Below are 1,148,522 nucleotides of genomic sequence, written 5' to 3'. Positions count from 1 at the left end.
AATGATTGATTGCGTTTTGAAGTAGGAAACAGTCCAGAGCGAAACTTCGTTTTTTTGAGTTTTTTGCGTGGGAATGTTAGTCCGTAATATAAAGTGATGGGTTATATGTAGAAAAATTAAGACTGTAAAAGATATACTTTTGAACGTGGATTTTAGAGATTTATCTACATTTGAAAAAGTTATCCGGGATGTCAGATACTTGTGGCGCGTTGTTTCATCCGCTACTATTGATGTTGACTGTACCTATTATAGCAAATTGCATGCGATTATCGTTTGGGAAGGCCATTAAAATTGATGGCACTAAAAATCTAAATTACACCTCCAGATATCATTTTGGGTTTTGTTTCTTAAGAAACAAAATAAAGTAGAAGTAGAAGTTAGAAATTTGAGCAAGGTGGTATTATCATGGTCTCATTGTGAAGTGATAGTTACACCATAGTCCATACATATATTTTGTATACACATTTTTTCCTATACTTAACTTAAAATATCTGCTCAAATAATTCAAACCTTAAGCTAGGTAGGTTCGTTAGTTACTTTGAACATAAGCTATGTGACCGGTTGCTATGTTCTCCCATTCACTCTCTTAAGCCACTTTGATTGAACAAAAATGAATCTGCAGAAATTTATAGCTGCCCTTTAATTATTCGTTTCATTTACATTTTATACATTTTACGAGCTAAAACAGGGAACTTGAAGGAGTGATAGGTTACCTATGTAAATATTGCTGATATTAACGTCATGAATAAGCTGTAATATCTCAAGTCAGGGTTAAATAACTTACTCCGATCTTTCTCAAGCACTAAGCTATTGATCTACACTAAAAAGACATATTAATAAATAAATAAATAAATAAATAAATAAATATTATAGGACATTATTACACAAATTGACTAAGTCCCACAGTAAGCTCAATAAGGCTTGTGTTGAGGGTACTTAGACAACGATATATATAATATATAAATACTTAAATACATATTGAAAGTATTTTCCAAGCAAACATACGCCTTTTGAGAATAAAACGGCACCCATAAACAGCTCGCTACTTGATACTGTACTTATAACTTAAGATAAATAAGCTGCGAGCTTTTAGTTTTTAAGTTATTTATTTACTTAGCGCAAACTTCGGCTGCAGAGTGGAAATTAGTTTCAAAGCATTGCTCATTATCGTCTTCACCACACTGTGCAGCAACGGTATGTGAACTAAGTACGAGAATTTATAAAAATATATTGTGTTTGGTTTAAAGAAAAACTTCGTTTTTAATTACGCTCTGGACTAAGATAGGAGACTTATTGTAGATTGTGAACCAAGGGATGAAATGGTGCCTTTCACCCGACTTAAACACTCTACTTTTCATTTAGAATATAAAGAAAGTAAAATATAGGTACGTGCATTTAAAAAAAACACAGCAAAGTATAAACTTCAGTAGTATTTCTTTAAGGTACTTTCTATAAACAAATTAGGAAAAAATATCGTCATTTAAGGAATTTGAAGGTAATATGAAAATGGAAATCCATTTAAAACCAACATTTTAATTGCTTATAGTGAGAAAATAAAGAAAAAAACGTACTTAGGAGGTACAGTGCTCTAAAGCAGAAACGTATCATTTTCTGCACACTTTTTAGAACAACAACGACCCACTTTCAGAGCATGAGAAATGAAATATACATTTTCAGCACACTACCTCGGAAAGGCTCAATTTATTCTTCATGTAATGTATTTAAAAGCGTTCATTTGTTAAAGATGAAAATTAAAATAAAACGAACTCATTATTGCCCGAAAGTTGGATACATCTTTATTAAAGAAAAAATCGTTTACCGAAATGAAAGCCAGTTCAAGGTGTTATAAAATAGGTAACGTATATTTACAATAAATAAAATCCTTTCTATTTCAGCTGAGACACTAAGCGTAATATATGTTTTAATATTATATCAGGTGTTCTCAGGGAGGAGTATATGGCCGAGTGGCATGGTTATATATAAATACTATATGTTGGCTGGGATATGTATGGGTGGTCACTTAAGCGCTGGCGGCTTGGACGAGGGCGGACTTGGCGATGGCAGCGGCTTGAGCTGGGTTTGCTCCTGAAGCGACAGCGCGTAGGAACTGAAATAAAAAAGTTTATCATTAGCTTGGGGGTCTCCATAATTTTTTACCCCAGGGCCATGGCCAGCCCTTTTTCGGGCAGGATTGTATGTAATTCAGCAATTTTCCCGGGTCGGATCTAGCCCGCAAGCCGTTGTTAGAAACCTACGCAGTAGTTCATCTCACGTGGGATTTGTGTTGTGAATTTTCTTTCCTGGAGTGGAGGGGATGTCATAAATTATAGTAATCTATATGTTCCTTTTATCATGAAATGATAACATACAAATGAGAGAATCAAGTTGTTTCTCGGCTTGAAAAAAAATATTCGTAGGGTTGGGGCATGTATTTGTGCATAGCTTTGTTTAATAAGAAGTTCGTGTATGTTCATCACTATCACGCGATTATTGTAGACACTGAAGAACAATTATGAAGAACGGACTTTGTGGTTAAATAAGAGTAGCCTAAAGAAAATAAAAGCGGCACTCTATAGTTCCCTCCGAGTCCTAGAAGTACAGAAATCAGAGAAGTGCTGTAGTTTGTTTACCACTACCACTATGACCACTTTATCAAGAGCTATATAGGAAGAACTTTAAAAGTATTCACGTTGGCAACTGGGGTCAGAGCGCGTTGGACGACGGCCACGACTTGTGGCACGGACGCGGCGGTGACGGCGGCTCCGACGTTGTTGCTGCGGCTGTTGAAGGCGCTGTACAGACGCTTAGCGGCGCAGTACTCCTCGTTCACGAGTCTGGAGGGGACATAACAGGTGTTAGGTTACAGAAAAATAAGCTGAGTAGGTAAAAAAGGTGAGAAAGGTCAGTTCGGCAAATTGAACTCGCATAATAGGTTTAGAGATGAAGTCCGATCATCAGAAAAGGATTTGTTATTTTTTTTAAACAAATGGCGGTTTCTACTACAGGATGTTTGTGAAAGCGCTGCACTGAAGCTTGGCAATACAGCTAGGGATTGCAATCCGGTCCGGCGGATCCGGTAATCCGGCCGGATCCGGCACTTTTCAGGAGCTACCGGATCCGGTAAAAATCACCGGATCCGGACCGGATCCGGTCAAATAAAAAAAAAAACGCCTAAATACAGCACGCACTGTGCGGTTTAGATGAGGAAAAGGCGACGGATGGGAGGTATGAACTTGAACAGAGCATAAAACGAAGGAAAAAGTTTAAATTTAGTTAAATAAAAATATATTTATTATGACGATGACTGGGAACAGAAGTTGCCTTTCATGTTGGTGGCACGATACGACGATTACATAAATACTGTAATAGAAGGAAAAATTAAACGATGGTGATGCCATGGAAGGCATTTGTAATTTAAGCTAAAGAGAAGAAAAGAGTGTCATAATGTTGTGATAGGAGATTACAAGTAAACAAATGAGCAGGATTAAGTCGGCGGTACTCAACCGACAAGAGCTGGGCTAATCAATATGTGTTACATGTGTGAATGAATATAAGATTATAAGTTTGTATTGAAAATGAATGTATGAAATGAAATGATAACATTGATAATCTTTAGTTTACTTCGATTTTATATATATATGATAAAATATTGTTTATTTTCTATTCAAATTTGAGAGAGAATCTTTTGTATTTACAATTTCATCCAATCTTATGCAATTTCCTTAATGGTACATGCTACTCTACGTCTAGCCAATTCTTTATTGGATCCATGTAAATTTTCTTAAGGAGTCCCTTTCCGCGATGGATTTCAATCTTACACTATTATTTTTCGCATGAGATCGTCGTGTCGTGTTCCATTCCCTATAATTTGACCAATATACTTTTCTGTAAATAAAAAAAAGGTAATTTTTTTAAGTCATACTGACTACTACTTTCTTGGGCAAAATTTAATATCATTTTGGTTAATAGTAAAATATCTTATTTTCTTACTAGAATGGATGTCAACGTTACAAAGAATTCAATCAAGGAACAGTTACGAAAACTTGTCATTTCAAGGAGTTCCAATTTCCACCCCACACCCCATTACCGGGCTTTGGAAACTAATCAAATTTATAATTGTAAACGAAAATTTGAGCACTTGTGAATGGTTATATATAATAAATGACCGATTTCATATTTGGGTTTTTAAGTGATATTGACAAGGTCACAGTTTTTACTACTAAGGGTTATTTTATTATTAAGAAGTTATTTATTAACTTCAAATTATAGATTTAGGAATACGTATTACGCAAAAAAACTAGAAAAATAAGTCATTTAATTAATTTTGATATCCTACCAAACCGGATACGGTCCGGCCGGATCCGGCCGGGTTATGGCCAAAATTCGGCCGGATCCGGCCGGATTGAAAATCAATCCGGTTTGCAATCCCTAAGTACAGCACATGGTAGGATAGTAAATAAGCGGAACGGATGAAGAGATAGTACAGAAAATTCAGTTCGCCAAAAAGTTCTCGCATGGCTGAGTTTTAGAGATGAAGCTCGATAATCAGAAAAAGAGGAGTAAGAAAAATTTTGAAATAAAAAAATGGCTTTTACTGAAGATGCATGTGAAAGTGCATTCACGAGTCTGAGGATGATGACGTGATAGTTGACAGGTTACAGGTAAAAAAAAGGATGGAAAAGTCAGTTCGGCAAATTGGTCAGTTTTAGAGATCAAGTCCAGTCAGAAAACAATGGGTTCAAATTATTTCTATGAGAGTATTATTTCAACGAGTCGATGATTCTAAGGCTACGTACGCACTAAGCGGCTAGCCGCGTGCGGACAGCCGCATGACGGTTAAGAATGTATGAAACCGCAACCATAAATACTGAACGCACTAAGCGGTCCGCCGCAACCGCACGCGGCTGGCCGCATAGTGCGTATGGAACCTAACAGAAGAAATACTGTATTTTAAGATGGCATACATAAAATAAAGGTTACAAGGTGTTTACCGAAACAATTGATTAGACTGATTAGGGTGTTGATGGAGTGTGACACAAAAATTGAATATACCATATTCTATGAACTGAATTGATGAATTCGGAATTATGATCTCAAGTTACTTACGGGAGAGTGTATGGGCTAGCAGCGTTAAGGATAGCATCCCAAGCTGCCTCGAATTGGTAGGCTCTGCCGCCTCCAACGCAGTTGGAGCGTGGTCCAGTCTGGAATTATATATACTTACTACAAATATATACATAAAAAAGTCTATTTGCAGCTTTTTGAAAATTGAAATTTACCAAATCAGCATTAGCGGCATTTCGAAAATCATAAATTTTAAAAGGGTTGTTTTTTTTTATTTTTTTTTCCTTTTAATGTATATATTAGTTTTAAGATGAAAAATATAACTCTTCAAGTGGCATAAATCATTTTTGAGTCGTTGGAATATTGGTTTTATTTCAATTGAGCAAATTTCAAATTTAAATGACGTAATCGGCCGGGAGCCGACGGCCTACTCCAAGGGATAAGTAGGACCCCAGTGTTTTTACATATTGGAGTCCTCCGTGTGTTGGTACAAACTGCATGCAGTCACATTGTGATGTGATGTGACCTGTGTCATATGATGTGACGACCGTCGATGAGATTGAGTATATAAGTTACATGATACATAAAAAAATACAACTATTCAATTATTCATGTAGTCTTCAACAGAACTTACAGCGTAACGGACAGAGTTAGGGTTGTTGGCGAGTTGCACAATCAGGTCGATGCTGGATTGCAGACGGCCGACGAAGTTGGCGACGGCTTGTCTGATGGCGCCGGCGTTGCCGGAGGCGACAGCGTTGGCGACCTGGACAGTCATTTATAAACTGAAATTGATGCCAGTATTAATAAAAAAGCGACCGAGCCCTCTACAATAGTGCCGGATTCGAACCAGCGTCTTCAGCTTTCATGGCTAATTCAGGTAAAAAAGTGCAGTTAACAACTGCTGGCCTTCATGAAAAAAAATCAGAGAAACGCCCTTCGTGGCTATCAGGCTCTCATTTATTATTATGCTGAACGTAGATTTTGGTATTACATATATTTCTATAAATGTTCATTTCCCTGTATTAGGTACATGAAAAGAAAAAAAAAAAACAGAATAATACGTAGACACAGTTAAGTAAAATTACGGGTCACTGTTATACCTAATGAAATAAATATTACATCATTATACCAAATTTCTAGGACAGAGGAATTCAATTATATATTTAAAGAAAAGTGTCGAAATATCATGCGGGATCTGTGCACTTATGTCTGATTGGCGCAACCTTTCATCCATGCGAATCAAGAATTGCTATCGCGCCGATTTTTTACTGCCACAGTAAAATGGTCAAAGTTGGACTTGACTTACGGCAGCAGCCTCGCAAGAGTCACCAGGGATGCCAGTGGCGAGCTCTCCGAGAGCGGCGAGGGTTTGAGACACGGCCAGGGCTTGGCTGGCGGCGTCGTTTTTGGTTGGCGAGGTCGTTCAGGATTTGTTGCACAGTCAGGATGTAGATGTTGGTGTCACCACCGTCGACGATCTCGAAGGAACGGTCGGTCACGTAGCTAAGAAAACAATTGCTAGTTAGGATAGTGCAGAAATGAAAGGGATAGAGGTAACGAGAAAGCCGTCCAGAAAAGTATAGGATACGTGACGCTATTTTTTAACACTTCTGATAAGGCTAAGAAGTGGATATTTGGTATGATAATGTGTGATAACTTATTTATAAATTCAACGGTATGTCATACAGATTTCTGAAGGTTCTTAAGATAGATGCCATTCGCGTCAGGTCCCCGACAAAGAGTTCCTCTTTATTTTATTATACCCAGGGAGTTTTTAAAATGTCCTGAGAACAATAAACACGGTTCATCTGGACGCTGAACTATGGAGGCATGTGTCAATTACAATTTAGCGTCGTTGGAATCTGACCATCGCAAAAATGACCCTGGACAGCAAGTGTGACGCTTAGGATTGTTAGTTTATAATTTATAATATACCTCTCATAATAAATTCTCCTCTCTGTTATATAATAAGAGTACCATAACAGAGAGGAGTCTTAAATTTGAAAACCCAGTCATTCACACAAATAAGCACAATGATCAATGGATGCCGACTTGCAGAAATTACCCTGAAAAATAACTACCGTTACAATATTCCTTTTATAGCTATAAAATGATTTAATTTAAAAATTTACAGCATGAACGAGATAACCACTACTCGCGCCCTCAATCGCCTAATTTTCTGAGCAGACGCGGAAATTACTGTAAGCCATTCATTAATTTTCCTTGAAATGTCGAAGATCGTTTGACTGCATAGGTCATAAGATTAAAAACCCACAGATTATCAATTATTTTGTTATGTCAGAAACCTAAAAAAAGTCTGTGGTTTATGTTTCTTTGGATTTGGCATAGGTAAATGATATGTTTTTTTTTAACAATTATACTGACATCTGCGTCAAGCTTTGCGCGTTTATTTTCATTGTACACCTACAGAGATATCTGACCACCCTGCATAGGAACTTTCATGAAGAGACACGTTACGTACGTGAAAAACAATAGTAGATTGGTAAGCAAGGGATGAAAGGGTTCTGAAAGGGGACTGATTAGAACAACAATAACCTACTTTTTTTAATGTTGCTTAGTTACCTGGAGACGAGTCTGCCGTTGTCACGGACTGGAGCGATCTCGTTGATTCCATATTGGGATACAGAGACTGATGGCGCGGCGAACGCGCTCTGAAATAAATACAATTTCGTTTCAAGAATGATTGCGTTTTTATTCAAAAGAGGGCCTTTCATTGAATTTCCCGTATTTCGTTATAGCCGACTTGTATTGAACATGTATAAGTTGGTGTGAAATTTAGCATACCCTTAGCTATCATAAATAAAGGATCCTTTTTTAATCTGACTCATCCCCCAATACGCATGAAATGGGGGCCAAACCATACAAGCACACTTAAAAGACATCTGTACACTATAACAATTTATAAAAAGTAAAAAAAAAACACAATTTGGACATAATGGGCTCATTATGGCCAAATTCAGCAGTATTCTGTAATCCGATTCTTAATTTTGAAGTCCTGCCACGAACATTAAAGATTAAATTCACTTCGTTATCGCTTTTGTATAGGTGGGTATTTGAATGAAAGTTAGTCTTTAATTTAGACTTTTTCCAAAGCATTTATTAATGTCAAAAACTACCACCAGTTCTAACCCTAGTACCATGCTTAGAAAAAAAAAAATCAAATCTTATAAACTCGTGGTTAGTTTAGGTACGTTGATTTTAGTTTTCACGTTAGACTCTTTGTTGTCTATTGACAACAGAATAGTTTGTTTTCAATAAAATAAATCATCAACTACACCAACAAAGCTTTTTACTAACAATCATCGGGAAATATCGGATACCGGCTTTGCCTGTCAGGCGGGCAACAGTTTTCATAACTCACGGGGGATCTGCATCTGCATGATGCCAATTACGTGTGTGGTTGTCGATCCGAATTGCAGTTGAATTGGGGGTATTTGCTGCAGTAATTCCCGCATATTGGCTCTAAGTGAATAAAGTTTTCAGTATGCCAAAACTTATCAAGTAGGTTTATTTAATTTTGTTAGTTTTGGTCTTTTTCTGCTTTTGTTATTAACTTTATATTAATAAAAATATTATTTATCTTTAACGAATCACGCAAACGTTCTAAACTTCAGGAGAAACAAATATTTTTTTTTGTAAATAACGCAAAATAAATTTGTTAAGTGCAACCTATGTCCTCTTTGGTTAAGTGTTTCATTTCAACCCTATTCACCGTAACGCTTTCTAATATAAATAAAATGTTAAAATTGGAACTACGAATATTGTTATGTTCTACAAAAACTGGCAAATTATAGTTTCTAAGATATAAAAAATAATAATGAATAGGTTTGCGACAAGAATATCTTCATTCGTATTGTCATAGATCCATAATAAACTAACAATTATTGCATACTATTACTTTTACGTTTATATCGTAGGTATACATACATCATACATTATGTAAAAGGTAAAATGTTTCAGTTTCCTTCAGCCTTTCTTTACAATGATGCAGTTACATAAAAAATGCCGACAAAATTGCGCAACGTTGTCACTCTAGAGCTGTAACCGAGACGTCAGCAGCAGGACACTATTTCACACGCGTTCGGGGAAATCCAAAAATAGTCCTGACATTTCCAAGCCGCTGTCGATATTTGGCGAGCATTTTAATAGTGCGAGGTTTAAAATTTTTAGCATAATAATGGCGCACTTTGGCACACACAGAACCTATAGGTTATAGGAACCTAGTATATCTGGTATAATTTAAATAAGGTATATGCGAAAGCGGCGGTAAATTTGCAAATCGCTTATTCTACTAAACCGAAGCAACTTCATAATTTGTCAGCACTTACGCTACTACAGCGCTTGCCAGGTATCTTTAGGTTTGTGCAATGTATGTTTCTTTCATTTTGTCTGTTATCTTCCGTGATTATTTCTCACTTGATGGTCTCATCGGTAGATCAGCGCTGGAAGTCGCCAGCAACATGCTCAGATGAGGCTATTTCGTGACACTTTATTCTCTTTTATGTATGTATGTCTATTGACTGTTTGTGTGTTTACGAATAAAATTGTATTCATTGAGACCAGTACGAGTATTATTACATCTGAAGGCGTACCTGAGTCGTTTATCGAAACTTGAATAATGTATGAAAATGACTTTACTTTTCGTTCGCATCTGACATCCCAATACGTTTTTTACTTTTCGGTTGACGTTTGTCGATAAGCTATTGTCATCTTGGCTACACCCCCTGTTTGTCAGTAAGCTGTCAAACCAGTCGGGTCGTTTTTATATATTTCTCAGATTTGTATGCTTAGATAGATAGTTCCCTATCGTTGGGGATAGTGCAAATCCGAATAACTAGCACTGGTAAATACTGCACAAAGGCAAACTTAAAACCTTGTAATTTGATTATTGTGAAGGTTACTTTTCTCTTTTTTACACAGAAAGTATTGGATCGTGTTTTCTAAAGGTGATTATCAGGTAAAAAAGGAACAAATAGATTTCATAATAATAAACTTACTACCTAATATCATGGGAGAAAGTAAAGCCCACAGACTCCGTTGGTTGGGCCACCTTGAGAGAATGGACGACGATCGGAACGTAAAAAGAGCGTACCTGGGTGGCCTAGCAGGAGGACGTCCTATCGGACGCCCATGGTATCGCTGGAGCGACATGGTAGAGGCGGATATGCGCGAGCTTCGAGTCGACAATTGGCGAGAGGTCGCACAGGACCGAGAAAAGTGGCGCTGTCTTGTGTCGGAGGCCAAGTCTCATTTTGGGTCGCTGAGCCAACAGAGTAAGTAAGTAAGTAAATAAACTTACTACGTTTTAAGCTTTTCCTGTAAAGTTTGCCGTTGTCTGGATACGCAGTATTTACCTACCAGTGCTAGTTACGCGGATTTGCACTATCCCATACGCGAAATTTAACCGTATGGAATGTTTATGTATATTTTTTGTCCTAAACTTGTATTTCGTCTTTATTCCAACCAAACTAAAGTGCTCTTCAAACTTATACATTTTTTATCCAAATCTCACAACAAATTAAATCGACAAAAATACGCTAGCTAATTTGGAATATGAAGAAAAAAGTAAAATAGAAAAAGACTTACCGAAGCGACGAGTAATACCAAAGCGAAAGACAGCATTTTGCTGGTCTTTTATTGACCAAACGGTATATACTATACACATCCCTTCTCACCGCCACTACTATTTATATATGCGTTGAACAAACAGAGGTCCCGTTGCATCTGTGTTAACAGAAGTAAGTTTGCGAACTGCTGGCAAACATCTTTACAATTGGTTGAATCTGGATTGTTCCTTATTCTTTTCATAATACGACATAATGTATTTTGTTTTTTGACGAATGAACTGAAGATGTAAGTTTGTTGATTGAACTGCTGGCAAAGATATATTTACAAACGTATGATTCTGAGTGACATTTAAAATCTTATAATTAAGGTTGATTTTCTCTTGTTTTTTGAATATGTAACTGGATGTGTAAGCTTGCTGACTGAACAGATGGAACAATCGTTTTAATTGGGACGTGTTTGTCATTAACGCAAATTGTTTTTATTGAAGACAATGCAAAATTAAGATGTTATTTTTTGTTTAACGTCATACGTTGTGTATGAACACGTTCAAGGGTGCTTCAGGGTTATTCAAACTTGATATGTATTTTTTTCTGTACAGGGTGTTTTTCTAAATACTTGCAATAATTTACGATGTGAATATATATATATATATATATATATATATATATATATATATATATATTCATCATACTGAGCAATTTTTACTACGGGTTCAACCACGAAATCGGAAAAAATTGACTTTCCCATACAAATTATCAACCCGGACCCGGACCCTGGACCCGGACCCGGGACCCGGACCCGGGATCCGGACCCGGGACCGTCCTTAAACTACGTCCACAAGAGAGGTATGGGCATTGTGAATGTCATCTCGCTTTGTGTGGTAGGGGCACAGCATAGCGGATGTCATTCCAGATCTAGAGCAGAGCCCAACTGGGGAAGTACCTCTACCTTACAGAAAATCGCAGCCAAATAACACTAGACCCTACTCATAGTGTTGTGTTCCTGCCGGTGAGTAAGGTTGCCAGAGCTCAAGGAGGGGCGGGAGGGGGTTAGGGTCGGCAACGCGCATGTAACTCCTCTGAAGTAGCAGGCGTACATAGGCTACGGATACTGCTTACCATCAGGCGTCAGTATGCTTGTTTGCCACCGACGTAGTATAAAAAAAAATTAAAAAATCAATATCAGACCAGCTAAAATGTATGAACCAGTCATTTTTTTTTTTCGTGATTTCGGGGTTGACCCCATAGTAAAAGTCGCTCAGTATGATCTATATGATCACATCGTAAATTCTTGCAGGTTATCAAAAACACCGCCTGTATATTTGTAGGTTTAAGAGCCACCTCACACTAGCGTCTCCCGAGCGTCGGCGTATAGTCAACGCCATGGTTGCTGGTGCTGCTCGACGCAACGTTGGCGCAACTGCGCTGCGACGCCATTTTCCATAGCGCTGACTTGTACTATACTAGACGCCGACGCTTAAAAGGCGCTAGTGTGGGGTGGCCCTTAGGTCATAATAGGTTGTTAGCAAAACAAAACCTCCCATGACATGCAGTCACGGAAAATGGAGCCTTGTCCTTGGTTTTAAAATGATTCACACGTTTTGTTAGAAAATAAAGGTGATAAACCTTAATTTTTTAAAAAGACAAGGAGGAGGGGTGATAAAGGACCTACCTACCTTTCTACCTACTTACTACCCTACTTAGTCTGGCAAACCAATTTTTTTAATAACAGATTATTAAGGAAACTATATTCATCCTCATTTTGTTTAGCTTAATTCTAGTATAAGATAAAGATAATATAATTCTCTCCAGTGACAAGTGACTTCTTGGCAAACTATTTTACGCATTTTAACACTTTATTATGCAATGTATTAGGAACAACATAACTTCTTTCCTCTTTTAGATTTTTCCTGACCAGAATTATTAGGACTATTGACTGTCATGGAGGCTTGAACTCACTAAGTACTTAGGCTATTTAGTGCGCGTTATATAATTTGATATGAAACTCGCGTAAAAGTTAAACATATTAAAATATTTATAAAGTTACCACTCACGTAATTTTTTTCAGTATGTTCCAAACAGTCATCGACACTTTCTGGATCAGGGGCCCTAGCCAGGATCACAAACATACACAAACGGCATATGAGAAGAAAAAATATATCAGGATGACAGATGCTACGAAAAGTTCTAGACAATTATGAGGCAGCGGGCTGATTGCCTTAGGAAACAAATATTTGAAAAAAATGCGTCACAAAACTGACATTTACTTGCGACAGTTTTTTTTTTCTTTTTTTATTGGTAGTCTTCGTACTGACCAAAAATAACACAACATTGGCTAGTTTTTAGGAAAAAATGAAATGGTACATTTTTAATTGATAATGCCCATATAAGGTATACCCGGATAAGATCGGATGGAGGTGCCATAAAAAAATGTAATTCAACTCTGAGTGTAGATTACTCCTAAACTATTTTATTAAGAAGCATTAAGTAAAAGAATAATAAAAGCTGGTAACAATGAAATCCTTTCGGCCGTAGGTTGTCAGCAGGGAGACCCTCTCGGACCAGCAGTATTTAGTTTGGCTATAAATTCGATAATACACAATCTAAATTCAAAATTAAATGTCCCTCGATGATGGGACAATAGGTGGAGATTCGCAAACCGTCTTAGCAGATCTAGTCAATATTAAAAATCAGTTCCGGGATATTGGCCTTGAATTAAATTTTAATAAATGTGAACTATACATGTCAGAGAAGATGGACCCGCTCACCGTGTCGCAAACCATCCAAAACTTCAATAACGTCGCCCCGAATATCAAAATTACCCCCAAAGACAGTCTGCATCTGCTGGGATCGCCTATCTTTGACGAAGCCATCCCACCTCTAATCAATAAGTCAATTACAAAATTCAAAAATAATTCGGACCGCCTATCAAAAATTAATAGTCACTGTGCTTTATTTATTTTGAAATTTTGTTTGGTTCTTCCAAAATTTACCTATCTGCTGCGATGTTGTCCCATTTGGAAATTCCCCTATATAATGAACTCTACAGACTCCATTATAAAATGCCAAATTGAGACCGTTCTTAACGTTCATTTTAGCGACCAGGCTTGGACCCAGGCCTGTTTACCGGTAAGGTTTGGCGGCTTGGGAACTCGAAATATTTCAGGTGTCGCTTTGCCGGCATTCCTCTCCTCTATCCATAGCACGTCCGATCTCGCAGGTAAAATCCTGAAAGCCCCTACGGCTACAAACTGCGAGATCGCGTGTTTGGATGGGGCCATGAATGCTTGGCTGGCTGGACCGAGCCCAAGCTTGCCATCCAGACCCAAACAACAGAGGGCATGGGACACAATAGCCTCCGTTGCCACCCTGAACTCTCTCGTGGCCACATCGTCAGGCAAAGACCTCGCGAGGCTCCTAGCCGTGTCCAAACCGGAATCAGGTCACTGGCTTCACGCCTATCCCTCGCCCAACACGGGTACTTTAATTGACCCAGTTACCCTACGTATAGCCGTCGGTCTCCGCCTTGGAATCGAGGTATGCACAGACCACGCCTGTGCTTCTTGTGGGGCCCATGTGGACCGGCTTGGCCACCACGGCCTTTCCTGCTTCTCGGGCGCCGGCCGCCTGTCTCGCCACGCCTCCCTCAACGACATCCTTAGAAGGGCTCTCGTCAGTGCCAACGTCCCCGCAGCTCTGGAGCCCCAGATCGTGCGGGACGATGGCAAGCGCCCGGACGGGATGTCGTTGATCCCCTGGAGAATGGGCCGCGCGCTGGTGTGGGATGATACCTGCGCCGATACGTTGGCAGCATCCTACATTCAAGCGACCAGCAGAAATGCCGGGGCAGCGGCTGACGCCCGAGAGCGGTTTAAGGCCTACAAATACAGCTGTCTCGGCGCCAACTACGAGTTCGTAGCATTTGGCGTCGAGACACTCGGGCCGTGGGGTAGGGGAGCGCGTGGGCTCCTTAAGGAGCTTGGGAAGCGGTTGAGGGAGGCAACAGGGGAATCTCGCGCCGGCAGCTTTCTCGCGCAGAGGATTGCTATCGCAATACAGCGCGGGAACGCTGCCTGCGTGATGGGCACCTTGCCGAGGGGCCTAGGTTTAGAAGGTAGTTTTTAGGGTTTTTTTTTTAGTTAGGTTTAGTTTTAGTTGTGTTATCATAATTTTATATATAATATATTGTTTATAAAAGCTGGTTATCTTTTATCAGTTGCATTAAACATTTGCATGTAAACAAAATTGTGAGAATTGCGTAATAATTTGTTTTGTGACGTCCTTTCAACTTGCCAAAAAATAGTCCGGTCTTACCCGGGTATCCCTTACGTAGTACGGACCATGGGATGACAACAGTAGTAACATGTTCTAAGTTTAACTTAGGTTAGGTCAACGAAGGTGAGGAGTGTTAGGGTCGGCAACGCGCATGTAACTCCTCTGGAGTTGCTGGCGTGCGACGGAGACTGCTTACCGTCAGGCGAACTGTATGCTTATTTGTCACCGACGTACATAGTATAAAAAAACATTCATCATTCATTCATTCTCATTTTGGAATTCCAATAAAAGAGTTGAGAATTTCCCCATTTTCAGAGCCGAGTAGGTATTTAAGCGAATTTATCCAACTGTAATTAAACCGTTTACAAACCTACGTCCAATAATAGTTTCGCCATTAATTCCACATGCTGCAACATAGTTACCATGCAGTTACGACTCACCTAACGTTTTGGTCGCTCGCATTTCCACTGTTCTCCTTCCCAACCGCATAAACCATTCAAACGTATCATTACAAAATCAACTTTGATCTCTTATTAATAGAGTTCAAATTTAAAAAAAGATATTAAAACAGATAAGAGGTTGATAAGGTAAGCGTTCGATTTGCAGTTAAACCATAACTATGGAAATAAAATGGGGACTAACAGACATTTGACACTTTGTATGATGCCATTACGACAAGTGTTTAGAGTGCACGGGTCTCAGGCGAATGCAATAAATGGTCTTAGAGCGTTTAACTTTGTACTTAACGTAAAACGTGTGAATCCTTTTGCAAAACCCGACTGAGTGCTAATAACATATGAAAGTCTAGAGAGAAAGATAAAAGCTTGTCTTAAAGAATTTAGGTATCTCTCGCGTCAAATGATGGTTCATATGACTGTTCATTTTTATACATATATACGATCGCGTCCTTTTTATATGTATGGAGTTAGCTGTTACGTAAAATATTCGTAGACATTTTTTGGAAGTTTAGCACATTCATTATTTTAACCTCCAGTCGCCCACGTCACTTATCCCGGTATTTGTACGTAACGTACAAATAGCCTTGTCAGATAAACGTCAGTCCATACAATAAGTTCATACTTATAGGCCATCCATTGGGCGAAATTTTCGACAGAGGGGTAAGCTCTTACAGGCGACTCCCGTTGTTTAATGCTAAAGTTGGAGTCCATAAGATGCATTGGGTTAAGTTCAAAGGCGGGGTATTTTTTTTTAATACCATACCGGGTGTTTCCTGTAACACGAGCAAATAATTAAACCATAGATTGTACTCCTAAAATGATATAACTTATGATTAACAACTTTTAAAAATTATGAAGTGTTTAGATTTTATCTTTTTCATACAAATTTAATATTATTTTCAATGTACGCTGACATCAGTGTGTTTGACGTTGCTTGTCACGCTTTAAACGTAACCAAATTCGCAATACATTGCGTCTTAGAATTAACTTCAATGTGTAATAAAAATTAAAATATAAGTTATTTTGGAATAAAAGTAACCTAAAATTAAAACTACCTACAAAACTAAAATTAAAACCTAAAAATAAAACCATAACATGAGTGACCTAGCCCAATATGTTTATATTAAGCTAGATCACCCAGGTCAGAGCCCTGTGGAAGGGTTCCCATAAGGCTGGCTGCATTCCCCCTTTGGATCGCTATGCTGATTTTTATTTTTAGGTTTTAATTTTAGTTTTGTAGGTAGTTTTAATTTTAGGTTACTTTTTATTCTAAGTTTGTTTTTATTTAAATGTATAGTTGATAATTAATTAAAAAGTTATTTTTAAAAGTCGCTGAACAAATGTTGATCAGTTTGAGGAGTACAGTCTACAGTTTAATTTATTGCTCCTGTTACAGGAAAGACCCGGTATATCTATAAACGCAGAAGCACTTCATACATTATACAACTCTTATGCTACCGCCATGCTTACTAATGAATCTTGCTTACTGTTACCACAGTACAAAGTGCTTCTAGATTAGTAGATTAGATAGAGATATTTGCCATTTTCAAAACTACCCCGCTTTCGAAGTTAACCCAATGCCTAACCTAAATCATTGACATTGTATCTGCTCTATTCGGCATAAATCCGTGCATTATGTAACTTCAAATATCTTGGTTGAAATGTCTCTGTCACAAAGTTGTCCATTTCCAACTGTCTCCAGCTGCCGATTACTTATGTATAATTGAAGAGACTACACGTTCGCTCGTTTGCCACTGTCATATTTTTTTTACATGTTTTATGTATGTATGTATAAACTCTTTATTGTACAAAACACAAAACATAAATATGGCACAGGATAAGCAGTACAAAGGCGAAATTATCCCTTTAAGGGATTTCTTCTAGTTAACCTTTGAGTAGATGAGAGTTGATGAAGAACGGTAGACAAATATGGCACTGAGGGAAGCCACCGCGCTGCCATTGTGAGCGGTCGTGTTTGCGTTGCATCTCAATCGCTTATCAGTTACAATTATATTGTACCTATTTTCCTGTTACCGGGTGTCGTCTCGGCCACTTGTTTACATAACAAGTGATTGTTCGAGATGGTTCTTGTGTGATCTGATTATTCGTTACGAATAAATAACCCATAGACATTTCAATATGTCGAATTATAAAAGTGACGTGTTAGTAAACTATCCGTACGACACAAATACAAATAGTGACATAGTGAAGTGCTACCACTGTGACACAGATAACAAAATAAAAAACTTCTACGATTGGTTGGACAATCAAACAAAAATTAAAGTACTTTCCTGCGAAAAATGCGACAAAAAGTCATGCGTCAAGTTATTTGCGCATACAACAGTTTCCAGAAATAAAGATACGAACCAAATGGTACCAACGACAAAATACTACACCTTTTGCGTTGCAGAGAATAAGACAAGACAGGGCCGTGGCCCAGAATGCACGGGCAAGGACTGTAAGCAGCCTACTTACACCAGAGTAATAGATCAAGATAGATTTGTTAATAAGGAAATTATATCATGCAAGTTCTGCGGTACAGTAAATGAAATTACTGCTACGAGCCCTTCACTGAGAGACTCGCCCAAGATACGTCGCGTTGGTGAATGGATCACTATGAATCATCATCAACAGATGCGGCGCGATAAAGAAAAACTGAATATAGAAAAGTTCAATAATACCCACAACCCAAAATATAAAAATATTCAGGTGCCCACTCAAAACAGATTTGACGCGCTCAGAAATCTTGAAGATAACATGGTAGTTGACGAGGAAATCGCGTCACTACACTCTATCGACCAAAATAGTGTAGCAAGCATGAGCGGATCACGAAAACGTGCAACATCGCCTGTTAGCGACACAGTCCCCAAAAGAGGTAAAGCTAACAAACCGGGTGCATCGTTTCAACAGGATCGACGACCACAAGACAAAATTAATGCAAAATTAAATAAACCTTCTCCGGAATTAAAAAGTGATCAGACAACAAAGAAAGCCTCACAGCAGTCACCGCAGAAAACGACTTCACATAAAAAACTACCGGCGGTTGTGTGTACACACGAAGGATGGGTAGAGTCAACATATATGTTTAAAAACATTACAGAAATCGCACGTCTACACAATTCTGACCTAAAAACAGATAAACGTTCCGGTAAACTATTTTTCACACCAAGACAATTAGAGAACAGAAAAACACTAATAGAAGATTTAAAAAAAACGATCGGGTTTCGAATTCCATACATATGGGACCAAACTCGAAAGGAAACCGTCAAAAAAAGTAGTAGCCAAAGGAGTCATAACCAGTGGCTATAATGAAGATGAAATAAAACAAGACATTAAAGAAAGATACGGTATGACACCAGAACGGACAGTACCACTACGAAACTCGGCACTCGTGTTAATATTTAGTGGTGAAACGGATATGAAAGACATTAAAAACATTACAACTATCTTATACCAAAAGGTAAAAATAGAAAAATACAGGGTAAAACCGACAGCTGTTACTCAATGTAAAAACTGCCTTGACTTTGGTCATGTTCAAGCACACTGTGGACGTAAACATGTATCCGAAATCGAGACTGAACAGAACGATGACAGTAAACTCATAGAAATATGCTCAAAATGTCGTCAACCGGGGCACACAGCTAGGCAGGCAAAATGCCCTTTGTTTCAGGAAGAAATTAAGAAGCAACGAGAAAGAAGACTTCGTTTCCAACAAGCTAATAAAGAAAAATCAACATCTAATACTAAACCTGGAAAACAACAAAAACATATTTCATCTGCTATTGCGAAACCGGAAACTTCATACGCTCAGGTAATTACTAAGGAGGAAGAAACCTTGTTAGGTAAAGAAGACATAATAAACAGGATGTTTACATTGTTCCAAACAATGCAACAACAATTTATGAATCAGATGCAACAACAAATGCAGCAACTCATTCAACTTATCAGAAATGGATAATAAAGGCAAGAGGATTACAACTAAGAACCTCAGAATCTTTCATTGTAACGTTCAGGGACTTAAAAACAAATTTACCGAGATTAAAAACCTAATAACAAAAACAAATCCACACATAATAGTGCTAAACGAATGTAAGGTTGACTTCGAAAAACAGAAATATAACATAAACGGCTATGACAAACTATATGATATGAGAAAAGTTCATCTTGGAACAGCTGTATATTTAAAAAAAGGACTGCGATGGAGTCAAGTTGAGGTAATACCGGGGCATAGCAACAACGATAGAAAAATCGAAGGGGTGGCTGTTAAACTGACGACAAACTTTGAGACGGGAGAATCTATCATAGTAAGAGGCATATATATACCCATAACAGGATATAGAAATATTCGAGAAGAGGTAGAAGATCTTCTCGAAAGCAGCGATGCAGTTAACATCGGAGACTTAAATCTCCGAATGATACAGTTGAATCACACTAGAACTGTCGGTGCTGGACTCGAAGTGCAAAAACGTATCGATGATGGCCTATGTAAATTAAGACATACAGGTTTACCTTCAAGACCATGCCATGCAGGAAACGGTATACTGGACGTAGCTCTAATTACTGGCGAAGCAAGACATTCAACGTACATTGTAAACATCTCGAATCAGTATCTTCAGATCATCTGCCCTGGCTTTTCTGTATGGATATTGACATGGAGGAAGAACAAAATGAAACTAGAAACATGCGACTCCTATATGAAGATGAAGGTCTAGCCAAACAATACATTGAGCTAATTGAAAATAACATCGATCCAAGTGTGCAGCTACAGACTGACGAACAATGCGAATTGTATATAGAAAATCTTGAAAAAACAATCAACATGGCTCTGGATATTGTCGTACCAAAAAAGATTCAGGATAAAAAAGAATTACTGCCATTGGAAATACAAGACATGATCAAGGAACGCAACGCTGCTAAACGAAATGTAAAGAGGACTGGTGGGCATTTGCAAGCTAGAATCAACTACAATAACGCTAAAAAACAACTTCAAAAAGCATTACAAGACTATAGAGAAACTACGTGGACAAAAATAATAGAAAACACTAAAGACAACAGAACAAAAATGTGGAGAATTCAAAAATCTTTGAAAAAACCCACCACAAAAACTCCCCAACTTGAAAGCTGTAACACTGAAAAAGACACGATATATAAACTTGTCGATGCAGCATTAGTAAAGGAATCCCCCATACAAGAAATAGACGAAGGTAATGAGCAATACACACCGTATCAACCACTTGAAGAATGTAATGTTTTAGAAGTAAAAAAAGCTATTTACTGTTTTAAAAACAAAAAAGCGCCTGGGCCAGACCACATCAAAGTAGATGCATTAAAGTTAGCGGGTCCTGCATTTTATTGGGCTTTGACTAAAGTTATAAACTACGTCCTAATAACCGGTTCCTATCCAAGGAGGTGGAAATTGGGCGAATGTATTTTTCTACATAAAGCTGGGAAAAATTACAAGGATGCTAAATCTTATAGACCCATTACTTTACTAAATGTCATGGGTAAGGTTTGCGAAAAAATATTATATAGCCGCATTCTGAAGGCATGTCAACATTTAGTTCCGGATTACCAACATGGTTTCATGCATAAACGAGGCACGGGAACACAGACGCACATCTAAATATATTTCAGATGCTTTAGAAGAAGGGCATAGCGTTGCTATGATATCGACAGACTTGAGTAAGGCTTTTGACTCAATAAACCACAAAGGCCTTACATTCAAACTAATAGAAAAGGATATCAGCAATAATATCATCAAAATGATTGAAAACTATCTGTTGAATCGAAAGGTGCGTGGAAAGTTTCGAACAACAATTGGAGATGAAGTAGAAGTCCCTCACGGAGTACCTCAAGGGTCCATCCTGGGGCCTCTAATATTTAATCTGTATGTGCATGATATACCGAAGTCAAATATAGCCGGGCAGATGCTTTCACAGTATGCCGACGATTTGTGTATTTTAAATTCAGCACTTCGACCGGATCAAGCTACACGACGTGCTACATGGGCTGCCAATCAAATAGTCGATTATTACGAACGTTGGGGACTACGTTGCAACGTTGATAAAACAGAGTGCATAATGTTCACTAATAAAAGAGTACGTAGTGTACGAAACCCAAACGGTTATAAACCGACAGTCAAATTAAAAGGAGTCCATCTTGAATACAAAAACTGTGTTCGATACCTTGGTGTCCAACTAGATAAACGACTAAGCATGAACGAACATGTCAAAAGCGTCGTAAGAAAAGCTAGAAGTGTCAGAGGAATGTTAGCACCTATAATCGGCTACTACTCGAAAGTAAACATAGAAACCAAACTAAAGGTAGTACAGGCATGCCTCTTGCCTATATTAGACTATGGAATAGTACAACTACTCCTCGAGTAAGCAAGACGAACCTTTTAACTCTTGAAAGGCAATACCGCATGGCTCTTAAGTCTGCGGGAGGTTTTTCCTCGTTCAATACCAACAGAAATGTTATGGGACTTACTGGATGAAGATCCATGGCATCTAAGACTTCATGACTTACACCGAGACATGCTAGACAAACTTAATAACTTGTGCATTCCAGGACTAGAGAACCCTGGTCCACAATATGTTAAGTACGGTCAATACAACCCGATGATGTACAGCAACAGAATCGGCGAAATAGATTATGTCAGCAAAAAAGACAGAAATAAATACGTGAGTAAAAGGAGTCTACCCTCAAGGGAACATGTTTTAAAATAAAAATTCGATTAACAAATAATGAAACAGTGTAATAACATTACTAACGTAGGTTATAACACTTGCTTGTGAGCCATAAATTGGCTACACGACATAAACTAAATGTATAGATCTTAAAAGACATATTACATTAAGGACACACCGCCTTTTTGCGGACATATTTATATGTAACAAAAATGATAAATAATAAAGAACTTTCTATTCTATTCTATGGCACTGAGTATTGTATTGTATTGTATACGGACGATTTTCAGCAACTCGACGACTTGCGCCTATTTTGCGTGATATGTTGGGGGTGGGCTAGTCCTGCCAGCCCAGCTCCTCGAGGAATCCTATCAAACCTTTAATGTTGAGTAGGACCTCGGGGAGGTCTCTCGGAGATCCGAGATGTTTAGCCCTGTATGGAGTCACTCCGCTGCATTCAAGCACCACCTGAGAGGCTGTTTCTTCTGTCTCCATGCATCCTCGGCACAGGGGACTGTCTGTGACACCTGTTGTGAAAAGATGTTTGTTAATAGTCCATGACCTGTTATGACACTGGTTACCATACTCAGTCGGACCTTCCCTAGTTGCAGGAGCGCCCTTGTGAGCTTTCCGTTGATGCCAGGCATGGCTTCTTTTGCCTGTCTGCATCCAGTCTGGTTCAGCCAGTGTTCTGTGTGTAGTTTCCCTGTACGTGCCAGCAGCTGGCATGGCACTGAGTACAATAGACTAGAGGAAAGTCAATAAAATTATAAAAGAGGGCGAAATAAAAAAAATCAAGGACAGGGAACCTAACAATAATATTAAAGTTGGTTCGATAGAAAAAACACGAAAACATGTCTAATTTTCATTTATTTACAGTTATATATCGTTCGTCGTTGCCCTGCATACCACAGTGCAGTATAATTGAATGCTGGTGATACTCGTATTTCTGAGGGATCTGACTAGCAAAATTTTAAACAGAAGTATATTTTCGGAGTAATTGAGTTAATTTTAACTCGAAATTTGCCATCTTTCGGAAACAAGTTATGGAAGTTCCTTGCCATCAATCACCAACACGTTAGGTTTGTATTAATCTTACATGTGTGTTTTGTTATTTGCTTTATTTTCTTTATGCGAATTGTTTTGTGTCTAACAATTGTTTTATTGTGTAATTAAGTATAGTTAGTATAGTTATAGTTTTCGCTCTTTAATGTGTATTACATGCTGCGCATACATGCTTTGGATGGCATTCCCAACCAAAACCTCAACTTAAAATAATTATTTCATGTAATAAATGTTATCTGTTTTGTGTGCCTAATGAATAAATAAAAATAACAATAATAACCCCCAGGGCAGCTTGTGGCGAGCTGAATGGGAAGTGGCGTCCCCTTGGGTCGCATACCCCCGAGAGTCGGTCAGGCCCCTCTCTCCGGCTTGCCTTGATTGGCCGGCTGGAGTGAACGCTGAGCAGGGGCCGCAGGACTCTCTACTCTGGCTTGCCTTTACCGGCTGTCCAGAGTGGAGTGTCAGAGCTATATGCTCGCAGGGTGGAAGTGAAATATGCATAAGACGCGAGTTGGCACCGTGGCTGTAAACAGCCACTGGGTAGAAAGCGATGCACACCTCTCTACACCCTGAGCCGCTCACGCAATGTTGTCCCCTTGTCGCTACGTGCGAGCAGCCGTTTTCGGGGACCCATATTGTGAGTTGGCGGGTCACCACCTGCCCACTTTTTTCATGTTTTTTAACATATGATTAGGGCAGGTGCCATAGTATTCTCCATAGTCCCCGGTTACCAGTCCACTAGTATTGCAACCCAATAGTCATTTTTTTACAATAGCCCTACACTAACTGGGGCTTATCCTTGGGTGCATTGCTATAGTGCATACAGAGATAATCGTCGGTTGGTGTCACATCACATTTAGTAAATAGTCTATTAAAAGGGGCCTCTACGTGTTGGCTTCAGCCCCAAGCACGCCTTCCAATGTCCGGGACCCATGGTCTCGAGATAAAGTAAGGACAGACAATAATAATAAATAATAAAAATTGCCATTTCTTCCCTCTCAAGTTTCGCGCACGCACCTTATTTTTTGTCCCCTAATTTCCAGGCTTTACACTTTCTCTTAAGGTGTTTACGCAAATCGTTACGCTTTGCGTTGGTACTTACTTAAAGTTATGCCGTTCTCGAGAATGTTCTCCGTTTTCTATGGGAAATGCTCTCGCAAGAGAATGTTCCTTATACAAAACGGAGAAAGTTTACGAGAACGGCACAACTATATACCTGCCTACATAATAAACATCTGCTTTATTTAGCATAGAGGTCTATGCATAGTTTACAAAGTAATCTCAAACGGTTACTTATGTCTTATATCTCAAACAGTTTAAATGCGCGTCTCAGTCACAACGTAATCCATTTCCAACTGTCAGCCATCGATTACCTATAATTGAAGTGACCGCACGTCGGGCATGTTCGTGAGGCGCACAATGCATTCTAAGTGCAAACTTACTTCATCCATCATTCTTGGGGCGATTTCTCGAAATCTTATAATACTAGTCTAATATTACTAGTGTGTTGCCATGGCAACCCATACGAGTTGAAAGTTCGTGGACTAATAATATTAGTCTAATACCGTTTGAGAAATGTGCCCCTGGTCGTTGGACTGGAAAGATTGTGCAGTGTGGATTTTTAGAAAGAGAAAGATGCTTGAAATACTCTTTATTTGTATACTGAAATAGATGCTACTCGTATACTAAAGAATGAAAACCGGACAAGTGCGAGCCGGATCGCGCCCACCGATGGTTTCGTACGTTTTTTTACAAATTTATAGTTTTCTGATTTGGCCCTGTACTTTTACTCGTAGTATAATACGATATTAATTGCCGAATTTCATTGTTCTAGGTCAACGGTAATTTTTTTGTTTTCCTTGGGAATGTTGAAATATACGTTTATTGCGGCATAAACGGCCGTATTTTTTTACGTTATCTTATAAGTTTGATTTTTTACAGCTCCAAAGGACTGTGGATCTGAGTTATAGTATTGATTTCAACTCTATACCCCTTTTGAGTCCCGAGATAAAGGGTCTTGATAGACAGACGGATGGACGGACGGAAAACAAAGTGTGTATAACGGTTTTGTTTTTTTCCTTTTGAGGTACGGAAGCCTAAAAACACGTATTACTATCATTTATTCTGTTCCCAGGCGTCCAGTGGCTGGGAGGCCTAGAAGTCACTTTTTATTTATTATATGACATCTTAAATACAAACTTAAGCGCTTGAAATACAAATCAAAATAATTCATAAAAATAATTTCATTGTACTCTTTATTTGTTGTGGGCTATTCTTCCCACGTTAGCACAATATGGGGCGGGGACATTACACACATCGTTAAATTTCTTCATATATAATGCAGGTATGCTCAAGAATGTATTTTGTATGAGTATTAGGGATTATGAGAAGGTAAATCTTCTCCTCCAACAGAGTTGTGGGCTTTGTTGTCCCCGAGCTAGTTAAAGGCAGGGCGTGGACATTATATACATCTTTAAATTTTTTCATACATACAATAGTGAGCAAAATATATATCTTTTGTACATATAAAGAAAGAGTCTCGTATAAAATCTTACCTTACGTTTTATAACAACCCATGTATAAGGTGTCGGCTTACGTGACCGAATAACTCGCGGACGCGAAGCGAAGCGGCGAAAAATGAGTTCCAATTTCATTCGAATTCATTTTTTTTATTTTACCAGTTCATGTTAAAATATTTAGTTATTTGTAAATTTGTTTATGTTGGTTTATAAATTGAATATATACCTATTTATTTACATGTGCTTGTGTATAGTAATTAACAAACTTAAAAACTAAATCTAAAAATTAACAATACTATTTATATACTAGTAACGACAGGTACCCGGGTAAATGTGCCTAGCACGCTGCTGGCGCTTCCTCGTCGTCACTGCAAACACAAAATCTTTCTCCAGCGAATCGTTCTGCCAATTGGAAACAAAGAGCATTGAAGATGCAAAATCATCTCGGAAATGTAGTATGCTGAGAAAATATAAAATATTCCATCGAGATATCAAACTTGCTGGAGATTTGTGTAATAAGGTACTCCTGAAGATATTTCTATAGTCTTACAAAGTCAAATCCTGCTGGATAAAGGTAGGGAGCGTTTTACAGCGGGTAAATCACGACGGAAACTAATCCATAAAATTTATGGTTTATATCGTGATAGGTGTGATGTTGGGGCTGTTAAGGTAGATAATTATATTATATTGTTTGACGACCGGTCTCACCTAGTGCGGGTAGTGTCCCTGCCTACGAAGCTGATGGTCCCGGGTTCAAATCCTGGTAAGGGCATGTATTCGTGTGATGAGCATGGATATTTGTTCCTGAGTCATGGGTGTTTTCTATGTATTTAAGTATTTATAAATATTTATATATTATATATATCGTTGTCTAAGTACCCTCAACACAAGCCTTATTGAGCTTACTGTGGGACTTAGTCAATTTGTGTAATAAAGTCCTATAATATTTATTTATATTCAAATGTCTAACCCTCAACCTCTCCTAGTTTCTATCCGGTTTAGGGATTGCAAACCGGATTGATTTTCAATCCGGCCGGATCCGGCCGGATTTTGGCCATGATCCGGCCGGATCCGGCCGGACCGGATCCGGATTGGTATAGGGATATTAAGGTTAATTAAGTGACATATTTTTCTAGTTTTTTGCGTAATACGTATTCCTAAATCTATAATTTGAAGTTAATAAATAACTTCTTAAAAATAAAATAGAACTTAGTAGTAAAAAGTGTTACAATGTCAATATCACTTTAAAAACAAAATATGAAATCGGTTTTATTATATTTAACCATTCACAAGTACTCAAATTTTCGATTATATTTATGAATTTGAGTAGTTTACAAAGCCTGATGATGGGATTTGGGGTGGGAAATGGAAGTCCTTGAAAGGACAAGTTTTCGTAACTGTTCTTTGATTGAATTCTTTGTAACGTTGACATCCATTCTAGTAACAAAAGAAGATATATATTTTGCTCTCATTTTTATGTGCGTGAAAGTAGTAGAATGTATGATTTAAAAAAATGTTGTTTAGGGATATAAGGGCAAATTATAGGGAACGAAATTCGACACAGCGATCTCGTGCAAAAATAATAGAGTGTAGGATTAAAACCATCGCGGAAAGAGACTCCCTAAGAAAAGTTACATGGATCAAGTAAAGGATTGGCTAGACGTAGAGTAGCACGTACGTACGAAGATGTAGGAAATTGCATAAAATTGGATGAAATTGTGAAGACAAAAGATTCCTTCTTAAATTTGAATAGAAAAGAACCTAGATCTACTAAAGATTATCGATATATGTACATATATATGATGAGCTCAACTCAAGTCGGTTGAGTACCGGCGACTTAATCCTGTTCATTTGTTTAGTTTTAATCTTCTATCACAACATTATGACATAACATTAACCTTCTCTCTAGCATAAATTACAAATGCCTTCCATGGCATCTCCATCCTTTAATTATTCCTTCCATTACAGTATTTATGTAATCGTCATATCATGCCACCAAAATGAAAGAAGAAGAAATTCTCTCCTGTTCCCAGTTATCGTCATAATAAATATATTTTTATCTCACTATATTTAAACTTCTTCACTAGTTTTTTGTTCTATCCAACTTTATCTCTCATCCGTCGCTTTTTCCTCACCTAAAACGCACAGCGCGTGCTGTATTTAGGCGTCTTTTTTATTTTACCGGATCCGGTCCGGATCCGGTGATTTTTACCGGATCCGGTAGCTCCTGAAAAGTGCCGGATCCGGCCGGATTACCGGATCCGCCGGACCGGATTGCAATCCCTAATCCGGTTGCACACCAAAATTGCACTAACGGGAATTTAAAAATGGTAAAATTGGCAAACTTTTGTATGTCTGCTCGCTTAAAAACGGTTTTCCGGATACTCCCGAGGGACCCACCAACATTAACGTTGCTGTCTAAAGACATCGCAAAGGAATCAACAGATATGAATATAATCGGATTCATTAGATTCATATTTGTTGATTCCTATTAGACTGATTGTATTGTATGTGTTGCTTTTAAATGTAAGTTTCACTCAAAGTAACTGCATTTTAGACAGCAAGATAATCTTCACGTACCGGTGTCACACAAATAAATACGATTATTGTAACTATATTTTATGAATGATTGTAAATAAAGCCTATTATTATAACTACATTTTAGATTTTAACTTCATATTAAGCATTTGTTTTTCATATTAAGTAATTTCCTCAAAAGTTTAACTCGAAGAGAACCCTTTAAGGGATAAGTTAGCCGTTGTTGTAATTAAAACTTTCTCTAACTACGATTCAGTGTTTTTATAATTACTTACAATAACGCTCAAACAGTCACGTGTAGAAATATGGGTGCATACAACTTACTCAAAAATAGTTCTTAATTAGCCGACATAAGATAGCTATGGGACATATTTTTAAGTAAAGACTGTCACGTTTATTATAAATACAACTTCACTTAGCCGTTTTTTTTGGTATTACATTTTTATTTAAAAATTACATATGTGTTTAATTAGTGCTTTTTCCTACTCCTCTACTGTTATCTGTCATTTATGCATTCATTAACACGAATATAAGAACATACATAAAAGATTTCAAGAAAAGTCTATATTGTCTATTCCTCATAAAAGCTCTTGTGCTTTTATAAGCTATAACGTTACTGCGATTAATGGCTACCAACCTAACAAAACCAAAACGAATACAGTTTTAAACTAAGTGCATTGCTGCCAACTTACAAAATATTCATTTGGTTGTATAGTAAAAATAATTACTTCATAAGTCAGAAACACGCATGTGACACCCGTAATATAGCAACACTCATAGACTACGAAGACCGCTTAGCGTTGCTTGTTAGTCTCCGTAGGCTACGGTGGCCAAAATTGAGAAAAAACTGTCCAAAAAATTTATTTAGCAAGTAGCAAGTACCAGGGCCTCATGAGTTACGAGGAAGTGTCGCCGACCGGCCGGCCGCGGCCCGGGGCGGGCCGGGCGCGTAACAAGGTATGCTCGCGCGTCTTGGCTATATACTTTTGCTGTAATTTGTTTACCTAAATTAAGATTTATTTTTGTTGACTCGTAGGAAAAATATTGTATGCAACGTTGTATAAGTAGGTCAAAAAATTCTCGTGGCGTATTCCTTTACAATGTTCGCCTACGCCTTCGGCTCCGGCTCACATTGTAACTCACGCCACTCGCCTTTTTTGACCCTTCTTATACAACTGTTGCATAAAATACTATAATAAGGTACACATTTCTCTCTGGGAGCTCGACGTAAAGCATATGGTTTAAACAAAATTTATCCAATCCGCCCGAGTACAATAACGATTTCGGACAAATACTACAAAAAAAAATTACGGATTGCGAACAAGACACCATTACACAAAAAAACGTACTATGCGAACCGCAATTACACATGATTCGTAAAGCGAAACATCTGGGCATAGTCTAATCATACGTATTAGTTTAAAAAAAGTTTAGGATCTGTGCAATGTGGCCTTTTAGATAAAATGGCATGTTACTTCCGACAACTCCGACTTTGACATCCAATATAGCTATAATGGAGTGTTTCTATCGACCCTCTCTAGCGATGGTTCAACGCCATGAATGTCCGATAGGCTTTGGTTTTTAGCTGATTCTTTTAGCTGTCTCCCTCATTTCAGTTGCATCAGAAATTGTCGGGAATCCAAAATGTTGCGTGAAAAATTGTTTTTATGTAAAAATAAAAATTCACCACATTTATTCTGCAGATGCTCAATTGAGCAATAATGCAGAGGACACTTGATAACATGTTTTGGCAGCATATTAACCTTTTGTTTCTTTAAATCGTACCAAGGAGTCGGTAAATAGTCTCAAATTAAGCTCGATACTGGCTTGTCCGAAATATTTTTGCTAGACGATTTTGAAAGCATCATAAAGTCCCTAAAATAACAAAATATAAAACCTGCTTATACCAGATATGGCGTAAAAATACCCTCAGATCATACCCTTATAACATAGTAATACAAAATAATAAACAAGTCAACAGTTAGACCAGGTTTATCCTATATTTATAATAAACGATACAGTCTTTAACATGTGTGCCCATATTTTACACTTGACTGTATACAAATAACGTTCTTTAAACTCTACCCACAATATTTCGATTGCATTCTGAGCAAAAGATCGATTGACTTGTTTAACCTAGACTTCTTATTTATACAAGTGTATTCTATTGTTGCATCATCAGCGCGTATTATGCGACAAAAACACTATAAATAACAACTGATGGTAGTCATCATGTCTATTTATTAATGGTATGTTTTGAAAACCACGCCACAAGAACGTTTTGATTTCATGGCACCTAACTTTTATAACAAATTAAGGGCCTTTAGACGTCGACGTCCCCGCCGCCACTGCGGCCAACACCCCAACAAAGACGGATAATCCCGTCTTTCCGGTGGATCTTCTTTGTGATTGCAAACTGGGACTTTACTTCGCAAATAAAGAAACTAAAGGTAAAGTCGGGATTACTTTGATGCCAAATATTGTTCACTTTGTTCGGTTAAGCCAATGTCTCCTTTGTGCGACTTAGTTTCCATGGCAAATCGTGCCGTCGGTAACTAAAAGTTGATATTGAACATTACTTAAGTAGGCCACGTGGATTTGTATTCTTCTCTCACTCTCACTGAGTGTAAGCGTGAGTGTGAGAGAAGACATGGATGTGCGTGCTCGGGACCACGTATATAATGTTTTAAAAAACCGCACAAGTGCGAGTCGGATTCGCCCAACGAGGGTTACATACTTTTTAGTATTTGTTGTTATAGCGGCAACAGAAATACATCATCTGTGAAAATTTCAACTGGCTAACTATCACGGTTCATGAGATACAGCCTGGTTACAGACGGACGGACGGACGGACAGCGGAGTCTTAGTAATAGGGTCCCGTTTTACCCTCTGGGTACGGAACCCTAGAGTTCCCTAAGAAATAAAATCGGGCAATTTTAGAAGCATAGTTTTAAAGCATACATTTAGTTACAAATTAAAGTGCCTTTTAGACCTATGTTTATGATTTTTTTTTATCGAGGGAAAGTCAAAAAAATCAGGATTTGAATTGCTGAATGATTTGCATTTTAACTGGAAATTTTTATTTGTATTTGTATCCTTTTTTATAATTTAATGTAGATTGACTATAAAACTATTGTTAATTGTATATTTGTAAATAGTATAGGTAGTAAATAGTATAGCTTAGTATTAGTTTTCAATAATCACGGAAGAGCGGTGCCTCCCAACACAGGCAAATATATTGCTTACCGGGGCACACCATCCCTTAAATTATTTTTTTATGAAATACAGAATTTTGTATTTTTATTTTGTGATTGGATGGGACATACCTAAAAACGATATATTCGGCCAATGAGGTGCAGCAATTTGTTATACAGAATTATGCCATTGATGAGACAAAGGAGTCATGTGTTTTTTTGTGATTAGTTTCTTTTAAGATCCATAAGAAAAATATTATTCGCGGAAAAATAAGCATCGTGAGTTTTTAGTACCTACTGTATCAATCAAACCGAAATAAGTTTCTGGCAAAAAAATAATTTTTGGTTCAAAGTTTTATCGCTGAGTATTTTTTTTTTTCACATGCAACAATTTCACTCATCGACACAATTCTTAGGCCGCGGACTGAACGCAAGCGGCGAGTGGCAAATCAAGGCCATTCATTGTGCTCGGCCAAATGTGGGAGAGACCCTGATTTCAATTCGATTTGCCGCTCGTCGCGCCGCTGGCCGCTTGCGTCCAGTCCGTTGCCTAACAACTCCAAACAATTAATTTGCGTTGTTTTATCACAGAGTTCCCATGGTCACCTCCAGTCTCCATCATCGGATCAGCACCATGTCTTCATAATATTGGATTTACTTTTTTATGCAAAATTGTAGCTCAATCGGAAATCGGAAAGTGGGTTAAATTTAGTTTCTCAGATTTGACACACACTAACTAACATACATATGTACTAACAGGGCTAGTTAAATGAAAGCTTGTAAAAAGCGCCTACAATTCTTATACCTACGAGAAATTCCAATATTTGCAGTATCAATTCTTACAGGTATGTGATGCGAGTAGTTTTTGCTTGTCTGTTAGACAAAAATGTAAAAAAAAACACAGTTTAATACAACACGTCAAAATTCCGACTTTCTATTTATTAGCCAATACCATTAAGACCATTATTCGAGGAGTCATACCAGCCAATCCATTTTCTCCAGGCTACCCGTTTCTTATGATTGGCCTTCATTGAGAACAACTTCATTAAGGGACTGTACTGGTGCAGCAGAGTAATGATGGTGTGTAATTTTGCTGTAAATAAAAACAACATATTAGCACAGAATAATCAAAAAGTAGTACAGTAGAATCTCAAGGGGAACGCCAATAACTTTCCTTTTAAGGAGATTCCGTCTTATAGAGTTCAATCACCTTGGGGAGGTTCTAATAAGGTTTTGTTCGTCTTAAAAATGATTCGAGTTTGAGAGAAAAGTAATTATACAAATGCGTAAAGTACAATTTTATTGTTTTTCGAGCTGCAGAGGTCAAATTTCCTTTTTCGAGTTATAGATCTGAAAATTCTACTTAATAGCCGTGAAGGTATTTATTGGTTACATCTTTTAATGACATTAAATATTTTGAGCTATTGAAGTTTCCGATTTAGACAGGCTTTTATTTCGTGCTAATGAGGATTTCGCCTTATCGAGGTTCGAGTTATCGAAGTTTCACTGTATTATCATACAGGATTTCGCCTTGACGAGGTTCCAATGTATTAAAATCCCTCCCCAAATAGAATGACCTCACCTGCGACACTAGACTGATAGTCTATTGACAGAATCTCAGTTCGGTTAGCAACTCGATGACAGAATTTTCGAAATGCCGGTGTGTTGTGCCAATTATGGGTGGTGTCAATTTCACGTAAATAATTTTTTTTTCATGTACCTCTTTGCCATGGATACACCATGAAACGATTTTGAGAATTAAGAGTTTTTGTCCAATGGCGTATTTTTAGTAATGTCGAGTAATTCCTAAAGTAATTCGAAAGCAAGTATTTAGAATTTTCAGAATACACCCTTTAGTGCTATTATTCCATCCACGTCTTCGATCTCACCTCTTTGCAATCGGTCAACATGTTATATAGATTTTTTCTTAATAAGAGTTTTAAAGACCGAACAAAATTACCTTTATCAATTGTGCCTGGAGTGCCACGACCTCGACTACGGTACATATTGTAAACGCCAACATCGCTATTGCTAATGCCATTTTTGTCTTCAAAGTCAACATCGCTACTGTAAAGTTTATTGCCATCGTCATATTTGTCGATGAAAATACCGTAATCGCCTATATCGTCATTTTGGCCTTCATAAATGTTGCCATCACCATCGTAACTGTAATCTCTGGCTCTGAAAGTACCATAGTTGTCACTGTCAATATCATCATTGTTTCTGTAATATTTGCCTTCATGAATAGCGTCAAGGATGTCATCGTAATTGTTAATGTCCTCATCGACAATGGTTCTATCATGATCGTCAAGACCAGCGTTCGAACTGGTAATCATCTGAAAATAATGTATTTAAAAATATTTATGGGTTATACCTAGGTACCAAAAAAACCCTGAAAAGGACGGCATTGGCGTCTATTTTTGTAGAAAGTATCACAGCAGGCTTAAAATGTAACAGGTTAAGGCTTCACCAACATAAGTGGGGTGGAGACAACTGGATAGTTACCCAACGTAGATAGGTTTAATTTAGGAATGTTTGCCTATAGTATGATAACCTAAGAATTTACTTATTACGTTAACTAGTTTTTTTATTAGTTCCTACTTAAGTACTTAATACATTAGATTTGAGTCCAAAGTAATAATTGAAATAATATATTCGGTACCAAATACCAAACCGTCTCATCTGGTAGATATAAGAACACAAAATTATCTAGCATGAAACGTAAAATCAAACTCTTACTGAAGTGATTTTATTTAATGTTTTTAGAGTCATAATAGAAATTAAATCATAAGTCGATATTGCCAATTCCATACAATATGTAAATTACAAAATATAAAAGAAAAATACTTACCATAAGAGCAAATATGCCGCAAAAGCAGCGAAAGATAGCCATGGTTTCAATCAAAACTTACATTTCTGACTGAATGAACGGAAAGCGTACGTAATTTTAAAAGGCGAGCCAGCGCCGTAACGAATTAAAACATAAATACCAAATTAATTCTATTCAATCATTAAGTATGTATAAAAATGAAAGTGTGATTTAACCGTGTGTACAATAAAACAATTAGTACGTTCACGAACAAGTATTTGTGTAAAAACGGTTTATTCCAAAAACATGAGTGATCTCGGATAAATCTCTATTTGGTTAAGATGTTTTTTTGGAAAACAAATATTTCTTATTAATAATTTTGCTAACAGATTGTTCATTCAAGTAGAAAACATTTCTCGCCGTGGTTTGTTACTTGTGTAATTTGTAGTCAAAGTTAATAGTAAGTGCACATAGTTAAAATATAAGCCGACGTCACTAAGAAAAAAATATTTAAAAAAAGTCTACTTCTTCGTGTTTACACTACGATACACGTACACATTTGCAACTCAAAGATTGAGCGGTGAATGACTCAAACGTTATACCTAATTGAGTAGGTATGGTATAACTATGTGCGTGAAAAATCAGTTTGTCATGGAATCATAGGGTCTACCGCGAACATTCAGATAAACTGTGGAATGAATTATCGCCCGCGATATTTGCGGACCGATACGACCTTCAAGAAAAGAGCTTATGTATATTAAAGGCCGGCAATCCACTTGCGACCCCTTTGGTGTTGCAGGCGTCCATGGGCGACGGTAATTAGTCAAACAGGTTGGTGACCAGGAGGATTGTGTAAAGTTGCAAGAAGACATTGACAGCGTCTGTGCTTGGAGTGTCGAAAACAAATTGTCTCTAAACGTAAAAAAATGTTCGGTTATGTCATACACCCGTGCTCGCCATCCTCATCAATTTAATTACGTAATTGAAAATAATAATCTGCAGCAAGTTACATCTGTTCGTGATCTTGGCACAATATTCGATCAACAGCTCACATTCAATGACCACATTGTCAGCGCATGTAAGGCTGCAAGAAAATGCTTAGGGTTTGTAATCCGCCAGTCAAAATCTTTCAATGCTCAGAGTCAGAGTGCACTCAGAATGCTGTACAACGCGTATGTACGAAGCCGACTTGAGACGAATGCGATAATTTGGAGTCCCCATGAACAACAGTACACACTTATGTTGGAGAGGGTCCAAAAATCATTCATCCGTCATCTATATAATAAACTTTATGGTTACTATCCTCACATGTACCCTAGTCTGTATATTCTCGGAATGGTTAACTACACCACTCTTGAGACCAGAAGAAATGTGGCACTAGTAAAATATTTTTATCTCCTGATTCGTGGCCAAATACATAACCCTCAGTTGCTAGCATTGGTTCCGCTTCGAGTACCTGTCCACAGCAGTATTCAACTGCGCCCTCGTCGCCGCGCACTGTTCGCAGTCCCGGCGGCGCGGACCCGGGCATTATCTCACTCACCGCTGCGCGGGCATTGTCTCTCTTGAATGATATATTGGACAGCGACAGCAAACTAGATATATTCCAATGCACTGAAGCTAGTTTTTTGGCAGTTAGTAGCCGATATCTAGAGTCAATAACGACGACCAGCTCAATCAATGTATAGTTAGCAGTAAGTAAATTGTTAGTATCAATGCGTATATAATGTCACTCCTTTTAACATGTGTAGCTTGACTGTAAGTGTTAATTTAAGGAATAAATATAAATAAAATATAAATATAAATAAAATAGAATACCATCAGGCGATTCGTCTACTCGTTTTCCTCGTATATCATAAAATAACATATCTGCCTCTACTTTCTATCACTCAATATGAATTGTATGAAATTATACTTACAAATAACTTTACAAACGAAGTCATCGGAAAAGGCCAAGTTGTCATGTCATAACCAATTTATTTTATATCGACACTGAGTGTTATACAATTGAAGTATTGTATAATGTATATTTATGAATTACTTATTAAGATGTGTGTTAAGCAGGATGGGGTTCCGTAGAAATTTCTGTATAATTTAAAATACTAGGCATTACTTTTATTTTGGAACGGAGTGGTTGCGGATTTAATTAGAAAATTTAAGCCAGGGACATTTAAAAATTAGATTTTCTTATTTTATGATTAAAAAAAATACCAATATTTGCATCAATATCAGCATAATACGCTTTTCTTCTCATAATGATCGTTCAATGATCGTCCAAATATGACGAATATACTTATAATCCTTCTGTGGCGCGGCATTCATGTTTTGAAAATTTGGCAGCTTTTACTCGGACCAGTATATATTTTTAAATATTACATTTAGGATAATTAGTGAACATTAAATACAAATTAAACCAACACTATATTTTAATAACAAGCTTAATGGTGGCTCAGATATTTTTAAGCGTATGAAAACAAAAGTAGAAACAAGTCGTCAATCCACAGTTCGTGATCAGCAACGCAGGCTTCGTCAAGTGCACACAAAAACAAATCAGCTACAGGTTTCGTTTGGCCTACTAACAAATTAATGATGTAATTCGCAACACGCTTTGTTAATCTTAAAGCCCCGTAACTTCGTGTCCTTTTCTCACTCTCACTGAGCATAAGAGTGAGGGAGATGAAAGTGCGTGATACGGGAGCGCGATTATCATGTTTTTTAATATATATTTTTTTGTACGTTTAAATAAAATAAAAAGTAATCGATACGTTCAAACATTGCTAATTTTTAGAAGATTTTCATATTTTTAGGTTTTGTGCATAATTTGTTATAATTTTTTAAACTTATTAAATTTATGGCAGCCGTATTGCGATCCAAAAAAGCGCTTACAAACTCCGTTTTCTGACACATAACACGACCTTGACACGACTTGCAGTAAATCTTACAAGTATTACGAGTATCATGTTAGTTTTTAAAATTTTAATACCGCTTACTGACTCCAGAAAATTTGCTGTATGTTGCAATAAACATTAGCAAATAATAATTTATTAGGTACATATTGCTAATTTCAATTTCATGGCATAAATTGTAAAAGGACTAAACATAAATTGTAAGGCCGTAGACGGCACCAGCTGGTAGCGGGGCCGACGCCCGCTCGTCGTTTCGCTGCGCTGCGCGCTGCGTCCTTACCACGGCCTTGGTTATGACACTTAGAGCCACCCCACACTAGCGTCTCCCGAGCGTCTGGCTTCGGCTCGACGCAACGTTGGCGCAACTGAGCAGCGACGTTAATTTCCATAGCGCCGACTAAACCTCGACGCTCAAAAGACGCTATTGTGGGGTGGCCTTTAAGACTCATTTATAATTAACACACAGCCAAATACGAGCTGGTGGCCTAGCGGTAAGAGCGTGCGACTTGCAATCCCGAGGTCGTGGTTTCAAACCCCGGCTCGTACCAATGAGTTTTTCGGAACTTATCTACGAAATATCATTTGATATTTATACCAGTCGCTTTTCCGTGAAGGAAAACATCGTGAGGAAACCGGACTAAAACCAATAAGGCCTAGTTTACCTTTTGTGTTGGAAGGTCAGATGGGAGTCGTTTTCGTAAAAATTTGTGCCTTCGCCATTTCTTGTGATTAGTTGCCAAGCGGACCCCGGACTTTCATGAGCCGTAGCAAAATGCCGGGACAACGCGAGGAAGATGATGCCACAGCCACCCACAGCTAAATGTGTCAAAGTCTAGTCAAAGGTCCCACTTTGTCGCTTACCATAATTACGAGTAACTTGTCTAGGAATCCTTATAACAAGCGACAAAGTGGGCCGTTTTTGCCGGCCGCGGACACAAATAGTGTTGGTAAGAACTAGAGTAATTTGAGTCTAAAATTAAGCAACCTCGACTCGTTTCAATGAGAATTCAGAATCTTTTAACTACAAAAATATATAACTCAACACGTGTTTCGCCTCTCTAGTATTAAATAAAGTAATTTTGCTTACCTTATTAAGTACCTAGCTGAGCTGTACCGTCCAGTTCACAAACATCTTCATAAGTGAACGTTCCAAAAATATATCCACACGCCTTTAGTCACTGACAATAAGGTCGTGTAAATATATTTTTGGAGAATTCGCGTGTAAAGATATACACCGTCATCCGTAATGTTAACTGATAATAGGCCTTTATTATAACGCTATAAGATCCATCAAAAGTCAGTTAAGAGGCCTGTTAGTGTGTAGGCTGCATCTAGGCTGGGTGACTCTGACACCGGAAGCTTTTAGTTAGATGAGATATCCGGAGGAAGATTACGGCGGCCATCTTGCTTCCGGTAAAAATATAATATTTAATACTCTGAGATTAAGTACGAAAAACATCTTTCTCTTGAAATCTTAATGAATCTTACTTTGAAAGTTCTCGAGATGTAAGGCCTATGCTGTGCAATGGTTACAAAACTTGGATCTTGCATCATGAAAATATTGTTTTATATTAAGCCTACTTGATTGTATCGCCATACGATTACATAAATAAAAAGCGGCCAAGTGCGAGTCGGACTCGCCCATGAAGGGTTCCGTACCATTTATGACGTATTAAAAAAAACTACTTACTAGATGTCGTTCAAACCAATTTTCGGTGGAAATTTGCATGGTAATGTATATCATATATTTTTTTTAGATTTTTCATTCTGTTATTTTAGAAGTTACAGAGGGGGGGGGGGGACACATTTTTTCACTTTGGAAGTGTCTCTCGCGCAAACTATTCAGTTTAGAAAAAAATGATATTAAGACCCTAAATATCATTTTTAAAGACCTATCCATAGATACCCCACACGTATGGGTTTGATGAAAAAAGATTTTTTGAGTTTCAGTTCTAAGTATGGGGAACCCCCAAAATTTATTGTTTTTTTTTCTATTTTTGTGTAAAAATCTTAATGCGGTTCATAGAATACATCTACTTACCAAGTTTGAACAGTATAGCTCTTATAGTTTCGGAAAAAAGTGGCTGTGACATAATCGGACAGACAGACGGACATGACGAATCTATAAGGGTTCCATTTTTTGCCATTTGGCTACGGAACCCTAATAAAAACGTCAGGTCTGTGATTTATTGAAACTTATAGAATAGGTACTATTTTATTTGTCGATGTTAGAAACCTCGCCGGTACCCAAAGCACGTTTTGACTGTTAGTTACAATAGATATCTCTCTGTACCGATACCGTACGTATAAATGAAAATTTATTTGAATGTCTGATTAGGTCCTTAGTACAGCAAGGACAGAAATGTATATTTCTTATAATAAATTCATGTTAAATAATTGTACATTGATTTGTAGACAGATTAAGGTTAAAAAATTAAAACTACAGTCTGGTAAACGAATTTTGGCAGTAGAAAATAGCGGCAAATAAAAAAAATGTAGGCGCAAAGACTCGATTTCCAATAGGATTTTGGATTTCGCCTTTAAAAAAAAAATTGTTTATTTCAGACTATCCGATCCGTATTTTGTTAGTTAATCAGAAAAACTTACATCCTATATTAGTACTTACATAAAAACACTTATAACTATCAACTACATAAACATCTCTGCGTGTAGAGAAGATCACGGAAGATGGCTTATTTAGCCCTGCCCATCACAACCTCAACCCAGTACTTTGTACTATTTCTACTGACAAATTGATCTGCCAAACTATACCCATTTTCATTGTTAACTGGCGATCACTGCGGCTGGTTATTAGGCCATACCCATTTTATAGAAAACTAGTTCGCGTTTTTCCTATAGACATCGCAAATTTAAGGGAATCTAAAGCTAATGTTTTTCCGCGGTAGCTTCACAGGCGGGATTTTTTTTTCAGTACTAGACTCCAATAAGAGAAACGTGATATCTATGTACCAGAGTCAACAACTTTTATTGTATTATCCACAGAAGTGGCCTTTTTCTAAAATGAGTTTGACCCATTAGGTAAGTCTCATGTCAGTCAGCCGCCAGCGTTCTTGCGACCATGCTGGAAGGAAGTGATTTCGGGGAGATCTTTTATATTTAGTTTTTAGTTGTTTTGTGTTAGTATTAGTTCAATTTACTTGCTTTTTATTTCTTATTTGACTGTACATGATTAATAAATAAGTCTCACGTTCTAGCAACAAAACAAAAGTACACTTTAGAAGTCCTTGGAACGTTTTTCGGGCTTGCTCTTAAGGAAGTAAACCGCCGGTATAAATTATTTATAAATAGTTCTCCAGGCACGTGTAAGAAGGCCTTTGTTCGAGCTTCTATTCGGACACCCGACATTCACCCGGTTTCTTTAAGAGCACGATTTACCTAGGGATCGGCACTCCGCCATCGCTTCATGGTAGCTAATCCACAAATACGCACGAAGCGTTTTGCTTCAACATTCCTTATGCGAACTGCCAAGGAGTGGAATGCCTTGCCCGAGTCTGTGTTTCCGCATGAGTACAATCTGAATCTCTTCAAGGCAAGAGTAAATAGGTATCTTGTAGGTAAGCGTGCTTCACCGTAGACCGCATTATCACTTACCATCAGGTGAGATCGTAGTCAAACGTCTGCCTATCCTCCATAAAAAAAACAATAGGTTTCGGCCAAATAATTTTTAAAACCACACTTACTTTGTACTAAATTATTGTATTGTCGTCTGTATTACATATACTTGTGTAGGACTACTCGTTCGTTACAAGTTGGCCGATGCCTCCCGGCCCGCATCTCCGCATCATAGATACTCGTAAATCAGTCCCAGCTGGCGTAGAGACTATTGTAAATACAGTGGAGAAGAGTGTTGGGTATGGTGTTGAAGTTTGGTAGGTCAAAAGAATAGGCTATTGCTGAGAGATCTGGACACCTGCCATAACAAGGTTTGCATACGTTATCGAGGCAGACGGTGACTTGCTGCTAGCTAGATGGGCCCTTGAAACTTCCGTCGTAAAGACGATCAGGAGCAACACCGGTGTGAGTGGCTCAGGGTGTAGAAAAGTGTGCGCCGCTTTCTACCCAGTGACTGTTAACAGCCACTGCCAACTAGTGTTTTATGCATCTTTCACTTCCACCCCTGGAGCATATATCTCTAACGACTCCTCTCTGGATATCCAATGAAGGCAAGCCAGAGCTGAGAATCCTGCGGGTTCACTTGGGGTCCACTCCGACCGACGAAGACACGCCGGAGACGGAGACCCTGATTGACTCTCGAGAGTACTGAGGGTCCGTGGGATCGTTACTCCTCAACAGCTCGCCACAAGCTGCCCTATGGGCTTATTATTATAACAATTATACATACCAGGGTGCGTAGCTAACGTGCCAATAGTTAACACTCCGTAGCGAATGAAACGCAACTGTCACTGTCGCACTAATATGGAAGAGCGTTAACGATGGCTAAGTTTAGTTTTGGATAGGTTTAAATACTTAGGGCATATTGTTACCGTTTCCGAAGGCTCGAACCGACGGCTTCGAAGCAATTATACGCTAGAAAGCGGCCTAATTAATGCGTAGAACCAGGAATAGCACAAACATCATTCTGAAGATGATTGCTGATCAGGTTTGTTGTCCCATAACGATACGTTTAAGTATTAACATAGTTTTTAAGTCTTATAATACTTACAAAAATTGAAATTTATGTACCCAGTAAAATTACAAGTTTAAAGTAACAGCTATTTTTAATACATATTTATTATACTACAGAGAAAATAGAGATGACGGGAAATAAAACACTGATTATAACAAAGGAATACCTAATAGTAGGTTTTATCGCTTAAAACGATTTGTCCCAGATAACCTTCGGCGTATATAAATCATCTGTATATATCCATTATGTATATTGTTATTGTCAATAAATAGAGCAAGGTTATAAAAAAAAAAAAAAACTCTAAAAATATATTGTCACTATAAATGTATATACATAAAGTAAGATAGGTAGCGAAAGGTAATATGCAGGGCCCGTACATTTCATGCCGTTGAAATGACATACTCGTAGAGTGTGATTCCAATCAGAATTTTCGTAATAATTAATCATTTGTCAACTACTTTAGTTAATTGATATAGATACTTGTCAATCAGTACGGAAAATTCTAACTGACTTTCATCTTATTGTCACTCAACTAAATAATACATCATTAATTAATTAAATAATACATCTTTTTGCATAACAAGTATTTATGTTTCTACGCGTCAATAAGTAAGTTATCTAAACTTCTAGTATTGTAAAAAGGCGGGCCTGTATGTTAAATTACGCCATTTTTGCGTCAACGGCATGAAATGTACGGTCCCTGATAATATGATTTTAATTTCTAAAGGTAGGAAGTCATTTAATACATCTTAGGTAGTAACATTATGTTTCAGGCGTCAATTCTAGTTGCATAGAGCTACAGGAAAAATTGCATTCGTCACTATAGATATATGTTTTGAAAGAAATATTTCCGTAGAAAAAACTTCCACCGAAATAGTTAGTTACTAATTGTCCAATATTAAGTTCATTCACATACTGCCCCTGAAAAAAAAACGGTCCTTCATAAAAAGTACAGGAGCCTTGTTAGGACTGGAGAGCTAAGTATCCATTTAAAACCAAATTTTAACTAAATATTGTAAAAATAAAATTAAAAAAACGTACTTGGAATTGAAAATGCTCTAGTGCAGAGACATATCACTTTCTGCACACTTCATAAAACAACAATGACCCACGTCCAGAGCAAGAGAAATAAAAAACTACAGTTTTGGGTTAGCCCTGCGCTCGTAATATTTGTATGGAATGTGTTGAAAACAAGATTGCGAATAATGAATATTAGTAAAATAGTTGCTAAATAGTCTGTACTCCTAGTGTAATTTTAATCGATAGTGTGACCTGACCGGATTTTGAGTTTCCAAACATCACGCTTGGCCCGCTGTTTCTAAATCCCGTGCAAAATGAGACTTAACGCAAACGTGTACGTCATGTCACGCTATCGAATAAATTTACACTAGGGGTTCAGATTACTATAAAAAGGACAGGAACATACCTTCAAAACCTCACACTTTTTGTTGATATTGTACAATGAATCAAACACACTCCTGATAAATACATGGTCGCACGGTTTAGGCACCTGCATTCTAGTTACCTCGTTTCCATTTGCCGACAGTACTAGCTTACCCTGAAAATCAATAGGGGGTGTCCGTTAATCACGTGAGGGGCTAATGAGGATTTTTTGACCCCGGCCACTTGTGAGGTTTCGTGAGATTGTTGAGTATAAATGTTTATTAAGCAAAACACAATTTGCTGTATTATTTTTATTAAGAGTAGTGAAGATTGGTATTTAAGAAAAATAATGAAATATAATATATATATATATATATATTATAAATCATTCGATTTGGAATCGTTTAAATATGAAATAAACGTATTTGTATTTGTAAATTTTTAAGTCTAAAAACATGTTTACTTTAAATTAATCAGATTCTATCAAATTTTTACACTACTTTTTGCCCAATAAAATTACGTAGTATTACTGGTATTTTCCAATACCCCTCTTAGTCTACTCGACAAGTTCAAAGTTCAGCGTTGAATGAAAAGTATAAATAATGGAAATACAGTTCTGCAAGTGAATACTTTTTGATTTAAAGTTTCCTCCTCTTTAATAATATTCTATTCCATTTTTTATTAAATTTCAATATTTTTTGAGATACTTATTGGCATATAAGGAAAAGTCCTCTTTATTCCGCCTTTTTTGTCTACAAAAAAAGAAAGTGTATACGCTTCTAATACATTTTGCTATACAACATTCGTATTTTTAGAAGTAAGTATCTCTATTTTTCACCATTTTCAGCTTTTCGAGTAGACTATCTCTCCCCACGTGGGATTTTGTGAGATTCGGTTTAACCCCCGCCCTGAAGCCCTCACACCTCAAAATGGATTTTCTCATTAGTACTTACAAAGTACTTATGTCATAAACTTTTTACAAACACTTAAAACGTAAGCATAATAATATTAAAAGTGTCCTTTTCTAATAAAATAAGAATAGTTGATATTAAAAAGTACTTAAGTATTAACTGTTTCACAACGTCCAAGTAAAGTTCTGAATAAGCTACTTGCCACTTATCTGACGAATAAAGTCATCGTTGGCGTGTCACAATCTTATAATTATGTAGAATTGTAAGCTTAACTGGTGGATAAAGTGCTAAGTTTTGTAGGAAATTTTATCTGGCGGTTTATTTATTTGTCAATTAGCTATCCAATACTTTACTTGGACATTGTGAAACAGGACCTAAAAGCAATAAATATCTTACCTTTCTGAAAAAAATTTTTCACCTTTCGTATAGTATGTGTCATCCACGATTACGCGCAGATTTGTCAAATCTAACCTTTATTAACATGTCATTACGAGTCAAGTTAGGCGTCGTCGTGCATGACACGATCTACTCGTATATGTGTGGTGGGATAAAATTGAGGGATCACACCTCGGTCGTATCGTATAAAGCAAAAAAAGATGTTAAAAATAAAAAATGCAAAAAGTTGACTAATAATTTGGTCTGGATCCATAGACGATAGGTTACCCGTAATTACCTTAGCCGGAGAGCAGGTTTTCAGAACAGTAGTATTTACAGCAATGGTGCCAGGCCCTGATATACGAACATTGATAGCGGTGCAGTCCGTAGGTTTTGGTGAATGGCATACCGTGAACGAAGTAATCCGTAACGCAAAAGGACCCTTAAAATATGATAAATAACATAATTCCAGTACTTATTGGCAACATAATACACATGTCCCCCATACCAGTATGCAATTGGAGAAGTCATTCAACACAAAGAAAATCATCATCTTCCTTGCGTTGTCCCGGTTTTTTGCCACGGCTCATGGGAGCCTGAGGTTCGCTGGACAATTGAAGTTAGCACTAGTTTTTACGAAAGCGACTGCCATCTGACCTTCCAACCCAGAAGGAAAATTGGGCCTTATCAGGAATAGTCCAGTTTCCTCACGATGTTTTCCTTCACCGAAAAGCGACTGGAACTGGGTGCTGGTATTGGTACGAGCCAGGGTTTGAACCCATAACCTTCGGATTTTTTTATGATACAGGAGGCAAACAAGCAGACGGATCACCTAATGGTAAGCGATTACCGCCGCCCATGGACACCTTCAACACCAGAGGGGTTGTAAGTGCGTTGCCGGCCTTTAAGATGGGAGTACGCTCTTACCGCCAGGCCAACAGCTCATCAGCGCAAAGAAAATGATTTAGAAAAATGCAACTATGTGTGATTTGCTTGAAGCATTGGAGTGGAAATACAGCAACTGAAGCTCGAAGTCAAAAAGGAAGGCTGAATGGACTTTACATATGTTTAATTTAAGTAAAGACATAATAAAAAAATAGATAAAACTTACATAGGCTTTGTTTGTCACACATAGTATAGTTGGTGCGGAAATAATCATATAAAATATATTTATTCTTAGCATATTAAGTGTGCTTCAAGAACAACTACTGAATTCAAACAGGCTCACATTTTTTTTTCCAATAGGGTATACAATTTAAAAGTAAACGTTTACCTTATCTGATGGCTACAAGCTTGGCTGAGCGCTATTTACAAAATAGTAATTGGGACGATGGCACGTGTAGAATTGTATGACAAATTGTAGTTAAATAGATAGAAAATGAGCAATTTTACATAATAAATTGGATAGGTACTTAAAAATATGTAAAATTTAAGTATTATTTTTCGTTGTCGAGACCCTCGGTCCGTGGGGCCTGGGAGCTCAGAGCTTCTTTATTGACAAAAAAGCTGGCAGCTTCCTGGCTCAAAAACAAACTTTACGGGCAATAATGTAATTACTAAACATTATTCCGTCGAAAAGTACCAAAATTCGATTAAAATAGAAAGACGAGAAAAAGTTTATTTTTTAGGGTTCCGTACCCAAAGGGTTAAACGGGACCCTATTACTGATGCTTCGCTGTCCGTCCGCCCGTCCGTCTGTCACCAAGCTGTATCTCATGAACCGTGATAGCTACACTGAAAGAAATGTTTGCATAACTGTAACAAAATTTTGGTTACTGTTTACACAAAAATTGGGACTTGCGAACTATGTGTTATATGTTACAAAACCGTGTTTGGCTATCAGTGTTCAGGTACTGGGTATACACTACAAAATAAGTTTGTAAATTTATGCAAAGTTTATTTTCTTATAACCGTAGTTTAGTTATTTAGTAAAGTTACAAAACCAGTTCGGCTATCTATTTTTTTCAGTGTAGACAGTTGAAATTTTCACAGATGATGTATTTCTGATGCCGCTATAACAAAAAATACTAAAAACAGAATAAAATAAATATTTAAGGGGGTTCCCATACAACAAACTTAATTTTTTTGCCGTTTTTATAAATAATGGTATGGAACCCCTCGTGCGCGAGTCCGACTCGCACTTGCCCGGTTTTTGTTGACTTGTGTTATCTCTTAATATTTCAAGTTTTGACTTCGAAAATAGGTATAGTAAAATATGTAAAAATGTCTTTATTTTAATGCATTGATACGTTAAATATATCGATGACGGTGCTCTTATCCAAATTTTCAAAACACAAAAAATTTACTTAATAAATACGTAGAATCTTGTTTACAGCAAAATATAGGTAACTTTCTTTGTCCAAAAATGTCCAAATGATATTAGCGAAAAAGCTAAAGATCTTTAAAAGTTTTAAAATAAATTTATTTTCTAAATATAATTTTTTTAAGATTTTTAAATTATTTCACCTTTGTGCTTATGTTGTTTCAATGATCATTATCAATTAACAAATAGTAGTCCGTGTCGATGTCCATTCTTGAAGTGGATCTTCTATCTCTCTCTATGTTACGTGGAGCTGTAATATGTTAAATACCTGCATTACATTTCGATACCAAACAAAATGACTTAATTTGCTGTTGTATCATTTGCCTATGTGTCTCCCTCGCACACAATAGTTATAGTTATTTCATACCGTATAGTGACAGCAAGATTTGTATGGCAACTTGCAAAATCGTTCACACGGCTAGACGGCTTTCTCGCATAGACGGCGACAGATTAACGCCGTATGAACCTAGCTTTAGAATGTAAAAATCGTTTTTAGGGTTCCCTACGAAAAAGGTACAAAAGGAACCCTTATGGTGAGGTACTCTGTCCGTCCGTCCGTCCGTCTGTCACAACGCTAAATATCTCGAGAACCACTTAAGCTATCGATTTGAAATAGTTATGAACAACGCTAACCTTGACACATTAAAAGTATTTTTAATTTTAATTTTTAATAACAATGGAAAATGCCCAATATGAAGAGGGGGCAAATTTCAAAGTCTAGTGACTAGGTCAAGTGGGGTATCATTTAAAAGAGCTTAAATTGTACATTCCAAAAGTTTTTTTTTGTAGTGAAAAAAAAAAGATTTATGGAGGAAAATGTCAAAAAAAATACCGGTGAATGATATTTTTTTTACCGAAGAAAAATTATAAATTTTTAACACAATATTAACATTACTATAAATTTTACGAGGAAAAATATAATCAGACTTCTATCTTGGTTACTTATTTTTAATTAACAAAAAACATTTCCGATGTAGGTAAGTTTTCAATTTAACGAGATAATTCAGTGTATTAATTTTTAAATATTGTTTACCTTGAAGAGCTTCTCTAATAAGTCGTTCTATATAGTTGTCCGGTTCTTCTGACACTTTCGGTTCATAGTATTCACTCCTCGGCACATAATTGTACTTGAAATGTGAACTAGGCTTTCCGAAATATTTTCTCCAAGAGACTGGTATGGCGAGTACAACTGTAAATAAGTTTTTGGCTAAAAAAATATTTTTAGTACAAGCTTTTCTAGCTGACTGTACTTTTCTTTCCACAGGCAACTTAACCTTAGTTTTCACTGTTTTATCATAGTTCCTATGGCCACCTCCTAGGACAACCGTCTTCATCGTCAGATCAGCTCCATGTCATCATAATATTGCATTGTCATCCGATTTATTTTTATATGTATATTATATTACCCACACTAATACAATAACTAAGAGTGCCCAGGGCAAGTTAAATAAAAGCTTATAATTAAGTATATCAGTCTATAAATCGTGGAATCATAAGATCATAACAATGTTTGAATATTTAAGACACGCACTTTATAAAAACCAATCAAGTAATTAATATTAACAATCATGTCAATCCAGAAAGGATTTTTTAACTTTTTACATACAAAAAATACACAATATTATTGCATTTCCATTTTTTTATATCTTGCTTAGAGCAATTGACAATATTAAAAATTGTTGAATGTTGTTATTGTGTGTGAAGTATATTCAGTCACAATAGAACATAATACTAGTCAACGTTGATATATTTATATATTTTTTTTTATTGAAAGAAAATGTTCGATACTAATTAGTTTATTCCTTTTGTATTTTTATTTCACAATATTTTTTTTTTCAATTATGAAATAAAAAGTAAATTGAAAATAAAAATGAATATCGTGGAGCCCCTGGCCCTGTCATGGCATGAAAAACTGGCATATGATATCGGAATATGTAATATCATACGGTTGTTTCATTTCATGTTATATTACACAATAACCGGACATCATGCTAACATGATATCCGGTTGTATACCTAGCAGCGTCCTATATGTCTAGACATATAGTACACTGCTAGGTATATAGGAGCAGTTACGGTAAATTTAGGTAACACTCGTCCATACATTGAATGTCTGAGTAAATAGGATTTTCAGGATTTGATATTAATAAAAATCGACATTTTGGGTCAAATGACCACTCTGTCACGCTTGTATTTTTGTCTTTAATCAAATAAATAAAAAGAGTCGACCGGTATTGCATGTTTCTCTAGCTGTAGATTATGATTAACATGAAATAAAAATTATATTTCACCCCCTACAAAAGGCTCCACTCCGTCACATTTTTTGGCAAAAAAAAAACAACGACATCGAAAAGAATTTTGACCCTTTTGCTTTCATTTCTTAATAATGATTCTTACCGTTATTTTGCGAGATACGCGAAGCTTCCAAGGGTAGTGAAATCTGAAATTTCAAGCGTTAATAAAATAGAGACAGATCAAAGTAACTCTTTTGCTATGACAAAGTGTCACATTCTTATAATTGATGACAAATTCGAGGTCATCCATTAATTACGTCGCACGAATTTCTAGGTTTTTTACCCCTCCCCCTCCTTGTTACGCTTGGACACAGTTTGCAAATCTCTCCCCCCTTGAAGTGCCGTAGTTTGTTTTCAACAAAATCGGCAATAATAATGAGGTAAGTATTATGATTTTAATAAAAAAATAATAATACTTAATTAGTATTGCCGAATATTAGAAATAACACAAAACCAAGTCAGAAAGAAAATGACACGAATAAAAAGGATTTTCGTTCCGAAAACTCAGTTACATGAAGTTAAAGTGACTCCTCCCTCCCGTGTGATGTAATTAATGGATGACCCGTTATATGTAAATATGATCCTTAATAAATTAAATTAAATATACGTTTATTGCAGTCCTGGGTCCATAAAAAATTGTTGCTTACAAAGTCTTTATAATGACACTACCACATTTTGTTCAAATCGGTGCAATATCAGCTTACATGGACTATAATATGCTAGATTATAATAATTCCATGTACATATATAACATTATTTGAGAATCATTACGGGATACTTGTACTTAAGTACTAGTATAAGGTCAGGTAGGGTAAGGGAAACATATTTTATTTTTCTCAGGGTAAAAGAAACAGCATGAGGAAAGTTATTCTTCATAAGGATTTTTAAGTTTTTTTTTTTTATGAATTAGCTTTATTTTATTTTGCCTTATTAACTGTTTATTTTACCTACAAGGGTCCATCTTTCCCCATAGTTCCTTTTAATCCACCTGACCTTACCATCCTTGACATTAGTAGCCATATCATTGTTTTCATATTTCTACTATTTGAAATTGTTGTTCGATATTTGAAGATGAATTTTTATAATGTATATTGCTTGATATTTGCATTAATAATAAAGAGTTATTTATAATATTTGACGATCATAGTATAAAAATTAGTATGTGGGTTCGTTGAAAATAATTTAATTGATAATTACTATTATGAAATAAATGAATCTATACTGTATTCTTGTAATACATTTTTATTCCTGGGTCATTCTACTTATTACTGCAGGTTTTTACGATATCAATCAATCTTGAAATTGAATAGGTATTCGTAATGCGTTAGTACACTAGCAACTAAAACATTATATGCACAGAATAGGCCTCAATATTTGACACTTGATTTTTTTATTTTTAGAATTTCTAGCCTGGAATATGAAAATATATAACTATGTTACCATCCCAGGTCTTTTACTCATAATGACAACTTTGTTACTTATAAAAGAATATAAAATATGTTTTACTTTGGTTGCAAGGTATCGTTAGTGCGGCATTGAAATGTGCTTTATATTGATATACATTTAATAAAATTACATAATTTACAAATATAAAAACCAAATAATTTCTTCAGGGGACACAAAAACTTGCAGTAAAAAGTAGAATGACCCTTCTTAATTTTAAGTTAACTTAAAATAATTTAACCTTTATATCTTTTCAAGAACAAATTTCGTTCACTTGCTCTCTTAGAGATTGTGCCAGGCGTCATTCATGCGATACATATAATATATATATATATAATTTAAGATAACATACTATATCATCTTACACGTGGTATATCGCATATATTATTTATCAAGTATTTACTATCTATGCAATTAACTTGTATTGGCATTGCTGTATATAATTTCACATGCGTATGTGCACGTGTGTGTGTTTTGAAATATATGGACTATAAGTATTTAAAACTTACCACGAATGCTATGACACCAATAGTTAATAGTCCCATATTTCTATAAACTAAACTACCGACCTTCACTAATTCACTACCTTTGGTTTTCACATGAATTTAGTCTTAAATACATTTGAGAAAATGAGTCAATGGCAATTATAAAAGACATGTAAGTAATTTCCTTGGCGTGTATTGTATAATTACCTCATTAAGTTAAGTAGTAACATTTGTATATTTTATACCTTGACTTACTCGAGTATTAAAAAGGTGTGATGTATAAATAAGTTTTTGGCAAAAATTTCATTTTTGGTACAAGCTTTTATCGCTGACTGTACTTTACTTTCCACAGGCAACTAATACTCATCGAGCCAATTCTAAAAACCCCAAACACAATTAGGTTGCGTTGTTTTATCACAGAGTTCCTATGTCCACCTCTTGTCTCCAACATCAGATCAGCTCGATGGTACCATAATATTGCATTGTCACCCGACTTACATATGTATGCAAATTTTCAGCTCAATCGGAAACCGGGAAGTGGATCTAATTTAACTTGCAAGATTTGATTACAAACAGACAACGGTCAGGTGAAAGTAAATAAAAGCTTGTAAAAAGGTGTGTTGATAAATAATTTCTGGGAATATTTTTTTACTTACACGTCTCTTACAGAATGTAGGTAATTAAAAATTATAGTAGGATATATACGTTATAAGGAATATCTACCCTCATCTGTAATTTATTTGTGACAAGAAATAAATGAGATATAATATTTATATTAACACGTTGCAAATCGGTTGCCTAGTAAAATTGCGTTCGGACAGTTTCTTTTTTTTGTTATTTAATCGTATGTTATATCAAATGAAAGCTTATTTTATAACTGTGATAGGTTGACTTATGGTAAACTTAAAAAGTTGGTCAAGTCTATGGTTGTCTATATTAACCGATTTTTATCTAACATTCCTTAAAACGTACTTTAGACCATTAAGACATACAATTATTTAACTGAAACGGAACGTTATTATATTCTGAATATTCGCCTTTAGTTTTGATACACAGACGTTTGTTAAAATTATCAATATTAGTACTTACTACTACCCCTACTACTAGTAAAAAAATGCTATATATTTTAATATTTAATATATTCAAAAATAATATTTTCAAATAGAATATTTTCAAAAATATCTGGTACAGTCGAGTTCATGAATATGTGTATATTTCTTCACCTTAATCCATTGCAATAAGGCGAAAAAAATGTTAACATATTTATTATGCTCTTGGCCGATTTATTTAAATCAATAGTCCACTTGATTCTGAATTTAAAATAAACGAAATTTTGGTAGTATTAAAAACCGGAAACCCACAGGATTATATTGCGGTATTCCTGATTCCAGTTACTTTCGATCAAACTTTTTGTAACTCCTTGCAATATTCATGTACTAACTTAGTTAAGCAACATTACATTTAGTTAGACAGTAAAATATTATTTATGCTAAAGATTGAATATATTAAATCCTTTAAAGGATCAGATTTAAAATACGGAATACAAAAAGATGTCGTTATACGTTAGTAATTTTCTTATAATATCTTATTGTGCATTATAAGAGGTTAAATTTAAATTCATTTTAAAATGCACGGGCACATGCCCATACATGTGAAATGTATATACACTTCACCACACAAAACCGTTGACACGAACTCCGAGTACACTGCATTACTTATTTTTACACGAAAATTCCGCCAGCCGGTACACTCGGCCGCAGCCATCCGTCACGCCACCTGCTCTTTTATTAAACGTACAGTCGGCTACAATTTGCTCAGTTGTAATAGAATCGTGAACGCTTGCGGAGTGTAATTTTGAAATGCCGGGTTTCTCGTAGGAGGAAGAAAATACTATTTTATTAAGGAAATGTGAACTAGCTTTCCAACTATTTCGATTCTGAGGTACAGTACCCCTAGTGTAACTTTGATCGACATCATAACGTGACGAACGCGTTTGCGTTAAATGTCATTTTGTATGAGATTTTTGACTTTCCAAAACGTCCCGCTTGGCGCGCTGTTCAAAAACCCATACAAAATGAGACTAAACGCAAACGCGTACGTCACATTTCAAAATCGAATTTAGTTACACTAGGGGTACTGTTCTCGATTGTTTCTGACTCTACAAAATTAAATATTGCTTTAAATTGTTTCGTATAAAATATAGAGAGATCTTGGCGACGTAGTGTTATCAAAAGGTCATTCTCAGTTATCAAAATCGTATCCATAAACCTTGGCCTTTGTCACGTTTTCTTTCGTATATTATGTCATCTATTTCAGATTATAATTCTCATCCAAAAAGTTGGCATGGCTTACTGTTTCGATGAATTTCACCAGGAGGCCATTTCGAACGTATATTTTATCAAAATTACTCATGATTTAGATATCATTTTGATATCCAGGTCGGCTGAAGTGGAGGCATACAGTGAGGACTAAAGTCTTGGAAGTGCAGAAGAGGCGAGTGGAACTCGATGCGAAACGTGACGAGTTAAAGGCCCGACCACCTGCGGTCATCAATAACAATTTTGACGGAGGGGTGCTGACCTGCAGTAAATGTGGCGTAGGTACATTTGCTGCTAAAATCGGTTATGTCATTCGCCTGAGAGCTCATGAACGTCGCTCTCATTAACCAGTACTACAACAGCCGCCGTGGTCGAAACCGACCAGGACAGTATGATGATGATGATATACAGGTTATCATCGTAGGCTTATTCGACTTTTTTTTAATGACAGACAGGGAATATATTGTTTTCTAAACTCTTTTTTTTTAAATATACACACCCCACTCTACTGACTTAGTCAAATCAAATAGCCCTAAATAGGTATTTTTGAATCGCTCAAGTTCCCTATTTATCTCCCTACTCGTTCCAAAAATTCACTAGTGCCAAATACTTCGGCCTAGTTTTTTCATCTGAAAGCATGCAGCATTCCACGGAGACCGGAGGTTTATCACCGGAGCGTGTTTGGTGGTACACCGTTAGGATGTTAGTGCATTGCGGTATTGCGGACGTGCACCCTATGTGCAGTAGCCTGTGAAAATACTAGCACATGTGTATCGGCTCGGCGTTGATGAGCCAGTCAGTCAGTACAGTCATGTCTGAAAATATCGGTACGAAAAATGTGCCAAAAATATGTATACACTACCTTAATATATGGGCAATAAAGTCGTGTATATATATTTTTGGCACTTTTTTCGTATCGATATTTTCAGACGTGACCGTACATAAGCACTTACACATACAAGGTACTTACACATGCTCGCAAGGAAACGGAAAAAAATAACCATTTATTATTCCTAAAAATTCTTATAAAAGTCAATTCCGCCAACAAAAAAAAAATATTTTTTTTTGTCTACTCTTTGTATGTTTTTATACATAATAAGTACATGTTCTTGAAAAATGTATGGATTAATATGAATTGGTAATTTTTTTCGTAAAAACTAGTCTATTCAGTGTTCCATGTCACTATGATATCTGACAATAAGGATGTCTAGACTAGGTCCCATAGTGGCGACAGCACTGAAACACAATAATAGTACATTACGATACAAGTGCGAAAAATAGGAAATTCGAAACGAGTGGCGATAAATTAAAACACGACCGAAGGGAGTGTTTTAAATCGACACGAGTTGCGAATTACCTATTCGCACATGTATCGTACAACGTTTTACAGTACATATGGCCCTTTAAATGTTCGACACAGTAACGTAATATGCTACTTCTCGCACTAGTGCTATAAAGTAGCCCCATATGTACTGTAAAAAATGTTTTATTATTTTATTATTGGTATTACCACTGAAACTAGACGAATTATAAAAAACGTTTATACTTATGACATTTTCGTCTCTAAATACGATCCGGAATACACTGTTAAAATCTTTCCGTTTCGTCGCGGGCACCGTGTATATGGCTTTTCATTACAGAAGGATCCTTATGCTTCATCCTTTCTATTAGAATTTCTGTTGGAATTTCTAATAAAAATTACCTTTTTGCACTTGAAGCTTAAGGACCCTTTTTGTAATGGAATGCCACATATAATATATAAACAACAGGTCGAGATCAGTGTGACATAATATATCTTGATGTTTCTTTTTAATAATACATATATTTTTAAAACGGAATACGCTTGCTATTTTTCATATTTTATTTAATCGTATAGCATTAAGTATTTAATTTTGACGACCGGTCTGGCCTAGTGGGTAGTGAGTAGTGACCCTGCCTATGAAGCCGATGGTCCCGGGCTCAAATCCTGGTAAGGGCATTTATTCGTGTGATGAGCATGGATATTTGTTCCTGAGTCATGGGTGTTTTCTATGTATTTACGTATTCATAAATATTTATATATTATATATATCGTTGTCTAAGTACCCTCAACACAAGCCTTATTGAGCTTACTGTGGGACTTAGTCAATTTGTGTAATAATGTCCTATAATATTTATATTTATTTATTTATTTTATAGGTACAGTAGTGATTAGATACACAGAAATCATATATCTAACTGTTCATGTTATGTAGTGCGTACTGATGTGCCGAAAAAAGTTTCCAAAATTGCTAGTTTTCCACATGAAAAAAAAAACGGATATTTCCATTCCCAAAATGAAAGTTTCCTTTGTTTCTTATGATATTTTTCTGATTTATCCAAGAAGTTTTCCAACTTTTTGGAAAAAACTCCACAACTTGCGCATTTATAAGTGTCGGTTACTTAGAAGAAATACATCTACACAAAAATTAATAGCAATAATTTCTGAGCACGTTAAAATTGCCTCCATTGTAGGACTATCTGTTTATTTCTAGGAGCCAATGAATCAACAGCATTTTCGCTATGCGGTAACCAATTATATATCTCGCTGCCCGTTAACACGCGATACAGGGTGCCCCGGAAAAATACGGCCCACGCGGGCAGTTAATTCCCAAGCTTCATCACCCTGTAGATTTATAGCAGTCAACCGCTGAAAGATTGTTTGTGTACAGGATGCTTTAGTTTTTATTTCTATGCCGAACAAAAATTTATGGGCGAATAAATAGGATATACGATCGGGAAAGCTAAAATGTAAACCCATTTTTTAATAATACATAATATAAAATGTGAAAGGTAATTTGAGGTGTCAGTATTTCGATACGTATGCTAGCTTTGCTGCACATGCCAAATGAAAAGTTAAAACTTCAATTTGAAAAGACTTGTCCAAATACTTTGCATCTATTAGGCTAATGAATGTTAAATGGAAGGCTAGTATTCTTATTTGACTTCCTTAATTAATGAATAAATTTTAGCCTAACGTATTAGAATGGGGTATAGTTATTATATAAATAATATTTATTTCAATGTTTATAGTGATACCTACCTAATTTTAATTTTATATACTCCTGACATACCTATTGTATATAATAATGTAAATAACGCATCTTTGACAAAGAATGGTCATTACAAATAAAGAATATGAATATTGTCGCCTGTTGTTTACCTCTGCTCGTGTTTCTGTTTTCTTTTTTATTGTTATCTTTTATTAAGGTGTGCAATAAAGAGTATTTGTATTGTATTCTATTGTTTTGTATGGTATTGTATTGTATTGTATTCATATAATTGTCATTGCTTTTGTGGAAACAAAAGGTAGTCACTAACTGCTGTTTTTTAAAGTATCTACCGGTAAACGGGCGTTATTTAAAAAAAAAATATTTTCTACTCGTCGACTATAATGATTGAATTAAGATTTCGTATACCAAACTATAATTTCGTACTTTTCATGTAAGGGCGCTCAGCTCAACTGAAATAAAAGTTTCGATATGCTGTAGTCAATTATTTAAAAAATGACCAATCACGTGCCGCGGCGCTCCCATAGAACGGGGGACTGGCGGGCGGGGGCTCGCGCGTTTGTCTTTGTACTACATTTTTGTCTACTGAGATACTTACCAATTTTCATTACTTATTTAGGTTTTATAGTAAAACAAGTATTATTTTTGATGACTCGTAGAAAAATTATTTTATATAGTGATATAATCAAGTTCTTCAATCTCGTACCTTACTTAGGCAACTCAGCACGCTTCGTTGCCTAAATACGGTACACAACTGAATAGCTCTGTATTATCACGATTGTATAAAATACTATTAAACTATAAGGAATTGGTTTCTGAATGCTTTATTTCTGTTAAAATTGCCAACCACATCATAAAATTCTTATGCTTGCTTTCAAAAATCGGTTCCCTCTTTCTCAAAAGTAAATGATAATCAATGTTTCTCCACGATTCAAATTGAAAAAGATATGTCAAAATTAACGCATAAACCAAAATAATTTCTGCACTAGAAAAAAAAACAAATATTTGTAACTAAATGAACATTGAAAGGTAGTACTTATTTTGTGCATTTAGTGGCATTTTATATGAACGAGTATTTACCGTGTTCGCCTCCAGAAAAACTTGTGGGTCTCAGTGACCGTAACAGTGTGAGCGGGAAATAAATCTTCCCACCCTGTATATCCTTGACTCCTGGCCTGTGTACGATGTGTCTTATGGGCCTTTATTTGTCTTTTTGTAATACCGCGTTATTTGTTGTTTCGAATGAGTATTTATACATTTTACATGTAATGCTTTTATGGGAAAAATAAAATGAACAGGTCTTTTGTAGAGAAGTTTACTGGAAAAGTGATCCGTTTTGGGAAAGTATATAGTCTATGTATGCATGTACATCTATCTATGTTTATGTAAAAAAATAAACGATATCGTTTACTTTTTTAAATGTGGCCATACTTTGCTTTGACTTGTCAATCTCATATCATACGTCAAAATTGGGAAGCGAGGTTATGTAGATTGCAATGCCGCTTTGAATAATCGCCGTTATAGTTTTTATTGATAAAAGAGTGACTGAAGCTAAGAATAAATTTTAAATGTCGTTTCTTTGTTTACAGGTCGGTATTGTCAATAATAATTGCATACGAGTACAATGTAAGTTCAAATAAAACCTTGTGGTATTAAAAATAAATCTTTGTTTACAGAGCAACACATGAAGTTATTCTTTGTTCCAATTCATACCAACAAAAGTGGAATCATCTTATATACTTAGGTATATATGGTTTGACGGCCTTTGCTACGATGCAAGAGTCCCGGGATCGAATCCTGGTAAGGGCTTTATTTGTGTTTCTCACAGATATTTATTTGTTCCTGAGTAAGTATTTTTTTCTATGTATTTCATAAATGGAAAGTTGTATAAGGAGGTCTTTATATATAATAATTATAATAATACAGCCTATATACGTTCCACTGCTGGGCACAGGCCTCCTCTCATGCGCGAGACAGTTTACGCGCATGTAACACCTCTGGAGTTGCAGGCGTCCATAGGCTGCGGTGACTGCTTACCATCAGGGGGGCCGTATGCTTGTTTGCCACCGTAGTGGTATAAAAAAATAAATAATGATAGTTATTTAAATGAAATCACTGCAGTATTGTGACGTTACTGCGACAAAGCACTAAAACCAGCAGCATGGTTCCAAGCCGTAAATCTCCACTAGGGCAAATTAAAATCCCGAAAATGCAAGCCGCATTGCGTTATTGCGCCAGGAATAAAATTCATTAGGAACATCTGTTAGTTGGGCCAATGGAACTTGCTTGTACATGTACAATCAGTAGGTAATAGGATTAGAAAAACGGGCCAGGTGTTCAAAATGACCTTGTTATCCCTACTAATATTATAAATGTAACTTTCTATCTGTTACCGCTTCACTCTTAAACCGTTGAACAGATTTAGATTAAATTTATGGAACGTATGGAGATAGTTTTAAGGCCGGGGAAGGACAGTGTTATCAAATGTGGGCAAAAGCTAGTCTAAATATACGAGTAAATAAAACAGTTCTGTCGGCCCTACGTGGAGCTCGGCCTTCGCAATAAAGATAAGTAAGTTGCTGGAAGTGCGCACCTGTCTTACCCTCCGCGGGCCTTCGGCCCTACGTGGAACTCGGCCTACGGCCTTCGCAATTAAGATACTTGGTTAAATAAGCTTTGGGCCGTCGGCTCTACGCGGAGCTTAGCTTTCGGCCTTCACAATTAAGATACTTGGGGAATTAGCAGGATGCGCACTTCTGTCTTACGCTCCAAACTTTCGGGCCTACTTGGAGCTCGGCCTTCGGCCTTCGAAATTAAGATACTGGATGGGGGCAGATTAGGGAAGTTGCAGGAACTGCACGCCTGTCTTACGCAACTAGCCTTCGGCCCTATACGGAGCTCGGCCTTCGGCCTTCGCAATTAGGATTCTTGGGGAAGTTGCAGGAGGCGCGCATCTGCGGTTTACGCTCAGAACCCCTAACGTAATTTTTTTCGATAGCGATTATCCCATGCAAAATGAGACTTAACGCAAACGGATACGTCACGTCTCGCTATCAAATAAATTTACACTAGGGGTACCGATCTTTTAGCCGTACGCGAAGCTCGGCCTTCAGTTTTCACAATTAAGATACATAGGGAAGTTTCAGGAAGCGCGCATCTGCTTTAAGGTCAGAGCCTTCCGCCCTACGCGGAACTCGGCCTTCAGAATTAAGATGCTTGGGGAAGTTGCAGGAAGCGCAAGAGTCGAGGGCCATTCTTTGAGAATATGTCTGCGGTTGCGTCCAATTGCCACGTCTCTATTCATACTAAACTCACATACATACAAACATGAACACTGAAAACAATATACTCATTTTTTTGGCAGTCGTGTAAAAAGGAAACGCACGGATCCTGAGCCACGACTGACATACATTTTTTAGTGGAACTTTAGAATTCAATTAGCGAACTACTTAAGCCCAACAATAACGCACATGCTTAACCGTTCAGGGTAGGATTTTGAATTTAAAAATATAATCTATTTGTTCAGATATTGCAGGGCTCAGTCAAGAGGGTATAGCCAGGAGATTAGAAGGAAACAAAAGATATGGCGACTACATGAAACTTGAGACGGCAGACATGGCCGTCCCGCCGGTTTTTACCTATTAACCCGACAATATATGTATCATAGTTTTCATATTTTCATAGAGTTGGAACACAATTACCCAGTGGGGAGCAAAGTAATCACATTATAAGGAACTTTGGTTTCATATAAAATAGAAATTTGTTTCAGTTAATTCTATTTGTTAAAAATAATTGGAATTATTCGTCTTCGGCTATCCATCCATTCCATTTTGCTCCAGTTGGTTGAATGGAAATCAACTTTTTTACGTTTCCCCTTGAGAAATAATACTTTTAATACGGGTTTTCTTCCCCTGCCGGATCTCAAGCTCTTCATTACACCCACGAGATAGTTATCTGTAAAAAAGTATGATTTTGTAGGTCTACCGTTTAACTCAGATGGTCGGTAAGGAGTTATAGTACAATCTCATTAATCTGGCACTAATTTTTTTATTTGTAACAAACTCTAACGGGCTTACAGTTGACCCCAAAACGCTCACAAGATAGTACCCATACAATGTTAACTTAATAAATAAATGAATTATAAATTATACAAATAAGTTAATATTAGATTACAATTAAGTTAAAATAGATGTAACTCTGTAATTATTTATGTGTAATGTTGACACAAGGGTTCCGGATCACTGGAAAATTAGGATTACTGAAACTTAGAGTTAATCTGCTTATTATATTGATGTGTTTGTTAGTATGTCGAAGCCATATACTATATTCAACAAAATACACTATAATACAAAGATAATCGTACTGTTATCTGGATTTTAGGCATTTATAAAGATATTCAAGAGTGATAATGATAATGTAAGCGCACATAGTAAATTTGGACATACAATGGTCGGATTACTGGGTGTACCGGACCAACAAAGTGCCGGATTATCGAGATTTCACTGTATTATGATCAGCCATGGGCTGGTTGAAAGGCTTGGAGGCATAAAACTGATTTGTATTATATTTAGTAAGTACAGTCTGGGGTTCCAGGCGTCCATAGGTTACGGTGACTGCTTACCCTCAGACGAGCCCTATGCTTGTTTGCCACCGACGTGCTGTTAAAAAAAAGTAGTAACACTTAAAAGGAAAGGGCACCGTTTTTGCTCTTCTCCTTACAAACGTTGTCCCCTTTTTCCTTTCTAGATATTGACATTATGGAAAATATTTATACATAATTTGATATACATTAACGATATACGTTTGCCTTTTTTTTCGATTTTTTTTTATCAGGATTTAAATAAGTATTACTAGTTTTAGAAACGAAAATCAAATTTCATAAAAAATTGAGACGCACCTATTATAATAATTAAAAATTCGAAAAAAAAAACATATAAAGGGGCATAGCGATGGTTAATACACAAAAAATTGTGTGAAAATATTTCCATAAAGTCATTATCCAGGGAGGTAAATGGGAACTACATTTGTATGGAGAAGCGGTCTTCCTCTTTCGTTTTAAATGTATTAATATCCGCTACCTAACCGTTGTCTGGCAGAGATCGCTTTTTAGCGATAAGACCTCATGTTGTCTAGCTCTACTTGAGTTGCTGTATTCATTGTATTATTTTCTGTATTGCAGTGCAATAATATATTGTGTTGTAAACATGTAATATGTGCCCGAACTCAGTAACCTTCTACCAGACAATTAATTACCGTGCAACTTGTTTACAAATCTGTTGCAGATTGGTAAACAATATATATATAATAGAATAGGTCTGAGATAAGTGAGATAAGACCTATAATTAACCCGTTACATCCGGGCCAAGAGGATTTCGAAAGATTGTTCTGACTTTAATTTTTATTTTAACAGGTGTTAATAAATTAAATTATGAGTTATTAAGAGAAGTCATATATAGGAGAGAAGTTCCCAAAGTTAAAAACCATCAGGATTTCTCTTTTATAATAACCACAAAATATAAAAGACGAGACATTTTTGACCAAGTGATCGATGCAAACATAATTCAGTAACTCTGAAGATTTTTATAAGATGGTAGAGTAATATCTTACGCCTCTTCATGTGTCTTTATGTACTCTACAATCAATCTCGGTCCGATGTTAGACTATTTCTCGTATTTTAATATTTTGGAAGAAATTTATTCTGAGACCATATATGTATATAAAACAAGATTGGAGGAAAAACTGGTCAGAAATAATAATAAAGATATGCTTAAACTTCTTTTTTATTTAGCATTAGAAAGAACTTCCCAGAAGTAAGCTTGACGCTCCAAATCGGGCACTTTTTGCGGTAAAATGTTTTAGTTAATTATGTATAAGTATTGACTAAGCAACGTTAGATAATTCCATTATTATTATCAATTAAAGAGCCTGATAAACAGTGCACGCTGACTTCTGTGGAGTTTTTTATAATGCAAAAAAACGACGTATAAAAACCTATATAAGTCTTACATTATTTACTTACCTGAATAACTCCTCTTGTCAGAAAAGCCTAAGTTTGATATCGCCTGGAAATGGTAGAATTAACATAATAACTAAAAATATGTGATTGGGACAATATTAACAACAAAAATAAAAAATAAAATACTATTTCGTATTCGCCATACCAGCTCCTAGAGGCTCTCTTGATTGTTCAAAAACTGATGTCAAAATAGAATTTTATCCACAAGAGTGGCAAAGTAATTTAATGCAAATTTGAGTCGTTCTTTATTTTGGCTGATAGAATTGACTTTTAAATGATGGTTCCGAATGATAAATATTTAATAAATAACATATATTATAAATAAAATATTGAACAAAACCAAATCAAATCCAATTCAAATTAACGTTATTATATATTTATCATTCAAATTCATAATTTAAACCTCAATTCTACCAATCAACAAAAGAAAACAACTCCAAATTTGCATTCGATTACTTTGCCTTACATGCGGAATAAACGCAAATTTCTCATTAGTTTTTGAACAATCAAGTGAGTTTTTACCAGCTCGTGTGGTGAAAATAACTATTCCCTCGTATGTAGAAATTTATCGAACCGTGTAGCCTTGTAGGTTGTGGTGTGTGGATATTTGAGTGTAGTCGCAGTATTAACCTAAACTAATCCACTTTTCTGCAGCTTTTATTTCTATCGAGGCCTAGAAATCATTGTAATCTCACTAGTTAGAACCAATATGTAATAATAATGGCAGTTTATATTAGACGTAGTGTAAATATACTGGGTATATTAACCAGTAACCATTAGTAACAATACGTAACATTATATTATAAAATAAGAATATTAAAAAAACCCTCCTATGAAAAGTCCCCGAGGTCCTCCCCTGCGGAAGGGTGCCCATAAGGCTGGCTACGTTCCCTCGTTGAATGGCGATGCCTAATCTTTGGCCAGTGGCTTAGGAATGAGCCAGCCCTGGGGTCACCCGTAGTCTCAAACAGTTTTTTAATTCTTGAAAAGGATATGGGCGTCGTTGCTCTACACCCAAGGATATATCTAGCTATAATATATGAAAATTGATTTTAAAAATGTAGTGCACCCGTATGCCCGCGCCATACTTCTCGGAGCACTCGGCGAGTGAACTTTAGTATCGTAGACAGACTATCTAGCGTGTTTTACCTCTTATGTAGTCCATACATTTTACCTTTCCATCCATTATTCATCTTTTACTTTTATGTCATATTTATGTATTTATTTTTATGATTACACCAATTTAGTATCTAATATAAAAAAAATACCAATACTCACCAATATTATGAAATTTATGAATACAAAAATCACTGCAATCTTCATTGCGGTTCAAGATAAGACTGAGTGACGCAGCATTGTGATGAACAACATCGATAACTAATAAACATAACTACATCCGTGTAACGCTCGAAATTCATTCTTCACTGGTTATATTAAGATATATATTTGAATAGAGATTAATTAGGAGTTGTAACTTTTAAACTAAGCAACGTAGTTTTTGTACTCGCATGACAAATCTAACGTCGCGTTCACTTGATAATTTCTTAATGCCATTTTAATAAGGTTTAATTATGCTTGGCTTACTCTAAAAGCATTATTTACATGCGTATGTCAAAGCGATAGGGTATAATTATAGGATTTATAAGGTAGAGAGCTATTTCTCTTGATGTTCTTACTACTTTTTCTCTCTTGTTTGATTTAATTAGTATTTGTACGTGCAACCGTTGAGAAAGAACTAATTAGGTACTTGTACAATCGGGGACATTCGCGGTGAACTAGTTCAGAATTTTTGCCTCGATCCTTACGAGCAAGCTAAACTCCGACTGCCGTAGAGTTTTGTCTTAATAATGAAGGGGTAAAAGCAGATAATGAGACAAACAATAGGTAGTAAGGATAGTTTATTAGTTGCTGTTGTTTGGGCTAAACTTCGCCTCTCTATAAAGATAACCAGGATGCACTTAGGATTACTTATCTTAGTTTGCAAATGCCGGCCGTCACACAGACAATAGATGGCAATAAACTTTACCTGAGCTAGCCTTTTCTTCTCGACACCCACTTTTTTTAGTGCCATACTATTGGTCATCACTTTTTGTGTTATCGCCTCACGGCTTGTGCAAGACGTTTAAAAGATTTTCGTCCTTAAGGTGGTTCACCGCGAAGGTCTCTGATAGTAGGTACATATATTGTATACTTACTAGTCCACAGCGAAAGATAAGCGAATCCTACTTATTACTAAGTTACTGACCTACATGATACATGATTAAATAGAAATAGTGGCAATAAGTTTTTTGTAAACAAATGTATGAATGATATACGGATTTAACGAAGACTGTACTTTCATTTTGAAATAATAATCTATTACTTATGGAAATAGTTCTAAAACTAAAACCTATATATCTTGATTTTCGTTGTTGTGCTCGGGTATCAATATTAGCATGGGTGGTTAAACAACAACTTTGCCCCTTTGTAAAAAAATAACTTACAATTAGCTAATTCAGGCCCGTAAAGTTTTATGAGTAAGGGGGTAAATCAGAACTATCAGAAGCACTATACTTTGGAACCACTTACGCTACAGCAACGTTTACCAAGGCACCTTGCTTACCGTAGCTACAGTAGAAACTGTAGAAACTTCAGGTTTTGTACACTCAGTTGCAGAGATAGTTGACCCCTGCAAACATATTTCTATACAGTGCGGGGGCCAGTTATCTCTGCAGCTTACATATTTCCATTATTTGAAATTACCCCACTTTCGAAGTTGTGTCGGAAGCGCTGGTGGCCTAGCGGTAAGAGCGTGCGACTTGCAATCCGGAGGTCGCGGGTTCAAACCCCGGCTCGTACCAATGAGTTTTTCGGAATTCATGTACGAAATATCATTTGATATTTGCCAGTCACTTTTCGGTGAAGGAAAACATCGTGAGGAAATCGGAATAATCCCAACAAGGCCTAGTTTTACCCTCTGGGTTGGAAGGTCAGATGGCAGTCGCTTTCGTAAAAACTAGTGCCTACGGGATTAGTTGTGAAGCGGACCCCAGGCTTCCATGAGCCGTAGCAATATGGCGGGACAACGCTAGGAAGAAGAAGTTGGAAGTTGTGTCAATGTATCCTTTATTACGATAACATGTTATTTAATTCACTAAATTAGTGTGTCAACGCAGGTCTCCCAGCACTTAATAATGCCGGGGGTATAGGGCGTTATAGTATAAGATTTTGTAGTTGTACGTTTACTTTTCTTCCAGTTTCTTCGCCTCAGTTGAAGCCTTCGGGAGACCTGGGTACAGATAACATTATATTATTATTGTTATTTTAAAAGAATCAAGTAATAAGGCACATGTACAGTAAAAATAAATGGCTTATACACTAACATATAGGTATATAAATTTCATTAACTTTTCAATTTGACGACAGAACGGTGTATTTTCGTACCGTGCCCAACTTCGCCCGAGTAAAATATTAAAATAAGTAAGAAATAAGTAAGAATAAGTTATAAGTAGTAGTTTTTAACAATTTGTATATTAGACTTCACGTTTAATTTTTTCCTTATTATTTGTTATTATTTTTTCCTGCACCAACATACACAAATGTCTCTGTTTGACCCAATGGTTTGACGACCGGTCTGGCCTCGTGGGTAGTGACCCTGCCTATGAAGCCGATGGTCCCGGGTCCAAATCCTGGTAAGGGCATTTATTCGTGTGATGAGCATGGATATTTGTTCCTGAGTCATGGGTGTTTTCTATGTATTTAAGTATTTATAAATATTTATATATTATATATATCGTTGTCTAAGTACCTTCAACACAAGCCTTATTGAGCTTACTGTGGGACTTAGTCAATTTGTGTAATAATTTCCTATAATATAAATAAATAATAAAATATGTATGTTCTAGTTTTACCAATAAATAGATGCCATTGATAAGATACACTAACTTCTTCAATCCCAACTGCGCCGAATATTTTATTTTAATATGAAAATTATGCTAAATATGCTGTGTTGTCGATATATGGTACCTAAACAGTATTGTTATTTTAGGTTGATTGGAGCGCATCGCCAACAAACTGTTTTACAGTTTGGAGAAACTTTAATTATAGGTACGTTGTATATTGTGATTTGTGCAATAAAAAAATAGTTATTTGTTTGATAAGGGGGCAAAATTGTTGTTTAACCTCTCGTGCTAATATTGATACCCAAGCAAGCGAATGATTTCAAAAAATGGAATCTTGAGCGTTGTGATGGTTTCAAGGCACGAAGGCTAAATAAAATTTGCCACCGAGTGAAGCACAAAAATTTCCACAATACCAACACAAGGAAAAGATTAACTGTAAAATATCAAACAAAAGCAAAGTAAATCAATTCAAAATCATCATTTAAAAGTCAATTTTACCAGTCAATATAAGGAAACAACTAAAAATTTGCATTTGATTACTTTCCCCCACATGTGGATAAAATGTAACCAGTGCCGGATTAAGACATTTTGATGCCCTAAGCATTTCTAGACCATGGTGCCCCCTCATCAAGATTACATTGAATTTTATTGGTAAATTGAGTGACGTTTATTGCCGCATTACTGCTGAGAATAGAATTTTCAATCCAACACATCATTTTATCACGGAAATTGACAGTACTGCAGCAGTAATGTTCCAACAGTATGTAAGGTCAAGTGTTAGCAAATTGAAGATCGTGCTTCGCATAAGGCCGGAGGCGAGCCAACCAATGTCCAAGTGTGAGAAGACATAAAAGGCATAGGCCGTTCTCCACACAGGGTTTTGCAACCTCTAGAGCTTTCCTGCGAAGCTCATTCATGTGAGAGCAAAGGCAGAGCTTCAGTAGGAGCTTAGCCATTAGGGGACTTAATAGGGTAAGTTTTAAAATTACCACTGACCCGATGTTTCAAAAACGGCGTGGTCCCCATGGTCTCGGAGAAGACTGGGTAAAGTCGACATCAGACGGAGGTAATTTTAGAACTTAATCAAACGCGATTAAGTCCCGTTTTCTTAAATAATAATGTGTCACAATTAGGCCAATAAAATTAGATTTTTTCGAATTTGGTCCTAAAATGCGTGTAATCCGAGTTTGCTCCATTCCAGGAGGTGTGCATAATTGTTTCCTCTTTTTCAGTTTTTTTGCTTGAAAATCGAAAACGGTACGTCCGGCGTAAAATTTGTTCTAATTATGATTAAAACTGATATCTGAGGATCCGAAATGTAATTTAATTATGTTCTTGCAATAAAACATATTGATATATTGAAGGTACCCTAATATGTATTCCTAGTCTAAATTGTATAAAAAGGTCGACATTTTTTATTTTTGGTAAAATCATGTTAAAAATCCAAAACGCCTTCTTACCAGTGTCTAATCCACGAACTGTCCTATGTCCTTCAAAATCAAGTGGTTTCGAAAGGAAAAAAATATCTCCTAAGGATCCCAAAATGTATGCCCCCTGGGATGGAGCAAACTTGGATTACACGCATTTAGAATGAAATGAAAGTATTAAAACATTTTCCAGCTTGCTGGGAATTAATTCCTCAAAACGCTATTTTTGGATTTAATTTGATTGGCCTAAATCGTGAAAGTTTAAATCAGTGTTTTTAAAGGCAAAGTCTAAGGCTGAGCTTTTCATAAGGCTGAACGCGCGGAGCGTTCGATCAGCGCTTACGGATGAGGCATGGATGAGGCCAAAGGTCGAGCTGGAAGAAAGCATTTGAATTTGACCATTGGCGAGGTATGAATGGCTGAACTTCCGGAGCGTCCGATCGCGGTGGGTTATCATACAATACAACTGATGGCGAGGTGTGAGCAAGGCAGAAGGCCCAGCTTCGAGAGAGGACAGCTTAGATTCGGATCCATGTTAAGGGAAAGTAAGGCAGTTTGCACAAAGTAGAAGGCCTAGCGTCGCATAAGACCTAACGCCGAACTGCAAAAGAGTGGCTTGAAATCGAACCTATGTAATCACGGTTCTCCTACTGCTCGGCCTTTGGCTTAAGTGGAAACCGAAGCTTAATAAGTTGCTTTTGGTTTTGTGCCTTCGCGGGGCCCTTTATAACAGTTTGACAATTAGGTCGCAGGATCGTGGTTCTGCAGCAACTCGGCCAGGCCGACACATCTGGCGTGCAAGAGAGCAAAATTCGCTACAAAATCGGTAATCTACGTCGAGAAAATCGGTTGGCCACAAGCCCGACGACGGTAAGATATTTTGGCTATGAGCTTTGAGGGCCTCCGCGCAGGGTTGGTGATGTGCTTACGTGTCCTCACTCTATTACGACCCTTCGTTATTAGATGGGTACTTGCACACGTCAAAGTCGACAAAAAGTTTCGTGTACATAAGTACTACGACTGCAATGCAGCCTGCGCGTTTTTTTCCTACGATTTTGGTGCCCCCCTAGACGTGGTGCCCTAAGCAAGTGCTTATTTTGCTTAATGGTTAATCCGGCACTGAATGTAACTTTCTCATCAGTTTTTGAACAATCAAGAGGGCCTTTACCAGCTGGTGTGGTGAAAAACATAGTACAAATCCTCCACATGTTGAATTACTGAACGTTCATGAAGGCGAACTTACATACTAATTTAACAACCGGTCTGGCCTAGGGGGTAGTGACTCTGCCTATGAAGCCGACGGTCCTGGGTTCGAATCCCGGTAAGGCCATGTATTTGTGTGATGAGCATAAGTATTTGTTCCTGAGTCATGGACGATTTCTATGTATTTAAGTGTTTGTATATTTTATATTGATATATCAACGAAAGGGACGGAAATTGAGGGGGGCTAGCAGTGGGACACCGTATAGGCTTATAATAATAAAATATTTTATATTATGTACAGACCCACAACACAAAACTTCTCGATTTAATTTGTGTAAGGATGTCCCTATAATATTTATTTATTATACTAAAAGGGAATTAAGATACTTAATTTATCCAACATTGAAAACGGGGTAGTTGATAATCCCTTATTCATAAAACTTTACAAGCCTGATTTGGTTAAATACTTTTTCATCCCTGTCTTACAAATATATAAGTCAAAATGACAGATGAAACGAGTCATAGCTAATAAGGCCAGTAACGCGTCGGGGGGCGCTATGGTGGGCTGTACTCGATCCCATGGCGCTCTCGCAAACGGCAAAGAACGAAACACCGGAGTGGATTTAGTCGGTAGGGCCAAGTTCTCCCCCCCCCCCCCCCGCCCTCTCACCAGGAGAGAGGGGACAGGAGCGGCGAGTGCCACACACCCCCCCATCATGGCCTTCTCGCGACTGGGGGGACGGTGCGTTTACGCATTCGTCCACTCCGTGAAAAAAAAAAACAGGCCAGTAACGCGTTTATGAATAACGCCATAAGGTTTATAATAGGGGTAACCTCCAACTGTAACTCTGGCGATGAGCGAAGGGCAGAAGTGACTTCGGAACACTGGCATGTGCAAAAGTCTAGTTCTATCGGCGCATTCGGGAGGCAGTTGTTGGAGTGTACTGTAACAGAGTGGTTAACTGAATTTTGCCATATCTTTTTATTCAGTTTAAGAGGGGGCGTAAAACCAACCCCTCAGATCTGCTAGCATGAGTTGCGTTCTCGCGCTCGACTCCATACATCTAGCGGGACTTCAAGTATGGACTTGCGCGCGACAACGCAACTCATGCTAGCCGGTCTGGTGTTGCGGGCGATAATCGCTTATCACGTGATCCGTCCGTTCGTTTGCCTCCTATATCATTGAAAAAAACGCGAAATTAGAGGTTTGTTAAGGTTGCCAATCACATCATTACAATCATACATTCGTGTGCAAAACTTACTTCTTAGAGTTTTGACATCATCGTTAAATGTTACCCCATGAATCCAACAAGTTTACAACTGGTATCAATTGTCATTAACCCTACCGTGGTGAAAAACTCAGTTTTAATGTAGCAAAAGGTAAGGGAGTTTGGACAGCGAGAAGCATGTACCGTATAGAGCGTAATTGCATAGATCGACTGACCGCTTAGAGCCAATGACAAATCTCGGATTGTCCCCCTCCCCTGCCGCTCCCCTCGGTCCCCCTGAACCGGCAAATTCCAGTCAGACTTCCGGGTAGTGACCCTGCCTATGAAGCCGATGGTCCTGGGTTTCAATCCCGGTGAGGGATTATATTTGTAGCACATATATTTGTTCCTGAGTCATAGATGTTTTCTATGTATTCAAGTATTTGTATTTTATATATATCGTTGTCTAAGTACCTACAACACAAGCCTTCTTGGCTTACCGTGGGACTTAGTCAATTTGTGTAAGAATGTCCCCGTAATATTTATTATTATTATTATTCTCTTTATTTCTCTTTCTTCTTAGGTTATGTTTTTTACAATATGGATATAAAAGTAAAATATAAAAATACATCAAAAAATACTATACAAAAACACATATAAACACATTGTAAAAAACTTAACCTAGTGTGCCGCAGCAGCGGGGCAGGGCCCAAGCTGCCGGTGGTCAGGGCTGCAGAGAGAGGAACCGCCGCACTATCCGCGCCGTGTCCAAGATCACCGCCTTCTGCATCTGACCCTTGATCCAACCACCTAGCGAGAGTCTCTCAAGGTGTTGGTCGAGACTCTTCGCTATGAGACCGTTCGCTGAAACGACTATTGGGACAATGATCGTCGAATCAACATCCCACATGGCGGTTATCTCATGAGCCAAGTCTAGGTACTTGCTGGACTTGTCCTTCTCGGCTTTCACGAGATTCTCATCATGGGGGATGGTGATATCGACGAGCACGGCCCGGCGTTGCGATCGATCTATTATCACGATGTCTGGCTTATTGGCTACAATAGTCCTGTCAGTGATAATAGATCGATCCCAATAGAGCGTGGCACGACCATTTTCGAGAACTGGCGCAGGTGAGTACTTGTAGTACGGTACTTCGCGGTCCACAAGGCGGTATAGAAGAGCAAGTTGCTGGTGAATAATTCTGGCTACGAGATTATGTCTGTGTAAGTACTCGCCGTTAGCAAGATGAGAACAACCGGAAATGATATGCCTGAGTGACTCTCCGGGACGGCGGCATGCCCGACAAATGTCGACCGTACCGTCCTTCAGGATATATTTCCGATAGTTGTTCGTCATCATAACTTCGTCCGCAATTGCACAGGCAAAACCCTCGGTTTCTCCGAAGAGGTCCCCGAATCGTAACCAGTTCACCGACGCGAGCAGGTCCACGTCAGGTCCCGTGAGGGCCTTGTAGAACCGCCCGTGTAGCACCTTACTCTCCCATGCCGCCCTGCGATCCGCAGTACTTAGTACCACAGGTTTGCGCCAGTTCTCGTTTGCCAAGGAGAGCGGCGTGAGGTTCCTGTCTACTGCCACCAAGTCACGATGCACTCGTTGTTAAGGAAATAATTCCTGAGATTGCACACCTCGCGGTTGTGGAGATCTTTGGCGTTTAGGAAGCCTCGACCTCCACACTTCCGTGGGATGTACAATCTCATAACAGACGAGCGTGGGTGTAGCATACGGTATGTGGTGAGCTGTAGTCGGACCCTCCGATCCAGGGCGTCCAGCACGGTCTGAGTCCACCTTAGTATGCCAAAGGAGTATGTGAGCAGGGGCATTACCCAGGCGTTGAAGGCGCGCACTTTGTTGCCTCCTGACAAAAGACTGTTAAGGACTTTTGTGAGCCGACTGAAAAAGCGCTCTTTCACCGACTGTCTAATACCCTCGTCCTCAATACCCAACGACTGTGACATACCAAGGTATTTGTAGGTTTCTGATTCAGAGATAGATCTGAAAGACATTGTCTCAGAAAGTTGTAAATTTGTTGAATTTACAACCTTCCCCCGCTGTACATGCATAACCGCACATTTATCGACACCAAACTCCATGTTGATGGCACTACTGAAGACTTATTATTATTATTTTTATATGACGCAGATGAAGTTCCGAGCAGAAGCTATTATCTCCTTATATATAATAGTATAAATACATACTCCAGTCATTTAGTTTATCCTCCTGACATATGCAGTACAGCAAGTTTACTAGAAAAGTAAACAGCTGAAAAGGAAACATTTTTTTATGAAATAATACCCTTTCATTATTAATATTATTTTATAACAGACTAACTTTTTTGAAATCTACAAGTATTAACTGAGGGTCAAAATTTTATCGCTTTTTTTCGGTTTCCCTTCCCTTTATTTTCGTTATATGTAATCATCATATATGCAATTTATTTCATTCGTCGAATATAAGACCTAACGAAATCAATCCCCGAACCCAACCCAAACCCAAAAGCCTAACCCAAACCAAAGGCTCTCTGGAAGAGATCGCTCTTTAGCGATAAGACGAAGGTGAGACGAAGCGCATGTTCTCTGCCTCTATTTATCATTAATCAATTGTATTTCTTTAAGCTGTATCTTTTACTGAGGTGTGCCAATAAAGAGTATTCTATCTATTAAATCATGGTACCGGAACATAAATAAGACAGCGAATTTGACCCGGGACGTTTTTATGACCCCAAACTCTATGTTTTAATTTTTTTTTGTACCTCCGTAGTATTCTATATATACATCATTAGATCGGCCCTATGTTTGCATATCATTATTTCAATTACTTATTGCCTTAAGTACATACATATATGGGGTTAATCCGAAACAGTCATTTGGGCCTGTTTCACAATGTCCAAGTAAAGTCCTGAATAAGCTACTTATCTGACGAATAAAGTCATCGTTGGCGTTTCACAATATTCAAATAAGCTTAACTGGTACATAAAGTGCTAAGTTTTGCAGGAAGTTTTATTTGGGAATTAATTAATTAATTAGCTATTCAATACTTTACTGAGACTTCGTAAATCAGGCTTTTGGTGTAACATTTTTTATATCACTCCTTACGAGATACTTAAGGGTCCCACCCATCACCATTTCGCCTGCAGTCTGGTCCTATCGGCCGGCCTGACGTCCCAGGCCAATAACGTCTACACACAGCGATTATTGCCTGCCGGCAATGGCCTTCTGATACATCTGCAACCTAGCAGTTGAGAGTCGTCAGTTTTCGTCCATCGACCGCGGGCTGTCCGGCCGATATCTGTCGACGCTGACCGGAATCGTCAACCGGCCACACACTCTCGGTTCGTATTAGTCTTCAGGCTGAAACCTGAAATGGAACTGTTAGTGTGTGACTTTTTGCGATTAACTGTCAGACTAATATCATCAGGCGAACTGGTAATCTTGGGGCCCTTTAGTTAGTTAAAAAAGCTAATTTAAAGTCCCTATCGCTAAGATAACATCAAAATCTTACCAAAGTATAAAAGTGCAGAAATTGCATTTTTAAAGCAGTGTTAGCAATTTCTTAGAAATTTAACAAATACTTAAGTCAAATAATTAAAAAAGTGTGTTTTTCACTGACTGACGCAGAGTTAATCGATTTATCACAGATTATTGACTAATTAATATGAGTAATTAGACATTTGGTTAGATTGATTGATTTTGAACCTTTAAATTCTTAGGACTTGGTTGTTTTTTTTTCTTTTGGAAAAGGATATTAATGGTACATATAATCCTTAGTAATCTTTCGTAAGGCCGCATACGCGAAAATTTCCAAGATAAGATTTGTAGTTGAGAAATTACATATTAAACCTAATTAACATGTTCACTGTCCGTGCCCCGTATATGGTTCACGGCGAGCCTCTTTCACAAAGTCGTAAGGTTAATAATTCATATTGGGACAGTGAACGTGGTAAGTATTACTTACCTACTGTCGTATTTGTAACAATTATAACTACAGGTTTTATTTGTGCCACGTATATATATACACACAATTTAAGTAGGTAATCAAATTATAATACCGACGTCAGTCCGTCAGTCAGTCAGTCAGTCACATATCCAGAAATAGAATTCGTGTGACCTAAAAATACAATTTCGATGTCGTCTTTTTCATGTAAAAAAGCTGAGCTGGATTTTTCTGTATGATTTTCGCTTTGACGATGGCGGGGCGAAGGAAAATTGAGTAGTGGCTCAATTACCGCTAACTGTATACGCGCTGTGCAAGTGTGCACGGTGTGCACAGTCCAGTGCCAAAGGTGTTGTAGGGTTGCCATTATCTGGTTTTAGTATTTATGATATATGGAAAGTCAACGTCAACTTTTCGTATGTGTTGGTGGTCAAAATCACGAGTACCAATATCGGCCACGCCGAGTAAAGCATAAACAATTGTTCCCGGCAAAAATATAACTAAAAATTCGGTCAGGACAGGTTAATGTAACAATTAGTAGTAGTTTACGGACCATTTAAAAAACATGTAAAAGTTAATTTTTAAAATTTAATCTTGCAATCGATATAACCGTTGATGAATGTACTCTGGCAAACCATCTTTATCAGCAGAGAAGCAAAATTATTATTATGGGAGATCGATTCTTTGTGCCTATATTTTTCTGATTAATTGCATTTTGGTACTGACAATATTTGTGTGCCATTATTACAATATTTAATAAATATATCCCGTTTGTCGACGTAATGTCCAAATTATTTACTGTAGCAACCCTACTCGTACCAAACGGAATTCCTAAAAAAAATATTCGATACCGAATATTCTGCGTTCATAAAACTTCATCCAGAATGATATTATGGCACGAATTCGCGGCGGTAGGTAGGCTTTTACGAACTAACAGAATTCCGATACCGAAGGATATATGAGTGGAAGTTATTTAGTACATTACATGTATTATCTAGAATTAGTGTTTAGTTAATGACCGAGGAACCACCGGGAAATGATGAGGATCGGCGCAGAAATATTTTTTCCGTAGATATGTTAGTCAACGAGCATTTTGCCCTATGTAGGTAATTGAATTCTACGTAAGTAATCAAGGCTAATAATAATAATATAATTCGTTTTTAAGAAGTTTGGTACAAGACGGAATTTATTTTAAAGAAGGTGTGAAAAGAGATTGATTATGTAATAAAAAAGTAAAGTAAAGGGATAAGTTCGCCTTTGTAATTAGCTTTTCCTAATTGTACGTTACTTTTATTATGTGTTTTTGTACAATAAAGAGTTTACTACTACCACTACTATATTATGTATACTATATACATATACGTAAATGAATGAGAGAGAAAACTCTTTTGGTAGTAAGTGGGTCATACACCTTTTATTGTATGCTTAACTCGCGTCTTCTCTAAAGTAATGCTAATTTACTACACAGTATTTATAGTATACGAGTACCATATACGCTGCAGCCTTACAGGTAGGATACATTTTTTCAATATTTGAGCATTGAGACTCAAATAAAAAGACCGTGATATACACCGTGTTTTTATATTTTCGTTAATTTCAATGATGCATTCCTGAGCTTAAATTAAGCAACTTTCACAAAGACACCGGTATTCTAATTAACTCCATTTCGGAGATAATCAATATTTTTTTTTATCTTATAAGGCCCTTACGAGCGTATACACTTGCCTTAGGGCCTGTTTACATATTGATTAGTTTTTAGTACGAGTGTATACATTTGCTACTAAACGTAAGAACTATCTCGGACGATTGATGTTCGAAATGACATTGTTATGTCTCAGGTTTCAATTGTTTGGTTGAATTAAATGTAATGCCTGTGTTACAACAACGCTAAATGCAACATTTAATTTCCTTTTATTAAAAAAAAACTTAAAAAATATTTGAATAACACTTTTTTATTTTATTTTAAAATTAAACGTAATTATCCATACCCCGGAGTTAACGAAATTAAATAAGAAAACGGTGTATATTATGTACACGGGTCGCGTTAACTTTTATTGTTTTCTCCATAAAAGTGACTTTTTCTGTAATGTGTTTGACCCAAATATTTACATTTTTTCCTAAAAACAGATGAGAATTCATTAGAATGTTTATTATTTTGACAAATTATGTTAGACAATAGTTAGATTGTTGACCAAGGGATAAAAGACACTCATTTCTGTCGAGGTAGTTTGGCGCTCGAACGCTGTGAGATGAATGGTCCGAGACCACTTTACTTTTCATTTAGTTAATGAGGAAAGTAAAAAACATGTGTATTAAAAAAACATGGCTAAGTACAAATTTACATAGTACTTCTTAAGGGTACTTTCAATTAACAATTTAGGTAAAAGTATCGTTATTTTTTGGAATGGGGAATTAAACATTTAAACCCAAATTTTAATTGCTTAAATTAAACTTGAATGTAAACTGCTGTAGTGCAGAATCGTATCTTTCTGCACACCTTGTAAGACAACAATTACCCACTTTCAGAGCCTGAGAAAGAAAATAATATTATTAACTCATAGAAACTGGACTTGATCGCATATTAAGTTTTAAGGTAAAGAATTTATCGTGGCTGAGCATTTACTGCAGTCAGGACCAAACCACTGGATCGAGTTAAATAACCCTAAAATCCTTTCCACGGATCGCCATGTTTACAGCAGAAAAATGCGGGAAGCCATTTAAATCAATAAACATTCCAATTTCAATCGGGACGAGGGTTTGGGGATCTCATCCACATGGAATCCAGTCATTAGTAATGTAAGCGAAAACTAATATCCACAGTCGAAAAATCGAATATCGTTAGTGTTGTGTGTCGGCAGAGTAACATCCCCAGTGCGCAAAATGTTCAAGTTAACAAACAAGACCAAGTGCGGGTACTTCAAAAACTCGCGGGGCTAGAAGATGTTGATATCGACTGTAGCCAGTTTTCTCCGAGACCACGGGGACAATGCCGTCCTCGAAACGTCGGAGGTGAATTTTAAAATTTAATACGCGATTGAGACCCGTTTCTATGAAAAATCGTAAAAAAAAATGTAAAAATCGTGAATGTTTAAATTTGTGAAAATTATCAATACGGAAGCAAAAACAAGCATTAATTAAAACGAACGTACGCTTTAATTACACAATCCAGCGCTAAACACTGTTTTTGCTTTATCGAATTACATGGCCCGAAATGAAGATACAATTTCATTTCCATCTTTGTTTTTTAGAAACAATGAGAGGGAAAGTCAAATTTTCCCATGGCTTCGAATCGTAAAAAAAATGTAAAAATCGTGAATGTTTAAATTTGTGAAAATTATCAATACGGAAGCAAAAACAAGCATTAATTAAAACGAACGTACGCTTTAATTACACAATCCAGCGCTAAACACTGTTTTTGCTTTATCGAATTACATGGCCCGAAATGAAGATACAATTTCATTTCCATCTTTGTTTTTTAGAAACAATGAGAGGGAAAGTCAAATTTTCCCATGGCTTTATTAAAAGTTTTAAGTATCGAAGCTTGCTTTACAATGAGTTATATGATTGTGAATGTTTTTATTGTCGTTGGGTTTTCGTCGTAACGCGTTCTTTGAGAACGTATTGTGAAGGTTGAGCACCTTTTCGACTTCAACAGGCACATCATTCATTGAATATAGGGGATATTATAGGGTACATTCATACATAAATTGACTAAGTCCCACGGTAAGTCAAGAAGGCTCAGGCTTGTGTTGTGGGTACTCAGACAACGATATATATAATATAATACATCCATGACTCAGGAACAAATATCTGGTGCTCATCACACAAATAAATGCCCTTACCGGGATTCGAACCGACTTATGGGTGCTTTCTATTATGTACCTGACGCATTTATTATAAACTGGTGGCACAGTCCTTAAAGCATAACAAAATAAATTCGTAACAAAACATTTAGCTTGAGTATGTAATGTAAGCTAAAAGTTCAATGAATAGGGCGCCATTGAACAAAATTAGACTCTTCTTCTTCCTCGCGTTGTCCCGGCATTTTGCCACGGCTCAGGGGAGCCTGGGGTCCGCTTGACAACTAATCCCAAGATTTGGCGTAGGCACTAGTTTTTACGAAAGCGACTGCCATCTGACCTTCCAACCCAGAGGGTAAACTAGGCCTTGTTGGGATTAGTCCGGTTTCCTCACGATGTTTTCCTTCACCGAAAAGCGACTGGTAAATATCGAATGATATTTCGTACATAAGTTCCGAAAAACTCATTGGTACGAGCCGGGGTTTGAACCCGCGACCTCCGGATTGCAAGTCGCACGCTCTTACCGCTAGGCCACCAGCGCTATATTGAACAAAATTAGACTAACTTAAGATTATATAGTAACGAATTTCTTTTTGTGTCATGTAGTTGGCTCAATTCCTACTTCAGATACTATTCGTACAGTTGACTAGTAGTACGGTCACGTCTGAAAATATCGAGCCGAGAAAGTGCCAAAAATATGTAAACACTAATATATGGGCCATAAAGCCGTGTATACATATTTTTGGCACTTCGATCGTGTCGATGTTTTCAGACGTGACTGTACGAGGGCTTCCGGTTCGAGCGCCATATTGATAGTCACGTCTCGTGATTAATTGCTTTGTTTTTTGCTCATTAATACTGTTTAAAGTATAATATCGATAGCTTATTTATTATACAGTAAACTATAACTTGGACCTTTTTAAATCGAGAGTGAATAGACATCTTTTAGGTAAGCATGTTCCATCCTAGACTACATCGGCACTTTCCATCAGGTGAGATTGTGGTCAAATGCTTACCTTTTCGGAATAAAAAAAAAAAAAAAAAAACTAATGGTAGTGTGCAGTGAATGGGGAATTAATTTAGAAACGCGTTTAACCACCATTTTGTAGTCAACGGCCGGTAATAGTCCACATGCGCCTTGTAAAGTCCAGCTATCGCTTTACAAGAGCTGATAAAATCACCGTACACTGTCTTGTACTAACCGTAAAATTTCAGTCGTATTTAACTGGCTACTGGCGAAATACCCACTGGACTGAAGCCATAATTAAAAAAAAGAAGACTAGTAGCAGTTACAGTATCTAGACTTTCCATTTTTTTGGACTATAAAACGTGCGAAAAAAAAGAAAGAAAATAACCTACATAGTTGTCGTTTTGCTTCTACGGAGCTTTTCCGCTACATACCGGGAAATCCATGTCATCGGCTACGACGTAACGTTACGATCGTGACTCAGCGGTGAATGTGTTACTGAGCGGATGACAAAAAATAGTTTGCCTTATATTTTCGTGCCCCGTTGTGTAAAATATTAGGTAGATACTGCAGAGGATTGTGCAAAGCAGCTTCCGTGCAGAAGTTATTTTATCCACAGAGGACTTTATCTGCCGGTGCCGTTGCACGTCCCGACCGTTTGGCAGTGCCGAAGGATATCCTGACCTCGTTGGAGCGTCACGTTCTCGGTGAATATGTATTCTCGTCCCAGCAAAACAAGGTCTTTCATATTTCATTTTCTGTTATGTAATGTATGAGGGTAGACTCATGTTTCTGCAATAGAGTGTAGATTTCATATGTTATCGATCGATTAAATGCAATACCGAACGGACGTGGTTTAGTGCTCTCCTCCTCTCGGCAGATATTTCTCATTTTCAGTCATTAGAGAGTAAACTATAGCGAAAATAAGGCTTGGCAAAAATACCTACCCTAAAGCGCGCGGTTGTGTTATGCGATGAGTGCTATAGACGAAGCGTTGAACGCACGCGATCACGGAATGTATGAAAAATGGCAATGCGCTTACGGCTGCGTTCATTAGATTATCCGATTTAAAATGTAATATTTCTTACATTCCGTTGATGGCATGCGTTCAACGTTGCGTTGGTCGCATAAAACAACCGCGTGCTTAAATTCACAATTAGTATAACTAGCATTCACTTCGTTTTAACTAGCATTAAATCACAATAAAAAAATCAAAATAATTACTGACCTCGTAAATTAACAAGTACTTTGTGTTAGTACCTACAAAGATTAATATTTTGTGTTAAGTAAATTCTGTTCTCTCAACTGTATGCATTTGTAGCTATGTGGGTAACAAAATTAATTACGTTTCTTCAGATCCTCTAGAACCTCAATAATATAGATAATACTTTTACTTAAGGCTCGCCATCTTAAAGTATCGAGTTGTGCAATTATTATGTTAAGCGATTATGCTTTTGTTTTTATTGGTCTAAATCCACATGAGACACCGTCGACACCATTTCACCTAGATAAAAGCATAATTTATTTATTTATTTCAAATAGTTGTACAGTCTATGTCACGGCAAAAAAACAAACAAATTAAGACCAAAAATCGGTGAACTAATATTATTATGTACAATTAGGCATCGACTCTTTCTAGGCAGCTTGCCATACTAAGATATAAAAAGCGCATTCAAACTGTTGAAGGACGTGCATACATTCTCTCACAGAACCTCAACAATTCATCCCGCACTTCGCTCCACCAGCCAGCAAACAGATCACACTCGGGCGCTGATGCCAAGAGCGCATCCAGGAGGGGTAAAGGGCGAACGATAGAAGGGCGAATAATAGGTTCCAAGTGTTCCAACGTGTTTGGTCGCATTATAATTTATAACTAAGTATAATCATTTTTGGTTGCCCCGTTGAGAAAGGCCTCCCATGAGGTTAATGCCCTTAAACAGATCCCCACTATGTTTGTTCCACCTTGGCTGTTCTGGTGGAAATATGTCGCGCTGGGACGCTCCGGGCCCTTGGGTCCAGAGTTTATCAGCAAATGGCAAATTATTAACTACGCCCCAGGCCAAAAGTATGGAAACAACGTTATTTTTTTTAATGTCTCATGTTTCCACTATTATTATTGGTAATCAAAACATACATTAGGCAACATCAAAAGATATAAAGTACACCCTAAGTATTAACATCCTTATATGGCGTGAAAAAGATTTAAAATTGAAATGTGGATAAGTTAAGTACAGTGGAGTTATGAGCAAATCCAAGCCTTCAAAAATAAATGAGCATAGAAAAGTACATATGCATCTGAACAGATTAACCAAAACCAGTGGAACAAACATAGTTGCTTACACATTATTGTGATACTTGCTCAGTTTAATATGACAGGTGATATGTGTATATATTTTTGATTGATTAATCTGTTCAGATGCATAGGTACCTTTCTATGCTCATTTATTTTTGAAGCCTTGGATTTGCTCATATATTTATGAACTCGACTGTACATACTCGTATCGCCCTTTTTAATTGCCTTACAAAATGTTGAATTGGCAATTATCGTCGGTAACCATAATTTGTTATTTACTTTCAAACTTATTGTTTAGTACACTTATCATTGTTATTATTTTGTTTTGTAATTGTCTATGACACGTAGTATAAAAGTCCATTGCATGAAAAATCAAAGTTTTTTATATAAGCTTGTAAACCCTCGACGCAAAAACTGGGGTGTTATAAATTTGACCGCTATGTGTTTGCATCTATCTGTGATTCTGTCTGTGACACCGTAGCTCGTAAACTGGTATTTGGAAGCTTTTCTTAAATTTGAAAGCAAGTTTCTAGCTTAGACATGTTTTATCATAATAGGTAAGTACATTAGTTTCGTTAGGGATGTTTTTACGTAATATAACGTTAATATTTCACACTAGACCTGCCCTTAACATGACCGTTTCTCTGTAAGCCGGATCCTAATTAAAAATACCTTATTCAAGGTGCAGTTCCTTTGCTCGAGACTGCATTTAATAAGGATTAGTCGGCATTAATTCTCCGAGAGGAATTACTTATCTTTTTGTCCCGTGTTGCAACTCTGAGGAGATTTTGTAACTACGAGTAGGTATGTAAATATAGTCTGTTATAGAGTAGTATTAGATGAGACCAAGGGATGAGTGGCAGTAGTTGTCTCACTGCGTTCGAGGGCCAATAGTCCGAGACTGAAAAAAAAAACACGGCTGTATATAAACTTTAGTAGTATGTATTGATGGTACTAGATGGTATAGATGGCTGTAGCCGCCGTGCAGGTCAGGATCTCGACGACTTAAATAAAACTTCGATTTATAATGAAGTGAAGTATAATCGTCCCAAAGGTACTGGTTTACAAGGGTTCTTGCCAAAACGGTTCAATGTAGAAAGTAGGTGTTGAAAGTATGGAGGATGATGCAAGAGTGATTTGCAATATTTTACTTGATCAGTACAAAGGTTCAGATTTAAATGCTTCCAATTGGCCGCGAAACAGATTATGTGGAGCGCTCCTATTGGTGCTTTTAAAAAGCCTCCGAATGCTAGCCGAGCCCGACGGCTGCGTTTAGCTACTGCATTGATTTTTATATAATATTAAGTTGCAGTCGCAACAATGGCACAGCTGTCGAACCTATTTCAAGGAGCTAGGCATCTTAACACTAACGTGCTTATATATATTAGAAATATGTAAATTTATAAAAGCCCATAGCCATCTTTTCTTACAAGCCAAAGAACGACACACAAAACCGCTAAACCTCCGAAACAATAACAATCTCGCGTTACCCACATCCAACCTAACATTATATCATTCAGGACCTCACATGATGTGCACTAAAATATATAACAAAATTCCACAAGCAATAAAATCAATAGCAAAACCTAAATCATTTGAAACCGCCTTAAATAATTATTTATTAGATAAAAGTTATTATTCTTTGCAGGAGTTTTTTGAAGATACATTTCCGACAAAATAGAATGCTAGTTTTTTTTTTTTTTAAGTTTTATTTTTACCTACATAGCTGTGCAATGTAATTAATAAGATTAGTTTTAAGTATAAGTACTTATAGTATAAGAATAAATTGTTGTGTCCTTACAGGGTCTGTATTCAATGTAATATATGAGCAATAAAGATGTTATGAGTTATGAGTTACTTTCAATTAATAATTTAGGTAAGATTATCGTTATTTATGGAATGGCGGGTTAATAATCACAATGGAGGATATACAAAAATCCATTTAAAACCAAAATGTTAATTGGATATCGTAAAAAAATAAAACGTAGTTAGAAAGTACAGTGCTCTAGAGCAGAAACGTATCATTTTCTACCCACTTTTTAAAACAACAACGACCAACTTTCAGAGCATGAGAATTGAAAATGTATTTTTAGCTTTGTCTCCCATTCAATCATTCAGGAGGTCAATTCAAACTTACATTTTGACATGAAAATGATATCATAAAGAAGAACTAATGTTGTTCTAGTTCGCTTGTGCCAATAAATTTACCGACAAGCACAGCGAAATGCACGCGCGAATGATAACGAAATGACATCATTTAGATATTATTTTGAGGCCAAGTGTACATTCAAATTGCTCTCCAGGCCAATAACAGCTGTAGCTTATTTTCCGACATTAAGGGCCTGCTTCACAACGTCCAAGTCCTGAATAAGCTACTTGCCACTTATCTGACGAATAAAGTCATCGTTGGCATTTCACAATCTTCAAATAAGCTTAACAGAAAGTTTAATCTGACGGTTAATTTATTTGGTAATTAGCTATCCCATACTTTACTTGGACATTGTGAAATAGGGCCCAAAAGTAAATCTTTTTCCTGATGACCTAGAAATGGCTAGTAGTCAACTGCGAGGCGACCTGACGTGTTGGCAGGTAGGTATATCTATAATGGTAGCGTAGATTTCTCACATGACCCTATCGAAAATCAGCTTATAATAAGTAGGTAAAATTTAGATTCAAACAGTCAACGCCCGAGTGAGATAAAATAAACACAATGTGGTTTTAAGTTCATAGTTACAGTTAGTAATTACTAAGGACGCACGAAGGGTTCCGTACCGTTACGCAAAAAACGGCAAAAAAATCACGTTTGATGTATGGGAGCTTCACTTAAATGTTTATTTTATTCTGTTTTTAGTATTTGTTGTTATAGCGGCAACAGAAGAAATAGGTACATCATCTGTGAAAATTTCAACTGTTAACTAACTAGCTATCACGCTTCATGAGATACAGCCTGGTGACAGACAGACAGACGGACAGTGGAGTCTTAGTAACAGGGTCCCGTTTTTACCCTTTAGGTACGGAACCCTAAAAAGAGATGACGTAAGCTAGTGAAATAACAAGCAACAGTCTCATCGCCATTCGACATTACAATAAAACGAAGAGTAAAGAGAAATAGTTCGTCTTTTTTATTCAAATGTCCTCCTTTCCTCTAAATTTGCAACTTGGAATGCTGCGGACGTTTTTTGGCACGGTCCCTAGAAGTTTTTGCATGGTGAATTAAATAGACAGACAGATTAATGGAAGTCGATTCTAATTTAACAATTTGGTATGGTTTTCTGGATTTGATACGACCTTGACGCTTGACTTGATGATTGACGCTCATATTCTCACGCACGACTTCGCTCTCGTCTTTTACAAACGTATGCATTAACGACATTGGGGTGGCCTTTTTAGACTGTCGTCTATTAGTATTAGGCTGCGTCAGGTCGTGATCCCATAGTCATGAGCCGGGCTGTTTGTAATCAGTTTGGGGACTTGAGGTATCTACAAGTACTTTAGTGAAACAACCGGATCTGATAGATGCTCGTTTATTACTGGTTTTTGTACATTACAAGTAGCCGCGCCTGTGTGCGCGCGGACGCACACATGCAAATACACCACATTTCTCCACCGTTAATTGTAAGACCTGCCAATAGAATAAACAATACATGAGTACTTAACACTACATAAGGTGTATAATAACTAACACACACATAACTAAACCACATAATAACATTAACATTTGTAACTAATATTTTTATCTCTAGGCCTTAAATTCGGTCTAGTAATTGTCGGAAGCGGCGGCGGCAACCGTGCGTCGGCGGGCGCGGGCGCCACCTCCGCGGCAGGTGCGACCGCGGCCTCCGCGGCCTCCGGAACCACCGCGGCCGGCGCGCGCGACCCCTCACGCTCCTCTACTTCCTCCTCCTCCCCGGAAAGCCCGGTATCGTACTCATCGCTCACTACGTCACGCGGCTGAACATCCGCCTGTAGGGGACTGTCAGCCCGGAGGGAGGATGGCGGAGGGTTCACGCACGCCGCCGGGGGCGCGGAACCAGCCGGAGCTGGCGGCGGCTCGAGCGGTGGCGACCACGAGTCCTCGTCAGCCCCGGCATCCTCGGTTTCATTAATAACGTCAAATTCACCACCTGTATACATAAGCATTTGATCTACGTGGCGTCTACATACAGTATTTTTAGTATGCACATAAATCAAAAACATTCGGTTACCAATTTTATTTTGAATAGTGCCTAAAACCCAGATCTCTTTTTTTTCAGTAAACCATTTAACCCATACTTGATCCCCGATATTGAATTTTCTACAATTGTCTATAACACATTTGTCAATATTGTCTTTAGTTTTATTAACATCTGGTATCACAAGATCTAGCCGTGATCTTAAATTACGGCCCATCATCAAACTCGCTGGAGTTTGGCCCGTAGAACAATGGGGAGTATTACGGTACTCGAATAATAAGCCCATTAGTTTATCCTCAACTTTTGACTTATCTGTTTTATCTATACATTTAATCATCTTTTTACATGTTTTCACAGAATTTTCGGCCTGACCATTGCTGGCCGCGTGATAAACTGGAGAAGTGACGTAACGAATGCCATTCATTGCACAAAAAGAATTAAATTCGGCCGAATTAATTTTAATATCATTGTCGGATACAATGACATTCGGTACGCCAAATCTGGAAAATATTTCCTTAAGTTTACATATCAGCGCTCGAGTAGTAGTACCTTTGTCCATCAAAAGACACTCTAACCATTTGCTATATGCGTCAATGACAATTAGGTACACTTTCTGATGAATAGACATGTAATCGATATGTACCCGGTACCAGGCAGACGGAGGACGCGGCCAAGGCGCGGGAGCGGCGCGGGGAGGGGCGGCGCGCACGGCCACGCAGGCGGCGCATGAGCCGATCCAGCGCTCGATATCGCCATCAATGTTAGGCCACCACATCTTACCGCGCGCGATGCTTTTCGTCTTGACAATACCTAAATGTCCGGTGTGTAATTCACGTAACAGCTGATCTCGAAATATTGTCGGAATAACCACCCTGTGACCACGGAAAAGAATACCATGATCTATTTGTAAGTCGGCTTTGCATCTAAAATAAGGTACAATAGATGCACAGCTTATCTTTCGCGGCCAACCGAGACTCATATACCTAAAAACTTTTTTTAGTGTAGGGTCATTTCCGGTAGCTTGTCTTATTTTATCAGCTGTCACGGGAGTCACACTGTCGTCTAAAAAGTTTAAATAAGACACGTCATCGTAATCTTCGTTATGCTCATCATTGTTCATGTTAGGCAACGGCGCACGAGAAAAATAATCAGCTACGAGATTATTCGCACTGCTTATATACTGAACCTTATAATTATACGCTGATAAAATAATTGCATATCGCTGTAGCCGGGAAGCGGTCATGACAGGAATGCCGCTATTTTTGCCGAAAATGGACAACAAAGGCCTATGGTCGGTTTTTAAAATGAACGGATCTTGCCTGCCATATAGATACTGGTGGAACTTTTTAACACCAAAAATGATGGCCGCGGCTTCTTTCTGAAGTTGACTGTAGTTCCTCTCGCTAGCATTGAGCGAGCGCGAGGCGAACGCGAGTGGGAGCTCGGCACCGGTTGCCGGGTCGCGTTGTGCCAGAAGGGCACCTAACCCCCCAGGTCCTGCATCCACACTGAGCACTGGCTGAGCCTCCGGGTCAAAATGAGCCAACACGCGCTCAGAGCCTAACTCCCTTTTGACTGCCTGAAACGCCTCCTCCTGTGAACGTCCCCACTCCCATTTTGCCTCCGCGCGCAGTAGTTCGTGTAACGGACTTAACATGTTCGATGCGTTCGGAATGAAACTACGGTAATAATTTACGAGTCCTAAAAAACTCTTTACCTCCGTTACATTAGTCGGCCTTGGTGCCTTATGAATAGCTTCCACCTTTTTTTGAGACGTTCGTAAGCCGTTTTTATTAATAACGTAGCCTAAATAAGTTACACTACTACCTAAGAAAACACATTTCTCTTTCTGTAACTTTAAACCTGCATCACTAAACCTAGTCAAAACCTCTCGCAATCGCGCCAAATGAATCTCGTTCGTCGGTCCCGTCACACACACGTCGTCCAACCAACAGCTGACTCCGTCAATACCTACCAACAGTGACTCCATAGCGCGTTGAAAAATAGCCGGGCCGTTGGCGAGACCATAAACTAGCCTAGTATATTTGTAAAGACCTTTTGTAGTGCTAATGGTCGTAAGCGCCTGAGAGCTATCAGACAAAACGAACTGATTGTACGCGTTGCTAAGGTCTAGTTTCGTGTAACTTTCACCACCGCCTAGTTTAGCAAACACCTCCTCTATACGCGGCATCGGATACTTATCGATAACCATGTCTTTATTTAACGTGACAGAGAAATCGCCTGCAATTTTGACCTTGCCATTTTCCTTCAAAACAGGCACAATAGGCGTTGCGTATTCAGAAAAATTAACCGGTACGAGTATACCTAAATCTACCAGCCGGTCGATTTCTTCCTCTACCCGTTTTTTTAGAGCAAACGGAACTGACCGCGGTTTGAAAAACTTAGGTTTAACGTTCTCTTTCAATTGCAAGTGTACTTTGAACTTATTAAATTTGCCCAACCCTTCTTCGAATAAACTCCTAAACTGTTCTAATAACCTTGTTACCTCACTCGAGCTCTGATTAATTTTTACATCTGTAACAAATTTGTTATCTACAGTGAATGACAAATTAAACTTCGCCATAAAATCACGGCCCAATAATGGCGGGCCGCCGTTTTCTATAACATAAATTTTCAAAAATCGGTCTTTTAACATAAACTTTACTTTCGCAACGAAAAAACCTATTGGCGTTATTTTATGATAATTGTATAGACACATTTTTAAATCACTTTTATATAATGATACATTAGGGAATATTTTCCTGTATAATTTATCGTTAATAATGGTAGCACCGGAGCCCGAGTCCAGTTCCATGTTCAATTCAAGGTTATTAATAGATACATTAAGTAATATTGGTTTATAATTAACGTACCTTAAACTTAGAAGTTTACACTCCTTGCAATTATCGCAGTCCCCACCTTCTACCGAGAACTCTGTCGCTTCAACATTGTTCACACGACTCTTGGACTGCTTCTTGGAAGTACACACTTTCTTGAGGTGTCCCTTTTCACCACACAGCTGGCACCGGTAGGACTTATATCGGCACCTACTCTCGTCGTGGCTCCTCATACCGCACACCGAGCAGGTCCTCGCCTCGGGGTCCCGGCGGCCGGCGGACGGCTGCGCGCCCGCCCGGTACACCGGCTCCTGCTTCACGGCCACGGCCACTGCATTGGCGCGTGCCTTCTGCGCGCACTCCGTCTGCTGTGCCAGCTCCATCGCCTTCGCCAGCGTGAGCGTGGTGGCGTCCTGCTCGAAGAGTCGCTCGCGCTCCTTGCCGGCGCGTAGCCCCAGCACGAACTTGTCCCGCAGCAGCATGTCCAGCGAGTTTCCAAACTCGCAGTGTACGGCGAGTCCTCTGATTCTAGCCGCCCACTTCTCGACACTCTCCCCCACGTCACGCATAGCCTCGTAGAATTTGGTCTTATCAGCGAAGGTACACCTCTTCGGAGTAAAATGACCGTCGAGCACCCTTAACAACTCGTCGTACCCGACCTCTTCTACCTTACTCGGGTACACAAGGTTCTTCAACAGCCGGTATGTATCGTCATGCAGATGTGTCAGTAGCACTGCCTGTCTCATATCATCTTTAATTTGGTTTAAAACAATGAACTGCTTCAAACGACTACTGAAAATTTCCCATTCTTGGGTGTTATGGTCAAAATGACTTAAATTTCCGATAAAAGTAGTAGCCATTATAAATAACAATTATTTTAAATACACACGCGGGTAAGTCACGGATCGTCGCCAGTGAGGTATCTACAAGTACTTTAGTGAAACAACCGGATCTGATAGATGCTCGTTTATTACTGGTTTTTGTACATTACAAGTAGCCGCGCCTGTGTGCGCGCGGACGCACACATGCAAATACACCACAGGACTACTTGGCTTCGATTTGGGGGTGAAGTGTGTGTGTGTGTGTGCTTATGATGCTGGATGGCCACGTGGCTGGTGCTGATTTCTACGGCGAAGGGGCATGTAGTTGTAACAGCTCTCTGGGCAGAGCCCAACCGAATGTTTAAGGAGGCCTATGCCTTGCAGGTGCGGATGAGTGGAGTTGTCCGAGCAGTCATACATGACACGCGCGCACCAACAGATGAATTTCTCCATGGTGACGCACGAATTTCATCGGTTTCGATCTCCCGTAGCCCTCACCGCTTGATAAAGTTTGCCTCACTTTTACTTTAGTTTGGTCAGATCATCTGGCTAGTGGGGGGTCTGCGGTCTTTCGCCTTCCACTTTTCCGAGCACGACCTTTTTTTCTAAACTTTCGTCACCTCTACGCATAACAAGGCCAGAGTAAAATAGTAATGTAATATTGTTATTGAATAAAAATGATGATGATGATGATGATGATGATGAGTAACCGATGTTAGCATAAGCGGAACGACGTGCTTTAGTTTGAATTGATATTTTCAGTTAATTGTATTTTATATGTAGTGTGTTGATGTGTTTTTTGCTTGTATGTAAATTCCCACCCTTGTAGTCTATTTTTTGAACAAATGTTAAGATTGAACTTTGAAGCTGTGAGAGATTTGACGCATTTATGCGTCGGGCTGTACAGGGTATCCTAAGCATTCTCCTCCAGCACCACATTCCGAATGCGTCTATCCTCTGTCACTCTCTGGCGTGTACTGTCCACGTTTCTGCTCCGAACATGAAAAGTGGGAAGACCAAGGCTCTTACTAATAAGGAAGGACGTAGCAATACTATCAGACAGTATAATGAATACGGACGTACAGTTGAAATGGTTGAAGTGAATAGTAATCTATTCTTTGATCTGAATAGTAATCTATTTCCATTAAATTTTTTAAATGTATCGATTTAAGTATTTGCGTACCGTAAATATAAATAATAAAATATAACCTATAGGCTCCCAACTATGGTCCCCATATAAACTTGAATGGTTTCGTTCAGGTGTGTCTTTTACTATATTTTTGTAGTTCTAAGGAAATATATTTTTATAAATGGAAGAAAAAACTCAATCAAACCAAAAGGAACATTTGTATTGATACTCAAATTCTTTTTGAACGTGTGGACCAGAGTTGCAGTATAATTGGACTATAGTTAGGTGGTTTTACGGTATCACATTTATAATCGATGTAGAATGTGAATCCAGATTATAAACTCTTATCTCTATAGGTTATAATATTAATTCCTTAAAACGTTCTTCATCATAATATATATACGAACACACATCTATCAACATATTTAAAATCTTCCTGGCTTTGCGTACTAGTGATTGCTAGTTCTGATTGTAGTAGTGCTTAATGTTATATAGGTAAGAAACATTTTTAGAGTCAGTATAGGTACAATATTTTGGATCTTACCATTTATTTAGATAATTAAATTATAATCAAGCTCCCTCATTAACTGAAATCTTAAACCTAATTAAAAACATTCCTCGAGACGTCAGTTAAAAGTACGCTCGTAGTAAACTTCGGGAAGTATAAAGTGCCATCAAAAATAAACCGACCAGTAACTTTGACTGCGAAGTATCCGGCCATAATTCGGGGGCTTAATAACCGGTTATAACTGGCTACAACTAGACTAGTGATGTGCCGTGGTAATTCAGTAAATGGTCGGTAATCCGAAATCTGAAAAATTCCCTTTATACCGGATTGTTGTAACTGCTGTTATGTGAATTAAAAGTTTGGTAAAAAAAAATATCAAATGCAACCGCTTTATAATACGGCGTCCGAGAGTGTAAACTCCCGGATTATAGAGCGGGTCACCCGAGTGACCTGAGTCGCTATTTCTCGTCAGATCGGATTGGCGAACGTCGGAACACCGAGCGCCTGCTGTACCCGTTCCCGAGTTTTTCTTAGTCTACTCGTGTCCGCTGAGCAAAAGCTTCTCCTCTTGATCTCTCCCGTTTTAGTCCGCCTTATTTTTTTTTACTCCCGGGGATATTAATAGTGGGCTTAGACAGCGACGGACCCTTCGCAAATCCTCGAAAAGCCCTTGATTGGTTTTAGGTACTGATGTGCCGGAGGAGTTTTCAAATTTGCGAAATCCCGCCTGCATACCTCTAAGCATTTACGAGCTGAAAGCGGGAATGTAACGTACAATGAGTGCAGGATGGGGGCAAGCGGTACTCCTCTACCATCCTCGGAGCTTGGTCAGCTACGAAGCTGTGGGTCCTGGGTTCGAATCATGGGATAAGGGCATTTAGTATTAGTATTGAGCATGAATATACAGTTGGACAAAGCTGTTTCTGCATGCATGTTTTATTAACAACGGGCAATGTCATCATTTATGTCACATTTCTATGAAAATATGACGTTTACAATGACACATCGATGAAAAGTTAGCTTAAACTAGTAGTTGTGTTGTGATTTTTTTTTAATTTGTGTACCTATAAATACACAGAAAAAATCCTCAATTGTAGAACGTAGAGTCAAAAAGGTACTTATACTAGGTGCGACCTTTGTTTTGTATAAGGTTGGCTAGCTCGACCTCTGTAAAATTGTCCCCAAATTATTTATTTCTCGAAGTGGCACATCACTAATCTGGACGCAGCCGATTCTAACCGGTATGGAATGATTCAGTACTGGAGATCGGCTGCCTTTGCCAAATCCACTTAGCGTAAGTGCACTTGTTGTTTTTTTTTCTGTGGCAAAAGAATAATCGAGCGGCTTAAGCCAGAATACAGATTAATGTCTTAGGGTAATTTTCATTTTATTTAAATCTGAAAATCTAGAGTACGTTTTTTGGATAGGGACGTTGTAATGGGGACGGATTAGCAGAACTTTGTTTGAAGTTTTTTATGGATTCAGGAGTTTTTTTTTATGATAGAGGAGGCAAACGAGCAGACGGATCACCTGATGGTAAGCGATTACCGCCGCCCATAGACACCCATTAAGTTAGTGGAAAACGTTTTCTCCCGAAATGGAATTTCATAGAAAAACTACCGTTATTTCGCTAGGATCGCTAAGCTTCCCTTTCAAGAAATAAAATTACTGAAACGATATTACGTAATTTTAATTTAACCAGAATGTATATATAAGTAATTCCCTAAATATTCTACTCTGATCATCAAAACGCCTCAATAATAAAGGCAAACTAAAAAAAGCGGCCAAGTGCGAGTCGGACTCGCCCATGAAGGGTTCTGTACCATTTATGACGTAATAAAAATCAACTATACTTACTAGATCTCGTTCAAACCAATTTTCGGTGGAAGTTTGCATGGTAATGTATATCATATATTTTTTTAGTTTTATCATTCTGTTATTTTAGAAGTTACAGGGGGGGCTGTACATTTTACCACTTTGGAAGTGACTCTCGCGCAAACTATTCAGTTTAGAAAAAAATGATATTAGAAACCTATAATCTATAATAAGTGTTCCGTTTTTTGCCATTTGGCTACGGACCCCAAAAATGGGACGATTTCAACCTTTTATATAAGTGCAATATTAATCCAGTAACATTGTCGCCTTTTGTAATGGGGTTCGTTTGCGTCAAAATCGGTAGTTTTGATTTTTTGCTCAATGAATAATCCAAATTTGTGACCTCGGGCGCAGAACGCGACTTTGTCAAAAAACTAAAAGGCCGCGAAAAACGATTTCTTTTAAATTTGGGCGATTATAACCCTAAAGGACTAGTTTTTGATGTTACCTTCTCGTGGACAAAATTTGCTACAATACGAGACTAGAATTGAGTCTGTTCTGTGTCTAAATTCACGACGCCATTATCGTATATTGACGACTACTAACGAGAAGTTTTTATTGAGATGGCATGGATGCAGATGTGGAAGGATTCAGCTGTAGATATTTTATGTTACCGCGCTTTTTCAAATGAAAGCAATGACCGGTCCGATTATAAAGTGGAATGACTAAACGCAACACGAATCTAATCTAATATTTGCTTGTATATCTAATAATCTAATTCAAAATATTAGACGTTTTCAAGCATCCTTCACCACATCGTCGATTGTCGATAATGGCAATTTGATATATTAACTATTCTCATGTTAGTTTTACCATAAATGTGACCGTGGCCGGCAAAATGCCCCACTTTGTCGCTTGTCATAAGGACGATTTGCTTGTATCTTTATACGGATAACCTGACAAGACAACTCGTCTTTACGGGAAGTAACAAAGTGGGACGTTTTGCCGCCCGCGGTCACAAATCACAACACACAACAAGTTACCTTTTGTTCGATATACTCCACAGAAATAAATTACATACCTTTTTTCGGGACAAGCTGTGATTTCGTATTTATCTCGCCCAGAATGACGAGCTTTTCAAACTAGCAAAATATTATCGAAATCTAATGGAAAAAAAAAACAAAAATCTGCTCGAAAATGTTATATTTTCCCACCTTATCGCGTGACAGCAATGGCCGGCTGACTATAAGTGGAGTGACAAAACGCAACACGATTAATCGAACGGACCCGCCGGTCGCACCGCAATGGATTGCGATTGCAATTGATTGCTATTAATTTAAACTGTGAACTAGACCGGCATTCACACAGAACTCTAGCGTCGCACGGTCCTAAGTATAAGGCCTGAGTGGACGCTCGAAGCGGAGCGTTCGGCGGGGCGTGCAGCGTGGCGTCGGGCTCATAAGTGATTTGTGCAGCGTGCACTAAGCCCGCTCCTATACGTTTGCATTTGTTGCACGCCGCACACTCCGCCCCGCTACACTCCCAACTCGAGCGTCCACTCAGGCTAGGAAAAATTACTTAGCAAAGTTGCTTTTGTTTTGTTTCGTTAGATTTTGAAACAAAATAAACTTAATTGTTTTTCTAAGGGTGCGGCCACACGGCGAATATTTGCGATGGTTTCTCTCGCTACCCAAGGAAAATTAAAGAGAAGCCATCACGAATATTCGCCGAATCCCTGCATATCTGGTCGCACCATAATACCATTGATTCAGAGTTCGCTTGGTCCGTTATCATTATCCTTCTAGCTTTGTACCGGCATTTTTGCCACGGCTCACTTAGGGTGCCTGAGGTCCGCTCAGTAATCTAATCCGAAGAATTGACATAGGCACTAGTTTTTAAGAAAGCGACTGCATCTAGCCCTTCGATTCAGAGGGGATACTAGGTTTTGGGATTAGTCCGGTTTTCTTGTGATGTTTTCCTACACCAAAAAGCGATTGGCAAATATCAAAAATAATATTAAGTACATAAGTTTAATTAAAGTCATGGGTGCAAGCTACGGGATCCAAAACAATGACGTCGAGTTTGAAAGTTGTAACCCCCAAAAGCGGCCCCTATCTTTAAAATTCATTTATTTTCGTTACATGTCCTACATCTTTGGGTCATAGACCTACATATGTGTATCAAATTTAACTTAATTGGTTCTGTAGTTTCGGAGCAAACAGGCTGTGACTGACAGACAGATGCACGAGTGATTATATATGATGTCTTTAACCATAAGATTATTTTTAACAGTCGATAAGGTTGATTTTAAATTGAAGCTATATAGAAATAGAGCCTTATTAACGACCGACAATGGTACTTATTTATTTCCCTTTTCTCTTTTTCCCTTTTATTTATTAATTTGTTTATTTATTGCGCAAAATATTAATGCCTTACTGACTTAATGCCAAATGGCATTCTCTACCAGTCAACCATAGGGCCAAAAAGAGACGCTTACAATTGGTACCCTTTTGGTTAATAATGACACATATAAGGCTTTTGTCCTTTCCTTTTGAAGCATGTTACCGGGCATAACCCAAAGATTATGGCGCCATTGCCATTGTTCGTAACATTCTCATTGTTTGTAAGAAAACATTTTGAACTATATACCCCAGTAACAGACATTAGAAGAAATAACAGGAATCTTAATAAACTTAAATTGCCCTTCTCGAGAATGAAAATTGTAACGTCTAGCCCTCACTACATGATGATCAAGATATATAATAAGTTACCTCTCTATAAAAAATCAGGAAAAGACTACTACATTCACTAAATTATTAAAAATATTTCTAATAAATAAATGCTATTATTCCCTAAGTGAATACTTTGAAGAGGATACTAATGATTGATGGTAATACTAATGGTTTATGCTAAAACTCATGTATTTAATTGCAATGTTTAGATTATTGGTTTCTCATTGTTTAAAGTAGATTTAGTCCTCTTAAATTGCTGTGCCCTTGCAGGGCGTCACATGTACTTCTACACTTTCTGTTCCATCTTATGTGATTTGTGATATGCAATAAAGATTTGACTTTGACTAACGATGCCGCCATTACCTTTGGCCTTTGATCTAATAGATGGCGCCACTTTTTGATATTAAAAAAATTTAAGACATAAAAGAAGCGCTGGTGACCTAGCGGTAAGAGCATGCGACTTGCAATCTGAAGGTCGCGGGTTCAAACCCCGGCTCGTACCAATGAGTTTTTCGGAACTTATGTGCGAAGTATCATTTGATATTTACCAGTCGCTTTTCGGTGATGGATTTTAAATTCTCTTTGACTATAGGTACTTTTGACGCATAGTCTGATACGCTAGTTTTGATGTTGACTGTAATACTTTAAATATTTAAAATGGCCCACGTACTTGAAAAATCCTATCGGTGTGAGTGTCGGCCTAAGATATCGACCCCTTTCAACGCCAATTCCATTCTATTCCACTTGGCAACTTTGAGACTAGTGCTAACTTAGTTTTAATAGAGCTATCTATTAACATTTCTATTCGACATTTCCAGGATAAACGGCGTTGAGTGATCAGTCGAACAAATCGTTAACACACAGCAGCGACCCGAAGTGGTTCTAGTGTTCTCTGTCCAAAGCCGTTTCTGTTCAGTCGATGGCGTTGAGTTCGCTAAGGTCTTTTTGCACTTCGTCTCTCCATGGAAATCCAAAGTACGCCCTCCAGACTGCACAATCTGCTCTTTGTGAATCGTTAACATAACATTACCTAATAACTGTAGAGTCTGTTGATAGGTAAATATGTACAGGTCATTTCACGAAAGCTGGCACGAACGGAATGAACGACACTTTTTGACACGTTTAGAATTAATTTATTACTTTAGAATTAAAATTGCTGTGCTCTTACAGGGTCCATGCCACTGTTCTGAAAATTATATTGTAATACCTTTATGTAACAACGTGGAAATGCAATACACAATAAACACTAATTTCAAATCGAGGGAAGACCTTCTAAGACCTTTTTAGCAGCACAGCATCTGGTAGCGGCCCTTACTGACCCAAAAAGAAATACCACTCTGTATATGTACATATATAATATAAACCCAAACTCATTAACCTTTTTAATTATTCCCAACGAACATTAGCTTTAGTGCTCGTAAAAATAAAGCGTAAAAGCCCCGATAAGTTATAAAATGAGATTAAGCTCTAGTGCCGCTAGATGAACCTAGTTATCACTCGGACAAGATAGTGCACTTTGCGGGAGAGTCGAAAATGTTAAATGGATGTCAACGAAACGGAGCTTATTTTAGGTTAAAGCCTGACGCCTGATGGTGTGCAAATCTTGGTGTATTGAGGGCTCGGGCTATAGTCCCCACGCTAGCCCAATGCGGATTGGGGACTTCACATACACCTTTGAATTTCTTCGCAGATGTGTGCAGGTTTCCTCAGGATGTTTTCCTTCACCGAAAAGCTAGTAGTAAATATCAAATGACATTTCGTACATAAGTTCCGAAAAACTCATTGGTACGAGCCAGGATTTGAACCCACGACCTCCGAATTGAAAGTCGGACGTCATATCCACTCGGCTACCACCGCCTAGCATTATAGAAAATGATAAAAAAAAATGCCGCCTAGCATTATAGAAAATGATAAAAAAAATGTCATCAAATCATACAAATACGTAGCTCTTTCAGACAACATATCGAATTCTTACAAAGGGAAAAGAAAAATAAATTTAATAAAGAAATGAGAATATACATTAAATACATCTGGCAGATTACCTGACCTACAAAAAATATTTGATGTGCTTCCTTACCTGAACTGTGTCACCTATACAATGATTTTACATATACACATAATATTATGATTTTAATTGCTACTTGTTTTTACAGTTTCTGGTTTGGACCATGCATGTTTGTCTGTCAAGTAGTCCTCGACTCTGTAATAAGCCTTCAACATTAATGACTTTTTTAAGTAATTCTTAAGAGCTGGCAAGGGTAATCAACTTGTTATAAAAATGAATGCATTGCGCAACGAATGACTTTTGTACTTTACGGACACGAAGCTTTCTGATAGAAAGCTTATTTTTATTTCTAGTGTTATAGTTATGGACATCTGAATTCTTAGTGAAGGAGTCTAGATTCTTAACAACATAAATAATCCTATCATAGATGTATTGGGAAGCTACAGTTAAAATATTAATTACTTTGAAAAATTCTCTTAATGATTCACGTGCTCTTAAGTTATATATAGAGCGAATGACTCTCTTCTCTAAGACAAATATAGTCTGTATGTCTGTATAGCTTTGCCCTAAACCACAATACCATATGACATTACACTATGAAAATAACTATAATAGACAAGGCGAGCTATCTCAACATTGGTCAATTGCCTGATTCTCCTAACAGCGTAAGCGGCCGAACTTAATTTGTTAGCTAGCGTTCTTATATGACGACTCCATTGTAGATTTTTATCGAATGTTAAACCAAGAAACAGTGCTTTATCTACCATCTCTAAGCTTTCATTATTCAAAAGTATCTTAGCCTCGACTGGTTTAACATTCGGCAAGGAAAATCTAATACATTTGGTTTTCTTAGCATTAAGAAGCAAATTGTTAATAGTAAACCAGTTAAGTACATCAACGAGTGTGCTATTAATTACACTGTAATCGGTAGATTTCCGATCAACTTTAAAAAGTAGTGTCGTATCATCAGCAAAAACAACTATTTACTAACAAAATATAACCTTGTGGCAGTCTTAATTGGACTACAGTTCCGCTAGACTGGGTTTTGTTTACAACAACTGTTTGTGTTCTATTGCTAAGATAGGAAGACATAAAGTTTAGGGCATTTTCTGATAGACCATAGTGTTCTAATTTCATAATGAGCGTTCCATGCTCCACGCAATCAAATGTTTTAGAGAAATCACAAAATATGCCAATTGCATTACAAGAATTTTGCCCAAATATTATAAAAATGTTTATAATTATATCTACAGTGTAAATGTAGGAGTAACGACTCAAAACTAGTCAAAAATCGATGAAAACCGCTCAGAAAGACTTATGTATGAAGCTTCCGTTCCGATATAATACATTTTTAAAAAAACCTTATGTATTTTTATATGAAACATTTTTTTGTGGTTGCTGAGACGTTATAATGATCGGCATGATCACCTCACGTAGCATGTAAGGCCTTAGTCGCTCTCACCCGTCGCCCGCGGCGTCTTTATGGTGTGTTCGTGTCCACTGGGTGTGTCACCGTTTGCGGGCGAGAACAGCCGCTCCTGAACATTAAAGAACACACCATACAGATGCCGCGGGCGATAGACCGCTTCTCGTTGCGGGCGGCGGGTGAGAACGACCAAGGCCTAATAGAGGACGAAGTTGAGTAGTGTACCTACTGACTTTTATTTTCAACTGGACTTTCTTCCGTTTTTCTGTGTGCCACTAATCGCCTTACATCAGCTGATCGATGCTTCCGTTCTTACAAGTCGACTCGGAGCCAGGATCGAATTAATCTACGTTCCTCGTTGCATGGCTACTCCACTAAAATAAAGGCCAATTCCTGCTTCCTGTTGTAATGATTGCAATTGAACGACAACTGTCACTTTGCTTGCGTTGCATGCCCGACATGCCTATACCGTTATGCCTAGAAGGAGGAACGCCAAAAAGCCGCTCCCAAACAATCGAAGGTACGCCCTCGTTTTAAAACGGCATGCTTAAATTATAAAAAGTTTTCAATAATTTAAAGCGGCATTAACTTTTACGTCACATATATTCTATGTTTGGTCGTGGTCCTCGCGCCTCCAATGATGATCCCAATGACAGTTCATTTTTATACGGAGCAGTAGGGCTAAGATGGTCGGCTCTTTATCATTTGTCGCCATGCCTGTCACGTTCTAACAAGTATATAAGCGCGAAAGTGACGGGCATAGTGACAAGTGATAAAAATGGAACCATGATGCCACCGCAGTATAAAATGGTCGGCTCTTTATCATTTGTCACTATGCCTGTCACGTTCTAACAAGTATGCAAGCGCGAAAGTGACGGGCATAGTGACAAGTGATAAAAATGGAACCAAGCTGCCACCGCTACTGTTACTTAGAAGTTTTAGACGGCAGCTGCCATCTGCCGAGGCAGTATCAGACAAAGATATACCGGGTGTGGCCTGTAACAGGAGCAAACAATTAAACTGTAGACTGTACCTCAAACTGACCAACATTTGTTCAGTGACTTAAAAAAAACTTATTTGATTTTTAGCACACTTAAGTTTATTCTAACACGCATCGTATTGCGAATTTTGTTATGTTAAGGCGTGACAAGCAACGTCAATTACAATGATGGATCGTGTCATTCACGAAGACGCGTGCCTTGACTTGTAATGTCATGTTATCAAAGATTTGAAATAGAGGTGGATTGTCAAAGAAAACTTTGTAGCCACAGTACATTTACTGCCACAGTTATGGCGGCATCCTTTCGAGCGGTGGTGTCATAACACTCATAACCTTTGGCCTACGCTCTATTAGATGGCGCCATTTTTTGATATCAGTGAAAGAATATGGACAAAGTCAAATGGCGTTCTAAAATGAATTTTTCTTTTATATGGGTCATAAGTCGGAAGGTTGTATGAAGTCTTTATCTACTAAGTTTTATTCAAAGAAGACTCGGGAAAAAATACTTTTAGAATCTTTTTACAAAATTATTGGACCACAAATACACTATCTACCCAATCAAATTTTTTTTGTCAAAACTAATAAGCTTTTGACCTAAATCTAAGAGTAGCCCCCACAGTCTGTTTATGAGATAAGGAGTGAGTCGTTTATCGATAATTTGCCCGAGAATTGTTGCATCATATCACTGCTAGGAAGTGTTTTTACTACTACTATTATGCGGCGATAAGTTAAAATTGCTCATTTTGTAATGTTTCAGTAGGGCTGAGATGGTCGTTTTTTATCACCTGTCATCATGCCTGTCACGTTCTAACAAGTATGTAAGTGCGAAAATGACGCATGACATAACAAGTGACAAAAATACGACCATAATACCACCGCAGGAAAACTAAAAAAGGAATAAAAATCTTCTGCATATTGCACAACTCTCACAAACATTTTAACAAGCCAATGGTTACAAATATGTGTCAAACGTCTCACTTTGTCGATTACGATATACGGACAAGATTTACTTGTATCTTTATACAGTTCATACGAATAACCTGTCGAAGCGTCCTTAAGGTAAGCGACAAAGTGAGACTTTTGCTTGGAAACGACGCTAATATATTTACACGACCTTAATTTGTTGGCTTGCTTGTAAATGTGTTTGTGAATTCGACTGTACTTACATAGGTATATGTTTTAGTAATGGAATTAAAATAACGTTTAGATCATGGGCAAATCATCGCAAAATAAATACAGCGTGCTTTCGAAAGCGCGCTCCTCTAGGGCGCGAGTGTGACGACGCGATGTATGAAAGAGATAAACTAGGTCATGCGTACTAGAGCCCACGCGGATACCGATCCTAACTTTCGACCGAGCTTCCGAGCGGTCCCATGGTGTAATGGTTAGCACTTTGGACTCTGAATCCAACGATCCGAGTTCAAATCTCGGTGGGACCTTTCTTATTACGTCTCTTACTTGGGAGTTTTATGCCGTTTTCGTTTTAATTTTTATTAGTTTATAGTTTTTGTTTCAAAAATTTTAATTGTCGTAAGTCATTCTTTTTAATAACTACAAATATTATAAAGAATATGTGAATTTATTTTTGTTATCTTATTGTGAGCCTTAACTGTTTTGTTTGTTTTAGCCAGGTAATACTTTTGGATTATTATAGGTATTTGTATTATATTTTCTATTATGTTTGGTTTATTACTTATTACATGGTCCACTATATTTTATATGACACCGGCGACCCTTAAGAGGGAAGAATAGCTTTGCGATCCCAAACATCCATTTTTGATCAAATTTCTACTTCGGGTGAAAACGGTTTCCACTAAGTAAATCTTATCAAATCACTTTGCATTTGATGTCGATCGCTTCAGCATAATATATTTTACAGTACACATGGTGCTACTTTGCCGCAATAGTGCGAAATTATCGCCATTTGTTTCGAATTTCCTATTTTTCGCACTTGTATCGTAATGTACTAATAGCTTTCGCTTTAAAAAACATATACATAGTTATAATAAACAAACAAATAAAATGTGATTATAACTTGGTCGAATTAAGCCGTTTGTTTTATAAAAACTAGGTATGTACTTTTCGGATAAGCTTGTTTGTGATGTGACTTTATTTCACTAATTTTTTTTTACTCGCCATTAATTTTCACTAAAAACTGTCCCAAATTGTACAGGTACCTAATATCACTCATGTTCCGAAATGTATTGATCGTTTAAGCTAAATGTGTGAGGTGTAATAAAGAAATAATATATTATTTCTTGGATCGGATTCTTAATCATTTCATCAACATAAATCAGAATCTAATTAAATGAAGAAAGGAATAAAGTGATAGACGATTGATTTAGCGCAATAAGCCCCTATCGACTTATTGGTGAGGCAATTACGGAAGCACTTCAAATCAGGGGGCCTACCGCGAAAACCGAAATTCGCAAATTGCGGAGATCTTTCTCTATTACTCTCATGAAGACGTAATTAGAGTGAAAGAGAAAAATGCCCGCAATTGACGAACTTCGATTTTCGCGGTAGGCCCCCAGGAGTCGGAGAAAAGGGAGTTAAAAATAGTAGTGCGAGCGGGGCGGGGCGACACTGCTGGCGAGTGGCGAGCAAAGACGTCACTCAATTTATTATATATAGAATGCAAGAGTTATACAGGCAACTTTTTACTTACGTGCAATATTTTGTGGTGTGAATATAAAGGTCATACTGAGCAACTTTTACCATGGAACCAATCCCGAAATCGCGAAAAAAATTTTGGCTCTCCCATGGAAAATATCCACCAGCCAAATGTATGACACACACACAACAGTCCATTTTTTTCGTGATTTCGCGGTGGGTCCCATATTAGGAATGGCTCAATATTACCTCTTTTAATTAAAAAAAAACATCCTGTACATTATGTAGTTGAGACCAAATCAGGATTTTTTGCCGAAACGGAAACTGCAATCGAAGGTAACTTGCCGAAACCAAAACTTCGGTCGAACACCACCTAAAATACAGCCTATCTGAAAACCGAAATGAGCCAGAATAACAAAAAATAAGACTAACAACGAAACTTACGAATGAAGAATAGCTGATGAAAGCAGAATAAGTCGAATTTAAGAACTTGACAAAATACGAATAGGACGACCCAGGACGATGTCAAAAAATCGGCCAAGTGCGAGTCGGACTCGCACAGGAAGGGTTCCGTACATACCATTATCTATAAAAACGGTCACCCATCCAAGTAGGTACTGACCCCGCCCGACGTTGCTTAACTTCGGTGATTGGATGAGAATCTCGAGATTCGAAAGAAATATTTATGTTATTCTTTTTTTAGTATTTGTTGTTATAGCGGCAAAAGAAATACATAGGTAATCTGTAGAAATTTCAACTGGCTAACTATCACGGTTCATGACATACAGCCTGGTGATAGATGGACGGACGGACGGACGGGCGGACAGCGGAGTCTCTGTATTAGTCCCGTTTGACCCTTTGGGTACGGAACCCTAAAAATCATCTCAGAAAATTTCAACTATAATAACAGTTAGGTGTGTCACATAAAATCTGTTTATATTGTTTAGATTTGTTTTTTATGTAGTAAGAACAAAGATATGTACTGTGACCCCACCCCTAACACGGCGATTTAGTCACTCCCCAGAAAGAATAGCTGCCATCTTTGCATTTTTATTGGACATTCCCTCGTCTCGCGGATTTGAATAAATACCAGGTAATACTGTTCCCACCCAAACTTAACTGAAGGTACTCCCCCATATTTTCAATTATGGCCATTCATATTATTATCACGATGATGATGATGTGCAGACATCGGATTTTAGGGGGCAAATTTGATGACATGCAGAACTTCAGTTCTTGCAAATATGTATTGGCTCACTGGAAGTTGGTTCCGCAATCGCTGTATATTTAACAGGACCACGTCTGGATAAAAACCGCTTAAATGCTGACATAAAACTTGCTGTACTTATAAGAAATGAATTCCTCGCGTTGTAAGACATGTGAATAAGCACAAATAAACCTTTTGACTCTTCACACCCCTTCGTCGAACAGGTATACAATATAAAGGACCAGCGTTATGGTTGTTTCCCCTAATCCATTTATTGAAGTGATGGGGCTGCTCTGTACAGGAAGACCTAAATTCTTGCAGCACTTCAATGTAACGTAAAGTAATATTTCTGTGATCCTGGATCCAGCAGACATCTCAAGCCCTTGTCCTTGCCGTTACGCCCACTAGCTAGCACCTTAGCATTGGCGAGAATTTTCGTCGAGGGTGATTTAGTCTGTCTCAATGCCGAATGATCACATATGGAGGCACCGTTGTGCCTCACAGATGAACTTGTGCTAGCTTCACTATCATCCTTAGGTGAAGGACGGACTCGTTTCTATTAATTATAGGTTTTGAGTTTTCAATGTGTAACGTTGTATGATGTTTGCCTTGACATTTACCGTTACCATGGTTACCTAGTTGTTACTATGACAGCACGAAAAAATATGAATAAGTGCCTAAAATACACAAACACTTCAATAATTATGTATTGTATTCAACTTGAATACTATCTTAATACAAGTCGAAGGAAAATGAAGTAATTACGAACGTTACGCTTGTATGATACCTTAATACAAGTATAACTTTAGCAATAGGTTAATTATTCCTACAGACGAGCGTATTTTGTAAAATGCTTCCTTTTTCATTCAAGATTACGACGTAACTATTAGTATTTATTCAAAAACTGGTAACGTACTTAAATAATCGTTTCCTAAACTAGCGGCTCCAACAGTTCAAATTTTCATTTTCTCTTTTAAACCTCTTTTTTAATGAGTTTTTTTGGGAGTCTTTTCCAAATTTTGCAGTGAGATGTGGCGTTTCGGTTCTCAATTTTGCTGTAAACAAGAATCATTTGGTACATGAATGACTACAATTTGATTCAACATATCTCGTACGAGGGGCTGGAATGATTAACAATCGAAGATTCATTTGAAAAAACTGATAAAATACCTTCCGAGTTTTCTTCATTTTTTTGGCGAAAACAGTGTTTTATTATATTTTTTTTCCGCAATTTGTACGCATATTTTGCTTTAAAAATAATATTATAGCAAACTGTAACTTTATGTTAACCTATAAAAAAAAAATCATAACTATGGGACCTACATTGCCGTAAATTTATATTTTTTTAAAACACGTATAAATCACGCAGCAGCGACGCCCCGCTCTCAGTCCGCGCGGAGCGCGCTTAGAGGATGGACCTGTGCTCGATTGTCAGGCATTCGTTGCGATCGTAATCAGCTACGGAGTTCCGAGAAGTGCTATATACTGCGATTAGAAAATCTTAATAAAAGTTCATTTTTTACACTATGCTTAACAGACTCTCGCTTATTGATGGATTTTCAGTGGTCCTTTTTTTTATACTACGTCGGTGGCAAACAAGCTTACGGCCCGCCTGATGGTAAGCAGTATCCGTAGCCTATGTACGCCTGCAACTCCAGAGGAGTTACATGCGCGGTGCCGACTCTAACCCCCTCCCGCCCCTCGTTGAGCTCTGGCAACCTTACTCACCGGCAGGAACACAACACTATGAGTAGGGTCTAGTGTTATTTGGCTGCGATTTTCTGAAAAACGCATTTTTACTTGAAATTACGTTAGGGTTTGCATTTGCATTATTATTTTTGACCCGGATGAAGTCCAAGTTCTCATGATGGAGTCAGGAGTTGGTCACCAGAACTCCTAATCTACTCATTATAATCCCATCGTGTTTGGGCTCAAAAGATTTGCCCTGACGAACACCATCGATCTAGATGAGGTCCAGGGTCTCATGATGGAGTCAGGAGTTGGTCACCAGGACTCTTAATCTACTTATCATAACGCCATCGTGTTTGGGCTCAATAGATTTGCCCTGACGAGCACCATCAATCTAGATAAAGTCCAGGGTCTCATGATGGAGTCAGGAGTTGGTCACTAGAACTCCTAATCTACTCATTATAATTCCATCGTGTTTTGGCTCAAAAGATTTGCCCTGACGAGCACCATAGATCTAGATGAGGCCCAGGGTCTCATGATGGAGTCAGGAGTTGGTCACCAGAACTCCTAATCTACTCATCATAACTCCATCGTGTTTGGGCTCAATAGATTTGCCCTGACGAACACCATCGACCTAGATGAGGTCCAGGGTCTCATGATGGAGTCAGGAGTTGGTCACCAGAACTCCTAATCTACTCATCATAACTCCATCGTGTTTGGGCTCAATAGATTTGCCCTGACGAACACCATCGACCTAGATGAGGTCCAGGGTCTCATGATGGAGTCAGGAGTTGGTCACCAGAACTCCTAATCTACTGATCATAACTCCATCGTGTTTGGGCTCAATAGATTTGCCCTGATGAACACCATCGATCTAGATGAGGTCCAGGGTCTCATGATGGAGTCAGGAGTTGGTCACCAGAACTCCTAAACTACTCATCATAACCTCATCGTGTTTGGGCTCAATAGATTTGCCCTGACGAGCATCATCAATCTAGATAAAGTCCAGGGTCTCATGATGGAGTCAGGAGTTGGTCACTAGAACTCCTAATCTACTCATTATAATTCCAACGTGTTTGGGCTCATGAGATTTGCCATGACGAGCACCATCGACCTAGATGAGGTCCAGGGTCTCATGATGGAGTCAGGAGTTGGTCACCAGAACTCCTAATCTACTCATCATAACTCCATCGTGTTTGGGCTCAATAGAGTTGCCCTGACGAGCACCATCAATCTAGATCAGGTCCAGGGTCTCATGATGGACTCAGGAGTTGGTCACCAGAACTCCTAGTCTATTCATCATAACTCCATCGTGTTTGGGCTCAAAAGATTTGCCCTGACGAGTACCATCGATCTAGATTAAGTCGAGGGTCTCATGATGGACTCAGGAGTTGGTCACCAGAACTCCTAATCTATTCATCATAATGGTAATTTGATGGTGCTTGTCGGGGTAAATCTATTGAGCCCAAACACGATGGAGTTATGATAAATAGATTACGAGTTCTGGTGACCAACTCCTGAGTCCATCAGGAGACCCTGGACTTCATCTAGATCGATGGTACTCGTCAGGGCAAATCTTTTGAGCCCAAACACGATGGAATTATAATGAGTAGATTAGGAGTTCTAGTGACCAACTCATGACTCCATCATGAGACCCTGAACATCATCTAGATTGATGGTGCTCGTGAGGGCAAATCTATTGAGCCCAAACACGATGGAGTTATGATGAGTAGATTAGGAATTATGGTGACCAACTCCTGACTCCATCATGAGACCCTGGACTTCATCTAGATCGATGGTACTCGTCAGGGCAAATCTTTTGAGCCCAAACACCATGGAATTATAATGAGTAGATTAGGAGTTCTAGTGACCTACTCCTGACTCCATCATGAGACCCTGGACTTCATCTAGATTGATGGTGCTCATCAGGGTAAATCTATTGAGCCCAAACTCGATAGAGTTATGATGAGTAGATTAGGAGTTCTGGGGAGTTCTGGTGACCAACTCCTGACTCCGTCATGAGACCCTGGACCTCATCTAGATCGATGGTGTTCGTCAGGGCAAATCTTTTGAGCCCAAGCACGATGGAATTATAATGAGTAGATTAGGAGTTCTGGTGACCAACTCCTGACTCCATCATAAGAACCTGGATGGACTTCATTCGGGTCATAAATAATAATACAAACCCTAACGCGATTTCAAATAACACTGAAACTCTATAGCACTAATGTGCGCAAACGATTGGCATCTTGACTAGGCAGCATGGGTGCGTAGCCACCATGCCAATCGATACGACAACGAAACACTATCTGTCTCTCTCTCGTACTAATATGCACAAACGATTGGCATCTTGGCTGGGCAGCATGGGTGCGTAGCCAACATGCCAAACGTTTACGATACGACAAGGAAACACTATCTGTCTCTCTATCGCACTAATATGCGCAATCGATTGGCTTCTTGGCTAGGTATCATGGGTGCGTAGCCAACATGCCAATCGTTTACGATACGACAACGAAACACTACTGTCTCTCTATCGCACTAATATACGCAAACGATTGGTATTTTGGCTAGGCACCAAGCAAGTGTGTGGCCAACATGCCAATCGTTTACGATACGACAACGAAACACTATCTGTCTCTCTATCGCACTAATATACTTTATTTATACCTGCAGTCATTTACTAACTTCTTCATTTTCCATTGGTGTGAAAGAGACAGAATAAAGAGCAAGGGTTATAGTACACTCTGTAGTCTGTACACTTAGTAGTAGTGTACATAAAAAAAACTACTGTGCATATAAAATAAAATAAAGAGTGCCCATATGATATCATATAACACTAAAATTAATGTTGCTTGAAATTATATTGAAAACTATCAAGATTATTCTAGTCTGCATTGAAACGCGCGTCGCGTTGCCGGCGCTCGCGTACCGAGCGCCAACGCCATCTATCGAGCGTTATTTCGTGAAATCGGAGAACGCTCCAAGGATTAAGGGCTCTTATACTTTACCCGTAGTTTTCAGTTTATTTTAATGTATTTTATAACTTAAAATACATAAAAATTATATAACGAACATTGCATGCAAAAATGTCCTGTGAAAATTATGACACAATATGACAGTTACAAATTACAAAATATTATTTGTAACGCATCCATTTATGAATAATGTAGCGCGATGAATAATTCCACACGCTACGCGTAAACAAAATAACAGACAATAACAATAACTTACTATACTGACTGTACCTTTGGATAAATTAATTACCTACGGGAACATTTTGATACAGAATTAAGAAACCGCGATTCAGTGTGCAACAAGGATGAAAAATAGAATTTTAAAGGTAAATTTGGAATCCGGTTCATAGACCAAAAATGTAGATGCGGAATAACTTACCGAAATAATTATACTGGTTCTGATTCTGGTTTACTCCTTGTTAAGCGTCCACAGAGCGGCGGCACCTTGTATATTGATGTGCTTGAATTATATGGATCCCACTTTCTTTTATATATTTATTGTAGTGCATGCAATATCGTAATTTGTGGATTTTTCTCTTCATGCATTGAAATGTGTCATGTAAATATACTTCTTTTTCCACCAAACAATTGAAGACGTGAGTGGATGAACGTGCTTCATACACGTTCAAAATTCTTTAATGAAGTAAATCAATTCAGAGACGGAAACGCACTCACAACCCCTCTGGTGTTGCAGGTGTCCACGGGCGGTCGTAATCGCTTACCATCAGATGATTCGTCTGCTTGTTTCCCTCTTAGCAATGAAGTGAAGCACCGAGCTGCGGTCATTCGTCGTTTGCCCGGCACTACGCGCCCGAATGTCATCAGAGCGTCCACATTCACTGGCTAGATCTTCGCTTTTACCAACTTCAGAATCGTGATCATTGTGCCCTCGGAGCCCCATTGGTCACGAAATAATTATACTGGTTCTGATTCTGGTTTACTCCTTGTTAAGCGTCCACAGAGCGGCGGCACTTTGTATATTGATGTGCTTGAATTATATGGATCCCACTTTCTTTTATATATTTATTGTAGTGCATGCAATATCGTAATTTGTGGATTTTTCTCTTCATGCATTGAAATGTGTCATGGACATATACTTCTTTTTCCGCCTTGCCGTTTATTTGAAAACCCGACAAGGAGGTCGGATATAGATAATAAAAAAGGTTATTTTCCTCGTCTTTCGTCTTGAACATGAATGGGATTTTTGAAACTTCACTTCATCATAATTTTATTTTATTTATATACTTTATCACCAGTCAAAATAATCCTTACGATATATGGTTACAAACGAAGCTGGGCACAAATTTTGAGAAAAAGTATCGATAATTTAATTTATCGATATAGGAACTCCTGTCATTAAACCTCCCTCTATCCGCCTTCTAGAATACGATGTCTGTTGATCTGAATTGCCGCCGACACGTGCATGAAATATCGGGAACTCGCAACAAAAAATCTACATACGAGTATTTACATAGTAAATACCCTGTTTTATGAAGAGCGAGCAGGACACGGCCATATAAGTACACAGCGTTGTCTCACTCAAACACCGGAGCTGACACGTGATAACCGCGTAAGTGCAACCATAATACCGGAAACACAAACTCCCTCAAAATATGCCAAGCTTTTCCATTAAAGCAAGCTACTTGTAAATGGAGTTTGGAGAGGTTCCCAAAAAGCTTTTTTCAATAACGGCCAGAGGGTCCATAAATTAAGGTGATATCGGAGTCAATTCCGGCACTCTCGTCATTAAACTTTTAAATCCAGCGTATTTAAGGTCAAAACAGGCTGACGACGAAGATATTGAGTTTTAGAAGGCGGTAACAGGTCTACCGTCACAGCTCAAGAAAATGAATAAAATCAGGAGAAAAATTTGTGTAGTGTGAAAATGGGTATAGTTTGGTCTCCAGATAAACATACTAAAACTCCTCGAGGGTTGTGCTGAGGGTGTAGGAGGGGGAGGGGGGCGGGTTTGAAGGTACTTTATTCAGATGTTTGCTCATATCTCGAATATCTTTACTAATACCATTATTATAATTACTTCCGACAAAAGTTTTACCATAACATTCTCTACAAATTTATTATTACTCTACGATTTATGTTTATTTTTACTCTACGACCAATACTTTAGGAGCTACAGATAGTTAAAGTTAACAAAGAGAGAAAAATAGACGATTTAAGCATACGTCGGCTTTTCGTAATTGTTCATCATAACTCAAATTTTTGTTTAGAATAAGCAAGCTTCTACAGACTTTTTCTTTCAGAGCGATTATTTCCGAAAATATTAAGTTTTATCAAAAAATGGTTTACGAAAACCATTTTATCTAACGACACCCACAATATAGGGTTGAACCGAAAAAAAAATCATTCCCACTTTTGGTGTAGGGGAGCCACCCTAAAAATATATTTTTCTTCTAGTTTTTATTTTACGACTTTGTTGGGGTAGCTGATTTATATATTCTTGCTAAATTTCATTTTCCCAACATGAAGTGTCGCCTGCGGTAATTCCGAACCAATACCACCTTCAAACCTTCAAGAAAATAGCGTACTTCCATCTTAAAAGCCCGCAACGCACTGTGGTGTTGCAGGTGTCTATGGGCAACGGCAAAGGCTCGGAAACCGGTTAAATTTATAAACCGTTATCATGTACTAGACGAAAAATCTTTTAATTTTGGTTTTCCTCGGAAAACCCTTATTTTTTAAACGGTTTTATGAGACCTGAGGGCCTACCGCGAACCACGTTCGACGTCTTGCCTCTCTGTCGCACTTTTAAATTCATACGTAAGTGTGACAGGGAGGCAACACGTCGAACGTTGTTCGCGGTAGACCCTCAGTTCTTGTCAAATTAACGGGTTTGGAGCAATAAAAACCGGTTTGTTCCTATGTCGGGGTCTATGTTTACGTGGCACACCAACAGGCCGGCCGGCCGTTTCGTCGCTCGTCGATTAAACGGTCTTTTTTAGGTTACAGTAAAGTTCTTAAAACGTTCGCGTTCTTATAAAAGTTCACAGGAAAATCGAAATAAACCGGTATTTTATAAACCGGTTCCGAGCCTTGGCGACCTCAGGCGATCAGTCTGCTCATTTGCCTCTTATATCATAAAAAAAGGAAATTTAAGCCTAGTTATTAGTTATTAGTGATGTACTCGTACATACTTATAATTATATTAAGTATTTAATTTTCAATAAAAATTGTATATATTTTCATGATTTCTCTGAAAATACCCATTTTTCTCTTTTATACCTACCGAATTTAAATCCTGGTATCATTTTCTGACTTTACATTTCACGTAATTAGTTAAGTGTCGGCCCCCAATATCAAATGCGATATTATTAAATTGAATAAAGTAATTGACCCCTCAAAAGGAAATCTCGTCTGCTGGCATGCGATATTAATAAGTTATTTAACAAAACTCTCATCTCTCACAGTGTTCTTGATACAAAATCCACTCAATGGCATAGCTGTTACAGTTCAAATTTGAATGAAAATTGAAGCTCCATTAGATTTAATTGAAGGTGATTCGATTCGTGGAAACGTACCGTATAACGGCGATGTTAAAAATAACTTTTATCGCATACGTAGCTACAGTGCATCCAGTATATTGTGAATTCGTGATTTATATTATACTTAGGTTTACCAATTCATTCCATCCTCGCAATAGTCCAATACATTTAGATACAAGTGTGCTAAGTAGGTCATTACACACGAGGCGATATTGTGCGCGCGAGCTGGAAGTGACCGCGCAATAAGAAAGCCGATGTGCGTAGTGAATGACCAACGCACGCGATGAGTGGAAGTACATTAGAACACAAGTGCGAAAACTAGGAAATTCGCAACTAGTGGCGATAAATTCAAACACCCCCGAAGGGAGTGTTTTAAATCGACACGAGTTGTGAATTATCTAGTAGCACATATATCGTATAATGTTTTACAGTAGATATGTCCCTTTAAATTTTCGACATAGTTACGTAATGTGCTAATTATCGCACTAGTGCAGCGGTAAAGTAGCACCATATGTACTGTAAAATCATTCCCTGCCTGCTGGGCGCTGCATCCCTGGGGCACAGGGTGCTGGCGAGTCCTAACCGCATCCTGCTCATGATTGTAGACAGTGTTGACGGTCTATTTGAACAACTGCTGCATTGCGTCATGTGCTCATGTGCGCAGAAATAAACGATGAAATTGTACATACATAACAAACATAATTATATGCTATATGGCAAGAAGTTACGAATTGGTTGAAGGCTTGGCTGCTTGATGCTCATTTGTATCATGTTCTTAAATTTAAAAATGTAATATACATATATTCATAAGTAAACTAGTTTTAGTCCCCAGTCCCAAGTAATGGTCATGCCTGAGATGAGGGCATTTCAAAGGCAATAATATATATTATATTTATTTTATTTAAAATTGAAATCAGGCAATAATCCCATATTACAAATACCTTATAGACTAACATACATATGCATTTTTAAAACATTAAACTAAACATTAACCCCCTTATTCATAAACGTGTACTAAAGTTACGATCCCGCTAATCATCGTTTGTCCCTTTCCGACGTATTGGTATGATGGAGAGGAACAAACGATGATTAGCGGCATCGTAACTTTAGTACACGTTTATGAATAAGGGCGTTAATATTTAGGCGACAAAACGAAAGGCTCCGTTGAATCGACTGTTCTTGTGTCTGATTCGGCAGTTTGCCCCGGAACCTCCGAAACACGACATCCTTCGGCCAGAAGTTGGCGTACTCCATGGTCCCGAAAGAATTGAAGTGTATGTAGTGGCGCGATCGAAGATGAAACAACTTCCCGGTGTGTAACCGGTAACCGGTCTTCTAGTCTACTTACATACCCCACCAATTCAGCAGTCGTATTTTTAGAAGCTTTTATTTAGCTTCACCTGTCCCGCTGTCTGTCTGTGATCAAATCTTGCAAATTAAATTTGACCCACTTCCCAGTTTCCGATGAAGCTGAAAATGGGCATACTTAATATGTAAGTTGCGTGAAAATGCAATATTATGGTACTATTGAGCTGATCTGATGATGGAAACAGGATATGACCATGGGAACTCTGTGATAAAACAACGCAACCTAATTGTGTTTAGAGTTTTTAGAATTGTCTCGATAAGTATTAGTTGCCTGTGGAAAGAAGGGTAGTACTACAGTCAGCGCTGAAAGCTTTTACCATTTTTTTTTGCCGAAAACTTATTAAAGTTCGCATCCCGCTTCAGGGGTCACAATAATACTGTTTATTGGAGGCAATGGGCTTGGTAAAGGAGAATAATATCAGGCCAGGAATGAGTTCAAAGGCAGGCAATAACAATAACGGACTCGATAAAAGCAAAGAGACCAATTCAATTATACTTGAAAATACGGGCGGCCAGATTCAAAAAGTTTTCGTACCGAGGATTTTAACTAGAGCAGTATTCGACATCTCGGCATACTGATTTTAATAGGGAACTGGACGATCTCTATACATGCGTATGCCCCATTTTCCTCGCTGGGTATTAATGTTATGTAAAATATTTTTATAGAGATTATTGTAGGTATAATAAATACTGCTGTGCTTCTTCGTTTTACTTTTTTTGATTTTTATTATTATAATAAGAGTTAGCTATAAGGAGGGCTAGAGTTTCCATAGACATTTTTAAAAGCTCCTTAACTCTTATGTCAATTTAAAAATTTAAAAATGTAAATGAACTGACATATTAGCTGAAATTAGTACCTGCACATCCCATCACACTGCCTAAAAATATATATAATGTTAGCATCCAGGGAGGAAAATGGGGACACGACTCGAGTTCGTATCAAACTTCGATGGAAACCATATCCAATTGCTAAACCCGGTACGAAGAGGGAATAAAATTGTATGGTTTGCGGAGTACGATATAATACCGGTTACTATCGGGTCGCGGAGACGCTCGGTCTCCGTCTTCATACGTGAAAGTGATAGCATTACTTTCTCGTTCTATCTTACTTCGATATTGTCAATTTAACCGGTTAATTTCGTTCCACAATAACGAAAGACGAATGAATTTGACGTAAACCGGTATCCCAATAGAACAGGTCTTTAACCGGTAACCGCAAACGGAAACGAATTCCTTTTTGTTTCCTCTTCTTCTTCCTCCTGCCCTTATCCCACGTTATGTGGGGTCGGCACAACATGTTCTTCTCTTCCATTCTCCTCTATCTTTCGTCACCTCAGCACTCACTCCTTTCTTTCTCATATCCTCTTTCACACAATCCATCCATCGTTTTTTGGGTCTACCATCCGCTCTCCGTCCATCAACATTCATTCCTAACATTCTTTTTCCTATATGGCATTCATCCCTCCTCATTAAATGCCCATACCACGCTAACCTACCACTCCTTATCTTCTCCGCTACCGGTGCTACTTTCAAACTTCCCCTTATATACTCATTCTTAATCCGATCCTTTCTCGTCACTCCACACATCCATCTCAACATTCTCATTCCGCTGCGTGCACTCTTCTTTCATCCGTCACTTTCGTCGCCCAGCATTCTGATCCATACATTACAACAGGTCTCACGATCGTCCTGTAGATTTTCCCCTTAAGTTTAAGGGGCATTCGTGGATCGCAAGTTGTTCCAGAGACCTGTCGCCATTTCATCCATCCCGCATTTATTCTATATTTCACGTCACGGTCGATGTTGCCGTCACTTTGGATCAATGACCCAAGGTACCGGAAATCGGAGCAGACTGGTAGGGATACACCGTCTAAGGCAATATGGGAAAAACTGGATAAACCACCGAAATCGCAGAACATATGCTCCGTTTTGGTTCTGCTTATTTTCAGTCCCACACTTTCCAGCTTTTCTTGCCATTTTCCCAGTCAATGAACGAAATTGGTTCGAAAAATAAAATAGTCTCCGAGCCCTACTGCATACCCATTTATTAAATGTGATAATATCCCGGCGAACTTAGTCTCTTGAGTTCAGTTAAACTAAGTTAAAGCATTTGGCAATTTTCATGATTCTGGTATGGCGAAGTCACGATTCGGAAGAAACAATATCAAATAGGTCCGCTGTTGTGCTAAATAAATTTCGTTCAATTTTTTGTCGACATTTGAATAAACGGCCTTTTGTCCTAAATCTACAAAAATAAGGAAAATAAATTAGTTATTTTGTCGCTACAATTCAAGCTTAAATAGCACAGAAAATGTTCTCCAACTTAAATCGAAATGGGTCAAACACATTTTAGACAAAGGTCACTTCTGTGTACAACTGTACAATAAGTACATTAAAAGTTAACGCATCTGGTACATAACCTATATTATATCCTGTTTCTTTTATTTGAGACTGAAAAAGTACTGAAAGTACTGAAAAAAATATCTGCCTGTAAAGGTGTAGCGTAAAGTTATATTTTCGGTTTAAAGACATTTTATTCTCATAAGAACAGAACAGTTCGCTTATATGAGATTACAATAAATTAACATTATGTAACATATTCCAACACATCTTAGTAAATATTATTATATATATATTCTTTCAGCTTAGTTTAAACATTGTCTCTGAATGACTTTCTTTAACATCTTTTTAGGTAGGTTGTTATACATTTGTGCACCTTCAAATAAAATGGTTTTTTTTTTCCATAATTAGTTCTATGTCTAAATAATTTTATTTTATTAGTATTTCTTAAATTATGTCTAAATTTTCGTTTTGTTAATAGTAACTGAGAGTGTATATTCTGTGTAAGTAACTTATCGATGAGTATGCAAGTACAGTATGTGTATAGTTGTTTTAGATTAAATAGTTTTGTTTTAGTATAAAGTGACTTTGATTTCGTGAGCTGAGGATATTGAAATAGAGTTCTTACTAGTTTATTTTGTGATCTCTGCAGAAATTGAAGATTTGTCTTAGCTGCGCATTTTTGCTTTAGATTTCATTAAATTTGCTATGTTCACAGGGAAAACGCGAACGAGATAAGCAAAATATGATGTGGTAACCAGAATTTTCCACGTATTTATAATGAATGAAGGTAATGAAGATATCAACTAACACAACCAACACAACGTAGTGAACAAAATATCATATACACTACCTGCGAACAAAACTTAGTATTTTTACACGCTATCACAATTAATGAATAGAATCAGGCGCACTTGTATAATGGCCTCTCTAAACGTCACCGATAATCGAATGCGATTTGCAATACATGCGGAATTTGGTCGATCGAATGTATGTTGTTCCTGCTTAGCCGGCAATTATCTGAAATCGCATGCCATTTGTTGCACCGTTTGCAGAAACCTTAACGTAACGAGAAAATAAGACTTTATAACGAATGTAAGAACGTTTTAATAACTTAGACGTGCTTTAATGCCCATTGCAGTTGAGCTATATTTTCTAATTTAAAACGTCATAAGCGACACTAATGGCACTCCCACATTGGCAGTTATATAAGGTTAGATAACATGGTGTCACAGGAACAACATGATAGTGATATTTTTATATTATGTTGTATTTGTATACCTACGGCAAAATATCTTAAGTTACACAGGTATATTTTCCTTTCTCAGTGCACAAAAGAGCCTATAAAAAAAATAGCATTTTTCATTAGGTACGTCATTACAATAGTATTAACTACCTATAACGTAACGTAACGAGAATTTACATAGTAGAATGCAAAATTACGACTTTATAACGAATGAAAGAACGACTTTTTTATAACTTAAGACTCGCTTTAATGCCCATAGTAGTTGCGCAATATTTTCCAATTTAAAACGTCATAAGCAACACTAACTTTAGTGTAATAAGATTCTTTTTTGCCGTCCGGTATTTTTTATATCTCTGGTAAAACGCCTTAAGCGACCCAGGCGCTTAATGGACATAAGATATTTTGCGCAAAAATATTCTTTAGTATTTTTCCTTCCACAGTGTAATCAGCAAGTTCTAGCAAACAGTGCAGGTTAAATAACTGAAATTAACAATTCAATTTGCACGTGTTTTAATAAACCCCACTTTTAACGGGGTTGAAACAACAGTATTGTGCGTGAACAATGGATTGCGAGGCTTTCTGTGGCTGCGGTTTGCATTGGACTTGATTGTTGCCTGTTTTGTAGTTAAATTAAATGTGGAAACCGTATTTGGTGCGTGTTTTTTGTGAAAATGCTTTTGTAAGTACGCTATTGTAATCATGTAATGTGGCCTTTAATAATTTAAATACGAGTAATTTACGTTAGACTTATATCACCAACACGTCGCGGACACGCCAGAGTCAGACCAAGCTAAGTTGGCAGCGATTTTGGTATGCCATGGTAAGTAAACGTCCAAATTTCATAGAAATTTGACGTATCAAATAACACTTGTATCGTCTGGGCTATCAAAATCGCTGCCAACTTATCCTTGGCCTGACTTTAAATATATTTAAAAAATTTCAACAAAATCAGACAAATTAATTTGAATATACACTTTATTATATAGTCTAAATAACTGTTAGTCACGTTTTTTTTAATGTGCTACTTTTTGGAGTTCCGTACTTCGTGATACCTACTGCTGATTACCAGATTAATAATATAAAAATAAAAACTTATATCGTATTTATTAGCGTCACTAAATAAATCAAATATAAAATCAATTTCTGCAATACTAACCAATGCTAATATTAGTTTGCATAATCACATTTTTTTTTATTTAAAAGACGTGAAAACAATTTCGTTGCTTAGGTTTTTTTTTATATGGTTTTTTTTATTTATTTATATTTTTATTAATTTGCCAGTGTCATGTCAATTTGTGTTAACAATCAACAAAAATTTCGGAACGCGAATTCTTACCAGAGCTACATAACAATTGCTAATCCAAATGAATACTCCGCTACGCCTTACACTTTAAAATGGATTAGAAACTATAATTACTATAATTTAATCTATATTTCTTATGAAATCTCACAAAAAACGAAATTAAAATTTAACAAACGACCGCCCGCTATTGACACTCTACCGCCAACCTAGGGTTTTTTTATTACCCTATCCTGTGTTCATAATCGATTACTTTAATTTTAATAAGTTGCCACAAAAAAATATCGCGAAAATACAACTTTTTTTAAATAAATGTAATATAAACAAACGCGATTCACCACCGAGGTTCAAATGAGTAAAATAACCTGTAACGTCTCAATATATACGCCCGTCCACCCTAGTCAGTTGAGCTGTCACACTCATTCTACCATGACAACACAAATCGAACTTTAAGCGGACCGCACAAGGTTTAATTTGGAAGGGATATGGGGTTTTGGTCATTAAAATATATGTCAGACGCAGGATTTTACGGTTTGTGCCCGTGGGAAAAAATACGTGAGAATTCTGTCGGTGGTAGTTAGCGGTTTTATGTTATTAGGGTGGTGTTTAGACTGTGTAGGTAAATACTAAATATAGTAGTATATAGGTGGGTATTTGACTTTATTTCAAAAAATATATTTCATACCATGCACGTAATAAAGCACCACAACATTCATAGATAAACTTAGACAGCAGTTAATTTTAGACACTATTTCTATTTTATAATTCGTATAGAACTATAAAGAGTAGCTAACTTGACCGTGACGTCATTTGCTAGTGTTTCATATAAATTCCATGATGGCAAATTGTTTTGATAGTTCGAACTGATTTGACAAGTAGTCAAATACCCTATTGGTCAATAATTACCAAATAGAAAAATGTGACTTGCAAAATGCTCTGAATTATAGTATAGTGTCGTTTACATATCATTGTACCGCAATATTAGATAACATAATATTTCACTAGCAATTTGAAAGAAAAAGTTTGTTTAGCAATACTTTTTAGGTTAGAAAAATTCTAATCTTAATAAAACAGGGTATAGTAGGTTAGCAGGCATAAGGTACAGGCACCTAAGTATTAATGTAAATTTTGAAGCACCTAAGGATAAATCTCTTACCGCATATTAAAGTGAAATTTTAACTAATTTGTTAGAAATAATGGCAGCCATTTAATCTTCAGGGTTTTATTTAATCTCGTTTAATTAAAATGTAAATTGCTCTCTACTTACGGCGGCGAAATGGGACCGTGGAAGCAATTACGCTTAGTAAACTAACAATAATAAATTCTATAATATACTGAATCTTGTTACTTAAGTTTTGAATAGGATCAACTAAGTGTTGAACTGCCGACAAAGTTGGCAAGGGTGTTAACGAAACAAAACAAAACATGGCAGGCAATAAAAATAATCTTCATCACACTTGCTCGAAAAAGATTTTATTTCATGCAGGTGTACTAAAGGACAAATGCCTATATTATTCCCGCGGTAGCTATAATTATAGATTGTAAATAAAAGCTATAACTTCCCTATAACTCCCAGGGAGTTAAAGCTATAACTCTCTCGGGAGTTAGGTATAGCTTTTTTTTGGCACTCATTCATACGAAACATGTAGGTTTACTTTTAAAATACTGACGTTTTTAATTTTATATTTTTGTTTATGTTTAAAAAGATTTAATTTGATAAATTGAATAGGCGTTTATAAGTATATTTACACAATTTTCAATCGTAGCTGAATGCCAAATAGGTCTGTGCCTTCAATGCCTAACCTATTAAACAATGACAACATGGCGGACGAATGTTTGAAATATCACCGTATTTAAGAATTATTTAGCTTATAATTTAGTGTTTTTTTGCAAGTGTGATGTAAAAACATTGTGTGTAACTCCGGAGGTAAGAATATTGCAAGCTCGGGTTTTTAATTCCCTCCAGCCTGCGGCTGTCTGGAATTATCACCCTCGTGTCCAATATTTCACTTACCTTTCTCGTTGCACAAGGTATTAATGCCTTACGTAAACCTTTTCTTGACTACTAAAAGAAATTCAAAAAATGAATAAAAATATCTTCATTACAAGATTTTTGCTATATTAATAGCAAAAAATATTATCTTCAAAATCGCATTAAAATGTTTCTATTGTTACGTTCAATAAATATAATGACATGACCATAAAAGCAAAGGGTACATTCCACACAACATACCATAATAATTAAAAGCCAATAAAAATTCCCCCAAATGAAATTCCACTTCAACGCTTAATACGTATTACCATAATGACAGGCGGGCAATTGGAGGACTCGCGCGCACCGCGGCACGCGCCTCGCCACTCAGATATTTGCTATACACACTTTAGTGCCAGTATTTTAACTTACCTGTACAGTATCTCGTTCTTAGTTTTGGGTTATCCAATTAACAGGGTACTTAAGAATACAAAGCATTTCTTAGGTTTACCGCAAAATACTGTAGTAAAAAGTCGTTATCTTGAAGGTCCAATAGTCATCTTGATTGGAATAAATTACAAGTATAATAATGGATAAACCTAACAATTGGCTACATGACAGTTTTTTGTAAATAATGTCAATCGATCTTGATTTTCCTGAGGATCAAATGTCTATATAGGACTCATGGCATTTAAGCAACACAAATATCAGAAATGAGAGTAAAAGTCTGACGCTCGCTGATCGCGATTGAAACGCCTCTAACAAAATGATATTGTAATGCGACGTCACATTACATTAGTGACATTAGTCTGTCATAAATGTATGGGATATCAAGAAAATTGCTATTTTGACCCTGAACTATTGCGTTTATGTAGTTGTCATATAATTTTTTTGTCAATAAAATGTAAGGAATCGTATGGTCAATTTTTTTTCTTTTTGAAAGTAAAAAAAAATTAAATTCCACTTTTTATAAATATAATATTCAACATGTGTCAAGTACCCAATTGGTTGTAGATATTTTTTTAATAGATAAACTGAATTGGATTGGCCGAAAGGAAAAACGAAACATTATATCTTGTCAGTATATATTGGAACCAACACATATTTTAAAGCTTATACGTTCGTCTGTTAAATTATATATTTTAATTATGTTTGGAGGCGGTTTTGGCTATTTAAATTGCAGATGAAGATTGTAATAAACTTTTTTTAAGTAGGTATTCATATAACAACCTATCTGGAAAAAAGTTATATCCGTTATATGGTGTAATATTTTCTAATTTTACTATTTAAAGTACCTAAGTAATACAAAATTGATTGGTACAATCAATTCTGTATTGCTGTTAAAATATTACTAATTAAAAAAAATCTATTTTTTTGTCTAAGAATTATTATATACTTTATAAAGCGCTATTTATCGGACTCAAATAAAGATAAAAAGGATCTAGTGGGAAACTGACAAAACATTTAGGATTTTTTGTAATAAATCGAAACACTGTGGATTTAAAATTAAACACGTTAAATCAAAATACTGTATTCAATACACCGTTCAACTCCCAGTTCCCACACAAAATATCTGTTCCCTCGTAACAGTCGTAACCCTTCGTACTTGGTATCTTGTCGATTGACACGTTGGTTTGAGCTTAAATATTTACGGCGACAAGGTTGCAAGATAATTTTTTTTTAGTTACAAGGACGTGGGAAGTGTTTTATTAGGTATGTTTGTTTTATTAAGGAAGCCATCGGGTTTAGAAGGATTTTTAAAGGTTTATAAATACATATTTGTATTTAATACGTTTATAAAGAAAATATATTTTTATGAAAAGTATGAAACTCGAATTGTTAATTTAAATCAGCACCTACACACAATGAACTCTGGAGTATATTAAGGTATATATAGTTAAGAATTTGAGTTAAAAATAGGTATGTGGAGTTTTATTAGTAGGTACCTAAATGAATTTAAGTAATTTTATTTGTAACAAAAATCACAAACAAAGAATTGATTTTATCATTTATATAACAAGTAAATTAATTAAGTGCTTACAATATTTTTAAATAAATACCTATCCTATAGGTACACTAATTTCTATTTTACAAAACCCTTACTCTCCCCCATCCAGCAGTTGCATAAAAACTGAAGTACGTTAAATTTGCACAAACATCCTAACCGCTTTAAACTAAAAAAAAAAACACTGCATTACTTCCCATCCATGATGCGTGTGAAATTCCGTTACCGGGTGAAGGTTGAACCATTTCAACCATTTTTTCTGACCCCGTCATTAAAAACGATACATGTTCACGCCACAGCGCTATAGAAAAATGAGTCATATTCTAAGAGCAAACAGTTTATTTTCAAATGTTATTGGAAACTTGTTACGGTCTTTTTTGAGTGGGGGGGATTTTTTTGTAGGGGTCAAGTTCTCACTCCCATGGATCGTGGGATGCGCCGCCATGGGAAAATATCGTGTTTGCTTGGGATATCTGCGATTTGAGTTTGGTAAATATGGGTTATTGAATTTAAATATGCATTTGGGTTATCTACATGTACATTAAGTTACGGATTTCAAAATAAGGTTAGGGTCATTCAGTAATCGCTAGGAAATAATATATACCCACTGTGATAAAAGAGCATGTTACCGTGTTACCACCTGTCTTGTTTACTAGGTCAGGCCGTATGAGTTATCCACCAACTTGGATCGAAAATCTATTTGAGATGTTGATAAATTAACTGAATTTGTATTTTAATAAATGGCATTTGGCCTTTTATATAAAGTATGTGTGTGTGTGTATGTCTGGGACTTGGTCAATTTCTAATAATGTCAAAAAAATCCACTTGACTCCAGAATACGATAATCGACAAAAAAATGTCATAGTTGAACCTGCTTACCAAATTTCACGAGAATCGGTTGAAAAATGTGACCTATAGACGAAAAAATCCGGAAATACAAAAGATTTTTTTACCGGTTTCATTACCCAAGCTGTAAAGCAGACCTTCACTTTCGCTCGGTCAAAAAAATGGTCGACATATGCAAAGAAAACTGCTATGATCATGTTCAAATAATTATTTTTTGGCGTATATTCTTAGGCAAGGTCAAGAGCACCCTAAACCGGTAAGCGTGTTTGAGGAATGTTATGAAAGCGAAGGCAGCGAAAGAGGTATGTCAGGATCGTTAGCAAGTGGAAATCCGTGGTCTCTGCCTACCTCTCCGGGAAATAGGCGTGATTATTATGTATGTATGTAATGTATGTTATATTATTATTATTATACTGTTTAATATTCTTAGTTTATATCAATTCTTAGGATCGCAACAATTTAATAAATAATATTTCTTACGATATTACTAAAAAAGATGCCCTGGTACTTGCAAAGGGATTCAAATTCGTTGTGTATTTAACTATTTATAATAGTATAGGTATAATATGAATTGTATAAACGAATTAAGACATCCTTTGTTACAAAGGTACCCTCGGCACGTGCCGTTATAGTCTCTTCCCGTGTGTATTGTACCCGGGAACCGAACCCGCTTCCCACAGGAAACGTAACCGACAATCTAGTTCACACGGACAATTGCGATATGTATACAGCGTGTAAGTAATTGGATACGTAATTCGAAAACATATTTCTGACTCGTGTAATTGATCGTTATAAAATGTATTTATCAATATTAGGTGTGCGAAAACTCTTCAAAGCTTTAAAACCCTACTGAAAAATAATTTCTTGTCTCTTTCTTAATGTGCCGCTGTGTTATATTGTGTATGTATCTATGTATATTTAGATATGTAACTAATATTTATTTATTTTAATAGTATTCTAATATTTATATGTTTATTTAAATTGTAAATGTACTGTATGTACTGTCTGCTTAATGTATATGTAATTTTCCTATTCCTCTAATTAATTCGTGCACTACCTGTTATAAAAACTTACTGTTCTTTATATCCTGCTACCCTAAGGTTGTCTGGAAGAGATCGCTTACAGCGATAAGACCGCCTGTTGCTACCTCTCTTTATATTGTAAATATGTTTTCTTTGTGGTGCAATAAAGAATATTTATTTACTTACTTCCTTATATTATATTAATTAAATCTATTAATGTAAAAAATATATTATGATTCTAAATTAATAAATCATAAAGTCTATATGACTTTTGACTCGTGAGTAGTAATTTGTAAAGATCTTAGTGTGTGTAGTCCGTTGATAAAGTCCCCCTAGGCGTGTGCCGCCACAGCCCCTCCCCTTGTGCGTTCACCCGGGACTCGAACCCGCTTCCCACAGGAAACGTAACCGACAATCTAGTTCACACGGACAAGTGCATAACCTCTGTTTGTACTTATTTTATAAGTGTCGTGTTCGTAAGTCCCAATCTCCGAACGCGTCTATTCGGTATGATGGTGGAATAACGAAGTTTACTCAATGCCGAATAGTAAATAAATAGGTAAACTAAATAAGTTATAAAGTTTATTTCAGAATTACGCCTTCCATAGTTGTTAGTTACAATAAAACTTAAAATCGATGTTGCACAGTTAAAAAAAAACATACCTACTTATGTGAAAAAAAAAATAGCTGGTGAAAATAATGATGTTCGTTTGTGAAGTCGGCCGATAAAGTCGTTAATCCTCGGCGCGTGCCGCCACAGCCCCTGCCCTGTCATTGTATGTTCACCCGGGACTCGAACCCGCTTCCCACAGGAAACGTAACCGACAATCCAGTTCACACGGACAAGTGCAAAACCTTTGTTTGTCCTAATTTTATTAAGTGTCGTGTTCGTAAGTCCCAATCTTCGAACGCGTCTAGTCGGTATAATATGGTGAGGTGTCAAACGACGAATAATTTCTTTATTTAATTAACCTCGGCGTGTGCCGCCACAGTCCCTAAGTAGGTACGTTTACTAGCGGGGTGTCACATAGCGCCATCTAGTGGTGTTAGCGTAATAACTTCGTTGTTTCTTTTTATTTCTCTTAGTGTTATATTTTTTTTTAGAAATATGAAACATGATTTAATTTAATTAGTTTGGTTACAAATATAAATAGTTGTATTTCAGCATTTCTTTATGGATATTGTGTCGTTAGGTAATGAAACCTACATGTTTTAAAAGGTAGCACAATTGGACTGACAACACACAGTTCTGGCTGAAAAGAGCACTAAATTTGAAATGTAGGGAAAAAAAGAAGAAGAAAAGACGGCATTGGTTTGTGTCAGAATACTGATTGTTACAAAAATTAAAATAGATATTTATAAATCTCAGCGTGGAAATTTATTGTCGCCATACGAGTATATAGTTCCGGAGATTCAGATTTTGGTTTCTGGGTAAGCAATTCCCACAAAGTGTTTTCATTGCAAAACAGCTTAATCCAAATTCGGAAGACTAAGTAATTTATTCTTTCCAGATTTTAATAGGTCGAGGCAAATGTTGCTTTCCTTTGCCAAGTTGCTGAGGAAAGAGGAGCGTGCCCTTGAGCGTGGCAGGCTGATGTAAGAGACGAGTCTTCTCTTCATCCGGTTCGGGACGCCTTCACGGCCATTGTTACGAGTTCCAACCCAAATGCTAATTTTGACTGCAGCGGACTTTTTTCTGTCGTCTGTCTTGTTCGTCAGGCGGAATGCAGAGGAGTTAATTCGGAGGAATAAACATCGTCTGTGGCAGCAGGTATGTGTTGGCCCTTTGAAAACCTTAGGAAATCCTTAGGAAATCCTTTGGAAACCCTTAGAAATCCCTTAGGAAGCTCATAGTTTACTTGTAGAACAAGTTTTGTCATTGTCATAGATCGGTAACCTTTTGCTTTTGTCACATTTATAATGAATAATTTTAATATCATAATCAAGGTTTACTGAGGTCTGATGGACAGTGTTGCTTGCCAAATTTAATGCTTAGGTGTAACTTTTCATATAATAATTACCAGAATAAAATTTAATTAAACAACTAGTTTGTTGGTGATTTATCCTATAGTGTAAGAATACAGATATGAATGAACCAACAGCTCTACCGTTAGCAGTCCGAGCTAGAAGTTGAATTTTTTTTAGGGTATGTAGGAGTTTTGAAAGAAGAAATAAAACAACTATCAAGTGAACTCTTGTGTTTTCTTTCCTTTACTACATCCCTAGGTATTATGTAACCAGCCGGGTACATTTCATAGATTTACAGGTTACAGGGGGAACATAACCCGCTTCCCACAGGAAACGTAACCGACAATCCAGTTCACACGGACAAAACCTTTACGTCTGTTCTAATTTTATTCGAGTCGTGTTAAAGACAAATAATTTCTTTACTTAATGCCGAAATCTGTAACTTCCTTAGATAATACTTAGTCCGTTTGATTTTTTGTATACAATACAAATTACACAGTATTTGCCCATTATTTTGCACAATAGTACTCTATTGTGTACATTAGCATAATGTAAAAAATCTGTATCACTGTTGGTTTTCTCAATAAATAAATAAAAAGTAAGTAAATAGGCAAGCTTTAAAAATTAAGTGTATTTGTTTTTTTTAATATTCATAAGAAAAAAATTATGACCTAAGTGAAAGTAGGTTAATATCTTAGTTTGTGAAGTCGTTGGATTAAACTTCGGCAAGTGCCGCCACAGTCCCCTGTATGTTTACCCGGGAACCGAACCCGTTTCCCACTGGAAACGTAACCGACAATCCAGTTCAAACGGAAAAGTGCCAGCCAGGTTTGCTTTGCTTTGCAAACGCTCTCGTTTCAAATATATTTCCTCTTTCCATACGTCGGGCACGTTCGTTTGCAACGTCTCAATAAAGAAATATCATAAATACATTGTACGAGTATAATTCCCTGAATTCATTCCCCTAAATGTCATTTGTAAAGTCAGTTAATAAATATCTTTATCCCTGGCACGTGCCTATCCCATTACTTCCCATGTCTTTTTCTCTCGGGAACCAAACCCGCTTCCCAAGGAATCGTAACTGCTAAATAAGTTCACAAGTGAAAGGGGATGGATGCAAACTGTCTGTATTTATTATCATTTTTTATGAAAAAAGTTGTATAAAAACCGTTTTTGTCGTGTATTAATAGTGAATAATAATTTAAAAGAAGGTACTATACGTTTACACGGTTGGTAAATGTTTCAGTTTCAAGCGCCCATAAACTAAGGTGTCCAACAGGCGGAAACGTTAACTTTGTTTGCCATCATAAAAGTAAGCATTTGACCACAATCTCACCTCATGGTAAAGTGCCGATGCAGTCTAGGATAGAGCCTGCTTACCTAAAAGATGTCTATTCACTCTCGATTTAAAAATATCCATTTTATAATGGATTGGGAATAGATTTGCAGAAAGTGAGTTCCATTCCTTAGCTGTTCGCGTAGCAAAGCTGGAAGCATACCGTTTTTGAGTGCGAATCAGTAGCAGGTGACTAGGAGGGTGGAACGTAAGTCCGCGCCTAGACCCACGGTGGCAGAACATAAATAGCAAATACATTTCACCACTATTTAAATCGACTTTATCATGAATCCCTTACTTCAGTCCCTTAAAATTGCCCTCATCTGCATTGGCACGTGTCATTTCCATTCGTCTGTTTCGCCGGGGAGCCCAACCCGCTTTTCAAAGAAGTAACTGTCAATTTAGTTCACACGGGAAGGATGATGGGTGCGAAACGTCCGTATTTGTTAGGGCGTGGCCACATGTCCACGACGCGGCGCCGTAAACGTAAAACGACGCGGTGTCGCGTCGGAGCGCGGCACGTTATCTACCGTGCGAATATACGTTGCCGCGTCGTGAAAACACACGTTACTGCACCGGGCACCGCAGGTCGCGCCGCGAGCCGGGCAGATATTTCATTGCCAGTGTATTTTAACTTTATGGTGCATAATAAATAATACTTAACTCACTTTACATACCTATAAGAAGAAACAAATTAACCCCTTTTTGGGTCGGCGTAAAAAATCACACAAGTAATAGCGAAATCGGAAAAGTAACTACAAACAATATTAAAAAGCACATACCCCTAATAAAATATGTTTTCCACACCCACTTTATCAGAAGCCCGTGTTAACAACCATACGTTAAGGGCGAGCCCTTAGGGATATCCATACCATTATCATATCGGAACATCCCTCTGCTATAACACAAGCTAAAACCAATCTTAAATACATAAAAATAACGTTTATTTTCCAGTAAACGGGAATTGTAAAAGTGAACTTCTGTATACATCGCTTGGAATTGAGACTTTATATGAAGAGCGTTAGGGTCTGGTTTTGGTTGATATGTTTAATTAATGCAATGAATCGATGTTACAGCAATTATTTTAATGGATTCTCGATGCGGTTTTTCCTCTGGGATGTGGACATGATTAAAGCACGGAATGAAAGGAACAATTGATTATATATGCAGATTAAAAAGAATTAAATATACTCTACTGAAAATCGGTTTTTTTCAGTAGGCATATTTAAATATTCGATTTATGAAATTAATGATTAATGGTAATATCCAAAATTGTAATATTATTCCATTAAACGTACAGTCAAGTTATTCAATATCGATACGGACACAGTGCCAAAAATATGTACACATTACCTTAATATATGGGCAATAGTTATTTGTTTTACAAGGGGACAAAATTGTTGTTTAACCGCTCGTGCTTAAGTATATTCCAAGGCACGAGGGTTAAACAAACTTCGCCTCCGAGTAAAACACAAAAATTTTCACCACACTAACGCGGGGAAACTACTAATTAAGAAATACCAAAAAAATCAAATTAAGTCAAATCCAAATAAACGTAATAAAAAAGTATCATTCAAAATCATCATTTAAAAGTCAGTTCTACAAGCTAACATAAGGTAGCAACTCAACATTTGCATCGATTACTTCGCCCCACATGTGGATAAAATGCAACTTTTTCATTAGTTTTTGAACAAACAAACAAACAGGGCTTTACCAGTTGGTGTGGTGAAAAATTAAATTCACCGTTAAAATGATTGTACTCGTATCAAAGGTATTCTTTTTACCATATCACCTGATATGGTAAATAGATACCCAAGGGTTGTGACGTAACAATCAGCCACAACCCTCCATACAGATATTATTTTTCAAGTTTAAATTCAAATTAGCACTTAAGCCGTTAACCACCGTTAAAATTACAAACATGGGGTCTCTCCCCTTATTCAAAATGTGTATAATAACCAACTATTTACCACTTAACAAGGCACGCGCCGATGCATTAACAACGAAAGAGCTTAAGTACCTGCAAAGTTATATAATTTTAAGACCTTTTCGATCGTTCGGGCAAATGTCTCACAGGTCCTAAGTCCTGGGAACGGGAATGTTTTGACAAATTCACACGCACAGCGGTGAGAAAATTCTGGGACCGTGGGATTTATAGTTTGAAGTAATTGGCCGATTTTTTTTCAATACATTTTTGATCATTCTGGGCGAAATAAACACGAAATCCCAATTTGGGACAATTAAATGTATGTAGTTCTCGTTGACTTACAAAAATTCCATACGTTTTCGTAACTCAGAGGAAGATTTTATAGGACATATGATGAAAATGCACTTATATTGTATAGAATAGAAAAGTTTAGGTATCTATTCACCAAATGTTATAGAAATCTGACGAAAAAAAAACCGGACTACTGCGAGGCGGACTCGGCCACCGACGGTTCCGTCGAAAATTTTCTTTTATGTTACTTAAATTTATAGTTTTTAGATTTTTCCCTGTATTTGTAGTGTAATAAAATATTACTTGAAACATTTCATAGCTGTAGGACAACGGGAAGTACCAACCCTATAAATTTTGATTCCCTTGAGTGTCGAAATATACGTTTTTGCGGGAAAAACTGACGTATCTTTTTTACGTTAGCTTAGAAGGTTGATTTTTTACGGCTGCAAGGGACTATATAAGTAAGTAAGTAAATATTCTTTAATGTGCACCATACAGTTAAAAATAGACAGGAAATGAAAAAAACACGTAAAAGTTAGGTAACAACAGGCGGTGTTATCGCTAAGAAGCGATCTCTTCCAGACAACCTTTGGGTAGCAGGAAACTATGAACTTACAACATTGAACGGGTAGTGCCGATATATGTACATATAATTCAACAAAATGAAGACGCAAACAATATAATACATACCTACATACTAATAAAATAATATATATATATACATGCATTATATAATATATTATACAATTATACTTGAGTATATGGTTTTAATTTCAACTCGATAGCTCTACGCGTTCTAGAGATATTATTAGGTCTTGACAGACGACGCGGACGGACAGACGGACGGCCGGACTACAAAGTGATCCTGTAAGGGTTCTGTTTTTTCCTTTTGAGGTACGGAACCCTAAAAAATGACAACAATTTGTAGGTAGTTGCGTCCTAATTGTAGAACGTTTATGAAGAGAAAATTTCGATGCCCACGTGGTCCCAGCCGTGAGCTCAACTGGTATTTAACTTATATATTATATGCCAATTTAATTATGTTGTAGGTACCTAACACTTAAATGTGATATAGTTTTCGTATTTATAAATAAAAAATGTTGGAGCACATTTAGACATTAGGAAGCAAAGTAGGCACATTTTACGGGATTTCAGAATGTTCTCTATTTAACCGATTAAAAAAAATGTTTACAAAGCTGAAGTTCAAAATTACTATAATAGTAGAAATCCGCAATTTCGGGGAGAATGGAGAAATGTCAGACTGAAATCTACGCAGGCAGAATAGGAGGGACAGCTCGCATTTACACAACATAAATTATTATAAATTAACCGTTAAATGCTGTTAAAGAGTATCCCGAGTCCCAAGTTAAATCTGAATAATAAGCCAATACTAACAACTAGTAGCCGCTTACCAAGGCACGTGTCATAGTGGCAACAACAAAAGAGCTTAAGTGCCTATAATTATGTAGCATCTTTCGGTCTTTTTGACTGTTAGGTTAGGGCAACTGTCTCACGGGTCCTAAGTCCTGGGAATGGGAATGTTTTGACAAATTCACACGAGGCGGTGGGAAAATACCGGGACCGTGGGAGTTTACGGGCGTGGGATATTTGGGGTCAATTGGAATTGGATTTGGGTTAAATTTGGGGATGGGGCAGGTAGGAGTCTGATATATAATATCTATTGCAGAATCTTTCGGTCTTTTTGACTGTTAGGTTAGGGCAACTGTCTCAAGGGTCCTAAGTCTTGGGAATGGGAATGTTTTGACAAATTCACACGACGCGGTGAGAAAATCCCACGGTCCCGTGGGATTTTCCGGGCATGGGATATTTAAAGTTTGGGGTTAGGATTTGATTTTGTATAAATATAAATACGAGGGTTTTCACGCAGTGCTGCGTATGAGGGTGGCGTCCCTGTGGCAACGCGTGCAGAGCAGCACTAACACTCTCCTGAAGGTGATTGCGGAAAGGGTCGATAGCCCTCTTATAGTCCACTGGATCTCAATACATGTTCGATCCAATGAGCATTATATGTTCTACTAACATTAAAGTTTTTAGTTTTATAGTTTTGTTTTTCTTTGTTAGCTAAAGTCTGACCATGAATATATGATAATTGTCAAGAGGGCGCTATTTTTCTCATTTATATGGCAACAGTTCAGTATAGTCTGAACAATGTGGATTGGCAATTCGTTATTTTGACTTACATACTTTTATTCGTCGTGATAAAAATCAGAATCGAAATATTTGGTGTCCACATTTTTTCAGTCCTCGGTACTTGTTTTTTTTCGTATAAAATTCATGTATTTTCTTACGTATCAAACATAGGTCAAAATAGTCTAAGTGTTCTTTTTTATTTTTGGTTTGCTTTTCTTTGGCAGCCTAAAATCTTAGGAGGAACGACCTTCTCTCGTAATCCACGTAATCTATGCCCCGAAGTTATCTAGAAATTTTATTAATGACTAAATATAATTACTGCAGATAGTTACCTATATTTAATTTAGTCGTAACATACCATATGGTGTGGCCACTATTAGCCACACCATCAGCTCAGCGCAGCTCTATAGCTGAAAAATTATTTCGTCTATCATCCAAGATTGGCTCACAAAAAGGCCACGATGATGTTAGTTGCTAAGTATATTCCGTAACCTTTCATAGCTTCTGGTACATAGTCAATAAATAAGATTGATCGTATCCAAAGCCTAGTAAATATTTTTCAAACTCAATCTCATTTTTGTTACTGTAAGTATTTGCTCACTTGTATAACATGTTGTCGTCCTATGGTACCCCATTGGTCCAGAGGGCCTTCGTGAGACGTTGCCATCCGCTCTTGTCCTGTGCCTCGCCCTCCGCGTCCCTCCAACTCAGTCCGGCTGCCCGCAATTGTATAACGCAATACTACAATACCCAAGTCGTAATAACCACAGTATAATGACATTTTGATTTGTTTACCTGTCAGCTCCTATGTTAATTTGGAAATGTTTCGTAGCGAAATAGTATAATTTCCCGAAAGGTTCTTTTCCAGCAGTTTATTATTTACATCATTTACAATGTTTCCATCTTGATTATGTATAGTTTTGTCATTTATTGTTTAATATTCAAGACTTAAGTATTATTCAACTAAACAATGACACTGACAACAACGGTGACAACCTATCATTAAAATTATTGCCAGTGTAAGAAATTAGTTCCAATGAAATTCCACAACATGGCGCATGATCATATATTCCTGGTCAGGCTTTACTAATATAGTCTTATAGACAAAAATATCGATACGTGGTGTCTGTAATAAATATTTTCATTCATTCATTCATTCAAATAGGTACAGTACAGCTATGTACCATTCCTTACCTTATTAAATATTATATGAAATCTCGTTTATTATAGTCACTGTAACATGGTACGAAATGGTAAAACAATAAATCAAATTGCTTGACCAAACTTTAATTGAATCGGATTTGTGGTAAAGTTAAGTTATGCTACATAATTGGAAATGTTTGATTTTATTTCAGTTATACGCACTCGGAAAAAAAACATTGTAGTTATATCATAACATGTATCTACTTTTAGTAACTCGTCAGCTAATGCGCACTTGTGAGATATTTATATTTAGTTTAGTTTAGTTTTAGACATAGTATAATTACTAGCTTACACAATTTTGAGTTAAAATCTTACTAGGTACTGTTTATTTCACCTTTTAGTTCATAATTTAGCGTAGAAATGAAATGTTATCTTCTCTAGCATTATACTTAGGGTTGTCATATGTCCCGTATACACGGGACTGTCACCGTAAAGGATCGCGTCCCGTATTAGTTATTTCACCTTCTAGTTCATAATTTAGCGTAGAAATGAAATGTTATCTTCTCTAGTGTTATACTTAGGGTTGTCATATGTCCCGTATATACGGGACTGTCACCGTAAAGGATCGCGTCCCGTATTAGTTATTTCACCTTCTAGTTCATAATTTAGCGTAGAAATGAAATGTTATCTTCTCTAGCGTTATACTTAGGGTTGTCATATGTCCCGTATATACGGGACCGCCACCGTAAAGGATCGCGTCCCGTATTAGTATTAGTACCTGTCACGTTTTTGTCACTTATATCGATACCGCTGTAGAATGCCTAGAGAAGTGGTTACAATCATCTCTGCGTAACCAGTTTGTTTACTAAGTAACTAAAGAAAGGGACATAACAGAGCTAGGCCGTACTTGTTCCGAATAATAATAGACATATGCGTAGAAACACGCATTAGTTCCCACCCTTATCTTTAGCCTAATCTATCATCAACCTAAACAAACAACTAATAAACAACGCTGAAATGTTAATGGTTACGCCCCTTCCTGGCCCGTAAACAAAGTCTCCATTTCTTGCCAGTCCCGGCCCTGGCCCTAGGGAGAGGTAAACGGATTTCAAAATGGAAGCAGGATGTATTGAATTATTTAGCTGCGCTTTTCATGTAACAGGAACAGTATTGTATTGGTCTTGATGTTTTAATAAATGCTTAAATGGGTGGATCAACTGTTTCGTTGGTATTCTGTTCCGTCACCCCGTCATCGTCGGCCAGGCGACAATAGTTAGTACCATAGTTTGCTAGAAGAAATGTAATTCTACAAAAAGCTACTTGCGTGTCCCAGGGTTAGTCAACTACATAACTCGGAGTTAATCGTTTATACAGTACAGTTTAACCCTGTGTAAACGGTTAACTCTGAGCTAGTTGGCTAACCCTGGAATGTCCAAGTGGCCAAGTGGAAGCATATTAGCTAAGTATATAATCGATTACTTATGGAAAATGCTTCTAACTGCCATAAAAATATGTACGTCTGGTTATTTTAAATATGTACCATAAAACCAGGGATTTAAGAGTTACTCAGGTGGCTGTAACCATGGGAACGAGTGACAACAAAAAGTTGATCCACCCAAATATTTTGGGACACAATAACACAGATCGACCTAGTCCGAAACTAAGCATAGTTTGTACTGGCGGAACTAAGCGACAATGTGTCAACGACTAAGTAGGTCACTGATTTAAACTTTCACGATTTTTACACATGTTAAATTACATAACAGGACTTAATCGTGTACAATTAAACTTTAAATTTACCTACGACGTTTCAAGAACGGCATTGCCCCATAATCTCGGAGAAAGACTGGCTAAAGTCGACATCAAGATCTTCTAGCTGCGTGAGTTTTGCGAAGTACCCATACTTGGCCTTGTTTGTCAACTTAAACGTTTTGCGCACTGGGGATGTTATTCGGTCGACACACAACATTAACGATATTAGAATTTTCAACCGCCGATATTCGTTTCCGCGTACATTTGCTATTGACTTGATTATGTGTGGATGAGATCCTAAAACCCTCGACCCGATTGAAATTTAATTTTTTTTTTTCAATAGATGCTCACAATTTTCTACTGTAGAAACTGCGATGTGTAGAAAGGGTTTTAGGGTTATGCAGCTCAAGTCGTATGATCCTGACTCGAATAACAAATGCTTAGCCGCGGCAGACTTGTTCACCCGACAATTTTCGATAGCTGCGATATGTTCCTTAAATTTTTCTGCTATAGTCAAATTATCTCAATAATTAGCTACTTATACGCGATACGTAATAAATATCTAACTACGCGATTTGTAATAAATATCTAAGTAGGTACGAGTACTTTGTTGTTGACAGTCTCTAAGTGGGTACATGGAAACCAACAATAACCAAAATGCTATTTATTGTAGAAGAGGTGTAAGACCTCTTAGTCTATGCCCATAGGGAGTTTACTCATAAATAGTTACATGCCTTCACTAGCTTCGCAGGTCACAACTGTTATTAGTCATTACCAAATTCTACTAGATTAAAGCAGCCTAAATGTTATCAACGCCAAGTTTCCTTTTATTTATTCAATTAGTGTACATAATTAGTGAAAAATAATTCCGACTACCGAGTCCGATGTTTTTAACCGTACACGCCCATGTTTTCAAGACCTCAATCAATACACAAATACAAACGGCGTGCTATCAATCTATGGGTCAGCGCAAAATGGACGTTATTCCAACCACAGTTCACAAAGGACGTAACCGCCATACATTTCCCATTATCATACAACGTTTTGTAGCTACGGGCATATCAGCACTTGAAAATCAATCGCATACTGCGTGAAACGTAAGAGGATTAAACAAACTCTTTTGAATGGAATTTGTTCGATTGGATTTCTCTGTGGAATCGGAAAACTATTTTTAACAGACTAATGCAGTTTTTAACGTGTATAGAAGCTAAAACCTGAATAGGATTTTCGCATGGATTTTATTGTGAAAGTTATAGTGAGTTTATATTTTGCGTAGTTTTTCTATTACGAGCTAAAGTGAAGTTCAATAGAAAGGAAAATAATGTAAACAAATCAAATAAACCAATTTACTTTAATTTCTTTGTAATCTCGCACTTTTTGTGGACATGATTTTATTAACAGTTTATGTACTTGAATCTTTTATTTATATCAATTACTAGTTAAAATATATGTTACTTACTAATTTGAATGAAAATAACCATCGTAATTTTTTTTTAATATAAAATTTTAGGTTATACGTTAAATACTAGCAAAGTCTGTCATATTTGCTGGCATTATTTGCCATTTCTTTTGAACCCCACTTTATATAGTTTTACTTAAATTTGATTTTAACGAATAGTTTTTGGATTAGGAGGAATTTTCAGTATATGTCCTAAGTACTTATAGGAAAAATCGTTATCATCACTTTGCTACAACAGTTAAAAGTACGGCGGACGAAAAAGTGCACTCGTCCAAAATAGTTAAGTATGTTAATATTATTGATTCAACATTTCCATCTCTTCATTTCCATGATTTGTATTAGCGAAAAAAATTTTAAACTTAAAAGCTAAAACTTAATTTCTTACCTGTTTTGGATAATTTGATTTTTTTAATTTTTTCAGGGAATTAATATTATAAAATTGTTGTATAAAATTCGAACTTAGGTACTTATTAGTAAAATAGTTAAAAGAGATGTTTATGAAATGAGTGTTTTATTCGAAGTGAGGTAACTGAGCAAAAAATATATCAAAAATAGAAAAGAACTAGAAACTAAACATTTGTCAGCACAAAAGAGGTTACAAACTACAACGGAAATATTATGAAAATTCAACTTCATATTCTCATCTGTGCCCGGACGGGACAAATGAGAATACACTGATAGTGTGGTGTGCGCCACTGAAATAGAGAAAAACAACTTAGCATCCTTACGAAAATAAATTGCCAACATCATTCCTCGCCTTATAAGCTACCTTTCGTTACGTTACGAGTATATACATACAATGGCCGACCTTTTTCACCATCTACCAGGGGTGTAATTGTAATTGCTTACAGAGCCTTTACTAAAATAATTATATTTTGTAGTATTCTAAGTATTTTTTATTTATTTAGTAATTTAGTTAGGAAAATGAAGATAAAAAACAACTTTAAACTTGTCCGTGTTAATAGACTTAGCCTAAATGGGCGAATTTAGGGCCAGTCAGATCATCTAGTCCTACCTATGGGTATTATAATAGTATTACCTGAAAGAGTGAAAATTTGATCCTATAAAAAATAACCAACCAAGCCCTGTCATCGCTTATGGATTCGTCACCAAGCAATAGAACAGACATAGCTGTAGAACGGACTGATTACCAGTTCGTTGGACGATATAGGCCTATCAGTTATTCGCAAAATCTGAAACTCTCGAATAACTGTCTGATCTGGTAATCAGTGGGCCCCTTTTTATGATGTAATAATATTATCTAAATGAATGAATGAATGAATAAGAGCGCTCAGGTAAAAACATCTACCTACTCGATAACTTCTGTGACCCATTTTATTTAAAATTGTCCACATCAATTTTATGCAAGTTGTACTCAGAATCACGAGTTCTTTGGATCGTAATAGGAGAATAAAATTGTGCCAAGATTTTTATGTTAAATCCGTTACCATGCATTTTTCATATTCTTTGTCTGACGGCAGGGTGTACAGCGGGGCAGGGCGTGCGTCGTGCATGTTAAACAAATGCAAATGTATAGGAGCGGCCTTAGTACGAGCTCGATGCCACGCTGCACGCCCCGCCGAACGCTCCGCTACGAGCGTCCACTCAGTCCTTGACCTTACACTTAGCCGCACCGTGCGTTCGGCGGGGGCAGCTGATATATATGACAATGCCTATTTGTCCCTCTTGCCGTGGAAACTGCTGGCTGCTGGTGTGCTGAGGCCAAGACGTTTATTGGGGAAGTGGGCAGACGTTGGAGAGACAGTGGTCATGACCCTCGCTCCGGGTCGTTTTTTTATGCAAAGGTTGTCCATTGAGGTTCAATGCGGCAACGCGGTGAGCGTATTGGGCTCCTTTGCATCAGGAGGGACGCGGGGCGAATTTTGTGAATAGTTTATGTTTTTGTTAGTTTTTAATTTATGTTAAGATTTTTGTAAGTAGATTTTAAGATTCAAATTTTAAATTTTTTTGACATGAATAAAAGTTTCCATTACTTGTCTTAAGTGTACAACTTTATATAATATGACCCATGTACGTTTATAAAATAATTACAAACCACTCCAAAGGTTGCTTTAGACTGGGTCTCTTACTAGAACTCAACTCACCTGAATTCGTAAAAGCAATAGGAACAGTCCGGTATTTACAGTACATCGACACTGCGGTCACATTCGGCGAAGTGTGACGTGTGACAAAACTGTCACGCAACGGTCGCACGCGAGCCCTTTGTTACGGCTTTTAAAAATAAGGGCCATGGAACTGGCGGTTTTAGTACGGCGCAAGCGGGGAGTATAGCGGGCAAAAACGGTGTGTAAATGTTAAACCCTGTCTCTAATGTGTATGTGTTATTGATGACCTGTCTGGCCTTGTGGGTAGTGACCCTGCCTATGAAGCCGCTGATCCCGGGTTCAAACCATGGTAAGGGCTTTTATTGATGTGATGAGCATGGATATTTGTTCCTGATTCATGGATGTTTTCTATGTATTTTAAGCATTTATATATATTGTTGCCTCTAACAAGTACCCCAACACAAGCCCCATTGAGCTTACTGTGGGACAGTTAATTTGTGTTATAATGTCCTATAATTGTGAGAGGGCTGGTTTTCGTATTCAACGGTGATGTTAATAAAAATGCAGGTACCAGGACGACGAGGGTATTTATTATTCAAATAAAAAGGCACCTGTAACAATACAGGCACGAGGTTAGCCCTCAGTTACACATGTATAAAAACACTTTCGCAGATTAGATACTAAAACTTTATGAAAACTTACAAAATGTGCCTTTAAGATGTAGGTAGTCTGAAGATGTTCTTGGTAAGTAGGTGATCGTGCATTATTATAAATTGCACTGTACTTTCGATCAAAACACAACAATATCACAATCACGAGGTTCAAATATATAAATTTATAATTTTATTTATTTTTAGTAATTACTAAAGTTTATAAATCGATGCGTTGGAGATGATTATCGATCAAAATTTACGATCTAATTGAAAATTAAAAGTAGTGAAAGGGATTCCAGGAAGGATTTGAATTTGAACAGGGAATTTAGAATTTGTAATGTGCCAGGAATAGAAGTATATAATGTAACGTTCCGTTACAAGCACCGTTACAATAATATTTATTTATTATATATTTATCTTTATTAAACTCTCCGCGGATTGCAAAGTCACGTAAACAATTGTGATTTTAATAGAGCCAAAGTTGTTTAATCAGGTTTCTAATCGTTCTTGACTAGAAAAAGGCCTCATATTGCATTGCTATTCATATTTTTGTAACGTATCTCTAAAAAGCTTTACGATTCGAAAGCTTTGCTGACTGAACCCACTTGACATCGTTATTCAATATGACTAAATTGAAAGTATTAAACATCCGAAAAGATATCTCTTTCTCGTATTTTATGGCCCAACACAACTACCCTCCCAACAATCGGCTCAGCAGCATCCCCGTAATGGGCGGTAGTGGGTTCAAAAAATATTCACACGAATTCTTTACGTTCTTGTGGGAATTCTTTTTTTGGGCCAAATGGGATGCGTTAATAATTTATGTGGCTGGGAATTGATCGTATGAGAAAGTTTTAGTGACAATTTGTGTCTCTTTGTAATTTTGGTTGGTTAGATAAAATTTGTCTATAACCTATTATAGCCTATAACCTATTATTATAACCTATTATTTTAGTTATAGGTACCTATACCTACAATAATAGATTGTTAACAAAGGGATGAAAGGCACCCGTTTCTGGCGGGGTACTTTAGCGCCAATAATCCGAGACTGACATGTGTAAAAAATAACTTTCTAACTTACATTAAAAATAACTTCTGTTACTCAAGGCTCTAGTCGAACAAGTAATTCGATTATTATTTCTTCACCTTTATTTTGTTTTGTTTTACTGTTAAACTGACCGCCGATATACTCTAGTCACGCCTGATGGAAGTGAAAACAGAGCCTAAGTCAAGCTCACCGGTTCAGTAATGGCCTATTCACTCTTGCTTTAAAGATCTCCTTTCTCATTGCTGTGTTCAGTTAATAAAGCCTAAATTCCTTATTATTAGCGTGATTCAATCTAATGTGTGTTGAAAATTTCTTATAGATTGGTCATAAAAAGCTTACCCCATAATTGGGAAAGGGGAATATATTTCCCACCTCACTTTGAACTTTATATCTATTTAATAAGGTTCTAAACCTATTAAAAATCTAACGTCCTCGAGTTAAAATACTAATAATGATAATCTTTGATTTCATTCAGCTGCTAAAGTTTAAAACATATTTCTTTAATTATTAAGAAAAGTAATTTAAAAAAACTTGTCATCTGGGAGCTATACTACAAATTATTATATTAAAGAAAAATCATTCTCATTATTAATTTATTTAAATTTACTTAAGCTAATATGTGTAATATGTACAATATTTTTACACTAAAACCGATAAGTAGATCATCGTAGTCGCCGTTTAGTTTTCCCACGGGTCACTGGTTCGGTTCCCGGGTGAATTCAGCCCGGCGCGTGCACACCGGAACAAATAGAGGGGCAAACCAGTGTGGCAGTACTAACAGGCCAATTCCAACAATATAATGTGATACTGATCTAACATGGATCTGACATCATTCCAATGTGAGATGGTTCCAATCTCCTCTAGAGGACCTGCTGAATTGCGCATTATGTCAACCTTCAACCAAAAACGTAACTTTTGACACTGACAGATCAGTATCAGATCCGTATTATATTGGAATCAGATTTAGTAACTAAAACTCGAATCTAAAATACTTGAATATGGAATGCTCTCGGTACTGAGGTTGGCGAGAACCGGGAATTCCAAAAAAGAAAAAGCGCTGGTGGCCTAGCGGTAAGAGCATGCGACTTTCAATCCGGAGGTCGCGGGTTCAAACCCCGGCTCGTACCAATGATTTTTTAGGAACTTATATACGAAATATTGATATTTACCAGTCGCTTTTCGGTGAAGGAAAACATCGTGAGGAAACCGGACTAACCCCAATAAGGCCTAGTTTACCCATGTGGGTTGGAAGGTCAGATGGCAGTCGCTTTCGTAAAAACTAGTGCCTACGCCAATTCTGAGGATTAGATGTCAAGCGGACCCCAGGCTCCAATGAGCTGTGGCAAAAATGCCGGGACAACGCGAGGAAGAAGAAGATTTGTATACAAAAAAGAAAACGAAATTTGTAGAAAACCCGTACCGGGAGCACTTCCTACTTTTGCTATTGACAGATCAGTATCAGATCAGTATCTTAATGGAATGAGATTTAATAACTAAAACTCGAATTGGCCTGTATTTACTAATTCAGACGGTTGGTTAGATAGTTACGGGGCGGTTTTCCAGTAGATGGAAGTTTAGTATGAAGTTATTTAGTAAGTTATAAGTAATAGTTAAACTGATAATTTTTTAGTTATTTACTCAATGTTATAATAAATAAATTCTCACCTACTGTCTGGGTGATGAGATAAAGCAAATGAATTATGATTCTGTGTCTAATTATCTACGCTAAACCTACTGGTATGTTATCGAATATACTCATATTTATGGTTATATGGTTTCTATTTAGTATACATAAACACAAAACCCCCTAAATCTAATTAAGGATACATAAAAAGGGGTCATTAAAAACAGCTACCTGCTCTCGGACAGATATCGACCCTAATACTCTAAACCAAATTATCCCACGAAACCAGGAATCCCACGGTTATGGTAGATTCCCACCAAACGGGCATGTGAGTTAGTTAAAAAAATCTTTAGTTGTCATGGCAGGCAAGGGGAGGCAATATGTAAATGCAAAATGGAAAGAAGCTCAAGCTATTACAAATACTATATGACGACCGGTCTGGCCTCGTTGGTAGTGACCCTGTCTATGAAGCCGATGGTCCCTGGTTCAAATCCTGGTAAGGGCATTTATTCGTGTGATGAGCATGGATATTTGTTCCTGAGTCATGGGTGTTTTCTATTTATTTAAGTATTTATAATTATTTATATATTATATTTATATATATCGTTATCTAAGTACCCTCAACACAAGCCTTATTGATCTTACTGTGGGACTTAGTCAATTTGTGTAATAATGTTCTATAATATTTATTTATTTATTTATATGCATACCAAAATACGTAAATTAACATATAAACTCTTATATAAATTTCATAATCTTATAGGTTAAAAAACACCATTGAGATTATATGGAACAGGTAAACTTAGGCACGTTTTAGTGATGATAAAGTTACAAGTTAAATGTGCAATTAGGTAAAACTAATATTTTGTTTGTATAATTGCCAGTTCTTATTTCTTATCAACGCATAGGTGCTGTTAGTGCAACTGGAAAAGTACGAGTACCTAATTAAATAAAAAATAATGCATTTTGCGTAACAATTCCAAATTAAAAATGATAATTCAACAGCTGTTACGGTTGTTATCTGGGGCATGATAAAGTTTCTGTATTATCTCCATTGATAACGATAAAATAATTACAGTTCGCGTCATTCACGATGACGCGCAGATTTGTCAAATCTAACCTTTAATAACATGGCATTACGAGTCAAAACCCGCGTCGTCGTGAATGACACGATCTATATCCATGTAGAAATGTTATATACGACAATACCAAAAAATTTGTCGACTGTATAAAAAAATTAACACTGATATTAACTGATGAATAAGATTGTACTGTGCCCCAAAATGTATTGTTATATATGTATATCTAGTTAACACAGTAAAGGGATGTAAAAATTAAATAATTGTCTGTATGAATAACTACCTGCCTCAATCATCCCCGCCTATAACCCAAATCCAATTCCAATTAACTCCAAATATCCCACGCCCGGAAACTCCCATGGTCCCGGTATTTTCCCATCGCATCGTGTGAATTTGTCAAAACATTCCCATTCCCAAGACTTAGGGCCCGCGAGACAGTTGCTCTAACATAACAGTCAAAAGACCAAAAGCGCTATAATATTGTAGGTACTTAAGCTCTTTTGTAGTTGTGACTATGGCGCGTGTCTTGATAACCGGCAAATAGTAAAGTTGTAAGTTGTTATTGGGTTATTATACTGATTTAAATAGAGACTCTTGTCGGTTAATTTATGTTAAATACTACCTTTGTCTGGGATTCTTCCTGCGAACTTGCGAAGATTTCAGTCTGACATTTCTCCATTGCGGATTTCTAAAATTACAAAGTTCTGTAATCAGCTTTTTACCCTCAAATATGTTTAAATATTATAGGGACATTCTTACAAAAATTGGCTGTATTGCGGGTACCTACTCAGACAACGTGCAACAATATATATAATAAAACGCATTTAACCGATTTTCAAGACCGAATTGATTCCATAAATGTTCCGTGAACAAAGTTTTGTACGGAACACTAATACCTAGGTAAAAATACTTAAATACATAGAAAACACCTATGACTCAGAAACAAATATGGTGCTCATCAAAAAATACATGCCCTTACCGGGATTCGAACCCTAGGCCAGACCGATCGTCAATGATGTTTAATCGAATAAATAGAGAATCTTTTGAAATCTTTTATTGTTTCTATGATCGCTTCATCTTCTTAAATTTCATAATCGTTCAATCCTAAAATTCCCACAAACCGAAACTCTCACGGTCCCGGTATTTTCCCACCGCAATGCGTGTGAATTTGTCAAAACCTTCCCGTTCCCAGGACTAAGGGCCCGTGAGACAATTAACCCCAGCATTTCAAAAGGTAACAAGTATCAACGACACTGTACGCACTTTAGCTCTTTCGTTGTTGAGGTACCGGCGCGTGCCAAGGTAAGTGGTAAATAATTGGTTATAATGTTGTGTAAACGCACCCTTTTGAATAATAGGAAATTAATACCATTATCAGCAATATTGGTTTTCTTTTTAGGGAGAATTTGGGTCAAAGCTTTTTCCGTTGTTTTGTTTTTTGGCCACAAAAATGTGACGGAGTAGTGTAGCTAATGTATGAGATCAAATTTAGTTTTGAATTTTTCTAAATATATATTTTTCTAAAAAAGTATCGTCTTAAAACGACGTAATTCCCACGAAGATTGCTTGTATGTCTTTTTGTATCGTATGAAGGTACAATACGGAACCCTAAAAATTACGTTTCTGTATTTGAAAGTTCTTGCTAAGCGGGCGGGATGTTCAAAATGATATGAGCACAGCTTGGTACAGCTTATTAGACATATCAGATCATTTCACAGACTACTATACCCCGGGTAGACGAGGGCAATTTGAGGGTTTGACAAGAGTGCAATAGAAACGAAAATTGGAAATCAAGCAGATATGTCTGCAAATTAAATAAGTAATAATAATTTAAATACGATTCGGGGACCTCTTCGGATATCGGAGAAGTTATGATGACGAACAACTATCGGAAATATATCCTGAAGGACGGTACGGTCGACATTTGTCGGGCATGCCGCCGTCCCGGAGAGTCACTCAGGCATATCATTTCCGGTTGTTCTCATCTTGCTAACGGCGAGTATTTGCACAGACATAATCTCGTAGCCAGGATTATTCACCAGCAACTTTCTCTTCTATACGGCCTTGTGGACCGCGAAGTACCGTACTACAAGTACTCACCTGCGCCAGTTCTCGAAAATGGTCGTGCCACGCTCTATTGGGATCGATCTATTATCACTGACAGGACTATTGTAGCCAATAAGCCTGACATCGTGATAATAGATCGATTGCAACGCCGGGCCGTGCTCGTCGACATCACCATCCCCCATGACGAGAATCTCCTGAAAGCCGAGAAGGACAAATCTAGTAAGTACCTAGACTTGGCTCACGAGATAACCGCCATGTGGGATGTTGATTCGAGGATCATTGTCCCGATAGTTGTTTCAGCGAACGGTCTCATAGCGAAGAGTCTCGAACAACACCTTGAGAGACTCTCGCTAGGTGGTTGGATCAAGGGTCAGATGCAGAAGGCGGTGATCTTGAGCACGGCGCGGATAGTCCGGCGGTTCCTCTCCCTGCGGCCCTGACCACCGGCAGCTTGGGCCTTGCCCCGCTGCTGGCGGCACCCTAGGTTAGGTTTTTTACAATGTGTTTATATGTGTTTTGTATTTTTTTTTAATGTATTTTTATATTTTACTTTTATATCCATATTGTAAAAAACCTCAGTCTAAGAATTAAGAGAAATAAAGGAAATAATAATTTAAATAATAATGCAGGCATATCTGTTTAATTTTCAACTTGCATTTGCCTAAAAGGTATAAATATTTTAAAAAGGTAAATCGCTTATTTTTACATGTTCATGCGACCAGCTGACGTTCTTTCCACCGCGATTCAACCGGCTGACTATTTTTTTAATTCATGATAGCTTTAAACAATTATCTGACAAAGTATCAGCCGGGAGGCGATGAGTGACGATATATACTCCTGGTCGAGTTCCTCGCTCGCTCAAGATTCAATTATAAAATTCTTCGCTTCGGCCACGGTTCAGTATACACCCACGCCGTAAATATATAATTTTTCTCCCTCGTGACACAACTCACTATTATTGTATTAAGTTTTTAACACGATATATTGGTTCTCGTTTCACCCGATGTCCCTGGCATAATTTTCCCTTACTGCAATATTTTTTTTTTTAATACTACGTCGGTGGCAAACAAGCATACGGCCCGCCTGATGGTAAGCAGCCTCCGTAGCCTATGTACGCCTGCAACTCCAGAGGAGTTACATGCGCGTTGCCGACCCTAAACCCGCCCCCCTCATTGAGCTCTGGCAACCTTACTCACCGGCAGGAACACAACACTATGAGTAGGGTGTAGTGTTATTTGGCTGCTGTTTTCTGTAAGGTGGAGGTACTTCTCCAGTTGGGCTCTGATCTAGATCTGGAATGACATCCACTGGCTGTGCCCTACCACACAAAGCGAGATGACATTCACAATGCCCATACCTCTCTTTTGGACGTAGTTTAAGGACGTACCCGGGTCCAAATTTTAAAAGTTATACTTACAAAGCTAACTCCGCTTTGAACTGTAAATTCCATTTCATTTAAAAATGTTTAATGTAAAATGAAATATTTCCTGCTGAAGTAATTTCTTTCTTTTTTGATCCATTTCAAGAGCGCATGTTTTGTGAACTCAAGCTTTCAAGCTAAGTGTAGCCCTTTGAAAGTTTTTCATTTGCATTATTCCTTTTACACTACCCTGAGCTACTTACTGAGAATTTTTAAAATGATCTTAAAAATGATTAAATAAAAATCGTGTATACTCTGACGGTTTCGAGTACTTTAATAAAATTTGGTTGCTTAAATTTATTAGGTTACCTGCTTCATTTTCTTCAAGATGTCCTTAGCCATTGGACAAAGATCCCACAAAGGGTTACTACATATTTAGGAAAGCAATTACGCAAAAAAACAACGGGTTGCACTCCGAGAGTGCCGGCAGAAGTGAAAACTTGAATATTAACGTTGTGCATTTTTGATATTTTGGAATGGTTAGGGAATAATTTTGCACGGATTGCTTTAATTATCAGTATAAAAGTACTATCATTTATGCATACATTTTCGCCGCGCAGTAGAAAGAGAGGGGGATACTTCCTCTCCTACTCCGCGCCGGCGGTCTACTGGCTTCAATGGCATTGTAACAGTTTTTCGATCAGGTCCGTCTTACGAATTTTCAATCATGAATCTATCAGTCACGTGATCTGTCGCGAGCTTAACATTTTTTCCCCATCACAAAAAGTGCACAGCGCCGCTAAAGAAGTTTTCACTTCAAAAAATTTAATTAGACCAAAAGATAAAAAAAAACTGACAAAAGATTTGTCAAATAACCGACAACAGAAAGAAACATATTGAATTAGTAATTGGCAGTGATATCACTGCACCTAGTAAAACAAAGTCCCCCGCCGCGTTTGTCTGTTTGTATTTATGTTCGCGATAAACTCAAAAACTACTGAACGGATTTTCAATATTTTCATGCAGTTTTCAGCTATCAATAGTGGTTCTTGAGGAAGGTTTAGGTGTATAATTTATTAAGGCTTTATGTGACCCGGCCTTAGGACACTACTACTGTATATTTTTACATCTTTAAAGCATTTGCTTTCATTTCTAAAACATTAAGGTTATCTGTTAATAATCGGTACCTGCTACATGATCTCATTTGTATAGACCGCAGTAATTAAGTTTTATTAATAAATAGCTCCTGCCCGTGACTTAGTCTGTGTGGAATGATGATGATGATTAATTAAAACTATCCTGTGTCTTTCCCTGGACTTTAAACTATCTCTATACCAAATTACATCGAAATCGGTTCAGCGGTTTAACACGTTGGCTCCCATGAGCATCACAGGTGGGATCACGAAATCTTCTCTGTATGGCCATGAACATCACCAGTGGGATCACGTAATCGTCTTAGTGTGGCTATGAGCATCACCGGTTGGATTAAAAGCTTACCTCTCTATTAAACCTCAGTGATAGTCAATGTTGTGAGCATCGCCGGTGGGATAACTAAATTTGTATGGGGTGTGGGAACAAGACTTTATGTGAAGTATATGGTGGGCAGTCTACGTATTAAACTTGAAGAGAAAACATGTGTTTTAATCATAGCTATACCCGACCATTTGATATTTTTTCAATTTTTTAATATAATGAAAATAATAACCATTTAAAAATTTGACTTAACTTTTATAAAAATTAAAAAATTAAAATAAAAAACTAACGGTCCCGACCTTAGTACCGACATAAATAAAATACATACATAAAATTCTATGAAATATTTTCCATAATGTCAATATCCGGGGAGGAAAATGAGGACTACGTTTGCATGGAGAATCGATCGTCCTCTTTTCTCTTAAGCATAAATATTACCACACTAAAGCAAGAGCTTCTAGAAATTTACTGGTATCATAACACAGAGCAACTACCACATCCTTTTTGAATCCCAGAGGATATGTTAATTTCACAACTATTACATGTTTCAGCTGTGTCTGACATCGTAAGTACCTTAGAGTGAACGCTGCACATTAGTCACAAAGTAGCCTAAGCGACTAGCATAAGGCGTGTCGCTTACGTCTTTTTGAATAAAGTTATAAATGCGCTTATTAAGAAAAGTGGCCTAAGTTATTGAGAAGAAACATGTCTCTTATGTCTCTTTTGGAACAGGCAAATAAAAGCGTATACACACTAGCATTTCTTGCCTGAGTTGGGGGTGCCATACAAAATCAAGGGATGCATTTTTGCCATGTGATTGCAGTCTTGTCTCTCTCAAGCATCCTCACTTTTAGTTTTGCTGTTTATAATGATTTTATTATAGTTTTGGGCCTAGGACAGAAGTCTGCGAGTTAGAGCCTGACCATGCTAAGTTTTCATGCCTTATGCTACACCAAATAAAACAAAACCGGCCAAGTGCGAGTCGGACTCGCGCACCGAGGGTTCCGTACAAACCTGTAGGTACATATATAAGTAAAAGTTCACCCATCACGACAATCGAGACATATCAATTATTGTAAAAAATATATATTATATGATGTAACAAAAAATTTACGATTTTCGCAATTTTTCCTTTATCTGTGCTATAAGATGTTGCTTCGTACCAAATTTCAAGATTCTGAGTTCACGGGAAGTACCTTGTAGGTTATGATTCCCTTGCGAGTTTCGAAAATTTGCGACAATTTGTAGCATAAACGGCTGTATCTTTTGATTGCGTTGGCTTAGAAGTTTGATTTTTTTACAGCTAGCAGACCTAAGTATTTGATGTCAAAAGCTCGATACCTCCACGCGTTCTTGAGAAAAAGGGTCTTGACAGACAGACAGACGGACGGACGAACAACAAAGTGATCCTATAATGGTTCCGTTTTTTCCTTTCGAGGTACGGAACCCTTAAAACAGAATATTTTTACTTAATACTCAATACTTAATATTTTATTGCAAATTCACAAAGTGGTTGTACAGGTGGTAAAATCATAAGCTAGGTCTTCGTGAACCCTGCTGGGCACTGCAATATTATTATTTACAATTCCAAGGAGAGGAAAATTTGTGATTAAGTATCTTATAAACAGTAATAATTAGCAAATATACCTACGATAAAATGAAAAATTGAAAATTAAATTTATGTCAAAAATACAGAGAAAATTTTAATTTCAATGTCGTTTGTTTTTTTATTCAGAACATGAACTTATTATAATAACAAGGACGAATAATCTATAGGTATTATTGAATTATATGTAATCTGTCATTAAAAAAATCCTTAGAGTATAATATGTCTTATCTAATAATATCGTATTGTTTTTCTATGTATATACGTATGTATTTATCTATTTGCTTAGTTTGTTGCTTTGTGTAAGATTGTCCGCAAATATTTATTATTGATTTATTAATTAAGGATTAAGATACGCGTTACATGAAAGGTGTTATATATTATTATACATCTCATTTCCACCAGTTTCCGTACATAGAAACACCCTCATACCCGGAGCCGCCGGAGGCAACACCATTGTACACACTCCCTTAACTTTAACGGTTATTTCCCGCCCTTTAAGACCGTTAAGTGTTAAGTTGCGAACATAATGTGGTAATAATCCATTAGGATACGTCATCGTTTGTGTTTTAGTTTAGAAGCTATCAGTACGGATTGTGGGTTAGAAATAGATTAACTAGTCCTAAAGGGGTACATGAATCACTTGGATGGAGACATTAAGCATGTGTAAGCATGCATTATTCACATAATTAACTGATTTATAAACCTCCCGGGCTCTGCTCTAGATCTGGAATTACATTCGCTGTGCTGTGCCCTACCACACTAAGCGAGATGACATTCACAGCGCCCAAACCTCTCTTTTGCACCTCCACCTTACAGAAAACCGCAGCCAAATAGCACTAGACCCTACTCATAGTGTTGTGTTCCTGTCGGTGAGTAAGGTTGCCAGAGCTTAACGAGGGTGCGGGGTGTTAGGGTCGGCAACGCGCATGTAACACCTCTGGCGTTGCAGGCGTCCATAGGCTACGGTAACTGCTTACCATTGGGCGGGCCGTATGCTTGTTTGCCACCGACGTACTATAAATAAGAATTTATACTTTGTTATTATATTATAGCTTCAGATAGGTTATAGGCGTTCCAAAATTGAAGTGCTCCAGTGGGAGGTATTACCACGTGGTCGTCCATAAGAAAAGAGATTTTTCACTTCTTAATATTTTCCAAATGATTTTTTAGTCTGTTGTTGCAACAATGAAAATCTACGTTTATAGGTTTTCTTTTGATTTCAAAATTTGCAAAACAAGAAACCTAGATTATATTATGCTGTAGCAATTGACATAAAAATCAGAGTGTTTTGTTAAGATTTAGTTAGTGGAAACCGTTTTCTACCGAAATGGAATTTCATAGAAAATGTACCGTTATTTCGTTAGGATCGCTAAGCTATTCTTCCCTCTTAGGAAACTATTAACCTACCTGGTGTTATTTAGTCATTTCTGACAAAAGTCGGAGGACTAGCTGCCAGTCTTCTGCATTAACGTGCCTGGCCATTAAATGAACTATTGTATATTTTACTGTTCATACTTGCTAAAGCAAAGGCATTTACTTGCCCATAATCCTACATAAGCGAAAGTTTTGAACTAGAAATATAGAAATATATGGATATTTTATTTTCATATTCATTTATTTCGTTTGCACATATCTTACACGTCAAAATATTATAACAAGAATTATTAATACATTTTTAATTCAGAAAGGGATTTTCTCTATCAACGGTTTCGGATCATAGCACATGATATCGTCAGATGACAAGCAAAACTCACTAATTACCACCACAAGTTAATAGCCATAATGAACATGAAAATGATATTTCTACTAAAATTAGGCTGATTTTTGTTTAATTTTTTTTTTGTGATTAGTGAGTTTTGCGGGTCACCTGACGATATTCTGAATTAGGATTAGGAACTAGGAGAGTACGTTGAGGAACGCTTGATTAGTTTTTATTATTCGCCAGATTCACCAGCGATGACTATTTCTTTAGTTTAGATGATTATATGGCTTATATGTTTAAGTAAGCTCCTTTAAATAGAAACTATTTATAGGAGGAGGATTGAACAACTATAATTATATCTGAATATTTGACTCGTACGCTTTAGAGAGTACATTAGACAACCTGTAGTAAATCCCAATTCCGTTAAATTTTCCTCCTCCATCCTCCACTATATTTTGGGTCTCAATTTGCCCTCTCGAATACATTTCACGCGCCAAAGTTTCTTAGAGGCACCTTTGCATATCAATAAAGGCTTTTCAACCCTAATTTAAAAGAGATAAAGTTGTGTTTTCTTTGACAGGGAACTGAAATTTTTCGAGTATGTTATACGCCTCGAAGTGAGAAATTTCATTTGAGACGATTTTGCGATTTCTTTTACAGGTTCCCTTGGGTGTTGGCCGTTGATTTATCTCCAAGAATATTTTCTTTTTTTTGTGTGTAGGTATTCAAAAAATTTGTTTTCTGTTACGCACTTTATGAGATGTTCTTTGAAAGTGTAATGTTTTCTGCGAAGTGTACGATGCGTGTTTTATTATAAGATTTGATGTGCCATTTTGATTCGGGATTTTGATTGACATGCTTGTACGTTCTTAACTCTGACTTTCAAAGGGGATGTCAACTATACTGTATGCTTTTAGGCATTACTTGAGAACTTTGTAATTTCTTTTAGCCATTTAGGTTCTATTTATTCAATAAAAATAACATCCACTGTGCTGTGCCCTACCACACAAAGCGAGATGATATTTACAATGCCCATACCTCTCTTGTGGACGTAGTTTAAGGACGTACCCAGATCCAATGGGTATGGACCCATGTTTATCTCACACGGCTATTTTTATTACTACATTTGACGTAGGTACCCTACCCCCGCAAAAATCGGCAGACTGTTTTGTACGGAAAATTACAGACAAGGCGTCTTCGATTGGTTAAATGCTTTAAGGAATAAAACGTAGAAGAAATAATGAACAGGCCACTAGTAGTAGGCCGGGAGTAAGCCACTACGATCTCATTCCTATAAATCTTGCCCCGAAAATTTTCATACCCCTGTATCTTATCCCACACCCTGATAATCACCCATAAACGTCCCCCAACTTATTAAACTAGCTCTTTAACAGGTCCCTTAACCACCATTATAGCACTAGCCAATAAACCAATAACTTTCTGCGGTCTTACAACGGCTTTATACAACACAACAGCATTATACTTTTATACAAAGTTAAAAAACACCCTATAAAATATAAAAACACTCTTATTTCTAAAGCTGTAGCGATCAGTTTCCAACTATTGGAATATAAACGACAGTTAGAGTTATTTTTGTCGAACAGAGGACGCATTGGCCTCTCGGGGGTAGTATTGCCTCATAGTGAGACCACAGGTTTCATAGTTGTTGTTTTATATTGAAAAATATGATGCATCGAGTGAATTATGTAGTAGTATTTTATGATGTTATTTAATGCATGGGAGATGGCACCAGCGTTGTAGCAAAGCCCATTATACTCGTATGTGACGTAAGCTGACTTCCTTTCAAATTGGTTGCTGAGTTATTTTTTAATGAATATAAACTGGATAATGTATTATAATATGTACTTATTTACAAGCTTTTTATTAACTTGCAATGTAAATATGTATGTTTGTACGGGTCAAATGATGCAAGATAAATTTGACCCGCTACCCTGTTTCCGATGAAGCTGAACATTTCCATACATAAGTAAGTCGGGTGACAATGCAATATTATGGTACCATCGAGCTGATCTGATGATAGAGACCGGGGGGTAGCCATAGGAACTGTGATAAAACAAAGCAACGGTATTAGTTGCCTGTGGAAAGAAAAGTACAAACAGCGATAAAAACTTGTACTAAAAATGCCTTTTTTTCCAAAAGCTTATGTTATTGACATTCTTTAACAATTTATAATGTTATGCTATTATGAAAATTAATCTAATCTAATCTTATCATAACTACTTAGTTGTTTTTTCATACGGTTAGTACCTACAGTTAGTCTCACGTACCCTTCGAAAAAAAAAGGCGCTTCCATCCATACAATCGAAGTTACGTTCACATTTTAAAACTACATGCTGAAATAAAATAAATCGTACCTATATAAGTTAGTAGTAGTTAAACACTGTATTGTACAGAAAGAAACATAAAACAGGACAGAACATACATCATTTGTACAAAGGCGAACTTAGTCCTTTCAGGGATCTCTTTGAGGGATAAGTTTTGTATGTAAAGGTTTTGCTAGCTTTATTTTTTTATTACAATTCCTAGCAACAAAAACTACATACTCGCAGTACCAGACCAGACATAAATAATAATATAAATTTAGGAATACTTTGCAACATTTCTAAATTTTTCTTCATCTTGTAATTTATATTTCAAAAGGGCACCGAAAATAGACCTCTGATTTTCGGTTCATTAGTTCTTTGAAATATTATGCCCGAGAGATTCTTCTTACATTTTGTTTAGTCATTTCTAGATTACTCACTGTTTAGGTACGAAGAAACCAGCGGGTAACAAAACTTTTGAAATTTTGGATATGATTTGCGTTTTCTCTGGGGATGCCCTTGCCTTGGGCGCACAGTGATTCAACGGCTGAGTCAATGTTAAAAAAATGTTAGTAAGTAAGTATACCTACATTTTTGAAATAATGTATAAGTAGTTAAATTGAAATTGAAATCTTTATTGTCATATTGTGAGTTACAATGATCATAAAATTAAAATTATCACAATCAACCGCGATGAGGCGTACAATTTTAATACTAAAACTAATCTTACAGCTAAATAAGTATACAAATATTACATGTTATGCGAATAAAATCATTGGTACTATGTTAATAGGTAAATTAATAAATAATATGTCATACTAGCTGTACCTACTCTGCCTTGGAACCAATATCCGACTTTGTGCCAGTTGCAGTCGAGACTGCTGGGCTGTGGAAGCCAGGGACTTTGTGAGAGATTTGGGTCGGCAGCTGAGAGACAGGGGGTGCGACCTGGTCCGGATCGTACCTGGTCCAACAGATCTCATTGGCTATTCAGCGGGGTAACGCTGCCAGCGTAATAAGGACATTTGAGCCAGGTACGATTCGTGAGGATTCTTTTATTTAATTTCAATAGTTATTTAAACAAACTGACGAAGCCTGCGTTGCGGATTTCTTATATATAAATATAAACTAAATTATTATTGTTATTATGTATAAATATGTCTGCAAATGAAATAAATTTTATTGTATATTACAAACGACGGAAAAATATGAGATCTTGCAGGGATATATCGAATATTTAAATCGGATTTTCGCCACTGTCACATATTGTTAATTATAAACAAGTGATAACAATAACAGTTTCGTAAAAATGTAAATAACTCAAAATAAACAGAAAAAAAATCCGCAGAAACGAAATCAAAACTAATTAATGTATTCATTAAGTAACAAGCAGGACTTGAAGTAGGTAATTTTAAAACATTTTTCGATATAGATGTTTTTGTCCGGTTCCTCCTCTGTAACCCACTGTGTGAGATTTTTCAGGCCTAAGGGACGTACATACTAACACACAGTTTGATTACATCCGGGCAGTCGGGGAATTTCGCGAATTCGCAAACAGAACGGCTGACTTGACAAGATTTATGACGTGATTTAAAAAATCGTGATCAGTTATGAAAAGATTTGTTTTTTATTTCAACGTCATAATATTTTTTTACTGTGTACATTTTACAGTTCAGAACATTTTTGCTCATTTTATAAAATTATGAAAATGTTTATTTGAGAACCACACCCGTTTAGCTGTCGGGACGCTTGGCGGACCCCAAACCAGGCTGAATCTGTATCTTGGGGCCCTGACAATAAGGTTTGTTTTCCTTCTTCTGATTTTCTTTGATAATATACTTAACTGCTAGTAGTGCTAGTATTGTCTATCACAAGGCTTACATAGTTTGCCTAACGAAAAAATCTAGGTCCTTATAGAGTTAGACCAAGATAAGTCTGCAATGATCTTGATAGAACACGCAGTGCTAGTGTTATTTGTACGTCAGAATTTCATTGAAGTTTGACGTTTAAAATAACACTTCACTGCGTGTGCTATCAAAATCGTTGCAGACTTGTCTTGGTCTGAATCTTGTTAAGTTGAAAAATAAAACTAGCCAATCTTCTATGTCTCATTTGTACATACGGTTGCCATACGTCAGGATTTCCCGAGACATGTCAGGATTATTGGTACTTTGTCAGGATTGCCGGGGGACTTGGCATGTGTCAGGGTGTTTGAAAGTTTGGATTTGCCGTAGTTGGGCAAAGAAAGGGAAGGTTATACTGTTGTTACAGCATATGATGGCAAGTTATAGATCGTGTCATTCACAAAGACGCGTGCATTCACATGAACTCGTAATGTTATGTTATTAAAGGTTAGATTTGACAAATTCGCGCGTCATCGTGGATGACACGAACTATAAATAATAGCTCACGAAAGGTATTGGAATAAGGGATTTTTTTATTCTTTATCATGGTAATGGTAACGGCAAATCTGCTAACGGTTATCGATAAAACAATTGTCTGTTAAAATTAAAAAAAATTAAAAACATCGAGGTACGGAGGTCAAATTAAGGAGAAGGAGGAGAGAGAAATGACCGTTGGGATGGGGATTTTTAGGCTTGTCAGGATGTCCGGAGTTTTGTCAGGGTAATCCGTATTTTTATATGACAACCCTGTTTGTATCAGATATAGGTAACTCACAAAATTCTGAGCTGTATCCGGGCACAAAAATGCAAACATTAGTAATAACGACTTCAATATGGTCAGGTAAGTAAAAAAGAACAGATTCGGAACACGTAATAAAATTTTAAGATAACACTATCAGATAAACACCGTTTTACGTGGGTAATGGTTTCAAAGCGGCATTCACGTCGAATGCAAATTAACACGGTGCTCCGGTGTGCGAGCGGGACATAGCTACATACGCGCACAGCGCTGTCACGCTCATACGTTGGAGCGACGTACGAATTCGCATCGGTCTGATAACCGCGTAAATGTGTATGATTATCTTGTCACGAATTTATTATATTTGAGCGAAGGTACTTTGTACCTATATTATTATTGAGGTTAGGTAGGTATATAAACCAGGAACTCATAATACAAGTTATCTTAGGCATCAACAATTAGGTATTAAGTACATATTCGTATTTTATTATGACATTTTTAGTGTGTTGAAGTATAACTCGTGTCATCCACGATGACGCGCAGATTTGTCAAATCTAACCTTTAATAACATGACAGTAAGAGTAAAGGCACGCGTCGTCGTGAATGACACGATCTATATATGCCTGTTAACCTGTAGCTGCCCAGGTACCTATAAAAAGGTTTCCCGTTCCAATCAATTTTGAACCTTTATTTTGACAAATCAGTTACCGCTTCCGGCGAATTCCTTTAATTCATGATGCAAATTTAAGTTTGAATCTATAAAGCATTTATTTTTGTTATTCCTACTGTGTTTGTTTCGTGTAACTCACTAGAACACGAAGCAGAAAACAACCTTAAATATAAAGACAACAATTCCAAAATGTTATATTTTTCAATAATACGGTCGTCTGAAAATATCGATACGAAAAAAGTGGCAAAAATATGTATACACGACTTTGTTGCCTATATATTAAGCGGCCAAGCTAAAATGGGATTGGGCTGGTCACGTCTGCGGAATGCCGAATGAGTTGTGGGCAAAGTCACTACAGAGTGGGAGCCCGAAAACTCGAATCGGGGATCTGGCAGACCTCACCGGCGATGGCGGGATGAACTGGACTCCTTCTTGAAGGAGTGGCCAGACATAGCACTGGACAGAGATCAGTGGAGAGATTGGGAGGAGGCCTTTGCCCAGCAGTGGGACACGACAGACTCCAAATAATAATAATAATAATATTAAGGTAGTGTATACATATTTTGGCACTTTTTTCGTATCGATATTTTCAGACGTGACTGTACGTGCTTAATAAATATCATAAACAATGATGACTCAAAAATATTCTCACGTTATTTTTTTAAGAGAAATAATAATTTTTTTTTTTTCAAAGATAAATAATTAAGTCTTTTTCAAAAACTTAAATAAGTCCAAACTCAAGAGCAGTATCAATAATACCCATGATTCTTTCTCTTATTTTAACAATAGTCGATACATCCAATAATGAGACGTCCATCAGTGCTATTGTATCTTCCACCAGCTTCTCCCTATCGGCAGTCATTTCTTTCATATCTACTACATCTTTAGATTCCCTTACTAACATAGAAGAGAGCATCACGCCTAGAATAACCATACATTTTCCATATCTTCTAAGGTCTGCGTCGAGTTGGTCTTTGGAAAATATGCGGTTGGCTTTAAGACCATGTAGTTTAAGTGAGTAGTCGAGGTTTTCGTGGTAATAGTCGATCCATTCTTGGTAGTGCTTCAGTCTAGTGGCATGGTCTGTGCAGTTGAATATAAGATATAGGAGGTCGGATGCTGGGCTGCTTTCATTAGACAGCTGGTAGTCGATCATCACGTCTTCAACAGGCTTGCCGTCCTAGAATGATAGATTCTTTAAGTTCTATGGCATCAGTTATATGGGTTGAGTAGGGTCAAGTGTTATGGCCAGATAACACTTGACCCTACTCATAGTGTTGTGTTCCTGCCGGTGAGTAAGGTTGCCAGAGCTCAACGAGGGGGGTGGGGTTAGGGTGTTGCAGGTGTACATAGGCTACGGAGACTGCTTACCATCAGGCAGGCCGTATGCTTGTTTGCCACCGACGTAGTATAAAATCATAATCAACTTCTTCAACTACTCTCCTAACTTCTTTAATATGTCTCCTAAATTGTCTCTAACTCTGCGAGAAACTGAGAAAACTGCGAAATATTACAAGGAGAGTTTATATAAAGTAACTGATGTACCTAAAGAATATATATCTATTTTATCACAGATGGAAAAGTAATGTTAGTAGGAACTCGAGTCTTTTGAGTCTAAAATATGAACTCGACTCGTGTTTACGCGACCCAACGCTTAAAAACTTCCGAGTCTTTTAAGTCCCGAGTTAAGTCCTTTATTGAGGTTTTTAAGCGCAACTTACTCAGCCTTCGGATAAAAACTTCGTAAAAAAAAGGTTTTATCTAAATGAACACGAAGGAAATAGGCGTTATTATTGTCAACCATACCCTTAAATTTCATGTGAAGACAATGCCTTTTCACAAATTTTATACATAATAGAGTTAATTATCTCTCAAGTCTTTACAGAAGACTCATGTCTCGATTAGAGCCCAAGTTTCGATTCAATGGCTAGAGTCTGATAAACCAAGTCGCGTCTTAAAATAGATGACTCAAAAGTATGAGTATTGTTGGTTAATACTGCGAAAAAGTGCTTGTATTGAACACATAATATTAAAAAAAAACACGGATAAAAACTAAATTAGCAATAAATAAACCTACCTACTTAAAATTAAATAAATATGAAAATAACGACCCGCCCCGGCTTTGCACGGATTACAGACGCAACACCGTAACAAATTATACATCTAAACCTTTCCCAATAATCACTCTATTCATAGATGAAAACCGGTTCAGTACTTTTTGAGTTTATCGCGAACATACAGACATACAAACAGACAGGCGCGGCGGGGAAATTTTATAATATGTAGTGTTAAACTATATTAAAGCTAGCAGACAAGTAAAAATATAAAAAGAAAATCGATCACAGATTATTCTTGAAGACTCAAGGACTCTAACGCGCTGGCCACGACATTGCGCGACTGGTTACGGCTAAGACCAAAACCATAGGTTGGAGCGAGACACAGCGATCGGACCTTTCATTCCCAACTATAGTTGTTGGCTTAGCCTAAGCCAGTCGCCCAATGTCATGGCCAGGCCGCAATTTTATACTAAAATCGTTCAAGCCACTCTAATCATAGTTCTTCCTATCAATAATGTACACAAGAATAAGTAACTTACCTCAAGCCGGAACAAGATATTGTTATTCCAACAGTCACCTTGCAGGATCACAGAAAATTTTGAACCCTTTTCGTAACTTTGAAGTTTCTTAGCAATTGCAGCAATCTGTGTCAACGACCCTCTTAATACGTTCTTGTACTTGTCACTCACATCATGCATCATTTTGAGAAGATCATTCTCACCCGATTCAAAAAACTGCTGTGATTCAGGTTCAGCAGACATAATGGTCCACATATTTTTTAGTTTATTTGAGTAATTTTCATATATTTCCGGTTCAGAATTTTTGAACGCATAAGAAAGTGAATGGTATTTGGCCAAATCCTTAACAATTAAACGAACACTTTCATTGGTTAAGGGTTTCAGTCTATCCAGCATCTCAAAACCTGCCTCTTTTAAATCTTCAAGCAGAATAAATTCGTACGGTTCTTCAGTCACAACTCCGTAGCAAGTGGGAAATCTTACTTTTTCATCGTCAGTGGCACCGGCTGAGTTTTGAATATCATTCAGCTTAGGCAAAACTAGATTGTACATTACAGTTTCGTTATTGAATAGAACCATTGTATTCATCATTAGTCTTATTTGTTCGGCTACAGGTGCAACTTTTCCGATCATCTTAAATGTTGTTCCATCTTCCGCTTCATATATAAATCTCTTCACGTGTGCAACGTAATTATCACCTTTTTGACCAACTGGTTCTACAATAATTTTTCCATTTGTGAATCCTTGTTTCTGAAGAGCACTTTCAACTAACTTTATTTGAGGGTCAGCAAGGACTTCAAAATCGCCTTCAAATGTGAATTGCGCCATTTTCCTCTACTTTTTAGGCACGTCTAAAATTGAAATTACTTCACAACGCTTTTTATGCTTAATATAATCAACGATAATTTAGTTTTGTAGGTCATTAAGATAAAATAGGTAACGATAATGCTGGGGTTATCTCTTTCACAAATAAGTGTAATTTACCAAGTCTACATAAATATAATTAGGCTTGTCACACTACCTAGTACCAGTAGTACCTAAGTAATAAATTTCATACGTATAATTATCGCTATTAAAACAAAACAACATGCATGTATATGAAATTAGAAAACGTTTGTATCACGGGTTTTTCTGTAACTATGTATAACTAGCGAGAGAAGAGTAAATTGACATAGTTGAACAATTTTTAATATACCTTATGCTATTATACTGTATAAATCTAATGTAATCTACAAACCGAAATAAATGCCATATACGAAGAAGAAACTTGAAAAACACAAATAGAGAGTTCACCGGTGACCGCAGAGCTGGCAGCTTTCTCGCTCAAAGAATTAGTTATGTGATACAGCGAGGAAATGCTGCTAGCATCTACGGCACCATGCCGCAGGGGGATAGTTTTTAGTGTTTTTAGGGTTTATGCTCAACGAGGGGGGGCGGGTTAGGTTAGGGTTAGGGTCGGCAACGCGCATGTAACACCTCTGGAGTTGCAGGCGTACATAGGCTACGGAGACTGCTTACCATCAGGCGGGCCGTATGCTTGTTTGCCACCGACGTAGTATATTAAAAAAAAAAGACTAGTATTATTTATTTTTACGTCTAGGTAAATCGTGTAATAAATTGTTAATATTTTTATACGTAAAAAAACAAATTGAAATGATTTAAAGAGTTTCCTTAATCTGTTTTTAATAGACTAATCTAACCTAATCATAACTACTTAGTCGTTTTGACATACGTACAGTACTTAGAGCCAAGGCTCGGAAACCGGTTAAATTTCTAAACCGTTATCATGTACTTGGCGCAAAACCTTTTAATTTCGGTTTCGCTCGAAAAACCGTTATTTTTAAACCGGTTTTTATGAGAACAGTTATTATCAAATTAACCGGTTTAGAGCAATAAAAACTGGTTTCTTCCAAATCGGTTTCTATGTTAACGTGGCACACCAACAGGCTGGTCAGCCGTTTTGTGTGCCACGTCGCCGTCGCTAGTCCATTAAATTACCGTCTTTTCTAAGGTTACAATAAAGTGCTTAAAACGTTCGCGTTCTTATAAAAGTTCGGAAACCAAAATAAACCAAAATTTTAATACCCTTGGCCCAGAATGAAAGTGGCTGAGAGGCAAAGAAGTTGGCAAGGTAATGTTTTAGGTCGCCAGAATTTTTTTTTGACGAAGATGCTGTTTCAAATCTTGAAAAAGTTAATAGTCGGAAGGTGCTAGATCAGGGCTATAAGGTGGGTGAGGTATTGTTGTCCAACCGAGCTCCTCTAGAAATTTACAGGTTATTTTCGCTGTATGTGGTCGTGCATTATCATGTAGTGATACTTCAAGACGTTTTGGCCTTTTTTATCTAACAGCGTTCGCCAACTTTTGTAGTTGATTCACGTAGGCTTTGGCATTGATAGTCTGATGGTCCTCCAGTACCTCCCACAGCAACATTCCTTGCGAATCCCAGAAAACTGACAGGAGAAGTTTCTGGCCATGCGGACTGCTTTTCGGCTGTGTTGGTGGCCGTTTATCGGAAGGCTTTTGGATGGCTTTTCGTGTAACGTTCTCGTACAAGACCCAGGACTCGTCTCCAGTGATGATTGACTCCAGGAAGCTCTTTTTTTGGGGGCGCAGCAGCAGATTTCACAAATGTTGACACGTAATGCACGTTGAGCATCGGTCAAAGCATGAGGCGTCTATCTTGACAAAACTTTACGGTAACCCATCGACTGCAGATGGCGATCTATGGTACTGTAGTGATAGTTTAGACTTTTTTTCTAAATCCCTGGTGGTGGAATCCAGATGCAACTCAAGCTCGCGCCGCAATGCTTCTTCGTCAAAAGTGACGGGGCGACCAGTATGAGGAATGTCTTTTAGACTTGTGTCTCCTTCATTAAAGCGCTGGAACCAATTTCGTACTGTGTGATCGGTACCTAGTAGTGTTTGGGCCAAAAGCAGTGTTAATCTTATTTGCAGTTTCCCTCGAACTGGTTCCCAATTTGTGTTCATATGAGTAAATCGCTCGAAGATGTTGTTGGTCCATTTTTTCGAATTTAACTAAATCTCTGTAACAAGCCCGCTCTTATATATCCTACGTGAAAGATTCGAGAACATTCTACTACATACTAGATTTATTCTAGAATATTCCCGAAACTACTAAAAATATCAAGAAAATTTAGAAGTAGGGAAAAAATTATGCAACAACCCAATAATATAAAATATGTAACGACAATGTTGGGGTTATCTCTCGGACAAATAAGTGTATGTTACCAAGTCTACATAATTAGACACAGCACACTCCCTAGTACGAGTACCTAAGTATAAACTTAATACTTATAGTTATCGCTAATGCAACAAAATAATACTAAATTAGAAAATCTGTGTACTTATTACGAGTTTTTCTGAAACTAGTGAGAGAATAGTTTATTCTTTCCTATTTATTCGACCGTTAATTATTTCATATTTATTTGACAAGTTGAGTTTATTATTTACCTAATGCCCTGCCTATGAAGTCGATGGTCCTGGGTTCAAATCTCAGTAAGGGTATTTATTTGTGTGATGGGCACGGATATTTGTTCATGGGTGTTGGGTGTTTTCTATGTATTTAGGTATTTTTATATTCTATAATATATTATATCGTTGTCTAAGTACCCACAACACAACACAACACAACACAAGCCTTCTTGAGCTTACTGTGGGGCTTAGTTAGTTTGTGTTATGTCGTATAATATTTATTTATTTATTCGATTGGATATTGTTCAAGAAAAAAAAAACCTACGATTTGCGATATTTTAGGCAAACCAGTGAACAAAGACGAAATTCATTTAATTTTTTTTGTAATGCGTATACAAAGTGAACAAGCAACGCTTGCGGTTTCAATAGATTAGTTCCAAAGATAATCGGATATGATAATCAATAGTGGCACGCGAACATCTGAATAATTTTGATACTATTATTATGATATATATAACCATTATAATTTAAGCATTAATTAAGTAATCAAAAGTAAATAACCAATACCAAATCAGAGGTAAAGAACAATAATAAACATATCAAATAAGCTTTTGTACTCCGAAAAGAAAAAAGATGTCCACTTTCAAAGCTTTTGAGTAGTTGACGGATCTTTGCTTAGGGGGAACGAGGGATGCCTTTTAATTTCTGTCGTTTGCAAATCTCCCGGGATTTTATAAAAAAAAGCGGCCAAGTGCGAGTCGGGTTCCGTACCATTTATGACGTATTAAAAAAAACTACTTACTAGATCTCGTTCAAACCAATTTTCGGTGGAAGTTTGCATGCTAATGTATATCATATATTTTTTTTAGATTTTTTATTCTGTTATTTTAGAAGTTCCGGGGGGGGGGGGGGGGGAGGACGGACATGACGAATCTATAAGGGTTCCGTTTTTTGCCATTTGGCTACGGAACCCTAACTAGTATCATCGTAAAATATTTGAATTTAGAACTCGAAAACAAAAGAATGACTTGAGATCGGCCGAATCGTACAGCGTCGGTTCAAAGTTGACAAGTCAGTTGTGAAAATGGAAATTTCGAAGGAAAATTTACGTGGAATAATTTTTTACCACTTCAAAAGAGGTTTAACGCGTTTTCAGTGCTTTGAAAAGTTGATTACTGTTTTTAATAATGAAGCACCATGCCTCCGCACTGTGGAACGTTGGTATTTAGAACTTCAATGTGGATGCTCTAGTTTTAGTGATAGGCATCGTGAAGGTCGACTAAAAACAGCCGTGACTCAGGAGAACATTGATGCTGTACAGCAACTGATCGTCGAAGATCGCCATGCGACATACCGTGAGATAAAAGCTTCATTGGCCATTTCAGGGACCAGTGTTCAAAATATTTTGCATGACCACTTAGGCGTACAAAAATTTATATCACGCTGGATACCACATTTACTTAGTGACGACCAAATAACGGCTCGCGTTAGATGGTGTCGCAAAACTCGACGAAAATTCAACCGAGGAACTCTAAACACGTTTAGGACATTATCAGTGGTGACGAGTTTTGGATATACACTTAGGAGCAAAACTGTTCCAATAGTAGTATATTAGTAGAATGTGGACAAGTTGATGTCGATCAAGGGGAGGGGAACATGGTTAATACATAACAGCACTCCTTGAAATTTTATACAAATCCGCCTAACATATGATATACTTGGCATTTACGGTTACTTTGTAATTTCGAATCGAAAAGTAGAAAAAAACACATTTTTATGTTTTCCAATATTTTTATTTCCTCCTATGGAAACTCCAAATAGGGAACCATTTATATTAAGAAATTCTGCCACTATAAAATCATCATGAAATTGTTTTAATGGGGCATATTTTTGAAGTTACTTTTAGGTGACTTATAGTTCGGTGCAAAAGTGTACCATTAAAAACAGCCATAGAAAGTGTCTGTTAGTTCAATGTTAAAGACGCCTGTTATTCTGCCATAACTAGAAAACTATGTTCACGATTTAAACAGTTGATACCTCATTTTAGAGAGGATAAATTTCTTAATTATGTATGTTTCCCTATTTGGAGTTTTCATAGGAGGAACTAGAAATATTGGAAAAAATAAAAATGTGTTTTTTTCTACTTTTCGATTCGAAATTACAAAATAACCATAAATGCCAAGTACATCATATGTTAGGCCGATTTTTAGAAAATATCAAGGAGTACTGTTATGTATTAACCATATGCCCTTCCCCTAGATCGACATCAACTTCTCCACATTATACTAATATGCTACTATTGGGACAGTTTTGCTTCCAAGTGTATGCCTACGATCCGGATTCTAAACAGCTTCGACTGTCGACTGTTTGGGTGTTCCAAGATGAGCCAAAACCGACCAAAGTAATACGCTCAATAGAGCACTTTGAAAAAAAATGGTCGCCACGTTTGTAGCGAAAAGTGGCCACGTTGCCACCACCGTACTAGAGAATCGTAAAACAGTCAATGCTGACTGGTATACCAATGTTTGTTTACCAGAAGTTATCAGCGAGTTCCGAAAAAACAACCCCAGACGTCGTATAGTACTGCACCACGATAAAGCGAGCTCGCACACCGCTAGGCAGACAATTGAGTTTTTAAAAGAGCAAAACGGCAAAAATCTGGAACACTCGCCGTACAGACCAGACTTAAGCCCCAATGACTTCTTCACTTTTCCAAAAATCAAGCAACGACTTTGTGGTCAACGGTACCAAACGCCTGAAGAAGCGGTTGAGGCATACAAAACGGCCATTTTGGAGACCCCGACTTCGGACTTTAATAAATGTTTAGAAAACTGGTTCGATCGAATGAAAAAGTATATTACGTATCACGGTGATTTCTTTGAAAAACAATTAACACTTATATTGTCTTTAGTTTTACCAATCGACAGAACTTATAAGGCAGCTTCGTGATTACACAAAAGATCCCTATGGATCGAAGTGTATCCGCAAGGGCCCCCGTAAACCATAAGATAAGATAAAACTGAACATGCCTTGAAAAAGTGAATTTGCAATACAGACTCGTGGTGGTGGACTGAAGGAGATGACAATTTTTAAACGAAAAATATATGTTATCAGGACAATACATTGTTTAATATCGACTTTGTAATCAAAAAGGCAGTTTCTTTATTTGGACTGTACACTGTCATCAGTGTCATCACTTTCATCGATGTAGTATACTGAAACAAACAAAATAAGCATTAACTAAAGATTGTTTTTCTCTTCGTGATATATTATAGTATGTAAGTTTTGTTATTGACACTTATGCCTCATGGGTCATGCCTGAATTAAATGATTATCTAATTTTAATATTTCAAAATGACAAAGCGCACGTAATCATAACCCAAATTCAAAGGGCTGAAAATTTTATACGCACCTACGCTCTTTTGATGCGACTAAAATGATATGTAAGTAAGTCCCGATAATTGACTGTTTGGAAAATATCACAGATATAAAATAGATCAAAGACAATAATTATAACTAGTGTGTATTTTTGATATAACCGCAATAATATAAAGTTTACTAGCCGTAGGTTTTAGTGCTATAAAACGATTCTGAAAGTTTTTTTTAATTAAGTTTGAACTACAGAGCATAATTAATTTTTGAATTTTTTTTCTTGTGGTTTTTTTCGTTCATCACAAGCACATGCGACAGTTGTGACGTCGCGTCATTAAATGCGAGATTTTGAGTCAAAACAAAGTAGTGATATATTGCTTGCTGAATTATTTTATGTAGGTACTTATATGGGAAAATAAAAGTCGTCTGTTTTTTTTAAAACATATAAAAGTGTGTTCATTCTAGCCTAAAGCCTAGGTTATGCGGTAGTATCAAAAATACACGCTGTATTTATTATCTACTTATTCATTTTTTATAAGCAATATGAAGGAAGTTGTTGAACATAGTTAATGTTAATTAATCTCATTTCACCTTCGAATTCCATAATATTGATTATATATCTTATCATTGTGAAAAAAATTGATCGCATTTACATTGGCAATAAAAATGTTGCTATGATTACCTGGTTTTTTCGTTCTCAATTTAGGTTTGCGCTTTGTTTTTAAGTATCTGGAAATATAATCAAATAATTAAATTACATATAGCAATTATGCTTATGCTTCTGTTTGCAGGATATTTTACACTTAGTTTTTTTAGATGGATACCCACTGGCAACTTGAGAGGTATCAAAAATGCATTCGGCAATGCATTTAAACCATCGATTACATCTATCAATTTGACATTTTAAGGACTAAAATCGGTGACGGCCTCTTAACCTTTTGACCGCCAAAGACGTCTATATGACGCGCGCGGCTACAGCCCAATATCAACCTTCATGCGTACCGACAAGGTTCACGATTACGCGCCGCGTACGATACGCGTGGCGTTCAAAAGGTTAAAGAGGTAAAAAGAGGAGTGAACATTCACTATGGAAGTGGGATATGGAAGTAATCGTTTTACGCAGACAAAGTCGCGGGCAGAAGGCAGTTTGTAATAAGTAGGTTTACCACGAGACCTGCAATCCATCCTGGTGCAAGATGTCGTGCCGTCGGCGGCGCACACGCAATGATTACAGTCGACCTTGTACACTGTGAACGGCTTGCATTTCGGCGCGTTTGCTGCAAACATTAAAAAATGGTATCCACGTAAGAGGGTTTCTACTTTCTGCCTTTAGTACCTACCTAGTGTCAAACTGACATATTATTAGGTATATTATCGCTAAAGACTAATATGCGAGTACGAGCGAGATGCATAAAAAGGAAGTTACGCACACGCTAGCGATTATGACAGTGTAAAACTGGTGGTAGAGCTACTAATGTTGAATACGAGTATAAGGACGTGAAATGCGAAAAAGTTGATTTTTCAAAAGTAAACGTTAATGTAATCATCTGTAGCGGATCGATAGTTAACAGTTTAGACCTTCTTCAGACCAATGCAAATATATATATTTTTTTGACGATATTTTTTTAGAAACATTCGACATCAAGTTTTATTTCATACATTAGGATTTTTTTTTTAAATAATATAAGGTCTGAATTGATAAATACTCTTAGTAAGCATCGGGCATATTAATGCATTTTTATACCCAACAGCGGCCGTGTGTAGTATTATTTTTAGAGCGAGTGCCAGCTGTGACAGCTAACAAAACAACTGCATCCCTAGTGTACATTTATTCGATAGCGTTACGTGTAACGTGGCGTACGTGTCTGCGTTAAGTCTCATTTTGTATGGGATTTTGAGTTTCCAAAACGTCCCGCTTGGCGCGCTGTTTCTAAATCCCACACAAAATGAGACTTAACGCAAACGCGTACGTCACGTCACGCGATCGAATAAATTTACACTAGGGGTTCTGAAGTGGGCTACGAACGCTACCGCAACCGAACCGCGCAATCTTATCCGACCCTACCCTAAAAATACCTACAAATTGAACAACCTACAGATTCTCTTCTATAGTTTCTGATTTTCTGAATTTCAATAAAAATTATGTACTAATGTGTAATACCTGACTTTTGAAATTTGTATGTAGGTACTTACATCGTCTCCAGAATAGGAGCATTTCCTCTTCAGCTAAGTCTACCTTAGTCGTTTTTGTGTTAACTTGTTCAAAGTAGAGCTAAAATTAATATTATTAATTAGTTGACATAATTATGGGATAATATAGATCAAGTAAAAGTAGTCTCAGCTCCGCCTACGCATATAAATTGTTAAGAGTCATTCGAGCTAACGCTAAATTCCAAACGCGGTTCTAAATTTCGTTAAATTCTATGTATTTATAAATATGTATACATTACATACATATATTGTTGTCTTACGTACCCACAGCACAAGCCTTATTGAGCTTAGGTACTTAATAGTCAATTTGTGTAATAATGTCCTGTAATGTTTTTATTTATTTCTTTAAATTATAGTTTTTACCCGACTGCCAAAGAGATGAGGTTAATGTGTTTCGAGTGTATATATGTACATATGTATGCATGTATGTATGTTCTTTGTGGCCTCCTGTAGCCTAAACGGCTTAATGGGTTTTGATGTATGAGATATCGTTAGATTCGTCTTGATCACGGGAGTGTCAGTTTTTTTTTTGGGGGTCACTAAAAAGTTATAAAAAAAATTATTATAAAAAAACAAAAAACCCGACTGTACACTAAAAAAAGGGAAACAAGCCCCACAAGAATATTGTTGTTGATGGTAAGTATCGCAGGCGCGGACCAACAGAGGGTTACTTATAGCACAGATCATATAATACTAGCTTATGGTCATTTTAGTGTGCAGTCGGGTTTTTTTTTTTTTATAATAAGTAATTTTTTTATTGTGTTTTTACACGTTTTAATCACAGGAAACAGCTATGAAGAAAATCACGCGGAAACTATTCAACATTTACGAGGGCAGACTTAAGGTAGACGTCCATAGGGCCGGACGCAACGTCCGATGCGTGCGCATCAGTGGACGCAATTGTGTAACTTTCTGTACAAAGAAAACTCTAAGAACCGTTAAAGTAAAACCTAAAAAGGTTAACTTTGGCTAGATAGAAAAAAACACGAAAACATGTATAATTTTCATTTATTTTCAATTGCATATAACCCTGCATACCACAGCTAATAATAAATAGCTACTGATATACCCGAGGGAATTAGAAAAGAGCAAGTTTCTAAGATAAATGGTAAAAACCTGATTTCCTGGCTTTACGCTTCCTCTTGATAACTTTCAGCCCCATTGTTTCAATAATATGCTGTGCAAGTGTGTTGTCTGTCGTAGATATCTAAATAACGAATCTATTTTATTGATATATACGAGTATAACGGTTTATAGTTAAAATAGTAATAAACCATTTGACATAACCTGTCGCGCCTACATTTATTAAATTTGTCGCTGTTTTCTACTGACGGAAATGGCCTGACAGACTTTATGTATGAAATCAGTAAATTAAATGCCATTATCTGTAAATGAAGTCATTGGCTGATTCACACAGAAGGATTAATTGATTATTAATCAATTTAAATTCATATCAACGTGATTTTTAACAGTCATCGTCTATTACTCAGCTTGATATGCTATACCAAGTATTTTAATCTGATTTTAATAGTAAAATTCATGGATTAAGATCAAGAGTCAGATGCAGAAGGCGGTCTTGGACACAGCACGGATAGTCAGTCGGTTTCTCCCTCTGCGGCCCTGACCACCGGCAGTTTCAACTGTTGATGGCAGTACCGTAGGTTAGGATGGTATTCCACCTGTCCAATTTCTTGGTCCAATGTGCACTGCGTCGCACTCTCTAATTAAGCAAAATGTGAGACGCAAATACAAATTGGACCAAGAAATCGGACAGGTGGAATGTCACCCTTAGGTTAGTTTAGTCAGTTTTTTTAATCGAAGAAGCGCTGGTGGTCTAGCGGTAAGAGCGTGCGACTTGCAATCCGGAGGTCGCGGGTTCAAAATTCAAACCCCGGCTCGTACCAATGAGTTTTTCGGAATTTATGTACGTAATATCATTTGATATTTACCAGTCGCTTTCCGGTGAAGGAAAACATCGTGAGGAAACCGGACTAATCCCAACAAGGCCTAGTTTACCTTTGGGTTGGAAACTAGTGCCTACGCCAAATCTTGGGATTAGTTGTCAAGCGGACCCCAGGCTTCCATGAGTCGTGGCAAAATGCCGGGACAATGCGAGGAAGAGCAGAGATAGATTTACAATATTGGTACATTTATTCAATACCGCTATTCATTGCACTTGAAAGGTAAGATGTCAATCAGTACACTACTAATACATCACAACAAAAAGGTGTTATATTGTAACGTCACGAGATAACATTCTGCATAGTTGGCTGAAGTGTCTACTATTATTAAGTACTGGATAAGAAAATAATTTGCGACGTATGTCATACATACGGCAAAGCAGTTGTGCTTCGAATATTCGAAGACACTAATAAAGGAGTGAATCTATTGACATTGACGTGTATCACCGGTAATGGTTTTTAAGGAGGGTAACATGTCAAATACAGGTATTGTCGTCTAATGGAAAAATCGCTAATAGAAGATATGAATACCGTTATAAAAGCCACACGGTTAAGGCCGCGGGTTCAGCGGCAGAAATTGCCGCCAAAAATAAGCGTGCCAAGTACTCTGGGTTACAGGGGGCGTACGATTTTGTGCCCATTGCTGTCGAGACAGCCGGACCCTGGTGCAGCGAGGCGTCCGAATTGTTCAGGGAACTGGGTCGGCGGCTAAGGGAGAGGGGGAACGATCCCCGTTCTGGGTCTTGGCTTGTCCAACAGGTCTCCATCGCCATACAGCGTGGCAACGCTGCGAGTGTGATGGGGACTTTTGGACAAGGCATGTCACAGGACGGGCTTTACGTTAGTTAAATAATTTTAAGTTTGTGTTTATATAGTGGTGCTTGTTTTTTTTTTGTAATAGTAGTGTTTTATTTAAGTTTTTTGTGTAATGATTTCTATTGATTATGTGTGATTTAATTTTAGTTTATTTTTGTATTTATTATTGTAATTAGTGCGAAAACAAAAATCAATAAATTATACCGTTATTGATTATACCGGTAATCAAAGCTTCAGTGATGTAAATAGCGAAATACAATTATAACCGGTTATACCTAATTTAAAACCGGTAGTCAGAATACCGGTAACGGTCCCTGCTAAGGACGCGTCTTACGGGCACTAAGAACGGTGCTAGCTCAGTGGTGTCACTCACGAATTCGAGCCAATCGTGCAGTCCGCGACTAGTTGGGACCAATATCGCGTTGTGGCGTTAGACTGCACGATTGGCTCTAATTCGTTTGCGTGACATCGCAGCACTGGGCTATAACCGCGAAAATCGAAGTTCGTCAATTGCGGGCATTTTTCTCTATCACTCTTATTACGTCTTAGTGAGAATAAAAGAGAAAGATTTGATTTTGATGCAATTTGAGAATTTCGGTTTTTTGCGGTAGGCCACCTGGCTCCATTCTTATTGTCCGTAAGTCCCGTCCTACTTCGTCAATTTCTCTTTAGTGTATGATATCTATTTCATTTTATAATAAGTAATGTGTTAACAAACCTTGAGTGCCCTATCTTAATAATATTATGTTCTAATCTAAAGTAGCTAGTGTATGAGCATCAAGCGCAAAATAAAGTTATCAGTAAGTATCAAAGATAACAGTAATTTGGGTATCCACACGGGGCACACAAAGAATTTTATAGATTTTTACATAAGTTAATACCGATTATGTTCAACTATTGCAGAAGTTATTATAAAAGTATAATTTTACCTACTTTAATTAACGTCACCTACTTAAATAAACAGATTGTTATTATTTATTATTTCGATCTTATGTGAGTATACAATCAATATATACATATATAATAATATTTATTAAATGAAGATAATCAAAGACACAAAATGAAAATCTGAAAATCTACTTACAAATCCTAACCTAAATTAAAAACTAACAAACACAAAAATTATTACCGAAATTCGCCCCGCGTCCCTCCAGATGCAAAGGAGCCCAACACGCTCGCCGCGTTGCCACGTTGAACCGCGATGGACAACCTTTGCATAAAGAACGACCCGGAGCGAGGGGCATGACCACTCTCTCTCAAACGTCTGCCCACTTCCCCAATAAACGTCTTGGCCCCAGAACACCAGCAGCCAGCGGTTTCCACGGCAAGTGGGACAAATAGGTAGTTCGTCAACCCCGCATACTTTTCCCGCTTTCGAGCCGCCGCTTAAGTGAGTAATAGTAATAATCGGTTTCTTAAAACTTTCACAGGTTTTATACGAAAAAAGATCAATGTGGGATACATTTATATTATAAGTAATAATTGAGACAGTGGCTGAAATAAGAATTTGAGCAATAATCATTATAGCAAATATGTAATTTTTTTATGGCGTGCAGTGCATTGAGGTATCTGCAATAATAACCTAACAAGAAGTGAGGGGGAGTCAATAAAGCTATTAATTAATGATTTTGTAATAGTACATTACTATAGAGGACGGGAAACGAAGGGTTGCAGGCCAAGTAGATATAGACGGCCGAGCGTAGCGAGGTCGCATAGGGAGACGCGGCCGGCAACCCCGTTTCCCGCCGAGATTTGTATAGTGCTTTTCTCAAACTTGCAATGAAATAATAATAAAAAAAAGATGATGATGATGATGATGATTGTTTCATGTCTTAATGTGATAGGTTATTCCGTGCGTGGGGTATTGAAGGGGAACAAAAATGTAATTATTTTGGCGCTATCACGCACGCCATTACGCTTTTTTTCTTTTTCTTTCTTTTTTCTTTTTTTTTCTTTTTTGCGTTTTTTGTTGATACCGAAAGGGGAACGAAAATTTGATTATTTTTACGCTACGACGCACGGTTTAGGAGATACAGCCCTATGAAGATTTCTGGATGACTGAAAAAAATAAAACTTTTTAAGGCTGCATCTCCTAAACCGTGCGTCGTAGCGCAAAAATAATGAAATTTTTGTTCCCCTTTGAATCCATGAAATAATATTTAACAAACACAAAAAAGAAAAAAAAAAACACAAAAAAGACAAAAAAATGAAGAAAAAAAAAGCATACTGGCAGAATTTTGCTTATAGGTTTTTTACAGTTCGCACATGTATCCTACAACGTTTTACAGTGCATAATTATGACCCTTTAAATTTTCGACATAGTTACATAATGTGCTAATGTACGCATTAGTGCGGAAAAGTAGCACCATAATATATTATATATAATATATTATATATTACAGTACATATTATGTACTGTAATAGTTCATTACTATAGAGGACGGGAAACAAAGGGTTGCAGGCCAAGTAGATATAGACGGCCGAGCGTAACGAAAAAAAGTAAAAAAAAAGTAACGAAAAGAAAAAAAAAGAAAAGAAGACAATAAAAGAAAGAAAACATAATAGCAGAATTTTTCTTATAGGTTTTTTATGGTTGAATGCCAAGACGTGCCATAATTTGAAGTTTAAAAACAAAAGAACGTTGCCTTACAGGCCTACGTGTGTAAGGCTGTATGAAACCCCTTTACATATCATCTTCACTCATCGCAACTGATATGTGGTATTTCTGGACCTAATTTGAAGTAAGTTATGTCAACATTTCATTACAAGTTTGAGAAAAGAAACATTATATCAAACTGTGCATTTTGCTTGTTTTTAGTTACTTATTCTGTTTTTTTTGTTTAATGCCTACACTGACTGATGGTTGACTGGTAGAGATAGAGAATGCCTTTAGGCATTAAGTTCGCCATTTGTACTTTATTTCTTATATTGTGCAATAAAGTTTAAATAAATAATACGCTTGATTACACGTGTTTCATTTTATCATATTATCTAGTAAAAAAATTGATTACCGATAAGGTGCGAATAAAATATGATAGAATTCAAGCATAACTTAACTAATATAAATATTTTGTCGTTTTTAACATTTTAAGAGCCGAGAACGACTGTCAGACGTTAACTGTCATATAAGTTTTTTTTGCTTTCCAAGATCCTTATTGATCCAAGTTTATAGACATTTGATCCTCACAAAAACAGGAAAACTAAAAAACTGACCAAGTGCGAGTCGGACTTGCGTACGAAGGGTTCCGTACAATTATCTATAAAAACGGTAAAAAAAGCACGTTTGTTGTATGGGAGCCACCTTAAATATTTAATTTATTCTGTTTTTTTAGTATTTGTTGTTATAGGGGCAACAGAATGCATCATCTGTGAAAACTTCAACTGTCTAACTATCACAGTTCATGCGATACAGCCTGGTGACGGACGGACGGACGGACGGACAGCGGAGTCTTAGTAATAGGGTCCCATTTAACACTTTGGGTACGGAACCCTTCACTTATCCTGCTGGTGTAAGATTCTCGGCAGTAGGACCCACTTAATACGATTATATTTAATACGATATATCGTGTAACACGTCATATTACACCGTAGTTGGATAGTGCAACTTGTTTTTCATACATTTAATCACGGATAATACGCTTTCCCGCTGGAGGCCCCGAAAGTTCGGGTTCTTTTGTCACTCTTACTTAGCGAAAGTGTGAGCGAGATGGATGTACGTACCCGGGATCACGGATATCATGTTTTTTTAATTTGTTTTTATAATAAAAAAAGTAATCGCTGAGAAAAAGTAATTCCCTCAGGCATGATATTGCCGATTTTTAGAAGCGATTTTCATATTTTTAGCGTTTGTGCAAAATTTATTATATATTTTTAAAGTGCATTTTAGACCTATGTTATGTTAGTGTTTTTTTTTCTATTGAGCGAAAGTCAATAATTCAGGATGCGAAAAAAGGCCTCAAGATTGCTAATAAAATTTTTGGCCACCGGATTGTAATCCAAAAAAGTCCGACTTTTTAAAAACTTTTTTTCCTACTGCACCTTAAGAAGGGGCGTAAAACTAGGAAAATAGAAGGAAACAAAAGATGATCTTGAATCGTGAATCTTGCGACAGAAGACATTTGCCGTTGCGCGGGATTTTAACTTGTATTCACAATCACTCTGAAAATATACTTGTGATATTTTTTTTCAACTTAATACAGTTTTGCCCCTCAGGTTTCCCCGCTATCACTATCTATTCTAAAATTATCCTGCTATGTATGCAGGTTAATGATATAGAACTTAAAGTAATGGAATTTAGACATATTTTCGTGGTTTTTCTATCAAGTCGTCTTTCTAAGGTTTTGTTTGGAGTCTGCCATGTAAATATAGCCTATTTTTAGTAGTTTCAGTGTGAAATTTTTGATGGCATTGGCCTTAAATAGAAATGTTCAAAAACTCAACGTAAAAATTAAAATTTTGCGTTAGCCCATAACTTAATAGCTTTGCGATCCTAACGAAATAACGCTACTTTTTCTATGACATTTCTATTTCGGAAGAAAACGGTTTCCTCTAACTAAATCTCAACAAATCACTTTGATTTTGATGTCGAGCGCTTCACCATTATATATTCTAGGTTTATAGGTTTCTCTTTAAAGAAAAATTGTATTGCAAATTTTGAAAAAAAAAAAACCTATAAACCTAATTGTTCATTGTGTTAATAACATACTAAAAAATCACCGAGAATGGAAAATGTTTACAAGTGGAAAAACATTTTCTCTTTTTGTATGGAGTAGTATGTGGTATACTACCCTCTTAAGACAAGTTTCTGGTCCCTTCAGAATCTTCTTAAACAGGTATTACTGTATGATGAAAGTGGAATAAAACCTTACCAGTAAAACACACAATACAACGCACTGAAAACGCATGCTGAAACTGAATTTTATTGCCCAGATAAAGCAATTCGTCACCTTGCGAATGGTTAATTGCGTTATGTAAGCTTGAAATACATACCGGGTGCTTCTAATATTGGGGCTATACTCGAACTCAAACTTGTGGTCTAAGCGCAACTTGAAAATAATTGCTCATGATTTTAATTTTCATATAAGCCGAAAAATAACTTGCTCAAAATGGCTTTACGAAGAAAAAATACATAATATGTGCTAAGCCCGACCAGAAATTATGATCATTGTCGCAATGGGCCAAATATTAGAACCTTTAAAAAAATATTTATCCAAATACATAGACGTCTTTGACAGATCAGGAAACATACTCGTACATTAAAAAAACAAGGATCCCGATAAAATGAGTACCACCTGCGAAATCTGGAGGTCTTTTAAGGCCGACTTCACGTTGGATGCGGTTGCACACTGCTCCGGTGTCCGAGCGGGACATCGCTATATATAAGTATAACGTTGCACTATAGTGTATAGTTGGAGGTGAGAATTTCTTGTTTTTGACCATTTTGACAAATAATCTTAAGATTAGGAGAGATAGTCCTAAACAGATTCCCAAGATCCTTACTAAATTCCGTAGATTTTAGTTAAAGAAACAAAAAGTTATCGTCGAAATACAGACAACTCTCATGTGTATCCACAAGTCCATACTTGTGGACGACGCCAACGGAGCGTTGTGTCAACCCGGAACAGTGTAATAACGTAAAGACTAGCCTTCGCAGCGTATAAAAGTAAGCACGGTTTGATACAACACACCACGCAGCAGAAATTGTAGGCTGTAGATATAAAACCTACTTCGCCGTTAACCCTATTTCTATGAGAGCTACATGGAGCTAAAACCCAATTATTACACACAGCAGCCAGCCGAGAACTTCGATAATGGCCCTAACTAATTGGGATCTATCTAGAGATGCTTTTACCAATCGTAAGCTAGTTTAAAGAGAAACGAACGAAGCTGCTCTAGCTCAAGCTACGAGTACATAACTCTTATATTTGACTTACAGGCAATCGAAATAATACCATTCAGATATCGTGCATTTCTATCGTATTTCTATTGAACATGCATGTACATGTATTGGCGCGAACGAGATGGAACATAACTAAATAACATCAATTCAATTAATTCAATTATTTAATCATTCAAATATTATTATTATTATGTCACTGTACGTTCGAATTGGCCAGATCGTCCTCAATTAGCTTAAATGTGGAAATTAACTAGAATCTAATAATTAAGCACATGACATAGGATTTTTTACTTTCGGTAGGCACTTGATATCAATTTCTTTTGACAATCTTTTTAATCATAATATTTGACACGACAACAAAAACGAAACAGGCATAAAGGAGTCTAGTTTCGTCTTTGATTCTATGTATAACATGTGTCTGTGATTCAACGTAATAAGAAGCTAGATTCTGAGCTTTCTATGGTTCCATCCAGCAGAAAATATGAACGTGGCAGGACTGGCGGGATATAAATAAGTCGCTACATGGCTTGGCTTTCTCCTTAGTGTCCGAAAGTGTAGTTTGTCTCTATATTTAAAATCCGTAGTACTACGTAGGTGGTAATATCATCTCTATGTGACATTACAAGCATCTTCAGACCCGAGCGTCAGTATTGGCGCGCTGTAATTTTTCGAGAAATTCTAACTAATTACGCCCGACTACTCGCCCGCTATTATTCTTAGTTTAACTACTGCAACTTCTGAACTTTGTGCGGAATCTTCACTGCATTAGGTGCTGTTCGGGAGTTTTAGTTAGTTTAGCTTCTGCTTTTGAGTTCCTTGTTACGGGAAGAATTAGTTGATAAAATGTTATGACATTTTTCATCGTTACCTCAGTTACTTACTAGAAAATGTACTCTGGTCAAAAAGATGCCATGTATGTGCCTTTGTGGTTTACTTTTTGGTAAGACGATGGCGACAGAAGTAGCTAAATTGATAATTTGGTGCTAGTCGTTTTCAAAAGTTGCTAAATTTAGGACCAAGTTGACAAATTGGTAACAGTTGAGCTATAAAATGTCATAGCGCGATTGCCTTCAAACTAGATCCTAATAAGGGAGTTATATGGGTCTCTATTGTTTCCCATAAACTTTTAAGTCATAATATCGAGGGCTGGGTGGTCAAATCCGATAACTAGCAAAATATGCATTTTGAGATAATCGAATTTGAAAGTTTAAGGTCCTGTAAATTTGGATGCTGAGGGAATTACTTCAAAATTGTGTTTAATATGAAAACTACCATTATTACTTTATGACTTGAAGACTAACGCACATCCTTAAAACCCACCATTTCTCTTTTATTTCAAAATTATTTTCAACAGAGAACAATCTTATCGGGTTTTGATTTCAATAATATTACATCTTGCGGAGTTACAGGGTTTTATTGGAAGTTTCGAATTTGAAAGTTTAAGGACCTGTAAATTTGGATGCTAAAGGAATTACTTTAAAAAACTGCTTAAAATTAAAACTCCTATTATTACTTTATGACTTGAGGACTAACGAACATCTCTAAAATCCACAATTCCTCTTTTATTTCAAAATAACTTTCAACACGGAACTACTTATCGGGTTCTGATTTAAATTAATATTTCATCTTGCGGACTTAGAGGGTTTTATTTAAAGTTTTACTGCCAGTTTTATCACAAATTAGTCTTAAAAATTTAATCGGATTCACAACTATCACAATAAGTTGGTTCTACCTCGTTCACAGATGCTAAACCACGAATCCAGGGGGGAATTCTTCTGGAATAATACCTTTGTTACACATCGTTTCCAAGTCTCTTTTCTTTGCTTTACTTATTGGCAAGTGATTGTCGTACAATGAATCAATATCCATCGGGTACTCATTACTAGCCACAGAAGGTGGATTAGAGCGTGCTCGTTTTCTTGTTTTCGGAGTATTGATTGTATGCCCATAATTAGAAAGTCGTCAGTGAGATCATAGTTGAAAAAAAAATTGTATTTTTCCCCTTTTACATACTTCATCATTGTTGTCGTCTAAATGTAAATTGTCGTCTTTGTATTTAAATTATTTCACTTTATAGTTTTCTATTAGGTATTTTTTCCGTTGCCCATCATCAGTATTAATGTGTTTAATCTGTTTTCTTCTCGCTTGTTTGAATGTATTTTTCTAGTCCGATATGCTGTTAATAGAAACATTTTTAGCTGCATTTTCTATGGCTGCGTGCATCGAGTCAACCTCCATGTAGGTATGTCCATTTTCTAAAAACTTTTGCTCGATGGTATCTAGATGCTCGGGATTTTGAACGGCCCAGAGAAGTAGCGCAGAAATGTTAAATATTTACGTGTTTTGGTATACATTCTGACAGGTAGTAATATAGACATGTGCCTATTTCACAGCTTCCCTTTTTTCCATTAATTTCAGACCAGCACAGACAGTAAGCTACATTTGGCAATCTCGCTTCATAAATAGTAAAGTTATACAATACTAGCTTCCCCATTAATTTAATCAAAACACACCCTCTCTCTCTCTCACACACACACACACACACACACACACGCACACGCACACACACACACACACACACACACACACACACACACACACACACACACACACACACACACACACACACACACACACCCGCGCGCACACGATCTCCCTGTGACTGGCCTGGACGTACGGTCTATTGTGAGTGATCTTTTAAGGTACCTACTTTTGTAGATCAGCATTTCTATAGAAAAATGACTGTGACATAATAGTACAAGTTTTAAGTTAATTGATGTACATTACATTGTACAGTAGCTAGGCGATTTTCGTATTAAAATAAAACTAGATAGGCACTACTTACTCATAGCTATACTTAGTTTGTCAGTACCTACGAAGCGCGCCGCAAGCGAAATATACCTACCGCTGCCGGGAAGCGTGTACCTACGTGTACAAATCTACAGGTGTAGGTATTAGACCAGGGCCATAACTAAACTACCCAGTCGGCCTATGCCACAACGAGTTGTCGACAAAGCGGCAGTCGACCAGGCGTTACCCGGCCCAGACTTCAACGTAAGTAAGTAATTGTAAAATAAACGGGTCAGAAAACTTCCTGATGAAAATAAATCAGCCATATGGACAAACTTTTTCATCTCGTTTGCAATGTCCATTTGATTTTCATCCAAGTCCGCTGATGAGTTTCCATCGCTGTGTTCCCTTATTTGAGGTGAACCTATAAAATGCAATAACAACGAAAACAATAAAACGCTTTACCCCTAGAATAGAATGACAAAGCGTATTTATAGGGTTTTATGCAAAAATATTTTTAATGGCCTGGCTCTAGAGCTAAAACCCTATAAGACGAAATGTTTTTTATATCACAACATACACCTTGTATACGTCACACGTAGTTCTAAATTTTAAAAACGTTTGCTCGAGTTATCGGGTTCGACCGCCTGGGTCTATTATTAGTGAGTAGGTAGGTATGGCACTTACTTGGTTTAAAATCAGGTTTAGACTTTGTGTCCGCTTCCTTAATATTATCAGTAGAAGAAGTACCGGTCGTTATTGTACCTCTAGACATAAAATATTACACAAATAAGAATAATTGACAACAAATAACAATCGTTGTTGGGTTTTACTACGAAGACCTTGAAATTCATCATTACTGTTAAAAAATGTACCTGCTTTCGTGTAGAAATCATTTTCCGATTAAAACAAATAACGATCATGTTAAATAGACACTAAGAGTTAACTGATAAATGCCATTACTTAAAACAAATAACGTATTATGAAAGAATACGTACATATACGTTTGCCATTGACATGAGGTTATAAAAACAAATACAAATATTTACCTGATTTCGTGCCTCCTTGAAGAGCTACATTCACTATCTTTCTTGATCGATAACTCATTTTCACTAATTTAACAACTTTCACTTGAGTATCATCACTTTAAACTGTTTATACGATTTTTATTTTAAATTTTTTCAACGAATACAAAGTGCTGCGCGGGAGTGGTAAACCTAACTGACGAAACAATGACGTTTCGGCTCTGGGCTCGAGTACGATAAGCCCAGTTATGGGTTTTAACCTATAACTTTTGAGAGAGTGTTGCAGTCTTAAAAAAAAATGAAAAGAAGTTAAATTGCTTTAACTATGGCTTTGTATTTGTATTTTAAAGGAGAAATCATATACTTACACTAAAATGGTTTTACTATAAAAAAAGTGCGATACTTTTAAAAACTTTTTGCTATTAATATCTTATAAGTTAATATAACTGTTCTTACCAGAACATAAAATAGTCAATGTGACCATGAAAATTACATGCTTAATTCCTATACATGCAGCTATCCAGTTTTTCCATTGGAAGTCTTACAAAATGTAGCACTTATTGCTACTTACATGATTTTATCTTAAAAAACTATTCAACAAATTCGAGAGTTATTCGATTACTGCATTATTAAAAACGTAGAAGGAGTATTAAATCACGAAATTGGTATTGACCACTAGAAAGAGCTTGAAAAGTACTGTATGAAACTGTATTTAACTCAAATATGTAATTTTTTCGACTTATCGGGTTTGACCACCCAGCCCTCGATATATTGTTTGCCCTCATTTTCGTTAGCCATAATTTGCTTTTTCCCAGTAAAGCGTAACTTTTCAGGATTTCCATAAAACAAACTTTTTTTTTTTTTTTCTAGGAGGAATATGCATTCCGCATACCACCCGGGTGCGGGGGGTGACTCACCGCAATACCGACACTCCTCTTCCTCGACGGTCGACCTCCAACGCGTCACAAGCGGGCTTGCCAAGCCCACTTGGAGCGTCCTCCTCGGGCCAGCCCGCACCTCAAACAGGCCGGCCCTGGTTGCCTCTTTGCTTCACCGTGGGAGACCAAGCCACGGCTACTAAGCCCCTCCACCACGACAAGGTGGGCAACCCTCGGGGGGTCCATAAAACAAACCTAACCTAGCCTAGCCTAACCTATCTATAGGATAACCTAAGGAAATTCCTGAAAAGTTAACCGTTTTTAGAGTTATGACTAATGATAATATGACTATCATTAGATTATGACTTTCGATAATTATGCGAAACATAGGGATCCGAGTTATATACCTACATACTACAAACTTTTGAATCTTACTACCAAAGGCAAATTTTAACTTATATATTGATGTCAAAATGATATCTAAATGTCAGTAATTTTTTCATTACTCGCGCGTGGAAGGTGGCGTGATCGAGACGCACGGGCGAATGTAAACCAAATTATATAATTTTGATATCATTATTTACATTATAATGTAGTTCGAATTGGCCTCACGGTTCCTTACACTTTCCCAATCAAACTGAAAGTTTTTAAAACTCATAACACAAACTCCAGACTTATTTGAAATGTATAGACTTAGAGGTTTTCCCATTCAACTTGAAGCGCAGTGAATGGAAACCGCATGAAACTTTCATGTAGTGTTCCATTCCTTTCATTCGTTCAAACACTCTGCGTTACATTCGGGAACGATTGATTTTCAATGAAGTTTACTAGAAACTATATAATATTCAGAGTACTGAGTATGGATAATGCTTTTGAGCAACAATGTTACTTTCTCTATGTAAAGAAACCGGACTGTTACTTTCTCTATCGCACGCATATCATTACACACAGGACCGCAACGCGTGTGTAACAAAAATATAAACAGGCGGGTCAATGTACGAATTTCTTCGTGCTAAGCGTCCTTTCTTTACAAACACATATTTAAATTTGTGTGTGTCATGTGTTCGCGAGCGTGCGTGCGTGCGTACGTGCGTGCGTGTGTGTGTTGGCACGGTTGTCTATAAGTATATACTTTTTGTTCATCCTACAGAAACTTCCGAAGCTCAACTTTAAAAGAGGCAACCAATAAACAAGTCACGTTTCTCAGGGGCAAAACCGTACCAGTCCTAGTAATTAATTAAATTGCGACTATTTTTGAGTCTAAATACCAAATGTGACTCATCCTTGAAGTAAATATATTGAAGAGATTAGTTCCATTTATAAATGAATTTATATTTTCAAACCACTTTGGATTTTTCTTATTCTGATAATAATTAAAATTGCATCGAATAAAAATTCAATTTATTTTATTGAAAAAATTAATTTAATATTTAACAATTACACAATAATGGTACTGTCTTGCCATTGGCAATACAAAACCTTCCCCGATCCCGAAACCCGATCATAGTGGGTATTTACCAAGGCTCCGCTCTGAGCCCCTTTCTTTTTAGTGTGGTGCTTGTCGCCGTCACGGCAGAGATACAAGACCCACCGCCGTGGTTGCTCATGTGTGCAGACGACATCGCACTGGCCGACGAGGACAAACAAGCATCAGAGCGAAAGGTAGAAGGGCTCGCTAAAAAATGGAGGTCTGAAGCTAAATGTTGCGAAGACCGAATACCTGGCCTGCAGAATATAGGGTAACGAACAATTGTAAGTACCTGATGAGCTCAGAACTGCATGAGTCCGGGACCATTAATTACGACACCCGCGCCCGAATCAGCTCGGCTTAATCTAAATGGCGGGAGGTCACAGGTCATCTGCGATCGCAGAATACCGCTTAGACTCAAAGGGCTAGTGTATAAGTGCATTACCGTCCAGTCCTTCTTATGGCGCCGAGACCGGTTCTGGAAGGCACGTTTAGAAGCTTTGCGTTAGAGATGAAGATGCTACGGTGGATGTGCGGCGTTACACGGGCTGACCGCATCCGCAACTAGTACATCCGTGGCAGCCTCGCAGTCCGTGATACGGAGAAGCTCCAAGAATGTCACCTCCGGTGGTTCAGCCACGTTCGGCCAGCTGACTACGTAGGAAACATATGCCTAAAAAAGCGATGAGTCGATGTCGGGAAAACAGTAATCAGCGTAAATGTACACGAGAGGACGCCCAGGATCACGCAAATTGGAGGAAAGCAAGTAGCAAAGTCGACCCTGGCAAAGACCGGGTTAACACTAGGTAGAAGAAGATTATGGTACTCACTTACGTCATAACTTTATCGATATCACTTAAAGAATGCGTCACTTGTGGATTGCGGTAGGCCCTCTGGTTTCCTAGGATAGTGGTGCCGTCGTATAGCGGCCGTAATATTACGAACGCAAATATAATGTTCCTTCAATCACCACCCTCTAGGAAACCGCGCCATTTCGTTTAAATAGACGTTCTAGTGACTTCATTTAACCTTCATCCATTGTCGTTTAAAGTAGGGAAATCTCTTGTTATCGAGGAACGCTACTGATTAGTGATTAATATACTAGCAGATAGGAGTGATAAAACGATAACGAATAAGAACGGTCTATTAGTCATTTAAATGCTATCTTAGTTCACAACATAGCGATCACAATAGGCCATTACAACGCGCAGGCCTTTAACCTCACAATATGGCGTGAAAACCGAGTTTTACGACGAATATTTTTTATCACCCCGATAATACACTGAATATCAAAGGAGCCTATTGTGGCCGGATTCGAATCTACTGCTCAAAGATTCAGCGATAAAACTTTACTATTGGGTTTTATGATTGAACGAAAGATTACGTCTATGAAAAGATTTACATAAAGTTTGGCGAAAATGACTTTATTTTATCTGCGACTATAAAATTGTAAAAAAAAACATCTATTGTGATGTTGAAAGAGTTAGAGGGCAACACTAGTAAGCATTTCGCCGTAAATTTAAGATTAGATCAAATGTTTTATGTCCATGATGTATTTGCCTACATACGTGCATAAACATCTACTGTAGAAACAGACTTTCATGATATTAAACGACAATGCAACGACTTATGGTATTTCAGAAAATGTTATAATTTAAAAGCAATAACATATTTATCCTCAATTTGTACTTTGGACATGGTGAATTTCAAGTAACATGGATACACGGTCTGGACCCCATTCTATAAAGCTACAAGTTACATGGTGCCCAAGAGTGGATTTTTGTAGTTACTAGAGCGCGTCAGTTTAAGATATGAGTGATATCTTGCTCGTGAAGTCTACCTTAAACCACTTTTAGCCGTCTATGTTGATCCGTTTGTTTTTGGGGAGTTCAACAAATATTTAAGCAGATTGTGAATTCATTTTAGTCCAAATGAATGCTATAATAGTGCTATTACTAGATCTGATAATTATTTGTACGCATTTTCTTAATCTGGTTACAATGTGAAAATCGGGCGACGAACTTGTGATCGTCAGATTAAGGAAATGCGTACAAATAATTGTCCGATTAAGTTATAGAAAAATGATGGCATTAACTTGGACCTTGGAAATGACGAAATGCACAATCAACTTAACGATTATCTTAACCCACTACTAACACCCTGAAATTAAAAAAAATTTTTATAGACGCTTTAATATATAAAGAAAACTTTATATAACCTTGTTTTCTTCCTATCATCTAATCTTTCGATTCCAATAGGTCTCTACGACGCCCGAGTAGCTACACATTTAGCATGGCCGGCTCCCCAGCTAACAGTTTTAAATGATACAGATTACAATTGACTAGTGTAAAACGACATTTTGTCACGCGCTTGACCAACAGTGGTGATTTGGTTTGATGGAGACTTGTAAAATTTTAACTTGATACTTTAGACTGTATCGTTCTGTATCGTTTATTATAAATACAAGTTTACTTTTGTTATTTTTTGCTATTACATTTTTATTTAAAAATTACACATGTGTTTAATTAGTGCTTTAATAAGGTTCACATTTTTCTCTGGGATATCTACGTAAAGCATATGGTTTAGACAAAATTTACCCGATCCTCCCGAGTAACAATATCGATTTCGGACAAGTACTACAAAAAAATTACGGTTTGCGAACAAGACGACATTACATTAAAAAAAATCGTACTATGAGAACCGCAATTACACATGATTCGTAAAGCGAAACATCTGGACATAGTCTAATCATTTGTTTTAGTTAAAAAAAGTTTTGGATCTGTGCAATGTGGCCTTTTAGAGAAAATTGCATGTTACTTACGACAACTCCGACTTTGACATCCAATATAGCTGTAATGGAGTGTTTCTATCGACCCGCTCTAGCGATGGTTCAACGCCATGAATGTCCGATACTTTGGTTTTTAGCTGATTGTTTTAGCTGTCTCGCTCATTTAGCTTGCATCAGAAATTGTCGGGAATCCAAAATGTTGCGTGAAAACTTGTTTTTAAGTAAAAATAAAAATTCACCACATTTATTCTGCAGATGCTCAATTGAGCAATCATGAAGAGGGCACTTGATAACATGTTTTGGCAGCATATTAACCTTCTGATTCTTTAAATCAAACCAAGGAGTCGGTAAATAGTCTCAAATTAAGCTCGATATAGGCTTGTCCGAAATATTTTTGCTAGACGATTTTGAAAGCATCATAAAGTCCCTAAAATAACAAAATATAAAACCTTCTTATATCAGATATGGCGTAAAATTACCCTCAGATCATACCCTAAGAACATAGTAATACAAAATAATAAACAAGTCAACAGTTAGACCAGCTTTTATCTGTATGTATAATAAACGATACAGTCTTTATAAGACCCTGCGAAAAGATTACGGTATATTGAGAGAGGCTTTTTGACACTTGATAGTGTAGATATTTTTGCAACTACACTTGAAATAGTATCTCATTCCGTTATGCACATGCGATTGTAAACTGCGTCCAATCACGATGCAACCGCATTCGTCCGTGTCCGGAAATAGATGGCCGTTCTAGCATTCTGCGTACACTTGCACTAAAATTACTAAGTCGTGCAGCGATGTACATGTTGATGATGATACTTTCGCAAACCCAGTATGTCATTAGAAAAAGGCGCAAAATTTTCTATGGGAGGTCAGCCTTTCGCGCCTACATTTATTATTTACTAAACATGCCTCTTTCTTCTACGCTACGCACAAACTATGTAGGTACGAGTATGGATATTATCTGAAGTGAAATTTCAAACTGGTTTTTTATTTTTACGTGAAATTGATAACTTTTAGGTGAAATACAAGTAAGATCTAGTGGAATTAGGCAGTTGCAAAACTATGTATAATTTACCTACTTAGGCCCTTCGCTCACAACCCCTCGGATAAAAATATTGTAAATAGAATCATATCTGGGATGTGGTATAATGAGAACAGTTATGTCGATATTTTATTTCGGGAATCCCTCTTTCATGCTAGAAAAAGTTCTATGTATAGTATAAAATAACTGGTACCTACAGTTCAGTTAATTTCTACACAACTTCTACGTGGACATCTCAAGCAAAAGTTAGTACCTATACTTACTTGTAGCTAGATTTTTTTAAGATATGTCAATGTTACTTGAGAGCTCTTCTACCATTGCCCATCTAAAAAAAAGTTATAATTATAATAAATAGGTAAACATATTTAGGGTTTATAAGTCGAATTAGTTATACCATTTATACTTCAAGAACAGCTGGACCGATTTTAATGATTTTGGATTTGTTACATTCGTGAAGATACTTTTATGTTCGTGGGGATAAAAAGTATTTCGTAAGTCATCATTAATATCGTTTTCTAAATTGTACAGGGTGCGGATTTCGAGAATTATTAACATTTTAGAATCCAAGATGCTGATATGTACGTTTACGTTAAAGTCGTTATGGCTATGGTTTAGGTTGTAGGGGGTGAGGATTTCGAAAATGATGACATTCATTGACTACGGTACGAAGTTTGTCAGGAGCGCTAATTAAATATATTTCCCTATTGACGCCATGCTAGACATTCCGACGATTAGATATCGACCAGGCGAGTTCTATTACTACCCGGCTGAAAGTCTGAGTTAAATTTAACCACTTTCCCTTTGAAACAGCGGGTTATTTATATCAAACTTTCATTGAGTGGCTATTTTAGAACAAGGTTAGTGTACTAGCCTAGAATAGGCGTGGTTACGATTGACCGATAAGAGGTTGGTTCAAGAATGACTAGGTTGGTTGGATCCAGGGTATAAATGTCGTGATTGAAGAGCAATTTCGAAGGCAAATAATACTTAGTTCTGCAATTGTGAAACAATGTTAGAAATTAAGGAAGAATGGATAGCTGCAGACGGAAACTCTCCGTAAATACCTTTGAGTTTTAGTTGAAATATATACTAGTAAATTAGTGACATATCTAAATTTTGGTGACAGAAAATATAGTTGCCAAATAAATAGGAACTCTAAGTATTTTTATCCACAGACCTCAAAACAGAAAACAGTCAAAACATAAAATCAAAAGCGGCAGCTAGGGGAATATAATACTAATATGTCTCCCTATGAAGAATTCATCACAAGATACATTACGTTCAAAAGCCAAAGAGCTGGCAGATTCCTCGCTAAGCTGAGTGGTGTTATACACCATTTTATACTATACCCAGGTACACTCCGAAAGATTAATTTTTGTAAATCTTTTTAATTTACACGATTACTGTTGGTGCAAATAAAATAAGTGGTCGCGCGATTAGTTGCTCCGTCTAATAGCTGAGTTGGTCTGTGACTCTGTGCTTTAAGTATACAAGCGTTTCAGATAAATCCTTTATAATAAGTACCTTAATAACCCCCTCGACACGAACCCCTTATTTTTTATCTTGGCCGATGTCGGATCTCGACTAAGCCGCGACTCGTGTCGACAAACTGCATTAGCATATTCTTTATTCCGTATAATGTTGGCATATTCGCATTACAGATCATATATGTCAGTGCAGTATGATAGGAACGATTGTAATGAAGTGTTACAGTCAATTTCTTATTTTTTAGGGTTCCGTACTCAAAGGGTTAAACGGGACCCTATTACTAAAACTCCGCTGTCCGTCCGTCTGTCTGTCGGTCCGTCTGTCACCAGACTGTACTTCATAAACCGTGATAGCTAGTTGAAATTTTTATTTTCTACCAGGAAGAACAGGGAGCTGGAGGAGCTGATGGCGGTGCCCAATATAAATGGCGAGATTGAAGCCGAACGACTCTGCTGGCTCGGTCATCTCGGTCACCTGGAGAGGAGGGAGAGGATCGAGCTGTGAGAAGAGCGAAGCCCTAAAAGACCTGTCCGCTCTCGGAGTACGCAGATGGCGCGAAGTTGCGCAGAATAGGGCAGAGTGGCGTTCTCTTGTGTCGGAGGCCAAGATCCTTTTTGTCTTTTCTGATCAATTCAGCTGATTTGATCATCCCGTCTAGAGAAAGTTCCACAACCAACAATGACTATTAGGAACTAATAATATTATTATGTTAAAATCTAAATACGCGATAATTCGGACGTTGTGAATATATGTTGTCGTTGTGTGTTATGTTGTATTGTTGTAATCTTCAATTATGAGGAACTCAAGTGTGCCATACCGAAAGGACTGACATCAAATGTTTGACAGGTACTTGTGTCGGAAGCCAAGATACTTCTTGGGGTCTTTTCTACCTTTGCTGATTTGGCGTTTTGGTAATAAACGTATTTTTTTAGTATTATTTTATGCGCTTCGAGCGTAGCCGATAACACTGGAAAAATTGTATGTAGCAAAAAGCTTCTACGAACAGACAACCCGCCCTAGCGGGCCGCTGTCTGAAAATTGCTTCTAAAAATGCGCAAGTTTATTTTTTAGGGAACTCATCGATATCTTGTTTTTGTTTAAACCTACAACAAATTAAAATTCAAAAACATGATATCCGCGGTCCCGAGCACGCTAATCCATCTCATTCAAGCTTATGCTCAGTGAGAGTGAGAGAATAACAGGAACCTACGGGGTCTTAAGTATAAAATCTGTAACATGAAAGATCTGTACAATCATATGCCATGCATGAAATCCCGGCGGCTCGTATGCCTCAGGCAATACATTGAAACTTGAGCGGATCCCGACATTGAATATTCGAGCGATGTATCAGAAATTAGAAAATAAGACTCTGTAAATGTAGGTAATATTTTTATATGTTGACTATTTTTTTATCAGATTTTAATAAAAATTGGTGAAGCTGAAGAGCTCCCCAGTCTGGGCGGATTAAAAACGAAATTCCAATGTGGGAAAAACATATAGGATATTTCCCGTTAGGTTAGGTTAGGTTAGATTGTTTTCATTTTCTATCGATGATTGACATTTTGGCTACGCCCCCAGAGGTGTCACGCGCACTAGTTTTATTTCGTCTGTTATGTTTCACATTTTTTGCAAATGAATTTCCATTTCCAAAGTAAAATTTTACCTTGGTTACTGTACAAATTTACAAAAAAATCTAGGACTTCTCCAACTTTTTGTAAACTTTCCACAATTTGTACATCTCTATCTATGAGTATTATAGAATCTTTGAAACACCGATAGATGCTATGACCTATAATTTCTCATTTATAATATACTATTAATAGTAAGGCTAGTCTTGTATTATACGGGTCACCGTTGTTGGGACGAAGTTCGACGTCGCTAAAACAATTTCTTGAATAGATTAAAACTTGGGAATGGCTATTTCAAGCACTTTACATAGCAATGAGGAACTATTGTATTAAGTAACGCCGTTTTCATATTTATGAGGAAATAATGGACTCTTGGGGCGTATTGGAAATATAAAGGAAAAAACCATAATGTGGATTCTGCACTGCATAATTCGTGCTCCTTTTTGTACAACAATCATTTCGGTGCAACTACTGGGTCGTTTATCTAGTATGGGTTGCCGGGCATCCGAAATAGATTTCATGCGTGTAATCTTAAGCACATGAATTTTTTGGAAGATATCAATCGATTGCACTTCCCGTGAGATTCAAATGTTTCTAATAAGCCAGCTATCTATCCTCAGGAACTTCCAAATGTCGAAGTTAATGTGGCGCCCGCACCGCAAGTAAAATAAAAACACCAAATTGTATGCAAAAGAATATAAAAATAAGTTTTTCGTTATTTACGCTGTAAACAAAATGTGTTTAAGTAAATAGTTGTCATACATTTTTACCTCATTATAACATAAGGAATCTGTTAAGTGTTTGATATTTTCTATGTATTAGGACAATAAAATATGTTAAAGTTTCCGATCGAATATATATTACTCGTATGTACATCAAATTGCATTTTTCACATTTTCAGATAAATTTAGGTATGTTATTGAACAAACATTATTAAATATTTTTCATGCTATAAGGGTACAATGTAGCTCATTGTACCCTTATACTTACAGTGTGTATAATGCTAGAAACATAATTTTGTCACAATGTAAGTTTTATTTGGCCTCCTGGACGAAAGTGGAGGATCCGCGCCAAATCGCCTTTTCATACAAACGTAGTCCTCATTTTTCTCTTGAATTTAATAAACATTGAAAATATTTTGACACAATTTATTTTATATCAACCACTGCTGCTGAAGTGCTTTTTGCGATAGGCCATAGCCAAGGAATAGTCAACAGTAGGATATAGTTTTTGCCCTCAATCCTGCCCTAACGGTGAAGTTTCACTGTAAACGTTGTACAGTTACCCTTAGTTACGGCACACATGATCGGCTTTACAGTACTGTTCAATAAATCCATACTATTTCAGCCATTCCGTTCTATTTCTGTAAGCGTCTTGGCGATACGCTCTGTTAATTCTGTTAGACTCGCCCAAGTACGTATATTTGAAACCTAACTCAAAACAATGTGCCCTACTTAAAAACAATCAAAATAGACTATACAAATAAAGTACTAGTTTAACACTTGAACCACACAGTGGCTCCGTAGTGAATATGACATTTCTCTGTTGTGGTTAAGAATAATTAATGTAAGCGCCTGCAGGGTAACGTTAGGCAAAGTTCACGCTACATAAAACTGCACTGCTTTTACACCTAGGCATACACCTATTCGCAAAACTCCCTTAGAATTGTTGTTAAAAAGCGTGAATAAAGTCTAATTTCATGCGTAATATGTATTTTATATTCCTTTTAAATGGACGAATTTATTTTATTGGGCAAAAATTACGCAAAAATGGAAGCAAAATTGGGGTGAACTTTAGCCGTTGGAACTGTACCTGCATGTGGCGTGTAACCTGTGTTTAGCCGCGTTTGAATTTTGAACATTCCTTTTGCTTAAATCCGTTGGATTTTTTCCATTTCATTGCATTTCCATTCAATGAACATATGAACAAGCGTTATTCCATTCCTATTTTATTTCACTTTACAGGTAAAGGAAGTCAATTTATTAAAGATACAGAGACAGTTATAAATTAGGTTATACAAAACATACTTCAAATTATCGCTAGATTATGAGTACCATTACAATACAAAAAAGTTATTATTATATCATAATTCAATTATGAAGCAAATAAGAAAAACCATAAATGGATGGTTATTCGGAAACACACACTTGAAGAAAAACGCGATGGTCAGTGATGTTAAAAAATCTTTTTAAAATAAAGGTGAAGAAAATTACAAGCAAAACTTGAAGCGATCACTAGTATCTACAAGGGAAAAGCACCGATAATTGAATTAATATAGATGTAGGGAAAATCAGTATGAATTTAGAATTGTGTCTTTGTGAATAAATGAACTTTTATAAATAACTAGGAATTTATTGCGCGAGAAAACAGTAAACAGTTGAATGCCCTTTGGAATATCTCTTATAGTTTATAAATTGTATACACCGTGTTTTTTTTTTACCGTTCATTTCAATGGTCCCGAACTTAAATTAAGTAACTTTCTCAAAGACACCGGTATTCTAATTAACTCCATTTCTGAGACAATCAATAATTTATTTTTATCTTATACGGCCATTACAAGCGTATACACTTACCTTAGGGCCTGTTTGCATATTGATTCGTGCTTAGTACGAGTGAGTGAGTGAGTGATATGTCACAGTTTTCAATTGTTTGGTTAAATTAAATGTAATGCCCGTGTTACAACAAGGCTATATGCCACATTTAGTTACTTTATATATATTTTTTTTTTGTTTTTGCGAATTAATTAACTATGCCACTTAGTTTCCATAAACATACTTACCTTATATCCCGGAGTTAACGGAATTCAATAGAAACATGGTGTATAATATGAAAAATGTAAGTGCGCAGGATTAATCTTACAAATTTTTAATTTAGCGCCTTTTTCTAAGTTGGCTTGTTGTGACTGATTTAAATCGTTTTATTTAGTTGCACAAAAATAAAATAAAAATGCTTCTTCATTGTGAGCCATAGCATAAATACCGTCATTTATTTTTTCCCCATAAACACCGATAATTTCCTTCTGAGCTGAGAAATTTTTGATCTCGTGATCCCCGTGAATCGTGATCCGCTTGTTATCATCGCTGTTGAATAAATTCGCAGGTTTCCAGCCATACCGTCCCATTTCCGGCGTCGCTGTCAATGCTATTGTACTTAAGTTCAACCTACTTCCTGTTTCCGGAACAATAACTGCCATGTGCAATGTACAGTCACCTGCTTAAATATTTACCTTGTAAATGTTCAAATATTTACCGTGTAAATGTTCAAATATTTACCTTGTAAATGTACTAAATTAAATCAACTTTATCCACCTATTTAGGGTAATTTGTATAGCATTGGATGATTACAGATGTGTACAATTTGAAAATTAAAGTCTGTTAAAAAACCTATAGGTAAACAAAACATTGTCCTGTGGTCTATCACAGGCGCTAAAACAGGTAAAATCAACTTCAATTCAAGGCACCAACAATTTTCACTACACTAACGCGAGGAAAACGAGTAAAATGTCACAAATCAAAATCAAACAAAAGCTTTTAAATATTTATCATTCAAAATTATCATTTAAAAGTCATTTCCACCAGCCAAAATGAGCAAACGACTCAAAATTTACGTCTTAATTACTCTACCACTGTTGTGGATAAAATGCAACTTTCTCATCCGATTTTGAAGAACAAAGAATGCTTTTACGAGCTGTAGTGGTAAAATCTATCTTATTGTTTGTTTAAACTCATAATAAAATAATACAGATAATTTTATTACCTCTATAATTAAAATGAACGACAACGATATTGGATCCACCAGATTACCTTAAAGTTGTGGCGGAACTACTTCATTAAATATGTCAGTCTATTGGCTGATCAAAGGTTGAAGCTCAACTCCAGCTGCATATAATCCGTAGCTAATTTCCTGATTATAAGTTCGTTGTATAATGAGCGTATTATGCAGGTGATTTACGGCGGAGTCTGGAGATTTCCAACAAAAGTGTAGCACATCAGAAGTTTGAGGCATATTTATTATCGACGACGTTAAGCAAGCTAAGAAGTTTCATACTTTATCAGCTCTTTGGTTTACATGCCAAGGATATTACAACACATTTCATCAAATTTGATCATGCTGTTTCTTCTACTTTAATTTCGATTCCCTACAAAAATCTGCCAGAATGTCGGGTCATGCTCAGTGTAGGGTTTCGTAGTTACCATTCTGTCAGAATAGGTCAAACGGGGGCTATTAATTAGTGTGTATCATGTACATTACAGGGATAAGGGAGTACCTGCGCAGCGCCTTGTACGTCTTCTTACTAATAAGACAAGTTTTTTTGCAATAACTTAAAAACGGCTGGACCGATCATGTTAGCTATAGTTTTCCTTGAAAGGATTTACTAATTACTAAACTTTTATTTCACGATTTTTTAATACATTTTTTTCTTTCTGAGCAATGATTTTCGAAAATAATAACTTTATAAAATTAAAAAAATTGTTTTTGCAGGCCCTTATTCATTTTGAAAGACCTATCCAACCATACCCCACACCAATGGGTCAAAGCCAAAAAAATTTCAAAAAATATATATTTTTTATGGGATATACCCAAAAAAATTGTTTTTGGTAGTTTGTATTTTACCGTTCAGTCGCCATGCATGATTTATATATCCATGCCAAATTCCAGCTTTCCAGCACTAACGATCACGGAGCAAAGCCGCGGACGGACGGATAGACGGACATGGCGAAAGTAAAAGGTCGATAAGATAAAATTATGGTAATCCGTTGAATAGAAGCGATGATAGGTCATTCCTACACAGATATCCATTCCATTTACCTGACCAGAATCGTATCCGAACCTCCAACTATTATCCCTTCCATAGGTCACCGACGCTCTATTTAACGACGATTTCACCTTGACCGTACCGCCATAAAAGATTCGCACGAAATGTGAAATTGTTTCCCGAAACCACAAAGGAAATCATATTTTTCTGTCCCAATGTCTGACCAAAAGTTTTGAGATAAAAGTATTATTAATAGCTGCAAAATGGAGGTAAGTTTTCGGTCGTATTAGTTTGGGCTTTTTGTTTAGTTTGTGTGTTATTTTCATAACGACACAATTAATAAAGATGCGTAATCAATTTTCTAGTACAGTCAAGTGCAAAAATATGTATCGAAAGAATCGTCTCATAAATATGGTACTACGCTCTTATTACACTGGAATAAGATGCTATGGGACATATTTTTGAGTAAGATGTGTACACCCATATTTTTACACTTGACTGATTTATAATTGGTACCTATTAAGGACAGGATATCCAGTCCTACAGGACTACCAGGAAAAGTGACGTCACTATTTCGATACATTTTTTAATTCAACACAACTTGATAACGCAGCAAGTATGATGGACACCTTTTGGCCACGGTATGTAAATGTATAGTTTACGAAATATAATTTGCACCGATTTTTCGAACAATTTAGGTAAGTACCTCAAACAAACACTGATAATAGGAAATAACTAGGGGAAAATAAGCCACAATAAACTGCCAATTTCTTGAATAATGTCTTTTTATTTTCAAGCTATTAAGGCCGGATTCCACCTGTGCGGCACAAGCATATTCAGTACAAAAATGCTTATGCCGCACATTACCGCACACTAATGGAATCCCACCTTTAGAGAATCTATATACCTATTTTTGACGCGTAGCCTCATCCTCTACTATTGTTGAAATGCTGACTACCATATACGTAACTGTCGTCGTGTCGTCATGGAACCATTTAATAGTAGTACCTTTCAAACCTAAAACTCGTCATCGCCTTAAAATTTCAGTGAATCGGCCAGAAACATCCGTCCCGAACGCATCAAACATGCAAGTACGTCGCCAACAACGTCCGAGCTACGCATTTGTTACTGTGCTCTGAAAATTTAACATCGACACGCACTGGCTTCGGGTTTCATCGGGTTTTTTCATTGGAAACAAGGTTTGTGGTGTTTTTATTTTCATTTATTTATCTAATAACTCTTGGGTTAATTGTAATTAAAACAATTTAATATTGTATATAACACATCATGTACACGCAAACACCCTTGTTGCAGGTGCCTACGGGCGACGGTAATCGCTTACCATCAGGTGATTTGTCTGTTAGTTTGCCTCCTATATCTAAGATAAGATAAGATAAGAAGAATTTAGTAGCACAAAAAGAACATAAATTATCATACACAAATATAATATACAAACGAACAGAAAATTGTGCTAAAAGGTCTTCACTCAACTTGATGCCACGAAGTGAGTCCTAGCTAGGACACACTCATATCTATATCATAAAAAGATATGGAACATATAAAATTAATTTGATTAAATATTTCGTAAGTATGTATGTATATACTTTATTGAACATAGAAATAGAAAGACGAAAAACACAGTTACAGAATAAATTAAATACAATAATGGCGAACTTCTCCCTGTATGGATTCTCTTCCAGTTCACCTTTGAATAGTGTTTTTATTAAATTGCTCATTAATGTTATTTAAAGTGTAATAATGATATCTAGCTTATTATGCAGTGAACTAACGTGGAAGTGTGGAGTTAATGAAGAATTTGTCTTGAAACGCATTAACTATTCTTTAATCAACTTTAATTTGATGGTAGCCATTTTTGGAAGTAGGTAGAGAAAATGTTACAGTAGAACGACAGACTTAGTACCAGACTTAGTACTACATCAGACGACACTCAGGTACAGCATCACGTATACAGTTTTTTTAGGGTTCCGTACCTCAAAAGGATTAAGTTTTTGTCAAAAAATTATTTTTCTATCTTTTCTTTCCACACGCAACTAATACTCATCGAGACAATTCTAAAAACCCCAAACGCAATTAGGTTGCGTTGTTTTATCACAGAGTTCCAATGGTCACCTCCTGTCTCCATCATCAGATCAGCTCGATGGTACCATAATATTGCATTTTCACCCGACTTACATATGTACCAATGCAAATTTTCAGCTTTATCGGAAACCGGGAAGTGGGTCAAATTTAACTTGCAAGATTTGCTTACAGACCGACAGACAGACAACGGGACAGGTGAAACTAAATAAAAGCTTGTAAAAACGGAACTCTTATAGGATCACCCGTGCGTCTGTCTGTGCGGTCGCATGCCCGTCTGTCACAGTCTATTTGTTCCGAAACTGCCGGATCAATTAAGTTAAAATTTGGTACACATATGTAAGTCTATGACCCAAAGAAGGAAATAGTAATGTCAATAAATGAATTTCAAAAATAGGGATCACTTATGGGGGGTAAATGAGAAACATAAGAAACAAAGCTTTGCAAACTATATCGTGTTATAAATCAAGTGGAAGGGCTCATTGTACGAATCTCAGAGATATATTTTTTTTACAATTTTATTATAAACAGTATAGATCTTTGATAGGTAATGACATCAGTTTTTTGTAAATATCTCCATGGACTGCTGTGATTACTAAGTAAATACTGCGCCAAAAATAACCCTATTTTATCTCTGAATGCGTCGATTCTAGCGCAAAATAAGCGCCATCTGTCAACGTTAAATTCTAAGTAATGCCTTCTTTTCTAAGCATCGATATTATAGTTGCAGCACATAAGTACATAAGTCGACGTACCATAATACTTTCCATTACATCTGGTTCTTGATCGAACCCCCATTAAAACCACATAAAAAAAAACATTGTTAAAAATTCTGTGATGAATGATGTACGGAACCCTTGGAACGTGAGTTCGACTAGCACTTGGCTGGTTTTTTTAGTATGAGACCCTAGTTTCGATGTACATAATTTATTTTTATATAAACTAAACAAACTGCTTGTATAAAATAGAACAACGTGATCCCAATATTGGACTTGAATATTGTATTCAATCTCCAACGCTGCATTGTTTTCATGTCACTTCACACTGTGTGACCTATAAAATATCTGCTTACATCGTAGAAACATTATCTTACTTACGCAAGCACTTCTCACATTTACTTTGCCCTATAAATGTAGACTTTATTAGCTAGTGGTTAAGTTTAGAATGCAGTGGTATAGTGAAATGAAGTAGGAGATTGGGATTGTCAATCGTTGTTGCATAAGAATGTGTTCCAATCTCTGCATGAACAAGCAACAGAGTCACTGGTTTGGTGAAAAATGGGAGCGCTGTACGTTGCGCGATGGATTGATACGTAGGTAGAATTGTTTGTAGAAACAATTTGGTGTGTTCTTGGTAGATGTCGCGTATTTTTGAGGGATGTTGCTGCATGGCGTTGCACATACTTATATTTTTTAAGGTCACTTGCACGTTCCAGGGTTAGCCAACTAGTTAACCTCATATTGCACGTTGCCAACTAACTTTGAGTTAATAGTTTAAGCTCGGAATTAACCATATATTTTAACCCTGTATACGCGGTTCTTCCTCTTCGTACTAGACCTGTTCGTACTTACTTGTTGTCGGCCTTTCTTGTCCTCAATTTTCATCTAGCACGGTCTAGCCTTGACCTTCTTTTAGGTTTTTTTCCACCGTCGTCAACCAGGTGGTAGGTGGTCTGCCCGATGAACTCATCACTATCACTTTGCAACTGCGTTTAGTGGTTGGCAGTTTTAGGTATAAATAGTTAACTCCTTACTTGTTACTTGGAAAACCCTGGATCGTGCAAGTGACCCTTATAGTCATGTCCATCTGTCTGTCCGAGGCTTTGCTCAGTGATTCTTTAGTGCTAGGAACGGACGCGGGACTTTAGTAATTTGGAGCAATAATATTTCACAGTTGTGACTATTAAGAAATTGCCGCAACCCTTTATATTTCTTGATTCTTTTTAAACAATTTTACAAAAAACTAAATTAAGAAAAATAGTTATTTTTGTCAACTTTGTCACTTTGGCATTGTAATTGTAAAAGCGCAAGTCTAGGTTTAAGACTTATATTCTAAAATATAAATACGTGGAATTGTTAAAATGTTCATTAATTTGAATGACGGAATACAACTTTCCCCGGATGTTTTTCCACACATTGCTCTTACGCACCACTTTTGGGCTATAAGTACATTTTCTCTGTCAAAAAATTCAAAAATTTATTCTGCAAGTAGGCCTCAAGGGCTCTTTTACAAGTCAATACAACATTTATAGTAACATCATATAGTGACATGAAAAATACATAACAACATTTATAATTACAACAGCCAATACCTGGGTAAACATTACATTATAATAATCTTAAAATAAATAATTACTACAATACAATAGAGATGTATAGTCTCTATGGTTAAAAACACATTAAATTTGGGGATGTAAAAGGTCCCCAATGTCAGAGTACTAATACTAATAAGATTTGGAAGTGTAAAGTCTCTCCTAGTGTCAAAATAAAATTTATACTGAATAAATAAATCGTCTGGTCTGGACTGTTAAGCAAGCAGTCTCATAATGTCGACTGAGTTACCCCAGAATATGATCCCATATCGGACACTCGAAATTACGAATCCATGGTAGGCCGATAAAACTGTGTCTTGATTTACTATTTTTGATAGTTTAAAAATGTTATGTGTTAAGTGTGTTAAATCATGAAGTAAACAATATTAATTAAGAATGTTACTCGTAGTACCTTTACTATCCATTTCCAAATCTCTTTGATTTATTCTTAAATGTAAATGTAACGTTGTAAATCTTAAAGTGCAGATGTCGCTAGCGTCATTGTCACAGTTGCAATGGTTAAATTCGCGGTGAATGACGGATGGTCAGCTGGCGCAATTGGTAACGCGTTGGACCGGCAATTGAACGATGTGGGTTCGAGTCCCATGTTGACCAGAGTTGATCATCGTTGATTTTTTCATTGTGATTGACATCTGTATTTACAATTTATTGATTTATTCTTATTGCAACTGCAAATATCTGACATCTGACATTAACTTTTAATTCTGTCAATGATTAAAATTACCTTAAATAATAATATTTTACGTAACGGTAACGCCCTGAATTACAATTTTATCGACACAGTGTCACTTGACCTCGCACTTTTTAAACATCAAAACAATTTGCACCCGCCAAACCGAGGTATGGCTGTGTCCGACTATGGGCATTTTCATTTTAGCTTTATCTTTAAAGTGCGGCTTAAGTTGTGTTTAAGTCACGTTAACTGACACTTTCCTGACAAAATGTATGGGGTTTGACATTGAAAGTTAGTTGTGTGACGATTGCCAACCGGCTGTGAGTGGTACACAGTTGAGTTAATAACGCCCTTATAATCAGAAGGTCCTCGAATCAATCCTTTCTTACTATTCTTAACTTAGGGTAAAGGCACCTATTACCGTGGTAGTTAAGGAACTTTTCAAAAGAGATCCTAAAATTAAGGGTATCAATGCTGTCTAACAGCCAGGAATATTTTTTTTTCATCAGAGCATTTAATGAACTTTCCGTTTCACACGTTTTTGGATTCATTTTGGGTTATTATATGTATTAAAATATTTTTTGAAGCCAAAATGACCAAATCTTCTATTACCGTGGCAAGGGACAGGCTGTGATTCTATTATCGCGAATTGAGCTTTCATTACCGAGGGTACAATTGGCATGATTTTTCTGCACTCGTTAATAGAAACCAAACTCAAAATTCGAAACCTAATACCGAGGGTTAAAACAATAATAACGACGTGGGTTCTGTATATTATTTTTGTATCATTAAGTTTAATAATGACACAAAAATAAAAAATAAAACTATAGGAGTATGTTTAAAAATAAGAGATATATTCGAAGAGATTATAATTACACTTTGGTACAATCAAATACTATTAAATAGTTAACTTACCAAGTACCCACGAGTACCTGTATAACAAGTTATAAGTTGAATGTTTTACATGTAAAACAACAAAAATTATTGTTAGTAAAGTTTTACTAAGGACGTATATGACAAATAGGCCTGCCTGTTATTAAATAAAGTAATTTTTAAATGCTATAAAGATTGATAAGAATGTGTCTTACTGACATAATTAGCTGCACAAAAAAAAACAAGTAAGTAACATTTTCTCATAAGGCACAGCGTAAATTATAGTCGAAATTTTATAAGCTAGACGTTTACTACCTGAGTGAAAGTTTACCACAGTGAAATGGTAAACGTCCACCTCATAAAATTTCGACTATATATAAAAACATGAAAAATTTTAATTCTAATATTTTTGATAAGGTAATTAAGTTAAATAAAGCCTCTCACATATTATGTGTTATAATTTACCCGTTTAGAATTAACAAATCACAGTACTTTTCTTATTGCTGATTCTTATAGCTAAAAAAATCATGTCTGAGATTTTGGACTGCTGTATAAATAAAATTATATAAAAAAAAATCTAATCGGAATTGTCCGGCAGTTGGGTATCCTTCCTTGTCAGAGTAATAACTGAATCAGAAAACAGAAGAATTTAAATCTGATAATGATAACTGAAGTCTAAATTTTATCAACGAAATCTGTACTTGCGGTACCCTAAATGCGATATTTCAATACAATACCAAATAGTCAATCGGTAATAGATAACTCTTTAAGAGCCTATTACCGACCCATTCGATATTTCTCTGGGTTGGTAATAGATTTCTATACATTCTATTACCGAGGGTAATCTGATCATACCATCGGTAATAGGCTTAATTTGGAGTTTAATTAAACCTAATTCCGACCCATAAAAAGAATAAACCACAGATGGTTTTTCAAATCAAATCAAACACGTATATTACAAGCTTCTTGTAAAGACAAAATCACATAACTGGCAAGTAAATTTTAGGTTTTAACTCAAAATAAAAAAAAGTTGACAGATTAAGGGTTCCCATAGAAACAAGGAAATCGGTGCTGAAGTTTTTGTCAAAAATTAAGGGTTAGTTGAATACTTTCCATACCACGGAAATAGCTCTTTAATAGCGTGAATAGATCAAGATTGGAATAAATAAAAGAAATTATAAAATTGATAATTTGTACCAAAACTAAAGAGTAAATAACAAAACTACCACTTTTTCTATTACCGTGGCATACCACGGAATTACTTACCACAGAAATAATTGGCGCCTATCACCGCTGTATTTTATTTTCAATTTTAAACGTATTTCCCGGTCAAAAACTAAGTTAAAAGTAATTCAAAATCTTGTAGAAAACAATACACAACCTCTTAAAAGGCATTGCACTAGTTTATTTGCCATAACTATTACGTAAAACACTAAGTAAGATTGGAGTGCACTTACCTGTGGTGTCACGTGTCTGTATGGAACAACCATTTCTTGCGCCACCGTCGCACAAACTGACGAATCGCGAGTTTTTTGTTACACTCACACAAATGCACACTAATGGACACGATAGACCAATGAATGAGCTTGTTTTGTGTATGCTTTATTTCTCAGGGAATAGATCTGTTTGCTTGCAAAATGAGTATTTGTAAACACCGCGGTGTTAGACGTCGATTTTGATACCCGCGTTAATAGCCGCCGTTACCCTAACTTTCTAAAGTCGTCCTTTAAAATTGCCGCGTTTTAGAGCTCAATGCGTGTGCGTATTCCATCAAAATTCACATGAGACCAATGCACGTTTATAATGCATAAAGTTGCATGCGAGTAACTTTGCACATACGGGCTCAACGTAACAAGTAATGTTTGGTTACGATAGGCAATAGTCGTACTGCCGACAAAAAGTGACTTGCGAGTGTTTTTTGCCAGCGGGTGTTTTCTGTTGAAAAAAAAAGGAAGCTGAATCGTCGGCGATTTAAATTCTTTTTACTTTTAATTACCAAAATTACATAACTTGATGCATCTCTTCTGTTCATACGGGATTTACATCGGTTTTTTCTATGTTTGGAAATTATGTTGTTTGGAAAAAAAAAGGTTTTTAGTAGTCGTTTTTTTACCTATATTCGGACAGTTACTCCAGGCATAAATATTAAAAATTACACACAAACAAAAAGCTTTTGGGATAAAATGCAAAGTAAATGTAAATATCTAAAGGGTCTTTGAAAACACTGGTTGCTATAAAAGTCTACGTCTACACCAATATTTGAAGTAACATGTGGACATAGGTAAAGAAAGGACGCTTTGCACAAAGAATTTCGTACATTTACTCGCTTGTTCTTATCTCTGTTACACGCGCGTAATTATATCATTATCCCGCCCATTAGTGTTGGGCCGAAACGTTAATGCCGACCCTTAACCATTACAAATTGAACCGTAAACAGTAACCGCCCGTTACGGTGTACGGTTCCGTTTGTAATGGTTAATTGAATTAACGTTCGGCCAACACTGCCGCCCATGATGACAGCGATACTGAGCGAGCCGTACAGCAATATTATTATGCTCGTGCAATAGACATAAGAACAGACCGCGTAGCCAACGTTACAATCGTTAACGCTCCGTAGCGTAACGTAGTCATCTCTCTCTATCACTCTTCCATATTAGTGCGACTGTAACAGTTGCGTTTCGTTCGCCACGGAGCGTGAACGATATGCACGTTGGCTACGCGGGCAGGCGTGTCAATGTATGAAATTCCTCGTGGTAAGCGTCCTTTCTTTAGTTGGCCACGACACTACTAGTCGAACAGTCTCCGACAGAATTAACTATCTTTAGTTAATTCTTGCCTTACAGCCGAAATCAATTTTGTACGGAGTTAATAAATTAAATATGGAATATGTGCATTTTGGCGGCCAGTAGGTTTAGTAAACTGTGTTAAAAAAAGCGGCCAAGTGCGAGTCGGACTCGCCCATGAAGGGTTCCGTACCATATGACGTATTAAAAAAACTACTTACTAGATCTCGTTCAAACCAATTTTCGGTGGAAGCGTGCATGGTAATGTATATCATAATTTTTTTTTTAGATTTTTCATTCTGTTATTTTAGAAGTTACAGGGGGGGGGGGGGGGGGAGAAAAAGATTTTTTCAGCTCTAAGTACTTACCAAGTTTGAACAGTATAGCTCTTATAGTTTCGAAAAAAAGTGGCTGTGACATAATCGGACAGACAGACGGACATGACGAATCTATAAGGGTTCCGTTTTTTGCCATTTGGCTACGGAACCCTAAAAAGGGAAGAAGAAAATAATTGTGAAGAATATTTTAGTAGTTCATAGTTGGTAGGTCACATTAGGTATTTTTTTATAGACGTTGTATATCTAATCCAGTATTAAGTAATCTGTAGCTGCAGGCTCCTGATACTGAAATCCAAGTTATCTTAGAATTTATCGGAAAGCTCTAAACCCAGTCGCGTGGAAGAAATTTTAAAATGCAGGCACCTGGTAAGCTTGGCTCGAGATATTGTTGAGCAAAATGCACCGACGAAAGTAAATGTTATTTACGTATAAATCTAAACTTAGATAACATACCTACAATCTAACATTTAAGTCTCTCGTTTTATACATATATTTAATGTCATTAGGGCGGCCAACTTTTGCTCTACAAAGATGTGCTTCAGCACCTTCAGCGTCACATGCGGAGATGTATTGTACCGGAGATTAACCATCGCACTGGGAGACCGGCATAAGATCGACCGAACTGGAGGCATACAGTGAGTACAAAAGTGCAAACCTTTGAAGAGCAGAGGCGAGTGGAACTCGACGCGAAGCGTGACGAGTTAAAGGCCCGACCACCGGCGGTCATAAACTACAATTTTGTCGGAGGAGTGCTGACCTTCAGTGAGTGTGGCCGTACATTTACTGCGAAAATAGGCTACGTCAGTTACCTGAGAGTTCACGATCGTCGCTCTCACTAGCCAGTACATACTCAATCGCCAAGGCCGAAACCGGCCAGGACGGGATGAGTGTGATGTCTCACACTCATTAATGGGTCTAACGCGATTAAATTTCATTATTTTACCGTTTATCCGACGTTTCATCCAGGTTGCACTAGCTGTGGTCACAATGGGCCCCATAAGAAGGCTCAAGGTCACTTAAAGACCAATGGAGCGAGCGAAATTAGGAGATCCGCAAGATAATCAAAGTTGTCGATATAACTCAGAAAATTGCCAAAGTGGCAGTGGCGGGCCACATTGCTTGCAGAAACGTTGGCCGATGGGGCAGATAGGTTCTCGACTGGCGAAACAGACTCGGGTCAGTATCAAGTTGAAAGAACTCGAGATTCGACTTCATTATAAGAGTCTCAAAAATCAAATCGTGCATAGGACTCGAGAGTTCTCGAGTCTCTACCCTCAAACCATTTCACATAATTAGGAACCATTTCATATAGAAAGGATTCTATACTTGGTTTTTAAGCATTAGAAAGAACCCCACACAAGTAAGTAATGCAGTTTTTATCAGGCTCTTCAATTATTAATAATATTGGAATGATCTAATGTAGCATGGTCAATACTTATAATTTACTTCAAAATTTTACCGAAAAAAGTGCCCGATTTAGAACCACAAGCTTACTTCTACGAATTTTTTTTGTAATACTAAAAAACGAAGTACAGTCATTCGATTTTGAACCGTAATTCTTATTGAAGAAATGCGTTTTTGTTTTCAGTATGATGGCAAGTGTGTTGCCGCTATGGACTTAAGGTACTTAACCCTTAAGTAGTAGGTTAACACCAACACTACTCTTCATCATCATGCATCATTATGCTTTTTTCTACTCAACTGTAATGGTTGAATTAAGATTTTGTATACCAAACTCAACTATAGGATTCATTTCGATACGCTGTAGTCAACTGTAAAAAAAAATTGACCAATCACGTGCCGCTGCACTCCATAGAAAAGACTAAACGGGCGCGGGGCAGGAGTCGCTCGTCTATGTCTACATTTTTGTCTACTGAGATAAAAATAAAATAAAATAAATAATTCAGCCTATATACGTCCCACTGCTGGGCACAGGCCTCCTCTTATGTGCGAGAGGGCTCGGGCTATAGTCCCCACGCTAGCCCGATGCGGATTGGGGACTTCACATACACCTTTGAATTTCTTCGCAGATGTATTGCAGGTTTCCTCACGATGTTTTCCTTCGCCGAAAAGCTAGTGGTAAATATCAAATGATAGTTCGTACATAAGTTCCGAAAAACTCATTGGTACGAGCCACTTACTACGAGCTACTGAGATAATTAATTAATTATTAATTAATTATTTAGGTTTTCATTTTTTATTAATTATAAGGGAAAAAAAGTATTTAGATCACTCGTAGAAAAAGTATTGTATATAATAGTGATATAATCAAGCTTTTCAATCTCGTACCTTACATAGGCAACTCAGTAAGCTTCGTTGCCTAAACACGGTACTCGACTGAACAGCTCTCTATTATAACACGATTGTATAAAATACTATTAAATGAATCCCGTAGTTAATTCCGCTTTGGCTATCTAATCCCAGGAATTGGCGCATAGCATTGGTATATAGATACTTTGTTTTGAAAATAGCCATCAAACTCGACGCGCAACCATCGGTGAAGAATGAACCAACAAAGCTCGCGCCGGAAGTAGCGGGATCAGCCCCCGGAAGCGGCGGCCATTGCCACGCAGATCCATTTCCGGTTTCGGACTCCCGGCCGAATTTACCACCCCGTTGAATTGTTTGAGGCTCTATTTGATTTAGGGGTAGTTTTAGGATGAATTGATTATTCTGTTTCTTTTTTTAGCTTTAGATAAACCTATTTGGATGTTCCATTGTTTTTGTTGAGGTATTTATTTGTATACCAGTACCTACTCGTAATGTTGCGTAATGCGGTGTAAAGAATATAAAACATATACTAGCCCCGATGCATATGTCTTCGTCTAGTCAGAGCGTTTTCTGTGGTTCTCTCATTGGTACAAAAATAAAGATTTATATAATAAAGAAGACTGATAAAAACTTTTTTCACGACAGCAGCTAGAACAAGGGTAATTTTCTACTTAAAAACAGTGAGCAAAATCGCATTTTGCTCACTGAGTGAGCGTTTTCTGTGGTTCTCTCATTGGTACAAAAATAAAGATTTATATAATAAAGAAGACTGATAAAAACTTTTTTCACGTCAGCAGCTAGAACAAGGGTAATTTTCTACTTAAAAACAGTGAGCAAAATCGCATTTTGCTCACTGAGTGAGACAAAATAACATTCAAGTGACTTTTATATTCGAATGTCATTAAACGTGCGGGGCCTAATACAAGTTAGAAGTATTTGGATTCTATTGTCTTTGTCCCTTTCACGTCATTAGCAAAAAGAAAGAGACAAAAAAGTGCCTACGTAATTCAACGGTATATTGACAGTTTATAATAGACCCCCGAAATAAGTCAGACCGCATCGTTCCAAAACACCCTACGAGTCTTCATTTGTAATAAATAAATTAATTAAATAAAAGTTAAAAATTTAATAAAAACACCATATTTTACGTATTTTTTATCAAACAATCAAAACAATGAATTTAAACAAATTTACGCAAATGTTACGCAGTAAATAATTCTACTGAACTACTTTTAACGATCTCTACTATAGTTGACAAATAGTAGTATCCCCAATTCGGACCGTATCTTACCAAGTTTTTTTTTACAAAAAAAGTTGTCGATTGAACTGTCAATTGATGTTCGTTAATTCATTAATTTCGTATTATTTTATTGAAATTTCTTTGTTTTTGTTTTAGTGCGGTAATTAAAGTTAATTGATAAAATACCTTCAGAAAACATGAGTGAAATAGAAGACGGATAAAAATTTTACAGGTTGTATTTTTTGATGGCTGAATAAAGTGAAAACTTTTATGTCAAAAAAATCTAAAAAATTCAAAATTTAATCTGTTTATTTCAATTTTTTGTTGAGGTACAGTCAGCACTCAGTTATAATCTCTATATTTGGAGATTGTGTTAACTAAGTTTAGCCTTAACTAAGTATATAATTAGTCCTGTTGGCAGTTAGTGTTTACATGTTATTATAATACTATTTGTAAAAAAATTAATTCAATTAATCAGTGCTTTCTTAAGTGTACTCTTTATTTTATCAGGATGTTTTTCTAAAGTTTCTACTACTTGTTTGGGTAAGCTGTTCAGGATATTAGGCAGGTATGTTGGCCAGAGCCTTTTCCCATATTCATTGTTACTTTTAGTTATTTTAAAGTATGGTTCATTGGTTAAGGTCCGGAGGTGGGATGGTCTCCTATACCTGTCCAGCTGCCCCAGCAAGTGTTTATATTCTAATATTACAGCAAGTTTTACTTTGTCATATACACTAGATATTCTACAGTATTTAAACAATTTGTGATAATTATTTTTATATTGAAGTTTTATTTTCAAGGGAACTATAGTTTTTAGTAATCTTATTTGAATATCATATATTTTTTGTAAGTATGTTTTATATGTTCTCCCATAGCGAGAGATACCATAGTTAATTACAGAGTCTGCAAGTGCCATGTACAATAGGCGTAGTACAGAGTATGGCATTTTATGTTTCAATATACTAAGGTTACTTAAAATTGCCCTGAGTTTGTTGCACACATGTGCAACATGTGGACCCCAGTTAAATTTGGTGTCTATTTTAAGGCCTAGGTAGGTATGTTGATCAACTACTTCTAGTTTTTCACAGTTACAATATTTTGGCCCTGTGTGCATACATACATGGTCATGGGCTACAATTCTAGGGGTATATGTGGTTTTGACATAGGGTGAGTGAATATACATTATCTTGGTTTTTTTATATAAAAAAACTGTATTTCATACAATTTTTAAATATGTATTTCATACAATTTTTTATTTTTTTTATTCTTTGACATTTGGAGAACCTTTACTCCTCCAAATCTTATTATTGTGTATTATTATTTTTCTCAGACCGTGGGGACCTTATACATCTCCAAACTTAATGTATTAACCGTGGAGACTATACGTCTCTGTCATATTGTATAATATACTTGACTTGGTACATACTAGTTATGTACAGAATGTAGCATTAGTTTATGAGACTGCTAGTTTAACAGTCCAGACGCGGTTTATTTATTTAGTATAAATTTTATTTTGACACTTGGAGAGACTTTACACCTCCAAATTTTATTAGTATTAGTACTCTGACATTGGGGACCTTTTACATCTCCAGATTTAATGTGTTTTTAACCATAGAGACTATACATCTCTATTGTATTGTATTAATTATTTATTTTAAGATTATTATAATGTAATGTTTACCCAGGTATTGGCTGTTGTATTTATAAATTTTGTTATGTATTTTTCATGTCACTATATGATGTTCCTATAAATGTTGTATTGACTTGTAAAAGAGCCCTTGAGGCCTACTTGCAGAATAAATTTTTGGATTTTGAATTTTTGAATTTTATAGTTTAAGGATAATCCTGCATCGTGTGTACTACACGAGATCAAAGTTATATACAACTCGTGTACTTTTGAGTCCCTTACTACGCTCAAGATTCTAAATTAGATTCTATCTCTCTATTATAGAATCATCTAGTAATAAAAAAAAAGTTTAATATTTGATTGCCTTCTTAATGCCAGTCCGCCATTTTCCGATTTTTTTTTCAAAATTTGCAAAAAAATTTTTTTTAAGAAAGCGAAACCTATAAACCTTGAATATGTTATGCTGAAGAGTTCGACATCAAAATCAAAGTGATTTGTTGAGATTTAGTTAGTGGAAAACGTTGTCTCCCGAAATCGAATTTCATAGAAAAGTACCGTTATTTCGCTAGGATCGCAAAGCTAATCTTCCCTCTTAAGAAGGTTAAATGGTCCAAAATATTATAAGTATTCTTCTTTAGTTGCTGCTGTGTTATTTCTGCAGTATTTTTATTCAATAATCTTGCGCCTAGTATTTTATCCTGAGCAATATTTTTTTGCAACAAATTGTATGACGCACCCTCGTGGACGTCAGCTGCCGCTCAGTTGGTGGGTTGAGAAATGGCAGCCACCGAAACACATATAACAAAATTAAGTCATCGCCTTCCGTTTAATACTTTGTCAGATTAAGTTTAGATGGTATTGTGAATTTAAAAAATCGTCAGCCGGTCGTATCGTATCCCGGTGGAAAGAATGTCAGCTGGTCGCATGAACCCGTATGAACATCAAATAAAGCTACACCGTATTATATATAAATGAACTAACATAGGGACCAATATACGACGCGAGAGATACAGACGACAAGTCGACAACTTATGCCTGGCCCTTTGTAGACCCTCATAACCTTCACGAGGATATTTAACCTTTACACAAACTGTCAACCTTCACACGTTTAACCTTCACAAATTAACGTTTACTCGGCGACACGCCCAATCATAATGTAAATCCTGTAACAGTGTTACTCCATTTATCTCGAGCTCTAATGATGTTTGAATGAGTTTCTTTAACTAGGGATGGGTAATCGGTATCAAATGTAAATGAGTTTCTGATTCACTCAATATGTGCCGGTTGGAAGAATCTCATTTAATCACACATGTACATCTACATTTTTTCTTAACTTGCAAGTAACACGTGTTTGACGTGCAGAATGCGACAGTCTGCGTATCTACGCGCGCGCATACGTCGGATGTAATGTACAAAATTGTATGTGAGTTGGTACAGCGCCTGAGCTACGCGCTCGGAATGCAATACGTAGGCACACGTTACTATGCGTCAAGGTGCAGTTGTGCTCCTGCAGTTGGGCTTGTTTACCATCAAAACCACGTTGAATCCAATACGACTGATGAAAAAACAATCCTCACAACTCTGAGAGAAGTTCCCCAAAAAAAATCACATTCAAATTTCACAGGTGTCGTAGTGGCGCTGGCGTATATTATAAATTACTTAATAAGCTACGAGTATATGATGGACATGGTCATCGTGGGTTTATGTGCGCTCAGCTGCAAAATTGCATGGCCACTTTAAGAACGAATTCCATACATATTACGTTGTGTGTCCATTTGCAGTTTACTATATGTTACACGTAATTACTTTTTAACATCGCTCGGTCGAAAGAGACGGACCTTTTATCCTGTACAGAACAGGAAAAGTTCCAACGTCATCGGCATGTCCCCACACTGACAACCTATTACCTACTTGCTAGTGGCGCCAACTGGTGGTGAGACAAAATAGAAATAATATTATTTTTGGTTTCAATAGATACCGAATTTATACCCAACACTAGACTAGGAGCGTTAAAACTGTTTTCTTGTTCGCAACAATAATTCGTTTTCCCTAATTTAAATTACGCTTTTAATTCGAAAAGTTTCGGTTAAAGAAGCTATTGTTTCGTCCTATGTTTAATTAATATCCAGATCGAGAGCCTACATTTGGCTTATCTTGATTTAATCCATATCTAATTCTGATTCAATATGAATGAGTTTATTTTTTAAATAAACTGGAATTATTTATGCCATCAAAAATATAACTTGAAACAAGTCTCGCAACTCAGTTCTTCTACCGTAACAAGTTGTGAGATCCATGTAATAGCAAGTCGGTTAATTTATTCAGTCCCTACATAAAAGAACTTCTCTCTTAAGTTATTACGTAATCAGCAAATCTAACAACATATTACTTGCACATTTTACGGACTAAAATTAACAGTCTGATACTATTCGCTTAGCACCTTTGCATACAAACTTCTATGCATGGGGGGGGGAGGTCACTTTTCTCTATAGCTGACATACAAAGCTACAAACCTATACAATTTCAATGTAAATCTTACACGTCACATTTTTGTTTGACAATTAACTCAAGGTATTCGGTACTCGAAACGTAATGAACGTCCCAAGTTACTTTCCAAATCTCTTGTCAAATGCCAACATTTACCTGCAATTTGAACTCAGTTTTAAAAGAATTAAGATCTAATTTTCAAAGTTACTGTATGGAATGAAGTTGTGTAAAAGTATTTACATATTCGATTTGATTAGGAGAGACGTGAGATTTAAATATTTATGAGTTTCTTCTAAACGTGACATTCTCTTTATATGCTTCATGATAACGAATATGTGTATGATGTATTTTTTTTAGCAACTGTATATTTATGTTTTTTTTTTACAAGCTTTTATTCAACTTGCCCTATTAGTATGCCCTATAAGTTTTTCAATAGACAAATATGAAACACATACCTTTACATATACTTTTTAAAACTATATTACCATAGATAATGATTGGCCGGAAAAAAAAATATCTTCACTTTGTATGGAATAAAAATGTTGTATAAAATATGCGTAAATCGTCCTTAGCCCACGCCGACTGTTAAATGTAGTATGTTTAGTTTTTATAGTTGCCCAATTTCACAGTAGATGTCGCTGATCTATCGGCTACTTCACGCTATTAAGATTTTTCTACAGCCCCTTATAAGGTAAATTTGGTTTCGGAATAAATGAGTATTAAGTTGTCAAGTGAAGTGTTTCATTACAAAAGGTAGGAAGTGCAGTGCAGTGTAGGGAGTGAACATTGGTCCTTCGGAACCTAGGATAATCGTGAGTACAGTGACAGTGGAAATGTGAAGTGTCAAAGACTTAGTTAATTTTCGCGGTAACACACACTTAGAATATTTCGTGTGAAAAAAGACAGTGCAATTTCGAGTGAATTTAGGACTTAGAAAAAAACCGTTGAAAAAACACTTAGAATAATTTGTTAAAATTTTGGACTTAGTCGATTTTGTGAATTCTTGGACTTAGCGTAATTTCGGTTAAAAAACACTTTGAAAAATTGTGTTCAAAAATAAACTTAGAATCAAATAGACTTTGAAATCTGTCATTCAACTTAGCAAATTTTAAACAATAATGGCTAACATAGCATCACAAGAAGAACTTTTTAGTCAGATTAAAAGACTTCACACTAATCACAAGAAAACTTCGTCAACGCGTTATACAGCAAGTTACTTGAAAATACGGATAGAGTCGCTTGAAGAATACTGGAATCAATTCCTTGCTGAACACCGAGAAATTCTTAAGTCTTCAGTAAGCGTTGAAGAGAAAAAGGAACTGAAAGCACTCTATAATGATGTTGAAGATTTCTATATGGAGTTCAAGACTAGTTTATTGGAACTGACGGAATCTGTCACAATACAAGAAGGTGCCTCACCTCCAGTGCCTCATGCATCTCAACCTCAAGTTGTCACAAAGAGTAAACTCCCACCGATAAACCTCCCTTCATTTTCCGGTGATTACCAAGAATGGATGCACTTCAAGGATTTGTTTATCTCTATGGTACACAATGAGCCAGGTCTGAGTGACATACACAAGCATCATTATTTGAGGTCAAGCTTGAAGGGTGAAGCAGAACAAGTAGTCCGTCATTTCGAACTCACAGCCGCAAATTATGGGAAGGCTTGGAACGCCTTAGTCTGTCGCTACAGCAATGATAGAGTGATAGCTAATACCATACTGAATCGCCTGCTCAATCAGAAGAAACTCACGTACGAATGCTCTAAAGGCCTCAAGGATCTTCTTGATACTACAAACCAGTGTCTCAGTAGTCTAGCAAATTTGAAGATTGACACAACTACTTGGGATTCGATAATCGTGCATATTGTGGTATCCAAGTTAGATAGTGAAACTCACAAAGCTTGGGAGCAATCGCTTGGTTCATCTATAGAGTTACCCACGTATAAGAAGCTCACATCATACTTAGAGGGACGATTCAGAGCGATGGAAATGGTACAAGCGACACAGAAGAAAGATAAGAAAGAGACCACATTTCAACTACCAGCTACTGCACCTAAAATAAAGAATGTGAAATAAAGAATCTTTCACCGCTGAAGTTGATACGGAATGCACATATTGTAAGAAAAGTCACTACATCTGCCACTGCACGGAATTTGCACAACTCGGCATAGATCAACGCAAAGAATTTGTAAGAAACAACAACTTATGCTTCAATTGCCTTGTCAAAGGACATTCCATACGGAATTGTAGACAAGCCACAACATGTAGAACCTGTAATCGCAAACACCATACGCTTTTACACCACCAGAGTATAACTGCGAATACAGTCACTATGGAGAAACCCACAGAACCTGATGACACACAAACCAAGCAACTCACAAGTCTGAAGGTCTCACAAAGAGGAAAACAAGTGATATTAGCCACAGCACAGATATGCTTGAAAGATAGCAGTGGTTCTCTCGTACAACTCAGAGCCCTTATTGACCAAGGCTCACAAGGAACCTTCATTACGGAGTCTGCAGTGCAACTACTGCGACTGAAGAAGACTTTGCAGCCAGCTAATATCACAGGTCTCGAAGATCAAGCGTCATTGCCACGACACGTCGTTAACTTAGATATTTACTCACCGATAGACACTCACTATATAATGCAAGTTAACGCTCACGTACTCTCGAAGATAAATGGTTGGTTACTCTCAAAGGAGTTTGACATCTCACAATGGTCTGCCCTGTCCCAATTGCAACTAGCGGATCCTCACATGCAATCGCCGGGACCTATTGATGTTCTACTGGGCGCCGAGGTCTATGCATTTATTTTGCTAGACGGACTTCACAAATATAATGATGACAAGCTTATAGCACAAAACTCGAAACTCGGATGGTTTGTCTCTGGAGCGTCTAAATCACGAAGTGATCTGCCACCTCACAATATTGTAGCTCACCACGCACTCATCGAGGTAGATCAACTCCTACGCAAATTCTGGGAGACTGAAGAGTACAAGCCACATGAGAAACCGGTAACACATCTTGAAAAACAATGTGAAGAGCACTATAAAGAAACCCACTATAGACAAGATGATGGACGATATGTCGTACGATTACCTTTTAAAGATGATCACGAAAATAACTTAGGCGACTCTCGACAGATCGCATTACAGAGACTAATGCACATGGAGAAAAGATTCGCAAACAAGCCTAAATTTCAGAAGGATTATGCGGACTTCATCGATCAATATCAGAAGCTGAATCATCTAGAAGATGTAGACCCACAACATAAGCCAACTCACAAAGTCTATCATCTCCCCCACCACGCTGTGATAAGAGAATCCAGCAGCACAACAAAGCTTCGCGTGGTCTTTGATGGAACTGCACAGCCGTCAAATGGCTCATCTCTGAACGACGAGTTACTTATTGGACCATCACTATTACAAGACTTGCGAGATCTCATTGTTCGTTGGCGTACTCACAAGATTTGTCTGCTTGCTGACGTAAAGCAAATGTATCGCCAGATACTCGTCGCTAAAGAAGATGTTGACTATCAGCGCATACTGTGGCGCTCATCTCCACAAGATGAAATCGTCGAGAAACGTTTGTTAACTGTGACATATGGTACGTCATGTGCTCCGTTCCTCGCTATTCGCACTTTGAAGCAGCTTGCACAAGACGAAAAAGAGCAATTCCCAGACTTAGTTGAAATTATAAGTAATGACTTTTATATGGATGACTTACTCACTGGTGCGAATGACGTGGAACAAGCAACTAAGTTACAGAGTCGTATCACACAAGCTATGGCAAAAGGAAATTTTGAAATGCACAAATGGGCATCCAACAGTCCTGACGTGTTGAAAAATATTCCTAGTTCGGAAAAAACTAATCAACCAAGTGTCGAGATTAAGCTTGATGATACCATCAAAGCGTTAGGTATCAAATGGAACTCACATCACGATGTCTTCGAACTTAAGGTAGATTTTTCGGAACCCACAGAACGCTTCACCAAAACGTCAGTACTGTCGGACATAGCTAAATCATATGACCCTTTAGGTTTTTTAGGGTCTGTGATTATCACTGCAAAAATGTTTTTGCAAAAACTTTGGTTGAGTGGTATTGGTTGGACAGATGAACTTCCTCTCGAACTTGCTACAGAGTGGTCAAGCTACAGGGACCAGCTCTGTCACATGCCAATCTTGTATTTAGATCGTTGGGTTCACACACAATTTGACGGCAAGGAAAGAGTGGAAATTCACGGGTTCAGTGATGCCTCTTGTTTAGCTTACGCTGCTGTTGTTTACTTACGAGTTATCACGCCCCACGGAATTCACGTGTCACTTGTCATTGCTAAAACAAAAGTGGCACCAGTAAAACAAGTCTCCGTCCCACGATTGGAACTGTGTGGCGCGGTATTGCTCTCGAAGTTACTCAAAGATGTTCAGCACAGTCTTCGTTTGCCCGAAGAATCTGTATTTGCGTGGACTGATTCAATGATTGTCTTAGCGTGGCTTCGAAGAAACCCTAGCACTTGGAAAACGTACGTAGCTAATAGAGTCACTGAGATTGTTAATAATGTAAGTAGTGGCCGGTGGCACCACATAAAATCGGCAGAAAACCCTGCAGACGTTGCGTCGCGTGGCATTCGTCCCGATCTGTTTAAAGACTGCGAGTTGTGGTGGCGCGGACCAACTGTACTTCACCAAAAGAATGATTTTGATAACTGTCGCTCACTTTCTCTCGACATACCAACAACACAACTAGAAGCCAAAGAAAATTCGAAAGGAAATGGTAGTAAGATAGTAGCACTTCAAGCTGGTGTATCGAATGAGAGTGATGATCGACTTACATATTTGGCTAGATACTCTACTCTGACAAAATTGATTCGCGTTACAGCATACTTACTGCGATTTGTAAAGCTGTGTAAAGCACACATTGATGTAAAAATGAATCAGATAGTTCCTGAGACTTTACCTCAGCATCTTACAGTTACCGAATTGAGATATGCCACAAAAGTTTGCATTCGACTCTCTCAGGAGTTTTGGTTTCAGGAAGAGTTACGAATGCTGAGAAAAGGCCAAAGGCTTCCGAAATCTGATGTTTTGACCCCACTTGCCCCGTTTATAGACGAAAATGGCATTATTCGAGTTACTGGTCGTATACGTAATGCAAATGTTAATTTTGATACAAAGTCACCTGTCGTTCTAACCTCGAAATGTCACTTAGCTGTTTTGATTGTGAATGATGCTCATATTCATTGTTTGCACGGAGGTCCTCAACTGACTCTGAATGGAATTCGTTGCAAATACTGGATAATCGGTGCTAAAAATTTAGTTAGGAAAGTTGTTCATAAATGCATCCCTTGTTTCAAACAGTCTGCAACACCGATCAATCAATTGATGGGTCAGTTACCTGCGTGTCGTGTAATGCCAGATAAGCCCTTCCGTAAAAGTGGAGTGGATTTTGCTGGTCCAGTCCAGTTAAAATTGTACCCAGGTAGATGTCAACGTACATGTAAAGCCTACATTGCTTTGTTTGTTTGCACCGTGACCAAGGCCATTCATTTAGAACTTGTGAGTGACTTGTCCACGGCTGCTTTTATTGCCGCCTTTCGTCGTTTCACTTCTAGACGCGGTCATTGTAGTGATCTGTGGAGCGACTGTGGTACCAACTTCATCGGAGCGTCTAAAGAGCTTGACACCATGTTTAGGAATAGGAACTCAGAAGTAGTTGGAGAAATATCTGAGATTTTGGCAAATGACCAAACTACATGGCACTTTATTCCTCCTGGCTCACCACATTTTGGTGGACTCTGGGAAGCCGGCGTGAAGTCGATCAAGTCTCACCTTAAGCGTGTAATCGGACAAACTCTTCTCACGTTCGAAGAGTATTCTACACTGTTGACTCAAGTGGAGTCTTGTGTAAATTCTCGGCCACTAACTCCCATCAGTAATTCTATTGATGATGCTTCTCCAATTACACCGGGACATTTTCTTATAGGCGAAGCTCCTATCACTGTTCCGGAAGAAAGTCTCGCCACTGTGCCAGTATCCCGTTTGGATCGGTGGCAATTGCTCCAAAGGATGTTGCAATCGCTTTGGACTCGTTGGAGTTCTGAGTATTTAACAACACTACAAAACCGGTATAAATGGACCGTTACTAATCCTGATCCTGATATTGGAACAGTAGTTTTGGTCAAGGATGAAAGACTCCCTCCCGGAAAGTGGTTGTTAGGTCGTATAATAGATAAGCATCCTGGTAGAGATGGTTTAACACGAGTGGTTACGTTGAAATTAAAGAATGGTACTTTTCGAAGACCCATTGCTAAAATTTGCCCTCTACCTCTGGATTCTTAACTATCTGTTAAGAAGTTTAATGTGTTTTAGTTTTGAAGAATAGCTCTATTTGAGTTTCACTATGTAATTTAACCTTATTATTATTGATTCATGTTTTCACGTGCTGTTTACTTCACTATTCTTGGTTTGTTTTATTTACATGGATCTTTATGAAGGACAAGTCGTCCTTGGGGGCCGATAATGTTAAATGTAGTATGTTTAGTTTTTATAGTTGCCCAATTTCACAGTAGATGTCGCTGATCTATCGGCTACTTCACGCTATTAAGATTTTTCTACAGCCCCTTATAAGGTAAATTTGGTTTCGGAATAAATGAGTATTAAGTTGTCAAGTGAAGTGTTTCATTACAAAAGGTAGGAAGTGCAGTGCAGTGTAGGGAGTGAACACCGACGTTTTCAAAGTTTTGATCTATTTTTTAATAAGTAAATTTAAAAATAAATAATATTTTCCGGCCAAACATTGTCTCTAGAAATATGTGCGATAGGCCACCTCATTGTTTCATATTTGTCTCTTGCAAAACTTATCTAGTGACCTACGTATGTTGGTTTGTTAGTTAGTGTGGGTCCTTGGAAGCTAAATTTGACCCATTTTCCGATTGAGATCAGTATAGCTCGATGGTACCATTAATATTGTACCATCTCATGTAACCTAATGATGGAGACAGGAGGTGGCTTTAGGTACGCCGCGATGAAACAATGTAACCTAATTGTGTGTTGCCTACCATACAAAATTAAAGCTATGAAGTTTGAATTTACAGTGTGTTTCGGATATAACGACGAAGAAGGGACCCCCGTATATGTCAAAAAATTTACTCCGAAACATACTCACGTTTCGAACGAGTGTTCAAGCTTTATCCCTACCTAGCTAATAACTACCTATAAACAAAAGGTTACCACAGTTGCTAACCATCTGTGGATGTTAGCAAAAGAAAGTAAAGCTCTTTGTCCTTTGACGACTGACTCCGGTCGCAATATCGAATGGGATTTCTAAGAATTTGTTACAAATGGTCCATTAACGCATTTACTGCCAACGTTTTGTAGCGCTATACGCGTAGCCGATTCTAGCGCTTTCCCGCTTTGTAGAGAAAAGCGACTACGAACAAAGCGCCCGCTGAGTGGGTTCCCAGCATTCAGTGTGTAAAAAAACCATCGGCGCGTCGCTACATCCGAAGTCGCTATACTCGCTATATGCTTAAAGTATGCTTTAAATTAACGGGTCTTCGTTTTTACGTCGCTATATCCGATTGGTCGCTATCGCTACAAGTTACAACGAAGGTCGTAATGAATGTAATTCACTGGAGTTGTATTTATTGGGTTGCTACGTTTTAAAACGAAGGTTGACTACGTCGAAACTGAGTGTACATTGTATCAAAATCAAGTTCAATCAAGCTTCTTATCTCCAGAGTAATTTATTCAAGGTACGCTGACTCAGGAGCTATTCCTAAACAAATCAAATGGGGCTTGCTACGCCCGGTTTTTCCGAAGGCCTACAGGGTAATTTTGTTAGTCAGCTCTCGGGGATGATTCTATAGTCGAAATGTGAAAGAAATGGCTGAGTCATAGGCATTGCTGACTCAGTCTTGGGTTTAGAGTATTTTTTGAACAATTTGGGGTTGTTAGTCATGATTTAGAAAGTTAAAGTCTGCCTGTACGGTGTCAAAGATCATGCAAAGAGAAATACAGAGTTATTAATAATATAGAATCCCACCAAAAACATTTTATGCAAAATGTTGCCCAGACGAAACCTTAAGGCTCGTATTGTCAAAAATTGTCAGATCTCATGTAGAGCTAAGCTTTTAACTCTACAAGCCCAAACTTCACAAAATCTACATCGTAGTCAAAATATGTGGCTTGGCCGTTACGACCATCACATGGACGTTTGCACTTCGTTTGGCTAGTCTTGGAAGGGGCACTGCCGTGCCCCCAGATACGCCTCCACGCCACGGATATTGACAGATTTTTATGACAAAGTTCCTTTCAGACGATAAATCGTAAAGTTGTTAAGGGAGATGTTTTATAATGCCGCGTAAACGTCAGCTGTTGCTCCGTTGGTGGATTGAGGACCAGTTGATCCACCAATAGAGCAGAAATACCAGGGAAGCGTTATACCCCTATTCATAATACTGTACAAGCGTCTTTTAGTTAATTTATATTTATTTTTTATACTACGTCAGTGGCAAACAAGCATACGGCCCACCTGATGGTATGCAGTCTCCGTAGCCTATGTACGCCAGCAACTCCAAAGGAGTTACATGCGCGTTGCTGATCCTAACACTCTCTTACTGGCAGGAACACAACACTGAGTATCCCAAATACATGACAGCTATTTTTATCATGCTTACAAAAGTTTTCGTTTTTCCTAGTAAACTAGGATATTTCCTCATTTCCTGCTAACAAGATAGATGTATCTAAAAAAGTGAACGTTTCAGCAACTAATTTTCGCGTCCAATTTAGCCATAGACGCGACAGCCGGTGACTCAGCGGGTTTCCCACGGCTCCCGCGTGCTAACGGAGGGGGTACAGTAGGGGAAAATAATACAGGGTGCTTTCACCTCTTAGTCATACTTTACCAGAAGAATCGACAGCTTTTAGTACAAGCTGGCCCAAAAATATGAAAACAAAACATTTAGGAACATTTTTCTTACACGTACGTTACAAAAGTTATTAAAAATAAATAATGGATAGAATCAGGCGTTACTTTGCGGAAATCCATATTAATTAAAACAAAAAAATAATACTTTGCTTATCCGCGAAAAGATAACGTACTAGTCAATCAGTTTACAGCTTACCCGTTATACTTACTTGCGTATTTTTACATGCAATTAATGTTCCCACCCTCCCACCGCAAAAATAAATACGCAAATAAATATAACAACCCACCAACGAAAATACAAAACTCTTTAAGTTTTTTTGTTTACAGCCTTTTCGTAGTTACATGGAATCCGAAAACTTGATAGTGATAGTTACAGTATTTTAAATCCTTTTTAAGGTTCCGTACTCAACGGGTAAAAACGGGACCCCATTACTAAGACTCCGCTGTCTATCTGTCAGCAGGCTGTATCTCATGATCCGTGATAGCTATATGTAAATATCCAATATGCGAATTGTGGTAGTAATACCTCAATATATAACGCTAATTTAACGATAATTTTGATATCGGAATGCAAGTTAAAATTGGCCCCAGCTTCGTTCATTCTTGTAAATTGGAAGAAGGAAAGAAATTACATTTATTCCATAAAAAACGTACACAGGACAAGAAGATGAAAGAAATAAGATAATGATAAGAACAAAAATACAACAGATAAAATAAATATTATAGCACATTATTACACAAATTGACTAAGTCCCACAGTAAGCTCAATAAGGCTTGTGTTGAGGGTACTTAGACAACGATAATATATATATAATATATAAATGTTTATAAATACTTAAATACATAGAAAACACCCATGACTCCGGAACAAATATCCATGCTCATCACACGAATACATGCCCTTACCAGGATTTGAACCCGGGACCATCAGCTTCGTAGGCAGGGTCACTACCCACTAGGCCAAACCGGTCGTCGAAAATTATGTACACATTTAAAACAAAAAAGTAGACACTTGGGTAATAACGGTAAGGTTCCTTCTTGTAAAGTGTCAAAGAAGGCGTTTTTATTTTTTGTTTTTTATATTCAATATGAATTTGCCATGTTGTCTATGGTTAGTACTATAATTTGAACCCATTCACACGTATAAAAGTGTTAAAGGATTTGAACTGAATTGTATGGAATTATGAAACTAGGCAAGCTTAAGAACCGGGCCTTCTTTGGTGCAGGTACATTAGTCGTAGTGTGTCGCCGCCCTCACCGACACACGCCCTCCTCGCAGGGAATTACGTCACTCATGGCTGACATTATTATACCGGGGCTTCACTCATCAAACATTCAAGCGGCATTTTATTATTAGCCTTCATCATGACAGAGATAAAGGGATAAAAAGAGCGATTTTCATATACCATTATACCTACTTGCACAATAGGTATTTTTAAAGATTTTTCTGATCGTTCTATATCCTATAGGTATGTTCAACCTCAAGACAACAAGACACAAGACAAGTCACACGACCTCTTTGCAAGGAATTACATCACTCATGGCTGATATTATTATACCGGGGCTACTCATCAAACATTCAAGCAGCGTTTTATTAATAGCCTTCATTGTGGCAGAGATAAAGGGATAAAAAAGAGAGATTTTCATATAAATATATATACATATATGTCTACATACAAAATAGGTATTTTTCAATCTTTATTTGGTCGTTACACGTCTAGAGACAGGTCGAGAGGTATGATAAACTTTTTGTAAGTTGGAGGTGTCTCCAACTTCACATTTTGAATATAATTCATTTTTCTCGTTCGCAGACATACGTACAAGAGTTGGAATGGGACGCACTGATATCGGTGGGTACTTATATGAAGATTACTTAATATAAATGTATATGCAAATACAAGTAGACGGTATTAATAATATTTTCATATCTCTCAGTAGGTATTGCACATATCCACAGCTTAAATGAAAGCAGCGAGACTGTAACAGAATAACGCCGTAATTTCCTGACACACGCAAAGCGCGACCGCGTCCGAGGTTTGCGCCTGACAAATTGCAGGGACAGGCGGAACCGCAGGCCTGGCACAGTTACAGCATACATCAGTGAAGGATGTCCACTTTGAAAATTAATCAGTGTATAGCATTCGGTTTTAAAAACTTAGCACTTTCTTTCAGCATCTTACAAAACCTTTTATTTTAAACCCTAAAACTCCCCAAATATGTAAATTCGCTGAAGCAAAAATTTAAATAAAAAGTTATACAAAGAGGACTAACTCCATAAAAGTTGACATAAAACACCTATTATTAAAAAGCGGCCAAGTGCGAGTCGGACTCGCCCATGAAGGGTTCCGTACCATTTATGACGTATTAAAAAAAACTACTTACTAGATCTGGTTCAAACCAATTTTCGGTGGAAGTTTGCATGGTAATGTATACCATATATTTTTTTTAGATTTTTCATTCTGTTATTTTAGAAGTTACAGGGGGGGGGGGGGACACTTTTTACCACTTTGGAAGTGTCTCTCGCGCAAACTATTCAGTTTAGAAAAAAATGATATTAGAAACCTCAATATCATTTTTAAAGACCTATATAGATACCCCACACGTATGGGTTTGATGAAAAAAGATTTTTTGAGTTTCAGTTCTAAGTATGGGGAACCCCCAAAATTTATTGTTTTTTTTCTATTTTTGTGTAAACATCATAATGCGGTTCATAGAATACATCTACTTACCAAGTTTGAACAGTATAGCTTTTATAGTTTCGGAAAAAAGTGGCTGTGACAGAATCGGACAGACAGACGGACATGACGAATCTATAAGGGTTCCGTTTTTTGCCATTTGGCTACGGAACCCTAAAAATGAAATAGCTAAGAAAATACACTTCGAATGAAACAGTGGATGCGGTAATTTTTAAGGAAAATTATGTGGTATTTGATTTAAAGTACTATCAGTTATTAATAAGAGGTTATTTTGATTAAAACCGTCTCATGAATCAAAGTATAAATATACGTTGCTACCAAACGACCAAGTATGTACAATGGACTGATTTTCCTATACGTGATAGATCCTTGGTACATAATTATACATGGTGAGTGGGTGGATTTAATAAAATATTTTCTTCTATAAACATTTCACAGTTCTCTACGAGATGACAGCTGCCGTCTACATATTTATAGTTGATTAGTTTTCTGCTTGCGCGTATCCGTCCTTAGTGTTCTTTCTTCATATTATATGTCTGTAACTGTTTCAACCCGCACGTTTCACTCACACGTCATAGCAAAGCCTTCATTGTTGCACTGTATTTACTCACGGTAGCACTGCCGTGTACAAAATTGAACACTGTTCTGGCCTGCAGGAAATTAAAGGCACGAAGCTTAGAGAGATATTGCACTCGGGGACCAAGATCCAATTAAATAAAACTGTACCTAGAGGCTAATTCCGATTGAATAACTTGTTACGGTGTTGATCTTATTTTTATACGACTTTGAAGATCGCTAACGATGATTGGTCCATGCGAAAAGAAGTGAAAGTCGCGTGAGGCACGTAAACTCGGACGCCACGTCACCGAAATGTCAAAACTGAAATTGAACTTTTTGCATATGCACGTAGATTTATGTAGATCTGTGGTCTGTAACGGATTTCTCCGTCTTCGGAGTTGGAGGTACGGTGCTGATATATTCCTCATTGGAGTCAAAAATGTTAAGCACCAAGATGAATATCAAGGTCGTATCAAACCATTACAAGTTGTTAAATCTGAATCAAGCTCCTTGACAGTGATGTTTTTGTAGAATTTACTTTACAATCTTACACCCATTCAATAAAAAACAACGAAGCTTTTGTGGCGCCCTCTGTCACTGTCGACGTCGTGCCACAATGTTCTAGCAGATGGCGTTAACAACCTAGACCGCAATTTGGTAGTAAACCTACATCACGCTTACGGAGTTCTAAATGTCAGTTGCTATATAGGGACCGTGCGCATTGGAGGGTCTGCCATCTTGTGGCCTGAATCGGAACCATAAACATGTATATTTACACGTCACGTGTTTTCTTGTGCATAGTAGGTTCTGCCATCTTGTGGGCTACATCGGAACAATAAACATCACAATTACGCCTCGCGCCAAAAATCTGACGGTTCCTGTGCTGCCTCCTACAGTTTATTCAATAAATTAAAAAAAAAAAAAAAAACCAACTATATCCCGAAAATCTTTTCTATATAAGCTAATAGACATTATACGATGCCAATTTTCCAGACATTAAGTAATCAGTACCCCTAGTGTAAATATTTTCGACAGCGAAACGTGACGTACGCGTTTGCGTTAAGTGTCATTTTGTATGAGATTTTTGACTTTCCAAAACGTCCCGCTTGGCGCGCTGTTCAAAAACCCATACAAAATGAGACTTAACGCAAACGCGTTCGTCACGTTATGATGTCGATAAAATTTACACTAGGGGTACTGAACCAAAAAACTCATAACTAATATACTTACTTAACTTAGTTTTACGTCATTTTGCTTCTGTCACAAGCATTTACCAAGCCAAAGAAAAATATCGTTTGTTATAAACAAATCTTGTATCTAATCTAATTAGTATTTGTTCACTGACTCGTTTATGGTTCTGTACCCCTAGTGTAAATAAATTCGATTTTGAAACGTGACGTACGCGTTTGCGTTTAGTCTCATTTTGTATTGGATTTAGAAAGAGCGCGCCAAGCGGGACGTTTTGGAAACTCGAAATCCTATACAAAATGAGACTTAACGCAAACACGTTCGTCACGTTATGATGTCGATAAAATTTACACTAGGGGTACTGTTATGTTGCTTTGCCACTGTTTTTAGGTGTCACTAGTCAGGTTGTCGGGGTTTCCGACAAAGGCCTCCTCTAAAGCTTTCCAGTCTTCTCTGTTCCGAGCGGTTCTTATCCACTTTGGTGGGAAATCATCCTCCCATCTCATTTTCGGGTTTCCCTGACCTCTCTTGCTGTATATAGGGAACCAATATAACAATATATTTTGTGACATGTCACCTGCCCGCTTCCATTTTCTTATTTCAACCGACTTTCGGCTTTCACCAAAACTTGTAACTTTAGGTCTTTTAAGTTTTGAAAGATTCACGGTTAGTAACTGCGTCGTAATATCGGGAGCTCACAAACAATATAAAAGGTAATCACCAATAGGTCTTTTGTTTGTCAAGGAATACTTAAATATTTACCATAAAACCATTACAAGTCTTAAAATTCAGAAAATTTTCTATTATATCGGTTTTGGCGCTTTGTGTAATTTGATAGGACTGTAAAATGACGCTTATTGCCATGAAAACAACGCCGGTATTATATTTTTATATTAATAAAGGTGTTCTTGGCAGTGTTCCGGGCAGTCCGAGTGAAAAATGCGATAACTTCGCCACTTATCGCAGTTAGTTGTTTTATTGCCGTGTAAGCGCTTTATTTGGGCATTCGGTATCCCGCAAACTCTAACAGTTAACCGTAATATAATAATCGTTGATAGCGCTTATAGTTTTATGGGTTTTGTTTATTTAAAAGGAGTGTTGCCTGTTGACTATTTCAAGGTTGACCTCACCGAAATCGCCGACTCTACCGACGTCTTATGTATAGGTACTTTTAACTCCGTAAAAAAATGGTTGTCTGTAAAGTCGGTTTACGGAAGATAATTTTGCGTGATAACATCATAAGAAAACATTGATGAAAAAAAGCAATCTTTTATTTTATGAATTGAATTGAATTATTATCACTGAATTATCATTATCTTATACCTTTAAACGAGCAATTCTTGTATATATATAAATATATATATTTCTGTGATCTCGGAAACGGCTCTAACGATTTCGCTGAAATTTGGTATATGGGGGTTTTTGGGGGTATACAATCTATCTAGATTAGTCTTATGTTTGGGAAAACGCGTGTTTTCGAGTTTTCATGCGTTTTTCTTTCGTCGCAGAATATGGTCGCTAATTTCGTATTACCGGCTACTGTCCGTTTGGTCCAGCGGGTTAAGACGCGGACTGCTAAACGAGTGTTACGGGTTCGAATCTCGCCCGGTGACTAACTTTTGTTTTTTTTTTTACATGTTCAAGTTTATATATAAATTTTTAATTTTTATTGTTTTAGACAAGTTTAATTTAGTAAAAAAATTTAGTTAAGATTATCACCTATACACCACCATATTACAATAAATAGTTATAACCGAGCAAAGCTCGGTCGCCCAGGTACTTTTGTATAATACAAAGAAGGAGTTACCATGGAGATCTGTCCACAACGTGGCCGTGACGTTACCATGGAGATCTGTCCACAATGTAACACTTTTTCGTGCATGCTACCGGTGTTCATCAATTTATAAGACGTTATCACGTCAAAAGGAAAATACGAATAGCGACCCGACAATGACCAAGCGGACTGCAAGTAGTGCACGGGGCTTGTTAAAGTGACAACGTTTTTTTTTTAAGTTTAATTTCCGACACAAACTTTTTCGAATATAGTTCGTTGTCTACTACTTATCAAAACATGTCATTTGAATTTGTTATTTTTTATCTTATATATGAGCATGTAGTCTGAAAGAAATAATTTGAATTGAATTGAATTTAAAACATTTGCATTGTTTCATTACAAACTCCCTTTATTTTTAGCGTCTGTCTTATCTAACTCTGCACCGTTTTTGACAAAACAAAAGATGGCAGTATCGTTATGAACGTATGATTTCTTATAAATTTATGTTAACATTTTCACACTCATTACAAATACCATGCAGGGTAGGCTTGGCCCGACTCCACCTATGGTCTCTTTTATCAGATACCCTTTATTTATTTTTTTAGATTACCCTTAACCTTAAGTTAAACTAGCCTTATGAACCGATTTTGTATGTATAACCAGCTATAAAATGTGTAGTTTATTATGGTATGTAGGTAGTTTGCTTTACACATTGTAATTTTCCTGCCACCCGTTGACTACGAACACGGAAAGGGTACGATATGTCGGGATCGATTAATTCATTATACGCGATACAATCCGTTTTGATAGTACCGTAAAACGCTGCAACTTTGCCTGGATTTTGACGTTTTTTTCTTATATCTGTGAACCAATTTTTCATTATGAGTTTCATGAGTACTAGTCGGAAAATATACCCTATGCCTTACCAGATAAGACTCAAATCTCATAACCTAATCATACTGTATTTCCGATTTACAAGCAATCAAAGTAGCAGGCAAAGTTGTAGGCCTAAGACGTAACTTTGCCTAGACGGATATCTCCATAAATAATGTGTTGCTATTTGCAATAATATTTACTCTTGTGCATGAGACATTATGCTTGTCCCTGACAGTCAAATTATTGCCATAAGCTTAATACTTTTTTTTTCACATGCAATAGGTAAAGTTGTAGCAGGTTCCACAAACTTTCTATACAAAAATATCGTTAACTGTAGGGTTGTGCCAAAAAAATATTATTATTAAAAAAATCTATTCATATTGTTAGTTACAAAATAATCAACAAACAAATGTAATATAATGTTGTTTGATTTATTTTCTTTTAGTATTTAATAATTTGAACTTATTTTTTTTTTATTACAAGTACATTGCAGATACACTATTTTGCTAATTTTCAATGCATTATTATACTGTAAAGTTCTATTTCATTGTAAAGTTCTAATCACCCATCACCTTTGAACTCCAATTGTAATCGACCTGACACCTGACAACCCAGATTTCGATAAGAAAGATAACTGCAAGACAAATCAAATGAGCCTAAACACAGTGGGTTTATTATGTGTAGTTTAGAAGTTGCTATTTTCGGTCTCCATCATCAGACCATCTCGATGAACATTGCATTGTCACCCAAGTTACATAAGTATATCAAACACCTCAATTGGTCGCTAATAAGTGGTTGAAAATTAGATTGCAAATTTTGAACAAAAAGACAATTACAAGTAAACATCAGGGACCGGGAAACATACAACATAATTATAATACAATAAATATACAATTGCAAGTAACTACAGTAAAAATATAATAACAGATTGCAATAAGTTTTTATTTATAATTTTCATTTTAATACCCATAAGTTTTTTTGTTAACGTTAGTTTATTATTGCATTGTCAGCAGATCTACATAGGTACCCACACTGAAAGTCGGTGAAAATCGACTTGCAAGATTTGACTTAAACAAACATTGCAAGTTAATAAAAAGCTTGTAATAAATAAACTCATTTAAGCAGTTTAGGCAAGCTTATTTTTACTCTTTTCTGTACATTTATAAAATTCAGCTAGTGACAGCCCTAGACCCAGGCAAAATTGTGTCATTCAAGTTTCCAAAACACTGCCCAATATTGCCTAGTACGTTATTATGCTGAAATCATGTCCTTTTCTTGAAAATATTAAACTTACGGGAAATAGACAGTCTTTACTTACCCTGGGACGTTACCACTTCTCAAAAAACACCTTTTTCGTAGATAAAAATTCAAAAGTTGCGAGACACTAAAAAAATGCTACCTCTCACGCCGACTTATGATACGTAACTGGCGGAGCAACAATGGAGTTACCATTGTAAAAAAATGAAAAATGTGTTGCCAGAATAATGAAAATTACTACCAAATGGTAAAAAACAAGAAAAAACTAAGCAAATTCGAGAGATCGTAATTGAAATGAAATAGGCAAAATTGAGCTTAAATGGCAAAGTTGCAGCATTTTACGTAGTTTTATTTCATAACAAAATGCTGTTACACTTCTACACTAACCACCGCGGTGCATAAAAGAAACAATGCCTTTTGTTTAACAGCTTAGGGTTTAGACCAAAAAAATATTTCAGATAATTCATACTATACAGCCAACCGGTCAGTTTTGCAATGAGCGCGTGATGCTGGTAGCACACCAGCCCACCGACGCACGCGGCGCTGACAACTTTTTTTTACACCACGTCGGTGGCAAACAAGCATACGGCCCGCCTGATAGTAAGCAGTTACCTACCGACTACCTAAAGCAAAACAACAAATTATATAATAATGGCTAAACTTAGGTAAGATAATCTCCAAAATAAATATAAAGATTGTAACTGAGTTCGGACTGTATCTCAACACTGAAATGAAAATAAACAGATTAAAAAAAGAAGAAAAAAATTTAAGCGGCGCGTGGCAGATCTGTCGCGGATGTCAGCGTCACTGTGCGGTGGCTTCAAAGAATATTGTGTTAATTTGTACGCTCACGTGTCAGCGTAGGAGGAAATCAAGCCTTAGATCTACGGGTATAATAGGTAAATTGCGAACAAATAGGCAACCTATAAATAAATATTATTGTTTATATACGAGCGCTATGCTTCTACCTACGAGGCTAAATTAAGTTTCGTATCCTTTAGTTACACATTCATGAACAAAAGTTACGCAGGTTCCCTACATAACCTAAATAAGTTAGGAACTTTATGCCCTAGAGCACTTTTGACGTGTGCAAGATGAATGTTGCCTAACCCTAATTTTCTGTAGATTGAACAATTTTCAGGGCATTCTGGCTCCGAAGATAAAGAAAATAATAAATAGTAGCAAATTATATATTATTATAATAATAGAATATAGGACGGACATTAATTATTACGCCATTTAGGGTTTACTTTACATTGGACATTTCATACCGTTAGTAGAGTTGGTCAAACGATTTCGACTCAGGAACAACATGCTCATCACACAAATACCTATGTGCCCTTACCGGAATTCGAACCCAGGACCGTCGGCTTAATAGGAAGGGTCACTACCCACTAGGCTAGATTGGTTGTCAAAAATGACCTATGTATTTGATATTTCCTGCAGTAATGGAGTCGACTGCAGCACCACAATACTGGCGTCTGTATTACTGCCGCAAATGTCAGCCGGCAGTAACATCGCATTCGACAGCAGTATTGTAGCGCGACATTACTACCTCACTGTTGCAAATGTCAAAAATCATTGTTTTTTTTTTACTATTTATTATTTAGGGACTTAAATCAAACACATGATTATGCCAGCCCCATGCCAGGATTTTTGACATCTGGGCAGCAACATCGATTTTAATTTTGCGGTAGTAATGCAGTCAGTAGTAGGTGCAATACTGCTGCAGTAGAATGCGATATTACTGCAGGAAATTTCAAAATATGTTATACATAACATAATAAATCCAATAAAATAAAATAAAAATAACAGGCGACGGTACTCGCTTCGGACGGTACCCACCATTAGCGACGCCCATATCACGCCTTTTCACGTTCGGTATACCTATAGGTAAGCAGGGGTTTTGTTGGACAGTGAACTTTCTGTACTCAGTACTATTATTTATTCTGTGCCGGGATACAAAAAAATAGACCAATTTATCGTTAATTATCTTTATTTTCCCTCCCAACCAAATTGAAATGACATCTGTCCAGAATTAAACCATTAAAATTCCATAGTCATTATTTTCGAGTGTCAGTGTAAAGATCGCCTTACACCGCAAATTGCGGTCGTCCCGTCGTCGTGTAAGCGCGCTTTACGTGCCAGCGGCACGCCTAGAAATTTATATGTATCCGGCCTTACGGAGGTTTAGATATTGGATGTGTGGTGCTGGCGCTTCCTTCTAGGTATTTTATTAGATTATCTGGATTGTCAATATGGTAAAATAGTATCCATAAGTTATGGATGGACATGTTCTCGATACCTAATAGATCACTGTCATTAATAGGGCATATTCGTAACTGAGTGATGACTATTCTCAAACAAGAAAGGTAGGTATAATTTTCTGAAATCGGTTGTGGCCTACCTTACCACGAGTTTGACACTGATGTATTCGCTAGCATACTGGCATAATAGATGCGAGCGAGATGTACCTATAAAAAGTAAGTCACGCAGACGCTAGCGAATATGTCAGAGTAGATCAAGAAAATGAACCCGAACATGGGCAATCAGGGGGAAATTATTCGTATAGTTTTGTAAATCGGTACAATTATACCTTGTGCTGTTCACATAAACATATTAAAACTCGAGGGTGGCTGAGGGTTTGAAGGTACCTTTTTCAGATTTTTGCTCATATCTTAAATATCTGTACAAATAGCTTTATAATTACTTTGGACAAAAGTTTTGGCATAAAATTTCCTATAAATTTGGTTACATTTGTTTTACTCTACGATCAATAAGTTAACAAATAGACAAAAATAGTAAATTTAAGAAAACCTCGTTTTTTCCTAATTGTTCATCATAACCGAAATAATTATTTAGTTAAGAATAAGCAAGCTTAGTCACCTGCTGACCAAATATAAAATAAAAGACTGGCCAAGAGCATATCGGGCCATGCTCAGTGTAGAGTTCCGTAGTTACCCGTCCGTCAAAATTGACTTTTTGTAAAAAGTCAAAAAGTGCTAGACCGACCAGTTTCGCTATAATAGTTTTTCTTGAAAGTCTTTCCTAAGTTATACTTTCACGATTTTTTCCATAATTTTTGGACCCATGATTCAGAATAAGTTAGAGGAAGTAGAGGGGGTGAACACATTTTTTTCTTTCAGAGCGATTATTTCCAAAAATATTACCGTTATTAAAATATGTTTCTTGAAGACCCTTTTATGTTTGAAAGACCTATCCATTGACACCCTACACTAAAGGGTTGAACCGAAAAAAATTCATCCTCACTTTTGGTGTAGGGGCTAAATAGTTATTTGTACAACGAGAGAGCAAAGTTTGATATTTTTTCGAGTGCTTATTTTGAGTCCCGTGCAAGCGAAAGATTCTATAATAGACTCACGAGCGTAGCGAGTGAATCTAATTTAGAATTTTGAGCGTAGTAAGGGACTCAAAAGCGCACGAGATGTAAATAACTTTGATCTCGTGTAGTACACAAAATTTTTCACGTCGGCAATGGGAACATATTTGGAAGGTAAAAATACAACCTGAAAAAAATTTATCCGTCTTTATCACTATTTCACTCATGTTTTTTGAAGGTATTCTAACAATTAAGTTTAATTACCGCAATAAAACAAAACGAAAGAAATTTAAATAAAATAATACGAATATAATGAAATAACAAACATATATTGACACTTCAATCGATAACTTTTTTTGTAAAAAAAACTTTGTAAGATACGGTCCGAATTGCGGATACTATACTTTTGTCAACTATAGGAGTGATCGTTAAAAGTAAAATTTTTTACTTTGCGTAACAATTGCGTAAATTTTTATAAGTTCATTGTTTTAATTGTATAATAAAATACGTAAAATATGGTGTTTTTATTTAATTTTAAACTTTTATTTCATTAATTAATTATTACGAATGAAGACACGTAGGGTGTTTTGGAACAATGCGGTCTGACTTATTTCGAGGGTCTATTATTAACCGTCAATATAACGTTGAATTACGTGTGAACTTTTTTTGTCTCTTTCTTTTTGCTAATGACGTGAAAGGGGCAAAGACAATAGAATCCAAACATTTCGAACTTTTATTAGGCCCCGCACGTTGAAATGACATTCGATTATAAAGGTCACTTGAATATTATTTTGTCTCACTCAGTGAGCAAAATGCGATTTTGCTCACTGTTTTAAGCAGCAAATTACCCTTGTTCGAGCTGCTGACGTGAAAATAACATTGTATGCTTATCTGGAGACCACAAGGTATAACTATATCAATTTACAAAACTACACGAATTATTTCTCCTGATTTTATTAATTTTCTTGAGCTAGTGTCAAACTTGCGGCTACTGTGATGATTTTGAATTAAATTTACGATATAGAGGCTAACGAAGACTAGATATCTGCAAACCCGTAAAGTTGATTTTATCTGATTGAGAAACAATCATCTAAACATCCAAGGTTCCAATTATCACATATCTTATTACACTTACAAAAGTTATGAATGCATACATTTTGAACAAACAACATCAAAACAATAACAATTTACATCATACAGGCCAATCCGAGCGTACACTGATATCAGAATGACATCACTGATGTCATGCAGTTATCGTGCATTTCGCTCGTACTTGTCGCTTGTACAATTTGTACATATACTGGCGCAGGCGAAACGCAAGATAACAAAGTGATTCAAATATCATTGTAATGTTAGTCTACGTTCGAATTGGCCTGATAGTCGAATAGAAAACCTCGTGCTTTATCTTGCATCAGTAGAAATAGTTGCGAACCGATTACACCACTCAAATCGCAATTAGGATATGATGACCAAACTAACATGCTTGGGTAAAACCCGGATGGATGCCATACTTTCTGAAAAAGCCTCATTACTTTGAAACTTTTATTTTTACGTGATTTATTTAAATTAAATTAGATAGTCTAATCTTTTGTCTTACTCTGAGACTTGTCTCTTCTTATATAATAACTACAGTTTATGCAAAATTTTCGTTTTTCCAGAAGATGATTTTCAGGCTAGGTGCCTCACTTCATGAAATTGGTAAGACAGATGGATGCCCTATGTAATAACATAATTAAAATTATATAAATACATTTAATAAACAGCCCTATTATGCCTATCATAACCGTTAAGAAAAGCTATGAAATCTTTATGTATTTTTTCTCAAAAAATAAATACTAAAATCATAACGTCGCGGCAGTTATTGTTAAAAATATTAAAAATTTATATATGTTTTTGATGTAATTCCCAAAAACTAAGTAAACAATGAATAGAAAATTTAAAAAGAAAGTTTCATAGGTAGGTATATGTGTGACGTAGGAAAGTTCTAAGGGTAACTGTACCCCAAAACATCGCGGCAATTATCGGTTTTTACATGGATAGACGCCTTTTAATTTTTTATCACAACGAAACACAACATAGCGATATTGGCACCTAGACGTGAGCTTTATGCACTAGTGCATTGATATAATTAATATAAAAAAATATTTAATTCCACTTCAAGAGTTATGTCACCGTAAGTACTAGCACCCGAAACTGCGAGTTTTACGCACTCACCGTGGAGATTATTGCAATAATTCAATCCTGGGCAACAGCTTTTGGAAGACTGAGGTAAGTGGGGCTCGTGCTTCCTATTTAAACTATTATTTTTTCATTCCGATATTAATAGGATCCGGAAAGTAGGATTTTTTTAAAGTGGGGCAACTATCCAACTGGGGCATCTATCCGGGATTTACTCTAGGTATCGTTAAAATATCGTTAACTATTTTTACTAGTAGTGTATAGGTAGTATTAAACGCCACGATCAAACATTTTAGGTTCAGTAAAAACGAGTACCTAACGACTCGCTATATCGTTTCATTGCTTCTGTTCTGTACTAATGTTATACTTAGTACATTTGTTTTAAAAATTTGCACTTCTCCAGATATTCGCAATTCGTAATATAGGAAACGACATGACATTGCTTATTTTAATATATACAACAATTTTATTTTGTAACTGTTTGTGTAAACAATACTGGGCTAATATCACGAGTATAGAAAAGTGTAAAGACCCAGTACCACCCTATATCAAGCCTTTTCCTTACGACCTTGATATTGAAATCTACACAGAAAGCAGAGGCTACAATCTCATAAACCTAAACCTAACAGTGCATAATGACATACCAGGATTTGACAAAGAAGTCACCATTCGGATTGGTAAACAGACATCTTATAATATAAAATGGATGATAGTGGTGAATCAGGTTATTTGCTCAGATAAGCAAAATATTATCGCTAAGTTTTTGTTCGATCCTCTACGACCGTTCATCAACACGAAAGGGTGCAAACTCAAGAAAGGAAAGTATATTGTGAAGGATATAGACATTGATGCTATGGACTCTTCTTTTCCTGGACTTGGACGCGTTTATGGTGTGTATGTCGTTAAAATAGCAATATTTTCGAAAACGAATACATTCAATTGTTTGACAAGTTATATAGGGGTCTTTCCTAGCTTTACGGGAAAGCATAAAATATAAATTTGTGTCAAATAATTATGAGATCATTAAATATAGCCTCGTATAAACGGAAGTAGAAATGTGATATCTATAAGGTAATATTGTTATGTATATAAATAATTTTTGCAACAAAACCTGCCCCTTCGTATGTCAGACGCCATTTTGCACATATCTGGATGTATGCCGTTTTCTCGCTACTGCCAGGAAGAAATATTGGCTTGTCTGCCGGTGTCCCGCTGCGGGACAATGTGTAGGTACTCTCTCTTAATGGAAAGTTGAGTGCCAAAAATTAGTTCTATACCGCTCTGACATATAACAATGCTAGATGATTAGACAAGGATAGACCACAGTTGCTCAGTATCGTCAACAAACTTTTAGGCTACGTAGAAACTTTAATATTCCGTGTTTAATTGGGGGATGGTGTGTTGGCCCACCCAACACCCGGCAGGTGTGGCAATTTTTGATTTTTTTCCCCTCCCGCTGCGGGAATTCGGCACATCAAAAGCCTTAAATATGCTTTAAACTTAAACACAACATAAACATGCCTTTTGCCGGCTATGGCAAATGTTAACTGGGTTAAAAAAAAATAGGGACTCTGTAACTACTAAACAGCATCTACATCAAATTCATTAAACTTTCATATGTTAAAGGTACCTATCGTTTAATTTTAATTTGGACTATTATGTCTACTAAACGATAGGCAAATAAGCATTTAATCATCATATCTTTGTAATATTCCATAAACAATTTTCATTATTTTCGTGTTAAATGACCCTTGAAAATGAATAGAATCTCGAAAAACTATTTTGTTAGTTTAATACCGATCGCTTTTTGAAGAGTACTCAGTGAAATGAAATCCTTACATATAATAATATCATTAATTTTGGTTAACTATATCTTTTGCAAACCATATAGAGTAGAAATCATCAGCATAGACGAATGTAAGAATCCTCAGCCACCGTACATTAGACCATTACCTTATAACCTGGAAATCGAAGTCCAAAAAGGAATTAATAACCAATCCCTCATCAGAGGAAATCTGTCAGTGCCCAAAGATATACCAGTATCAGACATAGAAGAATCTATTTTGGTTGGAAAAGGAAATTATGCAGATGCCAAATGGATAATTATGCTTAAGGATCTGAATTGCAGAACTCCAATGGTCAGATCTTTTTTCCGAGTATTTGGTATCCCGATTGAAGGATGTCGTCTGAAGAAAGGGAAGTATCATGTAAAAGATGTAGATATTGATGCAATTGATTCCACATTTCCTGGATCAGGTAGAGATTACGGATTGTATGTATCAAAGTTGGAGATGTATTCCCGTGGAAAAGGTAATACGTTTGGTTGTTGGATATCTCAGTTTAGTATGCTGCCTTTAAAGAAAAATAGATCATAGGTATTATTTCGGTTACAAAATTATTTAACTTTGTTGAAGACATATATATATTGGTGTGAATTTTACATAATTATTTATGACATTTTAATCAATTTCGCTTAATTATTCGAGTTATTTGTCGTACTTGTACATCCATTTTATTCTAGCTTTAAAGGATGACTCACCCTAGATCGGCCCGTGCCCGGGCCGAGGCGTCCGTTACATCATTTTCGGTGATCACGTGGTGCTTTTCATAGAAAACGAAGACCAGTCCCGGCCCGGTCTAACATGACTCATCCTTTATATATTTTAATTTCTTCACTATTATGGTAAGGGCTTGTATACAACGTGAGAGATATAAAATCTTTGAAGCATTATATATTTTAATACTTTAAATCTGTCAATAAAATTGTAATATTCTCAACATAGTTTGTCTTATCACGACTGGTAAAATTAAACATTAATTTAGTTGTTATACCTAATTTGGTCCAAGAACCCTACGTTAAGGCCCTGTAGTTGTGTTCTTCTCTCACTCTTAGTGAGCGAGATGAATGTGCGTGCTCGGGACCGCCTATATCATGTTTTTGAATTTTAACTTTTTGTGTTTTAATATTTAACAAAATATAATGAATGAGTTCCCTCAAGTATAATATTAACGATTTTTAGAAGCAATTTTCATATTTTATTTTTTTATGCAAAATGTATTTTAATTTTTTAAAGTGCATAATAGACCGATGTTTGTGATTTTTTTTACTAGAAAGTCAAAAATTCAGGATTCGAATCGCTGACGTCCTTAGAAAAAGGCCTCAAGATTGCTAATTGTCTGTCCGTTTATGTCACAGTGTTGGGGTCTTTCAGGAGGAGAATGGAAACTAGCGTAATTTAATTTAGGACATGGCTATTTTATGAATTAATCGACATTCATGCCAATATCATTTCTTCCTATTCGCAATTCTACACAGTCTAAATTCCTCACAGTAAGTATTTAACCACATTCGCTATTGTGCACAGTCATTATTTGTGTACAGTAGCGATTCAGCCTTTTCGCAATTCTGCACAATCTGAATTCTACACAACGGCATTTCACCACAGTCGCTACTGTGCACAGTCATTATTTGTGCACATTAGCGATTCAGCCTTTTCGCAATTCTGCACAATCTGAATTCTACACAACGGCATTTCACCAGCGTCGCTACTGTGCACAGTCATTATTTGTGCACATTAGCGATTCTCCCTGTTCGCAATCTCGCACAATCTTAATTCTACGCAATATCATTTTCTCAAGCATGCAATGAAATATTGTCATTCTGTTCGGTATTTTAGGCCTCAAACATTTCGTTTCGGGCGGAGCACATCTAAGAAGCCGGCAATTAAATTAAAGGCCTCGGCCGACTAAGTAATATTTTTTAATTTTCATTTCACAGATATAGGAACACAGCATCATGACATTCAGAATTGAAAAAAATAATTGAAAACAATATTTCTTATTTAATAGTTGTTTTTAATTTCATTGCTAGTTTGAGAGAAGCACTATACATACCTAGGCGTGAAAAAAGGTTGCCTGCCTCATAACTATATGCATTCGGCCGGCAACCCCTTTCATCCCGGCCTCTGTAATAATGTTCTATTAATAGAATTTATAGTATATTTTTTAGCTTTTAGTCGTCTTTTCATTATCCTAACAAATAAATAATGATATTATTATCACATGATATTGCGTAGAATTAAGATTGTGCGAGATTGCGAACAGGGAGAATCGCTAATGTGCACAAATAATGACTGTGCACAGTAGCGACTGTGGTGAAATGCCGTTGTGTAGAATTCAGATTGTGCAGAATTGCGAAAAGGCTGAATCGCTACTGTACACAAATAATGACTGTGCACAATAGCGAATGTGGTTAAATACTTACTGTGAGGAATTTAGACTGTGTAGAATTGCGAATAGGAAGAAATGATATTGGCATGAATGTCGATTAATTCTATTTACCAGTCGGTACAAAAGCTTACGTGTAAGTGCTTAAAACTAAAAAATCCTATTATATTAAGTTGAAGCGCACAGGAGTGCGGGCGGATTTGCAGAGATGTTTTTGTCAGGCGCTATGCTTCTGCATTCTCCAACATGCCCCCGCGCGCTGAAAGCTGGCCTTTTATGTGGGAACATCAGCATTCAGCAATGGACATATCTTGGAGAATGCCCTTCTGACGACTCCATTAGCAGTGCGCACATCGGCGACGCGATTGATTCCATCTCGTCCAGGGAAAACTGCAACGATGCGGCCCAGCCTCCACTTCAAAGGGGGAAGATTATCTTCTTTTAGAAGAACCAGAGTATTCTGGGATAAAGAGTCTCCGGCCGTTTGCCATTTGACCCTTTGCTGCAAATCCGAGATATATTCCTTGCTCCAACGAGTCCAAAAGTGCTGGCGCAGTTGTTCTACCCGTTGGAAGCGCGTTAAATAGTTATAGGAGTGGTTTCGGTAGTCAGGAGCTGGCAGCGCGGTCAGTGGACGGCCGATGAGGAAGTGTCCAGGAGTTAGCGGCATCAGGTCGTCGGGTTCCGTAGACAGAGCGGTGAGTGGCCGAGAATTTAAAATTGCCTCAATCCTAACCAGAGTAGTATTAAGTTGCTCGTATGTAAGATTAGAATTGCCCAGCACTCTGTTTAAGTGATGTTTTGTTGACTTTACACCCGCTTCCCAGAGACCACCAAAGTGTGGCGCGTAAGCTGGCAAAAAATGAAAGTTCGTTTCTACATTGGACGCACTTTCGGCAATAGAATTGCAATTGGATTTGAGGAACCTTGACAATTCGTTGTATGCGCCAACAAACGAGGTCCCATTATCTGAGTAGATATTAGCGGGCTTACCTCTGCGCGACATAAATCTATTCAAAGCCATCAAGTAATTATTGCTTGTTAGGTCACCAACCAACTCTAAATGTATGGCCTTCGTTGTAAAGCATATGAATATGGCGATGTACACCTTTACTATCCTACAACCTCTGCCCTGACGACTAGCCGAGTTGATAGGACCTGCATAGTCTACGCCTACATTGACGAATACGTGGCCTTCGGGGGACAACCGAGTTTTAGGTAAATTACCCATCAAAGGGCTAAGTACGCGTCCCTTCATTCGGATACATAGGACGCACTGTCTGTAACACAACTTAGCCAAATTGCGTCCTCCTATCGGCCAGTATCGCTCTTTAATAGTGGCTAATAAAAGCTGTGGTGGTGCATGTAATAAATGCTTATGCTCGAAATAGAAAAGCAACTTTGTAAATTTGTGAGTGGACTGTAAGATGATGGGATGCTTTTGCTCATATGGAAATTCCGAGTTTGCAAGGCGACCACCAACACGCATGATTGAATTTTCGTCTAAAAAGGGGTTTAACTTTAACAGTGGACTACCCTTAGGTAAAGTTTGAGATTTTAATAGTAGTTTATACTCAGGTAATGATTCGGCTTGTGATATTTTTATCAGGAGGTTTAATGCGTTTTTTAATTCTACATCGTTTAAATATTGAGTAGTTACTGCCATCCCTTTACAAGCCGATATGAAGCGCAAAACGTACGCTACGGCGCGTTTTAACCGTAAGAAGTTTGAAAATCGTTCAAAGTCAATGAAAGTCTCGTCTTGAATGCAAGCAGACAAGGTTATTTCTGTTCGAACCTCAGGTAAATTATAAACTTCTGTACACGGATTCTGTGGCCACGTCGAAGCATCACGCTTTAGGAAGCTAGGACCGGACCACCATAAGTCAAGGGAATTCATTTCCTCGAAGCTAACACCGCGAGATACGTGATCAGCAGGATTCTCGTTAGTCGGAACGTGTCGCCAGGAACTATTGCCTGATATTTCGAGAATCTCGGCTGTACGGTTGCGAACAAATGGCTGCAACTTGCTTGGTAATGTTTTGAGCCACGCGAGAACTATGGTCGAGTCGCTCCAGAACGTTGCGCTGCTAACTTGGGCTCGAAGTGAGTTAATAACCTTTTGATACAACCGAGCACCGACCAGCGCGCCACAAAGTTCAAGTTTCGGAATGGTTAAAGGCTTCAAGGGACAAACTCGACTTTTGGCTATAAGTAATCGCACGAAAACCTCTCCTGCATCGTTAATGCTACGGGCGTAAACACAGGCACCATAGGCTCGCTCTGAGGAGTCTGTGAAAATGTGTAGTTCCAGACTCTCGTAGGAGTCGCACAAAACTCGTCGCGGAATGCGGATAGTATTAAGAAGAGGCAGGCTTGAAACTATATCGGCCCATTGTTTTAAAGTTTCAGGAGGAAGCTCCTGGTTCCAAGAAAGTCTGTGTAACCACAGCCTCTGCATGAGAATTTTCATTGTAATGACACAAGGGCTTAAAAGCCCTAAGGGATCAAAAATCTGAGCAATGGTTGACAATATATCCCTTTTAGTGGTTCCCTTAGGAACTGAAATGCCGATTGGGAAATATAACTGGTCCGCGTCTGGATGCCAACCCAGACCTAATATCTTGCCTGACTCGGACGTTCCCATGTTTAAGTTTTTTGATTCAGGAGAGAACGAGTCAATTAAGCGTGGATCATTAGACTTCCACTTTCTTAAATGCATGCGCGCGGCAGCTAAAGCATCAGTGACTCCTTGCCGCAATCTAATAACCTCGTCAAAATCATCTCCCCCGGTCAATAAATCATCGACATAAAAATCGTGAATTATTATTTCAGATAACGGTTTATCTTGGCAATCTAAACCTATTTGTTTAAGACATCGACATGCTAAAAATGCTGCGCTAGCCGTCCCATAACTTACGGTATTTAGCTGATAAGTCTTTAAGGCGTCAGATTCATTTTCACGCCATAGGATCAGCTGTAGCTTGCGATCATCAGGATGAAGAAATACGGTCCTGTACATTTTTTCAATGTCAGCCGATATTACGTATTTATGCTGCCGAAAACGTATGAGTATTGACAGCAGATCATCTTGGACAGTTGGTCCAATCATTTGCAAATCGTTTAGCGAAACACCGGAAGTAGTGGGACTACTAGCATTAAAGACAGTCCTTAATTTGGTAGTGGTACTGTCCCGTAAAATTCCGTGGTGGGGTATAAAGTAGGTACCTGTACCCGAATCGGTAGGTACGTACTCGGACATGTGACCTAAAGCGTGATACTCCGACATAAACTCGATGTATAGCTTCCTGAATGATGGTCTATTTTTCCACCTACGCTCCAACGATAAGAAGCAATGTTTGGCTCTTTGAAATGATTCGCCTAACAATTTAGGACTCTGCTTTAAAGGCAACCTAACACAAAAACTTCCGTCCTTCAAACGAACAGTGTTAGCTTGAAAATGCTCCTCACATAATTTCTCTTCGTGAGAATATTGAGACGACTGATGGCTAACTTCCTCCAGTTGCCAAAAACGCGCTAATTGGTTTTGAAGGTCGTCATCAACGGTGGAGAGAGCGTTGCCTGAATTAACTGTTACGAAATTACATTTTATGGATGATGATGATGACGGCATTGTCGATTCGTTGCGTCTATAAATAGGACCGGAAACCAACCATCCAAGTTGAGTTTCCCAAAGGATCGGCAAACCGTGACCCAGTTTAATTTTTGACATCCTAACAAATCCCAGAATAGTTCGGCCCCAATTATCATATCTACATCAGACGGCTTGTAAAAATACGGGTCCGCTAGGCATATGTTAGATGGAATATTTAATTTTGACACGTCGATTCGATGAGAGGGAATAACGTCTGTAATTGAAGGCAAAATATAACAGTGCAAATCACTTGCGAACCTCTCATTGAGCGATTTAATTTCGACTCGACACATTTCAGTTATAGGCGACGACTTTTTGTTTACACCTATAAGACTTTTATTTACAAAATCGGTTGCCAGGTTTAGCCTATTATACATTTTTTGAGACATGAGACAAGACATACTGCCATTATCTAAAACACAGCGAGCGATGTGCTCCTGTTTATTCGAATCGTATATTTTTATAAGTGCAGTTGATAACAGTACGTCTTGTGCCCTATGTCAGTATAAAGACGAAGTACTCGGCGAGACATTTGCTGACAATGCAACCTGAGCCGGCTCGGCACTGGCGGGGAGCGGGAGCGCGGGCGCAGTCCTCTGGTCGACACCACTGATAACGCCCGTGCAATTATCACTATTTAATGTCGATCTAGGTATGCTCTCAGATACGTGAATTAACGTATGGTGTTTTCGTTTGCATATCTTGCAACCAGGTTTTTTACAGTGATTGGCATAATGACCACCTCTAAAACAGTTAAAACAAACCTTATAATTAGGTAATAGTTGCAATCGAGCCGTATTACTTAACGCAAGAAATTGTGCACAGTTTGATAAACAATGATCGCCCTTACATCTCGGGCACGGCTTAGTCGCCGGCGGCTGAGTTTTATTGCTATTATTACCTATTTTGTCCTGCACGGCTATCATAGTTTTAATTTTAGTTGCACTTTTAGTGTGTTGAAGTGACTGATTCGATGATAATTCTAGTGTTTCGAGTAAATCAGCACGGCTTTGTAGGAAAGTTAGGAACTCCTCGAAAGTAGCAGTTTTGTTTTTGTCTAAACCACCCTTGAACTCCTCCCATTCACGAAATGATTTTGTGTCTAACTTTTGTGCAATAATGTGAATGAGAAGTGTTGACCATTCTTTAACGGGCTCGCCTAGTGTTTCTAAAGAACGAAGGTTTTTGTTAACCTGATCTATGACCCTTTTAATGTGACTAGAAGATTCTCGTGCAATCGGTTCAATATTGAACAAGGCCGATACATGATTCTGCAGCAATTGGCGCTTGTTATTGAAGCGATCACATAGAAGATTCCATGCCAAGGCATAGTTGTCAGACGAGAATTCTACCGACTGTATGACGACTGCAGCGGATGCCTCCAGGGAAGCCCTAAGGTAATGAAATTTGTTTATGTCGTCTATATCGTCGTTAGAGTGAATGAGGCTAGTAAAGGTGTCGCGAAAGCCTAACCAATTTTCATAGGAACCATTGTATTTTGGCAATTGAATAGTTGGTAACCGAACAAGCTTATTATTTCCTTTATGCGATGATTGGTCGCTTGCGGCCGAGTTGAAAGTCGATTCTTGCTTTTTGGCCAATATATCTTGAGCATTAGAAAGTAATTTAAAATACCTACTTTCAAACTCTGCTCGCTCAGTTAACTGACTGTCAGAGTCACTCGAACTGCACTCAAGTTTTAATTGAACCTCATCATAATAGACATACAACGACTCAATTTTGCCCATACGCAACTGCAATTCATTTACCTCAGCTGATGTCAATGAAGCAACTTTCAAACCCTCCATATATTTTTCAAAAATGGTTAGTCGGCCTTTATAGCTGGCCCGCCTGGCGATTAGCTCTTTTTCTTCAGTCATTTTGGGAAGCGAGTGTAGTCAACCTGGAATATTTAGGTTACAAATTTGTAAAGGAGAAATAACAATCAATTAAAGTGCCCTAGCAATAAGCAAGCAAAATTAAAGTTACAACTATAAGTTTGAGGTTAATTTAACAGTTTCTAATTATATGGGTATATGAATCACGTTAAAGCACTTTTAATAAATTTAAAAACAATGTTGATTGTACATTTGATTTTTAACTAATTATAATTAATGTTGATGGCAAGTGCAATGTAAGCTTTGGGCATTCAAGTGTGAATATTAAGCGTTCTGATTTTGAATATTATTAAATTACTTATATTTTAAACTAGTAATTGATATAAGTATTTTTATTACCTTAATGAGTTGTAATTAAATCAGATCGGTACACTTAAATTAAATCTAAAGTTAAAGAACAAAGCTTAACACGTGGATACTAACCTTGTCACAGAGTTAAATTACACTTGAAATAATACCTGTAGAGTGCTGGATTAAATTTAATATACACAATTAGCACAGGATTACCACTTTTCTTTCCTAAAGTCTTATAATTATTTTAAATCTCGACCACTTTAGACGATCCTTTGTCTCTTCTTTGGTTCGATGATGGTGCCACCCGATGCCAATTGATACGTAACTCTCCAACAATTCCACATTCCTCTTGACCGTATTATTATTTTAGTCGCTGGTGTCTTCTATCCGTGTCGTAAGGACCATGTTGGGGTCTTTCAGGAGGAGAATGGAAACTAGCGTAATTTAATTTAGGACATGGCTATTTTATTACCAGTCGGTACAAAAGCTTACGTGTAAGTGCTTAAAACTAAAAAATCCTATTATATTAAGTTGAAGCGCACAGGAGTGCGGGCGGATTTGCAGAGATGTTTTTGTCAGGCGCTATGCTTCTGCATTCTCCAACACACAGCCACTTTTTTCCGAAACTATAAGAACTATACTGTTCAAACTTGGTAAGTAGATGTATTCTATGAACTGCATTAAATTTTGGGGGTTCCCCATACTTAGAACTGAAACTCAATTTTTTTTTTCATCAAATGCATGTGGGGTATCTATGGGTAGGTCTTAAAAATGATATTGAGGTTTCTTATATATATTTTTTTCTAAACTGAATACTTTGCGCGAGAGACACTTCCAACGTGGTAAAATGTGTGTGTGTGTGTGTGTCCCCTGTAACTTCTAAAATAACAGAATGATAAAACTAAAAAAAATATATGATATACAGTACCATGGAAACTGCCACCGAAAATTGGTTTGAACGAGATTTAGTAAATAGTTTTTTTTAATACGTCATAAATGGTACGGAACCCTTCATGGGTGAGTCCGACTCGCACTTGGCCGCTTTTTCTGAACTTACGCTACCTTAAAACTTTAAAATTGAAGTTTCAAAAGCTAATACACATTAGCATATACGCGAATTTAACAGCAATTTGGGCACAATTATCCAGCTCACCGGAGTTTTCGATCTGGTCTAACAGCTTTCATTAGCTGCTGGATAAGCTTTAGCTTGCGCTACAAGGATTAGCTTCATAGCAATCCTTTCAAATTAGGATTCTCAGCGTGTAAAATTAAATATTTTTGGCAATGATTGCTGTAGATTGATGATTTCGGAATTATTTCTACTTCGGATAGATTTCGGAATTATTTCTACTTAGAATCGAGAGCTCATACCATCCTACGTGTTACGAGAAAAAAAGTGTCCCCAAAATCATTTTTTTTTGTTATGTCCGTATTGTTTCGGTAGTAGAACTTACTTAAATGAACCCTAAAAATTGGGGCCATTTTTTTCTCGTTAATGATGGAAAGAGCTTGTGATTTTGACTCGAAATAACACGCAAATTCCTAATTCATAAACACAAAATGGGGTTACAAGTTTAAATAGAAATGCCCAACAACGCAGCGAACTAACCACTACACATTGGAACACTGCCCACCCACTGATTACCCGATACTGAGCCATCTCGTGAAATCGATAAACAATCAGGTTCTACGCTTGGCTGGCGGCTTTTGGTGGGATAAATCATTGAATAAAACTAAACTGAAATATATATGTGGAGCAACAGCGTTGGTCAAATATTGAAATTTATTGAACTCGATCACGCCTTATCATTTAGGAATTTAGATAACCTTTTACTAGTTATTTTTAGAATGAAATTCTTGATTTACAGTAACAACTACATAATGGATATATACAGAGCATTAATATAACTAGCTTATATCTAAAATAGGCCCTTGAGACATTGTACCAAGGATGCTGGCGGCATTTCCTCGTTGTATCGCAATGCTGATACGTTGTGCGAGGAAGCCGCCAGCTCTTCGGTCACCAGTTACGTCAACCAGACGTTTCGCGATTTCTCCAAACAAACTTGTGACCTAGAGTTTCAACGCCAAATGGTACACAATGGTACTCTCTGCCGAAGCATTTTTTATTTATTACGTGTCATAATTTCGGCGCTTTCCGCCGGCGCCGCTGTGCCCGCTTTTACATTAGTCCGTTGGAGGTGGGACAGTGCCAGTGTGTCTACTCAGGTTGCATCCTACACTAACATCCGTCCCAAGCTCCAAGGAACTAAGGACACCCCATCAAGCATCTTGCCATCATCCCTGATAATGCCAGTCGGCTTAAGAGGACCAGGCATATTGATAGTGGCAAGAGACCGACGGATTATGTCATTAAGTTATTTTTATAATTATTTCACAAGTATGGTTTTATGGACTGAAACTACGTGAAACTTTAAAGGTTTATACTAGAAAAGGGGTTTTCAATAGGTACTTTTGACAAAGGCCGTCTCCTGTCGCTTAGCATTGCACACCTGTTTAAAAAAGATTTGCTATCATATAAACAGCAGGCGCTTTTACTTTCAAACAACTTCTGCGATGTGTCTTCGCGTTATTGTGGCTGCAAGTTCATGGTTTATGGCAGTTATGTAGAATCTTGGTTCCAAAATTTTACGAACTAACACGGCAAGCCAAATCCAGGCTCGCAATAAATACCGGACGCCTCATGTCTTCTAACACAGTTAATATTATAATAATACTGAGACAAACTTCATCAATAGGTACATTATTGGGTGGATTATTTCATAACATAATAAAACTTTCAGAAGTGCCATTATACTCTTCAGTCGACAAGTCATTACTTGTCGAATATTGTAGTTTGTATGTAACATTACATAAGTATTCAGAAAGTTCTTATTCTAGCTTAAGGTTGTCTGGGTCATAGCGGGAGGACGGTCTTTTGTAATTATGTTTCGGAATTTGTTTCTGAGTTTGTACTTATGCCTAACATTGGACACGAAAAGATCGAAAATTGATCTACTTAAGGAGTAATGTATCTTACGAGTGTGTTTGAGAGGATTTTAGTTATTACCAAACCCCGTTATAAATGTTATAGTTAATTGAAAGCAAAGAAGTTATATATAATAGAGAGATAAATTATTCGAAAAAAACGTGCTCCTTATTTTGAGATCCAAAACAGGTGGCGCTGTACGGCCACTTAACTGTCAAACGTCAACTTTTAAAAATCGTCAATTTTGACATGTCGTTTAGTTATCGATCTTTTAAAGATCTATCCAAGATCTTAAACGCGTCTTAATACTCTTAATCATTCTTCGAATCGGGCTGTAAATTCACCTTCCATACATAACTTCGCCTTAACAAGCATTATTATTCCGCTATACATTGTATCATGGGGTTCATGCTTATATAGGATTTGAAATAAATTTTACTTAAGTAGTATAATTTTTTGGAATAGCTAATAAAAAACGTTGGTGGCCAAGATAGGTAAAGTAGTCATAAAACAATTTTGATCAAATCGCGCTTATATCATAATATACTTTTTAAATATAAGAAAAACACAAAAAAATTACGATATGAAGAGTAATATATCATAATTGTGTATATATTATGGAAACAATAAGGTAGGTAATCATAGTACCTACGTGTTACATCTGCGAAATGTAATCTATACGATAAAGAAAATGGCGTAAACACCGCAAGTGTTTAAAGTGAAGTTCCGAAATCTAAATGTTTGCGCAGTGGATTGTTATTATATTGTTTTTATTATGTTTCGCACCAAAGGCGAAGTCAGGGCTCTCTAAGGCAGATACTTTTGCCAGCCCTGATATAAAACCTTGATAACGTGGTATTGTCTATTACCTACCTATCACACAATAAACATAATTATGATCATCCTTATTAACAACATCGGTCATTAATAATTATAGCTAAACAATTAAATCTGCATTATCCCATTCATATTAACAGAAATAGCCAGAAGTGCACATGTATATCACTAGAATAATCTGATTTTAATAATTCAGCGATTCGGCCTGGAGCCCGATTTTGATTTTAATTAATTTCTTCATTAGCTGTGTGCTTTCATAATAATTTCACTTTTAAAATATATATTCTCGAGACGACTTCGTTATTTTGAAGTTCAACCGCAAAACCAGTCATTTCTGATCCAGAAATCTGCCCTTCTAATCGCAGATGCAGTACTTTTATTATTATTATTTTATGGGCCTCCCCTTTCTCCCCTATTTATTTGATGCAGTACTTGCATGAAAAGAACGTTTTTACGACGACTGGTTTGGCCAAATGGGTAGTGACCCTGCCTACGAAGCTGATGGTCCCGGGTTCAAATCCTGGTAAGGGCATTTATTCGTGTGATGAGCATGAATATTTGTTCCTGAGTCATGGTTGTTTTCTATGTAAGTATTAAAGTATTTATAAATATTTATATTATATATATCGTTGTCTAAGTACCCTCAACACAAGCCTTATTGAGCTTACTGTGGGACTTAGTCAATTTGTGTAATAATGTCCTATAATATTTATTTATTTATTTATTTATTTGTTAAAGGAGAACAAGATAAACAATTGCATGAGTTTTCCGATGTGATTATTGCTTTTGCGATAAGCAGGGCAGAAATGTCATTTTTGAGAGCTGACATGTCAGCACATCTATAATCACACAGGTGCAGTTTCAGAACAATAAAATAAAATCACAATCTGACTCTAATGAGGTCGGACAGGACAGTCAAGTTATATATTTTTGAAAATCAAAAGAAAACTGATAACCCCTCAAATTCAAATACAAGAGTGCGAGAATCTTCATTGTTGTAGATGGCACTAAATATCAACGGCATCCAAGCCTAGTCGGTAGGTACTCAGTAGTGAGCCTGCTTACGAAGCCAGAGGTCCCGGGTTCGAATCCTGGTAAGGGCATTTGTTTGTGTGTTCATCACGAATATTTGTTCCAGAGTTATGGAGGTTATTTAGTATCTAATTATGTATTTATCTATAAACACAAGTACCTATGTACTATATCGTCGTCTATACCCATAGTACAAGCTTTGCTTAATTTGGGGCTAGGTGTAAGATTGTCCCCAATTATTTACAATAATTATTTTTTTTACCTTTTAGTTATTTGCGTATAAAAACTATCTTAGGGCCACGTTACACTAACGTCTCCCGAGCCTCGGCGTCCAGTCGACTCTGCTGCTCGACGCAACTGCGCGGCGACGCCATTTTCCATAGCTGACTAGACGCCGACGCTCAAAAGACGCTGGTGTGGGGTGGCTCTTAGAATTTACTTCAATATTCTTGTAATATTACTTTAAGAAGATATTTTAGATTATGTGACTTGAGGATTATTACACAAAGATAATAAAAAAAAACATATAAGTCGGCGTCAACTCTACGGCTGCTGCTCGACACAACATTGGCGCAAGATACGCGGCGACACCATTTTCCATAGCGTTGACTAGACGCCAACGCTCAAAAGACGCTAGTGTGGGGGATATTAAAATACAAACGTCAACTGTGAAGGTTTACGGTGAACGGCACATCAAGGACGGCGCCAATAATTCCTAACTGCAATCACGATAGACTTATTTCGCATTACGAGCTAATGCTAGCTTCGGGTCTTAGGCAATTTAGGTAATTCGTGCTAAGCGTGATTCATACCATCGTTCACGCTTTAATCTCACATTTTGTAAACCTTGTTACGACGACATAAGGTTCGCCGGTGGTCAGCCTTTTTTTATGATATAGGAGGAAAATGTGCAGATGAATCCCATGATGGTAAGTGCTATTATACCATGGACATTTGCAACACCAGAGGGGTCGCAAGTGGTTTGAATGTCGTGTCGGCCCGGAAATACCGCGGCCGACAGTTCTTTCTACAGCTTAGTTGTGCTAAGCAGAAAGTTTCTGGAGAATCGTACAGTTGAGGACTGCCAACCACTAAGGGCTAGTCATCATTTGACGAAGGTTGTCAAGTTCCGGCGGTTCTGCAGCCGCCTCCTTGACACAGCGGGGTTGCGAAATGCATCGCAGGCATCGCACCCATAGTATGTGTTTTTAGTTTTTTATGATATTTATGGTAGTATTAAGGTTTATTTATTGGCCAATAGTTACTATTAGAAGTATTAGAACAAATTAAATTATTTTCAGAAAATACTTTTAATTTGTTTTTATTTCAGTTTAGGGCCAATAGTTGCCTGAAAATATGTATCCCATCAACAACATTTTCATGTAAAATGTGGCCAAGACGAGATCATAAGGCTCGTACTGTCAAAAAGTTATCAGATCTCTTGTAGAGCCAAGCTTCTAACTCTACAAGCCCTAACTTGACAAACTCTAAACCTTAGTCAACGTATATGGCTTGGCCGTTTCGCTACCGTCACATGGGCGTAAGGTGAAAAATGTATTCACTATTCATTATTTTCTATTATACAATTCTTCTTGCAGTACCGAGACGGCCCAGCCACATATTTTGACTAAGGCGTAGAGTTTGTAAACTTACAGCTTGTAGAGATAGAAGCTTGGCTCCACAAGAGATCTGATAACTTTTTGACAGTGCGAGCCTTATGGTCTCGTCTTGGCTACATTTTACATGAAAATGTTATTCATGGGATTTCACTTCTCTTTGTAAGTCGCTTATGACAATCTTCCATCCCCTAATTCAAAGGATAACAGCATTTAAGGACAACGCAAATAACAGTATTTTTATCGTAGCGTATCAACATTACGTAGAGTGAAGGCCTCCTCCATTTTTCTCCCCATAAATCTGACATTCGCTTTATCAGTCAAATTTTTCCTGCTGCTTTTAAAATCTCATCGAGCCATCTCTCCGACGACACATACAAAGCTGTCAAAGGAGTGTGACGTGCGTTTTGCCGAACCTGGATTCTTGTAACTAAAAATTCAGGATTTCAACACGTGATATGGTTGCTTTTAATATCACATGTAACCAATGGCAAAAACTGGCCGAAGACCGACCCGTATGGCGTCGTGCTGTTCACGATGGTCAAGCCAAACACGACGATGCCTGGTTTACCTCTTTAAGAGAGAAACGTATGAGGCGCCACGAGCAGGCCTCCAACCCTCGCCCACCTGGGCAAGCATACACCTGCCGCGTGTGTGGACGTGGGATCCTCTCTCGCATAGGGCTATACAGCCACGAACGCAAGTGTCGTTACCAGGATGCTGCTTAAAACATCTCACGCAGATGAATAGGCCTATTATATATATATATCTCTTTAGGTACAGTTACACTCCAAAGTGTGATTTTTAAACCATATAATATACGAATTGAAAAACGAATAAAGAATGAAATGTAATGAAATTAAACTTTTGAAAGAAAATAGTAAAAATATAAATGACACATTTTAAAAGTAAATTATTTAAATTCTGTCTATGATAATTGACAGTTCAACATTTTGTAAGGCAATTAAAAGGGCTTAATTAAAGTATTTTAATAATTTGATATAAAAACAACAATTTTGTGCTAACTCGTGTAGTAAGTAGTACGTTCGTGTTCTTCTCTCACTCTCACTGAGCCTAAGCGCGAGCGAGATGGCAGTGCATGCCTTCAACACGGTATCATGTTTTTTAATTTTAAATTTTTGTGCGGTCTGAAATAAATAAAAAAATAATCGATACGTTTCCTCCAACATGATATTGCCGATTTAGAAGCAATATGCATACTTAAAGCTTTTGTGCGTAATTTCTTACAATTTTTTAAGTGCATTCTAGACCTTGAGATCGTGATTTTTTTCTATCGAGAGCAAGTCAAAAACTCTTGATTCGAATCCATGCAAGCCCTGGAGAAAGGCCTAAAGATTGCTTTAAATTAAATTTATGGCAGCCGTATTCTGCCCTCGTAATGAAAAATGCAGTACTTGCAAAAGCAAAGTTTCGAGAAAAAGGTGATTGAAGGTTTTTTTAAGAAATTTTATACTAAATGAGATGAAATTATAATATTTATATTTTTATAAAAATTTAAATTAGTACTTTCCATGCGTATTATTGTGATCGAAGAAAGCGCTTCGCCTTTTTTTAAAATCCGTTTTCTGAACCTACTGCACTTTAAGCAAGCGCCTATTTCACCCATTGACACTTGACCCTGTAAATTTTGTGTACATTTCTGGGTCGATAAGTCACGACGGCACATAGCGTTAATTTAATACCTATTTACTTGTTGCGCCAGCAATGTAAATTGGCAATGCTCGACGACAATAGTCAATTACGCAAAACTCTGCGTAGGCCCCCTCTACCACATAACGCGAAAATCGAAATTTCGTTATCTGGCCTCTTTATCGCTCGCATATGCAAGAGTGATAGAGAGGCAGATAACGAAATTTAGGCTTTCGTGTTTGGCGGTAAGCCTCTGTAAACAAACCGCCTTGATGCGTCACTGTCATAGCGAAAACTTTTCAAAAAACTGTTTATGGCATAGTATGTACAAGTTACTCTATGGTTTATGTAATGTAATAATGCTGCTCCCTGGCGGCAGAATATTGCAGTAATACTCCCTATTGTCAGCGTGGTGAAACTGTGGCCAGATCGTCGGTCCAACTTGTTGGAAATCTTCCTTTGCCGTTTTCCGGTACGGTGGCCGCTTAAGAACCATCTCCCCAGCTGTTTGGTACCAATGTTGTTGGTAATATAAATTGATTTATTTACAATACACTCAGTACGGAAACAATAACAACTGCGCAAACAAAGAGAGCGGATAAAATGTGTTCCAAAAATATTCCATTATTGTAGGAAATAGGAAAAATCGTAATTTCCCTTTAGTAACAAGTTTGACGGCATGGAACATTTTCATGAGAAACTCAATTCAGTGTTATTTTCGAGCAATAAAAGTGTGTACAATATTACATTATTAATATATAGTTATAAATATAGTTGCGTCTCTACTTCTTTGGCATTTGGCAACCTCCTTCCCCCAGGTGTAATGTCATCTATCTGGCAATCTTGTTTTCAACGAAATCAGCAATTCAAATAAAATGAATTTTGAATGATAGTAGGTAATATTAGAAATTTTATTTAATTATAATACATAAAATTTGTACTACATAAGACTACCTTAAATTAACTTAATTACTAAACTACATTAACTTAAATTAAACTAAAATAGAATAAACAATAAGTCAATTTTTCAGTGTACAGTGCTAGCAATAAATAATAAAATAATTAAGTATGTACTGTCATGGTATAAAGTATTTATAATATACATTTTACTAATGTAAATTTTATACATTACTATCCGCAATAAATTCATTAATAAAGTAAAACTTTTATGCCAGTAGCCATTTGAAAAGCGCTGTTTTAAATTTAGTACATGGCAGATCTTTTATATACTCTGGTAGCTTATTGTTGTAGGTACCTATTTTATAATCTTCAGTCAGAAAAGGAATTAATAATATGAATAATTTGCTTTAATTTAACTTCTTTCATCCTCATTAATTGGCCAATTAATCCAATTTGATTAAATTGGGTGCATATTCCTGAGCGTTGTATTCGTAAATTACACTTTAATTGCTCCCGAAAAACCAACCTTCAACATTAATTGCCAAGCCGTTTAATTGTATTCCTTTTATATCTGCTTAAATAAGAATACAACTGAAAACAATTGATATTTATGGAAGAAATAACACTCAGCCGAGTATAAATATTTTTTCCTTTTTTTATTGTGGAACGTACCACATTAGAATCTATAAATTGCATATACAGATGTCAATCATAACGACTGGCAATCCAAAGATATGATAAAGATAGTTTATTTTCCATGTAGGCATAGTATAATGCGCTTATAAACGTCAAATAAAGTTACGCCGGCTCTAACCCTACACCTCTGACCCGAGAAGATTTAAATCCCTCCTAAATTGTAGAAGGGTATCCCAATATGGGACCGGCAAGAATCTGGGTCCAAGCCCCACGTTGGCCAGAGTTCTAATCATCGTTGATGTTTTCATTTTAATTGACATCTGTATTTGTGTATTTAGCTTAGTTTTAGTTTTGAGAGAGCAACTGCGTAGTAGTTTTTACCGGTTTTCTATTTTTAAGTGAAAACACTAATTTCTGTCACCTTCAAATATTTGACTCAGACAAATTTTTTTCTGAAACTATCGGTACAATGCATATGACCCTAAAATTTGACTCCTTCTTGCCACTTCAATCCTACTTACAAGGAAAGGTACCCAACTGTCCAGTTTCGATTTGATTTATATTTATATATGTTATAGAGTAGTCTAAAATAACAGACACGTATTTTTTTTAGCTGCCCAAACTTAACCTATTGGGAGGAATTTTCCTCCAAAGTACTAAAAAATTACTAAATCTTCTAACTCCTATAGAAAGTGATGCTCAAGCAACTTGCTAGTTAATGGCTGGTTTGAGTATATGTTTGAAAACAGCAAAAAATAATGAGCACGTGTTTTGTTATATCGGCTAAAACTCATTTTATCCTAAAAAATCGACATTCGAAGTTTTATAATATTTTATCGCTAAAGTTACACATAAAGACGGGTGTTTTTTTTAGGAAAACTTGAGTTTAAGCAGATATAACAAAACAGGTGTACATTATTTTTTCCTGTTCTCAAACATATACTCAAACAAGCCATTAACTAGCAAGTTGCTTGAGCATTACTTTCTATAGGAGTTAGAAGATTTAGTAACTTTTTAGTACTTTGGAGGACAATTTCTCCAAATAGGTTGAGTTTAGGCAGCTAAAAAAAAATACGTGTCCGGTATTTTAGACTACTCTATAACATATATAAATATAAATCAAATCGGAACCGGACAGTTGGGTACCTTTCCTTGTTAGTTAATAATAAAATTAATCCTAACTATGGATCCTATTGAACTATTGATATGAAAATCTCATCTTTTACTCATCTTAAGTAGGACTGTAACCTTAAGAGGTTCAGATAACAATGATAGTTCTAGTTCATATACATAATGGGTTTTAATAAATAAATAAATATTATAGGACATTCTTATTCTTACACAAATTGACTAAGTCCCATGGTAAGCTCAAGAAGGCTTGTGTTGTGGGTACTTAGACAACGTTATATGTAATATACAAATACTTAAATACATAGAAAACACCCATGACTCAGGAACAAATATCTGTACTCATCACACAAATAAACGCCCTTACCAGGATTCGAGCCCAGGACCATCGGCTTCATAGGCAGGGTCATTATCCACTAGGCCAGACCGGTCGTCAGCTATACGAGTATAATATAATTATGTAGGACCGACGTTGTCATTGGTCTTCAACATAATACCCTTCAGTAGCGTAGCGTCTAGCAGTGGGCGATGTCGCATCTGCGAGGCCCTTTTAAATGTGTATTAAAAAGGTAATAAAAAGGTAGGCTTGCGAGGTCCCTCTAAGTGCGAGGCCGTGGGCGAGAGCCCCATTCACCCACGCCTAGCTACGCCACCATTGACATATATAAGGTAAGGCCCGTCCTGAGATATATGTCAATGTACGCCACTAATATCCTCCATTTATTATAATAACACTAGCGACATCGTCTGCGTGAAATGATGATGATTGATAAGGACATAAATAGGGTTACTTATGTCCTTCCCAGTAGGGCTAAGATGGTCGGCTCTTTATCATTTGTCACCATGCCTGTCACGTTCAACAAGTATGTAAGCGCGAAAGTGACGGGCAGAGACAAGTGATAAAAATGGAACCATGCTGCCACCGCTGGACCTCAAACTATCTCCATATCAAATTTCAGCATAGATTCAACGGTTTAAGCGTGAAGAGGTAAAAAAAAGACAGACATAGTTACATCCGCGTTTGTGATATTAGTAGGGATTGGGCTTATAACATAAAAACGATTTATCGTCTAAAATACCACATTTGCTTCAGAATACGAAGTTTAGGAAATCGAATTGACGCTTTACCACGGCGCGTACGTAAGTATAAAGGTAAACAATTATCCAGAACGAATGAGTTTGCTACGTCCAATTTACGTAAACGAACCGAAACAAAAGTAATACAATATTTGCTCAACAACTTAAACAGGCGTTCGGACATGGTGTTTGCTTCCCTTATCACCTAGCTAATATGGTGCCTCGGTGAGTCACTTGATAGCCCACACTCTGCACCATACTGATAAGCTGGAAAAGGAAAAAGGACGCCCAACCCCCAGAAAATACGTAGGAATAAGCGAGAACGCATCAATTTTCCAGTTGCGTTTCCCTTCGCCGAGCCGGCTAACGCTTCCAGCCGGCTTTTGTTTTTTCACTCAGTATTGGTCGCGCCATCGAGGCAGACTGTGTACTCTGCTCAGCGAAAAACGCTAAATACGCTAAAACTGATGCGAAATATGTACATTTAAAGAGTGTTTAACGTCTAAATACGATCTAAGAACGTTCTGAAAGCGTAGTTACTCGAATTTTCCGTTCCGTTTTACGTTTCTTTTCCGTTTTTAGTTTTGTTTTATTTAGCCGCGAAAACGCCGGCTGTCAAATTCTGTGTGTACGCAATAACGTTCAGTGTACGTGTTGTGTGACGATCTGGACCTGCTGGAGGCCAGTTTGTATTAATCTTGTGTGTTTTGGTTTTGTTATTTACCGGGAGGTGTGGTTGAGCACGTGTCTTATCGATCGCCGGCGTCAAAGGTAAGTTTACATATTAAAATTTCGAACGCGATCGCTTTGTATTCAAGCAGACGGCCAATGTTTTCCTAGTTTTTTTTTACCTACACAGTCTTGTTATTTATCCTGCCAATACCGGGAGATAGAACATAAATATGGTAGACTTCCGTAGATCGATAAACAGCTGTGAGGCATGACGTAATGTTTCTCGCAACGAGTGTGGCAGACTCGCTCCGATTACAACACCGCTTTGTCAAAAACGGACTATGTGTATGGTTTTTGAACGCACTTAAGACGGTTTTTGATTCACAATGTAACGTACATGGTTATGTGCGCTTGGTACCTAAAGGTGAATGTTGACGTTTGGTACGGCTTCTTAAGCTAGTATTACAGGGTAATTATTATTAATGCTAGGATTACGTGTGTTATAAACTGTTGCGGGAAGAAATAAGAATTAGTAAACTAGATTTAAAAAGTTGGGATATTACGGTAGAAATATATCGGTCACTAGTTAAGTTAGGTAGCTGGTGTTGACTTGTCTGGAAGAGATCGCTTTTTAGCGATAAGTCCGCCTGTTATTACCTGGTTCTATTTTCTTTTAAAACGTATGTATAGTTTTACATGCATGTAAAACGTATAATTGTTGGTGCAATAAAGAATATTTATTTATTTACTTAAGTCATCGATATTCACGACGACCGGTTTGGCCTAGTCGGTAGTGATAGTGACCCTGCCTACGAAGCTGATGGTCCCGGGTTCAAATCCTGGTAAGGGCATTTATTCGTGTGATGAGCATGTGCATGTGTGTGTGTGTGAGTCATGAGTGTTTTCTATGTAAGTATTTAAGTATTTATAAATATTTATATATTATATATATCGTTGTCTAAGTCCCTTCAACACAAGCCTTATTGAGCTTACTGTGGGACTTGGTCAATTTGTGTAATAATGTCCTATAATAAAAATAAAAATAAATTCTAACTTGCGAAAGTAATATTGGTTATCTTCTGTTACTTTTTTGTGGTATGTAATCTACAGTCTTGGGCGGTCATAGACTACGAGTACAGTGTCCGCTTATCATCATGTGGGCCATACACTTGTTTACTACGAACATATCTTACACATAGTAATAAAACTACACTTGGCAGATTAACATTTTCGACTTTAAGGCTCCCATTTTATGCTTTCACAGTATAATATTCAGCCTTAAACGTTTTACAAGTTCTGTTATATCAATAGACACTTCAATTATTGAAATCTATCAAGTAATTCACATTGAATTTTTAAAAAAACACTGCTTCGGGCAAGATTTGAACTTGTGAGCTGCGGTTGCGGAGTTCCGAAAAGTCGCAAATTCGAGTCTTGCAGTAATTTTAATATAAAAATATGAAAAATATTACATAAATAGATATATGCGCTTAATACAAGTATGCGCAGCTGGAAAACGAAAAAACTTTCTTAAAATCCATTCGGCCGTTTTTAGGTTTTAAATAAAGAAAGAAAATACATTTATTTAACGCCACAACATAGTACATAAAAAAGAACGCATGCAGACATAAAAAACATTTGGACGCTAAAATAGGATCCCCGCTCAAAGAGTTATAAAATGTATGCCGACGCGAAATCGCACTCAAACTACTTAATTGGACCTGAATTACAATTAGTCTGATACATTGGCAATTGCCGGGAATTCGAACCTGTGACCTTCATTCATGTCTTGGTCACGAAAAAAAATGTCTGAGCGAAAATGCGCTGCTCGCGGCTTCCAGTATCATACAATTAGCTACACGCATGATTTTCTTTTAGAATATGTCAATCGATTCTGCTTCCCGTGATATGGTAGGTGGACATCAAATGTTTCCAATAAACCTGCCATGTGTCCCAGTAACTTTCGTATTGCGAAAATAAAAGTGGCGCGTGCACCGCGAGTAAAGATGCCCCATATAAAAAGCGCACCAAAATGTATGGAATGTATCATGAAAAATAAGTTTTTCCTTATTTGCAACGTCAAAACTGCGTTTAAGTATATATTTATATATATAAATACTTTTTTCTTTATAACACAAATAATCTAATATCTAAGTGTTTAAAAATAAAATAAAAATTTGAAATTAGTTACTAATTTACCTTCTTAAAAAATCTATGTTAGTCTCATGAACTATATATCTCACAGGAAACTTAACCAAGTAGGTATTGGGAGTGATATATATATATATAGTCTTACCCTATTTGTCCCTCCCAATAATCACATCAACCCAGTATTTTGTGAGCGGGCAGTCGAAGCGATCGGCCAACGTCCTTAGCATGCTGTTGCTGCTTCCGCGCACTCTCCCAAGCAGTGAAGCAATTATGGCACAATGGGCATGTGGGGATCTTTCTTAGTGACCCCTAAATATTCCTAGGTAATTTATGGGAATCAACGTCGTAATCTAAGGGCGCCCGCTAGCTAGCGCGGTTGCACGGAGCGGGTGAGCGGGTTAGCGAAAAATAATATAAGCAATGCTAAATTATGTACGACGTAGAAACCTGGTGTATCAAAAGCTTGGACAAGAGCAAAATCGATGCTCTCGAGATGTGGTGTTGGAGAAAGATGCTAAGAATCCCATGGACCGCAATGAGAACAAATGAGTCCATTCTGAGAGAACTGAAAATCACCAAACCACTCTCAACAATCTGCCAGGAGAGGGCTCTCAGATTCTTTAGGCACATAATGCGATCGCTACACCACAGCCTCGAACGTGACATCATACTGAGTCAAGCTGAAGGCAAGCGCGCTAGAGGAAGAGCCCCTGCAAGATGGTCGGATTCCATAAGACAAGCATGTGGTTCCATGCAGAGTGCAGCCCACAAAGCCCTTGATCGCGTTAAATGGAGGGACATAGTTGTTGGTCACGATCTTCAGGCATGAGGGAATGATGAAGAAGAAGAAGAAGAACTATCGCGGAAGCGTGTGACGGGTTTTTTTTACCGGGTTGTTTTCGTCTCGTTGCCGTCGCATTTCGTGGTGAAGGGCGGAGCGACAAATTCACTTGCGGCGAAGACGGTACGATGGTGCGGTTTGCTCCGTATCATCGTCCGGAGCTGCGATGCACGACGAATCGCGTTTATGAACAAAAATCCTGGTACTACGAAGCTCAGTGTGGCATAACCTGCGACACGCACCGCATCTCCATCCGAAAGCGCGAACCGTCGTGAAACTCACACTTGCACGGAGAGACGGCGCCAATGTGTTTATACCATGTGGTTTTTGCATACAAATAGATACATATTATCAAGATTCTACAGTACAGTCTAAAAACTGTAGCACCACACGCCGCTCTGAAGTGCACTTGCCATAAATTTGCAACTGTTCTAATCTACTACGCTATTAACGCTATCAATCACATGCCACTAACTCGCAAACAATACAATACAATACAAATACTTTTTATTGCATTCCTCAATACATTATACATACAAGTATTTGTGTTTGTTTTCTGTAGAAAACACTACAATTAATAAAGCCACTCAAGTACAGATAAACAAAGGGTGGTCTTATCGCTAAAAAGCGATCTCTTCCAGACAACCTATAGCTAGCGGAAATTAATAGTTAAAGTGGAACGAACTACAACGAACGTCAGTTTAGTTCTTTTTACAAAGGTAAGGATAGCTAAAGTAATCGAAAATTTTCGTTATTTAATTCTAGGCCAAGTCGAAAATCATACACCATATCATATATTTGACGACCGGTCTGGCCTAGTGGGTAGTGACTTTGCCTTTGAAGCTGATGGTCCCGGATTCAAATCCTGATAAGGGCATTTATTTGTGTGATGAGCATGAATATTTGTTCCTGAGTCATGGGTGTTTTCTATGTATTTAAGTATTAAATTATATATATATATATATATATATCGTTGTCTGAGTACCCTCAACACAAGCCTTATTGAGCTTACTGTGGGACAGTCAATTTGTGTAATATTGTCCTATAATAAAAAAAATGAAAAAATACAATAGGTATCCTTCGTACAAAAATCGCATTTGGTAATTATCGAAGAGTAGAGCAATATCACCAAACGTCCTGGAGTGCCGTTCTCTCAACTATTATTGGGCTCAAATCAAAAGTGTTTTAAAAGAGAAGAATAAAACAGCCAAAAAATATTAACAATTCCAGCAGGTGATGGGCACCAGCAGACAAATAAACTAGGGATAAACTGTGGATAGTTACGTATTTTTACTATGAAGGGGAAACTTTTTGCGATAACTCAAAAACAGCTAAACTGATCATGTCCGCTATAGTTTTCATTTAATGTCTTTCTTAAGCTCTACTTCCACGATTTTTTTTCATATTTTTTTGACCTATGGTTCAAAAGTTAGAGGGGGGGACACATTGTTTTTTCTTTCGGAGTGATTATCTCCGAATATATTCACTTTATCAAAAAATGTTTGTTGAAGACCCCTATTAGTTTTGAAAGACCTTTCAAACGATATCCCACACTGTAGGGGTTGAAGCAAAAAAATAATTCACCCCCACTTAATGTGTAGGGGAGGTACCCTAAAAAAATTTAGATTTTATTCTACGACTTTGTCGGCTTTATTAATTTATATATCCATGCCAAATTTCAGCTTTCTCGCACTAACGACCACGGAGCAAAGCCTCGGACAGACAGACAGACGGACATGGCGAAACTATAAGGGTTCCTAGTTGACTACGGAACCCTAAAAACGGGTCCGTAAAAAGCTGCAACTGAATGTGCTAGGAAAAAGCTGCCTATTACTCTTACAGAAAATTATAAACTGACAATTATCTAAATTAAAAGTCGCTTTTTATTTTAGTTATCCTAAAAACCTTAGTTTGTTTTCAATCGCATAAGTTTTTTCCCCTTAAGTGAAAACGCGGCTCAACAGTGGGATGTACATAGGCTGTGATGATGAGACAATTTTAATGAGCGCAACTTACAACTACCGCCGTGAAAACCACCGGTAATTGATAAAAATCACGTTTAAAATACGTTATAACGTTATCTCTCCATTATCTGAACAAAAGTATATAATTAATTTAATTAGGTAATAAAAAACAAAGCAAATTACGCTCGGCTTCATTCAGAGCGAGGTCGGGGCAGCCGGATATTTATTACAACTTTGCATGGAGTATGTTTGTATGGAGTATTCAGATAACAATTCATTCCATCCAATTCCATTCCATCCATTTTTATTGTTAGACGTGAAAATGTTAACTAACAATATACAAATACGTTTATATTGCTGGTACACAAAAATTCCTTTCTACTAACTTTCACCCTCACATTGTTAAAAAGTATTTGCCTCTCGTTATTTCAGAAACGTGATTATAAAAAGAGTTATGTCTTTAGGTACCTTTATGACAGGGACGTTTAGTAATGACATCGTTAAAAACGCATTTGCAATTTTATTTTTACTTATGCATTTAAGTATTGGGCTGTGTCAAGAAAGAAGTAAAAGAGGCATCATTGTTCATTTTTAGTTGAGGACCTATTTATTCGACTAGTCACATACAAATACCTACTAATATTACCAGTGGCTCTGAACTGTATACCTCGCGATAAGATTGATAAGCTCAGTCAGCGTCATTATGACAGCGTACTCACAATGGTCTTTTTCTTGTGTCGATGGTTTCAGACTTTCAAACTGTGTGGGACCAAAAGGTAGCAACATTTATCGCCTTGTCCGTCGCATCACAGAGGTCCTGCTTAGAGCAGGCAGGCGGGCTCGCTGGGCAGGCTAGCATTGTTTTACATTGTTTGGGGAGTTGTCCCACATGGGCCTTGGATGTCTTAGCCGCCTAGAGCCTGCAGCCGACCTGGGAACGCAATCTGTTTTTGACTTCCCAGATCGGCCACGGCTGTTTATGCCCAGCCGGAAGCGTTTCAGCGGGGCGAACGCAGTCATCAGGAGGGGCAAGTCGACTCAGAGACGGCGGAATCTGGATGGCTGTAGTACACCGCACAATGGTCTTAAGTGCTATAGACGCTAATAGCATTTAAGTCAATTTCTACCATTATGAACGTTTTCCAAAAAACCAAACGACAAAAAAAATGTAGCTACTGAACCTGCTCACAAAATGTCACGAGAATCGGTTGAGGATTGCGGCCTGTAGAGGAGAACATCCGGACATACGGGAGCTAAACGGAGACCTTCGCTAACGCTTCGGTAAATAAATGCAAAAATAACTTTGTCTGTCCGTTACTTCTTCACGCGTAAACCGCTGAACCGATTTAAATTTAAAATTCGGTATGGAAATGGATTGAAACCCGGGAAAGAACAAAGGATAGATTTCATGCAAAAAATCATCTCTCAAAGGGGATAAAAAGTAGGTACTTGGGCTGGTACTACTGATACTTGGGGTGACTCCAGCCAGCAGATCCTGCAGCAGGGACTAGGAAGGGGTGACTACAAGAGGGAGGCGACGTTGATGCGAAACAGCAATGTAAGCTTGCTAGGCTCTGCTGATTCAACCTAAGCGGCAGCGAGTCGGTGATGGAGTGAGGGGATAAAAAAGGGGAGGATTTTACTATGGAAGTTGGATATCAAAGTACTAATTCTAACTTTCTAACGAAACAAAGTCGCGGGCAGAGCTATAGTTTGACTGTACCTATATATACAGGATTAACAATTCCATCGGGTCAATTTGGGATATTTACATAGAATTTTAAAACTACTTTGAAAAAATAATTGTTACTATATTATACTAAACGATATATACTAAGGCTTACCATATTATCCTATGGTAGACAATCTTTAAAAATATTTTTTTGTCATTAATTCATTATGCTTCTAAATCAGTCGTCTAAAACAGCTTAAACCAATTGGATTGAATTCAAAATAAGAAAATGATTGTAGATAGGCAGGTATCATTCTTTGGAATAAAAATATTATCCCTAGTTTACTCGGTCTCTCAGGTATTATTCATTATCTGTTGCTTCACGATAGCTCCATTAAAAAGTCCACAAATAACGGATTAGACATCAAGAGGCATATTCGAGAATTAAACACCTCAACTTGATTGGGTATCAAGTGATATGATTATAACATTCGCTCCTTGACCAGTGTTGGCCGAACGTTAATTAGAATTGACCATTAACCATTACGAATTGAACCTTAAACCGTAACACCTTAAACGGTTACAATTTACGGTTCAATTTGTAGTGAACAATTGTCAATTCTAATTAATGTTCGGCCAACACTGTCCTTGATATAGTGTCACTTTACAAAATCATTTGTGCTTCAAAAAGTGAACAACGTGACTATTCGAACAGTTCTTAATTTTGTAATATGTTCCTCACCGAGCGATCATGTCATGACTTGCAGTACGTTTGTTGATGCACGCGAAACGCATTGCGAATTGTGCCATTGCCGTATCATATCCATGGACGAAGAATACAACTATGGAATGAACTGTCGCCCGATATTTCCAGATCGATATGAATGACCTTCATTAAAAGAGTGCTCTCCCATATTAAAACTTGCCGGGTTGTAATTGTAACCCATCTGCTGTTTCCCATGGGCGACGGGAATTGCTTACCTTCAAGCGATTAGTCTGCTCGTTTGCCTCCTATATAATTTGTCAAAAATTTCATTTTTGGTACAAGCTTTTATCGCTGACTGTTGTAGATATATATTTTTCTTCCACATGGCAACTAATATTCATCAAGACAATTCTTAAAACCCCAAACAAAATTAGGTTGTTTCATCACATAATTCCTAAGGGATCCTGCAATATGTATGCTAATTTCAGCTTAATCGAAAATCGGGAACTAGGACAAATTTTGCTTCAAAGATTTGACTCCAACATACATACATACAAAAAATAACGTGAAATAACGCTCTGCCCTCGAGTTTTGAATGTGTGATGCGCTGATGCGCGTAAATACGAGAAAAATCGGTTTGCTTTTGAGTCACAAGTTTGACACGACGTTTAGTCCGTGGTATTTTAGATCCATGATCATATCAATAAAAAATCAAGTTGAGATTTATAAAGTTCCAATAGGCTTTCAGGTACGAACACCTGGCATTGTACACCTGTGAGATTTAAACTTTCAGCTGATATTTACAGGTTTTTTCACGATAGTATTCATTCTGATTTCGGTAATATGAGTTTATGGCTTCTATTCTGTAAAGTTTTATGAAGACGTCACGTGATGTTTAACGAAAGTAACGTATTACTACTTAGTAAATACGGTAGAATCCGCATATGTATGAGACCCCTGGCCAGGAGCATATTTTTAAATAAATAAAACCGTCAGCCGGTTGTACCGCGGTGGAAAGACCGACAGCTGTAAACTCAACATGTAAAAAATACGCGCCTTACCACTTTATGTCCGCAAAGTATGCGGAATGTGTAAATTGCGAAATCCGTTTATGGCGTTTCAGTCGTTCGTTCACCTGATGAAATGCTACATGCAAAGTTTGACCAGCTGACGTTTTTACCACCGCGATATAACCGGCTGACGATTTTTTAAATTAATAATAGCATCTGACAAAGTATCAAACGGGAGGCAGTGACACGTTCACGTTCGGTTTATCATACCATAGCCTTTAACCACTATACGAGTTTTCGCCCGTCGAGGCGATTGGTCATGGAAATCTGTTCCTGGCTCGCGGTCTATCTCTCATGTTGACTTTTGTCTTTGTTAGAAAGGGACAAAATTTAACAACGGCATGCTAGGTTTTATGAATAAGAGGATATGTATTTATGTATATACAAAACAAGCCTTCTTGAGCTTATTGTGGGGCTTAGTGAATTTGTGAAAATCTAACATATTTATAATTTATTTTTGGCTTTCCATCACAGAAAGGGAAACATGCTTTCAGTACAATAAGAATGTTTCCATCTGAAATTCCACTAGAAATTCTGTTAAAAACATCCTTATTGCAGTAGAGCATAAGGACCCGCACCCTTCTGTGATGGAAAGACACATTTATATGTTTATATAATAAGCTTGTTTACCTAAGGTCGTGTGTTGTCACTACTCCCACAGCTGTTGATCCGATTTCGGTAAATAAGTTGTCAACATATTCGTTGTATTGATGCCTACGACGATTGACTGACTGACGACTGATAGAAGAGTGGGTATTTTACGAAAATATGTAGATGAGTTATTTTCCAAGGTCAAGGTATTTCCAAGGTAGTTCCTATATCTGACCGTTTTTTTTATACTACGTCGGTGGCAAACAAGTATACGGCCCGTCTGATGCCCCTGCAAATGCAGAGGGGTAAAATATCTCTGCAGATTACTCTACATGAATCTGGTCCAACGAAGCTTTATATTATTTTGACTCTTTTTAAAGAGCTCACAAACGATACAATACGAACAAATCACAAACGATAGTAGGTAAATTATAAGAGTTCCTGCCTCGTGTTTTAATACATCTTCCTTTATTTTCCAGGTAAATAAGGCCAACAGTGGAACAAAGGGGTCTAAGAATTAAGTATTATGTACCTAGTGTACCCTGAGGTAATACGCTGTAAATGTATGTAGGTAGCTGTTGCTCAAAGCTTTACGCTAGGGTTGTCGATTTGCTGTTGTTCGTAGAGGTTACAAATTTAAATAAAATAATCTTTATTGACACACCTCAGTAAAAAGATACAACAAAATAAACAATTGATTAAATGTAGAGCCAGACAACAGGCGGTCTTATCGCTAAAGAGCGATCTCTTCCAGACAACTTTTGGGTAGCGGAAATAGAGAAGTTAATCGAAAAAGTAGGTGTTGCTAAAACGCTATGAAGCCTACATTCATACACACAATTACATTGAATAAACATACACATATAAGGAATCCAAATAGATATACATAAACATACATATAAATATTTATAAAATTAACCGAAATATAGCTAAATATGACAGCAGAAAGGCCACCCGGTAAATATCTTAAAGGCCATCCGGTGTTGCAAGTGTTCATGGACAACAGTTATTGCTTACCATAAGGTGATTCGTCTCCTCGTTTGAGCCTCGAGCGTTCTCTTGTAATGAGCATTCTCGCGAACAGAAGAATGTACTGTTACAGACTTTAATTGATGAGCCATTTAAGGTTTACGTTACATTGCACTTTTAATACCGTTAATATTGACAACCAAAAATTAGCTTAAATCTTAGATGGATAATGAAAGTTTGTGTATGGTCACAAACTTTAATTATCCATCCGTAGCGTCCGTCAAACAATTAGAAAATGCGAACGCGATGTCCTGCCGAGTGGATGCTTAAGTCTACCAGTACCTTTCGAAAACAATTAATGTAAAAGCTCTACATACAAAGATACCACCTTCTCCAAACTTTCATCACCTCATCAACATGGCCAAAGTAAGATAGCAACCAATGTTGGCATATGGTGAACAGACGTGCTTTGATGCCAAATTGTGCGAGAATTGACGTATTTGTGTGTGATCTGTAAGAAGGCCACCGCGGGCAAACTCCATCAAGCGGCGAGGGCTACGGGAGATCGAGGCCGATGGAGACAAATCACAGGAGCTGCAAAACAAAGAGATCCTCAGTAATGAGGGACCGACAAAGCAAAAGATACAGAGATACAATCACCGTCACGAGAAAAATCTTTCATTAATAAAATTTAAAATAACGTTTATTATAAAATTAGGTCTAAGTACTTTATAATCTAATGACTTTAGAAATGATTATTTAAATCAGTTTTAACACCTGAGTGCCAACCCTAAACCCTCGCTTCTTACTCCCTCAGGCCAGGGGCAAAAAGTTCCATATAAACAGCCGGCCGGCTTAAGGAGGTGACTTCTGTTACATTGAAATAAATTACAAGCGGTTATATTCTCATCTTTTACGCAAATAAATACAACTTTGGCAAAACCCGTGATTTAAATAGCTACCTTATTAATATATAGTGCAATTAAGGGAAACATGACTGAAATTGTTAACGAGAATCAAACAGAAACCCGTGCTACAGACCTTTGACGGACCGGACGTATGGCAAATTGATAATAATTTATAATGGTTTATGTTTTATAGACTTTATAGTTTAACCCACTAGAATCCGACTAAATCTTTCCGGTACCTATTACAAATGACTTTTCAATAGCATTTTTTGAAAATGTCCAATTATTATTTTACTTATTTACCAACTCCAGTAGGGCTATTGGCCGGTTCCTTATCATTTGTCACCATGCCTGTCACGCTCTAACAAGTATGTAAGTGCGAAAGTGAAGGGCATAGTGACATGTGAAATCTTGCTGCCACTGCAGCGGCTGTAGCACGGTCGCATTTTTATCACTTGTCACTATGCCTGTCACGTTCTAACAAGTATGTAAGTGCGAAAGTGAAGGGCATAGTGACATGTGAAACCTTGCTGCCCCTGCAGCGGCTGTAGCACGGTCGCATTTTTATCACTTGTCACTATGCCTGTCACGTTCTAACAAGTATGTAAATGCGAAAGTGACAGGCATAGTGCCAAGTGATAAAAATGTAATCGTGCTACAGCTGCAGGGTAAAAACGTTTGTAGGATTCCTGCATATCTTATCAGAATGACATTACTTAATAAAAATCGAGCTATAACAACTAAATGTTTGCGCAGCCATATTTTTACTGAGCTACCAAAGTTGATGATGGTTTTTATGGCTTGAGTTTACAATTTTCATATCGCCCGTGTAACGGCTAACAAATTACGGCGATGTTTGTGTGAGTAACCAGCGCTAGCAAGTATTTTAAGTCTCTTTCGCTAAAAATAAGGTCTTAACTATGACTTCTTTGTTCCTGGGTATCAAGTAGGTCCCAGCTAAAGATTATAAGAAAATCCAATGTATTAGATTTGAATATGATTCCATTATTTTTGGGATCAAATACCAGCTTAAGAGCATACAAAAACTACTTATTGCCAATAATGGGATAATTCCACCACTTTCACGGTTTAATAGTGCTTAATTTTAACATTATTCGTAATGGTTAATTTAATTACCCAGAACATGATTATTTTAAGCGAAGTGCTAAATTCAGATTTTACAAAAGAGCTGATCAATGATAACATCGATGTGTTTAATGTTATTAACGGGTCCAATGCGATAATTTTTTTGTTATTTTACCTTTTAAATGTTAAAACCTTTTATTTTTATTTTATCCCACTTAATGTTATTAATTTTGGCCTGTACACTACTAACATAGCTTAAGTGTTATGTAATTATTATTAATACTGAAATATATTTTTTTTTTATTTATCAACGAGTCCAACGCGATAAAATTTTTGTTATTTTACCTTTTATCCGACGTTTCAGCCAGGTTTCACTAGCTGTGGTCACAGAAGATACCGATTACGACACGACGTTAACGACATTAAATGTACGTGTACAAAATGCGAGTGTACGCAAAAAATTTCAAATTATTGCGTTCATTTTATTTAAATAATTTATTGACTATCAATCAGGCGCAATCTTTGCTGAAGTCCATATTAATTGAAACAAAAATATTAGCTACTTAGCTAATCCACGAAACAAAAACGGGCTAGTGCTAACCCGTTACTATTCATCATCATCATTAATTAGTTACCTAGCGCTGACTGACTTTTTTTTTAAATTGTACTTTCATTACATTATGACCAGATTATTTGTGGCATTATCTAGGAAAAGGGACCTTATTGTCGATGGCGCTTACGCCGCACTACGTCGCGCAGCGTTGTATTTCTATCAGAGCATCGTTTATAACGGCAGAAGCGCCATCGACAATAAGGTCCCTTTTCATAGATAACGTCACATTTAAAGACATAAATTACAAAGTACAGTAATACAGGACGTCTAGATGTAGCATATCTAGGCCACCAACAATCGTTGAGCAACAGTAAGAGGTTCCGTGGGGGACGGAAGGCAACAAGGCTGTGTTGCGATACCCGATTGATGGCTTGTGTATGGAAAGGAATAGTATAAAGTAATGGTTGGCACTGGAAAGTATTCAATTTCAATATCAATTCTTTTCTAAAAAGATAATCTGTACAGGATGTTTATTTAGTCACCTGCAATAATTTACGGGGTGAATATATAGGTTATACTGAGAAACTTTTACTTTTACTTAAAAAAAATTGGCACTTTCATTTATTTTGATTACCTGACCTTGACATTTTCTATTGGAGAGTCAATTTTTTTTCGCGATTTCGGGGTTGGTCCCGGAGTAAAAGTTGCTCAGTTTGCCCTATATATTCAGCACGTAAATTATTGCAGGTGACTAAATAAACACCCAGTGTATATATCGTTCGCGTTCAAAAGTATCTAACAGTCTAATTGTATTGTTCTATATAGAGCTGTCTCTTTTTGTAATTTTTTTAGATCGTGTCATTCACGACGACGCGTGCCTTGACTCGTAATGTCATGTTATTAAAGGTTAGGTTTGACAAATCTACGCGTCATCGTGGATGACACGAACTATACACATTTTGGACGCGTACTGTAATCCGCTACTTTTGATGTTGATTATCCCAGTCATCGGCATATTGTTTTATTATTTTAAGTTTTCCATTTTGATTTGGTATCGGGCTAAGGTGGTAGGGCTCGGAACCGGTTTTTTTCAAAAACTTTGAAATAACCATATATTTCGGATTTTATTATACTCCAGCTGTGTTTTTAGATAACGACTTCGTATTATTAGATTTCCCAACTAGAAATAAAGTAATTTATAAAGAACGAAAAAATACCATTTTCGTTCCCATACAAAACATAGCGGTTTCCGATCCCTGCTGTCCCGTGCTCGGGCGCATGAAATGAAATGCGATTCGTATTATAAGGCATCTCGCTCGCACTTATTGGTGCGCGCGAGAGGCACTGCACTGTTAGTGTCAATGAAAATCGTACATCGACAAACTCCAAACGAAAATAAAAATGTATCGGGACTACAGATGCTATCACGTGACTATTTCCATACATTATTCAAGGGTCCCTAGCAAGCTTGGTTCTCCATACAAACGTAGTTACGCTCTCATTTTATAACGACTAGATAGCTCTGAAACTTTGTACCTACAATAGGATAAGGTATATATAGATATAATGGTATCTGAAGCTACATAAACTAATTATAGGCATAGGCCTATAATTAGTTTATGTAGCTTCAGATACCATAGTTAAAAAAATACAGCGAATTTAAGTTTTTCATACAAAACTGCTTTTTACTCTATTTCGTTTATTTTATCAACTGGGGCGATATAAACTAATTACAGGACTAGATATACCTCAAATCATTGTGCAAAGTTTCATTACAATTCAACAAGTAGTTTTAAAATGAGAACGAAACTCCGTTTGCATGGAAATGTGAAATTCGGCCGAGCTTGCCACGGACTCTTGAGTTACGATTGTCGTTTTCTATCAACGATGTCATCTTGGCTAGGCCTCCAAGTCATGACAATATCAAAACTTTACTCAATTCTACTGCTTTAAAATATGGTTTAAGGTCCCAAAGGGTCAACGAGAGTTTACCATTTACGTTTTTGATGAAGTAAAAATGAGATGCAAATCTAGAAACGTATTCAGAAAGAAAAATATGCAAATTTATTTCAACAACAGTGCGACTGGCTCGCTTAGATGTGCCATACAACTTGACTTACTTGGCTTATTGTCCTATGTCCCCTAGATGGGACAGAGCAGTGTTGCCCGAATGTTAATTGCAATTGATCAATAACCATTACAAAATAACGGACGGACGTAAACCGTAACGGACGGACGGTTCAATTTGTAATGGTTAATCGTCAATTGCATTAACGTTTCAGCCAACACTGGGGCAGAGGGCGTTCACAGTGCACTGCCATCTGGATCGGTCTTGAGCTTCGTGCTTGAGTTCGCTCCAAGTCTTCCCAATAGCCTTCGCCTCTGCAATAATAGTCCGGCACTAGGACCGGTCCGGTCTGCTTTGGACGGCAACGTTTACTTCCTTGGGGATTCCAGCCTAGGGCTTGCCTCGGTATGTGGTCAGGATCCCTTCGGATCCTATAACCGGCTCTTGACCATATAAAGCAGCCCAATATAACAATAATAATACCTATATATGTAGGTAAAAGATTGCTCACTAGAATATTTTTATACGTACATGTATTCTTAAAATATCACACAATAATAAATTTTGGAGAATTGCATTACGAGTCTCGCTTGTCGAGATTGGAGATAACACAGAGACATTCAATCTTCGAAGACGAGATTATTATCAGTGTCCCTCGTGCGATATCCCTGCAGATTTCGTTAGAATGTATTTTTTCTAATATGTATTACTTTAACCTTTTCGACGCCAATGACGAATACATCCGCATCGTAGGTCCAACGCCAAAGACAGACTAATCCGTCAAAGATCCCAGAGCAACATAGACCTATGTGCATATGCATAAAATTCAATTTCAGTTTTCAGTGGCGTCCGAGTGACAGCTTCTTGTGTTTGACACGGCGTCGAATAAGTTAATTGTAATAAGGTCGATCAATACGGATAATAAGCGTGGCTGCGGGAGAAGTGTGTGTGGCTGCCCTTCACCTGTTTACGCATTTTTTTTTACAAGTTAATATTTTAATACCTACACAAAAAACACACATTCAAAATAACATACAATTAGGAAAAAATACACACAAAACAATAACTTAAATGTATAAACTACGAGTACAATGCTAAATAGTGTTTATTGCGAGTTCATACATTTGCTACTCGCTACTTGTGTTTAGTATCAAATGTTTGAAATTACAATAAATACTAATCAATGTGTAAACAGCCCCAATGTGTATTCCTCAATGTATGTTTGAAACAAAAAACTTGTTATATTTAGATCACTCGCTTGCGCTTGGTAAGCGATAGGCAGAGCTTAGGTGAATCACCACAATGTACTATGTATCCTACGTCGTAGTATCCTGTCCTGCTCCCTCTCATGCGTTAGGGTTTATCCGGGAGCCTATTTTTGCCTGATCAGGGCGTGACCTTAGTAAAACTTCGAGGTCTGGGATATCGTCAACTGTAAAACGATGCTTATGATTGTTAAAGCTACTGAGTATTCGCAATCGATTTGAAGCCACATTCAATTCGCATCCGGCATATAACATGTTTTTTGGCCCATATGTTGTTATAGTATATAGCCGAATACTTGTAATATATAAAAAATGTCTTTAACGTCGATTTGCTTCAGCTGCCGATCAGCAAGCGAGTTCTTCATCACGCGAAGGTGGAAGTGCTGCTCTTTCGAAGCGCCGGAGGTCGGAGCCACCCAGATCAATGAATGAGAATGTATAGAACTTGTTAGATCAAGTGGCGCCAAAGCCCTCCAGATCAATGTATGAAAATGTATAGATAATGTTAGATCAAGTGGCGCCAGAGCCTCCAAATCAATAAATGAAAATGTATAGAACTTCTTATATCTATCGTAAAATTTGCGTACTTTGCTCCCTACTTTGTTATGGAAAACATCGGTACCTCCAGGATATATTCAACTTCGCTACCTACTTAGTGGATAAATACTTAGTCGTTCTCACGTTTATTGACATAAAACAGCTGTATTCTGTTATATTTCGCATCGCAATTTGATATTTACACAGCTGGCAATTTGTGTATCTCCGCGTCTTATTTACTTATACTTCATACATATGAGTAATAAGTTTGCAAACGTCAAGATTACGTTTGGTGTGTTATGAGTTTTCATAATGGCCATCATAATAAGCTGAAAATGAGTGATACGCATTTTCTCTAAGAGCGTCGTATTTTGGTCATGTAGCAACATCTTCGCGTTACGGTGTTGTGTTTTGGGGAAAATGTCTCTCGCAGCAGATACGGTATAGTTATAAAGTAATCTTAGTCGAGTATTGTTATTTAAGTTAGTAAGCGTTTCTGTACAATACATGTTTCAGTAGACCAAAATTAATGCCTGTTAAAGTGTTTTGAGTCCTAAGATTTACAGAAACATAAGACGTTTAAGCTGTGGTACACCGAAGCCGATAATTTAATTTTTGAATCGTTTTCCTATTGAGCTCTTTTACTTGTACTGACTGACATCGTGCAGGCATATATATATTCAATAAAACTACATGTCTCGAAAAAATTGGTTACCCTCATGCTAAAAAAACGAGGTATATTTCGGAATTGAAATTAGTGCCACTTATGAGCAATTATAACCTCAAAAGTAAACTAACGGTCTATTAAGCGGTGTCTTTGTTACTGATAGAGAATACTTATATTATGTTGACATAAAGATTACTATGTTTACCTTCTTATCATACAAATAATATTACCTACCTCATAATGATCCAATTTACTAACATTACCAGCATAACGTACATTGATATAATCAGTCTAAATTGTTTATAGATAGAGAAATATAATACTTAATTCGATGTATGAGATCTTATCTTAATATGGGTCAAGGGTTGATTGAAGTGTCTAATAAATACGTCGATTACTTTCTGTTATTCTTGTTATTCCTGCGATTATATTAATGTCTTTTTTAAGGTTCTGTGCCTTTGGGTAAAACGGGACGCTATTATTAAGTCTCCACTGTCCGTCCGTCTATCCAGCATCTGTCTGTCTGTCACCGGGCTGTATCTCATAAACCGTGATAGCTAGACAGTTGAAAATTTCAAACTTTTTTTATGATACGACTCCCTTGGCATGACTAATTTCGTGAGACCCCTGCCACACAAATAGCTTATTTTTGTATAGGTACTGTTGGTATAAAAAAAGTTAACAACTCCTGCCTGTGTAGTCGCGATCCGCAGATTGCAAAACGTTGCCATAGATAACCTAAATAACAGCTTTAGGTGAAAATCTGCCCGCTCGGTTGCAATACTTGGAATAAAAAGCTGTGACAATGGGCTTGGCAACTGTTAAAGGATTTTATTTTAAAGATGGCGTAAGCATAAGTTTTACCAGTCTCTTGTTTTTTTCTATGGGATTTGGCTTAAAGGGCGTCCAGGTCATAAAGTTCCAAAGAAAATAAGAAATTGATACCAATCGCAGAATTGACAGGTAAAACCTATGCTGGCGCCATCTGTAAAATACTTCGACCGGCCAACACTACACTGACGCTTTAACATAGTGACCGAAAGATAAGTCAGAGAGAAAGAGAAGATGATTATTTCAGGAAACTTTATTGTTCTGCAACGATTATACTGAATAATTGAAAAGCTGCGCCAAATTCGACGAAGTTTCCATGCATATGAATACATAAATTTTGAAACAAGTTGTTGTTTGTTCAACCAAAACTGGCAAGTTCAGGACCAGTGTTATCCAAGTTGATTTTTGTTTGTAAAGATAGAAACATCAAACGTATTTTACATTGAAATACTTATATTTTACTTTATTTACATACCTATTTATTGACTTATTTTTTTAGGCTAGTTTAGTAGAGGCGTAGTTTTGTTTATTTGTTAACTGTACAATAATATACTTAAAAAAAACTTTGATTAGCCATGACGTTACATATTATCGGATTTATCTTTTCTGATTCCACTTCTGAAGTTCCAAAACTAGAAAAGGTAGCTTTATAGTTTTTCTTTTAAGTTACAGAAGTTCAAATACACAATGAAATTAAATAGATTTTGACGATATTGTCTACGACCAGATACTAAGATTATAACAAAATTATATGTTCTCCGAAAATATTAATAATTTCGGAATCTTTTCTAATTTTTGTATGGCGATCGACATTTTTGGTTTCCAAAACGAAAGTTACCTTAATTTCCTTCGAAAATTTCCGAGAAGTTTTCAAACTTTTTGACCATTCCCAACTTTCACAGATGTAAGATTAACTTACGTTACATGGGCATAGCTAATTTGATCGGAACTAACATCTGCTAGCAAGAATATCGATTTCTCATATTCCTTTCTGTTAATTGGCACACTAATACCTACATGTCCTCATTCCAACATAGTAGGTATTCAAATTGATGTCGTCGTTGATGTTGCTATGGAAGTATTTTTTCTAGTAATTATCTTTTTAATTAAAGTACTACTTACAGATATATTTTTTTAAAGATGGAAAAAATATTGCAACATTTGTATTTTATTTAAGTAAGATATTTACGTAAAATAACTTAAACACTTCATAAAATTAAACAAATCTCTGTTGATTGTAACAAACCAAATTTTGACTCTAACAAACCAAATCTCAAAACACTAGATTTGACAGACGCCGTTAAATATTGGGGCACTAAAGTTTTCATGGAATTTCGAAAGCCAACTCGGATGTACCGAAAATACCGGGAAATCCCGGTTCCATTTTTGTCTGGTACCTAAAATCCCTGTTCTTTAAACAGTCCTGTTTCTGCAACACCTGTTACGAAAGTAGTAGTTTGCGGTTATAGCCCTGTAACATTTAGGGTGAAACCCACACTAGCGTCTTTTGAGCATCGGCGTCTAGTCAGCGCTATGGTAAATGCCGTCGCTGCTCAGTTGCGCCATCGTTGCGTCGAGCAGCAGCAGAGTTGACTAGACGCGGACGCTCGGGCGACTGTATTGTGTCGCCTTTAATTGCTGTGTCTTTCTAATAAATAGGGCAAACAAAGAGGCAAAGGCCTTCATAAAATGCGCCCCAGTACAATAAGCGTATTACAACGATTCTACACCTACAAGTAAGAAAATTCCTAACGAGTCTAGTTATCGCAGTGCGTAACTACCTACCTATAAAACTAAAAAAAAATACCTATACAGCATTCAAGCTAATTAGCTTGAATAAATTAATTATGATATAATTATATCATGTCGTGTTAATTTCACTATCCTGGTTACACAATCTCGGCATGAGTAGGAGTATAATTATGCGCCAACCAACAACAATATTGTAACATTGTTGCGCCTTTGTGCCTTTTAATTGCTATTTCCACCAACATCCATGCAATGCAGTGCAGCTTTTAACAGAGTTACCGTTCAATGTATGGAAAATTAATGTTAATAAGGAGAAAGAAGGAAGTTAGTAAAGAAGGTCAGATAAGATAATAATTTATTTGATAAAACACGAGTTGATAAGCTGTCAATATACAAATTCAGTTCTTTAAATGTCCGGTTGGAATTTCAGCATTCAAATATTTATCACAAAAATAAATTACAAATATATATATATTGCTTTGACCCAATAGTGTGGGTTATCGTTGGATAGGTTTTTCAAAACGAATACGGCTTTCCTAAAACCACTTTTTGATAAAGTTAATATTTTCGGAAATAGGCCCTCCTTAAGAATTTTTTTTTTTTAAATTTACCATTATTTCATAAAATTTGGTGGATGTACTTATAGAGTTCCTTATTCTGTATAGAATTTTCCGTAACTCAATGGGACTTTGTATACATTTTTTTGTCCCAAATTTGGATTTCTTATTTATTCTGACCAAATGAAACACGGACATTTGTGACGTTACGGTTTAGTGCGCACAATTTTTTTGCAGAAAAAGAGTCTGGTTGACGTAGGTAACTGATGACCGAAGAGCTGGCGGCTTCCTCGCACAGCGTATTAGCATTGCGATACAACGAGGAAATGCCGCCAGCATCCTCAATGCCTCAGGGGCCTATTTTATAGTACCTCTGTATCTATATATATATCTTTTATATAAATAAATGGTATTACTTTTAATAGAAAATATCTCAAAACATAACTGCGAGCTATACTTTTTTAATAATTAAGTATATTACTTTGCTAATCCACGAAAAGATAACGCAAAAGATTAGCAAATGAATATTTTTTGTTTTAATTAATGTGAATTTCAGCAAAGTAAAGCCTGATTCTATTCGTTAATAATGTTCTTGTGATTTATTTTCTGTAGGATGTCAATTTATTTATTTTAAATAAAGTCAACATCCCTATTAAAACAGTATATGTTATAACTAAATAGGAAATAGTACCTTTTCATTAATAATAAGAAAATAGACCTGGCTATTTGTTATATTATTGTTATAAAAAGCCGAATTATTAAATCTTATTTGCCTTAAGTTCTGAACAATCTCCCACTCAATTAATTAGTTAATTGCAAATGTAAAAACAAAACACAAGCGTCAAGGGCACCTGGTATTCTACGAAATAATTAATTAAACACTTACGTCTGACGAAGTTGGCAACACTGAAATGTGAAATGAAATGCGTATTCATTAGGGAAGCATTAATCTTCACGTTTAAACAGTAGCCTTTTGGGCTTCATCAACTTTGTTATTCATTGAATCTGTGGATTATCATCGCTGTAGAGATTTTATTACCCCTGTAAAGCGAAACGTAAGTTAAGATTTTTGTTATTTGACAATTTTGGGAGGTAGTCTCGCATACAAATTTTACCAGTAGCAATAGAATAATAAACTTACAGCCATCACTTTTTAGGGTTACGTACCTTAAAAGGAGAAAACGGAACCCTTATATGATTACTTTTTTGGCCGTCCGTCTGTCTGTCAAGACCCTTTACCTCGGGAACGCGTGAAGGTATCGAGTTGAAATTAAAACTATATACTCAGGTCTACAGTTCCTTAAAGCTGTGAAAACCAAAGTCTTAGTTAACGTAAAAAAAAGATACGGCCGTGTTCATCAATCCAAATTTATAGGGCGCTTTCCGTTGACCTAGAAGTATGAAATTTGGCAAATAATATTATCTTACACTACAAGTACAGGGGAAAAAAAAGAATTTTGTAACAAATAAATAAATTAAAGATAAATTAAATTTCTACGGAAGTTCGGTTCTGTGAGGATCATTTTACTTTATTTGGTAGGTAATATTTATACTTACATTTTTGGTAATCATAGTGGTTTATTTAGGTAAAAATATCGCACTAATATGCTCTTCTAGATTTGGCGATCATTCAATATATTAAGTATTTTTTTAATCAATTTGGAGTTCAGTCTTGATTGAAACAACTAGTGTTGCTTAGTATATTTTCTTGGTAAGAGCGTTTTTTTTATTTTATTTTGGGTACCAAAGCATTTCCCTGTAGTATAATTAGTTTTATTTTATGGCTAGTTTAGTTTTAATTTTAGTACCTATATAAATTTGTATTGCGTTGGTGTTATAGGAAATTTACAATAAATGTATTTTCCCTGTATATAGTAATTATTCCGGAAAAATATAATTCCTCTCATTAGTCATTGTTACCTAACCCTATGGACGTCAAGTCCGAAATAAATATTTCAATTCAATTCAATTCAATTAGTACGAGCCGAGGTTTGAACCCATAACATCGCCTAATTGAAAATAATATATTATGAATATTTGTAGAGTAGGTATTCTGAATAAATGAATGTGAACTATAAAGCTTCGAAAAACAACCCCCGCTTTTAACGGATAAAGGAAACATTTCTCAAATTTTAATTGAAATAGAATTGTAATCAAAACGCTGTTAGCGAACTCGTCAACCCGGGTTCGAACCCACTTCCAAGCGTGAATGGCCAATAACAATATCTTAGCGATGATTGATAGACTGCCGGAGGGCCCCATTTGGTAGTTACGTAATACAAAAGGGATGAGAAAACTTGATATCGGTACCTTGGGGTTGATTCACACATTCTTTTCTGGGCTTACTTGGGGAACGTGGGATACCGTCTGCTCAACATCCTAATCCCAACTAGTTTTTACGAAAGCGACTGCCATCTGACATCCCAGTGGGGAAATTGGTCCGGTTTCCTCACGATGTTTTTCTTCACCAAAAATAAAAATACAACGGTTTTGTACAAACAATATTGATATCCCACAGAAAAAAATATCATCACGACCACATGTGGTCTTTGCTTTATGCACAAAGGCCTCCCAATCTACATGATTTTTTGTCTTCCGGATACTCCGGTATAGATCTTTGACAGATATCTTTAACGACATCCAAGTCCAGTTTAACTTCACACCTTCAAGAATGAGCGTACCTACTCCCATCTTAAAAGTCGGCGACGCAGTTGCAACCTCTCTGGTATTACACGTGTCCATGGGCGACGCTTATTGCCTACCATCAGGCTATTTGTCCGCTCGTTCGCCTCCTATATCATAACAGGGATATTTTATCGACATCGATACTTCTTAAAATGTGCAATCCTCAAGATCCACTGGTCTCAAGCCAACTTACAATTCAACGAGTAGGCTTTCATTTATGTAACGCTCTCTTATCTCGGCTCACCTTTTAAGAGCGTTACTGGATGCCGAAATTGGAGGGAGGGTAAATGAAAAGTGGTCTTTATGTAGCTTTCAGATAAAATGAATACAGCTAAGAGGTACTTTTAGCCGTATTTATGGCTATTTACTTCGAGTTACAGATGTTTATTACAGATGTTACAGGTCTGTTAAGGTCATATAGAAAACTGAGGGGTATTTTGCCTTTCTTTTTATGGATGTAAGTTTAAGTAAGATATGCCCTCAATGTCCGAAAGTTAAAAATGTATACTAATCTCATGAGCACAAATAACCAAGAGCAACTGCACTGCTTTTTTCTAGCCTATTCTGGAGTCCCACTGCTGGGAAAAGGTCTCTCCTAGGGGGTGCTCCCGGTACTGGTTTTCTATACAAATACAGTACTCGCCATACAAACTCAGCAGTCCCTAGTCTCTCCCCTTGATTACTCCTGATTTAGTGATTCTTTCGGCCAGTTGTTAAGGAATCGCCGTCTCCGTCTCTTGCTGCGTCCGCGCCCATCTACTGGCATCCACTTGGTAGTATAGCCTATCTGTCTGTTCCTCCCATTAAATTGTCTTAAACTCACGGCCTCAGGATCAATACTCCAGCGCTCTGCCAACTGAGCCACCCAGACGTGATCCATAGCCAGCAAATTTTCTCGACCCTAGCGACATCTACCGTAAGAAAGTGCCACTTCTTAAACGGCTGCCAGAGTTCCAAACTTCCAAATCATGTTGGAAATTCACCAGTTACGATATGCTACCCATACTAAATTAATCTTTGACAAGCAGACGTCTGCGAACGATGCAATTAAATTTTCTACTTTTAAATATATTCTAAGCTTAATACCTTAATAGCATCGTTCGCATGTTAAAAATTAACCAGTGTAATATTCTTCATCTTGTATATGTATGTAGTAGTGTGTATTCATTTATCTTAAGAATATTATATATATTAGAAGCTGCTGTAAGGCGACTTTCCTTTGACCTTAAAGCGAAAACACGTTGACATATGCTTTTAACCTATCCTAATTCATGATGCTCAAAGGTGGTCACTGGTCACTCACTGAGGCGAAAAAGACCAAAATACTGGGAGTAAAACGGGTTCACCGAACTCGTAACTCTACGCTGCGCTTAAAATCGCGGATCACTGAATTTGGAGCTAAGATCGACAAGCTGAAATCAGACTGGACCCGAGAGGTGGTAGCTAGCCACAGAGGTGGGCTAAAATAGCCACGGTAGGCAAAATTTGCTACTGCTCATTCCATATACCTATTCACAGCTAACCATCATAGATCATACTGGTGGCCGTTCCTCTATCCACTTCCTGTGGACCCCAGTAGTAGCCTACACCTCAGCCCTATTTACGAAACCCTCTAAGCCCCTCGAAATCCAAAAGTAGAACTAACCAAACCAAAGAACAACCAGGTAAAATAATAAAACAGCCAATCGTAGTCCACCACACACATACTTACGCAGAGGTAAATTGTCCTTAGTGGCAACTACCCTGGACCCTAATAATATGCCAGCGTAATAAAGACGAATAGGGCCAGATAAACCGGAGAAGTAAATCGGCAAGATTCCCGCGACAAATGCAGCCTAGGCCGGTACTCCAGTCAATGAAGTGCACGAGCCTAAATAATATAACTCCGTAAACACATGACATTTCCGTTCGCCTCTGTACAGTCAAGTGTAAAAATATGGGTGTACACATCTTACTCAAAAATATGTCCCATAGCATCTTATTCCAGTGTAATAAGAGCGTAGGACCATATTTATGAGACGATTCTTTCGATACATATTTTTGCACTCGACTGTACCTATGAATTGTAGCTCTGCGTCAGACTGTACCTTGTCAATGACGGACGAGGCAATCTAAATTCAACCTTCAATGCAAAAAGAGCCTATCAATGTTATTTCATGTTTAGATTACGTACTTAGTCAATTTACTGAAGTGGAAAAGATCTGTAAAGATAAATTAATTAAGATTGCTTAAGAGAAAAGAGGATGTCCGCGTCTCCATGCAAAAGGAGTCCCCATTCTCCTTTCTGGATATTGACATTGTGAAAAATATTTATATATAATTTGATATATATTAACCATAGCTATGCCTCTACGTTTGACTATTTTAGATTTTTTTACTTATGTAAAAATTAGGAGCGAAAAACAGATTTCATACAAATTTTTAATGGCTCTTATATCTTAGAATGATTAAAATCTAACGTAGGGGCATAGCTGTGGTTAATATACAGCAAATTGTATAAAAATATTTTCAATAATATGATTATTCAGATAGGAAAATAAGGACTACGTTTGTATGAAGAGGCGATTTTGCACGGGTCCTTCACTTTCGTCTTAAAAAGGACTAACATAAGTAAGTATCGCTCACCCAATTTGTATTGTACGGATATGACGGTTGTATTTATCTACGTGGCAGCGTGATAATGGCAGTGTCTGTCTCTTTCAATCGCGTGGTATTAAAAAGTGACACTTAACACGTCACGTGCATAAAGCCCTGCTGGGACAGAAAAAATGTTATATAAGCCGAATGGCCTCATTGCCTAGTGTAATCCTAAGAGCGCAAAACATTTATTTTTGGTACACCGTCAAGGCGCACATACATCACCCTTATCGCCGCTGTCAGGTGTGCGGCAAAATGATTTAGACACACAAATGTATCAAATCATTCAAATCACAAGTGGCATTTCCAATGAATAACATTAGGAAAGATGAAATAAATTAAGTGGCAAAATTTACTGTCTTGGGTGGGACTTCAACCCGCGACCACTGGATAGCTCTAGCCCTGGGCTCTTCCATCGGAGTTACCAAGACTGACGTCCCAACATAGCAAATATCTCCAGAGAGGGTCTTTCAGAGAGGTACCCCTAGCGACCTCTACCGTAAGAGTGTTATACTTCTTAACGTCTGAAACAATGATATTAAGCTTCGACATAAATTAAAAGTAGTAAAAATTATTGAACCCATGACGACTGGATCGCTAGCCCAATGCTCTTCATCTGACCGTATAGCATGATTGCGTTCTCGCGCGCGAGTCCATAGCCGGTCAGAGCTACTACTTCCACTTTTAATTTATTTCTAAGCTCAATAGCATGCAGATGTTTCTGCTTGTTAAACTATTGATAGGAAAAATGGTTTGAGGGTAATTTAATTCCTTGGTTATTGATAACGATAGGTTATAAACTTAAATAGATGATATTAAAGAAAAAGAGAGCAAGTCCTCCGGTCCTCAAAGGCGCCTAGCCTTTCAAAGGTAGCATATCGAGAATTGACGAACTGTCTGGCCTAGTAACCCTGCCTATGAAATCGATGGTTCCGGGTTCAAATTCTGGTAAGGGCATTTATTCGTGTGATGGCCATGGATATTTGTTCCTGGGTCATGGGTGTTTTCTATGTCTTTTTATATATTATATATGCATATTGTTGTCTAAGTAATTACAACACAAGCCTTATTGAGCTCATTGTGAGATTTAGTCAATTAGTGTAATAAGTTTTTCAGTGTACCTATACTTCAAATCAGCTCTCAGTAATTAACAAACAAGTGTTGATTAAAACTGGATCCGCAAAACAAAATTTACAATTTTGATACGCTTTCCGGGAAAAGGACCAATTTTCTAATTCCGAGAATTGTAAAAACAAACAGGAAGGCGCACCGGATCACAGGAGTTCTGAAATCAAATTTGATGGCTACGTACCCCAATTGGAAGGGTTGGTTATTGTTTTCGTTAATTAAATATACCCTTTGATCGTAGGCGGGATCGCGTCTCAAAGGATGCCAACGTGCCAGTACCATCAAGTCCGAAAAATATAGAAATTATAATACAAAGGAAATACAGCAAGTAGAATTTACACATAAAAACTAGAGATGCAACGAATATTCGGCCACTATTCGTTATTCGGCCTATTCGGCAATAATTTCACTATTCGGCCGAATACCGAATAGTACGTTAACACGTAGATAACGGTAAACGAGAGGTGAAAAAGTAACAAACTACAAGTAATCAATTATTAAGATCAGTATAATCCTTCAGACTGTCAACATTTCAATACGCACTGCGTGCAGAATAAGCGCAATTTCTATCAAGAAACAAGTTGCAACTTGCACAGCGCACGCGCACGCGCGCGTTCGAATTTACTTCAGTTTAGGTAAAACATCTTTAACCGAATATTCGGCTATTCGGCCTATGGCTCCGCCGGATATTCGGTATTCGGCCAAGCCACTATTCTTTGCATCTCTAATAAAAACTTCTACTCACTATGTTTTCTTTCTATTTATTACATTTTTAATAAGAAAATATAATACGAGAGATAAAATATTACTTTAATGTTCATGCCAAGTTTCATGTAATTTCACGACTTCGTTTTAAAATGACAAAAAATAATGTTACGTATTTTACCCTGAGGCCAACTGGAAATTACATTGTTATCATTCGCCTGTGCGTCCAGTTTGCGCCAATACAAGTACGGGCTACCGTTTTGTGCGCACCAGAGGGCCTACCGCGAACCACGTTCGACGTGTTGCCTCCCTGTCACGCTTGCGTACGAATTTACAAGTGCGACAGAGAGGCAACACGTCGACCGTAGTTCGCGGTAGGCCCTCAGTTGGCGCCACTGTAGTTGGTGGTTCAGAAAAACAGCTCTCGAAACTCTGCTATCATTGTTTAAAAAAATGAATACGATCTAATACACGAAAGTTTAGTATTTTAACGTCTAAATTTACCGTTTTTAAAACCTGTTTAATTTTGCCTACATTTTAGTTGACACTTTTCTAAAACCACTAACATTTATTGAACTATATCTGATATTTACCATGAATAATCAAAAATAGAAAAATAATTTACTACAATTATGAATAAGGAGTGAAAATTCGCCATTAAAAAGCTTGTAACTCCCAAAACTACTACGCATTGGACATTTCGAAAGACCTCCGTCTCCGTCTACACTAGCGCCCCTAGTCGCGAAATTAAACGCCTTAGCCCTTATTGGCCTCCTTCTGTTTAAACCAAACAGCTCTAACCATAATATATCCAACACCTTTTGTCAAAATATCAAACGGATTAAAACAAATTTTCGCTGCAACCATCTCAATTGACTTCCAGTACCCTTTACCCGTTTAAGATTCAAATTTTATTTCATTCCCCCGATCATTTCGTGGAAACAAATGACTCGTGGCGGCTTGAAAAATTGCGTGGCTCGGCTTAGACAGCTTCGTTTGTTCAGACGCAAATTGTATACTTTTGTACGTATCCAGTGGGTAGGGAACCCTCTTAACTTATAACAAATGGTGCTGCATGTCTCTTGTCGTTTTGTTTGTATTGTGGCTACGGGTAGCTACGTTTCTTGGTGTGAAGATTTGTGGATTGGAGTTTAGCCTATGCGAGGGCTGCTACTTATGTATCCGGAAAATGGGTCACTTACTGGAACTTTATTAAAAATATATGTTTACTCAACATATAAAAAGAAACTCTTTGGAAGCAGAATACAGTTTATTTCATATGTCCATCAGTTGGGTTTATCAGTCACCTGGTGGTCCATACAAGAAAAAAAAATTACATTTATTCTTCTGCCTAACCACAGAATGGTTTGTTGGCAGACGTCTCCTGTAAGTAAATAATTGTATTAAGTGTAAGATTTTATTTGTTGTAAAATTTTACGAAATATTACGTCAAAATGACTAAAGGTTAACTAACTACGCTAGTGAAGAATTAATTACAGATATATTTGGTCCTTTAACAAAGTTCTTCGTAGAAAACGTCATTAAATTACTCAAAACTCAAAAGTTTTTTCGATTTTGTGTGTTTCGAAATGTGTATTGGAAATAAAATAAAATCTAGTAGACCTCCCAAAATCAGTTACTACCTGACTCCCCAAGAGAGAATAACGAATAAAAATAAGAAAAGAATTAAATTATACAATTTTGTAGACATTTTAAGAGACTTAAAATTTATCCATGAGACAGCTGAAACGTGAAAGACAGTTGAAAACCCTTTTGATTTTATGAATTTGAAACTCGGAAACAAAAAACAATTTACGTTTAGTAAAACTCGGACCATGAATAATCCGCCAAGGCCCTGATTTGCATGCCAAAGACATTTAGCTTTCGACGAAACTGATCGAGAAAAATATGTCGAGGAAGCTTTCTGTCAATGGGATTATTTTCAATAGTTAAATTTAACATTTAAAACTTACGCGTTTTGGACACAGTCATATTAAACTTTCATGTGTGGGGTGGTCTATGTTTTTGCAGAAATCGCGAAGCGTCTGGTCGACGTAACTGGTGGTGGTGGTGGTGGTTTCCTCGCACTGCGTATCAGCATTGCGATACAGCGAGGAATATCGCTAGCATCCTTGGTACAATGCCTCAAGGGCCTTCAGATGCCCAGTAGTCGATAAACGCATTAGTTTGACGTTTAAAACAACATTCTTTTTTATATTAGCATAACATTTAGCATGTTTAAATAAATACTGTCATCCCTTCGATTTAAGCTAACTAGTTATTCAGTTAGTTTAGTCTTTGTACCGTACCGTTACTGTAATGCCTCTGTATACAGAACCCCTAGTGTAAGTTTATTCGATAGCGAGACGTGACGTACGTGTTTGCGTTAAGTCTCATTTTGTATGGGATTTTGAGTTTCCAAAACGTCCCGCTTGGCGCGCTGTTTCTAAATCCCAAACAAAATGAGACTTAACGCAAACGCGTAAGTCACGTTTCGCTATCGAATAAATTTACACTAAAGGTACAGGGTTCTTTTTGAATTATTTTTGTTTCACTAAGCTTTTTTGGGGACTTTTCGCAACTTATATTACCTTATGGCTAACTGCTCAAAAAGAACACTGTATATCTATTATGTAAATAAATAATATTATGAGTTATGGGTTCAAATCTCTTTTTGTGTGTAGATTCCGTGAGGAAAGAAAATAGTCGTGGAATGTAATTAGCGTTATCCGGGAACTAGACCAGTGTAACCTTCGTCGGAAAGTCGGAAATAAAACTACCAAATAAAAAACATACAAAGGTCATCGTCAAAACACAAATAAAAAGTTTCAATTTTTATTTGCGATCAGTACATATACATACAATAGTACATTACGATACAAGTGCGAAAAATAGGAAATTCGAAACGAGCGGCGATAAATTAAAACACGACCGAAGGGAGTGTTTTAAATCGACACGAGTTGCGAATTACCTATTCGCACATGTATCGTACAACGTTTTACAGTACATATGGCCCTTTAAATGTTCGACACAGTAACGTAATATGCTACTTCTCGCACTAGTGCTATAAAGTAGCCCCATATGTACTGTAAATATAGTTATACGAGTATACATATACAATTAATTACAATATTTATATTGATACTACTCAATCTCGCTAAAAATACAAGGTATAAAATAATATCGCAATATACCGGTTTAAAATTATGATTGTTTTAAAGTTCCTGTCGTTTTAGGATAAAATCATCCCTTGGATTGTTATTTAATCCGACACTGTTTGAAGTATTTAAAGCTATGAAATTAAATTACTGTAAAATCAGCTTTCTATTTTCAAAAGTATTAAAAATCGGTGGGTAGGCATGTAGCACAGTTTAAATTAAATATATTCATTTACTTAAGGCAATTTACTTAAGATTTGATTAATACATAAAATAGAAATGAATTCTAATCAATGTTCATTGACAATAACAATATACATAATGGATATGTACAGATGATTACTATAACTAGCTTATATCTAAAATAGGCCCTTGAGGCATTGTACCAAGGAAAATAAATACAATTCCATTATGCAATAAATGTATTGGTATATCAATGTTCATCACCACTTCAATTTGTTCATCACTACTTCTTCTTCTGCCTCGTTGATAATTTTAAATATATCTCTTTTCACACGTATTTGGACGTCTTTCGGAAAGGTTTTTACTGTCTCTCCTAAATTAGTGAAGAAAGTTACCACTGTGTCAGTTCTAGGGACTGTTTCGTAGTTCTTTTCTAGCACTAGTGGATCTATTGAATTAGGTTCTACAGCATATGTTTCTGTTTTCCTAGAATGCCCGGCACTGTGAGTATCGACTTCTTCATATTCTATTTCTTTCTGGTCATCTATAAACGTCATTATGTGCCCGTGTTTGATGCGTTTAAATTTCTTGATGCCTTTGGCTTTCTGTGTTTGACGTAGTTTAATTGCTTTTCTGTAGTTTTCACGCAGTTTTTTCCACCTTTCTTTGCATTCAAGAGCTGAAAATAAAAAATGTATTTACTGAAAATTCCCCAATTACACTGAATATATGAATATACATAATCTGTAATGAGTTGGAATTTTCTCCCTCTTACGCCCAGACTGTAAAGTTAGTAGTTCAGGTTAGAGCAAATTACCTAACAGTATAGGAGTTTCTAAAAAAAGAAAGGAATACACGCCCGGTATATTTGCAGACGTAGAATATACTAGCGACCCGCCCCGGCTTCGCACGGGTTACCTATAGCCTTAACAAATGTGACCGTCCATAAGAAAAGGGTCCTTATGGCAGTTTCTAGTTACGGAAATATTGACGTTTTTGTAAAATGCTTCAAAATTATCGTTTTTTTTTGTTGTATGCAAAAAAGGAAAATATACAGATAGACGTGTATTTGTAGCTCAGTTTCACTACTGTACGTTGAGTATTTAAGTACGTTAACTCTTTGAACTAACATTTGAAACACCCAATAGTTGGTTAAAAAATGTATTACTCGACCAAATTATGAAGGCTCCGTTTCCATGCATATTATTAGCAATCAGTTACCTTCTTAACTCAGTCGGATAATATAATGAAAAAGCACGAGTGTTATAATATACTGAAAAAGCACGCGTGTTTAATATCTGGGATTATGAGCCAAAAATCGGTGGAATAAAAACGTCGTATTGAGCAAGTGTGTTGAAAATGTGATTACCTGGCATCTTCATCTTGTTAGCGATCTTCTTCCAAGCTTGGTCCCTCCTGTGTTGGTCCTGGTACTGTCTGTGCGCCGGGTCGTATAGCTCCCCGTGTTCCCTTACCAGGTTTATGAGCATTTCTTCGTCCATGTTCTAGAGCAGAAAAATAGTTATTTGTTTTACAAGGGCCAAAGTTATTGTTTAACCGCTCGTGCTAATATTGATACCCGAGCAAGCGAAAGATTACAAAATTGAACCAAGAGCGTAGCGAGTGGTTCGAGAAGTGGAATCTTAAGCGTTGCGAGGGTTTCAAGGCACGAGGGTTAAACAAATTTTGCCTCCGAGTGAAACACAAAATTTTTCATCACACCAACGCGAGGAAAATAGTAACTATGAAATGCCAAAAAAATCAAACCAAATCAAATCCAAAGGAACATACTTAATTAAAAATTTGTCATTTACTTAAATCATCATTTAAAAGTCAATTCTACCAGCTAACATAAAGAAACAACTCAAATTTTGCATCTGATTACTTTGCCCCACATGTGGATAAAATGCAACTTTCTCATTCAGTTTTGAACAATCAAGAGGGCCTTTACCAGTTGGTGTGATGAAAAAATATTTAGGTACCTACTGTAGCGTATGTAGGTAACCCTAACTTCGCCGTTGATGCCCAACTTGACCCAAGGAAAATATTAAAATAATTATTTTGCCAAGAAATAGATATCCATTGAATTCACAATAAAATGAGCTGCTTAAAAATTGAATAAATAAAATAAAAGATCTAAAATAAAAATAAACCTTCACCACCGTCCCCGACTTAGTCATAAAAAAATATTTATTAGGAAAATTATACTAAAATTTATCCCAAATTCTAAATGTTGAATACGCCCATGAATCCTATACTATAATTCACCTTACCTCTCTCTGCATCTGACTGTACTCTACGCCTCGTTTCTTTAACATATTGAATCGCACGGAACGCGCAACATCGGAATAATTCGGTACCATCTAATCCTATGCGAGAATTACAATAATGTCTAACAAAAAACCAGCAACATAACACTAAAAAGCTGTAATTCAAAACCTATCAAGTTTATTTTATAGAAAATGTGTTTTAAACATTAATTCAAGTAATTACCTGCGAAATAATCGTGTTTCCACCGCAGAATTCGAACGAATACTAACGATTCGATGGAAGCGAGACGCGGCGAGTCGGACAAAATACATCGCTCGGTTTTAGTCGGGAATATACGGAAAGCGACCTTAAACCAATGTAATACCGACAATCTCAACTGCAGTAAGATTTATGTTTATGAACCTACTTCAGAGGGCCTACCGCGGATACCGAAGTTCTTAAATTGCAGACATCTTTCTCTGTCACTCTAACTTCGCCTTGATTGGAGTAAAAGAGAAAGATGCCCGCAATTTGCCAACTTCGTTGTTCGCAGTAGGCCCCGTCTCAAGGATTGGGCGTTATTGGAGAATAGACTTTCACTGTAGAGAAATAAAGTGTGTTTTATAGTGTGAGATTCAGTCTGAATTGCTCACGTAAATGGACCGCGGCGCGGCGCTTGGCACACACTGGATGAGATTCGGACGTCACTCCGATGTTCAAGCGGGGTGTCGCTATAATACGCGCATAGCGTTGTCTCGCTTTAACATCGTAGCGACGTGTGCATCGGATCCAGTGAGTGTGATAAGCGCCACAGTGACTAAACATTTTTTTATCTGATTTACAATTAGGAAGGTAGATGCAATTTTAAATGTTAATAATTTATGTATTCATTCATTTGGCAACAGAATACGCGAGTAGACACGATATGGATGTAAAATAAACAAAAAACCGGGCAAGTGCGAGTCGGACTCGCGCACGAAGGGTTCCGTACCATTATTTATAATAACGGCAAAAAAATTATGTTTGTTGTATGGGAGCCCCCTTAAATATTTATTTTATTCTGTTTTTAGTATTTGTTGTTATAGCGGCAATAGAAATACCTTATCTGTGAAAATTTCAACTGTCTAGCTATCACGGTTTATGAGATACCGCCTGGTGACAGACGGACGGACGGACGGACGAACGGACAGCGAAGTCTCAGTAATAGGGTCCCGTTTGACCCTTTAGGTACGGAACCCTAAAAAGGGAAATGGGAGTTTAACCCGATAGCGGGACATCTATTCACTTATTGTCTAGGCAATTATTGATGATTGAACACGAGTTGCGAATTACCTATTCGCACATGTATCGTATAACGTTTTACAGTACATATGGCCCTTTAAATGTTCGACACAGTAACATAATATGCTAATTTTCGCACTAGTGCGGTAAAGTAGCACCCATATGTACTGTAAAAATATTTAATAGTGCATTCGGGTAGCTCCGAATTACTTCCGAACGACGGATGAATCCGAAAGTCACACATAATTCCATCACATCAGACTTCATCCTCAAAATTATCCGACACTCGCAAGAGACTCGAAATCATCCGAATACGCCTAGCCAGACATTGATATTACTTATAGAAAATATTTTACGGAAATAGCCAGGCTAGCAAATGATTGGCGCGACAGTGTCTCTCTAATAAACTACCCGTCCCTCTTTAAATAATACACTTAGAAAAAGACGGGTCTATCTCGCGCGTGAAATACTGTCGCGCCACGATAGTCGCGCCCCTCCTGTGCTAGGCCTACAGGTAAAACTCCTGCCATCATAAGACCTACCGCGAATATCGCAAGTAGCGAACTTCGATGTTCAAGGTAGGCCCTTTGAAGTGCCAGGCGAATATGAACTTAATTTCATTTCATACAAATCTGTAGCATTTAAAAATACACCTAAATTTTAAAGTCTTAACGTTCTTTTTCGGTTAACCCACGGTCACAATAAACTAGCGGCAACGTGGCAGCATGTTGAATGCTGGCAACGCTCGAGCGTTTTACGTACAGCGTGCATTCAGAATTCGACTTTATGTGTTGGTGGGAAAGTCAGATTTACAGTGGGCGTTGAGAGACAGGCGCGTTCCGCTCCGACCCGCCGAGCCCCGCTCCACTTCGATCCGTTAGTGTGCGTCCGGCCGCGGCGACGAACAGTGGGGGTTATCTTGCAGGTAAATATCATGTTTCTGTCAAAAACATGCTTTATTTTAGAAGAAAATATGGTCAGTTGATTTCCTATCGTTTGTTAAAATGATTTTTAATCTGTTTCTGTACGTTGTCAATTTAAAAATCTTGTATTCGACTGTTTTGTTCTTATAAGTTTCAATATTTTACTCGTATCGTAATGCGCGTGGTGATAAATACGTAATGTGTTCCGAGCCCACAACCGCTTGTGCCGGCCCGTGCAAATTTAAACTTTATGGAATGATTAATAACATTCAATTTCCTTGCTTGTAGCTGATTGCATTGTTTTGAATCTACTTTATACCCGGTAACTGTGTCGATTTATTTAACTTAAACAAAACGAGTCCTACCTTAACTGTTTACTTTACCCATGTTTGTTTTAGGCCCAGTTGATTTCAATTTAAAATATTTTTTTTACGATGAACTTAAAATTAATATGTACTTAAGGCAATAATATTGATTCTTATTCACTCATTCGCTTATTATTTTAACACGATCGAGTGGCTGCTTTTCAGTGTACTTATGTAACATTAATACATTTTAAACAAGCAAAATTTGGAGGATTGATCTTTTTTAGTTTAAAGATTGCGGCGTCACACATAGGGCCCAATCGAGAAAAAAGGGACATTAGTGACATTACTTATTTCGCTAAAAAAACTCGCCTTAGGTAAGAGATAAGATTTACTTATCAAAAATTATTACCTACTGGTCCAATTAAAGCGTAATACTGGTATAAAAAAATGTATGAAGAAAAAAAATCTTAACAGGGAAGAATAGCTTTGCGATTCTAGCGAAATAACGATACTTTTTCTATGAAATTCCATTTCAGCAGAAAACGGTTTCCGCTAGCTAAATATTAACAAATCACTTTGGTTTTGATGTCGATCGCTTCGGCATGATATATTCTAGGTTTCACTTTTTTGAAAAAAAACATTTCTTTTTGTTTTGCAAATTTTGAAAATAAGGAAAATCTATAAATATATTTTCATTGTGTCAATAACATACTAAAAATCATGGAGAATGGAAAATATTTAGAAGTGGAAAAACGTTTTCTCTTTTTGTATGGACGGTCGTGCTGTACTACTCTTAAGTTACCGATTTGTTCTCAAAAACGAGGTCGAACAGATTTTTAAATGAAATTCCTTAATTTATATTTTTTTCTATACTTACTCTATGTCCCACTTTTGTCGATTTGAGGCCAGAAGGCCTACCGCGAACCACGTTCGACGTTTTGCCTCTCAACAGGGAGGCAACACGTCGAACGTGGTTCGCGGTAGGCCTTCAGTGTACGCCGTCTGAGTTTAGCCTTGCGCATATGTACCTATATCCTCATTTGTCTTTTTAGACTATGGATGAAGAATTGCTTATAAACCTGGTGAAGGAACACGGCGAGCTGTATGATTCGGAACACAAGCAGTATGAAGACCAGCATAAGAGAGAGGCGGCTTGGCAGGAGATTGCTAAGAAAACAAATCAAACAGGTAAATAAGTACAGTATGGGGTTCTTCAAAAAAGGAGTGTACAAGTTTTTAAAGGGTCGGCAACGCGCAGGTGTAATATCTCTGGTGTTGCAGGCGTCCATAGGCTACGATGACTGCTTACCATCAGGCGGGCCGTATGCTTGTTTGCCACCGACGTGGTATTAAAAAAATGACATTGATACAAGCTTTTATGGCTGACTATACTTTTCTTTCAACAGTCAATTAATACTCATCTAAACAATCCTAACAAACCCACATAACAATTAATTAGGTTGCGTTGTTTTATCACAAAGTCATATGGCCTGTGATCATCATCAGATCAGCTCGATGGTACCATAATAATGCATTTCCACCCAACTTACATGAATGTGAAGTTACAGCTCAATCGAATAATGGTAATATTACTCACCTAAATACTCATTTAGCTTGCAAGATTTGACCCTAACAACATACATGTATAAGTTGCAAGTTAAATACCTAAAAGCTTGTAAAAAGGCTCCTCTCATGCGCGGAAGGACTTGGGCTGTAGTCCCCACGCTGGCACAATGTGGGTTGGGGGCTACACATTCCTTATTTGTTTACACGCTTCAAGGTGACGCGTAAACACGTATACTCGTAGTTCGTGTCATCGACGATGGCGCGCAGATTTGTCAAATCTAACCTTTAATAACATGGCAATAAGAGTCAAGGCACACGTAGTCTTGAATGACACGATCTATAGTAAGAAAACGTCGCCTTCTGAATTACGTAATTTTGTAAGCATGCTAACGAAAGGTTTTTATTAACCCAGATAACCCTAAAACCAAAAAATCCCCTTTTTATGATTTTTTGATTTAGTGTCAAATAGTCACTACAAAAAAACCAAAAAAAATATAGCGGTTATATAGCACCAGCAGTGGCAGCATGGTTCTATTTTTATCGCTTGTCACAATGCCTGTCACTTTCGCACTAACATACTTGTTAGAACGTGACAGGCATGGTGACAAATGATAAACAGCCGACCATCTTAGCCCTACTGGTCTGGTCGGGCTAAATGGGTTAAGGTCAATACGGTTGTGTGGCTGGCCTTCACATTGGGGCCGTTTGCACATTGATCTATTTATTTATTCCCGCAACAGCCGCCGCAGCCATTGTGCGGTAGCGGCCCCTCATACCCCCCTGACGGGGGGTATCGACAGATCACTCTATTTATTGTGCGTTCAGCATACTTACATTTGCTTCTTTCGTGTGTAGCAAATTTATGAACTCGCAATAAACACTAATCAATGTGTAAACAGGCCCCTATGTATGTACCACACTTATCCCGCAGCCACTCTTACTTACCTTTGTACATATTGACATTATTCTCAGCGCATTCGGTCGTCCTAACGCGGTTATTATCATTATCATGCTCATGTCGACTCGCACGCCGCTGCGGCGTATGAGCAAGACAGCGCACGAGTGGCGTGCTACGCTAATATATAAGTACGAGTGAGATGCACTGCGAGCGATGTCGAATTGTACCTAATCAATTTATAAAGTTCAAATGCCGCTCTTGTTCTATTGTTCAATGAACAATTACACAAAATAGTTATAGTTGTTATGTTTTCTGAATTATTTATACTTTTTAATTAATTAAACTGATTATAGTTGTTATGTTTTCTGAATTATTTTTCTCACTGCACCCACATTAGAGAATTTCTGTTTTTTCCTATGGTCGACTGGTAGAGGATGCCATAAGGCATTAAGGCAGCCATTTGTACTTTTTTATTGTGCAATAAACTTAAATAAATAATCAAAAGAAGGTTATGTTATGTTTTGTGTTTTTTCATCGATTCATAATATTGTTGTGTCTCTGTTTGTATTTAATAAATATATGTTATAACATATATTATTATTCTAGCGCATGAATGCAGAGATAGATGGAAACGACTACGAGACAACTACAGAAAAGCACGAAAACTGCGACAAATAAAAAAAACACAAGGTTTCAAAAAAATTAAACCTATAAAGTACGAGAAAATATTGGCATTTATAGACGCTATAATAGATAACAGAGAAAGAACGGAACCCACAGAACTAGGAGATGAAGATTCTGAAAGCGCTTCATCAACCAATGTAGAAAAATCGTTTATTGAAGTCGCAGAGAATGCAATACCAGAGCTAGAGAGAAATAACCAAGAAACTACTGAAAATAACACATTGGTCAATTTTTTTGCAAATTTAGGTGAAACCGTGAACACTTTTCCACCAGAAGTACAGATCAGAGTGAAAAGAGACATTTTTAAAATTATAAACGAGGCTGAAGAAGAAGTGCTTACCAATAGGTTAAATATTAGAGGAGTGAGAAGAGTCTACAGTGAACATGTGGACGTGAAGTTTGAAATGTCAGATTATCATTCAAATTTTTAAAATGAATTTTTTTGTGACCTGAAAAGGTTTAGTTTATATAATAATTTAATAAATATGCATAAAGATCCATCGGTGTCACTTTATTTTAAAATAATAGAAAAATATATAGTATAAATTTTCCATTGTTAAACACGAAAGCTATCGTAAAGGTCGGAAAACAAAAACACAGATGTTATCGGCAATTTATTAAATACGAGGATGGTTTAGATTATTTTAAAATCAATTTTGTTTGAGTATTCTCCAAGCATTAATTAAGAACTATTATATTTTCGGCATGTTTTTTGTCTGGAAGGAGGGTGGATATTGGCTGCGTTTCCGCGTAGCAAGGGATGTGTTTGTTAAAAACCAATCGAATCACTACACGCTGAGCGAGGAAAAGATTCTAATAGTTCTTGACAAACACATTCCTCGCTACGCTGGTAGAAACGCAGCCTAAAGTACAATAGACTATAAAACAAGTAATTTAAATTTTCGTTCCAAAAAATGTTACAAGTAAACCTCATTTTTTCTTTAATGAAGTTGGCTACTTTGTTGACATTTCCAGAAATTAGCTGGAAACAGAATATAGATTTGGCTTTTGTTAAAAGATGTTCTAGAAATAAAAACTTTCGGAGGCTCGTAAAGAAACAGGATTTAAATTTAAATACAGTAGAAATATAAGAGATCTCTGAAAAACAGTATTTAATATCGGAAAAACTAAATGAAAAATTCCTATCGAAGGAATTCTAATTATTCCGATAAAATTGGACGGACGTCTTACAAATCTATTTGTAAGTCGTTTCTTAAGATATAATGATTATCTGAAGAATAATTTTTCGGCCATTAAGAACTCTGTAGTAATGAGAAAGATCTCATTTTGTGTCTGCTCATTATATATTCTTCTTCTTTTTCGTTGTACTCTTTGCAGAGCGTCGTAGTCAACTGCTGACATCAGGCGCAGATGTTGCTTGCCGTACGAATTTTCGCCATTTTTCGCGGTTGGGGTTCTTTCTGGCAAATGTGTTCAGGGGTCCCCAGTAATATCTATTATTATCCGCAAAATATGAGTAAAGTTTGAATTACAGCGACGCATTAAACTAAACATACGTAATAAATAAAATTCATAAACACTGCAGATCTTACATCAGAGCCTGTGCCAAATCCAAAACCGAAATGGCGCGTGCAACAATAGAAACACTTGCCATACAGCCTTTGACCGGAAACAGAGTACAAGGACAATGACAGTAATCTGTCAGCGAACACAAATAGGCTATTTCTCAACAGGTAATAATTTTAACATCTTTACAATCCAACGTTTATCCAAATTATATTTACACGACCTTATTGTCAGTGTCTTAGAGGCGTGTAAATATATTTTTGGTTTGTAAAGATGTTTGTAAACTCAACCGTACTATGAATTTAATATGAGAAACTAAACCGCAAAAAAAAACACCTTCTTTTACAGCATTTCTGGTTCAGTATAAGGTTTGTGATTAAACAATATTAGTACCGTGGACATTGGTTAACATTTTACTAAGGCCTTCATGGTACAGTTGAGAAGAGGTTTTGAACAGGTGAGTTCACAAACATTTGTAAACATGTTTGTAAACTCGACCGTTCAAAACCGTTCCAAAAATATATTTACACGTCCTTGTTGTCAGTGTCTTACTCGTAAAGGTGTACTTTTAAAAGTTATAAATATAAAAATGTAATTTTGGAACGAAGAATTGCAAAAATGAATGTGAACTCGACCGAACATGCCTATATAAACGCAGCGTTGATCGAATGCGTCAACGGAATGTAGGATAATGACAATGTGCTTACCGATTATCTGATGTAAAATGGGTGTGCGGCAAACGCATCGCGTTTAATAATAATAATAATTTACTATAGTGAGAAGGGATACTTTTATCGGCATTCGATAGTTTTTTGCAAGCGCGTATTTAATTTTATTTGAAGATGGATTACTTGTAGGTGTCTATAGTATATATTCTGCCAGAATTGTCCCCTTGGCCTCGGCCCAAGCGATCTGTCACCGGGACAAATTAATAACTCTCCAACGAAATAATGTCAATGAAGCGTTTGGCTGGATGCTCTGAATGGTTAAGTTATTATAATGGCTTGGGATTTATTTGTGTTGTTTTTAAATTTATCTTTCGCTTTGTATTTTTTAGTTTTTCAAAATGTTTGCAATATATTGTGCAAAAATTTTGAGCATACGGAAATTTTCCTTCTGTGTAACGTTATTACATACCTATCAAGAATATTTTGCAACTAAGAAGAATACTTAGTCAGCACAGAAAACATAATAAATGTTTTAGCAGCCTTGCACGTGAATACAAATCAAAGTTTATTAGTAATGGATACCGATTTAACTGGGAGGATGTGGTCAATAGTTAAACATTAATTGCACTTTTCGATATTTTATTATTCTTTACTCAATATATCAGCCAGCAGCGTAGCGTATGTGTTTGCCGCCCGGGGCCAATCAGAAATTTGCCGCCCCAATTTACGACCAACATCACTTGGACAAGTCATAAGTTCAGTCACAAAGATTTTTAGTGATAAAAAAGTCATAGGTACAGTTTCGCATTATTCTATGTAATATTCGAAGGAAATGGTATTAAATTTATTATTTTACTTTATTAGGTACCCTAAACAGATATCGTACAATATCATGAAAAACATACAATTGCATATGATGGCTTAAAAATTAGCACGAGATTCAAAACAAGTGTACACAGCATGCTTTACAAGTAAGCGCAAATGTATAAAAAATCATGAAAAAAATATGCGGCCTCTTTCGCGGGTGATTTTGATCCCTATTTATTTATTTTTCTGTTTTACATGGTTGAATCGTACATAAAAGAAATGTAGGGTCTTTTATCTTTCATTAGATACTTAAATCATGTGTACTGGACTGGCAAAATTGCAACTGTACATGTTTTACCAAACCTACTCGCAATGGCAGTCAAAAATAAGCATGTTACTGAAAAGTACCCTAAGTATGAAGGTATTAGCTGAAGTATAAACTTGTCGAAGAACTAAATGCTGGTGAGAAAATAGCGTTATAATAAAGTAGGTTCATATAAATAAACAATTGTACCTATTTTATTTATGTGACACTGATTTTTACTCCCTTTTGTGAAGTATATTTTTTCACAATCCAGCCGCGTATTCGCGTCTAACGACAATCCCAAAGTAAACAAGTAGTAAATAAAATCGCGATCTAAATTTTAAAACAATTATAATACGTTTTGATCATATAAAACAAGCTTTCAAATCATGGCTAACTTTTCTTAACCTTTGTGACATAATCTTATGACCTGACTAGACAAAGTTGGGTAAATGTGGTAAAATACAAAAATATGTTCAAAAACCAAAACTCGACTACTGAAAATCTGGCTCATAAAAGCATGAAAAAAGAAAAAAATCTCTGAAGTAATCACAGAGAAAATATTTTATATTTACATCTTTTAAATAAAGAAATACAATTTAACATACATAATTTACTAATTTTTGAATATACTGTGGGGACGAGTAACCCGACAGATTTTAACCACGTATTTCTGACGTCATAAAGAGCAAAAAAAATTTGACTTTTGATCAAATTCGACAAAAATGTGGGTGTTTTCTGCACATTTTCACATCTTGGTAAAAAAAAACATTACAGCGAATATGTAATAGTTATTTGTTTTACAAGGGGGCAACGTTGTTGTTTAACCGCTCGTGCTAATATTGATACCCGAGTAAGCGAAAGATTCCAAAATTGAAGTTCGAGCAGTGGAATCGTGACCGTTGCGAGGGTTTCAAGGCACGAGGGTTAAACAGACTTTGCCTCCGAGTAAACACAATATTTTTCACCACACCAATGAGAGGAAAATACTAACTATGAAATTAAATACCAATTAAAAACCAAATCAAATTCAAATGAACGTAATAATACATTTATCATTGGAAATCATAATTTAAAAGTAAATTCGACAAGTTGACACTAGGTAACAACTCACAATTTGCATCTGATTACTTTGCCTCACATGCATGTGGATAAAATGCAACTTTCTCATTCGTTTTTGAACAATCAAGAGAGCCTTTACCCGTTGGTGAAGTAAAAAGTTTTTTTTATTATTTACAGATAATTTTTAAGGTAGGTAAATGATTATTTCAGATGAGAATGTTTTTTTGTTCATACGTTTTAGAGCGCAATTTTCAGTAGTCTGCTTTTATATTTGAAAGTTTTGTATTTAATTAATTTTGGGGCTATAATTTCATAATCAATTATTTAAAATCTTTTACATTATTTTTGTGCCATGGTGCCTTAAGCACAGCAGCGCACGCAAAGCGCCCAATGCTTTTACATGAGAGTGCAAAAGGCGCCCGTTATTCCATCGCCCGCAGCGTGACAACATACGTCAGGCTATGCTCGACTCTTTTAATATGAGGGCACCGGAGCCACCGGCATTTAATGGCCCGTATCGCACCACGTTCATTGGGCTACGCCCGACTATTTTTGCGAATGATGGCGCCGAGGGCGCCCAGATTGCGCGCAGAGGGCACCGTGTTCAATTTGGTGCGATGTCATATAGGGCTATAGGTTATACCTATAACCAGGGGGCCTACCGCAAAAACCGAAATTCGCAAATTGCGGGTATCTTTCTCTTTTACTCTCACTAAGACGTAATTAGAGTGAGAGATAAAAATGCCCGCAATTGACGAACTTCGATTTTCGCGGTTGTAGCCCAGCGAACAATCGTGTATGCTCGGCATCGCTCCCGCGGTGCATTAGTTCGTTTCGTGGCACGATTTGAAAATATTGATTTCTTAATTTTATATTTTTTATATACCGTATTTTGCCGCCCCCTCTCATGTGCCGCCCGGGGCCATGGCCCCCCTAGCCCCCCCCTCGCTACGCCTCTGATATCAGCTACGTTACAAATCGTCTAGTCTTAATGGCTGCGTCTTCTCGAATACCGGCTCGCATACCCGTTCTATCTAACAGCGTGATTTGATTCTAAATTCAAATATGTAACTGTTGCCAGTGTCCATTAAAAGGTTATAAAGATGCAAAGCTTTACAGTACATACAACATACATACCAACAAATCCTACAATTATAAATCGTGTCATTCACCACGATGGTTATATTTGACAAATCAGAGCGTCATCGTGGATGACGTGAACTATAATGTGACTTATTTGAAGTTTATGAATGACGCAGTTATATTAAGCGCCATTACTCATTTCTTATTATTTTTGGAGTTCAAATCATTCATTTATCTTTTAATTTTCAACTGACAACGCTTAGTTTTTTCAAGATAACAAATGTCAATGAGAATTTAATAATATTTCAATTCGTTTTATAAATGGGGGAACTTTTTCATAATCCGGGCGTGAGGCGAGGAAAATACTTCATTTCACGGACAGTGGGTAATCAGGAGTAAATTATTATTGGAGGCGTATTCTGACTTTGAAAATATAATATTGATATCAAATCAATCACATTTTTGTAATTAATCTATATATGAGTTGGTGCGTGATGTAGTGAGATTAAATTTGTATCAATACCTATAATATTTTGTGAAATAAACTCCCTACAGAAGATTTTTATTTAGATTTCAGTGTATGGGCATGTCCCATGTTCATTCTGGGGCCTATCAGAGATGAAGATGGAACTTGGAGAATTCGCTCCTAATTCTTATAATAAAAAAATCGAAAGCAAATCAAACGAATACAGGAAATTGAAAAAAATATTTTCCTCTTAAGACGAAAGGGGACAACCGCTCCTCCATACAAATGTAGTCTCCATTTTCCTTTCTGAAAATTGACATTATGGTAAATATTTATACACTATTTGATGGATATTATCCACAGCTATGCTCCTTTCTTTGGAAGTTCGGACACGACGAAATTATAAGGGTTTTGTTACCCTAAAAAAAGCGGACGCATTTTCCTGTTGATGCAAGGGGTTAAAAAAATTCAATTTCTCACTACAAAAAGCGCTTGAGAAATAATTCGTGAAACAATTTGTTCGTCTGTTATCTGCAGATAACCTGTGTCCCGTTATCTACAATATCCAGAATTTTATATCCAAAGTGTGACCTTTAAGGTAGGTTCATAAAGCGAAGTTTTGGAAAAAAGTAGCTCTTTTTTTAGATCATTATACGGTTGTCAAAATTTAATGGCCATCTCAATCCTTTATATAGTTACTTCATCGATTCGAATCTTGATTTTTAACTTTCGTTCGTAACAAAACTTCCGTGAGACACAGACATATTCAATACATTTAACTTCACTCACTTATTTTAAGTCGAAACACTCTCGACATGATTCATTCCCTACCTACCGAGCAGTATCGTCAGGAGCTTGCATTGAAACATCGGCGCCCACCCACCACCAGCCCAAGACGGAGAGCGTTTTTAGACTTGACTTAAAATACGTGAGTGACCCGTTTTAATATAATTGTATTTATTATTTTTATTTATTAGAATTCTTGCATTCGAACTCGTGCAATCGTTTGATTGCAACGTAAACTGCAGGTATATGATGGGTGGCTTATCCGGATGTAAATGAGCCTTAATTTTAACACCGCGAGATTAAAAGCGACATCGATCACTGTTATAAACACGTTGCCACTGTAGGTACCAGAAAAGATAGCCGAGAGTCGAACTCGATATCTAGCGTTAGCAAAAGGGAGCGAATGCGATCCTTATGAAAGAAATGCGCGACACAATTTATATAGCTATTTAATTTACACTTACAGAAGGAAGTTACAAAAGGCACAGTAAATAAAGAAAGAAAGAACACTAAATTTAGAAGAGAAACAATTAACACTGAATAGGAAATAAGGAAATAACTAAACACAACAAAGTATAACACAAAGCGAAAAAACAAAGTGAATTGCAAAGAGAATTGATTCGATACAAAGCAAGCGCGCGTGTGTGTTTGGCAAAGGCTAGGATCGCATTGAACGGCGATCGACTGAGCGGCGTTAGGTATAGCGGGGCGAGGGCGCGCGGGTGCGCGTGCGCAGACCGGCCGCTCGGACAATAGGTGACGTACGGAGGTGGCGTGATCTGCGGTTGCCCAAGCTCATGAGCGGTAGCGATTTTGCTCGCGTGTCAGTCCGCTACAAGTTCTCCCCCGCTGAGACCGTAACTACGGTCGATAGTAGTCGGGAAATCTGACCACTCGTCCGCTCTTCGTCTTTTTCTCTGGAGCAGGTGGGATGACGGTGTCCTGGATTGGTGCTGGAACTGCTGGAACCTCTTCCCTCATGACGTAGGCTGGCTTCAGTCTGTCGAGTGTCACCGTGACCTCTTTTCCTGACACATCTATGTCGTACGTCTTGTCGCGACGTTTTATGACCCTGTGAGGACCGGTGTAGGCAGGCTGAAGAGGACGACGTGCTGGCCCTTGACGCAAGAACACGTGGCTGCTTGTCTGGAGATCCTTGGGTAGGTAAAACAGACGGTTGGAGTGCCAAGCTGTCGGTTGAGGAGCTAGCTTGCTCATGTAGCTTCGTAATCGACCCGCGAAGTCAGTGACGTCTACCGGCTCCTTGGATGGCGTGAAGAACTGCCCAGGCAAACGGAGTGGTTCACCGTAGACAAGTTCAGCTGCTGATGCCTGTAAGTCCTCCTTCCAGGCGCTGCGGATGCCCAGAAGAACCAAGGGAAGTGCCTCGCTCCAGTGCGTGCTGGTGTGGCATGCTATTGCAGCCTTGAGCTGCCGGTGCAGCCTCTCGACCATTCCGTTCGCCGCAGGATGATAAGCTGTGGTTGTGTGATGATCAGCGCCAGTTAGTTTTGCTATGGCCTTGAAGAGCTGTGACTCAAACTGCCGGCCGCGGTCTGTGGTTATGTGCTCGGGGCAACCAAAGCGGGCTACCCAGCCTGACACGAAGGCGGCAGCGCAGGTGTCAGCGGTGATGTCCGGGAGAGGGTACGCCTCAGGCCAACGGGTGAACCGGTCGATGGCAGTGAGGCAGTACCTGTAATTATGAGACACAGGTAAGGGACCGACGAGATCAAGGTGCACGTGCCTGAATCGTGCTGATGGTAACCTGAACTCCGCCAAAGGTGTGGATGTGTGCCTATGCACCTTGTTACGCTAGCATTGCGGACACGCCTTGGCCCATCGTCGACAGTCACTTCGCACCCCAGGCCACACGAACCTTTGCGTAACCAGACGTATTGTAGGCTTGACACCGGGGTGGCTGAGGTTATGCAGAGCAGTAAAGACGGTATGACGGAAACTGGGAGTGATGAATGGCCTTGGCTCACCAGTAGAGATGTCGCAATAGACGGGAGAGTTGGCATATTGTACCTTCTCGAGCTTCAGTGACGTAGCTGACCCATCTCGTAGCATGTTCTGCAACTCTGTGTCTGTCTCCTGCTCCTGAGCTAAGAGCTGATAGTCAAGAACTGGTGGGCTGTGTACCTCTTCAATGCGGGATAATGCATCAGCGACTGTGTTGTCTTTTCCCGCAATGTACCTGACATCTGTGCTGAACTGGCTGATGTAGTCTAGGTACCTGAACTGACGAGGTGAGCAGTTGTCTCGACGCGTTGTAAAGGCGAAGGTAAGAGGCTTATGGTCCGTATATATAGTGAACGTGCGAGCCTCTACCATGTGCCTGAAATAACGTATTGCCTCATATATCGCCAGAAGCTCGCGGTCGTAGGGGCTATATTTCTTTTGGGAAGGGCTTAGCTTGCGTGAAAAGAAGGCCAAAGGTTCCCACGCGCCTTCCTTCCTTTGTTGCAGCACAGCTCCTATGGCTGCGTCGGAAGCATCTGTTTCGATGGCTAGCTCGGCTTTCACGTCTGGGTGAGCCAAGAGAGTGGCTTGAGCGAGACTGGCCTTACACTTTTCGAAGTACTCCCGAAACTCTGCAGTTGGCTCAATCGGATGTGAAGCTTTTTTTTTCGGGCCGGCGAGGAGTGTGTTGAGTGGTGCTTGTAATGATGCTGCCCCAGGAATGAACCGTCGGTAGAAGTTCATCATTCCCAAGAAGCGTCTCAACTCCTTGATTGTTTTTGGCAGCGGGTACTCGTTGACGGCGGTTACCTTGGAGTCCATCGGTCGAACTCCTGCTGCAGACACTGTGTAGCCCAAAAACGAGACCTCCTGACGCCCAAAAACACACTTAGCTGTGTTGATGAGGACGCCGTACTCCTGGAGGCGTTCGAAGAGTTGCCGTAGATGCTGTTCATGCTGTGCTTCCGACTCCGAATGAACCAGAATGTCGTCGATATACCCATAGCAGAAGTCCAGGTCTCTCAACACTTCGTCGATGAAGCGCTGAAAGGTTTGTGCAGCGTTCCTCAAACCGAAGGTCATGTATGGGAACTCAAAGAGCCCGAAAGGAGTAGTTATGGCAGTCTTCGGTATATCCTCGGGATGCACTGGAATCTGATTGTAGGCCTTCACCAGATCGATCGTACTGAAGACTATCTTACCCGCCAGCTGGTAAGCGAAGTCCTGAATATGCCTGACTGGGTACCTGTCTGGAATGGTCCTAGCATTTAGTGCTCTGTAATCTCCACACGGTCTCCAGCCGTCGTTCTTCTTACGTGCTAGATGTAGGGGAGAAGACCAGGCACTTTCTGACCTGCGTGCCGTACCATTCTGCAACATATCATCGAACTCCTTCCTGGCAATCTGTAATCTTTGCGGATCTAGGCGACGCGGACGGCTGGAAACCGGTGGGCCAGGAGTAGTTCTTATGTGGTGCACTGTCGTATGCTTAGGAGTAGTAGGCTTACCAGCTGGACGAGTTACCTCTGGATACTCTCTGAGCAGTTTGTGATAGACTGTTTCGCCAGTAGTCGTGCGGACTGACGAGATACTTTTAATCCCCTTCTGGTGTGGTACGTAGACCGTGAGTAATGTGACGCCATCAACTAGCCGATGCTCGCGACAATCGACGAGTAAGTGATAGTGACTTAAAAAATCGACGCCGATGATCGGTTTGGAAACGTCAGCTATAGTAAACTGCCATACAAAGTCTCGCCGTAATCCCAAGTCAAGATGTAGATTGAGGTGGCCATACGTGCTGATAGGTGTACCATTTGCAGCGAAGAGGAGGTACTTGGTCCTGCTGTTGGGAGGCACCCGGACGGCTGACCGCGGAAACACACACAAGTCCGAACCTGTGTCTACTAGGTATTGTACCTTTGATTTGCGGTCTGTCACGAACAGGCGGCCTTTTGACACGGGGCAGGCATTTGCGGCCACTAAATGCTGCCGTTTTAGTTTAACGACGAGTTGAAACTGCACGGAGGCTTGCAGTTCTTCGCGTTGCCCCCAAACTGGTAGTGGTACCAACAATGCGCATGTCCGTCTGGCCGTTCACGGGATCTCTGACGTGACCTTGACTTCGATCTGGAACCACGACGATGGAATTGACCTCTGCTGCGGGAACGAGAGCGAGAGTAAGTACCTTGATTTCGGAGTAAGGTTTCTACGTGCCGTGTGAGCTCTTCTACTCTGGCTTCTAAGGTAGAACTTGGCATGGCGTTGACTGCAGGGGCGGGGTTTGCGGTAGCGGCTGCGACTTGGGCGGAAGACTGCGTGACGTCATTGACTCGATCCGCCAATTCTGCAACGTCGCTTAAACTCTGGCTTGGCTGCGAAGCAACAATGGTATGCACATTAGGTGGGAGACGGCTTGCCCAAATGGTACGAATAAATTCATCAGGAATGGTGGGTCCCGCTAAATCACGTAAATGACGCAAGAATTGGGACGGTTTACGGTCGCCTAATTCCTCGTGTTGAATAAGCTGAAGCGTTTTCTTCTCTCGCGTCGCTGATATGCGCTTGATTAGCTCACTTTTAAATTTATCGTTCCTGCCTGTCTTGGGTGGATTGACCAAAATATCCTTCATCGTCCTTGCATACTCCTGGTCCAGCTGAGATGCCACGAAATTAAATTTAGTACCGTCGCTTGTGACGTTCGAAAGTTCAAATTGGAGTTCTACTTGTGCAAACCATACCTCAGGTTCCTCCGGCCAGAATGGTGGAATACGTACACCAACACGAAACAGCTCACTGGATATTCCGCTACCGCTTGAACTTGGACCACCGCCCGACATGTTTACGCCGCCAGCGCCGGTTGACGCGTCAGCAAACGTCGAATTCTCTCCACTGTTGCTGCCTTGTGCTCCCGTTCCCGGCTTTACAGATCCAGCTCCATTACCGCCAGCCATGATGTCCAAAGTCGGGTTGTCACCAGTGTAGGTACCAGAAAAGATAGCCGAGAGTCGAACTCGATATCTAGCGTTAGCAAAAGGGAGCGAATGCGATCCTTATGAAAGAAATGCGCGACACAATTTATATAGCTATTTAATTTACACTTACAGAAGGAAGTTACAAAAGGCACAGTAAATAAAGAAAGAAAGAACACTAAATTTAGAAGAGAAACAATTAACACTGAATAGGAAATAAGGAAATAACTAAACACAACAAAGTATAACACAAAGCGAAAAAACAAAGTGAATTGCAAAGAGAATTGATTCGATACAAAGCAAGCGCGCGTGTGTGTTTGGCAAAGGCTAGGATCGCATTGAACGGCGATCGACTGAGCGGCGTTAGGTATAGCGGGGCGAGGGCGCGCGGGTGCGCGTGCGCAGACCGGCCGCTCGGACAATAGGTGACGTACGGAGGTGGCGTGATCTGCGGTTGCCCAAGCTCATGAGCGGTAGCGATTTTGCTCGCGTGTCAGTCCGCTACACCACCAAAGATTTTAAAAGTAAAGATGGGCCTGTTCATATAATTCCAACCGGACATTTGTGCCTCGGTGGAATGCCACAGCTACAACTACAACGAGATTGGTTGATGGTTCTTGGTGCTCGTCTTTACGAAGTAATATATAAGTCAGAGGTTGCTACGTAGACAAGATCTACCATAATATCCCTAGCTTTGGTTTCATTGCACCTCCATTTAATTTTACCCATTTACCAAAATTCTTAGATCTCAAATCGGAATTGTGTCAAAATATTGTCTGATTTTTTTCTCAAAATGCCTAAACTTCAAATCAACGTGGTGTCATACCCACTTAAATATCAAATTACCTACAATAATGAATACTATTTTATCCAATATTATCGTCTTTAGTTCCAGCAGATTGTTAATATGACAAAGGTTATAAAAATGGACTTTAGACGTAGTTAAAATTACTACAGTAAAACTAAAACCTGGATAAGTGGGACATCAAGGGACGAACAAATTTGTTTCACTCAAAGAGGTATTCGACTTACCCAGTGTCTCTGTTAGCCAGGTATAAATACATAAATATATAACGGATACCTTTTATACCAGTACCCCTAGTGTAAATATTTTCGACAGCGAAAAGTGACGTACGCGTTTGCGTTAAGTGTCATTTTGTATGAGATTTTTGACTTTCCAAAACGTCCCACTTGGCGCGCTGTTCAAAAACCCATACAAAATGAGACTTAACGCAAACGTGTACGTCACGTTTCGCTATCGACTAAATTTACACTAGGGGTACAGGTGTAAAAGCAAGTAAGATGGTTTCGCTTTGCGATTTAAGCTGAATCGTTTGTCATCAAATTTTCAAGTACCCTACTATCGAATTATAAACTGGCAAAATAGCCCGTAACAAAATAAGAATCCTTAATATTATGATATTATTTATTAACGTCATTTCTCATTATTATATATTTCGAAGTCAGTTTTATACTAGTTATACTGAGATACCCTCGCTAGGCAATGACAATGGCAACCCTAGTAACAAGGTACCTGGCTTTGTCAGAAATTATTAAGTGCCTAGCGAAAATCCGTTTATCTACACAAGCTCGTAAGTTATTACACTTTATTCTTTATAATATCAACCTTGGTCCATGAACAATAGCGTTCATTTTCAAATACATTTTTTTAGCTATATACGGTGGGGGAGCTGAGCAGTCGATAAGTCGACCTTCAAATCTGTGGCCCTAGTGAAAAAGGGTACAAGTCTCTGGCAGCGCAGGTGTAAAGGGGTGTAAGTTCCACGTAACACTTATGCCCTTATACACCTAAACTGCCAGAGACTTGTACCCTTTTTCACTAGGGCCACAGAAATATGTCCTGCCCTTGAAAATTGTCTCAACGTCGCTTTAATTTAGATGGACTCTATGCGATGATAATAAGGTCCCAAATCCAGTATCTCTATGGTATACCCTCGTAAGAAGTCTGTACGTGCGACTGAAACGGTTTTATAGTGCCAAAAACAAGTATTCTGCGCTTACTGGTACTTTAGCGTATCATACGAGAGTCAGCAGATCGTCTGAGGAGACTATTTTATATTGTATTCGATATTTTTTATAGTACAATAGACTTGTATGTTTTTTTAGGTTAGGTAGGTCAATAGCTATTTAAAACTATAGTTTTTAGTTGAGTGAGATATAGTAATATTAAGTAGGTATGAACTATTTTACTGGGACACACGACGCACATTGATATTGGTAAGTTACTCGATATTTATAGCTTTTTATTTGGGACTGTCGATGTAACATGAGTCTTTATTTTATTTCCAACTTTTTGCCAGATTCGTAACTGTAATTATATTTCATTTATGAAACGACCTAATTTATTTTAGAAATTAAACCAGCAAACGAAAAATCTAGGTCAAAGCGCCTAAGAAATTTAAAATATTTACCTTTAAGAGTCTTCTTTGAATAACTTGTTTACATTTATGGGACTTCTCAACAAATACAATCCGTGCTTCAAAAGTTGTGAATGAGGGCAATTAAAAGTTCTTTTAAACTGTATCAACATTAATTTGCTACGAATTAAAAATAATGATTAAATGTCATTTAAGAAGGGACTGTTAATACAGCGCCGATTCCTTTTTCGGTTGCGTCGGCGTGAAAACCTCTGTCATTTATATGCTAAAGGGACCTTTATGGAGACGTCGGTAGAAAACGGGCGAAATGTGCGCAGGCCTATTATTATCATCGCTTACTGAGCACATCTCAAGTAAACCAGTATAAGGGTACAATAGGTTCAATCTAAGCCTAAACGTAGCTCGAAACGTAGACGCGTATTCATTTATTTCATAATTTTAAAAATTATAAACACAGTGCACGAAATACTGGGCCCAGTACCCGTACCATGAGTCACTGACAGTGTCAAAACTGACATATACGCTATCGAGGACGTAATTTACATTTCGCTCGCATATATATGCGAGTACGAGCGAGATGCATAGAAAGTAAGTTACGTTCTCGATAGCATTTATGTCAGTGCCGAACTCGTGATAGCCAGAAAGATATTGACTAAGTGATTTTCTAAACGGTAACAGGAGAAGCATTTAAAAAGTAAAAGTAAATAAAAAAATACATGAACCATATTTGACGCTACGTTTTTCGCACAAAACAAAGTGACTTTCGTTCTTTAAGTATTTTAATTAATTTTTGTTCTTCTTTTACCTATTCACTTGTAAATAATATGTTTATAGGGACCACTAAAAACCTCGTAGCAGCTTGTATTCAGTTTTAGCGCTTAGCTGTTAATTTCCTAAATCTTATCAAATATATGCCCTTAGCTAAAACTGATTTCCTTTTCGTGTAACAAACACAAAGTTTAGTGAGTTTTGTGAACGTTTATTTGATAATGGAATTCTATTTATAATTCTAGCGAGGGGCTTTTTACAAGCCGTTGGAGTTTTACACATTTTCAACCTATAGAATGTCAGAATATTAAATTAAGTAAATTGACCCGAGAAATAACTAAACTAATTAATATGGCTTAGTGACCCAAAGAGGGTATTGGCCTCCGAAACGAGAGCACGCCACTTTTCCCGATCCTGCGCCGTTTCCTGCCAATTATCGGGTTGAAGCTGACGCAGACAGCTTTGACACTGTCTCCCTAGCGGTATCTGAGCCGACCTACCAGGCGGCCACCAGTCGGTCTTCCCAAGTACGCCCTCTTAGCCCAGCCTAGCAGCCCGATCCTCTCCCATTCTAAGTAAGTAGGTGAACGAACCAGCAAAGTTTTTGGGATTTCGTTTCGCCGATAATATTAGGTCCGCCCACCAACTCCTAGATTTCGGCTTTCTTCAGTATCCTCACTTACCTTTATCTCTCTTGATAGGTCCCAGGATCTTATAAAAGATTTTTCTTTCCGCTACCAGGAGCTGACTTTCTTCATTCGAGACTTTTTTCTTTTCTCCGAGAAAAGCATTTTTAAAGGGTCGGCAACGCGCATGTAACACATCTGAAGTTGCAGGCGTCCATAGGCTACGGTGACTGCTTACCATCTTGCTTGCCACCGTCGTGGTATTAAAAAAAAGCAGTTTTACAGTTTTTTTTCAATTACAATTAACATCCGCTTAATACAATCGCGTTTAATATGATACGTTTTACCACGTCATACGCCATTTTATGCCGGTTCCTGTCAATTGTCTTCTTTACATACTATTTTTCCACTTAAAACACGTTTTAGCGGTAATATTGTCACATGACATGACACTTAGGGCGGTCATCGCAACAGATCTTTTATTTTGCGACCGTATCGCTACTGAATTTCTGCGAGAAGTCCTCCCTCCCTCCCAAAGAACTTCCTTAAAGTTCTACATAAAGTGTGAACTTTTTTTTCTTAACGGTACCTTATAGCGAACACTCGGTACGCGGTAGGAATAAGCGCGCAGTTCCTATATTTCCGGAGCTTAGGGCTGCCACGGTAATTTGTGTTTCGCAAATGGGCTCCTACGTGACAGATTGGAGGTGAGTAATCTGCAGAAACGATGCGAATAAAGGTACCGTTCAGATCAAGACTTCCATTTCAAAATCGATGTTGCTGCCGGGATTTTTGACATTTGCGATAGCAATGTATTCGTCAGTCATTACACACACACACAGACATTTCGCGCTGCAATACTGAAGCAGTAATGCTGGTATAGTTAAATCCGAACGGTATTTTAAGGCAGTGTCATGTCTCATGGCTTATTGTGAATACTGCTATTTATATCATTAAGTTTTGAATGATGTGAATAAGTTATTTCGTTTTCAAATGTCATTAAGTTAATCCTTTCGGTTCTAATTGCTTATCAGTTAAGAGGTAAAAAAATAAAAAAAATAAGAGAAGCAGAAAAAATATATCCGGGGCGTCATTCTCTTGTACAAAATATCAGTTTAAAATAATTTCATAAAGTCGATTTATTATCGTTATAGATTATAATTTTGCGGACTCCAGGCTGCTTAATCAACATGCCAATCCGCTCACTGGCGTAGCGTAGTCATCTCTTTCTATCACTGTATAAGTATATTAGTGCGACAGTGGCGTTTCGTTCGCTTCTTCTTCTTCTTATGTGTCGATGGTTTCGTGATTCATATTAAGCGGGACCAGAAGGTAGCAACGCTTAACGCCCAGTTTGTCGCATCCCATTCGCTACGATGCGTAAATGATTGGTATGTTGGCTGTACAATTCATTTCCGTAATACAAAGAATTACCAAGAAGAAACATATAAAATTTAAAAATTTGTAAACTACAGGGCCCTTATTCGACATGCTAAAAGTGACGTTTCGTGTTGATTTCCATTTGATGTGAGAAATATTGTGACTTGTCGAATTGCTATTATCACCACCTGTCAATGAACAATATCCACACTAGAGGCGGGGCGTTGTACCGGAATAGTTTTTGGAACAGGTTATTTGTAATAGACTTCTTTTAGCTTATCGAGTATTTAAAAATACGGACTTTGATTTCTGAAATAAAACAAATATGAAACTTTTATCACCTCGTACCTCCATTCTTACCGTTACTTTAGGTAAAATAAAATTTTGTTAACAGATGGTCGTCTGGGTGTCTGTTGTATCTAAAAATAATGTAATAATATATAACAAAAATATGACAATAGATTCATAGCCTTCACTCAAAACGTCACCATATTTCCGACCCTTACCGAAATAATAAGTCGATATTTGTATAAATAATCCTTATTTGTAAGACGCCTAAGCACGGCAAATACGTAAACTGCCTATTGGGGGTCATACTCGTAAAACTGGTATTTTAGACGTACTTTTGGTACGAGTAACAGAGACGTACTTTTGGTACGCAGTCCCAGCTCTAGTCAGGATTCTAGTTGTCAAATATAAGCGTGTCGAATACGTATTAGTTAACTGTCAAATGAAATTAGATCAACGGTAGACTTTTTTGTCGATGGGTATGGCTGCCATGTTTGGATTTATGACATTTAAAAGGGGATCCTAAGGCAGAGAGTAGTTTTACCTGTACGATTTTGATTCTTCTACTGGACGCAAGATGGAGTTAGCTGCCAAATTCCGATCAGGCTGACGCAACTAGGAAGAAAAAAGTTTTGTATGGAATTTGTTTCGCAAATCATTGCCAACGAAGAAAAAGAAAACGTCAGTGCTATTTATTCTGTCAAGTTTACATCAAGTCTACTGTCAGCCTAATTGCTTTGTTTGTTTTGAAGGATTCAATGTTTTGTTCGGGAATTTCGTGTAATTTCTTTAATATTTAGTGCAAAAATCGAAAATAGTCAACCGTGATCAGAGTAAAGAGCGAGTTTGTTACAATGCCAGCGAGAAAACGGTTTACTAAGTGTGAAATATGTGGCAAGCGAGCCACTCGAGAAAATCACGAAAAAAGGGATTTTATGGCGAAATTTCCCTTGGATGAAGACTGGTAAGTATTGCTTTAGATACTTTTGACCTTATTTTGGGTCAGCAGGCTATAAACACATCGAAAATTAGATATTTTACATTATTTTTCGTTGTGAACTAGGGATGTACTATAAGTATCGATAACTGTAGTTTTATTTGTATATCAGTGTAAATAATTAAATTAAATATGTGAAATTTCCTTAGAACTAGCATGCAATATGACCATAATTAATTCGTCGAAGATTAATAATGCATAAATTATCTATTACTTATGCATTAATGGTCATTACTTAACATATTTTTTTTATCTTTATTCTAAAATGTAAGAAAATTAATCTCTGTTTTTATGATAAATAAAGAAATATTATAGGACATTATTACACAAACTGACTTAGTACTAAAGTATGAATGGCATGTGTTGTGGGTACTTAGACAACAATATATATATATATACCCACAACACATGCCATTCATACTTTAGTACTAAGTCAGTTTGTGTAATAATGTATATATATATATATATATATATATATATATGTACATAGTCCTAATTTATAAGTATTTATAAATACATAGGAAATACCCATGTCTCAGGAACAAATATTCATGCTCATCACACTAATAAATGCCCGTTCCAGGATTTGAACCTGGGACCATCGGCTTCATAGGCAGGGTCGCTGCCAACAAGGCCAGACCCGTTCTCATGATTAACAGACATATAAATACATAAAAAGTTAAAGCATTGATAAAGGGTTGTTGATAACTGGATGCCGAAAAACATGATTTATAGATGCATATTAGCGCGAAATAATCAGTTGATCATCTCATTAGCAAACACATGGAATATAAACTGTAGATAAAGTCATGTTTTTCCAAGGCTGTATGTTTTCAGATGCAGGCAGTGGGCCAAATTTGTTGGGAACGAAGACCTGATACATCTTCCCATAGAAAAGTTACATTTATTCAAACATGTATGTGCACATAATTATGAAAATCAAGCATTTAATAAAATAAAAAAACACGACTTAAAAACTGTATTAAAATAATTCGGGTCCACATTAAGCCCGACCAGATAGTAGTCCAATTAAGAACTATCCACTATATAACATACAACTTAAATGTGGACTCGATGCTAACCTGATTTCGAGTACAAAATTTGTAGACAGGAGCCTATGTTTCAACCCTCCCCATTTTATCGATATCGATAAGAATCGTAAGCGTGTAGCGTACTACACTATTTAAATCGCTTATGTTGGTACTATGGTTCTTTGACAGTTCTTTGTCGTACATTTTGGTAATGATTTGCGAAACAAACTGATTCCACTCGCTAGTATGGAAGTCCCGTCTCTTAAAACGTAGTGATTATATGCTCTTTGACAATGACATGCAGTTGCGTCGATGTAGATCTATCATAAAACGTACATGTGACGCATGTGACAATTGTCCAGGATGAAAGAACTATCTTGACAATTAACATAAAGCAATACAATACCACAAAATGTCAACAAGAAAACAGATTTATTATAAAAATACAAATTATATACAAAGCTTCATTTTAAAACCAATGGTCGTGGGTTCTAACCCCGGCTCTTAACAATGTGCATCTTGTAACATGTACCGATTGCTTTTCAGTAAAGTAAAATATATTATCATGAGGAAGATGGAGTAGCCCCAATAAGGTATATTTTACCCTCTGGGTTAGAAGGTCAGATAGTAGTGAGACAGGGAGATATAGTGAAGAATGCGGAAAAACAAGCATTTATTGTGTTGTTAGGCTAGTTCTTTTTTTCAAAATTTGAAAACGAACGCAACAGCATGCTCAAAGCCCCCTGTGAGTCAGAATCTGTTAAATTCAGGCTTAAGACGAAACAGGAGCTGAGCCCGTACACAAATTTGAGATTTTTAGGTAAAAGGTAAAAAATATCGCCGTCGCGCTGACGAGTGTGGCACCCCGTACCTAGCTAGAGACTATCCCTTGTGTGTGTACCAACAAACCAAATTTTAGACAAATATGATACGTCTTCTTCTTCTTTGTCGTTGTACTCTTTGCAGAGCGTCGTGGTCAACTGCTGATATCAGGCGCAGATGTTGCTTGCCGTACGATTTCTCGCCATTTTTCGCGGTTGGGGGCCATTCTGGCAAATGCGTTCAGGGGACCCTTCATGGCAGATTTGATTTGGTCAGTCCATCGCATAGGTGGCCTTTTGCGCGGTCTTTTTCCGTTTGCTCTACCCTGCACCACTGCACGCTCTATGGAGTCGTTGTTCCTCCTCGAGACGTGACCGAAAAAACTGAGTATGCGGGTCTTTACGAGAGTCGAAAGGCGCTGCTTGATACGGAGTTCTTTAAGGATGGAGACATTAGTCCGAAACTCGGTCCAGGATATCCCCAGCATTTTCCTCCAGCACCATATTTCTAGGGCGTCTATCGTCTTCTCCTCTGTCTTTCGGATAGTCCAGGTCTCCGCAGCGTATAAGAATATAGGAAAAACGAGGGCCCGTACAAGCCGAACCTTCGTGGTGTTTGTGACGTTTCGGTGATACGTAGCCTATACGTAAAAACTAGCCAAGACAAATCCTTTATAATTTCAGGATTTTCTACACAGCACAGAACATGGCACCCATATAGATCTCAATTCCGTTGTCGGCGAGTCAACAACGACACATATTCTTAATATTGAACTTAATTGGCTCTCATTTCACATTTATGTTTTAAATTAATTATAGGCATAGACATACCATATCCTATTGTAAGTACAAAGTTTCAGAGCAATCTAGCAAGTCATTTTAAAATGAGAGCGTAACTACATTTGTATGGAGAACCGAATTTGCTGCGGACGCACAATGTAGCATAATCGGATTAGGACCAACCTCGAAATCTCTGTAACAGTCATGAAATTTATTATGTATATAAATTAAAGGCCCCTTTTTCATGCCCAAACCATTTAACATTTGGGGACCTCGAGGAATCCGAGCCATCTTGGAAAATGTGTACCATCAACACATTAAATTCTACACAAAAAAGTCCTCGATATCTTTGCAGAACAATACATCTTGTTATAGAGAATACTTGCTGAGTCTAAGTTTAACGCTTATACACTTCCAGGGGACATTCTCTTAAAAGGAAACTCGGAGGAATATGAATTCTATTTTTAACTATACATTTGTACGTGGTCTACCCCAATATTAACATTTTACTCTACTATGACTAAACCAGAAAAAAGGGTTATGGGTATTGATGATTCAGTACACCCAGTAGCTAGGTATTAGGATACTGGACGGATTTTTTTAAATGACGTATCGTTAGATTCCTCTTGCCATTCACAACTTACTTTTACTTGTTCTATTAAAGAAAAATCAATACAGCCGCCTTGAGAGGACTCCGAATATTAAATCATATTTTTTCTTCTAGCGCCTAAACTATTGAGCGGAGTACAGTAAAACAGACATCAGTAGATCCACAGTTAGTATACAAGTGCTATGCAATACAAAGTTACTAAAATTAACGGAAGAAAAAGGTTTAGGGCTAAATAATACGTTAATTAAAAAATCCGTCCAGTATCCTAAGCTACAGGGTGTCCTGAATCCTCAGTACTTATACCCATAACCCTACTTTCTGGTTAAGTTGCAGTCAAGTAAAATATTGATATTGGGGTAGATTATGTACAAATGTAAAGTTAAAAGTGGAATTTTTATTCTTCCAAGTTTCCTATTAAGAGAATATCCCATGAAAGGGTATAAGGGCTAAATCTGGGTTTAACAAGTATTTTTTAAAGCAAGATCATTTTTTTTCGCAAAGATGTCTAAAACTATTTTATGTAGAATTTTATAAGCTTGAATGTTGCCTTACACGATTATTGAATAAAGAACGTAGATTTAGAGTAAAACGCGAATTTCTCCTGGATGGTCCACATTTTCCAAGATGGCTGCGGTTCCTCGAGTTCCCCAAATGTCAAATGGTGTGGGCATGAAAAAGGGGCCTTTAACGTATATACATACCAAATTTCATGACTGTTCAGACATTTCGAGTTTGGTCCTAATCCGACTGTGCTAATGCCACTATGTACGTAAACTGTAACTGTACTGCGGACTCAACCTTCACGTTATAATTTTTTAAGTATTAACGTTGACATAGTAACGAAAATAATAAACACGTCAATTGAAGTAAACAATATTATTATATGCAAGAAAATTTTGCAAAATAGGTACATTAATGATTAATATGTAAAACACCATTAATTATCGAATTAAAATTATGATTTTGTGTTAAAAAATATGAGACCAATGATACAGCCCAATTACACGGGCTACATATTAAAAATGATTATCATGGAAACAGTAAATATACACAGGTGAACAAAGTTATAGTAAAATAGGTGCATAATTTCAGAGCTTGCCTGGCCCACCTGTACCACCTACCATGACCACGGCCGTGTCCTACTATTATTTATTTCTAATACCTATGGCCTTACTAGCGAACAGTATTCCATGTTCTTGATCCAGAATTTAAACCCTTTACTACATATTTGTGGCACTTGGGGTTGAATTTGAAACTCTAGGGCACTAGTAAGTAAGTAAGTAAGTAAGTAAATATTCTTTATTGCACCCACAAATTATACATTTTACATACATGTAAAACTACAAATGAATTTTAAAGGAAAATAGAACCAGGTAACAACAGGCGGTCTTATCGCTAAAAAGCGATCTCTACCAGACAACCTTTAGGTAGCAGGAAATTTCGAACTCATACAAAAGTCAACAGGTAGTGCAAGGAGCTAAATATGGAGACTATTAAATACAAACACACATACTACTTATATAAGTATTAAAACAATACCTAATATACTAATAAATATACAATATAATATAATACAATATATATATATTTATACTTACACATATAAAATATATAAATGGCAACTTAAGGTAGAGATAGAAAGTATAGTTTCAGCTGATTTTTGAAAATGGGGAGAGATTTAGCTAATCTTAATTCTACTGGCAGAGCATTCCATAACCGAACAGCCCGGAAGGTAAAAGAGCTATTATAAAATTTTGAAGTAGATAAGGGAGGAGCAAGAATATGAGTCTGAGAACATCTGATAGAAGAGAGATACTTGAAACGCTCTTTGAGATAAGGTGGTGTAGCGGGGTTAAAGAGAATGCCATATAGGAGGGCAAGAACATGAGAGTCACGGCGAAGACGAATAGGAAGCCACTTGAGCTGAGAACGAAACTGAGACACATGGTCATATTTGCGCAAGCCAAATATAAACCTTATACAGAGATTCTGGAGGCGCTCAAGCTTATTCAGCTGATCCTGCGTAAGGTCAAGATAGCAAATGTCAGCATAATCTAATATGGGCAGTAAGAGAGATTGAGCTAGCGCAATTTTAGTGGCGTAAGGCAAGAAATTTCGAAGTCTGCGGAGCGATGCAATTGCAGCAAACATCCTCCTACTAACCTCACTCACCTGAGGTGCCCAAGAGAGACTCTGGTCCATCATGACACCCAGATTCCTTACCTGGACAGAGAAGGGAATCTGAATACCGTCAAACACAATGGCAGGTAGAGAGCCAAAATCAATCCGGGCAGTAAGCTTTGAGCTACCTACTACCATAACCTGAGTTTTAGTAGGGTTTACCTTGAGACCGTAACGCTTACTCCAATCTAAGATGCTCTCCAAGTCAGTGTTCATGTGCACTAGTGTGGCTCTATGAGAGCGCCTTATATAGGCTTCTGGTGACCAGAGGATCAGCATTGTTAACCAGCGCGGAAATGCACCCAGCCTTCTGAGCACCCTACCGAGCGACCAGAATATAGGGCAAATATACTATGTATACGTTTTTGACTTAAGTGTTTTTATCATGTTTTATATTTAAACTTACAGATATCGAACTACCAGCAAAGTTTTTGAAGAGGTGTAGTTTTTATATTTCCTGGTACCAAACTGATACAGGAAATTGGAACATCAGTAAATAATCTACACCGAAGACAATGAAATATAGTCACATAATACTTTAATGTTTTATTTTATTAAAGAAATCGGTAAAAAAATGTTTTAACTGAAAAAGATAAATTTTATTTTATTTGTAGTTGAATAACAAAATATGTATTTAATCTCCTTTTAACATAGGAATTCTCTTTGTGTAGGTACATATAAATAATAGGTACGTAGGTCTTGGTAAGTAATATTTCTGATGGCGACTGTACATACAATGGGGTCGCGTATACGAGTACAAAGAGCATTAAAATAGTTGTTGATAGACCAAGTGAGCGAGCTACTATGGTACCTATCTTTATATCAATTTTATTCATTATGTAATAGCGCAATACAGAAAAAAAAATTGACAAATGTAGTATTATTTTTATAGTAGGTAATAAAGGTTATTCATGAACCATCTCGTAATTTAAAAAAAAACGGACTATCTCTAAATCATATGCCTTATATTTACAGATGTGTTAGGTTACAACTTGGTTCGTGAACGTGGTTTAGAAGCAACTTGAGACTGGGTGCGGAGTAAATTGCATCAATTTTTTTTACAATTTTGAGCGTTTATAGGAGAATATGTGGAGCGAGCATTATTCGACGTGTAGGTGTGGGTTCAACAAAAACATCGCATGTCAATAGTTCTTTATTGTCGTTAAAATTCAATTAATAATCGCCTTTATCGACCATCAACTGTGTGGTCACTTTTTAATTGATTGACGTTGTCAGGTACAGTTTCACTACTCGCCGCCGCATTGTTCATAGCGCATTACTTATCCTATCGAATACAAGATGTCGCTGATTCCTGTAAACTTATGTTTAAAAAAAAAAGACGCTTTACTCTATGCCATATATTGTAGGAAAGGAAGGGTATTCCCTGTCGTACGTCAAAAAATCCAAGATGGTGCCCAAGCCCATGGACAATAAAGTCTAGCAATAAAATCAACACTTGTCAAAATTTGACATTAGCAATCCCCAGTCAGGTGACAATCAAATCAAACCGAACCACTTCGAGTTCAGAGCCATTTCAAACTATATAGTAGTAATAAACAAAATTGATTTTTGTTTGATTATTTTTTCTATGAATGAGTTTTGATTGTTCCAAATGATAATATCCACAGTTGATAGAATCAACACTTGATACAATCAACATGCGATAGAATCAAGTGTTGATTTGATGTGGACGCGAAATTTGACAGTTGTGCATCTCGAATAAGGCCCCAGGTTACATTTTCATTTACAACGGTCGACGCAGCCCTATTTACCTTTCCAGCAAGCAACGCTTGCTGTTGCTTCCATGCCCCAGGTGAACGAACCGCAACTGCACTCACAATTAATTAGTTACCCAGTCGACTAATTTGCAAACACGAGACATGAGATTGCTACCATCCGGGAAGTAGGAAGCGCGTTCAGGGTTTGGAAAGGAATGGAAAGATTTGCGAGGTCAGGTAGGCTTCCGTAGCTCAATTGGTTAAGAGCAAACGCATGGATTGCGGAGGTTGCGGGTTCAAGTCCTGCCGGAAGCGTAAATTTTTCCATTTTTTCCTTTAATATAAAATTCGGGTTAACAACTATTTTTAAAGTACTATGAACATTCAGGTAGGTAGGAATGTGAGTGATCAAAGAACGGCCCTGACACTGATAGTTCAATATGAATCTTTTTTTCAGGAAAAACTTGGATCGTAGAGAAATACTTTGAAACTAGTATACATATTAAAAAAGAAATCTTAAAAACTATAAAACGTAGTATGGCTGCTATGTATTACGCAACCTCGCAGTGTCAGGGAGCCGGCGGCGGTACCGCCGGAACCTGATACCATTCGTTCAAACCTCCTTGATGAAGGTCGCTAGACGTTCAGTCGGAACGGTCACCACTAAAAATTACGAAGAGGGAAGGAAGAGGTTGTAAACGATTTAGTAAGCAACACTTTGGGTACCTTCCAGCGAGAGCCCCGGTAAGCTTTAAGTCTAAACTACTTAAGCTTTAAGTTCCCCAGATGACGTACTTTTGTCTCAGCAAGAACTTCTCGCGCAGACAACCAAGCACAAATTATCAAGCAAGAGTTGCGGGCTTCTAGGCTACCTAAGGTACTTTACTACGAGCATTTACAAGTAATTAGTTACCTAATCGACTAATTTGCAAACGTTAACACAACTGACATCGAAGCTGCGATTATCCAGGAATTAAGTAAGAAGCGTTCACAACTGAGACAATTTGGTGAGGTTCAAGGTAAATTGGAGTATGTAGAATTATTTAAGGCAACGTTTTTATTGTTGTAGATAAAATTTCGATTTTGTAGGCTAAGCACAGAATCGCCGCGAAAGTATCTCGCCCGCGAGATGTACTTCCGTCCCTCTCAATTTAGTAAAGAGGCGGGTATTAGAAAGAGACGAGTACATGTAATTTACTCGTATCTCGCGCGTGAGGTACTCGACTCCTGTGCTAAGACCACTGAGATGCGTAGTTGAAGATATAAAGATTATAAACGGTACATTCTTTAAATAGTGTACTAATTCTCTCGTTTAAAGTTACCCCTCAAGTTACGCCCAGTTGACAGTACCTACTCTTGGTTCAAGAATTTCGCGCACTTAGGCAGCCTTGTCTGCTTTCCAAAGCAAAAGTTCCTGGCTTCCAGACAAAGGTAAATGTACTGCAACAGCAGTCTCAATTAATTACTTACCGAACCTACTAATTTGCAAACGCGAGCACTCGAGGACATCTCAGCTCCGACCAGCATGTACGGCTGGGTAATTTAGTTTGCCAAAGGGTGACTTAGGATTTGAGTAGTTCGATAAGCAAATACTTATTATAAACGATACAGATACAATGTTTCCAGCAAAATTATTACTACACTAATTCTCTTGTTCCTAGTTCACGTGATTCTGAAGTTATCCCTATTGACAGTATTTTTTGTCTCAGCATAATTATTTCCTCAAGCACCTAGGCAACCTAGATCAATATTTTAGGAATTTCGATCTTCCAGACAAAAGGTAAACTCACTGCAAGAGCACTTACATACAGTTAATCCGTTACCATGCCGACAAATTTGCAAAGGAGGACAGTCTGAGCTGCGACCAGCTATTAATATGAAGTAGGAAGCACGTTTACAAACTTGGGTAACTTGATGTGCTGGAATGCAGCGGAGTGGCCCCATATAGGGTAAAACATCTCAAATCTCCGTGAGACCTCCCCGAGGTCCTTCTCTTACTCAGCATCAAAGGTTTGATAGGATTCCTCGAAGAGTTGGGCTGGCAGGACTAGGCCACCCGGTGTCACTCAAAATAGGCGCCAGTCGTCGAGTTGCGGAAAACTATACAATACATTTAAAAGTGGAAAAATACTGTCTTGGGTGAGACTTGAACTCACGGCCTCTGGATCGATACTCCAGCGCTCTGCCATCTGAGCCACCAAGACCTCATCCATAGGCAACAAATTGTTCCACCATATGGGTCTAGGGGACCCTAGCGCCATCTACCGTAAGAACGTGACACTTCTTAGACGGCTACCGGAGTTCCAAGTCATATTGGAAATTCACCAGTAACGATGTGCTACCCATACTAAATAAATTTTTAACAAGTGGAAACGTTTACGAACGATGCTATTAAGCTTAAAATAAATTTAAAAGTGGAAAAATACTGTCTTGTGTGAGACTTGAACGGCCTCTGGATCGATACTCCAGCAGCCGCAGCAGCAGCAGCCGCAGCAGCAGCAGCTTAATAGCATCGTTCGCAGACGTTTTTGCTTGAAAAAAAAAATTGCGGAATAGTTCATAGTATCTACTGCCTTTGCGTTAGACTTGAACTCACAGCCTCTGGATCGTTACTCCAGCGCTCTGCCAACTGAGCCACCAAGTCCTCATTCATAGCCAGCAAATTTCCCACCCACGGCAGTACTTTTCCACTTTTAAACTGGTACTCCTGAGACTGGTAGTTCGTAATACAAAGCAATTTAACGACACAGTGCTATCAGCCGCTTTTTTAAATTAGGCTCAATTTTCTAAGTGTAAAGTTACCGGTTAAGTTCCAAGTTTCTCGTGCACTTAGGCCATCTAGTTCAAACGTTCAAGCGCTGTAAGAGCACTTACAATTAATTAGTTACCAAGTCGACTAATTTGCAAACGCGAGCACTCGATGACATCTGAGCTCCGCTGCGCCCAGCGAAGATGACAATCGTTCGTAGAGAAACATAACAAAACGCTAGCTGTCTCTATCGCACTAATATGGAACAGTGATAAAGATCCATTAGCATTTCGTTTTCTGCATATCGTTGATAGAAAACACCAATCGAAACTTATATAATGTATGGTAGTCACGTGACTTTTCGTAGCATCTCTAATCCCCATATTTTTTGCATTTGACGATGTACGATTCTCATCTTGGTTAGGTCCCCCTTGGACTTAGGATACGTTTTTTAACTCGTATGTACCTAATATTTTTTTATTAGATGAAGTCATGAGGTTGGTTGGACTCAGTTGTAATAAAAAAAAAATATATATAGGACAATATTACATAAATTGGCTAAGTCCCACGATAAGCTCAATAAGGATTGTGTTGTGGGTACTTAGACAACGATATATAATAATAGAGAAAGAGTATTAGAGAAAGCGGGTAGCTCGCCGCGCGCGCAAGCGCTGGCTCCGTGTTTAATTTATTTTAATACATTTAAATGCAGAATTAACAATCAAAATTAACGTTAAAGTCAAGTGCTTAACAGTGTTCATTACTATAAGTGTTCGTGAACAAATCGGTTATATAGTTTCCTGGATAATAGCGTGCAAAGTTTTTAAATAGTGCCGTTGTACTCAGCGACCGACTGGACAGTTGACCGCTTCGATCCCCCGTACCACGATATCAGTTTGTATACCTGTGACGGCCAATTGCAGATACAAAATTATCGAACGCTCGCTCGTCAACCGTTATCGTGGTACCGGTCAATCATTTGTTTAACGGGATTGTTTTGTGTTGTTGACAATGAAGACCCAAAGATCTACCAGGGCTGCTAGATCATGCTCAGGGTGCCACAACACCATCTCAAAAGGCTCGGAGAACAGCATTGTGACCTGCAAACTTCCCGCTTGCGGGAAATCATTTTGTAACCTCTGCAGTAGTTCGGCCAACCTTACCCCGGAGCAGCTAACAAATTGGACGTGCCCTGACTGCCGAGCCGCCGCAAAACGAGGTGGCGACAACACCTCAACACCAGTACGAGCTCAAACTCAAACTCCGGCGGACAACCCTCCTGCCCTCAAAAAAGTGATACAGTCCCTACCGGATGATAAGATGGACCAGACAGAAATCGCAGAATTAACTGCCGAAATAAGGAACCTACGAAACGATGTTTGTTCAATGAGATCCCAAATCGCGGAGGTGCTGACTTCACTGCAACAATGCAATCAGCGGTTGGACACTGTTACGAGTCAGATAAGTGACTGTGAACAAAGAATTACATCCTTAGAACAATTTCAAACAGATAATGCAAATTTAAAGGCAAGTGTCACACAGCTGCAGGACCGTTTAACCGCACAGTCGCAGGCGGTTTTGCAGACCGAGGCAACATTTGAACAATTAAGATGCGATTTGAATGACAAGGAGCAAAGTTTGTTAGGAAATGATATCGAGATAATGAATATACCGGAAACAAATAATGAAAATGTCTACCACTTAGTAAGTGTTCTTGCCACAACTTTGGGAACAACTTGCGCAGAGACCGACGTCGTGGAAGCATATCGGGCCGGCCCGCGGCGCCTCGTAGTGAGCAGCGCCGGCGGGCCCCAGGCTCAGCCGCGCCCTCTGGTGGTGCGAGTGACTCGCCGCGCCGTCAAGGATCGCCTGATGCGTGCGGCGCGTGTACGGCGCAACGTAACTACAGCTGATATGTCTCTGCCAGGGAAACCCACTTCGGTGTACGTAAATGAACGATTGACAAAAGAAAATCGTAGGCTTTTCAAAAAGGCCAAAGAAGAAGCGAAACGGTTGAGCTGGCGGTATGTGTGGACAAAATATGGGAAAATATATGCTCGAAAATCCGATGGCTCTCAGCTATACACAGTGCGTTCAAACAAAGATATAGAAGAGATATTTCCACCCGAAATAAATAGCTTTGATTCCTCAATGTACGACAGGCAGAACAATTTTCAGTTATGACTTATTTTTCTCGTGCGTAATCTAAGCATGTTATATTTTAAGTTATTTTTAATAATGATTTTAGTAAATAGTTTATATGAGAGAATACTTTACAAAAACTGCTACCACCTATATAATTATCTATTAGATAGTTTTAGCACAGAACATCGTGATCTGAATATATCTCCAAATGTAGGTCATTTATGTTTTCATAGGCGGCGCGACAAATAAACGGAAATCGTATTTGTTATTGGGACTATTAAACGTGAGGTCGCTCAATACAGGTAAAGATGAGTTTTTATTTGCAATAACCAGTTATAAACCAGATATATTGGCTCTTAATGAGACTTGGTTAAAACAAGGCGAAGAAACGTGTGCACCAGTAGTACCGGGTTACGTGTTCAAGCATAAACCGCGAGCAGGCGCAAGCAGAGGCGGTGGGGTGGGGTTTTATGTGCGGCGCGGGTTGCGGGTGCGCGTGCGCGATCACCCTGTATCGGCGCTCGAGCAAATGTGGCTCGAGGTTGTCTTGCCCGGCGGGTTGCGGCTAGCAGTGGGCACGGCCTATAGGCCAGAGTCGTTGACAGTGGGTACGGCCATGGATGCGCTTAGTGAGTCGGTAAGTGTTTTCGCCTATTGTAATTATGTGTTCGTATTAACTGATTTTAATGTTGATCTCTTACAGCCAAATAGGAACCATGGTCCCGAATTGTTGACTTTCATGACACAACAAAACCTTAAACAACTGGTTCAAGAGCCGACACGTGTAACGGAACACTCTGCTACCCTTTTAGACTTAATTCTGACAGATGCTTCTGAATTATGTAAACAAACAAGTGTGTATCATAATCCGTCCTTAAGCGATCATGCGATGGTGATTTCAGAATTTCTCATCAAGAAACCTAAAGAGGCACCACGATTTACCACCTGTAGATCTTTAAATAGGATAAATGAGACTGAATTTCTAAGTGACCTGCATGCCGTACCTTGGTCACACGTTTTGCTAGCGAGCGATGTTAATGAAATGGTAAAACGTTTTGAAAGTTTATTGACAATATTGTTTGATAAGCATGCACCAGCCAAACGAGTTTGTGTACAAGAGAGACCACATCCTTGGCTGACTGATAATATTAGGCTTATGATAAGTATGCGTAATAAAGCACTTGTAAAAGCTAACTCAACCAAAACCGAATCACATATAAAATACTATAAAGAAATGCGTAACTATGTAAACAGTTCTATTAAACGAGAAAAAAAAGCTTATTTTAAATTTTATATTAACAATAATTTTAAGACGCCTATTAAAATGTGGCAGCACTTAAAACGTTCTTCAGCGTTAGGTACTGAAAATGCTATCCTAATACCTGACCATCTGAATAATCCCGATGCCATTAATGATTACTTTTTAGACGTACCAGGTAATGGTCACCTTGATCTAAACACTTATAGCTATTTCATTAAAAACAGGTTCGGAGACAATACTTTTGATATTTTAAAATGCTCCGAGGATCAAATTTATAAATTAATTACTAGTATTAAAACGAATGCCTGCGGTAGTGATTCAATTACTATACAGATGATTCGTATGACCCTGCCGCTTACGCTACCTATAATTACGGCTATAATAAATATGTCAATTTCTGAAAAGGTCTTTCCGGAGGCATGGAAGCTTGCCAGAGTTAAGTGTCTGCCCAAAAGTACTTCTGTAGAATCCCATAAAGACTTACGACCAATAAGCATCCTGCCGGTTATGTCCAAGGTTCTTGAAAGAGCGGTTTGCACTCAGTTGACTAACTACGTAGAACAAAATAATATGCTACCGAGCGTACAGTCCGGGTTCCGTAGCGGCCACAGTACGGCCACCGCGTTAGCTCAAGTTACAGATAATATAATATCAGCTACTGACGATGGCAAGTGCACTATATTAGTATTACTGGATTTTTCACGAGCTTTTGACTGTATCAGCAAGGAATTGTTAATAGCAAAAATGGCTTACTACGGATTGTCAGTATCAGCACGTAAATGGTTTATGTCGTATTTGACAGATCGTAAGCAGTATGTTCTTACAGAGGATGGTCAGGGACAGGAGATTCGGTCGACAGTAAAACTAGTTAAAAGAGGCACACCACAGGGCTCGATTCTCAGTCCGTTGCTTTTTATTCTGTTTACTGCTGACCTCGGCAAACTACTCAAGCACTGTAGTGTTCATTTATATGCCGACGATACGCAGGTATATTTTTCATTCGACCCAAAAGACACAAAATGTGCTATAGAGCAAATAAATGAGGATCTGGATGCAATATACAAATGGGCGTATAATAATAACCTAGTTATAAACCCCTCAAAAACAAAGTACCTTATATTTGGATCTAAATTACAGCGTAATCGGATAATTAATTCTGATCCTAGATTGGTGATTAATGGTAAAAGGATTGAGAGAGTGGATGCAGCCAAAAATTTGGGATTGATTATAGATAGTGATATTCGCTACATTGATCATATTAATACAAAAATAAGAAACGCATTTTATAGGCTAAAAATTTTGTATGGTATCCGAAATTACCTAACAGAAGAGGTGAGGCTGGTTTTGATTGAGTCGCTAGTGTTATCACAGTTTAATTATTGCGATATCGTATATGGACCACGCCTGCTGGCCAAAACCGCACAGGCAATTCAAAGAGTTCAAAATGCTTGTACTAGGTTTTGTTTCTCGGTGCCAAAGCGAGCCCATATCACACCGTTTCTAAACGAGAGAAAAATTCTGAAGATGGCAGCACGTAGAACCTTGCATATGGCCAGTATGGTTAAAAATATAGTCTCTAGTCATAAACCAGAATATCTTTATAATAAGTTTCGATGGATGAAAGACGTTCACGGTCGGAATACTCGCAGTAAGTTTCTAAATAAAATGAGTGCCCCGAAACATAAAACAGCAGGTTATCGTGGTAGCTTCAAATACTCTGCATCTAAGATCTGGAACGACCTACCACCGCCATTGCGAGCTAAAATGTCCCTTCCAACCTTTAAAGGCAAATTGAGCTTACTTTTATTAAATTACCAAATTTCCTCAGAGGATATAATTATTTAAAATGGTGTTGTGCTATATTTTGGACACTTACTATTCCTGTTGTTTATAAGTTTGTATTTTTATTTTATTTTATTTATAAGTATTCTCTCATACAAAAAGTACTATTACTTATCGCTGTACGTTTCAATGAACGAAACTTATGACTATGGCATTGTTTGTACCTATTCAGTAAAATACTTGAGTTATAAATGTAACCAGTTGTCAATATCAAGTAAATACCAAATTAAAATATTAAATTTTCACTTGTAATAAAAATTTCTTTATTTTTTTCGTACTATAATTGTATACACTAGCTATCTCTGGTAATAAAACAAAAAATCCATTAACCCGCATGTCATATCAATGTGGTTCAGTGAAGGGGACGGACTGAAAATCAGCGCTGCGCAATCAATTTGTAATAAAATGGCTGACGCAGCGTACGCTGAGTCCGTTCCTTTTGCCGCGCATGCCTATTATTATTATTTTTAAGTGAAACATTGTATTTTGTGTGGCAATAAATGGTTTCTTATTCTTATTCTTATTCTTATAATATATAAATATTTAAATGCATAGAAAATACCCATGACTCAGGAACAAATATTCGTGATCATCACACAAATAAATGTCCTTACAAGGATTTGAACCCGGGACCATCGGCTTCATAGGCAGGGTCAGGGTCACTACCCACTAGGCCAGACAGGTCGTCACTTTTAGAATTATGGTCGTGTATACATGTTTTTGGCACTTTGTCCGTGACGATATTTTTTACCTTGACTGTACCAAAGATAATTTGAAATAGAGGTGTATCGTCAAAGGAACTTAGAACGCCATTTGACTTTGATCCTTATTGTTTCAGTGATATGCGTGTTCTATTTGTTAAATATTAAAAAGTGGCGCCATCGCTCGAAACGATGCTACTATACCTTTGGTCTTTAATCTTTTAGATGGCGCCACTTTTGATATTTAACAAATTGAACACATATCAGTGAAAGAATTAGGTTTCGAAAAGTTTTAATTATGTGTTGAAAGATGGCAGTAAATTTACGTCACTACAAAGTTTTCTTTTACAATACACCTCTATTTAAAATTCTCTTTGACTACACGTACATATCTATTTAAGCACTCATTTGAACAGAATAAGAGCCACCCCACACTAACGTCTTTTGAGTGTCGGCGCCTAGTCAGCGCTATGGAAAATGGCGTTACTGTGCAGTTGCGCCAACGTTGCGTCGAGCAGCAGCCACAGACTTGACTAGACGCCGAAGCTCGGGAGACGCTAGTGTGGGGGCGGCCCTAAGTGAGATTGACACGAGAAAAAAACGATGTTCATCAATGCAAAACAAATCGCTCTTGAGTTCTATAAAAAATATATACACGTTCTATGGAAAATGGCGTCGCAGCGCAGTTGCGCCAACGTTGCGTCGAGCAGCAGCCACAGAGTTGACTAGACGACGACGCTAGGGAGACGCTAGTCCTAGGGTTGGCTCTAAGTGAGATTGACACGAGAAAAAAACGATGTTCATCAATGCAAAACAAAATCGCTCTTAAGTTCTTAGAAAAAAAGGTATACACGTCTTCGTCTGAAAACGAATATATTTTTTTACTTAAATGCCTGTAAAAAAAACAATTAACAAAGTTAAAATGTACCGAAACTTCAAATGGAGTTTCCCTACAAGAATCAAGAACATCCTCGAAGTAACTTGTTGTTTCTTTTAATAATCCCCTGGATAACCTTGAGTTTGCCAACAATGGATACTCCAACCACTTAGAAAATCTTTCAAGTGTTTCGCGGTCCTTTTTTCCAGGTTTATCGGGAAATGTAAGAATTATGAATTTGTTTCCAAGGTTACACGCGTAAATTTTACGTTAGAATAAAATGGTAATGAAATTTCTTATTCTACGTATTAATTGAAAATGCAAACATGTATGTAACATAGACTATGGGAGCGACAAAAAAACCTTACTATTTCTATAAAAAAAACTACATATTATGTTATTTATATCAAAGGTGAAACATTTATAACTTATTTGGTATCTACATACTTTATTGTTGCTAATATTAATCTCTATAATTTTTACAATTAGCAATGAAGCTGTCCACAACAGGCTTCCTAATATTTCCTTATGTTGATTTTATTATAATAAAGTCATTTTAAAGGCCAGCCTCAAATCGCATCCGGCCCAAAGGTTCCCACACTAGCAGCGTTTCCACGCTGTATAGCCAACGAAATCCCCAGTACCAGATACGACCCGGAGCGTGGATCGCATGCTCCTATCCCTAAGCCGGCGACCAAGTTCTTTAATAAATGCTTTAGCTTCCGATCCCCAGGCTCCCGCAGTCTCCACAGCAACCGGCACAAACTCGTACATTCGTTCCAGGGCATTGTACCTACTTAGCCTGCTTGAGTTTGGCCGCATATTCGGGACTTATTTAAAATAAGCTCACAAGTTCCAAACAATCCATTTAGACAATATCTTTGTTGTACTTTTTACGTCGCTAAAGCTGCGCCTTCACGGAACAAAGAAGCTAAATTAATACAACTCGCATAAAGAACAATAGTTAGGACCGTCCACTCGACTAAAATGATGAAAACAAAAATTGCCATGAAAAGTTAGACGGTAGGTATCGGAAATTTGATGCGGGATTTTGTCGCAAAATGCTTTGAATTTTCCACGTAAACGGTGTCCGTAGCAAGCCCCAGGTTTTAATTTTTCCTAGTAGGTAGACGCTAAAAGTTCCTACAAAAGTAGCTGTATACAATAGCCTAGCTTGACTTTTTGGTATAGTATCAATCAAACTTTTTTCTTCACTGGATATAAGAACTAAACATGTTAGAAATGAGAGGCAAATTCTAGGTTAAGGTTTTATTTAGAGTGGTAATAAACCAAGAAAAACGTGGTAAATTTATTATAATTACTGAGGTATTCCACTATCATATAATATTTAACAAAGGCTGAATTGTAATTTACGTAATCTGTGCCAAAGGGACCAATACCGCCCAATCACGAGCTTTTCTAAAAGACAGAAAATTAACACTCGTGTACAAAACCGATACTAAATTGACGAGAGCTTGTGCAGAATACAATCCGCTTTCCGCAAATATCGCTAGTGATTTCTTCACTGCGAAATCCTCTCCCGATTCTTCACGGCGTTTTTGTTTTATTTACGTCCATTTCGGCCGTGTAATACGTCCTGAGCTTCAGCGTTTCATTTTTGCAACAGACCCTAACGGGTGCTGCGCTCAGCACTGATATTTAGAAAATTCCGTTGACGCATTCGATCAAATGGTGCGTTTATTTATAGGCATGTTTGACGACCGGTTTGGCCTAGTGGGTAGTGACCCTGCCTACGAAGCTGATGGTCCCGGGTTCAAATCCTGGTAAGGGTAATGTATTTGTGTGATGAGCATGGATATTTGTTCCTGAATCATGGGTGTTTTCTATGTATTTAAGTATTGATAAATATTTATATATTATATATATCGTTGTCTAAGTACCCTCAACACAAGCCTTATTGAGCTTACTGTGGGACTTAGTCAATTTGTGTAATAATGTCCTATAATATTTATTTATTATTATATTTATTTATACAATTAGGAAAAGCGAAGTACGAAGGCGAACTTATCCCTTCGAGGGATGTCTTCCAGTTAACTTCTGAGTAGATGAAAGGTGAAAAGAGGGTGACAAATGCAGCAAAATGTACAAAATGTGCCAGAAAGATATAGTATATAAAATCATCATCATCCTCGCGTTATCCCGGCATTTATGCCACGGCTGATGGGAGCCTGGGGTCCGCTAGGCAACTAATACTAAGAACCCAAAGGGTAAACTAGGTCTTATTGGGATTAGCCCGGTGTCCTCACGATGTTTTCCTTCACCGAAGCGACTGGTAAATATCAATGATATTTCGTACATAAGTTCCGAAAAACTCATTGGTACGAGCCGGGAATCCGCGACCTCTGGATTGCAAGTCGCACGCTCTTACCGCTAGGTCACCAGCGCTTGCAATATTCCCACTAATTTACTATAAAAGACGATTCGAAACTCGTTACAACAGGAGCTTTAATCAAATTAAACAAAAGACAATAGCAGCGCTAGTGTTCAACTCAAATTCTGGGCTGTTATTTACAAAGCTGACTGGGAATTTCGCTTCAGACGGATCACGTATACCGTTTTTCCTTATTTTTGTTCATATATTCTACCGGCTGCGCCAACTTGCTTTCCTTAGACGATTGGCCATCGTCCACACCGTACTGACACATTGTTATCCTTATTGCTAAGACATAAAGTACACCAACGATCAGTATTTTGTTAAATTATTTTATGTTATACCACTTTTTAATTTATGTGGAAATAATAAAAACTTGAACTACAAATAATGATCAGTTAAAAAGTAAGCATTGCTGTTTGAACCTTAGCATTTGTCTTTAAACTGTAAACGGGAATGGACAGAAGTGTACTATTTTCATGGGTTAGAATCTAGTAGGTATTGTATACTTACCTTATAAAATAAAGTTCCCAGCCGCGTATGTATATGTATGTACAGACATGTGGGGAACTCAAAAACCACTGAACGGATTTCCATGCGTTTTTCACCAATCATTATAACCTCATCATCATCATTATAACATTTAACTTAGATTAGACTGACTCTAGCACTAGAACTGTAAGATTTTGCTCATTGCGACAACGACATATTGGAAGTGTTTTTATTCATAAGGTGCTATCTCACTCTTGCATAATTGTTTTTTACATATGTCTATCCTTATTACTCTAGTGGCGGTATTACATATCGACTATGCCCTTACATGCCCTTTGAAATTTAAATTCAGAAGAATATTTATATTAATTTATTTTAAATTTCACATCACCCTTACAGTACAAAACATTTTACGAGCAGCAGCATTTTTCTGCTAACAAAAGATTGTCATTAAACTAAACACTAACAAATGCTGGGGTGTTAAAATTATTCTCATCCTTTTATTGCCTTGGATTGGTTCTGTTCGAGCGTCAGTAACGTACTGGGACTAGGAACAGTGCGAGAACTATTTCCAGGGCATTTACAGGAGTATCCAGTTTGTTACTTTTGTAATTCTTTTTGCTTTTTTCTTCCGGAAAATGGTCAGTACTTAACCTTATATCCTGTTAAGAAAAGACTCGAGAAACTTGAAACTTTCTTTTGTTCTTAGTTGCTTAAACGTTAAGGACGGTTGAAGACAAAAAATCAAGTCTAGTCTCCGTGTCAAGGCTTGTTTACAAAACAATAAACACCGCAGGATTAGCTTACTTCGATTCAAAGATTCAAAAATCATGTTAAATAATTATTTCATCGTACCTATTGGCATAAAAATTCTGGAGAATTAAGAATACGCACTCGGGTAGTTACATGCACTAAATCTGAATTCGTTTATTAGAAAACTAATCTTAAAATATGATAAAATTGATAAAGGATTTACAAATCAGACAAAATCTCAGTTAAAGAGTAAATTTATTCATGTTAAGAAACGCTAATATAAAGCTTATAACGCTTTTAGGATTCTTTAAAAAAAATTGTCCTTGCCTTTACATTCGGCGGTAACTTGTATTATATTGTAGGCTGACTCATGAAATATTTATAAATATAAATATATAATAGTGTTTAGAGATATGGAAAAAATACCTGGCTGCACACGTTTACACATGATATATCACTTTGAACGTTTGAAACGCACCCAACAAATAATAACTAGTTCACAAACACAAACACTTGTTGCTGCAAAAAGTCACAATTCTTTATTATGGCTTCCTTTTAGTATTCTATTCAAGAATACTAGAAATGCTTCTGCTATCTTTGCTCTGTAACATTTCAACGTTTACGTCCGACTGTCCCTACGTACATGCTCGGATGGTCTGGCAAATTGCAGTGTATTGTACCGTGCCGTGTCCGAGACGTGTGCATTCAGCGATAATTCTGTTTCTATTTGATATATGACAAGGATATAACTAGTGGCGCTAGGAGATGTAGACTTCGCAAGGATATCTTAAAATAAAACTGAATAAATGTATGGCTCTGCTATTATGAATAATTTAAAAAACTGAATCGACAATAAAATCTATTCAATCATCGAACCTGATCACTTAATTTTACGAGAATCGGTTGAGAAAAGCTGTAGAGGAGAACATCCAGACATACGAAAACATTTTCGCTCAACCTGAAACAGAAACTTTCACTAACTTGCTTGTCAGCGTTAGCCTAGAGGTATGTTAGAGGCCCAGAGGGTTACCTTTTTTTTGCTGTTAGTCTGTCCCATGAGCCAAGCGTCAATTGTAGCAAAGTTTGTTAGAAGAAATACTATGCTACGTTCTACTAATATGCTATGTATATGACCCATTATGTGAAATTATTTTATTTAAAGCTTCACCGACAATTGTTGACATCGATACAGTAAAAAGGTACAAGCTAATACAGGTCAGGAGTGGTGTCACGATTACTTACAGGTAAACACGGCATGTAAAACAAATATAGGTAACAATTATAAAAATATGTACCCAAATTTAAACTTCATCATCATCACTATCAGCCCTTTATTGCCCACTGCTGAGCATAGGCCTCTCTTCCAGTACGGCACTTGTCCCGGTCCTGAGCTAATCTCATCCAGAAGTGACCCGCAATCTTCCGAATGTCGTCCACCCAACGAGCCAACGGACGCCAGGGGCTTCTTTATTTAAACTTATATTCTAATTACTTATGGCTTAATATAATGGCATATTATACTAGCTTATAACTGCCGTAATTATGTAGTTTTGGTTACTTTAAATACTAAACGAGCATTTTAAAAGTCACCTAGGCGACGGTAACGTCCGTAACCATGGCAACGTGTGAGAAGAAAAAGTTGATTCACCCATTATTAAAATGTGATAAGTGCAGCATCAAGCGTGGAAGAATTTGCAAGCATGTACTCAGTGTTGGCCCAAACGTTAATAATGCAATTGACCACTAACCATTAAAAATTGAATCGTAAACTGTAACCGTCCGTTACGGTTTACGGTTAGTGATCAATTGCAATTAATTAACGTTCGGCCAACTATGTACTGCTCTCCCTTTAGACTTGATCAAAGGCGCTTTGCCTTTCAAGAATGCATATATATATTCGAGAATTTGGGACGGGCCACCGTGGCCGGGTAGTGGTTAGTACAGGGCTATAACCGCAAAAATCGAAGTTCGTCAATTGCGGGCATTTTTCTCTGTCACTCTAATTACGTCTTAGTGAGAGTAAAAGAGAAAGATCCCCGCAATTTGCGAATTTCGGTTTTCACGGTAGGTCCCCTGAGGACGTTAGCCGCGTAAAGCGGCCCACTGATTACGATATCGGCCTGTCACTTATTCGCAAAAGCTGACAATCGCGAATAACTGACAGGCCGATATCATCCGGCGAACTGGTAATCAGTGGGTCCCCTAAGTTGAAGATGCTGGTTCGGTTCCGGCCTCGGCTACCAGAGGTCACTATTTCAGTTTATAAACCTGGAAGAGTAAACATATACAAAGTGGTGATGAAAGTTAGTTTCTACTCGGATAAAATCGTGAGTGGAGACTAGTATACTAAATAAGAAACAAAACAGAGTTCAATTTGTGTTTAATTAGGCGTGTGTTTTAAATGTCATGGATTTCGATTAAAGCTGTATTTTGTCCACATTAGCCTGGTTTGTAAATCCTTCGTAACAATTTGTGCCTGGTAAAATCTGCCAGTAGCAAAACCTCGTTTAAATGGCAACATTTGAATTAAGCTTACAATTCGTGAATAGATTTGAGTGATAACTTTATTCTAATATGTACTGACCTACTGTTTGAATGTTGAAATGTAAGTAATCACGATATTTAACACATTCGGTGCGGCAGCGGCAAACGCAAACTTACTGTCAGTACTATACGAGCCATATAGGGTAACAGCACCAGTGGCCAGCCAGGGACCAGTAGTCAGCCTTTTAAGTCGTTTATTGGTCATAAATATCTGGTATATTCGATTAAACAAATCGCGTGTAGTCAAATAGGAGCTCCGATTCTTTATTCGTTAATACGTAACGCGGCAGGTGCGGTGAGGTATCGGGGAGAGGAAATATACTCGTTCATAAAGGTGATGTTTGTTGACGAGAGCTGGAGTGTCATGTCCGCCATATTTTTTACTGCACGTGGTGTTCTTTTAACGCGTGAAAAAAAATATGTTTTAATATAAAAAGTTACTGTTTTTTGTTAATGATGGGTTTATTGGTTAGTTTATCTATTAAATTGCGTTATATTTAACTTATAAATTGAGGAGGTTGACCACTGGATACCACTTTTTTACAAAAAATCCAGTGCCCAGCCTCCCGCGGCTGACTTTCGGGTTATTAGTTATTTTTTTTAATTTTCGATCCAATGCGACCGTTAGGACCGTTACATTTACATTTTCAAATTTAGTTAGGCATGTCTCAGTCAATTTAAAGTAAAACCCAGTAGTCAGCCGCATTTGAAATAACGTTTTAATGCGGCTGACCACTGGGTTTCACGGATCCAGTACTCAGCCATTATCTTCCTTGGTACGTCGCTGCCAAATATTATGAACTTTAACTCATTTAAATAAGGTTCAAAAGTGTATACATACTTTTGTTGAGAAATATTCCAATATCTAAGGGTTTCACCAGCATTTAAACCGATTTTAAAAATAATGAATTATATTCAATAAACAGATAAATAGAAGATAAATACAGTGTTTATTTGTTTGCAAGAATAATTTTAAGCACCTATGGCCTACAAATTTCGTGGCATAAGAATTGTACTTATAAGAGTATAGGTACCTAGACCTACCTATACTCTAGCTTCCTACCTAGGAATGATAAATATTATAATATCGTTAACTTTAATACATAATATTATAATAGTGTTTATTTATTTCATTGTTATTAATAGTTTATAAAGGCTGAGTACTGGGTACACAAAGGCTGCTTACTGGATTTTAGAGGCTGACTACTGGAGAAAAGTGCCCATTTTTTGTTTAATCTTAATTATAGATAATATAAAGAGGATTGTTATTTTTTGACATACTTTATTTCAAAACTATAATAAACACTTGATCTAACCATGTCATGCGTTTATTTATCCGACTAAACCTGTAGAAACGTCGAGAGTACAAACTTTAAAAATGCGTTATAAGGCTGACTACTGGTGCCTTTTAGTTGCAGTCGTACAATACAAAAAAACGAAGAATACGGCTTTTGCTGAACCAAAGATTTCCTTTGGCAGGATTGATCTTTGGATCACTAAGACGGGTTTACGAAGTGGAGCCACCTGAATTTTTCATGCAGGTGGGGGGAGGGGGGGATTTAGCCTTAACAAAGGCTGAGGTTAATAACTGCGTAGGGTTTAGGTATATAATCGAGTTAGGTATCATTTTTGATTCAATCGAATGTCTTATTGTCAGTTCTGGAATAATATTTACCTCTAGGTCAATATATAGTAAAAATGGATTTCATTAAAAAAATTGTAATATGAATTTCAAATAATACGTAATTCTATTTAGGTATGTAGGTATATACCAAATTGCCTCGCACTCGCACTGATTGGGCTTTGCAGTGCCGCCCGCGCAGCCATCTCTCCCCCCTCACTCGCCTCATACCTCACCCCGCGGCCCGCGTTTCCTCGCTTGCTAGTCGCGCGGAGCGCGGAGCAGGTTGCTGCGTGAGCTCGCGTTCGTTTGCCCTCAATCAGTTGACGCGGGTCGCGACTCTCGCGCGCAACTATTTAACTTGATTTTTTTTCACAATGGCAAAACGAAAAAAATTGCTAGTGGTTGCTGACCCACAGTCCCTAACCGGAGAGTCTAGCAGTATAGATTGATCGAGGTGTTGTATTTGTCAAAGCTATATAGCTGCGCATGATTTGGCACATCATCTGGATGAAGAGAAAGCAGAAGCCACGAGAGGCTATCATGCAATCACAGGTTGTGCCACCGTTTCTGCGTTCTACTCAAAAGGGAAAACACTAACCTGGAACGCATGACAGCAGTGGTACATCAACTTTTAAAAGCTCTTTCTAATCCTTTAAATGAACTGACAGATGACATAGTGATAGCTTGGAAAAGTATGTCATAAAGCTTTACTGTGGTGACAGAGAATTAGTTTCGGTGACTGAAGCTCGCAAGTTTTTGATCACAAAGAATAAGGCTTTACAGAATATCACCCCCCACAAGAGATGCTCTTAAAATGCATACACTTAGGGCAGCCTACCAAGCAGTTTATATATGGGGACAAGCTTTTGACTCCTTACCCGCATTCCCTCCCCATCGAACTGGGGATGGACTGAAAAAAAAGGACAATGGCAGCCAATATAGACAAACCAGCACAGTATCTGGGATGCGGCGCGAGAGCTGGTAAAATGTGGATGTAAGAACAGCTGTAGAGGCCGTTGTTCTTGTGGGCGAGAAGGAATGCCATGCACACTCCTATACAAGACCTGTAATGGCAACTGCGATAATTCCAGGTACATTTATGTTTGAATAACTTTCGGTTTTAGTTTTCTTGCTTGTTTGTTCCGACTTTTTTGGGTAATCATTGTTTTACATTTTGTTACAGTGTAATGGAGCGAAGCACTCATCGAAGATGATATAGAATTGGATCCAGAGGTATTGGAGGACATGGCCTAGGAAGAATCGTGACAACTTTGATTTTTTTGCTATCGATTTTTTAAAAATAAATACTGTAATGTTTACTTATTTTTTATTTATTTTACGTAGTTTAACATCTTTATCGTGCAAATATGAGTCCTAAAATGAATTTGGCATCATTAAGTCATACGAATATGGTACCAAACATGGAATAGTAGCACAATTAATGCCTCTATACAGATTGAGACTCTATTTTCCTCCAGAGCAGTAGATGCCAAAACCTCAAAAAACTAACATCAAAAATCGTGGTGGCTCCACTTCTTAAATCCATCCTTGGACCTTAAGGACCAATCCTACCAAAGGAAATCTTTGGTTCAGCAATAGCCGTATAATTTACCGTACAGATGCAACTATTTACCCTACTTCTCGTATGAAGATAGTCTGATTTGCGGTACGACCTACATTTTCCCGTACCATGTCCTGACTTTGAAGGGCCCTAGAGACCTGGAATATTATCGTATTGAAAAAAATACGTTCTGAACTTCTGACCAATAGCCTACATTCTTATGTATATACAGCTGCCGTCGCCCGCGGATCTGTGCATATATACAAAAGTTATAGATGTTTTTCCAAACCCATAATTTTACGGGAATATACTTCCGTTCCCGCACAGGCCATATATATTACTAGTAATGGGATATTAACGAATCAATAATGACTTTTTTTATCGATGTTTTGTTTTTATGTCGTGTATGTGGATAAAATCATATACAGAGGTCAAACTTTTAGAGTAGGTAATTCTCGGTATAGATGTCGGAAATCGTTTTTTGAGTGCAGGGAACTTACGTTTTGACATAGGGTAATAGGTTGATTATATTTTATTCATTTTTATTTATTACTAATATAACACTTTTTAACACTTGATTTTTTTGACCTTATTTCAATTACCATAGAAGTTGTAATTTAATAACCGGTTAAAGTGACCGGACCCTTTTTATTGCAGGTAGTGGCACGCGCGGTTTTAGTTAACAATAAACAAAAGATTAGCCGCTCCGTGCCAGCTTCAAATCGAACGACTATACTGAAAGTAGAGGTACTAGTCTACAGTTAGTACTAAAAATAGTAAAAAAGGTATTACATTCATTTCGGTAAATCATATGTCGATGTTTTCATGGGAAAGTGCATTAATGGATTTCATTCATAAAGTGCGTATGCACTTTTGCAGCTCGCTGTATGTCACTAAGCAAGGCTAAAGTAGGATAAGTTTGAGGCGATTCGAAAGAAAACTAAAAAAAAGATATTTATACTGTGTTGCATTGCATCAAAGCAAATAAGTACCAAAAGATTTTTGATCTTGATCCGATTCACCCTGTGATCCAATTTACCTTGCTCTACTCTATACAAAACAATTTCAGACTATCATAGTAACCACTATTAGATAGTCATAAAAACCTTATTTTTATCTTATGACATAATTAAAAGTTTTAAAATTCCAAGTTTCTAATTAAACTTCCTTTGTTACAGGTAACTACAATCCCGTTTTCTTCAAGGCTGGTTAAGCAATCACTTAAAAGAGATAATGGGTTAAGTTTTAAGGTAAAATTCTCTCGTATTTCATTTAAGTCTGCGTAATTAATTACTCCGTCTAACTCGGATCGCTTTGAATTCCCTGACAATAATGAGGCTGTGAAACTGGCTTTGTATATTAAACTTGGTACCTAATAGATTAGTTTCATGGTCGGTATCTGTAAAGTTTTCAATAATTACGTACCAATAGTATAATAATTGCCTCCTAGTATAGGTAGTCGGTACTACTCGGTAGTGATAGTGAAGCAAGAGGTCCCGAGTTCAAATCCTGGTAAGAGTATTTTGTGTGTTCATTACAGATATTTGTTCGACTATAAATAAATAATACTATATTATTGCAGAGGCCGGGAAGGGCAATTCGTGGATGAGTTTCGATTCGACAAAGAAGACGAATCCACGAAATGCTGTTCTTGCCGAGGCATATTATATAAGTAGTGCTTTTCTCCAAGCATGCGAGGAAATAAGGTAAATTTTCATAATTTAAGCATCAACTATCACTCAAATCGAACCTTCGCGTCAAAAACAATTTTCCTCTTTAATTATTAAAAAAAAGTTAAAGGCACAACTTATTCTGCCATTCAGTACCATTCAATATTCGTTCATTCAATAGAATTTTGCAATATAAGCTGTATATGCACGCATACGATCCTTAAAAAAATATAAAAGTTTTATATTCTTTGATTTTATTCAGCAGTATTCGCATGATCATACACGACGGTCTTGTAAGACCGAGATATGTAAGGTCGTTTATCTGACTATTTCACTCTATCCTGAAATGATGTTGACCGGGTCGGGTCGTGTAGACGCGGCCGTACGCGGACGCGCGGGTAGATGAATTGGCTGTTTGGGCTTTTCTTAGTGTATACATGTTTTAAAAACTAAAAAATAATACAGTAATAACTTACTGTATGAGGTCCAAAAATAACACACACTGTATAAAACCACCACTTTAATTACTAATTACACTTCTACTTCACACTGTATATAACACTCACTGCTTGATTTTGTTTTGAACTGACGACCTCTTGTTCCTTGGACCTTATATATAAACCCGAAGAAATGTCACCATCGCGTTCTAGGAAACGCGCGTTGGGAACAAAGTGCCATCTTTTGATTAATTTGATAATTAATTTTCTTGAACAACAAATCGCTAAGTTGTGACTTTAAATCCAAAATATATATATATATATATGTTATTCGAAATAATTTTACAAATATTATTGTGTAAATTGCCAACAAAAAACAACCACAATCAATTTCCAAAATCGCTACTACTTATGCCATCTATTGGCGAATTAAGTCAAACTGTTAAGTGCTGAAGAAATTCATAATATTAAAATATACGGTTTCAACACTTACCTTCCGCTAAAACATGACAATAATGGTTTGATTTTTTTTTTATTTGAGTTTGACTAAAATGAAGAACTTCCTATACTATTTTTGCTACAATAAGCATAACATTTCCGAGCATATTGGAGAAAAATATATTTTTTTCCAACACAAAAAAATTAATTTCAGATACAATATAGTCATGATAATCGTAGATCGTTGAACGCCAAACGAAAAGATACAATACCATTTGTTGGGGATAGGGGCTCGCCGTGACGAAATGGTGCACACAAGTAACTTTTAACAGCTTATATTTCGAAAAGCACACAAAACGGACACAAAAATAGAAAATTCTAAATGACAGTTACGCGTACGGGCGCTCGCACGGATAGCATGGACCGACTGACTGTCATACAGCGCACATACAAAACAAAACCAGAATAGCGGCTCGCGGCCACCGTTAAAACTACCCTTAAGTTTAGATTTGTTAATCTACCAAATTATTTAATAACAACATTTAGCAATGCAAAATATATATAACAAAATATGAGCTTCGCCAACACCATTATCGGGATGACAGATGCCACGAAAAGTCACGTGACTATTTCCAAACATTATTTAAGTTTCGACTGGCGTTTTCTATTAAAGTAGATATTAACAGTGGAACCTCGATAATTCTGACCACACAAGAAACGCAATCAAAGCTTGTTTACAAAAATTTTCGCCACAACAAAGTCCGATTTATCAAGGTTGCACTGTATTTTTAAAGGATAAATCCCTACTACCACGGGATTACTAGCTATACGTCTACCGTCTATCCTACAACAACTAGAATAAACAGACTGGATGAAAATAAAAACCCTTTTAGTATCCCATAGCGAGCAAAATCCTTGCGTAATCGTCTAGCAAACTAGTAAAACGGCCCGGCAATATTTTCTCGTGTTTACGGCGTTCCTCGTTTTTCCTTTAGTTCTCCGCTGTCCGCCTATTTGCTCCGAGATTGTCTCATTTCAATACAGGGCACCCCGCATCAGCCGCAAGAGCCATTGAAGAAGTGATTTGAATTTGAAATTTGCTGCGCGATAATGAGGCGCATGCACGAAATAAAGCACTAGAATATTATTACAAAAACATAGGGGCTTTTTTTTACACAATTTTTAATTGAATAAATCAGAAATAACTATAAAGTAAGTAACTTGACCATGACGTCAATTGTTCTGTGTTCGTATATGTTCCATAGTGGCTAATAGTTTTGACAGTTTGAAAAATCTGATTTGACTAGTCAGTTAAATACCCTGTTGAATGAGTTTTTCAATGGGTACTACTACTGTAATGCCTGGGCTGGGGAGAATACATATTATAAGATACCTGCGCAAAAGAAGGCCCATCGTTATATATTTTTTCTTATGTTTAATATGAATCATATGGGCACAAAATTTGAAAGTAGGCAAGCTTAACGAACGGGCTTCTTTGCTGCTGGAACCTTAAGTAGTAGCCGTCTTTTTATTTTACTTCGGCAGTAAAGCTCTAATTATTATTTGTTAGAAATACCTGATACATAAACATATAGATATGAAACCAAACTATCTAAACACTATGTTATTTTTTACCAGAATAACTTTTGGCAGAATTTTATTATGCAGAGTAGTCGTTTTGTCAGAAGGTAGAATAATGATATGCAGATTAATTTTTCGCAGAATGAGCGTTTTCTGACTATCACGATTAGGTACTTGAACCACCAACGATGAAAATACATTACGTAGAGTCATACAAAACAATGAAAAAGCCACCTGCAACATTGATTTTATATCAACCCAAAAAACAGAACTTAAAGGCTTATAGAAATGTAATTCGACCAAACGAAACTCTGCCAAACGAAATTCTTCCAATAACAGCGCGAATCGAATAGTATACGAACCGAGATTCTACCAAACGCTAGTCGTCCGAAAGATACATCTACGGATAAATCATTTTGTTCGGCGAAACATTGTTAGCGAATCAATAATGTGCTAAAATTTTGTCGGAGAATCATTAGGCACCTGTTTTTTTAGGCCGAACTGACAACATTTAAAAAATGATAAACTATAACATTGTGTCGACCTTAACATGCACCCAACACTGTAAAATAAGAGCGTTATCGCATTGTGCAATCAGATATCGGACGTCGGGGAAGTACGTCTAAAAGTAAAAAGTGCCTTTTTATATTATTTACATACATATATGGTACATTTAATTATTGTTTGGTGTTTCAAAAGAAAGTGTTAATGCAAATATAAAAGGACTTGATGCCATCGGCCATTTCTAGCGCCTGTTTTTCTCCAAAGGTCATCCGAAAATATAAAAGCGCATTCAAGTTGTAATGAACTTGTAATGAAACATCAAAACCAAATCTTAATGTTCTTAAAAACGTTGTAGGGTGAGTGCACCCTGTAATTGTCTCAGAATGGCGGGAACAATAATGCTTAGTCCCGTTAAGTGCTGGCCGGGGTTGCTGCACTAATTTATTGGAATATGTGGTCTATGTTATAGGAGATTTACTTCACACTTATTTTTGGTCACCAGTTCGTGTAGAAGCCGTTACCTTTCGAAATTAAAGGCACACCGGCTGTTGGAAATGTTGGAACCGTGCACGCACACGTCATGCAAGCGGGTGTGTCGTCTACTTGTCTCTCATGAGGATCTGGAGATTACAACGCGCAGGTGCACTTGCATCATAGACAGCGCACTTTACTCCGTCAATAACACCTAGGTTCTTAGCTACTCTAGCGCTACTCTGTAGAGATTTGAAACTATTTTTACTGTGCTAGGGCACAGCACAGCGGATGTCGTTCCAGATCTAGAGCAGAGCCCAACTGGGGAAGTACTTCCACTTTAACCGAAAAATAAAACCGCAGCCAAATAACACTAGACCCTACTCATAGTGTTGTGTTCCTGCCGGTGAGTAAGATTGCCAGAGCTCAACGAGGGTGCGGGGTGTTAGGGTCGGCACCGCGCATGTAACACCTCTGGAGTTGCAGGCGTCCATAGGCTACGGTAACTGCTTACCATCAGGCGGGCTGTATGCTTGTTTTCCACCGACGTAGTATATAAAAAAACCGGACAAGTGCGAGTCGGACTCGCCCACCGAAGGTTACGTACTTTTTAATATTTGTTGTTATAGCGGCAACAGAAATACATGATCTGTGAAAATTTCAACTGTCTAGCTATCACGGTTCATGAGATACAGCCTGGTGACAGACGGACGGACGGACGGACGGACGGACAGCAGAGTCTTAGTAATAGGGTCCCGTTTTACCTTTAGGGTACGGAACCCTAAAAAAATAGCATTTTTTTATCGTTTATACAACGTGTCCCAAAACTCAACGATAAGCCGGCACCAGAGGATGGAGCTGCTTATGATTAGTCGAGAAAAAATAAGGAAAAAAATATATCTCAATTATTTTAGAAATTACAGAAAAAAAATGAAATTCATCGAAAATCGACATCCCTAATGGTATTTTTAACGACCATGTCACAAATATTCAAATATTACTGTTTTTTTTTTTGTTTTTGGAAACTTAAGTAGCCCTGCTATCTAACACAGTTCTTAAAAATACCATAATACATGTAGTTTTTACACAAAAAATAATCAAAATTCATTTTGTCCCTACAATTTTGAAAGATTTTTTCTTACAGTCCACTTTCAATCATCATGGTGTAAAAAAATAGTATCGACACCACTATGGCAATTATTTTCAAAAGTTGACGCAACTAACCAAGATTCCAAAATGGTATAATACTTTAGGAAACCTAGTCACAAAAAAAAACAACGAATTTTTAAACAAGAATCGACATTATTTAATGTTGGCGGTAATCACTTTTACTGTACCCAAAAAAGGATTTTTGTTGTTGAAAAATGTTGAATAAATGCAAAGAAATGGTACAATTTTTTTTCCTTTTTTTTAAATTCATTTACTACATTATTAATACTACAGTAAATGTTCAAATTGCCTGCCACCGGCATTAATACAGACATGACATCGCCTTAGAAATGATCGTTTTATCCGTCGTGCATATCTTCTACCATTGATATGATCCGCAGCTTGTGTGATTTTTTGGCGAAGCTCGTCCAATGTTGCTATGGGTTTTGAGTAGATTTTGTCTTTAAGACAGCCCCAGTAGAAGAAGTCCAGGGGGTTCAGGTCGGGCGAACGGGGTGGCCACAAGATAGGACCAAGTCGCCCGATCCAACGCCCTGGATACTCTTGGTTTAAGTATTCTCGCACTGCACGGGCATAGTGAGCTGGGCAACCATCATTTTGAAACCACATGTTTTGTAAATCACGTAAAGGCACGTCTTCTAATAATTCAGGCAAGTCGTTTTGTAAAAAGGTCAAATAGCCATCACCATTAAGGTTTCCTTGTAACTCAAAGGGTCCAATTACATTTCCATTTAAGATGCCCGTCCATAAGTTAACCTTGAATTGATACTGAGATTTGTCTTCTCTCATCAAGTGCGGATTTTCATTGCTCCAACTATGTAAGTTGTGTAGATTTGAATAGCCATCTTTCTTGCAGGTTGATTCATCCGACCATAGAACTTTGTCTAAGAATTGGGGATCTTCCCTGTGCTTTTGCAGCATCGCACGGCAAAATGCGACCCGATGTGGATAGTCCCGCGGTAGTAACGTCTGCACACGCCTGTAGTGATATGGGTGAAGTCTGTGACGTTTTAGAATTCGATGTGCAGAACTTTTTGGTATTCCCGTAGCTAGTTCTATGGCACGTACCGAGGTAGTTGAATCGTTTTCTATTTCATTGAGAACTTCTTCATCGCGTTCCAATCTAGGTCTTCCAGTGTGTCTCCTGTCAAATGGTAAACGACCTTCCGTAAAGGCTTGATGTACATTAATAAACACTCGATAATCCGGATGTCTTTGAACATTTGGGTACCTTTCTCGATACAATCTGCTAGCAGCGTTAGCATTGCATCGGCATTCTCCATAAATGAAATGCATATTAGCGTATTCCAACGGTGTGTACGGTAGCGGCATGATAAACGCTAAACAATCCAGAATACGGAAAAAGTCCAATACACAAAACACAATCACAGTCCAAAATAATGCCAGGTCAGTACAGTTTGCAGATCACCAGTCCAAAAAGCAAAGCCAAGAGTTGTTAGTATGAGAGCCACATCAATTAATACGGAACGGTGCACAGCGAACAAAGGATCAGAGTGTACTGACTTAAAAATTGTATTAACTACCCACATTTTCCATTGAAATTTTAAAACTTGCAACAACAACCCTTTTCAAAAGTGATTAATATCAACATTTAAAAATGTCGGTTCTTGTTTAAAAATTCGTTGTTTTTTGTTGTGACTAGGTTTCCCAAAGTATTATACCATTTTGGAATCTTGGTTAGTTGCGTCAACTTTTGAAAATAATTGCCATAGTGGTGTCGATACTATTTTTTTACACCATGATGATTGAAAGTGGACTGTAAGAAACAATCTTTCAAAATTGTAGGGACAAAATGAATTTTGATTATTTTTTGTGTAAAAACTACATGTATTTTGGTATTTTTAAGAACTGTGTTAGATAGCAGGGCTACTGAAGTTTCCAAAAACAAAATAAAAAACAGTAATATTTGAATATTTGTAGACATGGTCGTTAAAAATACCATTAGGGATGTCGATTTTCAATGAATTTCATTTTTTTTCTGTAATTTCTAAAATAATTGAGATATATTTTTTTCCTTATTTTTTCTCGACTAATCATAAGCAGCTCCATCCTCTGGTGCCGGCTTATCGTTGAGTTTTGAGACACGTTGTATACTACCCGTAAAAAATACCGCCTGAAGTTTGAAACTTGCACCAAGTCCCAGCCTACCTCCATCGCCTTCTGTTCCTTAAGTGGACCTGGGCATTTATTGCCTATAAACCGACCGATGTGGAGGGCAATACATGTACTATTTGGGCTATATAGCTGGGCTATAAATATAACTACAAAGACGAAAGTTATATACAGGAAATAGTACAGTTTTCTTGGAAGTTACTTGATTGTAAACAAAAATAACAGGTGATATTTATCCTTAGCTTTTCTGGGAAGGAAAATACGGTAGTAAAAACGGAAGAATCATAATAAGGTTTGTTTTTTCTTTGGACAGGAAAGTCAGGTTTTATTTACATATAAGCTTGGCTGTTTAGCTGTTTTTTATGTATAATATCACTGATAAGGTCAATGCGGCTAAATCCGTCTGCGGGAAAATCCGTACAAGAGCGCGTTTTTATAAAACAGTGCACTATAAATAAATAAATAAACATAAATATTTAAGTACAATCTTACACAGATCGACCTAGGCCCAAACTAAACAAAAGCTTGTATTGTGTGTACCTACTAGGCGACGATATACATACGTATATAGATAAATACATACTTATATACATAGGAAACATCTATGACTCAGGAACAAATATCTATGTTCATCACACAAATAAATGCCCTTTTCGTTCATCACACAATACCATTCATCACATATACCATTTTCTAGGTACCCACAATACAAGCCTTATTGAGCTTACAATAGGACTTCAATTTATGTATAAAAGTCATATAATAAAAAAGAATAGTAGGTACAACGATTCAAACAGTTGGAGCAAGTGTAAGAAACACTTATGTGTAGGTACGTCCATAGCTTACGGATTCCTCGCTACTGCTAGTTACAGCGAACTAGTTAAACTAACTAGTCCATAAGTCCAGCTACAAACTTTATAATTTACGGCGCCAGACAATGGCCTCTATTGTCCGTTCTGTTACGCCATGCTTGTGAAAAACGGCGTAATGTATACGAAGTTCAATGGCGCTTACGTCTTTTGTATATAAATTAGTCGAGTTATGCTTATGCGCATAGTGTTTTGGTATAAAATGTAATGAGGATAACTATGCAATGATTCAGGCGTTCATGTGTGTTGTATGTTAAAAGCGCGTTCCTTATTTGTAAGACCCTTATTATTTTAAAGCGGCCCGATTCGAAGAATGAAATACGATAACGATAAGTTCTGGTTTAGATACGTTCTCATTTAGATATCGTTTGTACGAGTATGTCGTATAATTGACAGAAGCAGCTCTATATCGGCAACCAATGTCACTTAGACGTTAGAAATATCGTAGATAGATCGTATTGGGATCACAGCGGAATCGAAATAAACGTCAATTTTGACATGTTGTTTGGTTATCGATCTTTTAAAGATCTTTCCAAGATCTTATACGTGTATTATTCATTCTTCGAATCAGGCCGAAGGTCTTATTTCAGCTTATTACTTTTTTTGTCTTTTTATTTTTAGTTGCGCTTTAAAAAAGACTTGACTCGGGAATTAAAAGAATCGGTATTTTTTAAACGCTGAGTTTCGCGTCGAGTTCGAGTTCTTGAAAGAACCGTGTCCCGATTTGGGCCACGGTGCGTCCATTAATGAATCGCATACTAACAGGTAGGGATTTACAAGTGCATTCACGGAAAAATTGTTTCATTGTTATTGGAAGTGGGCGTATGTTTATAGGCAACCAACAATGGTGACTTAATTGACATTTATATCTGTGAAGATTCTTCATCAGTACTGTCAAATCTTATAAATAGGTCTCCCGTGTGTGTTGATGGAGGTTTTATTGGATCTGTTAGATGCCTTGAATACCCTAAATACCAGTTCCTAAAATGAGAACCAGTCAAAGCGTATTTTCTTATAGCTTTCTTGGCATTGCAGAAAAACAATATATGGATGACAGTTGCATCTTCGGATTGATCCCGTACCAAGGGCTGGCATGAACCCCTGGGTACATCCGTCGCTCACATGTCTGCCCCCGCCAAGATGGACTCCAGACTCCAGAGGCATCAGAACGCATTAAATCACTAAATCTCCTTGCCATGTCATATTTCCAGAGACTTCGCGGGTCAAAGTTTAAACTTTGACCGCTACCACTGTCACCACGAGGAGGTGCTCTGGTTGCAAGGAGAACTACAGTGCCCTGTAATAGTTCACAGACAAATAATAGACGGAATTTTTACAAATGAAATGGGTTTCTGCCACCCTAATATAACGCAGATGAATTTTTGCTAACAATGTATGCCCACCAAATACGCTCATAAGGACGATATATTCTATCGATATAGGCTATGCACTATCTAATGATATATAAGTTACTTCGGGACTCGTCATGGCCCAGGACCCATACTATCCGGGACACGGTTCTTTAGACTTAAAAGTCTCCTCTCTTACCATCACTATCCTATTTACAAACAAAAATCAAACTCTAAGTCAGAAATAGTTACGCGAACAAAGCAAAGTGCTAAATACCTAATGCACCGTTCTATTATGAAGAGAATATAGTTGGTGCGAATCATTTGGACATGTTATTTTGCGTATTTATCTCTACTACTGACTGACACACGATTCCGGAACCGAATTTGATCGGAGCCAAATTGACAATCGTTGGTAGAAAACGCCAATTGAATCTTTAATAATGGATGAAATTGTCACGTGACTTTTCGTAGCGTCTTTCACCTCGTTACATTTTGTCTTTCAGTCAGAAATAAGAATTTACGTACAAAATTGAATTGAATTAGCATGAGTTCGTAATTCCTGTACCACTCATACTACACACAACTTTTTTTTTTTTAACTGCCAAATCTATTTATTTATCAACACATTTCAAGTAAACCAAATAACATTTTTCATCACACTTATAAGGAATAAAGGGAAATTAATTTCTGCCTAATTTCGTACGTACATGACAGTACTAGGTCGAAATTTAGGATGTACAAACCGCATCGCCTTCGTGTAATAGCACCTTTTACGAGCTAGTGTGACGATACGATAATTATCTACTGTGTACTTGTGTGCTAATTAATTGGTTAAAGCGATATCGGACCTAGGTACATTATAAAAAGCACGGACACGTAGCTTACGGAAACTCAGTTATTTAAGCGTACTAAGGCCGGAGGTCGTGGGTTTATATACCTTGGCTGGTATGTATCAAAACTCTCTGAGATATTTCTCATGCCTACATCGTAAATAGGTAATCGGTCTAATCCAATAAACCTAGTATTTCCTCTGCGTTGGTCACCTCCTTCTTTTTTGAAGGTTTTATATATTTAGAGGCGAAAAAAAAATGGTTGTTTCACACATTTTGGCTGTCTGACCATGACATTTTCTATGGAAGAATAAAAAACTTTTTCGTGTTTTCGGGGTTGGTGCCATCGTAGAAGTTGCTCAGTACTGCTTATAATCAACCCATAAATTATTGCAGGTGACTAAATGAACATCCTGTATTATGTCGGAAAGTGTAAGAAGACACTACCAATACAAGTCTCTGGAGCCCGAAGGCCCGAGGACTAAAGACCTGTCACTCCAGCTACGAGCAACAAGGGAGCCTTCGGCGGCACATTTGTAGCATTTGTACTTGTCACTTGAAGTGAGGCTGAGGGTTATAATATAATGCTGTTAGATTTGAACAATTTTGAAGTGAAAACTATTTTATATGTTCTTTTCTTAACTTTTCTTCTCTGTTGTATTCCATTGAATACACTTTTGAGCCCTACTGTACAAATGATAAGAAAGTTATTAGAAAATCAGCCAAAATGGCGGCTGAACCCATTCATTTTCGAACACAATTTATAGAAGAAAATAAAAATAATAAAATATTTATTAAGATTTGCACTCATATTATATATGCACTAAGCAAAACAAGCAAGTTTTACAAAACCATTCTTTACTTTAACAAAAAAGAATATAACTAAAGTAAAGAAACATATCTAAATACATATATTTAGAAATAAAAAATGGGGGCTAGCTCGTCGCCCGATGGTAGGGTGCCCAGAAGGCTGGTGGCATTACCGCGCTGTATGGCGATGCCAATTCGCTGGGCAAGGAAAGAACCAGCCCTTTGGTCACCCGTAGCATCAATGAGACGCTTCGCCAGCTCTCTGAATATACAATGGGCTCCGGGTCCCCAGGGTCCGAGGGTCTCCACCCCAAACGGCACAAACATGCAACCGGAATCAATGGATGCATATTTGCGCCGTTTGAGGCGCTCGGCTGCTTCGGCGGCCGTTCCGGCCTTGGTCGAGGTCCCTGGAAGGTGGGACGGCGCAAGGGTATCCACACATGCGTCCCAAAAAAAAGGCCGTCCCAGCTTCCAAGGAACCAGAGCCATGCCGTCCGGCCGCTTGCCATCGTCCCTGTCTAAGCCTGTGGGCTCTAGGACGTCTGGTGCCCCGGCACTGGTAAAGGCCCGGCGCAGAATGTCATTGATACTGGCATGGCGTGGGATGCGGCCTGCGCTCCTGCTGCAGGACAGACCATGAAGGCCCCTACCAGTAACATTGGCACCACAGTGACATTTGTGCGAGGCAACACAGACCGCACCGAGTCGCAGTGCCATCGAGTGTCTAAATGTTTCGTTGCTAAGAAGAGTGCCTAGATTTTTGGAGGGTACATAAAATATTACATAATACATATTACATAATAAATAAATCGTAAGAAACTAAAGAAAGGACGCAGTTAGACATTACAGGTGAGATATAAAAGTATAATTATAACAGTGAATACAGTTCGAAAAAATAAACTTAATATAATAAACAACCATATTTTACAAATTAAATTTATATGAGAAAATTGTCATGACAGGAGCTGACAGCTATCGTGAAATACGCTAAAACTAAGTAGATGAAATAACAACTAAAGTCACATTGTTCCTCCGTACCCAATCTCAATTGAAATACAAAAAAAAACTCTGAAATAAAAAGAGATACTATCCTTTTTAACGCGAGCAGAGAGAGAAATAATGCCTCGCACAATTCGCAATCAATAAAATCGTGCGACGACTAAATTGACGTGATTTTACCTACCGAATTCGCTTACCTATACGTGAAGACTAGCTAAGCACAGGTGACATTCGTTAAGCATTAAAGTCAGTGTGTGTCAGATCAATCACAAATCACGTATTTCCATACAAAATAAAACGTACTTTGGCGCGGGTCATGGTTTTTTTACTATTTTCGGCGATGTTTACCAAGTGAGATGGTCAGTCATCAGCGGATTTCGTAAAAAAACTAGCGCGTACGTACTAGCGACCGTAGAAGAAAACGGCACTAACGCTAGAAAGGTGAAAAACTTACTTATCTTCAAAAAAAATTAAAGTAAAATGTGTCTTATTCGATTTCGCCTTGCTCCGTTGAAACGGTCGATTCTCGTAGGTATACTAGCTAACGCAGCGGCTTACGTGAGCGAATAACTCGCGAACGCGAAGCGGCGCAGCGCGGCGCGGGTGAATTCAATCCTTTGATACCTATGAAAGTGTCCTACGTGGGCGATCTCGTTGTGAACGCGAAAGCCGTTGGGCCGCCGCGCCGCGCCGCGTCACATTCGTGAGTTATTCGCTCACGTAAGCCGCTGCGTAAGCGATTGCGATTGTAACAATAAGGGGTCCGTATATAAACGTAACGTGTCAGTTTGTTATAATTCGCGCGTTTTATCAAACATACATCATTTTGATGTCAAAATGTGATTTCGAATTGGCCTCCCGGTCCAATTCAATATCACACTACACGCGTGTGATATTGAAACAGAATAAGATCGTGCGAAATCGTAACGTTCAGTTAAGGCTTTTTAATTGGGTGCAGAGGGCCTACCGCGAACCACGTTCGGCGTGTTACCTCCCTATTACGCTTACGTACGAATTTACAAGTGCGACAGAGAGGCAACACGTCGAACGTGGTTCGCAGTAGGCCTCCTGAGACCGAAGAATGCAGAGGTGTTGTACTTACTTTTACATATTCTTGCTAAACATGCTTCTAAATATAATATTTCACTTATTGTACGTAAAGTAAGTATTAAAATGCTGTCACCAACTACTGACCGAAATACATATTAGAGTGGTAAGGTCACTAAATCCCCAGGGCCTCGGAAAAGCCGCAATTAATGAAAGCGACATTTATTATCTTGTGTAGGCCTGCAAAAATAGGCACGTGACTATATCCACCTTGCTATTAAAATTAACGAGTAGTAAAAGCCATTTATGAAAAAAAAACACAACGTTCGCACAAAAATATAACACAAACATATTATTAAAGTAGCATTCCTACGATGCTTGAAATATGTACTGGACATATGTATGATGTATAAGGAAAGTCAGCAACATGCAATTGCTTTGGAAAAGCTGTATCTTCTACTGCGTCTACTAATAAAGAGTATTTCATCTATCTATCCACAAGTAAAAAAGTGAATTTTGCTGACTTTGCTTCTATTATTTACCTTAGATACCAAACGCCAACAACGTAAAGAGAGACCGAAGCCCTCTTACACGTATACATACAACGCGTCTGGTCAACTATATTGTAACACCTGCGAAAGAGTCTTTAAGACCAAGTTCGGCCTGGCCAGCCACATTAGGGCCCATAATCGGCGTAATCCGTCATTGCTGAGGTCGCCGTCATCGAAATCGATGAGGAGGACTATATATAATATGGATAATATGGAGAAAATCAAAGGTAAGTATGAAAAACGTGTGTCAAGCTCAGTCAGACTAAGAGTCAGTTGTATTTAAGTACATCAATTGATTGACTGATGAACGTCACACAGCAGTTAAACTATATATAGGATTTAGCGAGCGTTTTAAGAGGGTCCCTAACGCCAATGACCTTCGATCCCATAGTTTTCTAATGTTTTTTGAAGTTAATCATATCAATATAGTATACCATAATTATTTACTTCAAAGTTCACTGTTTTCGAGATATTTGGCATCCAAGTTGAACAATTTTAGGCCAAAAACTGGTCCAAAACACAAGACAAAAGATAATCCCAAATGTGTTGATTTCGTACATGTAAAATCCTTCACGGCAATCTAGTAACGAAAAAATTGTTTTTGTAGACATTGTAAAAAAAAGAGTGTTTATTTCTTTCAAAATCCGGCAGACCAGAATGGAGATAAAAGATTGAAGAACCGATAGCCGTTTGTCTTATAATTCTATCTATAGTGCAAATGTAGGAGTAACGAATCAAAACTAGTCAAAAATCGATGAAAACCGCGGGGAGCCCCTTAACAGTAACAGACGTTTCAAGACAATCCTATAGATCGTGTCATTCACGAAGACGCGTGCCTTAACTCGTAATGTCATGTTATTAAAGGTTAAATTTGACAAATCTGCGCGTCATCGTAGATGACACGAACAATAAAGATAAATTCCGTTGTAGGATATTTTCGTTCCGACTGCCTCACGTACCTTTGATCAAAGATGAATTACTTTACGAATCTATGCGTGCTCATGGTTCCATTTATTTGACAGTTACCTTAACAATTAGGTACTTACCTACATATACGTCATGTCTGGAGGTATTTTTAAACAGCCCTGACCCGCCCGTACATTTAAATATCATTAAGATAACAAAAGACATTACGCATAAGTACAGTCAGGATTAAAAATGTTACGGTGCCTTTTGCATTTCTTTCTAATTTAGCATTTTTGTTAAATATCCGAAAAACGAAAAATTTTTCGTTGGCTATTTCATCTTATTTGACATTATCCGACGGTTTGCGCTCAGATATCTTATCATCATTTTTTATTGTGTGTAAGACTGTCAATAATAGGCCCGGTATTCAAATTATCTGGCCTAGATCAAAACTGACGAAAGACCAATACATTATGAATTTATAATTCACTTGAAACAGAAAGAATTGGTACAGAAATTTTACAGGATACACGTGAGTAGCAAAACTTCATGTGCCCGACGCTGGGTTAAAACAGTCAACGTCAATATTAGCCAATGAAACAATACGCCAAAAGTATAATTTAAAAAGTATTTTTTTTTTTATCTGCCACCATATTTCGCCAGTTCATGTTCAAAAGTATCTGTCTCTGTCTAATTCTGCTGCATAGACATATCTCTCTTCGTTAAGTTATGACACAAACTTTTGACGCCTGGTCAAATGCGTTACTTTTGGCGCCTGACTCAACAAGAGTTTTCAGTATTTACATCAGAATGCTATATTGGTGCGAACGAGCTGCGCTGCGAGTCATAACATAACAATACCACACTTTTAAATAAGTTCAAATGCCTAAATTGTATAAATTTATATAAAAATATCCGATGGGCATTCCTTGTATTTTATTGTTTTTTTTTTTATGGTAGAGGAGGAGAGGAGTTTTTTTATGGTAGTTTTATGGAGAGGAGTTTTATGGTGATGGAGGAGGGTATGAGGATGGAGAAACGCACAGTTGGGGACCGCCAACCATCTAAGTGGTGAGGATGAAAATGTAATATATTTCTTGCATTGTTTTCTGTATTGAGGTGTGCAATATATATTGTATTGTATATTCCAATATCTGATAAGGTTTCAAATTCATAATTTATATTTAGATTAGGAAACCTGACGGAACCAGCTCAGCTATTTCCATAAAATAATCTTACAAAATTATAACTTTTTTCCTTGACTGTACCCGAACATTTGTCATTAGTAGCAAGCGATAACATTTCGTCTTGAAAGCTTTATTGGTTATCTAAGCGTTCACAATTAACACTTTTATTTAGGGATTGGGTTAGGTAAATCCGAATATACAACGTGTAATGTATGGTGTTTGTATTACTAGTGTAACTAAATAATGTTAGAAATTATGGATCATATAAATTTGAACATTAATGTTAGTAACCTATTTACCTAATTACACATTTTCTTTAACTGTGCCCGTAGTACGTACGTAGATTCGTCTTGAAAACTATTTTAAGTTAATGTATTTAAACTCTTAATAACTTAGTTAATATTGTACAGTTTTTGCGTCGCACGGTCGCGGGTCCGCTACGAAACAACTTTACTCCTATTCAAATAAGTAACTATGCGAATTTACTCGTGTTTCCTTAGGATGCAAAAACATACACATAGCATTCAATAATTTTCATTCTAAGTGATATATATTCTTATGAGAATAAAATTCTTCTTTTCCAAATCGTATCATTAAAAATTAAATAACATTTAAACTACAATCTACATAAATTCCACTAAATTATCAATAAATAAAACAGAAACAAAACAAATCAAACCACATACACCAGTCAACATTTTCACACACATACACTTTTTTAGGGATTTTTTAAGTTCATGTCAGTCCAAACACGCGTTTGTACCATTGCAAATGGGTATGGGTAAATTTCGAAAACTTATTATATTCTTTTGTATAGGAATCGAATTTTCCAGTTCCATTTGCTTCCTGTAAAATATTTCTGAAATTTCGGAGAACATTTTGGAAACTTGCCGCAAATCGCATATCTGTAAGTGTTAGTTGGGTCGATCAACTATGTCTTGTGATCTGTCCCGTCAGCCAGGGAACAATATTGGCACAGTTTGTTAAATCAACTGCCTTTCCATTTCCAAGTTCCACTGACGTACTTAGTAGATGGCTCATTATGAAAAGGGTTTAAGTACAATAGGTATAACTGCCATAAAAAAAAAACATGTTATTTTAAATTAAATTACCATAAAACCCGGGTTTTAAGAGTGACCCAGGAGAACGTAATTAGGGCAACGAGATATATAACATCTACATATACAGACTGTACAGACTAGAGGCATGCTAGGTGGTACACTCAGAGGAAGAACTGGCTTGCTGCGGGCAGCATCATCATGATCTTCAAAGTCTTCAGTGCTGTCATATGCTGTCCATTGTCGGAAGTTCACCAATATAGTAAAGTAGAGAGTACTCTCTCTCCAGGCGGGTGTTATGCCTGGGGACCGAAGTCCACTGAGAGTTGGTCGGAAGTTGTATATATATAGGAACATATTTATTAGTAACTGACATTTGGAACTCGGTAAGCGTGATGTAGGTTTCTACCAAATTGCGTTCTAGGTTGTTAACGCCATCTGTTAGAACATTGTGGCACGACGTCGACAGTGACAGAGGAGACGCCACAAATCAAAAATAGGTTATAAAAGTTTAAATGCCACTAAAATATGTAATGATGTACATTTCATTATTCTTATCTCCATTAAGGTAGAAGTACTAGTGGTCGACGTTGCACTAGTACTCGACATGGGCACTTTATCGCCTCTCAAATGCATCGCTTGCGGGGTATCACCAACAGCTTGCTGGTAGATATAGCGGAGAGATGGGACTGTCCATTTTTTTGTCACTGGGCGTCAGCTCATCGTCCAAATCGTTAAGATGTACTAACACTAGTATTGTAAGTCTGTATATAACTAACAATCTATGGGTAAATTGGCCTGAAATAAAGAAATAAATTAAATTAAATTATGTCAAAGTGACAAGGATTAAGTTCGAATACAGAAAAATCTTCGTTGTTCAAATTTAACCTATATTTCTATGACATAAAGTGCCCATGTCGGTGACTAGTGCAGCGTCGAGCACTAGTACTTTTACTTTATGTGCATTTCGCACATGCGTATCGTTATCACCGGAAGGCCTCATCAATTATATCAATCTATTCAGCTTGAGCATATGTTTTGAGTCATAATCACGACGAGGCAGGATATTGGCCACATTGTTGCAAATTGACATTTGACTTTATATGGCGTCATGCGTAGTGTAGTCAGCAGGAGAAGCAAAAGAAGTGGTTCTAGAATTATCTACAGTTAGAAAACAAAGAAACGAAAGAAAACAGGGCATTTGCACATCCCTGTTAATTTCGTTTTAAACTGGTAGCGTGATTTCAAAAAGGAACTTTAGGGGTCCCCATTGCGGTATGTCCAATAAATATATCTTGTAAGTTTCTAAATGTCACAAACATGACGCACCTGATATATTGACACCTTAATATATATTATATATAGGTTTAAACTTAACTTACGTTAAATTTGTACAGTTAACAGAAGAAGTGGCTAAGCGTACCAAGTCTCCAAAATGGAAACAACTTTATTTAAAACAGGGCGTGTTGAATATCAAAGCTGACTATATAAATATTACTGAAGATGCACATTTTGTTTCGTATTAGACTAAAGCGATGGACACGATATCATGTAATTAAATAACACACATATATATCAAATTAATACATAGGCTCCATCACATAGCTTATATTACCAAGGGCGGTTTGATTGTACATAATATTAAGACATGTTCGTAACTGATGACGATACAGCAATGTGATGTGTGTCTGTAGGCCCGCAGGCAACAGATGTACAAAGCTCACACATTGTCCGATGTGTCGTGTATGTTTGCGTTTATAAATGTATATGTTTGCAGCGGCACTTCGGTTTATCGAAATCTTTTTAAGTCTTCGGAGGTTGGATGTACATAATATGTGTGTGAAACCTAAATACCTAAATAATAAAATAAACGAATAAATAAATAAATAAATAAACCTAATAAAATACACCTAAATAAATCTTATACCTTTAAACGAGCAATTCTTGTATATATATATATTTCCGGGATCTCGGAAACGGCTCTAACGATTTTGCTGAAATTTGGTATATGGGGGTTTTTGGGGGTAAACAATCGATCTAGATTAGTCTTATGTTTGGGAAAACGCGTATTTTCGAGTTTTCATGCGTTTTTCTTTCGACGCAGAATATGGTCGCTAATTTCGTGTTGCCGGCCACTGTCCGTCTGGTCCAGCGGGTTAAGACGCGGACTGCTAAACGAGTGTAACGGGTTCGCATCTCGCCCGGTGACTAACTTTTTTTTTATATGTTCAAGTTTATATATAATTTTTTAATTTTTATTGTTTTATACAAGTTTAATATAGTAAAAAAAATTAGTTAAGATTATCACCTATACACCACCATATTACAATAAATAGTTATAACCGAGCTAGCTCGGTCGCCCAGGTACTATTAGTTTAAGCATGTAAAAATTCCTTTATAGTAAAAACGTTTTTCGCTATCATATATCAATGTATCAATATATAGTTTATATTCATATATAGTCTTGGTTACTGTTATATTAAAAGCATAATTAAAAAAATCTAGTTATTTAATCTTGTTGTTTATGAGATGCATTGAAAGATATTCAAATTTTCATTTGACGTTGGCGTATAAAGGTTGTTACATAAAGGTATATGTTACGAAACGTTCAAAATGCACCCATTTTTGATCCTTGTTCGTTGTAACGCAACTAATTACGGAGTGTAATAAAAATCATCTTTGTACATTTTTATACAATACTACAGTTACAAATTCATTTACTTAAAAAGATCTGGTTTAACCCATTGATTCACTGATACAGAATGTCTTAAGGGATTAAGTCCGCCATTTGTACCTTCATGTATTGCGCAATAATGATAAATAAATAAATAATTTAAGATTTTCTATTTAATTAATAAAACCTAGTAAAAGTTAGATTCGCTTCAGGTCGCTGCGGCACACCAGTAAGTAAGTACAAGTTAAAATATGTTTAACGCATTCACTGCCAGGGGGTGTGGCCTAGGAACAAACTTATATGACGATGAACGCATATATACGTCGGTGGCAGTTAATGCGTTAAGAGGAAAGTGGAGGACCCGCGCGAAATCACCTTTTCATACAAACGTAGTCCTCATTTTCCTTTCTGGATAGTAACATTATTGAAAATATTTTGTGTTAATTTATTGGATATCAACCACAGCTATGCCCCTACGTTAGGTTTTTTCGATTTTTTTATTATGATAAAAGTTAGGAGCATTTATTTAAAATGATTTGTTAGCCGTTTGTCCAATACGCAGTTCGTCCAAATCGCATTTTGCCGTTTGCCAACTACGCAGTTCGTCCATAATATGATACGTCCATTTCGCGATTCGTCAATACGCAGGTCGTCCATTTCGCTGATTGACATTCAAGATTTGGTCCATTTCGCGACTCGTCAAGACGCAGTTCGACCATTTCGCTATTTGTCATTTCATATTTCGTCCATTTCGCGATTCGTCCTTACGTATAGTACGCCCTACCCTACCAAGGACCATAGGCCCTACCTACACAGAATTACCTACGCTCGAAATAATGAAATTTTATCGAATAAGCTAGCGAACCGTGAGTATTTTCAAGAGTTTATTGATGATGATTTTATGCAATAAAAACGTTAAAAGTAACGTTAACTAAGTATCGTTACCTTTTGTTATGATATAGGTAACGTTATCACTTTGTACCGGTAGTCAAGTATATCTATGATTTTAACGTTACCTAACGATATTATAACGTTAAATTTAGTAACGTTATCAAGCCCTGCCTAGAATCAGTTCCAAACTTAAGTGAAATTTGCCCTAGATTGACTCCTCTAGCCTCAAAAATGAATAAAAAGCTGAATGAACTCGACAAAATATATTAATAAAACTTCTTTAACTTACAGAACAGCCTAGTCATCAAGATAACAAAAAATATTAAACTTACACAAAACTAAAATAACCTACGTCAAACCCATGGGTCGTAGGAAGTTAAGACAAAACCACTGTACAGGGTTGTTTCCGATAAGCGGTATATTAAAAGTAGTGAAATTTCATTAACAAAAAAATCCTTCCCATGTACAGTTTATCGAAAACCGCCCTGCTTATAGTTTATTTATATTTCTAAGGATAATTTATAGCAGTTTTGCCCTAATAGCTTTTCGCAGAAACTCCATGGCACTTATTTTCAATGTTTTCAGCGATTTTAGCTTTTTATTTAAAAATTCGTTGAACCGAATATCTTTTTGTCGTCGTTTGCGGCTCATAGGTATTGTTCTTTTGATAAAAATATCATAGTGACGACCCTCCTTTTTTAATATTTCAATCAGTCTGAGTAAATTGGGCTTCGGAGGAGTTCTCTTGTTCAGTCGATTGTGCCATCCTTCTAATGCATTTGTCGTGCGGTTATTTTCTTCGGCTACACTTAACATGGCAAAAAGGGGTACCCACTGTTTTTCAAAATAAACGGAAAACTCTTGAAAAGCAACTGAGTCTTGGCACACTTCTCCCATTTTTTTAATCTCTACCCACGCGTCCATTAAAAGATTAGTGGGTAATAATGTCATATATGAGCACAGCTTCGTAATATTTCTTCCAATGAGTGTCTGTTCTAGGTTGAGTTTATCACATATGCTTTTGACTGCTTTGTAATAGTGGAAAAAGCATCCGCTTACGTAGACATCCGGGTAAACACTTTTGACAGCGTTCAACTGTGCAAGTTCGAAATCACCCTTGTAATATTTGATTTCGACATTCAGTTCTTCTTTTATGATTGTAAAGCATCTCTTGTAGGTATTTTCAGTCTTGTTTGGCAACAAGCAGTAAATAACTGGTACAATATTTTGGTATTTGGTGTCTCGGTCCAAATCCAAATGTAGAGTGAATATCTGTTTAAATGGTTTTGCTGCTCTTTTGTAAGTGCCATCGCCATAAAATTTGTGAGATTTGTTTTTTGATTTTTCGAGCAACTTTCGTGTTACTTTTGTGCAAAACACAAGAATTTTGTCGTCGTCACCACATTCCTTAACTAAAAAGTCATCAGCTAAACATTCTGGAATTTGGACGTTTCTTAGGTGACGAATTGATAAACTAGTGATTTCCAAGCTTTTCTTTTTTGTTCTGTACAGCGTGTCTCGTTTTGAATAAAAAGGGGGAATATCATCTGGTTCTACTAGGCCACTGTCCTCTAGTTGCTGGATGGTATCTTCGTATATCTGCTGTACAGAACCGAAATCAGCCGATACTTTTATCTTGCAAGCGTCGAATGCAATGTCGATTGCATTTCTGGAATGATCAGGTTCGCAGGTATGCTGGCTTTCTCGTAGCACTACATCACGGTCTTCATTTAATGTGACAGACGCACTGCACTCATATCTGTTGCTGCACCGCCACAATGAAGTATTACTATTTTCGACATTTACAGGTTTTCGAGCGTTTAAGTGATATCTAAACCCGTTTCTCAACAATAAATCATGTCCTCTTTTACTTTTTATAAAAGTCAGATCGAATTTTTCATCCATTTTTATAATTTCAATCCACCGTTTAGCCAGATCGAATTTAATTTGTTTTACGATGAAATAACGTCACATGCGAAAAGTCAGTTTTAGCAGTAGGCCAGATACATGACATAGTTATGGAAAGAGGATGAATTTATAAGAATAACTGTAGAATTATGGCACCCGCATAGCTTAACATTGTTACATTGTGATTGAAAAAAGTGCGTAACTTGTCAAGGTAGTCAGTTTTTGGAGTAACAGTTATGAAGGGTAGTGAGATATCAGAAATCTTTGCACGATTGTGGAAACTATTGGTAGGACGGACACTATCTGACATATCTACGTAACGAACGAATAGATAAGGACAGTGTAAAGTTTATCAGACATGTACTTTATAACGTGACCGTATTACGTGTTGCACTAACTGCATCTTGGACAAAGCACGTGTTGACGTAATACGTATTAGACTGAACGCCTGTTGGACAAACTATGGGATGGACGAAAGACGTGTTGACACAATACGTCTTGGACGAGCTGCTGTTGAGCGATATGTATGTTGGACCAAATATGTATTGGACGAAATGCGAATTCAAATATCGTTTGGACGAACTGCGTATTGGACGAACGGCTAACAAATCTTTAAAATTTTGTATGAAACCTGTTTTTGGGTCCTAATTTTTACAATAATCAAAAAGTCAAAAAAAGTCAAACGCAGGGGCATAGCTATGATTAATATACATCAAATTATGTAAAAATATTTTCCATAATTTCAATGTCCAGAGAGGAAAATGGGGACTACGTTTGTATGGAGAAACGGTCGTCCCCTTTCCTCTTGATTCTAAACCTTTACAATATTTGGTGGTGACGATCTCACTCGGCTTCATTTTGCAGCGACTTCAAATCGAGAAACTGTGGTAGGTACCACCGCTATCGCTAACGATTCTTCGTCATTGTTATGTTGATAATGACACAGCGATAACTACAGGACATGCAATATTGAATACATGACTATATGCCTTAACTATTTGACTTTGTAACAGCACAATATAAAGATACGGTTTAAAGAACTAGGGAATAAATCAAATTATTATTTATAAATTATAATTTAACTAGCCATCTTATACGTAGAATTCGGTGGCATTCCAAAAAAGCTAGATAATTTTACTAGTATCTAACGCAATATTACCTACACGATCTAAAAATATTTATTTTATATGTACTGTTGGCGATAACTCTTGAAATTGGAGACGAGAAGTTGTACTTAATATACAACGTGACTTCGTATAAATAGACGCGAAAGCATTAGAATTCCTTACTTAATGAAATTTGTGTACATCATTTTATGGTTTGTTTCGCATACTGATTGTAAGTACCTTCGTTTCTGAGCTCTAAATACTAAATCCCTATTAATTCAATTGCCCCAAATTGTAACCCTGTACCTCAAAATGGGTGTCATGTGAGCGAGATATGCGATTAGGGAAGTTGACTGGTTTATAACCTTTCGCAAATGTAAAGCCTATGAAACACACATTATATATATTGTTTAGTTTTTTCATACATTATCTATGTGATTGTAATATCTGGAGTGTTAAGATATCTTTATAAAAACAGAATACTACTGAGTAAATTGTCAATGCAGTATGATAAAGTATTTATAAGGGCAAGTAAGTAGGTAAGTAAATATTATTTATTGCGCCACAAATGAAAACAAATTCGGAAATAGATTTAAGGTGCATTGTGGTAACTTCGAAAGCGGGATAATTTGAAAATGGCAAATAACTATAAACTAGAATGCGATGCTTGCCAAGGCATCTTGCTTAGCTAGCTAGCTAGTAAAAAAAATCAGCCAAGTGCGAGTCGAAGGGTTCCGTAGTTTCCGTACTATTATCTATAAAAATGGTCACCCATTCAAGTACTGACCCCGCCCGACTTTGCTCAACTTCGGTGATTGGATGAGAACCTCGAGATTGGAAAGAAATATTTATTTTATTTTGTTTTTAGTATTTGTTGTTATAGCGGCAACATAAATATATAATCTGTAGAAATTTCAACTGGCTAACTATCACAGTTTATGATATACAGCCTGGTGACGACGGACGGCGGACGGACGGACGGACAGCGGAGTCTCAGTAATAGAGTCCCGTTTGACCCTTTGGGTACGGAACCCTAAAAAAACGACATTTATTTACTAACACAAAAACAATGAATTTCAATTACAATAAAAAAACAAATAGAACTTACAAATATTTGTACAGTAAAATGGATGAGACTCAGCGAGATCGCTGATTTTCAGACCCCAACCGTCTGAAAATCAGAATTAAGTATAGCTATATACTTATCATTTTCAGGTACTAATACAGGATGTTTATTTAGTCACCTGCAATAATTTACGGGGTTAATATATAGGTTATACTGAGCAACTTTTACTATTGGACCAACCCCGAAATCGCAAAAAAAAATTGGATGTTTCATATATTTTGGCTCTCTGACTTGATATTTTCTATGGGAAAGTAATTTTTTTTTTCGATTTCGGGGTTGATCCTATAGTGGAAGTTTCTGAGTTGCTAAATTATTGCAGGTGACTAAATAAACAACCTGTGTTTAAGAATTTTAATAAAATAATAAATATTGTGGAAGTTTCTAATTTGAAGTCAAGACCTCTAGTTTAAAAGTTTAAAGTTATAATTCTGAATCGTTTCACCACCACAGCTTACAAAATGTAAGTGCTCAACTAACCTTAAAAGGTCGTTGAGCAATTAACATTAAAAAGTGACCCGATTTGGTGACATTCACAAAGGGTCAGGGGTCTGTTATCAGTGACCCTTTCTTATCAACGGGGAAGACCTTCGTACATTTGTTACGCATGAAAAATATCTCTACTAATGACTGCGGTTAGTCTAGTGTTGCCAACCTTAGTTCACAGATTTACGGTACATTGGCGATCAGATTGCGGGACTCGGGTATAAAATGGACTAACTGGGTAAGTTATCTTGTACGAACGTATTGAATTGAAAGGCATGAATAATTAAACCAGGTTAACTTGCTATGCAGGAGGCAGGATAGTGCCGAGCGAGCGAGTAAGCACGAGGCGTTATTCGCTTCGCGGTATATTCTAATTAAAATCACGCGTTCTAATGGCTCCTCTACACGATGGACCATCATAGTGGCCCACTAAGCTGGGCCAGCGTGTAGAGAGGGTAGTGGTGTCGGATGGCTTATGGCGCGCGGGATGGCGATGGGATGGCCGCGGTGTCGGTTTTTCGTCCGCACATCAAAGGCAGTGGACCAGCGATGGCTGTCCGCTTCTACACGTGGCCCATCCCTCAGTGCGTGCTCGAACGCGGTCGAGTGAGGACGTTCGTGCTGTGTATTATTTTGATTAAAAATGACGAGTATGTGGCCGCATCACGAAAAAATAAAGTTTTTAGAGTTATATCGGGGAGAAAGAGTAACATGGAACCCCAAACATAAAGACCAAAACTATAGAAATAAGGTAGCAGGATACTAAAAAAACAAGTTTTTATAACAAATTGTGCAAGAATTAATTATAGGATTAGGAAAATTACTTATACATTACGCAGACATCTGTATATACAGTACATTCACAATTTAAATAAATAAAGTACCTGGGCGACCGAGCTTTGCTCGGTTATAACTATTTATTGTAATATGGTGGTGTATAGGTGATAATCTTAACTACATTTTTTTACTAAATTAAACTTGTCAAAAACAATAAAAATTAAAAAATTATATATAAACTTGAACATATAAAAAAAAAAAAAAGTTAGTCACTAGGCGAGATTCGAACCCGTAACACTCGTTTAGCAGTCCGCGTCTTAACCCGCTGGACCAGACGGACAGTGACCGGCTACACGAAATTAGCGACCATATTCTGCGTCGAAAGAAAAACGCATGAAAACTCGAAAACACGCGTTTTCCGAAACATAAGACTAATCTAGATAGATTGTATACACCCAAAAACCCCCATATACCAAATTTCAGCGAAATCGTTAGAGCCGTTTCCGAGATCACAGAAATATATATATATATATATATATATATATATATATATATATATATATATATATATATATACAAGAATTGCTCGTTTAAAGGTATAAGATATACCAATAATAAAAGAAATTAATATTAGATACCTACATATCTAAATATACATACATAAATTATATATATGCACAATATATACCTACACCTGCCTGCCTGTTGTTACCTAACTTTTACGTGTTTTTTCATTTCCTGTCTATTTTTAAATGTATGGTGCACAATAAAGAATATTTACTTACTTACTTACTACACAGCGGCACATTAAGGAAGAGACAAGTAATGATTTTTAGTAGGGTTTCAAAGCTTTGAAGAGTTTATTGCACAAATTTAAATTGACTTAGGTGACAACTTGTGTGGCCTAGTGGGTAGTGACCCTGCCTATGAAGCCGATGGTCTCGGGTTCAAATCCTGGTAAGGACATTTATTCGTGTGATGAGCATGGATATTCGTTCCGGAGTCATGGATGTCTTCTATGTATTTAAGTATTTATACATATGTATATAATATGTATATCGTTGTCTAAGTACCCACAACACAAGCCTTATTGTGCTTTCCGTGGGACTGATTCAATTTGTGTAATACTGTCCCATAATAAGTAGTTTATTTATTTATTTATTTATTGCGATAGATAGATAACATCCATCATAATCTTCTACGTCATTTACAATTACTTTATTATTGTGCAGATTAAGAAAAGGTTGGTACGTGGCGTATAAATAAATTGCTGCAGCGGCTAATGCTCCCACGTCCATCTTGGAAAACGAATAGATCGCAACTGAATGTCGCCATCGTGTAGTGGCGTGTCAGCCATCGCATGGCCATCTCGCTGGGCCAGCGCTGGGCCATCGTGAAGAGGAGCCATCAAATTACTTTAATTTACTACTGAACGTTCATTTCAGTGTTTATAATCTAGTCTAACTGAAAAAGAGACAATCTGCGGACCGCGCGGGCCCTTTGCGGGACGCATACTTTAGGGCTCCAGAAACGGGACGTCTGCATATAGCGGGACGGTTGGCAACCCTAGCGGTTACAAACAGTGGGTCTCGAAATGATACCTACTGTAATACAACTACGAGTAATATTGTCTCCAGTCACCATCCGCTCCGTTAGCTGTCTAGGCTGTCAACTAGCCTGTGTAGGCTGTCAACAAGGGCCCTTTGTGCCTCCAAAGTGCGTACATACCGCTTTTTTTTTCTTTTTTTTTTTCTTTTGACGGAGTGGGAATGCATTTACGCACGGTGTGTGGGACTCGCCACTCCTTTCCCCTCTCCAGGGAAGAGGGGGGGAGAATTTAGCCCTACCCACTAAACCCACTCCGGCGTTTCACCCTCTTTGCCGTTCATGAGGGCGCACTGGGATCGATGATGACATTCACCACGGCGCCCTCCGGGCGTACATACCCCTGCCTCATCCTTTAGAAATTCCGCCTCACAGTTGTCGCAGACCATTTTGGCGACAACAGAGATCTCCTCGCCGAGTTTGTTGTACGGAGTATGGCCCAATGAATTTGGCAGACGTGGGCAGCTTCGTGAATTTGGCGCGTTTTATTTTGGTGCATTAAGAGAAACCTTTCATGTAATTTGGCGCACTCAGGTAAACTCCGTTCAGGTTCCTCACCCCTGCCTTTAGATAGTTGGCTTACTTCTTGCATTGTTCGCACGGTATTCTGTTCGGATTGGCGCAGAGTTTAGCGCACCACTCTAAGTTTGGTGCATAGAATTTGGCGCACGGAATTTGGCTCACCGCAGTAAATTTGGCGCACTGTATCTTGAGCTTCCTCACGTTCTGACCTGCTGATTTCCGTGGTCCCCTTGTACTCTAGCTGGTTCCTGGTTCCAGTGCGGGTTTTGTTGTCCCCTTCTTCTCCGACATTTTTACGCGGCGGAATTTGGTGCACGTAGCCCGACGCGCAGATTAGCACCCTTCCCCCAGTGTTCAGTTCCCGTATCGGCGCTCCAAATTAGCGCACGATAACGTGAGCTCACTAACACTTTATCAGAATAATTCACTTAACTCACTGTCGCACAGAACGGTACACGAATTTGGCTCACTCCAAGTTGTCGCACGTATCGTATTTGGCGCACGGAATTTGGCGCACTCTCTTTCCTGCGCGGTGCTCTACTCCAAATGGGCGCACGGACCGTCTATAGCTCCTTTTCTTCAAGCTGGAGCACGGTCCTGTCAGGGCCAATATGGCGCACATATGGCGCATAATTAGCGCATCTAGTAATAGTTTGCCGTCTAGGTGACCGTTGAGCCGTTGGCTCCTGCTGCCGCTCTCAGCGCTCTCTCTGCGAATGCCATAAAGTATCTGCGAGCTTGATCATCTCCCATAAGGTCTGCGAACTTGGCTTGTGTAATTTTGGTGTCGATTACTGTCTCGCATTGCCACCTTTCATATTAAAATCTGGTACATTCCCCTAGGGTGTGGGAGACGGTCTCCTCCGCGGAGCCAACGCAGGGATAGTAAGGGTCATCGGCCAATTTAAACCTATGTAGATACTGTTTTAAACCTCCGTATCCAGTTAGTATTTGGGAGATTAAACTGCTGTTACCTATCTTCTCCATTACTTTCTTGGCCGTCGTGATGCTGCCGAAAAAGAGTCGCGTCCCCGACCCTTGCTCTGCATTTTCGAATCTCTTCTGCCATTTCTTGATGGTTTGGGCCCTGATTACCTTCTTGGCAAACGTGATAGGGAACTTGTCGTAGACCGGCGCTCTCTTGTCCTTCAGGGCCGCTTGTTACGCCAACTCATCTGCCCTCTCTTTCCCTACCAGTCCAGCATGGGCTTTTATCCAGTGGAGCTTTATGGACCCTCGTTTTATTTCAGCGGCCGCGATCTTCTCCCTGACCTCCACCGCTATCGGGTTTAGCGTGTTAGGATCGCTGACCGCTTGCAGTGACGATCGGGATTTACTTAAGATATTTGCCGTTTTATTGCTTTTCAGGGCCATGCCGGCAGCCCTGTGCAAGGCCATCATCTCCGCCTGGTAAACCGTGCAGTGGTCTCCCAGATGGAAAGTGGTGTACTTCCGTTCTGAGTTTTCTCTCCATCCCGTGCTGGCTTCGTTAATCTTGAATTCAGTTCTGTCTCCGCAAATGCTTGCAGTTGGGTGACTTTGCCCCTGGCCTCCACCAACAGCGGATCCAGCTGGAGATTCCAGAAAATAGGGCCTCCGATCGATGCGAGCGTGTACGATTGACATATTGGCTACGCTTCCAGATGTGCAAGTTAAGGAATCTTACCTAAAAATTGGAAAAGTTCTCAAACATATCAGAAAAAAATCACAGAAAACAAAGCAAACTTTCATTTGAAAGTCCCAACTATTACGATTCACATAAAAGTATGAGAAAATTCCGACATGTTCCCTCCCATGTGGAACATCGCAGTTTTGGTTTTAGACGGAATCTAATTTAAGTAATTCAGTACAATTCGTCAATACCAACTGCGTCATCTGCCAGTGTTACCCAAACATAACGGCATTGCTAACACTTATGCAAAACATTGGTAACATTTATAAGCAAAGCCAGTCATATAGACAATGAGCTAGCTGCGTACAATAACAGCAGCTGTTATGGACCAGCTGGGCCCGTGACTAATACTGATAGATTTATATTTGCTGTTAAGCTGTGAACACACCTTAACAGCAGATATTTGATAACTAATTCATACGAACCAGTTTTATTTTTAAAATGTTAAAAAATATCTTATTTGATTAATTTAATAGCCGTTTAAAATATTTTTAAATTTTTTTTAATCGTGGCTGAATAGGTCTGTGCCTTCGATGCCTAACCTGTCAAAGAATGACAATATGGCAGTCCTAACCTGTCAAAGAATGACAGTATGTCAATATGGCAGACGAATATTTGAAATGTCATTGTATTTAAGAATTATTTCGCTTATAATTTTGTTTTTTCTTCGTGTGATGAAAACCATTTTGTGTAACTCCCGGGTTAAGAATATTGCAAACTCGAGTCATTAAGTCCAGCCTGCGGCTGTCGTGCATCTAAAGACCTCGTTTGCAAAATCCACTCCCTCGTTGCACAATGTACTATTAACGGCCGCCTAGCTTAGTCGGTAGTGACCCTGTCTACGAAACAGGGTTCAAATCCTGGTAAGGGCATTTATCTGTGTGGTACCTCACAGATATTTATTCCCGAGTTATGGATGTTGTCTATGTATTTAAGTAATTGTCTATCTCTATCTATCATATACACCGTGGGCTCGAGTAACCCAACAGATTTTACCACGCATTATTTAGGTCATAAAGAGTAAAAAATATTATATGACTTTTGGTTTGATTTGGCAAAAAAAGGTTTTCTGAGTGTGTCTTCTGCACACGACAAGTTATGTATATTTACATCTTGGCGAAAACAAAATCATAACTATGAATATTTAAGTATTTGTTTTATTTAGAGATAAATATTTCGAGTGTTTTTTTAAACTTCAATGTCTGTCAGTAGGCAAGTCACATAGTAGTAGCGACGCAGCCAAAAATTAAATCGGTCATATGATCCAATTTTGTGCAGACGTAAATGCTCATTTTTAATGAGTTTATAAGTCACCTGTTGTATGTATTTCAACATTTTATTAAATTGTTTACAATAACAATATACTCGTACATTCTGAATAAAATTAAATTATGACTACTTATAAAATAAAACTACTAAAACTAAACCTACCTAGAAAAAATAAAGATACCTAAAACAGACCCTGGCCTCTTGGCAGGGTGCCCATCACGCAGGCAGCATTCCCGCGCTGTATCGCGACAGCAAGCCTTTGCGCGAGAAAACTGCCTGCGCGAGGGTCTCCTGTTGCCTCCCTCAATGAGTTTTGCTTTTCATTTTGAAGTTTATATGGTATCTAATTGGGCGAATAAAGAGGGAAATAGCAAAAAGAGGGCTAATATGTGAATGGGGCAGTACATGTAAACGGGGAACGCGGTGGATGAAGACGTGATGCAGGTCCATCTTTTTGTGATTTCAGATTTAAATAAGTACGTACCTATGTTAATAGAGAAGACAAAACACTATTAGCGGTCCTAAATAGCTAATCATACCGCAAAACAGCTACGTTTATTTCAGTTTACCAAAAATATATAATGGCAAAAAGTTACCTGCAAAACACCTAAAATAACTAAACCTAAACCGCAAGTCATTATTTATAGGTACTTAAGTAGCTATATTTTAAAACAGTTTTTCAATCGCAACGGACGTTATACAAACATGTGTATTCGTAGATTCATACTTCTTACATGACTACTATAATACTGCTTTTTATCCTAAGACGGCAGGGTACAGGCAGACTAATAATATCTTAATGGGTTAATTGAATTTTCAGACATTCTTAGAAACGGATGTTGATCACATGTCTCCTCGTTCCAATTTAACAGTGACTCAATGACAATGAATGTTTTTGTCGGGTGATTAGGAAATGACTAGGAATGTCTGTCTACTCTAATAATTTTAGTGAAACAATTTTTTTTAAGACACATTTTGATGACTGCAGTATATCTTAGCCTTTGCATGGCTATCGAGTATTTCTCGAGACTTTTCTAATAAAGCCACGGATAGACTAGGGACAATTGTCCTAGACACGTGTCGCCAGCGACGATGGGTGAAGTGCTGAGGCGTCGCTGTTCAGTCTACCTGTGGCCTTAAGTCAACGTGTGTGTGTTTTTCCATTGAGGATTTCTTTGCCTGCCTTCCACAGTATCATCAGATCAACTACATAATACCTTGTCATCGGTTCCTATTACTAAAATACGCCAAAAAACTATGCCAGCTTGGGTCGGTTTCTTCCGACGCGAATGGTGTCAATTCAAATATTTATGAAATCTTGAGGCACAGAAGTCCCTTATATCCCATTTTTCTTTCTGAGCTTGTGTAAACCATACTGTATGGTTAGGGTATATAGCGGGTAGAGATCTTAAAGGCTGTCTTTCCACTCAAGCTGAAATGAAAGCAGACGTGCGGCAATCGATCAAAGGCAACTGGCAAACAAGCATACGGCCCGCCTGATGGTAGCAGTCTCCGTAGCCTATGGATGCCTACGACTCCAGAGGTGTTACATGCGCAATGCCGACCCTAAGACTCCGCACCCTTGTTGAGCTCTGGCAACCTTACTCACAGGCAGAAACTCAAGAGTATGAGTAGGGTCTAGTGTTATTTAGCTGCGGTTTTCTGTAAGGTGGAGGTACTTCCCCAATTGGGCTCTACTCTTGATCTGGAATGACATCCGCTGTGCTGTGATTCACCACACAAAGCAAGACGTTCACAATACCCATGCCTCTCTTTTCGACGTAGTTTAAGGACAGACCCGAGTCCGTTGAAATCCAGCGGAGCAGAGAAAAGATGTGGAATACAAGCAATGCTATTGGTTGATCACCACACGTCCTTAAGTTTTTGAGTTCTCTAAAGTCTTTAAAAAATTAAATATGCCAAACAATTCCTAATATTCAACATTTTGTTGTGGTTCTAGGTACACCAAATTTAATGCATTTCTCGCTAATATGCCTTCAAGAAAATACAGAAATAATTAGCGCTTATTAGGGCGATGTTAACATAATTCTTATGAGATTAATTAGCTAGTCTGTCATAAATAACCTCTGGTCATAATTTCTGTACTACAGGACCAGAAAGGCGTATGTATCATATGATCAATAGAAATATAAGACCTAATAGTTCTGCAAGTAAAATCTTGTTTGCGTTCCGCTCGTTTATCATCCGTTTGTTTGTTTAATAACTTTTTTTCTTTTTCAGGTACTGTTTGGAGGAACAGTCGATGTTTTAGTTAAATAGAGGGGGAGTATTGTGAGCCGTAAGTTTGTAAGGTAGGATCGATAGGTGTAATACTATAGGTAATACTATTTTTTCTAAACGTATTAAGTAAAAACTATCGGAGTAATCTAAGGTTTAAGCTAACTAAAAGTGTTACAAACTTAATGCGTCATGATAAATAAATTAATTTAATCATGATAGTTAAATTTATCCAAAAAAATAATAATATACCTATACATTTCTACAGAAATACTGTAGGTTTTAATAGATTTTCACGTTAAATGCTGCTGTCACAAGTTACATAAAAGTTCAATAACATTGTAATTCAAAAACCTATACTTTTAGCCCTTTTTAATTTTAGTAGAGGACTTATTATTGCTATTTTAGAAACTGAAAGGAAAATAAATTAAAAGCTGTACGTAAGTCGACCGATCGATTGCAAGATAAAGCAATAATTATTATGGAAAAGCCTCAACCATCGTCACGACAGCCAGCTTAAAAAATGCCTCATTTACACCCAATCTATTCCAATTATCCAATTATAAACCCCCTTGCGTGTCCGATACGACTTTTAACATGATCAATTTTCAGTGGAAAATACGTGATTTATAAAATTCTTTTCCTAAAACCCTAGTGATTTTCTTTTTGTACATATTCAGAGTTACAGGCATTATTTTGAATGGCCTAAGTCTAAGAGCATTTTCACATTGCTCGATCCGATATCGGATGTCGGATGGAAGTGAAGTGTAAGACATTAATTATTTTATTAATGATTGCCTACTAAACAACGATGGATAAAGCAAAAAGACGGAAAAGTGCTTCCGATAATTTCATCAGCTGTCGGACCGATAATATATGTTTGTGTGCGTATGTGTAGGCATAATGTTTGCTTTGATGTGTGTGACGCTAAAGACGGCACCCCCGCGGCTTGATTACGCGGATGAAGGATCCTACATCCGATCGGACAATGTGAAAACGCTCTAAGTGTTACTAAAATGAGAAGAATTCCACATCATATACATTACGACGTCGAGTTGCGGAAACCAAGCCCGCGAATACCAATACCAATACCAATTCCACATCATATCTCGCACGTTCATTTTAGCCAATCTCAATGGACAAATTATTTAATTATTATGAGTGAACTAGGTGGTTCAGTCAAGTAGGTATAGTTAAGCACATAGATATTATGATAGCAATGCAATTTTAAACAACCTACCTTAAAGAAACCATCAGTCTTACCTTGAAAAAAAAACGGACAAGTGCGAGTCGGACTCGCCCACCGAAGGTTCCATACTTTTTAGTATTTGTTGCTATAGCGGCAACAGAAATACATCATCTGTGAAAATTTCACGGTTCATGAGATACAGCCTGGTGACAGATGGACGGACAGCGGAGTCTTAGTAATAGGGTCCCGTTTTACCCTTTGGGAACCCTAAAAATAATGCTTTTGACACGGATTATAAACAATATTGTGGGTTAATCCTTTTAGGCAGGTAAACGAATCACACCTCGCACACACATTTCGGATCCATAATGGGGGATTACAGTAATAATTCCGTAACACGCGAACGGCCGGCAACAGGTGCGATTACCTCATTTTGTTGTCACGGAAATGGCCAGTATTGTTTTTATAGTTTGAATCGGTCGCTAACTGCCTCTGACACATTTACGAACAATGAAGTCAGCTCGGACACGATAGGCCAATGGAAGCGGGATATTGGAAGGAAATTTCTTTACAACGTTGCTCGTGTTAGTTGCTTTTGAGTATTTCAGAGTTAGCTACCTATTGCTTTTATATTTTTAATATAAAACGGCTAATGCTGTTGCATTTATGCACACGCGAGGTTCACTTGGCTTTAAAGCGCCTCGGTGTAACTGTGAATTTAAAATTTATAATTAGCCGTCAAAATGATAGTGAGTTAAATCATGTTTAAGAACCATTGGTATGTACTGTATGTATGTAATTAGCAACTAAGCTGTGGTCCTAGTATTGGTTTTTTATACAAAATCAATCCCGGAACCGGAAATTCCCGGTACTTGCGAAACAAATTCAGTCCCGGAAACATTCCCTATTAGCGAACATTAACTAAGTTAGTCGATCCGTTAAAAGTACGTGTTGGATTGTAATGAAACTTTGCACATAATGACATGAGCAGAGCCCGTACATTTCATGCCGTTGACACAAAAATGACGTAGCTAATTTAAAATACAGGCAGTTTTTTTACAACACTACAAATTTAGATAACTTACCTATTGACACGTAGAAAAATAAATACTTGTTTGGTAAATTACACTGTAATATATTTTTTTTAATAAACTAATAGTTGAGTGACAATAACATAGAAGTCAGTTAGACGTTTCTGTACAGATTGTCAAGTAAGTATCTATATAGAATAGAATATTTTTATTCGTAGACACAAACAAGACACATTAAATTACATGATATAACAAAAACAAAGGAAGTATAAAGTGCCACGAAATGGCTTCATCTCAGCATGTTCCGGGTGGCTTCCAGCGCACAGACAGACAGAGAGCCATGAAATGTACGGGCCCTTGACATGAGGTATGCTTGTAATTAGTTTATACAGCTCCAGCTTATAAATCAAACGAAATAGAGCAAAAGCAAGTTTTTTATTAAAAACTTAAATTCTCTGTTTTTTTTTACTATGGTATCTAAAGCTACATATACTAATTACAGGCATATATAGCTTATCCTATTGTAAGTACAAAGTTTCAAAGCTATTTAGCTAGTCGTTTTAAAATAAGAACGTAACTGCGTTTGTATGGAGAACCGAGCTAGCTGCGGACTCTTAAAATTGTGGGTGTTGGAGTTCCTACTACTAGAAATATACAATATGTACCGCTCGATTATCAGCGTTTTATCCACAAGAAAAAAAAACATTTCAAAACCAATAACTCATAAAATGTTCGATGAAAACTGTCCGTACTTAACAGACTCGCGAAAACAGCCGACAACATTTCATAATTTAAACTTGGTAAAGTTAAAAGGCGAAGGCTAAAGGCCGTTTAACATTCGGGAATAAGACCGTTTCTCCCCTCCAATACGTGATATGATTTTCTAACGAGCCCTGTCCGTAGAACGGACGGGCCTTTAGATGTGACATGTCAATGGCTATTTTTCAACGTGTTTTTGTCTCTAGAACTACGGAAAATGTAAGGAAATTATAGTACTCAGCGACTATCTGTCATTTCTTGACTAACTACGAAAACAATCGAGGAATTTAATCTTTATAACATTTCACAATGACAATCAATGTGATAAGGTAGAAATGGTATAAAAATAGTACATTACTATACAGGCCGGGAAATGAAGGGTTGCAGGTCAAGTAGATATAGACGGATACGCATACGCGGCTGGCTACCCGGTTTGTCGCCGAGATTTGTGCTTTTTTCAAACTAGCAATGAAAAAAAAACATGTTGTCCATATGCTTTATTCATAGATTTTCACATGGTTTTCACAGCTAAAAACAAATTACGAATCTACTACCTACTTGATGGTTGAATGCCAAGACGTGTGACAATTTGACGTTTAAAAAAGGTTGCTTTACAGGCCTAGGTGTGTAAGGCTGTATGAAAGTGCCTTATATATCATCTTCACTCATCGTGCCGGATAAGTAGTATTTCCGGACGTAATTTGAAGTAGGTAGGTAAGTCATGTCTACATTTACATTGCAAGTTTGAGAAAATTATATCCCTTGACTACCATACACGTAAGATTAGCACTGGAGCGCCGCGACAGCATCACGCGTGCCATATAGGATGCCCGTCCCACTCTAATTAATACGGTTAGAAAAAGGCGATTATCCATCTCGTCCAATAATTTATTCACTTATTTTATTTCATAATGATAAATTTGCCAATAAAACTTGTAGTATCTCTATCCGGTATCTGCATACTTTTAATGTTTTCTCTTGCTATTCATTGCACATTTTCCAACAACTGAACAGTGTTTTATGCCTGCTTTTGAATGGAAAGCAAAACAAAGTTTTTCTCTCAACAAACGTTTTTCCGCAAGATTGGTTTTGCCTGACCTGTGTGCGTATTCAAGCGAATCTAGGATCTAATACATAAAAACCGGCCAAGTGCATGTCGGACCACACATGAAATGGGGTCCGGTGCCTTCATAAGATACGAAAAAAACCTTACAATAAAAAGGGCATAGGTACAGTCAGCGTCAAATACTTCGTAGCAGTCAAAGTAGCCAAATAGTTCGGTACACCATGTATTTAGTATGGTGTACCGAACTATTTGGCCACTTTGACCGCTACGAAGTATTTGACGCTGACTGTACGTTCGCGGCACTTACGTCCTTTTAGCAAAAAGAGAAGTTTCATACCAACCAATCATATTCAAAACCGTTTTGAATTTTAGAAGTGATTATATTTAAAAGTATTCGCTTATCAAAAAACTTGTTTTGAAACCTTAAAATTGTTTTTAAAGTCCTACACCTGAGTGTCCACCAAATGTCATGAAAATGTAGGTAACTTGTAATTTTTGAGTAAAATGGCTGTGACATGCTGACAGCCAGGTAGACGGACAGACGGACATGACAAAATTATAAGGGTTCCGTTTTTACTATTTTAGCTACGCAACCATAAAAAGATTAAAGATGCAATGATAAAAACATTATTGATACATATTTATTCGTTTGCCGTGTTTGCAAATAAATACAATTCAAACTGAAATTGTAGTGAATTATTTTAATTATTAATCATCAGATGACAAGCAAATTCAAAAAAAAAAAAACTTTTGACTGTGATGATTCTGAACGAGTTTTCAGTCATATTTATGCATATTTTTCGATAATATTTTTCTGTCTAATAAACACAATCGCGGTCTGAACCCACGATTTTTGACACACATGAAAGGTTAAATGAAAATCAATGCTATTTTGTTGCTAGTACGGTTTACTATGGCTCTGTACTTGTGGTAGTAAAGAGTCAGACCAAGATAAGTCAGCAGCGATTTTGACATCCCAAGACAGAGCTAGTGTTATTTCAAACGTCTAACATTTTACATAACACTTGCACTTGCACAGGCTGGGCTTGCACAATCGCTGCCAACTTAGCTTGAGTTTTGGTTGTCACCTGACGATTTCGTCCCAAAACCAACTAAAAAAGGCAATTCCATGAGCTTGAATGTCTGTTCTTCAATTGTTTGACAACATTGACAAAACGATGTAGGGCCAAGGGTTAAGGGGACTTCGTCTCGATTTGTAACTTCGGCCCTTGGATTTTATGATTTTTTCTAAGACAGCAGCAAACGCCTAAAATGGTAAATAAAATCAATCTGAAGAAGCAGAAAGAAGAAGAAGCTAGGATTAAAAATATATTTAGTATTAATTTAATTTTGACACTTGGGCCATATTAGTTGCCTGAAAATAAATGATATTTAATTTTAATTTTTTTAATTTTAATTTATATGTCTCTATTGTATTGTAGTAATTATTTATATATTAATAGATAATAAAGATATATTTCATTCAAATTAAAAAATTAAAAACAAGATTATTATAATGTTATGTTTACCCAGGTATTGGCTGTTGTATTTATAAATGTTTTTATGTATTTTTCAAGTCACTATATGATGTTACTATAAATGTTGTATTGACTTGTAAAAGAGCCCTTGAGGCCTACTTGCATATTTTTTTTAATTATGAATTTTGAATAGCGGTTGTACTAACTAACATGTATGAATATTCATAATAACACTGCTATTATGATCTTATAGACAAACGCCGACTCGCCGCGCTTCCAATGACGTTGATTATATGTCACTGTCAGTTATTTAACTGATGAATAGAAGATAAGTAATTAGCATAAGCAACTAAATTATTCATAAAGCTGAGCAAGCATATTATTTTTATCTAGAAAATATTATCGTACTTTTTTTTTACTTACATTTATTCTTAAAATATTCTGCAAAGCTAACATAACCCACTTACGGATAATATAATGCCGTAATAAAAATTCAAATATCTCACAAATTATTAAACACGTTCACATAACCCATTAATAATTGTGTGCGTCGCTGCAGTGGACTCTAATAAATCTGTGTCCGTGAACCCAGCGGGTCTGCTTCCTGAATCACTAAGCCGGAATTTAGTGTACTCTATATTACTCGAGATATCGCCATTGTCGTTGTAAAAGACGTCTTGCGGGAAATGTGGCATAAAACTGTCGTGGTTTATTACGGTATTTTACTATAATAATGAACTGTATTAACATAAATGGCTCATTGTGGCCGAAAAAATTGCCAAACGTAGAGTGAGTTAGAGACTTAGCTAAAGAAAGTTTTGCTTCCAATATTTTAGTTAGGTGTATATTTAATTTATACCTTATAGGTAACTTCCTTGGATTTAGGACTGGAAATAGGTATTTTATGTACTTTGGTAATTTAAAATTCTTGTGGAAATTAACTCAAAATAGCATCTAAGATGACGGTCACGCAACCTATCGTTATTCAGGCTGCGCTAAGTTAATTAAATCCTATTCCCTACTAATTACGTATTAGGCAGGCCATATGCTTGTTTACCACCGATATAGTATTAACAAAATCCTTTTTCGTACTTGACAATATTGTAATTTTTAGCATTACCTACATTATAATAATTTCTTGTTTAGTTTAAAATGAGTATTTAATTATACCTATCAAAAGCAAGCTCACCGCGTCAACGAAAAACCGAAGCCTAAAAATTATAAATTTTTTAGCATAAAACAAATTAAACTAAATATAGATTTTTAACCGATTTATTTATTTTACCAAAAAAAAAAAACGATTAAACGCTCTTTCAAGGTATCTCGATGTGTTCGTATCGCATCCAGTGTGCTAAGCGCCTTAACATTTTTAATTATGGCAAAATGTTGATGGGATTGGGCCACCCTTTTTTGCCATTCAAATCTTAGCCACTTTTCACACTACAAAAATGTTATGACCATTCCCAGAATCAGTACTATTGACGCTCTAAATGCCATTCCAGCGCTCGCCATGGTGCCAAACCGCCTCATCTGATGGATAATATCCACGACGGAGTCCATGGTTTCCAGTCCCGTCGGCAGGATCTGTTCTGGTGGCAGGACGAAGCCGTACTGGAACCGGTCTCGAAGCTCATAGCAGTATACTATCGGAACGTGAAGATGCTCCTTCACCCACTCGTCGGTGCCTCCTGTGGCTTCGTCTGAAACGGTTTACAATCTTTATTTTTACCCTTTTCCACGCATTTATCGACCACGTATGTGTTTACACAGTTTCAACCTTAAGGTTTGGCTTTAAGGTTCAAATTAAATTGGACTTTCAAAATGAGTCATCGTCAAATGAAACACCAAAACTAATTGGGATATATTCAGTACCCCCAGTGTAAATTTATTCGATAGTGAAACGTGACGTACGCGTTTGCGTTAAGTCTCATTTTGTATGGGATTTTGAGTTTCCAAAACGTCCCGCTTGGCGCGCTGTTTCTAAATCCCATTCAAAATGAGACTTAACGCAAACGCGTACGTCACGTCACGATATCGAATAAATTTACACTAGGGAACGTGAAGATGCTCCTTGACTCAGATTCTTTGGGAAACTCAACCAGATTAGTGCGGCCTGGTAAAAGTAAAACACTCCTTCATTCACAGCAGTGGATTATTTTAGGTAGTTGCTAACTCCCTTTTCCTACTTACAATTGGTCGAGCGAGCATGAAGCGCAAAACAAAGCGTTTCTCCGTTTCAGCTTAAGCCAAAATGCCCAGTTATGCCCGACTATTCCCCTCTCCTTCCTTTTTCCTCGCGTTGTCCCGGCACTTTGCCACGGCTCATGGGAGCCTGGGGTCCGCTTGGCAACTAATCCCGAGAATTGGCGTAGGCACTAGTTTTAACGAGCGACTGCCATCTGACCTTCCAACTCAGAGGGTAAACTAGGCCTTATTGGGATTAGTCCGGTTTCCTCACGATGTTTTCCTACACCGAAAAGCGACTGGTAAATATCAAATGATATTTCGTACCTAAGTTCCGAAAAACTCATTGGTACGAGCCGGGGTTTGATCCCGCGACCTCCGGATTGCAAGTCGCACGCTCTTATCTTACCGCTAGGCCACCAGCGCTTTTTATTTTTATTCCCCTCTCCATTTAAAATAAAATATGGAGTACCTAAGGAAAATCTTAAAATACACACAAGTTAATAGCTATAGTAGTTAAATGTAATTGCATTATTTCTATAGTAATCTACATTGTATTTTTTTTCTTATTTAATGCATGTTAGTTATAAGATGTAATGTTTTGAAAAGATGTGTCCCGCCTAGTTTCTTGCCGGTCCATTTGGGATACCCTCCTCCAAATGAGGGGGATTTAAATCTTCTCGGGTCAGAGGTGTAGGGTTAGAGCCGGTGTAGCTTTATTTGACGTTCATAAGCGCATTGTAATATGCCTACTTGAATAATAAACTATCTTTATCGTTATGTCAAATTCTTATAGGTAAAGAAGTTATTAATTAACCATGTACTTACATAAAACTTCCACGATGTTGCCTGTGACGTATTCTGTCCCGTATTTGACTGAGAGAGCACCCATAGCACGACGACCAATGTTCATCTAAAAATTTAAAAACCCTGATATAATAGACGCTTTAATAACATTCCTGCCTAAGCAGAGCTAAACTATGGAATGAACTATCGACCGCGGTATTTGGGAAGCGATATGACCTTCAAACTATCAAGAAAAGAGCGTGGGAATATTTATTTTCTTAAGGCCCCCAGCAAGTTCCCCATACAAACATAGTTACGCTCTCAATTTAAAACAACTAGCTAAGTAGATTGCTCTGAAACTTTTTACTTACAATAGGATAAGGTATATCTCACATGAGGTATATCTGGTCCTGTAATTAGTTTATGTAGCTTCAGATACCATAGTTTAAAAAATACAGCGAATTTAAGTTTTTCATAAAAATTTGCTCTATTTCGTTTGTTTTATGAACTGGAGCTATATAAATTAATTACAGAACGAAATATATCTCATATTATTGCATGCGCAAAGTTTCATCACAATCCAACACGTAGTTTTTAAATGAGAATGAAATTCTTTTGTATGTGGGAAGGTGAAATCCGGCCGAGCTTGCCGGGGAGTCTTAAAGGCCGGCAACGCACTTGCAACCCCTCTGGTGTTGCAGGTGTCCATGGGCGAGGGTAATTGCTTGCCATCGAGCGATCCATCTGCTCGTTTCCATATATGAGTTTGTATACAGGAATATCATAATTAAATTACGGTGTTTATATGTCGTCAGCTGATCGTAAAATCGGCCAGATCATGAAATACGTAGGCATATCACGAAACACCGTCATTTCGTGATATGGCTTATATTTGCCTAAGAATATCGCGAATATCACGATGTGCCTTAGAAATTGATCACTCGACATTTCGTTCCCGTCTTTCATTCTGATACATTTTTACTTTTCAATGTGTTTTCCGATCTATGACTGTAATCTTGGCTATGGCCCCTAGCGCCTATTTTATCAACATGACAATTGAATCCTGACACTGACAACTATACATTTATAGGTTGGTAAATAACGACAGCCGGTATGGTGAAATAGGGGCCTGATTTTTAGGCACTTGTTAATTTAGGGCTGATGTTTATTTATTGTAATTTTTTTCGTTATACAGTGTGTGTCTTTCATAACGACATTGGTTTTAAGTAACGATAGTTTAAAGTGCTGTTAACAGTTTTATCAAAAGAATATAACGATTGCCTTTTATAGTTAAGAGTAATTAATTTAAAAAAAAAATCTCGAGCAGCAATGTAATGCAAACATTTATTGACGTTTCAGAGAGGAAGAGCTAGTTTCGTTTCCATTTAAATTCGATCAAAACATTAAGTAACTCGGAACTGTTGCCCACGTTAACTTATTTACTGAATTATTCACTACTAGAAAACACTGCAATTTAAAACATACGCGATTTTGACCACACTAGCACAACAAATTTACATCAACAAATCTTTCTGTGTCTTATTGTTAGCCACCACATTTATGAATCGCATTATTCACCGAACTAGACTGATACCAAAAATCACTGCACATACATTTATTATCACCTCTTAGAAATCACATTACCTACTTCAAACATGCTTATTAAATTTTTTAGGAATGTCTGTGTTGATCAACAAACTCGATGTTATCTTGACACTTCAACCCAATCAATGTGAAGTTATCAATCGGTACTTAAACGAAACAATTATCTGAATCCGCCTTCTTAGTTAACACAAAGTTACCTACTTACACCAATCTTTTGACTGCACTGGCTGGTATGACAGGATGCAGGTAGGTTGATGTAAAATATTTAGGTGACTTTTTTCATGAAATTGTCATGTCATAATTATCTTTCCAAAATGCCACGACCATCGCCTTATACCTCGCAAGAATTAGCGGATATGATTATAAAGTATGGCGAAGCTATGCAAGATGCTAGACTAGCGTTAACATTATATCGGGAGCAATTTCCAAATCGTCGAATTCCGCAAAACCCCAGAGTCATAGTCGGTGCATTGCAGCGTGTCCGGGAAGACATGCCCATTACTGGGAGAATCCAACCGTTGGCAAATGGACCCCGTCTTCATGTTCGTAATGAAGAAATTATACTGGAACATTTTGCTGAAAATCCAGAATGCAGTACAAGAAATGCCGGGCGACATTTTCAAATGAAGCACAAAACAGTTCACAGGATTCTAAAAAAAAACTTGCAGCATCCTTACAAATTTTTGAAGGCACACGCAATATTGCCTAGGGATTTGCTGCCACGTTTAACATTTAGTCGCTGGCTATTGAACAAACACAATACCGACCACCAATTTACCTCAAGAGTAATATGGACTGATGAAAGTACTTTTACTCGGAACGGCGTGTGGAATCAGAGAAATACACACTTTTGGGCAAGAGTAAATCCTCGTGTACTAAGAGAGACCGGTCATCAATACCGATGGGCTGTAAACGTCTGGGCAGCCATTCATGGTGACCGTATAATAGGTCCAGTATTTATCGACGGAAATCTCAATGGCGAAAAATTCCTGGAATTGCTTAGTGGTCCATTGACTAATTATTTCAATTCGTTGCCAGAAGAAGCACGGGAGCTGACTTGGTTGCAAATGGACGGAGCTCCGGCACATTCAGCAGTTCGCGTGCGTAATCATTTGAACTTAATGTTTGAAAACCACTGGCTCGGTAGATTTGGGCCTCGACGTTGGCCGGCCCGTTCACCGGACCTCACGATGTTAGATTTTTTTTTATGGGGGGCCATAAAAAACGAAGTGTATTCGAAACCACAAATATCTGTTGAAGATCTTCGGAACAGAATAACTGACGCGTTTCAAAAACTTCAGCAGAACACTAATTTTGAAAGCGTACATCAGTCTCTCATACGCCGATGCAACACTTGCATCGAAAGGCAAGGACGTCACATCGAACATCTTCGACGAGTGAATCGCAGAGATTGATTTTATTTTTTGAATAAATAAAAACTTTTTAATCTTTTTTTATTTTTAATCGAACTTTGACCAAGAAACACTGCGTAGTTTCTCCTCAAGCAACTTTTGTGAGTGAGAAAGAGAGGAGAAACTTCGCAAAGTGTTTCGCGATAGCAGGGCGGTTAAGTCCTTTTTTTACGAACAAGGTCTCTTGTCAAGATTTTTGACGGTCTTGTCAATCAAAAGTGTCACCGACATGTAAGATGTAGGTAATTGTGATAGGTGTCAGGATGTCACTAAGAGCGAAATTTCAATGAAATCACATGACAATTGTTAAGTTTAATTTATTACTGATACATTGCGTGCCCAATTAATTTGTATGAAAATTTTTATTTTTTATTTTTTAACTAAATATGCTAATTTCAGTTCATTAGGACTTATACTTTCAGCCCTTGAAATTAGTGTCGTTATGAAAGACACACACTGTATAGTGATTAAATTTGTTGAATAGATAGGTGAGTTTCCTCTCTGTATGATATAAGTAAGCGAAATTAAACGGGGAATTGGACGAACGGTGCAGAATTGATTTCACAGGATGTCCGAAAAATCTTACTCTGAGTTACACTAATGTATGGTATTTTCGTAAATCAACGGATAAAGTACATTCATACATTTATCGGGAAAGTCTTCATTTAGTATTTATTGCGCCCAGCGCACTCTTAAAACCGGTCAATTTTCCAAATCAAACGGCCCCGTAACGCATTCACTGCCAGGGGGCGTGGCCTAGAAACAAACTTGTATGACGGTGAACGCATATATGCGTCGGTGGCTGTGAATGCGTTAAACTAAGAGTAAGCTTACCGCTTCATTATAATTTGCCAGAGGTTCAGATGTGTTCCCGAAAGGCAGCAGCAGCATTTGTCCATAGGAGTGGAATGTGAGGAACACCTCCATTTGGTCTCCAATTGCCCTCATGTATCTTGCCATGGACCTCGTTTCAATCTCCGAAAATGGACCAGGACCGGCGTAGACGTCGGAGCTCGGGCTGGTGCTCGCACCATGTACTGAAATCATTAATTAAATTAAATTAAATCATTTATTCTTTTGCAAGAATACACAAAACAAGTTCTTACAATATAAAAATGTCGAATACATTCTGCTTAACAAAGCATGCAAAGAAGGTACTAAATGACAAATATTTTTATGTAAGGTGATAATATTATTACACCCATGTCTATTATCAGAATGGGGTTGGCAACTGTCAAAGGTTTGCATAGATGGCGCCATCATACCTTGCCCCTGTCTCTAGTTTTGTTCTATGAGATTTGGCTTAAAGTACTGGAATCCAAGTCACAAAATTCCAAAAAAAAACAAGAATTTGACACAATTCTAGGGATTGACAGGGCAAGCTATGATGGCGCCATCTGTTTAATACTTCGACCGGCCAACCCCATTCCAGAAAAATACAAAATAAATTAAGTATTGTAAACTAAAGTAATATTGCAAAAGTCAATTAATATGATGCTGATGAAGTAAATAAATAAATATTACAAGACATTTTACACAAATTGATTAACAGAGTTAGCTCAATAAGGCTTGTGTTGTACTTAGATAAAGATTTATATAGGTATAATATACAATTATTTAAATACATAGAAAACACTCGTGGCTATAACAAATATCGGTGCACAACAAATAAATACCCTTACCAGGATTTGAACCCAGGACCAGCGGCTTCATAGCTGTAGAATAATTAATAAAAGACTTAGGAAAATGCGTACCCAACCAGTTACTGTTCCAGTTTCGATTTAAGTCTACTCCGATGCCGTTGTTGAAAACACGTCGGTTCTTACGCCAAAACCTTTCCTGTAAAAAAAATCATGTTTACTTTTTTACTCATCCACTGTGAATAAATTTATAAACTAAGGGATGCGCTGCTCCAGATGAAATTTTACTACATTAACAGTATAAATTCAACCAATATTGAAAACAAAATATGTAGTTTCTCATCATTTATGCTTATGACGTCACTGTATGAAAAAATCTGTAAGGTTTGTTGGTACGTGCTTCCAATATTTAGTTCAGTATCAATAACTATTAAAAATAAGTAAAAATACGTACACTTTCAAAGGAATAAACATATCCGTCAGGGTTAGTGACATGGAAAATGTGCCAGTCATAAAATACGTACACTTTCAAAGGAATATACATATCCGTCAGGGTTAGTAACAGGGAAAATGTGCCAGTCATAAAATACGTACACTTTCAAAGGAATATACATCAGTCAGTAAAAATACGTACGCTTTCAAAGGAATATACATATCCGTCAGGGTTAGTAACAGGGAAAATGTGCCAGTCATAATCTTTAGCAGCTGCCATGATTTCTTGAACCGGACTGGTCAACAACTGATAAATAATAAAACAAACTGTTGGCGGCGAAATCCATTCTCTGGCATGAATTCCGCCTTCTATGAAGATATTTTTCTTGCCCTCCCCATGGGAGATTTTAATTCCTACTATTTCACGACCTTCGTAAGTTTGACCCCCGATGACTTTTGTGGCAACGTTGGGATATTGTGCGACTACGTCATCGATCCAGGCGTAAATGTCATCTAGACTGTAATAAGCGTCCCACGTCATGCTTCCGATGATATTTCTTGTGTAACGTTTTATAGTTTGCCTGTCGATAAACCTAAAATAGTAAACAAAAATTAAATCTGTGCCATCTGTATAAATAACAGATTCTAACGTGATATTAAGTATCTATGCCACTTAACTTAATTTACCCAGTAAATAAAACAAATACACACATAATAGGAACATTGATCATAATACAATAACCTAAAAATAATCAATGAAATCCCTTATTACGTTAAATAAGACTTATTAGGCTTGTGTTGTGGGTACATGAAGAACAAAAATTTGCTTATTAAAATAAGCAAATTTTTGTAAACAAAAACTATCCCAGTTGGTTGGCAACCGGTCGAAAAACACTGATTTCTTTTTATTGTATAATTACTTACTCTTGCACATTATTCATGCTGATTTCAGCATTCATATTATTTTCAGTCAATAATTTCAGCAGATCCGCTCTATCCTCCGGACTTGTCATAATTTGCACGAACTTTGACGAATGTTCGGGGTACGTCCAGAAATCAAACCGAAAGTCGGTGTCTTGGAGATCACGTAGTACTTTCACTTGTTCCGAATTTTCTACATGAATTTTAAACACAGTGTAGTTGTCATATCGAAATTTTTCACTTAACACACTGTTTGAAAGGTAAACTTGGAGTATTAAATATATCATTGATCACATTGCGGAAAGCCATTTATTAATGATAAGCTGATTTATCGCGGACGTTTTATAACTGTGTTTTTATTTATAATATTTATTTAGAAGTAACATCATCATCTTCCTCGCGTTGTCCAGCATTTTTGCGACGGCTTGTGGGAGCCTAGTCCCAAGAATTGGCGTAGACACTAGTTTTTACGAAAGCGACTGCCGTCTGACCTTTCAACCCAGACGGTAAACTAGGCCTTATTGGGTTTTCTCACGATGTTTTCCTTCACCGAAAAGCGACTGGTAAACATGAAATGATATTTCGTACATAAGTTCCGAAAAACTCTTTGGTACAGTCAAGGTATTAAATAACGACACGGACAAAGAGTCAAAAATATGTACACACTACTTTAATGTATAGGCAATAAGGTCGTGTATACATATTTTTGGCACTTTGTCCGTATCGATATTTAATACCTCGACTGTACGAGCCGAGGTTTGAACCCGCGACCACCGGATTGAAAGTCACACGCTCTTACTGCTAGGCCACCAGCGCTTTTTTTAGTAGAAACACCTGAATTTTCTTTATACCAATAAATACTTATGTATACGTATTCGAAATTTGTACTTACAAACAAAATTATGTTAAGTTGAGATCAATTTGTAAAGTTCGAATGCACCATGAAGAACCAGTCAAATAACTAAAAAACTCCTAAAACGCAAAGGGTAATGTAAAGCTGCATTTTGATATGTTATTTGTATTCCTTAGAGAAATGTGAAACTATGTTTTGCAAGCAAATAAAAATTGAGCTCCCTGCGTTGTTTGCGAAAACCTGCAAATATTTCAGACTATTTTAGTATTTGCAGTTTTATTAAAAAAAACTATGGATTTTCGACATTCCCAAGGCGTTCAAAGAACGAACAATACCTACAAAAATACAGCTTTACATTGCGTTTTTAATGTTTGATTGCTCTATCAGGAAAGAATAAAGAAAAGACTCAATCACACTAAAATGCAGCTGGTTGCAACGTCAGTGTGAAAAGCGCCTTAATGCTAAATATCATGAATGTTGTCCTCCATAGTTTGGATATATTTCAAACACCCAATTTCGAAAGTCCATATCTCGATTTTTATCATTGAAATCACGGTACCAAGTAAAACAGAGCTACCTTGAGCTCGGCTATCACAAATAGGGAAATTCAATCGCCGGCTAGGTATCCGATACTCTAGAACTAATAACGGGTTCAATTTCAAAAGCATTCGCTATCCTATCTAACCAGATGATTTACTAAACGTTGTGTAATCGCCCGTAAGGTAACCAATAAAATCGGGTCCTTACATTTCCTTTTCTGAAAAAAGGTAGGATAAATGTTGTATACAGTTTCCAATGAATACAATTAAAATAAAAAGATTTGAATAAAAAGCATGTCAAATTATAATAGTCATACAATAATAGGATACAACACATATCAATATGAATACTAATTAAAACAAACAAGTAAAATAATTAAAGATAATATAGGAATCTCTTTCGTACATACGTTTCGAGTTTCGTACTCATTGGCACAGTCGCTCGTCTGCTCGGTTGTCTTCCTACATACTACTATAAAAAAAATCAGGCAAGTGCGAGTCGGACTCGCGCACGAAGGGTTCCGTACCATTATTTATAAAAACGGCAAAAAAATATGTTTGTTGTATGGGAGCCCCTCTTAAATATTTATTTTATTCTGTTTTTAGTATTTGTTGTTATAGCGGCAACAGAAATACATCATCTTTGAAAATTTCAACTGTCTAGCTATCACGGTTCATGAGATACAGCCTGGTGACAGACGGACGGACGGATGGACGGACGAACGGACGGACGGACGGACAGCGAAGTCTCAGTAATAGGGTCCCGTTTGACCCTTTGGGTACGGAACTCTAAAAAGGTTCATTCTACCTCTGATTAAAAAGTTGCACACCTTACCCTTAAACCACCACCAAGCGCTGTCATCAGCTTGTTTATCTAGAGGATATGAAGAAAGATGACTATTGATTTACACCCTTAAACTTTACAAGTCTTAATTAATTATTTTATGGTTTATCTCTTTCTTACAAATACCTTAGTAAAAATGACAGACTGAGAAAAAATATTAATAGCTAATTGACGCTTGTAGCGTGTTTATGAATCGTTATTCATGGCGTCATGCCATGCACTGCACAAATATGTATGCGGCGCCATATGGCATAGTTATATGCCGGTCCATATGATGTTTACTCTGAAGTCCACCCAATACTGGTGCGTACAAGCAAGAGTTGTGAATAACGCCCTCTTGAAGCAAGCTTAACATATCCAGATCCAATAGTCGGCCCACGACACGGGTATTCTCTTGAGGGTTCTTCAAGAACTAGATCGGACCGGATTGCACTTGCTGTGTTCCCGCTGCTAGGCCGAGCGTGAGCGAGACTAGGTTTTAAGGAGATATATTTTTGGACATATACTTTGATCAAGTATATGTCAAAAAATAGCAAATCTTTTCAGTAGCAAAAGGCGGCAAATTTGGAAAATCGCGGGTTAGCAACACTGTTTTCGAATAATTCCAAAATCGCATGTCATCTGTGTTTTATCTGTGCAATATGGATAGCGAATGACAGCCATCATGTTTGTTTACATGAATCGTAGCTATTTCAAGTGAAATTTCTGCTGTCACCATTAAATATCAATACATAAATAAGCTTGTGCATGAACTTAAGCAAAGTCAAAGCGCCTACAATATAAGTACAATCAAGCTCGTTGATCGTAAATATTTGTAAAATGAGGTTATGATAATTACATGTTTTGGTTCGATGTACATTGCTGTTTTTCTTAGCGCAATACCAACGCAATACTGCTTTTTGAGTGCTGCCCTACTTCACTTGGCTGTACATTGCTACTGACATACTTTGCTTGACAGACTACATACATTTATAATAGGTATAAAAAAAAGATTACTTTAGATGTCAGCGTAAGTATACTGAGAGGGCTTAGTATCTCTCGATGTGGTGGAATATGTTCGCAAGAAGACCGGTTACGAGCTGAGGGTGTTCCAGCTGCGATCGGGCCATTATATGCACTTCAGGCGTTCATAGTGTGCGTGCCGTGACTGCTGCTGGGAACCATTGTGAGCGCGGAGTTCTGGCCGAAGGGTGTAAGGCGGTTCCATGGGAACATCATAACTGGAGACGCAGTAAAAAAACAAAATTATTTTTAATTATAATATGGACCTATGTTGGACTGTAAGGTATGTGTTTGTAGTTGGACTTTTGTTGCCTGACAATAAAAGATTTTGGTGTCTGTTCCTTAAACTGGTTCTCGTAAGTGCAACTTGTCCGTGCTCGGTGACATATTGGAATATCACGTGTAGTAAGTAGTAAGACTACCACATTTATTTCAGATGGATTGAAACCTGAGATATGAATAGTCTTTGATAATGGTGCCCCCACACTGGCGGTTATATAACGTTATATAACATTGCGTGACAGGGACAACATAATAAAACACTATTAATACTGTCATGCTGTTGCAGTCGTACCATGTTATATAACACTAGGAACACCATAAAACATGCAATTATTTTATAAATTTAAAATATATTATGTACCTACTTATAAGAAACATTTATTGATTTGTAAATGATTTAGAGTATTTAAACTTCTCGATATGTTACAACACATTTTATACTTTTCTATGTATTCATCTAAAACTACAAGACTTATTGATAACAGACTTATCGACTGTTCATTTTGTTAAACATTTTTTTTTTTGCCAAGAATATTTTTATGTCCGGTAATTATGCATAGTAATCGTACATTGTTTATATTTCCACTGTGTAAATATGACGTAGTATATATGTTCTTACGCTAATTGTATATGTTTTTTTTTACTTTTTTTAGGGACTTTTAATCTTAAGATTACGCCATTCCGATCGGACCTTAAACTAAATTACAATCATCTACGGCCTGACAGTATACTGACTAACATAATGCGGAAAATACATGATACATGACAGTAACATGACGTCATGTATCATCTCAAACTATAAAATATATCCCAAGGAACCAAAAAAAACAAACCGGTTTTAATGATTTTTGCTTAGAAATGAATAGAATGAAACAGGAAGGAATGGATTTGTGTTTTCGAATAGTCCCGAAACTTTATTTAGGACATAAATCCGCGTGTGACGTAACCTTTCTCTCAACTCTTGGGAATAAGTTGTGAATCTGCAACATTTTCCTTTACCTCATATGTACCTGGTGTATTCAACCTCCTAAAGGTAAAGAACTTTTATTATAGGACAATCCACATAATGCAATAAATGCTTCTTCATGCAAAAAGTCGGAAACCAGCCGAAATATGCAAAATAGCAAGCTTTTTTACGTATACTACGTCTTATATGTTTAGCTCCCGACGTTGAGAAATCATTCAGTATGCAAAAAATACACCAACTACATATATATACAGGCTGTGGTTGTATTTCGCACCAAACGAAATGAGTAGAAACTATTACGTTTTCGAGCTAAACAAAAAATGACATTGCTATCGCAGCTTAATTAGATAGGTGATGTCTAATCGAGACCTACAAATTAATTCTATATCTGAATAATGTTACTTATCGCTTACTTTTGAATCTTATCTTTAATTAGCGGCATAATAAAAATAAAGAAGTAAATTACTTGTCATTCATGAATCATGAGTAAATTAACATAGATTTGTCATGTATTGTTCATGCTTCGTCTCTCTGCGTACAACATATAATATACATATCTTCTTCTTCCTAGCGTTTAACCCGGCTTATTGCCAGGGCTCATGGGAGTCTGGGTTCCGCTTGGCAACTAATCCCGAGAATCGGCGTGGGCACTAATTTTTACGAAAGCGACTGCCTTCTGTCTGACCTTCCAAGCCAGAGGGTAAACTAGCCCTAATTGGGATTAGTCCGGTTGCCACACGATGTTTTCCTTCACCGAAAAGCGACTGGTAAATATCAAATGCTATTTCGTACAGAAGTTCCAAAGAACTCATTTTTCAAGTTCCAACTCACGAGCCGGGGTTTGAACCCGTAACCTCCGGATTGAATATCGCACGCAACAAAATTATACTTGCTTAGTTCATGTAACGTAAAAAACGTGTCTTTGTAAAAACAAAACCTCACACTTCAGATATATAATGAATTCGTTCCCGTATCGAACTCTGCCAAAAACTTAGTTATATTTTACGATTCTTACAAAAATTCCCACACGCGAACATCGAATCTCATATAAAGATATATATAGGTACCTTTTTACGTACAGGGGCCTAAATCCAAACGCTTGCCAACCAATCTTCTAGACAAACCAGTATAAGAGTCTCCGATTACACAAAACTTCTACGGATCCGAATAAACTGGTTCATCCAAAACCTACTCGACGTGCGTACTCGTGAATCCAATAAGAATGTTACGAACTCGTACAGATATAAGCAGAATACGCGTGGAATCCAAAGGATTTCATCTATCCGCTACGACCCTTGAGAGTCCAAGATGAAATTGGATTGTCAGCTGCTACGGATCCGGGTTAGTACGGAATTCAGTTTAAATTTCACAGAAATGCGAGTGCAAGGTTATGACGTCTGAAGGATTACAAATGAGTTTTGAGAGGATATGCAAACAGCACTGATAGGTACGGTACGCGGAAAGACGTGCGGCTTGCGGGGGACCAATGAGGTTTTCGTGACTGTGATGACAAGAAATGTTATTCAAGATGGGTAAAGTCAGGAAATGAGCAAGAAACGAAAGATATGAAAGCTGCAACGGAAGATTTGGCGATCGCACGGGTTTTAACATTTTACCTATATCATTCTGAAAACGCACCTCTGTTTCAAATTTTGTTCGTCAAATCTCTCAGTTATGTCACTAGCTATTTAATATGTAACAAAGGCAATATTTTTGTGCGGCGATGTATTTCGTACACGTTCATCACTAGTGATAATTGTGACGTTTCGTCAGTAAGTGCAACGTTTTGAATGTAGAAGAAGTAAGTAATGATGTGCTTGAGTAACTACACTGTTTAATTAGTCACCTGCAATAATTTACCTGTTTCATATGTACATTTTGGCAAGGTCAGACGATCTTGTAATTTTTTATGAGAGAGTCAATTTTTTTCGCGATTTCGGTATTGGTCTCATAGTAAAAGTCGTTTAATATGACCTATATATTCAGCCCGTAAATTATTGCCTGTAACTAAATAAACATCCTGTATTAATGCGTGCCGAATAAGCAAAATACTAACTACCCTTAGAATAGTGGTCTTTATATCAAAAATACACGCTGTATAAACTACCTAATGATAGTATATCGTTAAAAAATTGCAAAGAATCCTTCAGAGATATTAAGGCCCCGTAGTTTCGTGTTCTTCTCTCACTCTCACTGAGCGTAAGCGTGAGATGGATGTGCATGCGCGGAATCGCGGATACCATGTGTTGGAATTTTAATTTGCTGTAAGCTTTAAAAAATAAAATCGCACATTTCTAGAAGCAATTTTCATATTTTAGCTTCTGTACATAAATTTTTACAAATTTTTAATGTGAGTTTTAGACCCATGTTCGTGATTTTTTTCCATCGAGCGAAAATAAAAAAACAGGATCCGAATCGCGGAAGTCTCTAGAGAAAATCCTCAAGATTCCTAATTACATTTTTGGCAGGCGTATTGCTATATAAAAAAGCGGTATAATTTCCCTGAACCTACGGCACCTTAAAGTCGTCCGATCTCCGAAATCGTTAAAGCAGCCATCTTGTTTTTATTTAAAAACCATTATCAGCGCCTACGGGTTTACGACGCCCGACATAAATACGGGCGTAAACCATTTTATGGACAAGTGATATTGGAATCCGTCATTCATTTATAACAAATTCCGTGGCATCATGTGGTCATTACTGCCGGTGACTTTATTGTGTTGTAAAGAGTTTTTATGATTGTTGAATCTTAAAACACTAGCATATAATATGTAATTTAACGATACAACGAGGAAATGCCGCCAGCATCCTTGGTACAATGTCTCAAGGGCCTATTTTAGATATAAGCTAGTTATAATAATCATCTGTATATATCCATTATGTATATTGTTATTGTGAATAAAAACAATTTATATGTAATAATGTTTTTTTCTAAGTCTGTAATTAAGAAATTTACCAATTGTAATCAGGCGTTATTTTGCAGAAATTCATATGAATTTTAAAGCAAAAAATATTTGCTAATTCGCGAAAATAAGAAATTAATTTAATGAATTTTTAATGAATGTTTCTTTTTAATAAAAAACGGCCTGTCCCGTATTTTAACTTCGTATCTTGTATTTTCAATTTATTTATTTATTTATTTAAACTTGGGAAACAAACAGGAAAAATAGTACAATGAAATAATTAATTTAGACAATTCACAGCCAAAACAATTTCTACTTACCTAGTACTTCCAATGTAACTAGTTGTCCTGTAAAACCGGTAATTAGGTCTGGCCAGACTAGGTCGTCTATAATATTAACACATATATAGGTCAAATAACATACCCATGTACTCGTAGTCTAAAATTTCCTTACTTGGAACTGTTTAGGCTTCGCAAAGTGACTTATTGGAAGTTCGCGAACAATTTTAATTAAACAACCTATTTTCCTTACTTGCGTAACGCTTGTAGTATCGGCTGCAGATCACTTGCTTGGTAGATGAAACATTTGAGACGCAATCACAACCGATTGTCTCTTCTATACCTACTAATAGTCATATGCCTTACGAGACGGTCGAAGAGATAGGTTATACTGCGAATTATTTGTGAACTTATAACTTAGCATAAACACACTAAGCAAAACCAATTTCAATCAAAAAAATCTTAAATTGTTGACTTTGGTTTTTGTGCTTTTCCATAGAAACAATTAATGATTTGGTACTGCACTTTTAGCCGAGCAATTAGGTATGTGGTCACAAGACTTGGTAAAGAGTCTCTCGGAACTTATGCATTAAAAACAATTTACTCTTTGATGAAGAAAACCTCTTGTGAAAACCATTATTCATTTAATACGGTGGGGTAAAATTTTGAACGATTTTACAACCAGTGTTACGAATTCTACGAACACAGACGCAGGCAGACACTAGTGCTTCAGAATAGGGACCAGCAGGAATACAGGGAGACCACGGAAATCAGCAGGTCAGAACGTAGGCAAGCCCAAGATACTGTGCGCCAAAGTTACTGGGGTGCGCCAAATTCCATGAGCTAAATTCCGTGCGCCAAATTATATGTGCCAAACTCACAGGAGTGCGCCAAACTCAGTGCGTCAAAGTCCGGACAGAATAAAAGGGAGCCCGGGGGGCCCTGCTCCCATTTGGAGTACGGCGGTCGAACATAAACTTTGCGCAAAAACTCTCTGTGCGCCAAATTTACGTCAAATACCGTGCGGACAATACAAGAAGTAAGCCCAACTATCTGAAGGCTGGGGTTAGGGAGCGGCGTCTTCAGGAAGTAGTCTATGAGTATCGGCATTCGAAGCTGCAGTGAAACCCGTAAATCAGCCTTTATGCAACTGGTTGAGACCAGCTGGCAAACTAGGCTCCATTCTACTTTCTACGACTTGCAGCTATTAATATTGTGTAATTGTTGTGGGTTGGCGCAGTGTGACAAATTGTTAAGTAAACTATAGTTAACAGTGTGGGGGGCTTTAAATGTCTTTTATGAAGTTATTTGGCAGTTAGTATGAGATGTAAAGTTCCATTGAAAAGTGTACACTAGTGTGCTTTACGAATGTAGTTACGAGTATTTTAAAATCTAGACATTTCATGAATGTTCCATAATTACGTACTATTACTTTGCGACTTTATGATATGTTTGATAGATGAAACATTAATTGGATTATCTACCACAAACTTAGCTATGTTTTACACATTGAAATTTACGCTACTAAAATATTGCAGTCATTGATTTATAAAGGAGGCAATGATGCGTATTCTGATTATGTAACAGGTTACGAATGTGATTTGTGTCAAAAGATACACGATCATTAAAGAACAAAAAGGAGTAAACATTTTTTAAAACTGCAAAAAACATTGCTTTGCTACCTACTAGAAAATCAGCGCCCAATTCTTTATTAACCGTCTTCTGTGATAAGTGGTAGACCCTATAGTAAAAACTCTTTGGACTTTTGGGCGGAAAATCCAAAAAAAAAACCCAGAACGATACTTTTCCCTTCTTGATCAAAAGTTCAGCATAAATTAAATTTTCAAATACAGTTCAACTCTTCCATCTAAGAAAGTTTCCCGAGCTCCCGCGACTAGTTTATCCCTTTGAACGCTTGAAGCTATAAACAAAAACATCACTCACATGCCAGGGTCACGGGCGCAAGCGAGCTAATGTAAACCTTACTTGAAAGTGTTAAGGTTACTTTGACAGCGTAAGCCATAACACCTATAGTTGTCCATGGCGCTGTGGGCACGCCTAGTTACGACGCCTTTAGGCGTTATTGGCGTTCAAAAGGTTAATATGAATAGAATGAACGTATCGTCAGATCTCGTAAATATTGGGAAGTAAGTATTCTAAGTCGCTAAGTCTTCAGTTTCAATCTGTTATGCAACACGTGTTGAGTTTCAGTGTCAGCGGATAGTAAGAAATCTTTATTATTAAGAGCAATTCCTAGCTGAGCAACTTTTTAAATCTCGATTTTTTGAAGCTACGTTTCTGTCGCGCTGCGTTGGGCGGGAGTGCGTGCGTGCGATACGAGCAACTGCAGCTCGGACTAAAATTCCCACGCAAAAAACTCAAAAACGAGGTTTCGCTCTCGACTGTTTTCTCCTCCAAAACGGAACCAATCATTATGAAATTTGGAAACTGCGAGAAAAATAAGTAATCTATGCCGCTATGTTTTGATTTTTTGGATATTTGTTGTCATATTTGTATACTGCGACTTTATTTGCAGCCAATTCAATTGAGCCGTTTTTGCAATTTTCGAGGCGCTGTAAGTTTCTTCAAAATAAAATAATCCAAAAAAAGCAAAACATAGCGGCACAGATATTGAAGACAATGATTTTATTTGAAAAAGGTTAAAAATCCAGGGAGGAAACAGTCGAGAGCGTTTGTATGGAAAAATCGCAACTAGGAATTCCTCTATATGTAACAAGATTTTAATTCTGCTGTTTAGTTTTTACTGTTTTTAGTTAGTTGTATCGCTTTAAGATTTGAAGTTTTTGTTTTACCTTTGGCCTTTAGCCCTAATCACTGCATCGCTACATTCAACTTCATGCATGTCAACATTAAGATTATGTATTGAACAGTCATAATTTTCATATATCATACCACAAAATAAAATATATAAAATGACAAAAATACAAACATATACACAGTAATAAAACCGCTGTCACAGCGACCCCAACCTATTACAAAAGCCACGACCACGTGGGCAAGTACACTTATAGTTTATAGTACCCACTTGTGCTTAGACATTGCACAACAGTTCCTAGATAATGCCAGCGTTTCAGAAATCAGACGTTTTAAGATTTAAACGTTTACTTACAATTTGTGTCAGGGCAATTCGGTTTTATACTTAGGTTTTGTTCACGATTTTGCCCAAGGCAGTTTTTATGCTTGGCAATTACCATTCATATTAGAATGGAATCACTATTTAGAATGGATTCAATTCAATTCAATTCAATTTTTTATTCATAAAATTTACATCTTATACGTCACTATATATTTACAGGTTACATGTATCTAATAGATTTAATAATTTTGCCGCAATTAGGGCGTTTCGGATCCGGCCCTGAGCATAGGCTTATTTACTTTTCAAGGTTATAATTTATGCTGCATTTCCAATTATTGTTTATACATTTACAGTTACAAGAAAAATTCGTCGATGGTGTACAAAGCGTCTTTAACTAGCTTTGTTTTCATTTGTCGTACAAATGAAGCGTAACTCGGGGCCTGCTTATTTGCCGTAGGGATCTTATTATAAACTTTCGGCCCAATGAAGGCAAGACATTTTTTACTTTTAGCCAGTCGTGTGTGTGGCAAGCTCAGGTCATGCCGCCGTCGCGTGATGGAGCCGTGCGCATCAGCGTTGGTATGGAAGTGGTTAATGTGACACCTAACATACTTAGCCAGTTCCAAGATGTAAAGACTGGGTAAAGTTAATATATTGTGTTCTCTGAACAAGTCTTTTGCAGGATGATCCCAACTTACACCAGCGATGATGCGCACTTTCCACGTTCCCTTTTCACGTTCCGCAGCCCAACCCCACAGGTCAATACCATAAGTTAGTATTGAGTTAAAGTAGCCATAGTAGGCTTTTTTTACGTTAGCTAAATCCAGACATGGGCATAGTCTGCTAAGGGATTCATTAATAGATCGCTATCTCAATGCAATAGCAATAACATTTACATGAATTCACATTAACATCTCGTTTACGATAGAAACATTAATATCATGGAAATCCTTTGACATAGTATGTTATATCTGGAGCTCGATCCTTCTGTATTCAGCATATCTGATCGTCACGATAGTAAATTTAAGTACATAATTACATATGTAGGTACCTACTGCTGATTGAAAAAAGAATGTTATCATCATATTCATAAAATTTTCTTTTAAAATATTTCGCTTAATCATAAGCTATACGTCAGCAACCTCGCATAAGAGGCTCTTTGATCTAAAACATTTTAAATCGATGTATGTGTAGCGTGCGGACGTACGTCTTATCTCGTAAACAGGATCCCAAACGAAATTACTTTACGCCCCCATTTCAGGGGCGGTATCCATTTTTTTGACCTCGTCTCGTCGACTTTTTGAGTTAATGTCTAAATCGATCTTCACCAAGGAGTCGCTTTTCATTTTAAATAGGTTTTTCACAAAAAAAATCCAATGTCTGCTTATTGGCCGCTTTTTAGCCCACAGTGGGTCATCGCTGCAGCCGTAACGTCCCAACAGGGACCCATTTCTCGAACGGTATTAGTGTAATATTATTAGTGTGTTGCCATGGTAACCCATACGATCAGTTCTTGGACGAATATTATGAGTCTAATACCGTTCGAGAAATGGGCCCCAGAAATGCTTAGTCCGCCTCCAGTATTTATGTATACTTAATCTATAAAGCGGTGGTGGCCGAGTGGATATGACGTCCGACTTTCAATCCGGAGGTCGTGGGTTCAAATCCTGGCTCGTACCAATGAGTTTTTCGGAACTTATGTACGAAATGTCATTTGATATTTACCACTAGCTTTTCGGTGAAGGAAAACATCGTGAGGAAACCTGCACACATCTGCGAAGAAATTCAAAGGTGTATGTGAAGTCCCCAATCCGCATTGGGCTAGCGTGGGGACTATAGCCCGAGCCCTCTTGCACATGAGAGGAGGCCTGTGCCCAGCAGTGGGACGTATATAGGCTGAATTATTATTATTAATCTATAATGTTTGCAAACCCGGTTGACAGATCAGGGATGTGTCAATGCACATTTGAAACGATATTTTACAATTCTCGGTTAAATCTGCAAAGGGCATATATATTTTGGTGATTTGTGTCCATTATTATGAGATATTCTTCGCTACGAAGATATATAGGATTGATCTGGATCGTCAATGGTATGGAATAAAAAAAAACAAATGTCACCGTATCAATCGTGTTTAAAAAATAGTAAAGACGTGTTGTTAAAACGACGTGGTGTTAGTAAAAACCTCTTGTCAATTAGCAACCGATTTTGATTTGTTTTTTCTTTTCATAGAACCTGGTTCGTCGCTGCTCGCTTCTCATTTGTCGTCGAACATGACCAACTTACCTCAAGATTGTTCGCCAGCGGACATGAGTGTAGAGCTAAGAAAGTCTGAATCAAACAGACAAGATCCAATCCCAACAAGGCATCCTTTGTTATCTCTAATAGGATTTGAGATCTCACTGAGTACTGTGTTCGTTTCGATTGAAAATGTCCGTCTAGTTTCTACCGGTATTTACCGGTATCTGTATTTACCGATTTTCCTCAGTATTTTGTATCGGACGGGGATCGGCAATTGGATTGAAGCAACAGAGTTAGCTGGCTTTCGAATAATGGTAGCTAGAAGTAACATAGGGTTTGTTTGTCGTCGATAGTAATACGAACCGCCGCAGAGCAAATTTGCTATTTTACCCGTGTGCTCATAACAAAAACAGGCAAAGTTAAGTTCAGTCTAAAACGAGTTGATGGATCTTGACGTATACGTTTGCTTCAAGTTTCCATGTCCATTAACATTTCTGAACTGCCCGCACCTGGACTTGAGTACCTATTTACTTTTACGCTAGGGTAGTAATTGAATTATACACGTTTTAAATAAACCACTTTTGACACTGAAATATCCGATTCATATCGTATATATACTCGTACCTAGTATTTGACCTATCTTAAATTTCCAATCGGGCCGATCGTGTGAAGGTTTCAACGTCGGTATTTTATCACGCTTAGGTACAGTCAAGGTATTAAATATCGATACGGACAAATTGTCAAAAAATATGTACACACTAAACTAAACACCTTAATATATAGGCAATAATGTATACATATTTTTGGCACTTTGTCCGCATCGATATTCAATACCTTGAGTGAACATACATGTACATTTGTCTATAATTATTCGCCGATCACCAATAAAAACGAGTTTTAAAAAACGTAGTTTATAAAAAGAAAAAAAATATCGAAAAATAAAATGTTGTCACCCATCATTTGAAACCGTGAGATTAAGTTCTAAGTGTGTACTTACTTTACATTAGACTTGATCCCAGTACACATATAAGGTAAATAGCCCAACAGTTCCAAAGAGATCCGCCAGACTGTATTTAAGACCGAGACTTTTGGTCTCAATTAGTAATTAATATGCCATAGAAGAATATAGTTTTCTAATTGTGTTTATAATAACCTACAACACAAGTTCCACTACTGGGCAATGGCCGCCACTCATTACGGGTTTGATGCATTTCCTCCAGTCGCTGCGAAATGCGTCTAGGCCATTCCGGCATTTTTTTTGGTCTGCCTCTGTCCCGCTAACCTCTAGTATAAAAAACGTAAGATACAAAAACAGTACCTACAATGATACGTTTAAATTAAGTATAAATAGCAAAGAAGCGTGGGAAAAATGTAATTCGTAACAGAAATCATGTTTTCTGACCAAGTATTTACATTATATCTACAACGTATTTTATTCTAGTCTCTTCAATAAAATTGTTTTTGTTTACAGGACAAACAAAAGCAAATTGATCGAAACGTTAGCTTTTCATCATTTAAAAATATATTTGCGACAAGTAATTACTTTAAATAATCCATTAGCTACGAAAGTTTGTCGATATTTTTTAGATTAATTGTCATTTTGAGCTCTCCTTTAATATCCTCCTCTGCGAATAGATTTTTTTCTTTTTAGGCTTTTTAAGAATGCCAAATTAAATACTTTTAATAAGCCTTTGCTTTTCGTCTATCTATCAGTCTGCTAGATTTCATTAAATACCCAACTTATGATAAGAGTAAGGTGCAAAAAACAGATTATCTAAAGCTAACCTAACTCCTGTAATAATTGACTACCGGAGTGGCCTTGCCTATGAAGCCGATGGTCCTGGGTTCGAATCCCAGTAAATGTGATGAACACAAATGTTTGTTCCTGAGCCATGGGTATTCTCTCTGTATTTAAGTATGTATATTATATATCGTAGCCTGAGCAAGTACCCACAACACAAGTCATCTTGAGCTTACTGTGGGTTTAGTCAATTTGTGTAAGAATCTTTGAATTTAAAAATCGAAAAAAAAATACAAAGTATCAAATTACGTAAAATACTTTCTATAATATTAATATATCTGGTCAATGGAGACTAAGTTCATATGGAAAACCGGTCAACTGACTTCTTCCCCCTTCTCTTTCTTCCTCTAATTAAACTATATTTCGTTAACCTTCAAGTTAAACAATACATAAAAAATGTAATGCATATTTCGAACAGTGAAATATGAAATTAATGCATTATATGAATGTACAATTTTTATAAATTTACAATAACAGTATATATAATTCTGTTACTATGTTGACTATAACGCATTCTATTCAATTCTCTTTTTCTGAGAACTTATCAGCATATTACTCATTCATACTGATTTATTTATAACATTATTACATTAATATAAATTATGTCAAATTATTTTGTTACGGTTGTGAGCATAATATTAGTTATATAGTAAACATTAAATCCATACCAATCGATGCTGGAAAAGAGAAATGGCATAAACGACACACAGCTAACTTTACAGGGGAGCCAAAAAAATGCAATACTTTCTAAAAAAACATTAAAATTCATAATGAAGACGATCTCTTGAATGAAAAACTATTAATGGTTATACTCGTAGATGAGATCGTGTTGTGTTCTATATTATCCCATTGTTATTTTACATTCAAGTGTGTTTCCAGCGTCGATATCATTTACTGACATTTTTAATTGAAAATCTGAATATTACGGAAGATGTTTATTATTCATATAATTCGTTTTAATCCTGAAGTGCCCAATTGCTGACTAAATTGTGTATTTAGCTGGAGCCAAGTTTGATTAGCGACGTGTCTCCGTTAAATAGACATCCAAATTATGATTTTATTCCATTTCTGTTTGACCCCATTTTTTAGAAAAGTCGTTAAAACTTTTTCCTACTCCTCTACTGTTATCTGTCATTTATGCATTCACTAACACGAATATAAGAACATACATAAAAGGTTTCAAGAAAAGTCTATATTGTCTATTCCTCATAAAAGCTCTTGTGCTTTTATAAGCTATAACGTTACTGCGATTAATGGCTACCAACCTAACAAACTTACAAAATATTCATTTGGTTGCATAGTAAAAATAATTACTTCATAAGTCAGAAACACGCATGTGACACCCGTAATATAGCAACACCCATAGACTACGAAGACCGCTTAGCGTTGCTTGTTAGTCTCCGTAGGCTACGGTGGCCAAAATTGAGAAAAAACTGTCCAAAAAATTAATTTAGCAACTAGCAAGTACCAGGGCCTCATGAGTTACGAGGAGGTGTCGCCGACCGGCCGGCCGCGGCCCGGGGCGGGCCGGGCGCGTAACAAGGTATGCTCGCGCGTCTTGGCTATATACTTTTGCTGTAATTTGTTTACCTAAATTAAGATTTATTTTTGTTGACTCGTAGGAAAAATATTGTATGCAACGTTGTATAAGTAGGTCAAAAAATTCTCGTGGCGTATTCCTTTACAATGTTCGCCTACGCCTTCGGCTCCGGCTCACATTGTAACTCACGCCACTCGCCTTTTTTGACCCTTCTTATACAACTGTTGCATAAAATACTATTTCACCACACCAGCTTGTAAAGGCTCTCTCTTCTTTCTTCCTAGCGTTGTCCCGGCATATTGCCACGGCTCAAGGGAGCCTGGGGTCCGCTTTGACAACTAATCCCAAGATTTGGCGTAGGCACTAGTTTTTACGAAAGCGACTGCCATCTGACCTTCCAACCCAGAGGGTACTAGGCCTTGTTGGGATTAGTCCGGTTTCCTCACGGTTGTAAAGGCTCTCTCTATTCTTCATAAACTGATGAGAAAGTTGCATTTTATCCACAAGAGTAACAAAGTAATTTCGTGCAAATTTTGAATTGTTTCCTCATGTTGTCTAGTAGGATTGTCTTTTAGTGATGATATTTTTATTAATTTGAGCTTGTAAATAATATGCATGCATGCATGGATATTAATATTAGTGAAACCCTCTTTATACAACTGTATGGTCTATGAAAACCTATGTTTACAAATAAATATATGATTGATGACTTATGACTAATAATGAAAGAATAATATTTTACTACCATTCTTTTGGATTTGATTTGTAACGTTATATAATAAGTATTTTCCTCGCGTTGGTGCAGTGTTTTTTTTTTTGTTTCACTCGATAACGAAGTTAACCCGCGCGCTTTAAAACCCTCGCAACGCTCGAGATTACACTGTTTTTGGATATTTTTGCTTGATCGAGTATTTTTCATGGATATATATATCAGGTTTACGATATATTGAGTCGAATATAGAATTTGCTAGATAGCTCATACAAATTATACTCTTATACCTTCCTAAAAAAAACTCTATTAATGGTGAAAACCGCATGAAAATCCATTCAGTAGTTTTTGAGCTTATCGCGATATATACAGACAGACAGACAGACAGACGCGCCGGGGATTGTTTTAATATATGTATGTAGTTATGATTCAATCAATTAATACACTTATAATCAAAGTTTTAAACGTCTTCTTTGTTACTCGCTGAACGAGTGAGCAAGTAAACGAAAATCGCTCGCTGAACTTTCGAAGTAAATAACTAAATGAATCCGAACTGAACAAAAGAGTGACTAGTGAAACTTTCATTCGCGAACGACTCATGTCTACTTTGCCCCCTTGTAAAACAAATATGTAACTAAGAACCCAATTTTCCCCACATTAGAAGTTACGTTTCCAAAAAACCTTTCTTAGTGGCACTCTACGAATACAATATTTAATGAATAATAATGTTTAAAATTTTGTTTGTCAATATTATCTTTATCTAGTAAGTACTCTTTATATAAGGTATAGTATTTCCTGTGTTTGATTATGATAGTTAAGTGGAATGTTAGATGCAGAAAAGTATAGCAGAGTAGACATGGTTTATTATACAATATTCACCATTTTGGTATAGGCAGTCAATGCCAAAAGTATTATAAAATAGAGAGATACATCCAGGGATCTTACCGCCAAAGTCTTACCGACTTTCGTCAAAATTTCTTTATCTACCTATATATCGCTCGAATTTGCGAGAGCGAGAGAGAGGCAGATTTTCATTTAGATTTTCATTTTTCACGGTAGGCCCTCAGACGTTTGACCGGAATGAATATCAAAGCAGCATAAACGATCATAATGTAAATTCATATAGATTAACATAAGAATAATTTATACTGTAATTTATCGTTATGAAAATAAATAAATCTAAATCTAAATCTAAAATCATAAGTACCCAATCTATTTATTTCATAATATTTACTTGCATATCCCCTAAATGCGGAACTGTATACAGCACACAACAAACCAGATACTACTATAGGTATCTAGATATACCTAAGTACTATATGTATCTCGTCCAATTGACTCAGTGGCAACGATCGGGCTGGTCACGCTTGAGGTCAAGAATCGCGGAGAGCAACGAGCGGCGATGTTATAGATGGGACTATCCATACTTCCATAGCCAAACGTTTCTAGATAACAGGGCGCAGTCTCTGAGAGAATTATACAATGTACAGTCAGCATCAAAAGTAGCGGAACCGACTACGCGTCAAAAGTATGTACTTACCATTCTCTAGCAGCTTAATAAAAATATTAGGTAAGTTATAATGGGGTGAATTCGCCTCCAACCTTACATAATTGAAAAGATGAAAAAATATTTAGAGTTAATGATCTAAACTTTGTATTGAATAGAATAACCAAGTTATGGTATTTAGAGTTAAAATTATTTCTTATCAATGTTATCATTTACCTAAAGTTATTCCTTACGCCATGGTTAAAGAATCAATGACAATAACATTGTTGTCCTGTAAACTTATGACAGTGACAAATATTTTATAACTACTATTTTTTCATTACCGTACCTACACACGAATTGGTACCTGTATATGTTACACGAGTAAATAGGTCGATTTGTAACAACAAAATCGATTTTAGGATACTAATTGATCAAAACTAATTTCTTAATTACTTAAGTTCGGCTAATTTATTTTTCAGTGAGCATGCTCCCATGAGCCGTGGCAAAAAGACGGGACAACGCGAGGAACAAAAAGTATACTTAGTGTAACTAATGAAAAATCCGTCCTTAGGCAAATAATGAGTCACCAGTACCTTCTGTATGCTTGAACCATTGTTATTCTATGTGTGCTCACGCCCTGCGTCCGATGCCCTTGTTGAGGTAGGCTCTGCTTTGTTTTGTACTTTAAACAGTACAGTACGCTGTTATAGCTCGTCGTTCTGTACTTTTAGGTACCTATTTATGGGTCAAAAACGTTCTGGAAAACCGGGATTTTTCTTGTGCATATCACAAAAGTTACGACTTGGATGAATTTTCGACATAATACAAATTTAAAAAATTAGAAGTAAGAAGAAAATTATCTTTTGAGTCCGTTTATTTTTAAATATCCATAGGAAAGTCGTCCTTCCTTTACACTATTAATTTTTTTTTTAATCAAATTTGTTTGCAAAGTTAAATGAGATTTGTAAATAAAATTATTTTATGTTTATGTTTACAAACTCATTAGCAGATGTAAGTATGAATAATAAATTGTAAGAGATTTAAATAAATACAGTAGGTAAATACGAGTATATTATAATAATTACGCGTATATAAAAGTTCAAAGTATTTTATTGTATATAACACTCAGGTTACATATTGTTGCCTTCTTCATATATCTGCGCAACACTCTTCTTTATGTATATTTATTCGCGTATTTGCAACAGTGTATTGGCATTTCACGATGTTTTGTGTTGAAAGAAAACATGTTTTCGAAATACTCAAGATAAGGTAGTTTCTAACGAGTAAGTACGTCTGTACCGGCATTCACAGAGTTAACTGACAATTTGTAAAGCTTTTTGTAAATATACACCGTGTTTTTATTGAATTCCGTTAACTTCGGGGTATTGGTAAGTACGTTTAAGGAAACTACATGACATAGTTAATTTTCCAAAAAAAAAAAATTTAATATTTTTTTAAGTTTAGTTTAGTTTATTTATTAACCATAATGTAACATGATCATTACATGGTAAGTCAGTATTTCACAATATTCTACACTATGAATTTACTATACGAAGTAAAGACGATTAATAATATTAAAAATCTATTTACAATTTGCTTCAATTAAAATATTTTGTAATGATAAATATTCAGTAATCGAATAGAAGGCCTGGTTTTGAAAAAAAATCTTGACCGTGTTTTTGAATACATTATAAGGTAAATCTGTGACATTTGTGGGCAGTTTATTAAATAGCTTTATTTTTATGAAAATTCCCTGTTTTTGACACTTTTTTAATCTAAGTGATGGAAGTATTAGTTTACTACTGTTCCTTGTATTATAATTGGGACAATCCGAACGCTTAAATAAAGTGCTTGCATTATTGTGAATTTCCAACACAGAGTTGTATATAAACAATGATATGACCGTCATTACCTCAAGCTTCACAAAGTACCTAGGTCCTCGCAGATGTGCGCCAATTTACCCCGCATATTATTCTAATCGAGCGTTTTTGTAAAATTAATACCCGGTTTACATCTACAGCATTTCCCCAAATTGTAACATTTTTTTTGTTATAAAAAGTAATTAAATGTTGCATGTAGCGTTGTTGTTGCACGGGCATTACATTTATCTCAACCAAACAATTGAAAACTGTGACATGTCAATGTCATTTCGAACATCGATTGTCCGAGATAGTAGTTACGTTTAGTATGTATTAACCCGTACTAAACACTAATCAATATGTGAACGGGCCCTAAGGTAAGTGTACACACTCGTAAGGGCTTTATAAGATAAAAATAAAATATTGATTATCTCCGAAATGGAGTTAATTAGAATACCGGTGTATTTGAGAAAGTTACTTAATTTAAGCTCAGGAATGCTCCCTTGAAATTAACGGAAAAAACACGGTATATAAGGTTTAGTTATGATCAGCGGTAGCAGCATGGTTCCATTTTTATCACCTGTCACTATGGCCGTCACTTTCGCACTTACATACTTGTTAGAACGTGACAGGCATGGTGACAAATGATAAAGAGCCGACCATCTTAGTCCTACAGAGGGTCTAGCCAAGACAATCATTGATAGAAAACGCCAATCGAAACTTAACCCCGCTGTTTCCGCTACATACCGGGAAATCCCTGTTATCGGCTACGACGTAACGCTATGTCTGTAGCTCAGCGGTGAATGTGTTAATTATGTAAAAAAGTCACGTGGTTAGGCCTGCAGTTCTTTTACCAATGGAGACGCCTTTAAGAGCTTACTCCTCTGTCGAAAAGTTCGGCCAATGGTCATATTTAGTGAGAGACAGAATGGCGGGTGTACCTAAATAAAATTAAATGAAAACCATACCATATTTTTGTACCTAATTTGTACTATTTAGTACCTCCTTTAAAAAAAATTGTACCTCACGGTACTTAAAGTTATCACCAAAAAACAGTACACCCGCCATCCTGACATTCAGAATGGCGGGTGTACTTTATTACGCTATGTTCCCGTGGTTATTTATAAATTCTATAAAAGCCAATTTTTTGTACCTTCATGTTCAATTATAATACGAGTCATTTTATTTGTGGTTTTCAAATTTTACTCATTTTATATTTTGCTTGCTATTACAATTTCGCAGGCGTTATAATTTTTCAAGTTATCGATTTCATTTTTAAGAAAAAACGCTAAGGTACAATTATTTTTATTACGCCAGGATTTAGTACCTTTAATGTTGAAGTTCAAATAACTCAGGAAATAAACGTGAGAATTTTAATCAGGAGCGTCGTGGGCTCGAATAACTAAGTCAATACCCCGGTTCAAAAGAGAGAAATATGAATAACTGTAATTCACATCACGAATGCGAGTGCGAGTACCTCACTAATCGAGAATAATGTGACTGCGTAGAAATGTGCATCAACTTTTCTAAAAAGTGACGTGTCAAAGCTTTGTGAGATTCAATTTCACATGACTTATGTGAAAGCGTTTAGAAATGTTTCATAAGTAAGAAAAAACAATAAAAGTTTGCATGAAATTAAATTAAAACGCGTTGTGTTTAATTTTAAATTTTAATCAGTGTCCTAGCTACGGAACGTTTTAGGTTAAGGAAGTGGGGAAAATAATGAAAATATAAATTTTCGTTCTTCATTTATGTTAAGTTATTCGTTTATTTCCAAAAATACAATTTACAGGCAAATATATAATTTACAAGTAACAACTAGATAAAACTAGAACACTAAAATAAAATAAATCAATTAAAAACTCCCCACAATCACCCGCTTCCGGAAAACTCCCCAAAATGCTGGCGACATTTCCCCTCTGAATAACCAAGCCTAGCCTCTGGCCAAACATGAGCCCGCCCTAGGGCCGTCTGAGACGCTTTCTAGTCGAACCGACACTTCCTTGACAATTTTTTTGGCCCAATTCTTAAATTTAGGCATATTTAAATGATATAAAAGATAAGATAAAAGAGATTTATTCGTTACAATCACAAATATGTACAAACAAAAGAAGATAAACAAATCTACTTAACTCAGCATGATGGTAGCTGCAATCTAACGTACACTACAACCCAGAGAAGAAGAAGAGCGAAGTGAATGTTAAAAGTGTTGCTATATAGTACTAGTAGGATTAGTGCGAGAGCGTCCGTGGGTGTTCCTTGTTCAAAGCGACGTCATTATTGCGAGGATTCTCAAGCGCTCTTAGATTCTGACTAAAAAGAACGACCTGGCCTGTATTTTGCATTTCGCTTTTATTTGAAGAACACATATCTTGTAAATTGGTTTTAAAAGATTTAGATTTGTTCTTATTGTTCATGAATGTTGATATGTTTCCATTATTTTGGGACGGGCCTAAACCGAGAGCGATGATTGAGAAATATTTATTGACAATTTAAAAACCCTCAATTGGAATCTTCAGTGTCTTTAACTTTAAGGAACAGAGTAAAAACTTTGGGAGCAAATCAAATATTTTTTATTAAATATTTTAACTTGTGTTTTTTTAAGTAGTCACACTACTTCACATACATGCATTATAAACTGAAATAGATGTCATAAATATACTAAAAGAAAAAATGACAACGCCCTAAAAGTTAGCCGCGTAAGCTGAGACGCCGGTAGTCCCCGGCTGGTGGGTTTTATCACGTTTGATTTAGTATACACCGTGTTTTTATTGAATTGCGTTAACTTTAGGTTATGGGTAAGTATGTTTAAAGAAACTAAATGACATAGTTAATTTTCAAAAGATTAATTAAATGTTGCATATAGCGTTGTTGTACCACGTGCATTGCATTTGAAAACTGTGACATATCAATGTCATTTTGAACTTAAATAAATTTTTCGAGATAGTACTTACGTTTAGCAGCAAATGTATAAACTCGTATTTATTACTAAATATATCGAAACAGGCCTAAGGCAAGTGTATATGCTCGTAAGGGCCTGATAAGATAAACATTAATTATTGATTATCTCCGAAATGGAGTTTTTCATCGTCAGAAATATATTTACTCCAGATAAAAAAAGCGGCCAAGTGCGAGTCGGACACGCGCATGAAGGGTTCCGTACCATTTATGACGTATTAAAAAAATCTACTTACTAGATCTCGTTCAACATTTTACCACTTAGGACACACATTTTACCACTTTGGAAGTGTCTCTTGCGCAAACTATTCAGTTTAGAAAAAAATGATATTAGAAACCTCAATATCATTTTTGAAGACCTATCCGTAGATACCCCACACGTATGGGTTTGATGAAAAAAAAAAATATTTTTTATTTTATGACTTATTAAAAAAACTACTAACTAGATCTCGTTCTAACCAATTTTCGGTGAAAGTTTGCATGGTAATGTATATGATATATTTTTTTTACATTTTTCATTCGGTTATTTTAGAAGTTACGGGGGGGGGGGGACACACATTTTTTCACTTTGGAAGTGTCTCTCGCGCAAACTATTCAGTTTAGAAAAAAATGATATTAGAAACCTAAATATCATTTTTGAAGACCTATCCCTAGATACCCCACACGTATGGGTTTGATGAAAAAAAATTTTTTTTTAATTTTTATGACGTAATAAAAAAAAACTACTTACTAGATCTCGTTCGAACCAATTTTCGGTGGAAGTTTGCATGGCAATGAATATCATATATTTTTTTTAGATTTTTCATTCTGTTATTTTAGAAGTTACGGGGGGGGGGGGGGGACACACTTTTTACCACTTTGGAAGTGTCTCTCGCGCAAACTATTCAGTTTAGAAAAAAATGATATTAGAAACCTCAATATCATTTTTAAAGACCTATCCATAGATACCCCACACGTATGCTGCCCTGCTAAGGCAATTGGCGGTAACTCAAAAAAAATGAATTTTGAGTTAAGTATTGTATCAAGTAGCCTAAGAAAATCTGTACCAGATGTAAAAATCGGATTTTAGAAATTTTTCTTAAAACCTTATCAGAAACACCTAAAAAAAAAAATCCCTATCTCAAAATTCCTCTGATTTACTACGACATTAGGCGGTAAATCAGTTTTTTTAAGCGAAATAGCGGTATAGCCGTAAAACTGCCAAACGGCTTCTTAAAAATATTTATTTGCATGTGAAATATTCGAAAGCAATTGGCGGTAAGTCATCATTTCTAAGTGGTTTGGCGGTATCTCATTGAGATACCGCTCACTGGCGTAGTACATTCGTTAAATAAACCCTACTCATTAGAAGTGGGTTGTTCAACGTGCAAGGCTTGCATAAATATGCAACTACCTGATCTATATCTTACTGACAAAATTGAAAATTAGCGTACCTAAATAATAAGTTTATAAATTGTGCAGTGATAATATTTGACTGATTAAGGACAAGGTAAGTTGAAATTGTAGCAGTATGTATTATTTTAATAAAAAAGGAAGTTATGATCTGACTTATAAAACTGATTTCAGCGAAGACCCTATAACAGTTTCTCGATCAGGTCACGTCTTACGAATTTTCAATCTGTCGGTCACGTGACCTGTCGCGAATTTAACATTTTTTTCCCATAACAAAAAGTGCACAGCGCCGCTAAAGAAGTTTTCACTCCCAAAAATAACATTATAAAATCATTTAAAAATATTATTCATATTTAGGATACATTTTGTTTAAGGACTATAATAACGTAGAACGAGATAAATTTAGTCTGTTATTTCATTAAATCTAGTTGTTATCATTTGTAAATAAAATAAATCACAATTCAAATGTGTATTTTTTTGGATATTTATATTGTTTTTTAAACACTTTTTAGCACCCGATTTTAGTATGAGACTTTATATGAGAGTACTAAGAGAAATAGCAGTAACTCAAAAAACTGAGCTATGAATCCTAAGCGTAATGGCCGTATCTCAAATAAAAATCTAAAACTCGTTTTATTTCTAAATCAAAGCCTGTCATAAGTAAATATGGATACCTAATACGAACAATACACTTTGACTTTCAAAATTAAGACTTTCAGAGTGAACGCGAAATCGCATTTCACGTTTTCTCAATTTGCTCGAAATCTCTAAAAATGAGATACCGCCAATTGCCTTAGCAGGGCAGTATGGGTTTGATGAAAAAAGATTTTTTGAGTTTCAGTTCTAAGTATGGGGAACCCCGAAAATTTATTGTTTTTTTTCTATTTTTGTGTAAACATCATAATGCGGTTCATAGGATACATCTACTTACCAAGTTTGAACAGTATAGCTTTTATAGTTTCGGAAAAAAGTGGCTGTGACAGAATCGGACAGACAGACGGACATGACGAATCTATAAGGGTTCCGTTTTTTGCCATTTGGCTACGGAACCCTAAAAAGTAGAAATAAGTCGTCAATCCAGTAGTTCGTGACGTGACCTAGGCTTCGTCAAGTGGATTTTAAAAAATCACATCTTATTGATAATAAAAATGGAATCAACTATACATGTAACACTAATTATCGTTCCATCGTCAGGAATAATAATCTCGGGTGAAGAAATGGTATAGAATTAAATAAATTTTACTCAGAGATCTCGCAATGCACTCATACCGCGCCACCTCATTATCTCTAAGAGCCTGTAGCGCCCTCCGCGGCCCTTGCTAATAAGAACTCCACGAACTACCCGCTGACCTACAATCCTTAATCTTACTTTTATTTACGGATTCTTACAAGATCTAGGTGTTCTATGGATTTAAAAATGTATTTTCTGAGACTTAAATATGGTTAAGCAGGGAAAAAGTGGAATATTTCGAGGGAAAATGATATCCTGAGTTTCTCTGTTTAATTTTGTTAAGGAATCTGAAGCACTGGCAGTGCTGTGGTTACATTTACTTATCTTATTTTGATATACATTATACATTATGTAGGAGTATTTGTATATTAACTTGTTTTAATTTTACGCTTCTTTTAATACCTTTAATAATATGCAGCAGCTGTAGAAGTAATAATTAATTTATTTGACACAACAAAGGTTCACATAAAATCTACAGAAATTGAGATTCAAATGAGAACTTATCCCTATCAGCAGGGGTCGTACAAAAAGTGCGGATGACGTCAAACCACTTATAGGATGATTTCAAATAGTATTTTTGATTTTCATAAACAATTATCACTTATCATTTATCAACCTCTTTATTAAACGATATCGCCACTTGAAATGAGTAAGTACGTTTTTGACTGACACATTGTCAATCACATGAACAATAAATTGACTTCGTTATTGTTTAGCTATTGTATCTTCACGATTATATTTAGCTAAAATTTATATTTAGTAATGTATAAGAAAACGCTCTAAAATGACATCTTTACTCGAATATTGTGGCAATTTTCCGTTTTTGGAGGTACGTGACAAACACGTATACTGCTCTTGCTGTAATCAAGATATACCAACGAAGGTAAGCAATATTAAAAGACATTTGGAGACAACCAAACATGTCGGAAACGTAGAAAAAAAAAGGGAAAAGTGAATTTAATATGAACCTTACAAATTTTATGATAGCAGCAAACATACCCTAGGTGCAACTACAAAATGAAAACTTCCGTAATTTCATAAAAAAATGCATAAATGTATTATTAATTCCATGGATTTATTTACGATTATTTTGTTACTTCATTAATACTACTTTGTTACTACATGTCACACGGAAGTTTAAATACAAACTCAAACATCATCCTGTGTGCAAGATTACGTCATTTTTACGTCATCCGCACTTTTTGTCCGACCCCTGCGGCTATAAGGGTTCAATTCTAGCTAACCTTCGAGTAGATGAGTGGACAATTCTACTTAGGTAGACAAGCTTACGTGCGAAAACTGTCTCCTAAGCATTAATTTTCCTATCTGGTTGTGGGGTCTGCTAACCTTGTCTTTTCTTTCCACTTCGCGCGACCGGTTGTGTCGTCCAATGTAACGTCGCAGACGCAGTAACGTAACAATGTTGCTGCTGTCTCGTTCAGAATATTACCTTTAACCGTAATAGTGTTGTCACCTTTTGTAATGGGGATCGTTTGTGTCAAATCCGGTAGTTATGATTTTTTGCAGACTTGTTTATGATGTTGTCTCAATTAATAATCGAAGTTTGTGACTTCGAGCGCCGAACGCAACTTTGTTAAAAAACTAAAAAACCGCGATTATTTCTTTTTAGATCTGGGCGATTATAACCTTAAAAAACTAGTTTTTGATATTACTTTCTCTAGGTTTTCAAAGAAGATTAAATTTGCTACAATACGAGACTAGAATTGTCTCTGTAGACCTAATAGTTTTCGAGATAAAGCCTTTCAAAGTTTATAAAAGAGGGAACTCATTATTCAGAAAACTGCACTACTTGTGTCCCCCAAATGCGCTTTTGCAGCTGATAGGATACAAAGTTACTAAAGGCTGAATTACAGTGAACCTGTGGCTTCTTTGTAGCGCTTAATAAGATCGCTGTACAGAATAATCCATTATTAGTGACACTTATTTCTTATGCAGCTATTGCAGTCCGAGTGAACACTAATAACTCGTTAAAGGTGCTTAAACAACCGATGCGGACCTACTCGTAGTATGGAATTATATACTTAATACAGCTTTGTGCTACTTGGGTTACTTACATGTTATATTATATTCTCAATTCTTGAGGAAATGCAGACTTTTTAATGCAATAAAATAACAAAGACAAAAAAATTGTTAATCTAAGAGGTTTTCGCATCAGACATTCTCACGTTCTGATCCGAAAGCAGAAAAAAATGGCTACGAAAAACCATGTCCTCTTTAAACAACCCTCAGCATGCTCTAATAAGCACCCACAATTCAAAATAAAAAGTAGAATTACGAGAAAGCGCGATTTTTAACACAAAGAGCCTTTGTGACACAAGAAAGTATTGTTTCTGTTGCAAAACGCGCCCTTATCGCTGGTGTAATGATATGCAAACTTAACCGTTATTTACATTGCTTAGCTAGCTTTTGTCAGACCAAGTTAAGGGGCTCTCTAGCGCCAATGACCTTCGATCTGAATCCCTTAGTGTTGTAATGTTTTTTGTAGCTTATCATATTTACAGCAGCGGCTTTGAGCAATATAGTATCTTCAAAGTTCAATGTCTTAGACATATTTGGCATCAAAGTTAAACAATTTTAGGCCAAAAAACTGATTTTCTGGTCATAACTTTTGTGTTAATTAGTTTAAAACTAAGATGCCTGACCAGTTTTTAGAGACGTCAAAGAAGAACCAAAATGTGTAGATTTCATACATGTAAAATCCTTCACAGCAATCGAGTAAAAAAAAATCATTTATAAAAATAAGCGTTCATTTCTTTAAAAATCCGGCGGACCAGAATGGAGATAAAAGATTGAAGAACCGGTAGCCGTTTGTCTTATACTCGTAATTCTATCAACAGTGCAAATGTAGGAGTAACGACTCAAAACTTGTCAAAAATCGATGAAAACCGCGGGGAATCCCTTAACTTTTGTGCAGAGTTAGACCAAGTTAACTCTGCACTAACTTAACGACCTCCTTCCTAGCCAAGTAGTGACCCTGCCTACGAAGCAGGATGACCCGGGTTCGAATCCCCGTAAGGGCATTTATTTGTGTGTTTATCACGAATATTTGTTTGCGAGTTTGACAACTCCTGGCCCACACTTCTAACCAGAAAAAGCGTGGGCTTTAATGCCGTCCTTTTTACAACCTTTTATTTAAATTGCCCTGTTAGTATGTATGGGACAAATCTTCCAAGTTAAATTTGACCTACTTCCCGGTTTCCGATGAAGCTGAAAATTTGCATACATATGTAAGTCGGGTGACAATGCAATATTATGGTACCATCAAGCTGATGTGATGATGGAGACAGGAGGTAGCCATAGAAACTCTGTGATAAAACAACGCAACCTAATTGTGATTGGGGTTTTTAGAATTGTCTCGATAATTATTAGTTGCCTGTGGAAAAAAAGTACAGTCAGCGATAAAAGATTGTACCAAAAAAGAAATTTTTGCCAAAAACTTATGTCATCTATTCTCAGCCTATGTGCCAACCTAGTTAGTGTTTTACTTTTATTCCTAACCACTTGTTTATTCTTTATCTGTAAGCTATTTTTTTATTTGTATGTGGTTTAAATATTATAGGTACTTATCAAAAACAGTGTATACGTGTCTCACAAACAGCAGTGCCTATGTATCAACTCTGTCTAACTATGACTACCATAAAGGAGCTTCAAATACCTTTGACTTGCACGGTCAAAGCGAAACCGAGACCATCATATATGATTGTCAATTTCACGTGATTGACCCCCGTATCAAAGCGATTGTCGATCGCAGGGATGTTGACTGTATTTAAAATACATTATTTCACACCACGCATGAAATAAGGCACCAGAACATTTTTATAAAAACGAAGACAGCAGTTATTTTTAGACACAATTTGTATTTTATAAATCGTATATTATATTAATTTGATAATAGGGATTGCAAACCGGACTGATTTTCAGATTCAGGTCAGATTTATGACATTTGCTGTGACAGCCATATTTTAAGACAACCAGTTGATAGTTGAGTTATGTCATTGATAGTTACTTTCTATTTTATATTTAATCTTGGTCTATACTCAATACGACAGAACTTGAGAAGAAGAAAAGCAACCCAAAAATTATTAATAACAAGATAGCCTGTAGTCTACCACCACTGCCTTAGCAGTGTCAAACTGACATATTCTTCTACTTGCTTACATCTCACCCGCATTAATATGCAAGTACGAGCGAGATGCATAGAAAGTAAGTTACGCACACGCCAGCGAATACGTCAGTGTCTAACTGGTTGTAATGTTGCTATGTGCAATTACACTCGATCGCTAACCTAATGCGGGCGTTGAATCAAATTAATTATATCGTGTGTAGTCCAGTAATAATATTATTTGATGCGGTGAACCAACCAGAATCGACGTAGTGTAATTGGTATCGGTACAACACTAAAGTTAACATGGTTACGGTTGGATTGTAACGCAGCAGCATTAAGGATGACTCAAGCTAGACCGGGCCGGGGCCTGGCCGGAGCGTCCGACATGACATTTTCTATGACGGCTGATCGATGATTCTCCACTCGGCTGGATTACAACCAATACTATGTGTTGATTCCCGCACGTCTCTCATCTTCGCTATCTCTGCCTCAGTGGAAATGCAGCCTTACTGCTGTAATGAAAAAACCGTACAAGTACAAGTTGGACTCGCCGATCGTGGATTCCGTACTTTTTAATATTTGTTGTTAGACTGGCAACAGAAATACATCATCTGTGAAAATTTCAACTGCCTTTTACAACAACATCAGTTATCAGTTCGGCCTTATGGTTTCGGGCAGTGTTTCCAAGCGTACGATAATTTGGGCTCCGGAACGATGTACTCGTACGTTCCAAAGAGCTAGCAAAAGTACGATAATTTCAGCCCTTGTACGATGCCACCCAAAAAGTGACGCATTTAGGTATTTGAAGCAAAATATTACACTTTCCCCTCAGAAATAGGCTAAAATTACCACCTTTTGGGTATTAGTCTCTTTGGTGTAAGTCAAAATTTTCTGTAAACCGTTCAGATCTGTCGCAATAAAAAACAAATATAAAACATATTTTACGCCATGTAGACGGAAATTGTGTTTTCTTTGATTATACGAGTATATTGGAAATTTAAGCTTATTATGCAAGCAATTTTTGGGGTACTGTATTTTTGATAGACGTACGATATTTTTTTCAATGCTAATTTGAACACTCAAATACGATAATTCTCTTCCGCACACCTGGCAACACTGGTTTCGGGTGACCCGGGTCCGAGTCGGGTCTAATTTTGTTCCGAGTCGATACGCTCGTCATGGTTGAGAATTATTCCTTACTGTCGCTCGTTTGCTAGCGTCATTTATACCAGTAGGATTACTTACGACTTTTACTTTTATTTTTTTGGTACCATAAATTAGTTATATCTTTGTTAAGGGCGGTGTCATACTAGCGTATTTTTCTGCACGTATACGGTCGCGGCGGTACGAGCTTAAAGTTACACACACAAATTGCCCTACATTTACAAAAACAACAGCAAAACTACAGTTAGAAAAATGCATGTTTTTTTTGATATGAAATAAACAGATTAAATTTTTTTTTTTTTTTAATTTGGTTTTTACGAGCTTACACGTTAGTTTTTTTCCGTAATATCGGTCTATACGAGCTTACACGCGCGTACGCTTACGCTGGTATACTAGTGCTAGTCTGAAACCGCCCAGCCGATTGAAAATATCTTGCCTCAGAACTGCCTCATTCAAATAATAGTCACGCCAGCCCGCGTAAGCCAACATGTCAATCGTTAACGCTCCGTGGCGAACTAAACGCAACTGTCACTGTCGCACGTCGCGTAGAGTGATAGAGAGCGATAACTACGCTACTATACGGAGCGTTAACGATTGGCATGTTGGCTTGGCGGGCTGGTGTGACTAAGTATTATTATTTGAATGAGGCAGTTCTGAGGCAAGATATTTTCAAAAATTAGATAATAAGAAGTAACTCACACAAAACAAAAGAGAACATTGGGTTTGTTATTACTAAATTACGTTTTGACACGTGGACTATAGTTTTAGACTGGACTATAGGTTGTAGTACTATAGTCGGGTAGTTTTACGGTAGGTACGGATGCCATCAGATATACCGGAGCACCCAAGGTGCTCAAAAATATCAGAACACGCACTGTAACGCCCTAACAATAGAGGCGTGTTCAAATATTTGTAAGCGCCTGGCTACTCCGATGTAGCTGATGGTGACCGTACCTAATTTTTGAGGTTGAGAATGAAATTTGTAACTGTCTATTATTACTATTAAAATGATCTACACTGAAGAACAAAGAAGACAGGTCACTTAGCATGAACATTTCCGCACTGTCACTTTGATGAGTTTTTATATACTTTTCGGAACTGAAATTTCCACGCTATTGTTTCTCCGTGAACACGGCGCCTACTTATTTCAGAGGCCTATTTGACGAACAATAAATATTGTCATGTTTTAAGAGTAAATCTCTTATCAGACAAGCATTGTTCGGGGTATACTCATTTGTCCCTGCCGGGCACAGATGGAAATAGGTGTTTTCATATATGTAAATCATTCCAATTGGTCTCCGCCTCATATATGGCGGCGGACACGTGAGGTAGGGACAGATGGGAACACCAAGCCTAAGGCGGTGGACCTGCATATTCGAAAATAGGAAATCGTTATTTTGGATATTAATTGCAACATTAACTTTGGCGTTGAAACTCGAGGTCCATGTCGCAGCGCGCACAAGTTGTTTTGCAAAATTCGCGAGGCGTCTGGTTGACGTAACTGGTGACCGAAAAGCGGCTTCCTGGCACAACGTATCAGCATTGCGATACGAGGAAATGCCGCCAGCATCCTTGGTATAATGTCTCAAGGACCTATTTTACATTTAAGTTAGTTATTAATAGTAATACCTCTGTATATATCTATTATGTAAACAAAGAAAATTTGTTTTACATATCATTTTATATAAATTTTCTTTTTGTTTCAGGTCCTTACCTGACCCTTGAATACTGATGACCCTTGTCATCAGTATTCGTATTACCAAATATAGATCTTTCCAAAGCGCGAGAAATTTATTAGGTAGGTAAGTATTTAAAAGTAATCCTTAAACAAGTAGGCAGGTACCGTTTACCTTGTCAACATTGTCTAGAAAGCAAAAAAAAGCAAATAAGCCGATATTTGTGTGATGAACACAGATATTTGTTCCTGAGTCATGGGTGTTTTCTATGTGTATTTATCTATATACGTATATACATCATCACCTAGTACCCATAGCACAAGCTTTGCTTTGTTTGTCTGTATAAGATTGTCCCAAAATATGTATTTATATATTTAATACTAAGACATTTTTATATGGATGTAATAAATAAACCAAATGTTAAAAACCATCTAACAATAAAAAGCTTCAGAGCCTTCCTGTGAGATCTCTCAAATAAAAACGTTTTAAATATTTCACATTAAGTTGAAAATTCTCAAGGAAATAGTCCGTGAATTTTTTTATCACTCCCCCTGACGTCTAAAGCCAGCATTACTGATTCTAGAAAGCTTACTTCCAAAACTGACTTCATTAATCATACTGGTTGTTTTCTGGCGTAACGACACATGTGCGGTATAAAACCGATATGACAATGATATATTAGGGATCATGCACAGTATGTTTCCTGTAGACATCGCAAAGAGAATTAAAAGAAAACGTGATATATATGTACCCGGGTACAAACAAAAATAGTGGTGATCTGTTTAAGGGCGTATTCCATAAGTGTCGTCTTTTGCTTATAAAATTTCTGTATAAGGCAGACCTTCCAAATAGGTTAACCTAGGTGTTTTTCGTTAAACCTTTTATGAAACAAGGTTTTTCATTTTCAAAACATTGCTTTTTGCTTCGCACGAGACTCATGTTATGGCATATGTCGATGCATGTTATAATTTAAAGCGAGAAGGCGCTTTAAATACTTGTTTCATCCATGAAGCATTGCATGATTAAAGGCTCGTTGAAACAACTCTAGTATAATATCATTAATAACTTGTTCCAATCCATACTATATATTAAACTACTTAGGCAAATATCGTAATTTTTCCATTAACAGCTTAACGAACCTTGTTCTAGACAGTAAAAAAATTTACGTTTTTGACGTTCGTTGCAAACTCTGGTTACCCAGTCATCTTAGACAATTTAAAATGTACTGAAGTAGGAATAGTCGATTGTTAACCAAGGGATGAAAGGCACTCATTTCTGCCGAGATGCTTTTCACCCGAGTTAAACACTATTTTCATTTCGAATACGAGAAAAGTTAAAAAATACACGTCTTTTTTTAAAACATGACTAATTACTTTATACTAATAGGTATATTTTTTTTATATCATTTCCTGAGGGTGGGTACTTATAATTAAACATTTAGGTAAAAGTATCGTTAGCAAAATTTGCTTATGGCCAATTTAGTTATTCATAATATATATTCAGTTTATTGAGTATATTTATAGGTACATACATAATAACATAGAAATATAATATTTAAAGTATCGTTATTTATGGAATGGAGAGTTAAGTACCTATTAGAATGGAAATTGTATCATAAATCCATTTAAAACCAAATTTCAATTGGTAATCGTAAAAAAAAATCGTACTTGGAAAGTAAAATGCTCTAGTACAGAAACATATCATATTCTGCACACTTTTTAAAACAACAATGACTCTCTTTCAGAGCATTGGAAATGAAAATATTATTAATTTATCATTCGCTAGCTAGGTAATATCGTTATTTTCTCCTTCTGCGCATAATCCCTCCGCAGAGATTACGCTCCATTGTTCACCCACGCGCTTGCAAAACCGGCGCAGACGCCGCGGCTTGCGCAATGCCACAGTGCACTATGCCACAGTAGATCAACGTGGTAACTGGGCTATTCTGCTTTAAGTTTTTTTTGTTCAAATATGGTAGTTTTATCTGGAGCACGGTAGTGCCCCCGCTAAGACGAGCAAAACGAAGCACAAGGGCACTACCTACCTTTTCTCGGAGCGCTTCGTCGTCTTTTTAACCCTCCTAACTTGGGTTTGGATTATACCAGATAAACAAAATTCTCGGGATATAGTGTTAATAGTATACTAGTTTATAAGCATAAAAAAAATTAATTGCATAGCTTTCATACTTTAGATTTTATTCATATCTAAAAAACCGATGATCATCAAAACCCTTAGGGTCTTTCCTGAAGTCCTAGGAAGCTGAAATTTGGTTTGGTTTGACTAAGGTGTAGAGTTCGCGAACTTAAGGCTCGTAGAGTTAGAAGCTTGGCACTTAAAGACATCTGATAACTTTTTGACATTGCAAGCCTCGTGGTTTTTGTTTTCGTCTTGGCAACATTTTACATGAAAATGTTTTGATGGGATGGAATCACGCGCTCTCTCGATTCTCACAGGAAAAAAAGTGTTTCAATTTTGCCGTAATTTTGGTTTATATTAAGATTTAGGAGCATTTAAATATTCGGTTTTCGCTCCTAATTTTTACAATATCAAAATTTCGAAATAAGTCAAACGTAGGGGAATACCGAGCATAGCTGTGATTAATTATACTTACACATTTTTTTCCATAATATCAATAACCAGTGAAGAAAATGAGGACTACGTTTGAATGGAGAAGCGGCCATCCTCTTTCCTCTTAACGCTTTGTTTAGAGTAATTTTCTTTTTTGATTTGTAAAGAGTCGATGTTATTTTATGAAGATTTTAAAACCAGAAGGTTATTAAAACTAATTGTCAATTTATTTCAATCGTTTGACGTGGAAAATCGGTTTCCAATTTCCATGCATAGGTAACGCTTGCCACAATTTTTGATGGTGGATTACTGTTTTTGTATTACTATGATATTACTACAATTGAGAATGAGTGACGACTCCATTGCAATTCTATTCGGTGTTTATTACCCTTATTTTATCGCTTGTAAAAACTGCATGCGTTTTATCTGTCTGATAATAAGACAGATTTTCCATTGATTACTACTTATTCAAACGAATCAGATGGTTTGGTTATGTAGATACTTCGACAGTAACTTGCTTTGCGGCGAATAAAAAAATAAGTATTTATTGCAAGGCAGATAAGATTGAAATTTGAATATTTTTGTCTGGTTTCTTAGCAAAATAGCATTTTGCTGACATGAAAATTAGTAGTGCGATTGTCAGAGTGAGTGATTATTATGAATGATATATGATTTCGATTGATTTACTTGAATTAATGTGATTAACATTTGCGTAATGTAAATAAGTTTGTTTCGGAATATGCGCGAAAATTGTTGCAATATCAAATTATAATGAATATTTTCATTCAATATATGTGTAATATCTGTATGTATGTACGATTATATCACCCTAGGCATATATATACTGTGCTCTAGGCCTAGACGTATACCGTCACCGTTATGTTGGTACAAAACAGTTGTGTTTTCAGTAATCATAAAAATGCCCCAGTTAGGCTTATTTCTATATCATTGCCCTGATAAGCTTGTAATCAGTTGCCTTATCATTAGTTTTATTGATTTTCCCTCTACCATGTGGAATTAAGTTAAATGTTTTAAACGAGAGTTCCGCCGATTTTTGAATTTCTAGTGCTCGATTTCGTGTGGCTCCCTTCACTATATCTCCACTAGGTATTGAAATTCTACTAATATAATTGAAAACAAGTGGTCAATACAACTAGGTTCCCAATTTCTATGGCCCGTATTTCAAAAGTATCAATTCGCGGTCTTCCACAGATAATTCTAGTAGTCTCTCTGCGATGCCTAAAGGTTGACTGGTACAGAATGCCTCATGGAAACATATTTTTATTGATAAAGTAAACGTCATGAAATATTTCTAAAGCAATCAAATAGGAGCAAAAGATAACCATTGCTTGGGGTATCTTCGTTTCAAGCTATGGCTTACTTAGGCGCGCAAATTTATCCTACCGCGCGACAAATACGCCAAAAAAGAAAAATTTGATTATGACCAAATTAGTGATTCAAAATATATGTTCAGTTTATTGAGTAGATAGGTATATAACAACATTTAAATATAATATTTAAATATATTTGACATTAAATTATTTTACAGAATTAGACGATAATTACCCATAGGGGACTAATAAAGGGCCTTTTAACGGTAAGTGGTGTGATTGTGATTCGGGCTTTAGGCACTACCTACTTAACTTGTACAAGACTATGTGCTACGCGACTCTTCGTAAATTTAGTAACACGGAGTCTGACGTGAACCAGTCTAGTCAACTTCTCTATTCACGCAAATAAAGAGGCAATATAAAGAACAAAAGATGCACATGGCCCATTCCAAGGGATGCGATGGAATTTTCAAACTGTAACGTATATTTACTGTGGCCCTTTAATTGGCAAATGTTGGCCCACCAACTGTATACCGCGTCTACAATTTTAGAATTTCGCATTTTTTGTTGTTTTGTTTTTTCCAGTGACGGAAATAGTTGACAGGACTATAGTCTGATATAATGCCTCGGACGCACTGTCTAGCTGATTGCTGATAATTTTTGAATTATTTAAGAACAGGTCGCTGACCGCGATAGTATCTTGGTCACGATTGTCGCTATTGTTTGACTGTTTGGTCAAGTTCAGACAAGTTCAAGGTTGTCTGCGTCTTGTTCTTCGAATATTTGTTGGCAGGATGCGTATTCAGATTTGGAAAATACGTTATTGTCTTAATAAAATCTTAGTACTAACAATGACAATTGCACTCATTGTTTACATAAGAGAAGTAATGGGGTAAATATCAACACAATATCTATTTTAAGTAACAAATTTTGGTAGGTAATATTGCCTACCCATTTTACACAGAAGATTTCAGTTCAGTTCAAAATTCAGTTCAAATATACTTTATTCATGTAGGCCTAGCAACAGGCACTTATGAATAGTAAGACAGTATTACATATAATTATCTTAAGCTAATTATCAAAGCCATTTATTGATCATATACTTAATCCCAATATGTTTGAAGGGAACGCTAGAATTACCCGTTATCTAGAAGTGCTCCATGTTTCAACGACTTACTACACATATTTCCATATGAACCCGACGTGGGCATTGTTGACAAAAACTTGAGATAACTTTAACCGCCATCTAGTTGCAAAAAAGTGGGTTAAATGGTGATCTGAAAAATCATTCTGAAAATAAAGACATGTGTAATAGTGTGTTTAATTTTTCTGATTTTCGATTTTCATCTGACCTCGCTCGAATTCTTGTTCTCACTGATAAAAAAATATTATTTTGTGTATGATCACAATGAATGCAGAAAGCAAGAAAAAAAGGGTAACTCTTCAGAGACATTTTTAGAAGATCGTGTTTTTTTTTTTAAGAAGAGGGCAAAGTTGGCTAGTTAGACGGTACTTCATATCTTCTTAAAAAAGGTCAGAGCAAAATGCCAGGCTCAAATCCTACCCCGCAATCGATTGACACCTTTCAACCATACTCAGCTCTCCATTGTGCTCAACCTTTTGACGGAATTCAAATCGCTATCTGCACTGAGCAGGCGGCCTTTTGAATTTTTGGTGGAATTCCAGTCGACAATTAAAAGCTGACTTTATATGGAGAATTCCTTCGTGGATGTTTTTCTTTTTTGTGAAAGTTTGTTCAAACTATATTGCCAAACAAACTTTCTTTACACATTTTGAACTTGGTGAGGGGCAAAGTGCGCCATGTTGTCTAAGTGCGCCTACCTTTAATATATCGAAAACTAATTATAGAATAGTAATATTATTACTACTACTACTACTAATAAAACTGCAAGCTACCGACTAGTAATATTACTAGTATTCTATTTTAAGCAGTGTTCGATATATAAAAGGTAGGCGCACTTATTAGACGGCATGGCACACTTCGCTCCCCTCACCAATATGGGTTCAAAATGTGTGCAAAGAGATTGTTTGGCAGATTATTTTGAACCAACTTCTACACCCTCTTCGCCCCCTCACTTTATTCATTGGCGTAACTTCGAAAGCGGGGTGATTTTGAAAATGGCAATTTTTTATAAAACCAAAAGCACTTCGTACTTTAGCAACACCTACGCTACTGCAACGCTTACCAAAGCATCTTTTTTACTGTTACTATACACTAGAAAATGCTTCAAGTTTAGTAAAATACATTTTCCATTTTCAAAATGACTTCGCTTTAGGACTTAATCCAATGCACCTTACAAATTTTAATAAATTGCATAAATTGGATGTCTTACAAAACATAGCATTAAGAGTAGAGTATTTTCATTTTCTGATCAATAATAGTATTTCATACAATCGTGATATTCGTGATATAATAGAGAGCTTTTCAGTCGAGTACCGTGTTTAAGCAATGAAGCTTGCTGAGTTGCCTAAGTTAGGTACGAGATTGAAAAGCTTGATTATATCACTATTTTATACAATACTCTTTCTACGACTCGCCTAATTCTTTTTTTACTATAAAACCTACATTCTTAATGAAAATTGGTAATTATCTCAGTAGACAAAAATGTAGTACTAAAGACAAACGCGCAAAGTCCGCCGCCCGCCTGTCCCGCGTTTAGTCTGTTCTATGGGAGCGCGGCGGCACGTGATTGGTTAATTATTTTATAGTTGACTACAGCGTATCGAATATTATAGTTGAGTTAGGATACATGAAAAGTACGCAACTATAGTTGTAAACGAAATCTTAATTCAACAATTACAGTCGACGAGTGGACAAAATATTTTTATATTTTACCTACCAGTAACGGGACATCCAAAAAACCTATTTGTCAGCAGTTTTCTTTATTTTCAGTCAGACAACCTATTTTCTTTAAGCCCATAGAGACCTGGGGAGCCTTATCATACACAGGCAAGAGGTTAAACAGAGGTTTGGTTAAGTTTTTATGAATAACAGGTTAAAAAAAAAATACTCAAATTCTATCAACATTTACACAAAATAAAAATTTAGTTAAATTTTAACAAAATAAAAATTTAGTTAAATTCAAACAGAGATTATTATCGTAAATATAACGTCAAAAATAGGTAAGCGTAAATTATTGAAAATTCGGCCTAAATTAATTGAGGTCTATTGGACATTCGAAAACTAACGACTGACAGAAGCCACTGGCTTTAGGGTGCATTGAGGCGGCAAAATCGCTTTGATCAGCCGCATCGGACTTTTCAGGGCATTCGTGAAAGCATACCGACCACTAGTTATTTAGACCAATAAGTGAATATAAGCATCTAATCTGCATTTGGTTTGCGTGGGGACTATTGTATAAGCCAAAGCTTCTCGTGAAGGGAAGTCGGTGCCCAGCAACACACTGCTGCTATCCGAATAAAACTGGGTGCGTAGCCAACATGCTAATCGTTTACGCTCCGTAGCGATCGAAATGCAACTGTCACTGCCGCACTAATATGGAAGAGTGATAGAGATAGATGGCTCTGATGACTACGCTACACTACGATTGGCATGTTGGCGATTGGTATTAATTGAATTGAATAAATTCCTTGCCTAAAATACCTAATTGTGGTTTGTTTACATTCTTTTAAATACCTATAGATACAGACGACAGTCTTTATTGATGTAACATTCCACGTACCAGGTAATTAAGTACCTTATGGTATTGGCGATACCGTCACGTAACACCGTATTCCACTTAGTTTTTTTAATATTAAAAAGAATTCCACGGAAGTAAGCGTGCAGTTCGATTTCGATCAGTCTCTTTTATTGTTAATAATAATGGAATTATCGAATGTAGCATTGTCAAACCTCCTTATAATTTATTTCAGAATTTTACCGCAAAAAGTGCCCGATTTGGAACGCTGTCATCCATATCCATCATGGTCTTATCACTAAAATACGAGTACACTGAGCAAGCCCTCTAACTCGAAAACAAATGAAATTTCAAATTCCGTTCCGATGGAAATGAACGTTCGAACTAAAATACTATTCCATTTATCATCCATATCCACAGATAATTTATGCGCCAGTTTGGATCAGACGATACTAGAGATGGTCAGTTACTACCAGTATTACCTACCTTGCCAACTTTTTTGGGTGACATTATAGTATTTTGCAAAATTCCATATAAATAATATCGTACAATAAAAATAATCTAAATGGCCAATCAGGCGCGTGACGCATCCTTGTCGATATATTTTATGTGTGGACAAGTTAATCCAGATCCCATAGACGATTATCTGAAAAAAATTACATACCATACACATTGGGATCTAAAATCAAATGTTCCTATAGTTCAAAAATGACCTTATCTTTCTCATCATAAAGATCTATCGTAATATATTATGTTTGAATACTTTATATTGTCTAAGAAGTAATAATACAATAGGTCAAAATATAGTACAATATTATATTATGTACGGTTGGCAACCTTACCATTACCACTCATTGGTGCCATCATCATAATCTTTTTAATGTCGTCCCGGCGTTTATACTCACCTGGGGAGTCTGGAATCCGCTCGGCAACGTAATTCCAAGAATTAGCTTGTATCTACTCCATACTTTTTACAAAATCGATTGCCATCTGATCCTCCAACCTAGAGAGGAAACTAATAGGCTGTATTTTTTCCTTCAAAGGCAATTGGTAAATTAATAAATTTAAGTTATAGTTATTTCCAATATGACCTTGAACTCTGGTAGCCGTTTAAGAAGTGTAAGGTCCTTACGTTAGATGTCGCTAGAGTCGGACTAAGATAAGTTGGCAGCGATTTTGACAGCCCAGACAGTGTGTTATTTTAAACGTCAAATTTCTATGAAATTATGCCGTTTACTTAACACTTGCACAGTGCACAGGCTGGGCTATCAAAATCGTTGGCCACTTAGCTGGGTCTGACTGGATGCGCCTCCCTAAGGCGCATATGAATCATATGGTGCCAAAGTGCGAGGCATGGGTTGCGTCATGACCAAATTAAAATAGAGTTGGGCGGGACATGTTGCGAGGCAGAGTGATGGCAGGTGGACTAAAATGTTAATGGAATGGTGGCCGCTTTCGGATGAAAGAAGCCCTTGGCGTACGTTGGCTCGTTGGGTGGACGACATTCGGAAGATTGCGGGTCACTTCTGGATGAGATTAGCTCAAGACCGGGACAAGTGGCGTACTGGAAGAGAGGCCTATTCTCAGCAGTGGGCGATAAAGGGCTGATATGATGATGAATGATATGGTGGAAATATTCGCTGACATCGCGTGAAGTTTCAGTAGCTCAGTTGGCAGAGTGATGGGCTAGTGATGCTAATGATGGGATAGTGATTCGTTTGTTTGTTTACCCCCTATATCATAAAAAAATGTTTTATAACGTGGAATATCTGTGAAACCGTTATTAATCTATGTCAGTATTTGGTGGATTTGCATTCGTGAATTCCTACGATATTCTGGTTACTTCCATTTTTCTCGTTAGTCCTAAATGGGATTTGCTCGGTGTAGATTGGTATTAATTCTCGGAGTGGTTAGGATTATTCGTTAGTCTGTAAAAGTGCCAATAAAGCCGATATTACTTTCTCGCAATTTTATCACTCCTTCAATCTACCGTTCGTTTACGGAGCCTAGATAATTAGAAACTTAATTGGGCAGATTTTTTGAGTGGTCATTTCTTTTTTCGTTACATTTGGATAAAATTTAGGTAGGCTAGAAAATATAAGAGCGCATATTTAAGAGGCACACGAAATTAGATTCCACCATACAATCTAAGTTGAGCTCTCATTTTAAAACATCTTGCTGAAATCATATGAAACTTGGCATGGACATCAAAGTGTCTGGTAATTTTCGTTGCTAGAAATTGTTATACGAAGAAATTAGAGCGAGAAGAAGATTTACATTCAAACAACGAAAATTTGTTCCATACACAGATAATATATGTTACCTTAATCTTCATGCCAAATTCATGTATTTTAAAAATGTCGTTTTAAAATATGAGCGTAACTTAGATCGTATGACTCTTAACTTAAGTTTTTTTTTTATGATACAGGAGGCAAACGAACAGACGGATCGCCTGATGATAAGCGATTATCGTCGCCCATAGACACCTGCAGCACCAGAGGGGTTGTAAGTGCGTTGCAGGTATTTAAGATGGGAGTAATGCCCTTTTTTTTAAGTTTGTTTCGGTCCGGGAATATCGCTAGCGACAGGTCATTCATAAGTGATCTAAGATTTATACGTTTGTCGCTCACTCTACTAACAGCTAATATTACACACTGAACCGCCTCGTAACTCTAAAACGCGGAACCCTTCACAGGAAATAGAAAGATATTTCTCAATCCACCCCATTGTAAGAAAAAATATGTTACGCACTATAATGTTAAACGATATCTCGTTAGGGCACATCCCAAAATAGTGGGTAGATAAATGGAGAGATTTCACGGAGTGTTAACTCGGATAATTTTCCCGTTTTTTCCCTCGCCTTTTTTGTGGTGTCTAGTTTACAGTGTGATTATAATCCTGTTTTTTCGAGCTCAGCCGTGTGACATTGAAACAAGAGGTCGTAGGGTTCTAAGAGCTTATGTAAGAGCTGAATTGTCTTCTGATAAAGGTTTTTCGTGTGCACACAAAACTCATCTCTTTGTTTCTAGTAATCTAACAACTTCGTTTCGGATTGGAGAGTATTGATGATTGTTGGTTTTTAAAAACAAGCGCGTTGGTAGACCTGAGGGGCTACCGCGAAATTTACGGATTGGAGGGGACCTTTCTCTTTTACTCCAATGAAGGCGTAATTAGAGTGACAGAAAAAATACCACTATTTGCGAACTTCGATTTTCGCGGTTAGAGCCCTGTCTCGCACAGCTAAACTGTGAATGGAACTGTCACCTGTGGTATTTTCGGACCGAAACAACCTTCAAACCTTCAAAGAATAGAGCGTTCTCCAATCTTAAAGTCCGGCAACACAATTGCAACCCGTTTGGTGTCTATGGGCTACGGTAATTGATTACCATCGCGCAATTCATCAGCTCGTTTGCCTCCTATACATGCCACAAAACTGAGTGGCGAGTCATGTCATAATATCTCTTTCACTCTTGGTTGGTCTTAACAAGGGTAAAGGATAGCATTATGATTTCAGTCGCCAGTTTTGCGGCAAGTATATATAATATTTAAAAAAAAGGATAAAGTCCGTTTTGCAAAATGCAACTACATTCTCCGGTTAAGCAGTCTGGAAATAGTAAAATACAGTTGCAATTTACGAGTTCTAGTTCTTTAGTGCTGTTATATTCCCTTGCTAGTCGAGCTCTGTTGACTCGAACGATTGTAAACCGCATGACTGCTGTTGGGAAACCAGTTAGGATTGGGAATTTTATACGCAAAACTACATCAATTGAATGCGTTTTCCAATGGCTGTTACGGCTGATATAACAGTGTGAGTGGTGTGGCAGATTAGTCCGTTGATGGTTCTCCCACGCAGCCTACGTTTGTACTGTACATGGTGCAGAAACAATAAAAAAGCCATGAGCGAAATCAACATACGCTTATTGAGATTCAGATTGAGACTTCACCAGCGTTACTGCTGCAGCATTGTTGCCGACTGCATTACTGGTACTCCAAAGAAGAAGAGTTAGAATATCTAAGAAAAGGATGCTTATTATAAGGACTTTGGATTGCCGCGTGATCTTATCTCTATCATAACGCGCGTAATTATACTACTGTCCCGCCCATAATACTAGCGGTCAGTGACACTGTGCGAGCGGGACAGCTATATAATTATGCGAGTCCGACAGAGATAGAAACAGGCGGGATGTACGAAATTCCTCGTCGTCCTTTCTTTGCCTACTTGCACTGGTTTGTTTGAGCGTTCGCTTCGTCTGCGCTAGGGCAACTAGAGCAACGTTCCTGGTGGAACTGTTTATAGAAGAGAGAAATTGTATTGGAAGATAAATGCGTTGCGAATTAAAGATATATTGCCGCAAAATCGGGGAATCGCTGGCGAAGAGGGTTTGCCGAATATTTTGAGTATGTACCAAGTGATTTTTGGCGTCAAAGCCGTAAATTAAAGTTTACAATCGGTCTGCTAATAATTGATGACAAAAATATTTAAAAAAACGTTACTAACTTTTCTCTCGTCTAGCTCTGCCTGTTTGAACTGCAAACCAAGCTAAAGATTTCTGAAGCGAATGCAATGCTTACATTTGAAGGTTAATAAGAAAGATAATTTGTATCCGTAAATAGGTATGTCAGGTAGGTAGGTCTGGTGGGTTTGTGCTTTTGTTTTCCTTATTCGAAAATATTACCTTCTTCTCTAAACTCTTCAGAATCTTTAGGTTAAGGTGCAAGGTAGTCATAAGAAAATACATCCAGCTGCAAAAGTGCATAGCCACTTAATGAATGAATTCCATTTATTATGTGTCCATGCAATTCTGCAGCTTGTGTATGTACAGTCAGCAAAACTACACACATTTTTACATACATTACACATATTACTTTTTTTTTTGTTTATACATTTTTGTATGCAGGGATGCTAAGCTAATACCCTTGCTGACTGTATATTAAATACAAATAGGATCATAACGAAAGTACACCATATAGTTAAAACTTTTTACGTCACGTCTAACTTAATAATTTATACCAAGCTCTCTGATTTGATTAGGTAATGCAAAGGAAGTATATTTGGAAATAAAAAGCCATTAAATAGATCTAATTTTATTTCTAATTCAAAAAAATGCTTGGAATAAACTTTAAAGATTCGAGGTATTGTAAATCAGATTAAAAACGATCTAAACAGTTCTCGGATAGTCAGAAAACTAAATAAGTACTGAGTCTAGAATCTAATCTAAAGCGTCTTTCTTCTCGACTCAAAATTCTGTAATTTTATTTTGTTCAATCCGAATATTAACTGTCTCAGAAAGTCTGCGTAATAAAGAAACAAAATAAATATTATAATCACTTTATTGAGCTCTCTTACATGTAGACTCACGAAGTTATAAATGTAAGTGTGACACATAAACATTTAAATTGACATAAAACTTGGTGTTTCTGTTTACCAATTAACTCTTAAGAGGGAAGAATATCTTTGCGATTCTAATGAAAAACGGTACTTTTGCTATGAAATTTTCATTTCGGGAGAAACGTTTTTCACTGACTAAATCTTAACAAATCACTTTGATTTTGATGTCGTTCTCTTATGCTAGGTTTATAGCATTTGCTTTAAAAAAAATTACATTGCAAATTTTGAAAAAAAAAAGAACAATCTATGAAGCTAGTTTTTCATTGTGTCAATGACATACTTACTAAAAATCATGGAGAATAGAAAATATTAAGAAGTGGCAAAACATTTTCTATTTTTGTATGGTTTCGAGTACGTTAGTATACTTCCCGCTTAAAATGTGCATACAAAGCTGTTTTTGTTAATCCTGACCAAACTCTGTGGAGTGAAGATGTAGGTCATACTGAACCAATTTAACTACGGAACCCTAAATCGCGAAAAATCAGCAGCTCCATATAAAACATTGACATGTAATTCGCCGAAATGTTGCTCAGCAGTAACACACTGACACACAGCAGATTTATGTTTGCATTTTAATAAAAGCCCCATAGTAAAAGTTGTTATATCCTATATATTTAACCTCGCTTCTCAGTGTATTGTCAGACAAAATAAAATTACTTAGGGTAATCAATAATCATGAAGAGCACGATTTTAAGGCATTTTTGACCTGTTTTGACTAGTTAAGCAACTTTTTATTCAGTCACGGAATTTAATTATTCAGTCATTCAGGTTTCAAATTCAATTCATAGCGTAAATATAGAACAATCTAATAAGCGAGAACCCTAAATGGTCCAACTATTGAAAGGTTTCCGAGCAAAAGGTACCATATTGTCGCCTAATATAAGGACGAAATTTGCTTGTATCTTTAGACGAATAACCTGTCAAAGCGTCCTTATGGCAAGCGAGAGTGTGGTACATTTTGTTTGAAAACGACACAATAAAAGACCGTGAACGTACATGCAAGTACTGTAGTTTTATTACACTTTTACTAAACGGTGGCGTTGCATTCATGCAATTTATGTGTCCTAGTATACTGAAAATATAATTTGACTGTGAAAATGTCGCTTTAGGTAATAAAGAACGGAGTAATGTGCACTATGCAAAAGCTTTACAATTTTCGTGTAAGTAGAGCGTTGTATAAAGATTAAAAGAATTGTGTTCATTTTGTTTGAGAAATGCAAAGCTTACGTTAGAAGATATACATCTTATATATCTTAGTCTTACTAAATTGCAATGTTACTAAGAGAGATACATAAGTATCTATTACTGTGTTCCACATTGTTTTCAAGCACAAACTCATCGACATATGTATCCTGCAGATCCTAACCTATGGCGCTCAAACATAGTCGTTAACTCTAGGAGGCTCTAAATCCAAAGTCGAGGTTTTCCAGCAAGGGATGGAGCGCTGTTTACTGGGTTCGAATCAGAAACCCGGAACTGCGTTCCAGAACTCGAGTTTTAGATGTAGGGACCTTATACATCTCCAAACTTAATGTATTAACCGTGGAGACTATACGTCTATGTCATACTGTATAATATATTTGACTTGGTACATACTAGTTATGTATTCTGTAGCATTAGTTTATGAGACTGCTAGTTTAACAGTCCAGACGCGGTTTATTGATTTAGTATAAATTTTATTTTGACACTTGGAGAGACTTTACACCTCCAAATTTTATTAGTATTAGTACTCTGACATTGGGGACCTTTTACATCTCCAGATTTAATGTGTTTTTAACCATAGAGACTATACAACTCTATTGTATTGTAGTAATTATTTATTTTAAGATTATTATAATGTAATGTTTACCCAGGTATTGGCTGTTGTATTTATAAATGTTGTTATGTATTTTTCATGTCACTATATGATGTTACTATAAATGTTGTATTGACTTGTAAAAGAGCCCTTGAGGCCTACTTGCAGAATAAAATTTTTGAATTTTGAATTTTTTGAATAGGTTTCAAGACCGCTAAGCTTAAGTGAGACTCGGCTCAGAGCTGAACATGTCTGCCGCATGCACTCGAAAATGGATACTGAGTGGGACCCACGGAACACCGTAGAGGATGCAGGCCGGAGTGCAGGGAAAGCGAAACGCAGATAGTGAGACGACTTAGATGCATTCTATCCGGATTGGCGGAAAAGAAAAAGGCCTTTGCCCAGCAGTGGGACACTAAATAAGGGTAATAAAAATGTATGTATTACTTTTGCTTTGCGATGGAAATTTGAAAGTAAGTAATATTTAATAAATATCTCTTCAACACGCGAATAAGAAAATATACAGGGTAACGGTTATTCAATCTTTACTCATACTAATTATCAAATTTAATGTGAGGGGTCTCGTCCGCATCTGGAGACTGCTTCGGGTCGTGCCCCACCTTGTAGGGCGGTCAGTCAACGTCATTTGATGGACGGTTGTGAGTCAGGTTGTATGCCAGCTTTATCGCTACCCACGCCTTTATTAAATTGCGAAGTATTTTATGAATAAAGAAAACGACTTACAGTTCATGCATCAAGCGATTCGCACTAAATACGATCGTATCGTCCCTTTCATTTTCGATACTACGCTATCTGCTTTCCCTTTCACGTGGATCGGTTATGCGCCGCATCATGTTTTGTGATAGTTAAGCGATGATGAAATGTTTTATGATTATTATGTGTTACTCACTTATAACTTTGAGGTTGAGGGTGATAATGCCTTTGTAAATTAAGAAATGACAAATTACAAAAAAGCAGATAGTTATGGCATCAGAAGCAACCTTCAAGATAAGAGCGTACTCCCATGTTAAAGACCCCTCTGGTGTTGCGCGTGTCTATGGGCGATGGTAATAGCTTACCATCAGGCGATTCTTCTGCTGGTTCGCCATCTATATCTTGAAAGAAACATTTAATATAGGTTTTAAAGGATCACATGGACCTGTTATAATCTTAGTTCGTAAACGGACTCCAGCAGTCATTTATTATTAAACTTTTACTTACCATTTATATAGGTGACGTTCCCTGTGTATTGCAATGGCACATATATTTTCAAAATTGTATTCTAGAATAATGAGTCCTCTCATGACTGTCTGTAAGGAGTAAAATCTGTAAGACTGATTAGTAGTTTAGTTTAAGATTTATAAAATATTGTTTTTGCTCGAATCAAATCGACCTGTCTTGTTTGTCATTTTAGTTTAGTTCGCGTAGCTGCCGTATGGCGCTAGTTGTAATCTCAGGCGTAATGTACGGTGAAGATGTGCTTGGCCCGTTATAACAACACAACCATTATTATAGTTATTGTAATGTATTTTTAACTTATATTTTGTGATTTATATTAATTTTTGTTTTTATTCTTTGTTTTGTTTGTTTGTTTGTATTGGTTGTTTCACCGGATGGTCTTATCGGAAGACCAGCGCTGGAAGTCGCCAGCAACATGCTGAGATGAGACCATTTCGTGGCACTTTCTCTTTGTTATGATTCGCTGTTTTGTACAATTTTCTATTTTATGTTTGTGCTTACGAATAAATTATTTCTATTCTATTCAATATTATCATTTATCTATTGTGAAATCTCAAGATGCCTCTACAAAATAAATAACATTTAAATGACGGTAACAGCTTGCTGATTTCAACACGCCATTAAACAACTTAAAGAATATAAATATAGATTTTCTAGCATAAATAGTTAAAGCACTTTTCAACCCGCATTCCACTTGTTCCCGACCAATTGTTGCGTTTAAAAGCTATTAGTTACACGACCATTTATCCGGACTCGTTTCTGGAATGTGATCCATCCCGTCGCAGGACGAGTTACGTTACTACTAGTATTTACTCTTAGGCGGAGAGGTAGCCCTGGAAAATGAAATACTATTCGGGTCATCCTGTAGCCCAAATATACTTTGACAAAAAATGTTTGGGAATATTTTTCTTAAGACATCTTTTACAACATGTTATACTCGTAATAGTACATTGTGAACAAAGGGCGGTAAACAAAAATTCACGAACAAGTGTTAATTTAAAGCCTGAAGCCTAAGGCGAGGGTTTAATTAACACGAGTTCGTAATTATTATAGCGCCCGTGGCACACAATGATTTTCATCCCACTTGTGAGAAAAAAAATTATAGCGAAATTATTCTTAAATACGTTGACATTTCAAACATTCGTCCGCCATATTGTAATTTTTGACAGGTTAGGCATTGAAGGCACAGACATACCCGGCACTCAGCTACGATAAAAATATGTATATTATGCCCGTGGGCATAATATAGCTCATTCCATCTCAGTAGGCTAGTATACAATAACACCGTTTAAGAGCAAGTGTGATGAAAATAATTAAAACTAAAATCATTTGAAATAAAACGTAGTATCCTCCTAATATATAATTTTAACATACGCAAACGTATGCTAAAATTATCAACAATATGCTCAGTAAAAAAAATCTTTGTTAACGTATTTTGGGCCAACCTGAGATCATCAATAGAAAACTGTCATAAAGACAAATCGATTGATTACTAAATGAAAACATTATTTTAACAGTAGCTAGGTGGAACATACAAAATAAACTTACCCGCACAAACTTTTTTATCACCGCACCTCCCGCCAAAGAAACAAATTTTATCCTCACTTTCTCGACACGTGGCAAACCAAGAACAAGCGGGCATCTCGCTCGTTTTTTCCCAGAACGTGCAAGTTGTGGAATGAGCTACCTTCTGAGGTGTATCCCTTGCGCTATGACATGGGGTTCTTCAAGAAGCAGGTTTTTAGGGTTCTCAAAGGTTGGCAACGCATAAATGGCTCCTCCGATATTGCTTATGTCCATGGGCGGCGATGACTGCTTCCCATCAGGCGGCTCGTCTGCTCGTTTGCAGCCTATTACATAAAAAAAAAAACAAACACGTAAATAATACCCACGTAAAATGGTGAAATCATAACCATTCCTTTTGGTCGCGTAAAAAATACTTCGAAATCCAGTGTTTTTCTAACCACCCACAATTGATGTCACTCCAGTTTGCTGGCCAGAAATTTCCGGCTTCCATCAATGGGACACTAACTAGAAGCCTTTTGCGCTTTATAAATTTTATTACCTTTTTCCGGTGCTAGTTCTTAAACCATCTATGTATTATATTATTCTGTACGTTGAAATGGCAACAAGTCCTTACGGAATTTTGCGTTTTTTCCCTCGTGACTTCTTATGACATGGCTATGATAACTTCAACTAAAATTTACGGCCAAACAGCAAGAAGATATAGTTTGTCCCATATGTTGCCCTTTGGCCATATGGTTGCTTCATCAATATCGCTATAATTTATCTTTTAACTTATGTGTTTGAAAGAAAGGGATGTGGTTAAAGAAAATACATTCTTTATTTTTAAATAGATGTGATGTCAAATTAATTGGTAAGTAAACACATAGACATGTACAAATATAAATGATCAACTTGCATATAAAATTATGAAATTACCTTCGTACAATGATTTACAGTACATACGGCCCTTTAAATTTTCGTCATTACGCACGTATAGTGCTAGTTACGGCACTAGGGCGGTAAAGTAGCACCATTTGTACTTTAAAACTTTTTTAAATTCATTTCATAAAGTATAATTACCACTTTATAAATCTTTGAGTTGCAAAATGAACAATCTACATAATAGTCACATTATATAATGTTAATTTTTACAAATAGAGCTAATAAACGCCGGAAAGTTAGAAAAACCGTATTTTAAATCGTTATACGAGTACTAAATGTACCTATAATTTTCTATCTGATAAAACATCTCGACTCTTTAAACACCAATATAGCGCGTAAGAGGGAAGCAGTGACTTATATTTGTTTCTAAGCAAAGGGTAAAGTTGCATTCCTACATTTATGAGACGAAATCGGGGTTATGGTAGGATTTATTGAGACAACGAAAAACATGCATATAAAAAGTAAAATAACACAAAAAAAGTTAAAACATATATAAAAATTTGCCCTAAATCCTGGTACCCAGAAGGTTGGCCGCTGGATAGCACTGCCGATCCGCTGAGCAAAATATAAGCCAGCCCTCTGGTCACCAGATGCCTCTATAATTACAACGAAGGTGCTTTATATTAAGATTTATACGCAAGAGTATCGCACTACCCATATTAGCACGCTAAGCACCAATGGTTCATTATTTGCCGCGCGTGGGCAGGTGACGTATAAGCGTTCATTTGTCAGCGACACTAATGCGATATGCAAGCTGTTATACGATTTGTTTACTAGTATACTGTGAATCTGAGGGTCTGCCGGGAGCCACGTTCAACGTGTTGCCTCCCTGTTATACTTACGTACGAATTTACAAGTGTGATAGAGAGGCAACACGTCGAACGTGGTTCGCGGTAGGCCTTCTGGTTTATAGATCGTGTCATTTACGACGACGCGTCTTGACTCGTAATGTCATGTTATTAAAGGTTAGATTTGACAAATCTGCTCGTCATCGTGGATGACACGAACTATACTTTAGTATATACTCCCATGCGTTTCAGTACAAAAAAAGTATAAAAACTTCCGAAGATTCTATGATTACTAAACGTTCAGCAGCAGTAATGCCCTTTTCAAGCAGGTTGATTTCGTTTATAAATAAAAATCATTTAAAATTACCAAACGTCAAAATGTATTTTTACTTGAATACTAGACATTTTACTATTACTGTGAAAAAGCACGCTGGAACACAGACACGAAATATGATCATACAACTAGGGAGTAAATCAAATTATTTTAATTTATGTGTTAAGAAGTCAACGGCATCGGAGGGCATAGTCATTTTTTTTTCTATATGACATCTATTTCAGTTTATAAATAGGTATTATTATGTTAAAACGCGATATCTGATAGAGACTTATAGCCTTTTACTTTTTAAAAGCCAACAGGCTAGTTACCGTCGGTTGGGTAAGGTCAGGCATTCACGTTCCTGTACGTAAGCCAGCACCTTGTTATTACTGCCTCGAACGGGTATTATTGAGCCAGTTTTTAGTTTCAGCTGTAAATTGAAGGTTGGATATAGTGTTACAAATCGTTAGGTTTTTAGTGAGGTTACTGAAACATTTTAGCTAGTTAATGGATTATATTTATGACAAACTTACTATAGATTTTTCGTTCGATCGATATTTTGTTTGTGAAATCATATATTTTATTTGTTATTCTGTCTGTTGCCCAGTGTTGGTACGCACGTGGCACGATCGTTGGATACCCCCAACGTGTAACCGGTCTTCTGTTGTACATAGTCCACCACGTCAGCACCCATGGCGGTGTGATGCAGGCGCGACACATTCAGGTCATACAGTGCCCTGCTTAGTGGAGTAAATGGAGCAATACACGAGCCAGAATTAACCGGCTCGGCAATACCTCTTTTATGTATTCCGTGGCAGTACCACACAGTATTATGAGGCGCCATGCATTTATTTCGGCATTGAAACGTTTGCACTTTATTTGTAATAGCTTGGCTTATTAACGTCGTTGTAGTATGTAGTTATTATATCATTCAAAAGGTTAAATAATGACACAATTGTAACAACACAGTACTCTCTCAAATATACGCTCAACCAAATGCTATTATACCTAACCTTTTATCGTAGTACCTTGTCACAGTCACAATAGTATGAGGTCCCCAGCGACTTCCATACAGAGCCCCTAGTGTAAATTTATTCGATTTCGTGACATGACGTTTGCGTTAAGTCTCATTTAGTATTGGAATAAGAAACAGCGCGCCAAGCGGGTCGTTTTGGAAACTCAAAATCCCATACAAAATGAAACTTAACGCAAATGCGTACGTCACGTTACGCCATCGAATAAATTTACACTAGGGGTACTGATATCACTGTGAAATGGTACTGAAATTAAATTCCTTGACCGTACCATACATTAAATACCTCCGGCACTACGTGAGCTAAGCCGATCGAACGTTCTAGAAACACTACATCATGTTGCGTTGCTGGCGAACGTTAGCCAAAATTACAATCCTCTAAAACACAGTTCACTTGATTTATAGCTCCTGTATGCCCTTATTTTTTGAATTGAAATTCGGTAATGTAGTGCCTTGGTACGAAAACAGTTGCTTTATTTATGTACTTAATATCAACGTGCCACAAGATATAATAACAAAGTAATACCGTCACCTAATAATATTATAATTAAGCAATACCTACTCACATAGTGATACTCACCGAATAGGCCGACTTACGGAAGTCCAGCGCTGGATTCATGGCATTATACTGAGTTGGGTCCATTTCGTGATGCTCAATGTTCTGTTTCTATGATTTTGTTGTCTGTAGATGTTCGTTCATGTTCATGATTGTCACGAATCGCCTTTTATATATTAAATAAAAAGTAGTGAATTAGGTACCCGCTTATGCGGATAGGTGAAATGAGATCAGAAAACTATACTTAGCTCTAACTAATTTTTGGCTATAGATATGTGAACCTAAATGCAGTTTTTTTTTTATTTAACATAATTATGTTCCGCAAATATTTATATCAAAAACTTGCTTTCTTTTCGGCTAACTTAGAAAATATAGTTAATAATTCGGCACACGGCGGTAAGAAATTGATAACTCGAGTTTAGTTGAATATTCGAATCTGTCGAATCTAGTCAATCAAGTGGAGTTCTGCAAAATATCACCAGTTTTTGCAATGTATGAAAGTAGTTTTTGAATAAAACGACAATAAACCGATTTCTCGTTCATTTTCTTATTTCTTTATAATAATCGAATACCTGAAAGTTTAGAATAAGTATTTGCAATACCTGCTCGAGATATAAAACTGAAGAAATTTGAACTTTAAATAGGAATACATATTATGGTTTAAAGCTCTATTTGACGTTCATAAGCGCATTGTAATATGCCTATTTTAATAATAATTTTCAATTTTATATCTCGAGTTATCAACTTTTTCCCGCCGTGTACGGTTTTTTTTTTAATAGCCTACATTGTGTCCCACTGCTGGGCAAAGGCCACCCCTGTTTTCCGCCAATCGTCAAGGCTTTGTGCATGCTCCCGCTATGTGTACGGAATTATGGTTAGAAAAAATAGTTAAAATACAGTGTCCGACATAAGGAAACTCACTAAATTTCTACTTGTAACCATGTAGGTAACTGAAATACGTAGCACAAATACATTTCTTTTTTTACCCAGTAAACCATATAATCCCCAATTTTGCCAACAATGGAAACGTTATCCAAGGGCCATTTCAAATAACTTTTTAGATGATATCGTTTGAGCGTATGATGGGTTCCGGGTATATTTATTTGATAAAGGTTTACTAGCTATTTAAGATATGGTCGGTTTTTATAAGCTTTTTATTTAACTTGCCCTGCTAGTATGTACGGGAAAAATCTTGCAAGTTAAATTTGACCCACTTTCCGGTTTCCGATGAAGCTGAAAATTTGCATACATATGTAAATCGGGTGACAATGCAATATTATGGTACCATCAAGCTGATCTGATGAAGGAGGTAGGAGGTAGCCATAGAAATGTGTGATAAAAAATGTTTGGGGTTTTTAGAATTGTCTCGATTAGTATTAGTTGCCTGTCGAAAAAAAATACAGTCAGCGATAAAAGCTTGTACCAAAAATGAAATAGTTCGTTTTTTTTTTAATTTATTTAAGGTCGTTTTTTAACAACAAAGGTCATTAGCGACCACAAGAGAATGTCATCCACGATGGCGCGTAGATTTGTCATAACATAACGTTATGAGTTAAGGCACGCGTCTTCGTGAATGACACGATCTATAACGCTTCTTTTTTCCCCATTTAGCGCTTATCGCAACAAATTGTCGTTCTTCACTAAAAAGCTTTTTCGTTACGTACTAGAATAACCACGACGGAAAACGACAGATTTATAATGACGCTTACGCTTAAAGATAATTGAAGTGTGCAAAAGGGAAGCCATCACGTATATGAAATACGATTTTCAAAATTCAAAAATGTATTCTGCATGTAGTTTATTCTGGAAGAAAAAATTCTTTATTTTCTTTCTTTCTTTCTTTCAATACCTGGCATATATTATAATAATCTTAAAATAAATAATTACTACAATACAACAGAGACGTATAGTCTCTATAGTTAAAAATACATTAAATCTAGGGATGTAAAAGGTCCCCAATGTCAGAGTACTAATACTAATAAGATTTGGAGGTATAAAGTATCTCCAAGTGTCAAAATGAAATTTATACTAAACAAATCAATCGCGTCTAGACTGTTAAGCTAGCAGTCTCATAAACGAATGCTACAGAATATATAACAAGTATGTATCCAAAGCCTCATAGCGGCTGCTAGAATGTACCTAGACGTAAATTACAAACGTAATGTACCAACGTAAGGATTGAAAAATTCGAAAAACTGGCTAATGCAAGCTTATAATCCCAAAGTTTTGGCAAATCCCTTGTGCCTTTTTACGAAAGCGACTACCATCTGACCTTACAATCCAGAGGGGAAACTAAACCTTATTGGAATTAGCCCGGTTTCCTCATGATGTTTTCCTTCACCTAATATGACTGATAACTCACTGGTACTAGGCGGGGTTTCAACCAACAATTTCCGGATTCAAAATTGCACGCTTTAGCTTTGCACCGTTAGGCTATCAACGCTTTTTACGCATTAATTTATACTTAAATAGGTATAACTCCATACAATTATGTAGCAAATTATATATTTCATGCATTCATTTCCCAAATCGAGTTACTCGTCGCACTTAGGCTCTCAACGGTACCCTAAAACGAGAAGCACATTTCTTGCTACTAAATTCACTTTTCGCCCGGGCCGCTGACGACTGCTAGAACCATGTATCTGGCGCGGTGCCAAAAAGTAAACAGCGTGTGAAACTGATAAGTATGCCACGCGCCGGTTTGCTCTACGAATGAATGGTTCTGGCGTGTTTAATTTAATGTTATTTTATAATTAATGTTATAAGTTTTAAGAAGGAGCAGTAATTGCATTTGTTTTAAATTTAAAATTGAATTATTGTTACCCCACTTGTCATTTTTTATTTTATTTTATTTTATTATTATTGGTTCACCAACAATTGTTTACACTTTGTAAGTTATAAATACAAACATTTTGACTATAAATGCTAAGCGTAACAATTACTTATAGGTAAACACCACATGCATGAATTTACAGTAAATATGTTTTTTTTTTAATTATAATACATTTACAAAATTACCGTTTACAACAATAATGCAGAAAATTAACTATTACAGTGAATCACTTACGTATGCTATTATTTTTTGCTAAACAGGAGCGGATCCATTACGTGGCTACAGCTATTTACTACCTTACATAATCTAGGGACAGGCGGACGGTCCACGGAGTTGCCGCCGTGGACCGTCCGTCGAAGCGGGGGGCACAGGGGTGTTATCGGGTTGCGGGTTATTCTCATTGGAGCACGGAAGTGCAGTAGGCCTAGGAGTTGCGGACAGTTTATATCAATATTTCATTATTTATGCAAAAACATTGCATCAGCAATGCTTCGGCGTAGCGATAATGACTCAGGTTTGAATAGTTTCAATCATTGGCCATAAGAAACAGCTGTTTTGGCTTTACCCTCTGCAAAAGTCAGGTGCCGTAAGAACCGCTTTTGAACCCGCTCCAGTCTTAAAGAGTTCCTTCCTTATAACAAATCCTAACATTTTATAAGATTTCTTAGATATGTGCTCCACTTGAGATATAAAACTTAATTTTTTATTAAAGACTACTCCTAAATCTCGTATTGTGTCGACTTCTTGAAGGGAATTAATAAAAATACACATTGTCCGAACACCTACTCTCATTGTTCATATCTGGCAATATCCATTTATAAAAAGTGCTGCATTGCAGTAATATCCCGATGTGAAATCCCCTAGGAATGATCAATCAAAAGCAATAGTGCAAAAAATTCTCAAACCGACTCGGAAGCGTTATGAAATAAGAACAGGGTTATGAAAAAGTTTGAGCTAAAATAATCACCCTAACCCATTGAGATCCATCACGTTCGCTACGTGAATATTTTGAGTTAGGTTTTCGTGAGTTTCGATATTAATGTATTAAACATCCATGTACTCCGTTACAGCAGTGGACAGTGTCATTGAATCCGTCTCCCCTGTGGAGCCTTTCAATATCTCGCTCGGAAGTACAAAAAGAAAATAAATAGTCCGACGGCTAATGTGCGACTCATATTATACTTTTACTAGGTTGATCGGGCATTGGAACTTTAAAAATATGAGCTTAATATGATATTTTATACTAGGTACATTATTGGAATTGCCCGCAGAGCACTTTTCAAATCTATCACAGATTTTGACGTTGGAAATAGTTTTGTGTTTTACTATGCGTTTTTAGGGTCTGTTCTAGTTAACTAGGAACCCTTATAGTTTCGCCGTGTCCACCGTTAGTGCTAGAAAACTGCAATTTTATAACGTACAATTCGGCAACGCGCATGTGACGCCCAGAAATTGTAAGTCGTTATTTAAAAACACTGCGGGTGATCTAGAGCATAATCTAATGCTCAACTAGCTTAAAAAGCTCCTCATAAATTACGTAGATGACAGTTGGCACAGCTGCTGCAAGTTTAAAGTTCTCCGGGCTCTTAGAACCCCCCTAAAAGCCCCCTACTACTACAAGCTCGGGATAGTTTTGGTGCATCAATCAGATTTAGAAAGTTTGAGTTATGAATGTAGACCCAAGTGTATATGCATTTTTATTACCTACTTAGTTCAACGTGAATCGTGGGCGTATCCTGTTAGGGAGAACACATTACATCCAATCGTAGACAATGAACATTTAATGAAAGATGATATCCAACTCACAGTCTTTACTGTTTTTACAAAACTGATTACATATCAAAGCACTTGTTGCAAATGCAACTCATTTTTTGTTAGCCTAATTTATTGTTCCACTGCTGAGCGAAGGCCTCCCCTCACTTTCTCCACTCAACCCTGTCTTTTGTAGTTTCCCGTCAATCCGGATAAAACATGTCCAAGTTGGCCCGCCATTCTCTAATCCCAACAGCCTAGAAACGAAACGCGGTGTTGAAACAGTGAGCGGCCCAAGGATGGTAGACAATTGGAGACTGGCAGGTAGTACTTTAAATGTAGCACTTAATGTTGCAAAAACTAGATCAACTTTACTATACTTATATATCATATTCAAAATGTGTTTAGCCCCATTAAGACAGTTCAAGAATTTGCATGCAATATTCGATTCTAACTACAGAATACAATGAATTCATTCGATCTGTCGGCGGCCGATCGTAAGATCAGGCAGATCGTAATGTTCCTGTTTAATGTTTTGACGGTAGTCACATTAAACCAATAGATAGGTAGGATAGGTTTTCACGTTTTACGATATGCCTAGGAATTTCATGATCTGCCGGATCTTACGATCGGGAAGGGTCCTAATCTGCTCTTCGGGCTACGTGCGCCAAATTCCCTACGTAAAAATGTTGGAGAAGAGGGGACAACAAGACCCCCACTGCAGGGCAGCAGGGCAACAGGAGTCCAGGGGGACCACGGAAATCGGCAGGTCAGAACGTGAGCCAGCCCAAGATACTGTGCGATAAATTTACCGGGGTGTGCCAATTGCCGTACGCCAAATTCCGTGCGCCAAATTCCATGCGCCAAATTTCAAGAGCTAAATTCCGTGCGCTAAAATCTATGCGCCAAACTCACAGCGGTGCGCCAAACTCGCCAAAATTGATGTAAATATGGTCTCAGCGCCCGTATGCGCCCTTTTGTTCTGCATGATTATGTTCCGTTTTTGTTCTGATTTGATGTTTTGTTTCATTCATAAATAAATAGTTGTAGGCGCCTTACTGCAATAAGTTAGTGTCATTGGCTGGTGAGTTATTCGGGACTGTATGTACAGTATGTATGTACATTGTTGTTAAAACTTAGCTTAAATTATTTATAAGAGGCAGCTGTAAATTGATTTGTATAGACATAAAGATTATAAAGAATCAGTACTGTTAAACAAAATATTGTAGCTGTAGAGCAGGTGTAAGCGAACCGATTGAGATGTAAATGTAAATAGATTTGTATAGATATACCAGATTGTAAAGAACCAGTACTGTTAAATAAAATATTGTAGCTGTAAGCGAACTGATTGAGATGTAAATGTAAATAGATTTGTATAGATATAAAAATTGTAAAGAACCAGTACTGTTAAACAAAATAGTGTAGTTGTAAGCAAACCGACTGAGATGTAAATGTAGGTTAGATTTATTTATTTAATCGTATGGCATATTTTTTAGACAGAATACAGACAGCTATAGATGTAGATTTAGGGCAGTCAGCCACTTGATGGCCTTGTCGCTAAGGGTTATCAGGTCTTCAGGAGGTTCATTGGCATAACGCGTTATGGGACACTCCTCGATAATGTGCTGGATTGTTTGGGCAGCCTCTCCACAATTGCAGGCCGGGGATTCCACCCATCCCAGTAGGCTAGATAAAAATATCGTATGTAATATGGAGCAAAAGATGAAAAAAGGAAAACAAATAAATATTGAAAATAAAATCAACAATAAAAAACAGAGGAGGGAGGAGGAAAAAAAAACAATCACACTATTCTTTTCATGCGCATACTCAATAATATGTTGAAGTTGGTAAATAACAAAAGTTGTGTGTTAGTAGTTTATTACTTTGTTAATGAACTTTTAATGCCAAATCAAAAATAAACTTCTACGAAAAATTCATTCGTAAACATAAATCACCAAATACAACCAAAGCGATATAAATACGTTGCATGACATCGCATTAAATATCCGATCGCTAAAAGCTCTTTAACCGTTCGACTGCCTGTTCCATGTTTCCCTGAATTTCACGCACACACGCAGTGAGAGGGTTAAGCGCCGTATTAAAGCAATCTACTTAGTCCTTTTTAAAGGACATGGAAATTTCGCGCTCATCTACATGTGAATGACGGCCTGTCACGATGTCGGCCGACACGAGCTAAAAGAGTCATAGATATCGTCCATAAATCACTTCACGTCCGTTCTGACGGACGTCATTGGGTGTCACGGCTCCATATTTGGCGGTGAATTCGCAGGGTTGACCGCTGTCGGAATGTGGAATATTTATGGATTTTTTTAGATTTATGTGTCATATAATTTCGAGATAGTGACATTCGGAGGGTTATTGCAGCTGCATTATTGTAACGACATTACTGCTGAGCCGTTGTGGCGAGTGCTCAATGCTCACTGTCAATTTCGTTGGTAAAATGTCGTCTATTAAATTTCCAAATATAAAATTGCTTCTTTATTGTTTCTCCTTTCTGAATCACATAAGTATGTAATTTCATTCAATTCTACACTTAGTAGTACTTTCTAATATTGCCTTCACTTTATCTACCAAATTGCTTGTTTCAATAGAAATACCAAGGAGCCATCCCCTGTAATATTGCGGGTAAATTTTGAACTTCAATGGATATAACGTGCTCCCACATAACAGCTTGTAATATAATAATATTAACATTACCCGAAACTTTAGATCAGAGTGGAGAACTTCTATGAGAACTTCCTTTCAACGTTTGGGCGATATTGAGGAACAGGGTTAGCTGCCTATGGCATTTTCTATTATGGTAGTCTGAGTTCGGTAAGATAATATTTAGGTACATCCGTACCTACCTAAATATGTACCGCCGTATATATTACCTTGCTTGGCCGTCCAAGCAAGGTAATATACGGCCCGATTCGAAGAATTAAATACGATAACGATAAGTTCTGGTTTAGATAAGTTCTCATTTAGATATCGTGTGTATGTCGTATAATTGACAGAAGCAGCTCGATTTGGGCAACCAATGTCACTTTAACGTTAGAGATATAGTAGATCTTATTGGGATCACAGCGGAATCGAAATAAACGTCAATTTTAACATGTCGTTTAGTTATCGATCTTATAAAGATTTTTCCAAGTTCTTAAACGTGTCTGAATCTTTCTTCGCATCGGGCCGATAGTATCCTGTCTCATCAGGTACAGATTAAGATGTAATTACCGCTGGACGATATCTCGCAAAGAGGTCAAGTGAGGTATATCTTGAATTCTGATAAACTTCAGGTGCGAATCCGTCGGAATATTCAAGAATGGTAGCAATAGAAAATAGCAAAAAAATGATTCAAGACTCAGTCCACGTAACTTATATTATTAATCGAGCGTTAGCGAAGGTCTCCGTTTAAGCTTGGACAAAAATGCTTTCGTATGTCTGGATTTTCTTCTCTGTAGGCCGCATTTCTGAACCGATTCTCGTGAAATTTTGTGAGTAGGTTTGGTAGTTAGATAGATATTTTTTTTTGTCGTTTCGCGTTTTGGAAAATTTTCATAATGGCGGACATTGACCTAAATCAATTAAGACTATTGTGAGTTAACTGTGATATTGATTCGACGGAGTAAGTATTGTTTTACTTTTATTTTTAAGGTTATCGGAGTATACAGCTCCCAGAGCCACTTTAGTGGTATCTATAATCAACATCATCATATCAGCCGAAAGACGTCCACTACTAGATGTAGGCTGCGCTAAAAATCTCCATAATGACCGATCGTGAGCAGCACATCCTGCTGCCTTCATCCAGTAGCCGTTCAAACAAGCTGAAGGCAAAGATGATGCTTAGTCTCTGGGCAATAAGAACTAAATTTCAAAACTGGGTCATAGAGCTATCACCTTGTACTTACGATGCCTGCCATCCTGCAAAAGCAGACGTTAGTTATCAGCTATAATCTGTATCTTTAGGTATTTAAATAAAAGTAAACAAACAATTTGTACATTTTAGGGTAGTTATATAATATTTACTGGTTGACCAACCAAATACAAAACCACCTGGATCTGTCACTGATCGACCTGACTTCAACCTACATTTCTTATACCCTCAACTGGCTTAAGGAGTCATTTAAGGGTAGATTTTGTTTACTTTTATTTAAGTACCTAAAGATACAGAGATAGAGTAAGATCAATCCTACCTATTTACTTATTTCTCACTCTAACAGATAGCTGATCTGCTCTCACATGAACACTAGATTCTAAGGCTCAGGCGTCTTTAACACACCTTGCAGCTCGCAACTAAGACTCAGTTCCATTCAGACACTTCGTGACATCGTTTAAGTGAAATTCCTAAACGGTTTTTACCTGACCGCGGCATTTGTCACGGCTAAGAGCCTCAGGGGATGATCTGTCAAGTTGATAAATGTGGCCCGCTAATGCGACGTCTTTTCACTAACTCGGGGAAATATTAACGATCTGGAGTTCATTTTTTAGAGAGATAAGTTTTGTCGTGCAAGTTTTTTTTTTTTATTTTGCGATAATTTTCAGGTTAATGCGAGTACCGGTAACTCAGCGGTAAAAATTTGCGAATTTAAACTAGAAAGATACTCTTTCAACTTTCATTTCTAGGAGAGTGTGACCTCATTATTCTTTGAATGTTTACCTTTGTACTGTACCGTCTTTTTTGTTGTTTGTATGTATTATAACTACCGTCTTGTACCAATAATAAATGTCGGGACATGCTCAGTGTAGTTACCATATAGTTAGAATAGGCTAAACGGGGGCTATTATTAAGTATCATGTACATTACAAGTATTACAACACACCTTCACAGCGCTTTGTACGACTTTTTGCTATAACTTAAAAACGACTGGATCTAACATGTTTGCTATAATTTTCATTGAAAGTATGTATTATGTTCTTGTTTTACGATTTTTATCATATTCTTCGGACCCATGGTTCAAAAGTTAGAGCGATTATTTCCCATAATATTCACGTTATCAAAGAATGGTCTTAGGAGACCCTTATTCGTTTTGAAATATTTATCCAACGATACTCCACGTCATTCCGAACATGGCCAGCATAAACCATGTCCGCTAACACGACGTTCAGCCAGCGCTTCTTAGGCGTACCGCGGTGTGATCTAGGACCTCGCACAGTGAGGTTGAGGCATCTATTTCCGACGTAGTCTACTGGTCTGCGGCGTATATGACCATACCATCGGAGGTGACTTTACTGCAGCTTATCCGCTACGTCACGGATTTCACGGACAGACATGTTCGTCAAATAGTAGAAAGAAAAAGTATATTGGTAGGAAAACAAAGAACAACGTACCGACTCGTATAAAAAAAAATGGCGAAAATAAAAACTAATTCCTACTGATTATGCCCTTATACATATAACCACACATATTATTGTACACTGCATGAGTACACACGTCATTGTCAGAAAAAAACAATAGAACATGTTTTTTTACCCATACATCTTGTAAAGGCTCTCTTTAAATTTTTAAACTGATGAGAAAGTTGCATTTTATCCTCTAGAATTGCAAAGTAAAAAGATGCAAATTTTAATTTATTTCCTCACGCTGGCTGGAAGAATTGACTTTTAAGTAATGATTTTTAATGAAAAATATTTAATAACGTTGGTTTCACTCGGGAACAAAGTTTGTTTAACCCTTGTGCTTTCAAACCCTCGCAACGCTCATCAAACCACTCACTACGATCGTAGTTTATTTTTGGAATCTTTTGCTTGCTCGAGTATAAACAACAACTTTGAACAAACGAGGGGTTAAACAACAATATTTGCTGAATAGACTTTGTTTTACAACAAGTAACTTGCCCCCTTGTCTAATTAATAACTATTTCATGCTCAATAACATAACGGAACGCAATACACGTGTAACTTAGTAAATGTATTTAGATTTTTTGCTACGCACTTCACCTAATTTCTATTTATTGTTTGTTTCAGGTCCGAGGGCAGCAGCAATAAGGTGAAGACATGTTTTCAATAAGTAAACAAAGCGACAGAATTCCTTTGATATTGTAGCTTTCCTTTGTTTCTCCCCGGTGCTAATTAAAACTAAAATCAATGTGCGAAGCTCTGTTTTTAATTGCTTTTATTTCTCGACTATAACTTTATTTCTTTATAAAAGTCAGCTATACCTACTGGCATCTTGGAAACACAAGGCTAAATGAAAGTTGACGCAGTGGACGTAAATAGGTTCAACAGAGGAAAAAAAACTACCTATTTAACGGACCTAATGTCCATAGCGATCTTATGCTAGGAATACTTATGCATATTTTTATGAATTACAAAAAATAAGGCAGTTAAAATACATGTGTCGCCTAGGATACTGTTAAATGTTCACCTGAGAAATTTGTAAGTAATACCCAAATTCATTCAAGAACGTCAAATCTTGGTTAAAAGTTAGAAGATGAACTAATTATTTCACGTTTTAAACAAAGGTATTATTAAGTATTCGTACTGTTTGTCGTCGTCGTTTGTTGTGCCGTTCTCGAGAATCCTTTTACTATGGGAAATATTCTCGAGAACATTCTCCTATCAAAACGGTAAACGTTCTCGAGAGCGGCACAACTCTAGTGCTCGGTCATGTCAGTGTAGTTCATATCGTTGTTATCGTCATAACATTATACACCTCATGCGATCCGATTTGGGCGGTTACAGTCAAACTCAAACATTTAATAGCAGATCTTGTGGGCTCACAAGGGCACGTATAAGTCAAGTTGTTTTACAGGCAATAATAATTCAATTTATTGCAGATATAAATGGCTGTTGTTAGTAATTACATATTTACAAAACTTATTAACTATGGTTAGCAAAATAGTTGTATATAAAGCTAGACACTCCGTCAGTCATCCACGGATCCAGTACAATGTAGACTATTTATTCTAATGTCTTGCTAACGGAGTATCCAGCTTTACAGTAAATTATAAATTGCCAAAAATTATAAAATACAATTACAAATATAAATTCAAAGTAATATTAAAAATCTGTGGGCAGATCTCTGGCACTTGCCATAAACGGCCAGTCAACATTGACATATATATAAGGACGGGCACGGGCCTTACGGGCAATAAGAATGGGGCCAGTACAGCGGTGTCACGCACACGAATTCGAGCCAATCGTGCAGTCTAACGCCGCAACGCAATTGGTTGATGAGTTCGCATCACGCGCGTGGTTGGTTGTTGCGTTACACTGCACGATTGGCTCGAATTCGTGAGCGATACCGCCGAACCAGCATCATTCTTAGTGCCCGTAAGGCGCGTCCTTAGATATATGTCAAAGCCAGTCAACCATACTGCCGTATTTCTCAGTCCACAAATATGTTTAACTACAATTACATAGATAAACGATAACGAGTCAATAATAGGTATAAAAAATAAATAACTGCCCGATAGGCGATAATAACTATAAACATATTGTCTTTCGCACAAAGAAATTTTACCTACTCGTAAAATAATAAATTTACAACTTTGAGCAAATCTAACAAAAGTAGACACACATCTAAAATAATTCAATAGAGAACTTTGTGTTTACCAAAAACCGTTTGAGGAATATTTCGCGTATCAAGCTAAATGTATTAAAGCTTAATTGCTTGGGTGCGTCCTATAATATATACGCACTTTTGGAATAATTTCAGTTTACAAACGTTAAAAATGTATACTAATCTTATTTATAATAAAGTAATCGTATACTTTCAATTAGTATAACATAAAAATAATATAACATACGACATACATATGGCTGTTTGGTATAATATACATATAAGTTAAGCTCATTTCATATAACTGTCATAATATATACATATTAAAATATAAATATCATCTTATATAATTAAGTAGTAAAATTAGTAGGATGACCTAGAATTACAAACCTCATAGAACACACTACTAGAAAAAAAACTGCTAAAAGTGGGTTAGGTTAGGTTAGAACTGTGACCCCCTAGATAAATAAATTGTTTCCAGAATAGGTAGCAGGTTAGGTTAGAACTCTGAGGCTTCGGAAAAAGAAACTGTTAACAGAAAAGTGGGTTAGGTTAGGTTAGGTTAATGTATGATATTTGTTTTGTATGTTATATTATTTCAACGTTATACCTTTCTAATGTTATCGTAAACAATGATATATGTAGTATTTATTATACAATTTACAATTATAGAATTCGTTGTTATACATATTGCATGTTATTGCAATTGAATGTTATTCCTATCAAAATTATACAAATTGAATTTATACATTCAGAGTGATATATTATAGGTTTGTATACGTTCTATTACTTACCCGTTATATTTTAACAATAACTGAGTTAATTCAATTCAAGTTCAGGGTGTGGTATAAATCCAGTGGATTTGAACAGTTTTGAGCTGAAAAGCTTATCAATGTACAGTAACATGCAGGTGATGAATAGGTACAGTCACAGACTTAAATTGTCGATCCATTTATAGTAAACACCTCTATAATGGAACAGACACCAGTAATGAAATGGTATAGACAAATCCTGTAAAGCAAGTATTTACCATCAGTTTTTAATCGCTGTCAACATTTTACCATAAACAAGAGCCAAACAGCTGCTAAGTTTAATTTTTCATTGATATTTGTTAGTTTGAAAATGAATGGCGCCATACATTCCCTGACTGGAGCAAAAAAGCCAGTTTTAATTGGTTAATAATATTGAAACCAATTGCCGTAGCTTTCATTAAATACATAGAAAACATAAAGAACGAATAGGACATCCGTTGGCTCGTTGGGTGGACGACATTCAGAAGACTGCGGGTCACTTCTGGATGAGATTGGCTCGGGACCTGGATAAGTGGCGTACTAGAAGAGAGGCCTATATTCAGCAGTGGGCGATAAAAGGCTGATATGATAATAGACAAATCTTGTAAAACAAGTATTTAATATCAGTATTTTAACGTTGGCAATATTTTTTCCATAAACAAGAGCCAGAGAGCTGTTTAAGTTTAATTTTTCGTTGATATTTGTTACTTTGAAAATGAATGACGCCATTCATCCCATAACTGGAGTAAAAAAACACAGTTTTTATTTGTTAATAATATTGGAACCAACTGCAGCAGCTTTCATTAAACACATAGGAAACAGAAACATAAAGAAAGAATACGACATTCAACTTTTAACGCATAAAGCGGTAGAAATTTTACAGGTGTCGGTGAAGTACTCGTATCATAAATACTCCAAATTTTCTCATGTCCCATAATTGGTGCCGTTAATCTATACAGACTGTACCTTTGTATACTTCAACTGAAAGTGGCTGGAGTCCAATACTATTTGCACTTTAAAATGTTACAAATTTTAGTAGTTGTTTTTTGTAGTGGCATGTTGCTTAATGCTTGCCCATATCGTTTTAGTAAAATTTCAGCATTCACGGTAGTACAACCTGAAAAGGTTACTGTAGTAAAAATGGCTACCTATATTAAAAATAAATGATGCAGCACTTCCAGCTTTAAGCTTATACGGGTACCTAATACTCCCAAAAGCATATAAAAACTATTGTTATGTTTTTAGTCTTAAATATTACATAAGGATTACACATTTACACATCATATCATTTTATGTACAGGAAAGTGAGGATAGAACCGAGAAACATCTCAAATTCGGAACAAAATTTCGTTCTCGTATTTAGATGCAATTTAAATTACATAAACAAATTATCAGGGCGAGCTACCGTCCGCGTCAGTTCAACAGGTGTTCTTAATTTGAAATCCAAATAAACGTTCGCTGAGCGTTCTACGCTAAATGGGGGCCATTATTAACGAAATGTTAGGGCTCGGTCAGACAGCACGGTTTTGAGAAAACGGTGAAATTGTTACAGAACAAAATACGAGTAGGTCTTACTGGGGTCTTATTAAAATTTTAAAACGTTGTAGAAGAAGAATGAAATTCATGAGATATGTATTATGAAATAACACTTATATACTTGGGTATGTCTGCGCTGTTTTGCCTGTAAGTACTTGTACAGTTCAATTGCACAGGTTAAAGTGCTACCATGCCACATTAAGGTAAGAGGGTTTATCCTACATCCTACATATTATAGCAATTTTAATTATATTTTTATGCTTATCTTTGCAAACGGTTTGCGCAGCATTTCAAATAGTTTTTCATTGCTCATACTCTGAAAGTGGGTCGTTGTTTGTAAAAAGTGTGCAGAAAATGGTACTACTGCTCTAGAGCACTGTACTTTCTAAATACGATTTTTTTTTACGATAAGCAATTAAAATTTTGGTTTTAAATGGTGTACATTTTTCATTCTAAATTATTTAATTTTTTTTTTTTTATTGAAAGTACCCTCAATTGACACTACTGAAGTTTATTCTTAGCCGTGTTTTTTTTATTGCACATGAATTTTACTTTCCTCGTATTCTAAATGAAAGTAGAGTGTTTAACTCGGGTAAAAGGCACCATATCAGTCTCGGACTATTACTTTATCTCACTGCGTTCGGGTGCCAAACTAGTCAAACTACCTCGACAGAAATAGGTGCCTTCTTTATGGAGGATAGGCAGGTGTTTGACCACGATCTCACCTGATGGTAAGTGATGATGCGGTCTACGGTAGAGCACGCTTACCTATGAGATACCTATTTACTCTAGTCTTGAAGAGATTCAGATTGTACTCAAGCGGAAACACAGACTCGGCCAAGGCATTCCACTCCTTGGCAGTTCGCATAAGGAATGTTGAAGCGAAACGCTTCATGCGTATTTGTGGAATACCTACCATGAAGCGATGCCGAAGTGCCGATTGTCTGGTAGTCCGATGGTAAAATGGGGACGGAGGAATAAGGTTATGCAATTTTTCGGCACACTCTCCGAAATGTATCCTATAAAAGATCGTTACGTTAACCTTGCGAAGATATTCCAGACTTTGAAGACTTTCACCCCTTGGTTACCAATCCAATATTGTCTGCATTCGCCTTCAGGTGAAATTTGTTATAGTCAAAAGGCGATTATTCACAACGATTATAAATCTAATTTGATCCTTGAAATAAAGATAATACAGTTGTTATTTAATGTCATAGTTTTGGATGCATCATTATTGTCTGGTAGTTTAGTAATTAAGGTAGAAACGTGGGTAACGTCATTTTGGAATTGTAACAACAAATAACTGTTCATTGTTAAGCACTGGAACTAATTTGGATTAGTTTAATTTAAAATTGGCGTTGTACGAGTGAATTCCGCGCTTGAAATGAATTGTGTTTATTAATTATATTGTGAATTTATGCACATACATTTTAGCATTTCAGGAAGTCGAGTTGTTTGCACCAAACTGTCTATGATCAGCATTATACTTCGTATCCAAATCCAAGACAACAAATATAATTTACTAGCAGCAGTACACGTTATCGTGCAGTCCAAGTCACACATTTTAGAGATTATAGTATTTAAAAAACAAGTTCGCGCTGTCCCTCTCACTCGCTACGCTGCGTTCCTGCTTCGACATCGCTTCTCCAGTACTCATTACATGTTTTTGTGTTAGTCCGAGTCACACGTATTTTCGCCAAAATAGTGTTCCTCTAAAATATGTGTACCTAATTGTGTTTCGATTAATGTTTATTGTGCGTTGAATAAGAAGTATAGAATCAAAACATTATTTGAACTGCCGACCGCCGTACCCTCGAACGAAAAATTGATGTTTATTCAGCTCGGCAAGTCTAGTCTCGTTTGCCATACTTACATGGCAGTTAAACTTTCAATTTGAAATTGTAGGTATATTCGTTTAGCGTAATAAACTTATTACCTAAGAAATCAAGTAAGTAATTTTTACGTTCATACGAAATCACTTACTACAACTACCTACCTTCTTTTTTGAATAAATAAATTACGGAAAAAATTAGTATGGGGCTACAAATAGATTACAATTTGAACTTTAAATAATTGTAATACGTACTATTATAGTATTATTTACTAATATAATATTATTTAGATTTCATTTTATGATAGCATAAAATGCAATGTTCACTCACATTTTTTTTTTTTACGAGATGCTTTCTCGTACAGATTTAAATATACAAACCATATCTGAATAAAGTTAATATATACTAGGTAATCGTTTCACGAAAGCGGCTTTTACCATGTCCGATCTACCCTACCATACAATAAAACAGATAACAATGGTAATCCTTGCCGATTGGTAATAAGTGATTATGAATGATAACAAAACGCGTCTTTATGCAAATGTACATACACAGTACCAACAAGTTTAATGAGCGTCTTATGAGGATACCTATAGGTATAAATATACAGGAGTAATGTCAATCAATACACAATCTATAAGACATTGGAAGACTATTTAGTCTGACTGACAGTTTAAAGTGTTTAATGCCATTAATCGACGTATACAAACGGGACGTGCTATGCGTGCTCCGATACCGTGCGCCCCATGCCCCATATGAGGGCCATAGTGAATCTATCGTATGGATCATGACGGATTAGGTAGTAGGCTTAAATCGGACATCGCGGTATCGTCGAGTCTTGGGTCCAATCGATGTGGTCGACTCCTAAATTTGATCATCAGTTAGTTACCCGCTTTGTTATTATTAGACAGCTTTGATTATCATAATATAATATAATTTTAAAATGAAATATATTATGGAAAGATATACTTGATTTGTGTAATATTGTGGACTCCGTCTAATAATAATTCTCCTTTCCGTGAGTACTTAGAAGCTTAGGTTTACTGTGCAACGAGATATTCATCAAACAGAAAATCGGTATTAACTGTGTTGATTAAAGTTTTAATGTAATTTTATAATGCACATTAATTAATAGTTCAAAATTAAAACACATATTAAATAAATATTTTCTTATAAATGAGATGTCGACATGGTACTATATTTGTCCCACTTTAATAGTGAAGAGGCTATCATTACTCCACAATCATTGTGTCGAGGGCTCCGCTTTCACAGCGTCGAGGTTATATTTGCCCCACTTTAATAGTGAAGAGGCTATCATTACTCCACAACCATTGTGTCGAGGGCTCCGCTTTCACAGCGTCGAAGCTATATTTGCCCCACTTTAATAGTGAAGAGGCTATCATTACTCCACATCCATTGTGTCGAGGGCTCCGCTTTCACAGCGTCGAAGCTATATTTGCCCCACTTTAATAGTGATGAGGCTATCATTACTCCACAACCATTGTGTCGAGGGCTCCGCTTTAACAGCGTCGAAGCTATATTTGCCCCACTTTAATAGTGATGAGGCTATCATTACTCCACAATCATTGTGTCGAGGGCTCCGCTTTAACAGCGTTGAAGCTATATTTGCCCCACTTTAATAGTGATGAGGCTATCATTACTCCACAATCATTGTGTCGAGGGCTCCGCTTTAACAGCGTCGAAGCTATATTTGCCCCACTTTAATAGTGATGAGGCTATCATTACTCCACAACCATTGTGTCGAGGGCTCCGCTTTAACAGCGTCGAAGCTATATTTGCCCCACTTTAATAGTGAAGAGGCTATCATTACTCCACAGTCATTGTGTCGAGGGCTCCGCTTTAACAGCGTTGAAGCTATATTTGCCCCACTTTAATAGTGATGAGGCTATCATTACTCCACAACCATTGTGTCGAGGGCTCCGCTTTAACAGCGTCGAAGCTATATTTGCCCCACTTTAATAGTGATGAGGCTATCATTACTCCACAATCACTGTGTCGAGGGCTCCGCTTTAACAGCGTTGAAGCTATATTTGCCCCACTTTAATAGTGATGAGGCTATCATTACTCCACAACCATTGTGTCGAGTGCTCCGCTTTCACAGCGTCGAAGCTATATTTGCCCCACTTTAATAGTGAAGAGGCTATCATTACTCCACAGTCATTGTGTCGAGGGCTCCGCTTTCACAGCGTTGAAGCCATATTTGCCCCACTTTAATAGTGAAGAGGCTATCATTACTCCACAATATTGTGTCGAGGGCTTCGCTTTCACAGCGTTGAAGCCATATGTACCCCACTTTAATAGTGAGGAGGCTATCATTACTCCACAATCATTGTGTCGAGGGCTCTGCTCTCGTAGTGTTGAGGCTAAGTTTGCCCCACGTCATAGTGAGGATGCTATCATTACTCCACAATAATTGTGTCAAGGGGTCCGCTGTCGCAGCTGTCGCAGTGACGAAGATATATGCCGCACTTTAAGTTATATGTACTATACAATTCCACAATAGTCGTATCGAGGCTTCCATTTCCGCAGCGTCGAGGCTATATGTGCTTCATTTTAAGTGTCGAGGTTATAATGCTTCGGTCATTTGGTTCTTCGGTTGCTTTGCTCCTTTTGGTCGCTTCGCTCTTCGGTCGCTTCGCACTTCGGTCGCTACGCTCTTCGGTCACTTCGCTCTTCGGTCTACAGTCGGTCATTATACATATCTCAAAATGATATCGTCAAAGATATATAACGTTGCTCTACTATAACAGTGTTGATGCCAATGTAATGATTGAAGACTTTAATAGTATTGGAAGTAGCTTTACGCATGTAAATATAAGGGGCTAAAGAGCAAAAATATTTAAGGTTGACCTAAAGTTTACAGGACTTGTAAAAATAATGAAATATAAAGGAGGTTCTTGTTACGCTGAGGTAATTTAATAGGTGTTAATGCGGCCTAAAATACCTTAAACAAAATGTACGCAATGTCATTGCCCTTACAGACAAAGAAATGCTGTATGTAAACAACATATAGGAAAAAATATATCTGTAAACCCTTTAACCCAAATTTATGATTCGTACTCATATCGCGCTGTTATATACTCCTAATAACTTCAAACGTCAGCTTTGATATGCTGTCAAGAATATACCATATCAACGAGCCTAATGTAATAAATCCGGTACAATTTACTTACGAATTCTCAGCTCCAAACTTCAGGGGAACATCGCCGCATCAAACAAGAGGTGAACCGCCGTTGATGCACTATCCCGCGACGCGAAATAAGTGCTGTAAATTGTGCAACCATGCAACTAGAGTTATGCTGCCACGTGTTGCAGTCGCTTGCGCTAAGTAGCTAGATTAATAATCGCAATAAAGGGTTGAAATCCTTTAACAATAACATTATTATTGTCTGAAATGTAAATGCTCGGGTTGTCATATTGTCTTGCTGTAAAAGAAAGCTTAAATAGTTTTCATTTTTCGTCGCAATGCACACTGTACAGTTTTATTGTAGGTAACGTTAAAAAATGTTACTCCTTAAAATGAAGTACAAGTTACAAGTCATGCCAGATATTTTGTTCACAAATATATCATAACTCAACACATAATCTACCTAAGTTCCTTGCCACTTGTTAGCGTAGTAGCCATCATCGTTCAGATACGCATAAGCAGATGAGATTAGCTATTTAGTTATAAATAATATCATATTACTATTTCTTGATCTGTGGTAATAACTAAAATTAGTCCATCTATATTTTCAAAGTGATAAGTTTCAAATACTTAATACCTACAGGATACTCTACTAGTAATTGTCCAGACTTAGTTTTAAAGTACTTACATATAGCCTTGATATTTATGGTAGCTTTACAATGAAGAAAATTCTCCTTTATCTACCTCACTCAAAGGCTATTTACCGAGGAAAGTATTGATTGCTGTATTCAAAATTAACTTTAAAGTGTCGTAACATAAAATTAGATTATATTTTAGGGTCAGTAACGCGCATGTAATATACCTCTGCAGTAGCGGGCATTCATAGACTACGGTGATTGTTTACCATCAGGCAGGCCGTATGCTTGTTTGTCTCCGTTGTAATTACATCCAGAGAATGGTTGGTAAATTCTAAATTATACAAAATGGTTTGTTTATATGGTTACAGACAGAAAATGCCCATCTAAAACTTATTTAGAGCCAACTAAAGCTTGAAAACACATTTACACTTAATGGCGTCCTGGCTTGTAAATGACATAAAAATAGTTGTACCTTGTGAATATTAAGATATATACAACTTTATCAATATACTACAGTGAAATCAAAGAAAGTTTTATACTTTTTTAATATTAACGAAATGAAATACCAAGAGCAATTTCACTCCTTAATTTTATTATGCTATACATACATTTTACATTTATACTATGTGGATACATAAATAATTATTTAAATTGGATATAAATTAATAACTTCTAGGTGGTACGTTGTTCTCTTTAGTCAAAATCAATAATATCAGTATGTTCGTAACATACTGATCTGATATCGATATTTTATTTTATTTTCGCATTCAGGATTTGAATTTAAATACAAAGCTCTGAACATCTGCTAGTAAATTATATTTGTTGTCTTGGATTTGGATACGAAGTATAATTAATAATCAAACGAACTTACCTGTGAAGTTTGATTACAATTATGCGAGTATCCAAATCCAAGACAACAAAGACCCGCCCCCCATCCCCAAAAATGAAAATAAAATAGTCTCTGTTAATAACACAAAATAACTCTGAAATAATGAGTACTGGAGAAGCGATGTCGAAGCAGGAACGCAGCGTAGCGAGTGAGAGGGACAGCGCGAACTTGTTTTTTAAATACTATAATCTCTAAAATGTGTGACTTGGACTGCACGATAACGTGTACTGCTGCTAGTAAATTATATTTGTTGTCTTGGATTTGGATACTCGCATAATTGTAATCAAACTTCACAGGTAAGTTCGTTTGATTATTAATTATATTTAGTTCTAACTAATTTACCTGCTACCTACAGAATATTTGACATTACTCTACGGGAAATTTACCGTGTAAATGTTTTAATGATTTCCCTAAATTGCTTTGTTATAGGCGCCATATTCTCGGACTTCTACAATTTAAATAATTTTAGTTTTTACTGTTATTTCATGTTCTGTGATACTACTATTACTACTACGTTCAGTATTTTCAAGGTGATTAAGTAACAAACATACAAACACTTAGGTAAATTTATACCTAATATCGTCAGATGACAAGCAAAAGTCACTAATTACTAAAAATTTACTAAGCAAAAATCAACCTCATTATGGTGGCAATATATTATGGCTATGAACTTGTGGTGGTAATTAGTGAGTTTTGCTTGTCACCTGACGATATATGTAGTAAGTAGAGGACTCAAACGACACGAGTCTAATCTGCTTTAAGACTCGAATAGGTTTTTCAGACTTTCAGATACTAAGTCGATACTCAAGTGCTTTTCAACTTGCAAGAGACCCGAGTTTTTTGTTGAAAACCGAGTCTTTTTCAGAGAAACCTTTTTTTATTTAAAATGCATTATTGTTATGTAAAATTCATGGATCAGGTATCTACACCAATCATACAATTATCGTCTATCTATTTGCTATTATTTAAATAAAACCTATAACATTGTTAGCGTAGTTTTTATTCCGAGGCGTCCTTTTGAATTAAAAAAAAATACACAATAAAGATCTCGACTAACCCGTCTAGGGATCACCATACAACAAAGTGATGCAAAGCAATTAAACCCATATTACTCTATAGTAACACGTGTGATACTGAGTCGCTACGAGACAAATTGAGTCAGTATTTTAACACGTGTGTTACTAGGACGCTCGACGATGACACGTGTATTACTAGGACGCTCGATTTTTAAGCTCCGAGTCTCGTAAAAATGAGTCGTGTTCTTCAAATTTATGCTCAAAAGACTCGAGTTCCTATTCCTGCCAAAACTAGTAGAAGGTATCTTATCTTATCATCTCGAGAGCCCTTACGGATATACTTCACTCATAGGGATCTTTTGTGCAATTGCCCCTCTTAAGAAAAGTAGCCTACTTACCTAAAGCTTGTGTTATTTTTGGTTAGGAAGGCTTTCTACTCCTGTAATTAATTTCTCATTGACAACCTATACTGATTATTATAGAATTATTATTAAATGATTATGATATGTATATTGATATAAGACTTGTTGGAATTATTTAGTTTTAAGTCCCCTCTTCCCCTCGGACCACCACAAAGTGTAAACGTGTCTAGACCTCTATTTCTTTATTATTTTACAAAATAGAATAAAAATAAAGTAAATTAAATCAGAAGTGATACTAGGAGTGCATAATATCAACGGAAGTGCGCAAAACACTGATCTCCACATCTACGCTCTTCTGCTGCCCTGGTACTCGAACGCGGCTGCGCATCGCAAGCGAAACCGGTCTGTACACGCACGCTCCAACCGATCACTGTGACGTCACCCACTGGCGCTCTAACTCGCACGGCATACACCTCTTTTGAAACATATCGCCCTAGTACTCGTCGCTCGTCGCCTGTAATAACGATGACTCACAAACAACATTCGGATGCGCAAAAGGATTTCGGAGACTTGCATATGGATGAAGACTCGTTGCTCTTGGACAAGGAGCAGAGCGAACACAATAACAGTCAGGTAAAACGTACACCGCCTAATTTTGTCACCCAAAGAAATAACAAAAGGACCCGGGACAGCCCGGGAACAGAATTGGATAATTTTAAGGAGGAAATGAGACAGATGTTTAGCGAATTTAGGCTTTCGCAAGGAAATGAATTCAAAAAAATCAATTCTACCCTTCTGGAAGTTAAGGAATCAAATAAAAATATAGAAGCATCAGTGGCGTTCCTCACAGCCCAGACTAAAGAACTCGAGAAAAAAGTAGAAAATTTGGAAATGGAGAGAAAAAAAGACAAAGAGTACATAAATTTGCTGGAAGAAAAGGTTGAGGACCTGCAGAGGGACAGTCGTAAGAATAATTTAGAAATAAAAAATGTCCCTAAATTTGAAAAAGAGACGCGCGAGGACCTCGTCAACATGGTACTACAACTTTCGACATCGATTGGCTGCCAGATCTCCCCCTCGGACATAGCGGACATACATCGGGTGCGCGCTAAACAAGAGGACAAGAAAAACACGCCTATCGTTGTGGAAATGGTATCGGCCATAACGAAATCGGATATACTACAAAAATGTAAACAACATAATATGAGCAAACCGAGCGACAAACTATGTGCAAAGCATCTTGGATACACCAAACAAGAGAATACCCCCATATATGTAGCCGAACAACTCACCTCCAAGGCTGCCCGGCTGCGGTTCTTGGCGCGGGATTTGGCGAAATCCAAAGGATACGTTTACTGCTGGACCTCGTTTGGTAAAGTATACGTAAGAAAGACTGCAACCTCACGCGTAATACACATACAAAATGAAGCGCAAGTCCAGAGTTTATTTTTGGAAACCTGACTATATACAGTGACTTTTTCTTTTAATCACTATGTTTGTATTATACTAAGCCGTGCTCTCTGCGCCTTAATACTTATTCGCTTGTACATTTTGCCACTGTGTCAATCAATAGAAATATTATTGATGTATTATAAAATTTATAAAAGTAGATTATGTAAAACAGCCACTTACACTTTCAACATATACTTTTTCACAATGAATCTTAATCAACCACACACCACAATCAGACACACTCACGCACACATTCTAAAACGACGGAATATAAAATCTCATCCTTACCATACACATGCTATCTTACAAACCCTTGCGCTCGTTACCCCTACCGACATATATACATTTGATAATGAATGACACCCTCCTAACAATCAATCAAATAGATAACCTCCTTATTGCACAATCGGCTGAATGCAAATATGATGAAGTTACCCAGCATATTAATTTTAATCCTTCGGACCTCACCATTATAACTCAAAACATTCGAAGTATCTTATGTAATTTTGACAACCTATCAGTCACTCTATCACAGCTAAAATTTAACACTGATATTATTATCTTAAGTGAATGTAGATTAAACAACGAAAAACCCATACCCTATTTAAATGGCTATCAAACATTCTTTACCACAAATCACCTAAATCAAAACGACGGAGTTATTGCCTACGTTAAAAATACCCTTAAGGTTAATGTTAACGAAATTAAGCTCACACAGGCGTCGTGCCTTGAAATAACCTTGGCAGATAAAAAAATACTTGGCATTTACAGATCACCGTCAAATTACAATGCCGAAAAATTTATTGATTCCCTAAACCAACACCTACAGTGTATCAAATCTTGCAAAAATATCATAATCACCGGAGACATAAACATAAACCTCGTACATAAACCTACTGATCAGACTTATGAGAGCACAAACAGGCTAAACTACCTCAATATGTTGGCTATGCATGGCATACTCCCAGGCCATATATTGCCCACAAGAGGCAAGTCGTGTCTTGACCACATAATGATTAAGTCTGACATCGAAAACTCCATGCTAGATATTTTAATCTTGGACACAACAATTACAGACCACGCTATGGTTTTACTAAATGTGGGTAGCCCCAATATCCCCTTACCACCACCAAAAACCAAAAAGATCATCAATCTCGAAAATGCCGTGACTAGCCTATCAAAAGAGAAACTAGGTTCTCTATTAAACATGACTAACCCGAATTGTCTTACTGATGCCATCGTAAACAAATTAAAACACTGTCTTGAAATAAATACAACTACCACCATAGTTCCGAGCAAAAACCGTATTATTAAGCCTTGGATCACGTTGGGAATTCTAAGATGTATCCGAAATAGAAACAATATGCAAAGGAAGCTCCGTAATGATCCTGAAAATATCACACTTCAAATTACTTACAGAAGATACAGAAATTATTGCAATAGTTTAATTAAAAAACTAAAACGTAAATACGATAAAGATAATCTAAGTAAAGCAAATAAAAATTCTAAAAATCTGTGGAAAGAAATTAATAAAATTACTCATAGAAAACAAACTAAAACTGATAGCTTGCAATTGCTCGAGAGCTATGGAACCTGCCCCAGGCATCTATTAATTCCATTAATCAATATTTTTCTGGTGTTGGCAAAACGCTAGCCGAAGCAGTCGTATCCAATAGTAATTATTTCTTAATAAACAATAACGTCAATCACATAAATACTACTGTTAATTCCTTTGTACTTTTTGACACCAATCCGAATGAGGTCTATCTTATTCTTTCCAACCTTAAGTCTAATAGCGCCCCAGGCTGGGATAACATCCCCACCAAATTCCTCAAACTTGCCAGCGCCACCATTGTTCCCATCATCACACATCTGGCAAACCTATGTTTTAAACATGGAATATTCCCGGATTCTCTGAAACAAGCTATTATCACTCCGGTTTATAAGGGTGGAAACAGAAACTTAGTGTCGAACTATAGGCCTATATCTGTCTTACCGGCTTTATCAAAAATTTTAGAAAAACTTATTAACACCCGACTTATAAACTATATAAATAAGTTTAATATTTTATCGTCTAATCAATTTGGTTTTAAAAAAGGTTGCTCTACCGAGGACGCTGTTATATCCCTGTCTTCGAAAATAGTAGAAATAGTTGATAAAAATAAAAAGTGTCTGACTGTATTTCTAGACTTAAAAAAGGCCTTCGACACCGTATCTGTACCCACTCTTATAAACACACTGGAAAGCATTGGCATCAGAGGAACTCCTCTATTTTTGTTAAGAGACTATCTTACAAATCGTAGGCAAAGAGTCAAAATAGAGAAACATGTAAGTGATGAATGTGATGTAACCTATGGAGTTCCCCAGGGGAGCGTATTAGGTCCTACACTCTTTCTAATATACATGAATCAACTTTGCAATCTGCATATTGAGCAGGGGTCCATCATTGCTTACGCTGATGACACGGCGGTTGTGTTTTATGGGGATACCTGGGATGATGTGCGTAGGTTTGCGGAAATTGGACTAGCCCAAATTGCGCGCTGGTTTCAGGCCAACCTACTCACCCTAAACACGGATAAATCAAACTATATATGCTTCTCAAAATACAACAGGACACAACCAGACCACACGTATAAAATCAGGATTCACAATTGTAACGATTTAAATCAATCAAACTGCTCTTGTTCACCTATCACTAAAGTTGACTGTGTTAAATACCTAGGCATTATGATAGATCAGCGACTAACATGGCATATGCATACAGAGCTGATCATGTCACGTACTCGCAAACTCATATGGACTTTTAAAAATTTAAGACACATTGCCACCAAAAATCTTCTCAACCAAATTTACATTTCTTTAGCACAATCGGTTCTTATATATTGCATTTCAGTGTGGGGTGGAGCCACTAAAACCAAATTCCTTCAATTAGAGAGAGCTCAACGAGCTTTACTCAAGGTCATGTACTGTAAACCATACAGGTTCCCAACTGATAAGCTGTATGAAGTAAGTGACCTCCTATCGGTAAGAAAACTGTATGTGTGGAATGTGACTTTACGGAGACATAAAAATACTAGGTACTGTCGAGAGGATACGTCAACAAGGTCCACAAGGAAAAGGAAACGAAATGTTATCCCCATTCCAACAAAGTCTGCATATGCTAGAAGACAGTATATCGCTCTATCTGCAAAACTATATAACCTTATAGATAATGCCATTGACTTATATTCCTCTACAAATAAAGAATGTAAAAATAAAATATTAAACTGGCTTAAAACTAAGAACTACGCAGAAATAGAAGATTTATTAGTTAAAATCACGTAATATTTCGCCAATTCTTTCGAACTATCTTCTATGCTACAGTTTAATGCTAACACATACACCTCACGCATACGCACACACACACACACACACACTCCCACACATACACCTCACGCATACACACGCGCGCGCACACACATACACACACACTCACACATACACACACACACATGTGGCTTCAATTAGTTATTTAGCTCCTTTCTATTTAATAAAATTCAAAGTTCCTGTTACGTTAAATGTAACTTAATTAATTTTTTAGTTAAATTTTTGTTTCTTTTAACCATTGTTTTGTTATTGTTAATTAGCAAACCAGTAAGGAAGAGCGGTATCTCTTGACACAGGTATCTTGTATACTTAAAAAGAGACGCCAACCTGCATATTGTTAAGTTATGAAGTTACTGAATAATTTTTTTTTTTTTTTTTTTTTTTTTTTTTTTTATTGTTTTACACAAGTTTAATTTACTTAGTAAAAAAATGACCTATGTAATAAGAGAAATCGACAATAGGTGGCGTTACTCTGTGACAAGTGCTGTGAGGTTAAAATCGATTGTAAATAATAATAATTGTCAGTTCACATTTTACTTTTTAAGTTTATGTAGATTATCACCACCATATTACAATAAATAGTTATAACCGAGCAAAGCTCGGTCGCCCAGGTACTATATTCCTAACTGTACTAGGTTGCCTTTTTAACAAGTTGGTCCAGTCCATGGTTGCCTACATTTTATATAAAAATCGGTTAATCTAGGCGACCATTAACTGGACCAACTTTTTTAATACGGCAACTTTCAAATAAGCTTTCATTTGATATATCATACGATGAAATAACAAACAAAAAAACTATCCGTACGCAATCTTACAAGGCAACCTACTTGAAATGTATCACTGTGAATTTTGTCTTACATTTATTTCTTATCAGAAATAAATAACATGAGGGTGCATACTGTGAAAAAAAAAAAAAAAAAAAAAAAAAAAAAAAAAAAAAAAAAAAAAAAAAAAAAAAAGTGATATTACTGGACATTTTAATTAATTGCTTGAATACGCACTGATTGTAAATTTTAATTTAGTGCATGGTGCATGCTAATTGCTATTAGCATTTAAACTTAATTTCGTATGGCTTTGGGTACGACATAGTGGAACAATTTTCTCTTTTACTATCATATGCAATAACATGTTGTGTACACCTATGGTCGACGAATAAAGAATTTGTATTTGTATTTGTATTTTTCACAGCGAAAAAATGTTAAGCGGAATAGGTATATGATTTTATTCTCCCAAAACATCGCGTACGATTCGTTTCACTAAGCGTCAGCGGACTTGTTAAAGTTGTTCCAAAACATTCAAAGCAATACATTAATTTGTCCTTATTTACTCGGGAAGCGACGAAATAAAGTAACAAAATGCAAAGTAATCGTTCGAAACAAAAAGTTTCAATACCGGGGATATAGGCTTTAACGAGACTTGTTTCTAAAAGGTTTCACAGGAGTTTCCTGTTTATTGGTGTTCCTCCTGCCCTATTCTGAATTCAAACTTTAGTAGATTAGTTACGTGATAATTTTTTAACACTACACTTACACTTAGTTTTTACGTGACACTTAGACTGAGTTTTCAATTTCTTAAGCATAACATTTAATTTAATCGCAAATAATCGTTTTAAGCTGCTAGTCCAAGTTTAGGTGATAAATTGCCTTCGGCACTGCGAAGTTCGAAACTAAACTACGTTGATCGTATAAATTGTACAGTATCGACACAGTCAGGCATGTGCCCGGGAAATTATAGCATTTCATGTCACCGATGCAGGGTTTCGTGCTCAAGTAAGGCAACTGTGTGAAACTTATGTACTGGAATAATAGCATAACGGAATAAAGGGATTTTGTGCTCCTAGAATTCCTTGGGGCCTAGCCAAGGACATAATCGTACATTAAACAAACGCTAAACGAAAGGATAAAATATATCGGGATGGCAGGTGACTATTTATGTTTCCATTGGTATTTTCTATCAACGACTATCTCTTGGCTAAGCCCACTTGACAGCTTCACGCTAAAACACTAACCTTTGCTTATCATTGCTTATCAATGTGCTCCGAGTTCAGAAGTAACGCTATAGTTCGTGTCATTCACGATGACGCGCAGATTTGTCAAATCTAACCTTTGATAACATAACATTGCGAGTCAAGGCGCGCGTCGTCTTGAATGACACGATCTATATCTGATTCGGACTTCACATACCTATACATAAACAGAAATCAAAGTAATCGTAATTCCACGTAAACATTAGTTCTTCAAACCATGATCTCCGGTTGATGACATACTTAAAGATACCTACGTTGAAGAATCAATAGCGGTTCCTAACGAACTAAAAGATAGTTTCACTGAAGCTAAAACACAAAAAGTTTCAAAAGGACACGCAATATTGTTTAACAAACTGCAAGAAGCGCTAGAAGCATTTCAAGCTATTGCTGTAGAAAACACAGAAAATATTGCTCTAAATTTGGACGTAAACGAATAGGCAAAAGTAAGCAAAGTCGTAACAAATTTACAAGATGATTTGTGGCTTTCCATCACAGAAAGGTCCTTATGCGTCAAGTATAGTCAGCATCAAAAGTAACTGATCAAATAACGCTTCATAAGTATCTACCATTCTGTAACACCTTAACAAAAAGTGATGTATTTAATATAGAACAACTAAGACTGTAAAAGATAGGTACTGTTATTAGCTTTAAGTAATATTGTATGCCCCTACGGGGTGTCATGTTCTGACTTGTTCATATATATAACATCTTAATTGAAATGTACATGATATACTTTTGAACGCGAATTTAAGAAATTAATCTATATTTGGAAAAGTTATCCTGAATATCAGATACTTTTGGCGCGTTGTTTCATCCGCTACATTTGATGCTGACTGTACAATAAAGATGTTTCCATCTGAAATTCCAATAGTAATTCTTACAAAAAGATCCTTATAAAGAATAGATGCAGTATATTCTGTGATGGAAAGCCACATTCGGCTAGAGCAACTATTACAGGTGTTTACTTCATATTCAATATACCTTCGTTTGCATCCACTTTACAGCGGCAATGTACAGTAGGTACTGACAAATCTACTTCTTATTCCAATAATATACGATCAAAGTTCCATAACTTTCATTTATTATTCATATTCTCCATACAAAAGCTAGTAATTATACTATGTAGCTGTGTTCCTACAAAACGTGATGACGAAGTCCCGTGAACCAACTACCAAACAAGTTTACCTACTGGACAAGTTTTGCATTTTGTCTTGCATTAAAACTATCTTACATAACACTATAAATACAACTTCAGATTTTTTCGTACTGTTTCGCAATACAGGTAATCTAAATCAAAATACAAAGAAGCCTTTGTTTTTCAACAAAATGAAGCCCTTACCCGGGCCATTTCGAATTATGACGTTAACCTTTTTACCTCCCGAAAGTTCGGCCTGTTTACTTTTCGAAGCAAAGGCGAAATTATTATTATGAAGCCATTACGAGTTTAGCGAAATTTCTTTGACCCTCTTTTTATTTATCCTGTATTATATTTTAGTACTTTTCAATGAGAAAATGGTTAAAAACAGTCAAGTTATCGTTAATGTTGTAATTTATAAATAATCGCGAAAAATTAACTAACCAGCAATGTATACAATCAAGATCAAAAATATCGACACGTACAAAGCGCTAAAATAATGTGTACACAACCTTACTCCCTAGACATTCATGTAGTGTATAGATATTTATAGTACTTTATCCGTATATAGTTGTCATGTAATCGTATAAATCGTCTTATGTAATAAGAAACCACTGGATGAATATAATGGGCCGGTCGTAAGGCCTCTAAATTCATCCGAAAAATTCCAACATTAGACCAAGTAAATAAAGAATGGAAATTCGTTATTGTTTTTTCTTTACAAAAGAGGCCGCAGTTCCGAGCTTCCACGATGCTTATTATCCTATATTAGGAAGTAGAGATGTGCCTGTAGGTATTTTAGTTAATGTTGTTATCGATATTTTTTCTTTTTATTTTTATACCAAATATTTTACGTTGAGTATAAAACAGACTCATGACTAATCAACTTTTCTTAAGGTGCAGTAGACTAAGAGAAAAGTCGTAGCGCTTTTATAGATCACAATACTTTTGCCAAAAAATTCATTAGTAAGTAATATAGTAGGCCTTTCTCTAGGGACTTCAGTCTTCAGCGATTCGAATTCTGAGTTTTTGACTTTCGCTCGATACAAATCACGAAGATAGGCCTAAATTGCACTTTAAAAAATTATAATAAACTTTGCATTAAAACTAAAAATATGTAAATTATTTCTAAAAATGACCAATATTATGCTCGAGTGAACTCAGTGATTACTTTTTAATTATTAAAACAGACAAAAAATTAATATTCAGAAACATGATATCCGCGGTCCTGAGCACGTACATCCATCTCGCTGAGAGCGAGAGAAGAACGTGCGAACATACTCTCCTTGCTCTTGAGATTTTTCTAACACTGCGGTATGAGAGGCTTGTAAACCAAATTATGTAAAATATACCTGCTTATTCTGAAATTATATTAGGTACGGAAGATATTACCGGCACGTATATTTTTGCGGCAAGGACGCAATTATCAAAATAGTAAATAACTGTCACAGAATTATAATATACACGACACGTCAGTCCAATAAAATTCTGGCTTTATCGATACATGATGGATATTTGCAGTCCCATCCCAACGCGCCCGAATATTAGGTATTATATTCATCTATTATTTCTACACCTGTTTGCGCCCTTCTGATCTCTCCGAATGTTTTCATTAAACTTTGTTAATTTTTCTTCCCCTTGTCCGAGGCCGTGACCGATTCTATTTTTACAATTTGATATGATTTTCATCTCATTTTGATAAGACCTTGAGTCGAGCACGCGGGAGTGATTTCCTGTGTTAATAACTTTGTTTATTATAATATAGTTACCAAACTATGAATTAATAAGTTTTTGGCCAATATTAAATTTTGGTACAAGCTTTTATCGCTGACTGTTTTTTTTTTCTTTCCACAGGCAACTAATACTCATCGAGTCAATTCTAAAAACCCCAAACACAATTAGGTTGCGTTGTTTTATCATAGAGTTCCTATGGCCATCTCCTGTCTCCATCATCAGATCAGCTCAATGGTGCTATAATATTGCATTGTCACCCAATTTACATATGTATGCAAATTTTCAGCTTCACCGGAAACCGGGAAGTGGATCAAATTTGTCTTGCAAGATTTGACCCGGACAAACATACATAGTTACATTGCAAGTTAAATAAAAAAAACTTGTAAATATAGGTGTAATTCGGCCCAGTACTGTCTCATTTAAAACATACATAAAATCATATTGTCTTTGTCTTACGTTAGTAGTACTAGTGCCCATAGGGATGAGTATAATTTTCCTGGTTGTTACGAACTGACAAGTTGTGTTTACCAGACTATAGCAAACTCCTAATGTGCTAAGAAATAAGCAAGTAGTTTCTGTTTTTATAGTCCGCGTCATCCACGATGACGCGCAGGTTTGTCAAATCTAATCTTTAAGAACACGACTATACGAGTCAAGCCACGCGTCCTACTGAATCACACGATCTATACAGATTCGCGTATTTTTTGGCAAGTATAAAACATTCCCGCACCCAAAAACCCAGATTGTTAAAAATTAAAAAAAAAATCTTGATTTTTTTTCAAAGCCATGACAAATGTTACAGTGGCTGTTGTCTCTTTGTAAGTTATTTACAAAATAACCTGTACTAGGAGGCACCGCTCTTCCATAGCTAAGTACAATCTATTAAGTATTATCCAAGATTTATATAACTTTGGTTTCATACTATTCTTAAAACTATGTTCTTTAATTATTATGCTTATAACACGCCTCCAGTACCCCTAGTGTAAATTTATTCGATAGCGAAACGTGACGTACGCGTTTGCGTTAAGTCTCATTTTGTATGGGATTTTGAGTTTCCAAAACGTCCCGCTTGGCGCGCTGTTAATAAATCCCATACAAAATAAGACTTAACGCAAACGCGTACGTCACGTTTCGCTATCGAATAATTTTACACTAGGGGTACTGATTGTATTTCGTCAGCACGAAGTGTAAGCCGCTAAAGCTGATTTGTGCTCACGGACATATCAAAATAAAATTAAAACCGTTTCAACTTGTGAAATCAGAATGGGCCACCGTAATGCAACTTGGTTATTATTATTTCCCAATGAGGTGTAAAAGCCTTCGGGTTTCGTTAAGGGCTCCGGATTACTTCTTGAAGAGGGATTTGTGATTTCTTTTGACAGTTCCTTCCTTTTTCCTTTTTGGTGTGAATTTTTTTATAGGTACGGTACGGAGTGGACATAGGGGACAAAAGTGGAATAGTAATTTCGGTTATTGTGTTAGTATCATTTTAAAGCAATTCGTGACTGTTCGTTGTGTAAGTTGTATGTAATAACATTTATTTCTGTTTACCTGTGCGCAGTTTGTTTATGAGCTAGAAACTCACTTTGTTTTGTGATTTCTGATCACATCTCAGATTTCACCCTGTATATACACAACTTAAAATACAGAATATACTGTATGTGTTGTATGTGTACATTAAAATGGGTGACTCATGTATTTTAAGTCGAAAAACGCTTGACATGTATCAACGCGTGCTCCTGACGTCACTTCTCGGTACGGAGTGAAACATATCGAACGTTTTTCGACTTGAAATACGTGATAATGAGCTCATTATGCTCGTCCCAAATAATACTATATTACATTAGACATGTTCATTCCCACCCCTATTCCCACCATTCCGCGAACATTTAGACTTCCCCTCGTAATTATTGGCAAAACGCAGAATACACACGACTATCTACTATCTACTCGTAGTACACAATGCGAAGAATCAAAATGCGAATACCACAACCGCATTAACAAGTAAGTAGCGTCCGCGTAATACGACTCTTGTGTGAAAATGTCTATGCAAATGACAACAAAGACTGTAATAGTATAATACAGGGAATTGGTTTCTAAATGCAATTGTGCCCATAGGCGTTGGGATATGGTGACAGCAGTGAGCGGGAGCGGAAACCACGTTGCAAGCAAATAAATGCCACTCTGAGGTTTATTTTGAAAAGTAAATAAATAAATCATATGGGGTCGTATCTGGTGCAGGGGATTTCATTGGCTATACAGCGTGAAAAGGCTGCTAGTGTGATGGGAAGTTTTAGGCCGATGCGATTCGGGGCGGTCCTTTAAAATTACTGTAATTACATATTATAACATAGGGGAAAACGACGACGCTTGTTGCTAATTTAAAGTTGTACCCACCTGATGGAACCTACGTTGCGGATTTGAATATGTCAATTAGTGTGTAAGCATTATTATATAATAACCTACCTATGTGCAAATTTTGAATAAACGCCTTTTTATTCCCTGTAGGTATCTTATAGGACAATATATGTGCTCATGACACAAATAAATGCCTTTACCGGGATTAAAATCCAGGACCATCGGCTTCATAGGCAGGGTCACTACCCACTCAGCTAGACCATACAACAATATCACTAATGTGCAAAATATCTAAGTATGTATGAGTATAATTATTATTGTACATACACGATATGGTTTTTGACAACAATATAATAGTGAAGGGGAATATGAACGGTTGCCCCGGAGGGCAATTCAAATTTTCATTGTGACATCAAATGATGTCAGTTGCGTGTACATTTTGCTAGTACTTATCCATACATTAGTATTGGCGTGAGCGAGACGCACGGGGACGACTGAACTGAGAACTCATTTAAATATAATTTAAAAAAAATGCGATTTAAGATACCATATTCGACAGTTTTATTCTTCAAAATAAACCAATGCATCTGTGTCAGTCTCCCCTCCAACACAAAAACCGAATCGAATCTATCTTCTTTTTTCATTATTTCATCCTGAATGCCTGTGTTGTGGGTGACTTCGTAAAACCATTTTTATTTTCTCTTTTAATTCACATTTCCCTTCACTGCCCCACTTGCATCTGGAACACCTACTGACATATTTTTTTTTTTAAATTCCGCTACCTAAAGGTTGTCTGGAAGAGATCGCTTTTTAGCGATAAGACCGCCTGTTGTTTACCTCTTCTTTATGTGTTGTATTATTTGTACTGTTTCTGTATTGAGGTGTGCAATAAAGAGTATAATTTGTATTGAAATGCTCACCCTGATTTATGTCAACATCGTGATCCTGATCAAGTACGCACCCTCGAAATCAAAGTTTTATATTAAAATCAGCTCACATTTTCCCAATATCAAAACCGCTGTCGCTGTTACTGTGCCCGTGCCCTACACTTAAAGCTAATACCAGCGTTAAGCTTCCGCTTTTATTAAGTTTTAAAGGACTTTGGTTCACGACGTTATTGTGTTTGTAGTTTACACTATACCGGTTTATTTATAATTTGCATTTAACTCTTTACGTAGAAGTCGCTCTGGGCAATAGAATAATTAACATTATCTCTACATGAAATATGTAGGTAACAGAAGCAAAAAAAAAATGTTGGTGCAATGATAGAAAAATAATTAAAACCAAAAAAAAAACCATAGAATATTTTTGGTTTTATCCATCATAATGTATCGTGTAAAAGAAAAAATGATCTTGAAAACCGTTTGAACAATTTTTAATTTCACAGTATGTCAGTAGCTATATAGCCTATACAGTAGCTTTTATTCTTGACACAATTTGCTTTCCCAAATTTTAATGCAGAAAACAACTTTATAACGTTAAGGTGTATTCGGTTAATTCTAAAAAGCGACTTTAATATGATTATTATTACTTTTATCATTTTAAATTAGTTGGAATTACCCGAATAATATGAAGGCATAATGAGTTTCAGACCAAAATAACCTGATAATTAATACCTTCAACTCGTAAACTTGTTATTCAGAATCGTCATGGCGTTTCGTTTTTCTCCTATAATTCAATTCCGTGTCCGCGTCTTGAATGTGGTATAATTTACGCAACTGTTTCTGTCTCATTCCGTTTCTTGTCACGTCCGTGACAAATTCTATCGGATGGGGGATACCGCCAAATTTAGACCCGGCAGTGGACAGCGGGAGGGAAGGGAGGGGAGGTGGCAATGCGAAAAACAATTTCAAGGTCAAGTAGGTAGTGGAAAGTGAAATGGGGCATTTTTTATTTTGTTGTCGTTTTTTAATTTTTCTCAGATTTTGAAGAAGTTAGGTGGATAGATAGGGTTACTTATTCTGAAAAATATAAGCGCAATTTCACCGTATGTCCTGCAAAATCTTGCACTGAGTTACGGAAAACGTATGGAATTTTGCGAAAATCAATTAGAATTTTTGTAAATTTTTTGTCCCAAAATTTGGATTTCGTGTTTATTCCGACCAGAATAAGGAGCTTTCCAAACCTACCAATTTTTATCAATATCTGACAATAAAATAAAATCGACAAAAAATAAAAAAAATCCCAAATATTTCTTTCTCATAAAGAGAACGGGATATAGTTATACCTATTGGAAAACAAATTCGTCAGTACAAAAAAGGCACGAAATTCTGTAAGTATGGAAGATCGAAACTTCGCGGTAAAAAAATTCCATTTGGTTGCCTTTTTATCCTTACTTATAATATTGTAAATGCAAAAGTAACTCTGTCGGTCTGTCTGTTACCTCTTAACACTTAAACGGTTGAACCAATTAACATGAAATTTGGTATGCAGCAGACAAAGTCGGGGGCAGAAGCTAGTACTGACATAATATTATTGGCTTTTCATACTACTTATATTGTACGAGCATCAATTTTTTTTCTTCACTTCTTTACACCCAGGACATTAATGCGTTTTTAAATTTGGAACCACCTTTAATTTCTTATATAAAAACCTAAATCACAAATGAATTAACTGATCTCCATACAATTATAATTGCATTACGTACCAATAACTAACAAGATTAATGTGAAAAGTGAACGAAGACCGATAATCAGTCCACGTGCATAAACGTTCGTGCGCACACGCAAGTTACGTAATGTATTATTGAGTACCTAGTGTTGCGGTTTTCATAGTAATAGGCAAGTCAAGGCGGTTTGTTATCAATATGATTTGTCATGAGGCTCAACTGGCCTTTAAACAAATGAGTAGCTAAATAGGTGAAATAAATAGGTGATTAAGATAATGCACATGAATATCAATCTCGAAGACCAATTGTATGAAATGTACCAAAGGAATCAAAATGATTTTTACTAACATAAAAAGGGAAAATGTCCAAAAACTTAGCTGAAAATCGTGATTTTAATACCTGTAATCTGAACCTTTGAATATAACAAAAATGTTTTTAAATCTGCGCTACGACTGAAAAAATAATTACTACAAACTTTTTTTGTACAATTTCACTCGACCTTCACCTCCACCGAGTATTCCCCCTGGCCGGTGTTACCAATAAAGTTTTGTTGTGATAAATAATGCAACGACCGTCCACGGCGTATTGTCGAGATATTGGATTAACTCTCAAATAACTCGGCGCGTCCACACTTTTCATGGAGTCCGGCTTCTGTTTCTTAAAGGTTTCGTGTTTTATTTTAGGTGGTTCTTAAATAGAAAAGAATAGGGTTGTTCGCTTTTTATCGATTTTGTAAAAGGAAATATTTTGTTCAAAGTAACGAGTGTGTAAGATGATTTGTTTCCCGTCTTTCTTACAATACAACAGCTAAGATGTTTTTTCGGTACCTTGTATTTCAAACTTACGGCCCGATTCGAAGAGTGAGATACGATAACGATAAGTCTGGTTTAGATAAGTTATCATTTAAATATCGTTTGTATGTCGTATAATTGACAGAAGCAGCTCGATTCGGGCAACCTATGTCACTTTGACGTTAGAAATATCAGAGATAGATCTTATTGGGATCACAGCGGAATCGAAATAAACGTCAATTTTGACATGTCGTTTAGTTATCACTCTTTTAAAGATCTTTCCAAGATCTTAAACGGTCTTAATCAATCTTCGAATCGGGCCGTAAGTCAATAATTATGGGGCTTGGCCGTTTCGTTATTACAAGAACTATTATATAACTAAAAATAATGAACATAAAATAAATATTTTACCTTACGCCCATGTAGTAGTGAAACGGCCAAGCCATATATTTTGACTAAGGTGTAGAATTTACGAAGTTAGGGCTTGTAGAGATCTTACAACTTTTGCCTTATGGTTTCATCTTGGCAACATTTTACATGAAAGTGTTTTTGATGGGATCTAATTATATCCGATATTTTCTTTATTACAGAATACTAATGTAAATTAATTAATTAATATTGTAAATTATCACTTTTCAGGCACTTCTACGATACTTTATAACAAACATAAATGTTAGTCAGTCAGTCATAGTCAGTCATTGTTTGTCACTTACTTATTCACAGGTAAACCACAGAAATAATTTTAATCAAATTTTGATTAAGCTATGGGATGGATATAGGCTTAAATTATTTATAAAATACACCCTCGGGGCGAGAAGCAAAAGACCAAATGCCACTCGAGCGAAACCGCCGGCTTAGTAAATCGATTAAGAGCAGTAAGTTTCTTATCCAAATCCTTGGAAACGCCTTTTTCCAGCAATACATGGAAACCAATTCGAACTCACATTCCAATATCAGAATGTTATTTTGTAATTAGAAATGCCGATGCATCGCGGTCGCACCAATACACGAACAAATACGAGAAAAATAACAAAATTACTTCATTTATATATCTTCCTACCTCGCAGAGCTATACTGTGGAATGAACTGTCGCCTGCGGTAATTCTGGACAAATATCTTTAAACCTTCAAGAAAAGTGCGTACTCCGATCTTCAAAACTCAGGTGTCCATGAGCGATGGTAATTGCTTATCATCAGGCAATTCATCTGCCCATTTTCTTCCTATATCATAAAAAAAATCGTAAAAACGTTAGAATTGGCCTCATGCTCTAGTTGACATGACGATGACTCCTTAATGACAGTATCAATGCAAGAATTCAAGCCACTAACCGTTTGTTACGAATTCGCAATCTCAGCTATCTCATTCACAACCCCACCAGTACAAATTGGTCCCTAAATCTATAAAGATTATCCTTAGTAGCAGCTCAAGCTCATATTGGATAGTGTGTCATATCGCAACTCGTGGGTAACAGTGTAATCATGTGTAATCGGTGCATTATATCATCGTGGAAACGGTGTGCAATCGATTTTGAAATTAAAAAAGTACAATGCATTCGTTAAACGACATAGCGTAAAGTCGATAGCACCCTAGTGATGGATTATCGATATCGATACTTGAATTAATTAATTGGCTAGCGACCCGCCCCGGCTTCGCACGGGTAGTAAAGTGTAAGCGAATCGAGTCAATTTTGGTGCGGCATCTAGCTCGCTTGGATATTTTGAGCGAAATTTTTAATTTACGATAACTCCTTAGGTATTCGTTTAAGTTGTATGGTGTAAAAGGCCATTATAATCTGTATTATCTGATCTGTGTGTATGTTATCTGAGCTGTACCTTTAAATCTGTGCGTGGGGCAGGCAATAAATAGAGAAGCATGGCGGGGAAACAATGAAAAAGGCCGCAATGACCACGACTATTCTGACAAGACTGAGAAGAGAATCTGTATGAAATGATCAATGTAACTGACGTTTTTTATGTATTATAGTTTGGTATTAATACTGTATCGGTGTTAATAGGTGGCTTTGCAAATATTACCACATTAAGTATATGTGATCTTTTTTTACAACTTAAAAATGGGTATATTAAGTTATATATAGACATATGAAAGAGAGATAATTCTTTGGTGACCAATGAAAGAGAGATAATTACCATATATATTGTGTCGTTTCATCTAAAACGGATAAGGCAGCGTTTTCGATTAAAGCTCGCAGAGAGCCTGACCTTTTCGACATAATTAGCAAATATAGTCAGATTTAAATAAAATTACACAAAACACTATTAAATTATACCCTTAAACCTTTCTCAAGAATCACATTATTGATAAGTGAAAACCGCGTGAAAATCCGTTCAGTAGTTTTTGAGTTTATCGCGAACATACAGACAGGCATACAGACACAGACGCGGCGGGGGACTTTGTTTTATAAGGTGTAGGGATATGGGTATGTGCCATGGAAGTAAAATCTTGAACATTCGTAAGCAAAAACTGTCAGGCTGTCGAAATATTTGACGTATGTCAACTATTATGACTATTGTGGCCCATATAAACCAATGAAATCATTTTTTAGAAATGTCAATATAATTCGTTATTGTGAACTTAGTATAATAATTATCTTAAAAACAATATCCATAATATTTTCATAACAAGATTATTAATTTCGAATAGCCCTCAAAAAAATTTTTTTTTTCTTAAACCAACGTTGCAAGTGCAGAAATATATGTCCGTTTTTGTTTTAGTGATTTTAAGAAGTATTTAGTATTATTTTTTTATGTAATCCGATCTTCAATGCCCCCAATAAATGTTTGAAATTCAGGTAAATACTTGCTTAGAAATGATTACCCACTTAATTCTCCAATAAGTACTGTAGTTCACTTTAAAAACATAATCAGGTCAGTAAATAACAAATAAAATAAAGATAATTTACGAAAGCATGGCTTGTAAATACAATAACATACTTTACACGTGACGTGACAGGTAGAACTAACACGATAAGAACATTTATTTACATATACTTAAGGGCAATTAAAACGGGTTACAGTCTAAATAATTTTCTTATAAAGTGACCGACTTTCTTTGTTCTTGAGTTTATTGTATTTGTTTACATAGTTAGATAAGGTACGCCCATCAAACCCCGGCGGGAAAAAAGGTCAACCCTAGATAAAAAAATACATTGTTATTATTATGATAACACGTCATATAATATGCGAAATTATCATTACTTGGCCTTTAATTCTTGAGATAATTCTTGACCGGTTAACTAAAACTCTGATCATTAAACCTTTGAAAGCCACGCCTATTATTTATAACGCGCTATTAAAAATATATATTAAATAAATATAATTTATTATCAGGCAACTAAGGCCCCTAACCTTACAAACAAACATACATACAATAATGAAATCTTAAACCCTAAAACTTATTTCGGCGACACAGTTTTCTGTTCAGTCGCATGTAGGATTGGTTGAATGTATGTTGGATATATGTTGTTGTGATATGGTAATGCCGGAAGGTAGTGCGCGTCTGTAGACAACTTTGGTGGTCAAATGGTTGTAGTCGTTCTTGTTGTAGTGCACAGCGGCTTTGTCTATTGTAAGTAAAACCGCACGTGTTATTTACTGGCACAAAAAAAAGGTTAGGTCACTTTTACCGATTATAACTATCTAATTATTAAATTTGTTTACTAATGTTTGTTATTGTACTAAATCAATAGCAAGCCCACGGCCATTCGCCTTTTAGATAAAATTGTTTGCACGTTATCAATGTTTGTGATTTTATTACACAGTTTCCAATGAATTTAAACTTTGACATTGTGATTATTTTACTATAAATACTTCATATTGATGGTTGCGGCAAGTACGTAATTGTTTGTATGAGTTTGTAATAATTACCTATGTACTTATGTAAATAAATAACGTATAAAAATAAAATAAAATTAAACACGGTCATGGCAAATTAATGTTTTGCGTTGACGGAAACAACTTTTTAGATAAGAGTAAAAACACATTATTACATATAAAATAAAGGAAAAAAGATACATTTTCGTCACACTTTGCCGCAAAGGGGTTAGATTTTAAGGAATTTCAGAAAGAGTTATATTTGACTCTTGTTAACAACTCTGACCACATAAGCCGCGTTGCACAATGCACTATAAATCACTGAGCAATGCAGTAAGCATCGATAACCGATCGATCCCACCACTAACCGAGTAATCGCTCGTTTATCGTTCATTCAAATCGTCGCCGTCGGCCGCGCGCAAACTACACGCAAACCGGCCAGTGCTAACGTCCTATTCGAAATTATAAATCGTTCGAATATCGAAATTTAAATTCCTTGGCATATGTGAGTGCACTTTGAAGTGATTAGTGTTGTGCCATGGATTTTACCGTGGAGATATAAAACAAGGTAGAATTTTGCTCTCTTTTTTATTATGCATGATGGTATAATACTGAAATAAGTTTAGCGCCTTATTGTGAGGAATTTCCTCGAAAGCCATGATAATAAAGGAGCTTCCGCCATTTTACGGAAATATTATCCCGAAAAATCGCGAACTGAGAGAATGCTGGAATTTACATTTATAAAAAGCCTAAAGGAAGTTGGACTGGGAAGTGTCAAAGTGAGTTCGTATCTTTCACGGACGTATTCAAATCTACGTCGTGTTACTTAAGACGAACGTCAGATAAATTAAAAGCTTTGTGATATTGCGATATATTTAAAGATATTTCCGCCTACTTGTTCCTAAAGATTGAAGGGCATAGTATAGGTATATCAAATCACAATATATACTTAATGAGATTCCGATTTTGGGTCATACTACAAAATATCATTCCCCTGATCATGCCTATTCGCAAATTCCCAGGAGATGCCGCTTTATATACATCTCATTTTTTGTGACTGCGTAACCCGAGCCAAGTTCCATCTACAACCATAACAGCTGAGCAGAATCTCCTGGGCATTTGCGAATGGTATAGCCAGAGGAATGAGATATCGGAGGTCCTGACACAACCAGCAAAGACTGTCGCGCGCACCGATAACTGCAAGCGATATGCGTTATGATACGACTGTGTGCATTTTTTATGACGTAATTAAGAAGGCCGAGTTCCAATCCGGAGGTCGCGGGTTCAAATCCTGGCTCGTACTAATGAGTTTTTCGGAACTTATGTACGAAATATCATTTGATATTTACCACTAGCTTTTCGGTGAAGGAAAAACATCGTGTGGAAACCTACATACATCTGCGAAGAAATTCAAAGGTGTATGTGAAGTTCCCAATTCGCATTGGGCTAGCGTGGGGCTATAACCCGAGTCCCCTCGCGCATGAGAGGAGGCCTGTGCCCAGCAGTGGGACGTGTATAGGCTGAATTATAATTACTAAGAGGGAAACGTGCAGACGACTTGCCTGATAGTATGCAATTACCGTTGCCCATGAAAACTTGCATCACCAGGCTGTAAGTGCATTGCCGGCCTTTAAGATGGTAGTACGCTATTATCTTGAAAGTCGTTTCTAACTATATCTATGCGCCTCCCCTTGCCCATCGGCTATATGAACTGTTCCCCCCAACCCCCAGCCCATCAGCTGGCGTCGCCCTTGAGCTGGAATGCACTTTACGGCTCAGGGGATCGATAGGAGATGTTTATGTTTGACAGTTGACACTAGTAGCTGATGAATGACATTGACAAATACTATTAAGGCCCAGTAAGTTCGTGCTTTTCTCTCCCTATTCCTGAGCGTAAGCTCGAACGACATGGAAGTGCGTGCCCGGGAGCGCGGATATCATTTTAAATTTAAATTCTACGTACCTGTAAATAAAAAAAAGTAATCGATACGAACGTATCGCTTGACGTTTAAGGGAACCCTCAAACATGATATTACCGATTTTTCATATTATTAGCTTTTGTGCATAGTTTGTTACACATTTTTAAAGTGCATTTTAGATCCATATTCGTGATTTTATTCTATCGAGTAAAAGTCAAAATCACAGGATTCGCATCGATACAGTCCCTCGAAGAGGTCTCAAGATTGCTAATTAAATTTATCGCAGCCGTTTTGATCCAAAAAAGCTGCGTTTTGTGAGCAAAAGATGTTTGACGGTTTGGCCTAGTGGGTTAGTGACCCTGCCTACGAAGCTGATGGTCCCGGGTTCAAATCCTGGTAAGGGCATTTATTCGTGTGATGAGCATGGATATTTTGTTCCTGAGTCATGGGTGTTTTCTATGTATTTAAGTATTTATAAATATTTATATATTATATATATCGTTGTCTAAGTACCCTCAACACAAGCCTTATTATGCTTACTGTGGGACTTTGTGTTATATCAATTTGTGTTATAATGTCCTATAATATTTATTTATTTATTAAAAAAAGCGCTACGACTTTTTAAAAACTCAGTTTTTTGAACCTACTGCACCTTAATACAAAAAGAGTAATTTGTTAATCCGCAAAAAAATAACGTGCTAGTCAATCAGTGCTAACCCGTTATACTTACTTGCGTAATGTTTGCATGCAATTAATGTTCCCAACCGCCCGCTGCGATAATAAATAGACAAAAAAATAAAACAAGTACAAAACTCGACATGTGTTTGTACTTTTGGTGATAGTTTGTTGTATTTATTTAATCATTTAACTATTTATGTGCTTTTGCATTGCCTATAGATAGTGTCATTTACGAACACGCGTGCCTTGACTCTATTGTCATAGTATATAAGGTTAGATTTGACAAATGTGCGCGTCATCGAAGCACTATAGCTTCCGTGATCTAAAGGGGATATGGCGTCTCCCGCGAACACTGTAGAGTAGATGGTACTTTAGTAGGTATATATATCATTTATTTTAATTAAAAATAGCATCGCCTTATGATTTTGGTGCATCAGTAACATAGAGCCTAGTTTTGTTAAAAAACACGTTCATTCAGTGGATATTATAACAGATTAACAGTGACTATAAATTCTATAAATACGATTGAAATATTGTAATAACATCAGGCATATATTTGTAAGCAAATCATTATCTTTCAATCGATTATGACTTAAGATTCACTGTTTGTTATTATTTTAACTGTCAATAGTTACGTCGTAGGCGATTATGCCGTAGACAGCGATTTGTCTAACATTTAATAATCCAAAATCTTAAGATCGCATCGTTAAACAATAAAATCTAAAAATGCGGTCCTTGCTTGTTTCCCGAAACCAGCGCTCATCCCGATACTTCGCGCGTAGTATTTTTATTTTTATATTTTTCATTCGTAATATTAAATTATATTATGATCATCAACTATGTATTATATACAATGTAAAGTAGGAAAAAAATCATCAAATATAACTAGCAAAATAAATTCATTACAATGTCAAATAAATAAATCTTTATTCATAAAATCTGCATTATAGTGCATAAGTCTGCAATAGCTAAGGAGAACTACGCCATCCTGGTATCTAAACGAGTCTTTAAACTGCCTGTACCTAGAGTAAACACCGGTTTTGGTAGACGCTTCGGCGATGCCGTCGGCTCTACTATTTACAACATAGTAACAAGTCAGCTTAGTTCAATAATTAACAGCTGTGTAATAAATGCCAAAAAACTTATATTTACCTAGCTCTCTTCTTTAATATACAATGAAACGGAGGCTCTGCTTGTAAAATTAGTATAAGAAATTTAGTTTAAGAAGTATTTTAGTCACTGTTCTAAGCTTGCAAAAATACCTATATCACTTTCTTTTAAATATTATGAAGATTAAGGCATGGCACAATTATGGTAAACTGGTCTCCCGCGATACAGGCCTGGCCTAGTGCGGGGTCCTCTGCAATGTCTGTAAACGCACTGCTATGCGCATTACTATTAATACTTACTGTTATCTCTGTGTAACTTTTGTTTTTATACATGCAATAAAGAAACTTTTTATCTTTTTTTTTATCTTTATCTTTATATAATTATAGAATGTCAAATAATAGCATAATTACTGAAAAGGTCTCAATATGGCTACTTATAACTAATTTGCTTTTGCGCTCGCGTATTCTAAGGTCGTATGCGGGTGTTACCATTTAAAGTTAAAATAAATAAAACTTAATCGAAAATTCACAACTACAGAACTGAAATGTGTGTTTAGACTATCTACATGGAAAATTTTGGAGCTTGAATCGGTCCTATTTGCCTGTACAATTAAAATGATTTGTTTAAAAAGAGGCATCTTCTTCTTCTTCTTCACGCTGACATATTTGAAACGTCTTCCGATCGTGTGCAGTTTGGGTTACCTTCTTCCACTCATTCCCAACACATCCATCCATCTAGACGTAACCGTGGCAGTTAAAGTAACTAATTCCTACCTATGATATTATAACTCCAGATAGGTACAAAATTAAAACTCGATAATCAAATTAATTGAATTGAATTGTGCGATTGCTCTTTCATTCACCTAAGCCAGGGAGAAATCTGCATGTGTCAACGAGCTCCTGCACACCAAAAGAGAAAGAGACAATCTCATGATCAACATCGAGTGTAACAAAGATGGGTAGTAGGTATGCGAAAATAATCAACAAAAACAGATTCAATCGTTAGTAATTAAATAAATATGTTAGTAGTATTTGTGCTGTTTATGTATGAGTATAGCCTAACACTAATGTATACCATTTATTTCTACAAATTACTTCTACATACATGCATATTAAATACAAGTAACATCGCCACCACATTCAATTGTTTCGAACACGGAACTTGAACCAGCGTCATTATTCCTAAGTAATCTGCATACAAAAATCTGCATTAACACCGAAAGGTCTCATCCGAGCGCTATTCCATATTAACACAGCCCTTTTTACAACCAAATTTGTACTGTGGAGCACCGAAAACTGCATATGCAGATTCGGCACTCAGCATAGAAAATTGCGATGCCGTGATTGGCCCAAATTATAGCTGCCATTGGATGGAATCGGATATTTGGAATTTAAATTTTTCGTATCACGACAGTTAAGGTGGGGACAGATTAACGCGTCTAATTAAAGTATTTTTGTTATTTTCAACCTTTTTTCAAAACAGAGTTGTAGTAGTCTACTACTCTACACTCTAGTGTTAAATGTGACTATTATAATACCACTACTACCAATTTCACCTTAATTTTTTTATATTTTTTAATATAGGTAAGTACCAATTTACTCAGTACCCAAGCATTATTTGCTTAGCTTTTTCCAATCACTTGGGATCGGCGCAGCGTATCATTTTTACTCCATACGTCGCTGTCGTTTATCATCTTATCAATTACCTGCTTTCGCGCGGTCCATCCACTTTTTTTTTTTTGGCTTTCCTCTCATCTTACATCTCTCTACATTCACTCCTTATACTTTTCGCGTCACATCAATGAAATTAATCCGCACCCCGTACCCAACATATCAGTACCTAAGTAACATATAATTTCGATAAACAGTGATTTAAGTCCATGGAGAGCCTTATTTACTATAAAAAGTTCGAAGTTAATAATAAAGATGTAGTTGACTATATCGATATTAGAAACAAATAACTTATTGTTAAAAAAAATACCTAATTCACCGCCTGATTTAAGTTTCCGTTACAGTATCTTTAAGACTAATTTAAAGTTAAACAAACAAAACTATAATAAGTGATTTATTTTAACAGGTTCGAAGTTAGTCCAAGCAATTGTTGCGTTCTAAACTGGCAAATATCTTGTGGACATGTACAGACATCGGAATTCTGGAGGCAAAATTTAATGACAGTTCTTATATCAATAAACTCAATTATGGATACTTCTCCCATCAAAAATGTAGAAAAGATACTTTTAAAAATGCATGAATGTGTACCAAGCTTTATATTTCCCGGAAATAAGAATTAAAGTGACTCTGGCTTTAAATTAAGGAAGCGTAAAATATAGCTCGAGGCACTCGGCTATAATTTTATTGTTGTAGCGTTTATGAGGGCGGTTAAAATGAAATCTTGGCACGGGGATGGAATAGTAATCTACCTTCATTTAAAGTCTTTAACAACGTTTAGAGTTCAGTTAAACTTTGAGAATTACGGTCTGTTGGGTTCTGCCTGAGAATGTTAAAGGCAAGAAACCTACCCTAAAACCGATTTTAGGTTAGGTTTCTTGTTGACCTATTAAATGATGACAAATGTCGATTAATATTATGAATGCGAAAGTAGCTCAGGCTGTTTGTTACCTCTTCACGCTTCAACCGCTGAACTGACTTAGAAGAAATTTTGTACAGAGATATGTAGTTTGAGGCCCGAGTCTGTAGCCCGTAGATATCGACATCCCACGCAGACGAAATGCGGGTAGCAGTTAGTTACGAAAAGGTCAATGTGGTTAAGACCGTTTAAGGTCAAGGTCATTCGTTCTTTTTACTCTTGCAATTGTACCAATATTCCAGTTCCAGACAGTTGCCGGAACACAAAGTCTCTGAATGTGTCTGAATACCGTACGAGAACAACACGAATAAATAAATAAATGTTATAGGACATTATTACACAATGTGATTAAGCCCCATAGTAAGCTCAAGAAGGCTTACGTGTGGGTGGGGCAGACAACGATATAAATAAAATATATAAACATTTAAATATACAGAAAACATCCAAGACTTATCAGGTACAAATATCCGTGCTCATTACACAAATAAATGCCCTTACCGAGATTTGAACCCAGAACTATCGGCTTCATAGGCAGGGTCACTACCACTGGGCGAGAAAGATCGTCAGATACGACTATGCTTCCCTTATGTGACGGTCTTTTCCACACATTTGAATAAGTATGCCGATTTTCACCACATGACCTTTATGTCTATATGTATCTCTATCCGTATTGCAATAATGCGATACCGCAATGTGTAGAAATGTGGCGCAATTACTCATTCACGGCCCGATTCGAAGAATGATATACGAAAACGATAAGTTCTCATTTAGATATCGTTTGTATGTCGTATAATTGACAGAAGCAAGAAGCTTTATTCGGGCAACCAATGTCACTTTGACGATATAAATATCGTAGATAGATCTTATTGGGATCACAGCGGAATAAATATAAACGTCAATTTTGGCATGTCGTTTAGTTATCATTTTTTTAGAGATTTTTCCAAGATCTTAAACGTATCTTAATCATTCTTCGAATCGGGCAGTTACTGAAACACTCTGTTCATGACAAGAAAAACAGTAAAATTATTAAGGGCTATCGTTTTTGTGCTTACCAGTTTACTGTCGATGTAGGTCCAGGAAAATAGATCACAATTTTGCAATGCTTATTTTTAAGAAATCAATACATTCTATTAACTCTCTATCTCTATTTATATCTCCTAGCAACAGATAAACAGGCATCTAAATTGCTCTGCCTCGGGAATATTGGAAATATTATCCTACGAATTTATATTTTACGACTCCACCTATAAAAGTGCTAAAAGAACGAGTCAGGAAAGGTTTTTCTCTGCGTAGACCGCAGCCCGGGCCACTACATATGGTGCGAGGCAGCGCACCCGGCCAATGTGACATGTGTCAAGGAAAAAATTCAATGTTTGTAAACAACTATTTTTCGTGTGTTCGACCAATTTTTGTAATGCTATTGTGTAAATAATGTTGTGATCTAATAAGACGAGCATGCCGTTCTATGACCGAGAGTGCTGAAATTTGCGCTATGATGATGGTATGATGGATGCCAGAAGTTGGATCGGCCCGCCGTATTTCCTTACGTTGACTCTTTTTATATCCTTTTTATTAATTTCTTAGATAGGTACTGTACTATTAAGTCGTTTTCTGTGTTGTATTGTGTGTAAAATAGTATCCATAAGTTATTATTTTAGTATCTTTTTATTAGTGTCTTTAGTTACGAACGATATTGTATCAGTTTGATTATAATGAAAAGCCCCGTTAAAGTTCCCTGTCCCCACTGCCCTGGCCTGTCTAAGTTATATGTAGCCCCCCGCGGTCTTAATGTGCATATTAGTCGGTGCCATAAGGACGTGCACGCCGATTCCCCTGTAAGGATTGCGTCTGTCACAGGCTCGAGTGATGCTGGGCTTGACAGTCTCCCGACGTTAAAGAGGCATATCAGAGTGCTAAAACACATTCCAAAGGGAGCCCGAAATCTCGCTGCCGGCAAACTATCCGCATTAATAGAGGCCTGTCTGCGATCAAACGAGGTCAGGGACTGGTTTGCGCTTCTCTCATTTGCTTTTACAGCTTTGAGGGTTCCTGGGGGAGGCGCTGGCAAGTCTTTGACCTCGCAGGTCAAGGAAAATATAGATAGATTTAATATGTATTTTACAGACGAAGCTAATCAAAAGCCACGGTCAGTTTGCCGTACAATAGAAGCCAAGGTCCACGATGGTGATCTGAGGGGTGCAGTTCGTATCTTGTTGTCGGACTCAACTCTGGCTCCATCTAATGCTGAAACTTTAAGGGCTTTAATGGACAAGCATCCTCCGCCATCCAGACCGCTGGTGTTCCCACCTGAGCCAGATTTGACCACCCCGTTCCTCACGGTCTCAGTACCAGACGTAACTAATGCCATTGGGTCCTTTTACAGCGGTTCCGCTTCTGGCTTAGATGGTCTTCGGCCTCAACATTTTAAGGAGCTCACCTCTCATTGTGCTGGGGATAATGGGCCTAGATTACTCGAGTCGCTGACTAAGCTATCCAACTTTCTTCTACGCGGCATGCTTAATCCCCAGGTTAGTCCCTATCTTTATGGAGCATCTCTATGTGCTTTGGAAAAAAAGGATGGGGGAATTAGGCCAATAGCCATTGGGACCACGATTAGGCGACTGGTTGCCAAGTTGGGTTGTCGTGCTGTTAGGGATGAGATGGCAACCTTCCTTCAACCATGTCAAGTGGGTTTTGGTACGCCGTTGGGATGTGAATCAGCGATCCATGCAACTAGGCATTTTGCCATGGCGCACGAACATAGTCATTGTAAAATTGGATATAAAGAATGCCTTTAACACTGTTGAAAGGGATGTAATCTTAAAAGAAGTTAAAAATCACACTCCGTCACTATACCCTTTCCTGTTTCAGTGTTATTCTTCCCCTAGCAACCTTTTTTATGATGGCAGTGAGATCGCTTCGCAGGTCGGTGCTCAGCAAGGCGACCCTTTGGGCCCTCTCGTTTTTTGCCTAGCAATGCAGAGTGCAATCACGGCTTTGGAATCACCCTTGAATGTTTGGTATCTCGACGATGGCACTATAGGAGGTGGTTCTGGAGCCGTCCTTGATGATATCGCTAGGCTCTTGCCGGCGTTGCGGTCCCTCGGTTTGGAAATTAATTCCTCGAAGTGTGAGCTGTTTCCTTGCGGCTCCTTAACGCACACTTCCCTATCAGATTTTGAGTCAGTGTTGCCCGGCATCAGGTTACTTAACAAGTCAACATTTTGTCTCCTTGGAGCTCCAATTTTCCCTAACGGGGTGAGCTCGGTGCTCCAGGCGAAGACGACGGCGCTGGACTCTTCCTTACAGCTATTAAATCAGTTGTCGGCGCATGTGGCTCTGGTTCTGTTACGCAATTGTTTTGCGATGCCACGCATAATGTATACACTAAGGACGGCGCCTACTTGGTTTTTTAGGCAAGATGTCAGTGACTTCGACGGTGTACTCAGGCGGGGCCTCGAATCCATCTTGAACGTACACTTCGATGAGGTTCAGTGGAGGCAGGCAACACTTCCCATTCGTTATGGGGGTGTAGGAGTCCGTGCCATGCAGGATGTCGGGGTTATCGCTTTTCTTGCCTCGGCTCACGCGTCGTCGGTACTTGTCGCTAAAATGTTATGTTTAGATGGTGGCAGTATCTACGTTCCGTTTGTTCGTGAGGCGCTAGTTGAGTGGTCTTTTCGCTCTCCAGAAGGTTTTCAACCGGAGAATCTTGCATCACAAAGGCTTTGGGACGACATTATCTGTAAAAATATACATACGAGTTTGTTGGACGGCGCTCTTGGGGCAGATGCGGCACGATTGAAGGCTGTTGCGGAGCCCGAGTCAGGGGCTTGGCTAGACGCGTTGCCATCGCCCCACTTAGGAACGTTGCTAGATAATGACACTGTGAGGGTGAGCGTTGCCTTACGGCTTGGAAGTAAGGTATGTGAGCCCCACAGATGTCCTTGTGGAGCAATGGTCGAATTTAATGGGCACCACGGTCTCAGTTGTGTGCGGTGTGTGGGACGAATACCTAGGCACCAAGCTATTAATGAGCTGATTCGACGCGCCTTGGTCTCGGCAAACATACCCTGTATTTTGGAACCCCCTGGTTTAAGCCGTACAGATGGCAAAAGGCCAGACGGTCTAACACTGGTCCCGTGGGCAAAAGGTCGGAGCCTGCTATGGGATGCCACATGTGTGTGTACTTTTGCTCCCACTCATATCAGCCACACAAGTAAGAAGGCAGGTGCAGCGGCTGAGGCGGCTGCTAAGTTTAAACACGGGAAATACGCCAACCTCGGACCAGTGTATGACTTTATTCCAGTCGCTGTCGAGACGGCTGGGCCATGGTGCGCCGAGGCCAAGAAGCTGGTTAGAGATATTGGACGCCGGTTGAGGGACAGAGGCTGCGACCCCCGGGCTGGATCTTATCTGGTCCAACAAATATCCTTAGCCATTCAGCGTGGCAACGCAGCTGGCATATTTGGAACGTTTGGGCCAGGTAGGGAACAGTTCGGGGCTTAAAAGTTAATTTTTGACGGGGCTAATAGTTTCTGGGGTATTTTTATTTTATTTCTGTATTCATTTTATTTCAATCTACTGTTTCTGTACAATATTATGTTGTAATTATTTATAATTCATGTATTAAATGTTTTTTAGTACATTAACTCTTGACACCAGATTAAAATTCGTTCAGACTTCATTAATCTTGTCTGTTATCTTCTCATTGCATTGGAATATAATTCTAAAAATACATTCTAATAAACACAAAGTTATTCAAACGTATAAGTTTGCCGTTTTTTCAACCTGATTATTTTTGCATATATTTTAGTTGGCACTTTTTTTTTAACCACTAACATTTATTTAACTATGTCTTGCTTACCATGATTCATCACAGATGGAAAAATATTTAACAGAATTATGAATAAAGAGTGAAAATTCGCGATAAAAAATCTTGTGATCCCCAAAAGTTCTATGCATTTGACAATTTGAAATACCTCCGTCAATATTAACGCCCCTAGCGACGAAATTAAATTGCCCTCATTAAATTATCCTTATATCGAATTGAAAACGAAATAAATATCTTTGGTAATTTGATAATCACCCTGTAAAAAACGTTTGAAAGCTCTTTGTTTCCAACCCTGTCTACTTTTAATGAAATCGTATTTCTAATTTCAGAGCTTTTCGAGATAAGAGTTTTCTATATTTGTGGCACACTTTTAAAACGATTATACGCTCAGTGCAATTTTAAACCATATCAAGTTTTAGTAAAATCGCAAATTCAATGTAATACCTTGTGATAGGTAAGTTAATCCAAAAATTTCTTTAACTTTTTCCTTTCCGATTGACAATGGCCTAATAAAATTCAATTAGAATCAAATGTCCCTCAGATAATTGATTCCTCCATTCATCATTTACAAGTTTAGTGTTAGGGTGCTTGTAGATTTTTATGCTTGTCAAGATAAATCTTGGGCGAATATTTAGCTGTAAAATTATTTGATTTTTGCGCGTCAGAGCGATATTGCTTTTGACTTTCTTTAATCGTAAAACATTTTTATTCACGATATTGTAGCTCGAAAAAGCACGGCTATTATCTATTTAAATGAAATAAGTAATGTACACGTAAAGAACTTGATCTTGAAGTTAAATTCATCGATGTAAACATTTCCAGACTATTGTATGCCAATTATGCCATCAAAAACATAACTTGTAAAAAAACAAGTTTCGCAATTGCAAAGCAAGTAGTTAGATCCATGTCGGTTAATTTATTCAGTCCCTACTTAAGGCACCTTCTGTCTTAAGTTATTTCGTAATTAGCTAACCTGACAACATCTTATAGTGACCATATTAATATTAAAAATCTTTTATGTTTTTTAATAAATAGATTTATTTGGCAATCGCACTAAACAATCTAATGTAATATAATATTTATTACTTATTTGTGAGATACATTGTGTTTTCACATTCCCAAATATCATGCAAAAAAAAATATTTTTCCTTATCTATATACTAAACACTAATTGCATTCTGAATTTGAAGCTCCTATGTCTGCTAGAAGTGCCTTAGAGTTTTGATGGTCGGTCAGTCAGTTAGTGAGTGACAAAATTAAGAAAGTTTGACTAGTTATAATTCTTAAACTACGGGTTCAAATTAAATGAAATTTGAAATATACTGTGTTTATACAAAGCCTGCTTGGTTACTGAAAATTCAGGCTTCTAGTTTTATCCACAATGAATTTATAGGGGGGTCGAAAATTGCCTGAATTGCTTCGAGAAAAGGATGGTACGGCCGTACCACTTTTTTGCTTGACTTGGCGGGGGCACTGCCATGCTCCCAGATAGTAAAGGCGAACAATATGTGGTAATCAGATTTTCAGTGGTGCTAATTTCTTTTCTTGGCAAGAATAAGTAGGTAATCTTTGACATCCAACTATTTCAAAAGTAAAGATAGGCCCGTTCATATAATTTTCTGGAAGTGGAATGGCATAACACGAGTCAGCGAGTCAGTTTAGTCAGCGAGTTTGCATCACGAGCGCTATTGGTCGCAGCTCATTCTCGTTTGGTGCGCACCAGTGGAATAGCACATCAGGAGTCAGCGAGTCAGTTTAGTCAGCGAGTTTGCATCACGAGCGCTAATATTGGTCGCAACTCATTCTCGTTTGATACGCACCAGTGGAATGGCACAGCAGGAGTCAGCGAGTTTGCATCACGAGCGCTATTGGTCGCAACTCATTCTCATTTGGTGCGCACCAGTGGAATGGCACAACAGGAGTCAGCGAGTCAGTTTAGTCAGCGAGTTTGCATCACGCGCGCTACTGGTCGCAACTAGTTGCGTTGGACTGCACGATTGGTTCGCATTCACGTGCTCACTAGTGTGCTGGTACCATTCTTGGTGCCCGTAAGGCACCATAATAAATGCGGACTACATTGAAAGTCACTGCATGTCAGCGATGTTAAACAAGATGAAAATATTTCACAATTATAAACGATTTTATTACAATAATGCCAAAATACCTACCTAATGACATTTTATTAGGACTAGGTACATAAATATGTAAGCTGTTTGTAGCGCACTATCCCAGGGCCGAATATAAATGTCGAATTAGAACAAAATTGACTGTGTATTGTTATATATATCTTTTATATCTTAATTTATACGTATTTAAACATAGGTACAAGTGCATAATGGTGTATTACTAAACCACGTCATTTTTTACTTAATTTAGGTACATCATCATCATCTACTCGCATCGTCCCGGTTTTTTACCACGGCTCACTTGGGGAGCCTGGGGTCTACTCGAAAATGTAATTCAAAGAAGTAACATATGCACTTTATGAAAGTGACTAACATCTGACCTCCCAACCCAGAGGACCTCCTCTTAGGCCTAGGCCAATTTCCTCACGATGTGTTTTATCGAATCTGACATAAGTTTCATAGGGTTTTTACATACATAAATAAATCACGCCTATTTCCTGGTGGGGTAGGCAAAGACCACGAATTTTCACTTGCTACGATCCTGACATACCTTTTTCGGTTCCTTCATTTTCATACACGCGCGCTGGTTTAGGGGGCTCTTAACCTGGCCTTTCTTCAGGATTTCCCCGATTTGATCAGAGAAAGTCGACTAGGTCTGCGCTTTCCAGTCTCCCTCTTCTACTTCTCCTTCATACACTCTCGTTGTTAGCCTTCTTTCACACATTATTTCTACCATCTCAACATAAATTCTCAATTTTTGTCACTACATCGTCGTTCAGTCCACACGTTTCTATCACCACACTATATAATTATATTTGTATATAGAGTTTTTTGTTCTTATAAGAATGCTTTAAAATCTTCAAATGGCGGACTTATTTTAAATGCGCGTGAATCCAGCTAATAGCTGATCTAAATGGAACCTATTCAGCCTTAACTGCCCAATTTAACAGTTCCCGTAATCCGTAAGCCGATCCTTGTTAACGACTCCAAATATCGGATAACGTTGAGTAGCATTAAAAATCAAGAATTAAGTTTAAGTTGCATTAAGACAAACGAATGTAAGTTAGAAAGTTGATAATTTTTTTTTAAATTAGATAAATTATCGTAATGGAAAGAAATTCCAAGTTAAAGTAAAATGATGACAAAGCCGACTGAAAATATATTGTTTAATTAAAAAGGCAGAGTTCTTCTATTGAAACGAGATCTATAAAATTTTTGATTAGGAATCGAAAGAACACAAAACTCTAATTAATAGCTTTAAAACACATGTAAACACATGTATAGCACGACAAAAACAACAAAGTTCAAAGTCCGTTTTATCTTGCCATGGGTCTTTTCTTTGATCGCGTGCGATCTTCCTAAGACTTTTCTATTCGGTCAAGCACTCCACAGCACTACTTTAATCCCAGCCCTTTCAAGGGCTCTTTTCACTAATTAAATGTATGTCAAAGACTTTGTCGTTTTACTAGCGAGCTTGCCCTAAAATATGCCTTTTTTACTTACTTTTGAATACTTGACTAGGGTAAAAAGGTACGTATAATTGGTAGCACTTCAGAACTTGGCCTTTGATCTCTGTTGCGTGAGTCGTTTTTATTTATGTCCAAAATTTAAAATTTAGTTACTTATAAAATATCGGATAAAAGATACGTGAAACCTTCCAATACTGTGACTTTATTTTGTGATTTGACTTTATATATAATAATATAAAAATGATAAAAAAATTAACATTATTTTGTGTGCTCGATAAAGGAACCCAGGTATTTTTTTAAATTTATTATTTTTAAGGAAATTTATACGTTATACATACTGGCCCTATCAAGTCCGCTTCCTGTGGCATCAAAAATAAACATCTAAGTAAATACATAAAAATAATTAAAACCTATTTATTAAGTATAACTTCAGCCTTTACTCCATTGTGTCGCCAGTCGCCACCATTTGTGTCGCGTCTGATGTGAGGTTACTAAGAATGAGAATCATCATATCAGCCGAAAGACGTCCACTGCTGGACATAGGCCTCCCCCAGGAATCTCTACAACGACCGGTCTTGCGCCGCTCCCATCCTCCTTAACCAGGTCGTTGGACCACCTCATTATGGGTCTTTTTTACTGCGTTTTCCGAAAGAATGTTTATAAATGCACCGATGTCATATTGCTTTAGATTGGCTGAGCGCCACCCTAAGGACGCGGTTGTTACTACACTCTCTAATAATGTGATAGACATCATCCACAGATCCATACCTAGGTCTTTCATTACGTACTTATATTATATATGTAAATAGAGCATATTATGCCAATCTTAGATAAGATGATGCTGAAAATCATACAGAGTGGAGTGACAAAGGTAAACCCTGAGCTACGAAACAGCTGCTAAGGCTAATGCAACAGCTCAGAGCGTGAAAGTAGTACATTTAATTATAATATTTACTAGACAAAAATACTACACGGATGGATCGAGACAACACTACTACTAAAACCTTTCAATATACTCTTACTATATGGGTAATTTTATTTAAAGCTGTACTCTACACTTTTTTTGACAATATTTTTTATGTTATTTCTACTCAGAATCATGAGGTCGTTGAATTCTAATTGGAGAATCAAAGTGTTCCAATATGTTTATTCCCATTACGTTCCGTTACCATTTGTCATAGACTTTGTATCACCCTGACGGAATGAAAGGAACGAAAAGTGTCCGGTGTGTAAAATTGGGACACTTTTTTTTTCTCCCATTAGGAACGAAATAGCTCGTAATTATGAGTCAAAATAACATAAAATTCTCAAATTTGTCAAAAAGCAGTGTTGTAAAAATTAATGATTAAGTACCCATATTTAAGTTTCCATGCAGCTAATTGAAGTTAGCATCCAAATTGCTAAAGCCATTCACGAATAAACGGCTAATACCTACGTCGGCAAGGGGAATTCCAGCGAGTTCCCAACTCGACTTCCTTCCGGCAGCCAATATGGCCGCCCAAGATGGCGGAACATACGGCCGGAGATGGCTGCAAGTTTGTTAGCAGCGTATTAATAAGTTAGACTACCGAGATATCTATTTGAAAATTTTGAGTCGGTAATATTATTGACTTGTGTCTTTGTCCGTGTAGAAATATTTAATATCTTTAATATCATTCTCGTATTTCTAGCTGGATAAAAATATCATGCATGTTAATAACTGGGTTTAGCCTATCTATTAAATTGATTTGTGTGTATTTTGTGATATGTTTCTTTTATTGCCGATTCAACACCTACTGACATGAGTAGGTAAATTTATTACTTTCTGCTAAGTAAAGGTTACCTGGAAGGTGTGTGTAACGAAAAAAACCGAACAAGTGCGACAAATTTAACGACAGGTAGGAAGTCCTATATCGATAAACTCAATTATCGATACTTTTCTCAAACACTCGTGAACGCCCTAGATTTGTTTGTAAATGTATATTTTATACTTAAATATTATTTCGATGATAAAGTTGATAAAATCGAAAGTCAAGAGTGGAGTTTTATAAAACCCTTTTTATTTTTATAAAGAATAAGAAGCAGAGTTATTATTATGTTTCATGTTTATGTTTTCAATAAAATTATATTTTCACAATCGAAACATGGAGTGATAACTGAGCATATGAGAGAAACATCGATAATTGAGTTTATGGATATAGGAACCTTGGCCTTAGCATTCCAATGTTTTGTATACATTATCAAATCTAATAGAATATATTAATGCACTCTGAATGTCATCTCGATTTGTGTGGTACGGCAGCACAGCACAGCGGATGTCATTCCAGATCTAGAGCAGAGCCCAACTGGGGAAGTATCTCCACCTTACAGAAAACCGCAGCCAAATAACACTAGACCCTACTCATAGTGTTGTATTCCTGCCGGTGAGTGAGGTTGACAGAGCTCAACGAGGGTGCGGTGTGTTAGAGTCGGCAACGCGCATGTAACACCTCTGGAGTTACAGGCGTCCATAGGCTACGGAGACTGTTAAAAAAAACTAAAAGTGAAGTGTCAGAAACCGTCCCACGTAGTGTATTCTATTGTTAGCTAGACACAAAATCATAAAATGAGCGGTATTCTACGAATAGCCTAACATACTCGTAATACGTAGCGATAAAATGAAAGTGAATGGTCTAGTCGTAACGAAACCGCACAGATACGTGCGAAATGACGGGAAACTTACGAAATTTCGACTGTCAGAACGTGACGGCCATTTTGGATTCAATGTAGCGTTTTAGTGTTTCAAATTTTAGGTGCAAATTTCACTAGGTACTTGGATGGTATTAGAAAACAAGTGATTTTGGTAGCTCGGTGTGATTTTGCGCTTGTATTTCCTTAATAAGTATTAAATTTTATTGTGCATATAATTTTAATGTACTCCGTAACATGATGTCAGCTAGATTTTGTCCGTATTCCGTGAAATAGCGTTAAACTTGATTTCACCGCTATTTTATAGGGATATTTCCTGTATTTAAAATAAAGTATTACACACCATGTACGAAATAAAGCTCCAGAAAAAGAATAGAAAAACCTAGACCGCAGTTATTTCTATACCCAATTTATATTTAATAGATCACAAGGAACTATAAAGAGTAAATAACTTAACCGTTACGTCATTGTTCTGTATTTCATAGAGATTTCATAGTGGCTAATCATTTTGGCAGTTCGAAAAAAGATACTGATTTGACTAAGCAGTCAACTGCCCTATTTTTGACGTCTGATGGAAACACTAGTTTTATATACAAATTGCTGATTCTTGCCATACTAGCCAGCTCTTTCTCTTTAATAAAATTTACTCCGTAGTTAATTCCAGTTATTATACGATATCCGGTCAAGGATAGCGAAGTTTTTATATTTTAAATCTATGTAGAAGGCAATCTATGTAAATAATCTACGTACCACAAGTGAACAGATGGCGTTAATATACCCACTCCTATATAAAGAGTGCAATCCTGCATGATTTGCATGAAGCGCCATACGTTCCCTACATCGCACTTACAAAGATCCGAATGTCAGTTACAATATATATAACACCTCCAAACCAACTCTTATAGGACTTCGGTCCTAAGGCAAAACAGAGAGTAATAGTATCTATTGGCTTATCTACCTACTACACGTACAGCAGTTTTTACGTGTGTTAGCAATGGATGTTAGATGAAAATCTTCTTGTATCTTCTCTTTTACTTTGAAATTCGCAGCATTTTTCCTCGCAATATCCTTTCGTGTGTCTCTGTCATTAGTTAACTAATTAAACTATCACTTTTGACAACTTAATTACTTACAGCTCGTACGCAATGTAGGGCCCTCAGACTAATAAGGGTGTCACCACATTTGTCAACGCCGAATCGGCTGAGGACGTTCAGCCAACTCTGTTAAGAGCAATTAAGACGAAAGGGGACGACGCCATGTGACCGAATCGCCAAACAAACTTAGTCCCCATTTTCCTCTCTGGACATATTTTTTTATCCTATCTGATGTATACTAATTATACCTATGCCCCTTCGTTTGATTTTTTTTTATTGTTTTATTATTGTAAGAGTTGGAGCTTTAAATTTTTTTATGCAATCAGTTTTTCGCTCCCAACTCTTATAATAATAAAAAAACTGAAAAAAGTCAAACGACAGGGCATAGCTTTAGTAAATGAACAACAAATTGAGTAAAAATATTTTCCATAATGTCAATATGCAAGGTGAAAAATGGGGAATAATACGCTTGCTTCTATGGAAAAGCAGTAGTCCACTATCAACTTCAAGAGTATAGTTGTGCCGTTCTTGAGAACATTCTCCGTTTACAATGGGGAATGTTCTCGCAGGAGAACATTCTCCATACAAAACGGAGAACAACACTGAATCCCATGAGATCTCCGATGCTATCAAAACGTCGCATTTGCCTCGGTCACACGTCAGACACGAGACACACGTCACGTCATCTGCTTTAGTCCGTTTTTTAAGGGGAAAAAGTACGCCAATTTTCTGTACAGCAATACCACTTAGTACGAATGTTATACACGTCCACCGAAGCCCAAAGCGACCGGGAGCCAGACTGAACTCCGCGACATGTGGGGGGGAGGGGGGGTCAAAGTATAGAGTTCCCGGCGCTCAGAAAAAAAATTCTGGTGGATTCGTTTGGACATTTAAGTCAAGTTTGGTGTCGTTTTCAGATAATAAGATGATGCCCAGTTCATTCCCCATACCAGTTCTTTTAGGGTTCCATAGCAAAATATGACGCAATACTTAAAATAATAAACTTTTAGTAGTAACACAATGTAAACAAACCCTTATATTTTCATATTTTTGTATGAAACTTCGTTTGTAAAAAATACTATCCGAAAGCCCATCTAATGCAAATTATAAAAAAAATAACAATAAATAAACATTTAACTTTTTTCAGTGTAAAATAAAATAATTATTGTACATACCCTCTATAGCCGCATAGAACGATTTATCTTCGAACTACTGGAACTTTTCATTTGTGCTTTTTAGCTATCACAACTGATATCGTTGGATTCCTAGTAACGCCCAAAACACGAAACTATCGGTCGTAGAGTGTTAAAGTAGTGGAGGGGGGAAAGGAAGGCAATCAAAGATGGCGGAAGAGCAGTTTGGTTTTCACGCCATAAATTGATAAGTACTCCACCGATTTACAGAATTTAAATGTTTTCTTAAAGTTAATAATATGCTCCACTTTTCGTCCATATACATATTAGATGTATTTATTACAGTTGATGAGTTATGTAAAATGAAATATTAAAGTTTACAGACATTTATTTACAATTTCCTCCACAATTACATAGTTCTGTGCATTTGAGCTGGCGTTTGGAGCAATTACATTTGTTTCTGCAAGATTTCAAGCACCTACATCTAATCAACTCCAGGCATGCTTGAGCAGCCATAGGACTTTGGGTCCACAGTGGCACCCAAACTTCTCCTTCTTTCTGCCAACCCCATTCAGATGGGCAAGGAATATTCTGGTTTTTTATTAGGCACTGCCCCCAAACATAAACAGCCTGTAAAACTGCCCTTAAGGTATGTTGTTTGAGAGCAGCTTCAGTAGGAGGCAAATTATCGAGTTGCCTGTCTTTTTTTGTAAATAAATTCTTGCGACACTCATTTACTGTCTCAGAGGGGCATGATCTGAAAAACAAATACTCTTAGATAAAGATCTTAGATAAAGGACAGGTCTCGCTGCACGCAAGTTCTGGATAAAAGTATATTTTAAATAAAATCGTTTTCTTACCTGTCATACATGGTAATAACAAATTTTTGAATTTCAGGGTCCGCTCTGTCATATTCCCCCCTATACAGTGCTTCAAACCCCCGTGTGACATTCGGATATGCTTTCCAAGCTTCAAACGCGGTTTTTTTCCCTCTTCCGTTAAAGGATGAGGTTGTGTCACATCCGGTGAAAGAATGAAATAAGGGCACAACGTGTGTTCTTTCAGGGCCTGTAACAATACAGAAGACCATTAATTTAGTATTAAATTTGATTGATCTTGTCATAAAATTGATTAGGGTACTAATAAGTCTGTTACCTAAACATGAAGATATAGTGTGACACGCCAGGTATTGGTGATTTCGTCCTGTTCCAATGTGCACCCATAGTTCTTCTAGGCCTTCTAGCTTTGGCACACAAGATATTGCTAGTACGACGACATCTGTGTCGACTGTTCTTAACATTACCTTGGAGTGCCCTTTCAGCACAGCGTCAGCAAGATGAAGCATTATCCGTGTGTCCGCTTCTTCGTGATTGCACGGTGCCATATTCTCAGTCGGAGTGGTTTTACTAAGAGCTTCGGAGCCATCAGTTATGACGAATTCTTTACCCATTGGTAAGTCCATGTTTGAGTAACAATGTGACGACAAAAGATGGTATAACTCTTCTTTGTTTGATCCGTCACGAAGAAAGTTAGCCCATCCTTTTGGAATTCTTGTATAAACTATAGATTCCAAGCCACGTGTGGTACACTTCGAACGAAAGTTGAACGAAAACTGACTGTACGAGTATGTATGTCGGTTGAGTGAGTGAAGTCGAATGAACGCGAATGGCGAAGATCATGACCCCGCCCCGCTGAGCGTCGCCGCGTCGCCCGCGCGCGATCAGTGAGACCGCGCTGCGGCTCTATTACGTATGTGCAACAATTAATTTATTTTACAATGAAAATAGTAAAATGTATATTTATTGTTAATGTTTTTATAATCTGCATTAAATAGGCTTTCGGATAGTATTTTTTATAAACCAAGCTTCATACAAAAATATCAAAATATAAGGGTTTGTTTACATTGTGTTACTTCTAAAAGTTTATTATTTTAAGTATTTCGTCATATTTTGCTATGGCACCCTAAAAGAACTGGTATGGGGAATGAACTGGGCATCATCTAGTTATCTGAAAACGACACCAAACTTGACTTAAAGGTCCAAACGAATCCACCAGAATTTTTTTTCTGAGCGCCGGCAACTTTGTACTTTGACCCCCCCTCCCCCCCACATGTCGCGGAGTTCAGTCTGGCTCCCGGTCGCTTTGGACTTCGGTGGACGTGTATAACATTCGTACCAAGTGGCATTGCTGTACTCCGGAAAATATATCTCTCCTTATACGAATTCCTCTTAAAAAACGGACTACTTACCGATTGGGGTTCGATAGGAGGTGGTAACTCCCTGAAAAATGTTAAATAAAGTTCTCTCAATGCTAATTTAAGTAATTTAGCTTAAAGTTAGAATAAGTTGATAAGTTTGGACAGTAATTTAAATTGAAAAGTTTAGAAGAATAAAGACAAATAATTTAATTAAAATTTCTTTTTCAAGGTGTATTTTATAAGTTTTTAGAGACGGTCTTTGATCTGCAAGTAGATAAAGTTCACTTTACCTAATGCACTGTTTTTTTCTGATCTCTAAATATTCTTGTAAATATACGTATAATTAACAGATATAACAACAACTTATCTGCTTGAAAGGTTGACTGCTAGAGCATTCCTTATGGCATTAAGTTCGCCTTTTGTACAGTGTGTTCTTATGTGCAATAAAGAATAAAATAAAATAATAATTATATAATAAAACAAGTTAAAACGGAATTAGACCGCAAGGCTTTGCATTAATTTCTGAATATGCGGGAAAGCTTGGAGGAATGTGTACACAGCGAAGGTCGCCATTTAGAATAAATGATTAAAAAAACACATTCATTTTTTTCATAAAAATAAAGAGTTTTTGTTTAGATGTTTTAGTTTTTGCTAGTCAAATTTTGAAATCAGTATCTGCTGCAGCCTATAGAAGATATGGTGCCGACGATTCAATACATACTTCTATAGTGCCATCGAACGGCACGCAAATAATCATCCGCCGGAGGTCACACTCACATCAAAGGCACACATTCCCCGTTTTAATCAATTAAGTGGAAAAATCCCTAACACATGACGTCCGCACTCTAAAACCTAAAGCGATTGGCGTAAGTACCCAATCCTGGGATCGTTGTGTGTGGTATAAGTAAAAGATGGAAGCGAGATAAATGTTATCAATTTTGAATTTTCTATGCATTTTTTGATACTGTAATTTTGATTTAACATGTTTGTAACATGCCTAAAGTTATTTTAGTATACTTTTTAATCTTTATATTTAAAATGTTGTATAATAAAGCCTATACACCTTAGAGCAAACCGGCTTTCGATACGTCAGAAGGGAGGAGGCCATGCGATATCTTACCGTACGTACTAATCGTACTGCCATTTTTTCTGAAAATTTGTATGGGTAAAATATGAATGACTGCCACAGAAAGACAGGCAAAACCTTGCCGGACATTTGTCATCCTCGCGACTAATTAATTCTACCTACATGAATACCGTAAGAGGCACGCTAAATCGTCTAGCATAAAATAAAACATTGTCTTGAAATTAATAGAATAAAAAAACACAATGGTGTAGCACGTGGAAATCGTGATATCTACTTATTAGTAGATATCACGATTAGATAGTAGATACTGATAGTAGATTAGTAGACTTATTAGTTTTCACCAAGACGTGAATAGGCTGTATACATATATTCAAACGCACGTCCAGGCAGAGTAGGTGCGGGTATGGAAAGGGGCATATGTAAAATAAACTATCTCCCGTGGATACAATTGGTGTCGACTGATTTTAATGGCATATCCGTTTTATTTTGAACCGCTTTCTATATTAGCTGATAGTGACCCTGCCTACAAAGCAGGAAGTCTCGGGTTCGAATGCCGGTAAGGGCATTTGTAACTTGTATTTAACACATATATTTTTTCCCGAATTATGAACGTTTTCTATACATTTAAGTATTTATTTATACCTATCTATTATATGTAGCGTCTTCTAGTACCCACAACTCAAGCCTTTTTGAGTTGACAGTGAGACTTGGTCGATTTGTGTAAGATTGTCCCATTATATTTATTTATTCATATCCGCTGCCACTTATTACGTGGAACGCCTCGAAGAGGAACACTTGGACCTACAAGATTGGTTTTCGAGTACCATTAGTCCGCTTTCACGAATTCTGGGTTTTATTAAGCAAAGGTTTATTTTACTTTTATCTCACGGCCTTTCTAGTCTCCCGTAATTGCTTTTAAATTATTTTCTACATAAATCTCTTGTTTTGCCCGAATTATCAGCAAACCATTCTACATCATCATCATCATGGTGGCCTTTAGATCTTGGATATAAGTAGGTCTCTGCCCTCTTCTACGACTCTTGTCGATTTTCTTGACGACTCATCCAGTCTCTACCTCCGTGCCGCCGGATGTCGTCCACTCACCGCTGAGATGGTCTACCATCGGGTGCGAAAATGCTGACATAGAAAGCGACATGCTGAAATAGCATGAAATTTCGCATGAATGAAAATGCGATTTCTAGCAACCAAAACTAATTTCAGACAAAGATATATATTACTTCAATGTCCATACCTAGTTTCGCGCTATTCCAGCATGTCTTTATAAAATGAGAGCGTAACTTTAATTGTATGAAAAGATGAATTTGGCGGCACTGTACTGGCGACTTTATCTTTTGCTTCCTCCGCAATTCTTTACTCCCTTGCTTCCTTTCCTTTCCTTTGTGCTTTTTGCTTCTACTTTAATCATAATCTAAGTGCTTTCCAGCACAGACTACACAAACAGGCAAACAGCGCATTATGGAGCGTTACAAAGAGTCTAGGTCACCACACATAATTGCAATTTTATTTGTAGTGCAATTTTATGACGACCGGTTTGGCCTAGTGGGTAGTGACCCTGCCTACGAAGCTGATGGTCCCGGGTTCAAATCCTGGTAAGGGCATGTATTTGTGTGATGACCATGGATATTTGTTCCTGAGTCATGGATGATTTCTATGTATTTAAGTATTTATAGATATTTATATATTATATATATCGTTGTCTAAGTACCCTCAACAGAAAGCCTTATTGAGCTTACTGTGGGATTTAGTCAATTTGTGTAATAATGTCCTATAATATTTTTTTATTTATTTATTTATATGCTACAATTCAAGCATCACAACTGAGTTGTATTCTATTTCATATTTTAACAGGCCAAGTACACACCTAAAGCTAAACTAATAAATATTTTTAATTTATACAAACCCCGGCTCGTAACGTGCGTTTTTCGGAAATTATATTCGATATATCATTTAACATTTATCAGTCGCTTTTCGTTGAAGGAAAACTTTGTGAGGAAACCGGGCTAATCCCAATAAGGTCTGGTTTTCCCCCTGGGTTGGAAGATCAGATGATAGTCGCTTTTGTGAAAATTAGTGCGTACATCAATTTTTGGGATTAGTTGCCAAGCGAACGCCAGATTCCCATGAGCCGTGGAATAAATACGAGAAATAGGAAAACAAATACGAGTACTGGTGTTAATAATGCATGAGCAACTGAAATAAGCCGTAGTGCTCCCATACTGTACGCCGAGTACGAGAGCGCTTACATGTGGTGACCTCGATTATCTCATATGCTCCGTCTAGTAGTTGAGGTAGTCTAATCTAGTAGTAGTAACTGCTACCTCAATTTCGAACCCGGAGGAACAGCCTTAGTCATGTTTCCTCACGATGTTCCTTACAAATACAAATACGTTTATTTCATTACTTTTTACAGCAGTTCATAGGTACAAATATGTATTAGGTAGGTAAGTAGTCCATCTTAGGTACAAGGTGTAGGTTTCTTCAAGTATTCAAGTAGTTTATTTGCTTTCATGTTGTACATAAGTTCGAAATAAAAGTTTCAAACATGAGCCCTGTAAGAGCATGGCAATTCTTATAAGAAACTTAAGCTAACTTAAACTATTTTTTTTACATTAGGTAACAACTGTAACTAGCTTATTATACAAAAATTTACATTTTATAGTTTGTCGTTTAAATATTCATTCACAGAATAATAAGTTTTTGTAATAAGTATTTGTTTTTAATATATTTGCAAAAATACTTTATTTACTTCTTTTTTTAATTTCTTCAGGTAATTTATTGTACAATTTTATTGACATTTTTAGAGGGCCAGACGAATCCAGTTTTAATCGGGAGAGTGGTGGCATTAATCTTGAATTTTTATTTCTTGAAATCTGGATGGGTAGGACGAGGGTAGGTATTGTCTCCTCGTCTTGTGTAAAATATTTAGATAACATATATGTTATTTAAAAAAAGGTATTGTTTATTTTATGCAGCGGTTACTAATGCTCTGCTACTGATTGAACGAAAACAAACCCGTTTAAATAGCAATTTTAACATCCCATTTATATGGTTTAAATTCACAGCTTTGTGACTACCACTAAATATAACTTTATCTAAAGCCAAGTTTTCTTCGCGTGCAACCTCTGGACTAGTTTTACGCAGAACACCATCAGTTCCCTGCGCGTCCAATATAATAATGGTTTCAGGATGTTGTTGGGGCTGCCTCATTTCTGCAGCACATCAGACATGTTTGCACAAGCTCGCACAGATGACTACTATGCCATAATACGAAAGAGGATTGCCTCGTTGCTCTGCAGAGTGCGGGCCAACTCCAACCCCATCCTAGCTACTGTAGCGGGCCGATACGACTCACCTGTTGTGCGACATTTTGAGTGTACTCGTATCATGACCGCTACCTACGCTAGGTGATTGTTTTTTGTTTGTTGCTATACTGTTCGCTTTTTGTATTTGTTCTACTAACACTTAGTTTTAAATCTTAAATGTAACTAGCCATTATGGACCATTGTTGTCTATTGAAATAAATAAATTGAATAAATGAAACAAAAGCTTTTTCACGTCAGCAGCTCGAACAAGGGTAATTTCTGCTTAAAAACAGTGAGCAAAATCAACATTCAAGTGACCTTTAGATTCGAATGTCATTTCAACGTGCGGGGCCTAATACAAGTTCGAAGTATTTGGATTCTATTGTCTTTGTCCCTTTCACGTCATTAGCAAAAAAAAGAGACAAAAAAGTGCATACGTAATTAAACGGTATATTGATGGTTTATAATAGACCCCCGAAATAAGTCAGGCCGCATCGTTCCAAAACACCCTACTAGTCTTCATTCGTAATAATTAATTAATGAAATAAAAGTTTAAAATTTAATAAAAACACCATATTTTGCGTATTTTATTACACAATCAAAACAATGAACTTATACAAATTTACGCAATTGTTACGCAGTAAATAATTCTACTTAACTACTTTTAACGATCTCTACTATAGTTGACAAATAGTAGTATCCGCAATTCGGACCGTATCTAACAAAGTTTTTTTTTACAAAAAAAATTTGCCGATTGAACTGTCAATTGATTTTCGTTACTTAATTCGTTATTTTCGTATTATTTTATTGAAATTTCTTTCGTTTAGTTTTATTGCGGTAATTAAAGTTAATTGTTAGAATACCTTCAGAAAACATGAGTGAAATAGTCATCCGTGCGTCTGGATTACATTTTTTCAGGTTGTATTTTTTTATGGCTGACTGACGTGAAAAATTTTGTGTACTACACGAGATCAAAGTTATTTACATCTCGTGCGCTTTTGAGTCCCTTACTACGCTCAAGATTCTAAATTAGAATCTTTCGAATTATAAAATCTTTCGCTTGCACGGGACTCAAAACAAGCACTCGAAGAAATATCAAACTTTGCTCTCTTGTTGTACAAATAACTATTATTTAACAGATTAGGACCCGCACAAAAAAAAATCTCAGGAAATTCATACTATGGCATATTGGAATGATAAAGACTGGCTGTAAAAATGAATTCTGTTTCAAGTTTACATCAAATCCGTGCCCAATTTAATCCCTGAATTCAAATTGATTTATTTGACATCCTAAAGGACTACAATCCCTCTCGTTAAGAATTCAAATTAATCCGTGATTGGTGTCGCGTTGCTAACGGAATTGTGAGACATTTCAATTATAAGTGACATAAGGTCATAAGTTAATGGAGTTTTTGAGTAAATAAAACACTTTAGTCATGTTTAGTTCATATCCAAATTATGTCACGAACGTTGGTGAAAACCAGTATACCTAAGTTTAATTTTTAAGGACACTTTAAGGTACGCTTAGCAAAAAAAAAAATATTGGCGCAGTGCAGCTCTTGGCTTCTCACCAATTGACCTTACAAATTTCATCATCATTATCATATTAGTCTTTATCGTCTACTGCTGAGCATAGCCCATTTGAATGTATACGCCACTTGTCCCGGTCCTGAGCTAATCTCACCCAGAAGTGACCGGCAATCTTTCGATTGTCGTCCATCCAACGAGCTTATTGACTCCGGGCGCTTCTTTCATTCAAAGCAGCTACTATTCTTTTAAGGTAGAGACAAACTGAACCCACGTACGCAACGTATGCAATGCATTATGAAACTCGAACCCTAACATGTGTACGCTTGGAAACATACTTGTCCTACGCAATGCAACGCATGAAGAGTATGTCTCCAAGCATACAAATTTCAGAGTTTAGATTGTCCAAACGCATTTAGAATCTGAATCGGAACTTATTCTGCTTCATAATGAGCAAGTACTTGCAAAATGTTGTAGGTACTATTTTTTTATATGGAGATTTAAAAAAACGGACAAGTGGACGGACGGATGGACGGACAAGAAAGTGAGTATAAGGGTTCCGTTTTTTCCTTTAGAGGTACGGAACAGTAACAAGTCAATGAAACAGCAAGAAACATGAAGGTCGTTGCATGTGCTACGCTACGTGGGCTCAGTTTATCCCTGCCTTTAACATTTTGGTCCACCTATCATCACTCTGCCTGGCAACTTTACAAACAAGAGGATTAAAAGAGCATATTGAGATTTGTCTGGTTTCCCTATTCTTCCCTGAAGAGCGACTTATAGATATGGTTTCTACCTAAGTTTCGGGAAACTCGTTGGGTGACCCAGAGTCCGACCCACCCTCCTGTTAAGAAATCGCCTTCAGGTAGCATTCCGATCGGAACTGCAGCTGCACTGCAGCTGTCGCCGCTGCATCAGTCAATTTTCTTGATGAAATGGGTGACGTTTAACATCGTATTACTGCCGCAATTATTATGACATTCAATTAATTACTCATCTTATGAGGAAAATTGACAGCGCACGCGTCAAGCAGTAATGTCGTAACAGTGATGCAGGTGCAATTTAAAGTTGGTCTATAATTTATTACTTATGTTTTATGAACATGTATAAATATTTACAGAGGTAAACTCTCGTCGACCGATGGGAATAAAAGGTACTGGGAAACGAAAATATCAAAACGGTTAACGTCGAAATTGAGTTCATTGAATTGAAAGGCGCTACGTTTTCTATTAGCGCGAAGTGGATTTCCGAATTAGAAGATCAATTCGAAGTTTGAAAATCTCAACTGGATTTCTTATTGATATGATACAAACTTTATACTTCTGGCAGTGCACTAAAGGGTGGCTTCAGACTACCGTTTTATTCGAGCGTACGCGTACGCGCGTACTACTTGCGTATAAAATAGATCAAATGTTGGGAAAACTAAAAACCAAATGTTGTAAATTGAAACGCGCGTGTAAGCTCGCAACCGCCCTAAGGTCACATTGGATGGCGATTGCAGCAGCTTTAAGGTGACTTTCGGATGGCAACTGCAGCTGCATTACTGTTTCGACATTACTGCTGGGGCGTCAATGCCGCTGCTGTATTTGGCTAAACTGTAATATTCTTATCGCGGCTGTAATGCGGCTACGAACATCACTCATTTTATCAAAATTGACAGTGACAACGTCGTAGCAGTAACAACCAATAACACAGGTAACGTAACCTTTACTGTTGACGCGGAAAATATCGCTGTCAATTTCCTTAATTAATTTTTTGTCTCAATTATATTCCATGTGTCACACATTTCATCAAGGAGATTGACAGAGATATTGCTAATATCAACACTGTACCAACAACGCTGCAACAGCAACGCTACCTACCGCAGTCGCTATCCGAATGCAACCTTTATTTTTGCGCGCGAGTTGCACAGATTGCACTGCAAGTCGTATCATAATCTTAATGCATACTAATATTATAAACGTGAATGGGTGTCTGTCTGTTACCTCTTCACGCAATCGCAGAACCGATTTGGTATTAAGATAGTTTGGGCTTCGAAAAAAAAAAATAGGGTAGTTTTTGTAAATCATCATCATTATTCCACGCAGACGAAATCACGGGCAGAAGCTAGTCGTATCATAATTCATAATAATGACAAATCAAGTTGTATTTTCAACTTCGAATAGGCCTCTAGGGCTCATGTTCAAATGAAATTAGATCGTCGTTATTTATGTACAAGCACAATGTAGGATTTTAAAAAGCAATTTGTAGGTGAGACGTTTCCGATGAAATTTCCTTTTAAAGGTCTTGTAAATTTGGGGAAATGTCGGTAGGGAAATGTTTACCGGTATAATACGAAACCGCAAGTTGTGGGGCATTATTATGCAAAGTAAATAGTTGTAAGACTTCGTGAGTAGGAGGATAAAGACATAGATAGTCATTTCTCTATATAAACCATAGAGAAATAAGTAAGCATAGAGTGCTCAGAGTATACATGAGTTTTCTTAGTTAATAATATCAAGTTGTATGAGAGGTATGGTACTCGTACAACGTATTGCTAAATAAGTTTAGAACTTGCTTAAAACTACTTAAATCTTATTATAAGGAAGTTTTCGGAAAGCTCGGTTAAAAATTCATATAAGGTTTTTATCTTTGTATGGAGTGAGCACTGTAATTATATAAATGTATTTTCCCTCTGTTAAAATAATAGGCCATTGCATAATGGAAAATACATCTACACATTTTATCATAGCTACGCCCCTTTATTAATTTGTTTTAATATTCTAAAAGGTATTCGATTTGAGGAACATGCAAAACTACGTAAATTGCCTTACCTACTTCGGGTTAAAGATATTTTATTTATCTCAAAAGAAATATTACATTTCACTTAATGAGATAAGTTGATACATACAAAAAAATATATAGGGAGCGTTAATAGTGATGTAAATTACATATTGTTTTTATTTCCAGTAGGGAATAGTAATAACAAAATGAATACAATATCACTGCTGACATAAACTACTTAACAGGTAATAATTTCTTGCGATGTTTTTATTCCAAAGTGCGCGATTCTAAAACATGTGGCGGGTAAGCATAGTTTCCTTTGTTACCAAGGTTCGAGGCGATAACGTGTTGCCGTTTGCCAGGGCCGGATTTAGGTGGCTGAAATATGATCTAAAACATATGTTTTTAGTTTGTATTTGAAAATGTTGAAGGTTGGTGCATTCTTAATATTTGCTGGTAAATTATCCTTACCTACTTAACCAGTAGTAACTTTCAGAAAAGTTACGGAAAAAAAAAATCTTAAAATGCAATATTAAGGGGAATAAACAAATTTTAGAAATAATAAAGCTCTAAAGAGAAGTGATAAAAAATATTACGTGACTTGAGTATTTATAAATTATAGAGGGTAAACACAATAATCGGTTGACGTCTCCAATCGTTCACTTAAAAGTACATTTATGTTAATGTTGATCTAAGGTTAGCCAATATATTATATGAATATTCAAAGTATAATGGCATTATTCATAAATGCGTTACTGGCCTGAATTAGCTATGAATCGTTTGTCTTTATCTGTCATTTTGACTTAAGTATTTGTAAAGAAAGGGATAAAACATACTCGTATTTTAACTAAATCAGGCCCATAAAGTTTTATGAATAAGGGGGAAAGTATATTGCTTTGTTTAAGACTTTTCTACTACTAGGTATAACTAGGTACATTATAAAATTATATTTAGATACGGGACTTAATCGCGTTTTAAGTTTTAAATTTACCTCAGACGTTTCGAGGACGACGTTGTCCCCGTGGTCTCGGAGAAGACGGGCTAACGTTGACATCAACATAGTTGTTGGCATAGTTGTAAGGCTAGTGCCTTTTCTAACTAGGGTTTTTCGAACTACTCGCACTTGATCTTGTTTATCTACTCGAACGTTTTGCGCACTAGGGATCTTAGTCTGTGGATTCCATGTGGATGACATCCCAAACCTTCGTCCCGATTGAAATTGCAATGTTTTTGATTTCAATGGCTTCCCGCAATTTGCTGCTGTAGAAATGGCGATCCTTGGAAAGAATTTTAGGGTTAAGCAGCTCCAGTGGTTTGGTCCTGACTCCAGTAAATGCTCAGCCACATCAGACTTGTTTACTTGACGATTTTTGACAGCTGCGATATGTTCCATGAGTTGTGTTGTTCTTAATACGTGATTAAATCCTCTTTCTATAATTTAATAATGTGTAATCGTGAAAGTTTAAGTCAGTCAATTTAATTTCAGCAGCATTTCGTATCTTGTCAAAGTGACAATCAAATGGAACTCGCTACGGACCTCATATATATTTTTTTGTTCTGATATTGGATTGCCTGATGGTAAGCGATTACCGTCGCGCATAGATATCCGCAACACGCCCACCCGCTTACCTACGCCATGACACTTCCAGCACGCTTTAAAGTACTTAGTGTCACTTCTGTAAATCAACGTAAAATATATTTTAAAATTGCTGCTGCTTGTTTGACTATTCTACCACGAATCACAATACACCTAGCAACGGTTCATTCACCAGATCCACTGTTACTCACTACGTAACCCCATATTTATGTACATTAACAATTACCGAACGAAGTGTTAACCCATTAGTGCTGCGCTAAGTAGTCCATTCACTCTGTCTGAGGCGTCATTGTGTAGATTACGTAACTCTACAAACCTAGAGTTCATACCCGTAAATACAGTTCTTCTTCTCACAGGCGTATTCTGATTTAATAACAGGTTATTAATTAGATCTGGAGCTATGGATCTTGTCTGTAAGTGTGAAAAGTGACATTTCTTCAACCAGAAACGTCGATTTTGATAACTAATCCAGACGGTTAGCTTCACTGGACTATCAAACCTTTAGTATTATTTTCGAGTTCCCGATATTTCGATACAGTTACATGCATCTTGTTCACGGGTAACTGAAGATAGCTGTTGGGAGAGAGTGGAGAGGCCTCTTACGCACTAGCGGTTGGCCGCTTAGGCGGTTAGTTTGTGCGGCCAGCCGCCTGACGCGGTTGTTATAGCGGTAGCGGCCAACCGCGATGAAACCGCGTTAATCAGCTGGACCGCTCGGCGTCTTTGGTCCATTAACAAAATGGACGCCGTCAAGGTAGCTTGTGTTATATTGTGTAGACCACGAATGAGGGTAGCCTCATTCGTGCGCGTCGGCTGCGTTCGCTTTCAACGTTACCACTGGTCGCGTTCACACTGGTTGGTCTGTCCAAACACACTACACTCACAGTGTTCGATGTGGATTTCACTGGCCGCGCCACCCACCCACAACTCACCCACCCGTCTGCAGTTACCGGTAAACAAGATGCATGTAACTACATCGAAATATCAGGAGCTCGAAAATAATACGAAAAGTAATCCCGTTCGATAGAAGTCTAGTAATGTAGATCTACCTGTTACCTACTTGCTACCTGTAACCTGTTATTAAAATAAGGATACGCCTGTCAATCGTTACACTCTTTACACAGTGGTCGTGATCAACTGTTTATAATGTCAAGTGCAGATGTTGCTTATCGTACAATATGCTGCCATCTCTCTCGATTCGCGGACATTCCTATTGCTGTGCATTAATGATGAGAGAAGAATATATACAGTAGAGCGTCGCTATTCCTGACCCTTGCGTTAGTGCGGGAGTACGAGTATTATAAGCCGTTTGACGAAGGGTTATTGTTAATCCATTTTTAACTATTAGCTCTTTAACAATAACACTCAACTACAGTGTTGTTTGGTATTAGAAAGATACAAATGCTAACTGAAAGAGATTATTTGATATTATTATGCAGTAAAAGCGGCCGCATGAATTCTCTGCAGGATGATTGCATTATAACATCATCATATTATAACTCAATAATCAGAAGAATCAATATATATAATGAACAAACACACCAAACTTCCTTGCATCACTGAAATCGTCACTATTCCATCCACTACAAAAACAACCCTATCCCTCTTCCATAAGATTTATATTGGCGTGATATCAACCTCAAATCAAATGCTAACGGAAAACGGGCATTATTTCCAAGGAGTAAGGTGCAGTGATTCGTCAATCAGCGCGTCTATGCAGTTTGCATATTAATAGTTTAATCTTGGGTGTGGGACGTGACCGCTAGTTCGAATCCATTGTCTGGTGACGTTGAGGCAGTCCGAGTAGCGCTGGGTGATTCAACCCGAGTGAATCTAGTCGTTCAAGACTTGGGCCGTACGCGTTGGAAGGCCTGCCAACATGCGGTCTTAATCGCAAATTTTAACTGGATTCTTTGACGCCAATTGGGTGCTTTATTTTTAACACTCCATTGCGAGTTTTACAGGGTCTGCAACAGTGCTACAATTTTTTTTCCTAAATGGAAATTTAAGTTTGGGCAGATCTCTAACAGTTCACGCACGCTCTCCATATAGAGGACAACTACGGATTTTCCTTTTATATTTTTATTAAGTTCTGCCCGCGACTTTGTCTGTGTGGAATGAAAAAAGATTGAGTAAAACTGCCCTATGTCCTTCTTCGGACCTCAAACTATGTCCATACCAGATTTCATCTAAATCGGTTCAGCGGTTTGAGCGTGTAGGTAGAGGTAGCAGACAGACAGTCTAAAAAGGTTACCAGCTTGACAAAGCCAAATAATGTAACTGCGCAAGATGTTTGTCATAAATATATATCTTTTAGCTAATTAAAACTTTCAGTGCGGAATCACAACATGTTTTGAATAGCGGGAAATTGTATAAATGGGTACCTACTATTGAAAACTGCGGACGGTGTTATGGATATAGAGTTTTCGTCTATATCTAAGTATATTCCGTCGCTGATTCGACGCATCTGGCTATCCTACAGTTTGCGGTCACTACTCAAAATACATTTGTGCCCCAACGGTCATCAGTTCTCATAGCGATTTGTCGTTTGCCTGTTCTATGGCTAATTCTTCTTCCCTAGACCGGTAGTCCCATTTACTTCGGGTCGGCCCTCCTCGTCCGCATCCTCCACTGAGCACGATTTGCGTGCGGCGTTTTGGTGAATTTGAGCCTCTTTAAGGCCTCTTTTGACCGTCGTCAGCCAAGTGGTCTTCCATGGCCGCGTGGCTGGGTTACAGGCAGGTTCAAGGCCAGTTTTACTGGGTGGTCTTCTTCGCCTCTTTGGACGCGGTTCTATGGCTAGTAATAAATATAAACTCATTTTATAAACCAGAAAGAAGGAAACCAGTCAGAAAAAAATACCAAGAATCAAACACAGCATCAGTACCGCGCGGTCCAACCGTTAGTGAGTTCGATTCCTGCAATTAGACTATGTTGCAGAATCGGACGTTAGCTACGTGGCACTAAGGATTCCAGCGTATGGATGTGTAAGTCGTGGCCGGGGGCAATATAGCAATCTGGGTCATTGAGTGCAGTTCACGTGGTTGGCATGTACCTAAAACGAAACATGTCGAATATATATTCGATTAATATGTACCTATAGGTTACTCACGTATTAAGAGGCCGTTATCGATTTTAGTCGCAAAAATGTCAAATTGATAGATTTAGTCGATGAAATTGTATACCTTTTGTTAACTATTAGAAATATGAAATACTGGTTTCTATTAGCACGTCTTGTTAGCTTTCATTGTAATTTTTTTTTTTTAACAGATTTACTTAATATATTTTTTTTCTGATGGGCGCTTAGGTAAACGCGCGTAAAGCACTGATTTTGTCGATTTTATTTGTAAATTTCGTAAAGTTTGGACTGCAAAAAATGGTAATTTTGTATTACGAGTACACATATCCTATACTTACTTCAACTTTAATAAACTACATTTTTGTTATTATAAATTTGATGTAGTGTAAATGAAAGTTAGACGAAATCAATTTTCTCCAGAAATTACTTCAAAATAAGTGACGATTTCTCTGATAATCAACTTCATTTCAACGTAATTTTGATATTTAAACAATACCACCAAATTTTTTGATGAATTTTTAAATACTCTGTCCCTTCTTATCACATTTTACCGGGGACCCACGATTGCGACCTCATTATTAAAAGGCAAGATGAGAAGACGTGCCAATAGAAATCAATACTTATTATTTAGATATTACGTAAAAAATGGTGTACAATTTCAACGACTAAATCTATCAATTTAAAATTTTTGCTCTAAAATCGTTACCGGGCTCTTAATTTTTTAAACTAAAACCCTGTTCAATAGTTAATAATGTAAATCTCAATATCCAGTATATGTATTTAACACTCCATTATTCAGAAATGCCGTTTAGTTTGCATAGTTTCCAACACATAGCATACTCTAATCACCGATCATTTAACCAAATACTATCTGTCCATTAGATGTGTAATCTCTCTCTATAATGTATCTATGCGCCAATTCCATTGTGCATTATTTTTTCAAAAGGTCATTTGTGAGTAAGAAATTGATAGAGTTAAGACCTTTTAAGTCAGAAACCTGCAATGTTTGGACACGGTTGATTAATTGCTTTTGGATCCACGGTCTATTGAGACACTAGCTAATTGCTAATCCATTTTCAGACAAAAGCTATATATGCTAATATCTGTTTGTATCATCATCATATCAGCTTTTTTCGCCCACTGCTGAGCATATTGGGATGGTGACGGCAGCAGCATTAAGGTGATATTCGGATGTCAACTACATCTGTGGAATGAGCTTCCTGCCGAGGTTTTCCCGAGGGGCTACAGTATGGGGTCCTTCGAAAAAGGAGTGTAGAGGTTTTTAAAGGGTCGGCAACGCGCATGTAATACCTCTGGTGTTGCAGGCATCCATAGGCTACGGTGACTGCTTACCATCAGGCGGGCCGTACGCTTGTTTGCCACCGACGTGGTATAATTTTTTTTTTTTGGGTAATAGTGACCCTGCCTATGAAGCCGATGGTCCCGGGTTTGAATCCCGGTAAGGGCATTTATTTGTGTGATGACTTGATGAGTACAGATATTTTGTTCCTGAGTCATGGGTGTGTTCTATGTTTATAAATATGTATTTATCAATATGCGTATGTATAAGATTGTCCCCATTTATTTAATTATTTATTAATTTATTTAACTGCATTACTGTTGCAACATTAGTGCGACGGCGTTGATGTCGCCCCTGTAGCTGTCAAATTTCTTGATAAAACGAGTGACGTCAGCAATTATGACATTCAAACGGCCACTACCTACGTAGACAATTGACAGTGATAAGTAATGCACCTTTACTGTTGCAACTTTACGACATATTGTAAAGTTGCATTTATTTATTTATTTTTATATATGTATTATTAAACTTTACACATAGTTTAACCAAGACACTTATGTGGTATCCATATTAAAATTAAAATAGTAATTACATAAAACACTAAAATATGGGCGCATCGGGGTCCAAGCCAGGGGTCATAAATTGTTATAGCATGCTTAAAACTCATTCGCGTCCTTTCTTTAGACATCGGAGAGTAAAAGGAATCTAAAACTATTTTTTACGCTGCACCTCTAACAAGCGGGACCCATTTTTGATAGTTGAAACTCAAATAAGAAAAACAGGATATACCTAATACCTACCTAACTTTGTTTGTATTCCTTAGAATTTACATTTTAAACCCCCGACGCAAATTTCAAATAGTTATAAGTTTGACGCCAATGCCTGTCTGTTTATCTGTCTGTCTGTCTCATCGTAGCGTACGGATGGACCGATTTTGATGCGGTTTTTACGTGAAAGCGAGTTTCCTTGCGGTGGTCCCTAGCTATGTTTGATAAAAAACGATCCAGCAGCAAAGAGTATCAGCTCTTTTCCAAAATCATCTAATGCATTCTTGGCATAAAATGTTTTTTTTTTTTTCTAAAATGTGTTTGCCCCACTTAGATCATTCGGATTCCAAAGCAGCTTATAAACTAATAGAGAAACACTTACCTCCCCATATTAAACCGTTTGACGTCACTAAATGTAATATCAAAGCCTAGATCTGCGCAGATATATTATTCATTGTGTCTCAAAGCCACCGGCATATACAATTCTCTGTGACGGTTTCCTTGAGGCCAATTGGAACGTACACTATGACAAAATGATATTTACATTATGTTGTTGAGTTACCAGTCGCACGAGTGTTTCGCTCGCACTTGTACGTACATGTATTAGTGCGAGTAAGACGCGTGGGCAAATGAGAACAAAATGACATCGTTTAGATATCATTTCGAAGTCAAAATGTAAGTTTGAATTTACCTCTTTGTATGTTTCGGTTCTGAATATACAAACTTATCCGAATAATTAGGGTAAACGTCCTAGAGTTTGACAGCCTAACCTTGGGGTTAGAAACACTTGGATGTTGACAACTTGTCACTTCTATTGCTAAGAATTACGTCTGTGGTATTATCAAGAACTGAAATAGGTATGTACACTATATCTACCTCCAGCATACGGGTAAAACTTCATATTCGTACGAATTTTTTATTTGTTTATACTTCCTACGACCCGACGGTGACAAGCAAGCATACGGGCCATCTGATGGTAAAAGGACTAAGGGCCAGTTGCACACATTACAGTTAGCGGACTGATCAACGTTCCAGCAAGCTCGGTTCTCCATACAAACGTAGTTACGCTCTCATTTTAAAACAACTTGCTAGATTGCTCTGTAACTGTGTACTAACAGCAGGAGAAGGTATATCTAGTCATGTAATTAGTTTATATAGCTTCAGATATTATAGTAAAAAAATACAGCGAATTTAAGTTTTTTATGAAAAATATATATATATTTTTTTAAGCTTTATTGTATGCAATAAAGCTTGTTTTTGCTCTATTTCGTTTGTTTTATAAACTGGGGCTATTTAAACTAATTTCAGCCCTAGATATACCTCATTTCATTATAAAAAATGACAATAATTTACTTCGGACCACAGAAATCCATAAAATATATTTATAAGACATCATTGACATCATTGTATAACGCTTCAATTGTTCTGAATGTCTGTCAAGATAGACCAGTTTGACAGCACTGGCTTCCCTCGAATGTGGCTGAAGAATTAAGCGTTATACATATAAGGTTCTGGCAGAATATCAATGATGTGGCTTGCCGCATCATCATGCTGAACCAGCGCCTATTCTCTGCCACGACACATAACCATGTGTCGTAAAGTACAAAACCTTGTATTTGTTTTCAATTATATCAAGAATTGTAAACTAGTTTTTAAGTTTGATTCTAAGCTGCATGACTTATTTTTTTCTATACCTACATATGTACTATATATTTATCAGAAGAGAAGACTAGTACGTACTAAAACAAACCTTTTTTGTCTTCTATTGGCAATGGGCGAATTTCATTGTACAGTCAGCATCAAAAGTAGCGGATGAAACAACGCGCCAAAAGTATCTGATATTCCGTATAACTTTTCCAAATGTAGATAATTTTCTAAAATTCGCGTTCAAAGATATATCTTTTACAGTCTTAATTGTTCTATATTAAAGACATCACTTTTTGTTAAGCTGTTACAGAATGGTAGATACTTAGCGTTATTTGATCCGCTACTTTTGATGCTGACTGTAGGACAAATTCAAGCAACGTACAACATTATACTATACTAGTTTTATACTACTTGACAACTATCAACGGTCAGGTATGTTGTATAGCCGCCATGGTGGCGCCACAGTCATCCACAGAGCTAAAAGTTCGATCACGAACGCATCCAGTCTCAGATATCCCCAGAAATGACGCTCAGACTTACAATTGCCTCGCGGAAACAATCTAACATGTCCTGAATTAGAAACATTGCAGCTATCCATTGATGTACTCCACATAGTTGCAACAAGCGAACGTAGGCGATGCCCCTCGCATGAGCAAGTACTGCCCTTGTCTGGTCGTTGTCATCGCCCAGTCATTCGCATCGCCAGGAATGCAATGTCATGACACCAGTCTGAATCTTCCACGTCACTAACCAACATAAAAACAACCTTGTTTTGATATCCTTAAAGTTGTCTTTAGATTACGTGCGCACGCATCACTTACGACATTTAGTTTTGGAGGGCTCAGGCATCGTAAACGAACGTGAACGGTATTCTGAAAGCCAATAAGTTGAAATTCGAAGCATGGTAACGACTAACAAAGGGCATTATCCAGGCTCCGATGGCTCCTGTGCATGCATTCCTATGACGATGCTCGAGTTTGAACTTTACGCACTTGTCCTTGAGTTGAAATCAGGTTAATGGAGACTGAAAGTTATAACTTTTATTGGGTTGAGTAGTCTTGAATGGCGATGGTAGTTTGTTGCCAGAAGGACATCTTGTGAATAAAGCAGACGGGTAAATCTGGGTTTTATAGCAGTAGTTTTAAGATTGGTATTGGGTTGTACTTTTTTAAGGTCGTCAGCTCGGGAGTGCGTCGACATTATAATTTTAGCCCGGATGGTTTCATGCAGTTTTTATTGTGGTAGGGTCATAGGCCTCGCTTTCTTTTTGTTGCGTATGTGAAGGATTTCTGCGCGAGCGATAGGTCGGTCTAATTAGATAAATTTATAGCAATTGAATTATATATATATTGCTGTGGGAGTTTTTTCACCCCGTTTTTAGGGTTCCGTACACAAAGGGTCAAGCGGGACCCTATTACTGAGACTCCGCTGTCTGTCCGTCCGTCCGTCCGTCCGTCCGTCCGTCCGTCCGTCTGTCCGTCCGTCTGTCACCAGGCTGTATAGTGTGACAGTGATAGTTAGCCAGTTGAAATTTCTACAGATTATGTATTTCTGTTGCCTCTATAACAACAAATACTAAAAACAGAATAAAATAATTTTTTCTTTCCAATCTCGATGTTCTCATCCAATCACCGAAGTTAAGCAACGTCGGGCGGGGTCTTTGGATACTTGGATGGGTGACCGTTTTTATAGATGGTACGGAACCCTTCCTGTGCGAGCCCCACTCGCACTTGACCGGTTTTTTTAGTTATTAAGAGAGATTGCGTAGTAAATAAATAGCGAAAACCAACAACCAAAAAGGAATACGCGCCGAGAAAATGTAAGGAGGCAGTTTGCCTTATATTATCTTGGCGAATAAAGTCAGAAGTCAATCTCTATAAAAGGTCACGTTCTTTGTCTATGATATTGATGACGCTACTTATGCAGCTCTTCAACTACCTTTAATATCTACGTGCCCAGACTACACAGACACCGCATTATGAAGCGTTTATGATGAACGCAGGTACTCACACAGAGATGCTTTACTTATGAAATTCTGCGTCGCGGCTACCCGCTACACACTATCCTAAACTATTTTATACTACAAAAATCAATGTACATTTGTAGAACTAAATTTTTGTTGGAGTAACAATACAGTAGAAGTCGTTCTTAGCCAGACTTAACTTAAGTGGCCGCGCGCAAATCCTAAATTTATGGTGTGATAATAGTAGTAGTAAAACAAAGAAACATAAAACAGGAAAAACACACATCATTAGTACAAACGCAAAATAATCCCTTTCAGGGATCTTTCATCATCTTCCTCGCATTGTCCCGGCATTTTTGCCACGGCTCATGGGAGCCTAGGGTCCGCTTTGTAACTAATCCCAAAAATTGGCGTAGACACTAGTTTTACTGCCATCTGCCATCTGTCATCTTCCAACCCAGAGGGTAAACTAGGCCTTATTGGTATAAGTCCTGTTTCCTCACACAGTTTTCCTTCACCAAAAAGCGACTGGTAAATATCAAATGATATTTCGTACATAAGTTCCGAAAAACTCATTGGTACGAGCCGGGGTTTGAACCCGCGCCCCCGGATTGAAAGTCGCACGCTCTTACCTCTAGGCCGCCAGCGCTTCAGCCACCATTCAGGGATCTTTCAAGTTAACCTTCGAGCAATTGTTTGATTGATCTAAAAGTACATGAAAACTGATGTTAAAACTGACGGCTGTACATAAAGGTGTTTTTATACTATGCACTTAATCTGACCCATTTGGGAAATATTAGCATGAGGCGGTGTTAAGAGTACTTTTACTGGCGGTTACGTTTAATGGCGTTATTCATAAGCGGCTGTTAAATGTATATTTATAATCGTTCGTTCAAATACTCACAGTCAAATTATAATTCTCATTCTCACAAAAATCTTGGGTTCAAACATCGGTTATGCTGTATAATAAAGAGCAGAAAAAATAATTCTCGTGAAATATGCAAAAAGATGACTAAATATACTTATCATACACCGACAAAAAGTTAAAAGAAGTTTGATAAGTTTTCTGAAAAACAAGGTAAAACTATATCACTCAAACTCTATCAACATTAACATGGCGACACGTAATCGGACCGGCGCGTGCGACGTTCTTTTATTTTTAAATTTTATCCTCATTCGGGCCGTGAACTTGGGCCCGCCGCCATAAATATTCCCAGACCCACACTTGTGACACAAAGGCGTTTCTCTAACAAGTATTGCGTTCAGTATGGATCAAATGAAGGACAATGATAGAGGTCCAGCTGCCCTTGTGGAGATAAGCGAAGATGATAGGAGACGTGCAGGAATCAAGCAATACATTTGGTTCTCTTCTGGGCTCTGCTGAATTTCAAACTAGTGGTTGTATTTACGCACGTCTTCTCTTATCCCAACCTCGGTATAAAGGCAACCTTAGAGTTACCGATTTGACCTTCGCATAAGTTCTGCAAAAAGTTTATTGTTTCGCTGTAAATCATCAAAATTTTAGCTCCACACATTGGAAACTATCAAAAATGTTTTGGGTCAAATTTAGTAAATGTAGTAGATTCAGGTCTCATTATTACCCAGTACATTTGACTTGTTCGTAATTTTTGAATCAATTAAGTTACAAAAGTTGATTTAAAATAATATATATCGAGTAAGCTAGTAGTAGCTAAGGTGACGTTCGGGTGTCAACTGCATTACTGTTGCGGCGTCGTTGTGGCGGCCTCCGTATCCTGTCTTCCGAACGAACAATCAAAGTGACGGAACGAATGTTATAATCGCGGCAGTAACGCGGCGGCGAATGTTACTTATTTTCCTCAAAGTTGCAATGAAATGTTGACATGACTTGCCTTAAATTAGGTCCGGGAATATTACGTATCCGGTGCGATGAGTGAAAATGATATGTAAAGGAATTTCGTACAGCCTTACACACCTAGGCCTGTAAACCAACCTTTTTTTTTTAAACGTCAAATTGTGGCAAATCACAAAGTAGTAGATTCGTAATTTGTTATTAGCTGCTGTGTAAACTTACGAATAAACCAAATTGACTAAATTTTTGGTTTTTTCATTGCTAGTTTGAGAAAAGCACTATACATATACAAATCTCGGCGAGAAACGAGGTTGCCGGCCGCTTGTCCCTATCCGTCTATATCTACTTGGCCTGCAACCCTTCGTTTCCTGGTCTATATAGTAATGTACCATTATCAAAGAAATTGACACCTGCAGCGGCAGCAACAATGACGCCAAAATAGTAATGCGGCTACATTTGACATTCGAACATCACCTTTAAGGTCCTGTATCTAATCTTAAACCGACATCGTGTCATCGTGTGACTCATCGACCGACTAGTAAATACCAAATCTAAGAAAATGAATGGGATCAATTCGAAATTCGTAATCAAGACCTACGTCAATACACACGCCATACTGCAAAACTACCAGCGCTTATAACCGGCTGACCTCTGTACATTTTTAATGAACCTCAATGCGGAGTAGTGACATTACGAGTATATTACTTGAATAGCGGGCTGAAATAGAAAATTTACAAATCAAATTTTGGCTAGAGTAACGACATTTGCTAGGTAAATATTTATTTTTGAAACTAGTAGAAGTAATATAGCTACAATTTACTTCTTCGTTTTAGTTACTATAAAATAATGAATATTAATAATAATAAAGATACTGAATCCTGAATTTAAATTAGATCGTGAAATGAGGAATGAATGAAAAATCTACTCTTTCGATTCGGTAATGGAAATTATTTATTTATTTATTTAAACTTGATTGCACAAAAGAAAAACTTAATGTACAAAAGGCGAATTTAATGCCATGAGGCATTCTCTACTAGTAAACCTTAGGGCAAAGCAGAAAAGATTGTAGGCGGTGCATTTAAAACTAATAGAAATTCCACGATTTATCATTCCATGACAAAAATAGAAATATGACACGGGTGACTGAAAATTGCATTGCATTATTCAAAAATTATATTATGTACTTCGTCCAACTCCGTTCGACCTCAAAAATATCTCGGGTGATATGGTTCACTTTCCACCCCTGGTTAACAATCTACTTTAAGGTAGGTTTTCTTTACATTCACTAATATGTACATTGTAACGTAGGTAAGTAAATTGAAGAAGTTTGACTTCATGACACAACAAGAGGATGCTAAGCATTTTTCATTATTTTTCATTTAACTGATTTTCCAAATAAAATACCGAATAAATGCTAAAAATACTCAGTCTAGACTTCGTACCTTTTGACATTGTTGTTGACATTCACTAAAAATTTGTGCGTATAAACTTATCGCGCGAGAAACAACGATTTAACAGTACTGAAAGATTATGACAAATAAACAATAGCAGAAGTGACACTCCTATCGAGAAACGTTTATAGTACTTATGAATACAAAATGTAACAAAAGAAAATAGAGAAAAAAAATCGTTATCTATTAAGAAAAAAAAAAAAAAACTTTAAGTAGTAAATAATATTTTAAAAATTAAATACTTTAGTGACTTATTATTCAAGTTGACACGTTGACTCATATGTTGGCATTTACATAGTGAAATACAAGTTTTATTGACCTCTTCCATCGAAAACTTCATGCCAGATATGAAGGACATCTTCGAGGCTTTGAATGTGTAGGCAGAATATCCCATTTATACAAAATGGACACTGTTACATGTGTTCTTTGACAGGCTTGAACGACAGACGATGTATGAATTAATAATTTTGCCTGTATACGTCCCACTGCGGATACTGCTGGGTCCTTCTCTTCTTATCTCGTCCTCCTCTCATGCAAGGGGTTGGGCTACAGTCTCCACGCTGGCCCAAAGCCGGATTGAAAACTTCACATACACCTTTGTATTTCTTCGCGGATATATGTAGGTTTCTTTACAAGGTGCCCTTCACCGAAAAGCAACGACAAATGGGTCATACACAATTTATTGTATGCTTAACTCGTTCACGTTTTTCCCGTAGAAATCGCAAATTGAAGAGAATCCAAAGCTAAGTTTTGATCTGCACCCTTAGATGCCATATCCCTATATATTTTTGCAGCACTTAAGACTCAAATAAGAAAAACTTTTCAGCAGACTTAAATCGACCGATTATCTTTTGTATTGTTTTTGAGCTCCCTATATTTCGACGCAGTTACATCCAGTTACCGATGTACAAGATGCAGATGCATGTAACTGCGTCAAAATACACGGAGCTCAAAAACAATACAAAAGATAATCACGGTCTATATCCCGGACGATTTAAGTCCAGTGAAACTAACCGTGAATCATTCAAAACCGTTAAAACTTTTGAGGTTTGCTCCTCTGATAACCTTTTTTCTGAAATGTGTTTGCCCCAAATGATATTTTGTACAAAGTATAAAACTGAATTTACCTACTAACTGCATTTTTCCGTATAATTTCAGGTAATATATAACAAAGCCGGCTGGCGTATTACGTAAGTAAACGACATCGATCATGACCACGGAACGAATTTAACTTGCAGTCAAAAAGTTCAAACAAAGAAAAGTTCTTTTATTTCTGACTTAATAACGTCTACTGCGCCCGTAGTTTCAGCATAAAAGAAGACTTAAGTAGCTTGGTTTAGTATAAAAGATTGAAAATGTCAGGAATAAAATACTAAAGTTGGTCCGAGAAATAAAAGAGATAGTATGTATAGACTACCCTTTTTCGCGACTTAGTCAAGCCTCAAACAATCTCTATACTTATTTGCATATAAATTGGTCGGCGGTTTAAGAGTGAAGAGGTGACAGACAGACAGACAGAGTTACTTTGGCATTTAATATATTAAAATAATAATACCTAAGTGTTACGAGTAGCAATCGGGTTGGGTTTTTTTTTTCACTTGCAGACCGTATGTCGTACATTACGTATACGGTTTTTATGATAATTCGGTCAAGATCAGTATTTTAAAAACACAAGTGTAGCTAGATTAGATTTATAGGTTCATGACGTTTAATCTAAAGTTCTATCCAACGAATCCTCTAACTTTTTTGTCTAAAGAATAAGAAAAATATCTCAAGCACAACTTAACGCAGCGAATATCCTAAGGACAAAAGAGTCCCTTAGCCCTGATAATTTCCCATTTTGCGGGAAACCTTACATTTTTCATCCCGATCCGTCAACGATTGTAATAACTGTTATCTCTCCGGGGCAGGCCTCTTATCACTTAATAACGACAGATACATTTACGTTCGCATAAAGAAATAATTTACGTGGCAAATCCGAAACGCATGGTTTAACTCATGAGCGGAAGCGGTTTTACAAATATTATTTTTTATAGCGCGACTGTGGCTAACATCGCTACGAATACACATCACTTAATGGTAAGATGTTTATGTAGCCTATGAATGTTTGTAGGGGTGTCAAAAATCTGGTGTTCATATATTATGATATTTGCTAAGGTTTTCCTACACGAGGCTATAATTACGTTTTATAATTGTAGAATAACTCTTCTCTATTACCAATGTCGATAGTACCCCTGGATAAAAAACATATAAGAATATCAGAGCATAGCGGTTTATATGATATAACAGGAATTAAAAAAAAACACGTACGGCGTTATCCATAAACGCGCTACAAGCCTCTAGTCATTAAACGTTTGTATTCATTCTGTCATTTTGACTTATATATTTGTTAGAAAGGGATAAAACATACATTAATTAGTTTTATGAAAAAGTGGTTTAACGTGCAAATTGAATCGACCCTTGAGCGAGGCGTGCCTCTCTATCGCTCAAACATTCAAGAACGATAAAGAGGCACATAAAAAAATTTCGATTTTCGTTTTTCCGGAGCCCTTCCTCAGATCCACAACAATCGCTACGCTCGACGTTCGCCAAGGAGACATTTTCGTAACTACTATTGAGAATAAATTGCTACATCCAGTTCAATCCATGTCTGTGTTCCTTCTAGTGGCTCATGATCTGCGTGATAGAAACAAGTTTAATTAATTCTAGTGCTGAAACCGAACACCATTTGCCATCCAGACCAAGTTGGCTAATTCTAATTACTTATTGCCTAAGTTTAGGCTTCACATTAGTATTATCGGGCAATGATTTTGGATTTGCATGATGATGTAAATATTTTAAACATGTTGCTAGAATAAATTTATAGAAGTATAAATGAGTCGCATAACTTCAAACTCAGATAGACCCATAATATAAGCTGTAAAAATATTTAAAACAAGTAACTAATGAAAAGAGTTGACATTTATACAAAAAACGATGAACAGAATTACGAAAGACAAATTAATTAGCAGATCTTAAAATAAATGGTTTTAATAATACTTTCGCCGAAGCACTATTCCCAAAACTGTCAAAAACGAAAATATTTGCGCCACACTCCACAAAAAATGGGGATTTACGACAGACAGCCTTTTAGGTGAGATGTGATCGAGTGCCGTGACTTGCGACTTGGGTTTGTGTGAACTACACTTGTACGGTGCCAGTGACAGCGGATTATATCCGCTACTAGGTATGATAGATCAATATGACTGACCACAAAGACTTTGAGGTAAGATGTGATCGAGTCAGCGTTTGCGACACCGAACTATATCGAGATAGAAGAAAAGAGTTGATGGATTTGTAAGGGCACCGCGCGTGTAACATTTTGCGAAGACAATTTGATGTCAGAGTGACATTTCCAATTGTCTAGTGATGGGAAACATATGCCGCGTGCAAACGATTTAAAAACATCGATAATCGATGCGCGAACGCGGCAATCCGATTCTAGGCATCGCCGTCGATATCGATAAGAACCGACAGAGGATAGTAGATTTAAGAAATAGTAGTGCGAAAGTACATTAAATTCGCGGCGAGCATAGGAGCCGTGCGGCGACTTTTTTGCACGCAAGGGACATACACTCTTTCCTTCTATCTCGATATAGTTCTGTGTTTTCCGACTTATCTCTGTGAGACACTTGTAGATCGCCAGTGACAGATTAATTATGTTCATTTGTGCGGTCTTAGTGACCCAAAATAATTTTAAGTGAGATGTTATAGAGTGCTTCGTATGACTTAAGAGCTATAACTCCCCTTAATGTTATAAAGACTATTTGTGTGCCTGATATTTATTTCCTAATAACTTCATAACTAACTTCACAGGAGCAATTTATAAATGAGAAACTACCTTTTTCAACCCTAGTACTTAGTGGGAATTGTGCAATTACTTAAAGCACAATAAGGCATTTCCTATTACAGCAATAAACATACTATCTTTTGTAGTAACAAACATTTAATTAGCCCTTGGATCTTCATTTGACTCTACAATTCGTTTCGAGTTTGGTCACGTGACGTGTGCCAAAAGATATTTTAAATTTAATATTTAAAAAATATGGTCATTACAGGTCCCCTAAAAGCAGTTTAACATGTTCTTATAATCCAAAAGAATTTATTGGGATACAATTCTGCCCTAAGATTTGTAGATGGAAACAACCCTATTGACAATATTTTTTTCATTTAAACAATCCGCTTATGAAACCGCTCGCATTCGTACGCCTTCAATCTACGCTATAGTGTTGTCCAAGTCATTACAACAACGACTCAGGATATTATATACATTTGTTTGACGCCTTGCAGGAAAGAATTGTTATTTTTTCTAAGTGATTGAATTCATACAGTACCGAAAACCCACCTTATTATTAAAGTGTTAGGGCGTAGTCTTGAATGTGTCACGTGTGTGGTAACGAGATTGTCGTTTTGTTGACATAAGCTCATATTCAAGGAACGATATGGGTGTAGTATATTGTGCCATTATTTTGGCCATTTAGCGAGCTTTACCCTAGTTGAAAATAATGTTTTGGTTGATGAAAGAGTAGCTTTAATGTGTACCTACAAAGTAACAAAGTTACCGTTTCTTAATCAGTAAATTTTCAATCCCTTTTGGTAGGTATATTATCTATTATTTCTAGGTATGGTAGTATTATCATATCTTCGGTGACAATACAAATTATTTCCGCATTGACGGTAGTTTGACATGTTATTTTAAAAAAAACGGCGCATAGGAACAACCTATATAATAAACACATGTATATTGAACAAGGAACTCGTGTTAATTAAGCCCTCGCCTTCCCCTTCGGGCTTAAAAATCTCATATTATAGTATGAGGATCAGAATTTTCTGTATCCAAAATGAAAGTTTTCTATGAAATTTTCCTGGATTTCCGAGAAGTTTTCCAGCTTTTTTAAAACAGCATTCTAAAGGCTATATATATCTCACGCAATTGCAGTTTTATTAGTAGTAATACTACATATTACTAGTATCTTAAATTCAGTTTTCGACATAGTAACAGTAGGCGCACTTAGACGGCATGGCGCACTTTGCCCCCCCCCCCCTCACCTTAACTATCACGCTATCATTTTTATTCCAACAATTCAAATGAAGCACTTTCTTTCATTTAATCTAAAAACAACGTAACCTAGATAGTGGCAAGTAAATAATGTTCTTTTTATCTTCAATGTTTATAAAACGAAATGGGGTCAGATACTAACACAGTATGCTTCTTATGAAGTTGCAGTAAAAAGGACCTTGTGCATTGCTGCCAACTTACTAGCTTACTAGGACACGACAAGGACAGAACAGATATTTAATATTTTACATTGCTGCACCAAGTCCTTGAAGTAGGGATTGCAATCCGGTCCGGCGGATCCGGTAATCCGGCCGGATCCGGCACTTTTCAATAGCTACCGGATTCGGTAAAAATCGCCGGATCCGGACCGGATCCGGTAAAAAAAAAACGCCTAAATACAGCACGCACTGTGCGTTTTAGATAAGGAAGAGGCGACGGATGAGAGGTATGAAGTTGAACAGAGCGTAAAACGAATGAAAAAGTTTAAATTTTGTTAAATAAAAATATATATGACGATGACTGGGAACAGAACTTGCCTTTCATGTTGGTGGCACGATATGACGATTACATAAATACTGTTATAGAAGGAAAAATAAAAGAATGGAGATGCTATGGAAGGCATTTGTAATTTATTCTAAAGAGAAGGTTAATGTTGTGATAGGAGATTAAAAGTAAACAAATGAGCAGGATTAAGTCGGCGGTACTCAACCGACTAGAGTTGGGCTAATCAATATGTGTTATATGTGTGAATGAATATATGATAACATTTATAATCTTTAGTTTGCTCAGATTTTTTTTTTCAGATATTTTGCTCGGATATTTATACCTATATATATATATAAAATGTTGGTTATTTTGTATTCAAATTTACAAGAGAATCTTTTGTATTTATAATTTCATCCAATCTTATGCAATTTCCTTCATCTCCTGGTACATGCTACTCTACGTCTAGCCAATTCTTTATTTGATCCATGTAACTATTCTTAGAGTCTCTTTCCGCGATGGATTTCAATCCTACACTCCATTAATTTTCGCATGAGATCGTCGTGTCGTGCTCCATTCCCTATAATTTGAACAATATAGTTTTCTGTTTCATAAGCGCATTGTAATATGCCTACTTGAATAATAAACTATCTTTATCTGTAAATTAAGAAAAAGTTAATTTTTTTAAATAATACAGTCTCCTACTTTCTCGGAAAAAAATGAGGGCAAATTTAATATAATTTTGGTTAATAGTAAAATATCTTATTTTCTTACTGGAATGGATGTCAACGTAACAAAGAATTCAATCAAACAACAGTTACGAAAACTTGTCCTTTCAAGGAGTTCCAATTCCCACCCCACATCCCATTACCGGGCTTTGGAAACTAATCAAATTTACAATTGTAAACGAAAATTTGAGCACTTGTGAATGGTTAAATATAATAAATGACCGATTTCATATTTTGTTTTTAAAGTGATATTGACAGTGTCACACTTATTACTACTAAGTTCTATTTTATTGTTAAGAAGTTATTTATTAACTTAAATTATAGATTTAGGAATACGCATTATGCAAAAAACTAGAAAAATATGCCATTTAATTAACTTTAATATCCCTATACCAAACCGGATCCGGTCCGGCCGGATCCGGCCGGATTGAAAATCAATCCGGTTTGCAATCCCTACCTTGAAGAGAATTAACACGACAACGAGTTTCACAATTATACAAATAACTTACGTTTATACTTAAATTAACACGGAAGTCCTCCAATACTTAACTTACTAAAATCTTTAATTATGACACACGGCTTGATTCGTACTTTAAGATACGTCAAATATTAGGTCTAGATACGTTGACAGCCTGGTGACAGACGGACGGACGGACACACGGACGGACGGACGGACAGCGGAGTCTCAGTAATAGGGTCCCGTTTGACCATTTCGGTACGGAACCCTAAAAAGAGAAAAAAAAGTAATAGCTGAGTTCCCTCGAAACAAAAAATAACAATAAAAATTATAATAGCAATTGTCATATTTGTAGCATTTGTGCACAAATTGTTAGAAATTTTTAAAGTGCATTTTAATAGGTCTACAACGTTCGTGATTTTTTCTATCGAGCAAAGCCAAAAAATTAGGATTCGAATCGCTAAAGTCCTTAGAGAAAATCGTCAAGATTACTAAAAAAAAATTTCGGCAACCGTATTGTTATCTTAAATAACCGGCCAAGAGCATGTCGGGCCACGCTCAGTGTAGGGTTCCGTAGTTACTCTTCCGTCACAATAAGCTAAACTGGAGCTTAAAGTGTAATAAATGGTACCTTTCACCCGAGTTAAACAAATAGGCAAATTTGCATAATCAGTACCTAATTAAAGTAAGTCTTTTTACTATGAAGGGAAAACATTTTGCGATAACTCAAAAACAGCTAAACTGATCATGTCCGCTATAGTTTTCATTTAATGTCTTTCTTAAGCTCTACTTTCACGATTTTTTTCATATTTTTTGGACCTATGGTTCAAAAGTTAGAGGGGGGGGGACACATTTTTTTTTTCTTTCGGAGCGATTATCTCCGAATATATTCACTTTATCAAAAAATGTTTCTTGAAAACCCCTATTAGTTTTGAAAGACCTTTCCAACGATACCCCACACTCTAGGGTTGAAGCGAAACAAAAAATTCACCCCCACTTTACGTGTAGGGGAGGTACCCTAAAAAAAATTAAATTTTTAGATTTTATTGTACGACTTTGTCGGCTTTATTGATTTATATATCCATGCCAAATTTCAGCTTTCTAGCACTAACGACCACGGAGCAAAGCCTCGGACAGACAGACAGACAGACAGACAGACAGACAGACAGACAGACAGACAGACAGACGGACATGGCGAAACTATAAGGGTTCCGTTTTATGCCATTTGGCTACGGAACCCTAAAAAGCGGTATGATTTTTCAGAAACTCTGCTCTCTGAGCCTTCAATACTTCGGAAACCTAATTGCAACGAAATAAGGTCCACCAATGATCAGTCAAGACTGTTGCTGTTAGTATACGCATTCCGATAATCGGGTCACCGTGTGCACACACCTACATAATTGTTATCGCCTATTGTTCTCGTGTTTATAGACCTTTGAAGCAAATAAAGCTATTACGAGCTACCTGCGTACTGATCTGCAATGGAGGAGGCATTTTTGTGATCTAATAAAATCCAGACTGACATTTTGGGCTTGTTTAATTCGGAAAAAAATACATCATTTATTTATCTTTAAAGTGTAGGTATTACCTGCATTGACCTATTTTTCTTTTTTATCCTATATTCGTACAATATCATATGGTGTATTAGGACCGTTCAAGATGGATTTCTAATACTTAGTATAGTTTTTATAAACTGCACAAAAGAAAATAAGGACTGTAACTGGTTGTTTTGAACGTCACGTGAAAAGCACAATGTTAAAACAGGACGGTTGGTGCCTCGTTTGCCAAATTAAAGTGTCACATATGTTAGATCATTAGCTATCTTTTCTGACCTCTAAATAAATCTTGTGCCCGCGATTTTATTATTTTTTTTTTTAATTAATTTATATCAGTCCTGAAGATTTTACACGTTTCAACTTGAACTAAAAAAGTGGAAGTGTTAAGGCCTACATTTTTAATGTAATGTGTAAATGAGTAAATCTTTAGTACTTTTCAATATTAATTGAAAAAAATCTGTGGGCACTAGATTTTTTGGTGGCTAGAAAAGATAGCGAATTCTCAACCTATCTTACATTTTACACATCCTGTATTTGTCACAAAACATCTCCTATCCTTTTTTAATAACATTAAAAAAAATACTGTTAATATTCCTGTAATTATCAAAATTCTTAGTGACCCTTATTTTGTTTTGAATAGTAGGTATATATAAGACCCTCATGGCCTCAGATATATCCACAAAACCAGTCATAAATTTACTGTTTCTTTCTACTATTTGGTACTTACTTCCACTTGTTTGCTATTGCTAACTACAAGGCCCTTATATCATAAATAAATAAAATAAATAAATATATATATATATATATATATATATATATATATATATATATATATATACCGGGATTCGAACCCAGGACCAACGGCTTCATAGGCAGGGTCACTACCCACTAAGCCAAACCGGTCGTCATAGGAATCATGTTTTTGGGACCCGTAAATATTTTGATAATGATAACTAAACATGTTTGTGACTAGTTAACTGAAATGCCTTTGGCAAACTGGTGCTAATTAATATGAAAATGCAGTAACATTAAGATATATTAGTGTATATGATACGTTATGCTTCTAAATGACGGCTTTTTTTTATTGGTAGCGCCTTTACAAACAATGTCCAGAGAGTAAGAGCAGGAAAATAAAAAAAGAGATTCAGATTTGCAGGGACCTACCCTGCAAATCTGAATCCTTCCCGAAAATACTATATAATATAGCCGTTTTGTATTGATATAAATGTTGTATCTATAAATATATACATAATATAATTTACAGTACATATGGTGGTGTGGTGTACCTAAAGTATTACCGCACTAGTGCGACAGTTAGCACATTACGTAACTATGTCGAAAATTTAAAGGGCCATATGCACTGTAAAATGTTGTACGATACATGGCCGAATAGGCAATTCGCAACCGCTTCGTTTATCCCCGCTCGTTGCGAAATTCCTATTTTTCACACTTGTATCGTAATGTACTATGCTTCACCGTTAAAGTCTGCATATTTATATTCAATAAATAAATACTCAATAGTTTTTATGTACGGTCGGTGTCCCAACTTAAGTAACCAAGTAGCCATGCTAGTTGTATAGAAAAGTGGATACTTATGTCAGGGAACCGTTGTACGTATATTATTCCATTTCGTATTTAGTTTATTAAAAAAGATAGTAAAAAATTCGCACGCCTCTGAGGCAAGCTTTGGTAGCTTAGTTTAAGCTCAGGCTTTGTAGCTCAGGTTCCGTTTGGACCGGTGTCCCAAAAGGTCGCAAGTTCGAGTCTTACTCGAAGCGTTTTTCTTCAATATTAACTATTATAGTATCGCTTGCCGATGTTTCTGCTTGATAAATCGGTTCAGCCAAAGGCGAGATAATCACGGACAAACATACATACATACATACATACATACATACATAATACATACACACATACATACATACAAACGTATGGGTCAAACTGAGAACCTCCTTTTTGAAGCTGGTAAAAAAATTAATTTAATTTATTTTCGATGTAGTAGAGAAAATTAAAAAACCGGCCAAGTGCGAGTCGACTCGCGCACGAAGGGTTCCGTACGTACCGTGTCTGTTGTATAGGAGCCCTCTTACATATTAATGTTATTCTGTGTTTTAGTATTTGTTGTAATAGCGGCAACAGAAATACATCATCTTTGAAAATTGCAACTGTCTCACGTTTCATGAGATACAGCCTGGTGACCGACGGACAGACAGACAGACAGACAGACCGACAGCGGAGTCTTAGTAATAGGGTCGGAACCTCCGCTTCCGCTTTTACGCTTTAGTTACGGAACCCTAAAAACAATAGTCTTACTTAATAGATTTGCGTTTCAAAAACAAAACATTGCGGGATATTAACACTACCTACTACATTGTACGTACTTAATCAACGTCATACATATGTAAGTGAGAACGACGTTATGCTTGTGTTACGTATTCTGTTTACATACGTCAAGGAAATAGGTTGGCATGTCCTCGGATTTAGTACATCATATCTAAGGAATTCAGTACAAGGACGTTGTGACTTAAGATTGTCATATGTATTGGGAGCAAATGGTGGCATTCCTACTGTCATTAATAAGTTTCTACCACAAATGTAGTCTTTAATATCGAATTTATTTGTTGCCTTATTTCGAAAACATGATATACGCGGTCCCGAGCACACATATCCACCTCGCTCACCTTCCGTAGAATCCTTAGTGTTTCTGTCCGCATTCCTGGTTATCACTTAGGCAAGAACTATATAGTATTGTATATATGTATTAATGTGTAATTTTGTAAGTAGTATAGATATATTTGTATCGTCTTATTGTTGTAGACTTCAATTTTAAAGATATTCTCTCTATTGCTATTTCGTTTTAATTTCGTTTTTTTTGCATCTCCTAATTAGTTAAATTATGACTTTCATTTCTCCAATACCTAAAGGTTGTCAGGAAGAGATCGCTCTGTAGCGATAAGGCCGCCTGTTGTTTACGTCTATCTTCATGTATTATATGTTTCCAATGTACATTTATTCTGATGTTGTGCAATAAAGAGAATTTGTATCGTATTGTATTACCTGCTTTTTCCAGATCAACATTTTATTACATTCATATTTCTAATACTTTACAAAAAGTTCACAAGCTCGTTGACACCGGTTTAGTACTGGCATAGATAAACAGGCGCTAGCTTACTTGCAGTTTTCACGTCCTCCACGTTATTTAGTTTACGATAGCTACAAAGCAAGATTAATAGGGTGCTTGCTCGTTAACTGGACCCTAAAAATGTAGTTATTTTAGTTACAGCACTAAACTTCTGGAATACTGTGGCTTTATTAACTGGCTGGCTAGTGTAAATAAAATGAGAAGGAGAGATGAGAACCGAATTTTCTAAGGGCTCTGTGGTACGAAAGCTTCTTGTATGAATATATTGTCTGCGCGTGGATCTGGCTAAGGTTCAGCTCGTAGCCTCTTGGAGCGGGTTCAGCAGTAAGTAATAATGTTGAAGACGTACGTCAGACGCTTCGCGACTTCTGCAAAAAGTTGATTTAAGTAATTTTGTACAATTCTTGGAAGATTTTCAACTATATTTGGGTTGGGGTTGTACGGTAGCAAAATTAGTTTTTGGAATTTCCTACATATTTCAGGTAAATAACATTGCTTCTACCCATATGTACTTCTACCACTCGAAATTATCTTAAGGAACTTAAAACCTTATTCTGTGCGGTAAATATTTTCCTTTCGTCCAATTTCGGCTCGACTTTGAGCGCGCGTAAAATGTGACATGAGTTTTATTATGTACATTCGTTAGTGTTGGGACGAGGGAAGTTGTTTCATATAAGATTTTTTTTTTGTAATGGGCGTCATGCAATGAAAATAGTATTTTATACAATAGTGATATAGTAGAGAGCTCTTTAGTCGAGTACCGTGTTTAGGCAACAAAGCTGGCTGAGTTGCCTAAGTAAGGTACGAGATTGAAAAGCTTGATTATATTACTATTGTATACAGTACCTTTTCTAAGAGTTATCTAAAATATTACTTTTTTACTCTAAAACCTAAATAATTAATGAAAATTGGTAAGTATCTCAGTAGACAAAAATGTAGTACAAAAGACATAAACGCGCGACTATTTAGTCCCGCCCCGCGCCTGTTTAGTCTGTTTAATGGGAGCGCGGCGGCACGTGATAATCAATTTTTTTATAGATGATTACAGTGTATCGATATTTATTGACCGAAGCGTAGCGTAGGTCTACGTTTTGACTCGCGCAATCTGCTTCCGTATGTCCGGATGTTCTCCTCTACAGGTCGCAATTCTCAACCGATTCGCGTGAAATTTTGCGACCATATTCTATGATCAAATATAATTTTTTTGTCGATCCAGTTTTTGGAATTTTTTAAAAATGGCGGAGTCATGGTACGTCGCACCTAAACAAATAGCCGTATTGATATCATAAGAGTTTCCTCCTTGTGAGACATGGTTACAAAGTGATTTGCGAAAAATTCAGATATTTTAGAACGCTGGTTTAGGGGGTATTTAGATATTTAGATTTTACTCGAGAATAAGTAGCCTAATTTCACCGTGTCACATATATCCATTCGTGGCTCATTTGGAATACTCTAGCTTTACAATCATGAGGTTCCGGGCTCAAATCCCGAACAATGAAATCTTTTTTGTTTTTTTTTTTTGCACTGTAATTTTTTATTGACTAAGCTTTGTAATAGGGAGAGAGAAGAGGACCCTGGATCTATTCCCTGAATTATAACATTTTGTATTTTTTTTGTATTTAAATTTCGTATTGTTGATCAAGCGAGCACGAAGCGCGAGCAAAGCGTATTCGTTTCAGTTTTATTGTCTGAACTTTTTTTACAGCCGTTAAAGTTCAAGGAGACGGACAGTAGCGCAGGCAAAAACGGGTTCATGTTTAAAAAAAATCTGAGCAGTTTTTGCATTTGGATCAATTTATCAACTTTGGCTTTGCTATAGAGACGTAGTTGTAGATTGGAATATTGATATTATATGTATTAGGAATAGAAGTTTAAACGTAAATGTATGTTATATTGTTTTAATAAAAAAATTTTTATATATCATAGCTAAAAGAGGGAAACGGTTTTCTAACATATTTCCTGCGTGCAGTCGCCGCAGAAAGTTAAGGTACGGTTCGTGGCATTCTTTTAGAAAATTTAGGTGCATATAGATTACTAAGAGCCAGCGATGCTTGCTACAATCTTGTCTACAAAAATTCAGGGCACAAATTTGCAGGAACACATTATATATCTTCTGTTGATATTTTAGTCAAGGTATTCGATGTAGCAAAAAGATGTTTTAGTGGATTAAATTGCCAAATCCTATAGAGAGAAAACACTACAGAGTGAAGCTCTGATGGCCCTTCTTCTGCCGACGAAGATGAAGGTGGTTCTACTTTTACCATTCAGGGGATGACCGACTAACTGTGGGCGTTTGGAAACGGGAAAGGGAGTATTTTTTCTTTTCTTCCCATTTTGTAGGCGTTGGCAAAGAGAATTTGAAATAGAGGTGGATTGTCAAACATAATTTTGTTGCTACAGTAAAATTTCTGCTATATCTTTCGACACATGATAAAAATTTGTAGAACGCCATTTGACTTTCCTTTCCTTGATGATCTTTGTGATCCTTATTCGTTTACTAATATATGTTATAATTGTTAAAGACCTAAAGTGTCGCCATCTAATAGATTAAAGGCCAAATGTTTGACAGCATCGTTTCCAGCACCATAACATTCCAAAAGTTTTAATCATGTGTCCAAAGATGGCAGTAAATTTACGTGTCTACAAAGTTTTTTTAGTTAATAATTAATGAAAATTCCTTTTCCGTGTGGGCTTTTTAAATTTTAATATACGAAAAAGTATCTATAAAAAATTAAGAGCAATTAACATTATTTAGAGGTCGCTATAAATGAAACAATACTGCTATACAAATTAGTATGAAAATAAATTGACCCATCAATAATTCTGCTTTGGAAATGTCTTTAAGGGCTCTTTATTCATTTTATTTATTATTTATAAGTATGCTAAAAAAGATGGCGATCGTTTTTTTGTTTTAGGTAACTTTGCATTTTTTTATTTGTATGAGGATATTGCAAATCACAAAATCATGGCGACCACCTAATCATTCGCAAATAAGTTCAAATTTGGCACATAGATTACTGTTCTATAAAGGGAGCCATGTGAAGATAAAATCCTTTCAACTTTTTTCTACATACAAAGTTGGACCATCGTATTCGATACTTATGTTTTTTTTTGTCAATTTAGTTTTTATAAATTCTTCTAAACAGCGGAGCCATACATTTATTCAGTTTTAAGGGCTCCTCTACACGATGGCTCAGCGTAGGCCAATCTAAGGCACGCAGCTATGCGGTGAAATGAGATAGCAATATCACTTGCTCCCTCTAACGCAGTGGTTCCTAACCTTGTCAGTTGACTATGACTAACTAGGGAACCCGATTTTACCCCTACTCCCAATAAATATCAATATTCTTTCTTACAGGTCTAATTTCTGTTATATTTAATTGAGCTTATTACCTCCGTAAAATACCAGATTTACCACTACGGGGGTAATTATCCCCAAGTTAGGAACCGCTGCTCTAACGCATAAATGCGTCCCTAGTACTTGCCTACGCTGGGCCATCGTGTAGAGGAGCCATAAGCTATGCTCGCGAGGTCTACAGCTCACAGAGCTACTAGTATTATAGTTGAGTTGGGAGCCCATACTTGAAAAGTACGCAATTATAGTTTGGTATACGAAATCTTAATTCAACCATAACAGTCGACGAGTAGAAAAACACTTTTATGATAGGTATTCCTTATGTTATAACGAGAAAAAAATGGATGGCAACTATATAGTTACTTAAACGATTTTTTTTACGGCGTAATTAACAAACAACTAATTTTCCATGATCTTGCATGCACTTTGGCGCAGCGCTTTTTGTATGGGGCGCTTTACTCGCTGAGCGCCATACTTATTTACGCAATTCGGAAGCTTCTGGTATACAATAGATAACAGGTAGAAACATTTTAATCTCATGAGAAGTATTAGTATATGCCTGTAGCTAATATTGATTAATCTGCTAAGTATTTTGTGATCATTAATACCTACGTATTAAGAAACGGACAAAATTACACTTTATTAATCTGATTCTGTTTCTTAGGCTATGTTTTGTTTGTCACATTGTGGACACATTGGTTAGAGCAGTGGTGGCCTAGCGGTAAGAGTCTTCGACTGGCAATCCAGAGGTCGCGGGTTCAAACCCCGGCTCGTACCGATGAGTTTTTCGGAACTTATGTACGAAATATCATTTGATATTTACCAGTCGCTTTTTGGTGAAGAAAAACATCGTAAGGAGCCATGAGCCGTAGCAAAATCCCGGGACAACGCGAGGAAGATGATGATCACATTGTAGACAAATTGAATTGTAGACACAGCGAGGAAATACGGCCAGCTTTCTGGGCACCTTGCCCGTTGACGGCGATCTGGTCGAATTATTTTATCTACAGGTTTTTGTTCTTAAATAGTAAGTTTTAATATGTTTGTTTATTTCTTCTTTTTTATTATGTAAACCAAATTTCCATTTGATAAACTTAAAAAATCTAATTTATTCTGCTATCAACTTCACCTAAATTAAATTCACGGATTCATTCTTAATATCCTTACAATGTGTGAGTTATATGAATGTTTTCTATGTATCTAAGTATGCAAGTATTTATACTGTCGCCTAGTAAGTAGTAGTATAATCAATGATCTGTGTAAGATTGCGCCGAAATATTTATTAATTACCTATTTATTTATTTCAGTCTCTTTTATATTTAATACATTAATATCGATTATAAAAATCCCCATTTCCCATCCCTAGCAATTTCGCGCGAATCAAACGACGAGGAAACGAGCACCCGAAAATTCCTCAAAAGCAAATTGACAGGAGAAAATAAATAAAACAAGTAGAAAAGGGTCAAAGGCAGTTTTATGCAAATATACAATTGTGCACCATCTTTGATGTGTTGGCTCTTTCACACAAAGGTGAGGAAAAACAGATCTAAGAATATAGAGAGTACATTTTGTAAATTATGTTTGTCTAGGACGAATGTTTTTCGTATTCATATTAATTCATGGGACGTATTTAACTCGTATTTTTTTTTTATTTTTATTATAACATTAAAATATAAAATATGTGTACCACAAAACAAAATATTCGCCAAACTGCGAGATAGTTTGTTGGCGATGAGCTCGCTCGTTATACTTATAAAAAGGTACATAATTTTATGGTTAACACTGTCACGTGTCCGTTTTAGCAACAGCAAAACTAGTTGCCTAAAACTAAGAAATTAGGAGAAGGAAACGAAAAATATGGCTCGCGAAACATGCGACGGAAGTTATGGCAATTCCGTGGGGTTTGTTCTTTGTTATCTCTGGTGTCATCAGTCAATCTAGTCCGCCTAATTATGGAGTCGACTTTAAAGATTCAATTAGTAATTAGAAACCGCTTTCTCAAAAACCGGCAATATGTCGAAGCACACGGCCCGCCTGATGGTAAGCAGTCACCGTAGCCTACGGACACCTGTAACTCCAGAGGTGTTACATGCGCGTTGCCGACGCTAAAAAAATGTGTACACTCCATTTCATAAAGAACCTCATACTGTAGACTCTCAGAACCTCGGCAGGCAGGTAGCTCATTCCACAGCCCGTGAATTCGCGGGAGGAAGTTCCTCTTAAACCGCACAGTTAGGTTCTAGGGTGTGAGGATGAATACCCACATCAATTATCTATTACTAAAGATCAGTAACTAGCTTTCCCTACTAGGTATATTGTAAATCCGTCTCTCTGTTTGTCTGTTAACTCTGTCACTTCTTCACGCTTCAAGGCTGAACCGATTTAGATGACATTTAGTATGGAGGTAATTTGAGGCCCGCGAAAGGACATAGGATAATTTTAATCAACCATCATCATCCCACGCAGACGAAGTCGCGGGCAGGCGCTAGTATCTGTAATAAATACTCTGCGAGATTTTGGTACGAGTATCAATGAGGCCACACTGGTGCGTTACGTTGCGTTTCGTCGCGTCGCTGCAACGCATTAATGTGGCATGTGTAAAAAGACGCAGCGTTGACGTTGCGACGACGCTTGCGATGAAACAACGCAACGTAACGCAAAGCAACGCACCTGTGTGACCTTACTACCGAAATAATGAATTAATGTTGCATTACCGAGTTCTATTTTAGGCCAAAGAGTCGATCAGACGCATCGACAGAAATATAGACCGGTCTATATCCGGACGCGGCGGGAAACAGTTCATAAATCGAGATTTAAAATTGAAGAACTTTTAACTTAAAATAGAATTACATTAGGTTCAAATTTCTTCAATTTTATATGTTGAGTTATCAAAACCGCCGTGCACGGATATTAATCCCACAGTACTTAGATACTAATGGCATTATTCATAAACGCTTGTAAAATCTAACAAACCGTTGATTATCATGGGTCCCTATCCGTTGTCTTGACATTTCTGTTTGTTAGAAAGAGACAAACTTTATCAGAGGTTTGTAACTAGGCTTAAATCAGGTGAAAAAACGGTAGCTATATCAGAGTAAGCTTAAAACCACTAGATAAAAGACAAACCCATTACAAAGAAACTGATTTCAGAAAGAAAGTAAAAAAATATTATCCTTTCTTAAGTATATGCGTTAAGCATAGTTTAGGTTTGAATCAATTTTTAACTTAAATATGAACAAAAGCATAGGTATTGTACAAACAGCAACACTCTTAACTGCCCACCGGTGAACCTTATGCCTTTTGTAATAAGCTCCACCGATGGACAGTTAACAGTGTGGGCCATCGTACCTATGCAATATAGGTTTTTAATATCTGGACGACCGAGCCTTGCTCAGAATATGTATTAAACTCAAAAATGCGGGTTTTCCCAGAGATACGACCTAGCTAGATCGATTTTTCGCCCCCCGAAAACCCCCATATAGCAAATTTCATCGAAATCGTTAGAGCCGCTCCGAGATCCCCGAAATGTATAAATATATATATACAAGAAGTGCTCCTTTCAAGGCATACAATTTTATTGTCATTTGTGTTAATGAAAATAAGTATATAATTAAATGTATCAAAACCATGTTTATCAGACTTTAAACTAAAAGTTGTTGTGTAGGTTAGTCATGCCCTAGTCTAGCCATAAATAAGAGGGAAGTTTTGTTAATCAATAGGTATTAATGCCAAATGATTATTCGACCTATTGTGTTTCGACCAATAGTTTATCGGGTAGTTGTGAGAGTTACTAAATGATTATTCTACGAAAAAAAGTAGCCGAAAATACCTCGCGTGATTTGTGCACAAGCCCTTGAGAACAAAGAAAACATAATATTATTATTTTATATGTAAATTTTTGCAACCTATTTTCATTGCTCTTCACTGTAATCTGACTAAACTTAGAGGTTATATTTTACATTTTCAGGTTCAAAAACCGCGTTATATAATTTAATTTGGATAATACATTTTCATTACGTTCTGTGTAATACACGTCTAAATTAGTATGAGGTATTTAAACCTTACTTGAAGGTGAAACTTTTAGAAACATGTCGACTAAGGTTTAGTTAGAACGCACTGCGATTAATTTCTTGCGGTTTTAGTCTGATTTCTTGCGGTTTCAGTCTTGCAAGTGCGTGCGCTTATCGAACATACCGTACGTTACACTTTTTGCGATTCTGAAACTGCAAGAAAAAGCATCGGATTGCGTTTAAGCCTTTTACTATCTACTATTAAAGCGCGCAGTTGTTCTATGCGATAGACACAGCATTGAACGCATGCGATCACGGGATGTAGGAATAGTACATTATGATACAAGTGTGCTGTAAGCGAGTGCGCAATAAGAAAGCCGATGTATGTAATGACCATAGCTCACGCGTTTCATACGACGTTTTTCAACACACTTGCGAGGAAAAAACAAAACTTATAAATTAGTTTTTTTTTGTAAAATCAGTAAACGTACAATTTCCAAAATGGTGGCTTACGGTTTTAACATCGAATAATTGCACCAAAGAATGCTGGGCTTGTAGGCACTTATTCGCCAGTTCAAGCTACCAACACGTTTTCCAAGAAAGACTGGACGTTTTTGCTGATTTTCCATTGAATAAAAGTTTCATATGCCGCCAATTATTTTTCACCCGATTTGATGGTAAAAGGCTCGGCTCTTGCCTCTATTAGTATTACTTTAATTTTATGCGTTCTTCATTTTCAATACTTGAAAATGACATTTCTGTCAATATATTTAAACTAAAAACATGCAAAACGATTCCAATTATATGAAAAATACGGAATAAGGCTGACGCGTTATTTTTCTTTACGCACGATTCTAATGATCGACAAACAGCCAATTGAAAAAATGTAAAAAGCTAATATTTTCGTATTTATATTCGAAAGATGGAGATCAAATCGATAAAATGTTATGTTTATTTATTATTGTACTTCGTGCAGTCCACATATCCATATTTCGCTCTGACCAACACCTGTCTGGATCTGACGTACGGCGAACCATTTTCCACACGTCGTAAAATAGGGGGGCCTACCGCGAAAACCGAAAATCGCATATTGCGGGGATCATTCTCTTTTACTCTTACTAAGACGTAATTAGAGCGACAGAAATTAACGAACTTCGATTTTCGCGGTTATAGCCCTGTATCACCCCTCGGTGTCGTGTGTGGCGAACCCTGTGAACCAACAAAATAATTAAATAAAAGCTTGGAAAAAATACTAGAATAAATACGTATTGACAACAATACACGTCACTGACTACCGGTAGTCTTTATCTCGTCGAAATAATAGTATTTTATACAATCGTGATATAATAAAGAGCTTTTCAGTAGAATACTGTGTTTAGACAACGAAGCTTGCTGAGTTGCTTAAGAAAGGTACGAGATTGAAAAGCTTGGTTATACTACTATCATATACAATATTTTTTCTACGAGTCATCAAAAAAATACTTTTTTTTTTACTATAACACCTACATAATTAAAAAAAGTTGTTAAGAAAGTTGGTAAGTATCTCAGTAGACAAAAATGTAGTACAAAAATATATTAACTGATTTGACGATGGTGCCCATGCAACATGCAACAACTGTGCATATAACCATTAGGCATCGGTCACTGGACTGTGACGTCATTAAACTAATCCTTATATAACCGACTTTACCACCAGGAATTAAGGTTCAAAATAAATTGCAACGAATGTGCCATACGTTGTCACCGTTTGCTTAACAATAACGAATTGCCTTGTTCGACTAATTCCCTTGTTTTTACGATTTTAATGGATATTAACTGTTATCTCTGTTTGTTTACAGGTACGTTTGGCTGAAATGGGGTTTTGGATTGGTTACTTTGCTTTACGAATACGATACGATAATTATTATTTTTTACTTTTTTGAATATAAACAACCTTTTATACTTAAAGCAAACCGCCGGGGTAATTTTATAGTTCATTGTCGACTACATTTTTTATTTAGCAAATAAAAAACTATGATTATAATGATTGAGGTCATTCACCCCAAGTGGCATAGAAATCCTCGATCACTGATGATTACCTACGACTAAAGGTGACGTGTGAATTTCAACAGCTCCTTTACTGTTGCAGCGTGGTTGTTGCCCCCGCTGTATCTGTCAGTTTCCTTGATAAAATGAGTGACGAAATGAACGTCATGAGGGTCATTCTACTTTTTACTGCAGGTTTTTTTGTCCCCAGAAGAAATAAAGCACATTTTAATGCCAAACTAACGATACCTTGGAACCAAGGTAAAAAACATTTTATCTATTTTAATTTTTATAAGTAACAAAGGTGTCATTATAAGTAATAGGCAGGGACGGTAACATAGTTGTATGCTTTGCATACTCCTAGCTATAAATTAAAAAAAAAACACATGGGTCAAATATGGAAGCCTATCATGTCTTAAGTAGCTAGTGTAAATTAAAACGCATTACGAATATTAAAATTTCAAGATTCTTTGAAATCGCAAAAACGATTGCGGCAGTAACGCGGCAGATACATCGGCGTCAACAACGACGTTACAACAGCGATGCAGCTGCAGTTTATATCTGAATGTCACCTTTAGTTACGTTTATCAAGTAGGTATCACAATTGTGGTTAGAGAAATTCACATTTAAATAATTGTTTCACGACATATTACATATTTTTTTAGGGTCATCCGATAACGTTATTTGAAATGTACACCTAATCACATTTTTCCGTCGCTACTCGTAACAATTTTGTTACAGACTAGCTTCTGCACGCGATTACGCCCGCGTAAAATTCGTCAAACTAGTCCTCTATTAGCATGAATAATAAAGAGGATTTTTAGATATAATTTAGCCAGGAAAATAATGTAAAGTGTAAACGAAAGATAATTGACGCATCACATCTGAACAACTTACTCGTTCGAAAATCATTAGGCATCATAACTTTCCTCCAGCCGTCCATTAGAACGAGTTGGCCTTAATGACATGAATATAAAGTCGAGATTTGTTCAAATGTCAGTTAGCGAAAAGCAAATGACACTTGGCGAGAAAATGAGGCCCTTGATCCTTGAACCGCGAGTGATCAAAGATTTCAGTGACCGTTGTAAATGAAAAAGCAAAAGTTTTAGAGGGGGAAAATCGTCCAAGTGCCGAGTCAAGTATCGTTATATAAGAATTATTGTTTATAAAACTACGTTAAATTAATTAAATAGGACATAAAACGTCAGCTACGTATACCTTGAGTACCTTCGCTTTTTTTTGTTTGCTTTTGTTCAATTTGCTTTGCTTGAATGAATTACTTTAGGATAGGTATAAAAAAAATTCGGGTCTAAAATGTTGGTCTAAATAAAAAATATATGTTACTTTGCGTATGACGATAACGGTTTAAATAGATCCAAAACATTGATTGAGTAAGATGCTTAAAATCTAAGACAATTTCGTGCTTAGAAATTTGACAGGTAAACGAGATGGCGCTGTACAGCTCCATACATTTTGCGGTAACCCTGTCTGAAGTTGACGTTTGACAATTCAGTGGTTGCAAAACATATGGCGCAGTACAGCGCCACCTGTTTTGGATGGCAAACTAAGGGGCACGTTTTTATCTTAGGCTCTAGAATCTTAGAATCAATTCTCTTTAATAGACCCAATTACGATCGAAGTATTATTGAATACTTATACGAGTATACCTACTTACTCAATAATATTTTACAAATGGACTCTCACTCAAATGAAAAAAATATTTCGCATGACATAATATATACCTAATCTTGTTTTGGTGACGGTTGACGTGGAATAAAATAAAATAAAATAAAATAAAATAAAAAAGCCTTTTATTTCTTGCAAGTAGTTAACTAGTTACAGTGTCAACATGATTCGGAAAAATTGGAAGGGAATATCTCGTAATTATGATAAGTAGTCAACAATTTCCTTATATTTACAAAAAAAAATTAAATTGATTTTTTTTTTAAATAACTCTAAGAATATTCCTACGCTATGAAGCAAGAACCCCTTCTCGGGTAAAGGCCTCCTCCAGAGAGAGCCAGTTTGATCGGTCTTGTGCTGTTAGAGTCCACTTTGGGCCAGCAATTTTTGCAATGTCATCGGACCATCGCATGTACGGTCTTCCATCTTTGCGTTTGCCTCTTGGTCCGGGCCACGTAGTTATCTGGTTAGTCCATCTTTTGTCTGCCATTCTTGCGACGTGGCCTGCCCACTTCCATTTCAACTTTTTTGCATAATCTAGTGCATCTATCACATTTGTTTTTTTCCTAATAAGTGTATGTCTAATTTTTTGTATCTTCTTTATATTTGTAACACTGCGTTCCATGCTTCTCTGACACGTTTTTATTTTGTTCTTTACATTATTCGAGAATTTCCAAGTTTGTGCGCCATATGTGAGTGATGGAAGCAGACATGAGTCCATAATCTTCCTTTTAAAATGAATCGGTAGATTTTTGCTCTTGAGTACTTCTTTATGACTCCAAAATTTGTTCCAGACAATCTTTATCCTTCTCTCTACTTCAAGCTCATTGTTGCTTCTGTCGAAAGAGATTTGTTTGCCTAGGTATATGAATTCATTAACGTATTCTATTTCGATACCTTCGATAATAAGTGGAATTTTACTGCTGTTTGTCATGACTTTTGTCTTATTAAAATTTATTTCAAGTCCTGCGTCTCTACTAGCTCTCTGTAAAGTACGTAACATGTATTCTATTTCGGAAAAACGTTCGGAAACGAGCAGGATGTCATCAGCAAATCTGAGGTGGTGAAGGTACTTGCCATTTATTCGTATTCCCATGTGTCTCCAGTTTAATTTTCTCATAATTGATTCCAGCACTGCAATAAATAGCTTTGGCGATATAGGATCGCCCTGTCGTACGCCTCTTTCAATTTGTATGGGCGGGCCGATCTTCTCTAGGTGCACTCTGCTTATACTATTTTTGTACAGCTGTTTTAGCACATTAATATATGGAGTCTCTACATGTTGAGCTTTCAGTGATTCCCATATAGACGAGTGGGATAGCGTATCGAAAGCTTTTTTTTTTGACGTGGAATACCAGACTATTATTTACTACTTAAATCATGTCCGTCAGTTTTTATACTTACTGAGAGGCACGTGTAATTATTTTTTTACATCAATCAATCAAAACAGACATCACATTTACTAATTACAACACTCATCTTGCTACCTATAATTTACTTATAAACAATTTCTAGCAATTAAACAATCCAAAACACTATAAAATCTTAAAACCGAATCAATCTATAATTGCCCGTAGGTCAACAGCACGAAAAATTAAAAGAAACAAACGCGGTGGGCAAAAACCGTTAAAAAACGTTCTTTCGCAAAAAATCCGTTGCAAATCGAACGCGTGTTAGTTGTAATTCCAAGCGCTTAAAAAACACAGGCGAGCTAAAGTTTAGAAAAACGAATATAAGCGCACTGTCCAAAAATTCATAGCATTACGGATCTCGAGGTCACAGTGTTCCATTCGCCATGCGGAAGGTGGAGATAAGGAAACGAATGTCCATGTACCAAAAAGTGTCATCAAAAAACCTTAAATAGGTGGCGCTACAATACCTATAGTACTTGAACAAAAAAAATCAAATCATAGACAGCGCACTTCACTCTGTCAATAGCGCCTAGGTTCTTAGCTTCTCTAGCGCTACTCTGGAGAGATTTGGAACTATTATTTATAGCTGACAGCTGAACACTTTTGCAACAGTTCTACAATAAGAGATGTCACTCCTCTTAATTCCACACTCCTTATTTCGCTAGTAACGAGTAAGCAATGAGAACTACAAGGCAAATACACGTGCTGTTGCGCAACTGCTAATCGCTAATACTGTGTAACGGATTGCGTAACTTCAGAGAAAATAGCCGTGCGCTGACATTGGCATTACTTAGTGAAAGTATAGCCTAGAAACTTCTTGCAGACGGTTCTGTGGCTTATCCCACTAATGATAAAGTTAAAATTCAAATAACGCGACTCGTTAATGTCACTGGTCATCGCGGTCAATTAAGTTCTCTTTTTAAATGGAATCTGTTTATCGATGCCATTTTCGGTAAATAATTCGTTTAAAATCAGGATGCGATGCAAGAATTAATATTTAAACTGTGACTTCGGTTTTTGCTAATTTGTACAGGCCGTATTTTATTAATTTGGCGGTACTTGTTAAATTTGGCTGCCTTGCCTGGGGCATTTATCGGATATGGAGTTACGTGCAGTTTGCTAACGATTTTACGAGTCGTAATAATCCAAATAAAATCCTTTTAATTTTTTTTGCAAACGAAAATTGTTATAATGTTTTTATGATCTATTTTTCAAACGAGCGACAAAGTGAAGCGAAGTTCTTACTCGTACAATCAACTTGTGTACACATGTATGGCCAGAGGTATTCGATGTTTTTAACTTGAACTAGAGTCTGTGCGGAAAGAGAAGAGTCGTGGAATGTATGGGGCTCAATACATTCCACGACTCTTCTCTTTCCGAATACACTCTATCAGCGGATAGTTCGTTACGCAGTCACTTAAGTAAAAGGTTTCTATTTTAAATTAAATTAGGAAAACGTTTAGTTGAGTGCATTATATTTTATTCATTAAAATGAGAGAGTATGGGCAGACATAACAAACTCACTCTTTATATGAGTTGACTGCAGTGAATGTCAAGTTTAATGACAGCTTTAGTCCAATTTTAAAAATGTAAAAATTACTGCCTCGAGTGAGACTTGAACTCACCGCGTCTGGATCGATACTCCAGCACTCTGCCAACTAAGCCACCAAGACCATATCCAATTAATTTAGTATGGGTAGCACATCGTAACTGGTGAATTTCCAGTGTGGCTTGGAACTCCGGTAGCCGTTTAAGAAGTGTAACGTTCTTACGATAGATGTCGCTAGGGTCTCCTACACCCATATGGTGGGAAAATTTGCTGGCTATGGACAGTATGGATGAGGTCTTGGTGACTCAGTTGACAGAGCGCTGGAATATCGATCCAGAGGCCGTGAGTTCAAGTCTCACCCGCGACAGTAATTTTTCCACTTTAAATTTATTCTAAGCTTAATAGCATCGTTTGCAGACGTTTCTGCTTGTTAAAAATTAATTTAGCTTTAGTCTAGTTACTGTTAAGTGATTTTTTTTGTTAACTATTAGCTTCTGCGCGTGACTTAGTCTGCTAAAATGATATCATACCCGAGATATCGTTTCCCGATCTGAATCGCTTCAGCGGTTTCAGCGTGAGACAGAGTACTTGCGCGTTTATAATATTGATAGAGACACGAACCAAATCCCATTAAGAATCAGACCAAGGCGTTGATAGCACACGCTGTGCAAGTGTTATTTATACGTCATAATTTCACAGAAGTTTAACGTTTAAAATAACACTGCCACTGTGTGTGCTATCAAAATCGTTGCAGACTTGTCTTGGTCTGACTCTAGTACGGATTTGGTTCATGTAAGTGACGTGACATGTTATTTCCTTGATAATAAAGGTCTTTTATCGGAAACCCTCCAACTCCGATATGGACACCCTATGAAATAGGTATCTAATTTAGAGCAAAATAGGATTGATATTTTTAGTCTCCTCAACTTACCTCCTGCCTGGACCTGTTTCACCATGTCCTGAATAAGCTACCTGCCACTTATCTGACGAATAAAGTCTTCATTGGCGTTTCACAATCATCAAATAAGCAGAAAGTTTTATCTGGCACTGGCAGTTAATTTATTTGTTAATTAGCTATCCAAAACTTATACAGACTTTGTGAAACAGGCCCTAAATATTCAAATTAAGATCTCTAAAATAACTTTCTACAATCTCAAATTATACATTCAAGTGTTCACGCGAGCATAACCTTCTCGAAATCCCGAGCAAGTACATAAAACAAGGTAATATGTCAATAGTAACCCTTTCTGCTTGAATTTTATTTACATTGCCAAGTGTACTTAGGTATCGGTTTAATTTAAACTCTAAGAAGACGTAATAAGGTTTGAAACGTGTGTATCGCAATAATGATTGAGTTGTCTTTGTTGATGCTGACAGGTACTAAAGGACGAATAGGTCGGATTGAAAGGTTGTGGACTTTTGTTTAACTATGCTATACTTCAATATTCGCTGATTAAACGTTTACACGAGACCACTAAAAACGGGCTTTTTTGTATCAAAATGTTATACAAAGTGACCCGTTTTCTTTGCTCTTGAGTCTACACTCAAGAGCAACGAAAACGGGTCACTTTGGTGGTGTGAGGTAAAATCACACTAGTACTAGCTTACCGTCGAGACAAAATGTTTTATGGTAATTAGGTTACTTCGTTGATTGTCACACGGACATGAGAAATGTTAAAATAAATTCTCATATAACCTGTTGAAATAAAGATGGCAGGTATAACTTACAGAAGTGAAACCTAATCACGATACATTATAGTTTGGCCTTTACGAATAATTTTCGCGACATACCGGAAAAGTTACTTTCAGGCCAATTTAAACGTATACTGATATCAGAATTATGTCATTTAGCTATCGTGCGTCTCGCTTGCGCCAATACATGTACGAACAAATCATTTGTCAGTGTACGTTCAAATTGGCCTGATAATCTGTGAAAAACAAAATCAAATACACAAACAACACCAACAAGTTCTAAAAACTAAAAATATCAAAAAATGTCAAACATTCGGTTGAAACGAACAGTTGTTTTTGATGTTCGATATTCCGATTTTTATTTACTTTAGCAAAATACTTTTTGCCTAGTCCATGCCACGTTTGACAAACTAAAACCTGAAACACGGAACAAATGTTTTTCACGCGCAAAAATGTAGGTCGATAGTGGCAAACTATCACAAAAAACGCGTGGTAAAAAAATGCTTTATTAATGTGTTTTTAATCGTCTTTTCTTTGTATATTTATCAAATATCAAATATCAAACATTTATTCAGCAAATAGGCCACAGGGGCACTTTTACATGTCCATTTTTACAAACAATAAAAATTAAAAAAAAAAAACAATTACAAATATGGAATCGATGAAATAATAAATACTTTATTAGAGATGTATACTGTCTCTAAATGTCAAATTACACAAAAAATACTATGATAAATAAAATAAAATACTAAAATTCTTTAGAGATGTATAAGTCTCTAAGTGTCAGAGATAAATTATAAAAAAAATATTCAATTATCCTTAGAGATGTAGAGGGTCGCCAAGGCTTGAATTCTTGTATAAATAATTAAAAGACAAAAAATAAAGTAATTAAAACAGACAAGAACCGAATGAAGTGTCTCACGTTAATGCCACTCAAAAGTAAAGTTACATACTTTAACATAACCTGTACCCCGTGTAAGCTTAAACAGACCGGTCTCCACAAACAGCACCCGTTCACGAGTGACCGTTATGGTTACATACGTATTTGTTTTTAAAATTTTGTGTCCTTTAAACCTTACTCCACTATATATCAAGATAGTTAATATTTCATGTGAGTTTTAATCTCGCTGGATAGATTATATTTTCACTTTGCACAATGTTATGTAACATAAGAAAATAGTGGAATTTAAATTAGTATTATTTACAATCATGTTATAATAAAGAGCTTTTCATTCGAGTATCGTGATTAGGCACCGAAGCTACTGAGTTGCCTTAGTAAAGCCAAGATTGAAAAGCTTGATTATATCACGATTGTATACAATATTTTTTTACCAGTAATCTAAAATAATATTTTTTTACTATAAAACCTAAATAACTACCTAATGAAAATTGATAAGTATATCAATAGACAAAAATGTAGTACAAAAGGGCATAAACTCAGCGACTCCGCGCGACCCCGCGCCCCGCGCCCGTTTAGTATTTTCTATGGAAGTGCGGCGGCATGTAATTAGTAAAAAAAATATAGTTGACTACAGCGTATCGAAAAGAATCTTATAGTTGAGTTGGAAGCCCATACATGAAAAGTATGCAATTATAGTTTGCTATACGAACATTACAGTCGACGAGTATATAAACGCTTTTTTTAAACCACAGCAAAAAAATGGTCGCCGCAGCCTTTGGACGCTTACAGCTCTAGTGGATTCACAAACATGTTGCCCGACCCGTTACGTATAGACAAGGATTCGCTGTGTTGATTAGATTAAAATCATTTCACAGTGATACAAATTCGTAAGTCGCTCCGCTGTATGAGCGTGACAGCGCCATGTGCGTATACTCGTACGTATAGCGATGTTTCACTTGTACACCGAAGCGGTTTGCAAATTCGCATCCAATGTGAAAACAACTACTTTTTTGCAAAGCGTGTGTTTTTTCATAAATCCTCATTTTATCAAAAGATCTTCATCGTCTATTTTAGTTCATAGGTATATTTAAATCCTGGTTTCCACAGACAGAGTTTACGATGCAATTCTGTTTCCCGTAAAATGACTTCCGCCGTGATTGCATGCCACTATGTTGCAACTCGGATACTTAGCTTTATGGAGCTCTTCAACTTTTTAACTGTGTAAAATCTCAGTTTTACTACTCTTTGGACCACTGATCACTTTATTTTCGAGGTTAAATGGATGTGTTTTGATTGAGACGCTGGAAAAGTCTAGCGTTACACGAGTATTGCCGTAGTAAGGAACAAAAGTTAAAGCTGCGATTGCATCCCACATTGTTGCAACATGGATACCAAGTTTCTTGTATTAAACTGAATTGAAAAGTGAATAAATATATGCGAGTAAAACCGTAAAATATTTACTGTGTTATTCGGTCCGATCTGAACTTAAAGATGGTATGTCAAATATTTGATCTAGATATGATATGTATCGGATATGTAAGTGTCAAAAGTTACATTTTTTGTTTAAAGGAACGTCACTTTGAACACTAACATATCCGATCCATATCGTATCTAGACCTAGTATTTGATGTATTATGTGTGTTAATAAATAAGTATAGTGTTATTATGTTAGTCATGAAAGTTAAAATCTGAAAATTTTTATATTAAAGGAACAAATGGAAAAAGTTACGCTTCCGACAGGACTTGAACCCGCAACCTCCGCAATCCGTGCGTTGCTCTTAACCAATTGAGCTAGGGAAGCCTACCAGGACCTTACATTACATTACATACATTAAAGTTACGTTTTCTGACAGTTTTCTATGGGGGTTATGGGGTATCAATTTAGAGTTCAGCTTTTTACGTATATGTGTACATTTAGAATTGTTTTACTTGACCCATTTAGATACCCAACGTTGATAGAGACACATTGAATCTGCTGATATGCGATTTTTGTGACGTTTTTTCATTGAGCACACAATGAAATTTTAGTTTAGGGCGTCGCTATTAAAAGACGCCCTTCTCCATAAGTATCCCTAAAATTAATATGAAAAGAGAGTAAATTTATAAAACCTATTAAAATAGTCACACGCGACGAGAATGCTCGAAGCCTGGTATAACTTTGTTGACCACTGAGGCCACATTAAAAGACCACATACAATTCTTTCACGAAAAATTTCTCGTTTTAAAACTGGTAAAACCGCCCGATATAAAATTTTCCAAAAAAATACAAATCACAACTATGTAAATAAATTGTACCTCAAAAACAGGACGAATAATTATATTTTCAAACAAACGATTTCTTTTACTGCGTGATCTCTAAGTTATGGAAACAATATGGAAACTTGCAGTATTGCCCATGTAAAGATCGATGATAAAGAAATCGCTGCTCCGTTTGCACAATCATTTGTTTGTCTAAATTGTTGTCCAAAAGATCTATTACAACGTACCATTAGCCGAAAAAGTGCAAGACGACTTTATCAATAAATTTATTCATGATTGCTCCATGCAATTTCGCAGCTCACTGTACAACCACGTAGTTACCTAATACACTGTACTTTGTTTGAAAATCATTATCTTTGACTAAACCTCTTATGTACGGGTAAATAAAAGTCTCATCCGGGATACTGCAGAATTATTCATGGTCTAACTATAAAACTATCCCCCCTTATTCAAATTGACCAAAGATGTTTTTAAGTTAACTATGCTACATTTCCGTAGCAAACCTTTTTATTTGCACCGTGTTACTTCTTACTCACAAAACCAAACATACATCCGCAATTACCCTAATTACATTTCCCTTCACTCGTCAATATTGATATTTGCCTCGTTAAGACCACGAATCATCCTTCCACTCATAAATCTACGGTTTGATTGCTTGTCGTTGCGTCAGCCCTAAATTGACTTTACAAATTTGCGATACCGTACACAGAGTACCTACATATCTAAGACAGTAAGGCCACTAGTCCGTTTTTTAAGAGGAATTCGTATAAGGAGAGATATATTTTCCGGAGTACAGCAATGCCACTTGGTACGAATGTTATACACGTCCACCGAAGTCCAAAGCGACCGGGAGCCAGACTGAACTCCGCGACATGTGGGGCGGAGGGGGGGTCAAAGTACAAAGTTGCCGGCGCTCAGAAAAAAAATTATGGTGGATTCGTTTGGACCTTTAAGTCAAGTTTGGTGTCGTTTTCAGATAACTAGATGATGCCCAGTTCATTCCCCATACCAGTTCTTTTAGGGTGCCATAGCAAAATATGACGAAATACTTAAAATAATAAACTTTTAGAAGTAACACAATGTAAACAAACCCTTATATTTTGATATTTTTGTATGAAACTTGGTTTATAAAAAATACTATCCGAAAGCCTATTTAATGCAGATTATAAAAACATTAACAATAAATATACATTTAACTATTTTCATTGTAAAATAAATTAATTGTTGCACATACGTAATAGAGCCGCAGCGCGGTCTCTCTGATCGCGCGCGGGCGACGCGGCGACGCTCAGCGGGGCGGGGTCATGATCTTCGCCATTCGCGTTCATTCGACTTCACTCACTCAACCGACATACATACTCGTACAGTCAGTTTTCGTTCAACTTTCGTTCGAAGTGTACCACACGTGGCTTGGAATCTATAGTTTATACAAGAATTCCAAAAGGATGGGCTAACTTTCTTCGTGACGGATCAAACAAAGAAGAGTTATACCATCTTTTGTCGTCACATTGTTACTCAAACATGGACTTACCAATGGGTAAAGAATTCGTCATAACTGATGGCTCCGAAGCTCTTAGTAAAACCACTCCGACTGAGAATATGGCACCGTGCAATCACGAAGAAGCGGACACACGGATAATGCTTCATCTTGCTGACGCTGTGCTGAAAGGGCACTCCAAGGTAATGTTAAGAACAGTCGACACAGATGTCGTCGTACTAGCAATATCTTGTGTGCCAAAGCTAGAAGGCCTAGAAGAACTATGGGTGCACATTGGAACAGGACGAAATCACCAATACCTGGCGTGTCACACTATATCTTCATGTTTAGGTAACAGACTTATTAGTACCCTAATCAATTTTATGACAAGATCAATCAAATTTAATACTAAATTAATGGTCTTCTGTATTGTTACAGGCCCTGAAAGAACACACGTTGTGCCCTTATTTCATTCTTTCACCGGATGTGACACAACCTCATCCTTTAACGGAAGAGGGAAAAAAAACCGCGTTTGAAGCTTGGAAAGCATATCCGAATGTCACACGGGGGTTTGAAGCACTGTATAGGGGGGAATATGACAGAGCGGACCCTGAAATTCAAAAATTTGTTATTACCATGTATGACAGGTAAGAAAACGATTTTATTTAAAATATACTTTTATCCAGAACTTGCGTGCAGCGAGACCTGTCCTTTATCTAAGATCTTTATCTAAGAGTATTTGTTTTTCAGATCATGCCCCTCTGAGACAGTAAATGAGTGTCGCAAGAATTTATTTACAAAAAAAGACAGGCAACTCGATTATTTGCCTCCTACTGAAGCTGCTCTCAAACAACATACCTTAAGGGCAGTTTTACAGGCTGTTTATGTTTGGGGGCAGTGCCTAATAAAAAACCAGAATATTCCTTGCCCATCTGAATGGGGTTGGCAGAAAGAAGGAGAAGTTTGGGTGCCACTGTGGACCCAAAGTCCTATGGCTGCTCAAGCATGCCTGGAGTTGATTAGATGTAGGTGCTTGAAATCTTGCAGAAACAAATGTAATTGCTCCAAACGCCAGCTCAAATGCACAGAACTATGTAATTGTGGAGGAAATTGTAAATAAATGTCTGTAAACTTTAATATTTCATTTTACATAACTCATCAACTGTAATAAATACATCTAATATGTATATGGACGAAACGTGGAGCATATTATTAACTTTAAGAAAACATTTAAATTCTGTAAATCGGTGGAGTACTTATCAATTTATGCCGTGAAAACCAAACTGCTCTTCCGCCATCTTTGATTGCCTTCCTTTCCCCCCTCCACTACTTTAACACTCTACGACCGATAGTTTCGTGTTTTGGGCGTTACTAGGAATCCAACGATATCAGTTGTGATAGCTAAAAAGCACAAATGAAAAGTTCCAGTAGTTCGAAGATAAATCGTTCTATGCGGCTATAGAGGGTATGTACAATAATTATTTTATTTTACACTGAAAAAAGTTAAATGTTTATTTATTGTTAATTTTTTTATAATTTGCATTAGATGGGCTTTCGGATAGTATTTTTTACAAACGAAGTTTCATACAAAAATATGAAAATATAAGGGTTTGTTTACATTGTGTTACTACTAAAAGTTTATTATTTTAAGTATTGCGTCATATTTTGCTATGGAACCCTAAAAGAACTGGTATGGGGAATGAACTGGGCATCATCTTATTATCTGAAAACGACACCAAACTTGACTTAAAGGTCCAAACGAATCCACCAGAATTTTTTTTCTGAGCGCCGGGAACTCTATACTTTGACCCCCCCTCCCCCCCCACATGTCGCGGAGTTCAGTCTGGCTCCCGGTCGCTTTGGGCTTCGGTGGACGTGTATAACATTCGTACTAAGTGGTATTGCTGTACAGAAAATTGGCGTACTTTTTCCCCTTAAAAAACGGACTACACTTAATTATATAATCGTTGTGTAAGAGAAGGATAAAAGTACGAATTCTTTTAAAATTGATTGTTTGTTCTCGTGCTCTAAAATGTAACAAAGATTTTACAAAACTAAACTTTAAACTAGGTCAGTACACTCCAGAACTTATATGGTGATATCAATTATGACTTTTACCCAAAAGTACCTCGTACGAGTACTACATGTCCGCCATAATTTCAACCATGGAACCGGGTACGTCCTTAAACTACGTTCAAAAGAGAGGTGGACGTTGTGAATGTCATCTCGCTTTGTGTGGTAGGGCACAGCACAACGGATGTCATTCGCTTACATATTTGCTGCCGATTCCAAAATTGTTAGTGTAAATTAAAATGGCACTGACTTCAAAACCAGACGCGATATTTTAATTTATGCTGCGCACAGAATATTTAGTGCTATTTTACTTAAAATGGGCGTTTTTTTCTCTTACCCTTGACTTTTTCATCTGTATCATGTAACTAGGGTGGGTTTAGGGGAGGTTGTAAAGCCTTATTTACAACGGTGTAGGCTTCGCTGCTCAAAATTTTACGAGGCTACGACTGTGTTCCGGATTTAGTACTCTGGATGCGGTATTTTATAGAGAAAATAACCTTGAGAACATACCTTACACGAGGAGCATAATATTAGAATTTAGGTTTGGCGAAAGACTGTCTACATATTCCTTCCGTCAATTGGGTAGACAACTGTCATAGATTTTTGTAGATGGTGCCCGCATAAATGTTACCTGTCTCTAGTTTTTTACAAGCTTTTATTTAGTTTCAACTGTCCCGCTGTCTGTCGGTCTGTAATCGAATCTTGCAAGTTAAATTTAATCCACTTTCCAGTTTCCCATTGAGCTGAAAATTTGCATACATAATATATTAATATTAATATATATGAATATATAATTTGTATGTTGAGTGGCAATGCAATATTATGGTACCATCGAGCTGATCTGATGATGGAGACAAGAGGTGGACATAGGAACTCTGTGATAAAACAACGCAACCTAATTGTGTTTGGGGTTTATAGAATTGGCTCGATGAGTATTAGTTGCCTGTAGAAAGAAAAGTACAGTTGCTTGCAAAAGTACAGCTTGTACCAAAAATGATTTTTCTGCCAAAAACTTATGTTCTATGAGATTTGGCTTAAAGGGTTTGCACGCCATAAAATTTCAAAAAAATAAGAGTTCGACATGACAGGTAAAACCTATGCTAGGGCCGGGTCGAAATTATTTTCGTTATCTTGCTTTGGACCACTCTGTCACGCTTGAATTTATGTATTTTATAAAATAAAAAGATGAGTGTTATGGCATGTCTTTTTAGCTGTAGCATTAACCATGAGAAAAAGATAAAACTAAATTTCATCTCATACAATAAACTACACTCCGTCACATTGTTGGGGACAACAAACAAGACAACGAAAAGAATTTTGAACCGGCCATATGTAAAATACTTAGACCGGCCAACCGCATTTTAGAGTGGCTCTAAATGACACAGTATGTTTATAGCATATTTTGACAGATACATCACACAACTTTTGGTTGTTTCTATAAGCCTTGCACATGATTGGCGCGAGAGTAGCTCGCGGCGAGATAGACTACCCGTCTTTTTCTAAACACGTTAATTAAAGAGGGACGGGTAGTCTATCTCGCCGCGAGATACTCTCGCTCCAATCATGTGCTAGCCCGGCTGTACGTTTAACTCTCTGTAGACCGGTTGTTATGAGTATTAGTGGACAAAACAAATTTACCTGTATTCTTACCACGAGTAACTGCGTAAACTAACAATGCATTTCCCGATTGACATAGGTGTAAGCGAGATGCGTTTGAGTTGACGCAGTCGCTAGCGGTCAAGGCCGCATAAAACTCATGGTGATGGTACTGTAGCGGCATTCGAACTACAATTGACAGTTAAGTCAAATTTTCTTACTTCTTTCTTATAGGTACATTGAAACCTAGTTTCTAAAAGCTGTATGTAAGTCTTAGAAAAATGTATCCATTTTTAATAATGACCACAGAAAAGACGCTAGTTTATCCTAACGTTTTTGACCCACCTATGTATAATTACAAGCGAAAATCCCAGCCGTAAGATGTCAATATAAGAACAAATTGAAAACAAGTGTAAGTTCAAGTCTCCGAAATAATATACAACCCGAAGTCATTTCTGCCTGGCAGCTATTTATAAGTATTTCAAATAACGATATTTGGATTTTTTGATAAGTTAAACACACAAGTAAATGTTTTATTTTTTGTTCTTTCCGTTACAATCTCTCTACTTAAAAATTGACTGGCAGAAAATACATTATGGCATGAAGCCCGTGTTTTGTATATTAATGTTTACTCGAATGCAATAATGATTAAATAAATGGTGACGTTCCACGGGTAAAGGTACCTTATGGCGGTCGGCGCTTACGCTGTTGTTAACGACTACGCGCCGTAAGCCGCAAACGCCATAAGGTACCATTTCCCATTGAACGTCACAATAACGTCGCTCCAGGAGGCCTAGCCAAAATGGCAATCATTGATAGAAAACGCCAATCGAAATTTAAATAATGTATGGAAATAGTCACGTCTTGTCCCGATATATTACATCTTTTCGTTTGTTGTCTGCCAATGAACAATTGTCACTTTGGCTAGGCCCCCAGGTACGCTTCTTACCGTATCTAGTAACTCTATAGTCTCCTTGGCCCCACTTTTTATTTATTTTACTTCCACTGCGGTTTGCTAGAATATTCGGTGTTTGTTTCCGTAATGTGTCGCGCCGTATTTGCCGAATAAGCCCACATAATATATTTTATGTTAAGCGGTCTATTGGATTAAAATCTGACACTCATTACACGCACATGGTCTCACAATTTGAGAAGCGATCTAGAATTGGTCGAATTTAATTTATTTTCATCACATTTGCTCGAAAAAGATCTTATTTCATGCAGGGGTACTGAAGAACAAAAGCCTATATTGTTCCCGCGGGATTTATAGATTGTGTAAAAAAGGTTGTAACTCCCTAGGGAGTTATAGCTATTTTTTACTAATTACTAATTCAAATGACGACCGGTTTGGCCTAGTGGGTAGTGACCCTGCCTACGAAGCTGATGGTCTCGGGTTCAAATCCTGGTAAGGACATTTATTCGTCTGATGAGCATGGATATTTGTTCCCGAGTCATGGGTGTTTTCTATGTATTTAAGTATTTATCAATATTTATATATTATATATATCGTTGTCTAAGTACCCTCAACACAAGCCTTATTGAACTTACTGTGGGACTTTAGTTAATTTGTGTAATAATGTCCTATAATATTTATTTATTTATTTATAAAATTTTGTTACTAATTCATACGAATTAATTAGGTAGGTATAAACGAGTTTTACTTTTAAAATATTAACGTTTATAATTTAGTAATTTTTGTTCATGTTTAAAAATATTTAATTTGATTAATTTAATAGTCGCGTAAAATAATTTCACACAATTTTCAATTGTGAATGAACGTCGGATAGGTATGATGCGTAAACTGTCAAAATGGCAATATGGCGGACGAATGATTGACATGTCACCGCATTTAAGAATTATTTCGCTTAAAATTTAGTTTTTTTTTTCGCATGTGTGATGTAGAATGTGTGTAACTCCGAGGGTAAGTATATTGTTACTCGAGTCTTTCACCCGAGCCTGCGGCTGTCGTGAATATATAAACTCTCTCGTACAATATTTCACTTACCGTTGTTGTTGCACAATATACAGTCAGCATCAAAAGTAGCGGATCAAATAACGCTTCATAAGTATCTACCATTCTGTAACAGCTTAGTAAAAAGTCATGTCTTTAATATATAACAACTGGGACTATAAAATATATACTTTTGAACGCGAATTTTAGAAATTTATCTATTTTGGAAAAGTTATCCGGAATATGAGATACTTTTGGCGCGTTGTTTCATCCGCTACTTTTGATGCTGACTGAACTAATTAAATTTCTTTATTTTTGGTATGATCATATTCAAATCCGAAAACGCCTTTTCACCAGTGTCTGATTCACCAAATCGTGCTAGTAGTGAGATTGTAATTGTATTTAGGACCAAATGAAGGTATCAAAATGAATTCCAGCTTGCTGGGAATGAATTGTTCGAAAATATACAATTTGATTGGCCTGTAGGTGCAGGGTTTTTTATAGTAATGAAATTGTTACCAAGACAGTAAATGATATTGATAAACTAATTTCAACCAATAAAATTCTAGATTGTCAAATGGTGAGAACGTGTGTGTAATGAATGACCTTCCTCTAACGAACCGTATACATTAACGACTTTTTCACCACACCAACTGGTAAAGGCCCTCTTGATTGTTCAAAAACTAATGAAAAAGTTGCATTGTATCCACATATGGGGCAAATTTTGAGTTGTTGCTTTATGTTAGCTGGTAGAATTGACTTTAAAATACATACATTTTTTATTATGTTCATTCGGATTTGATTTCGTTTGAACTTTTTGGTATTTCATAGTTTTAGGTAATTTTGTGTTTCACTCGGAGGCAAAGTCTATTTAACCCTCGTGCCTTGAAAACCTCGCAACGCTCAATCTTTAGCTTGCTCGGGTATCAATATTATCACGAGCGGTTAAACAACAATTTTGCTCCGTTGTAAAACAAATAACTATTATTTAATTATGGACCCAGATCGTCCACAATTTTATTGATTCATCCCAGGTCCCATATAGCTAATTGTAATAATTTTCGTTAGTCAAGGGAATCGATATTGTGAACTTGAAAATTTAAATTGATCCATCAATGTGCCTGATATATTTTTGTTGCAAATTTAATCTACTTATGTACCAATTTGATGTGCTCTGTGGATATACCTACATAAAATATAACGTTGACGATATAATAAAATTCACTCACTCGTAGTATTCTAGTAAATATTTAAACCTACCAGAAACTTATCGAGAATTAAACAGATTAAAACATAAGGATATAAATGTACTACTTGGTACAGTCAGCATCAACAGTAGATGAAACCACGCGCCAAAGTATCTGACATTCCAGATAACATTTCCAATTATTGGTAAATATCTGAAATTCACGCTCAAAAGTATTGTTTTATATTAAAGACATCAATCACATTTTGTTAAGCTGTTACACAATGATAGCCATTTATGAAGCATTATTTGATCCGCTACTTTTGATTCTGACTGTACTAACCAACCATTAGTATTTTAACCTAAGTACTAGCTTTGTTTTAGGCCAATGATTGAAAATTTGACTACAACATCGGCAATTCACCAAGGCCGCCTAACTTCACCGAATTCGAAACAATCGAATTAGTTAAGCATTTTATTCGATTATTAACTTCGAAAATCGTGACACGACCAAACAAACTGGACATTCACATTGCTTATAAAGCCCAAGCGAGTCAAATTTGTTCATCATATTGGGTCATAAAGGTTAAAAAAATTACTACCTAATTATTATCTCTTTATTTATCTTGTCTCTTAGATTAGGCATTTTATACTATGACTATAAAAGTAAAATACAACAAATCATACAAAAATAATACAAAATACATACAAACATATCATAAAAAACCTAACCTAGGTTTGCCGCCAGCAGCGGGGCAGGGCCCAATCTGCCGCGGTCCGGGCTGCAGAGAAAGGAACCGCCGGACTATCCGCGCCGTGTCCGAGATCACCGCCTTCTGTATCTGACCCTTGATCCAACCACCTAGCGTTAATTGTGTAATTATTAGTATTATTGTAGGTACCATGTAGGAATGATATATGGGGTCTACCGCCAACATCGAACAATCGAAAATCGTTATCTGACAACCAACATCGAACAACCAAACCCTGATCAATACTGTACTTTTCCAAGCCACTGTTTCGAAGAGTACGTAACGTGACACGGTCACGTGACGTCGTCCCCTTTCCTTATTGGAACCTTAAGCCCCATAAAAAGTTTTCATCTTTAACATCCAAATCAAACGTGGACGTCAATCTTACTTCTCACAGTTCTGCTTACAATCACGCCAGATTGGGGCAGCTGTCTACTAGATGCAGATAGAGCTAATGTTACTGTTTCCTTTTAAAAAGTAGCTGCCTCCTGCTGGGGCCCATTTCTCGAACGGTATTAAACTAATATCATTAGTCCACGAACTGTGAAATCATATGGGTTACCATGGCAACACACTAATAATATTAGTCTAATACCATACCGTTCGAGAAATGGGCCCCTGGTTGCAGTTACACTGGTTTTGCCGAGAGTTCAACTCTCGCTCAGTAGGCAATAAACAGCCAGAATCGGGGTAACGAACCAGGAATCAGTTTTTGCTCGATAACTATCTACGTCCAATTTCCATTCGGCGCTATTCAGTATTTGTTAGTTTGGGCAAGTACAAAGGATTTAAAAAAGTGAACAAGCGGTATGTACTATCGCCCACACTGTTAACTGTCTGTCGGTGGACTTTATTGTAAAAGGCATAAGGTCCAGCGATGGACAGTTAAGAGTGTTTCTGTTTGTATAACGAGTCTCCACACCGCATTTAACTTTTGTGGAGCAATTACTGCGCCACACGGTAACATTAGTACCTGTACCACGAGTTTGACACTGACATTCGTTAGCGTGTGCGTAACTTACTTTCTATGCATCTCGCCCGTACATTATTATATATTGTATGTTAGTGCGAGCGAGATGTACAGAAAGTAAGTTAAGTTACGCAGACGTTAGCGAATATGTCTGTGTCAAACTTGTGGTAAGGTCTTAGGTAACTTTAACCTTTCGCATGTGTGTGGCGGTCTAAAATTGTGAATTCAAACCTCGGTCGTGCCGTGTAGCAGAAAAAAAATTATTCGAAAGAAATGCAAAAATATAAGTAAAAATTTAAAAAATCAGTACCCCTAGTGTAAATAAATTCGATTTTGAAACGTGACGTACGCGTTTGCGTTTAGTCTCATTTTGTATTGGATTTAGAAAGAGCGCGCCAAGCGAGACGTTTTGGAAACTCAAAATCCTATACAAAATGAGACTTAACGCAAACGCGTTCGTCACGTTATGATGTCGATAAAATTTACACTAGGGGTACTGAACACAAATGAGAGCTTAAAAACGGGAGTTTCAATACATTATCATAAAAATAATGTGTCGAAAACTATTAATTCTAAATCAACTTTAGAACTGGTTATTTTTTTTTCTTTATTTACATAATAGATATATAGTTACATAGGTAATTACTATAACTAGCTTAAAGCATTGTACCAAGGATGCTGGCGGCATTTCCTCGTTGTATCGTTGTACCGCGTTGTAGCTCTTCGGTCATCAGTTACGTCAACCAGACGCTTCGCTATTTCTGCAAAAAACTTGTGCGCGCTGGGACCCCATGGACCTAGAGTTTGTTTATTTACTTGATCTTGATGAAGTCTTCGTTTTTAACATTAAATAACATTGTTCATTAAGTCGTACAGAGGGTCTACGGGTTTATAATTATAATATAAGAGTTGGATTCTTGAAATTAAATGTATACTTGTACCATAATATAATTACGTACCAACAAAAACCCACATGTAACCATAATTCTCAAACTAAAAACATTAAGGTAAAACATTAAGCTCCACTCGAGCTCGCAAACTTTAATTTAAATGACAAATACAAGCAAATTAACTTTTAGCTGGGACTTGTGCTGTGAAACATTTCGTGAATTGCATTTCGCTGAGTGCTTCCGAGATGTTTACACTTTCCTAGGTGTTTGAACGACGTATGTGCTGGAGGCTTAGCCAAGATGGCATCTTTGACAGAAAATGACAGTCGGAACTTAAGAGGGAAGTATACGTCGAAATCTGTTCTTGGCTCGCGGTCTAAAATGTTTGTAGACTTTTTTGTTAACATTTAAGGTCTGTTTTTTATTCCGTAGACTAAAATGACGTTTCATATGTAAAACATGACATTTCTTAGTACCACATGAAATGTCATTTTAGTCTACGGAATAAAAAAACAGAATATAGTTAGTGGAAACCGTTTTCTCCCAAAATGGAATGGTTATTCCGTTCGTAAAGAGAATTACGTTAGGCTCCCTCTTAGATAATGTAAGGAAATAGTCATGTGTGTTCGCAGCATCTGTCTTCCTGATACATTTTTTCTATTTGTTCGGCGTTTGTCGATGTACGGCTGTCATTTTCGCTAGGCCCAGTGGGCACGTCTGGCCAGCCCATACTTCGTGCTTGTGTATAGTTATAAACATATTTTGATTTAAAATAAAATACTTGTGACCGAGCTTTTAAACTTGTTACTTACAAAACTCATTATTAATTAATCATGTCGTGTTTTTTTTTTTGTATCCAGCCAGTTTTAATATTGTTTTGGCTGAAACCTACCATTGCAAATACGAGTATATTCGAGTAGTTTCTAGTTTCCTTGTAATATTTTTGTAGGCAAATGGCTTTATTAAAACGCGTAAAACTTACTTACTGCTGTGACGCAGCGACCCGAAGTGGATCTTGGCCTCCAACACCAGAGATCGCCATGCTTCTCTGTCCAAAGGCGTAAAGTTCAGTTGACGGCGCCGAGTTCGCTAAGGTCTTTTTGCACTTCGTCTCCCCAGCGGTACCTAGGGCACCTTGACGCCTCGTACTTACCTACTTAGAATTTGTGGTCAATACTAGCCCTCATAACTCGGACCTTTACCTAACGAAACAGAAGCTTAGATGCTTTATATTACGTTGATAAGAAATAAAAACAGTGATATTAACAAAGAACTCGTTATGGAGCATCAATAACGGCGCGTTTACGACGGGCAAAGAGACTAATATATCTGAGTACTCTACTTGCTGAGAACGTACCCTATTTACTAACAGTAGTACAATTGAGGTTTAAAAATATTAAAAATTAAATATTAGTAGGAATTTATTCAGTTCGATGAATTAATTATTCAATTGGAATAGAATTGCATTTGTTTCTTGTAAAAAAATCGAACAAAACAAAATTATTTCTATTTCCTATACTATAATTTCAGTAGCTAATTTTAGATATTCCGTTTGTATGGCTGGGCTGGGCCTTGGGTCAGGAGGCTAGCAGGCTACGTAGCCACGTCGCGCCGCGTCTTAGGAGTCGTCCTAACACAACGTGACTACGCGATTATCGCAAATTCGCGAGAATTTTGAACTCGAATATGTGTCCTAATTGACAATCGCGCGACTAATTAGGACACCTATTCGAGTTCAATATGTTTGATCGAATAAAATTCGCGCGAATTTGCGACAATCGACAACGCGCGTTGTATTAGGACGACCCCTTACGTAGGCGAACGAGCCACGAACGCGAAGCGGAGCGGTGCGGCGCGGATAAAACAATCCTCTGATACTTCTGATACTTAATGTATGTGTAAGATCTATGTGTTTTGTCGTTATTTATGTATATATCATAAGTAATATAAATATGTGTATCTATATGTATGTATGTATTATATTTGGTTGTTGTTGTTAAAGTAGCACCGCCAATAATCTCTCTGCTTTGCCTAAAGGTTGACTGGTAGAGAATGCCTCATTGCATAAAGTCCGCCTTTTGTACTATAAGGTTTTCTTTTGTGCAATAAAGATAAACCCCCTTATCCATAAACTTCTACTAAAGTTGACAAGCCGCTAATAATCGTTTGTCACTTTCCATCATAGCAATACTATTATAGCGGCTTGTTTTTTTTTATGGTAGAGGAGGCAAACGAGCAGACGGATCACCTGATGGTAAGCGATTACCGCCGCCCATGGACACCTGTCAACTTTAGAATACGTTTATGAATAAGGGGGTAAATAAATAATAATTACCTATGTATAGATGTGTCTTACGTGAGACGTGAGCAATCTTGTCGCGAAGGCGAAGCGGCGCGACGCGATCAATTGGTTTCATTTTTTTATGACGTACCTAACAAGCCTCGGTCTTTGTGGGCTGTTACCGCACACTATTCTGGATAATATTTTCTATGTTATATTTAAAGAAATAGTGAACAAATGGTAGCATTTTATTGTTCTTCAATAAATAAATATAAATATTATTTATACCTTTAAGTCCACTTGCCTTTATTTCGAAATACAAGTTATAAATGAGATGTGACCACTGTTCGACACCTGTGCTGTGCGCTGCCTTCATATTGTTTATTTCGCCGCTACACCTATGTGCTCAAACGGACATTACGCCGGGAATGAGATTGCTTCTCACTACACACGCTCATGTACTCGCCATATATATGGAGAGCTAGCCCCGGAAAACAGTAAACCCAGCCGCTAAATTGCATGGCGACTCTGTGAATGAATAAAATTAATAAATTAATAATTTTTTCATGCAATTTTGCAGCGTTTTCGTTTATCCTTATTACTGGATCCAGGCGTCTTGCATTGGCATTCATTTTTTTAATTTTATTTCTATTTGAAAATTTTTGCTGGCTTGTCATTTTGACCTCCACCAATGAGCAGCTGTCAGATGCTTGCATCCAATAATAAGGATAGTATAACTGATTGTCAAGTTTTGTAGCGCTCATTATCATTTGTTTCATTATTGCGGTGTTCATCTAATATAAGTATTGGTTACAATTTCATTTACTTTAAAACGCTCTGTACCTACTTAATTTTCTGGTTTAGCCCATTGGCTGACTGGTAGAGAATATTTTACGGCATTAAGTCCGCCGCTTGTACCATCACGTATTGTGCAATAAAGATTAAATAAATAAATAAGTATGTACAGTTTTCCGGGGCTGGCTCTTAGTCTATTACTTTTATACCTCGAGCAATTCTGTAAGTATGATGCTTATTACTTTTTCAGTCATGAGATAAGTAGCAGCAAATTTAAATATAGCTTTGAATTTTATTCTTAGCGGAGTTTATCTGAAACATATAGAAGTGTAGTGTAACCTCTTATGCAAGATTACTTGTTTTGAAGTTCAGTGTATGTTTGAGAGCGATGGAAATGTTGTATTTTGTATATGTAGAATACTAAATGAGCTAGATTGATGAAAAGTAGCTGGATATTTTTTGAGCGGCAATGTATGGCGTACATTCGTTATCACTTGTTGTTGTGACGTGGCGTGAATAAGTGCGAGTTGAATAGAAACAGCAATTATTCAATTATTCATTACATGCTGAATTGTTTTATAAAGAAATTTTGTATAAATAAATAATATTAAAATAAGGCAAAAAGCAAGTACATAAATAGGTGTTGAAGTCTTTGACTTCCGAGCTAGGTAAAAAGCTGTGATACAGAAGTCAGTGTCCTCTCCCAAACAATAGAAACTATTATGGCTTATTAACTACATTTACCATCTACATTTTAGGCTGAAATTAAATAATTTTAAGACTTGTTTTAATACTAAAAAACAATGCCAATCTAATAAGAATAGTGCAGTCAATTTTTTTTTTGTATGTAGATGTGTGTATGTGTATGAGTGTGTGTATCGGTGTGAGTATATCAGGGTAAGATGCTTTCAGCAGTGGCAGTATGGTTCCATTTATATCACCTGTCACTATGCCCGTCACTTTCGCACTTACATACTTGTTAGAACGTGACAGGCATGGTGACAAATGGTAAAAAGCCGACCATCTTAGCCCTACAGTTTGTCCATAGTCTAGTGACAACAACCAGGACTTAAGTTTTCTCTTACACTCATGTTTATATAAGGGATAAATGTTTGACATTGTATAAAAAATACATGCTGACTGTATTTGAACGCAAACCTTTCCAATTTGCAAAACTATTAGACGGTGTCAGTACTAATCGTGCTGTTCTGGTGCTAAGGCTGACTGTACTGAAAAGTTTTGATATACGCCAACTATTACGCGGGACAATAATGCTAATGGCCCCGTATATTTCACGTTAACACGCTCCATATTTACGTTATTGGCGTTTAATGTAGGTTTACGGGCGTTTGAGTCTAAAGCTGGCGTGACATCGTTTATCTAGACATAATATAGTACCCAGTGTTGGAGGTAAATGGTTTCGAAACTATTATGTTATGAAATACATACTGGTGGCTCTGTGAGCTGTAGACCTCGCGATAAGCGATAAAAAATATAAAAATATAAAATACATGTTCTGTTGAGTCATTGTCGTCTACCACTGCCACTTAAGTACTTCACGCAAATTTTCACCATTTTGAATATTTTCCAAAAAAATGAAACGACAGAAAAATTCTATCTGCCTACCGTTCCGGTAAAACAAATTTTTTTTTTTCGCTTAAGCTTCAACGGATTGTACGCCTATAGTTTCAACTGAAATTATCGGCATATTTCGCCTATATTTTAACTGAAACGGCACTTACTTTTATTATTTGGCGTGACAACACGATCAGTAAATAAGTATGTGCACGCGATCAATGGCGTTATTCATAAAACCACTATAAGCAATTTGACCTGGGTATGGCCAATGAGAGGTATGGGCATTGTGAATGTCACCTCGCTTTGTGTGTTAGGGCACAGCACAGCGAATGTCATTCCAGCAGCTTATAGAAAACCGCAGCCAAATGAGACCTAGATCTTACTCATAGTGTTGTGTTCCTGCCGGTGAGTATGGCCAATGCTCAACGAAGGTGCGGAGTGTTAGGCTAGGCAACGCGCATATAACACCTCTGGAGTTGCAGGCGTCCATAGGCTACGGAGGCTTTCCATCAGCTTGTTTGCCACCGACGTAGTATAAAAAATAGCCTCAATTAGCTTTTAATACTTTCTCTTAATCTGCCATATTGACTTGAGTGTTTGTATGAAAGGGATAAAACCTTAATTAACTAATTGAGACACGTTTGGAGAGAAAGTTATAGAGTTACAATTACACTATTTAGTCTAGACGTTGGACGTCTTGTGTTCAAATTCCGGGTAGGACATTTATTTTTCTAAGGAGCCTGCATATTTGTTATCAAGTTAGGATGTTCTATGTTTATTTAAGTACCTATTTATCAGTTTATATTACAAGGTATCACATTATCATACTTCCCAGAGGAAAAACTCTTCATAATATTTGTTTTATGATAATCTCTATCTACCTATATCGCGCAATGTAAATAAATAAGTATATTATTTGTTACGTGCGTAATATAACGTTTAATAGGATACGTTTTTATTTATTCGTCGTCTTCTTCGTCTTGGTGTATCGAAGATATTATTTTGCACCCGACCCACCGCCACGACAGCCGTCAACGGCGGGTAGTTTACATCGCACTGTTTATTGTCTAATCGTCACAAGGACAACCATGACCTTATCAACAGTAAATATAGGTACTTAAATATTTTATCAATATGATTTATCAGTTAAAAGAAGTTGCAGTCGAGACTGCGGGACCTTGGCTTGGGCTTTGGAGTCGAAGGAGTTCGTAAGGGATTTGGGTCGGCGGCTGAGGGAGAGGGGGTGCGACCCTAGGTCCGGATCGTACCTGGTCCAACAGACCTCATTGGTCATTCAGCGTGGTAACGCTGCCAGTGTGATGGGGAGATTTGAGCCAGATACGATTCGTGACGGTTATTTTCTTTAATAATAATAATAATTTAGCCTATATACGTCCCACTGCTGGGCACAGGCCTCCTCTCATGCGCGAGAGGGCTCGGGCTATAGTCCCCACGCTAGCCCAATGCGGATTGGGGACTTCACATACACCTTTGAATTTCTTCGCAGATGTTATTTGATGTTATTTTCTTTAGCTTAAATTATTGTTTACTCGTATAAATAACAAAGCCTGTTGCGGATATCATCATTGGTTTGATTGGGACGAAGCATGTTGCTGATATGCGTCTGTGGCCACTTGACGAAGCCTGCGTTGCGGATAATTTATATGCTAAGTGGATTGTTTTTAAAGTGGTAATAAATAAAGTATTTTTATACATAGGTACATTGCAAGTCAGTTAAAATATATGTTGATTATTAATAGTTAAAAGTGAAAACATCCTTCGTAAGAATTTTAGGTTATATGTCAAATGCTAACAAAATATGACATATTTGTTTACATTACTTGCAATTTCTATTGAACTCACTTATTATAAATATATATAATTGCTCCAAGTATAAAATGGAGGTACCTCTTTAATCTCTTTGACTTCCCCAATCCAAGTGAACAAGTCTGTATGTACTACACTCTCTTTAGCTTCCGCTTACCCCTGCCACTTACTAATTCAAGTATTGCCATGTAAGTAATTAAACATTACCCATCACCCTGATATTAAACTTACGTATTTTAAGAATGTTGCCAAGTAAAATTCATATTTGCTTACACTATTTGGTACAATTACAAAAAAATCATGACATTATATTTATGGTAACATACTGCATTATATAAAACTAAGTAGAAAAAATACTTCTCCACAGTCAAACTAAACGTGAAGCTTTATTAATATTTATTTATAACAAATAAATAAAAACTTTCAATATCACGTAGGCAATCTACTTCTAAATCTAAACTCGCTTTCCATTAAGTCAATATAGTCACTAGTTAATTCGATACTAAATATTAACGAAGAACGCCCAATGTCTATCAGATCAAGGCCCCTCGTTGGGGGTTTTACGAGTGCCATAAAAGTCTCTAATATACTTAGTTCAAGTGCCACGAACACGTGATCGCCATACGTTTCGAGGAATCTTCCCCGTTGGCAACTTTCCGATTCGCTGAAGTAAACATTTCGGCAAAATTGAAAAATAGTAGAGGCTAAAAAATATTTCCTTCTTTGTAAGCAAGGCGCAAGACATCAAATAAACCAAAAAAGGCGTTAAACTCTAGCTGCTTAAAGGCCTGAAAACACATATCAAAGTGGTATTTATGGTAAGTTATTTATATAAAGTAGTTTATGTATGACTAGAGGATTTTTGTAGTTTAGGTAAGTAAATACATGTTAGAATTAAAGTTTGTAAAATTAATGAACCGCGAGCCTAGAACAGATTTACATGACCAATCGCCTCCTGGGCGAAAACTCGTTAAAATAGTGGTTAACTGGCGATGACTGACGATATATGCTCCTGGCCCGCGGTCTATAATATTCTATTTAATTTAATACTTTATAGGTAAATTCAAGTGAAATAGACACTTACTTAATTTAATTTAAAGTCATTTCAACGATTGGCACTTTTTAGATTCGCTGGAATCGGGTTCAATTGTAAGTTATCAGTACCTGGAAATCGGTAGAAAGCTATGTCGCTACTTAGCATAGCAGTGGTGTAAAATTATTAGGTTGGTTACCTTTACCTAAAGGCAGAGGAAATCGTAGAGTTAGTGTTCATAATTTCGCATCAGTGCGCCAGAGTTAGCTACAGGACCATCTTTTACAAAATACAAGTACTAATACAAATTCGTTTATTTCATTACTTTTTACAGTATTCCCAGCATCTTTTCTAATCGTCATTACATTTTCCTTTCATTTTCTTCGAGAATAGTTTGTGTAATTTACACACTATGCTGCAGCAAAACTATAGGTCTATTTAAATGAATACAAATTTCCATAGCTCTAAGCTCGTTTTCATTTCACGTAAGTATATTAAACATGAATCAGAAATATATAAAGCCTTATTTTTAGTTATAAAAGTTTGCCGTTTAACAGCAATCAGATGTTTATGAACTTTGAAAAGAGCTGGCTGAGTCAATGGAAACGTGTTTTTTATTCGCCGCTTATTTAAGTTTCGAAGACTTGCTTTTAGCATCGTAGGTAATTGGCCACAATTTGCGATGTCACAGAGTCAATTAGCAGAGTAATTTCATCATTCTTTACTAAAATACTATTTAGTATTAGTAAAATAAATTTGCAGTGATATTTCAGTCTTTTGATGTTTACGATAAATGCTCAAGAAAAGTTTAATCTGAAATAATATGTATACTCGTATGGCGACAGATTCCGAAATCAGAGCTCTTTATTCTTCAATTCAGGCTTATTTATATACTTGATTATGAATGTCGTTAACCTCGCATTAACAAACTTTTGTCCCAAAAACCAAATGACAAGAAACTTGGATAAGTATCATTTTCAAAACAGAAGATTTAATACAGATTCAAAGAGTGATTTGAATTCTCACCGATGTGACCATAATGTCGTAAAAAGTTCAGTAAGGTGGGTCTTTCGTGTATGGAGAAAAAAACGTTTCATTTATCCTTCGGTAATAGTTATAAAAAGTTACGTTACAATACCAATAAACAGTATTTCGAATTATTTTGCAATCGGATCATATCGGAATCGGATTTCTGCCTCCGGATCCATTTCAAAGTTTTCATATAAATATTGTTAAGTACATTTTGTATGTTCTGAAGAGTATAAAAAATATGCCATTTTTGTTTTGAAATAGCATTATAAAGGTTAAAAGCTAATAAATTTAAAAAAAGTACTCAAAAAGACATTTTAGGAAAACTTCAACTCAAACCCGGAGGCAGTGAAATTAAACGCAAAAATAAAATTAAATGTGTGCAATAATTAATTACCAAAGGGCACCTTTTTTTAAACTATTACCCCTAATAATATAAAAAAAAGTAAAAATGACCCTATTGTTCAGCCTTTTCGCCGAAGTTTTATTGTCAGAATTTCACTTGTAAATATGTTAGGTTAACCGTGACCAACCAGATCCCATTTTTTTTTAATTGTACGGTATTAACTTAGAAATATTGTTTCTTTTTTATTAGATTTGCAAAGTCATTCTGCTACCTAAAACGTAGCGTTTTAAGTTGCTGAACAATCATACAGTTGTTAACTGTCAGATTGGGACATCGTTCGAATGCCGTTGTTGCATGTTGAGTTGCCACTTGATCATTCGGCAAAATGAAATTATGCGAAAAATAGATTGAAAAAAATCGGCAAAATAATTTTCGGTAATGATTTAGAGAACACGTAATAAGTGACCAATTAAAAGAGCCTCACTGGAACCAACCCAAACGGGACGAACCCAGAATCGAAGAGGTTTATTAGAAGTCCGGCCCCATATTAATGCTGTTCCCGTAAAGTAACAGCGTAGTAAAAGAACTAACTAGAGCGTTAGAGGAATCTTTAGGCGTTTCTTGCGGGGTCACTTAACTTTGTTACACCACCTTTTTATTTGGTTTGTCATGGGGTGGAAGGACTTTAGTAAGGTCTTAGTTAGAGAAAGAATACAGAAAAAACGGGTATGTACAATAAAAATAGTTTGACGAAAGCTGACTAGTGACTACCGACAATTAAAAAATGAAAATATCGTGGCATTGAGTCCGCCTTTTGTATTGTAAGATTTTTTTTTCTTTTGTGCAGTAAAGATTAAATAAATAAATATATAAATACAATATTGACAAGTAGTGCAATACAAATCATGTGATTTACCTGTTTACATGGTTTCTGTTTTTTGTGGTGGCATAAACGTGGTCCGCCTGATGTTAAGATATTCACCGCTAAGCTACACGGCCGTAGCGCTACGTCGTAGCCGATAACATAGGTTTCCCGGTATGTAGAGAAAATACTTCGTAGAGGCAAAACGACAACGTGTCGTGATTAGCATTGAATGGGTTAAGCAGTCACCGCAGCTTATGAGCCGCAATATAAGAGTACCTAACTCATACCGGTAACTTTTTTCCGAAATTCCGGTCGTTAGACAAAATAAAATAAATTTTGTTTTGCGTGTAGTTGCGTATGCATTGCGTACGTAAAGTATACACAGAAGTACTGAAATTTGGGAGCAGTATTCTAACATGGTGTTTTTCTATAACATATTTAATTTAATTTAAACGTTAGATACACATATCCTAAATAGTCGTATTTCCGGACCGATACTACCTTCGATCCTTCAAGGAAAAAGCGCACTTTCATCCTAAAGGTCGGCAACGCACTTGCAAACGTGTCCATGGGCAATGGTACTTGCTTATCGTCGGGCAATTTGTTTGCTCGTTTACCTCCTATATCATAAAAAAACATATTTATGTTTCATATATATATTTGTATATAACATTTCGTTACTTATTAGCAGACAGTGCACATACGGTTGAAGGTCCTTAAAACATATAAAGAAATATTCTTTCCAGTGTTGCCAGGGCTCTGGAGTCATAAGTTACGTTTCGTTTCCCTAAAAGTCACATTTTTGCTGCTTAAGTCACATTTTTAGGATTCCGTACCCAAAGGGTAAAAACGTACCGTAAACGTAAAAACTATTACTAATACTCCACTGTCCGTCTATCTGTCTGTCACCAGGCTGCCCACCCTTCGTGGGCGAGTCTGACTTGCACTTAAGCGCCAATTACATTCCTGTTCCCGATTTCGGGTCCGAAATCAGTCCCGATTTCGGGCATGATAATCGTTTTCGGGCCCGAAAAAGAATATTTTTCCGTTTCACTAAATATCAGCACATCATTTACAATATTTGAAATGTAAAAAAATGGTTCATATGCAAAAATATCAAACGTTGAACATTTTTGGCAATTAGAGACAAATTATTTTTAACATTTCAAATATTGTTAACGATGTGCTGATATTCCGTGAAACGGAAAAATATTCTTTTTCGGGCCCGAAATCGGGTCCTGATAAAGTTTGGATGTAATTGGCACTTTAACCGGTTTTTATAGTATAGTAAACACCCATATAATGGAGGCACCCAGACGGGATGATCAAATCGACCGATTCGATCAGAAAATAACCTGGCATCATACTCCAATGTTAGTTTTATGGTGATATTTGAACGCTGTAAAACGATACGTGGTGATATTTGAAAAAAAAGCGGCCAAGTGCGAGTCGGACTCGTCCATGAAGGGTTCCCTACCATTTATGATGTATTAAAAAAAAACTACTTACTAGATCTCATTCAAACCAATTTGCGGTGGAAGTTTGCATGGTAATGTACATCATATATTTTTTTTAGTTTTATCATTCTCTTATTTTAGAAGTTACAGGGGGGAGACACACATTTTACCAGTTTGGAAGTCTCTCGCGCAAACTATTCAGTTTAGAAAAAAAATGATATTTGAAACTTCAATATCATTTTTGAAGACCTATCCATAGATATCCCCCCCCCCATGCTTGTTTTGTTTAAATTTTATGACGTTTTTGCCATTTGGCTACGGAACCCTAAAAAGCGCTGGTGGCCTAGCGGTAAGAGCGTGTGACTTGCAATCCGGAGGTCGCGGGTTCAAACCCCGGCTCGTACCAATGAGTTTTTCGGAACTTATGTACGAAATATCATTTAATATTTACCAGTCGCTTTTCGGTGACGGAAAACATCGTGAGGAAACCGGACTAATCCTACCAAGGCCTAGTTTACCTTCTGGGTTGAAAGATCAGATGGCAGTCGCTTTCGTAAAAACTAGTGCCTACGCCAAACCTTGAGATTAGTTGTCCCCAGCTCCCCAAGCGGGCCCCAGGCTCCCATGAGCCGTGGCAAAATGCCGGGACAATGCGAGGAAGATTTGAGCGTTGTAAAATAAAAAAAACAACAACAACAACAAGTGCCGGCAGAAGTGAAAACTTGAATAATAACGTTGTGCATTTTTGATATTTTGGAATGGTTAGGGAATAATTTTGCACGAATTGCTTTAATTATCAGTATAAAAGTACAATCATTTATGTGGTAAAAAACAATATTCATTTATTGCGCTGTCGTACACAAACATGACAATTTATATTACATTAAAAATTTAACACTTCAGAACTATTACAATTATTTAACTTAAAAATGCACAACGTTAATATTTAAGTTGCGCCAGCGGTCTACTGGCTTCAATGACATTGTAACAGTTTTTCGATCAGGTCACGAATCTGTCGGTCACGTGACCTGTCGCGAGTTTAACATTTTTTCCCCATCACAAATAGTGCACAGCGCCGCTAAAGAAGTTTTCACTTCAAAAATGCTCAAAAACTAGCGTCACCAATTTGTATTCTTGCGTCCACACCTCCATATTATCGGTAATAATCGGTGGTTGAATTTGGCAGCCAAATTGGCATTTGCGTCCGCACGGCCTGGGGCCTGCCGCGACAACCAAAATCATTAAGACTTAATTAGAGTGACAGAGAAAAATGGCTGCAATTAACGAACTTCGATTTTCGCGGTTATAGCCCTGATTAGATCGGACAATTTCATCAGATTGGCGAAAAATTGTCTTGTCTGGACACGGGTTCAAGGGCTAGTAAACTTGGGTGCGATCTTAAATAATACGAATTGCAAAACTAAACTTATCCAAAAATCGGCTAGCTTAAAAAGTCACAAAAATTGCCTCAAAATCGTAAGTCACGCACATGTCACACAAGAAGGCGAAAAGTCACGAAAAATGTGACTTTTGTGACCATCTGGCAACGCTGATTCTTTCAGATGTTGTCGAGTTATAACATGAAGTGGTTTATTGAAATTTAACCTCAAAGTGGTTGTATATGGAGTTCAAAATTATTATAACGACATTTACGAGACCAAAGTCGTGGCTAGTAAAGCTAGTTTTAAACTACGCACGTTCTCAAATCAAAATAGTTCCTACCTACCTAGTCTAGGCTAGACCTTGCTGAAAATTGTTCTCATAAATAAATAAACAAGGTCCCAGATTCGTCTATTCAGCTCCAATTGGTCAATTTGGCCGCTTTTGTCCAACGCAACCGAACCCCGGGGCATTTCCGAATTCGAAAGGGAATTGTGCGCCATTAACAAATGTAATAAAACTCTTGTGAAGGAGTCCGGATATCGGAAATTTGGTGAGATTTTATTCAATGCTATATCTTAACTTTTCCAATACATGTTTAGGAAGTATTACGTATTTCGGTGTAAGTGTTTTTAATTTTGCTACTTTGATCTATCGACCAGTTTGCACCATCAGCTTGCACCGCTGTAAGTGCTGGTGGCCTAGCGGTGAGAGCGTGTGACTTGCAATCCGGATATCGTCGGTTCGAACCCCGGCTCGTACCATACGTTTTTCGTAACTTAAGTACGAAATAGTAATTGAAACAGTATTTACTTAATCACCAACTTAAACCATTTGATATTTACCAGTCGCTTTTCAGTGAAGAGGAAACCGGACTAATCCCAATAAGACCTAGTTTACCATCTAGATTGGAAAGCCAGGTGGCAGTCGCTTTCGTAAAAACTAGTGCCTACGCCAATTCTTGGGGTTGCCAAGCGGACGCCAGGCTCCCGTGAGCCGTGGCAAATATGCCGGGACAACGCGATGATCTATCATCCTATCGACCAGCTTATCTGGTGGGAGTTCCGCGTGTAGATTAATTTTGTTAAGTCCAGCCCTTCTCTAACAGGACAACATATAATGAACAAATTTTATGGGGCCAACCCCGAAATCTCTCATCTTTACATTAATTTTATTTTCATAATCATAAAAAAATAACCCTGTTTCATCATCATCAATGGTGCCGCCTTCATCCTGCAGTCATCTCAACAAAATGGTTTCTTAATCATCATTTCATAGTTAAAAGAAAAAGATTTTTTTTCATGTTTGTTTGGTATTATTGAGATTTCACTGAATGCACTGGATCACAAGACCTATGTAATTCAATACACGAGTTCCCATGTTACACCCAAAACGCTTCAAATCGAATAACGGTATAAGTAATATCCTCATTGTGCAAACTCCAGTCTTCACAAATAGACTCTTATTCGTCAAATCTCATATACTAACCTAATAAACCTTGTCCTAACATCCGCGAAATCCGCGCCCCGAACTGCCGACATTCACATAACGTCTAGTGATGTGCCAAGGGAATATTACCAGAGACGGTAATATTCTCAAGGGGCAACTTACTTGCAAATGTTTCTGAGTATCGAGACTTTCCCTAAATGAGAAGAAAAAAATTATACCCCCTTCATAAAAACCCTAAAACAATAAAATCCTAATCAATTCTAACCTCTATATAAAACCTAGCATGCTTTTCTTTGTACAGATACTGTTTCTGTCCAAACTAATGTCAAAATGGCAGATAAACACAAACAAATATAAATAGCGTTCAACTAAAATTTATTTGTAAATTACGCTCGTTTAGAAATAATACCATAATATTTTTAAGAATAATGATAATAAGTATATTGTTTTAAATATTCATCTAATGTTTGAGGAAAGCCCCGAAAATATTATTAGTATCATTGGATTTGTATCCCTTGGAATATTATTTTAATTCACGGAAAACCTTAACTCCTTAACTGTCATTTTCAATTATATTCACAAATAAGCTTACAATCTAATAAACAAAAACTTCGTTATATGTAAATAATGATAAATATATTGTATTTAATATTATGCATGTATTTTTTAAGGGAAAATTCCGAAAATATTATGAATATTATTGGACTTGCGATCCCCCTAAGAATTATTTATTGAGAATATCTTTGAAATACTATTTTTAATTGGAAAATAAATTGGGAATATCTAAGGAAATATTCCTTCTCAAAAACGTCAGATCCTCGCATCACTTACATCGACAAAACACATGTCTTATTGAATTACAGAGTTGTGGCATAATCAGTTTATGGGGTAATATTTTATTGTTCTTGCCATTTCTGAACGTAATTGCGTTGCGGGACCTCGTAGCTTAGGAAATTCTCGTAATAACAATAAATTGGACCTATTCGTTGATGTCAACGAATCTATCTTTCTATCTAACTAAATATGTATTTAATCTGTATCTCCTGTACTGAGTACCTTTTTTAATAGTTCGTAGCAAATAAGTACTCAGCCCGCCTGATGGCCAGCAGCTAGCTATGGACGCCAACAACTCCAGAGGTGTTACACCCTAACACTCCGCACGCTCGTTGAGCTCTGGCAACCTTACTAACCGGCAGGAACATAACGCTATGAGTAGGGTCTAGTGTTAGTGCCATCCGAATGTCATCTACACGCTTTACCTATATTCTTTTTTTATGCCACTTTACTTGGTCTTATGCTAAACCATCCTTTGCTTGCTTATTGTTCCACAAATATCAAGTGGCTATCGAGCTAGCGGTCTACTGGTGTACTTATTCGACTACCTTAAAGGCCTTTCAGTACTTGAGTAAACATAATAACTGAAGTATATAAGTAACCATGTGTGTGGTTATTATCATTATTCTCACAATATATTATTTTCACCTTGTATAGAGCTTCCCCATTGGCAAGAACTTGTTAGTTTTGAACTCTTCCAGAATAAACAACTTGATTAGAAAACTTGATTTATATATTTTGTTATATAGGTAGGTATATTTTCTACTTAAACACGCGCTTCCTTCACACATTGCTACTACTACTACTATATACTATATAGGGCTGCGCATGCGGTAAGGGGTTAAATAGATAATAATATAAGTAACATATAGACTACCTAGCTTATATATTATAGGAGCTTCGTCTGCCAACAAACCACTCTGTGGTTTGGCAGAAGTATATTGTAAATATTTATAAGGCATGAAACGTGAATAAACGTTTATTTATTTTTTTACTACTACTAGCTTCGCTTCAAGTTGTCCCTCATCTCCCCCCGCACCCCACCGCATCCCAGGCCCAGGCTTAGTATTGTGGCACGAGCATGACTATGACGTCATTATGCTACGGCCAACTCGAAGTAAAAGGGTGTTAAGACAGTCAGAGGGTTAAGGGTTTTAAGATATATTTTATAATATGTATGCTAGTTTTAATGTATTTATCTATGGGCCCACAGTTGCATGAATATAAAGATTTTCATTTCATTTCATTTTTTCATTTCATTAGTAATGAAACGCACAGACTGAACAATTGTTTTATGTAATTACGAAAAATAATTTGTAAAGCCTAAAAATATTCCTCAAAATGTTGTATTGACATAAAAGATTTCCGTTTTTCACGACTAATCTTACCAAGTTTCATAGCAATAATTTATCGTTTTAATCTCAGCCGGCTTTTTTATGTTATTTTTATAGAACATTTTCCTGAGTAAAAGGCCTTTATTTAGGAGCTCATTAATAATTAATAACAAGAATATTCTTTAATGCCAACTCAGTCAACTTTTTACATGATCCATCAAAAGTTATAGGTCCAGTTCCAGTAACTTTGACGTAGACGTATTCGTTTAGGCACTAAAGTACGTTTTTCTTAAACTATTTTGTTCGGAAAATGTAGGATTTTTCGATATGATTGATGTTCTAATAAATATGTTAATACACTAACCCCCTTATTTATAGAACTTTATGGGCCTTACAAACACATAAGTCAAAATGACAGATAAAGACAAAAGATTAATAGCTAATATATAATAATCAGGGCAGTAACGCATTTCTCGTATGAATAACACTATAGTCATATTAGAGATGTGGGGGCCAATTTTTGAATTTCGATCGCTCGATTTCGTGTTCTACCTTTAATAATATCTCCACTACTAATAATAAAAAAAAAAAAAAACAAGCAAAACAAAAATAAGCGTGCCAAGTACTCCGGGTTACAGGGGGCGTACGATTTTGTGCCCATTGCTGTCGAGACAGCCGGACCCTGGTGCAGCGAGGCGTCCGAATTGTTCAGGGAACTGGGTCGGCGGCTAAGGGAGAGGGGGAACGATCCCCGTTCTGGGTCTTGGCTTGTCCAACAGGTCTCCATCGCCATACAGCGTGGCAACGCTGCGAGTGTGATGGGGACTTTTGGGCAAGGCATGTCACAGGACGGGCTAGTTAAATAATTGTAAGTTTGTGTTTATATAGCGGTGCTTGTTTTTTTTTTTGTAATAGTAGTGTTTTATTTAAGTTTTTTGTGTAATGACTCAATATTAAGTTTAATTTGCGAAATAAATATTATCATTCTGATTAAAACATTAATTAATGTACTAATAATAATAATTCAGCTTATATACGTCCCACTGCTGGGCACAGGCCTTCTCTCATGCGCGAGAGGACTTGGGCTTTATAGTCCCCATGCTCAATCTGACAATTGATAAAATTAATGACGTTCGCCGCCGCATTACTGCCGCGATTATGTTTGTTTCAGATTGACACTTGTTTTATCAAGGAAATTGACCATTACAGTGGCGGTTTCAAAAGCAGCTGCAAGTCTAATGCGGCCAAATGCGTCATAGGGCCAATTCCATACATGAGTACACAATCGTTTTTTTTATTCAAACAATTGTACAAAATTAATAATTGCATTGACAAAGCAGCGATTGCTTTAGTTTCTGCAATCAAAATCAGATGCTTTTTTTCCTGCGGTTCACTAACAATCATACATTTGACATACATGTAAAACTAATATTATTTCACAACAAATAAATGTTAAAGGAAAATAGAACCAAGTAACAACAGGCGGTCTTATTGCTAAAAGGCGATCTCTTCCAGACAACCTTTAGGTAGTAGAAAATGTAGAACTAACAGGTAATGCAAGGAGATAAAAATGGAAACTATTAAACACAAACACATACGACATACTACATACTACTTATATAAGTTTTTTTTATACCACGTCGGTGGCAAACAAGCATTAAAACAATACCTAATACTCTAATAAATATACAATATAATATATATTTATACTTACATATATAAAATGGCAACTTGAGGCAGAGATAGAAATTATACTTCCAGCAGATTTTTGGAAATATGACGTATTAGTCGTTGATTGGATCGTTGACCATTTGCACTATTCATAAGCAGACATTGTAAATTTTATGGTAAATATCGCTGCAGCAGAATTAAATTAAGAGATTAAAGAAGGGCATCCTACGCTCTTTTCCTGAAGGTTCAAAGGTCGCATCGATCCTTAAATATCGCGGGCGACAGTTCATTCCACAGTTATAATTATAAGTAGTTACAGTATGTATATGTTTTGCGAATAGCAAACTTGTCTGCTGACATTTCTAACTGCCCTGCTGATATAAAATCTCAGCAACATCTTAATAGCCACGGTTAAGGCATTAAGTGGCCGGCGATGGATTTAAAGCGCGCCGTAAAACGGGGAAATACAGGCAATTTAAAGCCCTTGGTAATAGATGCATTAGCCGACGTATATAAAATGTTAAACATAAAATAAGGTGGGGTAAAAGCGAGTAGAGCGTTTGCGTGTATTAAGTTACTGGCATCTCGAACTTGCCGATATTTAGAGTTTTTTATTGATATTACACTTCAAGACAGTCATCTAGTATGTGCAACATACGAGTCATTGTTATGGAACTTTTGGTTGAAAGTGGTTCAATTTCATTGCTATTGATTGTATTTGTACCAATAGTCGATTCCTTTAGGAAATGGGTTACTTATAAAAGTAGTCGTACGACTGAAAGGTTTATTTTAAGTGTGCTGTCTGTGTCACGGTATTATCTCATTATTTTACGTTCATCGACTGTAATTTAAACCATTTGACTTGATAGCTACATCTAGATAGAAATAGAGAACAGCAAACTTGACCACAGCAGCCGTCTTTCCCCCCTCTGTTTTTGAGGGTCAGCAAGCAGTAGCAAGGGCAAGATCAGATGAATGTGGAACAAACGTACTAAGCGGTGTAGTCTGAGACACAAGTATGGACTCACTTCCATTATTACCCCTAATCTATCAATAACACGTCTTTTCGATAGTCTAACAATTTTCTTAGCGCAAACTTCAAGTTTTTTTTTTTTAATTTAATGGCTCAAGTCCTTCTAAGATAATAAAGTTAATTTGTCTTTAAAATGATATTAGCTTTATAATAGGTTTTGAGAGGTTTAAAACGTGCCCGGACAAAATGAATCAAACCGGTATAGTCGGCGCGGATTACATTATTGATATTGATTGATATTGAAAGGGTGCCGAGTTAGACGTGGGTGGAGGAGCCTTGAGGAAAGTGAGTTGTAAGATATAAGAGAAACGCTATAACGTTTCTTGCCTAGGTACCCTAGTCGGTACCTGTAACTGTCGCTAGTGATATTATCGGACCGATACGACCTTCAAACCTTCAGGAAAAAAGCGTACTGTCATCTTAAAGACCGGTAACACATTAACAATCCAACTGGTGTCGCGGGTATTCATGGGCGACGGTAATCGCTTACCATCAGGCGATTTGCCTCCTGTATCATATAAAAAAAACATACTCAATCTACTCATGGTTCCTTGTAATACTTTTACTAGGAGAAAGCATGAATCTTGGTAGGCATGTAACTTTTGGACACACCACACACCTCGTTTATCCTCCATACCGATTAAATATTTATGATAAATTAAAACCCTAGTCAACAGTTTCAACTACGTTACTTAGTCAATAGTTCCAATTAAAATCCATTGACATTGACATGTGTGTGTTTCATATGTACCTTTAGTTTTAATCACAGATGATAGGAATCCCAAAAATAAAGTAGCATATTCCCAGGTTTAATACATGTGAAACACCATACCTCAAATTCGCTTAAGTATTGTTTTTCGGTAAAAGTTAATATACGTATTTTGTATGACTGAATTTATAATTCTCCAGACATTTTGTATAACTTTTTGTTGTATTCAAAGACCAAACATACGCCGGCAACTGAATCTATCCGCTTGTATCTTGTACCGCACCTGGAAAAGCACAGCTTTATTAAACGTGATAGGGCACGTCATAGGCAATCGCGTCCCGCCTTTACTCGCCGGATATAGGCGAGATAACATAAGATTCTACACTTCTTTGAGACATGGGTTACATCACATGGGTAGGTTACCTTTTTAACATTTTGAACACGAACCATGCGCGATTTTAAAAAATATGTTTACTTACAGGGCTATTTCTGTACGAATGCTGTTTATTTTTAATATTGGAAATACAATTGCCATCTAAAATTTGCGTTGAGAGATAAAGTATGTCTTACCTATCCGACGATTCCTGCTTAGTGTAGTGATGCAATGAATACGAATACTGCTAAGTACATACTACGCTCCTTTACAAGCAGTCAGAACTTGGAGGATTTAACAACTGGAGACGACTTGTTTGTAATTTTCTGTACAAAACAGTCTGCCGATTTTTGCGGGGGAGGGGCACGTCAAATGTCAGATATACGTCAGTCCGTATAATAAATATGACCATTGGCCGAGGTTTTCGACAGAGGGGTAAGCTCTTAAAGGCGACTCCGCAGTTGTTAAATCCTCCAAGAGTCAGAACCTTGATGCGTTGTGTTTCTGATATATATACACATGAACGAATTAATTACTTGCTCAGATATACTTGAATAATATATTCTGCTATTTTATTGGATAATTCTAGCTCAGTGCTCAGTGGTGCACAAAATAATATTTTTGTATCTCAGGTAATCAAAGTAGATCTATTTCTCCTCCAAATAACGTGCTGTATATGTATATAGGTCGAACACAAAAACCGTGGGTGCTGGGGCATGAGAGGTCATCGTGGTGATATTTCGCTTCACTCAAGCGACAAGTTTCAGAGAGCCTAGATCTCCTTTCTCAAGCACTACGCAAGTACACACGCAAGCGCACGCAACGCGACGCAGAGCAGTACGCGAAGCACGGCCGTCGTGAACGCTGCTCGCACTGTTAGTGCTTGAGAAAGGAGATCTAGGCTCTCCGAAACATGTCGCGCGAGTGACTAAAACACGTGAGTGTAAACTGTAAAATTAGTTTAATGTTAGTATGTCTCACGATAGTTTAAATCTATATGCAGCCTCTGGACTAGTTTTACGCAGAAGACCATCAGTTCCCTGCGCGTCCAATATAATAATGGTTTCAGGATGTTGTTGGGGCTGCCCCGTTTCTGCAGCGCATCGGGCATGTTTGCACAAGCTCGCACAGATGATTACTATGCCATAATACGAAAGAGGATTGCCTCGTTGCTCTGCAGATAGCGGGCCAGCACCAACCCCATCCTGGCTACGGTAGCGGGCCGATACGACTCACCTGTTGTGTGACATTTTGAGGGTATCATGACCGCTACCAGGTGATTGTTTGTTATTGTTGCTGTACTTTTCGCTTTTCTTTTTGTCTCTTTGTATTTGTTGTACTAACACTTAGTTTTAAACCTTAAATGTTACTAACCATTATGGACCATTGTTGTCTATTGAAATAAATCAAATTAAATTAAATTCGATAAAATTACTTGGTTGAAAGCATAAGATATTTTCATCCGATACAATATAATGATACCTAGCTAGGTTGCTCTTATCACGTAGGTTAGCAATCAGGAATCCACTGTATATTATGATAATTTTAGGCAAATTACCTCACTATTCCGTATTGCTGAATTAGAATATGGTTAGATATGCAAATTAAATTGTGGTATTGCTCGATGCTGTGATCCGCTTTCGGTGTTAATGTTGAATTTAAATCATCTTAACCGAATAAAGTGTTGAATAAATAAATCATTGTGATAGGACACCTTACCCGACTCAACTCAATCCCAATGTAAATAACCCGTATACAAATTCTCTTTCTTGCACACGTACAAAACGAAGGTAAGAGATTGGTAGCCCCGAGGTAGCCGGGGGAATTTCTGTGTTTTGTTGACTTTTCCTCGTATCCGCTTTTGACATCAATGATATTTTGTATAGAAATGGTCATGAAAGTGACAACGTCGGGTGACAACCAAACTCACTACTTACTATCACAAGTTCAGAGCAATAGAGTTAAGGAACCTAATCAAAAGGCCGTCACGACGACTTTTCTATAGTGGACCGTTTTACTATCAAAACAAAGTTGATTTTTGTTTGATATTTATTTGTAATAGGTAATATTACTACGCCACTACTACAATCCATCACAATCTGAGGGTCTACCACGGAACAAGAAAATAGAAATTTCGTTATCTAACCTCTATATCGCTGTTGTATATTTTAGCGATAAAGAGGCAAATAACTGAATTCCGATTTTCGCGTTCCCCGGTAGGCCCTTTGTAAACAAACCGCCTTGATGCATAAATGTCACATTTTATTATCTATGAAAACTTGTCAAGATACAGTTTAAGGTACGGAAGATAGAGCAAGGAACAAAATCTCCATATACCAAAAAGTGTTCGACAAAAAACCATAAATAGGTGGCACTACAATACCTAGAATACTTGTAAAAAAATCTAATCATATCTGGATATTTAATCTGGAGATTTGGAACTATTATTTATAGATGGCAGCTGGACACTTTTGCAACAATTCTGCCTAAGAAGTTTCTGTTCCTTGCTTCTACCTTCCATAGTTTAAGGCACAGTATGTAGAAGTTACTATATGGCTTATGAAAGGTGCCAGTGCTGCACTCTGGCAGCAGAACATTGCAGTAATACTCCCTATTAGTTTTGGTTATCACGTGACGATAAAAGGTACCTATCACAAGATTTAAAATCGGAGTCCTGCATGTGGTCAGTATTACACAGTATTAAAAAGTAATACATACATGTGTCTGCAAAGTGCTTTTTGCAATGTTCCATGTAACGCCCCAAGGCGCTACGACGTAGCTCGTAGACGGTCGTAGCAATTCTCGGAAAGACGGTATTGATTGCCGACTACGTTTACAATTCCAGTAAAATCAATTTACTAATGATAATTATATGGTAAATGTGACTTGCGCAAACGAAATTGAATTGAATTCTCGTCGGTAAATGCATTAGAATTTGCGAAGAGATGCCCTGCAAACTAATGATTGTCATAACTATATAATTATGTACCTGTACAAGGGTTTTTAGATTAATGATATATGATTTCACACGAAACAAAATTGTTTTGATTGTAGTCCTTTCATATCCTTTTTGATCAACAAGCGCGTTCTCCGAAAACAAAAGTCTATTTTAAATTCAATTAAGTATCAAAATTCGTAGTAAAAATAAGCGATATAGCAAATTTGGCCCTCAACGGCGGGTAATAAAGGCGAAATTACCGGGGCTTGTTAAATTTAATGAACCACGTGTGCTGACGCGGCCATTCTCACCGAGTCAACACAGCAGGTCCACTTAACGATGTTTTTTTAGATTCTCTTTTTCCAATGCCGAGGTCGGCTATCGTGAGGCCTATACGAACTTTAGACACAGCTGCACGGAATAATCAGCGTGTGTTCTTTTTAAACCATGTTCTAAGATTTTTGAGCCATGAGTTACGACTGCATGATTAGTCCCTTGAATCTTTCCTTGAATAATGAGCTGACCGTCTAGCATGAGTTGTGCTCTCGCGCGCGAGTCCATTCTTGAAGTCGCGCAAGATGTATGGAGTCGTGCGCGAGAGCGCAACTCACGCTAGCAGATCTGAAGGAGTTCATACTTCTCGTTTCACATTATTGGACCATGGTATTACAAGCTTGCGTTGTTTTTCATTACAAACTCGATCTCTGTATTCGCCCATGATATTTTCAGTAGTCTTCTGTAAGCCCAAGAGACCAACAATTTTTTTAAGATAAGATAATTTTTAAAATTATGAAAATTGTTATATCATGTTATGATTGTAAGATTTTTGCCCATTTTAGGCCATTCAAATCGTTCCAAATAAGGGGGGGGGGGGGGTGCCACGCATTAAATAAAAAAATAAAATAAAAAATAAAATAAAAAAAATTATTTATTTTCAGGTTTTAAATAAGCGTCGGCAGATTTTTTTATATTTTATTAATAGTAACAATAAACTCTTGTCAAATTAATTTGTTTGTGACCTCGAATGCTCCTTTTTAAGGTTTTCAAGTATTTCATACATGAAATTTGAAATTTTCGGATCTTTTTTTTTGGGAATATTTCCTAATAACGACTTAACCGGCGGGTTACGGCAAAAGTCACTAAGAATACTTTAGAATATTTTGTAAGGCATGGTACTGGGCCTCTAGAACAGTCCGTAATTCGTTTTTTAAAAGAGTAAATTTCCAGAGTAATGACGTAATCAAATACCTGCCGTCTTATTATAAACTGCGAATTGCACTATTTGCACCCCAACAGTTGATTGCACATACACTTGTGTTATATCAAATAAAAGACGATTAAACATTTTATTTTCTTCGTTTTCTTTCTTCCTTCTTCTTTCTTGTTCTTCTTCCATGTTCAGCATAGTTCACGCCCAAGCTCCGAGCATTTCTCAATTAAACCAATTACTCACTCCCCCACTTAGACTATGGTCGGGTTGATAGAAATAGCAACATACAAGTCATCCTGCACCTCCCTTAAGGGCCACCCCACACTAGCGTATTTAGAGCCTCGGCGTAGACACTGACTAGAGTCAGCGCTATGGAGAATGGCGTCGCTGCACAGTTGCGCCAAAGTTGCGTCGAGCAGCAGCCAAAGAGTTGACTAGACTCTCGGGAGACGCTAGTGTGGAGTCACTCTTAGGTCGCCTACTTATCAACATTTTTTGACACAAACTCCATGGCATTTTTTCGTACATCATCCTTCTGTATGTCCATGTGTACAATTAACAAGGTTAATGAGAACAGCTCCGAGTGACCCAACTCGTGAGGGATAACCTTCGGCAATGTGTTGAAATTATGCAGATTGCGTACCCTCTATGTCGCTCTGAATTCCCGTAACGCTTCGTATGAATTTGTAGCGCGAGTTAAATAGAATATTTACTTTTATAAGCTGTTTTGTTGACTGTTAATTGGGTTGTTATGCTGAGGGATTAATCCTGCCATGAACATGAATTAGAAAAATTGGCTACCAAGTACCTATAACATCAGGTAACAGCCATCATCGAGAAACCAGTTTGAATATGGATTTAGAATTCGAAATGTTAATGCGTGGAGGGCAGTACTTGGACCGTACTTTAAGGTGCTTACCAATTAGTTACCAATATTTTTACAGCTAAAAGTACTCGGCTTAAAGTATATTTAAATATGAAACATTATTTTCAAGATGTTTTTTTTTGAAGAAAATTGGAAAACTAATTTGCTACGTAAAAACTCTCTGTTCATGGGATAATTAAATGAGACCTCATTGAACAGATTCTAAAACCCCTTTTACATAACTCATTACTGGCTACTTTGATAAATCAAATGACACGTTGAATATGACATTTAAGACAAACAATTGTTGCCATGACAGAAAGTGTTAAACATGTTTTTATGTTCAATGCACATGATGATTAGTTTTAGATAGATAGATAGATAGCATTTTAAATTTGTTATATTTATCGATCGCTCACACTGATTAATGCACGCAAATGAACTACAAGTCGTATCTCGTATCGTCGTTCGCAAAGTCGCATTAGTTATAAAATTTTCAAAATCTGTTCACTCTGTATAATTTAATCTCTTTGACATAATATGTCAAACTGTTCAAGCCATTGAAACACGTTGTTTAACCTAAACGAGTCAAAGTTCGGAACTAATGCATGTTTCGTCAAATGCATGCCGACTAATTTTTGGTGTTGCATGCGAAAGTGGCTGAAACTCAATCTAAACGTAAATTGATATAATTTAGTTGAGAAACCAGCTTGATACAATTGTTCCGTAGATAATATAATTTGCCAACGAGCGTTGTTTTATGTTTCGATTATAGTTAATAGTTTTTTTAACTCAATTGATTACCTACGGAGGAACGAAATCGTGTAAGAGATTGATCAAAATCTTAAAAGTTGTTGTAGTTTGTTGTTTGTAGTTTTTGCTACAGTAAGTTAATTTCCAAACCCTATTCAATTCATTCTAAACCTATACTTCACCTTAAATTACGCTTTATTATTCTAAAAGTAGTGTTTTAACTAAACTTTATACTAAGATTGTCTTGCTAATGAGAATTCCCAAATATCTATATATAAGCCCCTTGAGTAACAGGGTGAAACTAATTTGAATCCAAATTTAATAACGCGGCTGCCATCTTCTATCCCCTAGATCAGGTTAAATTAATATGACCCAGCGGCTCGAACTGACCCCGGACAGATTAGGGTGAGGGTAGTTTAGCTATTACAGTGTTTATATATCTAATTGGTTCTCATTTCAGGATATTAAAAGATTTTTTATATAATTAACAGAGTGTTACTTTGCGGAAATCCATAGTAAATAAAACAAAAATATTCTTTTGCTAATCTGTGACATAATAACGTGTTAGTCAATTGCTAACCCGTTGTACGAGAAATGCGTAGAGTAATATGGGAGAGGTCTATGCAAAGGGCAACCAGACAAAACGTCTGCGGAGAGGCTAGTAGTAAGCAGTAAGTAAGTAACCCTTTATACTTACTTGTGTATTTTTTGCTTGCGATTAATGTTCATAATGTAATAGTAATAACATCAGTAGCGGCACAACTGCTGTGTTGACGCAGACGCCGTCACTGTAAATTTTCTTGATAAACTGAGTGACGGTATTTATAATTTCCTGTTAAACTTGTACCTGGCTATCCAGAGCGGTATATAAAAACTAGGTTCTTAGGTTCAAAACAATGTAATAATAAAAATAGGTATATACAGTAAATAAAACTAAGTTCCGTCAGTGCGTGAGCCGTGTGTAAGTAAAGTCATAGTCACTGGTCTTAACGTCCGTAGACCTTGAGGTAATTCGGAACCGAACGAATGTGGCTTAGGATGTTGTATGTCTCACTAAGGCACTCACAGAGAAAAAACTTCAGCAACAATAGAATCAGGTGAATAAGCATCAGCAGACGTGTTTCTCAAGACTAAGAGAAGAAGTAAGGGCCACAACAATCGTGCGTGCTTTAAATTGCGTTCGGATTCTAATCCAAGCCTCGTTTAGGTACAAGAACTAGTGAAGTACAAATAAGAGTTGGTTTTGGTTTAAACATAAGCATGCAGAAACTTAATACTATATATATCCAATTATACAAATTTTACCTGTGTTAGAGGCACCCCATATAGATTAACTTTCAACACAAATTATAAGGATCAAGTCACTTAAATAAATAAAATCAAAGTTCAACAAAATTTCAAGAGAAAAAATCGCTAGAGAAAACAAAATATTTCTTTTTATCACCGGCCAGTGCGCTCGGTGACTGCACCATGCAGGTTTGCCATGTTACAAACTTCGAAATGGGGAAGTCGTCTCGAGATATTTTTAGTTTTTTGCTCATTAATGTTGTTCAACGTGTAATATTGATAGCTGATTATACAGTGAGCTAGCCTGGAAGTGTGCCAGCTAATGAATAATTAATCTTAAGCCATTCTTTAGTCAGGACCCGGTAATCCATTCTGCCTATTTGTAACGACCAACTATCACTTTACTAAAAGCAACTACCGACTAACGTCCTCTACGAGCATATTTGTTCTCTACCTCTTATCGTCTCTTACTAGAGCCCTAGAGGCCATAATTTATCGTTTTATACCGTACACTGGCTGAAATTTATTTATAACCCAAAATATTGTTTTGATCCCACTTTGATGTTAGCTTAATTATCGACAATATCGATGGAGCCATATTACCTAAAGTTTGATGTGAGTGACGGATTGAACGTTCAAATCGCGGAAAACGTTCAAGGAAATTGACAATGACAGCACCCGCGTTAATATCCAAAGAGTAAAGTAAGTATATAAAGATTAAAAAAAAAAAAAAGGTTATAGGACATTATTACACAAATTGACTAAGTCCCACAGTAAGCTCAATAAGGCTTGTGTTGAGGGTACTTAGACAACGATATATATAATATATAAATATTTATAAATACTTAAATACATAGAAAACACCCATGACTCAGGAACAAATATCCATGCTCATCACACGAATAAATGCCCTTACCAGGATTTGAACCCGGGACCATCGGCTTCGTAGGCAGGGTCACTACCCACTAGGCCAGACCGGTCGTCAAAAAGTCGTATATAGGAAAAGAGAGCCCTCTTGAAGCATTTTAAGGAAACTAATTTCGAAGCCCTATCTCTGATTTGCATCCGAAACTAGCTATGTATGTGTGCGTGCACATCTACATATCCCTTTACGACCGGTTCGATATAATTCTGCAAATTACTTTTAAAAAATCCTGCCCGCAAGTAAATTGTCTTTTCGAGCTCAGACCTATTCCGATCGAATCTGCAGACATTAGCGACACGCTTCAGTACTAAATACCGCAGGTCAGTAGGATCAGTCCGTCGCGAGACTGCTTTGAAGATGGTGGCATTTTTTGATGGGAGCAGTGGCACACGTAAGTTCTTAATTTTGTATAATTTTGGCATCAAACTTGTTATTTAATACTTAATTATTACAGTAAAAGCGTTATGTGTGTTTATTTATCACAAATTAGAGTAACAATAAGTTATTAAGGGGAAACTACATGCTCGTAAAAAAGAAGTGCACGAATTTGTGTGTTCGGCCGTAGCCCGTAAATCGATGGTCATAACTATTTGCAAGTTTTTGTCTATCCGGCTTCTGCGCAGAAAATCAAATCAAAAGAAATAGTCATATGTTTGATAGTTTTATAATACTTTTCGTTTTGTAATGTTAGATTTGTGTTTTTTTTAAGCGTCCATTAAGAGGCAAAAAATTCCTTGAAATTTTGTGCAATAATGATACGAGTATATCACATGTTGAGGAATTATACGATGACCTCGAAGAATTCCCTTATTCGCTTTTTTAATGAATTGAAAACGAAATCAAAGAATCAACGACGAATACGATGAGATGTACCTAAAGATCTGCTGATGGTGACAGACCCAGTGTCACTAGTTCGGAGGAAAGACAACAAATATGTTTTCCTACTGTCTAACTGCTCGGGAACGATCAGCATTAAGGTTGTCAAGAGATGAGAGATAAAGATTCGGTCATACGTGTATGTTACAGCTTCAGAAAAAGTTATGAACTAATAAACCCATGGAAGACCTTTTTTTAAACAAGGAGATGGACACTGAAACTAAATTCTTTCTTTCTTTTTACATGTGAATGGATCAGTATTCATTTTATGGATATTCGCTTGATTGTGATGCCATAGGCATTCCTAGGTGCGAAATACTGGATTTACTCGATTTTCGCTTCAAAATCTTAGAAATGTTGGTTAAACCACCAAGAAAACGACGTAGTGAAGCATGTCTGAGGCATCTGAGTGATGTTTCAGATGATGCTTCAATTTGACGATACCAAATCTCCAAGAGCCCGCCAATTTCAGACTGCTTCAGACTGCTTTAGCAGGGCTATTACTCGTTGTATTAAATGCAACGTGTTCGTTACACGTCAAAATAATTTTTTCAAGCATTTCCTTTAGATGTAGTTGAATTGAGAGTACTTTACAATTGTTGATTATTGGTTTTAATCATTCTTTAATCGTTAAGATGTTGATTCTTAAAGAAAATTGTGATAATTATGCTAAATTGAATAGTGATTACTTCATATGTTATGCATGTGCAGCATACACATGCATTGTTCTGTAAAATGTTGCGTTTTAGTCATATTATTTTACAAAACTCAATGAATTTGCACGTTCGTGCATTTCCAGATAGTTCCTGAACGTCACTTTTGTGCACGCGATTTTTTTTATGATAAAGGACACTACGATTTTTTTAAACATTTTATACGCGTATTTTATAACAATTAAAAACGGTTCACATGCATTTTTTATGAATCTTTGCAAAATATTTTTCCCGGCCGTAAAGGGTTATGCATCTGTATGTGTAGGTACTTGTGTACTACATAATATTAGGTCTTCTTGGGCGGTTTACAAGTTATTTTTTTGTTTGATTTCTTGTAACTTTGATAGTTTTTTGTTTACAAGATATGAAACAAAATATTAACTTGTAAGCCGCCCAAGTAGACCTAATATTATGTAGAAAAGTTTTAAAAGAATGGAAACCACAAAAAAGACATACTTTATAGTAAATATTAGCATTAGGTACTCAGCTCTGCACATAATACCATTTTACCTAACTTGATTGATGAAAATTAACAATATATTCGAGAACAACATGTTTCTTTTTTGCCAGTTGACAATTACCGAGGCATCCTAACAATATTCAAATAGCTCGTTTGTAACCTTTTTACATTCTCCAGTCATTCAAAAACACGCCTTGATCTCTTCACAAAAGGGTGACATTTGTGTGCATGATTCTAGTGGGTATTGTAGGGGCCAATCAAGCGAAACGATGCGGTCGTGATTAAAATCAGCAGCGTTCTGCGGGATCGGACCATTGGTACGTCACTAATGGACTAAATTGAGTTGTTCAGTCTGTTTGTATACTGTGACGCGGTACCTTTGTTTTACAAATGTGCTCGTCGTCGACGAAAGTCGCAAACCTCCTAGCTCAACCTGACCAAATTTTACAGGAGGCACGACCGAAAATTACCAAAAATGTTGTATGAAGATGTCAGATTGTTCACATTTATTCAATAAAAATCTAATCTGAATCCAGAAAATATGGAGTTACGAGTTTTTCTTAAAAAAAACTGTGAAGCTATTGTTTAGAAAAAATGGGAGTTAGAAGAAAATATTTTGAATCGAACAAGTTATTGTTGACTTGTAAAATCATAAAAAAAATTGAAATTTATGGGTTTGCCGTTTAATTTACACTCGAACCTCAGTTTTAGTGTTCCTTACTTCCGCTTTGCTTTTACTATAATTTCATTCATAACCTTCCTTTTTTTCCCCTAGTATTTATTCTGATCGGCGATTGGCTCTAGTCACACCTGATGGAAAGTGAAGACAGGGCCTAAGATGGAGCTCACCGGTTCAGTAGTAGCCTATTCACTCTTGCTTTAAAGAGACCGAGGTCATATTTATCAGGGAATACAGATGGCGGGAGCGGGAGCCCCTAGTATTGTAGGTTCCCTTTTTCCCGCAATTCTTTTTATTTATTACTTTCTCAGTCGCTTATTTTCTTTACTTTTGATCTCTTTAGTCTTGGATTATCTTCTATGAGTAAATCCTTATCGTCTTCTATACTAATCTTTCTGTATTAGTGCTTCAACGAATTGGTTGCGCGTTTAAAATATTTAAGTATACATCTCGTGAAAGAACAATGAGAAGCAAACCTCGTATGTCCAAACACCATCGCTAATTCTTGGTACTAAGCGGGGGGAGATACGTGAAGGATTTGTATTTTACTTTTTAAATGTTAACGGTTTTTTCTTTTGATTAAAACCAAAAACATTCTTAAATAATAGCAAACTTAGAATAAAATGTAAACTAAAATTAAAACTACCTACAAAACTAAAATTAATAAAAAAAAGCATGGGTGACCTAGCCCAATATGTTTATATTAAACTAGATTATCGGTTCGTTCCCTGCGGAAGGGTTCACATAATGCTGGCTGCATACTCCTTTGGATCGATATGCCGATCCATTGGACGAGGAACGAGCCAGCCCTACGGTCCCCGGCGAAATATTTTTTTTAAGTTGTCTAATTAATTTATGAGCGCTTGGGCACCACGGTCTTAGAGTTTTTTCTTGGCATATAAGAGTTTTGCGATTAGCTGCGTCCAGAATAATGCTATCTAAAAGTGCCAAAAAATGTTTAAAAAAATATGGAGTTACGAGGTATGCGACTTTAGCCGACGACGTGCTAAGAGCGCACGCGTGCGCTTAAGTCAAAAGTGAAGAACCCGCGCAAAATCGCCTTTTCATACAAAAGTAATCTGCGAGATAATATCTCTGACTATTTGTTTTATCTCGGTCTCCGGTTACGCTACTAAGTTAAATTGACGAAATCCCTATAAATGATAAGTTCGCCTTTATTGAAATTAATTGTGGCATTCCATGCCTAAACAGCATATATATGTACTGCGCTATCACGCGACAGTGCGAAAATACGAGTAATAGTTTTTTTTTTAACAATTGTTTGTTATACAATCGTGTCATTCACGAAGACGCGTATTGAAATGGCATTAAAGGTTAGATTTGAAAAATCTGCGCGTTATCGTGGATTGCACGAACTGTATACTCGTACATGGTAGGGAAGCGTACATAAACATAACCTGAGAATATTTCTGTTGGGTTTGACACTACGAATATTATTCACCAAAACGCCTAGCGGCCCGATTCGAAGAATGAGATACGATAACGATAAGTTCTGGTTTAGATAAGTTCTCATTTAGATATAGTTTGTTTGTCGTATAATAGGGTCGTTTCCAATTTTTTTAAACGCTTGTACTACGTTCTATATTAACTAAAACTTGCCCTAAAATTCAACTTTTATACTAAAAACGGCTTTAAATATGTTAAATTAACAAAATATATTTTGACAGATGCTTTCGCGCCCAAAACGCTCTTTGAAAATTGTGTGACGTCACAGTTTACGGTTTGACACATAACTACATACACACGTAGAAGATATGAACTGTCAACTGACATTTGTCATTTGTTGTTTATCGCCTAACTGTCAACAGTGTCAATCCGAGAGTTGTAACGTCATCAGAATCTTCAATGACGTTTCGAGTTTGGTCACGTGACGTGTGCCAAAAGATATTTTAAATCCAATATTTACAAAAATATGGTCATTACACGTCCCCTAAAAGTAGTTTAACATGTCCTTATAATCCAAAAGAATTTATTAGGACACAATTTTGCCCTAAGATTTGTAGATGGAAACAACCCTATTGACAGTAGCAGCTCGATTCGGGCAACCAATGTCACTTTGACGTTAGAAATATCGTAGATAGATCTTATTGGGATTACAGTGGAATCGAAAGAAACGTCAATTTTGACATGTCGTTTGGTTATCGATCTTTTAAAGATCTTTCCAAGATAACGTGTCTTAATCATTCTTCGAATCGGGCAGTATGTTCCTATCGTTTAGTACTAGCATTTGATAGTGTACGTGTAAAGTAAAGCCTTAATTGTTTCAGGTATGGACGAGCGTCCAACCAAATGGCCGGTGGACGTGAATTGGACACCGCATTGACGTTTGTCGGCCACCAGGCTTATTGGTTTTGTAATTTACTGCGTCACACGTCACACGGATTGAAAATTACGGAGCTGTGTGTGGCGGTTTTGTTTTTTGTTTCCATCTACCTACCATCGGAGCGTTCATAAAACACGATTCGCACGGCATGTCTAATTTGAGATATTTAGGTTTAAAGATAATTATTTATTCTCATAAAAAGACGTACAAGTCACTTACAGGAGAACAGAGTTATAAAGTAAAACGTAAATATTTGAATACCTTATACCTTAAAAAAACAAGCCTGATTACTTCGGCTTGTAAGTAATAGTGGTTAAGACGCACCGCCACTGGTGCCTGGTATTTTTAATTTTTAAGCGAAGAAGGTTATGTTTTTCAAGCGTGTGTATGTTGCTTACCACCTCAAAATGTTATGATGTATCATTAGATTGGTCTCAGCTAAGGGAGGACACAGTAAGGTTTTTAATTTATTCTCTTTTTATTTTTTATTTTAATAAGCAATCAAACATTACTCTAGTATAGACGTTTACCGCGTTTTAGCGTCATAGCCCCATAATTCCATCATTTATATCATCTTTCATCGTAATCCTTGCGTATCTTACACCAACAGGTGCAGTCATCGACTTGGAATAGATTAATTAGTTCATGGTACGTAAGCCATACCTGTATACGAACGCATTTGATAACTTGATCCTTCCCAAATTGATATTTGCGTTCAAACGCCCCTTGCGAATTTCACCCCTGTTTTATTAACTTTACGCGCGCTTTCGGCTTGTTGCAATTGCCGATGTTTGTAATTCATTTGGCGGTGATATACTTCCTTTGATCCTTGGCTTTGTGATGAGTAGATCGTAAAAACGGGGCAAATATAGCTTATGTTGTTAGGTATATAAAGTTTATGTGACACTTTTTTGTTTGATAAGGACCCGCGTATAGCTCAACTCGTAATGAAAGAACAAATTTATATTTTATTGTATACTTAGGTAAGTATACAATAAAATATAAATTTGTTCTTTCATTAACGTTTACCGTTGTACCGTGTAACGTTTGTAATGAACATGCCTGGCGCCCATTGGGGTTATTATTTCCATTAAGTACTTTGTGTAGGTAAGTACAAAAGTACTTAATGGGAATAATAACATGTGTATACGAACTAGACTGGGACGTCTTGGACTATAATTATCAATTACTTCACATGTGTGATATTTAACCAGTAGGCAGGTTTTAGGAACTTCAACATACATATACTTTGTAAACCTAGCTTTTTTCGCAAAAAGTCTTACGAATTGGTTAAGCAATGTCAATTATAGTGTCAACTTAAATATTGATATTCTACACCTGACACTGATAGTAACACATATAACTGCGATGGACGCCAGGCATGTTCATTACAAACGTTACACTTGTAGACACAGAAATATTCATTGAACTGTTAGAGCCAAGAGCGATGTATCAAGTTCCTGAAACAGTGCTCAGTCATCTGGACTCACATTCACTCATCTAAATGTCAAACATCAATTACGAGTACAGTCGCCATCAGATACATCGGAGCGGCCAAGGTACTCACAAATATGTGAACACGCCTCTATTGTCAAGGCGTTAAAGTTCATGTCCAGATATTTTTGAGAACCTTGGGCGCTCCGATATATCTGATGGCGACAGTACGTACCCTCGTCTTTCTTGAAAACACAAAGACTAACTATTACCTAAGTAACTGTCAGTACTTTCTTCGTGTTTACGTAAAAAACAATCGCGATTCGAATGACATACAACTTTGACTTCGTTAATAGTTTCCGCCATTAAAAGTTCCGACGAAATTCGTTATTGGAGACTTGTTCTTTATTGTCTTTTCTTTGTCTTGCCCGTTTGAGTTGTCTGTCGATCCGATTAAATAGTTTTAGTTTGTTTTACTCAGTTTTAATTAGATTTACTTGTATTATTTTTAAAGTGTATTTTATTTTATCTTTCTATAACTATTTTATTTAATGGGGTGTCCTTAGTTCCTTTGAGCTTGGGATGGAGGTTAGTGTGGGATGCTACCTGCGTAGACACGCTGGCACCGTCCCATCTCCAAACAATGTATGTAAAAGCGGGCGGAGCGGCGGAATGCGCCGCCATTTTGAAACGTAATAAATATAAGAGCCTCAGTAGAAAATATCATTTTGTACCATTTGGCGTTGAAACTTTAGGTCCATATGGTCCCAGCGCGCACAGGTTTTTTGCAGAAATCACGAAGCCTCTGGTTAACTTCACTGGTGATCGAAGAGCTGGCAGCTTCCTCGCACAACGTATCAGCATTGCGATACAACGAGGAAATGCCGCCAGCATCCTTGGTACAATGCCTCAAGGGCCCATATTAGAGCCATCAGATCTGATAGTGTTCATACACATTTTTATTGCAATGTATCCAGTTATAACTAAAACATAATTTGTAAGTTATAAATGGTACTTATTCAACAACTGTAGGTACTTATCATTTACCATTTTACATATTTTTCCAATCATTTAGCATAATCTTTGAAAATTTATTAAATAGGTACTTGTTCCTGTAGAAATTGACTCTGCATTTAGATTTAAAATGGGATAATCCTTACAGCCTAGTTAAATCGGTCAGCTAAACCCCAGTGTATCACATCAGTAACGGATACCGTTCAAAATAAACCATGCTGTTAAATTTATGTAAATTACAAAGGCATTAATGGTACTGTGGACGTTATTTCGTTGAAATAACCGATTCCATTAAAATTTGGATGATATTAATAATTGGTGGATTTGGTTTCAATTTGTGTTGCTAAATGCGTTTTGTTGATTAAGCTTGTTTATTATCTGGGATCTGGGAATATTATGTTACTACAAGCTTTTTAATTTTACAAAAGGTAACATTAAATTTTTACTATTTTTGACAGCATTTAGATGAGGAAAAGTTACAGTTTTTTCCACGAATCGATGAAACTTAGGTAAATTTTTGTGATGATCTGAGCTCAGCTAAACAGTTAGCCAAGTACCTTACCTTAGTAATTATATTAATAAATATATAACTCCCATAATAGGATTTAATAAAACCTTGAATAAGCTTAATAATCACTTTGGGTACGAAAGTGCATCGATGGTAAACAATTTTAACCTTTTCCTTTTTGTTAAGGTTCCGTAGTTTTTGCTACGTCTGCAATTTAGCATGGATACATAAATCAAGTCACTATGACAGAACGGTAAAATAAAATATAGACAAAAAATAATTGGGTACATCCCATACTACCCATACAAAATGTTTTTATTATTATTATTATATCGCTTTGAGCTAATGATGTAGGGTATTGTTGGATTTTTTTTTTCAAACCAATAAGTGTTTTTTGATAAAATAAAGATTTTCTGCAATAATCGATCCGAAAAGAAAAAATTAAATGTCTGCCCTCGTCTAAATTATATAATAATAATAAATAATAATTCAGCCTATATACGTCCCACTGCTGGGCACAGGCCTCCTCTCATGAGCGAGAGGGCTCGGGCTATATATGAAAAAAATCTTTAAATAAAAGCTTAACATGTACTTTCCAGGAATAATATAGCGAAAATGATCGGGTCAGCCGTTTTTTAATTACTGAAAAAAGTCTTCTCTTAGTAAAAAGACGTCCGAAGCGCTGCGACTTAATAACTCCCGTTTAGGTTATTTTGACAGGATGATAACTACGGATCCCTGTATTGAGCATAGTCCGACATGTTCTGTGCCGATTTTTTATTTATTTATTAGGCACACATGCCCTTCTTACTTATGCTAGTTAGTAAGGAATAAAATTCAAGGTAATTAAAATTAAGCAAAAAATATTCACTTCACTTCCGTACTTATTTCTCTTAGGTACTTCTTTTTTCTTCTTTATTTAGGTATTGAAAAACTGTTCATTGAAATCAAATGAAAGGAAATATTTTCTTTATTTTCAAAATGTTTCCTGTTTGCTCCCAACCCAATTCCGGTTTCAAAGAGTTACAAAATTGACTGCAAACGATATTTCTTTTAAAAAGTTCACCCGCGTTGGCTTTGTGAACGCGTCGGGCGTAATTTGACGTTAGCGACGTATCCGCTCCGATGCAGCGCCGTTAGGCTGGTTACTCACTTGCCGTATTTCCTTTGTTGTTTATTTAAATGATAAAAAACACAAAATTTAACCTATAAATAAATTGATTATAAACATCACATAATAAACATAAACAATTAAAGTAAAAGTTGTAGTTGTTTTCTAACAATAAACTAACGTCACCAAAGTATTCCCGCGTTGGCTTTTTTGAACGCGTGGAGCGTAAGTTGACGTCAGCGACGTATCCACACCGATACAACGCCATTAGGCTAAAAACTCACCAATTTTTTTTTTTTTATTTTATGTATTTGAGTCCAGAAAAATGTTCACAAAAACGTAGTAAATACAATTAGCATTGTGGTCAAATGTAAAGTTTAACGAGATGAGTAGTATAAGTTATAAGAAGTTCCCGTTTTGTTTTACAGTTTATGGCAATGTTTTTAAGTTTCAATCAATTATGCGTTACATGTAAAATAATGATAATTTTACAATATCTTGAATCATGTTCAGATGAAAAGCTTTTTTTTCGTCAAAACCTATCTTATTAATACGATCAAGTATTGTATATATAATTGTATAATTAAAATGCACCATTCTTTACGGACTATAAAGCCAACTTACATAGTCAACTCGGTCAACGCGTGGGGCCTAATTTTACTTTGGCGACGTATCCACTTCGGCGCAGCGCCGTAAAGCTACGTCCTTATCTTAGTATTTGTATGTATTTAACACTTGAAACATATGTGTCAACCTACACAACCCTCAAGTGCAAAAAAGATTAAGCCGCATCGCTGCGTATGTTGGGCAAGGGGATATTATTTTTTTGTACCAAGTTAATTAAGATAGATAACATTTAAATTAATTATGACAAAGAGAAAACCTAAAGACAATTATCATCGTCATAATAAATAGATCGAGAAATCTGACAGATTTAATAACAATACTGCTTTTCATATCATATCATATAATACAATAAATAAAAACCAAAATACTTTTGCGAAAACAGTTTCAAAATTGAAAGGAAATGATAGTGAACGTCGTTCCTTACGTACTCACGTACGTTCCGATCTCCTGGGAAAATAATATTCTTTACGTCTTTGCTAGGTGAGTAGCTGATAGGATAGTCTGCTTACAGGAAATAAGTTTAAAATATACTTTTGTAGTGCGTCTAAGTGCATTGAAAGGCCTTTGTAAAATGCAATATCATCATATCAAGGTATCTGGTTTAGTCAAATTGAATATAAACACGTCGATGTAGTTTTACCATTATTGTAATTCCTTTTTTAGGGTTCCGTACCCAAAGGGTAAAACGGAACCCTATTAAGTCTCCGCTGTCCGTCCGTCCGTCCCTCTGTTCATCTGTCACCAAGCTGTATCTCATGAACCGTGATAGTTAGACAGTTGAAATTTTCACAGATGATGTATTTCTGTAGTCGCTATAACAACATATGCCAAAAAGTACGGAATCTTATTTTTCTATGACATATAAGAGCACAAAATACCTGAATATTCTTTTAACATGCAAAGTCTCATCTCTAGCAATCCGTGTGAATCTTATTGTTTCACTTTCACTCATAACACTTAAAAATACTGAGACATCACTGCCAGAGGTATATTTTAACTTTTGCACCTTATTTCGTGGCAATAAGGCAAAAAATATGTACGCATGTTTGATGCCGTAGAATTTGTTATTCTGTGTAGGTGACATTCGGATCGCCACCGCAGCTGCATTACTGCTGCGGCATTACTGTAGACGTTGACGCAGGTGCTGTCATTGTAAATGTCCTTGATAAAATTAGTGATGTACGTAGCCGCTTCTTTCCGTCATCGCTCGACGCGACATTTTCATATTCACCAGATGGTTGGCAGTCCTCAACTGTGCGTTTCTCCAGAAATTTTCTGCCTCGCATAGCTAAACTGTGGTATGAACTTGGTATTTCCGGACCGATACGACCTTCAAACCGTCAAAACACCTATATCTTAAAGACGGCAACGCACTTATGATGCCTTTGGTGTTGCGGGTATCAGGCGATCCGTCTGCTCGTTTGCCTCCTATATCATAAGTCCGACTTGTAAGCTCAAAGTACAGTCCAAACCGGAAGAAAGCACACAGCTTGGCACAGCTACATACACGTAGCTTATGTACTCGTAAGTAAGAAAAACTAGAAGGAAAGCAACATATCAAGTGGGCATTTCCCACCCTTTTTCCCATTCGAGTCCCATTTTGCACGACGACTGTGTCAAGATAATTAATAACTGGCACCGTCCCACCTCCAACGGACTAATGTAAAAGCGGGCGCAGCGGCGGAAAGCGCCGAAATTTTGAAACGTAATAAATATAAGAGCCTCGGTAGAGAGTACCATTTTGTACCTTTTGGCGTTGAAACTCTAGGTCCATGGGGTCCCAGCGCGCACAAGTTTTTTGGAGAAATCGCGAATCGTCTGTTTGACGTAACTGGTGACCGAAGAGCTGGCGGCTTCCTCGCATAACATATCAGTATTGCGATACAACGAGGAAATGCCGCCAGCATCCTTGGTACAATGCCTCAAGGGCCTATTTTAGATATAAGCTAGTTATAGTAATCATCTGTATATATCCATTATGTATATTGTTATTGTCAATAAATGCTAATTTGAATTTATAGTTATGCTAGTCTGTTAAGGTACCTAGTCTGCAGCGGTATCATGGTCACTTTTTTATCACTTGTCATGCGTCATTTTCGCACTTACATACTTGTTAGAACGTGACGTGGTGACTAATAATAAACGACCGACCATCTTAGATCTACTGAACATTTGTAAAAAAAGATGTAAAAGTTTTAATCTAAATAATTGAAAATGTTACTTTTGGTATTTAATTAGCTTTTCATCGTATTAGCTTTTGTTGCTAATTACCTAAAAATAGAGTGAAATGCGTATAATGTATGTAAATATATTGCCGAGCGAGTGACTATATAAGAGTGAGTTAAATCGTAAAATCAATTTTACGTTTGGCTTTACGTAATACCTACTATAACTAGAACCAACATGAAGAATACTTTTTTATTTCAAGTATCACGCTCTCAAGAGCGTAGGGGAATGAAACGATGATAGAATTACAGTACAGGCATACTATGTATTCCTCTGAGGAAGTCAGTTTAACGACTTTCGCAGAAGTTGCAAGTAAAGGCCGGTAAGGTTATATTATTATTTTTACCGTATTCAGGGAATATCCTTTTTCTGGGAATATCCTTTACTTTAAGTCGACGATTGCTGTGTGCAAGCTCCACAGCTCCAAGAAATCGTAATTTCTAGAAACGACCTTATAAATTTTCAAATCTGATTAAAGATTCATAATTTTAAAACTAATACGGGACTTAATCACGTAAACTTACGTTAGAAATTTCAATCAAAATGAGGGACAGGGAATTTCGTCTTCGTGGAATCCAGTGATTAGCAAACGTAAGGGTGAAAAAACATTCCAACACATACCATCGGATGTCGTGAGTGTTGTGTGTAGGCAAAGTGACAACCCTAGCGTACAAGTGATTAATGTTAATAATAATAATAATTTTGGCAATGTACAAAGGCGAACTTATCCCTATAAGGGATCTCTTCCAGTCAAGATTCCAATAATCAAGATCAAGTGCGGGTTTTCGCAAAACCCGCGCAGCAAGATGTTGATACAATTCCTCGCTAATCTGCCTGTAACCACGACCGTACTCGTAATGTCACGTTCAAAACGTCCGACCATATATATAATTAGTTTTAAAATTATGAAAGAAAATCGTGTTGGTTTAAATCAATATACTGATTAAAGATTGTTCGATTTGTAAAAAACTTTGTCCAACTGCGCATTGTGTTACAATGATCACCATTAATTTTGTTACTTAAATTTGTTTTGAACCTTATTTCTAGTTTCATTTATAAATGCTTAGTTGTTTGTTTTGGTCTCTTATTTCTAAAATGTTGTTACCTCCCATTATTATCTTTATCTACCACCCGCGACCTAATCTTTATGCCATAACGTATCATGCCTTTACATATTTTTTTCTTCTAACCTCAAACGTGTTCTGAATCTCCGTCTTCTTTAAATTGAAACTCCTTTTAATCGTCCTCCGTTTTATCCGACATACCGCTGCAGGTACGTGGCCATAAAATCATCTTTCCCTGCCTCCGTGAGTTAATACTTACGTATTCTATCGATATTATTTTATTTCCTTAAGATACAAGAACTAAACTGTGTTCAAGACAAAGTAACCACATGTAATAACGTATAAATAGTATAGATACTTCTTATATGTTCACTTCCCTTATGTGCCCAAGGGATGCCGCCTCGATTTTCGTCAGACCGCTCTCAACTTTTCGGGCTTGTTAGTCATCTATCTGTCCTAAACGTCCCGACTTGCGCAACAGTCTAGATTACGTCGCCCCACAACGAACTGACGGCTTATACAACCTGCTGATAAGCTGGGACACACTGGTAGCCAAAATGGGTAGCAAAAGTATCTCTCGATTTTCTTTGAAATTTTCATGTGCATTACTTTACAGTTATGCTCATGTAATTAACATCACTATGTTAACAGTGAATAAATTTATATTTGTATATTTACCTTTTTTCACATTATTGGGTGGTAAGCAAAATAGCTAGATTACGTCGTCCCATAACGAACTGCTTATACAACCTACTGTGATAAGCTGAGACACTGGTAGCCAAAATGGTAGCAATCGTTGTTTATCGGAGATTTTGTCAGCAATAATTTCATGTGCGTAAATGTGATGTTAGCAGTGAATACATTTATGTTTTTAGATTTTTTACCGTTTTTTTACATTATTCAATTATGCTGCGTTTGTGTCTGTTTTTTTTTAAATAAAATACATTAAAATACTTATACCCCTACTGGTTTAATAAGTTTAATAATTCATATTACTTTTTAAGTTATTTATAGTATACTTACACCTGCACCAACTCAATTTGCCAACCAACCAAACTTATCAAATGATTGCATGCCATATAAAAGTTCCGTGTGTACACTCTCGCAGCTTACATAAAGTCCAATGATCGGCGCTGTAACGCGACCGCCCTGCTGATAGCGGAATTGACCCTTTACGTCCACAATATCACTTGCGTAACTTCACCTATTTGACTAGTTGGTCGCTGAAGGCTGAAGGGTTGAAGTTATAGGTAAATCACTTCAGACTTTGCTTGTATTTGCGTATATACGAGTATCATCGAGTTTATATGAGTACGTAATAATTTATCGTATGATGTAAGACTCTTGTTTTTATTTACGTCCTCTATTTTCTACTCCTTTATTGTTGGGTTCTAAAGGATATTTATCTTTGACAGTGATATTGGTATAACTTATGGGTTTTGTTTTTAATAACGTGTTCGATGATCTACTTGCATATATTACGTGATTCAAATAAATTTAATAAAATGATATAATTCATATTCCATAAAATCGTCTTCCGTTGTCCCGTACCAACGCGATTTTTTTGAAGATTTGCAAGTTTATTTTTCTGGGACAAATGATCATAAATATATCCAGTAAAATAATCATCGGCCTCAAACGAAAATAATATGCGTTTGTACGGAACAGTCCGTGGAATGCTTTATAAACTAAAATAAATATCATGTACCTAAATAAAAAGTGAAAAAGCCACTAGGGAGTGGCAGAGACCGGAACCAAATCGGTGTCTAGATTACGCGGCTAACGACCAGGGCTAAAATAACCGCAAAAATCGAAGTTCGTCAATTGCGGGCATTTTTCTTTGTCACTTTAATTACATTTTGTAAGAGTAAAAGAGAAAGATCCCCGCAATTTGCGAATTTCGGTTTTCGCGGTAGACCCCCTGGAGCTTTAGGCTACCCGGACACGGCGGTACCCTTATATTCATATTTCTGTGGTAGTACCCATCCCAATTTCTCGAATACATGAGACCGCTGAGGGACTAGGCATCTTTGACCAACTTTAAAAGGGAGCAGTACGTGCTTGCCTCCTATACGCCCCGGAGGGCTTGGTCTCTTTTTATTTATTATATGATATCTATTTCAGTTTATAATTTATATATACATAGTAATGTGACTACATTTAATAAAATAATTTGACTTGTCCCTTCAATTAAATATAAGGCGTTTTCCGAATAACCTGCGAATTTCGGGTAATTCCAGAAATGAACTCTTATATGATGGATTATGTCAGAAAACCCTTATGGAGTGTTTGTATAGGCTGTTTCAACCCTTAGCCATATTATGCGAGGTGAACATGTAGGTTACTTATATTTTCCAAATATTTTTTTTATATTACCATCCACGAAATCGCGATAAAAACCGTTCAAATGTCGATGTTTTAATGGGCCAGCCAATTTCTTTTCGCGACTTCGCTGTTGATTCTTTTATCGTTAGTAGCAAGTGGAAGTTTCTTAAGAGAGAAATGCCATTTCTGGAGAAATCGTTTTCCACTAATTAAATCTTAACAAATCATTTTTATTTTGATGTCGATCGCTTCAGCATAATATATCCTAGGTTTATGTTTCCTTTAAAAAAAAAAAGTGTTGCTAATTTTGAAGCTGCCAACTGCAAGTCGGACTCGCCCATGACGGGTTCCGTACCATTAATGAGGTATTAAAAAAAAACTTTTATTTTATGACTTATTAAAAAAACTACTTACTAGATCTCGTTCAAACCAATTTTCGGTGGAAGTTTGCATGGTAATGTATATTATATAATTTTTTTACTTTTATCATTCTGTTATTTTAGAAGTTACAGGGGGGGGGGGGACACATTTTACCACTTTGGAAGTGTCTCTTGCGCAAACTATTCAGTTTAGAAAAAAAATATATTGGAAATCTCAATATCATTTTTGAAGACCTATCCATAGATACCCCACACGTATGGGTTTGAAGAAAAAATTGTTTTTGAGTTTCAGTTCTAAGTATGGGGAACCCCCTAAATTTATTGTTTTTTTTTTCTATTTTTGTGTAAAAATCTTAATGCGGTTCATAGAATACATCTACTTACCAAGTTTGAACAGTATAGCTCTTATAAGCACACACTACTACACACTACTACACTTACACTACACTACTATAGTTTCAGAAAAAAGTGGCTGTGACATAATCGGACAGACAGACGGACATGACGAATCTATAAGGGTTCCGTTTTTTGCCATTTGGCTACCCCTAAAAAGGAAAACCTATTAACCTAGTTTTTCATTATGTCAATAACATACTAGAAAATCATGGAGAATAGAAAATATTTAAAAGTAAAAAAACTTTTTGTATGGACGATCACGTGGTATACTTCCCTCTTAAGGCGAATACGGATAACTGTGACTGCGGGAAACTGGGAGCTGATTACACATTGATTGGTGTTTATTGCAAGTTCAAACATTTGCCACTTGATGCGATTGTATGAATTCACATTAAACACTAACCAATGTCTAAGCATGCCCCAATATGAAGGTCAGCCATACCTATACCTATCTTTAGGTATTTTAACGCATTCACTGCCAGCAACCCGCCAGGCGGGCGCTCAGTCCGTAGTCGCTTTTCGCTACATACGCATTTTCCCATGTTATCGGCTACGCTCGTAGCGCGTAGCACGCGCTGGCACTGAATGTGTTAATAAAAGTTAACAAACAATTTGTACATTTTCGGGTACATTATTTGATCATGTAATGTTTGCATCTACCCTCAATTGGCTTAAGGAGCCATTTGAGGGTAGATCATGTTTATTTTTATTTCAATACCTAAAGATACAGAATTACACCGTATGCTATACATACCCGTATTGACCTTAGCTAATATTCAAAATAATTCTGCAAACAGTTCTGACACTAGAAAAGGTGATCCTAAATACGTATTTATTTTTAAAGAACATTATAAACAGTTGCGAAACTCTAAAGAAGCCAACAACTATAATAGGGGCGCGACACACCAAAGTTCTAACTGCCGTAACTTGAACTCGTTTACGTTGTGTAACTAAGGGTGATTTACACTGGCAAAGTGATAGGAGCGGGCAAATGTGTGCAAGTAAACGTGAACCTGTACTTGCACTTAGTAGTTCGCACAATGCACTAGAGCAAGTTAGAGCAAGTAGTCAGGAAGTAGTAATTTGTGTTTCATCTGAAATGCTGCGAATGCCGTGTTGAGCGGTGTCATGGATGGTTTCTCTGAATATATACCGTGTTTATACGAATATTTCTACTGGTTGGCCAAATAATATATTGTAATTTTTTTTAATGCGACATATTGTTGATAATGTTAACAAATGTTTCTGTTCGTGTATCAGAATCAATCAATAATCAGATTTAGAAGAATATTTTGAATTTTGTTTGAATTAAGCGTAGTTTTAGTTTAAAAAAAGTGTAAGTATGAAACTTATCTTAAAATTTCTTTATCAACATTTCTGACAACCTGTATCTGAAGGTCCTCTTCGTCCTCGCGTTGTCCCGGCATTTTGCCAGGTTTCATGGGTGTCAGGGGTCCGCTTGACAACTAATCCCCAGAATTGACGTAGGCACTAGTTTTTACGAAAGCGACTGCCATCTGACCTTCCAACCCAGAGAGTAAACCAGGCCTTATTGGGATTAGTCCGGTTATCCTCATGATGTTTTCACTCACTGAAAAGCGACTGGTAAATATCAAATGATATTTCGTACATAAATTCTAAAAAACTCACCAGCCGGGGTTTTAACCTGCGACCTCCTAGGCCACCAGCGCTTTTAAGTATTAGAAGGTATACGTTATCATCTACCAACAACATAGAGCTACGGCTTTTTTAGGGTTCCGTAGCCAAATGGCAAAAAACGGAACCCTTATAGATTCGTCATGTCCGTCTGTCTCTCCGTTTATGTCACAGCCACTTTTTTCCGAAACTATAAGAGCTATACTGTTCAAACTTGGTAAGTAGATGTATTCTATGGACCGCATTAAGATTTGTACACAAAAATAGAAAAAAAAAAACAATAAATTTTGGGGGTTCCCCATACTTAGACCTGAAACTCAAAAAATATTATTTCATCAAACCCATACGTGTGGGGTATATCTATGGATAGGTCTTCAAAAATGATATTTAGGTTTCTAATATCATTTTTTTTCTAAACTGAATAGGTTGCGCGAGAGACACTTCCAAAGTGGTAAAATGTGTGTGTCCCCCTCCCCCTGTAACTTCTAAAACAACAGAATAAAAAATCTAAAAAAAATATACCATATACATTACTATGCAAACTGCTACCGAAAATTGGTTTGAACGAGATCTAGTAAGTAGTTTTTTTTAATACGTCATAAATGGAACGGAACCCTTCATGGGCGAGTCCGACTCGCACTTGGCCTCTTTTTTATAACGTCACTGTCAACCATCATCAGAAGGAAATCTCCAAGACCGCTCAGTAATATCGCCACAGCATAATGGAACGTCAGTTGCCACCCGAACATCAACATAAATGCGATTGTCAATTGTCTTTTGTAGACTAAGCCATTAGGCATTAGCCTATTATACCTAAATTATTTGATAAACAGCACTATTGCCTGAAAATAAAAATAAATGGCTTCATTCAATTTCAATACCTAATTAAAATAAGTTAAATTTGTAGTTAATGCTATCCGTTTAAACGCTGAACACATTACATATTTCTGCGAATTTTAATCGCTGTTCCATCGGGAATTAATTTAGTCTACAAATTGATATTCTGCATAATTTAAATCTGACTATAATTAATTATCTGTGGCTTCCACTTTGTTTTAATTGGAAACCCTGTCAACAGATGTTGTTTGTATAATATGCATTTTAATCCAGTTTTACTGTAGTGATTTTATCTGTTTTCCGATTCTTATCGGTTTCAGATGTCTGTACCTATTTTGTGTAATACGTTTATTGAATAATTAACTAGGGTAAAGGCACCAGTAGTCAGCCTTATAACGCATTTTTAAAGTTTGTACTCTCGACGTTTCTATAGGATTAGTCGGATAAATAAGCCAGCATATAACTGGATTAAAAGTTATCTGACAAACCGAACTCAATGTGTTGAGACTTTAAGTTACCGTGCTGATGATAAAATTGTTGTACCACACCAATCATCTTTTATAGAAAATAAATATGGCGTTCCACAAGGCAGTATCCTCGGCCCATTGCTGTTCATAGTTTATATTAATGATTTGCCCAAATCCTTATCTAATGATTCCATTTTATTTGCTGACGACACTACCATAATTATAGAGGGGACTGATTTGACTAATTATAATGATAATATTAATATGACTTTAGAACAAACAATAAACTGGTTAACTGTAAATAACTTAAAAGTGAATGTGGCAAAAACTAAATTTATGCAATTTTGTACATCTCGGGGAAATAAGGTGCATTTGGATGTAAATTATAATGGTGTCCCAATTGAAGAAGTGACGCAAATGACCTTTCTAGGTATAACATTGGACAGTTATTGCGATTGGAAAGCGCATATTGAAACTTTAGGTTCCAAAGTAAATAAATTTGTTTATGCATTAAGAAAAATTCGTCAGGTTGTGTCTCTTCAGGCCGCTATTACTGCTTATAATGGTTACGTGGATTCGGCCTTGCGATACGGAATTGTAACATGGGGAAATTCAACAGACAGAGAGGACCTATTTTTGATTCAGAAACGATGTATGAGGGCCTTATTTGGACTCAAACTACTTGAATCATGCCGTCCATACTTTATCAAGCACCACATCCTAACGGTACATAGTTTGTATATTTTGGAGGTTTGTTTATTTGTACATAAGCACAAATACATGTTTCAAGAGGTCCAGGAATTATCATCCAGAGAAGTTCGAAACCAGTATATACATAAACTATACAAGCCCTTAGCTAGACTAAAACTGACATGTAATAACTGTTTTATGATGAGTATTGACATATTTAATAAATTGCCAGATAGTTTTAAGAATCTCAATAGTAACAGATTTAAAAATACTGTTAAGATGTGGCTTATAAATAAGTGCTTTTACAGCCTTAATGATTACTTGGACCTACCATTAACCATTTAATAATTGAATATTATTTATATTAGTTGACATTTTGTAATTTTTATTTTGTATTTAATATAATTCTAGAACTAGATGTAATAGCGTGTACACCTGTAAAGGTAGGGTTCGGTGTGACTCATTTTCTGCAATTGTAACTGCTACTTTGTAACCTGAATTTCCAAATACGCAATAAAGTCATTCATTCATAAACGCATGACATGGTTAGATCAAGTGTTTATTATAGTTTTGAAATAAAGTATGTCAAAAAATAACAATCCTCTTTATAATATCTATAATTAAGATTAAACAAAAAATGGCACTTTTCTCCAGTAGTCAGCCTCTAAAATCCAGTAAGCAGCCTTTGTGTACCCAGTACTCAGCCTTTATAAACTATTATTAACAACGAAATAAAAAAAACACTATTATATGTATTAAAGTTAACGATATTATAATATTTATCATTCCTAGGTAGGAAGCTAGAGTATAGGTAGGTCTAGGTACCTAGTACAATTCTTAATTCTTATGCCACGAAATTTGTAGGCCATAGGTGCTTAAAATTATTCTTGCAAACAAATGAACACTGTATTTATCTTCTTATTTTTTATTAATGAATCTGTTTATTGAATATAATTCATTTTTTTTAAAATCGGTTTAAATGCTGGTGAAACCTGTGCAGGGGTCCGTTAGATATTGGAATATTTCTCAACAAAAGTATGTATACACTTTTGAACCTTATTTAAATGAGTTAAAGTTCATAATATTTGGCAGCGACGTACCAAGGAAGATAATGGCTGAGTACTGGATCCGTGAAACCTAGTGGTCAGCCGCATTAAAACGTTATTTCAAATGACTACTGGGTTTTACTTTAAATTGACTGAGACATGCCTAACTAAATTTGAAAATGTAAATGTAACGGTCCTAACGGTCGCATTGGATCGAAAATAAAAAAAATAACTAATAACCCGAAAGTCAGCCGCGGGAGGCTGGGCACTGGATTTTTTGTAAAAAAGTGGTATCCAGTGGTCAACCTCCTCAATTTATAAGTTAAATATTGATATTTCTATTTAAATATAACGCAATTTAATAGATAAACTAACCAATAAACCCATCATTAACAAAAAACAGTAACTTTTTATATTAAAACATATTTTTTCTCACGCGTTAAAAGAACACCACGTGCAGTAAAAAATATGGCGGACATGGCACTCCAGCTCTCGTCAACAAACATCACCTTTATGAATGAGTATATTTCCTCTCCCCGATACCTCACCGCACCTGCCGCGTTACGTATTAACGAATAAGGAATCGGAGCTCCTATTTGACTATACGCGATTTGTTTAATCGAATATACCAGATATTTATGACCAATAAACGACTTAAAAGGCTGACTACTGGTCCCTGGCTGGCCACTGGTGCTGTTACCCTATATCTAAGGTTGACCAGGGTAATTGCGTCTATTCGTTATTTCTCGAACGTGTTTGATCAGAATGCCCTCTATGTTACGTTATATTCTGCAAGTAGCTCGGGCTTTTATCCCTAGATTACGGGAGATTTGGTAATTCAAATTGATTATTATATAACTCAAATAGACACAATAACCCAATAGTTGCTCCGGGTTGACTTTACAGTATATGTATAGAGTCAGACCAAGCTAAGTTGGCAGCGATTTTAATAGCCCAGCCTATGCAAGTGTTCAGTAAACGTCATAATTTCATAGAAGTTTGACGTTAGAATAAAATGGCTGCTATGGAGTGTGGATTTAAAAGGAGTTAAATCTTTTATGGTAGAACTGTTGCAAAAGCGTCCAGCTGTCAGCTATAAATAATAGTTCCAAATTTCTCCAGAGTAGCTAAGAACCTAGGCGTTATTGACGGAGTGAAGTGCTCTGTCTATGATTTGATTTTTTTGTTCAAGTACTCTAGGTATTGTAGCGCCACCTATTTAAGGTTTTTTGATGACACTTTTTGGTACATGGACCTTCCGTAATGGCTGGGCTGTCAAAATTCCTGGCAACTTTACTTGGTCTGACGTCACGAACGACACGTAAAAAAAACTCTTTTACATCCATGTAATAATACTCCTAGGTATACCTTATAGTAAACTAGCTAACACGATAATAGTTTCTTTACATATAGTTATATTCCGTCAGTTTTAAAAGAAAGGTCGAACTTTTAAAAATAAAGATACTTACAAAAAAGTTTGAACTCTGTTACAGACACGTAGGTAACGTAAATAAATAAATATTATAGGTAGGGGCATTCGTACAAAAAATGACTAAGTCCCACGGTAAGCTCGAGAAGGCTTGTGTTGTGGGTACTCAGACAACGATATCTATAATATACAAATACTTAAATATATAGAAAACATCCATGACATAGGAACAAATAAATATCTGTGCTCATCACACAAAGAAATGCCCTTACCGGGATTCGAACCCAGGACCATCGGCTTTATAGGCAGGGTCACTACCAACTAGGCCAGACTGGTCGTCATATTTTTTGATGACTCCTTCCTTTTGTGTGTGTAAAAGATGAAATCCGCTTATAAATTGTAGCATGAAAATGGAACTATCCGTACATTGGCAGCGAGTAATCTGTAAGAGGAAATTCGGTTCAGTAGATATTAATCCGATATTGAATAATTAGGGGTGGTGGTTTACGGAACTGAACAAATTTCCACTACTGAAATGTGTTGTGTTTAGTATTGGCTGTTTAATTTAATAGGATAGGTTATATTTGTATCTGATATAAATAAAAAGGATTGGGCCCGAACGGAATGAAACGTGTTGGCTAAGTATGAACAAATCAATAGAGGCTATAGCCAAGAGCAAGGCTCAGAAAACGGTAAAATGTCCAAACCGTTATCATGTACTTAGCGCAAAACCTTTTAATTTCGGTTACGTTCGTAAGACCGTTATTTTTAAACCGGTTTTCAGAAGAATATTTCCATAAAGTTCTTGTCAGATTAACCGGTTTAGAATAAGTAAAACCGGTTTCTTCCTACGTAGTCTTTGCTTACGCGGCACACCACCGGCCGGCCGTCTCGTCGCTCGTCGAATATTTAGGTTACAATATAGGTCTTAAACGTTCGCGTTCTTATGAAAGTTCGAAGTAAAATCGTAATAAACCGGTATTTACCGCTATTTTAAAAATCAGTTCCGAGTCTTGGCCAAGAGGACAATCGTATATCGACAAACGCCGATCCAAAAGCTAATGTATTGCAGGTTCAACAAAAATTGACGTGATAATTTAAAAATGGGACAATTTAATTTTTTTTTTTATTTAATTCAATTTTTTTTTTTTATTATGTGATAATTTAATTTAAACGAGGGTGGGAGGGGGTTAGGGTCGGCAACGCGCATGTAACTCCTCTGGAGTTGCAGGCGTACATAGGCTACGGATACTGCTTACCATCAGGCAGGCCGTATGCTTGTTTGCCACCGATGTAGTATAAAAAAAAATAGTCATTTATTGTCGCAAAAAAAGTACATACAGCAACGGATAAGCAAACAAAAAGAGATACACAAGCACAATAGGGACAATAGGGTGATCATTGTTTTTCAAGTCTAAGAGTGACTTAAACATACAAGTTTGAGTCAAAAGATTCTAGTATGCAGTATTTATTATTACTCTACTCTGATAATTATTTTACTTATATTATCAGTTTATCAGATATTTTGTTCTGCCGACCCTGCATCGGATTTGACAATCGGTGGCCACTCATAATCCGTACAGGGAAACGCTATTATCAGACACGATACACCTTCACGCTGGACCGATACAATTTAATCCTTTATAGTTAACCTAGTTTGCTAAGCTATCCTAATTACTAGATCCGGGCGTTTGGCAGTTTTTTTGGTGAAACTCAAAAAGGCAGGACATTTTTATCAGTTGACAAAACGTTATGTCAGAGTATACATTTATCAACTGACCTATCATTTAAACTTGTCGAATTTCATAAGCTCCCTACTATCTTTTTTTCGTTAGCGATTATTGGGATCGCAGTAGGCTGTACGTTAGCTATCGTTAGCAAAATAAGTTTGCACATGAAAAACTAATCAAAAACTTCCTTTCAACATGACACATTGCCCAAACGTACCTACTGCTTACAAGCTAGGTCGTAGACAAACTTAGGTGTGGGGTTCTAATTAGTACACACGCTACTTATGTACATACCATCTAGAACTACGGTGCTTCACCCGCAGTGACTTGAGCTAACTTCTGTAAGATACGTTCGTATACCTTCAATGGCATACCTAAATATGTTTCCTAGGTACATATAGGCTAGTGCATCAAACTTGGAAGGCGGGAGTGCCTCTTAATTAGTGGACCAAGTTAGGCCAAGTCGTGTACAAAAGAGTCTAACGTCATATGGAAGTACTGGCGCTTACTACCTTTAGTTTGAGTTCAAAAGTTGGGTCTTAGAGAAATTGATAGTCGATAGTTACGGGTCAGGTGGGCCTTGTTGCGGCTTGTATGTTATTAGCAGCTACGTATGGGGAATTCATTTAGTTACATGTTACATGCACACGTTAACTGATAATTTAAGGTGGTTAAAATCTATCCTAATTTTGGCTTCTAGTGAAAGGCCCCTTCAAGTTATAGGATAGATAAGTAGCATTGGTGCCCGCGTCCCTTTTTATTAATTATCATTCATATTCATCCATCTCGCTCGCTCATCTTTCACAAATCTTTTCGACCTTATTTTTATTTTCAGATCAGCTGCCTATTTCCGACCTACATGTAAACGGAAAAATGAAGAAGATAATTTTTAAATATCTGTCATTCGACTATCAACTTCATTAAGTAACATCACATTTTCCTAGTAAAAATAATAAATTATATTTTCGATAAGCGTGAGTGAAGACTGTGAAGAAGTTACGGCGAGAAGGTTAAAACGAACTAAAAATTAAAAATACTAAACCCGGCGGTCGCCGCAAACCAACCGGAATTATATCCAGGTATGTTTTGCCCCATTCATTCATTTATTATTTTATTTTTAATACTATTTTATTTTCCGCGTAGCCATAGCCCCTTTATATTTATCTGGCTGCGCTTGTCCTTCGATCTTCCTCACGTTCCCAGTGAATTTCTTACAAAAGTAGGACCCAATTATAGTTCTTTGGGTCAATTCTTGGATAGTTTACCCCAAAATTAATGAATAAATAATACATTCTGGAGAGTGTTCAATATGTCCAAAAAACTCGACAAACTTTTTTCAAACAATGGACGTTCTCATTATAATGCAACAATATAATGGACATATTGAAGATTTTCGAACTACTCCAAAGTGTAGCGAATTATGATTGATTAAGGGATAAGGCCAAGAGAATAAAGTCATGAAATGCAAATTTTCCTACTAGATTTTGCTTGTTAGCTAAGAGAATAGTCGGACTTAATCCCCTCTGCAACAGTTAAAACAGTGTAAGAAAATAATGGATGAGGATGGAGACGATTCGTCACGGGTGCCATTGTGAACTAGGTCAGAGCTTATTTAAATTATTCGCAACACAAATATGACGCAGTGCTCTTGAAAGTTAAATGTGTGTACACTTAACGTTGTAACTACTAAACTTACGCTATGCTGGGTGTCCATGGCGTGTGTTTAAAGTTTATGAATAAATTAAATGCGAAGTTTGGGAACAACGGTGCTAATTACGGAAAGTTTGAGGTGCAGCGAACTTATTTACTCGCATGGCCCCCAGCTTAAAGCTGTTTGTTTAGTACACAGAAGTTGGGATTTTTGCGCAAGCTTTTGTTTTTATTTGGAACATGTTATTACGAGGAAAGCAACTTAGTGGATTAAAAGTCACAAAGTCGAGTCTACAAACGTAAAAGTTGTTTTTTAAAACGTCTCTTTGAGCTTAAATGTGTCTCGCGACATCATTTTCATACGCATTATGTTCGTTCATAATCAGAATTTGGAGGACGAAGACCAAGGGGAGAGTTTTTCGTTTTTTTTTTTACGCAGTAGCTAGGTGCATGTTTTTCTTCGCGCGATATCTTGATAAACCTCTCTAGTATCTCTAGTATCAAGCAGTAATGTGTTTATCAGTCTTTTGAATGTAAGTATGTGTGTTCCTATAGAGACCAAACGCGTGGGCCGATGTCACCTCAACAAATAAACAGTATGTCGACAATCAAACGGCGTAATATGAAAAAAAAAAGACATAGATCCTAAGTCGAGTGGGGTATCATTTCATAAGTATTGGAAAATAAGCGCCTGCCTTAAAATCTCAAAAATAATGAATACCACAAACATTCGTCAGATCATAGTCATAGGCAATTTTGGGTCCTATGGGTCTAAGATAACAAATTTCCCTATGTTTGCTTTTTTCTGACAAATCTTCATATAACTAAATGATAAATTAAACAACAAACAGCCACAAACATACAATAAGCGGAATAAAGCGTACATTCTCTTTGAAATTCAGTTTACTAATCTCTTAAACTAAGTTCAGTGAACATTGTCGTTCGTCGTTCGAACATTCGACGACCGGTCTGGCCTCGTGGGTAGTGACCCTGCCTATGAAGCCGATGGTCCCGGGTTCAAATCCTGGTAAGGGCATTTATTTGTGTGATGAGCATGGATATTTGTTCCTGAGTCATGGGTGTTTTCTATGTATTTAAGTATTTATAAATATTTACATATTATATATATCGTTGTCTAAGTACCCTCAACACAAGCCTTATTGAGCTTACTGTGGGACTTAGTCAATTTGTGTAAAAATGTCCTATAATATTTATTTATTTATATTGTAATTTCGACTCGTGCGTAGTGTTTTATGCACCGGCAAGTTTTAGCCGCGGGCATCGAGGAACGCCAGCATTTCGGTGTATTAAGACCTAGTAAACAACATTTTAACACACGAGTATCCCATTTAATACTATAAATACGAGAGCAACTCTGTCTATCTGTTACCTATTCATGCTTAACCTTCTGAACGCTTTATGTCATAAACACAAACATCACTCAAATGTCAAGCTCCCGGACGCAAGTGAGCTAATGTAAACCTTACTTGAACGTGTGAAGGTTACTTCATGACACCAGTAGTAGTTGTCCTTGGTGCTATGGGAACGACATTAACGACACCTTTAGGGGTTCTTGGCGTTCAAGGGGTTAAACCGCTGAACCGATTTAGGTAACATTTGGTATGGAAATGGTATGAGAACCGAGGTAGGACATACGATTTTTTTTTTCAATCATCATTATCATTCTTTCACGTGGACGATATAATATATTATGATATACCTATTATATTAGTATTTATGTGCGAGCTATGTGTGAGTTATCAAACCAGTAATAAATAACTTATGCGACAAGAAGTACCGTGCAGCAATGGGCTTGTTATTTCGCTAGGATCGCAAAACTATTCTTCCCTCTTAACACAGTTTGTTAGAAGAATTGTTGTACCACTTTCTACTAGCATGCTTAATATATTTATGACTCATTATGGAAAGGGTGTAACTAAAAAAACGGCCAAGTGCGAGACGGACTCGCACAGGAAGGGTTCCGTACCATTATCTATAAAAACGGTCACCCATCCCGCCCCCTGACTACCCTACTGACCCCGTCCGACGTTGCTTAACTTCGGTGATTGGATGAGAACCTCGAGATTGGAAAGAAATATTTATTTTATTCTGTTTTTTGTATTTGTTGTTATAGCGGCAACAGAAATACATAATTTGTAGAAATTTCAACTAGCTAACTATCACAGTTCATGAGATACAGCCTGGTGACAGACGGACGGAGGGACGGACGGACGGACAGCGGAGTCTCAGTAATAGGGTCCCGTTTGACCCTTTGGGTACGGAACCCTAAAAAACATGTTTTGTTAATTTAAATACAGGCTGTAAGAGTAACCCACCCATGTAACGTAATAATTGCAACGAGTGACAAGAAAGTTGATTTATCCACATACCCTGTTTTGATCAAGAGTATTTCTCACAAGTACCGAGACCTTGTTTGATGTTGTCTGCTCTAATGGATTCCTTGCCGACCGCTTATCAGTATGAACTCGACCGACGACCGACGCACCAGCCCATCGCTTATTAAAGGATCAATCGCTTACGGAACATTAGGCTTCATATCTACTTAAAATTTACCATATGATTTATTTCTTCACTAGTAAACATTACTTCAACATTTTGAAGAACATTGAGCATCCAAGGATTTTGGTTGAATTGACAAAAAATATACGTAAGATATCATATCTGAGGAAATATATAAAAGGAAATAATTACATTACTAGTGGCTCTGTGAGCTGTAGACCTCGCGTTAAGCTTAGAAAATGTAAAAGTGGAAAAATACTTAGTTCGTCGAGTCGTTATCACAGTGAACTCACAATAGTCTTAAGAGCCATAGACGCTATTGGCGCTTAAGTCCTTTATGCCAGTTTCCACATTAAAAAAAACAAACGGAAACGACAGAAAAATATATTTATTCATAGTATCTGGTCACAATATTTCACGAAAATCGGTCAAGAATTGCGACCTGTAGAGGAGAACAGGTTCGCTAGCGCTTCGGTCAATTAAGTTTTAAGATCTCTTACCTCTATATACAATATTAAATTTCAGCCAAGCGTCGTGCGCGATGTACGGAAAGTATCTCCGTACTTGACTTCAAAAGCTCTTGATTATGTACGTAAAATTTTATATATCATTTTAATTGAACCGAACAAAAGAAGGAAAATCGTCATCTTTCGGGATTCCAAAGAAAAAATTGAAACAAAATTTGTTTTCATAATATAACAGTATGCCACATTCCAAAAGTCAACGCTTAACGTTTCAAAATTCCTCAACATTTTCTATACGACTGTCCAATCCATGTAATGCCCATATATTTCATTTCTAAAAACCTTTATAAATATTTGAGGTACACTAGAGCTGCATGCGAGATGCTTTTGGCTCTGAAATATTGAAGAGGTGCGGCTTTCTACAAGCGGTAGCGTGGGGCGATAAATAATTTTCTTATGTTGAAACACAAATCTTTTACCTACATTATGATTCTTAATATTTTTAATGAATATAAAATCAACAGAAGATTTAACTCTTCTAAAAAGGACACTTAAAAAGTACCGGTGTAACGTATCGGTGTCATTTAGTCTTTAAAATCAAGTCGTTTCACGCCAAAATATGTATGTACTTCCCGTGTTTTGTCCTGTTCTTAAGTAATTCCAGATGGCGATGATCATATTCTGTTGCGCCGGTTATGGAGTCAATTAATACTATTCTAGAGACCTCTAATGGAAACCCTACTCTGGGAAGGCCAATATCCCAATGGTCCGGCGATATTAAAATGAAGTTCGATCCTAACTGGGACAGAACTTAAGTAACTATTAACATAAGATTTTTTTTTTATACTACGTCGGTGGCAAACAAGCATACGGCCCGCTTGATGGTAAGCAGTATCCGTAGCCTATGTACGCCTGCAACTCCAGAGGAATTACATGCGCGTTGCCGACCCTAACCCCCTCCCACCCCTCGTTGAGCTCTGGCAACCTTACTCACCGGCAGGAACACAACACTATGAGTAGGGTCTAGTGTTATTTGGCTGCGATTTTCTGTAAGGTGGAGGTACTTCCCCAGTTGGGCTCTGCTCTAGATCTGGAATGACATCCGCCGTGCTGTGCCCTACCACACAGAGCGAGATGACATTCACAATGCCCATACCTCTCTTGTGGACGTAGTTTAAGGACGTACCCGGGTCCAAATAATAATAATATATTAAAAAAGGCCACTCATATATTTTAAGTCGAAGATTGCTCGACATGTTTCACACGATAATAAGGAGTTTCAACGAGAAGACTCGTTGGCAGACCGACGCAGGCGCATAATGAAAATATGCTGCAGTGCATCTACGCTGGAAAAAAGAAGGGAAAAGATGCTTAACTGGCACACTATATAGTTCGTGTCATCCACGATGACGCGCAGATTTGACAAATCTAACCTTTAATTACATGACAATACGAGTCAAGGCACGCATCGTCGTGAATGACACGATCTATACTATAGGTGCATATGATGATATACGTCATATACTCGTAGAAGCGGCAAGACGAGAATCGTCTTTCTTGATTTTTTCCCGCGTTTATTTCAAACGAGGTAAGCCAAATAGAAATAAAATTAAATCGCTGCTACTCGAACCCCGCCTTCGCCAGTCCCCATCGGCTAAGAAGAGCTGCGCCGGTCTTTTCAACTTATTAAATTAAGGGATATTGTTGTTCGCGCAATTTCGTCAAAATGGCCGCCGCCGTCCGTGATGAAATTGCTACTAGACACAGTGATTATAACGGCGAGATTGTGTTTACCTCTTGATGGTTTTCTTGAAATATTGTCAAATTTTGCTCAGTTGGAGTATATTTATAGTAGAAAACATGGGTCGACTACCGTCTTGATGATATAAGAAAGATGGCGAAGAACTCTTGAATGAGAGTATTGCACCTTAAGGTGACATTCAGATACCAATTGCAGCAGTATTACTGATGCGGCATTACAGCTTCGGTCTTGACGCGAAATCTATCTCTGTCAATTTTCTGTGAAGTTTGCACCACGCATTACTGCGATTATGACGTTCAAACCGTCATTAATGTTAACAAGGAAATTGACAGTGACAGCACCCACGTAGAGGTCGCAGCAGTAATCTTGCAAAAGCACCTAGTGCAGCTGCAGTTGTATTACGAACCACCTATAAAGTTTAGCAGTGGGCTTCACAGCTTGATGAACGCGTATTTTTTGACATACCTATAGATCTATGAAAGATTTTTTTTCGGTGAATTATTTCGTCAGTTGACAAGCAAAACCCACTAATAACTAAAAAAATATTAAACGAGAATCAACCTTATTTTAGTAGTAATATGGTCCTTTATGTCTAGAAACTTGTGGTGGTAATTGGTGAGATTTATTTCTGAGACAATACAAAGTGACCATATACAGTAAAACTTGAATAAGAATTAAAGAAATGAATTAATTAAACTATCTGTATTATACACCGCCGCGTCTTGTCGTGCCGTCAACTGCTCCAGTGGATGTATAAGCGACTCCTCATCGCGATTATGCTGCTGCTACAAAACTGAAAAAAGCACCTTCAAGGTTGCCTGAACGTGTTTCTCGTAATGAGAAGCCACCCCGGGCCGAGAAAGGATTCACACAGGCGTCGAAGGAGAGGAGAACGCGCAAGGCGCCTTGCAAGAGCCAGTGTGGCACTGCAGAGCCGGATATTGCTTCTGGCCGGATATTGCTGAGGGTTGCCACACCGAATACACACCGAATATGTATCGCACCTGCATGCTTCCGCCACGACAGAAGATGTGGTGGAATATGTCTGCAAGAAGATTCGTTACGAGCTGAAAGTGTTCTAGCTGCGATCGCGGCTTTACGTGCACTTCAACTCGTCGAGGTGGAGGAGGAAACCATCGCGAGCGCGGACTTCTGAGCAAAGGGTGTGATATTTCGGCGGTTTCGTGAGAATCTGCCGAATCCCGCACCGTAACGCCCACCGCTACGTGGGGAAAACTGCGTCGTCAAAATGATTGCTACATTTTAAGATTTTTATTATTGTATGAATGTTAGTTTGTAAGGTTTGTATCTATGGGCCTTAGTTGCCTGAAAATAAATTATTTTTAATTTAAAATGAACATATAAATAAAAAATGCTTCCTTGGTCGCCATCATATGTTATGGTGCCCAGCGGCAGTAGCACGGTCGTATTTTTATCACTTGCCACTATGTCTGTCACGTTCTAACAAGTATGTAAGTGCATAAGTGACAGGCATAGTGACAAGTGATAAAAACAGGACTGTGCTAAAGCCGCTGTAGGGCTAAGATGGCCGGCTCTATCATTTGTCACCATGCCTGTCATGTTCTAACAAGTATGTAATCACGAAAGTGACGGACATAGTGACAAGTGATAAAAATGGAACCACGATGCCACCGCAGAAGACTGAAAGATGACTTTATAATGATTGAGATCAAATATATAAATTGAAGAAAATCATAATTGAAAATTCGCAAAGATCAAGCATTTTTTTACCTACCTTATGGCGAAGAGGCTCTTGTGGAGAAAGGCCCATTTTGGTGCCCGACGCGAGTGGGTTTATTCAAATGTCGCTCCTTGAACCAGATCGTGTTTGTTCGCCTCTGTACATAGTACCTCTTTGACACTCTGAGCTGGAGAACCTTTTTTTGTGGATAGTAACAGTGCTAAAACTAAAGAAAATATTTGAATGATATATTGAGATAATTATGTAAATACCTACATATGTACGAATATGGCTATGAAGTATAAAATGGAACACGTATGTGTTATATGTAGATGGATTATCCCCTAATAAACAGATTACATGGGACCAACCCCGAAATCGCAAAAAAATTACCCTCCCATAGAAAAGGGACCAGCCAAAATATATAAAACAGCCATATTTTTTTGCGATTTCCGGGTTGGTCTTATAGTAAAAGTTGCTCAGTATAATCCCAAAACCTCCCTCGCAACGGGAATGTAGTTATTTTTTAGCCACCTTCTTAAGCTAAAAATATTTAGAAAACAAAATGGTTTATTTTTTATTTAATTGTTACTGTATAAAAATAGCAATCCATAATATGTAGGCAGAAAAGGTAGTTTCTGATGGATGTTTACAATTTCACCCAGTATAAATCATATCTGAATACGTTTGCTGGACTATCCTATATACGGTCGAGGAATTTAATTTCAGTACCATTTCGTACATTATCACAGAGACAATAGTACGAGGTTCCTAGTGACTTTCATATTGATAGTCACTGTGACAAACGGTACTGAAATTATATTCATCTAATGTATCTATACATACAAATTATATGGACAGTATGATTAAATATATATGTATTTTCTTCTAATCGACTCCCGCCCTAAACACGACACATGCTTAGAAACCTACGTTCCAAAATTACCTAAAACATTTGAAAACTTCTGACTTTTCAGCTCCAATTCACGTATAACATTATCTCTCATTAGCCATTCGGATCCCGTATAAAATTATTTTCCGAAGTCGTATTTAACGCGAATAGACGCCACGGCGGGAATACGAATCACGTACAGATGGTTTTGCATTAACAACATACACGTATATAGTATTATGGATCCTATCTGTAGGAGTAAATAAACATATTAACAGTAAGTGGGGAGTGCGATCGTAGGATTTTCCTTGTGACTTCGGTTACAGAAGCGAGCGTGAAGCGGCGTGAAGCACTTAAACCGTTAACCCAGCATCAAATTGTACTGGTAACCATGGTACCTCCAGGTTTAACCGGTTTACCCCGGGTGGAACAGTGCAAGTGGGCGTAACTAGCTTAAATCTAAAATAGGCCCTTGAGGCTGAGATTATACTAAGGATGCTGGCGGCATTTCCTCAATACTGATACGTTGTGCGAGGAAGCCACCAGTTCTTCGGTCACCAGTTACGTCAACCAGACGCTTCGCGATTGAAATAAATAATTCTTAACACTCGAAAAGTTAATAAAAGAGGCATTCTAAATTTAAGTTGCTTGCTTATATAAACAGCAGTCTATTTTTTAAATTTTACTTCATAAAATGAATATAAACACGAAAACAAAAAAATATAATTGCGCTTAATGGTACTGTGCAAAAATATCTGGTGTTATTATTGGGCGCGTGATTAATTTTAATATACTGAAAGACTCAATGGCAAAATGTCCGGATAAAATGTGGTTATTTTAACCTCAACATTTTGTGGTATTACTTTACGCAGAAGTGAGTATTCCATTATAGTTCGTAGTAATAAGATAAAAAATATATTTTAATAAAAAAGGACCCCAGACCCGCCAAAGTTAGTTACCCTGTATTGCCTATGACTGACTTGCATTTGTTGTTCACCTGGCAACGACCTTGTGACACCACTGGAGCTCTAAGCGTCCATAGAACATGCTGCCCTATCACCAATCAAGTACACTTATTACGTACCTTTATGTACAATTGTACACTTTATTTTGCACCGTAGAGTTATAAAAAAAGGATTAAACTTCATGTCCCTCTTCCGCCTCTCCCTTGTGCCTCGGCACTCCAAGCTACCCGGCGCGTTCCTTGAATGTTTAATTTTATGGAATACTGATCGATCCCACTTACATAGGACACCCCTTGCCAGATGTTTGGAAACGGTCTCTCCCCTTTTTCCTGTACTGTCTGCAGTTATTGCCATATTTTATTTGGTTTGTAGCGACTCTTGAATGGGTGAAGGCTCGCGGGGTATGCCGAATGGTATAAATGCGGTATTTAGGATAGCGAAAATGGTTGTTGGTGCAATATTGCGGATTTACTATTAAAGTAGAAACCGTAAACTGATCCAATGATGATTAACACTTTGTGATATTTTTAAGCAAAAGGTACCCTCAATATAAAATGTAAACTGTACAGCAGTGGCTTTATCGTATTGATAATCAACTATTACAAGTAACATTCTGCTCCTACATTTTTTTTTACAAAATTAATCAAACGAATATAACACGGCAATGATACTGACTAATGATTTATATCTTTCTAATTTTCTAATTATTTATGTTAATGGTTTAATTTCTTATTTCTTGCATGCATATGACTTTATATTTGCACGCTTGCTCGTAAGCAAAATACACATTGTACCTGAATAGTTCTAACACGTTTTATTACTATATTTTTGCAAATAAATTAATGATTGATTGAATATTTTGATAAATCATTTACTCGTTGCAATCATGGCGTTATAGATGTTTAGAATTAAATAAGTACAATCATGGACCTTACTAGAGCGTAGCAATATATCACCTTTAAAATCAAATATTGACAGTTTACAAATAAAATAGTTTAAGCTTTAGTTTTATTGCACCTAAATATCATAATGCCATTGTATTTATATCTAATTCAAAACATCTTAGTCCCAAAATGCCTAAATATAAAATTGTTTCCTTCTTAAAATGGCCATATGTCATAATGACTTTTATTCATATCGTCCAAGTCTCAAAATACCAAAAAGTGTGTTTCATCAAATACCGAATAATCTGATGGATTATTGGATAAAATAGCACTCATGAATGTAGGTAAGTTGACATTTTGGGAATGTAGTAATTTGAGAAAAAAAGTTAGGCATTCTGAGATTGAGGCAATTTGAAACTATTCCCTTTTGAAATCTAGGAATTTTGGTAAACGGGTATAATGAAATTAAGATAAATGAAACCAAAGCAAATTTAATAATACTAGTCATATTAATTAATTACAATGGACTTTTTATATATTATTTTAAGTGTATGGTTTTTCACTTACAAGGTAAGTTTTAAGCTTATTTGCATAATTATCATAATTTATTTCTTTATATGCTGAGGGATGTCGTGGTTGTAGATTTAATGGACATTCAGTAAGGGCCTGTATTGAACATATGGAGGTCAGCGGGAACTGCTTGCACGAGTTTGCTGCGATTACGTCGGTTATGTGGTTGTGGGTTGTGTTTGGGTTGGGCTGGGGCTTTCATAACATTACTATAAACAGCTAAAACAGTATAAGTATTATAATCAACTAATACCAATTTAGAATGAGATTATTTTACACTTTACCTCGCGCATTTTTTAGTTGTTCAGACGCCCGACATGTTAACTTTACCTATAGCAAAGAAATGTTTTATCGAAATATTTATCTAAGTAGCAGATAAATTTGCGTATTTTAGCGTATCGATTATGCGAACCCATTGTGGCTTAGTCAGCTTTTGGCTGCGCTAGTTTCAAAAGCTTTTAACCTAACCAAACATGCCTGGAACCCGCCAGACCTAAAACAATCTTCAATTTACAAGTTTTATGTATTGTTCAAATGTTCATATGTAAAAATGCGTAAGTCGCTTCTTATACGAGTATATCTAGTGATCGTAATCAATGTAAAATATGGTACACTTGATTTTATGACAAAAGAGCTTAAACCCGATCAAAGCATTCTTTCTGCAGAATACATATCGAGATTAAGCTACACGACTGGGCTGGCTCGGACACCTGGGAAGGATGGTAGAAAATCGAGCTATAAGGAGATGTTATGTAAGGCATCTGGGTGGAAAACGTCCGAGGTTCCCAGGTACTTCTGGAGTGACGAAGCCCTAACCCCCCCTCCCCCTCTTTGGAGTACCCAACTTGCGTGAAGTGGCGCACAATAAGGCAGAGTAGCGTTCTCTTGTGTCAGACTCCAGGATTATTTTTGTGTCACTGAGCCTGTGACGCTAAGTAGTAGTATATTTTTGTTATCTTGAGTTTGAATACAATTTTTACTACTACACTAATCAAACGAAAAAATAATTGGTCATGATCATGATTAAAACGAAATATGATGATCTACTTATTAAAATATACATATTAAACGATAACAGCTTGTAAATCCTTGCAAAAATGAGCAAGTTGTTTATAACACCGTGACGATTATTAAAGATGGCGACTTTGAAGACTCGGCAATGTAAAACGCATGCTTTAAATGCAATATTTTTCAACAAAAGCGAAGATCTCAAATTAAGCAAAAAACTGCTCGTTTTAAATCAGCAGCCTTCCTGTTGCGATTCATTTCCGGTGCTGATTGCAATCATGCTCGATTAATCGTTCCCTTGTTGACGGGAGTCGTTAATTTTATTTTAATTCGATTCCTTTGTTTGCAGGTATGTCAGCTGGAATGTCGAGTGAATTATTTAATTAGCATGTAAGTAAAGTACATTAACAGCCGAATAATTCTGTTGCTGAAAAAGTAAGATGAATCCTCGTAATCATCTTTCCTCTTCTATTATCTATAGTTTTTATTATACTCCTACTCTCTCCTACTATACGCAGAAGTTCTTCGTTTTCTTTTCAGTTATTGTGTTAGAATTTAATAGAATTAGATTGAATATCGTTAAATTTAGCGAATTAAAAATATATAGCACGGATAATCTATTCTTCTCGTCTACGATGCATGTATTTGCCTGTCAACACGATAAAATACTCTGTCGCGCGGTCAAATAAGGATTAAATCTTCCTCCATCCATAAAACTATTGTAAACATCGTCTACAGTATTTTGAATGTAAATCGCATAGAACATCTCAAGTAACAATCTGCAATACTAAAGGGATCTTGTTACCACTTTCTACCCAAAACTGTTTTCTTTGTTGCCCAGATGAAGTGAGAATAGATGCAGCAAAATGTTTATTTTATAGATATCATATATGGCCTTACTACAGTAATGTACGAAAATTTTATTTTTTATACTAAAGATTTTTAACTATTTATACGTTCTACTGATATAAAAAAAAAACTCATCAAATACCCATCTTTTTTAATTTATAATATTTTCACTTGACTATAAATTTTTCGTTTTTCTCGATAGTCGATTAAAAATTGTTAACAGGTATTGTTTAATTTTTAACAAGCAAAGACGGCGCTATTAAGCTTAAAATAAATTTAAAAGTAGAATAAATACTGTCTTTGGTGAGACTTGAACTCCAGAGGCCGTGAGAGAGTTCAAGTCTCACCCAAGGCAATAAATTTTCTACTTTGAAAGGTATTGATTATTAAGTAATTTTGCTAAATATTGATAAACAACAAAGTCACTTTCTTCATTATCTTCAAATGGTTTTAGAACGTTTACTTGAACTTGTTTTATCCTTAAACATTCTAGCAAATACTTATCTAGTTACTCCAAATCTGCGGTTTCTACAACGTCGTTTAAAAGGCATGAATGAGAGCTTTAACTCGTACAAACCTGCGCTTTTATGATATCATCGGGCCAAAGCTCGCGTAAGCTCGGGAATTATCAAGTTACGTAAGGAAAGTTGCACTTCTCATTGGCATTTCTTCCTGCTCGCTTACGTAATTGGTAGTACAGGATGTCAAATGGTAAGTTTAAGCCAGATTAATTTAGCCTTGTAGTGTTGGGTTGTGGGTATTTGATGAAATAATAAATCTTAATCTAAATCTTTAATCGCAAGCGGTAGGTAATCTAGATTTTTGGTCTTATCTCTGGTCATATTGTGATAGGAATTTGAAGTTTTTAGTGGCAATTACACACTCTGTCACTGCAAAGTATGAGCAAAGTTAGCTTGGTGTTAGTAATAACTCGAGCTTTGTGAGTCTAAATTTGAAGAAATGTACTCGTATTTACGAGACTGCGCTAAAAAAACTTCCAAGTCTTTAAGTCCCGCGTCGAGTCCTTTATTGAGTCTTTTAAGTGCTCGACTCGAGCCTCTGAACAAAGACTCCGTCAACAATTTTGTAGATAAAATAACCGTTTTTCTATAGTGTCTGACTCTACAAACGCTTCTGGTCATTAACTAAGATCAAAATAACTCGTGTTTCGACATAATCATATAAGTCTGAAAAACAGTCTAATCTTAAAGCATATAGGACTCATAGGGTCTTAAAGCGTAGGATTATTAACCAACACTAGGTCCGACTCCACTGAATCCAAATTTAAAAAGAAGAAGTTCTCAGTTCGATTGTTTTTTTTTTTCATCTTGATCAACGGTACCCCGTAATGTATTTAAAACTGTTTTATAAAGTTTGCATTTCTGTTAAAAATTATCTTAGAGCTGATTTTTGTTCTACTTAGTCAAACTACCCAAACACACTCAAACTTATATTCATGCAGTAAGCACCACATTGTACCATCATAATAAATATTTAATACAATACACACTTCAAACATTGTTCCTCCCATTTTGTCCCCAGCGACACTTGTCGGGTCCTTGCGAAATAAAAAACACTTTACAGAGAACGACATCCATTTACTTAAAGCAGGAATAAACATGCATTAGCCTGCTTCTGGCGAGTGCTCTCGAAAAGGGGGGTATTGCGGGCGAGCGATATTGTGGCGAGTGAAACGTAATGGGAAAAGTCGGGGTATTTCCGTGTTGGTTAAATGACGGCTTGTGGTATGCGATAAATTTGAAAAAAAAAGTCTTTGTACGGAACCCTCAATGGGCGAGCCCGACTCGCCCTTGTCCGGTTTTTTTGAACTTATACTTAAAGCTTATCACGAGGTGTACAGCTGACAGAGCGACCAGTAATGTTTACCAGTAAAATTTCGCTAAGGATTAATGCATTTTTTTTTACTTAAATCTGTTTATTTCGATTGAAGTGCTTACATCTATTTTACATTTATGTGCAAAATCTCTACTATGAGATTATGTGACGATCAATATAATATTCGTAAAATATATATCCGAACCAGAAATGTAAATTATATTAACAAATTTTGCCGATTTAAATACATATCGTCATATTACCACAAGGCTGGCAACGCAGTTACAACCCAACCGGGCTTCCATGGGTAACGGTAATCGCTTACCATCAAGCGATTCGTCTGCTTGTTTGCCTCCTATATCATAAAAAACCGCAATATTTGATTTTTTAAATTGGAATGGAACACATCCCTATAATTATAATTAGAATAGGATTGGCTGAAAGTCATGTCAGATCCTTTTATAGAGTAATCGTATAAAGAAATAATTAAAGGCGGACTAATATCAAATTAGCCACAACAAGTATAAAACTATATTAACATCCAATTTCGATAAGTAATTATTTCCCTTGTATAAAGACAGTACCTGGGCGACCGAGCTTTGCTCGGTTATAACTATTTATTGTAATATGGTGGTGTATAGGTCATAATCTTAACTAATTTTTTTACTAAATTAAACTTGTCTAAAACAATAAAAATTAAAAAATTATATATAAACTTGAACATATAAAAAAAAACCAAAAGTTAGTCACCGGGCGAGATTCGAACCCGTAACACTCGTTTAGCAGTCCGCGTCCTAACCCGCTGGACCAGATGGACAGTGGCCGGCAATACGAAATTAGCGACCATATTCTGCGTCAAAAGAAAAACGCATGAAAACTCGAAAACACGCGTTTTCCCAAACATAAGACTAATCTAGATCGATTGTTTACCCCCAAAAACCCCCATATACCAAATTTCAGCAAAATCGTTAGTGCCGTTTCCGATATCCCGGAAATATATATATATATATATATATATATATACAAGAATTGCTCGTTTAAAGGTATAAGATAACTACACTACGTATTAGAATTATATGCACAGCTAGCTGCTAAATTGTATGGATACGTTATGAATGAATTAAGTCATTCTCGTAATGTATAGTATTAATATTAAGATCCTTAAAGTAGGTTTAGATGTAATGATATTTAAATGTTGAAACTCGTCGGAATAGCCCCCGTATGACCACCTCTTTAAGCTCATCCAGAGCGCGGAGACAGTTAAGTGACTCGCGGCACTTACCGGCGTTTGCCGGGGGATGTCGTGCACTTTGACAATACTGACTGCTTGTTTCACTTTACTTAGCTTTACTAGTATATATCAAACACTACTAATGAATATGAAGCTTTATTTTATTTTATTAACAGTTATGTGAAATTAGTAAAATGCAATTTTTTTATACAAAAGGAAAAATTTACTGTTGTGGTCAACTTCGATAGCTCAGTTGGTTAAGTTAAGAGGCATCAGGAGTGGTTATTTCTCCATACAAATCTCATGGTCAACTTCGATGGCTCGGTTTCACTGCAAAAACCGTTATAATTAAACCGGTTTTATGCAAACAGCTCTTGTCAGATTAACCGGTTTAGAACAATTAAAACCGGTTTATCTGACATTGGAAGAAACCGGTTCTATGTTTTAGGTGGTATGTACCACCAGGCCGACCAGCCGTTGCGTCACTCGTCGAATAAACGGGTTTTTTTAGGTTACAATGAAGTTCTTAACACGTTCGCGTTATTATAAAAGTTCGTAGGAATACCGAAATAAACCGGTATTTATCGCTATTTTAAAAACCGGTTCCGAGCCCTGCCAGTATCATTATTATTATTCAGTATACCTATGTTTTAGTTCCTCGCCTCCTAATTTAGATCATTATAATTACACAATGAGTACTACTAATTAAAAAAAAACATTCACTCCTCATAATTACATTTTGAATACAATCTCAAGTTTTATCACGACATTCAAACATCAACAAACCGACAAATAATAACAAACCTTAACTCACAACAACTAGCGTTCTTAATCATAAAAACTTTTTTCAACATTTTTACGAAACTAACTTAACAGTTTAAAAATAGAAAGTCATTGCAATTCAGCTCTTAGACCTCACTAATAAGCTTTATACAGTATTAAATTGACAGTAACAATTACTCTGTTGGAAGTTGTCAAGTGGAGTAAGATGATCTGGACGACCATATGGTGGGCAGTAAGGTTGAAAAGTGAAAGCTTATGTAGGTTTATGTCTGTGTAGGCGAGTGTTATTTAATCGAAGGCAGATTATCATTTATCATGTGATAAAGACAGTGTTTGTAGTGTACTCGTACTGTTTTGTGCAATTACGTTTAGTAAATAAAGCATTCAAAACAAAACAAAACAAAACCCAGATTAAAAAAAAAAACGATTTCATCGGCTCTTTCAAGTCCTAAAAATTCTGCATAAGAAGAAAAATACAAAAAGATGATCTTATAGGGTGGTAATTTTTGCCGTAGGTATAATTACTTTATTTATTCTCAACAATAATTATTGTGTCGAACATAACTACTTAATAATTCAAATTATCTACATGGTACTTATTAAAAACTAAAATAAACATTGAAAATAGTTTAAAAAAAATACAAATTACAATGTCAACATATTTACAAAATTATTAAAATAAAATTCACAGTACACATCCAATTTAACAAACACTTACTAGAAATTACAAATGCCAATCTCAAGTCAAATGTCAGTCTACTTAAAAATAACTGAATAAATTCCTATTACAGTAATATAAAACATTAACAATTGATTTCAATATTGGAGACAATTGTCTTAGAAAAAACACTAGCTTTGCTTGTCTGATGAAAAATCTGCTATAAAATAATAGGATTTTTTTTTTAAGATACTGGTTAAGTCTTGCATTAAACAATTTGCTATTTAAAATAGATTTTAGTTCGATTGTTAACTTGTTAAACAGAAAGACTGACTGATAGCTAGCGGCATGCTTCACGATGTTAAGTAAGACGTGGGACAAAGTTGCATTTCAAATCCTTCCGTCTAGTCGACAGCCTGATTTCCCTGTCTGTAATGCTCACATATTTATTTAAATACTAATATATAAGTTAACCCTATAAAGGGTTAACGTAGGCATCAAAATACGAACGATTTTTAACAGACCATTGCGACGAGTAATCAAATAGATTTGAAGTTTTTCGTTTTATTTTATAATTTATTTTCAACCTAAATTTTGCTATTAATCAGTGCACTGTTTTTAGTAAGAAGTCCAAATGGTTAAAAATAGAGGAAAATGGTTAAATGGCATGCAGAAGTTTGATGCAGTTGGTCTTGTAAAGAAATCTAATACCACACCACAATAAAATTGATCGATTAAGAGATACACCCGCCGCAAAGCTCTCAAATAATCCAAGAGAAACGTCTGTGAACGATGCTATATAGTCTCTGGCTGATGTCTTGGCAGCTCAAATGGAAGAGCCAGTGCTCGATCGTGGGTTCAAGTCCCACCCACCATCATCTTCCTCGCGTTGTCCCGGCATTTTGCCACGGCTCATAGGAGCCTGGGGTCAGCTTGGCGACTAATCATAAGAATTGGCGTAGGCACTAGTTTTTACGAAAGCGACTGCCATCTGACCTTCTAACCGAGAGGGTGAACTAGGCCTTATTGGGATTAGTCCGGTTTCTTCACGATGTTTTCCTTCACCGAAAAGCAACTGGTTAATATCACATGATATTGCGTACATAAGTTCTGAAAAACTCATTGGTACGAGCGGGGGTTTGAACCCGCGACCTCCGGATTGCTAGTTGCACACTCTTACCGCTAGGCCATAAGCGCTACTAGCGGGTTCAAGTCCCAGCCAAGACATCATTTTTTTTTTCTAAACTGAATAGTCACCAAGTCAGTTCAAGCTAAAGATAACTTGCCAAAAATAGACCATTAGTTCTATACGGCAACCCAAAATGTCGCCTTTTGCTCAAAAACGCCACATTCGGGTAAAGCAAGCCTTATAGCAACTACGTAGGAAGTGCCCAAGGTCAGTGCAGTGACCCCGTCAAGCGCGAGCGGTCAATGACTCGCCGTGCCATGGAAATTTACTCGCTTTTTGTCAACCTAGTTTTTGTAGTCTTTTGTTCTAGTTGATAGTTTAGGTTTTTTGTCAAGTTTCTTCTCATTTTACCATTAGTAGAAGTTTTAGACCCATGGCACGGTAGGAATATTACGAAGAAAATAATTACAGATACCATACGGCTACCACTAGTTTGACACTAACATATCGCCTAGCGTGTGTTAACTTACTTGAGTTGTAGGTATATAAAGTAAGTTGCGCAGACGTTAGCGAAAAGCGTTTAGTTAAGGACCATTTAATTTACTCGTAAAGTTATACACAACACTTTTTATTCTGAGTTGGGATTTTTTATGCTATTTTTACACAGAAACGAGCTCTTTTAATTCTTATAAGAGGAAAAAAAAAACTTATTCCATTTCTTCTAGATGGAAGGAACGAAAAATTTATGGAAATATTGGAACACTTTTTTTTCTACAAAAATATTATAAGGGAAAAGCGTAATCTACACGTTATGAAACTTATTCGGATGAATTTCTAAATTGTTCTATTGTTTTTTTTTAAGATACAAGTACGATCAGAAAAAAAACGTGTGTAAAGATTGCCCCATTGATTCTCGACTACTTTTTGCTATTTTATCCTCCTAAGGCAACCTATTCCAATAAAAAAAGACACATTTGCTACTGAAATTTAAACCTACAGTGTATACAATAAAGTTGATTTTGGTTTTGATATAAATTTAATGAAACAAAACAAATCTAACTCTGTTACAATTGAATATGATTTAAATTTCATCGAACTGAATCCGTACTAGGTGTTGGTAGGACCATGACCCTTAGGAAGTTATAGCTTCAGCATATCATACTGCTAATTAAGTCATCTCAGCCGAAAAAATCAATTAAGAAGCATGTTTTTTTAATTACAATTTTTAACATTATATCCTGCCTACAATCAGGCTTAGTTTTTACCACATTGTGACAAGCAATTTTAAACTATGCGTGTTTTCCGGCCGTTTAGTCAGTGAAAATAAAGCTACCTCACAGATACAAAACAGCACATTCAACCTGTATGTATTTGGCTCAAAGAACTTTTAGTATAACGTGTACAGGCATATAACAACAGGTCGGCGAACTGAATGTTCTGTTGTATTATATTAGCACGGTGACCTAAAATAAGCTGTAGTCAAGAGCTGTAGAAACATTTGAGTAGAAACTAAATTTGATTGAAATTTATCTTACTCTCAATGCTTAGCGCTTTTTACTACAAAGCCAGTTTATAACACTTTGAACAACTCTCGAGTTTTGTATACATATTTAGTCATTAGAACGATCCGTGACCACAGCTGGTGTAACTCACTTGAAACGTCAGATACGGGATAAGGTAAAAATAATGAAATTAGTTTAAGCCAACAAAATATATTGTAAGCTTTTCAGGTCACGTCTGATTTATGAATACTTTTATATTACTTTGTTATGCCTTTTAGTTAAAGTTTATTATATAATATGTGTCCTCGTAATCTGACTTGATACAATTCAAAAAGTAATGTTTTTCATTTCAGAGATTCAACGCCAATTTCACAAAAAGTATAACTAGGTAAATGAAACTTACTTATCATCGACGCGCCAAGAATTACTTGTAGTATCACAATCAAATATTGATGACAATCGTTCAAAACCTGATGCCAACCATTGGACTATCAATGGAATCTTACCCAACCCAAAAATGTTCCTAATAACCGGGTTGATTTTCATTTTGTAGTAGACATAGACATATCGACATAGATTTTTTTTTATTTAACACCACATCGAAAAACGTTTACAGGCAATGCTACAAAACATTATAAGTCTTAGAATTATAAACTGAAATAGGCACAAATTAATATGTTTACACGTCGATATAAAAACTTTTAAAATTATGATGTTAAAAAGGAGCGAACCTCAGCGTGTGTTGCAGCAGGCTTACCTACAGCAACGCTGGTTTTCAACCCGACCCATTGTACAATACGAATTTGCTTGCTGCTTGTCGTCGCAAACTGTATGGCTAAGACTATTTTAGTAGTAGTCGGTTTTTTTTTTGTCAGATTTCGATAAAAATCGATGTATAGATGGAGTACCCTATTCAGCGGCGGTATCATGGTCGCATTTTTATCACTTGTCATGTCATGCGTCACTGTCGCACTTACATACTTGTTAGAACGTGACAGGCATGGAGACAGATGATAAAACACCGACCATCTTAGCGCTACTGTACATAATAAGTGCAATTTTGCCGTATGTCTTAATCTTCCACTGAGTTACGTAAAAGTATTTTTGTAAATCGATGAGAAATTAATAAAAAAGCCATTTATTCTGAACAGTATAAATTTCAATTGAATATTTTATAATAATAATATATATCTCAGTTCGGTGTGCCGTAAGGCATAGGCCTCCTCGAACTGTCTCCATTGGGCTCTGTCTGCAAGCAACCCTCATCCAATATGACCCAAAAGGCAGACGAATGTGGATGTGAATGGGAAATTACATAAATGATTGGTTTGGTCCCATATTGGGATTTTGTGTTTATTCCACTCAGAATGAGGAGTTCTTGCAACCCGTCTTATCCAATATAAATCGTTACTTGATCAGTCTATCGTCTGTGGTTGGTGCAACTAACCGCAAAAGCTACGACAGCTAAAAATTAAAATTACGTACGAGATAAGCGTGAAACAGCCTTATAACCATTTCCATAATACGTTTCCATGCTTAAATTCCCAAACGTAACGGCGCTAACACGATATCGGAACGATAACGTTCCGATAACTCGACGATAACTGCTTTCCGATATTAAACCGCGATTAAAGAAGGCCAATAAATATTTATGACCTGTTGATGTGATCGAGATTCCTCGGAATGGTTTGACAGCTTGTTAAATATGTACCAAATGTGTTTGAGACTCACCGTATGTTATGCTTTGTGTAATGCTCGTCTTGATCTGATCTAGAACAAATACAATATCTGATTAGTTCTAACTTTAAAATTCCAGTGACAATCTTATATATTAAAATGTCTTTAAACGGGTTATTTAAGTATTATTAAGTGAAATAAACGCTCGACATGTTTTGATGCGTTTTTAAGACAAAAATGGAGGACCCGTGCGAAATAGCCTTTTCATAAAAACGTAATCCTCATTTGCCTCTCTGGAATTCAAAATAATTGAAAATATTTTAACACAATTTGTTGTATATCAACCACAGCTAGTACGCACGTAGTAGTAGCACGTTTGATTTTTCAGATGTTTTTGTAATTGGGAGAATCAACTTTTTAGCGTCAGTCGTTGCCATGGTTACGATAAGTTGTCCAAGGGACAAAAGTTCATTGAAATACTGATTTTATGGTACTTAAATGTATCAAACTTGCGTTTTTGTGGTCGTTATAACCAATGTCCATAATGGGCCCCCTACTAAGCATGTTAATAGAACGGCATACAACGTCTTTTCAAACAAACTGTGCCACTGTTGTCCCTTGGACAACGGGACAGGATAACAAAACAAAAAAAGTTGATTCACCTAATTATAAGAGTTAGGGGCATATAATAATTTGTATGAAAACAGTTTTTCGCTCCAACTTTTACAATAATAAATAAATCGAAAAAAGTCAAACGTAGGACATAGCTATAGTTAATATACATCATATTATGTAAAAAATATTTTCCATGTCAATGTCTGGATATTAATAAGTCTTACAAACAAGTGTTATTATACAAACGTAGTTAAGAGAGGAAAATGTGAAAACTACGTTTGTACGGAGAAGCAGCCGTCCCCTTTCCTCTTAAGTATCTATGACTATTTAGGAGCACCAAGTGCACAGGCTCTACTGATCTTTGACCTAATACTTCCGTGACTAACCCGTTTAAAATAATATTAATAAATCAGAAAAGATTTTTATAAAGTAAAAGTAACGCTTCCAAATTATGCGTTTATAGAACGTAGGTAATAGAATAGAACAAGATAAATTATAGGCAAATAATTCATTTTCAGATTTTTTCGCTTTTTTGTTAAAAAATAAGTGGTCCTTATTTTATTCACAATTTAAAATCCTTCATTTCACTCGATAGGTTTGAGGTATTTTTTGATATACACCTTGTGTCATTTTTATTTTATTCATAAGAATAATAATTCTGGATACCTAGTTATACTCGAAGTGTCCGCGCGATGAAACCCAATTAAACTATATACTATTCATCAAAATTTGGGACAGACATACTTGGACGAGTTATATCTTCCAAGCAGACATACATTTGTTTTTCATAAATAACAGAAATTGGAATATCATTATTAAATCTATATCGACGTTATCATTACGCAATCATAACATTTTCAAAGATAACAAATTTGTTGAAATAACACAGGTTATCTTTATGCTGGCCGTAATTTGCAGGTTTTAAACTTTAAAACACATGACAGAGGGTTTATAATATGTTTCTTAAAATAGTTATTTACGATACAAGTGCGAATTACCTATTCGCACGTGTATCGTACAAAGTTTTACAGTACATATGGCTCTTTAAAGTTTCGACATAGTTAAATAATGTGCTAATTTACGCACGAGTGCGGAAAAGTAGCACATTATGTACTGTAATAGTACATTACGATACAAGTGCGAGAACTAGGACGGCAAAGAGTGGCGATAAATAAAAACACGACCAAAGAGAGTAGGTACTTACTGTAAAAATCTATAATCATACGAATTCTATGATTATATTTGACATTTCTATCCTCAAGTAAAAGGCCGGAAATGTGAGTGGCGCTCAGTTTGAGTGATTGCACTAACAGTATGACAGCCTCGTCTCATGATTGCGTCGTCTGGGATAAAGGATGACACAAACAATAACGGAATAATACTAGACATTTCAAAACGACAATGAAAACTGAGCTTCCTGGCTCGCACAGCTAAACTGTGGCATGAACTGTCGCCTGCAGTATTTCCGGACCGATACGACCTTTAAGCGTTTAAGTGCGTACTCCCATTTTAAAGGCCAGCAACGCACTTGAAACCCCTCTGGTGTTGGTGTTGTAATTGCTTACCATCAGGCGATTTGTTATCTCGTTTGCCTCCTATATCATATAATTAAAAAAAGGAGAGATGTATTTCTTTCTCCGACTTCATCGGCGTAGTAGTCGTTATAAACTTCTTCCACCCCTTCCACCTTAGTACTCGTACTATCTTAGAAGTACTATATATCAACCCCCAATGCACTCTTTTGGGGCTTAGTTCAGGAATAAAAAGTTTCATATATCATTTAGTCATTTCTAGGTTACAAAGGTAAAGGTTAGGATTCCCCGATGGCCTTCATCAAACCTTTTTGAGTGTCCAGATTTTTAAAGGATCGGCGACGTGCCTGCAACCTCTGGAGTTGCAGGCGTTCATAGGCTACGCTACGGTGACTGCTTACCATCAGGTGGACCGTATACTTGTTTGCCACCAACGTAAAATATAAATAAACTATCTGCCTGCCAAATTTGACTGACAAAACAAACTGAAACCTTTTTTTAATATTTTTTATCACGCATATACGTCTGCGGGTGACTTGTATACATAAAAGGAAGGAATGGAAAGACTCACACGCTTTTGGTAAGATTTCGTTAAGAGTCCACAGCAGCCGCTCGATTCTCCATACAAACTTAGTAATGCTATCATTTTAAAACGACTAGCTAGATTGCACTGAAACTTTGTACTTACAATAAGATAAATTACATCTATGCCTGTAATTAGTTTATGTAGTTTCAGATACCATAGTTTTTCATACAAAACTTGTTTTCCCTATATTTTGTTAGTTTTATAAGCTGGAACTATATAAAATAATTACAGGCATAGATATACCTCACCCCAGTTTCATTACAATCCAACACGTAGTTTCAAAATGAGCACGAAACTCCGTTTGTATGGGAAGGTGAAAGCGATCGGACCGGGGTCCCAGAGGGTCATATGTTCGAGTCTTATTCGGTGATTTTTTTTTCTTTAATTTAAAAATTTGTGGGTTATTCCCACTAGTTACTACCAAGTTACCAGTGGTAAGTTCTGGGATTTTTTTTCCCACCTTTTACCACTGGTAACTACTGGGAAATAAAAATCCCAGTAGTTACCACCAAACCGAGTTGGTGGTAACTAGTGGGAATTTTTTTCCCAGTAGTTACCTTGTATTTTATTTCAGGTATTTCAGTAATTATTGTTAGACCAAACACTAAATATTATATAACATAAATTCTAATACCGGGAAGCCCACCATAAATAATGGGAAAATAATAATGAGGGAGAAAATAATGTCACTTGTATTCGTAAGTAGGTAAGTAGCAAACCCACTTTGTCAGTAGTAAAAAGGCGCGAAACTAAAATTTCAATTTCAATCAAATTTTTTATAGATGTCTACAGCGTATCGAAAAGAATATTATATTTGAGTTGGGAGCCCATACATGAAAAGTATGCAATCATAGTTTGGTATACGAAATGTAAATTCAACCATTACAGTCGACGAGTAGAAAAACATTCATTAATTTTCGCAATCCGATTATCTTTGTACAAACGCGCGTGGACGGCGCGTTAAAATAACGCGGTGTGCATAGGCCCTTAGGTGTAAAAGCAACCGTATATTTCGAAAATAAAACGACTCCCGACTTATGATTCATGGTTTGTGATGATAAAAAAACGTTTCGCAATTCTAAAAATAATTTTAACTCACTACCGCACTTTCCATTTTTCACAATTCTAAATAAATGTGATATACTACTAAGCTACCAAATATAAATATTCCGGTGTCATATTAGGGGTGTGATTTATCACGCCTCAGTCTGCGCTCGGCTACAAATCAAGGAGTGCTAAAACCTGCGAGTGTCAACCCTGAGATAAGGCCCCGAGGTACGTCCAGAGACTTATTTTTCTCGCGTTTATAAGACGTGGAGTGAGACAAGAGCGTAAGCGGAGACTATCAAGCGTAAAACCAGAAAAGGACAAATATGAACATAAATATATTTTATTCATCAAGTAGTCATATCACAATGCGCTTATAAACGTTAAATAAAGTTACACCAGCTCCAACCTTACACCTCTGACAGCAACAAGAAGAAGATATAAATGCCTCCTAAATTATAGGAGGGTATCCCAATATGGGTCCGGCTAGAAACTCGGCGGGACACATGTTTTCAAAACATTACAGCTTATAATTATCATATATTAAATTTAAACAAATACAATTTATATGTAATGTATATGGAATTTGAAAGAAAACAATCATAGGAAAACATATGCGATTTTACTTTTTATCTAAATTACTCTAAACTTTTGTAAAATTTTGCTCGTCAGACGTCAAAAATTAGACGTGTTCGTGATTTATTTCTATCAAGACAAACTTTGAACATTTAAAGTTTTGATCGGAGTCTGCCCTTGCAACAGTTTAATTTATGTGTTTTTTTCATAGCATTTGCCCTTGTTTAAAACATGTAATATAGTAAATACACCTATAATGGAACACGCGCCAGTAATGGGATGGTATAGACAAATCCTGTAAAACAAGTATTTACCATCACTTTGTCATCGCTGGCAACATTTTACCATAAGCAAGAGCCAAAGAGCTGCTTAAGTTTATTTTTTTATTGATATTTGTTAGTTTGAAAATTAATTGCGCCTTACATCCCATAACTGGAGCAAAAAGCGGCCAAGTGCGAGTCGTTCTCACCTTATATTTTTGTAAATAGATTTTCAAATTAGGTTAATAGTTGAAGGGTCGAATGGAGATTAAGTGAAAAGAAACATTACTGAAGATGTGTTGTATTCTCTTATAGGCTATTATTGCTTATATGCTATTTATACAAATACGTGGGTCGCATATTTATGTTGAAGATAGTAACGTATTGTTAATATTGATATGTTAATTTAGGCATATAATACAATTTCCACGCACAAGTTTAATTTGTCCTTTTGTCCTTTGTGTTTTACTTACTTTTGTGAAGGTCATATTATCTTTAACCAAAGCTATTCTTGAGTTTTTCAATACAGAAAAACCAATACAATCCCAAACTGAAAGTCAATCCAGTCTATCGTGTCCGCACACATTAGGTTTCAACTCAGCTCAAACTGCTGTGTGTTGCTCAATAAGTTTCGTCTTATTTCAATACTAAAAAAATTACATTATCTTAGCAAATAGCAAATCCTATAACCGGCTAGACCCATCGATGTAAACATGACAATAATGATTCCTGATCTACAATGTAATAAATAGCATAGGCATAGCGTTGTCAACAAGCCATCAGCTCATGTATTAGCCCCTCTTTCCCTAGCTTATAATAGTTTTTCCCATCTCCATTGTTCGAAGGAGGCGTGGACGGGGCGAAATAAATAACACATGTTACGTTTCACGCACACGATATATTATATTTGTTTACATATAGCGTAAGTAAATAGCTGTGTATGTGGATTTATTGCTCCATGACAGTGGTAATTAAGGAGATGCCCTGATTAAAGGTTAAATGGTGATGACCCTGCCCATTTGGTAGACTACTTTATGAATTCACGTATACCGTTGTATAGTACACGTTACTGGCAGTAATTTAAAACAAATAACCGGCCAAATGCGAGTCAAACTAGCATCTAAGATTTCCGTGCAATTTCAGTGTTCAATTAGGTATGTTCTCGTTCAATTTTTTAGTCCGCGACAAGGTTTATTGATTTTACAGAAGTATTTCTTTATCCATCAGTTGTTTGTAATTATCTTACTCTAGCTTTTAGGTAAGTTACCTATATCTAAAGATAACATAAGTAAAAAAAATAATAGTCCGCCATGTTTTTTATTTTATTTTTAAGTTATGTAGGTACTTATTTTTATTACTATGTATTTTATTTTAATAAGGGCCCGTTTCGCAATATCCAAGTAAAGTGTTGAATAGCTAATAAACAAAATAAATTAATTGCCAGATAGTTCCTGCAAAACTCAGCACTTTATTTACCAGTTAAGCTTATTTGAAGATTGTGAAACGCCAACGATGACCTTATTTGTCAGATAAGTGGCAAGTAGCTTATTCAGGACTTTAATTGGACATTGTGAAACAAGCCCTAAGTATTAGATTTAGTTACTTAGCATTACTAAGGCATTGCGAAACTACAAAATAATAAAAATACAAAGGAACAAAGTATTTAAACAATACAAATAAAAACAAAACACTAATCAGGTCTAAGCGACGACGTAACAGCGTGATTTTTACGCCTACATTTTACGTAACGAATAACGAAGGTTTAATAATAGAATAATGTGTTATTTTTATATTCTCATCTGCAATTAACCACAATATGCGGTCGCATGTCTAAATATCTTTTATTTAGTTAATATACAATAAATAGGGTACGACAATGGAAAACTGAACAGTTCAAAAAGGCATCAACCCCATATAGATCCATATTTATTTACTACGTTTTATACTCGGTCGCTTATCTAAAGCATTCTCGCGTGCGTCGAATACATTAACACGAGGAAAATGTATATAGAACTTGTAAAAAGCTTACGCGTAAGTAAAAGATATCTATTTTTACCAAGTTTTATGACAATCGTACGGATTATCTGAATTTGGAGAGCTTTAGTAGCTGAGAACTTGAGTACCTTTACATATAACTTTTTCCTGTCGATATGTATAAAAGGTTATGACTAACTACACGGTTTCACTCAAAACCTACAGTCAAATAAACAAAAGCATGTCGGGCCACTCGGGCCAGCACGCTCAATGAAGGGTTCCGTGGTTACCATTCCGTCACAAATCACAATAGTCTGTCTTGAACGGGGTTTATACTCGTAATGTAGGTTAGGTACATTACAAGCAATAGGGTGTTCTAACTTCGCGGCGCTTTGTACATCTTTTTACTAAGAAGGGAAGACTTTTTGCGACAACTCAAAAACGGCTTAACCGATCATGTGCCTAGTTGACTAAAATTCTAATAACAAGGCAGAGGTATAATTGCTTAACATATAATTGCAGAGCAGATTGTGCAGGATGTATAATCTTCATTGTCAAACCGCGTGCCATAAATAAGCCGTTTCTTATCCGTACGCTTGTTTATCACATTGCATGTTTTTCCGCTCCACCAAATCGACAAAATTATAGTCAGTTTGGATCATTCTTAAGTAATAATTTCTTTTGAAGGTTAGATTTGACAAATTTGTGCGTCACCGTGGATGACACGAACTATATGTTGTCCAACAAAGTGTACTACTACTGTATAGAGTACTGGGACTTGCGATTCGAGCGCCATCTTGATAGTCATGCTTCGAGATTAATTCCTTTATTTTATGCTCATTAATATTGTTTAAAGTGTAATATCGATAGCTTATATCTGATACAGTAATCTAATTAATGTGGTAGTGTGCAGTGAATGGAGAATTAATCTTGAAATGCGTTTAACCACCATTTTGGTGTCAACGGCCGGTAGTTACTTGTAAAGTCCAGCTATCGCTTTACAAGAGCTGATAAAATCACCGTACACTGTCTTGTACTAACCGTACAATTTTAGTCGTATTTACTAGGCTCCTAATACCTTGATACTGGCGAAATAGTCCCACTGGACTGAAGCCATAATTTTAAAAGAATGAATGATATAGAAAAACGACTTAAATGCAGTAGGTACCTAAATATTTCCCGTTTTGCAATACATATTTACAAAACAATAAAAGGGTTATTAGGAAATATGTCCCCGACCTCGAACTTCATAATTAGGTGGGCACCGATAAAAACTAATGAAGCGACCCAGCAATAAAAGACACCCGGGCCCCATTCGGCAGATTTCACTTTATTTCTTCCTTTCGGATGCTTTTGTTTTATTTACGCGAGGAGACAGGGTAAAACGTGTTTCCACTTACGATTTTATTGAAATGAGATCCATTTACTGTAGATTTACTTTCAAGAGTTTGATTTTCTTTGACATCTTCATGTTTGATGTCAAAACAAACGTTTTCGTTAATGAATTGTGCTTACCTAAACAATTAGATACGTACCTTTGCCCATGTATCTTCAGGAATTCACAATGTGTTTTGACAATTTGATAATTAGGGCATTTTCAAGTTTAATTTCTTTATTATTGGTTATATGTGAGTATTACTCGTACAAATGTTCTGAAATGTTAGTCTATTATAACGTGTATTGAAGGCGTAGGTACAATATTCTTAAATTACACGCGAGAATAAATAACTTACATAATTAATGAACTTGATTAAAAGATAATGCAATTATTTAACATTAGATAATACTAATTACATGTCACAAACGAGGTCCTGCTATAAAATTACATTGTAATTAAATTTAAATGTCAAATTTTTCATCTAAAAATTCTTTCATTACATAATAAGTTTTTCTTAAAAGTAAATAATTCCTTTAGGTGTTGTTTAAATGAAGGTATTGATATTGGTGGCCTTTATTTCATAAGAAATAAGCCACTAACATTTTTTGACCTACTTATACAACGTTGTATACTTTTTCTGACTACTGACTTTAAAAAAATATAAAATATTTTTTTTCACTAATAACAGTAGAGGAGTAGAAAGAGATATTAAATACTACAATATGATACAATACATACATATCGAATCATCAAAATAACTACATATATGCGCCGTAATACCAAATAATTTATTCACGCAATACTTACGTTTCTCATAATATATGGTAAAGTAGGAAACACGCATAGCCATATAAACTATAGTTCGTGACATTAATGTGTAATACATGACCTAAACGTGGTTAATGTATGTTAATGCATGTACATAATCGTCTGTCAGCTTTACGGATAGGCTTTAAATTGTGAAAAGGATGCGTCATGAGCGTTATATGAACTCATCTACATAGTTATCATGCAAGGTTGTCTGTTTGCTCGACAGACACCTTTTAAACTACTTAGACAATTTATTCGATGGCTACCACAAAGTAAATATTTAAACCATGCATTCGAATTTACACTGTCGTGAGTCATATATTACCTACTTAACATTCGTCTTTACGGTTTAATCTAGTCACTCGCGCGATATGTTTCGGAGTAATTTTTAAGCACTAATTCTGCTGGAGCCCATTCCTCGAATGGTATTAGTCTAATATTATGAGTGTGTTGCCATGGTAAACCACGACTTGACAGTTCGTGGACTAATAATATTATTCTAATACCGTTCGAGAATTTGGCCACTGATCGTCGCTATTTGTGTTGGTGGCGCAATGAGATAACCAGTTGAGGGTGACCAACTCCTGCAGCTCAGTCTTTGTCCTCGCTTAGATGCTAACTTCGGCCCTGATCGGAACTCGATCTTAGCATAAAAGATACTAGGGAAGTTGCAGGAAGGAAACTGACAGTAAAAATGCGGCCGCAGTAATGTCGCAACAGTAGGTAATGCAGCTGTACTTGACATCAGTACACAATGCAGTAGCACAGGGGGGCCTGTGCCCGAGTTTTAATCACAACTTGTTCTTCAACAGTGTTCTTCAGTCCTTCAGATAACCTCTAGACTAGACTACTCGGCCACGCTAGCAATCGTCTGAGTTTCTTTAGTATGTGTTTGAAACTAAGTCGATCCTAAGAAATAAGTCGATAAGCTTAGGTACTTAAGAGCGGACACGAAAACAAATTATTTCGACCGAAATTATCAACAATCCGATTATAATTAATAATCAAACGAACTTACCTGTGAAGTTTGATTACAATTATGCGAGTATCCAAATCCAAGACAACAAATATAATTTACTAGCAGCAGTACACGTTATCGTGCAGTCCAAGTCACACATTTTAGAGATTATAGTATTTAAAAAACAAGTTCGCGCTGTCCTTCTCACTCGCTACGCTGCGTTCCTGCTTCGACATCGCTCCTCCAGTGCTCATTATTTCAGAGTTATTTTTGTGTTATTAACAGAGACTATTTTATTTTCATTTTTGGGGATGGGGGGCGGGTCTTTGTTGTCTTGGATTTGGATACTCGCATAATTGTAATCAAACTTCACAGGTAAGTTCGTTTGATTATTAATTATACTTCGTATCCAAATCCAAGACAACAAATATAATTTACTAGCAGATGTTCAGAGCTTTGTATTTAAATTCAAATCCTGAATGCGAAAATAAAATAAAATATCGATATCAAATCAGTATGTTACGAACATACTGATATTATTGATTTTGACTAAAGAGAACAACGTACCACCTAGAAGTTATTAATTTATATCCAATTTAAATAATTATTTATGTATCCACATAGTATAAATGTAAAATGTATGTATAGCATAGTAAAATTAAGGAGTGAAATTGCTCTTGGTATTTCATTTCGTTAATATTAAAAAAGTATAAAACTTTCTTTGATTTCACTGTAGTATATTGATAAAGTTGTATATATCTTAATATTCACAAGGTACAACTATTTTTATGTCATTTAATTTTTCAAGCTTTAGTTGGCTCTAAATAAGTTTTAGATGGGCATTTTCTGTCTGTAACCATATAAACAAACCATTTTGTATAATTTAGAATTTACCAATCATTCTCTGGATGTAATTACAACGGAGACAAACAAGCATACGGCCTGCCTGATGGTAAACAATCACCGCAGCCTATGAATGCCCGCTACTGCAGAGGTATATTACATGCGCGTTACTGACCCTAAAATATAATCTAATTTTATGTTACGACACTTTAAAGTTAATTTTGAATACAGCAATCAATACTTTCCTCGGTAAATAGCCTTTGAGTGAGGTAGATAAAGGAGAATTTTCTTCATTGTAAAGCTACCATAAATATCAAGGCTATATGTAAGTACTTTAAAACTAAGTCTGGACAATTACTAGTAGAGTATCCTGTAGGTATTAAGTATTTGAAACTTATCACTTTGAAAATATAGATGGACTAATTTTAGTTATTACCACAGATCAAGAAATAGTAATATGATATTATTTATAACTAAATAGCTAATCTCATCTGCTTATGCGTATCTGAACGATGATGGCTACTACGCTAACAAGTGGCAAGGAACTTAGGTAGATTATGTGTTGAGTTATGTTATATTTGTGAACAAAATATCTGGCATGACTTGTAACTTGTACTTCATTTTAAGGAGTAACATTTTTTAACGTTACCTACAATAAAACTGTACAGTGTGCATTGCGACGAAAAATGAAAACTATTTAAGCTTTCTTTTACAGCAAGACAATATGACAACCCGAGCATTTACATTTCAGACAATAATAATGTTATTGTTAAAGGATTTCAACCCTTTATTGCGATTATTAATCTAGCTACTTAGCGCAAGCGACTGCAACACGTGGCAGCATAACCCTAGTTGCATGGTTGCACAATTTACAGCACTTATTTCGCGTCGCGGGATAGTGCATCAACGGCGGTTCACCTCTTGTTTGATGCGGCGATGTTCCCCTGAAGTTTGGAGCTGAGAATCCGTAAGTAAATTGTACCGGATTTATTACATTAGGCTCGTTGATATGGTATATTCTTGACAGCATATCAAAGCTGACGTTTGAAGTTATTAGGAGTATATAACAGCGTGATGTGAGTACGAATCATAAATTTGGGTTAAAGGGTTTACAGATATATTTTTTCCTATATGTTGTTTACATACAGCATTTCTTTGTCTGTAAGGGTAATGACATTGCGTACATTTTGTTTAAGGTAATTTAGGCCGCATTAACACCTATTAAATTACCTCAGCGTAACAAGAACCTCCTTTATATTTCATTATTTTTACAAGTCCTGTAAACTTTAGCTCAACCTTAAATATTTTTGCTCTTTAGTCCCTTATATTTACATGCGTAAAGCTACTTCCAATACTATTAAAGTCTTCAATCATTACATTGGCATCAACACTGTTATAGTAGAGCAACGTTATATATCTTTGACGATATCATTTTGAGATATGTATAATGACCGACTGTAGACCGAAGAGCGAAGTGACCGAAGAGCGTAGCGACCGAAGTGCGAAGCGACCGAAGAGCGAAGCGACCAAAAGGAGCAAAGCAACCGAAGAACCAAATGACCGAAGCATTATAACCTCGACACTTAAAATGAAGCACATATAGCCTCGACGCTGCGGAAATGGAGGCCTCGATACGATTATTGTGGAATTGTATAGTACATATAACTTAAAGTGCGGCATATATCTTCGTCACTGCGACAGCTGCGACAGCGGACCCCTTGACACAATTATTGTGGAGTAATGATAGCATCCTCACTATGACGTGGGGCAAACTTAGCCTCAACACTACGACAGCAGAGCCCTCGACACAATGATTGTGAAGTAATGATAGCCTCCTCACTATTAAAGTGGGGTACATATAGCCTCGACGCTGTGAAAGCGGAGCCCTCGACACAATATTGTGGAGTAATGATAGCCTCTTCACTATTAAAGTGGGGCAAATATGGCTTCAACGCTGTGAAAGCGGAGCCCTCGACACAATGACTGTGGAGTAATGATAGCCTCTTCACTATTAAAGTGGGGCAAATATAGCTTCGACGCTGTGAAAGCGGAGCACTCGACACAATGGTTGTGGAGTAATGATAGCCTCATCACTATTAAAGTGGGGCAAATATAGCTTCAACGCTGTTAAAGCGGAGCCCTCGACACAGTGATTGTGGAGTAATGATAGCCTCATCACTATTAAAGTGGGGCAAATATAGCTTCGACGCTGTTAAAGCGGAGCCCTCGACACAATGGTTGTGGAGTAATGATAGCCTCATCACTATTAAAGTGGGGCAAATATAGCTTCAACGCTGTTAAAGCGGAGCCCTCGACACAATGATTGTGGAGAAATGATAGCCTCTTCACTATTAAAGTGGGGCAAATATAGCTTCGACGCTGTTAAAGCGGAGCCCTCGACACAATGGTTGTGGAGTAATGATAGCCTCATCACTATTAAAGTGGGGCAAATATAGCTTCGACGCTGTTAAAGCGGAGCCCTCGACACAATGATTGTGGAGTAATGATAGCCTCATCACTATTAAAGTGGGGCAAATATAGCTTCAACGCTGTTAAAGCGGAGCCCTCGACACAATGATTGTGGAGTAATGATAGCCTCATCACTATTAAAGTGGGGCAAATATAGCTTCGACGCTGTGAAAGCGGAGCCCTCGACACAATGGTTGTGGAGTAATGATAGCCTCTTCACTATTAAAGTGGGGCAAATATAACCTCGACGCTGTGAAAGCGGAGCCCTAGACACAATGATTGTGGAGTAATGATAGCCTCTTCACTATTAAAGTGGGGCAAATATAGTACCATGTCGACATCTCATTTATAAGAAAATATTTATTTAATATGTGTTTTAATTTTGAACTATTAATTAATGTGCATTATAAAATTACATTAAAACTTTAATTAACACAGTTAATACCGATTTTCTGTTTGATGAATATCTTGTTGCACAGTAAACCTAAGCTTCTAAGTACTCACGGAAAGGAGAATTATTATTAGACGGAGTCCACAATATTACACAAATCAAGTATATCTTTCCATAATATATTTCATTTTAAAATTATATTATATTATGTTAATCAAAGCTGTCTAATAATAACAAAGCGGGTAACTAACTGATGATCAAATTTAGGAGGCGACCACATCGATTGGACCCAAGACTCGACGATACCGCGATGTCCGATTAAAGCCTACTACCTAATCCGTCATGATCCATACGATAGATTCACTATGGCCCTCATATGGGGCATGGGGCGCACGGTATCGGAGCACGCATAGCACGTCCCGTTTGTATACGTCGATTAATGGCATTAAACACTTTAAACTGTCAGTCAGACTAAATAGTCTTCCAATGTCTTATAGATTGTGTATTGATTGACATTACTCCTGTATATTTATACCTATAGGTATCCTCATAAGACGCTCATTAAACTTGTTGGTACTGTGTATGTACATTTGCATAAAGACGCGTTTTGTTATCATTCATAGGCACTTATTACCAATCGGCAAGGATTACCATTGTTATCTGTTTTATTGTATGGTAGGGTAGATCGGACATGGTAAAAGCCGCTTTCGTGAAACGATTACCTAGTATATATTAACTTTATTCAGATATGGTTTGTATATTTAAATCTGTACGCGAAAGCATCTCGTAAAAAAAAATTGTGAGTGAACATTGCATTTTATGCAATCATAAAATGAAATCTGAATAATATTATATTAGTAAATAATACTATAATAGTACGTATTACAATTATTTAAAGTTCAAATTCTAATCTATTTGTAGCCCCATACTTATTTTTTCCGTAATTTATTTATTCAAAAAAGAAGGTAGTTGTAGTAAGTGATTTCGTATGAACGTAAAAATTACTTACTTGATTTCTTAGGTAATAAGTTTATTACGCTAAACGAATATACCTACAATTTCAAATTGAAAGTTTAACTGCCATGTAAGTATGGCAATCGAGACTAGACTTGCCGAGCTGAATAAACATCAATTTTTCGTTCGAGGGTACGGCGTTCAAATAATGTTTTGATTCTATACTTCTTATTCAGCGCACAATAAACATTAATCGAAACACAATTAGGTACACATATTTAGAGGAACACTATTTTGGCGAAAATACGTGTGACTCGGACTAACACAAAAACATGTAATGAGCACTGGAGGAGCGATGTCGAAGCAGGAACGCAGCGTAGCGAGTGAGAAGGACAGCGCGAACTTGTTTTTTAAATACTATAATCTCTAAAATGTGTGACTTGGACTGCACGATAACGTGTACTGCTGCTAGTAAATTATATTTGTTGTCTTGGATTTGGATACGAAGTATAATTGATCATAATCAGTGTTCCCGGAGAATTACTTCGGTTAAATCGTCGGTAGTATGACTGTAAGTGACATAGTGAGTATCTATGAAAAAGAGAACGAAGGTACGAAGGTAGACGTAAAAAGCAGGCCCGCTGTGTATGCCAGGAGATAGTGGCAAGTCCAAATGATGATCCTAACAAATGATTTCGGCCGAAATTAACAACAATCCGAATTTCAATTACGAGTGGGATTGATCATTATCAGTGTTCCCGGTGAATTATTTTGATTAAATCGTCGGTATACGACTGCAAGTGATATAGTGAGTACCTATGAAAAATAGAACGAAGGTACGTAGAAAGAAGACGCAGGCCCGCAGTGTTTCCCAGGAGACGGTGGCAGGTCCAAATGACGATCCTTGCATTAAATCAACAAAAATAAACGCGCGTAAGTTAACTGTTACAAAGTACAAACTGACACACTTGTTTAGGTACAGTCAGTATCAAAAGTAACAGATCAGATTACGCGTCAAATGTAATCTATCATAAGTTAACAAAAAGGAGTGTCTTTATGTGTACAACAATTACACTATGGCAGTACTACTTTTGATGCTGACTGTACTTAGTCAGGTCATATGTTTTGTAACAAAACTGATAAATTTTAATACAAAGCTTTAATAAACGCTTGTTTTATACTGATTAAACCTTAATTTAATTATTTTTAAAATAAGATCGTGACTTTATTAACTACTTGTTTTTTGGGATTGTCGTTAGACGTCAATATGCAGCTGGATTGTGAAAAATTATACTTCACAAAAGGGAGTAAAAATCAATGTCATCATATTAATAAAATAGGTAAAATTGTTTATTTTTATGAACCCACTTTAGTAGTTTTTTACTTTTATTAGAACGTTATTTTATCACCAGCATTTAGTCCTCCGACAAGTCTGTACTCCAGTTAATACCCATCAAACTTAGGGTACTATTCAGTAACACGCTTATTTTTGGCTGCCATCCAACGAGTAGATTAGGTAAAACATGTAAAGTTGCAATTTTGGCAGTCCGATACACATTTATTATATTTCTAAAGAAAGATAAAAACCCAGCTTTTGTTTTATGTAAGAAAACCATTTAATATATAAAAAATAATAAATAGAGATCAAAATCACCTTGAAGAGGCCGTGTATTTTTTGCATGCTTTTTTTTCCAGAAATTTCAGAGAATTATGCAATGCTGAGACACTAAATCACATTAGATTATATTATAAGTCATTCAGCATTTAATAAGCTTTCAACCAATATATGTGAATAATAAGGGACCTATAATTTTTTTATGTTTGTGACAGAACTTATGACCTGACTAAGTACATAACCGCCACTTCTTGATCTAAATCCCTTTAGCGTTCTTGTTTACGAAAAACGAGACTTATTAAACAGTTGCCTCTAACTGTAACCTCATCCATATCTGTTTAGACTGTAATAATACTTTTTGATTAGCAAATTAAGTCGCAACACTAATGTAAAACGTTATCACACATTTGATTAATGTTACCTGAAACTTACTTAATTAACAACTGAAACTCCATACCAGCGGCAAACAAAACAAATGGCAGGTTAAAGTTACCCAGGGAACTAGCGATCAAGTTCATTAGGCGAACGCGAGTCGTTAGAGTAACGTTTTGCGTAACGACAATTTGTAACGAGCTAGTGGTACTCGTTACCGATGTCGTCAGCCTTAAATGCTTGGCTTCTTGGCGGTGTTGGTCCCGTTCGGCTACCGTTTCGTTATGCTGATATTTTATGACATAGGTAAGTTAAGCATAATTATAATATAATAGTGAGTTGTGAATCATCAATTATAGTGAGACGTAAAGATCATCAGTATAAATGAAAAATTATTTTATTTATATTTGGGTGCATGGGTGGACTGTAAAAATATGTAATACGTTAACTATTTAATTATGCATTTACATGGTTATGTTATTTGGTATTGTATTTTATTTTATGTACTTAATTCATACACAAAATTAGGGACTGCTTAATTGTCGTAACATGATTACAGGTCCTTAACTGTGTAAAAAAATTGTCATTCGCCGCAGATGCTATGCACAGTATACGCTATAAACAGTAATAAAAGAGGCAAAGTTAAATCTAAGTCATCTTCCCCACCACGCATAACAAACGCAACAGCTATCGACAAGCCAAAACAGTTTGAATATTGAGTTTTATTGCGCTTGAATACGGGTAACAATTCAATGAGCTATTCAATCGTTGCGGCTGTTATGCTCAGAGGGGCACAATCAGTTTCAGTAGTTTTAACTATTCAATCTTGCTTGAAATAACTTTATCGTAGTTGTTGGGGAATAGTGATGATAGGCACCAATTCTACTGTTTAGAATAAGGATTTTGCATATTGCATCAATTTAACACTACACTACGCCGCCATTTATTTATTGAAATACATTGATATTTTAAAAAAACTCGAAAGAAAACATTCGCACAAAAACATCACATCCGGTAACCCAACGAATCGCGCGTCATGGCATACGGGAACCGCTCCACATTTAGAACTGCCGAAGCTTATCTGCCATGTACACTAATATTAGTTAGACAAGAGCCTGGCTCGGGAACTATCCACAACTTTCCACGATAATGCCGACGCGCAAATTGAATCAGGAACTTTCTACCTACATACCTAGGGCCTATGTAAAACTATGTAATGCGACATAGAATACATAAAAAATCGTGTGCCTTTTCAATTTAGTTTCTAAAATGAGTCTGGTTTTCTATTGCTTTGTAAAAAAAACGGAACCCTTAAAGGATCACCCGTGTGTCTGCCTGTTTGTCCGTCCGTCACACAATTTACTCCGAAACTACTGGACCGATTAGAATGAAATTAGTTAGTAAGTCGGTGACCCAAACGTTTCAAACTACAATAGCGTGTGACATATCAAATGAAAGGGTTTGTTGTGAGGGTCTGAAAAATGTATATTTTTTGGTATTTTACAATAATTAGTTTTAAAATTATTTAACAAAACAAGGCGAAAATTGACCACTACCCCATCAACACCCCGCAACAAAAACCCGGGCCTAAAAAAATAAAAAGTTTTGTACCTATAGATTACAGGAAAACTTATGAAAAAAATTAGTCAAGCGTGAGTCAGACTAATGAAAAAAACATTGTTAGATTATAAAATGTGACAAGTACGGAGGCGCGAGTTGGACTCGCGCTTGGAGCATTTTATTTCTATAAAACCAATCAACACACATGTAACAGGTTAAATATGAGTCCATTCATTTTTTTTGTAATATTCGCAGTGTTGAGCTTAAATAAAATATTACGTTTCAATAAACTTTTATTGCCCGTTCTATTTTTACAAAAATACTTGTTTCTAAAAATAGAACGGGCCTTCCTTCTACCTTCCTGAAATAACTTTACAAATAATCTTCTAATTCTTTCAGGTATTGTGGATTTTCTTCATCTTCCAATTCGAGAATTCCAATGTAAGTAGTAGCATGAAATGAAAAGCACTCTAAAGAAGGGAATGCACCGTTTTATACCTGAAAATTTGATGTCACGAACCGGTAACATTGAAAACTTAAATTTTATACCACAGGAGTACCCGAGAGGGTTGTCTGCAAAGTAGACTCCAGCGTACAGTAGGTGGGACTGTTTTACTTTATATTCATATCGCGGTGTAGTTTTATACAGTCTAGATAAATTCGATTCGAAATGTGGGTTTTTTGGGACGAGATCTAACAATAACAACCCCTGTCCGACCATGTGGCCGGCACAATTTGGATAATTGGATAAGCTGGTTCACTGGTGGATAACCCTTCAATAAAACGTTGGATTTAACACAATAGTCTTTTATTTTGACTTTTTCACATTATGAAGCACAATATTTGTGCACTAAAACTAATTTTATGATGTCAACACACAGAGTTGCGAACTTACGCGTGCAGCCATTTTTGATAGAGAGAGCGAGATCGATGAAAAAATTGACACTATCTATGGGCGTGTGGCGCTGTTTGAGATACCAAAAAAAACTATGTTGACAGTTAATCACAAATTACTTATAACGCTAAAACAACCCCTTTTTATATAAAAACGGATAAATTAGGTCAGCGTTGGAATACATCAGGGTTTCGATAATCCAAGTTTGGATTATTAATATTATCCTTAATTAATTAGGTTTGGTGTTCTACTGTACCCTTTGTTAATGTTAATGTAGGCATGATGCATGTTAAGAATTTTAAGGTATGCTAGGTGTATCAAGCGATGCAAAATTAGGAGTTAATTGCTATTGAGTATGCTCTCGGACTAAAGGACTATGGACTCGAAAAAAGTGTCAGTTTAAAGGTGATTAAATTTATCTTCTTCTTCCTCGCATTGTCCCGGCATTTTGCCACGGCTCATGGGAGCCTGGGGTCCGCTTGACAACTAAATAATTAAATTTATATAACGACTTTTTTAAATACTACGTCGGTGGCATACAAGCATACGGCCCGCCTGATAGTAAGCGGTTACCGTAGCCTATGGACGCCTGCAACTCCAGAGGTTTACAAGCGCGTGGCCGACCCGAAAAACCCCGCACCCTAGCTGAGCTCTGGCAAACTTACCAACAGGAACAGAAACACTATGAGTAAGGTCTAGTGTTATTTAAATACTGTTTTCTGTAAGGGGAAGGTACTCCCTTTGACGACCGGTCTGGCCTAGTAGGTAGTGACCCTTCCTATGAAGTCAATGGTGGGTTCAAATCCCGGTAAGGGAATTTATTTGTGTGATGAGCATAAATATTTGTTCCTGAGTCATGGGATCTATGTACTTGTATTTATACATTATATACATATATTGTTGTCTAAGTAAGTCTTTGACGACCGGTTTGGCCTAGTTGATAGTGACCCTGCCTACGAAGCTGATGGTCCCGGGTTCAATCCTGGTAAGGGCATTTATTCGTGTGATGAGCATGGATATTTGTTCCTGAGTCATGGGTGTTTTCTATGTATTTAAGTATTTATAAATATTTATACATCGTTGCCTAAGTACCCTCAACACAAGCCTTATTGAGCTTACTGTGGGACTTAGTAAATTTGTATAATAATGTCCTATAAAAAAAATACCCACAACACCAGCCTTATTGAGCTTACTGTGGCTTAGGCAATTTATATGAAGAATGTCCTATATTTTTTTTCCCAGTTGGGCTCTACTCTAGATTTAAAGTCTGATTTATAAAAAGTCCAAAGCTTAAGTTTAAATTCATGTTTACATCAGCTGAACTGTACCTATCAGCACTGTGCTGCGGTACTACGTGACCTTGCCTTCAGCATTCCACTGCAGTGGATACTCGCCGGCATACACGTCGAACATGCAATGAAGCCCATTTCACTCTACGTTTACTGTGCAATATTAAACTTTATCTACGGAATGGTGTTATATTGTTTACAGTTGTGAACATATTATGTTAGAATAAGCTTGTAACATTGTAGGGGAGAACAGGTGTTGTATTATTTTAGTTTCGCAACGAATTTTCTATGATATTTTAATATTTGACGACCTGTCTGGCTAGTAGGTAGTGACCCTGCCTATGAAGCGATGGTCCCGGGTTCAAATCCTGGTAAGGACATTTATTTGTGTGATGACCACGAATAGTTACGGAGTCATGGTTTTCTATGTATTTAAGCATTTAGGTATATATCATAATCTTTGCCAGCCGCTTCGCTAAAATCGGACCAGTAGGTACCTACAAACCCTCGTCAACGATTACTCAAAGGTAAACCACTTCTCGACTTAACGAATCTCGAGCTTTATTTATAGCTAAGTACAGTCGCCATCAGATACATCGGAGCGGCCAAGGAAACAAATATCTGAACACGCCTCTATGTCAAGGCGGCTAGAGTACATGTTCAGATATTTTTGAGCACCTCGGCCGCTCAGATATATCTGATGGGGACCGTCAATCGTAAAAGTGCATGGCGATTTTATCAATGAATTCATACATAATTTCTCCGTGCAATTTCGCAGCTCACTGTACACAGGTAAAGAGTTAATCTGTCTGTGTTTTTCGTGTTTTTATTTCTATGTAAGTACAATCAAGTATATACATACATACATACATAATTTCATTAGAGCTTACTTACAAGTTGTATTTAGATACTTAACCAAATACCCACTATCACTGATAAATAGCTTACGTATCTATTACTTATTACGAAAACATAGTGAAGTGCAATAGTAGACACGTAAATATTCTCAACAGTTTGTCTGTGTCAAGGTTTACCTAGCGTTTAAAGTTAACTATGTACATATGTACGGTCAACCATTTTATTCCTAGGCCACTATAGAACCATGTCATAATGACTTCTACGACAGTGCTTATTGAGTGATGCATGTCATGTATAGAGTAGTTAAAGCGACAAGGTTCTATAGTGGCCTAGGATTCAAATTGGTTGACTGTACGTCTACCTACCTACATACTTAAAAGTATAAGGTACCTAACTCTTCATAGCTCTATGCGAAGAAAACTGAAAAAGGTATATCAGTAAAAGCTATATGTAGGTATACAACGCCAGTATCGGTACGTATAAATAAACGGTTAACCGTTTGAATTTACATCTGTACCCCTAGTGTAAGTTTTATCGACATCATAACGTGACGAACGCGTTTGCGTTAAGTCTAATTTTGTATAGGATTTTGAGTTTCCAAAACGTCCCGCTTGGCGCGCTCTTTCTAAATCCAATACAAAATGAGACTAAACGCAAACGCGTACGTCACGTTTCAAAATCGAATTTATTTACACTAGAGGTACGGGTCATTAATGCGTAACGAAAATATACATAAATATAATATTATATATATCGTTGTCTAAGTACCCACAACATAAACCTTATTGAGTTTACTGTGGGACTTAGTCAATTTGTGTAATAATTTCCTATAATATTTATTTATTTAAGTCATAACATTGATTTTCACTGACAAACATTTTCGCACTTTCAAAACTTGGTTCCTTCATGTCACATCTCTCGAAGAAAGAGTTACCTATATACATATAATTCTGGTTTTATTATTGTATAAAACGAATGTATTTTCATTAAAAAGAAGCGCTGGTGGCCTAGCGGTAAGAGCGTGCGACTTGCAATCCGGAGGTCGCGGGTTCAAACCCCGGCTCGTACCAATGAGTTTTTCGGAACTTATGTACGAAATATCATTTGATATTTACCAGCCGCTTTTCGGTGAAGGAAAACATCGTGAGGAAACCGGACTAATCCCAACAAGGCCTAGTTTACCCTCTGGGTTGGAAGGGCAGATGGCAGTCGCTTTCGTAAAAATTAGTGCCTACGCCAAATCTTGGGATTAGTTGTCAAGCGGACCCCAGGCTCCCATGAGCCGTGGCAAAATGCCGGGACAACGCGAGGAAGAAGGAGGTATTTTCATTAAAAACTTGAGCAATAGGAATGCATTAGAATTTCAAATAATAAGGGCCTATTTCACAAAGTCTGAATAACGTATTGAATAGCTAATTAACAAATAAATTAACTGTCAGATAATCTTCCTGCTAAACTTAGCACTTTATCAGCTAGTAGGCTTATTGGAATATTGTGAAACGCCAACGATGACTTTAAGTCAGATAAGTGGACATTGTGCAGCAGGCCCTAAAATATATTGAATTTATCTGTCTGTTACGACCATTATACTTTTATTAGTTAACATTCATAATAATTTCATATGACGACGGTTATCCATCACAGTTATCGCTTCGTTAAGGTTACTAATATGCATAGCTATTGACCCAAACAATGACGTCACTTAGTATTAGTTTCAAACTTCGATCGATTTGAACCCTTTGAGCGCCAACAATGCCTAACAGACGTATTCTGATTTAAATAACAGGATAAGATCTTGATTTGTTTTGGATCTGATCTGTCAGTGTTAAAAGTGACTTGAGGTATGTAATTCTTAATTCCAGAAAAAAAACGCATTTAACCGATTCACAAGACCAAAGTGAGCCCATTAGTGTTCCGTTAATAAAGTTATGTATATATTGTGAGTTCATTGTAATAAGTCAACGAACTAAGTATTTTTCATTTTACATTTTCTAAGCTTAACACGAGGTCTACAGCTCCCAGAGCCGCTAGTATTTATTTAGTTTATTTATATGACGAACGGTAAGGTACTTATGTGCCATTGACCGTCAATTTTGCGACATTTGCGAACGCGCAACAACCTAAAGCTACCCTATGAGACTTCAGAACTAACCACCGACACGTGAACGTATGACCCTAAACGCAACCCTTCACTATCCTCGTCAACAAAAGGTCGTAATGTTATTAGCTTATCATAGGCACTTACGGCCATGGTAAAGCGAAGCAGTTGCTAAATACGATCGCGTAAAAACAAACGGTCTCAAACGTTAGTACGCAGTTTGGGGTCGGCATTGCGGTATTAAAACAGCGTAAGTGACAAGAAAGTATAGTACGCAATGAGTAAATGAAATGAAGAAATATATCAGTGATAATGTATGTTAAGTATCATCGACTAGCTGGATGTGATTGTAAACCACGTATGAAATTGTTTATAGTTTAAGCTCATTGTAAGTAAACTTTTGTTCTTTATGAGTAATAAAAAATCTTTAAACCCAAATAGGTTATACAAAATTCAGCGCGGCAATGCTGCCAGCTTTCTGGGCACCCTACCATCTGGCGCCGAGCTAGCCCCTATTTTTTTACCTGTAAATATAATTGTGAAAGTGTTGTTTTCCTTTGACTACTATTATTATAGTTAAAGATATTAAGCGTGAAAAAATAAAACAAAATGACCATGCTATGCTCAATATTCTGACCACTTAACTACATATTAAAATTATCGAAGTAGTGGCTTGGCTTATAACATGTTCGTTTCGAACATCGAGCAAAAATACTGATCATGATGCTCTTCAAGATTTAGAATTCCTTTTAATGAAGGCGGTTCACTTATAATGGAATAAAATATGGGGACTTATCATTAAATTATGATATTAGGAGTTTCCAGCATGCTCAGCCGAATTTCACCTTCCCATACAAACGGAGTTTCGACTACGTCTCGGATTATAATGAAACTTTGCACATACATACAATGACATATCTAGGGCCGAAATCAGTTTATATTGCTCCAACTTAAAAAACAAACATAATAGAGCAAAAACAAGTTTTGTATGAAAATTTTTACTATGGTATCTGAAGCTACATAAACTAATTACAGCCCTAGAGCAAGTGTCAAAGCAATCTAGACAGTCGTTTTAAAATGAGAGCGTAGCTACGTTTGTATGGAGAACCGAGCTTGCTGGGGGCCTTTAACATAAGCCCTTTTTACTAACAAGATACAACTGTTTCACGTACGAGTTATCTAAATAGATAATGTGTAATAGTTACACGCGTTCTGGTTCTGTACACACCATTTTGGTTAAGTTAGGATAGTTATAACTGCTAGTTAGGGGAAAGCGTCATTTCAACTCGTCAAATCACAACTTTTGTGATTTTGGATCGATTTTGTTTTAACCATAATAAAAATGCTCAATGCTTCATAACAGTTTTATGGCAGAAAAATGTATCAAAGGATTCTCCATATTTTTTACTTGCATCCATTTTTCAACATTATATTTGACAGTTCGCTGAAAATTTTCGAGTTAAATTACACATGAGTGTATAGTGTTGTTACAAAAATAACCTATTTTCTACAAAAAAATAGTAGTGTTTCTATTCTTATATATTTGGCTACATAAACGAATTTGTGTACTATTGGAGGTAGTAATCAAAAACACAGTGTTATTGTAAGATTATGGTAAGTATGGTAAGATTTCCGAAGCTCCTGGATTTTAAGTCAGCTGCCAATGACATCCATTGTGTGACAATGCAACCGTAGGTACAGTCACGCTCCTTGATTGAGCCATTTAAGGTTTTAGAACTAAATTGGACATTTCATAAGCGTAAGTATTGAACGAAGCGTACTATACGTAGGCTGCGGTGATGTGAAAATTGTAAGATGTTTTAATATGAAAACGGCTAAAATGTATCGAAATAAATGTATTTCATACATTTATTTGGCTAAATTGGAAGATTAACTAATCTGCGAAAGTAAATAAGCGTATGATTGCTTTTTAAATTGGATTTGTAAAATATATTTAGAGTACGCTTTTTTAGGCCGTTACATAGGTTTGTTAAGATATCGTTGGCTTTATTTACTAAAAAAGGAATAGGTTTGTAATAATGCCAAAGCAAGAAATGTTTTGTTCAATATATTTTTATTTTAGTGCCTAAAAGTGTTTGCATAGGCATATGTAGCTTTTACGCATAGAGAAAAAATTATATATAAGTAGGTATATCTGTTGCCTAGCGATCTTCTTCTCCTCTGCCGTTTCGACCTTGGCAGAGCGGTCGTGATCACGTTGAGGCGCCCGCATCGGTATTAGAGGCGGACACAGCTCTTCGTACGATCTCCTGCTATCTCTTCCTGTTGGTAGTCAGATACGTGGTTTCCAACTGCGGATTTTATTTGGTCAGTCCAGCGCATAAGTGACCTGCCGCGCGATCTGGTTCCCTCCATTCTTCGTTGTACAACCAGCCGCTCTGTGGAGTCGTTATCTCGCCTAGAGATGATAATATCTTCTTCTTCTTTCTTTTCATCCTGTTACCCCCTGCTGGGGTGTAGGGCTCGAACCATTTTCTTTCTCTGACTCCAGTCCTGGGCAGCTTGGGTAACCTCTTCCCACCCCATCCCCAATACACCCAACTCTTGCTCCACGGAACGGCGCCAAGAAGATTTAGGGCGACCATGTTTCCATTTTCCGGGCATCTTCCAGGTCAGGGCCACCTTGGATAGGTGGGTGTCAGGTTTCCTGAGGATATGCCCAATCCAATGCCATTTGCGCGTTTGGATCTCCTTATGCACGGGTGCTTGTCCGGTTATTCTCCATAAGTTAGCGGTTGTGATTCAGTTAGGCCAAAAGATGCGCAGAATTTGCCTTAAGCATTTGTTCGCAAAGTAATTAAAAACTAGTTTCAACTAAATTTTTAACTAAGAACTTATAAATAACGAGTTTGATATATTGATGCGAAATTTCATGAACTACCGAATAGAATACCTACTGTAATTTTAAATCATTTACGCTAATGGGGTATCCCGTTTAATCTTAATTTTAATTTACTACATATGTTCTAAGCAGCAAGACTCGTTCTTTTAATACCTACTCATCTCTTTTTAAACTGTAATAAGAAATAAAATAACGAACAGAGGATTTATTAAGAAGCGACTTAGAGGGTAGTTTTTGGTCCTGCGGGACATGTCTCAAAATAAAAAAACCCGGGCAAGTGCAAGTCGGACTCGCCCACCGAGGGTTCCCTACTTTTTAGTATTTGTTGTTATAGCGGCAACAGAAATACATCATATGTGACAATTTCAACTGTCTAACTATCACGGTTCATGAGATACAGCCTGGTGACAGACGGACCGGACGGATGGACAGACAGCAGAGTCTTAGTAATAGGGTCCCGTTTTACTTTTAGTTGGGTACGGAACCCTAAAAATTACTTAAAGTTATAAAAGTTACGCAACGTTACTAAGCGATTCATAAAGTTGGACCAGTTTCAAAAATTTTATCGAATAATAAACATACAATTAATTACATAAATATCGGATAATTTCAAATGTTGTTGTCACTTGCGCTAGCCAAATACAAAACATGTCTTACGCGTGCCGCGTCACCCACTTCGGCATTTCGTAGCCTTGCCCGAGACACACTTTCGGCCGACCTTGCTCGGTATCTACTTTCACTTTATCGGTCGGACCTTGCCAGAAATAACTGTTACGACGCGAAGACATTGACAAGATAAGAAGATTTCGGCCTTTACGACACATAGGGTAACCGCATGGAAACTGTAAATTTTTATAGAAATTCAGTAAAAAGTGTACGTACTCGTACCGGTTCTCACAGCCCTTGAGTATGTTTAGAAAGGTTTTATTTTAAATGAATTAACGTGACCTATAGTGAGCCGGCGGTTATTGTATAGATATGGTTGGTTTAGATTTCAGTCAAATACTTTTTAAGCTATTGCATAGCTTCTATCGCGGGCCTTGAGCGCGGGGACCGAATCCAGAAATTCCGTAACGAAAAAACCTCACGCTCCCCACTTCGTCTAACGTCGTTTCAGTTCGGCAGTCTTCGACACGGCGTTGTGTGCGTGCGATTAGACGTATTGTACTACTCAGAGACTTGTCATACGCTTCGCTTGACAGACAGATGAAGTGTGCGAAAGGGAAGCCATCACGTATATGAACAAGCCACGAGTGTGAAAGAGGCAGACTACATATGAGAAAACGTAACCATTTTTTGAATTCGAAGGCGGCCGAGGCGGCCAAAATCATATTGCCGTATTTTTTAACGTTAAAAATATACGAGAATCAAAATCAAAAATAAATATTAAGTAAGTCATTTAGTGAAGATGGTGTCATGTTGTGTGCCGGATTGTTGTGTTTCAGGGCCAAAAAACCCAGGGAAATACTCATTTCACAGGTAATTATGATAATCGTAGCGAAATTTTCGTAACGATATTATATCAAATTAACAGCATAAAAAGTGTAAAAAGCCAATTTATACAGTTCATTATAAGTTTTTCTTCAATTGTGTGTTAATATTTCATGATATTAGTCAATAATTTAGAATATTTTGTGTAAAAACCTAAACTGTTACTTTACGCTAGGGCTTGACAAAATGTTCATATGACTGTATCGATAACTTGTCGGTATATTAGTAGGTATGGAATTAGTTGTTCACAAGACATCATTAAGATATTAACCTTTATAACCGACGTAAAATAATAACGATTGTTATAATACCTTTTTTGAAGATGCACATGTTCAGCGATAAATTTAAACTTCACTTTCCAACACATTACTTACATTTTAACCACTTTTCCACGGCTTTGCCGCTAACACAAGGAAACACAAGACAGCGTATACACACCCAACCCAACTTGTCAGGCGGAAAAGGCGCGAATTTCAAATTTTCTTTGGTAAGTCAACTATTTGCGCCTACTGTTAACACTTAGCATGTGTTTGTGTTAACGACATTGCACATGTTACACCACTCACACCCGCATACGACAGAAACCTGCTTTATCAACGCGAGTCACCTGCTTTACCGACAGCGCCGGGTTCCATAATGCTTGATCGGACTACGTTAGTAATTTAGTCAAGTAAAAACGAAAAAACGTAAAAAGAGCGTACCTGGGTCGCCTAGCAGGACGTCCTATCGGACGCCCTAGGTATCGCTGGAGCGACATGGTGGAGGCGGATCTGCGCGAGCTTCGAGTCGACAATTGGCGAGAGGTCGCACAGGACCGAGAAAAGTGGCGCTGTCTTGTGTCGGAGGCCAAGTCTCATTTTGGGTCGCTGAGCCAACGGAGTAAGTAGTAAGTAAGTAAACGTCCCAGAACACCAAACCAGGTGAGAAAAATAAAAAATCGCAATGAGTGGCGATACGATTTTAAGTCGACACGAGTTTCGAATTAACTATTCGCAAATGTATTACAATACATATGGCCCTTAAAATGTTCGATATAGTTACGTAATGTGCTAATTATCGCACTAGTGCGGTAAAGTAGCTCCATATGTACTGTAAAATAAGTAACAATATATATTTGACCATTGTGACACATGTGTACCTATATATTTGACCATTTTGATGCTGACTGAAACGACTGTAACTGTAGCCTCGGTTATCACTATCAGTATTGTTATTTACTATGCGTCCGCTGTAAAAGAAAATTAAAGGTACTAAAGGCGCTAATAAGGTCTAATAGTAGTAATAATACTCATACCTATTACATTTTTTATAAAAACAAACACATTTGAAAAAGTAGTCGATAAAGCAGTTAAACATCGATAGATTATTAATATGTTGTAACATGACATCACTATTCTTGTTCGCACATAGACAATTTACGCACACACTTGCATTTCATTTTTGGTCACACTTTTGAAGTTTGACAGTCGTTCTATACTATCCTATTTCTATGGTACTACTCTACGAAACTCGCACGAATCGAGACGAGCTGCTCCGAAATCGGACAAATACATAAGCAGCTGTTTATAGTAATCTGTATGTATCATTGATGTACGTAATAGGGGTAGATGAGGTACCAGGCGGTCGATCGTGAGCCACAAAATATAGGTTCCGGGACCTATATTGAATTAGTCGTATGGGTGACGCTGAAGTGTCAACATTGTCATCAAATTCGATAAAATATTGCCAAAGAATGCCGTGTTGCGCCTTTTTCCAGTGCTTCAATAGCTCCAAGCACAAAAACAAAGCTCACGGTATCACTTTTCATTCGTAAGTACTATTATAACATTTGAAAACATATTTTTTCTAAATAAAATTAAAAATTTCCTTGTTATTGAGTGAGCGCGACAGCTAAATAATGCATTACCCATGTGAGAAACACGTTTATCCGAGTGTCAAGTAGGCATGCCCGCTTCATGCAGTGCATGCATGCCCGAGTCAGCAATTTTTTTTATAAATAATGCAACTTTTTAAATCATGTGCTCCTATTCCTTGAAACTATAGAATGTAACCGGTTTTTATTTTAATATAAGGTCACTGTGGGCAAGACCGTCTACAAGGCAAGTCCGTCAACACATTATAACTTTTGAATTAGAAAGCGTTTGCCGCTTTGGCGTCGAGTTTATAAGTCAGTTTTTCGTGCTAGTTCCCTCACTCTAAAATAGATGGCGCTGTGACAACGAACTTCAGAGCAATCCGCGTAAACAAGTCATTACGTGTATGGAACTCGAAGTGATAGTGCGACAGTCTCTGCAAATAAAATTGTTAAAAATAGTTTGTGCCAAGATTTTGCACCAGAAATTGACTACGTAAGTAATATAAGACCCGGCAATCTTTATTATGTGTTTAAATTATCAGATATTGGCTTAGTTTTGTAATTATACGTTCCATCATTCATCACATTAAAATTTTGCTAAGTTGGAAAGTCCGTCTACTATGCACCAGGCAAGTCCGTCATATGCCGATCAGATATCAGCTATCAGATTATCAGATATTGGCTTAGTTTTGTAATTATACGTTCCATCATTCATCACATTAAAATTTTGCTAAGTTGGAAAGTCCGTCTACTATGCACCAGGCAAGTCCGTCATATGCCGAATCTCCTTGAATCAGAGGTTACCAACTGTTAAATGGCTTCAATATTATTTATTACGATTTTATAAGGTTACTACAGATATGCATCTTTACAACATTGCGCATGATGTTTGTGTTTTGTGTTTATTAACAATTTTAATCTCGAAACTACTAAAAAAATATGTTCTTCATCCTCAGCACTATGTAACCGAAAATACAAATAAGAAAATACCTATTAAGTAAATAAATAAATAAATATTGGCCGCAAACTAAGCATAGCTTAGCTTTTACTATTGGTGCTAGGCGACGACATATACAAACTTATATAGATAAATACATAAAAACAAACATGACTGGAGGAACAAATATCTGTGTAGATTATACAAGCAAATGCCCCTACCGGGATTCGATCCCATGATCATCGCCTTCATATGTTATATTATTATACCTATGACACATATTATTACCCTTTTTACTCCTCTTGAATTTTATAATACGGTTGTAGTCATATTTTCTTGACAGTTTTGAAGATTAAAATCATTGCAGCCATATCAGTCCGTACGTATTTTTTATTTCGGAACATTTATTGTACTTATTGTGGTTTAGGCGTTTTGCGTACAGCGTGTCGTGATCACGGTGTAGGCAAAACGCCTAAACCACAATAAGTCCCACAGTCACCTTACGAATAACCGGTTGTTAACCAAAAATCCAGTTTTTCTGATAGTATTGTTAAAACAATATCTTGCATTAACTTGAAACCCAAATATCGGGAATAGTCCATCAAAAATTACTAAATAGTACTTGTACAACAATAGGAAAACTATGGACAACATTTTTAACGAGAGCTCGGATTTACAATTTTAATATGCGAGTTATAGTGTAGTTTTAAGATGTATTTATGTATGTTGAAAACTGTGTAAAAAATATTTAGAACAGATATTAGATCAATCAAATTTAACCTTTTATCATAAACAAAAGAAATAAATAATAATCATCTCTATTTGTCAAGTAAAATGTATGATGACTGGTCTGGCCTAGTGGGCAGTGACCCTGCCTATAAAGCCGATGGTCCCGTCCCGGGTTCAAAGTTCTAATGATGGAATCCATGAAGAATTGAGGGAACACTTAAAATCTTATAGGTACACATATAGTGATTTTTGTATTGTTTGTCTACAAATTAAGCATTTTCATCCAAAAACTGGCAATTAGTGTAGTGGAACTGCTGATGATAAACAGAACGAAACTCCCTAACTACGTATTTACCGTTTGAGTATTTGTATTAATTTGTCCTCTTTGTAGAGCAACTAAGGTGATGAAAATGAAAACGATGAAAATCAGAACGAATACTTTAAATTGAACATTCTAATGTAAGGGCACGCTGCCGTCTCAAATCGAGAAAAGTGGGACATTGCTAATTTCGCCTTCGATAGGGAATGATTTAAAAAAATATAACTTCAAAATCAGTATTAACGTTAAAAAAATGAAAACTATAATGTTTAGAGAAAAAACTTTCACTTATTTCTATTTTAAAACGAGCTGCAGCTGTGGAAATGCCTAGCGATTGAATTGTGAAAATTAAAAATGATGCTCGGTTTCGTTTTTTATGAAATTTTTTTTTCTCCATACATTATAATTTTCCTTTTTATACCGCCCTCTCCGCATATTTTTTTTAATTGTATAGATAAACTATCGGTTTTACATATAAAATACATACAGTTTTACATATTTTATTTAATGTGTTAGCGAAAAAAAATTGTTTTCCATAAAATAAATAAAGTGCCTATTTATTTTAATTTCGTATATTTTTTATAAATATTTGTTTCCTGACGCTACCTAATAAAGACCGCCGCGCCGTTGAAGGCGCTTATTCCCATGACTTACAACTTGTCCAATATAAGTGAATCCGTATACGTATCGTAACTATGAATAAACAAGGTTCACACTTTTATATTGGTTATCTTGAGTCGTGCGCTCGGTGAACGATTGGAATATATAAATACCAGGAGTAACTACGAATTACCAGTGTTTACATTATCTCTTGTCAAGCGTACTTGTCTTTTCCGAAAAACCATCAGAAGTGAAACCTCGAGATCCCTATCAACTGAGATCATATCGTTATACTGGTTTACTGGTGGTTGGTTATGGTGGTATTAATATCAAAGAAAAAGAAATACTGCATAAATAAAATAAATAAATAATTATAATTGCATAAGTTGATACAAAATGCTATGCAATAGCTTTACCGCGGCAGTCCCCGAGTGCCACACGTCTTTTTTTTTTCTTTATTTGGATAAACAAACAGCCACTACAAGATTATTAACTTACAAAACGAATTACTAAATTGTTTACAATATGTGTGGCCCACAGCGCTTACCACTAATTATTATAAATAATATTAATTCAGAGCCAAAGCTAATCACAGAGTCTTAAGGACTCTTGGTGTCAACAACATAGAATGGTTGGTTATGTATTTGGTAGGTACATGAAATACAGTACAAGAAACTAGAAGTACTTAGTTTATAGGGCGTGTTAAAACATCAATAAAACGTTTTTTATAAACATTTAAACTAAAACCAAAAATATCTACGTGATTAATTTTTTTATTGTAGGTAAGTGCTGACAAGTCTGCGCAGAGGAGCGCGCTCACCAGCGTTGCTGTTCTAGGCAACCATATTTATGACTTTATCAAAAGACGACCTCTGTTTTCGATATGGGCGCAAAATCAGAGTAATTAGTTTAGGCACTAATAAACACACTTTTATAGGTTTTATAAAAAAGCACGATTTTTATTTTACCTTATAAGAATTCTGCAAGCAATGTTTCACTACTTTGTTTTTAACTCACTCATGTACGAAATACATTACCACTTGAAAAAAATAGTACCTATGTGTTACGCTGTGGTAATAAAGATGAAATTAAAAAAAATCTTCTAAATCCTTTGATAACACTAAAATCTACGTCAAGTTTAGGTTTAAGTAATATTAAAAATACACAGTGTATCGACCAAAAAACTGCTCCCACTCAACTCGTCATCTTAGCACTTCTCTGGCAGCATTTGAAATACTCGTAAGCCTGTAGTAATGACGTCCGCTTTTGGAAACTTAATCCATAATATTTTTAAGGCGGCTGCCATCTAACTTCCTAAAGGACCAACTAGTTTCGTAAGTTCGAAGTCAATCTTAGTTGTAACTGATTTTATTTAAATATCGCTACCCTCAAAGCATCCACTCTTAATAATACGTCCCCTCTCATCAAGCACCATAACCAGAATGCCCACCTTTAGACGCAGAATCCACACAGCGGCGTGGCACCGCTCCGCCGCGCGGCACGGCGGTGGCGCGGCGCGAAGTTTTGTATCGCGGTGTAGGTAAACCGCCTTGACCCACGGGCGGCTCCGTGGGCGCAGACTAGGGAGTTTACCTACAGCTAATGTTGGTAGGAACTGGAGTCTTTTGAGTCTGAATTTGAAGAACTCGAGTCGTTTTTACGAAACTCGGCGCTTAAAAAACTTTTGAGTCTTTTAAGTCCCGAGGCGAGTCATTTATTGAGTCTTTTTTTAAGAGAGCTCATAAGGACTCGAGCCTCCGAATAAAGTTAATATGTGAGTCTGAAAAACTGAGTCGAGTTTCAAACCAGAAGACTCAAAAGACTCGAGTCTTAACCAACACTACCGGTTAGAAGCGGCCTATCAAAACTAACATTAATGTTGCTAGACTTAATAATTGTCATCGGAAGATTGCTAAATATGAAATTATACACTAGGCCTTATTGTGTTCACTCAGGAAATTTTGTATAATATTCCATGAAAATATCATTGTTTCAAAATATAATACGACCATATTACCTCCCCAAACTCCGCGATTAAGTGTACAAGCCGTGGCGAATTTCACGAACATTTGCCTCCGCGACGTTTTAGAATAATGACCGTAGTAAATTATTGTCACCTCTCTCAATCTCGACTAATCAGGTTTGTTATGTCGAGTTAATTCGAGTTTTAATGGCGAGAGATTAGGGGAATGAGATAACATGTTACGCGAAGTACCTAAGGTTAATTATACAAAAGTAAATCAGAATATTTTACATACCTACCATACGTGTTTCAAGGGGCCATGCCGTTTTGGTGCCTAACTAAATAGTGTTTAGTTCTTCTTCAGTCGATCCCTCAATAATGAGGATCGTGACATCATGTCCTTCTGTTGAAGACCAAGTTCCTCCAATGGTTCTGTTCCTCGCCAAGCGCATGGCCTCTTGCAGTCAGTACCTATGGGCATTTTTAATATGGGCCTTGTTGCCCGAGTCAAAATTTAAAATACATAAATATCAATTATAAGTCTATTTGACGTAGGTAGTACAAAACATTTGACTTTAATGCGTTGACAACCTCATACTTTATCCCACGGGGATCTCCTTTTTAACATTACCAACTGTTCTTATTAAACCTACGCAATAGAAACTACTTGTTCCAACCCATTGTTAAAATCTTCTCAATAGGTATACAATATGCCACAGTCACAATTTAATATCTTTCTGTTTCTATTAAATGATATTTAATCTTGAAAGCAATCGAAAGACATTATCAAAACTTTTTTTTAGTACTACGTAGTATGAAAAATCCTGATAAAAACTACACGCTTACTTCTGCGAAGTTCTTTCTAATGCTAAAAAACGAAGTACCTATAGGTAAACTGGAGTCTTCTACAATCTTAGGTTATCTCATTCAATAAATGAAAGTGAAATCGAAGACCCCGATAACCGAGTCTTGGTCAAGGTCGTCGTTAATTAATAGTCGACGGAGGTTCTAATTTTACTTCGGAGTTATTTGGGATGAAGTCGGCGAAAAACGACTGTTAAAAAGTTTTACGTTTAAGGGTCTTGCCCGGCAAGCTTGGCCGAATTTCAGCTTCCCATGAGGTATAGAATCCTGTAATTAGTTTATACAGCTCCAGTTTATAAAATAAACGAGATAGAGCATAAACGAGTTTTGTATGAAAAAATTAAATTCGCTGTATCTTTAGGGTTCCGTACCAAAACGGTACAAAAGGAACCCTTATGGTGCGACTCTGTCCGTCCGTCCGTCCGTCTGTCACATCGCTAAATATCTTGAGAACCACTTATATTGATGAATATTGATTTGAATAGCCTCGAAGTTTTCCGACCAAAAATTATGAAATTTTTACAAGATAACATTGCTTTATATAATCAGACCTCTATCTTGCAATTTCTTTTATTTACAAAATTTTTATACGACAGTGGCAAACAAGCATACGGTCCGCCTGATGGTAAGCAGTCACCGTAGCCTCTGGACGCCTCCAACTTTTCTCATAATCTATTTAAATTCATTTATTTAAACAATTAAGTATTCTTTAATTTATAAAGCATTAAGTTGATTAGACATGGTCGTAGTTGGCTTTCTAAAGGTATTAGTTTTACACACGGGATATTATTTTTCAAGGACGATAAACAGATATAATTGATATCATAATACTTCATAACATTCATAACAAATTATGAAATTTTAATCGGGCTCCAGTCTAAATTTGATTTTAAGGGCCTGTTTCACATTGTCCAAGTATTGGATAGCTAATTAACCAATAAATTAACTGCCCCATAAGACTTCTACACCAGTTTATCTACCAGTTAAGCGTATTTGAAGACTGTGAAAGGTCAATGATTACTTTATTCGTCAGATAAGTGGCTAATAATACTTACTTGGAAATTGTGTAACAGGTACTAACTTAAGTAATTTATTATATAAGGATGATAAATAATCGATTTACATTCAAGATAAATAACAAGAAAGGGATCCGTTTTCTTTTGAGTAAGTGGGTAGTTCGCTTTGAGAGCATTTTTTTGTTTTCACAAACATTGCAAATAAAAATTTTTTGTCATAAGTCGAATGATAAGTATTTACATATATTAAACAGAATGAAACCCCAGGAAAAATAATTGCCAATATTTCGAAATATCGAAAATTATTTTTTCGGAGGTTTCTTTCTCGTGTCGGATATCAGCTCAGTCATAGAGAAATAAGTAAGCTTGGAGTGCTCACTCAATACTTTAGTTTTCTTACTTAATAAATAAAATGTTGTATGGGATATACGGTAAAACGTATCATTAATAAGTTTGAAACTGGCTTTAAACTTTATATTTATTAAGCTTAAATTTTATTTCAAATATTTTTTCGGAAAACTCGCTTATTTTTTATACATATGAGTTTTTATATATGTACGGAGTAAGCACTTTTAAGCTTCCGTATTTCTGTATGGCTCAGTCGAATACTCCATATATATTAATTTTAATTGCCGTAAAGTTATGAAATATTGCCCGATCAAAATATACCAGTTTTAAGGTACCAGTTTGCAATCAATCCATATAGGTAATATGTAAAAAATAAAAAAGAGCATTCATTAAGTTTGCCTTTTTAAAACACGGTTATAGTAAGCGAACATTTCGCGATGTTCATTTTTGCGGGCACTGTTTAATTTGGCATTTTAAAATGAAAGCCATAAAACCCTAATAAAACATGCATATACACTCAAGAATACTGAAAATGGGTCACATTAAATTTGTACATTAACAAAAACTCACTCTTTTCATCCTAATTCAACAGCGCCTTTCCTCGTAGCGGGCGTAGGGCCGCTTTAATATTTTAATTGACTTGCTGACCGTACGGGCGCATGTTAGCGAATTTTCCAGTGGACCTGAGCATACTTTTCATTTCTAGTTTTTTCGGCTATAGAAATTAGCTAGATGCGGCACCGATAGTTGTTTATTTTTATGGAGTTGTCCGACTTGTCCGCGTACGCGAAAAAATCAAGTGACCAAGTGAGATGGAATAAACTGCTGAAGTGTAGAAGTATATTTTAATAGTACATTTCGATAAAAATGCGAAAAATAAGAAATACACGATTGGGACACGATTTGCGAATGGCCTGTTCGCACAACTATCGTAAACATTTTACAGTACATATGGCCGTTTAAATTTTCGACATTGTTACGTAATATGCTAATTAACGCACTAGTGTGGTAAAGTAGCACCACATGTATTGTAAATTTACTAATTTTATTGATGTGCTCATATTTCTTAAGTAAACCATTCCTTGCAAACATTTAGTACGGATGACGTAAAAATTACGTCATTTTGCACACAGGCTGATGTGGTAAATAAAGTAAGTTTTAGGAAATTTGTTGCCTTAAGGTACGATTATTGAATAAATTTGTAGTTTAGTATAGGTACACTGTGTTTGTAACTATAATAAAAGTACATGTATTATAATCATAAAATATATTGATATTATTATTCACTACAACGTAAAATTATGTCGTGTTGTGTGTCGACTCGGTGCGCAAAACGTTCAAGTTGATAAACATGACCTTGTGCGGGTAGTTCAAAAAACTCGCGCAGCTAGAAGTTGTTGATGACAACTTAAGCCAGTCTTCTCCGAGGCTACGGAGACAACGCTGTCCTCGAAATGTCGGAGGTAAATTTAAGTTCTACGCGAATAAGTCCCATTGTAGTGATAATAATGAGTAAAAATCGTAAAAGATTAAATCAGAGTATATTCATATTGTTATTTTATAAGTTTTACCAATTCATTGTTAGTCAAAAACATTATGGACTGGTTATTTAAAGTGGCGATATGGTTTAATGAAAGCGGTTCATAAGTGATATTTTTTTACGAAAACGCTATTTGAAATCATTGTATTATATACGGTTTGATGTCATCAGCACTAGATCAAAAATTGTCTGTTCCATACAACCACAAGTCGTGGATCTTTGCTGGCCGCTCTGAACTAAGCGCTCCCTGCCTTTTCCTGCCGCGTTTTGTTTACCTTGCTTTCAAAGTAATGGATGCACGCGAACGGAACGCTTTTTCATTGATTCCTTTAAGTGCATTTGGGTGGCATTGTCTCGATTGCGGCTCGTTTAGTGCCTGTTATATTAAGTGATTTTGTTTTTAGGTAAATGTGTAGCCATTAAATGGGACAGTGCTTTTAAAATTATAATTTTGAACAGGTATTTGTATGTCTTGATGTTTTTGTATGTCAAAACAGACAATTCACATAGCTTAAGTTTGTAACCTGGATTAACAAAAGGGATACTAAGGCCTCAGCACACGGAGCGTAAGCGTAAGAGAGGCGTAAGCGTATCGTAATACGCGCGTAGAACGAGACCGCTACGAACAACTTCAAACAAGTCCGCACACGAAACGTTGTCGTAGCGTAGCGTATGAGAATTACGACACGCGGGGAAAGTCGTGCGCACAGGCCAGTGTTGAACAAATATGGAATTTTTCAACTCGTATTACAGATATATCTAAAAATACGGGGTGTATTTTCAACCCATAAACAAATGTTCTTAGGTCACACTGAGCTACGTTTACTATTAGACCAATAACGAAATCGCAAAAAAAATGTAGGCTCTCCCATAGAAAACATCGGATCAGGCAAAATGTATAAAACAGACTATGTTTTACGCGTTACGTTTGCGCCCATACTAAAAGTTTCTCAGTATGACCTATATATTGACCTCGGAAAGAGGTGAAAAAAACACTCTGTATTTTAAAAAGGCTAAAGAACTTTATCCTGTTATCAAAGTTCCTATAAAATTGCATGAAGCTTAAACGAAATTGCCTGCATTTTTAAACTTGCTGAACTATTTCACCAACCCTGTGCGTCAAGCAGTTAACCACATTAACTTTCCTCATAAAGTAACTTTTTAAATACACAGTGACGCTTGTGAAATTTTTGTTTATTCCGCTAGGGTTGCAACATAGAAATTTTAAGGACTGAATAGATAGTTTACGTCATTTTAATAGACTTGAAAGTTGAAAATGTATACGTAAGTTCTTTGTGTAGTTATAATTAAAAAAAATTATAGTTTTGTTGTATTTATTTATTTGATCGTCACGTCACCATATCATACAAAGTTAAGGCCAATATTAGTCAACTAGTAGTCTGATGCATTTATCCGAACACAATTCTATGTCATTTGAATTAAAATTTTATCATTTATTTATTCGTCCATAAGTTCAAGTGAAAACTATTCTATAAGATACTTTTGTTAAAAAATACAGTATGTAAATTAACTAAAAACATTTAATCAAACCAAACCCGTTAATATTTAGGTCATACTGAGCAACTTTTATTATGGTGCCAACCCCGTTATTGCGAAAAAAAATTACTCTCCCATAGAAAATTGCTACGTCAGACCAGCCAAAATGTACGACATAGCCGAATTTTATTTCGTGATTTCGGGGTCCCATAATAAAAGTTGCTGAGTATGACATAAATATTAAGGGTTTGAGTAAATAGTTTTAGTTAATTTATATACTGTATATATATTTACATTTAAATGTGCGGCGTTTCTTTTTTGTTAGAAGATGACATTCCTGCCGGGATCGCCATTAAATGTGCGGTAGTAGGTAGTAATTAACATAACATAACGTAAGTCGGTTGGCTACTCAACGAATTATTTAGGAAGAACAAGGTGTTTATAGTACGTAGCGACGTGCGTGATATTTAGGTGCCATTTAACAATATTACAAAGAAATATAATTATAATTTTTCGTCGTAGCCTTGATCTTCTATTGTTTTTAATCAAATTTATTTTCTATTTCTAAATGTTACATAACGTGTGTTCTACGAACACTCATCACCACGCGTCATGTACCTACAGTGCAACATAAATCGTGTATAATTTGTTAAAAATACATAATTATTATTACTTACGTACATTTATATAAAACATCCATTTTAAATCTTGTTTTATGATATAAAATATTGAAATCATAGGTCATTAAAATCACAATATTTCAAAGATCTCGTGCTACTTGTTATTTATATCAAAGTTGTTGATAATAAATTATATTACTCAACAATATTCATGCCTAATCTTATTTTAGAATAATAATAGGTAAGCTCATTAAGCCTGCGATATTCAAACGTCTCGTATTTCCAAGATACTTAAGTAAGTATTTATCAAAAATCTTGAACCAACATTAATTTTAGTACTTAAGAATATCTTTCAACAAAGTAGGAAAGTTGCTGCAAACACGCTTTTACGACACTGCTTTTTTGATAACCGGACAAGGGTATCTTGCTTCTATAATAAAATGTTTCAGCTATAATATTATACAACATTGTCATGTCCCTTGATACACATAGAATATTTTTACAGTGTTTATTTTATCAGAATTTAGGTTTCAATCGCTGGAAGAAGCGCTGGTGACCTAGCGGTAAGAACATGTGACTTTCAATCCGGAAGTCACCGGTTCAACCCCCGACTCGTACCAAAGAGTTTTTCGGAACTTATGTAAGAAATATCATTTGATATTTACCAGTCGCTTTTCGGTGAAGGAAAACATCGTGAGGAACCCGGACTAATCCCAATAAGGCCTAGTTTACCCTCTGGGTTGGAAGGTCAGATGGCAGTCGCTTTCGTAAAAATTAGTACCTACGCCAATTCTGGGGATAAGTTGTCAAGCGGACCCCAGGCTCCCATGAGCCGTGGCAAAATGCCGTGACAACGCGAGGAAGGAAGGAAGAATTTAGGTTTGAATCAGTTTTTACCCAACTAGCAAAAGAGTCTCAGGTTGCGCACTTTATAAAACTGATGAGCTTATAGAGCTCTTATTATTGTTTTGGAACATATCATCACTCTTATATTAGTCTTAGACAAGCTAGTACCGGCTTTAGTAAGGTCAGTCTTATTACCTAGTCTTATATATGTATATAAGAGCATTTTATAATACTATTATAAACCTCTTGCTCTTACAAGAACATTTACGAAGTCTCATTGAACTTGAGAGTGCCTGGTCTTATATCCCCTTTCTCTAAGTTCATTTGATTTTATATTAGACTTTATAAATGCTATTGTAAGAATGTAAGACTAATATCAACATAGTATAATACTATTATAAGCCTCTTGGTCCTACAATAACATTTACGAAGTCTTATTGAACTTGAGAGTGCCTGGTCTTATATCCCCTTTCTCTAAGTTCATTTGATTTTATATTAGACTTTATATATGCTATTGTAAGAATGTAAGACTAATATCAACATAGTATTATACTATTATAAGCCTCTTGGTCCTACAATAACATTTACGAAGTCTCATTGAACTAGAGAGTACCTAGTCTTATATCCCCATTCTCTAAGTTCATTTGATTTTATATTAGACTTTATATATGCTATTGTAAGAATGTAAGACTAATATCAACATAGCATAAGAACACTGTAAGTACGTCCTTTTCTGATTTAAAGCTATAAACAAGCATAATAAGATCAACAGCGGCACTTTAGTAAGATATTAGAGTGATATAGGATAAAGATACTTATATCACAAAAGACAAGATCAATATAAGATCGTTTGATCTTAAATCGATTTTGGGAACACTTGTAAGTATGATATTTAATTATTTAATTTTTTTTTTGTAATTTAAAGTAAGAGTGTAATTTTAAATAGGTATGGATTACGACAACTGGAAAAAACGTTCGAGAAGTGATGGTTATCGGCGGAAAATTCAGAAGTACAAAAAAATCATAAGTAAATCAAATACATATACAGCTCCTGCCAAGACAAGGTAGTGTTGGTGAAAATATTAGTGAGGGTTCTGTAGGTTCTGCTTGCATGAAAGATGTAGAGGTTGAGGACAATGTTTCAGTATGTGAAATTAATGATTTTAGTGAAAAAGAATCTTCGACCGATGACGAAACAGATTATGAGAAAGATTTTGCCTTAAAAAGTGAATTACAAAAATGGGCGTTAAAATTTAATATCCCTCATGCAGCAGTAAATGGATTGCTAATTATTTTAAACAGAAGACTAAATAATGTTCTACCAAAGGACGCAAGGACACTGCTTAACACAAACAAAGAGATTGTGCAAATTAATGAGTTGTCTCCTGTATCATCTCCCATATCATCATCATATCAGCCTTTTATCGCCCACTGCTGAGCATAGGCCTCTCTTCTAGTACGCCACTTATCCCGGTCCCGAGCCAATCTCATCCAGAAGTGACCCGCAGTCTTCCGAATGTCGTCCACCCAACGAGCCAACGGACGCCAGGCACTCCTTTCGTCTGTAAGCGGCCACCATTCCGTTAGCATTTTGGCCCACCTGCCATCACTCTGCCTAGCAACATGTCCCGCCCAGCTCCATTTTAATTTGGTAATGACGTGTCCGACGTCTTGCACCTTGGTGCGACGTCGGATCTCGACATTCCTCACTCGGTCTTGAAGTTTGAACATATTGGCATAGTAGCTTAATAACAAGACTTGTATATTGTGTTTCTTCCCAAGGCCATGTTAAATGTTTTAACATGCGGAAGTCTTTCTTCATCAAGTAATGGTCTATATCCATAAATACAACCATTTTGCATCACCAATCTTGTCACTTAAATAAAAAAAACATTTAGTTTATTAGTATGTGTCAAGTGATCTAGTAAGGATAAACAAATGTATTTAGAGTTTTAGTAAGTAAACCAAGGAACCCTAATTAATTCAACATGGCCATATCATTTGTATTATGAATGCAGAATTTAGTGTAAATAATCTTATAATAGTCTAATAGTGCGCTTTAAAAATACACCTACAGCTATGGCTGACTATCAGTACAAATAAAGAAATAAAATAATTATAAACGGATACAAATACCATATTTGATCAGGCGCATGAAGTTTGAAGTGGAAAAGAGGGTCTACTTTACAGTAAATAATATTTTCCCACGTGATTACATATCGTAAAACATAAACACACACGATGATAACGAGCACGTTATTATATTTAAACATAATTCATAAACAGTTAGGTAAATACTTACACTAACATATTTATGTCACGCTGCTGCATTTAATTTCACTCGTACACTTATACTTCACAAATAGAATGTTTCAACTCTCTGTGTGATCTTACAAAAAATCTAAATAAGTTTATTAAGGCTCATAAGATTCTAACGTTGGACCAATATAAGTCTATGTAGGCTTACAAGATACTTACGTAAAAGCGATATTAGCCTAAGGTAGCTTAAATAAGTTTTGGAAAGATTACTGTAAATGCAAGCAGCATTCAATTAGACTGATATTAGAACGATATCAAAATAAATACGCTTATAATTTGTGCCCAAATCCGGGCTTATACGATGCTATAAGATCAATATAAGAGCGAAAAAATTGTAGTCTTGAGACTATTCTAAGCGTGTTTTTGCTAGTTGGGTAGTTTGAAATTACTTACCAACTCCACTTATACATCTGTATACTTCCTTTTGTAGATTTCAATCTCTTTATCAAACACCATTTATCTTCTTCATTTTTGATGCAGCGTTTATTTTAGTCAGCTCGGTGTATACCAAACTATAATGCTATATAAGCTAAAATGTATATTTTAGAATAAAAATTCGAAAACGTGTAACTTTTTCGATATCATTACAATCAGGTTTCTAGCTAGGCTATAGCCTGTGGTAATGCGGACACGTCGAGTGAGCAACAAAGTCGGATTGCTTCTTTGATGGATTATGCCCTATTGGGTCATATTTCTGGACAGTAGTAAACTTTGTGTCCCTGCTTCAAGGTTGTACCGAAACTTGAAATAAGTTACCGCACTGTATCTTGGATCAATTTTACAACTTCGCGTAATTATTGTAGCTTCATATACTAACCTTATCTACAAAAATGTAACTCAGCGAACAAACTAATGAATTTAGCGACTAAAGCGCATGGCACACTGCATCTGATATCTATAATACGCGCATAGCATTGTCTCGCTCAAATATCGGAGCGACGTGTGAATCGGATGCAGTGTGTCATGCACCTAATCCTTCAGAAACTAGTCGCTGAATTACTATTTTAGCTGTTGAGGCGGCCTAGCCAGGATGGTAGTCGTTGATGGAAACCGTTAATCGAAACATAATTAATGTATGGAAATTGTCAAGTGACTTCATGGCTTCTGTTATCCTTGTACATTCTTCATTTCGCGTAAGATGAAAATCGTATATCGGATTTTCATCTTTGCCAGGATCCCAGCTAATTTTTCTATAGCTTATTGTACAATTACTAAAAATATGGAGAGTATAAAGACATAGTGTGTTGCACTATTAAAAAAAATCAAATGACAGATTATGAGCCACAAGTCACGACCTTTTTTTCAATCATAAATAAAATTATTACACTACAGCAAAAACGCAACGTACGAGATATTTTACTGCATATACGCTGCGTCAAAATAAAATGTCTTTGGTCCTTTATATCTTAGTCTTGTAAGTGGTCTAGTTGCATAGTTGTAGTGTAAACTTTAGAACACTTTTGGTGCATCAGTGAAATATATTATACTTACTAAACATTTTGCCCTAGTTCTCTGAGATGGAAGAGTATTTGCAAACTTAAGTAACTTATACAGTAAACGTTGAGATTCAGATTTTCCGACAGCTTTCCTAGAATTTAGATAGTCATTCAGAACTTATTCTATTTGTACGTGTATATTTGGGAAATTTATATTTATATATACATTTTTTAATGTGCATTGAATTTTATTTTTTACTTTCGCTCGATAAAAAAGGCACTTATAATAAATATTGCACAAAAGAAAATCATTTCAAAAAAATTGCAATATTGAGTATGCTTGAGGGAATTCATATTTATAAAATTCACAATAAATTAAAATTTAAAAAAAAAACATGATATCCGCGCTCCCGGGCACGCACTCCCACGTCGCTCATGCTGACGCTCAATGAGAGTGAAAGAAAAACACGAACTTACTGTAACTTAAGCGACCAGATGTCAACAAGTTAAACATAAAACGTACCGTAAAATACCTATTTAGCTTCAGAATTTGCTCCTAATTCGACATTCACAGTTAGATTTTTAATTATTATAGTGTGGTAAGTTGCTGTATGGCGATTTAAAGTAGACCGCAACTGTAACACTGAAATGGGGTTATGCTAGTTTTAATGTATAAAAACTGTTGGAGCCCAATTGCTCAGCGGGGAGCAAAGTAAGTATATTTTACGGTAACAGTAAGCAAGACACGTAAGTAGGTATATTTAGATTTAATTTAAACAATTCAATTTATATGGCTCCACTTTAAACGCTAAAATATTTAATTTTAAGTTAAATTTATTTCAAAAATAATATTGGACCAAGGTCTGAAATTTTTTTTTTTATATATTAAATACATTTTCAATAAACGTACCTACTTGTGTAGGTATGCTTACTCAGCGATATGTCGAAATGCAGACAGTTTGGACATATCATTAATACAAATGTTGCGACGGGACGGGACTCTGACGCTTACAAAGAATATAAAATGTAACACTACATTATCTGGGATACATAGAATTCTACCTCAAAATTATTACTCGTAATTCCCCGAAAGAAAGGTCGTTTTTCGTTTACAAACTTTTAAAGGTTAACTTTGCAGAATTCGACTTTCATCCACATTTTCTTTCAAAAGTTGTGGAGGTATGTCGGTCTGCCGAGCGACAAACAAAAAGGACCAAGTTTATTGTTTTCTTCTTGTCTGGGAGTGAAATAGTTTCTCGTATCTTGTAGGTTTTTTGTTAAGGGATTATTGGAGATAGGTAGTTTTGTGTTTAGTTTTATCAGGTCCGAAATAAGTGAAGCCGGTTTAACTATTTTGAACGTTAAGTTATATTTACTTTCTTTTGCTGAACGTATAAAATTAGAAATAGTTTGTATAACATATTTTTTTATATACTACGTCGGTGGTAAGCCGTCTCCGTAGCCTATGAAACCCTGCAGGACTTACACTCGAGTGATTGTATGATTATTGTAAGTTAGGAAAAAAACATTATTTGGCGCAGTCGGTAGTAAATGTGATATATGCTTTAATTTTTTTAGGTAAATTTTATTGATTACCTATGTAAAACAAATTGTATTATTATTTCTTACAAATTATTCTTAACGTATTCCCTGTCAGCATCATCTCAACATCTCCAGTTGACGCACAATACTTGACAACTATAGCGAAACGTTATGCGACAAATACGGGAAATATAATTCCCCACCTAACATAGGATTGAATTAGTCAGTACATCCTGTGAGTTTGTTATATACGCAGCTAGAGTCAAGACTTACTTGATTTAAGTCGTAAGTCAAGTCGTTTAACTCCAACTTGTTGAGTTTTATAACGCTCTGGTGTATAAATGAATAAATAAAATCCGCGCTATAAAACTATAAGGAAAAAGAACAAAATTCCAAAACTATGCAACAAGTCTTTAAAATTTTTCATTGAGTTTAAAATATTTCAAGCTTTGATTAAATGTCATATGCCCTAAATCTTTGTTTATGTTTTTTTTATACTACGTTGGTGGCAAACAACATACGGCTCGCCTGATAGTAAGCAGTTACCGTAGCCTACGGACGCCTACATCTCCAGAGGTGTTACATGCGCATGTGTTTGTTTATGTTTCTGTACATTTACTGTAAACTAAGTGACGTGTGCAATAAAGAATATTGTAGCTCTTGTATTGTAGCTGAACTGTTTGATACAATACAATATAATAGTCTTGAGTCAACGAAGTCCTAAATGTGAGCACTCCAATGAATTTTCTTTACCAACACGTACAGTCAGCATATCAGACTATGCTTCAAAAGTACTTACTCTCTTTCTCTTCATTCTTCTTCTCTCTCTTTTACACAACGTTGGTGGCAAACAAGCATACGGGCCGCCTCATAGTAAACAGGCACCATAGCCTATGGACGCCTGCAATTGCAGAAGTGTTACATGCGCGTTGCCAACCCTTTAAAACCTGTACACTCCGTTTTGAAGAACCCCATACTGTATAGTCCTATGATAGTTTAACAAAAAAAATATTTCTCTATATAAAGAACATTTAAACTGTTGCAGATACTTTTAAACGTGAATTGTCGAGATATATTTATATGTTTGGAAAGTATTCGAGAGAGTCAGATAATTTTCGTACGTCGTTTCATATGTCGGCGGCCGATCGTAAGATCAGGCAAATCGAGAAAAGTGGAAGTTTGCCTCGTTCCCTGAGTCGACGGAACCCCTATTTCTGAACAGTTTTCCTTTCACGAATCTGAAGCAGCTTAACGAACCTGTCCTACCTATCTTTTGGTTTAATTTGACTACCGTCAATTAGTACCGTTATTACACAGGAGCATTACGATCTGTCTGATCTTGCAATCGGCCATCGAATATACTACTATTGATGCTGACTGTATTCACCTGTGGCCGCCATGTTAAATTCAAACTAATATTCCATTCAGGTCAACAAGACACGGAAAACCTCAACAAAGTAAAACCGTTGCTAGATCCTATTATACAAGTCCATCAGTAAGGTTTAACTTCGAGCGCACTAGTTTGCCTTCATAATCCAGCAGCGAGCCAAACTAGAGTCCCGCATTATGGAGATTGGAGACGTGGACGGAACTTGGGTAATAGATTCATTTAATTCTCGGATCGAGATGTTAGGAGTTTATGTAGATTATTGGCATTCATAAATGTCTGTCAAATTTAACATAGCTTAATCATTTGTCCCTTCTACTACTTGGACATTTAAATAGAAAGACGCAAAATCCTTTATACCAGACGAAATCGTTCAGATCATAAACCATTCAGCGCTATTCACGACACATTTTGCCCCTACAAAGTTTTTCCTTTACATACCGGGAAACCTATATTATCAGTTATGGCGTAGCTACGACCGTAGCTCAGCGGTGAATGTGTTAAACAACTAACATCTATAACACCTTTAGTTGCTTAATTAGGAACTGCTTGTATCCTGATATCAATAAAACTAAGGGAATGAAAAATTGCCATAAGTAAAAACATTAATCCTTGTCCAATAAAATACACTTTGACATTCAAGCAACTAATAAATAATATATAATTATCTAAATCAAAAATATAACTTTGTACTTAAAATAAAGCCTAACTTTTAAACCCTGTCATCTCGGCAAAGAAAACTAATTGTAAGTATAAACATAGCTACGAAATTGAATATTAATATCAACGTAATGAACCCACTAGTAAGCTTAATTGGGAACACTCGCTTAACCTCAAGTTTCCGCGTGCAAATATTTGTTGCATACTAATTACGGGGGCGGCGTATGTTATGAAACACTGCACGAATCTGAATCTTAACTAATATGTGATTATTGAAACATATGGGTCATAGACATTCTATTAGTATGCTTCGCGTCTTTCCTGAAGACATCGCAGAGTTAAGGGAATGTAAAGCTAATTTTTACGTGGCAACAATACAGGCGGGATATATGTTTTAAGTACTTGAGACTTAAATAATATAAGCGGGGTATATGTACCAGGGCCATTTTATTAAAAGTTGTATACTACACTTTTTATATTTGGGAATTATCATGTTATTTCTACTGAGAATTATGAGCTGTTTCAATCCCATTAACGTCATACAAAGTTTATGAAAAATGGTTACGAAATGAAAATAAAAATCTTGGGATACATTTTCTCCCTTTTGGATCGAAAGAGCTTGTGAGTCTGAGTAGAAAAACCTTAAATATAACCAAATCTAAAAAGTGCAGTGTATTTTAAATAAAATGGCCTACCAGAGTCGTTAAGTTTTTTTGCCTCTCCGCAAAAGTGTGTTTTTTTCTAAAATGTATTTGACCCATATCAAATGACTTTGGAACAAGTATGATACTTCACCATAGTATTATCATCCATTGATTGAATGCTCAGTAAATGGGGTTTAGCACACAAACCACTGCATCCAGTGAACATCTCTTTTATTACATCGATACACCGTATTAACTAAATAAGATCAAATCGAACATAGTTGCCCTTCCGACACAATAGGCTGACTTGAACGTGGACTATTAATAAATATCATGTACATAACAAGCAGAAGGGACTACCTTTGCAGCGCTTTGTACGTCTTTTACTTAGAGGGGAAGTTTTTTGCGATCAATCAAAAACGACTTAACCGTTGTTGTTGTTGTTACTAAGCCTTACTTTTTTTTTTTTTAATTTAATATTTAATTTAATATTTTAATATATATATACAGCATTACAGTCGAGACCAAAGCACTGTACAATTCAGATTATATGATAGGATTACATACTAGGAAAAACAGATCACAATCATCTTTCGTCCATCACCTCGCAATACCGCAGACACATCTGATACACAGCCGTCCATCGACTTGCAAACATATCACAATCTGGTGCCCATGACAGAAGGGAGTTCAGCAGCCTTAGAGCCCGCACAGCAGGCGAGTTTTTATGTGCTACAGTGCGTGTAATTGGGACGGCCAAAAGCTTGTGACTTCGCGGTCGCAGGAGATTTTTGGGCACAAATGGAATAGCGAGTCTAACAGTTCGTCCTACCAGTTCAGGACAGTCTGTCTCGCCACGTAAAACTCCACATGCTGTCACCAGGAGATTGTAATTGCGTCTGACTGCAAGGGAATTAAAACCTAATGATCCTAATAAGTACTTGGTCGGATATAAGAATGGATAGTAAGTATATAGCTTCTTATACAAGAACCTAAGAAATGTTTTTTGCACTTTTTCTACGAGAAGGGCGTATGTGATTTCAGCTGGGTTCCAAACAATACTTGCCGCCTCAAGCTTACTCCTCACAAGAGCCGTGTAGAGCAGTTTGATGGCTCTGGGATCGTTAAAATCGCGCACATTCCTGATGACGAAACCAAGTCGCTTATAACAATTGGCAGCTAATCCTTTTATGTGGTCATGAAAAGTAAGAGAGGCGTCGAAGGTAACACCCAGGTCTTTGACAGTTGTTACACGAGCTATGACTTCTGAACCAAGGACATACTGTGCAATTAAAGGTTTTGGCGAGCGAGTATAGGACATAACGCAACATTTGGAGACGTTGAAATGCAGTTTATTCGCAACACTCCATTGCAAAACCTCATTGATGTCTCTTTGCATCGCTTCACAATCCGCCATTTGTTTAACACCAAGCATGAGTTTTAGGTCATCTGCGTACAAAAGGCACCTAGTATTCTCTTTCAGAACTACCTCGAGATCATTTATCATGATGCCAAATAGCAGAGGGCCAAGAATGGATCCTTGACTAACTCCGGATTGTGTAGAGTAAGTGGATGAAACAAAACAACCATGCTTTACGAATTGTTGCCTGCCGCTCATGTAACTGGCAAACAATTTTAACAATCGCGGCGAAAAACCAATGGCACACAACTTTCCAAGTAAAACATCATTATCAACTTGATCAAAAGCTTTCCTGAAGTCAAGATAGAGGACATCAACCTGTGTTCCTCTATCTAAGTGTTCTGAAATGATGTTGGTAGCCGTCAACAGGTTGGTGTCCACTGATCGTTTCGACCTAAAGCCGTGCTGTGCGTCACAAAGGAATGGTTTTAATTGGGGAGAAATCAATGCCTTCAGTACAGATTCAAACAGCTTCGCTAACGAAGAAAGTATGGCTATGGGCCGGTAGTTCTCTACACTTTATGATTTTTCCAATATTTTTTTGTCCCATGGGTCAAAAGTTTGAAAGGGGGGAGGAGGGGAGCGCATGTTTTTGTGAAATGGTGATCCAACGAGACCAATATCTAAAGTAAGAAATTTTTCATATATTACGAAATATAAACCGTTTCCTTGGCACAGAACACAAGTAAGAAACTAACATGAAAATTAACAATAACCAACACATTTTATTCCCGCATTTGCATCAGATTACGAAGCCACTGCGCCAGCATTAGCGATATTACAGTCATATGGAACACGATCTTATGACCCTAGAAGGCCGATTCTAATCCAAAAATTAGTGAAGGTTGATTTGGTTTTGACACGATTTTGAGAAGTGTTATTAGGCATATCACCTCGCACTTATTGGTGATAATGCCTATACTTTTCGCAAATCTAAGTGGCGAGTCAGGTCGTAAGTAAATCGTCATGCACACGACCGGAACGGGACTCGCACCAGTAGTGCAGGTAGTATTACGCATAAAAGGTACGGTACCTGACTTTTATTTCTCGGCTCACCACTTGCTGCTGCGGCAAGCATAAGCGCGTTAAAACACCTATGACACTATTCAAACCAATGTCATAGGTGTTCTCACACACGAGCGAGATGTCTAATGAGACTCTAATTGCCCGAACACGAATCAGCCCGAATCACGAAACCGTCAAGGTCGTATCAAATCCAGATGAAAACTTTGTCCAATAGTCAAATCAGAACCGGCCTCTATATAATGAAACGTACGTGATTAGGAATGGAAATACGTTTTTATTTCATGTACGGGTGTAATGACGAAACCTTTTGTTAATAAGGAAATTTAAGTATTTTATTATGCGTTTGGGTCGGATTATTAGAATGCTTTGGAGGTTTGTGATGTTTGTTATTAATATCTGCTATATATTTTATTGCAATATTGTATATTTATAATGTTATATTACAAACGTGCTTAATTCAATATTTATATACAGTTAAAGTAGTATTATAGGTTAGGTAAAGGTTGTCTGGAAGAGATCGCTTTTTAGCGATAAGACCGCCTGTTGTTTACCTCTTCTTTATGTGTTGTATTATTTGTACTGTTTCTGTATTGAGGTGTGCAATAAAGTGTATTTGTATTGTATTGTATTGTATTGTATTATTGTCAAAAATACATAGCTTGTTGGTATACGAGTACACTCGCGCTGTGCTTCAGAGTGTTCCAGACGATTTTCTGTGGGCCGTGGGGAGAAGTAGTATTGGATTTAATAGTGTGTTCTTCAGTCTCGGTTTATGTTTTCTTCGCGCCTTAGAAACTACTTATCGAGCGTGTTTTTGTCAGTACTATAGGTCGTGTACTGTCTTATATTAAAAACTTTTGTCTTGTAAATTGGTGTACGTACTCGATAGATAAGACGAAGAACCCACGTATAGTGGCTTGGCACCGCGGCGCCGCGCGGCATGGCGGTGCAACGGTAAAGGCAATCCACCTAGACTGCACACGTAACGCTGCGCCCCCGCCTTAGCACGCGGTGCAGCGGCGCCGTGTGCCTTCACGCCGCACCACCGCCATGCCGCGCGGCGCAGCGGTGCCACGGCGCTTCATGGGTTCTTCGCCTGTGTGTGGCACCGACATCGGCCGCGATTCGTTCTTGCGCCGCTGACGCGCGCTGTGCGAACACTCAACAAGAGAAAATATTACCATATTCTGATGTTTTCTAAATTAATTCACAAAATCAGAAATTGTTTATATTATGGTATAGGCGTAATGATAATGATATACTTTAGAACTATATTTTTTGAATAGTGACTGTTTTTTTAGGTTTAGTAACATATACGTAACGTTCTTTTTTAGGTAAGAATTTGATAGTCCCTCAGTCGATCGAATCGGTCGGCAATGAAGTTGGATATACTGACAGATATTTAAAGCACGCATAACGTTCATAGCAAAAAATACCAATCCCAACTTTCCGCATCCATAATGCATTGCATGATAAGATATTCCTAGCAAAATTCCACTCTTAGTGTCCACTCCAGGAACTCGTATATATTACTCTGCACAGAACAAAAGAAAATTTAATATGCCCGCGTACGTAATGCGAAAGTATATTGTTTGCGAAAACTGTCGTGGGACAGGGAATTTAATACAAACCCGGGAGATACGTCTAATTTAATATACAGACTTCGAATAAGATTCGTGGGTAAGTTATTGAAATTTTCATTTTTAACGTTCCTACTCTGGTGCAGCTTTTCTCTGTCTAAGATGGCATTTTATTGCAAGCGAACAGTTTATGAAAATAGTTGTTGTGGAAATAAATATGAAACATAACAACAATATATACATATTAATATAACTATGAGCTTACTGACATAAAAAAACTTAGCAAGATTTTATAAATTTTATATTTGTAAGAATTATAAAGAAACTCTTACAAGTTAATGAGAAAAATTAGTAAAACTAAATGTTGTAACATTTAAGTAATTGAACTTGAATATAAGATTTTTTGCCTTCGTAAGCCTGTTGAATCTTTTTAGATTGAAAATTCAATTTGATTTATAGAACATCAAAAACGTTCCAAACAATTATATACATTCTTTATAATTCAAATATAGTAGTGTGACAACTTATAAACACACATAAAAGAAGAAATATTGTTCCCTAATTGTATGGATCTCTCGCTATGCCGTAATACCGTATCGGTTTCATATAGGACGTGCAATCACGTCCTTTCGCCTTTGAGTTGGTCAAAGGCGCGTAGCCTTTCAAATATTGCATAATATGTATACCTATACTAGAAAATTTGGTACGACATTCGCCGTGGTGGTCTACTGGTCAGGACGTTACCCGCGTAAGTTGATGACGTCGGTTCGATTCCGCCCTCGGCCACCGGAGTGCTAGGCACTTTTTATTTAGTATAATTATGACATTTATTTCAGCTCATAATTTAAAGTAGTGCTTTTAACTACTAAAAATACAAATGAAAAATGTACGAAAATTGGGCCGTAAAGTAAGGAGAATATCACCACAACCATCAACCGTAGCAGAAAGCGTGTTAACGTCGCCATTTCTCGCAGTACTCACGCGTGGCTTATCTGCTCCATAAAGAGGTGAAGGTCGCAGACTTACGCTTATAGACAAGCAAGCAACATCACGTCACCTTAAGCTTATATTAAACTGTAATATACAACGTAACTTTGTGTTACGATGTTTGCGAGAAAATTACTTTACATTCACCAAGAGTCAGGTTTATAAGGGAGCCTAGCCAAGATGTCTATCTTACATCGACAAAGGCCACACAAAAAGTAAAAATGTATCGGCGTGACAGATGCTACGAACCGACCGACCGATTTGACGACCTATCTGGCCTAGTGGGTAGTGACCCTACCTATGAAGCCGATGGTCCCAGGTTCAAATCCTAGTAAGGGCATTTATTTGTGTGATGAGCACGAATATTTTCTCCTGAGTCATATTTTCTATGTATTTAAGTATGTATTTATCTATATAAGTATGTATATCGTCGCCTAGTACCCATAGTACAAGCCTTGCTTAGTTTGGGGCTGAGTTATCTGCGTAGGATATTTATTTATTTATACATATTTCTTTGGCATTTTCTATGAACTATTGTGATCTTGGCTAGAGAACCGTTGATACATAACGTGTAAAAATGTGTTCATAATTGAACTCGACTATGATCTAGGCGTACATAATTTTGATCACTCTGTGTTATCCAAGAAAGCTAAATTGATGACTGCACAATCGTAGACTTTCGAACACATGCTGTGGAATGAGGTCTTTGCTGAGTTTTTCTCGGGGGAGTACAGGATAGGGTTCTTTCAAAAAGGGGAGTACAGGTTTTTAAAGGGTCGGAAACACATAGGCTATGTACCCCTGGAGTTATAAGCGTCCATAGACCAGGGTAACCGTGTATCATCAGGCGAGTCGTATAATAGTTAGTCACCAATGTGGTATAAAAAAAACTTGCGTAGTCTAATTGACGATAAGTCAATAGGTATATATTTGGTGTCGATTTAGCGGCCCCACACCATCCTATAGGTACGTTAGAGCCATTGATATATTACGTGCTGTATGTTGGCGAAGGTGAAGCCAATTTTCGTGGGAATGTGTGGATATTTTTCCTTTCTCCTGGGCGGCGTTTTGTATGGAACAATAGACAGAAAATACACGTATCTTAGATAAATAGGGCAGGTACTCGTAAGTGATGATAAAAATATATTATACAAGGTCCAACGTACATAATGAAAACCTGAAAATAGTTTGTATATAATCAAGAAATCCCGTAGATTATTTTTAATACAGTAGGGCTAATATGGTCGGTGTTTTATCATCTGTCATCATGCCTGTCACGTTCTAACAAGTATGTAAGTGCGAAAGTGACGCATGACATGACAAGTGATAAAAATGCGACCATGATACCGCCGCTGGTTTTTATTATGTTTATCATGTCAAACCACTTTAAACAATTGTCTGTGTATGTGTTTTTTAGCGAAAATGGAATCAATTTAGGGACAAAAAAGTATTATCAGGTTTATAAATAAACAATGCACTCAATTGTAGATCATATTCTAAGATCACTTTGAAAGCCCCAAGGCTTAAGGCATTTTGCTAGCAGCTGTTGCCATAATCCTTACTAAACTATCCTCAAATCCAACTTTAGACCCAGGTTGGCCAGGTTGCCTCGATGGCCAAGATTCTGTTGTATATGTTACCGTAAATAGACGCTTTTAATGTAAACGCGTTTTCCCTTATTAAAACTCGTAATCGGTATCGATGCCGTGAAAATGCGTTTTCACTAGTTTGAAACTAGTTTTCTGTAAGGGCTCGGTGAAAATTAGTTTTAATTGGGAGTTTTCAGTCAAAATTAGTTTTTGCATAGTGTCTCTGTGAATATTATGTAGTTCTTAAAAATAATTCAATTACCTTACCGTACCTTATGAATGAATTTCTAAATAATTTTATTTTATTTATTTATTGCATCCATGGTTAATACCTACAGGATGTTACCTATACATAGTAGGTAGTTGAGAGTTTCACATCGACTCTGATAGGGTAAAGCAATAGTCTTAAATCTAAGTTATGTTAGCGATGGTAATATGGTAATATAAAATATAAATAATAATAAATATTATAGAACATTATTACACAAATTTACTAAGTCCCACAGTAAGCTCAATAAGGCTTGTGTTGAGGGTACTTAGACAACGATATATAATATATATATAAATACTTAAATACATAGAAAACACCCATGACTCAGGAACAAATATCCATGCTCATCACACGAATAAATGCCCTTACCAGGATTTGAACCCGGGACCATCAGCTTCGTACAATAGTTGTTGTTTTTATACTTACTATAATTATTCAGCTCGTTGTACATTCCTGACTTTATTTTTTAAAAGCCGACTTTTGTCTCAAAATAAGTAACATACGAAGAGTACTATTATGTCTGGCATATGTTGATGTTGAAACATATGTAACTTCCGTCATTGGATATGTTCCCTCTGTCGTTTTCCGCCCTGTAATCAAAGGGGCACATTCATTATTTCGCTACTTTTTACGAATATTTTATTAGGTACAGTCACCAGCAATAATATGTTACACAGCTAAGACCGCAAAAATGTCGAAGAGCGTGTCACTTATTTTTCCGGCCTTCGAAGAGAAACATAATTATTATTTGTAATGCTAATGCTGAAAATTATTTTTGTTTTGGATTCATCGTTATATGATTTACAATGTACGTACTGTACTGTGATATATAGAATTTAATCGTATAATGGCTTAAGATTCACAAACAACATTTGCGACTAACTGGCCAATGCAAACGTGCTCATCAAACATATATTTGAGTAATATTTAAATCATATCAGTTAGATGTCATTCGCGCATTCGTTTCACTCTGACTTGTTCGCATATGTGTTTGAGTAAGCGAGACGCCCGCGTGAATGATAGTTAACTGTATGATTCCAATATGATTCAAATGTCAGTTTGCTGTTAGTTGCTCGTTCAAATTGACCTCACATTAAATAAATAAAAAATATTAAAAGGGTAAGGGTGTCCGATATCCTAATAATACTTTATGAATAGAAAAAGTATCCTAAAAGTTATAAATCGATTTCTCTGTATCTAATAAGTAAACCTTTCGGGAACTACTGGTATAATGATATTTGATATAAATACAATATAATGCTCTTAACCTTCACCGTACACCCACAAATCATGTCATACTTTCGTTTCTGAAAATACCCTTTCAATGAATCATCAAAACAGCACGTTATTATGATTCATAACTCCCCAGCGCCGAAACTGAAATGAGTCACGTGCTACGAGCAAAAGCCTACGACTCCTACGAGAAGCCTACGCGCTACGGCGTAGCCGCGTAGGCGTTAGGCAGTGGACTGTAGCAATCGGCCCGATTCGAAGAATGAGATACCTACGATAAAGATAAGTTCTAGTTTAGATAAGTTCTCATTTATATATCGTTTGTATGTCGTATAATTGACAGATTCTAAATGTAATAGGCCAATTCGAACCTGTCATAAAACCGATATTCATCAGTTACTTACACTTATGAAATACATGTATGGACAAGTCAGAGCGAAATACGCGAATGACAGTTAACATGTTCTTTACAGTGTGACGTAAAATATTACGGCCTGATACGAAATGTATCGGATATATCGGTGTCAAAGTGACCCATGCCAGTCCTTAATTTCAGATTATAATTTATATTTCTTCTTCTTCCTCGCGCTATCTCGGCAATTTGCCACGGCTCATGGAAGCCTGGGGTCCGCTTGACAATGAATCCCCAGAATTGGCGTAGGCAATACTACTGGCGCAGGGTTACGAAAGCGACTGTCATCGGACCTTCCAACTCAGAGGGTAAACTAGGCCTTATTGGTATTAGTCCGGTTTCATTACGATGTTTTCCTTCAGCGAAAAACTAATGGTACTTAAATATCAAATGGTATATCGTACAAAATTTCCGTAAAACTCATTGGTACGAGCCGAGGTTTGAACCCGAGACCTCCGGATTGAAAGTCGCACGCTCTTACCGCTAGGCCACCAGCGCTTCACCAGATTATAATTTATGTGAAAATATAAATCAACATATTAAATTAAATCATTTGATTTGTTCCTCAAGTTAAAACACCTGCTTAAAAATAAATTCCAAGTTGACAATTCCTAACTCCAGTACTTTAGCCTCATAAGAGCGTCGTCAGTAATGTCAGTGTAGACAACATCTGGCGCGGCGCCAACAAGTCGCATCACCCATGTCGAGTGTGAATCGCCCTTAACGACACGGACTCAAGGGGAATTCTTTCAAATGGCTCCAAGTCTCGCAGGCGTATTTCTGATTGTAATAACAAGCTATGTGTTTGATCTGGGTTTGTTACTGATATTATCTGTCAGTATCAAAAGTAAAGGTTTCTGGTTGAATAAATTTTGACATGCTTCCGGTTCGAACGCCATCTTGATAAGCACGCCTCGTGATTAATTCCTTTGTTGTTTGCTTATTAATATTGTTTAAAGTATAATAACGATAGCTTATTATACAGATAACTAATTTGGTAGTGTGCTGTGAATGGAGAATTAATCTTGAAACGCGTTTAACCACCATTTTGGAGTCAACGGCCGGTAGTCCAAGTGCTACTTGTAAAGTCCAGCTATCGCTTTCAATCATCGTACACTTTCTTGTACTAACCGTACAATTTTAGTCGTATTTAAAGCTCCTTGATACTTTAATACCTTGATACTGGCGAAATAGTCCCACTGACAGATCACATCCATAATAAATCCAGATCAAATTGAAACCCTTTTATCACAATCAGAATACGCGTCTCATATTATTTTACAATACAATACAATTACACTTTATTGCACACCTCAAAACAGAAACAGTACAAATAATACAACACATAAAGAAGAGGTAAACAACAGCCGGTCTTATCGCTAAAAAGCGATCTCTTCCAGACAACCTTTAGGTAGCGGAATTAATAATTTTTTTTTTTATATATTATATATTTTACTTTTTATTATAACTACAAGTCTACAACAGAACCTAAACAGTAACTTATTTATTTTTAAAATTTAAAAACTCAGCAGAGTTTAAAGCAAAGTTTAACCAGCAGGCTGAACTTACTGCACATATACACTACCGTCAAAAAGTTTATTTCATTTTAATGATTTCTTTACGAAAATACTACTTTGCAGTAGATACCTAAATCCGAAAAATAAAGCGTTAAACACTTTATTAATCAGAATTTATTAAAAAAAAAGGCATATATATATATATATATATATATATATACACCGTGTTTTTATTGAATTCCGTTAATTCCGAGGTATGGGTAAGTATATTTAAGGAAACTAAATAGCATAGTTAATTTTCAGAAAATATTTTGTTTTTATTTTATAATTTTTTTTTGTTCATTTTTATACAAAGTATTTAAATGTTGCATCTAGCGTTATTGTTCCACGGGCATTATATTTAATTCAACCAAACAAACCAAAAAACATATCAATGTAATTTCGAACATCAATCGTCCGAGATAGTATTTACGTTTAGTAGCAAATGTACACACCCGTACTAAACACTAATCAATATGTAAACAGGTATGCAAATATGCTCGTAAGGGCCTTATAAGATAAAAAAAATATTTTTTTTATCTTATAAGGCCCTTTTAGTTAAGTAATTACAATACCAGTGTCTTTGAAAAAGTTATTTAATTTATGCTCAGGAATGCACCCTTGAAATTAACGGAAATAAAAAAAACACGGTGTATAATAATAAAAAGTTTTTCCACAGTTTCTCACCGAAAAATCCTCGACGCTTTTCCACTACAGAGTAATCTTGACATTATTTCTACAAGTCCACTCATATTGCACTATCTCCCATAGAGTTTTTGCTGATGTCGGACATTGTTTTCGAACCCTACGGTCGAGTTCATTCCGTGAAAGCACGATCGGGTTAAGGTCTGGTGATTGCGGTGGCCATATCATGTTTTTAATACACCTTGCTGTTCTTTATTAGCTGTGTAGCCTCTACAGATCTTTGGTGAATGTTTGAAATCCTTGTCTTCTTGCAAAACAAATGGGTTACCGATCAAACGTGTTCCTGGAAATGAAACTAAAAAATGTGTGTGGTCTTAAACTTTTTGAAGGCAGTGTATATTTTGTGCATTAAAGTTTAAAAAAATAACTAAATACTTTAAGACCCAACCAGAAAACTCTACAGAAAACTGTTTAAAAACAATTGGAAAGTGCACATAAGCTATCGAGCACTTTAGCGTCATAAGAGCGGTGTCAGTGTAGATAACGTGTCTGGCGTGGCGCCAGCGATCCGCACCTGTAATGCCAAGTCTGAACCACCCTTATAATTCGTGTCGTCCACGATGACGCCCAGATTTGTCAAGTCTAACCTTTTATATCATGACAATACGAATCAAGGCACGCGTCTTCACCAATGACACGATAACCTTCATATATGTGTGTGTGTGTGTGTGGTGGTAAAAGATGGTGGGTTCAAACCAAGGTTGTGCTGTATACGACTAAAGCAGAAAAAATCGTTCAAGATGTCTAAAAATTCCGTAACCGATCACACAGACAAGAGGTCAATAATATTTTTTTAACAATTTGACAATTCTTCATAAAAAAATTGCTGTCAAGCTACTATTCGTCCATGGAGAAATCTGTAAATGATGTAATTCACATTTTACAAAATATGACGTGACCCATTCCCCAGGAACTCCCTGTCTCGCACAGCTAAACTGTTGAATGAATTGTCTCCCGTGGCATTTTCAGATCTTCAACGATCTGATCGCCTGATTACACGAGCGTTGCCGACTTGTACGCGTTTTCCTAAGAAGGTTTCAAACTTCAAATTTCAACATTTATTCAGCAAATAGGCCACTAGGGCACTTTTACACGTCAACATAGAATTTACATACAAGTAAAAAAACAGATCAACAATTATAAAATACAATTAACCGAAAATATCAATTCTAACTAAATTATTATTATTACTTTGTTTGAAGTTTATTGTTTGAAGGTCGTATTTTTTAAGTTTTGATATATTTTAAGCAACGGAAAATCGATTAGACAGTAAGAGCTCCGTGCCACCATCGTCGTTTGACTACCGCGAACTGACAAATAAAACCTGCATTTAACTTTACTGCTCCGGACATCTCGAAGGCCTTTCCGCCCTCGTAAAATGCATCTAGCCATAAAGATCGCTGAAACTAAGACTGAAATAAAACTTGTGCACTTAAGAGTCCGCAGCGAGCTCGGACGAATTTCACCTCCCCATACAAACGGAGTTTTATTCTCATTTTAAAACTACAAGACAATACAAATACTGTTTATTGCACACCTCAATAAATACAGAAAAAAATCAGCATCAAAAATAGAGGTAAACAACAGGCAATCTTATCTTAACTACCATGTTGGATTGTAATAAAACTTTGCACATACAATGACATGAGGAATATCTATACCTGTAAGTTTATATAGCTCCAGCTTACAAAACAAACGATATATAGCAAAAATAAGTTTTGTATGAAAAACTTCAATCCGCTGTATTTTTTAGCTATGGTATCTGAAGCTACATAAACTACTTACAGGCATAGATATACCTTATCATATTGTAAGTACAACAATTCAGAGCAATCTAGCAAGTCGTTTAAAAATGAGAGCGTAACTACGTTTGTATGGAGAACCGTTCTTGCTGAGAACTCTTAAAGGCCACATGATTTGACATTTAATATCGCTGGTTTATGATATCATGAAATTATTCGTATGTCCGCTGCTGGAGGCTATTTGTGGTTGGAACATAATAGGTTTTTATCTACACACATATCATAAAGCCTCTATGATGCGTTTAAAAACCGCAAATTACCGCCAACATAATGGTAAACTGGTTTGTTACAACAAATTTCTTATATGTGAAATAGTATTTTATGCAACAGTTGTATAAGAATGGTCAAAAAAGGCGAGTGGCGTATTGTAAAGGAATACGCCACGAGCATTTTTTGACCAACTTATACAACGTTGCATACAATATTTTTCCTACGAGTCAACAAAAATAAATCTTAATTTAGGTAAACAAATTACAGCAAAAGTATATAGCCAAGACGCGCGAGCATACCTTGTAATGCGCCCAGCCCGCCCCGGGCCGCGGCCGGCCGGTCAGCGACACCTCGTAACTCATGAGGCCCTAGTACTTGCTACTTGCTAAATTAAATTTTTGTACAGTTTTTTCTCAATTTTGGCCACCGTAGCCTACGGAGACTAACAAGCACTGCTAAGCGGTCTTCGTAGTCCATGGGTGTTGCTATATTAAGGGTGTCACATGCGTGTTTCTGACTTATGAAATAATTATTTTTACTATGCAACCAAATGAATATTTTGTAAGTTGGCAGCAATGCACTTAGTTTAAAACTGTATTCGTTTTGGTTTCGTTAGGTTGGTAGCCATTAATCGCAGTAACGTTATAGCGATTAAAAGCACAAAGAGCTTTTATGAGGAATAGACAATATAGACTTTTCTTGAAACCTTTTATGTATGTTCTTATATTCGTGTTAATTAATGCATAAATGACAGATAACAGTAGAGGAGTAGGAAAATGTTATTATTGCGAATTAATAACAGCGATATGATTCAAAATGACTTTCAAATTTCGAACATCTCTGAAAAACAGAGATATTTGATTTGACTTCATTTTGTACCAGTCGAGACGTTTTATTGGAAATGTCAATTGCAATGTGTGATCAACAGTGATCGTACTTTTTCCAGCATTCTTGGTGCGATGACACACGACAGCGACCTAGGGTTGTCGACGTGTATAATATGATTGACGTTTATAATCATATTGTCATTATTATGTTGTCATTGAATATGAAATACAATTTCTTTTTACTTAATCAGTTATTATAATTGTGTATAACATTTATTACTGTAACCCAAAATTCCTCAATTTTTTCGGAGGGTATGCTGACGATTAGTTTTCGTAATTTTGATTGCCCTGTCGAACAACAGCAACCAGCTTGTTTATTTTCTGAAAATAAAAGTAATATTGCAACTGAATTGCATTTTCTCATATACTCGTAGTAAATTAACCCTACATTTCATTATCCATTTTGGGTTAGGCTTTACATGTTCTGATAATATTTTATATATTTCCGATTTTTTTAATACGCTATTTTATTTTTATATTTTATTTTATTTGATTCTTGGTTCAAATAATTTAATATTGGGCACTACTGACAACCCTAGCACTGCCCCCAAAATGCTGTCGTAGTATGTGTGTAGATAAAGCAGTGTATGTGACTGTATATAATAAATCTGCAATCTACATACTGCCTAATTAGGCAGTATTTAGATTGGAAAGAAAAGACAAGTGCATAAAACGCACCATTTTACGCGAGGCGTTTATCCATCCGAGCGAGCTTGAGAACGAGGATGGATTTAAAGTCGAGTATAAAATAGGTTAGTTGTACACTCTACTTTTCACCTCGGTTGCAAGAAAATGAAACAGCGACATGTAAATATTGTAAATGCTAATTTAATTAAAGGTATGGTTCCCACCAGTCAACTTTTGAACACAACACTAATTGGATCACTTTGGTCTTGCAAATTGGTTAAATGCAGTTTTTCAGTCGGTATAGTAAATATTTTGAGTTTTATATCTATGATAATATATACAACAAAATTATTTAAAAAAAGGCAAAATTAAAATTTAAAGCTTATTTCATAAAGTTTTAAAGATATTGTGTACTTTGGTTGTTTTTATCCTTGCCTTGGTCTTAGAAAACTAACGAAACGAAATAAAATAAGGAATTTATTCTATGAAGTTAGTTGTTCGTGTGGCTGTTGGACCGGTTGCCTTGGTTTTCGACGGAGATTTTTCTTTATGCACTAGAGCATAAAAACGACTTTATGTCGCCTACGCACAGCATAAAGACGAACTTTCAGAGCAAGATAAGTGGAAAGGCTATTTAGCATTATATTACGAATTTGATCATATATGAAGGCATTGCCACTTTCTATCTTCTACGACGGGGCTCCTGCTCTAATAACAACAATTACTAGACAAAAATTCCGACCTGGGGCTGTAATGTAAGTACGAAATTAGGGAGAAGTTTAATTTATTTCCCTTTTTTCTCACAAGAGTGATGAAAAACATTGTGTGTGCCAGAGGCGGTTCAGGAATTACGAACTCGAGTTAATTAAGTCCTCGCCTTCGGCTTCGGGCTTCAATTCACACTACTGCTAATACACAATGTACTACTATAGCCATATTCACACTGTACTACGTCTCAAACCACCAACGCTATAATCCCGCACACTTACAAAACTCATCTCCAGCGACCCCGTTTTTCTAAACCACTTACCCGTGTTGTTTTTAATTTTCACTATTACATCAGCTCCGTAATAACGAGATAGGGTACAGTACACTCAAGAAGCTAAGGGAATCATCTGTAATATAAGGACTAGTGGTTTTATATTTATGTAACCTCTTGGTGGCGGGAATTCTTATTCTTGAGTTTTCAAGAGAAATCCATTTGGCACTGCAGTTTATGTTATGGTGCGGTAGTTTTTGCGATTAAATTATGTTTCGTTTATAGAATAAGGACAGAAAGTTTTTAGATTATTATTATTTTAGCTTAAGTATACGAAAATAAGTCCTGTTATAGTAAATAATAAAGTCTAAAAATCGTGATAACTGTAATCAGTGTTTATCAGCCAGTTTCTTTTCTGCTTAGTTACTCACATTAGTTTAAATGTATGCTGTCTAGCTCACAAACATTTCCAAGCCAACGTTTCAAAAATATATTTACGCTCTTCGGTTGTGTTTTATTTGATCGCCACTCGTTGGGAATTTCCTACTTTTCGCACTGGTATCGTAATTTAATAAGATAAAGATAACAATAGTTTATTTTTCAAGTAGGCATATTACAATACGCTCATGAACGTCAAAACTACGCCGGCTCTAACCCGAGAAGATTTAAATTTCTCCTAAATTGTAGGATCCCAATATGGAGCCGGTAAGAATTCCCGACGAGTGGACATATCTTTTCAAAACATTGCATATCATAACTAACATGCATTCAAAAAATATAATTTAAATGAATATGGAATTAATAAACAACATAAAATAACATACAGTATGTACTTTCTTAGAGACATTTGGTGCACTAGACTTTCTTATTTTAGCCATTCATTAATTATGAACTTGACTGTACCAAGAGCTATACCTAGAAGTTGCAATTTTGTTATAACAATGACGCAGCAAAGCAAACGTTGCCTTTACTTCACTAGTGAGGAAATGTAATAGAAACTGCAGTGTAATGAGGGTTGTGTTAAATATTATCTCGGGTTATATTTCACTTTTCTACACTAGCGATATCGTCATGGCTGTAGTCTTTCATTCTTTTAATCTTATTGCAGAAGTATTAGGCTGCAGAATTTATAAATATAAAAAGATACATATAGTTTATTATTCCAGTAGGCATATTATCAGGTTCTAACCCTACACCTTTAACGTTGTTGCTGTTGGACCGTAATTACCATCCCAATATTTTTTCTCAAATTTACACACACAGTTCACAGTTCACTTCTCAGTTAATGTCCTACCAACATCCTATATTTACTAAACTACTTCGCAAAAGCTGACAATCGCGAAACTGACAGGCCAATATCGTCCGGCGACCTGGTAATCAGTGGGCCCCAGAACTGGCATTAAATCATAATTCCGCTATAAATTGTATCAACGTCAGTCAATGTATAAATCATGGGCATATTCAACATTTAGGATTTAGAATTCGTTTTTGTATAATATTCATAATTTAAAAAATAGGCCACTTTTAGGGAAGGATGGCGAAGACAAATTATTTTGGAATTTTATATTATTACTTTACTGGAAGAGATCCCATACAGGGATAAGTTCGCCTTTGTTGTATTTAATTTACTCTGTAACTGTATTTTTCGTGTTTTTATTTATATGTACAATAAAGTATATGTATACATACATACTTTAAAACTATTTTTATGCGGTTAATTTTTATTTCATTATCAGAGCCACAAGCGTAAAAGCGCTAGTGGCCTAGCGGTAAGAGCGTGCGACTTGCAATCCGGAGGTCGCGGGTTCAAAGCCCAGCTGGTACCAATGAGCTTTTTGGTACTTTTGTATGAAATATCATTCGATATTTACCATTCGGTTTTCGATGAAGGAAGACATCGTGAGGAAACCGGACTAATCCCAATAAGGCCTAGTTCACCCTCTGGGTTAGAAGGTCAGATGACAGTAGCTTTCGTAAAAGCTAGTGCCTACGCCAATTCTAGAGATTAGTCGCCAAGCGGACCTCAGGCTACCATGAGCCATGGCAAAATTCCGGGACAACGCGAGGAAGATGAGGATATCAGAGCCACATGCGTGTGCATCTGTGGGACACGGTGATTTAGAATTAGATCTATATAAAAAATCCTCGGCTTTGACAACGGGGCCAGGGGGGTTATCCGCCTCTGGTCAAACGAGTGATTAGTCAAAATACGCTTTTTGTCAAAGGCTCGTTTGGTCAAACAAGCGATATGCCAAAGTCGCATTTCGTCAAAACGTTTTTGTCAAAGGCTCGTTTGGTCAAATGTGGGTTTTGCCAAAGACGCGATTCATCAAAGTTGTTTTTGGTCAAAGGTAGGCTTTGCCAAACTATAATATTGTCTAAGTCGCGATTCATTAGATAATGCTTTCGATAGTTAATGGTACAGTCAACCTCATAAGTAGCTGAACACTTTACTACCTGATTTTAAGAAAACGGGACTTAATCGCGTATATTCATGTTTATTACCTTGTCGCTTGTTCGCTTTACTACCGTGTCGCTTTCACTCATTAAAACAAATTCGTATGGTACAGTTAACATGACGCTTAATGCGACAAGGTATAAAACTGTTCAGCTCACCGTACCCCCTCTGGTACAGTAGTACTACCAGGTAGTTCTACTGAAAAAACTAACGATTATAAAACGAAACACTAAAACAAACAAAATCGTCAGTTTGTGTATGGTTTTGCCCCTTCTCCCAGAAGCTAATATTGATGAAGGGTTACATTATATACTAAAAGAAAATAAAGTTATGGGAAGTAACAATAAGCTGGAACTATTCTTATCTTATGTTCAAGATCATTGGATGCCGAAGAAAGCTTTGTGGTGCACTTTCGGTGAGCGGCACCGGACAAATAACGTCTGTGAGGGTTGGAACGGTCAGTTCAACAAAAGTTTTAAAAAAAGACCAACCATTTTGCATCTTTTAAAAATCCTTAAGAAGGATGCCATGTTTCACGCTGTTAACGCAGTGACATCAGAACCTGCAAAAAAACGGTCTAAGCCTGTTGTAGATAGGAACACTTATATTCAGCATGTTCAAATGCAGCTAATTACAGGGGAAATCGATGTTCCATTATTTATGGAAAAATTACGTTAATTTGTTCTCGAGTTAATCTCAAAATTAACTATAAATAAAAATAAAATTACATTCAGTTATTTATTTTATTATAATAGGTACGTTTAACATTTTACTTCAATGCCGATGTAACTGTTAGTTGTATGCATTGCAATACGCTCTTAAATATTTCTACAATGTCTTCCGTATGCTCCTTTTCAAAGCTGTCTGCGGTTGTAATTGCTTCATCAATAATATTAGTCCACTCTTCCGTGTCCATGTGCTGCGAACACAGTAGTGTATCTGGTTGTAAATATAAAGAATATTTACTGAGTAACATTGCCTTGTGAAAATCGGAGGGCCGGTGAAGTCTCAATTCGTTGCACCCATTAATAAGACATTTGTCTTCGTCTGCTGCAACTGCACGTCTTAACATATTTTTTCCGGAATTTAAATGTTTTATTTTTCAAAATTCACACAGTTGATATGTCATGAATGTCGTGTAATCTGTCACAGAAATATATTTTCACGAAAAGAATAAAAATTCACAGATATTAATAAGTGGCCAGTCTAATTATGTAAGTAAAGAGCAAAGAGGCGAGAGTACCTTTTCTTTGACATAGATTTACTTTCGCGATTATCATAGTGTTCTGAGCGAGCATTCGTTCGTTCTTGGGCGGATGAAAACAGGATTTCACATAGTAAAATGTTCGTTCGTCAGCACACGAACAAGTAAATGCTCGCTCAGAACACTACGTGAAAACGCGGCTTAGCAATACAATCTAAAAAAATGTGTTTTTTATACATTTTGACCGATCGATAACGACATTTTTTTTAAACTTTATTGCACAGTATAAAATACAGTTACAAAGGGCGGACTCAATGCCATAGGCATTCTCTACCAGTCAACCTACAGGCCAAACAGAGAATAAAAAACTTTGGTGCAGAATACGAAGAGAACACGAACACTTCATAAATAGTAGACATTTTGTATCATATGTACTACCAGTTGAACTTTTAATACAGTGGTCTATGACAAAACCCGAGGGATATTCTTGTATTTTTAGAAGTAGTACTAGTGTCCCTAAGGTGTATCATCTGTACTACCAGTAGAACTACCTGGTAGTACTACTGTACCAGAGGGCCGTACCTACTAACATTAAGTTTTAGATATGGAGGGGGCATGATGGTCGCATCTGTCCGTACAATCTTTATCCAGGAGGAAGGCATAGATAGACTTATGGCCATCCTCGTGGAGCACTTAACACGAATATTTTTGTTATTAAATTGCATTCCAATTAAACAACTAATTTCTTTTTATCAATTTTATTACAAATTTTATTAAGTGAAAACCTTTTAATGACTATTACCTACCTGGTTTATAATATTATATCCGCAATTGCCTCGGCAATAGGTGCCATAGCTAGTTTCATTAGTTTGATTATATCTTCGACGTGTCTCCTGTCGAAATTCACTAAATTATCAGGGGCCTCTGCTATCTCTTCCCAATTTTGCCCGGAGCGAAGATGATAGCTACACGCTCGTGATCCCGTAGAAATATATACATTTAATTTAGTTAAAAGTAGCACCCTTAGTCTATCGGGAATTGGTATTGGTGACATGGGGCAACCACCAAATATGCACATGTTGTGGCTTTCAGGCGTTCTAGTTAGCCCTAAAGTCTCATTTGAATTGTCACTGTCTTCATACTGCCGGGTTGATACACGTTCGCCATTCATTTCGAAATAAGACATTGAGCAAACCCATAAATATATGCCGACTATATTATATTCACACCAACTTTTGACGTTGACGACTGTTGTTGTTATTTATATTTAACAAACTACCAAAGAGAATATAACACTACGTCAATACTATGGGATACGTCATTATATATTCAACCAGTATCAACTTCTCTAAAACAACCTTAAGTAGGTATTGTAGTTACTAGAGGCAGGCCACTTATTATTATCTTGATTATAAATGTTTATCTAATTGACAATGATTAATATGACACATTATAAACTATCAATCATTAAATGCAATAAGCAAAAGTGAATTGCAATAAAATGGCTTCATCAAGTAAGCCAACTGAAATAGAGTTCATACGTAGTAAAAGAGACAAGCCTATGCTCATACGTGGTGGCTACAAGTATCACTTGAATTTGACTTATGATAACGGGAAATCATTATGGAGATGTGCTAAAAGAGGTCAGTGTAATGCTTCGGTTACGTTGTGTAAGAAACGTGAAAACCTATTAAGTGATAAGAAACACAGTTGTCTTCCCGATTTCGTACGGAACAAAATTGACAAAGTTTTGGATACATGTAAAATTCAAGTGCAGGAAAATTTTGAACCTATACAGCAAATTTTTGAGGAGCAGATAGAAAATTTAAAAGTTGAATGTAAAAGCGTTTTTATTCCGACGTATAAAAGTAAAAAGGATTCACTAAGACGATCTCGATTAAAGGCTTGGAATGTACCAGGTACACTATTTTCGAGTTTAGAAGATGTTGTGATTCCGACCATACTATCGACGGATTTTTTGATAGCTGAAGATGGTGACTCTGACAAAATACTGATATTCGCTACAAAGTTAGGTAAAAAGTATATTAAAAAATCCAAAAAAGTATTCGGTGATGGATTATTTAAAGTGCCAAAACCATTTAAACAGCTCTATACGCTACACATTGACCTAAATAGCACAGACGAATGCACTAATTTAATCCCAATAGTGTATGCCTTTCTCCCTAACAAATGTCAGCAAACATACCACCGTTTGTTCCATATCCTTAAAAACAAATTTGGATTGCAAGTAGAACAATATCGTTGCGATTACGAATTAGCAACTATCAATGCTGTTGAAGAAATATTTCCTGAGGCACAGGTGATTGGATGTTATTTCCATTTTCAATACGCTATATGGAGAAACTCAACCAAACAAAATTTTGCAGACAGTAAAGAAGGAAGGAAAATAACTAGATTGACAGCTCATATAGCATTGTTGCCTGCTTCAGCCATTCCAGAAGCGTGGCTGTCTATTCAGGAACTTGGAGAAAACGTAGTGGGAATGAACGATTTCATCGAATATGTTGATAGGGAGTGGATTAATATTATTACCATCAACAGATTCTGCTGCAGTTCTGAACGTCATCGAACAACAAATATGGTGGAAAGTTGGCATAAACGATTGCAGTCAAAAGTTAACCGGAAGTCCACATTGTTCAAATTCATTAATCAATTGCGTAAAGAAGGAATTCACTACAATTATGAAATTCGTAAAAGCGAAGTTTATTACGATGTCAAAAAAAGATCTCGAGCTAGCGTTCTCTACGACGAAAGCTTGAGCAGACTGATAAAAGATTATTGCGATGGGAAGATAGGCGTAATAAGATGTTTAAAAAAAATTGTCACGTTAAGATGGATCCAATATAATAAGTATGATCAATAGAAAACAGAGACACGTAGTTAGTACACTCACGGACATTAATTGTTAAGCCATTTGGGGTTCAAGTGATTTGTATAGTGAGATAGTGACTTTTAATATAAAATACATAAATATAAAAATGTAACCAATTGGCGAGCCTTGTTTTATTTCTTTCTAGCATGGCATATAAGGTCAACGACTTTAATTTCGGACCCATTTTGTACCTTGTAACACAGTAAAATCTTTAAAAAAACCGCAGTGTCTGTCATATTGATTGTCACTGTGACAAGGTACAAAATGGGTCCGAAATTAAAGTCGTTGAACGTATTTATTTGTATAGTCAGATAAATATTGTCATCTCATAGTTGCTAGCATAATATAGTTGTTAGGCATCCAAAGTAGCCAAATAGTTCGGTACACCATAGATTTTATATGTAGTAACAAACTATTTGACTACTTTGAATGCTACGTACTATATGACGCTGACTGTACAGTGGGGTTCAAAGTTGCATGGACAGTTTATGAATGAATTCATTCATAAATTGTCCATGCAATTCTGAACGCCACTGTACATCAGATAGATATTGTTATCAAGAGTAGCCGAATATATCTTAACACGACTTTATCCCGATAGCACCAAAGGCGTGTTAAGATAAATTTGGCTACTTTATGTGGCAAGATCTATCTCATTCTGACTGAAAGAAATATTTTTAGGAATATCACTTTTGACAAGACCATGTTTGGCCAAACGAGCCTTTGACAAAAAGCACATTTTGACGAATCGCACTTTTGACAAAACCATGTTTGGCCAAACGAGCCTTTGACAAAAAGCACATTTTGACGAATCGCACTTTTGGCAAAACCATGTTTGACCAAACGAGCCTTTGACAAAAAGCGTATTTTGACTAATCACTCGTTTGACCAGAGGCGGATAACCCGGCCAGGGGCAGCCCTGACTTTGTCCTAGCCCAGAACCTCATCATTAATCGACATGTGTTGCTGTCTCTCTTTATGTTTTCTCGTTTTGGTTTAAAAACTGTCTGTAGTTTGCTGTTAGTAATAAATAATAATAAATTGGTTGGTTCTTATAATGAGAATTCAATGGATATCTATTTCTTGGTAAAATAATTATTTTAATATCTTACTTGGACGAAGTTGGGCACCAACGTTTAAGTTAGGGTTCCCTACGCGTACGGTAGATCATTGCTTATGCTAACCCTGATTTTCAATTAAATGCAACGATTAATAAAATTATTAATAAAAACCGACTGGACTTTGGTCACCCAAACTGGCTGGGGTCTAGTCTACGGTTTGGTTTTTCGTGATTCGGTGGTTTTAGTACATTTTCCCAGAAGCATACAGCCCGCCTGATTGTAAGCAGTCATCGTAGCCTATGGACGCCTGCAACTCCAGAGGTGTTAATGCGCGTTGGCGACCTTTCAAAAACCTGTGCACTCCTTTTTTGAAGAACCCCATACTGTAGACCCTCGGGAAAACCTCGTTTTGTAAATTCACATCCTGGACTTTTGTCAACCAGCATTTATGATAATTGTTTATACAGCAGATGAAACTGTGGGATCACTATTTAGGCTTATTAAATTCTCCGCTTGAAAACTGTTAGAAAACGACTTCAAACAAGCGGAATAGTTATCCACCAACTGTCCAAGTCCGTTGTCACCCGCAAGGCACATTTAATTACGTAAAGTTTAGAAAACACCTACAAGCTGTCAACGGCAGACCTGCCTCACACGACCTACAACTGCGGAACTTCCCAACAATGTCCAGTGTGTCCACGTCACTGAGAGATTACTCCAGTTTACACTTTATTATTTACTAAACAATTTCCACCTTACTCTAGTAAACAAAGAGTCAACCCCAGAAAATGGTATATGATAATGAATAGAAATAAAAATACGTAATTTATTTTTAAGCAGAAATTCAAAAGCGAAAATTATACACAACAGAAAAACAAGAAGGATAAAGTGCCACGAAATGGTTTCATCTCAGCATGATGCTGGCGACTTTCTGCGCTGATCTTCCGATGAGACCAACGCGTCTGGTTATTCATTGGTGGAGGTCAGAGAAGGCAGGCCACTTAAAGAATGCAAATTTTAGAGTTCTGGGTATGGTTAAAAGTTAGTATTTAAGATGATAGTGTATTTAATTCGAATACAACATTGCCAGATGTTTCTGTTAGGGAAAAATTATCTTGCTAGGTAATGTATAACGTTATTGGTATTTTTTTTTTTAGATATAAAACATCTTCGAGACTTCTCGTATTTTTTCATTCCTTTTTTCTACCTGAAAAGTTTTGCTGGCTTGTTATTCTAATCTCCACCGATGAACAGCTACCAGATGCCTGGATCTAGTAATGAAATATAGTACATTGTACAATAATCCTTTAAGTTTCGTTGCACTCATTATCATCTACCATTTTCCAGGGATAGCTCTTGGACTATTCTATAGGATTAATTCGGTGTCACAGCTGACCCGGTACGGTGGCGCCATCTCTTGACGAAGGTCGGTGCTCAGATAATGAAGTGAAAATGTTTCTCTATTTTAATAGTTTGTTGATTAAAGAAGTTACGACATCAAAATAGTACTATGACGTTGAGGTAATTTAGCGAAAGTGTGTTAAGTATGGCAAAACAGAGTAGTAAATGAGGAAAGTGTACGTTTTTTTACAGTTTCGCATGCGTTATGCGTTCAGTTCATTTGCATACGAGTAAATGAACTGAACTTAGTTTAGGTATTGTTATCAAATTCTATTTAGCAACAGAAAAAAAAGAGGTACTTAAGTTATAACTTAATTTAAGCTGAATTTAAATATACATATATGAATGTCCTAGTATTCAAATATAGATAGCGCAATTACCATTGTAGAAATCAAACTAGCATAATTCTTAATGAATAAATAGTATCTTAAGTTATCTTGGCGTTTTTCTTTTAAAAGACCCCAGAAATAATCGCTTTTGACCTCGAAATTCTATAACCGACTGATCGATTCTGCTCATGTTAAAATTTAAAATATGTTTATCTTAACTATAGCCTAAATAAATGTCATAATAATAAGAAAAACTTACCTAACAAACTCAAAAATGATAAAACTTCGAAATGCACGGTGTCCCTTGCCGACAGATGTGTACCAAGTTGAATGTAAGAACTTGGCTTCTCTTACCTCGCTCGTTCGATGATGCTAATGTTTTTGTTGATCTAAATTGTAAAGTATACAAATCATTATGCGCAAATCACAAACCCATTACGGCAAGGAGATAGAATCAAAATAAAAACTGTTAACTGCGTGTGAGACTTAGCCAATGGCGTAGGCAATAGTCATAGATGGTAGCATCCTATAGATGTGCTATACGCGTGCGCCCGTAAGTACAGAACAAACGCAATGCGACAAAATTAAAAAAATGTGTTAACATTCCTGACAACATACCAAAAACGACCTACGTAATTTGGTCGGGTTATTTGTTGCCCACCATAAACCATACTAAAATTTACGGTGGCGAATAAAAAAATGAGACTATGACAAGGACAAACAATATTAGCGCTTTCTCTGCTACTCCTACATAAAGTTCCATAAGTGCATCTAGTTGGTCATCTGGCCCTTCCCCATTTTATTATCTCTATATTATTGTACCTCTATGGTAACAGTCAAACGTCTGCACAGATGGCGCCAGCATAGGTTTTCCCTGTCCTTAGTTTTGTTTTATGAGATTTGACTAGCATTCAGGCCATAAAATAATAAAAAAAAAAACAAGAATTCGACACAATTCTAGAGATTGACGGGAAAACCTATGCTGGCGCCATCTGTAAAATACTTCGCCCATCCAACCCCATTGCAGCCGGCAGACTTTTATTCAATTATTAACAATTTTTCATTTCAATAAAACTCTAGCTCGTATAATAATCGTCGGTTTCATATTTATTTATTAAGTACATAAAAAGAAAATAATGATAATAAACGTTAATATAAAGCATTAATTTTTTCGCTCTACAAATTTTACCCGAGTATTTCTGCATGCATAAAACTACCCATTCATTTATATGAAATGATTTTAAAGTGCTTGAATTAAATCAGAATATTTTTGAAATTCCAGGAATTCCTTTTTTCAAGTGCACTGAGATCTTTACTTTTACATTAATTATTTTGCTGGCACAGTGATTCTCACATGAAATGTCATTGGTAATATATACATTAACAGAGTTTATGTTTAATACACGTTATAGAATATTATAATACATATTTATTAATGCTACCAGAATATAAATGTCTAATGCTAATTTTCAAAGTGCGGTAGCGACCCCTAAAAAGTATTTATAAATTCTGAAAAAAAAAGTTACATTGTTTTTAATGGTAGATTTTACATTAAGCGGGTGCCCTGTAGAAATATAACTTCGACAAAATAAGGATCATCCTACTATATCCGATGCGAAGCTGTGGTAGCCGAGTGGATATGACGTCCGACTTTTAATCCGGAGGTCGCGGGTTCAAATCCTGGCTCGTACCAATGAGTTTTTCGGAACTTATGTACGAAATGTCATTTGACATTTACCACTAGCTTTTCGGTGAAGGAAAACATCGTGAGGAAACCTGCACACATCTGCGAAGAAATTCAAAGGTGTATGTGAAGTCCCCAATCCACATTGGTCTAGCGCGGGGACTATAGCCCGAGCCCTCTCGCGCATGAGAGGAGGCCTGTGCCCAGCAAGTGGGACTTATATAGGCTGAATTATTATATTATTAGTATATTCACATTATTTAACGCATTCATTGCCTGCTGGCAGTGATTGCTACCCACCAGGCAATCAGGCATGTTATCAGTTTCACCTGCACTCGTACCGCGTAGCACTCACTGGCACCGAACGTGAAAATCAAAAACCAATCGTCATCTCAGCTAAGCCCCCAAGGTCCGCGTTCCGATTTTTTCTCCTTCACTTTGCCCAGTGCTTAGCATTTAGCATCCTCTTTTGTAAGAATATTTGCGCACATGTCCATCATCCCTCGCAAAATCAAAGACTCCAGAGCTAAGCTCAGTGTTGTTGCTATTCATCATTCGCTTGCCCTTATCCCATTAATTTGGGGTTTCTGTCACTCGTCATCTCATCATTCACTCGCGTTCGTTTCATGTCATCTCTCACACAATCCATCCACCTTTTCCTAGGTTTTCCTCTTCCGTTCCATCCCTCCACATTCATTGGTAATACCTTTCCCGTCACATGACTTTCATCCCTCCGCATCACATGCCAATACCACGCTAGGCGATTCGCTCTTACTTTTTCTACTATGGGTGCAACTTTCAGGCTTCCTCTTATATACTCATTCCTTATCATATCTATTCTTGTGACACCACACATCCATCTTTGCATTCTCATTTCCGCTACATGCAATCTCTTTTCATCCGTCATATGCACCTGTCAATGTTGTTGCTATTAAATGTCAAAAATGTTGTTAAAATAAGCTTTTTATCAAAAAAAAATTTGTAATAGAATCTTTTATCGCTGCCTAATTTTCTTTCAACAAGCAACTAATACTCATCAAGGCAATTCTAACAAACCCATACACAAGATCAAGTTGTTTTATCACAGAGTTCCTATGGCCACCTTCTGTGTATGGACACATGGCATCAGATCAGCTCGATAGTACCATAATATTGCATGATCACCCAACTTACATATGTATGTGAAGTTTTAGCTCAATCGAATAATGGGGAACAGGTCTAATTTAGCTTGGAAATTAAGCATTCTTAAAGTTTGCATCCACACCTGAATCAATAATGACAAAAGTAGTTTCGACGTTAAACGCGTAAAGTATTTCCTAAGTATTTACAAGTATTCGCGAAGTATTCGCAAGTTCACATGTACGTCATTAGTCAACATTGCGCTTAATTGGAATACTTGCAAACGACTTTTGTACTCGTAGAGCATTAGCTGTATCGGGTAATTAATTATTTGTGAACGTGAACGGAGACACTTCACGATGGTACAGAGCCAATATCAAAATATTGAGAACTTTAGTAGTTAGGAAACTTCTATGAAAATATATTTTATAATGACACATGTAGTTAAATTGTAATTGGTACCATTTTAGGTAAAAACGCTTTTTCACTAGTTAAAACTAGTTTTCCGAAAAGCTTTTGTGAGGTCTAGTTTTAACTGGGTTTTTTCAATCAAGACATTGTCATTTTTCATGTTTTTCCACTTGTGATCAACTTTACCTGCCAACTTTAAAATTAAATCAACACTCAATATTATCAGCATTACTGGATAAATACTCATTATTATTATTCAGCTTAATTCAATTCAATTCTTCTCTTTATTCACCAAACATTTAAAAAAAAGTAATTGTCACTAAGTGCCTCGGTGAAACCTAGTTTTCACTAATTATTCAAAATTAACTTTAAGCTAAAACTAATTTTGACTAGGGATAACGCGTTTTCTCTAGGTGAAACTATCTTCTTTATTACCTGCCATTTTTTTCAATAGCAGTAAATAAATATATACTACTGTTATTCCTATAAATCATCCTGACTATTAATAAAAACCTATATAGGATTTTATTCGATTTCGATCATCCGTTTTTCAATGTACAGTCAAAGAATTTAATTTCCTACCCATTTCGTACCTTGTCACAGTGACAATAGTATGAGGTCTCTAGCGAGTTTCATGTCGTTTGTCACTGTGACAAGGTACGAAATGGGTAAGAAATTAAATTCCTCGACCGTACAACCACCAAAACACTACGGCAGTCAGTTTCAACAGGACTGCTTTATTTTTATAATTATTATTTCTCAGGTCAATTTTACTAATGTTTTTGAGGAATCTCATGAAGAACCTTATACATCACAGCAACTAAAACGTTCCTTATAACTTTATATAAATCTGTTGAAAAACTTCTTACGATCTTAAACATCGCTGGCAATCTAGAGCAGTAGCTGCCAACGAAGTATCGTTCCCAGCATCCTATATTTAGGGCAAACTGAGTGGAATTTTTCTAAAATTTTTCACTTAAGTTAAATATTAAGCGACGAAGCGACCTAATGAGATACCTAGCGAATAAGGTCGACGGCAGCATAGTAAAATTATAAAAACAGTACGTAGTTTCGGGTAGAGCAGTGGTGGGCAAAGTACGGCCCGCGGGCCAGCTCCGGCCCGTGAAAGGCTTTTATCCGGCCCGCCGACGGTCCTATGAAATATTAGTAGATGGCATTGGCCCAAGATAATCGCAAATCAAGATACAGTTTTGATGCAATTCTGGCCCTCCTCTTAAATTTCTTAAACTTTCTGGGCCCCCATGAAAAAACTTTGCCCACCACTGGGGTAGAGCATCTTGACCATACAGCAAACTCTCTATAAATGTAGTATTGAGTGTGTAATGGTGAGCAAGGTTGTCGGAGCTTCCAAAAATGTATTATGTTGATAGCCATGATAGCTAAGCATAAGAAATTTAACCTAAATACGTTTAACTATTTGAATTTATTACGAAAACCCTAAAAAGGCTTTCATTTAAAATGTAGTTACAATAGGCCCAACTGAATTTTTCCACTTGTGATCGCTGTGTTTATAAATATAAAATCAACAAAACACTCAATCTTATCAGCATTTCTGAAAAACTATTCATCATTATTTTCCAGCTTAATCATGATAACTATTAGCAAAGACAGGATATTTATCATAAAACCATATTAGATAAATTAATTATTCTACCGTTTTCCGTGCTGTTATTATCTATGTAGTGTACCATCGTCCTCTGCCCTGACCTTGGTGAATAAAACGGTATCCGAGAAACTCTGGGACTCATTATATGGACAACGATTTGAGAGAATATCTTTACGAGCTTAATCGAACTTGGAATAAGGTTTGCTTGTAAAAAAAAATAACAAAAACGTTTTGTTTTACTCCCTTCGGAGATTTACTCAGAATTTCAAAATATGATAACTATTTCGGTGCGTTTTGTTTGTCTTAAGAGTCCTTATTCCTACAGACGAGCGTATTTTGTAAAATGCTTCCTTTTTCATTCAAGATTACGACGTAACTATTAGTATTTATTCAAAAACTGATAACGTACTTAAATAATCGTTTCCTAAACTAGGGGCTCCAACAGTTCAAATTTTCATTTTCTCTTTTAAACCTCTTTTTTAATGAGGTTTTTTGGGAGTCTTTTCCAAATTTTGCAGTGAGATGTGGCGTTTCGGTTCTCAATTTTGCTATAAACAAGAATCATTTGGTACATGAATGACTACAATTTGATTCAACATATCTCGTACGAGGGGCTGGAATGATTAACAATCGAAGATTCATTTGAAAATACTGATAAAATACCTTCCGAGTTTTCTTCATTTTTTTGGCGAAAACAGGGTTTTATTATATTTTATTTCCGCAAATTGTACGCATATTTTGCTATAAAAATAATATTATAGCAAACTGTAACTTTATGTTAACCAATAAAAAAAAAATCGTAACTATGGGACCTACATTGCCGTAAATTTATATTTTTTTAAAACAAGTATAAATCACGCAGCAGCGACGCCCCGCTCTCAGTCCGCGCGGAGCGCGCTTAGAGGACGGACCTGTGCTCGATTGTCAGGCATTCGTTGCGATCGTAATCAGCTACGGAGTTCCGAGAAGTGCTATACAACGTGTCCCAAAACTCAACGATAAGCCGGCACCAGAGGATGGAGATGCTTATGATTAGTCGAGAAAAAATAAGGAAAAAAATATATCTCAATTATTTTAGAAATTACAGAAAAAAAATGAAATTCATCGAAAATCGACATCCCTAATGGTATTTTTAACGACCATGTCACAAATATTCAAATATTACTGTTTTTTTTTTGTTTTTGGAAACTTAAGTAGCCCTGCTATCTAACACAGTTCTTAAAAATACCATAATACATGTAGTTTTTACACAAAAAATAATCAAAATTCATTTTGTCCCTACAATTTTGAAAGATTTTTTCTTACAGTCCACTTTCAATCATCATGGTGTAAAAAAATAGTATCGACACCACTATGGCAATTATTTTCAAAAGTTGACGCAACTAACCAAGATTCCAAAATGGTATAATACTTTAGGAAACCTAGTCACAAAAAAAAACAACGAATTTTTAAACAAGAATCGACATTATTTAATGTTGGCGGTAATCACTTTTACTGTACCCAAAAAAGGATTTTTGTTGTTGAAAAATGTTGAATAAATGCAAAGAAATGGTACAATTTTTTTTCCTTTTTTTTAAATTCATTTACTACATTATTAATACTACAGTAAATGTTCAAATTGCCTGCCACCGGCATTAATACAGACATGACATCGCCTTAGAAATGATCGTTTTATCCGTCGTGCATATCTTCTACCATTGATATGATCCGCAGCTTGTGTGATTTTTTGGCGAAGCTCGTCCAATGTTGCTATGGGTTTTGAGTAGATTTTGTCTTTAAGACAGCCCCAGTAGAAGAAGTCCAGGGGGTTCAGGTCGGGCGAACGGGGTGGCCACAAGATAGGACCAAGTCGCCCGATCCAACGCCCTGGATACTCTTGGTTTAAGTATTCTCGCACTGCACGGGCATAGTGAGCTGGGCAACCATCATTTTGAAACCACATGTTTTGTAAATCACGTAAAGGCACGTCTTCTAATAATTCAGGCAAGTCGTTTTGTAAAAAGGTCAAATGGCCATCACCATTAAGGTTTCCTTGTAACTCAAAGGGTCCAATTACATTTCCATTTAAGATGCCCGTCCATAAGTTAACCTTGAATTGATACTGAGATTTGTCTTCTCTCATCAAGTGCGGATTTTCATTGCTCCAACTATGTAAGTTGTGTAGATTTGAATAGCCATCTTTCTTGCAGGTTGATTCATCCGACCATAGAACTTTGTCTAAGAATTGGGGATCTTCCCTGTGCTTTTGCAGCATCGCACGGCAAAATGCGACCCGATGTGGATAGTCCCGCGGTAGTAACGTCTGCACACGCCTGTAGTGATATGGGTGAAGTCTGTGACGTTTTAGAATTCGATGTGCAGAACTTTTTGGTATTCCCGTAGCTAGTTCTATGGCACGTACCGAGGTAGTTGAATCGTTTTCTATTTCATTGAGAACTTCTTCATCGCGTTCCAATCTAGGTCTTCCAGTGTGTCTCCTGTCAAATGGTAAACGACCTTCCGCAAAGGCTTGATGTACATTAATAAACACTCGATAATCCGGATGTCTTTGAACATTTGGGTACCTTTCTCGATACAATCTGCTAGCAGCGTTAGCATTGCATCGGCATTCTCCATAAATGAGATGCATATTAGCGTATTCCAACGGTGTGTACGGTAGCGGCATGATAAACGCTAAACAATCCAGAATACGGAAAAAGTCCAATACACAAAACACAATCACAGTCCAAAATAATGCCAGGTCAGTACAGTTTGCAGATCACCAGTCCAAAAAGCAAAGCCAAGAGTTGTTAGTATGAGAGCCACATCAATTAATACGGAACGGTGCACAGCGAACAAAGGATCAGAGTGTACTGACTTGAAAATTGTATTAACTACCCACATTTTCCATTGAAATTTTAAAACTTGCAACAACAACCCTTTTCAAAAGTGATTAATATCAACATTTAAAAATGTCGGTTCTTGTTTAAAAATTCGTTGTTTTTTGTTGTGACTAGGTTTCCCAAAGTATTATACCATTTTGGAATCTTGGTTAGTTGCGTCAACTTTTGAAAATAATTGCCATAGTGGTGTCGATACTATTTTTTTACACCATGATGATTGAAAGTGGACTGTAAGAAACAATCTTTCAAAATTGTAGGAACAAAATGAATTTTGATTATTTTTTGTGTAAAAACTACATGTATTTTGGTATTTTTAAGAACTGTGTTAGATAGCAGGGCTACTGAAGTTTCCAAAAACAAAATAAAAAACAGTAATATTTGAATATTTGTAGACATGGTCGTTAAAAATACCATTAGGGATGTCGATTTTCAATGAATTTCATTTTTTTTCTGTAATTTCTAAAATAATTGAGATATATTTTTTTCCTTATTTTTTCTCGACTAATCATAAGCAGCTCCATCCTCTGGTGCCGGCTTATCGTTGAGTTTTGGGACACGTTGTATACTGCGATTAGAAAATCTTAATAAAAGTTCATTTTTTACATTATGCCTAACAGACTCGCTTATTGATGGATTTTCAGTGTTACTTTTTTTTTAATACTAAGTCGGTGGCAAACAAGCATACGGCCCGCATATGTACGCCTGCAACTCCAGAGGAGTTACATGCGCGTTGCCGACCCTAACCCCCGCCCGCCCCTCGTTGAGCTCTGGCAACCTTACTCACCGGCAGGAACACAACACTATGAGTAAGGTCTAGTGTTATTTGGCTGCGATTTTCTGAAAAACGCATTTTCACTTGAAATTACGTTAGGGTTTGCATTATTATTTTTGACCCGGATGAAGTCCAAGTTCTCATGATGGAGTCAGGAGTTGATCACCAGAACTCCTAATCTACTAATTATAATCCCATCGTGTTTGGGCTCAAAAGATTTGCCCTGACGAACACCATCGATCTAGATGAGGTCCAGGGTCTCATGATGGAGTCAGGAGTTGGTCACTAGAACTCCTAATCTACTCATTATAATTCCATCGTGTTTGGGCTCAACAGAGTTGCCCTGATGAGCACCTTCAATCTAGATGAGGTCCAGGGTCTCATGATGGAGTCAGGAGCTGGTCACCAGAACTCCTAATCTACTCATCATAACTCCATCGTGTTTGGGTTCAATAGAGTTGCCCTGACGAGCACCATCAATCTAGATGAGGTCCAGGGTCTCATGATGGAGTCAGGAGCTGGTCACCAGAACTCCTAATCTACTCATCATAACTCCATCGTGTTTGGGCTCAATAGATTTGCCCTGATGAACACCATCGATCTAGATGAGGTCCAGGGTCTCATGATGGAGTCAGGAGTTGGTCACCAGAACTCCTACTCTACTCATCATAACTCCATCGTGTTTGGGCTCAATAGAGTTGCCCTGACGAGCACCTTCAATCTAGATGAGGTCCAGGGTCTCATGATGGAGTCAGGAGCTGGTCACCAGAACTCCTAATCTACTCATCATAACTCCATCGTGTTTGGGTTCAATAGAGTTGCCCTGACGAGCACCATCAATCTAGATGAGGTCCAGGGTCTCATGATGGAGTCAGGAGCTGGTTACCAGAACTCCTAATCTACTCATCATAACTCCATCGTGTTTGAGCTCAATAGATTTGCCCTGATGAACACCATCGATCTAGATGAGGCCCAGGGTCTCATGATGGAGTCAGGAGTTGGTCACCAGAACTCCTAATCTACTCATCATAACCTCATCGTGTTCGGGCTCAAAAGATTTGCCCTGACGAGCATCATCAATCTAGATAAAGTCCAGGGTCTCATGATGGAGTCAGGAGTTGGTCACTAGAACTCCTAATCTACTCATTATAATTCCAACGTGTTTGGGCTCAAAAGATTTGCCCTGATGAGCACCATCGATCTAGATGAGGTCCAGGGTCTCATGATGGAGTCAGGAGTTGGTCACCAGAACTCCTAATCTACTCATCATAACTCCATCGTGTTTGGGCTCAATAGATTTGCCCTGATGAACACCATCGATCTAGATGAGGTCCAGGGTCTCATGATGGAGTCAGGAGTTGGTCACCAGAACTCCTAAACTACTCATCATAACCTCATCGTGTTTGGGCTCAATAGATTTGCCCTGACGAGCATCATCAATCTAGATAAAGTCCAGGGTCTCATGATGGAGTCAGGAGTTGGTCACTAGAACTCCTAATCTACTCATTATAATTCCAACGTGTTTGGGCTCAAAAGATTTGCCCTGATGAGCACCATCGATCTAGATGAGGTCCAGGGTCTCATGATGGAGTCAGGAGTTGGTCACCAGAACTCCTAATCTACTCATCATAACTCCATCGTGTTTGGGCTCAATAGATTTGCCCTGATGAACACCATCGATCTAGATGAGGTCCAGGGTCTCATGATGGAGTCAGGAGTTGGTCACTAGAACTCCTAATCTACTCATTATAATTCCAACGTGTTTGGGCTAAAAAGATTTGCCCTGACGAGCACCATCGATCTAGATGAGGTCCCGGGTCTCATGATGGAGTCAGGAGTTGGTCACCAGAACTCCTAATCTACTCATCATAACTCCATCGTGTATGGGCTCAATAGAGTTGCCCTGACGAGCACCATCAATCTAGATCAGGTCCAGGGTCTCATGATGGACTCAGGAGTTGATCACCAGAACTCCTAGTCTATTCATCATAACTCCATCGTGTTTGGGCTCAAAAGATTTGCCCTGACGAGTACCATCGATCTAGATTAAGTCGAGGGTCTCATGATGGACTCAGTAGTTGGTCACCAGAACTCCTAATCTATTCATCATAATGGTAATTTGATGGTGCTTGTCGGAGTAAATCTATTGAGCCCAAACACGATGGAGTTATGATAAATAGATTACGAGTTCTGGTGACCAACTCCTGACTCCATCATGAGACCCTGGACTTCATCTAGATCGATGGTACTCGTCAGGGCAAATCTTTTGAGCCCAAACACGATGGAATTATAATGAGTAGATTAGGAGTTCTAGTGACCAACTCCTGACTCCATCATGAGACCCTGAACATCATCTAGATTGATGGTGCTCGTGAGGGCAAATCTATTGAGCCCAAACACGATGGAGTTATGATGAGTAGATTAGGAATTATGGTGACCAACTCCTGACTCCATCATGAGACCCTGGACTTCATCTAGATCGATGGTACTCGTCAGGGCAAATCTTTTGAGCCCAAACACGATGGAATTATAATGAGTAGATTAGGAGTTCTAGTGACCAACTCCTGACTCCATCATGAGACCCTGAACATCATCTAGATTGATGGTGCTCGTGAGAGCAAATCTATTGAGCCCAAACACGATGGAGTTATGATGAGTAGATTAGGAATTATGGTGACCAACTCCTGACTCCATCATGAGACCCTGGACTTCATCTAGATCGATGGTACTCGTCAAGGCAAATCTTTTGAGCCCAAACACGATGGAATTATAATGAGTAGATTAGGAGTTCTAGTGACCAACTCCTGACTCCATCATGAGACCCTGGACTTCATCTAGATCGATGGTACTCGTCAGGGCAAATCTTTTGAGCTCGAATACGATGGAATTATAATGAGTAGATTAGGAGTTCTAGTGACCTACTCCTGACTCCATCATGAGACCCTGGACTTCATCTAGATTGATGGTGCTCATCAGGGTAAATCTATTGAGCCCAAACTCGATGGAGTTATGATGAGTAGATTAGGAGTTCTGGGGAGTTCTGGTGACCAACTCCTGACTCCGTCATGAGACCCTGGACCTCATCTAGATCGATGGTGTTCGTCAGGGCAAATCTTTTGAGCCCAAGCACGATGGAATTATAATGAGTAGATTAGGAGTTCTGGTGACCAACTCCTGACTCCATCATAAGAACCTGGATGGACTTCATTCGGGTCAAAAATAATAATACAAACCCTAACGTGATTTCAAATAACACTGAAACTCTATAGCACTAATGTGCGCAAACGATTGGCATCTTGACTACGCAGCATGGGTGCGTAGCCACCATGCCAATCGATACGACAACGAAACACTATCTGTCTCTCTCTCGTACTAATATGCACAAACGATTGGCATCTTGGCTGGGCAGCATGGGTGCGTAGCCAACATGCCAAACGTTTACGATACGACAAGGAAACACTATCTGTCTCTCTATCGCACTAATATGCGCAATCGATTGGCTTCTTGGCTAGGTATCATGGGTGCGTAGCCAACATGCCAATCGTTTACGATACGACAACGAAACACTACTCTCTCTCTATCGCACTAATATACGCAAACGATTGGTATTTTGGCTAGGCACTAAGCAAGTGTGTGGCCAACATGCCAATCGTTTACGATACGACAACGAAACACTATCTGTCTCTCTATCGCACTAATATACTTTATTTATACCTGCAGTCATTTAGTAACTTCTTCATTTTCCATTGGTGTGAAAGAGACAGAATAAAGAGCAAGGGTTATAGTACACTCTGTAGTCTGTACACTTAGTAGTAGTGTACATAAAAAAAAAACTACTGTGCATATACAATAAAATAAAGAGTGCCCATATGATATCATATGACACTAAAATTAATGTTGCTTGAAATTATATTGAAAACTATCAAGATTATTCTAGTCTGCATTGAAACGCGCGTCGCGTTGCCGGCGCTCGCGTACCGAGCGCCAACGCCATCTATCGAGCGTTATTTCGTGAAATCGGAGAACGCTCCAAGGATTAAGGGCTCTTAATATAGACTGGGGCATCCTGACCTCTAATGCAAATATTTTTTTCTACTCCAGAACTTCTACTTGTCACCTAAATAACTGCCAGTGATGTCTAAATCAATTTCATTAAAAGAGCTGAGGGCCTACCGCGAACCACGTTCGACGTGTTGCCTCCCTGTCACATTTACGTACAAATTTACAAGTGCGACAGAGAGGCAACACGTCGAACGTGGTTCGCGGTAGGTCCTCAGTACGTGGGACGAGCCGGAGTTCGTTTAGGTATATGATGATAAAAGCAGTGTTATTTTTTTTATGGTAGAGGAGGCAAACGAGCAGACGGATCACCTGATGGTAAGCGATTACCGCCGCCCATGGACACCTGCAACACCAGAGGGGTTGTAAGTGCGTTGCCGGCCTTTAAGATGGGAGTACGCTCTTTTCTTCAAGGTTTGAAGGTCGTAACGGTCCGGAAATACCGCAGGCGACAGTTCATTATTAATGATCTACAAACCAAAGGAATTTACTCTTGTATAGGTATTAACTTTGATTTTATTTTGCAATTTTGGTGTTTACTGGTGTCTTAGAAATAAAATTGTGAAACGGTAAATAAACGGGCCTTAAAATTCTTTGGTCCTTGAATTTGAAGAACCCTTATTATGTACCTGTTGCACAAAATACTAATTTATAATCTTACCCAGTTGTGAAAATACTGCTTAAAATTTAGGGATAACTGCATGCAATTATTATAAATACATTCTAGATTTAATGTGAGGCTCAAAACATCTTGCTTATGTATTGGTTGATAGAGATAGCAACATAAGATTATATTTAGGTATCCATGCCTCCCGCTTGAACCACGAATGAGATAACACCGTTGAAACTCAGCCCTAATTGAATGAATTTTCTTAACTATCAGCGCCATCTATCGCACAACTAATTAAATTTGTGCTCAGGAACATAATCGTTTTCATGTTATAACGAACTTTATATTAAAAACTTTCACAAAAACGGGTCGCATCCGATTACATTTGAACCAATTCCGCAGACTGGAAAAAATTAAAACCCAGTATTTTTTATGATCAAATATCTCTTAAATCTGTTGGCCAAATAGTTTGAATAGTGAAAATATCGCATCTAAATTATAACTACAGTATTAATAGTTCACATAACAGTCGGAACTGAATGAAAGCATATAAAACTTAAAACTGAACGGAGATTTTTAACTGAAAATTGTAATAATGAATTCATGCAAGCCGTGGAACTTTACAGAAAAGCTGAGCTGGACTGTTGTTCACAAAGGTTTCCGAGTGCATTGATAGTGGCTGGTATAGTAATTGGCCACTCTTAATAATTATTTCTTTCTGCCTTGATAAGGGGGCCAATAACTATAGCAGTCATGGCATCTGAAGGACTTGTCCGTACATGTATTGGCGCGAGCGAGACGCACGGGCGAATGATAAACAAAATGACATCATTTAGATACCATTTTGATGTCAAAGTGTAAGTTTGGATTGACCTCCATATTGTAAGTCATAGTGGAAAGACACTTGATACTACGATTGCCACGACGGAAAGCATGCAATTTTGTCACATTACGTAATTAAATAAAGTGAAATTGTATTTTGTGGCAACTTAAACTAACATATATTGTTTTTAAGTATTATATAGAATACAACGAGGGTGTGGAGTGTTAGGGTCCGCAACACGCGTGTAACTCCTCTAGCATAGAAGTTTGTATGCACAGGTGGTACGTTCTCTGCAGCTGACCGTACACAGGCTACGGAGAGTGCTTGCGACTGCTGCTTCGTTCCGTCATCACTACGCGACTACATTTCCATCTTTACCACTCAGATGGTTGGCAGTCCTCAACTGTGCGTTTCTCCAGAAACTTCCTTAGCTAAACTGTAGAATGAACCGATACTTCCGGACCGATATGACTTTCAAGAAAAGAACGCACTTCCATCTCAAAGGCCGGCAACGCACTTGCCAACTCTTTGGTATTACAGATGTCCATGGGCAACGGTAATTGCTTACCATCAGGCGATTTGTCCACTCGTTTGCCTCCTATATCATATAAAAGATGCCTATTGTAGAGTTCTAGTTACACTGGTAGCTTATAGTGGAGTGTTTTTGAATGTTGACAGCTTTGCTGGGTCGTTGTGAGAGCGGATTAGCATAGTGCTGTTGCGACCAGCCGATAAATTGGGCTGTTGGTCGCAGGCGATTCTTTGCAAAGTCGGATGCTAGAGATTAAGAGCTGCACTGAAAAAAAAGTAGCCGAACTCATTGAATAATACAACTTGGGGCCTGTTTCACAATGTCCAAGTAAAGTCCTGAATAAGCTACTTGCCACTTATCTGACGAATAAAGTCTTCGTTGGAGTTTCACAATCTTCGAATACCTAAGCTTCACTGATTGATAAAGTGCTATGTTTTGCAGGATGTTTAATTAGCTATCGAATACTTTACTCGAACTTCGTGAAATAGACCTTTAAGCCGATTTTTTGTTACAAATCGACCTGTCATCCCGTGTACCATAGTTTGCAAGTCCCAATTTTTTAGCAAGTAGTAACAAAATATTCTCTTACTGGTACCTATGCACACATTTCTTCGTTTTTTTTAATATGAAAAGAGTCAAAGTCAACGACTAAACGATAGAAAAAGTAGTCTATTATAAATGATGGGGATTATTTAGAAGTCGCATGCCAAGTCGCTTCCATATTAACCCATCTCATGGACGATATTCTGCTGCAATTTAGAGGTTTAATTGTTCTAAATCGATCAGAATTTTAATTATTTGAAATTCGCAGATTTATATTATAACTAAGTCAATTCATCAGTTCGCTTTCTTCGTGACCATCAGAGGCGTGCCATGCGTTAAGCGGAACTTCCAGTTAGTTACCCTACGGCTGGCAACACATTCATCAATTGTAAGTCAAAAGTTGTAAAACTTAATTTCTTGCCTGTGTATGATAAGAATCGTGACCTAATTTTTAGCCAACTTTTTATATTTTTTTAACAATTTTTTTCTGCTGTCAACCCACGATTTGTAACAACCACCCTGGCTTATCTGTAGAAGAGGTTAAAGCTGAATATAGAATTCAGACAAATCTACGTTCTCAGTAAATACATTTTCATAACTATCTTTGCTCCACTGAAACATATTGTGTCATCCCAACGCCTTCGGTAAAATCGTAAACATCAAAAGCCGTGTCATTTGGCTCACATTTGTGCAACATCTGCCTAAAGAAGTACAACTTTATTCGAGTTTCGAAATAACACTGGTTTTATAGCCAGGGTTTTGCTGCTGCGATAGTTATTATAGACTACTAGTAGTAAAATATCTAAATATTGCAGGTTAGTTAAAAGAAAAATAAATAAATCTGCAGCTAAATATCGTACAGCAATTTAATAAATCAGGTTGCAGGTTGGCCTAAAACAGCGTTGACAAATATTTTTTAGGAAAATTTATTACACATTAGAGTGACATCAACAATTAAAATGTGTAAACTTTATATAGCAACACTCAAGGAATCGGACGTTTTTTGACGCTACAGAGAGTTTTCGTAATATAGAGAGAAAGAAATATTAAAGTAAAGCAATTATAGCCAACAAACATCGACATTATAGAAATAACGTTATATCGAGTGACGTTATATGGAGTTATTTTTATTTTTTTTATACTACGTCGGTGGCAAACAAGCATACGGCCCGCCTGATGGTAAGCAGTCTCCGTAGCCTATGTACGCCTGCAACTCCAAAGGAGTCACATGCGCGTTGTCGACCCTAGCATTTCCTCCCCCCCCCCCCTCGTTGAGCTTTGTAAAGGTTACACTGTACATTGATTTACTAACTAAAACATATCTTCAAAATATTTTCCTTTTGCTTTGATGTACAAACGCAAATGTTTGTTAAAACTATTTATCAACGTGCTTTTTGGCCACTGCACCTAATTTTGAAGTGCAAAGTGCATAGTTACTTCATTGCTATTCATCTATCAGGTCAATTCGACTTTTTGTTATTAAATCTCATTACAATATGATACTGATATGATACTGATCTGACACTGTTCTGATACTGATATGTCAGTATGAAAAGTGATGATTTTGGATTCGACTTTTAGTTATTAGGTCTCATTCCTATATGATACTGATCTGATACTGATCTCAGTGTCAAAAGTGACCTTTTTGGTTGAAGATTGACATAATGTGATTCAGCAGGTCCTCTAAAGGAGATTGGAACCATCTCATATTGGAATAATGTCAGGTTGGAATTATCGTGTAAGTTACACTCTCACGATAAAACGACATTTTTAAATTACCTACATAAAACTCGGCACGAACATTAACATAATAAATGTAGATGCGTGAGGAAAGCGGCCGTCCTGCTTTTATATACAAACGTAGTCCCCATTTTCCTCTCTGGATATTGAGATTATGAGAAATATTTTTACATAATTTGATGTGTATTAACTGCATCTACTTCCCTACGTTTAACTTTTTTCGTTTTTTTTTTTAGATTAAGAGCAATAAACAGATTTCATAGAAATTTTTAAATCATTCTAACTTTAATCATAATTCAAAATTTAAAAAAAAATCAAACGTAGGTTAACAAAACTGTGGTTGATATACAACAAATTATGTTAAAATATTTTCAATAATGTTAATATCAGAGAGGAAAATGAGGACTACCTTTGTATGAAAAGGCGATTTCGCGCGGGTCCTCCACTTTCGTCTTAATACAAATAGTCAGATTTCCTGTAACATCATTATATCATTAAATTAAAATACTTTAATTAAATCCACTTAATTTTAATTTAAACAAATATAGAGACCATACTTGCATCGTATACAAATAAGTTTTACATCTGTACCCCTAGTGTAAATATTTTCGACAGCGAAACGTGACGTACGCGTTTGCGTTAAGTGTCATTTTGTATGAGATTTTTGACTTTCCAAAACGTCCCGCTTGGCGCGCTGTTCAAAAACCCATACAAAATGAGACTTAACGCAAACGCGTACGTCACGTTTCGAAATCGAAATTATTTACACTAGGGGTACTGAATTTTGGCTTGAATTGCAATGTGTTTCTCGTTTTCAATTTAAACGTAAACCACAACCTACGACACTTGTCTCTTTAGATCTCAAATGCAATAATGCAGTCAAGTGAATATGTTGCATTTTACGACCCGAAGTCAGGCGTCATTAATATATATACCACTGTGAACCTTAAACTCACGCAATCAAAAGAGTGCACACATATTTTGTGTCTGGAATCGGATTTTGCACGGAGTGCGCCATCAAAGGATTTGGATGCCCGTTAACGGGTGCATATGAAAGTTTTAGGAATTTTAAATCGACCATTTACGTTTAAAAGCTGGAGTTTGTTACACAAAGTCGTTGTTAGGAGGCTGCGAATGCATACATGTAACTTTCATCGTTTCATGTCTTTGTTGCAGTAAATAATAATAAAAGTGTGTCTGTAAGCTATTGTATATGGGGATATATATTTTTTGTTCTAAATGTGTATAATTAATACAAAACGCTGATAAAATTAATAAAAGGACTGGAAATTGGACAAAGACTGGAAAAAGACAGATTGGAAATAAGAACTTGAAATTATTAAATAATTAGAAACTCTAGGTCCATGGGGCTCCGGCGCGCACAAGTTTTTTGCAGAAATCGCGAAGCGTCTGGTTGACGTAACTGGTGACCGAAGACCTGACGGCTTCCTCGCACAACGTATCAGTATCGCGATACAACGAGGAAATGCCGCCAGCATCCTTGGTACAATACCTCAAGGGCCTATTTTAGATTTAAGCTAGTTATAGTAATCTTCTGTATCTCTCTATTATGTATGTCGTTATTGTAAATAAATATGAACTTTATTAAATTATTGTATTGCGACTTCGAGCAACACCGGCTTCCGACACGAAGTATTGCGATAATTACGCCAGGAACTAAAGTGTATGTTCTGGTTTAAGGCACAGTTTTTATCTTATTATAAGTTCTAAGAGGATTATTAATTTTAACTAACAATAAGTACAATAAATAGTTCGTGGGTTAAAAAAACTAGGGTACAATTTAAGGCAGACGAAAGAAGAGATTGCGGGACGACGTGGACGCGTTCTATCTGGATTGGTGGGAAAGTATTATACAAACAACTGAGTCGAGTGGAAGAAACGTGGGGAACCCTTTACCCAACAGTGCGATCCTATAATAGGCTAATTAAGAAAGAGTACAATTACACTTGGTCTTTTACTTGATTAGGTCGGCCAATCAGTGTGGGGATGCCAACTTGTCAGGCAACTGACATTGTTCGATATACTGTAAAGTTTGGAAACCTTCACAGTCTCTTGGTAGATAACTGGCAACGATGATTTGAATTCAGAACTATCGCCCTTCTGATAGAATAAAGATCTAATAAAGGTTTTTAAAGGGTCGGCAAGGCGCATGTAACACCTCTGGAGTTTCAGGCATCCATAGGCTACGGTTACTGCTTACCATCAGAAAGGACGTATGCTTGTTTGCCACCGACGTGGTACAAAAAAATCTGCAGGCGATTGATTCCGTAAGTGGGAGTCATTAATGGTAGTCGATATTTGTGTTATTACTGACTGAAGAAAAAATATAATTACCTATATATTTTCAGAAATCTACCTTGAGCGTTTACATTCTCCACCTCAGATAGACCGTATCCCTTTACAGTACCAAGCAAATGTACCATGAGTCAAAGAAAGTGCGCTAAATGACAACATAGTATATTATTATCAATATATTTGTTAAGAACACTATCTAACAAAAAAACACTTTTACGATCTAGTTAAAGTTAGGACATTACTGTGCAAAAAAGGTTCCAAGCCGCCCGGGCCAAAGAAAACAAATTAAAAAAGAGTTAACAAACTAAACAAAGGAGAGAAATCGCTTTATTCCGAATGTAAGTAAAGTTTGGAGCTATGCAACCGCGTGAGCTTAACGGACCAAGGAGATTATGGGAGGATTTAGCGCTATTTAAAGCGATTCTGAATTTAGAAATTATTTAAAAGCGCTTGCGGTATTTCCGACCTTCAAACCTTTAAGGAAAGAGCGTACTCCCATCTTGAAGAACGGCAACACAATTACACCCTGAAGGTGTATCGCAGGTGTCCATGGGTGACGGTAATCACTTACCATCAGGCGGTTCGTCGGCTAGTTTGCCTCCTATATTATTCAACAAAACAGACTATGCCCCATAACTACGTAGTAAGTTAGGTCGGAAATTAAAGGAATCATGCTCTATCTCTTTCGCACTTGCATGGCCTTATGGAGCGGTTGAATTCAATAAAAAAAAGCGGCCAAGTGCGAGTCGGACTCGCCCATGAAGGGTTCCATTTATGACGTATTAAAAAAAACTACTTACTAGATATCGTTCAAACCAATTTTCGGTGGAAGTTTGCATGGTAATGTATATCATATATTTTTCTTAGATTTTTCATTCTGTTATTTTAGAAGATACAGGGGAGGGGGCACACATTTTTTCACTTTGGAAGTGTCTCTCGCGCAAACTATGCAGTTTAGAAAAAAATGATATTAGGAACCTAAATATCATTTTTGAAGACCTATCCATAGATAATCCCACACGTATGGGTTTGATGAAAAAAGATTTTTTGAGTTTCAGTTCTAAGTATGGGGAACCCACAAATTTTTTTTTTTTTCTATTTTTGTGTAAAACTCTTAATGCGGTTTATAGATTACATCTACTTACCAAGTTTGAACAATATAGCTTTTATAGTTTCGGAAAAAAGTGGCTGTGACATAATCGGACAGACAGACGGACATGACGAATCTATAAGGGTTCCGTTTTTTGCCATTTGGCTACGGAACCCTAAAAAGTACCAGCGTCGTAGCTTTGACCGGGTGTCAAAGTCTATGATTAGCTAAGATTAGCTTTTACTAGCGCTCTCAATTGACCAAAAATGATTAAACAAAAAATATTTGATGAAATTCATTTTAATCTGTGGTTATAAATAGCGTAAAATTTAAACTGTCCATATGTCAACGGTAATCTATAGAAATCTAAATCGGTAAACTGTACAGAAGGAAAATGTTTTTATTTTTATAAAACACATTACACAATCGAAAAAATCTGTAACATTTTTCAGTTACATTTGACGCCTGACGGTTATTCCTACAATTAAAAATTAAGCACTTAAAATATTCAACCATTTGGATCATTTTATTTATCGTTGTAGATATATTGGCCACTAAACTTTTTTAATTAAGAATTTTCATATTATTTCTACTAAAATTCACGAGCTCTTTCGATCCTAATATGAGAAAAAAGTGTCCCAAAATTAACATACATTTTACTATGCTTCCATTCCGTTACCGTCAACAAAAATCTATGAAAAATTGTAATGGAATGGAAATAAAAATCGTGGGACACTTTTTTATCCTATTAGAATTGAAAGAGCTCGTGATTCTAAGTAGAAATAACGTAAAATTAGGAAAAAATAGTAATATACAACTTTGAATAAAATATACCATTTCCACATGATTTTCCCGCTTATACTGACTCTGTACCCTACAGAAGCACGCAGCGCATCCACAAAGGGCATCCTTTACTGCTCCCACGATGAGAACAGAACTGCATTGCAAGGGAGAATTTGTTTTCCCGCGAACTAATCCGGGTGGGAAAACAGGTTAGGTCTATTCTAGATTGCTATTTACTTTGAGGAGGCCAAGGAAATTGCGTGGAGTCTTGTTCTAAGGAATAATTTCCCTTTATGCCTTTGTCTAGGTTAAATGATAGTTAGCCTAGAATTCTCGCTTTGGAGATGGAGATTGTCTCTGAATTATTGAAAGTGCATACGCTTGGCGTATATGCGCAATAGTAGTTGTAGCAAATTGCAAAATAAATCAACTAGAGTTTGGATGCTGGGTATGAAATTAACAATGAACCTATTCTGATGTGTTCCCTGTGGAATAATATAAAGAACAAATACCTCTTTAAAGTTTACATAATGTTTATGGATAATGTGTCTATGCAAAATGTTAGTGCAAATATAACAGAACGTAATAATAAGGAAAACCTTTCAAGTCCAGCAAATACCTAGGCTTGGCTCACGAGATAACATGTGGGATCTTGACTTGACAATCATTGTTCCGATAGTCGTGTCAGCGAACGGTCTCATAGCGAAGAGTCTCGATCAACACCCAGAGAGACTCTCGCTGGGTGAATGGATCAAAGATCAGATGCAAAAGGCGGTAATCTTGAACGCGGCGCGTATATAGTACGTCGGTTCCTCACTCTGCGCCCTGACCACCGGCAGCTTGGGCCCTGCGCCGCTGCTGGCGGCACCCTTCGTCGGGACTTTGTTTGTATTCTTTTGTGTTTTTATGTTTTACTTTTACCATTTATACCTATGATAAAAAATCATGTTTAAGTTGAATATATATGGAGCATGTCTGCTACTAAGCGCACCAAAGGTTAAGGCACAAACACTAAACTGGAAAGGACATTGCTCTTAGGTACAAATAAGGTTTCTGATCACGCACATTTTATTTATTTATTTATACTGTGGTAACACTATTAAACATCTTAATTATATATTACAACTGTAATATTTTTACCTACTACCAATTTAATATGACCTATACGAGATCTATGTGTGTGGCGTGGCTATGAAGTTCAGGGTACGCACAGCATGCATCATACTTCGTTATGAATTTGTTATTCATAAATAAAAACGGTTCAATTATTCACAAAACTGTTAAAAGTTACCAGTGTCCCTTACCTAACATGTTATTTTAAAACATCTCTACTAATCCAATTACAGCGACCTTCAAACAGTTTGACACGGTTTCGTCGTTTATAAACCCCTGAGACTGACAAGAATTCCCATTGTTTATGGCCGTAGCCAGCTTAAGAGTGACCTCCGTACCCTTGAGAGCGATATATAATCAGGGGGCCAATTTATATTGGAAAGGTAAGCTTTGCAAGTAATCGAGGTAACCCAAGGTCATGTAGTTTTAAATGAAAATGGAATTAGTTATGAGGGTGGACAGGCGAGCTAGTTGTATGTATTATTAAAGTAATTAGAGCTAAGCACTCTAGTACCGTAACAGTTAATTATTGTTGTAAGCAGCTAATCTAATAAGTTTTATGCGGTCACCACACATAGCCGTTTTTCTGTAATATTACAATATAAAAAACGGCTATGTGTACGGGCAATATTGAAAACAGCATGGGCTTTTGAACCATACGTAAATTAATAGTGTAAGATGAAATCCAGTAGAGCTTCGCGTAGCCTTTTGCTAGTAAAATAGGACCTTTGTGTGATAAACTCACGCGCTCCTCGTAAAAGCTTCAAAATGCAGTCTGTGGGTGGTTTTTTTAATAGTTGTAGGCAAATGTGCAGATGCATTGCCTGACGGTAAACAAAACTGTCGCCCATAGACACTTGCAACACCATATTCATATTCTTTATTTGTATTGATCGTACATTATCATAGATGTGTTATTTACATTATTATTTACAATAGGTACTTATATCAGAAATACATAACAAAAATCATTGTAAACATTGAGAAAAAATAAAAAATAATCATAGGCGTTGCAAGTGCGTTGTCGGCTGTAAGTACTTTTGTTGAAGATATGAAGGTCATATCGGTCCGGAAATCCGCCGACTGGTTGATTTGTTCCTAAAGTTGAGCGTATAATGCAGTGAACTAACGTGGAAGTTTCCAGCTTCTGGATAATTGTGATGTTCCACAGACAAAGGCGCCTTGTGGCGGTTGGCGTTTACGCTGTTTTTAACGACGCTCCAATACTAATGCAGTGCTACGCGACGTAAGCGCCAACCGTCATAAGTTACCTTTATCCGTGGAACGTCACAATTCATCCTGAAACACGTTTAACCATGTTTTTGTCAACAGAAGTTGTAAGTAGGTTAGTAAGTTCAGTCAACCCATAGCCCGTAGTGGCTATTTCTAAAGTCTAGCTATCACTTTACTAAAGAAACTACCGACACACTTTGAACTTGACATTGGCGAAATCATCATAAAAAGAAGAGTTCATACTAAATTAGTAGGGGGGCCACTATGTGTGCTCCACCACGACCTATGTGTGATGTTCCACGGGTAAACGGCTTACATCGCGTAGCACTGTATTAGTATTGGAGCGTCGTTAATAACAAAGTAAGCGCCAATCGACATAAGGCGCCTATGTCTGTGAAACATCACATAAGTATACACGCGTGATCTCATTTTCATTAGGCGAGGCATCGTGATTCTCATTAAGCGAAATTACGCTTGAAAATGATGTTATTGAAACATCTTAAATAGGTCTTTTCTCCATTTGAATGGCTCTAAATTGAATTGTTTTCTATTCATTTATATTATGATCGTAAACAAATAAAGTAATCAACTTATTTTCTTGTTTCAGGTACATTGAACATAAACAACATCACAAACGTATTTTATAACAAAGGAGAAATGGCAAGTCGTTTCAATATGTTACTTTTCCTTATAAGTAATAGCTTTTGTTTATTGAAATACAATTTAGTAGAAAATTCCTTTTGAAGAGGAACTACGTAAGAAGTATACCTAAGTGAAGAAGAAGAATTTGTTTATTGTTTGCCGGGTCAAACACGATGTTAAAATAATGATTACATAGTCACAACGGCTGCCCTTTTCGGGTATACAATATTATACGGGCCAGTAACACTGAAATATACATCTAAAATAAAACAGTCTTTATTGAAAATACTCTGTCATAAAAAAACATGATTGATTAGTCTCTGCTTTAGCTGTCGTTTTGAAATGACTGTCCGCTTAACATCTTAATACTATTGGGTAAATGGTTGAAAACTTTGATGGCCGAGATGAATTTACTTTTACAATAGAGGTGCGTATTCACTTTAAACAATGTTTGGAATACACTGTTTCTGAAACACTATGCAAAAGTAGTTGACAGATTTTGCTACCTAGGGTCGACCGTAACGAACGACCTCTCGCTTGATGGTCGACATATGTATCGGTAAATCGGCGACCGTGTTCGTTAAGCTTAGTACTCGTGTATAGAAAAACAAGCACCTGACAACAAAAACCAAGATATTGTAGAACGTCGTTTAAACTCTTTTTACATGCGTTGCCTTCGTAAGATATTAGGAATATCATGACAAATAAAAGGGTTCTAAAATTGCACAGCTGCCTAGCTTAACCGCGTTTCTGAAACAGAGACGTCTGCTTCAGCTAAGGCATGTGTACAGGATGGAACCCTCTCGACTTCCTTGTCGTGTTCTTCTTGGTGCGGTTGCGAATGCAAAACGTAACGTTGGGAGCCTATTGCTTCGCTTTAAAGATTGCGTCAAGAAAAACATAATTGCCTTCCATATCGACCACCAAAACTGGGAGAGGCTCGCAGAACAGCGGACGGAGTGGCGCAAACGCGTTGTGGAAGGTCGCAAGTTTTGTGATATGACCTGGTATGCTGCACTCGCTGACAAGAAGCACAAACGACAACAAGGCGTCTCAGTGCCGTTTTCCTCAAATTCCCCTTGTCAGGCTTATGGCAATAGACGAAAAGATCCATGATGCAGGTGTTTACTGAAACAATGTTTCAACTTACATAGTGTTGACGACCTGAGATGAACTTGGCAAATAGAGTTAACCGCAACTGTTTCTGTGTTTCAGAAACACGCGGATTTCTGTTTCTGAAACCGTGTTTCTAAACAAAATGTTTATAGTGAAGACGTACCTTATGTTGTGTTCTTGATGAGCGATTATTTATTATAAGACTAGGTTAGTTATAATTTATAGCTATCTAGTCAGATAGCCGGTTTAAAAATAGATTTTGCCCGCATCTTTGTTTTTTATGGGCTTTTATTTAACTTGCCTTGGTAGTATATTTGTTAATATGCTTTCGAATGTCCGGATGTTCTGTACAGGTCGTATTTCTCAATTCGTTCTAGTGAAATGTTGCGAGCAGATTCGATAATGACATAGTTTTATTTGCTAATTTAATTTCTGGAAAATTATCAAAATTGCTGAGCCATAGGGGTCTGCGAAATTTACAGCTTACAGAGATACTAGTTATTAGGAATATTGAGTACGTTCGAGTTCATAAATATCTATACATTTTTCACCTTATTGCAATGGATTAAATTGAAGATATTTATGAATATTTATGAACTCGACTGTATGTGCATTTGCAAATAAAACAATTGGATTTCATTTATATGACAGTCGTGTTGAGCTTTTTTTTTACTTTAACTAAAATATCAAGGTTGTGATTGCGCGCGATGTCGTAGCAAATCGGTCTCTAGGACAGTAAAGTGGAAGGTCGAGTGAACTAGCGCAAGTCGCTCGTAACATTGAACTTGACGCGAGTGCTCGTTCCAGCTAGTTTGGCAAGCGACAAGCTTACTGTGGACACGCCCGACTTTGTGGAATACAAGTTTAAGTTTATCTACTTAAAGATCTTGGTACGTAAAGAATTGAAAGCGGAGACAGCGGCTGAAACACTAGGGATTTTTTAAAGTGCAGTATATCAGCATATTATTATCACGGAAATAACGAAACACAATTTCAGGTCACATGACACCGAAAATTAGGTCAAATTCAGCTTGTAGAGTTTCTAAACCAACTTCACTTGTCTTTTACTGCTATAATTGAGCCAGTTATTAACGGGGTCTTATTATTATTATTATTGGGGTTTTTGGGCCTTTGAGTGCCACGTCGACCAGGTAGTAATCTATTGTGACAGCCCTTTAAAGTTCATTACTGATGCCCGTTGAATCCAGGAAATTCCAGATTCTTTGGGCCCTAATGTTGAAACGGGGTCTTGCTCTTAGATGCTAACTACACATTGCCTTATTAGTATGTAGCCTGGTTACACCTTTAGATTTCACACAAATAAATACACATACAAAGCGAAATTATTGCAAAATCGTACCGCTTGTTTAGATCACAATACGGTTGCCAAATATTTAATTTGCTATCTTGCGGATTTTCTCTGGAGACTTCGATTCGAATCCCTATTTTTTGACTTTCGTTCGATAGAAAAACAACATAGGTCTAAAATGCACTTCAAAAAAATGTAAAAGTGTATCCTCATTAGCTAGCGTTCGCGTCGTGCCAGCCCGACCGTCGCTCCCTCGGACGCATTCGCACGGAACGCACCTTCCTGCCCTTCCCCAATCCTAATTGAGAACACTTACAATTTTGAATTATATTCAAATAAAGAACGCCGGTGTGAATGTTGAATAAGACGGTGATGCTCTTTTGTTTTAACGATACAGCCATTTTGAAGCCTTATAGCTTTCGTTTTTACTTGTAGGGTATATCTACACAGTATAAGGTGGAGCCTTTTTAGGGTTTCGTAGTCACCTAGAAATCCTTATAGTTTTGCCATGTCCGTCTGTCCGTCCGTCCGCAGCTTTGCTCCGTGATCGTTAGTGCTAGAAAGCTGCAATTTAGTATGAATACATTAATCATCCATGGCAACCCAACGGTAAAATAAAAAATACAAAAAAAAAATTGTAGCCTCAAAACTCCCATACAATTTTTTTTTTTTCTTTAACCCAATAGTGTAGTGTATCGTTGGACAGGTCTTTTAAAACTAATAAGGTTCTTCCAAAACCGCCTTTTGATAAAGTTAATATTTTCGGAAATAATTGCCCCGAAAGAAAAAAATATGTGTCACACATGTTTTGTGTATACGGAGTAATTAATGCCAACTCTTTCAAGTATAAACAATAGTAAAATAAAACAAAAACTACGCATACCTACTTAATTTGGAAAAGCACCGAAGAGCTCATAAAAAACTTCTAATACTTAAAGATTAATTTAGCATTCATAAATCTTCATAGATACTTAACACGTTGAACGCCATGGGGGGCACCGGCGACCTCACGAAGTCAACTGCAACGCGCCATGGGGGGCACCGGTGACCTCGTGTTAAACCTGTTTTTAAGACGCTATCCTGCGCCGCGTGTAGCAGTTATAAGCAATGCGTTGTATGCAAGGGACCGGCATGGCGCTCGTTAGTAAAACGGTGGCTTGGGACGTAGGTGCAGTTAGTGACATAGTAGATTTGTTGAAAAAATGAAAAAAACAAGGCATTTTTTTCAAATCACAGCTTTAATTCTATAATTTATATAATTAAGTATTTGCAATAATTATATAATTAATAGAAATTAATTTCAATTATCTGGAGATACACGACAATTATCAAAAAATAAGAAAAAATAAATTTCCCAATGCAGACACACACCTGATACATGCATTCCACAAAAAAAACATAAAAACCCAAAATTAACAATAATAAACAAAAACAGCGTATCTTCTTGAACCAGTAGCAGGAATTGCCAAACCAAGCTATTGTCACACAATGCCAAAGCAGTTAAATTTTATATTATAAGCATATTTTAGCGGGTGCGAATGTGACAGTATAATGACCGGCACAGTGACCGGCGTGGCCGGCGGGGGGACCGGCGTGGCGTCATGGTAACGGTTTTTGAAATATGAACTTCACAGCGCCACGGGGGTCATCGGTGACCGCGAGTTTTTTTTTTTAATAACTTTTTAACTAAACCTCCAATAACAAAATAAAATATATATCTATATACATATCAAAGTAATAATTGAATTTACATCAAGTTTTTTTTTAAGAAAAAATGAATATTTTGGTCTGGCGTTTAACGTGTTAATTGCAATCTACGTTAGAAAATTAAAACGCGAAAAGCTATTTCAACACTACGTTTTTAACTAATCTAATTGGTTTTACATATTTAAACAAATTTTCAGTTAATCCGATTTTCAAAGATAAAATAAAACACATTGCGAAATATGCTCAAACGAACTAAAATGAAACGTTGACTATTTTATTTACATACATTTTGTGTGGCCGAATAGATAAAAATGCTGCAGTAATTTAGAATAAACTACTTTAAAATGAATTTTAAAGTCCCTTCTGGCATTTCTCGCAACGAAAATTGTTCAACATATTTAATAAAGTTAGAAATTTGTTGCTGAGTTGCTCAACTTAGAATTTTTTATGGTTTATTTTAAAATTTTGAGATACTAGTAGTAGAAATACTTGTAAACACGGTACATATTATATAATTTATCTATTTCACCTAATGAAAGAAGGCTTTATAACCTTATTGACACCAATGACGGATTAATCCGTCACAGATCACGGAGCAACATAGACCTACGTACATATGCATATAGTAGTTCAATTTTAGTTTTGACTCTTCGGTGACGTGGCGTCCGAGCGACAGCTTTTGCGTTTGATATGGCGTCGAGGAGGTTAATCACAGAGGCTGTTAGTACTTTTGGATATGACTAGCCTAAACCATTTCTAAGGTAATGATATCGGAATGGGTACCAACTAAAATGTTAAATGTAAATTGTGAATAAATCAGGTATAGCAATATTGAAATAACTAGATCACTATTGGACAAAATATTATTAATCGAACTACCTACGGTATGTTTGAACAGCATAACATCGACCCACATACTGCATTTTCCACCCTGCACTCGACAAATATTAAAAGAAAATCAAACAAGCAAATAGAAGCCAAAGCAAACGTGTATAGAAACGAAACGCATTCAGGAACCTATACATCAGTTCACAGAATCCGTTGAAACGTACATGGCCGACTGCATTTCCATCGATACATGTCCTCTCGTCCGGAACGCACTTCCCGCCGGTCCCAGATGTCGTCCATTTTGTTTTACCCAACTCGCCGCTTGAAATTTTTCCTTTTTAATTTTTTCGAGCGTCGGATTTCGGACGTTCCGTTTTTGCATTTCCGGGTGTTTGGATTAAATATCAGCGCAGTTGTTGAATGGAATTTGTTTTTTTTTTATTCAAACATATCGTATACTGGAATGTCATCGAGATCGATTTTATCGCCCAGATTGAATTAATTAAATAAACTATCTTTATCTTTGAATTCTATGGCGCTATTTTAGTAGTTATTCCTAAAATTAACGACCAAAATCATTTATAAACCTTGTTTCTCTAAGTCTAATAACATTTACAAAATGTGTATACCACGACGTAATTCGACTTGGTTGCCGAAGGTAATCTTTGATATTGTGCCTAAAATAAACTATCGTCTATTGTGCTATCTCGAATAATAAAGTAATCTTTCATTCAAAGCCTTACAAAATATTATTGATTTGTACTATGTAGTGTCAACGGCAGATGTGGCAAACGAATTAAAGTGTTGAAAATACATTTCTAAGTTCAACTTTAATTTATAAAGTATTCTTACAAGTAAATATGTACATATATTGCAACTTTCGCTACTAGAGTTTGGTACCTACAAAGCTAGGACTCAGAATTAGACGAATACGGATATGATTGTTGGACATTGTTTGCATATATAACGGGGAATGCTCCGAGGAATTGTTCAGATTAATCCCTACCGCTTCTTTCCGCCATCACTCACCGTGACAGCATTTCCATCTTCACCACTCAGATGGTTGGCAGTCCTCAACTGTGCGTTTCATGAGAAACTTCCTGCCTCGCACAGCTAAACTGTGGAATGAACTGTCGCCCGGGGTATTTCGGGATCGATACGACCTTCAAACCTTCAAGAAAAGAGCGTCTCTGTAGCACGTGTCCATAGGTAGTGTAATTGCTTACCATCAGGCAATTGGTCTGCTCGTTTGCCGTATCATAAAATGCTTATGTACAGTCACGGACTTTAATTGTTAAGCCATTTAAGGAACTTTTGGATCGGATGCGATTCGGGGTGGTCCTTTTTAAATGAAACGATTGTTTATTGAAAATGACGAAGCCTGTTGCGGATAGCTTTATTGTTTGTGTGCAATGACGACCCCTGTTGCTGATTTATGGTTGTACCCTCCTGACGAAGCCTGCGTTGCGGATATGCATTTGTCATTATTTTATTAATGCTTAATATTGATTAAATAAAATTAATATGTAGATTTTATTACTTAAAGGGTTTTCATTGGAGATGTCGTAGCGTTTATACTGACAACCAAATTAGCTTGAACCGTGAAGTGTCTTTTTCAATAGCGCGAGGTTAAAAAGTGACGATTATTTTATCACGTGGATAAACTTCATCGACATTACACAAATAAAATGTTGGTAAAATACATAATATCTAAAGTATCTAAACCTAGAAATGTAAGAAAATAAATCTAAAAATAGCCCTTATACCATTATAGGTCACGTCTGAAAATATCGATGCGAAGTCCGACGTGCGAAGAATTAAGGTGTATACATATTTTTGGCACTTTATCGTCCGTATCTATATTTTTAGACGGGACCGTACCAAAATCCTGGTAAATGAATGTGATATATTTATTAACGGGACTATTTTGCAATATTTAAGGTACGGGTATGTTTGCGGATACGCGAGTAGATGGTTTCCATGCCATAATGCGCAAACGGACCGCTTCCCTTATGCGCCGAGTACGTGAGAGCTCCAACAGCATCCTAAATCTGGTGGCTAATAGGCTGGATTGTCCTATAGCAAGGCACTGGGTGTCCATGTTCCCACATTATCCTTATAGCTTAAGAATAATTTTAAGTTTTGACATTTTAAATAAATTTGACTGCGCATATCTTTAGAGCATTGAACTTTAAATTAAATTCTATTTTATAGTTCGTATTTTTTTATTATTGTAATAATCAATGAATTTTATTAGAACATATATAGATATCAATGAATTGTTAAGTTATTTTTATTTTATCAATGATCAAATGCTCATTTAATTTAATTTTAATGTCTAATCATGATTTTTTATATTTTATTCATTTTTTAATTATTTATTGTATACCTATGGATCGATGTTGTCTGGAATAAATGATTTATTTATTAATATTTGTCTAAGTTTTCAGTTTGTCGATTCGTAGAGATAACGACATAAAGGCCTATTGAAAGTTCGCATACAATCTAATCTTAATTAAATTTAGGTCGTTTCCAAGCTATAGATGGAAACTCGGAGATAGAATCGAAATCCAAAATTGAGTAATGGATGTATTGGACATAAGGTATCAATGCTACGTAATAGTATTTTATACAATCGTGATATAATAGACAGCTTTTCAGTACTGAGTTGCCTAAGTGAGGTACGAAATTGAAAAGCTTGATTATATAACTATTGTATACAATACTTTTTCTACGAGTCATCAAAATATTTTTTTTTCTATAAAACCTAAATAGTTAAGTAATGAAAATTGGTAAGTATCTAAGTAGAGAAAAAAACAAAGTGGCTGCGAGTCCATATATGAAAAGTACGCAATTATAGTTTGGTATACGTAATCTTAATTCAACCATTACAGTCGATGAGTAGAAAAAAATCTTCATTTCAGTATTCATTTCAGTGAGAAAGTTTCATCACGATTGGAATACCTACAGTGAAACCTAACAAATGAAACACAAACTCAGTTAAAACTACCATCCAGCTATTAAATAAACGTTACAAAATAAATCTATCAGTTTGTACAGTCGGCCAAGGCGCTCAAAAATATCTGAACACGCTTCTATTTTCAACGCAATAGAGTGCGTGTTCAGAGATGCTTTTGGACACCTCGGCCGCTCCAATTTATCTGATGGCACTGATTTAAACTTTCACGATTTATACACATTAGTGTTGTGTTCCTGCCGCTAAGTAAGGTTGCCAGAGCTCAACGAGGGTGTGGAGTGTTAGGGTCGGCAACGGGCATGTAACTTCCCTGGAGGTGCCCGCTTCCATAGGCTACAGAGACTGCTTACCATCAGCCGGGCCGTATGCTTGTTTTCCACCGATGTAGTATAAAAATTAAAACATTATTAAATTATAGAAACGGGACTTCTCCGAGACCACGAGGACAACGCCGTCCTCGAAACGTCGGAGGTAAATTTAAAACTCAATACGCGCTGTAGTCCCGTTTGGGTCACTATTGTTTCCTATAAAGTTTTAAGTCATAATGTATTGTTTGTCCGCATTTTCGTTAGTCATAATTTGGTTTTTCTCAGAAAAGCGTAACTTTTGAGGATTGCCATAAAACAAACCTAACCTAACCTACCTATAGGATAACCTAAGGAAATTCCTGAAAAGTTAACGGTTTCAGAGTTATGACTAATGATAATATGAGTATCATTAGTTCATTACATTATGACTTTCAATAATTGTGCAAAACAAAGGGATCCGGTCCCGTTTCTACAATTTAATAATATCTAATGGCGACTATACTATATTGCATTGAGAATTTACAGCCGCGTTGCTAGGGAGGTCTGTTAATGTTTATGTTTATCGTTGAAATGGATGTCAAGTATGTAAAAATGGTTTAAGTGGGCCACACGCGCGGCGGGGTGAATACTCCCCTTGTCTGAAAATGAGTTTGTTGTCACCCTTGACGTACCCAGTTGATTTTCATTATTTGTGGGTTTCCATCAGAGATCCAATGCTTCATATGTACTGGAGCATAAGACCATTTTCTGCGGGAAAGGTCCTTGGATGGTATTCTACCTGTCCAATTTCTTTTCCCAATGAGCGTTGAGTCTCACTCTCCCATTAAGCGAAATGGGAGATGCAAATACACATTGGCCCAAGAAATTGGACAGGTGGAATACCATCCTTATGCACATGAAGCATAAGGACCCTTCTCTGATGGAACGCCACATTTTTTGCATGATTTTTTCTGCTTATTACTAATGTGAGATAAACAGATACCGGAATTTAGGACGCAAGATTTATTGACATGGTAGGGTATTTCTATATCGATAAACTCTATTATCGATCACTTTAAGTTTATTTCATAATAGCTAAGAACTTTATGTCAGCTATTTCACTTCGGTCATCTAAAATATGCTGTGTGTAAATGTTATCATTGTCTCCAAAATAATACAAAATAAACGCACTACCTACTAATAATAATACTTACAAAAGTAGAAACTATCAATAGTATATGGGAAAAACATCGATAATCAGTTTATCGATACCAATAGGAACTCCCTACCCGTCATTAAATTTCGCCCTCTAAAAACCGATGTCCGAAACACATTGGAAAACTAAATTACAGCATTGTGCAAGAAACTTCACTAGCATGACGTATAATTCTGAGAAATCGAATGATTATACTTGTACTAAATTATACTTGTAGGTACTAAATTAGGCGATGGTGACTAATTTCTTGTTTTTGTTAGGGGCAGAATTGAATTGACTCATGCTATCTACAGAAAATTCGGTGCAAGTAACTTTATTTATATATATTAAAAAAACAGTTTGAGCGAGAGACGTGACACACCTAGAACTATGAGTAATTCTATGTTAAGGGTCTGCCATCTTGTGGCCTGAATCGGAAACAAACTGTAACAACGACTCCTTCTTGACGCATTCTTGACAAATCACGTTCGTGCATGCACGTCAGAATTTACAGAATACCTGATTCGTCCGGGTGTCGCTGTCCACGAATACGTCTGGGAGGACATCATCTTCATCATAAAGAAATTAATCCAATATATAATATATACATATATGTGTACAAAGTAATAGATTATCAGTTGAAATGTTATAAGCCTATCTGTTGGGTTGCACGATGAATATATCTTTACCACTCAGTATCGAGCGCTTAGTTACCACAATATCACTTGAAAAAAATTTTCGGCACTGTTTGTCTTCTCTATAGTCCTTCAGTATCTTTTGATGTAATGCATATTTGTTACCATTATAAAGTCAAATAAAAAATAAATACAAAAAATTAGAGCGAGTAGAAATTTTACATTCAAAACTCCTTCCCGCTCTATGTACAAAGCTGCAGAGAAAAGTTAAGTTTAATATGAGAGCGTAGCTTCGATTGTATGGGAGAGGTTTTTGACGGCGGGTTCGTGGGACTCTTAAAGGAAAAAGAAAACGATATTCAAGAATACTGGAGCACAATATGTAAAACTCGGGTAAAAGTGCTTATTAAGGACGTTCGCATACGACAAACGAGCTTAGCAAGCATAAAATGGCATTTATTACTTTGAAATAGCGTGCGAGAATTCGAAATAGAAATACTTACATTTATTTATAGAACTAAGGTGAGACTAGGGTCATATTCGTTACAGGTTTACCCCCTCAGATATAAAACATCGCAACCTCTTTCAAACCTGTCTAAAATCATGTTATCTCTTTCAAACAAACAGAAATATCAAAACGATAGGGACAAACGACTGCCAACGGTTGTGAGTTGTGAGGTGAGGTGTTTAAAAAGCGTTGCACATTTTTGTGTAGTTAAGGTACTGGCAGAATACCAGCGATGTGGCTCGCCGCATCAGCATGCTGACTCAGCGCTTAATTAAATTTAAAAAAAAGTTTTTATTTAATTAAGTTTGCATGTTTTTATTTCACACTTCTTTTTTTTGTTCTCATGTCATAGCCATGTATGTTGTGGGTATGAATAAAGAATTTATCTATCTATCTAACGGTTTGTTAGATTTGACAAACGTTTATGAAAAACGCCATTAGTGTTCACATTTATTGTTTATCATTTCTGTAGATCTTCAAAATAGTGGCAGGTAGGTATGGATTTGGCGTAATTTTTTTATATACCAATAATAAAATCGGGGACGTCCGTGGGAGATGTAATTAAGAACAGAAATTAAGCTCCCATTTCCTTAACGTGCGCCTGGGGTGGAACGTTTTTATGCCCTACACGTTGGCGATGCACTTTTGCAGCTCACTGCACAAATAGACTTAAATTGTGGATCCAATTAGGATTCAAACTAATCTGGTTGTCTATAGGGCCTGCACTCGCGGTGATCCAGTTAAGAAAAAAATCCCTTAATACCTACCTGCTGCCTACCTGCAAGGCTTTCAAACTAGTATCGTCCTAATATAAGGGTGGAACATCGCGCGTTCAAACGACTGTACTAACAGTGCACTGAAGAAAAAAAAAACAAATAAACAATTGTACTTTCATTAACGTTTAATGCAGTTCCATATGAGCCTATCAAACAAATCAGCCCTGCCCTTGCCCGTTTCATGGGATGCACGCAGAGGCAGCACCCGACGGGGTGCTCTAAAATGAACTGAGCTATTGGGTGAAAGCGATGGACTAAATACTGAGCTATAGAATAAAAAACCGGACGCCTGCCTAATTAATCAGTATCCAATTTTATTTCCGGCAGACGTTATTATTGATTAAGTTTTAATCGACAATCCCCGTCCCCTCTCTAGCTGTTTAAATTTATAATCGAAAACCATTGACGTCGTTAATTTACTCCCTCGACTACATTGCGGCCAAAATAAACGTTGGTGCGTGCGATAAAAGTGTTCAGGGTTCAAAACCCGGCTCGTACCAATAAGTTTTTCGGAACTTATGTACGATATATCATTTATAGTAGTCCCTAGTAGTAATAATCACTTTATTGAAAAAAGAGGTTCACATAAAATTAAAAGAAATTGAGGTACAAAGGCGCATTTATCCCTTTAAGGGATCTCTTCCAGAGTGGAAAATTCGAATTAGATACATAATGCAAATTAGATACTTATAGAATATACAATAATATTTAGAAAAATTTAAGTAAAATATTATCGTCTACAATAAATAATAGTAAATAAATTTTCCTACTCCTCTACTGTTATCTGTCATTTATGCATTCATTAACACGAATATAAGAACATACATAAAAGATTTCAAGAAAAGTCTATATTGTCTATTCCTCATAAAAGCTCTTGTGCTTTTATAAGCTATAATGTTACTACGATTAATGGCTACCAACCTAACAAAACCAAAACGAATACAGTTTTAAACTAAGTGCATTGCTGCCAACTTACAAAATATTCATTTGGTTGCATAGTAAAAATAATTACTTCATAAGTCAGAAACACGCATGTGACACCCGTAATATAGCAACACCCATAGACTACGACGACCGCTTAGCGTTGCTTGTTAGTCTCCGTAGGCTACGGTGGCCGAAATTGAGAAAAAACTGTCCAAAAAATTAATTTAGCAAGTAGCAAGTACCAGGGCCTTATGAGTTACGAGGAGGTGTCGCCGACCGGCCGGCCGCGGCCCGGGACGGGCCGGGCGCGTAACAAGGTATGCTCGCGCGTCTTGGCTATATACTTTTGCTGTAATTTGTTTACCTAAATTAAGATTTATTTTTGTTGACTCGTAGGAAAAATATTGTATGCAACGTTGTATAAGTAGGTCAAAAAATTCTCGTGGCGTATTCCTTTACAATGTTCGCCTACGCCTTCGGCTCCGGCTCACATTGTAACTCACGCCACTCGCCTTTTTTGACCCTTCTTATACAACTGTTGCATAAAATACTATAAAATAATAAACTTAATTATGCTAACACAAAACAACTTAAAACTAAAAGCTAAATATACAAGTTTTCCCCGAAATCACCCCTTTCCGGCATGGTCGCAAGAACGCTGGCGGCGTTACCCCTGTGCACCGCCTCTGCATAGCCTCTGGGCAAAGAACGCCCAGATCATAGGATCACCCGAGATGCCTTTCAGCCGAACTGACACTTCTTTGACAAAATTATTACAGTTTTATAAAAAAAAAACATATTACATAACATTCTAGAATAAAATATATAAAATAAATACTAGCATACATTCGGTGAAGAAAAACATCGTGAGGAAACCGGACTAATCCCAATCCAATATGGCCTAGTTTTCCTTCTGAGTTGGAAGTTCAGATGGCATTCTCTTTCGTAATAACTAGTACTTACGCCAATTCTTGGGATTAGTTGTCAAAGCGGTCCCCGAGATCCCATGAGCCGTGGCAAAAAGCCGGGACAACACTAGGAAGATAATAATATATGTCATACCTGTCGTATGTATAATATAATAATAATAATAAAATACATGTTATTTTGTATTCTTTTTGTATGATTTTTTGTATTTTACTTTTATAATTATATTATAAAATGCCTAACCCAAAATAAATAAAGAGAATAAAATACATGTTACAAACAAAGACAGTATATAAGTGAGTAGGTAGCAACCAGCGGACTTATCGCTTAAAACCGATCTCTTCCAGAAAACCTTAAGATAGCGATTCAGTGGCTAGAAATAAAGTTATGGGGCAGTGCAAAGCCACAAAAGTGTAAATTTTATAAATTAAATAAATAGAAACTACAAACAATTGGAAATAAACTACGAATATTGTTTAAGCAACAGTAATACTCTACATAAACCTACACAAAATACGTAAATACATAATAAGTATTCAAGCAAGAGAAAAATAACGACCAGCGTAAACAAAAAGAAAAATATATTAGTGAAAGGACCAAGACTAGGAGAGCGATAAATAGTGTTCTTTTAGACGGTTATAGTATGTTATTATTGATTAAGTTTTCATCGACAATCCCCGTCCCCTCACTAGCCGTATCAATTTATAACAGAAAACCATTAACGCCGTTCATTTACTGTCTGGACTACATTACCGCCATTTGTCTCGCACAAAAACGTGGCGACGCGACGGTCAGCTGTGCCGTATAAACCTTATAGAAAGAAAAAGACAAACCGACTTCAAAAGGATAAAATAAAATCCCCCAGCCCCGTCCTTCGTTTTATATGCGCCTGCCAGCGATTTGAATTCGGTGCCAAGGCAACTTTTAAACGCATCAACACACTGTCAAACCGAATGCTGACTCTGGTGCGGTTCGATAAGAACGAAAGGAAACTATCTATTAGTTATTTGGGGATATTATTGACCGGTTCTGTAACATTTGGCTTGGCGCCGACTCCTTTGTCACTGTCAGACACTTGAGACACTATGTTTATTTATTTATTATTTATTTCAACTTTATTGCACAAATTTACAAAAAAGAGTACAAATGGCGGACTTAACGCCTTGCGGCATTCTCTACCAGTCAACCATTGCGCTAAACAGAAACAGTTAGTTTGGTGCAGGATCGTAAAGAACTGATATGGAAATAGACAAAAGTCAAGACTACTATGATACTAACTATAACTTACTACGTTACTATGTTATTATAACTAGATATTATCGATTGACTGCCCGTGTCCCCTCCCTAGCGGTATCGGTTTATAACTAAAGCTGCTAACGTCCCTCATTCACTTAGTGTCTGGACTACAAAACCCCCATTTATCTTGCACAAAAACGTGGCGACGCGACGGTCAGCTGTGCATGTTTTTACTCGGTTGGCATTCTGACTTCGAAAAACGAATAATCTCTTGACATTACCCTAAGTATATCGCTTGGACCAATGTAAGTATAACTATAAACGAGAGACACTGAGATTAATATCAAATCGAGATCAGTTTTTGAAGCTTTGAATGCCGCTGCAGACTAGACGCAACTGTATTGAGCGTTTGAGCTTTAACACTAAATAAACGTTCAAGAAGGTTGAGTAAGGTTTTGTAAAAATAATGTCTAGTCTGACGAAAAGATTTTAGCATAAATATGTAGGCCGGACTACGCCAAGAGAGGACCATGGAGACTTTTTTGTACTAGGTACTGATACGTATTTAAAAAAATTAGGAAATATGGAATACTTCCTTACAGACGGTGTCCTTGGAATACAGACTGTGTACATGCCGTTGTCCTAGGTGGCGGGGCAACTAAGGTCAGCAAAAGATGTTATCCTTTATCAAACTCCGGGCGCTTATAAGATTGAATGCAGCTGTGGTAGTTCCTATATTGGGGAGACCAAACGCACCATAGCGGAAAGGGTCAAGGAAAATATCGCGGCTGTTAAAAATGTCAAATAAATAAGCCTGCGGTAGCCGAACATTTGCTACAGTCGACCACTGCTAACCAAACCACTGGACGAGCTCCACAATCCCAAAGTCCTCTCAACGGAACGTCTTTACTGCAGCAGGAAAGTACGTGAAGCAATTGAAATAAGAAAACACAGAAATTTCAATCAAAATGAGGGACAAGGAATTTCGTCTTCGTGGAATCCAGTGATTAGCAAATGTAAGGGTGAAAAAACTTTCCAACACATACCGTCGGATGTCGTGAGTGTTGTTTGTAGGCAAAGTGACAACCCTAGCGTACAAGTGAATAATCAAGATCAAGTGCGGGTAGTTCGCAAAACCCGCGCAGCAAGATGTTGATACAATTCATCGCCAGTCTGCCTGTGACCACGAGCGTAACGTTACGTTCGAAACGTCAGGCCATATAATAAACGTAAGTTTACGCGATTAAGTCCCGTATTCGTTTTAAAACTATGACAAGCTTTAACTTAAATAATCTACAGAAATATTCACGTTTGTAGCATCTGTCATCTTCATAAAAATTTTCTTTTAGTTTAGCATTTGTCGATGTACAATTGTCATCTTGGCTAAGCCCCCAGGAGACACCAATCTTTACAATAAACTTAAAATGCTAGATGAAATTCGCGAACTTATTTTAACTTCTCAGAATTGCTAGCAACTTGGAAATAAAAGAAATTCTAAGTACAGCAATAAGCACATTTTCTTCGTCAAATTAAATTTGTCCTATCTTTAGTTAACAAAGCAAGTTTCAGCGGGGAGCGACAATTTATCGCGCTCGCATTTGAAATGGAAATCACTATGCATATGCGGAGCGTTTCATTCGTTTGCACTGGGACGAGTTGTAGCGATTAGTTTGAACATGTTTTTATACATTTTCACAACCCTAGCTCATAAAGGCTCTCTTTATTCGTCAAAAACTGATGAGAAAGTTGCATTTTATCCATTAGAGAAATTTTTAGTTGTTTCCTCATGTTGGCTGGTGGAATTCACATTTCAAGTTATGATTTTGAATTTTGAATGATAAATATTTAATTAGTCAGTATTTTCCAGGCTTTGGGGCGGTGAAAAAAAAAAAATATTGTGTTTCACTTGGTAGTATAGTTTTTTATATATATACATTTTGTTTACAATAACAATATACATAATGGATATATACAGAGGTATTAGCTAGTTATAACTAGCTTAAATCTAAAACAGGCCCTTGAGGCATTGTACCAAGGACGCTGGCGGTATTTCCTCATTGTATCACAATACTGATACGTTGCGCTAGGAAGCTCTTCAGTCACCAGTTACGTCACCAGACGCTTCGCAGTTTCTGCAAAAAACTTGTGTGCGCTGGGACCTCATGGACCTAGAGTTTCAACGCCAAATGGTGCAAAATCGTACTCTCTACTGAGGCTCTTATATTTATTAGGTATGTACGTTTCAATGTTTCGGCGCTTTCCGCCGCTCCGCCCGCTTTAACATTCGCCCGTTGGAGATGGGAAGGTGCCAGTGTGTCTACACAGGAAGCATGTTTGTTACCCTTTGTGCCTTGAAACCCTCGCGACGCTCGGTCATGGTTCCAATTTTGAAATCTTTCGCTTGTTTGGGTACCAATATTGGCACGAGGAGTTAAACGACAAGCTGTAAACACTATTATTATAAACTTTGCTCGAGAGGAACCCGAAAAATGTTAACGGTAACTATATTTTTTCAGCAAATGTTTCTAGGCTTCCTTCCTTTTTATAGATGTAAACAACTCAGCAGCAATTCTCGTGTATATATTCATTTAAACAACCACAGGATCATAAACTCATTAACACTCATCAATTCAGTTAAAAGACAGTATCGAATCGCTACGAATTGCAACGCAGTCTGGTCTCCCAGTGATTTCATTAGTGGACCGCAGACCCCCTGTCTCGACGTCTAGCCGTCTGTCTGTCTATACCGCGTTTGCATAGCTTACCTACTGCGTTTATGTACAATGGGGTGGTAGTGGTACGTAGGTTTGCGAGGTTAGGTGTTGTTTTCTTTACACCATGATGGTGGAAAATGGCGGACGTACACAACAAGCGGTAGCTACTTTGTTTAGGATTGTTTCCTCCTTTAAAATTACATACAGACATATAGTCAGGCACTTTTCCCGGAGGGGTAGGCAGAAACCATGGAGTTCCACTTGCTACCTGTGACAAACCTCTTTCGCTTTCATAACATCCCTCATACACGCTGGTTGATTTAGGGCGCTCTTGGCCTTTGTTCAGGGTTTCCCCGATTTGATCAGAGAAAGTCCATCGAGGTCTGCCCCTTCCAACTCCCGCTTCTACTTTTCCCTTATTCACTCTCTTTGTTAGCTTTCTTTCACTCATCCTTTCCACGTATCCAAATCATCTCAACATACCTTCCTCAATCTTTGTCACTACATCTTCGTTCACTCCACACTTTTCCCTTATCACACTGTTCCTAATTCTATCTTGTAATTTTACACCACACACCCTTCTCAATGCTTTCCACTGTATTCACTTCTGCTGCATTCCTCTAAAATTAGACTAGAAATACATAGATTACAGTGACAGTTATCATTTCATGGGTCAGTTTTTACCAACTTGCAATGCGTTTGCAAGTCAAATTAGTTACTTCTTAGACACATTTTTTTTTATATGGCACACCATGAATAAGCGGGCATCTTTCTCGTTTCTTCCCTAAACGTGCAGAATGTAGAATAAGTTACCTCCCGAGGTATATCCTTCGCGCTACGACATATCTTAAATAAACGGGTATTCATTCAATGTTCCCAAGGGTTGGCGACGCATAAGAGGAATGTCCATGTTTCTCCAGTCATGTCCATGGGCGTCGGTGACCGCTTCCCATCTGGCAGCTCGTCTGCTCGTTTACCGACTATAACATAAAAAAAACTTACAGCATGTGTTTAGTAAACAAACTAAGAAAACGTAGCAGATAATTTTCAGTCGCCAGCATTTCCCTATATCAGACCGCACTTTCAAAAAGTGCACGTTGAGATATTTTTGCCTATCTTGACCACTCTGTATATCAGTCATCTGTAAGCCACTGACATCGCTACTAATATTATAAACGCAAAAGTGACTGTCTGCCTGTCTGTTTCTATTCACACTTAAACCGCTGAACCGATTTAGATAATTTTTGGTCTGGAAATACTCGTAGTTTGAGGCCTTAGGAAGGACATGAAAAAGTTTTAATCAATCAGACGAAGCCGCGGGCAGGAGCTAATCCTATATATAGTGGTCAGTACATGGCACGTGCATCTAATGTGGTCACTTGGTAAGTTCTGTGCTTGTATGTGGTTACGCTATTGTGGTTTATCATACAAACATCAAACCGACCATACTATTGCAAGATGTTTAATAGCGTGTTAACTGTTTTGCTGGTTCGGGCTGGGTGCGCTTTTAGGTATTACACATATTATAGCATACAACCCAACAAGGCCTAGTTTATCCTCTGGGTTGGAAGGTCTGGTGGCAGTCGCTTTCGTAAAAACTAGTGCCTACGCCAAATCTTGGGATTAGTTGTCAAGCGGACCCCAGGCTCCCATGAGCCGTGGCAAATGCCGGGACAAGGCGAGGAAGAAGAAGAAGACACATATTATAGCATGCTTAACTCGTTCGCGTCTTTTCTGTAGACATCGCAATCTAACAGGAATCAAAGACGGGAATGAATCTAACAGCCCAATTCGACTTTTAGTTATTTGATCTGTTCCCGACATGATACTGACCTTTCACTTTCACTCTTTTGTCTATGGCTACCGCGCAGTTAAGCACAATTCTGCCAAAAACGAGTATCGAGCTTCACACGGCTGACATGAGGGAAGATCATAAAAAGTCCAACATAAAGATATCGGTAATTTGTGTAATATCTGGAACAAATTACAACGAACACAATTTAACATAAACCACCACCAATTTTGAACCATTTGATCGAAAAATGAGACATTTAAAGCACATGGAGCATTAATAATAATAAACATAAAGTGTGCATATGTATTTATAGTTTTATGTTGTTATTAGTCATGAATTTGCTTACGGTGCACATAATTTTTTTGCTATCAGTTAGATATAAAAGTGAGGCCATATTAGCGGGTAACGGTACGTTAAGTCTTGGCAGACATGAATACAGGTCAGGGGGTTTGTTATTAATCGGACAATAAAGAAAATATGATGTTAGTGTCAAAAGTGACATTTCTTCAATTAAAAAGTCACATTTGACACTGACAGATCAGTATCATATCGGAAATAGATCGATTACTAAAAATCTAATTGGACTATCAAGTTAATTTTTACAACGTGTGTGTGTGGGATAAATTTATTTTAATACTACGTCGGTGGCAAACAAGCATACGGCTCGCCTGATGGTTAGCTGTCTCTGTAGCCTATGTACGCATTCAGCTCCAGAGGTGTTACATGCGCGTTGCCGACCGACCCTAACACTCCGCACCCTCTGGTTGAGATCTGGCTGCCTTACTCACCGGCAGGAACACAACACTATGAGTAGGGTCTGGTGTTATTTAGCTGCGGTTTTCTGTAAGGTGGAGGTACTTCCCCAGTTGGGCTCTGCTCCAGATCTAGAATGACATTCGATGTGGTGTACCCTACCACACAAAGCGAGATGACATTCACAATTCCCATACCTCCCTTTTGGGCGTAGTTTAAGGACGTACCCCGGTCCGACAGTTCAATTCTTAAGACTTAAATAAGAAAAATAGAATATATATATATGTACCAGAGTCGTTAACTGTTATTATATTGTACACAGAAGAAATCTTTGTAAAATGTATTTGACTCTTTTAGACTCGCGTTATTTCTGCGTGTGTAAGCTCGGTTCTTTTATTCAAATATTTTACCCATAAATTACCTACGTAATCAATTCACAATTGTACAGAATACACAGACACAAATACAGAATAAGCACTACTAAGGGGAACTTATCTCTTTCGTAACTAGTTCCTATATATATATAATACATACATATTATGTATGTTTTTAAACAAAGTCATTTAAGGCTTATGCGTTCATTTTTTAATTGGCTAAGTAATGAAGACTGGTGGCCTAGCCAGGAGAGAGAATCGGTTATAGAAATAGAAAACACGAATCGAAATTTGAATAATGGAAATGATCACGTGGCTTTTCATTCTCATCTGTCATTCCGATAGATTTTGACTTTATATAATTAGCGTTTGTCAAAAAACAATTGTTTATTTTGGCTAAAATTGTCATAGTTTTATTCTAATTTGCAAGCACATTTATCGAAATCTTTGGGCCGTTTATGAGGACTTTTTACGAGTATATAAATTTACTAATTAATTCCAATAGTTCCGACTATGAAGAAAAAATAGCTTTGTTACTGTTAAATATGTTGTGTGTTAAATACTCGCAGCATCACGATTATATATTTTTAACCGTAAAGCCCAAACATATGACGATATTACCGCGAACACACATCGAAGGCAATCTACCTGCGTACAGTACAAGTACAGCGTAAAGGCGAGCGTCGTAAATCCCACGTCTCAGTGATATATATGTCTGGAGAAATTTGCAGAGTCTAACGTCATAGTTTACTGCGAAATACGAGGTGCTTCCGACGTTTTGTGCTTGTGGTAGATGATTACACTACACTAGATTGAGCTTATAAGACTGGCGCTTTCTACGCATGGGGACTCTTAAACACTAATAAACTAGTGGCTCTGTGAGCTGTGTGCGTTGCCAACATGCCAATCGTTAAGCTCCACAGCGATCGAAACGCAACTGTCACTGTCGCACTAATATCGAACAGTGGAAGAGAGACAACGCGTTTCGCTGTCGTAGCGCAATCGATTGTCACCTTAGCTGCCTAGCCATCCAGTAGACCTCGCCAGCATAGCTTAAAATTGAATAAATGTATGGCTCCACCATTAAAAAAAATTTATCGATAAAAAAAACATGAGAAATACGACCTGTAGAGGAGAACATCCGGACAAACGAAATATTTTTTGCCCAAGCCGAAACTGAGACATTCGCTAACGCTCGGTGAAATATTGTAGTATAGCGTAAGGTTAATTCGAACGTACCATATTTTGATATCTAAATGATGTCATTTAGAATAATTCGCGCGTGATTGCAGTCGGCTGGATTACTGCAGCAATATTGCAGCACGACATTACTGCTGAATGCGTTGTTGCTGCAATTGTCAAAATCGATGTTGCTGCCCAGGTTTTTCACATATACCAACGGCAGCAATGCAGTCCGCAGCAATGACGTGCCGCCTTACCGCAGTTGGTGTAGTCTCAATTCAAACGGTAGTACCTTAAGACTGCCTATACTATAGTGTGATGAAAACAAGTAATCATATTTGCTTTACAATGCGCAATCTACAGGATAGAATCTCGGAGAAGGCAATATATGTGTATACTAAGGTGTATGTGCCTGTCTGTATTTCACTTTCAGCTAGCGCAGTTTAAACGTAGTTAAAGTTAAGGCTACCAGCCTATACCTGTAATATAACTCAATTTGTTAATACATATAATAATCAATAGGATGCAATTTAAGTGCTTATATTTACTGCTTATAATAGAAGCAAAAACTGATCTGTAAACTACTTAGTTTAAGATTTATGTAAGCAATTATTTTCATATGCCTGCTGTGTTTGTCTGTTATTGGGTGAATACTCGAGCAATTTGTTTTTATTGTATGTTCAATAATTTTTAATATGTATTACACCTATTGGCAAACTTTTATAAATAAAAATATTCAAATAGAACTTCGATACCTACACGCTGTCGTTCGAACGACGGAATATAGTGAAAACTAAAATCCCACACGTCCTTTCTTAAATTAATACCCTGTAAGATAAAACTGACTTAGACAATAAAGGTACGAGAAACACAAAAAAACTGTAAAATTTCAATGAGAAAAGTCGTATATTCCCGATTTTCTCGGGTAATTGAAAGCGAGCAACGCGTCAGCGGATAAATGGTTTTCTTGAACTTGCCAAAGACTAGAAAGCCAATTCTGTTTTAAAAATTCGATATGGTGGTAGTGGGATTGGTTGGGACACTTCTGCCGAATGCACATGAATCACATGATTCAGCGGGCTAAATTGGCTACCGAATGGACACCACTAGCCGGGGCGGAGACAGACCAAAAAAGAGACACAAGCATTTTACAGCGACTGGTGGGAGCGTACACCAAACCGCATTGAGTAGAGGGAGATAGGAAATATCTTTGGCCCGCAGCAGTGGTACACGAATTAGGATATTGAAAAATATATATATATATTGTTTTGATAAAACCTTTAAATAGCGTGCAACGTAACATCAATCAGCTTTTGTGCTTACGAAATGCAATAAGGAGTCGTCTCACACGGCATCTCGATCGCACTTCTTGGTGCGAGTGAGATGCCTGATGGTATGACTCAAGGTGGTATCAAAATACGATTAAAATTGTGTCAAATTATATGACAGAATAGGACTTCCGACTGAGTCGCTGGTTCGGAATAATTCGCCGTCTTTTGTCCTAAAGGGCACGATTTTAGGGCAGGTGTATACCTTTAAACCGTCCAAAGGACCATGGGCAACTTTGTATGGAGCCTGGTCCAAAAACCAACAGAAATAAGAGTTAGGTCATTAGATAGGTATTTCTATGTTCCTACTTTATTTCGTTATATGGACACCAAGCAGAAATCCATTGCAAAAATAAGATATGCATTTGTATTTTAGCCAAAATGTCATCACCCTTATTACCTAGGTAATAAAGTCCAAGTAAGTAAATTCATTGCAGCAGGCTAGATGTACGCGCAGCGGTGAACTCTATTGGACCATATTCACGTAGTAGTTACCTTTTAGCTAAATCGGATTTATAATATGAAAGAAATCATTCACTATAAAGGAGTATCATTAAGAGTTTCGTAATCCTATGCCACTAAACTAAAACTTATTATCGCCTATAATGCCATTTTGTATTCACCTATGAGATCAAAGATGAACCATGACTCAATTACGCCGCGTCCCTATGATCAAAGGGTATACATGTGACGTCCTGTAGCTAGTACCTAGTAATAGTCCTGTAGTAGTAGAAACGCCCCATCGAACCTGGCTGCTGTAAATCCATACTTAAACACTGCTTATTAAAGTCTACTTTCCTATAAGCACTATTACTTTACTATATTTCACTTCACGGTATCACTGTCACTTTATATTTGGTTACTGACTTGACCATGGCAAGTGTTTGAATCCATTGTTTTAAGAAAACACACCGTTAACTAGTTTGCATTTTAAAAAGCGACATCTAGCGATCAATTCAGTAATTAATGTACAGTATGTCACTTATGCGGCATTTTTAAATCTCAACATTCTCACCTCTTTTCCGAACCACGATTATCCGAACGCTGCACCCGTTCATCAGTTAAAAATTGATGATTTTATTGAATATTAATATGTGTAAAAACATATTCGGTTTTTCTCAGGTATTTATTAAACATTAATATGAACGTGAAATAGTAATATACTGACAAAAAGGTGTTGTTTTTGTATCTTAATAAATAACTATCAGGTACATACAAATTATTTATACATGCGTAGCAGTTAGGATTTTTTGTTATTATCGAATGTACAATTGATGTATCATCATATTCATATTCATTTAATCAATTGTTATCATGTTCATCAGTACGTAAAGGACTTATATTTCAGTCTTAGTATGTACATGATACCCTGCTAGGGCGTACAATATAGGACATGTTACTTAATAACTAAATAATATAAAAATTACAATTTCAAAAATTATGATGCAAAACTACATTAGGTTTAAACCCAATTTAAACATAAAAGCAATTTGGTACATAGGTTAGTTTCTCATCAAATAAATCATTATCTTATCTTAGCGTTATAATTATACATATAAGTCGTGCATTTTAACGTAGTTACTTACATGTAAATTAATTTTACATTAGAAAAAAATTGATAAATGATTAGTAATTTCATTATAATTCAGTATATCGAAACTGTATTAAACTTATTATTGTTCACTACGACGGGACTTGATTGCCTTAACAGATTGAGTGCCGCAACCCGCTCGGCGGGCGCTCTGTTCGTAGTCACTTTCCTCTGCAAAGTGGGAAAACGCTAGAATCGGCTACGCGTGTAGCGCCACGAGAACGTTGGCAGTGAATGCGTTAAATTAACCACGGGGACAACGCCGTCCTTGAAACGTCGGAGGTTTTTACGCGATAGTCCCGTCGTAGTGAAAAATAATCAGTATAAAAATTGTGAAACTTTAAATAAGTGTTTTGTATTAAACTTTGCGAGCACATATTGATTTAAACACATGTTTTGAACACATTTTAGATCACATATTCGAGATGAATCCGCTTACAAATTATGATTTAATATGTATTCAAAACTCGAAAGTTGCACATGTTACGCAAAGCAAGCACGCATTATTTTTTAATATTTCCACTGCCAAAGTGTGTACTCAGCTTAAGTTTGTGCAATGAACTTGAACACGTAATAAATTCGATGTATGCGTGATTTTTGTCTGGGAACGAAGGGCGTTCTATTCATTTATACATTTCAGCAGTGGCAACATGGTTCCATTTTTATCGCTTGTCACTATGCCCGTCACTATCACACTTACAAACTTGTTAGAACTTGACAGGCATAGTGACAAATGATAAAGACCCAACCATCTTAGCCCTACTGAAATAAGAAGTTAATTTAGAAGTCTCAGCTCTAGTCGAAAAGCTGAATATATGAATGTTTGTTGATATAAAGTATCTATTCAACGTAAGACTTTAATTACATACTTGGGTAGGTACCTACTTAACAGATCGTCTGTGAAGGAGTAATAAGAAAGAATATTACAAAAATTAGAGACGTCTTAATTATATATCAAATATTTGAAACAAATATTTCTTACAGTAAATATGACTTTGAATGCAATAATGTAAAAGTATGGCACGTCCCTAAAAAAATCTTCTTTTTTTTAACATAATGAAATACGTATCTAATGGAAATAACCTGAATAAGTCAACATATTATTTATTTATTTCATTCGTAATAAAAAACTTTATTCACACATTAACTTTTTCCGCCATGTTATATGTTTTTTTTTTTGTAATTTTCAGTAATGTTATTGTGTTGTTAAATCTAGATTAAAATTTCAAGTAATTATTCGTAGTTATTTATTTATATATAAGTACTTTCAATATAATATATGTATGTACGGATTGTAAGACTATGTCGACTAAACATGAAGTCACTTAAACTCACAAAAAAAAGAATCTATAAAATTCTCCCAGCGGAGATAAATCTAACCATAATACTATGTTAAAATCCGTCAAGCCATGTGACAGCAAAATAATTCCGCTTGTATTTGTTTCAGGTAAAACAACACAATTATAAATATACAGAGTGGCAGAGATTCTCCATCAGGTGAGCAAAGAAAACCGTTGAATACGATGCCGCTGATGCTGAACGGCTTCAAATCTATTCCATGATCTATAACTTAGTATAATCACCATCAACAACAACAAGAACCAAAAATTACCTGCCAACTTCTCATAATTTTATAAACCAAGATACTTATATCTCTTATATCTCTATAGTTTGCGTTCATGTCAATCGCTACTATTAGTACTGAATTTCTAACCTAAGTAGATAATTAGTCTCCGTTTTGTGAGCCAGCCAATTCATATTTTGTGCATGTCGGTAATGCTTGACCCACATCCGAGGAACGGTTGCCGCGGTGATACCTATTGGCATCATATGTTATCTTAGGAGGCGTCAGCATCTCTGCAAGTTATACATCAGGCCTTTAGCAATGATTATGATAGGAAGGTTAAAGTATAAAGTTAAAGTATGCATTACTTGCTGGTTGCTTCACTTGCCACACCGTTTTGAGGCCGAAGTGTAATTCCCGCCTTACATTGACAAAAAAAAATCTGACAAATATATTCCTACCTAGAATATGACCTGCCTAATTAGTAAGGTCAACATGGGTAAGTGTGGCATACGGGTAAGAAGATGACTAGCCTTTAAAATGGGGCCTATTTGCACATTGATTAGTGTTTCACCTGTCTTTAGTTGTATTGTAAGAACTTCTCCACTAATGAATCGTTTCATGGCAGTCACGAATGAAATCAAATTCACGGAAATACACTGAAACAACAAAGTCGGGTTTTTGCGCTTTCAATAATTTTGAATCGGCAAAACGTCTTATTTCCTCTAGCGTGCTACAGTCCTAATATCGGGACAAATTACCTTCAATAAAATATAAACCATTCTTCACCGGGGCAGAGTTGCATTTGTACGGTTTCTAACACTATTGATCCAAATTCAATTGCAAGTATGTCTTATATGGTAGTCCGCTAGAGGATATTATAAAGTTAATATGAGAAATGCAATTGTGACGTCATAATGAATGACTAACCAGTCCAACTACTGACTACATAATACCCGCTTTGCCGTTTTATCAAGAGTTCCGACACAGTCATAACAGCCATTTAACAACTAATTTAATTCTAAACCGTATTTTCGCTATATAAGTTCTAATTTTAAACTGGTTTTCGTTGGTGCTTATGCGTGTATATAGTTTGAAAACTAGCTTATTTCCCTCAGTTTATATGTTGTTAACAATTGTCATGTTTACAAAGTTACTGAGACGAAGGTTCGTAGATTAGCGGGAATTGAAATAGATTAAAGGCCAAGGCCGGCAAATAAGATTAATTAGAGGATCTGTGCTAAGCGCGTTTTAGCAAATTAATTACTTTATTACACTTCGTAATTATTTAGAGCCCGTCCAAGTGATTTGTTGAGTTCACTTGCAGGTTTACGATTTGAATAGAAATACGGTGGCTAAAATTAAAAATAAAGTGCTTAATGTTATCCCTAGAGCGAGTCTAGTAAATAAACATGACTGACAGCCCCTATACAACGCCGCGAGAGTTGTAAATGTTGTAGATGACATTATTTTTACATTTTAGTTATTTGCGTATGAAAACTGTCACCTTACTGCTATTTATTTTATCAAAACCTTATATTGGACTTTTTGCACCTCAGTTATACTGGTTATAGTCGCAAATGTAGATTTGAGTGACAAATTTTATGCGTTTATACGCGTTTATAACATTAGTATATTAAAGATTATCTTCTGAACTAATATTAAAATAAACAAGTAGCAAGTCTGAACCACCATGAGGTAGGTAAGGTGCGGTTACCTGCAATGCCAGCTCTACTCGCATAAAGGCATAAGTATAGCTAAATGCTTGACTGTTACGCCGTTTTGACCCTGTAAACACAGTGACAAGGGACATTATGCAAACAATGGGTTAAGATTAGAAGTGTTAAGGCGACATAAGTTAAGAGTAGTCTCATAAATAACTTTTCTTCAAAATTATACTGCTTTATTAATTATACGGTTTTTTTTCTAATACACTAGGGCCTTCGTACAGAGGCTAATCCGAACTGCCGAGTGACCCCTCTTTTTGAGGGACATAGCCTTTGCTTAGTCAATAAATAGAACCCGGCAGACTAAATTAGATTTAGATTCGATTCTTACAAAGATTTCGCTTTTCACATCACAAATGTAGTGTTAAGTTACTTTATAATAAATTACTTTGTTTTAGTATTTTTTACCGATTTTTTTTATATTTTTATCTTACATACACCAGTACCCCTAGTGTAAATATTTTCGACAGCGAAACGTGACGTACGCGTTTGCGTTAAGTGACATTTTGTATGAGATTTTTGACTTTCCAAAACGTCCCGCTTGGCGCGCTGTTCAAAAACCCATACAAAATGAGACTTAACGCAAACGCGTACGTCACGTTTCGCTATCGACTAAATTTACACTAGGGGTACCGAACACTCCGTGAGTCCGAAAAGTGGTTGTTTTTTTTTTTGAAGTATGGAAGTTTTACTTGTTCTTGGTTTTCGTCTACCTCCTTTAGCTTCAATTTTGCCTTCTATTATTGTAATATAAGACTCTCCACTAATAGGTACATATTACCTATGCGAAAGTAATTCTGTCTATCTGATATTACCTCTTCACGCTGAACCGATTGGATGAAGTTTGGTATATAATTGGAGACCCGAGTTTTTATCAATCATCGTCAGCCTACACATCGTCTGCGTCAGTAGCGAGAAGAAGCTATAGCTATAGCCAGTGAAGTAAGTAGTAAGTAGGTGTTACAATAGTAAAACCTACTTACTACTTACTTCACAGGCTCAGCGACCCGAAGTGGATCTTGGCCTCCAACACTAGATTTCGCCATTCGTTCCTATCTTGCACGATCAGTCATTCAGCCGCTTGAATGTCGCACAGATCTTTCTGGACATCCTTAATCCATCGGTACCTAAGCCTTCCGGACGTCTCTCAGTTGGTCGCCCCAGATAAGCTCTCTTGGCCGCACGCATCCTCTCCCATCCTCTCCACATGGCCGAGCCAGCGAAGTCGAGCAGCCTTGCTTTCGACAATAATGGTGAGCTCGCCCACCAGTTCTTCAAGCAAGAACCTAGTAAACAGTAGTTGTTCTGCAAGAGGCTAGTAAACAATAAAACAAAATAAAGTTTATTATTGTATCTAGGATAAGCGCAGTTACTCCTACGGGCGTACTTGCCTCTAACGAATTTATCACTTCAACAGTGGATTTCACCTTAAGTAAGTTTAATCTTACACGTTATCGCTTCTTATCACGATCCCTTACTTCCTATTTGGATTACATAGTGGGGACATCTTAAACCTGGGTCACTGCTTCGTGATATAATCAGTGTTGCCAGTAGCCTTACCACGACTGCCTTAAGAGGAAACATTAGTGTTAATTTTTCCATACAAACATTCTCAACATTTTCCTCTCTGGATTTTGAACAATTTCAATTCAATATTACCAGTAGGTACTGGTAATATTACGTACAGGTGTACGTTTTACTTTTTGGCTATTTTTGTTTTTATAATAACTTGGTTACTTAAAACAGCGCTAAAAATGGCCAAATGAATGCGCAATAAACAGACGCCTAACATACAACATCGGCAAAAATAAATGCAAAAATCATATCGGTTACACATAGATAATTTCTTTCTCATTCCGTTCGCGAAATTTCGTTACGATTGGTTAAGTTTTGGAGAAGGAAAATGTCGATAACAAAACCTCAACCAAAAAAAGGATTTCTCGCCTAAGCTGCAGTTGTCCTTATCGCACTAATTTAAGGAGCCGTCAGCGCGACAGAGATATTTACCTAGAATTCTTAAATCTGGAAAGAGGCTCAGCTTGTATATATTGTTAAACTGTAACTGGGCGCGTCTGTAATCGCCATATTTGGCGGTCATAGGGTACAAGATTTTGTATGTTTGACTACCTTCCGTGCATTTTCCGGTAGTCGTACTTATTACCAAAGTTGACGTAGTTTTTTTTATGGCCTGCGCATATTATTAAATGAAGGCTACAACGAAAATGGCTCCCATTTCCCATTTTACACGTTCGTTTCGTCGTCCCAACGCATTTAATGTGGCATGTTATAAAAAATATGTGTAAAACGACACAGCGTCGACGCTGCGAGGACGACGAAAAAACGCGACGCCACGCAACGCAACGCACCAGTGTGGCCTCACACTAATATACCGTGAGCCAGGAACAATTTCCATGACCAATCGCCTCCCGGATGAAAACTCGTGTAGTGGTTAACGGCTAGGTATGATGAACCCTCGTGGACGTCAACTGCCGCTCCGTTGGTGGGTTGAGGAATGATGGCACTTGGCAGCCACCCAAAAACGTAAAACAAAAACAAAAATTGTCATCGCCTCCCGTTTGATACTTTGTCAAATGATAGTTCAGATGCTGTTGTTAGTTAAAAAAGTCGTCAGCCGGTTATATCGCGCTGGTAAGAACATCAGCTGGTCGCATGAACATGTAAAAAATAAGCGCTAATGCCTTTTATGATAGCAATAACAAATCATGAAACTTTGTATGTAGCATTTCATCAGGCGTAAACGCCTGAAAAGCCATCAACGGATTACACAATTTACACATTACGCATACTTTGCCGCACATAAAGTGGTAAGGCGCATATTTTTTACATGTTAATTTTACAGCTGACGGTCATTCCACCGCGATAGAACCGACTGACGGTTTTTTTAGTTTAAAACAGCATCTAAACCATCATCTGCCAAAGTATCAGCCGGGAGGCGATGATTGACGAAATATGCTCCTGGCCCGCGGTCTAATAACTATTTAAATCCACCAACTCCAGTTTGAAAACGTTTTTTTTGTCAAAACTTATAATACAATACAGTACGCACTAGTCCAATGTCAAAAGATCTCTTATTGTCGTAAAATGGCCTGTCATCATTTCCCCTCTGGACTCCATTTATTAACGCTTCTAATACGCCGCTTTCCCGAAAACAGCAAAGATTAATTTCACTCCGTAATAAACTCGAAACTTTACATCGGCCATTAATCTAGTTTCCCGGCGAAAAGTGTCAAAAATTTTCCACATTGTTGAACCCTATCTATAATGATTTTCCCTAAACAGCATTGGAATAAAGTAAGGATAAGCATTGCTGGCCGAGGGTAGAGTGCTTTTACCAAGGGAGAAGGGACTGTTCATTATTTGGTGAAAATTACTTTATGAACATTAGAGCACAAAAAAGGCTACTAAAGCTTTATGTTTGGTAGGTCGTTTTGTATACTCAAAAGAGATGAAAACGGGTCGTTTTCTATGGTCATTTCATTATGAGGTGACACGATACGGCTACGTAATGACATACTTAAGGATAATCGTCAACTATTTAAAATAATCCTAATTGAACATAACGCTGCGCTGGTCCTATATGTATAATAACATCCAGTTTGAGTAATATATGTACACTGACGAGTAGGTACGAATTAAGCATTGGGTGCGATTGCCAAGTCAAATGTAAAAAAAAAAGTAAAGATATCTAATATTGATATGGTATTTGACGACCGGTTTGGCCTAGTGGGTAGTGACCCTGCCTACGAAGCTGATGGTCCCGGGTTCAAATCCTAGTAAGGGCATTTATTCGTGTGATGAGCATGGATATTTGTTCCTGAGTCATGGGTGTTTTCTATGTATTTAAGTATTTTTAAATATTCTAGTCTAAGTACCCTCAACACAAGCCTTATTGAGCTTACTGTGGGACTTAGTCGATTTGTGTAATAATGTCCTATAATATCTATTATTTATTTGTTATTAATTTTTAACACCCTCTGATATTGACTGATATAACCAACTCTGTATAACATTTCATATCAAAACCTTTTTGTTAATAGAAGAACTGCGATGCTAGACTTGCATTTTTTTAGGCAGGCTTTTTGTAGGCAGTCCTGTTTTATTCTTTCCGTATACTACTTCTTGTACGTCAGCTACCACTTTTCTCGTCTTCTTAAACCATGAGTTCAGATTAAATGTTATTGAGAAAAAATCTGGGACATATGCCCTATTTGTCTCTGAAAATTCAGGGTTCTATTTAGACAGCACAAAATTACAGGAGATTGAAAATGTCTTCGAGAAAATGATGGTACAGCCTGCTTCTTTGTTTTGCTCGACTTCACGGTGGCACTGCAGGTGAGCATGATTTTCAAACCGTAAGTCTTAGCTTCGAATCCTATGTCTTTACTACCAATGACTAACTAGGAAGTTATGTAAGTACGAATTATAATTTTTATATTTAGCGAGGGAAGTCAGATTAATCTCAACAAGGACTAGGCAATTTCACTACGTCGACATTTCAGTAGTCTCAAATCAAAATATTATTATATCAACCAAAAAAATCTGTCAGATCGACAGCCTACCAAATACTTTTATGAAATTGGTTAAAAAGAATTTGATTTAATAATAACACAAATTAACGTAAGTTAGGCGAACCTAACATAAGTTTAAAATGTAAGTACCATACTTATAAAAAAAAAATTACAAATTCCCACATTAAGCTGAATAAGTCAGTACTTAGACAACGATATATATAATATATAAATATTTACAGTACATATGGTGCTACTTTACCGCACTAGTGCGCAAATTAGCATATTACGTTACTGTGTCAAACATTTAAAGGGCCATATATGTACAGTAAAACGTTGTACGATACATGTGCGAATAGATAATTCGCAACTCGTGTCGATTTCAAACACTCCCTTCGGTCGTGTTTTATTTTATCGCCGCTCGTTTCGAATTTCCCATTTTTCGCACTTGTATCGTAATGTACTAATGTAATACTACGAAATCAATTACTTACTTCATTAGTTTGATGGTTTGATGTAAGAAAGAACATGTTTCGCAGTAGTAAATAGCTTTTTTATTTTAATCAGATTTAGTTACTACGTACTTGACGTACGTATTGGACGTACTTACCAACGTTACGTATCTTGACGGATGTGTCCATTTGGCTTTATTAATGTATGTATGTTGTCTTAGAATTCAAAATCGAAACCGAAATTGAAATATCGCCACAAAACGTCATTATACAACAAAACCTTCACCCAGCTCAAGCCAAAATGAACTTTAATTAAAGATACATTTGGTTGATTATCGACCGCATCAAACCGCTGGGTCCAAATCACGCTATGGTAATGCTATTCATAGTTTTTGTAAATGAATGTTAACTTTTTTTAAATAAAACACGACTTAGATAATATCCATCACAACGCATCGTCGTTATGGTTCACCTATTATGACAAAGAGATGGATGTGTGCGTTATAGCTAGGGTTGTCACCGCCGAAAAATTAAGACCATTTTTCTTAAGAACATCATTCATTCGCTTGCCCTTATCCCATTTATTTTTCTTAAGAACAATAATTAACCAAAACTACTGCCCCTATAAGTATATAAAACTATTAACCCATACATAACATAGTAATTTTCAATTCAGGGTTGATCTCACATACTTTCAGTTTTTTATTTATAAAATACGCTACAAATCTATGTGATGCATCGCATTATTACTATTTCAGATTTTTATTTTTATTTTTATTATTGGAAAAATAACACAATATGTTCGACACATATTGTGTTATTTCTCCAAATATATTGTGTATTACGTAGTACAATTCGTGTGCACCTGCTTCCTGAACCGCCCTCACTGCTCATATATTCCATAGTTTTCACTAAATGTATATCAAAAACCATAAAAGACTTTTCACACAAATGATTTTAACAGATGGTTCTTGTGCAAACGTAACATTATTATTATACTGTGGTCGGTCGCTCGTGAAAAATGACTTTAAAAAACACCGCAGTGTAAAACCTGTTAAAGGCTGAGTTCGAGGCGTTCTCTATATATTTTAAGTGACAACATAGTGCACGACAAAGGATAAAATCAAACATTTACGAGACGTGGCCTTACGAAATGCGTGATACGGAAATAGATTGAGCAGGAATCCCTGTCAAGTTTCTTTTTATCAAGTAAAGGTGTGCGTTTAGCTAAGATTTTAGTGTTTATTATAGGTAATTCTGAATTTGTTAGTTCCGCCGTGACATCGCTATGTAACGCTATGATGGCCCCTTATTAGATTATTCTAACTGTCAAATAATAAAAATTCATCATATCCTGGAGAAATTGTATAGCGCTCCAGTTAGCCATATACGGAACATGATGGTCCGTCCGTTACGGGTCAGCGACACGACATTTAATCGCTTAATCAATAATTCCTAATTTAAATTTAAAATAAGAACTCGAACGTATTAGCTCACAGTTTATCACAAAGAAGCGGTAAAAGAAATTGCATAACATTATCAAGTTACGGTAGCGTCACAATCAGTGAGCACATACTTTCACCTTGACCCCAAAACGTTATAGTTTACGAGTCACTTTCGTGTTTTAATTAAATGTTACAACTAGGCCGGAGGCAGTCTAGCTGTGGGCGACAAAAAATCGTTAAATTGAACGGCATTTATGTATTTAAATGCCGCTGAAATGGCTGTTGTGAAAATATTTAATAATCTTATCTATTGATTCAACCTAGAATGTCGTGAAATCGTTACAATCGTTGGAATATTAATATCGTTACATTTGTTGGTACTGTTTTAAACTATCCACCTGTAAACTATCCAGCGATTCACCCAACTTTTTCTGTAGACTTAGCACAGGAAAACGCGACAATATCTCGCCCGCGAGATATACTTTCCTTCTCTCTCTCTAATTAATACTGTTAGAAAATGATGGATAACTAGTCTATCTCGCGGCCGAAATACCGACGCTGCGCTCCTGTGCTATTATCATTTTAAATTATCGCTTTATTATCATTTTAGCGTGAACCAATGAGCTTTTAGTAAGTATCATGTATATTACAAGCATACGGGAGTCCCTTCGCAGCGCTTTGTACAAAGTACGTCTTTTTATTATAAAGAAGACTTTTTTGCAAATAACTCAACGGCCGGTCCGATCATGTTCTCTAAGTTTTTTTCATATCTTTTAGAGGTTCCATGGTTCTAGGGTTCGAAAGTTAGAGGGAGGAGGGGGGGGGGGGGGGCTATTTTTTTTCTTTATCAAAAACTATTTTTGGGACACCCGTATTCGTTTTGAAAGACCTAACTAACGATACCCCACACCATGGGATTAAAGCGAAAAAAAAAAATTTTTGGGAGGTATCTCGTATCCTAAAAAAAAATACGTTTGTAGTTTTATTTTACCGTTCTGTTACCATGTATGATTTATGTATTCCCAGTAGGTACTAACAACCACATAGCAAAGCCGCAGACGGACGGATAGACGGACATGGCGAGACTATAAGGGTTCCTATTCTTACGGAAATTGACTGCGGAACCCTAAAAAGCATAATTTTCGTTTATAATTTTATTAGTACGCTGCGTTAGTGTTGTGACAGCCCTGCAGGTAAAGGGCTCAATTTTTTTAAATGTAAATGTTAGTACCTCACTCACACAGCCTCACCAACCGTGACATTCAGGTATCGAGACACAGGATGTCCGAAATCGTCAAGGCAGAATAGGGAGATTCGGTATTCTTGAAATTAAAGACGACACGGGTGCTTTTAATATTTAGATTTAATATTGATGAACTGGTGTTAAACAAATATTCGTAGCTATTCATGTATTTACACATAGCTATTTATTTTTACCCTACTAACAAAGAAGTGTGTGTGTGTCTGTGAAAAGTTTTTATATCACATAATAAAAGGCTATTAATGTCACGATATATATATTTTTAAAATATAAATTCATAAATAAGATACAAAAATGTAACTAAAAGATATAAGAGTATTGTAGCAACCGGTTTTGGTAAAACTCTTTTAAACCCCAGCACAAAAATTGCAGAAAAGGCTATTTGTTTTTAACAAAAGGAGCATGAGCACGACCCTTGAATATGAAAGAAAAAGTCATATTTCCTCTAAAACCCATGGCTATCTAAGGAAATGCGATTCTTTACATCGGACGCCATGAGAAGTTCGGGTATTAGTCACTGTCAGTCGTGACTCGTGAGGGAATGAGAGGTCATTATTCGGGCTATCTGTGGCGTCATTTCACTGTACAAAGACGCAAATGATTAGCTGGGGCTACGAAATGTTATATTTTCCGCCATATTTTGTTGGGATCTTTAGGTATTCAAAAGTAAATGAATTTTGACGACTAACAGCTTATAACAAAGAGGTTAGTAAATAATTTTATCGATTGTCTTGCAAGTAATTTCACTATTATGAATGTGTCTTCAGCTTTGAGTTGCCTTTCGATGTTTTCAAGAGTTTTAACAAAGTAAACATAGGTAGGCATTTAAATGACAATTTAAATATGATACATGTTTTCTCGGTTTTAGACTTATTTATGCGCATTTCGACGGAACAACGTCCAAAATATACTGTCGCCAGAAATATATTGCCTTTAGTAGTCCTTACAACTTCTGCACTGCGAAATTGTACACAAACAAAAACTGCGCCTCGAACGAACACAGGACTCTCGTTGTGGCCTTGTTGCACAGAAATAACGCGTCCTTTTCTGCCCCCATTTATTTTTATTTAGAAATAGTCCGCCTTCCCGCTCCGAACGCCATTTTAATTACAACTCAAGAACAAATTAACGAGACTGTCAAAGTTATTCTTAAACTTGTGCATTGGGGTCGACTTTAAAAATTCAAATCTTAACAGATGACTTGTTTTGTGTGACGCGCATCTTTTTATATCAGTGCCCGTGGCAATGACCGGGCGCGAGTTCATGGTCGTCTAAATCGCGCGTTTTAAACGATCCAACCGCGTATGTTGAGCATCGAACGTACTTAGCCGCTGAATGGAAACTCAATTTCCACTGCGTATCGGCATTCAATATCTAGAGAAGCGGCAGTCATATCTGACGAATGCACCGGCTTTATCCACCCTATAGTTAGTCGAAAATAAATACACGGTTGCCGGGGCGCGGGTGTCCGTGTGTATATGTGTGCGTCGGTCGGTGGTTGTCGGTTGGGCAGGGGCTGGCACCCCTACACGGGCACGCACGCACACAGCGGCGGTGGGGCGAGAGGGCGCTAGCCGCCGCTCGCCGCACTCAGTCTCGCCCCGACCAGCGAATGGGCCGCTTGTTTGTTCGAACGACGCGCTCGAAAAATAAAACTAGTTTGTTCCTAAGCGACGTTACCCCAGTGTGTTATAGACAAAAAACTGTTAGTGTACGTGTTGTTTTTTATGGTGAACGGTTGGTATCCCTTTTGAAGTGTTTTTAACGTGCACATGTTCTTTGTTTACGTCTCTAGATATATTAATACACACATGTTTTTTCTAAGGGTTTTTAACGGGTAGTCCGCGTATGAATCATGGCGTTAGTCGTAATAAGTCGTTTCTATTTCCAGGATAATAACTATTGGGATTGATTCGAAGCCATTGACTTGTAACAAAGACTTAGTTTGTCGAAAGGTGAACGCTCTGTCGAGCCTTTTGTCAGGTAGGTATATTTGGTGTCGTACCGTTCCGTACAGCTGAGTACATACCTATATAATTAGTCTGAATAGCCGATCAGTTCTCGTATGGCTAAATTATCTGTGCATCTGCGAGAATCGTGAGTTTGTAGGTCAGTGACCCCGTTAGGCTAGGTTACTTTTTATAATGCTTGCGTAATATATGTTAGTTAACAAATTGCATATCGAATCGCGTCTGTGTTGACTTTTGCTTGACATTTTGACAGCCTTCTTGACTCGGTAATTGTTTTACTACCTTCACATTCAACCTTAACGGCCGAAATGACTGTTACATTTCGGCATTCAAATCTATGAGGCCGTTGTTATCTACATTTAGGTACCTTTCGACAGGCACGTTAAATAGGTAGTATTTCAAGTAACTAATGTTTTTAATTCACATCAGTCTTTGTGACATACCTAAATGTTTTAAAACGAACCTATTGTTATGCTTGTCAACGCGTTACAGAGTAAATAAGAGGATAATATGTACAGGATGTACTCGTATTTGCACTGATTAACAAATTATTCTTTGTGTCAATGGAGTTAACACGGACAATTTCATGAACGTTGACACTGTCAGATGTCATGACATAACATGAACTTGCCATAACATTGGATTAGTTAGAGGCGACTTGGACGCCCTAAGTTCACATACTTACATATGTATGCAATCCGCTTACATATGTAGGCATAACATGGTTTAGCTCTGTTGTCAGTAGCAGTAGGGAACCACCTACCACGTGACTATACTTATATACCTACATCTTACTTACCTATATAATGTAATTAATGTATGTAATATGTATGTATGAGTAGTCATCGTTTTAGAGGTACCTAGGTAGGTAGCTATCAATAAAGATATGGTCAATTAAATGTATTTGACGGAAAGTCGTGTCCATTTGTTTTGACGTAGACTAAGGCCCTCAACACACAGAGCGTTAGCATCGCGTAAGCGTATCGTAAAAACGTTAGGAGTACAAGACGCGTACAGTTCTGGGCACCAAGCCTCGCGTAAGCGTAATCGTTCTATCAGTGAAATCTCATTAGTTGAAATCATGGCGTTACTGGCGTCAGATGTCTTTAGCGGATGTATCGACGATCTTACTTCCTCGTCAGATGAAGACGATTTTATATTGTTTGATTAAGTATGTGAGAAGATTGTTTTTTTACGTAATGACGACAGAAATCTCATACGCTACGCTACAACGACTTCGTGTGCGTGTGCTTGTTTGACGTTGTTCGTGCTCGTAGCGCACTCGTTCTACGCGCGTATTTCGATACGCTTACGCGTCTCTTACGCGTCTCTTACGCGTACGCTCCGTGTGCTGAGGGCCTAAATGTCATTGTCAAATTCCGTGTAATAGAGTACCTACTAAGTTCTTAACTCCTCACGTGACCAATCTGGTCACATTCTGCAAACCCCTCCACTTCTAGTGTAACCTAAACATATTAAGCAATTTTGTTTTTAACGAAATCGGCAACTGGAATTTGTATTATTGTTTTAATTTTTAAAAGCAAACAAATAACACAAAACCGGTTAACTCCGGTTGCAAAAAGTAGTTCTTGAACTGTACAGCGAATAAAAAATAAATAAGTTCTGGTTACAAATTTTGCGACTTCATCCTCTCCCACGTCACAAACTGTCACATTTTCTTTACCCTCTCCGACCCCCTTAACGTGTGACGTAATTAATGAATGACTAAAATGGTTATCTAGAAGAAATCTGTGAGATTACCTACGTATTCGCCGAAATGTATTATTATTAAGTATATAGGTAGTATAAGTACCTAAAGTGCCTAATTTGGTTTTCAAGATTTCTGGGTTATTCCCTTAGCAATAATCGCTATCTACGCCTTAACAAGGCAGGTACCTACCAAACAACATTCTAGGTATATAGCTTTACGACATAGGTGTCTATAGGGCCAACTAAACTTATTATCGGGCCTCCTCTAATAAGTTATTGTTCCCTCTAACCTGATTTTAAGTCAGCGGTACCAAAGGTGGTCAGTTTACCTGTATTTTGATACAAATACCTGTATAGATCGTGCGTGTCATTTACGACGACGCCTGCTTTGATTCGTAATGTCATGTTATTAAAGGTTAGATTTGACAAGTCTGCGCGTCATCGCGGACGACACATACACGTTTCCTACGTTTTATTTCACCTGGGTGTTTCCTTTTCGGTCAAATTTTAAGCTAAATTAGACCCACTTCCAATTATTCGATTGAGCTGAGACTTCATATACATATATTATGTATGTTGAGTGACAATGCAATGTTATGCTACAATCGGGCTGATCTGATGATGGACACAGGAGGTGGCCATAGCAACTCGTGGTAAAACACCGCAATCTCTGTTTGAGTTTGGTTAGAATTTTCTCGATGAGTATTAGTTGCCTGTTGAAAGAAAAGCTTTCTGGACAGTCAGCGATAAATGCTTGTACAGTTAGACCAAGATAAGTCTGCAACGATTTTGATAGCACATGCAGGGCAAGTGTTTTTTTAAATGTCAAATTTCTATGAAATTATGATGTCTTGCACTGCGTGTGCTATCAAAATCGTTGGAGACTTATCTTGATCTAACGCTATCTAAAATGAAATTTTAGCACAAAAAAAATATTATAATAGCAATTATAATAACTGAAGTAGGTACGGAACCTTCAGCACGCGTCAGTTTTTTAAATAATTTCACAAGTTAACAACATGTTTTGTTATCTCACCACTTGTTGATATCCGTGGGAACCTTGACTTGACACCATACAATGTCACCCGATTACTGACCTTACATTAAATTAAATTGATATTGTCACGGTTTTAATAAGGTTTTATTTAAGTACTTACTTGTTTATTTTTATCGTTATTGTCACGTATTGAAGGCATTGCCCTATTTAAGTGCCGCTGCGACAATGTCCACATTCAATTGTTAAAAACCCGGCGGCTGTAGCACGGTCGCATTTTTATCGCCTGTCACCATGCCTGTCACGTTCTAACAAAAAGAGTGCGAAAGTGACAGGCATATTTAAAAGCGATAAAAATGCAACCATGCTGCCACCGCAGTTAAATTTGACTATGTATCGCGTACAACAAGTGTGAGTCGGATTCGCCAACTGAGGGTTCCGTACTTTTTAGTAGTTGTTTTTATAGCGGCAACATAAATACATCATATGTGAAAATTTCAATTGTCTAGCTATCACGGTTCATGAGATACAGCCTGGTGACAGACGGAAGGACGGACGGACAGCGGGGTCTTAGTAATAGGGTCCCGTTTTACCCTTTGGGTACGGAACCCTAAAAACAGCCGTGTGAGTGAGCGCACACAGGGAATTCTGTACCATTACATCATTTATCAATTACATTTTTTTAATATGATCTTCTAATATCTCCAAAAGCACAAATACTCAAAAGTATCAAAACGTAGTTTGAGCTCAAAAAAAGCTCGGAGTAGGTACTTTATAGAGTGCAAAGGAAGATACAGTCGATAATAAAAGCGTTCAACATTGATAACATTTTTGACAGTTACATTATTTTATTCTTGTCGATCTATCTAACTCGCTCCTATTAGAACAATCCCGTATAGGTATGTTTTGTCTAATAACTAGTGATCTGTTGGACGTATAACAATTAACAAGTGAGCCAAGAATTATAACAATGCGGCAGGTGGTAGCGGCCATCTTTTCTTATCTTTTATCCCATTCAGGAGTTCTCGCTCTATTGTTGTATTTTAGGATGAGACGGCAAATATAGTTCCTTATTAATGATTGTTGTACTGATATGGATCAAATACTTTCTGGATAAGTGTAGGGTTTTGTCTATATTAAATATATTTCATTGGGATAGAGACAAACTTAGCATGAACTTTTACGTAACATTTATTTATGCCTGGTGTTTTTATATTATACAGTTCTCGATGCTAAAAACAAAACTAACACACAAAACACAAACAAAGCTTCTATTCAACAAAAATAACACTTTTGCCACTGCCATATATCTGATACGCCCCCCTAGGTCTTACGAGATTTCAAGACATTTTTGTAATAAACTAATTTATTGTCCCACTGCTGGGCTAAGGCCTCCCTTCGTTTCCTCCACTCAACTCTGTTTTTTGTAGTTTCCCGCCAATCCGGATAAAATGCGTCCAAGTCGTCCCGACATCTCCTTCGGCCTGCCTGCACCCCGACCAGCACCATCTATGGTGTTCCGTGGGTCCCACTCTGTAAACATTTTGGCCCACCTTATTTCAGGGTGCGTGCGGCAGACATGACCAGCCCAGTCCCACTCAAGTTTAGCGGTCTTTGACATCTACAACTCGAGTTCTGGAGCGCAGTTCCGTGTTTTTGATTCTATCAGTTCTGCGAACACCTAGTATACTGCGCTTCATCGCTTGCTGGCCAACCTGGAGTGACATGATATGTCTCTGAAAAAAAAAAGTAACGAGATTGTTAATACATTTTATCATAAACATCACACACATACATCTGGTTAATAATATATTTCGAATAAGGCAGGAATATAAACATATATTGGGTTACCAGGAAAACTTCTTCAAAGAATCTTCCTGTTGGAAGATTGAAGGATAATATGTAATATATACTTTTATTAACATAATTTCCCAGCGTTTTTATCGAATATCTAACTTAAATTCGTGAATTTCGATTGCGATAAGTCGATAACACATGTTAAACTGCGTGTATTTAGGTACTGGTTGACTTTTACAGATTGCATTTTATGTATTTATCATATTAATGTACGTAACAATTGTTTGATTTTGAACTGTATTTTATAATTTGTTAGGTTCAAAATCGTACATTAATGTGAAAGAAAATTAGAACTAATTGGGAATTCCTAAAATGATAAATTTTGGGATAAACATTTCGCCCACTTTGATCCGATATAATGATTAATGAGACATGATTTCAAGACTGTACATGCGAACTATATGTAGGGTTGCCATAATTATACGGGACAATGGGGTAGTAATAATTTGCATTAATTTATATTACAGCCGTTTATATTAACTGGTGAGTGGTATTGATACTGATCAGTTCGTTAAGTAATGTTTGATACATCTAGCCCTAAGTATTCTGATTCTGAGCACTAATATGCGAGTACGAGCGAGATGCAAAGAAAGTAAGTTACGAACACGCTAGCGAATATGTCAGTGTAAAACTGGAGGTAGCTGTAAAAGATGTCGATCGTGGATGTCATGGCATATAGTTAGGGTTGCCTTACGTCCCGTATATACGGGACTGTCACCATATTTAAGTCTCGCGTCCCGTTTTTGTCCCGTTAATCAATACCACTGTAGAATACGTATATAAATGGTCTCAATCATCTCCGTTTAACAACATTGTTGAACTCTGTTTAACACCTGGTTTTCTCGAGGGTATACAGTATGAGGTTCTTCAAAAAAGGAGTGTACTGATTTTTAAAGGATCGGCAACGCGCATGTAACACCTCTGGAGTTGCAGGCGTCCATAGGCTACGGTGACTGCTTACCATTAGGCGGGCCGTATGCTTGTTTGCCATTGTCGTGGTATAAAAAAACCTATGTGAGTTTAAGCTATGTATTTGCTGTATTTACATAATTTTATTTCAATATTAATAATGTAAAACGCGATTATTCTTCTGTAAGTATAGGTTTGCTTTCTTTCTCATTTAGGACGACTCTGTAAATGTAGTATCTTAGCACTAACTAGGCCTGCTGGCAAGAATATTTGTTTTACTAGGGTATAAGGCCGGAATACGTCTGTCCGACTCTGATTTTCAAGTAAAAATAAACTATGAAATTAGCAACCATTTTAACAATAACAGGTTTATTGCCCACCCTAAAATAAGCTACAATCGCACGGGCACCAGAAAATACCTAATATTTAAACAGTAATGAAAGCATAACAATATTAACCGTATTTAATAGACAATGTTTCCGTATTACAACCGAAGTAATGAACAAAACCCAAACTTGTTAAAAACACCTAACGAACAAAGGCCGAAAGTAACTTGTAAACAAAGGTTAGCCTTACGTTTTCATTGGTGAAAACCTCCCTCTCACCCCTCACCCTCCCGTGCCTGTCCATAAACGTAACGCCCTTATCTCCCCGCGACGAATATTAAAAGGTGGCATTCGGATGACGACTTCAGAAAGAGCGCCCAACGCAAAATATTCAAATTTCTTATCTGCCTGTATCATTCTTGCATATCGACGATATTCGAGCGATGGACAGAAAGATAACAAAATTTCGATTATCGCGCTAGGCCCATTTGCTGCAAGTTTACCGCTGCGGCGTTGACGCGGGCGATGTCTCTCAGTTTTCATACTAAAATTGTATTGCTGTCCTTGCCGATACTGCCGCGATTAGAACGTACAATCAGTCATTATTAAGAGGAAAGAAGACGGCCGTTTCCATACAAACGTAGTACCCATTTTTCTCTGGATATAGACACTATGGAATTTTTTTTTATTTAATTTGGTGTGTAATATTAACCATTGATATGCCCCTACGTTTGACTTTTTCGACATTTTGATTGTAAAAATTAGGAGCGAAAAACAGATTTTAGGCAAATTTTTAAATGCTCCTAATCTTCTAATAATTTAAAAAAAAAAAAAAACAAACGTAGGGGCATAGCTGTGGTTGACATACAACAAATTGTGTAAAAATATTTTCCATAATGTTAATATCCAGAGAGGAAAATGGGGACTACGTTTGTATGAACAAGCTATTTCGCGCGAGTCCTCCACGTTCGTCTTAATCAAGGAAATTGGTAGTGACATCAGCAGTAAGGCTGCTGCAGTCGAGATCTAATTGTCACCTTAATACCTCTTTAAACGTAAATTAAATTAATTAATTTTAATAAATTAATTTAAACTCTCGTACTTATTCAAATACAAATGCCTTTGTCTGAGTGAACTAGATTTTTATAACGGGAATTATGACAAAATTGAACCGGGAGTGATTTTTAGTGCTCCGTATTTTATTTTATTAACAATAATAATTTAGCTTGCAATGTTCGCATGTTTTTTTTTAATACTACGTGGGTGGCAAACAAGTATACGGCCCGCCTGATGATAAGCAGTCTCCGTAGCCTACGTACGCCTGCAACTCCAGAGGAGTTACATGCGCATTGCAAAGTCTGGAGCTCTGCATCGGCCGCGCGCGTCAGCCGCGCGCGACTGTCGCGCGGGTCGGCCGCACGCGGCTGTCGTATCGGCCGCTAGCCACGAAAGTCTAGCTTTAATCCCCCCCTCCTCGTTGAGCTCAGGCAACCTTACTTACCGGCAGGAACACAACACGGCGGCGGGTCTAGTGTTATTTGGCTGCTGTTTTCTGTAAGGTGGAGGTACTTCCCCAGTTGGGTTCTGCTCTAGATCTGGAATGACATCCACTGGCTGTGCCCTACCACACAAAACGAGATGACATTCACAATGCCCATACCTCTCTTTTGGACGTACACAAAATGTATAAGAATGTACACGAACTTATTCGTCAGTAATTGGTCAAGTATGTATGTAGATATGTTGTCTTCAAAATTTCCAAAGCATTATTCGACCATTTTTTGGTATCAGATTGAGCTGAAATTTAACATACTTATGAAACACCCTAGAAATGCAACGATGCGATATTACTGAGCAGCTGATCTGATGAATAAGACGGTGAAGGAAAACATCGTGAGGAAACCGGACTAATCCCAACAAGGCCTAGTTTATCCTCTGGGTTGGAAAGTCAGATGGCAGTCGCTTTCGTAAAAACTAGTGCCTACGCCACATCTTGGGATTAGTTGTCAAGCGGACCCCAGGCTCCCATGAGCCGTGGCAAAATGCCGGGACAACGCGAGGAAGAAGAAGAAATTCTACTATGCTTATTTAAAAATATTTACGTTCTAATGTACATAAAAGAATTTTAACGTCTAAATTTGCCGTTTTTTAAACCTGTTTAAAAGCATATATTTTAGTTGGCACTTTTCTAAAACCACTAACATATATTGAACTATATCAAATTTTTACCATGAATAATCAAAAATAGGAAAATAAAATCCCACAAGGAAAGACATGAATAAGGAGTGAAAATTCACGATGAAAAAAGCTTGTAACCCCTCAAAAATACGAATTGGACATTTTGAAAGACCTCCGACTACACTAGCGCCCCTACCGGCGAAATAAAACGCGTTACCCCTCATTGACTTTGGGTTAGAATCATTACGAAGATGACTGTTATTCTGTCAAAAATATACATATTCGTAACTGATCTACTTTAACTTTTACCACCATTCGATGTTGTGTCGTTTGTTTAGTGTTATATTCCCTATGCCTATACTAAGTCAAACTGAACCCAATTCTCAGAATTCTTATATTTCATTAGTAACACACACATGTTAGTAGTACATGGATAGCTACCATAAACAAAAACATAAAAGATGCAGATGTCACATCTAAGGGCCACGATACGACGTCGTCTCACATTGCGGCGTCGTGCAACGTTACGGCGTTGTATCGCGGGGCCAACACACATACACAAACCAACGACACGACGTTTGTTGGCCCAAGACAACCCGGGACAGAGCGCCCTGGCCTGGCGAAGAAGGACTAGGAAAGCCGACCCCAAATAATGGGATAAGGCTAGGCTAAAACTACATCCCGAAAACCTAAGAGAATAGTGCGAAAAAAATATTCTCGTGAAAATCCTAATTAATACCAAGTCTTATCCGTAAAGTAAATGAAAGTAGCTCACCTTATTAGAGATAACACTAAGATGATTCGTATCCCGAACGTGACTCGTGACGCACAATATTCTAGTTCATTCGGAACCCTGTGCTTATGTATTCTCTTCGTGCATTCTTATTATTTGTAACAAAGGCTAACCTACCCTTATCTGTTAATGAAACTTGCCAACAATGTATTTAATATTTGCAGTTTTGTGACTTCATTCTTGCAAGGGCCTGGCCCTACTCGCGTCGCATTGTTTCATCACCAGCGTTGTCGACATTTTACATATATTTTTTATGATATGCCGAATTAAATGTTTTGCCACGACGGGACGCAACGCAAGGCAACGCACCAGTGGGGCTTCTCTCTAATTAAACTTTAGCTACGCTGTAACTGCTGATTGTTGGGGGTCGCAGAATTTAAATACGAGTATATTATTTATATATATTTATATTTTATCTATCCTACAGAAAATATGAGACCTAATATGCGTAAACATCGATGAGTAACTACTAAATAAAGGTAATTACTGAATAATTTTCATGATTTAACAATTTTTCGATATCATAAAAATTGGTAAGGCCTTAATTAACTACCAGGTCTTATTATACTACCTATACCTAGGTACACGATTTATCATTTAATTGTAGTAAAAATTCTGACGCATGAATAATGTACTTTATTTGTAAATTGGTGTTTATTTGCAAGAAACATTGGCTGTGGTTCAAATAAAACATATGTTTAGTTAATAACTATATAAAGTGATTTGGTGTTACGTAAGCCTCATTACCCTCAGTATCAAGTTGACGTCTATCTAATACTGTTGTCACTCAAATATAACCTATCTCTTTTAGATAATATTACATTAGTTACCTTGCAATTGAAAATATATTTCGTGTTTTTTAACAATTTAAAGTAGGTATTTATTTCGTCCGATTTTATACTTCATGCCAGCGTTTTCATAACTTGTAACTACTCGGTTTTAATATGAGTTTGGCATTTGTCGTTGGCGTTCTGACTTGTTGATCAATTCCAATTTAACAATATGTTATGGTTCAAAACTGATTTTGATATGACCTTGTCGATCGTCTAGGTGATTGGCGCGCATCACTTGCACGATTTTCACTTCATTTCACATGCACCAATCAGCGTAAGCGATCTTCAATGTCATATCAAAATGAAATCAAAACCGTAACCATTTGTTAAATTTGAATCGGGCTCCTGAGCATTATTAGTGTATGGAGAAATGTTCTTTCTGCACTAAAATTGTTAGCCGTAATATTTTGATCATTTGCTTGCCTTATTGTGAGATTAACTGTCATCTCAAATAACTGGTTATTTATACTGTGTTACCAAGCAGTGCAGAGTCATCTATCTTGTTAATAATGTATTGTGTTGAACACCTGTATACCTGGATATGTTATAATTGATTATTGGCAAGCCTTGTGTTCACCATTATCCTAGATACCATGACATTGCGATATTGCCCGAGAGAACGTCGAATTGCCGAAACGAGATTAAATTCAATTTCTTATATCATGATAAATGAGGCAAAAAGATATAGAGTTAGTCAGACCAAGATAAGTTGGCAGTGATTTTGAGAGCCCGGACGGTGCATGTGTTAAGTAAACGTCATAATTCCATAGAAGTTTGACATTTAAAATACCACGCCCCGTCTGGGCTATCAAAATCGCTGCCAATTTAGCTTGGTCCGACTTTATTTTTGATGTGTTGTTAATGGTAAATAATGACGCTAACGGAACTTACAAGATTCAAATCTCGACTTTGGTGCGTAGCCAAGATGACAATCTTCAATGTCAATAGAACACGTTTCCTCAACTGTGCGCTTCTTCAGAAACTTTTTGCCTTACAGCTAAACTGTGAAATGAACTGTTCAAATCTTTAACAAAAGAGCGTACTCCCATCTTTAAGGCAGGCAACGCATTTGTAAACCCTCTGGTGCCGCAGGTGTACAGCCACGGACTTTAAATTGTTGAGCCAATTAGGGTTCAAGATAATTTGGTTTTAAATATTAACGGTATGAATGTCCAGTGTAAAGTAAACCCTAAATTGCTCAACAATTAATGTCCGTGACTCTGTACATGGGCGACGGTAATTACTTACTATCAGGTGATTCGTTTACTCATTAACTCGTTTAATCCTACATCTTAAATAAATATATATATTGTATGAATGACCACGTGACGTTGCGTTCGCCTCTGTCACTCCCATATATTGTTTACTTTTGGCGAATGGCGTTTCCGATTAACAACTATCACCTTGGTTGTGTCCTCTACTGCTATAATTTAGTTGTGATTTTCACAACATAGGAATATTTTTAATTTGAACTCGCAACTTATTTAGGTACTATTTTTTTGAGTGGCGGTTGCTTTTCTTCAATTCTACATTGTTGTGGTTTTAAATAATGGAATTTTCCCAAACATTGCGAATAGCGATAACAGATGCTAATAATACATTCAAAAGCCAATATAAACCGGCGTCAACAAAATTGGATGTAACAACCGAAAACAACGGTCAACTTAATGGAGCGAGCACATTCCCATGACATGTCAAACGTAAACTGACAGTCATGTCATTTATGGGGGTGCCGTTAAACCACATCCCGGCTGCAATTAAGGGCAATCATCCAATTTGTGAGGGTCCGTCGTCATGGTTACGGGCGCAAATGTCAGGGTTCCTTGAAAGGGCTTTTTAAGTAAGCGATGACTAGGACAGGACATACGAAACATTGCTTTTTCAAAGAGGGGCGCGTTACTGTAACCTACGTGTGTAAACGCGAAGTTTTTACTACATTTATGTAATAGGTCTTTGGACACCGAATGCGTGTGCGTAGACGCGTGCACGTGCGCGTTGTAATAAACAGATCCTTATGAGAGATGGCACACCGCTTGCGTGAAGTGTGCGTGCTCGGCTCCCACATTTAACCCTTTTACCGCTAAAGACATCAACTGACGCGCACACGATAGGCGTGGCGTTCTAAGGGTTAAGAAGGTTAAAGGATCGATGGTAAATTAATTGACGATAAATCATCTAGAGACAAAGACCACTTCGTCAACTGTTAAACATGCCGTTTTTAATTGCATCCTTGTAATTATGCAAATAGCGCGTTATTGACAGCAAAAAAAGCGATAGTATTGCGATAAAAATTTACACAATTTAAAAAGTGCGTTCTTTTACACGTAATACATTTCAGAAAGAAGGGGCTTACGCACAATGCGTGACCCTAGCAGAGTTGAAGCGTGACTAAAAAGCGAGTTGAATACATTGAAAATTTATAGCAACGAACTCCCACCGATGCGATCATGACATCGAAATAAATAAAGATCGTTTATCTATAGGTAGGTAGGTACTGTATAAATTCAAAGTACAGAAGATTCACAAACAAAAAAGGTTTTCGATGGCTCAAGGCGCGTCGCAAACTCAACGACCATGACCATACATTTAAGTTCGTCACCCGCGCACGCGAAAATCAATGTATTTGTATACTATACATGAAAAAGGCTAATTTTTAGACTACACCCATTGCAATGCAACAAGCAGTGATACTTCGGTCCACGGGCAAAAACAATTGACGACGTGTTTGAATTAGCCATGATTTACAAGGAGCTGGCAGACTGTCGTTACCGTACTAGATATTTTAATTTAGAATACAAATTAAAACATGTTCGTTATTGTTTACTGTTCTAAAAATACTCATTTTGACAGTCTAAAAAATTTACACGTGTATAAAAGGACATCCCGAGTCAACCATCACTATTTATAGACATAAGTACACTATCTTCACACTTCATTTCATTATAAATGAATACACCTTCGCTCCATTAACACAGCGTATCGCTAATTGCACCTGTCATATACATTTCTTCATTAACGTAAGATGCACTAGCAATTACGTCTCGCAATGGGAACGGAGTCCCCTTCATTTGTTACATAACCTATTCAATTATGGGAGACCTCTAGACCTACCATCGTAGCCCCTGAGATGTTACTAAAATAACTCACTAAGTGCAAGCAACTCAAACTCGTTCTCCAACCAGTTTAAGCGCGCACTCTGATTACCTACATTTACAATCGATCTCAAGACCATGATTACACTGGCTAGATGAAGACTTCGACTGTCTTATGCTCGTCAATAGGTGGTATGCTTACTTTCCCATTCGAAAAGGTCATACGCGCTACGATTTCGTACTTGTTAGCGTCGTTTAAGAAAGGAATATAACAGGTATTTTCTTGCAGATCAAACAATGATGGGTAGACGAATTCTCAGCGTTATCATATAGTCATTGGCCGTAAGATTCTCCCTTTTTTCATTGTTAAGAGACCGGAACGGGCACGCAAGTCGGTTCTCATGCCGCGTTTGGTTTGCGTTACTCATAGACTGGCCTCTGGGTAGTCATAGTCACTGACGTCAAGTCAAGGTCGGATTTAGTTGCGTATGTATTGAACAATAACACTTCTGTGTACAGTCAGCGTCAATAGTATCGGATGCAAAAGTATCTGCCACCCTGGAATTATTTTCCAGGTACCTATATCTCTTACTAAAGTATTTGTGTAGTTCCTGTCATCCACAGTGACGCGCAAATTTGTCAAATTTAACCTGTAATATAGATAACATGACAATGCGAATAATCAAGGCACGCGTCTTCGTCAATGAAACGATCTAATTATATATAATAGTCTAATTGTTCCATATACAGGCACTTTTCTGATAGCTTAACAAAATGATAAAAGTGTATTTTGTAAGTGTAAAGTACATTTTGATGCTTAAGACGAAAGTGGAGGACCCGCGCGAAATCACCGTTTCATACAAACGTAGCGTAATCCTCATTTTCCTCTCTGCATATTGACATTATTAAAAATGTTTTGGCACAATTTGTAGTATCTCAATCACAGCTATGCCTCTACGTTTGAATTTTTTCGATTTTTTAATTATTATAAGATTTAGAAGCGTTTCAAATTTTGTATGAAATCTGTTGTTCGCTCCTAATCTTTACAATAATAAAAAAAAACGATAAAAGTCAAACGTAGGGACATAGCTACGGTTAATATATATCAAATTATGTAAATAAATTTTCCATAATATCAATATCCAGAGAGGAAAATGGGGACTACGTTTGTATGGAGAAACGGCCGTCCCCTTTCCTCTCAACGTACAACATTCTGGCGATTTCAATCAGTACCAATTTTGTGTGAAAATTACAAACTAAAATTTTACCCGTCCCTTTTTAGGGTTCCGTAGTTTACACTGTATTAGGTACAATTCGTATAAAAACCTACAACCCGTTTATATTTCATATGCAGACAGCTTATTAGTTGTGTAACTATAATTATATTAACTATATATCTGTTCTTAAGATGACGAAACGCAACGCTGAATTGTCAAATTGACTTTAATGACGCATTTCGTCCAATGTTTTATTTTGCGACATCTGCACATATATTTGAACGTTTAGTGACGATGGCAGAGACGCACAGACGATTGTACAGTCGCCATCAGATATATCGCAGCGGCCGGGGTACTATATCTGAACACGCACTCTATCACCTTGACAATAGAGGCGTGTTCAGATAATTGTGAGCACCGTGGCCGCTCCGATATATCTGATGGCGACTGTATATAGATCGTGTCATTCGCGGCGACACGTGCCTTGACTCGTATTTTCATGTTATTAAAGATTAGATTTGACAAATCTGTGCGTCATCGCGTATGACATGAACTAAAGTTTTGCTTTAGAGGAAAGGGACGACCGCTTCTCCATACAAACGTAGTCCCTAATTTCCTGTTTGAATATTGACGTTATTGAAAATATTTTTATACAATTTGATGTATATTAAACATTCTATGCTCCTTCGTTTGTTTTTTTTTTTTTTTTGATTATTATAAGAGTTACGAACAGACTCTTATAATACTCGTAACTAAATTATCGAAAATATCAAACGATAGCTATAGTCAAAGTAAAATTTAGAAAAAAAAAATATTTTCTGTAACGTCCAGGGAGGAAAATTGGGACTACGTTTTTATGCAAAAACGGTCGTCCTCTAACCACTTAAACCACGTAAGTGTTAAATAAGTCACTGTACCCACGATCACAAGATTTCTGGTGTTATGATTATGAATTTATGACTATCATGTTTGTTTTTACCTAATCATAAAACGCAAATTACCTTAAAAAATTGCGGTTTGCTAATTTAACTTTTGTATGAAGAAAAAGGTAGGCATTAATAACTAATTAAGACACGCTGAGCATTGAATATGTTTATCTTGAAATTGCTTAACAACTCCAATGCACTTAGATAATTTAGTAACTAAACTTGCAAAATATACTATGCAATAAAAATTAAATTTACACGGTAATGACAACGATGCGCAGTACGGCAACCAAGCGAAAAATTCTAATAAATGTTATTACTAAAGAAATATTCTACAACATTATAGATATGATCTGCATTGCACAATGCCAGTAGCGTGTAAAGTAAACGGATCTTAGAAATGAGAAACATTTCTTAACTATGCGAACTACCTTCACTGGTTAACCTTGCTGGTGTAAGGTAGTTTCCTTGTGTACTGTTCCGCCATTTATATCGCCAAGTTATTGAGCCATAGATAATATGTATATAGCTGCATATTTGTCTTTTAATTTAACCCCTTAACGGTCCAAAAAATACATGAGTCAAATCCTTTACTCCGTTTTTTTTTCAGATTAGAAATTCTATAACCTCAAAAGTATTGGGTAACTTTTTTCCCCCAAAATTAAATCTGAGTAACCTATGCACATAACTATATTGTCATTTACGAGTACGTATTATTGTATCGCAATATTAGATATCATATACTCTAGCATTTTACAAGAAAAAAATAATTACCACTACTTTTGAGGTTAGAAAATTTCTAACCTCAAAATTCTAATCTTAAAAAAACGGAGTATAAATCCTAAAAATTTTGCACAAGAATTAAGTACAAAAAGATGATGTTATAAGGTAGTCATTTTTGCAATATAATATCTAAGTGTGCACTATAAAGGGTTATTTATGGCGTAAAAGGGGTGAAGGGACTTAACGATTTCGTCGATTCCAGTGGGTGCCTCGATAGCTCATTCGGAATCAATCATGGAAGTAAAACCCGAGTTCACGCCACTAAATTTTGTTTGCGGAGTTGTGACTTACTTCTTAGAGAACTGATAATTAATTTTATCTTACTCGTAGCTTAGCTGTAAGCACACATTTCGCATTTTTCTGCTATAATATGATGTTGCGGGTTGCGGAACTGAGTACAGGAATATTACGTTAGTAACTAGTGTTGCCAATAGTTAAAATATTGGGTAGATTCTTTGCAAATATCAAATATACTGTGGTATAAGCCAAATTTCGTTTGTAGAAAAAGGCGGCAACTCGAAAAATGTAGGCACGACTCCATACAAATATTTGAATTTCACGCCTTTTCCTAACAAAGTTGACTTGCCAGGGTATACTAAATTTAAAAGCTGGTAAACTAGCGATTATTCCTCAGATCATAGAAAGTACTAGATGGCTGACGGAGGCGTGGCGCGTGTCGCCGCGACATGGCCACATCGTGGCCATACCGGCCCGCCGTAAGGCAGTAGCAACTTAGCTGTCATTGAACAATGTGCGCGTCAATTTTATTGAAATGGCGAATTATAGCGCTAATTTGTGTCGAAATAGGAGTGCATCCAAAAACTATAAGGATCATGGAGTTACATAGTACATTTTTTTTCACGTATTAGTCAATAAAACCACACATTTTAACAAATAAATCCAGTGACATATGATTTTTCTGAGTCAGACCATGTTGTCATACAAACGCGTGGCAATTTGTCTATGCATTCTACATTGACGCTTTGGCATGGAAAACTATTTGTAGTGTCCTTAGCAACGGCGCAATGCATTAAACCGCTAACGATATTCACAGGGACATTATTGTTTCTTGATACGACCGCCAACCGCTCCCTTCATTGACGCCGCGAAGTAGAGTGGTGCTCGTGCATATAATTGATCTTTGAGCGTTATCGATAAAAATGTTTGGATATAGTGTATACACACATTAAAAATAATTACTTTCTTACGAAAGTAATTATTTTTCAAGTAAAATTTTACAATTATTTTATATGCACCTAATGTTTAATTTAATACTTTTTAATTTGGAGTAAAAATCGAAAAGGTAAGCCAAAAAATAAACTGTTTTAATTTATTGTACAAATGTTTTATTTCAGAAATAAAATAATAACAGTATTACATTTATGCTGGCCCCCACACTAGGCATAGCCTGTCCTGTGGTGGATAATAAGGTTTACAAGTAAAAAAAAAAACAATACTACAATTGAAAATAATAATATACAATTATTTAGAGTAAACAATTGAAAAAGAAACGGCGGTGAATGGAATTTACAGAGGTACAGTTTACAGTGAGTCAAAAAAGAAATATGTTCATGATTGCAATTTTTTTCAGTTTCCCTAAAAATCCCAGTATTAACGAAAAATGGATAGATGCTACAGGAAGAGGGCCCTAACTGGTTTATGAGCGAGAAAAGTGTTATTTGTTCGGATCATTTTCAAGAAAAATGTTTCCAGTTACAGTTACAGATAGAATATAAATATGTTTAAAATAATAGTATATTGTATACTTAGTCGATCCAAAAGTTCTATCAGAAAGATTTTTACTGATAATTATGATTACTGTTTCCTTATTATTCGTACATATGATATAAAAGCTTATTTAATGGTGCATTATACTTACTATATAACATGCTGGAATTGCTTTCAATTGGTGACGAAATATGCTATAATAAACTGAAACTTTTTTTTTAATGAAGCGCTCGCGTCTAACGACAATCCCAAAGTAAACAATTTAAACAAACATTACATCAAATAATTACTGAAATTTAAACCAATTTGATTAGTTAAGCATAAACAAGCTTTCGCATCATGGTACATGTTTTTTTTTTAAATTAAAAGCTTTGTATTACATTTTATCAGTAAAAACCTTTGTGAGAGAACTTATGGCTCAACTAATATACCTTACACGTACCTTAAAATTCTTAGCTCGTAAATAAGGTCAAAAATTTAAAGGAATATAAATTAAGTCTATGGCAATTATTACTTAAAACAAATATGTCAAAACTCTAAGGTCATTTTCAGAACATGTAAAATATCGATAGCTCTATCGAATTGTCCTCACTCTAGTGCCGCCGCTCTAGGCTCCTACACCGCGCGGTTTGGCCAATCACAGCGCGTGAGTTGGTTGTCTGGCCACGCCTTTAATGATGTGGTGGGGGACAGTTGGAGACAGCGAGACTCGTTGAAATTATGCTTCGTTATAAATCTCCTTACTTCTTATATCTATGGATTATTCATATAACCAGGATAGCACAACTTTGGCAGAACGGCAAACTCAATTGATACACGTAGGGCTTAAGGAAAATTCACCAATAGATTGTGCAACCTATATGCCGCGTTAACATAAACATTAATCGAATAAAGGCCCCATTTAATAGTGCAAGGACTCTTAGTTTCGATTCATTGCACTACCAGATCGATTGAATAGGTCGTAGTGGTCCGTACCTCAATAGCCAGTAATGTAATTTAACTCGAATGCTATTTGGCACCGTGTACATGTTGCCACTTATACTATTTTTGAGGCAATTACGGATCTGTATCCGTACTAATCTGTATTTCGTACCAGATTTATACAGATTTTTAGCATTCGCCTGCAACGCCCAAATGTTCCTAGTTAAAAGGACGTCGCTGCTGCGAAAGGCTGAAAGCATTAAGTACATTCGCGAAAACACGAAGCAAAGGTTAGGTTTTGAAACTTATATCACAGATTTTTATTAGATTACGGCAGCACTGGCCGTCTGAGCCTTAGCAATTTTAAGTGAATCCGTCGGCGAGACGAGCTAAATTCTGCACAGCAACGGGCGGAATAGAAAAGGTTGAGGGAGACCTTTGCCCAGCAGCGGGACAGTAAAAGCGGGTAAAAAAAAAAGTATAAAGCCAAAACTATTGCTAAAAAGTATCAGGAACTATAAAACTATATTGCATGCTAATAGAACTCAAATAAAAATGTGATCTGCTAGATTTTGATGCTAACTTCACAGACTTCAGAACGCCACTCGCCAGGGCATGGCATGCCGCGCAACGATTGTGTACAAATTCCGAGAAGTCGAGTATGTGCGACGTCGGCTCGTGTGTCCGAATGAATGACATTGCCTAGATTGCTAGTTCTAACGTGTCAAATGGTTATGATTCTGCACTTCTTCTGACCTTAATGTGACATGAAGATTTATTTTATTTTATTTATTTTAGTGAGGCATACACTTCACACTCGTCTTGCAAATCTAAATGTAATTGTTTGTCCCAGTCCGTCATTTTGACATTTGTTGTTAAAAGAGACAAGATTGAACAGAGGTTTGCTTAGTTCACTGAATTTCATCCTTTTGACTCCTATTTCATGACGATATTATTTTGCATAGCTTGAGTTGGCCATATTTGTATTTTGACATTCATCTTGATGACCTGTGTTGTATTTTTAGTATCTAGGATATAAAATCAGATAAAATGTATGATGCTGCTAAATTGACCTGGGTAACCCGTGTTGCATAAGGGACACGGTCACAGATTAGAAAAAGAGACGTATTATAATACTTCTATACCTATTTATAAAGTCAATTATACTTGTACAGTGGTTACGGTGTTTGTTTACTAAACACCTAAATACCTATTGCTAGAATATAACTACAAAAGTTTCCTTAAATGACAGCCGATTCAACGCAACAGTCAGACAAATTTACGATGTACTGATTTTGTACAAACCATTCCACGTAATGCTTTAAGAACGAAAGATGTACACTTTTTAATCATTCTTGATTTGAATTAAAATGCTAAAATTATTTGAACAGTTATGAAATAAGACTTGACCGACATCGTAATAATTTCAGTATTAAGAGCCATAGTATTAAATGATGAGTCCTTAATGCATGAAGCATCAATACCTACTCATACATTAAAAATTCAAGTAACATATCGTTATAACAGTCTTAAATTGAAGGGAACTTCGTTGGCACTTGTCTTGTTTCAATATTGATACTTCATGCATCTAAAGGTGATATTCAGATATCAGCTGCACCGGCATTACGGTTGCGGCGTCGTTGTTGCCGCCGCTGTATCTGCCAGTTCCAGTTGATATCCAAACGTCACCTTAAGTATGAAATGTGCAGCCCCAATGACATTAGCATCGGACTTCGCGAAATTGACAAGCGTATGTAATGGAGCTTGGATAGTAGGTACCCACGCGCTTGGGAAACTCCGTTCACTATCGTTGCGTAATCATTTCAATGGTTGAAATTTGACTGTTACACAAAAATGGGAACTTGCTCGTGTTTGTGAATAAATTAAATACCTGTAACTACTGATTAGGAAAAAATACTGTGACTCCCATTTACCTATCCAAAGCTAGGATCTGCGTCGTGTTATTGGACTACCTGGGGGCCTAGCCAAAATCACAATCGTTTGCAGAAAACGAAACGAAATTTTAATGTCACTCCATCACTCTTGCATGTTAGTGCAATAGAGACACATAGCGTTTCGTTTTTCTGCAAACGATTGTCATCCTGGGCACCGACATAATATCCTATTTGCAATCTTACCGTAAATATGTAAGGACTAGTAAGGAATATCTAACGGTGATATATAATTTGAATAGAATAGAATAAAACTTTATTTTTTATAATTAAAGTTACAGAGTTATGGCCTGCCAAGCGCAAGCAGTATTATTTTACATATATGTCTTAGGTATCAAAAAGATCTAATGTAAAGTAAATGGGGCTCAGTTCAGGCATGAACTGGCTCACGCTAAAGCTAATTCGTGCATAATGATCACTTCGTTCCTTCTATCAAAACTCGTGATTCTCTCTGTAAATAACATTATTCGCGATATTAATCACGTTGGGACTTGGACGACCAAGGCATAATACCCATAATAATACTAGCAAATGTTTTACACGACAGTGACAAACGCTACGCCAAACGCTCGGTGCCTTTGCCGACGCAACGAGGACAAGTGATTAGGTTGTATTTTGTAACCGCGACGCTAAATTGATTCCAGTCTGTTGCGATTGTAAGCGGACGAAGGCCTTTCAATGAGTTAGCTTAGAAAGGATTAAGTACCTTAGTACACAAAGGGACTTAAGCCCTATCTACAGCTTTAGTATTACCCAACACGCCATAGTAGCGGCGGAAATGCCGCGAACACATGCGTAGTTTAAATACTAAACAGTTTCTAGTTCGAAGACAGAATGGACATAGGCATTATTAACGTGTCCAACGGAGGTCAATGGCACTGCTTAACAAATATCCTCATGGATATTGTCTTCTTGTTTTTGTCGGCTTGGACCATATGGTTGTTTGTCGCGAGTTTTGTTCTTAAATTTGATTCGATCTGTATTTCGCTATTATTTTTAAGAAGTCAGTTGCATCCATAAGCTTAGGTGTACACTTCCCATCAAACTCGTCGTATGATTTTGTAGGGGAGCGTGGGGCTAGTTGTAACAAGGGTAAGTTGTAACACTCAATTTTGACCTGGAATTTCAAATATTTTGATTAAAATTTTGTGCTGAATGTCCTTCTCATAACTCGATGCATAACGTAAACACCGCCAGTGCTCCGAAAAGGGGTCGAAACAAAAGAGTATATCCTCTTTTTTGGGCAAGTATCGTAAAAAAAAAATTTTTTTTTTTGTTTTGACTATTAAAATTAATTATTTGTTCATTGCTTTTTCATTGTTACAATGTAAATTTAACTAGATTTCATTTGTTTTTTTTTATCCTTCTAAAGTTTGCAATTTTTGAGATATTTCATTAAGTAGACATAATGAGCATATGGGGCAAGTTGTAACATGATATTTTATTTTTTTCTGCTCTCTAATGAGTGTACATGCATTTGTATATACAATATTATTACAACTCGTAGCTCGTACAAATTATTTGCGGCATTTGTGCATTCTTTTATTCTTCTTTACCCTAATATTGCCCAGAAAAATGTGCCAAGTTATTGTATAGTGGTTTTTTTTGCATTAGACACTACCTACAAGAGAAAAACTGAGAGAGGATGAAAGCCCTAGGATGTGTTTGAGTCGGCGACAAATGAGATTTTGGAAAAAAGGGTTAGCATTCGAAAAGCAGCCAAAAATTTCGACATACGCCATGTCTCATGCCTTGTGTATGTGGAGGGCAGTAAATCCAAAGAAAACTGGATCTAATGCATAAATTGCAAGCTATGGGCCGGCATGAAATGTGCCACCAAGGGAGAAAAATATTCGTTTTGTGTCCCTAAACTGCAACTCAGATGAAGACTTATTAACACAAAGAAGACTAAGAGATAGGTCAAAAGTGCCACGTTCAGTTTCAAGAAAAACATTGTGATATTTTATTAAATGATAAGTATCATGTTGATTATTTATAGAATGAACCACGATGAATAATACAAGACGGTGAACCAATAAAAACGTACTCTTATAAATGTAGCCAGTATTTACATTGTTACAATTTGCACCGAGCCTGTTACAACTAGCCCCAGACATGGGGTAAGTTGTAACAACTCTCATTTTCTCAAAAAGCGCCTGGTGTAAAAGATGGGTAAAGATTTTAAACTATTTTTTAATTGGATTTAGTGCTGCGATATATACTTTACAAACCCTCTTACTCACAATCACAAAAGCATACATATTTTAGACAGACCGATCTTTTTTAAAAAAATGTTACTTATAGCCCCGCGCTCCCCTACTGTACAGCCAGTAAAACTATTAGCACTGAATAAAAAATACCGTACAGAAATGACACTTACTACAAAACCGAAGGTTGACAGCGATTCAGGGTCGAATAATGCTATCCATTTCGGCCATTTAGTATTGATATTGTCAAAATTCCAATCATTATCTTATCTGTGGTTGTACACGTATAGGGCCGTTAAGTTGTGCCAACCCTAATAATTGCTCGGAGCAATGCTGAGCCGAACGGAGCCGGGAAAAGCCGAAAGGAGGAGTGTCGCTCTACTGCTATTAACTTAAGACTCCTGCATATACTGTACCTACAAAAAATTAAAAAAGCTTTGATCACAAACCCGCCGCATCAGAATAGTGCTGTCGAAAGTGTGAACAGACTTGCTAATTCAGTACGACTACAGTGATAAATAGGTAATCTATTTACGTCAAAGGAAGTTATAAAATCCTGGCCAGTGCTCTTATCAACATATTGAATGTATAATTAGATATATTGAGCGGAAAACATAAACCTGTCTATATATTTAACAGAACATAGTTCACGCTAGTTTTTAATTTACTATGCTCAAATTGGTTTATGAAATAGGTAATCGAATAGGTAATATTTGATAGCTGGAAACGGCAATTCATTAGGATTACTTGATAATCTCATTTCATCGTTAACAATCATTTAACACACATCCATCATACAGTCAATTTATATTTATAAGGGCCGAGCGATGCGGGTAAACCCTTTTAACGATTATTTTACTACTACATAAAATCTATTGAGAGGCATAACTTTATATCCTAACGTTTCGTAACGAAGCGCGCCTACATCCAATACATTCGAAACATTCGCTTGATTACTTACCTATCTGGAAACTTCTGTCCCAGATGTCTTTCTCTAATGTCTTAATCCTACCTTATACAAAGCGCAATAACAGATGAAGACCACACCTTGAAATCGTCTTACACACGCAATCTAAGCGTAGGTTGAAAGACTTGTGAGCGCTGGAGCGGCACGACTAAATTTCGGTACAGTAGGCCTACCCAAGATGCCAATCGTTTGCGTCTTAGCGAACGAAACGCTAATGTCCCTCCGTCGCACTTATATGGAAGAGTGATAGAGCGACATTACCGTTTCGCTACGGCGCAAACGATTGGCGTCTTGGCTAGTAGACCTGAGGGTCTGGGTAGCCAGAGGTGTTACTGCGCGCAAATAAGTCGAACGCGAATCCAAGCCAATATAATATAATAGTGAATTTTGATTATGCATGGAGGTTAAGGAGGAAAGGTCACAGTTACTCTAGTTTGAGAATTCGACTCTCCTACAAGCAAAGTTAATATGTACCGCTTTGCCCGTAACAACGCGGTAAGGTACCGGCAATTCCAATCGCTTTTTTCAGTGCATTACACGAGACAAACCAATCTAACTGCGGCCAGCTTAATACGTAAAGACAGCGTGATCAGAGGTCGCATTCACTAGCTCGTCTGAGCGTTCATGCGTTATTAACGCGCGGTGTTGACGACCGCGACCGAAGGCCGGCCAATCGGTCAGACACACAAATGTCACGGCCGTACGCGGTACGACAGGAAAAAAATCTGCGTCACAAATGAAAAAAACGTGACTCACTTACCACACGAGCCGAATTAGCGAAGTATATTTATATATATTCGCTTAAGGTCGATTCACTTTGAATTATCTTACAATAAATATCTACCTCATTAGAGAATATAAAGAAACATTCTTTCGTTTCCAAAAAAGGATTTTAACGAACTACTTAACAATAACACCTGAATTGCTGATATCAGCAGGCTTTATCCACGTCATCCAAGTGATAAAATAAGTGTCACTTTTTAGCACAACGCGATTGAAAGAGACGAACACTGTCATTGTTGTCACGTAGATAAATATGACCAACTTATCCGTACTGTGATATGACATACTCGCTGGGCCTGAGGTTTTCACTCACTTCTCCAAGAGTTTCATGACAACCCTGATTGACCTTCTGCTATCAAACTTTGGTGTCCTTAGACAGTACGACTTATGTACAGCACTGACAACATTTCCATCTTTACTGGCAGTCCTCAACTGTGCGTTTGTCCAGAAATTTTCTGCCTCGCACAGTTAAACTGTGGAATGAAGTGGCGCCCGTGGTATTTCCGAACCGATACGACCTTCATGAAAAGAGCGTACTCCCATCTTAAAGGCTGGCAACGCACTTGCAAACCCTCTGGTGATATAATTGCTTACCATAAGGCTCTCTGATTCTTTGCCTCCTATATCATAAAAAACTGTTTTCTGTGATGCTTAAAAATATACCAACCAACCATGTCGAAATTACAAGGTTTATACGGAACCCTAAAGCCGTGAAACGTGACTCACAGCTACACGAATCAAATTATCGAACCATATTTATATATTTTCGCATAAGGCCGTTTAATTAGGCGTTCGAATAGGCAGCCTCGGCGACCTTGCGAAGAGAACGGCAATGACATTGGCTCCGATTCAAGTCGGGAAACGGAAGAGCGTTCTTGTGCTATTTAATGTGTCATTATGTTTGTGCCGGTTTCAACCAAAAGGAATTGTTAGACTTATATCGAGACGGGATATTGACCGTGATTACCTTTTGTATTGTTTTTGAGCTCCCGATCTTTGGACGCAGCTCACAGCTGGACTACCTTTGATGTGCGGACGAAAAACCGACACCGTGGCCATCCCGCCGCGCTATAAGCCATCCGACACCACTACCCTCTCTACACGCTGGCATATGATGGCCCATCGTAGGGATAGGGCCCATAGAAGGGATTGTTGTTGGTAGTCAATAAGGCCTTTAGTGCCATTAGGAGGAAGCTCTCCATTAGGAGGACTCCAATCAAAATCTTATTAGGTTCACGAAAACATGTCTAATTTTCATTCAATTTCGTCAAAATAAAACGTGCACACATAGGTAGGTATGCCATCTGCGACACGTATCGTTACAACAAACAAGTGGTAGCAATAAAAAATAAATTGATTTCTCTAAATTAATTCCTATAGATTGATTCAATTTACGAAAGCTGGCGCGTATTTTATATCAGAATTTCGTTCTGTAATATCCCGCACGAGCTCTTATGAAAGTAATGAATCAACCTATACATCTTGTAAATTCTTCTATCTTAGTTTCCAGTGCCAATTGAATACTCATCGTAACCGAATTCTTTGAAGCGCCAGCATTGTGATATTCCAACTCGTAAACTGAAATAATAACTCCGGATCGACGCTTTACGACTGTCAAAATCGTATTTCTAATAATAAAACGTCTCAATTTAGGAAGCTAATGTTTTATAACAGGCATAAAGAGTCGGTATAAAGCATTTTTTATGTTGCTCGTGCGATGTTGGTTGATTGCTTAGTTTTGGGTTCGTGACCCTGTAATTAATAATTACTGATACCGAACCAGAGAATTTCGTCTAAACGTTCGGATGGCAACTGCAGCTGCATTACTGTTGCGACATTACTGCTGCGGACTTGATACTGCGTTTCCACTGAGGCGTCGATGAGAGACGTGCGGTAATCAACCAATAGTGGTTGTCCTCTCCGCTCCGCTAGATTTATAACCAATGCTTTTGGTTGTTTCCGCATCATCTCCGCTTCAGTAACAAGGCGGCCTAATTGTCTCACATATTAAGAAATGTCTCATTTTGTAAAGCTATTCGAGAATCATTCGTAACCATTGATATACGACTAGAAATATGAATAAAATATAGTACCTCCATATCGGTTCCAGTTTTATCTATCATTTTGCACGTTATTAAAATATCTTAAACTGTGTATTAATTAATTATTTTTGTTTCAGGTAAGTTCGACATTACGTTGAACGAATGAAACAGAGAAAGATATACGTTGAATTAATGAAATAGAGAAGGATTAGAGGTAACTACTGATATTTACGAAAACAAACATGATAAATTAGACAAGAAAATAATGACGATGTCTAAAATGTACCTACCGTTCTTCCAGAACTACAAAGACCGTAAGCAAAACTTTGGAGCCATCTATAAACAATGATGAGAGAACTTTGTATACGTATCCTTCTACAGCCCACGGTCCTACCCGTTAGTACTATTAATTCATTGTAATTTAAACCATTTTCAATTGGAACAGAGTTGCATTTCTTTTGTTTAGTTCTATTTCAAAACAATAGAAATTCAACCATATGACCTTCGTAACTGATTCCAAATTGCCTAGTGGGCCTTAGGAGGTTGAGGGAATTGTTTTCGTTCGCAGCGATTATGTAAATACAACATACGGGAGTCTAGACGTCGCATGCGCATGTGTCATATTCGACAATTATTTCTTATCTCAACATGATAGCCTGATGAACTTAACACGTAAGTACAACATTAAATAAAGATAAGATTATTTTTAGGAATGACAATGACCGCAAGGGAATTGGCGCTTACTAAACACTTTCGAGGAAATACGTATTCCCCGATGTACTAATGAATATTATAAATGTATTTCTAAAGTTAGCTGCAATGTTAATTTTCCTCGGGATTGAGTCGAGTTATATACTTTAGGTACTTACTTAATCAATTTCTCTGTTTACCCGTATACCTATTGTTGCAAGATAATTAATCGCGCTTAAGTTTTATTTATTTACGATCCTAGTAAACTAAAACGAAAACTACATCGTAAAAGGAGTAGGTACGCTTCGTGTTTCTTTTTTCAAACAGTAGCAACGCGATCATTTTTCCGGGAGACTTCCATTGCTTATCGTCTTTCGATTTAATTGAAAGGTTGATTTTGACTAGATCGTCGGTCAACCTTGTTCATAAAATTTCAGCTCAAAATTTGCATCAAATCACTTTGCCACTTTTCTGGATAAAATGTAACTTACTCATCAGTTTTTTAAACATAAAAAAAAACCTATATAAGCGGTAATCAACCAATAGTGGTTGTCCTCTCCGCTCCGCTAGATTTATAACCAATGCTTTTGGTTGTTTCCGCATCATCTCCGCTTCAGTAACAAGGCGGCCTAATTGTCTCACATATTAAGAAATGTCTCATTTTGTAAAGCTATTCGAGAATCATTCGTAACCATTGATATACGACTAGAAATATGAATAAAATATAGTACCTCCATATCGGTTCCAGTTTTATCTATCATTTTGCACGTTATTAAAATATCTTAAACTGTGTATTAATTAATTATTTTTGTTTCAGGTAAGTTCGACATTACGTTGAACGAATGAAACAGAGAAAGATATACGTTGAATTAATGAAATAGAGAAGGATTAGAGGTAACTACTGATATTTACGAAAACAAACATGATAAATTAGACAAGAAAATAATGACGATGTCTAAAATGTACCTACCGTTCTTCCAGAACTACAAAGACCGTAAGCAAAACTTTGGAGCCATCTATAAACAATGATGAGAGAACTTTGTATACGTATCCTTCTACAGCCCACGGTCCTACCCGTTAGTACTATTAATTCATTGTAATTTAAACCATTTTCAATTGGAACAGAGTTGCATTTCTTTTGTTTAGTTCTATTTCAAAACAATAGAAATTCAACCATATGACCTTCGTAACTGATTCCAAATTGCCTAGTGGGCCTTAGGAGGTTGAGGGAATTGTTTTCGTTCGCAGCGATTATGTAAATACAACATACGGGAGTCTAGACGTCGCATGCGCATGTGTCATATTCGACAATTATTTCTTATCTCAACATGATAGCCTGATGAACTTAACACGTAAGTACAACATTAAATAAAGATAAGATTATTTTTAGGAATGACAATGACCGCAAGGGAATTGGCGCTTACTAAACACTTTCGAGGAAATACGTATTCCCCGATGTACTAATGAATATTATAAATGTATTTCTAAAGTTAGCTGCAATGTTAATTTTCCTCGGGATTGAGTCGAGTTATATACTTTAGGTACTTACTTAATCAATTTCTCTGTTTACCCGTATACCTATTGTTGCAAGATAATTAATCGCGCTTAAGTTTTATTTATTTACGATCCTAGTAAACTAAAACGAAAACTACATCGTAAAAGGAGTAGGTACGCTTCGTGTTTCTTTTTTCAAACAGTAGCAACGCGATCATTTTTCCGGGAGACTTCCATTGCTTATCGTCTTTCGATTTAATTGAAAGGTTGATTTTGACTAGATCGTCGGTCAACCTTGTTCATAAAATTTCAGCTCAAAATTTGCATCAAATCACTTTGCCACTTTTCTGGATAAAATGTAACTTACTCATCAGTTTTTTAAACATAAAAAAAAAACCTATATAAGCTGGTGTAAAATATATTTTCTAAAAAATTACAACTAGTGGCTCTGTGATTTGGAGATTAGAAGATGTAAAAGCGAAAAATATAGTTCGTTAGGTCGTTATACCCGTGAACTTACAATGGTCTTAAGACTCTTAAGGGCCATACACGATATTGGCGTTAAGTCCTTTATGCCAATTTCCGCATTTTGAGACTATTCCAAAAACTGGATCGACAAAAAAATCAATTTAATCATAGAATCTGGTCATAAAATTTACGAGAATCGGTTATGAATTGCGACCTGTAGAGGCAAACATCCGGACATACGAGTACGAAGCAAGCTCAAAGAGAAAAGAAACAATCGACTGAAGTTGGTCGAGAACTATGCCAAATAACTCCTTTTATGCACGGCAAGGCAGTCCGACTGGTCCCACAGACTGTCAGAAAATAAACAAAACAAGTTTACAGCTATTTGTGGCCCTTCATCTCCCCACTGTACAGCCAGCATCAATAGTAGCGGATGAAACAACGCGCCAAAGGTATCTGCCACCCTAGAATACTTTTCCAAATAGAGATAATTTTGACAGTCCACGGCGAAAGGTACCTTATGGCGGTCGGCGCTTACGTCGCGTAGTACCGCATTAGTATTCGGCCGTCGCTAATAATGGCGTATGCGCCGACCGCCATAACCTTTCGTAGTGGATCCATGATGACGCGCAGATTTGTCAAATCTAACCTTTAATGAGATGACATTACGAGTCTTACACGCGTCTTCGTGAATGACACGATTTATATATATCTTCAGTTCGCGCTGAAAATATGATATGTTACAGTGTAGTAGGGTACTTTGCTACTAGTCAAATCAGTTTCTTTTTTAAAACTAACTGTTAAAACGATTTCCCAATATGGAATTTATATAAAAACTGCACTAGTGACGTCACGGTGAAGTCACCTACTGGTTTTACTTCTATCCGATTTATTAAATAGAAAATGTGCCAAAAAATAACTGCTAACGCTTTTCTAATAATTATCTGGTGCTTTATTTTGTGCATAAAATATTCCTATTGTTCTGCATATAGTGACATCTCCCATCTCATGTTAATAGAGAATGATAGATATTTTTAACGCGTAGTCTGATCCGTTACTTTTGTTGCTGACTGTACGTATGTCTATATAATATTTGATATTTACAACGTTGCATTTGCCTTATTGGAGCTCCAATGAGATCTTTTGTGTTCCCCTAGTTGCACCTACTGGCTTATTGCGGATTCCATGTCCATGTCGCAGATTACGAAGCTCCACTATAGCGCTTTGAAATCCTTTGAGTCTGGGAAGCACATACAGTACTATGTACAGAAATTGACGACCGGTCTGGTCTAGTGGGTAGTGACCCTGCCTATGAAGCCGGGTTGGAATCCCGGTAAGAGCATTTATTTTTGTAATGAACACATATTTGTTCCTGAGTCCCATGACTCAATGTGTCAAGATACCCATGTGTTTTCTAAGTAAGTATATCGTCGCCCAGTATCCATAGTACATGCTTTGCTTAGTTGGGGCTAGGTCGATTTGTGTAAGATTGTCCCCAAATGTTTATATATTTATATATAAATAAATTTCACTGTTTAAGAGTCATACCACACAGTAACTCCATAGACTCTAAACAGGCTCTCATTCAATGTGAAGTCCAGCCACACTTACCCGTAATTCTACAGTAACCCGTATTCACCTTATTGTATCTGGCAAATCTGGCGTTTCAAAAATCTAGTAGAAAACAGCAATCGTAAGCAGTCAGTGTGTAGGATGGGTTTTCTAAAAATAGTTTCTCCGGTATGTACTCCACATTCATACACACAGTGTTAGATACACCATCTCTCAACCAGTCTGAAAACACTTCCAACGCGCGGTGACATATGAATCAACCACTGAATCATTTAAGACAATTTTCCAACTAACATAAACTTTCTCGGTAATTTCTAAGATAAGGAGACCTTCCTAGAAAACAAGATGGCCGACGGGAAGAGATTATAATGTGCTGTCACGTTTTTATTTTTATTCTGACGAGCGGGAGTGTTTTTTCTGTTTTGTCTGTTCGAGGCGAGTCCATTCTTAATACTGCTTGCGGCGCTGCGTGCAAGTTCATTTGTTTTAATAAGATTTCCAGGCCTTCTTTGGGACGGTTTTTTCGTTCAGAAGTTCATGATCAATCTACTCGTATATTGTACGTTTGCTTTGCATATGTTATAGTTTGTCTGATTGAAAAGTGATTCTCTTCATAAATATTTTAATCAACCCTAGTTTCTATGATGTACCCAAAATGTATACCTAAAAAATAATACCTATGTTTATGTGGTATGTCAAAATTTGTATATGGGTAAAAAATATTTCTTGGAAAATGGATTAACTATGTATCTGACAGCATAACGTACTGTTTTGTGTTATTTTTCACGGATATAATGATCGCACTTTATCATCTAACGTTTCATGCGTTTCTCACGCACTAAATACGAGTATGCTTGTTAGAGCGAGTTGGCCACGACAAACCTGTGACCATCATATGCCCACTGACGTACCTGTTTTCACGATTGTATGACCATTATATAACTCCACTCTTAATATTATAATACCTGTTCAGGCCCCAAATTCGCTCAACCAGGTAAACAACATTGAAAGCGGTCGTTACTCTGCCCGCGTCACGCGGTTTTTTTTTTCACTAACTACCTACGTGATTAAAGTAACGTACTTAGTCTGAATATGGGATGTAAATGCTAGACGTTAATTCAAGTTTTGGATACGGTTATTATGAACCGTGACAATAAAGACAGATTAGTTATTTTGTACGTTTGACGAAATTAAACTTTTCTACGCTTTGTATTTGTACCTATCTATTGGAGTATTTTATTTCCGATTTCTTTCCACTCCTTTTTAGGGTTCCATAGCCAAAATTTCCACTACACCTACAAGGCCGAAACGCACTTACAACCCCTCTGGTGTTGCAGGTGTCCATGGGCGAGAGTAATTGCTTACCATCAGGAAATTCGTCTGGTATTTTGGCTCCTGTATCATAAAACACTTAGCCTTCTGTATCATAAAAAAAACTTAACCCAACCAGTGTTTTAGTAATTTTGGCCGGCTTTTAAATAGTTCTGTCGGCCTAGTTTGTGTGAACTATACAACACACCCACAAACACAATTGGTTTTCTAGTCCTGATTTAGACGGGCACTCCGTTAGTTCAAACAATTAGTCGAATTATTCTGTATTGTAATGTCGTTATTTCTATCACCGAAAATGTAAGTATTTGATAAATATATTCTATACCTACACGTCTGCAAACGTCATTTTACTCTATCTATAATTGATAAGAAACTTGTTGATCAACACCTACGTGCTAATCAACTAATCGCCATTTCAAGATATTGACAATTCGACTCATGTGGCAACATAGCCAGGTCACTGCCCTCGGGTCAGCCCCGCACTGACATCGGTCCCGAACTTTGATTAAACTTGTAACTGAATTTGCCAACTTTTTCCGATGCTCATCATTCTTATCTGCATTAGGGTTACAGTTTTCGTGGGACGAAAATAGACGGATAAAATAGACAAATATTTCTTTTGAGTTTAATTACCTAAAGAAAAAAAATCTTATTTGACGATGCGATGCTTTCAGTAGGTAATTAACTAATTACTAATGATTATATCCAGAATTTAAACTCAGAAGCATTGGAAAATGGTTTATGTTGAACATATTAACATCATAAGGCCGGTACATACAAAGGACTGCAATGCACCCTTGGTGGAACTTGTATGGGTAACTTCACGCTGACCACAAACCGACTGTACAGTTTCCATGCAATGCGAGTGTTTACCGGGATGTAGTCTATCTGTAGCCGTCCTAAATGAAAATGTTTAAACTTATAGTATTAAACCATTCAATACTATCGTGAAACTTAAATATCTACAATCAATACCAGGTTATTAATTGCAGTGATAACGTCCAAAAATCTCATAAACTAGTGGCTCTGGTGTTAGCTGTAGACCTCGCGATAAGCTTTGTTGAATCAGTATCACAGCGAACTCACAATAGTCTTAAGTGCCATGGAAGGGTCCTAGCGCCCGTTTAGGTCAATTTCCATCAATTGAAGTCATCTAGGTCAATTTCCGATATTTGGAAACATTTTCCTAAAAACGAAACGACAGAAAACTTTTTTCTAACTACCGAACCTGCTCACATAATTTCACGAGAATCGGTTAAAAAATGCGACCTGCGGAGGAGAACACATTTACATATTTTCCCAAACTGAAACGTAGACCTTCGCTAACGCTCGAACAACAGCGAACAATTTTGAAATCTCGTGAACAACACCGTTTTTATTATATCATCAAAAATGCATTCACGTCATATTTCATCTTCACACAAAGCCGGGCAAGAGGAATGTTGTAGTTCCCTAGAACAACGAGTGATACGTGATAAAATTATAAATTCCTTCTACTTCAATTTATCTCCGAATCAAAACCACGATGCCCGGACCAAGAAGTTTAGGGTACCGCAAATAAAAATGAAATCATCTAATCTTTTTTTATAGCGCATTTACTAATAATGAGTAGGTACCGAACCTACCTATTTATACGGTTCTTTCCTATATTATTTAGAAATACTTTTTATTAAATAATACAAAAGTCAATCTAACTGCATGCATTGGATCTCGCAATTTTAGTCGTGTGAGAGAAAAACTCACCGTGTCTTATTTGCGCCAACTCTAAGACAAAACCGTGTAGTCTGGCGCGACTAAAGGGTGCCTAGTTAAGGTGACAATCGTTTGCGCTATCTCTCTGTCATTCTTCCATTTTAGTGCGACAGTGGCAGTTGTGTTTCGTTCGCTTCGGAGTGTAAACGATTGGAATGTTGTCTACGCAGCCAGGTTATCACAGGCAAGAGGCTTAGCCAAGATGGCAAGCGTTGATAGAAAACGCCCAACGCAACGTCATATCATATGTAAATAGTCACGTGACATTTCGTAGCTTCTGTCAAACCGATACATTATTTTCTTTTCGTTTAGCGCTTGTCGATGTACGATTCTCATCTTGGCTAGCTTGTAGGCGTACTACGAGTATTCTTACAGATGTTAAAATGGACAATACTTAGCTCAAAGCACCAGACATTTTATAGACCCTTGCTGCTTAAATTCGACTCGCGCTTGCTCAGTTTTTTGTACATTTCGATGCCTTAATTTCTCCTAAAGGGGGCTCGCTACCTGCCCTTTTTTTGACGTTACCTGCTATAGTGAGTCATTGTCATCAGGCAACAAGGAACGGAGATGACTGGTTTAAATCAACCCCAGCGATGTTTTGGTACATAATAATTCATTCGTCTTAAATTACAAAGCAGTTTTAGTTGGCTTATCTCATGTTTAGTAATCATATAACAAGATATTTTTATGATAAACATATTAAAATAACTGGATATTAATGGAAGTTATTGCTCCTCAAGTAGAATCAGATTCTCTCTCTTTCTAAGTATGTCATATGTTAAAACATAGGAAGTAATTATATTACCTTCGTAACATTATTATAAGGTGATCGGTTACATCATCTTGGAGCTATCGACGAAAAATCTACCTATAATAGCGACATATTATATCAAAATTTTATATTGATATAGAGCAAGACTTCGTCCTAATACCGTAATGTAACTTTTTATACGCCACGACACTCCATTTTATCTGTATATTTGTTGTCAGCTCAGTAGCACATTCTAGAAGAACTGTTGGGCCACTGAATAATTAAAGATTCCCATTAACATATCAGACACTTGAGTTCATCGTGTAGAGTGTAGACTGTTTACGAAATGTGATTTCAATTAGTGCAATAAAGTTCAACGACTTTGTCGCGTTGTCTCCGTGAGTCATTTTGTATGATAAAATGTGCGTGTAAAATATTAAACATTGTATTTGTGTGTTAACAGATGAGGTACGAGTATGAGAACTTCGACTATGCGGTAATTCTGAAAATCACTAATCTACTAAACAAGAAGCACTTCATACGTTAGCATTGCTTACTGTTGCAACAGTAGAAAGTGCTTCAAGTTTAGATATTAGTGGTTTTTAAAATTACCCCGCTTTCGAAGGTGCCCTAAATCAATTTATATTGTATAGTTACCAGGATAAAGGGATTTGGAGGAGCTTACGTCGCACGTTGCGCAATCTATCCATTTTCCCCGACATATACTTCTCGAACTTATCGAGTTAAAAGTGTACACAATGAAAAACAATTATTTTTGTTTTAGTGGATTACAAACAAAAAATAAACATAGCCCACCTTAGTTTCATTTAATGTATTCATAAAGATTTGTACTTTGTAATTATACCACGTCCTTTTGTCGCAAATATAATAAAACATGTTTGAATATACCTACTTACCCATCATAATTATTATTTCGGGCTGTTAGTGTGACAAAGCAAGCAGCAATCTAGATCTATGCATTGGGTGGTTTAAAACAACAACATTTGAAAGTACCTATGACTATATGACACTTCCCATACCTATAGGTAATGATTTTTTAGCGAACGTACAAGTATACCGATTACAAACTGTATGGTGCATATTTGTATTCACATGAGCTGGTGATTTATAATAAAAAAATATACCCTGTAGGCCCGGTATAATAAGTAGGTATTATTAATTAATTAAATACCATTAAAGATTTACGGCTCTGTTGTGTTTGTTCAGCGGATGTTTCTTAATTAAGATTCATGTTTGTGGTATTTACGTAGGTATATAAGCCAAATTAGGTATGGAGGTGGATTCAGTATTTTGACCTCAACCGTGTAACTTATACCTCGAAAAATAACCTCAAAATTGCCTTAAAATTGTTCCATGTCAATGACCCGGAAAGTGTTGGAATAAAATGCCTAACGTCTGAACGAAAAAGCGACCCGAGTCAAAAAAGATAATGTATTGCACGTTTCGGTTGCCAGTGCCAGTTTTATGTGTGGTCTTACAAATACCTGGTATCTTATTAATTATATATGACACATTTAAATAAATAATACAGAAACAAAACAAGTATATTATATGAAAAGTAAATCCCTGCTGAATCGGTTTAGATGAAAGGTATGGAAATCATTTTCGTGCCCTGGAAGGACTTGTTCTTCTACCTAAACTATCCTGATAGTTTTTAATGTGGAAGTCATCATTCTATGCAGCTAGGCCCCTTATTCATACCCCTCCCCTCTTCCTATTCTTACCCCTCAATCTATAATTATTCTTTTCTTATTCTATTCATACTCCTTAATCTTGGTTGGAAGCCAGTGAAGCCACCAGCAACATGCTGAGGCGAGGTTAATTTCATGGCATTTTATACTTTCTATGTTTTTGTTAGATTATGTAATGTCTCGTTTGTGTTTACGAATAAAAATAATTCTATTCTATTCTACCACCCTTACCAACCTCTCCAAACATTTGTTATGATGCCATAAGTTGTGGGTTAAATTATATGCAATTATGCCAAGACCCGATCTCCACAAAATTATATCGGAGGTTTAGATTTAAAAAAAAGCCATTTCAAATAACTGAATACTATATCGCAAAGACAGATTGAGCATCTTCTAAGTTGGAGGTCGATTATAAAGCGTATAAATACTGATTACCAAAGATAATTGAACAGTTTTGCTAAATACACAACACAAAAATATATACGTAACTAATATTCGGTTTTACCCTTAACTATATCTTATATTTCGCTAACAGCCTAACCATATCTTTTCGCCACTTGTAAGCTCCCACAAGTAAATACAGAGATCTTATTTATCGAACTACCCACAACAGGGGTGCTGTTTTATTTATTATGTACCCGGGCACCTGCTATGCGTATAAATTGCTCCTCGGTCCGTCGTTAATATCTATCTGATACCAGACCTTTGTTTTGACGCATTTGTTTTAGATTCTGCGTTAAACACCGTTTTATTTTTTGTATCCCAATTCTGATAATGTATCTTCAAAGTAATTATCATCAACAAGCATACGACAAACGACTAATATTTCCACAAATTCTTTCCGAGACAATTCTAACAGCCCTAAACAAAATTAGTTTGCGTTGGTTCATCACAGAGTTCCCATGGCCACCTCCTGTCTCCATCATCTCACCAGCTCCATGTCATCATAATATTGCATTGTCATCCGATGACTAACAGGGCAAGTTTAGTTAAATAAAAGCTTCTAATAAATAAACCGGCCAAGAGCATGTCGGGCCATGCTCATCAGAGTAGGGTTCCGTAGTTACTCTTCCATCACAATAAGCTAAACTGGAGCTTAAACTATAGTAGATTGTAAACCAAGGGATGAACTGTGAATGTCCGTCTTTTTACTATGAAGGGGAAACTTTTTGTGATAACTCAAAAACAGCAAAACTGATCATGTCCGCAATAGTTTTCATTTAATGTCTTTCTTAAGCTATACTTCCACGATTTTTTTCATAATTTGTTGACCTATGTTTCAAAAGTTAGCACATTTTTTTTCTTTCGGAGCGTTTATCTCCGAATATATTCACTTTATCTTTATCAAAAATGTTTGTTGAAGACCCCTATTAGTTTTGAAAGACCTTTCCAACGATACCCCACACTGTAGGGTTGAAGCAAAAAAAAAAAACACTACAATATTTTTTTAGATTTTATTGTATGACTTTGTCGGCTTTTTGATTTATATGCCAAATTTCAGCTTTCTAGCACTAACGACCACGGAGAAAAGCCTCGGACAGACAGAAGACGGACATGGCGAAACTTCCTAGTTGACTACGGAACCCTAAAAACTATAAGGGTTCCTAGTTGACTACGGAACCCTAAAAAAGGCTGCCTAGTTAATTTCTTTTACGAATCGCCGATTTTGACATTTCACTAGATATTTACAAATTGAAGAGTTATTAATATTTAAAAGAAAAGCACAAAAATGCCCTAATAAAAAAACATAATTTATTTACATGTCTACCGAGGCAAAGTGGGGCTTTGGAGACAACATAATTACTATTATTATTGTTATAATATTGTATGAGAGGATTCAGAGGATCGATAATAATTGTAGTTATCATCCTTTGTGTGTGTAAGAAGACGGGTTTACGCTTTCTGATTATCAAGGTTTCTCAGATAACAAATATTACTTGTACAGTCAGCATCAAAAGTAGCGGATCAAATAAAGCTTCATTCTGTAACAGCTAAACAAGAAAGAAATTATGTCTTTAGTGTAGAACAACTGAGACTGTAAAAGATATACTTTGGAACGGGAATTTTAGAAATTTATCTATATTTAGAAAAGTTATCTGAGATGTCAGATACTTATGGTGCATTGTTTCATTCGCTACTATTGATGCTGACTGTTCTAATAGTGCTGTATTTCTTCGGGTTACCATAATTTACATGTAAACGATTAATATAAGCAAATATATATAGAGCAAATTTATATACATACATGGCAAACGTGCCTATACCATCATCTTTTTGTAAATTTTTTGATGCAGACATTTTAGGACTTTAAGGAAGCAAATACTTGACCGTTAAACGGTTATGATATAATATTTAGCTGCGTTTATGTTTAGTTTGAAGATTTAGGTTTTCAACCTTAATCTATGACTTTCTTTTAATGCTCTTTAAATTGTCTGTTAAATTCGTACATTATTGTTTTAGGTAAGTTTCGCACTATTTTGAACTAGGCAGAAAGAGAACGATCGAGGTAAGTATTAGTATTATCATCATCCTGGCCACAGAATTTCTTCCTTCCCTATTGTACGGTCGCGGAAATTGATTCTTTAGCAACTTGCGGTTCATGTAAATTTGGCTGTACATACTTATGGTAAGAGCTGTCCATTGTAACGTGACACGTTAACTGCTAAAGAATCAATTTCCTCGACTGTACAAGCCCAAATAGGTCATAACTACCGATATCCCGCTGAAAATGACCGTTACCCGGAAATATTCCACATGAGTAAATAATTGGAAATACTTCTATTTTATGAGTAACTTTCCCCAAGAATTTATACTCAACAACGGCTGACGGAGCGTTAATAGTTGACAGAAACGTCATGAAAGCTACGAAATTGCTGACTCCTACGCCCTTGCAAAATACACTACGTTGAATGCGATAACAATAGGGATTTACCAATATCGAGTTCAGAATATAGTTGGGAAACTTCCCAGAAATATAGAAACATTTTCCGGTAACATTAACAATTTACTTTTCTAATTGCTATATATTTCCTCGTAATTATCTTTTTACATATCAACAAAGCAATTTCTTGTGCACCCAAAATAGCACTAAATTATGATTGGATTCATTGAACATTATTTGCATAAATTTTGTTTAAATAAATGTTTGCTTTGCCTTTGTATTAATGTTATTTATAGTGTAACAATAAATAATTAGAAGTGACAAAATTTAATTGATGTTAAACTTAGCTACGGTAATAAAATACATTATCGCTTTTGAAAAACGACGGGCAAATACTTGAACATAGTTCCTGTTTCTTGTAAAATGTCTTATATATTAGTAAACTAGGCAACTGGTAGGTAATAGGATACCATGAACACAGCTGAGATACGGAGAATGCTCACTCAATGCTTTGCGCTATTCGATACTAGGATAGCATTTCGGATAGTCAAAGCAAACACGTGCGAATAATGTTAGTTGGAAATGTAATTTTTCTCAAACTTGCAATAAAATGTTGAAACACCTGTAGATGTAGACGTGTAAAGCAACCTTCTTTTGTCTTTAAGCGTTAACACGCGTTGTGACAACGTCTTGGCATTTGAGCATCAAATAGTACCTAGTACATAGATTCGTAATTTGTTTTCAGCTGTGTAAACATACGAATAAAACAAATTGACTTCTCAGCGAGAAACAGGGTTGCCGGCCGCGTATCCCTATCCTCGCTATGCTCAGCCGTCTAAATCTACTTGGCCTGCAACCCTTCGTTTCTCAGCCTCTATAGTAATGTACTAAAAAAAATATTGCAATTGCAGTAATATAGTTAAAAAAATCACATATCAAAATGTCAAATGTAATTTAATTTCAGGCAATGAAGGACCATAGATAACTAAAAGACTAACAGACATAAATTAAAATAATACCTAATCTAAAAGTCGTATAACGTACAGTCGCCATCAGAATCAGATATATCGGACTGGCCAAGGTGCTCACAAATATATGCACACGCCTCTATAAGACGTCAAACTAGGAGATCGTGATCCCGAAAAAAACTGTTTCATACACCGGGTGGTTGATTACATCTTTTAGTTTTTTACGGAACACAAAAATTTTCGGGCTTTTGGGATTGTCTTCTAAAAGTTGTCAGAGCTCGCCAAGGACTACTCTTTGAAATACTATGTATTTATATATGGCATGTTTTGTGATGACGATCATGTCACAACTCACAACTAGAGATGTATCGATTCAGGTACCGATTTTTAAAGTAAATAATCAGCGATACCGATATCGTTGGCTTAGTATTTAATAAATTTATCGCACTTTTGGGATTGACTCCTAAACGTTTTTCAACAGGTATCGCCTACATATCCAGCTCGCCAATGACTCCGTTGTAACTATGTATAGGTAAAAAACTTAAGTAAGTCACCTGTTGTATGTAGTTGTGACGTGTTCGAATAGACATTTGTTTTATTATTTTTATTTTATTTAATCTTTATTGCACAATACATGAAGGTACAAATGGCGGACTTAATCCCTTAAGGCATTCTCTACCAGTCAACCAATGGGTTAAACCAGAAAGATTAAGTAGGTGCAGTGTGTTTTGTTTGTGTGTGTCTTTTAAACATGTATTGTCTATTCGAACACGTCACAACTACATACAACAGGTGACTTACTTAAGTTTTTTACCTATATTATGATTATGACATGTTTTATGATGACGAGCATGTCACATTTTCGATGTGGAGGCTCACAGATACAATTTTGAATTGAGTCCCGGATCAGCTTCTTTTTTTGGTTCGTTCGAAAACGCATCAAATCTTAAACCGTTATAGTTTTGAACTGAGTTAACTGCAACGGTCGTAAACTTGAGACTGTTCAATTTATTTTAACTGACTGAAATAGCCGTCGTTTCCGGAGGGTTAAGGGCAAGGGATACACATGGCCTGCTCTAAATATGAACGCGTCTTAGGTTTGCTTGTTAGGTGCCACATTTTAGAATAGAACAGAGACTTGCAAGCTGACTACATCAATGCACGAAGATTGCCGAACCGAATTAGAGTTTATTAGTCATCATTTCATGATTTCTTGACGGTAGGCAACGTTTTGGCAGTTTACACTTCTTTTGTCGTCTTTCGGTTATATTAATATAAATAATTTAATTCATGTTATTAAATTGATAATTCACATTAAGTAATATTCGTAATAAATTCATTAAGCCAATTGTTCGCTGCAGACTTCACTTTGATTTCGAGTTGCTACACACACGATATAGACTTTTAAAAACATGATCTGTTCTTTGCGCTTTACTGTTGTTTGGGAAAAATCACCACAATAAAAAGACTTAATAATGGAAAAAAACCTGGTTCTATATCTTCAGTGGTCAGGTTCGAATATGCATAAATCCAAATACCGCGTCAGTACTGTAATGTTATTGATTTTTGTCGACACACTTTAAGTGTTATAGCACTTGAGCCCATCACACGATTCGTGTTGATTGACTGATAGCAATAAACCTTTGATGATCAGGATGCGGCTGGTAAACATCTGGAAATAATACGATTTTACTGCTTTAATGTTAAGGCAAAAGTAATAAAATATATTATATGTATTTTAAGTTTTTTTCCCCGTAATTTAATGTTCTTTAAAGGGCAAGACTGAAAAAATTCTCAATACAAACCTCATGGCCAATCTACAGTCCTATAAATTGTGTTCAAGAAAAAAATACAAAAAGATGGTAGGGTGGTCATTTTTGAGACCGTTGCCCTATAAAGGGTTGAACTAAAAAACAGAAAATTAAATAATGCTAATTATGAGCTTGTAAGAGATGCCTGAAAGAAACAGGCAGTATTTTTTGTTCAGAACCTTGTAAATTCTAAATGCTCTACACATTAATCATCATCATCATTCTCAGCCTCTTGTATCGCCCGCTGCTGAGCATAAGCCTCTCTTCAAGTACACCACTTGTCCTGGTCCTGACCAAAAGTAACCCGTTATCTTCCAAAGGTCCACCCATCGAGGCAGCATTATATAAAGCCGCGGAAATCTTTTTGAGTATTTAGGTACGAGTATGTGCGCATGACGTGTACACCTATACGTGTATACATAAAAAATAATTGTATCTCAACGGTGTAGTAGATGGTAAATCGAAAAGCAATCAAGGCATGCATGAGTATTTCGCTCCTCGAATGTAATTTGCAAGTCCGGCGAGATCGCACGGGGGTGGCCCTTGTGACCTGTCTCACACATGAGTCTACCTCGGATCTCGGTAGTGCGGGCCAGAGGTTAGCCGAAACCGATACCGGGTTTTGGATAAAATTTAATATTTATTACTAAACGTTCCTTGCTTCGCAAGTCCGGCGAGATCGCACGGGGGTGGTCCTTGCGACCTGCCTCTCACATGAGTCTACCTCGGATCTGGCTAGTGCGGACTACTAGAGTAGATACATTACATACTAGTATAATATTTTTTTATATTATTACCTACCTACGTATGTATACCGAAGACGAACGATATTTTGCGTGATTCTTGACACATACATGTGGCGTATATTTTGACTGATTATATCTCGTAGTTTTATATAGAGCAGCAACAATTTTTGACTATTTTGGAATCTGTTTCAAAGTAAGTTTAGTATAATCTACATATTCCACTCGCAAAGAATATCCAGATATAAAAAATAGCCTATATTTTTTACGAGAATTTATTAAGTAGCAAGTTGCAATCCCGTTTCAATCATCTCCAATAACCCGAACAAGGGTCCTTGCGAAAAACGTGGCGAAACATCCATCGAAATCGAAACCCAAACTAGGCAAATACCAACCCTAAACCGCTCTAAATTCGAGGAAGAACATTTAAATAACAATCGGTCCGTCAAGCGCCCGTGACGGGGGTGCTGTCGCGGGCAGAGGGTTAAACCCATTGTTAGGGTTCCGTTTTATCTATTTATAGGGCTAGGCTTATACAATATGACGTAAATTGTACGAAATCTTGGGCTGTTACGTTCTTTTATATTCTGCTTTGGGTTCATTATCGCAGTTACTGATTAAAGTTACTTTGCGTCGGTGCCTTTGTCTGTGCGAATAAATCAAATATAATATCTGTAATAATTACATTTAATGCTTGATAAACTAAGACTATTATTATTAAGAATTTGTGATTTTAAAATGACGTTTGACTAAACTGAACTTGAGATTAAATGTGAAAACTGTATGAAATTTAATTTTTTGAAGATAGAGATTTGCTAGGAAACTTTATTTTACATATAGAAATGATAGATGTCAAAGGCATGGAAAGTAATATGTAGTATCATATAGGGTGCGCAGGTAGGTACTACCTAACATTTTTTTTTGTATAATCTTAAAATTAGACCACTTTCATATAACTGTGAACATGATGTAGGCGTAATAAATCGGTCATACAGTACGCGTATCGTCTTTGTCGTATTACTCACAAAGGCTGTTTAACATAACCCTGATTACTTTAGCACACTCGTATCTCTCCCAGTTCGCTCGTTTATAAAACTACTTTGTATTATAGCAGATATAGTTCAGTTTCCTGTAGCAGAAGCGCATCATGTAAGTTATCCTTGGCAGCACATTTAAAACGCGAAAACAATGTGATTCATTTAGTTCCTCCGTATTTATTGCACGAAATTGAACCTTCATGTCTTTATAATAAGAGATTTTGATTGACATTTTAAGGGTAAGGATGACACGTGTCGACAAAATAAAATTATTGGAACAATGGTCCTTCATGTGTTTTTAATAAGGAATTAGTGATGTGCAGATATCGGGTGTCTTTGTTTGATGCTCTGTTTGCTTTGTTTCTGAATATGTGTTATGACATGAATCATATTTAATCAATTATGACTGTAATATTTATTTAATAATAACATGTTTTTGTTTAATTATCATCTAAATGGCTTTATGTTTTTATACTTTAAATAGTTGAGTTGAATAAAAAGACATTTCGATTTTTTAAAGAAGCAAAGTCAGTCCACAACTGACAGAAATAAATAATAATAAATATTATAGGACAATTTTTACACAGATCGACCTAGCCCCACAATAAGCTCAATAAAGTTTGTGTTGTGAATACTAGACGGCGATATATATAATATGTTCCCGTTCTTGGTGAATTTATTTCCTAAATAATTGTTTTTAATTTATTACTTAACTGATGCCATACAATTGTAATTTAAAAACTTTAGATCATTGAATGAATTATTAACTGTACATATTTTTTTATGTTTATATAAAATAAAACAAACTGACGATCACAAATATCACAATGTAAATTCCTAAGAATTTACCACGCGTAGTTTTAAGTGAAATTGTATATTGTGAGATAAATAAATCATATCATATCATATTGTTATATATAAATACTTATATACATAGAAAGCATCCATAACTCAGGAGCCAGTATTTGTGATAATCACACAAATAAATGCCCGTACCTGGGTTCGAACCCGGGATCTTTCGCTTCGTAGACAGGGTGATTACCGACTAGGCTAGGTGGCCGTTAAAGAAATAACTTCTTACTAAAGTTAAATGGTAGACCTATAAGGTCTAAACTATAGCCTATGGTATAATTATTTATGTAATTATGTATTTGTTTTTTTTTAGTCTCTCAACTTGTTCAATCGATAATCCCTAAGCCGCACAAAACCCTTCTAGAACCGTCTACACAAGTCAAAGCGTGTTCAAATTTCGAAGGAAAAACGACGAGTCAAACCCGTCCGCGATGGAATATTTAAATTACGTCTGCGCCTTAAACAATGGCGAATGACAGCCCGCCCTGCTCTTTGTGATGCTAAAATTAGGGCCCCGGCCCGTTGCTTCGATAAATGCACATTTCCTTTCCATTCCAGATTCGAATCTGGATTTTGGTTAATCGAAAATGGTGAGCTTATTTAATTCGTTAAGTTTGCAACTAGCTAATAAATTTACTAATCTAATGTACAAGTATGGATGGCAACTTCGTCTTCGCATGAGTAATTTCATAGTAAATTCTACTCCTTTTTATCCCTTAAACCTTAAAGGATGATTTCAGTGGTAAAAATTATCCCATGTCCTAACTCTTTTCGACGGATCCAGTTTATCTATAAGTACCAAAGTTAATTTTAATCGGTTCAGTTTTAGCGTGATGACGAAGAGGTAGCAAACAGACGGACAGAGTTACTTTACGTATTGATAATATGTATAAATAAATAAATATTAGCCTTAAACAAATTGACCAAGCCCAAATCTAAACTCAGACAAATATATAATAATAAACAAATACATCAAAAGAAAACACCCGTGACTCAGGAATAAATGTCTGTGCTCGTCACACAAATAGATGCCCTTACCGGAATCTAACTTGGAACCGACTATACTGTCATGCCGATTAGTCCAGACCGGTTGTCAAATATTAAGTAATATAATATAGGCATTATTTTGCGGAAATAATCTTTATTTACTTAAAGATACAGAGGTATTACTATAACTTTCTTAAATCTAAAATAGGCCCTTGAGGCATTGTACCAAGGATGCTGGCGGCATTTCATCGTTGTATCGCAATGCTGATTCGTTGTGCGAGGAAGCCGACATATTGTTTATTATATTAACAAACATTTGCGTTTATGTATTAAAGCTTACGGTGAAAATTTAATACAGAAATACATTAATACAAAGATATATAAACACAAAAATATTAACCTAAATTAAACTAAAACCTAAATCCAACAAACACACACAGATACTATCCGTAAAAAACTATCTTTGTAAAAGATGTGCAACTTAGAAAGATAATTAGTACTGAACAAAAAATCATTCTAATTTTGGGCCATCCTGTGAATATTCTTATTTAAGTACCTGTAATTGTATTTATTGAACTCCATTCATAACTGTATTCAGTACGGTTACCCGGTTATCTTAAGGTTACCAAATTACAAATTCACTTATAAATAGGATTCAATGAAGGGAAGGGACCCTCGTTTAGTTTCCAGTCTAAGACAATAGTTTGACAGACGGCTCTGTTTCTGAACTGTTTTGTTGGTTACCTGTTATATTAAATTTATTGTCATTAAATATTGAACGGAAGTCCGTTTCTCCTTGATTTTAAGATCAACTTTGTATAAACCTACTCTGCACTATTTACTAGCGCGTAATTCAGTATTTTTTGTCAAGTGATTGGCTTTTGGATTTATATAACGATACCTCTTAAGTATAATGAGACAAGTGCAAAATCAGTATTTTGCAGAAAAGCAGTTCAAAGGTACAACGGAAAGTAACTTACATATTTGTTAATATAGTTTCATAAAATTTTGGTTTTGTTATGGCGAAATTTCTTTATTAATGGAACTTTAAAATTTATCGCAGTTTATGATATAAAAGAGAATATACTACAGTATACGCGTATTTCTATACAGAGCCAAGAATAAGATCCAGTGATTTTAGATTAAGATCCAGTGTATGTTAAAATTTGTAATTTTTTTACGATAAACTTTAATTCAAAGTAGAATTGTATTTTACTTAGGCAACTTACAATGTTTTGACAATTAGTTATTAAAACATTTAAAATGTATCAAATACTTAATTATGTCAAATTTTATATTAGGCTACGAGGCCCTTGCTACACCTTTCATACAATTTAACAGATTAAAGCTCAGATACTAATACTAGGTACTTTATTTTACTGTATCTTGTACTTGGGCCGATTTTTATTTCATTGTCGATTTTTTTTGTCAGGATTTGATAAAATTAGGTGGACAGATTCCCTATTCTGTACATAAGCGCAATTTTATCGTATGTCTGAAATTCCTCCACTGAGTTACGAAAACGTACGGTAATTTCTTAACTTAACGAAAAATTATATACATTTCTGTGTCCCAAACAGACAATTAGGATTTCGTGTTTATTCCACCCATAATAATAAGCTCTTCCAACCCCCTTAGTTGTATTCAAATCAAATGAAAAAAAAATACATCGACACAAACTTATAACACTTATTAATTTGTATGTATGTTATACAATTTCAAATCATGATATAAAGCGTTAAAATCAGTCCAACTTTGCTCTTGCAACAATAAAGTCATTGTGCAGCGAGAACGCGGAAAGTGCAGTGAGGAAAATCTAGCATTGCCGTCCGGAAGACTAAGATGGGCGTGGATCAATCAGCCTTCATAATCTCGAGCGTCACAGACGCAATCAAGAAAATCTGTTACAGTGTTTACAACATAGACGTAGTCTTGGTATTTTACACTCACGGGCATTTAAAATGGATCACATTTGTATTAGATTACATTATTTTATTTCATGATATAAATTACAATAGTACTATCGGCATAGACTATACACAATCAACGTGCAAACATTCCAAAATAAAAACATAAAATAATACTTTATCTCCCAAAAATTATAAAGTAATTCTGTAGATCTGAAATTATGAGATTTTGTTATTCTACTCCCGTAAATAAATACAATATTGAAGTAGATATCAAGGTTTCATTATATAAAGAAATTATTAACACATCACTGCGTGTATGGAGGTTAAATCTGGAGTGTGAGGCGTTTGTTGCTTGTTTGTATATTTTTATATAAGAATAGATGTAACAGTCGTTTATTGTGGTAGGCTACTCTAGCTTTTAGACGCTGGGAGACCCTTGAGTTTCAACAGTGTCTAACGGCCCGATTCGAAGGATGATTGAAACACGTTTAAAATCTTGGAAAGATCTTTAAAAGATCGATAACTAAACGACATGTCAAAATTGACGTTTATTTCGATTTTGCTGTGATCCCAATAAGATCTAGCTACGATATTTCTAACGTCAAAGTGGCATTGGTTGCCCGAATCGAGCTGCTTCTGTCAATTATACGACATAAAAACGATATCTAAATGAGAACTTAACTAAACCAGAACTTATCGTTATCGTATCTAATTCTTCGAATCGGGCCGTAATTCAGAATATCAACGCAATCAAGCTTTTGACAAGGATCGGTTTTTATCGTGTCGTTTTATTCATTACAGAGTAGTAAAATATTCTATGTAATTCAGTACAAATCCATTCTTTTAGTTCACGGTTCCCAAACTGTGTAGTCACGAGGTAAATCTGATAAAGTTCAAGCGCCTCGGATGATGTCATTACAATGATGTTGCTTCACCGTAACTAGTTGAATACGGATACGGCCAACCTATACCTATTTACGTACCTATTATTGTATTTATCCAGTAATACAAATCCATACTTAATATAAATGCGAAAGTTTTATTTCTTGAAATAAATATATTATTCTATTCTATTCTATTTTATCCCGGAAAATCTTTCTTAAACCCTTTAAGCTAAATCTTTCTTAAACCATGTAAGTGGGATTGATTAAATTCCACGCAGACGAAGTCGCGGACGAAATAGTCATATATCTGTTTTATAAGATTGGAACACAATTGGAAAACAATTTTAACGGATTATATCGAGTATAACTAATTTAAAATACATCCCACCATTTCGAACCCTTGCCTATGTCACTACTCTGCATAAATAGTACACATTTAGTGCTTGAATAACACACATAAGTTCTAAGCTAACACTTTTCGATATAGGAAAACTATTATCAGGAAACCATACAGCCGCGAAGAAAGTACCAAGACTCAATAAATCTTATTACGTTCAGTTATATTTGATTAGTTTTAGTTTTGTTTGCGTCTTGTTATTATTTAGTACACCTGTAGGTATTATTCGTGTAAATGTGATATTAAATGTGTATGTTTTGTTCACAGGTACTTATTGAAACTCTACTGAAGAACTTCATATGTTTATTAAGGTAACATTTATTTAAATAATTTAAATATGTACATAATACATATCATTGCATTATCGTTGATGTCAACAAGCCCATATAAGGACTATTAACTTGTGCATATATTCGTATGTCTGTATAATTTAATATAGGTATCACGATTCCACAATAAATGTAAAATAGGGTCTCTATTGTTCCCATAAAGTATTGTTTGTTCGCAATTTCGTTAGTCATAAAAAGTCATCAAGTTTCGTTAGTCAATCCTGAAATTTACGCGTTTCTGAGAAAAAGCAAATGCTTTTTCTCAGAAACGCGTAACTTTTCAGGATTGCCATAAAACAAACCTAACCTAACCTATTTATAGGATAACTTTACGAAAATCCCGAGAAGTAAACGGTTTCAGAATTATGACTAATGATAATCGGACAATCATTACATTATGACTTTCAATAATGTTACACCTATATCACTAAGAAATAGCCTAATCAATATGTATTGTATAGCACATATTGACTGTTTGCCCAGAGGCTAACAACACGTCGTATATATGTGTATGTAAATTATGTTACTAGATAAACTCCCACGCTATCATTGTCTTAGAGAGTTGCACAATTGTTGCAACTCACGTGACTTACCTTATACCTTAACTGTGGTATCAGTCGTGCGAACTGTTGTTACGTCAAATGCTACATAAGAAGTAACACTTGAACAGGGCAGTTACAAAACTTTTAGAGCGATGGCCGTGCTTTGAAAACTTTGAATAAAGTTTAGGCCCAAAACATTGGTATGGCATCGCTATAAATGTTTATATCAAGTTTTTATGTGAGAAATTATTCTATTTTCAGAACTTTTCGTTTTTGTGCAACTTTTTTTGTAAAAGTAATTTGGTATTTTTTTTGAAGCTGGGCAACATAACGTTTTAAAATAGGCAAGCCTATTAAAACATCTTTAACTTTTCTACTAGCCTTAATGTGACAATTTTTCGTGTCTCAACGAATAGGATGTGTTGATAGATCAAACGACACATTGACTTAACTTAAGCTTAACTTTTCACCTAAATATTTTTACTAATTGACTCCTTTCAGGCTAATTCGAACATACACTGTCATCAGAATTATATCCATTTAGTTATCGTGCATTTCGCTCACATTTGTCCGTATGTGTTTGGCGACAGCAAGACGCACGTTAACTAAATAACATTATGTAGATATCATTCTGATGTCAGTGTACGTTCGAATTGGGCCGTTTGTTGTTGGAATGCGAATGTTTCTCAAACTAATTTATTTCGCACACAACATACATGCATATTAAGTTGTTAAAAACTCGGAGGTTCACGCACTCTTCAAGTTCGTTTTTTGTCCGTCAATGTGTCAACGACATTCGGCGGAAACACGCCTTGTTGGCATGGCGTAATTTGGTCGGTTTTCTAGTTTACTTGGAAAAACAATTGCCGAACGACCTTCAGAGGTACACAAACTTGGCTGCCCATTTTCACAGTAATTTTTTTGTGAGCTTATCAAGATGTGTCTAAAACAATTGTAATACAACTATGTCTTAATCATGCTTGATTACTGTGACTAAAACAATTGGGGCTCATAATAGATATTAGACCAATACGATACGAGGGGCAAACTGAAAGTGTTTAGAATAGAAAAAGCTGAAGGAATCAGGCCATTAACTTTTTATTTGAATGCGTGCTTTAACTCTTTCTGATTACGTCTACAAATTTTGATTGGAATAAGATTACCCTGAACTGAAGCGCATCCAGCTCATTTTTCCAATGCCTTTTTTGTATGGAGATTTTAGGTCCTCGGTGGTTTTGTATGAAATTCATGAGATACCCTTCGGGATTAAGTTTTTGTTACATATAAATATTTATGCAAGCATTTTTTTAACAGTGTCATGTGAATACTGAGGAATGTCAAAAACTGCTGATATACAATTTTTGACAGTTTTTGTTATTAACTGCACAACTGCGATGTAAACTTTTGACGTCGCTCTTGAATGACATGCTTCTCTATAGAACTATCCGTTAAAGAACTACAAAACCAATTAAATTTGAAATTTTAAGAATAAAAAGACGTACGAGCACTAGGCTTTATTATGAAAATATAACTGAAACCTATTGTAACACTGTTAATGTCCTATAATATTTATTTATTTATTATATATTCTCGCGGAGCCTTCACAGAGGTTTTGCGGAGCCTCGTGGCAGGCCTATTCTAATCAATTGTTGAACAGTAAAACTATATCTAAAAATATCGCCGAATCACGAAGCATAAATAAATAAGGGTTAGTTGGTTTTTTTAAATATTAACGGTGTTAAATGTTATAAGTTCAAGTTCCTGACCTTGAAGCCCGGGTCATTGTCAAATACTTGAAAAACTATGAATGCTTCGGATCTTTTTATCCGAGTTGTTAAATAAAAACATTAATGTAAACGAATAACATCGAAGTAGTTACTTAATTGAATTGAAAACAACTGAAAACATATAATAACACTCGTATTTCAAAGCCACTGATAATATTATCCAAAGCCGCGTTGCCTGAACTATTAGCCCACATATCCCACAGTAATCTATACAAGTACATTACTAATTATACAACGGCATCTACGATTTCACAGTAATAAAATTAACTTGCAATCCGGGCGCAGATAGCTAATATGAGTATTGAGTTACACTTCATAATGTCAAAGCTTACTGTTACAGCGCACGCACTGAGGAATAAAACGCTAAAAGGTATATGCACTTATTAGTAGTTTCCGACTTTCCGGCCGAAACCGGATTTTTTGCCGAGACAGAAACTTTTATAGACGTGTTAAAATCGTTGAAAATGTCGGTAGCCTTTTTTTAACATATGAACAATGAAATACCTATAATTTAAGCAAGTAGTGTGTAGTAATTAAGAAGGACTAATTAGCATTCACTTATCATTTTAGTACGAGTAAACTAGCCGAATGCGATGAAAGCAAGAAGTTGTATGTTTAGGTACCACCGAAAGGTTTGGCAGTTTTTTGGCCGAAACGGAACCTTTCGACCGAAACATTATATTTATGCTGAGTCCGAAACCGAGACTCCGAACGGTCGGAAACTAATTATTAGTGATGCTGGAAACATCTATTAGTTTAGAAGTACAATTCCACAGTAATAAAATTAACTTGCAATCCGGGCATAGGTACTAGCTATGACTTTTGAATTACACTTCAGATGGAGGTCAATTCAAACTAACTGCCAAAATGATATCTTAATGATGTCAGTGTTATCATTCGCCCGTGCATCTCCGATGCCTCATGTTATAGCTTACTGTTACAGCGCACGCACTGAGTAATAAAACGCTAATTAAAGTTATATGCGTTTATTAGTGATGCTGACAACATCTATTAGTTATACGAATGCGTAATGGGCTATAATGTCTAACAGTCATTTATTCGTCGTTAAGTTATGATTACGATATCATTAATGTTAACTTCATTTAATAGGCAGTACCATATGTATTGTAATATCTATGAGATACATACACTCTTAAATATAGTAACTATACTGCTAAATTTGGAATTTCTGCCCTTCCATGACGATGACTGCGTAGACAGTGCCCTAATTTAGAATATAAACATTGGTCTACAAATTGTATGTTTATCTAATTCTACACAGGAAGCAAGTTATCAGCGCGTTTAATAATTAAAGTGTCCCTTTGTACACAAAACTATGCATTCGGTAAACGTATGTAATTTCAATATATCGTGTGTACCTACATCTTTTACTTAAAATGTATATCAGTTGATTAAAGCATATCTTATACCTTTAAACGAGCAATTCTTGTATATATATATATATATTCGTTATTCGTTATTCGTATTCGCGGGCTGGGTTTCCGCAACTCGACGTCGCAATTCGCGCCTATTTTGCGTGATGGTGGGTTGACGGCACTACTCCTGCCAACCCAGCTCTACCAGGAAGCCTAGCAGACCCTTGATGTTGCCGACGACTTCTGGGAGAGACCCCGGAGAACCGAGGTATTGTGCCCGGTATTCTGCCACCCCTGGGCATTCAAGAATGACGTGGGCGGCTGTTTCCTCCTCCTCCATGCACGCTCTGCAGAGGGGGCTATCTGTAACACGTAGGGTTAGTAGGTGTTTGTTTAGTGGGGCGTGGCCGGTTATGGCCCCAGTCAAAAGCCGGAGCTGTGGCCTCTTCAGCTGTCTCAGCCTCCTCGACAAACCGGGGTCGATTGTCGGGAGGGCCTCCTTCGCCTGCCTGCACGTGCCTAGGTTAGACCAGTACTGTTGGTGTTTTACCTTGGTGTTGCATCTCAGCATGTTCCGGAGCCAGGCATAAGGCAGAGGTATGATTGGCTCCGGTCCTGCCACCCTCAGTTCCGAGCCACCTCTCGCCAATATGTCGGCTGCATCGTTCCCTCGCGAGTTGCTGTGTCCCTTAATCCACTGCAGAGTTACGCTGGTGGTGGTGCTTACCTCTGATAGAGCCTTGTGGCATTCGTAGACTAGCCCTGAGGTCAAAGTATAACCTTGCAGAGCTTGCAGTACTGACCGACTGTCAGAGAGTATGCGGATGGGGTAGTCCTCTACTTTCCTTGAGACGATTGCGTGTGCTGCCATTATGATGCCCATACATTCTGCCTGGAAGACTGTGTTGTGGGCGCCTAGTGGTGTTGAGATATGTATGTTTAGGTCCTCTGAGAATACTCCCGCGCCAGTGCCTGACCTTGTCTTTGATCCATCCGTGAAGATTCTCAGCTCTCTCGGGTTAAGTCCTTCACGAGGTTCTTCGTGTAACTGTATCTTGTATTTCTTGTCGAAGATGTATTGCCTGGGTATCCTGTCAGTCACCGCTTCTATTAGCGGTTCCTTACCTATCGCCTCGTAGAGGATCTCGGTGTGTGGTACCCTAGGTGGTCTCCAGAGATTCGATTTTTTGAGACGTACCGCCGAAGCTAGCGCTTCCTGTTGTATAAAGAGGTGCAGCGGCGGCAGGCCCAGTAAAGCTTCCAGGGCCGCGGTTGGTGTTGTCCTCATGCAGCCCGTAGTCGCCAAACAGGCCAACCTCTGGAGTCGTTGTAGTTTTGCTTCAACTGTGGATAGTTTGGTGCGTGGCCACCAAACTATTGCACCGTAGCTTATTATTGGTCGTATGACTGCCTGGTAAAGCCATAGAGTTATCTTTGGGGTTAGCCCCCAGGTTCTACCCACCATTCTACGACATTGCCAGAATACGACTGTGGCTTTGTCAATTTTGCCGTTTAAGTGATTACTCCAATTCAATTTGCTGTCAAGTATTACCCCTAAATACTTTACCTCCGCAGATAGTTGGAGTTCAGTGTCGAACAGTTTGGGAAGGCAGAAGTTTCCCAAGTTGCGTTTGTTGGTGAACATAACCAGCTCAGTTTTGTTGGGATTGACTGAGAGTTCGTTGTTAATACACCAGCGCTCCACGATGGCTAGTGCAGAGCGGGTAACATCGCATACCGTACCTGAATGATTGCCGCTCGTCAGTATCACTATGTCGTCAGCATAGCCGATTGTGTAATAGTGATTATTGTTTAGTGTGGTGATCAGGTCATTCACCACCAGGTTCCATAGTAGTGGTGATAGGACTCCTCCTTGGGGGCATCCTTTTGCCACTAATGCTTGTTGTGTTTCGCCCGTCCCGAGTTTGATGGTTCGTTGGCTCAACATGTTGTTTATCCATTCTATCATAACTGCATTCGCGCCGTGTCTTACCAGTGCTGCTGTAATGCTGCTGAACCTGGTCCTGTCGAAAGCCCCTTCTATGTCTATGAAGGTTCCTAAGCACATGGATCTGTTTTTGATCGCCACCTCAATCTTACTTACCACTGCATGAAGTGCCGATTCTGTAGATTTGCCAGGGCTATAGGCATGTTGGTTTGGATGCAAGGGCACATTAATTAGCACCCTCTCCCTAAGGTACCTGTCACACAACCTCTCTAATGTTTTCAGCATGAAAGAGGTCAGACTGATGGGTCTGAAGGATTTGGGGTCCGAGTAGTCGCTTTTACCTGGTTTCGGTATGAAGATAACCTTGACCTCCCTCCATTGCTTCGGCACGTATCTGTGTGCCAGACAGGCGCGCAGAACGATGGTCAGCTTCAGAGTGAGATGCTTCCCGCCCCATTTGAGAAGCGCAGGGAAGATCCCATCCATTCCTGGAGATTTGAAGGAGTCAAAGCTGTTTAGGGCCCACTGCGTGCGCTGCGGGCTGATTACCTCATATGTCTGTAGCCACTCACCTTCCGTCGGGGTGGTTGTTTCCATCTCGTTCCAACTTACTGGGTGCGATATCACGCAGTCCGGGAAGTGCGTTTGCACTAGGACCCGTTCCGCCTCCTCCGGTGAGTTTGTGAGAGAGTTGTCTGGCTTACGCAGGGATCCTAAGGTTATGGTCGAGTTGGTGGAGAGGACCTTCCTTACCCTGTTGGCCTGCGTGGTGGTCTCGATGTCTGTACAGAATTTGCGCCAAGAGTTTGTGCTTCTGTACCTGAGACGTTTTTTGTACTTGGCCTTGGTGGACTTATAGTTGTCCCAGTCCTCGTCAGCGCCTGTGTTCATAGCTCTGTTCAGTTGCCTCCTCATCTTGCCCCTGAGTCTCTCCAGCTCAGGTCCCCACCAGTTGTTTTTCCCTCTGCTTCTGGTCGGTGGGGTCGATAAGGGGCATGCTTGATGGTAGCAATCCAGAATGGTACTCGTGAGAATGCTTACCTGTTCCTCTATGCCCGCTGTGCCTTCTATTCTAAGGGGACCCTCCAGCTGTTTCAATTTTGTAGTTAATCGCACCGTGTAAAGGTCACGATTCATCTTGCGTGGGTTCCGCCTGGGCACTGCTGCTCGTGTTTCTACCTGAATGTCAAATCGAATCCACCTGTGGTCTGAGCACGATACCTCCTTCGATACATGCCAGCCCGAGATTAGTCTCGATGCTTTTTCGGTTGCTAGGGTCAGGTCAATGATTGTCCTGCTGCGTCTGTTTACAAATGTCGGTTCTGAACCTGTGTTAAGGAGGTTGAGGTTTGTAGTGAATAGGTACTCGACGAGCTTCTCGATATATATATATATATATATATAATATTTCTGTGATCTCGGAAACGGCTCTAACGATTTCGCTGAAATTTGGTATATGGGGGTTTTTGGGGGTATACAATCTATCTAGATTAGTCTTATGTTTGAGAAAACGCGTGTTTTCGAGTTTTCATGTGTTTTTCTTTCGACGCAGAATATGTTCGCTAATTTCGTGTTGCCGGCCACTGTCCATCTGGTCCAGCGGGTTAAGACGCGGACTGCTAAACGAGTGTTACCGGTTCGAATCTCGCCCGGCGACTAACTTTTTTTTTTATATGTTCAAGTTTATATAAGTATAATTTTTTATTGTTTTAGACAAGTTTAAATTAGAAAAAAAAAGTAGTTAAGATTATTACCTATACACCACCATATTAAAATAAATAGTTATAACCGAGCAAAGCTCGGTCGCCCAGGTACTTTAAAGTAAAATGATTTAAAATATGGAATTGAGTGGTCTGAAAATAAATAATTGTGTACAGCCTCAAGAGAATAAAGAAATACTTTATTCCACCATGAAATAAGTAATAAGCTTTTATTACATAAAACGGCTAAAACGTACATTATAAATCGAGAATACGGGCCTAATTTAAGCATAATATATAAAGGGTTTCCGACGAATACTACATGAATACATTACCTACCGAGGCGTATTCGTTTCATTTTTACAATAGGTAATAATCGCTAATCGAAAAATATATTTTTGCCACACGATAACAGTAGCGAGGCGTTCACAAAACTCGAATCCCACCGGATTGCTTACATTTTGAGACCGTCAGCCATCTTATCCTGCAGACATGCAGATGATGGCAATTTAATTCCTTAAAATCAAAGATCATACCTTTAGGCTACTGCCAAACATGTTTCAAATTTAACTTTATCTGCGTATTGCCTACAATTTGATTGATTGCAGTCAATTTCGGGATGGTATAATACCAAATCTGATTATCACAGGCCAATGAGTAACGATGGCTATTATCTAAGCCACAATAATGTTTTTATTCACCCGTTTACTCCCATCACTGAGCGCACACGCATTAGTTATACTCAAAAAATAGTTGATTGCCTCAACGCCCCACTACTAGACGTCAAGCGACCTAATAAATAATAAGTCACGCTTGAAAATAAACGAAAAAATGTCCCCTGATTAATGCCCAAGGTTTGACAGGTAAAAAAACTGACGCGACGCATCATCCCGACCCGAATCAGGCTCTATTCAACTTGACAATAGAATTTCTATACAGCGCGGTTGACCTGAAAACCACTTTATTACTTATCACGGGGAGTTCATTTTCCATTGTGCTCCAACCCGCAGGTTTAAAGCTGTATTACAAGTGCGTTAAAGGGTATATTTGCGTGATGGGGGAAGAAAGGAATTTCAATATGGCGGCAGTGGAAAGGATGCGTCAGGATATAAAAATCACGGTTGGATGAGTGCGGGTGGCCCGAAAGATACGAGTCGCATGTCGAAATTTCGTTTTCATATAGGCTTAAGGTCGATGGAAATCTGGAAATATCGCACCTCTCTGAGGTGAGGCTAAAAATATATCCGTTAAGTTAGACGTGTTTTTATCTCTCACCGGAGAGTAATCGTTTCGTATTATACGGCGTGGTTTTAGTTCCGTATCACGCAGTTCGTACATATGTAGCCAATATAAAAACATAGAAATAAATAAAAAGTGGAAAAATCACCGTGTGGGGCGAGATGAGTTTCGAGCTTTCAGATGTGTCTCTTACGGTAGATGTCGCTAGGCGCCTTCCTAAGGCGCATAATGAATGATATGGTGGAAATATTCGCTTTCATCGAGTCTTCACTCGATAGCTCATTTGACAGAGCTATGGGCTAGTGATCCAGAGTTGCGAGTTCAAGTCTCGCCCGCGATACATTCATATAAGTTTATATTTATTAAAGCGAGTGGAATTTTAACATTGAATGAGGAGAGCTTATTTCACTTGAATAGTACTAAGCCAAAGTTCAATTTTCTTTTAGGCTTAAAAAGGTTTTGAACGAAAAGAAACGAAAACGACTATATTCGTAATCGGTTTTGATCTTTTGGTTAAAACAGTAATTATATTATACGAAAATGGAACTCGCTCCATTAAGAAGGTCTATGACCGAAGATCCTTGATCTCTCGTTAAATGTAAGTGTATTAATGAGTCTGTACTAAAGAAATAATAAAGATCTTAAACAATTTAGTATATGTAAATACATGTAGTATATAAGTATAAAAACGAACTCATGTGCCTCTGTTTGTTTGTGATAAAACTTTATTATTTTGCGGAACTGAAGTGTTTTGTCGTTTTTTACTGTGGGCTTAGCACAGGAGCATCGCACCAGTCACACCAATTTGAACGTACACTGATATGAGAATGACATCAAACGAATGTTATTCGGTTATTTCACTCTTACTTGCCCGTACTTGTATTGACGAGGGCGAGACGCACGATATAGTACATTGTGCAACGAGGGGCGTAAGTGAAATATTGTACGAGAGTCTATAATCTATATACTTACGACAGCTGCGGACTGGAGTGAATTAAAGACTCGAGTAACAATATTCTTACCCCCGAAGTTACATACAATGTTTTTCATCACACTTGCGAAATAAAAACTAAATTTTAAGCGAAATAATTCTTAAATACGGTGAGATATTAAACATTCACCCACCATATTGTCATGTTTTGACAGTTTAGGCATCAAAGGCACATACCTATCCGACGTTCTCGCCACAAGTGAAAATGATGTAAAAATATTTTGAACGGCTATTAAATCAATCAAATTAAAGATTTTTAAACAAGACCAAAAATACTTAATTATAAACGTTAATATTTTAAAAGTAAAACTCATTTAGTAACTTCCTGTTACACCTTTTTTTTTTCACAATCCATAACTCCCGTGGGAACAATATACGCATTTGTCCTTCAGTACACCTGCATGAAATAAGATCTTTTTCGAGCAAATGTGGAGAAAAGTAACTTAAAATGAGACATAAAACTAACTAAATTGTGTGATGAAAACTAAATAACATGTTTCAAATATCATTCTGTGCCAGTGTATAGGTATTTACGTTCGAATTACGACACGGATAGTCTACTTCGCGGCCGATATTGTCGCGGCGGCGCACCGCTCCTGTGCTGAGCATACGGTCTTTGTCTAAAAAGGTAGCTTAGTGCGGTACTTACTAATAATGACGTTATCACTCGCTTCAGCAAGGTTACTTTCCTCAGAGAACTACACTAAAACAACATAAATGTAAAATATAATTTCAGAAACACAAAGACTCACTCCACGCCAAGCCATTTAGTCGCATATTTATCTAATACACCCATCTAAGCTACACTTTAATGACACAATTCTGCTTAATACCTTTCCGCGTAGCCTAATCAAATTTACATGTAGATGTTTAGATATTTTCGGAAACAGACGCGCGTTTCCGCCGCCAGAGGAGCCCATTGTAAAATAATCGTTTCCGTCCATTGAATCATCTCGTTAATGTATGCAAATGCCTGATTTTGATGTTTTTTTTTCGTTGATTTCATTGAAAGATCGCCATTGGCTTGCATGACAATAGCGCTTCCTGAGCTCTAATAACAAATTTAGGACTAAACTTTTAAATTTCGAGTGGTGTAGCTTTATAAGGTTTTTTTTTTTTATATTACCGCAACATCGCTAATTCAATACGACCCTTTTCCTTCGGCAAATTGCTTACAAAAAGTTCTTTGTTGTATATAATATATCTACGAATATGTCGCTTTGCCTTAAGGGTGAAAGTCTTTTATTGGATCTTTGAGGAAAAGTAGTACTTGGTTCTTTTCTAGTCGAGTGAATAAGGCACTTTCTTAAAGGTGTAAGCCGAATCCCTGTATATGAATTGAGTCTAAATAATTTAGGGCGTCCGCTAACGGGCGCGGGTGCACAAAGCGGACGCACGCACGCGGATGCCACTGTATAAGTAGGTAAAATCCGTCGTAAGCGTCCGCGCCAATCAGCGTTGCTCATACGATTTTTCGTTAACCCGCTCAACCGCTCCGTACAAGCGCGCCAGCTAGCGGTCGCCCTGAGATACTAGTATTCAAAGTCATACATATTTCATCACAGTACCTCTGTCTGTTAACTTTTCACGCTTAAACCGCTGAATCGATTAAGACAAAATTTGGTATGGAGAATTGGAGATAAGTAGTTTAAAGCCCGGGATAAAATTTATCAATCATGATTATCATTCCACACAGACGACGTCGCAGATAGAAGCTAGTATAATATAAAACACTCACAACAGCTATAGCTTTACAGTCTTCTTCCTCGCGTTGTCCCGGCATTTTGCCACGGCTCATGGAAGCCTGGGGTCCGCTTGACAACTAATACATACAGACACATACATACAGATACAGTGCTTCGTATAAAATAAATAATATTTAGTGCTAAAGTAAGCATATTCTTACCTATTATTATTATTAGTAAGCGGATCGGTAAGTACAGAAATTCCACTGTTTAACAAAACAAAGGTCACAAAAATGACGGAGTCTTGCCCTTTCAACTTGACACATAACAAATTCTCTTGCGACTCGGTAGGGGTCAAGTTTTTTCGCGTTGGCCGAAACGAAACGTTGCCTGAATGCATTGTCACATTAAAAATGTCACTCTCGTAAGGTTAGTGTTGGTAGGAAATCAAGTCTTTTGAGTCTAAATTGAAGAACTCGACTTGTTTTTACGAGACTCAGAGCTTAAAAAACTTCTGAGTCTTTTAAGTCCCGAGTCGAGTCCTTTATTAAGTATTTTTTAAGCGCAACGCAAAAGGACTTGAGTCTCCGAATAAAGACTCAGTCAACAATTTTATAGGTATTAACTAAACAACAGTAAAGGAAATAGGCGTTATTGTAAGATTTATGTTATGCACATCCATGAATTTTACATAAAGACAACGCATTTCGAAGTTATTTGTAATAAAATTACAAGTTTTCCGAAAAGGACTCAAGTTTCTACAAAAGACTCGGGTCTCTAATAAGTTGAAACGAACTCGAGTTTCGTCTTAATTATAAGAGTCTGAAAAACTGAGTCGAGTCTTAAAGCAGAGGACTCAAAGGACTCGAGTCTTAACCAACACTACGTAAGGTCAATACGGGAAGTGTGGCATACGGATAAGCGTGACTGGCCTTCACATTGGGGCCTGTCTACACATTGACCTGACCTACACCTGACCTCATTGACCTCACTATTTAAATGGCTGCGCTATGCGTTCATTAATACTAAGTACAACGAGTGAAAACCACCACGATGTCCGTAGCAGTTTGAAAGCTGAGCTTGCGCGAATTTTGAAGTGATACTTCCCTGTGTGCGAGAATATTGGAGCAGTTGTAATAAACTTAAAATCATATATCTCTTCGTTGTAGCAACGGACAAGCGGTCCACTATTAAATTCCGCTACAATTGAATTCCAGCGAACAAATTAAATACGTCTGCACAAAGTAATGTTCATCACAGGGTTGTCATAAGAAAAAATTGAATGCCCTGACAAAAGTCCGGACATCTGCGTAAAACTCGTAACATTTCCTTGACGGTAATTTCTCCGAAAATGACACAGAGTGCGATAAGTCCCTTAACCCGCCACCATATGCTAGCTACAACAAAAACCTTCCCTTTCCTCTGTCCAACTCGAAATATTTAGCTAGCTTTTAGTGATTATAGTTTGTGTCATCCAAGACGACGCGCAGATTTGTCAAGTCTAACCTTTAATAACATGACATTACGAGGTAAGGCACGCGTCTTAGTTAATGACACGATCTATAGTTGAGGTTTCTAACACTCGCGTCCCCCGCGATCCCAACAATGGACCAAAAATCCTGACATTTGAGGGGATTGGTCTGACGTATGGCAACCCGATATTCACAATTGTACAACAAACCGAATATAGTATAAGTACAGTCAGGCGTAACGATCCCGCAGATGACTCATTTGTGTATGTAAATGAAGTTAAAATTCAAAACGTCAGCTTCAACTTTGGGTTTTTGAATTTCAAATTCGTCTGTCGGTGTGAGCCCAAATTACAGTACAAGAATACCTAATTGTTTTATGGTGATGCGACAAAAGGCCCACCCGGGGCTTGGGGCTTCATTTTTCATTTTAATCGTGCGTATAGTGGTTGTTAAGTGTTGCGAGACTGTTCTAATGACCTATTCTTTCTTTTTAATGATGTCCGTCTAATTTATCTTAAATAATGAATTATGTTATGTTTCAAGTATTTTCTACACCCAACATTACTTCTGTTGTATTTAGTTATCAATGTAATGAGTGAGAATGTGTTACTCGTAGTCTCCAAATATTATTATTACATCAGCAAAAAAAAGAATTTTTCACGCATAAAGGCTTGAAAACAAATTTATTAATAAATATTTATCGCACGCCTTGAAAGGGCTGCCTCAAAGTAATTAAATGAAAATTCAAAAAAGGGAATAAACAACTTCTCTTGGATCCTAACGAAACCTTTCAAGTCAAGGGCTTTTTAAAATATCTGTTGAATAATTAAATTCAATTCAAAATATTTTGCGCAGTATTCTGTTTACAGTTTATTGAACGTATAAATAAATTGTGAAAAGCTACAAAATTCCAGAGCTTTAGTGACATGGTCATAAGGTTTGATTTACCATGACCTGTTGTAAAATGTTATTTTTTAAAATTGTTACACCTTTACATACAACATTTTCCCTGCTTCGGTCCGAGTGCATGGAGGTTTCGTGACTTTCAAGTACATATATTGCAAGCTTTAATTTAATTTAATATATCCATATCCAAAATACAGCACGAAATGCGAGTTCAAGGGCGAAGTTTGACTCTTTTTGGTAACAGTTTACAAAGTGTCGAACATTTACTTTTGTTGTATTATGTGCTGGTTACTATGAAAGTTTTGCCATTCAAAATACTTTGGCAATTTTGGCATACACTTTAAGTAATGCGAAAAGTCACGTGACTATCCATACATTATTTAATTTCGATAAGCATTTTCTAACAATGATTGTCACCTTGGCTAGGCGCCCTGTACACTTAGATCACGTAATCACGTCCTATGCAAAATCTCTGTACTTAATTATGTTATTAAAAAGTTCCTCAGTAAGCTTTCGTAAGCTCTGAGCAGCCTTCAACAATGTAACTGCACTTAAAAATACCTCATTTCCTCCATATAAATCTCGGTGCGACATCTAGGGTTAATTCCGAGGGTTATAAATCCGTTGACGTCAGGTAGCAGCTTTATTAAGGAGTTAAATTTCTCACTCATACAGCTACATTGCCCTCATTGAAGTTCTACTTTGAACATGTGCCTTTATAAGCAAGTTATACAGCTTGGAAGAAATATATGACGTTTCGCTTTTCGAGGATTTATGAATTTATGGGCCGTGTTGTGATATGTGTTGAATATTGATATTGCCAGAAAAAACGACTTAGACTCTATCCTCCTAAGGCTCACGGTCCTACTTATAGTACTTATTAAGTTCGATGAAATTAAAATCTTGTTCAATTGGCACAGACCTGCATTTATTTTGTTTCGTTAAATTGTAAAACAAAACAAAATCAACTATATTTCCTACATTACATATACATCAATGTTTCAAACTTCACTGGAAATTTTTTGATTTTTTTCTTGTATGCCCTTATTGGTGTCTTATTCTAGATCTCCTTTGTTTTTATGCACTAAGGAAAGAAACGCAACACGATAATTTAGACAAGTGTATAATAATGTATAATGCTATGAGAAATGAGCAGAGTTTCAGAGCTCAACCATCCAGAAAATTGTTCCTAGAGTTAAATAAAAATAAATTATGTTCATTTCTGAATAAAGAATTTAGTCTTACCGTGCGATGAAAACTCCAAAGCCTGGTAATTTCCTTAGTAATACTTAATAATACCATAATAATATTTATATCGAAATATAAAATCTTTGCGAAGCCTGACGACCATGTTAGCTTACCGACATAAAACAGTTTACAACTTATTTCATAGCTTATCGTAGCGTGGACAGTTTCGAGATTTACTCATATTCCGTCGCCATAATGTAATAAAAGTTTAAGCCCACTAAACAGGTACTTGGTTCACATAGTGACGTCACACCCAAGACGCGGGATCAGGTACTTGCGCTATTCTCAGCGCTGGTCAGTGACCACGGAACCTTTAGGTGACTGTAACACCGGCTTAATAAGATCCCCCTCCCGCCCCTCGCTTATACAGCTTCAGGTTAAGTTACAGGATCTGAGGGATCTTTTTAAAATGGCCAATGATTCTTACCGGCCAGTATTACATGAACTGCAAAAAAGTAAAGTACATACTTAGTAAAGGTTCTTCGAGTCCTGGTTTAAGTTTGTTACTATCTTTTTTCAACCATATGTTTTGTGGTTGTTTTGTTAGTTGGTATGTCTGGTAGGTGAACGTCTCCTGGCATTTTATGTGTTGGTTTTGTATTATTTATGAGTTAATAAGGTTAAATATTTGAACGTTTGACTCATCTTATGTTGTTTACAATAAGTTGTAACTGTGTTTAATTGATTTATCATCTAAATTTTTATGGAATATTTCTAATTGCATTAAATAAATAATAAAATTACGCAGTATAATATGAATGTATTTATGTAATAGAAGTAATTGATATTCCTTTTGTAATTTAATTATGATGTAGAAACATTTTGGATTGAATATACTTAATTGATTGGTGGAGGTAGAAATAATTACAATAATATTAGAAAAAAAAATCGATGTTATTTGTTTGTTTTGAAGGAGAATTATTTCCCATATTAACCATGAAAATAAGCGATATTCAACATATACATATTTTAAAACGTTCTTCATTTGGGTATTATCATCAATTTTGTAACTAATATTTGTTTAAAATTAAAATGTAACCTTATGCCATTTTGGCGATGTTAAATTACTAAATGAAGATCCGCTAGTATTAGGAAAGTGCATGCATTTGAATTTGATATGTACCTAGGTAATATTTAAGCTGTAAAAATGATATTAAGCTAAATAGAAGGATCTATTTTATAGTTAAATTTTTGAATTACCTATTCGAAATAAGTATATCTCACGATCTTTTTAAGATTGGGCTTACATTAAACCTAATTAGAGAATTCGTCTAGATAATCTTACCTAAAACTTTGATATCCCCCTACTAATTTTGGTTTTTAAGTCAAGAAAACTAGTTTATAAACTAGCGCTTGTATGACTCAAGTCATAATTTACGTATAACGGCTCAAAACTACACGTCTACGCCTATTTAGCAGCCCCCAACGTTGCCAGACGGAATTCCTAAAGAAAACGAAACGATTTTTATATCATACCAGGGTCGAAAAAAACACAACTTTACCTTTACTTCCAACTTTACCTTAACCCCTCTAAATAAGGTTCATAATCCCTTGCGTCCTCGTAAAGTTTCTGGTTGCGGCCCGACGGGATAGGAAAAGTGGTCAAAAGCGGTCGGACTGGTTTCGTGATGCTGTTTTGTCTTATTTTTGTGGGCAGGAGGCACTGACCACCACAATAAAGGTCCGTGGGCTGTTTTTAAGGTCTGCGGAGGCGTTGGCTTGACGCCACCGGATAGTTGATATTCAAGTTTAAATATGTACAGAATAAATATAAATTAATAATTAAAAGCAAACGTAAGGCAACTTTACAGTTTAGTAACTTCGTAACGAGAGTAACCTTGTAACTCCCAGAGTGGTTATGAATTTGTAATTAGATAACATTTTGTTTTGCTTTACAAGAGTTTGAACTTTACTTGAATGCGTAACGGGTAGGAGAGACTTGAACCAAATTATAAAAAATGTGCCAAGTTATGTAACTTATTTCATACCTACTATACTATTTATTTTTTGCCATGCATGGGTCATGCCCTAAAAGGTATCGTTAGGTCATTATAGGGGTGCAGATAAAATTAATATCCATTTTGATTTTGGTACTTTTCATCTCCCGCCTGGACAAGTCTCGCGGACTCTTCATTGTCTCCCTGTTAAGATATTTGTCCTATCGAAATTAAATATTCGTGAGACAAATTTCTTAAATATTTAGATGCTACGGTTACACTCAATTGAATTTTTTGTCGCTATTGGCGATATGTTTCAAAACCATCGGGAGCGACGAAAAATTCAAGTGAGTCTAACCGTGGTATCTAAATATTTTACACTTGTCCTATACTTAGGTAAAACACGTTATTCCTTGTTCCAACATCCTGCACCGATAAGTGTAACTATAAAAAAATAACATTTAACGGATATTGTCAAGTATAATGACACTAAAGCTAAATTTAGTACAAAACTTACGAAGCTATACCCGGGTATATGTATGGTGTTTCGTAACAACTTGGCCTAGACCAGTTTGTATTAGCTAACAATGGCCTAAGGGAAGTTTTACGCAATCGGGCGATCACTACGCAGTACGAGAAAGTTGGAGCAACTTATCTGGTTCAAATTATGGCCGGAAGATGGCGGGAGTAAAAGCTAATTATGTACGAGTATGAGGATTGTTTTAATATATATGTTACTAATTGTTACTATGGTCACTACCTACGTGGATTTGTCCTTTTTAGGATTCGTCTTTGAGTGTTTATTTATGGAAAATATTTTTACACCATTTGATGTATATTGACTAATATGCATATTCTAATTTCTCTTTGTTTGACCTTTTTCGATTTAGTTAAATATCATATGAGTTGGGAGCAAAAAAAAAATAGCGAACGAATTTTTGGAAGCCTTCCTCTGAAAGCAAAATAATGCGTTACAACTCGCAACTACGTTACAAAATAATAACATACATCTCTCGTTAGTCACTACACTCCAATATTCTGTTATAAATCCAGCCATAGACTTCAAAAGAATCAAAAACCGAACACAAAAACCAATGTAAACACACATGCAGTAAACCAAGTTCATCTTTTTATAGCGCAGCCCTATGCCGAAAAAAAAAGAAAACGGTACCAAACGCACACAGATGCTCTATGGTCGGTAAGTAGGGATGTACCACGTCGTTATCGATTAGTCTGCGGCTAATTTATGTCAGTATTACTTTGTATCGAGATTTTAACTTTCATTTAGTAGTAATTTTATTTAGACGTGTAATTTGACTTTATGAATAATTGAGTATGAGTATCGTTATGTTATGTGGGCTTGGTAATTGTGTATGGCAGACAGTTCTAAAGGTAATCACATACAATAACAACATAGGTTTTTGACCTGAGTGGGACTATAATAACTGAATTTTACCATTAGGCCACTCTAGACTAGCCTGTAGTGGTCATTGCTAAGTTGATAATGATGACCCTTGGTTGAAATTCTTTATAAGGGCATATTGTGTGATAAGCGCGGATATTTTTTCCTGACTAATAGATCTTTTAAATGTATGTATATATCTCTTAAACCTAAAAAAAATATTATTTACATTGGTCTAGTCTATACCTTATATGGGTACAAACTCGTAACTCAAGCCTTCAATGGGACGATTTGTGTAGGTATGATTGCGTTTCTCATGGCATTGCGATTTGCGCCACATACGCTAATCCATATTAAATCGTAAACTGGGTGTCGTGACAGCAACTTTAACACCAAAAGTTGCACGGCTATGAGAGCGATTTTGTCATTTATCGTCAAAGATAAGATAAGACGACTGACTCTGATATTCTGACCAGTATTTAGGTGCGTAAGTACTATGCTTTTTAGCGATAAGGCCGCCTATTGTTTATCTCTACCTGAGTTCTGTATTCTTTGTATTGTTATCTGTATTGAGGTGTGCAATTAAGAGAATTTGTATGCTGTTTAGTACCTGTTTTTTCCACCACGATAAAAATGCACGATAGGGCCGTTGTGAGTTCTTCAGTCAATCATCGACAACCGCACCCGAGCAGCACTATTATTTATCCATCTATTTATACCCGTCCAAGTGTTCGGTTCATTAGTTGTGAACATATTGCGGTGTTTACGCGGTATTTCTGGAGCCGCCTGCCACGTGGGACTGCGTGTGGTATCACTGCATAAACATGCAACGAATACCGGCTAATGAGAAGCGAAATCGGTTTAAAATATTTCGGTAAATACCGGTTTGTTTCGCTTGTGAACTTTTCTTGGGAACACGAAGATTTTGACCTAGATCAACGTCCTTACCGGTTTCTTAGACAAACAAGGAAACGGGCAGCGGACGAGTGGCTAAGAGCGTTGGGGTACTCGTATATATTATTTATAACCGGTATTTATTATTCTAAACCGGTTAATAAAAACAGTATAAAACTGGTTTTCGTAACAAAATCAATCTAAATTTAAGCTTTAAATTTATTTATCGACACGGACAAAGTGCCGAAAATATGTACACATTTATACATATTTTTAACGTTTTTTTTTTAATAAATACATTGAATGTAGAAAGTAAAGCAAAATCGTGGTTAGTTTCTGGATGGGTGACCGTGGTCGCTACGAATCACTAACTTATTTTTTATTACGCACGCAGCCAAACCCTCAACCACCCTATAGCTACACTAATCAACCATAATAACTTCTGAATTACCTTCTAAGTTAAGTTTAAGGTCTACCCTTTAAATAATTCCATATCATCATCATTTTCATCACACGGAATTTTTTATAAAGAAAACTTCATAGTATAGGATTTGTTCAGTATGTGCTGCATTCAGCGGTAATAATTCAATTCGATGTATTGAAATCAAATCAGCAGCCAGCGCTCTTGTATATTTTTTATCCAATCCAAATGTCAAAATCACAGGCGCATTCACATTATCACAGGCGCTCGAATCGTCGAATTTATAGAGTACCTACAGTCAAGGTTTTAAACATCGGCCCAAAATATGTGTACAGGACTTGATTGTCAAAACGCTTAAGGCCCCGTAGGTTCGTGATCTTCTCACTCTCACTGAGCATAAGCGTAAGCGAGATAAGAGTGCGTGCTCGGGACCGCGGATGTCACGTTTTAAATTTTAATTTGTTGGAAGTTTAAAAAAAGAAAAATAATCGCCCTCAAAAAAATTGAGCATTTTTAGAAGCTATTTTCATATTTTTAGCTTTTGTGCATTAAGTGCAATAGGTCGTATTTTTTTTCTATTGAACGAAAGTTTAAAAAACAGGATTCGAATCGCTGAAGTCCCTAAAGAAAATTCTCAAGATTTCTAATAAAATTTTTGGCAGCGGAATTGTTATCGAAAAAAGCTGTGCGATTTTTCAAAAACTCCGCTGTCTGAACCTACGGCACCTTAAGGCGTGGGTACATATTTTTGGTGCTTTGTCCGTGTCATTAGTTACTTACATACATTGAGCGTACAAAGGTATCGATTAGTTGTACGATAATGGGACTGTCGTGTTATCATTGTTATCTGGATCTGGAAGCCACAGCTGAGGTCGTTGGCATTCTGATACACTTTATCAATGGATACATATCGGGCTTGCCGAAAATGTTAATAATACTACCTACTGCAAACGCGAATTTATTGAGCAGTTTCAGCTGAAATTATGACAACAGTTCCCTTATAATTATAGATACTGACTGACATATCAAAAATCATTTTTCCGGCCGAAGGTTCAGTATCGGCGAAAAAACTACCGAAACTGTATTTTCGGTAGCCCGACCAAAGTTTCGTTTGCAGTTTCGGCATGAAAGGCATATTTCTGCCGACTCCACAACTGGAATCGGTCCGGCCGGATCGGATCTCCTTGCGGCCGAAACCGAATTTTCGCCGGTAAAAAATCCGGTTTCGGTCGGACACTAAATTAGTTGTCGAGTTCCCCTAAGAAAGGATTTTTGGAAATTCTAACCCTAAGTAAGGATTGGAACTAGGGTTTAAAGTTTTAAACGACTTCTATGCGAACGAAGTCGCGGGCGGTGGCTAATTTTTATATAACTAAACAACATGGCGGTGATCAAATATTGGTACTGTATATACAATAGTACATTGTTAAATTTGGAATTAAAGACCCGAGTTTGCAATATTATTACTCCCGGAGTTACACACAATGTTTTTCATCACACTCACACATCACATGCGAAGAAAAAACCAAATTTTAAGCGAAATAATTCTTAAATACGGTGACATATCAAACATGCGTCCGCCATTTGTAATTTCTTGACAGATTGGGCATTCAGCCACGATTGAAAATTATGTAAAAATATTTTAAACGGCTGGTTAATTAATCAAATTAAATAATTTTAAACATAAACAAAAATATTAAATTATAAACGTCAGTTGTTATAAAAGTAAAACTCGTTTATGCTACTTGGTTTGTATGAATAAGTGACATTATTTAAAAAAAAACTATAACATATATATATGTATTTATTTTTTCACAATCCATAACTCCCGGGGGAACAAAATAAGCCTTTGTTCTTCAATACACCTGCATGATATAAGATCTTTTTCGAGCAAGTGTGATGTATGCAGGGGTGCTAAGCTAATAGTTTTTCTGACTGTACAGTTAATATTATTATCTACGCCTAAATTCACACAGTAACAAGAGAATTATTCACCCGCTAGCGCTACCCAATAAAGGCGGAGCGCGGCCGGTCTAATGAAAAACTAACAACAGCAAAACCAATTCAACTGAACCAAAAACGAGTTTCTATAAAAAAGCGGTCAAAACTAAGTCGGGTCATGATAACTCCGAATATAAAGGAATCTGTGCCTCCTCAATTTAGTTGGTATGTATATGCTTTATTGTACATATAAACAAAATCAGGAGAAACACAGTTCAGTGTAAATTATACTTAAATTATACTTATATACGTATACAACAAAGGCGAAAATTATCCCTTGTTTTTTAGGGTTCCGTAGCCAAATGGCAAAAAACGGAACCCTTATAGATTCGTCATGTCCGTCTGTCTGTCCGTTTATTTGTAAATTAGGCGTACAGTATATGACTCAATATTGATCGTCTGTAATTTACCTTTGTCTCGTATAAAAAGTCTAGCCTCCAGCTCTATTGTCCTTATTTTTTAATAAAAACCTTTATTATGTCATTTTAATTACTGGTAAATATATATGCCTAAGTATATAATTATGACTATTATGGGTAATTACGGTGTAATTATTATACTTTTCCTACTCCTCTACTGTTATTTGTCATTTATGCATTCATTAACACGAATATAAGAACATACATAAAAGGTTTCAAGAAAAGTCTATATTGTCTATTCCTCATAAAAGCTCTTGTGCTTTTATAAGCTATAATGTTACTGCGATTAATGGCTACCAACCTAACAAAACCAAAACGAATACAGTTTTAAACTAAGTGCATTGCTGCCAACGTACAAAATATTCATTTGGTTGCATAGTAAAAAGAATTACTTCGTAAGTCAGAAACACGCATGTGACACGCGTAATATAGCAACACCCATAGACTACGAAGACCGCTTAGCGTTGCTTGTTAGTCTCCGTAGGCTACGGTGGCCAAAATTGAGAAAAAACTGTCCAAAAAATTAATTTAGCAAGTAGCAAGTACCAGGGCCTCATTAGTTACGAGGAGGTGTCGCTGACCGGCCGGCCGCGGCCCGGGGCGGGCCGGGCGCGTAACAAGTTATGCTCGCGCGTCTTGGCTATATACTTTTGCTGTAACTTATTTACCTAAATTAAGATTTATTTTTGTTGACTCGTAGGAAAAATATTGTATGCAACGTTGTATAAGTAGGTCAAAAAATGCTCGTGGCGCAATCCTTTACAATGTTCGCCTACGCCTTCGGCTCCGGCTCACATTGTAACTCACGCCACTCGCCTTTTTTGACCCTTCTTATACAACTGTTGCATAAAATACTATTATAGCCCTAGGACAATAATCAGTCTAATATTATAAATACGAAAATAACTTTTGTCTGTCAGCCTTTTACCTATTCTTCATAACAAATTTCATCTAAAATGGTTCAGAGGTTTAAGCGTGAAGAGGTAATAGACAGAGTTAGGCCCTCAACACACGGAGCGTAAGCGAAAGCGTAACGTAAAAACGTTGTACTGTATGAGTACGAGACGCATCGAATTCTGGGCACCAAGCTTCGCATAAGTGAAATTTCTTTCGTTGAAATCATGTAGCCGCTGGCGTCAGATGTCTTCGGCGGATGTATCGACGATCTTACTTTCTGGTCAGATGAAGATGTTTATATTTTATTAGATTGTGTCAGAACTTTTGTTTTTACGCGTGTATTACGCTACGCCTATCGTAGGCGTGTTGTAATGACGACAGAAATCTCATACACTACGCTACGACGACGCTTTGTGTGCGGACTTTTTGAAGTTGTTCGTGTTCGTACTTCGTAGCGCTCTCATTCTACGCGCGTATTACGATACACTTACGCGTCTCTTACGCTTACGCTCCGTGTGCTGAGGGCCTTACGTTCGCATTTATCATATTAGTAGGGATTAATTAACGTGTCATTAGGTATATTTCCAAATGTCAAGCTTACGTCTACTTTTTTATTTCGACATATTACATATGCAATTTAGGTTTCCAGTTACATTACCTACTATTTAGAGAAGGGCTACTTTTCTTAAATAACGTACACCAAATCTTCACATATAAAAGCAATTATGAAGTTATCTAATATAATACCCATATCCCGTTAAACATTTACACGTCACCCTACATATCCATACGTAACGTGTACATTTGTTTCCAGGTAAGTTCCAGTGAGTGAACCCATCGGTTTATTCCCGGCGCTGTTTACCTTACCGTACATACGTGAGTATATGACGAGCATGTGTAATAGGTGTGCTTGTGGTTGAGACGAATTCGAATGCTACGTTTGAATAATGAACCTCGATACTTGCATAACTAGGCCATTTTATTGAAAGTTACCTACGTACACTACGCTTTTTTAGATTTGGGATTTTTTATGTTATATCTACTTATAATCACGAGCTCTTTCGACCCTGATAGGAACAAGTGTCCTGGCTAACTATTTCAACTTTTCTTTTAATTAAATCGGAGCAAGTGTTTAAGAGGCTATTAATACCTAAAGCGCACACACTGTCTATTTGTATCGGAGTAAATGAGATAGCACTATCACTGGGCCTGGGCAAGGATATTAAGAGCCCATCAACGTGCTCACTAGCGCCACTGGAAAATAATTGTGATTGTTTAAATTTAACGGTAGATATTTAAAAAAAGGGGGCCGCTACGTACTGTATTTTGTATTTAAGTACCTAGTCTTTATGTTGCTGGATTCGTCGATCTATGCACTCAAAACAAAAACGGGCTTTTTAACTTTGGACGCCTAGATTGACGAATTCAGCAACGTATAAACTATTAAAATGCAATCAAAAGGTACTGGTACTGGTAATCAAAATGCTAAATAATTGTCATTATTTAGCAGTAGCGCTAGTGAGCACGTTGATGGGCTCTTAATAAGGAAACGATTGAAACAAAAAATCAATATGGATTATTTGTATAATATTACTCGTTAGCCCTTGTGGATATTGTGATTTTGTTTCCAGACTCATAAAAATAAAGACATAGAACCGTTTAATGGTGACTTTAAGAGCATGCTATTATTTTCTATCGAGCCGTTTTCGTCCAATCATGTATCGAATACGGCCACGGTCTTTGAAATATAACACTGCTTAAGTAACAACTATTTCAACGAGTTGGTTGTTGAGAGACCATTAAGCAATATTGTAGACACCTGTAAAATATATTGAGAATTATTGTAAAAAATATTTACATTTTAAGTAGGTAATTCTAGAATACTAGAATCATAAATTCTCCCAACAACGTCTGGAAAATTCTATTTCCCGAGCCCATTATACGGAAGCCCAGGATCACGCCCATATTCCCGGCATTATAATTAACCCGGGACAAATATTTGGGCCGCCAAGATTGCAAGCACCTAAGTCAAATTTTGATGAAAAAATTTCGCTGTGTTTACCTCGACGCCGGGATGAATTCGTTACGTTATATTTAATGTTGTCGTTTTGGCTTCTATATTTTCCGGGGTCACGGTACACTTTTTTACTAATTTTGTTACTTGGTTGGTGTGTACCAATTTTGAATAGGTTAATTGTTGATTTAAACAAAAAGTCATTTACTGTCACAAAAAAATTAGTACATACAGCAACGGATAAGCAAACAAAAAAGACACAGGCACAATGGGGACAATAATATTGTTGATTTAAAGAGCTCTAGAACGCATTTGTCAGACACCGAATTTCCGGCGATCCTAGTTTTCCAAAGGGACGCGATGACAGAGCCTAAGATGAAATTCAGTGGTTATTGTTTGAGTTAAAGGTAGATTTAGATGTGGTAGTATAATAGATAATAGACAACGAAAGTCAATCCCACTCTTTAATTAAGAAAGACAAGTCAAATTGCTTGCTCTGAAGAGCAATTCTAGTGTGGTAACACTGTCAACATTTTCTGGCGCCTGTGGCGTGAGTATTTGAGTAAGCTTCACCTATTTAGGACCCCCTAGGCACCGGTGCTTTACATATGTGACAATTAAACCTCCAAACATACCTCTCTTAAAGACGCAAAACTTGCGCGGTAACCAGAATATGGACACTGTAAGTTGTTTCAAATTGGAAATAAACAAGATGCGACATGCAGGTTCTGCCAGGAGTCAGAGGAGACTGCAATGTACATTCTCTGTTCCTGTGGACCACTAATGTCAAAAAGTACCCACTTAGGGCGGCACGTATTGCAACCCTATGAGGTATAGAACATTACGGTCCAAAGAATTACTAATGAACTTTAAAGGGCTGTCACAATAGATCACAATAGAGTGCCTGGTCGACGTGGCACTCAAAGGCCCACAAACTCCAATAATAAATTTAAACTTGCAATTATGGTAGTCATAGTACTGTCGTCGATTATCAGAAGTAACACGGAAAGAGACGGCACGAGCGTAGCGTAGGCATATTACAGATATGTATTATAATCGGGTAAATCAGGACTTTAATCACGCCCTTTTGTTTAAGTTCTATCTCTCTCAGTTCTTGCAAATTGGAGTTCGCAAATTCCGCATCGCTCTTCCATACAGATTAGAACAAGACATGATTTAAGTCATTTTTAGCCAGTCTGAGCCCCTTGGATAACTCTCAAGACTAGGTATAAAAGGGCTTAAGTTTTATTGCTATTAATAATTCATCCCTAATCCTACGACCCTAGACTTTTACGACGAATTTAACACACATGTATATTGAACAGGTTAAGACAAGTTGAAGGGGAACAGAAAAAATAAGTTATTTTCGGTCTCAGAAAGGTCTCTGGCTAGACTTGAATAATGAATAGATATTTACCAGGGTCAAAAATGTTTGTGAAAACCGGCGTGTCCGTAGACATTATATAAGTTCACGATTTGGATACATTTTTCGAAGACTTTCAAATTTTAATAAGAGGTTTTTACATGCTTATAAGGATAAACTACGAAAATTAGGCTTTAAAGTCCGATTATTTTATGATGTCCACAGTAAAGTCACATAACTGATACTAAAACATTTTTGACCCACCTAGTATTGTCATCATACAGGGTCAATAGCTACTCAATTCCGCAAAGCTCATCACAATATTAACAATGAAATATTGATACCGAGATGTCGTAAATTCTGTAGCAATTTCGTTGCAGCATTGTAGTGTAAAAGGATCTTTATACCCAATTCCACCTGAAGTGATTAATTAGGATTAATAACAGAAATAAGACCTTCAAATGAGCACCTCCCTAGATATTGCTTTTAGAAACTTGCTACAAAATTTACGATGATTTTTCATGTCGCAGTACTTTCCCTCGTATCTTATAATACTAACAAGGGAAGTACATTTTAGGCACAGTAATATGTATTATGTATCCTTAGTGTCTCGATTGAGGTATTGAGTTACTTTAAAAAATGGTGCACGCAGGTAAATTCTATTTCTGACTGTTTAAACTAGCATCTGTCGCACAAATGTTCTGCGCAGAGACACATTTTTTCTAATCTGGGTATAAACAGGATCTTATGTTTACATTCATAGTTCCTTTTAAGACGTTTTTGTGTCGTTAAATCTTTGGCTACATGGGTCAGATAAATGTACTACAGTCTATGTCAAAATACACCGTGGGCTGGTAAAACCCGACAGATTTTAACCACGCATTCCTGAGGTCATGAGAAGCAAAAAAATTTATATAAATTTTGGGAAAATTCGGCAAAAAAAAAATATATCAGGCAAAAAAATTTTTTTTTTCTTTTTCTTCATACGACACGTTATTTCTTCTTACATCTTGGCGAAAAGAAAACTAATTAGTTACAACGAATAACTAATGTTTTTTTATTTACACAAAAAATTGCGAGTTTCTTATAAAACTTTTATGTCTGCCAACAGGTATATCTAAACTAAGTCACATAGTGGCAGCGTCGCAGCCAAAAATGCGTTTTTCACTAAGTTATTACAGAAATATTTTTTTACAAAGATTGACATTATCTCTAAAACAAGACCGATTTCAGGAAATTTTGTATCACATTTTAGTCTCTAAATGCGGTCAAGAATACACCTTTAAAATTTGTCGGGTTTTATCAGCCCACGGTGTATAGGAAGTTACTCTTATGCAGATAATACATGAATACTATGCTTATATCAGTTTGGACGGACGCGTCCGTTGGTTGGCCCGTTGGGTGGACGACGTTCGTAAGATTGCGGGTCACTTCTGGATGAGTATAGCTCAGGACCGAAACATGTGGTATCCTAGGAGGCCTAAGCAGCAGTAGCGATAAAGGTCTGAATTGATTATTATAATGATGACGACGAGATAATAAATTAATGTTGAGTTAAATGTCGACTAACAATTAATAGAAATAACCTATGGATTGTTTTTCACTGTTCTTTGCTCTTGGACAAATCATCAAAACGAGGCTTAGTATAGCAATGCTGTCACGTATTATTGAAATCAGGCAATAGTATATCAAATGTTCACAAAACATTTGATATACGGCTGCCCTGTGATCTCATCCTTAGTATTGTACTACTATTATTACGATTCATAACAATAGTATTAGATTTTAAAAATACAGTATTTGTTCACTAACAGAGACGTTTCAAATACACTGAAAAAAATAATTAGCCTACCTCATTGAGTAGGCAATTCAAAAAATAAAGGATAACCCCCGTTAGACCGGCCCGGAGCTGGGCCTGGGCATCCGACACTTCGTTTTCTATAGAAAGCGTCACGTGATCACCGATCACCCGTCATACAAAACGAAGTGAGACGCCCCGGCCCCGACCCGGGGGGGTCAGTTTAACGTGAGCTGAACTTGAGTATAGATTTTCTTGTTACAAACCGACCTGTTGGCCGGTATCCCAGTTCTTGTGAAGTAGTACCAAAATATTTTCTTACTGTTATGCAAACATTTCTTTAGTTGTAAGGTAGCGTTAGCAACAATGTCCCTGTCCTATTTAATACGCTGAATGAATGTTAGTCCTTATAAATATCTGTCATGCATTGCCTGGTTACATGTTTCATAAGCTCTTATCGACAAGTAAACATCCGTACCTAAACAAACATCCAAAATCGTACTCTTCGAATCTGTGGCTTAACACATGCATTCAGAGGACGACCTTATGTCCCTAAGATCATAGTTCAAATTTGATTACCTACGTTATGTACAACAGGAAAACTGAATGTAGGTTAAACATTGACTGTATCGGCTATGTATACGCAGAAGTTAATGTTTTAATTTATAATTGCTTATATGTAACTGATTTCCTCCGTGGTTTTCTAAAAAAAAAAACGCCGGGTTTCTAGAAGAAAATAAAATTAAAAAATATTTGTAAAAATTATTTATACGAGTACAGATTTTACTGACCTCCTGACTAGGCAGTGCCTGTCCCGAGGAGGAGAAATAAATACCTACTCATTATTGGTTTTCAATGTCATTGAGGTCCACATTGTTGTAAGTAACATCTATGTATGTATTGTACGTACCTGTAAAAAATATATAATGTATGAAACTCATATGAGAACCAGTATGATGAGAGGACACAGTTTTTTCAGTGTTCTTAACATCCGTCACATTATTGTAACTACATAGAATGCGCATCAAGAACACCTTTATTTATGTACTTACCACAAAAAAACTCAAGTATCAGGAAGCATAGGGGCTCATTGAAACTAACGAAAAAGCATAAAAAACGTCATTAATTGAAGCGACGTGATAAAAGCGAGAATCTCAATACACGAATCATTTTTACAGAAAAAAGGACTTTAATGCCTCATCTCATTTCGCATACGATACATCGTAAGAGGTAACGGCGTATACGACATTTTGTGTGAACAAGTGTTCCCGTTCACAATAGTTCCCGTTGTCAACGACAGATGGCGTTCGTTCAGATAAGCCATGCGGGCACTTCAGTGGAAGATAACTTCTGTGCGTTATGGGGGACTTTAGTGTTTGGGACAAATGCGTGTGTAAAGTTTGAGAAGCACAAAGTTGTAAGTGCGTTTTATAATAAATATAACAGGTGAGTTAGTCTTCTAAGAAGGTAAAGAACAAGTTTATAATGGTTGTGTCAATATTTTCCTTGAAAGAGCTAGAAGCATATTGGGAGTTACTCGGAATCCATTCGGATTAGTAATTAAATTATAATTAAACAAGGTTTTATGGCGTCACTAATTGCAAAATATGTTTTGGTTACTTAGAGTCAATCTTATATGACGGACGACCGGTATGGCCTCTAGTCGGTTCGATGGTGACCCTGCCTACGAAGCCGATGGTAGGTTCGAATCTTGGCAAGGGCATTTATTTGTTTGATGAATACAGATATTTGTTCCTGAGTCATGGGTGGTTTCTATGTATATAAGTAAGTATTTATCTATATATATATATATATATGTATATATCGTCGCCTAATAGCCATAGTTGGTACTTTGCTTAAAGCTGGTGCTTTGCTTAGTTTGGGGCTAGGTCGGTCTGTGTAAGATGTCCCCTAATTTTACTTATTATTATTTAATATAAGCTAAGTCTGCACCGGCCTGAATAGAACAAAGTGTGTTAGTGTCATTATAGACGTCAAATTTAGAAATTTGTCATTAATGATGACATTGTTACACTTTGTTTTTCAAATCTCTATATCTATATAGATATATCATCATTTGACATCTATCATTTGACGACCGGTCTGGCCTAGTGGGTTGTGACTAGTGACCCTGCCTATGAAGCCGATGGTCCCGGGTTCAAATCCTGGTAAGGGCATTTATTCGTGTGATGAGCATGGATATATGTTCTTGAGTCATGGGTGTTTTCTATTTATTTAACTATATTAATTACTATTAATATTTATATATTATATATATCGTTGTCTAAGTACTCTCAACACAAGCCTTATTGAGCTTACTGTGGGACTTAGTCAATTTGTATAATAATGTCCTAAAATATTTGTTTATTTATTTATTTATTATCTGGCTTGGTCTAGTTTTACTTGTTATTTTGTATCAACTAATACGTTTGATGTTTACCGCTAACTTGATGAAATCAATTAAATTATATTGCCATATTTTGCAGATCGCTAAATTCCTTTGACCTCATTTGTCTACGTAAAGTGCTGTATAAGTATCTATGTACATGGTTCTCTGTTTAACCTATTGTAAATTAAAATCCAGGATTTCGACTTGACGAAAATACAGTTATGTTTTAAATTTAATCTAAAATATAACCCTTTTACTGATTCTATTGTATCCCAAATTGAATAGTCTGAATTTCAATATTCAAAGTTTTGAATCGCATGTTCTATAAAATTAATGTAAAATGTAATTTTCGTGTAGCTTTGTTTCTATTTCTATTACAAGATTTGGTTCATTTGGATAAATGTTAACTTTAACTTGTCATTAAAGACAGACACGCTAACTCGAAGACGATTTTGTAATGCAGTCACTTCTAAAAATATCAACACGGACCATGTGCCAAAAATATATATACAACTATTTTAATATATGGGCAATAAGATCGTGTATACGTATTTTTGGCACGTTGTACGTATCGATATTTTCAGACGCGATAATTGTAGGCAAAATGCTTTTCTAGTTTGAATGACGCGAAATGAAAAATGTGTGGTATTGTAGTTACATTATATTTGTTGATTTTTAATATCATACATATGAAGAGGGAAAGTTATTATAGCTCTTAGTTTTTTTTTTTCTGTTCTCTTACCCCCTTCTTCATAAACGTGTACTAAAGTTACGATGCCGCTAATAATCGTTTGTCCCTTTCCGACGTCTTCGTATGATGGAAAGGGACAAACGATTATTAGCGGCATCGTAACTTTAGTACACGTTTATGAATAAGGGGGTTATTTAGTTATTAACATATCTAGTTTTTTAAGATTTCAAAACATTAATACTAATATAGAACAATGATCTGAAATAAACTATTAATAGACCGGTCAGGCGTAGTGAGTAGTGGCTCTGCCTATCAAGCCGAAGGTCCTGGGTTCGAATACCGGTAAGGCCATATTTTTTGTGATGAGCACAGATATTTGTTCCTGAGTCATTGGTGTTTTCTATGCTTTTAAGTACCTATATATTTGTATATTATACTCATACTCATACTCATTTATTCATAAAGTCAATTTACATGTCAAAATAAAATGACTACTAAATTAAAGTTAAAAACGAACTTAAAATTAAAAACAAAGCCAGTTTACATGTCTAAAATTAAAAATAGAATTACAGTTATATATATCGTTGTCTGAGAGTACCCACAACACAAACCTTGAGCTTACTGTGGGGCTTAGTCAATTTGTGTAATAATTTCCTATAATATTTATTTATTTATTATATGATGCAGGTCAGAAATTAAAATGAATCAATATGAATATTCTGCCGAGGTAGTTACTCGTAAGTTGTTATAGACGATTTTTGAGACATAGAAATTTTGTATCTTATACTTATTTATATTTTGTTGTACGACTTAATTTTTCATGTATATTTCGCAGCTAACTGGTTAAATTAGCAGCCAAGCTTGTTTTAATCGAAATATCGCCGATATTTGTGACGTTAATAATGCGCAAGCGCCGACGTGCCTTTACTCGTGCCGTGGTTCGTCACATTTGAGAGGGTCAAAAATACGTATACAATTTTTCATCTTATTTCAACGAATCAAGGTGATGAAACGGTGTACACATGGAATGTTTCACAACAATTTTTAACGTTATTGTATTCACTTAAATAACTATTAACCATTAGCTGGGTCAGTGCATAGTTTCTGTACCTACTGACACTGTTCACTGTTTTGCGTATGATTTTTCTTATCACTAGGGCAGACCGTATTGCTATAGAGCTACATTTTATGTTCTGCAATGTTATCTACAAAGGAAATTACTGTTACAGAATTACTCAACAAAACAACGAACCGCCTTTTTAAAACGATAATTACTATTTGGAACGTAGACTTACATTTACTCATTACGGGCGATATCTGGGAACACGCTCCTCACGCGACAATATCAAGCAAACTTACATAAATATTGATATCAAATGTTACCAACTACATTAAAGCTTTTTCAACTTCACAGTAAATTTTACCGCTATCGATATTGTAAAAATAATAATAAACATCACGTGTCAGAACATTTGAAAAGGCGTTTGCCAACGACCATTTTAACATCGACACTTCATTATGCATCACGCTGAATATTTATCACCTGCTCAATATTTAGAGCAAGAGGGTTGAGAGGTCTAGCTTTATTGGGCATTTGATACGTTTCGACCTGGCGAGACTGCATGTTTCCACTAGCACCTTACAGAGTCGTAATAAAGTATAATTTCCAAGAAACCCAGCAATCGCTTAACGCGTGGTTTGTAGGAAATGCCAGAAATGCTTCTGAGCATAGCTAGCGTTCCATTAAGGAATACAAAATTAGAGTTGGCGAAATGATGTAATGAAACATTGCTGGCGTTAGTGCGCATTGTTTGGCTCCTAGGTCAATAAATAGATACATCAATACATATTGTGGGACAATCTTACACGAATAGCCTTAGTAAGACGGTTTGTGCTGCAAGACAATCATATATGTAGATACATAGATAAGAAAACATTCATAATTTTGGAACTCGTTTCCGTGCTCATCAAGCATGAAATGCAATTGCTAGGATTCGAACCCAAAACCAGTACCTACAATTTTTAGGCAAGTTAAAGTTAATAACTAAATGATACGGTCCCACCAAAGTTCCATTAGCAGTTCTGTTGATCCAATGGAGTATGTTTTAGTTAATTCAAAGTAGGCTCATTCAATTCGAAACTAACTCGATAAACTTTCAGGATTTCTCTAGCACTTTAACATTTATTATTTAATTGAATAATCTTAACTACTCGGACAAAGAAGCGCCATTATACAACGTGTCCCAAAACTCAACGATAAGCCGGCACCAGAGGATGGAGCTGCTTATGATTAGTCGAGAAAAAATAAGGAAAAAAATATATCTCAATTATTTTAGAAATTACAGAAAAAAAATGAAATTCATCGAAAATCGACATCCCTAATGGTATTTTTAACGACCATGTCACAAATATTCAAATATTACTGTTTTTTTTTTGTTTTTGGAAACTTAAGTAGCCCTGCTATCTAACACAGTTCTTAAAAATACCATAATACATGTAGTTTTTACACAAAAAATAATCAAAATTCATTTTGTCCCTACAATTTTGAAAGATTTTTTCTTACAGTCCACTTTCAATCATCATGGTGTAAAAAAATAGTATCGACACCACTATGGCAATTATTTTCAAAAGTTGACGCAACTAACCAAGATTCCAAAATGGTATAATACTTTAGGAAACCTAGTCACAAAAAAAAACAACAAATTTTTAAACAAGAATCGACATTATTTAATGTTGGCGGTAATCACTTTTACTGTACCCAAAAAAGGATTTTTGTTGTTGAAAAATGTTGAATAAATGCAAAGAAATGGTACATTTTTTTTTCCTTTTTTTAAATTCATTTACTACGTTATTAATACTACAGTAAATGTTCAGGTCAGTACAGTTTGCAGATCACCAGTCCAAAAAGCAAAGCCAAGAGTTGTTAGTATGAGAGCCACATCAATTAATACGGAACGGTGCACAGCGAACAAAGGATCAGAGTGTACTGACTTGAAAATTGTATTAACTACCCACATTTTCCATTGAAATTTTAAAACTTGCAACAACAACCCTTTTCAAAAGTGATTAATATCAACATTTAAAAATGTCGGTTCTTGTTTAAAAATTCGTTGTTTTTTGTTGTGACTAGGTTTCCCAAAGTATTATACCATTTTGGAATCTTGGTTAGTTGCGTCAACTTTTGAAAATAATTGCCATAGTGGTGTCGATACTATTTTTTTACACCATGATGATTGAAAGTGGACTGTAAGAAACAATCTTTCAAAATTGTAGGGACAAAATGAATTTTGATTATTTTTTTTGTAAAAACTACATGTATTTTGGTATTTTTAAGAACTGTGTTAGATAGCAGGGCTACTGAAGTTTCCAAAAACAAAATAAAAAACAGTAATATTTGAATATTTGTAGACATGGTCGTTAAAAATACCATTAGGGATGTCGATTTTCAATGAATTTCATTTTTTTTCTGTAATTTCTAAAATAATTGAGATATATTTTTTTCCTTATTTTTTCTCGACTAATCATAAGCAGCTCCATCCTCTGGTGCCGGCTTATCGTTGAGTTTTGGGACACGTTGTATAAAATCGTAATACATATTTAATTAAAGTCCCTAAAAAAAAATCTAGATCTAGCAATAAAACTGACAATATAACTAGTCGGAGTAGATGAATAAATAAATAGCGTCAGTTATTCCAACAGTTAACTAATGACGTGCTTAATATAATTTCCAATAACTTGGTTTTAATGTCGAACATTTCTCTCCGCCCGTTGAGGCCCCTCAGCTTCATTTCACCGAACAGAATGTCAATTACACAAATATATCGTTCCATTAGGAGCGGAACCCATATTTACATAATCCATTGAATTTTAACATCCTAAACCCTGAACCGACCAAGGTTAATTCGATGTTTCCTACCAGACGTGACTCTAATGCTAAAACATTAAGGGGTAGAATAGTTTAATTTTAATCTGGCCGGCAGCAAACATTATCTTTGTACATACACGAGGATACAAGTGGTTATGAAGCCCTAACGAGTAGGTAGTGCACATGTGCGCGGATAGGGGCGCCCTCTAGTTCAAACAATACCTTCATTATTACATACTATTAAATAGAACATGCAACTTTATCTCTCCGGTAATAAGTCTGAAACTTGTTCAATTTAATCCTCGAACAAAGGCGAGTTTAACAAAGAAAATCAACAGATGTCTCTGCGATAAAGTTGAGGCGAACGAAGCGTATTCATTATGAAAATAAAGGGACAAGTTGGTGAGTTTGTTTGACGTGATAATTTCATCGGGACATGGAGGATTAACAAACAGATTAAAAACAAATGGAATAGCTGTGATTATTAATCGTCTTTACATTTCCATATATGTGAACAAAATTTTCGTTTCAAAATAAGAGCGATTCCTAATCGAATATTTCTTGACAACCGACTATAAGTTTGCTTGAAAGCGACAAAGTGGGGCGTCTTGCCACATATTATTTTTACCGGACAGTGTCTTAGAAAAATGTAAATTGTAAAATCATCAACATCATGGATACATTCAAAAGTTAATTACGACTCTTCTGTGGAGCGATTTTCATGTATGTCGGTCCTCTACCTTCTCCTTGGCAGCCTGATACGACATGATGTTAAGCTATTCCTTTACTTGTTTCATGTACATGTGCTCTTCTTGTAAAATTGTATTTAAAATCACCAATAAATATGTAGTGGTGAGCCTGAAAGTGACGTCGTGATACGACACGATTGATTTGATTTCCCGGAATCCGCAACTAAAAGTAACAACCGAAATGAAACCTTTTTCCGGATCAGTGGAGTATCACTAAAAACACTCCTATGGGACACGATTTCGTGGGTTTTCGAAATTGCGAGATAAATATTTGTATTATGTATCATCATTAATACTCGTAGATATAAACTGAGGGCGAGCTTTTGTTTAATATACGCATCGTAAAATATTGTGGTACGTACTAGTATGTACTGCCTAAAATAAAGTCTATTATTTACAAGACGACAATCATCTTTGACAGTATAGAAGAATGTTACACATTATCTACCTCCGAATACTGGTGCCCATACGATATTGAGAATTAAATTTGACTCATTTACAAAGAATAAATGCAAAATGCCGGATCTTCAACAGATATTCAGTACTGCTTATACAAAGTATGGGCTAAAAGCTCTAGTCTTCAAAGGAAAGTTTCCCCTTTAATTCTTAACGAGCCAATTATATTTATAGCTGACTGCCTCCGAATATCTGACGACATATTCTAAGTGACTTCCTAAGTTAAATGACGAGTCTTTTGCAATGTCCCCTCATGCGAGAACGATGGCAAAATTGGGATTGTTGGGATCGTTTGCATGTCCCTTAACTGAACAAGTATCTTGCCCTAGAGACTCGAGAGGTTTTCCCGAACAACTTATTTGCTTCCTATAAATATTTTTGATAAAAAGCATCAAAAGCTCGACAGTTGGCAAATATTATGTATCAATTTAATCGGAATAGTAGAGGCCTATACACAGCCTTATTATTTCTTCACTTCGGCCAACTTATCGTTCCGAAGTTATTTCTGGTTTGAACCTATCCAAAATAAAGCACTGTTACAAACAAATATATTTTCATTTTCTCCAAGGCTCCACGTCAAAATCTTTCACAATGTTCCACGTTTCTATTTGCCGAACGTAAGGGCACCTATAGCAACATCCTGCCATAAAAAGTAATTACAGCCCTTTTCCTCCGTTATCTTGAGTGCTTTCTTCTGAAAGGTTTTCCATTTCTTCTTTTCAATTGTTAACGTGTGGTTACACATTGATTCACAGTATTGGGCCTCGAAAACCTTCGGAAATTGCCCCTTTATTGGTATTCGTCTTTGTAGAATAATGGGGCAAAAATTTGGGAAAATCCGTTGGCAGCCTGATGGCGTCAATTCCCCTAGAGATTTCCGATGATATGAAGTGTTTTCTTTTGTATTCATTAATGTTTGTAACGTTTATTCTGGTTACAAAAATTGTTTCAATCGTGTATAAAGCCATCTTAAACTTTGACGTTAATTTAGTCCTTTCAACATAATTGTAATTGGATTGAAACTGTTGGGACGTGCCGTACCGTATTTGGTTGTACTTATGTATTAGCAAATTGTGATTAAGTAAGATATCGCCTTTAATTGACGGAAATTAATGTAGGTACTTCATAAATGAGGTAATAGTCGCTTTGCTCACAAAAGATGAGACCGTTTTTTTGACTTTTTTTAAATTGGGGCTGGGAAATTTTTATGTTAGGTAGTTAGTCAAATCTCAAAAAAAAAATACTAAAGCTCTACTCTAACTGAAAATACTAAATCTAACTATCCGAAAATTCTGGAAAACTCGTCAACTCTACTAAGAAGCTATAAACCAAGGAGCACTTAGCTGATCCCTAGTTGCAATCTCCAGTTTTCGGGACTGTAAGCGGACCAACGTTTGCGACATTAATCCCTTTAGAAACCGGCCAACACTTTGCCCAGAACTCGGGCCAATCAGAAGTAAACTCTTGTCTTGGGACCAACAACATAACACTAATGAAACAAGAACTTTGCTTGCCAAATTGAAGTACAAATATTTGGGGACGGCTGGCCGTGATTATGTTTTCTACCTGTCTTGTTTTAGCGTTACGGTTCAGAGTGGGATAGTCGTGGTAGTTTACAAACAAATTAATTGTTGGATATTTCGTTATAAACTTTCCTTGTGGTAATGGATACGCTGTTAGACGTAAACAAGCCATAGATAAACATCTGTGTCCTTTACCTTTTATCAAGTTCATCACGACAATGATTTAATTGTGCTCAATTGACTCAAAATACATATTTCGTTTTAGAAGAACGACAAAAACAATGTATTCTGCTCTTTCCACGCAAATAAACTCCGCACACTAATACAATTCGCCCGTTTCATTCCAAATTAATTACCTAACATTATGTTCAGCGTGTTATTTAATTAACAATTTATTCGATTCCACCCGAGCTCGGTAATTAAGGCTGTATCGTTTTGCATTTAATTCGTTCTCCCACCTCCATTGTTTTGAACATGTTTTTCAATTCTAGGCGTTCCAGATAAACAATTGGGGTAACATGATTCAGACCAGTATTCTCGAAGAAACATTTTCATCTTTTGGGGTTGCTCTGTAATCCGTACAGTGTTTGCGCGTAGAAAATCTAAAGTAAGTTACAGTATTTTTCTCCTAAATGTCACAGCTCAAATAGAATCCATTTAGTTGTTAGTTTCAGATTTATAATTTATAATAATTCAGAAATGAGATGAGTTGAGCCTTAGATCCTTTTTTGTAAAAACTAGCCACTAACAAAACGTACGTAGTAAAATAGTAAAAAACTTCCTCAAAATTCTTCTCCATCCACGGGCCCATTTCTCGAACGGTATTAGTGTAATATTATTAGTGTATTGCCATGGTAACCCATACGACTTCACAGTTCGTGGACTATTAGTCTAATACCGATTGAGAAATGGGCCCAGGAATATCCTTGAAAAGATTTTTCTTGAGGATTTCCCCTTGGATAATGATTTAATTAACTTACGGTTTAACGCACCTATTGTTGGTCACTCGAGCGTCATGTTTCAGAGAGCCTAGCCCCCGTATTCATAAAATTTAGCAATCTCTTACAAAAACTCTGTTAACTTTGTCTTGTAAATTTGGCGTCAGGTATCTTGATTTATCTCAGCAATTACAAAACTCATGAAAGTATTGTTTGGTGAACTGGTTATTCATGACATCGACTTCATTTCTGTAGCTGTCTTTACACTGTTGGTTAACGTATATAGCAAAGAAATTGTATCAAAAATGTCTCTTTTTAAACAAACATTTTCAATGTACAGGCAAATGGGACCGATTCAAGCCTCTACATTTTCCATGTTGATTAGTCTAAATATACCACCTTATCGACTAAGCTAGAGCAAAAGCAAATTGACTACGCGCGAAGTATCGGGATGAGCGCGGGTTTCGGGAAGCAAGCGAGCGAGCGAGCACCGCATTTTTAGATTTTATTGTTTAACGATGCGTCACCTTAACGGTTTGGTAGATTTAAGAAACGTTTATGAATAACGCTATTAGATTCCATTTTCAAGCACTAAGTGCTCAGGAGGAGCGTGAGAACTAAAGATCTATATCCCTCGTTCTCAAGAGACATGTAACACTTGTCAAGTTGAGCTGTTTGTGCTGTGATAACTCGCAAGGAATCTCCTTCTTCTAGGTATCTCCTTGAAAACATTTATTTTGTCTTTATACTTCTTAAAGACTAAATTAATTTGACGGTTCGACTTACGTATTTTTAGTCATGCGTGCGACAAAATTTCGTACAACCTAGGTGTCCGTTTTCAAGCCCTAAGTGTGCTGAGAGGGAGGAAATCTAAAGATCTATATCCCTCGTCCTCAAGAGACATCTCTCACTTGTCAAGTGGAGCAGTTTGTGCTGTGATAATTCGTTAGGAGAGTGTTGACGGTTCAAGTTAGTGGAGTTAGCCCCGTCTGGCTCGTTTGCTTTATGTAACTTTGTTAGGGCGTTTGGAGCAAAAAGTTACTGCTAACTTTAAGTTCATATTTTGAGGTCTTCAAAGTTATGGACCGCGTAAATTTAAAGCTTTCTTTTGTGATTCTATTATGAAGCCTTGATAATTGATAATATCCGCAACTTAAAGTTATTTATAAATGCACTACGAATACAAGATAGCTATTAATCGTTTTAAATACATCAAACCAGGTCACTCCCGTATTTTAAGTCGACGCGCGACGATTGCTCGACATGTTTCGCTTCATATACATAATGTCATTCATAAAAACACGTGCCTTGACTCTATTTTCATTTATTTATTTAAGATTTACCAACACATACAACACTACATAAAATACATATAAAACCCCAAAAATACATGAGTAAGTGTCTATCCAATTATAGGTAATCACAACATGCGTTAATGCTTAATATATATTTAATCAATTATTACCTAAATTATAAAGTAATATAACATACTTCGTTTTTATACTATAGCATTTTTATACAAACAATTCTTATAACTACTTTGACTTATATACTTTATTGTACATAGAAATAAAAACACGAAAAACACAGTTACAGAGTAAATTAATAACAACAACTTTGACTTACAGATAATAAGATCTTATTTTACCTATAAGTTCGGTAGATTTAATGATTCCGTTTAATATTTTGTGTAGCAAGAGTTGATCTGCAATCCACCGGCGCATCACTAAGGGAGATAATTTGAAAAAAAATGAGTCGATCCTCATTTGTCGGAAGTGAACGGAGTTTCTTTTGATGTATGGATAAGAAAAATAGAAACTGTTTCTGAATACTTTCTATTCTATCTTCGTGGCATTTATACTGAGGGTTCCATACACTTGAACAGTGTGTCATGTTATGTTATTAAAAGTTAGATTTGACAAATTTGCGCGTTATCTGGATGACACGAATTATAAATATTATAATGGGGAACAGCAATCGTCGGCTGTAAGTACGTGAGTAATCCGGTTTAAAATATTTAATACATCTGTTTCACGGAAGTTTTGCTATTGATCGTTTATACTAATCTGTCATTTTAACTAAGTGAGCCTTATAAATTTGTACGAATAAGGGAGTTTGCAAGCATTAGCAATAATGTATTTTGTGAAAATAAATAATCTTAATTTATACAAATCTTAATTTATAGCTTGAAATCGTTTAATTCGAGTAAAATAAATCCTATATCACTCTTACATCATTTTATTTCATAATCCCACGCCATTCATTAATTAAGTATGAGCTCCCGGCGTTATCCATTCATTTAAAAGTAACCCGAATAATCCATCCCATTCACCTGCATTACGCAACCGGGATCAACGGCTGGACGTCACGTGTCCAGCTTTAACTTCATTCATAAATTTGACTACCATTTTTCAGATTATCGAATACATGTTTCTTTGATGCGTAAAGGATCTGTACACCTAATTGCCCGAAAGATGTCGCTATTTCGAGTAAAGTGAAATATAGGAAAAGAGGTCCTATCGTTTGTGTCCCGTTCAGAGGGCCTACTGCGAACACCGAAGTTCGCAAATTGCGGGCATCTCTCTCTTTTATTCCAATTAAGACGTAATTAGAGTGATTAATAATTTTATTATATAACTTAATGTTTGTTTGTTTACGAAATTGTGCATTAATGTACTTATACTTAGCAGCGAGCGAGGCGTTCATAATAATCTGAACAAAACTTTGTTGATAAGACAATAACCGCATGTGCTTGACGATTATGGTAAACTGACCCTTAACTGTCTTTTAACTTGAGCTTTATTACTTCAGTGTCAAGTTACATTTTAAGCACTAAAACGTTCAGTTTCAAAAAGTTATTATAAACTACCTTATACGCTGATTATGATATATTACATACGACAGCTTTTTCCTTAAAATTCTCTAGAGGGCAGGATTGAAAAGACGAGAGACAGAGAAAAAACTAGAATTACATATCTCAGTCAAGTGAAAAATAATGCGTCGTATGAGGAAATCAATATGGCCCATGAAAGAATGGATTGGCGATCAATCCACTCAAAAGACCAAAGCTCTTAAGTTATGATTATGATGGTAACATACTGGTACAGTTTATCAAATATTGCAGCTGATATTATATCCCTTTTACCGTGTTATTAAATTATCATTACGTATTCAAGAGCACATAATATGATGTTATTATAAAGGCACACGCTCAAGCGAAATATAATCGATCTTTGACGCGTCAGCATTATAGCAAAATCTCATACCAGCTTATCCTGCATCCATCAAAGACTTTATCTCATCTGCAAATGAGGCATTTTTGCTTGATTTACATCATAAACATCTTTGTAAATTATGATGTAACAGTTCAACCAGGTTGTCAGCGCATGGCGTGGACCTTCTGTAGGGTGCATAAGGGTTTATATTTGCTTGTATCAAGTCAAAGATAACTTAGCTGCAGTACAAAGGCTTTACGGAAGCGTAGCGTGCGTGTAACGGATCACTGGCTGCTTTGATCTAACAAGTGTCAAACACTTGCGATTGCATATTGATTGTAATGGAATGACATTGGCATTGGGGTTCCGTTTCACTTAAGGATTATACCAGGTGTGGCCTAACACGAGCAAATAACTAAAACTTATATTGTACTCTTCAATTCTCATCAAAAAATTATGAATACTATAGCCTTACTAATTTTCATACAAAATAAATATTGTGGTTAATGTACGCTAACATCATTGTGATCATCATTGTGTATAGTTGTCACGCTTTAAACATATCAAAATTCGCAATACATTGCGTCGTAGAATAAACTTTAAAATGTACTCAAACATCAAAACACAAGTTATTTTTAAAAGTTGCTGAACAAATGTTGGTCACTTTACGTTTCCAATGTGACGTTACGTTCGTTGTCCCAGGCAGACTGTACTAGTGGCTCTGTGAGCTATTGACTTCGCGAGAATAGCTTGAAACTGAATAAATGTCCCATATATTTTGAAAATTTTCCAAAAACTGAATCTACAAAGGTATTATATTTAATTATTGAACAAACACGTAAATCGGTTGAGAATTGCGGCCTGTAGAGAACGTCCAGACATACGAAAGCATTTTTGCCCAAGCTGAAACAGAGACTTTCACTAACGCTCGGTCAGTTATTAGATGAGTCTGCCCGTGGCCACGAACCGGACGTAACGTCCGAAACATGCACGCGATTACGAGTATGTCCCGTTTCAGTTTAGAAATTATGAGTGAAAATTGTGTTAGTTTAAATCAACAGGTTATGTAGAATTTGAACTGTGGTATTAAAGCCACCTTTACGAGTAGTATTAACCTCTTAGGTAGGATTATATTGGAGGATTAGGCCAACACTGAAGCTCAGACTCTCTTAGGTTTGTCTAGACTCAAGATTGATGACAAGTGGTCTTAGTCAAAGCCTAATTGAACTCTCTAATATTTAATGAAATTTGGAGCTCTCTTCAATTAATCTGTACATTAAATTAGATATATTGTATATTGCCTGTATTGGCCTTCCGATCAGTTTATGATTAAACTTTTGTCAAGTAATTGGATGACTTTCCAGCATGTTTGTTCAGTAATTAACTCGAGTAGTCAAGACCCCTGTAAAGAGTTCAGCCCGCGTAGCCAAGGCACGTTGGCTACGTTCGTTCGTTCACGCTCCGTAACGAAACGCAACGGTCACAGTCGCACTAATATGGAAGAGTGATAGAGATGACTACGCTACGCTACGGAGCGTTAACGATTGTAACGTTGGCTACGCGGCCAGTACTGCTGCATACATATTTGTATGCAGGGATGCTAATACGAGTAGTTTAGCTGGCTGTACATTATCAAATCTAACAAAATGTTGGTTTTTTTGTCCCTATCTTGACATTTCTGTTTGATAGAAAGAGACATAATTTAATTAAGATTTGTGAAAGGTTGCTCAGCTTCATGAATAAGGGGATAAATACGCCCAAATCAGATTGACCGATATATTCTTGGATTTGGATGGTTTAATCTAAGTAAACCATGTAGTGGCATGCGCCATTTTAATCTTCTAAAGGCTACGTCAATCCTTTAGCCGTCGGTTAAACGGACCCTGGCCATAGATTATGTTTTGCTAAGACAGATGTGTCACTATAATGAATAAACGAAAATTTGTAAATATTTCGTTGGTTGTTTTAACTGTAATGTAATTGTAGGCATTTATGTACCTATTACTTAATAAGGTACAACAGACAATAACTAGAATAATATTTATATAAGTAAATCTTTAATTCGGCAATGTGTCCGTTTTTACTTTGAGCCGTTTCAGTTATATTTGCCATTAAATACATTTAAATCAATGATTAAGGAAAGTTGTATAAAAAGGGATGTTATAAAATATCAAACTACATATTTAGAAGACGTTAACCCTACCCTGGAGTGGAGTAAGTAAATAGTCTAATATAATATGGATAAATTATTTAATTTGTTAGTAAACGTAAGTCATAAAGTGATTGCAAACCCTATAATAAAAATAAAGGATATATGATGATATGATATGCAATAAATCGATCTGTTAAACTGACATTAGGTGTTAGGTTTAGTTAGGTTTAATTAACAAGTTTTAAATATGTTGACTTGCTATTTTTCACACAAATTAATGATTACCTTCAATGTACGCTATGTGTAGTAGAAATCAAAACACAGGTTATTTTTAAAAGTCGCTGAACAAATATTGGTCAGTTTGACAAGTACTGTTTGAAGGTTACTCGCTAGACATGATTCTTATGAAAAACAGACTCGATTGAGACCTTGAAAAAAGTTAAACTACCACAGTGTTCTGGGTGCATTTTTTTCGAAAATGTAGCATCACTTGCTTATCTTTATTGTGTAATCTTTGCACCAGCATTACGCTTAGTTAGCAGCGTACCAAAATGTTGCATAAGCTATATCCATTTTAGCCGAATTTCCTTCCTAACTCTCCTTTGAAGTGAATTTATCAAGAAATTGATACGGCGAGTATCCGGATTTCCAAGTAAATATGAAAGTTTGTATCCCCTTAATTTAGTTGAACGTAATTTCGCCGCTTTTGTATGCTTTTGTGTATAAACATAATGATATTAGAAGCTCTTTGAAGTTAACTTTAGGTAACTGAAGAGTTATTTATGTTTAGTACTTATCACTTTCAATGGATAAGTTTCTTGATAGCTCGTTAGAAACTTAGATACGCCACTGATTTCAAATTCTGTTTATGTAATTTCTTAGTGTAATTTATTTATAATACCGTTATAAAATGATGTTATTTATGAAAGACAATGAACTTGCCGCTTGCGAGTTTAATTAATTGGTATAACTTTCAGCAGAATCGTGTCCGCGTCCGGCAAAACGTCCTACTTTGTCGCTTGTCATAAGGAAGAGATTTGTTTATATCTTTATACGGATAACCTGACAAGGCTTGCCATAAGGACGCTCATACAGGTTATTCGTATACGAGTAAAGTCCGTCCTTATGATAAGCGACAATGTGGTACCTTTTTTATGACATAAATGGCAAACGAGCAGACGAATCGCCTGATGGTAAGCGATTACCACCGCCCATGGACACCCGCAACACTAGATGGGTTGTAAGTGCGTTGCCGGCTTTTAAGATGGGAGTTCGGTCCGGCAATCTCGCAGGCGACTGTTCATTCCACAGTTTAGCTGTGCGAGGCAAAAAGTTTCTGGAGAAACGCACAGTTGAGGACTGCCAACCATCTAAGTGGTGAGGAATTGAGGATGGAAATGTTGAGAACCTGCTTGAGAACTACTTTTTTTTTGAACTACGTCGGTGGCAAACAAGCATACGGCCCGCCGCGATGGTAAGCAGTCTCCGTAGCCTATGTACAGTCAGCGTTAAATACTTTGTAGCAACCAAAGTAGCCAAATAGTTCGGTACACCATATATTTAGTACGGTGTACCGAACTATTTGGCCACTTTGACTGCCACAAAGTATTTGACGCTGACTGTACGCCTGCAACTCCAGAGGAGTTACATGCGCGTTGCCGACCCTAGAATTCCCTCCCCCCCCTCGTTGACACAATTGTTTGTTTATCAACCACAGCTCTGCCCCTACGTTTAATTTTCCATTATTATAAGAGTTCCTAGCGTTTAAAAATTTGAATGAAATCTGTTATTGGCTTCTAATTTTTACGTTAAAAAATCGAAAAAACTCAACGTAGGGGCATAGCTACGGTTAATATACATTAAATTATTTATTTATTTATTTTATTTCGTAAGAAAACTTACAGCTAAAGTAACAAAATATTATTCGAAATAAAAACAGTAAGCCAATTACAATGCAAAAATATTTTCCATAATGTCAATACGTTTGAATCGAGAAGCGACCGTCCCCTTTCCACTTAATTTTAAACCTCTGTTTAAATTTTGTGTCTCTAACGAACGGAAATGTCAAAATGACGGATAGGGACAAACTATTATCAACGATATTTAGATTTGACACACGTTTATGAATAACGCCATAAGTATATTGCTTAAAATAAACCAAAATGTGTACAGTCGCCATCAGATATATCGGAGCCAAGGTGCTCACCAATATCTGAACTATTCTGAACACGCCCTAGTGTCAAGCCGTTAAAATGTGTGCAGATATTTTGAGCACCTTGGCCGCTCCGATATATCTGATGCTGCCTGTAAATTGAACAATAAAGATGAAATAGGAATTAATCTAGCATAACCAATAGAATAAAACTAAAAATTCAAATTCAACAGTAGACCGTTAACTCGCCAAATATTTTAATTCCAAACTTGACATTCACAAATTAAATTGTCCAATACATTTGGCGTTAATGTATTTTTAGGCATTTGGTTAATGGAATCGTTCGAATTTCAAAATAGATACAGATGCCGTCTCTGTTCTACGTTACGTTATGGTGATTGGTGAGAAAGGGAGGGATTTAGTGCTTGGTCGGTTTAGAAATGATGGCGTGGGTGATAATGAAGTTCAAACGATGCCGATAACGCGACCTTCCTTCGGTGTATTCCCATCGCGCCTAATAGCCGTAGCGTCAATACTACATGTAGTACATATTAGATCTACGGTTAGGCAGAATCGGTTTGTCATTCTGAATTTTATGAGATAATCTAGTACAATCAAGTTCGTGTCATCCACGATGACACGCAGATTTATCAAATCTAACCTTTAGTTATATGTCAATACGAGTCAAGGCACGCGTCTTCGTGAATAACACGATCTGTACATATTGATTATTACTGTCACAAGGTTCGAAATGATACTAAAAGAGAACAAACCTCCTAAATTATGTGTGAAAACTTGTCAAAAAACAGCTTAAGGCACAGTATGTGTAATGTTAGTTATAATCTATGGTTTACGATAGGTGCTAGTGCTGCACTCTGACGGTAGAACATTGCAGTAATACCACCTATTAGTTTTAAGTTATGCTCGCGAGATCTGCAGTTATACTGGTTTTCATAAGCCTAGTGATTGCTATGTGAATATCTGCTAGTCTTTTATGGAGGTTATTTCCGAACGTCTGGTGAATTTGAATAATTTAACGACATTAATGCTAAATGATTCGTAGATTGGATTTTAACAAATTGTTATTACGATTTTAACGCTTTTGCCGAAAGACTACGATTTATGTTAGGACATTTATAAATGACAATTGGTTTTATTGTGACCTTCGCAAAACAAATATAATCGAGTTGGTAAATACGAGTAATGAAGTTTTCCTGATGATTCATACTGGGTAGACTAGTTTAGGTTACATTTAGTTGCTACCTCTACTACTGTCTTTCTTTTAATAAAATGCCAGGCGCCATATACATTTTCGGGGCATGAATATGAACATTAAAGTTTTTCCATTCTCGAGAACGTTCTCCGTTTTATTTGGGAAACGTTCTCGCTCGAGAATATTTCCCATATTAAACGGAGAACGTTCTAGAAAACGGCACAACTCTAGTAACAATACAGATACAATGCTAACATAACCTAACCTAACAATAACCTAAATACCACGACTTTTTCTCCTAATGCTGTATCGAGTCAAGAATCCAATAAAGATTCAACAAACTTATCTATGCCTTTGTTCAAATTAAGAACTATGATGTCTACATATAGACCTCTTGTCTAGCTTAGACTGTGTCGCCGTTTTCGACGGTAAACTTAACTTTGTTAGTTTTAAAGACAGCGATCCTTAGCTGCTATTCCAGAGCGCTGACGAGTTAAGAGCTTAAAAGTAGCAGAGTATTTGCGCTTTTCGGTCGCGTATAGTTGTTATTCTTATGGATATCGCTTTGGTTTCATTGCACCTTAATTTCATTTTACCCATCTACCAAAATTCCTAGATCTCAAAACCTCACTTGAATGCCTCACTTTTATTCCTCAAAACTCAACATTCACAAAATTATATTATAAAAATGCACTTAAGGCATAGTTAAAATCAATATATTTAAAAAAGAAAACGATTGGAAATTCGGCGTTTGATGACACATACTTTTTGACATTTAGGTATTTCGAGACTCGGAGGATATCAATAAATGTCATTATGGTATTTGGGCATTTTAAGAAGGAAACAAAATTAGATATTTAGGCATATTGGGATTTACTTGTATTAAAGTTAGGACATAAATACAATGGCATTATGACATTTAGGTGCAATGAAACCGAAGTTTCATGTAAAGGTAGTATTTAAGCTGGGTTTCAAGATCTTTCGGCTCAAAAACGCTCTGTATGCAATTAGAATACTCAGCCTTCTCCGATCACGTCGGTCGGTTGCTACCTGAGTTTTTTTTCGGCCCAAGGCCGAGACGGTCGGTAATAGTCCCAACGGACGTGTCCTGTGTTCTGTTATTGAATAGCATAACGCTTATTTTTATGTTTTTTGTCGGTTAGTAGCCGTTAATGCAGATTTTAAGGCCTGTATGATTGTATATGTACAATTCAGTTAGTGCTTATACAAATCCAATAGGTAAGATTTTTGCAAAGGGAGTGTATGTGTAATGTACGAACTAACACTTTTCACCCACTATAGACTATTCAGTGTATGTATGATAGATGATCTTTTGTAGGTATGCTGACAAATTATGTCTGTTCAAAACATGAACTGAATGTTGACATGCTTAATTTGAATGTTTGGATACACCTATCGTGCTTTAGTATACTAAATATTAATATGTAATTCGTTTTACGTTTTGACTTTTAAGATATCATTTTTTTTTTGGTGTAGCATTTTTTCATGGGTTGATCGGATCGGATCAACTTGATCCCATAATTCAAGTTCTTACTTATTCAGCTCGTGTAGGGTATGCACATAAAAAAGTGGGTCCATGAAAATAATGCTATCCAGGTCTCAAGTTCCTCTACTTCTTATTGTTCCAGATTTCGCTCAGCGGCGCCGACGGACGCGGCGCGTTAAACGCCAACCATGCATTAGATATCGCACAAACGATATCGAAACGTGAGTGTTAACTTTTTCTTCTGTTATATTATGAGTTCTTCGTTTGTTGTAGAATGCGGCTACATAGAGACGATTTTGTACAAACTTCTTTCCACCGAGGCGGAGATTAAGGGCTCATTTAGAGGGCGCGCGAACGCCCATGCGAGTTTTGTTATATTGCGGACTATTGAGGTAACGTCCTAACGTATAATTCAGCCGACCGATCAAATACCGCAATGTAATGAAACTCGTATGCGAGTTCTCGCACCGTTTAAATGAGCCCTAACGGAGTTGAGATTAGACGTGTGAGAATCAACCAATAGCATTGGTTGTAATCTACATCTCTACTCCGCTCCGCTGGATTACCACCAATGATATCGTTTGATACAATCTTTATATAAAAAATTTAGAAGAATTTTTAACATAACGTACTCGTACATATAGGTATGTATTCCAGATTATGACTAAGTTTAGATGATAATTTGAGATTATTAGAACATTCCACGTTGGGACCAGAATAGTTTATACCACTGGGAATAGTTATAATAAAAAGGGAACAACTGAGATAAGTTGGAACAATGTTTTTAATACAGTCTTCTTTATCTTTACCCTTTCAGTACGTCAGCCATAAACCTATAACTAGGTACGTATTTGCTATAGATAAAAGATATTTGTTCATGACAATCACTAACATGTACGAACATGTACAGACAACAAAAGTAGAGAAATAGAACATTAAGTCACATCACGAAATGAACCCAACTCAGCATAATGCTTGCTATGAAACCATGCAGCGCTGGTCTTCCGTAGGGTCCATTCGTTGATGCCACGACAGTAATACATAAAGGTCGATTAAATCATAAAAAAATTGGTAATACACCGCCTGCTAGATATCATTAATCGGAGATTTCGTGAGCAAAGAAACTCTGAAAGAAAATGGCGATGAACATCAGATTCGGCAACAAAAGCGAAAATCATTGTTTGAACATCAAATTAATCCATTGTATTAAGTTTTACATGGATTCTCCATTTCTCGAGCTATTGTAATTCTTATAATGAAGTTTTCGTGTTGGCTTAGATCTTTCTGCGATTTTCAAATATTGCTTTATGATTGAATTACGATATTTATTAATGTTGTGTTAACGTTGTGTTACAAAAAATATATGGATTCTGTTTACATGTAAAATATGGGAGATTGAGCGGAATATGACTGATGGTTTGGTGACGTAAATCGTAAAATTTGACATTTTCATTATAAATGTTACATTTCGATTACGATGTTGCAGTAGCTGGAAATGTGTGATGTCAATGTCAATTTTCTTGATAAATTGCGTTGCTGTCAACGTTTAATCCATCACGAACTATCAAGGCTTAAAGCAAGTATAATAGGTTTGTTTGCCACATTCGTGCGCTCGTGAGGGACAGAACATACGTAATGCGACGAAATTAAAAACCCTTTTAACATTGCTGACAATATACCATACATAACCTACGAAATTTAGCCAAATTCATTGTTGTTCATTGTTGTTTCGATGTGGTACCTACATATAACTTTCTAGAAGCTGGCAGAAATGAAAGTGAGACTGAAGGATAGCACTTTCTCTGCTATTCCTACTGAAAGTTCCGTATGACCATCTCGTTCGGTCATTTCCCCTCTCCCCCCTGTGACGAGTAAGGAGATTCAAAGTGACGTCACCCATTTCTTGCTGCTGCTGTAAAGCTGCAGAAGAAACGTGGCAACAGTAATGCTGCTACACTCGCATTTCTGACTTACCTTACCTTTTGTACCCGTTGTATAACAAAATGGCAAAAAACTCTAAAATAAACAAGTCTATTATTTATGCGTACTAAACAACTACATCAGCTTCAATCGCTTTTAGTTCCCTCACTACGCACTTCACATATAGTCAATATTATTCATAGTGTTTGTAGATTATATTATATCGGATCGGTGTGTCAATTACTTGCATGTTTAATTTGCCTTCGTATCAATCAATTAATTGTATTATTACATTGGATCTAACTTTATTGACACATAATTTCCACGAATTACCTAAATACCTCACAGGAACCATATTGATCTAACACGTTAAACACAAACACCTATGTATACATCACACACGCTAACTGATTGTCGTTAGTGCGTACTTGTCGGAATTATCGCCTATTCACCTACAATATGTCGTTGACCTACACATAACAATAGTGACGACTAGTCAATTGTAGACCATAATATCCTTGCAGTAAAGATTACGAATGGTCAAACTGTGTTGATATCTAGACTATTATTCACGACGGACATCCAAGAACTGTTATGTAGTCAGACCTCTGATTACGAACAGTCGCCGAAATCTTAGGGGCCGAGTTAGACTAGGCTTTAGCTCATAGATGAGACAAAATGGTTTTATGAATTAACCGTTTGTGTAGGATGTACTAGAGATGAGGATGCTACGATAATACCTGTAGGTGCATCGTTTATAATGTATGAACACCTTTGAAATTGAATCCCGCTTATCCTTTAAACAATGTCTATTGACACAAACAATTAGTGTATCGTCAAAAGGACACCCTTCTGAATGTTGAAGAAAGTGAATTCGAAAAACGAGACAACATATTTTTAGAAATAAGGAGATGCTTCCTCGGTTGGCCTAATAAAGGATATGTACCTAATTTTGCTTCTACATTTGGCCATGTTCACATTTGTTTCGTGGGCTTACTGCTTCTCAGACAAATACGCGAAGTGCGAGAACTCAGATCGAAGTTTCGTTATCTGCATCTCTATCGCTCTTGCATATTTCAGCGACAGAGACCCAGGAAAGGAAATTCGCGATAGGCATCTTCTTTTATTGGTTACCCTTGGAATCAACTCGTCCGCGTTTAACGACCGATTAAAGGGCCGAATATAATTTTTCTTGTAGTTTTTTTTTTACAGATTCGATTCCCTATTCTGCCCAATATAAGCGCAATTTCACTGTATGACTTACAAGATCTTCCTCTGAGTTACGAAATCGTAAGGTATTTTCATAGCTCAACGGAATAAATACATATTTTGTGTTCCAAATAGGGATATCATATTTAATCCGCCCAAAATGATAAGCTCTTCAAAGTTACGAAATTTTACCAAAATCTGACGAAAAAAAAACTACAACAAAAAATCGGCCCTAAAAGTACTTCGTACTGACATCCACGAATTTAGGAACATAACATACTTAAAACATCAACTTACCGCCCTCCGCGGAAGATTTAACCAGGCATCGCATAACCAAACTCAAAAACTCAAAACTCCTATAGACATCCATAACTTCAGAGGCGCCGTGTGGTAAATTAAATTATTCATCGTGGCTCTGAATTCATTATAATCTGTATGAAACTTCAACAGTTTGCGAGTAAATGCGTTATGTAGTTTACAACTCCGGGGATTAATTTTTAATAAACCTTTGCCGTGTCTACGCTTCTATTTTCTTGTTAATTTTGGCTTTCGTTTATTAAGTTGTTTTTTGTACGCAAGGCTTTTGTTCGCTTAATGTTTTGTGTTTAGTTTGGAGTTAATAATTAATTTTGATACAGATTATAACCAAGGTATATTATTTTAAATTATGGCGTTGACACACAAATACCAACGTTTGTGAAAACTGACGCTCTAAGCTATGCTACTGAGGCGGTGATGAGAGGAGACGTGCGGTATCAACCAATAGCATTGGTTGTGATCCAGCGGAGGGTGCATGAGGGATAACCGTCTGAAAAACTAGAAAAGAACTTAAGGGTCTCCCCGCGGTTTTCATCGATTTTTGACGTTGAGTTTTGAGTACTTACTCCTACATTTGCACTACTGCACTGTATAGAATTATAAGAGAATCGGCTATCGGTTCTTCAATCTTTTATCTCCATTCTGGTCTGCCGGATTTAGAAAGAAATTAATATTTATTTTATAATAATGTTTTTAAACACTGTCTTAAAAACACTTTTTTCGTTATTTTCGTTGTTTTTGTCGTTTTGCTGTGAAGGATCTTACATATACGCATTCTACATATCTAGGTTCGTATTTGACGTCTCTAAAAACTAGTCAAATTTAAAATTAAAATTAACAACAACTTTACGACCTAAAATCCAGGATTTTGGCCTAAAATTTGACAACTTTGATGCCAAATATCTCGAAGACAATGAACTTTGAAGTAAATATGGGATAGTATATTGCTTAAAACAGTTACTGTTAATATGATAACTGATAAGGTACAAAAAACATTAGAAAACTAAGCGATTCAGATCGAAGGTCATTGGCGCAAGGGAGCCCCTTAAAAATAAACGTCGTAATGAGGTCAGTACGATAAGTTACGCTCTTTCCTCACGTGATACGTTTCGTAGCTCGTAGCAAGAATTTCCCGCGCCGTAGCGAAAACTTTTTGTAGCGCTTCGCTGTGATATTCAAACACAGTGTACTCGTAATACTGAAATAAATTATTTTTGTTATAAACCCACTAAAATCAATAAACGTTACTATAGCAGCCCGCGGCGCTATATCAGCCGACGATAGCTCAATGGAGAAGGCACCGGGCTGTCGCCACCACTCCTACTGCCAAGACCGTGACCACGGCCCTCTACGTCGCCGCGTGAAGAGGAGCGAATACGATGCGCGAGGAGATAGCTAAATAAACTACTGTTTCGCACAAACTGACTTTTATTACACGCGATACAAAGGTATAAAAATACTCCTACAATCCCTACTACGCGATTGAACCGCTTCTGGTTCTCTTCCGGTTGGTTTCTTCTTGAGGCTTCTGGTTGCTGGATCACTCGACGACTGACTACGATTTCACTCCGTTCCTTCCTCGCTTATATACGAATTTCGTAGAAAAAGAACACCCTTACGATAAGGAGATAAGACGCGTTTCGATTCGTTCTGAATCAAGCCCTCTGATTGGTCGGTTACTTGATTCGGCTTTGTTCGGGTTAAATCGTGTTATCTCGTTATCGTTTACATAACTATAATTCTCACAAATATCTAATTATTGACTTAAATATTGCATAACACGCTAACTCGGTTACTAGGTCAGTGAAACAAAACAATAACACCTGTCCGACTCGCTTACTTCACGAATACAAAGCCTATTGTTCGCCCGCGCTCGGAACAATAGCCCGTTTCTCGACGGTTTACGGCATGCTATTATCTAATAGCTAGGATTACGATAATATGACCTATATTAGGGTGTTAAGCAATTCACGCTCTACGATTATACGTAACATTCATTTGTCTAATTAAAGTAATTACTGCGATAATAACCTAAATATGTGCGTCTCATAGTACAACTGAGCGTAATCGAATTCTGTACGGGAAATTGACTGACCAATCACGATCGAGATTTTCTGTCTCGCTGTTTTTTACCTTTCCTTGTCTTTATTTGCATGTGATTGGCTATAATTATGAACCAATGAATAAGTTTTCTTTATTTTCTTATTCCTTCGTTCATCTCGCTCTTCGAATAAGGATTTGGGATTTAGGGTTTGCGTGACCTAAATATCGAATAATATCTGATATACCTAACGATTACATACTCTTATGTCTAATAACAATCTAATTTTCTGCTTGCCCTACCTAACGGATAAAATCTTTATTTCGAATACAGCCTTAATCGTATTTCAACTTAATTAATCTTAGCGTCATCTAAGGTTTTTCAGTCGCGTCGCTAACATTTTGTCCCCGCAGTCGAAGACTCCTGTTGCATGGGTTGCGACGCGATGACCGCCAGTCTGCAGCTCGGCCTGCGTAGCGTCCCGTGCCTCGTCCTGACGTCTGCGGAGCGGACCCGTCCATCGGGGCCTGGATAGACGACCTCGACGACTCCTTTGGGCCATACGCTGCGAGGTCCATTGGGTTCAGCGATGATGACCACGTCTCCCGGCTGGATCTGTCGTCCTCCCTCGTCGGACGATTTACGTGGTGCTAACAGTGGGAAGTACTCTTTCGTCCAGCGCCGCCAGAAGTGGTCTGCGAGCGCCTGTGCAGCCTTCCACTGCTTCTTGTCGTTTTCTTCGTAGACTCCGATCATAGGTAGGTTTGCGTTGTGCAGTAGTAGAAAGTGTGCCGGTGTAAGACTTTCCTCGGATTGCGGGTCGACGTTAACGTGTGTGAGAGGTCTTCTATTAACGATATTCTCGATCTCTGCTAATAGTGTTTCGAAGACTTCTGTTCGCGGTGCTCTTGTATGGAATGTGTACGCCATTGCCGTCTTCACGGTACGCACCATGCGTTCCCAAGCTCCGCCTGCAGAGGGATTACCAGGCGGGATGAACTTCCATTCCATCCGATGATGTAGACCGTAAGCACGTAGCTGTGGTAGCCACTGCTTATATGCTTCTCGTAGCTCCGTTGATGCTGCCTTGAAGCATGTCGCGTTGTCGCTGTACATCGTGTGTGGCCATCCTCGTCGCGCAGCGAATCGTCGTAGGGCGAGTAGCGCGCTGTCCGTCGACAAACTATGCACGCTTTCCAGATGGATGGCTCTGGTGACTAGGCATGTGTATAAACAGACCCAGCGTTTTTCTCTTCGCCGGCCTATTGTCACGTACATGGGGCCTAGATAGTCTTGCGCGGTGTAGGTAAACGGTCGTTGATAAGCCTGTAGTCGCTCGGGGGGTAGGTCTCCGAAGGGCTGCGCTCGCGGTGAAGCTCGACGTAGCTTGCAAAGTGCGCAGTCTCTCGCTACGGCTTTCACTATCGGTCGTAGATGCAAAATCCAATAATCTTGACGTAACTGATTTATCACGGCTTCATTATGTATGTGCGCTGATCGTCTGTGGGCTCTCTGAATCAGCAATCGAGTAAATGAGTCTCTGCCGTCCAGTATTATCGGATGTAGTGACGTGTAGAGTACTGGAGCGTTGCCCAATCTCGTTTTCATACGTAGCACGCCGTCGTCGCATAACTCTGGTGCTAGCGTATATAGCTTCGATTTCCTGTCGATTTCGCGTCCGATGTGCAGAGTACGTATTTCGTCTGGAAAGCTTCTCCGTTGACTATTCTGTATCCACATATGCTCTGCTCGCTTAATGTGTTGCACTTGTAGCTGTAGTCCCCTATTCTTGGATTTCAGCTTATCGATGAAAAGTAGCACGTAGGCTGTAGAATTAATCAATCGATCGTAATTACTGAAGCGACGTATATTGGGTAATACGCTTGATGGCTCCATTTTCGATGTCGTAGTCGATAAAACGATTCCTGACTTAACTTTCAGCTTCCTTTCAGGGAGATCTTTGGTGCGGTTTACTGTGATATCTCGGCTCGGCCACTCCGCCTCGGCTAGGTAGAGAAACTGCGGCCCTCTGTACCAATCGTCCTGTATGTCGATCCTCCTTGTAGGCTTGCCTCGTGTAGCATGGTCTGCCGGATTAAGATCGGTCGGTACATATCTCCATGCTTGACGATTCGATTTCTCGGTGATCTCGGCTAATCGATGTGATACGAATGGCTTGTAGTTTCGTGCGTCGTCTTTAATCCATCCTAGTAGGACTCTTGAATCCGTCCAATAAATCACTTCGTCGATGTCGTATCGTTGCTCGTTGCAGATTGTTTCTGCTAACCGTACTCCGATGACTGCCGCCGTTAGCTCCAATTTCGGTACGGATAGCACCTTCAGTGGACAAACTCTGCTTTTGCCCGCTGCTAAACTTACTCGAACCTCTTGCTCTGAGTTTTCTATGCGCCAATATGCTGCAGCGCAATATGCTTCCGTTGACGCGTCGGTGAAAATATGCAGAGTATATTTCGTAGCAGCTCTCGGTGTCTCGTACTGTCGCGGTATGCGTAGCGTAGCTACATGTTTCAGTGCATTCAGCCACTGAAAAAAGTCTTCAGCTTCTTGGTATGGTAGCGGTGCGTCCCAATCCGTTCCTTTTGACCAAACTCGCTGAAATATTATCTTCGCGCTTATCACGAATTGAGCGATAAGTCCCATCGGGTCGTAGATTGACATTATCGCGCTGAGTAACTCTCGTTTCGTCGGTGATCGCTCGTGATTCTTTACTGCGTCCGGTACGCGCAGCATCTTCGTATTGTATCCTAGAGTATCGGTGCTAGGATCCCAAGTCATTCCTAGAACGGTCTGTTGCTTCTCGCCTAGATGCGTCGGTTCTTGTGCGTGAAGCTCTGGCTCGATGCTCGCTAACAGTCGCTCGCTGTTGCTCGCGTAGCCTCGTAGGTGAAAGTTTCCCTCGGCGTGAGAGTCTCGTACCTGCGATGACACTCTCAGTAGTTCATCTTCAGTCTTGTAGGACGCCACATAATCATCCATATAATGATTATTGTGTATATCGTAGACCGCCTCTGGATACTTGTCCTCGTTGTCGGTTGCGTTACGATTGCGCACTGAATGCGCGAGAAACGGTGACGATACGTTTCCGAAACAAACTCTGTTTAGTTTGTAGACTTGCGGCTCCATGTCTCTTCTCGTACCTCGCCACAAGAATAGCTGGCTCTGCTGGTCTTCGGCTCGAATCTGGATTTGCAGAAACATCTCCTGTATATCTGCTACTACTGCGAAGCTCCATTCGCGAAACCTCAGTAGTATACCCAGTAGGCTTTTTAGCAGGTCTGGTCCCGCTAAAATATAGTCGTTCAGACTATTTCCTTGACTTTTCGCGGCACAATCGAATACGGCTCTTCCTTTGCCTTTATTCAAATTAAAAACACTAAAGTGCGGCAAAAACCAAGTCTTATCGGTTTGCGGTGGTTCCATAATACGCTCGGCATATCCTTTTTTCAGCAACTTCTGAATCTGGGCTTCGTAGTCCTCCGCGAAGTCCTTGTCGCGACGCATTCTCGCTTCCAAGCTATGTAATCTTGAACGCGCCATAGCGTAGCTCGGTGGTAGCTTCACGTCGTCTGACGCCCATAGCTGGCCAACCTCGTAGCGATTTCCAACTTTTCTCACGGTTTTATTAAATATATCGATGGCTCGTTGATCGCTCGGACTCACGTTCTCCTTTTGCGTTACGCCTAACGCCTCGATCGACCAATGTTTCTTCACTTGCTCGTTGAGATCTTCATCCCCCATACGGCAGTGTAGCACGGTTTGCTCGTTCGTACGAATGATGCGTGGCATTCTACCGAAAAACGCCCAACCTAGTGGTGTTTTCATAGCGCACGGCTCGTTCTCGCCGCCCTGCCTGATTTCCGTCGGTGTAATCAAGTGACTATAATCACCTCCGATTAACATCTGTGGTACGCCTGTTCCGACGTAGCATTCGTCGCCTAAGTCCGCCAGATGTTTATATTTGAGTAGTTGCTCCTTATTGAGCGACTGTGACCTGATTCCTAGGCCATCTACGGTCTTGACGGTAATCTCGTGTTCGGTACCTCCTTTCGCCGGTCTCACGGTGGCCTTAACAGTCTGTGTTATCGACGTGTGCTTGAGATTCCTTATTCCTCGAATACATAACGGCTCGTCTTGACCCACTGCACCTATCTCATCAGCAACGTCTTGATCGATCATCGACAATGTCGATCCGTCGTCGATAAAAGCGAAAATATGCGCTGTTCCTTGCGGGCCTGTTACCGTTACAGGCAACACTTTCAACAACACGTTGTAGTTCGGGGTCGATGACACGTAGACTCGTGGGTCGTTGTCCTCTCGTTGCGTAACTTGCGTAGATTGCGTCTCTTGTGCCGCCGTCGGCTCGATCGATGCCGTAGTAACTCGCGCTACGGCCGCTCGTTGCGTAGCATGAGTCATCGCCATCGCGGTATTATCACGGAGCTCCTGCGTCGTCTCCGCGTGGAGCAGACGATGATGCACGTGCGGACAGCCTGCCACACCGCACCCTTTCGCCTTGCACTGTATTTTGAGGTGCTTCGCGTCCATGCACCTATAGCATATACGGTTGAGTTTTGCCCACTCCCATCTTGCGCCTATGCTCTGTGCGGCTAGCTTGCGACATTCCGGCGTTGAATGATTGCCGCCGCAATACAGGCACGTCGACTTCGATGTACTGGCTTGACGCGTCGCATACGTCACCTTCTGTGCTGTGGCGTATCGACCTCCGGGTGTGGTAGCGGGAATCGGATAACGCGGCGCGGATGTATTCGTACGAGTGCCGGTCGCGCGCGCGTTCAGTGCTGCTGACGGTACCTGCGCACGCCTCGGGGCTGCGCGGGCATGACAAAACGCCATTTCTTGTTCACTTTCCTCCATCAGAAAGTCAGCAAGTTGCAGGATCTCGGGTTCGTCGGTATCACGATGATTGCGTGCGTAGTCGCACCACCTGCTTCGAATATGGGGCGATAACCGGTCCGTTACTTCGCGAATCAGCAACGGGTTGTCGGCGTAGTGTCTCCGATCTATATCCATAATAGTGGACACTATGTTCATAATTTTGATTGCGAAGCTGTTGAGATCGTTCGCTGTAGGTCCCAACGCTGGCAGCTTGCGCAAATCTTCGATTGCTCTGTCTAGCAATACTTCGCTCCGACCAAACTGCTTTTTCAGTATTCGTATAATCATATCTGGACGAGTTGCGGTCGATAGGACGTGTGACACACATGTCTTCGCGTCCCCGCGTAACGCCATACGCAGTCTAGCGACGTTCTCGTAGTCGGTAAACTTGTATCTTCTCGACGTCTCGGTGTACGTGTTGTAGAAACTTCGCCACTCACTCACATCTCCGTAGAAGTGAGGTAGTTCGAAGATATCCTTCGGTGCCGGTCGAGCCGCCATTTGCATCTTCTCGAATAACTGCAACATAGACTCCGCTACGGTTCCTTCTTGAGTGAGCTGTGTACGCTCCGTGTGCGGCGTACGTGGCTCGATCGGTGGCGATAACGATCGCCGACGGTCCTCGCGGCTCGGTGAGCGACGTCGAATATGCCTCTCTTCCCGCGTGGAGCGCCTTGGAGTCTCGTAATCCGGTGGGGGCTCGTTGGCTAACCTCTTCTTGGACTTGACGGGCTCGGTTAGCGTCTTGTCCTGCGATTCGTCCATCCATGTCAGGATGCGCTGGTGTTGCGGTCCGATTTCGCTCCTATCGGATGCCGCGTCGGATTCACTGGCTTCTGCACGAATTTGCAGCTTCTGGGCTTCCAGCCTCTTCTTCACTAACTCGGCTTCTAACTGCAGCTCCTTCTTCTGAATCTCCGCTAGCCGCTCGCTCGCCTCCAGCTCGGCTTGCGAGAGTCTGGCCTCGATGACGGTACTCGCTTGTGAGCACACGGACTGCGCACGGGTGTGCCTACCCGGAGTGCTCGCCTCCTTTGGAGTATCCTTCGGTCGTTGCGATGTGGTAACGTCTTTAACCACTGTCTTCGAATGACGTAACGGGATCGGTGTAGGTCTCGCAAGACGTCGCAGGCGTTGGTTCAGGTCCCTCCGCCATAGCAACATCGTATCTTGCGAGGGAGACCTCGGTGGCCTCTGGTAGACGTCGTCGATCGATAATGTAGCCGCTGCGCCTAACGGTTCCGCACTAGCAGCTCGATGGGTGACCGCTGCCGCGTCGGCCGACTCGCCAGGGGGGAGGGGAGGGCGCTCCGCGTCGGCGTCCTCAGTCCTCTCAGCGTGTTCGCGGGCAACCTCACGATGTTGGGCCGCCGCCGCGCCTTCTTCTAGGAAACGCTGCCTGTCTTCGTCGCTCTGTACCGACGTAGCCTTCTTGGTCCGAATTATCGGCATCTTGACGATGTCGCACGATGGGGTTCTTCACGCAGAGTAGAAGCTGATCTCGACGGTCTTGATGGGCTGACAGTTGATCCGGTGCTCGAAGGACCAGGAAAATATAGCAGCCCGCGGCGCTATATCAGCCGACGATAGCTCAATGGAGAAGGCACCGGGCTGTCGCCACCACTCCTACTGCCAAGACCGTGACCACGGCCCTCTACGTCGCCGCGTGAAGAGGAGCGAATACGATGCGCGAGGAGATAGCTAAATAAACTACTGTTTCGCACAAACTGACTTTTATTACACGCGATACAAAGGTATAAAAATACTCCTACAATCCCTACTACGCGATTGAACCGCTTCTGGTTCTCTTCCGGTTGGTTTCTTCTTGAGGCTTCTGGTTGCTGGATCACTCGACGACTGACTACGATTTCACTCCGTTCCTTCCTCGCTTATATACGAATTTCGTAGAAAAAGAACACCCTTACGATAAGGAGATAAGACGCGTTTCGATTCGTTCTGAATCAAGCCCTCTGATTGGTCGGTTACTTGATTCGGCTTTGTTCGGGTTAAATCGTGTTATCTCGTTATCGTTTACATAACTATAATTCTCACAAATATCTAATTATTGACTTAAATATTGCATAACACGCTAACTCGGTTACTAGGTCAGTGAAACAAAACAATAACACCTGTCCGACTCGCTTACTTCACGAATACAAAGCCTATTGTTCGCCCGCGCTCGGAACAATAGCCCGTTTCTCGACGGTTTACGGCATGCTATTATCTAATAGCTAGGATTACGATAATATGACCTATATTAGGGTGTTAAGCAATTCACGCTCTACGATTATACGTAACATTCATTTGTCTAATTAAAGTAATTACTGCGATAATAACCTAAATATGTGCGTCTCATAGTACAACTGAGCGTAATCGAATTCTGTACGGGAAATTGACTGACCAATCACGATCGAGATTTTCTGTCTCGCTGTTTTTTACCTTTCCTTGTCTTTATTTGCATGTGATTGGCTATAATTATGAACCAATGAATAAGTTTTCTTTATTTTCTTATTCCTTCGTTCATCTCGCTCTTCGAATAAGGATTTGGGATTTAGGGTTTGCGTGACCTAAATATCGAATAATATCTGATATACCTAACGATTACATACTCTTATGTCTAATAACAATCTAATTTTCTGCTTGCCCTACCTAACGGATAAAATCTTTATTTCGAATACAGCCTTAATCGTATTTCAACTTAATTAATCTTAGCGTCATCTAAGGTTTTTCAGTCGCGTCGCTAACAGTTACCGACTCTATCAATACAACTGTTAAATAAATTACATTCTCAATTTTATCATTAATTTATTTGTGAGTACGCTTGTAATATTCATAATTACTTTCATAAAGTCGAAGCTCAATTAATAATCGTATTGTTATTAATAATGAAGAACCAGAACCGATAAAATGGTAAACCAAAAAGTTCATTTAAAATCAGAACCGCTAAACTACCGAACAGTGTTGAAAATTAATTTCGAGCTTAATGATTTTATTTATACTTTTGGACTTACGAATAATTTTGGAGTAAAACCTAACCCAGATCTAACCGCACGTTATGCGGATGTAATATTAATTTAGCTATTCATTCTATAAAGGTATTATTGCTTAATTTACTATTATAATTAAATATGTCCGCATTTTACGATTTAGCTTTCGGTGTTGCTGGAAACTTTAATTTTATTTTAATCAGAGTAGGTATTTTTTTTTATTTGAATATCGAATCGGGCGTTACTTTGCGGAAATCCATATTAATTAAAACAAAAAAATATTACTTTTCTAATCCGCGAAAAGATAACGTGCTAGTCAATCAGTGCTAACCCGTTATACTTTACGTATTTTTACATGCAATTAATGTTCCCACCCTCCCACCGCAAAAATAAATACGCAAATAAATATAACAATCCACCACCGAAAGTACAAAACTCGACACGTGTTTCGCCTTTCTACGAGACATCCTCAGATGTTGACGGTCCGAAGTCCGACGGCTGAAAACAGTCGTCGGACTTCGGACCGTCAACATTCGGTGGTGGATTTTGCAGTGGGAGGGTGGGAACATTAATTGCATGTAAAAATACGCAAGTAAGTATAACGGGTAAGTACTGATTGACCAGCACGCTATCTTTTCGGGGATTAGCAAAGTAATATTTTTTGTTTTAATATTTTTTAGTTTGATTTCATATACCTTCTCAGCAGGGCTAAGATGGTCGGCTCTTTATCATTTGACACCATGGCTATCCCGTTCTAACAAGTATGTAAACGCGAAAGTTACGGGTATAGTGACAAGTGATAAAAATGGAACCATGATGCCACCGCTGCTCAGCAATGGGTGATAAAAGGTTGATATGATGATGATGATTGTACAGTGGGCCAAGTTTGTCTTTGAATTAACAAATTTGAACAATAATTAGGTATTATGATAATAGCCTAATAAGAAAAAAAATACAATAATAAGTATTACACTCGTCATCAAACTTTGTATCATTACATTAAAATATTGAAAGCTTCCGAATCTGAAGCAAATCATTTAAGACTCAATTTTCCAACTTTCTCCTCAGTTCAGGTAAAGAAGTCTTTCAATTAATCTGATATTCATTATCGCTTAAATCAAGTGCTAAGGAAATACATACTTCAAATTCATTCATAACTTCTTGTCTTAGAGCTATGAAAAACTACTGCGAGTCTTAGTTTCAAATGATCACTTCAGAGTCGACACAACGGCCGTTCTGTCATTTTTAAAGAACACTGTCCATATGTGGAACTTCTTAAACATGGCATCTCAAAAATTTTCGTTGAAATAACAACTTTGCTAACAAAATTAGAAGAGTCAAATTGTAACAACAAATGTATCACGTTGCCAACCGACAATGATTAAAACTTTTATCGGGACAACTGTTTCATTCATATTTTTTATACAAAAGTTCAAGTGCGCGCTTAGAAAATGACAAAAAACAGAAATGACAGTCATATAGCAGTTGAAATGAACAAACTTTATAGGTTTGACTATCGATCGGTCGAATGTAGAGGATGAAGTCGAATGAGTGTGTGTGTTAAGAGGAAAAGGGACGCTTTTCCATACAAACGTAGTCCCCATTTTCCTGTCTGGATGTTTACATTATGGGAAATATTTTTACATAATTTGATGTACATCAACTATAACTATAGTTTCACTTTTTTCGTTTTTTTTACTATTGTTAAAATTAGGAGCGATAAACAGATTTAATAAAAAAAATGTAATGCTCGTAATTTTAATAATAATTCAAAATTAAAAAAACCTTAATGTTTAATCAGGTCTAATCTACATAGAACCGAACCAGCTGGTCACACATCTACACATCTTTCATGAACAAGTAATTGTCAAAGAGTTAATTAATGTATGATCGGATATTGAGTATGAATCTTCTTCTTCCTCGCGTTGTCCCGGCATTTTGCCACGGCTCATGGGAGCCTGGGGTCCGCTTGACAACTAATCCCAAGATTTGGCGTAGGCACTAGTTTTTACGAAAGCGACTGCCATCTGCCCTTCCAACCCAGAGGGTAAACTAGGCCTTGTTGGGATTAGTCCGGTTTCCTCACGATGTTTTCCTTCACCGAAAAGCGACTGGTAAATATCAAATGATATTTCGTACATGAGTTCCGAAAAACTCATTGGTACGAGCCGGGGTTTGAACCCGCGACCTCCGGATTGCAAGTCGCACGCTCTTACCGCTAGGCCACCAGCGCTTAAAGAATATAAATTTAAAATAATCACGCGCTTGAGTATGAATATAAATTTAAAATAATCACTTTCGTTTTGTTAAAGTATTGAACTATTTTTCGAAACGACTAAACTTTTGTAAAATATTTTGGATATCGACTTCCTTTTGGAACATTATCTACGCAGCGACGTAACATGTCAAAACGTAATTAAAGGCTTTTGACGCTAGGGCGAAACTACACGTCTCCAGTTATAATTAACAGTATAACATATACCTCTCATACATATAATTAATACACACTTAAAAGCCACGCAATACCCAACCGTAATTACACCGTTTCAATGAAAGGTATATCAATTTAGTATTAAGAACACGTAAATGCAATCAACCCCGAGAACTGCAAATATATGTACACGTACTTCAATTATTGCTCGAGATGGGACGGGCGGTGATTAAGTATTAGTCAAAATACGTAGTACATACGATGTATGGCATGTCGAATAGTGCGTGACGATAGCATGTACAGTCACGGACTTTAATTGTTGAGCCATTTAGGGTTTACTTTTGATACTAAAATTGATTTTACAATTAAACTATTTAAAAAAATCAGGTAAACAAATTAGGGCTTTTGCTTGTACCCTTTATTTAATTTTAACTAGATTACTCCACTTAGTACGCGTAATGTAATATGGCGGAAACATACAGTAGTTTCTAAAAGCTTTTACCTGAAAATGCGACTGCATAAACATTTCTCTGAATCTTACTACTACTTATTTAGTACCTACATATGTCCAGACAACCGACGAGCCAACTGTGGCATATATTTAGTACGCACGAATACAAACGACGTGGGTTAGTTCCCTGGGCCATGTAATAGACGAGTAAAAGGGTATTAAACTATTATAAGACGCAACAGACGCTCCCAACATATGTCTATGTTGTTGTTTTTTTTGTATTTGTTGTTATAATTATGTTGTTGCCCAAAGGTTATCCGGAACAGATCGCTCTTTGGCGATAAGACCGCCTGTTGTCTGCACTGCCTCTATCATTAATCAATTGTTTTTATTTAGGCTGTATCTTTTACTGAGGTGTATACCAATAGAATATTATAACTATCTAACTATCTCAGTTACGTAAATGTTCATAGTTCATGACAAATTTAATATGATTAGGTTCGAATACGGCGAATTAAAGTCCACGATGACGTCACAAACGCTCGATACGAGTACGCATAGCATCAGCCGACTCGCCTCCACATCACTTATTAATATACATAACAAAGATTCGCAGTACACCCCCATTTACATAATCTCTCTGGGAATTTCGCTTTATGTCATAATTTATACCTTAACTATACCTTGCTAATGAAGTAATAAGGTTTATATTCGAATAGCCGTGTTGTGGAGCGAGTGTATTCAGAGCTTACAGAGCGCAGGCTTTCTATTAAAGTTAGCCAGTGTAAGGCTGGCCTTACACGTCCAGAATGTCTCTCTGAATTCAGATTCTTAATTTAGGAAGCTTTGCCTCACACATGTCTTAAACATTCAAATTGTTCAGTTGTCTCAAGAACGTCTGTCTCACTCTCTCCCATGAATGACAATGGCAAATTCATAATCTGATTCCAGCGTGTGTGTGCTCGTCCTAAGAGTAACTTGATAATCTGTAGCAACTGTGTTATGTGTGCGCAGTTATGCTAGTTCGGTAAGTCGTGCGGCGCACTGCACAAATCAACATATCTACCTACCAAAATATAATAATTTGAAAATTTAAATTAAATTCCGAATTTTGCACGTTTTACGGTCCCTCTGTTACTACCTAAGTGCGAAAAGGCTCGGCTGTTTTCCGCCATAACATTTTTACGTATAACGTCCACTAAAACTTTAATCAACCCGGAAGTGAATACGCGAATTAAGATTGCACGCGCCCACGGGAAATCAGCCTGATGCTCCACGTGTGTTTAAACATCTGGCTTTAATGCCTATGCTAATGTTCACTTCAAACTTGCGCGTGTCAGACAGTGGACGACCGGTTCTTCGTACAAACGTTGTCCTCATTTTCCTCCCCGGGTATTGAAATTATAGAAAATATTTTAAGCGATTTAATGCATATTGACCGTAGCTACTCGTATTCCCCTTCGTTTATTTTTTTACTATTATAAAATTAAGATGATTTAATTTGCTTCGAACTCTTATAGTCTCTCTTGAGTCTCGCCAGCAATTCTGATAGCACAGAATGTGCAAGTGTTATTTTAAACGTCACCATTTCATAGAAGTTTGTTGATATTAAATTATGTTTCTAATAATCAAATAATCGAAAAATTCAAAAAAAGGGACATAATATTTTCTTTAATATTAATATCTAGGGAAGAAAATGGGGACTACGTTTGTATAGAGATGCAGTTGCCTCTTTTTCTCTTAAGTGTAATGCTGGATGCTGGGCTCGTGTAAACCGACCGCAAGATTGTATTGTGGTCGGTTTACACTAGATAAGCGGCGCACGTTTATGATCACTTGCGCATTTAATCTCCTCTAATTCTATGTCGTTTTCAAAGACAATTATAATTCGAAATTCAAATTTAATGAGGTTCCGAATTCGAAACTGCAAAAAGAACAGTACCCCTAGTGTAAATATTTTCGACAGCGAAACGTGACGTACGCATTTGCGTTAAGTGTTATTTTGTATGAGATTTTTGACTTTCCAAAACGTCCCGCTTGGCGCGCTGTTCAAAAACCCATACAAAATGAGACTTAACTCAAACGCGTACGTCACGTTTCGCTATTGACTAAATTTACACTAGGGGTACAGGAGGATCAATCACTTACTATTTGGCTCGATTACGTATATATCGTGTCATTCACGACGACGGGTACCTTGACTCCTATTGTCATGTTATTAAAGGTTAGATTTGACAATCATTCAATATAGCTTCAATATTTTAATATAGGCAAATGTAATATTTCCGCACCCCTTTTACTTTACCAAAGGATTCCCGCCTTTCTCGTTCTCATGTCGAAACTCCACAAGTAACCTGTAATGCGATTACACTGAGCTTTAACGTTAATTACAATTACACCGTTTCACAAGGTCTATTAACAACTTGTCAACCTCACTGAAGCTTCTTTATAAGCCTTTAAAAGTATATGCGAATGCAGTTCTATATTTTTTTCGCACTGAATAAGGAAACAGTCTTTATTAATTAAATTGAATGTCTGCTTCTAGTACGAGGTAGGGTACGAGACTACGAGTAGACCGGGGCGAATCGGATCAGACATTATAAGATTTATAAGGTTAACTGGAGGAAATCCCTCAAAGGGATAAGTTCGCCTCTGTACTTCTTACTAATAGTATGTTACTTTTAATATGTATTTTTGTAAAATAAAGAGTTTACTACTACTACTACTATATTGAAAATAGGTATTCTTATGTCTGGTCTGGCAGGCTAAGAGAAGATATGTGCGGTGCTTTTTAATATTACAAATTTTCAATCACTTGTTGTTAGATATATAAATGATTTCGGCTACTATGCAATATTATGATACCTTCAAATTATTCTGATGATGAAAACGGAAGGTAAATAATAACTCTGTGAATACAATATGTCCCGGCTATATGCACGGCTCACTTATCCCAGGAATTCGCACAGGGACTATTTTTTGCAAAAGCGACTGGTATATTTAATCTTCCGAACTTGAAGGCGATCTAGTTCCATTGAAATTAGTCCAGTATAGCGGATAACTTTTTTTTAAACAGAAGTACCTGCAGTCGGCGATAATATCTTGCATCAGAAATGATATTCTCAATATAAAATTTGTAAAAAATTATTTGTCATAGAAAAACTCTGGCACATCTCCACAAAAACAGCCTCCTTAAATCAGCTGGCCGCGCCATCTTGCGTTCACTTGATCCAATTACAGCCGCGGACGAACTGGATGACAAAGTGGGGATTACCGCTTTTGTTGACAGCCCTAATAGTATTATGGTGCGTTTGTCTTACCAGTGTACTGGCTTAAGTCATTGTCGAGTTACTTGACCTAAATGTTATTTAGAATATTTTTCACTTTCAACATATCTAATGTCATATGTAACATGTAACACTGTTAATATGAATAAATAAATCTTAAAACCAAAATTAAGTTATCTATCATTATTCCCAACACGTCTTAATTACTCTTAATACCGGAAAACTTATTCATAGATATATTTTCATAGTTCAACGGTTTTAAATTAATGTTATGTTATATTTACAATTTATATTAAACAGCTAAGTTTTAAAATAATTCAATCATCTGCAAATCTTTAAGCGTAGAATTTTCTATAAAGATGTTTTATCCTTTATACGTAAAATATCAAATGTATCTTTGTAACGCCTCACGTCATGAAACTGTTTATGTAATCTTAAAATCAAAATTAAGTTACGTACCATTATGCCCAACACGTCTTTGCACTTCAATGCAGTCATAATCACTTACTGCTGTACCATTGAAAAGCTAATTTCATGCGGCGCATAGCTGCAGTGTTAGTTTCGCGAATTGCCTCGTTTGGCTTTAATGAATTAGGGATTTGTATGCTAATTTTGCATTATTCCGACTCGTTGTTGCATACATTATTGTGTTCATGTCGTCACATGTAAATCATATATTAAGTAGATACGTAATATGCTTTACAATCTCACCCTTACGTAGAAATGACGAAATAAGTAATCGTATAAAAAGTAATAATTTGAAATACTTAAGCAATATCTTTAAAAAACGGACAAATGTCTAAACCTTTGCAAATTTTGTATTTTATTTGGTAATTTCGAAACAGTGATTTGCACTTTTGGTATTCAGTACTCGTTTTTCTTACTTTAGTTTTTTTCCTCGGACTAACCTATACATATACGAATTTAAGTAACTTAAGTAAAGTGTGCAGAAAGTGATAAGATTCTGCACTAGAGCATTTTACTTTCCAAGTACGATTTTTTAATATTTTATACGATAAGCCATTGAAATTTGGTTTTAAATGGATTTGACATACAATTTCCATTTAAAAAAAATTAACTTGGTCATGATTAAAAAAAACACATGTATTTTACTTTTTTCGTATTTGAAATGAAAAGTGATTAACTCGGGGAAAGGCATTATTTCAGCCTCGGACTATTGGCGCTACTAAAATACCTCAGCAGAAACGAGTGCCTTTTATCCCTCGAACAACAATCCACTATTTCAACACTAATCGCTAGTTTGATAGATATTACTTGCTACTTGCTTCATACAAACGGACCACGGAATTATCTTCCTGTATTGAACATTCGAGAACATTAACGCTTGAAAAGACCTTTGTTATTTGGAGCAAGCGGCAAAATTATGGTTAAGCTAGCTTTTATACTTCATAATTAGATATTTCATAGACAGACGAAATTAAAATAGCCGAGATGGAGAAGTTTCAAGTGTTTTCTAAAAGCTTTATCCAAAATATATTAAAGTAGGTACTCGAAGTAGCGTTCATGAAGCAGTATTTAATTTAATTTTGTCTAGTGAGCACTTTTATAGTTAAATATGATTAGCTTTTCATATTTCTTCTTTCTACAAACTAGATTAAACCAGAAAAGTAATAGCATTTTTCATGCGGTCGTTGGTTTTCTTTGTCTTACGTGTTTTAGGATATCTATCTTATCTTACCTTATCTAAGCATATCCAGTCCAAAAATGCTTGTGCCGCACAGTGCCACACTGGTAGAATCCCGCCTTTAGGGAACAGTGTGCACAAACAACTAATAAACACCGGTTTGCTTAGATAATTGCATAGATATTTACCCCGTTATTCATAAACGTGTCCTAAAGTTGACAAGCCGCTAATAATGGTTTGTCCCTTTCTGACGTATTGGTATGATGGAAAGGGACAAAAGATTATGAGCGGCTTATCTACTTTAGTAGACGTTTATGAATAAGGGGGTTAAAATGCGTTTCGAGACGCCAAATACAGTTTTACCGCACATATTAGTTTATGGTTCTATACCTAGTCCTATACCTAGTGAATGGTCGAATTTAAGGAATAAATGTGTTGGAATGAATGTAAAATCTTCAACAATTTCATTCATTTCACAATCGAATTCATATCCAACAACTGACGAAGCGGTTAAATCAGTTTTATCTGTGTAAACCATTGTTAATGAACGAACGGATTGTCCTCCGACAATCGGGCTGAAAACCATTGTTCAATTTTGAATTCGACTAAAATTCGGTCCAAGGATATCTCGAGGGTTTTTTGAAGACCGGCCAAGGGCATGTCGGGTCCTGTTCTGCGTGAGGTTCTATTCTATAGCCGTATAGCTAAATACCTTCAACAAGGAGGAGTTTTGGCCGAAGGGTGTCAAGTTTCAGCGGTTCCGCAACCGGCTCCTTGGCACTGCGGGATTGCATTAGGCATCACAAACACACACGCACACACACACACTCACACAAACTGACAAACTTTTTTGTGTATTCTTTCATTATTAGATTACATATTAGATATATTTTCCTCTTACTTATGTTACCTAGTTCTTAATTAACCTTATCTTTGGCTGTATGTTACCGGGGTAACTAGCTTCTTTATGTAGCTATTTATTATATAATATTTTTCAAACTGAATCTGGCTGCCACGTGACAGGCATAGCCTAGTGTGGGGCCGCAGGATATCTTATAAATGTTAATAAGGTTTTTTTCTTTTAAATAAACAATTCTTATTCTTCTTATGTGAAGTGTTTAGTTTTAAAATATTTTTTTATAATATGTACATGAGAGTTTTAAGGTTATTATCTATGGGCCACTAGTTGCCTGAAATAAAGATTTACTTTTTACACCATTTATATCATTGGCCGAATTAACATTATTTGATTTTACTCATTTAATTTAAGAACTGAAAATGATACAAGAGAAATCTTTTTCTTACATAAATTTTATTATCATCTAGATTTGTATCATCTAGTTTTTTTACTGTCTTTATATTTCTAATGAAGATGTCTTTGTTACAGGTAAGTTGTTTGCAGTTTTCGCAGAAAGAGTAAATAAAAATAAAAATAAATTGAATTTAATTGTTTATCATGCAATAGAAAAGACTAACAACTGCTTTATAAAGACTAATTCACTTATGCATTCAAAGAACTCAAGTGAATATCGAGCGATAGTCGTCTGTCTTAAACCATTCAAGTATCAAACAAACATATACTTCGACATCGATAGAATAAAAGGATTTTCCGTGAATATTGAATGTTTTTAAGCTAGCTAGTGTTTAGTCTTCAGAAATTTCTGTTTATAAAGCTTATAATGAATTACAAATTACCTGTGACTATCCGAGATGGATATGACGGTACGATAAGAGTTCCTTCTTTACCATTACGTTTATAAAATTACGAATCAAACGATTACTCAATTAAAAACCGTTCCAAATTGAACAGTGCTTCGAAATTCAAACTGCAAGATCAACGTTCAATTTTAAAAATCGAACAGCATCACAACAGAGCTAATATTCACAAAACACCACTTCGCACTAAACAAACCAGTATCATACTTTTGATTATAATTGACACGATTTCTAAGATCCTTCGGGTCTGGTTATACTAGTCACAGACTCGCAGTCGAGTATTTTGAACTTTGTAAAGGTGGAGCGGACAGCGCCCTCGGCTCCGTTGTTCCACATGCTTTCCGAACCGAACGGCCAGCGGTCAACACTATCGCGAGCATCGAATTCCGAAAATCGTATATCACCATCCGTATCAGTCGGATATTGCAAGAGCTTTCTAATTTTAGGTATTAGCGTATTTATCATGTTTTTTGCGCACGATAGTGGCGTCACCTGGCGGTTATGGGCTCAATTTCAAGATATCAAATAGTATAACATTTTGAGCTCATTAGAACCATAATATTCTCATTCCTTTTGAGTTTCAAGGCATAATAATCTACTTAATATTTTATATAAAAAAGTGGCTTCACGTTGCACTCCACAAGTAACAGCCATCGGAAAATCATTTTGACTTTAGAATGAATTGCGCCAGCATACGGTGAACAATGGAACAATTTTTCCAATGCCTGATACGAGTACGTCCCTATTCATGGTATCAATTATTTATTTATTTAATTGCTCAAGATCGGTTACATTGTGCCAATTACACTTGCTATATGGCTCGTTTTCCCGAGGTCCCAGTTACACTGGCCCTATAAATCGCTGGGTGCGCGGGAACCTGCCGGGGTGGGGCGGAAGTGACGAATCCCGCCGTTGCCGCGGCAACCGCCGTGTTTACCGCGCCGTATCGACCCGCCGGTGCAATGTGCCAGGATAACGTGCAATCCTATGCCTTTCTCCATTTCAAATTTTGAAAATCGAACCTGGCTGGGAACGAGTCGGTATGGATGGAAATGATTTGTTATTTTAGCGACGTACCTACTTAGAATAATCAAACATTTTTTTCATGCTTTAGGACAGATATTTTGAATTGTAATCTACCAGGATCAGGTGTTCTCCATTGCGTTTTTTTTTAACATAGTTGGCTAGAAACTAGTAAGAGTGCATGAACGGAAGACGGATGGAAGACTGGAAGTGTTTTTGTTGTATATATATGAATTTTGAAGGATTTCAGGGCTTTCCGGGTATCAATCTGGTGCAACGTGCACGGATGACGTACGATGCCGTTCTCTTTTTTTTATCGAAGCTAGAAAATGTAGTAAGGGTAATAAGTATGGAAAGAAATTGGGCTAAAGTGTATGTGTTGCTTTAGTGGCGTACCTAACCGTAAAAAGTAACAATCTATGAAAAGTTATATGGATTTTGGGGCTTCCCCAGTATCGATCTGGTTCAAAACTACAACGTGCCAGGATAACGTCCTATGCTCTAACGTTCTTAACTTCCAATTGTAAAACATTTCATGCTTTTTGAAAACGGTAGTATCCAAACCAATCAGTTACAATTACGCCTACGCATTATCAGCTTCTATTCCTAACTACTCAAATTGCGCTTTAAAACCACGTCGTACTAATAATTTTGGGGTTTACCGCGCCGTATCGACCCGCCCGTTATATTCATGTCGAGGATAACTTGCAATGGGCAATCCTACGTTCTCGATCTCGAATCATTTTCAAATTCGTATAGTGCTTTTTTAAAACAAGTCAAATGTTGGATTACTTGGTATCGATTCGATTCAATATGCTAAGATGTGCTCAATGTCAAACAATTATGAAATACTCTTGCTTTTTGAAAATGCGGCAGTAGGTACTGTCTTACCGAGTCAGTACAGTAAGTAAAATACTGAGATAACTGACCCCCTGCATAGAAACTTGTTTACAAGGGGTCAGTTATCTCTACAGCTTACTGTACCTATTTATTATGTTACCTCAAATCGATTCGCTACTATGAATGATTTTAAAATTTATAACATAGTAAAACCGTCTCCTACATTTGATCGATAATGAATTCATTGGTAATATGTATTTGAATGCGATTTATCACATTTAGCTACCAGAAATAACATCTGTTCAGAAAACCTTTCAATCAATAGCTTAAATGTTTTTTTAGAATCATTATTTACCCTTTCTCATCAGTATCCTTTCAAGCGTCATCATTTATATAAACGGGATGTAAAGCATTTTCCTCCAACAGAACCTGTTATGATTTTTTTTAATCTTTGGTAAATACTTTTTTGTTATAATCATAGCAGGGTATATTAAGAATTACTGAACCGTACACTTTTAAGGACCTTATTTTCATTTATTATTTCTAAAAACTTATTCGAACACCGCTCAATAAATCGACAGGTAGTTTTAGGAGCGTTCCATCAGTAGTCGCTCATCATCATCATAACTTTGATCTTGTCGGTGTAGTAATCGCCAATCTTTTTTATCTTGTGCCGGTCTTATAATTTTGTCATACGACGCATTATTTAAATTTAGCCGAGATATGTACCATGTACCTATAGGCATTCCTGAGTTGAAAAAACAATACGCAGAGGAAAGAGTTGCCGTGCCGTATCAGGTGTCCTAACATCTTGCCCCTCCTACCAAGGTGTCGCTAATCCAACTTAAAAAAAAAACTGACAATAGAAAGCCGATTTTTAGTCAAGTGATATTTCATTGCTTGGTCTGAAATATAACAATGTCACACCAAAAATATAGGTATTTCACTACTCATACTAGTAAAGTTGGTGTTTAACTCGCGTGTAAGTGGCATTCATGTTTATTTTTATGCTCCAGTGCATACAGTAAAATTTTAGCAATAAAGCCCAAAACTTGCCATACAGACTGCCACACGCAGGCGCGCATATTTACTAATTTCTTTAAGTCTCGAATAAATACTGTAAAATAATAACATTTGATGTTTCTGTAACATATTTTCCTCACAATCGAAGAGAAGAGCAGAATATACATCGTCGGCTCGAGTAACCCGACAGATTTGAACGCGCATTCCTGAGGTCATAAGGAGCAATAAATGTTACATGACTTTTGGTCAATTTTGGCAAAAAGAAGTTGACTGTTTTCTGCACACGACACGTTATTTATACTTACAGATTAATGTTACGAGTTTTCTTTAAAACTATAATGTCTGTTAGTAGATAAGTCACCTAGTGGCGCAGCCAAAAATGAGTTTTCCACTAAGTTATTACAGAAACAAATTTTCACAAGAATGGTCCTTATACCGAGACAAAACCGATTTCTAAAAACTTTGTATAACCTTTTAGTCTCAATCCTTAAATACGGTCAAGAATACACCTTTAAAAACTGTCGGGCTTTCGGGGGAGCCTACGGTGTATAATTAATACATAGTATAATCTACTATATAAGAGCAGCGTTGAATATTCTACACACTGGTAAAATGATCCTTTATACTCGTACGGTGACACGGCAACTTCACGGGACCCTACCGCCTACGCTCTAGCTCTTATTTTTCGCGTGGCAACAACGATTTGTTTTTTAAACGCGATTGCGTGTGGACCATTGCTTTTAATTTAAGTAATTGTTTCGTCAATCCTAGAAGATTTATTCTCTCTTTTGTTCGCTTTCCTTCCTTATATTAACCGAGCTCGTGGTGACGATAAATTTGGCGACGTTCCTTTGTGTGCCTATTTATTATTGGACGCGGTTTTTATTTAAAATACTCGGTAAAAGGGGAGGTTTTAGGGTTCAGGGCAATTGAAATGCGTGTAGAATGACGATGTGAATTAATTTTCAAGTGGAATTGTAATAACCTTAATGTTTAGCATGCGTTTTCTCGAGTTTATTTTTCCTTTCATAGTTTTATTTTTGAACAAAGCGATTTACCCTTTACCTCTTCGTCGCTAAGTATTTAATATATGTTTATGTGTGCTCTATAAATGAGCCGTTTACAACCAAAAGGGTACTTATTGTCGTTTGTCAATAAGACGCTATTTCCATAAAGCATAGATTTGCACCATTTCGTGGCACTTTCTCTTTTTATGTTTCTGTTTTGTATAATTTTCTATTTTGCGCTTACGAATATTTTTTTCCTTTTCTATTTGAATTAAAACTTATTGAAAACGTCACAAATGCTAAAAAGCCTACTTCTGCAAGAAAAAGTGACATTCTACTAAACAATTAGAGAAACTATTTAACATCAATCAAAACCCCGTGACTTTCTTAAGTTTTAACAATAACATCAGATTACTATCTACCCATTTACATATTGCTACATTGACAAGCCGGACATCCTTCCGCCCGTACATAATTACATAGGCTTTATTCAAGGGTTAGGTTACTAGGCGGTTTTTGCCATAGTTATCGCACCTGCCTAACCGCAACGGCACCTGGTGTGGGACTCAAATCGTTCTAATCGTAACGCATTTAACGGTTTTATTTGTATACGTCAACCGCTTTAGATATCACACTCAGGCCGCGGACTGGACGCGAGCGGCGTGGCAAACGGGCAATCAAGGCCGTTCATACTTTTGATTCGAATATCTTTGATCTGCTGCTCGCCGCGCCGCGCGCCGTTTGTTTCCAGTCCGCAGCCTAACGCACGCCGCTTCTATGTGTAAACGAGACAACGCTATGTACGTGTATAGTAATATCACGCTCGCATTGCCCTCGCACGTCGGAGCGGTATGCGGGATCCGCATCCGATGTGAAGACAGCCAACCGTGTTTCTATATCCCAGACACCACCCTCGGTTCGATTGCCCAATGAGGCTACGTTTCCACCAGAGATGTGCGAGGATGCGTAGCAACGGTGTGTAGCGGGCTCTTTTCAAATAAGCGAGTACAGTGCGGTGAGGCGAGAGCGGAGCTTTTTAATGTTCGCGTATATTCCTCTTACACTTCCTTCCCTTATTTTGTACGTACAAAAACCTTGCTCCGCTGAGCTGTTTCCACTAGAGCTTCGAGGAGAGGTAAATGAAAGTTTCTATTGGTTCACGATCAGGACAAACATCTCTCGCTACGCACCCTCGCACATCTCTGGTGGAAACGCATCCTTGTTAGGGATAAAAAACAGCTTAGTCGATTGCTGTGATCTTAGTTTGACTTCCATTTCCTATTTATCTCTCTCTGATGCTCGAAGATTAGCTGGAAGAGATAAAGGAATAACTTCGCCTTTGTAAACATTTTAAAGTATTCTCTGTTTGTTATGTACGTGTTTTGTGCAATAAAGTGTTTAACTGCTACCACTACTACTGATCCCCAAAATGCAAGTGAGACGCACGATAACTATATTAGGTACATCATTAAGATATTATTCTATTTCAGTGGTACGATCGAAACGAAATTATCGCGATTTTTTTCTTTTTTTGACAGTGAAAGTGTAGTAAAACTCCACGATACGTCAGATTATGTAATTCATTGAATCACTATTACACGGTAGGTACTACAATTATTCTCCATAATAATTTTAATTGAACACCGTTCACTTGTGCCACGCGTCCGACCCGTGCGGCCACTAACACCAGAATGCCCGCCATGCTCTCACTTCCCGTCCTACCCAACCTGGCATAACTGACCGCTAGTTTCCAACTCATTTTTAGATTATCTTCAAATTATTACCTATTTAATTAATTAAGTCAAATCACCTTACACTCGTCCATCCTGACCGCGTGTATGTCCCCATACGCGAAACCAGGGTGGTCGTATTAAAAGAAACTACACATTAACCTTACAAAAGTTGCGTTCGGCGATCGAGGTCACAAACTTGGATTATTCACTGGGTCAACTAAACAAGCCTGCAAAAAATCAGAACTACCAGATTTGACGCAAACGCTAATGTTTAAAGTTACTGGATAAACAGGGCAAGTTTAATAAAAGCTTGTAAAAACAATCGAAATCCACAATTATTTCCCGTTCGGGTTTCGTATTTAAAATGCGATCGTCTGGTGTTTACTTTTCCGAAGAATAAATTACGTTTGACATGCCATGGACAGATTGTTGTTTGCTTATTCGATTCATTTTATTATGCGCCATTGAAACAGTATTTTTTTTTACTAACGATTGCGTATATTTTGGTTGCAAATTTGCTAAAAAGAGTAAAATTATTTAGGTTAACAGTTGTAGGTTACTTCAAATGTTTTGTGGAAAATACCGATGTCAACAGGTAGGTCAGCAGATTCCCTCTCTATCGCACAAAAAACATTGCGAGCGAGATGGACTGCGATCGAGTTTACGCAGTCACAAACGTAAACATCAAGTGTCAACTCGTGGTATGGCTACAAGTCCTAAATTTATGCAAGAGTATTAAGCTCATAGTTTTGCTGTCTGTACAATGTTAACACAGCAGGTCTGCATTTGTCCTTTGTGATTTTAATAACAATTTGGTTTTGGTGTCATGCGTGTGACCCCTGCCCGCGCAGCCAACGTGTCAATCGTTAACGCTCCGTAGCGTAATCATCTCTCTCTATCACTCTTTCATATTAGTGCGACAGTGACAGTTGCGTTTCATTCGCTACGGAGCGTCAACGACTGGCATGTTGGCTACGTGGGCTGAAATTGCAACTGATTGTGCGTAAACGATAGTAACGCCACAAAATATATAAATAATTAGTCAGTCAGTCATCATCAAAAGCATATGTATGTGGTATCAGAATATGTATGTGGAACAATTAGACTGTGGCAGATACTTTTGAACGCGTAATAGAGATATATCTCTATTTCTATTTAGAAAAGTATTCGAGGCCGGTAAATACTTTTGGCGCGTTACGCGTTTCGCTACTATTGACGCTGACTGTACAATAGAGAATTCGTAGTGTAACAAATCTCGCAAACTGGTAACACTTACTATCAAGCTGGCCGTATCGTGGTAAATCCAAGAAAGTCAGTTACGAGTACACTGTACGGAGCAGACTTATTTAAAAGGAAACCACGTTCTGAAAATGTGTTTTCTGACTGGGAAACCATATAGTTAAATAAGATTAAATTCAGCTATCGACATCGAGAAAACACTTCCAGGCTATATTTATATAAAGATCTTATGTAACTTAGTCTTTCTACGAACATAGGTCTGTGGTCGTTTAAAACTTACTAAGAAGGGCGTAAGCGCCCGGCTTATTCCGAAAACATGTGTCGTTTTAGGAAGGAAGTTTCACGTCGAAACCACTTTACAAGGTCCGTAGGAGCTCGTCCGGAAAATTCGTTTTCTACGTCCGGGTATTCTTGAATTTCAATGCAGAACGTAGGGGAACTATTATGTCGGTGGGTTTCAATGGGTGTTCGTTGCAGGAATTTCCTCGGGGCGTTTAGAGATTTAAATAAATCGCATATGTGCACTATTTCGTAGGACCGAGCGTTGTTAGGATATTCTCGGAGCATATTGTTCTGCAACATTGGCACATCAAGATTCTGGATTGCAGAGAAGAGTAATAACATTTCACGTACACCTCTTCTTTAGGCGACTATCACACTGATGCGAGTTCGCTCGTCGCTCCCTTTGGTTTATCAGCGGGACAGCGATGTCCCGCTCGCACACGAGCGAACAAATAAATATGGGTTGGTTGTATTGTGCACAATCAACGTTTAACCCTTTAACCGCGAAAGACGTCAGCTGACGTGCGCGAGTATAGCCCAATATCAACCTTCGTGCAATCCGACAAGGTTCACGATGACGCACCGCACATGATAGGCTTCGTGTTCAAAGGATTAATATGGCGACGTCAACTCATCCATAGTGGACTAAAATGCTATTGACAGATACAGTGCCACCTATGAGAAGCGGTCTATCGACTCCGGATTTTTGCCAGACTTGATCCAATTACCAGCAGACCTTTAAACCATTGCCAATAAATCAATTGCGTACAGATAGCCTCGCTAACTGACACCGGCCGGGTCCGGTTACGGCTGGCCGTATCGGTGTCGCGGTGCAACCTGAGATCGAACGGAAGGACTCGTCGGTTAGGTTACCCATGTCACTCAAAAGGTCGGAAGTGACAGAAGTGTTGAACAAGATAAGGCGTTTTATTTGTGATGTCACATTCACACTAGCGTTTCTTGTCATTCGATTTTGTATGCGACTGCGCTGCCGGGTCAGCCTCAGAGTGCACGCACAAGCTCTAAGGCCAGTTAGACCGTACTTAGATACGTCACACAGAAAGTTGCAACTGACTTACGATTAGAGTATGTGCATGAGTAGTTATGCCCTGAAATGCTAAGTTATCTCGTATTTAAAGTTAACAAAAGTCTGCTTTATAATTTTTCTAGCAAAATCAACTTTGTGAGAAGCGCGGCGCGCCAGTGCGAGGCCCTTGTCTTTAGCATCCTAACAACAGTGTTGTTAGGATATTCATACAATATTCTGCAACTATTGTATTTTTTTAAATACTGACTTCTAGGCAAAGATCCACAAACTAATATTTACTTTGATTTTATTTATCATTTTAAGTGTTTGCTGTCTTAGAAAAAATGTTGCGTGCAACAGTACATAATTAGGTCTTGAAATTCTCGGGCCTGTTTAAAATCCAATTTCGTTTCGTTTTGTAATTTCGGCCCTTGAATTTGAAGAACCCTTATTATGTATGTTATACAAAGTACCATTATGTGATCCTTGTGTATTTTCTTACCTTGGAGCCTGTCAACAACCTCTATCATCACACCCATCGATTAAACACGTTGCTAAATTATCTTCAGCCACTGATCAAAATCTACGAGTACGTGTTAATTAATCCCCCCTATGTGAACACTCACATGAAGACATCACACATATGAATATACAATTACATGTATTCCTTATGTCGTGCTAGGAAGTAATTTGAGGGGTTAAACCCACACGTGGCTTAATCAGTAGAAAATTAAACCTCACATATGCAGATATCTTCTATTATATGAGATTGGAATGGATTAACTTGGTTTTATAACCGGTGTTGCCAGGGCCCTTGAGCCATAACTTATGTTTCATTTAAGGTGCGGTAGCCTGAGAGCGGAGTTTTTGAAAAATCGTACCGCTTTTTTAGATCACAATACGGTTGGCAAAAATTTAATTAGCAATCTTGAAGGTTTTTGCAGTGGCATCATCGATTCGAATCCTGATTTTTTGACTTTCGCTGTATAGAAAAAAATTAAGAACATAGGTCTAAAACGCACTTTAATTTTTTTTTTACAATTTATGCACAGAAGCTAAAAATATGAAAATTGCTTCTACTAGTAAAAGTGCGCGATTTTATTTTTGAGGAAACTCATAGATTACCTTTTTTTGTTAAACTTACAACAAATTAAAATTCAATAACATGATATCCGCGATTCCTAGCACGCTCGGTGAGAGTGAGAAAAGAACACGGAACCTACGGGGCCTTAATAAAAAGTCACTTTGTTGTCACAAGTACATTTATATCCTTGCATTATAAAATAAAAATAAAACCAGCCAAGAGCGAACAAATCATAAGTCACGCACGTTATCGCACATGTCACATACGAGAGGCAATAGTCACGAAAAATGTGGGTTTTGTGACCATCTGGTAACACTGTTTATAACCTTAGCATGTTGGATTAAGTTCGAGGCGCTGTTCCATATCTCATGTAATAAAAAAACTGCTAAGTTCATGTTCATACTTACCGCGGTACTCGCTTGCTGTGGTCATCCACATAGTATTATGTAGTTTCTTCGAGAATGGAACCGTGGAAAGATAATGTTTGACCGCCAAATAACTTAATCCTGTTCGGGTAGTCATTTTTGACGGATTGATTCGGGTAGTAATTCAGAGTAGTCTATTCGTAGCTATAGATTGTGTCATTCATGACGACGCGTGCCTTGATCATATTATCATGTTATCAAAAGTTAGATTTGATAAATCTGCGCGTCATCGTGGATGACACGAACTTATTTAGGGCCGTCATGTAAAGAGCAACAACAGAATGACTATATTTATTAATATATCTGTAATATGACTACATTTTCGATGTCATAAATTAGAAAAAAACATATTCGAATAGCGTTCCTTACTCGTATTGACTCGTGAGGAGCGGTGAATGTATTTAATTGTACGCTCACACTGCAATTTAGATTCTAAATATATCGTAGTAAGTTTCAAAATACATTGTCAACAAACCGTCAAAAATGTTAACAATAACCCAAACCAAATATTGATTGACGCGCATTTTTGAAGGATTCAAAGGTGTAAATCATTACTGTAACGACCTTTTGTTTCATACAAACTGAAGACCATACATGAGTCATACATACACAATGGTCGTAAAACGATGACTCCAGTCATCTAGCGGGGGTCATTCACTCGAACGTTGACCCGGTGTTTTCCTAACAGGGTCTGTAAATTTTTTTTGTAGTTCTTTGTGGAAAAATATATTATTGTTGTGCAAATGCCGATCATTAATTCAATTTCGTGTTGTTGATATTGCCAGTCGTCAGAAATAGCTTACTATTCGCACTTGTATCACGTATTCTGTATATGTATCTATGTAATATTTAAGTAAGTAATTCTATTTAGTTATTAGGTAACACAGACTAGCTTCTACCTGCGACTTCATCTACGTTGAATGATGATCATGGTTGATAAAAACTATCGTAGGTATGTCCTTCCCCAAACCTCAGACTATCTTCATACCAAATTACATATAAATCGGTTTAGTTTTTTAAGCGTGAAGAGGTAACAGAGTTACTTTCGCGTTTATAATATTAGTAAGGATTCCTGTATATGTGACCGCAATTTCACAATTTTAAACTTATTCGTAATGCAGGTGCAGTCAGTACGTAATTAGAGTAATAACTTCGTTAACACATTCGCTACCAACGTTTTCGTAGCGCTACGCTCGCAGCTGATCCCAGCGTTTTCCCGCTTTGTAGAAGAAAGCGACTACGAATAGAACCCGCCGATCGGGTTCCCGGTACTCAATGTGTTAATGTATTGTATCATTGTTAAATGACATGGAAAATCAATTTCGTTCGATCAGGTTAGTAAAAAATCTATTTGGCATGGAAATGGATCTATAGTGTAACTTAATACTTTCGCAATAATTACTCTTAATTTCCTTTGTAATAACTGCTTTAAACGAGAAAAAATAATCGGTTCAGAAACATTGCTGAACATGTATGAATATTTTTGATGAATTGAAAATCTTCTGTTTTGATGTCGGTCAAAGGGTCAGCATATTAAGTTAATTAAACATAATTGTTATTACACCTTTAATGCAATAATTTTACGTTTGGTTGTATTCTGGTTGCTGACGCAAATAAAAACAGCAATGTCGTGTACTCCATTATTCACATAGCCCAATCAATGCGGCCATTTATGTAGCAAAATTATTTTAGAGAATGAAAATCGAAAGTTCTAACGCGATCTCAGACTTACAATTTTACACTGCTAAAATTAACTCTTACTTCAATGCGGACATAGTAGCTTTTAGAAAACATGATCTGAATCACTCTAAAACGAGTTGGACAATGGTTTTTAACTTTGCATATTATTTAACGTTTTTTGTATATGGCAAACTTTCCCAAATAGTACTTGAGTCCAATTAGAAGTCAAAATCATGCCTAACCGTATAGCATGCATTATGTTCTCCCGCGCGACCCTGATGGTCTATCACGCGCTAGCGCCAATACTTCGACAAACAAGTATGAGCAAAATACGCGTGCGAATGATAATAAAATGACATCATTTTTAATTCAAAATGTAATTTCGAATTGTCATCCTTGTTCCCAAAAAAAATTATTTCGGACACTAATGATATATCCCTATAACGAATAGAACTTATAAGTAAACAAAACAAAAACGTTTGTTAATTTCTCGGAACCAGTAGCAGTGACGAATTAGATGTGTTTATATTTTTATGAAATGTTTGCATAACAGTAACAAAATATTTTGTTACTACTTAAACGAAAATTTGGCCTTGCGAACTACACAGGCCAACAGGTCGGTTTGTAACAACAAAATTGGTTTTAGGATATTGAACCGAATTTTATTTATTTATTACTTACGTTCAGTTATTGTACTACTCATTGAGTTCGGCTATTTATTTTTTAGGTGCACTATTAAAAAAAAAACTATAAAAACCATCCTCATTGACCGGGCTCGCACTCAAAACGTTGTCTGTTTGTTTCGCCCAACCTTGGCCGACTGACTCTGTTCCGTGACCAGATGCAACTCAATTGACTTTTCGTTTACGGCCGGTAATTGTTCTTGTTTTGGCGGTTCGATAATTCCATGTTTACTTCTCGTTACTGATGAAATTATGTATTTTTTTACAAAATTTCTTCTTCAAATATCGACTTACTGATTATGATTACAGATGTGGTTAAATTATTCAACCATATAAAAAATTAGGTATAAGTACAGATATCTGCGGTGCCCATTCGGTAGCCAATTTGGCCCACCGATCCGGGTGCATACGGCAGACGTGTCCCGCCGCTTAGCGGCTTTAACACGCACATCTAGAGCAAAGGCAGACCAAAAAAAGATGGCGGGATGACCTCGGCGCTTTTTGCAGCGACTGGCGGGAACATGCTCCAAACCGTAATGAGTGGCGGAAGAAAGGGGAGGCCTTTGCCCAGCAGTGGGACACAAAAAGCATCTAAAGTAACGAATCTGACTTCGCGTCCGAAGTATCTACCATTACTTATTATTAGCTTTACAAAAAGATATATGTATATCTATATGTAATGTTGAACAACACACAGTCTAACTGTGACTGAAGATACTTTTGAACAGGAACTGTAGTGATATATTTTGAAGAGTGTTCAAGGGCGGCAGATACTTTTGGACCATTGTTTCATTCGCTACTATAGATGGTCGGCCCGATTCGTTCTTTAAGATACGCTAAACATTTGCTAAAGAATCGATATGGATTAGATATGTCAGTGTTAAAAGTGACATTTCGTGAAACAAAAACGTCACTTTCGACATTGATATATCTAATCCATGTCGTATCTTTAGCAAATGTTTGACGTACGAGTATCTTAATGACTGCTGCTCCTATATCCGCGCGCAAAAAATTCGAACTGATTTTTCAATGGCTGGTTTTTAACACTTGAAGTTCCTAGACCTCGGAAAAGAACATATATATATATCTATATGGTTATATTCAACTGACACAAATGGATATCAAGAGCGAAATTAACTGCCATCAAACCGCTTCGCAGTATGGCAGTACTCTTCTAATGTAACACATATGTACCGTGTATTATGAGAATAAATGATTAAGAGGAATTCCTAGTTGTGATTTTTCCATACAAACGCTCTCGACTGTTTCCTCCCTGGATTTTTAACCTAGAGCAATGATTTTTTCAAATAAGATCAATATCATCAATATCTGTGCCGCTATGTTTTGCTTTTTTGGATTATTTTATTTTGAAGAAAATTACAGCGCCTCGAAAATCGCAAAAAACGGCTCAATTGAATTGGCTGTAAAAAAAGGCACAGTATACAAATATGACAACAAATATCCAAAAAATCAAAACATAGCGGCATAGATTATTTCTTCCTCTTGCAATTTCTAAAATTTCATAATGATTGGTTGCGTTTTGGAGGAGGAAACAGTCGAGAGCGAAACCTCGATTTTTGAGTTTTTTGCGTGTGAATTTCGGTCCGAGCTGCAGTTGTCCTTATCGCACGAATTGGAGGCGGAGACAGTTTCTAAATATACGTACACAGAAGGAATAGTGATGGGCATAACATCCTTATTAGGGATTGCTGAACCGGTACTGTTTTAAAGAACCGGGATTTCCCGGTACTTTCGGAACTGGTCTAATTATTTCATTATTTTAAATAAAACGACAGCATTTTGCGATTTGACCACCTTTCGTATTATAATTTAATAATCACATTTTCTTTTACTACGTATAATCTCAATAAACAAGGCATTTTTTTTAGAAATATTGTATTTCACATTGCTCACACTTGTGCGTCACAAGTAAAAGATAACTACATTGATGTTTGCCACTAGATAGCAAATTCAATGAAATTACATTGACGAGCTATGACGAGCATTGGCTAGCCGATATCAAAATAAGGGCCATTTTGAAATGCGGCGGTTCAACGATTAAGGTATGTTGGGTAAATACCGGATGCGGGTGAAGAACGTAGGACATTCATTTCTCCCTAATTTGGCTTTATTTTTTAATGTTGGCAACATTGTCTAAGGCGCCATTTCATTGCGCCTCGACTGCCAATCCGATCTTTACCTATTTCAAAAACAGCAGTGATTGTCAAACTTTAAATTTTCTTCAATTTACTTACGACCTACTTAATTATCACATTTATTGTTTTCCTGATCACACTTTCGTACCATTATTTTTATCCAGTACCACTACCAGCGCGACGGTAAATCAAAAGGAAGAGATTTTGGCAGTCTATTTTGTATGTTTGTATATTGTATGTGTATGTACACCTACTTACTGACAATGTAATTTTTTAATTTCCGCAACCCAAAGGTTGCCTGGAAGAGATCGCTTTTTAGCGATAAGACCGCTTGTTGTTTACCTGTGCTTATGTTTCTGTTTTCTTTTGTATCGTTTTCTTTTATTGAGGTGTGCAATAAAGAGTATTTATATTGTATAGGGATGATGATACATGTTGAATTGTATAACAAAATCGAGTAAAATAGATAGCAAATGAGCAATTTTTCGCAATAAAGTACCTACACATACGGATGCATATGTAGATGTGCACGCATACATACATAGCTAGTTTAGGATACAAAATAGAGATAGGGCTTCGAAATTAGTTTCCTTAAAATGCTTCAAGAGGGCTCTCTTTTCCTATATATTTACTTTACTCTTTACATGCGATCCTTACATTTTATAGAAAAAAAGATTGTATATCAACTATATATATACATAATTGAAAAATTATACTAACAAAATCGCAAATTTACTTATTTTCCATACTTCAAGATGGGCTCTCAGTGAGCTCAACGAGGGGTGGGAGGGCGTTAGGGTCGGCAACGCGCATGTAACTCCTCTGGAGTTGCAGGCGTACATAGGCTACGGATACTGCTTACCATCAGGCGGGCCGTATGCTTGTTTGCCACCGACGTAGTATAAAAAAAACCTTGACCTTTTTAAAGAACTACTTAGTCTTTTTGATTTCCAAGTTTGATTCTTATTTTTTTGGCGACCTTCATTAAAAATGACTGGACACGATTATTTTTTATTTTGATTTGTTCCTCCTACTTAAGTACTTAATATCTTCCAGTACATTCCTTTCAATAAACAATACATTTACACTTTCACTAAACCTGTATAGTTCACGAGATCTTAAATTGTCAAAACTTCGAAACCTATCTATTATTTTAGTGGTTTTTCTTACTTTATTACTTCGGGTAAACCTTACAATAAGAGGTTTCTTAGCACATTGTTTACTTATCAAATTGCCTTATGACATAGGTATCAAAGTTTGAGAGCCATAATTTTACCAATTTTTGTATTCAGGGTTAAGATCGGATACAAAAATACGAAAAAAAAAACTTTCGTTGACAACTTTTAAGTTTGTAATTATTGGTGGCTGTAATGTAATTTATATACATTGGAGAAGGGTAGACACCGGACCTATTTCTTTGTGATACCTTATTCTCTTTCCATTAGAAGCAACTTTTTTTCACCATCCGATGTTCTCCCTTGATGGCAAAACACTCGTTACTCTAAAAAAAAGTATGTCTTATCTTTACACACTACACAGGTACAAAACTGAAACCGTTCTATATTGAAGATAACCAAAATTCAGGCCGAATCTACGGTTATTCGCTCCGTACTTCAAGAATCTGTCACGTGCTGAGATCTCGAAAAAACATTTTCTCACGAGTTCTCTGAATTGGTCCCAAAATTGTCCGGCATTATCCCAACATACTTTACCCAGATTGTCATTGCGATACGTTCATCAATAAGGTGGCCCAAGTTTTGTCCCATCGTACTACAAGTTAAATAGATTGTAGTTTAACCATATATTACCTACTTACAAAAACGGATAGGTACAGTCAAGTGTAAAAATATGGGTGTACACATCTTACTCAAAAATATGTCCCATAGCATCTTATTCCAGTGTAATAAGAGCGTAGTACCATATTTATGAGACGATTCATTCGATACATATTTTTGCACTTGACTGTACGACGACGACCGAAGCAGGGACATCATTCTTTTTTGCAGTTTTTACCTATATGGTAATTAATAGATACATAAAAATGAAAAACAATATTATGTGATAACAACAAAAACAACTTGCGTCCCGACGTTGACCAGGATAAATTCCGTCTGGCTCGCGGGCGATGTCGACGGAACGAACGGCGCGCAATGAGCGAGCACTCGAGTCTCGCGTCTGTGTGCGCGCACTCACACTTAGATAGCTCCCGCTCCCGCCCACCGCAGCGCGACAGAAACATAGCTTCAAAAATTCGAGATTTGAAAAGTTGCTCAGCTAGGAATTGCTCTTAATAATAATACATCTGCAGTTAATCGAGATTCCTAAAGTTGTGACTTCTAATGTGGCTGGCTCTTCTCAAGTTTGCTGACCAAATGATACTGATATTAAAATCAAACAGGTCTCTTTTATCATACTTAATCATAAAGCACTTTCTCATACTGCGCGTTGGAATTTAATTTTTATTTAAGTATCGACCTTTTTAACGTAGAATCATCTATTGCATAGATTACTGAATATTGACCGAATATATCCGATTGTCTTAATTATTTCTCGGAATCTTTAACTTGAACCACCTTTTATTTGAGCCATTTTATAGTAGTACACTACACATTTTTTTTGTACTTAGAATTACAAGCTCTTTCGATCTTAACATGAGAAAGAATACCAAGGTTTTTAATTCTATTCCGTTACCATTTTTCACAGACTTAGTATGACAATAACGGAATGGAAGTTATGAAAAATGTATGGACATTTTGGGACACTTTTTCTCTTATTAGGATTGAAATAGCTTGTGATTTTGAGTGAAAATAACATAAAATTACTGAATCAAAGTGTAGTGTATAACGTACAAATTTGAATAACTTAGCCCATTTGTGAGTCGCGACGGGAACGTTCTGCTGACCCATGCAATGTACATGTACAATTGTACAGGTATAGTTTAGGTATTTATAGCTGCATCCTGCCGATGCGTGCCATATGCGACATATATGCGCGTGCGATTATGCGCGGACTACTTTACGTCAAGTGTTGCCGGCGATACGTTCGTTTTGTCGAACTAAGTACGAGTACGTACATACTATTTTTTTTAATTCAAATATGTGCATTTCAATTATTTTATCTATAAAATCAGTTTTTTTATTTGGTCTACTTTTTTTTATTCAGTTTGATAATAGTGATTTGCACGGATAAGAACAGAAAAACTGACAAAAGCTAAAGGTTATGTAAAGAAAATTATTAAAATTGAACCCAATATTACTTTTTATCCTGATTTTTAATCATTTTCTAATGATTGCCGAAAGTAAGCTTTTTGATTTATCTAATATCTATCCGTTTTTGATCTTTCATTTACTTTTTTTAGGGTTCCGTACCCAAAGGGTAAAACGGGACCCTATTATTAAGACTCCGCTGTCCGTCCGTCCGTCCGTCCGTCCGTCTGTCCGACTGTCACCAGGCTGTATCTCATGAACCTTGATAGTTAGACAGTGTGCTGCTATAACAACAACTACTAAAAAACATAATAAAATAAATACTTAATGGGGCTTCATAAAACAAACGTCATCTTTTGCCGTTTTATAGATAATGATACGGGAGCCCTTCGTGCGCGAGTCCGACTCACACTTGGCCGATTTTTTATGTATACACTTTCCGCCGTATCAGCTTACGGTCTTGCATCGTGCAATATATTTAAACCAGTATAATAACTCCTCAATTAAAAAAAAAATATATCTGATTAATTATAAATTGAAATAGATGTCATATACTAAAGGAAAAATGCCAAAGTTTTGAAAACATTCGTGACTAAATGTCTGCGTGATATCTCACACTAATAGGTACATACATTATAATTATATATATGTATGTTTATTTATATATATTGAATATGTATATATGTAGGTATATTTAAAATATATATTTGTGTAAGTATAGTATCATAGTAGTCTCGACTTGTGTCTATTTCCATATCAACTATTTACAATCCTGCACCAAACTATTTCTGTTTAGCCCAATGTTTGACTGGTAGAGAATGCCTCTAGGCGTTAAGTCTGCCATTTGTACTCTTTTTGTAAATTTGTGCAATAAAGTTTAAACAAACAAACAAGCAAAGTCCTCCAGTGGCGGAGGCCGAATAAAAAAACACAAATCAATATATTTAAGAAAATTAATTAATAATTTGATTTGTTCACAAATGTCAATATTATGCTAATATACACTGTTACCCCCTTATTCATAAACGTCTACTAAAGTTGACAAGCCTCTAATAATCGTTTGTCCCTTTCTGACGTATTGTTATGATGAAAAGGGACAAACGATTATTAGCGGCTTGTCAACCTTAGTAGACGTTTATGAATAAGGGGGTTAGATATTTGACTTAATGTAGGTGTTTCCGATTCAACTTCAAGTGGATATTATGCACATGAAATAAAAGTTGCTGTACATTACTTTGAAAATACATTCGACATCCGAACCCATTCTAATACCAAATATACCAATCGTCAGTTATGATATCGAACACGCAGGCCACTCAACCCTTTGTTTACTTAACAAAGTTATTGCCTCGTGTCGTGTTTATTTGCACTTAAACGTTACACAGAAACTGTATATACTTATATACTACAGTTTGTGCTTACATAACCAGGAATAAAGGGGTCATGCGAATCACTATTGAAATCTCTGCAACCTGTAACCGCATATCATCAGGTGGGGAAGTACATCCACCTTACAGAAAACCGCAGCCAAATAACACTAGACCCTACTCATAGTGTTGTGTTCCTGCCGGTGAGTAAGATTGCCAGAGCTCAACGAGGGGGGGCGGGTTTAGGGTCGGCAACGCGCACGTAACTCCTCTGGAGTTGCAGGCGGACATAGGCTACGGAGACTGCTTACCATCAGGCGGGCCGTATGCTTGTTTGCCACCGACGTAGTATAAAAAAAAATCATCAGGTGAAGCGTACGCATTTACGCAAGCACTAGTTTTACAAAGCGACTGCCACTGGACCCTCCAACTCCCTCTTGGGACTAGTCCGGTTTCCTCACAATACTTTACTGAAAAGCAATTGGTAAGTATACTACATATTAAATAAAATAGTATACTGATAGTATTTCGTTTAAAGTTCCATAGAACTCATTGGCACGAGCATTTTTGCCACTGCAATCTTTTTACTGTTCATAATATTTTCACCGTGTCAACGCCATATGCGAGGCATGTGCAAGCATGTTAAAAATCCGAAAGCACTGGACCCCCGCGATACAGCTCAGCACATGTCGTTTTGCGGACCGAGGTGGCCGTGACGTCATCTTCTGATGCAAACCGGGGCCTATACGAAAGGTTTTGTTGGAAACTCTTAATTTCGGTTTAGGTGATTCTGGTATCTCATTTTGTATATAAGTACTATACATACACGCGCTTATATAGCTACCTATTTACGCGCAATCGACTCTCTTACTCCAGTTTGACAGTAGAAATATGGTCTGGTACTGTCAGCAATACTATTCGCTTAGCACCTTTGCATACAAACGTCTATGCAGGTGGGGTAACTTTTCTCTACAGCTGACTGTACATTATGCGGTAGTTTTAGTTATCAAAGTTAACATTTGACAATTCATTTAATATAAAACTTGCTCGGTCTGTCAAACTCATCATCTTCTTTGAATAAGTTCTTTATTTAAATGATGTTTTTCATGTAAGTACTGCACATGCTACATCTTGTATACTTATAAATTATAATTTCTTCTTAAAGTTCGAAACCCTCCGGTTTGTTTCAACCACCAAACTACGGTACCAAATGTCTGGTTACCTGAAACCCTTTGATAACAGGTACAATACTAAATCCTTTTTTTTTTTTTGCCGACTTAAAAGGTTTTTTTGGTATTTAAGTAACTTAAGGCCTACCACGTTAAGATAACAATAACGTCTTATGTTTGAATACCTAATCGGTCCGTGCGTAACTGTGTATTCCCATTTTCCTCTAATAAAAAAATTGCAGAAAAAAATATATAATTCCCTACGGAGCTATATAGCTTTCTTTTAATATTTTTGTTTGTTTAAAAATATTTAATTTATTAGCCGTTCACACAAAATGTTCAATCGTGGCTGAATGCAGAAGCCTAACCTGTCAAGGAATGACAATATGGCGGACAAATGTTTGAAATGTCACCGTATTCTATCATTATTTCGCTTAAAATTTAGTTTTTTCTTCGCAAGAGTGATAAAAAACAGTGTGTGTAATTTCGGGAGTAAGAATATTGTAAACTCAAGTCTTTAATTCCCTCCAGCCTGCGGCTGTCGGAAATTATAGACCTCGGTTGCAATTTCTCGCTTACCCCCTTCGTTGCACAATGTGCTATTCAATCAAATGTATTATAGGTACGTATTTTTCTATATGTCAAATGTTTTTTTTATTTGTTACAGGTAAGTTCCGTATTCCTGTGTATCGCAGTTTACAACCTAACACGGTACGGTGTACAAAATCGTGTACAACTACTAAGGTAGTAAAGTAAATACATTAAAGGTTCATTTATCACGAATATTTGTTCCTGAGTCATGGGTGTTTTATATGTATTTAAGTGGTTATACAAGGTGTAATAAAAATAGTGGGGATCCGTTTAGTAAGTAGGACGAAAAAAATGTACGCGATTTTTTTTTCTATGGGACTGCACGTCCAAGCGGTCCAAGTCAACCAATTCTCCATACAAAGGCCAAAACATTTCGCGTCATAATTTTTTTTCTATTTTTCCTAATCAGTACACGATACTTACATTTTTTTTACACCTTGTATATCATTTTCTAAGTACCCACAACACAAGCCTTATTGCGCTTACTGTGGGACTTAGTTGTGTTGTAATGTCCTATAATATTTATATCATTAAACTTTATTGTGTACTGTTTTTATTAGGGTTCCGTAGTCAACCTTATTCAGCAGTAGCAGTAGCACTGCAGCTGGAGCATTTTAATAGTACATTACGATACAAGTGCGAAAAATAAGAAATTCGAAAACGAGTGGCGATAAATTAAAACACGACCGAAAGGAGTGTTTTAAATCGACACGAGTTGCGAATTACCTATTCGCACATGTTTCGTACAACGTTTTACAGTACATATGGCCCTTTAAATGTTCGACACAGTAACGTAATATGCTAATTTTCGCACTAGTGCGGTAAAGTAGCACCATATGTACTGTAAAATATATTTTCAACAAAAGGGTAGGCAAAGGTCTCTGATTTCCACTTGTTACAATCTGGTTACTTTTTATTTCCCTTTCATAACAGTCATCACATAAGTCTGTTTAGGGGTACTCTTGGTCTGACCTTTTTGTAATAGTCTCACCTACATGGTTTTCCATTATTTGCCCAGAGGTCAGGGCTACGGAGTATCCTTTTATTGTTTTATGGTTGAGTCACACCTGCGCTGTTCGGCGGCGTTACTCAATCCAGTTTCGTTGACTAGACGGTCATTAAAGGTGTTTCCTAGAAAATTACCGGTTTCAACTCGTTTAGGCTGATATCAGAAATCAGAATTGTCAGTTGTTCGGAGAAACATGAGAACTTTGAAAAATAGTTATCTCACTTAATACTTGCAACTTGCAAGCCTCGCCGGGTATCTCGCTCGAACCAATGTTTATTAGTACGCGAGCGAGATTCACGAGCGGATAATAACAACTTAACAGAAAAAGGACATCATTTCGACGACCGGTCTGGCCTATTGGGTGACCCTGCATAGAAGCCGATGGTCCTGGGTTCGAATCCGGATAAGCATTTATTTGTGTGATGAGCACAGATATTTGTCAATCATAAACTCATAGGCTAAGCGCTGGTGGCCTAGCGGTAAGAGCGTGCGACTTGCAATCCGTAGGACGCGGGTTCGAAGTTCGAACCCCGACTCGTACCAATGAGTTTTTCGGAACTTATGTACGAAATATCATTTGATACTATACTAGTCGCTTTTCGGTGAAGGAAAACATCGTGAGGAAACCGGATTAATCCCAACAAGGCCTAGTTTACCCTCTGGGTTGGAAGGTCAAATGGCAGTCGCTTTCGTAAAAACTAGTGCCTATGCCAAATCTTGGGATTAGTTGTCAAGCGGACTCCAGGCTCCCATGAGCCGTGGCAAAATACCGGGACAACGCGAGGAAGAAGAAGAAGAGTCATAGACTCGTACATGTATTTAAATATTTGTATATTATATATATCGTTATTTGAACAACACAAGCCTTTTTAGCTTACCGCGGGGCTTAGTCAAGGTATGTCTGTAAGACTGATCCTGTAAGAATTTGTTAGATCGAATCTAAAATCTAACTAACGCATGAAAACAAACTTTATTAGTAAATTATCTAACAATTTCCTAAACGTGTTACATAAAGATTTCGGACCAAAAAATAGATTATTGATGACTTCGTTGGCTGGTCCAACGTAGTCCCAATAACAGAACTGCCGCAAAAACAATCCACAATGTCCCGAAATGTCCCTCGGACAATAGCAAACTTCTATTGACAATTACTGCTCACCAACTTTCTCATCCAAGTCTTATTTCCCGCGCGTACCATATCCCTATTACGAGACTATTGTGATACGTCAGTTTTCTCCCGAGGGGCCTAGATTGAAATTATATAAAGGTCGCGTTGACGGACAAACGTAAGTAGCTGAGTTTAGGGGCCAAAAATGTTGAAGACGCTATTCGTAAGATATCGGCAAAAATTATATTTAAAATTTTTGTGCTTACCAGAATTTATAAAACGCATTGTATCATTATCTGACTGTATGATAAGACGGAATACACATACCTATTAATATATAGGTCAAAGCGGTGTACAGAACTCGATTTACATTAGAAGAAAAAAAAACCTGATCCTGCAACTGGTGTAAATAATGTAAGCGGAACTAGTTTTGCTTTGTCCTCTGAATATATGTGACGTCACGCCATGGTTATTGAATCTAATTGCAAATTAAAATATCGATTTATTATTCTCTGAAAAACTATTTACACATTAGCAATTAAAATAAAATATGAATAACATATTTTATTTATGTATAATTCATCAGCAGTTCCTATACATAAAATCAATTAACAACATAACAATACGTTAATCACACCCACACACACACACGACATGCACACATGTGCCCGTGCATGTGTGTGGCGGCAGCTGCAAAACTCGAATCCCGCCGCCCGCGGTTCCCAAACTTTTATTATTAACTGCAAGGAATACGATGAATTGTGACTTGTGTTTTCTGTTGCTTTGAATTTACTGCAACTGTTGCGATCGTTTTATTAATGTAAAAAATCATGTTGCTTTTTAATGCGTGTTGTTTATAGAAGATTAATGTGTTCAATTTAGAATATTGAAACTTTATATTTAAGGGACAAGGATAACAGAAATTTTGTGTATATTTATCTATTGTACCTATGATCTACTCAGTTATAAGAACGTAAATATACACCGTGCTTAACAGATATAATTCTACTTAGACGCGCTTTGGAAAGATACGTACTTAATTCGCAATATAAGTGCAATAAATAGTTACACATCTCTAGACTACGTCGACTTATCTATCAGATTACGGCCTTGAACATAACACGTTGCAAAAACGAAACCCTACAAACGTGGAATGACAATAGCAAAACTATGTATTCTGCGGCCGCAGCCAATAACACGTTGGCAAAGATTTACAAATTCACCCGGCGACTCCGACTGTCAGTGTCGTGTCGGTTTGAGGTTTGCCACAGTAAAAAATATACACCGTAGGCTCGAACACATCGACTTTGTCTATAGATTTCTATGTAAGATTGGAGTATAAAAAGTTATATAACACATGTAGGTAGAACTGTTTTTATTGTTTTTGTTTTGTAATTTATTACTTTGCGTGAAGATGAATTGAAATTGAAAAATGAAATATCATAGTTTTGGTTGAATATAATTATTTTTCTCTATAATTTAGTTTTTACTAAGTGTCAGTTTAGCTGTGAAATATACCAGAAGTGTAGAGTCAGACCGAGCTAAGCTGACAGGGATTTTGATAGTCCAGCCGGTGCAAGTGTTAAGTAAACGTCATAATTTTCATTGAAGTGTGACGTTTAAAATAACACTTACACAGACTTGGCTATCAAAATCGCTGCAAACTAAGCTTGGTCTGTCTCTACCACTATGTTCAAAAATAATACAATATACTGACTACTATTTTAGGCAAGCTATATTAATGAGGAGCCTCTGGCAACCGTATAGAAGTGACAATGTCCCTTACGTGATGCGTCATTCACACACGCCCCCACAATAAGGGCTAAGTAAATAAAAACCTGACTAAAGGCGTAATGAGATATTCATTCATAAACACAATGTAATCGTAGGAATAAACAGATTATTCCGAAAATGTTCTATACTTTCCGAGAATGTCTTCGACCATTAAATATTGAGGTCGACAAACCCAACAATCACCACGTGTACGCAAATCCGTGTCATTTACCTGTTTTATACGTTAACAAAAACAATTAAACATTCTAGGTAACTCAACATGGAGAAACAAAATAATTGGTGGGAGGCTTATTTGGCGTTAAAGTCAGTCTAAATATGAATAACAGACTGATTACATCATAATCTAAATCACTACCTTATACCATAACTAGCCGCAACATTGAATATAATCGGCACGACGACATTCGTTTAAAGTGAATAAAACTAAAAAAAAAACACGTCCATAAACTTTAATCTGTATACGAAGTAGAATAACTCCTCGGTACAATGAACGCGGGCCGATTACCTTGAGAACTTGTATGCGAGATCTTTACTAAAACAAAAAAATAAGTACGTTATTATAACCGATACGAAAATAGCAATGGACTACAATATCTTCGCCGGCCCGACAAGTCAACGTGCGTAGAGCAAAACAAAAAAACTAATTTCCCTTAAAATTATGCGTAGGTACAAAAAAGTAATTAACACTTACACAAACAGATGTTTGAGAACCGTCCGTTTTCGGTAATATAACTAGTAGGGTACTTTTTGTTGTAGTCATCTCGTCCGTAACGTATGGGTGCCTTGCCTGCATTCTTTTTTCCAAAACTTGACCCCCTGTTTCAGTTATGATCCGACCGTTGCCGCGAACGGTTGTGCGCTCGGAATTCTAGTCAACGCCAAATTGTATTTCTAAGTTAGTGTCGTGTAGCTTAGTTTAGTTTTAATTGTGTAGTTTGAATTGTTTTTAAGATTAGAAGAAGAATTATTTGCTTTTAATGAACGGATTTGGATTGCTTTGGTGAGTGTTTGTTTTTCTTTGTCAACTACGCCGCGTGTGCCGCTTATAAAAATACAGGGTTTCATCTTGTGTAATACTTGATCTATCATTTTGTGATTTTATATATACGGTCTTAAAATTACCAAAATTAAGTAACGGTTATTTATAAATTTTAATTAAAATAGAACTTTATGAATGTTAGAACTTTAATTGAGAATTTTTCAAAGATAACTCCGCGGGACTTCCAAACAAGTTAGTCAAAGTTCGTTAGGTTAATTAAAATTTCCTAAATCCTACAGAAACATTATAGCCTTAAATTGGAATATTTTTAGTGTAAGAAATATAAGATTGCCTTCGATATTTCATTAGGCGCTACGCAAATTAAAATATCTTCAGAAAATAAACCTGGAATTTTAGTATTTAAGTACCACAAACATTGTAATCTCTTTTCGTTAACTGTTTGTTGATGATTTTCGTAATTGCTATGAACGAAATAGCTGGTACCTATATGTCTACTAAAAGATGTTTAACTGCATCGGTTTCTTGGTCTACCTGCTTTATGAAAGAATATTCGATAAAAGTATGTACTTCATGTGGTCATTTTTGTCAACGTATCTAAAATAGATTCTTTATTAGGTTAATTTGAAAATGAAGTAATTTTTCATCATTTACGCCTGATGCTATACGAAAACATTCTAAAGCTCCTACGTATAAAAGGTTTCTAATAACCTAAAGAAATGCTGAATTCCTTTTAAAAATATAACTCACTTTACCTTCCGTAACGAGAAACGTATTAGTTCGCCAGTCTGTGCGTATCTTTGAAACTGAACCTTCCAAAGTGATTGGCCGGGAGCTCTCAACAAATTACTTCGCCGGGTGTCTGTCTTTGTTCCGCCGCGGGTCGCTCTCAGAAAAAATACGACTTATTCGAGTATGACTAAACATTCTGAGGATCGGCTCTGCGTTTTAAGTTTTAAACAAGTATTCGTTTTAAGAAACGACTAGGGTTCGGTGAACAAAAAACCGTGTTGTGCTTCTACGGTTCCGTCTCCTATCATAGTTTTTTATACTCGTAAAGCTTTTTTGCCTTCTTATATAAGCTAAGTTATAGATTTGGAATGCGCGTATGTTTTGTTGATATATTAGAAACCTACTACGAAAAGAAAGAGCTACGTATTTGTATGTTTTGATGTGACATATATACTTTTTATCAAATTTCTATAAAGAAGCTACTGTATGTAATTGCATGATTTCTATAGTAATCTAAATTCTATTTCTATTTTTTTTCTTATTTAATGCAATTATGAGATGTAATGTTTTGAAAAGATGTGTCTCCTCCAATTGAGGGGGGATTTAAATCCACTCGAGTCAGAGGTGTAGGGTTAGAGCCGGTGTAGCTTTATTTGACGTTCATAAGCGCATTGTAATATGCCTACTTGAATAATAAAATATCTTTATCTTTATAAATCAGAATGCCTACTATTTTTATTTGTTCACAGGCATAAATAAGACTTTCGAAGCTTTTCGGTATAGAGAGGTATATGGGGTGGGTATGGGCACTGTGAATAACTCGCTTTGTGTGGAAGGGCACATCACAGCGGATGTCATTCCAGATCAGCAGAGCCCAACTGGGGAAGTACTACCTCCACTTTACAGAAAACCGCAGCCAAATAACAGTAAGAGTAAGGTTGCCAGAGCTCAACGAGGGTGCGGAATGTTAGGGTCGGTAACGCGCATGTAACCCCTCTGGACTTGCAGGCGTCCATGTCCACGGAGACTGCTTACCATCACGCGGGCCGCATCGAAATCGATTTATCCGATGGAGAGCGACGATGCCACAGACAGACAGACATTGGCGTCAAACATATCACACCCGTTTTGCGTCGGGGGTTAAAAAATAAATCTAATTACCTAGATAACGAAACTTAAAATTGAAATGAAGTAGTGAAGTAAGCATTCAAAGAAATGTAGCATTAAAACTAAACTTAGAATGACCAAAAAATATGTAAATGTAGGCCAGGTTGCGATACTAAGTGACCCGACAATACTGTTTCTAGATTCCATCTCAAAGCGTGCATCGAAATTAGTCCATCACTTACGGGTTAGGTAACTATGTAACTAAACGGTAATTGTTACTTTCAAATTTAGGTCTTATTAATATAAAGATAAGGTTTAATTTTAGCCGTCTTGAGTTTTTAAAAAGTCTCGGATCAAATGTTAAATAAAATGTTATGAAACCTACGCACTAGGATATTCCAATCGATCGCCGACCGCAGGTGAGAGTCCGCCTAAGCGTAATCTTCAACTATATAGATATAGGTGTTAGGAATCTTGAGGTCACGGTTATATGGTCCAAGTTGGACATTAGATTAGCGATGGGAATTGAACTTAGTCTGATGTGGCGCCTCATTAGAGTGAGTAAAAGGTGGCTTGGTAAAATCTGAACAGTAATGCAAGCCTTACTTGAATATACTGGCTTGGATGTAAGTCAAGGATAACATTAAAGATGTCTAAAACCTTTAGTTATTACTGTATTAGAAAAGGTGGAGAGTACAATTTTTACCGACAAAACCTTCAAGAACTACGATTATGAGTGGACAAGAAAACCTGAAATAAGCCATTTATATAGGACCTAATTAAAGTCCCAGGTCCCAGTGCGTGATACAGCTCCAATATTTGCTCAATTGAAAAACTGATGAAACAACAACATGTAAACGTTCAGAGCTTACTTAATAATTTAAAAAATCAAACCTATATTATAGAAAAAAAAATGCGTACAATTTTTTTTTACTACGTATATATTTTTATGATTTTTTTTTTGTTGTAAGCAGTTTATTTTCCTTGCGTACAACACTAAGAGGAATAAAAATTGACCTCTTTATTTAAAAATCATACAAAAAGACTCGTTTTCATTGTTCTCAAGTATATGTTGTCGTGACTCGTGGTTTCCGGCACGCTTATGGATATTTTCAACACATTAGCGCCATGCTTATTTTTATTAACTTTAAAGAGAAGTCCGGAAGAGGCCTATTACTTGGCTGGGATAAGCAGCTTGGGCCCTGGGGCCAGCCTGGCAAGCTGTATGGCCAATTAGGTATAACGTTACACACCGTGTTCTTTTTAGCTTGAGTTAATTTTGAGTATATTGTGTAACAGTACACCCGTACCATCACACCATTTTGTCAGTGCTTTAATTTTTTCTTAAGTTGATAACGTTTTTTTCTGATTTGTTTTTATTATTTCATTAAAATTTGTTTTACAATCACCCGAAGTTTGATATTCAGTACATATCATTTATAGTCGCTCTTGGAGACAAGAAAATACGAAAAATTATGTATTTTTATGGAAAGCAAAGTCCATTACACACTCTGTATGAATATATATTCTACTTGCTACTTACGAGTGCAGAACCCTGGAATGAGGATTTGTTTTTTTTTTTAATACTACGTCGGTGGCAAACAAGCATACGGCCTGCCTGATGGTAAGCAGTCTCCGTAGCCTATGTACACCTGCAACTCCAGAGGAGTTACATGCGCGTTGCCGACCCTAACCCCACCCCCCTCGTTGAGCTCTGGCAACCTTACCGGCAGGAACACAACACTATGAGTAGGGTCAAGTGTTATTTGGCTGCGGTTTTCTGTAAGGTGGAGGTACTTCCCCAGTTGGGCTCTGCTCTAGATCTGGAATGACATCTGCTGTGCTGTGCCCTACCACACAAGGCGAGATGACATTCACATTGCCCATACCTCTCTTTTGGACGTAGTTTAAGGACATACCCGGGTCCAAAACGACGTGGAATCCTCAAAATATATCTTATTTATTACAAATACCAAATCATCATTATTCTTCGTCCTTAATCCACGCCTACACGTCTTATTTTGAGTAAACAGAAAATGTATCGTATAATATGACAACGCCTTTAATCTTTGAACCCATAGACAATAGTATCACGTCCAAATCTATATGACCCGATTGTTTCAGTGTCGATGTCAAAATATCTATACACTTTTGCACCTTATTCCCCTCTAATAAGGCAACAATTACATTTAAATTTGTTGTCAACTATTATGATATGTGAACTTGTGAAGGTAATGTTGACTCATTTTAGCGATACAGTTTGTGATGAGTGCGAACGGGATGCGAGATAAGCTCGAAAGTTATACAGAATTTTGTTTGGGTATAGGTATAATGAGATTAGAATTTGGAGCATATGTAAGGAAGATTATTGTGCGTATTTATAGTCAATCTATGTGTAAATTTGACAACCCAAGCCTGAGATTATGCCAAGATTACTATGAACAATATATTGACGTTTGATTTCATGTAAACTCTTAATTATTGTCCAATCTGGCGGAAGAATACTTAACTCGTATCCATAATTAGATAAACTAATGTTTACGGGTGTGGCAGTACCTATGAAATGACATTGTTATGATATAAGTAGTTTACTTACGTTATAAGATTTATAAATTAAACCCACTTATTTACGTGGCTTTCTCATGCATACTTATGTCAGAATAAATGTTATGCATAATTCTAGATACGAGCTTGAGGACATCTCTCCGGTGCAAAAACTCATCAGCGATTGTATGAATAGTTCGTTAAAATTATATTGTATGGAAAGTTTGACAATTGTCTATGAGACAGTGCTGCCGTCGCCATGGTTATTCAATTCGTCGATTGTTCGTATGCAGTACAACCCACCCAGAATCTAACAAGTACTATGACTCATACATTTATTTTATGTACTAAAATACCTATATAATTGTCAACCAGGGAACAAATCACATAATATATTTCTTTTCTTCCGTTGTTTATGACATCGTTTTGAGTTTACCTAAATAAGGTTAAACACGATGTATGATAGTAAATAATTGCAACATGTGATTATTATATATAAAACTCGCAACGTTTTGCGGTGCATAAAAAATATGTAAATGTATTCTTTTTTTATGAATGTAAAAAATATACGCCATAAATTTAGTGACGCCGTTCAATCGAACCACATGGAAATTGAAATACTTGCATTTAAATTATAGAGTTTGAAACAGTCTTATCCAAATAGCCCCACGTGATTACATTATAAACACAATTCACATGTTTTGTGTACACATGTCGTAGTATTTGTATTCATTACTCAACCGCTTTAATTTTATATACATACACGGTGGTACTTCAATGTCTACATACATATTTAATTAGAAGAATGGTCAGACGTGGATGGGGTTGGGTTGTATGTCAAGATTTTTGGTCCTTTAGCAGGATTCCGGGGGGATTTGACGAGAGAGTCAGGGTTTTAAGAAACCTCAATTAACTACGAGAAGTTAGCTAAAAGCTACAGCAAATAAAGGGGCTAGTAGTCTTCGAGTTCAGTTCCAGGAAATGTCAGGATTTGAAGGGTGTTGTCCAGTTTTGTCTGGATATTAAATTATTACATCAAGCAACCTTAGACGCTGATAAACAGCCTGTATGTGTAAAGAACTGCTTTCCCACAATGACGTCATATGTAACCTTAGCTTACCGATGGGAATCTAATATTAAGCAGTTTGTTCGCGTGAACTTTGTACATAATTGTTATTGTTATTACTTTATTTTCCTTGCTTCATTTCTTGCTAGTTTTTACCGTCTGCCGTACCGTATTGATTACAAATACATATTTATTGTATGTATATTCCTTCGGAACGATTTTAAGCGTTATCATATATATACCTTCAAGGACAAATGATACATGAAGTTAAACATTTAAAAACTAGTACTTAACTATTAGGCTTGAAAATTTGGCCCCCTCTTCATATTGGCTATTGCTTAGTTATTACTACTATAAATATACTACTTAGTTATACTACTCACTACTAGTTAAAAAAAATAACACGTTCAATGTGTTTAGGTTAGTGTTGCTCATGGCTATTTCAATTCGATGGCTTGAGTAGTTATCGAGATATTTAGCAATGTGACCGACGGACGAATAGTGTCGAACCTTATGGTTCCTTAGGTGCCTTTTTGGTACGGAACCCTAAAAAGTACATAGGGTCTTACAGTCCTACCACTTAAACGGTTCGTGATGTTTCAACTATTCGTGCGGTTTTTTAGCGGAATATACTCATTATATATAGATGATATAATAAGTTATTATGATAACTCATTTTAATGTAATATGAATTAAATTTTTGGGCTCGGTACCTAATTTGTTAAACAAAAGGATTTTTTCCTTTATGCAGTGTTTACACTTCTACAGCTAGTATCCTCGACACAAGTAACGGGAACAAGCCCGTCTAAAAAGCATATTTACTATCCTATTTATAAGGTTCGAAGTCATGAAACGGCCTATTCGGAGATAACACGTTTTGCTATCTCCAAAAAATGACCACCCGCATGGTGGCTAATTGTTCACTGAATCAGTTATCACGTAAAATTGAACCTTAATACTATCGCGATAGTTACGTAGTGTATAGTATGAATTACTGAGAAATTCATACTATACCTTTGTTTTTATTTATTGAATAAATCAGTTGAACATTACCAAACCTCAACCACAAGAAGTTAACAGTCTGACCTACCGATAGTTAAACGGTCTAAAAGCCTTTTTATTAATAAATTCTTTGTTTTGTTTCAGGTAAGTTTATCATAATCCTACGTGTGACGTCATCACAGCCCTAAAAATCTCAATATACATACTATTTAGCGTATATTTAAGTTTGTTTATCAGTCTGGGCTATCAAAGGTTTCCAATTAACCTATACAGCAAATCCCTTCAAGCAAGAACCATCAACTATTCGTACCTAGTCTGGGTCCAGATTACAGGCTGCGTCTCGATTGTAAACTCAAATAGTTATTAGTGTGGCTTGGTCGTTAGAGAGGGGATTCAGTACGAAGAGTAGCAGGTAGCGGGGGCATTCCACAAAAAGATCTTGTCGGGTACCTGACACGTCAGCTACCTTAATAACCTTCAGAAATCGGTACGACGTTGTCCACTTGACGCCGAGATTACAGGAAATCGAAACGGTGTTCTTTTTTTTGTTTGCGACCCATGTATCACACCGTATTAAAATTTACATGAAGGCAAAGTAACACAGCAGTAATGAGCAATAAACGGTGTCCTTGAATTTAAAAAACAAGGACGCTAATTACATACACACAAACAGTGCAAAAAGGTTACATAACAAGCGTTTTCGTTTCTTTAGTGTGCAAACGCTATCCGCTCCGTTCTTCACCTAGCGAGTTATAAAACAGCTACCGTCGAATTTGCTATTCAGATTTCAGTTAGCTCCGCACCCGATTTGATTAATGGCTTTAACTTGCACATGTACACTAACTTTCCGGAACTCGTACTCTCGTTGTCTTGGAATGTGTACTTTAACTTGATTGGAACAAGGGTTGTTATGCAATGAACGTTTTAAATGTGGTATTTTGCTTACTTCTTTGTACTTATACTTATTTTATGTCAACATGTAAGTAACAATGAGATGAAGAAAGACAGACAAAACATATACTCAAGAAATTGGGACAATGTTTTTTACTTTAAACAAGCTAATATTTTTTACTATTTTTCTACCTTCAATATTTAGAAGCTGAAGACTTCTTCAGCTTCTAAATATTGACAATGAATTGTTTTTCTTCTTTGTACTTACAAATAATTGAATACGCAAGTGCCTACGTGCTGAAGAAACAAATGAATATTAGAGCTAAATTGCTATGAGAAAACTGACAGGCGCTATTACATAATTGTTTTTTAATCTCAGCATTTCAAGTAGACGTTCATTTGACATTCAGTCATTTTCACATTAATTAATTTTTTTACAAGCGTTCATATGCCTGTTGTGCCATGAAATGTAATTAAACAAGCCAAATAGACTTCTAATGTCAAGCGGACCGACGTCGGTGAGAACGTTCCGTAATTAAGTTGCTAACACCCGGGAGTGTGTCATGTCTATAGCCAAATCGTCAAATACGTCATAAATTGCCACTCGCTTTTTGCTGAGACCCGTAATTAATATGATTAATATCCCCCATGAGTAATGATGGCCCGATTCATGTTACGACGCGCAGACGACCGATTGGCTTATATATGAGCTAGTTATTCTAATAATGCCATATCCGTATAGGTTATATATGTGATTTGCGACCTTTTGACGATGACAGAACCAAAGTTCGCTAAGCATTTTGACGAAACTGCGAGCTGCTTACTATTATAACAAGATCTCGTGATCTACAGTAACTGGTTTGAATATGGCATCGACGATAAAAGTGCTGTAACTACGCTTCAATTCAGTTCAAAATTCCTGGGAAATTCTTGAGATGTTTTTTAAAAACGTCTTTTAAAATGTCGGGTAATCAAAGACATTCAAACGTGCGTTGCGTATTCTTTTTCATTTATTTAATTCATTAGTATAAATTAATTTTGTTGCCGATTAAGTGGATTCTGTAAAGAATTTTAAGATTTTTTATTGTCTGCGATTGTCCAAAGCCCAGTAAAAACGTAATTATTAGAGTCTTTGCAAATCCCAAATGGCAATATGGCTTGTCTTGAGTTGTTAGAAAGCTTGTAAATGACGCCCTAAGTAGCCGTTTGAGATCCACGATATAAGCTCTAATAGCCACTAATATCTTCGTCACTGTTCTACTGCAACTTCAAATAGAGTCAAATCCTTTATTACCCACTTGGCACGTCCTTTGCTCCGCAATATTCCATATTAACGTTATTACGTATCGACGTCACAACCAGATTACGCGTAACTACGTTACGTTGACGTCGCGTGACGTAACTCTGTTACCGATGTACTGATTTACGGGAAAATGGGTTAGCTTACATGCCAAGTGGTCTTTCAACCCGAGCGGGTTGATTGTTTGTTTTCGAGTTGGAACGTGAATGTAAACAATGAGGAGCTTCGATTTTGAATAACAAGTTTTAATGAAAAAATAAAAACACTGGACTGTTCTCTTTTGCTCTTCTGGCACGTAAGAGGATAGGCCACGGCCGCTCCTTCATACAAACATAGTCCCTATTTTCTTCTCTGGATATTGATAATGTTTTTACATATTTTGATTTATAAAAGTTATAGTTACATACCCACAGCCGGGGTCCATATTGGCTCACATACAATTAGTTGTCATATTATTGTTCATAATAACGATTTGTGATCAGAATGATCATTTGTCATAATTTTTTTGCTTATCATTATTAATATCCATTTATTTTTACTACTAACAACATTAGTCATAACGGTATGTTGGTCGAAAATTGTTTTTAATATTGTCATTTCCAACTCTTCATCATGACTCACAACGATGTTTTATATAAACTAAATAATCATAAACTTACTTTGTACTTATATGCATAAATTATTTTCCACTGTGATCGAGAAGTGTGAATCTTTAAGTATGTGTTTATCGCCAAAATACATATTAATGGATTTATCGATGTTTTTGATAAGCAATGTAATGTTATTATTTTATAACCCCAGTAACCCCAAAACGAGGACTAGCATATCGCCCACCTATCTGGCAGGATTTCGGTTCTGCGAGGGTCGCAGTTCTAACCTAACCTAACCCACCTTTCTGGCAGGATTTCGGTTCTGCGAGGGTCGCAGTTCTAACCTAACCTAACCCACCTTTCTGGCAGGATTTCGGTTCTGCGAGGGTCGCAGTTCTAACCTAACCTAACCCACCTTTGTGTAAGGATTTTCCAATCATTTTTGTTTAAAATTAAAATTAATAATGATAATTAGTGTGTAAAATTTTATGAATATCATTTTTTCAATTTTCGATTCGATTCAATAATCGAATTTCCAATTTTATTACTTTAAATCGATATGTCGAACAATAATATATGCATCAATTTTAGCAATAGAGATATTTATGAAGAATGACATTATGAATATAATAAATTCGAAGTTGCAATCATTATTGTTTAAAATAAATACGTGTAATGATCATTAGAATGTAAAATTTTATGAGAAACATTTTCGGAGTTTCAATAATCGAATTTGCAATTTTATATGAACTTTGGCGCACCCCCACAGCCGTGCTTGATATACAACAAACTGTGTCAAGATATTTTTAATAATGTTGATGTCCAAAGAGGAAAATGAGGCCGACGTTTGTACGAAAAGGCGGTTTCGGGGCGGCCGTGGCTTATCCTCTTAAGGTGAAAAGCGACGGCCGATTCTCCATACAAACGTAGTCCACATTTTTACGATATATTTTTTACATAATTTGATGTATATTAACCATAGCTATGCCCATATGATTGACTTTTTTTAGATTTTTTTTATTATTTTAAAAATTAGTAACGAAAAACACATTTAATATATTTTTTTTAATGCAAGGAGCCATTATACAAACATACTCTTGTAATTGTTTAATATTCGAAAAATAATCAAGCTAGGGGCATAGCTGAGGTTGATATACAACAAATTGTATAATTTTTTTTTAAATAACGTTAATATCCAGAGAGGAAAATGAGGACTACGTTTGTATTAAAAGGAGATTTCGCAGGGGTCCTCCACTTTCGTCTTAAACAGATACCAAGCGAATAATTGCAAACGAGCACATGGTTTGCAACCATATTTGATAAGTACGACTAAAATCAAATTCGTTACTAATGTTTCTTCCTAATTTGAAGGATAAAAATGTCATATTTTATTAAACTCCGTTTAAAGTTTTTTTCCCTCGTGACATTCTTTGTACCTCAATATTGATACCTCCTCGAAGACCAAAGTGAAAAAAAAAACTCAAACATCGTTAAGAGCTGCATAATAAAATTGCGTAAAATTTCACAACTAACGTTACCATAACCATGCACAATATAATAGTAAATATGTAGTACGTTTCGCATGACTTTTTCTCACGAATAAAACAAATTAAGATTAAACAACAATGGCCCTGCGACAAAAACTGAATAGCCCTCATACGTATCCATGTCTTGAGTTAACCGTTAAGAACATTAAACTATTCACTTTTCATCCAACCCCAAATACCTTAAATTTACCCTCTTCTATGAACCGCTACCAGCCCGCATATTCTCACGATCAGGTGCCTTTTTCTATTTCAAAATGGAACAATAGATCCTAGGGTTGGACCTGTCCTTTTGAATTCAAATCTTAAGATGGCGGTCTTTAACGGACTTTTTTCACTTGAACGTTTTAGAATTGTTTTGGGAATGTTGTGTGATTCACACCTATTTTTTTTATAATTACAATAATATTAATAATATTATTAATTGTGCAGTAGTATTTAAAGAGTACTTATTGGAAATTACCAATATTTTTGACGTTTTTAAGTCGGTTCTGGCGCTTTTCCTGTGGTATTTTTTTACAAATCGAATCCCCTTAGTTCTTATAAATCTACTCAGAAGGACGAGTTGGCAATGTGGCAAATCTAGCTTAATGCACCTATTTATTAACAAAAAAAGACCTATAAATCTGGCGAGTCGAATAAACCTCCAGATCCTTTGTGTCATTTGAGGTTTCAAATGAAATAAATCAATAGTCTTACAAATGTATCACCATGTTCGTATCACATTATCGTAATGAAAGGCTCGGTTATCACCAAATCGCTCACAAATGCAACAATTGGCCACTAGTTGATCCAATGTAAATACTCAATTTGGAATGACAAATTAACAATATCCATTAGTCATTAGCAGACAGTAGCATCGACGACACAGTCTGACTATTCGTATAGGTGTACGTGCCTTGTTACGTTGTGTTAAGGTCTTCTATGGGCACTGCGTGTACATATCCTATACAATATTCAAATAGTTTCATGCGGAAGCGTCGATCTCAGAATTATTTATGGTCGTTGCGACTAAAGACATCGATGTGTGTCACTTATGACATGTGTGTACAGTATGCGAGCTTTAACCCGTGTTTCGCGTGTTTTCATGTGGCCATGTCACTCTTTATAGCAGTCATTTAAAATAGACTCCCGGGTATCGCTTATAGTTTTTTTTTTAAATCGGTTTTGTTTTAACTATACCTAACTTTTTTACAATGACGTCGAGATGCATTTTCCGCTTTAACAGGAAAATCAGCTTATCTATCTAAGCTACAAACACACAAGTTAGATATTAAAATTCATCGTTACAAATCCACGTCTCGTATATTGTGTTTACGACACCAAAACTTAGTGGCTTGCGTGTTAGAATGCCCCTAAACAGTCTATTTACAGCCCTGTTAAATATTAGGGTCCTTTCCGCTGGGAAAGGTTACTTTCCCGCTGATTACATTTACATACTTTCATTCCCTGTCATGGGGTATCTCATTGAAGGACAAGAACGCCAATTCGGACGTACATTTTGATCTAAATGATGTTTTTTAGTTATCATTCGCGCGTGCTTTTCGCTCGTATTTGGCCGTAGATAGATAGAGATTTAGATGTCTAAATGTATGTTCGAATTGACCTCAAAGTTCAGACATGTTCCAATTATACAAATACGCATTTAGAATAGTTACCTGTAATAGAATCAAGATCGTACGTGACTTGTAGCTCGCTTGAGGTCGACGTGACGAGTTTGACGTCAGAACACTAGTGAAGTCTCTCGTTTATATTAAGAGCTTGACACGCAGACATTTGATAGATTGAGATGATCCACTTTACGTCTCGCTTTATCAGATTACGTATACGTTTTGGCAGTACAGTGAAAGCACATAATCCGTACATATTTGGAATGTTCGAAATATATTTAGATCGTTTCAGAATGATTTCGAGATTAAGAGCATAAGCTCTTAATCGCCAATAACGTTTTATTGTGCATTTTTTAACAGAAGCTCAAAATGGTTTATTTTTATGAACCATGTTTTTTAAAGAATTGCTGTCAGCCAGTACTAGGATCATTAGTGTTTCTACGAAACTAATGACAAACATCTGGCAATTGTCATTCACTAGATTAGCAAGAAACAATAAAGTCATTATTACAATGGAACTTCCTTTTACATAAGTTCTTATATTTCTTAAGGGTTTATGTTTTATTGTTTGTATTGTCAGCATTCTATGCTTAAATAGTTTAGAACTTAATAGTTTAGATTTCAAATTTTAGGACTAATTTTACTTATCATGTTTATGACCCACCAACGTTTAACCATGTTATGGAAGCATTATCAGCCTAGCCCCAAACATCCATAACTACCGAACCAATACGAATTCGTAATAAACACACAAACAAAAGCCCTTACAGGGATTCAAACGCAGGATCTCCACGATCATAGACAGATTCACTACAATCTAGGCTAAGAGGCAGTTAAAAAATTAAACCATAGTATCCTACCTACTTACATACTTATTTTAATTGTCCCTATGTTGCGAGTCACATCAAAGAGCCTACCGCGAACACCGAAGTTCGCATCTACGCGTTCTCGCGTGATTAACCCAACAAATGTATGCCTATTGTACCGTTATAAAGTATTATGCATAATCAGTGACCCATCGAGCACCCAATAGTGTGAGACGTTTATGCGATCGTAAACAAGCCGCGATAGCATCGAATCTCGTGATAAGGCGCTGTAAAATTAGGGTAGCAGGAACAAAGGGGTAAGGGTCTATTGGCTGGGGCGGGAGCTGTGCATTAATTCTTTTCAATACGTTATTAGTTCAATATAGTGCTGTGTGACAATACTTTAATGTACTATGGACCAGCCAGTTTTTTAAACCGCTGTTCAGCCACAATCAAAAATATCTACACCATAAAGGTGGCTCAAAAATATGTAGAAGTCTTCAGTCTATCTATCATTGTCACAAAAAAGTTTTGGTCTTCCTAACTATACAATATACCAACCACAGAACATATTGTTTTCCATGATACTAACGTCTTGTGGTAATTGATTCTTAAGTTATTTGACTTCCTTGAAAAGTATATTTTTCTTAACTTTAACTATGTACTAAATTGGCGCCATTAAAGCAATATTGAAATTCACAATGGCTTAATTTTAGGTATATGTATTTGTATTCATTTAGTTAATTATTAAATATTATTTGAGAAAAAGGAATGATAGAAATATAACAATACAATTTAGACTTTAAAACAATACAATGAAACGGGCTGATCAAGTAAAGTTGAAAAACGGTCGTGACTCCCGGCCTATGAAGAGTAATTGTAACTAATCTAAATGTAGATGAATTTGGGTGAATTGTGGACCTAATTCCAAGGGTACACGGTCGCTTTTCCTTTTGTTTAAATTTTAATTGAGCAACCCTGTCTTAAACATTCCTTTTGCGTTTGTGAAATATGACGGATATTTTTTACTACCGGATTAAGAAAAAACTATACCAGTTACTCGAATGAATTGTTTATTTTTGTGATTGACGTGCAACTGTCACGATTGGTTTGTTTACATTACCTTCTTTAAAATAAGGTCACACATGTGTAAATAAAGGTATTGAATAAAAAATTGTATATTGATGAAGATTGGCCGGTAATATGACAATACACTTGCTACATATTTAAACGAATCCGTAGGGGAGATCCAAACGTTTTCTACAAGCCAATTCTTTAAATGATTACTCCATAAATATCGTCTGTAACTGAGTATTTAGAGTTAAAAAAAAGATTTACGTTTGCATAGGTTTTGATTTCTGGCGTCTTAAACTTGGCGAAATCGATTTGCAAGTGTATGTATTGACTTAATTTTCACACCGCTGTACATTTACTTGTGTTAATTCGATGAAAACGCACATATACCAATAAAGATTGTTAAATAACATAGCACAATTTTCATAAATCTGATTGATATTGCAAATTAAATTTTAGTACCCTAATTGGTCTGTTTGCGGCGGGCCTAAATTGCCGGAACGTGTGTGTCGGAACTTAGGCCATTACCCTGTATACGTTTTTAATTCCCGCCCTTACCCCTGTATTAATGGGCTTTTATCAACCCCTAATTGGAATTTATAGCGCATTATGTACGCTTGTTTTAAAAAGCGTTTAAACTTCTTGGAAATTGTAAGGCGTCGGATAATTTTCGCAAACTCGTATATTCCTGCAACACTGTACTTAGTATTTAATACAGTGTATATGTATCGCGCCATCTGTACATTGGCAGTAAAACTAATTGTACCTATCGATTGGCTTAAAAGTACGTTTACGTACAAAACAAAAAACATTAGTCTAGCTACCGTTACAAACCATTACACTGTGATTAACTAAATGACACCTTAGTTTCGTTTACAAAATGTTAGTATTTGTAGCTATCGTCAGTTATAAGAAACAGTAGATAGATATAGTTAAGTCTTCCATGATGACGCGCAGATTTGTCAAATCTAACCTTTAATAACATGACATTATGAGTCAAGGCACACGTGAATAACACGAACTATAGTGGAGCCAGAAAGGATATAAATTGAGATTGTCATCAAATCCAAGCAATTAGGCCGATATTTTAACGACTATTTAAACTTGGAATTGCTGTTTTAATTTCAGCTAAAGTAGTTAAATTTTAAAATAGTTATGAAGATCGATATAACTTAATTACCGTTATGTAAACGTATATCCATTCAGTTGAAGGGCGTTGTTTCTCAATTAAATTTGGTTGGCTTCGAAACGTGACGTAATTTCCTTTATAGGGATTTACAGTTAATAGTATATGTTTACAAATTTACCGGAAAATCCATTGAATAATCCCTATATATACCTATAGCATTCAAGATTCTCATCATATATTAAGAGTACAGGTTCCTGTCGGTGGAATAACTGTTATTCATCCCGTTTTTCCGCTTTTGCTTTCACCTTACGATACAATAATACTCGTGAATTAACCTTATCTTTGGCTTGACTATAAACATACTCGACCTTCTACGGTGTCTTCTTTCTTAAATTGTTCCTTCTAGTTAATTGTTTTCAAGTTAGGATTCTAGATTCTAGTTAAGTGATCAACTTTCAACATGTACATTTTCCGCAGGCGCAAAATACGTCAACATATTTACTGCAAAATCCCTCGTGAAATAACCCTTAATCAACCCGCGTAAACTAATGAATTTTAACAAGATTTTGGACAAGCCTGGCTCGATTTACTCGGTGAGGTTTGGGCACACTGTCGGCGGCGATGGAGTACCTTTTTAGGGTTCTGTAGCTAAATGACAAAAAACGAAACCCTTATAGATTCGTCATGTCCGTCTGTCTGTCCGATTATGTCACAGCCACTTTTTTCCGAAACTATAAGAGCTATACTGTTCAAACTTGGTAAGTAGATGTATTCTATGAACCGCATTAAGATTTTTACACAAAAATAGAAAAAAAAAACCAATAAATTTTGGGGGTTCCCCATACTTAGAACTGAAACTTAAAAAATCTTTTTTCATCAAACCCATACGTGTGGGGTATCTATGGATAGGTCTTTAAAAATGATATGGAGGTTTCTAATATCATTTTTTTCTAAACTGAATAGTTTGCGCGAGAGACACTTCCAAAGTGAAAAAATGTGTCCCCCCCTCCCCTGTAACTTCTAAAATAACTGAATGAAAAATCTAAAAAATATATATGATATACATTACCATGCAAACTTCCACCGAAAATTGGTTTGAATGTGATCTAGTAAGTAGTTTTTTTAATACGTCATAAATGGTACGGAACCCTTCATGGGCGAGTCCGACTCGCACTTGGCCGCTTTTATTAGTAATGTGTTTTATCATTTGCAACATGGTCCATTTATATCAGCAGCGCTTGTACACGCCAACGTCTAAGATATGCTTACCTTATATCATGTGTTGTCTAAAAAATGTATACCTTCATCTTTTTGGCGTCAACTTTACAATCTCTCAAATATTTATATTATTCAAATATAGTCCAGCGATGCTCAGGCTGGATTTGCTCGAATACGATCCGATATGTGATACAATTTAAATCTAACATAGCATAACGTATTTATTCAATGAAATTCCAAGGACCACTCCCATTTCCATGCTTTCATTGTGTACTCGTACTAACTGGTTTTCCTTTTTTTGGCTCATCCCACACTCGTTCTAGCGTGAAATCTCTAAAACGTTCGCCGCTGAGATAAAATGAAAATTTATGTCATTCCCACAATGGTTCCACACCTAACGCTGTAGGTACTTTTAGTCTATCACAGACTTTTGTACTAATGGTCGTTCAAATTCGAAAAATAAAGTGCGTTCACAAATGTATAGCAGTCAAATGTTCCTCAGGTTTTGTAGGTGACATCTTCAATTTTAAATGAAGGTCGCAGTTATTCCAAAGGCCAAAAAACTTAGCAAGCCCAAAATATTCACGATTTTTTTTAATACCACGACAGTGGCAAACAAGCATACGGTCCGCCTGATAGTAAGCAGTCACCGCAGCCTATGGACACCTGCAACTCTGGACTTGCATGGTGTTACATGCGCGTTGCCGACCCTTTTCTCCAAAATTCACATAGCACTAGAAACGTTGCCCCATCCAAAAATATTTAAATACGCTTTAACTCATTGTCAAGTATATGTTCGTTCATACATACGTATGTGAGCACCGTGTCCGCTCAAGCATATTTGCGAATATAGGTAGTGATTATGCTGATTAAAGCACGACACGCTTCAAATACACTTGACAGCAACTCTCGCCTTTCTCGTATTCCCCTGGCACAATACGCTATTACACCGTTTTTCCCGGTTTGTCACTTTCCTCTCAAGTCTGCGAAGATCTGACACGTTTCGGCTCCAATTGCACGTAAAAGGCTATTTTCGCTGATAAGATACATGTGCGCTATTTGAAGCTATTCCGTAATTTATATGCGATTTATTCTAGCGTCACAAGTAGACTGATTGATCCCTTTATTGAAGTGCGCACAGATAATGTAAGAAAATCGTTGGTTCGTCAATGTCCATGGTCTATATTTCCCAAATTTGTCAGTTGTCTTTTTACTTTGACAATTTTTTGTCGATTAGTGACCAAAGTATTTTTATTTGCTTGCTCTCTCGTACGAGGAATCGTTATTGTCAGATAACAGTGGTCTAAGTGGTGAAGAGCAAAGTTCCAACTGTGACATCAACCTGGTTGCATTCCACCGACACCCTAACTAGCGAGGTAATTTTGGAATTGGCAAATATGTATAAAACCAGTAACACTTCATACTTAAGCAACACTTTGGCTAGGGTTCACACAGCGGTAATGTTTTCTGGCTAGACGCCTTTCCCGCAGACACCGTGTGAGCAATTTTGTAAGTTGCCATACAAATTTTACTGTCACTACGGTATTCGATAAAATCCCGTATAACGGTATACGGGAAAAATGAACGTAGTGTGAACCTTACGCTACTGAAAGTTATCTTGATGATGCTACAGTAGAAAATGCTTCTGATTAGCAGATGTTTTCCATTTTCAAAATCATTTCGCTTTGGAAGTTATGCACCTTATAAGGAAAACAGTCACATCTCCGAACATAGGAATTCACGTTCGACGTTCAAATCTCGATAAGTTAATCCTGACTAGGTGTGCCCTTGTAACGTCTATCGACATTTTTTTTCTCGTAGCTTTTATTCCTTGTGTTAAAATAGCTACTAAAATACAACAAAAAGAGTATGTTCAATACTGACGCCCGCTCGCACTGGTCCGAAGCCTCTAAAGCGTTTGTCGTCACGTCTCAGATTCTAGATAAGACGCAAGTATTTAAATCATTCCCGCGACTTCCGACTGCCGCCAGCCTTAGCTGAACCTCCCCTGCGTTTAACTAAATATATGTTTGTGTTATACTACATGCGTTATGCATTAACGCCGTTTTATATTGCGGCTTTTATATATTACGCACGAATGAGGCTTGTATTTTTTGAGCCAGCGTCTACATATTTATATTTAAATAAAGGAAGATTAGAACGCAACTCATATTGTCTAATTTTCAAACGTTTACTGTTTACGTTTGTGTAACTAAGAAATAGCATCTATTTTTATTACCGCAAAAAATTATTTCAGACATTTATTTTATGTATTAAAGATACTGACTTATTACATAATCATTAAAAAAAATTACACGTCAAATAAATCCTACATTAGACAAATACGTATTTGTCATACTCATTGTTTTACCACTTAGAATAAATAATGAGAAATGTTAAATCGTACACACACAATTATCTGCACACCTATGTATGCGAACATGACTCATTTCCGTATTTACACTAGTAACGTTGACCCGTACAATCACGCCATCTTTAAACAAATCCCAAAACTAATCGTATCTCCACCAATCAACAGATGGCGTTATCGAAGTATTTAACCTTAATCGCTTCTTGCGACCTGTTTACGTAACGTGCTTCTATTTTTAACGAAGACCAAGCTTCAGTGGTCCTCAGGCTTACAGAGTTCATTAATTACTTTTTTAACTTGAAAGGAAAGGGCTGGTTTTGCGGCCGGGTGAAGAATGCTTTGAGTTTGTTTCCTTCCAGGTTTTTTATGGAGTGGATAAGTTTATCTTTTGTTTATTTGTAACATTTATAGGATTACCATTAACAGCTTGTTGGGAAACATCTGGAAATGGTTATAAATACAGAAATAAAAAATTACTACCACGAAATCCGGAAGTGCTTCTGAATATAACGAAAGCGGTTGGTTGGAATTAAGCTTTGAAGTTACCCGTAAAGCTATTTAACATTCAGAATTTATAAGGTGAAATTAAAGTACTTAAGTAATTAAAGTGTCTCTTAAACTACTCTTCGAAATTTAACCGACTATTCAAAGATATCTTATAACAATCCAACTTTTTCAATGAATCAGCTTAAATTCTCGATATTCGAAAGACAACTTAGTTCCATATATTATCAAGTTAGGCCGTTTTCAGCACCATTGGTTGGCACGCCTCATTCAATCGAATAGGCATCGATTTTAATTTGTTCGTACGAATATAGGCGCCGAAAGTGTTCGCTTGGAATTAAACTGATGATGTTACTTTTAAAGACTTATATTCTTAAGCGTTGTATACGGTATATGTAACGTTCGTAGGTAAACGATACGACTTTTCGGTTGTCAGTAAAGACGACTTCTAAGTGTGACTAATAATAATATATGTTAGCAGATAAAAAATGTGTCAAAGTCTAGTCAAAGGTCCCACTGTGTCGCTTAGCATAACGACTGTGTCGCTTACCATAAGGACGAGATTTGATTGTATCTTTATACGAATAACCTGTCAGTGTCCTTATAGAAAGCGACAAAGTGGGACATATTGCTTGAAAACGACACAAATATACTTAGATAAGAGACTTTTTGCTTGAGAAAGAGAGATTTTTTTTTTAAACTACGTGGTGGCAAACAAGCATACGGCCCGCCTTATGGTATGCAGTCTCCGTAGTGTACGCCTGCAACTCCAGAGAAGTTAAAAACATATTTTTACGCCTTGATTGTTTGATTTGATTGGATTATTTATACGATATATATACCTAGGGTAAGAAAGACAAAAATCTGGTCATCGCAAGAAAATACTTAAGCCAGCAAAATATCGTCAGTATCATTTGTAATGCCTACATCTTTTGAAAATCTCGTCTTGTGCTGAATTAGGTATTCAGAAATGTACATTCAAATTACGAATATAGGTAAATCTGCCAACAATTCCAGTTACCTAACAGCGCGTTTTCTAATACCCATTCAGGCCGGGAAACTCTACATTTCTTTCATTTATTTTCTTTACCTCCTCGCTCGCGGATGCACGCCTCGCTAATGCGATGCGTCCAGTCCATTTATTTTGTAGACCTAACACGAGCTTGTGTTTACACCTCTTATTCTGATACCGCCGTGTTATATAACATACTGTGCTATGATAAATAAGTAATTATTTATAAAAACACAAAACGTACAATTTAATACAAAAAAAAAGACTGACGAAGCCTGATGCGGATATCATCATTGGTATATTTGGGACGTAACATGTTGTATTTGTAGCCACCTGACGAAGCCTTTTGCCGGTATAGGCTCTGTGCTGCGGGGCCCCACGGACCAAGAGTCTCGACTCCAAATGCAACAAAGTTATGTTTTAAATGTTATATGTATTTCATAAATTGTATAGTTGTTTGTAAGGATTTGTGTAAGATTGTGCCTATAATATTTTTATTTATTTAATACAACATCTAAATCAGATTACAGCTAAATTAACTATAAATAAGACAAAACCCAAATCTAAAGTACTAAAGAATTGTTGTTTAACCCATTCAGCGCTAATCACGACACGTTGTCGTTTTCCCTCCACGAAGCATTTCCGTTACATACCGGGAAATCCATGTTATCGGCTACAACGTAGCTCAGCGCCCAGCGGTGAATGTTTGAAAATAACTAATTGTAAAATGATCCCTCAAATCAAAGTAGGCAATTCTCAATTTGAAACATTAAAGTTACCTACATTTAATATGTATGTATGTAGAACAGTGATTATTAGTGCTTTTTTACCATATTGTAAATATGTATCATTTGTATTTATATGATATGAGATAATATTTCCATCCATAGAACTTATAAATGAGATATTTACAGACAAATAATACGTATTTCGTTGTATATAAACATCCCCAGCTGGAGGCATACCTACAAAATACCAATTTCCCATTTTGATGGAACGAAAATGTCAATTCCGATGTACCAACAGAAACGTTATACATACAGGGTGTGCAAAACAAATACCCTATTTGGTTACCAAGTAGGGTTGTCAACTTAAAATGTACCTTCAATTATAATAGATACGCAAATTATCGAAGAATTAGCTGCAAAGATGAATTCAATGGTGCTACATTTTAAATACGTCGAAAGAAAAAAAAGAGTTTTAAACCTAAACCCGAACAATAGATAGATAAAGATTATTTACTGATTGAATGGCACCTTGATATGCCTTTTTACGTTCTCAAGCACATTAAATAAAATATGTCTGTGAAATGCAAGATAAATTATTCACCATTGAGTGCGTTAGTACTTTTTCTAGGTTCCATTTTATAGCCTATTCAGAGAGGCAGGTGGTACAACGCAAAGCTTACCAACACAATTTATTTTTATTTAGGGCTTTACTGATCAATAGCAATTCTATAAGTCTATATTTGAATGTATTTGCTATTCATTATGCCCGTTTAAGCAAAATAGCAATATTCAAATGCCTTATTTTGACTAGGAATTTTTTGTACCTATGGATACTACTGGCATAAGATGTTATTGGAAGTTGTCGAGTAAAAAAACAATACAGTTAAAAACCCATAGAAATAGTAATATTTACCTGATATGATGAGTTTATATTTATAACCTACCTACTTACCTACTGTTATGTTTCTTGGCCTGTGTATTGAATAAGCATAATACAATATTTATAAAATGGCATCTACGAGTATGTCTTTCCTGCCCTGACTGATTATAGTCTTACCAAACATTTATTTGGTGACAACCCTGATGATTCTCTATATACAGGATATCGATGTGGCAACAAGTGCCCTAATTGTTTGCACAAAAAGCATGTTTGCTCCACGCCCTACAGCCATGAATCACGAGTATGTGGACTAGTGGGTTTGATAGGATATAGTGGTGATCAGCGTTGTTATACTATTACACTATTATATCGGGGCTACAAGATCCACGGGTCAGGTAAGGCCGTTCGGAATCGTTGTGACCGTAGTTATGATGAATTGATTTAAGGAGTTTAAGGACCATCTGTGAACTTCGTTACTAATCTTTAGGACTAACTACACAATCACGGGCGGGGGGACTAATTTAGTTCGTAATTAGCGTTTTAAAAAAAACTGTTAATTTCATAACTCTATTACATATCTCTTAACATGTTATTACTTAGATTTTTATTGAGTTAAATCTAGTTAAGATTACGTATTAATTATATTTTTATTAGTTTATACTTACTATTTTAATTAATTATGTTCACTGGGAGACAGCGAGTTTTGAGAGACTTAGGGAGTTCTACTCATACTCTTGATGACGGTGTGACTCATACCACATGGACAAATTTGTAAAATCGTTACGTTTTTATTGTAACGCACGAATACAAACGTTAAGAACCCGTTACCCTCGTTTCGCATCCAAACCTTATTATAGCTACTGAAAAATAGAATTTTCACAACTCCCTGTCCGACTTTCCTCCCTACTTCGCCCCTCTAAATAATATATGACAAATTCGCCTTTGTTTCCCCAACATACATATATTTACGTATCTATTCGTTACCTTTCATTTACCGGAGGCAGGTGCGAGGCAAAATAGAATCCAGAATTGCGACAAACGGACTCCCATAGCTTACAAATTGACCTAGATTGAGCCTGTTTTCTTACCCATTTCCTATGTATTTATTTTACATCCAGTTTGTTTGATTTTATGAGTCGAGAAAAATAAGGCTCGTCTGCTCGTTTGCAATCACATAAAAAAATATCTATATTTCATAGATGGTGCTCGGCGAAAAATTAATCAACGTTACATGATTTCAATTATTCTTTACGGCGTTCATGCGCATTAATCTATATTTCAAATACTCTGATTAAAATAGGATCACAATTTTGTCATAACATTGATTGTATACTCAACAATCCAACTCATAACAACATTGTATAGGGTAAACCGTCTATTACTGGCCACCTTATACTAAAATGGCTAAAATAAGAATTCTATTTATTTATTTATACAATTCAAGTTAACTAAATAACTATCGTTCTTATGATTAACTAAGATTGTGTGATTATTAAACAGAATCCCTTTTAGTATAAGGTGGCCAGTAATTGGAGGGTGGCCAGTAATAGACGGTTTACCTTACTCAACTTTTTCACAATATGTCAGCGTCATCATTGTCAAATTGCTTTTGAATCTATAACACTATACAAGCAGTATCACGTAAATTGACAGCGTATTTCACAGCTGTTTACAATACTTATACTTGCGTAGACCAATGTGGGATACACGCACGTAATATCTAATGTTCATTAAATTAAGATCTAATTTACCAAAACACACTGACCTTAATAGTCTACAAAGCTCTAGAGCTAAAATAAACAAGTGAATCACACTGAACACTTTGTCCACACTTTAATGAAACGTGTCTTAAAAACTCCGCCACCCGAACGACACTAGAATATTAACTAAGTTTAGAATTCTAAACACAATCCAAGCTGAAGCCACAGGTGCTTCACTTCAGCTTATATACGTAGTTTAACTAGCAGTTTCCCTTTAACGGGAAAGGATTGTGTTGCGTTTGTATTGTAAGCTTCAATGTGATATGATTGTATTTTATAAACCAATAGGTACTTGTTTTAGCAAACCGACTTAAGAGTAGGTACTGACGATGACTGCCGACGGATTGCGTTTTACCAAAACTTTTTATTTAAAATAGAATAACGCAATGCGTTCGACTTTATATACACGTTTTATTAGCAGATATTTTCATTTTACTTTTCTCAAATAAATCATCAATAAAAAGCTCGTAATAAAGCAATCAAAGAAATAACCTTCAAAAAGAAAGAAATGTTAAAAGATTTATTAAAATAGGAGAGTAGAAATGTATTAAAGCTACTCAGATGGCATTTCATTATAAATGGCAATTATTGGCTATTATTTCGTATGAATTTTTAAATTTCTAACCTAATTTATTAGCCGTATCCTCTGTTCACAGAATTCATAACATAATTATTACTTTACAAAGCGAATCTTGTCACGAAAATTAGTTTGTAATTTTAAATTATTAATGGCTTGTTATTATTATTTTAAAGCGCCATGTTTATTCATCTGACTACTAAATTATTTATGTATGTAAATATGTACTTTATTGTACATAAGACAGGTTAAGGCGCAATGAAACAAAATGTATACATACAAAGGCGAACTTATCCATATAAGAGACCTGTTCCAGTCAATCTTTGAGTAATTGAGTGTAAAAAATAAAACATGACTGAAATGTTATTTAAAAACCTATATATGTAGTATTTCTCTGGTTGTTAAAATAAACTTATAATTATCTTTTGAAATTAATTTGCGTCGAATATAAGGATTATCTGCGTCGCCCGTATAACAAAGGAAACAAATACCATAACACTAAACAATAACACCACAAACCACTACAGACAACTATAATTTAACTTAAAGGCAATCGGCCGGGCCGCCCGTAGGTACGCGAGGACCGATACATATTTAAGGTGAAATTCGTATGGCGACCGCAGCAGCGTTAAGGTGACGTCCGGATTTACTGCTGCAAGGTTGTAGAATCGGTAAACGGGCAATGTCACTTTCTTAACTTATTGCCTTTATCAGGCAATACGTAGTTTACGTACATTGTACTGAGCAGAAAAAAGAACAGTAGGTTTATTAATCGGCCGCAATTGAACCAGTATTAATGAACTTGAACCATAATAGATCAAACCCTTAAATGCAGGCTGTTCAGTGTTTCAATGCAACCGTTTAATATCATATGCGTCTTAGCTTGATACGTTAACTCGCATCCGAAAAATGCCTATTGCGGGCCTCCCCTAACGATCTGTAGGATTCCAAGGGTTCTTTGCGATCTTTACAAGATCGGTCCGCCTTTAGCTTTCCCATGTTGCGTTTTCCGGTACGTATTCGCCTGACGCGTGACCTTTCGATTCTTTGAGTAAGGTGCTCTGCGCACTGGCACTTAAACCTCACAATTCTCTGAGGTATGTATTACATATAATAAAAAACGAATACTTCAACTGTTAATGTTACATATTTCGCATATACTGAAGCTTAAAAGGCCCACTTCAAAAATTCGTTTGAAGCCCCGTTTTCATTTATACACAACAAAGTGATTGCAAAGCGCCCGATAGGGTAATTTCCGTACTTTTTATTTCACCTTTCTCTTAGAGAAGCAGCGACTTTGGCGCACTGCCAAAGCCTTGGATAGGCTAATACGAATTCGCGACTGCTTTGCCCTATGTTCACTCGTTTACAAATATGTTTTACGATTTTATTCTTTGTTCCCTTGAAATAAAGTATCAAAATGTGTGGCTTGAAAGTTGGCGGTTCGATGAAGAGAACTCATATCGCGGTTAATTGTGCTTTTAGCGTAATAAATTGGAATTCAGATCTTTTCTAACATTTTCAGTTTCTCAGTAAGTAACTAAAATATATATAGATTGTATTAACATGGACATAACTAACTAGCTTTGGTGAAACTATATATAAGTATCTACAAGAATAGAATATCATTACCGACCATTATTCCGTTTTTTTCGATAATTTCCCGCTCCACAACCCTAGACCTTCGCGTAACTTGAATACGTAATAGAAATTCCAGCGAAAGCAATTAATTTTCAGCCATTAATTATCAATCTGAGCGTTCTAGACAATTTATTATTTTTTCTTTTGAAATATATTAATTATTTCTTTTCTTTTTTTCCAGGTAAGTTCGAGCAATTTGGAACGTATTCCGATACAGGGAGCACATAAGGTATAAAAGGAAAGTAAAATAACGCTAATTTGCGGTATAATAACATGCGGGATGAATTACGTAGGAAATTTCGCCCGGGGTTCATCCAATTAAGCAGAATGCCGAGTTCGACAGATTTTTAGGGTTCTGCGCATGTTAAAGCAATTTTACAAAGACGTTTTAAAAGTGATATCTACAAAACACTTTGAATATAGAAAAGCCAAGTGAAGGCTGGCCAATGACAGTAAAGTCAGGTGGTAACATATTTACCCGCTTTGTTTTCAATCGTTCTCAGCAGACATAAATACTTCGTCTTCTGTCCTCCTCTCTTTCCAGCTTATACCTTTCATTCTTCTCCATATCCACATTTCAAAAGCGGTCAATCTTTCTTTATCACGCTCGGTTAATGTTCACGTCTCGCTTCCTTCTAACGCTAATCTGAAATACCAGATGTAGGTCTTAATACTCGTTTTCTGATGTTTCGAGACTGTAGGTAAAACATTCTTGTCGAAAATGTATATCTCTAAATAATTAGCATATGTTTTGTCATTGACAAAAGGTTACGACGTCTCATATGGACACGATAAGGAACCCTCCCTGCTTTTCTTCGGTAATTCTTTTCCCATAATACCATCGTACTCGGTTTTTCCACAAATACGATTATCAAAAATAACTTCGGGAAAAAAAATCCTTGGAATGTTGCTAGGCTAATTGAAAATTAATGAATCTTAAATTATATTTATTCTTAATTAAACACTTAAGGCAGTTGTTTTCACCGGACAAATTTTGGTTAACGATTGAGCTTAATAATTAAACAAGTACCTGGTAGGTACCTAGTTATTCAGAAAGACCCTGTTCTCGCTATAAATTAGGTGATAATAAATATACTCGTATAAATAGTCTCAATGTCTATTTCTCTTTTTACGTATTTCCATATTTGAATTCAAAGAACATTCATGAATTCGTCGTATCACGAATGTCCAAATTCAATAGCAGGGAGGTTGAGCGGAAGGGTAGCGTGCCTTAGAAAATTGTCATTTGGCGCGAATCCCTTCAGGGGATAAGTTGAAAAATCCATGTATCCGCTACTATTTAATTCACCATATAATCTCATTCAATTTGATACATTTACCATTTTTATGGGGTCCTGGCGGGTATATCGGATTCTTAGACATTTATTTTATAAAAAGCAGCCAGACATCGACATTTTTTGTCCACATCACATGGCAATGACAAAACAAAATAGCCCGTACTTTTCCAGTCTACATCATAAGGATAAAGGATGACTCACGCCGAAACGGTTTTTTAAACCAGATTTTAAGAGAACAATTCTTGTCAAATTAACCGGATTAGAGCAATAAAACTGGTTTCTTCCTATGTCGACGTCTATGTTTACGTGGCACACCACCAGGCCGGCCGGCCGTTTCGTCGCTCGTTGAATAAACCGGTTTTATTAGGTTATAATAAAGGTTTTTATAAAAGTTCGGAAGAAAACCGAAATAAACCGGTTTTTACCGGTGTTTAATAAACTGGTTCCGAGCCTTGGTATCGTACGCCTCGGCCCGCACCCGGACCGGTCATCCTTAAGTCTGAGTTACTGGAACAAAGTACATTACATATCATCTAAATAGATCATTATGATATTGTATTTGTAGTAAGTTTCTATTGTTTCTACACAAAACACTCGTATAAAACCGATATACTTTTACATTTTGTACCGTTTTCTGTGTGTCCGAAATTCTGTGTAAATCGTATCGCAAAACAAAACTCTTGTTTTATAATACATAATAGTATTGTGTTTGGACCCTCCCTCCAACAAAAGTATTAATGCCGTTTCAATGGCCCGAAAGATTCGTCATCCTTTCTTTTATTTTACTTCAATGTTTTTCCGTGCCAAAGGGATGTTTATTGTATTTATAACTGAGTAAATTTCTAAAATTTGGGTCGAGGAAAAGCTTCTAGAGAATCAACTGTTTCATTCACAGTAATAATCTGATAAAAATTTGTTCAGAACTGTTAAGAAGTAGGCAATATAGATTTTGTTGCTCGTGGCTAATCTCTGCGGTGTGTTTTGACTTTTAACAGATGTTTTAGACCGGAAAACGAAAAATGTTCACTCCTCGTGTAAAACAACCCTTAACAAAAAAAAAATGTGTCAAAAAGCATACGGCCCGCCTGATGGTAAGCAGTAATTAATAATTAAACTATAATTAAACCACATCGCTTTTCAAGACATGCGTAGCTTAATGACATATCTCCGTCGATCTCTTGCCACCATCAATGTGCCTGCTCTTCTTGAGCATTATCAGGGATGATGGCAAGAGATCTGATGGGCTGTACTTGGTTCCTTGGAGCTTGGGACGGATGTTAGTGTGGGATGCTACCTGCGTAGACACACTGGCACCGTTCCACCTCCAACGGACTAATGTAAAAGCGGGCGCAGCGGCGGAAAGCGCCGAAATTTTGAAACGTAATAAATATAAGAGCCTCGTTACAGAGTACCATTTTGTACCATTTCGCGTTGAAACTCTAGGTCCATGGGGTCCTAGCGCGCACAAGTTTTTTGTAGAAATCGCGAAACGTCTAGTTGACGTAATTGGTGACCGAAGAGCTGGCGGCTTCCTCGCACAACGTATCAGTATTGCAATACAACGAGGAAATGCCGCCAGCATCCTTGGTACAATGCCTCAAGGGCCTATATTATATATACAAGCTAGTTATAGTAATCATCTGTATATATCCATTATGTATATCGTTATTGTAAATAAAGAATTTATTTAACCACACAATCGTTATCTTACAAATACAGTTTTAAGGCCGTTGCCTTACAACACTATATCAGCTGAAGAATAAGCGTCTAAAACGTTTTGAAACTGAAATATTTCCATTTAATTGCTAACTTTTTTCGGTATTTGCCATTTTAAAGCAGGTCAACGCTGCTCCATTTTTCGCTTACTTTATTCGCCGACCTAAATATAACAAAGGAAATTACATCTGGGATTACATTTCCCTGCACCTATTTTTATCAGATTTGGAAGGTGGCCATTGCAATAAAGTTTGGTAATGCTCGCCGCTGCAGCTAGGATTTTTTATTCGAATTTACAATATCATTAAGGCTAAACTCTTCGGTCTTCGGTGCTGATTGTTCTTATACCAACATTGCTTTCATATGTGGGAAAAACAAAACGAATGATATAATTGTGTTAGTGTCATGAAACATACACCCGACATTGAAACCGTAGTAATGAAACCGTATTGTTATATTCCCAACGTTCATAACCAATCATACGTAGATAAAAAAGATATTATTACACTCCCACCTCCCAACGCTGTGTTATAAACCATATAAAATGGGACCCAGTCACATAACAATCGCGATTAAAACGCGTAAAAAAATCTACTAATTTACGAGCTACGCCATTACTTGAAAATACGATGTAATAAAATTACATTGTGTTTGGGGGTCATCAAAAATATCCCCTTAGAGTATGAGACATGCGCACTATGGGATTGAATAGAATAGGGATGAAATACCCCTGAGCCACGTCAACCCTGCACGTGATGTGGTTCGGTAGTTTAGGGGTGAACTAGGTAACTGCTTTATTCTGGAAGCGTTCGCCTCGTTATATTTTCGTGGGATCTAGTCTTGCTAGCTTACACGTAATCTTTGATTTAGTTTTTATTCTTACGTGTTCTCACCAAAAAGCATATTTTTAGTGAATGCCACAGGTCTTTATAAATTTTCACATAGAATACAAACAGAAACTATTTGTTTAGTTTCGATTTCGACAAAAATAAATGCCTTCACTAAGGGTTGTTTACATAAAATATTTTAGTGTGTGTTACATTTACATATAATTTTACGAATACACTCTTAATGTATGAGTTTTCCGGAACTACTTGAACAAATCAATTCCCAGATTATATCAAACTTGTTAAATCGAAATGAAACAAGATTACTATCTCTTGCTTCATCACTATACTATGTACGACGTACATACTATATAAGTTCGAAAAATAATTAAAACTCTATCCCTCTCCGTATTATCCTGAAGCGTGCGCGCAAATCCAATAGGATCTAAAACTTAAAACAGAAACGTCGTAAGCGCCTCAAATGACTATATCGTTCCCGACGTTTCGTGATGAAGTGTGTGCCCCTTGCACCATGTCCGACCAATCGCCCTTTTGTTCCGTAATCCTATTACGGTCCTGCTCTTTTAGATGCGAGTAAGCATAGTAGTGAATATACTTTTACAGCTACATGTTGCTTAACTATCCACCCCACGCTTTGCATGAACACTGATAAGTTTTACACAGATTTAATCGTAAACAAACGTGTTGATTCGTGCATCGATTATAGAAGATAATAACATTAATAAATAAAGCGGACTGAAAGAAATCTTTCAATGTTTTATAAAAAGTTCATCGTGAAATGTTTCCAGCACATTTCGGTAAAATTTCCTTCTTTGATGTACCGTTAATAGGTAACTTACAACTTACATCACATAAAATTAACCTACTTCTTGTTACCGGAGTTTAACATTATGGGATACTTCAAATTTTTGTTTAAAGTGCTTTTACATGCTTAATGTCTTAAACATGTGCTTAAGCATATCTTGTTTTAATTTTATTTATGTTAAATGAAGTAATTATAAAAACTACGGTATACGCAACTGATGTGTACTATGCGAAAATATAGCCATCGTTGAAACAATTAGAAAAAACCCTTTTAAAGTATTTTACGTAACACTTTATACGCGTTGATAAATTTGTCGTTCAGTTAATGGAAATAAACGACGTCCTTTTAATTAATTCTCAAACATGTGATAGACTTTACCTTTACCCTTTTCTTTAAAGAATAAATGTTTTTATTTTATTACGATAACGAATCAATATTATTGGATAGCAGCGCCTTTCATCTCAAATTGGTAGTCGCGCTATATGTTTAACAATATTGGTGGTATATAGGATATCCTGTCGGATACATGGTATATCCAAGATGTAAGCTAGGTTCGTTTTAGATGGTGTGGTGATAAGATTGCGTTTACGTCGTAATTCAGAAGCATGGTTAAGTCCATTGCTAAAATTTTCGTGTCACTGTCATTTAAATGTAATACAACGCCCGGCACGAAGTATTTTCTCAAATGCTCCATTTGCAAAATTTTCATTTTACCGAAAGCGTGCTTTTTCAATAACCATCAAGTCATGTTACAGAGAACCTTTTGAGTTTGATAACCTTCTGAAAAACAAACGGTTTTTGACGGTGAAATGAAACTGGCAAATGAGGTAACCATTGCAAATTCTTAGACTACCCTATGCTAGCATCCTAGTCGCAAAGCAGCTTTATGAGCACTATTTTATGCAAATACGCAATTTCCCTTTTATTGCTTTTCGCTAACGTGTTTTGTAATTACGTCGGAAGAACGCTTTTTATAGACACTTTATGAACGCTATGTTCAAAATTTAAGACATTAAAAATAATGTTCTTATTCTGTGTTAAGTATATATTTATTTTGTGTATTTTATTACGTAGTCGTGGATGTTATATAACAGGCTTTGTACATATAAATAAACATGCATGATTCATACAGCTTCATAATTAATAGTATGTCGTAGTACTTTACTCAACTCACTTTTGATAAAGCCAGTTAAGTTGAAAAGGCCCTTGAAGCCTACCTACGTCTTTACGCTTCCTACATACATAGTAGGATAGTCAGCGTACCGTAGTCAGTAATATTTGGTATTATGTGATTGAACAAGCCGAAAAGGGCAACCAAAAATATAAACCCGACATATAAGAACATATTTTATATGTCGCCAAAGAATCTCGTATCACACATAAAGCGTATGTAAAAAATTCTCTCCTACCCGAAGCTTATTTGGCCGACTGGCACTCGAAATCACTGAGAATAAAAATATTACGCTGATTTGTATATTTAATAACGGTTGCATAATACTAGTTCTGAGGTCACTGTTAATACTGAATAATGGCCTTGTTACATTTGCGTAATTGTCGTTCGTTAACTAGCTTTGTACGGCTTCCAAAACAATCGACCTAACGTGGCAATCGAAATTAATATTCGAATTTGCTATTGGGAAACACTATTAGTGTACATGGCACAGCCAACTGTACTGTAACTCTCCAACCATTTTCTGTTTGTGTTTAGAAATAACAGGGCATATTCATACGATTTTTTATTGCGTCAATATTGAGTATATTTTGCGAATGAAGTGTCAATAGATTCATTTCGGTAAACATTATTAAAGGTAAAGACGAACTCTATTTTGGCGCAAAACTAGGAAGGTCGTGACTTCAAGCTTTCTCGAAGCTCAGTAGAAGAATGATTATTTGTAGAAAAAAAAAGTGCAAAAATAGTCTCTCAAAAGGTAATATTTATTTTGCAACTTGTTCTGACTTACGCCTAATCCCGAAGTTCTGAACCAATTGACACTTCCCTTGAAATAGGGACGAGCCGAACCTTCAATAACTCAATGATTCCATGTCGGCCGGGCATGTCCGCTGTACTGAATTGATACAGAACTCGGGTACAAATCGATAACTCTGACCTTGCGAGAATCTTATTCGAAAAGTTTACATATCTTATATAGAAAAAAAAATTACAATTTATAATATATAATACTAATGTGAAATATTATTAATACTAAATCTATTTACAAAATCATTGCATGTTTTGAAACCAATGTAATATTTATTGGAATAAATGGCTCTACTACTACTACTACTAATACTAATTCCAACAAATAAATAAATAAATATCATTTGGACAATCTTACATAAATCGACCTAGTCCCACAGTAAGTTCAATAAGGCTTGTGTTATGGGTACTAGACGATGATATATATAATAGATAGAAATATATAAATATCTAAATACATAGAAAACATAACTCAGGAACAAATGTTTGTGATAAACACACAAAATCCATGCCTTACCAGGATTTGAACCCGTTACCGACTAGGCAAGGATGCCGACAAATAACCTCGTTATTACATTTGTTTCCCACTCGAAGGTTAAAATGCTCTTAGTGTCATGTTGCCATTTGTTAATCATTACAGATTTTTAAGTAAAAAAAAAATTAAGATATCGGTGCTTCATTAATTATCAGGTTTAGGTTTTAGTCATATTCTAGTTTAGATCTAATTTAGTTTTATTTTATAGTTAAGTTAGTTTTTAATAATATTTAGATTTAGATACCTTAAAATGTTACCTTGACTAGGGTCAAATAAATCAAGAGCTATTTGAAGTTATGTAAATCTTAGCCATAATAGTAAATTCATCATATCGTGAGAGAATGCATTAAAATTTAACACACACGTGTATATTAACCATATTCAACCAATCACATGTCATTAAAACATCCATTAGTAACCCTCTTCCGATCACAGACAATATTAACACCTACTACATCAAAAATTTACGAACTACCTTAATGGCGTTTTATTTACATCGAAAAATATATGTCACCGTCTATTGTTGTGTTCCAAGAGATAACTCACACAAAATCTTATAACAAATAACTTTACTGTTGAAAAAAAGACGTTGATTGCACGAAATAGAGCTCTAAAAGCAACAAAAAGCGAAACTTGATGGGGTTTATTGAAAGTAGAGTTCGTGCTGTTTTTGTTTGACCAAAACATCAATTTGAAATGTAATGGGTTCTGTTTTTCTTTTTTTATTTACACACAGGCGTGTAAAAGCTTCTGTTGGTGTATAGAAAAGGGGTTTTCTCTGAAAGGCGATATTTTAGTGTTTTCACTATAGACAGTATTGTATATTTTTCTAGGAAATAAATGGCGAATTTGGGCAGTTAATTTGTACCTTTCATTTTTTGATAAAACGTAATTCTCTGATATTATACGCACGCTACATTTCGTAAAAAGCGTATCTATAAGCGCCTACACAAACTTTAAAAAACGAGCCAATACGCGCGTATAAACGCTGGTCTGTATCTGCCCTAAATTGATATAATGTGTAATGTAAAATAAAAACTAATATTCATTGTAACAGGTCTCAGTATTGTATATTTTTCTAGGAAATAAATGGCATAATCGGGCAGTTAATTTGTACCGTTCATTCCTTGATAAAACGTAATTATCTGATATTTTACGCGCGCTACATTTCGTAAAAAGTGTGTCTATAAGCGCCTACATGCACTTTTAAAAACAAGTCAATACGCGGGTATAAACGCTGGTATGTATCTGCCCTAAATTGATATAGTGTGTAATGTAAAATAAAAACTAATATTCATTGTAACAGGTATATTATCCACATGACTATATTATCATTTTATGATTTTTATGAAAGTAAAAGTTAATGGTATCGCGAGTTCGGACACTGTCACATTGGACAATTAAAATGTCGTTTGCGTACACACCTGTACTTCCATTTGGTTAAATAAGTATCAAAAACAACGATACATTATGTAAGGCAGATACTGCGCTTAACAAATTCACATACGTTAAAAAATGCCATAAAAAAAATATTATAGGACATTATTACACAAATTGACTAAGTCCCACAGTAAGCTCAATAAGGCTTGTGTTGTAGGTAATTATAAATACTTAAATACATAGAAAACACCCATGACTCAGGAACAAATATCCATGATCATCACACGAATAAATGCCCTTACCAGGATTTGAACCCGGGACCATCAGCTTCGTAGGCAGGGTCACTACCCACTAGGCCAAACCGGTCGTCAAAAATAATATAGAAAAATCGAAGATACATGTTACAACAGATTGCTAGAAGAAACACATTAGGCGATCTTATAGCGGATGAACGATCTCTGTCAAAATATTAAGAACACTGGCACATTAGAACAAAGCTGTGTAAATATGACCCTTATCTACCCTTTTTGAGGAATAAACTAAGTGACCTTTTACCAGTGTAAGTTATTTACGCGTAAAGCCACATGGGGGTGTATCGTATACAGGATCGTAGGATCACGTGATTATTAATTAAAACGGGACTTATTCGCGTATAATTCAGTTTTTAAATTTACCTCCGTCGTTTCCTTTTGTTCCGAGTAGCATCCCTAAAGTGCGATACGTTCAAGTTGATAAACAAGATAAAGTGCAGTAAAATCGTGCGGCTGGAAGATGCTGATGTCAACTTTAACCACTCTTCTGCAAGACCGGACAACACCGTCCTCGAAACGTCGGAAGTATATTTAAATATTTAATAACAGAATACGAGATTAAGTCCCGTTTTAGTGAATAATATTGAGCAAAAAGCATGAAAGTTTAGATCGGAGTAGGATCAGATATCCACGAACCGAAGTAAACGTTAAAGTAAAACGCTGATCAGAAAGGACACTAACGATAACTGATGACAGAACTCAATTCCTCTACCACGAACCTTACAATTCACAATAGTTGTCTTTGTACTTTTTCAACTCCACATAAATCCCTAGAATCACGTAATAACAGTCAATTACTTATTTACTTACAAAAATGTGCAATAAACCACTAGAAATACGTTTTCATCTAGAGAATTCTGTTTGATTCACGACTTACATGGCTGCGCACTTAGCTGCTTTATTGTGTTATATCTGGACTAGTGTGCTTGTATCTTAAATGTAGCATCATATTTCAACTTTTGTTTGAAGGGACGGAGGAATAATATTCGACCTTTTCTTTTGTTGTGTGTTTTCTTCTTATTATTGTTGACCTTCACATTTTCGAGATATGAAGTATCATTCTCAGGTCATGTCATTATATGTTACGTAAATTATTCACTCCTATGTTAAGTACGTAAGCGTGCGTCCTTTTTTTGGTATCATAATTTTCTACATTAGCTACCCAACTATTGCATAGCTTTGAATTAAATACCACCTCATTACCAAAACACAAGCTTCATAACAAACCAAGCTCTGCTTGACATAGCTTTGTTATTACACGAGACCAAAGACATTCCACCCCATTAGATTTAACTGGTTAAGTCACCGTGTCGCCTCCGGGCAACCGGCGGCGACATGGCAACTGCATTTAAAACAAAAATTACAATCCAGTAATAATAACCCGGTAATAATAATGTATAATTTCGTGAAAGCAACGCGTGCCGTATTATATACAGTACTTTAAAGCTTAAGGGGAGAAACGACAGCTGCGTGTGAAACAACACATCTGCCAGCCCTAGTGCACACTCGCGCGCGAACAACACACACGCACGCATCCGCCGCCGTAATGACACGCACTGTCACGCACACAAGTACACCTCTGGTCGTGCGTATAGCACACAGCTCTATTACTCGCTTAGGGCGCAGCCCCATTGTATAAAACAGTGACTGGCTCCAGGGTTGCCCGATAACAGTTATTTTTACTTGTTGCATGTTTGATGGATGACGGACGATGATTGATTGAACACGTCTTTTAGATTGTGTACAGTCGTAATAGATTTCGTGAATGCCTAAATCTATTCGTGTTTGTTAATGGATGTGTCAAAAAAATACGCTTGCGTTTTAGGTAAGAACATACGCTACCAATTGATATCTATATACGATATAAATTTTGTAACAAAATCTTTCTTTGCCTTTAAAAGAAGAATAGAATCAGCGATACATTTCTATGTAGTATTTCTATACTCTTTATTGTAAAACGCTTAAAAGTTGCGGTGAACAACTGGCTGTCTTATCTTTTAAAAGCTATCACTTCCAGCTTGCAATTTGTAGATAAATAATAAAATATATTATGCTTAACACCCAATATTTGTTTGTAAAAAGCCTAAAGAAAACGTAGCAAAATATCCATAAAGTTTGTTAAAACATTATAATTCCTACAAAGAAATATCTGTCAAAGCCTAACAAAAAGCTTTTAACAAAGGTCCGCGCGCTTTTAAAAGGTACAAAGTCACAATTACTCGACACGGGTGTAAAACTCCCCTTTACTTTAAGCTATTAATTTAACTGAACGGTGGCAACCCTCGTTGCAATTTAATCACGTAATGTGTCATTCTGCTGGGTTTTTGGTTAACTACCTGCAACGTTTCGTCGGTATATCGTTTTCCTTGGCTCTCGTTCTGATTCTGCGTTTGCTTGAAGATTGGACTTTGTTTTCATATGACTAAAGTCTCTTTTTAAACTAACACGTATTCTAAGATACGATACATGGAAAGCTGCGCGTGTGGCTTTAAAGTATAACCCCAATTTATTACTGCCATTACATAGTGCGCGAAAGTATATCCATCACTTTTTATCCAGTGTAATGTGAGGTATGTGCGAAAGGGAAATTTATCGCGTCATTTTTAGTACGATCTCGTACTTACTTAAAAATGCAACACATTTAGTCACACGTTCGGTCTGAAATTTATTGCATGTCTTATGACTGAATGACTGAACTGATTTAAAAGATATGGCCAATTTTCGCACCTGGAATGGAAGCTGTATACATACATGGTATATAGTACGAGAAAAATAAAGTAAGCCGATGAATGCTATCTATAATGGCTCTTTTACAATAGGGCAATAAAACAAATTCCCGGTATTGCTTACATACCTACTTGGAATAAACAATCTTGATCCGTCATACTACATTTTAATTTCTGTTTTACTAGTGTTCCAACTTTTAAATTCGAAGACTAAAAAATAAAAGATTTATGTAAAGAAACATTAATTTATCTATTTGTGTCGAAAAAAAGCTCCATTTACCTAATAACGTGTCGATATTATCCCAGATACACAAAGTATCATGCTAGTTTCTTTTTTAAATTTAATTTATTGTTTATAAAAAAAAAATACATGAACAACAATCAAAATTTCGCCAAACTGCATAATAGTTTGTTGGAGGTGCTCTCTTAACATAGTTTTATAGCTATTCCCGTAGACGTGTGGCAAGACACCTCTTTTGTCCTTTTGTATTCATAAAGATAAAGTGTTATGTTTTATAACATTGATTTAAAAAATTGATTATAAAGAAAGAAGCATAATTAGATGAATTTTATGTTTACCTACTATATTAAGCGATTATTTAACGCGCCGAATTTAGTTTTCGTATGGCGTGTGTATCGATACGAAACGCGCGTCGACGATGCGTTAAAAAAACGCGGTGTGCATAGGCCCTAACAGTAACATTCAGAACGCACAAAATCAGAAAAAATAACATCTGCAATACCCATTATCGTCATCCGTCAAACGTCGTTCGACCCCAACGTAACAAAACTCCTGTCACCGTGTACGATGAACCCCCGCGTGTGCTCACTACACTTGTTTGTAACGCTGGGTTAGAATTACATATTGATTGATATCAAAAGTATTCATTTTGTTTTTGCGAGAACAAAGTCCAATTTTCCGTTAGGTTAAGTTACCGTTATTTCAGTGCATATTTACATGGATTTAAAAGTATTTCATTATATATTATTAATAATCCTCTAAACGAAGTTAACTGTCTTTAAAAAAATCTAGGTAGTCAATTAAAAAAACTTAATGCCAGCCTGTGAAAACTGTTAGGGTATCAGCTATTAGAGTAAAGTTTACATGGGTTTCCCGCCTCGAACATACGATAATAGTAACACGCACGAGAAAAATATTTCATCTTGTAAACTACACTTGTACTCGCACTATTCCTAAGCAGTTACCATTAGTATATTACGACACAAGTGCAAATTACCTTTTCGCACGTGTATTGTTCAACGTTTTACAATACATATGACCCTTTAAATTTTCCACATACGCACGTGTAGTGCTAGTTACCGATATGTACTGCAAAAAATTGTACGACCTAAATTTTTTACCACATAAATCTGCCTTAAGAAGTCAGATGGGGCCCAGAACCCTGACAGGATGTCGAGAAGCGGCTCAAGATTGACTTCACCGAACCCGAAGTTACAGAGAGCAAGTTAAATAAGAACTTATTCTGAATATTCTACTAAAAGTGCTTCAAGAGTTTCGTTTCGAAACTATCACGTTCGTAGGTTCGTACTTGCTGAAAATTTCTGAATGAGAATTGAGAACGTAAAACGCCGCGTACCTTATTATTATAAATGACGCTATTTTGTCATACTACGAGTATACCGTTGTGTCTGTAATAACTGTCGTCTCAGTAATGTTTTTAACTTGTCACAGCGCCTGTGGTTAAATTTTATGTCCATTTTTGTGTTTTTTAAGTTAAAAAATAGCAGTGTGATTCTGATGTCAGTGGTCAAAATACAGACTTTAATTAAGCCGTTGTATGGAGATTATACTTAAGTATTCTATTTGTACTTGACACTGATATAAACTAAATATTTTTTCAGGGTTATCATATCTTATCTTTATAAATAAATTTATAACAGAAGAAACTTTACCTGTGTAGTAACTTTACCTCAAGAGCATATTTTAGATATAAGCTAGTTATAGTAATCATCTGTATATACTCGTATCCATTATGTATATTGTTATTGTAAATAAATACTTTTACCTGTGTAGTTAATTAGGGTAACCATTTATCCCACCACATAATACCTACGTTTTGAGGTCGTAATAAAAAGTCTAGAGTATATTCTCTTCAATATGCTCTTCAAGAATATACTATTCAGAACGATTTTAAATTCTACATCGTATCCTACAAGTTATAAGCATTATTTTTCCACAAACCTCGTAACATTACATTGTCGTTAACCCCACCTGGACTAAATCTACTTTTAACTGCGTTTACATTGAAGTTTTATTGCAGTTTTATCCGAATCGGCCAACGTTTCCGAAACTTCGTCTTATGTCTCACTTTCTGCACAAGTGTGAGAGAGACGGAAACGTTTAGGATTAGGTGTTTCGCCCTCACGTTTTCTCTACGTGATGTATTTGCACCTAATTGACGTTTGTTTTAGGAAGTAAGGTGTTAGATTTAGTAGCGTTTTATTGCAAAGCCCCGTTCATTACATTATTGAAGTTACTTTTTGTACATAGTATAGTATGGTTTTGGTCAGATAAGTTTTCCCGAGAAAAACGCATCCATCTATAAGAATGGGACGGTAAATATACTTCCATACCTCTTTATTACACATAAATGAATCCCTCTCGATCAACAAAGGGGTTATCCCACTCTATTTCTATATTGCCAAACGATTTTGCCTGTCTGTTACGTCTTGGCGCTTAATCCGCTGAACCAATTTAGATGAAATTTGGTGTGGAGATAGTTTTGATTAGATTGTCCCCAACAATTTATTATTTATTTATTTATTTACTGTACAGTCGGCATCAATAGTAGAGGATGAAATAATGCGCCAAAAGTATCTGGCATTTTAGTTTACTTTTCCAAATAGGGATTTAACTTCCCAGTTCGCGACCGCGGTCAAAAGTACCTATCTGTGACAGTACATATCTCTTTTTGTTAAGTTATTAGAGAAATGTAGATACTTTTGACGCGCAGTCTGGTGAATTTTCATGATGACTGTACCATTTCTATATTCATTACTTTGTTAAATTAGTTTCTGCAGATGTTTATTTCTGTCTAACTAAACTCATTTCAACAGCAAAAACCCCAATTAAAATCACAGGAACAATTCTTATTACAATCTCAGACAAGTCTGCAACTTGAAGTTGTATGAAATCTTAATTTATTTTATAATTGCTAATTTCAGTTGTGAAACTAGTTTCCTTAGATTAGGTTTTTTTTATTTCAAAGAAGGGGGTAACAGGAAATCAAGTAAGACTTTGAAACTTAACGAGGTTTTTTATCACAGAAAAAATCCATCTATGTATATACTGTATAGTAATAATTTAATGTTATTTATTAATTTTGACTTGTAAATTGGCTTTATAAAATAAATAACTATGACTATAAGTAGAACACCAAAAAATTAAATAAAATCATATAATTTTCCATAGCAGGAAGGTGACAATTTCTTCAAAATGTAAATATAATAATAATTCAGCCTATATACTCGTACCACCAGTGCTATGCATATGGGCCTCTTGAAACGGCTTGGGCTATAGTCCCCACACTTGCGCGGGTTGGAGATTTCACATACACCTTTAAATTACTTTGCGGATGTATGCAAGTTTCCTCATGATGCTTTCCTTCACTGAAAAGTGGTAAATATCACATGGTGTTTCGTACATAGTTCCGAAAAACTCCTTGGTACGAGCCAGGATTTGACCTCCGGATTTAAAATCGGATGTCAGATCCACTCGGCCGAATATATGTAGTAGTAGTAAGCTCTTTATTGTACAAAAATACATTTTAAAGATTATAAGTAAAGTACACTATGTAAGGAGTACAAAGGCGAACTTATCTCTTTGAGGGATCTCTTCCAGTTAACCTTTTTATATGCTTAAGGTTTCATCGTCCGCCTAAGTCGGCTCGGCTTGTTTGCATCATAAATGTCTAAAAAAGCATTATCATCTAGGGGTAAGCTCCTCCAGACCATCCACTCCTACGAGCCAAAAGGATTTGTAACAGGTATACCTACTTACTAGATATGCCTTCTGATTTTTAATAATGCCGATGAAGAAATGAAAACTGACTTTGAAATGGCTTTCAAAATTGGAAACTGGTCAGATGCGTTATAAAGTTATTCTGATAATACTGTGGGTATACAATAGTTTGGTAGATGAGTAAGTTAATAATTCAACAGAATTTAATACCTAACTTACCTGGTATTTATAACCAAGTATCCGTTGCCATTTACTTATACACTTATCAGTATTTTGTACCAAATCTCCGCACCATACATGCAATGTTTGCCATACAAATGTACAGGTACTGAACCTTTAATTTTGAGCAAAAACGGAAGGTCCGGGGTTTCGTACTTGTTTGGCTTGTGCCGAGAGAGACTAACAAATTGAAACGAATATCATTATGTTGGCCAACATGATTTAATTCCCAGTTCATTTTGTCAGACGAAAATTTTTGCAGCTATTTTCCGTTGAAGATTTTTTCCCCTCAAGATATATGGCGTCGCAAATGAAATAATAGCGAAGTTAATAAGCTAATATGAATTATTAGTATGAATAATGCCATCAATTCACGGAACGTGAATAGCTGTGCAATTTTCATATTTAACATTCGAGTTTACAAAGAAAATTGCATGTCAAATGACCTGAATGCAAATTATGCATCATTCTACAATTAACCCCATGTGCATTTAATTTACTTGAAACTGAACCTTATTTCATTAGACTTCGAGCGTACTTTATCAAACTTACTTATTCCTCGATTCAAACTTTGAGCATATAGAGCTTTCTGTGAATATAGAGAAATTCACGCGGAAAATTTTGAATTCAGAGACTTATAACTTCTTTATATGCAAAGTTTAAAATAGAATACTATAGGATGACCAGTGACCGTGAGTAGGAGGACCGTGACGTAAATCTGAGACCTCAATACATATTAATTTATCATATTACACTCTAGAGCTATATCCTATCATAAATATGTTATCAATAACTGAACGTAATGGAGGTTTTGCGTGCACCGCGGGCAATCCACCGCAATGCAGTAACGTCCCTAGGGATCTAGTAGGCTTCTCGAACCCCGAAGATTGCTTTTACCTTATTTAAATAGGAAATGCCGGTCAACTCGTGTTCGTATCGTTTACTGTCCTCAAATAATACGTTGCGATACGGAATATAGGAATGTAGATTTTAATTTGCGAATTTTACAAAATGTATACCTATTGAAGTAAGGTTACCTATTGAGGTATTTCAGAATAGTGTCGGGTACGTGACGCTATTTTTTTTTCATCACATTTGCTCGTAAACGGTGTTATTTTATGCCATCATACTGAGATGGAATGAGCTGTATTATGCCCATAGGCGTAATAGTTTATTTTATTTTATTTCATGTCAATGTTTTTTGAAGTAGGTATAATGAGTTTTCTTTTTAAAATACTGACGCTTATAAATATTTGTTTTCATTATGTTTATAAATATTTAATTTGATTAATTTAATAGCTAATAGCCGTTTAAAATATTTTTACACAATTTCCAATCAAGGCTAAATGGGGTAGGTCTTTGCCTTTGATGCTTAACCTGTCAAAAATGGCAATTTATTTAATCGTATGGCATTATATATACATTGAGGGCAATCAGAGTGTAGCCTTGAGGTTGCTAAGCTAGGCAACTAAGTCAGGTGTCACGGTGTTTAGGTCCTCAGCAGGCCCAGGATATGAGTGGAGTGGGCAGCGCTGGAAAATATGTTCGATGGTCGCTCTTCCTCTCCGCATTCGCAAAGTGGGGAAGCCGTCCATGCCCATTTGTGTGTGGCTGAATTGCAGCGGCCATGTCCGGTTCTCAGCCTGTTCAGGCGGCACCAGATTTTCCGAGGAAGGTCGAACCCTTGTGGTTTTTTAGTCGGGTCGGATATATGGCTGTTCTGTGTTGCCGAAGCAGACCAATCCGCTTTCCACCTATCCGAAATGTTAAAGCTGCTCAGACACTCAGCTGCAGTACAGGGTGGATTCCGGGATTTTAATCGCCGAAGGGGTGGGCGGCAGAATTCGTCGTGGGCAGGCATTACGGCGTTATTCGTGATCTTCTCAGCCTCCCTCTTTAACGCCTGGAGTCGTCGGAGGTGAGGAGGGGCAATGTGACTCAATGCCAACTGAAAAATGGCAATATGGCGGACGAATGTTTGAAATGTCACCGTATTTAGGAATTATTTCGTTTAAAATTTAGTTATTTCCTCACGAGTGTGATGAAAAACATTGTGTGTGCCACTGGCGATACAAATACGAACTCGTGCTAATTAAGTCTTGTTCGTAAATTCTAGTTTACCGCCCTTAATACGCAATGTCCTATAACGCTTCTGATAAAGCTAAGAAGCCGATATATGGCATAATAACGTGTGCCAACTAAACTTTAAATTCAATGGTATATAATTCAGATTTCTGCGGGTTATTTAGTTAGCTGCCATACGTATGCCGTCCCTGAAAAAGTAGACCTTTTTGTTCAATGCACCTAGTTAAATTCATTAATGATCCGGCACCAAGTTTTAAGAAGTTGCCATTTTGCCCTTGATTAACAGACGTTTGATGGATTCTATTTGACACTAAACATTTAGTACCTTACCTACCAGGACGTATGTAAATTAAAGGGCAAACTAAAGAACCATGCACGTTTCACTAGCGGACGTTGGTAGGTCACATTATTACAAGTATGTACATGAATTGTTATTGTATCCATAAGGGATCCTTTAATATTTGACTAATGGCTAGCAATTTGTCAAAGCAAACATTCCCCTCCCAGAGGGCGTCCATTATTATATATTAAACCTTCTTAATTTTACAAACGGCGGCATGAAACCGCAAATTTCCAGCGAAATTCTGTCAAAACTTAGCTCTTAAAATCCGTGACTTAATTTTGCTTTATGCATACGAAATCGAATTTTAGTAGGACGGGATAAAGTCCAAACAAGCGAAAAGTTTTGATACTTTAAATACGACTGATGCAATGGCCTTCTGAATAATCAATTGTATTGATTGGATTAAAATTTCAATCTGAAATGTATTCCCTTTGATGTTTAATTAATTTTAACATTTTAGTTTACACTTATCGCATGGACTACTTTAAGGGGTTTCGGGAAATATTCAAATTCAATTCACGAATCATACATTCACATGCAATATTTACTGCATGAAAATTGAATATTCACATAAAAATCACAGGTGAGATTATTACTCGTGATAGTATTTATTTCAACATTTTTCCGTCGGTCTTAATAGTTAATCGCAATTTTAACGAGCTTTGTTTCCGAACGAACTCCTTTTGTTAAAATTTTGAAATGCGAACCGAAAAATACAGCTTATAAACTTGGCCAGTTCAAATTTCGAACACGACGTCCGCATTCGAATCGCGTGCAAGCCTGAAGGTATTATACTTTTTTATTGCAAAACGAGATCTAAAACTACTATTCTGCCAAGTTCTACAATGGGTTTAATGTAACAAGTTCCAAAACACGCGATTTGTGCATAAGTAATTTTAACAAAATTGTAATTAAGTTTTGAAACTAGGACATTTGACCTAAATCTCATCTTTGAATGTTTTTGCCGCAGTTTTACTACTTTTTCAAGCGGCCTACGAGCTTCAGAGTTCATTCCCAATCGAAAGCGGCCTCATTAGGTGACGAATGAAAAATTAAAATCGCCGATAAGGACGGCGTTATTCAGTGGAAAGAGAGGGCGAAGGCGTCTCTCTAACAGCCAATATCCGCTCTATCAGCTGACGGAAACAGCTGGCAACTCGAGTGAACGTCATTCATTCTCCTTTTTTTTCAAGTGACTAACGATTTTTCTACTGTAACGAATTCGTCGCCATTTATTTTATGTCAAAATTGGCATCAGGTCGGGTGTTTGTCGCAGTTATGGGCGTTTAGCAGTGATTTATATAAATGCCCGTTAGCGTCGAGGCTGGATCGATTTTAATGTTCTGCGATGGGTTTAACTATCCATGTCTGAGTATTCTAAGTTCAACGAAGCTTGCACTTAACAGAGAATTAGGCATGCGTAATATGTTTATTCCAGTCTGGGATGTTGTACCTAAGTGTACATTAAAATAAAACATAATTTTCAATGCGACGACAGCTGTCAACTCTGATTTGGACTAATAGGTATCTAAAAATATTAACCGTAATTATTACGCCCGCTGTCAAAAGTACTTTATATATGATATACTATACGCTTTGTGGTTTACCTCTGATTTAGATGGTTACTGGTTAGGTTAGGTACGCTTACAAATTATTTCTAAAATGTACAGCGTACACATATAAGTAAATGAAACAGTTTTTCAAATAACCCAACATGTGTAACCATGCCAAGGCTCCTCTTATGTACCTCTTATTGCTGTTATATAGCTTTTATACAGCTCCTATAATTAATTACCTGTAACACGGACTCATAAAGCTTCAATGTTAATGGCAAACGTCATTATATCATTTAATGATGCATCATGGTGGAAACGACTTGCATTTAATAATGATATCAATAAATATTATTGCTTGGTACTTACGGGTTACTTCGGATAGCTAAAGCTTTAAAAACTATCAGCTCGCACCTACGCAGAACGTACTTGTGCATACAATTAGCTACTTGACAGTTTTTTGTAAATAATGTCAATCTATCTTGATTTTCCTGAGGATCAAGCTCTATATAGGACTCATGGCATTTAAGCAACACAAAAGACAGAAATGAGAGTTAAAGTCTGACGCTCGCACTCGACGATTGAAACGCCTCTAACAACTTTATATTGTAATGGGACGTTACATTTCATTAGCCTGTCCTAAATATATGGAAGATCAAGAAAATTGCTATTTAGACCCTGAAATATTGCGTTTATGTATCATTTCATTTTCTTATTTTATTTGTTAAGTTTTTTTTTTTAGACTTTGGAGCCTTGTATTTATTTTTAAATGTCAATATATCTTTTTAAATTACACTTTTTAATAATGAATGGCTCATTTTCTATCCATTTAGCTAAATTTTGTTATAATATTCATAATGCCCGGGACTGAATGTGTAATTCCCGGTTCCGGGACTGAGTTTGTATATAAATCTAGTACCGGGAGCACACCCGGCATACAATCGTATTAAGGCCTTAAAACTTACGACATCAATACGTTACCTTGAGGATCAAAATTACTTTACTTCATCAGTAATATGTTAGAAAATTTCCAATAAGTCCTCGAAAATTTCAGGACCTTCACAGAAAACAAAACATACTTTCATTTTAGAAATGGAAAATTTCGATTCTCATTCATCAATATGAGTAATCCAAAATATTTCCATGTGGAAATTTTGGACACTTCCGAGTTTTCCGACCGCACCTCAGTGCTCACAATGCAATGCAGTGTGCAATTATGTACTAAATTCGGTGTGTATTTTGTAGCATATACGTAAATCTACATCTACAAACAAATTAACTGCCAGTTAGCCAAAACTCAGGGCCTGTTTCACAATGTCCAAGTAAAGTCCTGAATAAGCTACTTGGCGTTTCACAATTTTCAAATAAGCTTACGATGAAACGCCAACGATGACTTTATTCGTCAGATAAGTGGCAAGTAGTGGACATTGTGAAACAGGCCATAAAGAAAAATTGACCAAAGTGACCGAGACGGGAATCAAACCCGCGTCTTCAGCTTACGCGGCTAAAGTCCTGACCACTAGACCACCCTGCCTCAGCGGTACCCGTCTTAAATCCTCTGGGTATTATTTATTATTTCACATCTTCATTACTGCTAGACTTTGTCTCACGTAGTCATTAATCAGTGTTGTCAAGTTTATTTCATTGCTAAATTAAAACGAAATGACGCCAGGATTTGCTACGCTATTGTGTGTGGATAATATGTTCACGAAACCAAACACATAAACCAATTACAAATTATTGCGGGCCAATAAATAATAATTGTCGTCACGATTAATGTCCCGTTATTATTTTACTGGAAATTTGGAACGTTACAGCGACGCAAATAATTGGCAGTTAATGAATATTTATCGCATTGGTTATTTAATATGTTACATTTATTATCAAGATTATGGTATTATCTTAATTTGAGCTGCGGGTCTACGTTGGTCGCGATTTTATCGTCTGTCACCGAGGCGTAAGTAAGCGTGAGAGTTCTTCATGACATAATTTACAGAATAGACGACAAAAGGTTGACAATTACCTATCATAGGATTTTTAACATTTTATTTATAGAAGAAACGATTCTTTTTTCTATAATTATTATGTTCACCGATCCATTTAGGAATTTCCATTTTACTTTAGGTTCTTGAATCCAATTTCAAATTCACAAGTCGCGATCCGTTAGAACCGTTACTAATAGACGGTTTTTAAACGAAAATTGAAAATTCCAAAGAAAACTTTGGCACCCGCCAGGGAATTCGGATGACTTTAATTAAGAAACTCGATCCTTGTATCACAAAATCAAATTTTGTTTCATATTCTCGACGTGAACTTCAAAAATTCCCTTAATTAGACTATTTAGCTTAATTAAGCACGAATTTGTTCCGAAGCCCAACGGAATTTTAATTTGAGCCAAAACAAACTGCCCGAAGCGGTTTTTGCATTTTTTCCCGCTTTGCGAAGTTTAAATTCACGTCATTCAGTAACTTAATAGGAACTTTTCTGCGGAAATACTTGAGTTATTGTTTCACTTTCTTTGATCCCAGTTGAGCCTTTCAATATTCAAAGTGCACTTTAATTTAAACTTCGACATTATAACTTTTAACTCCTGCCTTCATTTCGTTTTTTTCGAGAACGAAATAAATTATATATTTAGTCTGGCAACCTAACTTTGACAGTAGACAATGGCGACAAATTTTTAATTTTTTTTAATATTTAATTAGTTTTTCAGTTTTTCTACTGGCACATTGGTTTGCCAGACTATTTAAAAATAAACAAACTGTCTTTCAACACAAAACAGTACAGTTTCAGTTAAGGTAGCACCTAAAAATTATCAAAAAAATAATACTCTCATATCACGTACATATTGAAGGTTACGTAGTACAAAATTTAAATTTGGAACGTGTCAATTTGAAATGTGAATGCAGCTGACCACGCCGAACTGAACAGGCTTTCCTCATGGACCAACTTCGTATGCACAACTAGTTGTGCCATTAAAAATATGTATTCCTAATGGCACAACTACGCACAAGTGGCACAACTAAGGCACAACTAAGGCTTTCCTCATGGACCAACTTCTAAGCACAACCCTCTCTAACCATTCCTTACAACACAACTACAATCAAAAGAGGAAATAGATAGCTTTCACATTAATATCCTCTTTAGATATTGACAGTGATAACGGCCACTTTTCCCACTTATCTTTGTATATAATATGATTAATAATCATAAACGTCACGATCATGAATAACATTTCTTTTGTTCGAAGAAAGTGATTGTACTTACGAGCTTAATATTCTTTTTTGTGCAAAGTAAATCCAGACTACAAGCATGTCTTCATCAGAAGACGATGCAATTCTGTACGTCGATAATAAAGGCGGGAAGGTAGCCTTGTTCCGCGACTATCAGTACTCGATTTGTTTTAGTAGGAATTTAAAAAAATCAATAAAGATATAGTTTTTATAAATTGATTTGAATGTCCACTGGCCAAAAATGGTATGAGATATGGATTTAAACACAAGACTGAAACTCCCGCGTCTCTAGTGCATATAGATTATTAAATGAAATTATAATTTACTAATAAATTTTAATTATTCGTTTTAGGACTCGGAAGTTATAAATTCTAAGGGACATTCGTGTGTTGTTGACAAAACAAAAAATGTGAACTTGAAAAAGAAAGCTGAGATAAAAGAGAGAGTAATAAATTCGTATATAATAAGTAATATTCACGAAAAAAATGTCCCCGAATGGTTTTGACTTTGCGACGAGAGGCCGCGTTGTCAAGCCAGGTAGTTGTGTAATTGGGAACTAAATAAAATCCTTGATAAACCAGTTGTGTCTATGGGAAGGATTTCGAAAAAATATTCCTTATGGCACAACCAGTTGTGCATACGAAGTTGGTCCATGAGGAAAGCCTGGAACTGAAAGGGCGAAAGTTCGTTCGAAATTTAACCGCAGAAAAGCCTTTCGGATTACTTGGGCAGTGTATAAGCCGTTCGTTGGCATTACTTTTGTTCCCGAACACAGATGTTCGGAACAGTTCGGTAACAGCCGTTGTCTCAATTTTAACGATTCACTTGTTTTCGTGTAAGACTAAAGATAATATTAATTGAATATTCAAATCGAGAATTTCTGTTTGTTTTGTTTATAAATTCACAACCGTTGGGGACAGAAGCATAAACAAAGTATATCAATGTGATTATTAATATGAAAGCTTTTTGTAACGAGACTAAATTATGTTTATGATTTAATATATGTATTATGTATTTTTGAATTAATATAAAAGTATTCAAATAACGAAATTGAATTCATATTTCACAAGAAAAGTGACGATATCAAATAATACAAGTTAAAAAAATCTTCAACTGAAATTAGTTTTTTTACCGTGGGCAAGCTGTTTTTACAAATGATGATTACATCTCGCTCACTCGTCTAAACCATGAGTGAGAGGCAAGCAGTCACTTGACACGACCCCTCGTATGCAACGAAATGTTGGGCTAGGTCGTGATTCGCAGTTTTGCGGTAAAATTTCATCATTCTAAAGATTTTTTCACTTTTTATCTATTAGTTTTTTAATCTTCTAGACTAGACAATAGACTTAAGCATGGGAAACCATAGCTCGTTCAATATTGAAGAAATTTTACCTACAAGTATTTAAGTAGCTTTGGAAAATGTTCAAAGCATAATAGCGTTTTTTCCTCGTCGAAGTATTAAGTAATTTGGTTCCTTTCTTTACAGGTAAGTGTCCTGACTCGACATGACTCCCTGGACGGCTATAAAGGTAAAATGTCGTTTAAAAACACGTCAAGAACGAATCGGATCATGCTACTGAGACTGATATTAATCAAATAACTTGATGTCGATTGTAATTTTAAAAAATGGTTTTAAACTGGTTTTCACACAAACTTGACGATCGTCTTGGTGATTGGCGTGCATTCCACGAGCTATTTCATTTCGCATGCATCAACGACCTTTAAGGTCCACAAAAGTTAACTGCGGTGTGGATGCACCATAATAGGGTATTACGCAGGCTCTTCGACCTCATTTTAAAGGTCTTCGCACACTATATCAATTCCACACCAACTCAACTCACTTTTGGTTCAGCTTAGTGGACGACGAGTGGACGACGCGTAGACCACCCGACAGTTACCTAAATGTTAAACTTGTACTGTAGGACATACAAGATAAGGCTTTAATTTCAATATTTAATTTTGAGTCGAGTGGCTGTTGAGTTGTAATAGTGTGCTAAGACCTTAAACCAGCAGTCGAGACGGATAGATATCGTCCCACAACACGTGTCGCCAGTGACGTCGGGCGCTCGACATCATATAAGGCTCGCAATGTCGTCCGACATGTCGAGTGAAGTCCGGTAACGTCACGGCACTTTATCCGATGTCGCTGGCGACATGTGTCGTAGGACAATTGTTCCTAGTCTATCCCTGGCTTTAAACGTCGATCACTGCTTCTTTTCAGTGCCAATCATTAAGTAGTTTGTTACCCTAACGGATCTCCAAACCGATAAAAGTTTATCAGGCAGTTAAAGCAGGACGGATGAGCAGTGCTCGTCGTAAAACATTGCGTGTCATTTGTTTTACGGACTAAAAATCCCGCCCGACAACGTGATCCCGCCCTGGAGTATTAAGCACACTTTATTCTCTCAAATTAGGTACCTTGAAATATCTTTGCTACTTTACACTGCTCCTATAATAAGAGATGTCATTTCGTTGCGTTGCTTACAGTTTTTTTTTTAATAAGTCCAGATAATGTTCCTTGGTTCACGAACTTTTTTTCTGTGTAGTTCAGTACACACTGAACTGTTCGCGTGGGCTTTGGTCTCGTCCCCTAGGATACACTACCAAAAGTAAAGTAGGGGTAGCCTATGTTCTTCCCAGGGCCTAAGCTTTTTAAATACTAAACATAATTAAAACGGCCCTTGTGCATATAATAAATGTTTTATATCTAAGTAGATGTGGATGATTAAAAAATATTTTATGAGGCAACTTTAGTAAGACGTAAAATGTTTATTATAATGTGATTATTTATAATTAAACGCCTTTACCATCTTATTATGCCGGCGGCAAAACAATATATATAACGGAATAACTATCTTGGTAATAGTAAACATTAAACAAAAAGGTCATTTATTCAACTCGACTTACAAATAAAATTAAACCTTAATTACATGGGAGCTGGGTCGGAGATACAACACCTACGTTTGGTTATAGGGAGGTGTTGGGTTTCGAAGGTTGCATTAGGGTGCCCAATGCCCGGGGATCAAATTGCTGCCCATTAAGGGCGGAGACAACTGCGCTCGTGTAAAACTGTTGTTTTTAGCTCGATATTTTAACGTCGATCGGTCTCCCGCTGTGTTTATGGTTTAGTAAGAATAGTGACAAATTCACACATGAATAGTGAAAGCAATCGATGGTTTTATCAAGGTTTTTTTTTAATGCAAAACGAGCAATTAATGTTATATATGATAAAATTTGAATCAACGATTTTAGAAAATAGAATTACATTTGTTAGATTTAAAAACGAACGATATTAAACAAAAATTATGTTCCATTTAATAATGATTTCAATTTCATTGTCGTTAAATAGGCGGGGTCGCTAGAGCATAAATAATAAGAATATGATCATTATCCGCTATACTTATTCATATTAAAACACAATCTGAAGTTGTATAAAATTATATAATTGCTGGTATTCGTTAAACTACTCCTTTGCTGTCTGTAGTTTTTATTTTATTTTATAACTAATACCACAGTATATTTAGTAGTATTTTGTACGAATAGTTTAATCTTGTTCTTTAAAACCTTACAAACATTTTAATAATTGACTTGCTACTCCGGCTGCCATTCCCGCTGAGTAAGTTATTTTAAGACGCACTTGCTTTACTTTGCCCTTGACATAAAAATAAGCCCGGTTCTCCTGTTTGCCCAAAAATAACATTTTCACGCCAACGTTGCTGCAGGTTTCTGTACAACACACATTGATACTTCTGCGTTTTATTTGTTTACAAGCGATTTTAATATGGTGTAAACTTTATTAAGACCACGAAACACAAGTAAAAATATATTAGAAAAGAACTAAAAACTTACAAATAAGTATACTAATAATACTTCTGTCATCCCGATATATTTTTACTTTTTATTTGGCGTTTGTCTGTGTACGAAGGTTACCTCGGCTAGCTCCCCTGAGTCTTGATCGCTTGGTAGGGCACCCAAAAAGCTAGCCGCATTGCCCCGCTGGAAAAGGCAACAAGGCTGATCCGCTGAGCAAATTATTGGCCAGCTCTCCGGTCACTAGCGTGGATTTAACGTCATTACTAAAAGCCTAATTATTTCCTAAATCCTAAATGGATGGATTACCTTTAATTGCCTGTAGGCAATAGTTGCGGCGACTAAATTAGAATGTTTATCCGACAATTAGGTCGTGTTGAGGTCGCCGCGTAATTGACGGCGATCGCGGTTGGGATCACAACGCTTTGATGTTGCTAGTTCCATACTAATTTCGATTTTAGACTTTAACTAGAGTTTACTTAAACAATTATGGTGCTTCTTATTGCATGGTTACCCTAAACTATTACTACTACAGCAATCGGGATACTTGCAGGTACTCTGACCTAACCAGTTCATTACGATGCTTCCTCTTTGACAGCCTCAACCCAAGTGAACGAGCCTGTCCAACATTTACCGTGTCCCCACCACCTGCTAAAACTACCGTGTTTTGACATAATGTTAAATCGTGTTCAGTATAATGTTATTTTTCCAACTACCCCTGTATTAATCGGGGTAACATAATAATGTTGTCACGGTATAATTATTATTTAACTGCTATCTTAAATGTAAACATAAATAAATCATGACATTCGGCCATCCAACTTCGTGCATGACTCCGGCGCACGAACCTTCTCACTAAAAGCTAGATCGATTTAAATCTTACACCAACCGTGAAAAATTATTTAAAGCGTCAAAACAGTTTCTAATGAAGTAAATTGAAACTTAACTTATCACAATTGATACATTTACATAATCAGGAAATGTGTTAAATAAAATTATAATGAGATACATGAAAATAATATCATGACATTCGGTCTTCTGTTTCCCCTTGTTCATATAACTTACTACTATGCCGTGACATTAGCATTTTGCTACGTTAATGAAAAATCTTAATACCTGTTGTTAATTTCGTATAACTAAAAAAAAAACAGACAAAGCTCAGTTTTTATTATGTATAAAGTTTGTTTTGGTTTCTCAAAAAAACCAAACATTACTTCTGTCCGTTAAAACTTGTCTTTGATTTAATTCAATACCCGTTGTTTTACAGGCAAAAGTGGTTCGACTTCAGCACTATCTGTTTCAGTTCTACATTTAACAATCAAACCTTTCTTGACCCAATATTGTATTATACTACATTGCGTTAATGTAGACTTCATCTTACTCCATTCATGTATTAATCGTTACGTAACGTAGCAACAGGTTAGAGATAATATTTAACCCCTAAATGGCTTTAACTCTGAAGTCGACGTGACAATCTTTATAGTCATTAGTCCTGTGTTCAGCTCAAAACTATTAAGTTCAGTTGAAATTTTACACATTTACAATATTATGTCTCTGGATCCATATCTGGACGTGAAGTGTCAAACTTATATAAACATATAATTGGATTGTTATAGGTAACAATACCTATAACAATGTTCAAGTTTTTGTACTTTTTTATTTAAAAGGTTGCTCTGATTGTTAATAATACTACTCATTTCATAATGGGTGTTCGTATGACAATAACACACGACAATTTCTTTATTCAAATGCCACCTTGAATAACATCGCTTTCAGAGGCTATTATACAACTCTGCTAGGGGTGATACTAAAGTGTCCTTGAGGTAATTAAATTTTGTGTCTTGAAATTTCAAAGGATGCCAAACATTTTGCAAAAGTTTCAGTTTCAATAATTGGTTGTATTTATACATTAACATAAGATTCCCGTATTCCCGTATACTGCTTTTAAGGTGACTAAAGCACTGCTAGATACGCCTTTGACATCAATGTAAAATGACAAGTGTCAATACTAAAAACTCAAGTTCATTTAATTTAAACAATGATTGAAACTACCAAATCAAATTATTGTCATATCCAATAAAATCCATTTTTTTCTTTATATATATATATTTTTTTCTAGGACTACATCTATGCCATAATATATTGTTCATGTCATTGATCGAAGTTCACATTTTTATTAATATTATCTTGCCTTAAACCTCTACGAGCTTTTTTTTCTTCCAATATCTTGTATTACTTTTGTAAACAATATAAATTATGATAATTAGCAAACCATAACAGATATATCTTTACTAAAAGGACAATAACCCCAAATGTGCCTCATGGCATTAAGTCCGCCTTTTAATAAATAAGGTTTTCTTTTGTGCAATAAAGATTAAATAAATAACTGTTCTGTCAAACCTATATCTATAGCTTATTTGGGCGTTACTTGTTATTATCGTCAGGTAAATACTATATTAACTAACTATCCTCATTAAGCTTATTACATACAATTTATTGCGTATTTACCTTGTAACGCTACTAATAACTCTACAGATACGTCAAATCTCACATCTCTTTTTCATTCGTTTTTTTTTTATAAATTATACATCGTTTTTTACTACTTCCACTTTTGAATTTCAAGAACTACGTAGCAGTTTAAAACGTTTTCTGGATATCTGTATCATATTTTTATACTTTCAACTTGCGAAATATGACCATGTACATTTGCGTTCAACTCAATTATCTTATCTGTCCCGTCGTAATTATCTAACTTTAACATCGCTACTAACTGATGCTGTTACAACGCATACTCCCATAGGTACTACAAGTACAAATTATATTGAATCGTTCGAACTGAACACCGCGTTTGCTAAGTTTCAAACGTTAATTATGTAAATATAACTTCCAACCAATTCTAGATAATCACCATTCAATCTGCAAACAAAAGATTCGTCTCTCTATTGATCTTTCTGAATAATTGTTCCTTTATCTTCCCTGTTTCCCTACGTAATCTATATTTAGGGCAATTATCATCATCTACACTCAAGTGCCTACTTTTTTTCACTTGTTAGCCTTTGTCACAAATCCCATGGATACAACAAATCGTTTGCAATATGTCCGATCTGTTGTTTACTTTACAATCTCGACTACTCAAAATCTGTTTACCTGAGATACTCTTGTACTGTCTGAAGTCTACTCTATACTATATTTGTTCTATATTTAAGTCGTACAGTAAAACATATTTATTATACTATAACATTTGGTATTTTGGTAATCTCCATAGGTAGGTATACATATGCTTATATAGGCACTATCCTGTTACTGTTTATTTGTTAGCACTTATCACTTCAACATTATGCGTCCATCTGCATTCATTAGTTTTATTAATAATAATTAGTTTTATTTAACGGAATATCTCGTTTAATCCATGATAATTACCTCTGATCTCTTATTTAATGCATTTCTATACATTTAACACCTTTTTATTCGAATAATAATTAAAGTTACTTCAAAATTATGATAGTTAGAACTTCGTGTGCATAAAATATACTCATACAACAATGTCTCTATTGTCTAATGTCTGTACAATATCTCAAAACGCAATATGAATATCGTCTAATCTATCGAAACATGAAAATAATTAACAATTATTTAAAATTTCACATATACATATAAAGATATTTCTTCTAATACTGATCATCAACAACATCGAGTTAATTATCCCAAAAGTTTAATCAATTTCACGAACTCGCTGTCACAAGAGTTTGCGACTCAAAAATTCAGTCAAAAACACTAAACATCCATAGCCAATATAAGATGTCAAATGTTATCACAATTTCATTTTACTATTTTTAATACTATCATATTTAGCTTGTTGGATACTAAAAAGGAGCTACAACTCTAACACATGTATCTTTCCTCAAGACTGCGTATACGTAGTCATTTAGTCAACTATGTTGTTCTGAGTGGATTAAATTGAACAAAAGTTTATTTTTACATCGAAAAAGCGACGTGTATACTATAATATTTACAAAAGCTCAACTAAACATGGATAGGTTTATTAGCATCCACTTCATTTGATAAACTCCTGATCATCAGGTAACTCGAATCAGTCAATCGTGTCATGTCTTTTAAGTATTTGATAGGATACAATCATCTTTCTATACTCCTATTTTGTTCCATATTCCTCTCGATATCAATTATAAAGAAACAGCTGTATGTTATAACATACCCAATCTCTCTGCTCTATTGTTTTTGTCTTTTTTCAATAATTTTAATAATTCCTTTCTTTTACTACGTTCAACACTTATTTATTAGTTATCCTATTGTTCGAACATATGCGTTAAATTTTTTCAGGCATCATATTTTCAAATCTTCTATTATCCTCTATCTTGTCGCCTCTCTTTTTTTTTAACTGTTTGGGTCATTATTTACGTTTCAGTTTCTCATTTCACTATCGACTCACAAGAAATCACGAATTGTTCTACTATAAGTAAGCTAACAAACTACAGCAAACTTTTGCAATACTGTTTCGTGTCTTAATTATTGGTTGCATTAAGAAAACCCAGAATTCATTTATGAAAATACTACTAGCTTGTAGTTAATTTCATGTTCAAACTGGGTAACTTGATACTTTAGTCTGTAATGACATCACCTGTACACAGTTTGTCAATAAAATATTTCTATTCTATTTTAACTATGCATTTTGTCCACCTCTCAAAAAGATTACTCACACTGCTCTGGTCTATCCATTATAAGTCTCTTTATCCCGTCAAATGACAATTAATTTCTGTTATATTTATCAATCTCGTATAAACTTTCAATATCTTTTTCTCTAGTATATCGGCTTCTGCTTACTTAGGGTACCTCGATACTTTTCAATTTCCTGCTTAAAGGCAAATCTCTTTACTCGAAAGAAAGAAAGAAAACCTCGATCTGTGTTAGAACTCAGTCACCTTACGTACTTGCTACTGTATCATTACTCACGACGGTTTAAATTTCTGCAGTTCAGTTTTGGATCACTATATCAAACTCAAGAGCCTTAATCAATGCTCAAGCATTAAACACATTCATGTTCAATTACGTTCTTCATCTGGCTCAACACCCGAAATTCAAACAACTGTTTTTTCCTAGAAAAAGAGAAAAACTTCCCCAAATTCTAACAATTTTTTTTGTAAAATATATTTTTTCTTTATGTACAACTTGTCTCTCTCTTCATTTTAGCATCTATTAATAGTATTAACCATTTCAATCGGACAATGCTCACACACATACAATATGTTTTCTATGTATAACTTATCTCTCTTTTCATTTTACCATCTATCATTAGGTAGATGTAAACCATTAGGTTTTGTTATACTTTTTTTTTTACTTCATTTCATTAAATAAAATATTTAATACTCTGTATTATAGAATTTAACGGAGATCAAACTTAATTTCGATCTAACTTGTAATCAAGACGCTGTCTTACATTTTACCCACTTATACTTTATATTCTCTTCTCACAAGGCCACTGTAAATTCTATATCTAAAAAAATCGCGTAAGTATATCTCCACACACGACAGTCGTGAAACTGCCAGCGTCGATAAAAATCTATAATTCTTATCTTCATAAGAGTGTAATTTCACTAATTCATCCTTCGTTTGATTCATCTCTCCAAAATTTGAGGCGTATGCTCAGGGTTATTTTAATTTCAACCATATATAAAATAAAAAAATATATGAACCATTTCAAGAGAACGAACGTTCGCTACAAACCTTCCGTTTTTTTCATATTTCACTTACAGCTCTCACAAGTCACTATTGTGATTCTGTATCTCCGTTTAATCAATACATACGTATGCTTGTTGGAATTAAAAATCAATATAAGCTACAAATTACTTTTTTTTTATTATCATTCCATCAATAACCAGTTGCATTCTCGTCATCGTACTAAATACTGTAAATATTACTTGCAATGTCACGTTAGAATATAATTTATGAACAATCAAAGAAAAGATTAGTCATCTTATTTGGACTAAAAAAAACATCCGTCGCGTTCTCGCGACCACCATAGTCAAATCTTTAGCAACTAGTCATACAGAATTCACCATTCGCACATTCGCATTTTATAATTCGCAATTTCAATGTGTACACTTCCGTCAAAAAACAAACAATTTCATCTAATTCTCAATCATCCGTGACGAACCCTCACGTCAAACAAAAATAAAATATTAAGATGTACTCTCACGTACTTTAATGTTTACTTTCCTTGACGCACGCTCACTTCACACAAAAATCAAATTTCAGATGTACTCTCACGTCAAATAACTTCTAACTACCTTGACGTATGCTCATGTCAAATAAAAAACAATTTCCTTGACGTGCTCTCACGATAAACAAAAATCAAATTTAAAACGCACGCTCACATCAAATAAAAATCAAATTTAAGACGCACTCTCTCGTCAAATAATTTTCAACTTCCTTGACGCACACTCACGTCAAGTACAAATCATATTTCAGACGAACTCTCACGTCAAAAAATTTCCTACTTCCATGACGCATGCTCACGTCAATCGATAATCAAATTTTAGACGCACTCTCACGTCCAACAAAAGTTAAATAACTTGATTGAACAATAGTTATTTGTACAACAAGAAAGCAAAGTTTGATATTTCTTCGAGTGCTTGTTTTGATTGTATAATAAAATACGTAAAATATGGTGTTTTTATTAAATTTTAAACTTTTATTTCATTAATTAATTATTACGAATGAAGACTCGTAGGGTGTTTTGGAACGATGCGGTCTGACTTATTTCGGGGGTCTATTATAAACCGTCAATATACCGTTGAATTACGTATGCACTTTTTTTTTGTTCAAATATTCCGAACTTGTATTAGGCCCCGCTCGTTGAAATGACATTCGACTCTAAAGGTCACTTGAATGTTATTTTGTCTCACTCGGTGAGCAAAATGTGATTTTGCTCACTGTTTTTAAGCAGCAAATTACCCTTGTTCGAGCTGCTGACGTGATAAAATATTTTCATCAGTGAAACAAACAAATTCGTTATAAATTATATTTCTTTCGCTCTTTGTTGTCTTTAACAAAACTATCATCTGGCACTGACACTGAATAGTTCTGTATACAGCAAACTCTCAATACTCGCTCTCATGCTATATGCATATATTATTTATTATTGTCATACAAAAACTTGAGTTAACTTCTCTTAAGTTACCTTCGCTTATGTTAAGCTACCATAATGCTCTCTCACATTGTTATTATATATCGTGTACCTGCGTAACTTTAAATCATACTAGTAGACCATACGATTGACCAGCAATTTTACACAGACTCTGCATGAGTTTAATTATCATAACTTCTTTCCAAGTTCTATATTGTCGTTTAATACTAAATAAGTGATTTAGAATCAATGCATTTAAATTTACACACTGTCAAAATCCATTGTCACATTATACATAAGTATAGTGTCATTTAACCCAATTAAATTAACTCATTAATAAAAATAAAAAAAAGGATTGTCTATTTCAGGCTTCTAGCCCATAACAAATCTCTTTATGTTTCATTAAGATCTCTTAGATACGCTCATTTAAAATTACTAGTACCTGGGCGACCGAGCTCCGCTCGGCTACAACTATCCATTGCAATATAGTGGCGTATAATAGGTGATAATCTACATAAACTTAAAAAGTAAAATGTGAACTGACAATTATTATTATTTACAATCGAATTCAACCTTACAGCACTTGTCACAGAGTAACGCCATCTATTGCCAATTTCTCTTATTACATAGCTCATTTTTTTACCAAACCAAACCTGTTCAAAACAATAAAAATTAAAAATTATATATAAACTTGAACATATAAAAAAAAACAAAGGTTAGTCACCGGGCGAGATTCGAACCCGTAACACTCGTTTCTAGCCGTCCGCGTCCCAACCCGCCGGACCAGACGGACAGTGGCCAGCAACACGAAATCAGCGACCACATTCTGCGTCGAAAGAAAAACGCATGAAAACTCGAAAACACGCGCCTTCCCAAACACAAGACTAATCTAGACCGACTGTACACCCCCAAAAACCCCCATATACCAAATTTCAGCGAAATCGCCAGAGCCGTTTCCGAGACCACAGAAAACTATATATATATACAAGAATTGCTCGTTCAAAGGTATAAGATAATGCAACGTCAGAACGTTATGTCGAACTATCATCTTCTAATTTACATACGCTCATGTAAATTTACCATAATGTACGCTCACATTATGAAGAACTATCATCATCTAATTTACTTACACTCAAGTAAATTTACATAATGTACGCTCACATTATGAAAAACTATCATCATCTAATTTACATACGCTCATGTAAATTTACCATAATGTACGCTCACATTATGAAAAACTATCATCATCCAATTTACATACGCTCATGTAAATTTACCGTAATGTACGCTCACATTATGAAGTACTATCATCTAATTTACATTCGCTCATGTAAATTTACCATAATTTACGCTCACATTATGAATCTGCTATTCTATTTATCTCATCTTTCACGTCCAAACTCTTAATATTACCCTCTTAATATTACTCATGTTATTAAAACTACATAAGTATATACTACACAAAACGCTTGTTTACGTTGTTGTACACTAGCTTACTTTAAATAAGTATCTGTATTTACTTATATTTTTATGCTAGCCCGCTTTCAACTGTAAGGCTTTCATTAGCATAAATAAACTATGAGTCTCATACAATTTTAGCTAAATTGGAGTAAAATTTACAGATAACATGTGTAACACTGTCACCTGTATAACACTGTCACTGCCACCATTAAACGTAGGTATTTATTTCGACAAAAATATGTCTATAAATAGGTACTAATTATTTCGCATTTTAGTGCTGTCCAATTCACTGATTTCGTATAGATTTAACTAAAACTGCTGCATTGAACATAAATCATGACGTGTACAACAATGAAATACATAAATGCTTTTAAAAATTCTTATCAAAGAAAAAAATATATAGGAAAGCATAACCTACTCCATGTGTAAAAATGACAAAACTAATTTATTTCTGGTCATGATGCCTCATATACTGATGTCTTAAAGGAACTTTTATTATCATAATATATATTTACTTAACTTTCTTGGGCCATCATATGATTTACAACAACCATTTAATATTATCTGTCTAAATTATTATAAATTCATTATCTATCACAATAAACTACCAGCCAATTTATTGTTTTCAGTTGCTTGCAAAGAAGTGGTAAGATATACTTCTTAATGACTATTTTTACTCACGAGTTTTAAAGCTACCTGCAACTTCATCATGCATTTTTTTAAATTGCTAATACATATAATAGTTACTTACAAGCAGTCGCCAAAAACATATATCTGAAGCATGTAAATCGTCCTAAACTCATGAAATAAAATACTTTTTATTTCTATAACTTACGTTTCATAAAACTTAGGAATCAAAATAAATCTCAAAATCCCAATGTGGGTTAGTGGTACGTTAACACTTCTGATTTATGTTGCTTCTTATTGCATGGTTACCCTAAACTATTACTACTACAGCAATCGGGATACTTGCAGGTACTCTGACCTAACCAGTTCATTACGATGCTTCCTCTTTGACAGCCTCAACCCAAGTGAACGAGCCTGTCCAACATTTACCGTGTCCCCACCACCTGCTAAAACTACCGTGTTTTGACATAATGTTAAATCGTGTTCAGTATAATGTTATTTTTCCAACTACCCCTGTATTAATCGGGGTAACATAATAATGTTGTCACGGTATAATTATTATTTAACTGCTATCTTAAATGTAAACATAAATAAATCATGACACAATAGTGGTTAGAACCACCCTCTTCTTCCTCCCATTAGTACTCGTGTACTAAATGAAACACTTTTTGCCCTCTAAGGGAATTAATTAAATTTAGTAGTGTTTCGCTAACACAAAGAACATAAAATAAAATATTTTTATAAAATAATTTGGACCCGGGTATGTCCTTCTGGACCCGGGTATGTCCTTAAACTACGTTGGACCCGGGTATGTCCTTAAACTACGTCCATAAGAGAGGTATGGGCATTGTGAATGTCATCTCGCTCTGTGTGGTAGGGCACAGCACAGCGGATGTCATTCCAGATCTAGAGCAGAGCCCAACTGGGGAAGTACCTCCACCTTACAGAAAATCGCAGCCAAATAACACTAGACCCTACTCATAATGTTGTGTTCCTGCCGGTGAGTAAGGTTGCCAGAGCTCAACGAGGGTGGGAGGGGGTTAGGGTCGGCAACGCGCATGTAACTCCTCTGGAGTTGCAGGCGTACATACGCTACGGATATTGCTTACCATCAGGCAGGCCGTATGCTTGTTTGCCACCGACGTAGTATAAAAAAAAAAAAAATTGATGTTTTCTAGGTAGGAATTGACTCCCGGGATAAATATGCTATCACCTACCCTATTCTAAGTATCTAATGTGTTATTTTATTACGTGTCTAGGTAGACCTATGTATATGTTAGCCAAATTTAACCTACTTATATATGATTAGCAGTTGTTGATTAATTGGGCACTAATTTCTATTTTTATTGGTAAGATTTAGAAAGTCGGGTAATTCAGAGGTAGAAAGAAGTAATAACTTTGCGAGAACGAACGAACTCCAACTTCTATACTAGTTTTTGTAAGTATTTTTAGTACATGCCAGTATTTCGATCTATATACCAGGTGCCCACGAGGAACCTGAAAGATTTGAATCACGCATTTCTGAGGTCAAAAGAAGGAAAAAAATGCCATATGAGTTTAGGGCAATTTCACAAAAAAAATGGGATTGTTAATTTTTTTCAGATTTTGTGGATGTATTTGTACATAAAATGTAAAGGCTATTTGTAAAACCGTAACTCAAAAAGAATATGAACTCTTTATTATTGTAAAATCTATTTTTTGCAGTGTTACTTGTCACTTTTTGACTTCTATCAATAAAGAAAGATATTTGGAATAGGCCAAGAAGGCGTTTTTGCACTAAGTAACAATATAAAGATGTTTTATTGTAAGTGAAATTAGGCGAATACCAAAAAAGTTTATAGGGCATTTTAGTCTTTAAGTATATAATTATTACCAGGAATATACTGTTAAAAGCTCTCGCAATGCTCACGGACACCGTATATTTTAAGAATATGCACTTGTACAGAAAGTAAACATTTTAAGTATAATGCTTAACATTTTTGTCAGCTGACTGTACAATTGGCTGAGAGACACAGGTGGCACAAATGTGAATTTATCTCTGATTAATTGTGAAATAAAACTATATTTAAGCTGATTATGTGGCGTATAATGTGATGGTCACCCGTTGACCACGAGCGTCGTAAATTGTTAGAAACGTTGGGATGTATTTTATATTAATTACGCGATATAATCCGCCTAGTTTTTTGTCATGATTAACTATCGCGGTAACGGAAGACAATATTCTGATTAATTGAATAATCTTGTTATATAATTAGATATATATGTGTATCTATTCTGATTATTTATTATGTCTGTGATTAATTACGTGTTTGGAACATGATCACGAAGGGTAATTCTTGGATTAGGTCGTTTCAATGATCGGTAAATTCAATTAGGTAGTTGGATAATTTCGTCTCGAGACCTCAGCTAGTTATTTTAGTCTGTTACATCTGATATTACTTCGTACTGATAATATTACGGGGTATATTCTAGTCTAGTTAGACTAAAATTAATGTTTTTCTTTGATACTGCTTAATGTGTAAAAACATTGATGATTACTTATGAAAGCTTCGCAGACAGTATTTTATTAAAAAATCATAACTACCAATTTTTTATTATAATTGGAAGCAGAATTGAAATAAAGAAAAGATTTACTTTTATAAAGTACCTACCTAATAAGGCTATTTATAGATGATTTAAAATGACAATTATCATAGTAAGCTTTATTTTTGGGACTGGGCCGATTTTTGTTAGAACTTTTCAAAATATTAACTATTTAGTACTACATGTATAATATTATAGAATATAGTCAGACCATGATAAGTTGGCAGAACGTTGGTTGAACACTTGCACAGGCTGGGCTATCAAAATCGTTGCCAACTTAGCTTGATCTGACTTTAACGACTTTTGTTTATTTGAATTAATTGAAGCTGTCTCAAAATCCGAAATCTTTGCGAGTGATATTATAAACAATGTAACGTAATAAACAAACCAAATTACACAAGTTATTGGTAATTAAAGCGCGAACCAAATATTTATTCAAACACGCTAATTTGTACAAACGTTTGCTGCATATATTGTGTTGGTTTATGTTAATTCAGTTTAATTACGTCTTGACAACGCTGCCGTGTTACTGCAGTCTTACAGTTATAATTAATACAATCAGGCTTATAAAAATAAATGAAAAGTGAATAAATTCACTATTTCGGGGAGACTCGACCTCGCGACTCGGGAGCACCCATCTCTCTGCTCACCATAACACTCATATCTAACTTACTATCTTACTTATATCTTTCTTATTTACTTATATTTGTCTTAGTTATACCTTTTTCTAAGCTTTGTGGTATTTTTGCATTTATTCGAGACGTAGACTTACTTAGACGTAAGTACAAAATAGATATACGTTATTACTAACATACTGGAGGCGAATTAGATAAAAGAAAGGAAAGCTAAAAACACATACCTCAAATTCCACCATGATGAATTTATGTTGATTACTAAAGTTACTACGATTCAGTTATTATCTCAAGCAAATAACTAACAAAAACATAGATAACGAAAGTTATCCCACAAAATGTGTAAGTACACAGTTATATTGTTTAATAATATTCAAATTCCAGTAACAGAATATAACAGAACCGCATTACCTATTAAAAGCACCTCTTGCTAAACCCCAAACACGCAAATAAGCCCATTTTCCCCCGAGCGCCATTAAAGAACAATTTGTAACTATCAAATTCGATTTCCAAATGTCGCGCGTACCGCTTACCTCCGAAATTCAAATTTGGAATTCCTCAGAATTTTAATGGAGGCAATTTATGGCGTCTCGCGACGTCATCTCGACGTAATCGCCTTACGCTATAATTGTCTTTAGCCATAATTAATATTACTTGAGCGTTATTGTTAATGAAAGAGCGTTTTGGGACGTCATCGTCAGTAAAACGATAAGCGTCACGCTTCCTTGGCGTATGCTTTAATGATGGTTTACCGAGCCGAAGCCAACCAGCCAGGTATACTCAGTTATAGTCTAATTTTTAAATAAGCTCTCTGTAGAAAGCTATTTTATCGAGAGGAAAATACATACCATCACTTTCGTTTAAAAAGTCACTTTTGGTGTGGTAGCGTTGGCTGATCGACGGATACCTACACTAATCGATCGATGTTGATCGGTACCATCGATCGACGTCGATCGATTGGTGTGATCTAATAGTAGAAACTATCGATCGACGTCGACTGTTCTATTCTACCATCGATCGATTATCGATCGATTGGTCTATTAGAAACTATCGATCGACGTCGATTGTTCCATTTTACCTTCGATCGATTGGTGTGGTAGTACCCTAACAGATTGTTCACTGGGGGTTTTGTAATAACTTTAACCGTTCTTTCTAAAATAATACGGGCACTACTACCCCGGGCACGCATCTCACTGCCAGCTGCCCGCTTTTCGCTACATACGAGTTTTCGCGTGTTATCGGCTACGCTCGTAACGCGTAGCACGCGCTGGCACTGAATGTGTTAGGCTACATGCCAGTCAAGTGTCATGCCTTCTTTAAAAAGATACATTGATTCACCGCTGAATTACGGTCGAAGCATGGGTTTCCTTCGATAACATGGGTTTCCTGGTATGTAGCGAAATTGCTTTGTAAAGGCAAAACGACAATGTGTCGTAATTAGCGCTGAATGAGTTAAAGAAGATGAGTAAAGTTTGGCCTATCTAACCTTTTATAACATATAATCGTATAGATTCATGCGTCTTTGTGAAGGACATGATCTATATGACAATAAATATCTCTTCGCTTCAGTCGGATGGCACCATATATTTTTGTAAGTGTAGCTGAAGTCCCAGATGCCACTTAAATCTCGTGATCTGATGTACAGTTCCCATAAGCGATCCACTCTACGCTCGCCAAGCAATGCTAACATTGTGAATACATTTACTTGACAGCAATGAGTCAGCTTGAGGTTTACCTTAAAAAATTACAATTTTATGTTAAAGCTATACTCCAAACATGAACACGTAACACAGGCCGTTTTAAACACCATTAAAAAGCAATTTTCAATGTTATGTCGTTTGTGGAGTCTTTATATTCGCTTCTATTTCTTCAAATGCCCTTTGCTCTACTTACCTACATAAGCATATTATTTTTGTGCCCTTATTTTCTTATACATTTGCATAAAACAAATATGTTTCAGGCAAAAGCCTCAAACAAGAAAGTACCTTCGTTTAATCTTTAATATTGAATGACAAGACGAAACTTGTTCAATAAAGTGGAATAATGCAAATCTCCCGTCCCTTATTAATATTATGTATGAAGCGAGACGGCAACTGTTTGTAAGTTTGAAAATTGCAATTTCTTGAAAATCTATTGGAGCAAAGTTTTACCAGGCGTCTCTTAGCACTTTGGCTTTTTTTGTAAAACACTCAAACTAGGAAAGTAGGCTAATTACTCGTTATTGGTATTTAAGAGGATTACCTTTTATTAAGATTATATCAGTTTACTATAACTAGAAGTTTTTTTTTTTTTGAGTCGTCGCGATCCCGACCTGCGACTACTCTTGTATACATTTAGCCAGTCTTAATCATTTACTTATCTGTGATATTACATAACGTCAGCCCTTAAAAATTCAGATTGCATGATAAAAGTTGCGTCAAACGGTACGTGCTCCATATTTACTTTAAAAAAAGTCCCGCCATACGCATTAAGTTGATTCGTGATGTCGTAAACGCGATGTTGCCACTCGAAAAAACGCCATCCCGGACATGTTCTCATGAATTTTAACTTCTCAAGTCTCCCAGCATATTACACATGGCAACTGGCATCCCGATACATTATATATTGGGTTTTATGAAACGATTTTCTTGAAATGCCCGGCGGTTTTTCATTTTTCATGGAGGGGAGAAACGCATATTAAGTCGGCGGGTCCAGTTCCCGATGTAATAACGTCACAGTTTGACTAGTATAGTACTAAAGGATGCAAAAACTAATCGTTCTTTGGATGGAATCGGATTCAATTCAAATAAAAGTATTACATCAAACCGTTCAAATCTCTATTTCACAATAGTAAACTTCCCACACTGAAATCACTGCGTGGCGCGGTTTGTAATTTTATACGGGCATCTAAAGTTATGAACTGTAAAGCTGCAATACGTTCTTCAGGGCTTTCAGGAGACATACATATGGCATATATTTTTTATGAACCTATACAGTCATTTAGATTCCTCATATTTAAAAACTTCCAATAACGACCGTAATTGACCAAACGTCAAACGAATTTTATTAAATAGCAAATACCAGCGCTCTAATAATATAATTGTTTATAAGTTAAACAATTTCGCACAGTTAATTGGAATACCCAGCGTAGCCTAAAAAGGTTCCTATTGGCATCTGTCCTCGCCATCTGCGTTAGATGAGCTGCCGATGCTCATTATTGCTGATCCTGCCATTTATCGAATTAATAAAGAACAAGGGCTAAGTCCAGAATGTTCGTTTGACGTATTGAAATTAACGACGAAAACGCTTTGTGCTTGCAAGTAGTTGATGAGTCTAAAGTCACAACGTCACACACATACCTATAAAATTAGTGTCGAATTTATCATTGTCACGTCTCAAGATCGCTGACTACTCACTAATATCTATTTTTTCTTTTTTCACATATCATAAGACTTCGATTTTCCGCTATGACACTCTCTAGACATCTTTATTCCCTTTCAATGAAAGCTCGCAGTTGATCTTATTCAAATCGGCATTCTATAGACGCTCCGAACAGACTAGAATTTTTCAATTTGCCCAAGCCAAGATCATCCCTTGCGCAAACTTTATTTACAGCGAGATCAGAAAAATCCAAAGTTACCTCAAGGTAATTCCCAAACAATACTTTAGCCTCAGATTATTTATCGTGCACTCCAGCTTGACGCGCCTCCACCACAATTCACCGACGGTGCTAAAATGCTCTCCCGGTCCACCCTTACGTTTCAATTGTCATTAGCCGTTTCAAGCTATTATCGGCTTTAATTTCTGCACGTTTGAGTCGGTTTCCATCTGCTGCAGCCTGTGATTTACGACGGATCAGGAAACCTTTTCGGTTGCCGTAATCTGCTTCGACCCAATCGCAATTAATGAGGTCCCAACAGCGCGTAGTCGGTTCAGGCGGTCTTATTGCTCGTACTGGGAATACTGGACATGTTTTCAAACTGATCTTGGTTATAAATTCTTCGCTGTATCTAAGATTGTGCAATACTCGTAATTATATTATAATATGTACGTAATGGTAATTTTCACGCATCTATATATAGGTACTATAATTCATTATAGAAGCAATACGAAACACTTTGGAATAGCACTTTCCAGATTTGCTCTTGCTTCTTTTTCTGTATAACGTAATTCGTGATTGTTAGCCACCAGCCACCATAAACATTCGTAGAAAAAACTAGAAACCCTAAATCACATAAGATTATGCACATAGTTGTCTACACAACTCCACGGTTTTGAAGCAACATCACCAAGTCAAATGTCCACATTCTGATGTTAATCCACGCGATGTCACCGTTTTCATTCCACTATATATCAGTGGGACTAAGGGCTCCTCCCCGGAGATTGCCGGCAAAATGCCATACAATTTTCAAGTACTCTATTCTAACTCCGATTTTGCTACCAATATCCTTAATAATCCAAAATATTTTACTCGAAATCCCTTACAACGTAAAATAATCCAAGCTCGTTAAAATCTGACGAATTGCGGAGGCACTGTTGATTTAAAAGAATGTTTCTGTCAGGCAATTTCTGGTGTATTAATCGTTCAATCTGTATTCAATTGTTAGTATTTATAGATTCTAGCGAGTTCCAAGAGTAATCAAAACCTACGTACAGAGCCTTTTGTCTCGTGAAATTCGGATTGCAGCCGGAACCTATTTTGCCTGGGCTTTGTTCGCAACAATGTGTCTGGCTCGTCGTATATCTACCGTATCGTGATCGAGCTATACATGTGGGACGGAACTGCAACGCAGCGATGGACATCTAATTGCTCCATGCGGGGAAACGGCTCAAACTTCGATTGTGCTCAATGCTGCTGGCTGAGTTACGGTTACGAGCGGGTGCTTGTTCCTAAATAGGTCCTAAAACAGACCAATAGTATGCATTGACCACAATATAAAAAAGTAAGTGAGTTAAATTTCTGGTTGAACTCTCGAAGTGTTAGTCACCCAGGCGACATACTAATAATTAGTAAATTAATTTACTATACATATGACTCACGACAGTTTAACTTTAGTTAATGGGTAGTTAAAACAACGTTTAATATATACAAAAAAGGTATTGGTATAATACTTGTAGATAGATAATAACATGTTTTTTAAGCTTTTGCAAAGAACCTTTGTTGGATCAAGTCCTCTATGTAACTTAATAACAATATCTACCTTCCTTGAACAAGGGCAGAGGGCGGCTATAACTGTGTCCATGTAAAACCCTGACACAATAATCCCATGCCAGGCCTGAAACATCGCCCTGCTTACAAATAAACCACTAATGCATGCTGCATCGCTTTGACACCTCAAAGGGAATGTAGACAACGATATAGTTACCGAATGGCGCCTGCAAATTTTATCATTAGTCGACGAGCCAACGTGGTCATTTCGTATGCAGCAGCGCATAGGCAATGCAATCGAGCCGTCACTGTCACTAGGGACTAAGCGGGCCGCTGTAATGTATTGCGGATACAGCCCGTAAATTCCCATATTACCCCAGAGCTGCACTATCGGAAATTAGAACCTGTTAGCTACGAAGCTAATTAAGTATTCCGGTTTATCTCTGTACCTTTTTGTTGAGAGCAATTTTGACTACCTTCTCCAAAATAAGGCCATTCACCTCGCAAATATCTCCCCTTAGGTACACTTCTAAACACGGGGGAGTCAAAATAAATTTCCACCCTCACCCTAATTCGAATGAGCGCGATCCCCTTTCGATTCGCCCTATGCGTTGGCATGGCAACGGGCCCTTTGTAGGGGTTGCACCGCCGGTGTAAACATTCCAGAGGCGTTCCTGAAATGCACTTTTCGGCTACCCGTCCTCGTTATTGATGTTGCTCCCACTCCTTCCGGCATGCCGCCTGCTCGTAAATGGCTCCAAAATATTAAGTTAAGCTTGTCTATTTATCACGTTTATGGCGCTTGTATCTACGGGTAAGGTCAGGAGATGCATTTACGTTATAGCGCTGTAAATTGATATTAGAATGTTGAAACGTGCCAATATAGTTTAACGATTTTATTCGGTCGTAGATATTGGCTAAGCACTTATCAGATGATGATAATATGTATTTTTGTAGGTACAAAAACTCGTTCATTTAACAACTTAGAGATATTTGTTTATATCTATAGTGAGTACAGCACGCCGTATTACTAGTGTATTTGTAATAATGTTTTATTATTTCATCAATCGGATAATGGATGGCACGGATGTTTTAATGCCTAATTAGTAATTATGTACACTATTTTATAGTTACATACACTATTTTATCTATGCATATGTATTCAAATTTCTTTACGATACAAGTGCGAAAAATAGGAAATTCGTAACGAGTGGCGATGAATTAAAACACGACCGAAGGGAGAGCTGATTTTATACGAAACTTTTGGTATTGGTATAGGTAGTTAGTTTTAAACCAATTAAAAAAAACTGTTATACTTACAAACGAATTAAAATATAAACTGTACGACAAAAAGCGGTTAATAAAAAAAAATTACACGCATGTCACACATCCGTAGTTTTTTTTTTAATTCAGAGACAAACTAGAGTCGGGACCCGATTGCCATATCGTTCGATATCAACTAAACTAACATGTGAAATTGGTCAAATTTGTATGCAATTGACTATTCATTTCGAATAAAACGACATCCCGACTGATATTGGAATAGAGGTCAAATCAAATTGATTTTTTTTTCAGAGATCATCGAAATTTGAATGTCATTACCAAATCGATTTTGATGTAATAATGAAGCGATTACAACATTTTCACAGATACGAAATTGTTATAACAAAACAGTCTATCGTAATGTTGGCTATTATTTACGAAGGCACCGTAGAGAGTTTATGATATATGTGTAGATAAAAGTTAATATCAAATGTTGCAAATGGGCCTTTATAAGGGCTTCTATGCCTCAAGACGACAAATAGTAGTAGCGCAGTTCGATTCGCCAAAATGACAGGTATGACGTGGCCATCATTCGACTTCTTTAGAGAAAATGTACCTATTTTTTTTTGAAGCCACGTCACATCTATCACTTTCAGGATTTGTAAACGAAGTCAATATTTAAAAGCTAAACGCGAGCAATAAAATATAATGGGTTATTCCCACTAGTTAACACCAAGTTGTTACCCTGTGGTAACTACTGGTTTTTTTCCCCATCTTTACCAGTGGTAAAAATTCCCAGTAGTTACCACCGAACCGAACTAAACCGAATTGGTGGTAACTACTGGGTGCTGGGTTTTTTTTTCAGTAGTTACCACTGGTTAAAGATGGGATTTTTTCCCAGTAGTTACCACCAAAAATTTGTTAAAGTTTAAAAATAATAAAAACAGTATAAATATAGAGTACTTCAATAAATAATGATGTATCGATTAGTGTTCCAGTAAACTGCCTTAAAATGATCAAAAATAGGCGGTTTTTGACTGATTTGTTTGTTCGTTTCGTGCGTATAATTAATTCACATTACAATTTCATCCAAACGTTAATTACTCCTTGACTATTTTCGTTTTTGCCCTTGTACGGTACAAAAACTGTTTTTATCTTATTTTTTAGCACTTTTAAGGCAGTTTACTGAAACACTAATCGACTTATAATTATTTATGAAAGTACTCTATATTAATAGAATACTATTTATACTGTTTTTATTAGTATTTTACTCTAAAAAAATTTAGTAGTAACTACTGGGAAAATAAACCAACCTTTTACCAGTGGTAACTACTGGAAAAAAATGTCCTGTTTACCACCAACTCAGTTTAGTTCTGTTTGGTGGTAACTACTGGGATTTTTTTCCCATTAGTTACCACTGGTAACAACTTGGTGGTAGCTTGTGGGAATAACCAATATAATATGATTTTATATTGCACATTTATTTGAAATATTCACTTACCTAATGATTAACTGTGTCTGTTCACTTGTTCCAGGGATGCCGGTTTCCTGAAGATGGCCTCACGCACCCCGTCCCTTGAGTCGCTGCCCGGTGCCAACTCGATAGGTTCGCTGGAGCGTGGCTCCTTATCGCCCCTGACCCTCAGCGGCTCCTCGCCCCCCGCGAGCGACTCCGCTGTATGTGACCTTCGCGAGTTCGACGGTCTCGACACCACGTGCGCGATTTGCCGGGAGACATTCGTTGACCCGAAAGTACTCAACTGCTTCCACACCTTCTGCCGCGGCTGCTTGGAGCGCGAGCAGACGCACCCGGACAAAGTAACCTGCGTGACTTGCCGCGTGGACAGTCAGCTCCCGCCGGCTGGTGTACCCGGCCTGCTCACAAACCTCGTGATCGCCGCCGCTGTTGAGCAGGACGCCGATCTCCTCCCATCCGCTCGCCAGACAAACTCGCCTTCAGCCCGCTGTACCGGCTGCAAATCTAAGGAATCAGACGCCGTAGCGCGTTGCGTAGACTGCGCCAATTTCCTGTGCCCAAACTGCGTTATGGCGCACCAATTCATGCACTGCTTCGAAGGCCACCGCGTGCTGGCGTTCACCGATCTGAAGGATGACAAGGGCATGCTAGGATCTACGCTCACGACGAGCGGGGATAAAACCGCATTTTGCCCGCGACACAAGAATGATATTCTCAAATACTTCTGCCGCACATGCTCAGTGCCAGTGTGCAAGGAGTGCACCATTATCGAGCACCCCGCCGCGTTGCACGACTATGAGCACTTGTCCGACGCTGGGCCTAAACAACTAGAGCTCATGCAAGCCGCCGTCAACGAAGCCAAGACCCGCGCCACGGAGATCAGGCATGTCGTCAAGACTGTCGAACACGCTGCTGGCAAACTACAAGTCCAGTACCACAAAGCTCAAAACGAAATTAATGATACGTTCCAATTCTACCGTTCTATGCTAGAAGAGCGCAAACAGGAACTGCTTAAAGAACTTGAAAGCGTATTCTCAACGAAACAGATCGCGTTGACGGTTGTAGGCCAGAAAGCTCAAGAGACTGTTGACAAAATTTATCAAACTTGCGACTTCGTAGAGCGGCTAACCAAATGCGCCAATTTAGCTGAAATATTAATGTTCAGGAAGTTATTAGATAATAAACTGCAGACCTTGATGCAAACGAACCCAGAACAAAGCATGCAAACAGCATCTGAACTCGAATTTGTGTCGAACTATCAGGCAATACAAGTTGGAGTACGAAACACATTTGGATATGTCCGCTCGAACCCCGAAAATGTAGGGCCCACCAAGCAACCGCCTATTGCCCGTCCTACAAACGGCTCACTTTTGAATGGAGGCTCATCCTCTAGCAGCAGTAGCGTCAATGGAAGTTCCGGAAGCTTAAACGGTGGTATTCACCTCCCGACTGGACTCAACGGCGTTTTAGACCGTCCTTACAGCAATGGCCTACTTGGACCCACCAGCCAGTCCACGTCACCGTTCGAATCCAACATCATCTCCAAGAGATTTAACAATGGCGCGAGTCTTGGACCATTCTCTACCGCTATTGGAGATATGAACTTGAATGGAATTAATCCGTATGAAAAATGGTCAAATGGTGGATGCGATTCGCTCTTTCCTCCCACCAATAATGACCCTTACTCACTCACCACTGCCGCACACAATGATCCTATACTAGATCTGACAAACAAGTTAATTTCTACTGCCATTTTCCCACCGAAATCTCAAATTAAACGGCAAAAGATGATCTATCACTGCAAATTCGGAGAGTTCGGAGTTATGGAGGGCCAGTTCACGGAGCCCAGTGGCGTCGCTGTCAACGCTCAAAACGACATCATCGTCGCCGACACCAACAACCATCGCATTCAGATATTCGACAAGGAAGGCCGCTTTAAATTCCAATTTGGAGAATGTGGCAAACGCGATGGGCAACTGTTATACCCTAACAGAGTTGCCGTGGTGCGTACATCTGGCGACATTATTGTTACCGAGAGGTCCCCCACACACCAAATACAGATTTACAACCAGTACGGCCAATTTGTGCGTAAATTTGGCGCCAACATTCTGCAGCACCCTCGCGGCGTGACCGTCGACAACAAAGGTCGTATTGTGGTCGTAGAATGCAAAGTAATGCGCGTCATAATCTTTGATCAAGTGGGCAACGTGCTCCAGAAATTCGGCTGCTCCAAGCATTTAGAGTTTCCCAACGGTGTAGTAGTCAATGACAAGCAGGAAATATTCATTAGCGACAACCGCGCGCATTGTGTCAAGGTGTTCAACTACGAGGGGATCTATCTGCGCCAGATAGGAGGCGAAGGTGTGACTAACTACCCGATAGGTGTAGGAATTAACGCCGCTGGCGAAATTCTTATCGCAGACAATCACAACAACTTTAACTTGACGATCTTTACTCAGGACGGGCAACTGGTGTCTGCTCTTGAAAGCAAGGTGAAGCACGCGCAGTGCTTCGATGTGGCGTTGATGGACGACGGCTCCGTCGTTCTCGCCAGCAAGGACTACCGGCTCTATATCTATCGCTACGTGCAAGTGCCGCCTATAGGCATGTGAGCCCCCCGCTCTGATCACATCAGATCGGATTGACCGATGAACTATAAGCCAAAAAACCATTTGTTGAATCGCAAATAACTTGCAAGTGAACGGATCGGCCAGATGTGTCAATTTTTGAATAGTTGCATGTGACAATTTTAATGTGAATTAATGGTACTTGATAGTTTTTGTAAGTGCAAGTGTTGCGGCTGTCTCGATGTGATCAATTCAACTAACGATGGGAATTCTTAAAATAGTTTTTGGCATAAAATCTCTATGTATTATTTCGGAACTGTAATGAGATTAGTCATAGTATTGACATTGTTATTCGAGTACCTATTTAAAGGATGGAGATTATTCCGTTGAATCGATCCAAGCATAACGAACGGTGTTCTCGACCCTATCATTTTTTGATCTATTGAATAATATTTTTTCATATCCCAAATCGTTAAATTAGGGATGAATATTAAGGGCATTTGTATTATTTAGCCCATTTGTTGGACCAATATTTTAACTATTATTACTTAACAAATTGTTAGGCGTTAAGCGTGTGATTTTATCGTAATAAGAGAGCATCGAGCGGTATTGTTGTTAGTTGTAAGATATTCTTCGGCACAATGGCACTTCCTGTTTTTGATTAGCACTTATTCTGTGTCGATGGAAATATGATTATGAAACTAAGTAAGAAGTTGTTACATTATTATTAGGTAAGTGTTAAATTGATTGAGCTAATGTGGACAATCATTAGTTACTACCCTCTTGATGTAGTTACAAAATTTAGGGAAAGTGATGGTAGGGGTTTTATCAATGACAAAGTTGACTGCGGCGTTCCTTGGACACTACGATAACTCGAGCAATGCTACAGGTCCTTTCCTTATGTCGTTCTATGTTGAACGGAAAGTTTTGATGCCACAAAACTGTGACTGATCGAAAATGTTTTATAGACCTCAGCTCAGTTCCGAATTAGATACGCCACTCCTCTTCCAACATGAACCATGAGTATTATAAAGCATTTTAGATTATGATGTTAATAAGTTATGAATGAAATGGCTGTAGTTTCTTTATATTTGTTGGAAGACTTCTGTCCCGACCGATGTCAGTACCGCCTAGTCACTGAGAGCCCACGGACCTGAAATTCATGTTTTCGTTGTTTTAAAGATAAGTAACATTTGGTTGATAATAATATTGTTCGTTTTTATACAAATCTAGTAATTGAATATGTTTTTAGTAATTGGACATGGTAGTAACTAGTAGAGCACTTTAGAAAATGGTCGTCTCGCTAGACTTTTTAATAATTATAATTTTTGAGATTTCGATACGCGTGTAACTAGCGTTTTACTACTTACTGGAGTATTATAGCTCACTCGGTATACAATTTGTTATTCTGGTAAGATATTTTTTTATGTGGAAACAACTTTATTTTTGTAGCAGTAGTATTATACGGTGCATGTGTAACGTTTACTTTTTTGTATTTTATGAATATTATACTATTATTTTTTACTTCATTACCGTGTGTGAGTGTGTTAGCAGAATTATTTTAGTTTGATTTTAATAATTTTGGTTTTCTTAGTGAATAATCGTTTTTAGTTATTTTTAATCGCTGAATCTATGACAAGTGAAGAGATCTGATTCGATCCGTCTATTACGGTCGGGGATCTATTTCTTAATTTTTGATCTGCATTAGTATATTGCTTAGGTTATGATGAGTTCGGTGATATTCCAATGTTCTAAAGTTAATCTGTTTAATGATTGAAGGCGCGTCGCGAGGGCTTGGGTCGTGGCCTCGCCTACCTGCAACACATGTGCCATACAACTTTGTTGTGATTTAATAAATAATATTTAGTATCGTTTGTAAATATGTACCATACAACTTTGACTACGGAATCTAATTATAAGCCTCCGATGAACTCGATCGTACATCTTACTCGTTAGTGCAATTGTGTTTCGATTATTTTATGAACTAAGAGTATTTAGTCTCTACATTTGGAAAGCATTTTAATTCATTTTATCGTTTGCACACTTGCACTATCGTTAGCATTCTGAAACAGCAGATTTTCTTTATGCTTATTTTTTTTTCAAAAATTGCGACCCACGCACTTATTGCCAATCACGACGCGTCTTCGATTCAATAGTAAAATTTCGTTTTTAAATTTGGATACTCACTAGATTAGGTGAAGTAGAATTTATTTTCAGATCTCTAGAGTCGAAATTTCAGTGATGAGTCACCAATGATTTAATGTAGGCTGCCCTGTTCCTAGTAAATTATTACCATTCCTAAGATCGGACGTTAATATTGTATTTCACTTAATCTACTGAATCGAGTAAAGTTTGAGTGAAGGTCTATTGATTGTGATTTTAGCTACCGTAACCTGCTTCATCTCACTCCATTTTGATGAATTGTTCCAACATACTTCATTTCATTCCAACGTGTCATCTGATAAAATCTATAGTTGCTTTACCAATCCTGACCGATTATTTTAGTTTATAATAATATGCACAATTCCTCTAAATGAACTGAGGTTACGCTAAACAAGGTGAATACAATCATTTAGACTTTGCAAAAATTTCATTCGTAAAAATTACGCCATCATTGTACCTATACAAAAAAAAATCCGATCCATCTACATCATGAAATCCTGTCGTAATGTTTACGAATGACTTCAGTAACTACATACGCTTCTACTTAATTGAAATCGTTACAACGTATTATATTTATATTAAGTATAGCATAGTATCAAAATTTTATCGTAAGATTTGCAAATTATGACAACTACACCTACACCTTCAATGTAAAGCAGTGTAATCCTTTCGAACATTTTCTTTTTTAATTATGACGGTAATGAGTTAGTTATTTTATTTTTAACCCGATATGGTATTTTAAGTTACATCCCTATTGATTTATTATTACAAATTTCGTTCACATTTAACTTTTTTGTGTTTTTGCATAATATAAGTTAAAAAAAATGATTTTCTGTACGAAAAACATTTCATTCTTAAAATTGCATTTCTAAAGCTTGAGGACTGATTAAAATTTGAAATATGTTTTGTCTTTAAATATATTTTGTCGATGTTTGTTGTTATAATTATTATATTTTTTTAATTATTTGTATAAACAATTGTTCTTTAAATTAATGTACATCGTTTTGTTTTGAATTATTTTTGTTGTATAATTGCTTTTTTAATAATACCAATTCATTGCAGTTTTAATGTGTGTTTTATTTTGATTTTGCCCGAGTAGTGCTTCAGTAGTGCTCCTGTCCTCGGCCGCAGCTACTTTAGCTGTAGCTAAATTAGCTGCGACTGATTAGAAAAATGCGTGTTTGTGCTAATCAATCTACTTTCCTGCTATTTCATTAAAAAAAAACTTTTACCCTAGATGCTCTTCCGTTGCTTTATAATATTAAATACCACAAGTGTCTCGAAATACAATAAACACCTATAAATAATATCTACCCTGCCTAACCTCTTACACTACAACAATATTTGAATTACTGCACCTCAACTACAGCATACCGACTTTCGTCACTTACACCAATATTTCTGACGAGATACTGTTTTAATAGTTTAGCGTCAAATCGATTTTTTAGCACAAACTTTTTGGTTTATTTTACAAAACTCTTCATACTTTTCATAATATTTATGTGGTCTAAGACCTTAATGACATAAAAAAATATTTTTTCGAGTTTTGTAAAATTGAACCAGATGGTGTGGTGGTAGGACCGTGTGCGTGTGTTTGTTTGATCGTGTGTGTGCATTCGATAAGTATTACTTTCAAACAGTTGGTGTTGGGGAACAAGCGTTGGCATGAGATTCGTAAGTATTGCTTTAGTATTAGGTACCTACGTTACACAATTATTTAGATCTTTTACAAAGCGGCTAAAGTGCTGCAAGTCGAAATAAATACAAACTATTGCGTCTTACGAATATTTTTCATTAAAACTGATGAAAGTGTTTCATATGACATGTACCTATTTATACTTCTTGTTTATTAAGCAATGCATCTTGACAATAAAAAATAAAAGCAATTATGCAATTGTTTGTCATTTGAAAACCATATGGCGTTCATGAATTTGTATTTATTTTACGTTGCGTCTAAGTCATGACTTGACACAATGGCCCAAAGTCATTCCAGCTTTAGATACCTTTAGAGCACAAATTTAAGTAGATATTTTAAATTTTATAGCCAAACAACATTATTTTTTCTTGTATTCGAAACGAAGTCAGCAGCACTGTCTTTATTGGACAGCGGGAGTCCAAACTAAATTAACAGTTATAATCACGTGACTTTCTCCTCTTCTTTCTCTATCCACATAGAAAAATCTAACACGCGAGAAAGGCAGAACGACGGGACTCACGTGCATGCTTTACTTACTTTTGTCAGTACTAGAGCATAGTTTCCTGTAGTACCTATTTAGTCACTTACTAGTTTTTTTTTATTTAAATTTCTATTAAAATTGGCAAACTAAATAATACGATTGGGTAGATGTATCCAAAAGAGCGTGACTGATGATATTCAAACTAAACACGTTGTTACGATTGCTATATTCTTTATCCTTTTGTATTTAGCGTAGACGCATATGTATCTAATTCATCACAGTCCCAATGTATTATTGGCTACATATTTAGTTCGTCAATTTTAACAAGCTTATCAGTGAATTGGGCGGTACGACATAAGAACAACAGAACTCAAGTAAAAAATACATATTCTTATGATTATAGGCTATAATCTTCGTGATAAGAACTATTTGTACTACTTAACATAAGTCTAAACTTTGTAACCCGAATAAGCTTTACTTTTCCACTTACTAGACATACCTGATTTGGATTCTTGGATGCCCTGCAGCACCTGCTTTTGAATGAAAAGCGCTAACCAAAACCACTATTTCCAAGTCAATTACTATAGGGAACATTTTACTACTAACTTTAGCACCTATTAGATAAACGTAAGCACTAACTAGGCTTACTCAATTGTTTATAATTTTATACTCAGCAGTTTTCTTAAGGTTAAAATTTAAGATACAATAAAACTATTATTTGGTCCAGTTAATTTTTCATTAAGCCATATGGTATATGTTTCTTAAATAATCTAGTTAGTTAGTTTAGTTATCTGTAAAAATATCACATTCATTACAATCATTTGTAACATTTATTGCACTAATATTACAAGGTAAATCAACTCTACTGCTTTTAACTTTCAAATTTCCTAAATACAATTTAACCGCTTTGATTATAGTCATGAATCTAAAATGCATTAAAAATTTCCAAGTCTTCGTACTCATTGATGAAATTTCAAGCTTAGGTATAGCTACTTCGTCCCATCATCACCCAGAAAATTTATTTCTAATATCAACATCACGATTGCCAGGAAGTGTATAGAAAATAATGTAAATATGTTAGATTATGTCATTCTTAGGATTAGTGGTAGCGTAAGGGAGCCGGGCACAGAACAAGAGTAAAGGTAAACAGCGGAATGGAGGAAGCAAAGAATTAAAGTGTGTATTTTTTTATGAATTACGAGTCAACGATAGGTCGCTATTAATAAGATGTTATTTAGGATTGTTGTTAGGGACATACTTTAGCGAGCCATTGAATTTGTTGTTGGGGCGACAGTTCGACCTCGAGGTTCGAATAAGGGTCTACCATAACCATATCCGTAGGCGTATACTCTTAACATTGTTTGGAATCGATACTTTTGTGGCAGTTAATAAATACACCTGTTAATGTATTCATCAAGGTAGAAATATTGTAGCAATGTTAGCATGTCAGATTGTATGTGGTTGACGGTTTGGTCATTATTATATTACGTAGAGCGTCGTTGAATTTGATAGAACTTAACGGTACGTTGATATGTATTATGCAAAGTTTGTAAATATCATTGTCGCTTCTACTGTCGCGTACTCTCGTATGCGCAAGCTCAGGAATTGCATTCATTTTCTTATTAAATTGTCATTGTATTTGAATAATTGTAATATTTAAACACCGCTTTATGGAATATTGTGATTTATAATACGGCGGTGTTGTATCATTGTTAAATTCCATTTCGCTAATTGAATATTTTAGTGAATTGCACAGAACGTTGGTATTTCACTTGATTTTTGGAGTATTTTTTCTTGAAAGAATGTATTCAATGATTTTACTAAAATTGATGACTGACGTTGTTTTAAAGTGAATGAAAGTAAATTCATTTAAAAGGTGCAGGGCGAGGACGTGGCCGTGGACGGTCCCAACAGGCAAAGTATAGTGTCCGTGGCCCTCCTCGCCCGGACACTCATGTCAAAAATGTGATTGTTGTAAGTTAAGGAGAAATTTACAAAGCACACACGAGCACAAACCATCCATCCTCAGAGAAAACTACGCTGTTTTAACTCGCGTTTGAATTTTATGATACATTTTATTGTAAAAAATATTTTACTATCGCTTAAGTTAGTTGAAACGTTTGCATATAATAGTATTTATTTTCTCAAGAGGAAAGAAATTTTTTTAGTGGCAAAGTTTTGAGAGTTCGTGGATAATATGATATGGATTCTACCATGATATTGATAGTATATTTAAATATAGGCGTACATTTTATGGTTCTATGCGTTTCGTTGCTCCTTCATCTGCCATAGAGATCGATGATGACAGATAGTATAGTTGTCGGATGTCACATTCTCCAGAACATAAGAGACGGTCAATGGAAATGGTCACCATCGATTTCGATGTTTTTATGACGTGTTAGATATATTTACTACTATTGTAAGATGTGTGATTTTAGTTAAGAAATAATAATTTTTGTACTGGAAAGATTCCAAATGAAACTGCATAGAAAAATTATGGTGTAGCTAATGACATATCAAGTAATGTTTTATTATTAATCGAATGGAGTGAGGATGGGTACGTGAACGGTTAGTGAAGTATTTACGAGAAATTGAAGTTTTTGTTTGATATTATTATGGACAATACTACTCAGTTTTGGATTACGCATGTTAAAATAATAAAAGGTTTAATAGGAAATAGTCCCCTCCGTCGGGACGCACATATCTTCCACTTAGTGGTGACATTTGAAAATTTAAAGGAACTAATAGCACAAGATACCGTTTTCGTTAAGGAATGATGAGACGTTTGGACGAGGCGAGCAAGGATTTTGGAATCTTTCTTAACGGAGCTAGTCGCCAAAGATAACTGCTTTTAGATAATTAAATGTAATTGTGTATGCACGTAAGTTTTAACCTAAATTAGTTATATGATGCTTAAATTGTCCACACACAAATCGATTTTACACATTTAATTAATGCCATCCTGCCAGTTGTAAGGAGAACACAATGCTTATGATGACTAAAGTAAATTATATCCTACTTAGTGTATGGAGTAGTGTGTATTTTTAGATATCGCATTGTCTATGTTAGTTTAGTGAATAAGGCACATCTTGAGCTTCGAACCGTGTGAGTCTGGCACCAATATTTTTTATGGACCTAGTAATAGCAGTATCTTCAAGCCATGCTTCCCCGGTAATGTAGTCGGAATACCCTTAAGAAGCAAGCGCTCGGTTTTAACTTTTCCACGAGAAAAGTGCTTTTGCACTACTTAATTTTAAATGTAACACGCGATTTCGCTTCATACTCGAATCAGACTTGCTAATCAGAGCAACGTATGGTTATATATCGCATGCACTGCACTGCACTGAACACTGTAAATAAGGCCAGTCATTAGTATTTAATGACATCTAATAACTTAAATGTTAAATCCAGTCTTAACTTTAATCTACTGAAACACCATTTTGCGCCGTGGCCTTAAATACGAAGGAATGTGTTATCCTTTTATTAAAAAGACATTTGAATTTTGTACAGATTAAAAAATCACATTTCAATATGAAGCATTATCAAACTGTTTATTGTAAGTGCTATATCTTAACTTGTATGGTACCCCTCGTCTAGGCTAGATGTTGGTAGAGTAGGGTCGCTATATCTACGTCCTATGTCTTAACTTAATGATAATTGTTGATTTCAATATTTCGATTCGTGCATATCCCCATTTAACACGTTTGATAACTTGTTACCTACTCATTAGTTACTTTGAGACTGTTCAAGATGTACTCTATCGAGTTTTCTCTAAGGGAAAGGGCTGTTTCAGCAGATATTTTTGATACTTTGAGGATAATCGAAGGGAAACAATCGCGAATTGTAGATAAAGGATTGTTGGGGGTACTTCGGTCGGCCGGAGGGTGGGGGGGGGGTACGGGAGGGGAGGGCAGTCTGCGCCGGCGACTGTTACTTCACATCTATACATTGTAAGCGTGAAATGTTACTGTAACGAAAAAACAATGTTGTTCTAATAAGATATGCGATGGTTTTCGCTGATAACTTGTTGTTTTTCATAGGTATTCATAAAATTTCCTTTATTTTTTGTACTCTTTAGTAATAAGATTAATATTAAAATGAAAACTATTCAATGTTGATTACTCTAAAACCAATAATGTATGTGTTAAGTATGGTGTAAACTAGTTTCCCCGAGAGCCTTACTAGTGGAGAAGAAGCCTTTTCCTTAGACAGTTAAAATTTCCCTTTCCCATTTTATTGTAGTGATGTACGGTGGTGTGGCAGCGAGTATCTACGCAGGCCATTTAGCATAATCAGACAGACAGATCGTCTACACTAATATTACCTACTTTTTATACTTATCTCCCTCAATAGTTCTTGACACACTTCCACTATTTATATAAACGTACCACACAACCTCACCTCAAATTCCGAAGTTATAGTTCTGGCCTAGCAATGGTTTAAGGTATGTTTAAGGGTTCATCATTTCTTAGTTAGATGGTATGACTCAATTTTAAGACTGATCACAGAAAAAAGTGAAAAAAAAAGAAAAATCCTGGACAATTGTTTTTATCGGTTAGGTAACCTTCAGTTTGCTTCGATACTGGGGTAGTCTACAAGCCGAAGGGGTAGTCTACAAGCCGAAGGGGTAGGTATTGAATTGATTGATTAGCCAAATTGGTATGAGGTCTGCTGGTGGACTACCTGAGTGGTGTTACATTATCTATATTCATCTTCTGTCGACTTCTCTGTCTCCTGTTAAGACGATGAATCTAAGCGATAAAAGATGGGATAAATCCGCGGTAAGGATAATGATAACATTGATAACTGTACACAGACAACTGATTGTCATTGCCGTTCGGAGTCCAAGAATATTTTGCGGCAATCAGCTGAGACGCCACAAATGCATCTAAACAATTATTTAGTGACAGTCACCAGTATGTTCTTTGATTCCGTATGTGTGATTACAGTTGCCTATGCTGCAGCAAAGTCAACCGTTAGATCTACGGGATATTGAACAAAAATACTATTTGTTGCCAAAGTGTTGTTAGGGATACATGTAGTTATAAAAAACGGTTGTCACATGCATAATTAAGATGTTCTTGGGTGGTTTGAAATTAAGGAGAGAAGTTGAAAAATATTTCCAATGATATATTTTTTCATAATGAACTTGAATGCTAATCGGTACATTAAGGTTTATAACTGTGTAGGAATTTAAACTTAACGTGTGGTATTCATCATTGCCACGGATCACTCTTGCTTCTTTAATTTTACCCTGCATCAGCTAGCATTTGGTCAGTTCTCAGTGACTGGAAATACAAAGCAGTTTGATCGTGGCAAATGATTTAGTTGTTAGTGTTCATGTTTTAGATCGTATCGACAGTCCTCGAACCGACTTACCTACTACACTCCGCCTATTAATGCACATCCATGTATACCCACCTCACGGTTCCTTTCCGCACTTCTGTTATACGCACCCATGTTATCCCTTCTGAGTGATTTTTTATTTGTTGGATTCGGATTTCTGACTTCTGCTGTTTGTCTAGATCTTCGTCATAGGCTTGCAAAAACAGCTCAATATTCAACTGTTGTTATGTTTCTTGAATCTTGTGAAATAGGCACCGAGAGATATTATGAAAAAGAGAAGATAAATTATTGTGCCGGAATTATATAAGCATTTATCAGAATATTTTCTATTCATTCTAATACGAGTACATAATATGATATTTTTGTCGAAATAAACGAGTCACTTTGGAATGTTAAAACAGAACAAATTTTAATACCACATAATACCAAATAATTTAACAGAATACATGAATAGTCTTCCTCTATTGTTGAATATTGTGAAGACTGTTTCCAAATCGCGTGATAGAAATGCAGAAGTCACAATCTTTTTAAATTCTGTAGGAAATAATATTTATTTGTATTTTTGCTTACACGAAGCTAGTCAACTTCAGATTAGGTTAGCTACTAAGTTACTTCTTAGTTTCACGAGTTACGTTGGATAAGTTTCGTGGTTCTTTTAATTTCGTTTCACGGAGTCTTCGAGATGCTACTTTTTGCTCTAGTCACTGTCGGCGCTGCCGCCAGTTATTTATTTTACCTCGTTGTTTGGTTTCCATTCTGATACTCGTTTCCGAAACATGTGTAATTTATCGACGGAAAATTTGTAGAATCTGTGTTAGTTGATGGTTGTCGAATATAGCCGAGTGTTTTGTTTATAACCAAGGTTACGGAGAAAGTCTTCGTAAAATAATGTTCAACGACTTAATGATGCGTTTTTCATCATCCCTTGTTTTTCGTGTGAACCAGCGAGTTTGTGTTTTTGATAATTTTATTATGTTCATATTTAAGATCGACTGTGTGTATCTACTGATTTGTTTCTAATATTATAACCGAAAAAGTTGTCAAAGTCTTAAGTTTTCCAATTAATATTTATAATCTGAACATTCCAATTTTTAAGGGTTTTAAAAATAATAAGACTTTGTTATTGGTTGATTTGTCTTCGTATGCGAACTGTGTGGGATGAACAACTTTCTACTAATTATAATGATTCATAGATTGTTTATAATGTATCCATGGATCATCAGGCGCATTGGTGGGCCGCGTTTACATTCGCGCCAAGTGAGTATCGTCATCTCCTTCTCTCTACCCTGAAATAACAGAGACAAATGTTTTACACTAGTTCGGCGCGGATGACTCGCGCCTTCAAATACTCATACATACATACTTGTTATTCAGGTCATAATTAAGTTAGCTCTTATAGTACGGTCGCCAAGCCGCTCAGAGGCCAGATTTAATTGACTCAGCTCGGCCTTACCCACAACCGGTATCAATGTGTTCGGACAGTTCTCCTGATCACCGTACATGCGGTAGTAAAGCGGAAAAATGGTGGAGGGGATAGTAATGACGTCACAAAGATGGCGGCCGGACCTATTCTTTTTGGCGGTGTATCTCGAAAACCACTTAACCGATTTTAATCATAGAGGTGTCAAATAATAGCTTATATTATGGAGATTATTTCCTTTTCTACAAACATTTACGTGAAACCTATAGGAAAAAAAATAATCACAAAAAACAGTTTTTTTATAAAATTATTATTTTTTATTTTGTAAAAATCTCCGTAAATATTAGCATTTCGCAAATTTTGTTTAATATAAAACATATTGCTTCATTATCAAGGAATATAATGAGCCTTAAAACATACAGATCGAGTAATAAACAATGAAGCTACACTCATTTATTTGCGCATGGGTAACGATAACTGGCTTTTACCGGTCGAAACTGTGGTGACTGTTACGATACGTATTGAATGGAATTTATAGAGTATCGGTTTTAATTACTGAAATTATAATTAAAATTATAAAAACCAGACACAATAATGTTACCTTACTTCGACGTTTAGTCTCTTTTTTCGTCTTAATCATAGGTAGGTACATATTTCTTTTTACTTAAAAATTTTATACAGGGTGAACTTTTAACCACCAGTCATACTCTGCGCAGCGACTTTATAGGTCATACTTAACAACTTTTACTATGGGACCAATTCCGAAATCGCGAAAAAAATTTTGACTGTCCCATATAAAGGTGCGACCAACTTTACCAGACCAACACTTTTCCAAACTGAGCTACAGCTGTCCGATGAAGTTAAGTACTTAGGACTAACTCTCGACAATAAACTCAATTGGAACAACCACATCAACAAACGGATAGACAAGGCGGGAGTTGTCTTCTGGCAGTGCAGAAGGATGATTGGTAAGAGGTGGGGACTCAACCCGAAAATTACCCTCTGGCTCTATAAGACGATAATCCGCCCCTTACTCTGTTACGGTGCTCTGGTTTGGTGGCCAAGAACAAACCTAGGCAACGTACGAGACAAACTACAAAGACTTCAAAGGCTCGCATGCGCGGCCACCACTGGCTGCACGAGGTCTACCCCGACTGCAGCCATGGAGGTCATGCTAAACCTTCCACCGCTGCACCTACACATACAGCAAGAGGCCAGTCTCTCAGCGGTAAGGTTGCGAACCCTCAAGATATGGTCTAACATCACAGGAGCTCTTCACACAAAATGCCTGGAAAAGGTGTATGACGAATTTCCAGTGCTTAGGTCAGGCACGGACCGGATTCACAAACAAGCTATCTTCGATAAAAGGTACAAAATACAGTTATATGAGGACGACAATCATGAAGGACTCAATCCCCGGGAGCTGAGAATCTTCACTGATGGGTCCAAAACAGACAGCGGATCGGGCTCTGGAACCTTCTCAGAAGACCTGAACATGTCGATCACCACTCCGCTAGGAGCCCATAACTCGGTATTCCAAGCTGAGTGCATGGGCATCATAAACGCGGCGGCTGCCATCACTGCAAGGAAGGTAGTAGGATCCTCCATCCGCATACTCTCCGACAGTAGAGCAGTCTTAATGGCTCTAAATAGCCATATAGTTACATCCAAACTTATACACGAATGCCACGAACGACTAATGGAGGTATGTCATAATAACAAGATCACCCTACAATGGATCAAGGGACACAGTGGATCCCGAGGTAACGATGCTGCGGACGAGCTTGCCAGGCAAGGATCGAATGCGGGGGCGATTGGTCCGGAACCGATTCTTCCGATACCATTTAGCAAGGTACGCTCAATGCTGCTGGCACGTACAGGGAAACTACACACAGAACACTGGCTGAACCAGACTGGATGCAGACAGGCAAAAGAAGCCATGCCTGGCATCAACGGAAAACTCACAAGGGCGCTCCTGCAACTAGGGAAAGTCCGACTGAGTATGGTAACCAGTGTCATAACAGGTCATGGACTATTTAACAAACATCTTTTCACAACAGGTGTCACAGACAGTCCCCTGTGCCGAGGTTGCATGGAGACAGAAGAAACAGCCTCTCACGTGGTGCTGGAATGCAGCGGAGTGACTCCATACAGGGCTAAACATCTCGGATCTCCGAGAGACCTCCCCGAGGTCCTACTCAACATCAAAGGTTTGATAGGATTCCTCGAGGAGCTGGGCTGGCAGGACTAGCCCACCCCCAACATATCACGCAAAATAGGCGCAAGTCGTCGAGTTGCGGAAAAATCGCCCGAATACAATACAATACAATACAAGGTGCGACCAGACCGCAGCTTAAAAAACGGTCACGATACGGAATCGCAGTGACGCGTCGTATGCGTACCGTTTTTGACGCATGCTCCCCACACCGCTGTTTAAAAAACGGTGACGGTACGGAATCGCAGTGACGTGCTTCACGCGAATCTTTTTTGTTCGCAAAACAGTTGCGTCTTTTACGTCACCGGTACGGTATCTGCCATAAGATCTCCGTGTAATATTTTTTGCGATTTTTACGCAGTTCAATTTACGGTGCGTCAGCTTATTTTAAGCAGCGGTGTGGCGAGCATGCGTCATGGACCCGGGTACGTCCTTAAACTACGTCCAAAAGAGAGGTATGGGCATTGTGAATGTCATCTCGCTTTGTGTGGTAGGGCACAGCCAGTGGGTGTCATTCCAGATCCAAATTTTCTTGCGTGATTCGGCATTGGTCCCATAATAAAAGTTGTTCAGTATGACCTGTAAAGTCACTGCGCAGAGTATGGCTGGTGGTTAAAATTTCATCTTATACCTATATTCGACACAAGTAGTAAGTACTTACAGACCAACTATGATACACATTTTGCCTGTATAGTGATACATAGTGAATAAATTAATACCTGATTTAAAAAATAAAACAAAAATAACAAATAGCATGTAATTTAATTCAGTAATCACTAATCAGTCTTAAACAATGAACATCATACTTTTAGATTAGACAACAAAATGTATATTTATACTGTGTTTCGACTTGAAAGATTTTACTGCTTTAAAACATAAGACAAACCTACCAACCAAATGTATAAAAAAAAAATGTTTTTTGTGATTATTATTTTCCTATAGGTTTCACGTAAATGTTTGTAAAAAGGAAATAATCTCCATAATATAAGCTATTAGTTGACACCTCGATGAATACAATCGGTTAATTGGTTTTCGAGATACACCGCCAAAAAGAATAGGTCCGGACGCCATCTTTGTGACGTCATTACTATCCCCTCCCACCATTTTTCCGCTTTACTACCGCATGTACGGTGATCAGGAGAAACGCCCGAACACATTGATACCGGTTGTGGGTAAGGCCGAGCTGAGTCAATTAAATCTGGCCTCGGAGCGGCTTGGGGACTACTAATAGTAAAAGTTGTTCAGTATGACCTATAAAGTTAACCCTGTATAAAATTTTTAAGTAAAAAGAAATATGTACCTACCTATGATTAAGACGAAAAAAGAGACTAAACGTCGAAGTAAGGTAACATTATTGTGTCTGGTTTTTATAATTGTCATTATAATTTCAGTAATTAAAACCGATACTCTATAAATTCCATTCAATACGTATCGTAACAGTCACCACAGTTTCGACCGGTAAAAGCCAGTTATCGTTACCCATGCGCAAATAAATGAGTGTAGCTTCATTGTTTATTACTCGATCTGTATGTTTTAAGGCTCATTATATTCCTTGATAATGAAGCAATATGTTTTATATAAAACAAAATTTGCGAAATGCTAATATTTACGGAGATTTTTACAAAATAAAAAATAATAATTTTATAAAAAAACTGTTTTTTGTGATTATTTTTTTTCCTATAGGTTTCACGTAAATGTTTGTAGAAAAGGAAATCATCTCCATAATATAAGCTATTATTTGACACCTCGATGATTAAAATCGGTTAAGTGGTTTTCGAGATACACCGCCAAAAAGAATAGGTCCGGCCGCCATCTTTGTGACGTCATTACTATCCCCTCCACCATTTTTCCGCTTTACTACCGCATGTACGGTGATCAGGAGAACTGTCCGAACACATTGATACCGGTTGTGGGTAAGGCCGAGCCGAGTCAATTAAATCGTGTTTCTAGAGGGCTTTTGAGATTTGGCGACCGTACTATTAAGAATTGATAAATAATATCTGATGATAAATTTACTCGTATGTTGTATTAAAATGATGAACACGAAATAAAGAAACTGGTTTGAAATGTGCGTTTTATTTTTACACGTCCTAATATATAGGTGGGTAGAGTTAGTATTAAAATTACACGTACTTTATGAATGAATTCCATTCGCAATATGTCCATGCAATTTTGCAGCTACCTACCTTGTCAATCGATCTCAGTATTTTTTCGATTGAATAATAAGGAACTAGAGTCAGACCAAGCTAAGTTGGCAGCGATTTTTATAGCCCAGCCTGTGCAAGTGTTAAGTAAACGTCATAATTTCATAGACGTTTGACATTTAAAATACTACTTGCGCTGTCTGCGCTATCAAAATCGCTGCCAACCTATCTTGGTCTGACCTTACAATGTGCATCGTTTTTTGACGCTGACGCCCTCTCCCTAATGAACACACGGAGATTATATATATTAGTTTGATTTGTTGTTTTCACCTGCTTGTCAGCACCCTGACCTTATAATACAACTATGGTCCCATTTTATACTAGAGAACTATAACACCTTGCGTAGTCTGTAGTCTGTGCTGTCAAAATCGTTGCAGAGTTATCTTGGTCTAACTCTATGCGTATATCATGCATGTTAATGATAGATGCCACAAATACTGGTTTTAGTCGAATACCGAATATCCGGCCACTATCGGCCTAAGCGCCGAATAATCCGATCCTAAGCGCCGAATGCGTACATTTTGAGTCACATTTATTATGCAAACTGTTCGCCTAAAAAGCTAAGATTTAACTTTTCTTGCTCAGAATTAGTGAATGTAGTTAGTGTACAGTTAGCATCAATAGTAGCGGATGAAACAACGCTCCTATGGGTTATTCCCACTAGTTATAGTCTGTCCGTTTTTAGGGTTCCGTACCCAAAGGGTCAAACGGGACCCTATTACTGAAACTTCGCTGTCCGTCCTTCCGTCTGTCACCAGGCCGTATCTCATGATCCGTGATAGCTAGACAGTTGAAATGTTCACAGATGATGTATTTCTGTTGCCGCTATAACAACAAATACTAAAAACAGAATAAAATAAATAAGTAGCATAGTATAAATATTTTTTTCCCAGTAGTTACCACCAAAATGTTGTTTGAGTTCAATACTAATAAAACAGTAGAAATATAGAGTGCTTTAATAAATAATTTTATGTCGGTTAGTGTTTCTGTAAACTGTCTTAAAAGTGATCAAAACTAGTCGGTTTCATGATCATGACTGATTGTTCGTTTGTATAATTGTGACGTTATTGACCTATTGAAAGTTGTTGCCAGTAGTAACAAATTGGTGGTAACTAGTGCGAATAACCCCCTTGTAATTTATTTTCCAAATAGAGACAAATCTCTACAGTTTGCTTCTAAAAATATCGGGTACAGTCTATTACTTCTACAGGTACTCTATATTTTCTTCGTAAGTGTGATGGAAAGCTTTGTGTGTAGCTCCGGGGGCAATAATATCGGTGCGGCTGTCGTGCCTAAAGGCCTCGTTTGCAAAATTTTAGTTACCCCCTCGTTGCACAATACTGTTATTGTTAGTTGTTGAGAGAGAGAGACTGATCCGTTGCTTTTGATGCTGACTGTGCGTTCTCAATAAACATGGAAAGTAAAAGACTAATAATAAAAATTCGGTCGATCATTTAGGCAATAATTCAAATTTTAAGATACGTCAAACATTTGATATAGATACGTTTTTTTTTTTTATGGTAGAGGAGGCAAACGAGCAGACGGATCACCTGATGGTAAGCGATTACCGCCGCCCATGGACACCTGCAACACCAGAGGGGTTGTAAGTGCGTTGCCGGCCTTTACGATGGGAGTACGCTCTTTTCTTGAAGGTTTGAAGGTCGTATCGGTCCGGAAATACCGCAGGCGACAGTTCATTCCACAGTTTAGCTGTGCGATATGGATTAGATATGCCAGTGTCAAAAGTGACGCTTCTTCAAACAAAAACGTCACGATTGACACTGAGATATCCAACCCATATCGTATCTTTAGGAATTTTTTGACGTAAGTATGTTAAAGTTCGAATCGGACCGTTTATCAATATCATACACAGATATTAACAATATCAGACAGAGGTTAATTAGGAGGAAACATGTAGGCCTTAGGTATTAAACCTAAGGCCTACATGTTTCCTCCTAACTAGATATAAATAATTACAGACCAGTGGCATTGATTCCTATTTTCTCCAAGATAATAGAAAAAGTAATCTATCTCAATTTAAGTAGCTTTTTTGAAACACATAACCTTTTTGCTGACGAGCAAAAAGGTTTCCGCAAAAATAAATCCATAAATATGGCCATTTATGATCTACTCAATACAATTACGACACAGTTAGATAAAAAAGTGCCTGTTACAGCATTGTATATGGATTTAACAAAAGCTTTTGATTTTGTAGATCATAAAATCTTATTATCAAAACTATATAATTATGGTATCCGCGGAAATACCTACAATCTACTACAATCCTACTTGATGAATCGAGAGCAAGTCACACAGATAACTCGAATTTGTGTTTAGTCTAAGAAAGAAGTCACGTTTTCTTCAGACTTAAAACAAATAAATTCTGGCGTCCCCCAAGGAAGTGTCTTAGGCCCGCTCCTCTTTTTAATCTACATTAATGATCTGCCAGAAGCAATCACAGATAAGATAGTTCTATTTGCAGATGATAGTACAGTGATTTTTACTAGCGAAAACCCATCATCATTTGAACCACACGTCAACAAAACAATAGAACTAATAATTGATTGGCTACAGAAAAATAATCTATCTATCAATTTAAATAAAACCAAAATAATGACCTTTAAACAGCGAAAAGAACTTATTTCTGATTTAAAAATTACATACAAAGACCAAGACATTGAGGAGACGGATGCAACAACTTTTTTAGGGCTAAGTTTAGATCGTACTTTAAGTTGGAACAACCATATAGATAACGTTTGTAAAAAGTTAAACAAATATTCATTTGCCTTGCATAATTTACGAAAAGTAGTAAATCAGTCGACTGTTTTAATCTCTTATAACGCTCACGTTACATCAACTTTGAGGTACGGGGTTATATTTTGGGGTAATGGTACTGATAGAGAATTAGTATTTAGAGCTCAAAAAAAATGCTTACGATCAGTATGTGGTATACAAAACACAGAATCATGTAAACCCTACTTCATTAAGTTAAATATTCTCACCCTTCCCTGTCTTTATATATACGAAGTCGCATTATACATTAAGTATAACCCTAACCAGTTCTCCTATTTCAATAGTTATCGCCAACAATATAAAATAAACTCTAGGTCATGTAAAACAGCATTACTAGCAAAAAGCTTTTTTGGAATGGCACCAAGAATTTACAATAAACTGCCAAAAGAGATTTTAAAAATTAATGATTTAAAGAAATTTAAAAAAATGTTGTATGATTTCTTAATAACTAAAGCGTACTACTCAATACAAGATTTTTTGTCAGACTCAGGAAATTTTATTACCCTTTAATATGTAGTGTTATATTGTATGTCATGTCTTCATTATTCACCATAGATTTAGTTTGTAAATGCGTGCTACATGTCCTCTGTAGCTATTTGTATGCCATGTGGCGTAGCATAGTGATACTTTATTATAAATTTAAGACCTACTGTTGTACATACCTATGTTTAACAAATAAATAATTTGGAATTGGAATTGGAATTTGGGTGTTCAAAAAGATCTGCGCATGATCATAAAGTAATAACTAAGCTTAGAGTGTTTGTTTTTTATATTATTATAGAGGTATCGTAAAACGTGTTATTAACAAATTTGAAAGTCGCTTGAAAGTTAATGTTTTATTAAAAATAAGTCTTTGCAAAGCTCGCTTAAATCTTATTATAAGTAAATGAGTTTTTATCTTTCTATAAAGTGAACATTCTAAGCTTACTCTTACTTATTTCTCTATGGCATGATATTATTCTCCCAAAAATAAACTTTGAATACCTTGCCCGCCTCTTATTTCTGTTACATACTGTTTGTATAAACATTTTTTTTACCACATGTATGAAGTTACGAAATGATTACGTACTTTCTGTGATTCTATGAGCAAATAGTCACAATCAAGAGTCATTCATTCAGGAAGTGCCTTTGAAGCTGATTTGAATAGTATAAATACATTGCGTATGGTAGGAACGCAAAAATATAGTCGCGAGAAATTATGATGTCAGGAGAATGAAAATAAGTATACAGGGTAAGTACTTTGTTGAAAAAAGAAAAAAATGTTTCTAATGATAGAAAATTCAGTTGCGACAATAAAATATTCCGATATTTTTACACGTAAATACCCGATCCAATACGATTGTTGTTGTTGGTCCTAGGTGCATAGGGCCTCCACAAGATCGTTCCACGCCTTTCTATCTTGAGCAACGTCTTAGCCTCGTTCCAGCTACGACTACCTATGACTCGCAGCTCGTTCGACGCTCCGCTTGCATGTGTGTACGGGCCCTTTGCGGGCTCGTTTTCCGCCGCGATATTGGCGCTGTTCGCAGCTCCTCTTTGAAGGGTATGTCCGATCCAACTCCATTTGCTACTACTTGGGCGATCGGAGGTTGCCAGCACGTATTCCACAAATCCTCATTTCTTATGGTCTTCGGCCAGAAAATGCTGAGGATCGACCTGAGAGACTTACCACCAAATCCACCAATACTATTATACGGCGGGTAATATACAAGGTGTAACAAAAGTAGTGGGGTTCCGTGTAGGGCATATTATACATAGCGATTCGGAAAAAGTAAAATAAAAAATTTCACGCAATAAAAAACTGACCTTTGCATGGAGAGTTGGCTGACTTGGACGACCCGGCCCATAGAAAAAAGTTTTTTTTCGCGTTGATAATTTTCTTCTTCTACTTTTTCCTATGATAAAACGATACCGAATATACCCTTAAATGGGATCTGTCTAATTGCCGCTATATTTTGTTACAAGATGTCAAAAATACGTCGACGAATATTTGTACTGTGGCATATTGTTGATAATTTTGTGTTTGACAAACATATACCAATATCTGTTTTACAACAGACATACAGCGATGCGCGACGCAGTGCGGTGTAAGCGCCATCGACAAAAAGGCCGCTTTTAATAGATAATACCACATTTAATGTTCTTTCCTCTAACTTGGTTAACAGTGTTACTAAGTATGAAAAACACTTTTTGACCTAAGCATTTACTTTACGAAATACCTTCCACCAGAGATGAGCGAGGATGCGTAGCGAGAGATGTGTTTGTTAAGAACCAATAGAATCACTTCACGCCGAGCGAGGAAACAAATAAAGTGATTCTATTGTTTTTTTTTTAAACAAATTCCTCGCTTTGCACCCTTGCTCATCTCTGGTAGTAACGCAGCCTAAGAATAAAATTGTTTGAACGAATTAAATCGCGTACACTAAATTTAGAATACATCCTGACGTTTCGAATCCTTTACAAAATTATCCTTCTTGATAAGAAGTAAAATATGCGTTAAAGAAAATTCCCATAATTCACTAGAAGGTAGACCGCGGAAATATTTTGGAACGCCTTTTTAGCAGACAGTGCCAAGATTCACGTTAAGGATGTACAGACGTCGAGCCAAAGGAGTAACTTAAGTAAGTACATCAGTAACTACCTACTTTAACTTTTCACGGTTTACCAATACCATCTGAGCTCTGATTTCACCCGTAACATTAAGAGACACTTGATATAGGTAATTGGCATGGACCTAATCGTACATCTATTTTTTTTTATGCCACGACGGTGGCAAAAAACCAAGTTTTATACCAAGATGGTAAGCAGTCATCGCAGCTATATTCGATAGCTTGAGCTATATCGCCAGTGTCATGCGAGCTCCCAGTGATATTTTGCTTCAACTTCCCCCCCCCCCCCCCCCCCCCCCCCCCCCCCGTAGTCTCTTGTTCCTGTCCTTGCCGCAAGAACTACCTCAAGCTGGAGCTACCCAAGTATCAGAATCAGTAATAGTACTTTAGTGAAAAAGCTTCCGCTTTGAAGGTGCAGTTAACTATTGTGGAGTAACATTGTGCAACACGGTAACATTACGCAAGTTACATAAAACAATTGCCCCCTTAAAGTAACTCCGGTGCGGATGCACCTTAAAATCGGTTGTAATTTGTAAAAACGAATTTATTGAGTAGTTTTGACCCTAAAGTGAAGCACATATGTACATAGTCATGAATATATTTTATTCAGAGTCCGCAGCACGCTCTGCCTAATTTCACCTTCCAATACAAACGGAGTTTTTTTTTTTTCTCATTTTAAAACTACGAGTTGGATTGTAATGAAACTTTGTACATACAGTGACATGAGGTATATCTATGCCTGTAGTTAGTTTATATAGCTCCAGCTTGCGAAATAGAGAGGCGATGAGGCCTCAGTCGTTTTTTTTATTAATGTGGTCCGTTAAAGGGTTTAACTAAAAATAAATCAGTAAAAGTAAGAGTAAAACATAAGTACTGAAAATCTACACAGCTACGGATCCCTTTGTTCGACATCTTTTTTGAAAGTTATAATGATGATTAATTAAGATTATAATTAGTCATAACTTTGAAACCGTTAACTTTTCAGGATTTCCGTAAGATTATCCTATAGATACGTTAAGTTAGGTTTGTTTCATGCAAATCCTGAAAATGTACGCGTTTCTGAGAAAAAACCAAATTATGAATAACGAAAATGCGGACAAACATTATGACTTAAAACTTTAAGGGAAACAATAGAGACCCACACAGCTAATGGCCTTTCCAAGGCACGCTACATTGACCTATTTTACACGCAAGTGTCAGTTCATCCCGTTGATTATCATTTTAGGAAGTCGCAGCAAAACATATTATTGCCATTCAGTCCACGTGTACAACGTACGTAAACAGGCCGGCTGTAAACAAGCCTGACACGTGACGTATCCCATTCGTGACAACATGGGCCGCGCCGATTTTTATTTCACAATAAAAGTAAGTACAAATGGCGGACTTAATACCTAAATGCATTCTGTACCAGTCAACCATAGGGCAAAATAGAAATTCTGGAATGTGGGTGCAGTGAGGATTCAGAAAACAACAACTACGCTAAAATAGCAAAATTGGCAACTATTAACAATTATGGATATTGACAACATTATATACAATAATACTATGTGTATGTGTATTTGGTTTGGACTATATGTGTAACATTAACACACACACATATAATTATATATAACATAATAGTATAGTTAGTAGTATAGTATCTATACACAATGAACATAATTGCAATAAAGAAATTGAATTGAATTGATATAGTCCAAACCAAAGAATTATTGATTGTGCAAGAATTCTAAAATGTATAGGCGGGATTCCACCAGTGTGCATTATGGCACTGTGCGGCACAAGCATATTCAGTACAATAATACACACTAGTGGGATCCCGTCTTAAGAAATTTTCGTGTTTAAATCCACACATTGGCATATGGCCGCGCTGTCATACATTTGTTCGGGAGTGTCTATGTGTGGTGACCTTAACCGTCTTATGTGCTTCGTTTAGTAACTGAGGTGTTTTGAAACCAGATGGCGTTGGACGGCTCTATACATTATCCGGTAAAACTATTAATGCTTGACAAAACACAAAATGTAGCGCCGTACAGCAGTGTATTCCCATCTGTCCCGGCGAGAACAGATGGGAATAATTTCATTCTCATCTGTCCCCGCCGAGCACAATTTTTTTTCTGTATTGTTTCCATAATCATGTTATCTGTGTGTTATTATACCGCGAATTGGAATTGGAAGAAACCGAGTCACATGTGGGAAGAATTCATACCCATTTATCCCCGCCGGCCAGATGGGAATGAATCCTTCCCATCGTTCGAAGAATGAGATACGAAAACGATAAGTTCTGGTTTATATAAGTGCTCATTTACATATCATTTGTATGTCGTATAATTAACAGAGGCAGCTCGATTCGGGCAACCAATGTCACTTTGACGTTGGAAATATAGATCTTATTGGGATCACAGCGGAATCGAAATAAACGTCAATTTTGACATGTCGTTTTGTTAGCGATCTTTTTAAGATCTTTTCAAAATCTTTAACGTATCTTAATCATTCTTCGAATCAGGCCATCAGTCAGTCTAATTATCATACATAAAGAAACATATCTCTCTTTTCAGTTAAGCTTTTAGACAATGGTAGATACTTTTGATGAGTAGTCTGATCCGATACTTTTGATGCTGACAGTACATTAGGTCATATCACGAGCAGTTCATAAAAACAATTGAACGTTATGACAGTATGAAAGTTCACCGTTAAGTCAAACCTTAAAAACTTACCTCTGTGCGACTTCTTAATGAAATATAAAACTTTCACGAAATAATCATAAAGAAAATCAACAGAAAAACAAGGAAATCGGAAACAGTAAAACATAACTGAATGAAATCACCCAATAGTTTGGTTAAAGAAAATCACGCAACCATTTCCTTCAGCAACAGTTCCAGGCCAGCAATAAAAGCTTTTCCTCCCGTGCGGAAACCGGCTGTTTTTTTGTCCGCGACATTGTCATAACTGTCGATTGCAGGCCGTTATCGGCGTGACGTCACCCGCACGTGATAAGCGAACAAGTAGCCGGTGGAGGCTGAAACATAATAAAAACTTGGGAACTTGGCACAGGTAACTAAAGGATATTTTTTTAGAATTTAAATAATAATTATGGAATATACGCAAATTAAGTTATGTACGGGGTCTGTCGCCGAAAATGTGATGTCATAGGGTAAACCGAGGTGCATCGGTTCACAGGGCGAATCGGATCAACATGAAAAATCCGATGATATTTGAAATATTGCAATACAATGTCAATAGTAGAATGATTTTTTTTAATTCTACTTTTTATTAATCAGAACATGATACCGAATATGCCCTTAAACGTATTCGCACAATTTTTAATAAAACTTACTTTTTTTTAACATAATATGTTATATTAATTTTATGATGTTATTAAATTGTATTTTATTTTATTATGTAATGTAATTGTATTATGTTTAAATGTATATGGAAATAATTTTCTCGATTAAATTAATTTCGTTCATTCATTTGTTACAACATGTATAGAGTTCCCTATTCTGTACAATACAGGGTGTTTATTTAGTCACCTTCAATAATTTACGGGGTGAATATATATTATTGTTTTTGTGTTGTGACTTATATAGGTCATACTGAGCTTTTACTATAGAACCAACCCCGAAAACGCAAAAAATAATTGTCTGTTTCATACGTTTTGGCTCTCTGACCTTGACATTTTCTATGGGAGAGTAAAAAAAAATTCGTGATTTCGGGGTTAGTCCCACAGTAAAAGTTGCTCAGTGTGACCTATATATTCAGCCCGTAAAGTATTGCTGGTGACTAAATAAACACCCTGTATAAGCGCAATTTTACTATATGACCTACAAAATCTTGGAAACTAAACAGAAATATACTTTTTTTTTCTCCTAAATTGGGATTTCATGTTTATTCCGCCTACAATGAGGATTTCTTCCAACTAATCAAGTTAATGACATAATCCGTCGATCTCTTGCCACCATCAATGTGCCTGCTCTTCTTGAGCCAACTGGCATTATCAGGGATGATGGCAAGAGGCCTGATGGGGTGTCCTTGGTTCCTTGGAGCTTGGGACGGATGTTAGTGTGGGATGCTACCTGCGTAGACACACTGGCACCGTCCCACCTCCAACGGACTAATGTAAAAGCGGGCGCAGCGGCGGAAAGCGCCGAAATTTTGAAACGTAATAAATATAAGAGCCTCGGTAGAGAGTACCATTTTGTACCTTTTGGCGTTGAAACTCTAGGTCCATGGGGTCCCAGCGCGCACAAGTTTTTTGGAGAAATCGCGAAACGTCTGGTTGACGTAACTGGTGACCGAAGAGCTGGCGGCTTCCTCGCACAACGTATCAGTATTACAACGAGGAAATGCCGCCAGCATCCTTGGTACAATGCCTCAAGGGCCTATTTTAGATATAAGCTAGTTATAGTAATCATCTGTATATATCCATTATGTATATTGTTATTGTCAATAAATCAAGTTTTATCAAAAAATATAATTTGCTGAAGCTTCGGCAGGCATATCGTCAAACAATAAAGAATGAATAATATGGCTTATGGGCACCAGCCAAATCATTAATCGACGGCGTTTTATTATATGCCTAGGAAATTCATGAGCTGGCAGATTTTACCATCAGCCGCCGAAAAATAAATTAAGTTTTTAGGTGCAACCAACGAAATGACGCGGATTATTTAACTGGGCAAACGCACTTTTAGTTCATTTTATTTAAAATATTTTTTTATTCGTTGAATTTACAAAACGTACCGAAATGAATTCATTTTATTCAAGCCCGCGAGCCTGTCTGCCTGAAACACAGCCCGTTCACCAGATGAATGTTCCGCTGAAACAACATTATTTCATATTTGCGTCACTCTGTCTGTGTACAGTCGACAACACCGCGGCACAAATGCATAAAATTTCACACATTTCTGAACAGGACGCCTATAAGCGTCCAATTTAGGCTGCACAATGCCTAATTAATGTCAAGCTATATACGCTTTATATTTTATGATAGATTCAGTGAATTAAGGTCTCAACGAGGTCGAGGGGGGGATTTGGGTCGGCAACGCGCATGTAACTCCACTGGAGTTGCAGGCGTACATGGGCTACGGAGACTGCTTACTATCAGGCGGACCGTATGCTTGTTTGCCACCGACGTAGTATAAAAAAAAAATTAAGAGTCCCCGTCAAGCTCGGCCGAATTTGATCTTCCCATACAAGCGAAGTTTCGTTCTCATTTTAAAACTACGTGTTGCATTGTAATGAAACTTTGCACATACAATGTCATGAGGTATATCTAGGGCTGAAATCAGTTTATATAGTTCCAGTTTATAAAACAAACGAAATAGAGTAAAAACAAATTTTGTATGAAAATACAGCGAGTATTTTTTTAACTATGGCATCTGAGGCTTCATAAACTAATTCCAGGCATAGATATATCTTATTTTATTGTAAGTACAAAGTTTCAAAGCAATCTAGCTAGTCGTCAGACTTTTGATCAGAAGTTTCTATACTAAGTATATATTGTGTACTGCGCCATCTATCAGCAAATTGTCTAACTAATTTGCGCGATGTATGTTCTTTTATTTGAAAAAAGGTGCCTTTAATGTAGTCCCCACTTGACCTCGTCACTAGACTTTGAAGTTTTTCCCCCTCTTCATATTGGGCATTTTCCATAGTAAACAAAAAACGAATAATAATACCTTTAATGTGACTGGGTTAGCGTTGTTCATAACTATTCCAAATTTCAAATCAATAGCTTAAGTGGTTCTCGAGATATTTAGCGTTGTGACAGACGGACGGACGGACAGAGCCGCACCATAAGCGTTCCTTTCGTGGTACAGAACCCTAATAAAATAGACAAGCAGGAAAAAAATCAGCAGGAAGCGTAGCCCTATACATACTACCTGTTAACTATTAATATTTAATAGCGCTCTTTCGAGCCACACGGTACATTTCCTAAGTGAAAAATATACGTAATTCAAAGTGCTGTGCATTTTCTGTTTTTCAATTCATATGCAAGTGAGGTAAGTGTCGGAATTTAAAATGTTTCCTTTTCGAGTCGTATTTCATATTCATGTGACACCGCTGATACGAAACAGCGGCGGTTGGTGTGTGATGTGTAATTAAATATTTAGACTAAAATATTTAAGGAGAATTTGCATTAAATGAATAAAATAATATTAGAAAATAAAACCGGTCAAGTGCGTCCGTACCTATTACTTTGCAGCATTTATGTCATTTTCATTTAAGAGAAGCTTTTTGGAAGAAACTCATTAATGAATTAACCGATTATGTCGAAAAAAATTATAAAGCTATATTCTCTCATTTTATTCACTTTTTTACGCCCAACTTTATTTATTTATTTATTTTACATGTAAAACCAACAGCTATAACTATGCTAATAACAATATAAATATTGACACAGAGCCAATTATAGGATCTCACATATAGCAACATGTTAATAGACTTTAAAGCTTTGTAGCGTAGCGTAGAGTAGTCACCTCTCTCTGTCACTCTTCCATAATAGTGCGACAGTGACAGTAGCGTTTCATTCGCTACGGAGCGTTAACGATTGGCATGTTGGCTACGCGGGCCGGAATGGCTGTAACATACGGACATAACGAAAATACATATAAGGGTTCCATTATACGGACGGAACCCTAAAAAGAGAAGGGTTTATATTGCCACATTACTAATAATAAGCGTAACGACATTTAAAAATTCTTTCTATTGTTTTCTTAAGCAGTAATTCCAAATTCAGACTAATTTCACTTACAAACTCTAACTCAAACATTTATCTAGCCAAAAGGACACAAGGGCACTTTTGACAAGTTATTTTACAAGTCATAAAATTAATCACCAAAAATTATAACATACACAAATATAAGTTCAATGAAAATATATTAGATACGGTTGTTATGCGTAATTTGTGACACCTCTGCGAAGAATAGGTATAAACCTAAGTGTTAAATTTGATGTCGACATAATTACTGTACGCATTGTTCAATGTATAGCTGTTGTAGTAGTTTTATCTATTTATAAACGCAACTATACATTTTTTACAACTATACATTCACCGCTCAGCTACCGTGTCGTAGCCAATAACATGAGTTTCCCGGTATGTAGCTAAAATGCTTCGTAGGGGCAACACGGCAATGTGTCGTAATTTGCACTGAATGTGTTAATAATTTCGATCACAAATTTATCTATGAATACTTAAGAAATTAAATTATACCTTTTCTCTTTACTGTCGTTTCTCTTTTCAGGAAACCAACTATAAATAAATCTCCTCTGAAATATGCGCAGCAAAGCAGCTTGAAAGATCCTAATGAAAAATGTCCGGAAGACTTGTGAATCAAATCAGCGTAGCCGTAGCGGTGCTACGCCGTAGCTCGTAGCTCGTAGCCGCATCGTAGAGCTGTACTCCAAAATTCATGACCTGTCGTTTGAAGTGTAAACTCTGGGCGTAGTATACGTTGTTTGATGGCAGTAGAGAGATATTTGTGGTAAATATTAGGTAAGTCATTTCCAGACTTAGGTAGTTTGTATAAATATTTGTATAGAGATAGTGTATCATTAAAATTAGAATACGCCTTATATACTCTGTATCTTTAGGTATTTAAATAAAAGTAAACAAAATCTACCCTCATATGTCTCGTTAAGCTAGTTGAGGGTAGATGAGAACATTACATGACGAAAAATTTAGGTTAAATGTAGGTCGTTTTATATTTGGTTGGTTAACCACTAAATGTTATAACTACCCGAAAATGTACAAATTATTTGTTTACTTTTTTTTAAATACCTAAAGATACAGAGTATAATTACTACAATTTCACAATATTACTAACCAAGATATTTCTAACATCAAAGTGAGTGGTTGTCCGAATCGAGCTGCTTTTGTCAATTATACGACGTACAAACAATATCTAAATGAGAACTTATCGTTATCGTATCTCATTCTTCGAATCGGGCCAAATATGTATATATGCCAAAAGATATCTTATAGCAAGGCATCTACATTTTGGGTGCCTGACCTTGACATTTTCTATGGGAGAGTACATTTTTTTGCGATTTCAGGGTTGGTCTCATAGTAAAAGTTGCTCAGTATGACCTATATATTCACCCCGTAAATTATTGCAGGTGACTAAATAAACATCCTGTATAATATCGCTCCGTCTGTGACTGGCTTCATACGAGTAGATACATAAATTAATCCAGATACACTACTGCCGTGTCGACTACTGCGACTTTATACAACCTTAAAGGGAATATGTTTGCCAGTTCCTGAATACAGGATATTTTCATTTGAATACAAATTTCAAGTTTGCGCAGCAGTAATGAAGTGCGCTTCACTTCATAATGGACCCGATTTAGCGTTCTACAAGCGTTTTAAAAACATTACACGTAATGTATTCACGTTCTTGGTCCATGTTTAAACTTACATTCAACTCGGCACTTATTGTACGACGGATAGACATGACAGCTGTACATTAAGGATGAATTATTATAATATTTTAGCGGCACAAACACTTTGTTGACAACCAGATTTTTCAGATTCAGATTTTTATTTATAAAACATAGTATTTTACATGTCAAAATTAGGTTGGTACATAAAACAATTCCTTTACAGAAAATTAGGCACATAAGTTAAATAGGCGTTTAACAGGTACATACATAGTATTTTTTAAAGTCTGCAAGTATTATTTTCTTCAACCGAAAATAAGTAAGAAAATATTAGGTAAGTAGGTTAAGTTTTCATATTTGTGTAGTAAAACCTACCTATGTTTAATTTAAATGTTGGGGAATAAGCATTCGTTTGTCCTTCGACTATAATATTTTTTTGCTTATAGTTGTGTCAATCTTATGATCTTATACATATACATACATATCGTATACATAACATTTATGCGTCCAAAATGACCCGGTCTCCGTTCTCTCGTAGCTGGGTAAAGGATAACTGACGCTAGGCCGGGGGCTATGGAAAGTACCACGTGATCACCGATCAGCCGTCATAGAAATGGATATGTCCGGATTCTTTAAGGATGACTCACGCTAGACCGGACTGGGCCGGGCCCAGGCGTCCGACACTTCCGTCCGAGTCCGTTATCCTTAAAGCGTGTCTTACGCTAGAACGGTCCAGGTCCGGACCGAGACGTTCGACGTTTCTATAGGATCACATGATGCTTGCTTGCATGATGCTACTGGACTGTTCTAGCGTGAGTCATCCTTAAAACTATTTTTTCTGATTACCAAAAGTACCAAACTCACTGCCTAAGCAAAAAAACCATACAAATACGAAATGTAATTGAATACTTAAGATTTACTGCGACGAAAACGCAATTCAACTTGTCAAGAATTTGTCTTACATTTAAAAATAACAGACGGTCCCATAATGTTATTTGAGCGCGGAATTTGCATAATACTCGGAAGTCCATCTTTCTAATTGCGACGACGAGTCCGGACGGATGAATATTTATAAGGATATATATTAAAAAATTACGGATGTTTTGGATTTTAGGCTTTAGAGGAAGGCGTAAGATGTGTGTGCTTTCCTGTTCATATACCGGAAACAGAATCTGCAGAGTTTGCTCCAGAATTTGTTCCAAAAATCATATTCCACCAAAAAAATTTTCATGTAAAATGTTGCCAGCTCAGCTTCAGCTTCTAAATCCACAATCCAAATTCACAAATTCTACACCTTAGTTATAACATGTGGCTGGTTTTATTTAAACTACTTACATATTCTCATTCAAGGAAACTGATAAGTACTTTTTAATTGATGGATAAGTACAAGTAAAACGTTTTCATCACACTTGCTCGAAAAAGATCTTATTTCATGCAATTCATTATATCTGTACTGAAGGACAAAGGCCTATATTGTTCCCGAGGGAGTTATGGATTGTGAAAAAACCTATAACTTCGTAGGGGATTATAGCGTTTTTTTATTTATTATGTCTCTAATCCATAAAACCAAGTAGTGTAGGGTTTTACTCTTAAAATAGCGACGTTTATAATTTAATATTTTTGTTTATCTATCAAAATTTTTAATTTGATTAATTTAATAGCCTTTTAAAATATTTTTACATAATTTTCAATCATAGCTGAATGCCGAATAGGTCTGTGTCTTCGATGCCTAACTTGACAAAAGTGACAATATGGCGAACGAATGTTTGATATGTCACCGTATTTAAGAATTATTTCGCTTAAAATTTAGTTTTCTCTTCGCAAGTGTGATGAAAAATATTGTTTGTAACTCCGGGGGTAAGGGTATTGCAAACTCGGGTCTTTAATTCCCTCGCTTCCAAAATTTCACTACACACAGTAAAATATATAAATCCTACAGCCTAATCCTAATCCTAGATATGAATCCTACAGCGGCGTAGGTTTAAGTGGGATAGGTACAGTCAGCATCAAAAGTAGCGGATGAAACAACGCGCCAAAAGTATCTGATATTCCGGATAACTTTTCCAAATATAGATACATTTCTAAAATTCGCGCTCAAAAGTATATCCTTTACAGTCTTAGTTGTTCTATATTAAAGAAATCACTTTTTGTTAAGCCGTTACAGAATGGTAGATACTTATGAAACGTTATTTGATCCGCTACTTTTGATGCTGACTGTACGTAGGTGTGTGTGTTTGTATTGAAACGTTAAACTTTTGTTCAAATTTTATTTATAAGTACTGGGTTTATACTTAGAACACAAATGAAATGGGAAAAGGCACGAAGAAAGAAGAATCTCATACAAATAAAATTTAGTTTTTAACTATTATAGTCTGAATCGTCAATGAACTTCTTGGTATAGTATAAAATCGAACATATTGGTATAGAATTCCGTTCATCATCAGTCTTATACGAAGAATTGAGGATATTAGTAATGAACATTTTATATTAGAGGAAAAATGGAAAATTTTATACCTCTGGCAAGACTCGAACTTGCGACCAGTATTACAGCAACAAACTAGCATAAGTAAATGCGATGATTACCAATTATATTTGATAATTAATAATAATTATCACTCTGCGAACTAAATTACAGTGATGCAACACAATCATTAAAATACCTACACCATCACATTTATTACAACATAGTTTGAAACTACCCTCCAAAAGTCTTGTCTATCGATCTAGCCTGAGGGAACTTTAGCGGGCGCTTGTACGAAGGCTTGCTTCATTAGCAATATTAATTAGGTATTTTTACTCAAGATCAGCGAAATGAGGGGAACCTGCCAACTTTTAGCTACAAGATGGCAAGTTATTTCACAAGGTTTTAATATAAAAATTAAACATGGTCGTATATTTACACACTTGAGGGTAAGATTTAAGGAACACGGCAGTGTATGGAATGGTAGTTGAATTCGGATAGTATAGTAATAATTAATTGTTTTACAAGGGGCAAAGTTTAGTCTGCCCTTCTAAGCCAAATAGCATATTATTTTTAAAATGGAAATCATCAGCTATAGAAACATAAGTATTGAATTTACTTTTGAGTTAGCGCTATTTGGCTTAGTAGGGCAGTATTGATACTCGAGCAAGCGAAATATTTCAAAATTGAACCACGAGCGGAGTGAGTTTGATAATTGAGCATCGCGAGGCTTCCAACCGCGTGAAGCATTTTCAATAAAAAAATTAACCGCATCAACGCGAGGAAAATACTGAATTTAAAACATTACAAATCAAATCCAAACAAACGCTATTAAATACTTATCATTGAAAATAATTACTTAAAAGTCAAACATAAGGAAACAACTCAAAATGTGCATATAATTACTTTGGCCTTCTTGTCGATAAAATGCAACTTTCTCATTGGAAAATAAAAATAACCTTTACGAGCTGGTGTGATGAAAAAATTATTTTCTTAAATTTTCAGTACTTTCTAGGCGTTGTTATTCCAAGGATGCGATCTTCATCGAACGCCGGCTGAAACGCTACCATAAATATCGGGGCCAATCTACGAAACTGCACCGAGCTGCTTGTGAAATATTCCAGCGAGATAACACGCTCGACGTCACTTCGGCTGGGAAATACGATCTGTGATGGTGATGGCCTGAGATTCTCGCGCGATGAATCAAAGGCCTTTGAGTCTGGGAGTTCACGAGAATTAAACTTTACAATTTAGTCTCATACCTAATTTTATGATATGTCAGATGTCATATAGCTACTTAAAATAAGTAGTTAAATTATATGTTGCCTGTTTTACATACAACAAATATTCCTTCAATTGCCTGGTTTTTATTTCGAAGATGCGATCTTCATCAAATGCTAGCTAAAGCGCTACCATAAATATCGGGGCGAATCTACAAAACTGCACCGAGCTTCTTGTGAAATATTCCAATGAGATAACACGCTCGAAGACGAGCATAACTCAGATTTAATAACTTGTTTTGATTTTGATACGACTGACGATCATATTGGTGATTGGTGCACATCTCACGCATGGCTTTCATTTCATTTCGCATGCATCAATTAGCTTGAACGATCTTCAAGGTCGGTTGTATCTAATCTTATTTAGACTACTACTTACAAAACTGTAACAAGTTGTAACTGCTTACCATCAGGCGGGCCGTATGCTTGTTTGCCACCGTCGTGGTATAAAAAAAAAAAAAAAAGTTGTTAAATCTGAATCGGGCTCGGTGGTAATTCAATTCAATTTGTTTGTTTATTTATTTAAAAGACTACAATGGCCCATAATGGTTAATTGCAATAATGGTGTTATTATACTGTTACCCACTTAAAACTTAGTATTTAAGAATCGGGCTCGACGTCACTTCGACTGGAAAATACGATCTCCCTGTGATGGTGATGGCCTGAGATTCTCGCGCGATGAATCAAAGCCCTTTGAGTCTGGGAGTTCAGTTCACGTTAATCGAGAATTAGACTTGACAAGGCTTTATGTAAATATAATTGACAATCATAATATAAAATCGTTTAGATTAGCTTAGGATAATTTTTATTATAATTTACGACGAATAATGAGTGTAAAACAGTACGAGTATTCAAAATAAAAAGGGGAAATTAATAATGTCACTTTTATATTATGAGAATAAATAACTAAAATCTAAATATAGTTCACGTTAACCGAGAATTAAACTACAAATTAGTCTCATACCTAATTTTGATTGAAGATATGATCTTTTGCGTCGAATAGTGGCCCCAATAATATGCTCTTTTAACATTTTAGCTTGACAAGTTAAAATCATGTCATAATAAATCGCCAGAGCAAAAAACTCAAACAAATCAAAACTGTTGGATTGCTTTTACAGCTGAAATTAAATAATTACTCATGCTATCCAATTTCGAGTCTAACTTGCAAAACAAAAATGTAAAACACCTAAAAAATCTAATAAAAATGAAGCAATTTAAGGCCCCGAGGGGCACGGAAGCGCCAGCCAAGACGCCAAGTTCGCAACTAATTTGCAGGCGGCCGAGATTTCAATTAGCCGGCCTGCGAGAAATTGAGTGCATGCTCTCATCGTGTACAATGCTATTTATATCCCGCGCTCGTGTGGCGGAGATGTGACAACCAGGGAGTCTATTTCAAGTTATTAAATGTAAAAGTTTAAAGTGAGGTCCTCACTGAAAACCTTCAAGAAAATAGCGCATTCCCATCTCAAATGCCGGCAACGCACTTACTATTGGTGTTGCAGGAGTCCATGGGTGGCGGTATTTGCTTACCATCAGGCGATTGGTGTACTCGTTTGCTTCCTATAGTATAAAGAAACCAGCTCTGCGGCATTATGCTGAGGGGAGGTCATATTTTAGCGTCCAATTTTTTTTATGTATGCATTTCGTCTTTTCTGTGAGTATAAGTTGTGGCATTTAATAAATTTATTTTCTTTCTTTATTTTTTCTTTCAAATGTGAACTTGATTGATTCATAGTAAGGGTTAGAGACGTCTAACTTAACTATGCACTGACTGGAACAAAATGAGGAAGTATTATAATAAAAGTCACATTTTCATAGAAATTTGACATTAAAGATGACATTATTACACTTTGTCATTGCAAATTCCAGGCAGAGTTGGCTTGGTTCGACTATTTACGTAGGTTTCCGACAAATCAGTGTCACAGATATGCCTGATCATAGATCTATAATGTACATAGCCTGTCAAGTATGTATAAAAAAGAGGTGAAAATTATTGGAATTATTGAATTCAGCGTGTATTTTTGATTAGTATAATAATAAATAATAAGTAATAGTGAATAATTATGTGTGGTAGTCCACATAATTGAAGGGTAGTTGGGGCTTTAATGAACATACTTTCATAGATTGTATAAAAAATGGACCACAACAAAACAATTTGTGGGGTTGCGTATTACCACCTCCAGTTTTGCAAGTTTGTCCATATATGATCATAAGCAGAAAGTACCGTATGCCTCAATAATATGCCGCAGTAAAAAAAATTGTCAATGTATTTTTGGGCCATTCTGTATTAGATAATTTTCAGAAAAAAGTATACTGTATACTATTTCACTTTTTCCAAAACCCATCAACTTTTGGATTTGGGTTTTTGTACTCAAAATCACGTGAACTATCGATATAAAGGGAAAACAAAACAGTGGCCAAAAAAACTTAATTGACAGTTTTCTGACGCATTTTCATACACATTTTTATATGAACCGTCATAAAACTGACATAAAATTTGTATGAAAAACTGGGGACACTTTTTTCGTTGTTTTAATAGTCCTCGTAATTCTGAGTCGATATAAGCCAAAACTTCTTACTTTTTCGAAAAAAGTAAATGGTTTACTTTTATCTGAAAACCCCCGTTGACCCCATAAAGCAGGATGAGTATAGTTTGTTAAACCTATTTGTTTGTATGTGAAACCTGTTTGCCAGACAATATTTCAACAGCCGTATCTATAGCGCCGCTCATACATTTTATTGAGCACACTATGATCGCACCCCGCCGTGCTGTCAGCGACACGTCCGTCTGTCTGTCCACCGAAAATCGATACTGCCGGCGACCCCATGGAACTTTCCAATTCCGTAGTACCTATCATAATTCGGTAGCGCGGGAGCTGATTACTTATATAAAAGATTATTATCAAATAAATCATTTATGATACAAACTTTTATCGTTGGCTGTTCTTTTCTTTTTACAGGCAACTAATAATCATCGAGACAATTTTAACAACCCCAAACACAATCAGGTTGCGTTGTATTATCACAGAGCTCTTATGGCCAGCTCCTGTGTATGTCATTAAATCAGCTCGATGCTACCATACGTATGTAAAGTTTCATCTTAATCGAATATGTAATGGAAATAAATCTAATTTAGCTTGTAAGATTTGACCGGAACATACATACAAATCTTCTTCTTCATATTTAAGAGCTGTGCTCTTGTTGGAGGCGCAATCTCCAACTCGTCCGGTCCTCTGCCAACTCCTTAACCTTCTGGTATGACACGACCTGAACCGTTTCTTTTGTTTGGTTGAATTATTTTTTACTCATTCTTCATCTTCTTCGCTTTCCCTCTATTTTTCCTTCTATGATGTTCTTAAGGACCAGGTTGTGTCCTGCAAGTTAAATAAAAGGTTGTAAAAAATCTTGATGCTTATTATAGGTTTACTGTTGAACTGGCGGTAAGTAGGGAAGAAGTTTTCAGTGTCCATTACAGACATGCTGAAGACGGCTGTATGTATATTGTCGCCTAGTACCCATAGTACAAGCTTTGCTTAGTTTGGGGCTAGATCTGTGTAAGATTTTCCCCAAATATTTATTTATTTAGCCCCAAACCCAAACTGAGCTACCTTCTACTGAAAAATCGCCGAGTAAGTACCTCACTACGTGTCTAAGTTAAATGCTAAGATTGGATTTAGTTTGTGCGCAGCCTCTTCATCGACGTTTGCACTACCAATCGTTGTTTGATTTCTCACGTTGTTTGGTAAGCTAACAAAATTTCGTGATGTCATCGTTTTTTGCCGCTGCCTGTAGTGTAGGTTTAGACATACAGATAGACATAAACACAGACAAGTATATATGTTTTTATAAGTCGTTAAGGTAAAAGTAAGAGGATTAAAAAAACACCACAAATAAATGTCAAAAATATAACGAATATTTTGAAGTGAAAAAAGAAAAAAGTTGCAAAAGTGGAGATTCGGAATGCACAAATGTTTAAAGACAAGCCGCGAGATGGACTGCAGATTTGATATATATATATATTAATCGGTCTAGCTACGTCCTATCTCTGAGAAGACGCGCATTTATGAGTTATTACATAATATGTTCTCCGAGCTTATCCCAGCGAGCGTATCCCAGATATTTCAGAAATAATATGTGATTGCGTAAATTATTGCTTTTGTAACAGTATATTGCAAGACAAAATTACCCACCGTATCTCCTGGATACAGCTGTTCGTATTTTTGTATTTTAATTTTTGTTTTTGTTTTCATTTTTAGTCTGCCTCTTTTGCACGTGATGGCTTCTCTTTGGCACACCTCAATTATCTTTAGCTGTAAGTGTCATTTAGTTAAAAAATATATAACTTTAACCGTCACCAGCTCCCATGTCACCACCGTCACTTAATTGATTGCACCGGACAACTTTTGCCTGTATCCCCCCGCGGCCCGGGGGCATCGCCGGTTAATTGCCAGGCCAAAGTTACGCTTGTTACTGATTCTGCTTTTCAACTTTTGAACATATGACATAACGAGCTCGATGTTTAGACGTGTATTGAGCACATTTATATTTATGTGTACTGCACGCATTTTATTTTATTTTATCGCAATCTCGTACGTAAGTCTGACTCAATAGAGCTTAAAAATTACCCCACGGGAATTGTGCTGCGAGCGACTGAACTGTACGGCGCGTATGTTGACAACGTCATAGTAGATTGTTAACCAAGGGATGAAAGACACCAATTCCTGTCGAGGTAGTTTACTGCGTTCGAGCGCCAATGGTCCAAGACTGAAATGGGGCCTCCCATCCGAGTTAAATAATTACTTTTCATTTCGAATACAAGATACGAGGAAAGTATGTATACATGTGCATTTAAAAAAACATGACGTTTCCTTTAAATAACAATTTAGGTCAAAATATCGTTATTTATGGAGTGGGGAGCTAATTATCAGAATGGAAATTGTACAAAAAATCTCCTTAAAGCAAAAATTTTAATTGCTTACCGGCAAAAAAAACGTACTTAGAAAATTCAGTGCTCTAGAGTGATTTTCTGCACACTTTGTAGAACAACAACGACCCACTTTCAGAACATGAGAAATGAAAAATATTTTAATGCCGCACAAGAAGATTGACACATAAAATTTTATTTTAGCCAATCAAACTTTTATAGACCAATGACAACTTTTTTTTCATAGTCGGAAATGATGCATCGGAATAAATATAGAGAGCTTCGTTTATATATGTTCCGCGCGTTACGCGATTCAATTGGAAAAAATAACTTTACAATGATTTGTTACATTTTTATGAATTTTAATTTGATAGACATTACAGCAGTAAGTAAACTTTTAGTTTTCGAACTCAAAATCTTGTGGTTAAGTTGTCCACAATCCAGCCTATTTGTTTCGGGTTTTGCTATTACTAGGTACTCTTTAGAGTACACTTGCTTCCTAGGGTACCTTAGGGTAGGGTAGGGGGCAAAGTTTCCTAGGAGGTTTCGCAGTATTGGTTTATATCCCTTTTTTTGGGTGTTGCCGTTTGACATTAAATTTATTTTAAAATTATATTTAAGTCTCGGAACAGGAGTAAAGTACAATTTTATCCCATTTACCAATTATAAGATCTGCAAATATAAGTACTTACCCATAAGAATATCCAGAAATTCTGTAAAAAAGAGTAACCATAACTTAATCTAAAAGCTCCAAACAGTGGTCCAAAATTAACCGTTTTACCCTTCGGGTACGGAACTCTGTAAAACAAATCCAAACAAAACATTAGTAATTATACTTAATTACGTATTGAAAAAAATTGTGGACCATGGTTACATTAATGGACTAATACATAGTTGGGTGTTTTAAGGGTAGTAATTCTAACTCTGTTGTTTACCCTCTGATGTATACAATGATGACTTATTTGTATTTATATCTGCCAACACAAACTCCGCATACAATTCCCGGCATGTGGTCGCTCCATAATCTTCCCTAAGCCGAACAAATAGAAAAAAATGAAAATTCATCGGCGGCTTTGTCGGGATTTGAACCCAGGGCCCGTATCAGCCGCAGGCAGACCCCGCGTGAGAGCGGGACGGCTGACCATTAATAATGGGATCCCTGTTGGGGGAATAATATTGATCTGGCACTGTCACGGCCCGACGCTCCCCTTGGTAAACTATTACGTAGTAATATTACAAAGAGTATATTTATATGACGACGTTACTGCCAAAGCTTTGACGGCTACGCCAATGAATCTCCTTGTCGTCACCTTACGATCGGATGCCAACTGCAGTTGCATCATTGTTGGCGCGTCGTTGTTGCCGCTGCTTTATATGTCAATTTCGCGTCTAACGGCAATCATTTTGTCAAGGAAGTTGACATCAGATACAGCGGTGGTAACAACGACGCAGACAGTAATGCAGTTGAAATCCGAACGTCACATTAATACAATTTACCAAGGAAATTGACAGTATTATTGTGATTTTCAAATTCGAATGTGGGTTTTTTTTACAATTTTCTGAAGCGCTCGTTGCAGAATGCTAACATATTTCATTAAAAAATAAAATAACCGATTATTGTACGAGCAAATACCAAATAGCTATCTGAAAAAAATTGAAGCCAACAAAATAGCCGTCATGTGGTTGTGCGCGTGTCAAGTAGAGGTCGCAGTCAAACAATGCACTTGAAATACTACGGCGGTGTGGTCGATGTCCGCAAGTGCTTCCACTATACTACGCAGTTCTGTTGGCTTTGCGACCGCAATTGTATTTGAAGAATATTCAGTTAAACCTCGTAATTGGGGGTTTTCAGACAAAAAATTACATGTTTTGCCTTAATTTTCCATACAAAATTTATTTGTCAGTTTTTTAACGGTCCATACAACATGTATGGTTAACTGCGTAAAACTGACAATGAAAAGAAGGACACTTTTTAGGGTTCCGTAGTCAACTAGGAACCCTTATAGTTTCGCCATGTCCGTCTGTCTGTCTGTCCGAGGCTTTGCTCCGTGGTCGTTAGTGCTAGAAAGCTGAAATTTGGCATGGATATATAAATCAATAAAGCCGACAAAGTCGTAGGATAAAATCTAGAAATTTAATTTTTTTAGGGTACCTCCCCTACACGTAAAGTGGGGGTGAAATTTTTTTTTCGCTTCAACCCTAGAGTGTGGGGTATCGTTGGAAAGGTCTTTCAAAACTAATAGGGGTTTTCAAGAAACATTTTTTGATAAAGTGAATATATTCGGAGATAATCGCTCCGAAAGAAAAAAAAAATGTGTCCCCCCCTCTAACTTTTGAACCATAGGTCCAAAAAATATGAGAAAAATCGTGGAAGTAGAGCTTAAGAAAGACATTAAATAAAAACTATAGCGGACATGGTCAGTTTAGCTGTTTTTGAGTTATCGCAAAAAGTTTTCCCTTCATAGTAAAAAGACTTACTTTGATGTGAGAATAACGAATCCACAGAGGGCAGGGAGGAGTGGAATGACTGTGAGGACGCTGACACAGAGGGTGAACGAGAAATGCCTCATGTGCCGCAAGCGGAGGCACCGTCTCTGTCGCAGGCAGCCGCCGGTTCTGATAACACGGCTGATCAAAATGAGGAATTGCCGTCCGCCCAACAACGGTTGCGTCCTAGAGTTAACGTAGATTTTAAGAAGTATTTTCAAGTTTACTTGCTATCGCTCCCGGTTCCATAACTATCACAGTCACACTTGTCCCTATGCGACACTTACCCCTATTGACCTTATACGATATAACTTTTTTTACTATACTTAAGAAAAAGATGCGTTTATAGGTTTTCTAATAGAGGCAGGATATGAAACTATCTTCACGGATACACTTTAGATGCAGTCAATGAAAAAACGAGGAAGATACTAACTCCCTCCATTCACTTCTGCTATGGCAGCATCCAGTGACACTTCAGGTATCTCGGCCATCTTTTAAAACGTGAAATCATTAGTGCAGATCTCACAAAAGTGTCCATCATTGGTGCGCTATTATATGCAGACCGATAGCAATTTACATTATCGAATCTGCACCGATCGACATTCACGAACACAAGTGAATATTCATACCACTCGGTACCCTAATTGGATTGACTATCGGACGATAGTAACGCACAGGACATAATGTACACCAAAACGCTTTGCCGCCATAAAACACACTCACCAACCTTAACAGAGCGCATTAAAGTCCAAATTCAAACGACATTAAGTTGCACAAACGAAAACAATGGTCCGAAACTGCTCAATGAATCGGCAGACGTCTCGACAAAGTTTAATTTGCTGTTTCCATATTCGATTTTCAACAATTAAAACTCTTATTCCTGCACGATAAGAATCAGTTTTAATATAAATTTGTGGTTGGTGAGCGCAAACGAGGCGCTACGTGCAGTGTTTAGCGAGGATTCGCTGCATTATGACTAGATAATGCGGATCGATTAATAGAATCTGTAAATGCTTGTACAATATGTAATAATGATTACTATTCAGGTACTGACCGTTTGCCGTTTGAGAGTTAGACCACTAAGTCTGTATGCTATAGCCTATAACAAACTGTGGAAAGGCCAGCGTGAACGTGAAATTTCTCTGTTTATAATGACCACATTTTAATGCAGAAAAAAGCTTAAAAGGTCTATAGTCAATTTGGGTAACAGTTTAGGTTTTAAAGTGACCAATAAGTAACCATTGCTACCAATTGTATAATATAGATGTGAAAGATATATTTAAAAAAACGAATGTACTACATTTATATTCTTACGGTATTTGTTTGTTTTTACAAGCTAACTAAACATTGTGTTTATATTGCCTTTGTTTTTGGAACTTAAACGTAAACGAAAAGGTAAAGCAAAAGTTAGATACACAATCTTTAATGCTCCCTTGAGATTTCTGCTACCGTAGAGGGTGTAGTAACGTTGCCAGAATAATACAAGTCGCAATTTGTGCGGAACAAAAAATAACATACAATTCTTAGTCTCGATCGTTCTGGAAAAAAGTATATTTCATATTCCGAGTTTCCGTTGCCGTTGCCGTCTTCTCTTCTATGCCATCAGACGTAAGCGAATAGCGTCTCTGCTATGCCGGGTGCGGGGCAGTCATAACAGTACTAAAGGTAGCTGATAGAATGAATTGATCCTTTCAGACATTTTGGGTAGGTTTAATATAAATAAATATGTGTACCTATCATCATAAGTATTAGTTATGTAACTAACGTAGTCATAAACTAACAATTCTATTGTTGCAATTATCTGAAATTAGATACTTCAGATTTATTATTATACTCAAGTTACTCTTGTCCAAATATAGAACACGGTTGGACAAACGTAACGAGGAACGCCTTTTGACTGAATGGTGGCTCACTAGCCACCACGGTCACTACCGAGTACTAAGTACTTGTAAGTACTAAATAAGGAAAATGAGGGATTTTTTCTCCTGCTCCTGCAGAAGACTAAAACAGGCTGATAACGTTATAAGTGTACAGAGATTTTAAGTTACTTAGATAATATTTTCCAAATTTACAAATCTCTCTTCTTCTTCTTCCTTGCCTTATCCCTTCATTTGGGGTCGGCTCTCCTCGTCCTTAGGCGCCAGGACCACCTGTCCTGGGTTGTCTCTGTGTTCAGCTGTGCCCGTTCCAGATCTTTGGCTACGGTTGTCCACCACGTAGCAAGCGGGCGCCCTCCTCCTCTTCTCTCTTCCGGGATAGCCAAGGCCTTTTTGACTGGGTACTCTTCGTCCCTTCTCATAACATGGCCAAACCAACGTATTCGTCTCTCCACCAGCTTATCCCCTATGGGTGCAACTTTGAAGGAGCCTCTGACGTATTCGTTGCGTATCCTATCGAGCCTTGTTACGCCGGCCGACCATCGCAGCATTTTCATTTCGTTTACGTGCAGTTTATTTTCGTGGGTCTTTTTCGCTGCCCAACACTCGGAACCATATAGCATGGCTGGTCTAACCGCTGTTTTATATACTTTACCCTTAAGTTTGATTGGCATACTGTTGTCGCAGAGCACTCCTGACAAATTTACAAATCTCGTAGGTATATTTATTCCATCGGCTGATATCGTTGGACCAATATGGTTGTAGAAGTCGTTACATTCGCTTAGTTGTAAAATAACATACTGCCTGAAAAAAAAAGAAATCCAAAGGATTTTTTAATAATTTTTCACTACCAGCGAAGTAAGTAGGTAGTTTTTTTAATGAACTCATAATTAGACAGAAAACACTGTAAAACTATATCAGTCTTCATTGTTATCGTCTGCAAATTTCTACATTCTCAAATAAGTAATCACACACAAACCAACCCCTAGTGATATTTTCAAGGGTATCGATTTTTCGCCCCCTAAACATTTACACCGCCAACATTTCGTCACGATTTATATTTAATAATAACACCCCACAACTACGGGGTGAACTCAAAAATCAATACGGCTGTCTGGGAGGGTGAGTCCCTCGATCTGTCCCTCCGAACATCTACATTTGAATGGTTGTACATGGGAAAGGCACATGGATTGACCATCGAACAAGCTATGTACGATTGCAGTCTGTCAGTCCCTCCAAATATGTTCATTAGTACATCTGTGCGTTGGATGTATCGAAAAACCAGTCGCCAAAATGAAGATGACATTATTAGTTTTTTATATTAATAGAAGCCAGAAGTTATGGTTTTAAAAGGGCTTTTAAATGTGGGTGCAGATGAGTAATAAACGAATGTAGGTAGTTACCTTATTCTTGAATATTTTACAGGCAATCTTGTACATTCTAAACTTAGACATTAGGTAAATACTGCCACTAGTACTTATGCCAAATACCAAGCTCCTATGGGCATTACAATACGGAATTTCACCACAACCATATCTACATACTCTAACTACATATTAAGGGCGGTTCTCAAACTGTACCTACATTGATCTGCATATACTAGGTAGTTATATACCACTAAGAACTAATATGCAACCTCCAAAGACTGTGATACGAGTATCACTACACATCAAACGCGTAACATGCGTAATATATTGTGTTATTCAATTATTCATGTTAATTGATTGCAATTATACATTGGAGCAAATGAGGAAACTGGAGACATTACGTGTAAGTCTTTGAGATACGTACCTAAATACACCTATTTGGATCGGATCTACCTCAAGCAGTACCACATTATCGTCTGGCGTCGAATGATGGTCGCTATGACAAATACTTCAAGTTTCTTTTGGTTGGGCTTAGTTTAGAAAATACATGAAGAAATGTTTTTCCATCACACTTGCTGGAAAAAGATCCTATTTCATGTAGGGGTACTGAAGGACAAAGACCTATATTGTTCCCACGGGAGTTATCGATTGTGAAAAAAAGCTATAACTCTCTACGGGCTTTTTTAAATTATGTAACTTGTTCATTCAAACCAAATAGAATAAATGAGTTTTACTTTTAAAATACTGACGTTTATAATTTAATATGTTTGTGTATGTTTAAAATTATTTAATTTGATTAATTTAAAAGCCGCTTAATTTTTTTTACATAATGTTAAATCGTGGCTGAATGCCAAATAGGTCTGTGCCTTCGATACCTAAACTGTCGAGAAATTACAAAATGGCGGACGAATGTTTGATATGTCACCGTATTTAAGAATTATTTCGCTTAAAATTTAGTTTTTTCTTCGCAAGCGTGTTGAAAAACATTGTATGTAACTCCGGGGGTAAGAATATTGCAAACTCGGGCCTTTAATTTTCACCCTCGTATCCAAAATTTCACTTAGCCCCCCCATTGCACAATGTACTATAACGTATTTATATTGCTTAAATGTTTCTTAACGCTTCAAAATAAATTAATGTACATATTAAGCTTCCAAATAATATGTACAAATATTTTACATGACAGTTACTACATATACAAATGAACTATCATAGGGACCATCATTCGACTCAAGAGGTATAAGAAAAGTTAGGAATATGGCTACATATTCAATACAGCGCGAAGTCCTTTTAAGTCGAATCGCGCGACGCAATCTACGCTAAGTGCAAATTAGTGCCGATCCCATTGCAAACCAAATACGATTTTGAGGAGTCGCGAGCCGGGTATTCTGTACACTCGTTATAATAATACTCAGGTATTGTACAGGTTGGATGTATGAGAGATAATCTCACATTTTGAGGAGGTTAGCTGTATGACAGCGAAGAGAGAAGAGGAATAAAATCAATGTTGCCATAGGCGTTTTTACTATGAGTGTTTTTACATGGTTAACCTAATATTTATTTAAGTGTGTTTCACACATCTATTCATACAAAATTTTCTTATATAGCTTACACTTATAGTACTTGTTACTTATCTAAGTCATTGTCAATTTAGCTTAGGTATATATTGAATAAATAATAATATATTGAATAGCTTATAGTTATCGTTTCCGTTATTTACAGTCGTCAATCTTATCCTTCGTAGGTTTTCGAAAGTCTCGAACACTAGAAATGGTTTTATTATTTTATCTTAATCCACAGCCGCTACTTGTACGCCACCACAATGTTCCTACCTACATGGTTCACATGGTCCACAACCTACATGGTTCAATCACATTCACTATCACTAACAGATAACACGGTCACTTTAATCACCTTACAGAACAGATTAAAAAACACTTTTCAAGCCTCAATACCACTTATCAATTAATTTTTGCCTTAGTACTGCAGTATGTAACAGAACGAAAGGCGAAGTACGGGACCCATTATTGTTTAGGTCATACTGAGCAACTTTAACTATGGGACCAACCACGAAAAAAGAAAAAACCAATTTTTTTTCGTAACACCTCGCTTTAACACTCTTATGCAACATGGATTCGCGTAAAAAGACACTATTTGAAAAAAAAATACTCGTGGGACACGAGAGATTAAAATCTTCGGAATGTACAGAATGCGCGACCAGATTAAATTCAATATCGGCAAATCAGCGCCAGTTTTATTGGTATTCAAGTTGTACACACAGCGGGTCGCTTCGTTCTGTGATTTCCCGGGTGTTGGCTTTATTTATCTTCCATCTACTTACCAGGTTAATTTAACGAGTCTTTACTGATCAAAGTCTGTATTTATGTCGCGAGTTCCAGCGAAGAAAACCGTTTAAAAGTAAAAGTACGAGTAATCATTGGTGTATTACTAATACACATTTGGACAATGCAAGGACTTAAAACCCAAATTTTGTTTATGAGATGGGATTGGTTTGGAGTGGGGTTATGGGCTGATGATGATGATGATCAAAATGTCAAAAAAGAGAAATTAATTTCAATAACAACCAAGCAAATGATAATGTATAGATTGTGAGAAGCCTCAATGAAGCGGAATCAGTAAGTCTAATGAAATATACAGTATGGACTATTAGGCCTCATCCCTAGTTCATGTCCTATCATAATCATGACATAGACATGAAATAAGGATGAGAATCGCGCAGTAATTTACAGTACTTTCAGTAGCTAAACTAAACGTTTGTTTGGTTGTAGGTACTTGCAATTAACTTTAGCCTTCACTAAACTTCGTTAATACGTCTACATCTCACCGAGTTTCTTTCAGCAGTTCTTCTTGGATCTGAGGTTAACGCTGTTTTCCGACCCGGTAGTAGTATGTCTGAATTAGAATATAAATTAACCTAGCAGTTATAAGATAAACTATTGTTGCATGGCCAACACAAAAAGTTAAATAAATAAATCATTATAAATAGGAAGAGACTCGACGTTAACACAATAAAAGTGCAATGCGAACTGCAAGTCGACACTACGTTGTCAACTGTCATGGCAAGCGGACAGGCCGCAAAGCACACGAGCACAACTGAGTCTTATTTACCACCTTGTCATACAACGGTGCCTAGACGTCACAGGAACCCTTTCTTATTTGTGGTCCGACACGACCTTGGCCGATTTTATTTTATTATAAGGGGCAAACCAGCCAAACAGTCATATTTTGCAAGACGACAAAATAAAACCGTATGTCGATTTGCAAAATTAGATACTCATGGCATGGATTTTTATTATTTTGTTGTCCGGTTTGAAGACCTATGATAACATTTGGCTAGTTAGGTGGTGGCTCCTCATTCTGGGTGGAATAAATTATACAAAATCCCAACTAGGGACATCATAAACTTATCATAATAGCAGCAATATAGCAACCACGTCACTTGCTCGACTCGAATAGGGACCGAGAACCTGTCTCATAAATTTTAGGAGTAAATATATCAATGTTAGTAAAGAGTAGAGTCAGTAAGAAAGCCGAGAGAAAGCAATCTGTATGCAAATTTTAAATGTAATAGGTGTCTTATACGATCGAGTTCGGGGACCGAGTTCATTTACATGTGGAGACAAATACAGTGGAACTTGCGACTCAACTTGACTAGCATAATAACAGTACTTGCCATTGTGCTTGTCTAAGAACGTAGTTAGATAGATACTGTTAAACCACCTAATTATAGTCCAGCGATGGCAGCATGGTCCCATTTTTATTACTTGTCACTATGCCCGTCACATTCGCGCTTACATACTTGTTAGAACGTGACAGGCATGGTGACAAATGATAAAGAGCCGACCATCTTAGCCCTACAGTACTACAATTATAGTCCATAAGTTCAATACCTACGTACTTAAGTATAAACTTGAAACTCCAGGTCCATGGAGTCCCAGCGCGCACAAGTTTTTTGCAGAAATCGCGAAGCGTCTGATTGACGTAACTGCTGACCGAAGAGCTGGCGGTTTCCCCCCACAACGTATCAGTATTATATTATCGATACAACGAGGAACTGCCGCTAGCATCCTTGGTACAATGCCTCAAGGGTCTATTTTAGATTAGAGCTAGTTATTAATAGTAATACCTCTATACATCTATTATGTAAATAAGGCTTTTATGAACAATATAAATAAGCGGTATGTGGCGGAAATGCTTCGTAGAGGCAAACCGACGTGTCGTTATTAGCGCTGAATGTGAAAGCGCTTTACGTGAAAGAGAAACCTAGAATTTCAAGGTTAACTTACTCTTAAAATTAATGCGGATACAATATTTTTATACATAATTACTATGCATAAAACGACCATAATATTTCTTACCTGTAGGAATGGTTATTTTGTCTCCAGTATTGACATAAATCTCAAGTAGTCACATAAATATAAATAAAAATCTTCGGTATTATGCCGCAGAGACAAGTTCTAGGTTTATTTTAAATTTGTTTAGTTAATGATGAATAGTTAGATTTAATTTTCGTGAAGATCTAATTGAATTTCATTTAGTATTAGTTTTCAGTTAAAATTTAGTTTTATTTATCAGTAAAGTTAGTCATACTTATATATATTTTAATTATCTGTTATCTTAGTTCCCCATTAAAGCCCGTTTTATAATATAAAATATTTTACAAAGTATTACTTCTGTCCACACATTCACTGTGTCTCCTTTCAAAAGTCGCGTTCTGATTTATTGGGTCTTATCGCGACAAATTTATTCGCCCGGGCGGTGCGATATCGCGAACTTATCGATAAGCGATAAGTAGCATTATGTTGTTCAATTAAGGTTTTGCATGTTTTACGATAGCAAGTTTTATCGGTAAGTTGTTTCGTGTAGGTTGCTTGAGTTGTTGAGTGTCGCTACGCTTAGTATGGAATGGATAGAATGGTAACTGACCGAACGAAGGGAAACGGAAAACGGAGACCCCGTTTCAATTTGGACAAAAACGCTTTCGTATGTCCAGCTGGCCAGCTGTCTGACTGTTCTCTTCTGCTGGTAGCATCTCTCAATAATTGTATAGATTGTTTTATGTAGATTCAGTTTTTGAATATTTATAATAGGTATGGGGGAGTCATGGGCGCGAAGTCTACAACTCACAGAGTCACTATATACGTTAGTATTCTACAGTGTTTGCACTCTTCTTCCAGTCTGTAAAGTAATTCCATAGTATGAAATCCATGTTTGTTGTTACTCTTATTAAATAGTTTTATTCTTTGAAGAAGAAAATAGTTTTGTCTCAAAACGAAAAGCAAATTGCTTCTACGGTGTTATCACATAACGCACATAGAATTTTAGGTTATAGGTAATTTTAAAGTACACATTGTATCTCTCAGCGTATCATCATGTTGAGATGTTTGTGAGCAGCTTATCGCTTATATAAATGTGATAGTGACATTAGTGACCGTACAAAACGTTACTTCCAAGATGTAAATTACAACCGCTAGGTGCTGTAACAATTATCATCGCGAGATCCCCTAATGAGAGCCGCGGCCAGCAATTATTTATTTCCTTTGTGGCTTCGCGGCCGGACGTATTTTTAACTAAATTAAAGCGAACTTTCTGCTGTTGACACACTTCTGGAGCGCACAAGATAGATATTACGGCGTTACTTTTAGCTTTTCGGTCCCTCCTTACGTCGCTGTTTACGTATTTTTTTAACTAATTTTTTTAGGGGAAACTTAAGTGGTAGATATGCATATTTTTTCGCCAAACTGAGAACAGTTTGTTGGCGAATAGTGCGCTCGAGAATAAAGCTGACAATGTTGTGACCTTTCCAAATACATTGTTCTCATTACCTCTACGATCTATACGTAAGATTTTACACTTTGAAGCCATAAAAGCAGGTGACAGATTTTATACGTATAAAGGTAACATAAAATAATAGAATTTTTTTTTTGACAACAATTTTATTTTTGATACAAGCTTTTATCGCTGACTTTACCTTTCTTTCCACAGGCAACTAATACTCATCAAGACAATTCTAAAAACTCCAAACACAATTAGGTTGCGTTGTTTTATCACAGAGTTCCTGTGGTTACCTCCTGTCTCCATCATCAGATCAGCTCGATGGTACCATAATATTGCATTGTCACCCGACTTACATCTGTATGCAAATTTTCAGCTTCATTGGAAACCGTACGTACGTACGTAGTTTAATGATTACAGACCGACAGACAACGGCACAGGTGAAACTACTAGTAAATAAAATCGGCTAAGTGCGAGTCGGACTCGCACAGGAAGGGTTCCGTACCATTATCTATAAAAACGGTCACCCATCCAAGTACTGACCCCGCCCGACGTTGCTTAACTTCGGTGATTGGATGAGAACCTCGAGATTGGAAAGAAATATTTATTTTATTCTGTTTTTAGTATGTGTTGTTATAGCGGCAACAGAAATACATAATTTGTAGAAATTTCAACTGGCTAACTATCACAGTTCATGAGATACAGCCTGGTGACAGACGGACGGACAGACGGACAGCGGAGTCTCAGTAATAGGGTCCCGTTTGACCTTTTAGGTACGGAACCCTAAAAAGGTAGAAAAACTAAATAAAAGCTTGTAAAAAGCTTATAAAAAGGGCCGTGAGAAACGCGGTGTTGTATGGAAGTGATTCGTCTTGAATATTTAATAGTCTAATGAAGGAAAAGCGTTTAATAAAAAATGATATTTTATGAAAACCTATCGACTATTATGTGACCGTTTTTTACACGAAAAAACAATCGAACTGTACTAAAATTAGGACATTTGGTACATTTAGAGCGTTACATAAGTTTAAACGGTTTGTTTCCTCTATTATTTAGACCGTAATTATAATAACTCATAAATACTTAATAGTTGAAGTCACGAAGACTTACAAACGCGAGTTTCTTAGGTTTTTGTAAGGGACATGGAACCAGTAGGCCGAGATTTAAAAAACTTAAGAACCTAAGTAAACGTATGTAAGTCCTTTGACGTCCTGTGACGACCGGTTTGGCCTAGTGGGTAGTGACCCTGCCTACGAAGCTGATGGTCCCGGGTTCAAATCCTGGTAAGAGCATTTATTCATGTGATGAGCATGGATATTTGTTCTTGAGTCATGGGTGTTTTCTATGTATTTAAGTATTTATAAATATTTATTTATTATATATATCGTTGTTGTGTGTTGTTGTTGTTGTACTTAGACAACGATATATATAATAAATAAATATTTATAAATACTTAAATACATAGAAAACACCCATGACTCAAGAACAAATATCCATGCTCATCACACGAATAAATGCCCTTACCGGGATTCAAACCCAGGATCATCGACTTACTAGGCCAAACCGGTCGTGAAAAAAGAGCAAAAAAAAGAAAAAAGAAAGATATGTCAAAAGAAAATGCGATTTGGAAACGTTATTCGCCACTTAAAACACTTTAGATATCTGGTTCACAGCATTTATTTGGTGCAGACACGAGCCTTATTGAGCTTACTGTGGGACTTAGTCAATTTGTGTAATAATGTCCTATAATATTTTTTTATTTTTTTAAGTCCTAACTTGATAAAGAAGCAGTGGGTAGTGTCGTAGATGGGAGTTTTCAGAAAATAGTATGATTTGTTAAGAAAAGTTAATCAGGGTGAGTTGTTAAGAAAAGTTAATCACTGTCAGTTAGTGACGATAATTATGCATTAAATTTTATTAAAAACTTAGTTTTGTTGTTCATAAATTATAAGCGATATTACAATTTACAAAGAGACAATAAGTTGATTCTCGTAAAGATTTCATGCTTAATTGTCGTCACAAAACTGGCAGCGATTAATTGTTCTGAGAACTCCCAAATACGGCAGTTAATTATATTTGTGTAATACTTACGTTACCATTCTGAGCCCCTAGTGTAAATTTATTCGATTTCGAAACGTGACGTACGCGTTTGCGTTAAGTCTCATTTAGTATGGGATTTAGACAGCGCGCCAAGCGGGACGTTTTGGAAACTGAAAATCTCATACAAAATGAGACTTAACGCAAACGCGTACGTTACGTTACGCCATCGAATAAATCTACACTAGGGGTACTGATATTCACAGGCCAATTCGAACGTACATTGACATCTAAATGATGTCATTCAGTTATCGCGCATTTCGCTTGTCCTAATTCGAAACTATACATATAACTAAATGACATTGTTCAGATATCATGACGACCAGTTTGGCCTAGTGGTTAGTTACCCTGCCTACGAAGCCGATGGTTCCGGGTTCAAATCCTGGTAAGTGCATTTATTCGTGTGATGAGCATGGATATTTGTTCCTGAGTCATGGGTGTTTTCTATGTATTTAAGTATTTGTAAATATTTATATATTATATATATCGTTGCCTAAGTACCCTCAACACAAGCCTTATTGAGCTTACTGTGGGACTTAGTCAATTTGTGTAATAATAAATAAATAAATAAATAAATATTATAGGACATTATGTTCTATAATATTTATTTATTTATTATTATTTTATCATACTGATTATTACCAACGAGATAAGGATGAACACCAGATCGCTGTTTGGAGCTGCAGCATCAAAAGTAAAAAGAGCCAACCTCCGGCAGGAGACGGTGCCATAAGAAGAAGAAGAAGATAAGGACAGCCAGTTTTAGGTATTGTATGTTTAATGTTGTGAGTCAAATATCAAATATCAAACATTTATTCAGCAAATAGGCCACAGGGGCACTTTTACATGTCCATTTTAACCACAAATAATAAAAATTAAAAAAAAAATACAATTATAAAAATGGAATTGATGAAATAATAAATACTTTTTTAGAGATGTATACTGTCTCTAAATGTCAAATTACACAAAAAAACTATGATAAAAAAAATAAAACCATAAAATACTAAAATTCTTTAGAGATGTATAAGTCTCTAAGTGTCAGAGATAAATTATAAAAAAAGATATTAAATTATCCTTAGAGATGTTGAGGGTCGCCAAGGCTTGAATTCTTATATAAATAATAAAAAGACAAAAAATAAAATAATTAAAACAGACAAGAACCGAATGAGTTAAAAGAAGTGAAAAGAGTGAGTTAAAAATTTTCAACAAGAGAACATTTTCTTCTTTTTAGTCTAGTTTAGCTTCTAAGAGACTTTTGATCCGTGTAAGAAATATGATCAATTCGTATTGATTTTACGTTTGATGAAATAGCAAATGAACAATATTATATATAGTTTATCAAAGATTGACGTAAATTCCATAGTACACAACTAACCCCCTTATTCATAAACGTGTACTAAAGTTACGATGTCCCTTTCCGACGTATTGGTATGATGGAAAAGGGACAAACGATGATTAGCGGCATCGTAACTTTAGTACACGTTTACGAATAAGGGGGTAAGTTGTGTACTATCGTGTTAGTATAAATTGAATGAAAAACAAGTGACAGTTTTTAATGATTCACGATTAGTTTCACTAGACTTAAATCGACTAAGATATGAACCGTGATTACTGATTACCCTATGTATTGTTTTTGAGCTCCCGATATTTCGACGCAGTTACATGCACCTTGTTCACGGGTAACAAGGTAGCTAAAACAATATAAAAGGTAATCACGGTTTATATCCCGATCGATTTAAGTCTAGAAAAATAAGTGTTTAATAATAATTTTAAGATTTTGTATATTTTATATGTAAAAGTATTTGTGATATGGGCTTGATTAAATTTTTTAAATAAATATTACTAAATACCTTATAAATATTTTTCTATTGGACACAGTATTACGGCTAACGCCTACTGTATTCAATACCCGTAGCTTACCAATTCGAGCCTACGGCGTGTCGTAGCAGCTCGTAGCCGCATCGTAGCGCGTAGCGCACGCTATAGCGCAAAAACTTTTGCCAATTTTATACATAATTCCATACTTTTACTGCTAAATTATTATACTAGTGCGTCTAACAGAACTTTTTTTACAAGAACCCCGATGCAGATTTAACAACTTGTTACAGGTTTTATCTTATTTCGATATGACCGAGAAGATCACTCATGATGATTGATAATGGAGCCATGCGCGCCAATCGCCAACTCACCGAGACGTTCATCCGTCCTTGGCCGCAAATAAAGATTGACTAGGAGCTCAATTGGCTACTTGACAGTTTTTTGTACATAATGTCAATCGATCTTGATTTTCCTTAGGATCAAATGTCTATATAGGACTCATGTAATTTAAGCAACACAAAGGTCAGAAATGAAAGTTAAAGTCTGACGCTCGCACTCGACGATTGAAACGCCTCTAACAAAATGATATTGTAATGTGACGTCACATTACATTAGTCTGTCCTAAATGTAAGGAAGATCAAGAAAATTGCTTTTTTGACCCTGAAATATTGCGTTTATGTATATAGTTGTAGTACAATTTATTTTTCAGTAAAATGTAAGGAATCGAGAGGTACCATTTTCTTTTTTCTTGTTGAAAGTTTAAAAACATTTTTTTTTTTGAGAATTGTATTTATTATAATCTCAATGTGTCTTTTTAAATTTCTCTTTTTTTATAATGAATGGCTTATTTTCTATACATTTACATTTGTCAAGTACATATTCAACATGTGTCAAGTACCCAATTTTAATTTAACAATTCGTCATGGTTTTGATGCGAAACTGACCTCCTAGTCTTTGTATACGGTCGCGGAATCGCTGATAGACACAACTCTGGTATTCAGGTAATAAGAACCTTATTGCTGAAATTTGAAAAATAAGGAGCTGCGGTCAGAAGGGATTTTTCCATTTTTCCCGGTCCAGCGCGGCCTCCTTTAACTCCACGCAACACTAAATATAATAAATAGTTAATAGTACATTACGACACAAGTGCGAAAAATAGGAAAATCGAAACTAGTGGCGAAATACCTATTCGCACATGTATCGTACTACGTTTTACAGTACATATGGTCCTTTAAATGTTCGACACAGTAACGTAATATGCTAATTTTCGCACTAGTGCGGTAAAGTAGCACCATATGTACTGTAAATAATTATTTACAGTACATATGGTGCTACTACTGGTGCTTGTACTGTCGACTATGAAGCCGATGGTCCCGGGTTCAAATCCTGGTAAGGGCATTTTTTCGTGTGATGAGCATGGATATTTGTTCCTGAGTCATGGGTGTTTTCTATGTATTTAAGTATTTATAAATATTTATATATTATATATATCGTTGTCTAAGTACCCTCAACACAAGCCTTATTGAGCTTACTGTGGGACTTAGTCAATTTGTGTAATAATGTCCTATAATATTTATTTATTTATTTTAGTTTATAAGGTATTTGTAATATGGTCCTTGTAAGTAAGTACATATTCTTTATTGCACCAAAAATTATACATTGCCATTGTTACCTTATTCCAATAAAATAAAATAAATGAATAAATACACCAGGATTTGCCAGGATTCCAACACGAAACCTACTACTTCACAGGCAGCGTTACTACCGACTAGATAAGGAGTTAACTTTGTCTTATAATTATGACATAAGATCAACGAATTGGAGCATTCAATATTTAAAAATAAATATATAATACACAGATCGACCTAGCTCCAAACTGACCAAAGCCTGTACCGTCGGTGCCCCAACTTAAGTAAACAAGTAGCAATTTGTATATGAAAGTGGATTTTTATGTTAGGGAACCGACTATGGGTACATGGCGACCATATACATAGGTATGTAGATAAATACATACTTACATACATATAATCCTTGGCGTCGACATCTCGAGTGAAGTCCAGTTCCGCGGCTATTTAGAGGGTAAGGCTAAATTAGCCTCAAAAAAGCTCGGTGTGCTCAACAGATCGAGACAGTATTTCACACCGGCCCACCGCCTACAGCTTTATAAGGCGCAGGTGCGCCACTTATTTTTGTATATATATTAAAATGTTACTATTAGGAATTTATAAGGGATCTCATAACTAAATAACAAATGAAGCTGAGTAAGATAAAAAAAAGGGTAATACAACTGCCTCATTGTTTAAAGCTAGTGATTTTATTACTGTTTTAAAAAGAATAAATATACAACAACACAATATAAACAATACTAATAAAACAACACCGTGAACTGAATAGAGAAAAGACAATTGTCATTTTCCATTGTTTTACTTTAAATAATTATTATTTACTAGGCAAATGCGAGTAAAGCTATTTAGTTCATATAAGAGATACTTATTTATTGGCAATACATGAATCACATGTTAAATGGGCTAAAAGGTGTAATTTAAACTAAATAAGCTATAATTTAAAAATCATACTTTAATAGCAGTAAAAGTATTTAATAAACAACAATAATCATAACACTAAGCCACATTTTCAGTAATAAATGTATCTAAATATACAGTACAAAATAAATAATCAGATTAAGGTACTTATCTCTGTCCGTGGCGCTGGTAGCACAACAAGTGACCGCTTGCCAGCGAGCATCATCCTTTTATACCTGGTTCAGGTAAATGGCATGATCTACTCGTTTCTTCGCCTACCGACATTATGCCGTATTTTAAATGTTTGAATAAAATGTACCTTAAAATGTTACAATTATGCGATTTCATAATGGCAAATCCAACACGCCCGTACATGGAATACTGTTCTCATCTATGGGCAGGGGCACCCCAGTACCAGCTTCTCCCTCTGGACCGCATCCAACGAAGAGCGGCCCGAATTGTCGACTGCCAGCGTATTTCGGATCGGCTTGACTCCTTGGCGCTGCGTAGAGATGTGGCCCCGCTCTGCATTTTCTATCGCATGTATAACGAGGAGTGCTCCGAGGAATTGTTCGTATTAATCCCTGCCGCTTCTTTTCGCCATCGCCCTACGCGACATTTCCATCCTCACCACTTAGATGGTTGGCAGTCCTCAACTGTGCGTTTCTCCAGGAACTTTCTACCTCGCACAGCTAAACTGTGGAATCAACTGTCGCCTACGGTATTTCAAGAAAAGAGCGTACTCCCATCTTAAAGGCTGGCAACGCACTTACAATCCCTCTGGTATTGCAGGTGTCCATGGGCGGCGGTAATCACTTACCATCAGGTGATACGTCTGCTCGTTTGCCTCCTGTATCATAAAAAAAATAGATACACCCATGACTCAGGAACAAATATCTGCGTTCATCACACAAATAAATGCCCTTACCGGGATTCGTAGCCGGGACCATCGGCTTCATAGGCAGGGTCACTACCCACTAGGTTCGACCGGTCTTCAATCAATCAATCAATATTTTATTTGTCATAATACGGTTTACATAAGATCTTAATGTAATAAACAGTACATGCGTATTCAACCTGCATGCAGGTGTACAAATATGTTATAAACATTATATACACATATAGTTCACAATATGTGTATTGTGTCGTCACACATCATTAATCCCGAAACTGCAACGCTAGAACAGCAACGAATAGCTAATGCCGAGCTAGTTAAGCTGCTTGTTGCAGCAAATTGCAAGCTACATTTGTCATAATCAGCTGTAATCTGGTCATAGTTCGATTTGTATTCAGAGCAGATTAGACGGTAATCAGTTCAGTCTAAATCAAGTTATCCTAAGCCCAATACAGTATAATTAGCTTTTGATCCGTTAGATTAGTTTTTCGAGGATTATTTGCCGATATTACTTAGTATAGCTTAATAGCACACACAAAGTGTTGATTTTTTTATCTTGGCACTCACATATTTGACAGTTATGAATAAATAAATAAATATTATAGGACACTATTACACAAATTGACTAAGTCACACAGTAAGTCCAATAAGGCTTGTGTTGAGCGTTTAGACAATGATATATATAATATCTAAATACATAGAAAACACCCATGACTCAAGAACAGATATCGAGTTATACCTGTTTGTTTGCAATGATCTTCGAAACTGCGCAGATTAAAGTGCGATTTTAAGTAGGGGAGACCGAGGTGAGTTGAAACAGAGGTAGGTTAAAATAACGTCAATTTTGATCTATAACTGTTATCGAGCTGGAAAAACGATGTTTAGCCTCGTCCCACCGTCCGCTGGTCCCTCAATATGCGACCTTGCCTTAAGACGATTATAAATACCGTAAAAGTGACGTTGTTTCAACTTACCTCTGTTTTAACTCACCTCGGTCTCCCCTAATATATATAACGTATTTTTAGAACTAGAGAAGTAATTCAATGGTTTAATTAAACTTTGATTTGCATTGCTTTAAGTCACATTTCTTAGGGTTTCCTATTTATTCTGCCCAGAAAAAGCAGCTCTTCAAACTGACCAACACTTCAAAATCTGGCGAAAAAAAATCGGCATAAATAATAAAATACCATTTATGAAAAGCAAAATGTATAAATGTTTAATTTTTTTTATCATATTAAAACTAAGAATGAATATCCTAAAACTATTTATCCGTTTTATCAGTTACGTCGTCGTAAACATTAATTTATTTATGTGTAAACTTACTCTACAGGGCATAACTGCCAGCAACGAAACGCTTTGTCTCTCTATCACTCTTCCATATTAGTGCGACAGTGACAGTTGCGATTCGATCGCTACGGAGCGTAAGCGATTGGCATGTTGGCTATGCGGCCTGGACGGTTTCACAGTAACACACCTACGTGTCTTTCAAAACTTTCGAAATACAGGATCGATCACTAGTTACAAATATTACATTCTCGCTAAAGTACCAATTTTCCGTTTTCAATAAAACTGTTGAAAGATTGTTCCATTAGGTACGTTGTATTTTCTCATTTCGATCTTTAACAAAATGGATCGCCACACCAATCACAATCGGCAAACTGAATCACCGCAAAAACGTATCCCCATCTGAGCGAACGGTTTCTTATACCATCATTATTATCCTTTTCCAATATACCGCTGCCATATATCCGTTTGTACGTCTGTCTATGACGCCGTAAATAGGGACACAGATTAAATAATACTAAAGAAAATGAGTAGCGACTTACTTAACACGCAATGTACCGACATGCAAAACTCTTGCGGCATTTTTTTTAAGATTTCTTATTTTTGAAAACGGTACATGTCGGAGTTGCATAGGTATCGTATATATATATATTGTGTTGTTTGTGCTGTTGTCATTACAAGTATATTGATCTAAGATACTATATACCGGGTGTTTCCTGTAACAGGAGCAATAAATTAAACTGTAGACTGTTCTCAAACTGACCAACATTTGTTCAACAACTTTGAAAAATAACTTATAAGTATTTAGATTTTTATTACAGTTTGAAGTTCATTCTAAGACTATATTTTAATTTAAGTTAATCTAAGAATTTTGTTATGTTTAAAGCGTGACAAGCAACGTCAAACACACTGTTGTCAGCGTACATTGAAAATAATATTAAATTTGTATGAAAAAGTTAAAATCTAATCTCACGGTTCAAGAATGTTAAATTTGCAAAATTCAAGATTAAAAATCTTGTGTCTTGAATACTATTACTGGGGTTTGTTGGGTGTTATTAAATCAAAACTGACCTTTTTTATTTGATAATCTGTTACAAAAAAATAGAAGTTTTTGATACAAGAAGCCTTTTTTATTTGATAATCTGTTACAAGTAGATAGAAGTTTTTGATATAAGAAGTAATTTTTGGCTCATAATCAAGACATTTTCTTTCATAGACGAAGACATTATCGAGAGTCCTTACATCGACATTGGAAAAAATCTTGAAACAAATAATATTAATTGGTTCAAGGACTTTTTTTCTGTTCAAGTAATATATCTTTATATCATAATATAATCTATGACACATGACAGATTGGAGGCATCGGTCGAGCTTTACTGTCAATAAAACTGAAGTGGTTTCGACGATAAACATGTACAGTGCACGCCATTGTGGTTTTACAACCTTTGGAAAAAGGTGAACTTACTGCCGACCCAACGATTAATCTAGATTGACTATCTAGACCTGAATTTAGGTAAGCGCGTCTCTTTACGAGCACTGAGCCTAACTTTTATTCCGTGTTTTATAGTCCTAGACCTCGACAAATCGATACATCAAAGCTGACGTAACTGACAGTACAGTAGACGTACCACGAGTTGACACTTGACGTTTACGTTAATGACTGTAAACTCGATCGCAATCCATCTCGCTCGCACTGATGGATTGGTGTATGTCACATGGTGGTAATTTCAAATATCAACTCGTGGTAGCAGTGCAGCTCTAAAGCATTGGGCTAGTCAAAACGAATAGATAATTTGACTGGCAAGTCAATTCAATTAATATTTGGGCAATACTCGTACTGGCGATAAATTAACCAACGTCAACGTGGTATCCACGTGGGGTCGAGACAATAATTTAGGTTATAAATAAATTTAATATTAGATACCTATTGATAGTGTGGCAGTCATAGGTTAAGGAAATCTTGTACAATTTTTGGTAAATAAACTATTTTTTTTAAATTTCAGCCAGTGTATGGTATGAAATGATATTTTATGGCCTCTAGGGCCCTAGCAAGACCATGTCAAAGTGCACTTGTAGAGCATGACATTGTTCGGTAGTTGATTTTAGTATAGTGATAGCTGCAGACCAATTCGAACGTACATTGAGGTATAGTACTAGAGTCGACATCTCTAACAAAATGTTTCCGCACCTCAATGAAGTGCCGGCACTTCATTGCATTTAGTACTTCGACTACTGGCGAGATGCCACGCATGTAACGAAAATTTAAAAAAATAAATCATTAAAATGCATCTGTGCGTTATGAAAAATGTATTCTAATAATATCAAGAAACATAATAACAATCCACTGCGAAAAAAACTCTTGTTTTAAGCTCATTTAGATTATTTTTTTTGAAATGTCACTTTAAACACTCGCGGTGGTATTCCATTTTCTTTGGCACATAGATTAACATTTCACAGATGTAACACGTAGGTAATTATTACCTACCTGATCGTTTGCAGGATATATACACAATAATGATATATTACTCTTTATCTCGAAATTTTTAGTGTTTTTCTTATATTTAAAGAGTATATTATGCTATAAGCTCGATTTTATCAAAATTGCTATAAATACGAAGAGTCAAATAGAAAGAGATTTATGACTATTTTTATAAATTTTAATGACGTCAGTGTCACATTATGTTAAAAAAAACTATACACTTGTAAGGAAATAAATACAATGTATCTAGATTCTTAACGTTGTGTATGTAGGCAGAAAATGAACAGTTGTCATAATAGTTTCGCCGCTGGCTAGCTACGCAGCTACGCTTATTCTTTAGCTTAGTGATAGACGTCAATCGCCGAAAATGGCGGACGCAATTTGTTCTCGATAGCCTGCTTAATCTAAATGAGCAGAATTCCATTTAAATGATGTCATTTAGTTATCATGCGTCTTGCTCGCACCAATACGTGTACGAATAAGTACGAGCAAAATGCAAGATAACTACATGCCATCAGTTAGATATCATTCTGATAGATAGATAGATAGATAAATCATTTATTTGGCAGCTGCAAAAACACACAATATAAAGTTTAAATCATCATAAAGAACACAAATTATTACAAGAACAAAATAAAAATAGCACAAAAGAAAATTGAGAAAACAAAATAGGCATAATTAATAAAAAATAAAATAAAATAAAAGTACCTACCTACATACTGTGTGCGTTGCAGCAGGACAAAAGGGTCACGGCTCAGTGATACTCTTCACTCTTTCGAGTAAAGCACTGGTTTTCTGCCGGAACCCAGGTCACAGCAGATTTATAAAATGAGGGTATGTGTGTGTTACATGTTTATAATATATAAGTCGTATGTGATAATAAATAAGTCGGCAAGGATGTGAACAGTGTGTAGGCCCCCTAGTTCTCGTGACTGCCATCTCCACCATGTTAGATTCTGAAATCTGCGACCAAAAAGCCGTATGGAATACCAGCGGTTTGTTTATCGAGGAGAATCTTTTTAAAACTATGTTTAAATGATTTTTTGGATTTCAGCTCTCTCAAAGGCGGGGGTATATCATTCCAGCATTTGGTCGCAAGATAACGGAAACAACCGGTAAAGGCAATTGTCCTATGAGGATGTACTTCTACTGTGTTCTGATGTCAGTGTACGTTCGAATTCGCCTGCTGGTCTTTACATACAATAATTACTTGCCCAGATGGTTTGCTTGCGGCTACTGTTGCTGTCTGCAGATGGTGTTGACTAAAGAATGGTTGAAAGATTTCCAATATTAATTCTTTAGTACACTGAATAATAAGCGTACCCTTAAAACAGCGCTGAAAAAAGAGCTGGTGGCCGAGCGGTATTTGCACAATCCGGAGGTTTGCGCGTTCAAAGCCCGGCTCATACCAAAAGTTTTTGGGAACTTATGTACGAAATATCATTTGGTATTTACCAGTCGCTTTTCGGTGAGATCGTGAGAAAATCGGAACAATCCCAACAAGGCCTAGTTTACCCTCTGGGTTGGAATGTCAGATGTAAAAACTTTCGTAGAAAACTAGTGCCTACGGCAAATCTTGGGATTAGTTGTCAAGCGGATCCCAGGCTCCCATGAGCTGTGGCAATATTATACTTAAAACAACATTAACGAGATGAAAAAAAAAAATTTTTTTTTTCAAGACCACTTCACCAATTTGAAGTTCAAGCGGAAATCTGACAGTCAAGTCAAATCAGATTCTTTTTTCACACTGTCAAACGATTAGCCACTATGGAGTTTATATAAAACAATGTTACATTACGATCGAGTTACATACTAAATAGAAAATGTGTCAAAACATTATTGCGATCTACATTTTTTATTTATTTTCTAATGCTTTTTTCGTGCATAGTGTGAAATAATTTTATATGAATCCAAACTGAAGGGGTTTGCATCCAAGCGCATTCTCGTGAGTTCAGGGAACCTTATAATAATAGTAACAGAACTCCTCACACAGAGGTTAACCTCAATAGTTATTTGGTTGAGGTCTTCCCTATTGTGCATGGTGTATGTATGTACCTGTACCTAATTACCTGGGGTTGCTCCAGAATTTAAGCGAAATGAAATTCCGCTGTCTGAGATACGTAAAGTGTTGTTACTTATAGTTTTCTCTACTTAAAATATTAATGTGAAGTTATATTTGAGCAAAACTGCCGAAAACGTGAGAACAAATTATTTTTTCTACTCGTCGACTGTAATGTTTAATAAAAATTTCGTATACCAAACAACAATTGCGTAGGTACGTTTCATGTATGGGCTCCCAACTCAACTATTAAATTTCTTTCGATACGCTGTAGTCAACTATTAAAACAATTGACCGATTGGTCACGTGCCGCCCCGCTTTCATAGAACGGGGACGAGCGGGCGGAGGCTTGCGCGTTTATGTATTTTTGCCTACTTCCCAATTTTCATTTCTTATTGAGGTTTTATAGTAAACAAAATACTATTTTGATGACCAGTAGAAAAAGTATTGTATACAATAGTGATATAATCAATCTTTTCAATCTCGTACCTCACTTAGGCAACTCAGCAAGCATCGTTGCCTAAACACGGTACTCGACTGAAAAGCTCTCTATTATATCAGGATTGTATAAAATACTATTGAATGTTGACGATGAAGTTCACTTCTCCAATTCTCCTCTGTATCTCTAAAGCCTAAAAACAAGTTTACATACAGCACAATATGTTTTATTGTAGTTGGATTGTCAAACGTCAACTGTTGGCAACCAGTACCCCTAGTGTAAATTTGATCGACATCATAACGTGACGAACGCGAAAGTAAACGTTAAGTCTCATTTTGTATAGGATTTTGAGTTTCCAAAACGTCCCGCTTGGCGCGCTCTTTCTAAATCCAATACAAAATGAGACTAAACGCAAACGCGTACGTCACGTTTCGCTGTCGAAAATATTTACACTAGGGGTACAGAACTACGACATAATGTACTGTATAGCAGATAAAATAGTTTAGACTTTACACCTCTTCTACTATTAATAAAACTTTGATTCTAACCTAAACAAAACTTCTCTTAATGACTTTTATCATGTTCCTATTTCAAGTGAATAAATAGTTTCGTCGCGAATCGAAGCGGAACTCCTTTGACAAGACTTGCAGTAATAAAATAACATTGCTCCAGACTGCGAGCAAGTTTTGACTTGTAAACAGCTTTCCTGAGTACCTAGACTTGTAGTTATCTGCGAGTTCCAAGTCAAGTATCTACTTATAGATCGACTTGCTTATGGCCGTGACTTCGTCTGCGTGGAATTAGTAATATTTCCATAAACCACTTCCATAGTAATTTCCCCCTGCGTCCTTTTTCACCCTCGTAAGGGATGGTTTTCGAGACAATAACTACCCTATGTTTTTCCCTAGGACTAACAATCTTCATTATGAAGATTTCATAACCAATTTCATCTTAATCGGTTGAGCGGTTTAAGCGTGATGAGGTAACAGACAGACAGAGTTACATTCGCATTTATAATAAATAAATAAATATTATAGTACGGTCCCACAGTAGTCAATAAGGCTTGTATTGAGGGTACTTAGACAACGATATATATATAATATATAAATATGTATAAACACTTAAATACATAACACTCATGACTCAGGAACAAATATCCATGCTCATCACACGAATAAATGCCCTTACCAGGATTTGAACCCGGGACCATCAGCTTCGTAGGCAGGGTCACTACCCACTAGGCCAAACCGGTCGTCAACCTAATACCTAATTACTAGCTTTTCCCGCGACTTCGTCTCCGTGGAATTAGTAATTTGGGTTGTTTATAATTTATTCAATCTGCTTTTTATTGACTCTCCATACAAATTTCCTTACTTGAGAAACAACCACAACGCCTAGAAAAAGTGTAAAGGCAATCATCATTCAATTTTAGCCTATGCTTATATCAATTATCAGGCGACGCATCAATGTTTTTCACTCTCTTAGGCTTAGAACGCACTGCGATAATTTTTTTTGTGGTATCAGAACCGCAAAAATTGTAACGTACGGCATGTTCCTAAGCGCACGCACGTGCAAGACTGAAACCGCACGAAATTAGACTTAAACACCAGTGCCTTAATCGCAGTGCGTGCTGAGCCTAAGGGATGATTTCTGGGCAAAGTACTCAAACTATATACCACATTGAACTAAATTGGTTTTGCGTGTTAAGCATGAAGGGGTAACAGATAGACATACTTACATTCGCATTTATGATATTACTAGCTATTGCCCGCGATTACTAGCTTTCATTCTCTACGGAGTGTTAAAGATTGGCACGTTGGTTGCGCGACCTGTGCTATATGTAGGCTCGAGCAAATACTACCGTTACCTAGTTTGCATCGAAAACAACGACATCTCTCGGATTATTCGAACAACAAACTAAAACATACTCCATAATCGGCTCGAACACCCGCATTTCCAAAAACTCGACAGTAAGAGCGCCAATAATGGAATAAAACCGATGGCGAGCCGGTTAAATTGATTCTGTCCCACAACTCCCACAAAGGGACAATTATTATTGACATTGTAATTGCATTTTCGGGGACATTTTTCACCGCCTCGCTTTTAAGTGGTCGTATATCAATTTCCATGTAGATTTTTTTTGTATTGATTATATATTATATATTTATATATTATTGATTATTTAATAACTAAAACAGACAAAGAGATTATATTAGATTCCATTGATACCAAATTACCACAACCTTTACAGACTGATTTTGAGGTCCAAATAATCTAGTCCAAAGATAAAAAGTCATCTACGCAATTTGATATACCCTCTTGATGAACATCGACAAACTTGGCAGCCGTAAGCTCCCATCCCAACAACAATGAAAATTGCACAAAAATTGCAATAGGATTCAAACATTTCCACCTTCGCCAATCCCAAAACAAACTGAAAGAATAATCCCAAGGTGAGTTAACTGACCTCCGTCAAAAGTATTTTTTTAATGTTATAGTATGTTATAGAAGGCAAAGGAGCAGACGAATCGCCTGATGGTAAGCGATTACCATCGCCCATGGACACCTGCAATATCTGAGCGGGTTGTGAAGTGGGATGTAAACAAAGTCATATATGTATAGCACAAAATTTATATAAAGCCCTTATAAACGGTTAAAAGTCTTAAAACTAGAGAGCGTCATTAAATATATATAAATTAGAGTATGTAACAGCGGCCATGTCATAAGAGCGATTTCATACGTATAAATTTAAAATTAAAAAAGTGTAAATGCACCCTAGGAATATAAAGGTTCGTCTTGAATATTTCCTAATATCTGCTAGTAGGTAGTTCTATGTTGGCATCTGCACGTTGCCAAAACCCACCTCGCAATGCTATAGGTAGCATTACGGGTGCTTTGGGGTTGGGCCGTCGCGACGCATCGATCGACACCTGTAGCGGCCAGACTAGACGGACAGACGAACGCACCACATGAACTTGGTACTAATAGTACGAGTAGCTCAAACGCGCTGGATCTAAATTTGATCGATGTTTTTACGTAATATGAGAGCGTAAAAATCAACTGATCAACTGAGGAGTTGGGGAGCCCTTATACAGAATGATAGTCGTATACTTCTTTCTCACAATAGTTATGAAATTAAGAGACTACCTAGTCTATCTACGAGTAAGTAAATACCTAAGTAGTAACGCTGCACGATTTGGCTCACGCGTTGAGATCTTTATTTGTAATTTTTAGGGTTCCGTAGCCAAATGGCAAAAAACGGAACCCTTATGGATTCGTCATGTCCGTCTGTCTGTCCGATTATGTCACAGCCACTTTTTTCCGAAACTATAAGAACTATACTGTTTTCACACAAAAATAGAAAAAAAAAAACAATAAATTTTGGGGGTTCCCCATACTTAGAACTGAAACTCAAAAAAAATTCTTTGCATCATACCCATAGGTCTTTAAATGATATTGAGGTTTTTAATATGATTTTTTTCTAAACTGAATAGTTTGCGCGAGAGACACTTCCAAAGTGGTGAAATGTGTCCCCCCCCCCCCTGTAACTTCTAAAATTCTAAAATAACAGAATGATAAAACTAAAAAAAATATTACCATGCAAACTTCCACCGAAAATTGGTTCACCTGACCGTTGTCTGTTTGTAATCAAATCTTGCAAGTTAAATTTGACCCACTTCCCGGTTTCCGATGAAGCTAAAAAATTTGCATACATATGTAAGTCGGGTGACAATGCAATATTATGGTACCATCGAGATGATCTGATGATGGAGACAGGAGGTGGTCATAGGAACTCTGTGATAAAACAACGTAACCTAATTGTGTTTGGGGTTTTTAGAATTATCTCGATGAGTATTAGTTACTTGTGGAAAGAAAAGTACAGTCAGCGATAAAAGCTTGTACCAACAATCAAATTTTTGCCAAAAACTTATTTAATTTAATTAGGCAATAAGGTATATATTAAAAGTACGAGTAGGTACCTACATATAATTTCACAAACTTAGAGGGAAGAATAGCTTCTCGAATCTAAGGAACGATGATGTCGATCGTTTCAGCATAATATATTCTAGGTTAGGTCTAGGGAGGTCTCGCTTTTTTGAAAAAAAAAAGAATTTTTTATTTTTTGTTTTGCAAATTTTAAAAAAAAAGGACAACTTATAAACCTAGTTTTTTATTGTGTCAATAACATACCAAAAAATCATACATGGAGAAACAATACATAGTAAAAACAAAGTTGCTTTCCACTGTCTGTCTGTCCCTATGTATGCTTGGATCTTTAAAACTACGCAACGGATTTTGATGCGTTTTTTTGTAGATATAGTAATTCAAGAGGAAGTTTTGTATGTATAATACATACCCACAGGTATGTGCAATAAGCCGAGGCGGGTCGCTAGTGGAAAATATTTAGAAGTGGAAATATTCTTTCTGTATGGACGATAAGTGGTTCCCTCTTAAAACTAACTATTTTAGCCATTGACGTATATTTAAGGATTGTCACGCACACGAATTCGAGCCAAACGTCTAACGTCACAACGCGATTGGTTGACGAGTTCGTATCACGCGCGCGCGCACAACTAGTTGGGATAGACTGCACGATTGGCTCGAATTCGTGAGTGACACCGCTGAACTAGCACCATTCTTACTGCCCGTTAGGCGTATCCTTAGATATATGACAATGATTTTAGCGACAGAATGGTGTGGGTCCGTTGAATCATCTGTTATTGTGTCGGATGGGGCCAGAACATCGGAACCTTCGAAACACGATTTGCGATTAGATTTGTTAGATGTTCATAGATCAAGGAGTAGACGCTGATATGAGAGAGAGTAAGCACAGTTACGCCTAAAACCTACGACAGCGAGCAACTGCTACAGTTTTAGGGACTTAAAAGTAAGTATATATCACAAATTGCAGGGGGTCAGTTAACTCTGCAGCTTACTGCATATGATTACTCTTACCAAGCTAACTCTAAATATCTATGAAAATATGACGTAAAGTATATTGGAATAACTTCGAAATCGTACCTAATTATGAAAATTGAAAATATGTCCTAAATTAAAGCCCGACCAGAAATATATGATCATTGTCAAGAGGGCGCTGTTATTCTCGTGTATAGGGTGACAGTTCAGTAGTATAAAAAATTTAGTTCCAATTGAAATTCCGCAATATGGCGCGTGATCATATAATACTGGTCAGGCTTTAGCAGCACTTTCTACTGTAGTATTAGCAGGAAAGATCACTTGGTAAGCGTTGCAGTAGTGTAAGTAAGCGTTATCAGGGTATAAATTGTTTTTATTTAGTTTTGTAGGGATTAACGATTTTCTAAATTATCCCGCTTTCGGAAGTTACCGCACAGCACCTTAAATTATAGTACTTCCACATTTTGCGATGTCAAAGTCAGTATAGATTAAGTCGTTAATCGATCTAAGGATTATATTACAAATGAAACTGTGTGTCTGTCTGTCTGTTAGTTGAAAGGTAACGCGATAGTTTGACTCTCGGGGAAGGACATAGGATAGTTTTTATCACGAAAATCATCCCTTAAGAGGGTGAATAGCGGGGTGAAGTGAGATAATTGATATACTCGTAAGCATATGCTCAAATTGAATGATTGCCATCACACTTTATCTAGGCGTCATACTTAGTGGTCCCTGAAATAAGGAAGTTTGAATCAATGAAAAGCTGATTGGATAAAAAATAAACAATCCGAATTACTAATTGACGACCGGTCTGGCCTAGTGGGTAGTGACCATGCCTATAAAGCCGATGGTCCTGGGTTCGAATCTAGGCATTTATTATGTGTGATGAACACAGAAATTTGTTCCTGAGTCATGGTTGTTTTCTATGTATATAAGTATGTATTTGTCTATATACGTAATAATACGTATGTATATCGTCGCCTAGCACCCATAGTAACTTTGCTTAGTTTGGAGCTAGGTCGATTTATGTAAGACTGTCCCCAAATGTTTATTTTTTTTATTAATTTCACGCAGACGAAGTCGCGGGCAAAAGCTATACTATCGTAAAAGCGAAAGTAACTCTATCTGTCTGTTACCCCTCCATACGTAGACCCCTCAACTGATTTAGATAAAATTTGTATGGAAATACTTTGGGGTTCCGTAAAAGAACATAGAATAGTGTTTATTAATCATCAACGCAGACGAAGACGCGGGCAGAAGTTTAGTTCTTCCATAACTTTAAACACAAAACCGGCAGCAAAGCACGTTCATCCGCCTGTCTTGAACTATGAATAATTACAATAAAACAGCTTCAAACATATTATAAGGTGCATAATGAGTTTCCAACCCGTCCTGTTAAGACTCGGGCCGAACATCTACTGTAAAATCTGCAAACGCAATTAACTCTAAACTTCACTTAACACACCGCTTCCTAGTTAAAACCCTCGTGTCAAAAACATTTCCTATCACTTTTAACTCGTTGTGATATAGGGTATATTCCCTTGACCGGGTTTCTTTTAAAGTTTGTGCAAGCAGCCTTTGTTGTCTACCGACTAGACAGAGGGGAGGGGTGCATTTTGTTTTATTTGCAAATGGCGACGGTGCCCGTTGGTATGTGTGCGTGTTTGTGTGTGCGCGATCGATGCGTGCGTCGGTGCACTTATTGTTTGGTTTTTAGATCAAGTCCTAAGTATTTGCTGATGGGATTAGAGGGGGAGAGATACCTAGTTAGGCCCATTGAGTCGCGAAGTGAAGTTTCAATGATTACCTAGTTTCTCTGAGGAGCTTAAGCGTTAGATATGCTGGTACATTGTCCTGCCCTGGTGGCCTAGCACACTAAGTCCAACGCCGAAAACGAATTAATCCGTCACAGACCACAGAGTAACATAAACCTACGTGCATATGTATAAAGTTCAATTTCAGTTTTGTCACTTCGGTGACGTGGGGTCCGAGTGGCAACTTTTGTGTTTAACACGACGCGAAAAGGTTAAAGACATTTATTTCATAATATCCCATGCCTTAAACTAATAAAAACCCCCTAATAAACCTCTACTCAACTCACTTCCGGACATACAACCTAAACCACTGAAGAAAAGACGTTGAAATATTTACCATCAATTAAATACAATTTAATAAGTTTAAGTATATAATAAAATATGATTATAAAAATCAACCCTTAAGGGGGAGAAATGTGAAATTAAAGTTTGTTTTAAAGAAAATTGAGAACAACAGATTTGTACCTAAAAAGGGCAAAAACGCCTAGAACTTTTAAACCTTTAAAATGACAAATTCATTGCTGTTTTACTCATTTTTTTAATTTGAATTTGGCCATAACTCCATTTTTATGGAAATCGTCACCGCCACGCGCTACAAATTAGGTACAGTCAGACCAAGCTAAGTTGGCAGCGATTTTTATAGCCGAGACGGGGCACGTGTTATTTTAAACGTCATACTTCTATGAAATTATGACGTTTACTTTAATACTTGCACCGTCTGGACTATCAAAAAAAAAATTAAGGTCTATTTAAAAGTGATACGTTCAAAATAAGGACAAATGGGCTAAAATGACCATTTTTTATATAGTGCAACATCACATTGTGATTGTAAAATCTTAAATTCTCATATAATTTATAAAATTACATGTACGAGTATTTAATTTTTATAATTTGTGCGAAAATCTAGTTTTTTGTATGAAAATGTATAACGAATATTACAAAAAATTATTCGTCGTCCTTAAATTGTACGCAAATGAAATAGCCATGCCCTAGTCACTAAGGCAGAAATATCAGCGCACAAATAAATGCCCTTACCGGGATTCCAACCCGGGACCATCGGCTTCGTAGGCAGGGTGCAAAGGAAGTATGGCGCTTACTTGACTCGATGGATAATTTTCTTTATAGTCTGCGCGGTCATTAAACACAAAGTCGCCATTAGGAGACGTTTTAAAATAAACTTTTCAAACTTGGCATGGAAATGTGTTTTTATAGACCCTATTTATCAAGGAGCCATTGTATTTAAAGTTGTATTAGACGGAAAACCAGCGCTAGCCCAGCCAGGCTAGCACCATGATGAGTCGGGACCATTTCGTGGCTTATATGTTATATTGCGTTACTTGTTGTTTTCTTTTTTATTTTGCCACGAATAACCGCTCTCTACTCTACTCTATTACACTTTTTTTCTCATTTGAACCTGTTTATGTTATTTCTACTCAAAATCACGACCACTATTGGCCGTAATATGAGAAAAAAGTGACCCAAGAATTGTATTTTACGTAAATTTGTACACTATCGGAATAGAAGAATGGAAATATTGGCACTTTTCTGCTTTTAGAATCGAAAGAGCTCGTGATTCTGAGAAGAAATAACTTAAAAAAATACCAAATATATCACAAGTATACAATCTTAAATAAAATGACCCTAAGATACTAGTTATTGTGTGACTTCTAAGGATCCGATATAACAGTTGGTAGGTATCAACCAGAAACTCGACTTCCTAGAGAAAAACTAAAAAGGGTAGTTTTCGGAAGAGCACTTGCGTTTCTATTCACCGGGTGTCACACAACAACTAAATTATAAGCTTTACTTTTTCAAATAATGCTGACAACTGGACACGTCAACTAGTCAAAAAAAAATTGGCTTCGATTTGTCGATCATCCCTTTGATCCCTACTTAGAGATAATTAAAAGATAATTGCGAAAGTAATTCTGCCTCTTTTGTCTGTCTGTTACCTCTTCACGTTTAATTATAGCATGGAGATAGTTTTCATCCCGGGGTGGAGTATAGTTTTTATCACGGAAATTATCTTTTAAGGGTGTGAAAAGGGGGATATGGAAGTACCTTCTAATTCTACGCAGAAGTTGCAGAAGAAGCTAGTACAAAACAAATATTTCAAATTGTCGACGATCGACGTTTAGCGAAGTACCTATTCATTCACAGCCAGCTGCAAGGTATCTTACAACTGGACTGCAGGTATATAAGTCGTTTTTTTAGTTATTGAGTTCTTCTTAAAAACAACGAAGATAATACATATATATCCCTGTAATTAACGTTCAAATTAAAACGCAATAAAACACCGTCACCTACTCTAAATCCGTACCCATTTTACACTTCCCCGAACAAAATCAACTTTTTCTTTATGAATTGTAAAACCTTCCATTATGAGTCACTGTTAGCGGTGTATCTTTCCTAGAAGTTTGTAATTAAAAATCTAGAAAGTCAATTAAAGTTAGCCAAGAGTTGGGTCGCTAGTGAAGGGACAAGTGCCCTTTTTTATCTGGAGTGAGTCGAGTATTGAAATTGCTATAGGCACTTGTTATTATAGAAATACGTAGTTGAAATACCTACGTGTGGTATCGGCTATGAATAGTGATATCCATAAGTACCTACTGTATATGGGACCGCACATCACGACAAAAATGTTAACTATTGTAGGACCAGTTTTCATATCATTTGAAATAGAGGTGTATTGTCAAAGAAAACTTAGCGACGTACATGTTTCTGCCATTTTTCGAGATATAATGAAAACTTTTAGAACGCCATTTGACCTTGATCCTTATTCTTTCACTGATAAATAAATAAATAAAATAAATATTATAGGACATTATTACACAAATTGACTAAGTCCCACAGTAAGCTCAATAAGGCTTGTATTGAGGGTACTTAGACAACGATATATATATAAATATGTATAAATACTTATATACATAGAAAACACCCATGACTCAGGAACAAATATCCATGCTCATCACACGAATAAATGCCCTTACCAGGATTTGAACCCGGGACCATCAGCTTCGTAGGCAGGGTCACTACCCAGTACCCACTAGGCCAAACCGGTCGTCATAATTTGTTAAATATCAAAAAGTGTCGCCATCTAATCTAATAGATCAAAGGCCAAAAGTATGGTGGCATCGTCTCGAGCGACCTTTAGCCGATGCCCGTTAAGATGTATGAAATACACCTCGCAAAGTAGTATGCCAAATATTGAAAAACCCATTGTTTAATTATGACGAAGTGATTTTTCAATTCATCCAGCACTCGCTTTAACTTTGGTGTGTGGTAGTAAGAAATCGTGGGTTTTCCAACGTCGGTCGTGATGTATAAAGCAGAAAAAATTGTTCTAGAAAATAATACATAAAGTTGATTAAAATTCTTAGCAAAAATAATAAACAAACATATTTTAGATTGGTTACATCTGGAACGTCACAATGACAATGACATGTGTCATTGTGACATTCAGCCATCTTTGGTAGTGTTTTTGGAATCTAATTGTGTACCTCGACACTTGCCCTTCACTACAGCTTTAGAATTGAAATCGTGGAAAATGATCCGATATTCCTTGAACGGTGTCTGCTAAGTGCGACCCGATTACTTTGTCCCCAGTTTACGGTGGGGTTAACAAAATATACTGGAAATACCATTTCAACAGCGTAAGGGCGTAACTTCAAAGCAAAACCGAGTCTTTTAGAACCTTTTGATATATGCTAATATTGATTTTGTGAAAATTAACTATTAGCTATTAATACCAATGTTGACGCAAGTAATTGCCTCGTTTGTTGTAATTGCTGTTGATTATACTGAGAGGCAAATTACTTAAAGCAAATAATGGCATCATAGTTAATGGTGAAAATTATTTTGGTGAGAGGTATATTTGCCCTGTCTATATGTCCATCTGCGTGTCTGTCCGCCCATGGCTTAGCTCAGTGACAGTGACGTACAGCAAAGGATAAAAAAATACCACAATAAGCACAATATGGTGTGCATTCAACAGAGTTGTTCACTGTATGACATGTATATGTATATACATCATTGCCTGCCCCTCACCTGGGAACACTCCTCGACAGTGACTCAATGCGTGTGGCTGTAGCACTTCGCCTGGGTTGCGATGTTTGTATATCTCACAAATGCATCTGCGGCTCCATGGCTGTCGCTGCTCTGGGAGGTTTCCCAGACACCACGCGCTAAATGACATCGTCCGGAGGGCCCTAGTATCTGCTAACATCCCGTGTGTTCTGGAACCGCCGGGCCTGTGTCGCACTGATGGCAAAAGGCCGGACGGGTTAACTTTGGTGCCATGGCAGAAGGGGAAGTGCCTGCTGTGGGACGCCACGTGCGTTAGCACGTTCGCCGCCTCGCACCTCGGCCGGACAGTGCGGACAGCCGGCGCTGCGGCAGAGTTGGCAGCATTGAGAAAGAGGGCAAAATACTCTGTTCTAGAAGCGAATTATTATTTTGTACCTCTCGCCTTCGAGACAACGGGGTTTTGGGGGTCTGACGCCATAGCGTTTATAAGGGAAGTGGGACGTAGGATTAGGGAGAAGACCTCTGATGCCCGCGCGGGTTCGTACCTGGTGCAGAGGTTGGCCATCGCTATCCAGCGCGGTAACGCAGCAAGTGTAATGGGCACCTTTGCACCCGGTGCAGCTCACGGAGGTCTTTTAGAATAAGATAGTAGTTTATTTATATATTATTGTTTTGTGTGTATATACATCATTTCATAAAAAAGTATTTGAAAACTGGAATTAGGCATTGGTTGGTAATTAAAAACTAAGAAACGATTATATTCCCTACGGCATACCCTACGTGTATATAATGGAGAGTATTTTTCGCATCAACCCTATGCTCCCTATAGTATGGTGTAGGATATATAAATACTTGGAAATATTGAAAGCCATGTTCTAGCTAAATATTCTCGGAAACGCTAGGAACGTGTCCAATGTCGGAAATTCTCGGAATCACATTATAATATGGCGATGGCGGGCATTATATTATAATATGGGTTCCTAAACTATGGCAACCTTAACCCATTGAGCGCTAATCACGACACATTATCGTTTTGCCTCTACGAAGCATTTCCGCTGCATAGCGGGAAAACTATGTTATCGGTAATGACGTAGCGCTTCGACCATAGTACCCTGCTAAGCCGATTAGCAGTTGATATATCAAGTCAAACTTGAATGCAAACGTATGTTATTTTCATAGAAATTTGACATTAATGACGATAATACCACACTTTGACTCAACTAATCTCGTTCGACCGTTCACGTCTCCGTAACATTTTATAATCCTAAAACGGTTAAAGCTGTCTTTTATTAAGCACCATCATAAAGTTTTGCATGTTTTCGGCAGTAAAATATGTCCCACAACAACATAATACAACATAGTAAGCAGTAATCACAGACAGATAGCGTTTACTGCCACTTGGAAGTTATATAGTTTTAACATTTTACAAGACATTGTTGTCGTTCAAAAATGCACTTTAATTTTTAAGCCTAAAGTGCTATTTTGGCAGGTTAAATAGGGAACTGATACGACTGTGAAGTTTCGCTATTCGGTGTATTTCTAGTTGAACAATGTTGGTACAGTTTGCATGCATGGCTTTGAAAGCCTTCATACTACTTTCCAAGTATTCATACATCCTACACCATACCATAAGGTTGATGCGAAAAATCTACTTCGCTATACATATTACTATTTTAGGTATAGGTTAACTGGAAGAGATCCCTCTTAGGGATAAGTTCGCCTTTGTAATACCCAATTATTTTCTATCTGAATCTGATGTAATCAATATTTATTTTTCTCGTACACTAAAGTGTTTACTTACTTACTTACTAGCACCTAAACGAACAATTGTATGGTGCCGAGTAGTCATGTCACGAATTAACGTTAGAATGAGTTTGAAAACCAGCCAGCATTTCGGTGCGGGAATATATCCCTAACAAAAATATAGGTATAGCTAGACCAAGCTAAGTTGGAAGTTTTTTTTTTATTTTATTTTTTACAAATGCTAATTAAACATCGTCATTTCAAAGAAGTTTGATATTTAAAATAACACACAGCCTGAGGTATCAACATCGCTGCTAACTTATCTTGGTCTAACTCTATAAACTGTAAGAAGAAAAACTATTTTCACATTTCTAAGCACATTAATATGAGTTTCTAAACACAAGCTTACCGCCACTTAAAAAAAATTGTTTTTGTGACTATTTTACATTGAACAAAGTTACAAATAAATACACGGAATCATTCCCGCTTCCCGCACCCAAATCCCCGGGGTATGTTCATGATGTTTCATCTAACGCAGTATAATGGTTGTGATGCTAAGTCAATAGAAATAATAGATTTTACTTTTATTAAAGGCTAATAATACTTCTATGCAGACTATAGGTGCATACCTATAGTGTACTATTATGGATATGCATCCAGATGCATGCATGCAAGATTTACCAGCGTGACAAGTGAAAAATTATATTTTGCTTTAAAATTAGAATAAGATAGATTAGATTAGATATATTTATTTCGTAAAGAAAAAGACAGTATTTTACACAAAAGGATAAAACAAAGACTTTCACGAAAATATCATCAACTAAACATTAAAACAGAAATAAAAAATATATAAAATCAATAAATAAAACATGATATGGGGTACTTACTTACTAAAATCCCATCCATGTATTTACGAGCTACAATAAATTACTAGGTATAAATTAAAATGTAGAATTAATTGCGGTAAGAACACTCAAGTTTAAGCACTTAATACTTACCGAAACTTATTAAGGACAAGTAGGTACATTTAAGTACATAGTTTGCTTGCGTAATCTTTTTGGGTGCGCTCGCACCCACAAAGTAATTAACTAGATGATAATAGAAATAGTTTATTAATGAAATAAACGTGTCAGACACATCCCATGCTTGCAGGTAATGTAGGGAGATACAAAATTAAATATGGAAGGGGTTAGGGTAGGCCGCATGGCAAGATTCTCAATTTGAATAAACTTAGCGCCTGTTATTGATATCTCAGCGCCACTTGCACCATACCACTAACCCGGGATTAACCGGTTAAACCGTTAACCTAATGTCAAATTGTACTGGCACCCATGGTAAGTCCAGGTTTAACCGGTTAACACCGGGTTAGTGGGATGGTGCAAGTGGCGCTAATGCATAATGGGCTAATGTAATGCCCAGTTTAATGATAGTCTAGAATATGCATCACCAATAAGCTTCATTTTTTTTTTTTTAATTTTAGATTATATAGTATATTAGACTCTGACCATACAAATTTTGTGAAAATCATTAGGAAAATTAATTCCGACTTGAGTGTTAACACTTGAACACCTCGCTATGTTCGCCAAGTCTTAAGAGCCTGTTTCATTCACTTAGGATTCAATGTTCTACCCGACCAGCCTATATGTGATGGACTCTTATGATTTCTAAGAATTGCCTAAAAAGTAATCATCGATTTCAAAAAGTCACAGATGAATCTGTTTAGGGGGCCTGGGGGCCGAGATGATAATCGTACATCGTAAACGCTTAAACTAAAAAATAAACCGCCAAGAGCATGTCGGGCCATGCTCAGAGTAGGGTTCCGTAGTTACTCTTCCGTCACAATAAGCTAAACTAGAGCTTAAAGTATGGTAGATTGTTAACCAAGGGATGAACTGTGGGTGTACGTCTTTTTACTATGAAGGGGAAACTTTTTGCGATAACTCAAAAACAGCTAAACTGATCATATCCGCTATAGTTTTCATTTAACGTCTTTCTTAAGTTCTACTTCCAAGATTTTTTTCATATTTTTTGGACTTATGGTTCAAAAGTAAGAGGGGAGGACACTTTTTTTTTTTCGGAGCAATTATCTCCGAATATATTCACTTTATCAAGAAATGTTTGTTGAAAACCCCTATTAGTTTTGAAAGACCTTTCCAACGATATCCCACACTGTAGGGTTGAAGCAAACAAAAATTTTCACCCCCACTTTACGTGTAGGTATCGGCTTTATTGATTTATATATCCATGCCAAATTTCAGCTTTCTAGCAGTAACGACCACGGAGCAAAGCCTCGGACAGACAGACAGACAGACAGACAGACGAACATGGCGAAACTATAAGGGTTCCTAGTTGACTATGGAACCCTAAAAAAAGGAGGACAGATACCTACTACGAAAAGTCGCGTGACAAATTTCCATAACATTATAGTTCGTGTCTCCACGATGACGCGCAAATTTGTCAAATCTAACCTTTAATAACAAGACAATACGACTCAAGGCACTGAGAGTGAATGCCACGATCTATATTCAAGTTTTAATTTTAATTGGCGATTAAAGATAATTAATTACCTTCGCTAGGCCCGTAGGTACCTAATGTGCACTCAAGGTATTAAATATCGACACTAACAAAGTGCCATAAATATGTACACACTACTTTAATGTATGGGCAATAAGGTCGTGTATACATATTTTTGGCACTTTGCCCGTATATAGATCGAAACAGTACTTAGTTTATTTGCTGTAACTTTTCAAATCTAATAAACTCAACAACAGGTACGGCTGTACCGGCAACAGTAATAAACTTGCTATTACATTTCATTTCAAGAAAACCAATACTACTCCCGGAACGCCTAGTTTTATCACCGCGAGACTCCTTTACGTTGCTCAGAATGCTCAGGATTCAATAATTTACACCACGAGAACACGACCGCGTGACCTGCATACACAATAAACCTAAATACCACTGAATAAGGTATACATTCCAGGAAATTAGCAGCAAATCCCTAAGGTCATGAGCTTCACGATATGACCACGTTAACCTTTGCAGTTATATTAGCCTTTATAACAATGTGTAAAGGTCCAGTTTTCTTGAATAAGCGCTGAGTTGTTGGAGAGCTTACGCTACATCGTTAGTGTCGCGAGTCCCTCAGGACTCAGGATGTTGGTGAGAATGGAATAGAGAGAACTTATTACTACTTATAGCAGGTTTTATATGCGGAAATGAATATTACGTACTTTGGTCATCATCATCATTGGCCACACCATCTGTTGTAGATGCTTGTTGCGGCGCTTGTGGGTTTATGGGGCTGGGCATCGCCGTTGGTGGCTATAAAGTCCTATAGCAGCACGACATTTCTTTCCGCAAGCTTGCTTAACGTGCATCTCGCTAAGTGTACAGTCAGCGTCAAATACTTTGTAGCAACCAAAGTAGCCAAATAGTTCGGTACACCATATATTTAGTATGGTGTACCGAACTATTTGGCCACTTTGATTGCTACAAAGTATTTGACGCTGACTGTACCTGTACACTCGACTTTAATATCCTAAAAATCGCTATTTGTGGTTATTTGTGGGACTGGGCCTCCTCCAGTTGTCACGACCCTTGGCTAGTTTCCTACACTTTTTCATCTTTCTAAGATCCATATCTACACAACCTAGTCTTTATTTCTTCACCCACACAGGCTGAAATTTATTGTCTTAGACATAAAGACGGGCCCTACTGGCGAAACTGTGGACAGCGTAACTTTTTGACAGACACATAGCGTGGTGCAACCCAAATATGCAGTTAGCATTCGCTAGCGCCATTTGTAATCTTCATGAAATACGGGCATGGTGCAACTCGCCCTGAGTCTGGCAAACAGAACTTGGCAGTCAGTAAGAACCAGGAAAACTATACTCATTCCTTTCTTTTGGGTATTGGCATAAGAAAAAGACAGTATGCTTCTCTCTGTCTATGTTTCACATGAGACAGGCCTAGTCCTGTGGCCAAACTATATGTGTGAAGCACTTTAACTTAGTATCTCTTCAGTTTACAATGTTGATGAAACCATTACCTACTAAAGAACAATAGTACAGTGTACAACGAGGGGGGTAAGTGGAATATTGGACACAAGGGTGTTAATTCCCGACAGCCGCAGGTTGGACGAGAGAGAGAGAGAAAGACACGAGTTTGCAATTATTCTTACCCCCGGAGTTACACACAACGTTTTTCATCACACTTGCGAAGAAAAAACTAAATTTTAAGCAAAATAATACTTAAATACGGTGACATATCACACATTCGTCCGCTATTTTGTAATTTCTTAACAGGTTAGGCAACGAAGATTGAAAATTATTTAAAAATATTTTAAATTGCTGTTAATTTAATCAAATTAAATAACTTTAAACATGAAAAAATATTAAATTATAAACGTACGTCTTTTAAAAGTAAAACTCATTTACGCTACTTGGTTTGTATGAGTACCTTCAAGGGCGTAATAACTTTTTTAACAATCCATAACTCCCTCGGGAACAATATAGTCCTTCAGTACACCTGCATGAACTAAAATCTTTTTCGAGCAAGTGTGATGAAAATATTATTTTTAAAAAACACATAGTTACCAAATACGTGTAATTATACAATATAACATAATACAGCACATTTTAAAGCCTAGTATCATTTACAATTCTACATCGACCTCCAGTGATAGAGGCTTCAACACGCATATTCCCCGTATAGAGCCTCTTAGCCAGTTCATCAGGGCATTTAACCGGAGCCATCTTTGGTTTTCCTGGTAAAGAAGATGGTGATCGAATTTTTAAATCAATCTTTGACGATATTGGTGTGGTTTTAAATATAACCCTACACGAGTTTATCATGTTACCACCCCACGATAAGTAATTCATTTAAATAGTAGCTACGTTGAATTAAATGATGAAATTGGAGCTTCAAACGCCCTAAAATAAAATTGACGTTTGACACTAATTACAAAATTTGAAGTTAAAACTTCAAAGAGTTTATTTATGAGGATAAATGCGCAAAATTTAATGCAGGTGGCACTGCTGCATTAGATAGTTAAAAAAACCTGCAGCATTTTGTCTTTACCTTAATCCAGTCCACACGGCACAATCAAATTGTCAATTTTATCAGAAAATAAAATGTGTGTCAATCTCATCTAGCGATCTCTTATAGCGAAAGCTATAAGAGACGGGCGTACCGGGCCGCTACTAAACAATAATGTCAAGGGCCTTCCACACTCATGCGCGAATCACGGGGCGAAGCCGCGAACGTAAGTGTGGCGTCGATTCGCAGATTGTTCACGCATAGTTCACGCCTTCGCGCCTTGTTCCCCGTTATTTGTCGGTTTTGTGGCTCGCGTCAAAGGAGGCGCGAAGCGCGAACTTGCCAAACTACACATTACACACACAATATTTTGACTCATCTGTGGCAAGATAAATATTTGTTATATATATCAAGCGGCTATATTATATGGTTTTACAACATCGCTACAGCAGATAACAATAACAATGCTACCGAAGCTAACTCACACTTCAATTCGATCAGCTAATGCTGTGCCGCTATCCTGGCGCGAACAAAACTGAGATATCGCCATGAAATTCTGCGGGTGTGGAGTCCTATGTCAACGTCGCGAAATGTTCTCTCCACGAGTTCGCGCCGCGATTCACGCACATACGACACGCGATAACGATAAGTTCTGGTTTAGATAAGTTCTCATTTACATATCGGTTGTATGTCGTTTAATTGACAGAAGCAACTCGTTATCGTAAACGTTAATTTTGACATGTCGTTTAGTTATCGATCTTTTAAAGATCTATCTTCCTATGATCTTAAACGTGTCTTAATCATTCTTCAAATCGATAGTCTGGATGGGGGGGTATTCAAGGCAGGTTACTTTATATTAAGGTGCAGTAGGTTCAGCTAGCAGAGTTATTAAAAATTCGTAGCACTATTTTAGATCATAATACGGTTGCCGTAAGATTCATTTGGAATTTGAGGCTTTCCTCAAGTAATTTCATCAATTCGAAACCTATTTTCTTTACTCAAAAAAAATCACTCACATAGGTTTAAACGCACCTTAAAAATTTCAATTTTTTTTTGCACAACAGCTAAAATTACGACAATTCCTTCTAAAACTGCGCAATTATATTTTTGATCAAACTCAACGATTACTTTTTTTCATTAAAACTTACAAAAAAATTAAATTCAAAAACATCATATCCACGATCCTGGACACACACAGCCATCTCGCTCACGCCTACGTGCAGTGAGAGTATGCTGGTCGTGAATTTTTGATATAGCCGCAAACTTAAACGAAACGTAGGGTTTAGTAGTACGAAATGATTCTGAGAGAAAATTTTAATTTAGTCTTAACCACAAACAGCCTAAATTGAGCGACAATGTATTATGGTGTACATATCCCATGTTTTATTGAATTCCGTTAACTCCGGGGTACGTTTTAATAATAAAAATGTTGCATAATTATAGCGTTGTTGTACAGCTCCCTCCAGACAATGCGCGTGAATCGCAGCGCGACTTCGCGGAGCGAACATACCGCTATGTTGACGTGGACTCGCATAACTTCACGGCGATTTCGCAGTTTGGTTCACGGCAAGATGGCGCCGAAGCGTCAGCTGATCGAATTTAGTTTGCGGCAAGGCACTGATTCAAACTGGGAACTGTCAAATTGATTTTTGGTTGATCAAGTTCGCACCCAATACACGTTGTATATATGGACCAAAGAATATAATACTCACTGTATGAACTAAATTATACAACATCTATCTATGGATGGACGCCGATTATCTAGCGAAATCGCATACTATTTGTTGCAACGTGTATAGAAAGCCCTTTAAATTGCTGCCGTTTGGACTGTCTTTTATCATGGTCGTTGCGTCATGGCTGTACATTACTGCCGAAGAAAAAAGTTGACGTCTGTCTGTGTCTGTCTGTGGTGCTGTATGAATAATTGAATTTATTGACTGCGAGCGACCGTTTCCCCGTTCTTGCTCACTCGCTTTATTGCCTGTGTTTGATATTCTTACTGGCCATCAAATTACAGTTGGCAGTATTAATTTTATAGAAAATCATGATAGTCTAGTGTTGAGATTGCATGTGAAAAGTGCGTGATTCGTCCAAAATGTCTTTTTCATTTGGCACTCCATCAAGTGCACCAGCTTCATCAGGTCTCTCTTCAGGATTCAGTTTCGGCGCTGCCAAGTACGTATTAAAGAACCACTTTGAACATACGTAACTTTGATACAACAAAATTCGCTGCAGTGTTTATAACTAGCGTCAAATCATCAAACGTTTTTGCGAAAACCTAAACTCAGCTGACGGCCGTATTATGTTACTACTCTGCCCAGCTCTGCCATATCCAGGTTTTTGTAATCTATCGTTTCTATAATTCGACGTGTTATTTATCATTGGGACGCTAGCTAAACATAACCTCACTTTTGACAGGCCCGCAACACCGGGCTTCGGTTTCGGAAGCACTGCCACGACGTCAGCGCCTGCTTTCGGCGCAGCGACCGCTTTCGGGGCCTCAACAACTGGTTTTGGGGGTAACACGAGCACTCCTGCGTTTGGGGCGGGGGCGACTTCCACTCCCGCCTTCGGGGCCAGCTCCGGATTTGGAGCGTCAGCAACGCCTGCCTTTGGAGCTTCTACGACTCCTGCATTTGGTGCAACTTCCACAGCACCGACATTTGGTGCGGCAACAGCAACACCTGCTTTTGGAGCTACTTCGACTGCACCTGCTTTCGGATCTACATCTGCTGCGCCTGCCTTTGGATCAACTACTACACCTGCTTTTGGAGCTACTGCAACCCCTGCTTTTGGAGCCACAACTACTCCAGCTTTTGGTAAGTTTTGTCTAACAATTTTACCTAATAAATTATAAGAATTGTCTTTTTGGGTGTGCTTTGTGACAGCAGCCATTTATATTCATTCTGTTTATGTTCACACTGTGAAACATGCATTGTCAATACATTAAATTGAGGAATGTGAGTTGTTATCAACTCCATCCATAACTTTATTTTACTATATATCTCAGCAATATTTTGACAACCGGTCTGGCCTAGTGGGTAGGGTAATGACCCTGCCTACGAAGCCGATGGTCCCGGGTTCAAATCTTGACATCTTGACAAATGAGCACTGATATTTGTTCCCGAGTCATGGGTGTTTTATATGTATTTATAAATATTTATATATTATATATGTCGTTGTCTAAGTACCCTCAACACAAGCCTTATTGAGCTTACTGTGGGACTTAGTCAATTTGTGTAATAATGTCATGTAATATTTATCTCAGCAATTTGTATGAAATGTGAGTTAAAAATGGAATAAGGATCAAGTGAGATCTTGTAGGTATGTAAAAAAAATGTTATTATTTCTTGCACCACCAGACGACCTCGCTAAATGTATGTACCTTGCCCATACCAAATTTTGGTCTAGCCCCGCCACTGTTGACATATAAAGGTAAATCCTACATTGGTTGGTTTTTCAGGAGCGACCTCTCAGCCTGCATTTGGGGCTACAACCACACCAGCCTTCGGCCAAACTAGTGCTCCATCTTTTGGGGGTGGATTGGGCACTGGTGGCCTGAACTTTGGGGCTGGGACCAGCACTGCTTCCACTGGTGAGAGACAGTACTGTATATAGCAACTATTTATACATACTGTATATAGCAATTATTTAACACTGGCTGTGGGGCAAAATTTACCTGATGCTGCAAATGTATGTGAAAATGAGGTAATTTCTACATACATTCTTGCGAGTCGAGTATTTTAGCCAGCACTGTAACAATTCCTGTAAAAGAGCCCTTGAAATCTACTTGCAGAATATATTTTTTTATTTTCAATTCTTGCTATCATCACAACTTTCATGCTATTGTCACTTCAGGAATCAAACTTACGCTAAAAAAAATGTACAGTGTTTAGTGACTATATCACATTGTTTTCTTGTTTACATTCTTTTAAGGTCTATATGGAATACACTAAAGTAAAATAACTAGAATGGATGATTTCCTTACTAAAGATTTTTTACAGTTAAATTTTTATAACATTTTACTTTATTTACAGGACTAAGTTTCGGCACACCGGCTACCGCGGCAAACACAGGCCTCGGAGGACTGGGGGGCTTTGGTTTTGGGGCTGCAGCTACTACTCAGAGCGGTTTTGGATTTGGAGCCACAACGAGCACAACTAACAGTTTATTTGGTAAGTGAGTTGACCTATCTTTGACAGATTTGGAGGCATTATATGAATGTCGGACGAGGCTTGTACGTTTGACGAAAATTAATGGTCCCACCTGGCGCTTCTACGAGGGTTGCTACTTATATATCCGGAAACAAAAAAACAAACAAACGTACACGGCTGAAAATGGTTTTATTGTTTTTCAAAGTATTCCCCTTGATGATCTATGCACTTTTGCATTCGTGTGAACCAATTTTTGAAGCACTTCTGTCACTCCGCCTGAGGTACCTCCATAACGTGTTGTTTGAATGCGTCGACAGCATCTTCAGCGGTCAAAAATCGTTGACCGCGTAATTTATTTTTTATATTAGGAAATAAATAAAAATCATTGGGTGCCAAGTCAGGGGTGTACGGCGGATGACCCGTTAATTCCACATTTTGACCTTCCAAAAATAGAGTTGTTTCGCGTGACGTCATGATGAAGAATGATTCTTCGTCGCTGGTTAGTTTTACGAATTTGTTCAAATACTTCCGGTAAGCAAATGGTCGTGTACGAATCTGAATTAACCGTTTTACGGTTTTCTAGTGGCACTGTAGCTACATGGCAATTAATACCGAAGAAGCAGGCCACCATTTGTTTCAATGTAGTTTTTGCACGAGTAACTTTCGTAGGGTTCGGCTCATTTTGAAACGCCCATACCGTTGATTGTTGCTTCGTTTCGGGATCGTATGCATAGATCCTGGATTCGTCACCTGTATAGATGTTATAAACGGCCTTTGAGTCACCACGGTTATATATTTTTTACATTTTATTACACCATTCGACGCGAGCATCTTTTTGCTCCTTAGTTAAGTTGTGCGGTATCCAACGCGAACCAATTTTTTTTACAGATAAATGATCATGTAATATGCTATTAATGCTAGTCATAGAAATACCCAGTCGCCTCTATCTCGCGGTACGTAACATGTCGGTCGTCCATTATAAGTTTTCGCACAGCCTCAATATTTTGTGGTACAACGACCGATTTCGGGCGACCTGCCTTAACTTCGTCCGTAAGTAGTACACAGTAGTTTTAGATGGAGCTTCATCACCAAAAGTTGAAGTTAGTTGATCTATGCACTGTTGTTGCGTTAAACCACGCCGAAAATCAAAAAAAAATTATAGCACGAATATTTTCACGAGTGAGTTCCATTCTTGCAGCGAGATCACATTTAAAACCCGTCAAAAACAAAACACTAGCGTTAATAAGAAAGAAAAAATATACCGGCAAGTACTTAAAAAAGTTCAAATTTTACCATGGAGGTCAAATATACTATTTAAGAAGATTGTAATCCCGGTTTCCAGATATATAAATAGCAGCCCTCGTATATACCGTCACTTTTACATTCATGATATTCTGTTATCTATGGTAAACTAAGAGAGACTGCATATGATCTTGTGTATTTGTCCCTGCTTTATTGAGATGCGAAGATGTCCCTGCTTTATAAGAAGAAGAAGATAAAAAGGTTTTTTTCCTCTTCTTCTTTATTTTGACATCATAAAAATTTTCTTGGCATGTTTAGGGCGACTAGATTATTGACAAAAATGTTAGCTTGTGTATTCCTAGGTGAAGGCCTCCATTAATTTCCACCTCTCTCTGTTAAAGTAACTATTAAAGCATATAAAAGCCCATTATTTTCAAGAGTCGTTTAGTCTGCAATTTTCTGTAAAGGTTGATACGCCATTGATTCATTGATTTTCGCCAGTTCGTGTTAAACATTAAGTAGTATATTGTACCGTAATTTTAGTAGAACATTTCTTTTTTTTAAGTCCCACAGTAAACTCAGTAATTATGTTTTAGGTACTTAAGACAATGATATACAGTCATATTTATAAATACTTAAATATATTAAAAACACCCATGTGGTTGTCCTAAGGCACCCAAGAGGCGCAAAGGTGCAAAAACACCCATGACATGGAAACAAATATCCATACTCATCACACGAATAATTGCACTTACCAGGATTCAAAACCGGGACCATTGACGTCATATGCAGGGTCACTACCCACTAGGCCAATTATTTTTGAATACCACAACGGTGGCAAACAAGCATATGACCCGCCTGATGATAAACAGTCACCGCAGCCTATGGACGCCTGCATCTTCAGACAGTTCATCAAGTATTGTAAAGTTTTATAAGACCTTTGAAAAAAAAAATCTTGGTCTTGCACAAGATGACACATATAAATATGTCAAGGATTTAGAGTTAATCAAAAAGTAACTTTCCTTTTCTGTTAGATTCCACATATCCCAACAACTCCTGTCAAGATCCCTTCCTCCCAATCACCCAAACTTTCCAAGATGTCCAAGGCCCCTGTTATATGGCGTCACCAAATTGTAGTTCTACTCAAACGGCGACGCCTATGTATCATGTCAAGTGTGCTTCAAGAGACCAGTATCGGACGATTACACCTTCATGTGGTGAGATATGAATCTAAATGTATGGTGAATGTTTGTCACCGTAGATCACCTTATTGGCATTGGGGCAATAAAAATTCAAAAATATACTTTTGGGCTAGCGTGGGGACTATAGCCCGAGCCCTCTTGCACATGAGAGGAGGCCTGTGCCCAGCAGTGGGACGTATATAGGCTGAATTATTATTATTATTATACTTTTACCGGCAAAGAGTATAATTTTGTATGTCATCTTTATGCCGGTAGACATATATGAACAACCCAAAAGGAATGTGGTTTACTTTCATGGCAAGAGTTAGGAGTTGTGCTGTTTTCCATACCAAACGGAGAACATTCTCAGGAATGGTACAATTCTAGAAAGTAAGTGTAGATTGCCCTGTATATTATGTTTAAAAGGCCTTGTAGATAATAAAAGGTTACACTATAACTTTTTCATCACACTTGCTCGTAAAAGGTGTTATTACACGTTGGCGATGCGGTCCATAAAATCTAAATTTTGACCTAGGGCTGTAACGTACATCCGAAAATAGGCAGAAGTTTTATTTTCCCCCTTTTTCCTCACAAGTGTGATGAAAAATATTGTGTGTGCCACGGACGGTACTGGAATTACGAACTCTCATTAATTAAGCTCGCACCTTCGGCTTCGGGCTTCAATTCACACTCGTTCGTAAATTCTTCTTTACTGCCCTTAATACACAATGGTACTATAACTAATTTACTGTTTTCAGGTGCCAAATTAGGGGCGACCACTGCCTCAGGACTACAAACATCTACTACAGGTAAGGTTACAGTCCTGGTTAAGGTTGAATTTGTTATTAGTTAGTTAAATAATGTTCATTATTGTACTCGTAGTCATGCAGAGGTCCGATTTTACAAGGTTTTATTTAACTTGCCTTGTTAGTATGTATGTATGATTGTGTGTCAAATCTTGGAAGTTAAATTTGACCCACTTCCTGGTTTCCGATTGAGCTGAAATTTTGTATACATACGTCGGGTGACAATACAATATTATGGTACCATCAAGCTGATCTGATGATGAGAACAGAAGGTGGCCATGAGAACTCTGTGATAGAACAACTTAACCGAATTGTGTGTGGTTTTTAGAATTGTCTTGATGAGTATTAAGCTTTTACCGAAATTGAAATTATTGTCAAAAACTTATTTATTTGAATTTCGATCGCTGGATTTCGTATTCTCCATTTAATACTATCTCCACTACAATGCCCGAGCCCCCGCCCGCCTTTCCCCCTTTCTATGGGAGCGCAGCGGCACGTGATTGGTATTTTTTTTTATAGTTGACTACAGGGTATCGAAATAAATTTTACAGTTGAGTTGGGAGCCCATACATGAAAAGTACGTAATTATAGTTTGGTATAGGTACGTAACCTTCAACTATTACAGTCGACGAGTAAAAAAAATAGCAGTTAGCTGTTTCGACAGATTTTCGAGTGACGAAATCGAGCACTCGAAACAAAAATCAGCCCCCAGATTACCTTCCCATTAAGTATTGTAAAAAAATGGCTCTAACGGTAAGGATCATATGAAACTACTTTTTTTTTACAGCGACACCCAGTCTTGGTTTAGGCGGATTATCGCAAAGTGGCATTGGGACTGCGAACACGACCACAGGCGATGGAAAAAGTAAGTTGACAACTGTCAAAGGTTTGCATAGATGGCGCCTGTCTCTAGTTATGTTCTATAAGATTTGGCTTAAAGGGTTGGTATCCAGGCCATAGAAAAAACAGGAAATTGACACAATTTTACTAATTGACAGGAAAAGCTATCTGGCGCCATCTGTAAGATATTTTAACCGGCCAACCCCATTTGAAAGGCTAGCACTGCTAGTTAATGCCCATATATATGTTACTGTAAAAGCCCGAAGGACGGTAAAACCTAGGATATACCGGTAAGACCTAGGTTTTACCGATGCCGATCGGTAAAAGCCCGAAATGAGAAATAATTATTGTTCACTTCGGGCTTTTACCGACATGGATTTGGTAAATCCTAGGTCTTACCACGGCGACCGGTAAAGGTTGAATCCGGCACTGGTTCTTGTCATTATTAGATGAAAATCTTGTATCAGTGTAAGGGGCATTACATGTAGCGCCATTTACAGTGATGCTTCGTTATGTTTCGGCTATTTTACTAGTCATGTAGATCTTGGTCTTTCGGTTTTGCTGAAGGTGAGAGTGAACTCTACTCACTGCAAATTCGAACGCCGTGAGCAGTTAGTGAAGAAGTCCTGGGAGCAGAGTAATGTACAGTGTGTCACATACCCTCTGTAGGCCATATGCCCAGTTGGACCGATTTTTTTGGAAAATACTGTAGCTAGGCGCTGTAATGGGTAATAGCAATACTACGGCCTCACTATACTCCATACTTCATATTGCCAGTCCTTTGACTCGCACCAAAAATCCGACGAAATAGGGAGCGGTGAGAATGACGAGGAGCATGACGAGCGGCATGATGAGTAGCGCGGCCTCACTACGTCTCTGCCTAATTCCTTCGCTACTTTCCATGCCGTTCAAACGAAACCCAACTGTCTGTGTCGCACTAATATGGTTTTCCATCTCTCTCACTCTTGTGATAGAGGGAGATTACTGCGCGAACGATTGGCATCTTGGCTAGGCACCCAGGTTTAGGTAAAATTTACAGTAAAAACAAATTAGGTAGCTATTAATGGTTCTCGCCTGTGGATACGCTTTCAATCAAATATTTTTTTTAACTAAAAAACCTTTTGTGGAGCGTGGGTCATGGTAATGGTCCGTAAGGGAGATACATTAGCCTGTCTGTTCCGTGGTATGTTGATACTCCCCTGTCGTGCTAGTCGACCCGCTCCTGGTTGATAAGGAACGTCTTTAGGGGCAGCGCCGTGGGCAGCTGATGTGGATGCGAAAGAAGGCCTCTACGTCCCTAGGTGCTATTGGTATGGCCGGTCGGAACAAAGGTACCGCGCCGCTAATGGGTTTTTGAATCGGAACCTTACAACCCTATACCCAGGGTGCAAGACGGAACTTAAATACGTCATTTTCTACATATTACACGTTTACTAAAACTATGTATTTTATTGCGTAGGTAAGAAAAATAAACACTTGACCGACCCGCCCGGCTCATGTCCGCACAGGTCCGTACCCTAAAACGATCGGAAGCAGAGTCAGACGGCAGTAGTGCGCCAGCCAGCGTACTCTGAACGTTCCGCGCGATCAAAACTGCTGACGTTGTTGCTACGCTGTGTACACTGTGTACGAGTACAGTCGCGCATAGTACAGATTTATTTATTTATTTAAATCCAAATTAGTTCTAATTTACGATTAACCTATCCCTACTTTGATTAGAGTAACGTGCATCGTTACACTGTTTATTGCTGTCCCGCTTCCACTCACCTGCCTGACAATATATTAGACACTCGTATTTCATAGAAAGTACCATCTGTTTATATTCTGAGGGCCTACCGCGAATCACGTTCGATGTGTTGCCTCTCTGTCGCACTTGCCAATTCGTACGTAACTGTGACAGGGAGGCAATTCATCGGACAAGAAGTCGCTCTCTCTGGAGTACGAGAGGTAGGACCGGGAGAACACGAAGTGTCATCATTCATGCTGTTGTCTCCCAGAATAACTGCCCTATGTTACCCTGACTTAGTTTAGCTTCCAGCTCCCAGGGTGGAGTGCCTGCCAGAGCACATGCCGCCGCGAAAGACACCGTATGGTATGCCCTTATTATGCGCAAGGCCACCACCCTCTGAGGACGCCTTAGGAGAGGCTTGGCTTTAGGCAAGAGCCTGTCTGCCCAAATTAGTGCCCTGTATAATGCCATGCTCCGAACAACGCCCGCGTCCAGGCGCCGACAAGGGGCTTTCGACCCACCCACGTTTGGTAATAGCCGGCTAAGGACTGAGGCAGCACCCACGATTCGGGGCGCTACCCTGAGGAAATGCTGTTCAAAATTCCACCTCTGGTCTAGAACAAGACCCAGGTACTTACAGGCCCAGTCATACCATATATTCCACAGCAGGGGGGTGTCCTCCCTGTCCCATCTTCCGTACTCCAGAGAGAGCCGCAGCGGCTTGTTGTTGTAAAATTGTAACTAAACCTCCACCCACCACCAGAACATTAACAGTTAGCACTATGACTATTTTTATGAAATACGAGTGTCAAATATATTATCAGCGGGAGCGGGACAGCAATAAACAGTGTAACGATGCACGTTATTCTAATCAAAGTAAGATTAGATTATACTGTGCGCGACTGTACAATCGCAAGAGTAGTCTCAGCGTAGCAACAACGTTAGCAGCGATCGCGCGGTACGTTTAGAGTACTCTGGCGCTGATGCACTGCTGCCTCTAGGGTACGGACCCGTGCGGTCGCGTTCATGAGCTTCGCGCCGTGATATCACACGCGACGCGTCGAACGGGACAAGTTCTCCTTTTCTTACAGAATAAAATGCTAGTTATAAAAGTAAACAGTTTAGCACAACCTTTAATATGTAGAAAAGGACGTATTTAAGTTTCGTATAAACTTAAAACTATGTTAATTAGGTACTAAGAGAAAAATAAAAATAAAGAACTTATAACTAAAAACTATGATGTGTGGAGAGTAGGGGCGCAGGTTGCAATACTTCTATTTCACTCTCCCAATTGCCACCCCCACCCAAAACTTTATAACGGGCCGTCGAGGCGCTCGGCCAACACCTTGAGAAGACTGTTCCTGCTGCCGTGCACCCGTCTCAGCATGGAGGCGATTATTTTCCGCCTAATGGCATAAAAGTCATCTACTTGCACTTCAGCGAACATGCCGGATGCGCTGCAGTGCTTCGGCAGCCGCAACAGTATCCTCAAGATGTTATTATATTGAACGCGCAATGCGTTATAGGCTCGTTGTGTAAACTTCACCCACAGGCCGCACGTGTAGGAAGTCCGACAGTAAGCTCTAAAGAGCGTCAATTTAACTGATGTATTACACCGTGCGTACCTGCGGACAAGCATATTGCCTCTCACTGCCGTCGCTCTTCTCTCCCTTTCCAGATCCAGATCGTCATTCAATTTAGTTGTAAGCATATGCCCCAGATACTGAAATCGATTTACAACTTTTAGAGGTACGCCACACAACATGATCCTCGGCTCCGTAGACGGGTTATAGTTACGAGCTTTGAATATAGCAAGCTGACTTTTGGCCGTGTTGTGTTTTAGACCATAGGCGTATTCCTCAAAAATATTGATGAGCTGTCGTACCGCGTCAGCCGAAGGCCCCAGCAACGCCATGTCGTCAGCGTAACTTATATTTATATTATTAAAAGACACATCACCTAAATGGCAACCGACATGTGCCCTGCTGAGTGCCTCGATCAACTCGTTTATGTAGAGGTTGAAAAGGAGAGGGGATGTTAGCCCTCCCTGTCTTGCCCACATTGTAGTTTGTACTCGTCAGACTCCTCTCCCGCCCATCTCACTCGGTTGACCTGGCTGTTGTACCAATGTTTAAGCAACGCGACATATTCAATGGAACATCCCGTTTTTGTAAGCTTGTACCATAGCTTATCGTACACAACCAGGTCAAACGCCTTTGGCAAGTCCAGAAAGCACGCATAGATCAGCGTGTTCCTGACCTTGTAGTACCAGACAGCTTGCTTAAGACACAAAATCGCACTTTCGGTCGACAGCAGTCTTACAGAATAGAGCTGTAAGATTCCGGTTCAAATAACCCTTTGGCGGGGCGGTTCCTTTGTTTCGACCGGCCATACCAATAGTTCCTAGGGACGCAGAGGCCTCCTTTCGCATCCACATCAGCTGTCCACGGCGCTACTCCTAAAGACCAGTAGCGGCCCTCGGTACGACCAACTAGCATGACAGGGGAGTACCAACATACCACGGAACCAGACAGGCTTATTTCTTTTCCTTACGAACCACTACTATGCTACGCTCGGCAAAAGGTTTTTTACTTAAAATGATTTAATTGAAATCGTCTGGGTGTCATTTGATCACCCAGCCATAGTCGCTTCAACAAGCGAGAACTATTAATAGATACCTAATTTGTTTTTACTATAAACTATACCTAAACCTTGGTACCTAGTCAAGATGCCAATCGTTCGCGATACGATAATCTCTGCATTATGCAATGCAGTTTAGTCATCTGAAAAGCGAAGCACATACGGAACGCGTTTCTGTTACTCATTACAGCGGCTAGCTACAGCCCGAAAATTCCCACCAACTGGGCATATTGCTTACAGAGGGTATGTGACACTCTGTACATTACTCTGCTCTCAGGACTTCTACATCCCTGCTCACGGCGTTCGGATTCGCAGTGAGTAGAGTTCACTCTCACCTTCAGCAAAACCGAAAGACCTATTTCTACATGAGTAGTAAAATAGACGAAACAATACGAAGCATCACTCTAAATGGCGCTACATGTAACGCCCCTTACACTGATACAAGATTTTCATCTAATAATGTCAAGAACCAGTGCCTGACTTAACCTTTACCGGTCGCCGTGGTAAGACCTAGGATTTACCAAATCCATGTCGGTAAAAGCCGGAAGTGAACAATAATTATTTCAAATTTCGGGCTTTTACCGATCGGCATCGGTAAAACCTAGGTCTTACCGGTATATCCTAGGTTTTACTATACTTCGGGCTTTTACAGTAACATATATATAGTATGAAGGTAGTTATAAATGGTAATTATAAAATATATATAGTAAAGGGTCGGCAACGCGCATGTAACACCTCTGGAGTTGCAGGCGTCCATAGGCTGCGGTGGCTGCTTACCATCAGGCGGGCCGTATGCTTGTTTGCCACCGTCGTGGTATAAAAATAATATATATGAAATAGGTGACATCATTTTGTTGTCTTTATAGGTGAACCGCCAAAACAGACCAAGCTGCCAAATGAATTATTAACTGACGTAGAGTCATTCAAAGAATTTGTGAAGAAGCAAAAATCACTCAGCTCAGACATCATGAGAGTGTCAATCAAGCCATTGCACAAGGTATGTTTTTTTTATTTTCCAATTTTGGTGTTTGGTTTCGCAAACGAAAAATTGCTTTAATTAGATAATTAGGCCGAGCGTGAAGGTCTTCCATTCTATTGTATTTTATCTATTTAGATTTGTATTCGTTTTGAGTGTTTTTATAGCTGTAGGTTTTATGCAGGATTCCGTTTTAGTAGTATGTGTGCAGTATCCCGCGAACAGAATGCTCGTTATTATATTAGCAAGTGATCCTGCAGAAAACCGTATCCGCAAAAAACTGGCCGTTCAGCTGGAAAGAGCCCTTAATCGAAGGTGACGCTTTCGACCGACCGTTCTTTTTAACCGACTTCAAGATTTTAAAAGGAGGTTCTCAATTCGGTTGTTTTTTGTTTTCAACGTTTGCCATTTCATAACTCCGTCATTTTTGAACCGATTTGGAAAATTATTTGTAGCTAATGCGACAACGCCAGAGATAGTGAAATTAGCAGTTCGCGATGATTATAATTGAGTTCCGTTGCAGGTGTCGAGTACGGCGGAGAGCACGCTGCGGCAGGCGCTGTCGCTGAGCGGCGAGCTGGGGCGCGCGCGCGCGGTGTCGGCGCGCCTGCGGGCCTCCGCCGCCGCCGCGCTCGCGCACACCGAGACCACGGCCCGGGACGCGCTCGGTATGTCATGTCGCTGAGGGCGAGCTGGGGCGCGCGCGCGCGGTGTCGGCGCGCCTGCGGGCCTCCGCCGCCGCCGCGCTCGCGCACACCGAGACCACGGCCCGGGACGCGCTCGGTATGTCATGTCGCTGAGGGCGAGCTGGGGCGCGCGCGCGCGGTGTCGGCGCGCCTGCGGGCCTCCGCCGCCGCCGCGCTCGCGCACACCGAGACCACGGCCCGGGACGCGCTCGGTATGTCATGTCGCTGAGGGCGAGCTGGGGCGCGCGCGCGCGGTGTCGGCGCGCCTGCGGGCCTCCGCCGCCGCCGCGCTCGCGCACACCGAGACCACGGCCCGGGACGCGCTCGGTATGTCATGTCGCTGAGGGCGAGCTGGGGCGCGCGCGCGCGGTGTCGGCGCGCCTGCGGGCCTCCGCCGCCGCCGCGCTCGCGCACACCGAGACCACGGCCCGGGACGCGCTCGGTATGTCATGTCGCTGAGGGCGAGCTGGGGCGCGCGCGCGCGGTGTCGGCGCGCCTGCGGGCCTCCGCCGCCGCCGCGCTCGCGCACACCGAGACCACGGCCCGGGACGCGCTCGGTATGTCATGTCGCTGAGGGCGAGCTGGGGCGCGCGCGCGCGGTGTCGGCGCGCCTGCGGGCCTCCGCCGCCGCCGCGCTCGCGCACACCGAGACCACGGCCCGGGACGCGCTCGGTATGTCATGTCGCTGAGGGCGAGCTGGGGCGCGCGCGCGCGGTGTCGGCGCGCCTGCGGGCCTCCGCCGCCGCCGCGCTCGCGCACACCGAGACCACGGCCCGGGACGCGCTCGGTATGTCATGTCGCTGAGGGCGAGCTGGGGCGCGCGCGCGCGGTGTCGGCGCGCCTGCGGGCCTCCGCCGCCGCCGCGCTCGCGCACACCGAGACCACGGCCCGGGACGCGCTCGGTATGTCATGTCGCTGAGGGCGAGCTGGGGCGCGCGCGCGCGGTGTCGGCGCGCCTGCGGGCCTCCGCCGCCGCCGCGCTCGCGCACACCGAGACCACGGCCCGGGACGCGCTCGGTATGTCATGTCGCTGAGGGCGAGCTGGGGCGCGCGCGCGCGGTGTCGGCGCGCCTGCGGGCCTCCGCCGCCGCCGCGCTCGCGCACACCGAGACCACGGCCCGGGACGCGCTCGGTATGTCATGTCGCTGAGGGCGAGCTGGGGCGCGCGCGCGCGGTGTCGGCGCGCCTGCGGGCCTCCGCCGCCGCCGCGCTCGCGCACACCGAGACCACGGCCCGGGACGCGCTCGGTATGTCATGTCGCTGAGGGCGAGCTGGGGCGCGCGCGCGCGGTGTCGGCGCGCCTGCGGGCCTCCGCCGCCGCCGCGCTCGCGCACACCGAGACCACGGCCCGGGACGCGCTCGGTATGTCATGTCGCTGAGGGCGAGCTGGGGCGCGCGCGCGCGGTGTCGGCGCGCCTGCGGGCCTCCGCCGCCGCCGCGCTCGCGCACACCGAGACCACGGCCCGGGACGCGCTCGGTATGTCATGTCGCTGAGGGCGAGCTGGGGCGCGCGCGCGCGGTGTCGGCGCGCCTGCGGGCCTCCGCCGCCGCCGCGCTCGCGCACACCGAGACCACGGCCCGGGACGCGCTCGGTATGTCATGTCGCTGAGGGCGAGCTGGGGCGCGCGCGCGCGGTGTCGGCGCGCCTGCGGGCCTCCGCCGCCGCCGCGCTCGCGCACACCGAGACCACGGCCCGGGACGCGCTCGGTATGTCATGTCGCTGAGGGCGAGCTGGGGCGCGCGCGCGCGGTGTCGGCGCGCCTGCGGGCCTCCGCCGCCGCCGCGCTCGCGCACACCGAGACCACGGCCCGGGACGCGCTCGGTATGTCATGTCGCTGAGGGCGAGCTGGGGCGCGCGCGCGCGGTGTCGGCGCGCCTGCGGGCCTCCGCCGCCGCCGCGCTCGCGCACACCGAGACCACGGCCCGGGACGCGCTCGGTATGTCATGTCGCTGAGGGCGAGCTGGGGCGCGCGCGCGCGGTGTCGGCGCGCCTGCGGGCCTCCGCCGCCGCCGCGCTCGCGCACACCGAGACCACGGCCCGGGACGCGCTCGGTATGTCATGTCGCTGAGGGCGAGCTGGGGCGCGCGCGCGCGGTGTCGGCGCGCCTGCGGGCCTCCGCCGCCGCCGCGCTCGCGCACACCGAGACCACAGCCCGGGACGCGCTCGGTATGCCATATGCCTAAAAAACACCCCACTGCCCCACACTTTTGAGTTTCGGCGTCTAGTCAGCGCTATGGAAAATCGTGTCATTGCGCAGTTGCGCCAACGTTGCGTCGAGCAGCAGCCATAGAGACGCCGACGCTCGGGAGATGCTAGTGCGGGGTGGCTGTAAAGCGCGCGGTTGTTTTATGCGATAAACGCATGTGTCAACGAAACGTAGGAAAAATGACAATGCGCTTACCGCTGCGTTTATCGCGTATGTCATTAGATTATCTGTTGTAAAATGGGTATTAGGCAAACGCATCACGTTTCACGCTGCATTTATCGCAAAAATTAACCGCGCGCTTAAGAAACACCTCTAGTGCGAGGTCCGTCTCCATCGTCCATCGTCCGTCTTTAGAGCGTCACCATATAGTTAGCGCTATGGCATCGCTACATATTTGCGTCAATGTTGCGTCGAGCAGCAGCCATAGAGTTGACTAGATGTCGACACTCGGGAGACACTACTGTGTGGTGGCCCTAAAACACCAAAAAGGATGCCACTCAGCATATGCTGATGGCTAAGAATTAAGATAAGTTAGCCATGACGCTGGTTTTCACGACAACCAAGAGAAAAACACAATAAAATAAAACAAAACTAAGCTAACATCAAAGAGAAGTGGATTTTCAAAGAAAACTTTGTAGCCACAGTAAATTTACTGCCATCTTTCGATACATGATTTAAACTTTTAGAACGCCATTCGATTTTTTATTTTTTATTTTTTGATATTTAGGACAACAACAGCCGTAAATAAAAGTTTTACATATGAGTGATTACATAACAGATGGCCAATGACAGTTATCCACTAATTACATTTTACTTAGAATAACGTAATTCGTATCTAGGTATTATCATAATAAACAGTTTTAATAAGACAGTGTGCTCATCACAACATGTATTTAATCCTTATTCTTTCACTGATATGTGTTAAATTTCTTAAATATCAAAAAGTGGAGCCATCTAATAGAGCATAGGCCAAAGGATATTGCGCCATCGCTCGAAACCGGCAACACCGGCAAAATAATTGACATCTTAAGGTTGCCAAGTTCCAGTTCACTTGGGATATAATTAAAGTTCAGAATTTCTCTCGTATATTCTGACACTGCAATACAATACAAATAGAATATCATTAATAGGGTTGTTTCCAATTTTTTGAAACGCTTGTATTACGTTCTATATTAGCTAAAAGTTGCCCTAAAATTCAACTTTTATACTAAAAACGGTTTTAAATATGTTAAATTATTATAGTTCTATATGGTATATTATCATAGTTCTTAAAAGCTGTATACTTATTGCTACTGTGCTGTAATTAATGCTTATAGAGTGGTTGATTGTTTTAGTCGAATCAAGTTGCTCAGTCAAAACGATTAGTCAATAATGTTTGCTGCTGCTGCTTGCTGTATGTACTATTTATTTATTTTTTGCGACAATAAATGACTTTTTATTTATTTATTATTTATTTTATTTAAATTAACAAAATATATTTTGACAGATGCTTTCGCACCCAAAACGCTTTTTGAAAATTGTGTGACGTCACAGTTTACGGTTTGAGACATAACTTCATACACACGTAGAAGATACGAACTGTCAACTGACATTTGTCATTTGTTGTTTATCGCCTAACTGTCAACAGTGTCAATCCGAGAGTTGTGACGTCATCAGAATCTTCAATGACGTTTCGAGTTTGGTCACGTGACGTGTGCCAAAAAATATTTTATATTCAATATTTACAAAAATATGGTCATTACAGGTCCTCTAAAAGTAGTTTGACATGTTCTTATAATCCAAAAGAATTTATTGGGATACAATTCTGCCCTAAGATTTGTAGATGGAAACAACCCTATTTCCATCAAGCAGTTGTTTGACTTGCACATTTTTGTTTGTAGGCACAGAGTTAGAAGGCGTGGCGCCACCGGCGTACATCAAAGAGCTGATCACAGAGCTGGAGCAGCAGATAGTTACGTTCCGTCGGCAGATGGAGGTCGCCGATAAGCAAATGCAGTCGTCGCCCAAACTGCTTACTGAACAAGGTGAGTAATCAATGAACTATGTATGCCAGGGTTATGGCTATCACATCAACATATAAGTACATCATAGAGCTGATCACATAGCTGGAACAGCAGATAGTGACGTTCCGTCGGCAGATGGAGGTCGCCGATAAGCAAATGCAGTCGTCGCCCAAACTGCTTACTGAACAACAACACAACAAATGCAGGTTGACACACAAACTGCCTACAGAACTAGATTAGAGATGCCTAGCTTTAGAACGCTTCCACTAATCTTTGTGCGACACTAGGAATTTCACTCGCACGATTGATATGGACCAAAATTGAGACTCCCTCTGTTCTCTGCTAGGGTGGTCCAAAAAAATTTTTTTTCGTTTTTCTGTCAGGCCACCCCGTATTTTTGTGATACCTACCCACAAACTTATAATGCTAAAATTTTGTCTTCCTAGTGATAGCAGAAGTCAGTGCTCAACAATCTTAAAAATTTATATTTTTCGTTAAAATTGACTATTTTGATTTTACTCGCAACATGTATTAAAATCATTATAAAGAAGTTATTTTAATGAAAACAGAGTGTTATTGAATCAAAATTACTATAAATTAACCTAAAACTTGTATAAAGAAGTGTATTAGTGTTTGAAAATGGCTGTTTCTACCCGTCATAAAGACGATATTTTTCTTATCGGCGGTCGCGATTTGGAGCCTCTTTGTAGATTAAATAAGCTGCCTACAGTGAGACAAGTTCTTCAGCGGTTCCATCAATTTCTAAACGAGAAAAAGAGTGTACGAGTTGCTTCACATTTGCTCATAGAAGAGGTTATAGAACTTTGGAAAAAAGCCTACGTGCCCACTCAACAACAAAAACATTGCATTGAAAAACTAGAAAAGATTCACAGCCACTGGCTTCTTATCAAGAAAAACAAGGGACGGTCTTCTCAAGCTCAGAAACAAAAGGAACAACAATTTGTTAGTGACTTAGATAAGCTTTTTGATATCGCACACTCAGCTGCTCTTCAAACCATAAAGATTAATGAGGACCGAGATTTTCTCATAGACCAAAGGGGGGAGCGTAAGATGGTTTTGACTTCTGTGGATAAAAAACTAGCAGGGCAACAAAAGCGTGCTCAGAAGCGAAAGTTACGTGTTGATACACTTCAGCAAAAATATACACAAAATCTTGCTTCCACGTCATTCGCATTGTCAAGCCAAGAACTAAGTTTCAGTGACAGCAGTTCATCTGAAGAGAAAGATGAAAACGATGAATTTAAACCGTTACAAAAATGTCAGTCCACAGACACAAACAACTCAGTTTCAACTACTTTAGACAGTATTTTTACATCACATGTTACAAGCGCTTTAGACCGCAATAAAATTACAGATCGAGAGGCGGTGCGACTGATGATTCCGCTGGCTGCAGCTCTCGGACATGACCCGTCCATTCTCCCTATTTCACGGAGTACTATACGTCGAGTGCGAAAGAAAGCGAGATTGGAGTTTAATGATGACGTGAGAACTTCATTTGCACCTGACTACCCGTTAGTGGTACACTGGGATGGAAAGATCTTGCCGGACATTCTGGATAACAAAAAAGTGGACCGTCTTCCAGTCCTTGTTTCTGGAAACGGTGAAGAGAAGCTTCTTGGTGTGCCTAAACTTTCATCCGGGACTGGAGAACAAGTTGCTAGTGCTGTATGTAAATTATTAGAGGAGTGGAATGTCAAAGGCCAAGTTCGAGCTATGAGTTTTGATACAACATCATCAAATACTGGGCACATAAAAGGAGCATGTACTCTGATTGAAGCTAGTTTGTCTCGTGAGTTGTTGTGGCTAGCCTGTCGTCACCATATGATGGAAATCATTCTTGCTAAAGTCTTCACCTTATGCTTTGGCCCATCAAATTCCCCCGAAATACCTTTATTCAAAAGGTTTAAAAATGGATGGGATAATATTTCTTGTGATCATTTCGAAGGCCTTGACTTAAGCTCCGATACAGAAATGTTTGTTAAAACTACCCTAGAATCGATTTATCGCACATTGAGCAGCGGAAGACAATGCCGGGATGACTATCAGGAACTTATCGAACTGACAATGGTAGTTTTAAATAAACCTCCCGAAAAAATTCATTGGCGTTCCCCAGGGCCTATCCACCATGCACGCTGGATGGCAAAACTATTATATGGTATAAAAATATTCTTATTTAAGAGTCAAAAAGTAATGAAACTGACAAAACGAGAAGAGACTCAATTGAGTCGTTTTGTGCGCTTTGGTGCACTTTTGTATACAAAGGCGTGGATTGAAGCACCACTAGCAGCAGAAGCTCCGGGTGGAGATCTTCAGTTATGGCGAGACCTTAAGGCATATGAAGCTATTGATTCTGATATTGGAGTAGCTGCAAGAAAGGTTCTAGAGCGGCACTTGTGGTATCTATCGGATGAGCTCGTAGGCCTTGCTTTATTTTCTGATCGTGTTTCTACCGCCGAAAAAGTCGACATCGTTAACGGAATGAACACTGACCCTACCTGCCGTCAAGTAAGGGGGCAATCTACACTCCTAACAATTGATTCCACATTGGCAAGCTTTGCATCTAAAAGAACTTTACAAATGCTTTCCCTTTTGGATATAAAATATACTTTTTTGACTCAATCTCCCGAAATGTGGAAAGAAAATGAAGATTTTCTACAAGGCCAAGACCGAGTTAAGAATTTACGAGTAGTAAATGATACAGCCGAAAGAGGTGTTAAGTTGTTTGAAGAGTATAACCGGCTGCTTACTAAAGACGAAGAAGAGAAACAATTCTTACTTCAAGTGGTTGAAAAAAACCGGAAAATTGTACCCACCCAGGCAACGAAAAAGTCACTTGTAAATGTAGTTTTTGATTAAGTAAAAGTACTATTAATTACTAATAACTTGTGCAATAATTTTTGAAACATGAATGTTATTACTTATTTTCATTTAATAAAAAAATAATTTTTGATGGTATTTTGTTTTTTCTGTTTTTTCTAGGTAAAACAAAACAAGTATATTTTTCGCTAAAATTTCAATATTTGACTTTCGATGAGCACCATCTTCCCATTAAGTTATAAAGCTGAAATTTTATGAATATGTTTTTATATGTGTATGTAACAAAATTAGGGGGTGGCGTGAACAATAGGAAAAAAAAAATTTTTCCCCATACTAGCGTGGACCACCCTACTGTTCGCATAACAACTTTTGTCATATTTTTAATTGTCATAAAACTTTATGCATACAATATTAGGGAGTCATAAAAATCTTTAGTTAGAATTATTCCTAAGCATAACTGATTGTTGTCAGTCTCCATCTGTCATTTAACCTTATTCCTAGCATACATCTTTCCATGCCGTGTTGTAGTTTGGTATACGAAGCCTTAATTCAACTATTACAGTCAACGAGTAGAAAACACTTTACAGCTGTGAATGTCCCTTAGACTTTTAATCTTATACCTTTCAATCTATGTAACTTTTTTATCCACAGAGTTAAATCTCGGCATAAGACGCATGCACGAGTCCCTAGTAGCGCTGGCGGGTCGTTTACAAGCAGTACACACGCAAGTCGAGGCGCAGAAGGAGCAGTACTTGAACCTGAGGAAATACGTGCTCAAAGATTCCACTGATGTCTTCAATTCTGTGTCAGGTAAGTTATGTTCAGTGGATTAAGGAATGTTGAGACATTCAAGATCCGTAAAATATTTCAAAACATTGTAGCTTCTTAATGAAAACAAAAATATGACATTGCTAATCCGCGAGTTAAAAACGTTCTATTCAATCAGTGCTAACCCGTTTGTTCAGCGTTGGAGGTGATGGAGACCGAATCAAAGCAGAGAATTACAATAGTTATATTTAATGTTAACAGAAGGCTAGTTGAGAAAAGTGATTTAATCTACACACATGTAGAAGCTTATATAGTCGCGTACAGCGCCACACTATGGATTGTTTATGAACTATTGCATACATTGATATGGCTAAGCTTAGATAGCAAGTACACAAGGTTTCGGTAGATGTCACCTTAATTAGGTACATTTCATAGGTGGTGCCACCTACCGACGATAGAGAGACTTAATCTATCTAGATTAGGTAAGTAGGTATTTAGGTATTCTAATACCTAAACTTGTTAAGATAGGTCTTAACATTTTGCCACCCCTTGAAATAGTTAATGTTTTATGCGTAACATTAGGTATTTCAAAGAATAGGCTTTGTACATATGTATTTACCTATTAGTAAGTATGGGCAGAGTTCTTTGTTATGGATTATAGTTAGGTAATAACTTACATTAAAATTAGAGCTGTGCCCATTCTTATAAATGAAACAACAATAGGACATGTTTTTTATTTTAAATAGGGAGTAGGTATTCTAATTCTATACATAGGTATTAGGTAAGTAAGGTATTTAAGGTACTTAATCATACTTATTAGGTACTTAATTATAATTGTTTGAATGTTACATTAGGTTGGTAGGTATTTACTATTTATATAACTTGACCCGAAGTAGGTAATGGACAAATGTTATTGAACGCGCGTTGGATGTCTCCTCTGGTGGTTCGGATGATGGCTACCCTGGTGACGCCATCCCGCCCCGGCTGCGTCGCGACGATCTTGCCCAGCCTCCACCGGCAGGGGGGCAGGCGTTCCTCTCGTACCAGGACGACGGTGCCGGCTGCGAGGCTTGGGCCGCGCGCGCTCCTCCATTTCGTGCGTTCCTGCAGCGTTCCGATGTAGTCACGTGACCAGCGCCGCCAGAAGTCCTGGGTGATTTGTTGCAAAAGTTGATAGTGAGTTAATCGGTTTTTTGGTACATGGTTATAGTCTTCGTCAGGAAGTGAATTTGGTGCTTTTCCAATTAAAAAGTGAGCTGGCGTGAGGACAGGATAGTCAGGATTTGAACTAGGTAAGGGACACAATGGCCTTGAATTTACAATTGATTCTACCTGATGTAGGATAGTTACAAATTGTTCATAAGTTAACAAAGATAATCCTAACACTCTTTTTAAATGGTATTTGGTAAGTTTTATACTAGATTCCCATAGGGACCCCATATGAGGTGTATAGACAGGAATGAAACTCCATTTTATGCCCTCGTCTGCGCAATGAGATACTAGTTCGCTCGAGCTGTCCTGTAGGTATTTTTGTAAATCTTTCAGCTCGTTACTAGCCCCGTGAAATGTTGTTGAATTGTCACTCACCAACTCCTTCGGTTTACCTCTCCTGGCTATGAAACGTCGCAGCGCCGCCAGGAAATTAGCCGACTCGAGCCCTGTAATTAATTCGAGATGAATTGCCTTTGTTGCAAAACAAATAAATACTGCTATATAGCACTTATAGACCTTGTAACCACGTCCTGTCCTATCTCTAATGTTATAAGGTCCTCCATAATCTATACCAGTGATAGCAAATGGGGGAGACGGGTTTACCCTCGAGGGGGGTAAGTTTCCCATTATAGGGTTAGTAGTCTTTGGATTTGCTCTAAAACACGGAACGCATTTATTTACAATTTTCGAGGCTAACATTCTACCCTTTGTTGGCCAGATGCGCTCGCGAATAGTTGAGAGTAATAACTGAGGGCCAGCGTGCAAAGTACGTATGTGTGCGTTTGCCATCAGTAGTTTGGTAAGCGTGTGTTCGTGACTTAATATTAAAGGGTGTTTTTTTTCATATGCATAATGTGAAAGAGCGATTCGTCCGCCTACGCGAATGAGTCCGTCCTTCATGAATGGGTGTAAAGATAATATTTTTGATTTGTTAAGAACCGGTTTGTTGTTTTGCAACAATTTATATTCGTGTGGGAATGATTGCATTTGTGCATGTCTAATTAATGTGTGATCCGATTTTTTTAACTCGTCTACGGACAATGGTCCTGTTAACTTTCTATTTGGATTAATTGTGCGTGTTTTATTTTTTGTGTTATATATAAATCGAAGTATGTATGCTAATACATGAATAAGTGTTTTATCGCTTGACCACCTGTGGAAAAGATATTGTATCGTATCGTTAGATTTTGTGTTAATAGCCAAGGTGAGTGTTACATCAACGTCGCTCTTGGCTTCGGGTGCATGATCCAGTGACTCAGAATCCTGGGTCGGCCATGTGTCCGAACTTTGAGTTAACCACGCCGGCCCGGACCACCATAACTGGTTGTTTTCCAGCTTGCCTGGTGCTACTCCTCGGGACAAAAGGTCGGCGGGGTTATCCTCCGAGCGGACCCAGGACCAGTCGTGCTTGTTTGTAAGTGACAATATTTTTGTGACTCTGTTACTAACAAAACAAGTTAATTTAAGGTTACTATTTTTAATCCAACATAATGTTATTTTTGAATCTGACCACAGGTTGATTCTGGAAATGTCACATTTTAACGCTCGTTTTACTTTGTCTACATGTGTCGCGAGTAGTAGACTTGAACAAAGTTCCAAATTTGGAATAGTCTGGGACGTAATTGGGGCAATTTTGGATTTTGAGTAAAGTAGGTGAACTTGAATGTTTCCTACCCTATCGCTCGACCGTATATATATAGCAGCGCCATAAGCTTTAATACTACTATCACAGAACCCATGAATTTGTATCGTTACATAATTAGGTATGACTGTACATCTCGAAATTTTCAATTGGTTTAATAAAAACAAGTCTCGATAGAATGTGTTCCATTCTTGAATCAAGTCTTGTGTTAATTCGGTATCCCAATCTAATTGAGCCTTAAATAATTTTTGGATAAATATTTTGGCTACTACAATTACTGGTCCCGTCAAGCCTAGGGGGTCGAAAATGGACGAAATTACCCCTAGTACCTTTCTTTTGGTGATTGGGTGTGAAATTTGGTTTTCTTTAATAGTATACATAAGCTTATCTGTGTCACTAGACCACGCTAAGCCTAGAACCTTATGTGTTTTATCTCCAAATTCGATTGCAGATGTGTTTTGGTGTGTGTGTGTGTTCCGCTCACCCGATTTATGACAGCTTCGGAGTTGGACTTCCATTTCCGCAGCGTGAAGTTGGCGCCCTGCAGGATCTCGTTCACCTGTGTTGCAGTTTCAGCTACCTGATTCTCGTCGTCGCCGCCGGCGATAAAATCGTCCATGTAGAACTGGTTCGCTATGGCCTCTGCAGCTGCTGGAAACGTGTGTTGGTTCTCGTTTGACAATTGTAACAAACATCTGGTTGCTATATGTGGTGCTGACTTTAAGCCGAAACTTAATGTGGTCAGCATATAAATTTGGAGTCGTTGGTGAGTATTTTCCCGCCAAAATATGCATTGTAGGTATTGTTGATTTGGTTTCACATAAATACATCTGTACATTTTTTGTATGTCGGCATTGTATTGTATTGTATTGTATTCGGGCGATTTTTCCGCAACTCGACGACTTGCGCCTATTTTGCGTGATATGTTGGGGGTGGGCTAGTCCTGCCAGCCCAGCTCCTCGAGGAATCCTATCAAACCTTTGATGTTGAGTAGGACCTCGGGGAGGTCTCTCGGAGATCCGAGATGTTTAGCCCTGTATGGAGTCACTCCGCTGCATTCCAGCACCACGTGAGAGGCTGTTTCTTCTGTCTCCATGCAACCTCGGCATAGGGGACTGTCTGTGACACCTGTTGTGAAAAGATGTTTGTTAAATAGTCCATGACCTGTTATGATACTGGTTATGTCGGCATTAATAACATATTGGTACTTTCGGAACCGTAGAAGTATATTTATGAGTTCGTCCTGTTTTATTGAGCCTTTGTACTGGATATCATTCAAAGAAACGCCGTTATCGGTGCGGCATGAGCAGTCAAAAACAATGCGAATAGGGGTAGAGGGGGAGTCGCGAAAAATCGCTTGGTGGGGTAGAAAATTACATGGGCCATCATAATTATCTCGTAATTTAATCATATGGCCAGCTTGTTCGAACTCGCGCATGAAATTCACATATTTATCTTTAAATTCGGGGTTCCGCTCGAACTTGGTTTCTAAAGTTTTGAACCTCCGATATGCTATGTGCCTAGATCGACCTAGTTTGGTAGGTGGTTGCTTTAATGGAAGTTCAATTTCAAAATTACCTTCAGAGTTGTGAGTGTGAGTTTTCAGAAATATATCCTCACATTGTTTTTCATCATAAGGTAAATTTGGTGCGGAACCCTCCTCTATTTCCCAAAACTTTTTTAATTGCGTTTCAACTGTAATTTTACATTGAATAGCAGACTCGGATTTTTTATGTACGGGACCCGTGACTAACCATCCCAGTCGCGAGCGCCTCAGAACCGGTAATCCGGGCCCGAGCGAATATTTACCGGTAAGTAGTAAATCGAAGAATATCTCCCCACCGATAAGCAAATCTATATCTTGAGCTAAGTTAAACTCGTCATCAGCTAACTTATAACGCGACGGAATGTGCCAACGTTGCACGTTTGGTATTTCGATATTGGTAGTACAAATTGTAGGCGTAATAAAACAGAACAAATTCGTTGTAAAGTTACCGTCTAAGGAATGCAATGTTACGTCACACGATTCTACGACGCTAGACACTTTTTCATTGAAACCTATGACGTTTAAGGCATTTTGTTCCTTATTTAATTTTAACCTTTTTGCCGCATTTTGGGTAATGAAATTTTCTTGGGAGCCATTGTCTAAAAATGCTTTTAGTTTATGCACATTGTTATGCTTATCCCTAACGAGCACTTGGGCTGTTGTGAGGAAAACTGATCTATTTCGCGCATTGTTTATTTGTTTTTCGATTATAGTGTTATTCGACAAGGTAGTCTCGATTTGACTAGAACTCGGTTGTTCGTCGATTAATGTTGATATTGGTAATCGCGTTGGTATGGGGTTACTACCTACATGAGTGTTGGTATTTGGTTTGTGTAGTAACGTGTGATGCTTGCCCTTACATACTCGACAAGTACTGGCCCTGCAGTTTGTTAAGACATGCGTTCCGGACAAACAATTAAAGCATAATCGTAATTTATTCACGGCTCGGATTCGCGCGATAACGTTTAATGCAATAAACTTTGGACACTGATTAATATAATGTGTACTCGAACAATACGGGCACTGGTTGGATTTAAACTGTTTTGAGGTTACCTTAATAGGTTCGGACGTGGTTACCATGGCCTTCTTGGAAGTGCTGGGTGCGTCCGATGGTACTGCTGGGCTGGTCGCTTCCAGCCGGTCAGCTCGGTTCTTTAGAAAGTTTTTGAAATCCTGCAACGAAGGCAATTTTCTCAAATCAACACTATTCTCCCACTTTGATTGCAATCGGCTGTCTAACTTTTTAACTAGTAAGTGAATAATTGCGAGATCCCAATTTTCGGTAGGTACATTTAATGAACGCAAAGATCTCAAATGTTTGGAAATATTATCGCACAGACCTCTAAGACCCGAAGGAGTTGACGGTACCGGTTCCACGTCGAACAAGGCTCGCATGTGGTTGGAAACTAAACGTTTAGGATTGTTATAACGTTCACAAAGCATCTGCCATGCGAGCGTGTACCCTTCCTCGGAGAAATCGAGCGAACTAATTACCTCGAGTGCATCGTCTCGTAAACAACTGCGTAGGTATTTATATTTTACGATCGGTGCCAAACTAGTTTGATTGACTAGAGCATCAAATGTGTCTCGAAACTGCAGCCACTGCGTTAGGTCTCCATCAAAGCTAGGGAGGCTAATTTCGGGATATTTTATCGACTCACCGAGGGTTTGCTGCTGCGGGGCTTGCGGACTATGGTCAATTGGTGGTGATTCGGTATTTACTTTCGCCAGCAGCTTGCCCTTAGCGCTAAGTCGGTAAAATGTGTCCTCGAAAGACTCACGTTCGGCCTCTTGGGCCTCGATGTCACCTTCCTCGCTGCACAGTGTCTCGATCCGGTCCTGTGTCTCAGAGAAATCATGGTATAACTTTGGTAATTGATCTAGTCTTAAGCTTACGTCTAAAATTATTTCGGCCGTCAATGCGCTTGTGTCGATATTTTCTATGAATTTCTTAAATATAGTTAATTTTCGCTTATAGACACCTCGTTTACATTTTAACTGTTTAATTTCTAACTCCCCTAGAGTTATTTTGGATTTTTCTGTGTCATTACTCATGATTAAGAAAACGATTACAATTTACAATTGGTAGGGAGATTAAACGATTACAATTAAATTTGGTAGGGAGATTAGGTAAATAGGTTAGGAATTGCCAGCTCACTTGCCTTCTCGATTGAAGCTCGTGCGCGTGGTGTTACTTGGTGATTGCCCTCGCTTGGGCACTCCTTCTGCCTTGGATGTGGTACCACCCACGTGGTCCCTTTGGTAGTTGCGGTCGTCGTTCCCTGCTGCGGGCCGCGTGCCACGCACGTGGTTCCGCTTTGGTGGCTCGGTCGGCGCCTTTCGCGTTGGCTCAGGCCGCTCGATCGAGTGGTGTGGTCGCCTCCTAGTCACCTCTTTAGCTTCTTCAGGTCGGCGGAGCCCCACGCGGTCGCTGCCTACGTGGTAACGTTGCTCTCCCGGCCTAAATCAGGAAACGCGGCGATTCTTCGACGTACCGGCTTGCAAATTATACTAAATTTACTAGCGATTCGCTTGTGAATACTAAGATTAACCGCGATTTAAACTAGGGGTCACCATATGTTCAGCGTTGGAGGTGATGGAGACCGAATCAAAGCAGAGAATTACAATAGTTATATTTAATGTTAACAGAAGGCTAGTTGAGAAAAGTGATTTAATCTACACACATGTAGAAGCTTATATAGTCGCGTACAGCGCCACACTATGGATTGTTTATGAACTATTGCATACATTGATATGGCTAAGCTTAGATAGCAAGTACACAAGGTTTCGGTAGATGTCACCTTAATTAGGTACATTTCATAGGTGGTGCCACCTACCGACGATAGAGAGACTTAATCTATCTAGATTAGGTAAGTAGGTATTTAGGTATTCTAATACCTAAACTTGTTAAGATAGGTCTTAACACCGTTATACTTGCGTATTTTTTAAAATGCAATTAATATTCCCACCTCCCACCGCAAAAATAAATACGCAAATAAATATAACAACCCACCACCAAAAGTGTACCAAAAGTACGACCTGACCATTCAGTTGCCGGACGTCAGACCGTTAACATCGGTTAATGACACGTTTTTAATTTGCGGATTAACAAAGTAAAATTTTGTTTTCATTAATATGAATTTCCGCAAAGTAACGCCTGATTCTTCTAATTATTATATGATGACGCATAGATTTGTTAAATCTGACCTTTAATAACATGACAATGCGATTCAAAGCTGGCGTATTCGTGAATTACTATTTACTATTATTATTAATTTATTGTTACATACAAAATTTGTACAGCATTACAGTGAAAACTAAGGCACTATACAAATTAATTTATGAAAAACAAAGTATATACAAGAAATAACAGGAACATAATAATTTCAAGTGAATAACATGATCTATAGTTTCAAACTGACAGCTGAAGTAGATAGGCAATCTCCAGACGTTTTGTAAAAAAGTAAGATCTTCAAACTTAGGATTGTAATATGTGATTTTGGACCCGTGTACGACCTTAAACTAAGTTCTAAAGAGAGGTATGGCCATTATGAATGTCATCTCGCTTTGTGTGGGAGGGCACAGCACAGTGGATGTCATTCCAGATCTAGAGCAGAGCCCAACTGGGGAAGTACCTCCACCTTACAGAAAACCTCAGCCAAATAACACTAGACACTAGTTACTTTTGTGTTCCTGCCCTGCCGGTGAGTAAGGTTGCCAGAGCTCAACAAGGGTGCGGAGTATTAGGGTCGGCAACGCTCATGTAACTCCTCTGGAGTTGCAAGCATACATAGACTGCTTATCATCAGGCAGGCCTAATGCTTGTTTTCCACTAACATAGTATAAAAAAATAATAGATTCACTACTGTATAATGTAGGGCGCTCAAAAATATATTGTTAAAATTTTTGTCAGCGGCATGTTGTTGATAATTTTAACAATCAATTGTGTTTGTATATTTTTTTATTAGACGACCGTTCTGGCCTAGTGGGTAGTGACCCTGCCTATGAAGCCCATGGTCCCGGGTTCAAATCCTGGTAAGGGCATTTATTTGTGTGATGAGAATGATATTGAAAATAATATGTTTTGTTTTACTTAAATAATTATTGTTTTAATTTTTAATTAATTTTTTTAAAAGACATGGAAGTGAGAAAAATTAGATTTTCGAGTTAGTATTAGTCGATATAATAATCTTCTGTAAGTTTGTAAAAATCAGTAAAAAACATACGGGATCAAGTAACATGTTATTCATTTTCATTTCAGCCAGTCACAGTCTAGATCAGATTCTGCGTGACGCAGAAGGCACGAGAAAGAAGACTAAGTCAGGACTAAATGACAGCCTAGGTCGTGCCGTGCTGTCTGACCCTAGAGCCGCTTTAGGTATGTTTATTTAGTTATTGGTCGTTGTTTTGACGACCGGTTTGGCCTAGTGGGTAGTGACCCTGCCTACGAAGCTAATGGTCCCGGGTTCAAATCCTGGTAAGGGCATGTATTTGTGTGATGAACATGGATATTTGTTCCTGAGTCATGGGTGTTTTCTATGTATTTAAGTATTTATAAATATTTATATATAATATATATCGTTGTCTAAGTACACTCAACACACGCCTTATTGAGCTTACTGTGGGACTTAGTCAATTTGTGTAATAATGTCCTATAATATTTATTTTATTATTTATTTTTATTTTTATTGTTCACCCCTTGAGCCCCATGGACACAATATCGGGCCCGCAAGTTACTTCTAGGTGCCACGGACGCGATATCGCACACCAGATATCATATAGAATGTATGAATATTAAAGACGTACAGGTTTTTGATGTGTCGTGGTGATTTAAATGATCTTTTGATTGAACTCACACTCGCTCAGTTACTCGTCTGTCTCAGTGTTACTTGCTTGCTCTTTTCCACTCGGGGTTCGAATGAGCGTCCAAAATTTAATAGTCGCGAGGAAACAGCAGTGTCAAGCAGCTCGATCTGTGTTGAGTTGTAGACGTACCTCGGGCAAAGCAAACGCTATCGCGGCCGCAATGTCTCGGGCGAGGCACGTCTCCACAGACCAAGCATCGCGGCAATTTCCTCCCGAGGCGGTTCATTTTGTGTTCATTCTTGCCTAATCACCAATTTTAGATTTATAGTGACATTCGAGCGCCCAAAATTTAAAATATTTATTGTCCCACTAGACAGTATCTAGCAGGTGCTTGTAGAGAAATATGTCCCAAAACGCGCTTATTGGCGTCAAAAAATGGCTATCTGGCGTTTGCAGGTCCGCACCTTCATTTTCATAATCTTACAATCGAATCTAGTGGAATCGGCGAGCCAATTAAATTTTTGCGCCCATACCTGATTTGATCAGATAATTTAATCAGATTGGGTGAAAAATTGTCCCCACTGTCTTTTGTAACGTTTGTCCTTTTATTACAGGTAGCATAGCTCAGCTAGCGGGACCCACGCCATTCAGTTACCTGGGCAATTCATTTTCCCCGTTCCCTGGAGCTGATAACAGTGGTAAGTCCTATTGTGCTATTTTACTAGAATTTACCTCCCTGTAAAACCCTGTTTTGTTCTCGAAAATTTCCTCCCCCAAAACCTAATCAATCATAACGAAATTTTGTGGAACGGAATGAGAAAGAAATTATCTGTGTCGGACCGTTTTGACTTTTTGTCTATGTATGGACTATAGGGACCGTGCGCGTTGGAGGTTCTGCCATCTTGTGGCCTAAATCGGTACCATAAACATGTACACGTCACGTGTTTTTCTTGTGCATAGAGTAGGTTCTGCCATCTTGTGGGCTACATCGGAACAATAAACATCACATTTACGCCTCGCGCCAAAAATCTAACGGCTCCTGTGCTGCCTCCTACAGTTCATGCACGCTCCGTATGGAGTGAGCACTCTGAGTTTATTATTTATCTATGACTTAATATAGAAACATATCTGTACAAGTTCATAAAGACTAAAGTCAAAGGACTGTTTTTTTTAGTAAATATCACGTGCGACTAAGTCGAATTCCATAAAACGCACATAAAAACAACTACCTGGTCTGGATAATACCTCGACCCCTTAATAAATTCTGTGTAAGTTTTATTTCTCCGTCTCTATCGCTCTTGCATTCGAGCAGCAGAGACGGAGTCAAATGAAATTTACTTTTTCGATGTCCGCGACAGACGTTCACTTCACTCTGCCCAGAGGGCCTACCGCGAACTACGTTTGACGTGTTACCTCTCTGTCGCACTTGTAAATTCGTACGTAAGTGTGACAGGGAGGCAACACGACGAACGTGGTTCGCGGTAAGCCCTCAGTGCACTACGCCGTTACGAACGAACTGCGATCGGATCAGTCTCAATTCGGTCTTTAGTGTGTGTTGTGCTTTGATTTTGTATGGTAGTGTCTTGAAATTTGAAAATGTTTTTTTTTTTAATAGTGATTTTTGCACGTAAACCAGATGATTATTTAACAGGTATGCGTTTAATGTACTAAAGCTATACATACAGATCGCGTTTAAGCTAGTTCGTGACATTTGATTGATTTCGTGTCGTTTAAGAGGTACAATCTTTGAAGATATATATATTCCATATAAGGAGCTATTTTTTAAACCTTTTTATCTTTATTTATGACGTCAAAATTGATCGAAATTCGATTCATTACTATCACTAGCTGTGAAACCCACCAAATATTTAATTATTCTTCAACAAGATGTTCATAGTTGTGGTACTGTAATATTCAACATTGCCAAAGCACACAATAGGTTTAGTACTAAAAACACTATTATGCTTATAATTTATTTAAAAATAAAAACCCAACTATTTGTAAATCCACAATTTCATAAAAAAAAGTACCACGTGGAACAATTCTCCAACTAACTTTCTTCGTACAGATTCGTTGAAGAGCTGCTTAGGCACGATTTGGTGCGAAATCATGCCGCAATGTCGTTGAAATTGTTTCTGTATCTTTATACAATAAACTTTTTATTATGCTTCCTTTTTATTATGCTTGCTTTTACTGCTTACGAAGCAGCAAGGAGGTCCCAGGTTCGAATCCTGGCAAGGGCATTTATTTGTGTGTTTATGGCAAATATTTGTTCCTGAATTGTGGATGTTTTGTATGTGTTTAAATACGGTGTATCACGAGGCACCCGAAAAATTGTAACTACGTATTTCTGAGGCCAAACGAAGGAAAAAATGTTATATGAATTCAGATCAATTTCGCCAAAAAATATGTTTTGTTTGATTTTTCCATTGTTTTGAATGTATTTGTACATAAAAATCAAATGTTACCTGTCAGTTTTTTTATATCTATCATTGAGGATGTATTTAGACTATGTCCCATAACAGCAACGTCGCCATCAAAAATGCATTTAACACTAAGTAACATTATTTTTTCTTTTTCAATTTAAACTAGGCGAATTCCAGGGAAATTTAAAGGATATTTTAGTCTTTAAATATGATCAGGAATACACTTTCGGTTTCCTCGTGAAACACCACGTATAATATTATATTCATCGCCGCCTAGTACCCACAACACAAGCCTTTTCGAGCTTACTGTGAGACTATTTATTTAATTCTTAATATTCGTCGTTGATTTTTGCTGCTGTCTTCTCCTGTCTTTGGGAAAAGTACTACAGAATGGGAAGTCGTTGAATGTTACAGGAAAGTTCGGGGCTAAAACTTTACTGTAATGTTCAACGGCTTCCTAGTCTGGTCGGTATTCATAGTGACCCTGCAATGAAGGCTTAAGAAGATCGATAAGGACATTTTCTGTTGGCATAAACTATTTGTATTATTGTATATACCTAATTGTTTCGTCAGAAGTTATTTATATTTGTATGGGACAAGGTCGATTTGAGTAAGATGGTCCCATTATATAATACAATACAAATATTCTTTATTGCTCACCAATATGAAAAGAACATAATATTAATATTTTCTGTCAGTATTGTATTTCTATAGTATTTCTTCGACAGCAACTTTTAAAAGTGAGAAATGTTATTGTATCAAAACAGTTTATCTTAATGTTGGCCATCATTTACGAATTTTTAAGATATCAGGCATCGGGTTTTACGATATGTGTGTAATTGTGTATATAAAAAGTTTTTAATTGATCTTAAAACTAACACATGAGGTGCAACTGACATACCGTGCTAGATGGTTTTTTTTAATTAGTTATTAAGTTTGTTTCAAAATTACAAACAAGTACTTTTACCTGATACTCTGTAATTGTTCAAATCACGGATTATGTACTGTTTCTTGTCTAGTAATAGTTTAAACTCACTTACTCCCACATCAATCCGGAGGTCGTGAGTTAAATAGTCATCGGCATATGCAATCCATTTTGGCGTTAGAACGTATCAGAATAAGATGTATTATAGGTTAAGTTTTATTGTTTTACGAAATGAAGTATTGATATTATATTGTCCTTGTAGGAGGCAGCAGCTGGCAGCCGGGCGCGGCGCCGACGCGGGCCGCCGCCGCCGCCGCGCCGGCCGCGCCCGCCGAGCCCGGCGCCGGCGCCGGCTTCCAGCTGCAGAAGCCGCCCGGCAAGCGCGGCAAGCAATGATATTGGCGGTAACCGGGGCTGACGGACCGACGCGGCCCTGTGCTAAATTAACCTGAATATATACTAGCTCAAAATACCATTAAAACAATTTGGCATTCTCGACTTTTAACTGAAGAAACTGCCCGGATAATGTGAACAGGGCTTAGGACTGACGTGGCCCTGTGGCAAATAAACCTGATTAAAGACTAGGTAGCTCAAAATAAAGTCAACCTGTTAAAACTGTCGACATTCACCGAAACCGGCTCCGACTTCTGAAGATACCCGGAAAATGTAACAAGCGAGGCGGTACCCCGGGCTTAGAACTGACATAGCCCTGTGGTAAATAATCTTGAAAATAGACTAGTTCAGAATACCAACTCAACTTGTGAAAACTATATAACGCCGATAGGCCGTTGCGGCGTGCTCGCCGAAACCAACATCGACTAACAGAAGATGTAAGAAGCGATAGCCGCCGTAGCCGTAGCCGATATGTAGCCGCCGTGAAGGTCAGAATCTCGACGACTCAAATAAAACTTCGATTGATAATAAAGTGAAGTATAATCTTCCAAAAGGTACTGGCTTAGGGTTCTTGCCAAAACTAGAAAGTGGGTGTTGATAGTATGGTCAAAGTCCACTTCCACGATGAAACCGTTGTTGGTCCTTCGCAGCCTTCAAGAAAAGGGCAGACTTGACCAACAACGGGTTCATCGTGGAAGTGGACTTTGACCATACTATCAACACCCACTTTCTACAGTTAACCGTTTTGGCAAGAACCTTGTAAAGCAGTACCTTTACGGGTAACGGGTAGTAGTAAAGACTTATGGATTTATATTCGTGTCATTCACAAAGACGCGTGCCTTAACTCGTACTTTCATGTTATTAAAGATTAGATTTGATAAATCTGCGCGTCAACGTAGATGACACGAACTATATTCATAAACGCGCTACAAGCCTCAATTAGCTATTAATGGTTTGTCTTTATGGCTTTGTAAGAAAGGGATCAAACGTAAGTTAACTAATTGATGCTTTTAAAGTTTTATAAATGAATTCGCGTACGCATTATATAGTTCAGTCAACGGACTCTTCACTTTATCCGTCGGAGACATGATTATTCATTGATATGCCGACAATTTAGTAATACTATTTGGAGGACTTAAGAATTCTACATAGTGAAGTTCGCTGTGTGTAGTTTATAGTAATAATTATCTTATTTGTAACACATTCACTGTCGGCAGCCCGCTAGGTGGGTTCTCTGTTCGTAGGCGTTTTTCGCTACATACGGTCGTGCTGGCACTGAATGTGTTAATTATTGTGTTCATAACAAATGTACCAAATAAGTAAACGTGAGTTTAAACGTTTCATATTTAGACGCTTTTGGAATAACACGTTGCCAGTCTGGTTGTACCAACCACAGTCGAACAACTGATTATGTTTGTATAAAAAATATATAAGGTTTTCCATCGATATTACCCTTCTGCTGTGATAGCACGGTCGCCTTTTTTGCCGTCATGTCATGCGTCACTTTCGCACTTAAATACTTGTTAGAACGTGACAGGCATGCTAACAGACGACAAAGAGGCGACCATCTTAGCCCTACTGATTGCATAATTAGTATCTTGTAAATATGTGGAATGTAGAAGGCTGCGTAATTTTTATAAAATGTACGTTACGTCTCGGGGGACGAACACTAAAGTGATTTTTATTATTAAATTTATTAATGCATATTTATACATGTGCTCATTGAAAATTCTCTATTACTGTAAAGAAGTTCAATATCATTTCTGGTATCGACGTATCGAGCCTCTTCATATCATAAACTTTATTAATAAAGCACACGTATACATATGGAGTTAGTAAAACCATTAGCATAAAACACTTGCATACCTCTTTGTATGCGGAGCTAAGCTAATAACTTTGCTGACTGTATATCCTACACAATATGTTATGTAAAACAGTAAGACCGACAGTAACCAATGGCAATGTTAATGTCAAAGCCATGGCTGTAATATAAATTTGTTACAACTCTTAATTTATGTGAATCGGAAATATACAAAATAATTGTTAATTTTATGTTACAATCAGGTAATGGGTGTGCAATAACGAACTGTTTTGACTTGATTTTGAATTTATAGTTTTATAATATAATTTCATACCAAAAAATAGTTACTTGGCTGGCGCGGCGACCCAAAATGAGTCGTGGCCTCCAACACAAGAGCACGCCATTTATATAAATATTATAACAGGGAATAATCTGTAATCGCTGTTTACTTCTCATTCTAACAACCTTATAAAGGTAAGCAGCGATCATATGTGACGAGTCTTACGCAGCGCAGCCCAGGTAGGCTTGCTCAATATTCTGCATCTTTAATGCACGCCTTGAACCTAGACTTGTGGTATTTCTCTTGTAGTACAATCATTTGAAACTTTACCCTTATAATTTCATGCCTACTTATATACATTAATACCTGAGAAGAGAAGAAGTTAATTACTCGAGATATAAATTTAAACTTAAAATAGTATTATTAGTTCAAATTTCTTCAATTTTATATCTCGAGTTCTCAACTTCCCGCCGCGTAGGGAATTATTGCACGTGAATTCAATAGGGGCTACTGGTAAGGTAAGACAAATAAACCATTTAACCTTTCATTTTCATATGGTGGTCAAAAATCGTTGGTTCAAATCTCAATTTTGCTGTATAGCAGAAATAATCGTAGAAAAAAGGCGACTAAAAATAAGAATCCTTATCAATCTCAACAAAGACAGACAAGAGGTTAATTCCTTAGAAACAATATCTTAAAAGTTGAGCTGTAGTTTATTTTGTGTAAATGTTTTATTTTCCGAATCATTAATAGTCAGACTTGTAATGTAATAGTGACATCTGCGGAGGTATCATGGTCGCATTTATTTTTTATCATTATTTTTATTTTATTTTCAATGATGAATCTATAGTCCGATGCAAGTCATGTCTTAAAATATTTTGCAGTACATATGGTGCTACTTTAGCGCACTAGTGCGAAAATGAGCATATTACGTTACTATGTAGAACATTTAAAGGGCCATATGTACTGTAAAACGTTGTACGATACATGTGCGAATAGGTAATTCGCAACTTGTGTCGATTTAAAACACTCCCTTCGGTCGTGTTTTAATTTATCGCCACTCGTTTCGAATTTCCTATTTTTCGCACTTGTATCGTAATGTACTATAATGTTTGAGAAAACAAATTGGCTTAGGAAAGTGTCATAGGTTGTTTTTATCGTTTCATACAGGTTCGGTGGTGTTGGTTTCTTTTTAATACATTAAAATAAGACGAATAATTTTTTAAAGAGTGAATAAACAAATATATATATATTTTATTAATAATAAAAATACATGTTTAATGTTTGAAGAAACGAGTTTGGGTTTGCTTGGAGAAGTGTCCTGCGTTGGTTGGTTGGTTTTATTGTTTCGTTGGTGTTGGTTTCTTTTTCATACATAAATTGAAACAAAATTCCTTTAAATAATTTGTGATAAATATATGTATTTTCAATAATCGTCGGGGGTATGTGGGAAAATTGCTTGAATTAACAAATAAAATGGTAAAATTTTGAAGAAAGAAGTTTGGGTTTGCTTAGAGAAGTGTCCAGCGTTGGTTTTATTGTTTTATAGATGTTCGTTGGTGTTGGTTTCTTTTTCATACATAAATTAAAACCAAATTCCTTAAAATAATTTGATATAAATAATTTAATGATCATTGGGGGGGGGGGGGGGGGGGGAATGCTTGAATAAACAAATAAAGTTTTTTTTTTATATAATTATATGTTTATTTTTTGCAGAAACAAGCTAGGGTTTGCTTAGAGAAGTGTCCAGCGTTGGTTTTCGTTGGTGTTGGTGTCTTTTGTATACATAATTTAAATATTTTGAAATATTGGTTGTATAAGGTGTAATCATGTATTTTAAATGAAGCAAACATAGTTGGAAATAGGATATTTTCGTCCATAAATAAAATTTCATTTTGGATTAGTGAAGTGCCTGGTTTTATTACTAGTTGCATTTTTGTTCTCCTGGGAAACCAGCACTTTGGTATTTGTACTTACACAATTTTCGTCACAAAAATATTTCATACAAAAAATGGGACCATGAGAATTTACCTGATACTTCTTTCAAGTCGGGGAATAGGAAAACATTGTGGTAATTTTTTGATTCTTGAAAAAGTTTAAGTATATTTGGGTAAAAAATGAAAAAAAAAGCAAAAATAAAAAGAGTTAATTCAATCATATTCGTTATTGTGTTCATCGTTTCTTGGATTTCTACGTTAAGGTCGTCTAGAATGTCTTGTTCATAGAAGTTGTCCTAAATTTCTTCGTAGATATTTATTGTGATAAAATTCGAAGTTGTCCCTACAACTTCCTGCTGCTTTTCAAAGTATTTTTGGGCCATTCAATTTTGTACATAATATAAAATAATTCGTCAATGAAATTCATATTATTTTATTGAAATTTAGAAATCAGTTCATGAACCATATTCGTTTGACTTTTTATTAAATTACTTTGAAAATCGAATGATTCTTCGTTCGTGGTGTAGCCTATTTAAAAACCAAATGTTTCAGTGTGTTTAGTCTTCATGCGCTCAAGTTTGACTCTAGCAAGACTAAGAAAGATCATGTAGTTTTTTTATGTTATCAATTTTTACGTCTTGAGGTTCATATTATTTCACGTAAAAAGCGATGGCAACTTCATTTTATTTATGCTCAGTCTGGCTCAATTTACTACTATAAATAAGGCATTTTTGCTGCTCTGCCGTAGTTAAAGTGATGGTTATCCTTCTCTTGGACTCTTTCTACTCCCTAAGATGTGGCATAATCCAGCGAGGGTCCCAGCGTGAGGCTGCAAGGGGCACAGGGCTACTGACGGAGTAGATCGCTCATCTCAGGTCCCGGAGGCTCCCTTAAAAAATAAAATATAAATGTTTTATTGCCACAATACAACAAAAAGACAAGTTTAAAATCGTTACTTTACCAGAAATTATGTTAATCGTTATTTTTGTTGCTCATCGCAAAAATGTACAATGGATTTCTGTTATATGAAGGGACTAATATAATATCTACTGTAGGGCTAAGATGGTCGGCTCTTTATCATTTGTCACCATGCCTGTCACGTTCTAACAAGTATGTAAGCGTGAAAGAGACGGGCATAGTTTCAAGTGATTAAAATGGAACCATGCTGCCACCGCTGTCTCTATATACCCAGGGATAAAGAAAGAAAGCAAGTTTACTTACCACTATATTTAATGCCAGTTATACAGTCGCGTCACTTAATTATATTGCCAAATGTCTACTTAATAATAACACAGAAATACAGATCTCTTTACCACATGGGTGTTGTTATAAAAATCTGTAGATATTATTGCCGTTTCATTTGAGATTTTCGAGCTGACGTACGATGTAAGGTGTTTTCCATTTTCATAACTCCTTCATTGTATATACTCCTCTAAACTTTAGAGTCTAAAGAAAATAAGGGCCAATGAGTTTTTTGGCTGTAACTTAAAACATACTTCTTTTATGTGATATATTTTTTTACAATAATAAATGGCATTCTTTTTTTTTTAATGTAAGTGTATTTCTGTAACCATTAACGAATAAAAAAAAAAGAAATTGAAGTTTTAATGAAAAATACTTATTTAAAAAAAATTAAAACTTAGAAATCACTGAAAATTAAACAAAAATGGCATTAAATCACTACGTAACACACACTGTTAGTAACGGGTATGTCCTCCTCTTTTAACATTACATTCTTGCACCCTTGAGTGCATGCTTTCGATCAAGTTTTTCACATTCTCCTCTGGAATAGCATCCCAAGCCCTTTTTAAAACGTTTATGAGTTGCTGCTGGTTGTTAATATCTTGCTGACTCTCCCTAACAAGTCGTTTTAACTGGTCCCGTTGTTGGCAGGCCATGGTAAGACATTAATGTGAGCTTCATCAAGTACAGCTTTAGTCGCTCGAGCTGTATGAGCACGGGCATTGTCCTGCATCAGGATGAAGCCAGGGCCCACTCGCTGTGAAAATGGGATCACGTGGGAATGAAGCTTTCGATGTACCGCTGTGCAGTTACGGTACCTTCATTTAAAATGACCTGCTCCGTTTTCCCGTGTATGAGTAGTTAGGTAGTTACAGCTTCTGCGGCAGCCCGCGGCAACCTGCGAAGCAGATTTTTTAAGGTTTTTTTGATCGTTTTTTTGCTCTATCCTTAATAGATATATGCTTTCGGTTTATGTAACGTATAGATTTCCTGAGACCGTAACCAGTTTTTTACCTCGTCTTTGTTCATTCTACCTTGCATTGCTATAACTAACTTGTCAATACTGCTGTAGCCAGCTGGATTAGAAACATCGTAGTAAATCCTATTGATATCTAATAGGGGTTCCATCTCTCCCAATTAGGGATTGCAATCTGGTCCGGCGGATCCGGTAATCCGGCCGGATCCGGCACTTTTTAACAACTACCGGATCCGGTAAAAATCACCGGTCCGGACCGGATCCGGTAAATTAAAAAAAAAACTGCTGTGCGTTTTAGATGCGGAAAAGGCGACGAGTGAGAGGTATGAAGTTAAACAGAACATAAAACGAATGAAAAAGTTTGAATTTAGTAAGATATTTTTATATATTTATTATGACGATAAATGGGAACAGAAGAGGATTTCTTCTTCTTTCATGTTGACGGTACGATATGACGATTACATAAATACTATAATAGAAGGAAAAATTAAAGGATGAAGATGCCATGGAAGGCATTTGTAATTTATGCTAAAGAGAAGGTTAATATTGAGTCATAACTCATAATGTTGTAATAGGAGATTAATAGTAAACAAATGAGCAAAATTAAGTCGGCGGTACTCTACCGACTAGAGTTGGGCTCATCAATATGTGTGAATGAATATATGATATATATATAGTTTACTCCGATTATATACACCGTGACCGTTAATAACCCGAAAGATTTAAACCACATATTTTTGACGACTGTACGAGTTAATAATGTTATATCAACATGGGTCTAATTATGTGTCTTAATTAAATTACTATTTCAGTACGAATTAAATCTTATTAATTGCCCGCTTCTTTGTGAACAAGCCTTTAGGTGGGAATCTCAAGTTGAAGAACAGAGAGCGAGCATGACACTTCACGAATCGCTCCGAAATCATGCGACGAAAGGCGAATGGCGTGACTTGTATTCCATGAATGACAAGAAGTGTCAAGTTACGTCTAGCACGATGTTTGTGTTGAAATTATTTTTATTTATTGGCACCACAAAATACCACAAATACTTACATATGTATCCAAACTTTATTAGGTGCTACGACATTAAAATGCTCTTACATTATTATTGAAACGTTGTGTCTTAGGCATCTTTTTTTTTGACTAACAATCACAACCATAAATTGTTAGGCATGATAATATTCGAAGGAAATCATACTACTTATTTTTTTACATCATACTTAATTACCTCTTACCTCACACAGGAAAGGGACTTTGTTGTAACAGCGATCATGCTTACCTGTACCTACAGTAAAATAAACAACAACATGAAACAGTTACGCATTTTTATTACGAGTAATTTAATGAATTAGATTTTCAAAATGTGTACCGCCGTTTTCAGCACAAATATTCAATCTTGAACGGATTTCATGATTCAAGTTAACATAAGTGTTCTTGATTTCTTCTGAAACCGTTTGAATTCTTATTAACAACTCTTCTCTGGAGTTCACAGGTGTTGAGTAAATCTTATCTTTCAGAGTTCCCCATAGAAAGAAATCTAGCGGAGTTAAATCCGGTGACCGGGCAGGCCATGCTAAAACTTCGCTCCCACGGCCGATCCATCTCTCGGGGTATTGTTGGTTCAGCCAATTACGAACATCCAAGCCGAAGTGGGCCGGGCATCCGTCGTGCTGGAACCACATAGTTCGTCGGGTTTCCAAATCGACATCTTCTAGCAGGTCGTTTAATTCATTATTTAGAAATAATAAATAGTTGTGAGAATTCAGTCTATTTGGAAATATGACTGGACCTACCTATTATTTTATTCCCAACTATTTCTAACTTTTGATGTATCCCAGCATTGCTTGCACCTTTTTCTTTTAGTACGGCCACCCTCAGGTTTAGGCAGGTGCGAGGGATAGTGAATACCCTGATTATTATTAATTTCGCCAGGTATACTCAAAGGTGGCGGTGGCAGCAAACTTGTAATAACGGCTTCTCTGAAGTTATAGTAACTAGTTTTACCATTTTTAATGGTATATAAAGAATAGGCATTCAACAATAACATTTGAAAAATGTGAATGCCTACTTTTTTGTACCATCGCATTGTCTTACCCTCGCACGTATAATATGCGAGCATTTGGTCCTGCTTATCAACACCGCTCATATATTTATTATATTCAATGACCATTTCTGGTTTTAATGTTATCTGTCCCCTTTTGTTTGTGAATGGTTTTAGCTCTGGGGACAGTTTGGTGCTGATAGTCAGGACGTCACGTTTGTCGTGCCATTTGCACACACATATACCCTCTCTATCGTATCTATAAATGCTGCCACCTTTTTGCAATTTATGTGTGCAAACATCTTTGGGATTATTTTTTCTTTGGGAACGCAAAGTTCCTGTGCAATTAGTGTTATTTTGCAACAGGAACTTTGCGAGTCCTACACTATTATAAAAATTATCCATAAATATATGACGACCAGAATTCAAGTGCTCTTTTAAAAGTTTTGACACTACCTTATCTGTGTGACCTTGCCCTCCGACTTCTGCGTCTCGCTTACCCCTGTACATATGTACTTGGAGTGCAGTACCAGCGGGAGTTGCCAATACGTATAATTTTATGCCGTATTTGTGGCGTTTTCCCTGCATATATTGCCTAATCCCACTTCGGCCTCTTGATAGAATCGTCGATTCGTCAATGGATAAATTTTCCCCAGGACTATACAAATCAGTCATTTTTTCATTAAAATACTTAAACAATGAGTCTAAATTATCTTCTCCAAACTTCAAACATCTAAATATAAGTAAAAATCTGTTACAAGACATGTAATCTTTCGTAAACAAATTGTATAAGCGATGTCGTCTCCAGTAATCGGAGTATCGGTTTAATTTTATGTTTCCCATATGGAACAAAATTCCCAGAAATATGAGAAACTCCGCGACCGTCAAAGGTTTCCACGCGTGAATGCGACCATTAGCAAAGCAGTTATTGCTAATAAGATTTGTGGCAAACAAGTTTATGGCCGTAATTATTCCTTCTAAAAACTCTACAGTGAAGAGTTCTTTGAAAAATCGTACGGAGTAGTGCATCCTTCAGACACCCGTAACTCTTCTGTACCAGTAAACAATGGCTTGTTCGCGACGTTACGAGGTTGATGCAGAGTCCATTCCGCGCTGTCGTTCGTCACTGGGTCTCGTCTCGCGGCGTCCCTTCCCCTCTCTGCAAGCATTTCTGCTTCTTCGTCGCTCGACGAGTCATCTACGTCAACATCCCTAAAACAATAAATTAAATCTTTAGGGGTGATTTTAGATATTAGTACTACTGACACAACTATACCTAAATCGATCGGTATACAGCAGCGATGTTATACGTATCATAATTATGATATATGTATCATATTTCTGGCCACCGTATCATTTATCATAATGATATCATTATGATACGCGAAAATATCATAATTTTGAATGAATATTTTGCGTTACTCTAATTTTCGCATTAACGTTGTATTGTATGGAAATAGTAATGTTTCAATAATGTAGTTTTTTATCCGTAAGTATAATATAATATTAACGTAGAACGAAACGCTTTGTTATTCCGTGCTTCGATTCGATTATCGTATCTGTGGTTAGTGGTGAATGGTGAGCAGTGAAGGCACCTAACGTAGCAAAACTTATAACTTGACAATTCGCGCTTCTTTTTCGCTCTTGCGATGCGATAGTAAAGTAAGAGAGGTGAAGATAGATCGAAAGTCGCAGTACTCGTCGTTCGTAATAAAATAGATACGCTGGTTTCAAAATTTCAATTTGGCGCCAGCTTGTCGTCAGCAACGAACTATATTGAATGTATAAAAAATAAAATTATTTAAGTGATTTTGTAGTGTGTTGCTGTTGATGTAGATTTATTGATTGCTGTTATTCTGGGTGATTTACAGATCTAAGAAAAAAGAAAAGGTAAGTTTTATTTCTAATATGTCAGGCAAATACAGTAGATCTGTATCTAACAACTTTGTTTCTTAACAAATATTGATTATCGATGGTTGAAAAGTAAATAAGTGGATGAAAAGGTTCATGTACGTAATATTATTAGCTTAGACAATACAATTTAAACATATTTGAATGTTTTACTTGAGACAAGTAGGTTAAAAATAAACAATTGTGCATTCAAGGTCATGAACGTACTATATACATTGATGTACTTATTTTAATCCTTAATGCAATGAAATAAATTATAATCCTATGTTGAAAGTGTACGAGCCCCAATGCAGAAGAGTTCGGCTACTATTTAAAATTGAAAGTACCTTTTTTTCAAAGTCAAATCTAGTAAGTAATTTTAGTAGCATAGGAGCAAGAATTAAAAAAGTGTTGTAATATTAATCAACTTTATTTCCTATATAATACAACAAAAAAATATTCATGTATTGCAATAAAAAAATACAATTCTTCTATCAACTACAACGCATAATAGTTCGGCTATCGATCTTGAGTACGCAAAATAGTTCGCCTACCACTTAGTTGTCTCGCCTTTACTCTTAAGAACAGCCTTGATCCTCAATGGCATCGTCGCTACCAACTCTTCGCACTCTTTTGGGGTTATAGGCTCCCAGACAGCGACGATTTTCTCTTTTAAATCACTTTTTGACCTCGATGGAAACTTGCGTAATTTTTTTTTTTCATTTTCCACCACAATGTTTCAATGGGTGACAAATCTGGACTATTCGACGGCCACTCCATAGTGGGGATTCCTTTAGACTCGAGCCAAGTCTTCGTGGTCTTCGCAGTATGGCAAGATGCCCCGTCTTGTTGAAAAGTGTAGACATTTTCATATTTCAAGCTTGGAATAGATGGAATTAAACGTACAAATTTGTCAAATCTAACCTTTAATAGCATGACAATATGAGCCAAACCTTGCGTCTTCGGGAATGACACGATCTATAATCCGTCTAATTTTAACGCATTATCGTTACACTTTAAAGGACCTCACAACGTCCCCAACGTTAACTGTCTTTTTATTAAAATCAGTACATACATATTATAAAACAAAGTCCCCCGCCGCGTCTGTCTGTATGTTCGCGATAAACTCAAAAACTACTAAACGGATTTTCATGCGGTTTTCACCTTTGAATAGCGTGATTCTTGAGGAAGGTTTAGGTGTATAATTGGTTAAGGTTTTGCGTAAATTGGTTGAACTCCCCGTGAAAAGCCGGGGCGGGTTGCTTGTTCGAAATCTACTGCCATTGGGATCCGTGTGGTAATCTGGTAATTTTACGATGTTTTCCTTTTACGACAAAGCGTAACCTATATTTACATCAAATGATATTTCGCACTTAAAGTTTTAAGAAATACAATAGTAATAGTCCGATTCCGATGGTTCGGAATGTGTTCGACGCTACCACAGAAACTGGACCGCAGACGTCATTCCCGTCATTCGATTAGGACCTTGAACTTACCTAATATCTTCATAGCAAGATATTACCTATCAAATTATTTCAGAAAATATGGCGTCGTCTGATTCGCCTGATAACGAGGATGAGGCACATTATTCAGCGTCAACTTCAAAAAAAGAAAAGTGGCCGGGACACAAGACCAAAGACGCCAAAAGTACCGCACAGCATGGGAACGTGACCCAGAATTTTCGACTTGGCTTAGACCTTACCCAGGAGACAACAACATGGCTAAGTGCAGTTGGTGCAACAGCTCATTTAAAGCAATCATAAGTGTAATTAAATCTCACAAAAGTAGCAAGAAACATAAATTGAAGGATTTAGCACGCGATAATAGTTCGACAAGTACTATAAAACAATTCATAAAACCCCCTACCAATCCTCTCGAAAAGGATATCACCAATGCAGAAATTAAAATTAGCGGATTCATAGCAGCTCACAATATACCATTTTTGGTCGTAGATGACTTAATCTCATGCTTGAAATCAGCTCTACACGATTCGAAAATATTAGAAGGTAAGTTAGTAAGTAATAAACAAAAAAAGGATATATATGTATATATATATATATATATATATATATATATATATATATATATATATATATTACTTAGTTAAAATATTTACCTAAAGTACATTATTACATGCTCTAAAGTGTATATATAATAAGTATGTATTTTATTACAGGTATACGACTCAAGAGAATGAAAGCAACAAAAATCGTTACTAATGTCATAGGCGCGTCACACAAAGAAGAAATTTCCAAATTATTAAAAAAAAAATAAGTTTTCGGTGCTAACGGACGATTCAACAGACGGTACCAGCGTAAAAACAGCCTGCGTTGTCGTCAGATTTTACGATGAGGACCTAGGACGCATAACCAGCTTATTTTGGGATTTAGCCAACGTATTCCCAGAAAATGACGACAACGCAGCTGAAGAAGGTGCCACTGCCAGGCGATTATATAAGTTGCTGATCAAATCGTTCGAAGAGAGGAACATACCCCTGCACAACATAATTGGGTTTGGATGTGACGGTGCTAGTGTTAATGTTGGGGTGCAAAACTCTATTGCCAGTCGTTTAAAAGAGGCTTGTCCTGGCATCATAATAATGAAATGTGTCTGTCACTCACTTCATTTGGCGGCAAGCAAAGCTTGTGAATCAGGCGCGGATACAAGATTTGGCTTAGGGGGGGGCCATTTTGAGAAAATCATATATTTTTGCACAGAAAATAAGGTAAAAAAAAATTTACTCAATTTAGTAATGTGAGAGCCAGGGTTTTAGGGGGGGGGGGCATTGCCCCTATGCCCCCCCCCCCTTGTATCCGCGCCTGTTGTGAATTACACATGCCAAGGAGCTGCGAGGATTTAGCGAGAAACGTGCACAATTACGTACAGCATAGTGCAAAGAGAGTAGCTTCTCTTGCTGTATTTCAGAAATTTTTAAACATATCGGTGCACAAAATGTTACACCCGGCACAAACGCGTTGGCTCTCACTGCTCTCAGTTAATGAAAGGATGCTAGAGCAGTGGGAGGCCCTTCGTCTGTATTTTACAGAGAGACATTTGGCAGAGCGAACTTTAGCGGCAGAATCCATTTACCGCTGGCTTTGCGACCCATTTATAAAGTTATTTTACCATTTTCTGTCTTGGATTCTGCCTAAAGTTACGAAAATGAATGCATATTTCCAATCCGAATCCGTAATTATATCGTCTTTGGCGAGCAAGATGGAAACAGCATATGAAGACATATTATCGACGTATCTACTTAATGATTACGTACATCAAACTCCATTACACAAAGTGAAACCTGATAATGCAGAGAAATTTATTCCCATTAAAAACATGTATCTGGGAGTATGTGTTATGGAGGCACTAAAACAACCCGACGTGGTTTCAAGGCCTGACGCCATTGATGACTTCTATTTAAGATGCCGTAACTTTTTAATAAAACTTTGCCAAGGCATCCAGGACCGGTTCGATTTTGACGACCCGCTGTTGAAGCTGTTGCCCATACTACAACCCTGCATGGCCCTATCAAAAGCGGCACGTGACATTCACCCATCATTGTTGCCGTTATGCGACACAGTCCCACGGGCTAAACCCAAGACCATGGCGTCAATGCAGTTTCTCGACGACGAGTACCGTCGTCTGCCTATGGATACGTTACCTGCTGATATTTTAAACGAAAAAGAAATAGACGTCTTTTGGCATAAGATCGGGCAGCTGACAGACAGTGAAGGCGTAAAAAAATATTTCGAACTGCCAGCCTTTGCTGCGGCAGCGCTCAGCCTTCCACATTGGAACGCACAATGCGAACGCGTTTTTAGTAAGTACACCCTAATAAAAACTAAAATGAGGAACAGGCTGCTTACCAAGCACGTGGAAGGATGTATGCTAGCCTCCCAAGCTATAAAACTGCATAAAGGTTGTTGTGACACATTTCAACCGACGGCAGATATGCGCAACCGCATGAGCTCGAAATCCCTTTATGACAGCAACCAGAATACCGATGCTGACGAAGACGCATTGTTTGAGCGCGTATTCGAAGAAACTAGGTTGCCCTAATATTTGTTTAAATTTTAAGTCTATCACGGTGTAATTGCTTGTTTTAACGTATAACATAAAATTATATAAACGTAATATATTATTTTTAAGCGAAATTTTAAATTGACGTGTAAATGTCGCGGACAAATTAGTGTCGTCGGTGTCTAAAAGTTGATTTGCCGTGCTACTAAAGATATACTTTACTTAACTCTAAAATTCTCTCACTCGCTCTGTCTGTTGTTTAATTTCCTTTAATGTAGGCAATAATAATAACTAAGCTCACCCCACACGGACGGAGAGTTAGTGTCCTGATTCTCGATGGTCATAAAAAAATCCGTGATTTTGTCTAAACCTGAGATCCTGCCGCAAAACACGAAAATCGAAATTTTGTTATCTGCCTCTTTATCACTCTTGCAAAATCGAGCGATAGAGATAACGAAATATTGGTTTTAGTTTTCGCGATTGCCCCTCTGATCACCGAGAATTAACTTACTTTCTGTCCGTGTGCGGTGAATGAGCCTTAAATTTTAGATACATTGCGAATTCAATTGATTGATCAAAAAAGACAAAAACACGATGGTATCCGAAATCACATGCGATATGTTGCAACGTAAGTAGACCGGAGGTACCGTACGTTAAACCATACAACTACAGAGAACTATATTCTATAAAAACATCTGTGGTTCGAAAATTAATTTTATTTTCTAAATATATCACTCTAAAAATAAAATGAAGTTTTTATTTAAATTTGTAGTCATAGAGTTGATAAAGTCTGTCAAACCATTTTCGTCTGTAGAAAAAAGCGGCAAATTAAAAAAATTTAGGCGCGAAGGGTTATCGTCCCATAGAAAATTTGAATTTCGCGTCTTTTTCTGCTAACAAAGTCGTTTGACCGGCATATATAATAAGTAGTTGATAAAATAGAAACTAGAGTTTATTTGTGAGACTATGCTGCATTCAAAGAGCTTACCGACCTTACCGTGAAGAACGATTACTGGGATTTCTGTATCTGCATCTCTATTGCTCGAACATGCAAGAGCAATACAGAGGCAGATACCGATTTTTGATTTTTAGATGTTGGCGCGAATACTGACGTTCCCCAAATGCGGGCGGCATCCCTCTCTTTTACTCCCATTAAGGCGTAATTAGAGTGACAGATAAAGATGCCCTCAATTTGCCAACTTCGGTGTTCGCGTTAGGTCATCAACTGTCACTTCATTACATTTTATTTCCATAATACCTAGATAAAATACAAATTCGTAACAATGATTTGTTTTGTGTATCAGTAATACTCATTACAGTGCAAATATATTGGACCAACTCATGTGTCATAATTTTTTTTAGAACATCATAATTCTGGCAACCCTGTGCAATAATTTCTATGTTGGCATCTAACATCACTGGTATACAGTGTCTCACCAGGAAGGCTCTAAACACTATACGTACTATCCGATTTAGTTTAATACTTATTGTATTACAAAAAAGAGGTCTAACTCATCATCATTGTTATGGTTAAAAATGAAAGGAATCATTAAAATTATGGTTACTTAACTATGATGAGCTTAAGAGTCGCCAGGGGGCGTATTCTAACTTTAAAACACGCTCAGGCACGATCCAACTCCAATGCAAATCCAATGCAATAACAAATTAACAACACAACACAGCTAACGCCTACACGTCTGAATCAAAAATGACGGGATTTGCTTGAAAAATACTGCGATGCAACTACAATGTAACTTCAATATTGGTTGAGTGTTGGAGTTATGTTTAAGACAGACTGTGTTGTTAATGTATTGTTTATACATTTTAAAATTAGAATACGGCACCAGGACGCTCGCGTTCCCATACAAACGTAGTTCAGCTCTCATTTTAAAACGACATGCTTTAGAACCACGAAATTTGGTATGGGCATTCTAGTAGTACAGGTCTAGGTCGGTAATTCGTTTTCGTTGTTAAAAATTGTAAAACGAAGAAAATACAGCCAGTTACAAATTTACATACAAAAGTTATTATTTTCTTTGTATTACATTTTTTTGCAACGAAATTTTGAAAGCAGCCGCATGGAATTGAAAGGCGTTTTTTCGAGTCGCACTGTTTCCTTCACGCGATAAGTTTTCTAAGGCTTCCAATATAACAGGAAAATTCTCCTTAAATACTCTGATAGTTTTATGTTTCTCACTCCATCTTGTTTCGCAGAGCCTGGCAATATTAGGTACCAATTTTCTTCTCAAAACAGATTCCCGAAAAAAATTTATAATATCTTTAGTGGTTCCCATGGTGTTTCGAATTTCAGGAAGAATATTGAGATCATTTATTACCAAATTCAGTTTATGGGACGAACAATGAAAGAACAATGCTTTGGTATATTTTTTGCGCAGGATCGCTTGTACTCCACCGTCTTTTCCGGACATCGTCGAACAACCGTCAAATCCAAGACCAACGCATTTTTCAGCAGGATTAAGGTCTTCTTTTGTCAGAAACTCATCGATGCAATATGCAATAGATTTCGCATCCAGACCTTTCAGCTCAACAAATCCGACGAACATTTCTTGGACCTCATTGACTTATATCAAAATATCGCAGCCCAATCGATAATTGTTCAGTACCGGAAATATCAGCTGTTTCGTCTGCTAACACACTATAAGCTTCTGCTTCTTTTACTTTTTTCACAATGTCTGCCTTAATAACATCTCCACTAATTGCGATAATTTCATTTTGAATATCAATCGATCGATAGCTTGCATTCTTTTTCCCATGCTCAATGTGTTTCTTCAAAACTAAATCTCCCGCGTCAATTCGTAGCTTGTATAAGTCCTCGAGAATACCTTCGCCATAATGTTTTCCTCTCAGAGCTAAGTCGTGCGACCCGCAAAACGTAATGCAGGAAATAATAGATGTTATAATTTTTCGGTTTTCTTCAATAATGCCCTGGGAGTATTTGTTGAGTTGTAAATCTACAGGCACACTTCCAAGAAATGATTTAGCGGCTTCCAGTGCCATCTTATGGAAGTGGGTTTCCATGGGCTTTTTGCAATGCTCGTGAATATCTTTAAACTTACAAAACGGCCTTATGATAAATGACCCTAATACGCCTCTAAAAGAATTTGGATTTGGTGGGAACAACGTACAATATTTACAAAAGGCTCCTTTTTGGTGCCTGGAATAGGCCAACCATGGAGAATACGTTTCCAACCATGAATAATTGAATTTCTTCTTTAAATGTTTAGCGTCTTCCGCAAAGTCATACGTCGCAGACGGATACCAAGTGTTTTCAAGCAATTCTTTTTTCATTTCAGTCGATAACATTGATGCTTGTCCAATAAATTTACCGATGTCATTTTCGTTGCAGTCATTTATCGAAGAGTCGGGAACTAAGTCCGGTTCTTTGGATGTGCTAGGTCTCGTCAGGTCACCCACGGAATCATCGCTGTCACTGCTTGCTCCTTCAGGTTTCTTTCTTTTTAAAACTGCAAAACAAAATATTTGAAATAGCTACAACTTCTTCTGGTCCGCAATTCACATTAAAAGCATAAATGCGCTTCAAGACGGCGGCAGGCTCGAGCCCGCGCAAGGACGAGCGTCAACGATATTTTATATATCAACAGAGGGCTGAGAGCTACTTCGGGCGGTTTAGGCTGGTTTCAGAGTTTCGCCGGCGGCCAGCGCCGGTGACACGGGCGCGCTCGGGCATCCTCGCTCGAGCACTCTAGAGCGGGCGCGACAACACGCACGCGCCGGAGTCTCAAGCATACGCGAGCCGACTGTGCCGAATCGGCACAGCCGATATTCATTCATAAAATTTTCTACTTTAAGCTATGGTAACACGGTCCTATTTTCGATTGAGCCATTAAATTGATCAATTTTCCTTTTGGTTTAAACTGACGACCCTTAAGAATCGGATATCGTGACTAGAAACGGATTTTTTGCGATTTTAAAAACCGATGCAAAATCAGCATTTATAATCAAATCAATTGACGTTATTTTACGGACGGAAAATACGAAAGCTAAACGCAAGTGATACTAAACACACGGGCAGTGGCAACGCTAACGCACGAATGAATGATAGACAGACGCTAAAACAAAGGCGGCTGTGCGGGGGTCGCGGGCGCCGCGCGGTTACATGTTGCTTCCCCCCTCCCCCTCTCCCGCTTCAACGATAGAGTAGACCAGGCGGAGAGTAGTTGAGCGTACGGAATATTAGGAGTGGAATTAGTGAATTCATTCGAGTTTCGACGTACGGGAATGATTGTTCAAGGCTTGAACTTCAAGCAAATCAACTCAAAGACTTAAGGTCACAGCTCATTAGAGCCACCCCGCACCCGACCCTCACCGCCTCGTCGCTAGGCGTCCACTCGTAGTCGGCAGGTGGACCACGGGTGGACGCCGCGTTGTCACCAGTGAACCTCGCGTGGTCATCGAGTGGACATCGCGTCGTCAACGAGTGGACCTCGCGTGGTCAACGAATGAACCTCGCGTGATACACGAATTTCCGAGTAGTCTACCAGCGATTGGCCCTAGGTGTGCACGTGCTTTCAGTGATGTCAAATTTTACCCTTCGTGAATTGGCCCTCATAGCTGTCAGTCTTGATGATGATGAAAATGAAAGACGGAACAAAAAAAAGAAAGCTTATTGGGTGCACGAAATGTTTAAAGAAAGAAAAAAAGAGGGTGAATATTGGACCTCTCGTAGGCATTTTTTAGCTGACGAGAGCAAATTTTATTCATACTACCATATGCCAAAAAGTGTGTTTTATTACATCCTATCTTATATTGAGGACTCAATAACAAAGAAAAACACTACGTTCAGAGAAGCGATCACACCCGAAGAGAAATTGGCTGTGACTTTAAAGTAAGTAAATATGTTTCCATTTTGTAGCTAGCGAAATATTAGTATTTTAATAGGGTATATGCATATGGTTCAGAAATAAGAAACAATAAATTTATTAACTTTATTGGTATAGAAATATACCTACCTACATATGTATTATTATTTTTTTGTCTCGTTTCAATTGTGAAATTTAATTACTAAAAAGTTGCGTTTCTGAAATTCCCATTCACACACGAACAAACCATTTTACGAGTGTTTTTTTTTCGGTAGGTAGCTTAGGAATGAGAGTACTTCTAAAATTCTGGCAATTGTTGGCTGACGTTTGACTGTATGGCATTACTTTGTGAGTCATAGTTCGCTGTATTGGCTGCAGTAGTGTATCCAGATGGTCCAGCAGTTGTATAGTTGTAATTATTTCTTTTTTCATTAATTTCTTTCAGTTCCATTTGTGAAACAATATTAAAAACTTGAGATTTTATCAATGCTCTATTGTATTCATAAAATTTTTTCACTGTTGCAGCTATACCAGAAAAAAATTTGTCAATATCATCTACATCTTTTGTTTTCTCGTCTAACACATATTTCATCAACAATGACGATGCGGAAGATCCTTCTTCCACATGACGCTGACGCTTTGATCTGTGTGAAAACTGAGATGTGTTTGTAGAGGACGTAGATTCTGGACGATCTTCATTTATTGAAGCATCTGACTGGTGATCCGGAGCAGACAATTGAGAATCCTCATTGCCAGTACTTTCCTGATCATTGTCTCCGAGTAGTGAAGATATGGTTGCTCTTTCTTTATAGTAGGGTATCAAAAAATTCATTTCATCCTCGTATTGCCATTTTTTGGCGGGAACTGCAGCTTGACCACTTTTGGTACACTTTTTTTTAATAGCCCGGCGATGAGCTTCTCTTAAATTGGACCATGTTTTCTTGCACGTTGATGCTGAAAATTTAAGCAGTTAAATTATTAATACAACTTTTTTTCATTCCAGATATATGGTGAGCGGCGCTTCGGTTAGAACTTTATCTACAAGCTTTAGATTAGGTGAAACGACTATTAGATCAATAATAAAGGAAGTGTGCAAAGCTATTATTGACAAAATGATGGGTGTTTATATGCCTACGCCTACAGCTGAAGATTGGCTAAAAATCGCGGATGGGTTTAATGCCGGGTGGAATTTTCCTAACTGCATTGGTGCAATAGATGGCAAGCATATAAATATAATAGCACCGCCCAACAGCGGATCGCTCTACTACAATTACAAAAAACATTTTTCGATAGTTCTCTTGGCCATAGTTGATGATAAATATAGATTTACTGTTGTTGACATAGGCGCATATGGTAAAAACAGTGACGGTGGAATTTTTGCATCTTCAAAACTTGGAAAACGAATTCAAAATAATAGCTTAAATATACCAGATGATAAAATATTGCCCGGGCTTCCACATGTTTTTGTGGCAGATGAGGCTTTTCCATTACAAAAACATGTAATGAGGCCATATCCTCGTTCTCGGACTCCGTCTCAGGACCAAAAAGAATTTAACAATGCTCTTTCCAAAGATAGGGCCTCTGCTAAAGCATAGCGGAACTGCCTATGGTTCATTTTTCGTCCTCTCTCATTGCTCTTATATATAAGGTAGCTGTTAAGGATGCTGCAGTTGAGCAGACGTCTAAAAACTTTTACGTACCACTTGAGCCCTCTTTTTCGCTCCAATAAATACATGGAAATCTTTTGATCTTTTAGATCAACTCCTCCCATGTATTTATTGTAGTTGTGGACAACAAGTGGTTTGTCGTATTCCAGGTTTGCTCTGCGGCCTGGGGTCATATCGTTTTTGTGAAAGGTTGATATCATGGACACCAACTTTACATCCTTCCAGGCCAATACTGTCACGTCCCCACAGTGAGCAGCAGCCATTTCTCCACGTTGTAGACGACGGTCGTTTAAGTTCTTTATCTGTGAAGGTGTTTCTATTCTGCGTCGGTTAAGGGTTCCTACAACGTCGGTGCGTCTTTGCTTTAAAAACCTTGCTAGACCGACAGAATTATAATAGTTGTCCATATAAAGGCAATGACCTTTGTCAAGGTAACCATCCGATAATCTAAGTACAACTTTGGCTGTGGCATTAGTAAAACCGTGTAAGTCTTGCTCTGCATCTTGTCTTTTTCCTGTATATATAATCATTTTCAGCAAGTATCCTGTTTCGGCTTCACAAAGATCATACGATTTTATCCCGAATCTTGCGGCTTTTGTTCTTATGCACTGCAACCATGAAAGTCGCCCCTTCCATAGTAACAGCGATTCGTCGATGCTCAGAGCTTTGCAGGGAATATATAGTTCTCCAAATTTCCTATTGCAATGTTCCAATATTGGACCCAATTTAAATATTTTTCTATCATCTCCATGAATATTATCTGTAAGATAGTCATTATTTACAAAGTGTAAGAACCTCAGCAGTAATAAAAATCTATTTTTAGACATAATTTTTCTAAAATTTGGCATTCCCAGTATTCCAGTGTTCCAGTATTCGTCTATCCTGCCTCTGTTGCATAATGACATAAACATCATTATGGAGAAAAATGTATATAGCTCCTCCACAGTGGTGTCAAACCAATCGTTTAGACGCGAAGCAGGAGTGATACCGTTTTCGTGTTCAGATGCCTGAACGATAATTTGCCACGCGTATTTATTAGTCTCTACAACTATAATTTCCATTATGTCTCTGTCTCAAATATTTTTAAATATATCTATGGGAGACGTTTCCTGGATAGTAGGGCCAGGTTGTTCCTGATACATCTCTTCAAGCCCAGCAAACTCATCGAAGTCTTCAGACCAAACGAATGGTCTATTGTCTCGTCTTTCATTTGGTTGAAGCATTTCTACGTCTTCAGCCTCTACATCTTCATTCTCTTCATCGATTTCTAAAATCTGAAGTAACTCATCCTCGGTGTAGTCTTCCCAATCTTCGTCGATTTCACTACCTGAATCTAGTGCTAAGTCCTCGATTAGCGAAGATAGTAGAAACTCGTTGTGCCGAACCTACAAAAATACATAAATTAAACATCCATTTTCCATCTATACATAATATATATATCTGTGAACATTTTAAAATACAAATTTACCGCAAATTGAGGTTCTTCTCTATCTTCATCTTCCTCATTAAAATGAAGTCTCTCGTTTGTCGCTTCTCGTATAGCCTACAAAGTTATAATTATGACATTACTGTATTAACCCAGGACTTGCAATAATCAGAGAATTGTTTGACATGGAGAGATCAGGCTTAATATAAAAAGCGGAGAAGTGCTTGATCTTATGAGGGTATATATATATGTAAAACGCAGTTGCAGGAATATCCTAGAAAATAAATACCTACCTGAAGCCTTCCAGTATCAGTGCGATGTACAATAACGTGTTCGTTTGGGGGAACTCGCATAGTTCCATGAGGTGACCGTTGGACTGGTAAGGCCAGAATTAATGGCCTAGCACTAGGTGGTGGCGTCCCTGGCCTTCCAGGGTCTATGTCTCTTGACCCCATCTAGATAGTACATACAAATTTAACATGTTTTTAGTTTGGAAGAGTTTTCATGGTGTATTAGTGACAGAAAGCTATGCCATAACCAGTTCCCCATCCTAAACACTTTCACACGCTGCTTTATAGTTTGATTTCATTCAAGCGTTAGTTTGCGAAGAGTCATAAAATAACACATTTGTTAATCAAAGCATCAATATTTATTAAATTAGTATTGACAACTTATGTTAGAAGAAAACGGTTACACAACACAAAATTGGCATTCATCACCCGGGTAATGTTCATAAATAGCGAACATACAATACCCACACCAAAAATTTTTTGCATCACATAACATACGAAAAGTAATTTTAGTGTCCGTTTGGCAAAAAAAATGACGAGGCAGAGATGGGTCGGCTGGCAAGTGACACATCACACAGACATTCAGTTTTATAAAATGGGTTTCCTCCCATGGCCACTTGAGTTGGTGAATACACAAGCGGTAATCGCTTATGTTCAGATAGTTATCCACATCCAGATAACAAGGCATTGTTTTATAACCTATAACAAATATTTACTTGTAAACATAATATAATTAGAAAATAAAATGTATAGAATTAGACACTAATCCTAAACACTTGATCTCTGAAAAGCAATAACAATAAGAAGATTATTTCCAACTATTCGCGGATCCACGTTCCGGCACAAAAGTTACACGACAATTTATAAACATCATGTATATAAATACTTTAAAAGCCGCAACGTGGATCCGCGTTCAAATTAGTTCTGACAAACTTTCGACCAGCATTTTAGGCTAAAACTAAAGCTATTTCCTGGCAGTGTAATATTTCATTGAAACCTTCATAAAATTACCTTCAAACATGTGTAAACTACTTATTTATAGCCGAACAATAACTGTAAAATATAGAAAGTGCAAAATTACACTTGTTGAGAATGACCGTTACTAGCAAAGTTTACGTTCGTTTTTTTAGATAATTTTCAATATGTTTTGTAAAATTGTATTATATAACTATATAACATGAATCTAAGACAACAAAAACAAAGTATTGCTTACTTTTATTCCAATTGAACCCCTGGAAAATAATCACAACACGTACGCCAGCGACCACACCAAAGCACTGTATGTTTTGAACTCGTACCGACAAGTTTGAACGAAATTGAATGGTTTTGGATCGCTCCGAAGTTAGCTTCATTCAATAAGAATTATATAACACTATTCTCGACCCTATTAACCTTAACAAGTTATTAAAAAACGAAAAAAATCGCGTGCAGTCGTTTGTACGCGGATCCGCGTTCCGGCAGTATAACGGGATTTCGTGGATCCACGTTCCGGGCATACCAAAGGTTAAAGACTGTCAAGAAAATAAAATCCAATTATGAGATATATGCACACCTTCTCGCACACAAAAATGCATTCCTATTTGTTTAATTTTGTTCACTACATTATAAGTAAAACAAAACCTTTTTTAAATTTATTTATTAATAAATAACTAAAGAATTGTTGAAAAGTACTTAGACACAAAAATATATACAATTTCTATGATACAAAACTACATCTTTTATATTACATCTACATCTTATTGTTTTAGACACACCTTATTAACATCAATTATTACTAAGACTTATACATCTATTTGATTACAAAACTATTTTTTTGAGATATTATTAAAAAATTAAAGCAAAGTCAAAAACAAAAATACATTATCATCCCCCCAACCAACGAACACAAACCGATTTCAAAATTACTTTTACAATTAAATGAACAATGCAGATCCAATAACTTATCGATCGTTCCGACTTAAATATTTATTTCACTACTTTAACTTATAGTGACCCCAAGCTAAGGTGTCAAATGATTCTTGACAAAGATATCTTTTCGTGTCAGAAATTTTCTGTGTAAAAATTACATGTTATAGATCGAAATCTGTACATTTCTGATAATACATTTTTCTTTTTATTTAAACAATCTTTGTAGTCTTGTAACTGAAATTTCATAGTGACACATTTATTTACACACCTTTAGCTTTGGCCACTATGTTTTCCTCAACATTCAATGCATACACTTTAGATCTTAAACCTACAAATTCATTTCAAAGTTTACCTTTATTTTCATTTTTGAAAAATCCTAATTTTTTTTATTAATACATGGAAAACCGTAAATATTACTGGGAGCATAGTCAGATGTATCAAAATGTTTTTTCAAATTTTTTATATCATGGTAGAAATCCTCTGTAAAAATTTGATAAATAAAACTGTCTGTATCTGTATATAACAATTTAACATTATTGTTGCATATATCCATAATGGAAGTCGTACATTAAAATGTCTAATATACAAAATCCTAAGTATATAGTAGTTTAGTTTTTTTTTAACTGTACTGCAGCTAAGCTTTCAGAAAAAATAGAAATAAGGTCAACTCGGCGAAGACCGGCGGCATACTTTATTTAATTTTAGCTATCCTGTTGCATGAAAGTAAAATTTTCTGAAATTAGTTGATAAAATATTTCGTTGGTTTCTAATTAAACTTGCCAAATTCTCATTTAAGGCATCGGATAGTGAAATAAACACTCGTTTTTAAAACACGTCGCAATGGACGAACTCTGCGCCAATGTCGGCTAAGATCGTCTAATGACGAATTTACCTACACATAGGCAACCTACGTAATTATCAGGGATGCAACGATATGGCTATTACGATACCGATACGAATGACGAATGTATAACGAATGCATTACGATTATTTAATTTACATCTAATAAAACAAGTCAATTCAGTAAAATCAACATTTACTTAAGTTTTAAGGACAATTTACCACCTAAATGTCGTAATTAAAATCAATTTCTTTTAAATTCTTGTTAAGAAAACATATTTTTTTTAAATTATCTGGTTTGAGTCTGTTTCTTATATCCGTATGGATTAAACCGGCTGTGGAAAACAATCTTTCTGAATCCACTGTTGCTGGTTTGATGGACAAATACTTATGGGCCAATTTTTTCAAATTAGGAAATATAGTATTTTTTCTCCAATAACTTGAATAGCTTGTATCCATCTCTGCATTGGGTGCATTTAAATAAGCATTAATTTCAGCCATATAGTTTTGATCTGAAATAACAAATAAATAATAAAATAAATATGAATATTATGTAGGCACATTATTTCATTTTATTAAAATAATATCTGTTAACTATCTGACACAAGAGAACATCATGTTCTCGTTTGATTGTATTATTTTAGTTTTGGACACTTAGAGACCTTATACACCTCTAAGATTTTATTTTATTTTAAATTTTATTTTATTTTAATACCTATTTTAATGATTTGGACACTTAGAGACCTGTACATCTCTAAGTCAATTTAAATTTATAATTTAGTTTTATAGGTAGGCACTCCTTATGAATAATATGTAGTCGCGTTTATGTGGCGCTATGCCGTCTTTAATGTAACTTACAAGCACAAATGTTGTATCTCACTTTTTTTTTTTTTAATTATATTTATATTAATACAACCCGGCAGCTTGAACATGTCATGCTCGCTTAAAAGTCTTTACTTACGGTGGCGTCGTTGATCGGGTCGCCACTTTCCCGAATGAAGGTTGAGGGAGGCGATGGCTGAGATACACGTCATACTCGTGAACGGGTGCTGTTTGTGGAGACCGGTCTGTTTAAGCTTACACGGGGTACAGGTTATGTTAAAGTATGTAACTTTACTTTTGAGTGACATTAACGTGAGACACTTCATTCGGTTCTTGTCTGTTTTAATTTTTTTGTCTTTTAATTATTTATATAAGAATTCAAGCCTTGGCGACCCTCTACATCTCTAAGGATAATTTAATATATATTTTTATATTTTATCTCTGACACGTAGAGACTTATACATCTCTAAAGAATTTTAGTATTTTATGGTTTTATTTTTTTATCATAGTTTTTTTTTGTGTAATTTGACATTTAGAGACAGTATACATCTCTAATAAAGTATATTTATTATTTCATAGATTCGATATTTGTAATTGTTTTTTTTTAATTTATTGTTTTGTAAAAATGGACATGTAAAAGTGCCCCTGTGGCCTATTTGCTGAATAAATGTTTGATATTTGACTAAGCAGTACTTAGTAAGTATTATATTAGAGTATTTAGAGTCTACTTCATATCAGATTGTTTTTGTTTCATTTCAGTTTAAAAAAATCATTTCTGTATGTAAAAATTTCACTGATTTATTAATTAGTTATAGGTAGTACTAGTATCTAAAATTTATTTATATTTATTTATTTATTTATTTTATTTATTTATTTATGGTACCTACATACTGTTATGTATGTACCAGCTTTTATCTTTTTTATTAGGTAGGTAGTGTAGTATCTAAAATTCAAAACAAATAAAGAAAACTCACTTGATGAAAAGTTTGAAAGAGGTTCCACAAACTCCTTGTCTGATATTATCTGTTGACAATCATTCCATTTTTTTTTTGAAGTAGATGGTCCAGGGTCCGTTTGAATTTCATTTATGCATGATGTGGTAGTAGAGGCAACCAACTCTATTTCTTCCTTCAATCTCTCTTTAACATTTCCAACAGCACATGAATTTTTAAAAACTCTTGCCTTGTACCTAGGATCCAAAATAGTAGCTGAGGCATATATTGTATTGTTCTCTATGTTACCATAGCGAGCTCTCATTTCAGTCGAAAGATCTTCTGCCAGCCCACGCACTGACTCTGGTAAGGTATTATCACTAGTTGTGTTATTTAGGACCTGGCAAATGCTGTTGACCAATGGAATTACAACCGAAAGTGTAACATCTGCTTTGCTCAGTGTTTTTGTTGCTTCCTCAAAGTACTGTAAAATCTCAACAATACTGTTTATTTTACTCCATTGTAGACTGCTTAAGTCATGCTGACAGTTGACTTTCGGTAATACAGCTTGTATTGCAACTTTTTGTTCACTTAGCCTAAGAAGCATCTGGAAAGTTGAATCCCATTGCGTTGGGACATCTTGGATCAGTACCTACGTGAATAGGCAAATTAAACCTTTCCTGCTCCTCTTTCAACAGCTTCATTGAAGTAGTTGAATGACTGAAATGGCCGACTATTTTTCTTGCCGTCACTATCAGTTCCTTGATTGACTCTCGTTCAAACAGGCCATCTTTTATTACTAATTGTAATTTATGTGCATTGCAGCCTATATGTTCATATTTAGTATTATGGGACAATGAGTTGAGCACATTTACTATTGCATTTGTCATATTTCTTGCATTATCTGTTGCAATTGTTTTCTCTTTCTAGAATATGCCAATCTAATAAAATCATGTGTATATTGTGGGCAATACTTTCACTCGTGTGGTTTTCACCTTCAAACGGAAACACTTCTAAACAGAATGACTTCGTTTCAAATTCTGTATTTAAGCCATGTGCAGTGATACTTATGAAATCATTCATATTAGATGATGAACTACTGCTCCAAATATCACTTGTTAAACAAATATATGGGATATCCATCAACATAGCTTTAATTTCCGACTTAACAGCAACATACATACTTGGTAGAACTTTTTCGGTCAAGTGAGTTCGGGAAACGACTTTGTATCTATATAATATATATCTTCGTATGGCACTAACTCTTTTTTTTTGCTTTTTCGATCACAGAGTGACCATAGTCACATTCCATGTGCGTATGTCCAGGTACCAAAAATGTATGGTCAATGACCTCAATATGAAGACATTGTTTCATAATGGTTAAAAACATAGCAGCAACAAAAGAGTTTTTGTTTTGGCCGCCGCAAGTATCTGAGTATAGAATGATTCTCTTTACTGTAAGCGGTAAGTTTTTTATATAGTCATACAGACAAGATGCTATTTGGTTACCGCCACGCTTTCCAATACCTTCATGCCACATATAACAGGTTGCTGTTTTTAGTTTGCAGTCATGGATTGTCAGATTAAACGTCCAAAGATTTCTTTTATAAAACGCCATGCCAGAAGAGAGCATCGGTGTCGGAAGACATTGTTGAAGATCGAAAGTTAATACTACTAGAGACTCATCTACCTCTGACAATGTTTTATCAAATTTTTTTTGATCGTATGCTCTTGTAGCCCGTTCTTGATGTTCATTTAGCTCATTTATAAGTTTTTCTTTATCAGCTATTGTTTTACAATATTGTATACTAGCTTGTAACTTGTCACATTTTGTGCAAGTATCGACTTTTGGAGGTTTAAAAGACAATTTTTCGCTATGAAATATTTTTGTGTACATAGTTTTACAAACTCGTTCATTTTCTGGAGTGTCGGTGCAATATAATGAATACATCTTGTCTAGAGTGAGAATGCTCGGTAAAAACTTTTTCGATGTCTTGTTTCTGCCGTAGTGACTTTCGTATTGTGGAAAAGACAAAATATGTTGCTTTACCTTTTCCAGATCGTTGTCGGACCATTTGGGTTTTGATAAACTTCCTCTTATGGATTCTGCAAGTATGCCTGTTTTTGAGTCTCTTTTCTTTATCGCTTGTAAGTACACAAACTTGGCAGTTTCATCAAATATGGCCATAAAACACTGTTTGCAGACCTTCTCATGTACTTCTGTGCCCCAATGAATATGATAACCATATTCACAAGATCTATTCTTTTTCGGATTGACTTTGCAGACTTTCTTTTCCTCAACTGTAATCAGTGACCCTATGTATTGAACTCTTTTTTCATACGACCCTAACTGCCAATATGTTTCAAATAAATCTTTTCTCACATGCTCCGATATTTTTCTTCTACAATTATATCTACAAATGCTCAGTTCTTTCATTTGCCTCGCCGGACGGTCTTTACCATAGGAATGATATGCCTGCCCAGTGTATCTACATGTTTTGTTATCTCTTTTCTTACTTCTAGTGATTTTTTTGCTGGATCTTGGCTTGGATTGAGTCGTTTTATTGACAATTTCTCTTAAAGTTAGACTGTTATTAACAAGTTCCGTTTCATTGTCATTGGCAGTTTCATTGTCAGCGTCATCGTCGTCAGAATCAGCTACATAGGCTGTTTTTGTGGGTGGTTTCCAGGTAACATCAGCAACACTGTCATCGCTATCGAAGTCATTATTCGTTATATTATTTTGTATGCCCGATGTCGATGGGAATTGACGGTCATCCTGGGAATAAAAGATACATTATACTTAGGATTATGTCACAAAACAGGCATATTCAAAGTCTAAAAAAACTCAAATACGTTAGGTTTAGAATGATTATTATGAGGAATAATATTCTAAGGGAGCATTGACTTTTTTTAATTCTGCTCTAAATTAAATTTAGTTATAGGAGTTGAGTAACGTTGAAAATCCTTAAAATATTTTAATTGAATTAGCAACATGTTACGTGTCAAAAATTAAGTAATACGATACAAAATATTTACTTGTTGCGAGGTATTTAGTTCAGTAAAACCATTTGATAAAGCACCCTCATCGAAGATTATGACACTGTCCTTGTCAGATGTGTTTTTTTCGCATAAAGTGTTGGTTATTTTTTGTTTTCTATTTAATCCTAGTTCTTGAGACGTGACGGAAAATCGCTGCAAATAAAGTACACAAAGTATAATAATTATTTCATACAGCATGAATAAAAGAGCATAGGTAAATTTTGTATAAAAAAATACGATACCTTCCTTTTTGGATTTTTACCCAGTTCCTCTAGAGAGATATCAATTATGCTCGTCGAGTTATTAGAGGTATTGTCATTATTGATGATTTCCTCAGCTTGGGTACGGGTTTCTTCATTCTGTGGGTAGGCAATTATTTCAACCTTAGCAGCTAAGACAAGCTCAAAAAAAAAATTTAACATTAAATTGAAGTAACACATTTTATAATCAAAAGATCATTAACCAAATTACAAGTTCTAAAGTAACTAAAAGAGTAGTCACTAAATAACCTCAACAGAAATACAGAATAATCGCACAAGTGACCATATACTTTACATTTTACGATAGCTTAACACGAGTTATGCCTTCTGGGTCACAATGATGTAATGGAATAAATGCAGTTATGGCAACGTTTTTTACATGTACTGGTATAACTCAAACATTCCATACCTAAAATTTGTATTATTTACTCACACTTGATGTTAAATAAACGAATATTTTCACAAATAATTACAAGTGAAAAATACTCACGTCACTTGAACCGACTTCTGGAATCCCCAAGTCCTTGAGAGTAATTAACTGTCTCTGCGCGATAAAAAATAATTTCATATTACAATCGATTATTCTTACCTCTTCGTATCTTGATGTCTGGTCTTCAGGCGGAATCTAATAGAATAATAAATTTTATTATAATATAAAATAAGATGCCTACTCAGGTCAGTACCGACTACTTTAATCGTAATAGTTATAAAAGGTACATAGCGTAAAACGTAAAAGAATTTACTCGAAAAATATGTAATAATGACTACCGCTACACTTGTTATTGAATTGGTTATCAAGCCCTTTTCACTTACAATAATATTACTCTAAACAGAACTATCCACTTACAAAAACACTACACACGAATACGATAACCAAACAATAATACTTAACGTTTCGAATAACGAATTTACTTATACAAAGTTTAATACTGCCGTTCAACAAATAGGTCATCAGTAAAAACAAATAGACACTTACTTTTTTCGGTGGATTAATCGCTAAAGCTGTAAGTTTTCTTCCGCGAAACATGTTTTGTTTTACCCGTTTTACCAGACACAAATAATAATTATCACACTGTACCTCTCTTCACGTTACACTGGATAATGAAGTATCAGTTAATGTACTTTATTCATGAAATTTACTATTAATTCACAAAAAGCATCGTAAATAAACGTTTAAAATATAGTTACTAAAAATAAAAAGATTTATTGAGTTAAGACTATGCTATAAATCAATCAAAATAATAATACTAAGTAAAAAGTAACACATCGAGTTGTTTCCGTGCAGCAAAATAAAGAGACCAAATAGACCAATAGCAACACGGCATAAATACGAAACTGTCCAATGATATTGCTTGTAGCAATGACATTAAACGAGATGTTCCTTTATGCTCACGCTTGGATAATGGTATAAATGGGTTTATGTCAAAATGGTCTGAGAATATTTGCTTGTAGCAATGACATTAAACGAGATGTTCCTTTATGCTCACGCTTGGATAATGGTATAAATGGGTTTATGTCAAAATGGTCTAAGAATATAACGGGACAAAATCAATTATTTCTTTTCTTCAAAATTATAACTATAAACATGCCTTATAGTACGTCAATAACTTTGACTTGAGACCACTTGTTCCTTTGCAATCGTCGACAACGCCGGATAAAGTGATTTATGTCTTCATGCACACTAGACTTGTAACCTTTGGGACATTGGGAAAACTGGGTTAGGAAACTGCTAGAGTTATGTCCTTTTGATATGTTGTGAAGTTCGATGAGCTGAATCGAATGGAACAATAAAAACCAAAGGGAATAAGTCGTGTTATACCGTTATTCACTGGAGGCACTGATTTGTTTCAGCAGTTTCGATAGTAAAACAGCTCCGCAAAGTTCAAGTTTTGGAACGCTCATTGGCTTGACAGGTCCTATTTAGTTTTGGCTGCTACCAGTGTTGTCTTGTATTCTCCATCTTGTGTTTTAGCGCGAAGATAAGCTACGGCGCCATATGCATAGTTAGAAGCATCACAGAAGCCGTGTATAGTGACATCTTCCATTGAGTGTTATACATGACATATCATTATACAAAATGAGTATTATGTTAATTGACCGTTTTTCCTAATAAAAATATCGATTTTGTTATTATAGCAAACGTTCATTATATCTTGTGAACGTTATTAAAATTAAATTATATATTATGTACTTATATCTCATGGGACGCACCCATTCTTTAAAGGCTTTTACGAAATTGGAGCCGTTGTCGGTCACAGTCGCAACAATTTTGCCTGGAGTTAAACCAAAGTCGGTATGCAGTTCTTCTAATAACATTGCAATACGCTCGAAGTTATGTACACCTGGAAATCTTCGACACGCAAGGGTTTTCGACTGTCTGTTCAGGTCCGAGTCTAGCCAGTGTACGGTACAAAACGAAAAAAACGGTACAAAACAAACTTCTTTTCCGGCATGACCAAATGTCTACAACAGTGCACACAAGCAACAATCAATCTGGTGGTGTTACATGCAATCTGGTGTGTGATTTTTCCTTTAAATGAGATTCGGTAATCCTACGGCATAGCGTTCTTCGGCTTATTAAATTTAATCCGTGTTTTTTTATTTCCAAATTGTTCAGCATTGTAGCAAAAAAGGACCTTCTACTACGTTTAGTGGTATCATTGAATGTACAAATAATTTCTCACATCGTTTTCAAATCCTGTTTGATTTATAGTCCTTGTCCTTCTTGAATCGTTGAGTTCAGTGGAATCGTTGACTTGGATGCGACATCTTTTTTGCTTCTGATCTGCGGAATGTTGTCGGTACTCTGCAACAGCATCTTCTCCGTGTTTTCTTTTTAAATAACTTAAAAAGTTTGAAGTCGTATTTGCAAGGCACTTGTACTTTCAGTCTCCCTTAAATTTATGGATGAATCCATGAATGACATTTGATCTGCCCATACCCAATTAGCAAGTTTCTTCGCGGCTTGTCCACTGCTTGTTTTCTGGCTCTGTTTAAATTTTTTTGTCCCTTAGATTTCTCCATTTAGCCTTCAACGTTTTAACTGTAACAATATTTTCAGGTTTTTAGCAACTGGTGATACATACACAACAATATCATTCTCTTATCGTTTGGGTGGATGCACTGTTTGGAAGATCGTAATTCAAGTATGTGAACAAATTTGGAAAGTATTACAACCAGAGTATATCCCGGTCCTTTATATTTTGTATTATAGATGTTGGATCATATGGTAAGGATTCCGATAGTACAATATTTGAAAATTCTTCATTTTATGAGCATTTAAAAAATGGCCGTGATATGAATTTGTCAGCTCCCACTCCTTTGCCAGGTTCTCAAGAGCCTACACCACATGTATTCATTGCAGATGGAGGATTTAAACTAGAGACCATTCTGATGAGACCATTGACTAGAGACGCAGCAATAAATGACGATGATAAAATAGTACATTATGATACAAGTGCGAAAAATAGGAAATTCGAAACGAGTGGCGATAAATTAAAACACGACCGAAGGGAGTGTTTTAAATCGACACGAGTTGCGAATTACCTATTCGCACATGTATCGTACAACGTTTTACAGTACATATGGCCCTTTAAATGTTCGACACAGTAAC

The 1,148,522-nt window shown here is 37.0% G+C and overlaps 21 protein-coding genes, 2 long non-coding RNA genes and 2 other non-coding genes across 47 annotated transcripts; 7 read left to right on the top strand and 18 right to left on the bottom strand.

Moving 5' to 3' along the window:
- Nucleotides 1-1,772: 1,772 nt before the first annotated feature.
- Nucleotides 1,773-10,782, bottom strand: LOC133524922 (fibroin light chain-like). The gene is given in 8 exon segments (XM_061861078.1): nt 1,773-2,107; nt 2,690-2,834; nt 5,107-5,204; nt 5,699-5,830; nt 6,374-6,472; nt 6,474-6,570; nt 7,651-7,739; nt 10,675-10,782. Coding segments are annotated over 8 exon segments (783 nt in total). The 5' UTR covers nt 10,711-10,782; the 3' UTR covers nt 1,773-2,020.
- Nucleotides 10,783-32,297: 21,515 nt separating this feature from the next.
- On the bottom strand, nt 32,298-34,353 carry LOC133524921 (uncharacterized). The gene is made up of 3 exons (XM_061861077.1): nt 34,245-34,353; nt 33,354-33,729; nt 32,298-32,486 (listed from the first exon to the last, which is right to left on the bottom strand). The coding sequence occupies exons 1-3, from the start codon at nt 34,284-34,286 to the stop codon at nt 32,335-32,337; spliced, it is 570 nt and encodes a 189-aa protein (XP_061717061.1). The 5' UTR covers nt 34,287-34,353; the 3' UTR covers nt 32,298-32,334.
- A 12,472-nt stretch (nt 34,354-46,825) lies between these two features.
- On the bottom strand, nt 46,826-51,099 carry LOC133524920 (uncharacterized). Its single transcript, XM_061861075.1, has 4 exons — nt 50,994-51,099; nt 49,145-49,187; nt 47,782-47,937; nt 46,826-46,998 (listed from the first exon to the last, which is right to left on the bottom strand). Exons 1-4 carry the CDS (start codon nt 51,027-51,029, stop codon nt 46,910-46,912), a joined length of 324 nt encoding a protein of 107 aa, XP_061717059.1. The 5' UTR covers nt 51,030-51,099; the 3' UTR covers nt 46,826-46,909.
- Nucleotides 51,100-60,075: 8,976 nt separating this feature from the next.
- LOC133524919 (uncharacterized) lies at nt 60,076-73,970 on the bottom strand. Of its 2 annotated transcripts, XR_009800487.1 has the most exons (7): nt 73,572-73,970; nt 73,166-73,427; nt 72,269-72,332; nt 69,678-69,787; nt 63,611-65,600; nt 62,336-62,378; nt 60,076-60,270 (listed from the first exon to the last, which is right to left on the bottom strand). It is a non-coding gene; the product is annotated as an uncharacterized LOC133524919 (long non-coding RNA). The 2 variants fall into 2 exon arrangements; XR_009800486.1 differs by lacking the exon at nt 73,166-73,427 and having other exon boundaries at nt 73,572-73,969.
- A 10,601-nt stretch (nt 73,971-84,571) lies between these two features.
- LOC133524918 (uncharacterized) lies at nt 84,572-89,503 on the bottom strand. Its single transcript, XM_061861074.1, has 2 exons — nt 88,109-89,503; nt 84,572-84,685 (listed from the first exon to the last, which is right to left on the bottom strand). Exons 1-2 carry the CDS (start codon nt 88,930-88,932, stop codon nt 84,673-84,675), a joined length of 837 nt encoding a protein of 278 aa, XP_061717058.1. The 5' UTR covers nt 88,933-89,503; the 3' UTR covers nt 84,572-84,672.
- An 11,372-nt stretch (nt 89,504-100,875) lies between these two features.
- Nucleotides 100,876-100,947, top strand: Trnaq-cug (transfer RNA glutamine (anticodon CUG)). Its single transcript has one exon. It is a non-coding gene; the product is annotated as a tRNA-Gln (tRNA).
- A 54,785-nt stretch (nt 100,948-155,732) lies between these two features.
- Nucleotides 155,733-159,573, bottom strand: LOC133524916 (uncharacterized). The gene is made up of 2 exons (XM_061861073.1): nt 158,572-159,573; nt 155,733-157,155 (listed from the first exon to the last, which is right to left on the bottom strand). The coding sequence occupies exons 1-2, from the start codon at nt 159,376-159,378 to the stop codon at nt 156,697-156,699; spliced, it is 1,266 nt and encodes a 421-aa protein (XP_061717057.1). The 5' UTR covers nt 159,379-159,573; the 3' UTR covers nt 155,733-156,696.
- Nucleotides 159,574-165,092: 5,519 nt separating this feature from the next.
- On the bottom strand, nt 165,093-175,278 carry LOC133524915 (uncharacterized). 2 transcript variants are annotated; one of them, XM_061861071.1, is made up of 5 exons: nt 175,214-175,278; nt 167,551-167,629; nt 166,532-166,634; nt 166,040-166,086; nt 165,093-165,200 (listed from the first exon to the last, which is right to left on the bottom strand). In XM_061861071.1, exons 1-5 carry the CDS (start codon nt 175,247-175,249, stop codon nt 165,148-165,150), a joined length of 318 nt encoding a protein of 105 aa, XP_061717055.1. In that variant the 5' UTR covers nt 175,250-175,278; the 3' UTR covers nt 165,093-165,147. The 2 variants fall into 2 exon arrangements, with proteins under 2 accessions (XP_061717055.1, XP_061717056.1); XM_061861072.1 differs by lacking the exon at nt 175,214-175,278 and adding an exon at nt 168,685-168,881.
- A 36,677-nt stretch (nt 175,279-211,955) lies between these two features.
- LOC133525213 (uncharacterized) lies at nt 211,956-212,915 on the top strand. The gene has a single exon (XM_061861502.1). The coding sequence runs from the start codon at nt 211,956-211,958 to the stop codon at nt 212,913-212,915; it is 960 nt and encodes a 319-aa protein (XP_061717486.1).
- Nucleotides 212,916-213,171: 256 nt separating this feature from the next.
- On the top strand, nt 213,172-221,317 carry LOC133525212 (uncharacterized). The gene is made up of 2 exons (XM_061861501.1): nt 213,172-214,838; nt 221,239-221,317. The coding sequence occupies exons 1-2, from the start codon at nt 213,172-213,174 to the stop codon at nt 221,315-221,317; spliced, it is 1,746 nt and encodes a 581-aa protein (XP_061717485.1).
- A 16,661-nt stretch (nt 221,318-237,978) lies between these two features.
- On the bottom strand, nt 237,979-241,585 carry LOC133524913 (uncharacterized). The gene has a single exon (XM_061861069.1). The coding sequence runs from the start codon at nt 241,495-241,497 to the stop codon at nt 238,138-238,140; it is 3,360 nt and encodes a 1,119-aa protein (XP_061717053.1). The 5' UTR covers nt 241,498-241,585; the 3' UTR covers nt 237,979-238,137.
- An 8-nt stretch (nt 241,586-241,593) lies between these two features.
- On the bottom strand, nt 241,594-244,322 carry LOC133524914 (uncharacterized). Its single transcript, XM_061861070.1, has 2 exons — nt 243,840-244,322; nt 241,594-243,421 (listed from the first exon to the last, which is right to left on the bottom strand). The coding sequence occupies exon 2, from the start codon at nt 243,396-243,398 to the stop codon at nt 242,019-242,021; it is 1,380 nt and encodes a 459-aa protein (XP_061717054.1). The 5' UTR covers nt 243,399-243,421; nt 243,840-244,322; the 3' UTR covers nt 241,594-242,018.
- A 10,945-nt stretch (nt 244,323-255,267) lies between these two features.
- On the top strand, nt 255,268-295,338 carry LOC133524901 (uncharacterized). 2 transcript variants are annotated; one of them, XM_061861062.1, is made up of 3 exons: nt 255,268-256,346; nt 292,743-292,878; nt 294,761-295,338. In XM_061861062.1, the coding sequence occupies exons 2-3, from the start codon at nt 292,746-292,748 to the stop codon at nt 295,267-295,269; spliced, it is 642 nt and encodes a 213-aa protein (XP_061717046.1). In that variant the 5' UTR covers nt 255,268-256,346; nt 292,743-292,745; the 3' UTR covers nt 295,270-295,338. The 2 variants fall into 2 exon arrangements, with proteins under 2 accessions (XP_061717046.1, XP_061717045.1); XM_061861061.1 differs by lacking the exon at nt 255,268-256,346 and adding an exon at nt 291,175-291,384.
- LOC133524903 (uncharacterized) lies at nt 287,156-290,094 on the bottom strand. The gene is made up of 3 exons (XM_061861065.1): nt 289,422-290,094; nt 288,298-288,433; nt 287,156-287,607 (listed from the first exon to the last, which is right to left on the bottom strand). Exons 2-3 carry the CDS (start codon nt 288,428-288,430, stop codon nt 287,189-287,191), a joined length of 552 nt encoding a protein of 183 aa, XP_061717049.1. The 5' UTR covers nt 288,431-288,433; nt 289,422-290,094; the 3' UTR covers nt 287,156-287,188.
- Nucleotides 295,339-301,973: 6,635 nt separating the features above from the next.
- Nucleotides 301,974-306,425, bottom strand: LOC133524882 (uncharacterized). The gene is made up of 2 exons (XM_061861026.1): nt 305,692-306,425; nt 301,974-303,237 (listed from the first exon to the last, which is right to left on the bottom strand). Exons 1-2 carry the CDS (start codon nt 306,341-306,343, stop codon nt 303,131-303,133), a joined length of 759 nt encoding a protein of 252 aa, XP_061717010.1. The 5' UTR covers nt 306,344-306,425; the 3' UTR covers nt 301,974-303,130.
- On the bottom strand, nt 302,403-302,996 carry LOC133525211 (uncharacterized). The gene has a single exon (XM_061861500.1). It carries the CDS (start codon nt 302,994-302,996, stop codon nt 302,403-302,405), a length of 594 nt encoding a protein of 197 aa, XP_061717484.1.
- Nucleotides 306,426-322,205: 15,780 nt separating the features above from the next.
- Trnad-auc (transfer RNA aspartic acid (anticodon AUC)) lies at nt 322,206-322,278 on the bottom strand. The gene has a single exon. It is a non-coding gene; the product is annotated as a tRNA-Asp (tRNA).
- Nucleotides 322,279-380,083: 57,805 nt separating this feature from the next.
- On the bottom strand, nt 380,084-388,119 carry LOC133524881 (zinc carboxypeptidase-like). Its single transcript, XM_061861025.1, has 6 exons — nt 387,809-388,119; nt 387,087-387,477; nt 386,567-386,651; nt 385,647-385,849; nt 381,838-381,922; nt 380,084-380,525 (listed from the first exon to the last, which is right to left on the bottom strand). The coding sequence occupies exons 1-6, from the start codon at nt 388,090-388,092 to the stop codon at nt 380,266-380,268; spliced, it is 1,308 nt and encodes a 435-aa protein (XP_061717009.1). The 5' UTR covers nt 388,093-388,119; the 3' UTR covers nt 380,084-380,265.
- Nucleotides 388,120-483,906: 95,787 nt separating this feature from the next.
- LOC133524884 (brain tumor protein) lies at nt 483,907-1,002,274 on the top strand. Of its 7 annotated transcripts, XM_061861035.1 has the most exons (5): nt 776,843-776,977; nt 825,940-825,983; nt 875,034-875,112; nt 973,841-973,883; nt 996,535-1,002,274. In XM_061861035.1, the coding sequence occupies exon 5, from the start codon at nt 996,554-996,556 to the stop codon at nt 999,086-999,088; it is 2,535 nt and encodes an 844-aa protein (XP_061717019.1). In that variant the 5' UTR covers nt 776,843-776,977; nt 825,940-825,983; nt 875,034-875,112; nt 973,841-973,883; nt 996,535-996,553; the 3' UTR covers nt 999,089-1,002,274. The 7 variants fall into 7 exon arrangements, with proteins under 7 accessions (XP_061717017.1, XP_061717012.1, XP_061717019.1 ...); XM_061861028.1 differs by lacking the exons at nt 825,940-825,983; nt 973,841-973,883 and adding an exon at nt 777,132-777,223 and having other exon boundaries at nt 776,752-776,977; XM_061861032.1 differs by lacking the exon at nt 973,841-973,883 and having other exon boundaries at nt 825,940-825,978; nt 875,032-875,112.
- Nucleotides 503,463-504,406, bottom strand: LOC133524880 (uncharacterized). Its single transcript, XM_061861024.1, has 3 exons — nt 504,248-504,406; nt 503,953-504,160; nt 503,463-503,849 (listed from the first exon to the last, which is right to left on the bottom strand). The coding sequence occupies exons 1-3, from the start codon at nt 504,390-504,392 to the stop codon at nt 503,480-503,482; spliced, it is 723 nt and encodes a 240-aa protein (XP_061717008.1). The 5' UTR covers nt 504,393-504,406; the 3' UTR covers nt 503,463-503,479.
- LOC133524879 (uncharacterized) lies at nt 559,918-560,588 on the top strand. The gene is made up of 2 exons (XR_009800469.1): nt 559,918-560,098; nt 560,202-560,588. It is a non-coding gene; the product is annotated as an uncharacterized LOC133524879 (long non-coding RNA).
- Nucleotides 1,002,275-1,081,422: 79,148 nt separating the features above from the next.
- LOC133524905 (nuclear pore complex protein Nup58-like) lies at nt 1,081,423-1,116,749 on the top strand. The gene is made up of 13 exons (XM_061861067.1): nt 1,081,423-1,081,852; nt 1,082,096-1,082,496; nt 1,083,141-1,083,272; nt 1,083,715-1,083,852; nt 1,087,013-1,087,063; nt 1,087,848-1,087,925; nt 1,093,136-1,093,266; nt 1,093,769-1,093,913; nt 1,098,019-1,098,162; nt 1,101,631-1,101,789; nt 1,110,409-1,110,525; nt 1,111,568-1,111,651; nt 1,114,567-1,116,749. Exons 1-13 carry the CDS (start codon nt 1,081,773-1,081,775, stop codon nt 1,114,698-1,114,700), a joined length of 1,794 nt encoding a protein of 597 aa, XP_061717051.1. The 5' UTR covers nt 1,081,423-1,081,772; the 3' UTR covers nt 1,114,701-1,116,749.
- On the bottom strand, nt 1,102,471-1,109,138 carry LOC133524887 (uncharacterized). 14 transcript variants are annotated; one of them, XR_009800478.1, is made up of 4 exons: nt 1,107,929-1,108,638; nt 1,107,225-1,107,320; nt 1,103,335-1,103,405; nt 1,102,471-1,102,896 (listed from the first exon to the last, which is right to left on the bottom strand). XR_009800478.1 is itself a non-coding variant. In XM_061861039.1 (4 exons), exons 3-4 carry the CDS (start codon nt 1,105,117-1,105,119, stop codon nt 1,102,621-1,102,623), a joined length of 2,061 nt encoding a protein of 686 aa, XP_061717023.1. In that variant the 5' UTR covers nt 1,105,120-1,105,252; nt 1,107,201-1,107,320; nt 1,107,488-1,107,644; the 3' UTR covers nt 1,102,471-1,102,620. The 14 variants fall into 14 exon arrangements, 5 of the variants coding, with proteins under 5 accessions (XP_061717023.1, XP_061717024.1, XP_061717026.1 ...); XR_009800476.1 differs by having other exon boundaries at nt 1,107,201-1,107,320; nt 1,107,929-1,108,631; XR_009800477.1 differs by lacking the exon at nt 1,107,929-1,108,638 and adding an exon at nt 1,107,488-1,107,789 and having other exon boundaries at nt 1,107,201-1,107,320.
- An 18,486-nt stretch (nt 1,116,750-1,135,235) lies between the features above and the next one.
- On the bottom strand, nt 1,135,236-1,137,357 carry LOC133524878 (piggyBac transposable element-derived protein 4-like). The gene is given in 3 exon segments (XM_061861023.1): nt 1,135,236-1,136,774; nt 1,136,858-1,136,932; nt 1,137,109-1,137,357. Coding segments are annotated over 3 exon segments (1,755 nt in total). The 5' UTR covers nt 1,137,271-1,137,357; the 3' UTR covers nt 1,135,236-1,135,256.
- Nucleotides 1,137,358-1,141,996: 4,639 nt separating this feature from the next.
- On the bottom strand, nt 1,141,997-1,145,160 carry LOC133525210 (uncharacterized). The gene is made up of 3 exons (XM_061861499.1): nt 1,144,647-1,145,160; nt 1,143,991-1,144,386; nt 1,141,997-1,142,017 (listed from the first exon to the last, which is right to left on the bottom strand). Exons 1-3 carry the CDS (start codon nt 1,144,845-1,144,847, stop codon nt 1,141,997-1,141,999), a joined length of 618 nt encoding a protein of 205 aa, XP_061717483.1. The 5' UTR covers nt 1,144,848-1,145,160.
- Between the last annotated feature and the right edge of the window lie 3,362 nt (nt 1,145,161-1,148,522).

Source organism: Cydia pomonella, chromosome 14, assembly GCF_033807575.1.
Source record: "Cydia pomonella isolate Wapato2018A chromosome 14, ilCydPomo1, whole genome shotgun sequence".
Taxonomy (NCBI): Eukaryota; Metazoa; Arthropoda; class Insecta; order Lepidoptera; family Tortricidae; genus Cydia; species Cydia pomonella.
The sequence above is the reverse complement of the archived record's forward strand: the minus strand, read 5'-3'. Positions and strand labels throughout refer to the sequence as shown.

Coding starts and splice junctions, on each gene's coding strand:
- LOC133524921 (XM_061861077.1), bottom strand. CDS start 34,286: ATGGCTATCTTTCGCTGCTTTTGCGGCATATTTGCTCTTATG. Junction 33,730..34,244: donor GCGGCATATTTGCTCTTATG/GTAAGTATTTTT, acceptor CATTATTTTCAG/ATGATTACCAGTTCGAACGC. Junction 32,487..33,353: donor TCCAGGCACAATTGATAAAG/GTAATTTTGTTC, acceptor TTTTATTTACAG/CAAAATTACACACCATCATT.
- LOC133524920 (XM_061861075.1), bottom strand. CDS start 51,029: ATGGGACTATTAACTATTGGTGTCATAGCATTCGTG. Junction 49,188..50,993: donor TTGGTGTCATAGCATTCGTG/GTAAGTTTTAAA, acceptor TTGAAATTTCAG/ATTTCACTACCCTTGGAAGC. Junction 47,938..49,144: donor GCGTATCTCGCAAAATAACG/GTAAGAATCATT, acceptor ACTTATTTACAG/TTGTACTCGCCATACCAGTC.
- LOC133524918 (XM_061861074.1), bottom strand. CDS start 88,932: ATGGCTACTACTTTTATCGGAAATTTAAGTCATTTTGACCATAACACC.
- LOC133524916 (XM_061861073.1), bottom strand. CDS start 159,378: ATGGCGCAATTCACATTTGAAGGCGATTTTGAAGTCCTTGCTGACCCT. Junction 157,156..158,571: donor ATATCTTGTTCCGGCTTGAG/GTAAGTTACTTA, acceptor CTATCATTCTAG/GACGGCAAGCCTGTTGAAGA.
- LOC133524915 (XM_061861071.1), bottom strand. CDS start 175,249: ATGCGTTTTCAGTGCGTTGTATTGTGTGTTTTACTG. Junction 166,087..166,531: donor TGCACCAGGATGGATTGCAG/GTCTCGTGGTAA, acceptor TTATATTTCCAG/ATACTTAAAAACAAAGCGCA. Junction 165,201..166,039: donor ATTGAGAACGAAAAAACCAG/GTAATCATAGCA, acceptor TGTTTGTTTCAG/TATACTACATCGATGAAAGT.
- LOC133525213 (XM_061861502.1), top strand. CDS start 211,956: ATGGCTAACATAGCATCACAAGAAGAACTTTTTAGTCAGATTAAAAGA.
- LOC133525212 (XM_061861501.1), top strand. CDS start 213,172: ATGGAGAAACCCACAGAACCTGATGACACACAAACCAAGCAACTCACA. Junction 214,839..221,238: donor ACAGAACGCTTCACCAAAAC/GTCAGTACTGTC, acceptor TATATCCTATAG/GTATGTTCAACCTCAAGACA.
- LOC133524913 (XM_061861069.1), bottom strand. CDS start 241,497: ATGCCGTCATCATCATCATCCATAAAATGTAATTTCGTAACAGTTAAT.
- LOC133524914 (XM_061861070.1), bottom strand. CDS start 243,398: ATGACTGAAGAAAAAGAGCTAATCGCCAGGCGGGCCAGCTATAAAGGC.
- LOC133524903 (XM_061861065.1), bottom strand. CDS start 288,430: ATGGACGAAGAAATGCTCATAAACCTGGTAAGGGAACACGGGGAGCTA. Junction 287,608..288,297: donor TAACAAGATGAAGATGCCAG/GTAATCACATTT, acceptor TTTTATTTTCAG/CTCTTGAATGCAAAGAAAGG.
- LOC133524901 (XM_061861062.1), top strand. CDS start 292,746: ATGGATGAAGAATTGCTTATAAACCTGGTGAAGGAACACGGCGAGCTG. Junction 292,879..294,760: donor TAAGAAAACAAATCAAACAG/GTAAATAAGTAC, acceptor TTATTATTCTAG/CGCATGAATGCAGAGATAGA.
- LOC133525211 (XM_061861500.1), bottom strand. CDS start 302,996: ATGGTCGAGAGGCTGCACCGGCAGCTCAAGGCTGCAATAGCATGCCAC.
- LOC133524882 (XM_061861026.1), bottom strand. CDS start 306,343: ATGTCGGGCGGTGGTCCAAGTTCAAGCGGTAGCGGAATATCCAGTGAG. Junction 303,238..305,691: donor AACCTTACTCCGAAATCAAG/GTACTTACTCTC, acceptor TCATAATTACAG/GTACTGCCTCACTGCCATCG.
- LOC133524881 (XM_061861025.1), bottom strand. CDS start 388,092: ATGATATATTTAATACTCCAAGTTTACCTTTCAAACAGTGTGTTAAGT. Junction 385,850..386,566: donor CTGGAACAGTAACTGGTTGG/GTACGCATTTTC, acceptor TAATGATTTCAG/TACATGGTGCGAGCACCAGC. Junction 381,923..385,646: donor TGGCAAATTATAATGAAGCG/GTAAGCTTACTC, acceptor TTAAATTTTTAG/ATGAACATTGGTCGTCGTGC.
- LOC133524880 (XM_061861024.1), bottom strand. CDS start 504,392: ATGTTAAGAACAGTCGACACAGATGTCGTCGTACTAGCAATATCTTGT. Junction 504,161..504,247: donor CACTATATCTTCATGTTTAG/GTAACAGACTTA, acceptor GTATTGTTACAG/GCCCTGAAAGAACACACGTT. Junction 503,850..503,952: donor GTTATTACCATGTATGACAG/GTAAGAAAACGA, acceptor TTTGTTTTTCAG/ATCATGCCCCTCTGAGACAG.
- LOC133524884 (XM_061861028.1), top strand. CDS start 776,853: ATGGGCCGCTTGTTTGTTCGAACGACGCGCTCGAAAAATAAAACTAGT. Junction 776,978..777,131: donor GTTGTTTTTTATGGTGAACG/GTTGGTATCCCT, acceptor TTCTATTTCCAG/GATAATAACTATTGGGATTG. Junction 875,113..996,534: donor CGCACAAACGATATCGAAAC/GTGAGTGTTAAC, acceptor CACTTGTTCCAG/GGATGCCGGTTTCCTGAAGA.
- LOC133524905 (XM_061861067.1), top strand. CDS start 1,081,773: ATGTCTTTTTCATTTGGCACTCCATCAAGTGCACCAGCTTCATCAGGT. Junction 1,093,267..1,093,768: donor CAATCAAGCCATTGCACAAG/GTATGTTTTTTT, acceptor GTTCCGTTGCAG/GTGTCGAGTACGGCGGAGAG. Junction 1,110,526..1,111,567: donor TGACCCTAGAGCCGCTTTAG/GTATGTTTATTT, acceptor CTTTTATTACAG/GTAGCATAGCTCAGCTAGCG.
- LOC133524887 (XM_061861039.1), bottom strand. CDS start 1,105,119: ATGGAAGTCCAACTCCGAAGCTGTCATAAATCGGGTGAGCGGAACACA. Junction 1,102,897..1,103,334: donor GAGGTAAACCGAAGGAGTTG/GTGAGTGACAAT, acceptor CAAATCACCCAG/GACTTCTGGCGGCGCTGGTC.
- LOC133525210 (XM_061861499.1), bottom strand. CDS start 1,144,847: ATGCTGTATGAAATAATTATTATACTTTGTGTACTTTATTTGCAGCGA. Junction 1,144,387..1,144,646: donor AACTAAATACCTCGCAACAA/GTAAATATTTTG, acceptor TTTTATTCCCAG/GATGACCGTCAATTCCCATC. Junction 1,142,018..1,143,990: donor GAAGAAAAATATCGGAGCAT/GTGAGAAAAGAT, acceptor ATTGGTCAACAG/CATTTGCCAGGTCCTAAATA.